We start from the raw sequence: 1,153,433 nt of genomic DNA on the forward strand, positions 1-1,153,433 counted from the left end.
GATTATAGGGTCTAAGCTTAAGAATATCACACACACATACACCCAAAGGTGCACCGACATCACACAGTTAACATGAAAATAAATGATTGCGTGTATTTTCACTCATGGCTGCTTTTCTTGTGTAAGCCATTCCTGTACCTCAGACTTGAGGCATCTAAAGGCTTGCCTAGAGAGTGGTTGTCACCATGAGCTGGGTTATGGAACACACAGCAAGCACGTAGGCTTCAAAGCCAGAGAATTGGACCTATTTGGCTGTTGGTATCATTTGAAGAAAATTAGAAAAAGGCTGCCCTGCTAGAAAATATATGCTCTTGGTAGAGGACTTTGAGAGTTTAAATCCTTACACCACTGCAGTTGCCACATTCTGCTTCGTGTTTCAGGTAGAGGATGTGTGCTCTGAGCCTCCTGCCTTAGCTGTCATAGCTCAAACCTATGGTCATGCTTCTCTGATGATCTTGTGTTCGTGTTCATAAGGTTTCTCTCCAGTATGTGTTTTTCTATGTAACTCTGTGTGGGAAAGGCTTTCAGAGGGTTTCTCTCCAGTATGGCTTCTTTCATACCTTCCGTGTCTTCTAGAACTTTGCAAAGTTCTTCAATATTGTGACCTTCCCATTAGTTGCCTAAAGCAGTGAGGTTCCTATAGGTCTCCAGCATCACATTTTTGGAGAGCAAAGCCCACTACTCCCGAGTGAAGTCAGTGTGCACATCATCATAGGCCACTGCATTCTGCAATCCAATGATTCAGGAGGCTCAGACACCAATGTCATGAATATATAGCATCCATGTCGTGGCTTCTCAACTTGCCCATGGTCTCCCTGCAGCTCCCTGCAGCAGCAATCGCAGCACAGCACACAAAAACATTGTCACCAGCTCCTCTGCAAAGCCAAGTCTGTAGCGGGGTGCCTGGAAGGGCCCTCTATGAATTCTTTTAAGTAAAATCTATTTATTCTTTGAGAATTTTATACATGTTATTCATTGCATTTTTATCATATCTACCTCTCACACCCTCTTGCCCTCTACTCACTTCATTCCTCCTCCTCCTTCATAACCCACTGTTGGAAGGAGGCTGCTTGTTCATTTCCCGGCTGCCTAGACTGCCGTAATAATCACACAGAAACTATATTAATTCAATCACTGCTTGGCCCATTAGCTCGAGCTTCTCATTGGCTAACTCTTACATATTATTTTAACCCATCTCTATTAATCTGTGTATTGCCACATGGCTGTGGCTTAGCGGGTAAAGTTCCCAGTGTCTGTCTCCAGCAGGGGCTACATGACTTCTCTCTGATTCTCCCTTCTTTCTCCCAGCATTCTGTTTAGTTTTCCATGCCTAGCTCTGTTCCCCTATAACTCTGCTATAGGCTCAAAGCAGTTCCTTTATTAACCAATGATATTCACAGCATGCAGAGGGGAATCCCTCATCATCCACTGTGTCTAGTCAGTGCCGCTTGTATGTGTGTGGGTAGTCCACTAGAGTATAGGCAATGTACCAGAGGTCACACCCTGCAGAGAACTGGCTCTTCCTCCTCCAGAGCTATCATCTGCCACTGGCTCCTCAGCCGGGGACAGGTCCTTCTGAGCTCTGCCTCCACCTGCACTGGAATGTTGACTGCTTTGATCTGTGCAGGAAGCCACAGTTGTTGTGTGTTCATGGGTACAACAGCCTTGCCACACCCAGAAGACACTGTTTCTAAGTGGTCCGCCCCATCCTCTGTCCCTTGCCATCTTTTCACCCCCTTCTGTGGTATTCCCTTAGTCTCAGAGTCAGGGTGTTTATGATACAGGTATTTCATTTAGGGAAAATCACTCCAGCTGTGATTGGGGAATTCAGGTCTTCTCTTCCTTTAAGACGGACAGATACAAAGTGCCCAAAGGATGGCCATTGTGTGAAATAATGGCTATTCAAGTATACATGGTTATAGTAATTGTGGAAAATCGTCTCTGAGAGCACGATGAAAGAGCTGGGGAGCCTGGGCAGCAGAACAAGCCTGGAATTGGTGGCATTCATGCTTCCTTTGTCCTGGATGCCCTCTACAGGACTTGTCTGGATTTTGTTGGAATGAGCAACATTGTGTTTGAAAAGTTGTAGAGCTAATTTGAGACTCTGAATGAACTCTCTCTCTCTAAAGATGACGTTTTTTTTTTTTTTTTTACTTCACTTAGATGGTTGGACTAGAAAAACACTCAAAGACTCAATCTGTTTTGAAATTCAAAACAAACAAAGAAAGAAATAGCTCAGTTGGCACTCATTTGAGTCTTTGGGAAAGCTGTCATTTTTGGTTCTTGGGGAGGGCTCTGCCAGGCTGCCACCTGAGAGCCTGGGGGTACTTTACAGGGTTCTGAGCTCTGGCACTTAGCTCTTGAGCTCTTAGGACAACAAATAGACTATTTAGGTCCTCAGCAACTTTGCGGCCATTTTCTTGTAATTCCGCCACTCTCAGGTGGCCACTTTCAGCAAATGTGTAGAGAGGAAAAAGTTGAGTATTTGACTTGCAGCTCTGTGCAGCCCTTATCTTAAAAACTAGGTTCAAGTTTTTCATGTATTGGTAGATGTTTGAAACCATCTTTTTAAATTTTATGTGTGTGTGCGTGGGAATGCGTGTGTGCTATAGCACTTGTGAGGAGGTCAGAGGACAACTTTCATCTTGTTGAAGTAGGGTATCTCTCTTGTTTCTTATGATTTATACTGCAGGGCAGCTAACCTGTAAGCTTCCAGGTGATTCTCCTGCCTCCATCTCTCCGTAGGAGTGCTGGGATTACAGATGTGTGACACTTCATGTGTTCTTTATGTGGGCTCTGGGAACCAAACTCAGAGTGACAAGCTTGTGTGATTAGTTTTTTCTTCCCCCAGCTGAGTCAGAGTCCAGGCCCTGAAAATGTCTTTTAGAATAGTAATGACACTCTGCTGCTTTCAAAGATGTTCTTGCCAGGCATGGTGCCACACACCTTTAATCTCAGTACTCAGGAAGCAGAGGCAGGTGAATCTCTGAGTTTGAGGCCAGTCTGGTATATATAGAGAGTCCCAGGAAAAACAGAACTATATGTAGAAACCCTGTCTCAACTCCTACCCCCCAAAGTAGATGTTTATGAGAGACTTGAGGCTTAATATTTTATATAAACTGTAGCTTGGAGCAGAACCTACTCAGCTTTTGAATTTAGTGCTTATATATTTTTGTTTTAGGCCCTGGCCATTCTGGAACTCACTCTGTGGCTCAAGCTGGCCTTGAATTTACAGATATTTTTCTGCTTCTGCCTCTAAAGTGCTAGAACTGCTGGGCGGTGGTGGTTCATGCCTTTAATCCCAGCACTCAGGAGGCAGAGACAGGCAGATCTCTGTGAATTCAGACCAGCCTGGTCTACAAGAGCTAGTTCTGCTGTGGGACAATGGCCTTGCACTCTGTAAAGATTTGCCACTTGTACTGGTTTAATAGAATGCCAATTGGCCAGTAGCCAGGCGGGAAGTATAGGCAGGGTGCCCAGAACAGGAAAATTCTAGGAAGAGGAAAGGCTCAGTCTGTAGTCATCACCCAGACACAGAGGAAGCAAGACGAGAATGCCTCACTGATAAAAGATGCCAAGCCACGTGGCTAACACAGACAAGAATTATGGGTTAATTTAAGATGTAAGAGTTAATAAGAATCCTGAGCTAATAGGCCAACCAGTTTATGATTAATGTAGACCTCTGTGTGTTTCTTTGGGACTGAACGGCTGTGGGACTGGGCGGGACAGAAACCACTGTCAATATAGTTCCAGGACAGGCTCCAAAACTATAGAAAAACCCTGTCTTGAAAAGCCAAACAACCAAACCAAACCAAACCAAACCAAACAAAAGCCAGAGTGCTAGAACTAAGAGCATGTGTCATCACACTCAGCTTGTATATCTTTATTTCTAGAATTTCATCTTAGACCTTTTTCAAATATTCTTGATCCCTTTTTACAGATGAAGACATAATTCCTATTTTATTTCTGTTAAATGTATGTTATTTAGATATACTTACACAACGAAAGGGTTTTCATGGTTGTCGGTGCCTACGAACTCAGTGTCAAAACATTATATAGAATATTGCCATAACGTCAGAGAGTTCTGTTGTTACCCTTGGGGTTAATGTGCCCTTTCTCCATTAGACATTCTGATTTTTATTGCCTTGATATTAGTTTTCTCTTTTGGAGCTTTGTATAGATACCATTGAACAGTGTCAGTGCTCACCTTGGTTTTAAGATTGTTATTCATTTCTTTCTAATTCTGGGTTTCACTGAATGAGCCCAACACCATTTGTGTATTCATCTCTTTTGTGGGTGCCGCTGTTCCTAGGGTTTGGCTCTTATATATACAGCTGCTGCTGTTCTTAGCCCAGGCTTTCTGTGGTCACTACCTGTTCATTTTTACTTTGTTTTTATTCTGTAGCTATTGTTTTAACATCTGCACCGTTTGGGATCCAGTCTTTGCTTCTTTGTTTGACTTCTCCTGGTGGTTTGTTTTCTGGTGTTTGGTCACTTTTGAGCTGATCATGTCTTGCTCGCTGTGGGAATCCTGAGGGGCCTGCGTGGTTTCCCCTTCATGTCTGTGGTATGATCCAGTGTGATTCAGAGTGAGAAGCACTTGAGGTTGATTTTTCCCTGGGGATTCCCTGAGTAGAGAATCTTTTCAGACCCCTCCTGTGAGAGGAAAGGTTTGTGCTGATGCATTTTCAGGAAACTTGTATTTTTAAAAAGTTATTTTTAAGATTGGTCTACACTATGTTAGATTATAGCGGCATTCTCAAACAAAGTATGTTTTACTTGTTTCTCCCCACATTTCCATTCCCCTCCCCTTGGATCTTTCCCTCTACCCAGTTTTCTTTCTCCTTTATTGTCACGTGTATCCTTTTGCACACTTGCATGCACACACACACACACACACACACACACTTGCATGCACACACACACCACTCTCACCCCTGCTTCCTCATCCCCCGCCCCCACCTTTTGGTTTCCTTCCTAGTTTTTAGGCTTTATCCTGCAACCCACTTATATTCATGCTTGCACGGATTGCAAACCAGGATCTGAATGAGAGAGAGCACATGGAGTTATTGCCTTTCTATTTTTAGTCGCCTCACGTTGTATAAACAATAGTTTCAAGCTCTACCCATTTCCCTACAAATATCAAAATTGGATGGATTGTGAAAAATAGTTAAAATGATTCCAAGTTGTGGCCTGAGGTAGGTACTCTCCAGGTCAGCTCCTGTATAATCTTTGCCCTTGGGGATGACCCTTTCCTGTCACAGATCCTGGACTTCCACGGTTTACTGAGCATCCCTCTAAGCTGGGGACAGACCCCTGGGGCAACTCTCTCAGTTCCCTTAGAGCTCATGGATCCTCTTGGCTTACAGAATTTAAGTATACAGTAAAGAATCAGAAGACTGAGAGTGAGACATGCCTGTCATCCCAGCATTTGGGAGGCTGAGGCAGGAGTTCAAGGCCAGCCTGGGCTACATGGTGCGGGGGGGATCCCAAAACAAGGCTTTTTATATCTTTCTTGAACTGGTATATAATGATAGCATGGGTTCTCCCTCAGGGCCTGGCAGTACCTGGCCACCCTTTGTGCCAGAACTGCAAGTCTCTTACATACTTTGCTACAGGCTCTCCTCTGCGTTCAGTATAGGATGCATCTGTTTCATGATTGCCTCTTCCTCTGTCTGGGGAGTGAGCAGCAAGCCTGCTTACTCAGAATATCATCTAGTTCTGTGGTGTGTTTTAGCATTTGCTTCTCTCCGGCTATCTCCGATGAGAAGAGGCAGAGCTGCTTTAGGTGTTTTGCCAACTCCTCATTTTGTGTCAGGATTTCGCTGGCCCGCTTCCCATTTCCCCTGCATTTGAGTGGATGATCTCGAGCTCTGGGTGCTTTGGTATTGCCGAGCTAATACATGTCTGGTTTCCATAGAGCCGCAGCTACCCATGGGCTGGACATATGCTTGCCACGCCTACCTCTTCCCTTGACTGTTCTCCTCAGCCAGGTAGGTTGTTGGCTATTGCCTCGTTTCACTGAAGATGAATTTTCTTCCCCATTTTCCATATTTGGGAAGGACAGTTTGTGGAAATGTGTGTCTTCTCTCATTCCAGGTGGTCTGGTGACGGACAGCAAATACTCAGCTGCTCAAGGCTAAAGCCTTCTGCAGGCATCGGGGGATGGGTTCCTGTCAGTTCCAGTCCTTTTCTGCAAAGATGTACTTCTGCTGCACACCAGTCTTGCCCTGAACCATGTTTGTTTGCCACCATGGATAGGCTAAGTGCTTTCTCAGGCAGGACTTTATTATCTGTGCACACACTGTGCCTAGTATGAAGTAAGGACTCAAGAAACGCTTGCTGGCTGAATGACTTCGGGAATCTCTTAGATTCCCAAGTCAGAGTTCATGTCTAGAGCTTCAGTTGTGTGGACTCCGGATGTTGCCCTGCACCCCCAAGGCCTGCCCTGGGTGAGTTCTAATGGTGTGCTTCTACAGAGTGAGCACTTGATTCACCTAGATCCACGAGACCCAGCTTTCTGGGTAATTCCTTCTTCACCTCTCTGCATCCACCCCCCTTCTGTTCTTGAAATGGAGCTGTGATGGGTGGCTCTGCCTGCCTAGTAAGGGTGTATGACATAATGCAGTGCCATAGGATGGCCACAACCTCTTTTTATAGGTCTCACCATTAGAAAGGAAGGAGTGGTTGGTGCTACCCAGGACTCCAGGGTTTGCTCATGGTCACCTAATCCTGCTATTTATTTTATCTTGGTTTGCCCTCCGAGACTGGGAAACTGGAGAGCAAACCTGACTGGCTGATGTTGGGAACCAGCAGTGATCTCTCTGGCCACCAGGGGTCACCCTCAGCCTTGTAATGTCGATTATAACCTCCCCCGACAGTTTCTACTAATGCCAGTCCTGCCTGGTTCCCAACAGTGAGCTTAGTTCCTCTGGATTTCCAGTACCTGTTCAAACAGTTCCTAGTATCAATACTGGATGCTATCACAACCATCCATCTTGGCCTTCGTTTCCAGGTAGAAGGAGCTTATGTAATTGTAATTTATTTTAAATTTTGCCTAACCAGTGCATGACCAGAAGTGGCCAAAATGTTCATGCATTCAATTTCAGGACCCAAAGCCAGCGAGTTTACCATTGGTCATGGAAAGCCCTCTACCATTCAGTCTCCATGTTTTTTTTTTTAATTTTTTTTTCTTCTAAAAATGTGTTTTAAAGCTACTGCTTCAGGGTAGCCTAGTTACTGTATAGCATGACTAGAGAGAGAGAAGAAATCTCAGACTTCACCGAAGTCCTCTGGATAGACAAAGGGACTGGGTGTTCAGGCTTAGTTCCATCTTTCTGGGCCTTTCTGGAGGCATTTTCTCTGCTGATTACACTCTTCTTTTAAAATATTCTCCTTAGCTTTCATTCACTATTTGTGTGTGTGCGTGTGTGCGTGTGTGTGTGTGTGTGTGTGTGTGAGAGAGAGAGAGAGAGAGTGTGTGTTGTGTTTGTTAGGTTTTCCGTCCTCCATGGTCTTCCTTCACATCATTTCACCACATCTTGAGGCACTTGCCAGGGCTTCTGTTCTTCTACCTTATCAATATACTTACCTAATTAATGACTAATTCAGAAATCTATGACCGACATTCCAGACTTCTTATGTACACTGTCCTCTCTCCTGAGGATATTGTCTGCCCTGGAGGATATTGCTTTAAAAGCCACTCAGGTATTTACATGCAAATACATTAAAATTTATTCACTGTAGGTGCATAGCTCCATCATTGTTCATTGTGTATTGTTGTATAACTACCATCTTAACAGAGTTATTTGTTGCCTGTAAAGGTTAATCTGGTTGTCATTGTGACTTTGGTATGCTTAGAAAATGGGCAAAACAAACTTTGTGTCTATGAAGGTTTTCCAGAGAAGACTGGCCTGTGGTATCAGCATACGGGGTGGGGAAGCCCTGCCCATAGAGACGGCAGCCGGGTGGGATACAGTCACAGACCGAGTGGGATACAGTCTCAGCTCAGGTGTGATACAGTCACAGCCAGATGGGATACAGTCACAGTCAGGATGGGATATAGTCCCAGATCGGGTGGGATACAGTCACAGTCAGGATGGGATACAGTCCCAGATCGGATGGGATACAGTCACAGCCCGGATGGAGTGAAGACAAAGAACAGGAAAGCTCACACAGACTTGAGTGTGTATACAGCTTGGCTGCTGTATTTGTCAGTGGATGTCACACTGTAGCTTTTTAGACACTTGAATATATATTTGCATATACCCCTCTATAGGGCACATCCAGGCCCTCAGCCTCAGTTTGCTGTTGAATCATTGGTCCTCTGTTTTGAGGCTTTTAGGTTCCTGATCTGAGCAGCTACTGATGTCCTGGCTCTTTACCTTGCAGATGGCCACTATGGCATTGTCCAGATTCTAGCCACAGAAGCAAATTTAACAAACCTACTCTTATAATTGCATGCATTGGTAGATTTCTTTCATGGTCTGACATAGACAGTAGAGAATAGAACATTCTGTTGGTTCTTTTCCTCTGGAGAACCCAGGCAAATGCATCAGCCTTGAAACAATTCTTTCCAGCTGTGCGCTTTCATTTTTAACATTTTCCCTTGCTCCTTTGCCTGGCCCTCAGCCTCGTGGATCTGGTGTCGGTCACTATGATGTTTTGCCTTCTCTGTAATTTCCTGAAATGGACTTCTGTTATCATCAATCTTATAATCTCTGGTGCTTGATCTCTGTCCCTTGGCCCAGTTAGCACCTTTGACACCTTCCCAAAACCTTATTTTTAGTTCCAGGCTGCTCGAATGCTGGCAATGCTGTCTGCATTTATTCTGATGTTCAAACCAGCAAGCTGGCACAGCCCTGCTGAGGCCGCGCCCCTCTTCTGTTCTGCCCTCCCCATGAGTGGTGGTCAGAAGCCCCTCCAGCTTCCTCTTCTTCCACATTTGTCCTCCTCGTCAAACTCAAGGTCACCTTCTTCCACATCTGCCCTTCTTCTCCTTCCCAAGGTCACATTTCACAGAGGCTCTCTTTCCTTCTTCCCTATCCTAGCTGGTGTCCAGGAAGAAGTTTTCAGCCTGCTTCCCATCCCTACCAGTGTGCCCTAAACTACAATCCTTTAACTCCACTACCTAGTGTTTTCCCACCAGCTTCCTGATAAGCAAATGGCGTTTCATGATTACATTTATTTCTCTCTAAATCTTTCTCTCCTATTTTCTAGAATTTTCTCAATGCACTTACACTCAACTATTGCTTGTGACTCTTTCTCAAGGACTGAACGCACTGTCCCTGTTTTATATATGCCGCTTTCTCTACCTGGGATCTCTGCCCCCTGCATCATCTAGCTGATTCTGCTCTCTCTTTAAGAGCCACCTTTGGTGGCTCCTGCTCTGCCATTCCCTCCTTGTTCATAACTCCGGGCTGGGTTAGGTGTTCTCTGGAAATGGCATTCACCATCTTCCACATCCGGGCCTCTAGGTCCATTTGACGACACCAATCTGTCCTTTCTACCAGACTTTTAAATTCCTTGAGGAGTTTTCATTTTGTTTGAATTTATCTACTTGTTCCTGGGATAGGACCAGGCATGTAGGAAATTTGACATTGTTACTCTTAACTGTCAACTTGATTGGTCTGAAACACCTGGGGGATTAGTAAAGATCATCTCTGGGTGTTTTCAGATACAATTCAATTATAAGGGCTCTGACCTGATAACTGGTTTAGTCCATTGACTGGTTTAAAGTTTGGATGGACTCTTAGGGGAGATGGTAGAGCTATGGAGGGTGGAACCAGGATGGAGGAAGCAGGTTCCTGGGGGCATGATGCTTGGGGCTTTATCTTGCCCTGACCCCTTCCTATATGCTCTTTGTTCTAGTTTTCCACCCATCATAAGATAAAGAACCTCCTTGTCGTCTGCACTTGTTGCTATGATATTATGCCATAGCATGTAGAGCCTATGACAATGAATGGAAACACCCGAAATCATGATCCAAGCAACCCTTTCCTTCCTTGATATTTTGTCATGGTGACACACAATCTAATACAAGCTGTCAATGAATGTTCCAAGTTGATGGAGAATGGAAAGAGGTCGAAAAGATGGTCAGGAAGACCTGGGCGGAAAACAGATTCTCCATTTGGTCTCGGTTATAGGGAAACAAGAGGCAGAGTGAGAGTGGGAGGCATAGGAGAGCCTATAAAGAGAGTGTGGTGCACACAGGAAGGCAAGTTCCGATGTCTACGCTGAGCTTCAACTCCAGCACTGAAAGTATTGGGCTGAGGTGTGTAGAGAAAGGCAGCTGTGTATGTGAGGTGTGTGTGTGTGTGTGTGTGTGTGTGTGTGTGTGTGTGTGTGTGTGTGTGTGTGTAGGCCAGAAAACATCCTTAGATGGCCTTCTTCGGGGCCATCACTTATTCATTTATCTATTTACTTTTTTATATTTATGTATGAGGCAGGTTGCTCCATGAATTGGGACCCTTCTTGTAAACTAGACTGGCTGGTCAGTAAAGCCCTAGAGAGCAGCCTGGATCCATTTCCCTTGTGTTGAGATTACAGACCCTTACCGTCATGTCTACTAGCTTTAGCTTGGTTTATTTTTAACCAAAATAAATAAATGAACAAAAGGAATGCTGGCCAAGAGAAAGCTAAGCGGGAAAGAGATCCTAGAAGACGGGAAACAGCAGAAATGAGAGCAGCACAGGCTCCTAGGTTCCTGCAGAGGAGGCTCAGGCTCCGCAGCTCCAGCAGGGCTCCTTCCACATCACACAGCGGCTGGACCACCACTGTCCCTTCTCCCTGCGGCCGTCACAGGCATTTCCCAGGATCATCCTACCCTCCCTGAGAGCCAACCAGAGAAGGACGGGGATCTGATGAACCTCATTTAACCAGTGTGCCCGAGGCTGTGAGGAGAGGTGGCGCTGGTGCCCTAGGTCTGGAGTCTTCCCTATTGCAGCGGCTGTCTCGAAAGCGAGTCCCCCAAGTCAGGTGTGTGTGGAGATGGCACGCATGAGGAGGCCTGTGGCTATTCGCAGATTCTACAATGAGACCGGAGAGACCTCCGAAAGAACATCCAGAGGCGGAAGCTACTGTCGGATGGAGAGCAATCGCCGAGTCAATGAAATGTTAGAACAATTTAGTATTAGATTAGCAGGAGAACTGCGAGTTCCCCAATGTCTTAATGTCTTCCACTTGCACAACTGGGGCAGCTGGCCAAGGAAACTTTTGATTAACTGGAGTTCTATGGGGGGCGGGGGGGGGGGGGACATTTCCTGTGTCAGGCTTCTTGCTTGCTTTGCGTATGTTTTTCTATGAATGAGAAAACAAATGATTCTGAAAAGGGATGCTCACAAAAGGAAAGCCCCCCCTTCTCTTTAATAGGTGTTCTTGTGTCAAATGATGCTGAGTCTTAACTCCATATGGTTAATCTTTTCCCTGAGTGGGGGGATCTGAATGTTCGTTTGTGTAACCTGGAGGCTGGGGAACGGGCTGCCTGGCTTTAGATGCTGATGCTCCAATTCCCAACTGTAGGACTCCAGCAACTTGCTTAACAGTCACGTGCCCTACATCTGCTCATCCTCACTGGCTCCCTTGGTATATAAGTATGTAAACAACAGAAAGCACATAGCGTTGTTGATAATAGTAATGTGTAGTAGCTGGATTCAGTTTTTAAAGAAACTTTTATGTTTCATTCTTTTAACAACACGATGACTCAGGCAGGGTAGGATTACTGCTGCTATTGTTTTTCAAGGTTTGTTTATTTTTATTTTATATGTATGAGCGTTTGTCCTGTGTTAAACCTATGTACTACATATTTGCAGTGCCCCCAGAGGCCAGAAGAGGGTGTTGGATCCTCTGGAACTGGAGTTACAGATTGCCATGTGGGGTGCTGGGAAGTGAACCCAGGTTCTTTGCAAGATCAGCCAGTGCTCTGAACCCTTGAGCCATCTCTCCAGGTTCACTGTTTTTGGTTTGTTTTTGATAAATGAGGAAAGTGCAAACCTGAGAGTTCTGATGACTTAAGTGAGCCAGGTCATAAACGATTGAAATATAACTCCAGCTACCTGTTTAAGCTGAGTTTACCAGTCATTTACAGCGGCAGTAGAGTTAGGAGTTATGGTTAGGGGTTGAAAGGGCAGGTGTCCTGGGAGAGGCTCTTAGCCATTTCCTTCTGGGCTTTCTGCTCTCAAGATGGTGACCCCTGCTCTTAGGACTGGAGAGGGAGGAGGAGAGGGAGTGGGGGGAATGGGAGGGTATGGGGAGGAGGGGAGGAAGTGGAAATTTTTATAAACAAATAAATAAATTAATTAAAAAAAGATGGTGACCCCTGGGTTCTCAGCATTAAGGGGGAACTGAGCAGAGCTGGGCTCCATAAATTAGTGTTGCATGACAAGTCATACTTGTTGATTTTGGAAATGAAGTCTTTCTCTTATTGATTTTTCTTGAGAATGTTTTATATAGGCTTTATTTTAACGTTTTAGCTGATTAGAGAGGGAGTTAATTTTCATGCTCCAACAAATATTTGCTGGATACCCATGATGTATCAGGAAATGTGCAAAGGGATTTTCCATAATTTTTATCTTTTAATCCTTATCACAATCCAAAGCATTGTGGGACATTGTTTCTATTTTACAGAAATGAAAATGGAAGCTCAGAAATGTTGAACATTTGGTTGAGCCAAATCTCTCAAGGGCTGTTTAAGGGATTTTAGCCAGTATCTCTCTTGGGTAATAATACATGGTTTAAATCACATATTAGTCAACTGGAACAGTAATACAGAGAAAATATATGAGGAACAAGGTGGATTTTAGGAAACGAAGAAGTACTTACTATCCAAAAATTGGCCAATGACAATTTACCAAATTAACGATGGAGAAAACCACGATCTATTTGGTAGATGATGTAAAACATGTGATAAAACTCACCTTTCATGAGTCATTTTAAAACTTTCTTGGCCAAGCAGTAATAAAAGGAAATGTGCTCATCCTGATGGTAGGAGTTTATAAAAGAGCGGTAACAGTGGTGGGATTGTGTGTGCTCTCCCGATACGGTCGGAGGAGACGGTGACGCTCTCCCAGTGACACGCATCTGACGTGGTATCTGAAGTTCTAGCCAGGGAATTAGCTCAAGAAGAAATTAGGATAAAAATGAGTCAAAAAGAAGAAATAACACTCACTCTTGGCCGGAGGTGTGCTTATATATGCAGGAAGTACAGGGCTGCACAGCTGTAGGATCTGCCTGTTTGAACTCAGACTCTCAGAGATCTGCCTGACTCTGCCTCCCGAGTGCTGGGATTAAAGGAGTGCGCCTCTACTGCCTGGCCAGCTGTAGGGTGACCAGATTAACACAGCCAGGTCATTGGATCAGTGTTCGGTTGTCAATATCCACAATCAGAAGGTGGAATTTTAAAACTATGCCATTTATAATAATGATTTTAAACATCAACTATTAATAATATGTTTAAAGGAAGTCATGTAAAACCTCTGCCTTAGGTTTCTGTTTTGTCCAGTGTGCTCTGATTAGTGTGCTTGAGAGGGGTCGGTCTGGTTCTTTTGTACTGTTGACAAGACCTCCAGTCTTTTACAAAATAGGGAGCAGCGTCATACGGGCACTTGAAGGTGGGGTGATTAACTTATTTTGGCCCTCCCAGTTTCCAGCTCAGTGTCCTTGTGCCAGCCACTAGGACAATCTCATTCCTCTATATTCAGAGCTCTTCTGTGATTTAGGGGGCCATTTGGTTTGCTCCTTGATGGCAGCCCTTTTCTCCTGCTTAGTTTTCGTCTTCCTCCCCATTACTGCCAGTTGTCACTTCCATCTTCCAAGGTCTGCCTGATGGATGTCCCTTGTCTGCTGTCATCTCCTCTTTCTTTGTAAGCATCCATAGTTTGAAAAAAAAAGTCTTACTGCCACTTTTCTATGGTTGCAGAAAGAAGGAAAGAAATGAATGCATGCATTTAATCTAGTACTCCTAACCATGAGTTCTATGCAGGATTATGAAGAGCAAAACAGCAAGGCAGGTGAGAGAGTTCCACAACTGCCTAGCCCTGGCCTACTGTCTGCCTCTCTTCCATAGTTCTGTTGAGAGATTCCGTTTTCAGGTATTTGAGTTGGCTGCTACTGGCCCAGTGATCCCTGGGGTTCACCCCAGCCTTGAAAGCCTTTGTTCACGCTGTTTCCTCAAAGCGTCCATGCCTGAAAGATTTGGGTTTGACTGACAAGAAGACTGCAGCCCCCATTTCATTCATAAGATTTCCTTTGGGGGCTTGAATGAACAGAGACCAGTTTGAACAGTGCCATTAATTAAAGCGTGTTCTAATTGATTGGACAATCCCTCGATAGCTTAAGTTTAAGGAGAGAGAAATGAGAGAAACAAAAATAGATGCAGGAGTTTTGCTAGGAAGTGTTTCTTTCGTCTGAGACTTGTCCAAATTCTCAGGCACCTAACAGAAAAGGTTGTCCTAACTTGTGGACAAATGGATGGTTCGCCTCACCCCTTTATCCTTGCCTTCGATCCCCTTGTGCCCCCAGGGCTCCTAACCGTGAGACTCTGGAGTAAGTCAATGACCAACAGTGGGAAGCCCATGCTCACATTATGTCCCCACGCCTTGTCGTTGGATCTGAGTTCTATGACAATGTGCACCTGTGGTCATGATGAAGCAGTAGGAAAACACCCTTGATCCTAGAGAGTGCCTGTGTCCTCTGCTTTGCTCTCAACTCTGCCCCCCCTGCCAGAAGGCAGCAGTCTCTTGGCCTCATGGTGATCTGCTTCTTTCTAATCTTCATGTCTATGAAGGTATAGATTTGCTTTGTGATCAAATACTCATCTTTAATCTGAGTCTTTCCCCCACATACCCCTAAACTCCTTGAAGGACCCACCCCTGTAGCATGATCCCTAGTAATTCTCTTGTTGAATGTTTATTAAGTATCTCCCAGGGACCCTACCAGAAATATGAAACATATAAATACATATTTGTTTTCACTTTGAGATAGACTCATGGCCACTGTCAGATGTATTCATCGATTTCTTTCATCCATTATAAAAAGAAAATTTTTATATTTTTGCTTTTTTGTATGCTGCTGCTGCTGTTGTTGTTGTTGGTGGTGTGTGTAGTTGTTATATGTGTGTGGTAAATGTCTGAGTGTACAGGTGTAAATAGTGTATAGGAACATAGGGAGGCCAGAACAGAATGCGACGTGCCTTCCCTTATTGCTTGCCTCTTTATTGTCCTAAAACAAAGTCCCTCACTGAACTGGGAATGTGCTATTTTGACTTGTATGGATGGCTAGTAAGTTCTCAGGATCTTCCTCTCTGCAAGCTCCCAAGTACCCCCGTTCCCAGTGTTGGGATTACAGGTGCATGCAGCCATGCCTGGCTTTCTATACAGGTACTGGCAACGTGAGCTCAGGTCCTCATGCTTGTGTGGCGGTTAAGTTAGCAGAATTCTTAAGCCAAGTGTAGTGACACATATCTATAATCCTAGTACTGGGGAGGAAGAGGTAGGATGATCAAGAATTTAAGGCTATTCTTTGCTACATAGTAAGTTTGAGGTTAGCCTGGGTTAAATGAGAGCCTGTATCAAAAATATTCCATAGGACTTTTAATTAAAAGCCCACAAAGGGATATCTTTTGAATTTTCACGGTTTTACCTTCATCCTTGATGCTCAGGGTAACCATTCTGTGCAGTATCGTGGGTGGCAGGCGACTGAACACCTCCTTACATGCTCTCTTGTTGGCCATTAGCATTTGTAGGCATTGGTCATATTCATGCCAGCAGCTGAAATTAGTGCTGACTATCTTCAGAAATAAACTTGCTGTTGAATCTTTCTCAAATTTGCAAGTTCCTAGACTCAAGAGAACATGCTTACATTTGGAACCCAGTTTTCCAGCTTGAGAGACTGTTCACTGAGGTTAGCATTTGTAGTCATGGGTCCCAGTGTAGTCAACACCCAATTAGAGCACTGATATTGAACTGTCTTGGCGGTGTTTAGTTACCAGAGGTCATCCATCAGATGCAGAATCCATTCACGCTAGTCTCGAAAGACTATCATAGAAATTAAAACAGAAAATTTTACAAAAACTTCAAATTTCTAAGGGTACATATATAGACCTCCTTGAGAAACATTGAAATATTGGTATTGGTTAAAGGAAAGGCATGACCTCTCACGCTGAGTAAATTATAAGCACATCGCCCCTCTGGTTTTGGGTGCATGGTGAGTCTTTGATCTGAAGTAGCTCAGCCTCCAGTCGTGTCCTGGACCACCTGTTGATCCCACAGGAAACTGCTTGACTGGGGTGTGTGGAGGGTAGAGGAAGGCGGGGGGGGGGGAGGGGCAGGGAGATGTCTCAGGGTTGCAGATTGCTGCTGGATACCCTGCGTGCCCTCAGCAGCATAGTACATCAGGAGACCTGCATTTGTGTCTTGAGAAAGCTTGTAGTAAGTTTCATTGGCAAACTGGAAGGCAATCTGGTTTTCCAGTGTGGCTTCCTGGTAGGTAGAGTGTTCCCATTTTATCCTGTTATTCCTTTAACTACCAGTCTCCAAAGTATAGGCAGCTCACTCTGACTCTTGAACCATGGCTGTTTCAACACATGAAGCTGAGTTCATGAGCTCATGACTTCTAACAGCAGCCAGCTCAGAGAGCCATAGACTTCCAGGAGAACAGAAAAGAACCCATGTTTCTCAACTATATGGCTTCAAGAGCCTGCCTTCACCACCTCTAATCCTTTTCCCACACAACATCCTAGTTGCCTCATGCCAGGCTCCCCACCAGCAGAATCTGAACAGGGCTTGGAGGCAGGGATGCATTAAAAGAATGCCCTTCTGAGACACAGAATGAGAAACAATGAGGTGGTGGGGTGGAGGGGACAGGAAGGAAAGAAAAGTGTCACCTCTGATGTTCAGCCTTAGCTGGGCCCCATGGGATGCCCTGAAGAAGAAACAGTGCCTCACAGATAGCCCCCTCTTGAAACAAGGGGGCTAGTACTTTCTTTTTGGTATCACCCAGTCAGGGATTATAGGTTACCCAGAGTAATGGAGCTTGGGCAAAAGCAGTTCTTGAAAGAACGGGTGGCCGTTTTAGTAGCCAGTACTCAACCCACTGGGAGATAGGTACCCACTCCAGAAATGAGGCTGTTGGCTGGACACCAGATGTGTATATTACACTAGGCAAACCTGAAGTGCAAGTTTGATGCTGGCAGTTGGTAAATGACTGGCCTAGCAGCACATGGCTAGGGCACTGGGAGATAGCCTGCATCCCTCCAAGGTTCACCAACTTGTGTGGTGTTTGGTGAGTTTCCCAAGGCTAAAAATATGTAGCTTATAGTTTAAGGGTTTTGTGCAAGACTAGCTTTCCTTCCTGCCCTCTCTCCCTCCCTCCCTTCTTCCCTTCCTTCCTTCTTTCTGTAAAGTAAACAAAACCAAAACCAGCGATACAAAAACAAGGCAAAAAAAAAAGAGGCACAAAATCTAAATGCTTTTTTATGATTTGGGGAGCCATGGTGGGGGTGATGCCTTCAAGGCCAGAGAAGGACAGATGTGAAGAGGGCTTCGAAGAGAGACTCCGTAGAGCACAGACTCCTAAGAATGATAGACTGTCAATATTAAAAACCTTCTCTGCTTTGTGGATAGGGGTGGTTATGGGGCCTCTAGAACATGACATTTTTAGAGTCAGATAGGAAGTAGGTAGTACGAACCCACACATTCTCCTAGACTGTGGACCAACCTCACTGATTTGGTGTCCTATACTGTGGACCAATGTCACTGAAGCCTAGCATCCACTAAAATCTATAGGACTTCTGATACGCTCTCCCCTAGATCAATGTAGGCTCAGGACTTGGGGAGGTGGTCTGGGTCCTCAGTTGAACAGGATTGGGTGAGGAAAGGCTTATAGGAAGAATGCTTAGATTTAAGTCCCAGGAACAGGTAGCACTCCCAATTTCAGAAGTTAGAATGAGTTGCTGGTCCCGAGAAAACTCTGTTATTTTGTTGCAAACTCGTTGTTGCGTTGTTTTGGCAGAATTAAGCTTGTCCCCGAAGCTGCTGGGTAGTTTGATGATCTTGACAGTAATTGCAGATGTGGTCTGGAAACTGGTGTCAAGGAGAGGCGCCGTCACCGCCGTCTGCATCCCCGTGTGTTCTATTGACTAGTAAATATGGCGCAGAAAATTTCAAGCATAATGATTACTCAGTCAGCTAGATCAAATCCTATTTCCAAAAGCTGTTTTCTCACAGAGCTAATGCGTTTGTTCCTGACTTACTCTGATCAGTGGGGCATCTAGTTGTAAGGAACAGATTGGAAATTATTTTATTGATTTTTTTTCTTTTTATTTACTAAAGGTGAGAGAAAATTTCTCTCTCCTGAGTGTTGTTCAGCCCTGAGTCACGTTAAGGACACTGGGTGGCGTTGGGAGAGTGGATCACAGCCTGATGTCAATGCTTTGTCACCGAAACAGCTTGAGACACCGCCCATGTGGAGCAGAGACGTGATTTCCTCCGCTGCCTTGGGAAAGTCAACTTTCCTTTTTGGTCCCAGCTACCGTGGTCATTGGGAGGTTGCTGGTTACGGCACACAGGGTCTCAGTAGCATAATTCATGGGTGTCAGAAGCCTTAACTCTCACCAGCACCCCGGAGATCATAACACAGGGCCGCAAAGCCTCTTCTGGTTCAAGTCTTTAGGGAAATATAGGTCAGAAATTTTCCTTTCTTCCCTGTCCATCTGTCAGCTGGAGAACGGAAACATCTGACTTGGCCCACTAGAAAACTTTCCTACCTACACAAAGCAGAAGGGCGGGATGTCAATAGGAAATTATTTCTCCACCCCAATTGATTCCTTCTTCACAGACTCTCTCTAGTCTACCCTCAAATTAAGAGTGTGAATATCGTGATTAGGATGTCTTCCCATGGTCCTCTCTGTTTTTAATCCCCTAAATGATTTCTAAGGTTATGCAAAGTGAGAACTTTTATGCACGTTATTAGAAAACATTAATTAAGTACCGTGACAGGCTACTAAGAAGCTTTACCTGCATTGCTTCATTTAATCCTCAAAAGAACTCTATGAATTAGCTAATCATGACTAATTCTAATTTATACACCCTGGAGATGTTGGACTTGGAATTCAAAGAGAGACATGTAACCTAGTCCATGCCCTTCACTATGAAGTTGGGCCATCTTCCAGCTCACTGAGGGTGAAGCTGTAACTCGCTAGTAAGTTTGTTGTGTGTGTGTGTGTGTGGGGTGGTGTGTTGTGGGAGTAACTTCCGCTGCCTCAACCAATAATCACTGAAGCAGGAGCCCACAGTGCAGCGGGGAGCGACTTCCGCTCCGTCAGCCAATAGCTGCTGAAATACCAGCCCACTGGGGCGTAGTATATTTCTCTCTTAAAAAGAGAAGCAGTTCCGGATAAGGCCCTCTTGGTTCCGGCTCTGGGTTCCGGTGCTCGGTCTCAGCTGCTGCTCCCGGCTCCTGCTCCAGCGACTAGGCTCCCTTCCTGACGGTTTATGGTGTATGTAAGTTTTACCCCCCGCCAAATAAATAACCCCTTAAAACATAACTGGTGTGGGATTGATTCGTTAATAGTGGTGATTCATGGTCTGTTGACCTTTGCCCCCAGTCCAAGCATAAGACTTTTCATAAAAGATGAAGTCTTTTTATGGAGTCACCATGGTGATCAGAATAGACTCTCAGAGCCAGGCGCCTGAACAAAGATACTAAAAGTCCACCCTCAACTGTTTATCCTATCCTGACTGACACCCTGCCCCCACACCCATTCACTGAGAACAGGGGAAGAAGACGACTCTTAAGTGTAAAAGGGAGATACATATTTGCCAATCCATCATCATAGGAGGGAGACAGTTTACCTCCTGATTAGACATATGACTCCCTGCCTACCTCGTATAGATCAAAGTATAGGAATAGATATGAGTTGTAAGTGATTAGGCTTCAGAAATCTTGCAGTACCAGAGACCCCAGAACCAGTGCTGAAAGAGGCACATCCTTGCCAATTCCCTGATCATCACGACCAGGAACACCACAAGGGCAGTTTCTAGAGATACACAAACACTAAGGAGGTCCATATGTAGTCAATTAAGTGGACTCAGTATCCCATTACCTCCTGTGGGTATGTGGCAGCCTGTTAAATTGGTAAGCATCATCCACGCTTCACATATAAATAGAAGTATAGAGGTAATAGAACTGGTGTTCTCAACCCTGGGGACAATTTAAATCACTTGGAAAGCATAGCAGTGCTCAGGCCCTACCCAGGCCAATTAAGTCAGCATCTTTGGCACCGGGTCCAAGTGCGAGTATGTTTTCATAGCTCTGCAGTCAGGGCTGAAAATCACTGGATGAAAGGTCAGTGTACTATGAAAATGTTTGCTCGGGTAAACCATGACACAAGGCAAGCCTGACCATTAGTGCACAGTGAAGCTGACCAGTTCAGAATAGTTGGAGATGCCTGCGAAGGTCACGTTATGGGAGGAGTTAAGGGGAATGTAGAGAATGAGGGATGAAACGTTGAGCAGATGGCACTCGAGCTGTTTCTAACTCTGCTGAAATGATGGGATGGTGCAGGGATGGTGTCCCAGCCAAGTGATGGCATTGCAGGGGTTATTATGTGAGAGTCTGGGGGTGTACAACTGCAGACACATACGAATGTTGTGGTTGTTTGGATTTCTGCAGAGTCTTTGAACAAGACCCTGAGCCTTGGAGATGGCAAGGGCAGCATTAGCAGCCCAAAGCCAAGAACAAAGGGCATACATTGAGGAATAAACAAGAAGAAAAAGCCTTGTGGGTCTTTAAGGCAGATTAGACAGGTATATAGAATTCCAGTCTACCGAAGTCCATATTAGATATGATGTTAGTGAAATGAACTACTTTAGAAAAACATCTCATAGGAACATTTAAAACTCTCTCTCTCTCTCTCTCTCTCCCCTTCTCTCTCTCTCTCTCTCTCTCACACACACACACACACACACACGTGTGTGTGTGTGTGTGTGTGTGTAAAAGAGCACCATAGAGAATGTGGGGTTTAAAATGTTCGTTTGCATGCTCTTTATGATTTAGTTAGATGCAAATTCCTGCTCTTCTTTCTCATTCTCCTATCGGAAAAATAATGCATTATAATAACTCTTGAATATAAGTCTTGGAGAAGGAGGAATTTTTAGAGAACCCCAGAGGGAAGCCAGGAGGTTAAAAGAAAGAAAAAGAGCCTAGACTTGTGTGCTGTGGAATCTTGTCTCCTCTTTTAATTGTGAAGAAAGTCAAGCATATCAGCAGAATGGTGTGTTCTATGTGTGAGTGGACACTGGTTGTTCAAGCATGCACTAAGCTTGGACGCATTTAGTTCTGAGAGGCCCAGAGAGGATAAGCCAAGTCCCACTGTCATTTCATGACCTGACTCCACCTCCCGCTTCCATCACTCAATGGATGTCTGCGAGTGACTCTAGTCTCTCAGTCCAAGGAGTCAGATCATGTGGAGTGGATGCACCATGTAGCCAGCCATCTTCAGACCAGTGGGAGTTTGTCCTTCTTTCCATAAGCAGTGTTGTCATGAGAGTCAGCTCACATAACATGGGATACAATTGCAGTTAAGATGTTAGTCTGATAAAATTCTCGTCCATTAGGCTATGTTTTATTCGCAATTGGTCTACTTTTCACTTCAAACTTGATACTTCCAGAAAATAATCTATGTGTTAATACAAGGTGAAGCTGTAGGTTTAGGGAGCTCTTAAGCCCTGTGCAAAGAAGCTGCCATTGCAATATTTATGCATGCTCCACTTTAAACTAGGCCTGTAGCTGTGCTCACCTTCCCTGTCTCTGTCCTCCCAGAAAAGTGATGAGACCAACTCTGGCATATGGAAGGCTTTTCATGATGCAAATTATAAAGGGAAAAACAAAACATGATTTGCAAACTCTGTCAAGAAGATGTCTCTTTCTAAAGGCTGCAAGCAGCACGGGGCTCAAATTGGTTTGTGAGGAATGTCATGTGGCGGTGTGTGGCTCTGAATGAGAGGGCCGTGGTAATGAGAGTGCCAGGCACACCACCTGCAATGGTTTGGATATGGTTTGTTGTGGGGCCTCCCACTTTGTGAACGGATAGTGGTGTTTTCTGCCTCACCCTGCGTTCTACCTTCACTGTACCTTTAATTCCCAAGTGTTCGTGCTGTGAGTTAGTTCACATCCTGTCGGTCTTCTCTTGCCACCCCAGCAAGGTAGGCAGACAAATATGAGATAAGTCAGGATTTAAAGGATTTGTTGGATTCCACTCCATCATTACAAATTCTTATTAATCCCGTTCTTTTTGACTTTCAGGCTCCTGGTTCTTTGTGTTTCCTTAACACCATTTTCGTGAAATTTGAGAAGGAGTAAGAAACAAATGATGGGATTCTGTCTATTGTGAAAATCTCATCCATGACTTGTCAACAGCCTTGGGGGAGCTACTCAATGACCACTTAGAAAAATGACCAACAACAGTAGCACTTTCGCCAGCAGTTTCTTCTGTGAAACAAGAATCCAGGAGTTAATGTACAGATATGTTTAGGTTGAATCACTCATCATAAAAATGGGAACTCTAAGAAACAGCCATTTTCAGTAGTGTAAAACTGTAGTTTTGGGACAGGGTGTGTGTGTGTGTGTGTGTGTTTCAGGAGACTGTAGAGGTGACTGAGTGGTTAAGTGCATTTGCTGGTCTTATAGATGACCCCAGTTTGGTTCCCAGCACCCACACTTAACTTCAGTTCCAGGGGCTCAGACCCTGCTCTTCTGACCTCTATAGGCACTACACATGTATGTGGTACACATACATACATGCAGGTAAAATGTCATTCACATAAGATAATAGATCTTTTAAAAAAGAGACTAGTTATAACTGAAATTTCTTTTATTTCATATTTTGAATATTTTTTTGAGACAGGGTTTCTCTGTAGCTTTTTGGAGCCTGTCCTGGAATTCACTCTGTAGTCCAGGCTGGCCTTGAACTCACAGAGATCTGCCTGCCTCTGCTTCCCGAGTGCTGAGATTAAAGGTGTGTGCCACCACTGTCCAGCCTTATTTTGAATCTTTCAAAGTTCTGAGAAATAATTTTTCTTTGGTGGGGGAACGGAAATTTTATATCAGCTTAAAATTGGCTTGGTGGTACTCCTAAGGGTTTTGTTCAATCTGAACAGAGCTTTAGAAAATTGACAAGTTCTTGAAATAAAAAATAATGTTCATGTGATGGTGTGCTCTGGACTCTTAGTGAACAGTGGCTGACTACCTGGCCCCAAAGTACTGAGAAAGGTGCAGGGAAGCTCTTGGTAACGTAAAGAAACACTTTGCCTCCATCTCCTGTGAGTATCTTGGGTTCAAGCATGAAAGACAGGTGTATCGGCTGGAGAGGCCCAGAGCAGGCATGTGGCAAAGCCAGGATCAGTACTGCTGTGGCCGAGCTTGGTTTTAGCCACCACACTGCACACAGTTCTGAATCAATTCCCTCGAGAGACCAAAGCGTGGAATTTTGCCTGGGGTGTTTGGAAACAGCTTTATAAGAACAAAAGCAAGCCCAAAACTCCTCTGCTGGGTCACAGGTCACTGAGAACTGGTGGGGCAGGGTCTACTAGTACTAATGATGGCTCTCTAAGTTTTGGAAGAATGCATATTTGTAGGAGGCAAAGTTCTTGCTGGGATCCTAAATGTATACAGTGTAGCTACTCTTGATTTCTGTTCATGGGAGGGAGGGCCTGCTTTTAGTCCCGACTGACCAACTAGCTTAGACCCGAAATGACCACACAGAAACTGTATTCATTAAAACACTGCCTGGCCCATTACCTCTAGCCTCTTATTGGCTAACTCTCACATCTTGATTTAACCCATTTCTATTTTCTGTGTATCATCACAAGGTCGTGGCTTACTGGGAAAGATTCAGCATGTCTGACCTGGCATCTCCATGGCGGCTCTCTCTGACCCTTCTTCCCAGCATTCAGGTCTGTCTACTCCACCTACCTAGGTGTTTCCCTATCAAAAGGCCAAGGCAGTTTCTTTATTCAATCAATAAAAGCAACACATAGACAGAAGAACCTCCTACACCAATTTCTATATGAGAAAATTACACTCAGAAATTTAAAGGCCCTGGATTATCAGGTTGGTTGATCAGGTACTGGATAAGGATAGACTTGTAGATCTTTGTCTGGTAGAGTATCAAGGATGCAGATTAATCATCCTTATATGGCTAATTTATTTTCAAATTTACTTAATTTTTATATGTATGAGTGTTTTGCCTGAATTATTTATGTGTACCACCTCTGTGCCTTGTACCTGAAGAAATCAGGGGAAGATGCTGAATCCCTAGAACTGGAGATATGGATGGCTGTTGACCGTCCATGTGGATGCTGGGAGCCAAACCTAGGTCTTCTGAAAGACTAGCAAGTGCTTGCAACTGCTGAACCATCTCTCCAGACCCTGGTTAGTTTGTTGCCAATAAATATGCTAAAATAATTAAAAATAATTGAATGGCAATGGATGGTTTTTTAATATGTGGTGGGGAAAGCCAGTTTATTATTTTGTAATCTTTATTTTATAAAACAAAGTTAATCTTGATTTTCATACAAAGAATGACTCTCTACTTAGAAATTTAAAATCACTGGGCCACAATGGAATTAAACTCATAATCAACACAGAAGAAATTTGAAAAGCTCTCAAATATGCAGACATTGGAGCAATATGCTTTTAAGTAATCTGTGAATCAGAGAAATCACTAGGGAAATTAGAGAATATTTTTAATGGAATGAAAAAATGGTTTAAACTGTATAAAGGCAGCTAAAGCGAAGTTTAGAGGGAAATGTACAGCTTTAAATGCTTCCATTAGAAAAATGGAAATGTCTGAAAATCAGTAATCTAAGCATCTACTTTTAGAAGCTGAAAATCAAAGGGCAGATTATATCTAAAAGTAGAGGAGAAAGTGGCAAGAAGGAAATCAGTGATCTATGAACTAGACAAGCAGCTGTCAGGGCTGGTAAGATGTGTAAACGTGCTTGCTGAGCAAGCCTGGTGACCTGAGTTCAAGTCCCAGGACCCACACAAAAGCGAAAGAGAGAACCAAATGTAAAACAGCTGGTGAATGGCCAAGAACCAGAGAGTACTATCTAGTAGAGAAAAAGAAATGGCAGATTCAGTCATGGACAACTCCTAAGACTGGAGAAATTAGGCACAAACAGCCTCTATACGGCATGGTTCTATTTATATGGAATCTTAGAAAAGTAAAGAACTAACATTGTAGAAAATATATCAGGGATTGCCTGGTACCTCAGTGCCAGAGATCAGATAGAATAGGTACAAAGCATTTTGAGGGCTACGCTTGGTGGCACATACCTTTAATCTCATCTCTGGAGAGGCAGAAGTAGCTGGATCTTTATAAGTTCCAGACTAGCCTGGTCTACATAACGTGTCACAGGATAGCCAGGGCTGCACAGTGAGACCTTGTCTCAAATAAAACAAAAATACCCCCCCAATCTAAACAAAAAAATCCTTTAGAATTACACACAGTAGATGAATGAATTGTATGTAATTCATACTTCCTGTAGAAAGCTGCCCACTAAAGGCAAAACACCATTTCTCTATTTATATTTTCAGTGCATGTGAAGTGATGATATTAGCTTTACTTGTTCCCCACCTCATGTGAGTAGCGTGTAATGGCATGGATGTTTGTCGTTAATTTTAGCATTTCCCACGTTTGTACTTGTGAACTCTTAGATGGAATGGAGCAACATGTCCTGGTATTATTATTATAAAATGGGGCTAAAAACTTAAACCCAGATGTCTTGATTATGAAACATTAAAATAACATAACAAAAATTTATGATAACTTTGGCTAGAATTCTTTACAGCAAAATTTTATGTGTTTATTTAGTTTGTAGACTTCATAGTACCTCATATAAGCACAGCAACACACACATTGCACACAAATCTGCACACACATTTCACACATATTCATCATACACACACTACACACACTGTATACAACACACTACACACACCACACACATTGCACAAATACATATATACCACATACACATTGCACACACACCACACACACTTACAAACCACAATACTGCAACACACATACACACCACAACACTTTGCACATACACTGCACACATATACATACCACAACATTGCAACACACATACACACCATATACATATTGCAATACACACATATACATCCCATACACATTGCACACATATACTGCACACACATATACCACACACTGCATACACACCACACACATTCCACATACATACTGCACACACATATACACCACATACACATTGCATGCACACACATTGCACACACACTGCACATACACATATACACACTGCATGCACATACATACCACACACATTGCGCACATACTGCACACACATTACACCACATACACATCACACACACACACACCACACAGCATACACATATATACCACATACACATTGCACACATACTGCACACACATTATACCACATACACATTACATATACACAAACTGCACACACACACCACACATTGCATACACATATACACCATATACACATTGCACACACTGCACACACATACACCACATACACATTGTACACACTGCACACACATATCACACATTGCATACACATACACACCACACACATTACATATGCACATACTGCACACACACATGCGTTGCACACATGTTGTAATAGGGTGTGGCGGCCCCCTGTCCTGCTGCCCGGCTAGGTTACGCCTGAAATAATTGCACAGAAACTGTATTCATTTAAACACTGTCTGGCCCACTAGTTCTAGCCTTCTCCTTAGCTAACTCTCACATCTTAATTAACCCATTTCTAATCATCTGTATATCACCACGAGGTCGTGGCTTACCGGGAGGATTCTAACCCATGTCCATCTTGGGCAGGAGAAGCATGGCGCCTGCCTGACTCTGCTTCTTTCTCCCAGCATCCTGTTCTGTCTACTCCGCCTATCTAAGCTGCTGTCATATCAAAAGCCAAGGCGGTTTCTTTATTAACCAATGAAAGTAACACATAAACAGATGACCCTCTTACATCACACACACACACACATTGCACATACACTTTATTTAGTCAGTAAAGAGAATGTTTGTGTAAGTGGACACATTGCATTTTCTGAGCATAAACTGTGAGAATCTGTTTTTTTTTTGTGAGAGGTCAGTGTTTTGGGTATTCTGTTATAGGTGATCTTAAATTTTTTCTTTTATTTATTTATTTGTGTGTGTATCTGTGTGTACAGATGTGTGCATGCATATGAGCCCAGAGGTTGATGTCAGGTGTTGTCCTGTGTTACACTCCAACTTATTAATTTTTTGAGACCAGGTCTCTCTATGTAGCTCTGGCTGTCCTGGATTCAATATGTAGGCCAGACTCAAGGTACTGCACTGAATTACATTTGAAATTTCTTTTGATCACATAAGAAGATACTGGTCCTGGGTTAAGTATAAGAACATAATTTGGGGGAAACCTCTATCCAAATCACTATACTAAACAATCTCTACATTTTAATTTTTAATTTTATGTGCATGTATGTGAGTGTGTGTGTGTGTGTGTGAGAGAGAGAGAGAGAGAGAGAGAGTGTGTGTGTGTGTGTGTGTGTGTGTGTGTGAGTGTGTGTGTGTGTGTGTGTGTGTGTGTATGGCTAGATCACAGAAGAGGATGTTGGGTAACCATTCCATCATGCTCTGCCTTATTCCCTTTATCTAGTGTCTCTCGCTGAACCTGGCGCTAGACTGGTGGCCTGTAAGTCTTAGCCCCTCCACAGCCCTGTGGTTATAGGCATGCATGGTCATTCCAGTTTTTTTTTTTTACAAGACCACTAAAGATTTGAACTCAGCTCCTCTTGTAACAAGTGCATTAATCCACAGATCCATCATCCCAGCCCTAATATCCATTTCCTAAAGATAAAGAATATCGATAAAAGAAATCCACTACCTCAATGGTGACTTAATGGGCTGTCTACTCCGTTTATTATATGAAAGTCAGGGGAACCTTTAGTAAAGTCAAGAGTGAAAACAGGATGGAAGAGGCCTGTTATGGCAACATTTTACCTTTTTCTTTTCAATGATCTAACTTTCCTGTTTGAATTCAATGTGGATTTTGTTCACAAACATTATTTTGTCTGGTGACCTGAACATTTTTTTTTTGATAAAATGCAAAAGGTAGCAATAGTGAATTGCTTTATTCTTTAAACTTGTCAAACCATCAAAATAAAAGTTAAAAAAGCAACAAAACCAAAACATGGATATATTGCAGTCTCAGTATCACTCCATCCCAAGGCCTATAAATACTCAACAATGTCAAAATGAATTTACTCAAAACAGTCACCTCTTTATGATTCATGAGGTCGGCAAGTGAGGGAAGGGGCTGGGGAAATACATAATTAGAAGCACACAAATAGCTCTGTAGCCAAAAAGTGGGGAGCTCTGATGTTCAGCCTCAGGCTGGAGGCCCTTGGTAGCCTCCTAAATCAAACCCAGAAAAATATTATTCTTTCTTTAGTGACATGAGTGTTGACCCTGTCAACTTCAGACTGAAGAGCCTTCCCAAGAGGGCTGACACCGCAGTCCTCGAGCGCTGGGCTGAGACCCTGAGTCTCCGCCTCTGCACCAGGCTCTCATTTTCATTTAACTTTTCTGTTTTAAGATGAGCATTCATTATGTAGCCCTCACTGGCCAGGGACTCAGTGTGTATAACAGGCTGGCCTCAAACACAGAGATCCATTAGCTTCTGCCTCCCAGTGCTGAGATTAAAGGTATGCACCACCACACCCAGATGGTGCTCTCATTTTTAACAAGCTTTAGGCAGGGTTGCTACAAACCCTAAAGTTTACAAATCTCCGCTCTTCAGAAGCATTTCTTCTGTTTATCCTCCTGCTTCATCGAGGTCTTAGAAGAGATTAAAAAAAATCCTACTATTGAGCTAATAACTGGCAATAGCTTACTGTGCTGTTTCTAATGTAGTATTTACATTTTCAATATTGATTACAATCTGATTCCTTGCCTACAGGAATGAGCCTTAGCTGCTGGCTTTTCATGAAGCTCGGTGGGTAGATGTGAATAAAAAAGTGTTCCCATAACATGAGTGAATTCAAATAGTCGAGTTTGCGTTTGTGGCTTTGTTGGCTCCTGGCCAGGTCCTGGTGGGACCCTTATCCTTGTGCTGGTCACTGAGGGCTGCTGCAGAAACTCATTTGGGTCTTTGGTTGTGTCAGTCTACCCGTTTTGCTTGATTTGCTGTTGTGGAAGTCACTCTCAAAGAGGGAAAAGAATCCATTAATGAAGTACAAGACCCTATTCTCTTGTCTTTGATTTGGACTGTATGTTGGGGTATGGGTTTGCTTCTATGTCTGAGTCTAGACTAGCAGTTCTTAAAATGTTTTCCCTGAAACACGGGCTCATCCATTTCCTTAACAACCAATTTATTGAACAGCTTTCATGCGTTCAGCTTCATTGTATCAATCATAGTATTATATGGATTACTGAAGGTGGAAGGCACAAAATAATCCCACAGCAGTTTAGAATTATGAATAACACAGGGTTATTTATTTAGGGGAAACTTACAGATCACTGTCCTAGATAACAGTCCTCTGCATGAACAGGAACAGAGTCTAGTAGCCGGAAATGAGAGCCGGGAGCAAGAGAGCCAGTGCATGCTTTACAGTTACATTTATAGTATAAGAGACCACACCAAGTGGGCTGGTGTCTTAAAGGCTATTGGCTGAAGGAGTGGAAGGGATTTCCACAGCACCTCCCCCTTTTGTTTAAATAAGAAAGTTCCAAACCCAATACAAAACTATATACACTAGGAACAGATATCAAGTATAAGATTAGAATTGCAATAAACATTTTATCCTAAGGAGTCTAAGTCTTGTATTGGAAATGGCTTGGCTAGATCATAAGAAGGTGGTAACTATGACTAATCTTTAACCCCATCAGAGGCCTGAGAAGGGAGATAATATTACTTGAGCAGGCAGTATAATCAAGTATAATCAAGCAGCTTCCAAAGTGAGCAATATATGACAGAGACAATTAGCTACCTGAGCAATCACCCAAAGTCTCACTTGTAACCCTGAAGCAACCAACTCTGGCTAAGGCCTAGTGTAACTGACAGACCATGTTTAGAGGCCAGAAGCTTTTTAGAACTGTCTTACCCTGTCTTGGTAAGATTTGACAGTCTTTTTTTGTGTGTGTCCTGCTTATCCATTTTTGAATACCATGTACTTTGTTAGTGGTTGAGGTATGGGCAGTTCCTTGCCTAAAGGCCAATTGTTCCAAAAAGAAAACAAACTCTGAGTGGAGTGTCTCTGGTGCTCAACATTCTCTCAGGAATAAATTGGTGCTGTCAGTAGCAATCATGTCTCGTGTCAACAGAACCCTAAGTTATTTAAATGCCATGTTTTACAGATCCTTGAAGTAGTTGAAGATTACCTATTTAGACAGAATACAATCTCTATGTTTCTAGAGATCTGACTACATGTAAAACAAACAGGAACAACTATTAACCTATAATATTTAATACCTGTATAACTTAAAAACTAAAACTTTATGTCAGAATATTAAATAATCTGTAAATGAATATGCAACAAATGAGGACAATGGCCTCAAAATATAAACAATGTAAAAGTATCTTGATCAGAAGTAGGAATAATATATAATGCAATATGAAAGTATATCCTAAAAGTTGTATCTATATAAAAAATGTCCTAAACAGAGGTAGAAGCATTCATATATACAATCTGACAGAATAACTTTACATAGGTATACAAATATTGTAAACAGAAATAATAAATATAATTAGAACTTGTATCAATATACAAAATCTATACCAATGTAAATTATCCATAAATAATAGCTAACAAATATTCACTCTATTACCCACATTGGGCACCAAATCTGTTGGAAGAAGGGAGGCTGCTTGCTGATTCCCAGCTGCCTCGCTAGCGTAGACCTGAAATAATCACACAGCAACTGTATTAATGAAATCACTGCTTGGCCCATTAGCTCTAGCTTTTTATTGGCTAACTCTTATATTAATTTAACCCATTTTTATTAATCTGTGTACTGCCACGAGTCTGTGGCTTACTGGGTAAAGTTCCCAGTATCTATCCCCAGTGGCCCCATGGCTTCTCTCTGACTCTGCTCTTCTTTCTCCCAGCATACAGCCTAGCCTTCCCTGTCTAGTTCTATTCTTCCCTGCCATAGGCTCAAAGCAGTTCTTTCTTTATTAACTAATAAAAGCAGCACATAGACAGAAGGACCACCCACACCATATTATAGGAGGGAATTAAAAATATCTGTATTCCTCCAGGACTTTTTAATCTACTTGTGAAATATGTGTATGGATATATATATATATATATATATATATATATATATATATATAGAGAGAGAGAGAGAGAGAGAGAGAGTATTTGTACCCAGTATTTTCTTTAACTGCAGAATTTCCTAGTCACTGTAAATTATAGGAGTTGGTCAGGATTTGAAGATACCCACAGTATCATTTGACCAGGGAGATTCTGGGAATGAAAGTTGTTGTTGTTGTTGTTTTTAAAGAAATTGTGTTCTGTAGAAAATATTCTCACATACATAATTCCTAAACTTCAAGAATGAGAGAATTTCTCATTGTCATGGGTGTTGTTTGGGGCCTCAGCAGGGTAGAGGGCTGTATACAACTTAGGGTAACTTATTCCTTCTCTCATTTATCTTCAAGTAACGAGTTTTTACACTTACTTAACAAATAACTGTTGATGCTTTCAGTGGGTGCAGTTACACAGAATGTAATGATGAAAGGCCAAATAAAGGAAATGAGGCTGGTAGCCAGGCTTTTACGGGGTGGGAACAGAGAAAGTTTAGAGAAGAAAGCGGGTATGGAAATGACAGCTGCCGTGAGTGTTCAGAGGGGAAGACAGCCCTGTAGCTACTCCTGCAGTTAGGTCCACACAGCACGACAAAGGTGACTCTGCAGGTGTAAGAGACCTGTGCAGAGAAGCTGACCAGGCCATAGGCCAGGGACTCGGAACTATAGAATGTTATTTCTTGTTTGGGTTTTTATTCTCTTTAAATGTTTTTCTTATTTATTGTCTTAAGCTGCTAGGTCTGTGGTCATTTGTTACACAGTGACGGAAAAGGAAAACAGGAAACTAAACTAAATTGTTCCTCTCCTATGACGAATGACGGAATAGAAAGCCATGAGCCATTATGATTCACCCTGAAGATTCGTTATGTATCTTAGTTGATCTCTGGGGTTCCAAGTCTCAGAGGCACTGAATTTTAAACACTCACCCCTGCCTCCCCAGGGTGGTATCTAGGGTGCTGTGCAGTAGGTTCAGCCCTCTCCTGAAGAGCTTTGCCACATCTCAAGGGTTACAGACAAGCCTACGCAGCTCACCTCCAAAAGCAGGCACCAACCTAGCCTTAACCCCACCCCTGTAAGGCACAAATGAGGCTAGAATTGACCTCAGGATTTCTTTGGCTTGAGAATTATTTCCAAGACCTTAACTAGTGGTTAGAAATTCAAGAGATTCTACACACCAGCCCCACAACTCCTGGAGAGCCAGGTGAGCAGAGCTGGTGTTTGTGGGATGCCCTGGGTGCTAGAAAGGGGTCAGGTCCTTTGCTTCTTACTGGTAGAAAAAAAGGTGTGCTTTCCATTAGGAGTTTGCTTGGGTGTGACATTGTGAAACCTATTATTTCTACAGAACCTCTTGCGTGAGCTTATAGACTGTAGGTTAGGAGCGGGTGACCCTTTTAGCAATGAAGAAAGTGCATGGAGGTACCTTGCACAATGAGAAGTAAGTAGTTCAGACCCTGCCACCAACTCCATCTACAGACTCCAGACAGCGTCTCTTTTGGTGCTGTATTTCCTTACTTAAAAAAAAAAAAGAAGAAGAAGAAGTAAAATGAAGCCATTATCTTCTCTTCATACCTAATAGTCTACGAAGGTCTGGGGAGGACAAAATAATTAAGTCCAGCACAGTCCAGTTTCAAGGGGGAGAGACTTACTCAAGCCCCAAGGGAGTGTTTGATGACCACACTTGACTTCCTCAAGGCTCCAGATCTGATGCCATCAGCCGGCTTGTCTCTACTATTAGGGCTGCCCCGTCGACCTCATGTGCTCTTCTGTGCATTCGTATCTCTATTTGCCCAGAGCCCCTGAGGTCTCCGTAAAATGGAGCCTTAGGGTCCGAGGCCGCGAGCTGAGTTCTCTCATTATTTTGTTTTACATTGATATCCATTTGGTGAAGAGTTGTAGGCATCTGGGTTGGGACTGATCATCAACTCTTGCTTGCAGGTAGTTTGTTTTTGCGTGATGTTTTACTCTTTTGGCTTTTTGAGGGGTCCACCACCCAGCTCCCAAATAAATCACACACAGAGGCTTACTCTTAGTTGGAATGCCCAGCCTTGTTTCTTGCCAGCTTTTCTTAACTTATGTTGTCCCGACTACCTTTTTGCCTCTGGGCCTTTATCTTTCTCTATTTCTGTATACCTTTCTTTACTTCTTTCTTCATGGTTTGCTATGTAGCTGGGTGACTGGTCCCTGGCATCCTTCTCCCTTTGCTCTTTTGCTGCTGCTTCTTCTCCCTGCTTTCTCTTATTTATTCTCTCTGCCTGCCAGCCCTGCCTATCCTTGCTCCTGCCTTGCTATTGGCCATTCATCTCTTTATTCAGACCATCAGGTGTTTTAGACAGGCACAGTAACACAGTTTCACAGAGTTAAACAAATGCAGCATAAACAAAAGTCACACACCTGAAAACAATATTCCCCACCAGTGTCTCTCAGAAATTGGACCAGTGGCATTAAGGAGTGTGCTGTGGAGATCACTGTTACAAGTGCCAACTGAGGGTGCCTGCTGTCTGGCTGCCGCATGCATCCCATTTAGGAAACTGCCTCTTTCCTGGCAAGATGCACCATATTATAAGACTCTCGTTCCCTTCTCTCCCGTTCTTTATGAAACCCTATTACCCAAAGACCACTTAGGTCATTTCCTTTGTTCCTCTAATTCAGCTCGTTCATCTTTCAGCTTTACTACTAGTGCTTCCTCCTCTCCTGTTGGCGTCAGAGTATCCAAGGAGGACACTCTAGACATGTACTTCATAGCTTCAGTGTCCCCTGGAGTTATCAGTCCCTTTCTTTACCTACCCCAAATCCATCCTCAGTGGTGACATGTCCTGGCTTTGAGGGCAGGGACCAAACAGCCACACCCGGGATGATATTGACCAGATGGAATGGTGCTATTGATAGTTGTTCCAAGGGCCCAGCTGCTGGCTGAGGCGGATGCCAGGTGATGCTCGTGAACATGACTTGTCTGGGCTCTGGGGCCACATCCAGCCTCCCAATTCTTCCTGTGACTCACTCTCACTGGAGTCTGTTGAATCACCACAATCAGAAAAAGGTACTAATACTTGGCACGGAAATTTAATAACCCTGCTAGCCTTGGGACTTCATTAGCTGGAGGGAGAATGATGACAGGCTCTTTATGACCCTGGGCGTCCTATGTACAGCTCCCAAGACCCCATCAGCTGAGATGCGTGGTCATTGCATGTTCAGACGGACATCTGAGGGAGAAGACTTTCCTTTCGTGGTTATACGTCTCTAAATGTCACTGCTCTCTTCCGTAACCTAGACCCACACCTTCTCTGCAAAGGTGATTAGGATTTAGCCTTTGGGAAATGGGAAAGGAATTGATTATAGATATTTGGCAAAATCTGACCCAGCAAAGCTAATAGCCACAGCAGTGGAATCCTCTGTCTTGCTCTGTGTCCCATCCTGTGTTTCCTTTCTAAGCTTCCCTGGAGCCAAGCAGTGTGAGAGGAAAGGACTCCTGTGTTTTCTGGGTCACTTTAATATTTGTCCGGAGCTTTTCTCTCTTCTAAACGACTAAAAGAATTCCTGGTTGAAATTTTGTTTGGGAGGGGCTATTTTCTGAGGTAAGAACGCTTGCCACACAGGCAGGAGGACCTGTGGTCGGCCCTAGCACACACAAAAAGGCTGGCATAACCATGTATATGCCTGTAACACGAGCACCGCGGGGTATGGCTTGGACTTCACTGGCTACCAGCTTAGCTGAAATGGCTAACTCGGCTCAGCGAGAGACTCCATCTCAAGCCAATAAAGGTGATGGGCGGAACACCTGGCATCCTTCACTGGTATCTGCATACACTTGGAGTGTTCCTTTCATCCCATGCATAAGCATTCCATGTGTATAACACACACACACGCACACACACACACACACACACACAAATAGTTCTTTTTTTTTGAAAATTAAATTTGTGATTTTAGATTTGGATCACCTGTGTTCTAAATCTCGCAGGCCAATAACTCAGTGTGACCTCAACCATATAAGCTCAAATGGTCACTTGTAATCACCATGTCTACCTCTCAGCATCAGAACGAAAACTCATCAGAAGTTGCTTTGCTTTGCTGAGTTGGAACTTAAATTTCTGGGGTAGTATAATCTAGGCCTGTGGAAGAGACAACCGTAAGTTCAAATCCCAACAAAACCTCAAATCCCAATAAAAGGTTAATTATGTGGTCTTAGACCAGGGTGTGCCCATTTTTCCTTTTCCTGGGAAACATTGGAAGGGTATTAACCCATTGCTTTATGCTGGAGTTCTGTGATGTTATTAAAGTATAATATACATTATGTCATACATCCTACAGCACGGTAGTACATCCTGACCTCTTCTATTGTTTTCGTAGAACTCACTGAGTTCGAGATCTCAGATGAGATTCCAGACAATCTCCTGTTTGTTTAGCACGCTCCCGCATACACCATACCCACAAGTTTTATAAGGATACAGAGTTTTGAGTATTTTGTGCACTCTTCTGTTGTTAGTATCTGGCAATAGTCAACATTCCATCAATACTTGTAGAATGAATGTCGTTCCTGTAGACTTGTGCTTAGGAGACTTTTACTATGAACAGCCAGCTAGTAAATATTTTAGGCTATGTGGGCTGTGAAGTCTGCTACAAGTGTTCAACCTGGCTGTCATAACGTGAAAGCCCCACGGAGACTCCCTACACAAATGGAGGCAGTAATGTCCATACAAAACAGCATAAAACAGGCCCTGAGCTAGATCCAGCTTGCAGATGGTAGTGGGCTTTTCCTTGCTGTAGATTTGCAGAACAGAGCTGAATTCTGATGCGTTACTCCTGTTAAGCCATTCTAATTCAACTTCACAGATATTTGGATTTACATAGGACGAAGAAAGGAGAGAAGCAATCTAAGGCATCTTCCCTTTACCCATGCTGCTGCTTTTCTGAGAAGCCAAGCAGGGGCTTTCTCCAGGTCCTGTGCCCTTTGGTTGATTTTGATACCTGAGGGATGCCAGCAGGCCCAGAACTAGGAGATGAAGCATCAGCTGTTCCTTTTAAGCCCCATCCTTGCTGCCCATGATATTGGGACTGTGTTCTTTATAATCCCAGAATTTTACCATCTATAATACCACCATTTTTAGATTCAGGAAGCTTTATTCCTTTTTTGCTGAGTTCTTGTTTTCTAATCTTTTCCATACCTTTGTGAACAATCTTACCCACTTTAGATGGAGTCATCTGGTTTCTACCAGTTCCTGGTCGCCTGCTCTGGCTAAAGGTAGAATAGGTCCTGGGAAGCCAGTGGTAGCTCTCCTCACTGGCCAACACACGGCGGCCACTGATTGTAACCCCTCAGCCTCAGCCTTGGTGGTCTGTTCTGTAGATTTCTCTCCCCTCCCTTTCAGAAAGAGCTAAGGAAAAAACACAAAGCTTCCTGCAATGACAGGGCTGCTCAGCACTGAGATTCATCTGTGTTTTTAAACTCATTTAAGTGGATAAGAGTGTCAGTCTGGTGATTCCAGACCCAGCTTTCCCACTCGATATTTCTGGGCACTGGGCAAGTTCTTTTACTTCTTGGAGCCTCTCATTACTTGTCTATAAATAGATGTGACAAACTTTGCTGTACAAATCTATATATTCAGGATGATTAGGTCCCAGTAAGGAAAAACAACAAAATGAGTTTGTAGATCGTGAACCACTACCAAACATATGAAGTGTGATCATTTAGAGGGGACTTTTCCCCTTCTCCTACTTCCTAAATTTCACAAATGCTAATTGTTTTGTTAGCCTCTGCCAATTTTATAAAGAGGCTCAGGAAATATAACAAAATACTATATCTGAGTATGTTTGAGAACCATAAGGAGCCCCAAGGATGAGCTTTGGCATTGCTAACTCACCTTGTGCTTAAACAGACCCCTGCTTGTTTCTCTGGAGGTGGCTCTTTTTGTCAGACTCTGACACCATGAGTTGACCTCATAAGGCCGGCAGAGGCCCTGATGGGCCCTACAACGCTTCAGTTGCACCCAGCCCTAGTACTGATCCTATACCAGCGGCTCCACAGAAGTCAGGGGTTTCCAGAAGCACCTTCTACAGTGGCAGTCCTGGATCTTCTAGAGTGTTGTTGTTGCTCTTTGTCTCCTGGTTGGACGCAGCGAACCCAGACCTCCCTCCTCCCCTCACTGCATTCCTTTCCCTGAGCACCTCTGGTTCTGTGACCATGTGACCAGGCCCAAGAACAGAGAGAGAAGTGAGTATAGAAGTTATTTTCTTATTTGTGTGTGTGTGTGTGTGTGTGAGCACGCGCGTGCGAGAGAGAGACAGAGAGACAGAGAGAGACAGAGAATTGAAGTTTCATTTTTTTTTCTCGCTCAGAGTCAGCTCCTGTCATGCAATGAATTGGGATTGATCTTTTATATTAATGTTTTCTGATTTAGGAATGATATATTGTGTTCCTTTAATTGCTGTCATTAAAACTTAAAGAGAACACTTTAAAGACAGTGGAGCAGAAACTGTAAAGCCCCCTGCGCGTGCAGTGTGCTGCGTTGTCTTAAGGGGTTAAGGACCATTCACCCCAGCTCCAGGCGGCAAGGAGATTCACCACAGAGAAGGTTCTCATGGAGGAGGCGCCAGTCAGTTTTCCATCAACATAGTGCCCTGGGCCTGCTAAATATCAGAGATAAAGCACTCTCTCACTGCCCACCATTTCCCATCCTCGAGAATAATGTTAATTTCTTCCTTGGTAATTTCATGCATGTATACAATGTATCTTGGCCATATCTACTCACAGCCCCCCCCCTGGACACTTTCAGACACAGCTCCTCCCTCCTTTCATATCCTCTTCTTCTATGAGACACTGGAGTACCCACCTTTGTATTCTGCTCTAGCTTAATCGATACCACTGCAAATGCTTCCGTGTGACCACTATCTACCTCTGCAAATGGAAGAGGTACTCTGGGAGATGCCCTTGCAATGCAGACGATTCATCTTGCCAGTATTTGAGTGTGGCGAGCCATGGGTCATGTAGTCTGTACCCTTTCAAGTCTAGCGTTCTTGCTGAGTGTCATTTTGTGAGGCAGGTTCACTTTGTCACAGGTAGCCATGGTTTCTCACTTCTGTCGTTATGCTGTGTTATAGTGAAAAGTGCCAGTTTACCTCTTCTTTGGTAGATGACTATTTGGGCTAAGGATATTTGGGCCTATCAGGGGAACACTGCAAGGACAGTCTTTGTTCTTAGGGTTCTCTAGAGGAAGAGAACCAGTACAGTGCATATACAGTAAAAGGGATTTATCAGGTTGGCTTCCATGATACAATCTAGGTGATCTAACATCAGATGCTGATGTCCTGGAAGATTCCTTGCAGGGCCACTGCTCCTCAGTCCATGTTGGCTTGAAGTCACTGGCTTCTGATGTCAGCAGAGCCATGCAGCAGCAGAGGCAGCAGCAGTGGTCGTAACAGCAGGGTTGGTGAACTCAGGGTAGTCGGTCACTAGTGAGGCACAAAGCAGAGTAAGTGAACAGCAAGTGTGCATAGACTTTCTGGGTCTGAGTTATTTCACTTAACGCAATGACCTTCAGGTCCATTTTCTGCAGATGCATGTTCTTACTCTTTACAGCCGAATAAAAATTCCATTGTGTATATATACACCACCTTTTCATCTGTTGATGGATGGATACGTGACTCTTTATCTTGGCCATGATGAAAACCCCTGTAATAAACATGGATGTGCAAGTATCTCTGGTGTGCTTACTTAGACCCGTTGGGTGTGTACCGAGGAGCAGTCTAGCTGAATCATTTGGTAGTCCTATTCTAGCTTTGGGGGAATCTTACACTGATTTACAAAGTGACTATAGTAGTTAACATTCCCACCTGCAGTATTCTAAGGAAACAATGTGTACTTGCTTCCTCCAGTCCTGAGGGTTTTCTTTATGCTAGCTCTCCTGACTAGAGTGAGACAGAACCCCAAAGCCATTTTAATTCTCATTTCCCTTGTGACCATGCACGTTAAAATTTCAAAGGGATATTGGTTGGGTGAATGGAGCAAAGCAGTGGTTAGGAACCCTGGCTGCTCTTGCAGCGGACCCGGATTTGATCTCCAGCACTCATAGGGCAGCTCACAACAGTCTGTCACTCCAGCCCCATGGGATCAGCTGCCCTCTTCTGCCCTCTGGGGGCCCTGAATTGATGTGGTACACAGACGTATGTGTACCACAAAAATAATAACATAAAGTAGTTAAAAATATTTGTTGGCCTTTTCTATTTCTTCCTTTTAAAGTATCTGCTCACTTTATTAGGCCATTTATTGACTGGGTGTTTGGTTAATGCTTTAATTTTTGCAGTTCTTTCTAGGCTTGAGACATCAATCTGCTGTCAGAGATGTAGCTGGCAAAGGTTTGTCCCCCACATTCTGTAGACTGTCTCTCCACTGAGTAATTGCTTCCTTCGCTGTACGCAATCATTTTGGTTTCATGGAATCTCATTTTTCAGTTCTTTGTATTATTTCCAGTGCTTTGGGGGAAAATTCAGAAAGTCTTTGCTTATACCTCTCTTTTGAAACTGAAAAATGCACTTTTCATGAGAACAGAATGTTGTTTCTCTACATGAGTCACAGAGAACACCGCTTGTGAGAAAGACTTTGATGAGGACAGCTCCCATGCCTTGGCTGACAGTGTTCACTGTGTGCGGGAGGTAACATTCCTCCAGTGCTTTGCCTTCGGTGATGTCTAGAACGTCCAGTTCCAGGCCTTACATAAGGTTTTGATCGAGTTCAAATTGATTTTTCGGGCAGGATGAGAGATATAAATTTCCTTTCTACTCTTTCACACGGGAAAATCTAGTTTTCTTAGCACCATTCGTAGAAGAGATTATTATTTTTATAATATATTTTCCCCTAGCATATTCTTTCTTATCCTATTGTCAAAGATTAGGTGCCTATAGGTGTGTGGGTTCCTATTCTACTCATTGGTCTGTGTATCTGGCTTTGTGTGAGTGTGTGTGTGTGTGTGTGTGTGTGTGGTGTGTGTGTGTGTGTGTGTGGTGTGTGTGTGTGTGTGTGTGTGTGTGCAGTGTCTTTCTGGTTTTGTTACTATGGCTCTGTATATAAAGTTTGAGATATAGTATTTTGTAAGTATAGTTTGAGATATAGTATTTTGATATTTCTATTAGTCATCTTTTTACTTAATTGTTTTAGTCATTCAAGATCTTTTGCGCTTCTATATGAATTTTGGCATTTTTTTCCTGACTCTGTGAACTGTGTCATTGGAATTTTGATGTTTTTGCTTCAAATATGTGAGTTTTTTTTGTAATAGTCATTTTTACAGTCCACGAGAATGGAAAGTTTTCCATCTTAGGTGTTTTCTTCGATATTTCTTTGATATCTTACATTCTGTCTATAGAGGTCTTTCGTCTTCTTAGTTTATTCTTCTTTATTAGCTTTACTTATATTTAGAGTTTTAATTTTAATTTTGACACTTTTATAAATGGTATATTTTTCTTTCTTGGAAAGTTTCCTATTCTTACATAAAAAAGTTACAGATTTTTGTATGTTGACTTACGTTGATATTTTGTTGAAATTGGTTATTATCATATCTCAGAATTTCCAGATAGAGTTTTTAGGATTTCACAAGTATGGTATTGTTTTGTCTGTAATCATTGACTTCATTTCCTTTTTATATGTTTTGGTTTTTCTAGTTTTGCTTTTCTAGCTAAGACTTTGAGCACTATTTTATACAACAGCAAAGAGACCCTCATTCCTGGTTTTTCAGGAAATGTTTTCATTTCCTTTAGTGATGTCTACTGTTGTGTTGTGTATAGACTGTTTTATGTTGAGGCACGTTCCTTTTATTCCCGGTTTCTTTGGGGTTTTTATCATGAAAGACAGTTGAACTTTGTTACAAGATTTTCGGCATTGATTGAGATGATCATGTGGCTTCTATCTTTAAGTCTATTAATATCCTGTATTGAACAAACCCTTGGAATGAAACCAACTCATTCACGATGCATGATCTTCTAAATGTATTCTTGGATTATGTTTATAAGTGTTTTATTGGGGAATTTTGTCACTGCGTTCATCAGAGAAGTTTTTATGTAGAATTGTTGTATGTAGTCTTGGTCTGACTTTGATGTCAGGGTAATTCTGACTTTGTCAAATGAGCTGCAGAATGGTCTTTCACATTCTGTTATATGGGTCAGTTGGAAGAGCTCCTGTGTAAGTTTGTCTTTAAAAGTCTGATGCAGTTTGACAATTACTTGGTCAGGTTTTATTGACTTTTAATTTGTTGGTTTTCACTTTTATTACTGCTTCAGTTTCATTGCTGCTTCAGATCTGTTAAGGCTGTTAATATTCTATTGATTTAAATTTGGTCACTTGTTTGTATGAAAAATTTGAGAACTTTTTTTTTTCAAATTTTCCAGTTTTCTCAGAGTACTATTTTTTAAATATCAAGCTTGGTGCATTGTTCTTTTGAGTTTTGGCATTTCTTGTCATCAAGTCGTTTTGAGTTTGACTTGTTTTTGTTCTTGCTTTTCTAAGACCTGAGGTGTATTGTTAGGTTGTTTACTTGAGATCTCTACTGTTTTTCGTTTTTATGAATTTTTTTTGCCTTTGAACCATGTTAGCCGTGTCCTAAAGATTCTGGTAAGCCGCTGTGATGGTTAATTTTAATTGTCAACTTGAAACACTCTAGAATCTCTTGTGAAGTAAGTGTGGGTGAGGGATTGTGTAGACAGTGTTATGGGTGTGTCCATGAGGGATTGTCTTAGTTGTGGAAAAGCCTGTCCTCTGTGGGTGGCACCGTTCCCTACTCAGAGAATCATGCACTGTGGAAGAGGAGATAAAGGTTGCTGAACATAGCATGCATTTATTCTCTCTGCTCTTGACTAAGGCTACGACTAACTGATTTAAGGTCAAGCTGTCATGACTTTACTACAATAATGGACTGTAACACGTAATTGTGAACCAAATAAACACCTTCTCCTTTAAGTTTCTTTTCTGAGGATATTTTGTGACGCAATAGCAAATGAAACTAAGACACTGTGTTTTCATTTCCATTTGACTTCCAAGAGTTTTGTAGCCCCTCCCCCCCGATTTCTTCATAACCCAGTAGTCATTCCATAGCTTATTGTTCAGTTTCCAAGATCTGTGTAGTTTCTATAGTTCCTCTTACCATTGGTTTTAAATTTTATTCCATTATTATTTGATAAGATATAAGACATTTCATTTCTTTTTTATTTGTGAATGCTTACTTTATGACCTAGAATATGGTCTATTTTAGACAAGTTTTATGGGCTACTGAGAAGAATTTGTGTTCTAATCTTTTGGGTAGAATAACCTATAGATATTGTTAAGTCCATTTGATGTAAAAGATATTTTTATTTTGGAAGTTTCTTTTTTTTCTTTTCTTCCTTCTTTTGAAGGGGGAGGCTCTCAGAAATTTCTCTGCTATCTTTTAGTTTGGATGACATATCCAGAAATGAGAATGGGATATTGAAATTCCTCACGTTTATTGTATCAGCACCTATTTGACCTTTTAGGTTCAGCTTGTTTGTTTTACAAAACTGGGAGCTCCATCATTCAACACATACATATTTATAATTAGTAATCTTCTTGATGAATTGTTCTCCTCAGTAACATAGAATGATTTTCATTGTCTCTTCTGATTAATTTTGTTTGAAGTCTTCTTCATCATATATTGGTAATAGTGACACCAACTTGATTTCAGCTTCTATTTGCCTGATATTTTGGCTTTCATATTTTGACCCATAGTCTGTGAATTTGTCAGTGAGATTTGTTTTATGGAGATATTAGATTGTTAGGTCTTATGTTTTAATTCAGTCAGTGAGTCTGCATCTTTATTGGTAAGTTGACACGATTTATATTTAAAGTTATTGCTGAGAGATGTTGACTAATTACTTTGATTTTGTTTTTCTATTTGGTTAGATTATTGTTTTTCTTTTATTTATATTTTTTAATGTTCTAGTCTTTGTTCATTTATTTGTATTGATAGTTTGCTGGTTTGCTGTATTATACATGATAGAGTCTTAACTTTATTTTGTTAATCTGGTCTTTTCTTGGAACTTATTCATGGTTGAGACTTTTGATGATCTAATCTATATATATATTCCTTTAAGTATTTTTATAGCTCTGACTTGGTAGTTGTGGTAATTTGAATGTAATTGGCCCCTACAAACTCATAGAGAGTGGCGTTATTAGAGGTGGGACTTTGTTGGTGTATGTATGGCCTGGATGAAGGAAGAGTGTCACTGTGGAGGTAGGCTTTGAGGTTCCTTATGCTCAAAATACTGCTCAGTATCACAGTCTACTTCCTGTTGCATTCTCCTAAAGATGTATCCAGCACCATTCATCTTTCTATGCTTTTTGTCATGATGATAACATACTGAATCTCTGAAACTGTAAGCAAGTCACCCCAAAAATGTTTTCTTTGTAAGAGTTGCCATGCTCATGGTGTCTCTTCACAGTAATAGAAACCCTAAGGCAGAAGTCATGGTCTTGTTCTGAAATATCCCCTTTTCTGTTTCAATTGTAAATGATAGCTTTATAGCAGTCTTGGTGAGTAGTTATTTTCACAGTTTAAATATGTTATTCCATGTTCATCTGGATTTTAGGGTTGTTGATGAAGAATCTGATGTTTTTCTGATGTATTTGCCTTTATAAGAGAGTTGGCCATTTTTTCTTAAGTTTTGACATGTGTTTTTAATGTTTTGATTATAACGTTTTATGAGAATTTCTTCTTTGGTCATGACTGTTTAGGGTTCTAAATGTCTCATATACTTATAGGTCCAACTCTCTCCCTCAATTTGAAAACAAATTATGTTACAGTTTTGTAAAATAAATTATACACACCTTTGCTTTGTATATCAGCTCCTGTTTATATCCCATAGCCTTTTAAAGTTTGTTTTCATGGTAATAACCTTTAAGTCTCCTAAATTTTTAAAAAAGTGTGATAAAGTAAAAATACTACTAAAATATAAGGAAAAAAGAAACACAAGAGCCAAGAACAGATAAGAAGAAGGAGGAGAAGGAGGAGCAGGAGGAGGAGCAGGAGGAGGAGCAGGAGGAGAAGGAGAAGGAGAAGGAGAAGGAGAAGAAGAAGAAGAAGAAGAAGAAGAAGAAGAAGAAGAAGAAGAAGAAGAAGAAGAAGAAGAAGAAGAAGAAGAAGAAGAAGAAGAAGAAGAAAGTGTAGACCAGCTCCCTCCTTTGCTAGAAATTTGAAAATTGGAGTGGGCCCACGCAGGGAATAGGGTGTATGTGTGTGTGTGTGTGTGTGTGTGTGTGTGTGATGTCTCCTGAGTACATTGAAAGTAGAGAAAGCAACTACAGTACCTAGGTCTGTGTTTGTGCCGTTAAAAGCCCTTTACTACCCTGCTAGAGATGTGCAGTTGTGAGCGGCCTTCTGAACCCCAGTGAACAGATGTGACAGCTACCGAGGTTGATCACTCACTGGCATCAGGACCAGGGCTTTAGGACATCAGCCTTCTCCTCAGTTGATGAGATCTGCTCTTGGACACCAAGGACGGACCTGTATTTTCCTAGACCCTTCACAGTCTGAACTAAGCCTTCTGCCACTTTTACACCTTTTCTTTTGTGTCCCACTGTCTGCAACAGTTTTCTGGAATTGTCTTTTACCCAGAAAATGGGGCAGGTTGATGCCAGACTCATTAACTTGTGACTGTCCCCTGTTCTCAGGCTTCTGAGCTGGACATTTCTCTGCACCGTTGACCTTATCAGCTAGAGAAGTCACTATCTCAGCAAACCTGCAGCTGGATTTAAGGCTTGGGTGGACTGTGAGCTTGTCCTATGGTGAGGCAGTCTCTCTACACCAGAACCGTCAAGCTGTCCTTTCGGATGAGTCTCCTGCCTTCCCCCACTTTGCTGAGCAGTAGTCATGTGACTGGAGGTGTTTGGGGCTTGGCTTTCTTCCATCGGCATTGCTCTGTTTCTGTGCACTTTCTGGCTGTTCTGTCGCTCATTTTGTGCATTCCCCAAGCTGGTTTTTAATTTCTTTCTCTGAAAGATAGACTTAGCCTTTCCATATCCTCTAGATCACAGTGTGTCAGCATCTAGTGTGTGTGTGTGTGTGTGTGTGTGTGTGTGTGTGTGTGTGTGCGTGCGTGCAGGCGTGTGTACAGGTGCATGTGTGTTTCCATGTATATAGAGGCTGGATATTGACATATCCTCCTCAGTTGCCTTCTCTCTTGTGTTTTGACACAGGCTTCCTCACTGAACCTGAAACTCATCGATTAGACGGGGTTGCTTATCTAGCCAGTCCAAGGGGTCCTGCTGTCTCTCCCTCCCCAGAGCTGGGTTGAAAACATACACTGCCACGTCTGGTTTTCTATGCGTTGTTGGGGATCCTAACTCTGGTCTTCACGCCTGTGCAGTAAGGAATTTACCAACTGAGGCCATCACATCAGCTCTCAATCTGGCATCTTACCCAGAAGTCTTTGTTGTATGTGTCTTTTGGTATACACACACCTGTATTTTTATTGGTCTTGGGCCTAGAAAAAGAATCACTGGTTCACGAGTCTGTGTCTGTTTATCTTGAGTGGGTGTTTTCACTTTCTTAAAATGAATATCCTGGTTGGCACCTTTGACAGCAATTCAGGAGAGATCCAGATGGTCCACATGTGCACCAGTACTTGGGAGAATCATCTCCAGACTTAAGGAGGAAATATGGCTTGGATGTGCATTTCCTTGAGTTTTACTGAATTTAAGAAAATTTTACATGTTTGTTGACCATTTGGATATTTCTTTTGTAAGATGATCATTTGTTGTGGAACTCTGTCCTCTGGGTATAATGTGTTCTTTGCTTCAGAGTAACCGTGATTTACTTCAGGAGACCCTGGTAATGCTGGGCTCGCCATCATTCCCTCATGTAGAGTGGAATGGCCCGTGTAGTACATGATGCTCCTCCCTTCCTCAAGGACACATAGTAGTTATGAACTGATACAGGAAAGAGCCCCTGCTTCAGTGTGTTGCTGCCCGTGGTTCTGTAAGCACGCCCTTCTCCTTATATCTGCAATGACTCCATTTAAACTCGCTGCTTCTCAGAGGTAGACTTGGGTGAATTCGTTACTCTGGTATGTCACGGGGGTCTTCTCTGGATAATTGTTCAGCCCTTCCTTAGAAAAGTCCTATAACGTCGTTCAAATCTTTTGCTTTTTATGTTGAGTTGTCTGTGTAACCGACTTGCAAAGGTTGTTTATATAGCTTGGATAAGCTTTTTTTTCTGGTCAGATATGATGTCTTTGCCTCTAACAATGTTGTGTCTGGACACACAGCAGCTTCTAAAGCAAATCAGTGTACCCTTTGCTGTCCATCACGGAAAGGGCTGTTTTCCTCTTGGAACCTTCAGGGTTTATTCTCAGGGTTGTTTAGAAGCTTTCTTGTCTCACTTTTTATATGCAGACCCATGATGCACTTGGCCTTGACTTTGTCTCTAGTGAGAGTTAGAGGTCGTTTTATTTTTTCTTCCCAATATCATTTTCCAATCTCCTCAGGAGATGGAAAGGGTGGATGGTGTTCCCTTTGGCTTTGCTTCCAGTCTCGGAAGGCAATGCCTTCATCAGTTCATCCCGCACAAGGTGTGTGGGATTCTAAGTCTCCACCTTTCATCAGCTCAATTCCTATTTTACTACTTTCCGGTAAAAATGTTATTTTTTTTTCCTTTTCAGTTATGAATTGGCATTGGGTTTTAGCAGTTGGTTCTTCCGTCAGTTACTAAACCAACTATATTTGTTATGCTTTTGCTTTTGTTATTTTAAATTGGCAAACTATACAGATGTTTTCAAATGTTAAAAGAACTTTCTTTCGCTGAGTGTCCTTAACTTGGCTGTGATGACTTCTAACATTCTTACATCTTTTATTTTTTTATTTTCTCCATTGATCGAATAAGCCAATTTAAAATATTTATTTTATTTTGTATCTTCCTGTCAAATAATCTATGAAATATTTTAATTTTTTTGTTCTTTGACAATTTTTAAATGCATAAAGTGTATTTTAATCATTTCACCCCCTCATTACCTACTTTTATTCCCTTCTCATTCCTGCTGAACCCTTCTCAATAGTCCCCCTCTTGTTTTCATGTCTTTTTTTTCTGTTGTAGTTTTGCTTCGTTTTGTGGACACACTGAGTTTAATTAGGGTTGTTTGTGTGAACATGGGTGGGATTATTTATTGGTAAATGAACAATTTAACAATGGCTACACCACTAAAGAAAATGATTGTTCTTTTCACTTACATAATGAATTTCGTTTCATGCTTGTGGGTTTTGCTCCCATTCCCCTCAAGACAGGAGTCCGCCCTACATGGATTAATGCCCTCTTGCTGTAGTGATGAGCTGCTCGCTGGAGGTAAAGTGCTGTTAATCAAAGCGTCGTCCTTCTTCCATTGTGCAGGAGGATGGGTTTGACAGTTCAGGTGGTGTGATTCTTCCACTGACTAATAAGCAGCTGAGGAATGCTAATGAAGGACTTCCTTTGGCTGTCTCTTGTGAGTCAGCAAATGAGCTCTGTAACTCGGAAAGCCAGAAGTTAATTAGCGACCTGGTAGAGACAGACCCTGGTGGAAATAGGAGAATTTAGGTCTGTCAGAGCAGAGAGCTCTGAGACGCTTTGAAGGGGAGACCATGATTTGGGACCCGAGGTTGCAGAGCAAAGGTTGCATTCACAAAGAAGCCGGATTTGTGAATGAATGGTAAACCGGGAGAGATGCATGTGGCCTGCCTGGGATGAGGAGAGCCCAACATCTGACAGTGGCTGGCATCATGGAAGCTGTCAACTCAGAACTTTCCCTTGTAGCAGAATAAAGGAGAGGAACGGAGAGCTGTGTACCGTGTGAACTGTGTAACTCAGATCACCTGCCAGCTGACGTTGATGGAGGAGATGCAGAGGTGTCTTGTATCCCCTGTTCATTTTTCTTTGAGACAGGAGAGAAATCTAAAATCCCATCTGCTTACAAGTTTCCTACAATAACCCAATGGATAAGTAATTTGCCAGGCAGTACCGTGGATAATGTCCTGCAAAGGAAACCCAATAGGCTATAGCTATCAGGCCAAGATGAAAGATTGGCGCCATCCTCGTCACGCTGCATAAATGATGTCCACCATATGCACTGCACTGGGCTCAGATGTGCTGGACAGGCTGGTGGTCCTGGGAAGCCAACTTGGGCCAGGAAAAAAAAAACAAAACAGTGACACTCCCTTGGCTTAGGCAGGTACCTAATTAGGTTAGGAGAACTGCCAAAAACGCAACCTATTGAAAGCTAAATGGCTGTAAGGAATTGTGGGTAAAATATGCAAAATGTCACCAAAGCAGAAGTAAGGAAGCCTTTAGAACAGGTGTGACATAAAACTACCCGGCCAGGGAAATTGTTAGTTCTGATGCCTCCTGAAGCCCTTTTATTGTTTTATTTTCCCACTTTGGAAGCTCTGCCCTTCTTTACCGTTGGAGACACATGCTCCTGTCATCCCTCCTTCCGAATTTTAATAGACTGAGAATGGAAATCGGCTCCTGAACGTGGGGCCAGAGGCTTAGCCTTTCTGTGCTCATGAGGAAACTGTGCAGAATGAGATGCAGCATCAAGATGCCTCTGCCTGGTGGAGCCTGTCCTTTGGAAGGTTAACTGTTTGAGTGTGACATCCCTCATTTGTCAAGCTTTCTTCTTTATCACAATTCTAATGTCACTGTTGGTGCCACCTAGGGCCTCTGCAGCTCAGGGAGGCCGTCTGGCCCCATGGTTTCTGTGGGCTCCTGTTGGCGTGCATGGCGCGCCCTCTTCATCTTCTAAAACAATGCTGGGATGGCCAGGTGGCAGCAGCCTCAGCACACCCACCCAGGTAAAGTCACCCCGGGGCTTTACAGTTTCATTGACTTTCCTAGTGAGGAGATTGGGCAGTAGGAAAAGGGCGCCCCGTTCATGTCAGCTTCTCACCTGCTCCCCCTCTCTTTTGTCCCTCATGATTATTTAGGTAAGTTTCTATGTCAGGTAAGTCTCCTACAAAGGACACCGCCCCTAACAGGAGATTTGGGACCCACGCCTTTTAAACACTTTGAACTAGGCACCATGACCTCCACCTCACATTATAGGAGACTGAGGCTTAACATAATACAACAGGGCTGGGACCCCAGAGGAGGTTGGTGGTCCCAAATGCCATGCTGTTTCTATTGTTTAGTTATGCTGTTTTTATGGATCACTTGGGAGGATTTCAAAGCTCTTTGCTGACACATTTTCTCTCATGGTCAAGTGTGTCCATTTTATCTGTTTCCTTTTTTAAAAAAATTTATTTATTTATTTATTATGTATACAGTGTTCAGCCTCCATGTATGCCTGCAGGCCAGCAGAGGGCACCAGATCTCATGACAGATGGTTGTGAGTCACCATGTGGTTGCTGGGATTGAACTCAGGACCTCCAGAAGAGCAGTCAGTGCTCTTAACCTCTGAGCCATCTCTCCAGCCCCCCATTTTATCTGTTTTCATATCATGTTGCGTGCCATACCCATATGCTTTATTTAATGTTCCCAACAAGACTGGAAGTGATAGTGGTGTGTGTATGTGTGTGTACGTGCATGCACACACATATGTATGGAGGCCAGAAGTGGGTAGGTGTCCCCCACAATCATGCTTTACTGTATTCTTTTGAGACAGGTCTCTCACTGGTCGTAGATGGTGCTTGATGACTTCGCAAGGGTGGCTAGCCAGTGAGCCCAAGGAAAATTCCCGTCTCTCTGACCTCAGAACTTAGATTACAAGTATACACTGCTATGCCTGCATTTTACATGGGGACTGGGGATCTGAACTCAGGTCCTTAGGTTTGTATGGGAAGTGCTTCATTGACTGAGCCATCTTCCCTGCCACATGAAGCCCATTTTAAGGAAGAGAAGGCTGGAGTTCAGAAGAAGTACCTTGGCTAACACTATATGTCCAGGAGAGATTAGATTCTCATCTCAATCCCAAGCTCCTACTCCTACAAATAGTATTCTCTGTACTTCAAATGGTCTGCTTAAGGGGAAAGAAATCAGGATTTTGGAGGATCTTGGTGAGTTTGACTTGGCTTCTCAAGACAGTGTTTGGCTGGGGCTAGAAAGGATAATTAGCTCAGCCATGGATTCGGACTTCTCCTGTGCCTGCCTATGACATCCAGCGCTGGTCTGACGCCAGTTCCCATCCACGAGCAGCCAGTGAGCCAGGAGAGAGCTGAAATGCCTGGGCCTCACATTTCTTCCCCCGCTTCCCTTGGCTTTATGTGGAGCTGAGCCTGTCATTAATCAGGCTGGGAGGCAAAGAAAATAAAAAGCTGCCTCAGAAAGAACTCTTATTTATTTAAAATTGAAAAAAAACCCCAACCCAGAATAGACTGAAACATGTTTCCAATATACTGAATTTGATTATCTGGCTGTGAACAGAGGCACCTAGTCATTTAAAATTAAAGTGGAGATATCTAACAAGTTTGTTTGATGAATCAATCTCTGAGAGAGAAGCCCCCACCCACAGCCATGATGAGGTTTCCTTCATCTCTCTCCATAGACTCAGGGCATTTTGCTAATTGCTCTAATTGTTTACTACCATTGTTGTACAAGCTCCTCGCTGGGGAGGTGGGGAGTCGGAGAAGTCCAAAGTGGCCCCACTGTGAGGGCTCCAAAGAGGGAGTCTCCAGTCTCGGTAGTGGTGCCTGTTAAACCACCCAGCTCTCCAGCACAGCTGCTTTGAACTTTGATGGTGAGTCTTGATCAGAAATACGAGTTTTATCCTTCAAGGACCAAAGCCACATCACTCAGATACAGACCTGAATGGAGGCCAGTGGGAAGCAGAGGGCATTATTGTCCTCCAGGGCTGTTCATTGCGTGGAAACTGGCAGCGAGTGTGCAGGAAGCCATAACTGGCGGATGTAATCCTGGTAATGGGAATACTGGGGCATATTGTTGACTCCTTTAGGTCTTAATTACAAAGTACAGACTCAGTGGATAGGAGACCCTCGTCCCTTGGACACATGCTTTTTTCTTTCTTGTATGGCAAACTTCTAATAGATTTCTTTTGTTTGTTTTTGTTCTTTTAGATTTATTTATTTTATATGTGTATATGTCTATTGGATACATGTATATTTATGTCTACTGGCTATATGTGTATGTATACCTGTTGGATACATGTGTATATATGCCTGTTGGATATATGTTCATATATTTCTGTTGGATATATGTGTATATATTCCTGTTGAATATATGTGTATATATGCATGTTGGATATATGTGTATATATGCCTGTTGGATCAGATCCAGGGTTATGGATAGTTGTGAAACACCATGTGGGAGTTGAGAATTGAATCTAGGTTCTCTAGAAGAGAAAAAAGTGTTCTTAACTACTGAACCATCTCACCAGCCCCGACAATAGATTCTTTTTTACCCTATTATCACCAAGTGTTCCTAAGGAACCATTCTGATTGTGCCCTGTCTTGCTTGTAGTCTCTGGGGTTCCTTCTATGCATAGAAAGACTTAAGTTGCCATTTGAATTCATCTCACCACCCTACTCCTCAGTTTGGACAGCTTGCATTTTCTTCTGTTGGTGGCAAGTCCCTTCTTGTACCTGCATTTTAGTCAGAGAGATGGTCCTATGTTCCCAAATCTATTTCTGTCTTACTTCCTTCATGCCTTCTTCTGCATCAAATGCATGAAATTCCATCCCTGCATATTCCATGATTTCAGAACCTCAGTGAGATGATGTCACCCTCCTTGGTCCCTTTCTTCTTCTAACATTAGCGTCACAGTGTGGCAGCCCCATACCCATCGCCCACTGCCATACTAGGTATGTTAATGTCTTAGTAGAGTTTTTCTGCAGACCTTACTCTGTATGTTCTTTGGAAGCAAGAGAAAGTGATTCCTTGTTGGGTAGAATTTGGGGGCGTGCAGGATACTGTAGGTAGAAAAGGAACCCACCGTGTGTGATGAGTGTGGTATGAGACAAGGCTGAGCCCTTTGGCTCGGACTGGCCTCATTTGTTTTTATCTCTTCATTTCCCCTTCTCTCACATGCCCCCTTTCTTTTATATTTTATCCTTTCCTTCTTCATAGTTTACTTACTTCCAAGCCTTGATATTTTAAAAGATCTTCCAGGGATGCCCTGATTCTCCTGACCTCCTCCAGGTGGATCTTGATCTTGACTCTTGCCATTATACTCACACAAATTGTATGTGCATGTGTGCGTATGTGTGTGTGTGTTGTGTATGTGTGTGTGTAGGTCAGAGGTCAACACTGGGTATTTCTTTTCAATCTCTCTCTGCCTTACTGTTGGAAGTAGGATCTCTCATCGAACCAATAGCTCATTCATTCCACTCTACTTGCTGGCCATCAAGCCCCTAGAGAGCCTGTGGTCTCCACCTCCTTATTACAGGCCAGCACCACTGGACCCGTTAGACTCGGGCTTTTCATCTTCCATTATTTAGAGAATACTTTATTAGCTTCTGTAATCAAACACACATAGATAAGACCTTACATATTTAATGTAGTGCCTTACCCCTGTACAAATGGAAAAAAAATAAGTTTAATGTGTCCAGACCAACAAGGCTGCTATTTCTGTACAATGCCAATTCAACACAGCAAGCCGGAATAGTTTTTTTTCCCAAAGTTGACTGCACAGCTAAAGTGTAAAAACATCTTTTTAAAATATGGGTGCTGCAGATCAATCTCGGGTACCCGAGTTTGTGTGGCAAGCACTTTACTTAATGGCCAGCACTGTCTGCTATTAGGGAAGCAGAAGCCGTTTTCTGTTTGATGCTTGTTTGCTTTAGATATCACTGGTTGGAAATATTTCTCTAGGACACATTTGTTTTCTCCTCTGAGAGATGACAAGTGCTCTTTCCTGGCTGCGCCTTTGTGGCCTTCAAAAGAGGACTAAGCCTCAAGGAAGTCAAGCTGGCCCCGTCCTGAGTGGCACCCAAGGCTCTCGACTCACAGAGATTCTGTAACAGACCCCATTTCTCCTTTGCCTGGCCAAGATGATTGGATCAGAACAGTTTGGTTGGAAAAAATAGGAAGCCAGCAAGGTACTAGAGACGGAGCCCTGGGACGAACATGATCTGGCTCCACTGCGTGTCTGGGATGTGGGTGTGGTGATTAAGTTTTAATTGTGAATTCAACACAATCTAGAATGGCCTGGGAAGAGAATCCCAGTGAGGGATTCTAGATCAGGCTGGACTGTGGACTTGTCTGTAGAAAATTATCTTTATCACATTAGCTGATGTGGAATGACATAGCCCATGTGTGGGTGGCACCATCCCCTGGGTTTAAGTATTGAAAAGGAGACGGTGGACTGAGCACAGACATGCATATGACCATTGTTCTGTTCCTGATTGTGGTTGTGATATGACCAGTTCTCTCAAGCTCCTCCCCCGTGACATCATCGTTATACCGACTATGACATGATATTATAAGCCAAAACAAACGCTCTTTCTACTAAATCGTGTTTGCCAGTTTTCTTTCCTCACAGCAACAGAAAATAGATTATACAGAGTGGAGAAGACCGAGACCATTCAAGCAGCTGAGTTTCCTCTCCGCACAGTGGTCTGGCATTCACTCTACAGCCATCCCGCGTCTCAGCTCGGCCCTCCTGCTTTCCACCTTTACCCGCTCTTCTCAGTATGTGCAACTAAGGCCAAGACAATCTCTGTGGGTTTATTGTTATTATTATTATTTTAGGGGAGGTGGGGATAGACCTTCCAGAATTTCTACTTTGAGATTGCAGACCGTCCGAAATAGATCTGGCTTAAACCAGCTGGAGCCAGGAGATGGCAGCACACGCTCCACTCCGAGTGCAGCCTGGGTTTGGGCTGTCACTCCAGTGGGGTTGAGTGTCCATCACTGCCTTCCACGCAGCCTCTTCCATTATACTACCAGGTCAGGAGACGGACCTCAGGACAACTGCTAAGCCTGGGCACGGGAGACACGTATACTTCCTTGCTGTCTTCTTCTGACTTTACTTGACGTGACACAATCAGGTTAGGTCACACTCATCCCCAGTGAGGCCCTAGTGACTGGCTCATATCCTGGCTGCTTGCTGGCCCTCCTTGACACAGGCTGGGGTCTCACCTAGGGTGGAAGATCGCTGCATCAGTGAGTAACTGAATGTTTGCCTATTTTGAATGTGCCCTCCTGTCTCTGTGCCTCCTCTGCTGTCTCTAACAGCTAATGCCTGAGAGGTTGACAACTGAGTCCAGCACAGAGAAAATGATGTGGAGGTAGAGGTTGTCCATTAAACTTTCAGGAAACTCTGCTTGAGGAGAGAGGGACATGGATATTTCATACGCAATAAAATGTTGGAAGAGCAAGAACCTTTGGCATAATCCGGCTCTGTGGATCTCAGCCCCTCAGGACATCCCCCCCTGGAAGTGCATAAATAACACATCACTCCTGAGCCCTGCTGCAGCCTGGCTGAATAAGAATTTCTAATGCTGGAACCCAGGCATCTGTGTTTCGAATGATCTTCTCAGGTGCATTAAATGTCTGTAGAAGGTGGGCACTCCTGACCTGCGCTGCTGAGTCTACACCTGTGCGCACACTCTTGGATCCCATTCTGTGGACTGCAAGAGTGCACCTCAGGGTGGGAGCAGCACTCTGTTTGATCTGACTCTCCAGAAGTTTGCTTGGCATTGTTAACTCCAACATCCCAGGAGCCGCCTTCATCCTGAGATTACTGGGTTGGCGGGTCACCTTCTGGCTTTGTGCATGTTGAAGTTTAGGAGGCACTAGAAGCGGTTCATTTCATTGTTGAGGGAATGGGGCTGGTGGTGTGCAGAGAGTTAACGACAGGCAGGAGGAAGCTCCATCCCTGCGTTCTTGTTGCCCCTGGAAGCATTTTGCTCCGTGAGGTTGCCTCCTTTCTCCTCTTCTCCATTAGGAGTTGGTCCTGGAGGAGCTCATTAAGGAGTGGCCATATTTGAGACAGATAATCTGTATGCAGTGGCCTCGCTGCAGTGAGGTGTGCAACATTGGCAGGTGCCATTATACTTTAATGAATCCTTCCAGGGCTTCTTTCGGCCCACATGGGAGAGGTGATTTGCAATTTAATATATTTCCAGTTGGCCATAATCCCTGGATAGTAGAATCACTGACATGGAGAATCTTCAAGAAGTGATTATAGCCAGGGAGCTGTGGGTACAACTGATCTGGGGTGGTTCTGCTGCTTCCAGCACCATCTTCCCAGGGGCCCTGAGATAGATCCTAGCATATCTCTGTTCTCTCACCATTGGCCACCCCAAATTTCCAGGTTATGATGGATCATCAGCTCAAAGATTGGCTCGTTTATCCTAGGGTGTCCTTGCTTTATCCAAGAAAGGCATTATGGGTTGGAAGACTAGTGTAATACAGTGCTTTGCAAACTAGCGCCTGCACAAGAATCACCAGAGAGCTCGTTAAAGTACCCAATTTGGGGCCCATTCCCAGAGCAACCATAGACTATCACTTGGTGAGCTTCTGTACTCCAAGTATGAGACTCGTATTGATGCCACCAGGCTGTACACTCGATGATTTGTAAGGGTTCTCCTAGCAGCCATACTTTACCTATGAAAACGTAGATATTGACTTACATAAGATACAATGTTGTCAGTGTTTCCCTTTCCCCAAGAATTACTGTATAGAGCTGACATTTAAAACTCCTCAAATAGAAAAACAAATCTTTAAATTTTTAATTTGTTCATAGTAATTTTATGAATCTATGGGGAATAAATACTTAGGGAAACAATTATTTGTAAATTTGTATATATATCTATCTGGTATACATATACACATATGTATGTACATGTGTATGATGGAATATTACAACAATCATTCTAGGTGAGGTATCTAAGACTCAGAAAGACAATGCCACATATTTTCTCTCATATGGGATGTTAGCTTTGAGTTTTTAGATGTGTATTTTCATTGGAGTACCCATAGAAGGCAGGAGAATAGTAAGGGTCCATTGCGGGAGCGTCAGGAAAGGGAGCTAGATGCAGTTGGTATGTGAGGGGAATAAATGAACAATAAGGGTTAAATGAAAAAATGTGGTGGGGGATAGGAGGGAAGCATAGAGGAGGGAGTATTGGGAAGGCTAACTAACACTCCAGACCTTTGAAAATGCTGTATAGAAACCCGTTACTGCAGAGGTTTCATAAAATAAATACATACATATCACACACACAAGTGTATATACATATAATACAGAAGGGGTTTAAATGAAACTACTGGACAAGAGGGCAAAGCACAATGCTTCCCCTAGACACCACTTGATATCAAATAAAAAGCCCAGTGAGTGCCCGGGTATAGTCTCTTCTTTATTGGTCAGTGGGTCGTGTAGCCCCTCAAACATTGTGGGATATTGCCATCGCTCTTGGTCACCCTCCAAAACTTGATAGTATCATCCTATTGCTGAAGATCCATATACCTGAATTACAAGACATGGAGAAGTCAAGCTGGTACCCACCTGGAAGGTTCCATGCATGCCACTAGGGAGGAAGAGCCATTGTTGGGTTTTCCTTGTTCCGTTGCTGCCAGATGAATCTCGTATGCTACAATAATGACTAGCCTGTCAAAATGCTCCCACTGCTGCAGTAGTGGCAGGAGTGTTATGGGAGCAGCCAACTTCTTTCTGGTTGGATTTAAGTCCGCTCCATAAAATGGGCTCCATGACTGTCACCATTAACTGGGCCCCAAACCCATGGCTGGCTAGGCCATAGTCGCTAGGGGAGAACCTAATACTTGTATTCCACTAAGTGTACATTGTAATAAGCTGCTCTCAAAGTCCTTATGTTTGTACCCATAGATTAGTGAATATCTCAACCCTCATCAGATAAACTTCTGTTGCAGTAGATGGCAGTTAATCCTGAGACCAGCAAACAGTTAATGTACAAAGAATGAGAGACTGTGGAGGGTTCACCTCTAAATGAGACATTTGTAAAATTCCTTTCACCCAAGGGTCAGGGATCTTGGGGAAAGAGAGGGAAGAAAGCGTGTAAATGCCAAAAGGAGCGGGTGTTTGTAGTGAGACAGTATTCGCTGACCATGATAATCCTGTTGCACGTATGCACTCATTGTGGCTAGAACTGCATGTGCAAGACTTGCACAGGATAAGCTAGCCAGAATCTCAGCATGGAGTCTCCCTGTTTCCTTCACATCTTCCCTGGCCGTCCTTCTTAGCCCTGCTTTCCTAGCTCTTTGTCTATCTGCCGCACTTGATAGCAGTGCGGCGAGGTCTCGGTTCTGGGCTTGTATTTCTTTCCTGGAGCAACAGCATCGCTGCTCTTAGTTCAAAACCTCATCGGTATGCTGACGACTCTGGACTTCTACCTCCTGCGTGGACTTCTCCAAGGTCCAGCTGCCCAGCAGCTTCATTTCAGCATCCACAGAAATGTTGAATCCAACATGTCCAGAACCACATTAGCTACAAAATCAAGGCAAAAGAGTAGGGTACAGAATGAGATCTAGAAGGCTTTACAAAATCACTATTATGAGAAAAAACAATTAGGCAAAAAGGAAATCCTGAAACCTCCGACCCCAGTGGCACAAGAGCAGAGGCACCCCACCTTGTTTGAAAGGGACCTTTGTCTCTTTATACTAAAGTCCACATGCCTGGATAGAGATTTCGGATCCAGAGGCATGTAATGCATGGTTACTACATGTGACATGCAGAACATGTTTAGAAAAACCCGCTATGAAAATGATCTAAGACACCCATGCTAGGGTGACGGGGATGCTCCTACTTTTGGGCAGTGGAAGCTTTCTTCGCTCCAACTTTCTTCCTTCCTTGGAGCCATTTCTCCTCCTAATATACCATCCCTGCTTGAAAATGCATCCTCTTTTAATAAATAAATTTTTTGCTTTGTTTCCTAGTATTTACACGTCTGTGTTCAGGTCTTTGTTCTGAGAAGCTAGATATCATTCTGTAAACTTCTGTTTCCCCTGTCCCGTGTCTAATCTAGGTCACAGCAATTATCTGTCTTCTGGGTGACACCCTGGTCTCTCATCCCTTTATTCCGCACAGTGGCCAGAATGATATCCCCGAGATGAGAAGTAGACTATCTCTTGCCTTCTGGAAACCTTCCAGAGGTATCCCATCAAATTCCCATCATGACTTTCACGACCCCATGGAGGCTGCTCTACCCATGCCCTTGTCCCATCAAGTTGCATTTTCCCAAAGCCTTCATTCTCCAGCCATGCGCATTCTTTTGATTCCCGGGGTACAGAAAGCGTTGTTCCCCCTCTGCACCCACTGCTCCTTTTTACTGCTTTTTCATCATCTCATCTCGGCTGGTTCCTTGGCGTTCTCCAGGTTTCAGTCCAAACATTACACCTCAAGACACCTTGCTCTAACCAACCAATATAAGTAGACCTTGCCACTCTTCTCTATATACGTTTATCTTTAATCATAGACTCTGAAAGTGGTTTCTGCATCTAGTCTGACTCCTTATCTCATTCTTCCGTTGGGCTATGGGCTTTGAAAGGGTATTGATGCCTTGCTCGGCTCTTCTCTGCTGACACCGATGGTAGAGAAGATGCTGACTATCTTGGTGTACACAGCAGTTCCTGGTGAATGCTTGTATTTCCCTTTGGAGAATTAATAACCTTGTACAGGTGTATCACCAGAGCCAGAAAGGAAGGAGAGAGGTGGAGAAAGAAAATGAAAGTTTAGACTTGAGAAATCGTGAAGACTGATGACAGACAGTGCTGGGTCAGGATTCTGCTTCAGTCGGGCCTGACCTGCCTATCATATAGAGAACACCCAAGACGTGAGAGCTATCATCACTATCATTGTAGTAGATTTTATAATTGGCTTCAGTTAGTTTCTTCTCCCTTCCCAGCATGCTAATTAAGCATCCTCTGTCATTGCCATGTATCACAGTGACATCAACGATGAAGAAATAAATATCACACCATCAGTCCAACAATATCAGGGCTGGCCATGTGACATACTTTGGTTAGCAAATGGGGAGAGGGTATAATATGTGCCAGCTCCAAACGGAAGCTTTAAGGGCATCCCATATTTCTACCGTGAGAATGCCATGTCAACGACTGGAGATGCTCTATCAGCCTGCATCCTAAAAGAAGAAGGGGCATGGATCAGAGCTGGCTTGTAGCTGCTGATATGTAACATTAGAGAAAAGTAGGGCTCATGCACCACGGAGACTTGGGGATTATTTGCTTTGACAGCAGAGCTGACTGGCAATATCATCATTATTTCATAGGGGGAGAGAGTCTGAAATTTTCTTTGTTGTTGTTGTTGGAGGGAAATCTTCTAAGTTGACCCCTGATGAAGATATAACTATTTGATGAGAAATATTAATAAGATAATGTAGATTTGGGTGGATGATATTCCAGGTAGAGGAGAAAGACTTGCAAAAATTTGTGCATTCAAGAGAAAATGTTGCTTGTTAGAAGGATCAAAAATGAGTTTGGAGGGACTGACAGAGGTCGAAGGGAGAAGGATCCCGGGCACAGCTGGAGAGATGCTTAGGGCAGATCATGAAGGGCTTGCAAAGCAGGAAGAAAACATTTCACTTCATCCAAGAAACATGTGACGCCATCTTAGCGTCTGGTTTTGTCTGTTAAAAGGATCACGCTGGCTGACTGTAGACTAGGTCAGAGGGGCAAGAGGCCCCCTAGAGAACGCAGATTAGAGTTCAGGTAAAGACAGAAAGTGGACATGTGTAGGAAGGTGTTGGGGAAATCTTGACAGCCCCCTTCATGAGATTTGAGGACAAGAAGTCGGTGCAAAAAAGCTGACCTGAGACTCAGGTGGCTGTGTTGATGGAGAGCAAAGAAATGGGCAGCTCAGGGAATGTAGATGAAGAGCATGTTTTGGCCATTTGTGCCTTCGGGTGCCTGAGAATGTTGTGACGTTCCTTCTAATGACAGTGTGCCCAACTAACATTGCCCAGCTGCCTTTGTAGCTAAGGAAAACTGCTGTGGAATATTTGTTTAACTAGGCAAAGCTGTGCTACATTTGTTTATGCCACATTTGTTTAACTATACAAAGACATGTTGTATTTGCATTAATTAAATAAAATTAACCTGGGCTCAGAGGAGTGGGGTTAGCAACTGGTTGACAGGAAGTAGCAGGAAGGAGCAGAGCTCAGCTGGGGCAGTGTGGAAGGAGGAGGCCAGCAAAGAAAGCTAGCTGCTTCTCTAACTCTCCCAGTCTAAGGGTTTGCACCCCAACCTTTGCATTAGAATGATAGTGATTTAGTGGAAGTTGCCTTTAGCAGCAACAGAGCCCTTGTCTAGGGGACAGAGTACTGTCCAGGCTGTGGCCTTAGTAGCCCTTAGTAGTTTAAAGCCACCACCTTGAGGGAGATAAAACAGCAGGAAACCACGAGAATCTTGTGACCAAAAAGAGAATCAGGATTTCCGGGGCACTGAGGAAAAAATTTGTTCTTGTTATAGGACCCACCACCATTTCTTCTGCTTCCTGTTTCCCGGAAAACTACTGAATGAAGACAACAAGTGAACCACCAAGAGCATTTCAGAAACCTGGGCCTGCCATCTTAGAAGTACTCAAACATAAGCTGAATTGGAAATACAGATTTTAGATTCATCAGCCTATCAGTGATCTATAATTTTAGAAGAGCAGGCACGTGGAAGGTCACCATCATAACACAACAGGAATAACGTAAGAATACGCTTTTTGTTTATTTTATTCTTCCAAAATAAAGTACTATAAAACAAAGCTGGGGTTGGGGAGACGGGCAGTAGGTAAAGTGAGCTCCTGCCATGCACCTCTGAGGACCTGAATAGCTCCTGGATTAGAAGCTGGCTAATCTCAGAGCTGGGAAATGGGAAGCTGGTGGATCCTAAGAGCTCACTAAGCAGCCAGCCTCACCTAAGAGGTTATCTCTGGTTCAGCAACAGATCTTGTCTTAAATAAGGTAAAGCATGGTTGAGGAAGACATTATCATTGGCCTCCAGCCTCCCCACATATGTACACATGCATGTAAGTGTATTCACACACACACACACACACACACACACACACACACACACACATGAGTTTTCAATTACCGTCCCAGATCTTAATCATCTAACTTGATTTTTAGTTTTAGTTAAAATATGTTTTAAAAATGCTTTGTTTTTATTTTATGTATTTATTTGAGTGTTTGCCCGTATGTATGTCTGCAGTACATGTATGCAGCACCTGAGGAGTAAAGAAAGGTAGGCTCTGGAACTGGGGATACTGATTGTTGTGAGCTGCCATGTGGGTGCTGGCAATTGAACCCTTGGTCTTTGGAACCAGCGCTCTTAACCACTGAGCCACCTCTCCAGCCTGGGGTTTGTATTTTGTGTCGATGATGATGGAAGCGAGGTTGTGGTTTTAGTTCAAATGGTATACTGTTTGTGTTATTCAGTGGATTCTTCTTTTTGTGACCATGTCCTCAAACTATATCCACGCTGTCACACACAGACTAGATCATTTCTTTAGCTGCTTCCTAGTCCTCTAGCGTGGCATGTATCCATCCATCCCCTTCCATGGCATGCCCCAGGGATCCAGTTCTTCCAACTAGGCCAAACTTCCTAAAGTTTTTCCATCTCCCAGTACCGCCACCAGTACCAAGCCTCTATCACACACGTCTTGGGGAGGCAAGATCTTTCAGGTCCATTGTCTGTCCCTCTTCATCCTGCCAATGGTTGTGCTGTTTGGACTATGAAAAAATGCATCAAAACACACTCCAGCCTTTGGGATTCTCAATCAGGGCTTGAGAATGGGGGTACTGAGATGTTTGCATTCCTGACTCTGCCTGCAGAGTCTCTTTGGGTGGGCTGTGTTCCTCTATTGACGGTACATGTCTTTATGACGTCTCTCGACTTCCCAGTATAGCATAAGAAGAAATGTAGTACTAACCTCCTTGAATCTTCCTCACCCCAGCATGCTGTTAGTTTCCCACTGGGAGACCAACTGATAACACATTGAGATTTTGATTGAAATTGTATAGAAGAGATTGTGTGGGGGGAAAAATGAATACAGTATTGAATATCTCCCCTTATGGTTTGTTCATATCTTCTTAAAAAATCCTTTCAGGTAGTTCATGGTGGCACACACCTGTAGTCCCAGCTGAGACAAGTGGAGTTTTTGAGGCTAGCCTGGGCCACATAGCCAGTTCCAGGACAGCCAGGATGGTAAGGATGGTAACCTTTATTCCTAAAAGCAAAACAAAACCAGATAGGAAGCACAGTGAAGTTTGATGCATTTTTATAGTTATTGTTTTTTGCATTTTTGTTAGATTTAGTTATAGATTTTGTTTTTATAATATATAAAAACTCTCTCTTCTGTGTTTTTAGTGGGTAATGCTAGTTGGTGGAAAAGTCATGATTTGGGGAGATGTGTGACTTTGCCTCTGCTTGCTTCGCAGAGTGCTAGGCATTTCCAGTGGCTGTCCTCCAGACTTTTGGGTGGGCAGTCCCATCTGTGGGTGATGACAGTGTCACTTTCTTTCTAGTAGCTCTCCTACCTCATATGTCATTGTCTTGTATGTATATTTTTTTATTTCATTGTTCAGGCTATGCTGAATAATACTGGTGAATGTGAATTTGTTTTATTTTATTTTTTTGCTTTTGCTGATACTAATAGGTGTCTGGACCACATTAAATACTTTAGCTTCTTATATCCAATTTGCTAAAAGTTTTAAGGATAACAAATAGTTGTTGGAATTTTATCAAATGCCTCTTCAGCAGTTTTGGGGCATAATCATATGTTTTATTTTAATTCTTATCGAGGTTTTGCACACACATTTGTTAAAAAGAAAAATGGTCCATAAAGCTTTTAATAAAAAATGGTCTAACTTCTCTCTCTCATTCCTTACTCTACTGACTCAACCACTTTCAATAACTTTCTCTTTTTATATTTCAGATTTATTTATCCATGAGTGTTTTGCCTGCACATATTCTGTGCACCCCATGTGTGCCTGGTGCCCTCACAGGTCAGAGGAAAGCATGCGGTACTCTAAGACTGGGGTAGCAGATGATTTGGTGCCACCATGTGGGTGCTGGGAAACAAACCTGCATCTTCTCTAAGAGCAACAAATGATCTTAACCTCTGAGCCATCTATGCAGTCCCAATTTTATTTATTTATTTATTTATTGGATATTTGCCTTCAAAATTTTAATTTTGCACATAAATGGTTGCTTTCAGTTTCTTCTACCTATTAGAGACTAATGCATTTTATTTTGATTTTTTCTAGACTCTTCTCCCAACTGTGACATGATACACAAGGAAATGTTTTTCTAATAAAGTTTGGAAATAATTAACATTCATATTATCTATCTGTGTATAACAGAAACAGCGTGACTTTATTTGTCTTTCTATTATCTGAGCCCCATGTCGCTATTGACTCAAACTTCAGTTTCAGGTTTTATTAAAGACTTTCTTTACTTTTTAAAATCAATACATATTTAGGTCTAATGCTAAACTTTTTTGGTTTGTTTCCTTGTTCTTTTTTCTTTTTAAAACATCATTTTAAGTTTTTATTAAATATTAAATATTAAGTATATACTCAATAATACTTATAAAATATGTATAAGGTACAAAAGAAAAATCCAATGAAAGTCTAAGCGTCCCAGATCTAGTGTGGGGAAAGGGACATTACGTTACATTTGAAGTCTCCTTTGGAGCTTCCCCTGTTCTTTCTCTTTTCTGATGCACATTCTTTAATTAGTACATTCAGCTTTTCCCCTCTCAGCTAAACTGCCTTATTAAGTGACTGCTACTTTTATTTTACTTTTAAAACCTGACACATAGTATTGGCACATACATATAGGGCAGAGTATGCCTTGAACTCACTATTCAGTATGTCATGATCAAAAGCTGGGTAGCTAGCAGTTCCAGATTGAGCATTTACTATTTTTGTGTAGAGGGAGCTTTCAGAGTCCTTTAGTTGTCTTAAAATACATCCACTGACATCCAAAAGGGCTATAACAATTTGACTCCCACCAGCAATGGAGGAGCATTCCCTTTAACCCACATCCTCTCCAGCATAAGTTGTCGTCAGAGGATTTTTATCTTGGCCATTATTACAGTTATGCCAGCACCATTTGTTAAATATACTTTCTTTTTACATTTTATATTTTCTGCTTCCTTATCAAAAATCAGGTGTTCGTAGGTGTGTGGATTAATATTTGGGTCTTCAATTTGGTTCCATTGGCCCTCCTGTCTGTTTTTATGCCAATACCAGGTTGTTTTTAGTACTGTGGTTCTGTAGTAGTGTTTGAAGTCAGGGATTGTGATGCCTCCAGAAATTCCTTTATTGTACAGGATTGTTTTGGCTATCCTGTTTTTTTGTTTTGTTTTGTTTTGTTTTGTTTTTTGCTTTTCCATCTGAAGTTGAATACTGTTCTTTTGAGGTCTGTGAAGAATTTTTCTGGAATTTTGATGGGTGTTGTATTGTACATGTAGATTGCTTTTGGTAAGATTGCCATTTTTACTATGTTAATTCTACCTACCCAAGAACACGGGAAATCTTTTCCATTTTCTGGTGTCTTCTTCAATTTCTTTCTTCAAAGATTTAAAGTTCTTGTCATACAGGTCTTCCACTTGTTTGGTTAGAGTTACTCTGAGATATTTTATGCTATTTTTTGGCTATTGTGCAGGGTGTTGATTCTCTGATTTCTTCTTCAGCCCGTTTATTATCTGTGTAAAGGAGGACTACTGACTTTTTTTTTTTTTAGCTAATCTTGTATCCTTTTATATTACTGAAAGTGTTTATGAGTTGTAGAAGTTTCTTGGTAGAATTTTTGGGGTCACTTATGTAAACTATCATATCATCAGCAAATAGTGAGAGTTTGACTTCTTCTTTTCTGATTTGTATCCCCTTGATCTCCTTTTGTTTTCTTATTGCTCTAGCTAGGACCTCAAGAACTATATTGAATAGATATGGAGAGAGTGGACAACCTTGTCTTGTTCCTGATTTCAGTGAAATTGCTGTGAGTTTCTCTCCATTTAGTTTGATGTTGGCTGTTGGCTTGCTGTATATTGCCTTTATTATGTTTACGTATGTTCCTTGTGTTCCTGCTCTTTCCAAGACCTTTATCATGAAGGGATGTTGTATTTTGTCGAAGGCTTTTTAGCATCTAATGAGATAATCATGTGTGTTTTATTTTTCAGCTTGTTTATATGGTGGATTATGTTGACAGATTTTCATAGGTTGAACCATCCCTGAATCTCTGGGATGAAGCTGACTTGATCATGGTGGATGATGGGTCTGATGTTTTCTTGGATTCAATTTGCCAGTAATTTATTGAGTATTTTAAAGTCAATGTTTATGAGTGGGAGTGGTCTGTAATTCTCTTTCTTAGTAATGTCTTTCTGTGGTTTTCATATCAGGGTAATTGTAACCTCATGAAAAGAGTTTGGCAATGTTCCCTCTGTTTCTATTGTGTGGAACAATTTGAGGAGTATTGGAATTAGTTCTTCTTTGAAAATCTTGTAGAATTCTGAGCTGAAACTATCTAGTTCTGGGCTTTTTTGCGGGGGGGGGAGACTTTTGATGACTGTTTCTATTTCTTTAGCAGTTATAGGTCTATTTAATTTGCTTATCTAGTCTTGATTTAATTTTGCAAAGTGATATTTATCCAGAAAGTTGTCCATTTCCTTTAAGTTTTCCAATTTTGTGGAGTACAGGTTTTTGAAATATGACCTAATGATTATCTGTATTTCCTCCATGTCTGTTGTTTTGTCCCCCTTTTCATTTCTGATTTTGTTAATTTGGATATTCTCTCTCTGCCTTTTGGTTAGTTTGGTTAAAGGCTTGTCTATTTTGTTGATTTTCTCAAAGAACCAATGCTTTGTCTCACTGATTCTTTCTATTGTTTTCTTTGTTTCTATTTTGTTGATTTCAGCTCGCCATTTGATTGTTTCCTGCTGGCTAGTCCTCCTGGGTGACTTTGCTTCTTTTTGTGCTAGAGTTTTCAAATTATCTGTTAATTCACTAGTGTGGGATTTTTCCAACTTCTTTAGGTAGGCATTTAGTGCTATGAACTTTCCTCTTAGCACTGCTTTAAAAGCATTATTAAGGCTAGATGTGGTGTTGCCACCTGTGATCTCTGCACTCAACTGGAAGACCAGGAATTCAAGGTCATCCTTGGCTACAGAGCAAGTTTGAGGCTAATCTGGGCTGTATGAGACCTTGCCTCAGCAACATCAAAAATATTCCATGGATTTAAAGTTTGTTTAGTAAGAACAAAATATAATATGCTTTTGCCTGACTGACTTTCTGCTTACTCTTTATATACTTAATTATAGTGATTTATTATAGATATATAATTTCAGAGTTGTTTTATTCAACATCTGACATAGAAAAAATTAATTTTCAACTATTAATTCATGCTCACATGGTGAAAAGATTAAACATTTTCTGAGAAAGGATGTCTCAGTTGGGTTTTTTTATTAGTTTGAAGAGACACTGTGACCACGACAACTCTTCGACAGGAAAACATCTCCTTGGAGTTGGCTTACAGTTCAAAGGTATCATCCATTATCATCAGTGCAGGAAGCATGATGGCACACAGGAACACTGGTGCTGGAGAGGTAGCTGAGGGTTCTACATACGCACCAGCAGGCAGTAGCCCTGCTAAGCCACTGAGCCTGGTTTGAGCTTCTGAAGTCTCAAAGCCCACCCCCGAGTGACACCCTTCCTCCAACAAGGCCACACCCCTTTATAGTGTCACTTCTAATGAGTCTATGGAGCTGGTTTTATTCAAGACACCACAGTGTTTTCCTGTAGCGTTCTAGTCAGCCTAGAAGTGTGTACACCAGGCCAGAATTCACCTCACAGAGATATACACTTGCCTCTTTCTCTCAAGCACCAGGATTAAAGGAATGTGCCACCATATCTCTGGCCTTTTCATTTTTTAAAGGTTTTTCTTCATGTTTATGTGTTTGAGTGCTTTGTTAACATGTATGTCTGTGCACCACTTTCATACAATTACTCACAGCGGCCAGAAGAGGGCATCTGATTCCCTTGGACGGGTGTTATAGATGGAAGAACAGCCAGTTCCAAGCCATTTCTCCAGTCCCTAAACATTCGTTCATTCATTCATTCATTCATTCATTCTTTGTGTTTGTTGAGGGGTAGGAGTGGCAAGCATGGCATGGTACATGTGTGGGGGCAGTAGACACTTAGCAGAAGTTGATTCTCTTCTACCATGTGGGTCTCAGAGATTGAAGTTAAGTCATCAGGTTGGCTGGTGAGTGCCTTTACCCCAAAACCATCCCAATGGCCCAAGAAGATTAAATCTTATTATAGGCATTGCTACAGTTTGGCTCATGCATTAAAGGCTTGCTCCCTGGAGTGTCACGCTTGACTACAGAAATTTAGGAACTGCAAAGTCCTTAGGCTATTGGGAGCATGCCTTGAAGGAGACTGTGGTGCGTCAGGCACCCTCCTTTGGCTTTCTGGCCATGGGCTAAGCACTTTTTGCTCTTCTGTGCATTCTGTTGTGATATGCTACCTCACCACCCAAAGCGGCAGGACCAAGTAATCACAGATGGGAACATCTAGATCTGTGATGCAAATTTACCTTTTCTCTTTGTGTGTTATCTATCTCCAGTATTTCATCACAGTGTTAGCCGACTAAGAGTATGTATATATAGGGGAAATAATAGTGTCATAGCGTTGGGTACTACCTGCAGCTCTTGGTGTCAACTGAAGGTCTTAGAACACATGTGTCACAAATAAAGAGGATTAGCATTTGTTGTAAGCATTGCATAAACAAAGTTTTTTTTGTACAAGTAAACCACTTGTTTATCCATTGAACAGTTGATAAATGTGCTCCTCTGTATGTCCCTGCAAATGTCCCATGGTCCACATACATGTACTGAAATGTGCTCCTCTGAATGTCCCTGCAAATGTCCCATGTCCACATACATGTACTGAATCACAGGACTGAATATCCTCAACTATTTGAAATTATCTTCTATGTCAGCTTTTTATTTAATTTTTTTCATCTTTTTTAAACTATGGGTCACAACCTCATAAAGCTGAATGTGGACATCAGAAATAACTTGGCATCAGTAAGTTTCTGAACTTGCAGTGACTAAAATTCATTTCCAAACAGGTGTGTGGTGACTCTGAAGCGCCTCTGGATGTGCTCGTCTGTGTGGCACCACATGGCTTTACGGTAGCTTTGGTGTTGAACGGACACGTGCACTTTGCATGACATTGTGCCACAACAAATGCTTCCAGCACCTTCGTCCAGATGACTGACAGTTTTTGCTTGTTGTTTTGAGACAGGGTCTCACTATGTAGCTCTAGCTGGCCTAGGAATCACAGCGATCTGCCTGCCTCTGCCTCTCAAGCACCTTGATTAGAAGTATGCTTCTCCACGCCTGGCTACCTAATTCAAGAATATCATGTGCTATGAATTCCAGTGTTTTTAGTGTATGTGTAAATTTTTTGCTCTTATATACACATAATAGTTTAACCATGGAAAACAAAGACTTTTTAATACGTTTTCCTCAGACATGTACTTATCAAATTTGTGTATCTTTGGATTGTATTATGTTAGAATGTTTGAATTTAAAAATTGCTGTTTAAATTGCTGACTTGAGTCTCATAAAAAAATCTATTAAATGAATCTTGGCTTGGGATTAGGATAGAATTTCCAACAATTTCTGGAATGGCCCTAACCACACCTGTCGTTTGTGCTGTGTATTTATGTGAAGCAGCATTCTCAGCTTTGATGATTATAAAACGAAAATACCCACCAAACTCTGACAAACATCCAAGATGTCCTGCATCCAGTGGTACCAAATATTCAACAAAGATTTAATAATTCCTTTTTAAAAACTTAACAAAAATATAATTACATCATCTCCCCATCTTCACCCCTCCCTCCGGCCACTCCTATATCCCTTCCTCCCAAACCACAGCTTCTCCTTCTTCAACCATTGTTGTTACATATACATATAAACAACAAATGTATAAATACAATATGCTGAGCCTGTTCCGTGTTGCCTGCACATATATGTTTCTAGGTTCGACCACTTGGTAGTGGATAACCAATCAGCTGGCTGGCTCATCCCTGGGGCAGACTAGTTCTCCTCTCTCAGTAGTTGTTAATTGTGTGTAGCTTTTCCACTAGATGTGAGGCCTTGTTGAGATCTCCTCCCTCTATGTTGGGATGCTTTAACGGGGGTGAAATCTGTAGTCACCTGTGGTTGTGAGTATTCAGAGTGTAGTTGGGAGTCATATTGACTTAGGAAAGTAACAGTAGTAGGCTCTTCCCTCAGGCTTGTGACCTCTCCAGTCACAGATAGCTGGCTAGGTTCACAGTACCAGACGTGATTTCCTTCCTGTTGGATGGGCCTTAAATTTCCCAGATGTTGGTGAAGCCCCTGATCAAAGAATCACAATTTCATCCTTGTGGATATATTTCTAGCCCAGTCGTTGCTGTGGTCCACAGCCTTTGCAGCTGTGGGGAACTACCGAATGCTCCTCTACCTAGTCAACTCGCACAGTACCTTTGCAAACTTCGAGCCCACTCGCTTCTCAGAGATGAGGCTTCCAGGTGCTATTGCTCCAAGTCCTGTGTCCAAAGTGCATCGTGCCTTCAGTAATAGGGCTTACCTTCACATTGGAGAGGCAGTAACGGGCAATGGAAATAGCCTATACTGGTTTTGGGTCTTTTAAACTCCCCAGCCAACAACTCGAAATGAGGTTTCTTATGCATGGTACTGGTAGTTAATAATAATAGTATTAGATAGTTCATGGCTTTTGTGGGAAGCATTATCATCCCAAGTGTCCTAAAAATGTATGCATGCACATACACTTATGTGTAATTATATGTAATTTTAGGTAAATATAAAATAGGGATTCCTTGTATCCTCTTCAAGCATTCTTGGTGTTGTTTATCTTTTTTTCCTCTCTTTCTTTCTATTTTTATGTCTCTCCTCCCTCCCCAATTAAAAGCCTTACATTTCTCTCTTCTTAGCGCTTATGTCCTATGTCCTACCATTCTCTGGAGTCCACACCCCACCCGTATCTTGATTTCTTTCTTTGTAATGTATTGAGTATTATAATAAGAGATTATTTTTTCACGTAATTTTAGGTATCCAGAAAAGTTTCAATTTAGTCTATTTTAAATCATAGCTTCTTTAAGTGTTAACATTAGTATAACCATAGAGCAATTGTCAAAACACCAAAGTCGGGGCCAGAAAGCAGAATCAACAAGTAAAGTGCTTGCTGGAGAAGCCTAATGACCTGAGTTCCATCCCAGTTATGCATATGAAGACAGAAGGAGGCAACTGTCTCCACAAAACAGCAACGCTAACTACCACTGTGTGCCATATAACAAACACTACAGCTAACACAGTGCACTGCTAACACTGCTAACGAATCTGTAGACCTTGCTTTAATTCCATCAGTCTCATTGCTGCTATCTTTTCTCCAGCCTAGGATCTAGGATTTCTTGTTTTTCATGGCTTTATACTTTTTGAAAAAAAATAAATATTTTGTAGAGTGTTAATTTAAATTTATCTGATTTTTTTCCTGACTGGATTGAGTTTAGGCATCCCTGTGAACGCTACCACAGAAGGGATATGCTTTCCTTAGTGCACCCTGAGGGGTGGGAACGGGGATGTAGTACTGATTTTATCCTATAACCAGTAATACTAACTTTGACTGTGTAATTAGTGCCGTCCCTTGGGGTTTTCTTTGGTAAACTCATTATTTCTGCCTTTGTAATGAAAATAACTGTATTTATCACTTAATTAATAATGAATAGAAACTTTTAGTTGTCAAATACTTTCTTTCTCATTATAATTAACCTGTCACACTCTTATATTTCTGTTTTTTTCTAATCTCTCTTGGCTTAATTTTGAGTAAAATTTACTGTTTTCTCATTCATTTCTCTAATTCTCTCTTTAGTTCTATCTATTCTACTAATAATATCAATTCTAATTTTAATTTTGTATATCTCTAATTCATTCAACAAATTATCTGGTTAATACAACTTTTTATTTAAGAGGATTTTAAATGCATATGTTAGATTTATTTATTTTATTTTGTGTCTGACTGTTTTGCCTGCATGTGTATATGTGTATCACATGTATGCTGATTTTAGCTATACTTTGGAAAAGACATTTAAACATTTTCCTGGTAATATTTCCGTCATGGAAGTTCTTTAATTGGGGAGACACCTTGTATGTTTGTGCCCCCTGACATTTAGCAGTTCTTGGCCCATATTCATTTGCTGAGATAAGGGTCTTCCCTGAAATGCTGGGATGTGCTAGTTTTTTCCCAGGAGGTTGGTATCAGTGCTGTCAGTTGCTTGCTGGTGCCTTAGATGAGAGAATGCCCTGACACAGTGCCCACTGCAGCAATTCCTTTGGTTTTTGGGCATGGGTGAGCCACCCACTTTTTGTGTAGTTCTTACGTTGCATTCCTGGTAGGTGCTGGATACTCTGGGAACCTAAAGAATATCCAGCTTTCTTCTTAACGTTTCCTCCTCCCAAATATGATTCATGGCTTCAGATCCACAAAGATTTTATTTATTTGTATTTATTAAATAATAACATAGGCATTTGGCATAATATTTGAGTCAACACCGAAAAGAACTTTGGCATGTGCCAGGCATAATTCTAAGGGCTTAACATACATGAACTTGTTCCTCAAGGAGCTCCTATGAGGTAGGTAACTACCATCATTGTCATTGTATTGTGCAGCAGAACGAGGCCCAGAGCTATCTAGTTTGTCCTATTTTTCATTCTTTGGCTGTAATCAAACACCCCGGCAGGCAGCGGCTTCAGGAGAGTAAGGATTTGTCCAGCTCACAATTCCAGACTAAAGTCCATCATTGCAGGGAAGTCAAGGCAGAAACTTGAAGCCCCTTGCCCATGATCAGGAACACACACAAAAAAATGAACATATATATGTGTACTGCTTAGATTGCCTGGTCTACTCAAACGCAGGGAATAATACCACCTATAATGTGCTGGATCTTCCCATCTTAGTGAAGCCAAATTGAAAAAAAAATCCCTCCTGGGTATGCCCACCGTGTATCCTAATCTATGAACCCTTCACCATGACTCTCTTCCCAAGTGAGTCTAACTTGTATCGAGTTGTCAGTTAGGATTAAACCCTGAGAGCTCCTTCCCCAAGATCCCAGCACCAGCGCACTTCTGAAGGAAAGCCCCAGTTTTTGTCCATATACGAAACGACCCCAGCATGTCTCTCCTCATCAGAGGGCCCGGGTTCAGCAAACACGACTCCCTGGAGCCCCATCCCACCACTCAGTGGGGAGCCTGTGCTATGGAGACTGTTATCGCAGAAGTAGCCATTAGTTCCTCTAACAAGACCCTTGTGGCCGGCAGCATACAACGAGAGAGAGAGGAGGATTCTGGTTCATGCTTTTCCCAGATCGACATCAGTGTCAACCATTACTACAGGATTCTGCTTTTGACAATTCTGAGCAACAGTCCTCTGGAATACGTAGGGCCGCAGTTTCTCCTCCCCGGACATGCGTCCTGCATATGTAAATACATAAAGGCCAGCGAGTGAGCTAGAGAAGAGACCAGCTAGATTCTTTTCTAATTCTAGGGAGTCTCTCAATCTCTAATTCATGGGTAAGTGGAGTTTCAACTTCTTTTTAATCACTCTTACTTACTTTTCTTTTTGTTTGACTCCACCTGAAGAATTAAGTTAGTACACACGGTCAACAAATTGAATAATACACAAGTATTCAGAACGAAAGAGAGAGTGCCCTGCGGTCCAGTTCCTATCCTGTGTAGTGTTCCCTGAAGGCAAGCGCTTGGGCTGTCTCTGGTTTTCGTTCGCTGTTCTCCTGGAGTTGTTTGCATGCCTTGAAATAACGCCTGGGTTACTGCTCCCTGATTTATGCGCATCAGACGCCTTCTGCATTGACTTCTGCATTGAACGATGAACAGAGATCTCGCCTATTATGTTCTGCGGCGAGAACCCTTGCACCCGCTCTGTGACCTCAGTTCAATCCCATGACCACAGGGCATCTCCGTAAGGGAGGAAGCGGACTCAGGATGGCTGCTCTTCATTACAGTGACTTTATTCATGTCTGCGGAATTGAAATTGGAGCTCAGAGGGCTGCTGGCAATGGCTTGTGATTTACTCCAAGACGGGGCCTTGCTACTCCTGGGGACAGTGGCTTGGGTTTTAAGGAGGTTAAGCAAGAGGGAGTAAGGTGATTGTCTTAGATGAGCACATAGTTTGCTGCTCCCAAGAGGGTCTTGTGGCTCTGGGGAGCCAAGAAATTGGAGCTATTTTGCTATAATTGATGCATTCTCTCGTTCCAAGCAGTGGGAAATAGCAAGGTCACTTGAGACAGGAAGAGTCGTGTGCCCAGAAGGCCTGTGGCCATGTCCAGTAATTGGAAAGAAAAAATTTGGGAAATGGCCTATATTGTTACATCATGGAAATTTCTCTTTCTGGGGATCAGGGAAGACTCATCTGGAATCCTTGGGGATGGGGCAGTGGATGAGAGGCGAGGAGCAGGTGGCTTCTCCCCAATAACTTGTGCCATGGGAGAGGCCTGCAGGGAGCTGGGAGCAGGAAGGGAAGGTCACACAGCTCTCATCTGTCTTACCAGGTGGCTTTGGAGTTCACAGAGAATGCTGTCATGTGTGTTCACCAGGGATGCTGTCGTGTATGTTTACCAGGGACTCTGCCTCTACGAGCACACTTGGAGGGATAAAGACAGGGTGGGGTAGGCATTCCAAGATATGACATCACTGGGGTCTTTCTGTCAATGTGAAAACGGGCTCCCCCCCCCCGTGTGTGTGTGTGTCTTTCTCCTCTGTGTGTGTGTGTGTCTGTGTGTGTGTGAGAGAGAGAGAGAGAGAGAGGGAGAGACAGAGAGACAGAGAGAGAGAGAGAGGTATGCATATGTGTGCTGGTGCCTACACGTGTGTGCATGTTTGTGCACCCCAGTGTTGGGGAGGCAGACAGGCAGGTGCCCAGGACTCATTGGTCAGTTAGCCCAGCCTGGTCAGTGAGTTTCAGATCACTGGGAGATCCCGTCTTAATGGCACCTGAGGAACAATGAGTGAGGATGTCCTCTGGCCTACATATGCACACACGGTAAGTATCCAAGGGAGCCCGAGGAAGAAGGGTCCTTTCTCTAGTCTCAGAAGTCTTATTTTTACACTTTCATAAAACTTTCCATCAAAAACTTCAAGAGGATCCTAGTTTTTTCATCTGAAGATTAGAAAGGCTGGCTACTGTTTGTCCTTTCCGACTTGAGTATAGGAAAAGCCAATGGGACATGTGGTGTGAAATGAGGCGAATGGCTTCCTTTGTCACATGTCAACTTGGAATTGGCCTTAGCAGAATCTCACAGTCAAGCTTCTGACCACACCGCCAGGCCATGGAGTTACCCTGCCTCTCCAGCTGGAGTAAGGGATGCTGGAGTCTGTGATGGTGGTGGTGGTGGGGAGGTGATTGGCTATTATCAAGAGCAAAGAACTCATATCAAATCCTCTGTGAGGTTAAACACATATTCAAACGAGACACTTGGCATGTAAAAGAAAGCCAAAGTGGGTCAAAAGACGGCTGTCAGCTGATACCGGAGAATTCCAGGAGGTCAGACAGCTGTGTGGAGTGGGACTCACCATCAGCAGGATGGATGGAAATTTGAAAAGGTCAGAAATTGGGTTTGTACAAATGGGCAATTATCTGTGAGGGCGATGACTGGGGACTGAAATGGAGATGAAAGAGCAGACTCATTTTGAGAGGGGAGGCGAGTTTCCGTGGAGGCCGTGCTGTGCATTTGATGAGCGATCAGACAGAACCACTCGGGTATTTAGGGACATCTTGAGCTACTTCGAACGCTGGCCTTCCCTGTCTTGTACACCCTCATAGTGGCTGCTTCTTTGCCAGTGCAATAGTGTGTTTTGAAAAGTTATGTATTCAAGGGTGTTCTCTACTATGGTGTGTGTGTGTGTGTGTGTGTGTGTGTGTGTGTGTGTGTAACCAGTGTTCGAGTGGAAACCACAGGGCAGCTTGTGGGAGCTGGTTCTCTCTGACAGTGCGGATTCTAGGAACTCAACTAAGGTTATCAGGCTTGTTGGCAAGGACCTTTTCCTGCTGAGCCATCTGTGGGCCCCACAATTCTTGATCCGGAAGTGCTTTTCAGAAAAGCGTTATAATATCTTTCTCATAGGCCATTGCTGAGAAGGGACGATGCCCCTAAAGATGTTGGCAACTTGAAAAATCCCTCAACTCAGGTTATTCGTGTATTTTAGAAGTGAAAGGAGTTGAGCAGCGGAGTGGCATCCTGGGCAGAGCTGTGTAACTGAATCAAGCTGGCCTGTGGGTGTGGTTCAGGCCTAGCACACTTATCCAGCATGTGTCCCACTCTGGGTTAAGTCCCTATCATCACAAGAGAACAAAACCAAAACCACAACCAAAACAAAAAACCCTCTCTCCTTTAATAAGACTGCATGGAATCTAAGTCCTTCTTTGCTACCTGAAGATGAATTATGTTATGCCCAGAGTCTTAGTTTTCTCACCTGTGAAACGGGAACAACAGTGCTCACCTCATACATGTGTGTGATTTAAAGCCAAAGTTACTAATGAGGGGTAAGACCTTGTGACTGCTCCCGCTGCAACCTTAGAGCATGAGGAGACATGAAGGAGCTTGTTACTGCTTGGGTCTCCAGCTACGGGACTGAAATGCAGCTGTGCCTCTATGACAGCTGCGTGGGAACACATGAATAATTACCTCCAAAGTATACTTTCTTCCTTGCCACCTTTCACCAATAAATATTTAATTTACATTTGAAATCTGGCAGCTCTGAAAGCCATTAATCCAAATAAACACCCGGTGGCTCTGCAGAGTGGTGTGTCTCCCAGGCACAGCCCCCCACCCGCTCTGTGATGCAGAGAGACCCGCTCACCAGGATGGCTGGCCATGGTCACTCTCTGTACTCACATGGTGGCCGCTGTGCAGGGGCAGGCCTCAGCGATCTGTGACATCTCCAAAGGGAACCAAGAGAAGGACACGCTAAAGGCACAGCAACACAAGAAAGGCTGCAGTGCACAGTGCTCGGCTCTGCCTGTGCAGCCTTTGTCTGTTGTCTTCTGGCGAAAACAAAACAGCAGTTATGGCAGACAGCAGAGCCTTCTGTTTTCCTGATGCTACGCTCCTTTCCCCATCGCTGCCTGCGTGGTGTTTTGGTGAGACTGGCATTAGCTCCCTGCTCCTGGAGTAGGCACACTACCTGGGGCCTCCTCATTAAAACCATAACGACTGGTTCTGAGAACGGCAAGGCATTTGGGCCAGGTCTGGAGATCTCGCTTATGTATTAAGGAAAAGATCTCCTTAAGTTTCAAGATAACTATCAGTAGCTTGCCGGGGATACTTCTGAGCTCTCCCATCTAGATGTGTGGAAGCTTATTTGGATTTCTCTATACCCCAGCTGATGGGTTTCTTTCTTTCTGTAGTCTATTCGAGGACTAACTAGTGCCGGTTACAGCTGTGTCTATTCATTCCAGCTGAGCAGGGCTACGGGCACCCTCTTGAGTTAGGACCTGCGTGGGTGTGCAGCTTTTTCTTGCCTAGAGCCTGGAAGCTGGTAGGAGGAGACACAGATTATTAAAACACAGAGATGGCGGCTAAGGAATATGCGTAGGTTTTAAGGAGAATGAAGTGGAACTTCTGTGAGTGGATCAAACATGGGGGACCCAGGAAGGAAACATATAAAGCCTTCCACTTCAAAAGAGATTATACGCAAGCCATACAGACGCTAATCTTAAAGCATACTTTTTGTGTATAATAGAAAAGAAAGGAAAGTGGACTAGGAAGGGAAAGATAGAAAAGCAAAACAAGAGTAAAGAGGCTTTGGTGCAAAGAAAGAGATGGAGAATGAAATCTCACGAAGATCTCTATCTTAAGAGGAGGCAAGAGTCATCTGTCTGCAGAGAAAAAGAGCAACTTATGCTAGAGAGGAGCAAGAGACAAATGAGCCAAGAAACACCTTAAGCGAGGATGCCAGGCAAACAGCGCAGCTGACCAGAGGTGTGAGCAAGGGATGGTCTCACTGTTGCAAAGGCAGGGCACTTCCCAAACCAAGGCACAAGTATAATGGCATCTCTTGCTGTTTTCCCAGAGGCTGGTAACTGAATAACACTCAGCCCACAGTCAGCCAGGGAGGACTGACCTTGTGTGTTTGAGCAAAATCCTAGCACCTCTGGTCTTCTTTGCATAGCTCAACGGAGAGGTAAATCTATTTTCTGGATTTCTGGTCATATATCATGAGTTGGGCTCAGGAATTCTTAATGGGTCTCCACCAAATCCCCTAATCCATTAACGCTAAGACTTGAACCACAGTACACGGTTGTCACTTCACAGATGAGGAAACTGAGGCTTAGGACACATATAGTCGTCCAGTTATAATCAAGATGACAGCAGGTTTGTAAACTGAGGACTGGAACACTTTAGGCTTGTTCTTGTTCTTCATGTTTGCTTCTATTTCTGCTGTGTATTCAGAAGCTAACCGTCCATCAGAGACAGGACACAAAGGATGGAAAGAAAAATAAGGTGAACAAGCCCTGGACCAGCAGTGACAGTCAGGAGCTACCACGTTCAGAGGGATGCATATCTCTAGGATGGAGTCCAGGTCCAGTCCTAGGTTTCTTGCCTCACAGTTGGGGTTCAAGGGTGGGGCTATAACAAGGATGAAAAATGTGTCATGTGAGGGGAAAATTCTCTATTGTCAAATGGCATCAGTAGAATCTGTTTCCCAGTGTGGATGTTAAGCTAGGGTCCCAGTGATCAATGTGCCAGTGTGGTTTTGCTATTGTTGTTCTAAGATAGGGTCTCACTGTCCCAGGCTGGCCTAGAACTCGCTCTCTTTCTGCATCAGCCTCTTGAACACTGGGATTGCAACCACTATGTTCAACGTGGTTGTGTGGTTTTGATGTACCTACTCCCCTCTCCTGCCCATGAGAGGCAGAAGCCCCCTTTGTGTGTGTGTGTGTGTGTGTGTGTGTGTGTGTGTGTGTGTGTGTGTGTGTGTAGTGGGAGGGCAGGATAAAGGGAAAAGCCAGAGCATCTGAGGCTTGGTTTCCTTTTCCTCTCCCAGATGACTGACACACAGGACTGCAGAGCTGGGGACGGTTTCTCTGCTTCAGGGAGGAGCTGGTGGATTTAAACATAGGGAAAGGGGAAATAATTGAGACATTCAAACTGCCAGAGCCATGGAGTAAAAAAACGTGGGCAGAAACATCTGGAACTGTCATTTCTAGGTAGGCTGAGGGGGCAGAGCCATCAGAGGGTCACTCACTTAAAGGTCCTCAGGGCAGGTCACAGAGAGAGAGGCAGGTGAGCTAGAGAGAGCCTGTCGTAAACTCTGTTCCGCTTGTTTCCTTCCCCACTTTCCCCGTACACACAGTGGCAAAGAAGTTCCTGCCTTTCTTCTCTTCAAACAAATAAATGAATAAATAACAGAGTAAGTGTGCGATGTGTGGAAAACCAATGAGGAGCTGGGGCCGGAGGGTCTGGGCTTGGGAGAGAGCAGGTGTTTGGCCTGCGAGGGAGGAAAGGCCTGTGTTTGGCAGGTGAGCTGGTTTTGGCAGCATACTGACTTGCGGAAACTCGGGCCCAGTTTTTCCCAAATCTGATACTTCAGGAGAAGCTGAAAACCCAGATTTTAATGTAAAAAAAAAATCACGCGATTTTTATGCATGGGTGCCCAGTTAAAGTTTTAAGAATGAGGTATTGGTCTGCAGGCCAAATCAGGTAAGTCAATAAGCCAAGAGCTGCAATCCTTGCCAAGTCATTTTGTCACATCTGTCTAGATAAAAGCCTTAGAGACCTGTGTCCCTTTGGGGTATGAGAACCCTGTGCTGGGATTGGAGGGGTTCTTTATAGTGGGTATGGTCTCATTTGCTCCTCCTAACTCCTGCGGCCCCCACATGATTTATGGTTCTCGTTTCTTCAAGAGCCTTTCCTTCACCTGCCCATAGACCTAAGGTAGGAAGCTCTAGAATAGCTAGATTCTTCCAGAGCCAGGCCGTCCTTTAGTGCTGACCATTGCATACATGTGACTTAATATCACACGAGTGGAATGAAGCTCCATGACAAGTGAGTGGGCTTGCAGCATGAGTGTAAACATGAACAGGATTAGCCCTTTCTAGGGAAAGAAAGACCTCAAGATATTTCAGTTTCTGTGTTGTTTATGAGTTGAAACCATGATATCTTGTTATCAAGTTAAGTAAAATTCCTTACTATGATTAATTTTCTGAAACAAATTTGGGATTTATTAAGGAAAAAGACAGTAGTACATGCCCAAGGGTAGGCATGGGCTTCTTAGGAAAGAGTTATGCAGATTAACTTTATATATTTATATTTTTTAACATAGCTGTTGTAAACTTTTAAATTGCATTTGTGACTCAGCTTCTGTTTCTGTTGGATGTTGCTTCCCTGACTCCTGCCATCCCCAGGATAAGGTGGGTAAAGACATCCACTTATTCTGCTCCTATAAGCAGCCCATGCTGGGGAGGGAGGCGGGGATGAGTAAACAGGCCTGTAAACCCTGAGCATCAGCTCAGGGAGCTGCCCTTTAAAACAGGTGAATGTGTACTCATAGACTGGCCATTGAACTCCCGGAAAACTCCATGGAGACCAGATCAGATATTTTGCTTGTCATTTCCTGTAAATCTTACCCCAGCTTGAGATTCTGCTCAGTGCACTTTCCTTACAATGAGCGTCAGGCTCAGGCACATGTGTGTGGACACATGTGTGTGGATTGACGTATGCAGTAGAGTGGCCGGGGTCATTTCCCTGTGCACAGCCAGATACAATGAGGTCCTTCAAGCAGTTCTTTCATGGTGTGGTTCCGACACCAGTCCTGGAGTCTCCTGTCCTGGCTGGTGTCGGAGGCTGGGTATAGCCTCTAGCCCTCATGGCTCCGATGTGAGAATAGTGTTCCCTTGCAAACCTGATGGAAGCCAGGGGTCTGTGTAAAAGAGGCTCTACTTGCTCTCATCATCAGGGGCAAAGTGTGACCTGCAGCAATTGTGTCTCATGGCTGATGGGGCGTACCTGCTGCGCATGATGGCTGAATGTAGGATTGTGCCAGAAGAGAAGCTAAGTCAGTAAGGGTGAGGTGCGGGCGCTGGGTGAAAACAGCAGAATTCACTCAAAGGAGTCATGTGCCACATGCTATAGGCGGTGGTACCATGGAAAGGTCTTCTGCTCCCTCTGACCCCTTCTTTCCTTTTTCTTCCCCTTCCCTTCCTCCTTGCTTTTCCCCTTCCCTTATCTCCTCTTCCTCTTTCCTTCCTCCCTACTCTGCCTTTAACTTTCTTTACACTGGGGCATGAACCTGCCAACCTGTCTTTGTATCTATCAGCGCCCTGATTTATACCACTTTGAAGTTTTGCATGGCTGTCACTTCATTAAGGTATTTATGTCCTGGCGGCACCTGAACTTGACTCTACCTTGAGGGTGTAATTGTGTGTTGCTAATGTAATGGCTGGAGTTGCCCATGCAAAGAGCAACATGAGAAAGGTCACCAGGAGGAACGCAAGGTCACAGAGCCACCTGAAGCGTGCTCAGGGTTGATTTGCCTGTTTCCTCCAATCCCAGGGAGGGGAAGCCTCCTCCCAGCAGGTGAGGCCTGGGGAGGAAGGCCTCCAGCGTGGGCTGGTGCAGATGGCAATGGAGAGTTTATTGTGCTTTCCAAATGGCTAAAAGCCTCGCTGACGATCTGAGTGCCCGCGCAGCAGCAGTTCTGGCCCAGATGCCCGTAAATGTGAACGGACCAATGAGAGAGGTGGCTGCCCCTCCTTTACAAACAGCTTGCTGTTTCTCCCACACTAGCAAATTACCTGCTGCAAACCAATGTAAGTAGAAGATTTCCTTTGCAGGAGCAGAAAATCACGTTTTTCTCTCTAGCATTTAATTCACTTCCAAATTCTGAGGGCGCGAGAGTCCTGGCTGGATCTACTACTGCAATGCTTCCCTGTTCCCATTGTGTGGGGAAAGGATGGCTGGCTGTACCCAGGCGCTTCTGACCCCAGAATTAGATCACATTTGTAAATTCAACCTATTTTTAAGAAATAAGCTCAGGTTCTGGGGTTACAACCAAGGAACAAAATAGCATGGCTTTACCCTAGTGGAACCAGCAGATTGGGTGACGAAGACAATGCAATGTGACAAGCACCATAGGGAAGGAAACAGCAGGTCCCTGGGCCATGCAAAAAAGGAATAACTCATGCAGACCTAGTGGAACAAGGAAAACTCCCCAGAGGCTAAGGATCCCCAAATCCCAGGTCCTAGGTTCTTGGAATTTACCTGGATCAATATTTGTAGCAATACAGACAGAGCTGTGAAGTAAGATACCTAGTTCACACAGCGAGCGAATGGAAGGCAACACAGAACTCAGGCATCTTTGCTTTTTAAATTCCTTTGTTGTGAGGGGCTTCTGGGGAGGATGCTTGCCTTACAAGCACAAGGACCTATGTTTAAGTCCCAGAACCCATGTACACATACCTGTAATCCCAGTACTAGGGAATGGAGACAGGAGGATCCCTACAGGCTGCTGGTCAGCCAGCCCAGACTTCTTGGTGAATTCCAGAATAATGAGAGATCCTGTTTAAAAAAACAAAAGTGGGCAGCAACCAAGGAACTGTAGAGCGGGTATAGGCGATTTTCCCTCTAGACCACCAGTCACGTCTGTCCTGCCAGTCTTACCCAAATAACCACACAGAGACTTCTTATTGATTATAAATGCTTGCCCGATAGCTTAGGCTTATTTTTTAGCGAGCTCTAATAACTTAACCCATTTTTATTAATCTGTGTGGTACCCGGAGGCTTGTTTACCTCACCTACGCACTTCACAAGCTGCTTCTTTTGCCTCTGGGCTGGCATCTCCTCTTGACCTTGAGTCTTTGTCCTTCTTCTTCCAAGCATTCTCTCTGCCCTGAAAATTTTGCTTAGCCGTCAGCCAATCAGCTTTTTTGTGAATGATGAGAGCAACGCATCTTCACAGTGTACAGAAGGATTATTCCACAGCATCTCTGGCTTCCACTTGCGTATACATACATACATGTTCACATGCACATGAACAGGCACAGACATGTTATGTCATTGGTTTTTCAGAGTGGAGGAGGGTAATCTCATTTAAGACATAGAAAAGTAACCCGTCTCTTGTGAGGGACAGATGCCAGTGGATTAAAGCCTGGTTTGCTGCTCCTCAAATTCAATTCCGGAGTGTGTTGTACAAGGGCTGTCTCAGAGGGTCCCAGAGGGATAGAGCCCCAATGCCCAAAGCAAGTCACCTGCTTATTAGCTTTCCACTGGGTGACTTGGTTCTTCTTGTGGGCCCCTTTCCACTTTCCTTTTGGTGCATACTAGAATTACCACTCAAATAAACTACTTGCATCAATTACTATTATTATTGCTATTATTTGATGGTACATAGCAGGTTTTGGTCACTTCCTCCCCATTGCTGTCTCTTTCTGCCCTTCTTCCTCTCACAGTAAAGCTCTTCTTCTTCCCCACAGCTCTCTCCTACTTTCATGTCCTCCCTACATTTAGTGCCAGGTTTCAGGAACATCAACACACACTAAGGGTAATACTCAGGTATTCAGAGGCCCTCAGAGACCTGTGATGTCAGTCAATTGCATTCTGAGAAAGAGCCTTAGGGTTTTGGAAGCGAAAAGGGGAAAGCCTGGTGGCCCTTATTGGAGGAAGATGAACAGACGCTGCATACTACAATTGGAACAGGAGGGACACAGGACGTGACTGTGTAAGGGGACCACCTAGCAGCCGTAAAAATGAGAGAAACAACTAATTGTCCCCTTCTCTCCAAAGAAGACGACTCAGTTCCTTCCCAGCACCCCGAGGTGGTGATTGGGACCGTGCCCCACTGGGGGACAGGTACTGTTAGAGCAAGTGATGTCACCTATGGGTTTTCTTCACCAGACTCGAAGGACGGGAAGAGGTACTTTGTAGATGGACGGATGCTCTTGCTTCGGATCTGTGTGAAATCACAGCTCCTCTCGTAGCAGTAAGCTTCAGGAAGCTGTAACTACATTCACTACCGAGGGGATGATTTCTGTGAGAACCAAAGCCCCATCTTCTTTCATTTGTGAATCACCTAACACAGGGTAGAGGGGTTCAGCGCTGTGTGTGATGAGCAAATGGGTGTGCAGCGTGTATGTGTACGCTGAGGGCTACCCCTCCCCTGCTGGTTCTCTCTTGTGGCTCCATTGCAGCCTCTTCTCTCTGCTCCTTCACTGTACCCAGGGGAATGCGTGGCCCACCTGCGTGATTTGTTTGGAAGAACTTGGGTCAGGCAGACTATTCTGTCCTCTACCCATAGTGCACTTGTGCACCTGGCACCTCTGGGAGAGGGCAGGCAAGTCTGCTGAACTCGGAAGCTCAGCTTCCAACCAATACCACAGTTACATTCTCCACTACTAGTTTTATCATGAAGACTAGCAATGTCTTCCTTCCTATCAGCCTTCCTAACTCCAGGCCACCTCCAGAGTGGAGGCCAGAAAGTGTCCCAAATCAATGCCAAAAGCCCTCTTATATTGGTGGAAAGAGCTGAGGAGGTGGGGAGGACCCCTTCCGTCATATCTCTGAGTTTCTAATGTCACTCTTAAAGAGATTAATATATTAAACCTTTCAATTTTACATTAGCTTTTATGCCTGATATCTATCTCATATCTATTTCTATATCTGTCTGTCTGTCTATAGCTTGATATGTCTGGAACCTAGGAAAGGCTTAGTAAAAATTTTTATGCATATGAACCAAAGCTTGGAAGAGAAATTCTGCATCCCAGAAACATCTTCCCACTCCTGGAGCATGTCTGGGGCTTCTTCTCCTGCTTCACTTGTTAGAAGGAGGGGAGGAACAAGACTGGGTTCTAGGTGGTTCTGTCCCTGAGACATCTCTATAGGAACAAGACGTGGCAGGCGCTTGATCGCAGTGCTCTCTGTAAAAGCTTGTCAATGGCTCGCTCGCCTATTTGACAACGATCAAGTGGCCATGTGGACATCGTGCAAAGTTAATAAAAGTGTACAAGATAATACCTTGCTTTAACAGAGTTAAAGTCCAGGTCCAAGCTCAAAATAACCCATGCTAGTTGCAAAACAGTTAATAATCAAGCAGTAGGGTGGGTATCTCACTCTACATGCTTGTAGGGGTCAGAATGCCGAGCGAGTCAGGGTGGCAAAGGGAGGTGAAGCAGAGCAAGCTGTGGACTTGCTGGGAAACAAGCCTTGTGCAAGGCACCTTTCGTCATGTCTGGACTGTGAGACTCACAGGGCAGAGCTGATTTCGGAGGAGGCAAGGACTTCACAGTAGCCAGAGCCCATACAGGCTACGGGAAGCTTGGACAGAGTCAACGACAGCTGTGGTACCCACAGCCTCAGGCCTGGTTGGGTTTGGCCGGTGAAGAGTCTAGTGGGAGTGTGACATTTTACTGACCCCCACCCCACCCCTCAGATCATGCTAGCTTGGTGTTCGTCTCTGTGCCATTCTTTCCTTCTGGGTGCGATTACCCTGACCCTTTGCTTCATCCATCTCTGCTAGCTCTGGATGCCCACACCCTCCCCTGCTTCCTTCCTACACCTTTGGCCTTGTAATAGCCCCTCTGTCAACAACCAGTTTACATTACCTGATTTCATTAACCCGTCTGTCTCCTGCTGGGACCTGACTTCTACAGATAAACTCAGACCCTGCGCTTAAGAAACCCCCAGTCTAGTAGGAGGGCAAGGCCCAAATAAAACCACTCCTAACAAGAGGAAGAATGAAGGTTTGTGGGTAGAAGAGTTGAGATGGCTCAGATCTCAGGCAACCAGAGGGCCTTTCCAGTCATGCTGTGGGAGAAAGGGTGATGGGAATACTTAAAGCAGAACTTCTCTCTTGCAGCTCTAGTAGTTTGGCCATGGCAGTATGAGTTACTGCAATAGTGTAGCAATGGCGTATGCTCCAAACCCATGCCGTTAGTGCCCCCCCACCCTGGGGCTTCTGTTCCCTCACCCCGGAGCTTTTGCAGGAAGCAGCAGTTTCGGGCCCCCAGGAGACAAAGGTTCTCTGGCTTTTGATTTGCTAGAGGGTAATTGCTGAGCTGCCCGGGAGAAGATGAAAGTGCTCGGCATCCAACAGACTCAAATTTTTGCAGCTGACCTAGGACAAAGAGCATCTTGAAGGACAGAAACTGGGTTTGATGGATGGTAAACAGCAGGGCCTCGTCTCTGAGGGTTCTGTAAGAAGGTATCAGGACCTCAGTAGAGAGTGACTGATGTATCTAAGGGACTGGACCTGGGCCCTAGTCACGCAGCCTTGACCATGAGCAGGACTGAGTTGGAGCCCACCTATTGGGTCTGGACAGTCTTGTTAGTGATGGCCCACGGATGTGAAAGCTGTCCCCAATGGTGCATAGTATGTCATATCCTGGGGAGCTAAGTCAACTCTGCATGAGAACATGATGCCTCATTAGTGACTAAACTTAAATTTGCCACTGACACAGTGAGGTGGGGACTGAGCAAAGATTAGGATTCCCAGTGGAGCACATGTTGGTACCACAGATTGATCACTGTGCTAGCAGTGGGGCCAATTGGTTCTGACTCAATAATTCTTTCTCTTTTGGAACACTGGTGGGCTGAGATTACCGTGAATGCCCTGAAGTCATAGCTGATATGGGACCATCATGTTCTAGTGATGAAATCAGTTTTGAAAGAGTTCTAAAGAATGCTTTTAAACCTCTGGCTTGATATCAGAGGACTTAGGCAATGTTTGGAAAGAGAACACAAGTATGGCCTATTTATATCATCAACAATGATAATTTCTCTGAAATTCTAGTAAATATGAAGAAAAATAGGTTTATAAAAAGAGGCCTTCAAGCCGTGCATGGTAGTGCAGGCCATTAATCCCAGCAATCTGGAGCAGAGGCAGATGGAGCTATAAGTTCAAGGGCAGCCTGGTCTGCAGAGTAAGTTCCAGGACAACCAGGACTACACAGGACAGTCAGGACTACACAGAGAAACCCTGTCTCAAAAACCAAAAAAGAAAAAAAAAGAAGAAAGAAATAAAAGAAAAGAAGACTTCAGTGCCTCAAAGCCTGTGTTCAGTTTTATTTCGAAACGTAAACAGATGAACAAACAAAACTGAAGAGAAGGAAAGCAGAGACCAGGAGTTCCACAGTCCTCACTGAGAATGTTCTCTTACTCAGAGGTCATGGTGGTTCTTCACAGTAGGGGTACAGGGAACCTTAGACCTGAACACACTGCTGGAGAGAGGAAGAGGGCTGTACCTGCTTGATGAGGCCGCTGAGAGAAGAACAGACTGATTATGCCTATGTGGGAGTGAGTGTGACAGAGGTCATTAAAATAGAGAGGGGGCTGAGAAAGAATGAAAAGTGAGTTTTAAAAGAATGAGGTGTGTGTGTGTGTGTGTATGTGTGTGTGTGTTGGGGCGGAGGCAGGGTGGAAAGATGGCTTAGCAGTTAGAAACACTGTCTACCCTTCCAGAGGACCTGGTTTCATTTCTAGCATACACAATGTGACTCACAACCATGTCTGTCTCTATCCTCAGGGGACCCAACACCCTCTTCTGACTTCTGTGGACACCAAATACATGTGATACAAATACATACATACAATGAAAACACCCATATATATAAATAAAGAAATTTTAGATACCAAATAAATTAAGAAGCAAAGTCTAAAAAAAAATAGGAGATTTGGAGAGAATTAGAATACATGGGATATGAAAATGGAAAGCAGCATCTGGGGGTAGAGGGTATAAGCAGATGGTGGGGGAAAATGGGGACTGATGTGGGGGAATCAACCAAAACAAAGTTCCTATGAAAGTGGGTAAGGAAATTTGTTATTTTGTATCTGAACTGAAAAGAAGTCTTTTATATGTTTCCTGTAGATTCTTCAACAAATTATAGAGGCTCAAACCATCTCTAATTATTATCTTCAGCTCCGGAGTTCACTGCTGTGAGTCAATGGTCTTTTATCCTGTCCCTTGTATTATTTTTAATAAAACTTTGATTGACCAGTAGCCAGGCAGAAAATAGAGGTGGGGCGACAAGAACAGGAAGATGCTGGGAAGAGGAAAGGTCAGTCTGTAGCCATCACCTAGACCCAGAGGAGGCAAGATGCGACTGCCTCACCGAAAAAGATACCAAACCACATGGCTAGCACAGACAAGCAATTGTGGGCCAATATAAGTTATAAGAGTTAATAAGAAGCCTAGCTAGTAGACTAATCAATTTATAATTAATTGTAGAAGGCCGCAACCACACTCTCCACCATAGATGGCGCTGCACCGCCAGGTGAGCTAGAAAGCTCACATGTGTTGGTATCTTTCCACTACTCCCAAGGTATCACCTGGGACTGGGAGCAGTTGACCAATCCAAGAGTGACACGTCCGAAGCAGGGTCTGTTTCCTATATAAGGGATGGGTTCCATCATATCTGGGTCTCCGCCATGTTGGCTGATGCTCGCTCTCCCAAGGGGCATTAAAGCTATTTCTGCAGTAGGATCCTGTGTCCCGCGTGGTTCTTGCAGGCGAGGCCGAGCGTGGGACATCTGGTGCCGAAACCCGGGAAGAAGAAAAACTTTACACCGCCGGAGACCCCTTGGACACAAGGAGGATTCAGAACTACAGGCATGCATGCTCAGAGAGGTACGTTCTAAAGTCCAGAGAGCATATCAAAAACTGAGCAGCAGTGGGAGGTTGTGCACACACCCAGATAAGTTAAAAATGACCCTCCGGTAAAAAATGGGGGAGACAAAAAAGAAAATAAGTTAAAAAGGACCCCCCCAGTGATTCTAAGAAAGTAAAAATGGGGGAGAAGGCCGATTTACAAGGTCAAAAGCTTTATGTTATGTTATGTGTTATGTACTGGACAGGAGAAAGATATTTAAATTTAGAAACTGCTAAGGATATGATGTTTTGGAAAAGAGGTTCTGTTTTTGTCCCCACAGAAAAGGAGAGCCTAAGGGTGTACTTGGGATTTATGTGGTTTGAATCACCGAGACCTCCTGAAATGTTATAGTGTTTACCCCTAATATACAGCGGCCCAATTCAGCAGAAAACAGCCAAAGAGATTAACGGCGCCCAAATTCCCTAAAAGATTAAATGAGGTCCTTTCAATGGTTGCAGAGCAGCAAGCCTGCCTCTCTGAGTTCCGCTTTGCTCCGTACACCGGTTTGGGCTCGGAGTGGGTGCAGCTGGGGCTGGAGGGCGGCTGGAGCGGAGCTTTGCTCTGTGGCTATGGTGGGGGGCACGTTGCGCCGGCTCGGTTGGTGCCTGGCCTGGAGGGTGTCACCGTGGTGCCAGGAATGAGAGCGGTGCCACAGGCAGCCGGGCCAGAGGGCTTACAGTGTACCTGGAACTGTGAGGGTCTCTGAGGCTAAAATGGCTTTGGTTCCATTTGGCTATGCTAAACGATGCTGACTTCAGGCAGGGCTGGTCGTAATTATCATAATAAAAGCGCAATTAAGGTTTAGACGCAGTAAACAGGCAGTACCGTATTACATCTACATAGTGCGACTTAAGTTTTTAAGAACTGCTTAGCATTTTAAAAACTCAAGTCCTCCTAAAAGATTGCTGTGTATACGCTTGACTTGTCTGGTGTTTCAGGATCCGCAGGGAGGTGGATGCAAAGGGCCCTTGGATTTTGGGGTGATTGGGTCGTTGGCTGGATCTGTGAGAGTTTACAGCTGCTTTTGCTGTGGCACAGGTGTTGAGAGTTGGCTAGTAGGAAAGCGGCCCTGGTCGCCGCCTCTCCCATTGGCCCCTTGAGCCGCAGCGGCTCTGGCGCGGACCTTGAGATGTTGCCGCCTGTGCCGCCTCGGTCTGGGTGTCGGCTCCCGCCACACTCCCCCACCAACACAGCCTCAGAAAACTAGGCTAGCCCTGCGGGGAAGGCAGGGGCGCCTGGGGGTGGAGCCGCCACTTCCTGGCCTGGGACGCGGGGATCCGCACAGCGAGCAGGCCCAGGGCCGCACACAGCCCTTGGATGGCGGGCGGGCTCTGGAGCCCGAGGCCACCGTACCGGCAAAAAATAGGGGGCCAATAAATCTTAAATCTAATATCAACAAACAGGGCCTGGGTTTTTCCTAGGCGCCACTGGGGCAACACGTCCTATATCATAAAAAACAGAGACCCTCAATCAGTTATCTACCACAGTGGCTACAGCCCTGGATCAGCAGGCTACCATAGATACATCTATTAGAGGTAAAATAATGGTTCTTAATCAAATAATTGACCTAATACAAGAACAGGTGGATATCTTATGACAGCCTGCCCAATTGGACTATAAATGGAAAACTCCAGCCTTATGTGTGACCAGTGTACCATATGAGAACTTTATAAAAGTGGCTAACTTGTCCCGAAAATTGTCTTTGTATCTTGCAGGAGAATTTTGATGATTTGCTGTCCTCCTTGAGACGGTCCATCGTGACAATCAACTCCATGCAAGTGGACATAAGCCTGGCCGAAGGATTCCAGTCCTGGGTCCTGTCCTTCATCCCCTACTTCAAAGAATGGGTGGGGGTGGAAATGTTTTGGAACGGTCCTACGCTATGGAATAGTGTTTCTCCTCTGGATGGTCTGCTGACTCAAATCCCAAAATCGTAGGGACAAAGTGGTTATTGCACAAGCGCTGGCTGCCCTGGAACAGGGGCCTCTACTGATGTGTGGTTATCTATGTTAAAGCAGTAAGGTTTATGCCAACCAGCTCCTGCACCCCTAGGACAATGGTCCATTGCACAGGGTGGAGTGCTTGGCTTAGCTAGCCCTAAAGGTTGTCGAGCTAAAGAGCATCACACAGAAAATGGCCCTCTCTGAGAGATATGTCGTCCTGCATAAGGGTTTCCTGCCGTATATTCCCTTTCCCAGAAAAATGGCAGAGGGCAGGCCGGATAGGTTCCAGGTGTCATGAGCCTAGGGGCAGATTCCGTGTAAGCCCATTTTAATGTTTTCATTTTGGAAAGTGCGACCTCTATCTTTACCTTCCTAGGGAGTTGCCTTTCTGCAAAGAAGTAAAATTAGGGGGAGATGTAGAAGGCCGTAACCACACTCTCCACCATAGATGGCGCTGCACTGCCAGGTGAGCTAGAAAGCTCACACGTGTTGGTATCTTTCCACTACTCCCAAGGTATCACCTGGGACTGGGAGCAGTTGACCAATCCAAGAGTGACACGTCCGAAGCAGGGTCTGTTTCCTATATAAGGGATGGGTTCCATCATATCTGGGTCTCCGCCATGTTGGCTGATGCTCGCTCTCCCAAGGGGCATTAAAGCTATTTCTGCAGTAGGATCCTGTGTCCCGCGTGGTTCTTGCAGGTGAGGCCGAGCGTGGGACAATTAATGCAGACCTCTGTATGTTTATTTGGGACTAAATGGATGTAGGACCTTGTGGGACAGAAACCTCAGTCAACAAGTGGTGCCCAAGGTGTAGACAACTGCATCCACAGAATATCTGAACGACTGCAGGACTGGGCAGGACAGAAACCTCAGTCAACAGGTCACATATCCAAGAAGGGTCGAACTGGACTTAAAATAGAGGTATCAGCAATTTCACCCCCTCTAGAGACTCTAAAAATAATCTAATTTTCTTGACATCTTGTGCTTCTTTTTTACATTTTATATAATATGATTATATACAATTATATTATATATGCTTGGCTGATAGCTTAGGCTTGTTACTAACTGGATAATATAATTAACCCATATTTCTTATCTATGCTCTGCCACATGGTGGTACCTTTTTTCAGCATGGCATGCTCATCTTGTTTCTCTCTATGTCTCCTGGCAACTTTCACTCTCTGCCCTTCTTCTCAGGGTCCTCTTGGTCTGGTTCTCTCCTAAACTTATTCTGCCTAGCTACAGACCAGTCAGATCTTTATTAAACCAATATGAACAACAAATATTCAGTGTACAAAAACATTGTTCCACAGATTTCCCCCTTTTTATCTAATTAGAAAGGAATGTTTCAACTTTAACATAGTAAAACTATATATAACAAAAACAGTTATCAAGTAAGAATTTCAGCTATAATATCCAGCTTATTTATATTTGGCAAAATTAGAGCAAATACTCTATTATTTATCTTATCTTTGTGAGTCTAAAGTTTTATACTTAATTTATCATAACTAAGGAAAACTTTAAGTTTAGTTATGTAGTCTTTAACTTTATCAAAGACCCCAGAAGTGTGTAATGTTACCTAATAGCAGGAACATCTGGTTGCCTGAAGAATCACCCAAAGTTCCTATGCAATGCTGGGACATCCAACTTTGGGTTACAGGCCTAGTGTATCTTACAGATATCTCTGAGAAGCAGGAAATGTTGAAGGACTGTCCTACCTTGTCTTGGCAAAGTCTAACAGTTGCAACAGTCCTTGCAATATGCTGATCCAGTTTTGACAATAACTCTCAGTAATTGATGCAAGGGCAGTTTCTTGCCCAGATAGCTAAGTTTTGCCATAAAGAAAGCAAACTCCATATGTAGGTTATTTGATGTCCATCATCTTCTTTTGAAGTAAATTGGTGCTGCCAAGAACAGATGTGTTTCACAGTCATGAAAAGTCTTAGGTTATTAAATATTTTAAATACCATATTCTGTAGGTCTTTGCAGTATTTGAAGACCATATGCTTCTTAAGGCTGCCCAATTCTCTGACTCAAGACCATCTTTCCTGTCATCTTCCAAGCCAATGATACTGGGGGCTCATATTTCTTACATAGTCATTTCTCTGGTGACTCCTTTGTCCTCTCTTCCACACATCAGGATCTTGAGATCCAATTGGGTCACTTATTATATGTCTGTCTGTCTGTCCATCAGTCAATTCATCTATCCATCCATCCATTTATCCATCCATTCATCCAGCCTTCCACCCACCCATCCATCCATCCACAGGCAAAAGGATCCTTTCTATCTTCTCCCATCTCAGAGCATCTTGTTAGCAGACTTCATTCTGTCTAAAAACTCAATGCCCCTTTTCTGTAGAGATGTCTCTCTTCACAGGTTCTGAGGACTAGGATGCAGAGGCTTGGGTAGATTCTTCTGCCTGCTAAACTCTCAAAGTTTAGCAAAGTGAAGTTATTATATATTTTCATTTCATTTTTCACAGTGGATGAGAATGTCTTATAATTTTGTATCTCTTTACAACTTTGTCTAGTAGAGTCTCAAGAAACTTCTGTTACTTGTTCCTTCCCTTTAGGATAGTCCATTCATAGAAAAAAGCAGTGTTACACACCAATTGGATTGTTCTCCAACCAGTGAGAAATATGAATTAAAGTGGCAGGCAGAGCAATCTTAATCTCCCTAGTGAAGTGATCACCTGTCCTTCCTATTCTGGCTTACCTCACTGAACTCTTAGGCAGTACTGTGAATGAGTTGGAATGAAGACTGCTATCTGTGTTTTGTACAGGGGAAAAATGTGCTCTCTGGTGTCACCCACAGGTCACTATAGACTCAGCCATGGGCACATTGGCCCAGGTTGCCAACCCAGTACCTTTCTCCTCCATGCTGACTACATTTCATTTCTTATTAGGCAGGTTAGGTTCCTGAATGTGAAGAAACCTTCTTTCTTCCTCCCTCCCTCAGCCCCTCTGTCCCTCTGTCCCTACCTCCCTCCCTCCCTGCACCTTCACCCCCTTTTTTCTTCACTTTCTTTTTTGGTCTAGGAGGTTCTTTTGGTCCCTATCTTATCCTGTGATTTCATTTCTAGCTGATTCTGAGAAAGGTTAATTTTTTAGGTTTCACTCTGACACCAGCCAGGGACAGTCCTCCCAGAGTCTAATAGTCCTCTGAGCCTTGACTCTCCTGCAGGCAAGTATTCTAAACTCTGGGCTTTTTATCATTAGCAACTGAGATAGACAGTTAAGACCTTCATTAAACTCCAAGTACTTTTAAGATTATCAGATGCAAATAGAACCAAGTAATCAACAGGGTCCTCCAGGGAATGTGCAATTATCTATCCACCCATGGACTTTAGACTCTTGTGAGTGTGCTCTGAGAAGTGGGGTTGTTCAAGGTCACTCGGCCAGATAGTGACAGGTGGAGGACCAGAACATACTCATTTCCCAAGCTGCATCTGCCATCATCATTAAGTCTTTAACAGAGGACACCCCAAGAAGGCAGGGCAGCCAGGCCATAAAGGATGCTGAGCTTCAGCTTTCCCAGATGCTGTTTGCTAAGTACTCAAGTCCCTGGGATTGTTGACACAAAGAGATTCAATGGTGGGAAGGCTGGGGCAGAGTTAGGGTTGAGGATGGGGTTTAACTCTCAGTTTTGCTGTTATCCTCCCAGGGCAAGTTAGATCCATACTTTCAATTGTCCATTCTTCTCTTTTTTCTTTCTTATTTCCTTTTTCTGGCAGGGGGCGGTAGTAACTGGGGATAAAACCCAGGGTTTTGTATATGCTAGGCAAAGGTTCTACCACTAAACTATATCCTAAACCTTCTATTTAAAAAATACTCTGCTCTTTCATAATTTCACATACACATACAACAATTTGTTAATATTTTCACAATTACCCTCTCTTATTATTATCCCTTTCTCCCTTCCATTGAGTCCTCCCCACCATATGTGCCCCTTTCCTGTTTTCTGTTGTTGTTTCCCATTGCATTTGATTAGAATTGCCTGCAAGAGCATGGCTGGGGGTTTATTTGCTAGAGCAAGGGCTACTACTAGTGTCTGTACCACAGATGAATATGATTCCTTGGCCCTAGCAGCCACTAAGTGAAAAATATAGCTCCACAGTGAGGCTTGGGGCCTCATGAGTCCCCATCCCACTCATGATGGAACATTGATGAACCCTGTCTTGTGCAGGTCTTGTGCTGTGAGTTCATGGGGGCAAGAGCCTATCATCTCTAGAACACAGCATCTCACAACACTTCTTCCAGTTTCCTGGCTCTAACATTTGTTCTACCACCTCTACTGTGATGCTCCCTGAGTCTCGAAGGGGTTGATATAAATGTCCTCTTTAGGCCAGCTCCCTGTTTTCATTAATGCATTTTTTTAACTTTTTAAGACAGGATCTCACAAACTTGCCTGGGATGGCCTAGAACTCACTCTGGCACCCTAATAAGTTTTAGGGTTATCATTCTCTTGTTTCAATATCCCCTGTAGCTGGGATTATAGGCCTATGTCACCAGACCAGACCCTTTTGTCTTTTTCTATTTCTGTATAAGGAGAATAATGATAACTCTCTAAGACCAGAATCAACAATGTAGTTCTCAAGGAAACCTGTGACCACACACACGGCATAGCAAAGGCTCAGCAAATCTTCCTTCCCTTCCTCTTCTTGCCTGCTGTGCACACAGTTCCTCCTCGCCTGCACCTTCAGGAAGACACTGATGATAGAAGGAAACCCAGGAGCACAGCAAAGGTTACTGAGAAACTGAAACGCAGGTTTTGTTCTGCTATTGCTGCCCTACATAGTGTATTGTATTTCAGGATGTTGTATTTTTTTTTTCCATCCATTAAAATGTGGGTAGCAAAACCAACTCCCTCCTAACCTCATGAGGCTTAGGAAACATCTAAACTTCTAAGACTAGGAAAAATCTATAGAACAAGGAGAAGCCCAGTTGCTACTCTTACTGTACAAACAAGCAGCAAATGAGCAACTGGGCAACTTGCTGCTGATTGAGCACTATAAATATTTCAGGATGAAATGAATTTAGAAGTAGTCAAAAAGCACTTGATTAACAACTCCAGGGATTAGAATCCTTCTGCAACGTGGCTACTATTGTTAATAGATATTATTGAACAAAAGCTATGCTGTAGACAGACTATAAATAAGAATATTTAAAGACAGCCCCTCCCTAGTGTCGACCACGGAAGCCGGTTGAGAGCAAGCTGAGCATGAATAAATGAGAGATGTGCCAAGGAGAGAAGGAGAAAGAAGTTGAATTGGGAACCCTCAGAGCACCACAGATGTCAAAGGGTTCAAAGTCAGAAAAAGAACAGAGAAGAATGTTCCAAACCAAAGGGAGTGGAGAGATAATAAAACAGCTTTTCAAGGAGCAGACAGAAGCTGGAGATCTGCTGGAGATGACATGGTGGAAGGGTCTGTTTCTGGCTTCTGAGACCATGTATGACCTCTGCACACCTTGCATCCCACCTCCTCTGAGCAAGTGCCTCCTCCTTCCTGACACGGTCGTTGTGGTCATTTGCCAGCTCCACCATTGCAAGTCTTCTGGAGACCAGAATGGCATTGGATTTGCTTTGGAATGTCAACCCAGTGGTGCTCATGTGTGGTAGGAATTTTGTTTGTTTGCTTGTTTTTTTCAATGTCTGTTGGATCGCTGTGTGATTGGAGAGAAGGAAGGATGGATGCTGGCTGGTCAGGCCATAGCTGGTTCAGAGGAAGGAGCAAACAAGGCTGTTGACTGCTAGTCAAGAGAGCCCTGGCACTTTAGTGGTGTTGGTGGGGATATAGTGGTTCGGATGTCCTAGTGTTGGTTACACACCTAGGATCACACCACTCTTCTCAAATAACACCACATTCTCTGCGGGTGGTACAGCTGAGGTGCAGACAACCAGTGTAATTAATTTCCTCTTCTTTGCCTGGGTGTTGTGTAGGGCCGGGAAATGACCCTAGCCTACAATAATCAATGTGTGACCAAATCTTGACCTCTTGGGTTGGTCTGAATGAGAATGTATGGAGTTTCCTAGTGTGCCCTAGGTTCTGGAGGAGATTTATCTCCCCTTTTTCTCTATATGAGCTTGGACATGAACAGTCTGTCAGATTCTTTAGCATTATTTTTCTCCATGAGGGAAGCCAGACTGAGATGCAACCGACTCAAGAATAAGAACAGATCTAGAGAAATGGAACATATATATGAGCCCAAATCATTGAAGACGCTTTGACAGACGCTTTTCTGTCCCGGATCAGTTCACCCCATCATGTCTGAGTCTACTCGGCTTGGGTCGTATTAAGATTCCATGGTAAACTATATAGCTACTGTTCTTCCACCAGCGAAACAAGTGGAAGGTGGTGGTGCAGTAGTGAAAAATTAAGTGTGGCTACACCATTCCATCACCAACTCTGTGATAGCAGGTAAGTGATTTGAATTTCCTAAAATTTGGTGTTTCCGAGGTGAGAACAGATAATAACAGACTTGGGAGGATTAAGTAGGATCGCGCATGCGCACTGCTGAGCACAGCATGAGGGCTCAAAAGAGCAACTGCTGAGCTAAACCACACAGCCTTGAGGGGTCCTGCTTGGAGGTCAAGTATGAAACCACATGCTTAACTTCCTGATACATTTGTCTCACTTTCCCTCAGTTTTAAGGTCTGCATTATTATTCTTTCATTTCATTGTATTGTGTTTATTGTGAGAAACAGGATCAGCAGAAACAGGATCTGTCTGCCTGCCTGCCTGCCTCCCCCCTTCTTCTTCTTCTTCATTATCTATCTATCTATCTATCTATCTATCTATCTATCTATCTATCTATCTATCTATCTATCTATCTATCTATCTCTATCTTCATCATCTATCTATCTATCTATCTATCTATCTATCTAATCTATCTATCTATCTTCTGTCTATCATCTGCCTATCTATCTTTTAGTATAGAGAATTGGCTCACATATTATGCAGCTTGAGAATGCTGAGAAATTGTGAGCTGGTGACACAGGAGGGCTGGTGACATAATTTCCAGTCCAAATCCAAAGGCCCGAGACTTAGAAGAACTGATGGACAAAGTTCCAGTCTAAGGGCAGAGGGAGACGTCCCAGCTCAATTAATCAGATATGTCAAGTTCCTTCTTACTCAGTTACGCTCTGTTCAGGTCTTCAACTGATTGGATGGTGACCTCACTCTCTGGGAGAGCAAACCACTTTACTCTGCTAGTCAAATACTAAGATCAGCCAGTAACATCTCCTCAGGCATACTCAGAATAATATTTGATTGGATATTTGGGCATCCTATGACCTTGTAAAGTTGATGCATAAGATTAACTATAGAGTTTCACTATAAAATGCAACAATACCGGCTAGTTTTTGTTCTGCACACTGTGATATACAAATGAAGAAGAGAGAAAGATTGAAAGAAAGCAAGAAAGGGAGAGAAAGGAAAAGAAAAAGAAAGGAGGATTAAGAGAGGGAAGAGGGAAGAAGAAATTCTGTTGTTTATGACAATGCCTTTATGAATGTTTATGGTTTAATACATTCTTTCTTTCCATTGTCTCATTTAATCCTCATGGTAATCCCAGGACGTTGTTCTGACACGTGTACCATATTAATCACAGCACAGAACCAGTGTCATTGTAATGTGCATTGTCAAGGTCATGTGGCTCAGAAGCAATAGTAAGAAGACCAGAACTGAAATCACCCAACTCCAGTGTCCTGTTTCTTTGCTGTACTGAATTTTTACGTACCTGTTTGCCTGCAGACAGCTACAAAGTTGGGAAGAGTCCAGTTACAGGTTTATCCTTCCCTATACTGTAATGTGTCCTGGAGGGGGGACACAAGTTCAGTACAAAAACCATCACATCTTCTAACTATTAACTATTATTACTCATTTGTCGGCACACATAACAGCTTTTCCTTTTTTTTTTTTTCTTTTTTGCCTTGGACCAATGGGGCATACTTTTTGGAAACACTGCTCGGCTTGGCATAGGTTGATCACTTAATTCTCAACCAGAGAGGACTCGTGCTTTGTTGAATGGCTCCTGAAATGTTGACATGCAAGAGAGCACAAGACAGCACGCTTGTTTGTTCGCCTCCTCCTAATGCCACCAGACATTATTTAAGGAAGTTGTAACGAAATGCGACTATCACTTATTAAGATGGACAGCTGGAGTGTAGTTTTCCATGACTGGAAATGGCAGAATCAAATCAGGAAATAACAGTCCTCAGCATCTTCTCCAACTTGTTTTTGCATAATGTTTTGGGAAAAATGCCACTTCAACAGAAAACGGCCATTGTGAGGGCCAGGGATCTTTTCCCAAAGGGGCTGTGTTTACCAGCAAGCTTTCTCAGTCCTTTTGCAGGTGAAGTGACTGGCTTGGGAGTGGAGCCTCCTTGTGTGGGCTCTTTCCGGGAGTTTAGAGGATGAAGGCATGGATTTCACATTTTAAGGTGTTCAGACACCTGTTCTTGTGCTATAGACATCTCTAAGTCAGATCTTCTGCTTTGGAGTTAGTTCTGCGAGGTTCACATTTCTTACTTTATACTGGGCCAAACTGGATCCATTCTATAAGCAGTGTATCTTCAGTGAGGCCAGCCTCTTGCTAGGGTGGCTAGCCAGAATGAAGAATTATGTTTGCTTCATCTTGCTACAGTGTTAGACGGGGACACAGCAAATAAATCTCAGGAAGCACTTCACACCATCAAGATAAATCAACAAAGAGAATCAACAAAGTAAGGAGTGGATGGGGGAAGGGTTTATTTGAAAAGATAAAATACCTTTCACAAGCCATGAAGCGTGGGCCATCATTTCCAGATTATCATTGTGTTTTTATATCTCCAGGGAGGAAACTGCATAGACAGAAAGAGAAAAATTGTTCCTATTAAAAAGGACATTTGAATCACTTAGTTTGTCTTCCATCTAAACAGAGGAATCTGATTCGCAACATCCTGGTAGCTGGCTAGACTTCTTTTCCTATAACACCGAGGGTCAGCTTCGGTTGTCCTCAGTAAGAAATCAAATCAACTCACCATTCTTGTGCGTTAGTGATTTTGACTTCTCTATAAGCTTACAAGCAGCTTAAGGGAGGAGAGAGGTTCATTTTGGTCCATGACTTCAGTCCATCACGGTGAAGGTGTGATGAAGTTCATGGCACTGGGAGCGCCTTACATCTTGGTGGCCAGGAAGCACAGAGCCTCACCAGAAACCAGAATCATGTATCACCTTCAGAGTTCTTTCCCAATAATCCCCTTCTGCTAGATAGATAGGCCACTGTCCCAAAGGCTCCCCCACCACCTTAAACTGTGCTACTAACTGGAAACCAAGGATCCAAGCACATGATCTTATGGAGGATATTTGACAGTCAGCTTGTAAGAGCTTGTTAAGCTGCATAGTCTTTCAGCAAACATTTACAAAGCCTCTAATGATACTGTTTAAAGATGAGGCACTCCCCCGCATCAGGCACACCACATACAGGGAACTGGGTGCTATCTGAGGGGACAATAGCGTGATACTAGGTGAGCAGCCAACACATCCTCACTAGGACCACCCTGCCACTCCCCGCTCTGCCGGAGAGCTAGGACTCTCTTGAGTCACCAGTAGCCTCTGTTTGTTCCTTCCTCTGAGCATGGTACTAGGTCCCCAGAGATCTGTGGATGAGATGCAAGAGGCCATTGGCACCCATTCATTTTATTGCTTATGAATTTCTTCGTGCACCCAATGGTATTCTTGTAGGCAGGACACGAAGGATGAAGCTTATGGTTGCCATTATGTTGTGTTCTGTTCTGATTATGTGTGGTGCTTTGCTTGAGTACCATTGTTTTAAACACGGTTTCTATGAGAAATACCCCGGCCATTGCCATGAATGGTGGAGGGATCACCTTTCTTGGAAATAGAAGCTCCAAGAGGGCCTTCTCAGTGGAGGGCATGGATGCTTATGTCTCTCCCCCCCCCCCCGGTCACGCTGCTAAGCACAGGGATCAAAGACTGCCATTGCTCCACCTTCAATATACAGTGTGAGTGGCTCACACTTCTCTATGTTAAGCTATTGACATTCTACACACTCCCATTTTTACCCTAAGTAATGGAAGTTTCCCATGAGTTGTTTTTCTTCCTTATTGGTGCCTGCTACCTTGTGGGGAAGCCGGGCGGGCACGGGGCCTTCACTGCTGAAAGAGTTTTGTTAGTTAGGATGTTCTCTCTTCTAAACTGAAATAAAAATCTGCATTCCTGCCACCTCCCCAAATTATTCATTTCCCCCTCTGGAAAATCAGGGGGCTAAGACAACACCTTCTCTGCCTGTCATATGCCGTGACAGCTGTCATGGGTCCCCTCTGAACGCTCTTCTTCAGGCAAAATGTGACTGGTACCCTCAGATGGGTTCTTGGATGACACGGTTCCCAGATGCCTCATTATTCTCGTTCCTAGTCTCCAGATCCACTCTGACTTGCCAGTGTAACCTAAATGGGGCACCAGCGCTCCCCTGCTGCATCTACTACAATGCTATAATGAAGCCTTGGCAGTTTTACGCTCAGGAACTAAACTGGAAACTATGTAAACGATTTAGTAATCTTTCAAGGCAAAAATCAATCATTGGCTTCCATGTTCAAACATTTCAATAAATCCCAGTTAGGCTAAGATGAAGAACCTAGAAGACCTTGGCTGACCTGATTGAGGAATTTTTTTTCTGGTGTTACCGTCCCCGAGGACTCCTGTGCGGTGCGCCCATTTGCTCTCCCATGTTTTCCTTCTCTGACTTTGCTTGGTCACAATCAGCATCATCCCAAAAGACGCATTGCCAGGCTCCCACATCAGTCAGACTCCAGTAGGATTGGCTCACCAGAGTCACTGATGAGACTTGAAGAGTAGGAGGGCATTACCACCCTCCCCACCCCACCTCAGACAGTGCCGTTTCCTGTTCCTTCTGTGGTTTCAGCTCCCACCAGGAAGTCATTGCCGCAATGTGGCCCTAGTCAGATGAGTTCAGCATGGACTCTGATTCTTCTCCTCTGGCTTCCTGCCATCCTGATGACTGAGTGAAACACATTGTCCCCCGGTTGTCTTAACTTTTCCACTGTAGCTGTTAAACATTACATCCATTAAGCCTCCTTGATTTGAAATGCCTTGAGAGGTTTCTGTTTTCCTGATTCTATCAGCCATCAAGGTGTAATTGTGGTGAGAAACTTTCGGTTCTTGGAATGAACCAGGTTCTCTCTTGCATGCCTAATACAGTTTCCTGTTCTCTAAACATCACCGGCTTCCGTTCACACTTCGCTCCTCAGTGGAGAGTTGTCTCTTGTTCACCTTTGCAGTACCATTTATCATGCCCCCCACCCCCTGCTTTGTAATTACCCGGCCTTGTGCCTGGCTTGTAGAAAGTGCTCATGAATAACTTAAATAACATTAATCAATTGTATATGGGAAATGTATATGGTGATAGTTCCAGTATTATACACTTGGAGAGGTCAGACAAGTGCCTTGGTTGCCATTGGCAATGTGTAGAACTCTGGGATAAGAAGGAGTATTTTGCTGAGGCTTCGCTGTGACTGTAATATATGCAGCGTGGTCAGTGTTTGCTTGACTTATCGATTGCATGTCTGTGAGCCCCTTGGAATCAAGTGATCAGATAAAGAAGTCTTCCTGGGGTTTCCACCCACAAAGTGGGAAAATGTTGATTGTATCAGGAACCCACACACTGGGCAATGGCCTGGTGTTCTTTAAAAATGCTGATGAGACAGGTTGTCAGTCAGAGCATTCTTTGGCATTGAAATAAATCTGGAGGTTTGGTCACTTTCACTGGCTTGCCCCCTCTTCCCCAGATGTCAGGTACACCCTGTAAGGAAATAGAGAAAAACAGTGGGTTCTGTTACATTTACTATCTGTGAAGTATATATGAACTTTTTTTTTCTTCTTGATAACTTAGTTGATTCCAGTGAAAAGTTGGTCTTTATGAACAGGCGAAGTCTCCTGAAACCAATGCTTCTGTCAAAGGCTTGAGGAAAAGGGAAATCATTCTCCCTTGCATACAGGATGTACCAGTGTTCCTAAGTTGTGTTTTTATCTTTTAAGTGCCCTTTCCCCTTTCAATAAGGGGGCCTCCTGTGACTATCCTGGCCCTATGTTGCTGCCCCCAAACTCTAAGGCATAATGTCATCTGGGTAAATGCTGAGCTAATAAATCTGGACAAAGTCTGAGCTTAGGAAAACTTGAAAGTTCCCATCCATCTCAAAAGATCTCAGCAATCAGCCAGAAATTCTGAGTCCAATTGTGTGCAGGAGAAAACTCTGTAACTTTGGGCCCTGGAAAACACACAGAAGTTCTTGTCGTCAACAGTGGTTCCAAAACTGTAGGAGGCATAAAAGGAGGTTGCTGATGCCTCTACAGAGAAAGGATCCCTGGTGAGCATTAATGAAATAATCACTTTCATTTGGAAAGACGTTATGGTTCTTTACAGAGAGGAGTTCCATCCAAAGTAATGTAGCTGGTGATAAGAATCTATTGCTACCTTGAATAAACAAGTCTAAAAAAAAAAAAGAATCTATTGCTACCAAAATCTGAATAGGAGTAGTGAATGTTAGCTCTACTTCAAAGCAGATGGGACTGACAATATGAGGAATTTGATTCCATCTTTTTTCAGTCAAATAAAGCCTGGACATTTTGCTGAAGTGGTAGAATCTTGAATCTTTTGAGACGAGATGGCTCAGTCACTCTTGGAAATATGTGTGCATATATCCTTTAAATGTCCTTGGAGGATGGCCTCATTACCTGTGTTCCTGGAGGAAGTTGAGTATGGTTAAGAGCTTGCCTGAAAAGACAGAGTGTTCTGGAAGGACTTCTGAAACACTGCACAGGGAGTCAGGTAAAGATGCACTGTGCTCCTTGGAAGGTGAAGGAAAATTGTGGCTGAGAGGCCGTCAAAATAGGTAGCAAAGACAATATATTAGCCAGATGCATATGAGAGCAAATGCTTTGCAGTTGCTATTCCATAGAGGCAATGATGCCCATGGTATTGTATACGGGGACCTTATTGAAAGTACCAAAGCAGTAAGACTGAGGTATAATTTTTGGGCAAACTATCTATTGGGCTTGTACAGTGACCAAACCGGACTACTGGAAAGGGTTATGATTGGACTAAGCACCCCTTCCTTCAGTAAATTTTGAATAATGATGTTCAACTCTTGTTGGCTTTATTTCAAAGTGTATCAGACTATAGCTATTTTAAATCGTGAAAGGATGTATATGCATGTATGTGTGTGGAAAGGATCTATAGGATTCTATTTTGAGGAATGAACTGGGGTGGCAAAGGCCAACTTGATTTTAATTTATTATTCATTGGGTCAGGTCCTCTTGACTATCCAACTATGGGAAATTTCACGGCAGTGAATTCTATGATTGAGGAAAGTTTAACGTAAGCTATCCATTCTGATAACAAAGATGAGGCAGTCTTATTTGCTGTTTTAGTTCTTTCAATTTTTCTAAAAGTACAGGGGTGTCATATTAAATGTTTCTAGGATCCTGTGTATAAGTTGAGGTTATATGAAGACCATAAATACTTACCAGTTTTAAGGAGACATATAAGTAAAATGAGGGAGACAGAATCTCCTCTAGGTATCTTATACAATAAAGTCAAACTTCTAGTGTCAAGAATGGGTTACATCTTGTTGAGTCATTGGCAAAAAAGGACACGTGTATTCCCATTGGTATTGGTTTTTCTCTACAGTGTGATGGTAAGCCTCTATTACTAATGACACAACTCACTTATGTCAGTGAGCATGGAAAAAATTGAGCTTTTGCTCAATTAAAAGCTGCACCATTACTAACTAGTGTTCATGGTGTTGAAAAGTACTGTACATGCATGCTACCAGAGTTTAATCAACAACACTTCCCAACTGCAAGCTTGTGTCCTACAACAGCAACTTGCCAAGATGATGCTGGTGTGGTAGTGGTGCAAATTTTATGGGAATAAGCAACACCTTAATTTTGGGGTATGGGGGTTCAGTGCCAACTCTGTGAGATGGAACGCATGTCTCACATAGCACAAGTGTCAGAATAATTCGAGATGAGACAAGTCATGGGCCGGTGTGGAAACCTGTTGTTGTTATTATTCTGCTAAAGGAATATAGCAATAAAATAGTTTCTTGTGGTGGTCTAAATGAGAATGGCTCTCACAGCCTCATATGTTTGAAGAGTTGGTACTCAGTTTGTGGAACTGTTTAGGAAGGATTAGGAGGCGTGGCCCTGTTGGAGGAGGTGTGTCACTGGAGGTAAGTTTTAGGGTTTTAAAAAAATCCACATCATTCCCAAAGTAGGTTGCTCTCTGCCTCTTGCTTGTGGATTGAGTTGTGAGCTCTCAAATACTACTTTGGAACCATTCATGCCTGCCTACTGCCATGGTTCCTTTCACGATGGTCAAGGATTCTAACCATCTAGAACTGTGAGTCCCAATAATGCCTTGATTATAGTATTCTGTTGTGGCAATTGGAAAGTAAGGAAGGAAGTAATAAGATAGCACTCCTAATGACATATTGCTGTACCTTTAAATTAGAGCATTGTTCAACCTTCATCAGAGAAGCTGCTCTTTGAAGTAGATGGGAGTTAATGCAGAGACCCAATTGGACAATGTGCAGAAAGTGAGACTTTAGAGCATTCTGCCCTAAATAAGATGTCTTTTTAAAATTTTTATCTGTCTGTCTGTCTATCTATCTATCTATTTTTTTTTGCTTTGTTGAGACAGGTTTTTTTTTTTGTGTAGCTTTAGAGTCTGTCCTGGAACTTGCTCTGTAAACCAGGCTGGCCTCAAACTCACAGAGATCCACCTGCCTCTGCCTCCCACATATTAGATTAAAGACATGTACCACCAACACCCTTTGACAACACATACTAAATAAGATGTCTTTATCAAACATCTCTCTTCAGGGCTCAGGGATCTATGTGAAAGGGGAAGTAAAAAGATTGTAAGACCTCGAGCGGATGATGCCTCCAAGAAAGCAGCATCTTCCAGATACAACAAGACTGATACACATATGATCTCACGGAGACTGTGGCAGCACACACAAGACCTAAACATGTTCAAATCAGACAAAAGTCTCAGCACTGAGAAAGAGAAGTTGACACAAAGTTCCACCCCTAACTAAGAAGCCGTTTGCAATTGAGGCATGCAGGGAGTGGGGTGACAACCACCAGTTTTCTCCAATAAGATGTCCCTGGGTATATAAACTATAATCCAGAACAGCAGTGGTATAAACATTATAGGAGTAACCAATTCCTTAGTAGTTGGTCAGTATAAGATGGACTTCATGCTTTTTGTGGGTTTCATTTCATTGTTTTTTGTTTGTTTGTTTTGATTTTTCTTCTTTCTTCTTTGAGAGAGAAAGAACATAAAATTGGATGGATATTGAGGTGAGGAGGATCATGGAGGAGTTGGGGAGAGGAGAGCATATGATCAAAATATACTATATGAAATAATTTTTAAATAAGAAATTAAACAACAAAGGGAGACCCCTGAACCAACAGAGAGGTAAAAAGGAAGCAGTAAAGAGGAAACTGTCTCTAGTTGGTGTCCATTGCCCCTGGAAGTCCTTAGCAGACTTGTGGTGGTTATGATCCTCTCCCATCAGAGTATTGGGTGACAAACTTTGGCATAGTGAGCTTGGGAGTTATGTAGCCTGGACTCACCTTGTGTCCATTTCATGTGATCTCGTTCTGGGGTCCCTAGCTTTCCCCATAGTCTGCTGAAATAAAAGTTGTCACTCTCGAGTGTTGTTCCCAAGATCAAATGATTTGGGAAATTCAGGTTTTGGAGTCTCCAGTATCAAGTCTTTCATACAGGCATGGTGAGCCATGCCTATAATTCCAGAACTTTGGAGGTAGAGGAAGATAGATTAACAACTGTTCAAGACCAGCCTCAGTTACACAGCAAGTTCACGTTATCCTGGATAACGCGAGGCTCTGTCTCAGAGAACCACCACCACTAAACTACACAGTATCAGGTTTTGTGAGCGGATCTTGTTTTTGGAAAGCTGGCTGCTGAATGATCTCTTGTGAGGACCTTTTTCTCCTTTATAACACTTATTCCTTGGATTATTTCACTGATAGGTGAACAGTTGAGTTTCATCTCATTCTTCATGAGAAACTAATAACTCTTCTTAAAAATAATTGTCTTATATTATCATCAAAGGTCCTACTTGAGGATGGTAAGGGTTCTGGCCTATTGACATGTTCAATGTAATATCTATAAACCCACCTCACAGTGCCAACTTTTCTGAATAGCTATCATCTGGTGTAGGAGGGGTCTTCTGTCTATGTGGTACTTTCATTGATTAAATAAAGAGATTGCCTTGGCCTTTTGATAGGACAGCAGCTTAGATAGGAGGAGTAGACAGAAGAGAATGCTGGGCGAAAGGAGGCAGAGGCAGAGAGCCGCCACCATGAAGCTGCTAGGTCAGACATGCTGAATCTTTCCCGGTAAGCCACGACCTCATGGTTCTACACAGATTATTAGAAATGGATTGAATCAAGATGTAAGAATTAGCCAAGAAGAGGCTAGAGCTAATGGGCTAGGCAGCAATTTAATTAATACAGTTTTCCGTGTGATTATTTCAGGCATAAACTAGCCAGGCAGCTGGGATCTGGGCAGGAACGCAGCCCGCCGTTCCTTATTACAACAGTCATCCTTCCTCAAGGTTTTGCGGCTAGGAGAGGCAAGAACATCTCTGCTGCTCTGGTGGAATAGGGTGTCTCTGTGTCACTAACACTGACTAGACGAGACAAAGGATAACATGAGCTTGAGAATGCTGCAGAGGGCATGTTTAATGGGCCCATTTGAATAAATTAAATGGGTTTCTTAATAAGTTATTAATATTGGGATCACAAGATATGCCTACCAATTTGTCCCTCTCAACAGATGCTGAGCTAGAGTTATAGAGGCACAAAAGCCAAGTGGCTCCTTCTTTATCTTCCTGTTGAATAAATTCTTTTAGTCAATTTTCAATCAGTTCATGCCGCACACCTCTGCTTCCATTTCTGCTCTTTCATCTGAAGGGAAGTTTGGTGAGCAGTTATGAGAAATGTTTCAGAAAAGTTTTTTCTTTCTCATCTCACTTTTAGACTTCACAATCTAAGGAATCCCAGTGAGTTCCATAAGGGTTAAGCATTTTACCTCCCACCCTCTATATAGCCACCCTTGCTGATATCCTAGAGACCTCTGATTCTGGAGTAGCTGCAATGGTCACTTAGATGTCCCCAGAATTTTTGGTAACTCCCTTTCAGTCTTTCAGTAAGTTTATAGTTTCTTCTGTCCCCTTTGGGAAAACAAGGTGAAACATTCTGGGTTACAATTCATTAGGGTCTATGCCTCAGGGCATTGAGTTCCCCATACCGTAATGCTGGGTTCAGGATCTATTTTTGTAGCAGACACTAAGAAAACATTGTCACTTTGTCTTACAGAGGCCCAGTAAGCCACCTGTACTCAGACCTTGAGCCCCAGCACGTCACAAGCCTTTATATGAGCAAAACCTCGATGGGCCCATGTATTACATGTGGTGCTGGCTTTTCTCTTGGAGTTTTATAGAACAAAGGTCAACTACTGGTTGATGGACATAAACTACAATCAGAGTGTAGGAGTCATTCCCTGAGCCTTCGTATATGTCAGAACAAAGACATATAGTTCAATTCGTGACATTTAGGTAGATCTAGACCATGACATAGTACCAAAGGTAGGAACTTCATTCGGGGGCCTTCTGTTTCTAAAGGACAATTATCTATGCCATTTAAATCTACAGTGGAGTTTCTGGAAGAGTCGGTCCACAGGCATTAACCTAGCTTGAAGATACATGGCCAGCAGGCATCAGCTTCAAGAGTAGAGGCAGAAGGCAACAGAGCTGTTGGCAAGCCAAAGGCCAGAGAAGAAAGACCGCTGACTTGTGCTCACTACTTAGAGCATCCTATCCATGGGGCCTTGTCTTATGGTTGTTCTCAGAAGGCAGGACCAGCCCCTCATGGATGTCAAAAAGATGGCACTACATATACGGTAAGGGAAAGAACAGGTCTGAAATTCCTGCTGAAATAAAGAGAGGGTAGTTTTGGTTTTTATTGTGGGTAGAGGATATGTTTGTGTGCGTGGCTAAGTTTTGTGTGGTTTCAACTTCTGTGTTGGCACCAGGGAGAGAGTACATGGATTTCCTTGGCTTGCTTACCAGTTTAAACAATGTAGGGCAGGAGAAGAAAGACAGGTGGGGCTTGCCAAACATCAAAAGAAGTCTGTGTCTTCAGTACACTGACTGATAAAACATGTTTAACAAAATTCTAATTTGGACTTGAAAGCTCAAAGCATATCATTAGCTACAAGGATTGTCAGGTGTTTCCTTACGTGTGACAGTCTTTGCTTGGTTTTGATAAAGTGTCTGCCAAATACGGAAATCTGAATAGTCATAGTTTGTTAGTGATTCTTTCAAGTAAAAAGGACACTCTCTGACCAGCATAGCTTGTTCAGCTTACAGGTCCATCTCCCAAGAGCCTTCCCTTGAGACAGCTCCAGTATTTGGGTGTGTGACAGAAAGAACTGGAGTTTTACTTCCCGTTTCCTTACATGGAGTACTGAACAGCTGTTTTCCCAAGATTCAAAACCTTTAGTCCCAGCTACTACCTCACCAGGGAAATTTCTAGAGACAGACATTCTCCTTTACTATAAGTAAGTGGAGTAAATACTACATGGTCCACCTGTGTCGTTGGGTAGTCTGGCCTTGATTCATGCTAAGATACTAGCAATTTTCACAATACTTGGTGACGAAGTCAACTTAGTGGAAAGAATACAGTTTCTTAGTATTATTATGAAAATAATTTTTTGATCTCACAGTCTCCCTAAAAATATCTCTAGGACGCCTCTATTAGACGTTTGCATCATGTACTTTGAAATGAACAAGACTAGTTTCTTTTCTCTCAGGCCATTCTTCAAGGATGCTATTATAAACAGGGGGTACTGGTAAAGAATTAGGACCAGTCTTACTTACAATCCGCCACACTGGATGCTTTACCAATCTTAGTTTCTCTCTAACTAAACCTATTCTGTTAACTGATGTTATGTTCCATGCAGTAGTGATAGACACAGCAATAAATAACCAAAAATCACCTACTGAAAGATTCTATAGTATTCTATATATATCATGTTCTGTGTGTGATACCACAGCAAGGGGAAAGCGGTCCAGGTGGAGAGAAGGGAGAGGAGCTATATGCTGAGGCCATGATGTGTGTGATGGCATGGTGGCCCTAAAGAATGACAGCTGCTATTTCTTCAAAACCAGTTGCATCTCTCGGCGTCTGTGATTCTCTCCCTGACTGTGTTAGTCACCTCAGGCCACAATCTCGGGTTGATTTTTATCCCTGCCTTCCCTCCTCAGCTCGTCTTTTGTCAAACGTGTGCCAAGCATTTGTTAGCCGAGGCTTATGGGGCCAGGGGCGCAGCACCTGAAGTAGGAAAGGGACATTATAAGGAAGTGCAAGACTACAAGGTGCAATTCACTCCTGAAAGTTCCTTAAATTGCCCATGAGGTACAACACATACAGTTTTGTGAAGGGACAAGGACAATGTGGAGATCCACGTTGCATGTGAGAAAGGACCTTTACCTGTTAGACTTCCACAGCCCTGTTGAGTGTTCACAATCTGAGCTCCCAGCTCCCTATTGACTGGGTTCTAGGGGAGCAGCAGATGAAACTGGGCATGCTCACCCCCTCTTTGACATTGTCCCTCTTTGCTTCCACTTCCATGTTCTGAGAGAATAGGACATGTGCATAACCAGATAGGCTCCAATTTTGTCACTGTTCAGTGGGCATGCAGGCATGCATTGATTCATCACTCCTCTCTGTCACATCTCTTACCTGTTCACCCCAGACTCCAGGCACAATCCAAGTGAACCGGCCCAGCCCTGTGCCGTATGCATATTCCCATCCATTCTTGGCATGAGAGGTAGAGGGAGCCTCTAAACACCCCTTGATTAAAGACTCCAATATGGTCTCCCATTGCCAACTGAATACTCAGAACAGAGGACTTCACACTGTGTAGTTGGTAAGATATCTCCTTGACTTCTTCCTCTAGATAGAATGTAATGTCTTTGGAGGCAACTATCTCCTCCATAGTCTCAGCCTCGCCTTGTAGTGGGTTCCCTAGGAATTCTGTTCCTCTTTAATGATGCTGAAGATGACACTAAAGTATCTATGTTGCCCATTGCATGCAATTTGATGTGCACTTGTGTGTGTTTTCCTTTTCTCCTGTGTCTACTTGGTTCCCCCTTTCCCCTGCTTTAAGATATTCAGTTCGCGAGCTTTACATCTAAGAAAACTAAAGCTGTCAGTCATTTCATCGTTTGCAGAATTCCCCCTCCCCACCCCGACCCGACGCTGTAAAGTATCCACAATGAACATAATCAGCTTCTAAGCACTTCCAGGCTGTTCTCCCTTCTAGGTACAATTGCTCCCTGCTGAGTGAAATGCCTGCCTCTGCTGAAAGGCAGGTCTCAAGCTGTATATGGAACAGAACACCTAAGGCTTGGGAGGGCTTTGAAACTACCTCGTATGGGTATATGAAAGCATCCAGGGGACCTCATACCCATACAACCCTGAAAAATGTGGGTTTAACCAATGTTTCCCATGGGTTTTGCCCAGCTTCCTTTTAAAAGAATTCTGACTAGTTTACAAAGAAAAATAAGTTAACCATAGGGGGTGGGAGAGGACACAAGGAGAAAGAAGTTCCTGTCTGGGAGGTGGAAAACGTTAATAGCAAATGCACATTCAAAGGTCCATGCGCCTGTAAGCATGGGCCATTCAATCGCCTCCTGCCTTTCTTGCAAGGGCCTGTCATGATTAGTGAGGTGGCGCGTGCCTTTGATCCCAGCACGCAGGAGGCAGAGGCAGGTGGATCTCTGTGAGTTCAGGACCAGCCTGGTCTGCAGAGCGAGTTCCAGACTAATCTGCACTGCACAGTGAGGTCCTGTCGCAAACGAAACAAACAAGCTGTGAAACTACCAACCACAGCGGCCATAATTAGAAATAATCCTGCTGGTTGGAAAGAAGAGTGAACTGTGATCCCTACTACCAAGTTCAGAGAGATTCTTCTCCTGAGGCCTTTCATCAAGAATCTCATATAGTGAGATCATAAGACAGTGTCCTAAGGTATCTAATGGAGATTTGTCTTAAGAGCTCACGTGGTGACTATGTCTTAAGAGATTATGTAGTAACAGTGTCCTGTGAAGGTCTCACAGTAACAATATACTAAGAGATCAAATGACAGCAGCCTAAGAAATCATAAGGGGACCCTGTCATTTTGTTTTACCTGAGACAGGGTTTCTTTGTGTAGTGTGGCTGTCCTGGAACCAGTTCTGTAGATTAGGAAGACCTTGAACTCAGAGATCTGCCTGCCTTCACCTCCAGAGTTCTGGGATTAAAGGTGCACGCCACCACCTCCTCTTCACTGTTACCCCACTTAAGAGATTACAAGATAACGAAGACCTAAGAAAACAAAGTTAAGGGTCTTAAGAAAATTACATGGTGACCTTGTACTAAGGATCATATGATGGCTGTGTCCTAAAAGGTTTTATGGTGACTGTCCTGAGAGACCATATAGTGTCTACATGCTAAGAGACAATGTATTGACCATGTCCTAAGAGAATATTATATAGTAACTGTGTTCTAAGGGATCATATGGTGACCTCTCCTTCGAGGCTTACATAGTGACCGGCCCTAACAGATCTTACGGTGGCTTTCACAGAGTGTTTTCCTATAGTGTCCCCTCCAAGCACAGTCTTAGAGAGGGAAAAAGCATCTTTGTTAAAGAAGACTTCCATTGAGTCCTCCAGAGGAAAGATTCCTGCCCCAGACACAGGCAGGACATCGTGGAGCAGAAAACCAGGCAGAATGAGACAGGGCAGGACAGGGCAGCATTAGGCCAAGCAGGAGTGGACAGGACTAGGTGAGACTGAACCTGCCAGGTAGGACGAAACAGGACAAGAATTGGTCATTCATTCAAGGCTTAGACAGTGAACAGAGTTTGGCAGGAAGGGAGGGAGTGGGCAGCACAAGGCAAGGCTCTGCTGTGCTCAACAGGATGGGGCAGAAGTCAGAAGAACTGGGCAGAGCCTGGCAAGACTGGGCAAGCCAGAGTAGAATCGAGCAGGGCTTCTAGAGTGGGATAAAACAGGCAAGGCTTGGCAGGCCTGGGCATGGCTGGGCAGATTTGGGCAGAGAACAGAGCCCAGCAGGACAGGGTCTCGGTTTCTTCCTGCCTTTCTTTTTACATTTTTTCTTATATTGAAAATAGATTTTTAAAAATATGATATATTCTGATTATGTCTTCCTCGATTCTTTCCAGTTCCTTCCCAGATCTCTTCCATCCAGAGCCACACCATTTCTGTCTCTCATTAGAAAACAGACATCTAAGAATTAATAATAAAACACCATAAAATAAGAGAAAAAAATCAGAACATAACAAAACAACTAAACAAGAAAAAAGCGCAAGGAAGGCGTATAGATGCAGAGACGTACACATTTACATACTTGGGAACCCATACAAACCCCAAAACAGAAGCTGTAGTATACACTCTAAGCACCTGTAAGGTTTCAAAAACAAAGAAATGCCCTGACTTAACATTATGGGACAAAGAATCCCCAAAGATACTGTTGAGTTAATTTTGTGTTCATCATCTACCACCGGACATGAGGACCTCTAAGAGTGGCTCTTTTCCCCAGTGAGACGCTCTTGGAGAAAACTATGTGTTCATTTGTAAGCATCTATCAGTCAGAGGTAGCTTTTGGGTTAGTGTTGGGTGTCTGTGTCCGTTTCTCCTTCAGCTCCAGGACCCCATCGGGTGCAGACCTGTACAGGCCTGTGTGTGCTGCCGTGGTCTCTGTGAGTTCCTGTGTGCACCAGCCCTGCTGTGTCTAGAAGGCTTTAGTTCCTTGGTGCCATCCATCCCCATTGGGTCTCTTAACACTTTCTACCTTCTCTTTCACAGAGTTTCCTGAGCCCAGGGTCTTGGGTTCTTTCTCTCTCTCTCTCTTTCTCTCTCTCTCTCCCTCTCCCTCTTCCTTCCCTTCCAGTCCCTCTCCCTCTCCCCACCTCCCCTTTGCCTCCCCCTCTCCCATCCCCTTTCTCCTCTGTTTCTACTCAGAAAAGAGCAAGCCTCCTAACCATAGCAACAAAACATGACATATCAAGATGTACTAAGACTAAGCACCTCACCCACAGTCGAACATTGGGCCGAACTCGGGGAACCCTGCTGAAGAGAGGGAGGAAGGACTGTAGGAGTCAGAGGGGTCAAGGACATCCAAGAAAACCCAGAGAATCAACTAACCTGGTCTCATGAGAGCTCAAGGTGACTGAACTGACATCAAGGGAGTCTGCATGAGACTGACCTAGGCCCTCTGCATATGACAGTTGTGTTGCTTGGTCTCCTTGTGGGACTCCTAATAGTGGGAGCAGGGGTTGTCTCTGACTCTTTTGCTGGCTTTTTGAACCCTTGGGTTCCTAAAGGAGTTACTGAAGGAAGGAGAATATCCCCTGCTCCCAGCAGTTCCTAGAAATATCTACCTTAGAACCTGTCCTTCCTGGGTATTAGGAAGTTGCCTGCCAGGGTTCCTTGTGAGTTGGGAACCCTGGCAAGGTCAACTCACATTCAGACTTCCCTCGAAGGTGCTGGAGACTTGTATTGCCATGGTTGGCAAAGAGCTTTAGTCTAGACTGTGTCCTGTCCAGTAGTCTTTCTCCTCCTTGTTCTTGAAGATTGAACACAAATGGCACGTCTATGCCATCTTCCTACCATCCTGTAACTGTCTGCCCCTTTACCTACCCTTACCTGGGATCACCAATAATTGATATTTGTGCCAGCACTAGCCTTAGTTGGCATTTCTTCCTTCTTCCATTCTCATTATGAGTGAGGGATGTTACATAAATGGTGTTGCCTTCGGTATATCTAATATTAATAATAAGCTATTTGCAGCATGCTATCCAATCAATGCATCAGGACACCTTCCTGGGAGACACAGCCCAAAGGCAGCTTTGATACGGGATCAGAAAAACGTGGTGACGGGGGCTTTCGGCAGACTTCAGGAAGTGGAGACCCTAAGTCATTCAGTCTTAGAGGAAGACTATAAGTGAAATTTCTGACTCTTCATTTGTCCCTCTTCAAAACCGTGTGACTTCAGATCTCAGGGCTATTGGCCCCGAAAGAGATTCTCAGATGTGGATCAGCAGCTCCCAGGATTTGGAGGCTTTGCGGAGACTTTTCTGGAATGTCACTGCCTAGTCGGGGCTAATTTTGTATCCCTTTAATCCTGTGGCATTCTCAGGGCTGATCCTCCTTCTAGCAGACTCTAGAAACAGAGCGAGAACCCCAAACTCTCAGGTATCAGCCTACGGGGGAGAATGCAGCGCCAACCCAGCAGATGCGGGTTCAGATCCCAGGCTGATGCCCTCAGCTCATTTATGGTGTCCGAGTCTCAGTGTTCTCGTCTGTAAGCAGGAAGGAGAGTGTCAGGCTGAGTAGGAGATAACAGATCCATAGCACAGAGTAGATCCTTAGTAGAGCCTGTGTCTGTGGCCGTCCTCCTAAAGAGGGTCTTCAGAGTGCAGTTAGCAAAACCTGCTTGTGTAAGGAGCCTGGGAGCGCAGACTCTGGAGCCACACCCCAGACCTGGGTCTGGTCTACTCACAGGCTGTGTTCCGGTGAGCCTGTCTCCTTCTCATCTCCCACGATGTCACAGGATACCTGGGAGGGCTAGATGAAAGACTGCATGCAAATAGGTTAACACTTCAGGGTCTAGTGCTAGTCGGTGCCAGCCTCACCAGAGCATTTCAGACAGTTGACACAGAGAAATTTTCCTGGGCTGGGGCTCCTTGCAGCTGCCTTGTGGCACTGACTTGGAGCTGACTCTCAGGACAGGAAGAGATGCAGAGACCTGCAGCTCCAGATTCTTCTAGGACGTATTATGAAAATGAAAGGGGCCTCCAGGTAGCTGTCATTCTCACCCTGTGTGTCTTGTGATCTCAGACAGTCAGGGAGCTGTCACGGGCTCAGAGGCACGTCTCAAGGCTTGGTGTGTAGCATACAGTTAAATCCTGCACAGAGTTCCCCTCTCTACCCTTGCCTCAACTTAAGGCCCCACCCACCCACCCACCCACTCCATCTTTACTTGCAACAGCTTAGGATCTCAGATTTGTCGGATTCCGTTAACACTGCCGATTTCTAAAACTAGGACTATTCTCTGTGTTTGAAGCTTTAACCTGATAAACAGTTAATGAATTAGGAGGAGCGCTAAGGGCTCGGTCCTGAGGATGTCTGCAGGAAGGGGAGCAGGCCCAGGGATTTGATATGGAGAAGAGCTGCAGCTTGGAGATGTCTCTTCCAGGCGCCACCCATCCACCAGGCACACTTAGGAGTAGTCACTACTGAGCATGCTCCAGGACTGACTCATTGAAAACCAGCTCTCACACACAGGAGCTATGGCCACAACCTTCTCAGGTGGCTGATGGCCCCTTGCTGAGACAGAACAGAGAAGAGACCTGACCTGGGACCTAACTGGGGAGCCTCTGGCAGGGCTGGGCTGACAGGCAGGAAGCTGTCCCTGGGGAGCAGACTCCTTGGCGGATCCCCAGGATGAGGTCAGGGAACCAGGTCCTGCACCAGATGGTCCTGAGGCTCTGAAGGATGCTATCCCCCAAGGCAAGGCATCAGAGAAGGGCAGTTACAGGGATGAATGGGATGTCAGCTTAGAAACCACCTTCGTGGGCATAGGCGGTCCTATTGTATTACCTGTGTGCCTAGGAATGGGCACATTAATACCCCAGCTGTGGGCAAAGGTGGAGGCCAAGGCAACATGAGCAAAATGTCTGGGGTTGCTCTGTGAGTCAGGCAGAGCCAAGAATAGAACCAGAATATCGGTATCCAGAATGCAATCAGGATGTTCCTGAGGCGCCCTTGGTACTAGAAAGGTCCTCGGAGATCCTTTATGAGGCAGCTGTGTGGCTGGAGAGCAAGGCACAGGGAGATGCATCCAGATTAAAACACTAATGAAGCACAAAGAGAAAGACAGGGAGAAAAGACCTAAAACCCTCCGCTAGGGGCCACCATGCGAAGGACAGACAGTTTGCAGACGCCCCAAGTGGATGCTCTGTTAATGTCTAAAAAGGTCACAACTCTCATGACCCTGGCCATCAAGTTTAACCTCCCCAGCTCTCTGGCTCACTTCTTCCCCAGAGCTCCTCTTTCTTAACAGACTGTGGCTTCTCTTATCTCTCTCCACTTCCTGTTCCAGGACAGACTGCCCCATGCCCTCTGGACCTTGGTCTCCACCTGTACCTAACAAAGATGTTAGCAATTATGAGATCAGTGCAGAGCAGACTGGCGAGGGGAACAGAGGCCTCTGGGTTCCCTCTCTGGCCAGGAAGCAGGCATAGCCACTCATTCCACAGATCCTCCTTCCTCCTCAGAAGAAATGGATATAAAGAAGGCTGTTCCCTGTAGGCTGGGGGTTATTGTGAGGCTAAAATAAAATGAGACAGGCATGCAAGGGCTGTGTGCACAACAAACGGTCAGAAAAGCATGTGGCATGATTAACACAGAGTCAAGCTGACAGGTAAGGGGAAAAGGAAAGTTCATTGTTGTTTTCTCCTTGTCTTCTGTATACATTCTCTCTCCTGTCTCCCTTCTCACCACGGAATTGCTAACTCCCCACCCCCAATCTAGAAGTTTCAAAATGAGTTTTAAGATGGAAATGAGTTCATGAGCCTAACTTTTCCTAAATCTCAGATTTTAAGCCTGTTATAATATTGATATTTTTAATACCACCTTCTCCAGCCCCAAGAATTCAAATTGGATTTTTATCTGTTTGACACTATGCATTAAGGTAAAAACAATTTAATTTGGATGCACTAATGTCATTTGCACATAGCTACCACTCACAAGTCATGTCCTAAAAGTGTCTGCCTTACCTTGAGCAAGTTTTAGTGGGGAGGAATTACAAAGCAGATGCAATAAATGCATCATAAAGAAAGGTATAAAATTCAAAGACCTTAATCAATTGCAAGTACAGGTTTAGACATAAAGGAATGAGTAATTTCTTTAAATAGAGTTGTAGTTGCGATTGCATTTTGGCTCACAGAAAATGTTGTCAGGCATGGTTTCATGGAGCAAAGATTTTTTTATATATATGAGCCCCCATTGTGATAGAATGTTACAGAAGAAAGGAAGCTGTTTGCCACTGGCTACATGGGAAGACCTCAGGAATGGGCCAATAGCATTGCCTCAACAAGAAACCAAAGCCTGGAGGAGTTCTGTAATCCTCAAAGTCATGCTGTGGCTGAAGGAAGGGCAAGGGAGGATGGTGAGCCTTCAGTTTCACGACTTCATTGCTTTCTGAAGTTTTAATGTTTCTCTTTGTTGGGTTAGGAGTGTCCTTTGGTGTTACAGCCTCATGGTTTTCTTTGAAACCTCATTTACAGATCCAAATAGGTTTATTTTCCTTTCCTGTGTTAATTTTCAGGTTACATAGCAAAGAGCCTCAGGGTTCTATGGCTGTTGATCCCACTGTGTGAGTGCTTGTGGGATGGGTGAGGAGAGTTAGACTCGTCCCCACACCACCGTATCTTGGATGTGCTTGTTACTGTTTGTCTTTCAGTCCTGGATTCAGAAGAAAACCAAATTTAAGGCGATTCCACAGCCAAAAAGGTAACATGAAAGCAACATCCAGAGGAAACTGCCCCTCCTGGGTCACCAGATGTGTGCGCCTGTGGGTGAGTGCCTAGCGAGCAGGTGCGTGGGGAAGCTGTTGTCTTTCCAGTTGTGAGCTCGGAAGCCTCAGGCCAGTGAAGAACAAGACCTGTGATGGGCTCTGTTCTTGCCCCAGGTGTGAACCTGCCCCAGGTGTGAACCTGGAGTTGCTGGAAGCACCTGCATGCCCAGCTGCTCCGGGAAGTTTTATTTGGCTCAGGGAGTCTGGAGCAGCACCAAGGGCTGCCTTGGCAAGGAACAGGCTCTTGTCTGAGAAGAGGATATTTGGTGTCTTGAAAGGCAGCATAGCACGTCCCCAGTTCCTCACATGGTGCATGCACTTTTAAAGGGAGGATTGCAACATTGCTCAGTGCTGAACGAAAGGCTCAGAGATGTACACCCTCACACCACCCAAAGGCCCCATGGACCGATCCGAATCCTCTGGTCTTAGGATCTCAAAGCACCTCGCCCGGCATTACAGGTGATTCCTTCAGAAAATCGAGCCGGAAGAACAGAGCTTGCTGCACTGAGATAGTGAGGAGCCTGTGAGTCGTGAATAAATTCCTAGGCTGCGGGAGACCTTGAAACGCTGTTAGAAATTTGATGGGATTTCTTCCTTAGTTCCACCTCAGGGAGCCTGGAAAGAGAGGGCAGGTTTTGTACTTTTTGAATCAAAGTTTCATTGCAAATAAACTAATCCTAAAGTGGGGGTTAAGTAATTACTAAAGAACCCAAGGAGCAATCACGTTTCACGTATGTGAATGTTTTCTATATTAAGAGAATAAGTAACACAGTTTCGTTGTGTACCCACAAGTCTCCCTGCAGTCTATCAGCAAGGTTTCACCAAGAGATCCCAGGCAGGGCTGCAAGACAGAGACAGGCGTGCGGTTCATGACAGTAAATGCTCAGAGTCCGATAACCAGCGATCACACCATGAAAGAATGGTGGTGACAGTTTTAAGTGGGGTCATTTTACTTTATTATCTTCTGGAACTCGACCACACTTTATCTGTAACAGTCAGGTGACGATCATTTTCAGACACTGCGAGCGTGCAAAACAGAACCACAGAATTTTAAAAGTCAAAGAGATCATAAAGATCACTTCATTTGACCTCCCTGACAGAAATGGGGAAACTGAGGCTTGGCAGTTAAGGCTCACGTTACTCTTCCAGAGCACCTGTGTTGGTTCTTAGCATCATGCGGGGAGGCTCACAACCATTTCAAACTCCAAAACCTTTTTTAAAATGAGGAAACTTAAGCTTAATCACTTTAGGTGATACAATCCAATTTGTGCTGTCAATAAATACAGCATCAAGACTGATCTCCAGAGCCCACCTGGATCCCCACTCTCTCTGTTTAGACTGAGGAATGCTTTTGTTCAGTTGAACGATGATAAACTTTGCTAACTAAGAGTCCTAAACTTCCTTTCCCCTGATTAGGCAAATGTCTGGTGATTGATTATGTCTGACGCAACATAAAGCCGCCATACATTGATTAGATTTTTTTTTTCTCTCTATTTCTTCTTGCTTTCCCATGCCTTCTGTTCCGTTCTCACAGTGGTAAGGACGCAGACACAGAGCTGTGTACGAAGCATGGACTCCATGTTAAGCACCCAGTAAGCGTTTTAAAAATTGCATTGATGTACCTGTGTGTGTGTGCTGGGGAGATGGTATGCGCATGTCATGAAGCACGTGTGGACGCCAGAGGACAACGTATGGGAGTCAGTTCTCTTCCTCCACCTGTGGGTCCTGGGGATGGAACTCAGGTGGTCAGGCCTGGTGGCCAGCATCGCCACTCACTGAACCATCTTGCCAGCCCTAAGAGAGCTTTTAATCTGATCCTTCCAGCACTGCTGTTCTAGAGTTTTCTAGTGGTGGCTTTAAATATTCTCTCTACCTATCCATTGTCATGATGTCACTTAAATGTTCATGCCGTAGGGATGCTTCCCTTTCCTAGCAATCGCACAATGCTGTGAACATGACAGCTCTTGTAGACTTGTGCAAGAAAAGGATAATACAGTATGTTAGGGGTGTGGGGGCCATTTCATGAGTCCCTCTTAGCTCACCCTTACAGTGCCCTTCAGGTCCGTACAATATACTCTCCCATTTTGCAGGAGAAGACACTGGGACTCAGAGAGGTTAAGGTTATAATGTATTGAAGGTCAGACGCTAAACAAGACGCCAGGCTGGAGCTTGAACGTAGTGAGTGTAATAGAGCCTGGCAGCTGTGCTCTCAGTCTGGCCAGACCTGACTTGAAGCCAAGGGTCAATGTTGCTAGCATTGTAAGTATATTTAAGTGAATAACAATAACAAAGATATGTTAGGATAAATAGTAAGAAACATGGGAATCCCACCCGAATGAAGCCTTGAAACACACCTGGGAGATACAGGCTTGGACAAATAAAAGGGCATCCTTTGACCTTAGAAGATTTCAGTATCATCAGTTTGCTGGCTCTGCTTAAGTTCACTTAGAAATTGAATGCAATCCCAGTGGAACCAATGTTTTGCCTTTCATTCTGAAGCAAATCAAAATGATGCTAAAAGTTCATGTGGAAAATAATCATTGGAACGGTAGAAAAGTAGCTATCTGCGGGTAGGGCCAGGAGACGTTAAAGCACACTGAAAACTCCGGGCAATTAAAATAGTGCCCCATTCAGTCACAAATAGACAAACTGCAAATAGAAGTTCAGAAACCAAATCCACGTGTTTAGCGTATGTCAAAGGAAACGTCTTTCATCATCAAGGAAAAGACAGATATTTGAATGACATGAGAACAATCGGACAGCTACATAAAGTGATAGAATTTGGTCTGTATCAGTGGTTCTTAAACTGAGGTCTCCACCCCTGGTGGGTCAAATGACTCTTTCAGAGAGGTCACCTAAGGCCATCAAAAACCACAGAGATTTATGTTAGGATTCATAGAGTAGCAAAACTGCAGTCATGAAGCAGCAATGGAAATAATTTTATGGTTGGGGTCACCACAACAAGAGGAACTGTATTAAAGGGTTGCAGCATTAGGGAGGTTGAGAACCACTGCTCTCTGTGATCTGCAGAATAAACTTCAAGTATATCAGAGAGGGTAGAATTTCTGGCTGCAGATTTTAAGAAGTTAAGATTTCCTCTTCCCCTAGTGTAAGTCTAAATCTGCACAACATCCTTTCAGGGCTCTGGAGATCAACCAGAAACTGATGAAAAGGGAGGTCCTAGAAGGTAAAGTTGGGCAACTTTGAGTGTTCATACACAGACAAGTCCAGAGAGGAGAGGTGGGAGCCCGGGGGTGTGGTGCTGAGGACTGAGCTCAGCGCAAGTCATTGACTGACCACTAAGTGATACTATTCCTAGAAATCCAGATTATTTTTTAAGTGAAGGAAAGGATAAAACAGCCAAGCAGAAAAAGCAGTAGCCACTCACCACAGTGTGTGTCAGCGGTGGTATCTGAAGTTTAAAGTTGATTAACTTGCCCCCTGCTACTCCTGGAAAATGCCAGGGGCAGGGAAGGGGAATTCGAATCCGTGTCATAGGGTGTTGCCTGTGGTGTCCGTTTCTAACCTAAAGCACACGTCATTGGAAGAAAAGAAGACTTAGTGAACAACAGTCAGAAAGGGTGAACCCCGGGGGTGAGGTCAGCAAAGACGGCAAAGTACAAACGTGTTCCAAGACGTGTAGAAATGCCCAGAGAGTCAAAGGATAATGTTGTGGGCAAACAGGAAGTTGCCACAAGAGAAAGGGAAGCAGAATGGGTGAACTGAGTTTCTAGTATTGAAATCATCACAGATAATTACCAGTTGGTTCAATAGACTGAAGACAGCAGAAGAAGTCAGCAGGTTCAGAGTTCCATAAGCGTATAGCAAAGCCACCCCCGACACTGCAGTCAGGAGTAAACCTCAAACAAACCCAAATGGAAAGGGGGGACGATGGGGTAAGTGGGAGGACAGGAAGGAGAGGAAACTGGGATTGGTGTGTAAAATAAGATTGTTTTTTAAAAAAAAATCAAAACCCACTATTTCAATAAAAATCGCGTGAGATATATGCCCCGTGTTCCTCAAAAATATCAATTTCCTGAGTGACAAAGATTGAAAAATGCTTTCAATTAAACAAGACCAAAGGAAAAATAATGTAATGTTATGTTGTCTCTGACTGGATGGATCCCTTTATGAAGAAAAACCAATTCCTATAAAAGACATCGGGACTGGGAGATAACCTATCACCATCATCATTTATGCCCCGGCAATGATTAAGTATGATTGAGCCGCCCGTTTATGGCGGTTCTCCAGTTGTCTCTATCCCGGGCTGTCCTAGATGCTCGTGTTATTGTCATACTCAAGATTCCACAGTCTTCCTTTCTGCTGTCTAGCCAGGGTTTCAGGTGTCCTCCTCTTCGCCTTGTCCTGTGCGCTCCTCCAAGCAGTGCTATCTTCGGGTATTTGCTGTCATTCACTCTCATAACGCGGTCAAAGTATCTCAAGCACCATTGCCGTATCCTGTAGTTTGCTTCTTTCTGTAGATGGAGATGTTTCTTATGTCATTGTTGTAAAGACTATCTCTTTGTGTGTTGCCTTGAATCCTCCTGAGACATGCCATCTCAAACACACTCAGTCGCTGTTCTGAGGAGCTTTTCATTGTCCACGTTTTAGACTTGTAAAGAAGGCAGCTCAGGACCAGGGCTATTTTGTTTGTTTGGTTGGTTTTGTTTGGTTTTTCGAGACAGCGTTTCTCAGTAGCTTAGGCAGGGCAATAGTGCAAACTCAAGCAAGCACATGCAAACACACAATGAATAAGCAAAATTGGCCAAGACAACCTGTCAGCAGACCAAAAGCATGGTAATTAATGATGTGTGCTCTTAGCTAATCACAATACACCAGCAGTGAGTGCCAGTTCAAAGGACAAACCAGAAACGTTTCTGCAGCAACTTAATTTCCCCAACCCCATGAAACCCCAACCTTTTTACAATAAAGAGCTTCTGTATTGGAATCTCCCTGTGTCTGTGCCATTCCCTCCATGTCTTCTCACCCCCTGTCCCCCAAGAAACAGGCCCACACAACAGGCTGCGGCAACAAGCCCACAAAAACGACAACTGGTGCCCAATGTGGATGGACCTTTTCATTTGGGTCACTTTTTTGGGCACTTTTTCATTTTTGCTTGCTGCCCTGGCTGCCACCCCTATTCCGACTCTCTGCCAGTGTCTTGGGTTAGGCCTCTTCAGCTGTTTTCAGTGAGTTGACACCTACTGTTGTTTTCTAAGTCCTTGGTAAGTTGGGACTTTCTTTCCTATCCCTACATTTCTTTTCTTTCCCCTGTTTGTCTTCCTGGTTAGGTCATGACTCAGTTCATCCTGGCACCTCCACATAAGGGCTGAGCACCCAGGAGGTAGAACCATTAAAGGACTCTCTGACATGTCCTTTTCTCCCAGAGACACTGTGTGAGCATATGGCCTAACAATACAAACCACACAAACCACCAAGTCCTTTTCTATAAACAGCATACTTGGTCTATGAACACTAGTTTCCCTTCTGTACTTGTCCTGGCATGGACTACCTTAAGGCCTGCGAACAACTGATACCTTTTGCCTGGGGCCACTCCCCGGGATTCTCTGAAGGCTCTCTTGCTTTATGGGAAGTCCCGACCGCTCTTCGGAGTGTGGACTGCTGGACTTCCTCTCCTAGTCTTTTTCCTCAACTAATCCGGTTACGTGACCACCTATTAAAGAGCCATCAGGGCGGTGGCTGGTCTCTTAATTCATGGAAAGGCTTTGGTTGTTTGGCTGTGTTTGAATCCCCTTTCCCTTTCAGGATCCGAACATTCTCTTCAGAGGGCGGCTACTTCCACTAGCTTGACCCTGGAGCTGAGCATGGGGACCGAGATGCAGTTGTTGCCACTCTCCCTATGTCTTTTGGTAGCATTCTTCTTTGCTGCCCCCCCACCACAGGCTCCTCCTGGGGCCCATCATGAATGGTGCCCCTTCCCCAGAGGGAATGCTTTGACCTGATTTACCCTTGCCCCCCTGTAAGCATTTAACTAGAACTTGCATGACATGGGCCCCATTGGGACCTCTGAGTAAGGCAGGAGTAACCCCAGAGGATTGGTTCCCAGTGTACCTTGGTAGACGGATGTCACTCATTATGCCTGCTTTAGCAAGCTTAAATATATACATGTAATTATTGACACCTATTCTTCCTTTGTGTATGCTTTGGCCTGAAGACCACACAAGTTATCAAGGTACTAAAGACGGCTATGTTGGCTATGGGGATACCCTAGGCAATAAAAGCTGACAATGGCCCAACTTAAACCTCTCAAACCTTTAAGAGTTGGAAAAATCAAACACTCAACAGGGATTTCCTATAATCCCCAAGGCCAGACTATTATGGAAAGAATAAACCGTTCCCTAAAAGGAGAGCTGGCCAACATCTCCTCAGAAAATAAAAAGGATCCTCACCGAGTCTTGGTGGAAGTCCTCTTTAAAGAAATAATTTCTTGGCCTTTGATGAGGAAGGCCTTAGCCCCGCTTATAAACACTGGACTTCCCTCCCTGGGGAAGCTCTACTCCCATTAGTAAGATAGAGGGACTCCCTAACTAATGTCTGGCAACCACCCACCCCCTGTTAACAAGAGGGTGAGGTTATGCTTGTGTGTTTCCACAGAACCAAACCAAACCAAACCAACATGGGTGCTGAGTCGTGATATTCAGCCAGCCACAGACCAAGAAAACATCCCAGAATACTCCTTACTATGTTAATGCTACTACCCTACAAAAGTTGAACTACCCCAATTCTGGGATCACTGTATTTCCCATATATTGTCATTTGTTGTTAAGGGAAAAAGGAATTTATTCTTTTGGATGAGAGCACCCTAGGCTAATGATTTAATAAACCCTAACAAAATTTCCTAGAAAATTTCACTCAGGTCAATAGGCCCGTGTTTGACCATTGGCCCCTCTGTGAAAATCATGCTTGCATAGACTTTAGACCCCTCCTACTCTGACGAGGAGGCAAGTACCATAATGGAATCTTTAAAGGCAATAAATCATTTGAGGATTCTGCCCAAATAACACCAAAAACAAATTTTGCTTTCAAAGGCACGCCCATCTAAGTCAAGCCCCCTTCTTCCGTTCACTACCCATGCTAGTACAGCAGATGTGGACTGCACAGCTAGCCTCTGTATGCCAGGTGCCTGCCAGAATCCTAAGGAAGCCTCTCTTGCCGTCCTGGTGTGTAGTCCTGCATTCTTATGGGTGCCTGTTGCCAATGCTACCCGTTACCACAAGGTAGAGCTTATGAGTCCCATTAGAATAAAGAGAGACTTTGGAATAACTGCAACAATCACTGCAGCCACCTTGCTTGCAGTAGCTGGAGGAGCAGTTGCTACAACCTGTCTTATTCGAACAGGAGCCATGGCCAATGCCTTAAACACAGCCATAGAACAAATAGCTCCAGCCCTCAGCACACAACAGTTCATTAATGCTCACTTTTGTATGGCAATTATAGATTTACAGCAACAAATTGATTTATTAGATGAAAAAATACAAACCTTTCATTATTTGGTAAGGATCAGTTGTGTTCCTCAATTTCAGTCCCTTTGCTTAACTCCATATGGAGTTTCTAAAATGTCCTTGGCCAGACGGCAATGAAGAGCTAGCTTATAAGGACCATAGATTCAAAAGTTTGTTGATTCTATACAACTTATACTACATTTTTTTTGGCCAGTATGAGAGCACATGAAATCCCTGCTAGACCCCTATAAATTTATTGTTTGGTGTCTTATGGAAGGAGTGGTGGTGGCTCTAATATTTCTGCTTAAGTGTCTCCTACAGCTAAGATCCTGAGAACAGTGGGTGAATAAGGCAACACTCCAGGTATTAATGGCTATGGAGCATGCTGAAACAAAATCACAAATGGAGGTAGTTTATGCTTGGCTAATGCAAATATTGGAGGCCATTTAAGCCCCTAGTTTCCCCTTGCTTCTGACTTCTTGGGACCTTTTGGGGAACCAACCCTTCAAGGATTGGTAGTCAAAGATGGGTAAGAGCCTGTCTGGCATGCCAACCTAAGACAGGCACAGACCAAAATGCTGGGGGGGGGGGTATCCATGAGGTGGGGTTATGAAAATCCATAACTCCACTAGGTTGCCCAGTAAAAATAAAAATAAAACGAGTGAGATGAGGCAGAGCAATAGAGCAAGCACATGTAAACTCACAATGAATAAGCAAAATTGGCCAAGACAACCTGTCAGCAGACCAAAAGCATGATGACACTTGCTTCTAGCCAACCACAACACACCAGCAGTGAGCGCCAATTCCAAAAAGACCAACCGGAAATGTTTCTGCAGCAACTTAATTTCCCTAATCCCATAAAAAAAGCCCCAATCTGTTTACAATAAAGAGCTTCTGTATTGGAATCTCCCAGAGTTTGTGCCATTGCCTTCATGTCTTCTCACCCCCTACCCCCTGGGAAATGGGGACTGCACAACAGGCAGCAGCAACAAGCTCACAAATCTAGAAGTAGTTATGGAACTAGTCCTGTAACTCTCTGTAGACCAGGCTGGCCTCAAACTCATAGAGATCCGCCTGCCTCTACCTCCCGAGTGCTGGGATTAAAGGTGTGCGTCACAACTGCCTGGCAAGACAAATGTCTCATACTTGTAATTTTGTTGTTGCCATTATGTCTCTTGCTGACCAAACCTTTCCTAATGCCTGGAATGAAGCCCTTACTATCCCTATTCGTTTTTTGACATCTTAAATAATTCCCCCATTTGAAGTGCAGTTTCCTCCCAGATAGACAAAGTTGACTGCCTGAGGTTCTGCTTCTTTATTACAATGTTAAAATCCTTATGCACCCTTCCCATGTGTTGAATCTCAGTCTTCTTGATGTTTATTTTCATACTAAGGTTTTCACATATTTCCACCACTCTTGTTTACTGTGACCTTCAGCGCATTTGGACTTTCAGTAAGTAGTGTTGTATTGTCGGAGAAACGTAAGTTATTGATTCACACACCACCTACCTGCACGCCTATCTCCTCGTCCCCCAGGGTTGTTGCTATTATTAATTCCAGTAATATATTAAAGAGTAGTGACAAGAGGACGCATCCCTGCAACACTCCTACGACTGTCTTAAACTGATCACTTAGTTCTCCACAGACTTTGACTAATGCAAAGGTATCTTTATAGGCATTTTCTGGTATTCTTTTGATTTTCTTTGGGTACTTGTAGAAAACCTCATTGTTTCCCAAAGTCCTTCCAAATGCTATCAAATACCTCCCTGAAGTCAATGTAACAGATATAAGTCTTTCCCAAATTTTTTGCATTTTTCTGCAAGTTGCCTCAAAGTGAAGATCTGATCAACTGTGCTCCTGTTAGCTCTGAATCCACACTAGGATTTTCTCTGTTCTGCCCTTGATCCTTTGCAGGACAATGAAGGAGAAGATCTTGCTTCTATAGTACAACAAACTAATACCCTTGTAACCTGAGCAGTCCAGCTTGTCCTTCTTGTGTATTATGGCTGAGTGCTTCCATTCTGTGGGAATCACTTCATGTTCCCATACCTCTCTGAAGAGTCTGAGAAGTGCCTCAGCCCCTGAGTCTATTGTAGTCACCTACAACGCCTCCACCATGATGTCATCCACTCCTGGGCCTTCCTGTGTTTCACTCTCTTGATAGCTTCCTCTATCTCACTCCTGTCAATATTTAATATTTCCTCATTGTCTCTGGTGTTTGAGTGGCTGCTGAAGTGTTTCTCATTGTAGTCTATGTTGACAGCATCAGGGTCATTGTGTAGGGTGTCAAAGTATTGTCTCCATCTTTGCTTTACTTCTCCTGGTTCTGTTAGTAAACGACCTTGCCCATCTTTAATCACCCACATCTAAGGAAAATATCTAGCAGTTACCCATCTGATAGCTTCAGAGACAAGTGTGTTTTATTATGGAGTCTAGTCTCTTCAACGTCTTTGCATATACCTTGTATGTACAGCTCTCTATGCGTTTCCACTGTTCTTTAGACATCCCTGCACAGATAGTTGTGGTGTTTTGCTGCCCACAGGTCGCCTCTTCATTTGCTCTTTAGCTTCCTTCTTCCTTCTGCCAAATTGATCATCTCTGCAGTGAGCTATTCTATCGGTGTTGCCCTTTTTGCATAACCAAGTGTCTCCTTTGAAGCCTCCTGTGCAGCTCTTTTGATTTTCTCCCATTCGCTCTCTGTATTGGTAAAGAGTTGTTTAATGATTTCCCCCATCTTTTTTCATCTCAGTACAGCTGGGTTCATCAGTTGTTTGCAATTGATCTTCCCATTTGTCTTGCCTGGCACGCCTCTCAAAGTTTCAGTTGAATGTTGGCCATAACAAGTTGGTGATGTGCCCCCAAGTCAGCCCTAGGAAATAATTGGGCTGTTTTGGATGCTACCAGAATGTAGTCAGTTTGTCTGTATGTGCGGATGCCAGGGGATTCCCACGTCCAGCATCTTGATGGTTTGTCCTGCTTGAATTTTGTTTGGATATTTATAAATAATTTGCATAGCAGAGGTCAAATAATTATTCCCCTTTATTGTTCCTTTGTCCAGATCCATATGTTCCCATGACACTATAATCTGTTCTTTCTCCGGATCCCACTCTTACATTGAAGTCACCCATAACGATTAGCATGTCATTCTTATGCACCCTACTGACCTCATTCTGTAGATCTGTATAGAAACTGTTGATGACATCCTCTTCTGCCTCTGCTGTTGGTGCATATACCTGTATGATAGTTACTAGATGTATCATTGTCTGAAATCTGACTGATATAACTTGGTCATTTACAAGATAATTTATAGTTAGACAAAAATATATTGCTGTTAAATTTCTTGAATTTTAATCCTACTAGTTTTTTTTTATGAAAGGTCATCTCTGTTTTTAGGAAGGATATGTTGACAAATTAGAGGTAAAAGGACAGTGTGTGTGTGTGTGTGTGTGTGTGTGTGTTTGGTTGTGGGTGTGTATGCATATGTGTGTATTTGTGTGTCTATGTGTGTGTATGTTTGCATGTGGGTGTGTATCTTGTGTGAGTATGTGTGTGTATTTGTGTGCGCATGTGTGGATGTGTTTGTATGTATCAGTGATTTGGGGCTAGAGAGTCTGCTCAGTGGTTAGGAACACATGCTGCTCTTTCAGAAGACTCTCAGCACCCACAAGGTGGTGCACAACCACCCATTAACTCCAGTCCCAGGAGCTTAGGTGCCCTCTTCTGGCCTCTGCAGGCACTGCTTTCACGTACTACACAATCATGAACATGCATAAATTTAAAAAAAAATTAAAATGCTGTTAAGGCCTCTGCTATATTGTCTATGAATTAGATTGTTTCTTAATAAGAAGTAAGACATATATTGCACTTTCATGGATTCTGTATTTTACTATTTTTAAAATGTTTTTAAAAATAATATTTTAACATAATATAATATATATGTATACATGGTTTATAATGGACTCTAGCACCTCATTCCTATGGTCCCCAATCTCACTTGAGCTCTGCTCCCCAGAAGCAATTGCTTCAGACTTTTCCTGCCCTGTACTTGCTGCCAAGCACTTGCTAAGTGACACACCGTTACCATGTTACCATTCTTAGCTGGGATGCAATCATCTGACTTCCTCTGATCACAGCTCCCTTTCTGTCCTCTCTTTTGCTTTCTTCTAAAGAATGACATCACCACTTCCGAGTTCCTGGAGCTTTGAGGTTTTACTTAGCACTTTGTGTCTCGGGGCAGCATGAAACGCCACTCAAACTTCTGTCTTAAAGCAGCAAAGACAAACCTCTTGACTCTCAAGTTGAGAAATGGGAGCATCAAACCGGTCCCTCCCCTCCCTTCCTCTTCTCCTTCTCTTTCCCCTTCCCTCCTCTCCTTTCCTCAACTTCTTAGTTTCCATGAGCTGAACGTTTGTACTGCTGAGGCTGGGGGATTTTACCTTCTATTTTGGATGACAGTAAAGTTTTCTATTGGTTTGTTTGCTTGCTTGCTTTGATTCTAAAGTTGTTCTAAGTGTGGAACCAGCACAAAGATTTCATGTGATCGAGAGGAGGTGCTGTTTATTTTGCAGTCAATTAATCATGATGCTCCAATTGTATTCCAATTATATCCCCCATGGTTGCAAAGTCTGTGTGTGTGTGTGTGTGTGTGTGTGTGTGTGTGTGTGTGCGCGCGCGCGCGCGTGTGCAACTCTTCAGGAAAACACCCAGGCTGAAGCCATGGTTCAGAGGAAAGGAGTGTTTGCTGTTTAAGTGTGAGTACCTGAGTTTGAATCCCAACAGTAGTGTCAAACCAAACCAAACCAAAAACCAATCAAACAAAAAAAACCCAGCAACAACAAAAAACCCAGTTGGGAGTGACTGGTCATGCCCCTAACCCCAGCAATGCTGGGAGAGGAGGCAGGATGGTCACAGGCTGCCGGTCTAGCTCCAGGCTCAAGAGAATAGAGAAGAGTGATAGGATCGAACACCTGATGTCCCTCTTTGGTCTCTGCATGTGTGCATAGGTGAACACACCTGCACACACATGTGCTTATGTACCACACAGACTATGTACACACATGATCATACCCATATTCATACACAAAGAAAAATCTTTAAATAGACAATTCTTTCTCAAACTCCACCAATTGTTCAAAAATAAGTCTCTCTTTTTTTTTTTGCAAATTTCACATTTTGAGGTCACCTTTCTTGTACCTGCCTTCTCCCTCAGCACTGTCTATAATCCAGTTATGAATAGCTTTGAATTTTTCTTGTTAATTGAAGAACCTGTTATCTTTTCACTTCATTCCTTTTACCACTCAATCTCTTTATTGTTCAGAATCTATTTCATTTCTTCCTCAAGGACAATAATCTCCTGTTCTTTTGTTGAACCAGCTGTTTCATACTTGAGAGCTTTTCTTTCTCCCTTGGGGTGTCCAAGTGCCTTCCTTTATTCACCCCCACACTTACCAAGCTTTTACCATTCCTCAAGTGTTCTCAACCCTGAGCCTCACCCTGTCCCTTCTTCAGTCCTTCCTCCCACTCCTGGGCTCCGTTTAGAGCCTTCTGAGCCGCTCTCCACTGCTTGCGAGGTCTGCTTTGTGCTAGCATCCCAGGACTTTTTGAGGTCATTTCCTACATCTTATTCTTCCCTCGGTTTCCAGCTCCCACTTTACAGAAATATATCCTAAAATAAGTTTCCAAGACAGATACATGGAACCCAATTGGCTTTATCTGTATGAGAATCTTTCATTCTTTCTCATTTGGTTAATCAGTTGCTTGGTTTTAGTTTGCTAATAAGCTTTTCTCTGCTGATGAGACACCCTTTGATCATAGTCTAGCCAACAGTTGTGGTGATGAGAAGGGATGGTGTCAACCTAAATTATATTTCTTGTGTAGGTGATTCACACATACCCATACCTGCCCAGTAATTTTATTAGTTTCTATTTAGGTGTTATGACTCTAGATATGGGGATGTTTCTTCATGCTCTTTAGCACTATGTTTCTCTCTTAGGAACTCTTGCCATTGAACATATACTTTGTTTAGCATCAGGGATCAAATCAGGATGATCAAATCCCTGTGCATGCTAGGTAAGGGCTCTACCATTGAGTGGTATACCTAGCTCGAATCTAGACTTTCTGGGTCACTTATTCTGTCTTTCTCTCACAGTATGTATCTCCTTTCTTCTAATTCTGAACACAGTCCTTGTATTATTTTTATTTATTCATTAATTTTTGCCTTAGAGAAATTGCATTTTTAGTGTTGAGAAATCTATATTGTTGTCTGGTATTTAAAAAGTGGCAGCCTGTGTAAACTATCATATCATCAGCAAACAGTGAGAGTTTGACTTCTTCTTTTCTGATTTGTATTCCCTTGATCTCCTTTTGTTGTCTTATTGCTCTGGCTATGATCTCAAGAACTATATTGAATAGATATGGAGAGAGTGGACAACCTTGTCTTGTGCCTGATTTCAGTGGGATCCCTGGGAGTTTCTCTCCATTTAGTTTGATGTTGGCTGTTGGCTTACTGTATATTGCCTTTATTATGTTTAGGTATGTTCATTGTATCCCTGCTCTCTCCAAGACCTTTATCATGAAGGGATGTTGTATTTTGTTGAAAGCTTTTTGGCATCTAATGAGATGATCATGTGTTTTTTATTTTTCAGTTTGTTTATATGGTGGATTACATTGACAGATTTTCATATGTTGAATCATCCCTGAATCTCTGGGATGAAACTGACTTGATCATGGTGAATGATGGTTCTGATGTGTTTGACCAACGAATGGATAAGGAAAATGACTACACAGCCGAAAAAAATAACAACATCTTGAATTTTGCAGGCAAATGGATGGAGTTAGAAAACATCATTTTGAGTGAGGTAACACATGTACTCATAAGTGGTTTTTAAACATAAAGCAAAGAAAAGCAGCCCACAAATCACAACCCCAGAGAACTTAGACAACAATGAGAACCCTAAGAGAGACATACATAGATCTAATCTACATGGGAAGTAGAAAAAGACAAGATCTCCTGAGTAAATTGGGAGCATAGGGACTTTGGGGGAGGGCTGAAGAGGGGAGGGGAGGGGATCAGAGAAAAATGTAGAGCTCAATAAAAATCAATTTAAAAAAGTGGCAGTCTGAGCCAGATGTGATGTATTTACTTACATCACACTGCGGAGACTGGGGCAGGAGGGTTATGAATTAGAACCCTCTATGAGCTATATATTGGAAACCTTATTTCAAAAGCCAAACCAGCCCCAGTCATACCAAAATAATACAAAATGGGCATCTGATATTGTTTAACTGGTTCTTTCTTTCTTTCTTTCTTTCTTTTTCTTTCTTTCTTTCTAATTCTGCCAGAGACATATTTGTTTTGCCTTTTGTTTTAAACCCTGTGTTGTTGCTGGTTTTTTGTTTGTTTGTTTTGTTTTGCTATGCTGTACTTAGCTTGTTCTTTTCCTTTGTTTGTTTGATTCACTTTGATTTGTTTTATTTGAGGTTGGGGAAAGACTGGTTAGAAACACTACATTTGGCTGAGGTTCTTGACTGTCTACTTTTCTTCAGACTTGAAGACCAGGAGTCCTTGTGCCAAGGGCTCCTCTAATGTCCTCATATAGAAGATTTTACCTGGAGAAACAAGTCATCACAATAAAGACCCACATTGTGTCTAAATTTTTTTAATGTGCACATATATGCATTAATGTGCATGTATTACAGGTACACATGTGTGTTGCAGGCTCATATAAACATGTGCGTGCATGTGTGTGTGTGGAGGCCAGAGGTCAACCTTGGACAGAAGTCATTCCTCAGGAATCATATGACTTGTTTATTGATGACAGGGTCTCTCTCAATGACTTGGAACTCAGAAAATATATTACAAGGCTTCTCAGTGAGCTCCAGGGACTCACCCGGCTCCTGCTTGGCAGCACTGGGACCACATGTAGACACCACCATATCTGATGACTTTTATGTCAGTTCTGAGGCTCAAACTCAGTTTCTCCTGCTTGCAAAGCAGGCGCTGTACTAGCTACACAGTCACACAGATTGGCAGTTTGTTTTAATTCATTAGAAAAAGACCCCTTTTTCCTCTGCCCGGGGCAAATGGCTCGGAACTGGCTAGTACCTATGAAGGTGAAGGTGCTGTAGGCACATCTTTGTTCCTTTCTCCGACTCCAGCTTCTGTTGTACCTGCCCCACTCCCCAGCTCTGCCCGAGGACATGACTCTCTTCCTGCAACCCAGCTGTTTCACCTGTTGTCTCTCAGTTCTTCCCCAGCAACTTCCTTTTCTCTTTGTTGAGCTCTCAGATCTGCTAATGGCTGCCTCTGATTCTGTTTGATGTTTAATGAGGCCTTTTGAGGAATAAGACATGTGCCTGTCCACTGTCTTTGGGAACTAATTACAACTGTCTTGATAACAGGTGTGGGAGGTTATGCTCTCTGCCCCCAGGCCTCGCTCTCCTGTGTGCTCTGGATAGAGCTCACTCATTCTTGTTTTAACTATAGAGGTGGCAGTTCTGCAAAGGCCCTTCAACACTCCATTGATATAATTCTGCTTTCCTGCTTTCCAAGGAGTAAACAGTCTTGTTCCTGAATGGTGATTCTCCTTTCACCAAAGTCAATATTTGTCATTTGATAGTCTTGGTTCCCTTGATCTTTTTCAACCCTGCCAAACCAAGATTCCATCATGTAGAGCAGTGATTCTCAACCTGTGCATTGCGACCCCTTTGGCAAGCCTCTATCTCCAAAAATGTTTATATTACAATTTATATTATAGTTATATTACAATTCATAACAGTAGCAGAATTATACTTATGAAGTAGCAATGAAAATCATTTTATGGTTGGGGGTCACCACAACACGAGAAACTGTACTAAAGGGTTGCAGCATTAGAAAGGTTGAGAACCACTGATGTAAATAATTTTGTTCTGAACGTTGTTATCACCAAGACTTGGCCTATCCTGTCCCCACCACCACATTGGAAGCCTTGCCTTCTCCTCTTTTTCTCCCATTCCCCATGTATTATCTCTTTCAATAAGAACCAACCAAAGCTCTAAAGTCACATTTGGACAGGCCATTAAAGTTCATACCTTATCAGTGTTCTATAGGAGTGTCTCCCCAGAAACTTGCCTAGGGAGGGTTCTTTGACAGTGTTGTAAATAACATATACCATATGGTACCTTGTGACTCCCTCCCCTTTCCCATCATATCTGACTGGATAAGGCTTGGACACAAACCAATAACATGGCAGCAGCCTGTAAAGATCCTATGTCTCGTTTTACCTGTTTATTGGATATATTACTTTCAGTTGGACAATAAGCTGGGAGCTGAGAGGTTGGGCAAATCAGGAATATACAGAGGAGAGCAAACACAGGGTCAGGATGCATCACATGCTTGGAAATAGAATGGGTAGATTTTAGGCTCAGGGTAGTGTAATCCTGTTCTAAGGTTATGTGCTCCGTGAGGATGCTTGAGGATGCTGATGCAAGCCCACGGGCTTTCTCTTCCCTTTAAACCCATAGAGTCCTTTGAACACTACAGGCACACCTTACAGTATGCAGCCCATATTGCCTGCAGACCTATTCCAGTACTCACATGGGACTAGAGGGTGGTGGAGACCCCCGTACCACATGTCCTCCACAGTGCCTGGAGGGGGGTGACACTTGGGAACTATTCAACCAACATTTGCTGAATTGGTGAAGGAAAATGATGGAGGACCAGTGGAGAAAAAGATAAATTAATTAATTGCATGTTAAGATTTCTGGATTCCACCAATCACATGGATCTACGAGTTTATTTAACAGGGGTGTTTGCTGTGCATTAGGTCTTAGATACACAAAGAGAGATGAGAAAGAAACTACCTTGCTGCCTAAGAGATTCTCAATCAAACAGACAAAAAGGGACTCATGGTCTCAGTTTCTGTTCTATGTTCAGTAGTTCACTGCATCATGATCATGGTTAGTTATGTTCGAAGGTTCAACGAGCTATGATCATAGTTGCTGCTGTGTTCAATGGTTCACTGAGCCATGATCGCAGTTGCTGTTACAATCTAAGATTCATTGAGCCATGATCGCATTTATTGAGACCTCAGCCAGTTGGAGATTTTCTTCACTGCCGGTAGGGGAACACAAGAGGTGAACTACCCTACAAGAACTCTCCCTTAGGGAATCCTCTTTTAGCATTTTCTTCCCATTCTCCAACGTAATATTTTTATCAATTATTTGGAACAGGATAGCAAACGCCAGGGCTATTATTCCTTTCAACTCCTGTGTCTTCAAACTTTCTGGGTCTCTCCAGCATTGGGCACTTGACCAAGGTAGCTGTCTTCCAGAATTGTACCCTGCTCAGACCTAAGACCAAGAAGGAGAAAACACAGAAATTGACCTAAGAAGATTATCCTGACTGTAACTGACACCCTAGGGTCTTTAGGAGAAAACACACTGCTTAATGGCCTTACAGGACTTGGCCCCAGCAGCTGGCTTTCATGCCAAGGAGACCTGGTTTTCCCATCTTGCACCTGGCCCTCAGAATGACTCCTCTGGGCCCCAGCTGCGGGGCCCAAAGGGAGATGCAGACACAGGCTTCAGCATGCAGCTCCCCTGCCTTGCATTGAACCAGGGCTTTGCATCAGTTCTGACTTTTGGACCAGATAGTTACCATCCCTTCCCCTCCCAGAAAGCTCTGATCTTTCTGTTTTTGTTTTATTTTATACTTTAAAGTTCTGAACACTCAGGATCTTCAAAAAGCCTAGGTAACACAAAACATTCGTGTACCATTATCTAAGCAGCTAGCCGGGTCTGGACAGAGAAGAATGGAGACAGATACAGTCATACTAGGATCTCTGAGTGACGGCAGAGGCCTCTGGTACTAGCAGCCATCATGTGTGTAAACACAACAGCCAACCTTAGAAGGCAGAAAGTGGGAACCTTCTAAAGCAGGGAGAGACCTGCCTGTCCCACATGCCAGCCTTGAGGGTCCCAGGGGAGGGGCAGGGGAGATGCCAACCTTTTCAGAGTAGGGCAGGAAGGGCAGAGCATAAGTAAGCTCCCACATGGATAAGAGTACCTGGAATGGCACATGCCTTTTCAGTAGCACCTTGCTGGGAGGCTGCTCCTGGGAGACACAAGTTGTTCATGGTCTTTCAGCTCAGGGCTCATATGACCCTCTCTGTGGAGATTAACATGTGTGGTCAGCTCCAACTTTGAGCTAAAGGAGGCTCATAGTGTCTGGGTTGGGACAGGCTCACACTGGCCAGGAACTTATTCCTCTCATTCTAATAGGTTAGGGACAAGAGGATCCACGGTGGGGAGGAAGTCTGAGGACCTATGTCTGGGCTATGTCCCTCCTCAGGGCCTGCATGTGTTCATCCCTTGAATCCTGCATCTGGGGCCTGGAAAGGTCAGCCTGAGAACCAGTAGAGTGGGAAAATAGGTGAAAATTCAGAGTACAGACATGGAAACTGGGACTAGTACTTCCAATCCCTCTATTACTTCTGTCTGCATGAAGTTGGACAAAGAACTTTTTCTCTAAGCATCTACAATCTGTGTAACAGGACTATGCTACCTATCTGCTAGTCTGTGAATACTGAGATAAGAGTTCAAAGACCCAAGATGCTGAAGAAGCAAGAGCTCCCTGTATGGTGGGTGCTATATGAGTTGAGGACTCTTGTTCTTCCCCTAGAAGAAGGTTCAAGTAATTTCTCTGTCCTCAGTGGGTATAGACTTCTCTCTCACCTCTGCTTAAATGGGTCTTACTGATCCTAAAATACTCAGCTCAAATATTTTTCTTTCTGGAACATTCCCTGACCTCACTAGGTTGACCAGTGCCCCAGTCCCAGGCTTCCTAGTGTGCTTTAGGTTTCACATTATATTTCAAATTATTTGTTAATACATTTTTCTTTCTACAAGGTCATAAACCCCAAGGAGGGCAGGAGCTGTATTTTTTCTTTGTGTTCCCGCATCATTCATACTGCGCCACAGAAAAAGGCCCAGTGTTGGTAGAGCTGAATTCAGGGTCCAAGCTTGTTTCTTTCTACAAGTTGGGGCAAATGCCCATGGAAGGGGACAGGGATGACGGCATCAACTGTACCTTCAACACAGTAGGAATCTGAAGGGGGCAAGCTATTCCTGTATGGCCAGCCTGAGCTGGTAAGACCTTTGGAGTATTTGTAGGGCTAAGACACTGAAAGGAAGAGAACAAAAGAGTACAAAGGATACCAGAATAGTAATGGATTCATTATCAATCTTTGCTGATTGAGCAGAAAGCCACTGCTTGATTGAGCAAGAAAGCAGATGTGTATCTGATAGAGAAAGAATGGACTCCGCAATGCTGTCGACCAGTTGAGTGCAAACTCTAATAGTGAGAGGCCGAAGGGGCGTGAGATAAGAGATTCCACTTTTGGTTTGTGATCCCAGTTCTACCAAATGGACACTCAGGTGGCTCTTTAAAATCCAGGTTCCTCATTTATGCAGTGGAAATAGTTAATTGTCTCAGCTATGCTGTAGTTGTGAGAGGTGAACTACATCGGTGTCGAAGCCATTCTTGGCGTGCTTGGGACATAGCTAAGTGCTCAGTAAATTGTAGTAAGTGTGTCCATTCTACTGGTTATTTTTCTTGTTGCTTGTGACAAGGCACAAGACAAAAGCAGCTGGAGGGAGGAAGAATTGTTGGGCTCACGGTTTAAGGAGGATGTCAGTCCATCACATTGGGGAAGGTATGTCAAAGGTCATGGCGGAGCGGGGCTGTGGCCAAGGCAGTAGGCAAGGAAGAGGACCTAGTGACCTATGTCTGCTAGCTAGGCCCCACCTCTTAAAGGCTCTACAGACTTAGAAATAGCAACAATAAGCCGAGAAGCAAGCAGTCAAAGCATGTATTTTAGGAAAAAATATTTGCATTAAAACATAGCATACACCTTAGACTCTTTTTGTCTGAGCATGCAGGGCCTAAGTCTGGGATCTCAGAGAATATGGCTGTGGGCTAGAAAAGATCCACTTCCTTACCTCATGGGTTTAAGGCTCTCAGTGCTTGTCATCTGTGGTTCTAAAGGATTTAGTCACACGGAAAGAAAACAACAGTGGAAAAAAACGGGATCCCAAAGTCAGGACTCCTGAGTTCTGATTTAAACCCCACCAGTTCTGGGTTTTTTTTTTTGTTTTTTTTTTCTCTCTCTCTGACCCTAGGCAAGTTCCACAAGCTCTCTGGGACTCTGTTCGCTCATCTGTCAAATAAAGGAATTGCTCTGCAGCTCCTTTTTAGCTACAACAATCATCGATTCTAATACCAGCCAAATTGAGTTGAAACTATTTCCCTTCTCGTCTGCATTTGCTTGCTGCCCTGCCCAGCTGGCTGGGGGCGATACATTGATTAATAGGGCCAAGCTAACCTCGCCAGATAGGCTTTTCGTAAAGAAAACTGATGGTTGAATAAGTACAAGTTACATGGAAGTTTAAATCGAGTTTAAGAACCCAGGGATTTCTGTAGTGACGACAAGCTGAGGGTGGCCGTAAGAAATCTATAGCTCCCCCCACCCTCCACCAGAAGGCAGAGAGCATCACTGAGCCTGTGTGGCTATGGTCCTCTTCTAGATGTAAAAATGTAAATAGAGGTGGGGTAAAAACGGGGTCTCCAGCTTGGCCAATAGGGAACCCAAAGTAAATCACTACTCTTGGGTACAAACAACCAGGAGCTGTCTGCTGGAGGTGGGGGCTGTCTGCTGGAGGAGGGTGGGTCTGTCTCCTGGAGGAGGGTGGGGGCTATCTGTTGGAGGAGGGTGGGAATTGTCTCCTGAAGGGGGTGGGGCTGTCTGCTGGAGGAGGGTGGGGCTGTCTGCTGGAGAAGGGTGGGAATTGTCTCCTGAAGGAGGGTGGGGCTGTCTGCTGGAGGAGGGTGGGGCTGTCTGCTGGAGGAGGGTCTACATAGCTTTGTAGGGCATTCAGAGGGGACTAGGACCACCAAGGCAGATCAGATTCCAGTGCAATGAAGGGAAAGCTGTCATTGGCAGAGACTGGATGCTGTCTCTGAAGGAGAGGCTGGAGAGTTTCCACTTTGCCCGCCATCTAGTCCTGTAAATGACCTCTGCCATTGTAGCATGAAAGTGTCCATAGAAAGCCTAATAATTTGCATAGCCATGCACAGTAGGACGTTTCCAAATGCAGGTGGTAGGCGAGATTGGGCCACCATTTGTAGATATAGGGACTCTGTAAGTTGATGTCTGTACCTCTTTCTTTCATCACCATCACAGGAAAGGCAGTATCTGACTAGAGGATCAAAGTCTCTCTCTACATATCTTTGTCTACCTATCTATATCTACCCATAGATAGATAGAGACATATTTTCCTCCTTTGAGGAATATAATTTTATTATATTCACCCCTCCCTCATCCATCCCCTTTTCCATATCCATCCAACTTTGTGTCCTCATTAAAAAGTAAAAACTAAACAAAACAAAAACCCAAAGCAAAACATCTGGGCAATGGTGGCTAATGTCTTTAATCCCAGGACCAGGGGCAGAGGCAGGCAAATCTCTGAGTTTGAGGCCATCCAGGTCTATAGAATGAGTTCTGGACAGTCTGAGAACCCTGTCTTGAAAAACAAAAACAGACAAACCAAAAACCCATGTTGAAAGATCGCCTAAGAAAATTGGAAGCGGGAGGGAAGATGGAAGGGAAGGAGGGAGGGGAGAGGAGAACCAGAGGGAACAGGATGGTCAAGATGGGGGAAGAACAGAGATAGAAAACAATGAAAGAAATATCTTGATTGAAGGAGCCGTTATGGGTCTAGCAAGAAACCTGGCACTAAAGAAATTCTCAGGAATATACAGGATGATCCCAGCTAAAACCCTAAGCAATAGGGGAGAGGGTGCTTGAACTGGTCTTGCCCTGTGTTCAGATTGATGACTAACTTAAATGTCACCATAGAACCTATATCTAGCGGCTGATGGAAGCAGAGGCAGAGACCCACAGCAGAGCAGAGCTCCTAAAGTCCAGTTGAAGAGAGGGAGGAGTGAGAATATGAGCAAAAAGGTCAAGACCATGGTGGGGACACAAACTGAACCAGCTTACCTGGGCTAATGAAGCCTTCCACCTCTGGCCTGACAGCGAAGGGACCAGCATAGGACCAAACTAGGCCCTCTGAATGTGGGTGACAGTTGTATGGCTGGGGCAGACTGTGGGGCCACTGGCAGTGAGACCAGGATTTATCCCAACTGTTTGTTTTGGCATTTTGAAACCCATTCTCTTTGGAGGGATAATTTTCTCAGCCTAGATATAGTAGGGAGGGCCTTGGTCCTGCCACAAAGCAATGTGCTAGATTTTGTTGACTTTCCATGGAAGCCTTACCCTCTCTAAGGAGTGGATGGGGGTTGAATGGGGAGGTGGGAGGAGGGAAGGTGAAGGGAGCAGGAGGAGGGGAGGGAGTGGGAAATGGATTTGGCATGTAAAATGAGAAAATATAGTTTTTTTGAAAAAAATAAATAAATTTAAAATCATGTTGGCTTACTCTTGGGTATGTTGCTATGCACCATTACAGGTTCAACCCATGAGGAACTGCACACCTGGTAAAACCAACTCCCAGCAGCTATTAATTACCAATAGCTTCTCAGCTCAGGGTAGGGCTTCTCTTAGTAGTGCTAGATTCTGTATCTCTACTCTGAGTAGGATCTCTTGTTAGCTGGTTCAGTGGGGCCCTTCAAATAGTGAATACCATACTACTACTAAAAAGTAAATCTAGGGAGAGGCCATGGGGCTCCTCCGTGTCCACAGAGAGCAAAAGTAGGAGAAGCTGGAGCTCACAAAGCTTCTCAGTCAGCCTGGGCATGCTGCTGCCTCTTCTGACACCTTTCTACTCGGTGTCCCTCTTTCTGTGAGGGACATAGTTTTAGAAGATTTTCTGTTCTTGCAGTTTGAAAGATCTGAAAGGGGAGGGATCTCGAAGATAGTTTACCAGTGTACAGGTAGGGAGAGGGTCTTTTCTTATTTCTTTCAATGTTTTGGTTCCTTCTTAACCCTATTTGTCCAACATGTTCACTTACACATGTGTGAACATGTGTGCCCGTGCGCGCACGCACGCGCGCACACACACACACACACAACACACACACACACACACACACACACAGAGAGAGAGAGAGAGAGAGAGAGAGAGAGAGAGAAAGGTTATACACATACAAATACACATGTAAGTATGTATGCACACACATAATACAGATACAGGGATACATAATACACATTTTCATGTGTATGTGTTGAATGCTGAACAGACATCTAATGATCCAAAAATATCATTCAGTAGAATACAATGTGGTCCATCAGTTCTCCCATCTATCCGTCTGTCTGTCCCTCTATCCCTCCCTTCGTCGCTCCCTCCCAGGGCTTCCTGTTTGGTTCTCCAGAATACCATTGCTTTTTATTTGGTTTCCCCATTAATCTGTTCCGTCTTTCTAGACAACACAGCAAGGCTTGGAAAGCAGAGGAGAGATGTGGGGCTGCTGGAGGGAACGCCGAGCATGCACAACTCAGCTGCTTTCCAGCAGCCCCAGGCTTCCAGGCACTGCTGCCTCTGGAATTTTAAAGATGCTGGACTCCTCCTGGGGCTGCCACCATCTCAATTCAGATCCTGCTGTGGGCCGTGGATAAAGTTCTCATAAAACCAAGTTCCAGAGGATCCAGGCAAGATCTGGGTCCTTATCCGGCCATTCATTCTCTATGGTCAGGAGCCCAGTGAGGCATCCTCGTTGACTTGTGCTGAGTTCTCTTTCATTCTGTGCCACAGCCAACTGTAGGTTTCAGAGACCTGGCCTGGGGTCCATTAATATTTTTGCTATATTAGCATCTGCTGTGTTTCAGGGTAGAAATATGAGGGAAATGAAAATCAGAACATTTGTGTTCAATTCGTGGCCCTGACACTTAGCAAGTACGGTGCCTTGGGCAAGTCTCGGTCTTAGGAGAATCAGGTTCCCTCTTCGTGACATGTACATTTTAAAGTAAAATAAAATGATGCTGTTTCAAGTATAGTTAGTTGTCATTCCTCATGTTAGCTGTGTTCTGTGCAGTTGTGAGAGCTATGTTAGTAAATTCTCAAACACGGCTCCCTAGGGGAGCACAGGGTTAGGTTCCTGCAAGCCTTACTCCGCAGCAGTTTCTCCATTCTGTCAGTACATGTTGTGTATGTGTGTTTGTTTAGACCTGGTGTTTAGGACAGGTTGTTGATTCATTAACATTAAACTCACAGCTAACAGCAGTGTAAGTCATGCGTGAATGGCACCTCTCTGGCCCACAGTTTCTCTGTAAGGCAGGCCACGCCTTCTTGGCTCGCAGCTCAACATGGTACAGGAGCTATTTCGAACAGTGGAATCACCAGCAAAGGCACAGAAATGTGAGAACCACGGCCCTATAAGTAGACTGCCAAGAGGCCCTGGTGTGGGAGCTGAAACAGAGGCAGAACACACGCATGCACACAGACCCTGTTTTTGCTGTGTCTGTGAAGGACCCCAAAGCATTCATTGCAAGTTTGGATTTGGAACTTAAATTTCAACAAATAGGAGAATATGCCAATACCAAACCTGTGAATGACAGGCCAAGCTGTACTTCAGAAACCTCTTGAGAAGCTATGGCAAACAAAGCTCCAATTCCTCCATCTTTTGTGCACCTCTAAACCTTCCCCTAGCCGAACATTATGGCACAAGCCTATACTTGCTGCTGCCTGCGAGGCCTGCTCACGCTTATAAAATACATCCGAGGCAGGCCTGGGCGACTTAGTGATACCCCTGTCTCAAAATAAAAAGTAATAGATGTTCTGAGGATATAATTTTGTGGTAGATCGCTTGCCTAGTGAGAGTGAGACCTACAACCAGTCCCAAGCAAGGGTAGAGTGTGCGTAGGTACCTGCATTCTTGTTACAGTTCTGGACACACGCCCATTCCCTAGCTGATTCTGCTGCCTTCAGATAACAGATGCTGCTCTTGCCCCCACTCACTGCAGATGCTGAGCTGCCCTTGTCACCCTCGCAGAGACAACCTGTCATTTTTCTCAAGGGACGCCGAGAAGCAGGTGTTATAGTCCATGCGTGTTGCAAGCTGGGACACTGGAAGCTGGGCAGCTTCTCAGCAACAGGAATTTGATTCTCACAAGCGTTAGAAGCTGGGGTGTCTGAAGTCATCACGGGGGTGGGGGATGTGATGTTGCTGTATCATAGTCAGCTTTCCACTGTCATCTCATTCAGTGAGGGGTAGAGGAGCCCCCCACAGCTGGTGTCACAGAGATGCTAGTCTACCAGTGAGGGTCTGCGTTCCTGTTCGGTCACCCTTCCAGAGGCTCCTTTCAGAATACCTGTCATGGGTGTCATGGTGCGGGTGCATGGCTTCATGCCTGTCTGTGAAGACGCAGAGATGCTTTGAGAATGAACTTAGCCTTATCAGCCACAGGGGTGCTCAGCCTTGGTGGTGCGAAGCACTTTCCCTTTGCCCATGTTTTTTTTTTTTTCCCTATATTTACACTCTAGCCAGTAGATTTCCATATCTCAAAACAACGTGAATGAAGCTTCCAAAAATGTAATGCCAAGTGCAAATACCTGATTCATGAGATACCATGGTTTTCTGGGGTACCCCATCCAAGTTTTGCATAGGCTTTGTATCCATGGGAAACTCTCAGACAAGATTCACATAGGACATCAAAAGGTATCTGTAACAGAAAGGATGGATTACGACTGGATACTAATTCTAGGCCAGGTATGGTCTAGTGGGGGTTTATGGCTAGCTGTGGGGTGTGGCTTGCTTGCTAATATGCTGGTTCTTGGTCGGCAGTAAATTGCTGTGGGAAGATGGTCTTGTACCCTGTAAAGATTTGTCACTTGTACTGTTTTAATAAAACACTGATTGGCCAGTAGCCAGGCAGGAAGTATAGGTGGGGTGACCAACAGGAGAATTCTGGGAAGGGGAAAGACTCAGCCTGCAGTTGTCACACAGTCACAGAGGAAGCAAGATGAGAATGCCTCACTGATAAAAGGTACCAAGCCATGTGGCGAACACAGACCAAGTATTATGGGGTACTGTAAGAAGTAATAATTAGTTAATAAGAAAGCCTGAGCTACTAGGCCAACCAGTTTATAATTAATGTAAGCCTCTGTGTGTTTCTTTGGGACTGAAAAGCTGCCGGACTAGGCGGGACAGAAACCTCTGTCAACAGGAATTTCTGCCACAAATACCATTATTTTAGGGATCAGGATTTCAATATAGAAGCTTGGTGGGTTACAGAGATCAGCATCCATGGGAAATGTTTCTGACAATGTATGTTTTTGCCTCAGAAGGAGAGGGTTTGCTTTATAAAAATAAAATCATTTGCAACAGTCTTTGTGTGGGTTCATGTATGTGTGTCTGTGAGGTTATGCACATGCATGCATGTGCATGTGGGGGCCAGAGGCCAATGATAGTGCTTCTTCCCTATCACTGTCCACTTTGGGCATGTATGTATGTATGTATGTATACAAGTATGTATATGTGTATGTATACATGTATGTATTTACTTGAGATGGAGTCTGACACTGAACCTGGCTAGTTTACTGATTGGCTAGATTAGTTGGCTAGTGAATTTCAGGGATACACCTGCTTGCCTCCCCCATTACAGAGACAATATATATGGGTGCTAGGAATCCAAACTCAGGTCTTCATGCATTCACACCAAACACCCATGAATCATTTTTAAAAGTGAACCTAAGTCACGGGACAAACTAAAGAAACAGTTATTTTTGTTTTTTGCTTTTTTTCCTATTTAAAACCGGCTTCTTTTGTTTTTCTTAATAACCCCCAGCCCCTATCAGTTATTAGAGTTTGAGAAAAGTTTTACATTTTTCCCCAATTTTAAAAAGATTCAACATTTTGGGAATATTTGTTTCTATGCTATGGTTTCTAGTCTGGACCTATCCTTTGATTGAATCCAACCATTTAGAATGTTGAGGCTGAGGCATCCACCATCAAAATGACACTTGAAATCTGAGCCAACCCTGCTGTGTTTGAGAATGTAGGCCCAGCGTTCAACCCTGGTCACCCCAGGTCCAGACCGAATATTTTGGACACAGAGGAACCGGTAAGTTCCATGAGGTTGTCTTCTGAGTAATTGATGGGTTATTTAGATGTTCCTGATGGGTATCAGAACCCATTGGTTTGATCACATCTTGATTATGCTTGCTCCCTCTCTGGCCCGTGTTGTCCCCGCCTCTCTATGGCTCTGGGGCTTGTGTTCATGTTTGTCTTATCTTTACCCCAGCTCACCTCCAGATGTTCCTGGCTTCTTTTACTATACACACTGCCTTTCCTCCACCCCCAGCTGTCTCCAGAGGTGCCATCTAACTCCGGAAGAGAGAAGTGGGAAGGCCACGGTGCTGAGAGTTAAGCAGATAAGGGTTCCTGTCCCTGATACTCATTACCACACACACCACATTTTCCTGTGCTCCGATTCCCTATCTTCAGGAGGAAAGCTCTAGCCCGATTGTTCCAGGCTTTCCCAGTGCTCTGGTTCTGTGGTGCTATGACTCTTTGGACCATGACTCGGTGCACCTCATTCCTTTTCAGATAGATAAACTGCCTCTGCCCAGCTCTTGGCTTATGGAAAATCTGCTCTATACCTGCTCTTTTGAGAAAACTTTAAGAAGCACACCTCCCAAGGCTTGGTGAGAAAACAACCAGGCGAAAGCTGTCAACAAAAATGAAATGGCAAAGCAAGGATTGCACACAAGAGCTAGGATCCACTTAAAAGCAATCTTGGATTCATTCGTGACTCACCTTTTGGAGAAGAGCCTCTCAGGGCATCAGGAAAAGCATTGCTATGTTGTTGTTGATGTTGATTGTTGGTTTAAAGACTCAGAAAGAAAACACAACAGTCAAATGCCCATGGACCACAGAAGAGAACTCTTTTTAATGTGGAGTCATTTATAATTTGAAATGAACTGGAAACTGCAGAGATGACACACCATTTAAGAGTGCTTACTGCTCTTCTAAAGGACCAGAGTTCATTTCTCAACACCCATGTCAGGTAGCTCATAACTGCCTGTCACTCTAGTCCCAAGGAATATGATACCTTGTTCTAGCCTTTGACACAGCTACATGCATTTACAGAGGCACATATACATGTTACATATAATAAATGAACCTCATTTGGTAATAATATTATGGTGTTGCTGCTGTCTATGAAAGTGATGCTAACTTTGATGGCAATGGTGATGGTGATGATTGTAATTATGATGATAGTGATAATTGTGATGGTCAGGATAATTGTGATGATGGTGATTATAATAGTGATAGTGGTAATGGGTAACTGATGGTGATGATGATGATTGTAATTATGATGGTAATGATAATTGTGATGGTGGTGATTATAATGGTAATAGTGGTGATGGTAAGGGTGATATTGGTAACAGTAGTCATTACCCAGAGAATATATTGTGAATGAAGTTTATGAACAGTATATGATATATACTATAAGTACTATATTATTTATGCAAATTACTTTATGATATCCAAAGGTATACCAATAAATAAAAACCATGCTATATAAGTCAAAAAAATCAAACATTCAAAGGGACAACAGCAATGTTAGTAATCACAGTTTTACTTGCATCTCCAGCTCACATACTCTTCCTCGTTTATGACAGTCTTTACTGTGACTTGGGCAACAACCCACAGGTATTGAAAAGGTAGATGTATCTCACGTTATAATGAAATTGAGACTTGCCAGGGTAAAGGCACAGATCATCAAATAACCAAGAAAGAAACAACAAAATTGCCTCTGGAGGGATTGCACCTGGGCTTCTAGAGCGACTATCTCATTATTGCAATGTGTAGAACACAAAGAAAACAGGTTGCTTTTTCTTGCATAGAAATGCGTTTACTTTCATGACCTTTGGCTATGTTAAAACTTAATTTGGAAATATTTAAGAGTGTAAAACTCCCCCCAAATACTTTGAGTCGAAAGCTTGCTCAATTGCTTCTCCATGACCCTGGACTCACTGTTTCCCCATTTCAGTCAGACTCTGCCCTGCCTCTCCAAAGCTCAGTCCCTGGGTCAGCTGGGGCAGGGCTGCTGTGGCCCTTGGTGATGGCTATGTTTGTCCTTGAGTTACTCTTTGAAATTCTAAGCTCGCTGAGTCTCCAGTCTGTGTTGCTGTGGCTACAGCCACCCCTGTGCAGAGCAGAGACATGGGCAGTTGCTCATGAAGAGGAGTCCAAGTCTTGAGTCCTTCCTCTCCTCTCTCTATGTTACTTTCGCACCTCCCCCACCCCCCAAGGTCAGCCAAGAGCTTGGAGGAGAACAAAGGTGAATCTCAATGCTCTTTTCTTCCTTCAGGTTTCCACACTTAGGGACTTTATGAACTCTTTCTTTTAATCTTTCTTTCCATTTCTGCCTTGTCTCAGCTTGCTACCACATGCCCATCTGAGGCGCTCCCTGCCTATTTCATCTTCTAGGTCATTCAGAAGGTGGTTAATCATTTAGAAGGATGGGAGTTTTCTCTACCTGGAGAATGCTCTTTCCCGAACTCATTGAAAGTCTCTTTGATTTTCCCAAGAACTAAAAAAATAATATCTAGACTAAGTGGGAGAACACTCTGTGTGAGTAGCATATTTATAAGCTCTGGGTGTTGTGTCAAAATCCCCACATTGTGGGGAGGCCCGCTGGCTGCTCTCTGTTGACAGAGTGGGAGACTGCCTGGATAGTGTTTTCAGGTTTGCTGGGGTAGGGAGAAGCCTCCCATCTGTTAAGAGAATGCCTTGCAGTTTTTGGCTGCAGACATGCAGGTTAGTGTCAAGTAACTCCCGGTTAATGTGATGAGGTGAGAACCTCTCTTACAATGAATGGGCTCTTCCCAGGGTGGAGTTCAGCTGGGATTGTATTTGACTAGGGTGACAGTCTGGGATGCGATTTCCCAGATGTTGCAGATGCTGTTGCTATTGCAACCCTGCTGTTTTGCCTACTTCTTCCGGCTAGCGCAGGTCCTTCTAGTCTCAACCTAAGGTTTTCTGTGGGTAGAGGAGGTGAGCCAAAGTGCCGAATAATTAGCACGCCCCAGAGGCTGAGCTCCCCCAGGATGGCTGGGATTTGGTGGCCACATCCCCCTGCTGCACCTTCCTCCCCCATCAGCGTTCTGGTTCTGATGCACTGTCTGCCTCCCAGACTTGCTCAGAGATTATTACCACAGTTTCCCACGGTGGTAATTGACTTGATGACACACCATCACTGCTTCCTTTCCTTTCCTGCATCACCTCCAGTCCTCCCACTGATTCTTCCTAGAGATATCTCCCAGGAAACCTATTTGCACTTTAATTCTTGTCTTGGGGCTGTTTGTGGAGAAACTCAAATGGAAATACCAGACAACAGCAAAACTAAAGGGGTCAGCGCAGTCCGTGGGGCCGGGAGGACCCGGGTTCATCCCTCCAACTCCAGGAGTTGCAGTCCTGTTTTCAGAACCGTGGCAAGGACTTAGAGGCAGTCAGTGGTTTACTAGGTAGAAGCGGGACTCGTGGGGCCTCTATTCCTCCTGAGAGGGCAGTTAATGGTTGCTGGGGGAAAGGAGGGACATTTTTCAGTGGTCAGCTAAAAATATCCCCCTGGCCCTATTCTTGTAAGCATTCCTCATTAAACTAATTGACTCCCCATAAAACAAATGAACAAACAAAAGACATGTAAATGGAATGGGGGCTGATTGGGAAGAAGAAAGGGTCAGTGAGAATAAGACGGGAACCAAAGAGATGATAAAGTTGATTGTGATCAAAACACATTCTATACATGTGTGAACATACAATGAGACCTATTATTTATCATATAATTAATATATGCTAATTGCCTTAGCTTGGTTTTCTTTGCTGTGACAAAAATCCCCCGATAAAAGCAGCGTAGAGCAGAAAGCATTTCTCTGGCTCACACTTCCCAGCCTCCACCCCTCGACTGTAGGAAAGGAAAGGCCATCAGAACTGGAAGCAGCGAGCCACACCGCATCCTTAGTCAAGAGTAGAAAGCAGTGAATTAAGGCATACATGCTTGCGGGTGCTCAGCTCACTTTCTCTAATCTTCAACCATCGAGGATGCTTTGCCCAGGGAATGGTAACACCCACGGGGGGTGGGTCTTCCTACTTCAATTAATGTCATCCAGATAATGTTCATAGGACAACCCAGTGAGATTCCTCATTGAGACTCTCTTTCCAGATGATTCTAGATGGTGTCAAGTTGAAAATTAGAACTATCACAATGATTGCAATGAAACTAAAAAAGTAAAGTACTTTAAAAGATCATTGCAAGGTTGCAGCCCCCTAAGAGTTGGGGTCAGACTTCAGGCAGGAAAGAGGGGACAACTTCAAAAGCCAAGATGAAGGCCAGACCTTCCGCCACAAATATCTCTTTTGCTAGAATTAATGGTATGCCACTCCTGTCCCAGCGCTAATGGGGAATTAAATGGTTCTAGCTGAGATAACTCCTTTGCCAAACAAACTAGCTCCTAATAACAAAATAAAAAAAGGAATACATATTAGGTAGGCAAATCTCAGTATTAGTCACTGCCTCCAAATGTGTTATTACACTTGGCTTTTCCTGGGTTTATTTGGTACGTGATGCGCAACATCTATCTGGCAGGCAGCCAAGCATCACCTGGGAACTCGCTAGAAATGGAGAATGTCAAGTTAACCCCAAACCTGCTGAATTAGACTCTACTTTCCAGCAAGATCCCCTTGCCAGGTGGTCTGGACAGACAATTCAGTTTGAGAAGCACTGCCTTCCACCACTTTCCAAAATGTCACCGTGAACAAGGGAAACCCCCGATTCTCAGGATCCTTCCCATGGTCTTCGAGAGCTATGTCGGTGGCAAATTTCTGCTGGGTGACTAAATAGGTCATAGCAGCTCAGGAGTCCTCTCTAGTCCCTCAAGATCAAAGTGACACCCATCCTCTCAACTAATGTCATTCGCATCTCTTTTCTCTACCACAGCCAGCTTTGAAACGCAACTGTTCTCTTGAAGCAAAGAGGACTCATTCTTATTCCATCCTGCCCCAATACTTTGTGTAGCTGAGCTGGTTAAACATCTGTGCTCCTCTCTACCCACTCTCGACTTTCTTCCTCCTCGACTATCCACAATCAAGTCTGTGCCACAGCCAATGGGGTCATCTCTCTAAAGTTTTCTAGCATCACTTTACTTATTAATTTTCTATTTTTCTTTTTTTCTAGCATTGCTTAAGATGGTTATCACCATTTGAGAAGGTAGGAAAGGGTAGTACTGACATCTAAACGTTTGCAGACAGCAGGTTTCCTTCTGAAAATACAGAAATGCACCGAGTACCCGGAAAGAAGTATGTTGCTGTGCCTAAATGAAGTGCTGGGGGTCTGGACCCTTGGCCACATGTCCTCCTCTCCATGTCCCTCTCGGTTCTTACAGCCCTTAAATGTGTTTTTACCGCAGTCCACGTGAGAGAGAGAAGTCCCCTGACCTGCCAGTTGCCTCTGTGATGTGTCAGTGATGTTAGAGGAGATTAAAAAATAAACTGGGGAAGAACAAAGCCAGTACATAGCAATAAACTTGCATTATTTGACCTGTTAAAGAAGAAAGAAAGCCCATCTAAGAGTCTATATATGCAAAAACAATGCTGAGAGAAATTAAAATACCTTGGTGATTTTATTATGCTCTCTGTGACAGGAAGGTTCAAAGTGTTCAAGTTGTACAAATTCAGAGGCAACACACAGCAAATTAAATGGTCTTAGAAAGGCATAATAGCACAGGCATAGGAAGAATTAATATTGAATTTCAATCAGAAATTTATAGGATCAAATTATAGGCCACTGGGAGTCACAACACACTATAGGGTTAACCAAATAATTGATAATAACAAAGCTAAATAAACTGCAGTTTGAATTTTAGGAAGGCAAAAGCCACAGCTCCTAAGATCCTCACCCAACTCATAGTAACTGCAATAATTTTGTTCTAATCAGCAATCTTTTGAAAGGCTAGAAAGATGGCTCAGTGGTTAAGAACACTGGGTGCTCTTACAGAGGACCCAGGTTCAATTCCCAGCACTCACATGTTGGCTCACAACTGCCTGTAACTCCAGCCCTAGGGCATCTAACAACCTCTTCTGGCTTCCGTGGACACCAGGCATGTATGTGGTACACAAACATACATGTAGGCAAAATACCCATACACATATAATAATGGTGATGGTGATGCTGCTAGTGCAGATGGTGCTGATGAAAGAATCCCGTGGAAGGCTGTGTGGATTCCAGAGCATCACTCATCATAACGCTGAAGACCCTGTTACAAGGATGCTTCACACAGTAGGACTGCAGCAGGCACAGAAGATAACCCAACGTTCCTGTCCCTAAATGAGGCTCCGCTTACAGTGCTCACCATGAGTTATTTTTAGTGTAAGGATACCACACTGTAAGGAGGCGAGTAGCTCACGTTTGAGTTGTTACTGTTACCCGGGAAACAACAGTTCCCTTTTGGAGTTCTTGGTCTCATTAATAAAAGAATTTAGAAAGGGACTCAGAAGGAAGTTGGAGGAGAGTTTTATTAGAGTCTTTGAGAAAAATCTAGGCTAGGTAAAACTGGCAGCTGCCATGAGGAGTCATGTTTCTTTAGGGAAAGAGTAATGTTTTTTTTAAAGCTAGGCATGAGACGGAAAGACAGCTTATTAAGAAAGGAAAAAGTACTCTCAAGTATGGAAGTGGGCTAGGAGCTAGGAAGAAACCCCCAGAGCATAGTGCTATCATGAGTGATATTTTTATAGCCCCCACCCTCCCTCCCTTGTGTTTCTCAGGTTTTGTCTCCCCCAATGCTTTGTTAGATGATGCCAGAGTTATAGAGGGGCTTCTACATATGACCTTCCTGGCCACCCTGACATAGTAATCACTGTGTAGCCCGAATCAGGTCCCACCTTCCTATCAACCGGATCCTGAATTACACCTCTCTTCCAACACTAATCCTATGTTTTATGGTTGCCATTAGTTAGTAGGGTGGCTAACTCAGGTCTGAGATGTTGCTAAGTAGCCAAAAGTCCAACTTCATGAAGGAAATCTAGTGCCGCTGTAAGACAGGAAGGCAGACCTTTTGATTTTTGCTAGGCTTTGAAAATCATGACTGTAGGGGCCACGGAGGCAGACTGGAAAAACCTTTCTCAAAGGAGCTTCCTTTATTATGTCAGGCTGCTGGAGCCAGACACGGAACTCACCAGGTGGGATCCCTCCGTGTGCCCGTGCAGCCAGTGAGCTTGTTTCTCTATAAATTTGCCTTGAGGTGATGTGACTTTAAGGCAAGAAACTGCAGTGGTGCCCAAGGTTCATTAGCTGAGTCTCTGCAGGCCCCAGGGTGGTGGTGGGGGCAGGGCAGTGGGACAGGTTCCTAGAGAATGTTCCTTAATGGGCTGGGCTGCTTCTCTCTTTGTCCTAAGGGCCACTTTAAAAGCAGTTCGGTGTTTCTGCCTCTTCACACCATCCTGGGCTCCACTGCAGGAGACTGCCTGCAGATCTCCCGTGTTCCCGGACCGCAGTTCTAAGTGCCTTGCTTTGATCAGTGAAGGATGAGCAGTTTGTAACAAGGGGCACTGATCTGCGACCATACTCCGGGCTCTTGGGTTAGGTGTGTGGGTCAGCGGAGATGAACTGGAAGCAGGGCAACTCTCTCTCTCACCAGAGTAGGAACTAGGGAGCAGATGCAGACGCTACCCATTGGCCATTGTGCTCAAGTGTGGTCATGGCTTCCCAGATTCTGTGGGCCTGGAGGCAGACTTGCCTCCTGTAAGGGATTCCAGCGCTGTCCTAGCACTGGCCTTTGTAGGTAGAAAGATCTTGTCATTATGTTCTCATGTCTTTTCCACAGCAGACTTATCGGTCTGTGGAAGTTTCCCAAGTTCTCCTCCTAATTCCAGGTTTATCACGTACATAGTACCTACTTCCTTCAGAATATCTTCTATAATCTACTCAGAGATAATCAGTGCTAGCCTCACTGTCAAAAAATGCATAGGTACCCTGAAGATTCCAGATGGACACAGTTTAGTACCGGCTGTTCTCCTAGGCTGTTTGTACATGCACATTTAAGTAGTCATAGGGTCAGCCTGGTGACTGATCAGTTGTTCAAGCCAACCCTGACCACTGGATTCTAAGCAATAAACTTCTGTCTTCCATTTGAGATGTCTGCATGGCCCAGAAAGTGCCTGGTGTCTCATGAGAACTGATTGGGAGACCTGACCCAGCGTGGAAATATGAATCTTCGCAATGTAAGTGTTGTAGTTCAATTAAAAGGCGAATTTCTCAAGGGAAGTTCTAGCATCAGGCTCTAGTGTCAATGATAAGTGTCTTGGTTATTTTCTTACTATTAAAATAAAGTACTCTGAAAAAAAGCAACTTAGGGAAGATAGAGTTTATTTGAGTTCGCAGTTTAAAGATAAAGTCCAGCATGGTGGATGAGCCGAGTCGGCAGGAGCTTGAAGCGGCTGCTCATGATGTATCCACAGTCAAGAGGCTGAGAACAAGGAAAGCTTGCTAGTCCTCAGTGCATTTTCTCCACGTCACAAAGTCCAGGGTCTACTGCTCAGTGTGGTCCGTACTTTGTATGGCTCTTCCTATACTGATCACTATTATCAAGATAGTCTTCTCACTAGCCCCTCTCTCAGGAGGTTATAGATTCTGTCAGGTTGGCAGTGTTGATCATCACAATGAGAAATTAGGAGGAAGAAGTTCTGGGCATTCTTGGTCGACCAGCAGCCCCTTCAGCAGAGTGCTCTTCCCAAACATTGCCCTGCATAGGCATCTTTGGGTCTCTGGTGCCAGCTATTCTAAAGCTCTAAGCCAGCATCATGACTGTTCTTACGCTCTCTGGGAAACCCTACTGTGAACTCTGGTTTTTACTGCCTGTGAGGTCAGTGGAGATGCTGTGTGTCAGGATGGAAAGGGTCCAAAGGGATGCTGAGCCAGGGCTCGGCTGTGCTCTGTGAATCAGAGAGTCAGAGACAGGCATGGACTTAGGGGGCTCAGGGGAGAAGCTACTCAGACACAGAAGCAGTAAGCAAACAGCTTGGATCTGAGGGCGTTTGCAGATATTCTCTCCTCTCCCAAAATGGTTTTCAAAAACTAGTCAGACCCTGTAGCCTTCTGTTGAAATTTATGTCCTTAAAAAAAAAAAGTCTCCTTTAAAGAAAAATGTTTTTAAAAACCTAATGTTGCTGTACCACCCGGGGCTGACAACCCTGTTCTGAGCAGCAAACTCACGCCTGCAATTTGAAGTGTCCATATATTATTGCCTGACAAGGGCAGGGCAAGACATAAATACTGGTTGGGAGATCTGACCTCTTGATGGAAGCGTGGAACTGAGAAATGCAAAGTGTAGTTCAATTAAAAGGTTTATTTCCCAAGGTAAATTCCTCTGTTGGCTTCACTGATAGGGTTTCGGACCCCTCCCATGAAATTGGAACAATGTAAGACTTTGCAATCCTGATTCCCCTCACTATGAACATTTTGGGAGAAGTTGGCAAATACATGTGATAAGAGATGATAATAAGAAGGCACAGAACTCAGAGAAAAAAATGGTTTTGTTGTTGTTGTTGCTGTTGTTCTTGGTAGTGGTGGTGATATAGTTGTGGACTTGGGAAATCCAAGGCAAACCGTGGTAAAACAGTTACAGCAATGAGAGTTTCCAAAAGTGAAAACTGGAGACGAAATTAATACAGGAAAATCAATAGCACTCTGATATATAATATGAATAACCCCTTATAAAATAAAATGTATTTGACAGGAAAAAATCTCATTTACAGTAGCAAAAGAAATAATATAAGTTTTATAAGAAGTACTCAAGGTCTATATGAATAAATTATTAAATGTTACTTGAGAACATTGTTTTAAAAAGGGCTTTCTGTGTTCTTAGGTAGAAAGACTCGGCGCCATGAAGCGGGCCAAGCTCTATGTTAATTTGTACATTTTAAATGATCTCAATAAATAATTTGTTTGAACTAGTTGAGTCAGTTCTGAGATTCATACGCCACAATTAAAGGGGTGGGAATACACGGGTAAACTCTGGAAAGGACGCCTGACTGAGGAGGGACAGCCCTACACCAGTCTAAAGGTGTATCATCCTTACACATGGTGTGAGGCTGGGGGCAGGGCAGTGCGCGGAGTTATGTCACCCAATGTGGGAATCTGGAGGGAACCAAATACGGAAAAAACTATTTTAAAAGAAATGTACCGTTTCTTATTGGTGGGGGAATTGTGAGTTTGTATGGTTAGGGTGTTTGTGTGCATGTGCGTGTGTGTGCACATATGTGTTTATATGTATGTGCATGTGTGTATGTGTGCATGTGTGCATGCGTGCATGTGTGTTTATGTATGTGTATGCATGTGTGTATATGTATCTGTGTACGTGTATGTGTGTTTATGTATGTATGCGCGCACATGTGTGTGTTTATGCATGCATGGGTGTGTGCTTGTGTGTGTATATGTATGTGTACGTGCATGTGTGGAGGATAGAAACTGAAACGGACTTTTGTTCATGCCCTCATCCACCTTCTTTTTTGAGGCAGGGTTTCTCATTTCTTCTGGACTTTGCTCTTTAGGCTGCACTGTACACTGGCTGGCAAAGAACCCTATGGTATCATCTGGTCCCTCATCTTTCACTTGAGTCACGGATACATGCAGCTGTGCCTAGCTTTTACTTGGGTTGTGGGAATTTGAACTCAGGCCCTCATGCTTGCAAAGCAAACACTTTACTCACTGAGACTTCTCCTCATCTCTCTGGGAAATAAATACATAGATAATAAATATAATAAAATATTGTACTGGGGCAATGAATCCCATCTGTGAATACAATTTTTAAAATGTTGAGGCCAGCTGTGGCAAGGCACGCATATAGTCTCAGCTACTCAGAAAGCTGAAGTGGGAGAAATTCAAGTTCAAGGTCAGCTTGAATAACATAGCTAAAATAGCAAGATATTAACTCAAATTCAAAATTAAATTTAGATTACAGTTTAATAGTTTACCAGAAAAAAATCAGTGAATTAAAATTACAAAATAACCCATGAAAATGCTAGAAGAAAATTAGGATAAAATTTAAAATAACTTGTATTCATCTCTATCTATCTATCTATCTATCTCAAAAGAAATTACTATTTATTTGAGTTACAAAAACTTTTGCACAGTAAGATAAAGTAACCAAAAGTTAAGAGAAAATGTGTTAATTTTCTTTCTTCCTTCCTTCCTTTTTTATTTTTGTTTGTTTTCTTATTTTTTAAAGATTTATTTATTAATTATGTATACAGTATTCTGTCTGCATGTATGCTGCAGACCAGAAGAGGGCACCAGATCTCATAACAGATGGTTGTGAGACACCATTACTGGGAACTGAACTCAGGACCTCCGGAAGAGCAATCAGTGTTCTTAACCTCTGAGCCATCTCTCCAGCACATGTTTCATTTTTCAAGACAGGGTTTCTCTGTGAAGCTTTGGAGCCTGTCCTGGAACTCACACTGTAGACCAGGCTGACCTCAAACTTACAGAGATCTACCTACCTCTGCCTCCCAAGTGGCCAATTTTCTTAATATATAAAGATCTTCACATATAAAGATCTCCCAGTAATCCAACAAAGATAAACAGTAAGTGCACAAGCAGACTTTCCAGGAAAGATGGCACAACAGATGTTTCCAGAGCAGGAAGTCATTCAGCTTTACCACAACAGGAGGAGAATGGGAAGCACAGTGGGGTGGGAACTCTCAGTCTTCAATGATCACACACTGTAATGGTGAAGATATGAGAAAGTGACTCCTCCCAGTTGCATAGTTCTCTTGTAATAACAATGACAGCAAAGAATTCAAAACACCTACTTTATCAACAGCTGCTGGTTGAATATATACGAAACAACTGAAAACTGAGATGCAATGCAGTTGCTTCAAAACACTCAGGATGTGTTGTGAGTGCTGAGATTAAGCAGTCACCAAGGTATGATGTCATGTTTAGAAAAGTGACAGACATGCATAGTATACTACTAACTTGTGTGCCTATGTGTATGTGTGTGGGAGGGTCCCAGGCAATAAATCTCAAACATTATACCATCAAAAAGCTCTTGTACTCTTAAAAGTTACCAAGATGGGAAGATTATCTTAGAAGGTTCTAGAAAATTCAAGTATACACAAGCATGCATCTCACTAGTCAGGTCGATGATACCATCAAATGGCATGTGGCTTCTGAAAAACTCCCCTGTGTATGCAAGAAAGAATGGACATGAAGTAGGCGAATGATATGTTGGTATTATTTTTGAAATAATTTCGGCCTTTGTGGATTCCTTAAAAGGGTCACGAAGACCCCAGACCTCAGAAGTCAGCGGTCCACACACTGAGGACTGCCAACCTACACCTCAGTGGTTATCTGTGCAGAACAGAGTTCTGCGTGAGCATTTCTGAATGGATAAGAGTTATTGCCGCTGGGAAATTAAACTTGGAGAAGCAGAGAACCCTGCTGAGAAGAAGATGTACTTTCCACTATGGAACCTTTGGTAGCGTTTCAGTTCTATGCCCACAACTGCATTCTTAAAAAATAAACCCAGGGTTTCTAAGAAAAAAAAATGAGTTGAAATGCAAACAGAAATTTATGGTTAAGAGATTAATCTGAGCCATGGACAAAGACTGATGTACACAGATATTTGTTGGAGCATTGCATATAACCGCTAAGATTTGCAAATAACCCACGTGTTCCATAATAGAACTTGGTTAAACAAATGACAGTGCATCTATATGTTGTAATTCTATGGAGTCATTAAAAATCATAAATCTGTGGAATGTTCTGTGATATGGAAAAATATTCACAATATAATGTTAAGTTTAAAAAATAGCATGGGACATAACTTTGCATGAGCCAAATTATGCCAATTTAAAACAATACTAGAAGGATATATAGCAAAATTTTAAGCCATTAGTTTTGGGTGGTGAGTGTGGGGGTTATTTATATAGCTCTTTAAATATATTTATGAATTTTTCAAAATTCTTGCAGTTAATATGTATCACTTTTCTTATAATCAGAGTACAAATTCTGTGAAATATAAAGTTGAAAAGACTTCTTCCCAGGCCTCTTCCTCCCCATGAGCTTCCTCGAGGACAATATCTGTTCTCCTGGGATACTCTCTCTCTGACTGTCGCCTGGAGTGTTGAACACTAGCTTGGCAGATTTGGGAGTGCGTGTGGTACCCACTGCAATGGACTGACCTGCAGTGACTGGCTTGGAATAAGGGAGGCAGAGGAATACAGAGATTGAGAGGTGGCATAGCTCTCGTTCCTACAGAACAAACCCATCCGCAGTGATTCCGTGTAATGTAACAAGAGACATTTGCTTGTCGTCTTCTAGTTACGTGAGCCAAGCATTCGGTCTGACCAGGTGGTTCTATCTCAGGGTCTCTTCTGGAGTTACTGATATCTGAAGACTTGACCAGGGCAGTAGGATACACTTCCCAGGAGGTTAATCACATGTCTGGTAAGTTGGGGATGACTGATGGCGAAGTTCTGGACCTTCTAGAGGGCCTCTTGGACTTCTTTACTACAAAACAGGTGGCTGCTTTGGAGTAGGTGATCCAAGACAGCTATGCACACCTTAAGGAGTCTCAGAAATCCTATTTCTGCCTTTTGTTTGGGTGACACTGGTTAGCCTTAGTCAATATGGGAAGGTAAGGTACAGTGTTGCAATGGTCAGTGTTTTTAGAGCAGGTTAAATGGCAGATATTTGCTTTTCAAAACAGTGGGCAAGGCTAGGGCCAGATATTCTGGATTAGTGGAAGTTTTGAGATTCTGCTTTGTAGGGTAGGGACTAGTGGGCAGGGCCATTCTGAAACTTCTAAGCTACCAGGAGGCATCACACGGGGCTGGGGACTTGGAAAGAGAGCTGTACAAAGACAGCTTTTTATCCCTTACATAGGATAACTCCTGTTCACAAGACTTACTTCAATGGGCAGATGGCCTAAGGACTGGCCACAGGTATTACAGTATTATAGCCCTGCATCCTGGACACCTTGTGTCAGCCCTGTTCTAATTTCACTACCTACACAGCGTAGAAATAGCTACACAGCACAAACACTTCAGCATCCGAACTAATTCTCCCAAATGGCTTCCTGTGTGCTTCTTTATACATCAAATATACCTGTATGTCCTCTTTGGTGGTTCTGTGAAGATGTCGCTGTGAACATAGGTTTCCCCAGGGCTAGGGAAGTCCTCATGAACTGAGAGGAGGGGACACTGAAGTTCTGCCATTGCTGGGTGAACAGGACCAGCCCCAGGTGCCAGTGTGGACGCGTGCAGACACTCACAAAACAGTGTCAGTGAAGCCTACATTGAGAGTGAGTCAGGGAGTAGCAGTGAGAGGGAGAGATCTAGGGTTAGCTTGTTTTGGTTTGATTTGCCAAGAGGGAAGGTCAATCCCAAGTTTGCTCAGAAAGTGAGGTGTTGGTTAAGAGATCACAGGTCTGGTAGAAAATATCAGTCCTCAGGAGAGGGCACATGCTGGAGAGGGCACATGCTGGAGAGGGCACATGCTGGAGAGGGCACACGTGGGCACTCTGCTCCCAGTCTGTGCACTTCACAACTCATAGATGGGAAAGATAATCCAGTTGATTCCCTCTGGACTGGGATCGGGTCCTGGCATGAGTCTGCTCTGATCCGTCATGATGGTGAGCTGGGACTCCCACAGTAACTAGCGGTTACCGCCACCAGCTATAAACACAGACAAAAAGGGAAAGGGAGGAAAAGACGAATCCTGATTCCATATTCCTAAGAGTGAGACTAGGATTCTGTGTGTTCAGAGCATAGGGTCAAGGAAAGTGATCAGCACGCAATAGGTCTTGGGGGAAGAATTACGCCTGGGGCAGGAGTCTCATAAGAGCAAAGGTACGATATATCTTTTTGAGAAATTAGGAGCAAGAACTGAGATTTGTTTGCCACGCAAGGGTGAAGATCAGACTTTGGATTCCCAGAAACCACCGAGAAGCTGGTCATGACATGCACTGGTGGTGTGGAGATGGGTAGACTTCTGGTGCTAGCAACCCGGCTGGATCAAAGAACTGCAGGCTCAATGAGAGACCCTGTCTCAAAAATTAGATGTAGAATGATCAAGAAAAGCACTCAACATCAACCTATGGACTCCATACACACACACATTTGCCTCTATGCACACACACACACACACACACACACACACACACACGAACACACCTTCTACTCCACCCTGACACAAAGAAATTTAGAACCAAGTTATGCCACTGTCACAGAGGCAAGACAAAAGAGGATCCATCCATCATATTAAAAGTAGGATTCAGAGTGAGAAGGGGTTAGTAAGACAGCTGGGTTGATGCTGAGCATCTGATTTCAATTTTTCAAAGTAGAAGCAAGATTGGATTCCAAACCTGCTTTGGGACTAGTCAAAGACTGTCAATCAACCCGGGTCTGGATAAGAAAGCAAGGTAGGCGCAGAGCAGATGTGAAATGATGGATCAGATCAGACTAGCTAGTGGGAACTTTATTTGATCGCTAAGATAGCTAGAGCAGGTCAATTGGATTTAGTTCATTGCTCAGAGACTGACTTGCTTGCTGTCTGTCTGATCCATCATGTAGACACAGAAAGCTCCAGGGCTCCAAAGCCTTCTTGATGCCACCGAAAGTCACAAGCTGGGGCCCTCAACTTGCTTGTCTGGAAATCAGAGAGAAGTAAATAGAAGGGATGCTGTGTGCTGATTCGGGAGGCCCTTTGAAAGCCTCTCAAGAAGGTTATGTCGATAACCAAATTACCCCCAAAGGTTTCTCTTTCATCTTCCTCAACCAAAACAGACATTTTGAGAAGGTGAGAAAACATTAGGATAGGAGAAAATGATAAGACCAGCACTCAGGAGTTACAATAATAGCGTGCTCCCTTCTTCCCTAATGTATTGGTCTTCTGAGAATCAGGGATTGAGAGAGGCACAGTGAATGCTGTTTGCTTTTATCTCGTTGTTCCCTTCTCTTCTGTAGATGTGAGGCTGTTTGTAGTTTCCAAGGGAGTGCTATTGCTGTGGTGTTTGGAAAAGGCTTTCTCTGCCTGTGGCATCTCTGGGTGCTATCTTGGGAGAGATGACATCACAGTGACGTGTGGAAGATGGCAAGCATGCTTGAGGTGGCTGGGCTCTTCAGACTGGCCGTGGATTCATAGTGAATTAATTGAGGGCATTTTTCTTCTCTGGATGGTTTGCCTTATGCACCCTTCCTAGGGCATATTAGCCTCTTTCGTACAACCATCATATTTTACCATTCTCAGGGGCCAGTAAAGTTATTTGCTAGCTATTTCTGACTCTTCACAGCACTGGCCACCTTATATAGGTTGGGATTGCGTGAGCGCGCGCACGTGTGTGTGTGTGTGTGTGTGTGTGTGTGTGTGTTTCATCTAGAGTTTATGAGTGGACAGGACATTTGCTATTTATGGGCTGTAGTATCTGCTTGTTGGTGCACAACTCTTCACAGCTTTGAGGGCGTGGCTGCTCCATCAGCCTGGATCCCTAAGTGACTGGTGATTGGAGCCCAGAAATGGAGGGCAGGGACTATGAGATGAACATATTCCTTTACTTTTTAGCTACTGAAATTTGGGTGTTTTGTAGGGATTCTCAAAGCCTATAAAATTATTAAAAAGTCGTTTCTGATGAAAAGATGATTCTCATCCCTGTAAGTCTATCGTTTTGTATTTTCCTCCAATTCTTTTGGATTATTTGTGGTTTTTGCTTAGTTGCAGCATAGGCACAGGTAGTTGAAATTTAATATTTGAATGGTCCCACAGTAGCAGGAATCTAGACTTGTGTGTGCTCATTCGTGCATCTGTATATAGAGGCTACAAGTCAACGTGGTGTCTCCCTTAATTATGTTCCGCTTTGTTTAGGGAGATGCAGTTCCTTATTAAATCTGGAGCTCACCAATTTGGCTAGAGTGGCTGGCCAAGAAGTCCCAGGCACCTTTCTATGTCCATCTTCCAGGTGCTGGATTAAAGGGGCATGGCACCTCACCAGTTGTCGGAGGTCCCTTTTGCTTGCATGACAAGCACTTTCCCTAGTCATGTCCTCAGTTCCACAGTCGGAACTTTTATTTGCCAAAGTGTCTTTCCTCTGAACATCACACCAAGACAAACACATAGTAGGTGCTTAATATTGATTAAATTGGTACTGAATGACTTTCCTTACCTCTTACCATAGTGAATATCAGAAGATAGTTTATATGGCTGGCCAGCATTAGCAAGCTACAGAATTAGGCTTGAGGATTGCCTGTGGGCTACAACATACTTTCAGATAAATCTTTGTCTCCCACCCCCCTCTATTCAGTTTGCATTGACCTTGTTTCTAGTTCTGTTGAAAATTTAGTCTCCTAACATCTGTCAACTCTTGTCCCTGGTATAGGATGAGACCACTGGGTCACTTGAAGGCCCCCCCCCCGGCTTCTCAATGTTGTTTTAAAAACTATGCCATCTTCTTTTCCTAATTTGCCAGGAGCCCGGCTAAATCAAGGCTTCTCCAGGTCCTTCAGCCTCTAAGATGCAAAGCTGTGTTTCCAGTCTAGTTTCCTGCACGCAAATTGTTGCTTTGTTTGGACATATCCTCAGGGTCCCGAGTCCTCCTTTTGGAAGTTTATTCTTTGACAATTTCAAATATGTATATAATAAATTTTGATCATATCCACTGAAGTTGCCCTTGCTTATCTCATCCCGTTCTCTCTGGATTCCTTCTTCCCAAGTCTCCCTCCAACTTTCATATCTTTCTTTAACGACTCCCCAACTCAACCACCTAGTGTCGCCTTGCAGCAATCAGACGTCAGCTTTCTTTATTGCCATGTTCTCTGAAACCCTCAAGGAAGTGGATCCTGGCTCACCCTTTCAGCTTTTATGTCTTTTATTTATTATATCCCAACCCTACTGGTCTTGTATTGCCTTTTGAATGTGCAAACACGTTCTAATCTCACAGACTTGCAGTGATATTCCTGAGACCATCCTTCTTTAGCATATTTTCAAGATCACCCCTCCCAACAAATGAGGACTTCCTCAAAGACCACTCCTCTAGCTAGTTATCTAGATCTCTTGCAGTATCCCAACTCACACCTCATTGCGAGGCTTTATTATATTCCCTTTCTGTCTCTCATTATTTTTGCACCATGGGAATACAAACATCTGAAGATGAAGGACTCAGTGTATCTTCTTCAAGGCGACACCCCGCAATACCGGAAGCATCCTGTACACATTAGGTACTCAAGAAATGTTTGTTGACTACAAGAATGTCCAAGGTCTGTAGATCCCAATCAGATTTTATGGCTGTGAGATATGTTTACTTTAAGTATACCACCTGTATTTAAAATACTGTTGTTATTATCGCCTTTCTTATAGAAAATTCAAAACCCACCTTGACTGAATTGTCCATTTCTTTGTATAGAAAAGTTGGGAATTCCATGAAAAAGATTCTGTCTCTCCTTTAGTCACCAAAGTTGTCTGCAAGGTGACCACAGCAGCCCTCCTTCCTCGATTGTCTCTTCAGATCCTCTACAGCTGTGTCTACCCTCTCTGTCATTCTCTGTCACTTCGCTGTATCACTCCTACTTTGCCTTTCGGCTTCTTTATTTCCTCTGTCCACACAAGTTCACCAGCGTATTCTGCCACATTTACCTCCTGTTGTAAACTAAGACCCTGGACTGCCTGTCTGATCTCTAGGTCAACTCAGGGGATAAATCTTGACACCTAAAGAGACTCAATGAGGAGTCACCCTAATTCATCTGTCATTTGCCCTCTGTAAATAGGGACCTATAACCCCTGCTCCTCATAGAATAGAGTTACTGGGACTATCTTTTGAGTTTTGAGAATTGAACGCGGGTCTTGTGAAAGCTAAGTCTATGCCACTGAGCTGCACTCCCTACCCCATTAAATGAGGATTATTTTGCAAAGTACTGGGGTCACACTAGTGCACAAGATATGTTGGCTTTCAATGCTCATGCATTTTGGCTTTTTGTCTCTACTTCCCCCACTTGTTCTAAATCCCACTTCCCCGTAAGCTTACTTTCCAGTGGTAATGACACAGAATAACGATGTCAAAATTATAGTTGTAGTCCTGATGAGAAGGCCTAATTTGTCTCAGTGGGATGTGTGATTTTTTTTTGGAGCAAAAAAACCCACTTATTTAAATTCTAACACTGTTGCTTTACTTGCTGTTTGACCTTGGGCGATTTATTTTGCCTCTCTGGGCCTTCAATGGAGATAATAGTAATAATAGCTATCTCCCCCTAAATGGCTACTTGTGTGATGTGAGACACACAGACACATGCATACGCATCTGTAAATGCAGATGCTCAGTGCCTGGAAGATTATCAATAGCCTTTCCGGATTCATTTACAAAATTACCTAGCAAATAGGGAAGTTTTTTGAGTTAGTCTAATTTAACCTACAGGGAAAGGCACGTGTCTCTCCTTGGGATACATGAGCGAATGTAATAAGGCTAAGAGTTAATTGAGACCCTAGTGTCCATGGGATACAAAAGCAATGTTCAGAGCCATTGTCAGGGAGTTCAGGAAACCTTGATGGCTCATCCTGGTTGAGTTTCAAGTCTCTGCAGCCCCCTAGTGGCCACTGATGTCATAGGCCTGTTCATAGTCATTGACAAATGAGAGAGTCAATTTGCCTTTGAATAAGAGTTCTATAGACAGGAAGGAGATCTCGTGGGGTGTGAAGGGGCTAGTGTTTTGACCCCTTTCAGGTTTCAGATAGAAAGATATTCCTCTGAGGGTGCACCCACCAGGAAAATTGATCTGAATCTGAACATACGAGGGAAATATTTAACTTCATACTCCTTCCTTTCTCTCCCTTCCCTTCCTCCCTCCCCAAGATAGGAACATCTTTTCTTCTCCTCGTGTCAAATAATTTTTGTCACTCAAACAATTAAGTCGGTACAGTTAAGAATTTCAAATGTACACGGAAGTTGGAAGTCCCTGAGAAGTAATGGTGTTTTTTGTTTTCTTTTGTTTCTTTTCTTAGGTTTTCACTGGCCAATATGATAGCATAGTGCTAGAAAAGACCCCGGCCCATGAAAGAGCAGAGGCTCCACTCAGGAATTGTCTTATGTGGGGCTGTAAGCAGGACATTGTGTCTCTCAGAGCTGGGTGAGGGAGGGTCCACGAGACAATGTACTCAGATATTGGGAGAGCTCTCCCAAGGAATGCCAGTCAACCTTGGAGAGAAGGGACTGAAAAATTTGTGTGAACTGAAGATTCATCTTATAGGGGCATTTGACGAACCTTCTCTTGAAACACAGCCATTGCCTGAAAGGAGAGGAGACTAGAGGGAGAACCCAAGCATTTTAAGTAAGTAAGTAAAAGGCCTGGAGTCTGTGCACAGCTGTCCCATACTTGCATCTTTCACTGGGTCACACCCACATCCTCTGGTCTGCTATTCATGGAAGCACAGGATAGAGAAGCAGGCAAGAGGGCATGAGGATAGGCTTGGGAGTCTCTTGTCATCTATGACCCAGAATTGAAATTAAAACTATTTGTCTTAGGTGTGGCGGCTTATACTTGTAATCTAAGCACTTGGGAGACTGAGGCAGGAGGATTGTCAAGAGTTTTCCGTCAGTCTAGGCAACGTAGTGAGTTCAAGTCCAGTCTGGGCTACAAAACAATCTCTTATTTCAAAACGCTAAAATATTGAATAAACAAAGGGTTGCAGGCTAGCGTGGTAGCTCAACAGTAGGACATTTGCCTGTCTTGCAGAAAGCTCTAGGTTCCATTTCTGGCACCGCAAATTTACCCTGAAAACCTGTTCAGACACCTTTCTGAGAAAACGAAGTGGCTGACAGATCTGAATGGCATTTGATATGGCTGAAGAACAGCTCGGCGATTCCGGAGTACCAGACTCTCAGCAATGCTTTTAAACAACAGGAGTGTCGAGGAAGAAGGTTCCCTTTCAAGGCCCCAAGACAAGCTGTTCTTGGATATTGCAGGGTGACTCTATCCCTGCCCCCTCCTTGGCCTCCAGTTTTATTCCGAAATCTGCTCTTCTGAAGTCGGACACGTTTAATCTGTTAAATGCATAATTAGAGAGAGAGCTTGGTTGCAAAAATCACTTCCAGTCTTCCCATTTGTCCAAAATACTCTCTTGCTCGCACGGCGGAGAAATAGGGCAGACAATCCGGAGGAAGGAATAAGAACCAACAGAGGGAGGCGGGGCGGGTATGGTGCTTTTCTCAATGAATACTGAGGCCTCTGCAGATTTGCATAGGAGCAGATCTCGCAGCACCATTGGTTGGCAGATCTCGGAGGGGGCGGGGCCGGCCTGCGTGGGCTGGGCTGCTGCGCGGAGTTCACTCTGGAGTCCCGCCCTCGCCGAGGCCCCGCCCCCTGTCGGCGCGCGCTCGCGGCTCCGCCAGCTGCAAGTGGCGGGCGCTCAGGCAGATGCGATCCAGCGGCTCTGGGGGCGGCAGCGGCAGCGGTAGCTGGTACCTCCCGCTGCTTCTGTCCAGGGGGTCTCAGGGCAGCGAGACTCCTTCCGGCCGCCCCCTGGCCAGTTAACAAAACCTCGGGCGCTGCTGGTAGGTGAGGAGGGGGCTAGATCGTGGGCTCCCCTGCCCGAAACGCTTTCACTCCTTGGCTGTTGGTGGGGCTGCCCTAGTGCCAGGGAAGTGAACTCCTAGGAGCCAAGACGTTGGTGACAGCAAGGACGCTGCAAACTTACGCGGAGGCAGCAGGAGCCTCCTCTCCGCAACGCAGACCTTGCGTTCACGCCCAGAAGTTCAGCGTGCAGGGTGATCCAAAGACTTCCTGCAGCGGAGGTCACTTGAGGGGGCGCTAGAAAGCAGCCCCCTCCGATGGTCCTTCCCTAGACCTTCCTAGGGAAGGAGCGCGGAGGAGGTGACAGGAGCGGAGGACGTGGGCAAGACAGTGACCAGCCCGGAGCCAGGGTTCTCAGCCTGGAAAGTTGTGGAAGATTGGAGGCTGCGAGGAGAGCTCCGGTCGCCGAGGGCTCCTAGAACGGTAACTAATTGCCTCCTCCCTTCAATGGTAGTAGTTTCTCTGGTCCCTGAGCGAAGGCCACGACAAACAGGGGCGCAGCACTCCGAGCAGCTGCGAGAGGCTCAAGGTCCAGCTGTTGAGCCCAGGGTGTCTCACGGTCTCTGGACTCGCCCCTGACTTCCAGATCGGTTTTGCTGAGAACCCTTCTTGCCTGCTTGCAGCTTGGGAAAAGCAGAAGAATCGAGCTTACTCACAATCCCTGAGATCAAGAGGAAGGAACCTTTCAGGACTAAGGACTGTTTGGAGCCCCTTCCTGTCTTGGAGAGAGTGAAGGGAGAGCGAGGCTGGACCAGCGAGGAAAGGGAGTCTAATATAAACTCTAGCCCTCCAGCGGGATGGGAGCCCTTGGGCTCCTGTGGCTGTTGCTGCTGCTGCTTTCGGCAGCAGCCTCGGACTCCGGAGCTGCAACAGACCAGCAGGCGGGTTCCCCGGCCGCCGGGCCGCCTCTGCAGCCCCGGGAGCCACTCAGCTACTCGCGTCTGCAGAGGAAGAGTCTAGCCGTGGACTTCGTGGTGCCCTCTCTCTTCCGTGTCTATGCCCGAGACCTCCTGCTGCCGCAGCCGCCGTCCCCCTCGGAACACGAGACTGATGGACTGGAGGCGCGGGGATCACTGGCTCTGGACTGTGCCCCTCTACTCAGGCTGTTGGGGCCAAGGTCTGGGTTCTCTTGGGCAGAAGGAATCGGTTCGCCTAGTCCCGAGGTAGGTTCGACGCTGTCCAGGGTGCTGAAGGGAGGCTCTGTGCGCAAGCTCAGGCGAGCCAAACAGCTGGTGCTGGAGCTGGGCGAAGAGGCGATCCTTGAAGGCTGCATCGGACCGCCAGAGGAGGCCACGGCTGTGGGGATACTCCAGTTCAATCTCAGCGAACTGTTCAGCTGGTGGATTCGCTACGGCGAAGGGCGGCTGAGGATCCGCCTGATGCCCGAAAAGAAGGCATCGGAAGTGGGCAGGGAGGGAAGGCTATCCACCGCGATCCGAGCCTCCCAGCCCCGCCTTCTCTTCCAGATCTTCGGGACCGGTGAGCAGCTCCCACTAGAGTGTGTTGGGATTTGCATTTTTAGTCACACCAACTTGCAGCCACTATTAACGAACCCTTGTGCTTCTTTGGCTGTTTTTCATCATTCTTGAAATTATACCCACAGTTTCTCACTGTGTGTTTGAACATAGTCACTTCCCAATAGAGCTGTCTTCCCTCTTTAGTAACCAAGTTGGGAGAAAAGTTTCTCAGTGTTGGCAGAATGCCTTCCCCCGACTTACACATGATTTAGTTGTATCATAATTGGGTGCCCTCCGTCCTGGGCTCTGAGAATGGCTGAAATGCCCCCCATAACTCCTAAGATCCTAGTTAGTGTGGGGCTTCAAACTATCTCCCTTTCTTTCAGACTCTTGTTCCTTTCACAGGCCACTGCTGATTTGGGGAATGTGCTAGAGTTTCCCAGAGAATATAGAATTCCACTTTATATTGAGTCTCAGCCAACCTCCTGGCCCTGGCCCTCCTCCCCAGTCCTGGCTAGCCCAGAAGTTCCCTCTTCCTTAATTATTCATTCTGCTCCACTGGACTCCTTGTCCCCACTCTGTTCTGCCCTCTCAGACTCTGACTCTTCCCAGATGTCCTGGAAAAGTCCCAGGGGAACTTAGGGACAAGGGGCAGGAGAGTTGTGGAGAAAGGGATGAAAACCGATAAGGTTGCCTTAATTTGGGGGAGAAGCAATATCTGTCTTCGCTGCTGTCCTCCCCCACCCCCTCCATCTTCCCTGGGAGGCTCAGCCTGCATGGACATAGCAGCTGCTCCTGATGATAGTCTCTGGCGGGCCAGTTTCCCTGCAGATCACACTGCTGGAGGCGCCTGGAATGAGGTTTCTGTTTCATTTACTCCCTCATTTCTTCCCACATTTATCAAGTTAAGGCTGTGTGTGCAAGCACTTACTTCTAACTCTTCCACTAGTATTTTTTGAATGGCAAACCAGCGGTTTTGAATGAATGTTTCTCTCTTGAGACCACGGGGGAAGGACTTGTGAATGAATCGAATATACAATGTAAATGAATGAGAAAATCACAGAAAGAGAAATCATGGTTGTTTTTTTTTTTTAAAAAAAGAAGCCCACACTGATTCCATTGAGCGAAACTAGCTTCTTTTCTATCATTCTCATTCTCAGAAATAAATGAAGTTCTTATGCTCCATTGGTTACTAATGTTTAGTATTAATTGGATGGAAAGCATTGGACAGGGTTCATTGTAGAGGGACAACTTCTCCCATGCTAACACACATGCACACCACGCCCACTTACACTCAGTACTGTCCTGCAGCAGAGCTTCCGAGAAGCTGAGGGTTGCCTGTCACTGCACAGGAACTGTACTGGCATGTGGTCCTCAAGGAAAACAGAGGGCGGATCTGCATTTTAGCACAGGCATTGGTGGCACCCCTTAAAACAAGCCCTTATGATCAATGCTGGGATTTGTATTGTGCCTGGTGAAAGGCAGGGTCTGGTGGACTTGGCAGTGCCTTCAGTGAAATGAGGGGAGACAATGAAACTGTTGTCCCACTAAGGACACTGTTGTGAAGAACAGCTGGGCTTTTATGGCATTGTGGCTTCTGCGATTTATGTATGCAGCATTCTCTTTTAGTGTCCAACGCTTCTGTAATGGTGTAATGGATGTAAAAGTGACTCTCTGGGAAGACAATTTTCTTCCCCTTTCCTGTCTGAGCATTGCTGGAGCTTCCTCATCACCTCTTGTGACATGACCATTCGCCCCAGCAGTCTCTATCAACTGTTGTCACATGGTGACGGCAGGCAAAAGGGGGCCGTTTTCCAGTCCTGAACCTGCCAACTATAGACAGGCTGCAAAGAAACGATCAGTGGATATCTTGAGTCACATAATGCATTCGAAGAGCATACCACTGTAGTCGAGCCCTATGTGAAATCAAACCATGCTCGGGGAAAGCTTCATGTAGAAGGAGTGCCTCTCAAGAGCTCCTCTGCTAGTGGCTGCAGGGAAGCAGTGAGCATCCCAAGCCCTCCCTCAAGAGTGCAGTCCATTTGGCAGCAGGGCCAACACTTATGCATCATTTGACACATATAGAAGTGCTGGCTTCAGAAAGAGCCAGGATTCTGCCATTAAAAGACTAGAACTTTTGGCCAAGCGTTTTTCGGCGGGATTGAGATCAAATGGTTATTGATGGGATCAAATAAGACACTAAGTGTAACTGGATGAGCTCCCTGTGACCTCCAGAGAGACAGACAGCTTATTCAAAAGCACTTCAGGCCTTGTGCTCACACTTGAACAGGATGGCCTCTCTTGTCTCCGAGGACATGTACTGTCTGCAGTTAGGCAGCTCGCCACACAGGACTAGCCTCTTGCCTTACCTCACTGCCTCCACACACGCCCCTCCCCAGATACAGACTCCACTGCAGACCTTTCTGTGGAGTGGGCACATCCTCTTGCAACACACCACATTCTGTGTTGGGGGCAGCACTCACCACTGTGGCTCCATTCATCATTTTGTGTGGAAATTCTGGTTTACATTTCTGCTACTGGGATTGATCTTTCTACTCCTCTTGTTGGGTGGAATAGATGAGTTTATTATTTTTATATGGGCTCTTATTTATAGAATGGGACATTTACTTTTGTGACATAGGATCTTCGATTAAATGCAAGGAATATGGACAACTCAGGTTCTCTTTTCCAGACCGAGGGGCCCGTGGCCCTGCCTAGAGGGGAGCAATGGTGCTGATGGGTCTATGTGTGTGGGGGGGAAGTTGTTCTGCCACCCCTTGTTGTCAGTGTTCTGCAGGAACCCACTTGTGATAGACTGAAGATAGTTTCCTAAACTTAAGCAGGACCACGTCTAGGGAGGTGATAAAATGGAAAAGAACCCAGTAAGGACAAAGCTAAACCATTGTATTGCTTGTGGTTTGGGCTGCCCGAGAGGACAAAAGGATGCTTGAGAGTCTTTGTAATGAATGACATGTTTGTGGTTTTTCTTTGTGGATTACTGTGAATTCATAAACAGGATCAATGCTTCAAAGCCTGAAGCAGTTCCTGGGAGAACCCATTCAGAGAGGCAGTTGCTGAGATTCCATGAATGGTGATGTACTATCCAGAACAGTCCAAAGCTCCCAAAGAGGTCTGCTTGGATGCTTACACATTAACCACACAGTTCTGGCTTCCATCCTGGCTTTTGCAGGTGCTTTGAGATCAGCTTCTGTGATCTCACAAACAGAGCTGTAGAGAACGTTGCGGGATAGAAGGGTCTGTTTCCCAGACCTTTCCCATACCCACTTCAGGAAAGGAGAGACACAGCCTGGGACATTATATGTACCACAGAGGAATGTGGGCAATTTAGAGTAGATGCATGCAGTGCAGTACACCTGACCCTTGATCTGACATATTGTCTATCCGTTCTCATTTCACTTCTGAAAGAGGCAGAGAGAGTAAAGGAAGATGGAGAGGAAATTGGAGCTCCCAGGAGGGATATCAGTTATTTGAGGTGAATTGGGAGAATTGGAACCAGTCCAGAGAAGAGCAGAGCGCTGATTTAAGAGCCAAAAGGAGTGATTTATGATGAAAGATGAAAAGAATTAAATATATATGGCTGGATTAAATGGCGATGAAGGGAAAGCCATGGTAACAATCTCCAAATCTCTAAAGTGAGCGGCTGTTGGCGAGGACCAGGAGTTATTTAGTGTAGCCTTTAGAAGTAATAGGATGGGCCTTCCAGAAGACAACTCTAGGTTACACATCTAGAAATCTTATTTTCTGAAATAGACACTCCTCTGACTATGGAATGGAATCCCAAGGGAGCAAGCGGGGAGTCAGGTGAGATGGGGGCCAGACAAGCCACAACATTTGTAATTAATAAGTTCTGATGTTGCGAAACCACAGCGGGCAGGAGGGCCTGGATGAAGGAATCATGATATTTCTGGATCTCATTCCTGGGAGCTTTTTGAGTACTGATGTTTCCAGGGGGGAATAGAATTACTAGAGTATCTTTAAAGTTGGGAAATTTTTACAAGATTGTGAGTAAATAAAATCGAAATCATTAGGTTTGTTTTTTCCCTCAGTCCCCACATTAAAGCTTTTCTCTGGGGGATAGTCTGGTGGTACACGGGGAGTGGGGGCAGCAAGGCCCATTCACCAGAGGATTAGGTGTCCAAGACAGAGCCATAGGTGTGTGTCAGCACTGGACTGAGTCATTGGAAAAGGTAGAAGGTGACCAGGGCTTTAAAAAGATGAGATCAGTTCTAGGTTGAGTAAACCTCTACTGAATACTTCAAAATTCTTTAAGATGTTTTTAATGGATTGAAAAATATTTAATTTTTTTGTGTGTGGATGTTTTACCTGCCCACATTGTCTGTTTACCATGTACACACAGAGGCCAGAAAAGGAAGTCAGATTTCCTGGGGCTGGAGTTACAGACTGTGAACTTGGTGCTGGGAATTGAACCCTGGTCCTCTGGAAGAGCTGCTGGTCTTGCAACCACTGAGCTATGTCTTCAAAATCAAGTGAATTTTTGAACAGTGTCCAAATTACAATGAGAGAGGGTGGAGGGAGGGAGGGAGAATACTTAGGAGAGGTTCATATGCAGGAATCAGAGAGAATGCTATCTTTGATAGTGGACGTGTTTAGGAGGATGCTGGTCTGTTGAAGGGCAAGAGCGACTGACCTGCACGTATAGGGAGAGAATAAGAAATGCATTGGCAGAAATTTCCAGTGCTCTCCCACTTTTAAAGGTTACTGACTGGTGACCTCATTTTATGGGAAATTTCCCAGCCTGGTAAAGGACGGATCTCCTTCCATTATAACTGCTGTTAATATTCTTGTCTAGTTGTTTGAGACTTTACGACTCATAAATCACTTTCACAGTTATTATTATTTTTATTAATTGCACAGTAGGCAGGAAAAGTAACTGCTCTATTTTGTGAATGGACTGACTGGAATCCAGATGCTTGATGACACACTTCCAAGGTCATGTAAGTACAAAGCCATAGACCTGGAAACTTCAGTCTACATGGTGAGAGGCTATGGGATGTTAGGTACTGTACTAGGTGCTGACTAGAACCACACTTTTCCCTTGTCTTCAAATCAAGACATCATCTCATGGTGCATGTTATAAACTAGGAAGACATGTAGAACAGTGCATTGTGCTTGCCCAAAGGCCAGGCAGTAAATAGTTGGTGGTCAATAGCCATTACTTGAAGACGTACCTGAAAATCTGAAACTCGCTTTCCTCATTATAAAAGTGGGGAAGTGGCGATAGTTTCTATATGATTTTAAGGGTAAGGAGGTGACAATTCAGGCAATCACTCTAGAGATTAAATTGGATGATGCATGTGAAACCTTAGGTTCATGGCAAATGAGTTATAGAGTATACCATCAATATGAGTCACAGGTTTTCTTCACAGCGGCATCACTCCAGCTTCTGGTGCTCTACTCTGAGGATCCGCGCGCATTGGTACTTGTCCGAATGGTGCCCCTTGGAGCCATAGAACCCCCATGTGTGGCCGTTTGTGATGACCCTGATGACACTGTAGGTTCTCCGGCGATGAACTTCTGACTTTCAAGAGAGGCAAGGGACCAGAAAAGAGTGGCCATCATGGGAGCTCCTGTTGTCCCGCCCAAACTCTGCCCCTTTCGAAGGGAAGAAAGATCAGGTTGTGGGGGTGCCCCTCATTTTCAGAACGTGTGTCTTGTCAGAGGTCTTTGGACCTTGGATTCAGTCCAAGCACATTCACAGTCTGACTATTTGTTCTACAGAAACATCTGGGCCTTAACTTTAAGGAAGCATGAGAGCAGTCCTAGGGATGAACAAGCCCGCGATCACACAGAACAACAATTTCCTAGTGCAGATATCCCTTAACTGAGAGTCACCTGTCCAGCGGGTGCCCTGTCATGTCCAGAGGGGTGAAGGACCCCTGGTCTCAGGCGTCTCTTTTATTCTGGTTAGCTGGAGCTGTGTCCTTCTCTTCCATTGTCTGCCTCAGCTTTTGCACTGATGAGTGGGGAGGGTGGGAAGAGATGTAAAGGACCCGTTGGTTACCAGACCTGAGCACATCAAGAGCAGCTAAACCTTTGGGGTCCCGTGGGCACCTATAATCCAGGGATTCAGGTAGGCTTCCTCAGGAAAGCAGCACAGCCTTTAAAAGTCTATTCAGTAGCTAGGTGACATCAGTTAGGTGACTATTCAGTAGGTAGGTGATGGTTTTCATAAGCCATGACTGAGTCATCACCTTCAGAAGATGCCCGTGCATCTTTACCTCCTGGCTGTGGATAGAATATAACCAGCTGCCCAAAGCTTCTGTTGCCATGGCTTTCCTGCTCTGATGAACCACACCCTCAGACCGTGGGCTCCAAGCTGCACTGCACCCCTCCCTTCCCTAAGTTGTTTTTGTTATGATGAGGAAGGTCACTAATTACAGATGAGAAATGGAAGTGGAATGCTGGCCTGGTGCTGAGACAGTGAGGGGTGGGCAGAATCCCTCAGGAACTTTTTTGGCGAGCTGAATTTCTCAAAACCATTTTTCCCCCTTCAGAAATTTTTTGATGACTGTTTCCAGCTGGCTGTTCTGAGCCTGGGTCCTCACCCAGGGAAATTCTATCAGATTCACTGGGTGATATCATGTACATATTTTAGAAAGCTTGAGATTGCAGGACGGGACAGGAGGGCTCCCTTAGGACAGATCCACCCAAACACTTGGCTAATTAAGTCTTTGCCTTTGCTCCCTGCCTTCCTGGCTAAGCATAGACCTGGCTAAGCAGGTCTATGGAGGTAGGTGGCCAGAATCCCTTAGAGAAAAAGAAAGGCTAAAGGGGACCAGTGAAAATAGTGTGAGCGCAGAGGACACAGAACATGCAGGCAAGCTTCGGGGATCCAGGCAGGTAGCCAGAGGAAACTAGAAGGTAATTTAAGACACCAACTCTTCTTTTCCTTTTTTTTCACTGAGTTTTTCTTGGAACATGGGTTCATGGAGGTAGGCATAGATAAGGCTCTTTTGTAGATTTTTCCACATTATCAGCCTACATAATTAAAGTTAGTGTTCTGTGATGGAGAGAACTCTCCAATAGAAGCCAGAGGACCTAGAGCTTGTTATTGTAGTCATGAGTAATTAAATTTGAAGTCCTGTACAATTTATATAAGATTGTTGGTCCTTTGGGTCTTTAGGGAAGGTATTATGAGGTCTCCACTACCAGAGAAAATGTGACTATCAGACTTTTTTTTTTTAGGATTTATTTATTTATTATGCATGCAGAGCTCTGCCTGCATGTATGGCTGTGTGCCAGAAGAGGGCAGCAGATCTCATTACAGATGGTTGTGAGCCACCATGTGGTTGCTGGGAATTGAACTTAGGACCCCTAGAAGAGCAATCAGTGCTCTTAACCTCTGAGCCATCTCTCCACCTCCAGATGTTTTTAAATACTAAGTTCCTACTTTCCCAAACCCTGGCATTAGGAGCAGCAGTACAGAGTCTCAGATTTTGAGTCAGGCTTGGGTTCGGTCATCAGCATGCCATCCCTACATCCTTGCAGAGGTTCTATGTCCCCTGCCCAGGGTTTCTCAAAACAGTGGCCCTGCATTGAAGTTCTTCCAAGTTCCAGACTTTATTGTGTGATAAGAGATGTAAGAGTCTTCCTTTAAATAATAGAGATTTTTTTTAAAAGCACAGGAATGTGAAAAATTTCTCTTGAGAGTATAATCCTTGTGTAGTACTTGTTAATCGACATTTGAATGAAGCACTGCTCTGATAGAAACAGAAAATCCCTGGCATCAAGAAAGTTCTCTTGCATCCTGTTTCAACCATACCCACTCTCCATCCAAAGTAATGATTTTTTTTTCCTGATCCATGTCTTCAAATGGATGTGACAATTCTTGAACAGATAATCTCATGCCACATATAATGGTTTAGTGACCACTTTCAGACTCTAGAATCACCTGGGGGAGATGGTTCTCTTGGCATCCATGTGGGAGATTTTCTAGATTATATTAATTGAAGTGAGAATCCCATCTTAACTGTGGATGGAACCAATGCCTGGGCAGGGGATCTTAGACTGCACGCAACAGAGACAGTGAACTGAGCATGCCTTTGTCCACCTCTACCTCTGCATTGTGGATGTGATGTGAACAGTTGCTTCAAGCGTCTACCACCCTCCTCATGATGGGAGCATCACCAGTACAGGTGAAAACAAACTATTCCTCAGCGACGTTGCTGTTGTCAGGGCATTTTATCGTTACAGGCAAAGAATCCGGGATGCCTTTTGTCCTTTCTGTGACGGCCTTCTTTTACTGAGTACGATTTTTGTAAGATTCACCCATATTGTTAAAAATGTTCTCCTCTGCTTTTCTTGGTTTGTGTTTTGAGATAGAGTCTCACTGTATGTCAAGCTGGCCATAACTCACTATGTAGTCCAGGCTGACTTTTAACTTGTGATTTTCTGCTTCAGCCTCCTGAGTGCTGTTGTCATGGAGATATGTTTCCACATCTGGTCACAGTGCTCTTTCTTTCTTCTCTTTCTTTTCTTTCTTTCTTTCTTTCTTCCTTCCTTCCTTCCTTCCTTCCTTTCTCTCTCTCTCTCTCTCTCTCTCTCTCTCTCTCTCTCTCCCTCCCTTCCTTCCTTCCTTCTTTCTTTTTGGTGGCTGTATTCCTATGAATGAACATATTATTTATTTTTTCCCTTCCACGGTGTTGTCTCTGCAGGAGTCTCAGGTATCAAATAATCTATCACAAATAAAATGTAGAATATACCACAGGTCTGGGGTAGGAGATCTGTTTTATCACTTACTGGACCAATGCTATTTATTTTTCCTCTCTGTATACTTTAGTCTTGTCTTTGTAAAGTGATAAAAAATAATAGCTACTTCCAGGATTATTGTGAGAATTTTATAATGCACAGCCTGTAGAAAGGGTACCCTTGAAGAGTTATATCTAACAAATGTTAGTCCTTTCTCTGGCTCTTGATTGTGTTTCTTCCCTTCATGGCCATGCACGTTTCAAAGATGCTTCCTGAAGTAGAGAAGGAATATCTTTAATGGGGAGGCTGTTAGTCATGGAGGTGACACAACAGCTGAAGATTATGCAAGTTCTGTAACCATTTCAACAAATAATTTCACTTATAAATAAAATAGCTTTCAATAAGATTCTTATGCCTTATTCCACAAATGGTGCTGGCATAACTGGATATCAACATGTACAAGAATAAAAACAGATCCATATCTATTACCATGCACAAACTCAAGTCCAAATGAATCAAAGACCTCAACATAAAGCCAGCCACACTGAACCTAATAGAAGAGAAAGTGGGAAGTACACTTGAATGCATTTGCACAGGAGACCACTTGCTAAATATAACCCCAGTAGCACAGACACTGAGAGAAACAATTAGTAAATGGGACCTCCTGAAACCGAAAAGCTTCTGTAAAGCAAAAGACACCATCAACAAGATAAAACAACACCCTACAAAATAGGAAAAGATCTTCACCAGCCCCACATTGAGAACTGATCTCCAAAATATACAAAGAACTCAAGCAATTGGTCATCAAAAGAACAAATAATCCAATAAAAAAAATGGGGTACAGACCTAAACAGAGTACTCTCAAAAGATAAATTTAAAATGGCTGAAAGACATTTAAGAAAATGCTCAACATCCTTAACCATCAGAGAAATTCAAATCAAAACAACTCTGAGATTCCCTTACACCTGTAAGAATGGCCAAGATCAAAAACACTGATGGCAACTTATGCTGGAGAGATTGTGAGGTAAAGGTAACACTCCTCTATTGCTGGTGGGAGTGCACACTGGTGCAGCCACTTTGGAAATCAGTATGGTTATTTCTCAGAAAATTAGGAAACAATCTACCTCATGACTGAGCAATACCACTTTTGGGTATATAAAAGGACACTCAATCAAGGACATGTACTCAACTATGGTCATAGCAGCATTGTTTGTCATAGCCAGAACCTGGAAACAACCTAAATGCCTCTCAACAAAGAATGAATAAAGAAGATATGGTACATTTTACAATGGAGTACTACAGAGCAGAAAAAAAAATGACATCTTTAAAATTTCAGGCAAATAGATGGAACTAGAAAACATCATACTGAGTGAGGTAACCCAGACCCCAAAAGACAAATATAATAAATACTCACTTATAAGTGACTTTTAGACATAAAACAAAGAAAAACCAGACTACAATTCACAATACCAGAGAGAGGACCCTGAGAGAGACTTACATGGATCTAATCTACATGGGAGGTAGAAAAAGACAAGATCTGATTAAATTGGAGGAGTGGGGATCATGGGAGAGGGTAGAAGGGAAATGGGGAGGAAGGGAAATGGGGAGAAAGGGAAGGGAGTGGAGAAAAATGTATAGCTCAAAAAAAAAGCAAAGAAGATTTTTATGCTTAATTAGAACATTAACCAATAAAGCAAATCATTTAGTCAGTATGTGATTTTGCAAATTCTTTGGTTTTATACTTGATGAGACAGAAAACCTTGGGTACAAATATGATTATATTTACAAGAGAAGAGAAAGACCAAAAATGGCTGAGAACGAGAGAAACATGAGTGAAGAAATTGAGAGAGAGAGATGTGCAAGAGGCAAATCAGGAAAATAGGGGTCAGGAATCACTTTCTGGAGCCAGGGATGCCTGGACACAGGAAAAGACCAAAATGATGATTGATGTAGAGTGGCGAGCAGAGCAGGGTGAAGGAGCATAGAGCTGTTTCTGTGTGGGAAGGATTCTGACCAGATGTCAAGAACTGCACTCCAAATTGAGGGTGTGGACCATACAATGATGATCATCTGTAGCTGTATGGAGATGTAAGTCACAAATACAAATGCGCCTCCTTTAACTGTGCAGATGAATTTGTTTGAGAAACACACACGTGCAATTACCAGCCTAATTAGGATCTATAGCATTTTAATCCTTAAAGGTCTTGGTAGACCAGTTTTCAAAATAAAAAAAAATAATAATTATTTGAGAGTTTTATGGCATGTTAATTGATCCTATTCACCCTCAACCCCTCCCCTTGATTCCTTCCAGATCTACCCCACCCCCACCTCTGCATTTGCTAATGGCCTTGCATTCTTTCTGCTCCAAGAAACTTCTGAATTGATTTCTGTCCTCAGCAGTTTAGTGTATCCTAGAGGTTCCCATGGATGGGGCATACAGCCTATATCTGTGGAGTTCATCATCTTTCACTTCAAAGATTTAGCTTATTATATGCCTTTGTATGTGTTAGTAGCTTGTTTCTTTTCATTACTGAATTGTATTCCGTTGTAAGAACATACAGTGGTGGGTTTATCCCAGGCATCACTTGATGGACATCTCCTGTCTGGAGCTCTCATGAATACAATTGTCAAGAATATTTTACGTATAAGTGATTTTGTGTCACTTCTTTCCCATCCATTACAGAGTTGTTGGAGCACATGGTAAATTTATGTTCATATGTTCAACTTTATAAAAACACATCTGCCAACTTGTTTTCGAAGTGATTATATCACCAAAGCATCTCACCAGTATTGAATGTATTCCTGAGATTCAGAATGTTGTGTTATTTGTTCTGAGACAGTTGTGGAACATCAGCCCTTCTCTAAGAGCCTTTACTTTGAGTTTGTCTGTAGAGTCGCCACTCGGAGGGACTGGAAGCAGAGGCCATTCATTCCGAATGACCACATTTACCGTCATTCTCAAGATTTCTCCTTAAAGCCAGAGCCTTGCTTGTGTTGTGCTATAGTAAAAGTTGCCTTTGGTCTTTGAAGAGAGGCAACAGTGATTTTCTCTGTTTTGCTTGGTGTGAAGGGGACCATGACTTGTTTCTACTGGAGTCTTAGCTTTTGACATCTCTGTGAGGCTGATCCTGCTGGAGGCTCATTATCATGAAATTAGAAGAAAAAGAGGAAGAGAGAGAGAGAGAGAGAGAGAGAGAGAGAGAGAGAGAGAGAGAGGAAGAAAAAGAAGAAGAAGAGAGAAGAGAAGAGAAGAGAAGAGAAGAGAAGAGAAGAGAAGAGAAGAGAAGAGGGAGGGAGGGAGAAAGAGAAGAGAGGAAGGAGGGAGAGAGAAGAAAAAGGAGGGAGGGAGAAAGAGAGAAGAGAGAGGAAGAGGGAAGGAGAGAGAAAGGAGGAAAGGAGGGATGGAGGAGAAAGGAAGGAAGGAGGGAGGAAGGAAGGATATGGAGGTTTCTCTTTACACTTTTGGATGACAAGTCCCATTTCTCTGATCTCCTGGACAGGGAGAGAGGGTCTCTGAGTGTTTTACCCCCTGCGGTCACATCCCAGCTCTTCAGGGACTTGTCTTTGGATCACAGAGACAAGAGAAGAGAGATGAAAAGGACACTTACCTCCAAGTATGTTGCCTGTCCAGAGCTCAACTTTCTTATTCAGGATTCCTTGTTTATTTACTTTTCAGAGCCCCGAACCGTTGCTTTTTTATATGCTGTCCTGCAGTTTTAGGTTGTAAAAACCAGGATAAATACAGTTTAGTGGGTTTGTGCCACCTTGGCTGTGTATTGTTTTGTTGAGAACTTCTATCTGTGATGTTTTTTAATATTTAATGTGTGTTAGTCCTTGTTTAAATCTTCCTGCTTTTGTTCTCTGAAAGTGTCTTTGCTGTCCTTTCATTTCGGATGGCCGTCTTCACTGAGTATGTTTGGGCTGCGCACACGCCAGTGCTGCTCCTCTATTGTTATTCTTTGTACCTAGCTTCTGAGGAAGAGTCAGACTCTAGCCCATGGTTCCTGTGATGTCTCGTCCACCCTTCGCTTCCCTTAGGATTTGTTTTTCATGACGGTATGTCAGCCATTTGCTTAATAAGGTGGCTTGATGATTTTTCTGTCTGAAATTTATTGAGAGACTGGATTTGGAGGTTTATATTTTTCATTACATTTGGAAATCTTTTTGTAAGTACTGTGGAACATTCCAGCACTGCACTGTATTCCCAATCCCTTATTTATTATTGATTTTTACTTTGAGATAGGGTCTATAAGTTAAGTTACCTTGAACTTTCTCTATATTCCAAGCAGTCTTTGGATTTTTGATTCTCCTGCCTCAGCCTCCTGAGTAGCTGGGATTATAAATGTGAAACACAGTTCCAAGTTCACATTTGAAACTTTTTCTAATATTTTTCTTGATTCTACCTTTTAGAAATCCAATGATAATCCTATTGCACAATATATGTTGCTACATTATATAAAGGATCTAAGGTTTTTTGTTTTTTGCTTTTTCAAGTCAGGGTTTCTCTGTGTAACAGTCCTGGCTGTCCTGGAACTTGCTTTGTAGACCAGGTTGACCTCAAACTCACTGAGATCTGCCTGCCTCTGCCTTCCAAGTGCTGGGTTTAAAGGCATGTGCCACCACCGCATGGTTTATTTCCCCAGTCTTATTCTTCCCGTGTCTGGTTAGCTTTTTTTGCATGTCTTAGGATTTATCCTTTGATGTTTGGGACTATTTGATCAGCTGATGAAGTCAATCCACTCAGTGCTTGAGACACTTGCTTATTCCCGGCTCTAGATCTTACTTTAATTTTCATTCCTTCCCCCTTTCTGCTTAGGTTTTGCTATATTCTTGAGCATATTTATTATAGTTATTTTGGAGTTCCTTGTCTTAATTATATCAACTCTACATCTCTATGTCAGTTCATATTGATTCTCTTTCCTTTGGTTGTACGTCACATTTCCTGTCTTTATATAGGATAATTTTGTACTGGGTCTTGTTCATTGTGAATATTACATTGTTGAGTATGGAGATTTTTCTGTTTTCATTTAAAGACCATTGTAGTGTCTTTGACAGTTTATTTTTTTGCTCATCAATCTGGTTCTAGCAAAGATGATCATCAAACTTTTACGAGGTAGTTGACTTAAGCCTTTGTTTTATGGTTAATTTAGACCAAAATTGATGCTTTAGGGTTGCTATGCTGTGAAGAGACACCATGATCTGGCAACTCTTATGAAGGTAAAGGTTTAGTTGAGTCTGGCTTATAGGTTCAGCATGGCAGGTAGCGTGGTAGGGAGCAGGCAGACATGGTGCTGGAGAAGGAGCTAAGAGCCCTACATCCGGGTCAGCAAGCAACAGGGAGAGAGAGCCACTGCTCCTGGCTTGAACTTCTGAAACCTCAAAACCCACTCGTAGGGTCACACTTCCTCCAACAAGGCCACTCCTCCTAATCCTTTCAAATAGTGCCACTCCCTGTGAGCCTATGTGGGCTGTTTTGATTTAAATTGCCACAGCAACTTCATGTGAGCTGTGGTAGAAAGTGTTCTGCCTACAGTTCCCTGGTAGTAGGTTTATGCCCTCCATCCTTCCCTCCTTCCCTCCCTCCCTTCTTTCCTCCCTCTCTCTTTTCCTTCCTTCCCCCCATCTTTCCTTCCTCTCACCCTCCTTCCTCTCTCCTCCCCCACCCCATTCTCAATCAGTTGTTCTTTGCTCACCCATAAATACATGCCGTCCTATTCAGCCAAAGATTTCATGGGAACATTTCTTATACCATTTTATGGAAGAATCTCTTTCTTTCTCCTTTATCCTTCTCCAGATTTTATGAATGTCTATAGCTTGTGGAATATTTCCTGAGAAAATACTTATTCATTAGTTATTCAGTTTAACTGAGCAATTACTAAGTTGCATGAAGAAAAATCTCTTCCTCCCAGGGGGATTTCACAAATGAATGGAGAAGAAAAGCAGACAAAGCATGCTCCTAAATGTCCCTGACTAAAGGCATCTGCCTCTCAAAGACCGAAGGAATGGTGAAGCTGGCTATCATGGTTCAATGGAGACCTGAAGGTTGTTTTTTTCTGTGATGAAGGTCAGGACTGTTCTGTACCTTCAGATACCAAAACGCCCATTCTGCTAAAGGCAGATACACTCTACTTCCTCAGTGTGTGCTGAGAGGAGTTCTGTTCCTCTGAGACAGGAAATTATAGCCCTGTAACTTAATAACGATAAGCTGGTTGCCTTGGGGCAGGGAATCAGGTCAAAGGGTATCTGGTGTAGGAGAATTATCTGTATTCTGTCAATCATGTATTTTAATAAAATGCTGATTGGCCAGGCAGGAAGTATAGGTGGGAAAACCAGACAGGAAGTAGAGGTGATGCAATGAGAATTCTCAAAGGAGAATTCTCGGAAACAGGAAGCTCCCTTCAACATTCCTGCCCAGATCACCGAAGAGGCAACATGTGAGCTGCCACACTGAGAAAGGTACTGAGCCATGTGGCTAACATAGATAATGATAAGGGCTTAATATAAGTTACAAAGACTAATAAGAAGCCTGACCTAATGGGCCAATCAGTTTATAACCTTATGGAGTCCTGTGTGTGATTTTCTTTGGGATATGCCGGCTGTGGGGGTACCAGGTGGGACAGAAACCCCAACAAGCCGGCCCCCTCACACTACAGGTATCTGTCAAAAATGATGGATTTCTTTGGGGACTGAGACCGAAGTTGAATTTAAAAAATACCCCTAGGAGTAGGTGGTCTGAGAACAGCTTATTTGGAAGGAATGCAGCATTTTACTTAAGAAAGGCTAAGCACTGGGCCTTGCAATATGGGGGCAATAGCAGAATATGATGTCTAGAAGAGGAATGGTTGGCTGGACAGAGAAGAGAGGAGAAGGGAGAAAGAGACATCCAGACAGCAGAGTCAGACAAATGGTGTGTATGTGTGTGTGTGTCTAAGAAAATAGAACTATTCAGGGGCTGAGAAGTCTAAGGAATGTTGAGGGGGTTCTGAGAAACTGCTGTATCATTTTTATGAATTATATGTGGAGATGGCTTGTTTAGTCTATAATTTAGATTTGTTGTGGAAGAAATAAAAAAAGTATTTAGGTCTGGAGTTGGGAAAGTTCCTATCAATTGCAAGCTGAAGATCCCTCAGGAAACATATTTTCAGAGTGAGTCTCCCAATCACAAGGAGGCCTGGTGCTAGATTGGAACCCTGAGAAGCTGTTGTACTATCTTAGAAGTGAAAAAAAAATCACAGATGGGTCCGGATATATTAACTCCAGGAGAAACAGGAGGAAGGAATTCAAGCCTAAGACTTTCACATGGTTTCCCTGAAGCCTACGACACTGGTGATGAAGACAATTGGAAAGAGGATGTGTCTCAGGGGTACAGTGATTGGCATGATTACAATTTAGTGGGGCATCTGTCAAAGATGAGGTTTTCTGGTGTGCACATGACTGTATGGGCCCGAAGTTGAGACAGGGGAGAATTCAAGGTTTGTATAGCTATGGGAGCTATTTACCTGAACTTGGCTGTTGAACTATTGAAAGCAGATGGGTTTTCCAGAAGGAGGAAGAGGAGGAGGAGGAGGAGTAAAAGGGAGGTAACAATTTGAGTTTTAGCAAAGTTCATAATTATGAAGTGGAGTCGAATTAGTGCTGCCTCCTGCAAGACTTTTCTTAAGAAAGGAAAAGAGGCTCTCTTGGTCGGGTACAATGGAAAGGCTATTTACTTGTATTGGTAGAGCTGTCTTTGCACACTAGGGTAGAGAGACATTTAGTCTCTGAAATCTAGTCCTGAAGGCCGAGAAGAGAAAGATGCTGAAACAAATCGTTCATGGAGCCTAACTGTGAAAGGAAGGAAGAGGAAAGGGAAGATAATGAAGGACCAGAATGAAGTCTGTTAGAGTGAAGAAAGATGGATTGCAGGCAGACAAAACTCATGCTGAAATCAGAGGGACAACGACTTAAAGGAAGGACTTCGGGTGTGAGAAAGTAAAAGGAAACGTATGCAGCAAAATCATTTAGCACGGCTATTGTAGAATTTTGTTGTTTGTTTTTGTTCAGTAAATATATAAAGTAATAGACTTCATCATAGCACTCCACACATGCCACACGTATGTCATTATACTTTGTTCTTCTTTTCCGTTCTTTTGTTTGGGGGGGTGCATTGTCTTGACAGGCAGCTCAAATTAGCTTCAAGCTTGAGTTTGCTCTGCCTCATCCCCCTGAGTACTGGCTTTTCAGATATGTGGCGCCATGTTTGGCTCCTTGAAAAATCTCACCGAGTTCTTGGGTACCATTCCACCTAGATCCCTGTCTGTTTCCGGAGTTTTCCATCAAGATGAAATTCGTGCATCCCTTTTATGAACTCTCCGGGGATGCAGGGCTCTCTGTTTCATGAAGTCCTGTGACTGCTGCACGGAGTAGCTGGGATGAAGTTTAGCAGCAGAATCCTACTCCTCTGTCGTTTTCCTACTAAGCACAGCAGCCGACAGATTTCTCAGTTTAATCCTTACTGTCACATAGTAAGGTTGGCTTGTCACTCCTGTTTCCTTACTTAAAGAAACTAAGGCTCAGAAAAGCTGAGCAGTACGCCCCAGGTTACAGTGAGTGTAAAATGGAGTATTTGACCTCAGCCTGTTTAACACATGTAATAAATACACATATTATATACAATATAATAGCTACATATATAAACTCAATGCCATTGCTCTCACTTGTGGCTATAGGTCTACCCACAAGTGCTGTCTTCTCTCCAATATAGGGCCCTTAGAACGTCTCAAGTTAGTTATTCTGCATAATCCTGTTTTGACCTTGAGGGTAGGTATGTGTCTAACCGTGGGCAGGAAAACTGCAGAGAAAAACACAGCAGCCTTCTCTGAGATGAGAAGCTGAGTGTGCAAAGAGCCATGTAGAAAGGAAGGGTGGGGGCAGATAGTTTAGTCTGTTCCATGAGGTATGACCGTAGGTCATGCTAAGTAGATCATGAAGCCTTGCATATTCTCCCTTTCCATGGCTTCTGCCTTCCCTTCATGCTCCAACCTTCTGGTGCTCACACATCTGCTAGACAAACGCAGCCATTGGGAACAGCTCAGAAGTTTACTAAATATGCCTGCGTCATGGTGGGCAGGCGAGGTGAGAAATGCGTTGAAGAAAGATTTCCCTCCCCATTCTCCCCTTCGTCTTTCCCACTCCCTTCTCCCCTACCCCTCTCATAGTATTAGCCCCAATGCTATAATTTGGAAAAGCATGGAAAGAAAAAAATTCCATGAAGCAGAAATGCAGATTTGCTACATCTGACCTTTCTTTTCCTCAGAACAATAAATGTCAAATAGCTAAAAATGACAGCTAGCGTGATTGGACATTATTTATGTTCTTAAATATTTAGGCAAGAAACATAATTTTGACTTAAGCTTCATTTGCATGAGGATTCCGACCTCTGAGAATCATGAGCCTGTTTAAGGATCCATCACAAGCACTGATGTTTACATCCCAGAGAAACAGAAAATGAGAAATAGAAGACATGAAAAATCAGGACAGAATAGGAGCGGTAAATGATTCCTGGTAGGTAATGAGAACATTTGATAACATCAAGCAAGCATTTTGCAGCCCAAAATTGTGTTTGCATTTTTCATATCTGAGTAATGTGGCATGGTGGCATCCAGAGACAGGCTCACAATCAATATGTCTTCTCTTATGATTAAATACAAAGAATTTTAAGGTGTGTGTTTACTGTGTTTACTTATATTATCTATCCTCATTTCACTAAAGATGTCTTATTGTTAAAAGAGAGGGAGAATTATTTTTGCTCCAGCTGCCTAAATCCTGATAGAAGTTAATCCTTGAGCCCCGAGTGCAACGCTCTACTCAACCTCGTATTTAATTATCATCAAAAGCAGCAGCATCCTCTCAGTCTGCGAGGTGAAGTTTTGTGGGTTTTTAAAATTGTGAGCATGAGTTAACCCACATACTTCTGAAGGGAGACAATACTGCTTTGTGTTTTAAAAGAACCTAGAGTTCTGGGCTGGGTCCCTAGTTGCAGTCTACTGTGGGGAAGCTCTTACTCTAGTAAGACAAGAACCTAGATAAGAATGAGGTAAACTTAATAGTTTTGTTCCACACTTGGTGCATGGTCAAAACACTGAACATGCCACTCTGGGCTTTGTAATCCCTAGTTGTTAACAGACACATTTCCTTGCTTTGTGGATTCCTTTCCATATAATCTCCTAGGATCTCACCATCTTTACAATTAGAGTTTATCTCATAGACAAGAAATAAGAGATCCTTCTGGGACATATTTTTTCAATCAATAGCTTTCTGTTTTGCCAAAGAATTAAGAGTTGTTTTAAAAAAAATTAGCTCTGTCTCATTGTCCATCACCTCAGAACTTCGCAGGGAAGCAGCAAGTAAAGCTTTATTCATGCCAAACGTGCTGAAATTGTGAAGGCAGTTTTTACCTCTGAAGGTAGTCCACCTTCGTAGCAGAAAATGCTGCTTATTTCAATAATTAATTATGAAGTCCAAGGCTCTGTAATTTGCTTGACAGCAGCAGAAGGAAAGGGGTGTTTTGTGTTGGGAATGTTGGGATCCGGTTTTCCTCTGAAGATGTGTACGCTGTCCTGCTTGCACCTTGACAAATCATCTAAGCATCCCGAGTCTCGGTTTGTATCTTATCAAGTAACTGAGTTCTAATCTCTTTTCATTTCATATCAGTATTGTGCATCAGTATTCTGTGATTCTAACCTAGTTCCGGGATAGATGCAACAGCATCCTCTGGAAGATACTGTCCCCCGAATCAGGTGTAGAATCAATTAGAATTTCACAGATCAGTGGTGAGAGATGAGATCCTCCTCTGATTGTCATGTAATTGGTAAATTATAAGTAATGGTAAGCACGCCTTACTTCTAATATACTTCACAGACTACGGCAAGAGGAAAGATATTTAAAACCGTACCCACCCCACAGGAGATGCTTTTCTGGTTATATAGTAAACTAGTTCAAGCTTCTGTGTTCTGATTTTCTATTCTAATATTTACAGTCAGATACTAGGTATGTTAACAGTGGTGCTAGATTGACGAGTTATTGGTTAGTCAATAAGCTATATACTTATGTATATACATAGAATTGTAAGTCTTCTTTATGGGGATGAGGTTTCTTTCTACCTGTGTTTGGATTGAGGGTTGTAAGTGTCTGATTCATCCATCTCTGTGTGATGGATTCTATAGTCACTCGGGATTTGTTGACTCAATGAAAAAAAGGATAACGAATGAAAATGGGTGGAAACATGGTGTGTGCATGAGGCTGCCTGAACAACCCGTGCCCCGGCGAACCCAGCATGTGTCTGACAAACTCCCTCGCTAACATCTTAATGGCTCATTGATTCCTTCCTTAGCTCAGTTTCTCCCTTCAGCAAATAGCCATCAAGACTTTCGGATGTTCAGAACTTTGTCATCTTTCATAAAAATGGTATTTATTTTTATTTTATGTATGTGTTTTGCCTGCCTATAGGTCTGTGCCTCACATGTGTGCAGTGCCCATAGAGGCCCAAAGAGGGAGTTGGGAAACTTGGGAACTGGAGTCACTGAGAGTCGTATGCCACCATGTGGGTGCTGAGAACAGAACATGAGTCCTCTACAAGGGAACTTAACTCCACAAGTGCTCCTGACTGCTGAGATAGCCCTCCAGCTGAATGTTGAGATCTTTGAGAAGTTCTGTGTTAGTCAGTTTCATTGTAACAAGAACAGACACCAGAAGAAATCAACCTAAAGGAGGGAAGGTTTAAGTTCATGTTTTCAGAAGTTTCTATCCCCAGCCCTTAGCAATGTTCATTCTGAGTGGATGGTGAGACATGTCGTTATGGTGATGGAAGTGGCTCACACTGTAATTGGTGGGAAGCAGAGAGAGGCGACAGAGAGAAAGAGATGGAGAGAAATATATATAGAGAGACAGAGAGACAAAAGAGGAAGATGGAGAGAGAAGATGCACATACACAGAGATAAAAATAAAGAGAAAGACAGAAAGGGGGGAAGGCAGAGCAAGAAGAGGAGGAAGAGGAGTAAACTCAATTGGAGCAGAAGACAGACCAGAAGTTGGTGCGAGGGTTAATCTTGATTGGCAACTTGATTGCATCTGGAATCAGCTAAGAGCCACATCTCTGGCCTATGAGGAAGGTCATTTCCAGGCAGGATTAGCTGAGTGGGTTGGGTAGCCTAGTTCCCAGGAAACAGCTGTGCTTGCCTGCCTGCCTGCCTGCTTTTGCTTCTTGCTGGTACATGTGTCTGTCCCATTACCACTGCCACTGCCACTGCCACCTGTTGCTGATCATAAGAACTCAGATCCAGCTTCCCAGCAAGGACGTAAGAGTGGCATCTCTCTAGGAATTGCCCAGACTTTCAGGGCATCCAGATTTGAAGGCCGAACAGCTAGAGAGTGCTCAGTCTGTCTGCATGCAGACAGGCACTATGGGATTACCTAGCCCCTATTATGCCAGCCACTCTTACAAATTCCCCTTTGTAATTCTCCTGCTTATGCTTTCTGAAGAACCCTGACCAATACAACCAGTATTGTATTGCACCACCTTCAACAGTATGGGTTCAGTGACTTATTTCCTACAGCCAGACGCCATTCCCTAAAGTGTCCGCTGCTCCCACAAACAGCCCCAGAAGCTGGAGGACTAGTGTTCAACACACAAGCCCGCGAGAGAGATTTTGCACTCAGATCGTAAGAAGTCTGAAAGAGTAATAAACAAGACTGTGCTCCCTGACTTTAAAGAGCTCAGGGTCTGATAGAAACCATGGAGTTGGAGTCAGAAGTTGGAGGCTCAATACTTGACATTACTACTAGTTTCGCAATCTTCATTTCAGTTTTCCAGGTCCTCAGGAAATGTAGGGATGTGGAAAGGTCTATTGGGAAGATCAGATAAGACTACACTGAGAAATCAAAAGGTCACGAGCATTGCGTAACTGTTGAATTAAAAATCATTCAACATAGTGTAGACTTGGGGCTAAGTGTCTTGGGGCAAAGAATAGTATCTGGGGGAGAAGAGATTCCTGGAGGGAGCGGAGTCTGGTGCCGGGAAGATGGGCAGGATTTGAATGGTTGGGGCGAAAGAATAGGGTTTCTTCTTGGGGAGTATGGAGCGCAGAACAATGTATATAGATAGGGAGCAGGCAGAGGGTGTCAGTTCGGGATGAGTGGATCACAGCCTTTTTAGAGTAACCGCAATGAGCTCCTGAACCCTCTGAGTGGGTGGAGATACTTCAGATGGACAGGGTGAGGTCAGGACCTTGGAGAGAAAGCAGGGGGCACTTAATCTCCTCAGAACAGGAAATAGGCAGCCTTTAGTGACCCAATGTGAGCAGCCTGTTAGGAAGATGGAACTGTAATGGTGTGTTTCTTGGATTAGCGTGGACCTACCTAGGGTTGGGATGCTGTGTTTGAAGTAGGAAGACTTTTAAGGGAGTAGATTCGAATGGGCTCGGAGAGAGAAGGGGGGCTTCTAGGAACCCTTCGTAGACCATGGTATCAGAGGCAGAAGAGGAAGAATCCAAGCGTTTCTAGAATTTTCTGTAGAATTACAATGGGAAGGAGAGTCTCAAGAGGAGAAAGGATTTGGAGCTGAATTGAGCTCCCTTCCCAGCTGAGTGGTGAGATGGTAGTCCAGCTCCGGGCACCAGGTCCCTTGCATAGAGACTGACTCTGGGAAGCGGAAGAAGTTGGTGAGGCCTAGGGACTCGGGAGCCAACACAGACGTCTCACAAATCACGCTCTTTACTTAGAACTTGATTTCATGCTTTTTAGAAGATGAAAGAAAATGAAAAGCTTGCTGAATTATGGATTACACAACTGCTTTAAAAGTAATTCTCTCTTCCCCTCCTCCACGTCTCCCTGGCGAGTTCTCCATTCTTCCTTCTGATCTACTTCTTCCCCTCTTGGTAAATGGAGGGACACAATACCCTCTCTTTCTGTCAGATCAGAAGATTGGCAGTGAAGGGATCAGTGATGCTCACCAGAAGACATGACAATCCCCTCTGCGTCCTCACCAGTGCAGTGTAGATCAGAGGGCTGGGGCTGCCTCTGGAGAAAAGCAACCATTTATATTTATAGGAGGAAATGTTTAAAGAGCTAAATCCTCAGTTCCCTGGACAACCCTGTTGTTTGATTTGCAGCTTTTCTTAATCAAAGAACGGATTCCCAACAAGAGCTGCTTGGGAGATAATGTGATTAGATGAAGTAGGGCTTCCAAACCTGGTAGACAGTGGGCTGGAGGCCAGGTCTCCTATCCCTCCCGTGATTCCAAGCTTAGCCTGTGGTTTGATGAAAGTTCTCAAAAATGGTGAACGAAGCACTCAGAAGTTGAGTTTTCTTTGCTCCCCTCATCTTTCTCCTCCTCTTCCAAAAGAAGGATTTTGTTTTTACCTGTATTTACCTAGACATCCTTAAACATTCATCAGTACTGAGAGCATCAAACTTGACTTTAGATAAGATAATATTGGGAGAAGAGGAAGGGCACGAGACACTGATATTATCTCATCAACTGTCTCACACCAGGCCCTCTAACAGACATTCTTGTTTACCTTTCATAGCTGTGGTAGGTGGGCATTTTCATCTCTGTCACACATACAAGGCTCTGCGGGGTGGAGAGGCTTGTTGAGGTTGTGTGACCAGCAATTGGCTAAACCAGGATTTGATCCCAGGTTTCTAGGTCCGAGAATGCCTTCCTTGTTCCAAATTTGGGTCGTCTTCTCATTCCCATTAGAAGGGATTTTTTTTTATTTTCTGAAGAGACACCCCATCACCACCACCTCCAAGGTGGGGTTGGGTGAGGATCTAGTCATTTTCTGTCTCCTTTCCTGCTGTCTCCCGTTCCCATTACCCCTCTGACCTTTGTGGTGATCTCTCATACTTCTTGCCACCCTCTCCACACAAAATGATCCATCTTCTCTAACGTCTCTCTGTCCTAAGGTGGGCAGAGGAGCACGAAGCAGTGAACATTAAGTCTTTTCTCCATGTTCTGTGACCTTTCCACAGACCTTCTGTGAGTCCCTGTTGAGGGCAGGAGGGCATACACTCCATTTTCACTGCGCGCACTTCCGGTTTTCATTTTGGTTGTACAGCGCATACAAGTCTTCACAGTGGGTGTTAGTGTCAGGCATCCATACTGGCCTGCCCTGGGCAGGGAGGGGGCTCTGACAGGATACATCCCTAGCTATAGTCACTAGGAGGGCCTCCTGTGGACATTTACTATGTTCCCTGCCCACCTCACATCTCTCTCTCTCTCTCTCTTCTCTCTCTCTCTCTGTCTCTCTGTCTCTCTCTCTCTCTATCTATCTCTTCTCTTCTCTGTCTCTCTCTCTTCTCTCTCTCTCTCTCTCTCTCTCTCTTTTCTCTTCTCTGTCTCTCTCTTTTCTCTGTCTGTCTGTCCCTCTGTCTGTCTGTCTGCCTCTCGCTTCTCTTTTGCTGTCCTTGTCCCCAGAGGCCAGTCTCCTCCCTCTCCTTCTCTCTTTTTACGTACCCCCTCCACATGAACTCAGTTGCATGGAGCTTTTCTCTCACATGCCGCTTTTTCTAAATTACAGCAATAGGTCCTAGGGAGAAAAATATTTTTGGTGGCTACTTTGAAAGCTCCTTCAAGGAAAAATAAAAGTGTTTCAGTTTTGCTTGTTTAGACGCCATGGCCAAGAACAGGGAGCAACCTTGCTCAGAGGTTAGCAGGTTCTTGGTATAAAGACAAAATAAGTGTGTCTTGCCATGTGGACCTTGGTCCACTATGTGTTTATTGCCTCTCCTGCAGCTCTTATATGTCCAGGACGCCCCGATACATGACCATTTTCACTGACTTCCCTCAGGTGGCTCTTCATGAAGACTTTGCTCCCTTCACATCCGTCTCTTTATCTCCTCTAGAATATGAATGAAAAGGTGAGTTGACTTTCCACAGGGAAGATGTGTCTATACTTTTCAAGGCTTGCTACTCTGGATAAGTCAGGGAATTTGCATGGCCGTGGATCCTTCAACATCTTCCGGTCGGTTCAGCCTTCCAGAGGGATGTCGCTAATAGTGGTGATTTAGGCTAAAGAGAAAGCTGTGAAGATGAACTGAACTGATACGGAGCAACCACTACCGCACTTGGCACATGGCTAAGCGCATCCTAGTTGTTACTGGATTTATGCTCGCTGTATCCAGTTCACTGCCTGTCACAGAGCATTGGGCTGCATGTAACAGACCCAGTTGAAAGTAGGGATCCAGTAAGCAGTGTGCTGTTTTGCCTCTGAGGTTGGAGGTCATGTGGTTTTGTTCAGTAGCACACAACAAGTCTAAGTACCCAGAGCCGTGTGTTTTCCCACTTCCTCCGGGGTGCTGGCTCTCCCAGGGCTACTGATAACTAACTGCAGAAACTTCAGTCACCTTTACTTTCAGCCTCTAACAGAATCTAAAAAGGAGCAATTGTTTTCCCTATGTCCCCTTTTTGGAAAAAGGAAAACACCCCCCTCCCAGTGTATTTCCACTCATGGTCCCTTTGTTCAGTCTGCCTCACAGAAGGGTGACAAAATCGGTTCCTAGGAGAAATAATAGAATTTGCTCAGATTCAAATGTGAGCATGCACCAGAATTGTCAAGAGGACTTGTTAAAACAAGACATGGCCGGGCTCCATCCCAGAGATCCTGATTCAGTAGGCCTGGAGTAGGGGCTAGGGATTTGCAATTCTAACAAATTCCCTTCTGGTTTCAGGACCACACTTGAAAATATATTGGCTTAAACCTGTCAGTCCTAGGGCAGCTCAGGGATGCTCCAAGGCAGAACAGAGCAGAAGGTGTACTGGCAAAAGGAGGGGGGGTGAAGACAAAAGGCTCTATGCAGGGACTCAGGTCCCCCTGGCTCGTACCTTCTTGCAGCTCCCTCTTCATTGAAAATGATCCTAGTAAGAGTCTGGATTGCAAATTTGTCTGAACTGGAAATAGAAGGAATTTCTTTATCCTTCTGGTACACACATTATGGACAGCAAACATTTTGAGTAACTGACCATGAGGCGGTGGAGGTGGATTCTCCCTGCCTTTATATCTCATTCTTCTCTCTTCTTTACCAGAAATGTCAGTGCCATTTGTAACATCTCATCTTTGTGTGTGTGTGTGTGTGTGTGTGTGTGTAGGTCAGAGGGCAACTTTGTGGAGTTGGTGTTTTCCTTTTTTCCTGAGTTCTGAGGATTGAACTCAGGTCATTGGTCTTATATCATTGGGTAGCAAGTGCCTTTACCTGCTGAGCCATTTCATCAGCCCCTGCAACATCTTACTCTCAGAAGATCAAATCTTTCATACTCCTACAATGGGAATGCCCAGAGCTTCCCATCTGGAAGACATTCAGTATCTTCGGCAGAAGGTCCCCATGGCCTTTTTTCTGGAAGCCGAGCAGCCACAGCCTCAGCCATCAGAGAGCTTGGGGCTGTGGTTACTTCTAAATGAGCGCTCATTATTGATGCTAATTGAACTTGAAGTTAATGAAAAAGGATTATTTTACAGGGCTTAAGTCGAGGCCAAAATTGTTATTACAGGTTAATTATTCTCCTTAAAAGGGACCATTACAGCCATGATTGTTTTTTATCAGCATTTTCTCTGGTGCAGAAAGAGATTTCTTCGAAAGCAGATTCTTGATATAATTAGTCACCTCATCTAATTCTTAATCACCAATCATTTCTCTTCAGATTAAGGTTAATCAAAGGTGTATGGGTTGGATACTCTGCCTTAATTGCATTTGATCAGTTTCAAAGAAACTCTTCTCCTTTGGTCAAATGTGTGGTCTATCCCTGTTTCTAAATCTAAGATCTGGCAGAGACAGCCTAATAGAGAAAACTGCCTTGTGTTCTTACCCAGTCCTCCTGGCAGCGGGGAATGAGGACCTCTGGGGAGTCCCTGAGACTGTGTGGTGGAAACCCCGCAATGCAGAAAATGGATCCTCTGTTCTCCTTCCTTTTCAGCCCTTTTTCTTTTTCCTTCTCTTCCTCTCCCTTTCCTCCTCTCCTAGCCTGTCTCCTTCTTTCCCATTCTTCAGTCTTATTTTCGCTTAAGTTCTTAATTCTGCCTTCAGGTCAATCTTGCTGCTGCTACTTCTTCTTCTTCTTCTTCTTCTTCTTCTTCTTCTTCTTCTTCTTCTTCTTCTTCTTCTTCTTCTTCTTCTTCTCCTTCTTCTTCTTCTTCTTCTCCTTCCTCCCCTTTCTCCCTCCATTTCTCTTGAGTACAAATTTGCACTCCTGACTGGACGTAAGTGTATATGTGAGGGGATTTGCTCCCAGATGCTGCTCTGGGAAGTCAGCACAGACTGAGAGATAAGCATTCACTGCATGGGGGAAGGGAAGCAGGAGGGAAGAAGAGCCCTTGATTCCTGAGGAGAGCCTACAGAAGGACCGGCTTCTCGCAGAGAGAAAGAGAAGGCTGTGAGATAGAACTGGGCTATCATACATATAGAATGAGGAGGGGTCTAATCAGCAAATCCCAGGATGACCAGGAGGGGAAGTCTCTAAGCTTGAGTAATACACGCCTAACACGGTGGTGCTCCTGACTTGAACAGGAACCACCAAAGCAACATGCTAGAAAGCCTCAGGAGGATGCGTGTTTTCAGAGGCCCTTTCTTGCTACCTGTGCGGCCCACAGTGATGGCCCCCATAGTTAGGAAGGACGGAACAAATACACAGCTTACTTCCTTTTCCCAAACACTTCAAAAGTAAGCTTCATTGGTATGTGAATGTCTATCCTTTCTTTGTTTTGCATGCAGTGTGTGTGTGTGTGTGTGCGCGCACACACGTGGTGAGAGGACAACCTTGAGTATTCTACCTTCCTGTACCTTATTTTATGTTACTTTATTTTTAATAAAGTTTCAGTGGGCTAGAACTCAGCTGGTAGTCTAGGCTGACTGATGCTTAACCCCAAGCATTCACCTGTCCCTGCCTTCCCAGGGCTGGGATTGCAGCTCATACTATCATGTGAACCTTTCCAGGGATTCTGAGTGCTGGGCTCGTGTCCACATGCCCAGAGAGCTCTTTCCACAGCCCTGCTAAGTTTGTAAAGGTCGCTAGCTCTCTGCCTGTACTATTTCTGCTTGTTTCCCTTTGCCCAGAACATCCTCCAGACTCCTCCTCCTTCTCCAGAGGTAGTTGCTATTATTTATGGGTGTTCTCCCAAATATTTTCCATGTTTTGAGGTAGGATTTGTAGAAAACTATTTATATGATACAACAATGACCGCACATTGAATAGCCACAGCTGGTTTTTATTCTTCGCAGGATAGGTTGGGGGTAAGCAAGTATGTTCCCAAGAGAGCATGCATATTAGCTTGGCAGGGCTAGCATAATCAAATGCGACAGAATGCATGGTGTAAGCACCAGATTCTTATTTTCTTATAACTCTCCATGCTGAAAGGCCAAGATCAACATGCCAGCAAGGTTTATTTCTTCTTAGACCTCTCTCCCTGTCTCGCAGATGCCCACCTTACCACAGTGTCCTCACACGGCCTTTTCTCCTCCCACAAGTATGGCCGGTGTGTCTTATGAAGGCATGAATGCTACTGGGCCACTCATTTCACCTTAATTACGACTCTAACAGGCTTATCTCCACATATGCTTTTGTAGGGGGTTAGGGCTTACACTGATGTATTGGGGCAACACCATTCAGTCCATAACAACACCCAGTCTGTCCCCCTTCTGTGGTGTATGAAGGCATTTCCTCTTTTCTACTAGGGGGTAAAGTTTCCTCTTGTTCCTTCTCTAACTTGAGGCAAGCTCTCTATACCTCATATTTATGTGAAGTTCTAAACTCTCCTATGCTGCCTTTCCTATACCATGCCATAACTCCTTTACAGACACCCATTTCCTCTCTCATGCTTCCCAAGGACTGTAAGCCCCTGCCTGGGAGGAGCTTGTGACCTCATGCTTCATAAAAGCTTATGAAGGCAGGTCTAGTGGCCCAAAACTGTAATCCCAGCTACTCAGATTGCAAGTTCAAGGTCTGCCTGGGCTACAGAGTTTGAGGCCAGCCTGGACATTTTGGCAAAACCCTGTCTCAAAATGCAACATAAAAAGACAGCTGGAGTATAGATCCATAGCAGAAAGCTTGCCCCCCACCCCTTCCTTGTACTGAAAGAAGAGCCGGTGAGCCCAGCATGCCTTGTCTGAACTCTCTGTGTCTAGCGGTATTTCCATCACCACTTCCACTTTTCAGCTGCGCAGAACCGTTTCTGAACCCTGTAAAACATTTAGTCAGTATCCCTCACTTCAGGATACAGATATCCATGCTAAAACATTCTGGCACCAAAACAGCTTGTTCCAGTTATTTATATAAGGTCAGAAAAAGATATAAACCCCTAACCAGTACCAGCGTCATTTTTCTGGTCCCCGAGAACCTGGGTCACCATGGCATCCCTCTTGTGGTCTTCCTTTTCCAGAGCCCTGTTGGCCAAAAGAAAGCTGGCTTAGGAGAACTGATGGCTAGCTGATATGCTGGTAATTGACCACACTGAGGTTCACAATTAATTGGTGAATTCAGATGGTTAGGGCTGCCCTGAATTAAGCTACTAAAAAGACTATTAAAATGCAAATATTATGGAGAAAGAATAAAATAAGAAACCATAGTTAGTGAAGCAGTGTTCACTTACAAAACCCATGGATTCTCTTCTACATTATTTAATCAGTTGTGCACTATGTCTCTGAAGACATCAGTTTAGAGCACAGCCAGGCTGTGATGGAGCTAGCTCACAGCCATACACAGATCCTGGAAGCTCGCAGCTCCTGCTTCCATTTTCCATTCTTGTCTCCTTGCCAAGTCATTCGGTCTTAATAACTTCCAATTCACAGCCCATTCCCTTTTAAAGGAAAGCGTTGTCTTTTAACCCTTGTTCACTTCTGAAACCTTTCACCATGAAGAAAGATTTTCTAATGGAATCCCCATTCCCTCCAGAGTGGGCTGCCTTCTTATGTCACCCATCCTCAGTGCAAAATGCCAATGAGGAGGCCATCCCAAGAAATAATGTCTAGAGCTAATTAAGGCTTTAAATCACGTAGGAGAATTAGAATCAACCAGTGGCCCTTGCGTGTACTGCAGTAACTTCCATACTGAAGTCTTGCCCATCCCCAGGTGTGAGTGCTACATTAAGTTTTAAGACCTGATCAAAAATGCTTTGTGAGTAATGATGGCACCTGCCATTGAGACTGAACATAGGGCAGGACGTATCAGGATCTCACCATAGATGCAAATGGTAGGGTATGTGTAGTTCCCCTAGCTAAATAAATATATATTCTCTAGAGAAACATTAACACCCCACAGTGCATTTGATGAAGATTGAAGAAGTATAAGTAAATGGATCGTGTGTGTGTGTGTGTGTGTGTGTGTGTAGCATTACTATTCCTCACCAATATTGGCATTTTCTCCCTAACATAAAAACAAGATGTTTGAGAATTGAAAAAGAAGTCTGGAGTCAAATAAAATACTGCATTTCAAAAGGTGCTTAGAAATAAGAATGTAACATTAATACCACCCTTTTACCATGATTTGTAAATCTTATTTTTTCTGGAACAGAAGGAAAAAGCCCTGGCTCAGAAGTCATGCCCCTTGGCCTCTTGCTGGTCTCTTAGCTCTGTTATTGATACTTTTAAGAGAGAAACACTATCAGTAAGCTGAACTTTCATTTTGCACACACACACACACACACACACACACACACACACACACACACACACCTACTGACGACCCTTCGAAGGGAGTAGTGTCCCTAGTTTATCATTCCGCAGAGATTTACAGAGGTTATCACATGCCTAGGATCTAACTGCTTCGGATGGAGTTGGAATCTGTGCTCCAGACACAGAGACTCCCGGCCTCTGCTGATGCCCAGCATGCTGGTCAACAACAACCACCAGCACAGCCACAGAAATTCTGTGTGAGCACCACAGTGTGCCAACCAGGACATCCGCATGGCTTTCCTAGATGCCCTGATCTTCTGTACCGTGAGGAAGGCATTCAGATCCTTGACATCACTTCCAATTTTAAATTTGTGGTTATCTGAACTGTGCATCACCTTCTCCCCTCCATTTTTTTTTTTAAAAAAAATATTATTAGTCGCATCTTTTATTAGAGAACCACAACGAGCCAGACACTCTGCTTAGGGCTTTTGTGGAATATTTGAATTTAGAATCCAGTTCCAGAGAGACTAGAAGATGGGACAGGAGGGGCAGAAGTTACTTTGACTGAGGTTATTCATCTTGAAACTGCTGAACTGGGATTTGAATCCAGCTCTGCCAGCCTTGTGCTGTTTCTCATGTAGACAACTCCTTCGGGTTCTGTTTGTGACATTTCAAAACTTCTGGTCATTTAAATCAGCTAAACTCTTATCATTACAGATGTCACAGAAAGAAACCTATGTTACTGGCTATGCTGAAGCCCATACAATCCTCTGTTTATAATGACCATGACGGCATGCAAGAGTATTCAGACCTGTGGAGAGTATAATTCCTGGTGCTTGGTGTCTTCGAAGCAGAGGATGCATGCTGCAACGCTTCTAGCATTGAGAGTTAATGTTTGCCACAGTGGAGTCATAGTAAATCAAACTCAGGAAGATGTTACTGACAACAATAGCAAGCTCAAAAAGAGCTAATATTGAACTCTTTATAGTTTCCCAGGACGGTCTGCATCGCCTATCTTCATTTGATAAGAAGGGAAGCATAACAGAGTGAGTTGGAAGCCTGCAAATATACAAAACGATACTGAGCCTGCGAGGAGCCTGCGAGGAGATACTCGGAGCGACAGGAACAAGGAGCAGGGTCACTAGTCAGAGCAGACAGGCTTATCTTTAAAGACGTGATCAGGAAGGCAGCTGAGCGGTAGATAAGTGTAAAAAGGCCCATGAAGCTGGGGATAAATGGAGCAGTATTTCTCTGAATGGAAAGTAGCTGAAATTCCAGGGCTAGGGGAGGAGGGTAAGAGCAGAAATATTCAGATGTTATGGCCTGAGAAAAATCTCCAAAGCTGTCAGTAGCGGGGACAACAGTGGCACATTAGGAGTGTCCCAGAATGGATGAGGTGGTAAATCAAGGAGGGGGGTTATGGTCACTGGGAGACACTGCTGTGCCCTAAAGGAAAATGGGCCAGAGGGGGTTGTCAGGCTTGGTCGGCTGGGCTCTGGGCACAATGAATTTGACTGTGTTACCTGTAGAATATCTCAAAAATTCAACATATTCTTCAAAATGGGCATGTGGGTGCTTACATCATTCTGAAGATTCATAAGTCATTCTCTCCACCCCTAAATGCTCATTTACAGCAAAAATAAAGTAAAATAAGAACCTATTTTCTGAGAGGTAAGAATGCATGTGAAGGAGGGAAGAAGTTTCCTCTGATTTCATCAGTGTACACAGGCCGCCTGGACTCAAGTGAGCCTGGATGCTGGCTGGTGGAAGTGGGCCGGCTCTAACTCTCACTTGCGTCACCTGCCATTCATGTCATAAACCTGCAGTTCTTAGCTTCCAGGTTGGCTCAGCCTCAGTTCTGTCGTCTGTAAGGTGGAGACAACAATAGCTCAATAATTGCTTGTTGTCTGGATCAAGTGATCCACAATGGTCAAGCTCTTAGCACAGTCTGTGTAGGGTAAATTGTCAGGGCTGGTCCTCCAGGCACCACAGTCCGACAGAGAATGAGCGTGGTCCACAGTTTTCACATGGTGACGTTGCACAGTCAAGCTCTTGGTTGGTGTCTGTCACTAGTTTCATGTATTAGCTTTCATTTATTTATGTTACTGGTCTATGCTGTGGGAAGTTGCTATCTCATTCTGTGAATCAGAAGAAGAGTAACACTTACCTTTTTATTTTAATTGATGGATTGATTGATTTATATTGATTTTTGTGTGTGCACTGATATGTGTGAGTGCTAGCATACCTGCCCCTGCATGCATGTGGAATTCAGAAGGTAACCTCCGCTGTTGGCCCTCACCTTCTACCTTATTTTGAGACAAGTCTCCATTGTTTTTCTATTACATGTGCTATGCTAGATGGATTGTGGAGTCCTGGAGATTCCACTGTCTCCACCTCACATTTATCATAGACATGTTGGGCTTGCAAATGTGTGTACTGTTTGTCCAACTTTATGTATGTTCTGGAGATGTGAATTTAGGTGCTCAGGGTTACCTGGCAAGTACTTTTCTCCACTGAGCATCTTCACAGTCTTCCTAAGACTCAGCATTGTCATGGCAAAAGGAAGCAGTGCAAGGGAACCCAGAGGGTCTCTTCATGGACCTGGGACATTGTCTCCTGTGCACACATCCAGTGGGAAAAGTTGAGAGGCCAAGGCCACCATCAGAAAGGCAGTGAATAGCATCCTCCTATGGGAGGTGGTTGGGGAAGGGACTGATTGTTTGCAGGGCAGTGAGAAAACCTGTGTTAAGAGTTCCGTGTATGAACATGACTATATGTAGGCGATCAGGTAACAGGAACAGGTTAACTCCAATCAAACTGCTGTTTCCTGAAGCAATGAATGGGATCAGAGAACAAGCTGTTGATAAATCTTTTTGACCTCATCATGAAGAGAAGAGCAGGCTGTCAGCATGCTCTCTACCCCTGGGCTCTCAGGTTTAGTTCTACTTGAGCCTTTACCTATTGCTTGGTACCAACCTTGGGTACCTTGGAGTCTGAACTGATGGCAAGCCGGTGTCTCCCAAAGCGGTTGGATGCAAGTGCTAACACTTGTTTCTCTGGCAGCATCAGCATGCAGTACTTTCTTAGAGTCCTTACGGTTCTCCACAGAACCATAAGATGTTCTTTATGGGCCTTAGATTTGTCCATTTAAAAGTGAGATATGGTAGAGGGCTCTCTAAGGCTATTTCTAGTTCCTGTAGTCTGTGGTTGTAATGATGGGACTAGTGGATAGGAAGTGTGCCTGAAATACTTGGTCTGAAACTCACTAATGTACTTAAGTGTTAATCCCAACATTATATTCACTGAGGACTTATTACTCCTATTATTACAAATGGACAATTGCCATTCAACATCTTCTCCTGGTCTTTTCTTGTCCCAGAGTACCCATTTCTTCTACCCTAATCCACTTAAAATGTCTAACGCAAGGACTACAAGGCATGCTTAGAGTTTGCCTGGCTGGTTCTCCACTTCCTTGAAGTAGATGAATCTTTACCCACCAAGGACAGATAAACAGCATGATATGACAGGTGCAAGGAAGAAGATGTTGAAGGGTAAGAAGTCCCGTCTTCAAGTGCATCGGGGTCTGGGAAGGTAGCTCGGTCTGTAAAGTGCTTGCTACTTAAGCTTGAGGACCCGAGTTCAGGTCCTGAGAAGCCGGTGTTGCAGTTCATGCTTCCCATGCCAGCACTGGGGAGGCAGGAAGATCTATGGCACTTGCTGGCTAGTGAGACTAGCCTACTGGCTGAGCTCTAGGCCAGTGAGAGAGCCTCTCAAAAATGAAGGTAGAGGGTGTCTGAGGAATGACACCTGAGGCTGAGATCCAGCTCCTACACATACATGCATACATGTGTACCTACATAAGCACACACATATACATACATATGTATATATATGTGTGTGTGTATATACACATATCCATCCATATATATATATGTGTATATATATATATGTATATATATGGAAAGAAGGCAGGAAGGATGAAAAGAAGGGAAAGAAGAAAAAAGGAAGGAAAGAGGAAGAAAAAAGGAAGAAAAGACAGACGGACGGACGGACGGATGGACGGATGGACGAACCTAGCTAGCTTGTAGAAATGTAGGTTTCTCCCGGAGCATTTAGGAATCTACATGTTCAAGCTTGTTTGCCTAGGTTAAACCCGACTGTAAGACACAGTCCTCTCCTAACGACATACCAGCCTGACTACTTGGAACAGAAATCCTTTGATAAACAGCTAGACCGGAATGCAATGGGGCAGAGGGCATAGCTCATGGGGTCTCAAGATGGGGAGCAGCTTGTCTTTCCTCCTGATTGTAGATAATCGGTGTTCAGCTGCGAGTATGAATGGCCTGGAATTCCTTGTTTAGGAGACCAGAAGCTTCCGGGACGTACATTTTTCCCCCTAGCCTTTCTCTGTAACATATTGTAAGCATCCCGCTGTCCTGTTTTATCAGCTTGTTTTCACAACACAGTCCGCAGGAGCCATTTGTTCTTTGCTTTTAACAAGCTGGGGCATGAAGGAGGTGAAGCTCCTCAGTCTTCCAGGACTAGGCAGACTAGGGTCTGTCCTCTGCAGGGGCTCCTCCCCACCTCCCTCACTGTCTCAGCCCTGCTTTTATTCTTTCTCTCTATTATCTCTTTCCAGTTTTTCTCTCTTCCCTCTGCAAAGAAGCCATTGTAAGGCTCTGGAAACATTTTGTTCCTTTCAGGGCTTTAAAATGTTAATGAAGCAAAAAAGACAGAACTTTCAGGAAGGAGGCCACCAGACTTATTTTCTATTCAAAGTTATCTTTTGGTTGGAATTAGCCCCTGTTCATCGGTCTTCCGACTGTGCAGAGATGTGGATGTCCCCGTCTTTGATTCCACTGCAACTGCTCACTTTTATTGGCTTGATGTATGGAGACTCTCCTTAGGGACTCCCTTGGCAGAGCATCTCAATCAAAACAGCTAGCATGGAAGTCTACTGTCATAGCATCAATGAGTTCGCAGAAGTCAGAAGTCAGATGTCCTGAATGACGCAGCAATGGCTGCCTCCTTCTTTTCTTCCCCACCCTTCCCTCCCTCTTTCGCCCTTCCCCTTTCTTCTCTTTGGTTTGTTTTAAGGTAGGGTCTCATGCCATTCAGGCTGGCTTCAAGCTTGCTGCATGGCTAAGGATGGCCTTGAACTCCTGATGCTCCAGCCTCCGCTTCCTGAGTTCTGGGGTTCCAGGTGTGTGCCACCATGCTTAGCGGAACGATTTTCTGATCATGAAGAAGCCGTCTTAGGAACTTGCTCTTAACACAGTATTTTTTTTTTAAGTAGTTTTTGAATGGAGGGTAAAAGACTTTAAAATTGTGAGTAAGAGGGAGCTCTTTGGGGGAAATTAATAGGAATTCACAGACACCTTAGGTTTGACTTCCATGAAATTAGAGTGCGCGCGAGCTAATTAGGCACACTGAAAGGAAGGCTTAATGATTTCGTTCCGGCAAATTGCCATATAGATTTTAAGACCACTGCTACCCATGAGCCTCTGTGTTGGGAGGGTGGTTCAGAAGCTGAGTGGCAGTCTTTGAAGTTGAACACAGGGGGAAGCCTGCTCTCATTTTGTGTCTTATGAGGATAGTCGTCTATGACACGTGATCAGAATTCTGGAACTGCCATGTTGCACCTAGGGACTTGTAGCTCTTCAGCCCTTGCTTGGGATTGCACAGCTCCTCAAATCCGCAAATAAGTGTTCGTAAGTAAAGTTGCATTAACACTGGTGGTTAGTTAAAACAAAAGACACTTTTTTTTTAAGAACAAATAACCAAATTGGACCACGTGTTCCATGTCCCTTGGCCCAGTTTCATACGTAGAAACAACAATGGTAGCTACCTTATTTCACCAGAAATCTGATGAATTCACTGACTAGTTACTAGCTGAGGCACAGATCCTGTCTATATCCTTCTCACAGCTGTCTGTTTTGGACTCAGTGTCTACCTAAAGCAGATATTGTGGGGGAATGTACCTGGAAGACTTTCCGATTGCCTGACCTGATGTCCTCATTTGCAAGGGAGTTCCAAAATGGCTACGGGGGAAACCTTGGCAAAAAAGACTTCCTTACTCAAAATTGATAAAATGGTGATGTTAATATCAGCATTATTTGGAGCTAGCTGAGATGTCGAAACCCAGGCCCAACCTTGGACCTATGGAATCAGGTCCTGTAGAAGGTGCCAGATTTGCTGTTTACTAATACAGCCTCTACTTTATTTTGTTCTCCGTTATTTCTCTCCTGGAATCTCCCCGAGTAAACTTGTGGCTATCTGACCCGTGGTGTGTGTGACAAAAGTGAGCCTGAGTGACCTTGGACGCAGGCCAGAAAAGGCCGCACAGCTTTCTCTCGGCTGCTTAAGATAATTGCTTCAGCAGAATTCAGCAGTCACGTGAGACATTTGAGTGGTCCCACTTGGAAGGACAGTTTTGGTTCGTAGTTCCAGCTAAGTCCCCACTTTAGACATCTTGGTAAGATGAGCAATCAGATGAATGAAGCTGCATTGTGACCCTGGTGGACGCCACACAGAACAGAAGAACAGTGTCACCAAGCCCTGCCTGGATTTTAGAACCACAAAAATGCACAAGAGAGAATTAAGTAGAGAAATGTTGATCAGGAAGCAATATGCCAGGTGAAGCTAAAGGCCCAGGGAAAGCCCTGGACGGAATAACAGTAGTGATCCGTGGAGGGAGGCAGAGGGTAGGCTGAGATGAGGACGCTGTCCTCTTCCAAATGTGGGTGCCCCACCGCGGTCCCCCTCCTGTCATCATGACTGTGTCATCGCAGGATGACTGCAGATGAGAATTTTAAAACTCCCTTAAGTCCCGCCACACTCTGAACTCAGTGCCTCGTTGCGCTCTATCAGCTAATTGTCATCTTTGTGTGTTGTAAATGTGACACAGAGATCAGGGCTGTGGAACACGTGTAAGATGGACCAGGTAGGAGCAAACCTGAGTCTTCTTTTGGTGGCAGGAGTCTGGGGTGTGTGTGTGTCCTTAGACCTGACAGAGGGCTGTTGACTAAACACACTCTTTTCCTCCCTTCCTTCTGGGAGGAAATGGGCATGGCTGGTGCCACCAGCCTGAGTCTTTTCCCCATGTCTACGTATTGATCAAAGGTATAACAAAGACTAATTTACAGATGACTAGAGATGCTCTAGGTTGTCAGGCAATGGACTCAAGTATAATTTTGGCCTAAATTGAAAATTCCATGCTATTCTGGAAGGAGTAGGTGGTCTGGACTTTACCCCTTTGAGCTTTAATTACTCAGCTTCTCTGTTTTTGGGTTTTGGAAGAGAGATGAACTTTAGCTAAGAACCCTGTGAGTCTGGCCTCATGCTGGACATTCCGCTGTGGGGAATGCAGGGACAGACCTCCCTTAAGAGCTCGCTTCGAAGTGTTTGTGAACATCACAAGGCAAGGACCAGGACTGGTCATCTGAGAAGTCTAGGGAACTTCTCAGGAGGTGACTTAATGTGGTCATTTAACTGTCCAATAGGATTGAAGGCTCAGTAGTTAAGACCACTTGGTCCTGTAGCAGAAGAAATGGGTTTGTGTCCCGGTACCCACATGCTGGCTCACAACAGTGTGCAACTCCAGTTCCAGAGGCTCCACACACCCTTTTCTGACATCAGTGGGCACCAGGTATGCGCATGGAGCGCATACAGACATGCAGGCAAACACCCCTGAAAATGAAATAAAAATAAATAAATATAAGAAGCAAGTGAAAGAAGAGAAAGAAGGCATTCAACAGACAGGCGAGGTGAAGACATTTAAAGAGAAAGCCCAGAGAGAGACCAGGCTGCGGGTGATTTCTAATTGGATGCTTGATTTCTTTGTTTGACCCACTTCTACCTCTTTCCCCCATCCATTTCTTCCCCTCCTTCGTCTTTATCCCAAGATTCCTTCTTTTTCCGTTTTTCTTCCTCTCCTTTTGTAGCACCAGGAATCAGGTCTTCTACCTGTTGTTCAAGTTCTGTACCACCGAGCTATCTCTCCTTGGTCTTTTGAGATAGACTCTTACTGTAGAGCTCAGGCTGCTGTGGGATCTTCTTGCCTTATGCCCTGTGTTACTAAGATCCAGTGGTTTTTGCCTATGCCCAGCGCTAGTCTTCTTATTGCCATACTTTTGTGTCTGACTCCCACAGTTCCGGAAGATGTTTTCCCTCAAGCCAAGGTTTGTCTCAAATTTATAAGCTTTCACAGCCTCTTCTGATTCGTGCAAACTAAGACATGATTATGTCGTAGTTTCACGAAGAATCCCATTTCATGCACAAATCGGGTAGCGCTGTGGTAGCATGAACATGAGTCTCCACCAAGCTGCCAAAGGACTGGGGATCAGGATGGGTGGGTGTAGCAAAACATGGTGTTCCTGTCTCCTAAAACTCCTGTGACATCTGCATTGAGGAAGAGAATCTCCATTGTTTCTCCAAATTGGTAGGAATAAAAATGACAGGAATTAGAGAGTTAAGACGAGGGGAAGTGAAACGCTGAGACGGTGATAACTCATTGAGACCTGGAGAAGGGGAAGGAGCTAGGGCTAGGGAATGGGGAAAGTTTCAGAGACTTAAACAAAAGGTAGGACTCCCCAACCTTGCCTTGGCGATCTCATCTGCTCTCCCAGTCCCAGCCTACTCTTTTGTAAACCACAGATCAGCCTGTGGAGAAGGAAGGAGGTGGTGAGAGCCTGTTGTGTCTGGATAAGCAAAGAGGGAAGACCTTCCTGTGGACCCAAAAGTGTGATGAGTCCCGCAGTGTGTGCCATGCCTATTGCTCCAAAGTCAGAGAACAGTTCAGCCCCTCTGTCTTCCTTTTTTCCTGTACCACATAGGACTCCTGCTCTTTGAAACTTGGTGAAAGCACCAACCCACCAGTCTGAAAAAGGAAGAGCTTAATTAATGATAATAGCCCGGTTTTAATTATAACGATTTAGCAAGTTAGCAGAACAATTCCAGTAACGCAGTGTGGCACTGAATGGGATAGGAGCAGCCTGCTGCTTCCTGGAGAATTTGCAGTGTGTCCCTGGAACTTTGCAAGACTCAGCTCCCTGAACTGGAAGCTTTGCAAGCAAGTGAGGGCTAAGAAGACTATGTCCCCCCTTTCCAACAAGGGCTTTCTTTTTTGCTGTCCTCTGCATCCTTCACAGGTACTTCTCTCAGGAACCAGTAGATCCCGAGGATACACTCTTAACTGTGGACATTTATTATCATGGCGTGCCGGCAAGATCTAAGGCATGCTTGCGTTATGGCCTTAATGTGAAATGACCATCTAGAGATGTATGTGTTTTCTACTTGGTAGCTCTGGTTTGGAAGGCTGTGGGACCTTTAGCAGGCAGAGTCTCGATGGAAGAAGTGGATCATTGACAGTGGGTTTCATAGCACAGCCCTGCTTCCTCTCTGTTCCCTGACTTCAAAAAGACCCAATGTAACAGACCAACCCAAAGATCTTCTCTGCCTTCCTTGCTATGATAGACTATAGCACCTTGAATTGTAAACCCAAATAATCCCTTTCTTTCTTTTAACTTGTTTTGTGTCATGTACAACAACAAGAAAAAGAAACTAATATAGCTTGTGACAGGCCCCTTCGTGGAGCTACCTACCTGTCTTTGGCTCATCTCTCTGTTCAGGCCCTATCTGGAGTACTGGTAAATTAGCGGTGGAAGGGACCTTGTGAACTGAAAATTTAGACAATTTTCCAAACATTTTGAAGCCAGAAGAGCTGTTCTCACTGCGAGGGAAGAGTGGAAGAATAGCCACAAAGCCCTCCTTCCTCATTTGCCCCAAAACATTGTTCCAGAGAACCTTTAGGGCCCCTTTAAAAGGTCATTCATTACTTATTTTTATTTTCTGAGACAAGGGTCTCTGTGGCCTAAGCTGTCCTCAGAATCATTGTGTAACCAGGATGACCTTGATTTGTTGAAAGTTCTGTCTCTCTCTCCCAAGGGCTAGGGTTATACGCATGTGCCACCATGACCAGTTTGTGTGGCTCCAGGGAATCAAACTCAGAACCTTGTGCGTGCTAGGAGAACATCCCATCAACCGAGCTCTAGCCCCAATCATCTGAAGGTTTTGTTGGGTGGATCACAGGGAAAATGCAGCCAATTAGATGTTTTGGGAATTGAACTACTGTTCTTCCTTCCTGAGCATGTGGACTCATCAGCCCACTTAGGCCATTCTCTCACCCTGAAACTCGAAATCTATCTGTAGACGTCTGGAGATCCACAAAGTAGGTGTTAGGCATGTCTTGGGATTGGGAAGAGCCAAGAAATTACAGGCTTTAGGCTCTGGTCTACAAGTAGAGTTTTGCTGCCTGGGGGACCATCCTCCAGGAGCACAGGGCTCGAAGGGAATTCACAGAGTATGCATCTGATGTCCTTTTCAGCTGAGGGGGTAAGGAAAAGACACCCCCACACTCTCTCGATGGTTTCCTTTCTCTGTATTTCTGGATAGAGATAAGAAAAGGGAATGTAGAACACAGAATAAAGATGTTTTCCTCCTACCTCTATCTTTATTCTTCCTTATTCTCTCTATTTTTCCTCTACAGCTGATATGCGCCAACAAAATTTTTTCAGCAATATAGAAATTACAATGTGGTTACATTCTATTTTTCAAGTAAATGATTACAGTGAAATACAAGTAAAAAACAGGTTTTTCATTTCCCTTCCATGATTTAACATTTTACATATTACAGGTGAAAAACAAATTATCCCCAAGAACCCACATATATTCATACCCAAGCAACTTGTTATGGATTAACAGAGTGTAAACAGGCAAGGTATTCTTCTCAGCCATTTCTTTTACTGTCAGGCTGCATTTTGCGCTTACAAAGAAAGGACCAATCACTTTATTACTTGTCCTGGAAGGTAATCTTATAAGATATCTTTAAAGAATCATGAACCCGAATCGCTCAGCTTTACTTTAAGTCTTTCGGGTACATACCACTCATCAGTGTATATATCAGGAGATTGAGGGTAGAAATGGGTATAAGGAATGGATCATCTTTGATCACTAACCTGTCTTCACCTGGAAAGTATTAGCTAGCAATAACTAATTTGTTATTAGCTTTGTTTTCTGATCCCTAACCTCAAAGTAATTATCAAAATATCATAGTCTAACCTGAGATCACTCTAAGGCTTTATTTGAACTATTATGCACTCCCAAACCTGAGAATACATCTCTCAACCTTAAGATGAAAAGGATTCGAGCCCACCTGGCTCCTGGAACTCAGTTTTTTCTTAGTTATTAACCTAAGCCTATATGACATATTCTGTGCGGCTCCTCAATAGAAACTCTGTGTTCCAGCTGTGTGACACGTCCTTGGTTTATTTTTTATCTTCTGCAGCCCCTGCTTTATCAGAGGCAGGGAAAACATTTTATCCTACCTTTACCTACGTTAATTTTTTCCACTAAACTAACCTCTATCATAATTCCTTACTATATTTATTGAAAACCCTCAATCAACAAAATTATACTTAAACCAACACTATTTTCGTATAAAATATTGCCTCAGTTAAACAGTACAGCTTAGCAGGAAGTCATGTTCATAATAATCCATAGGTTAAAAATGCCCACTAAGACGGGATATTTCCATGAGATAAACACATTACATTACAGGCAGTGGGGAATCTCCCCACACCCATCCACACCATGCCAGCTACCAGAGAAAGATGGCAGCAGCAGACATGAAGGCACAGAAGACACAAAAGACACTTTGGGGTCTGTGGTCTCAGGGCCTTGCCTACCTGATATTCACGCACCAGGGTTTTGTTTCCTGGTGGAACCGATCCCCAAAAGTTGATGCCATCTGCTGCTCCTCTGACATGGTCACCGGCAGTAGAGGGTCTATAGCTTTCATCTACTTCTTAGCAGGGTCAGTGACCCATAATATTTAGGAATCACTGCTGTGATTACTCATGGCAATGACTCAGCAAGTCGGTGAAGGACTCTGGCTCCTCTCACCCCAGGCCTGCAGACTGACACCATCCTCTTGACTTTCCCTAAGCTTTTCCAGTGATTTCTCCATCCCAGCTCATTCTGAAACAGGCACAGACAGGTTGAAGATAGAAGCTGGCAGGAAGCAAGAGCACAGAGCAGGCAGGAGAGGAGTAGGTGGGTCTTTTTGCCATAGCCAGGAGATTTTCTCTGAGCGATGACTAAGTGGCCTTGTCATTAATGAGGCAGACTTCTCCCTAAGGATGGGCTGGCAGAGAAGATGGCATTTCCCTATTCTCTCTCTGACAAGACAGCAGCCCTGCGTAGATGTAGAAGAAATTTGCAAGATGGAGTTCTCAGATGTGCCTTAAACCCGCCCTGGGACACTGGCTGTCAGAGAAAACCATCTTGGGTGATAGAGTTGGATTAGCATCCGATGACAATGAAGTGATAACTCATCCCTTTGAACTACTTCCAATGGCCTTTCTTCTCTGTGACAGATCAGTCCACGCGGCTTCAGTCTGATGTCCTAGCGGGTTTTACAGGGAACTGGTTGCTTCTTGACACAATAGAGAAAGTTTTCCCTAAAAGAATAACTCAGGTGTGGCAACCATCCTCTTCTGACTCATAAATAGGCTTGTTGTCTTTGTTTCAAAGAATGGTAACTCTGTGCTTTGTAGGCAGTGGGGTGAAATAAGTACCCTGTCTTTTGAGACAGGTCGGATGGACCGTTCTCTGGAAGACATCCCTTTGAGGGTTGCCAGGAAGCAAGTGGAAATGTGGGATTGGTTTGGGGGGGGCGTTAGAATAAGGACTTGAAACAGTAGTTTAGAGCAGACTGTCAACTCATAGAGTGTCTTAGAGTCAAGGGTGAGATGAGGATTCCTCACAGAGCTAAAGTCCTATCCCAGCCAAGTTTGCAGGTGACACTCTGAGGCCAGCCCCACCTCAGTGGAGGAGCTGTGTGTTAGTACGGGCTTGTTATAAACGCCATACCGTGTCTGCGACTGCCACTTTGAGAAGGAAGGACCACTTTAAAACAGGAATATTCCCTTAAACCGTCTTGTCTAAAGAGGGTAAGTTTTCCCTGTCAGATTATATCCAACCCAGGCTTGTGGATCAGAGGAGGGATTCTGTTCTCTAGATCAGGTCTGCATCTTCTGGCAACCTCAGATTGTTTGTGGCTCGGTCACCTATATGCTCCCAGCAAGAGACAGTTCAATGTCCTGGTTCTGAGTTCATAGTGTCTGTGATTCTAGAGTTCAAGGATGCTGGGTGGAGTTGCCTTTCCTGAGGGCCTGCTTCCTGCCCAATGGTGCTTCCTACCATCAACCTTGCTTCCTTTCTACTAGGTTTCTGCCTGGCCTCTCCCCAGCCAGTCTGCTGTTCCTGTGTGGCCTTTAGCTCTGGCCCATCTTCTTGTCCTGCTCTTCAGCCTCCTCACAACATCCTTGACAACTGGCCATGGGTATTGCCTCATGTCACCTTCCACTTAGACCTGGTAGTCCTGTACCTCACATCAACCTGTCATAGGACTCCATAGTCACCTAGCTATGTATTCTGTTCTGCCTGTGGCTGCTAAGCCAACCAAGCTCTCGTCCTTTGAGAGCTTTTCTCTTTAATACTATGAAAATTGTGCTCCTTCATCACCGTGACTGGAAACTCATTCAACTCATTGGAACTTTCTAGGCCTTGGTAATGATCTGATCCCAATGTATTTTATCCGGTTTGTCTCCTACAGCTGGGGCATGGTTAGGAGAATGGTAGGAAGCCACCGGGTCCACCATTTTCTGATCTGGTGTTTGTATCTCTCTTCTGAGTCTGGGAAGGAACCCAGAACCCCACTGATACTATCAAAAGCAAAGCCAACTGCAGCTGTATTAGAAAAATGCCTAGAAGGACAGTCCAACATGTTTGCCTAGGAACAATGGTTAGTAAGCAGAACTAGGCTTGACGTTTATAGTTTGCAGACTATTGAAGCTCAGATGAGCCATAATGACCTCAGAGCGTCTCCTCTGTGCCTTAATATATAAAATAGAGAAATTGCAGTTTTCTAAGGTTAACCCATACAGTGGACACTATGCTTCCTGCAAGGCCTAGCTTTGTCAATTTCCGTTGTTTTCACGCGTCTCCTGGAGACCTAATTCCCAAAGCCCCTGACTTCCTCCTTTGTCTTTCCTCCGATTCCTGTGCCTCACCCTTCTCCACGGTGTATAGAATGCTGCAGCTCCACGCTGATATTTCTCAGAGGCAATCAAGTCCCTTTACAAATGGTAAACAGGTGGTTTCTTGGTAAACAGAAAGCTGTGGGCCTGATTTATCCTGCAATCTAACAAAATCAAAGAGACAGCTTTTGATTCCGTACAATAGCAGCCGAGCCTTTCTTGCTGAACAATGTTCTTCTCAGCGTGTGTCCCAAGTTGGGATGGATGGGATAATGGGCCTACAGATTCTAGTAAACAGGTGGCCCCCTAGCATTCTGTTCTAGTGGTCAGGTCTCTTTTGGATCAGGAAGGATCCAGAAGCCCAGGGGCTAGGCAGAAGGAAGAGGACCCTCCTTTCCAGTGCTCCTTGGGGGGTCACGTGTCAGCCAGTCATTCTATTGGGGAGAATACCCCCCTGGATTCTCATCTAAAAGTCACAAGCAGCCATATGGAACTCGAGGCCTTGTTTATTCTCCAACGACAGTTAGAATAAAGTCAATATATACCTGGGAATGAGAATCTACCTAATTTGCTCTTCATTCTGTGAAGCTGTGTACCTTGTGAGGCCTTGTGAATTCATCCCATAAACAACGGACTGGCTTCCCCGCTGAATGATCAGACGAACGGTTATTTATTCAATAGCTACTGTGTGCCAGGCATCGTTTGAGGCGAAAGGGATAGAGCAGTGAACAAAACAGAAAAAAAAAATTCGTGCTGTCATGGCATTAATGTTCCTTAGGGAGTGCTAACAATAAGCCAAGACATTCAAAGCAGGTGGTGATAAGCATGGAGGGGCACGAAGCCTGGTAGAAGACAGCAGGTGATAAGGGGGTACTTGTTTACAGAGGCTGAGTAGTACAGGCTGTTGTGACAAGCTGACTTCAGTGTAGGAAACAGGGATGGTGTAAAGGACAGAGCCATGTACATATGTAGAGGAAGAGAGCTTTAGATTAAGGAGTAGCAAGTGCAAAGGGATTGGTGCATGAATCTATTTGGCCCACATCAACATTCAGCTTCACCTTATGGACAGGATAAAAACATTGGATATTTACTTCTGATCCATAAATGTGATGCCAGAGGAGCCAAAGGAGGCAGTGATCCTAAATAAAACATTGCTCTGAACTTCATCTTATTTACTTAAGATATAAAGGTGCTGGGTTAGATTAGTGCTAAGCTTTCTAACCTCAAGACCCCAAGTTTTACTAGGAGTGCCAGGAAGGTAGGTGGTGCAGGAGAAGGTGGAATCAAGGGTCTGGGGAAGTTGGAAGCACAGATGAGAAAATCTTATACAAGAGGTGCAGCCTGAGAGCCAGTTCAAAGCGAGGTGAGGTGTACTTCCATTGAGTACTCTAAAGGAAGACCTGGCCGCCTTTGTCACCATGACTACCATGTGTGTGTCATCATTAGGTTAGTTACTTGTCTTGTTGCTGTGACCAAATCCTGGACAAACAGCCACTTAAGGGAAAATGTTTTAATTTGGTTCACAGTTTGAAGGTATATAGTCCATCATGGTTTGAAGGTATATAGTCTATCATGGTGGGGAAGGCATAGCAGTATGGTTCCATAGTGGCAAGAGCCTGAAGTGACTATTATATCTTCAAAGACAGGGAATCCAAGAGACTCAGGCTGGGCTATAACCTATAAACCCTGCCTCTATGCCCCTGCTTCCTACCCTATTCCTGCCAGTTAGATCCCATTTAGAAATTTCTATAATCATTCTAAAGAGTGGTACCAGTTAGGAATCATGTGTTTAGACATGAAACTGAGGGGTACATTTTACATTCAGACTGTAGCAATCATCTCTGTCATCACCATGGTCACCATCATCCTCTTCCTGTCCATCATGAGCACCACGACAGCCAGCACCATCATTACCATTATCTTCCTATCCACCACCACCATCATCATCATCAATTCATCACCGCCACTTTTGTCACCACCATCATCTTCATGTCCATCATCATCACCATTACGTTTATCCCCACCACTGCTAGCACCAGCATCATCACCTTTACTAGCATCACCATCTTGCCCATCACCGTGGCCTTCATCACCACTGCTAGCATGTAATAGAAGCTTATCATGCTCTAGATGCTATTCTAAGCAGCCTCTGTATTTATCTTCCTTAATACTGACTACAATATCAGAGTTCAGACCATTTTAAAGATTAGAAAATGAAGAATTAGAAAGGTAAAGTAAACCCAAAGGTAAAGTAGCCATCTAGTGTATAAAGTCATGGGAAAGGTGTTGGAAAATATTATTTTTGGGCATGTTACTTTTGTTTATGCTGCGTTTGATTAACTGTGAAGCTGTGATTCTTTGCCTGTCTAAAACACCTGATGGTCCTAATAAAGAGATGGATGGCCAATAGCGGGGCAGGATAGGCAGGGCTAGCAGGCAAAGAATAGAAACAGAGGATGAAAAGTAACAAGGGAGCAAGGAGAGGAGGACATCAAGGGCCAACCACCCAGCTACACAGCAGGCCTGGAGAAAGAAGCAAAGAAAGGTATACAGAAATAGAGAAAGATAAAAGCCTAGAGGCAAAAAGTAGTTGAGCTAATTTAGGTTAAGAAAAGCTGGCAAAAAACAAGGCAAGCTAAGGCCGAGCATTTGTAACTAAGAAAAAGCCTCTGTCTATGATTTATTTGGGAGCTGAGTGGAGGGCCCTTCAAAAAGAGCCAAAAGAGTATAAAAGTTCACACAATAGAAGGGAAAGAAGAAAATAGTCTCAATAAGAAAACATTGAAGAGTGATCCAGATGTCTGGAACGAGATCTTCATGAGTGTGTGGAGCAAGCAGAGCCCCGAAGAGGACAATCATGGTGGTATCAAGCACAAAATTGCCTTGCTCTTGAGCAAGGGTCAGCTATGCAGAGGGAAGCAAGCTGGTATGAAGTATGAAAAATAATGAGTTCTTGGTCCTCAGCCACTCCTGACAGAGCTGAGTGGAGACCCCCCTGTGGTTCCTATATTGGATGTAGCACCATACTGTGATAGGTCAGGAGCTGAGCCTGCAAGATGCTGGTAACCACCCTGACAGCTGCCCAGGAGAGAAAACTGACAAGATTATCTTCAGTGTGTGCTACTTCCAACATGTCATTAACCTGTAGATTGGAAAGCCCACCCAGAAGGAGCTAGGGAGGGCAGGTGAGCTATAAATAGGCAGTCAGGCATCATTCAAGATGTGTGATCCATCCCACTTTGTGGCTTCCTTTCATATCACACTCTAGTTTGCTCTTCTAAGTCAGGAACCCAGGAATTGTCTAACCTCTTCCACCTTACCCTAAATATTTTATAATTCTTTTCTTCACTCCATCTCCTTCTTTTCATTTATTTTATCTCTGTGAAGCATGCCTCTTTCTTCTTATGTGCGTGGAGAAAGCCAGGGAATAGTAAAATCTTATTTTTTCTTCTGTGGCATGATTATTTCACATATGTGTGTGTGTTAATGCATGTATGTATGTATTTGTGTGTGTGCATGCACGTGTACATAGGTGCATATGGCATAAAGTGTGTGTAGAAATCAGAGGACAACTTGGATGTCAGTCCTCATCGTGTTTTGAGGAAGTGTCATGTTGGCTGAAATATATACCAGGCTAGCTGAGCAATAGGCTTTGGTGTGTGGCAAGGACTGGGGAGCTCTTGTCTCTACTTCTAATCGTTCAGTAGGAGCATCAGGATCGTGGATCCATCAAGCTTTGTGTGTGTATTGGGGACCTGGGCTTAGGTCCTCACAGTATAGCCAAAGCATTTAACCCGCATCTCTCCAGCACACTGAACATGCTTTAAAGTTTACCAATGTTGTAGAGGCACCGATATTTCATTCTTGTACATCAGAATGACATCCTTGATCTATGTCTACTTCTCATTTTGTTTGTCCATTCATTAGTTGATGGATATCTAGGCTGTTTCCATTTTTTTGTTTCCTGAGAATAATTCTGCTTTGAACATTTGCGCACATGTCCCTGAGTCATTTCTTCCAATTCTATCTCTACACGCTTATTATATTTAATTTCATTTTGTATCTGTGATAAATATCCTGGCATAAAGCAATTTAAGGAGAAAGAGTTTATTCTGCTTCTAATTCTGACTAACTGACAACAGGCAAGGGCTTCTAAGGAGGTCCACCTCTCGGGGAGGGATGCTGCGCTGAGTCCACAGGTGTTTGCTTCTACAAATGCTCCTCCAGTGTCGTTCACAGAGACTCCTCTGACGTGGGAATTGTCTGCACTTGAATGCAGAGTCTCCTCTTTGTGTCTCTTAGGCTTTTTTAAAAGTATGATCTCATCTGCATCTCTCAGTTCACTCGTGGGAGAACATGCATCATGCATGCCCCTCTTTCTTCTCAGCAGGTTGAGGAATAACATTGGTTGTGCACAAAGTATTGGGAGAGGGTTTGCACAATATCAATAGCATGTCCTCTGAAGGCATGCTGAAGGCATGCTGGTGAGGCTCTTCTGCCCATGGCCTGGCAACTGCCTTAGGCAAGGGCTCTGTTGATTTTGGAATTGCTCTCAAGGGGGAGGGAAATGTCTGATCTGATGTGTCTGATATTTCACTTAGTCCCTTTGGGTTCCGCTTGTCATTGGTGAGATTTATTTCAAGCATGTCAGCCTTTGTCACAGGAGCAGAGGATTTTCCATACTGAGCTTAAGTTGACAGTTGTCGCTTGGTTCTAGGTGATGGGGGACCAGTGGGGACCAGTGAAGGAAACCACAGAGAAAGAAATTATTTTTACGAGCGTCCAAAGTCAAAATGAGAATCATGCGAGGTATTTTTGTGTGCTTAGATCCCTGTGCAGTGGGGACTCATGTCTGCCCACACCTCCTTTGGCTGGGATCAGTAGATGCAAAGTTTGGTGCTGGATAATGTCTTAGAGATATTATTAGTATTACAGTAGAAATGATCGGTATTAGAGGGCTCGTTGCAAGACTGACCCTTTATGGAACTGGTACTTTCTGCTCAGTGTGGCTCACACCCAAAGGACGTATTGCATTGCAAACCAGACTCCCAGGATGCACAGGGAACCTGCTTTGCTACCCAGTGGCTGTTATTTCTGAGAGACACTGCAGGACCTAAAGATACGTTGAGGCCTAGAGGGGAGGTGATTGTTAGGGAGAGCCACAACTCTGCGTATTGAGGAAGCAATGGGTGCTTTTGTTGTGTTGGTGATGGATCTGTATCATGGAACACAGGAAGAGACATCGGCTCCTTGCACCTCTTCTTAGTTCATCTGGAGTTCCCTGGGCTCACCTGATTCATCCATCTGGCTTCCTTTGAAACTCTGCGTTGAAACAGAGTTCTCTCCCTAGACCTTTACTTTCGGCTCCTTCTGGATTCTTTTTCTGGACTGATCTCTGCCACCTTGATCTGCATCACTGACTTTTGCTTCCCCTGTACCTTTTGCCTCTGACTTGCAATAAACATCCAAGCCTAGTGCTCATTTGATGTCTTCATTACCACTGAGGGTTTAACGTTCCCTACTTCTACAGCTGCCAAGCGCTGGGGGCTGGTTCCGCCTCAGCGTCTGCTGCTCCCAGGGCACGGGCTGACCTAGCGTCAGACATTGTCAGGATCCCAGCACCCATCTTCCCTCCCGTCACTCCCTCTACCCACTCCACATGTCATCCTGGCTCCAGGTACAATTTTTGAAGTGTAGCAGGGAAGAGGCAGTTGAAATCATGTCATCAGATTCTGAGCTTCTTATCATTAATCATGACAAATGATCCTTGGATCTCTTGCCTGTTTGAAAGGGAGCTCATAGTGCCAAACTGTCACTTTGATGAACCGTCAGTATCAGTGGCCAGAGCCGCAGTGCTGAGTGGCCAGCCTGAGGGCCTTGATTCTTGAGGAGCATGTGGATTCAACAAACGAAGGAGTCCATGTAGTCTAAGCTACCATCAAAGAGGTCCTTGGGAATTCCCTGGGGCCCTTCCAAGGAGAGATGCTCTATACCTCTTAAACTGCTTACTGAAGTGAGAACAAACCTATGCCAGAAAGGAAGAAGAACCTTAAAGCAATGCGTGGCTGTCAAATGCCTTAGTGACTGGCTGGTCTGCCCACCTTTTCATCTGCACTTGAGGTCTGGAAAGACGACAGGGTGGACTAGATGTCACTTTTCTTCACTGTGTCCTCTGCCCAGACCAACACTTGACAAACCCAAACGAAAAAGGCATCCATTCTTCTGAATTGAGGTGTGCTACGACCACGTTAGCTAGTCCCTTGTCATTGCTCTGAGGTCTCTTTTCTGAAAAGAGCTTTGTCAAGAAGTGAGTAGGTGGGGAGAGTGAGATTTTCATGTGTAGGTGGGCAAGTGCATACAGCATATCACACACAGCTTTCCTGGGATGTAATTAATGATGCTCAGTGTAGGAAGGAGGACAGGCTCAGGGCTTCTTTGACAGGAGGGCGAATTAGAAGGTACACCTTTCTACTGGGTGTGTTTGCTGCTCTTCAGTTCATTAAAACTAGTACTTGACTGCATGTTGATCCCTTGAAAATTTTTTTAAATTTATTTTATTCATTCATCTGTGCGTGTTGTATATGTTGTATGTGTGTTGTGTATACACCTACCATAGTATATCTGTATTTGTATAGATACCAGAAGACAAGCTTCAGGAGCTGCTTGTCTTCTACGGCATAGGTTCCGGGGAGGCGCGCCTTGGGCATTTGGCTTGGCAACAAATGTCTTTACCCACTAAGCTCTGGTTTCTTCTTTTGTTTTCACAAGAGCCAAACAACAACAACAACAACAACAACAAAACCCTAAGAAATGTATAAACTAGAAATTCACCAGTAATTCCTGGAGATGTTTATGGTGCATTGTCTTGGACGTTTTTCTTTAAAGAAACATAAATACATTTGCATACATTTATTTACTTAAAATTTGACTACATTTTCCACATCATTAAGAACTCTTTGTAAACAAGACTTAAATAGACACATAATGTGTCTAAAATGAAGATAACATGATTTGTTCAAGTATTCCTCTAATGGTATGAATTTGCTGTAAATGGTTTTCAAATACTTTTGTTTTTCATGTTGCCAACTTACTTCATCAAAGGTTTGCAAAAGTAAATACTGTCAGCAGTGCGTGAGACTGTTTTGGCCAGCACACGCCTTCATTATCATTTGGCTATTATTACAGATGGAGATCATTATTACCTCATTAGTATTGTAATTTGAAGTTCTCTGATAACTCACCGGCTGGATATTTACCATTCGGATTTTTCTCATTTAGAATTTTTCTGCTTGAGTCCGTTGCCCATTAGTCAATTGGGATCCTATTGTTTTGGTGTTGTGTGTTTGCTTTTTGCTATTTGCTCTTTGGTTATAATCTCTGCTGCAGATATTACTCCTCATTCATTGTCTTTTAATATTGCTTATGATTTTTGTCACACAACCCAATCTATTAATATTTCCTTTTGTAATCTTTTGCTTCTGAATATGTAAAATCTTTCCCTGCAAGAAACAAAATCTACTTTGAGCCCTGGTTCCCTCACTGTTTCTCTTCTCACATCCAGCTCTTTGAATCATACTGAACTTATTTAAGTGCTGAATTGAAACTCTCTTCGGAATAGTTAGCAGTTGTTACAATATCCACTTTAGGTAACTATGCCCTTCCTTACCACCATGTGAGACTTAAATATTACCCGAGTTTGTTTCTGTCTGTTCCATTTTGATGAGCTCCTTTGAGACTATAGGAGAGATAATAGTTAGGAACCCTATAGGTACCTATGGAAGATGGTTCATTTGACACATGAAAGTCAAAATAGCCCTTGGTTATTAGCTGGGACAATGACTACTAATAGTCATTGCTTACAAGGTGGTTGCATAATAAACCACTTGAACTTAGAAGCACCAGTAAACATTCTTTTTTTTTTTCATTTAAGCACTGCCTGTCCCATTATCTCTAGCCTCTTACTGGCTAACTCTCACATCTTCTTTAACCCATTTCTAATAATCTGTGTAGCACCACGAGGTGGTGGCTTACCGGGAAAGAGTCAGCATGTCTGACTTGGTGGCTGGTTCCATGGCATCTGCCTGACTCTGCTTCTTTCTCCCAGCATCCTGTCCTGTCTACTCTGCCTGTCTAAGCTGCTGTCCTATCAAAAGTCAAGGCAGTTTTTTTATTAACCAATGAAAGCAACACATAGACAGATGACCCTCCTAAATCATTTCCCCCTTTTCTGTTTAAACAAAAAAGAAAGGTTTTCACTTTAACATAGTAAAATTACATATAGAAAAACAGTTATAAAGCAAGAATTACAGTTACAATATTTATATCTATTTTATCTTTTATCATAACTAAGGAAAGCTATAACTATCTATCCATTCTTCAACTCTATCAGAGACTCCAGAAGGATATAATACTACCCAAGTAAACAAGAAATAAGCTACTTTCAAACTCTAGAAACGACAGAGACATCTTGCGCCTTCGCAGTCACCCTAAGTTCCTCTGTACCGTTGGGGCATCCATCTTCAGCCTACAGGCCCATAGTATTCAGCAAACATTTCCATGAAGCAGGAAATTTCAAAGGCAATTCAATCACTATCTGCTCTGTCCTGTAGAATGTCTCACAGACTCTTTCATGAATCAGGAGCCCCGAAAGACCATCTCACTTTTAGACAAGTTCAGCAGTCCTCTCTCTGCGGGTTCTTTGTGTTCAGTCTATGCATCAGTCCAGGCAAGAGCAGTTTCTTGCCCAAATGTCTATCAAACTCCATAAGGAGCCTCTTTGATCTTCCTCAGGAAGTAGATTGGTGCTGCCAGGAGCAGACGTGTCTCATTGTCATGAAAAGCCCTAACTCATTAAAACATTAAATGCCATATTCTGTAGTCTTTGAAAGATATGAAGAATGCCTATTTAACTAAAATATATCTCTATATATCTAGAAAATCTAACTAACATGACTACAAGCTTGACTATTATTGATGATTATCCATTAACAACCTATATTTCCTAATTATACATTACATTTTTTAATTAATTAATTTATTTATTAAAAATTTCCACCTCCTCCCCTCCTCCCCTTTCCCTCCCCGTCCCTACCCCCCCCCAGTCCTAAGAGCAGTCAGGGTTTCCTGCCCCATGGGAAACCAGTAAACATTCTTTTATACTTACGGACTATGTATATCAGAAGTTTGTTAAGTGCACAGTGAGCATGCTTTGTTTCTGTTCTACAACATCTGGGACTTCGGTTGGGAAGACTCAGTAGCTGAGGTGATTGATGGCTGAGAGTTGAACCACCTACAGGTTAGCTGACTCTTGTTGGTTGATGACAGTTGTCTGCGAGGACCTCAGCTGGAGCCAAAGAACAGAGTTCTCCTCTGTATTCCTTTGTCTGGGTTTCTTCACATTGAAATGTCCAGATGTCAAGAATAAATGTCTAAAGATCACCAGGGAGATGTTTTCCGCCCCAGCCTCAGGAGTTATCTTTAGTCATAGGGACAAGTCTGACTAGAGTTCAGGGTGAGGAAATGCTGAACTCGCTATTTGGTAGAAGGAACATCAAGGTTGCATTGGAGGGAGAAGGCATGGGATACTGTCATGGCTGTCTTTAGATCAAAAGTCCTCAGCCTATGGATCACAATCCCTTCAAGGAGCAGATGGCCCTTTTACAGGGGTCAGATACCAGACATCCCACAGATCTTATATTTACCTTACAATTCATAACAGTAGCAAAATTACAGTTATGAAATGGCAAGAGAAATTATTTTATGGTTTGGGGGTCACCACAACATGAGGAGCTATAGTAAAAGTTTGCAGTGCTAGGAAGTTTGAGAACCTCTGCTTTAGATGGAGGTATAATTTGTCTGAGTGGAGAACTCGAACAAGCAAGACTAGGCTTAGACTACTTCTGCTTAGTGTTTTCTTCCTGCAGATAGACACATGGCTCACTGCCTCAGTAACTTCATATCTTGGGTTAATGTTACTTTCTCAGTGAGCTTTCGTCCTTCTCCACTGTTCAAATTTGATCTTGTTCACATTCGAAAACTCTATAAGCCTTCTTTGCTTCATCTTTTCTTCAGTAACCTTTATGTGGCATGCAGTATATCTGACATGTCATATGGCTTACTATGTGTGCACTGTATGTTATTAATAACATGTATCTGTTTCTCCACTGTAGAGTACAATCTATACAAGGGAAGAGTCTTGGACGACTAGATCATTAGAATATCCCCAGGGACATGAATATCAGATTTAGGGCCTCTTGTTTTACATATGAGGTGCTTGAGGGGTCCATAATAAAACATATTATCCAAAGTCATATAGCACCATGACTGCGTCCAAGATACCCTAACTTGGAATCCAGGAAGCTGCATTTACAGGCCTCCATTCCCTTCCCATGTAGCAGTTATGTTATTTTGTGGTTCTGGGCCACTTCTCAGACTCTCTTTGTCTTTCCCTTTTCCCCAGATAAATAAATAAAAATCCCAAGTTACAAGACACCCGAGAGCCCTCAAGCTGTCAAGGACAAAGCGACCTTATTGCAATTCATGAATCAGTTAAATAGCACAAATGCGGCGACAAAATGGTCGAATATCTCTTTGGGACAAGTGAACCTTGTAATTTGATCAAATTCTCGCCCAGAAACACCATTTCGACCATTTCCAATGTAGAAGTTACACAGTGAGCAAAAGACTGTTTGATATGGTTCTTCCACTCCACCTCCCTCAGCTCCTGAGGAGGACATTTTGAGAGTCTCAAACTCTTCCTTTAAGGACCAAACTTCCTTGAAGGGACATGCAGGCAGAGAAAAGAACTTTATTTTACCTTGTTTGAGATGCTCATTTGCACTCTGAGCCCTGAAAAAATGAGGATTAGCTTTCTAGAAGATTCCCCTCAAACAGTGGTATGCTGTTGTGGAATGGGGAGTCTTGCAGAAGGTGGAGTGGGCCGGAGGCTTTCTTTATGGAAACCTATTAATCCTTCCACCACCCTGGAAGCTACTATCCAGTGCCAACTGGATCATGAATTTTAGCCTTCAAATATTAAATATATTCTATGTATTTCAGCCAAAAGGTAGAGATAGGCTTGCCTATAGGTTCCCGAAAGGAGTAACTATGCATAATTTGGATAGGGCACCTTTGGGTTCTGTGCACACTGCTGTCTGTCAGCCTCCGATTAGATTAGCAGGGAGCCCCGAGGAGTCTTCAGGGGATACTTGCCTTGTCCCCTTGGCTCAAATAAGACTCTTGGAGTTTCCAGTGGTTGAATTGGACTCCACCTGGCTCATTTTCAACAAGCCTTTAAGGCCTTTCCCTTCAATCCTGTCCCTGTTTCAGTATCTTTCAAGGCCTTTAATCACCGAGTTCTTTTTATCTCTTAGCTGTAATTCCTCCTTGTGTAGCTTCTCTTCAGTCACAGCCAGGCCCCGGGAAATCTGCATATCATAGCCATCAGCTTGGGGCACAGGGATAGAGTGCAGAAGTTTAGCCTGTAAATAGAAATGGAGTTTAAGCTCCTTATTACCATAGAAATTAAAAATTCTTCCACTGACAAGCAGGTTCGGTCCTTAGACAGGGTCCACTAAACCCGCTGGCTCCTAGTAGGCTGTGAGAGCTTTGTGCCTGCCACACACTGAGTTGGCACCGTGCTCCGAGAAACCGCGGATGCTGCCAGTTCCTCCTGCTCCAGCCCCCAGTGTGTTGTGTATTGTGCTCTCCAGTGTTGCTGTGCAAACGCTCACAAGGCTCACTGCCCATCCTTTCCCTCTGGTTTCCAGAGCCAATTTTGGTTTCTGGAGCTATACTAGAGATGAGAGATGAGGAGGAGGAGGAGGAGGAAGAGGAAGAGGAAGAAGATCTTCTCTAGGGTTGGGGGAAGGGTAAAGAGCCTCATCTTTCCTGAGAGGAAGGAGGAATCTTTTTCTGAACCAGACAGTCTCTGTCTGTCTGTCTGTCTCTGTCTGTCTCTGTCTCTCTCTCTCTCTTTTTCTGTGTGTGTATGTGGTTGCATGCACATGTGGAGTCCAGAGGTCAACAACCTTGGCTGTCATCCCATCTTGGTTTTTGAGACAGGGTTTCTCATTGCCCTGAGTCTTGCTGACTAGGCTGAGCTGACTGGCTGGCTAGTCAGTGCCTGGGATTCACCTGTTTCTGCACTGGGATTGCAGTGCCTCCTCCACATTGGGTTCATTTACCTGGGTCCTGGGGGTTGCATTCAGGTCCTCATTCTTGCATGGCAAACAATGTATCCACGGAGCAGTCTTCCCAGTCCACGTCCTTGTCTTTCTTTGCCCTGAAAGCAAAGATACTGATGTTGTGTCATTCCAGACATTAGAGACAACCACTGGCCTAAACCATCAGACAGTCAAGTCCCTGCCGTGCATAAGGATGAGTGCCAGAGTCAAACCTGAATAGGCAGAGTACAGGCTTTTTCCGGGGGCCCAAGGGCCCTACGAGAAACACTGTGAGCATCTGGGAAATGGGTTTCAGGTTCTGACTCTTGCCTGCAAAATAGTTTCAGGCAATAGCAACAACACCAACAATACTACTAAGCCTATGAAGGAGGATATGCCACATAGAATCTTCGATAAAGTTCCACATCATTAAAAAAAAATTATCCTTGCAGTTTTCAAATTCTCAGACTACACAGACTTTGTGTCGGCTTAGCTCTTCCTGTACCACAAACCCAAGCCCTATACTTAGGTAGCAGGTAGAGGGAACCTAAGAGCGGATATCTGAGCAAATATGAGCCAATGGTTCTCTGCGATCTTGGGATAGAAGAAAGTTGTGGGGGTGGGGGTGGGGATATAAAAAGAGAGGGTGAATCCGTGAGTGTCTGGACATGCAGGTTTATCTGGCACTCAGGAGCAGCTGAGTGTCAGAGGAAGCCAATCAAATAATGAGAAATTAGCAAGACAGACTGGAAACACAGGAAGGTGACGGGGTCCCCGGGGCTGCCAAGGTCCGAATCCTGTGTGCTGTGGATGCCTGGCTCATAGCCTGTTCTTATATTCTGTTAGGCAATGTGTATCCTAGCAAATCTCCCTTTTGGATGGAACTGGTGTGAATTGGATTCTAAACCAGTGTGACAAAACTCTCAGTAATACATTTCTTTTGTTCAGAGTGGGGCAATAGATGTCAGAATTAAATGATCCTGGTTTCCAAAGGTGCTTAGTAAGCTGTTAAAGTTTTGTTTAAAAACCTAGGACAATGATAATGATGACAATGACCATGGTGATTTTAATTAATATAATCACACACCAGTAAGAAATCTATACCATCTAGAAAATAGACGATGAGAACTTCCCAGTAGAGGCCAAATGATACTGCGCTTCGCTGGTGTCAGATGGAGGAGTCCTGGGTTTGGTGCTGATTTCCGCCGCTTTAAGATGACCCTAGCGCTAGCCTAGAAACTTGAGCTCGGAGAAGATTGAACCTGAGCAAAAGGATGTGCTGGGTTCCCTGTTTCCTCTTAACAGAACCTCACAAAGTATTTCCCTAGGTTTTATAGAACGGCTCTCTCCTTGGTCTTTGTCTCCTTCCTGCTCCTGGCAACCTCACCCTCATGCTGACACTGCTCCCTGAACCATCTCTGGCCGCCTGCTCAGAGAGAACAGGGTGCTAAAATAGAAAGTACATATGCCTGGAGCAGGTTGCCTTAGAGTGAAGGAGGTCCCGGCAATGTTGGAAAGATTTCATTGAACATGACCTCGTCACCTCCCCAGCTACCAGTTCTGTGGACTTAATTGTTGGCTGTAGAGTTCTGCCTTGGGCTGACAGGGACAAAGCCATTGAACTCTAGCTATCGGTCAGAGTACGGCTGAGACAACTTAGCTGGCATCTCTGACACCTTTGATGGATGTCAGCCCTGCCTGATCTCTAGTGTCCTTCAAGGGAGAGCCTGAAGGTGTTTGTCATCACCGTGTGACTGGCATGGTGAACTGCTGCTTCTACACACATCTCTTATAGGAAAAACACTGCTCTTTCTTTAAGAGGACATGGCCACACAGGCTGTACACCCTCTTGTCATTAGACACCCATCAATGGGGCCCTCTCAGTAATGTGAGGAGTGATCTCTTTCTCCCATCTTGTAGATGTAACCTTTCTTCCCCTTTCTTTGCGTTCTTTGCCTTCATCATTAAATGAGATAATATAGTGGAGAAACACAAAGTGAATGCATGCACTTACTTACCTGTTTATTCAACAAATGTATACTGACTATATGATAGGAACTGTAGCAGGATGTATCAACAAGATGGTAAAAGAGTGTATGGTTCGCGCTACTACATGTACTACGGTCCTGTATCACCTGTACTATGTGTACTACGGTACTACAGCCTGCAAAATGGGAACCTTTGCGAGCCAGGCAAGGGCCTGGAGATTGACACACACACAAACACACAGAGACATGGGTTATCCTTGAATATCCAAGAATGCCCCCTTTATTGTGTTCCAAGGCAGCTTATATAGGGATCTTTAACTGATAACCATACCCCAGCCAATTCCACCAGAAACCACTCCCCTGCCATCAGGAACTCCTGAGGGTCTCCTGCTCATAACAACTACAAACACAGAAAAAGAAGTTGTTTTCCTCAGAGCAACTGCAAGCATAACATTGTTTACAGAAAATTCAGGGTCTGGGGCTCTACCGTCCCGAACAACAGAGAAAGCTATGATGTCAGGTATCATGATGGTATGTATCACAGGGGTAGGAAGAGACAGACACACCCCTGCAGAAAAGGACATAACTATGTACTAAAGTGACTGCTGTAGAAGAAACAGACCAAGAACAGAGGAAGGGAATAAGCAGGAAGTTCTCACTCAGAGAAAGCAAGGGGTACTCTCTCACCAAGGCCCCACACAGGCCTTGTGTGGGGATCTGGGCCTTTCAGAGGCAAACAGCCTAGGACAAGGATATGGGAGCAGGTTAGACACTCACTGTTAGTTACCATGATTGCAGTGCAGTAGATATGGAAACAGATATGTCGCATGTGCGGGTAGCCAGGGACAGAACAGACAAGTTGGACAGGCATGAGTTTGAACACCAGCTCTTCTGTATGATCATGGGCAAGCATTTCATTTCCTTTGTAAATCTGGAAGTGGAATTGCTGGATCATCCATGCACCAAGCTTTAGTATTTTGAGGAACGTCTTCATCTACTTGGTATAGTTGCTGAGCTGGTTTACATCCCATCCAACAGTGCGCACAGCCTCTCTCTTCTCCTCCTCGCTGACATCCTGTCTTTACTCATTTCTGGAATAGCATTATGCTTCATTAAGTTTGCTGCTTCAATATATACTGACGTTTGACCCAGCTGTTTCTCCATACATAATGAACTGTACTTAACTTGATTTGTAGGCTGCTATCTAGTTTTGTAATAGGTAGTCCTGCTTCAGCCATCCACAGAAAGCCATCTATTCAAACCCTGTTCAAATAAGGCAAACCAAGTTGTAACCCATCAGCTACCTTTGTACCTCACTTCCTATTTCTGTCCATAAGCATGATTCACCCATGCGGACGCCTCTGAATCGCTCTGTGTCTCTTCTCGGTTTGTAGACTCTCCAACTTTCAAAACTGTTCCTTGTCCAGTTCAATTATATTCAGCGCAATAGGTCTAAAGTTTTTCTCTTAACAGTAGCTAATCCTAAAAGGCAGGAGGTGATATTTCATTGTGACTTTCATTTGCATTCCTTGGCGGTTAGTGATGTTGAGTGCTTTTTCTTATACCCATGGCCATTTGCATGTTGTCTTTTGAGAAATGTCTCTTCAGGTCCTTTGCCCATTTTTAAATTGGGCTATCTATTTTCTTGCTATTAAGTTGGTCGACATCCTTAGATATTTGCATATTAACCCATTGTGGTACACATGGTTTATAACTATTTTCACAACTCTTCATTGTGTTTATGGTTTCCTTTGTTGTCTGTCAACTTTTATTTTAGTACAATCTAATCTATTTTTTTACTTTTTGCTTTTGTTGCCTGTACTTTTGGGATCACATCCAGATACTCTTTCCTTAGAAAAATGTCACAAAGCTTTTTCCTTGGTGCTTTCTTCCATGAGTTTTATAGTTTTGGGTCTTAGGTTTAAGTCTTCAATTCTATTTGGGTTGCTTTTGAGATGAAAAACGTAGGCGCAATTTTATTTTTTCCTAACCCCACAGTTGTGATTGTACTTTTTCCCACCATAGGTTCTCAGCTACAAATGTAGTTTTATTTCTGAGCTTTGTCCCTGCAGAGTTGGTCTGTGTGGTTTTGTGCCGTATCATGCTCTTCAGCCACTTGGAAGCACACGAGAGTGTGGTACAACTCAAAATGATCTTTTCTTTGGTTCTGACTCCTGTATCAACCCATTCCCCCCTCCTTTCATCCATGCATACATTCTTTCTAACGTCTTCTTCGCTCTTCATGTGGAACTGTAAGCCCTTAGCCTTTCCCCCCTCAGATACCAGCTAGGAGTGAGACTGCCAAATCGCTGCCTAGTGCTTACCTTTCCCAGGCTGCACACAGCATCTCTCAACTCTATGTTCACGTCATGGTTTGAATATGAAATGTCTCCCAGAATTCCTCTGCTAAATGCCTGGTTCCTGGCAAGTGGCACTATTTTGGCAGGTGAAAATCTTGGGCCGTGTGTCATGTATGGAAGAAGGAGGTCACTAGGTTTGTGACCTTGAATGGCATAACTGGCCCTTCCGTAGTCCCCGCTTTTCCCTGCCCTCGTTTACCGCCACGTTTCTGTTGCTCTAATACCACGTGATAGGCCGTGCAATGGTCTAGAATCTCTGAAGCTGCGAGCCAAAAGAAATCTTCCCTTCATTAAGCTGCTCTCGCGCTGTTTTGGTCACAGTTGTGGCCAATCGACTGTCCGTTCCTACTAGAGAAAGTACTCCGGGAACTCCCGCCCTGTCCACGTGACAAACCACCTTCTCCTGGCTCTAGGCTTCCTTTTCACTTAGGTTAGAAATCTGGGGTGCAGGATGACGTCTCCCACTTTCTCTCCCACGTGCAGAAACTCCTGCTTTGAATTTGAAAAGGAATCGTTTGTGCGCATGTGTATGATGTGGTGTGTGTGTGTGGGGGGGTGCATGCATCTGTGTGACAGTGCAGCTGTGTTCCTGCTGCAGCACGCGTGTGGGGCTCAGAGGACAAGCTCTGGGTCGGTCCTCATCTTCCACCCTGTGGAGTAGGGTCTCTTGTTTGTCACTGTCTGTGTTGGGCTAACTGGCCCGCAAAGGTCTATGGATTCTGTGGTTTCTACCTCCCGTCTCCCGGTAGGAACACTGAGTTTGCAGAAGCCTGCTCCTGTGGTCAGTTTTACATGGGGTTTTAACTCCACTGCTCCGCATAGCTGTATGTCCAGCAGTTTTTCCACTGAGCCAACTTCCCAGGTTCTACTTCTGTTTTGTAAATCCCGTTTTCTGAAATGAACCTGTCTCAGGGCCTTTCCTCCAGCCTGTGGTTTTGAGGCGATCTCATCATTGGACTTTCATATCTACCCTGATATGAAAGCATATGTTGAACTACACTCAGACGGTGACATTAATGTATTTTTAATGTTACCTGAGAATGATTTGTTTTCCATTTCAGCCTCTAGTGAAGTCTTTATAGACATCGCTTAAGTCTGGTTCTCAACTGCAAGCACAGGTTCATCCCCTGAGTCTTTTATTCCTTTTTTAAAATTTCGATATATTTTTTTAAAAAATTAATTAATTTTACGTCTGGGTTGCAGTTTCCCCTTCCTCCTCTCCTCCCAGTCCCTCCCTCCCACCCCCTTCCGTTCCTATCCCCAATCCACTTTCTCCTCTGTTTAGGAAAGGGCAGGTCTACCATGAGTATCAACAAAACATGACGTGTAAGTTACGGTAAGATTAAGCACCTCTCCATGTACTGAGGCTGGGCAAGGTGAGCCTCTATCTGGAGAAGGGTCCCAAAATCCAGAAGAAGAGTCAGAGAGAGCCGCTGCTCCCACGTATGGACCAAGCTACACGACTGTAACATATAGGCAGAGGGTCTAGGTCTGTCGCATGTGTCTTTTGTTCTTCCATCTGTTCTGGTTTGGGTGGTTGTTGCTGTGTTTTGAGATAGTCCTCCACAGACACCGACTAAGTCCACGCTGGTCTTGAACTGATTGTATACAGGAAGACGACCTTGAGCTCCCGTCTGCATCTACGTCCTGTGTGCAGAGACCGCAGGTGAGCACTCCCACACTGGTCTCCTAGGCTCTTTCAGGCCCACGCCAGATCTGATCACTCGCTGAACAAACAGTGTCTGAGCCTGCTTTTCACACAGTGTCTTCCTGCTATACCTGCCATCTACATGGGCTGCTGTCCCCAGAACATTCCCCTTCCAGTGGAACAAATCCAATTTCTCACTGACTCCCCTCCTCGCATCCTTCCTCATCATCCATATTCAGATTTTAAATGAGGCGAAGTAGCCGTTTTCTGAGACTGTCAGAAAGTTCAACTGCATGGGGCCCATCCTCCCTTCAGCCTCCTGTTAGAGCATGAGATGTGCTTTGGGGTCTCAATTATCACCTCAAGGGATGCTCCTCATCCGTAATTGCGTGCTGTTATCCATGAAACGCTACAGCACCTATGATTCCATTTATATAACATGAAAGATGACAAAATTATAGAGCTGAGAATAGATTAGTGGTTACCGGGTGTTACAGATGGGGGTGGGAAGGAGGCAAGTGTCTTTGTTAAAGGGCATCGTGTAGGTTCTTAGGGTGGCGGAAATGTGTGTCTTGGCTGTGCTGGAGGGTACAGAAAGTGATTCACAGGACAAAATTGTACCGAACTAAACACAAACACGCATGGACATATAAGTACAACTAAAAGTTGGGGATTCTCAATAAGGTGGTTGGATTGTGTCCTTACCAGTGGCCTGGCTGTGTTAGTTTCGTATAGTTATCTAAGATGTGACTGTTGGAAGAAAATGGGTAAGGGGGTCATCATAGGATCTCTGGATTCTTTCTTACAGCTGCATAGGAAGCTACATTTGCTCAAGACAAAAGTTTAATTAGAAAAACGTTAACGCTGTCGTTCTGACATTTAGTGGTGTTGTTGAGCTGTACCATTTCATCTTTCAGCCAATTAGTATCAAGTATCATCAGTTAGTAGCCGTTATTAGACACTTATTATCCACGCAGTAGATTTCATGGGAGTCCTGTTCACTTAATGACAGCATGTTCCCACTTAATTTCCAGAATGTACCCACGGCCTCAGCTTCTCCCATATTCCCCTTTCATGCTGTGGGCATGTTTTGTGGGCATCAATTATATGCCCAGGGTGCTCGAGTCTGTGGATTGAAGAATCTCAATCATTTTGATGGAGTTTCTGGGTCCTGTGACTATGTAAAGGGGTCTTCCTGGTCCCTCGCCATGGACTTTGGCTTTCTAAAGCTCACGGGATAGAAACACACTCAGCCATAGCCATCATACATCAGCACAATCAGGATGGGATCATTTGTTTGGTTTGTATTCCCCGTGTCCCTTTATTTTAAATGTTCTCCCCCAAGTTTTTGACACGAAAACACATTATATAGGAGTCCTTTGGGTCTGGTCTGAGAAAGTTTCAGGTGAATTCTTCGGCTCTTGAGTGATAGCTCATCCCTGGATTCTGTAATTGAGGAGCTTAAGGGTCATCTCCTCACGGTGTCAGTCACTTCCCCCTTTAAAGGCCAGACATCGGTCAGCAATTGCTCAGGGTCACATAGCTGGCAAGTGATGGAGCCAGAATTCAACCCCCAGATATTTCTGAGCTTGGAGGCTTAAGTCTTAAGCACAACTCAGTTCCCCATTTTTCTCCTTCCTCATTTGAAGAACTTCAGCATATTAATCATGCAGTCACCTCACACCTCGGTTAAGAAGAGACGTCGTATCAGGAAAGAGAATATGCATATTTCAATTGGAAGGATCCACAGTACTGCTTACTCAATGTTTGTGTAATTATCATGAATTTAAAATTAATGTCATCTGAATAAATGGGGTCATATATTAAAGAAACAAAACATGATCATTAGGGTACTTTGGGGTTTAAAAATTTGATGATTCTATATACATAGCCAATCACAGGGAAATAAACAGCTGAATAATTGAAGAAGACTAGATTCGATCAGGAATGTTCTCAGCACCCAAAAACCAGACCTTCTTTAAGACAACACAGGCCATCTCTCTATCTGCCCCATCTTCTCTGGCCTTGTGGCTCTAATGCAAGAACCACATCCCTCCTTGTACTCATGTCGTGAAGGGAGATGTGGAGACAGCTGTCAGTATGTTGACTCCTACTCATTAATTTTTAGGAGCTCTTCTGTTAATTTCTCCTAAAGTTCAAGGGTGTAATCCTTGGATGCTGACCAATTAATTAAAGGTTATATATAGACCTGCTAATCAAAGTTCCCATCGTTACATTTCCATATCCCCAGGGGTGTGAGGCAGCCATCTTTTGATAGAAGGAAGAGAGGGACATTCTGCCCCTGTCGTCCTCCACAAATGTTTGCAGTGCATCGGGGAGGCGGTGCTGAAAAACAGAACCAGCATAGCCCAGGGTTCTTGCAGGTTCAGAGCCCACTCTCGTGACATGTTCTTTACCTATGGGTCTCTGTGTGTTCAGTTAAAGAAAGAAGAGAGTGTTTTCTTAGGGGTGTTTGGGAGATTAAATGAGACGGTGAAAGCAGGAGACTAAGGTGCTTGCCCATTCCCTGATTAATTACTGAGTTCCGTTAAATGCCAGACTCAAACCCACACACCAGAAACACAATGGATTGTGTCGTTTATAGAGGAAACATGAATTACATCATTCCCGCTTTCACAGAGTTCATGTTTAGTGGAGAAGGTAGATATGATATTATATACTTGTCAAGAGGACGGATCTTAAGGGGGAAAGAGGAGGATCATTCTCACATTGAGTGCTTTTACCATAATAAAATGGACACACAGTACATTTAACCACAAGACCTGTATTCGATATTGATGTAGATATTAGAGAAGCATTTAGAATACCTTGTGGCATAGAGGTACTATGTAAATAATACATAAATAAAAATGAATTCAAATGTTATTGGTTTATTTTAAAGGGAATATTTGCAAGACGCTGGAAGATTCAGTTGAGACATTTAACTTTAGGATTACTATACTAAAGTTGGAAACTGCCTAAGATGTCTCACAGTATGCGAGGAGAAAAACAAGTTATATTAATCCCCAAATGACGATGCGCACAAAAAATATTGTACAAGTAGCATGCACAGTGAAGGCCTCTTTGGAGCGGCAATTAAATTGACCAGTGAAGAGTAAGAGAGACCCGTCCTGCACTGGGTGGAGAAGGGTAGGGTGTGGGCAGAAGAGGGTAAGGGCCGTGCAGAGGGGCTCAGCAATCTGAACAATGAGCTCCAAGTGAGGAGACACTGAGGGAGAATAGAGAAATAGGAGTCAGGCAGCTCACTTCCTGTTGGTCCCTAGGGCCGTGGGAAGGGGCACGATTGTATCCCAAATTCAAGGGAAGCCTTTCAGGAGAATGAAGTGGGTAGGTGACATACGGAGACAGCGGAGGACCTGTAGAGGAATGGAGTGCAGGTGGGGAGGAGTGCAGAGGTGGGAAGAAGGGTTCTGGTGAGGAATGATGGGGCTGCGTGGCTGGCAAAAGTGAAGAGGATGTGGCAAGTGGGTGAGACAGGCTGGCATGTATCCTTACAACCAATATCACTCGCTTCCAGATGGGTAGCCAGGGGAGAGAAGAGAAAAGCATTAAGGATGAAGCCGTTTTTTTTTTTTTTTTTTTGGTTTGAATAACAGGAAGGACCAAAGTGTCATTGGCTAGGCTAGTTGGTGGAGCCAGGGTGCTTGGTGTGGATGGAGGGAGCCAGGGAGAATGAATGGATGTGTGTGGGAGAGGAGGGGCCCAGTAAGCCAGTGTCACTGCAAGTGCTGTGGCTTTTTTTCTTCTGTGGAGGCATGTCCCCTGCTGATGAGAACCCCACCCCCATGACCTACCTTTCAAGGTTTTAGCTTCAGCAGATAACTTTTTCAGGGGCATTGTCCATCACCAGCAGCAGGCAGATACACCCATTGGGCTGGGCACCCTCAGGAGCCATCAGCAGGTGACTTGACTGAAGGGAATGTTTGTCAGGGAGGGTCTCAGAGATACTAGACTCCTTTCTGCCTGGGCTGCTCATTCGATGCCAATCCCTGCCCCTGGGGGTGACAGTTCTGTGTAGGGACCTTCTCCACACCCCTGAACAGAGCAAGGGCAGCTGCCATTGTCTGATAGCTGCCTGGTAGGGCCCGTCTTGGGTGATGATGGTGTGCAAACCTTCCTTCTGTCTTTGGAGCCCGGTGAGGTCCTGGTGGGTTCCAGCTGATAGAGAAAGGCTCCGGTCACGTTTCTACATAACCCACTCACACCTGCCAGATTAGGGTCACCTGGGAAAGGCTGAGACCTGCAGACAGTTAAGCTTTTATGCGCTTTTATCAATCCTTGATAAACCAGCTACCTTAGCATAGCTCCTCCAAGGACCCTGGAGTTCGGCCTGATGCCATTGGCCATGGGGTAAATGCTGCAGACAGGCTACATCTCTCAGTCCTGGATGGCCTCCTAGGGGAACAGGAATGAAAAAAAAAATCAATGAGAGTTTCATTCTGTTCTCTTTCTTCCCCTGAAGGCAGATATGGCCAGGACACAGTAATAATAAAGTTCTCTTGTGTGGAAACATGTGAAGATGTGGGTCTCCCTTTCATAACCCTGCTTACTGCCCATCTGAGCTTACTCTACCCGTTCCTGACCCAGTCGAATCCCACATGGACTGAGGGCAGAACAGAAGCCGCTGCGCCTGCTCTGCCCCACTCCTAGAGCTGTCTTAAAGCTCAAACAAGACAGGTACAAAAGTTCTTTGGTGGCACTAAGTGGCATGACATGAATAGAAGACATTTTCTTTCATGCATGTGGTCATGCATTTGACCACATCCTTGCCCTTAGGAAGTTAGTCTGGTGAGGCTGATAGTAGGAGCCCCATGGTCTAGGTCATGATTTTCAGAACGGTCCCTATGCCAGGAGCAACCAGTCACTAACAAGATGGAAACAAAGCTTTTCACACTCTGAGCCAGACCTGCTGAAGCTGAGAGTCCTAGTGTTTTTGACATACACCCAAGTTTGAGAACCAGTGGACTAGGCATTTAGGAAGATGCCTCTTAAGAAGATAGGTTGAATGGCCCCTGAGAAGTTTCCAGAATCGAGGTAGACAAATCAGGGAGGAGTGTGGGATTTGGGGTGCTATTCCAAAGGAAGATTCTGCCACCGGTGTGCGCGTCTGAGAAACTAAAACTGCCGCAGCGACGGCGTGCTCGCTCGGAACGCACGCACAAGGCCCGATCTCCAGTGCCCATGGAAACAGTGGCTCAGCTGTGGTCAGAGCAAAGGGAGAGCAGGTGTAGGAATGTGTGCCGGAACACAGCCAGGTGCTGCGCCTTGTAAACCTGGGAAAGACTTGGGAGTTTATATTCAAGTCAATTGGAAGCCATTAAAGGGTTTTGATCATGGAAGGCCCTTTTCTGGTCAATAATATGCCATTGTAATTTTAAAACGTTCCCTTACAACCCAATAAAGGCAGTTAATTGTCTTAATTAGAGTTTACACTCTAATAAGGGAAGGAAAAGTCAGGATATAAGTGCCTGGGCTATTTCATGAATGTACATTAAACACCTCTTATGTGTTTGCCTCTCTGCTAGGCACAAAAGGATGGGAGGAGGGAGTCTCCTTCTTCTGAGGGGCTGAGCAATAAGACAAGCAGAAGGCACATGCAGGACCACCTGGAAGGGACGGCAGATGTTTTCAAGGTACGCGTCCAGTTGGAGGAGGACAGTGAGGAAGAAGGCAGAAGCAGAGATTAGCCTGGAACTTTTCTGCATCCTAGGGGGATTAGGAAAGCAACCTTGCTGGGAACTGCTGTTCATTCTGGAAAGAACTGGAGTTACACTGGGCAGGTGGGTCAAGAGGAATTTGTCCAGCAGGGCCTCAGAAGAGGAGACCCCTAACCTGGATCCATAGGCTGCAGTTTATTTTGACTTAAATGAAGCCACCCTGGAGGTTCTGGTCAATGGCATTGCTAGACGGGCACAAGCAGGGAGCAGTTTGATGCCACCTTCTGCAGTTACTACCAGTGATTGTCCGCTCTCCTGCTTAGACTCAGGGTTATCGCTAGAGGCAACTTTGCTCTTGGTTTTCAAGGCTTCATTGAATCATAATAATCACAGAGAAGAGTTCTCACAGTTGGATGTGCAGTGCAAGCCTTCCCCAAAACTAGTGTCACTGTGCCACTCTGACGACCTGAAGAACCAGGATTTACCTGGCACCCAGTTCTCCCCTGGTCTCAGACCTTCTGCCAAGAGAATCACCAAGTAGCTTCTGATTGCATCCTTTTTGCGGTGTCTCGCTTGCCAACAGTGTGTGAAGTCGATCATGTTTGTGCCCACGGCTGGCTCTTCTCCATTCTCACTGGTGTTAGTATCCCCCTCACCCCCCGTGAATGCACTGCGGTTCTTATCTGTCTGATAGTCACTGGACTATCACAACACTGGACTTGCAACACAAGGAGAGCCAGACCGCTTGTTTGTCCCTGCCACCCGGCTAGCTTAGCCCTGAAATAACCACACAGAAACTGTATTAATTAAAACACTGCTTGACCCATTAGCTCTAGCTTCTTATTGGCTCACTCTTACATTAATTTAACCCATTTCTTTAATCTATATATCGCCACATGGCAGTGGCTTACTGGGTAAAATTCCCAGCATCTGTCTCTGGTGGATCCATGGCATCTCTCTGACTTTACTTCTCCCAGCATTCAATTCTGTCTTCCCTCCCTACCTAAGTTCTGACCTACCAACAGGCCAAGGCAGTTTCTTAATTCATTCACCAAGAAAAGCAGCATACAGAGGGAACTCCCACATCACTGGACAGGTTTGGGCAGCTTCTAGTCTGGGGCTATAATTTCATTCTGTTTCAACCTTTTCCTCAGGGCTCATACTCCCCTTACTGTTGCTAAATTCACCCCTAAAATTAACTGCTCTATTGCGTGTACATTTGACAAGAGTAACACGTGGACAGTAATGCTGAATTAAAGCGGTTAGAGGATGTGGAGATGAAGCAATGAGAAAAGCACTTTGTTTGCATGAAGAGGGCCTGCATTTGAATCTCCAGGACCTCCGTTAAAAAAATAGTCCATGGTAGTGCATGCCTGTAACCCCAGGATTGGGAGGCAGAGCAGGTGGATCTGGAGAGGTCTCTGGACAGCACCTCCTACCAGAAAGAGCAAACTTGAGGTTGAGTGATACTGTCTCAAATCAATAATGGGGAGAGAAACAGGAAGACAATGGACAATTTCCTCTGACCTCTTCTTGTGGACATTGACATGGGTATACACAAACACACACACACACACCCTCCTTCTCTTACACTGGAAATCCAAACAGATAAGGTGGTAGGGCAATGTCTGTACCAGAAAGGCCCCTTCCTCCTCCTCCTCCTACCTTTTCTCCCTGTCATTAATCCTGCCCCACCTCCCTGCTGAGAACCTGGACTAAGGAAGACTATTGCAACCAGGTTCAGTTGCTGACAGCTAGGTACCAGCAAAACTCAGCAACGTGGATTGCTCTCAGCAGCCCATGAAGGGTGGAAATGAATCTTACTCAATTTAATAAATGACTTGGTGTAGGCATTTGGTAAATGTTTCTTGAATGAACGAGTTTCAAATAAAATAAAGTTTACATGTTGCCTCTGAATCTATGACATGTCAGGCAGGCCCTGAAAGCAGCGTGTTATGAAGTCTGCCTGTGGAGGAGCTTTTGGAAAATGTTTGGTGGAGCACTTCAGCATGAGCCTGGCGTCTCGGGTGATTTTCATATAACCTTGTTAGGTAACATCTCACTCATATGCAAATGGAGAAGGGATTGCCCAGCTGGACTGAGTGAGCATCCCAGGAAATCATAAGCCCTAGGATACTAGGGGACATCCAAATTGAGAAGCCAAGCTCTATTCCATGCTTGTAACAACCACAGGACTGGTGTCAAATGGGCGTGGTCACTAGGAAGTGTGGTAGAGAAGCAGGCAGCTGTCTTCTTTCCTGATGAGGCCTGGTGAGAGAGCAGAGGAGATATCGGATCTGAGGAAGACGGGGCTTAGACAGGTGGAGAATGTAGGGTGGTCCTGCGAGGTGAGGCACAGCTGGAATCCCCTCCTCTCACCATCCTGGTGATGAGAATGCAATAGGGAGGCCTGTAGGCTCTCTGAGGAGAGGAAGGTGGGCGCCCTGGGAATGCAAGCTTCAAGGATCCTCCTGTGGCAGAGAAATCCACCCAGGGCTTCCAGAAAGCAATGCTACACACTCCAGGATCTTGGCCAGCTAAGTTGCTGCTGAACTTTCCAGCAGCTTTAACCTGGACATTTGTGTGAACTCAACGTCCCTCCCCAGACAGGGTCTTAATTTGGGCTACCGAGGATGGTCCCTCAGGTGGGGCCCAGCAAGGACTTTCATGGCGGGCCCTTCCTCATTTGCTCAGTGCCTTTTGCCGGGTGGAGCCCTGAGCAGCACAGTCTTGAAAATGTCCTTTCGAAGACTGGAGAGCTTAAGCCGTGCTCCCTAACCTAGGTATCTCCGACAACATGTCCATTAACATTTATTCTGATTTTTAGCAGCTAGATATGAAAATCCAGCCACGCAGAAATCACTGCGGGCTGGCAACCAGGCTTTGGCATTCTGCCGCAGCCTGGTGATTATCTTGAAGACATTACGGTTTGAAAGCCCACATCTGCACGTATGTGTTTTATGTCTTCTGTTAAGCTTAGCCCAGTGGTTTCAAGCTTGCTGTGAAAAGCCTTTCTGAGGAAGATGTTGACAGGAAGCAAGCGGGCTGTACTAGGCAGTCAGGTTCAGGGGCTGGGGTGTGGGGTGGGGATGGTTTAGAATCTCTGTGGTGTCTGTACTCACTCACCTCTGAGATAATCAGAAAGATGCGCCTGACTCCTGTCCCTCATCCCTGTCGCCCTGGGGGCCCAGTAACACTGCACATTGTGTAGCCTCTGCAGAAGCCTAGAGAGCTAGCTTGGTGCTTTTCAACCACTCAGCTGATGAGCTGATCCTTTGGTTGGGGCGGGAGTCTGTCTCCCCAATAGGCAAGACAGCCCCCTTCCTTGGTCCTCTTATTTTCTTCATCATCCTCCTTCATCCCTCTCCCCCCATTCTTTTTCTTCTCTATCTGCCTCATTGTCCCCTTTCCCCACACCTCAGTCTCTGTAATTCATTTTTTCTCAACCTCATCTAACCCCTGCCTTGCTTGTTTCCCACCACGTGTCTGTCAGTCTATCCATTGCGGTTGGAACTCTTGGTTCCCCCAGCTGGTAGTGCTGTTTGGGAGGGCTGTGACATATTTTGGAGAGGACCTTTGGTGGAGGAAGTCCATAGCTCCAGGGGGCCTCGATGTATTTATTGGCTGGCCCATTTCCTGTCCCTTGTGCGCTCCATGACGGCAGACGCAATGTGAGCAGCTGCCTCCAGCTCCCTCTGGCTTTCTTCCCTGCCAGGATGAACTATAGACCTTTTTAAATTAAGCCCCATAAACCCTTTCTCCCTCGAGTTGCTTATTGTCAGGTATTTGGTCACAACAATGAGAAACAACAGTGATCACCACATAACAAATGTGGCATGTTTGAGCCCAATTCCTGGCACAGGACACTAGGTAAAAGGTTGATTATAATGGATGGATACTATTCTATTATTCTTTGGCTGCACAGAAACATTTGCCTGCTTTTCTCCCCCCCCCCCCTTTTTTTCAATCGGAGGCACTTGGAAATAGATTGTCATGTTCACCTTTCTGTCTTTTTCATTATTCCCTGAAAGTACAAACTCAATTTAGGCTTTCGTGAAAAATGAAGAGCATTAGCCCAACCTTTGAAAATTGCTTGGTCAGTACTTCCTCCTTGCCTGTACTTCACGGCGCTGTCATCACTGGGTAATTATAACATTAAGTATGTACCTGATCAGCAAGTTGCTTTTAATTAAAATCCTCTGTTGGTTTCCTAGCACCTCATGACTTCTGGAATAGTCAGTGGGGAGCAGCCACCCAGAGACCCGGTATCAACGTATCCCTGCCCATCATCTCTCCATACCTTCTCAGTCACATCTTGCCAACAGCATGGTGAGCTCTTGTCATGTCACCTCTAAAGGAAGGGGCTGCCTGTCCATAGGTGACAAGGCATCCCATGCCCAAGTCTGAGACTAGAGCGCTTAGAGTCATGGGCTGAGTGTGTGGTCCAGGCCTTAAGCACTAAATATAAAGCCCTGGAGAAGTCTTCTTTCATGAGGCAGATTTTGCATTGAGCCTGGAATGAGAAACTAGGTTTTGTCTTGTGCTAAGGGAGCTCTGGCATGAACCATGTCGCGGATGCTCTATCAGAGCTCTTAGGAGAGTCACGTGCCCCCAAATTTTCTCTGAAGCTTTGTTACTGGGAAGTTCCCCTCGGCCAAAGACTTCTGAAAACCTTTGAAAAGTCTGAAACAAGTTTCAACTATGTTTAATTCTCCAAGGTTAAAAAAAAATGCCGCGAAGGACTGGTGAACTCTAACAACAGTAGCAATTTCAATGATGTTCCAAGTTCATTTAGCACAGAAACTGTGTCTTCAGAACTCCGGTCGGCATGCTCCGGAAGCAAAGTGATAAGGAACGCTCTTTGGGAGTCCCCAGAGAAGAGCAAGCAGGGGCTTGGACACATGAAGGGCTCAGTTGCTTTAGGCTTGGATTTCCGCTGGGGTGATATTGCCACTCGTGTCTTGTTGTATTTATGCTGATGATCCCCTCCCATGACTCAGGCCACACTGAGTGTCAACTAGCTGTATTTTTGTTGACTCTGATCCACTTTGCTTTGTCTTCCCCCTTTCCTAGCAGGGCAGGTGAGCACCTGGAGAGAGAGGAGTACAGATACTATTCATAACCCCAGACGTGGCTAGGATGAATTGCTTACAGGGCAGCATGGGGTGAACTCCCAGTGTGGATCTTTTTAAAGGATCAGCAGCCCACATGGGGGCCTTCCTAGGAGGAATAGTGTGTATGCATAAAGGCAAGGGTAGGCTTTCCTTAGGAGAGCAGTGTGTGTGTGTGTGTGTGTGTGTGTGTGTGTGTGTGTGTGCGCACGCGCGCGCGCGTGTGTGTGAGTGTGTAAGGGAGAATGAGAGAGTATCAGGGCAAGAGTGATGGAATTCTCAGCTCTAGTCTGTTGCTAGCAACATAAAGACATATTTTCTAACTTTGGGTTCTAATTTCTATGCTGGTGACAGTGAACTTAGTTGTCAGTCACGTCAATGGTTTTAAATTTGTCTTAGACTCATGGTTTGGAGAGACAAAGGACCTTGGTGAGAAATCATCTTTCCCAGTAATGACTAGGACAATGTTTCTTCTACTAGAAGATCTTGATTCCTTTGGGAATCTAGTGACCACTAGGGACCTACCCCAGGGGGTAAAGCAGAGATGGCTATTCAAGTAACATTCCACTCATGACAGCAATGGTTTCCAGACCTTTTGGTCCCTGGTCTCTTTTAGACATAATATATTCAGTAACATTTCTTTGGATCTTACTTAGCCCCCCCTTCATTTCTCCTACTGCTCTTAGGATAAGGTATAAACATTCCTCAAAATGGCATGCCCAGAATGGCCAGCTCCCAGGCCCCTCCCTCTAGCCTGTTTGTCATTCCTCAGTCTTTCTGCTCCCTTATTGCTGCCAATCAAGCTGGGCTGTGTTTCCCTAGAACATTCTTATATCTTCACACACTCTTGCTTCCCTTGGGGCCTCTTTCTATGTCATTTCCTCTGACTTCCTCCACTACACAGTATGCTTCATGAGGCCATGGAGTTGATCACTGGTCCAAACAGATGTGCTTAGCACTCTGTAGGTGACCAGTGGTAACCATACGTGGTTTGAGAGATGATCTTTGGTCATGAGTACTCTATGTTTCTCACAACTACCCCTTATGGTCCCATGCTTCTGTTGGCTTTTGATTTTGATTGGTGACAATTTACTGCTCATGTCTATTATACTGGCAAATTATGTCATACTGGCTTTATCCTTCTCTGAGTAAATCAGTGGCAACTTCAGTCTTTATGAAGCTGTTGGCCAGGCCTCTCCAATGTAAGTTCCTGTACTGTCTCCATCCACTGTAGACTGAGACTGCATTTGCCCACCCCCAGCCTGCAGGGCTCCATAGCTGTATCCATCCGCAGCCATTCTCATAATCTCATTTTCATTTCCTCCTGCTAATTTTTAGGCCCCTCACAAGTTAAGATGTTGAAGATATGAATACACTTAGACACATACCACTCTTATTTAAACTTGTGATTAAAATTTCATTGCAATGAAAGGATACATATTAGATACAGCTAAAGGAAAAGATAATGCGGCAACTGGGAGTGGTTCAAGTATGCAGCTTTTGAGTATTATAATATTAATGTGTATTAATTGTACATACTAGGATGTTAAAATGTGGCATTTCCATATATGTACATAACATGCCTTTGCCATATTGACATGCCATTCACCCTATTTTACTTCGCACTGGTACCCTAGTCCTGTTGTCTTTTGCTAGTAGTCTATCTTCTAGGCAAGGCTGTCTTCCCCCTCCTTTCAATTTTAGTTTCTTCACATGAAAGAAAGTATTCACTAATTATCGTTCTGAGTCTGGTTTATATTGGTGATGGTGACCTCTAGCTCCATCTATTTTCCCGCAGCTGCCATGATCTCATTCTTTTTCATGGCTGGAGAATATTCCGTTGGCACAGATCCATTTTCAGATGAATGTAGATATTATTTTATTTTGTGTATGTGTGGATGCCTACATGAGTTTGCGTTCCACATACATGCAGGTACTGGTATAGGCCTAAAGAGGGCATCAGATTTCCCGAAGCTAGAGTTAAAGATGGTTGTGAGCCACCGTGCGAGTAGCAGGAGACAAACACAGGTCCTTTGAAAGAGCAGTAAACTCTTATGGCTAGCCCTCTTTCTAGTCCCCCACACCACTTTTGAAATGAAGTGTGTGTGTGTGTGTGTGTGTGTGTGTGTGTGTGTTTAGTAGGTTGAGTATAAGCAGGATAAATTAATACTAATTTCATTTTGCTCTATCTGGTAAAGAGGGGCACAAGGCCCCCAACTGTGAGCTCCTTTTTCCCACCCTGCTCCACTTCCATTTGCCTCCTATTGAAGAACACTACCTCACAATATCACCATTATTTGAGTGTTAAGCCGAAACATCTTTCTCACAGGTTTACCATACCTGCTCACCCTGTGCTTGCCGTGTGAGCACATGGCAGTGAGAAGCTAGGAGCCCTCCCTTCGTTTGCTGCACTCTTATGCTGGAGCGTTAGTCCATTCTTCTGAGTTCCCCCAGCATCCTGCCACTCAAACACCATTGAGCTCCTAATTCCCAAGAAGCAACTCACTGCACCTGCGGCAGAAATATCTGGGTAGAAGCTGGACTGAGAAGGAAGTTCCTGCAGCCTCAGAAACTAAGAGGATACCACCCTGTAGTTGAGATCAGCATGAACTCTGGGCAAGACTGCTTTGGCAAAGATGAACTCTGGTTGTTCATGGCTTTCTTGTGTTCTTCCTTTGTGATGTGGAAAGCTCTGGTGTGTGTTCCATGTTGTGGGGAGCACTATAGAGGATGATGTAATCACCTGTTGCTTTGTTGCCATGGGTAGTATTCTGAGTTTTCCCTCTTCCTGTAATCACAACTAATGCGGGAGACCCCTCCCACCAGCCTCTGTCACTATTCATTCTCCCTGTCCCTCCTGGCCGCCAGTCTAGTGGGCTGCGCTCCCCTAAAACATCCCTATGCTCACCATGCTCGTGCGCTTCTCAGGACTCTCCTACTCAATACAAGTGAATCTCTGTATATCATACCCGTAGTAACTTAGCTATGTTGCCTATGGCATTTCAGATGCCTAACATCAGATACAAGTTGGATTTGTCTTGCTAACATCTGATAAAAATTTGCTGGAACAAAGAGAGGAGGGATGAGGGAAAAGGAGAAGGAAGAGGGATTAAAAAAAGGGGGATGGGTTGGGGAAGACATGACCTCTATGATTCTGACTGACATCCTCTGCTCACCGTGCCTAGGGTTAGAGTAAGGGACAAGGTGAGTCGGTACCTGCATAGAAACAGTTACTGGCTGGATTTTTCATGAAGAAAGACCAGACAAACCTTTGATTCAGAGCAGAGTTTTGTTTGGGGATTAACTAGCATTGATGTGTATTTTTGGAAGCTAAGAAAATGGAAGTATATTTCCCCGCCAGCTCTGCCTGTTTGAATTTGGCAAACACAGACTCCCTCCCTCCCCTTTTGTGCTTCAGATGGCACTTGAAATGAGCAGCCTGTGTTGTTCAGTACAGCTCCCCAGGACTCCCTGAGCTCAGACCCCAGCAGAGACAAGCAGCCTGTTATTACCCAGAAGGCCAAGAGAGGGCTCCCAAGAACACTGAGCAAAATTAGGTGTAAGTCACCCCCAGGAGGTTCTCTCATATGGTTAAATCATGTGCTGAAGGGTGGGGCTGGACTGGGAAGGAAAAGCACACAGAGGAGACCTGCCTTCTCCATGGAAGGAGGCTTGGATTAGGGTGACTTTAAGATTCCTGCTGCACCCAAGCCAGTATATGGATTATTATTCTGCAGTTAGCTGACAGGGCTTTCTAATTCACGTGTGTGGTGGATATGCTAGAGTCCTGACTGTGTTCACTATGGCATCTTAGAAAAACAGTTACCTAAAGTTTCTAGGAATCATTTTGCCTAGTTTTAAAAGTTCTAGAGTGAAGCTGGACGGTGGTGGTGCATGCCTTTAACCCCAGCTCTTGGGAGGCAGGTGGATCTCAATGAGTTCAAGGCCAACCTGATCTACAGAGGTCCAGGACAGTCAGGGCTGTTATACAGACAAACTCTGTCTCAAAAACCAACCAACCAACCAACCAACAAACACCCAACAAAAATCTAGAGTGAAGCTGGAGTCGTGAGTCTGGCTTTCTGATTTTCTTTGTGAAAATATTTTGTCTTATTATTTGTATGTGTGTGCATGTGTAAAGGTCAAAGGACAGCTTTGTAGAGTTAATGTCTATTCTTTCACATTAGTGTGGGTTTCAGAGATCAAATTTAGGTCATTGGGCTTGTATAGCAAGTGCCTTGATCCCTGAGCCTTCTTGCCAGCCCCTCTAAGAGCTTTTAAGTTATAACCTTTTGTTACTACAATTTATTGTGATTCAATTCAGGAAAATACATCTCGATTATCATTAAAGGAATTAATCCTATCCTATGATGCCAGCCTAACAAAACGATTCTGCTATTCTAGCAGTGGTGGGAAGAAGCATGCACTTTGATGACCAGCGAGTTAAGACAGAATGGAGGAGGTGAAAGGCAATGGTAGTTTGGCTGGCAGGCATATTAAAAGCTTACTCTCACCCTCTACACACCTACACTGCCCCGAGTCTCTGTGTCTATATAATGCCAGGATAACCCACATGACCTTGCCTGCTCGGCTTTATTCAGGTCAACTAAGAGAATGCAATAGAAATGCTTTGCATACTCTGAGGTGTCCACCAATGTCCATCCTTAGTAGATGCAGTAACATAGTGGCCCACGCTCATTGGCATGATGCGTGTGGATATCTTAATTTCCTTGTATCCTGTACTTAAGAGTTCACACAAACCACCTTGTTGGCCACCATTTCTCTTGGAACTTTTCAACAGCAAACAAGTTAGCAAAGAGATATAGAAGTGTTCCTGAGGCGTGGGTTTAGAATCGAGGGCTGTCCAGGAGTCTGAGCAGGGTCAGGTGATGTGTCGGCAACCCTGCGATGATGTTTGCAGGAAGAACAAAGACTTCGCATGATTCATTCTGTCTGTGACTTGTTGCTGGGAGGTTTAGGAATACAAATTTCAGAACTGAGAACAGAACTGGAGTCATGCAATCGGGTTAAGTATTCACATCTTCAAGCATACGCTGACACGTACCTATTTGCCAAATGTGATGTCAACTGCGAGGCGGCAATAAAAGATGTCTAAGACATTATTCCTCTCTTCAAGGAACACTAAATATCTTGCCTCTTGTTTAGCAAACAATTTAAAAGACAGGGATAGATAGATGTTGGTTCTGTTTGTTACATGTGATGTGTGTTGAGGAGACTGTGTAACACAGTGGTTAATAATAAAAGCCATGCAGTCAGACAGCCCACCAGTCAAGTCCAAGACTGGCATTATCTTGAGTAAGGTTTTTTTTTGTTTTGTTTTATTTATTTATTTATTTATTTATTTATTTATTTATTTATTTTTTGCTTGTTTGCTTTTGTTGACTGAACCTTGGTTTCTTCTATCAATTTTGCCTACCTTGAAGAGTGCTGTCGGGATTAAATGAGCTCCTGGTACCAGGAGTGTGTGTTCTGAGCAGCATGAAGGAAAACTCAGATTTATCTTGGCAATCATCATGGCCGAAGCACAGCACCACGTCGTGTTGTGGTTCACAGCGGAGGTGCGTTCAGAAGGCGCATCCCCAAAAGGCTTTGCGGGCAAGGGTCCTTCAATCTCTTAAAGGCTAAGAGGATTTGCCATTGGCAGAGAAAATGGAAAAGGTCACTCAAGAGGGACACAGCATGGAGGGGCACAGCAGAGGGAAGGGGCAAAGAATGTGGTATGTTGGGAATGGCAAGACAGCCATTTTTGCTGTGAGCAAAAAGCCCATGTTATGATCTACTTAATGTATTCATCTTGACTTGGAAATTTCCATAAAGATATCTTGCCATGTCTCTCTGTGTAGGAAAGTGACTCAATTATCCTAATGCATTTGCTGGGCTGAATTGGAAGGCAGTTATGTGGAATCTTGACGGTAAAATGTGTTTTCTAGAGTTCTCAGCCACTTCTAACTGGTTTTCCATCCCACTGAGGTCTCCTCCCCAACCCACACCCCAGGCACCCAGGATCTCTATATATGCAAAAAAGACTTGTTATTTTTTTTAACTTTATAGCTAATGTTTTGATTAAAGAGAATTTAGGACACACGAGAAAATCTAGCTTCCATGAACTACCGACCCCCCACCATGGTATTTGAGCCAGCCATCTTTCAAAAAAAAAAAAAAAAAACCAGTCTTAGAAAATGAATTTGTACAGTGGGGGGGGGGGGGGAGGAGTTTTCAATGTGACATCATTTAAAACCCTTTACAGTTTTTCAGGCACAGGACTCTAAGATAACTAAATGGAGAGCTATAAGGAGAATTTTAGGCTGCAGCTGGTGTGGACGAAAGTCGTTTTGGGAGACAAGAGTGATGCCAATATGCCCTTAGGACACAGAAGACTATTACACACAAGGGGCTGGGTTCTGGGATTTTAAAATATTACTTTAAAAAACTATTTTTAATGAAAAATAGTTTTAGTCCATGAAAAGCACTTTTCTTTGTGACTTAAACCTTGCACGTACCTGTATGACTCTCTCTCCTAGAGACAATATTTCTGATAGCACGGAAAAGTTCCTGGTGCCTTTTGTCTATCATCGGTTCTCTGCAGGCCACTGCGTAGTTACTTCTACTGGAGGCTCCACACACCTGTTCTAGAACTTTATTTAGTAGGGTACATAGCAGGGGCGGTCCCCGTGTGGCTTCCCTCACTCACTGTGACATCTGGAAGGTTAATGTGTCGTTCTATCAGTGGCTCCTCTTGACTGCTGAGACTAGTCCACGTGTTGACACCCTTGTGCTAGTGGACAATTGTGCTACTTCCGCCTTGTGTTAGGAATAGCACAGTTCTGAGTGTTCATGTATGTTCTCTTGTCTCTATCGTTTCTAGTGCCTGTATTCTCATGTGTCCTGGTAGAGCTGTTGTTGTATTTACCATGCTTAGGTCACATTGAGCTCTTTAGATCAGCACATTTGTATTTCTCATCAAATCTGGAGAAAGACCTCACTATTACATCTTTACATATTCTTTGACTCAACTTTGCCTTGCTGTGGTTTGTGTGTGGTGCAGGAGAGTGAGCTCAGTGCCTTCCGTGGGCTAGGCAAACACGCTCCTACTGAGCCACATCCCTGGCCTGGTTGACTTTTTTCTCTCTTTTTGTTAGTGTTTGTATGCACGATCCACTATTGAGTAGTCCTTTGCTATGGACCACCATAGCTCTGCACATGTTTAAGTCCCACACCTTTCAGCTCTAACCTAACTGCTTCCCGTCACCATTTCCATGCTCACGGAACAATTTCCTCTGCAAGCCTGCCCGTCGTTAAGTCTATTCAGGACGCTCTTATTCTAGGCACTATGTTTTTCTTCTCTGGAATTGCAGTTTTCTTCTGCTTCTTTTTTCTATGCTCAGTTTTTATCATAATTCCTCTTTTCTTTCTTACTAAGTTCATATTTTTCCTAAATATTTGAATATATTATAATACTACCTAAAATCGTTGGCTATTGGCTCTTTCTTTTTCATCATTTCTGGCTTGGTTCTGTTAGCTGACGTCCTCTGGTGATGGATCACATTTTCTTATTTCATTGCCTATCTGACAATCTTAAAATTATGTGCTGGACATCACTGATGCTGCATTATTGGATGTCTGTTTTGTTATCTTTCTTGGTAGATAGTTGGATTTTGTTCTGAGAAGCAGTTCATAAGAATCAGTCTGACCCTTTGTGACTTGTCTTTGAACTTCATTAGATATGGCCTAAGGAAGGGCTAATTTAGTCTTTCTCCTACTATGAACTTCCTGGGATTTGTACTACATCAATTGAGGACTCTCCACTGTGGTGTGGCAACACTGTTTCCAAATGCCATGTAGTCAGCTGTATCATGAGATACAAGCTATAAAATGTAGGCAAAGTTTTCTATCCCACCAGTTCCCAAATAACTAAACTGAGACTTGTTATTAACCATAAATGCTTGGCTGATGGCTTAGGCTTATTACTAACTAGATCTTACATCTTAGTTTAATCCATATTTCTTATCTATGTTCTACCATGAGGCAGTAACTTTTCAACTCAGCATGTTCATCTCCTGCTTCCTCTGCATTTGACGGGTGACTCCCCACGACTCCGCCTCTTAGTTTGGCTCTCCCACCTCATCTCCTCCTGCCTAGCTATTGACCAGTCAGCTCTTTATAAATCAGGAGAGTAACACATCTTCACAGTGTGTAAAAAGGTTATCCCGCAGCAATAATAGACATAGAAACTGTTACCTTCATATTTATTTCCCCCACTACGAATGTTCATATTAAGACAGAGATCTCCACATGTTGCAGCTGTTTTTGCATCTTGACCAAATAAAGTAGTTGTAGATTCCTTTGGTGAATAGAGAAGCCAAAGCATTGACCACTGGCTACCCAGACTCTCTCTATTACAAACCCATGGTAAAACTGGCATAACAGCCATGATTATCAATTCCTGGCTCTCCAGACAACAGCATAGTCTCTAACAGAAAGCCCCTGTGATCAGATTAGAGCAATAGGTTGAGGGACTAGAGAGATTGCTCAGTGGTTAAGAGCATTGGTTGATCTTGCAGAGGATCTGTGTTTGGTTCCCAGAACCTACATGGCAGCTAACAATGGTCTGTAACTCCAGTTCTAGGGGATCTAATGCCCTCTTTTGACTTCCTTTACTGGACACATGTGCTGCTCTCATAAGCAAAACATTAATATAATAAACATAAATCTCAAAAAACAAATGGCTTGATAGTCAAGGAAACTAGAGACAAGAGAGGGATCCCAGGGGTTTAGGCTTTGATTCATCTCAGTTGTCACTAATGGATTCTGTCCCTACACAGGGATTAAGACAGGATCACAGTGCCTTCCATGGCTAGATGGGCCCCCTACTGGTTGACGGCAGATGGAAGCCATTTCTAACTGTTGAGCTATGAACAGGAGAGCTGTGTGCCAATTCTGGATACATACCTATTACTGACAGGAATGTTCCAGAGGCTTTATTTCACCTTGGCAACCATCAGTATTGGAGATGGTGACTCTCAACATGAGACTCTGGGTGTCTTAGATAAGCAGAGACCTCTTTTATTTTCTTTCTTTTTTCTTTTCTTTTCTTTTCTAAAAAGAAAACAAACTTTCTTTTTTTTGCCAATCCCAGTTCCCACTCTCTCCCCTCGTCTCATCTCTTCCACCTCCTCCCTCCTCCCATCCACTACTCACAGAAGGTAAGGCACATTGCTTTGAGGAAGAACCAAGGTCTTCCCTACTATATCTGGGTTCAGCAAGGTATCCATCCAAAGAGAGTGGGTTCCCAAAAAGCTAGTACAAGCAGTGGGGATAAATCCTGGTTCCACTGCCGGTGGCCCCTCAGTCTGCCCCAGCCATGCAAACTATCAGACACATTCAGAAAGTCTAGTTTGGTCCATGCTGGTTCCTTCCCTGTCTGACTGGAGTTGGTGAGCTCCCATTAGCTCAAGTAAACTGTTTCAGTGGGTGTCCCCATAATGGTCTTGACCTCTTTGCTCATATTCTCACCCCTCCCACTCTTCAGCTGGACTTTGGGAGCTCAGTCCAGTGTTCCACTGTGGGTCTCTGCCTCTGTTTCCATCAGTTGCTGGATGATGAAGGCTCTATGGTGACATGTAAGATATTCATATGACCCAGGGCAAGGCCAGTTCAGGCACCCTCTCCTCTATTGCTTAGGGTCTTAGCTGGGGTCATCCTTGTGGATTCCTGAGAATTTCTCTAGTGCCAGGTTTCTTGCTAGCTCCATAATGGTTCCTTCAATCAAAATGTCTCTTTCCTCGCTCTCATCTCTGTCTTTCCCCCATCTCGACTATCCTATTCCTTCAAGTTCTCCTCCCTCCTCTCTTTCTCCCTTCCTCTTTCCCTTCTGCTCTCCCTTCTCCCCCACCCCACCCCCATACTCCCAATTTTCTCAGAAGAACTTGACTATTTCCCATTTCCAGGTGGATCTATATATGTTTTTCTTTGGGTTCACCTTGTCACTTAACTTCTCTGGGGTCATGAACTATTGGTTTATTATCCTTCGCTTTATAGCTAGTATCCACTTATGAATGAGGACATACCATGTTCACCTTTCTGGATCTGGGTTACCTCACTCAGAATGTTTTTTTTCTAGTTCCATCCATTTTCATGCAAATTTCAAGATGTCATTGTTTTTTTTTTCTTCTGCTGAGTATTCCTCCATTGTGTAAATGTACCACATTTTCTTTATTCTTTATTTCTTTGGTTGAGGGGCATCCAGGTTGTTTCAGGGTATAGGGTTCTGTTTATTACAAATAATGCTGCTATGAACATAGTTGAACAAATGTCCTTGTAGTATGCTTGAGCATCCTTTGGGTATATTCCCAAGAATGGTAATGCTGGGTCCTGAGGTAGGTTGCTTCCCAATTTTCTAAGAAACCTCCATACTGATTTCCAGAGTTGTTGTACAAGTTTGCATCCCCACAAGCAATGGAGGAGTGTCCCCCTTACTTCACATCCTCTCCAGCATAAGCTATCATTGGTGCTTTTGATATTAGCTTTTCTGACTGGTATAAGGTGGTATCTCAGAGTCATTTTGATTTGCATTTCCCTGATGGCTAAGCATGTTGAACATTTCCTTACGTGTCTTTCAACCATTTGGGATTCTTCTGTTGAGAATTCTCTGTTTAGTTCTGTATCCCATTTTTTAATTGGATTATTTGGAATGTTGATGCAGAGACCTCTTTTCAAGCAATGGACAGGTAATAAGGCATCGCAACAAATCACCACTGTCTTTCAGTCCCACTGAGATTTGGAAGGAAGTTGTGTGTGTTCACAGCTTTGACTTAGTCTATCCCAAATGTGATACAGGCAATTATGATGAACGTTTTCTATCTTCAGTTGGTTCCTCAGAAGCTGAGTCCGAGATGAGAATCAACGGACGTGTGAATTTGTTGCAGAAATGTTCCCAGGGGGAAATAGCTAACAGAGTGAAGAAGCAGAAGAAAGGGAAGAAGTTGAATGAATACAGAATCTTAAGAAGACAAGATATTAAGGAACTCAGGCTGCAGCTTGCATTCCTTACACAGCAAGGGACTCCTTGGAGATGAGTTGTCCTTGGTGTGAACTCGATGCTGCAATAGCTCACAGCAATATCAGTGCAGCGGAGTGGTGCTGGGAAGAGGGCTCAGTATGTAAAGCAGCAGCTGCACAAACAAGGACTGGAGTTCAGATCCCTAGCACCTATGAAGGGTGGCAGCATGCACATAATCGCAGGGCTTGGGAGGGAGAGACAGGGAACCCATAGATAGCAAAATCCATAGATAGAGCAAGCTAGCCAACTGGACTTGCCAAATCAGTAGCTCCTAGTTCAAGAGAGAAACCCTGGGTATATAGGGTGCAGATTGATCAAAGAAGACACTCAGCATAAATCTTTGGCTTCCCCACACAAACACACATGTGCATGTACTTACACTTGTGTGCCCTCACACAGGCAAGTATGCATACACCCACATACATACACCACACACACACACACACACACACACACACACACACACGAGGGGTGTAGTTATTGTCTTCATCAGCCAAGGTTAAGGAGGGAGGGTGTTGCACACAAAGTGGAAAGGGTTAACCCTCCTCAGAGAAGCACTTGCATGGTCTATACTAGTAGAGGAGAAGAAACAAAGGCTGTACTTTCTATGTACTGGGGAGACACACAGCTTCTCATCTCGTATAAGGATACCATAGAGTGGATGCACGGCAATGTTGAGGATTCAAATACTAGTGGCTGCGTGAGTCTAAATGCAGCGTCGTGTCTCCCTTAACTGTCCATACAAGCTCTACAGACCGAATTTTATCCCCAAACATTTCCATTTTCTCCCTCATGCTTGGCCTCTGAATCAACTCAGAGCCAAAGAAAGCTTTAAAATTTACCTTTGGTTCTTGTTATTTATGATTTTGCTGGCAGCCAGCAAGGTACTCAGACCTGTTTGCTATACTTTTGTATAGACATGGGTCAGAATTGCGGGTTTCCTTGTCACCGCTTGATATACCCACTCACCAGTCAGTCTGAGTGATGGCTGCCTCTTGATTTGGTGAGATTGCCAGGCTTTGGGGAGCCTGTCTAATGGGGCTGCATGGTAACTGAATAAGTTACACTGCCTTTGTGTTCTTTTGAAAAGTGAGGCAAATGGAATTCCGCTTGCCACGGTGTGGAGGGCACTGGTGGCTCTCTTTGCTGCAGTCGATGGTCACGTTTGTGCTGAGGGAAGACCAGAAAGCTCTGAGCTTTGTGTGTCTTGCTGTGAATATTACTACAGGCCTTCAAAATAAGCGACAGTAAAGTGGTTTGGAAGGAGTTGCCAGCGAGAAGCAGAGAGAGTCACGCTGGTTCTCTTCCTCAGCTCCTCCTGTGCTCCGTCTCCCCAGGCTTACATACACCTTTGTTTTGTTGACATCTCTGGATGAAGTATGTCCCATGGCAGTCTTATTCCTTCCTTGGAACTTTTAACTGACAGGATGTCTATTATATTGGCATTGTAGCCAATGCCTAAACAGAATTCCCTGTTAGCTTTGGAAAATCTTTACCATGCCCACCCACCCTGTCTAGTTACCAAATGTTAGCAGGGCCCTCATTCTGTACAACCACTTCCTCTAGAACATTCTGCCTCCAGCTCTGTCAACCCATTTCCGAAGATAACTTGTCCAACCAGGTGAAAGAAATGGAGAAGATTAGATACTCTGGCATTGTGTCAAGCTCACAAAACATGGTAAATTACTTGCCTCTCTTTTCTTTTCTGAGAGAGTAAGCCCCATGCAGGCAACAGAGCTTATCTGTGTTTGACTCTTCCAGGCAGGAGGCTCCATTTTCAGATTGGTTCCCAGCAACACTGAATCAGAAACCAGGGGTTTTGTCCTCACAGAGGTAAACTGGCTGGGTATAGGACCTAATGGCCCTGACTTCTGGACCGGAACCCTCAAGGTTTATAGCTTAGAATGACTTTAAGAATGCCTACAACTCCTGTTTGACATCCCTGTCCCAATTTTCTCTTTCTACTTACGTGTCCTACTGACTTTTCAAGATTAAAGTGGGCTCTCTAACTTTCGAGAGTGAGGGCTGGGTTGGGCTGAGGAGTATAGTCAATCACACACACACACACACACACACACACACACACACACACACACACACACACACTGCTTTCTTCCTGGCCCTCTTTCTTCCCCTGTTCCCTGCCTCTGTTGAGCATGTTCTTCTGAGTGTCTCATGGCCAAATCAATTCCAGAATGGCTTCCAGACCGGAGTTCAACTGCTACTATCTCAGAAGAGAAAGCCTCCCTAGTCCCCCCAGATTCTCACAGATGCTCTCCTAATAAAGCCACAAGCGTGCATTTATTTCTGTGCCTACTTGATTCAGTTTCTAGGCTTGGAGGTCCATGGGAGTGGGCCTTGCCTCGCTCAGAGCCACACATTTGTCAGATGCTCTTCAGGCATTGGCAGGCTGAATACCCATGCAGACAAGGGCATGCGTGAATATGCGTGAATATTAGGCGAAGTGGTCTAAGGTATGGCAATGTGCCAGAGAAAGAAGAATTAGCTTCTTACTGGCTCCAGGTCGTTGTACACAGAAACTCTTGCTCTCTAGGCAAAACACCCCCAGAGTGTGATGATGCAAACCGGAAAAGGATAGATAGAGTAAGCGTGTGCGTCCTTGTTTGCACATGTGAAAGCGACATATCCCATGCCACTCCCAAATACAACCCAGCTTGTACTTCTCAGCTGCTGTTGTTTGGTTTGCCCTTGTGAGAGACTTAATTCTCTCTTCTCAGTTTACTTTGGTTCCATGGTTCTGACACACCAGGCTGTTGTACACCGGTGTAAGAGACTTTCTGTCAGGGGCCAAGGTCATAGGACTCCTGCTCCCAGCTTTCTAAAGATATTACCCGCTAGCTTTATATTTTTGCTTTCTGGACTGCCCACCCATTCCTTTTCTGCCTCTAGTCCTATGGAACTGGTGTCTAAGCATCCTGGATTCCAATCCGGACTCCTTACCATGTTGAACAAGATGAGCTACAGAACCATCTCTTGCTTGTCTGACTCCACTGAGGCAGCAATGCAGAGAAGAAGGTCTCCCTCGCAGTGTGACAGTGAGTGCCCCGACTGCTCTCCTCTATGCAGGACATCTTTCCTGTTGTTGGGGGCTCATGGTAAACTTGCTAAGCACACCGAGATCTTGGAATGATGAGGTACCCCGATAGAGTATGTAAACTCCAGCTTTCCTAACATTGCTAGAATTAAGCATGTAATGAAAATGGTTAGCCTACTCAGGAGATATTGGCCATTAACCCAGACAGATGCTCACAAATAATGCCTTTGCACTCACTGTATAATAATGAGTGCTATCAAATATGAATGACCTCATTTGTCCTCCTGGCATGTATGTCCCATAGAGAGTGACACCTATGTATATCACCATTTAACATCTGGGGAAACGATAACCCAGACAGGTGAAGTGATTTTTATCCACTTCCAAGGTTAACTATTAAATATTGAACCTTGAGAAGGCATTGTCTTCAGAGAACTTGTGCTATAAACGGTGTCAGTTAGTTTGAGGGTAGGACTAAAAGCCAAAATTGCAGGACTGTTCTGAGTCAACAGTGCTGGGGTTGGGTCAGGATGGCCCACAGCAACACACTGAAAGGGAGAGGAGCCGAGGAGCAACTAGATGCTTGACCCGCGGTCATTCCTGAGCAGGGAAGAAAACAGCTCTCAGTTTAATGTATGAATGTCCTGGGGAGGTCCATATGCAGAGCCAGTTTCAGAAGGTTGCTTTGAGTCCTGGGACTCTGAATCTCTATGGTGATGCTAATGCCCCTGAGCACTAAGTCACACAAGACTTCAGGAGCTCTGGGATGAGAATGGAGAAGACCTTGAACCAACATGGCTTTTCTGCCTGAAGTCTCCGTTGAAAGCCCCAGATCTTCTCCAGTGAGTTCTTCCTCCACACAATGCTGGCAAGAAATTCTCTGCTGTGCCTAGGTTCTGGAAACTGACTAATGATTTTCTTTCTTTCTTTCTTTCTTTCTTTCTTTCTTTCTTTCTTTTTTTTTTTTTGGTCTTAGTCCATGTTAGGTACTTTTTTTGAAGATTAGGAAATTTTCTTTCCTTCAATGATTAATTCCATCGAAAGGGAAGAGAACTCTTTGCTGCTGGTCTCTTTGTGAAGGATAAAGCATGTGTTTGTTCACAGTGTTGAAAGACATGATTGAAAATAAGCTTTCCTGGAGGTGTTTACAGCCAAGAGCTTCACTAAAACATCCACTTCACAGTGAATAGAGGGGGCGATAGGCCACACAAACACTCTGTCTTCAGCGTGCCAGGGCCAGATCTACACTGAGCTTCTCGGCAGCTAGTGGCTCCATGCCACTTCAGTTTGCCAAGGGAGTGATGAAGGATGCCCAGCCTGGAGAGAAGAACCTTGGGAGAGACAGAAAATTATGGCATCGACTTAATGGAAATCTCATCTCTTCACCCAGAGCCTGACAGCTCCGCTACTCCCATCATCCCAGAGCACAGGCTGAGATAGTAGCTCCCGAAAGGAAACCAGAAAGTCAAGCAGAAAGAGGCAGCCTCAGAGCTGAGGACCACACCATCTATTCACCGTCCTTCGGACAATAGGCTTCAGTGAATCTGGAACAGTCTTGCCTGGTACTTGGGGATTTTTGTAACATTAGAACTGAGTATTGTTAAGATGGATGCACTGTTCGCTGAGAATTGTGTATTAGCTGTCATAGGTAAGAATTATCTTGGCTTTAGGGCTACTGCATGGATACAAATGCTTGCCTATATTCTGGCCCTCTAGAAACCTGGGACAACTCTGAAATATATGAACTCGTTTGTTAATAGTCTCAGACTCCACGGAGTAAGAAGCAGAGTAAGGTGTGCTCTTATTCTCTTTACAACCACCTGGAATGCTCCCAACAGAGCTTCCTGACTTTGGAAGAGACGTTAGCATCTATAAGCTCAGGTTCGAGACCCTGTGAATACAGCTACATTAATCCAACCTTTTCCACCTTTCATCATACAAAGTGGTGGAAAGTTGTCTTGGGTTATGAAATCAGCTTCTTAGAAGAAATAGTAAATCATCTCATATAGGGCTTGCGCCTACCAATTAAACCCCCCACTTTGCCTTGAGCCCACAGGGCTCACTCAACAGATTGGATTGTGGAGGGGAAATAATAATCTGAAAATATTTTGTATATGTAGGGTTGGCAAAGAGCTCATCACTATAGAACAGCGTCTCAGACGAACATTTAGAGAGCCACGTGTCACCACCGTGAACTACAGAGAAAACAAGTGTGTTTCTTGTTGGCAGTGTTTGTTTGACCTTCTGTGAAGGTCAGTGAGGTTCTGTATTAGACAAGGGACCACCAACTAAGAATCGTGACTAATTCCATAGCCCCTCTGCACCTTAATTGCTGGAATATAAAATAGCCTTACAGGGCTTCCCATCCAGCCCTGATAGTTTAATTTTTCTGGGCTTGGCAAGCCATGCATGCGGTGCTGCCCCTGAGCTGTGAGCTGTTCCGAGACCATTACTTGATGTCTCTAAGCTGCTCTGGTTTCCCTTTAGCAATGTTTACTCCGTCGAACATGTTAAAATCATTACTGGATTGAGTCTGATTTCTTTCTAAGTCCCCTACACTTGGATTTAGATGAATGTGTTTAGAAACCAACCTCTTGAAAGCAAATCTCTCCGAATGTTGCACCATTAACATATTGGCTAAATAGCTTCGCAGTTTGGCACCTGACTAATACTAGCATGGCAGGGATGCTGTGGAATCGTAACCATATACTTAGGTAAAAGCATTCCAAGTGCCATTCCACTGTTCTGTTCCTCGAGGTAAAGAAAACACGCGCCCCTCACTGCTTAATCCTCATAGACAATGCATGGGGGTCTCAAAGAGAGGTGGGAGAAGCTGAGGCGAGTGAGGTCTGAGTGATTGCTCTAATTAAACATGGAGGACAAGACAGACATTGCTCTGGCATTGGACTGTCTCTGAGGGAAGTGTAAGAACATTATTCTCTTCATTGCTTGCGCACCAGGAGCATTGGCTGCTGCTTCAAGCACAGGAAGAGTTGCGTAAACATTTTAATATTGCATGAAGCTTGTATAAGACTGACTGAGTGTGTGAATGCTAAGCCCTGACATATGAGGAGATAAAGTGAGAGAGCTGCGTGAAGACCCAGGATCGTCTTTCTTGTTTATCAATTGGAGAGGCTGTCTGAAGAAAATCAGAGTATCTTGGTGACTCTCATTGTAGAATTTGTGTGTGTGTGTCATGATGATATATCAAAGCTCATCATATATCAAACCTAAACACCAAAAAACTGCAGGCGTATTTTCTGTTTTTAACTTGATCCCCTACACACACACACTCAAGTTCTAAAACCATAGCTACTCCATTTTTATTTGCCTCCAAGTCTGAGAGTTCTCTGTTGGATTTCTCTTACACCACGGGAAAGACTGACTTTGTGGCAGTTTCATAGTTTCAGTCCCCAGTCTCAGCCTCTGGAGCCGATGGGAAGACGACGGTAGGACAGGGTAGTCACAGGTGAGCACTTCTCACCTGGAAGGGCCCCCTGGGCACAGTTATACAGAAGAAACATACCTTGTTTAGCATGCAGTGAGCCGCAAGACCTGGCCAGCAGTCCCCGGCCAGCCTCAGTGGTAATTCTACACACAGCCTCTGGAGCATTTTTTGCTCAACTTCTCTCATCTAACTCCCATTTTTCCAGGAAAAACCAGTGCTCTTTTGTTCTAATTCTGACCTCTCAATACTTCCCAGATGCTTCTCATTTCTTCATCTCCATCCTGATCAAGTTCCTCTCATGTCCTGTCGGGACCACCACACAGACTTTCTATCTAGTTACCTTTTATCTCCATCAGTCAATACTTGGTATATAACAGTGATTCAAACAAATAAAAATATAATTATATCACAGCCATGCTTAAAATTATGAAGGTGAATTCTCTAAGAACGTCTTTATATAGAAAACACTGTCCTTAACCTGGAGTGCCAAGTCCTCCTGATCGGCTTTCTGTCTTCTCTCTGACTTCAGCTGCTATGTTCTCTGCCCAATGAGCCACTCCTGGTCCAATGTTACCAACTCCCTTAATGTTCTTTGAGTGTAGCAAGACCTCTCATTCCTCTGGATCTTGACGCACCCTTTATGATATTAATTACTTTTTTGTTTCTCTTCCTTGAATGGGATTTCATTAGGGCAGGGTCTGAACCAAGTCCCTCTTGCTTGTTGTTTTGGCCTAGCTCCTAACAGAAAACCTGGGCAAATAAGAGATGCTTCGTATGTGATGACTGAATGGTTGGACAGATTGGAAGGTTGGAAGACGTCAAAAGCCTCTTTCTATTATACATCAATTCATGTGGAATTATTCAATCTAAGGATAGAGACCACATTTAGGAGAGACCTCAGAATCATATAGCAAACAGCTTTCTTTTGGAGGTGAAGAAACCCAAAGTCTGATACTTCTCTTAAAGTCATCCAATATCATAGGCATTCTCTAGACTAGAACTAGAAGCCATCTCTCTCAAGTATCTATTCCAATAATTTTGTTTCACTCGCTAGCTCCCCTGCAGCCTGTATTTATTGGATTCTAAGCTGTAAAGATGAGAGAAACCCTTTTGACATTTTCTAAGCGATTAACACGTCAGAGACAAAAGGATTTGCCTTGGGTTGGATTTTACAAACAGAGCAGACTGTAGAGAGCAGGAATGGACACTGCCTGGCTAGGGACACCATGGCCAAGCTCTGACGAGGTAACCCTTTGCTTTTGATCTCACAGGAGGCAAGATGACACTCCCAGCAGGGCAGACCGCAATGACCATACCACATTCATGTTTTTGTCGCTTTCCCCAGCCGAATGCTGATTCTCCTCTCTCTGTCCTTTGTCTAATTACCCCGCCGTTTTACTGCCCTAGGCTAGTTCTGAAAACTGCCAGGAGATGATAGGTAGCTGTCAATGATGAGCCAAGTTGGAATCCATGACCTCGGGATTCCAGACTTCCTTTGGTAGAGGAGACTTTGAATAATCAATCCGCCATTCTGTGCTCTTGCTTCTCCCTCTGCTGAAACAGGAGACCTCCTGAGTCTGGGAGCTGACTTGACTGGATTACTAGGGGAATGTGCATAAAATCCTTTGGGCTCTGTCAGAAAAGGACCATGTAAATTCCAGATATCATCATTTTCTTTTCCTCGGCAGAAGGCCTGGTTTCGGTTGAGAAGCTGAGAAATGGGACCCAGCAAAGGTTTCTGAGATCTTCTTAACTTCCAACCGACCCTGTGGGCTATCAGGATGGCATATGAGATGGCCACCTTGGAGTGCTCATTGGTCCCCAAGCCCCCTCTCTTTTCTCATCATCTGTGGGAAGGGCAGCTCAGACAAGGCAGATTTCCCATGTAATTGTGGCTGACAGGCAGGAGATCAGGTTTCCCCTCCCCTCCCCAGGCCTGAGGACTGGGGACAGCAAAGGAAGGCTGGGACAATTCAATTTATGAAATGCATTCCAGAGGTCTTCCAGTGAGTGCCAGGAAGATGTCAGGAGCCAAGCGGTCTGGAGTGACTGAGTACCCCTGAACCCTACAGATGTGCTTCATCAGGACAGATGGCTAAGGGCTGGGGTAGGTAGGGCCACCTCCCTTCTCACGCTCTTTGCAGGGTTGATGAGCCCTCCCAGGGCAGGAGAATTGAGCCTCAGGGATCTGAACTCACAGGGGAACAGAGAGCCTCCTGGTCTTAGGTTCAGACTCTCTTCTCTAAGTTTGACCTCCTACCTTAGAGAAATTTGCTAAGTTTATTGTCTCCAGAGTCAAACTAAGCGGTAGATCCTAAGGAGAGAGGCAGAGCAGGGCAAACCAAGCTAGATCCTGGTTTAGGAAAGGCCTATTCCTTGAGGCTCAGAGGGCAACCTCCATACCAACCTTTCCCCTGAGAATAGGAGGTGGTGAGATGCGAACCTTACTCGCCAGTTTCTTCCTCCACCAATGAGTGCAAGAACACAGTCTATGCTTTTGCCTTTCCCAAGAGTTCCCACTGTCGCTCGGCTTGATAGCACTCTTTTTACCCACTTCTCTGCTCAGGCATTAAGCCAGGCACACAATCCCCCTGCCCCAGCACACCCCATAAATCACTGGTATGCCATCTCTTCCTCTCCACCACACGTCCTCACTCCCTCAACGTTCCTGTTCTGTGAGGCAATGTCTGCCTTGAAGGTAAGTGTGCTGCAGTTAAAGACTGTGTGGTGGTCCAAAAGAGTAGAACAGAGAGAAGGGGAAGGAAGAGAGTATTGTAGGAACCGCTCTACCTTTTGATTTCTCTTAGAAGTGCTGGTCAGGTCTTTCACATTATACCAATTTCTGTTATTCTAAAAGGAAGGTCTATTAAAGGACCCATCCATCCAAGGTCGCAGAACCAGTTAGTGGCAAAGCTAGGATCAAACTCAGCATTTTCAGGCTTTAAAGTCTGTGAAGATTTCATAGGTCCTTGTCATCTCTCATGGTCCAGGACTTGCTTCTTTCTCAGTTCAGTCCCCACAGTTGGGCTTCTCAGAAGAGAGGAAGCGAGAATTTCAAGGCTAATATGTGAGTTCTCTGCCGTTGCCAAACAAAATCCCTCAAATTTATGTGGTTTAAAACTTAGAACTTTCCCCACCTCCCAGAGTGTTGGTGGGTAAGGTAAAACCTGGGAACAGCTTAGCGGGACAGCTTTCGTAAGGTTGTTCGCTTGCCCTTGTTCAGAATTGTAGTCATTAAGATCTGGTTAGAGATGGAGGAAATGCTTCCACTGTGACGCCTGCACGTGGTGTCCATTCTGCAGTGTGAGCTGAGTGCAGGGCAGAGCAACTGTCCCTATCCTCAAGCCTTCTATTACCCAGTTCTGCAAGTGACAGCCCTGTCACAACCACTATATTCTCGTCATTAGGAACCAGTCACAAAATATCAATGACTTTCACAGAGAGGGGGTAAGTGCCTCCTTTTGGAGAGAGAGCTGTGAAATTATCTGTAGACGCTTAAAGAACCCCGTGTGTTTCTATATCCGAGATAGTCTGCTCTTAAGGACAGAGGTTCTCCACTCCCATGCCTGGCCAGTGTGGGCTTTAGAATTGTCTATTGTCCACCTGTGTCAGGGACTAAGCCCAAGGAAGACACTTTCATTTGGGCACTTTATTGGCTGTGAATAGAAGCAGGCAAACAGTCTCTTCTGGAAATTTCTTCAGTGGATGACTGAGTGTGAGAAGTCTAGTTTCAGGAGCTAACACTTTTAGAAGGAAGCCCTTTTATCCATCAAAACCACCATTGACCAAAAAAAAAAAAAAATTCAAATGTTCTGAGTGTTTTGTTTTAACCATTTTTAACGATTTTAGCTGTCTTGCCATACATGTATTTCCAGTCCATTGGTAAGGTGCATTTGGTAGGTAGCTTTGCATACCCGTGGCCTTTTCCCTCTGCTCTATGTGAATATACAGTTAGGACTAAAATCCCCAGATAAAGAGTCATCTCATCGGGCCCTGTGTCAGGCAGAATGATTTTTATTCATAGAAAGTTCTATGGAGGAAGTGGTGGTTCCTGGTCCAGATGAGGAGACTGAGTCAGGAAGAAGTTAGAGATGGATTCAACTTCAAACACGCAGCCAGATGTCAATGACTGTCTTGCTCATGCATAAGTCTTAATGACTTCACGCGTTGCTCTGAATGGAAATTAGCAACATTTCTTGATTTGGGGGCGTGAATAAGAATCTCCTGGAATCTCAAGAACTTGTTAAGATGCCAGTTCTGAGTCAGAGGTGCTGGGGTCTGAGAGTCTCTCCATCTTCCACATGACTCCTAGATGCTGCTAACGGAGGATGCTTCACTCAGACAGAGAAAATGCCCTTCAAGCCTCCCACATTTCTCTTCCTGAAGGGCAGAACTTCCCATTCCTGCAGGACTTCAGAATCATGCAGGGCTGACCACACCTCACACTCAGAGCTTTGGCTTCAATTGGGCCCCCTTGCTTTTGCAGGGATTCGGTGGTTTGCAAAACCTCCCAGGTCCAATTCTCTGCAGGTAGGGTATAAGAACAATAAAGCCCAAGGGCATGGCTCTGCGTAGCAGTAAGGCCTTCCCTGTAGTTCACCCTCTCTAGAACACCGCAAGCTCCAGTGCCCACTCTAGATGCCAGGACACCCCTCTGCCCAGATTTACCAAACCCCAAATCTGCAGCTGGGCTGCTGACGACACAGGGGACAGAAGCATTGCTTAGGCGACAGCATATCCTTCGAGTGCTAATGGACTGCTTGCTTGGGGGGAACAGCAGGTGCTGAGGATTCGGGCTCCCAAGCTGGGCCCGTGTGGGAAATGTACACTGATCTTGGCCAGTGTGCATTGAATATGCAGCGCACGCGCAACCTGGGCTTCCTCTAACGTCTCGTTTCGCATAACACTTTTTGTTTTCATTATGCCTAAATTCGGTCTGCCCAGAGAGTGTGATTAAAATGAAAACCTTGTTCTAATAGAGCTGGGTGCATGGAATAAGAAATCTAAAAATAGGCTAAGGAAAGGAGAGGAAAAAAAAAACCTCAAGTAATATAATGACCAAGTTGCTTCAAACACATTCTTGCCGTCATTTCTCTCTGAGAGACAAAACAGCAGACGCATCCACGCAGGTGTTTGTATAATCCAGGTCACATCACAACTCCTCGTCTATTTTACAAATTCAAAAACCCTGAGGGAAAAAAATGGAAGCAAACAGTAATAGGAGATAATAAAGGGAATAATAAGGCTGCCTCCCTGCCTCGCACAGAGGTGTCTGGTTAGCCAAGAAGGCATGTGCAATGTGCTTTGTTCTCTGTAAAGAAATGCAGAAGGACAAGAGATGAAATACCGCCACTGTATCACAAAAGCCCAACAAGGGCGGGCCGTCCACAATGTGGAATTTACTCTTTGCTTTCTCTGTAATCAGATAACCCCACCTGAAGGGCTCATCTCAAACTTAGAGGGTGTCCGTCCCTGCTCTAATCCCTCAACCTAACTGAAGTTCTCCAGGTGAAAATTCTAGAATTCCCTTCAGTACCCATCAAGAGACTCTTTTCTCTGTATTATTTTGAGTTTTATTGGTTCTGTTTAGTGTGGCATCTCCCCTGGTCTTGGGCAATGCCTAGGAGATGCAATGAATGAATGAATGAATGAATGAATGAATGAGAGTACCTCAGGAAGTCACAGATTCCCTGGGTTTCTGTTTCCAAACCAGTGAATCGTAGGGAAGAATTTGGGCCGATGGTCTCCATTTCATCTATCTATCTATCTATCTATCTATCTATCTATCTATCTATCTATCTATCTATCTATCTATCGCGACAGAAGAGCCAAATCTGGTTTGAGAAGATTTAGTCCATCATAGTAGCTAGGGGCAGCATGGCAGAAGAAATGGCTAGCAAGAATGTGTATCTGGGACAGGTACACATTCAGCAGATTGGGAGGCAGAGAGCTTATCCAGTAGGGGAACCAGCATATAGTCCTCAAGTAGCACCCTGCATCCTACATCAGTCAGCTAGGCACCGTGTGAAAAAGGGCACACAACTGTGCAAGACAATGCCTCCAACTGAGTATTGTATGTAAAGATTCTAGTCCCTGGGGGACATTTCACAAGCAAATTCTAGTGATCTCTAACTGCCCTCTCAGCCAGGGCAGTGTGTCTGTCTAGACAGACAGCGGTAAAAGACATGGCCTCACTTTGATGCCCAGAGTTCCGGAGCAGAAGAAGCCCCCGGAAAATACATCCTCCTGCAGTTGTGTTGTTTGTTCCGTTCTGGCCTTGTCCCCTAATCACACCCACGCAATGGGATTTATAATTTGTCCTAGTTAAAAGTGAGACCCGGAAAAGCTGAGCTGTCCAGTTGAAGCAGGGAAATTACTGAAGTTATTAAGATTAGAATGTGGGTCATTCCCCGCCCAAGGGTGACATACCTCCTCTTTTAGAGGAGTCTTGAACTCCCACGGAAATGGAGTAGAGCAATGACTGGCAGTGTCATAATGTGTTTGGATGGGCATGTGTTAGACCAACAACCTTTACCAAACTCTATGACCTTGGGCAAGCTACTAAGTAACCTTCCTTTGCTACCGTCTTTTCCCCTGTAAAAGAGGGCTGATCATTTCTCTGCTTCCTAAGATGTGAGAGTGTAATGAGTTAATACACATAAAGTCCTTAAAACAGGGCCCAAAGCGTGCGCTCAATAAATGTCAGCTCCTTATTACTCCCTCGCCTTCTTTCTCTTGCATATTCCTGTCTCTAAGTCTGTGCCTTTATTCATGAGCTTCCACTTCTCTATTGAAATCGGATTCAGCTTTCAAGGTTCAGCCCCTCATAGACCATAGATCACAGCCTGTCAGGCGGGGAGGAGCCATATGGATAATTGAATCCAACCCCCTAATTTTACAGATGAAAAATCAGAGGCACAGAGAGGCACATTCAGTTGCTCAAGGTCACAGCGCTAGCTTGAGGCAGACCTGATCACAAACCCACGAGGCTCTACCCTGCCACCTGGACTCTCCTTCCGGTGCTGGGCAGCTGCATGTGAGGAACCCCAACTGTCAGCCGCACTATCATCACCCTGGTACTTGCTCTCTAGGCAAAGCTTAGAAGGGTGAAGCTTATTAGGGTGAAGCTACTGATTCTTTAAGGATATTTTTTCACGAATAAATTAAATATAAAATAAAAATAAAGCCTTTCCTTTCCCCTTGCTGGCTACGCTGCATCATACAAAGTCTGCATTCACTGATGGCAATAATATGAATAATTGTGGCGGTAATTATTTTTTGAATAAAAATATTTATATGAATAAAATCATTTCATTGAATCGTGACACAGGGGTTGCTTCATCACTTAGACAAGAGACCACGGTTTTAAGGAAGAGTTTCCCAGAGTTACTCAGCCAACAGAGGAGGCATCTCTGCAAATGCTCCAGCTAGTCCCCCTTGCTTGAATGAACACACTTGTTAGGGACTGGTTCCCGAGGCTTTGTCTTATTTACAGAACCAGAAGCCTTCAGCCATGTTTTATCAATTATTTTTGTTGTTGGTGGAATTTGGTTTCTGTAGTCCAGGCAAGCCTGAACTTTGTGATCCTCCTGCCTCAGCCTCCCGAGTGCTGGGATTGTAGGCATGTGCCTGCACACAATGAGAACGCTATAGTCTCAGGGTCTACAGCAATGACAGCAGATTCGCAATATTTATTTGTTGGAGGAGTTATTCCCAGCTTTCCCTTACGGCCTCCACCCACCCCTGAAGTGTTGATTCTGTCCCCACACACAGATGCCATTGGCCGTGTGCCCTCACACACTTGCTTTCCAGGCTGCTCCTCTTTCTTCCTTGTAAAATGCAGCTAGAGCTATATTTGCCTCCTTTGAAATGCCTGATGATGCTTTGAGAACAGCCTGGGAAAGTCTGCACTGTGGATGCTTTAAACTGGGCTGTCACAGTCGAGAGAAAGTGTGGATGGGAGCTGTCTTGGGGCAGATGTTTCAGGATTACATCAGGAAGCAGAGGTTGGAGGGGATGTGGACAGGAAGTGGAAAGAGGCCACAGACTAACCTATTCCTGTTCCCTGTTTTCTTGATCTTTAATTACATCCTATTTCATGAATTAATGATGTCATTGCCGCCTTAATAAAATTCATTAAAGCAGTCAATTTCAGGCAGTCCTACATGGCCTCTTTGGTGAAACAACAGAAGGCTTCTAAGGAGCGACCTTTCCCTTTTGAGAGCTGGGGAGACTCAGAGCCCCGCCCTCACCTTCTAGGTGGTGATCAACCAAACTTTCAACAGAACCATTCCAATTATGCACATTTGCCTTTAAATAAACCAGGAAGCTTAGTGACTGTAAAGAAATGCCAGCTACAAGGTTAAATCCTATCCAGCCCTTAACTCCTATCCTCACAACCCTGCCATTTGGCTACTATCATTCCAGTTGCACAGGGAAGAAAATTCAGGCTAGGAAAGCCTACCCTAACGCATATCTCCGTTATTTAACTGCGGAAGCAGTGTAGAAACCTAAAGCTGCAGTATGAATATCTGAGGTCCTAGACTCGGCTTATGTTCCGTTCTAGATTCTTGTGATTCTCTGCTAGCAGCTCTCAACAGGACAGGAGCTGGACCAGGTCCATTTATTCATTTTGGATTAGAACAAGATGTCCCTCAACTTTGGACAGTCTGAAATTCTGCGGCTTAGCTCCCACTCTCCTGTCACCGATGGATCCAGACTGGTGGGCTAACCAGTTCCTAGATTCCTTTAATGGTGTTTAATTGCCTGTGATTTTTACAGTCATCCTACAGGATAGGAGTCAGCTTCTTTCCAGATGGGGAAACTGAGGCTCGGAGAACTTCAGTAACTTGCTAAGTTCACAAAACTAGTAGACTAGACCCAGGGTTTGGGCACAGACTTGTCTCACTCTTCCTCCTAAGGTGGGGTGGGGGTACCCTCCTCAAGGGTGCTCCTGGACCAGCCTGAAATCATAGCTCCACCATCTACAGTGCAGTGTGACCTGGGAAAGGTCACTTAACCTCACTGCACCTCAGAGGCTCATCCATGAAATTGGCAGCAGTAATAGTGACTCTTGCTCATCTTACGTAACTGCCTTACTGTGGCCCTGGAGTTAGCATCCATAGATCGCTTAGAGCAATGCCTAGCACTCACTGATGTGTTAGCTACTATCATTTTCTTTTCTCAGAGCCCTTAGCCCAGTGGCTCATAACCTGTGGGTCATGACCCCTTGGGGGGGGGGGTCAAATAGCCCTTTCATAGGGGTTGTATATCAGATATTCTGCGTAACAGATATGTACATTACAGTTCACAACAGTAGTAAAATTACAGTTATAAAGTAGTTACGAAAATAATTTGGTATTTATTGGAGGTCACCACAACACAAGAAACTATATTAAAGGTAGGAAAGTTGAGAACCACGTCTTTAGCCCATATTCTTGCTCCTGGGGAGCTTGGTTACACACCTCTGTGTTCTTTGTACCGTTGTTGAGGGAATGTGCCCTACATTCTGGACAGAGGTGGAAAGGGAGCATTTCTGCTGTTACTAAGCTATCATCAGCCTTCTCAAATGTTCTTTCCGCCATGGGCTTAGTAGACTTTAGCTCACTACATTTCTATTAGTTGTGGCTGTGAACAGAAGCGTTCCTGGGAAGCTGCCTGCAGGATCGGCAGTGTGGAGGGATATTAGCTATGCAATTATGGAGTAAAGGGCTCCACACGGAGGAAATACTGGTTTGCATGAGAGACTTGGAGTAGGCAGGTGTGTCAGCACTGGGTTTAGGCTGCAAACCACAATTGCTACAGAGGGACACAGAGGCAGGAGCCCCCTCAGTTTTTAGGGAACATATATGCATAATCCTGTAAGTTCTAAGAGATTTATTTTCTGTTTTTTTCCTGTCTTGATAATGAATGCAGTAGACTCTCTTGGGGGGGGGGGCGTTATCTCCTTGTTGTGGGTATGATAAGAATATGTATTCAGCCTTATGCCTGACAGGATTATTTCCTTAGCCCTCTCTTCTTCTGCCACCTCCACCCACTTCCTAATCCCCTTTAAGATTCTGTCTTTAGAGCACAGGGATTAGAGTCTGTCACTTCTGTTGCACCATTTGTGAGAACTCCATGGTCATATGGAAATGGGTGACTGGTGTCTTCACCTAAATATAAGAAAGAACACATTGACTAGAGGAGACAGGGAGGTCAGAAGAGATACTGGGGTATTTCTATTGATTTCTGGCATAGGATAGCCCTTAGCCCATTAAACACTGTCTGGTTTCTTGCCTGACAGTGGAGATACCATGATGGAGAAGGTAGTTTACCAAGGGCAAAGCTCATGAATTGCACCCTGGGTGTGCAGACCCCTTTCAGTCTTTCTTCACTAGGAGTTCCCTGCAAAATAGAAGCAATTAAAAATGTTTTAAACCCTGAATGAAGGTATAAGTGTGCAGTGCCTGATCGAAATCACCTGCGTTTAGCAGGTTACCTCTTCTGTGGAGTTTCCATGATACCAGCTTTATTGATCAGTGTTACCCGTGGTGCTTCAGTGCAGACCGTCCTTGTAGAGAAATGCTCCACTACACTGCACACAAGTGTCTCGCTGAAGGCTGCCATTCTAGGCACTGCTTAGAGAAGAAAGACCAGGCCAACCAGCTCTCTGCTTAAGGACATTTGCAGTCCTGTCAAGGAACAGAGACCTGCATGCGATACGATGTGAAGCGGGGGGGGGGGGGGGTGTCACCCTTCACTGTAACTCCAAGTCTGTCTCTTCTGGTTGATTGTGGCCTCCCTTGGACCACAGATGTGTCTCACTCATCTTTGCCTCCCTTGCCGACAGTAGGACAGCATCCTCTTCTAATAACCGTTGTGTTCAGTCTTCAGCCCCATCCCATATAAAGGCGCTCACCAGGCTTTTGCTGGGATAGCTCACCTTGTTATTAAAGTCCTACTGACCTTTCAAGCCAGGATTTGTTGACCTGCTGCCCTAGAAGTCAGTCCTGATCCCGAAAGAGTTCTTTCCTTCTGCCTTCACGCCATCACTTTTCTTGGCAAAGGCTTTGGCTTAAAGTGGAAGTGGAACAAGGAGATTGGTGAATAAACAGGACCGGAGTTTTATCAGCATTTACTAGATAACAGATCCCAGGGAGAAGGCGTGGATCTGTTGCACACTTTTTTTACTATAAGGTATTAGGTCATCGCCTCTCTTAAAGTGCATGTGTATGCACATAAGATTGTGATTACAGATACAATGTGCAACTCAGTCTTCCATGTGCTGTGTTATATGTATGGAATCAAGGCAGGAGATGCTGTGACAGGAAGATCAGCTTAAGATGGAGGTGTCTGTGAAACAGCCAAGGGGTAGAGGTCTCCCAACTGATGACATTTTCCTACTCATGTGGCACCATCAGCCAGCCTATACCAGAGACAAGTCAGGGGTTCTTCATGGTTCCCAGGGCTGCTGGTTTCTGGAGTCAATCACTGTTGTGGCAATTCTAATACATTCATGGGTGCTTGGAAAGGCAGATGGAGTAGAATCTGAAGATCCATCATTTAATTACAGGAATATATATAGAAGGAATATGTAAAATACCTAGGGGTAAGTGGTACATCGGAGCTACTCGGTAGCTGTTAGTAGCCTCATGCTTCCCCCCAGATTGGTGTGCAGGCTTCAGCTCAAGAACCAGCTGTGCACACCTCTTGGCAACTCGACTTAAAAGTTCAGTGGCTTTTTATTAGCTGCTAGAAATTGTGATGGGACTGTTCGCACCACAGAAATTGACAAGTGTTACAGATCGGAGCCGGTCTACCCTGGCTTTTGCCCCGTCCTCCACACATGGTTCTTGAGGGTTGGTCATCACACATCTGTCCTTGCCTCCTGCCCCCTGTGGGCTGACACTGTATATAGTTCTCTTTGTTATGTGTCATGGCGACAGGCCCAGCATACGGACCTGCTTGAAGGAGATCTGGGGGAGGGTGGCCTAGGCTGAAGGACTGCATGTGGGCTCCAACAGCCTGCCAAGTCTCCTGCCTCACTGTGCAGCACTTGCTTCTCTCCCCGTAAGTACGGAGAAGCATGAAGGAATTGATTTACCGCCTTCTAGAAACAGGGATTTACCCTGTCATCTTTCATATTTGCCTGTGTATTTTAGCCCTCCAGCCTTCCTTAGCCTCGTATTTTCTTCATTTTCCCCAGGCCTTTACTCCATTTATAGTATAAGATTACTCCATTAGCATCACAGATCTGGGGACATTAGAATAGGGAGGGACTTAGACATCATCTAGTACCCTGGAAGGGATATTGATTTTTTTTCTCTCTTGTGCCAGAGTGAGCCCACTGAAAGAGGCTGTCCTGTGTTATAAATCTGCATCTCCATTTGAGATTTGTGGGAATAAGAGAGGGGTTTTGTTTTTTTATGACATCTGCCAAAGGCATAGACTTCAGGAGTGGAGACTGACTTCGTATATTCTATGTACTTTCCATGACCTGGAATTCAGTCTACCTTATGGTGTAGGTAAGAATACCGAGTGTTGTGGAAATGACTTTGCCTATGTAAAGATGTGTTACGTTTGTTTATGTTGCGGACTGTTACTTTATGTGAAGATGTGTTTTATTTGTTTCTGCTGCCTTTATTAACAGTGTGAAGATGTGTTACACGTGTTTCTGCTGCATTTGTTTAATTGTGTACAGATGTGTTACATTTGTTTCACCTTGTCTGTTTAAAGCACCTGATTGGTCTAATAAAAATCTGAACTGCCAATAGCTAGGCAGGAGAGGGATAGGTGGGGTTGGTGGGCAGAGAGAATAAGTAGGAGGAGACATCTAGGCTCAAGAGAGAAGAGAAGGAAGAAAATGAGGGAGAAAGAAGAAAACACACGTGGGTCCAGAAGCCAGGCAGCCACCAGCCAGACATGGAAAAATACACAGAAAGAAAGAAAGATAAACAGTCCCAAGGCAAAGTTTAGATAAAGAGAAATAGATTAAAATAAGAGCTAAGCTAGGCCAACCACTCATAACTAATAATAAGTCTCTGTGTCCTGATTTGGAAGCTGGTTGGGGTCTGAAAGAAAGAGCCCCGGACAACTGAGAATCTAAAGGACTCTACATCTTCTCAAGAGTCATACAATTTGTAAGTCACTAAACTGGAATCTGAACCCAATCTAACCACAATGCCTTACCCTAGACACCATCTCTACAATGTGTTGTACTGCCCTGAAGGAAAAAGCGGCACCAACACCATGGACCTTCACATAAGCCAAAGTCAGGAACAGAGAAACAGAGAGAATGGAGACGCTTTGGCTCAAGCTACTCTCAGCTTGGTCAGATGTGCTCCATGCGTGATGTTCTTGTACCTTGGATTCCCCTTCTTGGTATGGGCTCAGTGTGTGCTAGGTGAACAGGGTACTTCTGATATGAAGCAAACAGTTCTCACATCACATCCTGCCAGAGAATCACATGCCCCCAAATCCTGAAGGCTCTGTCTGCCTGACTACCAGGACCAGGGAGCACCCTGGGGGAGGGGCTATTAAATTGGGACTAATCCTTTTCTTCCAAGTAACAGATCAAACTCATGTGACCCAATGTCTATGCCATCTTAAACTATGTCCCCAGTTGGTAATTTTGCTGTTTATGGGAGGAATTTACCCCTTCCCACTAAGCTCCAAAGGAGGAATCCAAGTGTGCCTTTTCCCTTTCCCCTGTCCTCCCTAACAGCCATGTCTTCCCATTAACTCAGGTAGGAGTGTCCCCCTTGGAATGTGCCAGGTAGGCACAGGAGATATGAAGGATCTGGATTGTTGTGTGCATGAGATAAGTCTTCTCATGCTTCTTCACTCTAGACCATGTGGTAGTCACCTTGAACAGGAAATACTACAGATAGAGTGTCTTAAAAAAGAGAAATATTCTTGTGATTGTGGAAACTCAGGATTCATGGTCCATAAACCATCAGAGTGGTTTCTGGCGTGGTCTTCCTGTTTGTAGATGGCCATTTTCACAGTGTCCTCATGTGCCATTTCTCTGGGAGAAAGCACATGGGTAGGGGAGAGAGAGGGAGAGGAAAAGGAAGGAAGGGAGAGGGGGGGTAGTTGATTGTTTTTACTTTTTGCTCTTTTTGGGGAGCCCATCACCCAGCAAATATGTACACAGAAACTATTCTTTATTATGAATGCCTGGTTTTCTTAATATGCCTTATTTCTTGGCAGCTTTTCTTAAATTATCCCATCTATCTTTTGCCTCTGGGTTTTTACCTTTCTATATACCTTCTTTTATGTCTTACTCTGTGGCTTGCTGTGTAGCTCGGTGGCTGGCCCCTGGAGTCCTCCTCTCCTTCACCTTTCACTCCATGATTTCTCTTTCCAGATTTTTCCTCCTTTTCTCTCTGCCTGCCAGCCCCACCCATCCTCTCCTGCCTAGCTATTGGCCGTTCAACTCTTTATTAGATCAATCAGGCGTGTTAGGCAGGCAAAGTAACACAGCTTCACAGAGTTAAACAAGTGCAGCATTAAAGAGTGCAACACATCTTTGCATCATTAACCAAATGTTCCACAGCGTAAACAAATGTAACATGTTTTCAAGTAATATCCAGCAACAGAAAGATCTTTCTCGTCTTACAGTGTTCAAAGTCATAACTTCACTTCATCCTTTCCATCTCCAAATAGAGATGAGGAGATGAGGAGTAGGGCTTGCACCTACGGGTTTGGTGGAGAACCATCATCTGTAATGTAAGTCTCGGAAGGTGGTCAGGGTGGGCATTGTGGTTGCAGGAGTATTAACATGGGATCTGGGCCTCAGATAGCTCAGGAATTTACCCACCGTTACCATGAGTGTTGAAGATGGAGGAAAACAGAGTTTTTAGCTTCTGCCTCTTCTCATTGTTCTCCATGGTTCCAAGCTCAAATCTAACAAAGACAAAACAAAACAATGCTTCCCCTCCCCGAGTCTTTTCTCTGCCTTATATCCTTGATAGCATTGGCAAAATGACTTCATGCCCAATGTTCCTTAATGGTACTTCAAGAGTGGAAAAACAACACAGTGCAAGTTACTTCTGTACTAATACTCAACGGTACAGGCTTGGTCACCAAAAAGTATTTGGAGGTGCCTTTCTGCCAACGTGTGATCAATTCTTCAATAGATAGCAGCCATGCGCCTTTAAATTCAGTTCAGTTCTGACACTATCTGCTAAGAGATAGTAGTATGCTTAAGCCCACAGGGTTGCCCCAAGGCATACAGCAATACAAATAGTAGGTTGACAAACAACAGTGTCATTTATAGCCACTTCTGACCAATTGGCTGTAAGTCAGGGTTCCCACTACCCTCTCCTTGGGTTTGACTCCTACACTTGCGTGTCTCGCAGGATTCAGAGAAGCATTATCGGCTGCTTATGATAAGGATATTACAAAAGACACTGGTGAAGAAATGGGAGGATGGGGTGGAGAATTTCACGCTCGACTGGGCTACTTTCTAGAAACCTCCCAGGAGCTCTCGGAGCCTTTTAGAGATTTTTATAGTGGCTTTATCACACCAACGTGACTGATTAAATCATTGGCCATTGATGTCTGATTCAACACCAGTCCCTGAAGAGCTTAACAAGGCTATGGATTTTCTACTCCTGACTTACTCATTACAGCTGAATGCAGTGAGCTGAAGGTCCCAGCCCTCTAATCATGCCTTGGTCTTTCCTGTGACGAGACTCATCCCAAAGTAATCTAGGAGTTGCCAGCGCATAGAACTCATTAATATCCAAATTATACTTACCACCTTGAAGATTCCAAAGATTTAGGAGTTTATTCCAGGAAACAGGATAAAGACCACACATAATATTTTGCAGTATCAAAGCCATCTCAAACATCCCCCTACAAAGAATAGTTTTGCTATCAATATCATGATTCTTCTTGTTAAATGTTATAATATTCTTGGTATGTGTCTTGAACAGACATCTATAGATATAGTAGGGTGTCATTTACATTTTTGACAAACTGGTTATAAATTGGGGTTCCCTCTACTGTCCTTGAATTTAGCTTGTATACTTGAATGCCTCATAGAATCAACTTTTTCACTTGGTATGTAAAATAATAGGTTTCATTATGGGATTTTCAAGCATAGATACCATTGTTCTTTGCTCATATTTATCCCCCAGCCTTTTCCCCATCACTCTCCTTCTGGTCCTACTAGCTTTCTTCTACATACCCACGTAGCTCTCTTTCTGCCTGTGTGTATGAATAGATCTATGTATTTATAAATTAAGGTTTTTTTCTAATACTGTGTATGGGTGTGTATCTCTTTGGGTATGTGTACATATGAATAAGGGTACCTATAGAGGCCAAAAGAAGACACCAGATCTTCTGGTGGTTGTGAGCTGCTGGGAGCTGGATTTAAAGCATCTTCAACAATGTATATGTTCTTAACCACTGAATCATCTCTCCAGTCCCATGTATTTATATGCATTTATAAAGTTGAATCTGTAGGAGAAAAAATATGATGTTTTTAATTTCTTACCCCTTTGTTTTTCTGATGTATTTCTTTAAACCCTTATCCTTAGTCCCCTACAGAAAAATTTACCCAAAATACCACCATATTGATAATACTACTCTTCTTTTTTTTAAAATCTGATATATATTCAGTAGATTCTTTTGTGATAAATAATTTGGGTTGGGAAACTCATAGATGTGTTGAGTTCTTTTTCTCTATGACCTAGGAAGAGTCCAAAACCATGGACAAGTACAAGACCATGAAACCTAAATTGGTTATACACTGGATTGATCCTTTTCCTATGAGTGGGGCCTGTCTAGCAGGTGTGTTGGTATTCTCTTCCCAAACCGGCTGGTCAAGGTTATTTGCTGTGTGCAATCTCCTGGCTTTCCATATGTCTGTGAGAATTCACCATTGTTTGAATTCTGGGTAGAGCAGAAGGCACCACAAGGTCCTTACCAAGCCTAGACATATATTATACCTGAAGATAGGAGTTGGGCCTCACTGGGGACTTTTGATACTCTCCCAAATGTGCTGAACCTGAACACCAGGGGAAGAGGCTGTTAGAAACCAACCCAACACTCAAGTACATCAAGAAGAAGCCACACTCTCTGTTAAATCAAGTCCTCACCGAAAGGAGCAGGCTATAAACAGAGTCAGACCAAATTCAAGTTCACATCTAGCCCTGCTGTCTAGTCCTTCATTTTTTTCCATTCGCCTTTGTCCTCAAGAATTTTTAACATTGCACTTGGTATTTGGGTGACATTCCAGAAACCTCTTAACTGATTTCTAACTTGGCATAATGGTCTCTTAATAGTCCTTGTCAAAAACCACAACTTTCTCCTTACAGGGAATAGAATAGTTTATTCTGGAACCAAATATGAGTGACCTTGGTCTGAAAACAGATTCAGATAACCCGAGCTACTCTATTCTAATGTGGATATTTTAATAAAGCTATAAATCAAGACATTAACAAGAGCTATTGGTAGGAACACCAGGCAGCTAGGTTGGAGAAAAGCAGGGAATAGTTAGCTTAGGCCTCAGATGTCATCTGACGACATTCCCAGCTTTTGGGTGAGTGGAAGCTTGGAGTCTGTGTGTATCTCAAAATAATTTAGCTAACGTCATAAGAACGTTAGGTCACACGTAGAGGTAGGTGACAAATGGCTATTTACAGAGCCATAAATTTGGCTTCCAACCTGTGACATTTCCGATTCCTACAATTAGTCAGCCTGCCTGCCTTGCAGAACATTTGCCACAGGTGTGCCTGTTTTTATTTTTTATTTTCTCTGGACAATGCATTTTCCACAGCCAATACGCAAGTCTGTTTGAAAAAAATCTAACAAAATAATACATGGAAAATCTAAAGCCAGCATTTGCCACCTAGTAACTTCCCAATACTCAATATGCATAATTTTAAGATGGAAATGTAGCTCTAATCACAGACCTGTGTGAAAGAAATGGCTCTCACTCACAATTCTGCTCAAAATGGATGTGCTCTTGGCTAAAGTTGAGCTTCTGCATCAAGTTTACAGTTCCCTGGTGTCATCAAGAAAGGATTCATTATTTCATTGGTTTGGCGAAGCAATCCCTGGAAAGGCATTAGGACCTGGGAACAGCAGGTGATTATGGATGGGGCTAAATTATTTACTTCATCAAAGTGTCTCTGGGCTTTATCATGCAGCCCTGTCACAGGAAGCTGTACATAAAGATGAGTAATGGTCCCTTTAACTCAGGGATCTGAAAGGTCACTGGGGCCTTGGCAGACACATGAAGTTTGTGTTTGCTACATCCATCAAGAAGCAATTGGGTGTGGACGTGATGCATGGCGGACAGCTGAGGGTGGACTTTCGCTGTGTGGTTTGTATTCTGGTCAGGCTGGGTGTTCAGTGGCGGGACTGTGACCAACCTCCTGGCAGCCAGGATCTTGTACTTACTTTGTAACTACTTTCTCCTCCGAAGGGGCATTCCGACAGTGGGGCTGTGGAGAATGGAGTAGGGAGAGTGCTCAGTGAATGCATAGGTTCCTGATTCTTGGGTTAAGAAGGAAAGACCTGGAGCTGGGGAGATGGGTCAGTAGATAATGCTTTTGCCACACAAGTGTGCAGACGTAACTGTCAGGTGGACATGGTTCCTAAGCACACTGTGGGGAAGAGATAGGGGATCCCCAGAGCAAGATGAGGAACTGGCCTGCCCAAATCAGGGAACTCTGCGTTCCAATGAGAGTACCCTGTCTCAGAAAATAAGGCGGACGATGACAAATTGGCTTATCAACCTGGTGTCTCCACACAAACACCCACAATTGTTTATCTGCATACACACACACACACACACACACACACACACACACACACACACTAAATGAGGAGAGATGGACCCCTGAGACCCCTAACAGTCAAAGCTTTAAAAAAGCATGCGGCTGAGCACAGCTTTTTGGGGGGACAGACAGGAGGACCCCCCTGCCTGGACTGCAGATTGAGGCAAGTCCAGACTGTGAGAGACCTTGTATCAAAATAAAGCTATACTTTACAAGGGCTGTGTGTGCAACTCACTGGAAGAGTGCTTGCCTAAAATGTATGAGTTCCTGGCAAGGTTCTGAGTTCAGTCCCAATACCATGGATTTGGAAGCATGGGTGAATGGGTGGATGGGCAGATAAATGGATGGACTGGTGCGTGGTTAGTTGGATGGATAAATGGGTGGAGGGGTGGGTGGATGAATGAGTGAATGAGTGGGTGGGTAAATGGATGGGTGGATAGATGGGTGGATGGATGGGTGCGTGGGAGGTGGGGGGATGGATGAGTGGGTGAGTATGAGTGGGTGAGTGGATGGATGTGTGAGTGGGTGGATAGATGAGTGGGTGGATGGGTGGAAGGGTGGGTGGGTGGGTGGATGGATGCATGATAAATAGAAAAGAAGAAAAAAAAAGAAGTCATGTACCTTCAAGTGCCAGTATTTTTTTTGCCTAGATTATCATCCCCCAGAGGAAGATAATGGGCTACTGCTGGCAGCCGATTTCCTGCTCTGGGCTGAACACCTGTTTTCCAAACTCTAGTCATATTTGTAGACACCTGCACCTATGTACTAGCCATGTCGGATACACTAAATGTTGTCTCTTTTCAAATGGTCCAATTTTGAATTTCTGTAAATGTGTAGACAAGAAGCCTTATACTATTATTGTTAATGAATGTAGAACATTCCTGAAAGAACTGGCAACATGAACACCATGCAATGCAATTAGGTTCTTGCCAGAGACTTGGTATGAATTTTGGCAAGTTCCACAAGGCACCGAAGATGTGCTGGCACTTAGTTGCAGCTTTCCTCTTACTAAGAATACAAAAGAGCTAAAAGATGGTTGAGAGAGGGTAACTTCCTAATGCTGTGGTTTAATGGGATCCAAGAATTCATTCTCATATGGCACAGAGGATGTTCTGGGCCATCTAAAATGAGATGTCACACTATCATATAGGGTCTATATTTGAGGAGAAATGTCACTAGGGACTTTTTAGTTCCCGTTCAACTTCAAGGTTTTATTCCCTCCATTCATTAACCCTAATGATCACCCAATTGATGACTTTTCTCCCCTCCCGCAGTGCTGGGCATGGAACTCAGAGCCTCAGGCATGCTGGGCAAACTCTCTCCCATTGAGCTGAACTCTCCATCTTCTACTTCTACCTTTTGCATACTGGCCTGAGAGAAACGGTCAGCCATTGGGCCTGCCCATTCAGTACTTTACACTTCATGGAGCCTTCAGGTGCTAAGTCAAATCCATTGACATTTTCACTCAGAAAATGACCGGAGCCTGGAAGTCAGAGAAGGAAGTAATCCCCAAGACTCCCTCTGCTCACCCCGGCTGGCTGACATGGCCGGGCCCTGGGGCTCATAGTCCTCCCCAGTGGAAGGCAACATCTCCCTCCCTTTCTTCTTGAGGGCCGACTCCATTCCGATGAGAAATGCTTTAGAGACAGATGGCGAATCGATGGCAGGAGGCTCTCGCCGCTCTGGTTATATCTTCTATTCTTTATCAGTGGAGCTCCCCTGGCTTCCCCAGATGAGAGTCTGGGGAGAGATTCATCTTCTCCCTTGTTTCTTATTAGAACACTGTTGTAGCCACAGGGACAAGAGTGACAGATATTTCTAGACTGTCATGGGGGAGATAGGAAAAAAAAATGAGCTCGTTTGAAGTATCTGACAACTTTCTGGAAAGACCCAAAGCACTGTTTGTGGGTTGAAAAAAAAAATAAAGTTTTAATTGTTATCTTCAATCTGCCTAGATTGTAATCCTTGCTGAAGATTGTTCCCAAGTGTAGTTTAAACGTACTTTTACTGCTCGATGCCGGAGATCTCAAATGAAAGAGGAAGTGTGTGCATGTGTGTGCATTCGTTGTCCCCGGCAACGCTCTAACACAGACCAGGGGTCTCTTCTCCAGGATTCCTGTTTATTCTTCTCCCCAGGACCTAGCGTCAGACTGTCGTCTGACACTCCAGGTTTTCCAGGATGCCCCAGAACTTGTGCCTTGGCGCCCTGCATGCTGAGATTATTGATGTGTCCCACAGTGCCCATGTATCTCCTTTCATGTTTCCTGTATCTTGGTGACTCGGAGACAGACCTATCAATGTTCAGATGTTCTTTATGCAGTGAGGACAGCCGCCATGAATCAGCCACATCCCTATCTGACATTCTTTGGAAAAATGTGTTACCTTCGGGGTGGTATATGCATGCATGCTTGTTTATGTATGTGCAGCGTACATGCTTGTGGAGACAGAGGTGGATGCTGGGTATTTCCCTCTGTGCCGCCACCCCCCCCCCCCCGCTTGTGACATAAAGCCTTTGTATTGAATCTGGGGCTCACTCATTTGACTAACCTGGCTAGCTGACCAGCAAAGCCTAGGGTTTCACCTGTCTCCCAAGACTGAAACTGGAGGTATGAACCATTATCACTTGGTTGTGTGGAGCTGCTGGTGTTGAATTCCTAGCCTCAGACTTGCTTAGAAAGAAGCACTTTCTCAGCTGAGCCTCACTCTCTACACCTTTACTGTGGCACTAGTTCTTCAGTGCCCTCCTGGGTGGCTTCAAGTCCCCATTTTCCAGTTTGTTGCCTGACAAATCTGGCACTCAGGAGGCATCTGGAAATGCCCCAGTGTGCAGGTAGGACATCTGGCCAGAAGAGGCCCTGGAAAGGAGAGTTTCAACTGGACCTCAGTAAATGAATGCTCCAAATTGCCATCCCGCACTGCATCTATGATAAAATTGTATTTTCCTCCATAGCCTTATAGCTCTCCACCCGTATATTCCAATAGTAGGTTTTATTACTGGTGCCCATTTTGTTGGAGGTTTCCCCAGTTTTCCACTGCATCTCTTTCCAAGGCGGACCTTTCTCCTTTGTCCTCCGTATAAAACAGTCAGTCTTTTTTCCCCCCAAATGCTATGATCCCACATGAAGACGTGACTTTAAATCCAAGCACCTATGTTATAGAGTAGGGGGCGGATGTGTGTGGGGGGGTGCAGTATCAGGCGCTGTAACCCTAGCACTGAGGCGCGGAGACAGGTGGATTCCCGGAGCTTGCTGGTCAGTGTTGCCACACTGGCCAATTCCAGGTTCAGTGAAAGACTGTCTCAAAAAACAAGGTGAAAGAGGAAAGCGTTGAACTCTCTCCAGCCCTTTCTGTACTTTGAAACTCTTCCCAGAGCATCCAGGCCTTCCCATATGGTATTACAGCTAGAAGATTAAAAAACAAAGTACACTAACATGGTGGAAGTGTTATTTAAACGTCTGGGCATGATAGGGCCCTTTGTTCACGCTCTCACTTCCTGCGGCTTTGGTTACCCACAGTCATGATTTGAAAATGCAGTCCAGTGTATAAGGTGGCCAGAGAAGGTAGGGGAGTGAGCGAGCATACTCATGCAATTTTAATTCTAGTATATTGTTGTGGCTGTTCTAGTCAAATATTAGTGACTGACAGCTTCTTATCTGTGCCTAACTTAAAAATTAAACTTTATCCTGGGTTTCTACTCCTGATAGAAATGTGGTCTGTTCATACTGTTGGTGGCTCTGGTTTTTCATTTCCTGGGTGTCTTGGACCAACCATACCCCCCTCTTAGATCAGAGTGTTTGAACACTGTGGTAGTCACTCCTATTGAAGCCTGGGTCCTCATCTTTACTTTCCTGGTACTGTTAGTGTGTGTTATGTGGGTGGCTGTACTCACACAGGCGCACATGGACACTCTTCTGCTTCACATTCACCCTGACCGACATTTTGTCCCACGTGCTGAGTTCCTTGCAGTTGTGGTTCTGCTATCTCCAGCTGATATGTCTGTCTATGAAACCAAAAAATGGGATGCTTAGATTAGGGCATGGCACAGATGAATAGGTGGACAGACGTGGGAGACGCTGGCATTCTGATATATACAAACACTGGTGACAGCAATACTGATAAGCCAGGGCCTTTGACTTTTTATATAGGTGCTCCTGTCTGTAGTCCTGGATGAATGTGAAGGCTTTCTCACCTATTATTTCAGTACCCCCACAATGTCTCTGTGAATCTGGGGTGGTGCACACTGCTATCATTTTGATTTTGTAGGTGACAGATCTAAAAACAGACAAGGTAAGCAGGTATTCCTATCTAGAAGGTCAGAGGCTGGACTGCTGGGCCAGCACTATACCCCTGGTAGCCGCTTAAGCCTAACACCAATATTTCTTGTCAAAACAAGAGGCAGAAGACACAGACCTCTAGGTAAGAAAGCTACTCTTAGTAATAGCTCCACTGTCTCCCAGAACTCCACTGCCATTTCCACTGAGTGTGGTCGAACTTTCTGGCTTTGCTTACTCTCCATTGCTCATGGACATAGCTGCACATCGAGGCAGGGTATGAAAGTTCTTTATGACTGAACCAGTGCAAGACCATATAAGGCTTCCAAGCTAATTCATACCCTTCATCCAGCCCCACCCATTTCTTGGAGATCCTTAGTCACAAGGACAAGCAGGATGAGGATCATGAGAAGGGCCCGAATTCTAGCTACCTTGATTGGCGCTTGTGTGTGACCGGCTACAGCAGCAGCCACTTTCCACCTTCTCATGGAAATGGATCTTTACATTGAGTAGTTAGTGCCCAGAGAATGAGGTTACTGTTAGGAAAAAATGTCCTCACTGCTGCCTCACAGATAGACGGGCGTTTATATTCGGCAATGCAATAATGAGGAGGAAAATAGAGATTTCGCTCTTCCTGGCTTGCCTCTTAGTATTGCCTAATTGTCTTGCAAAACACTTGACTTGGTGATTCTCCCTCAACTCCTTGTCTAAGCATGCTCATTATGATGGCTCTCAGCATACTATTTACCACAGCTGTTTGGGGAAGGTGATTTGCTTTCTCAGTCTAAGTTGCTTTCTTCCTCCAAAATACCTCCTCCAAGGGATGCTCAAAGCTTGGGGAACTGAAGAACTGTGAGGCTTGCTGGACACAGACTTATCTTCTCCTCTTCCTCTCCCCTCCCCGACCCCCAAGCTTGGGATCCCATCATCTACCTGCGTGACTCTCTTTAATCTACATTTCACCTGTAGATAACCGAGACGGTGTTTATTCTACATGAATGAATCCACCCGGTGCAGCCAATTTATTTCCCTTACTAGAATAAGAAGACAGTTTCCGCATGATGGATCTCATCAAACATCAACAATCTGAAAGGAGGGTGCAGAAGGTGAGGGCCAGTGCCTTGACAGCACGATGTGAGTCTTCTCCCCAAACAGAGGTAGACACAGTGAAGAGTCTGTATTCACTTTTCCACACACTGACTGTGAAGAATAGCCCAAATACAAGTACGGAATTGTGCAAACAGACAGTTGCTTTTTTAAAGTTGGTCATTTAATTATTATAACCACCAGTTGAATTCTGGCAACCAAAGGTTGGCTTGACTATATTCGGCTTTTCAATAATGGCTCGTGGGAACTCATTTCTGGCTCATTCCCTGCCCAAAATCTGATGCCTAATGAGCTAAGTTGTTCAGAATCTCATCTTAATGGAGTCCTGGCAATGGCAGGTTTCTTTGGTCTGAATTACGTGGACAATTGCCCAAATTGCCACTTTGTTTTGCTGGCATGGTCGCAGCGTACTGAGACTGTGTCTCTCTGAGGTTGCTTTAAAAAAAGATTTGGCATTTAATAAAAGCTCTTACTTACTGGTGTAGCAGTTCAAGCCATTTAGATAATTAAGACAGAGTTCCTTTGAATGTGTTTTAAGTTCTAAATATTTTAATGTTTTAAAAGTTCTTTACAGTTCTAAAATCCCATTTAGGTTATTCACACATGTACAGGAAAGAAAGAGATTGGATTTAAGTTGGAATGCATTGGGTTTAGCAGGGAAGGATGGCTGTAACTATCTAAGATGTGTTGGACATGTGTTCTTTGCTTTTTGTCTCGGGCGATTTCAACTTTTCAACATCTGCCCCCTTCTCAGCATGGTTACCACTGTAATTGCAAACCAACCACATTAGGCCCAGTTTGTTTGACTTCTGGTTCCCAGTACAGACACTGGGGAATTGACTAGTGATCCAAAAATACTGCCAAAGGACAATGGACAAATGAAAATTCTCAATTAGCTGTCAGTTTGATCATTAGCTTCTGACGTCAGCCCCTCTGTGTCTGTTCCCCCTGCCATGACATACATCATGCAGGGACTTACTATCTATAATCAACTCCCATGATTTCTACTCCTCTCATTTCAACTTGTACTTCATTGATCTTAAGTGGGTTACTATTTTTGGAGAGATGTGTGGGATTCTCGTGTGACTGAGCAAAACATATTTAATCTTAATTAAGTTTGGTAGATTTTATTTTGTTTTGACATTTAAAGCAAGTCAACATTTGAACAGAACTATTTTCTTTGACAGTGCAGTTTATCACCCCAAAGTAAAGGTAGGCTTCATTTAGAGTCCATTTTCCTCCTCCTCCTCTTCCTCTTCCTCTTCCTCCTCCTCCTCCTCTTCACTATCATCATCATCTATACCCTTTCAAAAACCCAATGGATTAAGAAAGTGTTGACACCATCATTTATTTCCCAAATTAATTTCTCCTGCATTTTCTCTGCCATACTTTAGCTGAAAGAATCCTGACAGAAAAGACAAGTGACCTGGAATCCTGTGGCTGACGCTTCAATAAATAATTGTGGTTTCTCAGCCTCAATTTCCTCAATATGCTATGATAGGTCACAGAAGGATTTCTAGGGACTGTTTTTTTACCTTCCTTGGTTCGTGTAATTTTACCAAATGGAGATATGTATTTCTTTCCTCTTTAAAAAAAAGGGGAAGAAAGGGAAAAGTATTTCAGGCAGGGAAGCAAGGAGGGAGGAGAAGAAAGCAAGCACGGAGGGCAGAAGCCAGTTTCTGTTGAAGTGCTTGTAATCTTCTTGGATTCTTGGAGGCTGAGGGTCACATGACAGCAGCACACAACACATACGGTGCCTAGTGCTGTAGCATCTATCCTCTTCGAGCTGGGTCCATAATCACTAAAAGTCAAGGGGAAAACTGAAGCATTGCTCAGTGTAGGTATCTGCTAGAACCCCCCCCCTCCCCCCCCCTCTCTCTCTCTCTCTGTGTGTGTGTGTGTGTGTGTGTGTGTGTGTGTGTGTGTGTCAACAAAACAGTCTCTGGGACTGAGCAATAGATGGCTGGTCATTGGGCTTCAAAAATTCTATGCATTTTTTTTTTCAAATTAGGTGCAGTGAAGGGGAGCCGCACACTAGGAAAGCAAATGGGTTATTGTTTCCCATGTTTTTTGACTTCTTTGCTTACTCTCGGGGGAAGGCATTTCTCACACCACCTGCTCCAGTTATTAAATACAGCTGGGGGTGTCCCCCTCCCTCTGTCAGTCAAGTCAGAGAGGAGTGTCCTCGGTCTCCTCTGGGTTGAAAGTTGTACTACCTATATTTGATAGGCATGTTTGAGGAATGCTTCAATTCCCGTTCCTTCCCAGGGAGGCAGAAGATATGTGTGCGTTGAGGGTGACTTTTCCCACCTCCGCCATTGGTAGGCCCTGCATCATGTATGTGGAGTGAACAGTGCACATAGATGCTAGTCAGGAGATGGAACAGGACATGGACTGCCTGGTGGCAAGGTTCTGATTTGTCACCACACCCTGGAGATGTAAATTGAGTGAGCCCAGACTTTTTCTAGCTCCCAGAATAAATTACCTTGCTTAGGACCTGGGGTTTGGTGCCCAGGAACTTGTGGCTACACCTTTCTGCTCAGATTTCTTTGAGGGTACACATCTGGGCAAAGTATTTCTTTGGTCTCAAGCAAACGAGTCTGGTCTTATGTCAAGTGTGGGAAACTCTGAAAGCCTTTGGGAGACCCGATTTTTCTTGTTGCCGTCACCTCCACTGGAAGCTCACATGTGAGCCTTTATCCCAGTGATTTGGGGGAAGAGGGTGTTGAGAGCAAGGAGTGTCCGTGGCTGCTGGCCAGTTGGTCCTAGCCAGACACTTATTCCATAGCAACCTACTCTGTAGACAGCGCAAGTCCTCTTCCAAGCTCACTTTAATGTAACCACTCTAGATTGCTTTTAAATATACAAAACTGGTGGGTGTTTTAGATCCCTTTTCCTGTCTTCAGGATGTTCAGACAATGACGAGGAAGATGCAGGCAAAGGGCCACTAAATGAGAGGTCTTTCCTTGATCCAGGGTGTTGGCAGCTCAGCCTATCTAAGATCCTCCTAGCCTTGAGTATCCTGCCCTTCCTTTCACTCCCTTGACAAAGTTCAGGATCTCTGCAATTGGACCTACCGTCATTCTTAGAGGAGGGGATGTACACAGTGGATCACGCTCATTGCCTTGCCTGTTTGCCTCTCCTATTTGGAGGCAGGAGAGTCACCTGTTCTTTAATGCTACCGTGGGGCATGGCACAGAGAAAATTCTGAATTTTGTGATCAGGTAGGTGTGTGATATACTGGCCCCAGCTGTGATTGATGGCACCATACCACGTATGGGTCTATTTTTGCATTTTTGATCAATCAAATATGATTCATTGATGGAAGGATAATAGTGTATCTCTTTTTCATTTTGAAGTCTTTCTGTGTTAGGACTTTTAAATCAATTTATTACTTTTGCTTTTCTAGTCAATCATTCATTTTCTTAAAAGAGAAAGAAACAGTAAGATATTGAAAGGAGTACAAGGTCATTCTTCTCAACCCATCTCTTCTCCAGTCCTTTTCTGAATCATCTCTATGACAAAGTTGGTTTCTGACAGAATCAGTTTTGGACTTTTAAAAGTTCAACTTGACATTTATAAAGATATTTCCCATAGTCAAAAAAGTAGAAGTATTTTGAACCTACTTTGGGAAGTTTTTGTCTTTTATTGACATGGTTTCAGACCTTCGCCATCATTGGATCATCTCACATTGATGTCTTACAACATTTCTATAAAGTAGGTGGAGTTTCTGTTGGTTTTCCGTCTTGCCGTTCCCATTACTAGCATGTTAAATGGGAATGCAGGAAGGGCCAATGAGTTTCTCAAGTTCTCACGGTGGTGAAGGCAGAGAAAAGTGGTGGCGCAGCCTGCTTAATTCCTGCACTCAGCTGGCACAAGGGGTGGCCTCCTCATTCTCCACCTTTTTAAAGATTCCAGGAAAATTCCCCGAAAGGGGAGAATTCTTCCTGCTCTCACATCAGCTTTCTGAACACACACCTGCCTGCATAACAGGGGGAAAGGCTTTCCTGCTTGAGTCTGGTCTGCAGGACGGAGGAAATTAACATTAGTTACTTTTCCTATTGCTGTGATAGCGTGCCCTGGGAAAAGCAACTCAAAGGAAAATGTACGTATGTATCTTGGCTCATAGCTTGAGGTCATAGTTCATGGTGGTCGGGACATCACAGGCAGGCTGATGCAGCTGGTCACATTGCATCTGAAGCCAAGAAGTCAAGAAGCAGAAGGTGATGAATATTTGTGCTCATCTGTCTTTTCTTGTTTGGTACAGTCTGGGCCCCAAGGTCAGCAATTGGTATTAATGTGGGTCTTTCCTCCTTAGTTTTCTTAATCAAGATGACTCCTCATAGACCTGGTTGGAGGCTGACCTGCCATTTAATGCCGCAAAGCACAGCAGTTTCTAGATATGTATCCATGGTCGCAGCTTATCAAACAGTCACCAAGCATCTTGCTTCTGGAGAGTGTCACCATTCTTCATTTGCATATGGACTTACTACATTTATTTATTACATTTATTAGGGACAGCTGGACACCAGGAATAAGTGCCTTTGTAGATTTTATGGGGAAAGCATAGTCTATATGTAGTCATGCCCCACTTAATGATGGAGGCATAATTATGTCCATCATTTTATGAATACCTTCTGAGAAGGTTGACTGTCATAGCATATACTTACACAAACTAAGATGGCAGCAATGCCCCTGGTAAATCCAGTCTTGAGCCACCATTCTCGTAACACATGTGGTTTGTTACTGACCAAAGTGTTATACAGTAGATGGCTGTATTTTCTGTCTAGCACACGATCTTTCCTTGTCATGCATGGTTTTGAAATCCTAGCCAATGACTGACATTCCAGCCCTCTTTGAAACCACGTATTTCCTACTATAATAGAAAAGAAATCTCTCCCTGCAGTTCCTTTTTAATGGAACTTTGTGAATCATTTTGTTCCCATGAGACTCTGTGGCCAGTGTACTTAGCTATGCCCCAAGGTACCGATCTGACAGTGGAGCACCCTAACACCTTCACACCAAAGGGGGGCTGTGGCCATGTAACTAACACAATGATGGCACTTGTATCCCTTTTGAACTTTTGGGCTTCTGAGCCTATTTCCTGATTGGCTAATATGATATAGTCATGTGTGAGGAACCTGGCATGACCTTATGATGCCACCAATGACCTGCTCCCCTGAAGATACTTGGCTGTAGCGCAACGCCTGCTCTACGCGGACGTGCTATGGTAAGGTTCGCAAGTCGGGCAAGGGGCTGGAGTTGAAACACACACACAGGAGACATGGGTGCCAAGAATGCTCTCTTTATTGTAGTTCAAGGCAGCTTATCTAGGCTTTCCTTGACCAATGGCCACACCCTAACTCTCAGCTGCAAGCCCACCAGAAACCACTCCCCTGCCATCAGGAACTCCTGAGGGTCTCCTGCTCAAAGCAGCTGCAAAACAAGTTGTTTGCTCAGAGCAGCTGCAAGCATAGGAAAACAAGTTGTTTACTCCAGCAGGTGGGGCCAGGGGGGATCACAGGAAGTTTAGGGTCTGGAGGTCCACAGTCCCCAATGCTTGGCCATCAGCCCTTCTGTGACTCTGCTGAGCTTTGAGTCAGACTTACTCGATGACTGGGACAGCCTGAAGCTCACCCCAAGGGCTTTCTGTTCTGACCGCTCCAGTTTCCCCCAATTCCTTTCATGGTCAGGACAAAACTTCACTTGGCCTGGATTCTTGAGCCCATAATGAATAGCATAAAGAATTTAAAAAAAATTTTTTTCGGTTGTGGCGATTTAAAAGAGAATGGTCCCTATAAGCTTACATATTTGAATATTTATTTGGACTGCACTTAATAGCACTGTTTGGGAAGGATTAGGAAATGTGGCGTTGTCGGAGGAGATGTGTTGTGCGGTGGGGGTGGCAGGCTCTGAGGTTTCAATAGTTCATGCCATGGCTCAGTGGCTCCCTTCTTCCTCATGCCTGGAGATCAGGGTGTATGCCCTCAGCTACTGCTCCAACACCATCCCTGCCTGCCTACTGCCACACCCCCTACCATGACGACCATGGACTAACACTCTGAAACTGCAAATGAGCCCCCAAGTAAATGCTTTCTTATAACTTGCCCTTGTCATGACTCTTCTCCACAGTCACTCAAGCGTTGATGAAAGGGAAACGATACTCTTAGTTTTCTGTACTTAAAATAAAAATTCAATCAACAAATATTTGTTGAGGGCCTGCCTACCTTGTGCACAGATCCGAAAGTGAGTACCATAGAGCCTCTGACTTAGGAGGTCAGAAAGTCTAGTAGCATTGCTTTACAAATATTTGGTGAACACAGGCGCGCTAGACACTGTTTGTGGGCTTTGAACTTTCTCGGCAAGTAAGAGTGGCATCTTTCCCTCACTTTGGAGAATTTACAGACTCTAAGAGAGAGAGATGACTGAACAAGTAATAATACCGAAGATGTGATCTGACGGGGAGCTTCACAGCCAGAGTGACTGTTCTTCTAAACAAGGGCGCAAGAGAGATCAAAGGCAAGAACTCAGGGGTAAAGATTAGAGGAGCATTGGAGTCTGAGACAACTTTAGGAGGAAAAACTTGGAAATATCTATGATCCAGGAGCTTGGAGAAACATTTTTAGTGGAGAAAATAGCAGGGACAAGGACACAGAAGTGGGGGACAGAGAGGCCCCAAGAGCTACCTGGTCTTGTTTACAATGCCTGGGAGTGAGGTCATTCCAGGTAACAGCAAACAAGCAGCTTGCGGATGTATGTTTTAAGATCTTTTCCAGAGTGATTCATTCTGAGGTTGTTAAGTTAGCATTATAGACTTCTATATGCATTTTCTTTTGTGAGATTTTCTCTTTATTTTTAAGAATTATGTGTGCATGTGTTCCTGGGTGTGGGAACGTGCATGTAAGTTCAGGTGCTCTTAGGAGCCTGATGAGGGCCCCTGACGCCGCAGAGCTGGAGGTACAGGTGGTCCTGAGCTGCTGCAATTCAGTGCTGGAAGCAAACTCTTCAAAAACAGTGTCCTTTGTGACTGAGCCATCTCTCCAGCCCTTCTGCTTGACTTTGTAATTCTCTTCCTCCTCTTTCTTCTTCTTCTTCTTCTTCTTCTTCTTCTTCTTCTTCTTCTTCTTCTTCTTCTTCTTCTTCTTCTTCTTCTTCTTCTTCTTCTTCTTCTCCTCCTCCTCTTCCTCCTCCTTCTCCTCCTTCTCCTCCTTCTTCCTCCTCCTCCCCTCTCTCTCTCTACCCTCTCACAGATTTGTGTACGTCTTTCTATGTGTATACATATTTTGCTATTATTGTCAACAAGCCATTTGATATAAGGTGTGGAGTGTATATCCTAAAACAAAATAGAATTTTATTCATGTATGATCCCCTCCATTAAAATTGCATGCCGAGGTAGTTCATCCTCCACCCTGTTATGAAGCATTCTGCCCCACCCTCAGAGTTTCCTTTAAGGAATATCCTCCCCTACTGTCTTGTCTCCCATCTCCCCCTGAATCTTCCAGAGCCTTAAAGGGAGCAGCTGCTGAATAGTCAGCTGCTTGGAAAAAAGAAACAAGTTTAAACAACTCCAAAGTCATTCGCAGTCTGCTGGGTTGAGGCAGAAACGGGGCCATCTCTGCTTTCCGCTCATACATAGCTCTGGACCTGAAAGAAAATATTCTCCCAGGCTCCGGAGAAAATGACATAAAATGAATCCATTCTCCTGTCAGAGATCATAATGAAACTAGAGAGGAGGTACAAAATCAATTCATTCTCATTATAATTTTCAGATTGCCATCTTCCCGTTTGTTCGGATGCAGGTCTGATGGCTCAAATTGGTCTTTGGAATTTTTAAGGAGCTTTTTTAGCCCCTTAATATTGGCTTATCAGTTCCAGTAATTTCACCTCCCAGAGTGAAATTGGCTGCTAGCGCTTGGAGGAAATCTGTGCTGTATTTTCTGGTAAGTTCTGCCGCTCGTCACCCACTAGACTGTAGTAAATGTGCTTCTGTCATTAGGGAGACAGCTGCCAGACTAGATGTTTCCCACAGAAGCACTGGCCCTTCCTGGGGCTCTTCCCCAGCAGAGTCTTTGTAAAGCATTTACCTATTTTCACCTTACGTAATATACCTTAGATCTCCTGTTTTGAGAATGTCTTCCCAGTTGGCTGTTAGGGTAAAAGAGAAATGCAGTCTTACAAGTGGTTCTTTCATTTCCCCTACAAGGCTCTGTAAAGATTAAGAAAGAACAGGAAGAAAGGAGAGCGGAGTTTGATGACAATTGTCAACTTCCTTGCATTTTTCTCAGGTTAACAAAGCAGCCTTTGAAATGTACATCTCTACACTTTGTATAAAGGGTAGCTGTGTTAGGGGCTAGAAGGACGGCCCACTGGGTAAAAGCATGGGTCCGGGCAAGCCTGATAACTGGAGTTTAGACCTGGACCACGTGTACAGAAAAAGACAAATCTAATCCTGTAGAGAAACAAGACAACTGTCTCCTACCCCTGGACCCTCCATGCCCTGACAATCCTTCTAGGCCAGTTAACCTGGAGCATGCAGCACGGAGGCAAGCAGCAAGAGAAACCCTGTCTCACAGAGGGTAAAAGGCAACCCCTAAACATTGTCCTTTGACGTCCACACGTGAGCACATCTGTACTCTCTTGTCTCGCATGTCCACATCACGCACACACATGAAATGCAGACACAGGACAACACAAGTTAAGATGAGGCAAATTTTTAAAAAAACCACTTAAAGAAAAATTATCCACAATTTTTACCAACCAAAGATAAGAACTAATAATTTAGTGGTTTTGAAAAACCGCTCTTTACTTTGTGAGTTTAAAACATAGTGTTGAGAATATATTCCACTCTGAAAATTTTTAAATGACCTTTTGATTTAATGCTACAAAAACTTTAATAACCATCTTTGAAGGTTGTCAAGCCGCCCCCAGATGAGCCAGAGCTTTTCTTTTCCCACCCAGGAAGTCAGTCTTTTGTTTGTTTGTTTGTTTCTTTCTTTCTTTCTTTAAGGATTGTGAGAGGAAAAAAAAATTTTACAGATATGTAGCAGGTTATTTTCCTAGTATGGATTTCAATAAGTTAAATTACTAGGTCAAAAGGTAGGGACATTTTAAAGGCTACCTGTATTTTCCTTCAGAGATTTGAAAAACGAAAGGCTGTCCCCGAACAATTTATATTCCCACTAGTTGTGTAGCAAAATGCTTATCTCACTGAACACTTGCCAGAACTCTGTGTGTGTGTGTGTGTGTGTGTGTGTGTGTGTGTGTGCTTGATAGGTATAAAGAAATATGCTAGCTTATTTTAAATGGTTTTTCTTTGCTTGGTAGTGAGGCTGAATAATTTTCCATGTTTGATAGTGTGTGCTATGTATGTGTAAGAGTGTGTGTGTGTGCATATGTAAAATTTCAATTTATGTCCACAGACATTTTTGACTACTATCCTTAATCTTTCTCTCAATTATTTAGATTATATCAGAAGTAACATTTATCCTATTTATACTCTTCATTATGTTTGCAATATGAAAAAATTATACTTTCTGCTATTTTTACATTTACATGGGCAAATTTTCTTCCCATTTCCCATTCTTACTGACTTTAATCTAAAGCTTTGTCTTTCCTAGAAACATATCTTACATTCCTACTGACGTTGATTGTGAATTTTTTTTTCTTTTACTAATTTTATTCCACTTGGTTTCCTTGTGGACTATAAGGATCCAGATGAATTTTTCCCCAAGTAGTTAACCATTTATTCCAGCAATGATAACTGACTAGTTCTATCTTCCCAATGAAACTGACTCTATGTGTTCAATCCCAAATCCCTGTGTAGACTTACACAGACTTGTGTATGAGTTTCAGGAGCTCATATTCAGTACCATTGATATGTTTTGTGGTGACACCACTTCTGGGAACTTAGACTTCACTGAGCACATAGTGTATGATAAAGAAAGTGACCCTCTTTTGTTTGCTTTGGGCTCAAATTATTTTTAACTATCTGCTGTGGGTGAAAGAATGTGGGGAACAGTTATGATTTATTTGGGAAGATTTGTTTATATCTACACACAAACACAACATCCTTCAAAACCTCAACTTTTAAGCCTGTGTCATGGGCAGAATTCTGTTCCCAAACACTAACCTTTAGGTCACTTGATGGTTTTCAGTCACCCTTGGGTATTTATTTGGTAACAACCCTGAAATTTAATGAGTTTCAGTAAATACTGATCATTAATGACAAGGGCTTTGGGGAGACTATGTTTTGTCCAACAAAATGATAAAACAGCCATTGAATTTAAGTCAATGATGAATGGGCAGGTGGATGGACGGACGGATGGATGGATGGATGGATGGATGGATGGGAAGATGGATGGATGAATGGATGGATGGATGGATGGATGGATGGATGGATAAGTGGATGGATGATTATTGCAGATTGAATATCATTGGAGCAAGAGAACTGACCTCCCCAAACATGGTAGTGACTGTTGTTTGGAAATATCTTATATCAAGTCTGGTAATATCCAAACATTGTACAGAGTAAAGAAACTGAATCCTCACTGGGGTATACAAGGTGGTTTAGAAGAACTTTGTACATATTTGTACATACAGGAAAATGTAAAAGGAAGAAAGAGACTTGCCCAGAGGGCACAAAAGTAAGGGGTAGACCCAGATACAAGTTCATGTCTCTGGAGCTCTGGCCTTGGCTATCACTTCAGTTCTTACGCAGGGGCAGCTCTAATGTGTAGGTTTTTAAAGGAAAGAAGATCATTTCTATTGTTCCAATGTCAGAAACAGTACAGGCAATAAGCTTTTTGAAATGGAGTCCCACTAGTGATTACCCTCGCAAAAGAAGCGTAAGGCCCACTTCCTCTTCTCTATTTCACGGAACAGAGAGGAGGACCCCGAAGTCCCCTGCCATAAAGGCTGCTGGCGTGTGTTTCAGGATGACAGGGTTCCACTAGGATTAATGTTGTGGTTTTTCCTTTCACAGTCCGTGCCCATGATAATTGCACAGACATTCCTCTTCAAGACCTGACCTGGCGTCTAGTCCTAACAAGAGCGACCCTGCTTTAATCTACTCTCCACTCTGCCACTTTCCGTCTGCACAAGGTAGTCTAATTACGGCAGACACAAGGTTGTGAACTACGGTTTACTTTTCTTTATGGAAAAAAGAAATGACATTAACGTTGCTGTAATCATTCTTAGCTGCGTGGATTAGAGATTCCTTCCCCAGAGCCCCCAAACACTTTGCAAATATGATCTCATTAACCCACACACCAACCCTCTGTAGTAGGTCAGCAGTCTCGGCAGCATTTGGGAATTGAATTATGCAAAGAGAAAGTGGTCTTTTCAGAACAGCCTGCGAGCCGGGGATGGGGTCAGGATTCACATGGAATCTTAGGGCTACGCAGGGCCCTCTATATCACCTGGCCTGACATTCTTATTAAACAAACAGGAAATTGAGGTGGAGAGGCACACTAAACTCTGAAGTTCTCAGCCATGGATATGGATATGGATATATGTTTTTATTACCAGAGGAGTCTCAAAAAATACTATTGTCTAGGTTTTGCCTCAGACCAATTTAATCAGAGTCCCTGGCTCCTATTATATCAATAGTTTTAAAGGCTTCGTAGGTGATTCTAATAAATAGCCAAGGTCAAATTTTGACTAGATCACAGCTGACCCAGGACAAGCAGCCTGTGTAGGAGCCTCAGCGTAGGGGGCTCTCCATGGCTTCACGTAGCCATTCTCTACCTCGTAGTGTGGTTTGTGCCTCACGCTCTCTATGTCCTATTCAGGTTGGCGTCTTTCATACAGATATTGATTTGGGGGTGATTTCTTCACTTTGTATTTGATTTCACCAGCACAGGTATCATTAAAAAAAAAAAGGAGGTCATTCGGCCAGTCACAAGCCAGCTGGAGTCAGTCTAATCAGTTGCAGGCCTGACTTAATCACTCCTGATGGAATGGCCTCCCTGGTTGTCGAAGTGTAATAATTGCTTTTGTATAGGTTGCCTTCTTTATGTCAATTGGAGATAATATTTATTTTCTATCATAAACCCGTGCTTAGAAGTGTTAGCCATGTCAAAAAATAAGTGAAGTCATTTCCTCTATCATAAACTCATGCCTAAGTATTAGCCATATCAAAGAATACGTGAGGTCATTTCCTCTGGCATTATAAGGATTACAGAATCAGGAGTTCGCCTTGGCATCCACGGCAGGTACACCGTAAACGTCTGTCCTCCTGAAGCTTCTCTCACCTTGGGGAGAGTGCAACATCGCAGACAGTGTCGGTGGCCATGAATATGCGTAGCCATAGATGAACAAAGCCACTGCGCCAGTATGGAGCTTTCTGTAGACTCTGGAAATCTTGACCTTAATGAAGGCGGGAGGAAGAAACAGTCACCCTGCTAACCCACTCATCGTTAGATCCAAAGAGGCGCTAGAGCAAGTAAGATTGGCTGAGGGGAAACATAACACAAGGAACATGTCTAAACTTGGCTGTTTTCCCCTCTGAGAAGGGAAACACTCACGTTTCAAGCTTTCTATCAGGTAGCTCTATAATGGATTTAGTGGACCGTGTTTCTCAGCCCTCGAGGTCTTAAGCTCTAGACCTCTGGCTCTGTAGTCTGCGCCGTTCCCATTTCCCAGAGCAATAGGCCTGCTTCTTTTGTTCTCTTATTGTTGTTAGTTAGTCAACCTTACTGAGGTCCTCTAAGTAACTCGGGGTGACTTTGGATCCCCATCCCCATATCTTTTTTTGGGAGTTAGGCTTCCATCTAATTTCCTCTTTTCCTGCCCCCTGAGTCCCTGGGTTCCTGTACAACCGTGGCATTCTTCTAGTGTTAGGAGTCCTGTTTCTGTTTCACACGGAAAAATGTAAGAGGAAATGAAGAGACTGTCACTCCTGGTCCCCAGGGTTAGCTGTTGGGAGTCTGTCCAGACTGCACTAGGTAGACAGTAAGCCAGATTCCACCCATTGACGTGAGTTGATTTATGTGATGGACAAATCAACCCCTACTTCCTGCCTCCAATGGTATATATCCCTTATTGTGGAGAAATTTGTTACAACTGGTGTTGCTTCCAGAGAGCCAGACCAGGACCCACCTTGGATTCACTCAGAGTTACTTGAATCACATCCATGTGGATGGATGAGCTAAGACATCTCTGTTATCTGCCCCTAAATATAGAACTCAGGTTAAAGACCAGACAGAGAATGAAATCAGGCAGATCCCTATCACTGGGAATTGCTCCTCACTTTCAAGGGACCTTGTTGTCTTATTAGAAGTCTGTACTGTCTGCAGCAAATAATGGTGTGTTTCCATTCCCACAGCTATTCTTGCATGCCTCACTTAACTATTATCTTCATACAGTGCACTTTCCCATGTATGTTGTGAGAATATGCATGTTTTTCTAGGCATGTAAGTACACGTATGTGTGGATGCTTATGCACCTGTGTGTGCATGTGCACACGGAGGTACAAAGTTGATGTTGGGAATCTTCCTGGATGGCTTTTCTGCCTTATTTATTGAGGTGTGACCCTCAATCAAACTCAGAGCTCCTTTATATGGCTAGTCTTGTTTGCCAGCTTGTTATGAGGATCTTCTGTCTCTATCTTCCAAGGTTGGACTTAGAGGCAGGCCACCAGCCCATCTGGCATTCGGGTGGCTTTCTGGTGATTAGAATTCTGTCCTTATGCTTACACAGCAAGTGTTTAACTTCTGAGTCATTTCCCCAGCCCCTTATACCACACTTTTGATAGAGGCAGGAATTCTATATAGCTTTAATGAGGTGTATAATACGGAGGAGCACCAGAACTTCATTCGCAACTACGTCTCCATTCTTAGGGCTGACACATGGTGTGTCATCAAGTTCCATCCACTTATCATCATTTCTTGCTCCTTGCTCCAAACACTATTTAAATACTCTCTGTAACACACAGAGGGAACAGGTCTTATTATCCCTGACATGTAGAATGTCCCTTTCCCATTGTCTTTCTGGCCAGTTCTTTCTCGTCTTTCCAAACCCAGACGACACGTTAGCTCATTTCTTGCTCTATACCCTTAGTACTCTCTGTGTGCGTTTCTTCCACAGACCACCAATCCTGCTTTGAGGAAGCCTGTGTACCCTTTCCTTTTACACACTTAATGTTTACGAGTACAGAAGGTCTGCAGAAGGTGTTTTGGCTCAAGGATACAAAGTTCAGTGCACACAAGGGCCTCTGCCCTCTTGTCCCCCTGAACAAATAAGTAGTTTGAGGACGGAGTCCTGATTGGTTAGCTCATCTTTGTATCTCCTGACTTGTATTTCACATGATAGCTAGAACATGCATGTGGTGCAAGTCATGTATTTTAAATGAATGAACCATCATTAGATACGTTCTTATGATGCCAGCTTATCTAAAAATCTTATTTGCCTGAGTTGGATCAAGTCAGATACAGAGCATGGAAAAGAATAGGAATTATGAGCCCTTTGCTCCTGTTGAATGGGCTTCCTTCCCATTTTAAAAGCTCCTAGGGAATCCGCAGGCTATTTTTCTGTGTCAAGATGCATTTAGTTTTTACCTGGGTTATGGATTCCTAACATGGAGACTGACCCATCTCTTCTGGGACTCTGGGTTTTTGCACTGTGTACTCCGGTTTCCAAGCTTAGTGTGTAGAACTATGCTTTTCTAAGTGTTTATAGAATGTACGACCCCAACACAGTCTCTGCATCACTCGGGAAGTCCTCTCACACCGTGTCTTTCAGCATATTTTAGTCTAGGAGAAGTTATTTGTTCAAGTGTCACTGGCCTGCCTTCGGCCTGCTCTCTAGAAAGGAATCCGTTTTCTGTGTGGACGTTTTAGTTAAATGGAACAAGGTGGTTTCCATTGTTGGAAATGGCCATTCGTGTTGGCCGTGAGTATGTTTAGGGTTAGAGAGGAATGCTTGTCCTCTTGGGGCTCAGTATGCAGCACAGATAATGTCAGGGAAAGAAATGAAAGACTGAATGGGAGATTGGGGGCGGGAAACTGACCTACCTAGAGAAAGCGAATATGAAAACGGAGTTCTCCAAGGGAAATACAAATTGGTGGCATTTATCATTTGAAAAAGTAGCATCAATCTTCCCTAGTCTCATTTCATTTCCATTGTGTGTGAGGGAAGGCACAACCGAGAGGGGCAATGGAGAACAACTTCTCAGAACTGCTTCATACGTGAATAGTGGGTAAGAAAGGTCTTTAATTTTAGCCTCGTGGATGGGGGAAGAAATTCTCTCAATTCTGAACCATTTGCTTGGGAATGAATGTAATGCTTCTGCATCTTCCCCCTGCTTTATCATCTCGAGGGACTAGGAGACAGTTTTCAGAACCCACAGAGGATGTGCTAAAGAGCAGGCAAGGTGGGGCCCCTGGTGGGAGGCTGTGCTTTGCGACTTCAGCTCTTGGAGAACTCATCTTCCCATGGCAGAATTGATTTCCAGCCGGGTCTGCTTTCTCTCCGGGTCACAGCCTTGAAGCCTGTCCAAATCTGGATGTTTTACTTCTTGTTTTACACATTTTCCGACGTCACATGGGCCCCTACTGTGTAACGCTCCTCTTCTAATGCGAGACAGGGCGAAAGGTCGCACACAAATGGAACTTTGTAAATCCAGTCGTCCCTCACATGTACTCCGGAGCTTTCTATTTAACAGAGGCCAGCCGAGGTGGGGACAAAATGAAACCGACTCTGGCAATCCCACTTACATTCTAGTTTGTCTCCTCTGAAAGGTAATTTTTCCTTTAATCACCAATTTCCTTAAAGCTGGCTTTTCTAAATAAAGTCCAGGTGCCCGCAATTTGCCAGACAGCAGCACCCTCTGTCAGAATGCTCCTCCCTCCTCCCCCTCAGATCGGAAAGTCCCCTGCCTGTTATCTAACTCCTTGAACCTATATCAGACACAACTAGTCTGCTTGAGGAGCTAGGCGGGAGACAGAGCAGGCAGCATTGAGCTATGGGATTAATTCCTGGCCAAAGTCCACACCCAGGTCTCCTGGGGCCTAAAAGTCTCTCCATGTTACCCTGCCCCACCCCCATGGGATCCATCCTATAGCACACTGCTTCTTGGCAGTGTTTTAGGGCTGTTCAGCTTGTGTGCCTGTGTTGGGAGCATGCTCATTGCTGTGGATGGATGGAGATGCTGTGCTTCTGGCTCTCGCACAGCTTCTCTGAATGAACTTTGCCCTATACAAAGCCCTGGATCTGTCACCATTGGGAGAAGGACTTAGGAGACTGAGTAACATGGCGGAAAGGGACTGAGCTTCTCTTCCCTAGCTGTAAAACAGACGTATTAAGAATGACCTCAGAAAGCTGTGAGTATTAGAGAAGACATATACACAGCATGATAGATACTGAATAAACAGAAATTATAGGTGTTATTTATTATAGTAGCCATGCAATTTTTTTAACTCCACTATTATCTCTGCCCAACTTTCTCTCTCTCTCTCTCTCTCTCTCTCTCTCTCTCTCTCTCTCTCTCTCTCTGTGTGTGTGTGTATGTGTGTGTGTATCTGTGTATCTGTCTGTATCACTCTGTCTCTCTCTCTCGACCACCCCACCCCAATACACAATTCAGGGCTAAAATAGTTCTTGGAGCATCCCATATATAGACTCCGTGTTTGAGATAACACTATCCCGAGCCCAAGGATATTGACATCGAACACGGGCAGAACTAGAATGAAGGAATCCTGGGGGACCCTGGTAGATGCTCTGTCTACCTTCTAGAATATGACTTTCTGCCCCTGGTTGTGGCCACATGAGAGACATCTATCCCCAGGGAGCCTGCTTAGGACGGAGTGCTGCAGTTCTCAGCCTCCCTAAAGGATTTGACTCTTCTTAAACCTCAGGAGTACTTTACCCTTCAAAGCTCTGAGAAAATGTCTAAACCAGCTCCTCTCCAGGGGCAGCACAACTAAGATTTCCAATGACATTCTCTTATTTTTCTTAAATAGTTTGATTTTTTTCCACTTACAAAAATCCTGTAGTTGCTCAGCACAGCTAGGACAGCATGAATGGACACGAGCGAGGCTTTGATCTCATCTGTGTGTGTGTGAGTTCTCGGTAACAAATGGGCTTTTGTTGGGAGACAGGTTGACATCAGGCTTGCTTTTGGATGCTCTGTGGTGAGTTGGGAGCCAGCTGCAGCTATGTTCTCTTTTCTTAGCCCTATAGTAAAACTGTGACTTGACACATAATTGAGCATTGTTATATAGGCCCTTTCAATATTCCAGGCTTTGAAGAGAGAGAGAAAATTGTGTTCCATCCAGAAGAATAGCATCCAAACGAATGTCAGGTGACAATTTAGCAGAGTCGTGACTGATGTAATCCATCACAAAGGAGAGAAGAACTATTGATTATCATGCCCATAAAAGAAAAGCACATCCTCCAGAAGAATGGCAGGAAAAAACAGGGAGCCTGCAATGGAGCCGACTGCCTTTCAGTTACAGCGTTTGAGTGATAGGCAATGCCCAGCTCTGGCTCTGATTTCTTTGAATCAGCCTGGAAATGGAGTCCAGCACCTTGACCATCAAAAGCAGAAGGGATGTTATTTTGAGATCACCATGTTGAGTAATGTTAATGAATGACAGCGTGACTCACCCAACAGGAAATCACCTGAGGCTGAGGTTGGAAGGCAGAGGGTAGAATGAAGACCAGGGAAGAGGAGCTCCCTTGTCTGTGGCGTTGAAAGGGGGAGGTAATAGACAAGGTGAACAGGGGCTGACTCTGGGGGTCATCACATCAGAGTTTTTCAAGTCAGTGGGGTCACCAGTTCAGTTCTAAGCCAAACAGCTAGAAACTCCCCCTGCCTGATGACTGATGGGGAAAGGTATGGGGATCAAGGGGTCCATGAGGGTCAAAGGAAGGAAACAGAGAAGAAAATGCTTTATTCCTCCAGTGCCTGGGAATTCCTGCCAGGGCTCCAGGGATCCTGGTGTCATCCAGGAGGCAGACAAGCTTTTGGGAACCTTGGAGATGAAGTTGGACTGAGTTTCATGAAGAAACTTCTCCCTGGTTCTTGAGGGCACAGTGCTCCTTTCTCTGATCCTCTCACAGCCCCCTGACTTGAGTCTTGTCTAATCTCGGAACAGGATGAGCTAGCTTGTGAACTGACTTCCAAATCATGTTTGAAGCCTTAGCTCTTCATGGTTTAGACTATAGCATAACCTACAACTCTTGAAAGACTGGCGTTGCACTTAGAATTCAATGACTTTGTTCTTGTTATATTGTGGCCACTCATCCATGTTGTCTCTAGGCTAAGAGGAAAGCTACAGGAGATGCAGCACATCTGCTAACATCTGTCCATCCTACCATACTTCTGACTTACTTTATTTTTGACATTTGCACTCAGTTGAGCCTTAGAAACCTCTATCCAGGACATCTGGTCAACCACCAGTAGACCCAAGGCTTCTTGGTAAGAAGAAAACTCACTGAAGACAATTTCAAGGAACCAAACTCCCTGGGGATGTACAGTCTGTGTAGTAGCATGGGAATAAGGACAAGAAACAGGAAAGAGCTCAAAAAGGTGGCTAGAGAAATTTTCTTCCTTTGGTCCCGCCAGTTACATCATTTGCAGAACAGGAGACAAGGGAGTGCTGAACTTAATGATGAGCTGAGATTTTATGATTCACAATCTTTGGGTTGTCGATTGGGGGGATGAGAGAGAAAAGGGGCTCAGTGTAGCTCATCATTCATTGTAGTAGATATTCAGTACCTTTCTTTTGTAGGTGATATTACTTAATTTGCTTTGCATAGTGTAATGATCAGATATTGCTCTTCAGGTTGTCTATTTTTAATCCAGTGTGTCTAGAGGGTCAGTCAAATGATTGCTGGTGTGGCTCTCCTCCCCAGTGGTGGGAACCTTGTATCTGGCATGGAAAAGTCTGCAGACAAGCAGCCTGCTAAAGCTATGAAAATCCTGGGAAAAGTCCAGGGAGTGGCTTCTATTTGTCTCAGGAATATACCCTCTGTACAGAAGTCTAGAAGTTCAGGTACAGTGCACAGGGGGGATAATGCTGGTAAGGAAGGGGATGGGATGGGAAATGAACCATCGTGTGCTGCTGCTGCCCGGTCAGATGCTACAAGTCGCTCAGACCCAGAGTAAGTGAGTTTGTTTTAGTGTGCGTGATCTCTACACCCACTTTCTGAAATCCTTGGGATGAGTAACTGAACCATCATTGGCCCTTCATCTCTAGTTGCCAAGGAATGTGGGTACATCAGAAAGGCCTGCTCTAAGGATGAGTGAGAGGCAAGAGTGAAGTTCAGGGTAGTTGCTCCTTCTTTGATTAGGATATTTTGTTCCCTGGGTGTATTTTAGGTCAGTTCCTACACAGTCTCTTCTTCAAGCTACACTTAAGCAACCAGGAAGTTATCTAAGAATGTTTCGCTGAGTAAGGGAGGAGCAGATCTTAAAATTGAGAACTCACACGTCCACGTGATGAAAAGGTCAGAGCTCAGTCAACTGAGAGGATGCTGGATATATTTGGAGACACATTGCCCACATCACCTTTAACTAACATGGACACTTCACTGTGCCATCGGCTACCTAGCACCCCCTGTGCCATCTGTTCAGTGGAGGGCGCTGCTCAGATCTGCCTCCCTCAGGAGTTTAGAGATTGCCTTTCCTGACCTAGCTTCATTTTGCACATTCCTGAGTTCATCTGGTCCCTGTCAGGTTGCAGTTAGGTCCGATCAATAGTCTTTTTAAAGAAGCTTTGCCCTTTGAACATCAGCCCTAAGCATTTGGCATTGCTTGCCTGCTTGAAAAGTTCAGTTTTGTTCTGTGTTCGGTGCTAAAAATACCGCAGTGAGTGGGAAGCCATTGTAGTCTAAAGCCGTTCTTCTAGGTGAGGGTCCCCTGGCTTGACAGGAAGCTCTTTTGGGCGAATTCTTTAACACCTTCGCACTTTCAGGAAATGGACTAAGTTGAGGGTAGAGGGAGAAATGCGCATTCTGTCACCTGATACTCTCAGCTCCACAGAGGACAGGAAGCATCGGCACTTGAGGCAGCAACCAAGATCCTGAGTGCTGTTGAATGCTCAAGTCAAAATGGTCTTGATGTGTTTAAAAAAGTTTTTTTGGTCTTTTCAAGACAAGTATGCGTAGACAGTATTGACTGCGAGTCAATTGATAATCTTTGGTCTGTGTTTTTGAGGGTGCACAAAGTCGATATCCATTGTCTTCAGGGCCGTGGTACTTGATCCACAATTGATGCTGCTTATGTGGTTGTCACATTCCTAAGATCAAAGCCCCCATTAAATTCAAGATGTCCCAAAGTCTCATAAACCCGATATGACTTCTGGACATGAGTGAAATAATACACTTGTTCCCTTACGTAGAATTGTCCCAAAGTGCCTAGCAATGGTCTATTCTGTTCCACGATGTCCTTGGAGCGCGAGCACACAATGAGATCCAGGCTGTTCAGGCACAAAGCTTTTTACACTCTGTTTATCTGATTCTTCTGTCTAATTAAAGCTACCTTCTACACTTGATTGGTTTTTAAAGCCTAATATTTGGCAATTAAACCTTCTTTATTCTAGCAATCAGGTAGCACTTCCCTGAATGCTTCAGTACATGGTATGTTACCCACCCACAGAACCAAAAAACAAGCTTCCTTAGGGAGCTGCTTCTCTGTGACTGGGATCTCTCAAAATCACCACCCAGCCTAGAAGTGGGCACCTGTCATGTCAAAGCAGGGGAAATCTTTGTCCTCAGAACTATTCTCCGTACTCTCTCTTACCAACTGTTTATTCTTTGACCAGTTGCTAGGTACCTTGGTCCTTCTGTTCCTAGACTCTAGAGTCAACAGCCCAGATGATCAATTTTTCACTTTCGCAAGAAAATGTGGTTAAGTTCTTTAAAATGCCCTGAAAAAAAAAAGAGGATGCTGAGCACCTTGTGGCCACTTTTTCCAAGACAGGATCAGCATGCTTGCTTCTTCCTTATCATCTGTTCCTACTTCAACACACCTGTGCACACATGTGCTCACGAGCATGCAGACACGTGAGTCTTAGCATCTCGGGAAACACACAGTACTATCCCACTCTGCTGTCCTGTCCAATCTGCAGTGAGAAAGCCTCTGTCTCCCATGCGAGCGTCTGGGCTGAAGTTTACTCCATGGCAACTGGCCCTTCCCAGGAGCCCAGTCTAGCCACACAGGCCATTCTTCCTTTCTTTGTGAGTGTTTTTAGTCTTTTATCCTCACACCCAAGTCCAGTGCCACCAACCATATCTGCTTCACCTGGAGGTGACTAGCCCTGCCACCTGCCACCAAGAACTGCAGAGTACGTCCTGATGTGTTTGTTTGTTTGTTTATTTCCTGTGCCAAGAATGCAAATGATTTAAGGGGTTTCTTCTAGACTTTAATGCCTTTGCTGAAGACATCCTCCCGGAGATGACCGGAACTGTTGAAGATCTGGTATAGTCACCATGATATGTTTGTAAGCCTCTTCCGTGATACCTCTTCCTAGGGCCAAGGTGTCCTCCTGACGCTTGGAGTATTTTCACACCAGTGTTTCACCAGGTGAAAAACTGAGTTGGTGGGTGGCGATGGTATAGAGGGCAAGAAGCCTCTAGGAGTGATCTCGGAGGTGACTGTTCTGGAAACTTCTGACCAAGCTGTTTCTAAGATGAGTGAGCTCATTGGGGTAGGATGCTGGCTGAATAGATGTCTGCTCTCTCCCTAGTCGCAGTATGGCTCAAGGTCAGAGACCTGCATCATGTAGGAACTCATCTCAGACCTTAGCCTCCTCAAATGCTGAGTCAGAATCTACATTTTAACCATATCCTATTTGATCTTTAGATGTGTTAAAGAAAAGACAGGCCAAAAGTTTTTTCTTAATAAGTAATTATTCATTATGTTTCTGTTGTTGTGGCAAGATACCATGACCAAGGCAACTTATAAAACAAAGTGTTTAAAGGGGCTTATGGTTTAAGAGGGTTATAGTTCATTATGACTGAGCAAAGGCATGATGTAGGAACAGCTGAGTGCTCACATCTTGATCCATAATCAGGAGGCTGAAAGAGCTAACTGTAAATGAAGCAGACCTTTTGAAACCTCAAACCCCACCCCCAATGACACATCTCTTCTAACAAGGTCACACCTCCTAATCCTTCCCAAAGAGCTCCACCACTGGGGACTAACTGTTCAAACATATGAGCCTTTGGGGGCCATTCTCATTTAAATCACTACATATAGGGAACTGAGAGAATGACCACTTAGGGAAGGTAAAGGAATCCAGTTGGCAGGAATTGGCACATGGGTTCCTGGCTGGAGTTTTTGAATAGTGGAAAAATACCCAATAACCCAACAACAATAGCCAGTTAGCAAGAGAGGATACAGAGAGGAGGTCTCAAATGGACAAAGATTCTACCTGCCTTGACATTCTGTAATTTTCCACACCCCTGAACTTTTGTGAGCTACCCACCGCTAGGCTGGATGATGATTTTGGTCACTAAGAAGTTAATTCTATGATTATTTCCATATTTTTGGCATAATTAAGCATTTAAAGAGTAAACTATAAAATAAGTACAAAGGTCTATTGATATTTGAATTCTCCCCTGATGAATACTCTGATCAGCAAATACAAGTGTTGAATGGGAGCTGTCCTGTGCTAGGGCTTTCCTTGGACATTCAGAAGACACATTTTTGAGAGCAGATAAAGGTAACCAAGGTTCCCTCCCTCTTGCAAAGGTACCGTGGCCATCTCCCAGTTACAAGCAAGTTATGGGCAGATTGAGACCAGAACCCTCTCTTTTTGGACCCTATTCAAGAAATACTACTCATATCAATGCAGGGTCTTCCTCTGTGTAGCTGATGCGCATGAAGATATCCCTAGCTTTCAGATCTTGACCTAAGTGAAGGCCCCATTTTTAAAAGATAATATTTTAAGTTAGGCTTTGAAAGTTTCATTCATATATGCAATGCATCTTGACCATATCTGCCCCCCAAAGTTCTCTTCAAGATCTCCCAACATATCCCCTTCCAAATTCATGTTTTCTTGTTAAAATTTAAATTATTACCATCATTTTAAACCCACTGAGTCTACTTAGCGCTGCGCCTATGCTTCTGGGTGTGAGGACTTTCAGTGGGGGTGTGGGCAACCTATGAAAGAGAACCCTACCTAAGAAAAGCAACTCTCCCTCATCAGCTTCCAAAAACTCCTCAGCCAGGGCTGGAATCCTGATAGCCCCTCATTATTTTTTGTTTGCCTGTTCTGTTCTGTGCCAGGCTCTCACTATGTAACACTGGCTGCCCTCAAACTCCTGTGTAGACCAGGCTGGCCTTGAACTCACAGACATCCACCTGCCTCTGCCTCCCAAGTGCTGCACTCTACGCCAGGCTTCATAATGGAACCTTTAATGACTTGGCCTTGCAAATTCACGAGTACAATAGTCATGCCATGTCCAGCAGATAGCATCACACAGCACACCTTCTTCTTGTTCAGTGGTTCTCAACCTGTGGATTGTAAGCAAGGTGGAATGACCCTTTCACAGGGGTCACATACCAAATATCCTGCATATCAGCTGGTAACAGTAGCAAATTACAGTTATGAAGAGCAAGGAAATAATTTTATGGTGGGGGTCACCACAACACGAGGATCTGTACTAAAGGGTCACAGCATTGGGAAGGTTGAGAAGGTTGCTCTAAGTCTTACATCCTTTCTTTCCCAATGTTTCCTGAGCCTTGGTAGAGAAGGTTGATAGGGATGCCCTGTTTAGGTTGAGCCCTCTCAGTTCTGATCACTTGCAGTTATGAGTCTCTGTGAATCAATACCTATAGTGGTAGGAAGTGTCCCTGGCCACGGTTAGAGGCAGCACAAATCTATGCTATAGATATTTAGAAGGCAGCCTGACAGCATGACTGGTTAGCAAATGAAAACCGTAGGTTCCCCCTAGGACCTTCTTTGAGTCTGACTACAGTTTGGTCTCTAGGAACTGGTGACAAACAGACCTGACTCCAGTTTGATGAAGTCAGCCCACCTCCTTGCTTGTTAAAGAGTCAGAGAGGCCAACTGGCTCTCTGACAGCATCCAGAAGGTCAGAGTGACTATGACAGGAAAGGGGAAATGATCTTCCCATAGGCCATTCTCAACCTGCCACCTCCTGCTGTGTCCTGTGTAGCAGTAGGTCAGGATTGGGAATGTAAGAAATGAGCAAAGGGCTTAAGAAGCTAGCTGGTTTTGACTTTCAAATCAATTTTTAATGAACATCTTTCTCATCCATGTTTAAAGAACTGGCTTAGTCATAACCAAGTGTTGCTGGCAGCGAGCCCTCTTTCCAGAAGCAGTCTCTCTTAAAATTCTATTGCCTGTTAAAAGCTTAGGTCCAGCTTTATGCTACAGTTATAGCTGTCATGTTCTTTGAGGAGGGTCTTAACGGTGTAGGTGATCAACACATATCAGATTCAATGAAGGACTTCCAATACCTTCAATACTGCAATGGCTGCTACGAAAGTGGAAAATGAGCACTACCTTGCCAGTCTAGGAGACCTGAGAGTCCCCTGAGTGCCACAGATGGGTTTCAAGTTGACCAAGAATTTGTAACATCCTGTGATTCCAAGGCCCCGTCCCCTTTTGGTTGCAAATTCTTATGGTTCTCTTAAAAGCAACATTTCTTTTGTTTGTGTATTTTTCTTTTCTGTGTGTCTGTGCACGCATGTTTGTGCCAGTATATTGTGTGTGCACGCAGGTGTATGCGAATGTGTATGTGTGCACGTGTGTAAGCCAGACAGAAATCAACCTTGAATGTCATTCTTCAGGCTCTATCTGCCTTGGTATTTTGATACACTGTATTTATGTCAATGACTCTCAATCTTCCTAATGCTGTGGCCCTTTAATACAGTTCCTCATGCGGTGACCCCAACCATAAAGTTATTTCATTGCTACACTATTACTCTAATTTGCCACTGTTATGAATTTTAATGTAAATATCTGATATGCAGGATATCTGATATGTGACCTCTAAGGGAGTCATGACCCAGAGGGTGAGAACTGCAGATTTGTATTTTTATGTGGGTGTTTTTCCTGCTTGTATGTAGATGAACCATGTAGTGTACTTCATGTCCACAGAGGCCAGAAGAGGGTACCAGATAATCTGGACGATTGTTAATTACCATGTGGGTTCTGGGAGAAGAGCCTAGGTCTTCTGTGTGAGTGGCCTTAATTGCAGAACCATCCCCGTACTTCTTTCTAACACCTTGTTCTTTTAGACAAGCTTTCATACTGGCATAGGTCTTGCCCAAGAGTCTAGGCTAGTTGGATCCCCGTGTCTGTTTCCCCAGCACTGAGAGGAGCTCACTGCTGGGCTTGACTTTTATACATGGGTTCCAGGAGTTGAACTCAGGTCCTCATGCTTGCATAGCAAGCACTTTGCCAGCTGAACTCTCTCTCCAGCTCAAGGCAAACTACAACATTTGTTGCTTTTACTATGCATTAAGTAGTTCCTGCCCACCCTCAGTCTCCCTACGAAGCAAGCACTTTACTCAACTTGCAGTATGCTTGCTGTGGGCTCTGAAGAGCTGCTATTACTGTCAGATCTTGCAGATTAAGGAACCTTACCCAGCTGGTTAGTGGAGAATCAGAAAACCAAACCAGCAATTAAGCATGGTTTGGAAGGGGAACAGTTTTCTGTCTCTGAGGAGAAAGTCTGAGATGTGGCATCTCAGTCTTCTGTGACATGGAGTCGCTTAGCATGTGGTTCTCCTCCTGGTGGTGCGGCCTCTCCAATGCTTTTGCTCAGCAAACTTGTTTTCCTTCAGGTCAAGTGTTTAGGTCAGGGGTTCAGTTAACTATTACCAAGTCTTACAAGTGAGTTAGTGGTTTACCGCATGGTTTACAAAGAGTTAATAAAGCCTTGTAACTACAAAAATATTCAGTTCTTATAGAGGCCCCAAATTCAGTTTCTAGCACCTACGTTGGGTAACTCACAACTACCTGTCATTCCAGTTCCAGGGCATCCAACAGTTTCCCCAGGACCCTTCACTGAAGTGAAGGTTGGGCGCCTTCACTCATGTGCCTACCCCCACACATTCTTATAATTTTAAAATAATAAGAACTAACAGAAGAAAAGAGTTCTGAGTCTACAAAGTCCTGAGAGTTGGGAGTTTAAAAGCCTTCTTATCCAAATTCCCGTCTAACTAGGCTTTCCTTTTATAACCATCCACAGAATTCCATTTCTTTTGGTTTAGCCTCTCATCAGCCAAACTTGGCTTGCCTACTTCAAATGATGAAATCAGAAAGGTTGAAAACAACAACAGGGAAACAAAAGGGTGTTGTCAGAGCAAGAGAAGAGGATCGGGGAAGGGGAAGGGAAGGACAATATGGCCAGAATGTGTTTTGTTCATGTGTGAAATGGTCACAGTGAAGCGTATTACACTGTATAACTCATGTTTCCTTAAATCTTTTTTCATTTCTGCTTTCTTCCAAATCTGGTTTTCTTGTCTCTATCTTTTCTCTTTTTAGAATCTATTTGTCTGGTAGACAGGAGTTCTCAGGTTAATTACATCTAAAAGTCTTTATTTCCCAGTTATAAAGTGATTAGCTATATCATTTTAAATCAAATCATCCCCAAACTAGAATCTTACCCTCACCTTTTCAGCACATATTTTGGTGAAGTTTGTTTCATTTACCAGTTTTTCTAGGGAGTACAATTGTGTCATATATTTTCCAAAAGAGACCATATGTACATAACAGACCTCATTTAATTATGGGCTTCAGTTTGCATCTTTGTTCGGTTCATGGAGCAGCGTCTTCTGCATTCTCTTGGAAGGAGTTTCTTAGAGTCATGGTATATTCTATTTTTACATCTTAGACCCACTCCAGAGTCCAAATGCCAGCACTTTGCAGGAAGAGTGCTAGGCTAGAAGCCAAAACAACGGAGGGCTTCCTGGTTTTGGTTCTGCCCTGGGACATTGGTCAGACATTAACCTTTGGGAATCCTGGTTTTAGCCTCAGGAAACTGGGCATCCTTCCATATCTGCCCTTGGCTCAAACAGGCAACATGTGGCAGAACATTTAGTGCACAGTGAGATAGTATAAGGATATACATATTGCTAGAATGGTTATCAAACCTCAGACCTCCAAACCCTCAACCACACAGTTGATTTTTGTTTGTCTCCCCATACAGATGGTCTGGGAGGAGTTGAAATAAAGTTGCCTCAGAGCCGCACGTTCCTATCAGTCAGAAACATGTCAGTCAGAGAGTTTCAAAGCAACAGGGGGTGGAGAGTGAGCTGACAGTCATTTACACATGTTTAATGAACATTAATGAAGCATCCTGTTTGTAAATAGCACCAAAAATGGTACAGTGTAAATCTTACTGTTATTTCTGGATGCAGTTGGCAGCCTCCAGAGGTGAACTGTTCAGCCACCACTGTTCCCTGCCTCCAGTGACTCTGAGCACTGACAGATGTCTTATTTTGATCTTTCAAATGTGATATTCTCATTTGGAATAGCTCTTGATTGTATGTTATCCAATCGAGATACATTCTCAAGGTGTGTGTGTGTGTGTGTGTGTGTGTGTGTGTGTGTATGATGGATGTGTGTTCACATGTACAGGCATGCTTGCTAGCAAGTGCACATGTGGAGGCCAGAGACTGATGTTGGGTGTTGGTCACTCTTTACCTTAATTCTTGAGTCAGAGCCTCTCACTGAGCTGGGAGCTCACTGATTTGGTTAAATTGGCTGGCTAGCCAGCTTGCCTCTGGGGTATGTGCTGTGGGATAGTGATCTTGTACAGTGTAAATATCTCTGTCAGTTGTATTGGTTTAATAAGATGTTAATTGGCCAGTAGCCAGGCAGAAAGTAAAGGTGAGGTGATCAGACTAGGAGAATTCTGGGAAGAGGAAAGACAGAGACACAGTTTCCAGCCAGGTGCAGAGGAAACAGGATGAGAATGCCTTACTGAGAAAAGGTACCAAGTCATGCGGCTAAACATAGATAAGGATTATGGGTTAATTTAAGTTGTAAGAGCTAGTTAGTAATAAGACTGAGCAACAGGCCAACAGTTTATAATTAATATAAGCCTCTATGTGTTTATTTGGGACTAAACAGCTGCAGAACCAGGTGGGAGGGAAACTTCCATCTACAAATTTCATCAAATGTGGGGCAACTACATTCACATAAAACCCAAGAGAGCTTGGGAAGAGATTCTAGATACAAAAGAACAAGAGTCAAGTATGACTTCTGGATAACAGGATTTTCTTGGTGGGCTCTGTTTTCTAGAGGCAAGAAGAGGCACAACTCCTTTAAGAGAGGGTTCCTGACTCAGTGATAGTGGTAAAAACTGTTTAACTCTTTTAAGAGGCCCTGCTACCCAACAGTTAAAAGGTGTTTTATGAGTAGTTAGTGGTATACTTCTTGGTGGTTGCGTGTACTTAGAAACTCTGCAGAATTTTGACAATAAATGTTGCTCCTACCAGTACTTCTGCCATGAAGCTAGACTTTCAGAAATCCAAGTAATAGGGCACAACCAGCCACCAAAGCCATTCCATTTAACAGACTAAAGCTTCATGTGGTCAGAAAAAGAAGGAGATATACAGTAAAGACAGATTCAGACAAAAAAAAACCTAAATGGTTTAGAGTGTATTTAAAACTGTATGTAGGCTCAGGAGAGAAAAGAAAACAAATAGAAAAAGTCCTTAACAAAGAAAGAGTAATTTTTTAAAAAGCCACATAAAGGAGGAAAATACACAGAAAGTCTGGATACTATATGTTATTGTATTGTCTTTGAATCGTTTGATTGCTGAGGAAGGAGCAACTGTTGCTAAAAGACATTTGATTATAAATAAATTTGATTATAAATGATTATAAATTCATTGGGTTAAGTGAATCTATATCTTTAAAAATATCTTGACTTCAGAATTTAAGTCAAAAGATATGTTACTTTGGGAAAGAGATTCTGCTTCTATTTCCACAGGAAATGAGAAGCTATGGATTCATTCTGTGTTAAGAAAAATTAGGTCTGATGTTGGAAGATCCCCTCAAAATCTCTGATAGGAGCAGATGACCCAGATGATCCATGATCACTGAGCACCTCTGTTACATTTTCCTCTGAGTTCTACATCCAGAATAGCTTCAAGACTGCTGGCTGAGATGATCCAATCTCATAGAATATTCCAGTCAAGATTTCACCATAATCCTAAAGTTTCTCAGGGTCTCTGAAAGATTACTAGTGCCCCCAATCAGCAGAAAATGGCCTAAAAAACTATGCTCACATTCCCAAAAAAATGGATTATGGATGTTTGTTTTTGTTTAGAGTTTAGATTCAGGTTTCTGGTTTTGAAGAGGGGGAAAAAAGGGGGGAAATACTGTGGAATTTTGCTCTTGTACACTATAAAGATTTTTCACTCGTATTGATTTAATAAATGCTGACTGGCCAGTAGCCAGGCAGGAAGTATAGGTGGGAGTGACCAGATTAGGAGAATTCTGGGAAGAGGAAAGGCAGAGACACAAGTTGCAAGCCAGATGCAGAGGAAGCAAGACGAGAATGCCTTACTGAGAAAAGGTACCAAACCACATGGCTAAACATAGATAAGAATTATGGGTTGATTTAAGTTGTAAGAGCTATTTAGTAGCAAACCTGTGCAATAGGCCAAACAGTTTATAATCAATATAAGCCTCTGTGTGTTTATTTGAGACTGAATGACTGTGGGACCAGGTAGGACAGAAACTTCTGTCCACATGTATGTCTCTCTTTACCCTCAAGTGCAAGGTTTTGACTGCAGGCACCCCAGTGCACCTGGCTGTCCCATGGGCGCTGGGGATCTGAACTCAGCCCTCATGCTTATCCAGCATCTCCCCAGTTCCACCCTCAAGTTTCTATAAGTCTGTTGCCAGCTCAGTTCTAAGATGTCTTCAAGTAGTCCTCATGCAAAAGATGGGGCCAGAGGTCCACCCCTTCCCCGTGTTCCCTTCATGATTCTAAACCAATCTCCTCTCTCATTTCCATGATGTTTTCTGAAACGAACAGAATTTCATGAGAAAATTCATCTAAAAATCCTGATTGTGCTTCCTGCAATAAAAAAAAAAAATCTTGGCTGTCATTTCTATCATTCATCTCAGTGGATAGCTGCGTCCCCTGTATTTCTCTGAAAAACAGTCAGTTTTCTCAGTTAATAATTCCTAATTTTATACTCAAGAAGGCTGTCATGATGGGAGTGCATGAATATGTGTTGTCCTCTGTGCTCACCAGCCCACTTGTCTCTAAGGGAAACTTATTAAAGAGGCTAAATGTGATGTCAGAACTAAGGCTGTCCTCAGTGGAGGGACTTTCTAGCAGAGAATAAAGAGGGGTACATAGGAGTCACACCCCAGAACATGGGCCCATAGGATAGATAATAAGGAGGGGTACTTAGGAGTCACACCCCAGAACATGGACCCATAGGATAGATAATAAGGAGGGGTACTTAGGAGTCACACCCCAGAACATGGGCCCATAGGATAGATGAAGGAGGGGTGCTTAGGAGTCACATCCCAGAACATGGGCCCCTGGGATGTTGTTGTGGCCAATTTTGTTTGTAGTTGATATTTTTTCATTCCTTACCCTGAGTAATGGCTGTAGGTACCTTGCTGTGTTGATAAATGTCTAGCCTTGGTCTCTGAAAAGAAAAATGTAGCTATGTATTTACCACGCATTATAAAAGACATACACTATGCCATTCATAAGACTGCAAAATACTCCTGCCTTGAAATTTCGAATTGGTTCTTACAGAATGCTTTTGTGGATTCTTACCAACTTTTACTTTTATTTATTGCTAACATATGGTTATAATTAGCAAATGAGTCCAGAACTAACATCAGGGTTGGCTGATAATTTTGTTTATATTCACAAGCAAGACAAAAGTGGACCAGCACGGATACATTCAGGGACTCCAGTGCACCACGAGCCCCGTTTCCCTGGAGGTCTGAGAAAGCAATGTTTCCCTTGAATCTTACAAGCCCTCACCTTGTATGTTCATAGCCCTCTGCCTTAGCATGAGAAGGGTGGAAAAGCATGAATGCCCCCTGTGAGAGGAAAAGACAGAAAACTGAGACTCACTCCTTCTTTTTACCTGGACTATTCCATCTCAGTAGATAGCTGCCCATAGTTGGCTTTTTGTTTTGTTTGTATGTTTTTGGAGACAGAGTTTCTTTGCCTAACTGCCCTGGCTGTCCTCGAACTCACTTTGTAGACCAAGCTGGCCTTGAACTCACAGAAATCCACCTGCCTCTGCCTCTCAAGTGCTGGGATTCAAAGGTATGTGCCACCACGCCCAGCTCATAGTTTTAAAAGGACCATAGGTACAAGAATTGTCACAAAAAGCAGTACTTTACTGCCATTGTTCTCCACTGCCTCTTACACTGAATACAGAGTCCACTTCTAATTCTTATAGTTAACTGTGGAGGTGCAGGTCTCCAGTTCTGTTGCTATCTCTTGATGTAGGGCTTTAAACACCATCTGTGACTTCTATGGGAGGTAAAGAGTAATTTCTCTCATGCTCCACCACCCGCAACCTCACACACTTGCTAAGCCATGCATTTCTCTGCCCTCCTCTCTTTTAATAGAATTACAGTCTAATTTTGTTTAAATCAATATTCAGGGTTTAGATTATACAGCAATGCAAATGAGATTCCTGGCTAAGCCTTCACAGTTTTCCCTCCATGCAAAATCTTTTATTTTCCCCAGAGATTTGGTTTAGTTTTGGTTTTGTTTTTGTTGTTGTTGTTTTGTTTTGTTTTATATTTACCTTTAGATTACATTGCATCCATTTTAACTTAGTTTCCTCTGAACTTATCATTTCTGCCCCCAGCTCCCTGCCAGTGTTTGGGAGCTTCTCTCTGTCTATCAGAGGTCTCTGCGCTTGCCCTCTAGTCTCATGTTCAAACTCTCTCCTGGGCCAGTTGCTCGCTCTAGACTGACCAGCTACACTCTGGCACCACGCCTTCAGCAGCCGTCCAGGAAACCCATGGCTTACTGCTAGAGAGACTTCTCTCCTTGGTGCCCTTTAGACAGTGGAAAGCATATTCTTGGCTTTCATAGCAAGGAGACAGGAGAGAAAACATCAGATGCCTTAAGTAGCAGCTCACATCATGTTTTGTCCTTCCTGATAACACCATTAACATCTTTGAATCTAGAACTCTAGGCTGGAGGTCATTTCTTTTCAGGTTTTTGAGGGGTTTCCTCTATGGTGTTCTGGCTGCTGGCATTGCTATTGAGAAGGTCAGCCCAGTTTCACAGTCCTTAGAATTGGATCTGTTTGTTTATTTGCTTGTTTATCTTTTGCACTGAGGCTTGAACCCAGAGGCTTGTACTTGCTGAACACACTCTCTACCCAAGAGTCATACCCCAAGTTCTGGAAGCTTCTCTGTGCCTTTGTTCCCTGTATTTTAAAATTTCATCACACTGCACCTTCATTTCATTTCATTTATGTTGCTGTGTTGGATCTGCCTCTTCTGGAGAGGGATACGGGATTCACTATATAGCTTTGGCTGGCCTACATCGTTGTAGACTAGGCCAACCTTAAACGCTCAGCAACCCTTCTTCCCATCTCTCCCTCCAAAGTGCTAGGATTACAAGCCTGAGACACTAAGCCTGGATGTATGGACTCTTGAATCTTGGGATTCTGGTCTTGTTGTTTAGAGATGGTTCCTGGAGTTATTTTGCTTCTTTCTCTGTGTGTGTGAGAGAGGGGGAGCAATGGAGGGAGGGAGGGACAGAGGGAGGCTGAGTGAGGAAGGGGAGGAGGGAAAACTGAAGGGAGGGAGAAGAGGAGTAAGAAGGGAGGGGAAAAGGGAAGGAGGAAGGGAGAAAGAGAGATGTTCAATTTCTGAAACTCCTAGTATTTTGTGTCATGCATCCTGTATCCGCTGTGTGTTTTTCTTATCTTTTCTGGCCTGCTTTCTGTCTTTTTATCTTATACCCTCTGTTGACTTTCCCCATTTCTACTGTAATATTCTTAATTTCACCAGCCCTGTTTTGCTAACTTAATGTTCTTCTTCCTGTTATCCAGGTCTTGTTTTCGTAAGTGCAATGCATCTTCTTTTATGTCTCTCAGGATATTAAATATATTCTGAATATAAAATATTTCCCTCACATAATTCCTGTTAGGTTGCTTCTATCCTGTTGGTATGATTTGATTTTCATCTTTTCTGTTAGAGGTTTTCCTTGAATATCAGTGAACTATAGTTGTTGCTGTTAGATCATAAAGCTATTTGCAAGTTCTGAGTTTACCAATGGGGACTGCCATATGTGGGCTTCACTGTAGGGTATGGTTTGTCTATTTTAGTGGAAAGCCTTAATAGTAGTTTATTTCCCCCCGCCCCCTTCTGGAATGGCCCAAATGCCCTAGACAATTTTCCCAGCTTCCTACTCTTGGGGTGCAGGATTGGTGGCTGCATTTCAGAAATGCTATAGGGAAGTATGCCAGGCATGCTGGCCTTTGAGATATAAATGCTCCCTCCTTCTCCCCACATGTGGTACATGCCCTCATCTTCTGACCGTACCTGGCATCCAGACCAAGGTATCTCTACTTCTCCTGTTCCAGCAAGAAGACATACCTCTTCTCTCCTGATAGGGGAGAAGAGGAGGTGTTTGGAGCCAGTACGTGTTGTATGAACTTGCTTAAGCCTTCTTGTCCTGGTTCGGCACAGTCAATTTCAGGTCCATGCCAAAGGATCTTGGAAAATGGGGCTGCTTCTATTGATGGGGTGTGTAGATTTCTGAGATCAGTTAAATCAGTAGTTATTAACCTAGTCATTCATGGCTGCCCAATTTCCCAAGTGTGGCTGCTACTGTCTGCTTCCTCCTTCTCTTCGGGCTTGGGTGTTATCGCCCCAACTCCTCCCACAGCATCTCTGTACAGGCTTGTCTCCTGGCAGCTCTTTTATGTGTTACGGTTCATTGTGAATCTGTCTGATCTCTCTCTGGAGAGCGAGCTTCTCAGAAGAAAGACTTGCATCCCTCAGAGTCAAGTGTCTCTGGGAGAGATTGCTCAAGTCTATACTCTGAAGTTAGTCTGGTGGCCTGAAGGCGCACAGCTTGGCAGGAGCTTGCCTGGAGGTTTCTAGTTTGTGCCATCTCATGGGTCTGTGCCCTCCGCATGCCAGGGAAAAGACTGCGAAAGGCCAGTTCAGTGGCCTGGGAAGGGATGGATTTGGGCCAAGGAACATTGACTTACTGGTAGGTTTTAGATATGGAACTGTAGGGCATCTAGAGCTGCTTATTTTGTTGTCGACTGCCTTGGGTAGGGTCCCCATTTTTTGTGGTAAAACATCATGACCCAAAGTCACTTGGGGCGGAAAGGGTTTATTTTGCTTACATTTCCACATCACTGTTTATCATAGTAGGAAGTCCAGGCAGGAACTCAATAGAGCTAGAACACAGAGGCAGGAGCTAAGGCAGAGGCCATGGGGGAGTGCTGCTTACTGGCTTGCTCCACATGGCTTGCTCAGACTGCTTTTTTATAGAACCCAAGATCATCAACCCAGGGATGGCCCCACCCACAATGGGTTGGAGCCTCACCCACCAAATCCCTAGTTATGAAAATTTCCATAAGCTTGTTTACAGCCCAGTTTCATGGAAGCATTTCTTCAATTGAGGTTTCCTTCACTTAGATGACTCGAGCTTGTGTCCAGTTGACATAAAACTAGCCAGAACATTGGCCTTTTTCTTCTCTTTTCTTTTTGTGTGATCTTGATCTCTTAATTGTCAAACCTACACTTCCCAAGTGGGGGTTTGGTTGTGCACCACCATGCCCAGTTAGTTAGAACTTTTGATGCCTCAGTGGTTAAAAAAGAAGTGATAGCTTCTATGACAAGTTTTCTTTACTCTTCTGTTATTAGCAGAATAACATGGAAAGAGAGGGAAGAAAGCCTAGAAGCACACATCCCTCCTTTCTGGAGCCTGGCTGGAAGAGGGAGAACTGGGGTGAGGACAAAGGGCAAGAGACTCCAGCTTTCTTCTGTTCTGCCTTGTACTTCTTTATGTAAAATACCATTTTTTTGATTATAGAAGTAATGCATGTTCTTGGGAAACCGAGAAATAAACAAACATATAAAGAAAGACAAAGTTGCTGATAGTCCCACCTTTAACTTGTTTGTTATTATATATTTGTACATATTCACACAGAACTAACTAATGATATTTGGATATGGTTACTCTATCTCTTCATATTCCTTAGATACTGGGTGACTGTACTGCTATTTTGTTAGGTCTTGCACGTTTAAATTTTTAATTGATATTGAAAAACATCTCTATGTATCCATTTGATTGACCTTTTATCGTATCTTTCCCATCGGCTAATCGTGTTCTTTTGTTACTTTGGTTTGGAAATTTCTGGCACCCAAGCATTAGTAAGTGTCTATGTAGTCAAGGTCTCCATCTTCCTCTCTATAACATCTTCTTGCTTCATAATAAGGAAATCTGAGTGGAGACAGAGCGTGAGCAGAAGTATTTCTGGAAAGGCCTCAGCTCTTCTTGAAGTTGACCAATGTCTAATTCTATGGCCCATGTGCTCAGATTCTGAAGGACAGCTAGGACATGGAGTGAAGATAAGGTTCTCTAGAGCTCCCTGTCCCCCGACTCCCTTAGCTAAATGGGTACATTCTTCTCTTTGCAAACTCTCGGGAAGGATAGCTGACTTCACAGAAAGGAATGCCTATGGTTCTGCCAAAAATCTGTGGTTATTAGATTTTTAAACTATGAGAATTCTCTCCTATCCTCTTGGAATACTCCAGCATCATCCACTTTATTTGAAAGTGCTAGGATCGTTCCAAAACACTTGGCAAGGCAAGAAATAGCGAAAAGCGCTCCAGACACCAGCTGACAACCGGACAGTAACAAGTCGCTTCTCTCCCCTTGTAGCTACTTAATGAGTAATCATCATGGCTTTCCTCAGACTGGGGCAAGAAGACGAGCCGTGTTTCTCGGAGTTCTGTCCTTTCATGTTGCCTGTTTGACATCCCTGTTGACAGGACATGAGATGCGGGGCCAGATGGCACTGAACACACTCTCCAGATGAATGGCAGGAGTCCAGGTGTGCTGAGGGGTGGGGAGGAGGTGGGGGGAGGCTGGCCATTCCATTGCTGGAGTATACCAGAAAGAACAGTTCCAGCTGGGGTCTGTCTCTTCCTGAGAGCCGGAGTGATTGATGCTCTGAACTGCTTCTACCGTGCCTGCTGCATGAAGGGCCCAGGAAAAATGAATGTGTGCGTCCTTAATGACGCCATTTTTAATTTGTTTATTAAGAGCCTGGGAAGAGAGGAAAGGTACGGTTTGTGTTGGAAAGAACACCGTGCTACAAGTCAGAGGACCTATATTCTTTTCTATATTTAATGTTTGGATAGTTTTAAAATTTGCTTGCAAAGCAATGGGTTTCATTATGATATTTTCATATAGGCTTTGATCTTCCTGGTTCACTTCTACTTCCCTCTTCTGACCTTCAGTCCCAATCCTGCAGTCTCTCCCCACCCCGCCATAGCTCCCCCTCCACTTCCATGTCACAGGTATTCTTTTTTCATCTTATAAATTCTCCTCCCTTAGGATCTCTCTCCCTCCACTGTCCTCTGTCTCATTTCATGACTCATACTCCCTCCGCACACATATACACATTAAAATCTAGGTTCTGCACATGAGAAAAAAAAACATGAGTTATTTCTATTGTGGGTCTGGCTTATTTCACTTAATATAATAATTTCCAGTTCAGGCAATTTCCTGCAAATGTCATGATTTCAATTTTCCTTATGACTGAACAAAATTCCATTGTGTATATGTACCACATTTTCATTCTCCATTCATCTGCCGATGGACATCTAGGCTGGCTCCATCTTAGCGGTGGCAAATAGTGCAAAAATAAACATGGGTGTGCAAGCATCTCTTAAGAGACTTATCTCTTAAGGCTTAAGATGTTGTGGGTATATACTGGAGTGTAGTATAGTTAGATCACATGCTATTGCTATTTTTAGCCTTTTGACAAACATTCATACTGCTTTCCATCATGGCTGCACTAGTTTACCGTGTTCCCCTTCCCTTCATGATCTTCGGCATTCGTTGTGTTGATGGCAGTCATTCTAACTAGGGTGAGACAGAATCCCAAAGTCGTTTTAATTTGCATCTGTCAGACAAAGATTGTGAACACTTATTGCAGTATATCAGAAACCCTGGGTTTGACTTGCCCATAAGGTGATCAATCTTTTCAGTTTGTCTATGACTGATGAGTTTCCCCTTATGTTGGTGATGTCACTTAAAATCACCCCAGCTCTGAGCAAACTGGATAGTTTCCTTGTTTAGCTCAATGACCTTAACCTTGTTGTTTATCACATTGGACACCCCCCATATGACATGTGTCCCACCCCAACCTCTCGAGAGTTGAAGTCAGAATCACCAGTGTATTGGGAGGCAGGGCAAATCATAAGGTACACACCTTATCAAACTGATCAAATTACTTGATCATCACCTTTAAGCTTGATCTCATTTCCTGATTCCTATAGCAGGAATATCAGTGAATTCTGCATCAGACTCATGTGAGATTAACGTGGAATGTCAACATTTAATGTCAGCTCCTGTCCTGTGCCTAGGATGTCATGAGCTTTATTAAATGCCAGTTGTAATTCTCATGGTCACACTTGTAGAGAGAATGCTGTCTAAACCAGACACCACTGATGTCGTCACTGCCAGAAATGTCACTGAATTTGGGGAGGTTAATTTTTCCCTCTTTGTATGGAATTGCCTTTATGGAGAGGGCCAAGTGTTGTGTCTGAAAGGCAAGGCATTCCACAGAGCTTCTACAAGAGTCCCCAGAAGGCTCCTAAAACCTCTTCCAAGGTAGGAGCCACACACAGATGCAGCAAAATCTCTCCTTTCTTATAGAAATGGTTTCTGTTAGGAAAAGTTCTGTGAGCCATATTATATTAGAGTGTAGCTACTGCAGAGGAGGACAGAAGGAGAAGAAAATAACATATTTTATTCTGTAGTTCTTCATGAAGTACCAGCCTTGCTCCAGAATGCGTACTAGTTTCTCTGGACAGAAAAGGGAGGCAGATTCAACTCCTGACTGGAGGGTCAGTATCCTCTTGATAGGTTTAGGTCACATATGTTTGATTTCTACCAATGAAAGGTGTGTGTGTGTGTGTGTGTGTGTGTGTGTGTGTGTGTGTGTGTGTGTATGCAGGGTTGTAAGGCTCCAGTAATCACTAAATCACTATTCACCCTATGTCTTGAGGAATAAGAAGGGGACAAAAGAAAGATCAGGAGATCAGAGACAACATTCAGAGGCACGGCACACAATCTGTATGGAGCCTCTGGAATGATTCATGGTAGCTGAGGGAGAAGATAGATTTGTGTTGTGAAATCTTAAAAGCAATCTTTCAGGTCTGAAAGATTCTCAGCAGTCTGTGAGGTGCTGAGAATTCTGGGAAAGAGGTTGGGCTTTGTGGGTGGTCCAAGGGGATTCACTCCAGGTGCTTCAGTTTGAACCACTAATTTTTCTCAAAAGATTTCTCTGCAACTATGTACATCATAGCATTGTTTATGCTAGCAAAAATTAGAGGTAGCTGATAGGTTTGTATTGAGTCAATTATGCATTGATAGAATGGAATGCTATCCAGCTATTTAATGTTATTTTTTTGACATATATTCAGTGGCATGAAAAGATTTTGAAGAGTGGGTTATAAAGCAGGATGTAGCATTTCCACATTTCACTTAAAATTATATGTTTATTTCACGGTGGCGTGCTGAGCCAGCTCGCAGGCTCTCACAAGAGTTAATTCATTAGTTTCTTTCCTAGTTCATGTTTAGCGTTAGCGTGTTGGTAACTTGAAATCAGCCAAGTGGAAGTGTTTATCATGAAAATTGGCAAAACTATGAATCAAGACTTTTAAAAAAAATATAGAACCTCTTATTAAATATCTACCAGAATACCGCTGAGTATATAAACAAATATAGAGAAAGAAGCTTGGGCATCGTTGAGTGGTGAGATTAGATTGGGTTTCTCTGCGGTTTCGTACTTTTGAGTCTTGGCAATTGGCTTGCATTGCTAAGGTAATTTTCGCTTTAACTGAAAAAAGGAATATCACACTCTGATGATAAGCGCACACCAAGGTTCCCGAGCAGCAAGATCACGTGGGATCTTAGTCAGCAGCCCTGGGTGCAGCGTAGAAGAACACGAGATAGGGCACTGCTGAGGCGTGGGAGGGCTGGCAATTGCCGTAGATTTCTGTAAGGGGCTTCCTTATGCACTTCAGACACAGCCAGCCACACCCAACTGAGAATTCCACAGAGGACGAACACCTAGACAACACTTTTACAAAAAGACAAGCAGAGATGGTTCATAAAACATGGGTGTCTATTGGTTTGAATGCCACCTCTGTTCTAGTCTGACATTTCAAACCCTATAGCAACTTCACTCGTGAAACAGCTAACCCAAAGCAGAATAAGTCAACTGGAATGCATTTTCGTTGGTGGAATCTTTTCCCAACCTACTGGGATAGATTAAACCAATGACTGTACAAAATATATGAGGGGCACAAACTTATTATTATAATATCTGCAGTATCTTGCCCAGGACCTTGCCTAGAGCAAAAACTCCCCAGATGTTTGGTGAGTGGATAAATCAAGACTCTGAATGATTGGTAAATGCTTAAAAAATATTCCTGACTTGAGATGGTCCTTGATGTTTGGGGTGAATTGCACTCACTATGGCTGCTCCAAAGTTGCAAGTGTGGTCTCTAAACTTGGGGTTGGAAAGGGATGAACCCAGCGGGTTCTTAGGAGACATGAGTTAAGGTGTCAGAGATCTCAGGGAGCTGAGACAAGTCAAGAGTTACAGAGCATTGCATTCAAAGAAACAGCGGGCCAGGGGGCTGGAGATGTGGCTCAGCGGTTAAGAGCACTGCCTGTTCTTCCAAAGGTCCTGAGTTCAATTCCCAGCAGCCACGTGGCTGCTCACAACCATCTGTAATGAGATCTGGTGCCCTCTTCTGGCCTGCAGGCATACATGCAGACAGAATACTGGGAATACTGTGCACATAATAAGTAAATGAATCTTTTTTTTTAAAAAAAAAAAAAAAAGAAAGAAACAGCAGGCCAGCTTTCTTAGACTGGCCGCCCAGCTTGCCACCTGTCAGGCTGGGCCAACTGGCCTCAGTGACACATGGATGCTCCTCAGTTCTCGAGAGGTGGCTGAGCCTCCAACAGCCTATAAACATGAAGGCTGGTTTAATGGGGGGAATATTTAATTTCCTGATTCATGAGGCACTTGGTACTTTATTAACTGTTCTATTTTATTAGGTCCTTATTCAAAGCCTGAGCAAGGCCCTACCTTTGTGGTTGTCAATGCTTGGCTCTCAGTCCAATCAGAAAGATGCCCAGGGGCCACACAGTTGATGGAAAAGCTAGTTTTCAAAGTGGGTAGGTGGAGAATGTTGGTATTGACGACTGTAAAATTACTATGTGGTAACGTCTATGGGGTTCATTCTTTACCCAGACCCTGTGTGTTATCCAATCCTCAAAGCAGTCCTGTACAAGAAATACCATCACCTTCATGATGCAGATGAAGAGGTCAAGGTTTAGTAAAGGCATGCAGTACTGTCACACAGCTCCGAGTAGGGATGCTGGACCCACAGCCAGGTCATTTCCTTCGGAGGAATCCCATTCATTCACCACTACAAGTTCTCACAGCTGGAGAGAGACTGGGAACCCTTCAGCCTCCCCCCACCCCCTCTCCACTTCCTCCTCTGTTTTGCAGTTCAGAGGCACAGTGGGATATGTTTACACTTCTGAGAGCTGATATATTTTAAGGGCTGACATCATCTCAGCCCTAACTGAGTTTCAGCCAGTCTTTTATGATGGTTTCTTTTTTCTCCCCTGAAACAAAGGCCTGGCACAATGCTTTTCTCTTTGTCAGATAGACTGAGGGTTACAAGTTGTCCCACAGCCGATGCTCACACGGGCGACGGCAGCAAGCAAGACACTGCTCAGCTATTAAAATAACCTTCCCTCCATAATGGATTGGTTATTTCAGCAATGAGGCCCATTTGAAGGGAGATCATGAGATAATTGACTGTCAAACAGTTGAGCAATGTTAAGGTCAATTGTAGTGGAGGTCAATTCATTTGAACAATGGGCTTGTGTCTGACAGGCCTCATAATGTTGATAATAATAAGTTGGGTTTAATGGAAGTGTTCAATGGTTTTCAAGAAGAATGAACTATTAGACATTCAGATTAAGTATTGTCTAAACTCTGAAGGTTTTGGAGACAGTTTGGTCAAATACAAAATCCTCAGCTAGGGAAAACTGGCTTCAAAGAACAGCTGGATCTAATGTCAAAGGCAAATGATTTTCTTTCCCCTTTACCGATTGGCTTGGATTTACGCTGTGCAAACCATGATTATTCCCCCTCTCTGTATTTATAGCTTCTCATTTGCATTTTCCAGAATAATTAAGAATTTAACCTAGAATGGGCCATTTTTGAGTAGAGGTGAATGCTTTCTGATTTTTAAATGAACCATCTAAATTAGCTACTAAATATACTTTGTATTCTCCTTGCCTCCTGGGTAAAGTCCTTTGAAACTTCTGGACTCGTTACTGCAACCCAAAGGGAAAGATTCGCTCACCCCATCCTGAAATCTGCCTTGGTCTAGGAAGGTGACTCTCATCTCCAGGGGACCACTCAGTTCACAGGATGACTGTGATCATCTACCTAAAGTTGAGTGGAGCCACAGGATGGTTTCTTTAAGGGGTGGGCACCAAAAGACTCCCCAGTGCTTTCTCAGCCAAGAACAGGAGGCAGCAAAAAGCTCTCTAATTTTCTTTTAAACACCACTGAGAATCTTTTCCAATCTGCTTAGTTCTGTTTGTAGGGCTGGCTCTCCCTGTGTGCTTTTTCAAGAATTTTGCTCTAGGAAGAGGGCAGCTCTGTGTACCCGGAGGTACTGATGCCCCTGAGTCCTGCTGAGAAGGGGAACAGTGAATCTTCAAGAATGCCTGCTTCCCCCAGACACAGCTGCTAAATTTCCAGTTGCCTCCATTTATTATATGATGGCTGAGGCTTCCAAAGGCCAAGGACGATGTTTCCTGATCACCAAGTGGCTTGAGAAACCAAACCCTTGACTTGCATCCCTCAGCTTGGTCTGCACCATCTATTTTCCTCTGCACATTGCCTCCTCCTGAATTTATAAGTGGAATTCCTCTTAAGATTTCAGTGAGAAAACCCATGCTTTCTCCTTCCTATTAGTGAGTAGGGGTTCCCCAAGGTCATGCTGGCCTTGCATTTACTCACCGGATCCTGCGAAGTTAGAACAACAAGGCTCTTATGGGAGGGGCCCATCGCAGCCCGCAGGGGCAGAACTGCAGAGGAAGAGGATTCATCAGAGCTTTCTGGAAAGCATGCAGTCACAGGCAGTTTATTTCCTTGAGGGCATCACGAGGCTCTGGATAACGTGTGGAGGCAAACTGCCAGAAGTTCCTGCAGAATTCTGGTACGGAGGCCCCAGAGAGGTGGCTCAGGTGGTGAGGCACCTGCTGTGCAAGCATGAAGACCTGACTTTGACCCCTGCCCACAGAGTCTGGGAAAAGAAGCTGGTCACAGTCGCAGTCACCTGTTAATCCCAGGGCCAGGGAGGAAGGAGCAGGAGGATCCCTGGACTTGCTGACTTGCCATTCTAGCCAAGTAGTTAAGTGCTGGGTTCAGTAAGAGATACACTCTTAAAAAATATTATGATCAGCCATTGAAGAGGACACCTGATGTCACTCGCTGGCCTCTACACACTTCATACATGCATACCCATGAGCGCTCTCTCTCTCTCTCTCTCTCTCTCTCTCTCTCTCTCTCTCTCTCTCAACAAGAAAGTTCTAGAATGCAGGCAGAGCACATGGAAGTGTGCTGAGGACAGCTCACCTGGCCTTCTGTAAGTTAATGGTCTCAACTGTCCAGAGCAAAATCATTAGTGACCCCCAACAGTAATGGGTATTGTAGGAATGCCAACTGCCAGTCAAACAAGGCAGGGTAGGTATCCATCAACACTGCACTGGTTAGATTTTGCCAACTGGACACAAACCTAGACATGTCTGGGAAGAAGGAATTTCAAATGAGCAATTTCCTCCATGAGATTGTCCTGTGTGCATGATTACGGGGGGTATTCTCTTGATTAATGATTAGTGTGGGAGGGGCCCATCCCACTGTGGGTGGGGCCACCCCAGGGCAGTTTGCTATCAGAAAGCAAGCTTTATTAAGCCATACAGAGCAAGCCAGGAACTGGCTTCTCTTCTTGGTTCCGGCCTCTCCTCCTACTTGACTTTTGCCCCGAGCGTCCCTCTGCAGTAGACTGTGATGGAGACATGCCAGCCAATAAGGCCTTTGCTCCTCGAGCTGAGCTTGGTTCTCGATTATCACAGCGCCAGAGAACCAAAGTAACCCAAGTGGAGCAGCCACCCACTTCCATCAGCTCCTCGGTCAGTCCTAAGGAGCAGAGATTGGGGTTTTGGGGACTATGATGGGTCTGTTGTAATGTACCAGCCATCCCCGGGAAAGGGTGGGGCTTGGTGGGACTCTGGAAGAGCCTAGCTAAACAGCAGTGCATTTATTAAGCACTTACTGAGGGCATCTTCTCACTTCATCCTTACCCAATAAGAATGTAAATGCAGTGATTGTCCTCCATATCACACAGAAGAAAGCTGAAGCTCAGAGGGACTAAACGTCTTGTCTGAGGTATCCCACATGATCAACGTTTGGTACCAGGAGTGCTACCCAGGCCAGTGAGTCTAGAGACAGGCTGGACATAGGGGAAGGGGCATGGTGTGTGTGTGTGTGTGTGTGTGTGTGTGTGTGTGTGTGTGTGTGTGTGTGTACACGCACGTGTGTGTGTGTAGTGGCATACTGAGGATGCTGAAAAGCAAAGGGGTTTGTCTAGTTCACCTTTTTGCTTGAACTGTGCAGTGTATGTACTCTTGCGGCTATCTAGCACTCCACTTGGGGGAAATCCCCACATATGCTGTTTGCCATCATTTTCGCCTCTGCGATCAGGAGCATTAGACAAGTTCTCAGTACGTATGGTAGCCAACCATTCCTATGTGGCCTTCTGAGTACCTAGAAGCTGGTGGGAGTGAACATCATAGCCGGAGTAAAGTGAGATCAAAGCTAGATCCCCGGTGCCAGAAAAGGAAAGAAACCCCCACATGCTTAGTGAATGTTGTCAGCAGACACGTCCTGAAGGCTCGAAGCGGTCTTCTTTAGAACTCCTGCTCTGAGGCTAGACAGAATGAGGCCAGTACCTCACCTGGTCTGAAAGCCAGAGCAGCATGGGCGCGAAGGAAAATGCTTGTGCCTGGTTGCATGTGTTGAGACAGAAGCAAGCAAGCAAACAAACAAAAAAATATAACTTCACCTCCATGAGAATGATAGGCAGGGAGGATTTTAAAAAAATGCCTGTAATACTTCCTTTGTTTTGGCTTCAGACATGCTGTTGATAGCAGCTGTTACCAGTGTACAGTGTGTTTATTGTTGAGTAATTATGTTTTGCTTTCATATTGGCAAAGCTATTATTTGCACCCTTAGGAGCAGCGGACATCTTGTGTGCACAAGTGAATTAATGTGACAATGGCTTTCGACTCTGGAAGCAGTGACTTATTAATCTGTGGTGTTGTTAAATAAATATTCAGATGTGTGTTCCTCGTGGTGCCAATCACTAATGGGGGTTCTCCAGCTACAAACTCTACAGCACTGTGTAACCCAAAGGCAGGGGTAGGAGAAGGAGGGAGGGAGCGAGGGAAGGAGAGAGAGAGAGAAAGAGAGGATATCTCTCTTAGGATTTTGAAACCTGTCCAAAAGCAAAAGACTGTTTCTGATTTAAAACAGCCAGACACTGGAAAGGCCCCAGAGAGCATGTCAAGGGGAGATGCCTGCACTGCATCCTGTCCCTAGAAGACTACAGAAAAGTGACATTCCTGTCTCTGGACCCCAGGGTGCACGCGGTCACGTGTGCATGCACACCCCCATGCATGCACACCCATGCATACCCAGGGACCTTTCATTTCTCTAGAATTTCCTAAGCCCCGAGTGATGTTGCAGCTAATAGTACAGCTTGGCTGTTTGATTATTACTCACCATTTCCTGCACACCAGGCACCATACCGTTAGCTAAATCACCCACCAAATTGGCTAAATGGAAAGGCAGACAAAAAAACCCAAGTTAGGTGAAGGATGATGAATATTCTACAGGAACAGGAAGGCACAGTAATGAAGAAAGAGGATCTAAGAGACTTGCACTCAAATGGGATAACTTCAGAAAAGAAGCAAGGCTGCTACTAAGTGGGAGGAGCCAGCTTAGAGAGAAAGGGGATGGGAAATGAAAGAATTCCACTTTCTTGGCAGAGTTTTTTTTTAAGCAAATTATTCTTGTGCCTTCATTACTTCTGTACGTGTAATGTATAGAGGGAGGAGGGGCATAAAGGGTAAGAACGTTGTGGGAGAGGGAGAAGGGGAAGGAAGAGAGAGGAGAAGAGAGATTCTGTTTTTAATCCCTGAAGAAGTCAAAGTGTGGAGCCAAGCATGTTAAAGAGGGGGTGAGAGGTTTGCCTGTGAAAATCCTGGTGGGCAACGTGAGAACAAGTGGAGAAAAGATTTTGCCTTAGATACTCGGGAAGGCATGTCTGCAATGCCCAGAGAACAGGAAGGTTGAAGGCCTGACCGAGGTGGGAATTTAATTTGGCCAAAGCCTTTAATTAAGAAGAGAAGCTGGAGAAAGAAGCAATAAACGGCTAGGAAGAATGTCATTCAGGGAGGTAGGTGATGATAAGGCCAGAAGTTGGGCTGAGGGGTGGGCAAAGGAAGGAGCCCTGGAGAGCACTTTGGATTTATATTCAAACACACAGAAGAGGAGGGAGCAGAAAGAAACACAGGGGAACTCGGTCTAGAAGGTTCAAATCCTTCTAGATCGTGTTCATTCTGTGAACACGGAAACCCAGTGATTGATTCACTATCCCAGCTACAAGGCCAGCTCAGATCCGTAGAAAAGACTTGACTAGTGTCAGTCAGGAACCACAGTGGGAGAATTATGTAAAAGTGAAGAGATTCTGAAGCTAATGTGTGACTGTTCCTCTAGTCACTATAGACCTTAACATCATAGGGAACCCCTGCAGGCTTCTATATGGCAGCATCCTGGTTCATAAGAATTTCCCTGGCTACACACAGCCCAATCTGAACACATGTATACATGTATACTGTACAAACACACAATACACACACTAGACAATACACACCATACAGAGATACCACTCATACACAACACACACACACACACACACACACACACCAGTAACACAGGAAGCCCACATAACATTTTGGATATAACGTATCTGGTAACCTATGTATAGGAGGGACATAAGGGCCGGGTCAGCGAGGGTGTGAGCTCTGGAATCTGACCCCAGGCCTTCACTCACATAGCTGAGTGGACAGCTAACTCCATGCCTCAGCTTTGTCCCCTGCATGACCAGCTTGATGGTGTCTCCTGAAGCATGAGGAACAGTGTCCCGCATCCAGTAAGAGTGTGTGGAGTGGATGCTGTGTTTGCATCTTGGCATCTTCTGTCTCTTGGCTACACCTTGGGCTTAACCTTGTGTTGTGTTGCTACGGTCCACCTCTCCTGTTTCACTCCAGCCACAGAACCCTGCCTTAACCCCCTCGTACCATATCCATACCTTCTGACTAGAAACACTCTCCTTCCCAGGGTGCTGTGGTGATCACTTCCCTTATGCAGGCAAGGCTTGACTCCATTGCTGCCTTCTGCAGAACCTCTGACCTGTTTTTTGTTGTTGTCTGTTTGTTTGCTTTTAAATCTTCTTCTTACATTTCACTTTGTCATATAGCTCTCTCCTCTCGGTAATGCATGTTATGTCCCTAGCTCATGGTTTTCTTTCAAACCCTGGAACGCCTCTTTTCTAGGTGCCAATTATGTTCTTAGTCAGAAGAGTAATGGCTAGCACTGACCTAATGAAAAAAAAATGCATGGATAGATGGATGAATGAATGATCGAAGTACTTCCCTAAGGCACCTACTTCACAGTCAAGGAGGCTGCTGCAGAAACATCATATGTGGTTGGAAGAGTTGCAGAGACAGTGGCTCACACCAGCTAGGACCCTTGCTGCCTTCTGAGTGTCCAGCTGAGCTGGAAGGACAGGTAGAACACAGACACTTAGGAGTGGATTTTAAGTACAGAACCTGAAAGGGGCAGTTAGGGTAAGGTCCCGGGTGCCTTGAAAGCATTAGCAGGAAGGCCAAGGAAGGCTGAGGATAGTCAAGCCATGAAGCAAGACCAACATTTAGTCAAATGAGAATGGAGCAGAAGAGCAGAGGAGTTGGGGTGAATGGCGTGCACCAAGCATGGAAGCAGGGTCAGTCCAGAGTGCTCTAGAAGCAGAGAGGACGGAGTCCAAGAACCCTAAGAGGCTCATTTTAGGACCTGGGAATGATTTATTTTATAGCTGGACATGCCTGCTAGCACAGCTAATGCAGATTGGAATAACAATCTTCTTGTATGTATTGTTCTCAAGCACTGTAAACATTGGTGGGAAGGGGTGAACTGAAAGGCTCATGGGTTAATCAGGATCAATGATGCTATGGGGGGGGCACCATCTCCCTTCATCCCCCCCCCCTGTTTCTAATGGTCATCACCCCCCTCCCTGTTCCTAATGGTTGTAGAACATGGAAGGAATCAGCTATGGAAACACCTTCATTTGCATGTGTCTGAACTCTGACAAGTTGGCTACTACCTCTACCCCTCTGTTTCCCCTCACACAGACTGGGGAAGTGGTTTTAAGAAGAACCTCATAAGAATAAGACTAAATGAGAGAGAACATGGACTCTTATTTTTCCCTTGGCACACATGAAGATATCAGAAACCATCTTCTTCTTTCTCCTTTCTCTAACCCAGCCTTCTTTTACTTGACAGGATCTATCCCGAGAAGGAGGATTCAGTGCTGGTGTTTCCCATTATGTCATTATGTGCCCATTTGAAATCCCACTTTTACTGAGAGTCTACAGCAATAGGTACTATGGTAGAATAGGTTCCTTCTCAAAGTATGTCTCAGGATGTTATTTTATTTTATTTACCACAAGGCTAAGGCCATATGATGTAGGATCCTCCTCTTTGTGCTGTGGTTACCATTAATGAATAAAGAAGCTGCTTTGGTCCTGTTGATAGGGCAGAACTTAGGTAGGTAGGTAGGAAAAACTAAACAAAATGCTGGGAGAAAGAAGGGCAGAGTCAGGGAGAAGTCGTGTAGCCCCGTCAAAGCCAGATGGAACTTTAGCTGGTAAGCCATAGCCGTGTGGTATTACACAGATTAATAGAAATGGGTTAAATTAATATGTAAGAGTTAGCCAGTAAGAAGCTAGAGCTAATGGGCAAAGCAGTGATTTAAATAATACAGTTTCTGTGTGATTATTTCGGGACTAAGTGGCTGGGACAAACTAGTAGCCTCTATACTATAACCATATACATGGATATATATATATGTGTTTGACACTGGAGCTTTCTGACAAAGTCATTTTATGGTGCTATATAGTTCTTGATATGGACAACTCACCTGCAGGTGCTCAACTCCCATGAGTGCAGGATAGAGGGCACAGGGCATGGAGAGGGCTGGGTCTCTCGGGGAGCCAGGTACAGGTAACAAACCACGTACAGCTGTGGTGTTCACCATAGACTTCTGGAGTAAAAGTCACTTCTTGTGGGAAGCTTCTAGACACTGGGTCTTCACCATTCTGCATCATAAAATTGCCCTTTCCTGTACACCTCTGGGGCTGAGTTCTTACAGAGAGGGGCTTCCTGTCTACCCATTCATGCCAAACCCCAGCATCTCCAGGGAATAGGTATTTCTATGCTACCTTTTAAATTCTGTATTTAAAAGTAATTATGTTTGAAGTTTGCAACCTCACTGAAAAAAAAATTCTTTGTGAGATGTAACATGAAGGGCCTGCTTGTTTGTGTTTCTGTCCTGCCCGCCCCCCCCCCCCCCGCTGTTAGTCCCAGAGAAAAATCACACTGAGATCTCTATAAGTTATAAAGCTGATTGGCCCATTAAGTCAGACTTCTTACTGGCTAACTCTCATATCTTGATTAACCCATTTTTCTGATCTATGTTAGCCATATGGCTCAGTATCTTTTTCAGTGGGGCAGATCACATCCTGCTGCTTTGGTGATCTGGGCAGGAGTGGGAGGAATCAACTTCCTCCTCCCCCAGAATTCTCCTGCTCTCCTTGCATCATTTCCACGTCCTGTCTGGCTTCCCCGCCTACACCTCCTGCCTGGCCAATCAGCGTTTATTTAAAACATGATTGACAGAATACAGACAATTCTCCCGCACCAGTGAGAAATATTAATACTAGTAAGACAGAGCTGCCAACATGCATGGGTTGGCAAAAGTGTTTAGCCTAAAAGATCTTCCTGCCCGATGGATTTGGGGCACTGCTTTAGAAAATTTGGTATTTACTCCTCACTAAGGAAGAAGCTGAGCCACAGAATAGACGATATTGCGCCTAAAGTCAGTGCAAACGGAGAGAGGCGGCAACACAGTAGTTTCTGGATTCATTTATATGCAATGGAGCCACCGTGGGATCTACCCTTGCCCTCCCCTCACTCACCCCAGTGAAGATGCAGCCAGAGAAGAAGGGATGCTGCTTCCCACATGCTGCTCAACTCGTTCGTGCTCACCCCGGCACGGCCTGGATTTGAGGACCTGGTTGTTCTATCTGATAAATCCATGCCTATGGTCTGGCTGGCAGCATTTCAACCCAGTTCAAGGTACAAGAAAAGCACATTAGGAATCAACCCAGACATTTATTATCCCATGTGGCCTGTGGCATTGTTGATTATTGTTAATTATTGAGAACCACTGCTGTAGATGATAGATAATCACCCAGAGAGCTCTGCGGGCCCCCTTCGCGATGATGTGATTTACAGGTACAAGGCCGGCAGGTCTTTGACATCAGTTCTTTGGTGCTAAGCATCCCCTTTGACTGTTGTAGTCACTTATTATTTTTGAGCATCGTTTTTGCTTGTTTTGGCTCCAACACCAAGTTCTATATGATGGATTGTAAACGGTCTTGCCTTCCTTAGGACATGATATGAAAAGACATGCTGTAAAACACTTTGAGAACACAGAAGCGATTTGGCCAGGCTCCGACTGTTTCCGTGTTCGTGCCAAAGGGGACATTTCTGCCTCTCTCTCTGCATGGGCAGCATCAGTGATGTGACAGGAATTGTCAGAAACCAACCAGAAGAACTTCCCTGAAGTCCGTCAAGGGCACCCAGTTATGGTTCTGTCGAGTTTAAGCCTTGGGAAGTTACAGGAAGAAATTGGAAATTGCCCTGGGTAATGGAGAGCCAAATTGGGCCTAAGAGTACGTAGCTGGGTGACTTATTTTTTAATGTTTCCAACATGAAAGAACACAATTGATTTTTTTTCCTCCTTAATCCCTCCAACTCCCTGGCTTTTATTGTTTCTAAAATAAGATAAACCAAGCAGGTGTTATTTCAGCTCTGTAAACAATCTTTATTTTTCTGGCCGATAGGAATAGAAGTGGAGACGGAGACCAGGCTTAGGAGAGGGAAAAGCCAGGCAATCAAGGAAATCATTGATCTTAACTTAGCTGGCTCCTTCTACCTCTGCGAACGCTCACAGTGGTCACAGGCCCCCTCCCCCACAACTCACCCGCGGGTCTCTGTCGATGCTTCGTGCAAGTGCCGAGCCTAGGGCTCAGAAACCTTCAAGTGCTCTGCTTCCTCTCTGGGATCAAATCACACTTGTTATTTTTTAAGATTAGCGGCATCTCTGAAACGCCGTCACTTTCTCAATCCAGGCAAATAATTGTTAAACGACTTTATTTGAATGCCTTGGTGCTGGGAATGTTGGAGGGGTTTTTGTTTTACTAGACATGCTGACATTCCCAACCTGCTTTCTCTCTCCTCTGTGCGTGTCTGCCGTGGGCATAATAATCGTGTTAGTGGTCATCAAAGGCCTCTTCTGAGTTGGCAGAATCAGCAGGATGTGGACAGGAGAAATGGCCTCCCCCCCAGCTCACCCCCTTTATCCGCATATTTTCACATGCAGGCGTTTATGGAAAAGAATCATCAGTCTGGTTCGAGGTCCCTGGTCTTGGCAAGACTATGGACATTGGGCCCTCACTGGGACTCTTTCTGATCATCCTCTTATGTTCTGTGTCATGGAGATCCTGCAGTCCTGGGTCCACAGGAATGATCAGCCCCATCCCCCTGCCATGCTCCAGCAGATCACAGATGTAGTGGATGTTGGGATGAGCCAACACCTAAGCCTGGTTCTGGGCCTGGGTAGTTGCAGGGTTGGTCAGACCCCCAGCTCTCCTGTCTTCACCATCGGGGTGAGCTCTCCAGCATTGCCCTGGCTAGTTCACTCCTTGCTGTAATGAGCAAAGGGTGGGGGCTAGTTCTCTGGCTTTCATGTCCTCAGGGTCAGCTCTCCCACATCTACACCTTCAGGGCCAGCTCTACTATGTTGCCCAGGTGAGGTGCAGGGTCCACTCTCCTGAGTGCTGCAGCTGGTGAGGGGCAGGCTCCTATGACCTCAGGGCCAGCTCTTCTGCCAGCCTCAGGCATTGACAGGTGTGTGTGTGTGTGTGTGTGTGTGTGTGTGCGCGTGCATGTGTGAGTGTGTGGTCACCCCACTCCTGCCCATGCCATCCCATGGCAGATGAGTAATCAGGACACCCACACCTGTACCAACAGCTCCTCCTGTGCTGCCCAGGCAAGGTCTGGTCTCCCAAGTGTTGTTGGAGGAGCGGGGGGGGGGGGGGGGAGGGCAGGGACAGCTCTCCCATCTGCCTCAGGTGTTGATGGGTGAGGGATGGGTGGTTGGGGGAATGGGGGGAGTACATCTCTTCCCTGTCCATGCCACCACTAGATGGATGGGTAGGAGAAATGGTCTTACCAAGACCTGAACACGGGCTGAAGAAGAAAAAGAGAGGAGAGACATACAGTCCTATTCCATTTGGCCTCAAGGGTGGGTGGCAGGGGTAGGTGTGTGACCCGGACAGTGGCCGTCTGACTCCTCTGTCAGGCCCTGGCAGACACTCAGCTAGCTGCTGCTGGAAGGTAGTCACCAACCCAGCAAAGCTCCTGTCCCTTCTGCTTGTCCCGAGTTAAGGGTCTCAACCTTGGGTGTGTCTCACAGCTCTCAGGGAGGTTAGCTCTAGAAGTCTTTTCTTTCTCCCCTACCTTCAGGGATATCCCTCAGTATTGGTACAGTGGTAAAGGCAGAAGCCACTGAGCACAGAGAATGAAGGTCCTCGGAGACATCCTCCCAGATTAACAGTGGTTGCCCTCAGATCCAAAGGAAACTCCGTTTCTCCAAATTCCAAGAAGCAGAAGGGACAAATGGCTACCTGTGGTGCCTATCAGCATATCAAAGCCCACGCTGGCTTTCAGGCTCCCTCAGTTATACAGAGGTCCTGCTAGCATCTTACCTGCTAGGCTCTTGTTACCTCCCCGACACTCTTCCCCTACCCTGAACTCCTTTCTGCTCACAGCCTCTCCCACTCCCCACCCCTTACCCCCATCCCTGCTCCTCCAGCTTCTCACTCTCCTTATAACCCTGCTATATTGGCTGTGATCTTTCTCTTGGTCTTTCTCCCAGCCCAGCCCTCTCGGCTTCCCCTCCCCCGCTGCTGACTGGCCACGGTTCAGTCTACTTCCCCTCCCTGCTCTGGACTCTTCCAGATGCCCCTGGCTATTCTCTTTCTTGTAGCTGTAGTAAAAATTTTTCCCTTAATCATACCATGGAGTGGTCATGTCACCAGTTTATTCTGTGGCTTATGTTGTTACCTTAGCTTTCAGAGCCCCCGTTTCTTTACCCTTATAGCAGAACTAAGTATCTATATCACTCCAGTCTAATAAAAATGTTAATGAGTAGCCCATGGTTATTAAAATAAAACTACTGATGAAAATTAGCAAACTAGGGCTTATGTCCATTTTGGCCACCGAAGATTAGACCTGATAGTTGAACGATAGAACTTCATATTTGAGCAGCAAAGTGTTTCAAATAAGCAAAACAGGAAGACACGGGATACCATCTTTGCCCCTACCTTGCCCAAAAAGCAATTATAGCTTCAGAATTGACCATAACAATTGGTGGGAAAACTTCAAATCGGTAGGAGCCTGGGGATTCTAAGCTGTCCAGCTACTGGGCACCTGGTGTAATCCAGTGACTCAGACGGCCAGAAGGTCAAAGGGACAGAATGTACAGTTCTTATTAGGAATAAAGACACACCCGAGATGCACACACTTAGTAATCATGTCCCTCGATGCCCTCATGACCACTGAGACCAAGGGTAGGCTGAACCTAGGTGAAACTGATCCCGGACCCCAGTGTCACAGCCTTCAGTATAGTGTTAATATTCTGCTGAGGCCTCCGTAGGTTCGCTGCTGTGTCTTTCCCCAGAAGCCCCTGAAGGCTGTTCCTTACTTCCTTGCACTGGCTAAGGGCTGATTGAGCTCAGCTGGTTGGGATGCTGCTGGACCATGGAAGAGGCCAGGACCTTCTTTTCTTTGGGACTGAGAATGCAGGTGAAATCCTACCGAGTGTGCTAGTTGGTTTTTGTCAGCTTGACACAAATTAGTCCCCTGGAAAAGAAACCTCAACCGAGGAATTGCTTCCATCAGATTGACCTGTGGGATCTCTGTGGGGCATTTTATTAACACCAAATAGATGTAGGAGGGCCCAGCCCACTGTGAGCGGTACTATCCCTGGGCTATGTAGGAAAGATAGCCGAGCGAGCCAGGAGAAACAAGCCAGTAAGCCGCACTCCTCCATGATCTCTGCTTCAGTTCCTGCCTCCAGGTTCCTGTCTTGACTTTTCATTGTGGGTGGTCTGGAACCTGTAAGCCCTGTCAGCCAAACAAACCCTTTCCTCCCCAGATAGCTTTTGATCAGTGCTTTACCACAACAGAAAGCAAACTATCGCTCAGAGCTTCCCACCCAGCTCAGCTCTCCAGCAAAGTCTTTTATTGAATTAGAGGTGGAGGATTCCTTCAAGACCTCACAGCCTGGTGCCTCCCCTACCCCAAGGCCTGTCCTGTTAGCAGTCTTCGGAGACTTTCAGGATCCAGGGCCTGTATTTACTTAACTCTATTATTTATTCTGCATCAAGGGGTCATTTTCATTGGTGTGTTTGTTCTCCAAGGGGAATGCTTAACACTAGGAACTGATTTAAAAGAGCTGCCAGCCCTGGACCCCTAAGGCACTTCATAATGAAGGTGGGCAGAATAGCTCCTCCAGCAATTCAGCAATTCAAAAAGATTACCTACCCTCAAGAGTGTGTGGTCAAAGTGTGTCCTTAAGAGCAAGGTCAGCATCACTTGGAAACTTGGTAGCAAAACAGATATATTGATCCTACCCCACCCACTGAATCCAGCCCCGCCCACTTGATCCCACCCTATCCACTGGATTCCATTCCTCCCCCTGGATCCTACCTACCCTAATCACTGCGTCTCATCCTTCCCACTGGATCCCATCCCTCCTACTGAATCAAACATCCTGGGCATAGTGCTTTAACACTTTGATGTGCCTCAAAGTCTGAGTCAGGGTCCTGGGTAGTCTGGAGGAATGGATGCCAGGTGAGTAATTTCCCATGTAGTGTTATGGGAAGCCCACCAGAGATGACCACTAAGGTACAGTTTATAGTCAAGTGGAAGTCTTTATTTCAGCCGCTGGGACCACACACAGGTATTCAGCCAGATTGTTGAGGACCTGGGTGTGGTCCCAAGTATTCAGAACACAGGTTTTTTTTGGGGGGGTTAGTTTTTTTTTTTGGCAAAAAGCACATCCTGGCAACTTGGTCAGCAGCTGCAGGAGGCTTCACACAAACAACCAGTTTAACAGAAGCCAAGGCAAGCTATCTAGGACATCCTGACCTTGGGTTCCTAGAATAGAGTTGGTTCATTTTTCATGGGATTCTCTATCAGGGAGATCAAATTCTAGTTAAAGCTGATATGACTTCAGCAAGGATACAAGACGGAGGACCCTCTGCATGGTCTTGCCCTGCCACATATCCCGCTGGTTCTCTGGGCGTGAGTCAAGTCATCGGCTCATTCTGTTCTCTGGGACATAGTGAATCCTAGGGACCAGTGGCTTAACTGGGCTTATTCTCCATTTGATGCAGATAGCCATGAGGTTGAAGATGCAGGGTCCTATCATTAGCCCGGCTAGGGTAAGAATCAAGGGTCGGGCTAGTGCTGACAGGCGTTCAGCCATAGGAACCAGGTGAACAGAGCCGGATACCAATTTTTTCCCGATCTGCATCTTCTTTCCTTTTTTCTTTCTTTGAGGTTTTCTCTCCCCATTCCTCCTTTCTCTTTTCTCTTTCTCCCCACCTCCTTTTACTCGTCATTTCTCACTGCTTCCTCCATTTCCTTCCTCAAAGTAGTTGTCCATGCATGTACTGCAGGACAGTGGCAGTCAGCTCTCTACCTTAGAGCAACAGGGCAGGACCCCCTCAGGGCAGGACTGACCTCCAGGAAGCCCGCTGAAAGCCAGACTTGGCTCAGGCTCTGGCCTACCACCTCTAAGCAGCCTCATTTCCTGTGCATAGGAAATACGAGGCCCTGGGGGGCTGATGCAGAGCCCTGCACAACCACCCCGAAGGGCCCTGCCTCTTGCAGCAGCTCTCTTGTTGATAAAACTGAACAGAGCCATACCAAAACAACAAACAGGGATGTGTAACAGCTTTTTGCTCCTTCAACTCAGGTCACAAGCCTGGGATCACCCCAACAATCAAGGCTGAGATGCCTATGGCACTTGTTCCAGCTCTTCCTGCCACTCTTACTATGACAAGGGCCCGAATTGGGACCCCTCTGATGGACTTTTGAGTCAAGGCCAATACATGTTTTTCCTCTCTTCTCTATTATAGGCATATATGTGGAGAATAGATAACATGTGTAGTGTATGTTATCATGTATGTTATCATATAGAATGGACATGTCACTTTCCAGAGAGTTGGAGGAGGCACATTTAGTCAAACTGTTAGTTCAAGCAAGCCAGGTCATTTGAGGATGCGATGCAGGCACCTCATCCTTGGCAGAGCATGCATAAAATTGTAATAATCCCTGAAGGCCTTTTTCTAACCAGTCTTTTCCACAGCTTGCTTTACTGACCCTCCCCCCCCCAACTCTATCCTCTAACCATATTGCCCTATCCCTGGAAGGAACAAAAGAGCAAAGGTCCACCCAACAGATAGGGTTTCCCGTTCCTCGTTTTCCCGAATTCCCACATCCGGGTTTGCATCTGATGGGAACTGTGTGTCCTGGCTTAGTGGACTCTGCTCAGCCGCATCTTTATGGAGCCTGAGGTCCAAGTGACAGTCCAACTGTCATCATCCTCCAAGGTTAAGTGGCCCACGGTTGTGGCTGTTCATCACGCTTCCTAGCAGGTCCTTACACCGAATGAGTTTGGAGATGTACTTCATTAGCCCAGCTCCTCCGTCACCCAGATGCTTGTTATAAAGGCAGACTTCCAGCCCCTCCCCTAGACTTGATAAGAGTGCATTTCCGGCATAGTCCCAGGTGATTCATATACACAGTCACATTGGGGAAGCATGGCTTTGGACCATATGCCTGAAGCGTCTGCTATGTGGGAGCAGTTGATTCATTGTTTAGACAACACAGTCTTAAGTGGAAAATGTCATTTTAGGATAGACCAAGAGTCATGCAAAAGGTATTGGTGTCTCCTGGGTCCTGACTCACACACCCTGAAGCTCTCATGGGACATAATTAGCGTGTAATGAATGTCACTGCAAAACATTAGAGAGCTTGGTCCCCCGGGTGAGTGTTAATCAAAGGGTACCATGTGAATCTTCATTATGGGTCTTATGGACCCTTTAAAAAGAGAAGTCCAGGGACAGAAGAAACATCTCAGTCAGTAAAATGTTTGCTGTGCAAGCATGGAGATTCTTATTAGCCATGTAAGAAACTGTGTTCGGTTGTGCACACCTGTAATTCCAGTCCTTGGAGGTCCACATGTACATGTGCATACACAAACACATGCATATCACACACACACTTGCAAATGGAGGGATGTCCTTGAACATTCTAATCTGTATTTCCTTTTATTTTCCCAAAAGAGACAGGCAGGCAGTCTAACCAGTGTACAGATCTCACCTACCCCAGGAAACATACAGTTAGGATTCCCATTACCCATTCCTGTGTTGCTGGTTCAGCGTGGCTTTCCAGAGGGTCTGCTGAGAGTCCTTTACACTTTATCATGAGCGGATAGCAGCTAACCTTTTCTTTGGGTCTTGCCCCTTTAGGATGAAAAGTTTACCATTATGTTCTATGACAGGCTCTTGCCTTCCATCGAAGGAACTCTTGGCAAAACTAGATGAAAAGACCCAGTGATGGGTCTGGGGTTTATTAAAGAACTTCTGAATACCTTGGTTTGCTTCTGTTTTGTCTTCTGAGCAGGAAGCAATTGAGCTGAGGGGTCTCTGGGGGTGATTCCCATTGGTGGAAATTCTTTGCATTATTTGTTGAATGTCTGCTTTGTGCTAGTTTCCATGTAGGAAATTGAGGGGGTAAGGAATGAAAAGCAACACCTCTTCCGGTCTCCCAGGCTGAGGTAGGAGAGAGAAGCAGGGACTTCAGCTCTCTCCCTAGTACCTTAAGATGGTCTTCTCTCCTGAAGTGTATAGCACCCTGATTTATCTGATAGTATCAGCAAGTAATATACTGAACACTTTCATTTTGATTTGGTGTGTGTGGAAACTCATTCATTCAAGCATTTTTGGTTCGCTTTTGAGACAGGATTTCTTAAAGATCAGGCTGGTCCCCATTTCCCTACGTACCCTAGACTGGCTTTGAACTGCTGATCCTCCTGCCTCCAGCTCCCTCATGTTGGGACTACACTAATGCATGCAGTTGCATTCATTCGCACTTTGCTTGATTTATTCAACAAGTGATTATAATGGCTAGTACCTATAGATAACTGTTCATTTGATTTTTTTTTGGTTCAAATATGGTAGCAATCTTAGCAATCTTTCTGAAGAGCACCTGTTTGAAAGATAAGTCTTTTTTTTTTTTAACTTCCAACTAGTCAGAACATGTGAATAGAGCACTGATTACAGAGAGGGAGGAGCTCTTGTCCTTCCAGGTCCCCACAGGAAGGTAGGAAGGAGGTCAGATTCATTCTAAACAAGGACGACTTTCCTATCAGCCATCACTGGGCACTCATGGACTAGAGTTACCTCTCCAGGAGCCACAGTGTTGTGGGAATTCATTCTGGCAAAAGCTTTGGGGTACCAGCCTTAGGGTGTAGCCTTGTGTGCTACTTCAGGACTGAGAAGCTGGAGAAGAAAGTGTGCCCAGTGTCTTGTTTGGGTGGTTGGAGACGAAGCAGCGGTGAAGCCGTGAGGTATCAGCAGCGGCTTCAGCCACACTCTGCATCTGTGAATTTGCCTTTTCATTGCTCTCTCTCTCTCTATATATATGTGTGTGTGTGTGTGTGTGTGTGTGTGTGTGTGTGTGTATGTGTGTGTGTGTATATGTATATATACACATACATACACACACATACATACATATACATACATATATCTGCGCATCACTACAGTATGTGAGAGTGGTATAGGAAAGATCAACAGAATATTGTTTAAAGGCTTTGCGAAGAGCTGTGGACTTGGTGCCCTCCCCTGTTTTCTTCCAACTTTGGGATACTGTAAGCAGGAGAGGGCCATGTGAGATTCACCACAGGACCTGCGGTTTCTTCTGGTGTAAGGTCCACTTGGTTTATTCCCTCGTGCTTCTGCATAGACATCGGGGATAGAGAGGTTTGCACATGCAAGTTAGAGTCTCGTTTTCTCTCCAGGAAAGGAGAACCCTGGGATGTAATTCTAACACAAGTGGCTGATAGAAAAAAACATGACAGCCCCAGAGAATACTAAATATCTCAGAGCTAGCGATTGAAAAACTTACAAGTACTTTTCCTCCTAAGCTGGTTTAAAGAACCTACAGTGTGCAGGAGACAAATTCATGTGGGCTTCCCAGGATCCTCTCTCCAGGTTGCAAGCATATATCACAACAGGTAGCAGTGGGTGATGCTGGCAGACATAGGAGCCAAGGACTACGTTGAACGTATTTCTGGAAGCTGATAGCCCAGAAAAAAAAATCAGATCAAATAATTTTATTTTAAGAGGGTCAAACGATGCTGGATCTCGATGCGCCTCTCCTCTTCACAGTCTGATGATTTAAGATTCAAGGGGCTCATAAATGCTGCACCTCCAGCTGGAGTCTCTGTCACCAGCAGACAGAGACCTGGTCTCTAACTTTATGCCAGGAAATTGTTGTCCGAGACTTGAGTATGCACTCCTCATTTCCAATAAGAATTCTTTAAACTTGATTTCCGTCTGCACTTTTCAAATGAAAATTTCGAAGAAGTCTGTAGTCGGGAGCGTTGTCTGTCAGCGAAGAGAGTGTGCTGGGAGTCAAGAGATCTCAGAGAGCCTTAGCTCTGCATGCCACTCTAGTTTCTCTCTGTTGCTGGGATAAATGCCGTGACCAAAACGACTTAGTGAAGGGAAGGATTTATTTTGTCTTACACGTTCCAGTCCATCACTGAGGGAAGCTGGGGCAGACACTTAAAGCAGAAACCGCAGAGGAACGGTGCTTGCTGGCTTACTTGGTGGCCATCCATAGCTAATTTTCTTATTCGGCCCAGGGCCACCCACCTAGGGAATGGTGCCAGAACATAGTGAGCTGGGCCCTCCTACATCAATTAATAATAATAACACTCTCTCACAGACATGCTCCTACGCCACTCTGATCTGGGCAGTTCCTCAGTAGCACCACCTTTGCTGGCGACTCTAGGCTGTGTCAGGTTGACAGAGCTAACTAGTGCATATAGGTTTTGAGATGTTCTTAGGTTAGTCAGAGTATGTGTCTTATCAGAATTTCAGTTTCCTCATTTATAACTGGCTGGGAAGCCACCAAGCCCACAGTCAGAACTTCATGGTGCTCACTGGGATTCTTCTATGTGGGGCCTGTGTCTTGGTTGGGACTTTTTTATTGCGGTGAGGAGACACCATGACCACAGCGACTCTTATAAAGGAAACATTTAATTGAGGGTGGCTCGCTTATGGCTTCAGAGGTTCGGTCAGTTATTTTCATAGCAGGTAGCGTGATAGGGCGCAGGCAGAGGTGGTGCTGGAGCTGAGAGCGCGACATCTTGCAGGTGACATGAAAGCAACTGACTGTCACACTGAGGGAAGCTTTAGAAAAAGGCCTCACAGTTCATCCCCCACAGTGAGACACTTCCCCAGTAGCTGTGGCCCAGATTAAAGGTGTGCCTTCCAGCCTTGAGGTCTGGGATTAAAGACACACGTCATCCAGCCTCCTCCAACAAGACCACACTTCCTTCAGCAAGGCCACACCTCCAAATAGTGCCACTCCTTGTGATCTTATGGGGGCCAGATCCATTCAAATTACCAGACTGAGAGAAACAACGTGAAGGAGGCAAACCCCAGGCAGGGGCAGGAAATCCACTGCGATAGGACGTAGAAGAACCTTCTCAGGGGTGATGCTTCAGCCTTGCTTAACCATGAAAAAGACCCTGCTGGTTCTTCCTTTCACAGAAGGCAGCACAGTTTCAGTATGAATGGTCTTCCTCAGATGAGAGGCTCACACTTCTTCTCATCTAAGAAGCAGAACTAGGCAGCTGACTAGAGAGTGTTGCAAAGGTAGAGGGTCCAGGCATCTCAGATTACTAAAGAGATCAGCATTTTCGGCTGACGTTGTTCTTGCCCATCACGGAGGACACAGAACTTGTCACCAGAGAATGGTCTGAGAGCCACACCTGGGGCGGAAGGTGTTATTTTGTTACTTCCGAGTTGAGTGTGGTTAGCGAGGCATACTAGCTATTTTCCTGGGCTTTTGGTTTCATGGTAAAATGTGAACGTGGCTTGTGTAGTCAAGATTGAACTCCAAATGAGACAGTGCATATAAGCATCAAGTGTATGCCTGTCAGGCGCGAATGGACAAGAAATGATGGAAACCTAGCCCCTGTTTTCTACCTCATGCCGAGCAAAAGAAATTTGTGCCATATGTGATGGTTTTTAAAAAAATCATGCCTGAAGGCTCTTTAGTATGTCCTCCAGCATAAAATCCCATTCTCTGCTGGACTGCAGGCTCGCCTGTGTGACTCCCTTCCAAGCACCCGGTCACAATGGACATGGCATCAACCACCAGGCACAGAGTGAAAGTATATTCACTTGCCCACCAACCCCAGCCTGTGCAGCAGACCCACATGGAGCAGGATGAGCTTTCTTACCACGCTTTGCCAAAGCTGCTGAGTTGTGAGCCCAAAAGATGTGGTTATTGTCTTAAGCCCTAAATATTGCGGTGAATGGCTGCTTAGCAACAGATAACCAGAATACGTCCTGCCTTGGTTTCACCCCGCTCCCCCCTGCCCCCACTGTAGTGTCTTCTGCCACCCTGGGCCCAGAATAGCAGAGGTGTGAAAATGTGGTGGCATTTTCTTCTTCCAACCATATCTCGCAATGTATTGGGCAGTCTGGTGGGCCTCAGATACTAGATGTCCAGGTACCTGCTTGTCCCAAGACCATACAGGAGATGGATATGCATATAGGAAAAATATTTCAGAGGTTTAAATTGTAAGGCTAATTTTTGCATACAACAGTATAGAAATCCAGTGTTCTCTGAAAGCCACCTTTGTGAATTTTTGATTAAAAAAGATTTGGCAGACAAGCTTTTGATTGGAGAGGGAGATTTTTTTGTTTTTATTGCCTCGAGCCCTCCCTGTGAAGTATGAAATAGGCTTGGTTGGAGCCTCATGAGCCCGTCGTGATCTGTTTGTCTGGCAATTTCATGGAGTCACCATTAGAACCCGTGCCCTTTAGAGGCCTGAAGTCCTGGGGGTCCGTTTAACACCTGCAGGTGTCTCTGTGTTTAAACAAAGGCCGTCATGCCGCAGGCTAGCTGAGCTGTAAGCCCCATCTGTTGGGCGGCTTCTGGCACAGTCTCTGAAGGGTTATATGTGTTTTATCATTTAAGTTTCTTCTGAAGAGGGATTTAAAATCAATTTAGAGGTCATGTTCAGGGACTTTGTCAAAACTGCAGGTTCCAAGTCAAACAGGAATTGGTCCTCAGGGGTTTGCTAATGACAAGTGGAAAGAGAAACAGACTGTCCCACAATCCATGGTGTCAGCCTCTACCCCTCCACCCAGGCCTCGGCTTTTCTTTTGAAGTCTGTGGCCTCCTTCATTTGTTCTTTAATTTCATATCACCAAGGCGAGTCTCACTCTGTCTTGTGGGCATCATAGGCTATCCTGGGGTGCACTTCTCTGATGAACAAAAGCCAGCCCCAGAGAGATTGTCCCGAAAAAACCTCATTTCCAAGTTCAACATCACACGTGTAAATGAGACAGGACATTCTTCTCATTAAAGGAGACTCCTAGGCAAGCTACGGACTTTAGAGATCTCAGCTGGCTTATGGAATATCAATATGGAAAAATAGATTGTTTATTTTCCCACCCCTAGCCCTCCCCATGGATAGGCAAATTATGAAATCCCATGTCAGGAAAAGTTAATGCCAAGAGCCCAGCAAGAACACAGCCTGTTTTTCTTGGTCTGTTTAAGGCACCGAGATTGGATTATATCGCTAGGATATTGGGTTTTCTCTCTTTCAACTGCCTGGAGCTCGGGCATTATTGTAACATTTGGCTGAGATGGTGCCAAAGTGCAAGGGACATTTGTGATGATGAGTCATTAGCTGAAGGGCAGCCGGCTCATCCAGGACCCTTTTCATCCATGGTCTTTGCAGCTGTTCGCTCCGTGAGCTCTGCAAAGGTGTGGGGAGACCTCGCTAAAGACTAATGTAGGTGTCTTAGAACAAAGGAAAAAAATGGGCTAAGGTCTCTGGGGAGGGAGTCTCCATTAGGATTGCAAAACAAACCATCCCTGATCACCCCCTGAAATGGGGGAATGGTGAGGTTTGACACGTCTGAAGTCTCTTTCTTGGAAGACCCTGGTCCCAGGTTGTGGTTGCTGACTTCGGCTGGCTGGAGTACCAGACTACGAGATCAGTATCTAGTATTGGGTCCTTAGGACCCAACATTTGGAACTAGGAAATGGGTAAAACCAAGAAGGGCTTTGATGACCAGGTTGTTTCGATAATAAATGTGGAGACTTGAGCCCGCAGCCATGAGTGGTGTGCTTACATAGAGTGTCACAGAGCTGGGCATGTCTGCCTCTTCTCCTCATTCTATCTAGTTCAGGGCTCGGCCGAAATCAAAGAGCCTGAAAACTCAGGCTCCTGATCACAGTGGTGGCCAGAGGAGAGATTCTCACCCCTGGCTCCCATCTTCTACAGGGAAAGCAAACAAAAAGACAAATACCCTGTGGGTATTTGTCAGTAATGCGACCTTTAAATTAAAGATGGCACCTGACATAATGAACCTGGGCCCTGGGTTCTCACTTCAGCCATGGGCAAAACAAACCACCTTCTTTAGTTCATCCATAGTCATTCAGGCCCTGCCTGAGGCGAGGTGCAATGAAACTGAAGACCCTAGTATACACTGGAGGTTGTTGCTGAGTCCCAGGGGAAAGCCCTTACCATTGCTGATGTGAGTGGCCAATGTGCTCATTGATATGGGAGGCAGACTTCAGATCGTGTTGCTGAAAAGATTCCACGACAGAATCTCTAGCTGCCCCAGAACTTGCGGTGAGGAATTCTCCCTCCCCACTGTCCCCCACACTCGTCCTACTCCAAACCTCATCGAGACCCCAGTCCTGTGGCTGCAGACTTTGCCCGCTGTAGCTCTGTTCCTGCAGCTTGACTCCTATGTCATAGACTATCAGGATGACACCTCCCACTTGTCCCAGAGATGAAGAGACCTGTCTTGGCAGAGCCACCATGAGTGATTCTCCAAGCCTGAGAGAGGGCTGAGTTGCTCACTTTCGGCTTTCTGTTGCCAGCTGCACGTCATAAGAAACCTGGAGATTAGCTTTAACCAACAGCTCCACTTAAAAACAACATGGTGGGGTAACCCAGACCCAGAAAGGCAACTGTCATATGTACTCACTCTTAAGTGGCTTTTAAACATAAAGCAAAGAAAACCAGCCTACAATTCCCAATACCAGAGAACCTAGACAACAATGAGGACACTAAGAGAGACATACATGGATCTAATCTACATAGGAAGTAGAAAAAGACAAGATCTCCTGAGTAAATTGGGAGCACGGAGACCATGGGAGAGGGTAGAAGGGGAGGGGAGAGGAAGGGGAGCATAGAAAAATGTATTGCTCAATAAGATCAATAAATTAAAAATTCTAATTAAAATAAAAAACTTCTAACAAAAGGTTGATAGTTTTAAAAAAATCTATACTTAGTAATCTTAATTTGCTACAATATGTTTGTATGTAACTTGGATTCAACTCTTGTTTTAAAAAATATACCTACTACAGAATAAAAAACAAAAACAAAAACAAAGTAGATCTGACCTTTCAGAGACGTTTTGGTGAACACTGATTAGTTTCAGTGTACAGTTTATAGGAATTTAAAATTTTAATTATTAAACGGTAGACTTGAATTTTTAAGAGCAGTTTTGATCCTTAGCAAAACTGAGCAGTAGGTTTGAGGGTTTCCCATATATCCCCTTTCCTCAGACAAGCATAGCCCCTCCCGATGCAGCAACTCATGCCGAGTGGTGTGTTTGTTATAACTGATGAACCATGTGGACAAATCATTGTCACCCAAAGTCATTGGTTTTTATGTTACTTCACCTTTAGTGTGCATTCTATAGACCTGGGGAAATTTATGATGGCATCTCCACACTATTAGAGTAGCAAACAGATTCCCCGTCCTCCCCATCCATCCATCCATCCCACTCCCACTCCAGATCTTGGCAACTAATGGTCTTTGTGGGACCTTTAGAGTGTTTTCTGTCCTAGAGTCTTGTGGTTGGCGTCATGCAGACTGTGGTCTTTTCAGCATAGCGTGTCTCACTTAGCATCGTGCACTGAAGTTTTCTCCATGTCTTTTTCATGACTTGATGTTGCATTTCAATGCTGAACAATATTCCATTCTCAAACTGAACCCTGATTCTAGGAATTTTTAATAAGCAAATGGACTTCTGATAATACAACTTGTCCGTTTTACTTAGCACTTAATATTGGCACCGTTCGTTATCATTCAGATCTAATATTTCCTCTCATTTTTAATTTGCTCACTTCAGTAGCCCCATGAAGCAGGTAAGAATTTCACGACTAAAAGATGAGAGAATAGAAAGATTAAAAAAGACGTTGTGTCTCTAACCTCTGTGTCTCTAACCATATGTCCCCTTGTGGATCTGGTGGTGCTTTTGTCTGCCTTTCTGACTCATTCTCTCTTCCTCTTTCAGGCCTCCCGTCTTCTATATTTTTCTTTCTTTTGTTTCTTTCTCATTGAATGCATATTTGCTCTCTGAACTAGTTGAAAAGAATTACATTTTGTTAATTCATGAAGCCAGTAGCAGTTCTTTGTACCAGGGTGGCAGTGCATGCTCAAGCAAACTGACCGTGCGTACTACTTGGAGAAAGGCAACTCCTCAATGTTAAAGCCAGAGACCCGAAGAGAGAGGCCAGCCTCTGACCTCCCGCCAAAATGCAATAGAGCTTTGAAATTCTACTGAAATAGAGATGAATATGTATGGCATAGGCATTCAATAAATGTTTGTTGAGTTGAATGCAGTAAAAATGATAAAGGTGACATTACCGAACACATTTTTTTTAAGACTTCATTGCATGTGCTGGAAGGTGTTTTTGACATTTTGCCTACACCTTTAGGTGCAGCCCAGTGCCTGGCACCTCTGATAGAGTTCCTTATGTTACTGTGTTATGAATCACCAGCTGCAGCTTTAAGACCCAGGCTTGTCTTCGATTATTTGATCCTAATGTGGGGGGGGGGGGGTGGGAGTGAACTCACTTTAGAACAGCCATTGGAATGTCCCTATTAGCTGCGATACACATCTCGTGAAATTTTGAACAATCATGTAAGGTGAAATCTTTCTCATTACATTTTGTAATAGCTGAGAAAAATGAGGCTCAAATATATAACCTACCCCGATTTTATACCTAGTAGGAAGTAGGATACACATTGAAATCCGAGTTTATCAAAACTTATAAACCATGGAGGCACAACTTTCTACTCTTTTCTACACACATGTGAAATTGTATTTTACAAGAATTGGCGGTTTGCTGTGTGTGTGTGTCTGTGTGTGTGTATGTGAGTTCCTGTGTGTACAAGTGCACACTCATATGCGTGCATGTGCATGTGGAGGCCAGGTGACAACCGTGGGTGCCACCCACTTTTATTGGGTAAGTGTGAGGTGGGGTATATCACTGATTGGGTAAGTGTGAGGTGGGGTATGTCACTGATCAAGAGCTTATGGAGTAACCCAGGCTGCCTGACCAGTGAGCACAAGGGACCTGTTTGTCTCTGTCTCCTCCATACGGGGGTTACCAATGCAGGCACTGCAACCATCTCTTCTGCATCATTTTTGGTGATTGAACACAGGTTCTCCTGTTTGGAAGGTAAACATTTTTTTTTTAACCAACTAAGCCATATTCCCAGTTCTGATTTTTTATTTGGTTATCAGTACTAAATATCCTTGAATGTTTTGCTTTAGGCTCCATTTTGAATCTTAAAACATTAGCTAGATTTCAACATCTTGAGTAGCCCTGAGTAAGTGACAGCTTAGGGATCAGATAAATAAGATGTTTGCACCACCTCCTCTAAGGTTTGGGGAACACTGCAGAATTGAGGGTATGTAAGACTAAGACAATTAGATGAAGTGTTGTAAAATGCCGTCCTGTAGACCCAGCATAACCTTCACGATCAGTAACTTACAGCAACTGCAGTTCCCTATCCTGGGCCTTCACAAGACTGGCCTTGTCAATAGTCATAGATTCAGAAGGGATTCATAGAGCCCAGAGCTTACCACTGAGCTATTGGCTATTGGTGGATTCTTGCAGAGGAGAGTCATAGTCTTCAGTCAGGTACCCACTGCTGAGCTCGGCGGATAGCTCCAAACCTATGGTCACACAGATGGTCCTGGTTAAATAAATTAAACAGACAGGAAGCGTGAGAAAGAGATTTGTATGGCTGAGGGGAGGGGTAGACAAGAATAGCAGGGGGATGAGAAAGAGTTGGGGGTAAGAGCAGTCATTATAGATTTACATAGATTACATACATGTATGAAACTATGAACAAGCAAATCTAATTAATAAAAGTCCAACAGATTAAGCATTAAGTCTTAAGTTGCCTGATGAGACAAATGGCTCATGGCGCCTCTATCATATTTTGGTTTTAGTTGAAATCACTCAAATAGATCTGGTCTCTATAGAAGGTCCCTGAGTCCACCTTCCATTCTCCCTATTTGCAGTCTCAGTTCTTCATTGGACAGTGTTTCCCCACATCAGAAACCCCTGAGGTCTATGTAATCATAAAGTGCCAGTGGCTCTCTGGATCCTCAAAGCCTGACAGCCTCGTGTAAATACGAACAGATATTTCTTCGCAGGTTGTGCCGTCAACACCCCGTAGTTCGGGAATGACAACAACGTAAGAGATGGCTGTGCACATTCCAGCATTCGCTCAGTGGGCTCACAGCTAAATTATGCCATCTAGACCTCAATGTGGAAGACGATTTCAAGATGAAAAGTAATGATACATACAATGTGAGTGTGTTTCTTCTGAGGGGGGAGAAAACCCACGCAGATTTGTGATGTTTCATTTGGTTCTCGACAGAATCCATTTGACTGTTCTATCCTCTGACAACAGAGAGGTCTTGGTGGCTGGGCCACTTTGGTGTGACACTAAGCTTGGTGCGGGTAGGTGGAGCACCTAGTTCCAGCATAGATACAGAATGAGTGTGTGCTTGAGTTTGGGTTTGCTGAATATATGGATGAGGACAATATGACAGGATCTTCTTCCTGACCCGGGCATATTAAATGTGTCAGCCAAAGATGTCTTTGTGCCTAGCTGTTGGGGGTGTTCTCCCCCTTTCGACGTGCCTCCTGCCAGGACCTGGGGTTTCAGCCTCTCACATACACACATCAGGTTTACATTTTTGCTCTTTGTGCCCGAGTGAGCATATCTTTGTCAGTAACTTACGTTACTTAGTTCAGGTACTTTCATTGTGACCTTTCTCCTTAGGGTGTAACTCTGACTCAAGGCTCCAGTCTTGAGTCCCCAGTCTTTCTGCAGCGGGGACTGCATTATTCTGGGGAACCATCCACAATTTCCTAGCGGGAGATACTTGTAGAGAATGGTGGAACAGAAAGCAGACACCAGGATGGAAGAGATGGTGGAGGTAATGGCTCCTAGTGAACTCTCCTTTTCTTGACAGACTGTGTTCAAGGCAGATGCCTCTTCCACCTGACAGCTATTCTCCTGAGTTCCTGGCTTGTCGATTCTTTTCCTGAACCAATAGAAGAACGAAGAACAATTTTATCAATGTGCTTTGCTGAGTGTGGCACTCCTGGGGGTTCCTGCTGTCTACTGTCTGGAGCTGTTGCTTCTAGCTCTGTTGTGAAAGCTTGCTATTATCACCTGCTTAGGTTCCTTGCTGCATCCCTAACTATACAGAGCTTGGGGGCAACCAAAGATTCAGACCCTGGTTGTTTGTCTTGCACAGAAAATGTAAAGCCAGACCCACCTGCGGTATCCTGCCCCCCATACAGTCTATGGCTGCTGCATAGAAGCCATTTGATTTTCAAGAGCAGTTTTTCTTTATCAGTGTATCAGAAAAATTACAAATACACTCATACACCCATCATTACTCCATGAGAAGATACGTAGCTCTCGTCTTTTGATCTATAGGCTTCTAGTGTATATACCATACATTTATCTCTAGCTAACAACCAACATAGTCCGACTACCTTGGGTGGCACTTTATGTTGTTTTATTTCCTGCCTTCCTTCCTTTCTTTTTACTTAACATATTAAAAAAATATTTCTGCACCAGTGAAATTTTATAAGATTGTCTTAAAGGATAATATTTATATTTGAAGGATACTCACATTCCTTTCAATCTATTGACTACTTTCACACACACACACACACACACACACACACACACACACCCCTAGCTCTTTTTAATCATTGGTGTTACTGAGGTAGACATCATGGCGGAATCTTTATGGTCATTCATGCATATTCCCTGAGATGTTTCCAGACTCTAAATGATAACTCAATTGATTAAAAAGAATTGAGACTTTTGAAATATAACACATTGACACTTTAGGAATGTTAGTAAGAATGAAATTTCCTACTCTATATTGCTCAGATAATAGCAAACTGACTCTTCTCTTTGGAGTATTATTCCCACGATTTCAGGATTTCTTCCATGTCTTGTCAGTTTGAAAAAGAATCTACCAAGCAGGATAAGCTTAATCATTGTCCAGTGTTTGCCAAACGTTAACATGATGTAAGGCACTGTGCTAGTTACTGGGCGACAGGAGGAGAAATTCAAGAGTGTACAAGCCACCAAGTGTCTTCAGGTCATGACTTCGCCTTCTACTCATCCAACCCAGGAAGCACTACCCCATTAACAAACAATTCAAGAGGTTTTGCTAAACTTCTTCCTTTGTTTTTACTTCTTAATGTTCTAAGTGGTAGTGACATTGTCAAATTTTAAAATATACTGTTAAGATGAAAATAAAGCTAATTTAGCATGGACATGACTTACATCTCCCCCCATCTTATTTTTTTCAAAAAATGACACATGCTTATTTTAGTAAATTAGAAAAATCAGGAAAGTATAAAGAAGAAAATAAATGACTCATAACCAGACCATTCAAAGACAATTATTGTTAATTGGTGTGTTTCCTTCCAGGCATTTTTCTTGTATATTTTTCACAAAACTGAGATCAGAGTACATATGCAGTTTCCTGAGCATATAATGTAAACATTTCTCTATGTTATCAAAATGTCTTTGGAAACATTATCTCTAATGGCTCTATAATATGCCATTATGGAAATGAATTAAATATATAAAATATGGTGATTAATAGTGAAAGCTCCATAGTAAAGCCTTATGGACTCTAATTCTGATGCTGCTGTTGGCTGGCATCTGTCTCAGACAAGGTGCTCAACTTTTCCGTGACTCAGTTTTCTTACATGCAAATAGGGATGAATATAGTTTTAGCCCATACAGGTTCTACAAGCATTGCATGAGATAATCCAAGTAAAGCTTCATTGTGAGCACAGATCATAATGGGCACTTAATAACTACGTCTGCTATTGTTTCTTAAGCACTCTACTTACAGTTAGGTTTTGTTTCCAACCAAGAAGCATTATTTAAAACCACTGAAAACTGTAATTGTTCACAAATATGTGTCCATCTTTAGAATGTTTTCTTAGGAGAGAATCAGAGTCATAGATGTGAGAACCCTCAAGGCTCTACCTATTGCCGGAAAATGCATTTGTCTTTTTCTCCAGAACAGTGCAATGCTGTCATTCTAAACAGACAGCTCAGGATCACCTCTGAGGCTCTCTCGCCTCTTGCTACCTTCTCTATGGCCATGCTTGTTTGTCTATCCCAAAAGACACATGAACATCATAATTTTGGGGTCATTCTACCCTTTTACCGTCTTAATTTTTTTCAGATGCAAAATGAAGTTCCCAACAGATTATTGTGGCAATTAAGTAAAATGATCTACAGACATGCAAATTTGTATATAGCAAGCCCTTGCTGTTAACTATTAAGAGTAAAATAATAATTATGTTCCTCTAGGAAATGTAGGAAATGATCAGTCTCCTTACTCCTCATTATTGTCAAGCATAATTATTAAAAGATATGTTTCAAATTTACATTTATTTAAAGTAAATTTCTTTTTATAATCTCATAAATGGGAAGTAGTATCTTGGTGTTTTCATTTATGGTCTGGGGACTGTTTTTAATGTCAAATTTTTACACAACATTGCAATTTGTTTGCAGTTCTGTGTTTTGAAAGACATGGGGGCGGTGCAGGGGGAGAAAATAAGAAATAAGAGAGATTGAGAGTTGTTATCAGTCTTGTTCTAGTGAACTTGTTTTTATCTCCCTGTGGCCACTGTATATTTCTCAAGCTTCCATGCTATCTGGTTAATTGTCCATTAAAGAATTTTGCTAGAAAGCATTGTTAAACATATGAGTCTGTCATTTCTGAAACTCTTCTCTTTTTGAATTATGAAATTCTAAAAACATTGGCCATTCTTCTACCTCTGGTAGAGCAAGTCATCTCCAGGATGGCCTAAGACTTCAGTGAGTGATGGAGTTGTCTGCAGAATCTCTTATCTAGGCTGAGGCACTGCGTCAGTGAATCTTGGGCTTGTGTGGAAAAGAGGTTGACATGGGCCTACTTGGTTCTGTGCTGTTGTTCCCTTGCTTGCTCTCTACTTCCCTAACAGGGTCCCTGACTTGTTTTTCCTTGGCCCAGTTCTCCCTTTGGCAATCTGCTCGTGCCTGTGGACTCTTGGATGACATGACAGTCTATCAGCCATTCTCCTTCCTTTGTGAACATCGTAACTCCAGTTGAGAATGTCTGCTCCTGGCCCCTCTGATACCAGTCAATGGTGTGCCTTGATCTGAAGGCCACAGACTAATAGTCTGCCAACGTTTCCAGTGATTGTTTAACATAGTCCAAGGGACCTGTGTGTCTCCATTTGTATCTGAATACCAGATTTTCATATATTACCTGTAGGATAAATGTTTCCCTCCTAGAAATCACATCATTCTTGGAATTTGAGAATTCAGACTACTTAACAACCAGGTCCTGATTATGTCCAACGTTTCCTTCACTTGTCATAGTACTAATGATAAATTGTGAAAATATGGACTATACTACTGAGTATCTACTCTATAGAAGGCATGGCGCTAAGTCGTTCTTAATCACTTTCTAATGACATCATCAAGATGAGCAGAGAAGATTGGCTGTATTACTGTTCCTACATTAGCAAGGGTAGTAAAGTTCAGGGAAGTTGGGTAGATGACCTGGGGTCACAGAGATAACTGGTCGGGCTCTGGGTTGAGTTGAGATCAACCTGGTTTCTGAGGTCATGAAGTCAACCGTAAGTTTAGATAGGGATTAATCTGGGATCCCCCATGTGGTTGCCCCTAATAGATGTCCTCCCTGATTCTGTCTGTAATTGCTGTGTGGCTAATCAGGAAAGTGGTGTCCTCTTCTTCAGGGCTGTCTTTGCAGAGTGAGACCTCACTAAACCATTGTGTGGCTCTCTCTAGTGTCTGGCCCACCTGCCTGAACCGTAAACACATTCCCTTTCCCTCACCTCTTGGCTTCCTCCTGCCCTTCCTGGAAGGCACTGCACATTCCAGTGGTTTTTCTGCTCCATATCCACTGTGCTTGGATCTATTCTTGAAGGTCAAGAATTCAATGTCTTCATCTTTAAAGTTCCCATGGATTAGTCTCTATTGGCTGCTATAAAATACTGGAGGCCAGATATTTTAGGAACAACTCAAAATTCTTTCTAATAATGCTGGATGGTGAGAAGTCTAGGATCTAGTCATTGGTAGATTTTAAGCCTGGTGAGAGCCCATTTCCTTGTTCACTGGTAGGACCTTCTCCTTATACCCTCATCTGATAGATCGTATGAGAGATCTCTACTTGTACATGACATTTGTACATATATTATTTAATAGGTGTATCTGTACATATTGCTGTACACATATTACTTAATAGATCTCCACTAAGTGCCCCATCTCCTAAAGTCCCCACCTCTTAATAGAATCATATGGCTAGGAATTAATTTCAACCTATGGATTTAGATGGGGAAACACAAATATTAAGTCCTTACCATTCCATCAATGAGCAATCCATGAATACGCCTTTCTCACTTTTTTTCACTTCAAAGGAGTTGAAGTTAATATAGATGTGATTGTCACTGACCTCCAGCCATAATAGTGTACAGACCTCCCTGTGTGGACAGTGAGGGAGCCAGGGATGAAAGTCTGAAGGGCACAGCAGTTCTTGCCTTCCGCTGCCTGTTTCAGAGTGTGTGACCTCGATAGAGGTGGAAAAGCAGATCCTGTGTCTGGCTTTAGTCCTTTTGCATAGTCTAGCTACAGCAGTTTCTCAGCAGTAGCAGCTTAATAGTTGCAGTTTGACTATTTGCGAGCAAACTAAATTACACGAAATGTAATAAATTGTCCTTTTGTTGAGACAGCACTTGGAAAATGCCACACGATTAGGTGGGGTGTGGCTGTGAGCCACGTAGATGGTTCCGTGATTTGTTGTTTTCTGCCTATTGTGATAATGTATTTTATGCAGGTGATTTTTAGGCAGGTGATATGCCTATTGTGATAATGTATTTTATTTATGCTATGTCAGGACTTGGGAAGGTGGGGATTCCAGAAGTCTCTGGATGCATCCTGCACAGATACCCAGGGTTACCCCATGTGCATGGTGACCAGCCAAGTGAGGCCCCTCCTCTGATCTTGCTACAGAGTATAAGCAATGAGTAGAGAAGAGATTTAACTTTCCTATAACAGCTCTGCAGGTCAGTGGCAGCAACCCCCTTAGGAATCTGAAAGGCATCTTGTGCACAGAAAGAGCCAACAGAACCAGTATTGTCCAATTAGCCCATGTTTCAATCACCTGCTCCAAATACTTTTACTGCGTGGTCCTTGCTGCTTCTCTTGGATTAGACTGCTATTATCCTGAAAAAAAATCTTGGGTTTGCATCTAGAATTGTTAAGGGGATTCCAGAAAATATTTTCATTTTCCATTCAGACTTTTAATATCGCATATAACTTCTGTGACTGTGACCTACCTAGATCTAATATAATCATTTATTCAGCAGTCTCAAAGGCTAGCTTCTTTTATACCTGGTCTCAGCAGCCATGGTCAGCAAGACCTGAGAAGCCTTAGAGAGATAGAGTGCCACTTGCAGAACAGAGTTCATTATCTTGGAAGTGACTCTCGGAGTCACTACCAAAAGCAATTTCTCAAAGTTTATTGTCTTAGGGTTTCTAGTGCTGTGAAGAGACACCATGACCACAGCAACTCTTATAAAGGAAATCATTTATTTGGACTGGCTTACAGATCAGTGATTTAGTTCATTATCCTCATGGTGGGAAGCATGGTGGCATGCAGGCAAACATGGTGCTGGAGAAGGAGCCGAGAGTTCTAATCCAGACCTGCAGCCTGCCTCTAGTGACATTCTTCCTTCAACAAGGCCATACCTCCTAACAGTGCCACTCTGTCCCTATGAGCCTGTGGAGGCCATTTTCATTCAAACCACCAAATTTATGTTCTAATCTTAGAAGGCTCACCCTGCTACCATGATGGGAAGGGAAAGGGAGGGAACTCAAGCATCTCGGTCAGCACAGGTCATTAGTCATAAAGAGTCTTCATTCTGATGGGACCCCAGATAAGACAATCATGGGATGACAGAAGAGGCTATGTACGGAAGTTCACACAGTCATTTGTAATCATTACATTGGTCCATTTAGCAACCATTCCATGGAATTCTTTTCTCAACTTCTCAGCATAGACAAGAAGCCTCCTTCTAGTCACTTTCTTTGAAGAAGCTTCTCAGAAATCACAAATACATGACTGGAACCTTCTAAATCCCCATCAGATCCCACTTCAAGAACCCTACCCACCAATTTGTCACCAATTTGGTATCCAATGAGCAACGTGGGACACCTCCATTCTTCCCCTGTTTATGACCATCCACGGGATAAGTCCTAAGAGGGCTCTGTGACCAGCATCCTTATTACCGTTTGCAGGCGTCCTTGGTAAGGATGAAGATGGGTGGCAGACTGTCAACTACCTCTCTTTATTGGTGGCTATGTCACTTGGTCTAGAGTGCCTTGTCCCTCACAGTGTCCCATACCTGAGCTTCAGCTGACATCGGGTGTACAAGAACTCTGACGTATTAGGTCCATAGTACTCAAGGAGACTGGGCCAGCCAGACCAATAGTGTTGAAAGTCCTTGGGTCAGTTATTTTTCTTATGGGCATCCTCTTCTGTCTACCTCAGTGAGCCACATTTTTGTTTTCTTGAGTGAATCTATAAAGGCTGGAAAGTACTGACTTAACTTCTGTGATATTTTTCTTCTACTTCTTTGGTTTGGAATGCATTGTCTCGTCTTGTAAACTTCCTATGAAGAACAGAAGCTTGAGTGAAGGGTTTTTGAGAACTCTGTGCTTTTGTGGAGTTTGGATCTGGCCATTGACATAAGACTCCATCTCCAGTTCTCCACCACTGGTTGTTATTTGGAGAAAGAGAGAGAGAGAGAGAGAGATGGAGTTCAATTTTTTTGTTTTGTTTTGTTTTTTGTATATCTTCCAAGTCATGAAATCAATGTGCTGTGCCTATCATTCAGGCTCAAGAACCAGCACAACACATTTCCTAGCCTTTTTTTAAAGAAACCTGTACCCATCAGAGCAGAGATGCTGACCCCTCGGCCCACTCATCCCAGAGCTGCACACCATACCACCGGGCATCTGCTTCCTCCTGCATACACATCCAAAGGCCCTTCCTGCTGAGGGCTAGCCCTGCTGTCTCTGAGCCTTTAAAGTCAGGCTCTTGCCTGAGGCTGAGGAGACTCAGATTTTCATGGCTTCAGCATCTGAACCGGGGTGTCAGCTGGCTGCTGCTGGCCCCTAGGTGATCATAGAGGGTGACTTCTCCTAGCCTTGTAGACAGGCCTAACAGTTGGAGAGGAACTTCTCTCCACCCTCCTCAGCCAGACGCTGCATTGTTAGTGAGTGAAAAACCAAGTTGAGAAAAACACATTTTAAAATATTAACGCCAAGCTCTCTGGATGCTGGAGATGGAATGATATTTATTTTCTTCTTTGGACCTTCCTGAGTTTTTTTAAACTTTCTATAGCAAATCTGAAAGTGTATTTTAAATTACATTTCTAAAAGATGCACTCAAGAAGTACTGCATGAAGGCAAATAACTGTTCCGACATTCCTTCACACTTGCTGGCTTCAAATTACTGCCTCTACTTTCAGAGCCAGGCGGTTTGGACTGGGGTGGGAGCCAGGAGGGAAAAGGGAGGAGGCCGCAATGTGGGCCATTGAATTTCCTCTCTTCAGACATTGCTCTGGCAGCTAATTCCAGGGTGCTCATCTGTATGGTGGCAGTGTGACTTTCATGTTTTCCCCAAGGTATTTTATGGCTTTTTTTTTAAACAGTAGGGTCGTGAATAACTTTCTCTCTGTAACTTCCAAACAGTGAAAAATCTTGGATCTTTTCTCTTGCCTCTTCACGTGGCTTTCTTTCTCTGTGTGAGCCCCATTCCCTAAGGCTAGTCGGCTCACCCACCATCACACCCTTCACCTTCTCTGCTCCCCTTCTCATCCTCTTGCTTCTTTTGTCTCCCTCCTTGTCTTGCTTCCCACTCCTCGAAGGGAAATAGACTAGCCAGGCTCTGACACCCTCAGCCCCCACTGTGTTGAGGACAGACTGCGGATCCACGCTCACGGTTTGTTTGATGCTAGGTGGCTGCAGGTTCCAGGGATCCTTTCAACCCTTTGCTTTTGTAAAGGGAAATTCAGGTTTCAAAGTCAAGTGCAAGACGGTGGTCTGGCCCATGAGTTCCAGGTGTCCTCCCTGCAAGAAACTTAGTGATAGTACCAAGCAGAACACTCAGAAGGGTGGCTGAAAAGACACATGAGTCTTGCCAAGTGCTGCCTTCCCTGACTGGCCTGTCATTCTCAAGAGGATGGTACAGGCATCCATGTCCTGGTCAATATCTTTCTGCTATGTTTAATTCATGGCAGTTAACATGATCCCCAAAGAGTTCCGGGCTGGGCAGTGTTATGACACCATAAGGAATAGAATAAAAGTTATGAACTGAGAGAGATGTGGGTTTGAACAGACCCCAGCCTTCTGCAGCCTCCAAGAGGAAGCGCCTCTGTTAAACTAGTTCCCTCTGCTCATCCACAGTCAGCCTCATCTCGAGCATCAGCTTCTCAGGTGTCTCCTCTTAGCCTTCTTAATCAAGTTGACCCTTCCCCTCCTACACTGAAGAGCTGTGCATTCTCTCCTTCGGAACACACAGGGCAGGGCTCTGCGGAAGTATGGGTGGCCATCTTTCTTCTAATGCTTCCATGCTTCACTGTCGCTCTCCACGCTCTGGGCTCCTTATCCCGAAGCTCCAAGAGGGTTGTGATGACCTCTGTTCTCAACTCGACTGTCAACTCAAAAGGCCCCACAATCATCTATCTAAGGATCCTCAGGGGCATAGCTAACTTAGGATGACAGAGGTAGGGAGCTCCACCATAAATGTGGGTGGAGCCATTTCATAGACTGAGATCTTAGACTGAATAAGAAGGAGAGAGGGAAGTCAGCATCAGCGTCCACCCGTCTCTACTCCCTGACTGTGGGCACAGTGCCGTCACCCGCCTCAGACTCCTGCTACTATCTATGTCTCCCACAGCATGACCGGCTGACTGACTGTCCCCTGGAACTAGGAGGCAAACTAAACCCATTCTCCCTTATGTTACCCTTGTCAGGCCATTTTCTCACAGCAATAGAAGATCATCTGAGACAAGGGTGGTCTTTACTTCTGCTCACCAAGGTAGCGTAGCTTCCAAGAACAGAGCTAGATACCCGGAAGATGTTCGGGACCTGGTAATTGAATGAATAAATCTTAGCTTGTGTGTGTTTGATTTCCAGGCCTTAAGCATATTAGTCTCTTTGAGTCTCAGTTCCCTCTTCGGAAGATGGGAAAAACAAGATTCCATTCATTACAAGACACTTCACAGGGGCCTGGTATGGGCACAGCATGTGCCAACTACACACACACACACACACACACACACACACACACACACACACAGAGTATTGATTTTTTTGTTAAGTTTTGGTGTTTGTTTGTTTGTTTTGTTTTTTTAATTTTTCACTCCGGAGTGTTGTGGAACACATTGAATTTATAGTTTTAAAGCTTCAAACCACACCAGTTCCTTTCCCTGCCTGTTTCCTTCACTACTTCTATGGTTAGGGAGGCACAAAATGGAGACGCAGAGGAGAAAGAGAGCAACTTTCTGATGCTTTTCTGATGAGGTGACCTTGGGCAAAGCATGCCCCTCCCCGTGTTCCAGCTTCCTTGTCCACGTGATGGGAAGACATAGACAAATCGCCTTTAAGATCCCTCCCAGCTCTCACTCAGAAACTCTGCAATAGGGGTCAAGGGTACCAGTGGCCACGGCTGTTCCCAGGACAAGATGAATGGAAACAGAAGGGTGATGTAGTATCAGAGAAGGGCAAAGCAAATTAGGCTGTTGGCCTATCTGTTTTAATCCAAGCCAAGTTTATTCTAGCGATAACAGGTGAAGACTGTTTTAAAATGTATCATCCTGACAATGCCCCTTAGTACCAGCACAAGGATTTCTGGTGTACTTTTGTTCAAAAGAGCCCGAGGGCTTTGTGTGTACTGTCTCATTAATTCTCAGAGCATCTGTAAAGTTGCATGGAAAGTCACAGTGAGTTCTGTATAAATGCAGAGAAACAACGCTTCAGAAGAGTTAAGTAGCTCTCACAAGGTCGTGTGGGAGCAGCCTTGCACCCAGAAACCTGGGTTCTACCTAGCACACTTATCTGTGAGAGCTCTGCTTCCAATCTCGGGGCCGTGGGCATGAGAGAGTCTGCACTGTGGCCTCTCGAGCAGTCTTTTTCCTGAACTGAGGTAGGTGCTGAGTACCTGAAGAGGTACAGAAAGGACTTGAAATTCTTAGACATTTTTCTGTGCCCGTTTCCCACCTAGACCAGTCAATGCCCCATCTCAAGGGCCCAGGGGCATAGACCTTATGGTAGTTGCTATGGAAACAGTGTTGCATGAGCCTAAGGCTATGGAGAACCAGCTGTCATGACTAGAAGTGTGTATTTCTGGGTCACCTTCCTGGCTGCCCCAAAGGACTCTGTCTTCATTTACGAGAATACTGGAAGACTCTGTAATCTGATCCATCTCCTTCCGTGGTATTGAATTCAATGTCCCAGTTCTCCAAGGACATCACCATCTCTAGGGGTTTGTGTTGCCGAGTGGTATTCCTTGCTGACCTACAAATCCAAGGATAGTCGTTAGGTGTTCTACCCAAATGCTATAAGACTGTGATGATGAATCTTCACCACTAACTGGACTGGATTTGGATACTGTGACCAGTCCACTCATGGGCCTACCACTGTGCCTTCCTACCAGAATGAAACCTTAGGAGCCAAACCAAACTCTTCTTCCCTTAAGTTGTTCCCATCAGTCACTGTTTCTCTTCACAGCAGTCAGTGCAGTCAAACACTGACCTTGTGTAGGGTCTTGTGTTCTCTGAGCCTTAATCCCTACAGCTCTACAAAAGAGGTTAACCAACAGGGTGGTTGCGAGGATCATAGAATGGCTGACTCGGCTGGCTCTGGAGGGCATGTCATGGCAAATGCGCATGTGGTTACTCTCCACTTTTCCATGCTGGAGATCCCTTCCCAAATGTGGTCGATGCCCTCCCCCAGAGTTTGCTACATGATCTCAGTGGTCACCCTGGTAACTGTCACTTGTTAGCTCAAAACAGGTCAAGAGAAGAGCCAATTGTTCTTGAGTGGTTAATAGCCTCTTGTCCAACATCCCTGGAGACTGCTGGACTCACAGTGGGTGATTATCCCCATAACTACTCCCTTGCTCCAAACGAGAAAGGCCTTTTGTCGACGGACTTGATTTTGCAGGCTGCCCCATCTTTGTGTCGCTTTCGGCACATTAATTATTTAGTGCCTGGTAAAGCTCTCTGAGATCACAAGATGAAAGGCCCCGTGGCAGTTCAAAGTCTTTCTTTTGATTATTATTCTAGCCAACATATTTTGGGGGGAGAAAATAGGTTTGAGATCACAGGGGAGTGAATTTCTTAGAGAGCAGTGCATAAACAAGCTGAGGAAGCCGACCCAGAACGGGCAGTCATGGTGCCCTGCTCATGGATGCTCTTGGGATGTGCGTGTAAGTAGGAGCAGGAGGCATGTCACCTAGAGAGTGACACGCTCTCCATCGCGCTCTTGGCTTAGTTAACTGCTAGTGAGTCTTCAACAGCTTCTGAAATCCAGATTGGAGCATTGGTACAGTGACCAAGCATATCAAGAGCAAGAGGAGGCAGCTTACAGACAGATCAGGAGTAGCTTCCTTGGGACAATGAGGTTATCTCTAGGAAGACAAAATGACGTGAATTAGGATTGTTCGAAGAGAGAGAGAGAAATTTTGGCAGAGAGGGCATCAAGTGTAATAGTCTTCATTATTTGACTTTGACCATGAATTGTGAATCACCAGAAGCCTACCTAGACATAATATTTCAGCTGACAAAATAGGGCTATACCTCAACTGCCTTTGCCTTTGCCACAGAGCAGCCTATTTACATGAGACAAGACAACATTTTTCCTAATCTTTTCTTCTAGCTTTGTAAGAAAAAAATAAAAGGGAAGGAAGGAAGAAAGAAAGAGAGAGAGAAAAAAGGAAAAAAGAAAGAAAAAAATAAGAAATGAAATTCAGCATGAACAGCAGTTCTGAAACTTAGGATTTGAGAATGAAGTAAGAACACTGTTGTAATGCACGCTCATAGGCGTCCAAGGTGGCTGGCACAGCAGGGTTGGAGAGTAGCCTAAATGCCTGTCCTTGAGGGCCTTGATGTTCAGGCAGGCATGGATTAGGTTCAAGATTTGCTTGGCATGAGGCAAATCCTAGAACTACTGATTTGATGGGGGTCCGGCTGAGGAATGATGGGGGCTTTTGGGGACATGGATTTGGTTGGACATTTAGAAGAGGATTTCCCAGGTGGTGAGACATACAGATAGTCCCCGAAAGTCATCCAACAATGTAACACGATTCTGTCTCAGAAAAGAAAAAAAAGAAGAAAAAGAAAAAGAGAACAGATTTTTTTTTTGAAGACTATAGGGAGTCAGAATTGGGTAAAGATATTTTATGCATGTATTAGATTGGGGAAAAGCGTAGAGACTAATAACAGTGTGAACATGTGAACAATGAAAGGTTGTCTATTGCTGTAACAAGATACCACGACCAAGGCAATCTATAAAGAAATACCTTTACTGGAGCTCATCATTCAAGAGGGTGACAGTTCACAGCCATCATGCCGAGGAGCCTGGTAGCAGGCAAGCAGGAAGGTCTCTGGAGCAGAATCTGAGAGCTTACATCTGATCCAAAAGTAGGAGGCAATGATGCACCTGCTCCAGGGTCACACCTCCTAATTCTTCCCAAACAGTTCCACCAATTGGGAAGGGACCAAACATTCAAATACGCAAGCTTAGGAGCTGTCATTCTCATCCAAGCCACCATGAAGGTCAAACATGGTGTCAGGCTTCAGATATACAGGCTTCGGCCATGTGTGTATAAAGTCTTCGCTGTGCCTTTATACACTAATACGCTATGTACAGGATTCCTTTCCTGGTGTATCACTAGTTATCTTTCGGCTGTAGTTAATTTTGACAATTCGTTCTCTGAGAGAGCAGAAGCTGCAGTCGTGATTTCCTTTGTGTCTGTGGTGTTCTTTAATGCGAAGCCTTTTCAAGGAGTGCCTATTTTCCCAGGGCAGACGGCTACGTTTCACCACTGAGTGAACTCCACAGTTATAAACAGGATCTCTGGGGACAGGGGGAAAAGCAAGAAACATGTGTTGGAGCTGACTTTCAATGGTCCGAGAGAAAATTATGAGACTCATTTCTGCTTTAGGACTTGAGCTCCGAAGAAAGAGCATCCATGTTTCTGGCAGGAGGGGAGTGGAACCTAGAGAAAGGTGAACCGGAGCGGGGGCTGCTTCCTTCCATTCAGATTCCACCCCTGACTTTGATCGCTCCTCTCTGAATGAGCCAGCTGGAAGAAAACGTGAAAGCAGACTGTAGAAAGCCAGATCTGCATGCACCAGAGGGGTCTTTAGCAAGCAGCGAGTCCAACCCCCTCATTTCCAGCCCAGAAAAGGTGTAGGGAAGTCTGAGTCTTCAGGATAAAGAATACATCTGCTAACTCCTTCTTTCCCTTCCTCTGAAAATCACATCTTTGCATTTTAGACTGAATTCACTGCCTGTTGCAAAGCCCCCATCATTACTGGTGACACTTACAGTCAGGTGACTTCACCAAGAAAGTTCCTCCAGGTGAACAAGTGTGGGCCCAGCTCCACGAATACCCGAACCATTTCCCCTAGCTGCCAGTCCCCACACGAGGCCTGCCCTCTGCTTTCTTTCCCTGCAGAACTCTGCCTGCTTACTACTGTTTGACATCTGGATGGCTATTTATTTGGCCACATTAGGCTTTGCCTTGTGTGACACAAAATCATTGTAAAATAATGCATTATTAAGTGTGTTTTCAAATGAGGGGGAATAACCGGCAAGCTGTCAGTGATTGTTTTGTTGTTGGAAGGAAAATAAATAAGTAAGACGTGTACAAGGATGGCAGGAGAGCTCCAAGGAGGGTTTCCAAATACAGGCGCTTGTTACAGTTTATTGATGGAAATTTGTAAAACATGGTTCCTAGTGAACCTAGGGCAATCACATAAATAACTGGCACACATGCGTAGCTTGTTATCTCTTCTATTGACACAAAGATGATAAATCCACTAGATTATATTATTGGCTTAGATTAGTGAACACACTGCAAGACATATGAAAATGAAGATCTGAAATACAGATATCACCTACTGGCTGAAATTTGGGTATTCAAGGCAGTTGACAGTTGGCCAAGTCCACAGTTAGCTAGTGAATAACAGAAGAGTGCCCTGGGCAAGCCCTTTGATGTTTAGACATCATGTTTATCAATACAAGATCTTCTTGGAATTGGAAAGGGACCAGGATTCACATTCATCTTAATTTCTCCAATGGAGGTAGAAGCTTAAGACATGAAGATGTAGAGAACTGGGGAGATGGTTTGTAGACGGAGGCTGCTTGTTCGTTCCCAGCTGCCCAGACCTGAAATAATCACACAGAAACTGTATTAATTAAAACACTGTTTGGACAATCACTTAGGGGTATTGCTAGCTAGCTCTTATATCTTAAATTAGCCCATTCCTATTATTTTATATTTTACCATGAGGCTCGTGGTTTACCGGAAAGCTTCCCAGCCATCTGTCCCCTTCAGTGGCTCCATGGCATCTCTCTGACTTTGCCTACTCTCTCTCTATATCTTTTCCAGCCTGACTATATTCTGTTAAGCCATTAGCCGAAAGAAGCTTCTTTACTAACCAATGGCAATAAAACATATTAACAGCTTACAGAGGAGAATCCCACATCAATGGTTCAGTTGAAACAAGGGCTACCTGAGCTCAGACACTTGCTTTAACCCATGTGAAAGCCAGGTGTGGTGGTATATCCCTGTAACGCCAGCTTTGTGGGCACAGAGACCCACAGTTCCTGTGGTCTTGCTAGCCAAATAGCCCAGCAAATTAGTGAGCTTACGGTTCAATGAAGAGACTCTGTCTCACATAATAATGTGGAGAACAACAGAAGTTGCCTGAAGTATCGCTGGTCTCCAGACACATAAGTACATGTGCTGGAGCACATGAGGGCATGCACTTGTTCTTTCAGAATGACATGGCTGGCATTTAAACAGTACAGCACACTCACATGTTGACTCATTTGGCCCTTACAAAACCCTGGGAGATCTTAGAGCATGATTTATTCTTATTCTTATCATCATTTTCAGAAAGTTGATACTCCTCCAAGTATGTCCCAGCCTGAAATTAAATAGCTAATAAGTTCCAAAATTACCAATATCCTCCAGGGCCTTTCTTTCATTCATTTGACAAGTATTTGTTGAGTGTCTACTATGTTCCACGTCTGGTAATAATAGGGTGTAGTTTCAGAAGTATGCAATAAGCAAATCAATATACATGACATATGTGTGGAAGAAATAATAGAAGACAGGGGAAAAATAGAGAGGATGCTGTTGTGAGTGCTGTCTAAGGAGGTACATGGGTAGATGCCTGGACAGAGGGAAAGGGAAGGAGTGGTCACAGATCTCTGAGGTTAGACATGACCCATGCGCTCTGGGATAGGAGTGCCCTTGATGAGTTTGAGGAATGGCGAGGAATCCTTTAAGACAGAGCTCGCAGGGAAGGGAAAACGGCTACAAATGTAATCAGAGCATGAAGGAGGGGTCGGGTCAGATGGAGTCCTTTGAAGCAAGGCTATAGAAGGAAACTTCCAGGGGTGAATTGTCAATCTAACTGATGTGTGAAGGACAGATTGCAGGGAGACCAGCTGGGTTTCCATAGACAGCAGTAGTCAGGCTGAGAGGTGATGGGGAGAAAGACCAGCGAGCATACAGTTCCGGGAGAGCCATCACAGTTTGGGGGAGAATTGACAGGAGGTGTGAGGCTGCTTCTCACCTTCTGCCCTAAGCAGCGGAGCGAGCAGAGTATTAACTTCTGAAATCAGTTTTAGGTAAAAGGTGTAAAGATTTTGGGTTAGTCCATGTTATATCCAAAATGCTTATCGGGTAAGAAAGTTCAGAACTGGCGTGGATGAGTGAATATATTCTATTTTTAGATGAGTGTTTGGGCCTGGAGATATAAATCTCAAAAAGGAACACAAATATCCCACAGATTTTTTTCTTTAAAGTTGAGCACATTTACACACCAAGCAAAGAGAAATTCTCTAAGTGGTTCTCTAAGGAAAAAAAAAATATCCGAGTGTTTAATTAATATAAACATGAATGAATGTGGGTTTCTTTAAAATCAGTCTGTTTATTGGTCAGTAAAGACTCCTCAGTAGGTCGTGGATACCTTGAACTTCTTTGTCATTGGTCGTTGTCAGTTGACCAGGTCTACTCGCTGTGGCACAGTACAATGTTAGGTACAGAATTTCCCAGGCAAGGGCTGTCAGGACCTGGAGACTTTGCTTCCTGGTCAGTCTGACAAACAAGGATGAGTGGCCCCTACCACCAGTGTAGGAGGCACCCAAGGGCTCTGTGGCTACCATGATGTGAGAAGTCCAAGAAGCAGGGAGGCGTCAGTTGGGTCAAACGTTGCACAGAAGGTCTGTAAGACCAAGACTGGAGTTGACAGTGACCTTGACTTGGAGAAGCAACACAATCGTGCTTTTTACTACATTTTAGGGAAGGTGGAAGGAAGACTGTGGAGACCAACTTCTCAAGAGATTTAGCTGCAGAGTCGTGATGTTAGTGACTGAAGCAGAGTGTGGGGGTCAAGGGAGTTGTTCTGTTTCCTAAAGATGGTTCATGCTTTCTGTGGCTGAGATCAGCTTGGTATTTTGTAAAGGGGGTAAATCACAGATGCAGGAGCCAGGGGTATCCGTTGCAAGGGCAGACATCTCAGGGATAAGGCGAGCACCTCCAAGCAGGGTGCCGAAACCACTGAAGAGGATAAATCGTGCTCGGATTCTTCAAATAGGGGTGATGGAAGTACACCCAGGTTCTGATTCCTGGTCAGGAGGACCCTAGACTTCCGCTTCCTCAGTGATCTACTACAGAACAAGGCTGTTAGCTGAAGACAGGAGGGAAGGCGGGGTGGGGGGGGCTCTGAAAAGCTAATGTGGAAATAACTATGCTAGAGTGGTTTGGGTTGGTCAGGAAATATAGTGGGGTTTCTGCATGGTCCTGGGCATTCCTGGCAGTGCCTTTAAGTGAGGTTTGTCAGCTTCATTGTGTGCTCCTCTTTCCCTCCTCGGTACCACAGGCAGCTACTTCAGAGCAGCTGTGAAGAAGCAAGAGGCAAGCTCATTCAGACAGCGGGCACAGGAAGGCTGCAAAGAGATGGGCCATGAATCTAAGCTGAGGACGGCAAGGGGTGATACAAGGGCAACAGAGAGCAGTGTCGAGAGCTCGGGGTCTTCACTCCATCTCAGTTCCCTATAGAGCCAATAAAGGGCTTGGGAAATCATTAGAGAGGGAAAAAATCCTTACAGTATTCAGTCTATAATCCCCCAGTCCGGGGGTGTTTCTTTCCCTTTGTCTCCTTAGGCCATCACAGGCTCACTTGGACACATGGAAGCTCGTCCCCTGCCCACCCTTATCTCTCTTTCCTTTTCCACTCTTCATCCCCCAGAGTCTAAGACTCTTCCTGTTTTAGCCAGTAGCTTAAATCACATCTTCACAACTAGACAAACCAGGTTCATTCCTGTTTGTAATTAAACCTCTGTTTCTCAAGGATTGGGCGATGCCCACCTGTAACCTTAACTACAAATGGTTCCGTACTGCCTGTTCCAGGAAACAGCAACCTTGCCTTGGTTTCAAAAGCTTTTATAACTATCTTGAAACTCTGCCTTTGTTTCAAAAGGTTATGACTACCTTGTTCTGCTGCTCCTGTAGCTACCCCCCAATTTGCCTGCCAAATCCCCCATTTGAAAACCCCCTACACCTGAGCTATAAAAACTTGTATCTTGTACATGTCGAATGCTGACCTCTTGAACCCTGTCTTAGGGGGAGGCAGCCTGTGTACACAAATTTTAAAAAGCTTGCTTTAATTAATTGCTTGCTTAAATTCATTTGGGTTGATGGTCTTTCTCCTTGCATTTTTGGGATTAACATTCCCTCCCTTCTCCTAACTACACGGCTTGCTTCTCACGGCACAGTTTTTCTTTATGCTAAGAGCTCTCTCCCACAAGGAGTGAAAACAGGAAGGGGTCGGAACTCTGAAGGAAGTCTTCAGGCCCTTAGCCCTGCACTGTTCAGTGAGGGTGCTTTAGCCTACGTTTTCTAAAGAGGTGCATATTCGATGAACTAGGATTAACATTGCTCCCCTGTGAGCCCGCAGTTCTAGGAGTTCCTGTAAAGTCAGTATAAAACATCCTGCTTTCTTTCCAGTTCCCAACTCTGAGGATGCCAATTTGTTGGCGTTCTTGGTGGATTCTAACAATGAGTAAAGTGCTAGCTGAGGAGACAAGCCACAGCGATCTCCTTGTCTCCTTGTGGGTCATGACTCAGCCCTCAGAGACTTTCCTTTCCAATGCTTTCAGATACAGCATTTAAAAAAAAAAAAAAGAATATATTAACTGGACTTCTTCCAGGTAAAAAGTCATTTGCCATTCTGTGCCCTCTCAGAGAGTCCTAAGTGCTTCCTAAACTCTATCCCACCCCCTTGATGCTTCTCATCTAGGAAGAAGTAAATACCATTCCCAAACAGAAAGGTTATGAAAAATGACATCATTGCAAACATTGCTGAGGCTCAGTCTTGGTGTTGCTTTGGGATTGCTTCAAGTTTGAGCGAAGCTGATGACTCAGTACGGAGTTGGCAGTTTTTGTCTCCACTCATTCACGGCAGAGACTCGGTCGTCCTCATCTTCCCGGGCCCATCACACTGTGGCCATGCTTGGTAGTCACCCCCGACCTTGAACAGCACTTTTGGGGCCCTGGCAGGCATTGTAGAGAGCATGTATGTGTGTGTGCATGCATGCATGCATGCATGCATGTGCATGTGTGCTTCTATGTGTGAAGATGCATGTGTATATGGGTACACATGTAAGAGTTGTAGATACATGTAGAGGCTGGAGACAAGCTCAGTATTCCTCAGTCGCTGTCCACCTTGTTTTCTAAAACAGGATCTCTCTCACGAGTCTGTGACTTGCTGAGTAGGTGAAGCCCCTTGGAGTCATCTGTCTCTGTCTCTCTGGGGACAGGTCTATAAGCATGTGCCATTGTCCGGGTGTGGTAGTTTATGCCTTAAATCCCAGCACACAGGAGGCAGAGGCAGATAGTTCTCTGTAAGTATGAAGTTAGCCTGGTCTACATGGCAAGTTCCAGTCTAGCCAGGGCTGCATAGTGAAACCCTGTCTCAAAACAAAACAAAACCCCAACCAAACCAAAAGAAAAGCATGCACATGCCACCATATTTGCCTGCTTTATTGGGATGGTGGGGTCTGAACTCAGGCTCTTACGCTTGCCTATCAAGTACTTTATTGAATGAGCTATATTATAGCTTGATTTATCAATGTTAATATTGGAGACAGTCTTCCTATATACCTATTCTGGATCCAAGTTCATAATCCTCCTGCCTTGGCATCCCAAGTGCTGGCATTATAGAGCATGATATCACTTACAGTCATATTATTGATTTTTTTTAAAGCTGTCTAACCCTAAGAGAACTCATGTAGCCTTGAGTTCCCTTGGATGAGGTAGCTTCTCCCTATAACTCACTTGCATAACTCCAGTGCCCTTACCATGCACTTCCTCTGGGCCATTTCAAAGAAATGCTGGAAGAAGAGGTAGCTCCCAACTCATTTCTAATTTCTATCGACCAGATGTGAGAGGAGAGGAAAGATCTCTTCCCTGGGCACTCAGGAGTCGGTGCTTCCCTGTCAGCTCTGTGGGAGAAGGGCAGAGATCATTTTTCTTAGAAAGTACCAGTTAGAGTTTGAGGAGTGTGTGGCCCCGTGGTCAGCTTTTCCGTAGAGCCTAGAGAAAGAATGGAGGATGTAACAACAGAAGACAGCTATGGGCATCTGGGCCAGAGATTCTCAAAGTGTGTGACATGGGGTCGATTCTGAAAGGAAAGGAGAGCAGGGACGCTGCTTTCAAACATTACACGTGGCCAGCACGCTATTGATTGAGCAATCTTCCCGGCCTGAGTTTTTGTTCGTGCTGCCTTGTTTTGGAGACAGTCTGCAGTCCTGAATTGCTGCTGCCCCAGAAGGTGCCTAAGAGGCTGCAAGACAGAAACTGGGGAAGGGCTTTGGTTCCTCCTCCTATTGCTGACTCCTCCCCTTTACCCTACCATTACAGCTGGCTGGAGCCGCTGCAGGTCAGCTAACTCAGGGCAGAGCCCGGTCTGTGCTCTGGTCTGGATTCTCTCACTTGCCCCTTTCATTCTCGGTTGTTGTGCCTAAAAAAATGGAGAGGGTGATACCCAGCTCGAAATGTCACGGTGCTGTGACTGTCATGCCACAGGACTAAAGGACAGAGCAGGATTTTGCACCGTGGAAACCACAGAAGCCCCAGCTCCCACCTTCCCTTCTCCCCTCTCCCAGCCTCACCACACATCTATCCACGAAACAACTCATTCTCCAACCCTTCCTCCTTTAACACGAAAAGCTTTGCCCACCATAAAACATTAGCAAATAGTGATGGATTTGGGGATTTTCAGGGAAGAACGGTGGATGAGCATGCACAGTCTGCTCATTTGCGTTGTAGACAGATTGTAATGACTTTTCGCCACAAAACCCACTCGAGGTTCTGTTAAATAAAGAGCTAATGCCACTTTGCTCTTTTCTCTCATCCCTTTTTTCACTCATGCAAATCAGAAACATTCGTCCTCTGTGGCTCCCTGGCCTCTTGGATGTGGGAAACCCATAACACAGCTTTTTTTTTTCTCTCCTCCCTGAAAATAGCATAATTGTCAAGTACTCGTAACTTTTGAGTGCAATTTCAACCCTCTCATTGATAAGGCAATAACCCAAGCAAACAACATCAGATGAAGTTGCAAGCCCAAGTGTGGGGATGGAGGACATTATTTGAAAGAGATGAATCGAAGTTCCCTCTAAAGTTGCACAAATTCTTACCAGCAGAACAGACTTCGGATAGAGCTATTAGACTGAGCCATTAAGCTGCCTGGCTTCTAGTTCATCTTCCAGAGGGCCTTAGCATGGACTTCCCACAGTATTCAGGCTCCTCAGATATGGCTCTGCTTGACAGAAAATGCACAACACAGTGCAGCAATCAGCTCAGTCTGTTTGTGCCCTGCTTGGTCCTCTTTTGTTCATCTTTCTGCTGAGTGCCATGAAAGCCTGCGATGAACTTTCGTTTGAACCGATATCGAATGACATCTCGAAGACCCGTCCTAAACACAAGGGTCAGTGTTCTCTCCTTTGTTTTTGTGTCCAGGTCACAGCTCCGTGGAGTCACCCCCAGGAATGCCTTCTCCTCCAGATAACTTTGTGTGGAATCTGACCTGGACAATGAAAGACTCCTTTCCTTTTCTGTCCCACCGCAGTCGATACGGTAAGTGTATGTTTGACAGTTGTCTGTGATACACCATCACTATTGTTTGGTTACGGAAACTCTGAGATTCCATTTGAAATCATTAGTTATTTGGGAGTCACTCAGTCTCCAATAGCAGGCCACATACCACTGTACCCTCTGTCCCACAAGGATGCTCAGGAATACCATCAGACCATTCAACTAAGATGTATATATTGCTTGTGAGTCCTGGAAGAAGCTAAGGGATCTGTGGTTCCCATATTCCATCCTCCAAGCCTTCCTGGTACATGGAGTCCTGATATCCCTTCAGCATTCCTTCAATTTATTTATATCTAATTGTAGCTTTTGGCTTTAAAGTTCTGACTTTGGCATCTCTATAGACCATGATTTCCTAAGAAGGGATTGTGATTAGGAACGTTACAGGTCTTCCAGGGTCCCTTCAGTGACTCCATCATATTTGGCTAACTTCTGTTCTCAGACAGCTTATTTGTCATAATCTCTGCTCATTTGATGATGCAACAGCCTCAGAGGTCAAGAGAACTGGTCTAGTTCTAGTGTTTACAGATGCAGAAACTCATTTTCACAGTGGGCCCTCTAGCCACAAAGCTGGGATTCCTTGCTTATGGGTCTTCTTTCCCCCAAGAGGCCACCAACTCCACCTGTGAGCTGCTGTACTGTGAGTCCTCAGGAAGTTGACTCATTCTCAGAGCTCCAGCCTGAAAGCCTGCTATAGCCGGGGGGGGGGGGGGGGAGGCTCTGCCATTGGAACATCAGGGTTATAGGAGAATTGTGACTTTACTGGGGAGCACCTTCATTTCTTCAGCTCTCTTGGTAGAAGTCCCTCAAGGACAGGTAATATGCTATGTTTATGCCCCCATTTTATTCCTTCTCTGAAAGATACTGCTAAAGGCTTATTTATGAATGATGAATGGAAGCAGAAGGCTTCCTGATACAGAATTCTCTCATCAGACCTAATTCAATTAAGTATTTATGAACCCAGTACAGCGCTGAGTTCTAGATGCCCTTCTGGGCATATTTACCTATTCCTGCTTCTTAGTCTCTGCCCTTGGGCCTAACCTATTTAAAGCACACCTAACAGAGATGTTCCACCCCCTGTAGAAACCCTCCAGTCAGAAACCTGCCATCCCTCCCCTCACCTATTACACGGTTAGTCTTGGCTTCTAATAATGGCACCTTTCATTTCAAACTGAAAGAAAGAAATGCATAAAACCCCCGTGGGCAGTTTGGGATTCTACTGTGAGCTGAGAGGCTGCTTGCCATTCTTAAGTATTCCTAGGGAGAGGGAAGCCTCAGTGGTTCTTTGGGAGATTCCAAATACAGGTTGCTTCTTGATTTTATTTAAACCAGGCACACACACAAATGCCGTCCTATGATAAGACCGAGTATCTGTAAATAATTGAGAAGCTGGTCCTTTGTGTGGTTGGTGTTGTCCCCAAGGTCACCAGATATATAGTATAACTGGTCTTCAGATAACACTCAGAGTTCCTGTTCAGATTCATTCACTGTCTCTATAGGAAAACTTAAATGAAATTTAGAATGTCTAAAAGTCTAGCTCAAATGTGTCATAGACAGCAACTATTAGTTCCCTATGGATGCCATTGAAAGAGTTTGCAGATCAAAGGGAGAAAGCCCTGGGGGCTTATGAGGACCCAATTACCTACAACTTACACTTGGTAAACCCACTTCCAATCTCTGAGCCCCACCTTCCTTGTCAGTAAATTGAAAGGCTGAGATAACTGTGGCAAAATATAGATCAAGATGTTTCTTAAGATCTCTTTCAAACTGTCCTCATGGCCCAGAACCTTATGATTTCCCTTCTTTGTTGAGCAGATTCAAACCATAGGTCAGTCAGTGTCCAAATGCTGGACCAAGGTGTCGCCATCAGCGCCATTATTAGTGTTGATTCATGGGAGAAGGACTGGTGGTTCCTTGAGGAAGGACAGTGATGCTTTCCGATCCTTTCTGTCGTTTGGCCGTATTTAATTCTGAGGGACTCAGGGAGACTGCATGGCCTCCATCAAGACTTACACTTCCATCTCCGTAGCTGTGTGGCTAGCCCCCATGCCGGATGCTGGAGCTATACAAATTCGGAAGTCCGGAAGACTGGTCCCTGACATCTCAGAGTTAATAGGCCAGATAAATAATTCTGTAGGCAGCAAATCTCTTTGCCAGTGAGTGACAATGAAGATTCACCCTGAGACCTGTCACAGAGAAAGCTAATGGCAGACCTAGGGCCAGACTCCTAGCTCCCAATGGTGTTTTGTGGGGGTTCAGCCTACATGTCTATGAATCAAAAAGGCCAGCAGGCTCATAGGTGATAAATCCATACCTTTCATCTGCCAGGAAAGACATTTTAAGAAATGTTAACAACTTCATTAATTTTAAGTCCTCAAACATGGGCAGAGAAATTTGACTGGAACATTGCGACCTGAAGGGGTAGTTCTTCAGATTGAAAGAGACCATGGAGTCTTGGTCAGCGTACTGTGGAACTTCACGTTCAGTTGACTGGCTTAAGCTGCAGCGTGGTGGATAGGTGAGGGCAGCGAGAGCAGCATCAACAAGCCACCCGCGGGTGATGTGATTGACAGCGACAAGCCAGTCTTCTCTCAGACAAGCTGTCCACCCTGAGTGGAGAGTTGGCTTCCTTCTTGCTAGTGTTTTATGGGAAGAGACGAGGTAGAAAGAGGCTAATAAGATTTACTCACCCCCCAGCCTGTAATTATCTGCTTGAGGAAAAAGTTTGACCTACCTTTTTGAAGCCCTCCAATATTTCTTCTCATTTACGCCGGGCCTTTTATGTTGTATAAAATATATTCCCTTCAGTGGCATTCAGTATCAGATTCCAGCTCTCTCTGGCCTCTGTCTTAAATGACGATAGCCCGCTAATTTTATCATGGGGAGCCGAGAGCTGCACTTTCCTCTCCAAAGGCTTTGAAACAGGGAGGACATATGAAGACAGATTTTTTTCCTCCCCGTACTTCCTTTTATCATTGGCTCTTATGTCTGTGAACTTAGTTATGGGCTTGGCTGAGGGATTAGCCTCTGAGTTGGAACTCAGCTACAAATGTCCTTCATCGGGTCCCATAGGATGCTTTAAGAATAAGGAAGCCTGATGGCCTTGGGTTCTAGAGTCACAGAGACAGATGGCGCTCTTCCTAACTTTAACTCTCATGTTTGCCCACTCTGGAGATAAAGAATCAACTAAGTGTTTTATTTTATTACCATCTGTATGGATGTTTGTATGCACCAGTGTATTCATGTGTGTGCAAGTGCATGTGTGTGAATGTCAGAGTTCAACCTTGGTTGTCACACTTACGAACACTGTCTACATCTTTTGAGACAAGCTCTCTCATTGGTCTGGAGCTCACCAGTTAGACTAGACTGACTAACCACTGGGTCCCAATAATCCTCCTGTCGCTGCCTCTCCAGTGTTGGGATTTTATATGCATGGGCTATCATTCTGGCATTTTGCTCAGGTTCTCATACTTGCGGGGCAAAGCACTCTTCTGACTGAGCTATACCCCAGGCCCTGGATCAATATTTTAAACAGGACGCCTGAAGATTCTTCCAATCAGGTGACCAAGACAAAGGGTATTTTCATTTGTTGTTTTTCAAAACTGTGGTACTTTACAAAATCCTCTCCCATGCATTTTTTCTCATTTAAATGTCATTATGAAATTACAGCGGTAGGAAATTATTCTATTTTCCAGGTTTACAGAAATGTCAGTGGAAAGCAGAAGGAATTCATTCGTAGGGCTCTTAAGCTACAGAGGGGTGAACTCAAAAACCTCAGATTCTCTCATCCCATGCTGTGTGTTCTGTCACATCACAAAGTTATTTCAAACTGGGCCATAGAGAGATCTTCCTGAATGACCTAGCATTGAAGCTGAATGATCAGGATGATGTCTTAAACCTTGGCAATCTGTAGAACAAACATTTGATGTCTCGGAATTGAAACCATTCCTGGCAGGGTAGGCAATTCACCTCCCAGGAAGCATGTGGATTTCGCCACTTGGCACTGTAAACAATCTTATATGCTTATGTACTTTTCCATTTCAGACCATGGTCCTTATTATGGGTTGCATTGTGTTACCCCAAAAGATATGTTCAAGTCCTAAGGCCCCAGTACTTGTAAATGAGACTTTATTTAGCACAATTATCTTACATCTGTAATCAAGTTAAAGCAATGACATGGGGATTCACTGGGCCCAGATGTCATGTGGCTTCTGTACTTATAAGAAGAGAAACCGCAGACACAGATATCCACCAGACAAACATCCTGTGACTAAGAATTCAGAGACTGCGGCCATGCTTTGGATGCCAATGAACACCAAGGACGCTGGCAGGAATACAAGCTAAAAGAAAGGTATGGATTAGTGCCTCCTCCAGAATTTTAAAGGCAACATGGGCCTGACGGGTGCTTGATTTCAAAGATCTGGCCCCAGAACCATGGGAGAATAACCTTTTCTTATTTTAAGGAGTCCAGTTGGTCTTTGTTAAGTCATCCCCGAAGAATGAAGTTCAGACCACCATTCCTCTTCCACCCCCACCAAACTCACAACAGTCTCACTAAGTGAAATATTCCTTCCGACACCTGAGCATACAGAAGACAGTGTTGGCCTTTGAATAAATTTCTTTTGAAACTTTGTCTTCTTTTGGGACCAGAGGGGCCAGTCTAATTTAGGGACTGGTGCTTTTGGAGAGAAAAATTAGACTTTTTAATTACTTTCCCTGCTACCACCACCATCTGACTTGTTAATGTATCAATTTCTTCGATTGAAAAGACTGGGTCAATTAAATCTATCTCTCAAAAAAATTAACCTAACACAGAATCAGAAGTGGGAAACAGAAGGACCCTCCAGCTCCCCTGTGGGAATGACTTCAGCGCTCTAGCAGGAAATCAGTTTGATCACATTTCTGGAATTACATATTTAATATGACTGCCCACAATCAGCCATTCCGGCCTTCAGGAGCCTGGCGTCATTGAAAGGCAGCCCCCAGCCTCCCCCATAAGCTATTGTCATGGCTGAAAGTTTCCTTAGTGACTCTTCTACCCCGTCCAGGAGAACCTTTTGTGTTCATCTTCCAGCCCTGTTCCACTGAGCTGAGAAATCAAGTTATTTCCTAGCTCATACATCTGTATTCTTATCTGCAAGACGGCAAGAAAAAGACCTCTGGATGCATTCACCAAAAACGCTGAGTCCCAGAGGGAGCAATAATGCCAGCAGTCATACAAGACCCAAGAACACGGACCATCTGTCACCTCAAGGCCATGACCTGCTGGGAGCCAATGAAATCAACCCACAAAAATTCAATAGAAAGCAGCTGGCTTAGAAGAAGTATGTTTAAAATGCTCCTCTTAGTCATATGCCTTTAAAATGAAGATGCATGGAGCCAGTGAATAAATATGAATGAACATTTTATGTAAAGGCGCTTTGAGCAAAGGAGAGGCAAGAAGGGAAAACTGTCTGAATAAAAGAGCAGAGAATGATTGACCAACTAGCATACATATGAGAAAAGCAAGTCCTGAGAAACACACGGAAAATACTTGTCACAGACAGAGAAGAAAAAAGAGAGAGGGAGAGGGAGGGAATGAAGATGAATCTCCATGGCTAACTGATCTCTTATTGTCACATATTCTGTGCCCTGTATTATGGTTTCCAGCCGTCACCCTTGGACAGGTAGCCCCCTACTACACGTTCCAATCTTGCTCTTTCCCTTGGTCATTGTTGCATCTTTCTATGGCCTAGATCATTCCCCACCACTTACTGTGTTTCCAGCAACACAGGGAATAAGTGGGAGCGTTTGTCACTGAGCAGCCACTGCCTACCAGGTTATGTTCTAAATGTCACTGATAAGGTCAAATGGGATCCTTTCCCTTCCTTCAAGGGACTCTGGAGGAAGAGGTAGCCTGCCTATTCTATGATAAGAGCAGCTGTGGAGGCACGTCTCAAACCACCCTGGGACACAGAGGTAGGACAACTAAGCTCTAGGCCTTGAACTTCACGAACTCCAAAAGGACCACTGGTGAGGGCATTCTGGGTAAGGAGAACACAGACGTTAAGACAAAAGCAAGACCAGATTCAGCTTTGTGATGCAGAGTGTAGATGAACTGAGAGGGGCCAGCAAGGTCAGAGAAATGACTGCTTCTGAGTGAGCTCAGGGCTTAGACCCAAGCCTCCCTGTGAAAGCACAGCTTTGGAGGGTGTGGTGGTTTGAATAAGAATGGTTCCCAGAGACTCATCTATTTGAATACTTAGTCACCAGGGAATGGCACTATTTGATAGGATTAGGAAGATTAAGAGGCCTTCTTGGAGAAAGTCTGTCACTGAGGGTGGGCTTTGAAGTTTCAAAAGCCCATGCCAAGTCCTGTGTCTCTCTGCCTCCAGGTCATGCTATGGCTCTCAGTTACTGTTCCAGTACCTATTGGCATGCTGCCGTGTTTCCCACCATGATGATAATGAACTAAACCTCTGAAAGTGTAATCAAGTCCCAATTAACTGCTTTGGTCATGGTGTCTCTTCACAGCAGCAGAGTAGAGACTAAGACAGAGGGACATTGGGGTCATAGCAAAGATCCCTTTGCTGGAGCATCGACTCTAATGACTGAGCAGATGGAGATACCACTAACTAAAGAGAGAAGAGAAACATTTAGCAATAAGAGGGGGCAACCAAGGCATCAAGAGAGAGGGGGCAGGTGTCTAGGTCCATGTCAGAGAAGTTACATTTGGAATAACTTCAGAATATCTAGGAGGAAATGGCCAGTGGAGAGCTGGGAAGTGTTTTCCCCTCTTCTCAGCCTGCAAGAATTACATTCAGCAGCCATGAGTGAGGTACAGAGTTTTGTTTTGACAGCTTTGGGACACCTGAGCTATTGTATAGAGAAAATTTCTAACCAACCTAGAAAGGTAAGCGTCCAAAGCATATGCAGAAAAGTGACGGTTGGACGTGAGAGGCAGCCCTCCTAAAAGGAAATATTTTGTCAGGAGCGACCTCAGATGCAAACGCACACATCAGAAGAGACCTCTCCTGTGTAGGACTTTAGCCAGCCCATTTAGAAAGATGACTAGAATAATTTCATCAGTGAGAAATTCATAGGGATTGTGAGCCATCAGGGGCCACAGCCGTCTGGTCAAATAGCTTCATCTTTTGGATGAGGAGGGGAAGACCCAGTGGTGCCTGTATTATCTGCAGGGCAGTGGCAAAGTGCAGAGTGGAACCTAGGTGGCTTCTTGGCCACCCTGCACCTTACCTCTCTATGGTAGAGGCATGGTCATGGCTCATTCTGTGCCTGCATTCACATGGAATTCCTCATACCTCAGCCTGAACTATTGCTTTACCTGTCTCAGTATTGGACATCATAAGTCTCTGTCAGACCAAGAATTGCTTCAGTGTGCAGCAGTAACTTCCCTGTAGAGATGAACTTCTTGCCAGGCTTAGTGGAGGTGCCTCATAACTACCTAGGGAACACCAAAATCTAGATTCCCGGGGTCACTGCAACGGTCATTAAGTTTGAGAGTCATGGGCTTTTGCTTTACCTCCTTGTTGCCAACTTTAACCTCTTCCATAATCACTGCACCGATGGTCTCCCAGAATCTGTCCAAAGACACAATACAGAGCAGCGAGGGAAAGGAATCCTGACTGAATCCTGACTCCCATTCTCAGGAGTTTTCTTACTTTCAATTAGAGCCCTACTTTTTTTGGTTCTGCCTCCCCCCCCTCGACACCCCGATAAAGAGTTGCAGATGACTAATGTCTTTGAGAGAGAAAGAATCAGAGGAATTCTGCACCGGTCCCAATCCCAAGAAGTCAGCCATGGGCTGATACACATATGAGGAAAGCCAAATGTACTCAATAGGTTATACATACGTGCTTGCACACACACACACGCATATATGCACAGGCACATGTATATACTTATAACAATAATAACCAAATAGGAGAGCATTAATTTGGGAGGCATAGGAGGGGGAGGAAAGGGGAGCAAGGGGTGATGTAGATGCAGTATTCATGTATAAAGTGCTCAGAAAAATAAAAATTAATTAAAAAGTGTCAATGGCCATGATTCCTAGGGACAACGCTGTTGTGGCAGTTATGAGGGAAAATATGAATGTGTTCAGAGCACAGGTGTTTCATTAATGCTTTCTGAACTCCATCCAGTGGGAGCAGTATCCTGTGTTTTGGTGTCATTCATATACATACGTATATATGTACATATGTATATACATATATGTGCGTGTGTGTGCCTAAAGTTTTGTGCTTAAAACTTATGAGTGTCTAGTTTTCCCTCTCATAGCCTGAAAGTATTTTTTATCTTTAATCATGATGCCGTAAACTATAATATGGTTTCCAAACTCACAAAATCATACTGTTGGGCAATGTTCGTTCCGTGTCCAGCTCAAATCTTTTCCTATCCTTTGCTCTCAGCAAACTTCCTGGTAATCCCTTTACTATCTGTTGAAATCTTATCAGTCTTCAAGATGCTACGCGTATATTGCCTGGCTTTTTTTGTGTGCCCTCCTGGCTGTTCTAAGTCTGCATACTTTAAGAGTTAGATACAGACTAGCCCATCTCGCCAGCTGGGCCGCAAGTATATGACAGGTAGGGTACATGCTAGGGCAGCCTGGTGTTCACCTATTTCACTATCGTCATCAGCTGGGAACCCTCAGGCTTGCTTGCAGCAGTCAGCAGATTCTGCTCTCCAGAGACACGGTAGTAAGCGAGAGGAAAACTTGCATCTTTCCAGGTCTCCCTTATCCACCAGCTTCCCCCCGTTGCCATGGATGCCACATGGCTCAGAGCTTTTTTCCTGGGTTCTCTTCTCAAGAATCTTAGTCACAAATACCCATTTAGAGAGGTGTCATATTGACTGGTGGTACAAGCTGCTAAAGCTTCGCCATGTCCTCTGAGCCCTTGTTTATTTTGTCTAAGATCGTCCACTTCACGCACATCCATGCTCAAAGAGAGCAAGAGCGCACATAAGTGTTTCCTACAAACTAAGATCATGAACTGGAGGACCAAAATGAACTCAAGCCTCAGCCCTCTTACTTTTCCAGACTGAAGTCCATACCACCTTGGCGAAGACACCTGACTGTCTTATGCCTCAGTTTTTCCTTCCTAAAATGAGGAGGATGGGCTTGTTAATCTCAGAATAGCTGTCATTTTTAATTACTTAATTACTTACAGTAATTTTTTTCCTAGATAAAGAACAGAATCTCATTTTTCTGTCTACAGATTGTGTCGATGGAAGCATGGTGATGACCATGGATGAGAGAAATGAGAATTAAGCCTTCTGTGCCATCTATCACCCCTCTGGGAGCTCATGCTCACACACCTCCCCCTCCAAAGCAGTGTTTATGTGATTGATTGATTAAAGGAGACTTGGCCCATCTTCTCTGCAGCTTGATTGTGAGCAAAACAGATGTCTTGAGTTGAGTGATTGGTTCCCAGATGCATCCCAGGACACAGGATGATGGGAAGGGAGTGAATGATTTCAAGTCCCAGGCCCCATGATAAATGAATAGTGGGTGTGAGTAAGGGGTGGAGAGGGGCCAGGTTGGGTATTTAGTGTTATGAAGTGAGTGGCCAGATGTTGATGGCAGCTGGTAGATTAATACCAAAGGTGACTGGTGGGCCAAGTGTCCCTTTAGGAAATTATCCAGGAAGAGGAAGTAGCCATCCTTAATCATCTAAGCTTGGGATGGAAGGAAGAACTCTCAGCTTCCTGCCGCCCAGCTGGTGAAAGCCGTGTTAGAGAACTTGCTTTGGCTACCTTCCCAAAGGGGGCGATTAGTCTTAGCATGATAGTTATAGAAGAAAATTGAAATTGCTTTATCTCACCACTTCATTTCCTGATTAGGAAACAGAGCTCTATGCAGATTAAATGCCATGCATGAAGTTGCATGATCTCAGTTGATGTCTTCTGGAGGAAGCGTTGAGTGATAAACATTCATCCATCTCTTTGCCTTCACACCTTTAAATGAAATAACGTTTGACACAGTCTTGCCCTCAGCACTATGCATCCAATGCTACCATTGACCACTTTACCCACCTAAAGCTAGCCATGACAGTAATCTCTTGGTTTGATTGAGAGACCATTTCTTTATGTGTAAAAGGAGACTGCTTGTACATTTCCAGCGGCCCAGACCCAAATAACCACACAAAAACTATGTTAATTATAACACTTGTTTGGGCAATAGTTCAAGTATATTCCTAGCTAGCTCTTATATCTTAAATTAACCCATTTCTATTAATCTGTATATCACTATGAGACTATAGCCTAGTGCTAAGTTTCTGGCGTATAGCTCCTTTGGCAGTTACATGACATCAATATGACTCTGCCTACTCTCTCTATATATCTCTGTTAGGATTTCTGTCCTGGTTTTATTCTTCCCTGACATAGGCCAAAGAAACTTCTTTATTAACCACTGCTAATAAAACATATTCACAGCATACAGAGGGTAATCCCACATCATTGCCCCTTTTCTGTCTAAACAAAAAGGAAAGTTTTTAACTTTAACATAGTAAAATTACATATAACAAAACAGGTATCAAGCAAGAATTATAGTTATAATATTTATATATGATTTATCTTTTATCATAAGTAAGAAAAACTGTAACTGTCTGTCTTCAGCTTCATCAAAGACCCGAGAAGTATATAATATTACCTAACTAAACAGGAAGTGTATTGCAAGCAACTTCCAAAACTCTAGAATTGACAGAAACATTTTGCTGCCTAGATAGTCATCCAAAGTTCTTCTGTAATGTTGGAGCACCCATTTTCAGCCTATAGGCCCAAAGTATCTGGCAGAATATTCCATGGAACAGGAAATTTGAAAGACTGTTTCAACTATATTGGCAGTTTGTCAGCCACTTTCTTCTGTGTCTTGCAGAATTTCTGGCAGACTCTTCTGTGAAACCCTGAAGAACTATTTTATCTTTTGGAAAGTTTAGCAGTCGCTTTTCTGGGTCCTGCATGTCCAGTTCATATAGCATACCATCAAGCAATCCAGGCAAGAATAACAGTAGTTTCTTGTCTAAATGACTAGCCTTGTCACATTAAGACATATTCCATAATGAGTTTCTTCAATGCCCATCAACCTCTCTGAAGTATTGGTCCTGCCAGAAGCAGACATGTTGAGAAAAGTCTAAGTTCTTAAAACATTTTAAATGTCATATTCTGTAGGTCTTTGAAAGGTATGGAGAATACCTGCCCATCTGAAATATATCTCTGTACATCTGGAAAACATAACATGACTAAAAGTTTGGTTATTCTAGATGACTATCTATTAATCTGTATTTCTTAATTGTAAACAAAATGGAAATATACATATAACAAAATCGACTTTCCTAATGTATTTATTTGTATATAATATCCCCCTTATTTGTGACCATTAACCATTTATTACTACCCTTTTAAAATGAAAATAAACATTTATAAACAATCATTTGGGGAATTTGGGCATACTTTTCTCCAAATTGTTTCCTGCTGTTTGCTGGGCGAAGTATTTTCAAGGTTCACAGAGTCCTTTCAGTGGGCTCTTGTTTCATCAAACCACATTAGACTGGAAGGAATCCACAAGTTTCCATCCTCTGTGGAAACAAAAGCAGAACCTCTTTTCCAAAGTAATATATCCTTAGACTTAAGTTTCAAAGATACCTTTAAAATATATATGTTGATATAGCATAGCAGCCCATACAATGAAATGTCTCTCTGTACTTAGCTCATTCACAGCCAAAAAATTCAAAGAAAATACAATAACATGCATAATCCAGACTCTGTTTATTTTCCATCTTTATGTTGCCTTTTTTTACTCTATTACTTTTTAATATTTATTTTATTATTTTTATTCTTTCTACTCTCTCTTAAGCCCATGTACATTTATCCAACACTGTGATCATCTTCTGACCAGGTGCATTTCTTAAAATGCTAAGCAGTGGCATGACTAGGACTTAGGCTTGTGGCTTTGCTTTTTGGTTTTGCCCAGTCCAACATGGCGAATGTATGTTCACTGCCAACTTTGTGAGCCACACTTGCCTCTACAGCTCCAGAGAGACAGTGAGTCTCTGTTGCCACTGTTAAGCAACTTGCTGCATGCTGCTCACAAACCCCTTAAGTGCTCTGTAACGGAACCTCCTGAAAGAGTCAAAGCCATTCATGCCACCAGCGCAAACCAGGAAGCCAGCTCTAAATGGATTTGTGCCTCTGTTCACCACCAGCAAACAGATAGGCTTATCTGAAAAAAAATGTAGCTTCCGAAAAGTTCCATTTGACTCCCATTTTTGTGGGTCTGGATGCCTATTTTTTTGGTTTTTTTTTTAAGCTTTTTTAGGCTTTATGTGGATGTATGTTGCCTCATGTTGGGCACCATTTTGTAAAGGAGATTGCTTATGTGTTTCCGGCAACCCAGACCTGAATGATCACACAGAAACTATATTAATTTCATCATTGTTTGACCAATAGCTCAAGCATATTCCCAGCTAACTCTTAAATCTTAAATTAACCCATTTCTATTAATCTGTGTATTGCCATGAGGCTGTGACCTGCCAGTAAGTTTTCAGCATCTATTTCCTTCAGCAGCTACATGTTGTCCCCATGACTTTGCCTACTTTCTGTATATATCGCTGTTCAGATTTCCCACTTGGCTTTATTCTGCCTTGATTTAGGCCAAAGAAGCTTCTTTATTAACCAATAGTAATAAAGCATTCACAGCATACAGAGGAGACTCTCATAGCATTAATGAGCAGGTGCAAGAATGAGGGAGGATGATTCCCAACAGTATCCTTGGGATTCCACGCAAGTGTATACACATGTGGTATTCACACATGTATCCACTGTACCCACAGCCAAAATGATGCCCATTATTACATAGTCAACCTGTATGTACTCACCATGTCAGATATCCAGTGTATGCTTATTGCTTTAGACGTCCTTGTGAGAATCCCATGATCTTACCTCTGTTTTACTCCCCATGTTGTGGCTGAAAAGAGTGAAGAACAAAGATGGTAAATGGTTTTCCCTGAGACACATGGCTGGCAATTGGCAAAGATAAGTTTTAGATATATCTTTTCAAAATATCTTGATGTCAGGCAGAACATATGCCTCTAAGGACCTTTCTACTATTTCCCCTGACTCCCCAGTGCCTCTTACCCATGGGTTTTGATAGAAAACAGGGGAGAGGAAGGGGTTCCAACTGTAGTCAACATCTCCTTGAATTCCACAAGTCAAGGCATCTCAGTTCATCCCCAAGGAGCAAAGTAAGGGCTGTATAACAGGAGCCAGGGTAGTACGTGAGCATCTACCCTTATAGCAAAGGAAGACTGTCCAGGGGTGAGGAGATAGCTTAGTGATTGAATGTTTGCCCCATAATTGTGAGGATCTGAGTTAGGACCCCAGAACCAACATAAATGTCAGATGACTATAACAACCTGCCTGGAATTCTAGTCACAGAAGAGAGAGAGAAAGCTATCTAGTTAGACTAGCCTTATCTATGAGTTCTGGGTTTAAGAGATCTTGCCTCATCAGTAAGATAGATATAAAATCAACTGAGGAAGATTTCCAGCATGAAATCTTGGGCCTTCACACACACACACACACACACACACACACACACACACACACACACACACACAAATGGAGGATAAACCGTACATTATGGTCACTATGGAGTTTATAAAAGATATGATATTTTAATCATTGTCATTCATGCTAACATGCTTCCCTTTATACATGAAAGGAAACCAAGCCTCAAGTGGTTAAATGAATTGCCCCCAAAACACAAGACTAATTTGACACGGTGCTGGGAGACATTCCAGGAACTTTCTGGTGATCTTTCCCTTTCCCTCCTCGCCTAGCGTGTTCTCTCATTCCATTCTCACTGTAGCTTCTGGCCTGTGAACAGACCTTCTCACCAGCAGGGAGCTTCCAGCAACCATCAAAGAGCAGTTTATTGGCAGAAGAGAACATTTAGTTTGAGAGAACCCTAAAAGCCTTCCTGGAGATGAATTGAGCCATCTAATCATGGGGAGATATTTGAAACCTAGCCATGTGTGGCTTTGCCAGCTCATTCCAGAAAAACAACAACAACAACAACAACAAACACCAGTGGATTTTTGAGAATTTTCCTAATTATGTAAGTTATTGCTTTGTTTGTTTGTTACCCAAAGCATTAAGTAATTAGAATAAAAATCACAGGGTTTAAGTACCAGTTCTGCAACTCACCCACTGTGCATTTTCTGGCAAGCCCCACAATGCCTCTGACTTCAGTTTCTGTATTTCAGATGGACTCCAAAGTCCCTCCTGATTCTTCTGGTCTACAATTGAGAGGTTCTGGCAGATCCCTTAAGGAAAGGAGACACGGGCTTGTACTCCAGAATTGGCAGCTGCTGGGGTGGGGCGTTACCTTGAGCTGGTATAGTCCTGAAGGACTAACTGGTTTGGGAATGCTGGTTCTCCTGTTCTGCTTAATGAACTGTAGCTTAAAATACAGATGCCTCTAAAGACCAATGGCAAGAGCATCACCACATATCCCTGACACCTCATGTAAATTTTTTTTTTATTAAATACACAAAGAAGACTTCTCAGAAATACACTGGGATGTCTTTTCCATGAAGTAAATGAGCCCAGCTACATGTACCAATGAATGCAACCCTGAGAAGTAAGAGCTGGTGGTCACTGACCGTGACATTCAGGTAGCTCGGATCTGGCACTCTGTGGAGAAGTGGCATTTCAGAGGCCCTCACCAAACAAGGGAAATGTCCTTTATATTGTGTAAAGGACCCTAAGAAATGACACACATGACTCAGGATTGGTTTTTCCTTGCATGGATCTAAGGGTTTGTCCAATGGAGGAAAAGGTTTTGACGTCAAATGTCATTTAGTCCAAGTTCTAGTAGCCTCTGGTTCTGGGATTGTTGCCTAAAGGTGATACCACCTGCCATATGGTGCAAAAGAATACTGAAAAGGGCCATCTGCTATCATAAAGACTATTTTTCATGATCAACTGAAATCCATATTAGGTTGTGTGTGCGTTGTAGGGAAGCTGTTTGTTTGTTCCTGGCTCCTCAACCCTGAAATAATCACACAGAAACCACATTATTTGCAATACTGTTTGGCCAATAACTTAAACTGTATTTCTGGCTAACTCATATTTTCAATTAATCCATCTCCATCTCCATTAATCTGTTTATCTCCACAAGGCTTACCTGGTGAAGTTCCGGCATCTGTCTTTGGCAAGAATACACGGCTTCTCTCTGACTCTGCCTTCTTTCTCCCAGCGTTCAATTTAGTTTTCCCCACCTAGCTCTGTCTTGCCCTGCCTGCTATAGGCCTAAATCAGTTTCTTCATTTATTAACCAATAAAAACATCACATACACAGAAGGACTTACCCCCACCAGGTGTGACCATGGAAATTATGAATCTGCCAAAGTCTATTGTCAATTTGCCCCGGAGTAAGCTGTCGGCCTGGGTTCTGAAACACTCTTAAGAGAGAGGATGAGTCCACGTCATGGGGCCCAGAAGAACAGCATCATCTCTTCTGGTGAATTCTACAACATTTGCTTCCTAACTTTGTGGGGCGACTGCTCTTTAAAGCCCCTGCTGTGGCTGAGGTCACTTAGATGATGGTTGGTTTTGAGGGAATGTCCTGAAAACTAAAGGTGGTTGCTGGTTCCCTGCTTTGAAATTGAGCCATGGTGATTTAGAAAGCCAGTGGGCAGTCTCCACATTAACAGGTTGTAGATTTAGGAGACACAAATGGCCATTTGGGGGACCTCAAGGTGATCTGGATACAAAGGCAGATGGATGGATTTTCTAAGCCCAACCAAGAGGAAATCCAGGGTCTGAAGATACCAGGTCTCCCTGTTACCATTCTGTGGTGTCCAGCACTGGGAACCCCATCCCTTGAGTGTCTTTTCTTGGTATGCGGTCTGGGTCAAGAAGCCCCCACCTCTATCTCAACTGCTTTTGGCCTTAGGCATGGCGGCTTTGTTGTTGGCGGTCTCACCCTTTGCTAGAGACCAGATTTCCACCTTTTCCACCTGCAGACTCAGACTGTTCAAGCAGGTGGCCATGGCCAACCCCTTCAGGCACCCATCCTACAGCCTGGCTCTGATCGGTTCTCGGACATTACCTCAATGACAGCATTTCACACTGAAGCAATGTTTTGAACTTGCTAACTTACTGTTAGTATTTTTGAGCTTTGAAATGTGGCCCCTATCCTGGCATGTTTCAGGGTATAGATATACAACACGTACGTATGTAAGTGCACACTCACCCACACATACACCCGCACACACGATGAAGGGACGGGAGAGAAAGAGAGAGAGAGAGAGAGAGAGAGAGAGAGAGAGAGAGGATAGGAGCTCATTCTTGTCTTGACCTGTTGTAACAAACTGCTTGAGGTTCCTTTAATGAGTCTTTACCAATCTAGAGGAAGAAGCATCCCCTCTAAGTATTACATTCCTACAGTCTCCTTCCAGTGCTAGTGGCGGATGTCTACTGGTCCATAGGTTTGGCTGTGAGACCAGGAGGAGCTGCGGTTGTGGTGATGGAGAGTCAGTGAGCCCCAGCAAAGATGAGTGCTTCCGGGGAAGGGTACTCTTTTTCTCCTATTTTAAATGCAGAATTGCAGGTTTAGATAACAGCCCTCCCCAGGGTCTTTCAGCTGTTTTGTGCAAAACCAAGAGTCGTCATGACTGTGCCCTGCCAAAGACTTATTTTACAGCACTTCCTGTTCCTCCCAGAAGGCTGATCATTTCTAGAAGGTTCCACTATCTTTTTTTTTCATGAGGGAATTGATAAGAAAGACCAGTATCAGGCATCAGTGGTTGATTGTAACTGCACACTCAGCAGTTTGGAATAGTATCTCCCTTTCTTTCTTTTATAGTTTTAATTGGCACATGATAATGACATTTCCCCCCTCATTGTTATTTTTCAATGGTCAGCTTCTCATAGACCAAATGGATATATGCAGTCAAGGCTGAGATCTCTGCATCCTTGTGAAGGTCATAGTGGCTGTAAAGGGTCTGACATTGAGGAGCAATAGATCTGTCTGTAGTAAGGAGGAGCCGCTTGTTCGCCCTGGATGCCAGGAACTAACCACACAGGAACTATATTAATTAAAACACTGCTTGGCCCATTAGCTCTAGCTTCTTATTGGCTAACTCTTACATATTAATTTAACCCATTTCGATTAATCTGTGTATCACCACATTGTAGTGGCTTACCAGCAAAGTTTCAGCATGTCTGACTCTAGTGGAGGCTCCATTGCTTCTCCCTGACTCTGCCTTCCTCCTCCCATGCCTTCTTCCTCCCATGCTATAGGTCAAGACAGTTCTTTATTCATTAACCAATAAAAGCAACACACAGACAGAAGGACCTCCCACACCATCTGTCCCCCGAGGGTGGTACAGAAATCTGAAGGTGTGAGCAGAGGGCAGAGTTGAAGTCCAAGAACAGCCATCTTCACAGTGTCCTCGGGGTATTAGGTACTTTCTTCTCCGCTATCATGAAACTCTTGATAAGGGGTGATGGGAGGAGGAAAGGTTTGCTTTCATGGTTTGAGGGGGATACAATTCATCGTGGAGGCAAAGACATGGCTGCCACTGAAGCTCGAGGTGACATTGTGCTCTTGTCATGAAGTAGAGAGAGATGAATGCCGATGCTCTACCGACTTCTCCTTTCTCTTCAGCAAAGGACCCCAGTGCATGGTGCTGCCCTCATTTGGGAAGTCTTCCCTCTCACCATTCCCCTCTGGTGAATGTGCCAAAGATGTGCCTCATTCATGCCCCACGTGTTGCTCATTATAATAACTCAGCAATTGAAATGAGCTGCCACACTCAGACATTACTTAATTTGGTCTTTGTCCCTGGGTTTTGATTCTGGAGCTGTGGTGGAGTGAGCAGAAAACCCTGGATTGTCAGTGTGGCTCCAGCCTTGGGTCTCTTTCTGGCTCTTCCTGGAAGTGAGTGGGGGCTATCGTCTTCATAAAAGTAATCTTTCTGAGTTCCGGTTTAGCCTACAGAGGAGAAAACACCACCCACTTCTTAGTGTTGCTCTGTAGACAAAATATGTTGATGGGAATATGTACTTAGGATGGTCCCCAGCAGGTAAGCTAAAAGGTTCCCTGGACAAGGTTTCCAATCTCTTCTCTTGGGTGTGGACTTACCTGGGCCCGTGGAAGGCTGAGCACTTTGATGAACCCCTTGATCCCTCTGAGTGCTTTCTGTGAAAGAGAGCTTAGGGCTTCTGCCTCATAGGCCCTGAGGCAGAAGAGAGGAAGAGAGGGGTCTTTAAGAAGCACCCTATAACTAGAACCTTCGACAAGGCCCAAAGAAGAGGAGTCTTTCCTGGTGTGGTTAGAGAAATTGATCCCCAGACATTATTGCCTAAAGATATTAAAGGTGGTTTAAAAGGGAGAAAAAACAACCTGTCTCTCAATGCTTTATAAGAAATTAAATCAGAATGTAGAAAAATCCAATTCGGTTCCATCCAAAACGAGCAGCAATATTAACTCCATTCCTATTTAAAGCCAGGAAGTACAGCTGGGAGAGCAAAAGGGAGGCCTGCCTCCAAGCACAGATTTCAAAACAAACTCATTTGATGGTGGGGCATTTGCATAGCCTGCTTTTCGAGGCAGGGTTTGACCCCAACACAGTGGATTATTACGCTCCCCAGACGCCAGGCATTCCAGAATTGATGGTTCTCAGTCTGAGGTCTGTTTGCCTAATAGGTACACAAGCACGTTTGCCAGGCGAAGTGTGTTTTGGCGCAGCACCCCTCTGTCTTAGACAGAAATGGGTCATCTTTATTTGGAGAAGAATAGATACGATAGATGATAGTTGTGGAAGCTTTAGGAAGGCATCAGTAATTGCCACCGCTGGGTGGGTGGCTGCCCTCTTTTTCCTGTATCTTTTCACATTTGCTAATGTGAACGGAGATTGGGGGCCTCCCAACCGAAGCCACGTGTAATGGCCGTGCCATTCGCTTTGAGGCCATTTTGGTATTGCAAGGTACCAAGTAGTACCAGTTTTATCCTGGTATTCTGGTACCAAAGCAAGGTGTCTGGCACGCCAGCGCTGATGATTAGGGGGCTGAGGAGGAGACTCAGTTAGCCTAGAATGCACACGGTCCTGAATTTGCTCAACAGCACCACAGAGACAAGGATTATACACCTAGAGTTCTACCACTCAGGAAGTGGAAACAGGAGGGTCAGGGTGATTGTTCTCAGTTACCTAGACAATTTGAAAGCCCAGTGGGATAGATGAGTCCCCAGAGGGGGGTGGGGCAGGGAGAGTTTGACTAACAAAACTGGCAGTTCCTCCACAGATACTCTTAACAGCATCACAGCCACCCTCAGAGGCAGGCAGACCATCTTCAGTGCTGAGAAGATACAAAGGCAGCGAGTGACAGGGCAACACAAACGAGGTACCATCTCCCCATTATAAGGGGAATTGTCTGCGGCACGAAAGGGCGAGTAGTATTAACCTTAGGACCACAGGATATAGCTCCTGGAGAGCCGCTGGGAAACATAAAACCAATCTCGATTGCCCAGAAACAGAAAGACACTTAATAGAAGTGTAATTGAGAGGTGTACCCCCCCACACACTTCTAACTTAGATAGTTCCGCTGTGTTGATGGGAATCACTTCACTTGCACTCCCAGGAAGGGCCAGCTGTCCATGGATATGATTATAGGACCATCCAGCGACTGGCTGCTGCCAGAATCAGCTGGGTTTCTTCACTGCCTTCTGAGACCCGCAGTCCCATACCAGGCTTCTCTTGGAGATGGAAATAGTGACCCACAAAGCAGCTGTTTAAAAACACCAGTGTTAATTGGGAGTTAGTGCCCATTAGCAGGACCACAGATTGATTCATCAAATTAGCAATAACCCCTCCAAGAGCAAGGACTTTGGCATCTTACAAAAGTTAAATTGAGAAAGAACTCTGAAAAACATCTGGCCTTGGTCTTCTATTTGAAGAATTATGAGGTCCAGACAGGGTAGAGGACATATAGAAGATCACCAGCAAATCGGTAGCAAAGGAGGGCCAATATCACTCGGTGCCTATTTCCAGAGTATCTATACTATAAACCCTTTGTTTTATGAATAAAGGAAACAAGGTTCACACATGAGAAGACATCCTCTGTGATTCCATCAGCATGCTCGGAGAGCCCAGCCCTTGCTAAGCACTTCAACCACATTAGATACTAGACAGTGAATGGATAAGGAGAGCAAAGAGAGGCTCATGTGCCCCAAATGTGAGGCAAGCATGCAGCGCCTGTCAGAATGATGTCTCCCACACACAAGCCGACATGGAGCACCATTGTTCCAGGGCAAGGCTTCTTCCTGCTTCCTTTCCTTCCTAGGTCTCCAGACTCAGTGGCTGTTCCTTGTGCTCCTTCAGAAGAGAGTAAGCTAGGACCCACTCATAGAGTATTATTGACCCTTTAGTGGCCACAGAGGTAGAGCGGGAGATGCCAAGATGGCAAAACAAGGCTGCGAGTTCCGTTTGTTTGCTTTGATCTGGGACTTCTCAGTCAGGCACCGCAGAACCTGCCTAGCTCTTCCGCACACACTTCTTAAGGCTGAAGGCATCACTTTCAGTGAACAGAGAGAAGGGAATCAGGAATCGAAAGCCAGAAAGTTGCTAAGTACTAGAGGCAGACTCAAATTCAGACGTTACTTGCTCAGATGAGCTGTGCTCACCCACGATGAAGCCCTCTCCCTGTTCCCAGAGCCATGGTAAGCACAACCCCTCAGTGTCCCGGGAGTTTGGGGAACAACATCTGTTCTTTAATTTGGCAGCCTGGAGCATGGTCACTGATAGAAACACACACCTTACCTGTTCTGGATGAGAGGAGGCTGTGGAAGAGGCAAAGGCCCGCCCCCTGGAGTGCGGGGTCCACGTTTGGGGAACTGCTTGTCCAATGACCTCCATTGTCATTGCAGGTCTGGAGTGCAGCTTTGACTTTCCCTGTGAGCTTGAGTACTCCCCTCCCCTCCACAACCACGGGAACCAGAGCTGGTCCTGGCGACGTGTGCCCTCTGAGGAGGCCTCGCAGATGAACTTGTTGGATGGGCCAGAGGCAGAACGATCTAAGGAGACGCCCAGAGGTAAGGGGAGAGGGTCCTGGGTGGGCTCGGATGAGGCTCAGATGCCTATTTCCTTGAAATGAAAAGGTTTTCCCAACGCTGCTCTGTCGTTGTCTCCTTGGAAATAGACTTTGATATCTGTACTTCTCCATGACTCCCTGACCCACATATCAGGGAACACGTGAGTCTAATTTTAAGATGAATCTAGCCCTTTACTCTTCCCTAGTAATAGAGTAGGATTCTAGAACTCTTCAACATAGATTTCCCAAGGTGAGACACTGATAACTTGTTGATCTGTTTGTCCATCTGGAATGGGGTTGCCAAGGAAAACCCGAGTCACTCAGTTGATTTGAATTTCTAGAAAAGAAATAAGCACCTTTTTAGTATGTCTCAGGTGATGCTTGGAACATACTTAGACCAAAACCTGTTCCAACCGTATGGAAAACTTCGTGTGTTCTGCATTTTTATTTGTTGAATCTGCCAATCTCAATGGGGAAGGCGCCGTACAACTGGGTTAAGTGTGCGTTCCAGAGTCATTCATGAATATTCAGGCTGCATGCTTGTTTTGTGCGGTGCTTTCAGCGGTCCTGAGCTGTTTATAAATATCGCCTGCCAAATTTTCAGAACCTGAAGATTAGACTCTGAATAGTGGTTCTGGTTGCGTATTTGGAAGAGTTTTTTACAGGGAGATGTGAAAACATTAAGCCACTTCATCCTTCTGGTCTTTCTAGCCAAGCTGAACCAGAAGACTTCGGATTCCTCAGATACAGAAAACTCTGTTGGCCTTTCAATTGGCAGTATGGGTTTCTGGTCTTTAGGAAGAAGTGAAAACTGGGAATGGGTTTACTGGGCATATGTAGGACCTGCCATCCTTCACTGTCCTCTGGGATTCAACATCAGTGAGGGGAAAACCAGGACTCTGAGGAGGGGAATGACTGGACCAAGATCACACACTTTTATGGGCAGGTCTACATGTCTTCCATGAGAATGTCATCAAGTAAGGCTCTCTCCGCCATGTCACGTGTCTGTGTCTGTAGCGAAAGCTATGACTGGAGCCTGTCCTGCACCCCAGTTCCTGATGATGTTGGTCATGGGCTCATACATCTGAGGAGTCTATCAAGGGTGGGGCTTGTTTGAGCTGAAAGGGCGGCACAGCCATCATCAGTGCCCTTGGATTTGTCCTATCCGCCATCCTCAATCCCTGGCATCCCAACAGACCTACTAGTCACGATCCCTTTGTATGCACTCTTCCAAACTTCCTTTTCTGCTTTCCTGACTCTCTTGAGTTAGCTTGAGGTGGATTTGTGCTTTAAGCTGCCACCCCCTGGATGAAGATGTCTGGTCTGTGTGAGAGCATGCATAGGTAAATCACTCTTAACCGGGCAGTGCATGGGGGTTCATAAAAGAAATTGCAGAAAGCATTGCTTGAAGATGCCAAGTCAAGAGATCTGAACTGAGGTCTAGCAATTTGAATATTTTATATTATGAAATCTTGCAGGTACAAAAGATAGCTATAAATGTGTGCACAAATTATAGATGATAGTCTAAGCAACACTCAAACTTTTCCCACCAAGCTAAAGCATCTCAATGTTGTCTGCCCTCGCTTCGCCACAAACATCACTCTACGCTTGGAGGTAACTGCTTTTTTTGTATTATATGTTAATCATTCATTTGTCTGTCTTTATGGCCTTACCACCTAAGTGTGTGACCCCCACACAAAGAATTTATTAGGTCTTCCACCTTTTAATATAAATAGAATCATTCTATCATCTTGTAACTTGTTGATTCTGATACATGTGGCTTTGGTTTATTGTCTTTGCGGGCTCTTGAATTCATAGCATGAAGGCAACAGTTTCTTTTCTCTCTTCTGTCATTGAATGTTTGGGTTATCTCCAGGTTTTTGCAATTACCAATAACACTACCGTGGGCATTTTTGCAGCTCTCTTGGTGCACTTATTTCCGGCGCCTTGTGTCACACAACTAAGATGAAGTTGCTAGGGTGTACATTAAATGCATCTTCTGTTTGATTCTCTTTAACGTGGAGTCAGCAAGCCCCAGGAAGCCTCCTGTTTGCATCACCAATGCTAGGATTAGAGGGATCTTACTGTACCTGGCTTTTATGTGGGTTCTGGGGATCAAACTGAGGTTCTCATGATTGTGTAGTCACCGCTTTGCCAACTGAGCTGTCCCTCTTCCTCAGTGGACTTCCTAAAATATTCTGAGTGTATTTTTTAGGTGGTTCTAAGTCATAACTTCCTTTGTGCGCTGTTGACATAGGCCATCTTTTCAGATTGACTCTGATGATTCATAGCCACTACTGTGGTTATCTCTGAATTCTAATATCCAACCTGGCTGGCTAGTTTTATGTCAAACTGACACAGACAAAAGTCTTCTGGGAAGAAGGAACCTAACTGAGAAAATGCCCCCAGCAGATTGGCCTGTGTGCAAGCCTGTGGACCATTTTCTTGATTGGTGGTTGAAATAGGAGTGCTTAGCTCTCTGTGTGCCATGCCACCCCTAGGCTGGCAATCCTGGCACGAGAAGAAAGCAAACTGAGCAAACCATGAGGAGCATGCCAGTAGGCAGCATAGCCTTTGCTTCAGCTCCTGCCTTGGGATCTTGCCTTGACTTCCTTTAATGATGAACTGTGAAGCGAACAAAAACCCCTTTGCCGTCCAAATTACTCTTGGTTATTAATTCTTAGCACAGCAATAAAAACCTTAACAAAGACTTCATAAAACCTCTAATTTTTAATCAGTGTGTGTGTGTCCATTTTTTGAGACAGAGTTTCTCTGTGTAGTCCTAGTTGTACTGGCACTGGCTCTGTAGACCAGGCTGGCCTCAGACTCACAGAGATCCCCCTGCCTCTCAATCCCGAGTGCTGGGATTAAAGGCACACACCACCTGGCTTGCTGCATATATTTCTTAAATAGCTATATTTTAAGGATTGAGTGGGCCAGCACGACGTAGTGAATTGGAGCACACAACGGCTAGCCACTGCATGACTCCCACGGCCTCTGTGATGTCAGGTGGTGTGTAGCTGGAAGTTGGGATCTTTTGCATGTTTTAAACAGTGACAATAAATTGTGCACTGCTGACCTCTAACCTGCTTCTCCTCTGTCTTCCTCCTTGTGATCTCTGGCCTATGTGAGTCACACGGAAAGCTATGAGAAACCAAGATGTGAGAGGAGAGGAGGGAGAGAAAGCTCTGTAGCGTGACACATAGTGAGTATCTTTATGTTTTTAGGAAGCTTGATTCCCAAAAGTCAGCACATACAGCCAATGCAAAACTTCTCGCATTAGGCGACTCAGCCAGGCTGGGAATACCCATCTTTAAGTACACATTTGTCAACTTCAGTCTCTCTGAAAAGCTGTCATTTGAACGATGTGGCGGTATGCAGCCCCCATAAAGATTGTGATATAAGAGACCACAACAAAAGCCATTGTGTGTGTACCTCTCTGCTTTAGCAAACCCTTTGGTGGTGCAGATGTTCCTGCTATAAGAAATGTACATTCCTCTTCCAGATGAAGGAGTCTGTATTTATCAAGGGTCTCTAAGGAACAGAAATGATGGGATGAGAAAGACAGTGTGTATAAAAAGGGGGATTATTAGAGTCGTTTACAGGTCATGATCTGGGTAGTCTAGCAATGGCTGACACACAAAAAAAGGCTGGAAATAGGCATTTTGTTCAACCCACGATCCTGAATGTCTCATTGCCCCCAATCTGGTGTTGGAGTCCAGGAGGATTCCTAGAGATCTACTGGTTTCCAGTCTATTTTGGAATCCTATTGAAATAAGTTCTAATACCAGCTAAGGAAGGCCTCAGCAACTAGAAAAATGAATTTACCAGCAAAAGCAAAGGCAAACAGACATACACACAAAAAAGATTTCTTCTTCTATGTTCTTTTATTTGTACTGCAACCAGGAGGTGTGGCCCAGATTTGGGGTGAGCTTTCTCACCTCAAATGAGTCAGTCGAGAAAAATCTCTCCCAGGAGCACCCAGTCCCTTGTGTTTTAGTTCATTACAGATATAGTCAAGTTGACGGCCAGGATTAGCACAGTCTACTAAACACAGCGTTGATCCATCATGGAAAACGGGGGAATCAGCCCCCATACATGATGTGGGATTTCTGCTCAGATTTGCAAACCATGGATACCTGCTTACTTTTCAAGGTAATTCACTATATCCTTCCTTACCCCTTGAAGTGAGAGGCTGTTCCTAACGAAGTGGTCTGGTATAATGCCGCCCACGCGCATGCTCGCCAAGGTATAGCAAATGAAAATAGCTTCACCAGTCTGGACCCACAGTGTAGCCCTAATGCTCTGCTTCCCGGATTCTCTGTTCTCCGGCTGTTGGGGGAGCATGCTTGCCCTGTGGGCGAGGAAAAGTAATGGAGTATCCTTTAGGGTTTGATGTTTGATCTTTTTTTTTTTAACTGAACATTTATTAGTTGGATGGTATTTAGATTATGTTGCAATATTTCTTATCAGGGAAAAAGATGGGCCAGCAAAAGGCAGGAAAGTAATAACAATCATAGGTAATGAACTCTAAGATTATAAATTTTGAATGATTTTAATTTATGGTCCCTATAACTGAGAATGATAAGGTAAGACATACAATTTAGAGCAGCAAGATAATAAAAGGGATCATTTTGATAGGACACAATATTTATAAATTAATAAACTCTTGAGGAATCATCAGGTTGGGGCATTCTGTGACTTTTCAAATGCCTCGGGCATGTTTTAATGCATACTACTTCCAGTGTTGCAGAACACATTCAAGGGGCAGATTTTCCTCTCCCAGCAAGACTCCATTTCAGTCTCTTATGAATTCCAGCTTAAAAACGAAAGGCCCCTTATCACAAGTATTCCCTCCCTCGCTCCATGCCTTCTCGCGTTTAAATGAAGAGTGAACTTCAGCACAAGTCTCTTCTGGAGTCCTGCCTCTCCAGTTTTCCCTTTATTTTCCCTTTGATGGACACTCAGTTGGGAGACTGCTACTGAAATTCTCCTATTCCTCGTAAAGGTGACATAGTTTTCAAATGGTTGAAACACATTGTCTTGAGGCCTGGAGCAGCTCCAGATGGTTCTGAACATGACCAGAGTTCCGTAACACCTCAGTGGGAACTGCTCAGTCTTTCACTCCACAGTGATTAGCTCCTGGCTTCCCTTGACTGCTCTAACAGATTTGTAAAAGCTGGGTGGTTTACAGAACCAGCCCAGACATGGATCCTCTCCTGAATACGGAAGCCGAGAGTTGGTCATCAAGGCGCCGACAGGGTTAGTTCCTTCTGGAGTTTCTGAAAGAGATTCCATCTCACGTCTCTGCCCTGGTTCCTTCTGCTGACTGGGAGCCATGAATGTTCTTTAGCTTGTAAATGGACCGTGGCAGTCTCTGCCGATTCCCTTTTCTCTTTGTTTCAGTGAGGGAGAAGAAGTGTCCTAGGATTTAGGACCAGCCTTACATCCAACATGATTTCATCTCAGGGTCCTTAATTAAATCTGTAAAAAACAAAACAAACAAAAAACATTTCTAAATGCCTTCTCCTACATAGGTATTGGAGCTTTGGGTTCTCATCTCCTGTCTAAGTGGGTACTTAATGGGTTTTCCTCCCCTATCTCAGTTGGGACATAGACCCCATTTCTTTCTCTCTGCACCCATGGGTTGAGCTCTCAAACCTTCAGGGAGTCCAGTGAGGCAGATTCAGGAGACACCAATTAGTGCCAGAATTGCTAATCCTTCCTCTTGATTCAAAGGACTTAAATGTCCCCAAAGAAACCCCCAGAAGGCTTTGGTGGTAAATATTTATGCTCTAAGATACTTGGGATCCTGAGACAGGAGAACTCCTGGCTGGCCTGGGCTGCCTAGGGAAACCCTGTCTCTGATACAGTCCCACACCCACTTCTCCCTCTCCAGTCACTCTTGCAGGCTAGGCGGCTGAACTGCCCTGCTGTGCATGTCCTGACTCTTGACACTTTGGTTGTGGGTAAATGCCAAGAGTGATGAAATCTGCCAGGTCTCCTTTTACACAGTGAAGTTCATCATTTCTGTCTTCAGCCTCCACTTGCTGATTGCCTGACATCTCCTCAATTAACCCCTCAGCCGCTGAGTCGTGCATGGGTTCATGCTCGCCCTTTCTGGAAGGCAAGATCTACATGTGAGCAAGCCAAAGGAGGGTATGTCTTCAGTGGGCTAGGGCAGGCTGCCAGCGAGACGGAGAGGAGAGGAGCTCAGAGCTGATAAATCACTGTGCTGTATCCCCTGAGTTCTGCCCTCGTTCCTGCCCTGATGGTGGCATGTCCCAGGGCCGGCTGCAAGTTGAGTAGTTACAACCCACAGGGCCCAGTGGTTGCCCCTGAGGTCTCTTGGTTAATGAGAGTCAATAATTGCATGTTTCACTTTCTCAGTATGAGCCACCTTTACCAAAGACCTCCGGTTTTAGAAGGATGCTGAAGCAGTTGGAGCAGGGAAGAGTGATAAGCCACTTGGAATGAAAGAAACACACAATCAAGATAATGGGTGATTGGCAGAGCAGGAATCTGAAGAGAAAAACAAATGTTCTTTCTTTTCACTTATTTCAGACTGGTACTGGGGCATCTGTGCAAGAATTGCCGAGTTCCAGTTCCCTCAAGCTGCCATCCTGGGATGCTGTCTCAGTCTCCTGTTGTTTCAACTTTAATGGCAGCGTCTCCAGGCTTTGCTGTATTTCATGGTCCTTCATGATATAAAATAGTTTTGAGCATGTTCCTGTGTATCATTTATCATTTGTTTACACATAGCTGGATACTACTACTGGCAAAGTTTAATTTGTTTCTTTCTAAGATAAAAAGAAATATAATATTGGCCATACTAAGCACACACACCTGTATTAATGGGAAAAGATTTCCTGGTTCCCCAAGTCATTTCAGCCTGGTTCCATGGTTACTCATGACTCTGCTTTTCTTGGTTCTAAAGGAGCCTTTTAGTGTAAGTTTCCCTCTGTTCCCCTACATCCCATAACCTACTGCTACTGACCAGGGGCTTCTTCCCCAAGAATGTCTCCAGACAGCTCTAGATTTACAAGAGTTGTTTAAGATTCAAGGAAGGACCTTTAATCTTTTTTCTTAACATCTGTGTCTTTTTTTCTTCTTCTTCAAGAAGATGGGGCAAGGTAGGGTGGGAATAACTTTTAGGATGAGTGTGTTAACTTAATGATTCTCCCAAGTTATGGGACATTTTTCCTCTATATAGTTCTTAGACCTATTGGCTCATCTAGATACTACTTATGAGGGCAAAAACGAGAAACATTCTAAGGACCCAACAATAAGCACTTAATTAAATAAGATGTAGCATGCCCAAACTATTATGTTGTTACATTTCTGCTATAGAAGTATATTTAGTGGGAGTTGAGATATGGCTCAGCAGTTAAGAGCATATACTGAGAACCCAAGTCCAGTTCCCAGCACCCGCATTAAGCCAAAACCATTTGAGACTCAGATCCAGGGGCACCTAATGCCTCTGGCCTTTGGGGGTACCTGCACACACACACCACCACCACCACCACCACCAACATCAGCAGCAGCAGCAGCAACAACAACAAAGAAATATATATATATATATTTCCCTATATATATATATAATATAGGGAAGTATTTAAGGCACTTTTTAATTTTTTTATTGTTTTTATTGAGCTATATTTTTTCCACTCTTCTCCTTTGCTCTCCCCTCACCTTCCACCCTCTCCCATGATCTCCATGCTCCCAATTTACTCAGGAGATCTTGTCTTTTTCTACTTCCCATTTAGATTAGATCTATGTATGTCTCTCTTATGGTCCTCTTTATTGTTTAGGTTCTCTGGGATTGTGAATTTCTGGCTGATTTTTCTTTGCCTTAAGTCTAAAAGTTACTTATGAGTGAGTACATGTTATATTTGCCTTTCTGTGTCTGGGTTACCTCACTCAATATAATGTTTTTTAGATCCATCCATTTGCCCGTAAATTTTAAAATGTCTTTTTTTCCTCTGTGTATTTCCATTGTGTAAATGTACCACATCTGCTCTATCCATTCTTTGGTTGAAGAACCTTTAGGTTATTTCCAGGTTCTGGTTATGATGAACAATGTTGCTATGGAACATAGTTGAGCACTTGTTCTTGTGATACGATTGAGCATCCTTTGGGTATATACCCAAAAGTGGTATTGCTGGGTCTTGAGGTAGGTTGTTTCCTAATTTTCTGAGAAATTGCCATACTGATATCCAAACCAGTAGTACCATAGTTTCTCAAAGTAGCGTAACCAGCTGGGTCCCAGGTGTTCAAACACATAAGCCTGTAGGGTGTACTTTGTATTCAAACCCCAGCAGGGAGGTAGTCATAAGAAGTAAGGAAAGAAGGGCAGGGTCCCAGGCTGTGGTCCCAGGTCTGTCATTAAGGTTATTGCTTTCCTCTGTGAGTCTTGATGGTGTGTGTGTGTGTTTGTGTGTGTGTGTGTGTGTGTGTGTGTACATGGAGGTCAGAGGACAGCCACAGGTATTGTTCCTAGGTACCATTGTCTACCTTTTTGTTGTTGTTGTTGTTGTTACAAGGTATCTCACAGTCCTCGGCTCACCTATTAGGCTGGCCTAGCTGGTCTGCAGGCCCCAGGAATCTTCTTGTCTCTGATGTCGTGTGCTGAGGCTCTAAGTGTACCCTATCGTGCCTAGATTTTTTTCATGTGGCTTCTGGCTGTGGAACTCAGGCCCTCATGATTGCAAGGCAAGTACTTTCCTGACAGCCGTCTCCCCAGACCCAGGGTCTTCATCTCCAAGGTAAAGGTACGAGATTTGATGATTGAAGCTACCTTTCCCCTTTAAGACGGGGACTATGCATTTCTAATACAGGCCCCAACCCTGTGAGGCACAGAGATGCCACCATCTGGGGACAGATACCTTAACCTGTATGTTGGCCACAGTATCTAGATTCTGAACACCCCTGTGCCTCTGACTGCTCTTTGGACTGCAGCCCTGATGTGTTTCTTTTAAAAATCAATGCATCGCCCTAAAGGGAAAAAAAGAGAAAGTCTTCTATAGCAGTTGAGCTTGCCAGGTTAGCTCCTTGCGGCTGGGGAACCTAGGAAGGTTTTAATACTGAACTGGTGGGGAAATACAGGTGTGAGCGCGAGCGCGCGCGCGCACACACACACACACACACACACACACACACACACACAGAGCTAATTGGCCTCTGGAGCTAGTCCTGTGCCCCATGTCAAATGAAAGTAGCAAGAGCTACAGCCTGCAGCATGATTTTTCCTCTACCATCAACTTGGATTCTCGCAGCACGGCGCAATAGGCATTGCCCTAACCTACAGGTTGGTAAACCGAGGTAGATGGTAAGCTTCCAAGAGAGGAAACTGTTTTCTCTTGTTCATTACATCTCAAGAGGCCTAACCCAAGGCCCAGTTTGACACAGACATTCGATATCTTTGGGGCTACAGTTGGAAACAGAGAGGTAGTTAATAACGGAAACTTCTGAAGCCGGTGGATGGCAATTGTATATTAAACTCCAATGTGATGGAGGGTTTGTCTGTTTCCTTGCTTGTTTTTGGTTGTTGCATGCACGTGCACACAGGCATCCACACTTGACCATCTGGCCACCAGGCAGTACAATCCCTTTGGGAAACATAAAGGTCCCCCTGACTAGTTAGGCTGTGCACAGCCCTCCTGCCCTTACGGAAGGAACACTATCGACAACCAGGAGTGGTTGACTGGCTCAGCTCCATCGTTGCTGAATATTGTGGGTGGGCCCAGATAATCTATAAAGGTCTATGGTGCTGTCGCCTTTATTTCCCCGTTTACTCTTACAACAAACCTTTTATTAATGTTATCTGGATTTTTTAGCCTCACTGGCTTCTATATATCAAGTGCTTCAGGTAAGACACATCTTAAAGAAATATGAGCTCTGTTTAAGAAAAGCCATGAACCACTCCAAATTTATGCCTGAAGAGATGTGAAGGAAAGCCAAGACCTTGCAAAAAAGAGTGAAATAAAAATCCTCTTGAATGGGACGACTACGGTATAATTCTACTTCGAGCCGCGCCATAATCTTTACTCATTCAAGACAGAGAAAGACTGGTCTCACGCTAGTCGAAGAGAGATCTGGGGGTCATTTTATCTCTTTGGCTCTCTTTTGTGACTTGTTAGAAAAATCGATCAAAATAATGTGCAAGAGAGCATTCTGTAAACAGAGAAATGGCTCAGGAGAGGAGCATGTGGCCTGACCTGATAAGAGTTACTCCTACCCTGGCAGCTGGACTCTCTCCTGTACTGTGCTACCCTAGGTTAAGAATCATAACTCTATAATACAGGAGGCCGGACTAGTCCAGGTGTCCATATGTCACATAGTCTACGGATGTCATTACACTCAGGGCTTTAGGGACGTGGCAAAGCGTTTGCTAAGAATGAACCTACACCTGCGATAGTAGCCGTTCGTGAGTCCTGGCGCTGGGTGGCATTCATCCAGAAGAGTTGGCATTTCCTAATTTCCCCAACTAGAGCAAGCCAAGTTCTTTTTAGAAGTGGAGCTGCAGAAGTGGTTCTAAAGACAGCACAGGCGTCAGAAGGTGACTCGGTCAGCAAAGTGAGGCTCTCGTGCAAGCGTGAGGACCCGGGTTTGATCCCCAGCATCCATGGAAAAATGCTATGAGGGTTGATCCATTCCTTTAATCCCACCCCAGTGGAGGTGAAGGCAGGAGGATTCTTGGAGTTCACTGGCCAGGCAACCAGCCTAGTTTTAGAGAGCTCTTGTCTCAAAAAATGTATAGCTATAGAGAAAAATATTCAAAAAATACTTGATGTGGATTTCTGGTCTCTACACACAAATTCATACATGTGCATGTGTGTGTGCACTCACATGTGCACATACATACAAACACAGGCTCACAAACAGACAGGTCACAGTATCCAGCACTGCAACCAAGATTCTAAGGAGCTGATCTAATTGTGGCTAGATTAGTCCTGTCCAGATGATGCCAGCCTGTTTTGATCCTTTCTGCTTCCTTCTCTAAGATTTGTAGAGCCTACTTGGATTCCTGCTTCATCAAAATGCATTTGTTGGGTGTCATTCCTTTGCTTGGTAATGAAACTGTTGGTGTATGGAGTGGGGCAACATTCCGTGTCTCAGTTTCCAAGGACCTTGGCCTGTCCTTGTGTCTTCCTCTCTTGTGGTCAGCTCTCTCTCTCTCTTTATATGTGTGTATATACACCTTGAGGCAGCAGAAGAGATAATAGAAATGTTATTTTGTTAATAAGGAACTATTACAAGGTACTCATAGTGATAATGGTCCTTTAGGTGTATGTTGTCATGACAATATAGTAGACAAACTTTAAATTTCCTTCTATAACAACAATTTCGTGTACCTCCATTGGATCCTCTGGTTTCCAACATTGCTACATTAATATAAAGTGTTATTAATATACAATTCCTTAGATTAGATATGCCTTTCCTATATTTTTTTGTTTTTTTTTTCATTTATTAACATCAGTGGTTTCTGTCCTAAGACTTTCCATTCTTTAACAGTGTGTACTTGGGGAGTGGTGCAGAGTGACCACCACTGTCTCCCCACATCTAAGTGCATATCACAGATTGTGCCACACTGGGAACCTTTAAGTACAAATTAGATAAAAAAAATTCCAAGGATAATAAAAAGAATAGAGCCGTGAGAGTAATTAATACTTGCAAAATGAGGATCTTGGGGAGACTGCAGCTTCAATGTTTAGATAGAGGTCAAGAAAGTCATTTGGCCTTCATGTGAGCGCTTTATTCTTTTCTATTGATCTGTTGATATTCTCCCTGCCCCACCTGCAGGGGCTTGAGACTGATAAAGAGCTGTAACATGACGGCCAGCTTGTTGGGGTTTCTGTCCCTGCCCGGTACCCCACAACCGGCAAGTCCCAGAGAAAACCACTCACAAGACTCCATAAGATTATAAACTGATTGGCCCATTGGGTCAGGCTACTTATTAGCTCTTATAACATATGTTACCCCATTATCCTTATCTACGTTAGCCACACGGCTCAGTACCTTTCTCAGCTGGGCAGGTTACATCCTGCCTCTTCGGTGGTCTGCGCAGGAGTGGTAGAGGAACCTCCCTGCTTCCCAGAATTCTCCTGTTCTCATTGCATCACCTCTACTTCCTGTCTGGTTTTCCCGCCTATACTTCCTGCCTTGCCAATCAGCGTTTTATTAAAATACATGATTGACAGAATACAGATAATTCTCCCGCACCAAAGAACCTTTTGTGGGACTGTATCAGACTGCTCTAGAGGAGCTGCCTGGCAGGAATCCCAGGAGACCTTTGAAGAGAGTGGAGGGAATGAGAACCCAGGCTCAGGCACACAAGTTGGCTATGTGACACCTTTGTGTGAATTGGGAAAACAAACAAACAAAAAAAATGTGCTTTTTCTAATTGGAGAAATTGGACAAAGATATCTCCCCCTGGGTGAGTGCCACCTAATGCCAGGACTCTTAAGGTGTGTCCACTTTTTCCTCACCTTCTTCCTTGTCATAAGCCTAAAACATTCTTCCTATGTACAAATACGGGGGCAGACTAGGCAGGGCAAGCAGGATTGACTGGCACACAGTGTAAAGGCACACAGTCATGCCTGGCACATGAGTTTACCTAGATACTCATGGCAAACCTAGACAACTGTTTACCTTTTGTATGACACACAAATAAAGGTAGAGAAAAGAAACCTTGCTCATAAAGAAACAGGCTTAGTTGACTAAACTTATAAGAGGGTATAGCTAATTCTAGAAACCAATGAAAATGAAAAAAAAATAAATGATTCAAATAAAACCTCATGCATTTATTTAAAGGATAAAGCTGGATAAAACTTGCAGCTATGACCAAATGAAGAGACTGGAAAATTCTTTCTTCCCAAATCAACTATAAGTTTGGGCAAAAATCAATGGAAACAGCTATTTCAGTGCTCTAACAATTGATCAGATGTAAAGTGCTCTGAGCTGCATGCATGCTTAAAAATTGTTGAACTTCAGGTAAGAGCACGAGAAGCCTTTGGGGTCCTCACCTGGTGCCGCTCTTGTCCACTCATCTCTGTCAACACAGAAGGCCACTGAAGACGGCAAGGAGGAGGAGCAGTCTCTCTGCCACTGCCAAAGGGCGTTCCTTTGTGTGAGCGGGTGGAGAGCTCTGGGAGTGTCCATGCTCCGCAATGGCAGAGGTGAAAAGGACTCTTAGCATGCTGGTAGAGTGTACAGAGGAGGGTAAGACATTTACCAGTCTCAAGTTCTGGTCATGGACCTGGCAGAGAAGTTGTATATATTCTCAGTGGGGATGAGACAGAGGCCATGTCAAACACAGCGTCCAAGCTACCGCTATGGCTTCCAGTATGGGCAGAAGACATGGGAGTTCTTTCCAGCCTCCGTGCTGAATGCTCTCACTTCTTACACACAGTTGGACTGATGCTTCTAGAATCTTGTTGGCTCAAGGTGTTTAAGATCGTCTCTGGCTCAGTGTTTATAGACCACTAACGGCACAAGGAGATGCTGCAAGAAGCCAGCGCTGGGAAGAAGACAAGCACATGGCAAAGAATCCACAAAGATGCAATTCAAGAAGGGAGCTCATAGATAGGGCTTGTCTGAGTTGCTAAGCAACACCAGTAAAGAAAATGATAATACAAGAACACCCACAACAGTCTTTAAGGAGAAAAGCAACCTCTGAAGTTCCTTCACTAGAGTGTCTAAATTCCCAGTTTTCTACCCAATGTAGAATGCATTAAAAGAAACAGGAAGGAGTTATTAAAGAAACCAATAGAGATAACTCTGAGCATTCTTGTTTGCTGAGTTCAAAATACAAAGGCTTAAAGTCAGGTGTTGTAAATACGTTTAAAAGAATTGCTAAAATGTTTAGGGATTAAAGTAAATTATATGACAATTATCTACAATGACCAAGAACTAAGAAATTGACTGAATAAATGTTTTTACAAAAAGAGGGATGAATAAGAAGTCAATCAAATGCATAGGTTCATAAAACACACATGTGAGCAAAACACCCATACATGTAAATTAAAATGATTTTTAAAAATTAAAAACTGGAAAAATCAATAGTTTCAATGTCGCTTCTATCTAAACTGATTCATAAATACAGTGTGATCTCTATCAAAACTCCAACAATCCTTTTTATTCTTTCTGTGGCTTAAATGTATATAGAAACACATAGTCTATAAAAAAGACATGACATTGAAAGAGGAAAAAAAACTTGGAGTAATTAATAGTAAAACAATACACTCATATAGTTATGTATGTGTGGTAAAACTGATGTGTGTGTGTATGTGCACATACCTATGAACGTATGTTTGTATACACACACACACACACACACACAAAACACAAAATACAATGAAAACAACAGGTGGGCAATAGTAGCAGTATCCATCAATGGGATGGAATTGAGAATGAGAAAAAAAATCCTTAACTTGTGTCCAGTAGATTTGTAGCCGAGTTACCATGATAATTCAGCAGGGGAAAGATATTCTTTGTAGAAATGATAGTGGGTGTTGGAAATCTGCATACCAATACAAAGCTCTAACCATTATCTCACATTATACACATAAATTAATGTAAATCTCCGAATTTAAGCCGTAAACTTTCTAGGTTAATAACATAAAATCTTTGTGACTTTGAGTTAGTGAAACTTACCAGATACAGAACTAAAGCTAGCATCATTAAAGGAATTAATAAATTATATTTGATCAAAGTCAAATTTTCCATGCTTCAAAGGACACTATTAAGAACATGAAAACAACTGGGAGAAAATATTTGCAAATCATGTATCACAATAAAAGAGCTGTATGCAGATCATAAATAAGCCTTACAATTCAATAATAAGACTAAAACCCCAATTTAAAAATGAGATTTATACCACTTACTTCAAAAGGATTTAATCAGAATTAAGATAATGTTCCGGAGCTTGCTTTGGCCCCACGTCTGCTGTGCAGTAAATACTTGATAAACGACAGTGAGATTTGCGCTCAGATATGTTGCCTGCATTGTGCGGATAAACAACCCGAGCTGCCCAGCAGGTGGAGAGGTGGCTAAGGACATTCGGGGCAGAAGCAGCCTTGTCAACAGCCTTAGCGTGAAGTGACCAAGAAGGATTAGAGAACTTCCCAGGTGGGCTTCACATGGATTAAATGAGAGAGGCCTCCACATCTTCAAAGTGAGGAGAGGTGGGGTTCTCCTCAGCATCCCTCTCCCCTGGGGCTCTGCTGGTAAGGGGTATTCATTTGGAGGAAGCATGGGAGCATCCTCAGCAGACGACCCTCTAGGTCTCCAAATTCCCACTCTCCCTTACTAGATTTTCCCTAACCACTTAAACACTATTATATTAATAGCTCATTATCAGTGTTATTTGAAATTCAGACAAACATGAGACTTCTTTAAATATGTATCAACAGGGAACTGGCCAAATTAACTAGGATTTATCTATGATATATTTGATTATAAAAATAATATATTGCACCAAATTAGGTAATTAAAAAATGAGAGCTGGGGGGATGGTTCAGTAGGATAGTGGTTGCTGGTCAAGCCTGAGGACCTGAGTTCATATCCCCAGAGCCCACATGAAGCCAGGAGGTGCACATCTGTAATTCAAGATGTGCAATGGAAACAGGAGAGACCAGAAGCTCACTGACCAGCTAGTTGGCCTTACACGGATGCAAACAAGAGCCTGTGTCTCCAAACATAAAAGGCGAAGACAAGACAGACACCCAAGGCTGTTCTCTGACTTCCAAATGTAGGTTGTGTCATGTAATTCGCATGTGGATTTTGTTGTTACATTTCCACACACATATACCATATACTTTGACCATATTCACATTTGCCCCACCCCCACTGCTCTCTCCTTCCTCTCTTCCTCTGGCTCTCGCCTTCTGCACAAACAGTAATGTGAACATATATGTGCTTTTCCAAGTGAAAACTATAAATCGTGAACCAGCATGTGTATTATAGCCCATTTTGGCTTATGTATGTTATATGGGTTTATAAAATACCCTGGGAACATATATCCAATTGTTTGCCTCTTACTTCTGAGAGGAGAATTTGGGTTGAAGAGCCTAGAGGGAAGTATATATTTTTGCACAGTTAGAGGTTTTTTTTCACATTTTTCTTTTGTGATCAAGGAAAAGATAAATACACCATTTAAAATACTTTTATTTAAAATCTCTTAGTTATTCTCCATTAAAACAAAACAACATACTTAATGTCACAGAAGTAGCAAATGCCCAGTATTTGAACTCAGCCCTGTGCCTTCCCCAGTATATTATTCCCCCACTCCCCAGAAGGACCTGAGCATAAGGTCACAAGTCACTGATAAAGTTAGCCAAGAAGATCTTAGACTCTTCCACGTGAGAAACAGTGACTATTGGGTAGCGATCCAGAGTGGTTCAGAAAAATCACCTGTGCCTTGGGAAGAAACACGAATTGACCGAGAGAGACCTGGAAGCCCCTGTCTATGTCTTCTGCAGTTCAGCAGAGTAAGGAAATATCATTTTGTTGATAGTTTCCAATTAGAGAGCAAATTTACAAAGCAGTGAGGGGGCAAAAAAAAAAGAAAGAAAAGAAAAAGAAAAAAAAGAGAAATCCTAGAAGTCATCTAGTAATTCAATCCCTGCTAATATAGTGGAACAAATATTAAGAGGAAAAAAATACTATCTAGGATAATGGAATTATGAGCAATAAGCATTATGGGTTTTAAAAGAACAAATCATGCCAGACAAAGTTGATTGCTTTTTTGATTAGTAGACTGAGGGAATAGAGTAGATGTAATATATCTTGATTTTAGCAAAAGGTTTGATAGTGTCTCGTGAAATTTTACTCAGGAAATTAATTGAAAATGGTCCAGCGATGAGCGCTGTTGCGTGAACTTCACATGGTGGCAGAGCTGCAGAAGAGGAGGAGCCACGGCGAGACATGGGGTGGGGGAGATGCGGGACCGCGAGTCTCGGGTCAGGGGTCATTTCTATTTAATTATTTCATTACTTTTCAGGAAGAGAAAGAGGCTGCTCTTACGTGAGTGAAATTCATAGTGTATCTTATCTGTGTGCTTTATTGAAAAGAAAAAGCCGCTGAAAGCCAGCAACCCATGTCGTTTTCAGTCCCAGGTGAAGCGGCATTCTGGGCCCCAGGAGGATCCCTGATGTGCAGGCTGCACCAAATGGCTCAGCATTAACTTCAGCTCGAATTTTCAGTGATGGAAGAGCAGTATTTTTTTTTTTTGAGCCCCAAAGCATCTTATCCTCACACTCTTACTCTGTACAGGTCCCCTTGCATGCCCAAGATATAGGAGTCACCTGGCTCCTCAGAGACCAACACTTAAAGCTGCCTGTGCTCAACTATTGATTATGAACCATGTCCCCGGCCCCTGGCATATGTGATGGATGTCATAAGTAGGTAAACCATAAAAGGTAGCTTGTGGTTCAGAGTAACAAATATGTTAAGTCAGCAGTGGTCATTGCTGTGGTCACGTTTGGATGAATGTTCTGTGGAAAAACAGGAATGATTCGGAGGAACAGGTGAAAGGAAGGACAGTTTGGGGGGGGGGGGGTCAGGGCTTCCTGAGGCTGCAAAGAGGAAATGCCATTTGATCAGGGATGTAAAAGATAGGCGGAATGTTTTTGTAGAATGGATAAGAGGAGGGGAGCTCAATTAGAGGACGGAAATTAGTGGACATCCATGAATGAGGAAACTAGTGGACATCCATGAATGGGGAAACTAGTGGGCATCCGTGAATGAGTTCTAAGCTGTGTTAATGATCTGGAAGATGTAACTGGTTAAATTAGTTCTGGATGATAGGAAGACAAAGTGGAGGTTGTCTCTAGACCACAGGTCTGTGCTGAGGACAGAGAAGCGTTCGTATACACATGGCTGCCATTATTCTGGCATTGCTGATGGCGGAGGACCAGCTGCCGTGAGAGAAAGACAGGATTGGAAGGATCCTAAAGGTCCATATAAGGAATTCAACTTCATTGGCCAGATGATAGGAGGACATCTTAGGTGGATCTTGTGTTTCACTGGGGTCACGCTGATTGTGATGGAGGAAGAGTACAAAAGAAAGGGACCAAAAGAATGGCTGGTAAGAGGCTACTCAACTGAAAGATGGGGACAAAAACCCAGTCTCAAAGAGAAGTGGGAACAGACAGAAGCTGGTTTGTTTTACAGCTGAAGAGAAACAGTATGAGCCAAACTGTACAATATGGGCAGGTGGGGATTCAGTAACATCATCATCTAAAAGAGGGGACCCCAACAACAGCAAGCAGCAGATTGAGAAGCTGGACCAATTGTATAACCCCCTAACCAACATAGATGAGCAAATTGAACCACTGAAGGATGGCTAGAATGTCACCATTGCTACCCATACTTACAGATGTGAGATACCAACAGACTACAAACCAAGCTACTTCTCTTGACTCTCAGAGAAACTAGCAACAAGAGCAGGGGACTGTGGGGGAAGCGTCTTGAGAGTTTGGCCTGGGGAAGGATTGGAAAAGAAGATCCATCAGGAGGCAATAAATCAGAGGCCAAGAAATGAGTTTAGGGGTTCCCCACAAACAGCACCATCTTGCCTTCCTCTTCCTCCTTTTCCACTTCTCTATGTTTCAACAGAACTAAGAAGGCTTTCCACACTCCCTCTCAGAATGGTTTCAGCATGAAGCCAAATGTATCTTCATTTTTCTCCATGACGTAAGCAGACTAGCGAATGGCTTTCCATACTATCCTGACCTTAACCTACCAACTGCTTGCTGTGTTGTAGTGCAGAGCAAAGTTGAAGCTTTCATGACATCCAATTCCCAAAGTTAGATCTTTTTCCTATGTTTTCTTTTAAACATTGAACAAAGGAGAGTGAAAAACTAGTTGGAGTCTCTGCCTGATTCATTGCCCATCGTGAGAGATAGTCATTGTGTCTTCGATACATAACAAACTGTGAGTCACCCAAAATGCATCTGGTCCTCTTGAAATAATGCCCAGGAGGTTAAGCTCAACTGAAGGAAATTGCCTGTGTCTCATGTATGTGTCATTGTTGTTACCCTTTCTTGGGTAAAGGTTGGTGAGAAAATGGGGGCTACGAGTGAGGATAATGGAGGGAGAACAATCATCTTTGAACCAAAGATTTCCTTCCCGACTCTTCCTTCAGAGTTTTGATTGACTATGTTTGCGTTGACTCACCTGAAGTGATGAATAAGAGTGCGGATTCATGAAAGATTTTGTGTCAGCATAATCAAGATATTTTTACTTAAAACTTTTTCCCAAGGGCCCTCAAGACATAATCACTAGGTCATTCTGGAGTCATGCTTTATAGCGGTTCAGGAAGATGAATATGTGGGGTTTCAATCGGGAAATTAAGGGTGTAGTTTAGTCTGTTCTGATTTATGGATTGCCCTTTCAGGAAGTACAGTGGCAGATGACTATAGGCTGACGAGGAGCTGGTGCTGTGTGGAGTGTGCTCAGTGGAGTGTGACTAGTTCAGTAGTCACACTTGGTGATGCCACTGCATCTCTGGCTTCCTGTCAATCAGCAAACAGCTTTGGAGCATCTGCTGGTTATTGGGCACCTCTTGGCCTGGAGTGATGCACACAACATTGAAAGCCATGATACTGCTTCCAGATAGCTTATGCGGTCATCGTTCAAAGCACATACATGTAGTTTGAGTGCCAAGTGTGCCTCAGAGCTCACGTGTTTGAATAATCAGTCCTCACCTCATGGTGCTATTTTGGAAAGTTAGGGAATCTTTGTCTATGAGGGAAGCCTAGTTGACAGACCTGAGGCGTAGGGGTGGAGACTGTGGTTATAGCTTCACCCAGATTCCAGCCCCAGCTCTCTGATTCCAGACCTTTGCTGTGATGTAATCTACTGTCTTACCCTCTTGCTGCCCCAACCAAATGCACCTGATTTCTCTACCACAATGGACTGTACTCCGTCAGACTGGGAGCCAGAATATATCCTCTTTAAGCTGCATTCCTCAGGTACTCTGTAACAGCAACAAGAAGTGTAACTAATGCATCTAGCAAAGGGTAAAATCAATCAGAAAGGTGGGCACACAACTTCCTCTCTGAAGAATATTATCTTTATTTAGAAAGGTAACCTTATATGAGTTGTTTGGGGTGCACGGCAGAGCTGAAATCGTGAGTGTCCATATAAATACACATGGGAATGAAGAGCGGAAGAGGGGAGAGGACCAGTGAGGCCATCTTTGATATTGCCACCTGGAGAGATAGTTGTAAGTGCAGGAAAAGACACACTGAATGCTCATGTTCAGGTTGTTTGTGTTCCTCTTATCTAAATTCCTCTATTCTTTCCCCCCACTTCCCGTAAGTCTTGTATTAAACTCACAGATTGCCTTGGATCAGTAGGCTTTTTGGTGGACCAAAGAGATGATCAAGTTCCACTTCTGTTATATTGCATGAAAGGTACAGGAAATTGGCACAAATGAGACAGTCTAGGGTCTGAGGAACACAGAGAAACTGTAGAGATCTAAATGGGGATTTTAGATTTCCTTAAGGTACAGAACTAGAAGTTTGGACTTACCCTTTAGAAGTTGAAAGGACATAGAGGCAGCCATGGTCTGACTTTGGAGTTACATTTGTATTGAAAAGCTATCAAAGGGTGATACAGCATGTGGTAGTTTGAATAAAAATGGCCCCCACCGGCCCATAGTGGGTGGCCCTATTAGGAGGTGTGGCCTTTTTGGAGTAGGTGTGGCTTTGTTGGAAGATGTGTGTCATTAGGGAGTCCTCAGAAGCTCAAGCCCGGGTTCAGTGACTCTCTGTCATCCCCTGGTGCCTGTCACTGAGATATAGCACTCTCAGCTCCTTCTCTAGCTGCATGCCGCATGCTTTCCAGCATGTCAATAATGGACTAAACCTTGGAACTCTAAGCCAGCCCCAACTAAAAGTTTCCTTTATAAAAGTTGCTGTGCTCATGGTGTCTCTTCACAGCAATAGAAACTCTAACTAAGCACAGTGCCTCCTACTTATGGAAGACTCCAGCAGACAGGAGTATTCCTTGTGCTGACCTCTGCTGAATCTCATGCTTTCTGCTATATAGATTCTAAATGTCCAGGCCACACAAATCAATAAGTGTATGAGTGGAATACACAGGTTATGAAGAATCGTGTGGTCAGACTGCTTGAGCTCATGTCTTGCCTCTGTATTTACCCATTGTGTGACTTTTGGAAAATACTCTTTTATCTGTGTGATGCAAATACAGAGCCCTCCCTTATAAAATTGTGAAGATTAAATAATTAATCCTGTGAGGATTAAGTGATTAATATCTGGCAAGCCAAAGACGAGCACCTACAAGACCCAAACAATCATTGTTCATCTTCTTGTTAGAATCCAAAGTAATTTCACACTCCTGTGTCCTAACCACACTGCCACAAACTATTCTTATCCCAATCATAGCGGTGGAAACATTTATTTATTCATTCAGTGAAAAGGTAATGAACCAAACGTGGTGGATGCTGGGGATATGCCAATCATAGAATCAGCACAAAATTACATTGCCTCTCTCGTCTTATCCTCTGCTTATTAACCAGCCTCTAGCTAGGTGGAAAGAATAAGCAGGAGGGTTAGATTGGTGCGCTCAGGAATAAAGTCAGATCCTTCTCACTCTGCTCCCAGAAGATGAATGATTTTGTCAAGGTATTTCTCGGGATCTTAGATCTCTTCTCTGTGAAACAGGAATAATAATAATAGCTTACTGGAGACGAGAGGGAGAGAGAGAGAGAGAGAGAGAGAGAGAGAGAGAGAGAGAGAGAGAGAAATTGTGTGTGTTTGTGTGTGTGTATGTGTGTGTACCTGCACACATATGGAGACCAGAGACCAATGTTGGATATTTTCTCAGTCTTTCTCTACCTTGGTTTTTGGAGCATGGTTTCTCATTGAGTCTACAGCTTTCCAACCAGTTCAGGTGGAGTGTCTAGCCAGCAAACCCTAGTGACCCTCCTGACTCCACCTTCCCAGGGCTGGACACTTGCTCAGCAGGCGTTTTACTGACTAAACTATCTACCTAGCTTTCCTATAGGATGTTGATGAGATTTAAAGAAGTCAATGTATGTAAAATTCCTGGAAAAACATTTGACACCCAATAAACATCAGTTTCTTTAATCATATTACATAACTATGTTGCAAGGAGCCAGAGAAGGCTAGAGAGCGGTAAGTGCTCCTGATGATCCAGGAAGTCACTGCATATGAATATTTCATGGGAGAAATCAACAGAAGGAGAAATGGGGTGAGCACCAGTTTCCATGGGACCAGTATAGGGTCCATTTGTCTACCTCGAAGGTGAAAGAACTACAGGATAAGGCTTGGGGAGGGGCTGTGCATGGTCATTCAGAATAGACGTGAGCTATGGAAAGCAATGGAATCCCAGGAGACTCCAAAGGGGAGGAAGAAGAGTTTTTCAGTACACCCCTGAGCACCCCTTCCTAGATGGAAGGTTCCAGTATTCTCTGGCCTCCTGTCTTCCCGTTTTTGTTTACTCCTCCTGCTGTTCTCTCCTCGCCGTCTCCTGCATCTTTGCTTTTCTCACCCCACCTCCACGGTGCCTCTTCTTTGAAAGAAAAGGGGGAACTGAGTTAAATTTTCATCTGAGAGCTGATGGCTGGGTGACTGACATCAAAGTTGGTCCAGATCTCCAAGGATCTCTCAAGATGAGAGCGGCTTCTGGAACAGAAGTTCAGCCTTCTCAAGAGCTGTCTGCTTTTCTTAATCCCTCTTCTTGGAATACTTGTTCCCAGCTCTTCAGAAGAAACTGAGTACAGGTTACACTGGCTTCAGAGTCTTTCTTTCTGTTCTAGGTTAACCTACAAACTCATCTAATTCAGCTGGCACTGTATCTTCTAGACGGGACCCGTGTATGATCACTCAGCCTACAACTATGTTTGGGAATCTGTGGGAGGAGCCATGGTTGGGTCCCAGGTTCCAATGGGAGCATTTTGGGCAAATTCTCCATATCATCATTTTTCAAAGGCATGTGAAGTGATCACTTGGTAAATAGGCTGAAGGCTTTTCCAATATTTTAAAAGACAGAGTCTTCCTACAATAACAATAATAGAAGGAAGATATGTTAGAAAAAGATCCCACTGTGGGAAAAAGTGGACAAAGGCTACAGTAAGAAGAGACCAAGAGGAAAGGTAGAAAAGACCACACATACAAAAAGAATAAGGGAAGAGAAATTGGGAGTAGGAAGTGTCTGTGAGACACTGGTTATGCTGTTATGTTACCATTTTACTTTGTGAAACCAAAGCTCCCAAATAAATTTACATATGTCTATCTCTATATGCATACTTTGAAACTAGTACATTTCCCAAGCAAGTGCTCTGGAGTTGATCCTCAGAAATCCCTCCAGATGCTACATACCACAAATGTAAAACCAGGATCTTCAGTTCCGTATACGTTGCTGTCTGACAACACCTGACAGATGCAACTTGGGGGGTGTTAATTGGGTGCAAAGTTTCAGGGGGATTTCAGCTCATCACTGTGGGGCGGGTATGCCAACAAGGATGGTCAGTGCAGGGTAGCAGGTGTGTGTAGTACTGAGTCTTCCCCACATGGAAAGAGCTAGATGGTATGAGGGGGTACCACTTTCAAACTCGCTCCCCTGGTGACCTGCTCTAACCAACCAGACCCCACCTTCAAAAGGCTCAACAGCCATAGCACTGGAAACTGGAAATGGAGCATTCAAAACAGACACTGATGAAGGATTCATGTTCAAGGCATAACAGATGGACCGGTTTACAGGAGTGACAGGTAGAATCCTTTATTGATTTGTTTAGTATCTTGGGTCTGGTCTCATGCATAAGAAACTAGCTGGTACCCGTCCTCTCTATGAATGTCAGCTCTTGATCTGTAACATGGCGGCTCACGTTTCTCTCCGCTCGACTCACCCCTTGAAAGGTTGCTCATAAACAGTGTGTCCAGGGTCAAGGCAGTGCTGAGCCACAGTGGAAGGTTCATCATGGTTTGTCACCATAGAGACCCCTACCCATCTCTTCAGCCGCTTTCCCTAGGCAGAGCAGCCCACTCCGCCTGGGATCAGTGATATCATTTGTTGATTCTTGCTTGGTGGATGCCTTGCCTCCTGATTTGAAATGCTGTGTATAAATGCCACAGTTAGTTCATTAAGCAGCATTGTTCCCATCAGCAACTCTCCCATCAGCCACTAATTCTTTTCTGTGAGAGCATTTGGAGCGTCCCAATCACTCTTGTGATCTACTAGCATCGGGCTCCACAGTGAACATGAACACAGGGGGGAGAGGAATAGAGGAAACACACAGTCATGAGCTGTGGCTGGGCCTTCAAACTCAGATTTCAACTTCACTGTTTCTTGTTCAAGTACAGAAAAGGGAGGAGGGCTATTCTAAAGAACCAGAGAAGTCTGCATGTGATTTAAATAATGAAATTTTTCTCCTTTTAATTTTTTTCTAAAACCTCTACCATTCTTAATAAAATGCCAAAAAAAATTTAACAAAGTATAACAGCCAAACATCACCATACAACTGGGCCAAGAAGGGAATTAAACTTACACTTCGTGCTTCATTGTAGCTTGTGAGTCTCTTTATCTTGGTCTATCCCAGGGATAACTATGTATTAAATATTGCATATGTGTATTATGTACCCCAGGTAATTAGGAAAATTTGTTTCTCTTACTCTGTCCTAGAAAGCAAATATGCCATCACTAGTCTGTATGCTAACAAATGGTCTTCATTGAACTTGTGTATAACAGTTGTCTTTTTTTTTAAAAAAAAAGAAATGGGCTATTATTCTTTAAGACTGGTCAACTTCATGTGTGTTTCATCAGCCACCTTTTTAGACTTAGCTCTCTCATCTTTCAACAAGGACTATAGCAGCTTGCTGTAGTCTGAGAGAATTATTCAGCGGTATCTGGCAAATGTTTGTGTTTCTCCTGGATAGCTATGTGTTAGCTTCTTGTCACAATTTTAAATACTTGAGACACATCAGTTTCCAGAGACAAGAAAGTTTACTAGTGCTCACACTTTGGGGAGTTTCAGTCCTTGATTGCTTGACCCCTCTCCATTGCTTTGAGCCTGGGGTAGGGCAGCAGATCTTGCTGACAAGGAATAGAGGAGCAAAACTCTTCTCTTTATAGTGTGTGTGTGTGTGTGTGTGTGTGTGTGTGTGTGTGTGTGTGTGAGTTGAGGAGCTTCCTATAATTCCCTTGAGGTGTCCTAAGCATTTCCCATTAGCCCTGCTTGTTAAAGTTCCTTCATTACTCAATAGTGCCGAGCTAGGACTCTTGCAAGCATTGGCCTTTGAGAACATTCAGCAGGACATAATGGGTAACTGATATTTTCCAATAGAGCAAAGAATCCCAAATGGGCACATTTTCTTTGCAGCGACAGACAAGTGGAGTGATCCCAGAGAGGTCAAGCAACCCATTAAATAGCTCCAAGCTGGTCAATGAAGTCGGTAGCTCTGAGAGCCTAGGCTAGGACCTGACTTCTGCTGAAGCATGGTGCTCATGATGCCCACTCATTCTGCTCCTTAGGCACAGAGGCAGAGGCATGCGCCTTTGAAACAATCGCATCTTTTTGTTGTTGTCTTTATGAAATTTCTGTCTTTTATTCTGGTTTGCACAGTAGGCAAGAAAAGAGCAGAAAGCTCTGGAAACTCATTATGGTTTTTTTTTTCCTCTTCAACTTCGGAGTTGGCCTCCCTATCTGTTCCCAGAATAGGACATGCACATGGCCTACAGAGACGCTGGTCATCCCTCCAGCTGTTCAGTTGGCTGAGACAGATGCTCGGCCCAGCCACTGACCTGAAGTGACTGGCAAAAATTAATTAACTTGCTGTGGAACTAATAATGAACTGCTGGTTTGTGTTTTCTTTCCCTAACACCAGTTGCCAAAGAGTTTTTCATTAGTGGGCTGAATGCTTCCTTTGTAACCAGAGCAGCCTCGTTAGTTACAGCCCTATCGTGGCCAGGGAGTTGGACAACAAATCACTGTCTCCTTTGCAGCCACCGTGACCTAACTTGTCATCTTTCATTGTCTCCCAGGGAAGAGTTTCTCTCTTCCGCTGACATCCCTCATCTTTCCTGTAATGTCTCTTTCAGAAATGCCTTTCAAATAGAGCTCCTCACACACCCCACCCACCACTTTGTCTTATTTTGCTTGGCAGAAGGAACGATTTTGTGTCCGTGGCCTGGGCATTTGTTGGAAAGAAAACCATCATATCCACCCCAGGCCTCTACTCCCAACGTCCCTGACTTGCTCGTCTCTGTGCCTATGGAAGGTGCTCTTTTTTTTTTTTTTTTTTTTTTTTGTTCTAGTCCTAGTTTCCTTCACATGTCCATGTCTGTTCCAAAGTGTGACTCTGGGCTTCTCAACGGCCCTACTGTGTTCTCCCTGTTTCCCAGATAAGGTCTAAGAAGCTGATGGAAGTAACATACCTAGAGTCATGCATTTATTCAAGGTTACAACTGAGGCCAAGAAGAGGACATGCTGCTCAAGCATGGAGAACCCGTGTGAAAAGCTGCACATGGTCACACATGTCAGTAATCCCAGCACTCGAGAGGCCTTGCAGCAGAAGAGATTGCTGATTAGTCAATCTATGCAAATCACTGAATGCAGGTTCGGAGATAGATCCCATCTCAGAAAATAATGCAGGGAGCAGTGGAGGAAGATGCCTTCTACACATGCTAGCACATATATATGCAAGCACATGACATGCACACACACACACACACACACACACACACACACACACACACACACACCCCAGGACTTCCAGTTCTAAATGAGCTGCCTTCCCTGATATAACCCGCATAGTCCCTTGCTCTACCATGTTATCCTCCGGTCCATGTGTACATCTTTCTCATTATCTTAGCTCTGTTGCTTCTTTATCATTTTTGACCTTAGCTGATTTTCTTAAATCCACCAACAAGTGGATGGAGTGGCCAGGACACTGGCTTTTAAAACACCTGCACATCTTCCTGAGAATTTTACAGCTCTTCCTGTAGGCTAGCAGCAGCCTATCCAACGTTCTTCTAATCCTTTGCCAATATTTTGTAGGGGTGCTTAATGAGGGGGGCCAGGTGAAGGAGACACTGTGCCCCTACACATAGGTTTGTGTGTGTGTGGTGTGTAAATGTTTCTATGATTTACTCTCTAAATGGTTTTATCTCGGTAGGATGGTAGATGAGGAGTAAGGATAACAGAGTCGGTGATAGAGTTGTGGCATTCAGAGCTGAAGATCCACCTTTGCATGGAGTACGATGTGGGCCCTCAGGACTCTCTAGAGCAATGCTTCTTGACCTTCCTAATGCTGTGATATTTAATACAGTTCCTCAAATTGTGGTGACCCCAACCATAAAATTATTTTCATTGCTACTTCATAACTGCAATTTTGCTATATAATGAACCATAATGTAAGCATCTGATATGCAGGATATCTGACACCCCCCCCTGTGAAAGGGTCCTTTGGCTCACAAAGGGTTGTGACCCACAGGTGGGCAACCTCTGCCCTAGATTCTGAGGCTCCCCATAGTCTGCAAGCACTCATGGTGCATCTGTCTGGCTTTATACGAGGCATGTCTATCCTGCAGACCATGGTCGTGTGTGTTTCTAAAGAGCTATGACTATTGCCCAACGTATTTGTCTATTTCAGCATTATATCACAGCATCAGAGGGTGGAGAATTTAAATCCCCACTTCTCTCCATACCCGCAACCTAGCTATGAACAAGCCACTTCATCTCTCTATTTCAGAGTCTTCATCGGTAAGAGACAATATGAGTTTCAAGTTTATAGAACTGCTTCAATAAACAAATTAATTCATGTATGTTGAATAGCCTGGTACATTGTAATTATTTAATAAATATTATCTAGTATTAAATTAAGTTCAAAATAATTTATCATTATTTTCTTATGAAGGGTATGTTTCTCTACACAGAGTGTGGGCACATGTGTGCCATGTGTGCGTGTGAAGGCCAGAGGACAGTTTTCGGGGGGGTCTCTTCCTTTCACCTCATTTTGAGGCAGGACCTTGTTAGTTTTGTCACTGTTGTATATAGGAGCTTCATTTGATTTCCTCCCATCTTCACTATCAGGGTGCTGGGGCTGGAATTAAAGATGGGTGCCTCTGCATCTAGCTATTTGACACGAATTCTAGGGAACAAACTCATGTTCTGGTCATGCCGCAAACACTTTTGCCTGCTGGATCATTTCTCCAGCCCAGAGTCACATAATTTTAAGGGGAAAAGTTTATGGACAGAGACGCAGAGAGATATGTAAGTAGGTAGGGATGGATGAAGAGAGAGAGAAAGAGAGAGAGAGAGAGAGAGAGAGAGAGAGAGAGAGAGAGAGTCTGACATAGCAAAGGTCTTCGCTAGCATGCTTGCTTATGTCAGGATGTGGGTAAATGCAGGAAATATTGAGAAATCTGAGATTTAACTTAGCTTTCTCCCCAGATTGATTAAGCACAATCCTTTATCTCAGGGAACTGAATCTCTACACTTTATCACTTTTCCTTTTGCAAAGAACATTTAAAACTTTTGTAACTGTTCAAAAGCAGTATACTTGAAAAGTTACTTTTAAATATTAATTAAAATGTATTTACATCCCTTCCCCCTTTGCTTTTCTCCCTCTAGCCCTTCCCATGCTCTCTCCCTCAAACCCTTCCCATGCTCCTCCTCACTCCTTTTCAAATTGTTAACCCCTTTTCTCTGATTATTATTGTATAATCATATATATGTGTGTGTGTGTGTGTTATTATGTATATGTGTGTGTAACAATAATAATATGTAACAATAATGTGTATATATATATATACATACATAATATGTAAAAATAACCTGTTAAGTCAGTTTAGTGTTGCTGTGTGTATATAATTTTAGGACTTCCCTCTTCATGGAGGATAGCCAATTAGGAGGCTCATCCCCGGGAGAGATTAGTTCTCCCTCTCTCAGCAGACACAGCTGTCAGTAGTTTTTTGGCAATTTCCCCCTTCCAGGTAAGCATACCTATTGACATTGTGATTGTCAAGGTCTCGTTCAGGTAGCCATATAGCATTTGCCCTGTCATTTCTAGGAGACTATCTCACAGTAGACTTCCTGGTCCTCTGCTCCTGACATTTTTCCGTCCTCAGCTCTGCAATGTTCCCTGAGTCTTCAGTGAAGGAGTTGTGTTGTAGATACATTCCTTAGGGTTGGCTCCCCACGGACAGTTGACCTCTGCATTATGACCGATTGTCTTCTTTAGCTTTGAAGAGAAGACTCTTTAACAGGGGTGAAAGCTACACTTCTATGTGAGTATAAGGATAAGTTTTAAAATACAGTTAGTAATTATGCTGGTGCCGTAAGGTAATAGTAGGGTCTCTTCTGAGATCCATACCTCACTAGTTCCAGGTAGTTAGCAATGTTGCTGATGCCAGATATTATTTCCCTCTTGTTGAATAGGCCTTGTATCCAATTAAATTCTGTTGGCTACCGCCAAATTAGGAATGCCACGATTGTATCCTTAGGTATATCTTGCCAAGGGGTCCATAACTGTGGTTCATAGGTATCACAGCTGGGTAGGGAGCTGGCATAGAACCTTCTGGTACTGTGAAAACTTGACCGAAGGAAGGAGGCTTTCAATTTAGAACCAAGTTGAATCTTCCGTGCTCTCTGTCTGAAGTGCATGGTGTCTTCAATGATAGGGACTTACCTTTAACCTCTCTGAGAGGCAGCCAAGGGCAATTGCAGATGACTATGTTGTTTTGTAGTTTTGTCGGTCACTAGAAAAGCCATGACCAACAATTTTCATAGAGGTTTCTCCTGCCTGTTACTTGGATTTTTGTTATTCTGTGCCTCTTGTGGGGAGTATTGTCAGCCCAAGTAGCAAAACATCATTTAAAACATGTATGTGTATGTATGTATGTTTTAAAGCATATGCAGCACATGTAAGTATTGTGTAGCTATATATATACACACACACACACACATGTATATATATATATATATTACATGAAAATTTGGGTAAATATAAAATAATGCGATTCCTTGATGCTTTATGAAACATCCTTAGAGTTATTTGTCCCTCCTCCATCATCGGTGAAATAAGTGTGATATTGTAGCTAGCTCCTTCATGAGAGTGACAGAGTGCATACTCAATGAGCTGGAGGACCAGAACTTGGTCCCTCTTGCCTTGTGTGGTCACCAAGGAGTCTTCCTAGCATTTCCTGGGCTAAGCTTGGGATAATCAGAGGTGCCAAGCACTTGAGTCCCTGTGAAATCTTCTTAGAAAGGTTTCACTGTTAGTGTGTGAGCTCCTAAGAAACTACCATCAATATCTTTTTCAGTGCCCACGTAAATGGCCTGGAGAAGCTGTCATGGGAAGCTGGCCTAGCGTCACTCTATTGCACTGCCTATTTTGATTGTGCTAAGATTATAAGGCTTATGCCTTGAGATCAAGTCTTCAAAACGTGGAGCTACAAGTTTCTCCAAAGTTCTAATTTTGTTGTTGTTGTTGTTGTTGTTGTTTGGTGTAGCCATTTGTGATCCATGGGCATTTCTATTGCAGCTCAACACCGTCGAGTTTCCAGCAACAGGGAACTGTGGGATCCTGGGATCATCATTCTTTATATCTAACACAGAGAACCATGTAGACCCTGCCGATCTATAAACCATGCTTCCTGTCAGTGATGTTTGCACTCGCCTCATAGTATTTTTGTGAATTTCTGTGATTTCTCTTCCTGGAAGCCAATAGCTGGTCTTCAGCAGCTCAGATCCATTCAGCTTGTTGAAAAGCTCTGTTGTACTTGGAACAAAAGGACTTGTTTTCTTGGCCTACAGAGAGCTGGAGATGACAGAGCAGCCAGTTCATCATCTTTTCTTTATTAACAGATGTCAGAGTAATTGATGAAGCCTTTTGGTTTTTTTTTCAACCTTCAGTATATTTTTTAAATGGGTTGATTCTGGGGCATTTCAGTTCATTTACTGACAATGTCTTAGGGATAGAATGTGACTGTAATCAATTTTCATTATCATTGTGTAGCTAATAGGGCTAAAAATAAGAACTCTTAATCTGCTATGGTATGATTGATTACTCAAGAAGGATATGGAAATAATGTCTTTTAATATGCCTGGGGTGTTACATCAGACCTTTGAAATTTTCATCTTCAAAACATCCCTTCCAGTAGTGTTCTATTCACTATTAAACAACATGGGACTCAAACATTACCTTTTCCCAGTTCCTAACCTCATAGAGTAATGTCTAGTTTTAGCACTTGCGTTTATTTTCCCAACAATTTCATGTCCCAGGCTTTCTTTTCACGGTTTCCTCCCATTCTTGTCTCACTTTAAAACGATGTTCTGCAGGCCTTGCCGGCTGCAGAGATCCAAAGCATCTTCCCAGAGCTCTGATGACTCATCTCATTCCTCTGTATATCAAAAGGTGGCTTATGAAATGTAGGATCTTGTTCATAAGATGGTCAAGACAGAGCCAAGGATTCTGTGTCTCACTCACTTAGCGCTGAATGAGAAGACAGACATCTTGTGTCTAGGCCTGATTCCTGATTCTGCCCTATCATCTAAGCCAAGTCCTAATTGGTAAGCCTCAGTTTCCCCCTCTTGAAAATGAGTACTGCCACCCAGTGTATTTCCCAAAGTTTTGGGGAGAGACTAGTGACGCTCTAAGTACAGATTCATGTCAACTGTAAAGTCTTTTCCATTGTAGTCATTACCTTTCCTGTACATATTCTTTTTCTACTCATTTTGCGACATCTCTTTCTCAATCTTATATTGTTCCCATGTATTTTATGTTCTGATAAAACTTTAGATGCTCTTTGTATTTTCTAACCATTTATCAAGAACTCATCCTTGTCTTGCCCTTGGAGAGAACCTGGGACATTGAATCCTTATAATAATTCTGTGGGTCACCCCTTTATGACCAGAGTCCCTTTATAGACAAAGACCAACTACCTCTCCACCTGATGTTTAAGTTAGGTAAGGTAGAGGTGGCCTCACGATTCAGGATCACAGCTCTTTAAAGAAGTCTCATAGTTTACTATTAGGTCAAATTAAAAGACAAGATGTGAAGGACTCAGGTGACAGCAAAAGGAGTAAGAACTGAAAAAAAAAAAGGCCAAATTGGTTGAAGGTGATGGCCTTCTTTAATTTCTTGTGGCTTTCAAGTTGTCCCAAGAGCTTTCCTTAGGTGAAAGTGTGGCTCTCAGGGGACACTTTCATCTTTCCCTCTTTGGTCTTTAATTTGTCGTATGAGGGGAACTGCTTGCCACTTTCTTAGCAAACCTTGGTGGTCGTTTTACTTTATTATAGGCCTAAAATCCTAAGCCAAGAATTTCCAACCTGGCCATGTATGATGTATGGGGGAACTATAATAAGGAAATTCAAAATTAATCTGTGGATGAGAAAGATCTATGATCCCTCTAGGTGATAATATTTTTTTAGGCATACATACAATAGTGAATTAAAAAACAAATTCATTTAAGAACAACACTAAATTTATAGGACACCGGATGCTCTCTTAATTAACCTTTGCTTTACCAAGTCACCGTATGAGCTGCTCCTCTGTAAAGCATCTTGATTGATGCCTACAGCGGCCTGTACTCTCGAGGTCAGCAGACACACTCTACCACACTGTACACTGCTCCTGCCATCTCTTAAGTCGTTAGCTTCCCCAGCATCCGTGGTATTTATTCTAAAAGTTATTTATGGTAACTGCAAAATTCAATTGCAAAGCAAGATGAGAGCTATGATTTCTCTGAGAATCCAGTTGACTGCTTCGGGAAGATTCGAGAAAGATAAACCATTAAAAGAGAAGTTGGTGCTCAATGAGGCAAGGTCACTGAGAACAGTTCTGTGGGCTGTCACTGCAAAATGCCCAGGAGCCCTAGTAGATGACATGTCCTCAAGTTATACAGGTGTGACTGCGAAGCAGCATGTGTGCACGCAAGCCCTTGAACAGGACAGGAGATGACTGTGAAAGTCAAGGCCAGGGAAGAAAAACACCAGTCCCTCCGAGAAGACTCCATTGAAAACGATCTGAAAGTTATTATCTTGAGGGTTTGAGTTCCCTTTACATAAGCTCAAACTGAAATCATAAGCAATGCATTAATAGCCTGGTAAATATAAGAAAAGTGACGCACATGCAGGGGACGTAAGCCTTGAATCAGAGCATTGTTGTGTAATACCCATGTTTGAGATTTCTAGTTAAAAAAAATACTGTTTTGTGATTCTCTTGGTCTCCAAATAGTCTTAGGGACTTTATTTTATGCATGTGCTCAATGCCATCATGGTGTTGAGCAAGCAACATTCAAGATACAACTGCCTTATAGGAAGACTGATTTAGGCGGGTAAAGTTTTGAAGTTATAAGGGAATTTTGTCACTGTTGTTGTCTTAGATGACATTGTTACCTTTTAACTGAGTACAGGGCTAGGTTATGTCCTCTTTGGTGATACAGGGCTAGGTTATGTCCTCTGTGGTGGTTTGAATGCGAAATGCCCACCAAGGGCTCAAGTATTTGAACACTTGATCTCTAGTTGGTGGAGCTCTTTGGGGTTTGTGGGTATTATGAGGGGGGTGAAGTATTGCTGGAGGAAACCCATCATGGCAGGGGTGGGGGGACAGGCTTTGAGGGTCTATTGACTCTCCCTACTTCCAGTTCACTCTTTCTGCTAGATGCTTGAGGTTATAGATGTGACCTCTCAGCTTCCTGCCCTGGCTGCCTGCCACTATGCCTCCCCAGACAGGATGGACTCTTATCCCTCTGGAACTGTACCAGAAGAATAAACTCTTTCTTCCACAAGTTGCTTTTGATCATGATGCTTCATCGCAGCTACACAAAGTAACAAATATGTCACCATTGTCAGAAAGGGGACAGAGATTCCTCCGAACACCCAAATCAGCTCTGGGGTTTGTCCCAAACTCTCAGAGAAGCCCACACAAGTGTTGTTTGAGAACTCCAAGTCACCATGAGGCGGCTAGCAGATTCTGCATTCTCCATAATTGCACCCAATTTTCCAATTGAATTATCACATGATTTAATTCGTTTGCTGCATCTGGAGAGCATCAGCATTGTGCAGCTGTTGCGGCTTCAAGAGCTAATTGTTGCTAAGCGCATTAAAAGTAGCCCCGTTGCAATGCGCTGGAGTCAGGGTGGGAGGGTTACAAAGTTTCACTTCCCATTTTCGCTTTGGTTGACTCATCACCCTAAGGGCCTGAGGGGCTAGCAAACATTTGAGCCCTGTTAGCTTGGAGACCTCATCGTGTGTGGTTACTGTCACTAGATGAAAGCCTTTAAGTGAGGCAGACATGTCCAGATCCCAGAATATATAGAAATCTGAAAGCCCTCTTTGCGGGTGGGTAAGAGAATGATGCCCAATAAGATTAAGTCTGGTGGGAAATGAGGCAACATGTCACCAAAAAGTCTGAGGAAGTCCGTTGTTGATGAAACACCCATACACCCATAAAGCCCCTGCCCTCATCTTGTACTTATAAGTAGCCACATACTTGCTACCCTACCAAATGGTCAGTTCGCCTTGTGGTGTTTCAGTGAAGTGTCTCCCATGGTTCTGATCACTTCAAGGCCTGCCGCAATCTAAACTAGCCCAATATTCATCTTATATTTTTGGTTGTGAGCCTAGCCTTTAACGGCTGAGCCATCTCTCCAGCCCCCAATACTCATCTTATAATTATTATTTGGTCTTATTATTTGGTATCTTCAAGTCAGGGTTCTCGAAGCCTAGACAGCACGGGTTGAACATTAGCCTTCTTCACTGTTAGGGTTGGAATCGTAAATATCTTCTCAGGGTCACGTGTTGAAAATCTGCTCCCCGTGCCCCAGCACTACTGGGAAGTCATAGACATTCTATGAGGGCGTGTCTAGCTGGAAGAAGTTGGAAGCTGTAGAGGGGGGAGTGTGTGCCTTTTCAGAGACACAATCTTGCTCCCTCCACCTCTTCTCCCCCTCTCCCTTCCTCCTCTTTTCTCTCTCCTGTTCACACAAGCTAAACCTCTTTGCTCCACTTCATTCTCCCTTCGTGACCAGGGGTCCAGAAGCAACAGAAGCAGGTGACCAAAGACTAAAACGTCAGGACCATAAGTCAAGCAGAATCCTTTCCTCTCTATATAGTTTTTCTCGGGTGTTTTACCACCACGATAAAAGCTAACACGTATCCCTTCCTTGTGGTTGTGAGAAAGTGTTGTTTGATTTCTGAAATGTCTCAGTCCTCTGCACAGATGAGAGATAAGAATGATGAGTTCATAAACAAAACAAAACAACAACAACAAAACCCCAGGGTGCTTTATATACAATGAGGGCTTACAAGGAAGAATTGTAAGCTATAAGCATAGAGCCATGGATAGAAGTGGATCTAATGAGAGGAAGAGTAGAGGGACTCAGAATAAATGTGAGGACTCAGTCCAGGGGAAAGGCAGAGGAGAGGGCTTCAGCATAAAGAGAACTGGGCACCAGGAAGTCAAGAAAGACCAAGGGGATTCCCAAGCTTCCTTCCTGCCCCAGCCACAGAAAAGTGGGAGTTAGGTTTATGTCTCCAACCTATGACAGAAATAAGATTATTTTGTAAAGAAACCAGAAAGCTTAGAGAAAGATCTGATAATATTGATGTGAGAAAACCTTCTTATAATAGCTATGTCCTTACCCAAACACCCTCCTATGCAGTTTATAAGACAACGATCTCCATCCACAAACAGGTTTCAACCAGCATTTAATGTATTTCTGTTTTATATAATCTAGGATAACCCCCCCAAAAAATACTAGACATTTAGCAATAACCATTGTTGTCTACAGAGAAGTGGACTTTGCACATATACACATATACAGGGTGAACTCAGAATTGTCAAGCAAAATTTAATTATAAATAATGAAAGCTGAGTAAAAGCACATAACTGCAAAATTGTGGAACACTGGAGAATAAGAAACGATTTTATATTTTGCAGAGAAAAATATATAGTGCACAAGTAAATGCTGGGAAGGATCATCTGAATTAACAGGTCTAGAAGTTGGTTGATGAATGTGTTCTTCATATACAACCTAAGATTCTATACCCAGCCAAACTATCACTAAATATGAAGCAAAATACTTTCCATACATGCATAGCCTTAACATTATGTCTTTATTTATTTAATTTTTCATGCAGTATATTTTCAGCATATGATTTTCCTCTCCCAACTTCTTCAAAGCCCACCCAACTTCATGTTCTTTCGTTCTCCAACAAAACAAAAAAAGAAAGTCAAAACAAGCAAACAAAAAATAATAAAACAAACCAAAACCAAAAAGCATACATTTCAAAGCAAAACAAAACAAAATATGGAGTCCATTTTTGTTGGTCAACTTCTCCTAGGTGCAGGGTCTGTTTTGAAGTGTCGTTGATATATTCAATGATATCCCATTTATAAAAAACTGATTTTCTCTTTCCCAAAAGGTATTAATTACAAATCACTTCTTAGTTAGGAGTGGGATTTTGTGTCCACTTCCCCCTTTCTGTTCTGGAGTGTCTGGAATGAACTTGGGCCTGTCTTGTGTGTGCTGTTAGAGGATCTGTGAGTTCGTGTTTCTACCAGCTTTGTCGTGTCTGGAAAATATTGCTTCCTTGGACTTACCTACACCTCTGGTTTTGAGAATCTTTCTGCTTCCTCTCCCTCATAAATTGCTGAGCCTTGAAGGGAGAGGTTTGATAAAGACATCCCATTTAGGACTGAATCTCTCACTCCAAAGTCTCTCACTCTCTACACACTGTCCAGCTATGGGTCTCTGTGTTAACCTCCATCTACTGCAAGAAGAGGCTTCTCTGATGAGGGTTGAGTGATGCACTGATTAACGAGGAATGTTTTATTCTTTCAAAAGATATTGTAGAAGCTAGGAAAGTGACTTGGTAGATAATGTGCTTTCCACACAAATATGTGGACCAGAGTATTGATCCCTGAAACCCCGTAAAAGGGAAAGCCAGATGGCTGTGGTAGCCCTTCTGCAAGCCCAGCATCCAGAGAAGCAGACAGGGGATCCCTAGAGCAGGCTAGTTGGCCAGACTAGTCAAATAAGGAGCCCTGGGTTCAGTGAAGAGACCTTGCCTCAGTATACAAGGTGAAGAATATCCAAGACATCAGACATCACCCTCAGCCCTGCACAAGGCACACGTGTGCAAATATGCACACATAACAGATCCTCATAAAGATACTAGAAGGCATGCTACATGTCACATCCAGATAAGGAAACAGAATAGAATAGGAAAAGATAGGACCTGGAATCAAAGGATCTGTCTCAAAAGAAAGTAGAAGTTGGCATTCAGCATGATGGTGAGTGGACATCCTGGATGAGATTGGAAGAATGGCATGCTACAACATAGATGAAATGTGAAATCCCAAATGAAGTAGCTAACTACTAAAGTACAAGTCTATGGTTTATATGCGGTACCTACCATCGTCAAAGCCTTAGAGACAGAAATAGGAGAGTGGTACCAGGGTTGAGAGAGTGGATACTTAGTGTGATTAGTTTCTATATGGGCAGTTGAAATGGATGGTAGTGGTGGTTCCTCAGTAGTGTGGGTACCCTTAGTGGTATAGAGCTGTGGACTTAGATGTGGGTAAAATGATAAAAACTGGTGCATATAACCATTGACAAAATGAAAGTGTCTGCTCAGGAGGGTGGGGTGGCTGTTTGCTGTTATAAATCTGGCAAGCCTACTGACTCTTAAACATTACTTGTGAGGACACTATATCCTGTCTCCCTTTCTTTAAAATGCTCAGAACTAAGCGGGATTTCTGTGTCGAACTCCTTTCCTCAGGACTCAAGATCCTTACAGAAGAGGGGGGTGGGAAGATTGTGAGAACCAGAGGTCGTCCATGACTACCCAGTAAGGCAGGTGGGCTTATGAATTCGCAGAGATTGAGACAGTGTTCTCTGGACCCATGAAAGCCAGACAAAATCCCAGTATGGAGGAGGGGTGCTGGGCATGAGTTCCCACCCCTAATCAAGAACCCATTTGTATTTGATCGCTTCTGAGCAAGGGAAAGTCAGATTCCTTCAGTGGAATTACACTTGGTATAAGGATCACACTTGGAGGCAGGCCCTCCATGTATGTGTTGTCAGACAGCACAAACTAGACCTTGTTCGACTGATTTTTTTGGGGGGAATTTGGGGGTGAAGTTGGGTGGGTTAGTAAGTGGGGAATATGTGGGAACAGTTAGAAGTGGATGAATATCACCAAAATATATTATATAAACCATTAAGTAATTAAATATTGTTTAAAAATTATATATGAGGAATAGTTGAATAAAAATTAAGAATAAAAAAGTAAAATTAATTGTCTCGGCAAAGAGAACTGTATCACACAGCTCTCTTCTGGGAGGGGTGAGACATAAGATGATGAGAACCATGAGAAGTTCCATATTCCTGGAGGGTTTTGAACAGTCTGCCTTAAGGGGCTGGACCTCGTTCTGTGAGTCAGTGTCTCCCACAGAGAGGTGCATGCTTGCAGATGAACTTGGGGGCAGACATGATCTGAAGTCCCTAATCTCAATTATAGTTCAGACACACAGGCTAATTTTTGAGAAAAAAATTAAATGCTCAGTAACAGAGTAATATGACTATGGCAAAAATATTGTGGAATTAAAAAACTAAACCTGGTTTTGGCTTTGAGTATACACCTGAGGAATCTAAGCCAGTATGTCATAGAGACGCTTGCACATGCAAGTGTATGGCAGTGCTGGTCACAATAGTCGAGTTACTGAATCGCTCTATGCTCATCCTCAGATGGATGGATGAAGAAAATGTGGGACATGTATAAACTGAATTTCATGTAGTCACAGAGAAAAAAGGGAATTGTGTCATTTGCAGGAAAGTGTATGGAACCAGAGATCATTCTGTCAAACAAAATAAGTCAGACTCAAGAAGATTATATTTATTCTCTTGCATGTAAGATCTTTATTTAAAGAAAAATATAAGCTAGGAAAGAAGAAATGTATTATGTAGGAAGAAGAAGGAGACCCGTGAGAGCAGGACAAGAGAGGCTAACAGAAGGTGACTATGACCCAAGCACACGTATAAGCATGTGCAAATATGTCATGGAATTCGTTGTCTTATGCTGTGATCGTACGATAGCTAAAAATATTCCTTTGTGGAGAAAAATGCATGTTTCTCTGGGGTTTTATTTGTTTGTTTGTTTTTAATTTATGAAAGAGGTTCATGGGTGACCAAGATAGAGGAAACCCTTCTTCAGACAAATAGTAGCCCTTGGAAGTGTGCTGGGGGAGGAAGCAACAAGTTAGAGGACTTGCCTTATCAGGAGGTCATGAGCTGTGTTCTGTAGCTCTTTGAGTTCTAGAAGCTATGGAGGGAAATAAGAGAAAAACATAATAGAAGGAGGAGAGAGAGGCAGAAAGACACACACACACACACACACACACACACACACACAGAGAGAGAGAGAGAGAGAGAGAGAGAGAGAGAGAGAGAGAGAGAACACGCAATACAAGCAGAGATGCCATGTTCTATATGAGCCTGCCCAAGGTTAAAACATAGCCACTGAAAATAAAGGATTACAGGCCACTGAGTGAGATCACTCTGGCTGGAAGAGAAGTAGGAGCAGGAAGACGGAGGGCGAGCAAGCCTCTGAGACGATGCCACAAGTTGTCAAAGAGGTGAGGTGGACCAGGCCTGGCAATGAATAGGGAGTGAAGGGCCATTGGAGCCAGAGCCTCTAAGTGAAGGCCCAAAGTTCTACTTGGAGCATCTCCTTGGGCTGCAAGTGTAGCTTTTATGAAGAAACAGTTGACTCTGCAAGACCAGGATCCACACTCAGATATAGAAGCGATGGTAGGGGTTTGTTGCCAGGTTGAATTGCTAACATTTGGGGTGTGTGTGTGTGTGTGTGTGTTGTGTGTGTGTGTGCAGTGATTATAGAGACTGTTTTCCCAAGTGTGATACAGTAGAGAAAATAGGACTTATGGTCATCCATCTATCCATCAATCCATTCATCCAACAGTTACCAGTTCAGCACGTGTCTATCCAGCACAGCTGCTTGAGGACTGCCTTTTACACAGGAGACATATCAGTGAACAGAACAAGCATCAATTCCTGTGTTCCTACATGTTTGTAGAAAGATAAAGAAAAATAAATATATAAAGTATACACTCTTTTAGGAAAAAGGAAATGTTAGGAAGAACCAGAAAGCACGGCAGCAGTGGTGGGTGTGTGTTTTGTTTTGTTTTGTTTTGTTTGTTTTTTGTTTTTGTTTTTTTCGAGACAAGATGTCTCTGTAGCTTTGGAATCTGTCCTGGCACTAGCTCTTGTAGACCAGGCTGGCCTCAAACTCACTGCTGCCTGCTTCTGCCTGCTTCTGCCTCCGGAGTGCTGGGATTAAAGGTGTGCGCCACCACACCCAGCAGGGATGCGATTTTTTACGGGTCAGTTGCAGCGTGTGTGAGAGTGACATTTGAGCAAATGTTCTTGGGAAAGAATATCCAGGCAGAAAGCATGGTAAGTACAAAGACAGAATGCCTAGAATACTCCAGAAACAGCAAGAAGGGTGATGGGAACGGCTGGAGCAGACTAATAGTCTAGGAAAGAGGCATGATATAAAGCCAGGAGACTTTGGGGTGGGCCCAAAGGCCTTGTCACTCACGGTGAGGACTTTTGCTTGTGCTGTTAGAGAAGTGGAAGCAAAGGGCTGATGTGTTCTGATTCAAACTTTTCAAAAGATGCTTTTAGCTGTTAGATGACAGAGTGATGCAGCCCGAGACACTTAGATATTTAGGAGGCATTTTTGAGATTGTAAGCGATCAAAAAAGGCAGGTGCTAGATGAGAAGAAGTGGTTGGATTTGAGACCGAGCTGGTGGTTTGGATGTGCCGTGCAAGAGAGAGGAAGGCAGAGAGACAGAGCGGCAAAGGAGAGGGGGAGAGTACAAAGCCATTCCACGGCTCAGACCTGGAAGGATGAGATTGCGATTGATTGAAAATCAGAGTAACTACAGGGAGATGAGGTTTCTTTGAGTAGATCACAAGTTGTTTTTTTTTTTTTTTCTGACTTAGAAAATTTGAGGCACACAATCCCTAACAATGTCCAAGTAAAGGTCTTCAGGAAGCTCCAGAAGTCAGAAGTGAGAGGTTCAGGGTGGAGGCTCCGCAGTGAGACTGCTGCTGGGCAGATACAGCTTCAATCAAAACAACCCAATGTGATTTCCAAGGAAATGAACGCAGTTGGCAGAAGAGTGGGGTTTAAAACGCTGAACCCCACAGATAGACCAATCCTCTGCTGCATGGACTGGCTTTTTGGAGCTCATTCCCCCGGGTGGGATACCTTGCTCATCCTTAATGCGGGGTGGGAGTGGCTTGGTCCTGCCTCAACTTGACGGCTTTATTGACTCCCAGTGGGAGGCCTTACTTTCTCTGAGGAGTGAATGGGGATGGGGGGACATGGGAGAGTAGGAAACAGGAGGAGAAGTGGGAAAGAGAACTGTGACTGATATATAAAATGAGATAAAAAAAAGGAGTTCTGCATTATTAAAATTGATGTTATTTAAATACCAAAAAAAAAAAAAAAGAAATGACTGAGCCCCAGTGAACTTCAACATTAAACTGGAAAGATTAACAGAAGAGAGCAAAGAGAGAGGGTAGTGAGGTTGGAGAAAAAAAACAAAACAAAACAGGAGTTCCGTGCTCTGGAAATTGTGACAGAGGGTGACAGGTTGTAGATAAATGCTAAAGCTGGTCCCTCACCCCCCCCCCCCCCCCGCCGCCAAAAAAACAAAACAAAACAAAACAAAAAAACAGTCACAGCCTGGACAGCAGGATCCCTCCTGGGTGAAAGGTAAGTGAAATATGCAAGCCCGAAATGCTGGGTTCTGATCCCTTCACTGGCCTGCTGGGGAACCCTGGCCAAACCAGACAGCTCCTCTCACACCAGTGTCCTTTGCAAAATGGAAGGGCTTGAATTCAAACCTGCCCCCTACCATGTGGCTCTGAAATTCTGTGGTTTCGTTATGATTCTAATGGGGCAGATTTTATTCTTTCTGTGGAACAGATACCCATAGGTACTTGGAATCTAAAATTTGCTGGAGGATCTTCTCTTTTGGTGAAGGTGAGTAAATCAGTATGCAGGGCATTCAGCAAGCAGACCCTTGTAAAGCCACACTAGCCTGTAGATGCACACACTCACGCACGCACACATGCACTCACGAATGTACACTCATACACATGCACACACACATGTACATGCGCGCGCGCGCGCACACACACACACACACACCCTCTTTTCCCCACAGGAAAAGCATTCAATTTCTATCTGTACTTTTGTTTTTGTTCCATGTGTAATATTGATCCTATTTAATTAAAGTTCCCAGAGTCTCATTAAATAGAGTTTGCTTTGGTGATTTCCCCAATCTGAGCCTTCTTCATACTCTGATGAGTTTGCCTTCCCCATGACTGCACCTGTTTCCCTACTACCCCCTGGTGGAAGGAAAAATATTACAAAATAGAGTTAAATGGGGAGAACCCAAGTTCCCTCTTCCAGTTCTTCATGCCCGTAGGTTGGGTGTGGGTCTTCCTTGGCATTGAGATACCCCCAAAGCCTCGAAGACCTTGGGACTCAAAGAGCCCCATAGAAAACCAACACCAGGACTTGGTCTGAGCTCTGAAATCTAAAACTGATGGAATCTAAATCCAGACTCACCACGTACTAACTAAATGTTCTTGAGGGAATGAACCAAGCAGGGCTATGTGGTCATAATGAATGCTTTTTCTGAACACACTTTTACTCTTTACTTTAGAAACAATCTTTGCAAGAATTATTAAAATTTTACCTTTTGAGTAAGTTCTTTCAGAAAATAGATTCTGAGCTATTTGTTAGTCTTTCCTCCCTGTCAAACTGTGAGCAAATCTGGTTGCTATGGGTGTGAACTTGAATTACCCACAAGCATAATGGCTAGCAATTGGATTTCTATACTAATAGTGAAGGCCCTGCTTTTCCTGGAGAGCAGGGAAAAATACCTTTAATTTGAAAGAAATATGTAGGATTTATTCTGTTCTTACAAAGACACACAGTTGTAAATCATATTTCCATGTTTCTGAAACCACAGGAGAAGCTGGAAGTAGCTCTGATAAGTAACCAGAAACCGAGATTTCTGTCCCTGTAGCTTCTCTACCTCCTGTCCTCCTGACCTGTGCCTTCCGAGCCACAAATGACATCGGGTAAAAAGGGCATTTCCCTCTAGACGTCTTTACTGTCCTGGATGAACCTAAGATCTCAACACTAAATCAAATCAGGAGGATTAAGAGTGTGTGCTTTTTCTCAAGAAAAAGAATTGATCAAACATGACATGAATTCAAGATAACATAGAAGGATAAGTTCCCTGGATATTTATTTTTCAAATCATTCTATATAAGTGTTTAAAATTGTAGTACTTAATATTGAAGGTGGCAATTTGCTAACCATGGCAGAAAATGAAAGGCAATGGCTGGGACACACTGATGGTGGAAAGCTATGCTTACTACTATTCAAGTTTATAATTTGATGTGAAAAGATCTAAGAAGGCTCCGGGAGCCTGAAATTATCTTCGTCAAAGCAGTGAGCAAAATAGGTGCACTTAGTGGTGTAGTCGTGAAATGGCCAGCGTCCATCTGGCCTTGACACCTTCACATATTAGATGTGAAAAATTCAAAGCCCTGTCTTGATAATCTCTCTTTTATGTGAGAATAGGCAGACCCACGGGTCTTATGATCACTTCCTCTCCACCTTGGATATAGAGTCAGAGAAGTGGCTTTAGCTATCCAGTCTTAGGAGAATTACCATCCAACTCAGAGCAGAGTCTAGCTATCAGGTTGAGCTTTTGCCAGTGTCTCAACAGCACCAGTAAGCCCATTCTGAAGTGTCAAGACTTGAGGGATATGCCAGAATGAGGTAGAAGGGACCACTGTGAAGGATGGATGGGTTAGGATGGAGAAGATAAGACATCTTCCACTCAGCTGTATTGATGCTGTAGCACCCAACTGTATACCTTGAATGTCGTCTTCCTCCTCCCCCTCTTTCCCCTTTCTACACTATCCTGTGTTTTGTTTCGTTTATCCTTGACTCCAGATTGGTCATTCTCCAAATCAATGCCTCAGCCAGTTTCTGTGTATGTAGTTCCAGTGTCTTACTGGGAATTTCCTCCTTTATCCCTACTGGCCCCTCAGTCTGAAGATGCCCAAACTAGCTACTGTACCTCTACTGCAAAGTGCCTTCCCTGGTTCCTGACTGTTCTTGTCCTCCCAGGCATCCTAACCAAGTGTTGACTATTCGTTTTACCTCTTTCTCCTCCATAACAAGCACCGATGGCTTGCAATCTCCTTTGTCATCACGGCCTCCCTCCTACATAGCCTCTTTCCCTCTACAACAGTGTTTCTCAAGTTTCCTAACGTTGTGACCCTTTAATTTAGTTCCTCATGTGGTGATGACCCCCCCACCCATAACATTATTTTCATTACAACTTCATAACTGCAATTCTGCTGCTGTTATGAGCCATAATGTAAATATCTGATATGCAGGATGTGTTTTCATTGTTATAAATTGATCCAAAAGGGTGGCGACCCACAGCTGGAGAGCCACTGATCTATACTACTTTTGGCCCATGCCCTCACTGCCTTCTCCAAAGCTGTCTGAGATGACCTCTGTAGTGGTTAATCTTCATAGTCGGTTTTCCTGGGCCCAGAAGATGCCTGTGGACATGTCCAGAGAAGAATTAACAGAGAAGAGCACATAGGTTGAGTCATCCTAGAAGCAAACAAGGGAAAGATCAGTTGAGCACCAGTATTCCTCTTCCTCGTCTTCCAGACCTGTTCAGATGTGAGCAAGCAGCCTCACATTTCCGCCACCACGGCTGAGAGCCACACTACCGTCCGCCTTCTCCCCCATGATGGAATTATGTATTCATTCTATGAACCCAAACAGACCCTTCCTCCCCACCTTGCTTCTTGCCAGGTGTGGTCACAGCAATGAGAAGAGCCACTAATGCACTCCCTGGTTCCTCTGAGTCTCAGTGTCAGCGCTCTTTGGCCAGCAATTTCATTAACAAGCTCAGGCTCAGCTTTGTCACTTCCTCATTGGGGACATTTTTGGTTGTTCCTACTTATTACTGAGTACAGTTTGGATTCCTTGGCCTATAACTTAGGATCCCCCATAATCTTCCAATCATATACATACCTTCATGCAAGGGACACTGACATACCTTTTGCTCTGTGCAGATGTGAAAGCACTCTGTGCGCAGTGACCACTTTGTCTTCTCACACACTTTTTATTATTACGACATACCAGCCTTGGAAATTGTAACACATAACCATATTATTATTTTTATTATTATTGGCATTGTTATTAATAATAATAATTTTGTTTTCCAGTGTCATTCAACCAGTATGACCAAATAGAAATCTTCATTAATTTTCCATCATAAAGATGATCTTGAGGCCAGGTTTAGAGCTCGGACTGTAAAGTGTTTGCCACCCAAGCCTGATGACCTGATGACCACAGTGCATGTGACGTGGTGCACACACTCATAATAACTGCTTCAAAGTAAAACAGGGCAAGGCCTGGGTAGTAGAAGTCCTGCCTAGCATGCCCGAAGCCTTGGGTTTAATCCCCAGCACCACACAGGAATTATCTTCATGACTTTTTTGCTATGTACCTCTCTTTGTGAATCTTCACATCTTCCTTTCAGTTAGTGTTCTTCTTGTAGGGGCTTAAATCCAAACTAAGCTAGAAGTTCCAAGAGTAAAGACAAAGGTTCTGTTTTACCGCTCTTTGAGCGACGCTTAATCTATCATTCAATATTAGTTGAGTGAATGGCTAAATGAATGTTACTGGGGGAAAACACGGCAAGGAAAGTGAACTGAACTAGGTAGAGGGCAAAGACTGATTCGGGAGTTACCCATTACAATACGTATTTTTGTTGTTGTAACTTTTCCTCCCTTAGTTTTGTTTTGGTTTTTTAGAGGGGGACAATAAAGACAAGACAAGACACGGGTGTCAGATGGGAGCAAACTGCAGAAGGTGGTCCCTGATGAGAAGGACTTGGGGAGTTAAGGAAGAAGCATGGGAGCCTGGGCGATAGCTTGCCTTGCATTTGTGACACCTTGGGTTCCATCCCTAGTAGAATTTAAAAAAATAAGAAAAGAAAGAAAGAAAGAGAGAGAGAGGGAGAGAGAAAGAGAGAGAGAGAGAAGAAGAAGAAAGCAGGCAGGATATATATTACTCCTAAAATTTTATGCGGATCCAGATGTGGAGTCATCCTATGATTACCTACTGCTTATATATTTTAAAGAAATATGAAGAGTCCTCGGTGCTTGCTGTTTTGTTTGCCTCTCATTGTATGCAGGAGCCAGCACAATTCTGGCCTTGATTCACCTTTGCTGAGTCAGCTTCTTCACGCAGAGCTTGTTTATGGGAGAAGCACTGTGTCACTGCTGATAAAGGACAGCAGGCTTGCATCTTAAACTCAGCCAGCAAGTTCCTGTGAGGCTTTAAGAAAAGTTGGTTACTTCCCCAGATGCTATTAGCTTCTGAACCCAGGAGAACCAGGCCATGTGTAAAAGATAGAGTTCCATACTGGAGCGTCTCAGATGGGCGTGCACACCTTCCTGGGAGTCTGGCTGAAAGGGAGACGCTGTTTGCTCAGGTCTGGGTTGGGGCCTGAGACTCTGTGTGTCAAACCAGCTCGACAGGGCCCACCCTTCTTCTTGCAGCCCTAGACATTTGGAGACAGAAGGAATGCGAACATTCATCCAAGCCTGCGGTTCACAGCTCTGGCTGGTCTTTAGAATCCCTTGGGAACACACCTCAACTGTAGAGTCATGCAGGGACCCTATTAAGTAAACTTTTAAAGATTTCTTTTTACTTGAGTATATGTGTGTATGAGTATGTGTATGAGAGAGTGTTTGCAGGCGTACATGCATGTGGGAACCTGTGAAGACCGGAGAACACGTTGGATTCTCTAGAACTAGAGTTGCACTCAATGGTGAGATTGAGTTTTGGAAACCCTTCATTGAATTTTGGAAAACCTGAGTCCTCTGCAAGAGTAGCAAGAACTCTTAACCACTGAGCCACCTCTCCAGCGCCATGAGTTTCTAATATGTTTCCTAACTGAATCTGATATGTATCTGGGCTTGGTGACCACATCTTTGCTGGATCCCCAAAAAGAGGATCCCCAAAGAAAGTCCCAGAGGCTACTTGAATACCACAAAGGAGATCCTATTACTTGCCAGTGGTTCTCCTGAAATGATAACTGTGCGTTTTGCTAATTGACTTGGAATTCTGCTTTAAAGTCTCAGAAATACCCAGTCCTGTATATAATTTATTTTTAAAAGCTACTAGCACAGAAAACCAATTGTTTCTGCCTCTTTTACAATGATAAATGCTTTGTAGATTATTATCGTTCCCTCCTATGGTAGGGGGTGGTGGTGGTGGTGGTAAGAAATGGCTATTAAGCAATTACGTTATTCAAACACATCATTATTATTATTACCAACATGAACGGACTCATTATAATTGAACAATAAAAGCATGAGTGACTTTGCATTGTTATTAGTGTCTGTCTCAGGGCCCCTGCCTTTCCCAAGGGCTAGTGCGCTCTGCAGATATGATTCATAATGTACCAAACTCGCAGTTCTCAACTCACAGGCTATTGGGGTGCTTGAAAAATCCAGTGCTTCTTTTTTTCCTTTTCTGGTACTGACCTGGGAGTCATTTGAGTTCGTTTGGATCCCTTGCACCCAAATGGCCTTGTGTCCCTTCCTCCACTCTTGTCCTGCCCTCTCTTTGGCTCCTCATGATCCCTGAAACATTATCATTGTTTTGATTACAGCCTGTTAATCACTGCCTTTTTCTCTAAGAATAAAAAATGCAATTTTTATCAAGGATTACCTGGCCATTGGGGAACTAGGCCAGGGCTTTATTCATTCTCAACCACTTTTCTTTTACTTAATATACTGTTTTTACTTTCTAGAATGTTTCAACGTCTCCAGCTTCTGAGAAGTTATAACATCCCTCTTACCTAGAAGATCTGAACATGCTTTTCTTCCTGTTTATATGATTCTTTCTCTGGCTGTTTCCTCCTCCTCCTTTAGACATCAGCTTCAATCTCAACTTCTCAGGGAGCCTTCCTTGACCTCAAGACAAATTCGGAACTTCCTGGCAATCCCTTTGGTAATGCCTGGCATTTCCTCATGGGTCACAGTGACTACACCAGTAGCAAGTAGTGATTGCTGAACAGTTCCCTCCCTCCACTAATGATGACGTCCCTCCGAAAATAGGACTGCTTATGAAGCTAATTGCCCATTGTCTAATACATACATGGCCCATAGAAGATGCTTAGTAGCTGGACATTGGGGAAATGAATTTAAGATTGCTCCAGGCTGCTGGATTTACAGTAAAATGGGGGATATGAAGGACAACTAAAGGGGCTGGGCCTCCCCCTCACTAGTTCCCAGAGTTAAGGGTTAAATGTTCTCTTCCACACACACAACTTCCTCACCCTCCAAAAGTGTTTGAAGTAACTATGAGGGATTAACATACCTTCTATTACCTAATCTAGTCCTAGCATGTTGGATTTTCATTTCTAGAACAGTTGTGGACTGTTGGTCTCTAAGGAGACATGGGTAAACCAGCAAGACCCAGCCCTTTACTTTTGTGGAGATTTTGTTAATGATGCCGTATACTACATCATGGCCCTTATATAAAGACACCCAAGTAAATGTCCTCTTTAGATATAGATTCCAAAAGGGTTTTGCCTCTGTAGGACCCTAGTGTTTTCTTATGCCCATGGAATTCATGTGTGACTTTTTTCTCTCACTCTTGGCTTCCATGCAGTGCAGTGACTCAGTTTCAGCTCATCTCTGTAACTCTGGAAGCCCGTGGCTCACATTCCTGGCAATAATACTTTGTCCTGGTCTGGATTTTCTATTCTACATATATTATTTTCTCTAATCTTGGTTTATTAAATTATTTACAGCTTTCTATTTGAAAATACCGAGTCTTGTAAGGCTTCCTTGGGTCCTTGGTGGAATGTGGCAGGGAGACATAGGAAAGGATTAAGTTTATGAAGCTCCAAGACACATGCTCTTTAAACTGTGGGTAGTACAGGGACAAGAGAGAGAAAGAGGGTGTGACTGATGAGGGTGTTCCTCCACACACAGGGACAGGGCAGGCAGTATGCAGAACGGGGACCCTTCTGGCAGAGCTTGCAGAAGGGAATCTATTCCTGGTCTCTTGCCGAAGCTATCCCCAAGTGCGTCAGGAGCCTGAGTGGCCATTCTCTATTTACAGTCTGACTCTTTGTGGCAGATGGCTCAGTAGAGGAGCTCAGTAATTGGTGCTGGATCCTGTATGAAAGCCACCTATCCCCTGAGATGCGGTTGTCTGTTATGAGGTCAGAATTAGAGTGTTTCTCTAGGCAAAACCATACTTTCAGACATTTTCCAACTCACCTTGGGTGTCCATGGAAACCCTATCTGATTTAAGGAGCTGACATTCATCCCTCAAAGGGATGCAGGAGAGAGCGTGGGCTCCACATGTGCGTATGCCAGATGCTACGTCTATGCCTCACAGAGGCCAAATTCATTTCCACAGCTACTCCATGAAGCAGATTTGTGTCTTCTATATAGGAAATGCAAGACTCAGGGCGAGATTTGCCTGGGGTCATTTTCTAATGAGAGATAATGCCAGAGGTCAATCCAGATCTCCTGACAGCACACAGCGCTGGTGCTGTGCGAGTTCTGTAGCCCACTAGAGACTGGAAAGAAACAGGATGTAGGATGCTCTACTGGCAAGACAGAGAAATCAGAGGCAGGCAGAAGACAAAGGACCTCCATTAGCCTGCAACCATCTCCCTCCTCCTGGTTGACATCTGGTTACAGGCACAAAGACATTCTTTGGCATTGAGGCTCTCCTGGATATACATACCCTGTCTCCATAAACAAAATGGAGATTACTGACCAAGCATCCTTCTGAGTGGGAGGGGAATTCAGTTTTAAGGTGGATATTGGATTAGTAACTTTTTCTGTCACGGTGACCCAGGCAACTTAGAGGAGACTTCATTTGAGCTTAGAGTTCCAGAGAGGTAGAAGAGTCAGGCCATCACGACAGCAAGTGGCAGCCATGGCAGGAAAGGAGCTCACATATTCAAATGCAAGCCCCATGTAGGAGGGGCAAGCTGGGAGCAAGCCAGGTTTTCACATCTCAAAGCTGATCCTCAATGAAGGACGTCCTCCAACATGGCAGTACCACCTGAACCTCCCAAAACAGTGCCACCAACTGGGAACCACGACCATGGGGGACATTCTCATTCAAACCATTGTACACACTAATCCCTGGATGCTGGTATGTGTTGGGAGCATGGGCTCATTTAACTTCCTTACAGTTAGCACAGGAAGCATTGCGCTCTCCCCCATTGCAGATGAGAAAACTGGGACTCAGATGTCCCCCGCTGTCAGGCTGTCCTCCACGCTGGTTCCCAAGCTCGCCACTTTTGCTCCCCATCATTGCTGAGATGACAGCAGAGTCCTGTGACGGTGAAGTTCCAGGATCCCCTTTAAGAAGAGTGGAGTCGATACAGAATCAATCCCGCAGACCTCCAGAGAGCTCAGCATTGTGCACAAAGCTCCCTTTCTCTCCTCACTGGCACGCACATCCATTTTCCAAGTTTCTTTCACTATCCCATGTGAGATTTAATTCCCACCTTATGCTGTAATGGCAACAAACAACATATAAGTTTAATTATTTTGATCTTCAGATTATAGATTAACATGCCAAATAACATTGCAGGTATCATTTTTTCCCCTCAGTTTCCCCCAATGTTAGTATCTTGAAACTCTTATGAGTAAAATTACAGTGGCAGAGTTAAGATGCACAATAATTTTTTAGGGGGGGGCAGATTTCTGTACTATGTTCACACCTACTTCCCTCTACCTTCATCCCTTCCTGACCCCTCCACTTGAAACTACTAATCTGTTCCCTAACTCTCTATGTTTTGTATTTGTTTAAATATAATTTCAAGAGTGGACTCTACATAAGTAACTTTTGAGGCTTGCCTCTTTCCATTCTCCGCAAGGTCCCTGGAGATTCTCCCAATTTTTCTTCTATACCCACTTTTATTGATGACTAATCCTTCGTGGTGTGAAGATGCCATGGTCTGTTTAACCATCCACTCACTGAAGAGCATCTGGATTCCCAGATTGAGTTTGTTATGAATGGAACTGCTCTGAACACTGATGTACAAGTTTTTGTATGAACTTATCTTAATTTCTCTGGGACGAATTCCCAGAAGGGCCATTGCCAAGTCTCCTGGAGAACCACACATTTAGGCTTAGAATGCCAAACTATTTACTAGACTGGCTGTATTATTTCTGCACTCCTGCTAGAGGTGTGGGAGTGAATTCCTTTCTCCACATCCTTTCCCTTTGTCTTCCTTAATGACTTCCTAAAAGCCATGTTCCCAACTATGCTCACATTGAGGTTTAAGAGCTTCAGCAGATGAATCTGAGGGATGGAAAGCAATTCATTCCATAGAACTAGAACATCCACTCCCCTTAGGAAACCTGGCTCTCTCTCAACTCTCAGATATTCAACACAGTATCACTTCCTTTTGTTGGTTTCATCCCCTGTGAGAAGCTGTATGCAGATAGCTTGGAGAGAGAGAGAGAGAGAGAGAGAGAGAGAGAGAGAGAGAGAGAGAGAGAGTCAGTGTTCTTGAAGTTTTCCACAAGTGGCAAGAGACCTGCCAAAGCCTTCTACATGAGACAGCATCAAGGGACATTTACGGACCTGCATCCTGGCTTCACCAGTTCCCATGTGGAGCCTGTGCAGGGCACTTGTTTCCCATCTCTCAATTAGATGAGGTGGTTCTTCTTCTGACTCCGGCCTCCCAGGGTTGCCATAATCAAATGATGTATTTCCAAGATATGAACCAGAGCTCAGTAATGTGCAATGCTGGGTTCTCGTGGGGTGGAGGATGGGGAGTCAGTGGGTGGTACTGCAGTGGAAGGGATGCAGACGAGAAGAGACGAAGCTAAGGCAGAGTGGGCGTTGGGACTAGAGGACACAGGACGTTGAGAACTACAGTCCAAGATTTAATCTCAATTCTCAGGATTGGAAGATAGGTTCCCAATGAAGTTCAGTGCATAACTGCTTTACAAACTTTAGAAAGCTTCAATATTCATTTCGTTTGCTCTCTGGTTCTCTGTTGCAAGGAGCAACTACTGTTTAATGAGTTAAATGAGTTAAATTTTAAAACAAATAATCTGTTTAGTGTGGACTCACCTTGCTTTGTCATTAGATCTGTGAATTGACCTTCTTATTAGAATATCTTGCATATGTACACCTCTAGCTGGTTTTCATTTTGTAAAGAATCTAAAAAGTCAGAAGAGGTTAGCTAATCGACCAAGGTTTCATGTTTGATCAGATTTGATACCTAACAGATCTGGGGATCCTAGAACTAATTCTCTATTCCCAGGCTCTCCTACCGGCTGCAGGAGAGCACAGTCCAGGAGGATGGACCTAGGATGTGTCTCCTTTCTTACTCATGGATCCTTATAGCCCAGCTCTGGGGCACTTCAGAGTTGTCAGCATCACCCTGCTTGGTCTGGACTGTCTAGAATTCGGGCAACGCTCCTGCCTACTTTGATGATAAAGACCAAGTTTCCTTTAATTTGTCCTGTTTTTACTTGAACAACATTCCTCTCATCATAGATAGAGCCAGAGGCCCCAGATCATCCCTTGCTGAAGAGCATGTGCCAATGAGTTTTCTCCAGGGAATCTCGAGGAAGAAAACCTGAGACATTCTGAATGTACAAATTCTTACTGGATCTCACAGCTCTGGGTTAAGCTGTAAGACTAGTATTGTTTACATTTTTACTAAAGGTGTGCAAATCTGTCTAATGTGGACTCACCTTGCTTTGTTGTCAGTAAATCTGTGAATTGACTTTCTTATTTGAATATCTTGTATATGTGCAACTATAGTTGTTTTTCCTTTTGTAAAGAAGCTAAAATTAAATCACGTGTTCTACGGATTACACCTAAACACACCTATGAAAGGATTAGTAGGGGTCTTTGATTTGTGGTGGCCAGAATGACACTGGGATGTGTACTGCTGGCCTGAGGAAAAAGATGTGTATTAGTAGATGATTGAGCCAAAAGTCATGTAGGCTAAATGCAAAATCTCCTCCAAGACTCAGATAAGCATAATTTAAAATATAACCTACCATCGATGACGCCCATATGTGTTTCCTGTGAAAACATAGCTCTGTGTTAGGGTAACAGCATTAATCTGGGGAGCCTTGTTAATACCTGACGATCCGTGTCGAATTATCTTGAAGGTGTAAATGCCTGGTAGACTCAGCTACTTACCTGACCTTTACTTCATCTCGCTTTCCTTCTCTACTTTCAGGGAAAACAAGCCTGGTGTTTGTAATGCAAGATCCTGCAGGCAGGCAGGCAGGTAGGCACACACATGTGTGCGCGCGTGCACACACACACACACACACACACACATCTCTGTTATCTCTGTTATCACCAGAGATAACACCCTGAAAGTTCACCTTTTAGTCATTTCCTTACCCTCTTCTACAGTGGCCTCGGAAGAAGCTGAGAGAGGCTGAAAGTTCACAATGCATCTAACAAGTTTCTTGGGCATCCACCAAGTGTCCAGCCACATGTCAGCTCCCAGCGCCTTCATGTTGGGGCTGGTGTGCAATCTAGTTCCTGTCAAGACTCTGTACTTGGGGTGTCTTCAGAAGGCAGAATGCAGGAGGTAACATGAAACGGTGTCTTCCTGTTCTCTGCTGACACCCTAGATGGTAAATGGCAGGGGCCAGACTTGTAACTGTTCGGTACATACTCGACCGCTTCCTGGACATGCCTGTCATTTCCTAGGCCTTGGTCTGTAAAGCTAGCACCTACAGGGTCAGCATCTCACCCAGGAGCTTAATGATTATACTGTGGATGTGGAGTCCAACCAAACATGCATTGAGTTCTTGCTGTGGTGGGATTGACTGCCTGTGTCTGTAAAATGGGGGTAGTAATAATAGCCACCATGGAGAGTTGTCAGGGTTAACCGGGATGGTGTGTGGAGAAGGCTGAGCAGCAGGCTTGCAACTCAGTAATGCTAGATATTATTATTACTGCCATTGTCACTATTGAAGGACAGGTAGCAGTTGCTAAGTGCACCGAAAATGCCTGGGATGATGGCTTCTCAGAAGCTGGACTTAATGTAAGAGAAAAAAATTACGCGAGCAATTGAAGAGTATTCAGCGTGAGACTTTCCCATGATCCCCAGCTTCAGGCATCCTACAGGAAAATCCAAATACTTTGTGAGGAAATGATGCACCTGTTTCAAAGAAAAAAAAAAGATTCAAGCACCTAAAACCATGGTAGACCATTGCCTGTCTCGCTCTCGTATGAGTTGCCTGAAGGAACACCTGTGCTCAGAAGCAAGTCTCCATTTGTGTCATTTTCCCCACGTAGTGTCTGAAGTCATCTAGGGTCTATATAGAGAAATGCCTTGTAAGATGCAGGGTTCAGATATTATTACGACAACTGATTTTAATTGTACTGAGTATGTAGTGTCCCTGCAGGTTGTCTTTGCACACAGAGCTCTTAAGCATGCAGAGCCGTGCACGCGGGAGGACACCCTCCCGAGAGCCCCTGTCTGACTCTGGTGTCATTGCTTTGGCAGACACGTAGCCAGATGGGGCAATAGATGCCTTCTCCAAATGACACCTTGCAGCCAATCTCACAAAGTGCGTATCTCTCCATCAAAACACTCATGTGGCAACCTTGGGTTACCTTTTCACTTTGGTTCCCTCACAGTTTGAACTTGAACGTGACTCCCCGCATACTCATGTGCTGAATGCTTAGTCCCCAATTGGTGCCTCTACTTGGGGAGGTCGTAGAGGCCCTAGATGGAGAACTAAGTCACCTAGGGAATACACCGTTGGAGGTTATTCTTGGTCCCCAGTCCAGTCTCCTTTCTTTACCTTGTGTTTTCCGTGAGCTGAAGCCCCTCCTACAACAGGCTTCCACCACCAGGATGTTCCGCCCAGCACACACAGCCAAACAAATCTGTTATCTGAATTCTCTGAAACTATGAACAAATGAATTCTTCCTGGACCAGAAGGATGGCTCAGTGGATAAAGGCACTTGTCACCAAGTTCCATCCTCCAGACCCACATGGTGGAAGGAGAGAACTAACTCCAGAAAATGTCCCTCTGACTTCCACATGAGTGCCATGATGCACACACACACACACACACACACACACACACACACACACACGGAGAGGGAGACAGAGACAGAGACAGAGAGAATAAATAAATGTAAAACATTTTCACAATAACAGCAAATAAATTCTTCTTCTTTTAAATTGTCCTTACAGTCATTTTGGTCGCACTGAGAAGGCACACACAGGTTTTTATGTCTTCTCTACCTTAGAAAGAATGACTTGTCCCTGTGCTTAGGTGAAAGTCATGGTCTTGAGTGTAGAAAACCTATACTGTATTACTCCTTATAATGTGCTATGCTCTGCAGATTTTTGTTTGGCTTGGTTTTTTGGTAGTTTCTCCTTTAAGAAGATTTACATGGTTTGAGATTCATTTGAATTGAAATGTTTGCATTCTATCTGGGCTATTGCAAACAGTTTGTGCAACCCGGTCTCTGCCAAAGATTGAGTTTTAATTATTAAGGTACCAAGACGTATTTTCTGACTCAAGCATTTTAAGCAGAATGGCACCATATTTTAAAATGGAACTAAGCGGTGCCAATGTCTTTAGACCAGGGCACGGTAGAAGTCATGCAACACTAAATAGACTTCAGTGTATCTGTGAGATGACACAAGTGAAATTTTTTCCCCCACCAAAGCTCCTCCATATGGTTCCTCCAACTCCTAAGTTCAGCTGAAACGCTAAAGCAGTCTCCTGGTAATTGTGACTGTTTATACACTTAGTCCCACAGTCCCAAAGACTCAGGAAAAATCACACTAAAATGAAAATTAGCTATATGCCATGTTTTAATGGAAGGTTCGTGCGATTCATTCTGAGTGTGAGAAGACGATGTGAAGAATTTGTAAATTTTACTTGTGGTTGTGTGGGAGGACTTAATGATCATGGATCGCGTGTTGACAAAGGCAAAATGCTTGCCGAGAATCATAAGAGGCCTAAATGGTGCTTTTATTGTATTTCGGGGTCTCAGAGAAACATATCTGTGAGATCATAATGGAAGTCAAAGGGAAAGGAATGTAGATTAATATACACGTTTAACGTTATACATAGCTGGTTGGGGACCACAAGATATACAAGAAGTAAGATCAAGCTTTATTGAATTTACCAGTTCTTCATCTGAAGACTTCTTAAAATGAATGTGGTTGATTCCTCTGCTGAATTGCAAAAGAGAATTAATGACATTTCCCAAGCCAAATCAAGGTCCAATGCTCCCAAACCCACTTCTCTCCTTTCCTCTTTCCAGCACTTTCTTTCAAGATGAGCCCTTTGCAGTACCATCCAGTGTGGGCCATGCTAAACTTTCCTCTGTTTAGATACACAAGCTCTCTTCTTGCTTAAATGGTAATGAATACATTACTTTCTGCCTCCTGACGGGAAGATGAATCGTTTAACACTTTATTGTACCGCCCCAAACTGAGAGCCCAGAAGACAGTTCAGTTCATATTTGAGACAAAGGACTCAAGGTTCTCACCATCTCACCTCCTTCTTCCCTAGCTTGGTCCTGGGACACCTTGTGGGGTGTGGGACTTCCACTTCCCTTCCATTCCCTGCTGTGGGGGTCTCAGCAGTAAAGCAGGCAGAGACGTGTGTGCGCAAAATGAGACTTAAGTGGATAGATCAGAGTGTCTCAATTCCCTGGCCTGTTGCTGTTCACACAACATAAATACAATAATCATCTTCATCTGCTAAATGAGGGAATGGAAATGGGCTAACAGCTACCTAATGCAGCAATCTGCAGCATCCACCGCAAGTGGTTTGGGGGAAACAGCAGCAGGCAGGCAAAATCTTCCTTGAGAACAGCCGTGCGTTTTGAATGCATGAAACGATTTTGTTGCCCTCACTGGGGACAGTGCAGGGGCGGCCAGGGCTAGAGAACAGAGGAGAAAATTCCGTTATAATTGGGCAAGAGAGAAATCTTTCACAAAAGAGAAACTGTGGTGGTCTGGACAAGGCTGCCGCTTTCCAGGCGGAGAGCCATCTTACCCGTGTGACACCCTCCTCAGCTGCAGAGCTGGTGGCGCCTGGCATTAAGCATCATTAGGGAATGCAGGGGTGTCTGGCATTCCAGAAAGAAAGGATCAGGGCTTTAATTTTGCTGTAACTCTCCCCTTTGGGAGCTGCTCATTGCCTCTCCGGAGATGGAGAAGGCCACATGAAGAGAGAAGAGATCACTGTCTGCTTGGACTTCTATGATTTAAAAAAAAAACAAAAAACAACAACAACAACAAAAAAAAACCATAGACAAATAGCTTAAACAATAGCCTTCTTAGGCTTCTGGGGAAGGGAAGCCCAAATCACAGTTGCTTTGAGTTTTTGTTGAAGGTTCTTCCTGGCTTGCAGATAGATAACTGAGTTCTCCTTGGTCCTTTGTGGTTCAGCTTCTTTTTTTACGAGGATGCTGCTTTATCCTGCAGGATCCACCCTCCCTCCTGACCTCATCGTAAATTCAGCAGCTTCCCAAGGGTCTCATCTCCAAACATCATTACACCGGGGGTTAGGGCTTTAACCTGTGAATGTGGAGTTACCCTGCAGTTCCCAGAGCCCCATGCAGCCTTCTCCTGGCAGGAGACGCCTCCTCCTGTCTTGATTCAGCTATATGGATCCTTAAAATCCTCTTCCACCTGGTCCTAGCTCCCTAGTGCTCCCACACCAGAACTGCCCTGCATAGCACACAAAAACATCCATGCATCCTCTCCATGGGGCAGGAGAGGAATCTCAAACCCTTGTAGGTCTCCAAGAGTCTGGCCCTGGTCTTGCCTGGCAGTAGCAGTTAAGAGAGGGGGCTGGTGTCCTCGGAAGGCAGCCAGCATGGGTTGAACCCTCAGAAAAAAGAGCATTTGTGGGTTTTTTTTTTTTTAGTCACTTACTAACTTATTTGTCTCTCATAGTCCATGGTTATCAGTTTTCTGATGTGTGAAATTGAAGTAATTATAATTGCTACTTTGCAGGGCTATTGAGAGACTCCAATGGAACGTGGAGGCAAAGATCTTGGTACATGGTCAAATATTGTTTCAAATTGTCGGAAGGCTTTTCTCCCTTCTTGTACTTTGGAAGACAAGAGGAATTAATTTGGAAGTTCAACTATAGCCCTTCTTTAGTTAGATAATCTTTAATTTTCTTGCTTATAAAATTAAGAAAATAGAAGAAAGTGGTGGGAGCTGCTGGATGCAGTACAATCTGTGGCTGCTGCTTTACGTTGCCTGGTTTTCTTCATCTGTTGGTTTTGAGACAGGGTCTTCTACAGCTCAGGCTGGCCTCTTTATCCTGCTGCCTCCACATGCCAAGTGCTAGGCATATAGGCATACGCCACCATAACTGGTTGTCGTGGTGCTGAGAGTCAAAGCCAAAGCTTCCTGCATGTCAGGTAAGAACTCTGACGAGCTGCACCTCAAGCCCGGATGCTCATCCTGTGTCTGTTATATCTCCCACAACCACCATGTAGACCCAGAACCTTCCCTATGCCTCTCCCTCTGCATAGCCTTTCTTCTATCTCCACCCTTCATGCTGGCCAGCAGAGCAGTCTATCTAGGGATTATGGGTTACCTTTTCCCTGGGTATGAATTATGTGGCCCCAGCTAGCGTGGAGGCTTCTAAGACAGGGCCACTACCTACAGCTTATTCAGCGCCAACCAGGCCTGGCCACAGTAAGGGCTTTCCCAGTAAACAGCACTTGGATGACCGTCCTCATTCATGCTGCTTTGGGGAAGGGACTGAAAGCAAACAGTAAGAGAGTCTAAATTTTGAGCCAAAGTGATTCCATTACTCACTGTCCTCTCTGCCTTGGCCCCTCCAGCCATATGCTACCTTTCTCTCTCAGGGACTGAAGAAGGCTGCAGAGGTGGCCTCCCTGCATCCCTCTTCGATGCAATCATAAGATTTCTCTCATGGCTCTCACGTGATAAACCTTCTCTGTGGGCATCAAACCATCTTGGATGAGAGCTCAGGGGATCCAGAACTGGGTTCTGTTTATAGAGACTTCAAATCACATTAACTAAGCACAAGATTAAGGCTACCTCTCCTTGTCCCTGGTAAAGACACCACCAGTCTCTGCCTTAGCAGCTTCCCAGACATCCCCCTGTTGTATGATATTTCCCATGAACAAATGTCTACTTACCCCACACAGGGCACTGATGATAGACCAGAGGAATGACTTCGCCCACATCTAGTTTAGCTTCTTGGGGTTATTTATAGGATTGAGAGAGGGATTGCTGCCAGGAGCTGGGTGACTCAAAGGCGTTTGACCAGAGCTCATCCTGCCATTCACTAAAGCTCCTAACATGTAGCTCCCTCCCCAGCTTGCAGGCAGCTCCTCTGATAAGTCTCCCCTCCCCCATAATTGTTTATTTATTACTTACATAACCTTGGGGGAGGGGCATCTAGTCTTATAATGTTCTGAGCTTCCCGAACCTTAGGAGTTTGCTTGACTTAACTTCCTGGGTCTTTATAATCCACCCTCCCCGCTACACACACACACACACACACACACACACACACACTTTTCCTTCAGTAGGGAATGTTTCAATTGCAAGGATATATCTACAGAACAGCCCCCGCCCTGCAGCTATATATGGGGTCCTTCCTACTAGCCATAGTAGTGGGGTGCTCTCAGCAGAGGAAGAGTCTACACCATGTCCACCCTTTCTCTTCACAATATCGCCCTCAATTCCCCACCCTGTAGCAATCATATTTCAGTGTCCTGAAAGGCAGGACACTGGTGCAGGAGAATTATCTGTATTCTGTCAATCATGTATTTTAATAAAACGCTGATTGGCCAGGCAGGAAGTAGAGGCGGGTCAACCGGACAGGAAGTAGAGGCGGGGCAATGAGAATAGGAGGAGGCTAGGGAGGAGGAAGTTGATTCCTCCGCCACTCCTGCGCAGACCACCAAGGAGGCAGCTTGTAACTGGCCCAGCTGAGAAAGGTACAGAGCCATGTGCTAACGTAGATAAGGATAATGGGGTAACATAAGTTATAAGAGTTAACAAGAAGCCTGACCTAATGGGCCAATCAGTTTATAACCTTATGGAGTCCTGTGTGTGATTTTCTCTTTGGGGCATGCCGGTTGTGGGGTACCGGGTGGGATAGAAACCCCAACAAGCCGGCCCCCTCATGTTACAGGACACAAGACTCGACAAAGGAGTTTATTCTGACTGGTGGACTGACGTCTCTCTATGAAGAGCCTTATAGAGAATCAACATCAAATCCCATACGCTGCATGTTGCAGTGAAGACACGTTGTTGAAAGGGAGAAAGTCCATGAACAGAAATGCAATCTTAGTTCTATGTGTCTACGAGTGCATCAGGTGACTTAGCACTTACACTCTGCTTCTGAAGACAGTTCTAGGATATGTAAGTCAACAGCTGCGGCAAAAATACTTCTCATGAAAGCAGTTGAAGATGTCTACATTATTAAAGTTTTGCAATTTTTTCTTAAAATGTTTTGTTGGAAAGCTAAAAGACCTTTTATAGAAAAATCAAAATATATGAGAAAAATTCACCTATACTTTTACAGCCTTAAAAGCAATAGCATTTGCTTCTGTTTTCTTCCAGATTCTTGAATTTTTCTAACACAGTGGCAAGGACTAGTTTGTCCTGGGTTTGGAGTCCACCTTTGTCACTTCCCAGTTCTGTGATTTACGGCCCCCTGCTGACTCTCTCTGTGCCTCTGCCCCATCATCTACACAATAGAAGTACTAGAGTACTTGCTACAAGGACTGGTGTTTAGGTTTAAAGGACTCAAGCCAGCACACAATTGCAATCCTGGCTACCTTTGAGGCCGAAGCAGGAGGATCACTCCAGTCCTTGAGTCTGAAACCACCCTGGAAAATATAATAAGAGAATATATTGAAGAGACTTTGAAAATTTTATGGGGGGAATCTGGAGAGATGGCCTAGTGATTCAGAGTGCTTGCTGTTTGTCCCCAGGAGTTCAGTTCACTTGTGAGAATCCTCACCGGGTGCTTTCCAACTAAACTCAAACTCCAGGGGAATCAGGACACCTTTCCTAGACTCTATGGGCAACTGCACTCACACATGTCAGTCCCACACAGATAGACAGGCACACACACATGTGTATAATTAAAAATCGAAAACTTAGAACAATTATGTAAATTATCATATGTGCCTTCATACACATAATTTAATGCCTGTTCATTTTTTATTTTATGCCATTGTGCTTATCCTATATGCATATTTTAAATCATTTTAATTCAATTATGTTACACATAATTCTTTTTCACATTTGAAGGTTTTCATAACTATGATTTTAGTGATTATAAAATGTTGCAAAGGATTATAAATGAACTATTCCTCTGTTATTGAACATTTAAATAAGTTATGGGAATTTTTATTTTAAACAACACTTAGTTCATACCATCATGAAGATCAGTTGATCTTGCTTCCTTAAGATAAATTCCCAGAAGAGGAGTACTGGGGTCAAAGGTTATAAAGTTACATCTCCTGATGCTCCTAATACATCTTGTCAAACAGCTTCCTCAGTACTTGGAAGCTATGAGTGTGTTTCCACCACAGAGCAGAAAGGGTGTGCCTCAGTTTCCTCTCAAAAGAACTGAGTTCTGCTGTGGATTTTTGGTAATTACGAGCCTTCAGCAGGTAAAGGAATGGTTTCTTAGCAGTAAACTTAGTTCACTACTCCCAATGTGCTGTGAACTAAGTCTCACACTGTGGGTGCTGAGTCAGAACCCCTGGGTCTGCTCATGCTGTAGAGCGAGAAACTAATCATTATAAGCAGTCATTTAGGTATTGTCAGGCACAGGAGAGAGACCTAACCTGGCATGGGGATCTGGAAGAGGCAAGCTTGACTGTGGTGTTGGATGAAGAAGTGTAGGTAGATCAGAAGTAGCAGGGGTTAGGGGTTGAGGTTTGCACCACAGTAAGAGAACAGCACATTTGGAGGATCAGGGAAGAGGGTGTCTCTTGGAGGGGGGCGCATTAGTAGAAACCTGTACTGGTAAGTTTCAGATCAACTGAAGTCCTTTTGGAAGAGGCACCTCAATTGAGAAAATTCCTCCACTAGATTGGTTGTGGGCAAGCCTGTGGAGCATTTTCTTGGTTGATAATAAATGTGGGAGGGCCCAGCTCACCGTTGGGCAGTACCACCCTACGCTGGTGATCCTGAATGCTATAAGCAAGCAGACTGAGCAGCAAGCCAATAAGCAGTGCACCAGTTTTGCCTCCAGCTTCTTGCCCTGCTTACATTCCTGCCCAGCGTCTCTCAGTGATGGACTGTTACCTGGAAACAGAAGTGAAATAAACCCTTTCTTCCCCAAGTTGCTATTGGCATTTTATCACAATGGTAGAAGCCTAAGACTATGTTTAGAGAGATTTGAAGCAACATTGAGAAAAGAGGCCAGCACAGGTCACACGTGGGGTTCTTTAAAAGTGAGGATCAATTTTTAAAAATTATATTTCATGTGTGTGTACACATACGTGTGTGCGGAGTACGTGTGTGTGTGCGCGCACACACGTGGGCACGCACAGGTGCATGTAGGTATTCCTGCATATATGTGTACCTTATATAGAGACCAGAGGACAACCCTCAACCCTCAGGCTTCAGGTGTTGTTCCTTGGGTGCTATGCATGCTGCTTTATAAGGCAGTGTCTCTGCTGCTGCAGGGCTCCCCTTTGGGGACTAGACTGGCTGACCATCAAGGTTCGGGGATCCAGACTTCCCTTTCATGGCTCTCGGATTGCCATCACACCTAGCTTTAAATGGGTGCTGGGAATAGAGTTGAGGTCCTCACACTTGGATGACAAGCATTTCCCTGAGGGTTCCATCTTCTGAGTCTGAAAGGCAGCATCTGTAAAGGTTGCTACTTATTGATTGCTTGATTGCTTAATTGATTGGTTGGTGGTTGGTTTATTAAAACAAGCCTCAGTAGAAGGACTGCATGTGGGCATGTTTACCAATTGGGGTGCAGTTTTACATAGCCTGTTAGCGCTAGCATGTGTCTAAATGGGGTGAACATGCTTTCCCAACAGCATGATGAGGCAGATATACAGTCTTAATATTTTCCTACTACTCAACCCTCCCCTTTTTGGAATTTCAGGAACACGGCTAGCAGAGTAAGGCTGGGTAGGAAATGTCCCATTGGCCTCTCACAGTCTGCTATGGCAAGGAACCTTCATTCAAGGTCACACCTGAGTGTTGGCTTCCAACTAGAGATTGGCTCTGGTATTCATCTTGTCTTGTCAATGGCACATAACATGATTAGTGTCCCGTGATAGCTCTACATCGTCCCCAGCTGTCCATGGATGCTGGCTGGACCTGGTCACTGATGGGAGGGTGAGGGACCATGTGGAGTGGCCACTTCTATCAAGTGTTATCTACCTCCCCTTGTTGCTGAATAGCAAGAGCTTGCATCATTTCAGCAGCCTAGGTAGAAAAACATTCATCTAGGACAGCGCTCTTTTCTTTCCTCCCTCACCTCCGGAAAACATTATAATTCTTTCCCAGCAGATTTCCTAGATCTTAAATATCAACTCAAACATTTATGCATGAAAAATTAGAAGGCATGAATGATGCATGTGTTTCCAGCCAGCCTGCTTGTAAATCTCCCGCCTTCCTTTGAGAAGCCCCGGATGGCAGCCAGAGCCTCATTCTCAACCCCTATTTCAAAGACACCTGAGATAAAAATTTCTATTTGTTTCCCACTCTCTCGCCTCTGCTTGTCAGCCTTCCCTTGTGGCTGATGTGTCTGCTATTATCTCGTCTGAGATATTGTTCTTTTACTTGACCAGATTCTAGCACAACTGTCAGTTTGTTCTATGACAATGCTTCTTCACTGGGGATTTTCGAGGATTAATGAGATAATGTTTGAAGACCACTTTAAATTTATATAAACTCTGGGTTGAGGCTTGGGGATTTTATCTTATGGCTGTGACACTGTAGCTCCATGAGAGACTTAAGTTGTAAAGGCTTTGCAAACGTTTAGATCTGGCTCCATTTGATGATGAAGCCATTGGGTCTTAGAGTTTAGGAGACACCTTCAGCACTGAATTGAGTCCTCCCCCTCAGAGTGAGAGGCAGAGAGAAGTCTGAAGTCAGAGAACAAAGTGTGTGCACCAGTGTTAACCCACTACTCAGTGAGAGAGCTGAGTCTAGAATTTAGGTGTTCAGCTCTCAAGATGCTGTGTCCCTCCATGTTCACCGTGAACTGTTAATCCCCAGGAACTCAGAATGGGCTCTTAGTTAGAAATAGGGAGATTACAAGTATAATGAGTTAAGAGGCAGAGAAGGATGGGCCCTAACTGGTTGTACTGTAACCTTCTGAAAGGGAGAGCTTTGAATAAGTGTTCAAAGATGTCAGGTGGGCATGGAAGCAGCCATCCATGATCCCAGGAGGAAGTTGGCGAGGGTCCCTCCCTTGCCAGCTTCTGAAGCAGCCAGCCCTGCTAACACCTGGATGTTGCCTGTGTAACCTCCAGAGGTGGCAATTGTTCTTGTTAATTCCATCCAGCAAAGGGTGCTTCTGGACGGGAAGGCCAGCGACAAATGCAAAGCCCACCCAACTCTTAGTGCTAACTGCCATTAACCCACGTGGAAAGAATGAAGAGGGAATTAAGGGAGTTGGGATTTCAAGGCCACAGAGTGGACGAGATGCAGAAGAAGAGCCCCAGGCCAAGCCCAGCGCATACATCCCACGAACTCCAGCCCACTGTGTCCCAAGCCACCACTGTATGTCAGTTCCTTTTTAAAAACGTAAATACTTGCCTCTTCTAAGCAATAATATCTACAAAATTTTAGCATTGATTTCTTAGTACAGATTCAAACAAATGCCTACCTATTTTAATATTGTTTTATCACTTCTAATCCTCTTGCTCCTTCCCAGGTAGAAACCACCCATTCCACAGGGTGGGGAACTCACTCAGACAAAGGCAGCTGATGGGGAAAATGGGATCACAGAGAGTGTCTACAGACCCTGGGAACTTAGGACCACAAGTGTAGTGATGCCTACTACATCATGGGGAGTAGGCTCAAGGATAAAGTTACACTGAAAGAAGATAAAGGAGGCTGGGGATGAGGCTCAGTCAGTCAAGGACTTGGCATGCAAACATGACCTGAGTTCATTCCCCAGAACTCATATTAAAAATCCAGGGACAGTGCCATGTGCTTATAATTCCTATTCTGAGGAGGCAGAGACAAGCAGATGCTCAGGGCTGAATGGCCAGTCAATTTCACCTAATTGATGAACCTCAGGTCCCAGGGAGAGACCCTGCCTCAACAAAGAAGGTGGATGGCGCTTGAGGCACACGAACCAAGGTAGACCTGTGGCCTGCATTTGTGTGTGCGTGTGTGTGAGAGAGAATATGTGAGTGTGTGTGAGTGTGTGTGAGTGTGTGTGAGTTTGTGTGTGTGTGAGAGAGTGTGTGAGTGTGTCCCTGTATGTGTGTGTGTGTGTGTGTGTGTGTGTGTGTGTGTGTGTGTGTGTGTGAAAGCAGATGACAGAGCTCATGCCCACTGACCTTGACTTTTCAGCAGAGCACACTGCTGGATGACAGATTGATGACAACCTGAAAGGATCGCTGAGTTTTAGGTCTGAAATTCAAAGTGAATTACGTTCATCTGAAACTAACCTTGTTTGTCAAAGGGTGGAGGCCAGTTGTTCCAGGGGAGAAAACAAGAAAGGGAAACGCTGGACTTTGAACCTGAACTGTGCTTCTTAAAACACTACTGTAATTGCTTCTGCATTTGATTTCGAGGTTGACTTTTAACCGGAAGCTTTGGATTCCCAGAATGAGGGCTCTCCCTCAAGAAAGGCTGATTTGATTGCTCAGAAATAGGTGGAATGTTGATTAGAAAGTGCACAGCTTCTAAAATTCTGCCTCAGGACCACCTTTCAGCTCACCCATATTGACCCCGAGGTAAGGTATATGAGTGTGGAGGCAGATGCTGTACCCGTCTGTCCCCATTGCACACCAGAGAGACTGCTTGGGTTAGACTCGCCATATAATGACAGGTCTCTCTGGCCCAACTGTGGACCCAGTAACGGAGAACTGTCACATGGCCGTGAACATAAATATGTTCCAGCTATAAACAGGTAGACACATGCCACCATCTTTTAGACTCTGGAAGAGAGAAAAGATACAGGTAATGATTACTGTGGTACATTGCAGACAGTTGCATCAGATTGTTGTTGCGGGGATAAAAATTCCATTCTGCTTAAAAAAAAATGCAAAGCGAGGATTTAGAACGACTGGCTGGGTAAAGAATAAGGGATTCTTCCTAACCTGGGCCAACTGGGCTGGACATGCTAAACATGGGCATGGAGGGCAAAATCAAGAAGAGGACTCAAAGGAGCCTCACTTACATTTGGTCAAGGAGATCCCCTGCAAACACTCAGGGCGTCATGGGTGCTAGGTGCTGAAGTGTGTGTACTGAAATATAGTCACCATTCTGTCTTATGTGATAAAAAAAAATCGATTTCAGTGTGGTAAGGTGGGAAATCTAGGGAAGATTTACGCTTTCTTAGGGTCTAGAAATCTAACAGGGAGGTGCTAGATTCTACTGTGATCTCAGAGTCTTCTTATTCCCAAGCCAATGTTTTCCCATCACGGAATACTTCCAGGTACCTCATGAGGACTTGGTCTTCTCACCAAGATGTTTGTGCAAAGAGAAGGCATGTGACTGGAATGGCCCATGCAGGCGGGAAGAAAGGGATCCCATGGTACAATCTTCTCACCTCATCTTTATACCCGTGTTGCTTGAATTATGCATCTTCTTTCATGATAGTTTGAGCACCATGGAAGTTTAAAAGCTCAGTTTAATTCCTGGATAGACAAATAAGCAAAAAGAATAACAGTCCCTACATTCTTTCCTCCTTATCCATTGATGCCTGCCCCCATGCTGGGCTGCCTCCCCCGGCATCCTGACAGCAGAGGCTATCAATCTTTAGACTCCAACTTAAGCATTAACACTTGCACTAATGTTCCTAGGAATTCCAAGGAGGAACTCAAGCTCCTGCCTCAGAAGCCCCGTGTTCCTTCATTTTGGCTACACTCTATCTGGTGACACAGCATAGTAGCCTGTGACTCCATGAGGTTCATGGCAGTATATAGGTCTCTTCTTCTGTTTCTTACTAAGAATCATCAAGTAGAAATCATTTAATGGGTCCTCTTCTGCATAGGATTCACTGTCTACACTATGTGAGACCTTGAGTTTAAATGCCCAAGAGTTCCAAAATGTTCACCTTATTCTTCTCAGTATTAATTACCTTAACTTCCCAAGGTGAGACGCCAAAGGTACTGTTAGCAGTCCAAGTGCTGCATGGAGACTTATGCTAAAATAAGTTGCCTTGTGAAGCACATAAAACCTTGAACACCCGCCTGCACCTACTGTGAGTCCTTGATCAGACTCACGGTCATCAGCACAGAAACTGAGAACCTACTGTGTGCTCTGAAGGAAAAGTACATAGGTAAATAAGAGCTAAACCTTGATGTTAAATAGCTTCCTGAGCTATACTAGATAGAATGGGGGTTAGGTACAAGGACAGAACACAGAGAGTTAGTGACAATAGTAATGAGGTAGAAGAAAATCTCTAATAAAATATTCTTGCTGTAATATTAATGAATTGGAGAGGGGGAGACTCTCTGTGGATAGGAAATTGCTAGGAGATATCGTTAGGGGGAAGAGAGGTAGTCTGGATGAATTGACCTCCTAGGAGTCTTGTTAAAGGTAGGGTGGATATGGATGATGAGGTGTTTGATCAGATATTAGAAGTAGAATGTTCTAGGTGAATCAACTTGATTTTCCTTGTTATTTGTTTCTTTGTTTGTTTGCTAAAACTGAGCTTCTGAGGGACAAACTGGAGGATGGGCTCAGAGGAACCTGGCAAATGGCTGACCACAAGAAGAGGATCTTGGTCAGTCTCCAGATCATTTGGGGGAAGTAGAACATGATTTCAAGCCGTGAAGAGGAGAACGCAAAAGGAAAGAGACGAACTAGGCGAGCCTGTAAGGAAACGGGCTGGAGAGCCAAGAGTGAGAAGAATAACTAGCCACTAAGCCCTGGCTGATCGCTGCCTCTGTGCAGGGCACATGGAATAGGCTAGTAGTTTAGTGTTTGGTTTCAAGGGGGAGTTTTTCCTCTCTGTTGAGCAAGCAGGACTGCTGAGGGGTAAGGTGAGGCAGAGCTGCGAGGGGGTAGAACTAGGGTTATCAACCAAGCCTTGGTGATGCTGGTTTCCACTGAAACTTGCTGTGAGGGTCATGACCAGGAGAGGCTGAAGGGAGCCAGCCATAGTCAGTAGGACCTAGTGGCCCAAGGGAAGCAGAAGCTGGGCGTAGGGGACAAGGCGAAGGAAGGGAAGGACAATGGCTCTGCCCCAGCTCCTCGTGATCAGAGCCTGTTAGCCAGGTGTCATGCTGGCCTTCCTGGACAGGATCAACTGCAGTCGGAAGAAAATGATGAAGTCGGGAGGGAAACACTGGCTCCTACTGGATTGCCCATTAGTCTTCAAAATGTAGTCCTTGCCATTTCCCTGACTTGCGGGAAGTAGATCTGTCTCTACTTAGCCAGAAGGAAAAGCAAGTCCGGCCCGATCTGCAAAGCAAAGTAACCAGGTTACCGCAGGGCAGGAGTAAATCAATCAAGATAATCACATTTGGCAGTATGCGAAGCCATTGTGCTCAGACACTACAAATGTATTTTGTGGTTCAAAAAAAAAAAAGCTGCTTATTTATTGTGGAAAATCACTGAACTCGTGGGCACTCTTACTTAGTGTTCAACATCTCCACTCATGGAAAAGGATATTTCTTGGTAGTAGCGTTATCATAGTGTCAAGTACGTGGGCACCAGTGTGACACATGCCAAGCTAAAGATCATGTGTCAACTGACACCCACAAAGAAGAGTGCCCAAGCCATCTACACTAGTGTTTTTCAAAGCCTTTTTTTTTGTCAAACGCAGGGCTTATGCCTTGAAAGGAAGTGTCAGCAACTGACTGAACATGTTAGCTAATTTGGTTTCTTGAGGAGAAATGCGAAAGGGATTGAGGTGGTTTATTATGTTAAATCTCAAATAAACCTGGACAATTAAAAATGGAAAGGCAGCCAGAACTAATTAAAAGGAGAAGAGAATGAGAAATGCCAGGCATCTGGGATAAATTTATTATTGCATTTGAGAACTGTGTTTAGCTCCAGGCCTCTTTGTGGCTCAGGCATTCAAAACATAATTTGGGTTAATAAAGATTTTTAGGTTCATTTGCAGAGAACTACTGGTGACCACAGTCGTGAAAGAACACTTTTGATGAAGGAGTTAGCAGGGGGTGGAAACGTACGTAGGACGAGAATTCAGTCCTTCGCTCCCAGCCCTGCCCCTGTCTGCTACTCCTGTTTACAGAGCATCCTAACTGATGCTCAGGCCACCCACTGTGTGCACCATCATGGAAGGCGGTCTTTTTCTCTAAGTTTAATGTTTATCCTGATTCCAGATAGCATAGAGCTCAACATCCATAAAGCGGGAAGGAAGACGGCAAAAATGCCAACTAGGAAGGCATTTGCTTTACTGATGCTCATTTCTCCTTGCTGACAGTCCAGCCCCTTGTCAACTCCCATGTTGTTCTCATTCCCACTTTCATCACCCCAACCATACCCTGAACCACTGGGAGGCATTGCTATCACAGGCTCCCCCACAGCAGAACAAGCTTTCAGACAGGGTTACTAGAGAGGTTCTGGTCAGGGTTTGGGAACTTTGGAGGTAGTGTTGACAGAAATATGACCACAGAGGAAGTTCACCATCCGCTGGCTCTGTGATCTCGTTATGACTTTGGGAACCAGAGAGAAATCACCCATGTGTTAAGTTGGGACTCTACATCTGTCTTTAGCATGGGACCTTGAAATGTGAATACAGCAACCAGTCTAAGCATGATGAGGAAATTGGAGAGGAATGAACCTTACCAACGATTGTGCTAATCACCCAGATATGTATGAAACCAACCACACACAGACTCACAATGATAAATGAAGGGGGAAGATGTAGGCTATGTTAATAAAAGCTTAACTCTGAAGCTGCCTTCATTTTTAAAGGCAGAGCCACCGTCAGATGTTGTACATCATAGTGTTGACCTAGTGAGGGAAATGATGAACACAAAGGCATTGACATAGAGGAGGGAAGAGGGAGTGAGAAGGAGACCAAAGCCACGAGTTGACTTCGGCTTGTCGTTCTAGAGGTCCAGGTACCCGTAATGTCAAGAAATGTATGGAAGGAGCAGGAAGCTGAACGATCACATCTTCACCTCACACAGGAAACAGAGACCATGAACTGGAAGCCGGGCGAGGCTATAAACTCTCAAAGCTCCGGGGATAGTCTTCTTCCAGTCAGGCTCCACAACGAATACCACCAACTGAGGACCGTGTATTGACTGTATAAGCCTAAGGGGATATTTCTCTTTCAAACTACAGCAAGGAGGAAACATGCTTCCTGGTTTCCACCTTGGTATCAAGTTCCACTCCTGGGTCTTGTGGTTTTAAGCAAGTTTTTGTGTGGAGGCCTGCACTGGTACTAGAGCTAAAGATTCTGCTAGGCTGCCTGTCATTTACACATTTATCCAAGCTCTGCCTTCTTCAAGATGAGTCTTACAGAGACACACACAACCATCCATTCAAAGTGTTAACTGCAAACAAATGAACAAATAAGAAAGCAGTAGACTAAACATTCATCTCTTGGGGTTATGAGGCAGGGTCTCGTTGTGCAGCCAGGCTTGACTTACACTTACTATCCTCCTGCCTCTGCCTCTTCAGTGCTGAGATTAGAGGTGTGTGTCTCTACACCTCTGAAAATCTTTGCTTTCTGACAGGCACATAAAAGATAAGTAGTAAATATTTGCTAAATGTGGAAGTGAACTTGAAAGTGAGCTTCCACCTGCCTATGGTGAAATATGGTAAGTTCTGCCCATTAGAGAGCTAGGGGACATAGGTGACCTTCTTCTCTGTTACAGTGCCTTTAACCTTCCCTTCCCCCGATTCCTGCCACTCTGACCTTGGAGCTCTTTGTAGCCATCTCTCTGCACCCCCCAAAGACTTCGCCTGAATTGCAGTGGGGTCTGGTGGGGGAGCATCTCTGTGTCCCAGCCCCTCTCTCACCTACAGGTGTCACGTTAAGGAAGGTTGTGTTCTACCTTAGGAACTACAGCCTGAGAGAATGGGAGAATCAATTAATGATCCCAGACACCTCAGATAAATTTTTTCAGCGGAGTCCAGGAGAAAGTACAGCATCAGCAACTCCCGACTGATTTCAAATACTTGAAATATATTCAAGTAACAAAATTCACAAGCAGAGCTACACTATGATTTTATCCAGAGTCATTTTTTTAATTATTGTTGAGAGTCAGAATCTAGTTACAGAGAGTTGATTTGATGCTGATGCCCAGACTCTGCCTGTACAATGAGACACAGGGCAACATTTGCCCGCTGACCTTTTCCTTCTACAGGACAATTAATAGATCTTAGTTTTGTATAGCTACGCTCTTGTCAGTTTCAATACAGCTTGCTGACCAAATGGGAGAGCAAGCTTTCTCTCCAACTGGCCAAGCACCCCCAGCCCCCACTGCCTGGAAGCCAGCTGGCTGGCTGGTGTGAGTGAAATTTTAGCTTTCTCAGACCAGCAGTGGAGTGGAAATAATAAACACAGGGTTCAAATGAAAAAAAAGCAGAAAGTAGAACTCACCTAAGACGAGTGAAACCCTTTAAACAAAAATACATCTTTCTCAATAATGGGAATTCTAATGTTGCTGGAGTCGTTAGTGTAATAGCCTTTTTCCAGAGTGTGCAACGCGTTATTAGAGAAGCCAAGTCAGAGCAAAGGACAAGCGGCCTTCAATCATTTGTCCACTGAGCCATCAGTGAGTCATATGCCCCCATAGGCCTTGGTTTCCCCATCCATACCCCGGCGACAGCAGCTCTTCAGATTCCTCTTGCAGCCTCTGAATAAATAGCAATGGTCTGCTACCCTGTGTTTGCTGTAATAGGCACTAAAGTTGTGCTAGTTTCTCGGGCAACATGAATACACAGAATCAATTCTGCTTCCTACAGGCACAGGCATATTTGAAAACCCAACAAGTAAGGACAAGATGGGAATCACTCAGGAAATGAGTGCAGGCAAAACCAGGGCTGCTGTGTAGAGTATTGAGGGAGGCTAGTTTTGGTGTGAGAGTTCTGGTGAGAAAGGGTCACTGAAGGTGACTTCTCAGTCACAGAGATTTTAGGAGCTGATGCATTGGTACAAAATGGTGGGGTGAAATGGTATTTGAGATGCCATTATAGTTCAGGATTCTGGATTCTAAAGTATTATTCACTTTGATAATAGATGAGGGAGGGAAAAGCCCTCTAAAGAGTCTTTGTTATTAATTTGCATTATCCGTGGCCACCGTGGTGGGGGAAATGCCCCACAGAGCCTTCACGTGCTTTTATTGCTTCTGTGTAATGAAATCTGTTCAACATGGAATGTTTATAGTACTGTGGACTGGGTACCACTTTACATGGACAGAAATAGAATTGCTCACCCAGATAAAGCACAGGCATTAAAAACCAGGAGCGCCACTGACACAGCCTGAAGATACTGGAACACTTCCCAAACTCCCCCAAATACCCAACTTTTAGCAATTGTAGTTTAGAGAGCTGAAGAAGAGGCTTTCCATGTGAGGTACAGACCAGTTCCTGGAAGAAAGAAAGAAAGAAAGAAAGAGAGAAAGAAAGAAAGAAAGAAAGAAAGGAAAAAAGACCTCTCTAAGCTCAGGCCTCAGGAGAAACTGAGCTTAGAGTTTAAATGTCTAAAAACAAGCATGGTGATACAGATTTGTAATCACAGCCCTTGGGAGCCTGAGGTGAGAGGATCAGAAGTTCAAGGCCAGGCTGAGGGCACCGTGAGACCTCACTTCAAAACTAATATATGCATTTTCCCCACTTGTAATGGGTCCTTGTGATGTCAATTGAAAGAGGTATTTGGAAGAGCCTGGCCTGAGGCCAAGAAACCAGTGACCATTCTCCATTGAAAGTTAATTGTTATCTACAAGAACTCCATGGGAGCAAAATTTGCAGAACCACTGCTCTGTGACACATAAGTTTCTCAACAAGCAATGGAACCTCCCAAGCCTTCATGAAGCATATGCTCCATAGAGGAACCGACAAACATCTGAGCATAGCCAAGCAGATAGCAAGGCTGTCGGATGGTGCTAACTGCCGAGAAGAACCGAGATCATGGCAGAGAGCCCGGGGTGGCAGGAACTAGCAGTGGGTGTGATTTCTATACACAGGTATAGAGAGTGGTCCAGGCGGGCCTCCCTGATAGTGTCAGCCAAGTGGGTTTAGAAAGAGAATACTCCAGACAAAAGTCGGGAGCGGAAATGTGAGCGCCATCAGTGTCCACTTGGTGTTTAAAGAGGTAGGGATGAGTGTAATCGTTAACAAGCCTTGGGAGAGGAGCTTGAGGGAATCATAGGGAGAGGTGAGCCACGGTGAAGGAGCCCAGCAGTAGGAGGAGCCAGGAGGACATCCAAGAGACAGGACATCCTAAAAGCCCGGAGAAAGGCATGTGGAGGAAGAAATCATCTACATAGAGTGCAACAGATACTTGGCGTATCTTTGACTATTGGTTTAGCACCTGGAGGCCATGTTGATATTGCTAGGACGGGTCTTCAGGAGGGTAGTAGAAGAGAAAGCATGGTCAGAGAGCTCTCAATGGAGGGTGGGAAATGACTATAGATAGACAACACTTCAGAGGAGTTATAGCTGTCATCAGAGAAACGGGCAGAAAGTAGATAGAATGGCATTTCTAAAGGAATTGTGACCTGTTGTTTTTTAAGGTAGACACCGTTCCAATGTACATAGAGATGGTCCAATAAAAAGGTGACAGTCAATAATGCTAAAGGCAGCTTCTCTGCCTACTGAGAATGCTCCCCAATTCCGGCTGTAACCGCCTCCTTAGAGAGGAGGCTGTGTTCCTCTCTACCACTCAGGCCTAAGAGGAAAACCACAGCCCTCTCTTCAGATGTCATGAGCAAAGCTGTCACTGGGCTGGAAAATCTAAGCAAGGCCTGTCTACGGGCTTAGAAAAAAATAAAACAGAAAGAAAATCAATTCAAAGAGCAGTAATAAGCAACGAGATTGGTGTTTTGCCCAGTGTGTTCCTCATGCTTCGCGGAATGCTGATAGGGTCAAGCGAGCAGGCGAAATGCTGAGCTAAATGAAGCTGAACAGATGTAGCGCTGTGGGCCTTGCTGGAAACAGTGGCGCACAGTGGGCTTCTAACAGGGGAGTCTGATGTGGGGAAATGCTCCCGACATCCTTGAGGGAGTGTCCCAGCCACAAAAACTGGAAACAATGAACTAGATGAGGGGTTGGCAGGTTTTTCTGTAAAAGGCCGGATTGCAAATAGGTCCAGCTTGGTGAGTCTCTGTCACAACTACTGAACTGTCTCAAGAGATGAGCTCATTCTCCTTCAATGGCGCCGAGTTCTACCCACAAGAAATGCTCACCCCAATTCCCAGGCAAGTCCGTGGCAGAACCTGGTGCTTTCTTTACTTTTGGTTTAAAAGCACACTTAGAAATTTTCAAATTTATCAAGGAGGCCCAAAACCCAGGATGATTCATTTGGATTCCCACTTCATTCCATGGTTTCTGCCCTCTTCCTTACTTTACAACTGACTCCGGAGGCTCCATCCTCTACGCCATTTCTGAGAGACAACTCTTTGGAACCAAACTGATAAGAACGCTTAACGTATCCTCATTGTTGCTTGTCTGGGAGGGTTTACTTCCATCTCCCCAGTTTCTCAGTCTTTTCTTTTTTGTAAGACAGATGAGGGAGGAAAAATGAGAGAAGTGTTGACCACTTACTCTCTCTGTCAAACGTTTTATTGGAAAAGTTACGTCATAACTAGAATGGTTGGAAAGTATAGCTTATTTGGGTCTGGACAAGGAAACCTGGTGAGGGTATCAGGGAGTGGCAAGAGGGTGGGTGGGGACATGCACTGGTTAAGTCATTTAGTGAAACAGAAGATAAACTTCCACTTTGGGCCCCAAGAATGAAACCCAAATTATTAAGACAGACTCCCTGGGGGCAAGTTTCATGTGATGATCAGAATTCTCTTAATTTTACCAATGGGGCAGGGAAGTAGTATGTTGGAAACATTCAAACGGTGGCTGTGGAAGTGACTTGCAATTCTGCCACGGGCGTGGGTTTCAGTTATGGCCAAAGCACCACGGCCTAGATAGCTCCAGCAGTAGGCACTGACCTCGCGTTCTGAAAGCCAGGATGTCTGCAGGAAGCCATCTGTGTGTGTCCTGTTCTCTCTCCTTAGCTTTATGAAGGTCCCAATCACCACGTCACAAGACCCCTGGTCCTCATGACCTCATCTAAACCTAGCTGTGCCCCTCACACCCCACCCCACATTCCAGCACCCCACATTCCAGCACATTGTGGCGTTGCTGTGTGGGTTTTGAAGGAGCACAGATAACCCAGTTCCTAACAACTGAAGGCCCTTTGAATGTCAGTAAGATTAAAACCATCAATTCGTACATACCTTTGGCTTGCTTGTTTGTATTCATATTGGAGTTTGTTTTCGTATAGCTTCCTGCCCTCCTAATTGTTCCTGCACATCACACGTACTTACAGGTCGAAAGGAAATCCATCCCAACATCCCAACAGCAGTGATGGAAGGGAGGGTTTGCTGACTTTCAAGAGAGTTGAATGAGCAAGAACACACGTCTTAGTGTAGCTCTGATTAGAGCAGATTGAGCCGAGCAAATTGTCCCTCGAATCCAGGGACAATTGTCATCATAGGTCCCTGGCTTTGTTCCCATGCCAGAGATGGTTCCAAAAGCGAGGTCTGAAAGCAGAGTCGGACGACACCAGAATTCACAGCTCTTGAGGCTGTTGCATTTTGTAACAGAATGGAAACCAAATTCAACTCGAGAATAGAAAGGACATATTGGACTCTTTTCAAGCAAAATGCTTTCATCCTTTGAAGTGTCTTTTCTCAGAGAGGTGCACAGGGTGGCTTTATACAAAGTACCTTTTATCTTGGGTCCTCAGGATATTTATCAAGCAAGGATATCCAGAAAAACTACTGTGGGTGGGACGGGGCATCAGGTTAGATTCTGGGTCATGGTTTTTACAGTCAAATATATACTTGCCATTTTGGAGAAATTCAACAGGTAAAAAACCCTGCAGGAGTTTAAAAGATCCAAATTTAATCCTTGATTTGTCTATGAACCTTCAAATGACCCTTCACTGCCCTTTGCTCAGTCCTAACTGCGCATCTTTGCCATGGCAACGGGAAAGCACCATAGGCAGATGATATATAAATGAACAGCTATGAGCCAATAAAACTTTATTTATGAAGACTGAAATCTGAATTTCATACAATTTTCACATGTCATGAAACAGTCTTTTGATTTATTTTCTCCAGCAGTTCAGAAGTATTGAGAAAGCCTGCTCAAGCGCAGGGCTACAGAGAAGCAGACAGGAGACCAGAGTTAGCCGATCAGCTCCAGTTTCCCAAACTCTGTGCCTTCCCGATACACAGGGGGCCACGACAGACATGTCCTAGCCAGGTGACACTTCAAAAAGTGTCATCAATTAAGTGGACATAAATCGTTTGCACAGTTTTCGTGTAACCAGGAATTGCATAGGAAATAGAGTAACGAGAATTGTAACATAAAAATACTGTTTGAATTGGGCAAATTGCGAGCCAAGGGGAGAAGGAGCTAAAGGGCTAATCCAGGGGAGTGTTGGCAAACACTGGGAGAGTCCCAGGCAGAGTGGCAATCATAAGCACAGATTGCTCCACCCACAGTGTATTCCCCTTCTCCACAGTCCCATGGGCAGGTGCTCTGGGTGTTTCCGGGGTCACCGTGGTACCCAGCCTGATGGAGGAAGAGAGAGAACGGCTCCATCTACAATGTGGCAGGAATGCTGTTCAACTCCTGAGTTGATTTTTTTTTCTTCTTTCCTTGGTATCCTCTGGCATTTTCACAAACGGATGGCATAGCTCTTTAGAGTTGGTGCTCTTTCCCCTAGGAGGAAAGGGACTCTGTGGCAAACTGGGACTTTGTGGGACTTGGCAACGTGTAGCCTGGGTCCCAAATGTGTGTTTGCTGTCACCTTATCTTCTAATTCTGATTGCACCTCTTACCTTTTCTTCAACTGAAGAGGTTTTACACATCAGGTATTTCCAGATAGGTGGTCTGTAAGGGTCTCATTATATAGTCCAGGCTAGTCTGAAACCATCAATGTAGCCCAGGCTAGCCCCAACATGTCAATCCTCCTGTCTCAGCTCCAGAATGCTAGAATCACAGGTTCATACCCCGAGGCTCTACTTCATGTATCTGCTTTAAATATGAGGAATTTACTTGTTTCTTTATTTACTTATAGGCAGTCTCCCTCTTTTTCTGTGTAGCCCAGGATAGCCTTAAACTTGTAATGCTTCTGTCTCAGCATCTTTGAGTGCTGGGATTAGAAGGGCACAAAAGCTCTTTGGACTAGATGGTGTCTGGAATTTCTCCAGGCTAGGCTCCTGGGACTCTGTGAACACAGTTTCTTTTTCAAGTCTGTCTCTTTGGATTTTTATGAGACCTTTGACCTTGCTGAAGGAAATACACCATGGATATGACCTTGACCACCCCAGCTCCCTGAGCAGTGATAGCCAGGGAAACTCAAGCCATTTTCTTAACAACAGCAACAACAATAGCATGCTATCCTGATGACAAAATAACTGGGAAAAAAAAACTTGTATAGCTCCTGTTAAGGTTGTTGAGTTTCCTGTTACCTCAGTGGAGCCATAGGCAATTAGCAACATGAAGGAGGTGGCAGCCCTTTGCTTTGCCAGCACATCAGCATTTTACCCCGAGGCATTTATGTCTTCAGGATGCTGAGCCAAGCTCTTTCCATCCCTCCCCACCTTCCTGCATCCCCTGGGGCATCCCTGTAGTACTTCCCTCCCGTCCAGCTTAATAAACTTGCCTCTACCTGCACATCCAGTTCAATCCTGATGGACAGAAAGCGAGGCGCTTCTGGACTCCCCTCAAGGCTCTGCCCAGGGTTTCTGAATCACCCCAAACCAACATTCAGTCCGCTAGATGTGCTCCGTGACCAATCATGTGATTTCTGCTCCTTAAGGGGCTCTCTTCTCACAGACACTCAGAACCCGAGTTTGCGCCCTCAGCCCCTGCCCTATGCCCTCCTGCTGGCTGTCACACCGAGAAAGCCCTACTGGGCCTCTTGACACTTCACCAGCTGAAACGGGGTTGTGAGACCCCAGACTGCACGGCGTACCTGCTTCCACTGGCTGTGCCTTTGCTCTCCTGTTACCACACCGCAGTCCACAGTCTGTCCTTCCCACCCTTGCATTTGGTAGCCATCATCATCCTCACAGAGGGGCAGAGAGGGCACTCATGCTTCACGAGAAGCTGAGACGCTGGCACCAAGCTATTAAACAGAGGTTGGAGCTGCAACTGGTACCCCCATTTCTGAAGAATTCGATCCATATTTATGAAGCGAAGCCCCAGGCTCCAACTCTGATTCTCCAGGTGTTTGTACTGCTCACAGAAGCCGTCTGCCAAAGCTCCGGTTTGAAGCCTCTTTTAGATGGGGAATCCAGAGAGCAAATTCTCTGCATACAAGTAGAGCTTTGTGCAAATACAATTCTGGTTATTTTGAGCTATTTGGTGGTGAATTTGAGCTCCAGAAAGGAATTACAGAATAAGTCACAAACCCAATTCTGAAACTTTTAACCCAATATAGTTGATGACCCCAGCAGTCATCTCCTCTCCACCTGGGCAGATACCCCACTGGGTCCAGCTCTTACGGAATTGTCCATTAAAGCCTCAGCAGAGATACTGAGCCCTTAGTCCTGCAGTGTAAGCTGTCCACACCACTTCTGCTCTATTTATTCCAATTTGTGGTGTATTTGCTCCCCCAGTTCTTGAAGAGCTCTGGTCTCGGCAGTGACGTCATCTCACCCTCTCTCTCTCCAGCTCCCACAGAGTTCAGCACAGCCCAAATCCTCTGAGCTCTTGGGACCATCCCCACTATGCGACCAGCACTGTACACTAGCAGTCCTTCGGACATGGCCAGCTACCAGATTCAGAGTGCTGGACTTTCACATCTGTCTCCCACAATGCTCTAGTCTTTCTTTTGTTTGTTTCTCTTGCTAGCTTTAGCATCAGGCGTTTTTTTTTTTAAGCCAATGATTAAATTTTTTCTATCTATTCATCATCATTGTATTCAAATTTTATGGATGTTTACTTTTTAGTAACTACCAATGCTCCGTCCATAATTATCTATTATTTTCTCTGGGTCAGATTACCTGCTGTATCTCTTTGTGTGTATGTACACATTGTGTGTGTGTGTGTGTGTGTGTGTGTGTGTGTGTGTGTGTGTGTGTAGGTCAGAAGTCAACCTTAGGGATCTTCTCAGTTATTCTCCACTTGTTTTTTGAGATGGGCTCTCTCACATTTTACTTTGCTGACTCAACCAGACTTGTTGACCAGCGAGCTTGGATCCCTCCACTTGTCTCTACTGACTCAGCACTGAAATTACATGCATGTGCTACAGTGCCCAGTGGGTTCTGGCATCAAGATCTTTATGCTTATGTGGCAAGAACTTTACTGGTTGGGCTATCTACCCAGCCTTCTTGAGTCATTTTTAAGTTCTTAGATAAGAGCTGGCAAGGTGGCTTAGTAAGGAAAGATGAAGACCAGAGGTCAAATCCCCAGTACCCATCTAAAGCCTAGCAGGCATGTAGCTGCCAGTAATTCTAGCAGTAGGGGGTTCTGGCATCAAGATCTTTATGCTTATGTGGCAAGAACTTTACTGGTTGGGCTATCTACCCAGCCTTCTTGAGTCATTTTTAAGTTCTTAGATAAGAGCTGGCAAGGTGGCTTAGTAAGGAAAGATGAAGACCAGAGGTCAAATCCCCAGTACCCATCTAAAGCCTAGCAGGCATGTAGCTGCCAGTAATTCTAGCAGTAGGGAGACAGAAAACCTGGAGCTAGCTGGGGAATTAGAGAGACAGAATTGGGGAGCTCTAACTTAGCCAAGAGGCCCTGAAGTCATAAGTAAAGTAGGATGCAATTAAGGAAGATGCCCCATGTCACAAACACACACCTACACACGTACAAGTCAGCATGCATACACATGCATATTTAACACATACAGACACACACACACACACACACACACACACACACACACACGGAGAGAGAGAGAGAGAGAGAGAGAGAGAGAGAGAGAGAGAGAGAGAGAAACTACTTTTAAACAGTACTTAGGCTAGCCTACTTCTTTTGCTTCTGTTACCTCTGTGTCCCCACATGAGTTCTATGTACTCTGCCCATCCTGTCTCTCCCTTTAAGAATTTGAAAGCTCATCTCATCCCCCACCCCAAGGTTTCTTTTTTTTAAACTGAAAATCGTTTTTTTTTCATATAATATATTCAGATTGTGGTTTCCCCTTCCATACCCCTCCCAGTTCCTCCCCCACTTCCTCTTTCTGCCTCTCCTTCATCTAAGGAATAATAATAAAAGGGAGATAAGATAAAACAGAAAACAAAAGAAATTGGAATAGGACAAAAATAACCAAACAGGAAAAAGTGTCAAAGAAAAAAAGCACAAGAAACACATATGGATGCAGAGACATGCACATTTGCATTCACAGAAAATCCATAAAAACACAAAACTGGAAGCTGCAGTATATACACAAAGGATCTGTCAGATTAAACAAACAAACAAACAGAAACACCCCGAGGAAACTGAAAGAAAGACCCTCCGAAGATGCCTGCGAGTCTGTTGGCCATCCACTGCTTGGCCTGGGGCCTACTCTGAACACTGGTCTATTTCCCCAGCGAGACTGCTTGGGAGAAAATTAAGTTTTCATTTGCAAATGTCTATAAATTGGAGATAGCTCCTGGCTTAGGGTTATGGGCATATGTCCATGTCTTCTTCCAGCAGTAGGACCTTCTCTGGTGCAGACCCATGCCAGCCGTGTGCGCGCTGCCACAGTCTCTGTGAGCTTAGGCGTGCTTCAGCTGTGCTGTGTTTAGGAGGCTTTGTTTCCTTGGTGTCCTCCATCCCCTCTGGCTCTTAAACTGATCCTGCTTCCTCTTCCACAGAGTTCCCTAAGCCCCGAGGGAAGGATTTTGATGGGAATATCCTGTTTAGGGCTAAGTGTTCCAAGGTCTCTCACTCTCTGCTTCTCTTCCAGTTTGCTTCGAGCCGCTTCTCTGATGATGGCTGTGCGAGGCACTTACCTATGAGTAGAGCAGGACACCATTAGGACTCATTTGATTGCTGCATTCCTTTAAGAGAGCAGTAGTATTTGGTTATTTGGGTTTTCCCTAGATCCCTGGCTTATCAAGTCTCAGGTTCTTTCTTGCCCAACCAAGCAGTGTTAGGTATGGACTCTATCTCATGGAGTGGTCCTGAACTCAAATCAGATATTGGTTGGTTACTCCCATAAACTTCATACCACTGTTGCACCAGTGTGATCACTATTTTAGATCTAAGTGTTTGTTATTGGGTTGGTTTTTATCTTTCCCCTTTGTAGTGTGCAGAGTGCCTTCTGGATGGTAACCAGGCCTGTGCTGATACTGCCTAGCTCTTGATGGATGGTTTGGTTCCAAGTTTTGTCCTCTAAATGGAGTGAACTCTGGGACTTGGTATGTGTCCGTGGTTAGACATATGAACCCAACATCACCTACAGAACTAGACAGCATGGTGTTCTGGCTAGTTTTATGTCAGCTTGACACAAGCTAAAGCCATCTGAAAGGAGAAAACCTCAAATAAGAAAATGCCTCCATGAGACAGGACTATAGGCACGCCTGTAAGGCATTTTCTCAATTAGTAGTTAGTGAGAGAGGGTCCGGCCTACTGTGGGTGGTGCCATCCTGGGCTGGTGGTCCTGGGTTCTGTGAGAAAGCAGGCTTAACAAGCCATGGGGAGCAAGCCAGCAAGCAGCTCCCCGCCCAGAGCCACTGCACCAGTTCCTGCCTGCAGGTTCTTGCTGTTTGAGTTGCTGTCATGATTTCCGCCCGTGACGAACTGTGAGATTGGAAGTGTAAGCCAATAAATCCTTTCCTCCCAAGTTACGATGTTTTTGGTATGGCATTTTGTCATAGCAGTGAAAGCCCTCACTAAGACACACGCACGGTCACTCAGCTCCCAGTTTGATGAGGTTGCCCTTAGCCCACCCAGTGTTTCCAAGCAGAAAACATTGCCTCTATTGCCCACTCGGGAGCTCCCTTTTGGGTCATCGTGTTTGGAAATGTAAAGAATCCCCATTTGGGTCCTGAGATGCATCTTTCTTTCCTTTGAACACAGGTGTGTGTTTGTTCCCTTGTGCTGCACTTAAATCTCTTTGTATCCTTTTCAGTGTTAGGTAGGAAAAGAATTGAAGTGTTAGTTTACGCTCAACTTGTTACATCTTGAACAGATGTTGGAATTCAAGTTCACATTTGATTCTCCTCATCCTGGCAGGTATTAGAACCCTCAAGGCCTGCGGATGAAGCCCTGGTCCCTAGTCACAGCCTTCCATTCAGCCTTTCTGCAGCATTGTTTTAAAGCTCCCTGAATGCTCCCCCCATCCCAGTCTCTAGCTTCCCTAATTACAACTCCACTTCTCCTGCAAGAGGTTTTTGTTTTTTTTTTTTTCTTTCAACCTAAAAATGTGTTAACAAGTCAGAGTCACTACCCCACTCCTGGCAGCCATTGACTTTGCAACATTAAAATGTACTTAAGTGTTCCCAGGCTCATTTTATCACTGTGGGGACTGTCCCTCACGCTGAAGATGTGCTTGTTACGCCGGGGGCTTTTCAATTACATAGCACTCCTCCAGGACAGAGAAGATTTTTTTTTTTTTGCAGAGTCAGATATTTAAGGGAATTTTATTGTCAGGCTTTCTTTGTAGTCAGTGTAAAGACAGGTTGACTCTTTGGCTACCTCTGAGGGTAACTTGTCTCTTGATGACACAGCTGTATCTTTTTACAGTGTTCCACACCATACAGTTTAAGTGCCGGGACATCGTTACATTAAAGTAGGGACATTTTTTTTCTTGGTCTATGATTTCCTACAGTTATTTCCTGTGTAGTTTGAGGCATTCGTATTATATTGTAATAAAGAATGAAAGAGTTAGCTGAAGGTACTTTGTAAAATCTTTAGTTTTATAATATAAAGTCTATATTTGTAATGCTTTTTTTCTCAGGTATAGGAGCAATTCATGCCCCTATATAGAATGTTTATCAGATATACAATCTTATAAACTAAGAAAATAAAATGTCTTCATATTCCCATCCAAAGGCTTACAGTTGCAGTCGATAGTTTGGAATATTTCCTTCTGCTCTTTTCTCTGCATTTATCAGTGCACATACATGTAGTACACTGCTTATTTGGAATCTGATTGCATGTAGTTTTATAGTCTGCTGTCTTTACTGAGTGACATGCAACTTTAATATAAAAAGATTTATGTGTGTGGGTTTTTAATCTACATATTAGGCTGTGCACCATGGGCATGCAGTGCCCATGGTGGCCAGAAGGGGCATTGGATCCTCTGGAACTGGAGTTACAGTCTACGTTTAGCTGCCACATGGATGCTGGGAATTGCGCTGGGGTCCTCTGGTAAAGGAGTGTCTTAGCTTTCCTACGGCTGTGCTAAAACACCATAACCAAAAGCAACTTGGGAGGAAAGAATTTATTTTATATTACAGCCTATAGTCCATCATCCAGGGAAGGAACTCAAAACAGAAACCTGGAGACAGAAACCTGGAGGCAGGAACCTGGAGGCAGAAACCTGGAGGCAGGAGCTGATGCAGAGGCCATGGAGGGACACTGCTTACCTGCTTGACCTTCGAGGCTTGCTCAGTCTACTTTCTCAAACAACCCAGGACCACCAGGCCGGTGGTGGCACCACCCACAGTAGACGAGGTCTTCTCATCATTTCAATCACTAATTATGACAATGCAGTGCAGGCCTGCCTACAGAGCAATCTGGCAGGGGCATTTTCTTAGTTGAGGTTCCCTCTTGCCAGGTGATTTTAGTTTGTGTCAAGTTGACTGGAACTAGCCAGCACCAGCCGCCAGAGTTCTTAACCACTGAGCCACTGCTCCGATCTCATTGTGTCATTCACTGTTAGAACCAGAACCATTGCCCTGCTCTCTGGATTTATTTGTCATTCCCTTCCCTTTACAAGATGAGGAAGCCATGCATTCTATTAGAAGAATGATGTAAGACAACCATGCTTTCGGTTTCAGATGAATGGATGTATTAAGTATGTAACAAGCAAAAGTCAGAGCATACTCAGTAGCACATAGATTGTAATATGTCATCAAGTCAGGTGTTTACACCATCAAACAGAGATGGGGGAGTAACATGATTGAGAGCAGACAAAAGCAACATCAAATTGTATATTTATAATACCCAGCAGGAAAGATTGGGTGGGAGGGGACTGGTTTCTGGTGGTTCCCAGGAAGAGCAGAATATTCTCTCTCTGTCTAAGCTTCCAGCTTCTGGTTTCTGCTGTGGGCATTCTTCTATCATGGAGTAAACAGTAGTAACCCCTGGAAGAAGCTGGTTTTTTTTTTCCCCTCGCTGTTCTCAAGGGCACCATATTTTTAATACCTGGAGCTCTTTACTGTTCTCCTCTTACTGCTGCAGGGCCAGGGGCATGTCTGCCCCAGGACAGGGTGTCCTGGAAAATGCTTGAAATAAATGTGCTGGAGTCTGGGGTAAGAGAGCCCTCCTTGCTCCCAGAGTTCTCTTCTCAGTGAACTTTGACAATGCATGACAATGCACCAATGCAATTTATATTACACTACCAGCTTTCCTGGTGTCACTAATAAAAGGTGTTAGGATGAAGACAATTTGCTATGAGATCATGCTGGGCCCGGTCTTACCTCTTGCTTTCTAGATTAGATTCTATTATATTCATCCCCAGCTTCTCTATGCTGACAGACTCCATAGAAAATATACTGGCCATCAAAACATTGGAGACAGTAAAATGTTTCTGAATACACAATGATCAAAATTCACAGGAAGCAAAGTGCTTCCAGCGGTACTCTTCCAAGTTAAATCACGTGATTTCACCGCTGACCTTGGTCCTGAACACACAACAGGCACATATTGCCCTGGGCATGCCATTACACCACACAGCGTCAACAAATGCTGGTTTAGACACCCTGGTTTAGACTCACTGTGTGCATAAATTGCAAAGTTTTTATTGCACAAAGCTTGCCGTCCTCAGAGAAACATACTTGTTTAATTACAGAAAACAAAGACTTCCAATATGTTCCTGCCATCATTTCCCAGTATGTAAATATCAAATTAGTGTATCATTGGATTGCATTGTGTTAGAATGTTTGATTTTTAAAATTGCTGTTTGAGTTGCTGACTTTCATATCATAAAAGCAAAATCCTTCAATGAGTTTTGACTTAGGATTAGGATAAAGTTTCTAACAATTGCTGAAATGGCCCTAAGCAAACTTCTCTCATTTTGTATAACATATTTATGGGAAGCATAATGAAATCAAAATATCAGTCAACTCTGAAAAGCATTGAGATTGCCCCTACCCACACTACTAAATATTCAGCCAACGTTTAATTCTTTACATAAAAATAAATAATCATATCCATCTCATTAGTATGCAAATTTGATTTCATTTTTAATAAATAGTAAACTATATGCATAGCAAATAATTTCTTGAAAACTTTTCTAGGAGGAAAGGGAAAGGGAGGGGGAAATGATGTAATTATAATCCCAGGAAAGACAAGAAACAATTTAAAATCTTCCTCCTTACTTGTCATCCGTAAATGTTTGACTTGTAAACCTGTTTTATATACCTGGCATCACGTAAATAATTTCTCAACCGTAAAATCGCCACAGGTGGAAAACATCTAAGAAGCTTGCTGCTGTCCACATGCAGAAAGCATCCTTCGTGTTCACTTCTTACAATTACACAGCAGGCCTGTCTGCTCCGTAGAATGGGAAGCCAGAGTAGGAGGCAGGACTGAAGCAGAGCCAGGCTCCGTCCCTTGAGAGACATCGGTACCACAAGCTTCCTCATTACCCTCACGATCTTCTTCCCATCGCTGTGACCTTTGTCTTTTGTTTCCGCCACAGCCTTCCTATACATCCAAAGCTAGGGCAGAACAAAGGGCCCTCCACAGGCTTTCTGAGTTTTAATAAGGCACAATGCCAGTGAGCAGCAGTAAGTATTAAAGCTTGTATTTAAACAACGAGAGGGATCCGTGTCCATCAGGAGGCCGCATCTTCCTGCTATGGACAGAATGACTCATCAGCTTTCTAGGACCAGTTGATACATCTTGGCTGCCAGATTTTTTTTTTCTTAAACCCTAAAGCAAAATCTGTATGAGTCACCTTCCTTGTTGGGAATTAAGGAATTTATTATTCAGTTGGTTATGTGACACAAGAAAAATGACGCTGATGTAGTTGGGGTAATTTCTGAGGACTCGGATGGCAAGACTCCACACCAGATCAGAGTCATCAGCTCCTGTTCTTCCTTGACTTGTCACCTTCCACATGTTTTCAAACACAGCGGATGTGATGGCTGAATGAGTGAGCCCTGAATCTCCTCTCTCTCGCTGTCTTGTTGACAGTGGCTGCTTACGTGGAACCTGGTTTGTGACGCTGGCCAGGCTGGCTGTTCACTGCCTTTGTCACTGTCCACCAGGGGACTGGAATATTCCACCTCCCTTCCTTTTAGACTGGCCTCACAGGTCCCCACATGCTTTTCTGTGGTCTAAAATAAGTTCTCTGATTTTGTCTTGTTCCAAGCCTTGGGATGAGTAATATTTTCTATATCCTTTTTCTCTTAATAGTTTGAGATGCTTAAATTTTATTAATAATAATGAACCATTCTAATCCTATTAACAAACTGCATAATTTTTCTATGGGCTATTTTAACAAAAATTATCTTTATGTCAAGCTGAGTTTTACTTCTCAACTTTCATTCTTGATTCTACAACAAGAACATTCATAGTAAATTCACTGGTGAGTGATCTATTTTTTAATTATCTCTAATTTTAGCATATTTAAATTTACAATTCTAAGTAGAAGAGACAAGTTTAAAAGGAAATGGGAGACTTGAAAACCTCATCCTCAGCTCAACACAAATCAAATGAACCAAAAATTTTCAAAGAAGTAGATATAAATACATAAAATTATATATTTCCCTTTGATTGTTGCTTTAATTATAGCCACTGGTGTCTGATAGATTGCGCTTGTTGTTTTTTCAGAAACTTTATGGTTTTGCTTTCTATTTCCTTTTTCTATGTAGCAACTGGGGCTTTTTAGTCACAGAGGAAAGATGCTTTTGTTTTTATCATTTTGTATTCAGTGTGAAACAGTTATTTTAAAAAAGTCATTGTGCCCCTATAAGGAAATGTCGTTGCATTTTCACTTTATAGAAATCAGGGGAGTTTCAGTGAACCAGTGTGCATTAGGTTTTTGCGGCTCTTTTTGGCACCCTCGAGACTAGGGCACTTCTGTATCATCTATTTGGCTTTATTTAAGTCTTCCTAAAGCTTTCCCTGGGCTACTTCATCTCCACTGCACTCGAATCCTGTGCTCAAGTCTTTTACTTTGAGTGTCTTTCTGTCTCTTTGGTGGAACATGCAGTTTCTATCATCATTCGAAGCAGATGTTCCGTGAGTCAGTGTGCAGATGTTCATAACAACTGCCCCACACGTTTCGGCTTTAGCATTATGGTGCACCTCTTTCTGAGCCTTCTGAGCTATTCTATGTTGTCTCTCTCTCGGTCAGTAAATCATTTCTTACTTGTTTTAATCAGCCTTGCTCACACAATCGGCTCAAATGATGCTTCCAATCCTTTTGCCAGTAGGATGATTGAAAATAGTTTTTAAAATATTTTGCGTAGATTGTATACATTTGCCAACTTTTGTTTAGAGTATATTAATCGTGCGAATAATGAGTTATATTATGACACTGCCATATATTTATATCATATATGTTGACCATATTCATCCTCCCATGATGTCCTCTTGTCCTGCTCCCTCCTTTCTGAGTCTATGTTGAAGTCGGAGGTGTTAGGAAATATGGGTGGTGACTGCCCAATACTTATACAAACTGAAGATACAAAACTCTAGACTGGAATGTCCTCTTTGGAGAGGAATTTAGTGCCAGGCAAGGCTCCTTTGCCTTAGCCCCCTGCACAGAGAGCGATGATCAAGATCGTTCATGGAGCACTTTATAAAGTGTGACCTTATACGGCACATGGCAGCAAGCGTGGAATTCACTGTGAAGGTTCCCGTGAGTTCTTGATGTTCCTCAGTAAGAGTCAGGGGCTGCCCTCAGTGGTCGAGGAAGTCTCACAGGCAGTATTCTTCCACCAACTACCTCTTTGCTAGTCTGTTTTTCAGAGTGTCCCATAGACAACCAGTCCCAGTGAGTTTTAGAACGGAGCCGCAGGTCCCTAACCTGACTCTCATCTCACAGCCTTTCCGCCTTCACTCCTCCAGCCCATCTGGATGTCACTTCTTGGTGTGTCCTCGTTCCCTTCTTGTCCCCAAGTCTTCGGGGGCTTTCCACTGCCCGGAACAGTTTCATTGAAAGGAAGATTGCTTGGGGACAGAAACGCTGACCTGCTTCGGTGTGTTGAGTAATATTTAGAATGCGTATAGGCTGCTGAAACTGTAGAGTGTGAAAATTATTACATTAGCACCTAGTCTGTGGACCCGATTCTCATTTTCAGAATCTAGCTGAAAATATTGGTGGGAATTCAGGAGGAAGTACATAGTGCCCACAACAGAACTGCTGGGGATGAGGTAAGATGTTGCAGAACATTCCGTCAGGAGAACAGCCAAGGGGAAAGTCACAGCAGTGTGTGATGGGAAACTGGAGTAGGAAATAGCATTTGGCGAGTGTCTAGTAAGTGCCAACACTGCGTTATGTGATTCCGACCCATGTAGCTGGAATCCCAGCTGAAGCTCAAGTTCTCTCCCGAGCATCCCCCAGGATGCTGCCAGCGGTAGGTGCTGCAGACAGATCAACAGGATGAAGGCCGAGAGGAGTAGTTGGATCCAGCTGAGGGAAATCATTGATGATTATCGACAGATGAGGCTCTATTACAGTGTGCTCTAGCGCTTTTTCTCTTTCTTTTACAAATGTTTATTTTGTTTTAAATACGTTTTAATTAGAATATAATGAGATTACTTGATTTCCCCCCTTTTCTCCCTTCAGTCCCTTCCATCTGCCCTCCCTTCAACCCTTCCCACACTCCTACTCACTCTCAAATTGGCAACCTCATTTTCTTTGATTATTATTGCTACATACACACACACACACACACACACACACACACACACACACACACTCGCCAATGTATAAATACAACCTGCTGAATTCATTTTTGGTTTTTGTGTGTATAGGTCTAGTGCCTTCTTAAAGGTATTTATTGTCTTTAGTGGGTGTAGAAAAGCTGTGCTAGAAATACAGGGATACTGTGTTCTTTCTCCTCATCTCTGTGGTGTGTATGTGTGTGTGTTGTGCATGTATGTGTGTGTGTGTGTGTGTTGTGCATGTGTGTGTGCATGTGAGCATGTGTGCGAATGTGTTGCAGTGCAGAAGTCAGAGCCTTTGGTGTCAGTCCTAGCCTTTTGCCTGGCTTGACACAGAATCCTTTGTTCTCCACTGCTGCGTATGGCAGACTAGCAGCCTCTGGACTTCTGAGTCTTCTCCCATCTCTGGAGGGCTGGGATTACTGACTCGGGTTCTCACGCTTGCATGGCAAGCACTTTACCCACTGAGCAATCCTCCCAGCCCTAGAAGTTCCAGGCTAATCCTGTAACTAATCACCTAAGTCACTACTGTATTTGCCTTCAGTGTCCATAAGAATGAGAGCAAGCACATGATTGAAGGTTTTGGTCATCTGGTTCCAGGAGACGTTATTCTAGCACTGAGACTTTTTTCTAGAAATGTATGTACCCAGCATAGGGCTGTTGGTGTAGAATGTTGCCTTTTAAAATGTTTTCTTTGTGTTGTATCCTCAAAATAGTGTCCTCTGACATTAAATATATGTCTCTCATATAAATAAATGAAATCATTTGTTCCATTGAGTCAAAAATATAAGCACTGACATTTTTAAAACATGGATAGAATTAGACAGCCAATACTAATATCGAATTTCAAAAGTAACAGAAGTAAAAATAGCATTCTGAAATTCCCAATCCAAAGTGAACAGCCAAGCGTGGTTTCATTTTGGGTCTAAGCCGTGTCAAGCTGCTGTTGGAGCCGAGAGCTAAGGCAAAGAATACTGCGAATCGTGGCTCTAAATTGCTCTTCTCTGAGGTGGTCCAGTCAAAGAAATGCGAGGCAGAATCGTTGCTAAATATCTGAAACATCAATAGGCAGACAGAGTGTCGATGCAGCTGGAAAACAAAGCCCAAACAAACAAGCAGAGGCCAATAAGCAGCCCAGACTACAATCGTAATGGTTCTGTGTTATGTTCCAGATTGGGCATTTCAGATCATGCTACAAGGCAAGATACTCTGTGTGCGCACGCACGCATGCATGTGTATGTGTATATGCGCGCATTCACATGGTGCACAGAAACTATGCAGGCAAAAGGAGGAAACTGCCCTTTTGTTCTTCTGATCGTAAGTTAGCTCCTATGTGTAGATGGTTTATAGACAGAGGGCAATGCTGAGAGGAAAATAGAAACTCCATCTACTGGCAATGCCACCTTGTGCTGTTTGGATTGTCCTTTCTGGTTTTATTTTGTTGTGTTTTGTTTCCTAAGATACCAGGGTTGAATGCAGCTTTCCAAGTTGAGGCTAATTTGATTATTCATGATTGACCAGCAACTGAGAAGCTCAGGACTAACTCTCCACTCTCCATTCTCCCTGATGGGACAGAGAGTCTACAGGAGTGTGTATGTTATGGGTAGGAAGCCGGGCTCCTTTGTCTGCCCTCTTGCCATCTGAGTAGAAGCTCTCCCTTATCTATGCATCCCCAGACTGGGTCCTAGCCCTGCTTCCTTTGGCAAACCAGTTTGTACCTCCTATGATACAAGATGCTATCTCTCCATCCACCCGCCTCTCGTCATCTTGAGTTTTCTGTCTTGACCTTTCATCCTCGACTTCGGTGCACTTCAGAAGTCGCCTTTCCTGAGTTTGACCTTATCAGCTGCCACTTCATCTCATCAGATTTGTCCCACCCACATAGCTGAAGATTTGATAACATTCTTCCTTCAGTAAAGATTGCTTCATTTCCCCCTCTCTACTTTCCTCTCTCTCCCTTCACCCACGTGGTGTACCCTTTCCTGAGTCTCAGAGTGATTTCAAGTTCTATATGTGACAAGTAAGCAAATCCACAAATCCATATGGTGACCCGGCGTCCTGCTTAGATCGCTCTAAAACCTAGCGCTACTTTAGCAAAAGTGGAATTGTTTTCAAATATCTGAGCCCGAAGTGAAAACTGAAAAATCACTTGATGGTTCCTGATATTGAGCTATTATGCTTCGCATAACCTAAATATTCAAATATTCATCTACTTGGCATCACAAAGAACAGACATCTGGGTAAAGGCATGAATTTTTTTTCCTTTTCTATCCAGATGTTTGAATAGTCTAAAAGGATAGATTTAGATGCATGGCTTCCTTTCCATTTAAAATTACTTCTTGTAAATACCCTACTCCTTCTCTGCCCTCTGTGTGTGTGTGTGTGTGTGTGTGTGTGTGTGTGTGTGTGTGTGAGAGAGAGAGAGAGAGAGAGAGAGAGAGAGAGAGAGATTAGGGATTTCATTTTTCCAGCCTTCTTTGGCTTTATCCGCTGTTTCTGTTAAGGAAAACACAAGGTGCTTTCTTTATTGCATTTTTCAGAGAGAAGTAAAAGAAAATCACCCCCACTCCTGTAGACTCTCTGTCCCAGATCTCCAAAGGGAAGGTAGAACAATTATATTTGTAACCCATGAAAGGAGCCTTATTTATAGTGTATGCCCTCTCTCAAAATGTAACTATTCCTCCAGTGACCACCTTTAAGCTCTTGACCCAACTTTGCTGATTGTGGAATGGGGAAGACATGTTTAACTCATATCATTGTATAGCATTGATACCCCAAGACATTGTATAGCATGTATACCCCAAGACAGATGCAATGCATATGTAGCTCTAAGACCAAGTAGAAACCTCCAAATATACTAGTAAATAATTCACCTGTAATCAATGAGTTCGAATCATTGCTTTTTTTTTTTCTTTTTGAGACAAGGTTTCTCTGTAGCTTTGGTGCCTGTCCTGGAACTAGCTCTTGTAGACCAGGCTGGCATTGAACTCACAGAGATCCGCCTGACTCTGCCTCCCAAGTACTGGGATTAAAGACATGTGCCACCACCGCCTGGCTTAGTGCCTTTGTTTTAATGGATATAACAGATTTAATTCAGCATTCTTCAGCTTTGGAACTGTTGGCACTTTAATATGGGTCATTCTGTGTTGTAGAAGTATGCTCAGGGATTATGGGATATTTACCAACACCTCTGACTCCACCCAGTACAAACTAATAGCACCCCAGAGTAACAACAACAAAGCTATCCACTGTCTCCAGACATTGCTTCATGTCCCTTAGAATCCAGTCGCTCCCAGTAAGAAACAATGATTTTACTTAAGTATGTATATTTTTAATTTTGATGGAGGCTATACTTAATAACTCTCTCAGAATTCCAAGTCTGCTTTGAAGGCTGGTCCTGCCTGCCCCACCATGCCTTTCATACCACACCTCAGAATCTTGTTCTGAGAGAAAAATACCTTGCCAAAGTCACATAATGCATGAGATGAAATAAAAAGAGGCAACTGCCAATACCCTCTTTGAACTTTCTGGTTCTTACATCTTGTTTCTAGCCCGTAACCCGGTGCCATCTTTTTCCTTCAAGTGGTTTCTGTTGTTGTTGTTCTCTTTCCATTTAAGAGGATGTTGACTAGTTTCCCATGGTTCTCCCAGAATGCAAGCCCTACATTCCCTCTCAGACAGATATGATTTTCCACTCCGTCCAAGTGAGGAAGCTCTTGTAAGTCTTCATGTCCTTTCTGCAAAGCAAGCTTTGGAACACTGTGACTGGAGGAACACGGGTGACCGGCCTTCAGGGAAGAGTCAAGAATAGTGTGGGTGGAGAAGAACCATGTCCACCCTTCTTAGAGAAACTGTCCCGGGGCAAGGAGCTCTAGTGCGCGCCACTGTCTGTCTCTCAGCTATCACCAGTGACTTAGTCTCAGAAGATGTCTGAAATCACCTTCCACCCTCTTCCGTTCTGAGTCTACACCAATATCCTGACACCTTCATCATTTATTTTCCCAAAATCCCCTTTACCCTTCACAGACCAGAGTCCCCTTTGCTTCATCCAAAGCCTCCACTCCACATGCAAAACCAGACACAGAGGGAAAGTAACCTATAAAAGAAAATGTCCAGGCCTCCGAGGAGCAAATCATAGTCCTCTCTCCCACGTGTGCTACAGAAAATAAACTTCTTTTCTAAGGCATTTCTAGTTTCTGAGGGCTGCCACCGCTAATTACTGACTGCCTTAGAGTCATAAAAAGGGTCGCCTCATGGCTCTGGAGGCCGTGACTCTCAAGTCAAGCTGAACAACAGCACACTCCGTCTGGAAGGTCTAGCGCAGAGACCATTTTTTTGTGGGGGGGGGGGAAATTTGTGTATTTATTTGGGGTATTTTAATCTTTAAAGCATTGATAATAAATAGATATATGAGCACAGATCCATAACCCGTTATCTCTGTCATCAGTCACACTGTTCATTCCTCTGCCTTCTGAGTGTGGGGAAAGCAAGCACCTCAGTGACAGGATTTCCAACTTCAGTAGCAGTGAATTGTGAAGTAGAGGGACTGAAGGAAGACTGACCCAAAGGGAGCGGAGCCCAAAAGGAGAAAAGATGGAGCTGCGAGAAAAAAGGAAAGGCAAAATCCCAAATGAACTTGGGTGCTGAAAAAAACAAACAAACAAACAAACCAAAAACAACTAGCAGCAGCCAAAGGATTGGTTTCTGATAACAGAAAGAACGTGAAGTAGGCACTACTCAGGGATGGCGCATGTGTGCGTGCGTGCGTGCGTGCGTATGTGTGCGTGCGTGCGTGCGTGCGTATGTGTGCGTGTGTGTATCTGTGTATTGATTGAATGGGGAAAACATTATTTTCCCCTTCTCTCACCAGGCTCATTTTCTATTCTCTCTCTCTCTCTCTCTCTCTCTCTCTCTCTCTCTCTCTCCCCCCCCCCCCCGTCTTTCCCTCCCCCTCCGTCCCTCCTCCCCCCTCTCTCTGCTCCTTCTCTGGTCCCTAATTCCCTCTTCTCTCTGACCTTTAGCAAGAAATATTTGAGGCGCAGTCCAACACAGTCTTTGTAGTGTTGCCTTGGAGTGCTGGGTTTTCTCTTTCCATCTTTATCATTCCAGCAGAGCCCAGCCTTCCCTAGGTACCTCTGGTGGTTTGTATTCTTCTCTCTTTCCAGCCATCAGCACGAACTTGCTAGTGCTATAAGAAGAGAAAAGAATTCTGGAAGTCAGCATGAGGAATTCCAAGGGGCTTGATCAGTGATCTTAGCTTAGGCTGCTTTGGAATTGTGTTTATATTTGGGGATTACCATTGGATAAATTATCTAATGATATATGCATAGTAGGGCAGATTTTATTAACGACAGGAACAAAGATTGTAACCATGGTATTTGTTACCATGGTATTTTGCAGTGAAGGAGAGAAGTTGCGCTAACTCAAAATAGAGTATGGCTAAGTGTAATTTAGCTATCCAAGAAGCAGGTCCATGGGCACAGTATGATGAATCTCTTCCTAATACTGTTAAACATTAGAGTGCATGTATAGACTATTTTTGCTAAAACCAGGCCAGGGCCATTGGATATCATGTGGGGACAATGGATGAGAAGGGGCATAACCAGATCCCAAGGTGACAATATTTGGGGGAAAGGATTTTTGACAAGTTAGATGATTAGGGCTCTTACTAGAACTGGATTTTCAAAAAAAATCCAGTTTTTTTTTAAAAAAAGTTATACAAATGAGCTAATAGAAAATTTAGGAGTTTACCTAGTTTGGTCAAAGAAAGAATTCTTGGTAATTGAACATGAAAATGAGTCTGGGTATTAAAAAAAAATGAAAATGTCCAAGTGAAAACAAACCCTGGAACTATCCACGAGGCAAATTGAATGTTTAGATTAATTAGTACAGTTTAATTTAGTGATTGGCTTTTTTAGGGATTAACACATAATAAAAGTACCGGTAGCATCATGTTCAAGATAATTCAGTTGTTTCCTATTTAAGAATGCATTTGTGCTTAGAGTGCCTCCGGGTCAGAATTCTGTGCACCAAATACTATTGTCCTGTAGATTATGAAATTATTGGGGAATTTGAAAAACAACTCTTTTGATGATAAGCCAAACAAACTAGCCATCAATCCAAGCGGGTGGCATCCCAGGGGTGACTTTCCTGCAATGTGTTCAATTACGTCTTATTCCCGGTACAGAGAGCATTCACCATGCTGACCCCCAAAGCCCTTCCAGACTGGCAGGTTGACAAGCTTATTGAAGGACACTTTGCTATTTGTTTTCTGTTCTCCTGAAATGCTTCTACCTGGCAGGAGGCCGCCTGCTCCATGGTGGTCATTTCTGACACACGGACATACTTTATGCAGGTTATCGGAGTGTTGATAAGACCCCTTTGATCTAAGGGTAGGAATGTATCTTAAATGCACATTCTGTCACCCATGAGATGAGAGATGCCACTGTCTGGGTCATGAATAGAACCCCCAGCACAGTATGGCACAGTTAGCCAATCCTCTGGACTTGCTTATGAGGACAGAGGGCTCTAGGTTTTTGAGACGTCTTTGAGGCCTACATGGTAAAGCTGTGTCTTAATTCGACCGAAAAATCTTATTATTGCAACCCGATTGTTCATGAGATGTATGACTTTGGCGAAACTGCTCTGCCTATCTGCTCTGGGCATTCTCATCCTACCAATGTAGTAGCGTGCCCACCTTTTTTAGGTCTTTCCTTGGAGGTCCACAATGCAGGTGTTTCCCCATTTAGGTTAAAAATAGATAAAAGCGATTCACCTTCTCCTGTCCGGCAACCCTGGGACATCATGGTGGTCCTGCTTGGGACCTCCACTTATCAATCATCTTGCAGCAGACCCCTTCTCTGATGTGGGGAATGTGGATCAAAATGCTGGTGAAGAAGAGCATTGTTACAGTGGCAGCACCCAGTCTTCTGGAGCTCAGAAATGACGCTAGATCCCGGTTCACAATACAGGCAAAGATCAACCGGGCCACTTCTCCGCGCTTCATGTGATCGCGAGGGAGCTGGATCCCTGCAGGGACAGCTACGGCAGGCCGTCTAGGCAGGCCTGGGGACTAAGGGTGGTTTTGACAATACCAATGACTGAAGCAAAATCAGAAGAAGGAAAACTGCTCTGTGACAAGTGAAAATCGCATGGACTCCGATCTCCGTGCCTAGGAAAATTCAGCTGGCGTGCAGCCAAGCTCATTGGTTTAATATTGTCTGTGGCCACTTTCCCTGCGACAGCTGAGTTGAGTAGTCACAACAGAGGCCATCTGGTCTGCAAGGCCTGAAATATTTACTCTCTGGTCCTCTCTGGGAGAGGAGTGCCAGGGTCTGTCACTCCTACTTCCATCCTCCTTCGTTTTCAATGTGAGTAACTAGGACAACCTGGTTGACACGTAACTACTGTCCCGTTGACACATGACTGAGGACCAATGAGGACACAGTGCATACATGGCCACTGTCTCCCTATTTAACACCTTTAGGATGAGCAGTCTCAAGGTCAACTGGTCCATCATGGGGTTAAAAGGGTGCAGTGGTCCAAATGCTGCTGAATTCATTCATTACATCTCTTGGGCTATTGATGAAGAAGGGGCTGGATGGAGAATAAATATTTTTTATATACTGTAGAACTTGTCTCTGCCTGCCTAGTCTTTCCTATGTCTCACACCCTTTATCTTATCAATATTTTGATGTTGCTATAAATTCTTGCTTTGGGAGGAATAGACTCTTTAAACCCTTTTATTTTTAGTACATAAAAGAGTATTGACTGCAATATAAACAGAATCTTTCAAGTTGACTAAAACTATGCCCATCATTCACAGTTTGGTTATTTGTGTGGAAGATCAGGAATGAAAGATGTCAAAGGAAGAAGTGAAGCCTCTGACAGTTCTCTGTTTTCAGAAAACCAAGTGGGAGATGCTGTTTGTTTGCCCCAGGCCAGAGAATTCAAGTCTGAGCACGTGGCTCAACTGGGACCAGAGCCTGGGACCTTTGAACTCTCTAACTCCTTTGTCTTAGGAGGAGGGGAAGGAGGAGACACAACTTACTAGACACCTGATTCACTCTTGCAGACGTGATTGTTCAGGAAAGCAGGCCCCATATCATCCCGGCTTTATCCTTCAATGTGAAATCAATGCCTCTAGTTGTGCAGAAAACTAAGCACCACGCTGAAATCAGTTATAGAAGACAGATATACATCAGGCGACAGCCAGAACACATTCATCTGCTACCCTGGGAGACCAGGGACTTGGTGCCTGTGTCCGGGGCTGAGACATAAAATAACTCCAGCCCAGCTCCCTATAGGAGTGTACATACTGTGGCTTCAGTTGTCCTGGGGTATCATTTAGCCAAGCATCTCTGGAGAAGGACGTCAGATAAGACGAGGCTGCCTGGTGGGAAGAATAGCATCGATGATGGATGTTACGGAAAGAAGCGATCCAGGCCTCACCATCCTGGTTGGCCAGACAAGAGTGCACCTACCTCACTCATTGGTCCAGTGCTGTTCAGAGTCTGTTGAGTCCGGGGCTCACCATAAGTCTTACAGAACTGTTATTCTAAACTCTGGGAACCACGTAAGGATTTTACTTCCCAAGCTCAGCCTTTCTGTGTTCTTGTTTGAGCCAGACACATACAATGACGAGATTTGGACACTGGCCCTACATGTTAAAAGGCTGTATGTTTTTTGGGAGGTGACACAGGGGAGACAGGTCCCACGTTCACTCAGGTTGTTGCCTACCCTCCAGAGAAACTTGTGTAAGAAATGCTGCAAATGGTTCTGTTTTCGGTGCTAGAGCACATCACACTGGTCCAGAGGATGTCGGGGAAATAAATGTGTTATTGTGAGCCCATGCCTTGAGCTTTTGACCAAAGCCTAGACCTACCAATATTAATTATGGATTTTAGCTGAATTTACATAGTTAAATCTAAAAGACCAAAGTCGTTTTGAAATCTGTATGTGGATAGTTATCCTCAGATGTAGATAAGAATTAAACTGAGCAAATCTATTGAGATGATTATATAAGGATTAAAATCCTGTGATCCAGAAATTATAACATAATGGAAACGCAAATGTATTTCTCAAAACTAATAGAAAAATAATTGATGTAGTTGAATCCGCATAAAATGTCTCCCATAAATAAGAAAGAGGCACTAAGACCTCTTCAAGAAAAATGGACTGTGATAGAAGAGCAGCAATTGGAAGAAGAAAACATCAAAGAGATCGACACGGAGAGGAGAGTGATTGAGATAGCTGATCATCAAAGCTGCTAATCACAAAACAACCCATTTTCAGCATAAAATGATCAGCCTTTAGTGATAACACAATAAATCCACCAAGGATGCAAATCACACAAGCAAGCTGCTTATGCCGCTAGCAGGAACACAGACTGTGTAATACCCACAAAGAGCCCCATTGCTGATGCCAGTTAAACGGCCAGTTCTCTCAGGAACTTATTCTAAGACAATGATGAGAAACTGAAAGTAAATCCTAGGAATACTTTAATAACAATATTAATAATACCAAAACAAACAGGAAAAAGTAAACCCGAAAACATACTAAAACCCCCCAACTAAAATGCAAATAATATCAGGAAAATGCTCATGGATCTGTGAGTGTATAGGGTGGAGTAAGGACATGAAACAAGGGACTGGGGAGATGGCTCTAAGATTAAAAGTGAAGATTATTCTTGCAGAAAACCCAAGTTCAGTTCTTAGGACCCACACGGAACAGCTCACAACTGCCTGTAACTCCAGCTCCAGAAGATCCGTTCATATGTCATCTTCTGACACCCTCATTCATGTGCACCCATGCACAGACACTTACATGCCATTAAAAATTTACAAAACTTTTACAGAAACATGAAACATACTTTCACATACTGTTTAATTTCAACTTTATAAAAATTATTGCCGTAAAATATATCACAATAGTAACAATGCATTCTTCTCCAAATGTTGAGATCACAACTGAGTCTTTCCACCATCATTTACAATGGACATTCAGAAACTGGAGATGTAGCTGAACTGGTACAGTGCTTGCCTAGCCTCCACCAAATCCGAGGTTCCATCCCCAGCTCCAAATACAATGGATGTAGTGATACAACCTGTAATCCTAGGACTTAAGAAGTATGTAAATGGAGACTTTCCCTATCTCGCTGGTCTCCCTGGACCAGTTTCTCTCCACCCACTGGTTCCTGTTCGCTAGTTCCACAGCTGCTTCTGAAATAACCACTCTGAGGCTTAATATCAGTTACAATTGTTTGGCCAATGTCTTAGGCTTCTTACTGATTAGCTCTAACTATTAAGTTAACCCATTTGTGTTAATCTGTGTATTGCCATGAGGCTATGGCTTACCGGTGTGGCACGTTACTCCTTCGACAGCTACATGGTGTCTCCTTGACTCCACCTTCTCTCTCTATCTCTGTTTGGATTTCCCACCTGATTTTACTCTACTAAACTATTGGCTAAAACAGTTTTATTCATCAACCAATAGAATCAATACACGTGCAAAAGGACATCCTACATCAGAAGTGGGAGTAAGAGGATCAGAAGGTCAAGGTTATCCTCAGCTACAGAGCAGATTTGATCGTGAGCTACAAGAGGCCTTGTTTCATAAATAAATAAGAACATTTAAACATCAAAAATATTCTATTTATTGACTTATGTGTGAGTGTGTGCATATACACTCACATACACATGCACCACTGTGGTGATATTTTGTTTGTGATCTAACAAATAAAGCTTGCCTGAAGATCAGAGTGCAGAGCTAAGCCACTAGCTAGTCATAGAGGCCAGGCAGTGGTTGCACACACCCTTAATCCCAGCACTCAGGAGACAGAGGCAGAGTGATCTCTGTGAGTTCAAGGTTACCCTGGGCTCTACAAGATTGAATCTGCCTAAAAGAGAAACGGAGCTCACACAAAGGTGATCCCAGCACTTGGGACCACATGCCTTTAATCCCAGCACTAGGGAGGTGGAGACAGGAGTGATATAGCTGGGTGGAGAATGGAATATTAAGCAAAAGGAGACAGGAGCTCAGATGTAGTCTGAGGATTCAGTCTGAGATACAGTCTGAGGTTTCGTAGAGACAATAACAATCTGAGGATTCAGAGACAGGATTACCGCTTTGGTCTGAACATTGGTGAAAGTAAGAACTCTCTAGTGGCTGCTTGCTCTGCTTCTCTGATCTTTCAGCATTAACCCCAATATCTGACTTTTGAGTTTTTATTGTTAAGAACAATTAGAAATCATGCAACACACCATGCATGTAGAGGTCAAAGGACAGCTTTCATAAGTCCATTCCTGGCTTCTACCATTTAGGTCTCAGTGATCAAACTCAGGTTGCCAGACCTGGCAGCAAGCACCTTTAGCTGCTGAACCAGCTCTCCCACCCTGCTTTTAAACATTTTAAATTATATGTTCTTGCATATTCAAAAAGAATTTAATGGTTAAAATAGGAATAACTGAGTAAAATAAAGATACTTAGGAATTATGGAAGCAAAACCATAGATAAAATAGTGGCTATGTAGCTTGGAAGCTCCTAAGTACCCTCAAACCATGAGACATGTTTTGATACAGATGAGAGAGAATATCACACACTTGACTCTAGACTCCCTGGTTGCAGACAAAAACCATGGAACACTTTCAGTTGCAAAATCCACAATGTATCTAAAGCAAACATCTAAGCAGTTGCTTAAGAATACATGTTTCCAAAAACTGTGACCAGCAAGTAGCATTTTGTATCAATGTTTGAAGAGACCTAGGGCTTTGGCGTACAGTGCTACAAGATGGGGTGTGACTTACAGGGGCCCTTAAATGTGGGCTGCTCTCCCCATACTAAGGGACCATCAGAAAAGTGATAAGGTCATCTAGCTACATCTAGGGTGGGTTGTAGGGCATGGAAATCAGCCGTTTTAGCCAAGCCCTCTACCCAGAAACTGAACCCCCTGCCCTGAAATCCACTATTCGAGAATAAGTTCTGCGAATCCCTAGTCATCCGTTGTGTTCTGTGTCCACTGTGGGAGAACATGCTCCATACCTCTCCAGAAGCCAAAGTCGATGTTACCAACTCTAATGGTCTTTAACCCAGGTTTGCCCAGATTTAAAACATTGACCAATATCTTTGCAAGATTCTGTTGCAACCAGAGAGTCACCTCCTGGACTCAGATTTTAACTTCAGTAAAAATTCACAAGGAGATCCATAGTCTTTCAGACCAGTAGGGCTGAGGATGTAGTTCAGGGGTAAGAGTGCTTGCCTAGCCTGTGCGACACCTTAGGCTCAATCCTGATTACTGGAAAGCAAGCAAAAATAGATAACTCGACTATCACTTAACAAGTAATAAAGAGGAAGTCATCTCGTGGAAGGTCTATACTTGGACTTACTGTCTGTATCTGTTTGTTTGTTCTCTCTCTGTCTCTGTCTCTGTCTCTCTCTGTCTCTGTCTCTCTCTCTCTCTCTCTCTCTGTGTGTCTTTCCTTCTCTCTTTGTTTCTCATCACCATCATTCTTTCCTCCCTCCCCTCTTCTCCCTTCCCTTTATCTCTTTCTCCTCTCCCTTTTATCTTGATAGAGTCTTTCTATATAACCCTAACTGGCCTGGAACTCACTGTGTAGGTCATAATATCTCCACTTCCAACAATCCTTTTTTTTTTTTTTTTTTTTTTTTTGTCTCCAATGTACTGGAGCTACGAACATTCCCACCATGTTCAGTCTTGCACTGTGTCTCACTGTTGTCCTTGTATTTAATTCTGCTAGATTTTACTCAGGGGTGGTTCACAGACACTTATTTTCATGCATCCCAAGCTTTGACATGGTGGAATTTTTTTTTCAGAGTTTGGAGAATTTTGTCTTTTTTTAGAGTTCTCCTTTGAACTTCCACTCCTCTCATCATGGTCCATTTGGTTTTTGCCTTTAGCATTCTGCCCATTGATGCTCTGAGATCTGGAAACACAGGAGCTAATTTCTTATTGTGTCATGCTGTAGTTAGAGAGGCCAGCTTGGATACTGAGTTAGAGAAGGTGGTGAGTGTTGATAGACACATAAATAAATCAACGTCTAATTAAATCTCCATAATAAATAAATAGGTTGTCTCATTTATTTAGTAAACAAATTTAGGCAGATAATGAGATTTCGGCTGGAGGCTGCACAGCACCCCAGAGGCATGTCCAGCCCTTTAGCCTGATAGCAGCCCACATTTGCTATAGAAAGTTTATCTTGTTTAACAAGTTAGTGTTTACAAAAGACATTCTGCAAAAACCAGAGGACTGTTCTTCCGTTCATGACCATGGAAGCCACCAGAGAGCAGCACCCAAGAGAGGGTTTTTGCAGAGAAAGGAGGCAAGTTCCTTGTAGTGATTGGACTATGAAAGAACAGAACATAAAGATTCAGGTGCTAAGAAGAAAATTTAATGGGTTCAAAAAAGATTGATGATGAATACAAGACTCCTCTGACCTGCATTCCTTGTAGGGAGGGCTCTGCTTTGACTAGGGCCTATCAGGGAGACAGAGAGCTCTCTGGAAATTTTCTTGAATTAAAGCAGAGGGTCAAGAGCTTCCACCGACCAGAATTCGCCTTAGTTAACTTACCCCGTGCCTGCGTAACTTGCTTTCTTTGTCTCTAAACAAGTCAGTGGTGGGGAAAGGAATTCTTTGTAAGCCATGAAACAGAGCATGAGGCATGCACCACAGAGATAACATTGGAAAGTGTTTGCTGTACAAATCATGAAGTCCTTAGTCAGACCACAGAGCCCATGTCAAAAACAAAAGATACAGTGTGTGCACTTGTCATCCCAGTGCTGTGGAAGCTGAGACAGGCACGTCCCTGGGACTCCTTGGCTAATTAGTCTCGCCTATGACACAATCTCCAGGCCACTGGGAGATCCTCTCAGAAGCCAACATGAATGACACCTGACATCCTAATGTGTGTGAACACAGGCAGGAGACTCCTCTCTCTCTCTCTCTCTCTCTCTCTCTCTCTCTCTCTCTCTCCCTCTCTCTCTCTCTCTCTCCAGATACACACACACACACACACACACACACACACACACACACACACACGTATACATATATACAAAATAAACACCAAACATCATAATGCCAGTGTTTCTTTCTGTTTTAGTATACAGATTACAGTCGTAAACTGATAGTTAACACTGATTGTCCACTTGACAGGATCTCAATCACCAGAGCGTCAAACCAGTGGTAACGCCAGTGAGGAATTATCTTCATTAGGATAATTGAGTGGAGTGGGGAGATCCATCGTAACTATGGGTGGCACCCTTCTATGCCAGGTTCCTGAACTATGTAACATGAGAGATTGAACAGAGCTTTCTCCATTAGCTGCCTTTGACTGTAGACTCAGTGTGTGACCATCCACCTTGACTTCCCGGCCCCCTTTGAACTAGGAACTAAAATATGCCCTGTCTCCCCCAAGGTTGCCTATCGTGTTTCATCACAGTGCCAGGTTAGGAAGACAGAAGCAAAGGGAGGTGCAAAATGCTTTCTCTGGGTTTGTACTCAACCTGATTTCTTCATGCAATGACACTGGAAAGAAGAACAAGTCTCCGCGGATTTGGTGTCTGTCTCTCTCTATTCAGTGTCTGTGTCCTGTTCTCTCCATCTCTGTCTGGGATACAAGTGAGACCATGTCTTGGAAGGGATCCCGATGTCAGGTTTGGGAGAATTCTGTTCAGTAGAATTAACTGTTCAGGAAAAAGTTCTCTAGACACTGACAAGATGAGATGGCACCACAGTGGTCCCTTAATTTGCAAATGCCCTTCAGCCACCTGGCAGGCGCAGGACAGGTGAGAACAGCCAGGATGGAGTGTCTGAGCGGTCTATCACCGCCAGGGCGTCAGTGTTCGCTTCTGGTTACCAGACTCATGCGCTACCGCCTTATGTTCTTTCTCCAGGCTCTGCCAGTGGACTACAGGACAACAACCATTTTGCATTTAGGAAATGAACAGAAGTAAAAATCAACAACAACAATAAAATAACCCTGGAAACTGAGCATTTTTTCTCCTGGGCTAGAGGTCCCAGGGTCTACCCATGCATTCTCTCCTCTGTGCTTGCTCCAGCAAGAAGGCCGTTTCCCTCAGCTCTGCTATCATGGTGTTTGTTTCTAAGGCCTCTGGGCCCCCATCGCCTTCTGTCCTCCAGATGCATCTCTGTCTGTGCAGTTATTCTCTTCAAGGAAAGGGGGAAACTCTGCAAAGTCAGGGACAGATGGGGCAAGACTTCCATGTCTTTATAGAACTCGTGCCTTACCCAGGGAGGACCAAGAAAGTTCTGAATGAGTGATATGAATGCCCAGCTTTACTCTGTGCGTGTGAGCGGGAAAGAGCTGAACCCAGCAGTAAGCACCACCTTCCCATCCACGGATGGGGTCCACCAGACACTCACCCATAGTCACCCCTCCTTGAGTCTTGGCCCACCCCCTTGACTTGACTTGAAAGAAGGTAGGACAGGCATTTAATTGATTTCTAAGAAAACAAAATAGATCAAAATTAAAAAAATAAACTCAACAGAGCCAAACATCCAGTCATTTTTTCAGAAATTGTCCCGACTTGGAGAGAGAGAGGAGATAAGAGGCTCTCTCCTGCTCTGGACTCAGAAGACAGGAGACTTTCACGTCCCCCTCACTGCCCTGGCTAGGTGTGATGATCGTCATTACTTTAGGACTTGGGTCTTGGCACAGTGGTGATTTTCATTTCTCTAACCATGACCCACAACCAAGGCCTCAAGGTACACCAGGCCGTCCTTCCGCTTCCTGGAGCTGCCTTCTCCAGGCACTGAGAGCGGGGAGTGGCAAGCAGAGCCGAGTAGGGAAGCGAGCCCAGCAGAATGTTCTCTGGGCCATAGAGCTATACGCTAGACTTTTCCGTTGAAGTATTGTCGTGGGCAGACTCTGGTTCATGGTGTTATTAGTGACAACTTAAGAGACAAATAAAAACCCTGGACCTTGGCAAAATAGGTATCATGTGTTCACCAATACTGATCCATTCTTGTGTCCTTGACATTTCTTTCTTCCTGTGGAAGACATGAGAATACCATGTCAGGAATGGCCCATAAATCACCAGTCAGCAAAATGCACCAGAACTGGCCACCACTGAGTCGGGGCAGAGGCTCCCTGCCCAGTGCCTTTGACTCCTTAGGACTGCGCAGCATCGATAGCCCCAGATTTCATCAGGGCCTGTCTTTGTTCAAGCTGAACTAAACTGTCGTATGGATGGCCACCTTCCCCTGCACATCTGTTTAGTGTCATTTGGAAATCACAGCCCTTGCACTTACCCGATTGGGACCACATGTTCTTCATCTTCCATATTATCCCAAATGAAAGCGTGGACCGGTGTCTGGATTTGCTGTGCTCCCTGCAATGACGGAACTCGAATCTGACTCCTGACCAAACCTGGGGAGAAGGCGCGGGGTGGGTGTGTCTCTGCAGATTTGATTTTTTATGCAGTCACGGCATGGAAGGAAGCCTTTGCCGTGACTGAGGCGGGTGGCCCCAGGCTTTGGTAATGATGACATTCAGATGCCAGCACTGGCCTTGTGGCTTGGCTCCTGTGCGTGACGAAGCACAGGCGAGAGACTGCGTGAGAGAGGACACCGAGGAGGCTACATCTGGGCTTCATTAGCTGCAATGTAATTTACAAAAGGCAGCTTCTCAGATGTTGGGGTAATCAGCAGGCTGGTATGGAGGTAGCGTGCTCTAATCACGGCTTGATGTGAACAATCCACCCTCAGTGAGATAAATGGGTTTGACTAGCAGGGCAGCAGTTGGACTTTAATAATAAAAAAAAATGATTTTTTCCCATGGCTTAATATAAGAACTCTCTGGACACACGCATAAAACTGACATGGTAGCAAAAGGGGGTGAGAGTAAAGTGCCACCATTCTTGGTCTCAGAGCCAATTTCTCTGGTATAAACACTTCTGGTGTTTGGGCCATGGATGAGGCTGGGGTGGGTGGGGTGAAGAGGAGAAAGCAAGGCAGGGACCTCTCAACTCAATCCCAGCATAAATCACCTAGTAATGGACAAGTAATTTAATACCGTTCTGGAGCTTCGGAGTGAATCATGGCTTTCCCCTACAACGAGTCTGGGCTGTTGTGGGTGAAGAACTTGAAGCTGTTGACTCCTAAAATTATGCCCTCCCTGGGAGCAATATATCCACATGCTTAGCTTGGTCACAACCAAAGTCTTTGCTGAAGGGGTCTGTAAACCTTCCCTTTACATAGTCAGCCTCCCGAGCACCAGGAGCTCCCTTCATAAGCGACAAAACTGGCTCCGCACTCCTATAGCTCCAGGGTAGCCCTCCAAGACCTCAACAAAACTCGGCTCCGCACTCCCTGTAACTTCAGGGTAGCCCTCCAGGACCACAGAGCACTGTTTCTTAGGTTCGCAGATGCCTTTACGAACAGTTTTTTTCTAGCCTAATGCATGATGGGTACTCTTGGAGAAGAAGCCTGAGGCTAGATCAAAGACGTTGAGTTCATCTGTAGGACCGAGAGGGAGAGAGAGAACGCTACCAAGAGTGTCTGAGAGGGTACCAGGGACGGTATGGTAGCAGGATGTGGGGGTTTTCTTCTCATTTGACAGTACCCACGATCATCCATGTCTGGCTGGACGTTTTCTGTTTTATGTTACTTCCGTGTGAACAAGCATTTCGCCTTGTTGAAGATCAAAATAAATAAGTCAAAGGGACTTTGAAGGCACCAAAGAGTGTTGGAGAGAAAGGGAAGGCAGATTTTCTGCTGAAAGCAGCTGGCCTCATTGTTGATGATTATACAATCAAAATAGTGATTGACGCTAAAAAGGTTTGAAGACGAGTTATGTCCTGCAGTACTAAAATGTTCTGCCAAGATGGAATCCTTATGCAAAGCAAGCAAGCATGCTCACTCCATTCGGAGGCAAATTTGCTTTTGCCTTAATAAAATGATGAAATTATATGTACATCAAAAAGCTGCTTTAAAGTCAGGCTTGGTGGCACGCGCCTTTAATCCCAGCACTAGGGAGGCAGAGGCAGGTACATATCTGTGAGTTCGAGGCCAGCTTGATCTACAGCGTGAGTTCCAGGACAGCCAGGACTGTTATACAGAGAAACATTGTCTTGGAAAAGCAAACAAAGCAACATTAAAAAGGAACTTTTTTAAAATAAGAAAGAGAAGGCAGAGACTGATTGTCCATGGCAGGCTGACATAAAATATAGTCCTTGGTACAGGATGAAGTATTTTTAAAAGTAGGGAATTCCAAAGCAGATAGAGATCAATAACAATAGTCTATCCACAGATTGTGCAATTTAAAGGCAAAAATGCTTGCAAAGATCACGCGACAAATTGTCCTCATTGCCGGGGATAGAATCTTGCACTTTGGACTCTTACAGTTTACTTGGTACCATGCGGATTCCTAGACCTATTCAGCAGGCTGTATAATGATTCCTAAAAATGAAGCAGGGAACCAAGAGCTTCTCAAAGTATGTCAGTAGTCTGTGACTACAGACAGTTCCTTCACCGGTCAGGAAGGCATGGAGACACTCTGAGACCATGGGAAGGACAGGCAGGTTAGAAAGATCCAGACAGATGAGGGGGAGCAAACTTAGTTATATCCTGGACTCCGGTGTCTGGAGACATCATGTAGCACTCTCTATGTGACACTTCAGGCTAAAGAATCTTCCTGATCCTCTTCACCCAGGGCAAAGAGCTCAGTGCAGGCAGAGGTGATGCCCTGGTGTGCCATGTGCCACTCTCTCCCAACTGACCTCTGACTCAAGGTCAAGGAGAGATGGAAGACCCTCTCCTACTAAAACAGAAGTTTGGGTTGCCTTGAGATCTGGGACTAGACGGTTTAGGCTGCTCGGAAAGACACATCACCTGACAGTTCATTCCACATGAGAAGTTCCTTCAGAGACTCACCAAGCATGCGATCTGCTCCCAGGTGAGTTCCAGGCCCCTGGGAAGCAGGGCAGCTGGGGAGCTGTTTCTGCATCTCCAGAGCCATGGGGATTTCACGCTAGGAGGGCCCTGTGGTGAGCTGTGATACGTGGAACAGCAGTGGCAGCAGCCCTGAGGACCAGGCCGTGTTTCCTTTCTTTCCCTTCGCTAATCCTTCACTGTCATGGTCCCAGATATCCACGTGGGCTGACCACGTACCTCTGTGCATCGACCACTATTATTTGGACATGGTTCTAACTTTGGACTGGGGCCACATTTTGACTGTTGTCAGTTGTCACACTTGAGGAAGGGACGTGTCACTTGTAAAGTGGCTGCTGTGTGCCACAACATTCCAGACACCTTCTGAAGTAGGCGGCTTTATTATTTACAGCTAAACTGATGCAGGATCTGTAGGGTAGAATGACCCAATAAGATCTCACACGAGTCTAGTGCCCAGATACAAGCATCACTGGTACTAAGCACAGATATCTAGGACTCCCTTCTGGAACACAAATAAAACCTTGGAATCCGAGAAGGAGGTAACCCATAAGGGCTGACAGGCAGCTAAAAAGTGTCCTCTGCCACCTGCTGGGGGGAGCTGTCTGGTGCATTAGCAACCAACAGGTGGCTCAGCAAGGGCATTTGGCAGGCAGAGGCACAATCTGAACAGGGAGGGACAAATGCCAGCTCAACTTCGGCTGAGAGCATAAGCCCTTGGCCTTGCTAAACTGGCAACAGCAACCGATGTGGGGAGTAGCCAGGCTTTCCTGTAGTTGGGGGCGGGGGTGTCTACTGTGTGTTTTCAGAAGGGAGCGGAGAAAGGGTAATGATGGGCTCTGCACCATCAAGGGCTGGCTGACTGGCCATATTTAGAGCGGGCAGGAAGAGGGAGCTTGAGACTTGGTTCCTGGTCTTTTGGGAGTCCCATGGGGCTGCCGAGTTTAAAACAAAGCACACGTATGACTTGGAAATGTGCTAGGATTATTTGAGAATGTGATTTTTGGCACATCGTATTTCTCTGTGTCCCTCATCCATCAGTCTCTAAACCTCTATTTCAGTGCATGTAACTCTGAAGAGCCAATCAGTCAGCCCCAGTCCCCGACTCTAAATCCACCACCATTCCACGCTCTAAGGGTGAGATGGAATAACTTGAGTCTCTCACCCAAAACTCTAAATTTATTCTGCTTAGCTGTCGGACAGGCAGGAACCCATAGGCATGTCAGACTGGCCAGGTGCACAAAAACGTTCTCAAATACAAACCCTTCCTCCCTGCATCACTCTGGTCTACTATGTCTTTCCACAAGACCTCCAATTAGGGGTCTGGGGTGAGGAGTTCTGTACTCCATTGTGTTATGTATTTGGTGAACCTGGCAAGCTTGGCCAACAGAAGCACCACTCCTGAGCCACGAGACTGCAGAAGCGCAATCATCAGTCCTGAAACTTTCCAGAGGGCTGGGAAGTCACTTATCTCCTGGCAAAAATTGCCAACCTGGGGATTCAGCGCCGCTTCTCTGCAAAAACAGGCGCTGAATTACCCTGCACTTAACAAATGGTTGCCCTACTCTCCTAAAGCTGCCAACACAAATTGAATTGTGTTTTCTCATTGGTGTGTACAGTGGGTGTGCTCTCGGACCAGCACTAATTTCCCCCAAGCAAGATATATGCAGAGACCTGGGCCTGCCTGCTTATATTCTGTCTCGTTCTAGCAGATGAAAATGTCACAGAGCTACAGCCGTCCTTCAGGAGATGCGGTCAGGTGGAGGGATGGGGGTGCCATGGGAGATGGGGACCTAGCATGTGCTCTCATCATACCCTTTGGTCCTACTTAGATGGCCCTGAAAAAAAACCAGGTTAAAGTGTTCACAGCTTGCCATAAAGAAAAGACTGTAGACAAGAAGTGTAGACTAGGCTGTGCCAGAATAAAGTTTTATTGTAACAGTTTCAAAAAACCCTTTCTTAATTTTAATGCACACTTTCTTTGTAGATGTATGTATGTGTTCTTGCGTGGAAGATATTCCAGTACATGGCACATTTGCAGAGGTCAAAGGTCACTTTAGAGTGCCATTCTTCACCATGCCATGCTTTCCTCCTATTATTAGAGACAAAGTCTCTCATTGGCCTGGAACTTCACCAGGTGGGATCAAGAGAGCCAGCCCTGGAGTTTCCTGGGATCCACCTAGAAGCTTCTACTTTTTATCTCCCCATCTCTGGGAGTAGAGATTGTGCTGCTACACCCAGCTTTGACTTGGTGTGCCGGCCAGTCTTCTGTCAATTTAACACACAAAGTAGAGTTATCTGAAAGGAGGAACCTCAATTGAGATGAAGCCTCCTTAAGATCCAGGTGTAAGGCCCTTTCTGAATTAGAGATTGATGGGGGAGGACTCAGCTCATGGTGGGTGGTGCCATCCCTGGGCTGGTGGTCCTGCATTCTATAAGAAAACAGGCTGAACAAGCCATGAGGAACAAACCAGTAAGCAGCATCTTCCATGGCTACTGCATCAGCTCCTGCCTCCAAGTTCCTGCCCTGTTTGCATTCCTGTCCTGACTTCCTTCCATAATGGACAATGATAAGAAGTATAAACCACATAAACTCTCCTCCCCAACTTGCTTTGCGGCTATGGCGTTTTGTTGCAGTAGCATTAGGAACTGTGACGAAGACAATGATGACCTCAGACTTGTGAGTGTCTCACTCTTCAGATTGACTCCACTCCCCTGCCCTTAAGAATTATCTTTCCAAGACTGGTGTCTTTTCATGGGTACTCATTTCTCTCCCCGTCACTCTTAAAGCCAACCACCATCAATTGGCCTTGGTTTCTATGGAAATTTTCACCAGGGTAGACACTTCATGAGTCAGAGTTCATTGGCAAACCAAGTTCAGTGCATCAGAAATGGTTGGACAAGGAGACCTTCAGAGGGCATCTGCAGGAGGAAGCAGATGCCCGTGGAAGGCTGCAGAGCCACTGGTTGTGCCTGCCTGCACTGTCTGAAGTTGCAACAGAACGGGCATTAATAATGAAACACCTGGCTCTCACATGTCACTCTCTTGCAGATGCCTCACAGGCATCAAAGCTTCAGTGATCTCACCTGCATCTTGAAGGGGACGTGTGAGTGTGTGGCCATCTCGTCTCCAGCATAGCAAAGTCAGGTCTATGACTCCACTACACAGGACCTGGGCAGTAGTCCAGGGCCTCCTGCCCAGCCCATGAACAAACCTCTAGAAAATACTGTCTGTCCTGTGGGAAGCCCCGCATCGGAGAAGTTCAAACTTTTTACCCATTTCAGTTCACACGGCCAGAGGTCAGACTCTCCTCACCAAATCTTCATGAATAAAGTCCTGACAGGAACGTCTCAGGGAGATGGAGTTGAGAAGCAGGAATATGAGACTTCCTGGGACATTTTGGCGGTTTATTGGGCCAGCAGGACCAAACACATGAAATCAAAGCTGTCCCAGACAATTCAAGATAAATGGTGGTCTGCTCACGGGGACTTGAAATCAAAAGCAAAGAACAGCAGCACAGGCAGGAAGGGATGGTCCAGTGTAATGATATTCAACCCCTTATGCGTGGGTCAGTTTCAAAAGAGCCTTCCCACTGGAGATCTTGCTCATACCCGAGGGCAGGATGGGAAAAGGGCAAAAGGGCGGTAATCCCAATTTACATGTGAGGTGGCCTTGGTCAGGTTCAGGAGGCTACTGCAGGAGAGTGGGGCTTCTAGAATAGCTGTTATGCAAACACAGGTCTTGAGGTATCAAAGCCCTGCTCTAACTGCCACATGGCAAGTGCCCCCACTCAGAGTACCCTGCAGACAGAGGAGCTGGCAGCCCGTGTTCCAACAGCGATGCCCAATGTAAGAAAAAATTCAAATGGGAGGTTCCAACCGAGCCAAGGCCTCTCCTTCCTGTGGGTCTCTGTACTTGATGAAGTACACCTAAAATTCTCCTCTCCATATAGCCACGGCTTCCTCCTATAAAGTTTCTGGGTCCCGCTCCAATGTCAGAAGCATCTTTTCTCACTGCCCGTTAAGGCCCATCATATCCATCTTTTTAATTCCTTTTCCCCATTGTTTGCTTACTTTTGATCTGTGTGTCTGTCTCCTGTCACTAAGTCCAGTCACGAAAGCCATGACTTTGTTCGCTGTTTTATTCCTCCACGTCTAGCTCGGAAGTCAGTGTTTCCTTAAGGGCTGGATAGTAAGCGTGTGAGGTGTTTTTAGCCACGTTCCTCATCACAAATCCTTGTCTTTGCTGTGGAATGTAAAAGCACCCCTCAGTGAAGCGCTCCTTAATGAGCTTGACTGTGTTTTAGTAGAATTTAATTGGCAGGTAGTGGCAATTAGATCCAGTTTTACATGACTTGAGATGTTTTTTTGGGGTTTCTTTCTGGGCACTTAAAAATGAGAGAGAGAGAGAGAGAGAGAGAGAGTCACATGGCACATGAGCTGGTAAGGACAGCTCCATCTTTGGTGAGACTTGTCTGTAGGGGCAGGAGCTCTTGTTTATAAGGCGCCTCTGCATATGGCTGAGCTTCTCTGTGTGGTTCTCCGAGGACTCTGAGTCTTTGTTTCTGGCTCCTTTGTTCCTCCTGAGGAGCTGCACATTTAAATCTTTAACAGAAAAGGGGAACATGTTGCGGGTGCTGTCACCCCAGTGTTCCCTCCTCCCTCTGAGCCCATGGGCTCTCTCTATGTTCCCTTATTCCCCTTGCCGTTCCCCCAGCGGCCTCTTTTCCTTCCTTTTTCTTCTCCTCTCCCCGAGTCTCTGCTCTGTGATTATCCATATCTTAAACAGAAAATGTTTATTATTTTGTTATAATTATTTGAAAGGATTTTATGCTTCCTGCCTCTGGCTCAAAAGGCTGCTGAAGAGAAACGTATTACATTCCTCTTATTCAGAATCAGGTAAATAAAAGGTTGTTTGTTTGTTTGTTTTTGTGGATGAGATCGCTCTGAATAGCATCCAGCAGAACAGACCCTTGGATTACTCAGTATCTGCTCTCTGCCGAGAAAACCCATCATTAAGAACTCTGTTCCATCAACATCATCCCTGCACAGCCAGCCTTACTGTTGAATGGGCAGAGTCAGAAGGAGTTTACAAACTCTGCGTGACAGAGGCTATGGTGACCCTCTGCCTAGAGCACACTCGGGCTGAGACTCTCACGTCTCATTGTGTGACACTGTGTTCTACATTAAGTGACGCTTAGGGTCCCTGACACCCCCTCACTGCTACATTTTAGAGAGGCTGCAAGTGTCACTGCCCAAGAGACAGTGGCTGGGGAATGGAGAGGGGAAGAGAAAAATCAAACAGACCTGCACTGAGTGAGGAATTCCTTGTGGGTAGTGTGCTTTTCGGGGGGCTTACTCCAAGTGTCAGCTGTCAGAGGCATTGTTCAGTGGTCTTCGAACACGCCACAGATGCTCTGAGAGGAACGAGCCAGGGCGCACCCTGTCCTGCAGTAGCGTATTACTTTCTTCTTCGATTCATCACACAGTGTCTGCAGGGCAGATGGACTCCTGTGGGTGGGCAGGACTGAGGGTTAGGAGAGATTGTGACAGGAGGAGGAAGCCTCCACTCTGAGGGGTGTACCCCTTCCTACTCTTATTGAAAAATTGGCTTGTTGGTTATTTTTCTCAGTGGGGGCTGGGTGGGAAAGCGGCCACGGGCAGGGGTGTGGCCATGGGTGAATCTTCAGGACGACCCTTGTGTGCCACCTGCATTTCTTACTCTCACGGGCAAAACTCTCAGAATTTCTACATTCTTCAAAACCTGAGCTAATATCTCTGGAGAAGAGCTTCTAAACGTTAAACCAACTTCCTATGCCACAGCAATGCCATAGGTGTGTATCAACTCTTCGCCTAACACATCGTCTTCCGGGCTTAGTGCCTGTGTATTATCTTGAGTATTGATCACTCCTGGTTGTCTGCCTCCTCTTTCTCTGCAGAGTCCTAGCTTTTAATAGTTTTTTCCTTTGATATCAGGAGTTTAATTGTGCAGTTCTGAGCATGCCCTTGAGAGTGTAATGAGAAATAAATAATTCTAAGCAGCCTCCTGGAGTAATGAAGGATAAGCCCTATCCAGAGGCTCCAGCGTTAAGGAGATTTGCTAACGGTTGTAATAGTATTTGTTGGGTTACTCCCAATCAGATGGGGAGATTCCTTTGGACCCAGGGTCATTTCTTCCATGTGTGGTAGTGTTAGGGATCAAACCCAGGGCCTCATATATGAGACTCTACCAACTGCACTTCCTGGGGTTGCAATTTTTTCTTCTGGAGTGTTTCAGATGTCCCCAGCAAAAACTGGATGTGGAAATGCTCCATCCCCATGTGAAGAGTTAATGTTTGGTCCCCTGGAGCCCTGATGTTCCCCTTGACTAATTGAATGATGGCGAAGGGACTCAGCCAGCATTCTTGGTTCTACATCCTTATGTATAGGTCTCTCTCTCTCTCTCTCTCTCTCTCTCTCTCTCTCTCTCTCTGCCTCCCTCTGGTTCCCTCTTCCCTTCCTTTCCTTCTCTCCCTCTTCCTCTCCCCCTTCCCTTGTCCCCAAAATTCTCTCTCTTATTTAGGGAAAATTAGAAATAAAGTCATATTTATCGAACACATACCCTGAGTGGCATCCTAGGTCTGTGTATTATTGTCTGTACCACCAAGGTATTTTGGTATTGGTTCCATTTTATAGATAGAAAACTAGACTGAGTAGGTGAGGCTAGATGATTTACGCAAGTAATACAGGTGCTCAGCGGGAATAATGGGGATTCACAACCTAAACTAAGGAACAGAAATAACCCTAGAGGGGCTGGGTAGGAGGCTATCAGTGCTGCCCCTGAGCCTATAAAAGAATAGGTTGTTTGATTCTCAAACTTCTACTCTAAGGTTGAGCAAAATGGTTGAACATAAGCCAACTGTCAAGCATTTAAGCCACATAAAGGTTTAGTTTGACAGGCAGTGGCCACAGGACTTGCTGGGATTGATTCTGGTGGTAGCCCTGGGTACTCAGTCTTCCTCAGATGGAAAGGGGGCCTGCAAAGAGCTTGAAAAATGTGAAACTCCTTTTCTCCCCAAGACACAAACTAGAAGGTTTCAAAGTAATTTTGGGAGGTGGACTGCAGATCCTTGAAGCCAAGGCACCCGAGGGTCATCCTGAAGACTCGCCCATGGCCACACCCCTGCCCATGGCTGCTTTCCCACCCAGCCCCCACTGAGAAAAATAACCAACAAGCCAACATTTCAATGAGAATAGGAAGGGGTATGCCCCTCAGGGTGGAGGCTTCCTCCTTCTGTCAACATCACTCCTAACCCTCAGTCCCGCCCACCCACAGGAGTCCATCTGCCCTGCAGACACTGTGTGATGAATCGGGGCATAAAGTAATACGCTACTGCAGGACAGGGTGCGCCCTGGCTCGTTCCTCCCAGAGCATCTGTGGCAAGTCCAGAGACCACTGAACAATGCCTCTGACAGCTGACACTTGGAGTAAGCCCCCCCCCACCCCGAAAGGTGCGCTACCCACAAGGAATTCCTCACTCAGCACAGGGCTCAGTTTGATTTTTCTCTTCCCCTCTCCATTCCCCAGCCACTGTCTCTTGGGCAGTGACACTTGTAGCCTCTCCAGAATGTAGCAGCAAGGAGAAAAATGTCTCTATGCTGTTGACAAAGGAGAAAAAGCACTCTGTTCAATCAACTGTGAGGGAGACTGAATTATTTATACTGCCTTTGTCAGTCACCGCGCAAGGTAATTTCATTGCTGAATTTTAAGTTTTTCATTAATTAACCACTTTTTCAGTTCACTGCTCTGCAGCTAGGCATCAACCCGCTGCAGAGTCATTTCCGAGGAGGGCTGAGGGGTAGGTGGGGGGAGCTTGGCTTTGGCCCTGCTGTTGCAGTGACATATGGATGTTTCTGTGGTTTTGCTTTTTCGCAGTTACTTTGGTTGTGTGCTGGAGCTGATATTGGATGTTTCATTTAAGGCTCCATCTTACCCAAACTGTCTGCGATTTAATATGTCACAATATATATGTTGCTAAATCATCCCGGTGTCATCTTTCTCAACGTTCTGTTATTAAAGCCCATTTATCATAGTAAAATATTCCTTCAAGAAATGGCGGAAGGTGCGCACACCCCCAAGTCCACTGCCTAACTCTAATCAACTGAACCTCTCTGCAAGCGAACCAGGAATTGAGAAAATGTAGCAGAATCAGGGAAATGCTTTTCTTAGAAACAGAATGGGATTTAGACCAGAAAGGAGATTTCGCAAGAAAGGTGACATTTTACCTGAACTCTCTAGATAATTGCCTCATCTTTTCCTCTCCTCTCAGAAGGCACAGAGCTGGCCAGACTTGCCCCAGGAATGGTTTATGACGTGGCACGACTGTGAAATGTCTTTCTGAAGGCGCCTTTGGGGATGAGAGTCTTTCAAAGATTATCCTAATAGAAACAGAGCAGACAAAACTCTGTGACCCCTAAGGGGTATACGTGAACACCAATTGCGTGCCGGGCTCAGGCACACGCAACAGAGCCCAAATTCAGTCCTTGGCTGGCTGTGAGGAATCTGAATGAGATACAGTCAGTGGGTCCTGGTTGTTGGGTCTTGGGGGCTCAGATTTTCTGGGGCTTGGTCCTTTGAACTCATTGTCAATCAGCCAGAGGTGACCTGTCTGCAAGGATGGATGGACAGTCGATTGTTAGTTTTTAGAAGGCAAATCCCTGTAAGGAAGTTGGTGGGAGGTGTGGTCTGGTTTCTGTTGCCTTTGGTCCTCCAGGATTTTCTTGGAAACTTAAATGTCTATAAGTCACTTAAGTGGACACATAAGCACTTACAGAAGTCAGTCTGATCAAAAAGTTACTGGGGAAAATCAATAATCAGAAAAGTTGCTCCCAGCCTTTGATGAAGAGCATTCACACTTCACTTTTGGGGACACGTTCTCTCTCTCTTGCGTTCTTGGCATCGATTCCCATACACCACCTGCATCCCTCTGCAGCCATGCTTTGTGGTTCTCCTTTAAGTAGAAATGCACCACAATGACCTTCTGAGTCATGTGTTGCTGTCCTCATCACTTATTCTCATTGTATACATGAATTCTTTCATTTAACTAAATTCCTCTGTTTCCATTATTTTTGTCATTAGAATCAATACTTTTATGTTAGAATATTCTGGAGCCTACATTTTAACTCACTCCCCAAATCGTTTCCATTAGGCAAATTTTGAATTGTTGGCCTAAGATCAGGGCCCAATGTAAAGATTTTTGGCAAAATTTCCCCTGGAAGTTTACTATTAATTTACATTTCTACCAACAATGTATGTGGTAACTTGTTTCTCTTGGTTTCCTGGTCTCTCAAGAGATCACTTCTTTGTTTTATCTGGTTTGTTTTTTGTCCTGAGTTTTGAACCTAGAGCCTTGTATACATTACCACTGAACAATCTCCCTATTTCATTTGTTTTTATATTTTCTGTTTGACATAGACTCTCTTTAAGTTGCCTAGGCTAGCCTTGAACTCCTAATCTTCTTGCCTCCACCTCCCAAGTAGCTGGGATTGTATACCTGTGTCGCCAGGCCCAGCAAGGGTTCACTGCTTAACATGTTAAATTTATCTGTGAGAACCTTTCCCCAAATACTATCAAAGTTCCACAAAAATAGAAGTTAGTGAGTCCAGATCATCTTTCTTCTTTTATGGGGATGCCAGGATTCTGTTACTCCTGCTGATGTCTTGAACACAGTGAAGCATACTAGTAACTCCTCTTTGAAGCTCTAGAAAGCTCTGTGTAAACATAGGTGTGCAGTCATGCAGGATGAAGCCGGCCAAGTCAAGCAATGACCGATTAGAATTTATCCCTGGTGAGCAGCCACCATCAACAGCTTGCAAGGAATTGGATGTGCTAGCAACATGACCCAGGCAAAGCAGCCATCCAGGATGAGTTTGCACGGTATGACTTTCATCTGATTTCCAGGCTTGGTTCTTCTCACTGCAAGTTTGTAGTTCATCTAGGTGTGACGTGCCGTCAGGAGCAATGCCAGTGGATACTCTTAACGAACCACCTGGAAGGACCTCCCAAGGTAGCGAGGATGGATTTGGTTCTGCCACACAAGGTGCTGGGTGTTAATTGGAGGTCCTTCCCACCTCTTCATTGAGTTTTCTTTCTTTCCTCCTTCAATTCCTCCTCCTTTTTTATAACTGCTCTAATTTAATCTCGCCAATATCGAACTCATTCGCAAGAGGTAATAAACTCCTCTAAGGAATAAAACAGAGTTTATGTTGAGAATAACAATCTATCAGTTTTTGCAAAGCCCTATTAAATTGCTGCTGTACAGTAGAAGCTGGGTGAAGCAAGGCATCCATAGTGATATCACCTACTCCCTTTGGAATGAGCCCAAACCAGGAGACTATGGCTGCTGGAGAATAGGAGGGCTGGCAATTGAGGGCCTCAGCTGGGTACTCTGAGAGCTGGATGCTGAGTTCTGGAAACTAGATGAACACTGGCATTTCTCCCCCTTTCTCTCATTTCTTGGTTGGTACCATGGGCCAAGCCTTCTCCACCTTGATCAACTGCATCCCTCTAAACTGTGAGTCAAAACAAATTCATCTTCCCATAGCTACTTTTTGGTCACTCACAGCAACAAGTAGAGTAGCTATTGCAAGTGGTAAGACCTGTGTTCAAACCTCAGTTCAGTCCCACTCAGAAAGTTTGTGTTCTGATTTGGGTCTTCCTTCCTTCCTCCCTCCCTCCCTTCCTTCTTTCCTTTCTTCTTTATTTGAGTCAGGGTTTCTCTGTGTAACCCTCCTGGTTATCCTGGAACTAGCTCTGTAGACCAGGCTAGCCTTGAACTCACAGATCTCTATCTGCCTCTGCCTCCCAAGTGCTGGGATTAAAGGCATGTGCCCCCACTGCCCTGTTCTCGTCTAGAACTTCTGCAAGGGTGCAATGAAAGCATATCAGATCACCTGCCACAGTCAGAGCTGACCTGATAGGACATGTTCTCATTGTCATATGGAGCGGGGCTGTGCAGCAGCCACACAGGGGCAATCAATAGTGGAAGTTATAGTGATTGTTGCTGCAGTTAGGATAAATCCCAACTTCTTTCTGAAAACAGTCTCCAGTAAATTGCCCTATTAGCCCTCAAGGTGATTCTGGAAAATGTTCCTACCTGTACTGCTTGCTAGGCTGGAGGCCCAGCAAAAGGTTGGTTTCCCCCCATGCAGACAGATCCATGAAGGGAAGATCTGAAGACCAAGTCCCTTCCTTTAAGGAGAGCACACATTGCCCTAAGGGCCCTTCATGTGGTCATTGTTCGGACAGAACGGTCATGTAGGTAGAAATACCACCCATTGAAGCTTAAAAACTCAGGGATAAAAATTGGGGTTCAACCTGAGGATCTGAAAAGCAAAGCAGCCAGCCACTGGCTCTTACCTCGACCTTAGTCTGAAACGGTGATCCTGCCTCCAGGAAATTCGGAATGAGACTGAGACTGAGAGCTGTCTCCTCCCATTTTACAATCCTCTCTAGGGCTGGGATTAAAGGTGTGCACCACTAGAATCAAAGGCATGCACTGTCTGGTCTCTGTGGCGACTAGTGTGGCTAATGGGATTAGAGGTGTGTGTTACCACTGCCTGGTCTGTAAGGCTGACCGTTGTGGCTGCTTCAGTCTCTGATCTTCATGCAAGCTTTATTTATTAAAATAAATGCCACTACAACCCCTGTAATAATGAATGGGTTCCTTTGCTTACAATCGCTGAAGCAGGTAATTTAGCTTCACCCAGAGCCTTTGGTGTGCAGACATTGTTAGAGTCTGGAATGGATCCAACCATCAACCTGTGCAGTTTCTGGATCTCTTCTAAAAAGTGTCCCAGACAGTTCACCTCACCCCGCACTCACCCTCACACTAGCATTTCCTAGAGATTTTCTTTCTTTCTTTCTTTCTTTTTCTTTTTTAATTTCCAAGCTCAGGCCCTCATGCCTGTTGCATCATAATATCCTCAAGCGCAATATACCAGCATTTCATTGTAAACTCCAAGTGGTTCTCATGGTAGACCAGTTTGGAAAGCATTCTTTCAGTCTAAGCTGGAAAGAGCCAAGGATGCACAGCCTTACCTATGAGTCTAAGTGGGGCGCGTGCTGCCCACTGCCAAGTACACCGTGGCTCTTCCTTTCATGCCAGGGTGTCGGGAATTCACTACTGGGTGTATTTTATTTGCTTCATCAGGAGGTAGTTACATCTTTTGGGGGAGCCAGCCTGACCATTACCCACACTCCCTACCTAAGCTGTCGTTGCCCTGAGAACTTGGAAGCTATGTTGCTGATACCATAGCTGATACCATAGTCTTGAGAGAAAGTAAACAAAGCCAGCCACCTCCCTTCATCTGGCTCTGGTCTCTCTGTAGTCACACAAGAGAACACAGAGGTCCTCTAACTTAAACTCTAGAGAAAGACCCAAGTTGTTACATCCACATAAACAAATTAAGATAAGCAACCCCCCAATGACTCATTGACAGCTTAGCTAATCTCTGCGCCGGACTGGAGCCTTAGACATCGCCTCTGTTCACTGGCTTCCTGAGTCCTTACTCATCACAGCTGCAGTGCTCTCTTGAGTTCTGCCTTTCCAAGACTTGTAAAATGTGTGCGATTTTTATTGCATTCTTTATTGTCTTAAGTAGGATGGGAAACAGGCCGACCAACCCAGTGTGAGGCGTCTCCTCAAAAGGACCACATTGCAAAAGAAATCTTCTAGCCTAGTCTAGATCTTCTAGTCTAGAATCTTCTAGACTTCTTTACCACAGTCTTGTTCAATCTAGGAAGATTGTTGGAAGGTTTTCTGGGTGATACCTGCTCTTTCATTGTTTTGTGTTTAGATTTTGATAGTTGCTATAGATTAAAGAAGTCAAGAAAGTTGCCTGTGGTCCATCAGGATGGCTGCTTCGAGGGTTTATCTACCTGCAACGCGCAGAAGGGACCTGGGTTGGGGGGAGGTCTGTGGGAGTCAACTCCTCACATCAGAAAAAGTCTATTGGTTTGTGTGGCACAAAAGTCAGAGATTGCCCCCTCCCTCTAAATAGTTCTCTTAGCCTCTGCCTTTCCTCCTATAGGGTTATGTTTATATCAAATGTAGGCATGATTTACATGATCAATCCTGCCATGAAAAGCAATGAAATCTTGAAAATGGTCCTTTTCAATGACTATCCCCGGAACCAAGGAGAAGGAATTCTGATCTTTCCTTAGTCCTCTCCCCGGTGCTACATCAACTCTCTATCCCTCTGGAGTCACAAGACCCTTTCTGAATAGCAATCAGGGTTTCTTTTCCATTCTGCACCCAAGTTACCCTATTACCACAATACCCTGAACATATTTATGTAATAAACCATATGTAAAGTCACTCCACCTGGGTACCCAGCGCAGATAATGAGTATTTAATATATGTAAGTAGAATTTGAAATGAATTCTTGTGAGAGAGATGTAGGTAATTGGGCTGACTAAGAAACAAATGTATGCTCTCACAATCTGGGCCCTGTGCCAGCAGAGAGAAGTCCAACATGGCCACTGTGCTCTGGGAGCCCATGTTTTTGTGAACAGAGTCATGTAAGGCCCAGCTTCAATCCACAGCGTGGAATTCAAATGAATTCATCAGATGGCAGCAGGGTCTGGTTTGCTTTTGATCTTAGTTTATCTTTGGGAAGCAAAAATCATTTCCCAAATAGAATATAGCTACTCTAGTTTCATCCCTGTTGCTGTGATAAAACGTTCTCAAAACAGTCTAGGAGAGGAGAGAAAGGGGTTTATTTCGGCTTACAGGTTACAGTCTATTGCTGAGGGATGGAGGAACCCGATGCAGAAGCCACGGAGGAGCCCTGTTTCCTGAGTGGCTTGGCTCATGCTTAGCTAGCTTTCTTAACCAAACCCATGGTGCTACCCTCCAATACCAAACAACAATCAAAATAATGTCTGGCAAACATGTTCACGGGCCGATTTAATATGGGCAATCTCTCAACAGAGAATTCCTTTCTAAGTGACCCTAGACCCTAGGGTCTAGGGTGTGTCCAGTTGATAGTTAAAACTAACTAGGATAATACCTCAGCCATGTAAGCTCCGACTCCCACTGCAAAACCCTCTGCTGTGTAGTGGCTTTTTGTCATTGCTCCCAATCTTCAGCCACTGGAACACTTGATAGAAAATTAATAGTTCATAAATAAGTTGGAGCCATGAGAATTCCATTCTGCTGACAGTGTCTCCATTCTAGCAAATTGGATCCACGTTCACTTGGATGAGTAGCTTGTAAAGTGCTATCCTCAAATGCTTGGAGTTTATAGATGAGAGATTTTAGGAATCTAGCTTTTGGATTTTTTTCCCCTCTTCTTCCCTCTTCTCTTTCCAATTGTTGTGCTATTGAGCCAATGCAGTATGGTGGCTACATTACAGGGACCGTAATGGCCTTATCAAGGAATGTAATTGCCCTGCTGTACTGGCCCTGGGCAGACACTATCTGGAGGATGAACATTCAGAGGCTACACAATTCGAAGGGGAAATTGTCAAACTAGTACTGAGAGCAGGTTACAGGCCTAGAAAAAGAGAGTGTTCTGTGAACAGGTCAAGGAAGTGGTCATGAGGTAAAGGAAGGAGAGCGTTGAGGGGCCCTGGTAACTGTTTTCTAATCAAGACTAATCCCATGTGTGGGGACATGGTAGGCTTCTTCATTCTTGTCCAGAGAGCAAAATCAAAACTCGTGGGTAGACAACACAAGAGGCAGGACTGAGCATGAACTGGGAAAGATAAGCCAGCAGTCACAGCAACCTCTAACAGAAGGAAATGGATGGCTACCCAGGCAGCATCCACCTTTAGCATCCCTCAAAAGGTGGATGACTACACAGGCATGGGAAGGGATCCTAGCCCTGGCTGGGAGGAGCTTTGTAGAGTTGACTTGGCCAGTGCGAGCCTGTGGATTTTCCTTGCTCATTTTTTAAGTTCACTATTACATGCTTTAAATCCATCACGAAGCATTGGGTGAGCAAGGCCCAGAGTTAGTGATTCCCACTGACATCTGCTGGAAGTCCTCTCTACAGATCACTGCCCAGACCCCACCCCAGACCAGATCAAGCACAGTACGGGAGAGCAGAACCCAGGGATCCATGTACTTTCAAAGCTTTCCACACCCCTCTCCCTGGTGTAATTTCCATGGGGATCCAGGAGTCATAACCTCTGATACAGCTGACAGGCTGAGATAACTGCCTTCTTCTCCAGGAGCTAAGATGTCCTCGCTGAACCTGCTGAAGGGGGTGACTTTTGAAAATCAAGCCTATTTGCCTCAACAAGTCAGCAGCATTTGAAGTTAGATTCTTCTGCACGTATTTAAGCTGGTATTAACAGATGACACTGGAACCCACAGGTGTAAAGACTGGATTTTTGGTTATCTAATGTGCTTGATCCATTTTCAGACATTGAATGTCATCTTCCTTATACTCTTGTGCCTCAGTTGGCACAAGGTGGCCCCTTCGTCTACACCAAGCCCTGCCCTCTGCTCCAGTCACCAGGATACCTCTGTGCAGTCACGACCTAGAGCAGCGGTGGTTTGGGTGACTGTTTCAGAATCTTTTGGAGGATACATTCTCTTGTCCCTATACCAGGCTGGTTGTAATTCAAGAGGAGGGGAAAGACAGTCACAAAAATCGAGTAGAAGAATGGGGATATGCCAAGCGGCGGTGGTGCACACCTTTAATCCAAACATTTGAGAGGCAGAGACAGGCGGATCTCTGTGAGTGTGAGGCCAGCCTGGTCTACAAAGTGAGTTCCAGGACAGGCTCCAAAGCTATGCAGAGAAACCCTGTCCCAAAAAACAAAAAGCAAACCAACCAACCAAACAACAACAACAACAACAAAATGGGGATAGTTGAGTTGATATCATGTGGCCTTCTAAGGCTATGTCATCCATTATAAACTTGATGTAAGCTTAAATGCATAATTTGAAGAGCTTTGGTAGCTTCATTATAACAGTAAAGATATACAGGAACTATTAATCATAATGCATTTTATTTAACTCAGCATATCTACAATGGTATCATTTCAAAATGTAAAATATTAAAATCAATTCACTAAAATTATTTAAGAATTATCTATTAATGAGAATAAGTACTTAAAATGACATTTAAATTTATTACATACTAATGATTATATTATAAACAATTAAGTGATATTTTTTTCAGTTAAAAAAAAATAGTTCCATTATCCCCAAAGGAAACATCTAGTTCCCTTGCAGTCATTTCTAGTGTCCATTCCCAGACTCAGGCAAACATTAGTCTGTTTTTGCCTATGTAGTTGCAAAGTTAACCATAAAATATGTAGTAGTCTTCTATGCCCAGTTTCTTTCCTTCGACATAATCCTTTTATATTTATTCATCTTGTAGCAAATACTAGTCCTGTGCTCCCTTTTAATTGTTGAATAATATTCTGCTGCATGAATATACCACCATTTGTTTGATCCATCCAGCAGTTAAGAGACGTTTGACTTTGTTTCCACTCTTTGACTATTACGTACATGAAACCACTCCCCATCCATGTACAGATGTTTGGACAGGTTTATGCTATCATTTCTCTGGCATAGCCGCCTAAGAACAAGATTGATAGACACATGCTAACTTTATGCTTAGTATTTTAATAAATTCCAAAGCTGATTTCTTTTTTTAATATTTATTTATTTATTATGGATACAATATTCTGTCTGTGTGTATGTCTGCAGGCCAGAAGAGGGCACCAGACCTCATTACAGATGGTTGTGAGCCACCATGAGGTTGCCGGGAATTGAAGTCAGAACCTTTGGAAGAACAGGCAATGTTCTTAACCACTGAGCCATCTCTCCAGCCCCCAAAGCTGATTTCTAAATGAGGAAATGTTGTATTTAAATAAAAACTAAGTCTTCTGCACTGGTGTGCATATGATATTCCTAGCACAACTGAATTTTGACTAGCCACACTACAAAAGTTTAATAGCTTCATTGCACCTGCATCTTAGGATGTCTGTGTTAGACAGGACCATCAATATCCCTCCCCTGTAGCTTATATGGAATCGAAAGACACGTAAGAAGAATGTGTTTTGAGGCCCAATGCATACATATATACATACATGCATACACGAATTCCCACCTCTTCCCTACATCATAAAAATGTGCATGACTATTTCACCCCATTACTCTTCATTTATGATTTATTCATTCACTTTTACTGAATGATGCGATAATTAGATTGTGCTAAATAAATGTACTTTACAATAATTTATCCACGTCTTGCTGAAACACATTCCTCCTGGGATTGAAGGTGATAAATTAGCAGAAATAGACCCCACAAAATGAAGATATAGAACTTCATTAAGGGTTGATCGCGAATATTAAGAATGTGGAGAGACAACCAAGATTGCAAAGTGGAACATTTTCAAACTGTGTCCTAATTCTGGATCTCTATTACACGCCCGTGATGCGGCTTCCAGAGTATGAGTCTCTGCTGGGCAGGGTCCAGGGATCTGTTCTCCCATCCACTTAACTACTCTTATCTAAAACCTAAATACCTTTGGCTCTTGGTCCTCTCACATTACCTACAGACCGAGGTCACAGATGTCAGAAGGGACCCGACAGTACCCAGATTGCTGAAGAAGTTGGTGACATTCTACTGGGGACTTCAACACCATTTCAAGCAGCTAAACTGAAGTCTGACCAAGCTTTCAGGAACTTTTTTTGACTCCAGATCTGGGTCACTTTCTCTGAACTCATCAAGATGTGTTAAGTACTGGATACATATGGACTATAAATATACCCTGCCCACATTGTACATAGAAATGTGACTGCTCATAGACAAAAATTATATACCGTTCTTTTAAATATTCAAATTTAAACTATTATATAAATTTATGAGTTCTTTCACATCCCCAAACCTATGTTTCCCTTTAGTTCAACTGAGTTTTTTTTTGGTGGGGGGGGCATCTGCTATGTGCTATGACTAAAATGAGTGATGGGGCGAGTTGATATAGAAGGAATTCATTAGAGTTCATGACTGGAAATAACAGTAGACGGTGATAATAATTTCATTCATCTTTAGGGAATGTTACACATGAAGTTGTAACTGGCAGAAAGTGGAGCAAGACCAACTTAGCTTGAGGGAGTTGGAAGAGTCAGTAGATTTCTGGGTGGAACAGGAGAGAAACATCAGAGGGGGAGGTGTTTGTAAAGACCTGGTGACCTGGAAGAGAATGACACATTTGAGGGGCCATGGCTGGACCTTTGGATTGGAGAAGGCTCACGGTGTAAACAAGAAGGTCTGGGGGAAAGGAGGTGTAAAGACAATATTGAGCAAGGCTGGCGACTTCTTGGCTTGATCCTGTAGGCACAACTAAGAGCCACAGAAACTCACAGAGGAGGCAATGGAGTCACTGTGCCAAGGACTAATCAGGAGATGAGCAGATTTGTGCCAACATGGAATTAGAAATGGCCAATGCTAACAATCTTTCTGAATCTATGAACGATTTCAGGTTCCTTCAACAAACCAATATGCTTGAAGTGATTAAAAGGAAGCCTGTAGATAAAGAAAATCATGCAAGATAGAAGGGCGAACTCTCCAGACGGGTTTGTCGTCTGCCTTTTGCTACACTCAGAAGACTATTTGAAATAATAGGAGTCCATTGAGGAAAGCAACATAAACATTCCTGGTCAGCAGGGAAGGGGGAGCCTTTCAACTCTTAAAAAGAGGCCAAAGATTCTTTTGGCTTGGAAGAATCCTGTGACAGGGATTCAAAAATGAGTTGGTGCAAGGTGTCCCCTAAGGTCCAGATGGATGGCAGTGGGCAGGAGACCAGACATTTGCAAATGCCCAGTTTAAGATCCAGGTCTCAATAACACTCAAGGTACTTGCATCTGTGCGCTTTGTACCATATTATTCTTACTTGGCTTTCCCTGAGGACAAGTAGGGTATTGCAATCTTTTTCTTGAGTCATTGGTATATGTCCCAAATAAAGGAGAGGATGCTTCCCTTGAGAGTCTTTGACTTCGAGTTTGGTCTTGTGCTGTCAAAGGGTGTTCACTGACCTCTGTTATCCACTCCCAAACTGGAAGCATTCATATATCTTTGGCTGAAAGCTCGGGGATGTATCAGCAGGCTCTGACCCTTGGGGCCAGAATATCGAACAAGAAGGATTTCAAGGGAGTTCTCTAAGAGAATGTGACTATCTAGACCTGGGAGCAAACACTGTATCCTGGTGGTCATTTGGGTCCTGAGAACCCAGGACCCTCAATATGCCTTCATGCCTCCAAATGTGTTATTTCATGGCCTGCTCTCGGCAACTTATGAGTGAGATTTAAAGGATGTGTCTCAATTTCAGGGCAATGCTTAGTTCCTTTATTTTATCTTTTTCTATTAAAAAAAGAAACCCTTGCATTTGCTTTGTTCAGTCATCAATCAGTCAGTGAACATCTACCTGGTTAGGACCCACACAAAACTGAGGGAAGAAAATATATGATTTTATTACACATTTGTTTGACAAATGTTCCTATCTGTGGAATAGACTCCATGCTTATGAAACACTGTAGAGTGGAAAGGCAGACCATAAAACCGAAGCACTTGTAGAGATAGTTTTGATTTAACTAGTTAGAATGGAGAGAAGAGAGAAATCAAAATATGGAAATGCAATTGACTACGAATTGTCTGGAGGAGGGATATTTACAGCTCATAAGCAGAGACTAAACAGCAAGAGCTTATGAACTCCAAATGGAGGCCACCGCCTGTCCCTTGAGGCCCAGTTTAACAAGCCTTGAGAAACCCGGGAAATGTCATCAGTATGCCAGTGTAGGAGGAATATTGATCAGGGAACCCTAAGCCAAATGGAGCTTCCAGGTTTCAATGAAACCTGGATAGTTCTCAAAGGCCCCACAAAAAAAAAATCACTAGCAATACCTAAGACTTCCTAATAAAAACCCCTGTGATTAAACAAGAGCGAATCCATGAAATCACACTGCCTTTCTCTTTCCCTTCCCTGCCTGACACAGTCCAAGCCTCTATCCAGGGGCTGTGACCTTGAGAACTGGTTCCTGCTACATTTCCTGTATTCTTCATCATTGCAATTTCTCCTGACATCATCCAATTACTTAGGACAGCCTGTTTGCAATGGTAATGGTGGAGATAATGACGCGGATGGATGAGACTGAACAGTTATTGAGATCTTGTTAAATATTAGATTCTGTACTGAGCATTGAAAAGTGGGTTTCCACTATGAACCTTCTCCAAAAATTTGCTAAGGGGGTCCTGTGGTGGTTTGGAAAAAAATGGTCCCCATAGGCTCACAGGGAGTAGCACTCTTAGGAGGTGTGGCCCTGTTGGAGTAGGTGTAGCGTTGTTGGTGCCATCTTTGAGGTCTCAGATGCTGTAGTCAGGCCCAGTGTGGCTTTTTCTTCCTGTTACTGTGATCCAGATGTAGAACTCTCAGCCCTTCTCCAGCACCATGTCTGCCTGCGCTCCACCATGCTCCCCACCATGATGATAGTGGACGATAATGGACTAAGCCTCTGAACTGGAAGCCAGCCCCAATTTATTGCTTTCTTCTACAAGAGTTGCCATGATCACGATGCTCTTCACAACAACGGAAACCCTGACTAAGACAGGTCCTGTCAATCTCTATTTTATAGAGGCTGCAGAAACTGTGTCTTTTCTTGTAGTGAATCCACACAGCAAATAAAAGCAGGACTAAATCCTGGCTCAGCTGGCAATAACCACTGTAGGAACTTAGAGAATGTTATTTTTGCCCCCCTAAAGATTTAGAACTCAGTCTGCTACATGGGCACCAGGCAGGACAGCAGGAAGAAGAACACACAATAGTGCCACATGCATGAAACCGTCACTGGAAAAAATGAGTCCAAAAATCCAATGAAATTAGAAATGTTCATATTTTCCTTCTTGGCTGAGAGCAAAGTGGGCACTGTAGGAAATTTAGAGGGAGAGCAAATGATTTTGAGGGAAGATAAATGGGCCCAAAGAATAGAAACAGCTTGTGACTAAGTTTACATGGATTCCAGGTATGACATCAACGTGTGTGTGTGTGTGTGTGTGTGTGTGTGTGTGTGTGTGTGCGCGCGCGCGCGCGCGTGTGTGCGTGCGCGCTTATGGAGACCAGAGGACAACCTCAGGTTTAGCCCTCAGGTGCCATACACCCACCTTTATTTTTTATTTTTTTAAAGACAGTCTCTGCTTGGCCTGGAAGCCTCCAAGTAGCCTAGGCTGGCTGGCCTTCCCCATTACCTCAGAACTGGGATTGAAAGCCCATTAGGAGGCCTGTAATTTTCTCCTGGCCAACTATGGGTTCTAAGGAACCCTGGTCCTCTTATGTACAAGGCATGCACTTTATCACTGAGTGCTTTCCTCATCCTTCACCTGGTATTTCAAATGCTTTCTCTCTACAAAACATTGCACCTCCAACAGCCCCATTTCCTTTTCTCTGACAACCATTTTGATTTTGAAAGTATATCTGTAAGTATTTGAGTTACCATTCTCTTCAGTCCTAAACTTAAACTGGTATTTTCATCCTTTACCTTTCTTTCCTTTCTGGTTTCTCAACCTCAAAGTCTTCTTCCCATCCAAAGAAATAAAGGCCCTATTGCTATTCAGTTTCTTCATAACTTATGGCTATTAGGATGTAATGGCATGGTCATGATGCTAACGGCATCTTTAGATTTTCACTGACGTCAGTTCCCCATCCATTTCTGTACCTGTTAGTTATGGATTTTCAGTGTAAATTTTATTCATTAGATCAGGTCCAAGAAAGGAAAGACAGGTAATGAGCAGGCGCGGGAAGCAGACTTCAATACCCACCTATTGATATGCTCTGATCAAATACTTACAGTTGACCAATCCTGGTTCATGACTGAACTGTCACCATGATGCAAATAGCCTGGTACAATGACCTACACCACCTCCAGTGCCCACAGAAACCTGTTAGATGAAGAAAATCAGTGAAGCTATCAAATGGTCACTGTCCAGCAGCCTTGGGGATCTGGCCACTAGGTATGGCGAGGACTGGGACACTGTAGAGACATGGCCATTAGAGAAGGGAAATAGATACTCAAAGTTGGTCGACTGTTGCACCCAATCCTGGCCCAGCATGACCAGGAATTCCTCTGGCTCCTCCCAGTGGAGAGCGTCAGTTACCTGGGTGTTGATGTAATGGCCATTTCTAGACAGTTAAACATTGATAATCAATCTATGAAAAGTCAGCTCACCTGTGAACCATGTGTGCCCAAGGCTGGCACTTAGAGCTGTTTTCTTAAGGTCCCTTCTTCTAGCCCTGACTATTATTTTGCAATTGAGATCTCACTTGGAATTTAAGGCTTTATTCTCTCTTTAATAATAAGTTTTGAATAAATCTGTTAGCAATTTCCTTGACTTTTCACCTAGCTTCAATATTTTTCTTTTCCCCCCACTTACTTAATAGTTTCTATGAATATAATTGTGCTTAAAGTTTCTAGCCAAAGACTCATAAATTGATAGCCCCTTAACGTGATTATTCTTAGCCAATATTATTAAAGGTAGCTCTATGCAAAGTCATTATGGAATACTAAAGTTCATAAATCTAAGAAGGCAAATTGGGAAACTTAATATATATGTAAGATTTGAGAGCCTAAAACTATTCAAATACTTTACAATAAAAACAAAAGTAAATGGGAAAGAACAAATAGACAAATTTATTGGGGCAAATAGGATAAAGGGTTAATGGTGGCTTAGTTTTAAGCTCTTACAAATCAATGGGGAAAACACCGTGTTTCCAGCAGATAACTGAACAAAATAAATCTTAACAGACAACATTCACAAAAGAAGAGAAACAACCAATTAAAGAGCACATGGGGAAATGAGTCAACATTACTCGTAATTAAAGGCACACAACTCGAGACCACAAATGCTAGCACTCCCAGTTCTGACAAGAGTTCAGTGAAACCTGTACATTGCTGATAGATAAAAATCCGAAGCGTTTCTGTTAAGCAATTTAACAGTTAGTAAAAATCAGGAATTTGTTTCTGGTAAGCAATATTGAGCCCTTTTGTGTGGTAGACATTGATTGGGTGCAAAAGGACCAAGGTCTACCCCTACTCTCAAGTATGCACATCCCCTGTGGGAAAGAGACGGAAGTAATCTCATTATTTATACAGAGAAATGACAGAGGCGTCTACAGAATACAGCAAATGTGTGACCAAGACCAGGGAGATGTCTGCAGGGGTTACAAGGTGTCTTAATCCATTTGTGCTGCTGGAACTCAATACCTAGGGCTGAGTAATTATAAAGCAATAAAAATTTATTCTTATAGTTATAGAGGCCGGGAAGTTTGAAATCAAAGTGTCAGTAGAGTCAGTGTCCCATGAGGGTTGTTTTCTGCTTCAAGATGGAACCTCGTTACTGTGTCTCATATGGAAGGAGAGAAGGAAGGACAAAAGGAGGTTTAGCGAGTTCCCCCAGTCATATAATAGTGCCCCGATCCATTCATGGGGCAGAGACTGGATGACTACATCTTCTACTTAAAGGACTTATTTTATTTTATTTTATTATACCACCGCAGTGGAGATTAAGTTCCAGCATAAACTCTGGTTGAAGTTGGTGCATTCAGATCACAGGGTGTCTGCCTGAAGAATGGTCCTGGTCTGAAAGTAGAAGCAGATTAGAGTTTGTGTGACTGGGAGGGGGGGCAGAAGAAGAGGGCATTTCAGTGTGAGGCAGAGCATGAACAAAGGCGCAATGCCTTCAGAAGGAAGGAAACATCAAATATGGAAGCATCAATAAGAATTGCGGCGGCATGGCATCCGGCATGTGGCCGGAGCTGGAGGAGGAGTATCAGGATCTAGTCTGTGCTCGGCTAGAGGGAGCTTCATCCCTGTGGCAGGTTGGGGTGTGGAAGTAGGGAACAGATTCAATCAGGTGTACCAAAAAATCATGTACCACTAAAGTCTTCTATTTAAAAAAATAGAGTATATGAAAGCAAACAATCCAGTTTTTAAATGGCTGTATGAGCTACTACTTTGTACCAATACCTGCCAGAACAAGAGAGGAGAGGTTTGCTTGGATTCGCTGTTTCCATCCATCTTAGTGGGGAGGATATGGCAAAGTGACCTCATCCAGGGTGGCAGGAAGCGTGTGGTGTAGACGCCTCTTACTGCCACAGACCAGAGATTCAGGGCGAGCTAGATGCACTGGGGTGGGTACGGCATTCCAAGGCTTCACCTGCTGAAGGCTCCATAGCCTTCAGAATAGCATCAGATTTCGGGGACCACAGAGACATCCCAGATTCCCACTGTAAAGTGGGAAAGGGCTCCCTTGTACATTTCTCTAGTGGAACCATGAAGAGGCAATAAGCATAGGGAGAGACCCTTGGATTCACTCGTCTTTATCTGAGAACTCACAAAGACCAGAGTTAGGGAAATTGGGGAAATGTAATACAAAACCATCATGAGATACCATGAATTATCTCATGACACTCCTGTTCCATTCCTAAGTATTTACCATAAATAGGGAAAGCAAACACCAAACCCACATGACCAGTGGTCATGGCCACAGTAGTCACCATAGTCAAGTGTAGATGCAACCTAGTTGTCATCAATAGACGAACAAGAAGTGGTATATAAATGTAGTCGAATGGTACCTGACCTCAGATGAGGTTCTGATACATGCTGCCAAGTGGATGAGCCTGGAAAACATTGTGCTGAATGAATAAGCCAGATATAAAACAGTTATCCCGTGACTCCATGTACCCAGGAGGGCTAGGCAGAGTCATGGAGACAGAAAGTAGGATAGCAGTTACCAGGGCTGTGCTGAGCTACCACGAGACAGTTGCTGAATAAGGGTTTTATGAAGTGGATTGTTGTTATGTTATATATCTTACTACAACGTTTTTCAAGTAACAGATGTTGTAGAAGATCATATATACGCACATACACATATTTGCATAATTTATAAGTGTTTAAATATTATACCAGGTAAATATTCTACCAGGCAAAGTTGCTCATTTGGTGTTTTGGTGAATCCTCTCAAGTGTTTTATTTTGCCATAAGCATATTCATCCACATATTGCATTTTACAAAATTGAGGTCGTAGCGTCCATGGTGTTTTGGAAACTGACTTTTCTGCCTAGTGACAGACTGTTGCCTTCGTTTCTTTTCTGTGGCTATGATAAAATACCCTAAGAAAAGCAGTGTAAGGGACAAAGGGTTTATTTAGGCCTATGGTTTCAAAGGGGTACAGTCCACCATGGCAGGGAAGACACAGCAACAGGCAGGAAAGTGTACCACTTTGCTTCTCTGCTGTGATCAAAATCACCAACAAAAGCAACACGGAGAGAAAAGGGGTTAATTCCTCTTACACTTCCAGGCCACCGTCCATCCTAGAAAGAACTCAGGGCAAGAACTCAGGGCAGGAACCATGGAGGGAGGCTGCTTACTGGCTTACTCTCTGGTTCCTGTTTAGCTTGCTTCATTATACCCAGGCCCATCTGCCTAGGGATGACATCACCCACAATGAGTTTGGCCCCTCCCACATCAATCAGCAGTCAAGACAGTTCCTCATAAACCTGGCCATAGGCCAGTCTGATCTGGAAGGTCACCCCATTTAGACCCCTTCAGCTGTCTCTGGTCTGTGTCAGGTTGGCAGCTGCCTCGGACAGAAAGCAGAAAGGCTACTCACAGCACACCCGTCTCAGAAAGCAGAAAGAGATCAGGAAGTGGGGCTGGACCATGATGCCTCAAGTGTCTCCTCCCTACCTAGTGATCCACTTTCTCCCAAGAGACTCTACTTCCAAAAGGTTCCTGGACCTTCCCCCAAAAGCACCATCAACCGGCAACCAAAATATCTGAGTCTATGGGAGACGTTTCAAATTCAAAGCATGACGGTGAACATCTTAGTGTTACAGCATCATCAAGAGAGTCTGTCATGGAGACAGGCACCAGAGTCTGAACCTTGATTCCCCTTCACTTATTTTACTACCAGCTGTTTGGCCCTGAGGAGTCACCTAACCTTAGGCTGGTTTCCTAATCTTTACAAAGAGGATGAGAATAATATCAAGCACATACATTATTAAGACTTAAATTATATCCTAAATAACATGGTGCTCAGTACTCAATAAAAGAAAAGCCATTGATATTAATATTTAATAAGCCTGACCTATGCTTAAAGACAATATTTTAATGGCCTCGTGAGTCCTTAATTGCATAGATGCACCATACACTTTGTTTAATGACTGCTCTATTTCTAAGCATTGGGTTTACATAACTAATATTGGAAAATCTTTATAAACAACTCGACACAAAGATAACCTTTGCACTTACTCTCCTCCTACCTTCACTTGCCAAGGTTTGGGGTGCACCCCTACCCCCAGCTTATCTGGAGCTGGGTATCAAACTCAGGGATTCATGATACACCCTCATCAACTGAGCGGTTCTCTCGGCTCCCAAACACGTTTTGGGTTTTTTTTTTTAATGAACAACTTATTTATGAACAACTTGTAATAAACAGATTATGCTTATTTCAAGAAAATTCCTAGAAAGGGAATTGCTGGGCCAAACAAGAGGCATAGTTAAAGGCCGTAGATGTGTGTGGGTAGATGTACCCTCCAGAGTGTGATAGTCACAGGCACAGGACATAACTTTAGGTGTACTAGTAAAATAATGGGAAATAGTCTCATGATTTAAACTACACATTCCATCTATTAGTATGTATAAATATGCTTGCAAAGTCTACATGAAAACCTAGAAAATGCTCATGACACGATGTTAATTTGAAGGATCATGGGACAAATGTATTTAGTAGCTAATGTCAATTATTTTTTAAGTCTAAAGCACATGGAAGAACAATGCCCAAAAGCCATAGGAAGTTTGGTAGCAGAATGATAGGTAATTTTATTCCCTTATCATTTTCTTCTAGACTGTATTTAATGAGTAGAAACAAAGTTAGAGTAATTATCTTGGTAAAGTGTGATTTCTTCCTATATGTAAAGCTGTCACTGACATTTAGACTCACCAATCGTACATGATCGCTAAGTAAGTACCCATAAGAACAAAGCCTGCACTTCAGTCTTCTGGAGCAACGTTTTTCAGATAGGGTCACCTTCATGAGCCTTATCTGTACATTCAGAGGCTGTGGAGCTTGGAGATTTTTGCTTTGCAGCGCTGGCATCGGCAGCAAGATCGGGCAGCCATGATTTCCCAAAGGAAATGAATCTCAGAGGGGTCCAGGGATACCGCTGCAAGCTGCCTCCCAGTCACAGTGCAGCTACCTGGGGGCAGGGCTGTAACCCGGAGACAGCCCCTAATTGTCACTCACCTGTGCAGATCCCCTAGGTCCTGGCCTTTCATCTGAATTCCCTTGAGCCGACAGAAATTTAATTGATCTCTGAACCTCATTTTTCTTTCGTTTGAAGAGCAGGCATAGCAATCACACTTCTCAACCTTCCGGGGTTGTTGCCCAATCAACCGCAGTGATTTTGGTAAAATGTTAATGTAGTGGCGATGGCGTGGAAGGCAGTGGATAAACGTTAGCGATCGCTAATGCTGTTACCATCCCTGGTCCCTTCTGTCTTTTCAGTCGAGGCCTGGGGAAGGGGGAACTGCTTTATACTTTAGCTCAACCTCTGATTTGGAGTCAAGTGGTCTGGGCCGTAAGAGTGATTGAAGCACTCTCTAAGCCAACGCCATAGGGCAAGCAAGACTCTTCATCCCCAGAGCAGGGACGTCCAATAGTAAAATCATTTGAAGCAAAAAAAAAAAAAAAGCTATTTTGAATTTTGTAAAAACAACATTACCCAAAGTAAGGCGAAACAAGTGAACTTAATTTTAACGTTTTATATTATCATTTCAACAAGTTAATAAGTCTTAAATTATTAACAAAGTATTTATATTCTTTTTCAGTGTGCATTTTATACTGGCATCACGTTTTAATTTGAAGCTAAATTTGTGACTGAAATATTTCATCTGTATTTCATAAAATATGAATTTCAAAAATTAGTGTCACATGCCCAGATTGTTCCAAAGTTTTATAATAGCAAAATCAAGGTGTCCATTTTTAAAGTTTATATTAATTAAATCAAATAGAGAGCTCAGTTGCTCAGTTTGTTATGTGTACGTGTACATGCTCTGGTACACACATGTGGGCATGTGTACAGAGACTGATGTCTGTGTCTTCCTTCATTGCCTCTTGTGTTATCTTTTGATTCAGTCTCTCACGGAACCTAGAGCTCCCCAGTTTTGTTAGACTGGCTGGTGAGTAAATTCAATCGTTCTGTTGTTTCTCTTGCTAGAATTGGAGGTACCTGTCACTTCAGCCTAACTTCTGCAAGAACCCGCATGACAACCGAGTCATTGACCTTGTGTAAAAAGCAGTTTCCCACCTGACCCCCCTCCCCAGCTTTGGTCATCACCTTCTTCAGCCACACTTTAGCTACCCAGTTGCCCATTTGGCTAACATCCAAAAAGAACATTTACTTCTCTTTGCTATGTTAAGTTTGCTTGTAGGAGGGAGTTTGCTAAACCTCAAAAGCTACCCAAATTGATGACCTCTCCTAGAGAATGAGGGGTGGCCCAGGGCCCAAAGCTGGACCAATATCATTTCCACAAATGAACAATACTCATCCTGAGACTGGCTTTTATTATTTCAAGAGTATAATTCATTTATAAAACAACATGAGACACATGTGTGTGTATGTGTGTATATGTATGTGTATTGCATATGTGTGTATGTATATTTGTGTGTATATGTATGTGTATTTGTGTGTATATATGTGTATTTGTATGTGTATTTGTGTGTGTACACATGTGTATTTGTGTATGTGTGTATATGTATGTGTATTTGTGTATGTGTGTATATGTATGTATTTGTGTGTGTATATATGTGTATTTGTGTATGTGTGTATATGTATGTGTATGTGTATATTTGTATACGTGTGTATCTGTGTGTGTTTCTGTGTGTATGTGCGTGTGTACATGTGTGTGTGCACCTACATGCAGATGAATGAGAAGCGTTATTGATCTCCCAAAGGAGATTTACAGTAAAAATATTTCTAAATTTCATCTGTTTCCTTCTCCGGCTAGTCTCCTCCTTCTACTTCATGTTTAATAATGGCCATGACCCATTAAATTGATTTAATGGCTCACTAATGGGTTACAAACTACAATTTGAAAAACATTAAACTTAAGAGCCCAAACTTCCAGGCATTTCAAAAATTGATTTGTTTTGTGTAATAAATAATATTTCTGTAGCCATCATCAGTTCAAAGAGGGAAAACATCCTCTTCAACATGAAAAAAGAAGTCTGACTCTATTTTAGATAAGATATTGGAAAATAAATGAATTACCATCTTTTTGCCTCAGTATCATCTCCTTATCTACCCAGTGAACGTCTGGGGAAAGAGTCTAATCCTGGCCCTGCATTGGGTGCTAGTGGCCAGCTTGTGATGGGGACCCCTACACCGGGCATCAGCTATAGCACAAAGAGGATTCTTTCATTGGGATTAGTTGGGCCTTTGTGATTCTGTCTCATTCTAGTCAGAGAAGCCATAATCAAGGAATCAAACAATAAATTCTGATAAGGATACAGAAAAATTAAAGTCTTTAAACACTGCTGATGGCAATGTAAACTGGTAAAGCCACCATGGAAATCAGAAGTCAAAAAAAAACTAAAGACAAATCTAGCACACACTCCAGCTGTAGCTTTTCTGGGCCTCTGCCTGAGGAACCTAAATCAGCACACCATAGAAATGCTTGCTTTATTCTTACTATCCAAGGGACAGAGCTAGCTTAGATATCCATTAACAGAAGAACTGATAAGAATGTGATTACATAAATAGATATGTGTGTATATTAAATTTATTCAACCATAAAGAAGAATGGAATTATGTTATTTGCAGGAATCTGGATTGAACTGGAGATCACCTTGTTAAGTAAAATAAGCCTGAGACAGAAAGACAAATATCACATTCTTTCTCATATGTAGAATCTAGTTGATATATATATATATATATATTATATAAACAGAAAGTAAAGGGAGAAAGGAGAGATTCAGAGAGTAGTGGAGGGCGAGAATAAAAGCAAGGTACAATCATACATATATATGGAAATGTCAAATTGAAATCCATTGTTTTGTGTGCTAACTTATAAGAAGAAATAAAATGTTAGAAAGGGAAAAGAAAATCGAATGCCAGACATAGGCAGTTGAAACCCAGTGTGAATATCCAACACGGCCATTGGTGGCCTGGCCCTTGTTGCCTTCCTATTATATGTGCTTTCTATTCCCTATCACTTCGTGCTCATAGACAGATGGCCCACCTCCAGGAACTATGTCCGTATTCCAGGGATGAATAAGAAGGAAAATGAGAGAGGGGAGGAGGAGGAGGAGTCAGAAAAGGAAAGTTTTCTTCCCAAATCTCCATCCAGTATCAGACAAAGCATAAAACGCCCAGTTAAATGTGAGTTTCGGATAAACAGCCAGTGAGTGGCCTTTGTAGTGTCAGCGTGCCATCTACAATGCTTGCCCTAAAAACGTTGTTTGTGATTCATCTGGCATTGCATCTGTGGTGGCTTGTTTGTATCATCTTGACACAAGCTAGGGTGATTGGAGAGGAGGGAACGAACCTCACTTTATTGTGGCTAACATTCCACGCCACGGGGTCTGCATCACCACCCATGAAGTATGGGCCACGACTCCATACTTTCCACGAGCTAGGTAAGGTCCTAGGGGTTGAACACAAGACGTACACAACACATACAGAGAGTTTGAGTCATTCCCAAGAGGAGAATGCCCATTTATTCAAACTTAATATGGGGTTAAAATACCTTTTGGCCCCAGTAACGGAAACCCCTCCCAGCCAGAGGGGGATGGGGAAGCTGGCGCCGAGTGAGCTTCTCCGCAGGCAGGTGGGTGAGGTGGGTAAGGCAGTGTCAGACAGGTGAGAGGTACCTTGGCACCTGGGCTCTTCCGGGCAGGTTGAGAAATTACCATTTTAAAGTGATATAGAGCCCTAGGCTATTATACCAGGCTAGAGCAGAACAGCATGGAACTTAGCGGGAAGCTTTAGCTGGTTGCCAAAACAGTCCTTGATTTGCACCTCGAGAGGCAGGGGAAGGCCCGGGCCTTACACTTTGAGCCTTCACAAGATCAGGCTGTAGGCAGGCCTGTAGGGCATCTTTTTAATCAACGATTGATGACGGAGGGCTCAGCCCATTGTGGGTGGGGCCATCCCTGAGCTGGTGGTCCTGGGTTAAGACAGCAGGCTGAGCAAGCCACGAGGAGCAGACAGTAAGCAACACCCTTGCGTGGCCTCTGCATCAGCTCCTGTCTCCAGGTTTCTGCCCTACTTGAGTCCCCACTCTCACTGCTTTTGATGATAAACTGTTCTATGAAACTGTGGATAAACCAAACCCTTTCCTCCCCGAGTTGCTTTTGGTTATGGTGTTTCATTCACCGCAGCAATAGAAACGCTAACAAAGATGGTATCGAATAAGAATCTTGTATTTTTATCTGCTGAAACTGGCACAGTGTCAGTTCAGGGCTGCTTGTATTTCTCTGATCACAACTGCCCCTTGGCCACTCCCACCTGCAAGGAAAGATGACTAAACCAAGTTACTTTTTCAACTACAAATCTCAGCAAATGAGAAAGACAAGAAAGAAGAAAGTTGGCGGGGGTGTTGGGGGATTAAACTGTGTAATTTGCTATTGCTTAATTTTGTAGAACATAAATTTCAAGATAGTCTGTTTTTTGAAACTGCTTTATAATTCTTTGTTTCCTTTTGTATGTGTGCTTGCATGCATGTGAGTGTGGTATATGAGTGTGGGTATGGTACATGTGTGTGAAATGTATGTGTGCACATGTGGGGGGGGTGCATGCCTGTGTTCAGGCTCAGAAGCATCGTCTCTTTTCACTCTTCTTTTGAATAATAGCCACTTATTCTTTTGAGGCAGTGTCTCTCCATGAAGCTTGTTTTCCCCACCTAATAAGCTGGCAGTCAGCCAGTCCCCAAGCCCTACCAATCTCCACCTGACATAGTAATGAGGTTACAGCCATGAGCAATACAAAGTTGGCTTGTTACCTGGGTGCTAGGACCTGAATTTAGATCCTCATGGTTGTACAGGAAGTTCCATTAGCTGCTAAACCACCTCTCCAGCCCCAGGAAATTCTAATTTCAGACCATGGTCAGGTGGAAGGCAGTACAGTGTTTAAAACAAGGAGAGTGGCCCGTGATTTCTGTTTAATATGATGGACACAGCTATTATTTGCAAACTAGAAGAGGGTAAGGAAACTTTAAGTGGAAAGACTTGCTAAGTGAAACCTGGGTTATTCCAGAACCTTCTACCCACCATATCAAGAAGATCTCCCTCCTCGCACACACATTCCTAATTCTGAACAATGAGGAGGAATAGACAGATGGTCTCTAGGCCCCTACCTAGGGATCCAAGAAGGTATACAGATGACAGAGCACACACATCTTCAGTCTTCCCTCATACCGGCACTCCACATTTGGTCTGTTTATGGCCCAGGTTCCTCCTTCAACAGCAGAGCTGTTGAGAGCCAAAGTGTCTGGAATAGTCAAACATTAGGACTTACTCATCCTGACGCTCAGTATCGTCAAGAGGATCTAGATTCACTTAGGAGACAAACCTCTGGACGTTGTCTGTCTGTGGGTGAGTTTTTAGATTCTGTTATTAGGGTGTGAAGGCATGCCTAAATGTGAGTGGCTAGTATTCAAGACTGAAGAAAACAGAGAAAGGGACTTAAGACAGGCACAGTCCTCTCTCCACTTCCGACTGCACAAGCAGTGTGAAGTCTGTATGCAAGCCCCTTGCTGCGAGGACTTCCCTGTCACAATGAACTGGAATCTCAAACAGCCAGCACAAAGAAACCCTCCCTGTCTTCAGTTGTTCTCTCAGTGCTGCCACAGAAGCTAGAAAGACAACTAACACATCAGTGTGGTTCTGGGATCTTGCAAGATAGAAATAGTGATTAAAAAAATTAATTGTGGCCTGCAAAAGCAAGCTCAGTGGTCAAAAAGAAGTACTGCTTTTGCAGAGGACCTGAGTTCAGTTCCCAACATCCGGCAGGCAGCTCACAACTACCTGTAACTTCAGTTTGTGGAGATCCGAGGCCCTCTGCTGGTCTCTGTAAGCAACAGTACTCACATTCATATACTCCCACATAGACATGCACTCACAATTTAAAAAGAAAATAAGCTCTTTTTAAATTTATACTTAAAATAATCAATGGAATGGACAGAAAAATGTAGCAAAATCTGCTACCTCTTTGCTAACATTTAACAAGTCACATGGAAGATTCTTCTACTCTTGACATCTCGGGACGTAAAGCACAGATTGAACAACCTGGTTCCAGAGCTCTGAATACAGGTGAAAAGAAAACCCCTGTGCTTTCCTCTCCAAAGCAGTGAGCCACTTTGTCCTCCAACTCCATCCTCTCCTTTGCATCCAGCAACAGATGCTCTTACCTCCCCTTCCCCCTGCTTTCTCAAGGAATTAAATCAATTGTTTCATTTTCTTTCGGTTCCCTTTTCCCTCTTGTCAGATCAAGTGCTGTTCTCTTTCCTCGAGGATTACCAAAATGAGCTCTCGGGGAGAAAAGGGTTTCTCAGCACTTTAACTTCTGTTTCCTTCTATTTATTTGTATTGCTTTTATTATCTTTTCTTGCTGACTTCCCAGGACATGTATTCAGTATGCAGAAGTTACTGGCTTTCCCTCCTTTTCCTAAGTGAAAGCCTGTGGATTAAAACAAAAACAGCCAAGTGCTTCTCTTAAAAAATAGTTTATTCTTTTTAACAGGGTCTGATTTCTGAAGCGAGATATATAAAAACATGCTCATATACACACAGATGTATGTCTATAGAGATGTGTGAAAATATAAATACATGTACTTCTCTGTCTTTATATTTTCCTACATATACCAAAATACAAATATCTTTATGCACATGGGCATAAATATGGTTTCTAGGGAAATTTTGCTTCAATTAACTTGGACCTCAGAGGTTGTTTTTCATTTTTAGTTTATAGAGGTTTATTAAATGTGCAAATGTGTCAATACTTCTGTGCTACCACCTGACTCATTGTGTTATGACTAATAAGAAAACGTTTATAGAGGTTTATTAAATGTGCAAATGTGTCAATACTTCTGTGCTATCACCTGACTCATTGTGTTATGACTAATAAGAAAACTCACCTCTTTACACCTTCCTTCCCTCCCTTAATGAGTCCACTTGGTTTTTTTCTAATTGTTTGATTTCAAAGGCTAGTAAATATCATTTCTCTTCAGAGTACTTCTAGCCCAAGTGAAGGTCAAGAACAACAATCCTTATAAGTCCTGTTGTAGAAAGGAAACAGAAATTATTCCAAATATTTCCCATGGAAACGGTGTAAGCCAGCCAAAGTGCACTGGAGCTGGAACCTAACGCTGCCCAGCTGCCTTCCAGAGCAAATAGCTATGGCCATGAGCTGCACTGAGCTCTTTCCCTGGCTGTAAGGAAATGATTGGACCAAATGTTCTCCAGAAGCCTCTAGATCTTTGGTGCTTTGTACGTTCGCCCCACCCCTCTTGGGAAAGCATGCCAGTAGAAGATGACATTACCTACTCTTCTAAACTTCAAAATTCTATTCTATATATTAACACACAAGTCAAGGCTACATACAGTAGGAGATTTTTGGATTGGGGAAATAAACCATAAGGAAATTCTCCCAGGAACTCTATATGCTTTGATCAATGCAAAGAGTCATATAAACAAACTCTCAGATACTACCTAGCCAGTGTGGGCCATCTTAACCTTCCAAGAATTATTTCAAATTTGGACCCACGTGTCTGGGCCCCACCTGCCTTTGTAACACCAGGGACAGACAAATGAAGAGTGTGAGATTGATTGCTGGTCCTGATCCTCAGTGTTGTGAGAGTTCAGTGCTGAGGAAAATGATGGTGTGGATTCTGCGGACCAAACCATGGGCTATTTAGCTGAAAACATTCTCATAGGCTCCTATCATGGACAGACTGATTCTGAATGCTATGGTTTTGTTTGGGTTAGCAATATGAAAACCTTGTTCCAAATTCCAGATCTACCGCTCATGTGCAGTTGTCCTTGGGGGAGTCCTGAACTTCTGTTCTTTGGAGTGTTTCCCCAATACAACAAGCAATTAACCTACTGACTGCCTGTGCTTAAAGGGCATACCCAAAGTCAGATATGGGATTAAATTAAGAGTCTCCTCAGATAAAACCCAGTACAAAGAAGGCCTCCCACAGGCATGCTTCTGCCATAAGGAGTATGGGTCCCATTTACCAGATGGTCTGAAATTCAGACAAACATGAAAGGCATAAGAGGTGATGTATTTAAATAGAGACAATACTGAAGTAGGGAGAAATGTAGACATTCACCTCTGCCTTGCCTTCTTGCATGTTGTGATTTCTCTTTTTCTTCCTTTCTGCACATGATTTCTGGAGTGAAACTATACTCAAGGAGCGCTTCTATAGCACACGCGATGGAGGGTTTGGGTGATGCTCCGCTTTGTGGTCCACTCCTGGAGAGTCACGATATTGCTGACATCTTAGTTCTGAAACATCCTTCAGCAGAAGGGCTTGTTAATTTTGTTGAATCCAAGAATCCTGTGGCTCTTTGTCTCACAGAACTTTCTCACAATGCCTATTAAGACCCCCACAGGGCTTTCTTTGAGGACACACTGGGAGCTGGTGTAATATTATCCCCCGGTGCTATTCTGGGGCCATGTGTCAATGTGAGATCTGCATGCACCATATAGCACTTCTGTCTATATCCTAGCTCTTAAAACCTGTGCTGCTCCTTAATATCCACATAACAACACTGCCATCATGATCAGTGAATGAATTATAGCTTACAATGATGAACTGAAAGTTTGTTGCACTATGAACAATTAGCCAATGATCCAGAGTCATGCTTGATTGAATGTGATGGAAACCCATCTACCCATGAATTTGTTTACTCATGTTCTCACTCAAAGAATATGATTAAGAGGCTTCTTCCTCAGCAAGGTAGACCAAGCACACATTTCTCTCCTTCCCTCCTGAGGTCTTTCTAACATTGTATATTAAGAGTTCTACAGAGAAATAAGTTCTGAATGACCAACAGAACAAGAGAGGAGTCACAAGTGGTTTCTCAAGCACAAATAGGAGCGGTGGAGGGAGGAAGTAGAATAGCATGGCTCAGAATATGTGAAGGGGGTGCTCCCTACACACCTGAGAGAGCCATAGGAAGGGAGGATCCCTGGGAGGAAGGCAAGGGCAAGAAGGATGAATGAGAAGGTTTGTGTGTTTACCATACGGTACCCACTCCTCGTCCATCACACTTTCCAGGAGAAAAGACAGTGGGATACTTAATTACAAGGGATAGGAAAGTGGAGTTCCTCTTTAAAGATTCCAGGGGGAGTGAGATTGTTGATGCCCAGCGTGGCATATCCTTCATGGTGGCACTAGGAGAGAGATGCCTGTAAAATGGCCTGCCCCCGATACCACCACCAGGGAACTCCTAACCTGAGGAGCAAGACCCACCTATGAGCATGCCTTCCTAGTCTCTGTCTAAATATGAGGAGCTGATCAAGGATCGCCCCATGTAGCAATAACAAAGCAGTATGAAAAAGAGGCGCGCACCGGAAAGACAGACAAACAGCTAAAACAGTTACCTTAAAGGATAAGGACTCAAGACGAGGACTGTGGGACGAATAAATATTACAGAAACAGTAAAACATTTTCCTGAAACGAAGGAAACATATTGTTATTATTATTATTGTTATTATGAAAGCCCAGAGAAGCCACCAATAAGTTCTTATAAAAATGTGCCTCTGGATACATTGAATCAAAAATTCTTAGAGTTTTAGGTTAAGAAAGATCCTAAAAAATATATCCACCAAATGAGTAATCGGGTCGTGCCACCCAGACAATCTACCTAGAGCAGGAGGCAGGCCACCTTCCACTTCTCTTCCTAAAGGGCACAATTCCCTGGTACTTGGCTCCTGGCTTCACTTTTGCTTTATGAGGCTGGGTGGTGCCAATCAGAAAAGGGGAACACCAAGCCATACTGGGGCAAAGAAAGCAAGGACACCTGAGAAACTGGTTGGCGAGACCCAGGGAGGCCTCAGAGAGCAGAAGACCAGCAAGGAATTGGAAGGAACTGAATTTGAGGGGAAGAGAGAAGAGGGATACAGGACACATTAGAGGAAAAGATGAATAAAGGTGTTTTAAAAAGATACAGGCAGTTGTGAGCTGCCTGGCAAGGGTGCTGGGACCCAAACTCTGGCCCTCTGCATGAGCAGGAAGTGCTCTCGACCACGGAATCATCTCTCCAGCCCCCACGGAATCTGACACCTCACTTACGTGTGTATACCTGCTCCTACACATAATTAAAAATAAAACTTTTTTTTTTTAAAAAATAAAGATCTTAAAAGTTCCCAAAGAGCAAAAGAAAGCATAAAGAAATTACAAATAAAGTAGGCATCAGTCTTCTCCTCAGGCACACGGATGCTTAGAAATTCTAAAGCTAGACCTTTGGGTCTCAGAGATGCACTTTCTGACATGGAAACCAGAGCCAGGACAGACTGCCAGTCGGCCAAGAGTGAAGGTGAAATAAAAATGAATCAAATACTCAAAGAACTCAAGGAAATTTCTCTCTGAAGAAGTTCCTTGAAGAGAGGGAAGAGGATGTAATATAAGACACATATGTAAGTTTATAAAACTTTAATTTTTCTGAAGATAGTGTGACTACGGGAGCCCCTGTGAAACGAGGTTTCAGAACTATGTCCGCACTGCAGGCCTGGGGAGGACGAATTCAGAGAAGTCAAGATCTGCAGGGAGCAAAGCAGAAGTGTGAGTGACATGGCGAAACCCAGTCAGATAGGAACTAAATTAAAGAGGGGAAAAGCAATTAAATTCCTGGGGGCTGGGAACGTTGCAGAGAAGTCATAATGCCAATGTGACACAATTTCGACAGTAATTCTATGTGTGTGTGTGTGTGTGTGTGTGTGTGTGTGTGAGTGTGTGAGTGTGTGTGTGCATGTGTGTGTATGCATGTATATATGTGTGTATGTGTGTGTGTGTGTGAGAGAGAGAGGGAGGGAGTCAGGGAGGGAGAGAGAGACAGACAGAAAGACAGACAGACAGAGACAGAGAGACAGAGATTTCAGTTGATCCCGCTGATGCCCGAAGCAGTTCCCTTGTCATACAGTATCTTCTTGAACCTATAGAGAAGATTAGAAATATAACCCTTATTCACTGCAGCGAATAAATAAATAAATATTCATCAAGATAAAAGTTCTGTTTATTGGTTTTCGATGTTTGGCATCAGTGTGTAAACAGAACACAAAAGCCTTAATCATTCTTACACAACCTTGACAAGGTGAAGAAAAAATATAGCTGACTCGGAAGTGGGGGTTGGATGCGTCGGGAAGACTTAAGAGCAAGGTGACTAATAGCTCAGCTGGCAGTAAGCAGTAACTCCCGCAGTAGCTGTCCGAAGCTTGCAGAACAAGCAAGAAAAGCCTCTTGTAAAGTTCAAAAGCTAAGCAGTTGCAAACAAGTTGAAGATATTTTAAAAATCAAGACAAGGGCTGGGAGGGTGGCTCTGGGGTAGGATGCACTTCTAACATACTCAAGGCCCTAGGCTTGATCCCCAGCACAGCCCAAAACCTAAAATTAAATAAAAAAGCAAGAAGATTTAAAAGCCAATAACGACACATTGCTATACCTCTAAAGTAGTGCGTCATCAGAGAAACTTCTATTTGCAGTGGATGTTGACTAGCACAGAGACCTGAGACTGTACAGTGTTCACAGGATAAGAGACGGGGGGGGGGGAGGGTGCATCCACTGTTCCCAAGGCTCAGGAGTCATGAGGAAGAGGAGGTGGAAAGACTGGAAGAATCAAAGCCCTGAGTGAGGACCACAAGGAAACAGTGTCCCCTGGGCACAGCAGGGACGCTGCACAGGTGAACTCTGCGGTTATGACAGCATGCACAAGTCTTGTGCAAACTCAGGTCAAGCCAAATCCTCTCACAGACAGGGGAGGTGGGCACAAAGCCCCACTCCTCGCTAAGGAAATGGTGCAGCTTCCGGGAGAGGAAGATTCAGTGTGGTGGTGGTGGTTGTTTTTTAGGAGTGTGGCTCCTGGTAAGTGAACCAATCCCCAGTGGAAGGCCACCAGCTGAAGAATATATGCACAGCACAAATTGGACTTTATTGGAAAGAAAGGAAAGAAAAAACAATGGGAAAGCACAGAGGTCACAAAGTTTAATGGAGAGAGAAGGGGAGTAGAGAGAGAAGTGAATATAACCCAAACAGACAGTGAAATTTTCAAGGAACTAATAAAATAAAGATGAAAAAAATCTAAAAGATTTATATAAAAATATAAAATTGTATAAAATGTTATAAAATCATTATAACATCATTAATGTGGAAAAACTGAAGTTGTGCCCACAAATAACACTAGGATCATATTTTGCTTAATGTGGGCAGCCATCTAAAGAAATTAGACATCCTTACACCTGTGCCTTCCAGGGACTGAGATTGGCTGGAGAAGCAGAATTTGGTGACCATTCCCTACAAATTTTATAAGTTGTCTTTCCTTGCTTGTTCCTGTATGTATCACTCTGATACTCTGAAATCACTGAGTACCCACTGTGGTACTGTGCTAGGTACCAGACAGGTGATGTCAGCCTCGGAGCAGATGCATGGAATACGGAATGCTGGGTCAGGAGCCCTTCCTGAGGATGCCTTTGTGTAATGTGGGAGAGAGGAAGGCAGGGCAAGAGTCACGGTTTACTCTCAGCAGAGCATTCACCGTGTGCTTGGGCAATTGATTGAAACGGTTGGTGTAGAATCCTCGGAGAGATGAGTTAGGAAGAGTGTTTAGGACTGGGGGCTTAGAGACTTGACTTGGCTCCTTTAGATTACTAATATTCTAGCCAGGCAGATAGAATTACTGACAGTTTCTAGCTGAAGGGATCCTTAGAGACACGACTCTTTCATTGTATAAACAAAGAAAGTGTGGCCCAGATAGAAATAGGGCTTAAACTTAGTCCCTCTGATTGATTCAATTCCAGTTCAGTGCTAGATCAAAAAACCTCTGGGGATGGAGAGGTGGATCGGTGGTTAAGAGTTCAGCTGCTCTTCCAAAGGACCCAGGTTCAGTTCTCAGTAGCCACATGGTGGCTCATAACTTTCTATAACTCCAGCCCCAGGGGATCTGATGCCCTTCCTGGCCTCTGTGGGCACTAGGTACATTCTGGTGCAGAGAACTAACATGTAGACAAAACACCCATGCACATAAAATAAATAATACTTTAATTAACAAAAAGATAAGGAACAATAAAACACTTCCAAACATAGATACTGTACTCCATCAAGGCCCTGGCATTCTCACACACCCTACTATGGGTCAGGCGTGGCCCTGGTCTCTTGTGCCTGCCATTTGATTTCATTCTTACAGTAGCTATATTGTATCCATATTAAACTTGAGCACATTGAAGACCTAGAGACTTTAAATCACTTTTTGAAAGCCTATAAGGATACAGAAGTAGAGCCTGGATTGACAACAGCCAGGCTGACCACTAACATCATGACCTTTAACCTTTTTGGTTCATGACCTTTGGTTTCTAGCTTGTGTTTTATGTCCTGTTGGTTGAAGGGAGAGCAACAAGGAGAGAACCAAGTCATCAACTGTCCACACTAAAGGAAGCGTGGAGGCAGCCACCATGTGGCCAGGCCCTTTCATCTGCTTCTCCACTCCCCTGTGGCCACCCTGGGTGAAGGCCTGTGTGTGGCCAGGGTTTCCTTCTTAATTAGAGAGGACCCCAGCTCCAAGCTATTCTGAGAAAAATAAACAGGAAGGAGACAGAGAGAGACAGACAGAAAGAGAGAGAGAGACCCTTTTGGGTGGAGGAAACTGTAGAGGAAAAGACAACACTCAACTACAAAGTTGCATTGAGAATGAAAATACTTTGAACCTGCTCTCTTATTGATAGTCCAGTTGCGCAAAAATGAATTTCATATAAACATCCTCTCTCATATTAGAACTGGAAAAAGAATCCATTCCCCCAGTCAGCTTTGAAAAGGCCCAGTTACTGGGGCACCGTGTGGGACAGAATTCCCACACCCAGAAAGAGCTGCCGCGCTGCAGGAGAGCTCCCGATCTAAACCCGGCGACTCTGCCAGATTCTTCCTGTTCCCGTTTGTCCCCATGTATGCAGTCTTCCAGGAGAGAGGGGGCGCTGCCTTCATTTTACCCACACTCTTCCTTCTGTAGCTGGTCTTAGCTCAACTCTCTACAAATGTGAAATCCGAGAAGGGTCTTAGGCCAGCACATAACTATTGCCCCTTTGTTTGGAAGTTAACATGTGAGACATTCATTGTAGCTTCAGACAGTATCCACAAGAATCCTGAGCAAGACTCTATCAAGAGAGATTCCTTTCAACACTCTCACCCAGTCTGGATGGTGACACAGGACCCTAACATGGGAAACCTTGGGCTTCTCAGAGACCAGCAACCTGCATCCTTCCTTACCAGCAGCATAGTGAAGGTCTTGGCTTTAGTCGTGGCCCTGTCCGAATGTGGACTGGTGGTGGAGGGTGACATTAGTTGATGCTGGTCTCCCTCCCTGCACCATCAGATGAGACCGCTGGACACACTGCTCTCACTGTGTCACTATTTGGGGGCTCAAAATCGATGGCTCTCTTTGAGCCCGAAAATAACAGCAGCAATCTTCACCCAGGAATTTCAGTGTCTCTGTGGTGCCAGCAGCCGCCTTCCATACCCGTCTTTGTTCTTCATCTTCTCGCCATGTTCCCCACACATTTTCCAACATTCATTCAGCCAAACATTTTTCTACATTTATGCTTTTACACACACACACACACACACACACACATACACACACACACACGTGTAAATATTGATCCTACCAGTTTTTTCCTCCCTCTTTAAGACACAGGGCCAGGGGGCTGGAGAGATGGCTCAGCAGTTGAGAACACCTACTGCTTTTGCAAAGGATCAGAACTCAGTTCTGAACATCTATTGCACCTATTAGGCAGCTCACAACTGCTTGCAGCTCCAGCTCCAAGTGCTCTGGCACCTTCTGGATTCTATGGGCATTGCACTCTGTTGTAAGGAGCTGGGCCCCTTGTTTGTCCCTGCTGCCCGCTCCTGGCTGCCTGGCTCACTTAACCCCTGAAATAATCACACAGAATATTAATTAAATTACTGCCTGGCCCATTATATCTAGCCTCTTCTTGGTCAACTCTCACATCTTGATTTAACCCATTTATAACAAATCTGTGTATCACCACGTGACTGTGGCTTACCGGCACGATTCTAACCTATGTCTATCTCAGGCCGGAGATTCATGGTGTATGCCACACTTCCCTTCTTCCCAGCATTCTGTTCTGTCTACTCTGCCTACCTAAGGGCTGCCCTATCAAATTTCCAAGGCAGTTTCTTTATTCAACCAATGAAAGCAACACAAATACAGAAGGACCCCCTACACCCGTACTCACCTGCACAAAAGTGCATGCTCTCAATCCAGCTCTCTTTTTTTGGTCTCTCTCTCTATCTCCCTCCATTATCCCTCACCACCCCTTCCTCCTACCCTTTCTCTCTCACACACACAGTTTAAAAATAAAATAAAACGTATTTTTTAAAAAAGACATAAGGTCAAGATATTTTCTTAATTTTTTAAACTATTGACTCATTCTCTGTGTATGGTGTTTTACCTGCATGTATGTATGTAAAAGTGCATGTTTGGTGTCATCAGAGGTCAGAAGAGGGTGTCAGATCCCCTGGTACTGGAGTTAATTAAGATGTATTAATTTGCTTGTGCTGTGCAATATTTGTCTAATGATACAGAGATGTGCTGCATTCTTTTATGTTGCATTTGTTTAACTCTGTAAAGCTGTGTTACTTTGCCTGCCTAACACACCTGATTGGTCTAATAAAGAGCTGAATGGTCAATAGCTAGGCAGAAGAAAGGATAGGAAGGGCTGGTGGGCAGAGAGAATAAGTAGGAGGAAAAATCTAGGAAGGAGAGCTAGGAGTGAGAAAAGGAGGAGAGGACACCAGGGACCAGCCACACAGTAACCATGAAGTAAGATGGAAAGAAAGATATATAAAGAAAGGTTAAAAAGCCCAGAGGCAAAATGTACTTAAAGAGAAACAGGATAATTTAAGTTAGAAAAACTAGTTAGAAACAATCCAAGCTATGGCCATGCATTCATAAGTAAGAATAAGTCTCTGTGTATTTATTTGGGAGCTGGGTGGTGAGTCCTCAAAGAGGAAAAACCAACAATTGATGACTATGACCAGTTGTGTGGATGCTGGGCATAGAATCTGGGTCCTATGGGAAAGCAGCAAATGTTCCTAACTGCTAAGTACTTCTCCAACCTCTCAGGTCAAGATCATTTTGTTTATGGATCTTCTTACCTGGACCTATAGGCTCCTTCATGGTCTCCCAAAGTGCTTGGTCCACTGTAGTCTGTGTGTTATAACTTGGTAACCTCTACTCCTGAGGACACTTCTTGCACAGAGCTCTTTATCTGTGCCAGGATTGGACTTCCTCAAGTTGCTGTCTTGTTCCTGCCAGTGTCCCCAGGGGAAGCCTGTGATTAGATGGTGACTCAAAGTAATTAACCAGTGAGAGGAATCCGGAGGCAGAACAAAGTGAGTCAGGAAGGGATCTGGCCCATTGCTCACTGCTCCTCCTTTCCCTAAGTGCTCTTTTGGCTGCCTGACCTATACACCCAGACAAAACTTCCCTGGCCACATTTTAGGCAAAGGACTCTGTAATGATAGAGGAAGATGTCAGGGAAAGAGCACTGCTTGGGATTCTGGAGGCCTGGTGGCTGATCCTGACTTTCAAACACTTTAGACCCATCAGTACCCCATCTGGGTCAATAGCCTACTTCTCTTTAGGAGTTAAAAGTTGTACTAGATGGCATGTCCAGCTCTGGGTCAGGAGTTCTAACCTCTTTTCTTGTGCTCTATGCTCATGACGAGAACACCCCCTCCCCTATAAATCGAGGGTTAGATATAGAGTATGTAGCGAGACTTATGGAGCAGTTTTCCAGATGCCCACAGGCCATATTAAAATGTTTTAACACATGTAGAGTGCAGATTCTAGCTCTGACCCCAGGTCCTCCAAATGGCTCAGAAGAATTCTTGCTCTCACTTCATCCTCACTTTAATCTTAAGTTACTGCTACCTACTTTTATCATGTTGCAAATTTCCAATTCTTGGAGCAACACCATCTTTCTCAGGATGTTGCTCCTGGTAAGGATTCTATGCTGTCTTCTTCACCGTTCTTCATCCCAGGCCGTTAGTTCATTTGCCTAGTTGGGAAATTGAATTGAAGCCTTGGCAAGTACCAGAGGTGGTTTGAGAAGGCTGAGTCCTCATTAGCTTGTTCCCACAAGGGAAGTCAGGGGTCAAGACACTAAGTGTCTCTGCTGCGAAAGGAGCAGCATCTGCTGGTGGAAAAGCTCAGTGCAGGAGCACTGCAAGTGAAAACTAATGCATTGCAGAGAGTGCCTGGAACAATAAGATGCTGCCACGCTTTTTATGTGAGTAGCGATCTCCAGGAATGTCTGCTTCTTATAGGTCATCTGGCCTGTGCTATTAGAACCCAGCTCGTCCCGGAAGGGGGCTCTGCCACATGTGTGGCACCAATGGGGATTTCTGGATCTTGCTTTGTGAGAAACAGCTACCAAGTCACATGACTGAGAGACTTGAGATCTGAAATCGAGCTGCCGAGATTACTGAGTTCAAACTAAACCTTCTCAAACCTTCTAAAGCCAAAAGCTAAGAGAGCTATTGTTTAGCCTCAAATCACTTCGCTACTAAGCAAAAAGAGTATTCCTTTGAAATAGAGGCTTTTTTCCTGTTTCATTAAAAACAAAAAAGCAAACTAACAAAACCACTCCAAAGCTTAAGGGCATAGGAGCATAGAACCAGTTAAGTAGGGGGTGCTAAGCTATGTCTCAGTGTTATATTGTGTGAAGAGACACCATGACCATTGCAACTCTTTAAAAAGAAAGCATTTCACTGGGCTTCTTTATAGTTTCCAAAGTTTAGTCCACTGTCATCATGGTGGGGAACACGGCGACATGCAGACAGACATGGTGCTGGTTAGAATTCTACATCCAGATCCATAGGCAGCAGGAAGAGAGAATCACTGGACCTGTCCTGGCCTTTCAAAAACCTTAAAGCCCATCTCCAGTGACATGCATCCTCCAAAAAGACCACACCTCCTAATCCTTTTCGAACAGTTCTACTCCCTGGTGACCAAGCATTCAAATCTATGAGCCTATGGGAACCGTTCTCATCCAAACCACTAAAGGTTAGAACTTTGTCTTGAATGATTATCAAGGTCATGTTCTTGGTTGCCATCCACCTCCTCCAGGATCACCTGGACTGGGTGTGGATGTACAAATAAAGCAGTACCCTTCCCTGAAACTGTTTCTTGCCTTCCTGTTTGGACGTAGCTTCAGATTTGCTCTCCTTCCTCTTCCCAGGCTCCTTCCTTCTACTGAACACCTCTGCAGACTCCAAGCACACCATTCTGAGCCCCTGGATGAGGAGCAGCAGTGAGCACTGCACGCTGGCTGTCTCAGTGCACAGACATCTCCAACCTTCCGGGAGATACGTTGCCCAGCTACTGCCCCACAATGAAGCTGGAAGAGAGATTCTCCTGGTGCCTACTCCAGGGAAGCATGGGTAAGTCTTTCCCAAGGTTCCAATCGATTTTTTTGAGAAGGTTATTTGGCATTGGAATGCACGTTTCCAGACTCTAACATCTACTTAAGACTCACAATTGTCCTTTAATGGGTAGGTCCAGATTGAACCATTACTGCTAATATTCCCCAGGTAGTGCCTCGGGCCTTGATCTGTGGGCCCCCAGACTGCCCTGGCTAGTGGTCCTTCCAAGGGCCAGAGGACCAGCTGTCAGACTGGGCACTTAATGTGTGAAAGTTAAAGATATTCATGTCCCGAGGTCCAGATGGAGCCAAGGAGCAAACAGCTAAAGAGAATGTTAAACAGCTGCCATGAAATCAATTTAATATGCCAGAAAAATGGGTTTTATCAGCAGAATGTGTGCAAGAGAGGAAAAAAGACAAAATAGTGTAGCCACCCAAGCAGATCCTATGAGGTTATGCAGCCTGAAAATAGGATTAGCCAAGGATACACCCTAGTGTTAACCCAGCAGAGATTAGAAAAGAGCTTTGTTCTAGAACTTTCCAATGTGGCCCACCCTGAAGTCACCCAAGGCCGACAACATGAAAGGCTGCTAAGCTTCCTGGAAGTGTGACTTGCTCGCTCAGTGATCAATCATGCCTGTACAAGAAATGACATGGGAGAGTGACTTGAACCAAGCTGTCTGTCTTTGCGTCTCCATTCCTTCCATAATTCTATAGATAACATGTCAAGGTCTCAGCTCTGAGTGATCACATGTGTGATGACTTTTCAATGAGCAAGGGTGATGATCCTTCTTTGTAATGATTATAGTTTTTAAAAATTCTGATTTAATAACTATGCAAGGATTTGGTTTCCTCCCAAGAAAACCTCTTTTGAGGAGAGTCTCTCTTGACCAATACTTGTCACCCATCCCCCATCCTTGCGGTGTGCACAGGTGGAATCTCAACTACTGCTTTCCCAATTGGGTGACAAGATTTCTTCAGGCCTTTCTGTGAAGAAGACTCTTCCTCATCCCGTGCTAAGGATCTGTCTGTATTCAGTTGTATATAGAAGACCTCCATACCACAGCAACCCCGACAGGAATGAAATTTTTTATTATTTTGTTTGTGTTTCTGAGTTTTATTTGTTCTTTCTCTGGACATGACAAGAATGTTGCAGACTTGAACTCACAGGATCAGTGGTCCCCAGCACAAGATCATACCAGTTAAAATTCCAGCGTGTGTAGGAGACGGGCCCTGAGCCCTGAGCCCTGACCCCTGCGTGAGGGGTTATTGGCAGTTGATGATTATTAGGGGAAGCCCAAGGGATAGGGCTTCCCGTCCATTGGTAGGCAGGGCTAGTAGTAGCCTCAGAACAAGCCTGCTTCAGGGGTGGATTATTTTGACTTACCATTTCCAGCATTCTCTCGTCAGGCAGCCTGGTAGAGACTAGAGAGTGCTGCTTGGAGCTGCTGAGCCTTCAAGCAGTGAATCCCTAGGGTTCTGTGGATTGAGGCAGAGAATCACTGATGTCTGGGTGGCTGGAGTTAGAGAGCACCCTGAGAGACAAGCCTACAATATCAATGAGTGTGAGGGGATGTTAACACCTCCCATGTGGCTGTGCCAGAATCCTTGTGGCTTAGAGTCAGGAAGGCAATGCACCTCTCTGATGACTACCCCAAAAAATCTTTGCTTCAGCATCCTTCTGTGCTCACCGCAGCCTTGCGAATCCCCATGTAACAGCTAGAAGCATGTATCTGTATCTAAGCATGTATCTGTCTGAATAGATATGTAGATACATACATAGAAATAGAAAGTGGCATTATCTGAACTGGGTACCACACCCACCCCTCGTTGTATTCTTTCTAGTAAAATTGAAACCCACTAAAAATTGAGACTGTGTTGGAGTGGAAAGTAGGGAATGAGGAGGACTGAGAAAGAGAAATGAGGGAACAGAACCTCTCAAAGTGCACGTGCTTTTAAGCCTCTAGCTCAGTGCTTCTCCACCTTGCTAACGCCGTAACCCTTTCATGTAATTCCTCATATTGTGGTGACGCCAACCATAAAATTATTCCATTGCTACTTTATAACCATAATTTTGCTACTGCTATGAATCATGATGTAAATATCTGATGTACAGGATATCTGATGTCATGACTCACAGGTTGACAATCACTGTTCTAGTTCCTCAAGACAAACAAACCCGGAGTCGTGTGATGCTCGTACCTTCGGGGGCATCCTTCCCTTTGCAGCTGATGAGACCAAGGAAACCACCACCCTGCTGTGTATATAGGCCATGAACTTACTTAAGGCTGCCATAGCCACCAAGCTCAAGATTCACTCCATTGTCCAACGTGCCCTCTTCCTGATCCCCAGAGGGGCTGAGCTGCCTTTGTGGGGTGTGAACTGAGACAGGAGAGGAAACTAAGGAGCATGCTGAGACAGAGCTAGTGATGTGGGCACCCACATAAGCAGAGATTTTGCCTCTGTCCTAGGCTCAAGAGTCTTAGGTAGAGGAATGTCCTCCCCACCCTTGGCAGAGCCATTGTGGACTTCTGTGATGTACAGGAATAATTCCAACTTTAAATTAAAGATGCCTTGGGCCAACTTCTTGCTTCCAACTCGATCAATATGATGAGAGTTGAGAGCATGAGGTGTCAGCACAAGGGACAATCAATAGCCCATTCTACTGCATCGAGGAGTTCTGTTCTCCTGGGCATCTTGGCAACTTGGCAAACACAAGGCCATTGTCCAACAAATCAGAGAGCTCTGGGTATATGTAAGTTAGATCAGGGTCTCTCAGCTTCCTATTACTGACATTTGGGGCAGAAAAATTCTGTTTGTTAGATGTGGCTGTCCTGTGCATTTTCTTTCTGGCCTCTACTAAACTAGGTGTTAACGTGGGTTTCTGTCTCGTCTGGTCCGGCAGTCATTCAGTCCCAAAGAAACACACTGAGGTCTCTATTAATCATAAACTGGTTAGCCTATTAGCTCAGGCTTTTTATTAACTCTTACATCCTGTATTAACCCATAATGGTTATCTGTGTTAGCCGCACGACTTGGTACCTTTTTTTTAGTAAGGCATTCTCATCTTGCGTCCTCTGCCTGGATTATGACTGCAGACTGACCTTTCCTCTTCCCAGAATTCTCCTCTTCTCCTTGCCCTGCCTCTACTTCCTGTCTGGTTGCCCTGCCTATACTTTCTGCTAGCCAATCAGTGTTTTATTAAAGCAATACAACTGATAAACCTGTAAAGGGTACAAGATCATTGTCCCACAGCAACTAGGTGACATTAAGATATTAGCAGCCCCTCACCAATGTACCAATCCAAAACATCTCCAGATATTTTTCTAAGTGTTTTCTCTAAGCAAGAACCAGTTAGTTCTATGGAGCACTGTAGAGCTGGGAGAATTGAGATTTATAGATGTAGTTACTAAGGCCCGGAAAGGAGGAAATTTGCTTCCTGTCACACACAAGATTTTTGCCAAGTTGCGTGTCTGCAATCATGCACGCATGACAGTGTGTCAGTCACTGTGGTTGGTGACTGACATAAAAAGCCTATTATGACATATAAAGCCTAGTTTGTACCCTTGAGTAGTAACACAGCTATGGCTAAAATTTAATGCTTCCCAGATGTACTGGCCAGTCACTGCTGTTCCCCTTACATGTGTTTTCTTATTTAGCACTAATAAAAACACAATGAAATACATTATTGCTCTCATATCCCATATTGCAGATGGAGACATCCAGTGAAGCCAATTAACCTGTCTGAAGTCAAAGGCTGGGCAGTTTGGAGGTGTTCTGAACCCACTCAGCAGCCACACTTGTGAGCGTTTTCATCCATTGCTCTAAGAGCTCAATCAGGTCATGGTAGTTCAGCAGGAAAATCCCAGTTCAGGAGCTGTGTTGAATAAGTCCTGAATTAAGAATCCTGTCTTGCTATTCACCGAGCAGCTTCAATAAGATCAAAGAGCTCTGGATATTTGTAAGTTAGATCAGGGTTCTCTCAGATTCATGTGACTGACATTTGTTAAGACCACAGAGGTACAAAGAACATACACGATCAACCCCACTACCAACAGTGTTCTGTAAGAGAGCTTTCTGGCTTCAGGCGAATCCCAAGTCCTCTCAAGCCTTTGCTTCCTCGTCTGTGGGGAATTCTGCTGCTGACCGTCTGCTGCTCTGGGTCCTCTTCAAGGATGGGGACATTCTGTATATGGCATGTAATACAAGTCTGAGGGGGCTGGCTGTGCTTGATATCCTAATATGGTCTGTTCTGATAGAGATTAATCTGGTCTCTGCTTATGGGGTCCTGCCGGACGAAACCAATGGCTTCTATCTCTGAAAGTTCCCTTCCGAAGTAGCATGGCACCCCGAAGAGCAAGGGGGACAAGTGACAACTATGTGATGTTGACTGTGATAATGGCAAGTGGAGCTGGCTTCATCTCATTATAGGCAACAGTAATGTGTAGACCAGCCATTGGAAAGCAGTATTCAATGTCTGCGGCTACGAGGGAGGGAGAGCCTGACTCAGAAGAGTAGGCTAAGGAATGACAAGTCCCCACCAGACCCTGAGTCCTGCTTCCACGGTGGCGGCTCAGGGAACAGTAGCCTGCCTAGAAGCCCTTGGAGGCAGAGGAAGGGCAGCTGGGGCCTCACAGCGATGGCTCACTTCCTGGTCACAGTAGAGGGTTTTAGGGTATGAGGGGCCGAGTCTGCCAAGACTGCCTGGCTCTAGAAAGGTCTCGCGGGGGGTCAGGAGAAGTAGGCCCTGTCTGCTCACCACCCAGCCAGAATGACTACAGAAACGAGGAACCAGAGAACCAGGGCTGTCCAAACAACCCCAGGTCTGGCTGGCTACCGATATATAGAGTGCATCAAAGCTAGGAATGAGTCATCAGCAAGTCCGTGTGAACTGAATGAATGTGATAAGGCCTATTCAATGTGGTGAGCTGTGAGCCGGCGTGAGCAAACGGCTCACATTATGCCCAATTGTAGGAGATGCTTAATAATGCTAGATCCTTCTCCACACAAGCAGTCATTTTCCAACAGTGGAATGAGGGCCCTGCCTGTAAGACATGCCAAAGACAACAGAGCCAAAGAACACATGGCCTTGACTTTCAAGGACCATCCAGCCCATTAACGAGAACAAGTCAAATCGTAATGGTTATGTTGTAGAGATAGGAAGAAGTTTAGCCAGATTTGGCCTCTGCACAGTGAGCTGCCTGCTGGACCATGCTGCCCTAGTGATGTGTTTGAACAGGATCAATCCTGCAGCAATTGGCTGTGCGTAGCTAGTGCCCTCCTGGGTTCTGGAACATAGGCTTAAGGGCTTGCGGTGTTTGAGACTGTAGGAGAGAATTTCCTGGGCTCCTTCCCAGGCATCCGTCTCAAGTCTCCCTGCCTCTCTAAGCACATAGATTTCTCCTGCAGCCATGACTATCTGGGGATTTTATTATGTGTGACCAGAACTCCACAGTGTGTGAAGGGAACAATTGGTCCCCAAGGGCATAAGAGTTGCCAATTGCTTGAATTGCTAATACTTGAAAGACTTACATCCAAAGGGTGTATTGCTAGTGAGGTCTGAGCCCAGCAAAGCTATTAGGAGCAGGTCAGGGCCAACATGCCTATTGTAGAAGGTGGGAGGACACAGAGATGCTCCTCTCTGCAAACCTTCGCCTTTCTAGAGATATCAGCCCTAGTCCCAGATGGGACTGAAGCCCAGAGCCTCCATCAGTTTCTGTGTGGGGGAAGTTGAAGCCTACTAGCATGGTATAATATCAGAGGTCAAACTGCACACTTAGGGCAGAGCCAGGACTCACCATGCATGTCCTCAAGAGCTCTCCCATGCCCTGTCCCGTCATCCTCCTGTCTGAATAACCGTGGTCAGAAATGCCCAAATCCATTTCCCTCAAATGAAAATCTGCAGAGAGCTCAAGTGTATGTCCAGGCTGGGCATACATTTGCATTTTTACATAGGCAAATCGGTTCTGACCTACAATCCCAGTTTTTAAGAATATTCGCAATACTACCAGGGAGATGGGCCAAAGTACTGTGACCCAGAAAGAGATTGGCATTGGAGGCATGGTCTTGGTTCTGGGATCCTTTCTGGGGTTTTCGGTGTGAACAACCACAGCTCTTCCATCTTGGGTGTCTCACCTCCTCTAGAGGGCATTACAGGGATACTCAGCTACCATGCAACATCCATTTTATACCATCGACCCCTTTTTGCAGATGCTGCCCAGATCTGGACGAACAGATCTCTCCACCTCTCTGCCTTGATCCCTCGTAGTGACTGCAGGAACAAGTCTTCCTACCTTTCTATAGAGACCTTCCCTCCCCCACGCACAGAACCTTGGCTTTTCTCGGAAGTTGATAGGAGAGGATGGTCTCACAGGACCTAGTGAGGGATGATAGTCCCAGGGAAGCACTCCAGTGAAAAAATGCTGCAGGGCTTTCGCTTCCAAAAGGAATTGATTGCTTTTTCAGAGTTGTGCTGGGTCTGACTTCAGGCTTCCCAGGGCACTGTGGCAGGTCGGGCCACAGCAGAGAAATCAGAGCCTGTAGAAGTCAGCTTCCTGCCAGCGTTCTCCTCAAATCCTGCCTGCATAATAAACGGGATCGGGAATTTTAAAAAAAGGTGATCATTTATTGAAATTGATGCCCTGGAGTGGCAGTGTCACAATGATTTAATTTGAGGCCCAGATTTTTCTTACTTTCAAAGTCATTCTCGGTGTCAGCTTCCCTCACTTTCCCCTTGGTGTGAATAACACACTAATAAATATACAATAAGGGCTTTAATGTCTGGGTGATTTACACTAAAAAGGGAGCTCCATTCAAAGGCTTTAAAGATAATTTTTAAAAGTCTTAAAACTCACACTCTGGTTCATCAGCGGCATATTTTCCTGGATGTTTTAGCTTAGAAACAATCATGACATCTGAGTTCTCTGAGCAGAGGTGGTTATGGGACACAGAACCGAAGGGTTCTTGGGGCTTGCTGTCCACCCGCAACAGAGAGCGTGGGGGAAACCTGAGTTTCTTAACAAGATGACAATAATGACTCTACCTCCTGGCTCATTGTAAAGCTCAAACTAGACAAGGTGTGGGAACCACATTCAACGGTTCTCCCACCTCCTGTAAGTGGTCCAGGGCTACTCCTCTAGGTCGCCATGGTTATGGGACATAAACACAATCAGAGCCAAGATAGGAATTCATTTTCCTGAGTGTGACTAACCGGGCTCTTTGTGGTGGGGTTCAGCTCACTGTGTCTGGATTGACCATATTTCTCCCAATTGTGGGTAACAGTATTGAGGCAACTTTTAGAACGTTGAACTTCTCTTTCGGAACTGGTCTACCCTCCAACATGGTAGATCTGAAAATCTGATGACAGAAATCAAAGCCACGCCTTTTCCAAACCTCATAGAACATAACTGAGTCCTATCCTCAACCACTGATATGATCATATTCACCTTTGGGGGGGGGCTTGAACATGTGGATTTTTAGAAAACTCACTGGGGACTCCACTGCACATCAAAAATTAAGAATCCTAGCGATCATCCTGGCTTGTTTGCATAAGCTGGCAGCTTTCCATAACCACTTGACTAAGCATTAAGGAGAAAAGAAACAGATAGGAAATGTGTGAGGGACTGATGTAAGGTGGGTAGTCCTTCCTCTTTCACCCATAGGTAGACCCTCAAAAGATGACACTCTCCAACTGTAGCCCAAGCTAGACCATGCAGTCCTCAAGCTGGGACAGCAAGAATGTACTTGAGGCGTGTATGTGACTTATCTTTACTGGTAGCTATACTCACAGATACTTCCAAAAGGGTTCTCAAGGACACTAAGAAACTGGGATACAGTGGAGATTAGAGAGCCCAGAGCTGTTGGAGTCAGAGACCATCTCTTCTCCACCCATGACTTTATCCAGCCATGTATGCTAATCATTGTGATGAATGCATCTCTACTGAGTATCTATACATCTACTAGCTAACCATATGTGTGCATTATTTCTCTTTCTCTCCATATACCCATCTGATGTTTTTCTGTTGGCTTAGTGGCTGCACATGAATCTGCTGACATGGCAGTCATCATCTGCCACCCCACAGCTCCTCAGTCAGCACCCGGATGGCCATTCAGGCTCAGCCTGGCCAACCTTTGGTCCTGCAGCCCCAACTCCACTGCAGTCACCACATATAGGTTTAAATTAAGTCTCTATCAGTCTATTTATCACTAAGACTCAGAAGTCAAAGGCTGGGATGAAAACCTGATAGCTCAGAGAGACTGAGTAGCAACTAGCTGACCTTGCTTTTTGGGCAAAGACACCACAAGAGACACATCTCTTCCCTCATTCCAGAAACCAGAAGAAGCTCAAATTCTAGTCCATGCCCTGTCTTTTTTATGCATCTTCTTAATCCAAACTGCTGACTTCTCTATGGTCAATTCTGGGTGACTAGTCACTGGCTCTGTCCCCTTGATTCAAAGTATAACTTTATTGGGCAGCATGGGTATCAAAATATCCCATAGCATCCACCTATATGCTTATCCATTCATGCATCCTTTTCATACATCAGAATTTCATGTGTTGACTCTCACCAGGGCCCTGGCTACACAGCCCCCTATTTTCTTCTTTGGAGGCAGCGACTCACCAGTTAATAGCTCTGGTGAGAATCGCTTGTACTGTGCCTGTTTAGTTTACCAGGTCCGTCCGCATCCACTCGCCCATTTCATCTTCACTTGAATCTTCGTTTTGCACATATTCTCATTTTATAGATGAGTAAGCTGAACTCAGAGAACTCCGTGATCTGTAGTCACAGACAGCGCCGGGGAACACAGTTTGCTGGGTTCATTTCCTTTTGTCTTGTCATCTCCCCAGAGGACCTTGCGGTTCCGTCCTGGCCTCATGCCTAGCCCTGAGGAAAGGGAGAACTGTTCTTACCCATTAGCCAAAGCTCTTCTCTCAGAAACTCATCTAGTTCTGAGCCACAGCCGTGAGAGTGGAAACCTTGGCTTGTCTGTCTTTTACTCCTCAACGCATTTGGCCTAGTGTGTAGCACATAGTAGTCATTCGGACTAGTGTATAGCACATAGTAGGCATTCAGACTAGTGTGTAGCACATAGTAGCATTCCGTGATAGCTGAGTAGATCAATTTAAACATAGCCCCACAAGGCATCACTTTTCAAATCTGTACTCTGGATCTAAAGTTAATGCGGAGGCTCAGCCGGAGATGACAGGAGAGCGTTCAGTCCACGGGAAGATGGAAATTCCTGTCTCCCCGCCCCTCTACCTCTACCTTAGGATAGATATGTATTCCTCCCCAGGACTCAGGAAGCCGCTGTCAGGGTGCACCTCAACTGTGAAGGTTGCCACTAAGTACAAAGGACAATTCCTTTCCTGGCAGGTAGAACTTTTACTCACGATTGCTTTTCATTGACAGGCGTCAAAAAAAATAATATAATAAATGAAAAGACCATCAGCTTCTGCCAGCTTTGACCTTCGTGGTCTGACAGCTGGAGGCTTGTAGCGGGGCCTTTTGAGCTAGCTGCTCTTGTCTTCCTGTTCTGCCCTGGATATTTGATGGATTGAACCCCAGGAGGATGAGAGAATCGTGAATACCTGTAACCCTTGGCCTGTCAGAGTGGCATCTTGGCAAATCCCATAATGATAAATAGACGTTGTATACAAAGAGAAGCCAAAATGGATTGAAAGAATCACATTTCACCTCGGAAGTGTTTACTGAAGCTCACCCTGTCCCAGCAGGGACAGAGATATTAGAATAAATAGAGGAATTTAAGTGATAGCCCATTGGGGACAAAAAAATTCTCTCATTCATTCATCTTCTCTGACAACAATGGTGTATGATTTTCCTCAGCCCTAGCATCACTGGGACACTGGTGGCTCTTGCAGTTTCTAGGAGTTGAACAGTGGCAGACCCCTCAATTCTTTGTGAAAATGATTACGATGATTGCTTCACATAGGTGCTGGGGGAGTTCTGGTAGTCACTAGACAACATAGCCCAAAGAGCTGTCTCTAAAGGGGAAGGGGGCTGGCCCGATGTCAAAGAGATGGAGGTATCTAGCACAGAGTACAGCTGGGCAAGAGGCCAGGCCCCCTGGGGAAGTTGGTGATGAGCTGGGATTGTGGTATCCTCCTACCTAGTCCCTGCTCAGTCTCTCGGAGTTCTTACTCTGTCATGGACTTGTGTGGTAACACAGGCATTAGCTGCCCACAAAGGCTACGTCAAGATGCAAAGTCTATTCTCTGGACCCACGTCACCCAGCCTGCACTTCGAGCAAACGGCCTGGGACAGAAGCCCAGAGGACCACCCTTGGTGCTGTCCTCACCACCTCTGCTGCTGTCGCCTTTTCCCATGAGGACTTCAGGATGCACAGATGCAAGAATGTTTCACGATCATGCAGACAGATCTCACGATAGACACCGCTCTCATTGTGGAGGTCGGCTCAGATTCCAGATTTTTTCTATTGTCCTTCCTTTCCCTTTTAGCAGGAATAGGGAAAGTGAATTATTAAATATTTTTTGTAGCTTGACGATCCTCTATCCCATCTCACCAAAGAATCTTATGCATCCTTCAATGCCTAGTGCAGTATCTTCTCACTGAAAAGTCCTTGTTGTGTTTCCCAAATGGCACTGAATGGCTACACCATGCAGCCTTGGGATCCTCACATCTAATTACTGACCTGCCCTCAATATGATAACCTGTTGGCTTCTAATTTTTTACACATAAAGGATCTGACAATGGCAAAGTTACCAACTGGAGGGAGCCAAGACCTGTAGCCGAGTGGACAGCCCTCTTCCATCCTGCTTTCTCCTTAGTTTGCATACAGAAAACCAGTGAGAAGGTGAAGGTAGTGGAACTTTCTAACCCTAACTCACTGTCCATTCTCCAGCATCAGACTCTACGCCTCTTCCAGGAAGGATGCTGAGAGATCTTTCCAGTATCACACAGCAGGTATGAAGATTGTATTGACCTCACACCATCCAATGCCGCTGTTTATGCTCCTAGTCACAACCCTATGTGTCCCCTCTGTACAACACTAGCCAATAACTAACAATAAGCCATTTTCAATCAATTATTTATGCTTAAGAAATCCCAGCTGTATATTACCTAAGGTATACATGCAATCCTTCCTCTTGAAAACAAAGGGCGAAAGTCAAGAGAGTAGTCTCGCAAAAGAGACCAATTTTGGAGAGCCAGCAGATAGAGGAACGTGAACTGACAGGCATGATCCCTACTGCATGGTCCATCTAAGGAACCAGGTCCCTGTTCTCTTGTCTCCTGAAGGTCCCACTGGGGTAGTGTCCCTCGCTTTGCAGATGCCAAATCTGCCTGTGGTGAGGACACAGACTGGGATGGCAGATTTTTTTTAAATCTGAAACAAACTGTCTAGACACCTGGAAGTGATAGCCCCAGGGTTAAAACCAAAGCTCTGTAGCCCACGTGGTAGCCCGGCTGGGCTTACCATTCATTCCTAGCCTCAAAGCAAATCTCTTTGTTTCTCACTGCCTGGCCTGATCCTGGGCGCTCCTCTTCCCCTTCTGTTTTGTTTATAGCACTGTGCATACACGCCTCACTAAACTCTGGGCTTTGGCAGAAATGCGTTCTCTTATGGTTCAGAGCCTTAGTTAAAAGCTGTAGCCACCGTGGGATTTCAAATTTAAAAGGCTTCACGAAGTCTGCAAACAGATTTGGTGCTGTGTTTACTCCTGAGAGAATTTTACATCCCTAAGCTCGGTGAATGAGCATCCCTACAGCTTTCAAATTATGGATCGTCTCCGTTTGTCAGTGAGTAAGGCTTGTTTTTTGTTGTTGGTTGGTTGGTTGGTAAGAGAGGGGAAGGCACTTAGGGAAGGTCACAGCTTCCTGAGATTAGGTTGGGGTCCAGGCATGAGAGTCACCACAGTCCCCCCAGAGTCAGGAGCTGTCAAAGCACTGGGTCTTCCTGCCCCACAGTTCAGATGCCTAGAACATAATAGACTTAGGCCTAGGGGAAGTGGAATGCATTCTTCCCACCCCCTTTCCCCACCCCCATCCCACATTTGTGTGTGCAGGTAGGTATATATGTGTGCATGCATCTGGAGGCCAGAAGTCAACTCAAATATTTCTCTTCCACCTTGACTTTTGTTGTTGTCGTTGATGATGCTGATAATGATGTTGTTTTTAAGATAGCATCTCCTCACATTATGTGATGCAGCCTATCCACTAGGCCAGGCTTTCCAGCCAATGAACTCTAGGAATCAGACTGTCTCTACCTCCGCTGTGTTGGGATCACAAGCACAGACTCCCGTGCCCAGCTAGTTGCACGGGCCCTGGGCATCCAAATCAGATCCTCATGCTTCTGGGATAAATTCTTTGCCTAAAAGATACCCAAGGAAGAAGCCACAGCAGCCAGAATTCTCTCCTGCTCTTAATTCTAAAGAACAATCAATAACTGAAGTCCCCAGAGACCCTTCCCACAGGAAGTCTCCAAACAGACCAGGTGGAGAAGGTGGTAGCAGAGCAGGGGCCTGTTGCCGCCTGTTCATCTGCATCCGACCACTCAGAGACCACTGAGTGCCCAGTGCAGAATCATATCTGAACTTCCCTTCAGCACAGCTCCAAAAACCTTGGTCTGGCTTCCCAGCTCTCCAGCCTGGCTCAGCCCGTTTCTCTGGACTCTGTTCATTCAGCTCAAACCATTCTACGTTGTCCGCGTAAAGCAAAAGCTTCAGCCCTCCTTGATCATCCAGAGCAATCCTCCTGCTAAGAAGACATGTTCAGTCCCCCTCCCCCACAAAGCCCCTCTAGAGACCTCAGACCCATGCTTGCAGAGTTGATTTTATTTTCCTTTATGGGAGCGTTTCCCGGCTACTCCACATCTCTATTAGAGTTCTCACAGCGCTGGGTCACGCTTGTTCTTATCAATTAGGCTCCTTCCGAAGAAGGTGGTCGTTAGTTCTCTCATACTCTAGCGTACTGCTCAGCACAGTGTGTGTTCAGAAAATGCTTATTAAATCAACAAATTCCTAAGTTAATTGGACCAAAAACTCTTGGAGAATAGGAACATGGTTTTAAGGAAACTAAAATGTACCAAAATCAGATCTCTGGTCTCCATAACAGCTCCCTTCCTTCTGTCTCAGAAGCAAGATACTCTGGTCACCGTCATGGATACAGTGACTGCCCTCAGGCATTACCTCTGCCCCTAGCCCTGGCCATCCCACACTGCCTGGCCAATGCTGGCCTGAGTGAGCTGTGGAGATGGGCCCTTAACATCCCTAGGATGTACTCTGATAGCCTATGCTGTGCTGGCTTCCACCTTCCCTTTCTCTGGTTTATTTCCTGTATGTTTCTGACTCGCCGATTCGAGACATCTCTTTGGTATTCCCCCTCCCTCTCCCTCACCCTGTTTCCCATTCCTGACTTGACTAGTCTTTATACAACCACTTAACCACACCAACTCCTGTTGAGTGTTTTATTTTTTTTTCAGACAAGCTAAACTGAATTCCAATTACCTTCGCTCCAACTGTTCCTTAAATATTCCCTTCATTATTTTGCTTTTCTCTCCCAGGACTAAAATTCCTCCCTGACTGCATGAAATTGCAATCAGTATTCTATTAAATGTTTACCTACATACCTCACAGTGAGTCCCCTGTATTGAACTGACTTACTCACCTCCCCTGGGGACTCTCTATCTACCTCATCATCCTCTTCAGAGACTTGGATTATTTCCACGTCAAAAAGAAAGAGAAGAAAAGAAACGAAAAAAAATCCTTACTTCTTTGTCATCTTCCTTGTTCCATTGTCTGTCACCTTGTCCGGCCTAGGGATGCTCTCTGGGGTTCGGACAGCTTACAGCAACAAGTGCAACTATCTACAGCAAGCGAGGCAGGAAATTCAGGATTGGCGAAGCCAGAGTTCGGATGGAAATAAAGCCCCTGTACTGCATATCCATGACCCCTGGTTCCCAGTCCTGTGATGACTTCTCCAATCTCACAGTCCCTTGTGACACCATCTGAGCTCATGGCACAGTAGAACTTGTGAAGTCATGTAGATGAGGCATCTTGAGACATGAAGAAAAGTAATTGAATTCCCCCTCTTTCTACAACCCCGAGTCCGTGGAAGAGCCTTCTCCGGAGCTCAGCTCTGACTTGCCTGGCTTCAGCCAGTAGTGTGCTCCTCAAAGATCAGCTTTACTTTGCCCTAGCCAGTAGGCTGCCAGTCGTGTTGCAAAACAGATTGCCCCTCTGCAGGCCAGCTGTGGCTCCTTGGAGAAGCTCAGTAGTGGCCCCTTGGCTATGATACTTTAGAAAGTCATTCAAGACCCCTAAAGCTTTAAGCCTCCAGTGTGTCTCCATAAAGCAGTGGTAATACCTTGCAAGATCACCATGAACAATGACAGGCAGCACATACTGGCCATTTACCATATTCACAGTACTAAGGCATATGGTTGCATTTAACAGTTCAATTTTTTCTATAAATGAGTACTCTAACAATGTAAATACAGCTCCCAGGATAATGTCAGTATCTAATTCATTCCCTCTGTTCTTCTACTGTTTTATTGATCTTTTGTTTGCTCCACTGGAGTCGCATAGAGCAAGCCCACTTCTACTAAGACGCTTTCTCACCCCTTTGAGGATTACTTCCATATCTTGCCTCTGCCTCCTCCCTCCCCCGGCAAAGATCTGAGTATTTTCTATAGCTCATTTCCCAGAACTCTGTTCTTGGTTCAGAGGGGATCTTAACCATGAACCTCATCCAACTGAGGTAGTCCAAGCTCAGCTCGCTGTGTTATTAGCTGCACCCTGGCCCCAGAGCTGAAGCCAACACTACAGTTGACACCACGGGGAGCCATAGAAGCTGCTAAGCATCTCTCAAGGACCATCTCTTAGACAACTGGCACCTTTTCTTCCCATGGGAGAATCTTCAAGTTTCTCTCTTGGGGTAGGACAAACTTTCTTGTTTGCCATCATCATTCCTCAAGAAACATCTGATTCAAAACGAAATTTAATTCCAGCCCCAATGTCCATGTCATCTGGCTTCCTTTGTCATCCCTGTAGGCTGCCAGCTTTGCCCCCTTTGTTCCCCTAATTGCCAAAGACATTTTTATACTGAGTCAATTGCATCAGGCTCAATGCGAAATGAATCAATTTGAGAGGAATATAAACTGCACTCTTGTCTCCAGTGTGCGTTAACATTCAGATGAGCTATTTAAAATGGGTCCAGGTTAGTGCCAGAGAGACAACCTCATCATTATTCTGACTCATTCTTTGCTGCTGGACTCCAGGGAAGGGAGCTGGGGAACTCTCTCTTAGTCTCTCGCTCTCTGGGGAGGCATTAAACTAGGTGATATCTTTGAAGAGCTTGGATTTAAGGGTTTGATGGACAAAACTGGATTTGACTTTGTAAGCTCACAGAAAAAGAAAGGTGGACAGAAGAGACAAAAGTGAGAAGAGATCCTACACCCCCTTCGCTTGTTCACTCATCATACCTCATACACACACACACACACACACACACACACACACACACACACATACACACACACACACACACAAACCCAGGTTTAGGTACAGATCCCACAGCCAGAAGTCTTTGGATGCAAAACAAAGCAAACACAAGAAGTAAAACAGCACCTGCCAACACACTGATTGCAAAATTAAACTACGTTCTAGAACTGGTGAGACACCAAAGCTACTCTGAGGTGATTCGATGAGCTAATTCTTCTCTCAACAGGAGAGTCAGATAATATCTCCATTAGTAGCAAGAGGTTTAAAGATGAGAGCGAGGGGCAGCACCAGAACAATTGCCTGATTTATGCGTTTTCAATCACCTGGGCTCATGGCCTAAACGGGTAATGGACTCTATCCATCAAAAAATTATTCTATCTGGCATGCGGGCTCCTGAAGAAATCTGGATGTCCTCACCGAGAATTGGTTAAATGATTTAATGTGTGTGAAAGCTCTTAGCCACAGTGCCTCAGTAGAAGGTGGAGGAATCTATCTGGTCTGCTTTAATTATATGCTCCAGAAATCATGATGCAAGATACACACACAAGAGAAATAAAAGAACAGTTGTACGATAGAGATCCCACAGTCCTGAAATGGATGTACGGCCATCCGCAAGGTAAAAATAGCAGTGGCGCCTTTTCAGGAAGATGCCACAGTCTCTTCTTTCTGGTCTTCGAAGCACCTGTATCAGCTTGCCAGTTATGCACATTTCTGTTTTTCCTACTGGTAATTTAGCTTCACCAAGGCACACATACCTCATGTTTTCATTTCAGCGTCTCCAAGCCCAAAACAGTGTCTACAACAGACAGCTCTTCGAGAAATGTTGCAAAGTTAAAATGTCACATGGGGTCATGCTTCAGGCTGGAGAAATGGCTCAGTTGGTAAAGCACCTGATAGGCAGGCATGAGGGCTCGAGTTTGAACCCCGGAGCTTGCATAAAGACCCAGGTGTGAAGACAGATGTTTGGAATCCCAGTGCTGGGGAGGAAGAGATGGGAAGATGTGTGTAGATTTCTGGCCAGGGCATCGGTGAACCTGCAGTCCCAATGACAGACCCTGTATCAAAATAAGATAGATAGATAGATGAAGATAGATAGATAGATAGATAGATAGATAGATAGATAGATAGATAGATAGATAGATAGATGATAGATAGATGAAGATAGATAGATTGATTGATAGATGGGTGAAGATAGATAGACACACAGAGAGAGTCATGCCATGCTTGTTTGTGAGCTGACACTGCTGAAGAGAATGACATTTTATTCCCTTTTCCAGGCAAGCCTAAAGCAGCGAGGTCCTTGACCAGCAGCAGGAAACTAGGTTGATTCCCGCTGCACAATGCTTCCTCTGCAGCAGGCATAGATCTCAGCCCCTTTACCAGTGTTCATAATAGTCTTGTGATGTCATACCATATTAGTCCCACTTAATAGATGAGGAATTGAACTTCCTTGGTTACACAGTGAGGAATGATCAAAAGAACAGTTTGAGCCCATATGGGTCTCACTCCAGAGTTAGGGGTCCGTACATTTTGTTCAACCTCTCCCGAAAAGAAACCATAGTCTAAGCATGTAGCTCTATTAGTAGAGGGCTTGTCTAGTCTAACAAAAACTCTCGGTTCTGTCCCCAGGGCAAGTGTTCCCTGGCTCCAAGAAAGTGGTTTGCATTGACCTAATCAGAATCAGGCGACGTGTCTAGTGGCAGAGGCACATTCCGCTGAGAAGATCTCTGTGTCCCACATCAAATGCCATCTCTAGTACGTAGCCAGTGGGCCTCCTTCATTTAGCCACCATTAGACTCAGGCGAGACAGTGACACATTATCCATCTGGGGGAAAAAGGATCAGAGCTATGGGAGGCTTTCAGTGTGGTCAGGAGAGGTGTATTCTTGCCCAGCCCTACAGCCTCAGGTCGTGGATGGATGAGGATCAGGAGTCAGAATCTGGTCTACTCACCAACCATCCCCAGCTGAGCACTTAGTAAAGAGCTTGCTTTGTTTTATTCATAGGCAAAATTAAATAACAAGCCACTAAGAGGGGAGCTGCATACATAAATAATAATAATAATAATAGATAAACCAAGACGAGGCAGAAGAGACCAAGTCCATATGCATCCCTCTGCTACCTAGCATCAGACCCCAGTGCTCTTTCTGTCCGAGCCCTCACTAAAATCCCTCCAATCTGAGGACACCTGGTCTCTTCCCACCCCAGTAAACCAAGCCAGAGGTAGCCTTCCACAGCTGCATGCTGGGGGTTTTCCAAACCCTCCAGAGCAAAAGCGAAAACAGCTCTTTTCCAATTGGCTCACGAAAATGTTTCCCTCTGATCGAACTTTCTCCACTTGCCTGTGCCTTTTGATGCCTGGACTTAATTGCTTTTAAACAGGGAGCAGCTACGGTCAGAGAATTCAGAGTTACATCTGCATCCTCTGGGCTGAAACTGTTTTACCATGTGCTACTGAAGCTGCTTACAAACAGGTTGGTTTTGAGGAGACTAATGTAAGTCCCATCAGGCTCGCTATAATTAATAGTCTGCTTACATGATGGGAGAGAGAGAAAATTGTGTATTGATTCTCAATTCAGAAAGAAAATCAACAATTGTTTCCCACAACCCCATGATTTCATTTTGACTCCCCTCTTCCCAGATCTTACCCTAAGGTCCACCCCCACCTCTTTCCCAGGGATGCTCCTCTTTGTCTTCATTCGTTCCTTTGCGTGTGGATATACTACTTCAATAAATCCAATGCTTGTTTCAATAAATATTCCTCTTTATTTCAATAAATACATGCAGGGAAATGTGCCAGACGTTGGAAACAGAGATAGTCCTTGTGGAGAGGGAAATGAACATTCTAGTGTAATTCTGCGCACCATCCTGTAGAGTTACTGTAAGCATGACCAGAGAGGACTGTCCCAAGTGGGGCCTGACAGAGGCCAGAGGATCAGGGTAGCCTTCCCCCAAGGAGGTGGCATTTGAACTGGAGGCCATTTGGAGGGAGAAGTATAAGAATATTCTGAGGGGAGAAAGGGAACACATAAAGTCACAGAAAGGAAAGATGTGGGGACATCGTCAAAAAAATCAAGGGAAGCCCACATCTGGGCTCAGATGAACAGAGAGTATTGTTTAGAAGGGAGCCTGGGGACAAAGAGGACAGGTCACAACTATGTAAGACCACAGTCATAGCCATAGCCATGGTCTTTAGAGTCAAGCAAAGCCGATGTAGTTTGGGGTAAGATTGTTAGTTGAATGTAGGACAGCAATGGGGTGTGAGGACCTCAGATCTTTGAAGAACCTTGGAAGAAGGGGGTTGATTCTGAGTAGAGCATGGGTGATAGAAATGACTCCAATGACCAGGGTTGTGGAGGAGCCTTTTTTCATTTTCTCAGCTTGGTAAATGGAACCATTCTCTAAAGCAAGTCAGATAAAGGAAACTCAAGTATGGAATGAAAGAAAAGTCTACTATGGAGAGGCTAAGGTTTTTCAAAATTAGGAGCATCCAGGCAGACATGAATCTGGACTTCAGAGGCAAGATCTGGATTGGAAGAAGAAACTTAAGAGTTGTTAGTGTGTGGCCTGGCTTTGAAGTCATAGGTACATACAAGGATGCCTGTGGAGCAAGCTGACAGCAAGTGTCAGATCTGAGCATAAACTCCAAAGCTCGGAATTCCAAGAATTTCTTTAGTTTTGAAAATTATCTATCTATCTATCTACTATCTACTATCTATCTGTCTATCTACTATCTACTATCTATCTATCTATCTATCTATCTATCTATCTATCTATCTATCTATCTACCTACCTACCTATCCATCCATCCATCCACCCACCCACCCATCCATCTTCCTGCGTGTTTTTCTATCTCTGTCTCTGTCTCTTTCTCTCTCTCTCTCTCTCTGTCTCTCTCTGTCTCTCTCCGTCTCTCTCTCTCTCTCTCTCTCTCTCTCTCTCTCTCTCTCTGTGTGTGTGTGTGTGTGTGTGTGTGTAAAGGCTAGAAGAGGATACTGAATACCCTGGAGCCCTGGAGTTGGGGTAACTATTGGCTATGATGTGGGTGCTGGGAACTGACCTGCTGTCCTCTGCAAGAGCAGTAGTCTCCCTTAACCATTGTGCTATATCTTCAACCCTGAAAATTTCTAAAAGAAAATTCTTTAAAATTTGTGTAGGCAAAAGTTTCTCAGTGCTATAAAAATATGAACAATAATGCAAATTATTGTAGAGCAGCAAGCATTCATCAAACTTTAAAAATGTATTCCCCACAGCATTCCATTTAAAAATAACATCATCAGCTGGGGATAAAGTTTGTTAAGCCCCAACTAAGCTCTGGGCTCAGTCCCAAGTCATACATCAGACTGAGTGAGCACTCAGGAGGTGAAGACAAGGGGCTCAGAAGTTCAAGGTCATTCTCAGCTAGACAGTGAATTCGGAGTAGCCTGGCTATAACAGCCCCTGTCTCAAAAAACAAACAAACAAACAAATAAATAATAAAATAAAATAAAGTTAAAAAATTTTAAAGCATGGGAAAACCAAAACTCAAAAGGGAAGAAAGCATTTGCTACAGATGACAGTTTTCTTGTCTCCACTGAATTAAGAAATAGAAATTTCTTATAGATTCTGTATAAAAGAAGATATTCAGATGGTCATGGCACCTAAAAAGATGCTCGAAACATCACTTAAATTAAGAAGATGGACCATACTGGAGACTGTACCCTGTGCTGGCATGGGTATGTAGAGCTGAATCTCTCGTTACCACCCTAAGATGGGGTCACCATTTTGGAAAACACTTCACATGTTTAAACTATCACTGGGACCGGGAAGTTGACCCACTGCTATGTGTTTCCGTGAGAAAATAAAAATGAACGCCCACACAAACTTGTCCCTTAAATGTAGCGCAGCTCTACTCATGAGAATCCGGAATTGGAAATAGCCCAGGTGCCCCTCTGTAGCAGGCGGATAAAGGAGCTTCAGTTTGTCTGATTGCAGAGAACTATCCAATAATAAAAAGGCCTGATTTAATGAGCCTTTTTAATATCCCTCCAAGGTTGATAACCTGAGTTTCATCCTTGGGAGTCATGTGGTGGAGAGAATCATTTACCCTAAGTCTTACGATGTTCACACACGGGCTGTAGCATGCATGTCCCACACATATACCAGCACACATGCACATAAAAGAAATAAAAATACACTGTTTGCTAAATACACAATGTGGATGAATCTCCAGGTCATTCAGGCAAGAGAAAGAAGTCAGAGACAATGTGCTTCCTTTTATAGAGAATCCCAGAAAACGCAGACGGGTCTACTGAACTGGTAGAAAGCTGGGCAGTGGCTGTCCAGGAAGTACGGAAGGAAAGCTGACTGGCGACAAAAAGAAATGGAGCCTTTGTATTACATAGCAGGAGGCTACAGACAATGGAAGTGGTCTATATTTTGGATGCATTTTGTTGTTTCCTACTGTAAAAGACTGCTATAAATTATCAAACTGTGCACTTTTTCTTTAAACAAAAAATTATTAGCATGTATTAATTGTACAGAATAATTGGGTTTGTTCTGATATTATAATATGTGCGTATAATGAGCTTTGATTATAATTACCCTCGCATGGCCTTGTCTTGTGCCCTCTCCTGTCTCCTGCTGGTCCTCTTCTTCCCATGAAATTCTGCACTTTAAATGGATGGCACTAGTCGCAGATAAATTATGCACTTTACCAAGACAATTTAGAAAGTACCCAAAATGCAGCGGGAAGACCTGAGAGCCAGGAGTGAAACTGGAAGATGATAAAGAAGTAGAGTATACATGCCCGGACACAGGTGTTATAAGAGTTTGCGTATGAAGGTCAAGCACAGAATACAGTGGTAGCTGGAGTAGAAGCGCTCAGAGCCCACCTGCCCTTCAGCCTGACTCGTACAGCTCAGGTCCAGCTAAACAAGATGGAGCCGAGAGTTTTAGGTCTCCGCTTCACAAGTAACTTCCCCCAGGAAGATGTCCCGGAACACGTCCACTTATTGTTTAGAACTAAAGGGGCTGGAGAGATGGCCGTATTAAGAGCTCCTGCTGTACTTCCAGAGAACCCGAGTTCGGGTCCCAGGACCCACTCTTAGCTGCTTCACAATTGACTAACTCCAGCTCCGGGATATCGCACATGCTCTTCTATGTCTATAGTGAGATCCCATCCCAAACGAACAAACAAACAAACCAAAACAAACTACCTCGACTACAAAATAACCCTCCAATACCTGGAAGGTGCAAGCCTAGACTCCCGGTTTCTTTGTCAACTTCCAGGACTATCTTTGTTTACAAACTGAGTAAGGATTTCTCGTTTCCCTAACGCACGTGTTCTTTGTTGCTAACTATCGAGCTTTTACCATGAGTTAAACATGTTGCAAACACTGTACATATTAAAAAACCCCACAAAATATTATTAGCTTTTACTTCCAGGGAATGAAACTAAGGCTTGGGTAATAAAGAAATTCTCCAGAGTAGCAGAGCAGAGATTTGAACTCGGTTCTTTTGATCCCCAAAGCCTGTCCATGAGTATTACAGAAACAGCCTCTTCCTGGCTGCAGCCCATGTGTTATAATTACTGCGTGCTGTTGCAAACTGGTATAGAGTGAAGTGCATCGCAGATGCTAAACAAATATTGATTCGCTCATTGATTGATTCCCTTAAATAAAATTTTATGCTTTAAAATAGCAACTACCTGCCACCAGGGACTCTTAAGCGGCTTTAAAAATATCAGTTACTTAGGACATTTCATCCTTGCCAGATCAGAGGGAATTAGCAGGAGCCTTAAGCTTACCAGTGCCTGTATGGGAAAACAAAGAGGCCTTGGCTTCTTGGCTTCTGACTCTCCACCCACCTACCTGCCCTTCCTTATCTTCTGGGACCACGTCCCCTCTCCTGAAGGAGGAGCCATGAGAATGTTGGTACATTGGTCACCTTGGGATGGGGAATAGAGCCTGCAACCGCTGTTTGGTCTTTCTACTCCTTGTGACATGGCAGGTCCCAAACCTGATGGCAATTGATGGCAATTGCTACCCAGAAATACCACCACCACTCCGCCATCTTGCTAGTAAGGCTCCCTGTCTAATGTTGTCTCTAAAATATGTCTGCGTGACTCAACCTTTGTTCTTCTGGCTCATTGAGGTCCCAAAGTCTCCGTTCTAAGTGTTTGCCTAAAAGCCTTTTTGAGTTGTTATAAAATAACATTCTGCCAGGCATAAATGGGAACAAAAGAAGAGAAACACGTACTAAGAAATCTAACTTCCAGTTTACATGTTCTTGGGGTATTTTTTCCCACAATTTGGGATGAATCACTGCCTTGCGACAAACAAGAGGAGAGAGGAATTAGGATTCATTCATGAATCAAGGCCTTCAAGGGTTTCCAAGAAACCGAGACTGAAATACTTACATGGAGGGGAGAAAAGCTCCTTCCTCCCGGATTTTAGACTTATTCATTGAAAAGCACGGGAGAAGGAGAGGCAGAATGCAATTGTACCAGCGAGTAAAAGAGCTTTGACGGATCTAATTTAGTCTTAAAACAGCCTCTTCCGTGCTTGAGGGAACCTTGTTCTCCTTAAGCCTTTCTACCTTTACTGGATTAGTTTTTTTTTTCTTTTAAATAAGCTGCTTTTAATGTAAAAAAAAAAAAGCAGGACTGTGTTAGACATGCTCCCAGGGGAGATGAAGGAGTCAATGATGCTCAAAGGTCAAAGCTAAACTCAAATACTGAGTGTGCCCACGATCTACTACAACTTCCTTATAAACATTCAAAACAATCAGTGCTCTTCATGTCCAGTGGTTTCCATTCTAGGGAGGTCTTTCATATGTGACTATGGGCCCTGTGGTCATGCTCGTGTGTGTGTGCATGCATGTGTGTTTGCGTGTGCCTCAAGTTGGCACGCATATACATGCACGCATGGATGTATTGTGTGCATTTGTGTGTGTGCGTGCGTGTGTGTATATCCATGTATCTCAGAAACTCGAGTCTCTCTCTTCCCTGCCTGTTCACAGGTTGGGGTCTATGCATGACTCATGTCTCATTTCTGATTGTTTCTCCTTTCACTATTGTCGAAAAGGTTCTCTCAAATCAGACTCACACAGTAAGCAGTTGGACCATTGGCTCTGATAATGCACTGCACGTGAAGCTCAGGAACAAGCACGCTCAGGTAGTGCTGAGCAGGGTTGCTCCGTGTCTGCTCTATTTATGAATCACATGGGAAGTCAGTCAGAATACAGATTCTGACTGAGGAGGTCAGGGATGGGGCTGGCAATTTAGATTTTTTTTTTTTGCTATATATTTTTATCTGCTCCCCTCCCTTCCTCTCCCTTTGCTTCTACTCACTCCCATGACCCCCATGCTTTCAGTTTACTCAGGAGATCTTTGTCTTTTTCTCCTTCCTGTGCAGATCCATGTATGTCTCTCTTAGGGTCCTCTTTGTTGTCTAGGTTCTCTGGGGTTGTAGATTGTAGGCTGGATTTTCTTCGTTTTATTTCTAGAAGCCTCAATCATACCACAAGGACATGTGCTCAACTATGTTCATAGCAATTTAGATTTCTAACCAGCTCCTAGTTCAAGCCGATGCTGTTCTGGCCAGGCCATCTTGGAGTGAATAGTAATATACAGTGAAATACCATCTCCGTGCTAACACATAGGTGTTAGCTGAGGCTAGACACCAGAACAACTAAACAGTTGAGTGTGATTTTCTAAATTCTTGCCATCAGCTCTCAAAAAAAAAAGGCAGAAAGACCAGCAACAGTGGTCATTTCTCGGAAGGCTCACTTTGCCGTTTGCTAGCTCAGATTTTGTCTTTTCGGGCCCAGACATGTTCAGGACCCATGCTAAGCACACTCACAAAAGACAGAGGAGCTTCTGAATGTCATTTTCAAATGTCCAATAGAACACAAAACAATCGTTGGAAACCCTCTCCATGGTTGCATAGCAGAGCTAAGGGGCAGCCAAAATGGGTCACAAGCAGTAGTCAGCAGGGTCCAAGAAGCCTGACCAGAGTGACTTTAGGTGGAGTGAGGACTTGTAAGGTAGGTCATTCCTGCTGTAATCCTAAGAAGTTTTGCTTCTCTAGATGTTTGGGGTCAAATCATCACCAGGTCTTTTAAACCCCGAACCCTCTAATGCCTGGCCTGCTCCCCAGTGGGTGTGGAAAGCATTCTTTCTCCTCCTCTTTTATTATCTTTGTTGTCTTTTCATCTTTTGTTATTGCTCTGAGATTCAAAGCTCACCATGTAGCTGATCCTGATCCCCCGGCCTCACTTTCCTGAGTGTTGAAATTATAGACATGCTCCGCCATGCCCAGTTTACACAGTGCTGGGGATTGAACCTAGGGCTTGTGCAAGCAAGGCCACCATCAGTCGACCAACTCGGACACCTCTCCAGCTTATTAAATGACACAACATACCTAATAGAATTGCTATCAACCGTTTTGGAATATACAGTTCAGGGGTTTTGAGGACATCCAGGTTGCTATGTAACCATCAACACTATATCCAGAACTTTTCCAACATCCCAAACTGAAACTACCATACTTATTGCACAGTATGTCCCCTTCCCCTAGCCCTTGGCAGCCACTCTACTTTCTGCCCATATAATGAGACTAGTCTAGGCACTTCACATCAGTGGGATCATGTGCTATGTGCCCTTCGTGTTGTAGCATAATCTCTTATGTTCAATAATGTTTCAGGGTGTGTCACAGTTGCCTTCCCTTTTATGACTGAGTAATATTCCATTTAATGATGTACTGCATTTGCTTTAACCACTCATATATTGACCATTTGGTAGCTCTGCCCTTTCCCTGGCTTGAATGATATGTGACTATGAACATGGTTATACTATTGTCTGTTTAAGAGCCTATTTTCCATTCTCTTGAATTTATACCCAGAAGAGAACATTTTAGGTCAAAGGATGATTCTATTTTGAACATTTTAGGAGTCATCGTATTGTTTCCATGGCTGTTATGTCATCTACACTTCATCCGGTAATAATATACGTGGGTTTCAACTTCTCCACATCCTCACTTACATTCTGCCTCTAACTATGAGCAGCTTTATCATCTGTAACCAAGGTTATTGTCCCAATGTCTCCCTAGAAACGCTACTCTAGCCTTCTTTGGCCCCTCGAAATCTCAACTTGTAAATCAAAAAACCACCATTTCTAAAACAACAACAACAACAACAACAACAACAACAACAAAACTAGATGCATCAGCCACTGACAAGCTCATTGTATCTCTGGCCCTGGGAACCACTGGTACTTCTTCAGCAGTAAAAGCCATTGGCATTTGCTGTGACTTGTTTGATAGAATCAAATAAAGAAGAGCAAGAAGCATGCAGAATCGTGCATAAATGGATTCAGTCACCAAAGCCTGGTCCCGGATTTGAAAACAGAGTGTGTGGAGAAAAGATGGAATCCTGTTGTCCCTGAGACATTACCTCTGCCCTCTTAGACATTTTCATGGCTGCAGTCACCTTGGAAAGCCCTGACCCTGAAGATTATCTGGAGAGGAAACCCCCCCCCCCGAAGGAGGGCATGCTCTGGGAGAGTGGGCCGCAGCCTGAAGTCAACCGGAATTCATTAGTTCGGGGGATCGCTATAGGAGCCCTGATGGATTTTATTCTAACTCAGCAGTCACTCACATGACACGAGGCTGAGTTTTTCCAAATGAATTGGAAGAGAGCTGAGGTGGAAATAGGGAGGCCACTTAGGAGTCTATTGTTGTACCAGCTGAGACATTACAGTGGCTGTACCAAGGTGGTGGGAACAGACTGACACTGTGATGTGACATGAAATGTCTCCCATAGGTTCATGTGCTAGAGCTTTGATCTGCAGCCGATGGTGTTGTGTTATTTCAGGAAGTTCTGGAAACTATAAGAGGTGTGGCCTAGCGAAGGGAACTAGGTCGCCATGGCTTCCGCTCCCTGCTTCCTGTCTGACATGAGGTGAGGTCGCTCCCTTACCATATACTCCTGCTGCCTTTATGTTTTGCTCGAGTACATGGGGTCAAGCAACTTGTAAGCCTAAAGCAGTAATGCTTGCTGTATTTCTCTCTGATATGTTTTTTATATAGTGATATGAAGCACGATTAATAAAAACTGAGAGAGAAATTGGGGTTCAACCTGAAGATCCAAAAAGCAAAACAGCCAGTCACTGGATCTGCAACTTCAGTCTGAAATGGCCATCCTGCCTCCAGGAATCTCAGAATGAGACTGTGTCTGAGAGCTGTCTCGCTCCGTCTTAGATTTCTCTCTAGGGTTGGGATTAAAGGGGTACACCACTGTCACTAAAGGCACGCCCCACCCAGTTTCTATGGCAGCTAGTGTGGCTACTGGGTGTGTGTTACCACCAGCGGGACTGTTTTCCTCTCAGATCTTCAGGCAGTCTTTATTTATTAAAATACAATGGAGATGCCACTACAGTGCTAAGGAAAGCAACTAAAACAATAGGTAAATGGTAAATATATTCTCTGGAAAGGAAATAGACAGTTTTCTCTTAGTGCATCTGAGGGAAGGAGCGAAGGAGGCCATGGGGTAAATCACAGTCTTGCACAATGATCAAATGGTATGGAAGGCAGCTAGGAGTGGGGACACAGGGAGAAACTGGGTGAGCCTTCAGGCTCATTGGCAAGAATAGTCTTGGTCCTCTTGGAAGTGAGGAACCATGGAATGGTGATAAACCCAATGATATGCTAGGCTGGCATTGTAGATGGTCATTCTGACAGCCAGACAGAGAACGCAGTCAGGGAGCGTGGGGCCAGAAAGTAACAGCCAGGGTGACCTCTCTGTTCTGCAGAGGTGATGGCCTAGAATGGAGCAGAGAGGTCAGACTCCCTATGGCCTGTGGACAACCCAGTATCCTGCTCCGTTAGGATATGAAGGACAATAAGGTTCTTATTAGAGGGTATAAATGGTGGGGCCCAACGCCAATGCATGTCAGTGTGCCGCTTTGCTATCGAACTTTTGGGTGATTTTCCGTTTGTCTTAGAATAAGATCCTAGCCCAAGGCCTGAATGGCCTGGCTTTGCTTACTCTGCTCCTGATAACACTTGCCTCCACTTTCTAGCTGCCTTTCTTCACACAGGCCTTACAGACTTCTGTTCCCCAACATAGGACCTTAGACTGGCTTCTGTAGAATATCACTTGGATCTCAGCTAAGAAAGATCACCACCCTGGGAATGCTTGCTGGGTCTGGTTTTTCTGCCTCAGCATTTCATTTAGTTCCTGTTAGCACTACTAGCAGTCTGTAATTAAGGAATATTTGGTTCCATGATTTCTCTCTGAATCCCTTTGATACAAAGGAGCTTCATGCAAGCAAGACTCTTTTTTAATTTCTTATTAGATTTTTATTAAAAAAAATTAAATTCCCACTCCCTTCCCTCCTCCCATTCCCTCCATCTACCCTCCCACTCCACCCCCTGTAATCATAAGAGAGGGTAAGTCATTTTGCTTTGTGGAAAGTCCAAGGTCCTCTCTACTACATCTAGGCTGAGCAAGGTATACAAACAAAGAGAATAGGATCCCAAAAAGCCAGTAGGGATAAATCCCAGTGCCACTGCCAGTGACCTCTCAGTCTGCTCCATCCATACAACTGTCAGCCACATTCAGAGGGACTAGTTTGGTCCTATGTTTGTTTCTTCCCAGTCCACTGGAGTTGGAGAGTTTTGATTAGCTCAGGTAAACTGTCTCAGTGGATGAACCCTTCATGGTCTTGACCTCTTAGCTCACATTCTCATTCCTTCTACTCTTCAACTGGACCTTGGGAGCTCAGTCCAGTGCTCTGATGTGGGTCTCTGCCTCTGTTTCCATCTGTTGTTGGACGAAAGTTCTATGGTGATATTTAAAATAATCATCAGTCTGACTACAGGGCAAGGCCAGTTCGTGCACCCTCCCCTCTATTGCTTAGGGGCTTAGCTGGGGTCATCCTTGTGGATTCCTGGAAGTTTTTCCTAAATCTGGGTTTCTTGCTAACCCCATAATGGCTCCCTCAATCAAGATATCTCTTTCCTTGCTCTCATATCTGTCCTTCCTCCATCTTGACTATCCCATTCCCTCAAGTTCTCCTCAACCCTCCCCTTCTCCCTTTCTCTTCCCCTTCTCCCCTTCTTTCTACCCCCTGCCCCCATGCTCCCAATTTTGTCAGTTTCCAATTTCTAGGTGGGTCTTATATGTTTTGCTTTGGGTTCACCTTATTACTTAGCTTCTCAATGTTCCTTGTTTATAGCTAGTATCCACTTATGAGTGAGTACATACCATATTCATTTGGGGGGTCTGGGTTACCTCACTCAGGATAGTGTTTTTTAACTCCATCCATTTGCTGCATACAAAATTCAAGATGTCATTGTTTTTTCCCCGCTGAGTAGTACTCTTACATGTAAATGTGCCACACTTACTTTATCCATTCTTCAGTTGTGGGGAATCTAGGTTGTTTCCAGGTTCTGGCTGTTAAAAATAATGTTGCTATGGACATAGTTGAACAGATGCTTTTGTAGTATGATTGATCATGCCCACAGGATTGTCAGCATCCAATGTAGTGGATGGCATTAGACTGAACTCCTCCAATGACCCAACTTAGTTTATGACTATGTCTTGGAACTTTGTTTCTGATACAGGGTCTCTCTACATAGTCATAGCTATCCTGAAACTCACTATGTAGACCAGGCTAGCCTCAGTCTCATAGACTACCTGCCTCTGCTTCTCAAGTTCTGGGATTAAAGATGTGTGCCACTATAACCAGCTTGGAACATTTTCTTAAGCTACTGTTCTTGGCTGGAAAAAAAATTCCCTAATGGAAATGTCACCTCTTTCTACTCTTTCCAAAGTTTTCTCTAAGTAACATTAGTCTGGAGGCCACCATGTGTCATTGTTCAATAGCCAAGCCCTTATTCCCCTCTTGGGAAGTTGTTTATAAAGATTGTTAGCATATTTATATCATCTGTGAACTATGAGATAAAAAGGCCATGCCTCCCTTTTCTTCCCAAGCCACCAGTCACAATCAAATGCACAGTCTGGAACACAGCAGCCGCACAGACGCCATGCCTGAGGCAGGCGGAAGGACTGGAAAATATTAGGGAGCGTTCAGGGAGTTCCAAGCCCTCCTGTGCTATAGACTAGATCCCTGTCCCTGCCAAACAAAGAGAAGGAAGTAGAAGAGGAGTTGGCGAGTAATAAATAATCCCTAGGGGATATATTCTATAAGCTAGGATACAAGGCTCCTAACTCATGTCATTTGTGCCTCAGTTTCTATGTCTTATAAATGGGAATAATAGTCACTGTATATCTATTGCGTAAGGTAAGCTTGATACTAAAATGGTACGTGCAAAACGCAGTCTGAAAAATGTGAATGGAGTCACTTGAGAGATGCCTTGGGTTGTTATTACGTATCAAGGCAGGCAGGTTACACATCTGAAGACAGAATTCTCTGGGGGTTCTGCTTCCATTCCTCCTTATTGCTAATCAGTTGCCCACCGTGTGCACACATCTGCCTCTCACTGCTCTGCCCTTGACGGACAGCGTCTATGCAGTTCCGGATAAATCCATTCCTTTGGATCCACTTCCTACCATGGCATTCTGGTTTTGCTGGAGCGCTCTGTTTGTTTCCCAGCTGGAACCATGGCTGAGTGGCTCCCTCAGCAGTTCTGCCTCTACTTGAAGAAAACTGTCAGCAGTATACACGACACCCAGCCATCCATCTGTGTAAGAGATAATGTAATTCTAAGACAATATTTAACATGGTAGGACGAGGCATAAACTCAATATGTTTTCAGGCAGAGTTGGAAAAAATGCGCTCCATCTCATTAATCACAATAAGAATGAGGGATGGGGCAGATACCCAGGCTAGTGTCGTTCCCTCCGAGTTAATCTGTCTTAATACCAGGCCTTTGATAAAAAGAATGCCTATGTCATTGTTCTGCTTGTTCAATGGCAATTTACACTGGAGGAGCTCACGATTTATGGAGTAACAGGAACCTCTCAGTAAGAAAAACTTGAGTGATCAACCCTGTGTCTGGGGGTAGCTTCTACACAAACACTCTCTGGGGACAAAACTCCAAGAGTGCTATTTCCAGTTGTCTTTATAAAACTGATCTCTCTGCGAGTGTTTACTGAGTTCACTCACTTGCTCATTTATGGACTGGGCACTGGCCATGTTGCTAAAGTTTGACTTGGATTTTGGAAGCTACCAAAAGATGCAAGCATAGTCTGTACCCTCAAAGGACTCAATTAGGGAAGTTCTGACAAGTGTCTTAAATACTGAAAGGTAATTGCAAATTATATTATAGCATATTGTATTGAGTATTATATTAATAATGCACCTATGCTAATCACAAATCCTAGAAAAGAAGCCATTAAAAATTACTAAAAATGTTTCAGTTAAAAGTGTCTATTGACAGATGAATGGATAGACAGAAATCTGATATAAGTGAACAAATATTATTGAACCTTCAGAAGGGAAAAACATGTGATGGGAGTTGTAACATGGATTGACATTGAAGTCATAAAGAAATAGGGCACACACACAAACACACACAAACACACACACACACACACACACAAACACACAAACACACACTTCTGAGAAGTACTTGTTCTCAGAGTCCTAGACACAAATAGAGTGCTGGTTGCCCAGGCTTGGAAGAGGAAGAATGGTGAGGCATTTTTTAAGTGGATGATGGTGATGGTTGCACAGCAATGTGGAGGTACTTACTAACCCTGAATTGCAGACGCAACCATATTCTATGTGATGTGTAGAATTTACAATAACAAGTAACTGTAAGAAAGGAAGCTAGCAATAAATCCAGAGAGCACTTGGGGTAAGAGATGCACGTTAGCTTTCAAGAAACAGAGCACTGGAGGAATTTACCCCTGGGAAGGGGAAGGGGGAAAACTACGGACACACTCTGGGGTGTCCCTTAGAAGCAGCAGAACAGTTACGGGGCATAGAAATGAAGAGTCAGAGCGTTGCTGGGAAGGCCTTTGGAGGATGGTAGCAGTGGATCAAAGATCTTGGTCAACTAAGAAGCAACAGGCAATCCTTGATAGAACATTTTTCAGAAAACTGTGGACATGAAGGTAATCTGTAGAGAGCAAATGTCCAGTGATGAAGAATAAGGCTTTGAACTCTGGAAGCAAAGGAAGGAAAATGAGCATGGGAACTTGAATGACTCAGAGCAATCCATTGAGGAACAGAAGGAAGACTTCAAAGGATTGGGGACTTACAGAAAGGGGGGGTGCTCTGGAAGATCAAGAATGACTAAAAAAAATGTGAGGTAGGGAAGTCCTTGTCCCTTTGAATCAGAAGAATGATCCAAGGAAAGTCAAGTGGGAAAGAGAGCGTGAAGGACTCCCGATGGGTAGACAATGGGAGATGAGAATCAGGGTTAATCCTGGTGCTAAGGAGAACAGTCTAAAGGGAAGCTGGAGACCCTGGAGTTAGAGATGAATGAGATGCAGTGGACAAGAATCGGAGTTGAATAGAATCCTGGCTCCTTTGAGGTTAGAGCCCCTATGTGTGTGTAAGGAGACAAGTAGGCTCTGAGACAAGCAAAACTTGGCTTCTTGTGCCCAGGAGGAAGACAAGAGATGGATTATTACCAAATAATATCTTCCTCAGTATGAGAAAGGTAAGCAACAGGCCAGAGGAATAAGCTTCCATGTGCAAGCATGAACACAGACAACACCAATATCCATGAAGTCCCGGATGTATGATAAGGAAGTCAGGATTCAAGGAAGTCTGCGGTATACGAAGCGACCAGACTCAAGTCATGATGAGGGTGGAGGGCGGGATCCAGAAGAAAGGGAGCTAGGAGGAAAGGAATACTAGGCAGGGAGAAACTTTGGGTTTGAAAAACAGACAAAGGGGAGGGAAAGGTCCAAGAGACATGATGGAAAGAGGGAGCACCATCCAAGTTTAAGTCAAGGAACTGTTAGGACCCCAATATTGGAGGGAGGTGGAGATGCTTCTGGCGATGGTAGGAGCTGATGAGGGAGAAATAGATGTTAGATGAATAAGAACAGCCACTCTGGAGGCTGTAAGAGGAATGTTTGCTTGGCTGGATAGAAAGAGGAAAAAGCTTACAGTGAGCTAGAGTGTAGGTAGGTATGGTTGAGAAGACAGGAAGAGACACCAGGACAAGGAAGGAGGGAGGAAGAGAGAGAGAGAGAGAGGGAGGGAGGGAGGGAGGGAGGGAGTCAGCCTGGGTGAGAATGGACTTCTCCAGAAGAGGATTCACTGTGGATAAGACAAGGACACCCATGGAGGAATGTGGGATGGAAAGGGAACACTGAAGTTGGGACTTCGTATCTGAGCAACAGTGAAGAGCAGCTGGGTGGCAGAGCTGCTCGGAGACATGGGGCCAGGACATAGAGTGGGGACAAAATGCTGCGAACTCAGGATTTGTGAGGCAAGTTGGTCTTCTTGGCCTGAACTCAAAAGACCCTCAAGGATGCCAGGGAGGCATTTGGGTGTTAAATACTTGAATACCACAGGACCAGGGTCACTAGCTCATGTCTCAGAGGGAGAACTCCTGCTTCTAATGTGCAGATCTGCCAATCAGAATTCTGGGTCCTCCTTTGACAGCCAGCCTCGTGGAGCTGGTGAATAAGCAGTAAGCCTTTTATTTACTCAGAGGAGGAAAATCGTGCCCCTCAGCACGGACTCATTTGCTACAACCTAGGAGCGGTTGGAACAAGGAACGGCCCCAGCTCTGTGCACTCGCGTGAATCTGTGTCCGCAGTCTTGTCCTACCACTGTTTTCTGCCTGGGCTCAATTAGAATGATGATCCAACTCTGCATTCTCTCTGTTGGTGGGAGGAAAGACACTCATTAGGAAAAAGCAAAAGCCCTTAGCTGAATAATAATGTCTCTATGTACTTATCTCCATCAGGGCGGCTGTGAGCACAAAAAGCTCCTTCTTGCAAATTAGAAAAAAAAAATCCTCTAGCTCTTCGCAGTCAAGAGCAAAGACAAGTGATCAAGAGTCCCTGACTTGACGAGTTTAGCTGGCTTGATTGGGGCCCTTCTCCTTCCTCCTGCAGTGGGACCTTTGTGCAGGACCCGGACTGCACAAGGGGGCCCATGCCTCTGATTTCATCCTTCATGACAGAGAGATGATTGACACACAGCAACACACTGTGCCCATTTTACAGTGTGTAAACCAGAACACTAAAGCTGCATGCAGTAAGTTCCCTGTATTCACAGACTCTTCCCCTACATACCCAACATGCTCCGATTCCCGGAAAAGGCCACATTTCAAAAACTATTCTCTTTTCATTTCTGCCTATTTACATCACTAAATGTGCTTCCTTGCCCAAAAAGCGTAACACTTAATGAAGGATGTCTTTTCCCCCACCTCAGTCCCATCACAGTGCCTCTTCTTGCTTCTCAAACCATATTTGGACATTAATCTTATCACCCACAGCCAAAATCCCATCTCATGTGGAAAGAATATAGCTGTAATATTAGGAAGGCAAGGAATAAATACCGAAACCCATAATTCTTTATCATCTTCTCCGCTCCCATCCGCACTTACTGAAATGCATTTGGCCAAAGGAGGAGGTGGGTGGGTAGAAAATGAATCCTAAAGAAGTTAATAGTAATAGCATAAGAAATTGCGTTTTGACTCATAATATTACTTATTATAAGTGATAGTATTATAAAGATTTAAGAAGCTCTCAATTAGTTTTGTGTTTTTGGACTTAGGAAGAAAGGGGGAAAAATAAATTTACTTTCTGGACCAAGAGAGCAATAATCATTTTATGACTATATTCATTTTCTTAGCCTCTGATGAAAACGGTGACCGGGGACTAGTTATTACAGATGATCATGCCTTATTTTTCAAGGCCCCCTACATGACCAAAACAATATGGTTTGTGGATTTCCCACATGAACAGAATATTGAACCAAAAATGAAGAGAAAGATTTTATTTTCAAGGGATTTTCTCTCTTGATAGGAGGTCGGGGCCTTGACACACAAAAGAATTAAAATGAGTTTTACAGATTTACAAATTGCTGTCGAGCACCAATTTGTCGAAAGTGTCAGAGCTTGGGTCTGCAGAGCTGATAGGGGAGAGAAGCAAGACCAGTGAGCCGGGGGCTGTGGAGCGGCGAGTTGAGTTGCTGTAACAGCTAGCACTGTGCTCGGCACAGACCAAGGCTCTGCTCATGCTTGGTCAGTGAATCAAGAGAGAAGAGGAATCTAGGCCTTGCCGATGAGGCGGATGGGATATGGTGATGTGGAATGTGCTGGGGAGCTGTCGTGTAAGTTTCAGGTCCTCACAGTCTGACCGTCACCATCCTTTGCCCTGCCTTGTAGATTCATCTTATAACAAAACTCTGAAGTCCTGTGACATCCCTCGTTGGCAGAGGCAGTGAATGGAGGCTGCCATATCTTGTCCATTCTCTCGGCAGTGGTTTTCTGAAAGTGGACTTGGCAGGAAAGAAAGGCATGCTGGTTATTGAAGTCTTTCGTGATCAGAAAGTGTTGCTGTACCTCATTTACCCTCTCTACTTTTAAGGATGCCTATAGATGGAACCAGAAAACTAGAGTCAAATAAAGAATTTTCATAAACCACACACTTGCTTTTGATAAACCAAATACTTGCTTTTAATATGTGAGGTTAAGAGAAGGCCTACAATATTAGGAAAGGTATTCCTTCTCTAAGACATCAAACTTTGTAAACTTATTCTTAGCATATTTTAATAGGGCGAACCATCCTCCTAGGATCTCCTGGAAAACAGCCACGAATTCACAAAGCCTGTAGCAACAAAGAGGAAAATCCCTTAAATGTGGCGTCATTGCACAGGCTCTAGCTGTATGGTAGACTCGAGTTGGTCTTGAATTCATGTTGTATGTTGCATGTGTTTGTCATATGCAGTAGATTCTTAATGAAAAAGCAAGTTGCAGAGAGAAGTAGACAAGTTTTCACAGAATCTTAAATTTTTGTTAAAAGCACTTAGAATGTATATAGTAAGTAACGGTCAGAAAGGCTGGTAATGAGCACATGCTGTCCTTAAATCAGAGGTGCGCTCTGCACTGAGCCACTATGATGCTTTCTATTGTGTAAAGTACGTTACACTCTTTAAACACTTCACATATATTATTCATTTAACTCCTACATGCAGAGCCACGGCAGACTCCTAAGCAATGAACTGACATGAAGAAGAAGAGTTGGGCAGGGAGAATAAGCCCCGGTGTGGGAATTAAACGATGCTCCCATCTTAAAAAAAAAAAAAAAAGAATGCGAGACGTTTACCCAACAAGGCTTAGAATAACTGAACCTGAAATGTGCATTTCATTATTTAATTTATCAGCCTCTCCAGCAGACATCCTAAATCATAGCTCCATTCATTGAATGTGCCCGCATAATTAATTATATCACGAAACCCCCTGACAGCATTTTCCAGGGACTGCGCGGGGTTGGGGGGAGACCAAACACAAGAAAACAGAAAAATCTGGGTCAATTTCCCGTACAGTCATCATAAGCTCCTTTGATTAGAGCCCTGATTTCTCTCTGACTGAGTCACTTCTTAAATTTCTCTACTGTCAAAAAGAGGTTAGACTAGATGACCTTTGTCGTCTAAGGACGCAGGAGAAGAGAAATAACACAGTCAAATGGGATAATTTGAAGAGTCTTTATAAAGGTGTGGGCCAGGTAAGAAAACTCCCAGCAAAGAGCAGTTGCCCAGGGCTGGTAGCCTCAGATCGGCCATCACTAGGTCAGGCCTGAAGGGATGAGCATGTTTATTAGAACCCAGAGCAAAATGTGTTTAGAAGAGGCTAGGTGAGGAGGGGCAGGGATCTTTGGTCAGGGACACACCGTGCAATGCCACAGTAAAGAGACTGGGGAAAATAAAGCCCCAATGCCACACTTTAGTCTTCTGCTATTACCAGCTAGAAACCAGAAACTGAGAAAGCCATGGTGCGTTCTTTCTAGGCAATTCAGCCTCCTCCACGGAGGGGAAGAACAGTGAGGAGCAGCAGGAAGCATAGCACATCCCATTCAATCCCAGGACCATGAACTTAATTAAGGTGCACTAAATTTCTCATGGGGCCAATACAATGTTAAATGCAATAGAGAACTTTCTATTTAGTTTTTGTTTGTTGCTGTTCTTTGTTTTGTTTTGTTTTTGCATACCAATAACTTGGAAGAATACGGCATATAGAACAGTCCTCCATAGCAAGAGGGCAAGTTATACTTATGGGACGAATAAATGCATGAACGAAAATGTTCCAGCTGACACCTAATAGTGTGGAGCTCTGAGAATATAGGCAACATGTGCACGCATTGGCTTTTTTTATTTGGGGGTCAACCCTAGGGCTTCAGCCTTAGAAAAAAGCCATTGAGTTTCCCACAGTGTCCCATTCTAATGCCATCTTGAAGGCCAAACAGAACTGGAATCCAGAGTTTTGAGATCTGGTTGGCCTGAAAGGAGAAGCCAATCCAATCCACTTTTGATGGTCCAGACTGGCTTGCATGAAAGTGCAGAGGGGCCTGATGGACCATGATGACAGAGCCGAGCCTCTGTTGGAGCATGTCTAGACTGACCTTCCCTCATGACCCCTGCCTTCCCTCCATCATTGTCTTGCCCCTTGGATCACCTCGTGATGTTAAAACCCTCAGCAAGTATAGTACTATTCAAGACTCTCGAGTTTGTCATTATGGATTTCACCTGGAGCTTCTGTCAAAGACCTTTTGGTAATCTCCCCTCCCTCGACCCCCAACCCCCAACAGCAGAGACCCCGGAGTAGTCTCATTCTGGCTCCGGAGACCTTGGGGCTGCACCTTTGAGACTCTCCTGGCTAGAGATAATGACCAAGGTGAATGTTCTCTTAAAGCAACACCTCTGGGTATGAGCTCTGACCCCGGAAACCTTGAAATACCACATTTCATTCAATTTCCCCCAGTTCACCAAGATGAACCTGCTTGTGGTTCATGTAAGGACACTCCCTGAAGTGGTTCTCTCAGGCACTGTGGAACTTGCCTAAGTGTCCAGGGCAAGGCAACTGGAAGCCCAGTGTGTTCTGCCTCTCCTCTGCTCTGTAAGAACAAAGACAGTCAAGGGCACACGCACATACCCTTTACTGTGTTTGATGCTAGTTTATCCTGCAGTGATGGCTTTGCCAAGAGATCCTCGGTAGACAGCATCTAACCACATCCCAGAGTCTCTACATGGTACCTCCCAAAAAGCCTCCTGCCTGTTTGCAAAGCACCCCTCCGGATCTAGGTGCCAGAGTCCAGAAGGGAATGAACATCCCTTGCTCTTCCCACTACGTTGGGAAGTAGGAATTATTCCTGTTACACAGATAAGAAAACTGAGCCTGATCCGGGGAGTAAGAATAAAGTCAGTTCCATTTTGGAAGCTTCTGTTTCTTCATTACATGTGTCTCTCTGAAAATCAGAGAATGCAGGGGAACATTGAAGACCACCACTCTCAATCCCCCCCCCCCCAAAGCAGAGACCGAGAAACATCCTGACAAGCACCTGGACTTAGGCTACAATCCCAAGACAGCTCATTCTGTTATGAGACAGTGCCCTGTGCTCTGACGTATATGCCTTTGCTGGGGCTGTATTGGGAAAGAGTCAGAGGATGAAGGGAGACCAAGGCTTGGAACAAAAGAGTTGTCAAGGCAACTGGAGATGCCACAATCTCCGAGTTAAACTCTGAGAGGGAGTCATATGAAAATTTGATTGCTCAGGCTGCCTGTCCTTCTCTCTGTGTTAGATAAGTGTGTATCACAAGACAGGGACAGGGGACACAGAGACATTAATCCACACTCCTCGCTGTTAATGATTAGTAACTACAAATCCACTCAATAATGTTATCAACTAATCCACATCTATCTTATTACTCAGAAGGAGCGCAGGAGAGATTTCATTGAAAGCTGAAATGGGATGCATGCTCTCAACGGCATCCCCCCACCTGCCATGAACCTGTCCTATCAGAATAGAGAACGAGATAGGATCACAGGCACGCACGGGTCTGCATTTACTGACATTGGTTTTCCAGGGATTCCTGCACGCTTTGCAAAAACGTTCTCCAACCATCTGGCTCAAAATCTGTATTTAAATTTGGTCAATGATCTGTGCCAAGGTTTTCACTGTGAAGTTGATGCGTTAAACCAGGAACTTGCCTGCTCTGAGTCCGCAGCCAACACGTACACAGCCAGGCAGCTTCAGATTACCTCCCTGGCTTAGACAAACACACCTTCGTGGGACACCGGGTCTCAGATGCCACCTTTCAGAACCTTTACTAACAGTATTTTCCTACCTGTGTTCTTGGGTTCATTCTTAGGCAGAATATTGGACCAAATGAAGTCATTAAATTTGGGTTAAGTGCCTACCATGTGCTAGGCCCTGGAAATGCCCAGGACTGAATAAATTCCTGTATAGATCAATGTAGAGTCTTACCTTCAGGCACTATTTCTTTCTTTCCACTCATCATGCCCTTCTTCCTTCCTCTTTAAGCAGTCCTGGCCCAAATATGCCATCTCTTCTCTCCTCCAAGGCAAAGGCTGTGTATGTTTTTTTCCCAGAGTGTTCCTACTTGTCGGCCCCAAGTTTTCCATAGAAAACACTCTCAAACACATGTTTTTTACAATGATAACAATGTTGATCACAGGTTGCTGCCAAAAGAAACAGCCCAGAGCTAAACAAGTTCAGATTCAGAAAGAAGAAATTATAGAAACGCATTAAATATAGGACTGCTGATTAATATGATTAAGTATTTAAGCAGGCCCTGCAAGACTGTAATTTGAAATGGCGACAGTAGCATATTCTTCTGCTTAGACCAAGGGTGATATTTCACACGATTAGCTTTTGATTAATCCTACTGGTCATACATTTCATTTACAGCCTATACATTTCTTCTTAAGGGTTTAATTGATGGTACATTTTATAAGCATTAGCATTGCTGTTATGTAAATGAATTTTTAGCATTCAATTCACCTTTAAGATAATTAAATTAAGGGTGGTTAGTGAAGGACATTAGACACCTCTGGAAAACTCCAGAGACACATTTGGATGGTTCAGAAGCGGAGGAGGCTTTCTCTGCCTGTTCTTCTCCTGGGTTATCTGCGGCTGTCCTGTTAGTCACTGTCTTCCCCTGCTGGCACTAACTAATTTGTCAGTTAAAGAAGGACTCATGTTGAGTGAAGTAGCAACCTGTTTCATAAACAAGCCCAGCTGCTTCCGAGGGAAGCCAGAGGGACACGCGCTCCTTGCTGAGATGTTCCCCTCCTCAATTTGTTGAATTGTGTTCTGATTCAGGCGGAATAATGTTGCGCGTGATATGTATATTCAACATAAATTTAAAATCAAAACTCAGCTGTCAGGCCTGGCAGACCAAGGTGATGAAGTTTCCTTTCCCTGTCTGCAGAATGAATAAGGAAAATGTCTACTTTCCGTAGCAGTATGTGGCTGGGAAAATGGCACAGCGGGGGAAAGCTCTTGCTGGACAAGCAAGAGGACCCGAGTTCAAATCCCGAGAACCAGAAAGTCCGACAGTATAAGCGTGGGTCTCTGTAACCCCAGTGCTTTGACAGCATTATGGGAGGCAGAGATAGGAGAATCATCTAAAGCTCGAGGACCAGGGAACCTGGTGAATTAAGTGGAAAAACAACAAAGAGATCACTTCAAACATGGTGCTGAGTGTAGATGGGTACCTGAAGTTGTCCTCTCAACACACACCGTGACTTCTGTCCCCCCCACACACATACCAGCACACACACAGCATGCAGGCAAATGCACACCAACCATCACAGCAGCACAGAGGGATGACGGGCATGGCTTTTGTGGTGGTTTGAATGTGAAATGTCCCCTTTGGTCTCGTGTCTACACTGACTCTCCAGCTGATCTGTGCTGTTCCAGATTGTGGCACCTTTTGGGGATGCAGTCTCCCCTGAAGGAAGAAGGTCACTGGGGGTGGACCTGGAGGTTTTATGGCCAGGTACAACTTTGTGTTCACTCTCTGATGCCTTACCTATCACAAGCTGCTTCATGCCATGTTATCATGTCTTGCCTGCTATGAAAGACTAAACACATCTTACACTGGGGTGCAAAACAAATCCATCTCCTTAGTGGCTTCTTGGATATTTGATCACAGCAATAAGAAACTAGTACAGCTTCTATCCAATTTGATCCATCCATTCATTCATTTATTCAACAAATACTCAAACAAATATTGTGGCTCACACTGTGTTCTAGGCACTAAGGGAACACCAATGGATCAGACAAAAAAAAATCCTGTTTCCACATATAATCTGAACCTTGATCCTAGTTGCGTAAGATGCTGGATATGTCTTTTCAAATCACTGAGCCTTAACTTCCTCACCCATACAGTGGACATTTGAAAAATAACATTATTAAAGAACAAAGTAAGATAATGTTTGTCAAATGCTTATAACAAAAAAAAATCTTAATTCCACATCCATGGCTCCTCAAAGAAACGTGAGTAGAATTGAGGGGTCCTTTAATTTTATTGACAAAAATTCATCATTGTTTTGTCTTTAATTCAAAGGTAGTGTCACTCCAGTTGCAAATGTAGACAGTGAACCTGCTACTCAGCAACAGTGGCTGTGGTTTTTGTCACTGATGGAAATTATGCGGCAGGTGTGGCAGGCATCTTGAAATACTGCTAACTCCATTGCTACCTCAAAATTACAAATGTTATTAGATCTGCCACGAGATGGTGTTACTTAATGCATTAATAAAGAGTCATATATATTACTGTATCATAACTTTTTATAGCTGTATTTCAGTATCATTTCAGATAAGTGTATTTCAGTGTGATTGGTTTTCTTTGTGGTTCTCTATATTTGAAAAATATTTCTCTAAGAAAGAGCCTACAGGTCTCATTAGACTGCCCAACAGGTTTATGGCTTCTACAAAAAGGAAGAACTGACTGACTCAGTGTCTCCCTCAGTGGTCTCCATACTCGAGCATGTTTGGGGATCCCTTGAAGGGTTTGTGGGAACAAATTGCTGGCTCCCCAGCTCCTCCCCGATCTCCCAAGTTTCTGATTCAGCAGGTCTGTGTCTAGGCCTGATAACTTGCCCCTCTGCCAAATTCCTAAATGAGCCTAGTGCCTCTGATTCAGAACTCTCAGAGCCACTGAGCCATGAACTTAATAGTAAGTCTGTAAAGGCCCTCCCCTGTGTGGGCTGGACACGTGAGCGCTGCATGCCATGAGGGTGCTACCACGTGACCTGGAATGACATTAACATGCGATTTGCACCTGCTACTGTGTATGCTGAGTTTTAGCTCCTCTTCTGCGCTGACCAAGATCATGTGACCCTACTGCTTTCAGACTGAGTCTCTACTCTCCATACATAATAGCTCCAGTGACTGGCAGTGGCAACTCTGTGATTTAACCTCAAGGCACACTTGCGGCCTACTGATTTTAACCCTTCTCCTGGGTTCCCATAGATCAGTGGTTCTCAACTTTCCTATCGCTGTGACCTTTTAATACAGTTCTTTGTGTTGTGGTGACCCCCAACCACAGAATTATTTTTGTTGTTACTTCATAACTGTAACTTTACTGCTGTTATTAATCATAATGCAATATCTGTATTTTTCGATGGCCTTAGGTGACCCTGTGAAAGGGACTACTTTCCATTCAGAATAACTTGATATCCAGCTACATATTGCATGTCCCTGAGAAACCATATCTTGGTCACTTCCCATGTTGCGGTACCAGAGACAGCCTAAGATAATAGACTTATCTATTAGAGTAAGTACCTGGGTCCACTTTCAGCTCATCTTGGTTAGCCTACCTGCTAGAGTTCACTATGGCGTGACCTATTACGTTCAAGACAGAATATTTGTCATGTTGGCTATTTGGGGTAAGAGCAAGCATCAGATTAATACACCATCCTTGGAAAACTTTATAACTTGAAGACTATTGAACTCAATTAATCATTCATTGCATATCCACTAAGCATAAGGCATCATGCCAAGCTTTAAGAATAGAACAAAGGCCAACTAAAGTGCAGACCTTGTTTGAAAAATGCTTAGGCTAATATTAGATATAAACATATAATAAATAATTTCGGTCTCCATTTCTCTCCTTTGCATATCCATTCACATAGTTCTGCTTCAATGAATAGAGCATCTTGAATTCTGTTTCCAATGGAGCGTTCACAAAGCCCTGTGCTCAGTGTGGGGTTCTCCTTTAGCAGCCTTAGCCCTTTCGCTGTTTTCTGTTGTGGCCCTGTTTTCTGTCCTAGAGTTCACCAGTGCTGGGTCGGCTAAAGGGACACACTCTGCTCTGCACTGTGAAATCAGCTGTTGAGTTTGCATAGACAACAGCCTTCTACTAATGAGCTCGCCTAGACAACAGCCTTCTCACATGGAGGGAGGCCAAGCTGTGATCAAAGTGTGCCGCCAACTCCGTCTTCTGCAGGATCTGTCTCTTCTTCCTACTTCCAACATCTCCATCCGCCTTTGAAGTTACTCCATGCTTATAAAGTTCTGCTGCGACAGAACACTGTAACATACGCCCTACAGACCACTGTTACCGAAGGGAAGGTGGAGATCATGAGGAAACTGTGGATGGTTAGATTACTAGACAGCATTGTTTTTCCACTCTTGACTTTTCCAACCAACCGCGGCAAAATGTGTGAAATACAATCGTGAAGGCTATCTGGAGTCTTCCCAATACTCTCTTGCCCAAGCCAACCCCATGGCTTCAAAGTCATCAGTCATATCAGGGAAACTGCTTGACATTCCCTGAGCTAAGGCTGTTCTGCTCCGGCGCTGCTGTGATTAATTAGACTTTTAGGAGAGCTGGTGAGTCATCTGTGTTCCGGCCTCAGTTTGGGGCGTTAGGGATTGACCCCAGCATCCTGCTGAATGCAGTAGCAGAATGAAACTCTGCTTATATAGCAGGAGCCAGGCACCCAGTGGAGCAAGCGACAGACTATTAAAGAGCGAGGAACAGGAACTTTGTACTTGCCGGGAAGCAGCCTAAGAGACTGCAGAACTGTTCACATGGCACACATTCTTACCACCTTTTTTGTCCCCAGAACTTGTCCTGGAGTTATCCGGAACTGGATGCGGGGTTATGGCTGCCATTATGAAGATGATACCCATAAGACAGACAGAATGTGAAGGGATATTTGTCGTAGTTTTTCTTTTGGGCCACCAACCAGCTCCCAAATCATGATATGGAGACTTATTAGTTATGAATGCTTTGACTTATCTTAGACTCATTTCTTGCTAGCTCTTATAACTTAAATTAGTCTGTCTCTCTTCATCTATGCTTTGCCTCAAGACTTTTTACCTTTCTTTCATTCATTATGTTCTACTCTGTGTCTGCCTGGCTGGTAGCTGCCTGGTTGCTTGGCCCTGAGTGTCTCCCTCTCTTTCTCCCTCATTCTCGCTTCTCATCCTTTCCTGCCTAGATTCCTCCTACTACTTATTTTTTCTGCCTGCCAGTACCACCTTTCCCTCTATTGTCTAGCTATTGGCTGTTCAGCTTTTTATTAAACCAATTAGATGGCTTAGGCAGGCAAGGCAACACGTCTTTACATAGTTAAACAAATGCAACATAAACAAATACGAAACAATTTTACATAGTTAAAGTAATATTTCACGACAGATGTTCATGTGTGTCTCTGTGTGCACAGGTGATGCATGACTTTTATAGGGACCAATTAGAAAAAAAGCAAAGGAGCTGAGCAATGAAGATGAAATAATTCCAACCACACAGAGCCCCACTTTTGCCTATGGGATGAGCTAACGTGACCAAAACACAGGTGGCAGAGGGTGGGGTGACACACGCACTGTGAGCTCTGGGTCTGTCCCTGCATTTCTGGCCCTGATTATGTCCCATGCATTCTGTCAGGTTGTGGATTTATCAGTTGATAGCCCTCTTGTCCGTCAAAGTATGGGGTCCCAAGTGTAGTGGTATTTCACTTGTATTTTAATAAAGACTGCCTGAAAATCTGAGAGTAAAACCATCCCACTAGTCAGCCTTTCAGACCAGATTATGGTCACACACCTTTAATCCCAGTAGCCACACCAGCACACATCTTTAATCTTAGTAGCCATAATGACACATGCCTTGAATTCCAGTAGCCACATGTAGTTGCCATAGAAACTGGGTAGTGCATGCCTTTAATGATGGTGGTGGACGCCTTTAATCCCAGTCCTAGAGAGAAATATAAGACGAGGGAAGACAGCTCTCAGATACAGCCTCCTTCTGAGATTCCAGGAGGCAGGATCGCCATTTCAGACTGAGGTAGAGGTAAGAGCCAGTGGATGGCTACTTTGCTTTTTGGACCTTCAGGTTGAATCCATTTCTGACCCTGAGATTTTATTAATTGTACTTCACCCAAGTTGTTCAATCCTTTCAAAAATTAATTTATCTATTCACCTCTCATATATTACATCTTGATTGAAGTTGCTCCTTCCTCCTCTCCTGACCTTCCTCTCCCTGTGATCTATTCCTCCTCTAGAAAGAGCAGGCTTCTCAGGGATCTCACCCAAATATGGCATAACAAGACACAATAGGACTAGACACATCCCCTCATATCAAGGCTAGATGAGGCAACCCATGGGAGAAAAGGGGTCCCAAAAGCATGCAAAAGACTCAGAGACAGTCCCTACTCCTACTGTTAGGAATTCCACAAGAACACTAACATATACAACCTTTGCATATATGCAGAGGACCTAGGTCAGACCCATACAGGCTCCTTGGCTATTGCTTCGGTCTTTGTGAGCTCCTCTAAGCCCTGGTTATTTGATTCTGTGGACCATGCTTTCCTGGTATCCTTAACTCCTCTGACTCCTACAATCCTTCTCCCCACCACTTACAAGGGATTCCCTGAGCTCTGTCTAATGTTTAACTGTGGTCTGCATCTGCTCCTATCGTTGCTGGATGAAGCCTCTCTGATGACGATTATGCTAAGTTCTGGTCTAAAAGGATAGCAGGGCCAGGAAACAAATAATTCAATCTTAACAAATATACAGTATTCTATTCTCACAGATCTAGGCCTTGGAGTCAGGGTGGGAGATAGCTCAATTAGTAAAGGGCTTGCCACACTAGCCTCATTTGATTCTCAGAGCCCACATAAAAATCCAGACATGGTAGTACATGTTCACAATCCCAGCCTGGGGTAGGAGAAATGACCCTGGGGCTAACTGGCCCGGCAACCTAGCCTCATCAAGCCTCAAACCGCAGTTAGAGATCCTGTCTCAAAGAGCAAGGTGAATGGCTCCTAAGGAATGACATCTGTGACTGACCTCTGTCCTCCACGTGTAAGACATGAGCACTCATGTCTGAGTGTCCACATGCATGCACACACGCAATAGCAACAAAACTATAAATAAAAATTAAGCTTTTAAGAGTGAAGCATTGGAAAAATAGCCTCACATCCTGTCTAAACCAAAACCTGTGAAAAGCCACACAGCCATGGGTCACTTACCTGGGGTGTCCTGGAGGTCCCTCCCATACCATGCCCCCACCTTGAGCTCTACTGCTGCACTCTGAGAAGTCGGGATCCCCTGAGAAGTAGCCACCCAAATGCCTGATGTGAATATCTGTTTTTTAATGTTCTTTTTGAGCCATGACCCTAGAGTAACAATTCTTAAAAATTCAATCCTTTTCATTTTCTTCTCTCTCTCTCTCTCTCTCTCTCTCTCTCTCTCTCTCTCTCTCTGTCTTTGATGATTCAAAAGTTCACGAAGTTTGAGTATTGCTTTTTAATTAATTCAGCCTTCCAAAAGCTGGGCGTGCAGTCCTGCTTCCTATGGGGAGTTCTTCCCTCTCCTGCTACTGGAAAGTGAATATGCATCTGTGGGGTAGACGTTATTCTTTTAGGACTCCGCTTTGGAAAAAAACTTATATTTTTAAAATTGTTGTCATTTAATTCCATAGGCAGTTGATTAAAGCTTCACTTTTTCCATTAAGTGAAAATTAAATTAAGCTCATTATTGTATTAGACAGTCATTGATTGGGCCCACTTTGGTTTTAATTAAATGCTACTATTCATTATTTCCTCCTCTGTAGAGCTTTTTAATTTTCTTTGGTATATAATTTGGGAAGGGATAACAACAATATCAGCAAATTAGCCCTCATAAATAATATGAAAAGAAGAAGATGTACAAACACCGCAGAGACAATTTGAAGGTACTTGTTTATTGTCTTTAGTGGTTGGTGTGTTTATCAGTGAATGGTTTTTCCATGTTGCTGCTTTGTTATAAAACAGGACGTGCTCATATCTCACCTCAGCAGCTCAGACTTCCGCTGACTTGGAGCCATCACTGATCCTAAAAGTGTGCTGACTCTATTGCAACACTGATGTTATGATCCAGGAGTCGGTGTTTGAATTGGAGTCTAAGAACATAATCAGAAACGCTTTTGAAATGCTAAGGCATTCATTTCATTTTCTCTGTACTGATTTCATGCCAAACAGTCTTCTGGGTTTTGAAAATGCACAGGGTGATAGAGAACCACGGGTCTGTCCTTCTGCTACGGGTGTTCTAGAAAGGTGAAAGGTGACATAATATTCACCATCCTCTTCTGAGGAAATAGCATTCTCTGTTATTCCCTGGCGCCTGGGCTTGGGCCATTCTCTGAAACTCTACACTACTATCCAGCTCCGCATGCATCACAGCAATAGCACATGCGGAATGACACCAACTGAGCTCAGCCATGCGGGCACATCCTGTCTCCATCTCTCACACCAGACCGGAAGTGGAAGGGGCAGAGTGGATCAGGCTGAGCTGTAGACACACTGGAGGCCACACATGTGGTAAAGTGTTCTAAGGAGGACCCATGGAGATGAAAGGCTAACTTAGTGCTTGTAGCCAACTCATGGGATGTAATCACTGTAAATGGGGCTTAAAAACTGTCAGTGAGGCTACCATTTTAGAAGTCCTAGAGACAATGGTTTGTGACCTGGAACTGAACCCAAATTCTCAAGGATTGGATAGGGTTATGGTCTCAAGAGAGGAACAAGTAGAAAAATAATGCATGCACCTGGGCAGGACCCCCAATGGGAACAGAAAGGAAACATAAACAGCTACCTGTCAATCAGAGAGAACCTAGCCTTTATGCACAAAATTTGAAAGTATAAAAACAGGCCAAGACAGAAACCTGGAGAACCAAATCATCAATATATCCAGCCTCTTCACATTAAAAAGAGATTTTTCTAGCAGCCTGAGAGACCTTTTTATAGGTATGTTGGGTTGGGCAGGGTGACTCATGGGTGTAACACCAGCACTTGACACTTAATAGGTGAAGGTGGGAGACGCGGGAGTTCAAGGTCATATTTGGATACATATTGACTTTTTAAGCCCACCTTAGATGCATTCCCTGTCTGTTAATAAAGTGCATTGATGCCAGTAATATGTCTAATGTCAGAGTGGCTGCTCAGAGCTCATAGACCCCAATTCCATCCCCAGCAACGCCACCACCAGCAAATCAGAAACAAAAAGGCACTCTCCCCAACAAAATAGAGTTATAGAATTTAGCATTAAAAGATCCTAATGAGGAAAGAGATATAACAAAATAGGAAGAAATAAAGGAGCAAGAAAGTCTAGCAAAAAGTCTAGCAGCAATAAACTTTCATAGACTTAATGATATGAACTCATGATGTATAACATAAAAGCTGACGGAAAACACAGTTACTGTTAAAGCAATCCTATCAAAAATGTAAATATTAAACAGAAAATTAGATATTAAGGCTATAGAAAATATAAACAAAGTCAACATGCAGCATTTTACTATGAACCAAATAAGTTCATAATCATATGCAACAATTACAAAATGTGGTCACATTCTATATTTTAGGGAAGTCCTACTTCACAGGGCCAATGCCTAGAAATAGTTTTCTCTGGACCACGGTGCACTTAGTATCAAAAGTACTAATTTATTAGTATCAAAAGTACTAATAGTGCTTTTTAAATGACTAAAAATAATGGATGCATATATTTGAAAACATAAAAAATGCCCTTCTAAATTACTAATGCATCCAAGAGACAGTTGCAATGGAAATTGTGAGATATTTAGAACTGAAAGACACAATAAATGTACTAATCAAAAATTGGTGACATGTAACTAAATATACTTAGAGGTCAAATTCATTGTCTTATTTTAACTTTGAACAACTTTTTTAGTTGTAAGATTAAACATAAGCTACAAAAAATTAAAGAAAATGTAGAGAAAAGTGGCTGTGCATACCTATAATCTGGGTACTGGGGAAGCTGAGGTAGAAAGAGCATGAGGTCCAGGATAACTCAACCTACATAATGAGATCTTTTCAAAAGAAGATGAGGAGAGAAGAGGAGAAAGAAGATGAGATGAGACAAGACGAAACAGAATGAAATAAGAATAGAAATGAAATGATTTATAATTCAAATTCTTTGGGGGGAAAGCTGACAATAAGACAAAAGAGAAAAGTAGAAGACAGGTAGTGGGTACAGATACATTTGTAAATGAATGAATTAAATGATTTTCTATCAATACGTTTGGAAACTAGATTGAACACATACTTTCCTAGAAACAAATAAGTTTTCAACATTGACCCAAGAGGAAAGAAAAAATGGATGAACCAATATCCATTAGTGACAAGGAATCACTCCTCAACCCCTTGAATACCCTTCAAAAATACAGAACCTCAAATACAATCAGGAAGCAGCAGTTGGGGACCCTCATAATATTCATGCCACTATTGCACTAGAGGAACCATCTTTTGAAAGACTGTTTTTGTTTGTTTAAGACAGGGTTTCTTTGTGTAGCTCTGGCTGTCGTGGAACTCACTCTGTAGACCAGGCTGACCTCGAACTCAAAGATCCACCTGTTGGTTCTGGCTCCATAGAACTTGGATTGAAAGCATATGCCACCACACCCTGCCCTCAAAATCATTCTTTACAGCTAAAATCCAGGAGGAGCAGATACTTCTCCAGGTCACTCAACTTCTGGCTGGGGATCTCTTCTTATAATTCCTAACAGTTCCTCAAGAATGCAACTGCCTGATCCATATACAAATTCTAACTACCATCTTTCCCAAGCCGCTATTGCTGTGGTTTAAAGAATAATGGCCACCATAGCCCATACATTTGAATGTTTGTTCATCCCCAAGAGGCACTACTTGAGAGGGATCAGGAGATGTGCCCTTGTTGGAGTAGATGTGTCCTTGTTAGAGGACGTGTCTGACTGTGATTTCAAAAAGCTCAAGCCGGACTCCCTGTCTCTGTCTTCCTACTGCCTGCAGATCCGCAGGTATAATTCTCAGTTACTTCTCCAGTATCATGTTTACCTGCATGCCACCATGCTCCCTACCATGATGACAATGAACTAAACCTCTGAATGCTTTCCTTTATAAGAGTTACTGTGATCATAGTGTCTCTTCACAGCAATGGGACAGTGACTAAGAAGCCTACCTCTGGGTTTCCTATCTCAGAGCAGAAGTTGTTCATTCATGCATCTTAACAACTGTATAGATGCAATCTGGAGTAAGAGACTAGACAGATCCTCAGCAGAACTGTAAAAGGAAATAGGCTGATCTGTGAGTATTGCCATTCCTTCCATTGCACCAATACTATGCTGTGTAAAGACCCCATGAGCTACATAGCATTGTTGACAAAGGAAATTCTTAAGACCACATTCTCAGATCCCGTCATTAGCCTTACATCAATAGAAAGCATTATATAATCTGCCTGACTGTTACTAATGCCATGCTTCTCTTCTAGCCTTAAACTCTGCGTTCCGTGAGTTTAAAACCCTCTCCCTCGGACACAGGGGTAGATAGGTCAGGTTCTTTTTGAAGAGTAGGATGTATATGTGAGTGTTACAATTCTACTTTCCCAAGCAGAATCCTAGAACTTGAGATGATGAGAGTTCATGAAGCTACAAAATCTTACAGATAAATATATCTGCTTTATGAAACCATGAACCTGAGAGACAAACAATTTCATTAGCTCAGGACATGTCACCCAGTGGCGTATCCCACTCTACCTACCCCCAGCCAATATCCTTATAAGCCAAGACAGTCTTTATGAGCCAAGAGCTACCAAGGTTCTATTCCCAGTACTGGTCTCCAACCAGGCCAATCTCCAGGGAAGGAGGAAGTTCCCAGGCAGAAACGACCCTTTAGAGTAAAATTAGAGGACTCTGCTTTGTCCATTTGAAGTCTGTGATTATGGGCAGAAAGGGGAAAAAAAATAAAATCGCAATTGACTTGATTCAGTTTTCTGATGGACCCCTCCACTTGATCGTGTTCTTTCTTTTTAAGGCCGGCAAGACACGGGACAATTAATTACTTTCTTTGTGCATAGAATTGAGGCTTCAGAGTCTTGGAGAATCACACTGAAAGCCATTCTGTTGCTGGGTTTTAAATAGTACCTTGACCCTCTTTGCTGAATATAAAGTGACTACTATATCAATAGTCCTTCTGTTCACTTATCACTTTCCTGGGCAGGGAAGCTGTGAACCATGTAAAGAGAAAATGACAGCTGAAGAGAAGAGCCCCAGAAAATCATATTTAAGGTCTACAAAGACGAAAACTTTGAACTTGAAAACTATTAAAACTGAAAAGACCTTACAGACAGTGGGACCAACACCACTTTTAGGTGACAAAAATTGAAGCCTAGAGAAGTGGCTCTGTCAAAGTCGGACATTACAGGAAGCTCGATAAAGAGAATGGGAGTCTGGCAGGCACAAGTAAGGTGAGCCTTTATTTGGACAACATGTGCTAATGGAATATTCAGGTAAAAATCAAATTATACATGAAGCCTGATGGAGGAGCTTCAAGTTTACAGCAACTCTAAGATTTAACAATGAAAAAAAAATATCTTCTTCACTTCACCGTTGCTTTTCTGACTTAAATCTGCATTTGTCTGTAGCGAGTTGCTTTAAGTTACATGGGCTGGCTATTTAGTAAATCCTTTCTATTGCATTTGTTTTCATTTAAACCATTGAACTATTTGTAGACCAGGAATCCAAATGCTGGTCTGGATCGGCCACAGATCAGCTTCATGGCTGAGGAGAATAGCTGGAACCCTGGGACAATCTCCAGGACTTGCTGCTCGCCATGACACCCCCCTCTTTATATTGAGTCAGTCCTTAGACATAGGAGAATGGGCCCCTGTGAGGAGATATACCATGAGATATACACTGTGATGTAAATAGGCAGAAGCCATCTCTGTCCCTTCATTAGGACCTTGCTGCTCAAGGAACAGTCCCAGGGCCAGCAGTGACAGCACCCTACAGTTCAGTACAATCTAGGCCTCACCCTTCTTGGCCAGAATCTGTACGATGTCTTCATTAGTGTTCTATCACTATAAAGAGACACCGTGAGCACAGAAACTCTTATAAAAGAAAGCATTTAATTGGGACTTTGGTGTGGGAGAATTGTCTGTCTTCTGTCAATCATGTTTTAAATAAACGCTGATTGGCCAGGCAGGAGGTGTAGGTGGGAAAACCAGACAGAAAGTGGAAATGATACAAGGAGAGCAGGAGAATTCTGGGGAGGAGGAAGTTGATTCCTCCCACTCCTGCCCAGATCACCGAAGCAGCAGGATGTAAGCTGCCCCACTGAAAAAGGTACTGAGCCACATGGCTAACATAGATCAGAAAAATGGGTTAATCAAGATGTGAGAGTTAGCCAGTAAGAAGCCTGACCTAACGGGCCAATCAGCTTTATAACTTACGGAGTCCTTTGTGTGATTTTTCTCTGAGAATAAACAGCTGGGGGGCCGGGCAGGACAGATACCCCAACAAGCAGAGCCCTTCATGTTACAGGACTTGCTTACAGTTTCAGAGATTTAGTCCATTATCACCATGCAAGGGAGCATAGTGGCATGCCAGTAGATATGGTACTGGAAAAGTTGAGAGATCTAAATCCAGATGTTCAAGGCAGTAGGAAGAGAGAAGACACTTGTCTTGGCTTGGCCTGTGAAACTTCAAAGCCCACCCCCAGTAACACACTTCCTCCAACAAGGCCACACCTACTCCAATAAGGCCACACCTTCTAATCCTTTCAAATAGTGCCACTCCTTGGTGACCAAGCATTCAAATCTATGGGCTCAGGGGGACCATTCTTATTCAAACCACCACACAGAGTGTCCAGAGACCTCACTTTAAAGTTCGAGATGGCTGACTTAGACACCCCTTCCAGTTTCCCTAATGCCAAACGGCTGAATGCTAAATAGAGTTTTCCCAATTTCCACTTTTGCAGCTGCCCACATACTGCTAGAAATGCCTGCTAGGCTCTGGTCTGAGTCAACCAGCCCCAGCTCTTCCTTCCTGTGTCTGACCAGCTCTTCTCTTTTGACTGTGTGTAGAGTGACCAAGTTGGGTGGTACAGGAAGAAAACATCAACATGTCTTTAGGTCAAGGGGACATAATACACATAATGAGACAATCACTTCAGACTGTCTAGCCTGGAGTAAACATCCCAGTTCATACAATCCTGAGAGAAGCCCTTTAACACCTTTCCAATGGAGTGGGTATAATATTAATCCTTTAAAGTTAACTTCATTTTTACTTATGAAATATTATATTACATGTAAATTAATGTGCTATGACAAGCACCCATATACCCATAGTTAGAATTAGTAAACAGTATTTTACACTAAGTATTCTGGGCTTTCTCTCCTCTTAATAGACTGAGATAAGTGCTCACCCATCTTTTGTCTTCCATCGCCCTCCTCTGAAGTTTCTGGCTTTTGTTCCACGTTGGATATCATATCTTTCCTGCCTATGTGTGTGTCACTGGACAGTGCACACACTTGTTTTTGCATTACACATAGTTTTGAGAACTTGTGTTCTCCCTCTTTGTTTTGTTTTCCTATGTAGGAATCTAAGAGTTTATCCATTCACTTTTTAAAAACTGCTCTTTAATATTTAACTGAACGAATAAAACACTGAAAGACAGATTTAAAAGAACAAAAAGGACTGGTAGGAAAAAAATACAAACCAATTGTTGTGGTCTGGGGAGATGGCTCAGTTGATGAAGTTCTCAGTGCACAAACTGGAGAGCCTGAGTTCAGACCCTCAGCACCCATGTCAAGGGCCTGGTATGATACTCACACCTATAATTCCAGGCATTTGGGGGGAGGCAGAAATGGGAGGATCCTTGGTGCTTGCTGGCCAGCCAATCTAGCCATATTGGTGAGCTCCAAGTTCAGTGTGAGACCGTATCTTTTACACTAGCGTGAAGAATGAATCTCTACCTCCATATGTACATATACACACATAATATATAAGTAAATAGAAGTATATAAAAATATATGTTATATGTATGTGTATAAATGTATATATATATAGTGTGTACACACATGTATACACACTCATATATGCACACAAGTAAAGTTTAGTTATAGATTTAATAAAACAGTTTAGATCAAAGGTTCTTATCAGGTTCCTAGAACATGGTACCTCTTTCCTGTTTAAACCTATCTCTTCCTCCTGATAGAAACCGCTCCTCCAGACTTTCCTAACTTTTCCCCAGGTCACTGCCAGAGCTGAGCATCTGTATTTTTGGAATGGTGCAAGAGAGCAGAGGACTGGGCACCCTCAGGGCCCACAGGCTAGCGGCACCGTGTTCCCTTGTGCAGCCTCATAATCTTCAATCAAAGTGCCCGTGCTAGGAAAGGCCCGACTCACTGTGCCCAGCAACCACAAGGAGAAAATGCAAACATTTTATTGCTACCGTTTATCCTACGGGAGATCTGCAAAGGCCTGCGCCCGAGATTTATGGTGTGACACACGGAGATTTCATGCGCTGTATTTCTCATTTATGGGCCTCAATTTAGTTAAGAGAAAAGATGCTTTCTAGAGCAAAAATACCCTGAAGCTTGGGTAAAATGGGATATTTAATTAATTCCAAAAATCACTGAGTGGGTAAGGAATGAATTTGGGCCCCACATGTTTAGCATCCCTGGGCCAGCTTGTTAGCCTCTTTCCTCCTAGGTCTTGGCCATGGAGCTGGGGTCCAAGGCTAAAATAGGGTTAAGAGCTCAGAACCTGTGAATCCCTCCCACCGCAAACCTTGGAAGCTCAGGGTAGGACCTTTCTCCAGAGCAGTATAGACATGCCTGCAATAAAAAGAACTTCCATTCAGAGTACACTGCAGGAGACAGGGGGAGACCCCAGGGTAATGCTACCTCTTAGCGCCCTCTCTAACATCCCCTTCTTCTCCAGAATGATGTCATTTACTGTAAGGAATCTTACAACCAATAGCCTTTAAGTTTACCGCCCTCTGGGGCATGGCCTCTTATACTATTTATGTGATGTAAAGCGTGCGTCTGGCCTCTTTTCTGACTGTGGGATTTGGTTTCTGTTCTTCATTCCAGCAGAGGATTCAGATTTGTGAGTCTACCCCTAAATAAATAACCATCTATTAGTCTCAATTCTGAGCTAGTGTGGGATTTCTTTTAAGTATCCTTCAGAGCTAAGCATCCTTTCTTATAGACCAGTCTGTGATGTTAACACAGTTAAAGAAGCAGGATGTCATGGGCAGAGCTTCACTAGATGACATTCACCTATACAAACACCTTGGTCTCAGGTCCTATGTGTTGCAGGTCCAGAAACTAAAGTTCTCTTGAGTGTTGTGATAGCAACCTGTCTCTGAGCAATAATCAAGTACATAAACGAGGTACACTTGCTCATGTCCTTCCAGCAAGCCGGGTCTCCCTCCTTTGCCTTTCCAGACCCTACCATGCCTTCCGCAGCCATCTTAAATCCTTAGATCCTCCTTGAAGCCTCTTTCCGTATCGCCTCACCTTGAATGGCCCCTTTCTTCCAATACTACTCATAAATACACATTGAACATCTGTCCCAGAGAACATCACCTGCCGGTGTACAGGACTTGTGTATGCAAATGGCCTCTTCCTAATCAGTTTGCAAGAGCCCCAGAACAAGGGTAATTCTTTACTTCAAAGTTCTCCTAAAGGTAAGCTCAGGGAAGGGCCCGGGGAGAAGGCAGCAGCCACCAAGAGGAGCAGCTCTGTCACACACACTGATGGCAGCAGATACCCTGCCTTTGTTTTGGCTTGTGGCAGACGATGGCCAAGAAAGCTGTTTTGGACCACACCTAAGACTATGTGTTGATTGACTCCAAATGAAACATGCAATAAATTGACATCTCCCAGAGACCCGGGAGGGAGACCCGGACTGAATTCATATGTATATTTATAATCACATGCATGACTTTTTATTCATATTCTATTTGTGATTCAATTAATATTCATATTCCTTTCTTTTGGGGCTGGAGCCCAAAGAGCAAACCTGGGGAACTCTAAGAAGCTGAAAGAGTGAGTTTCTTCTTCATCTTTGTGAATACAGAAACATTCATCAAGAGGGGCATTACTTTGCCCAGGTTATCAATATGGAACTAAGACTTGGAAGAAGTCTTTTTTCTTTCTCTTTCTTTTCTCTTTTTTTTTGGCTTGTTCATTGAGTTTTGTTGTTGTTGTTGCTAGTTTGAAGTCAGAATTCTGTCTGCTAGTCAAATATCTTGCCTCGCCTTCTCAGTGTGTTTCCACACAACAGCTCTAGCTAGGACCCAGGTTTTGAGGTTAAGTCTTAATCAAAGCCAGCCCACATTTTCTGACTGCTAACCCTATTGCTTGCCAGGTTATCAATGTGACCGAGGTCATCTAGCCAGGGCCAGAATGTCCACATGTCCTATTGCCTCTGACTCCACTGAGGCCCTGTGCCTCTGAAACTGGCAGCAAGTTAAGGTTCTGTCACAGTCAGCACAGCCAGAGCAAGCAGAGCAGGGACTTGGGGACGTCATCATCACTTTAGTCTCTGACCTTCAAAATCCTGGAGCTCGCTAACCTACAAAGAATCATACGCTATAGGCAAGCATTTGCTCAAGGGCTGAAGCCTGCAGGTGGGGACTCAGTGGCTTGCTTTGCTGGAAAAGAAAGTGAATATCAGGGTGCTGAGCACTTGACCAGGCAGCCGCAAAGTATCAATCTCACTAAGTCCCAGCCTGAGAGTCAGGCATTACCGTGTATTGTATATGATGGAATCTCAGAAAGGCTAAGTGAAAGTGCCCCAGATCTCACAGCTGGTGATAAAGCCACCTTCTCTCTCACACAATGCTGCTTCAGAGGACATGGGGAAGGGACTCTCATCCTGTTAATAGTGGGATATTCTCTCCAGACTGACTGGTTCGTTCCAGCATCTGTTACCCTCTCACACCTTATACACCAGGAATCATCTCCCTGTATCTCACACCCAAGCCCTAGGGCAGTCTGCACAGCTCAGCTCAGTCCCTTCTCCAGTCCGTGCGTCATCTCTTCCCATGGCTGCCACAGCCTTGGGAGTTTTTGTGGTTCTCTGTAGTGCCCAGTCTTTAATAGTCAACCTAGGCTCCCTAATATTCTCTGTCCCACTAAACCCATCTCCCTAGCATAGAGCTAAGTACCTTTAGACAGCAGGAACTTTACTCATGGAATCTAATTATAGCCCCGGGCCCTCCTATTGACAGACACTCACCCCATCCTTGCCATTTATTTGGCCTATTTCTCTTTGCTAGGAGAGGAGCTAGAACTGGCACCATGCTTCATCAACTATTACATTGCTCTTTGATTTCACTCTCTGAAAACAACTTGGATTTCAAAAGAATCGGTGTTTTTTTGTTATTGTTTGTTTTTAATTTTTTAATATTTTTTATTGCTATTTATTGAGCTCTACATTTTTCTCTGCTCCCCTCCCTGCCTCTCACCTCCTCACTTCAATCCTCTCCCAAGGTCCCCATGCTCCCAATTTATTCAGGAGATCTTTTCTTTTTCTACTTTCTACTTCCCATGTAGATTAGATCTATGTAAGTCTCTCTTAGTGTCTGCATTGTTGTCTAAGTTCTCTAGGATTGTGGTTTATAGGCTGGCTTTCTTTGCTTTATGTTTAAAAACCATCTATGAGTGAGTACATATGATAATTGTCTTTCTGTGTCTGGGTTACCTCACTCAAAATAATGTTTTCTAGCTCCATCCATTTTTCTGCAAAATTCAAACTGTTGTTATTTTTTCTGCTGTGTAGTACTCCATTGTGTAAATATACCACATTTTTTCTTATCCATTCTTCGATCAAGGGGTTGTTTCCAGGTTCTGGCTATGACAAACAAAGCTGCTATGAACATGGTTGAGCACATGTCCTTGTGGTACGATTGAGCATCCTTTGGATATATACACAAAAGTGATATTACTAGGTCTTGAGGAAGGTTGTTTCCTAATTTTCTGAGAAATCACCACATTGACATCCAAAGGGGTTGTACCAGCTTGCATTCCCACCAGCAATGCAGGAGTGTTCCCTTTTCCCCACAACCTCTCCAGAGAAGAATCAGTGTGAGGCCCTAGAGAGTTGTTCAGGGACAATTAAAAGACCAGCTATTGGAGGTGAAGAGATGATGCTGTTGATGGGTGTTTGTTGCTTAAGCGTGAGGAGGTGAGCTCAATCCCTAGAACCCACCTAGAAAGAATAACTGGCATATTGTCATGTGCTTATCATCATGTTTCTAATCCTGATGCTGGGAAAGCAGAGACAGGCCATCTCTGGGGCTCATTGGCCAAACCATCCTAGCCTTTGTAGTGAGTTCCAGGCCAGGGAGAGATCCTGTCTCAAAACACAGTAGCAATACCTGTGGTATAACAGCTGAGGTTGTTCTCCATATGCACAAAGTGGCCCAGTAGTGACTGCCTGCTTCTGCCTAAGGACCAGGTAGTTGTTTGGACAAGAATTCCATGTGGGCTAATTGGAGAGTTCTCATGAATCCCTTAGACCTGTTCCTGGGAACTAAAGAAAGGACCTCAATAGACCACAAGTGGTAGCCACTATGTTCTCGGAGCACAAATATGTTCATGACACTCTTATCTCTAAAGTCATCACTGTTGGCCACACTAGCCGGGTTTCTGTCACACTGCCAGCAAGTGGCAGCCTCACCTAGGACACACGTCCAAGTGGGTATAGGCATAGTGTGACTTTCAGTCAGTGATGATCTGACTGACACTCCAGCTCCTCCGGGGTGTGGGGAAAGGAAGGGAACTTGATCCTTAGGGATTTCTTCCCAGCTTGAGGTCCCATTAGTCATCCTCACGGCAGGACCTCTGCACTGTTCCCTCCTTGCTTGTCCCCATTTGTCACGAAGCATTTGTTGATGTGTCTTATTTTTCAAAAGCTGCCCCTCTAGCCTTGAGTGCTAAAGCAGTACGGTGAGGATAGGAAAGTGTGCTCACCACAGTCTAAGACATATGCGTTCTATAAGTACTGATTCTATGAACACACAAACCATGTGTGCTAATCACTTGAGATATGGCAGACATCAAGACCTGGATGGACTGTCTTCAGGCGTTTGTTATTAATCAGGCCAGGAAAGGGGAAGGCAGTGGACACAGGTGCAGTGGGCATTCTCCTCTGCGTGGGATTCTCCCCGATCTTGCTCACATTGCTTTGCTCTTCCCTCCTCCCTATGACGCCTGTTGGAAGGCATTGTAACTGAGACTAAAGTGCGGAGTGGCAGTCACAGTAAAAACAATTCAGTCATACTTGAAAAGTCATTAGTAACACATACTGCTGGCACACCTCAGTTCATTTCTGTTGGGAGAAATGCTGCTCGGTAGAATCGGAGATCTCTGCAGGCTGGGAGCTCGGTGACAGTCTTCTCCTTCCCTACTCTTTCCCTTCCCCCATAGTGATTTTCTGTACCGTGAGCCTCCTTCTTTACCCTAGGCCAGTGGTTCTCAACTTCCCGAGGCTGCAACACTTCAATACAGTTCCTCCTGTTGTGCTGATCCCAACTATTGTTCTTTAAAAGGTGGGTGTGTTCCCTGGCAGGCTCGCAGAGCAGCGCTAGTTCAACAAGGATGGCTGTGGGTCCCTGTAAGATCTCCAGGGTGGCAGCGCCATGGGGCCAGAAGTCAGGCTGCGGGTATGGCGGATAAAAGGCTCACAGGACATAGTAAATAAACATACATTTATTATTTAAAGAAGAAGGAGAGGAAAAAGGACAGAAATGAAAAAGAGGACAGAGAGAGGAAAAACACGTGTGCACACTCCAGGGGAGAGGGACAAAAGAGAGGGAGTTAAGATGGCGACCAGGAGGTCAGAAGTGGCTGGGAGTGGGCGTGGTTAGCTCTTTAAGGGACCAGAGCATAAGGAATAACACCAACCATAAAATTATACCATTATTGCTTCATAGCTGTAATTTTGCCTCTGTTATGAATCACAATGTAAATATCTGATATGTGACCCCAAAGAGGCTGTGACCCGCAGGTTGAGAACCACTGCTCCAGGCTTTCTTGCTCCTTCCTGCTCCCTTTCCTAGGGAGTCCGCCTCATCCTCCACGGAGAGCCTCTTCATCTCGGGGCAAACTGATTCATCTTCCATGCTCCTGGTATTTCCAGACTGTTCCAGCACTGGGGATGTGGGCACACAGAACTCTACCCGTGGTGTTATAAGTATGCACAGTGGCTATGAGTTCTTACGTGGTTTTTAAATTTCCTTCTTGATGCTTTCATGTGTCTCCTATAATATAACTTTTCTAAAATTACTTTTACAAATGAGAAAAAAAACTGGTGTTTTAAAATGACAGTAGATCTTTTAGGACCTAGCCAGAAAGTATGTCTGGTTTCGTGTCGTGTTCAGAATCTAATACTGAACGGAAAACCTCAAATGCATTCACTGTACATCAGATGAATGATTGAGTAAAGGAACAAAGCCGTGTGCCTGGTCCTCCCTCTGCACATCTGTAAGGCAGGTGGCAAACTGTTGTTGTAGTGAGTGACTTGAGACCATGCCCATCCGCTGTAACAAGCCCTGCTGGGGTGAGCATGCTGCTCCCTTCCACAGGTCTCTCATCGCTGTCCACCCATCTGTCTGACGCGCCCCTACACAGGATGACTGAGCCTCATTTCATAGCGGCTGTGGGACTTGAAGTCATTGGTCGCGTTGCCGCCTGACTGGGGTTTTATAGACACCTTCTCCTGTTTATTGTGATGTCAGTTTGCACAGCTTCTCTTCAGGCGCTCAGCGCCTTTCAAGCATGAAGCTCCTTGAGATGAAAGAGCCTTTATCGGGAGCTCCGTGTTCCTTACTCTGTGGAAGCCAGCTGTGCCCTCGGCATTCTTAAATTTCCGGCCACAACTTTTTTTCAGACTTTGCACTGAAAGCCCGGGCAAGACAAACACTGGCTTTGCAGGGAGGGGGGTGGGGGAGGCTCTTGATACCTGCAAGGAGAGAGCAGGAGTTAACCAGTCTACAGGAGAAGGAAAGCAGCAGTGGGAGCTGCTGCCTCCCCATAGCAGGTGTGTCCCCACTTGTGACAACTGGATGTGACATTGTCACCTTCAAAGTTCACAATGGAGAACTGCGCAGATAACAAAAGACAGAAAAGGACACACACACACACCTCAAAATGGGAGCTAAGGAAATGTACTTGCCACAAAAGCATTAGGATGTTCTTTCAGTTCCTCAGCACCCATATAAAAGGGAAAGGAGGGGGCAGACACCACACTCTGTGCCAGTAATCCCAATACTAGTTTGAGACAGAGACACGTAAATCCCTGGAGCTATGGTCACTGCGTTGGCTAGTTTTTGTGTCAACCTGACAAGGCTAGAATCATTTGGGAAGATGGAACCTCGACTGAGAAAATGTCCCTGCCATATTGGCCTGCGGCAAACCTGCGGTGAATGTTTTTGACTGATGACTGATGTATGAGGCTCCACTCTGCAGAGGTGGTGCCACTCCTGGGTGGGTGGTCCTTATAAAATAAGAAATAAAATGAGCCAATCAGTAAGCAGCATCTCTTCATGGCCTGTGCATCAGTTCCTGCCTCCAGGTTCCTGCCTTGACTTCCTGCCCTAACTTCCCTGGATGATGGACCACAAGCTGTGAGATGAAACAAAGTCTTTCATCCTTCATTCCCAAGTTACTTTTGACTGTGGTGCTTCATCACAGCAATAGAAACCCTAACTAAGCCTGTCAGTCAAAAAGCTATGTGCTTTATTTTAATTGATAGAAAAAGAGAGCAATCATGGAAGATACTTAATGTTGACCTTTGGCCTACATACACATGCACACACATATTTATACACTCACATGAACATTTACACACACATATACACACATTATCATACTATTTTAAGTAAGTTTGGGATTTCATATTGGGCTACATTTACAGCTATCTTAGAATGCATGATACCACATTGGGGATGCCTTCTTCTAGCATCATTTGGGAGAAACTAGCAACACACCTAGCTTCGCTCTGCTAACGGCAGGGTCAGGCATGTCTCTATGTTTGCCCAAATACTCCCTGGAGTACCCTTTGAAAACGGTTATCAGATAGAAGAAGGGGAAGCTCTGCCCTCAACAATCTCTCTCTAGCCTCACTGCTTGTCACTCATATGAGAACAGCTCCATGAAGGGACTGTATCTCCGTGCCTGTCTCCTTTACATTCCAGAGGCCCAGGGCATCACAGACACATGACCTTAGTTCTGCATGGAGATTTGCCATTGAGCTTTGGCCATTCTGATGCCTGGCCTCCTGGTTCTTGTCCACTCCTTCTTCCTCACTTCTACTCTGGCTGGCACCAAGTCATACTCGCCCAGGAAGCAAGTTAGAGGATCAGACACTCAAGAAGAGCTGGTGGCAAGTGTGGGGGACGAGAAGACGTAGCCGAGGAGCAGACTCCAGATTAGGCGTCTGTGAGAACTTCAAGGGTCCCCCACAGTGTCCCTTCAAAGAGACGAGAGGGTTGGTCCTGACAAGAGCAAGCATGGACAGGACCAAGTGACAAAGCACTTTGAGTAGATGATCAGTTCAGGCTCGTGTGCCCTTCAGTCTTTGCCTTGATCAGATGAATCACCCTCACGACATTTCCTGCCCACTCTACTCCTCTAGAGATCCACCTAGAACTAAACTCTCCCAGCTCCAACAGAATCAGAAATGAACTCAGAAATGAGTTTCTGCATTGCAGCTCTCGCTTGTGAAGAGGGAGTTGATTCTTCAATCCGCAGGTTTCTTTTTAGAGGCAAAATGTTATGTATAGAGTTGGTCACAGTGAGGAAGCTAAATGTCTCTCCATGATTCTTTTCTTTCTCTCTCTCTCTCTCTCTTTTTTTTTCTGCTGGCCTCCAAGTGCAGCGTGGCAGGCATGCGCACCCACATCTGGCTCATGTTTGGTTCTTGCATAGAACCTGCCATTTAGGTGTTTGATAAACTTCAGAGGCATGAACTGGAATCATTGCTGTGCCCAGAAGTTCCCAAGCCACCCTTACGTTTCCATTTTTCATAAATTTTATAAATACAAACACACATAATAATAATGGGTAAATTACCCATGTCAATGGGTAAATTATTCCAAAATAACTCAACTAACTGTTACCAAGACCAAAATATGGAACATTCCAGCATGTTGGACATTTGCCCTGTGTCCCTCTCCATCATTTCAGCCCTTAAAGAGAATCATTATTTGACTGTTCTCACTATGAAGTTGTCCTAGTTTTAAATTTTCATATAAATCTATATGAATACGCCTATGATTATTAATCATTTTAGCAATTACTTGTATTTTGTGTGTGTATGTGTATGTATGGATGTATGTGTGTGTATGCTTGTGTATGTCACATGTGTGCAAGTGCCCACAGAGGCCAGAGAAGAGGAACTGGATCCCCTGGACCTGAAGTTGCAGGTGGTTGTGTCCCACCCTATGTGGGTGCTGGGAACTGAACTTGGGTCCTCTGGAAGAGCAGCAAGTTCTATAAACCACCACGCCATCTCTTACCCCTTAACATTTTTCTGTGAGATATTTCCCTTCAAGTGTATGTAATGTTTGCATTTTTATTGTTGCATGATATCCAAATTGTATAAGACACTACAAATTATCCAGTAAATTGGGTTGTTTTGTGAATGTTTGGTGTATTTATTTGGGATATTTGCATTTGAGAGGAAACAGGGAAATATATGTCTAGTAACTTTCAGAAACTATTTCTAAGAAGTCTGCCAAAGCAATTGTGTCAGCTGGTACACCCTGTGGCATCATCCTGAGAATGTGTCTCTTCTGGCGGTAAAGTTCAGGGGAAGAGCACTTGCCTAACATATGTAGAGCCCTAGAATCAATTCTTAATGTGACAAGAAAGAGAGGAGGGGGGGAAGAGAGAGAGAGAGAGGAAGGAGAAAGACATACACACATACAGAGACAGACACACACACATACACACAGCGTGGGGAGTGAAAATTAAACTTTATAAGCATAGATGTAGAGAAGCCTTTCCTTACAGTTTTGATCTGCATTTCACAGATGGATAATGACACTGGGCATATTTTCACATGCATATTGCACAATTCTTTTGTGAGGCTTGTATAAACCTTTTGCCATTTATTAAAGAGATTTTTATATCTCTTTTATTGATTTTAGGAGTTCTTTATACATTCTGGACAAAAGTCCAATTTCAAATGCATACACTGTAAATATCGCAGATATTTTCCCCGTGGTTGTAGCTTGCCATTCTATTTCTTTACCTCCTTATGGAAAATTTTCTTCCTACTTTCCAATGTGTAATTGATGGTGAGTGGCCACTCTACGAAACCTCTCATTACCATATGCGGATTCTCCCATGTTGGCTTCTGGGAGGATTATGGCTGTCCCTTTCACACTTAGGTCTTCAATTTGCTTGGTCTGGGTCATTGTGTGTGACACGGACTAGATGTCCCAGAGACACAGCACTGTGTTGAAAAGATTAACCTGCCACCATTTCTTTACATTGGTGTAAGAAAGTAGTGATGAACAAGCTTCTTTACAGCTCCATTCAGTAGGTAACTCTTACCTATATTTATACCAAACCCTCTGTTTTAATTAATGCAACTTTATAATATGTCTTGATATCTGGTTCTATCATCTCACCAAATTCATTCATCTCCAAGATTGCTTTTACCATGCATACCCTTCGCATATATATATATATATATATATATATATATATATATAGTAATTACCATATAAGTTATGTAAAAGGTATGCTGGGCTTTTTCTTTGGACTGTATTATATACACATTAATTCAGGAGAAGTGACATTTTTCAGTATTGAGTCTCCAGGTTGCTCAGCACACTATATACAGCTTTCCATATATTTAGATCTTCTAACTTCTCTCCGTGATGTTTTATAGTTTTCCTTAGGTTCTTGCTCATATTTTCTGTAGACTTATTTATGTATGTTATTAGTTATTTTCTAAAAGTTATTTATTTTTCACAGTATACTTTTTATTTCAGAAGTTAAAGGGGCATACTTTTCAACTTTTCTATCTATTCAATAGATGTATCGTATTGAAGTTTCCAAAGAGCAAATGCAAATATTGTTTTGAAATGTAATCCCACTTGATCATCTAAAAATCATCATGGGTTTCCTATGATGTTCCACATGAGAAAGTTGTAAAAATTAGCTGTGAGATGTGTTTTTCCTTCATGACTCATACTGAAAAGCACATTTCTGGTATGTATTTACTGTATTTCAAAGATCATACTAAATTGCTAATAATTTATTTCACTGATTCCAAAAATTAATAGATTCCTTTGGATTTTCTATTCTATCAGTTAGAGGTTTCTTTCTAGTCATCCCTCCTTTTCTTTCTTTCCTTGGCTTACTACTGGCTGAGGAGTGAGTCAGGTGTCCATAAGTGCTAAATCATGAGCACTCCTTTCTTGCTTCTTAAACTATTTCCTCATGAATGGGATGCTGGCTGTAGAACACATGAAGACCACATTTATCAGATTGAGGAAGTCTCCTTATGTTCCAGTACCTTCCAGTTAATAATGAACTGAGTGGCAATTAGATATATAAACGCACATGTGCACACATGTATGTGTGTGCTCATAGATTCTGTGGGTTGAGAATCCGGACAGTGCGTAGTAGGGAAAGTTTGTTCAGACTCACAATGCCTTGGCCTCCACTGTACAACTTGAAGTAGAAGAGAGGGATCATTTGGAAATATATGGTTGCACACAGCAGGTGTTTGATCCCACTGTCTGCTAGTGGTCCCTCACCTTGAACCTCTCCGTAGCCTATCTAGCCCGGTTAATTCAGGTATTTTCATCCATGATCTTTATTTTGTAGATTTTTTGGGGGTCTATTCTCTTGAACATATCCTTCTTGTAATTATTTTATTCTGCATATGATATCTCTAATACTCACAGTTTTCCTTATTGCCTGCCTTGTTAACCCTTGTTATTGAAGTCATGCTACATAAATCAACCTGGGACATCTGCCTGATTTCTTGTTTTCTCTTAAGACTGTGTGGGTCAGTTTTCACTGAATTTTTAAATACATGGACTTCAAGGTCTAGATTATTTCCATGTTATTTTTTTAATCTTGGTTTTTAGCCACAGGGGTCTGTTTCCAGGCAGGATTACATTATATTCTATAAGGTATTGATGGCAGTGTTCTTAAGAGAAGTTATATTTTGTTCTGACAAACAGAGTACATCAGCCCAGTTGCAACTAAGTGGCACAAGACTGTGGCATCTCAATGAAAGACTTGGGGAAAACAAAAACTTATGGACACATGTGAAGTCTAGAAAATTCCTGTGGTAGTTTACAAGACAGAAACCAAACACTCTAAGCCCAGGGGCACTCAGCGATGCCTATAATAGAGCTACAAAGAGGACCAGCATGGGCAAAAAGTAAGGAGGAGTTTGGTTACCATAGAGATGGAGCCTGTCTGTAAAGGGATGCTAGGACTGGGCGAGCACAAGCAGTTTTCTGTTTCTGAGAGACAGCATATGGAGTACAGGTCTAAATGTGAAAGTAAGAAAACCCCATCAGAAGATTAGGCTAATCTGAATTGTAATCTCTGAAAAAAAAAAAAAAAACACCTGCCGCTTCATTATTGAATCCCAGGAGCTGTCAAATCTGGGACTCAGGGCGCTAAGAAATCTATCTGGTGTTGCTTGGAGAGGAGCAGGCTGCTTGGCCGCTTGTTTGTTTTCTAACTGTCCAGACCCCAGAAATATTCACACAGGAACTGTATTAATTAAATCACTGCTTGGCCCATTAGTTCTATCTTCTTATTCGCTAATTTCTACATCTTAACTTAACCCATCCATATTAATCTGTGCATCACCACAAGGTCATGGACTGCCAGCAAAGTTCCAGTATGTCTATCTCTGATGGTGGATCCATGGCGTCCCCCGACTCCACCCTTCTTTCTCCCAGCATTCAATCCAGTCCTCCCCATCTACCCAAGTTCTGCCCTATGAACAGGCCAAGGCAGTTTCTTTATTCATTGATGGTAATCACAGCACACAGAGGAGACTTCCACATCACCTCCCCTTTTCTATTTAAATAAAAAGAAAGGTTTGAACTTTAACATAGTATAATTACATATAACAAAATAGTTATGAAACAAGAATTAGAGTTACAATATTTATATCTACTTTATCTTTTATTATAACTAAGGAAAACTCTAACTATCTATCTACTTTTCAACTCCATCAAAGACTTCAGAAAGATATAATATTACCTAAGTTAACAGGAAGTACATTGTAAGCAACTTCCAAAAATCTAGAAATGACAGAGGCATTTAGCTGCCTGGACAGTCACCTAAAGTTTTTCTGTACCTTTGGGGCATCCATCTTCATCCAAGAGGCACATAGTATCCAGTAGACTTTTCCATGAAGCAGGAAATATCAAAGACAGTTCTGCCTATATTGGCAGTTTTCAGTCACTTTCTTCTGTGTCCTGAAGAACGTCTGACAGACTCTTTCATGAAGCAGGATCCCTGAAGGATCATCTCACCTTTAGGTAAGTTCAGCAATCATTTCTCTGTGAGTCCTGCATGTTCAGTTAAGCAATCCAGGTGAGATTAGTTTCTTGCCCAGATGGCTAGCAAACTCCATGAGGAGCCTCTTGGATGCCCATCTTCCTCTTGAAGTATCTTGTGCTGCCCGGAGTAGATGTATCTCATTATCATGAAAAGTCCTAAGTTATTAAAACATTTTAAATGCCATATTCTGAAGGTCTCTGAAAGATTTGAAGAATACCTATCTAACTGAAATATATCTCTATATATCTAGAAAATCTAACATGACTACAAGCTTAACTACTCTAGATGAGTATCTATTAACTTATATTTCTTAATTATTCATTACATTTTTAAATGAACTTCACAATCACAATACCTTAATCAAGAGTAGAAATATGCAGTATAAGGAGCAGGCTACATCCCGCTGCCTGGCTAGCTTAGCCCCCAAAATAACCACACAGAAATTGTATTCATTTAAATACTGTCTGGCCCATTATTTTTAGCCTATTATTGGCTAACTCTCACATCTTGATTAACCCAACTCCATTAATGTGTATCGCCACTTGACTGTGGATTACCGGCATGAGTATAACCAGTGTCCATCTTGGGCAGGAGAGCCATGGTGTCTGCCACTCTTCCCTTCTTCCCAGAATTCTGTTCTGTCTTCCCCACTTACCTGAGATCCACCCTATCAACTAGGCCAAGGCAGTTTCTTTAATAACCAATGAAAGCAACAAATACAGAAGGACCTCCTACACCAGAAATATATATATATATATATATATATATATATATATATATATATATATATATATCTCACAAAATTGACCTTAAATTTGTATCAATAAACCAAGATCCATACCAATGCAAATTATTCATATCTATATCATATCCCCCTTTAAATGTGAACAAACATTTATAGACAATATTTGGGAATATGGGCATAATTTTATCCAAACTGCTTTCTGCTGTTTGGGGGCACTATTAATCAGGTCTTTCATTTGGGGGTGTGTTCATGGTGACCTTTCAGGGGATCTTATTCTATCAAACCACACCAGTCTGGAAGCAATCCACAGGTTTTTATCTTCTGTGAAAACAAAAGAAGAACCTCTTTTCCAAAGCAACATGTCCTTCGACTCAAATTTTTAATTCAAGATACCTTTAAAATATATATGTTGGCTTAGCTTAGCAGCCCATACAATGAAATGTCTCTCAGTACTTAGCTCCTTCACAGTCAAAAAATTCAAAGAAGACACAATAATATACATAATCCAGACTCTCTGTGTATATTCCATCTTTACATGGCTTATTTATTTTTTGCTCCTTTTAATCTATGACTGTACTCTGTCTCCTTAAAGATTTTTTTACTTCTTTTTCAACTCTCTATACTCTTTTTCTTTTCTCTCCCAAACCTATATACATTTATCCAACACTACGACTCATCTGGATTTGTCTTTATTGTATATCTGTAATTTTTTTGTCCAGGAGCACTTTTTAAAATGCTAAGGGCTTCTTAAAACTTAAGCTCTGCCATTATTAGGGGAAATATGAAAGTTCCTGCTTGCCTGCCTAGTCTAAAACTTTAGCTGCACCATTACTATAATATATACAGTACTCCCTGCTCATGCCATACAGTCCACCATAGCAGAGCCAATTGTCCTCTGAGCTTCCCACACTGCCTCAATTTCAGGCACACAGCAAGTCCATGTCACCATCAAGTGAGCTGCAGCAGTCTGCTCACAAATCCCACTCAAATGCTCTCTAGCCAGATCTCCTGCCTGGAAGGTCAGAGTTCATGCTGGCAGGGCCCCCAAACCTGGCATTTTAAAATAGTCATGATTTTTTTCTGCTACTTACTGCTGAATCAGGAAAAACCTCTCAAGGGAGCTGCAGCAAGCCACCAGTAAACAGCAAGAAGCTTTGTTAAACTCTTTATTTTTGTGTCCATAAACTCTCTCAGGTTTTTAAGTGGATTTTAGTTTACCATGTTGGCGCTAATCTTTACAAGGAACCACTTGTTCATCCCAGCTACCCAGAACTGAAATAATCACACAGAAACTGTGTTAATTAAATCACTGCTTGTTCCATTAATTTGGTACATGATAGCAGTCAGTGATCACTGAGTTGGTCTAATGAATATAAAGGTGTGTAGTGAGTGTGACCATCCATCACTTTTTAAATATTTATTTATTTATTATGTATACAATATTTTGTCTGTGTATATGTCTGCAGGCCAGAAGAGATCACCAGACCTCATTACAGATGGTTGTGAGCCACCATGTGGTTGCCGGGAATTGAACTCAGGACCTTTTGGAAGAGCAGGCAATGCTCTTAACCACTGAGTCATCTCTCCAGCCCCATGATCATCCATCTTTTCATTGCCTTGTTTATCAATCATCTGCCCCTTCACTCAGATTGGCAGCATGAGTGGCTTCCTTAGGAGAACTCCACAGGCTCATTTTGACCCTCTCAGGCCTCATTAGGACAGGCAACCTCTAAGACAGAGGGGTGTGTGGCAGCAACCATGACAGGATTACTGCTTCGTTTTGTACCAATTCTATTAGAAGCATGGACTTCTCATTTGGAAGAATAGAATATTGATGTTTCTGTTTCTGAATTTTTATTGTGTGTGCTTCTCCTATAAGACAATATCCTACTCTGTCTCTCTGTGACCCCTGCTGACCCCCATGTGCTTAATGCTGGTCTACAGCAGTCATTCTCACAAGTTTTCATCTCCTTTCTACTCCTAAGAAGAAATATTGAGAATCCCAGTAAGTTCTGCTCTTGTGAGTTATAGCTATTGATTTTGTTATATTAGATATTAAATTGAGAAAGTTTGAAGTGTACCTATTTATTTACAAATAACAAATCCCTTATATAATGTGCTTTAATGAAAATCAGTCATGTGTACCAAAACTAAAACAAATTTAGTACAAAGAGGGTCAATGTTGTATTTTTTTTTTAGAAATTCCCTAATGTCTGGCTTAATAGAAGTTATAGAGCTTCTGAAATTTCTACTGTACATTTTTTGCAAAACTGTGTATAAAGGCACAGTTGGTGTCTGAGTGATATAATGAAAATAGTAGGGAGTATAGGGTTGGGTGTGAGATTCTAGCTACTGCTGGCAGCTGTGCCTCACCTCTTAGGGGTTCCACAGTTACCTAACATAGTGCTTCCAGCCAGGGAACAAACACTGTCCTATGTGAGATGCTTCAGAGTCAAAGCATATAATCTAAATTTGTAGAATGAAGGTTTGTGATCTTCTGTATCACAGGGTTCAAGAATTCCCTAAGTTATAAGCTAAAGAATGTGTTCACTGCCCTAGGTCCAAAACTTCAACAGCACTAAATACATAGTAAGCATGTGATACATTTCAAATTAACTAAATGATGTTAATTTCTATTAACAGGCCTTTGTCCCCATTCTTCTCCTCCATTGGCCTCTTTCTTTAGGTAAGGACCTTTTCATAGAAGGGTGGCTCTTAGAAGCTCATTAAGTGTGACTCTTGATATGCACAACCCTAGAGAGGAAAAAAAATCAGTCAGCATCCATGTTAACCTCTAGAAGAAAGTTGCCTGTCCCATCTTGGTTACATGACCAGTTGAATCAACTATTGTATGGGCTTAGAAGGGAGAGGGCAAGGGTGAATCTGTCCACAGATCTACAAGGATCTGGTTAAATGGAGATAAGAAAAATCCCCCCAAAATAAGGGGTCCTGATCACACAAAATAACAAATGTTCACTAAAGGTCACAATAACCTACCAACAAATGACTAGCCAATCAAATGTAAACTCTCATTATATTATAAAATATATGGTCTAGTGACTTCAGTAATCTAAATCGGCAGAGAGTTGTCTGCAAGTCAGGTTAGTAATTGAGTGATTGACTTATGATTAATTGATAGTCTTGGCCAGTGAGCCTCAGAACAAACATGTTGGAACTTGTTTCATAATATAGAACAAATAGAGTGCCTGAAGCAAAGTAGTATTAAAGAAAGAGAATGGCACCCTAAGGGTAACTAGAATCCATAGTACAAATAAAGAAAAATAATTGAGGATCCTTTAATGATTTTCCACATAGGAGAAGGCAAGTGTCCATCACAAATGCTAGGTGGATTTTTTAAATGAGTCTTTAAAATAGATTTATATCATGATGGTATTGACACTTCTTTGAAAATTACACAAATATGTGTAAGATGTATTAGGAACTCATCATCCATATAAACTGTGTGTGTCTGAGTGTGTACATGTATGAATGTATGTGTGTGTTTGTGAGTGTGTATATGAGGATGTGTGACTGTATGCACATGACTATGTGTGAGTGTGTATTATGTGTGTGTCATTGTGAGTGTGTGTGTGCATGTGTTTGCTGTAAACTTTGAGAGACAACAGAACTATGTTGTCAACATATGATACACTATGATGTCAATACTTACATACTTTGAGGAGATAATTTTCCCCAAGTCTGTCATAGTGTTTGTTTGGATTCCTAAAGAAGAAAGGACAATGACCATATGATGTCCAGGAAGATAAGGACCACGAAGTTTCTCATGACTAGAATATTGTTTTTTAACTTCATTCTAAATCCACCTGTAATTCGTCAGTTCTCTCTTTCACTTCTTACTGGCTGTTTTAAGGTGTTAGTATTCATCTTCAATGTCTTACAATCTACATTTAACTAATATTACTTCATGCATAATAAGCAGATTCTTGCATTAGTATATTTCCAATCTCTTAATCTCTTCCCAGCCTTAGTTCTACTGCTATCATATATTTTAATTTTACATGAGACCCATAATATACTACGCTGCCATTATTTTTGCTTTAAGCAGTCAAACCCTTTAAATGGATTTTTAAATGAGACAAAATTATATTTTTAATATTTACTTAGGTATTTTCCATTTGTAGCTTATTCCATTTCTTTGTGTAGATCCCATTATCCGTCTGCTATATTTTCCTTCTGCCTGGGGAACTTCCTTCTTTATTTCTTTACACAAAAGTTTCTGTGAGTTTTTGTTTCTCAAAAAAACCCTCTTTTTTCATTTTAAAAAGATACATTGATGCATATAGAATTCTAACTTGATATTTTTCCTTAGCGCTCCATCTCTATTGTCTTCCTGCCTATATGGTTTCTGACAGCTTCCTGCTGTTCCTACGTTTGTTCTTATTTATCTCGTTTCTCTGAATGCCTTAAATATCCCTTCCGCTATTTTAAATCAATTTTATAGTATTCAATCTTCTTTTTTTTCACGTTGTTTTCAGATTTATCGTTTTCGGCAAATCTGTAAATTTCTTCAAACAGTTATCCGTTTCTGGGATGGCACATGTGTACAATAGCTGTACCTATTGTAGATCACACTGTTCAGTGTTAATAGTGAGTTGCTATTGAGTTTTCGGTCCTTTCCCCCTCCAGCTTCATGTTGAGTGTTTTTCATAATCTGTCTTCAGATCTGATCATTTCCCCTGCAGCACAATTTCTCAACAACCATGCCATGAGCGTTCAGGGTTAGATGCCGTTTTGCCAGGGGAACTATTCTGTCGATGTGCAGATATTTAGACTCTTCCCTCGTCCCCGCCTGCTGGAGGCTAATAGTAACTTTTCCCCAATGTGACAACAATCACGAACAGTACCGAGTGTCTATTGGATCTTTTTCAGTCTTTCATGTCTTCCTTGATGTGTTTGTATCTTCCTGTCTACACAGATCAGCAAAGTACAATACACAGGCTCTTAGTCTAAGATTTCTTCATATGAATAAAGTTTTGTTTGAAGTATGTCATTAGCCAGTATGTTATTGTGGCTCTTTCATACTATATAACAGAAGAATTAAGTTGCTAATAATACAAAATCCCTAAAGTATTTATATCATTTACTCAATCTCTTTGTCTGTAACTTCGCTGACAATATTTAGAGGGTTTCTAGTAGTCATCTTAAGATAGCTTTCTGATATTTCTCATATATGTGCCACTGTGATTCTGTTTCCAGACAGATTTTTTCTTCTGATCTGATGTCACATCTCTGGATGCCTGGTAACTTTTGGTTAGATGTAGATACCATGATTTGATATTGTGGGAACTGGATTTTGCTACATTCTCATAAAGAATATTGCACTTTGTTCTGACATGCTGAGCAACTTGTTGACCGTTGGGAGCCTTTCACAGATTGCTTTTCAGTGTCCTGTGTCACCTTCACAGTCGCCTCGAGTCTGGACTAATTTACCCTACTACTGCTCAAGTGTCAGTCTTATGATGGCTGTACGGAATGGCTCACCAATTAATAGGTCTGACTAGCTGGGATACAGATTACTTAGAACCTTGACCACAATGACTTGTACTCAGGAAAGCACTCCAGGCAAATGCTCTGCAGATCTGCCTCTCTCTGACACCCTCTAAGATAGACCTGCCCACTATGCTCGTCCTTCTGTTTTCTCTATAGTGTAGCCTAGAAATTGCTCCCAGACACTAACCCAGGAAAATATTAAGGCTCATTTCTTTCACTTTCTTTCTCTTAAGGGCTATGGCCCAACCTATACGTCACCTAATGACTCAAACTTTATGATTTATATAAATGTCCAGTTCTCTAGTGTTTTATCAGGAGATCAATCCCTTTTGCTTTTAATCACCATGGGACAATCTAGAAGCCTCCGTGAGGATCTTCTAGCAAATTAAGTAGCAGTTGGCTTTCACATGCACTAAGAATTGAAGAAAAAAGAAATCATGAATTTGAAGGAGAACAGGGAACGGTATATTGGGTGGGGGGGTTGGAGGGAGGAAAGGGAAAGGGGGAACTGTTGTGATTAAATTATAATCTCAAAAATTAACAAAAAATACCATGCCTTCTACTGCGGCTCTTTGAACAATAGTCATCACTTTGACTAGTATTTTGAGTAATGGGGCATTTGGAATACTTCTGCCTGCTGCATAAATCACTCTGCAATAATGGAATAAATAAATACTAGTTCCTTAGATATCTCATGTGGATAAGAGAAGTGGGTATCTAAATTATCCTGTGAAAAATCAACCTAAAGTCTGGAGCAAATAGAATTATCATTCATTACATGTTTTGGGTTTCTTATTGCTAGCATGTTGGTTTTAGGTCAGATTTATGATAGAGGATTTTATGCTTATAATGTTATATGACTACTTTGATTCTATGCTAAGCCCAAATGTGCTATAATATGTTCAGTATATTTATTCCCATTTTATATGGCTTGGTTCATAATTTTGCTATTTCAAATGATGTTATATTTTGCTTTTGTGCCTTCTTACTAGCTATATTTATAATTAATTGGATCCTAAGTTTTGGGCTTAGAGCACAACCCTTTTATGAAATAATCCCACAGGGAAATAGGAATCATTTCGTAATGATTTGCTTTTATTGCACTGTTTTCAGGGACATGTTGGAGCATACAGTAGCCATTACTTTTAAAAGGCCCTAGTTCACCCTGATAGTTCCTCTCAATATGCTTTGTGATAGGTCTTGTCTCCTGAAGTAAGCGATCTGCTGAGACCAGTGATCAAGAATTGCATCCTTGGCATTGGCTCTGCCTTACACATAAGAAGAAAGCAGTATGGCATGATGCTATTTACTTCTTTAGCCATTAAAAGTGCATCTTTAAATTAGAGCTTATAAGAAAGCCCAATTTGAAAAGTAGATTCACAAGAGTTCTTCTAGTTAAAACAAGAAAAGAAGGTCAGACCCCTCCTCCTAGACTCCACCCAACTCTAATGCCTGGCAGCCACTACAGCCCTTATCTGTAGACAGGGCTCAGTTTATGAAGTCACCCAATCTTAGTTCAAATCCAGGGCCCATCATTTACTTGCTGAAAGATTTCTGAGCAGGTCACGTAACTTTCTGAGGCTGTCTTCTACAAAATGAAGAGGGATTTTAAGAGCTGTACTTCTGTATCAGTTATGGGTGTGGTTAGCTAAAAGTAATAGAGAAAATCTAAATAATAGTGATTGAGATGAAGACTTATTTTTTTCTGGATTAAAAACAAGGAACTGTAGATGGCTCTGTGATTAAGAGTACTGGGTGTACTTCTTGAGAACTCGGGGTTCATCCTAACTACATAGTGGGTCACAATCATCTGCAACTCCAGTTCCAGGGATTAGGACACCCTCTTCTGGACGAAACACCCATACACATAAAAATAAAGGTTACGTTTCTCTTAAAGTTCAAGTATGTGGATGTAACCCAGTAACAGAACACATACAGTGAAATATTTTTTTAAAGTTCAAATGTATACAGTTGCTGATTATTTTTCCCAAAGTTTATTATTTGGGGGAATGTCTTCTCTTTTCATGTACTTTGATTAGACACTGTCCTGGTTAGGTTTCTACTGATGGGATAAAGACCATGACCAAAAGTAAATTGAGAAGGAAATGGTTTATTTTACCCTACAGCTTACAGTCCATTCTGATGGAAGTCAGAGAAAGAACTCAAACAGGGTAGGAACCTGGAGGCAGAAACTCAAGCAGAGACCACGGAGGAAGACTTCTTACTGGCTTGTCCTCATGGCTTGTCCAGCTTGCTTTCTTATACTACTCAGGACCAACTGCCCAGGGATGACACCACTCACAGTGGGCTGGACCCATTCACTTTAATCATTAGTAAAGAGTTGCCTACAGGCAATCTGATGGAGGCAATCTCTCAGATGCGGCTCCGGCTCCTCTTCCTAGGCTGGTGTCAAGTTTAAACAAATATAAATAAATAAACAAACAAACAAATAAATAAATAAATAAATGAGGGAGTGCACAATGGAGGGGTCGGGTGGGAATAAGAAGCCAACCTAGCCTCACAAAATGATAAACTGGACTGTGGTGGCACACGTCTTTAATCCCAGCACTCGGGAGGCAGAAGCAGGCAGATCTCTGTGAGTTTGAGGCCAGCCTGGTCTACAAGAGCTAGTTCCAGGACAATCTCCAAAGCTACAGAGAAACCCTGTCTCAAAAAACAAACAAAAAGAAATACAAAGAAAAACATGAGGAAATACAGCATGCACTAGCTCAAATGTGCTATAACATGTTCAATATATTTATTCTTTCTTCCTTCCCTATTTACCACTTAAGATTTTCTCCCTTTTATGTGCTGCTGCAAAGTTACAAGGTAGCAATTTCAGAAAAAAAAAGAATGATTAAAGGTTCTTGTCTCCAAAAATTACTTTTAAACTTCTGAAAATTCAAAGGAGAATCTCTGTCAGCACAATTTGTTTTGAATCATATTAGTTAGAACATGGCGAGTGTTAGCCAACCAGTTGTTAAAGAAATCATATTGGACCAGTCGATGTTTTTTTCTCCTCAGGATGAGGCATGGACTCAAGATTTTTAGAGTCACAGAATCTCTAGCACAATCCCCAAATGTATCAGAATCACATGGTTGGAAGATGGTCAACAGGTTCTGCTACATTGGAAGAGCATCAGCTGGTTCTGTTACATCTGCTCACATACCTACTGATGGATGACTGTTCTCTGCTTCAGATATGAGTGTTTGTGAAAGGGGTCGGAGTCTTCATTGTGAAAGCTTGTTGGGAAATGGTCAGGAGTGAGCAAAAAGGAAAGTTCTAATGGAAACTTACAATGGCCTTCATGGGACTGGAGAGATGGCTCAGTGGTTAAGATATTGCTTAACACATATTGCTCTTCCAGAGAATGAGAATTTAACCCCCAGCATTCTCTCTCATCAGGCAGCTCATGACCACCTGTAACTCTAGCTTCCGCGGCTTTGACACCTCTGGCCTCTGAGAGAGCCTGCAGTTACTTGCTGTACATACCTCTCCTATATAGACACAGACACATAATTAAAAATAATAAAAATCATTTTCAAACATAATGGCATTCAGTGATGGCATGATTAAACTAACCTCACAATACATCCTTTAGGAGACTTCAGAAATGCTCATGATTTTAGATATGAGTTCATGCATTCCAAAAGTAAAATTATGGTGAGTTCTGGGAAATTAGGTTTTGAGACATTTTCCAAGTGGCTCTTTTACCCATCACAATGGAAAACCATAGTCTTCCATTGGGGATAATATGTGGATAATTCAGCGAGGTAGAGCCAGGTATTCTGGGGTGATGGGCATCTCCAGTGGATATTTTCTTTCTTGAGAGGGGGAATACTAATAAAAAGAGATGACTGAGTAAAAACTACACCCTCAGTTTAGCACAATGGAAGCAGTCAGTGCTGTTGGCAACTTTTATTATTCTTGACAATTTTCTCCAGCACCAGGAGACCCAGACCTTAATGGAAGCTTCAGCTATGGTTCAGTTGTTTGGTCACTGTCTGTGAAATGAAGTCACTATCACCATGTCTGCTTGCAATAGACACCACTGAAGGCACCCAGTTCAATCCACAGGGAGCAGTACGCTATTTCCAATGCATTCTGTAGGTCAAGGAAAATTTCATGCCTCAAGATTGTTTCAAAGGCATTTGCAAGATTGATGCAGTATCTATAAAGGATATAGAGCTCCTCAGAAGAAAAGCAGCAAATTCAAGGAGGGATGATTAGTGGTTCTCCTCATCCCAGCATGTTGGGAAGGACAGATGATAAATGACTCCAGCCCTTAACAGAATACTTAAAATTTCTGTGTAACATAGCAGTGGAGCATGTGAGAAGCTAAGTACTAGGAGTGATTGAGCAGATGTTTTCCTGCTCTATTTTAAACCAAATTAATCAAGTTATTGATGATCTTATCAGGCTGCTTCCTAAGTTATATGACTGGACCTCAAATGATTATAAAATGCAAATATATACGTAAATACTCAGACATAATTCACACTGGGTGTGTGTGTGTGTGTGCATATTGCGTATGTGCGTGCATGTGTGTTTGTGTGCGTGTGTGTGTAAATATTATGGGAGCCAATGGTCAATGTGGGCTAAAATAAATTTCCTATAAGCTAAGCATACTGCTGTGTTCGTACACAGGCTTCTGGTGACAGCTGGATATGAAAAATCCTTTCTAAAGTTCTTAACATGTTAAAAATACCTTAGAGCTGTTGGGAGGTTCTGGGAGAAAGGATATGAAATTTTTTAAAAAAATCTTGGTCAAGCCTTCATTAATTCTAGATTCTGTGTCCTATCTATAAGATTGGAATTCTCAAACCAACTTCAAAGAATTATCACAGAGGATGAATGAAATAGTGTGTCCGAGGCTTCTCCGTGTCTGACACCCAGCAGGCCATCAATAACTCACTTACTTTTACTCTTATTTCCTTCTATACTCAGACATAGTAGGTTCAAGGCAGCTATGTAAGCTTAACCTTCCTATTCTAATGTGTTTAAAAGATTTTCCATCAGAAAAAAAAAAAAATGGGAAAGTGATGTGGCCCCAGCCTGACTAGACAGGGGTGAGTAGAGAATTAATGTGATCCAGCCTGACTAGACAGGGGTAAGTAGGGCTGTAATGTGGCCCCAGCCTGACTAGACAGGGGTGAGTAGGGCTGTGATGTGGTCCCAGCCTGACTAGACAGGGGTGAGTAGGGCTGTGATGTGGTCCCAGCCTGACTAGACAGGGGTGAGTAGGGCTGTGATGTGGTCCCAGCCTGACTAGACAGGGGTGAGTAGGGCTGTGATGTGGTCCCAGCCTGACTAGACAGGGGTGAGTAGGGATGTGATGTGGTCCCAGCCTGACTAGACAGGGGTGCGTAGGGATGTGATGTGATCCCAGCCTGACTAGACAGGGGTGAGTAGGGCTGTGATGTGGTCCCAGCCTGACTAGACAGGGGTGAGTAGGGATGTGATGTGGTCCCAGCCTGACTAGACAGGGGTGAGTAGGGATGTGATGTGATCCCAGCCTGACTAGATAGTAGTGAGTAGGGATAAGGGTTTGACCTTATCTTCTATTCCTGTGGCAAACACCATGACCAAAAGCAACTTGGGGAGGACAGGGTTTCTTTGATCTTATATGTCTTCCACAGCCCATCATTGAGAGAAGACAGAGTAGGGACCCAAGGTAAAATTCTAAAGGCAGAAGCTGAAGCAGAGACTATGGAGGAATGCTGTTTACTGGCTTACTCTCAGTGGCTTCCTTAGCCTGCCTTATACAACCATAGACGGCTTGCTCAACCCCATTGGTGGCAATACCCCATGTTGGCCTAGGCTCTCTCACATCAGACGCTAATCGATAAAATGACTCATGGATTTGCCTACAGGCCAATGTGATGGAGGCATTTTCTTGACCGAGGTTCCCTCTTCCAAGATGACCCTAGCTTATGTCAAGGTGACAAAAATAGAGCCAGAAAACTGGGCTCTTTGGAAGAGTTTGCACTGGTATTTGCAGGATGTCCCTATGCAGAGGCCACTTATATACAGAAAATGGGATTTGACAAAGCATTCTGGTGCTCTTCTGTGGAAGCCTATTTCCTGTCATCAACAGAACTCCTCCCTGGTCCTCTGGCATACCCTTCTGCCTTGCTCCCAAAGGTGAACTGAGCATAGGTAGCCAGATGTGGCAGAAACAGCATTCAGCCGGATGACTAAGACTGTAACCCCAACACTCCAGTCAAGCTCCGTGTCCACGTGTCTGTTGGTCCAAAGACCATATGGGTATGTGGTACTCGTGCTGTGAAATAAAGACTACAGAAACAACAGATGAAAGACTTATTTTGCCTCACAGTTTTGAAGGATTCATTCAAACTCATATCCTCACAGGTCAGGAAACAGAGAAAGAATATGTGAAGGAGTCAAAGTATAATATAACCCCAAAGAGCCAACCTTAGTGACCTACTTACACTATGTAGCCTATATTTCACCACCACCTGCCCAGTGCCTACTCCTGGTGGCCTCATTGTTTATCTCTAGAACTTCATGGATGGAGCCTCAACCATCCATGTTTCTCTCCGTGTTCTTATCTTCCAAGATCCTACTAAAACAGCTCATTAGCTCTGCTTCTGACGTTCAGTGGCTTTTCCAAGCCAGCCTTCCAAAGGATTTCAGAAAACAGCCCGGAGGCATAAAAACCACACTGTGAAGTTTATCACAACAAGAACCCCACTTCCTCCACACGAGTTTCTGGAATAGTTTCATGTGTGCTACTATGATAAAATATCCTGTAATCCAGCATCTGAGAGCTTACTGTAACATGAAGAGTCCTGTTGTTGGGGTTTCTGTCCCACCCAGTACCCCACAGCCAGCAAGCCCCCAAAAAATCACACAGAGATCTCTATAAGTTATAAAGCTGATTGGCCCATTAGCTCTGGCTACTCATTAGTTCTTGTAACTTATATTAACCCATTATTCTGATCTATGTTAGCCTTGTGGCTCAGTACCTTTTTCAGTGGGGCAGATCACATCCTGCTGCTTCGGTGATCTGGGCGGGAGTGGGAGGAATCAACTTCCTCCTTCCCAGAATTCTCCTGTTCTCATTGCATCATTTCTACTTCCTGTCTGGTTTTCCCACCTATACTTCCTGCCTGGCCAATCAGCGTTTATTTAAAACATGATTGACAGAATACAGACAATACTCCCGCACCAACTTACCATTCCAGGTTACAGTCCATCATTGTAAGGAAGTCCAGACAGGAACTTCCAACAACTAGTTACATCCCAGCCATAGTCAAGATCAGAAAGACATTAATGCATGAGTCTTCACTTCCTTGCTTATGTTCTCCACTCTTCCATAGGCAGGAAATGCCACCTAGGGAATTGTGTTGCCCACAGAGGTCTTTCCATGTCAAGTGATTTAAGACAGTCTTCCACAAATATCCCCACAGGCCAACATGATATGGCAATTCCTCACCAAGGTGCTCTCTCTAGGTAATTCTGGGTCATTTCAGGTTGACAAAGCTAAGCACCACCCCATTCCACTATGAGTCCACCAAGAGATGAATCTGCTAAGTTAGAGACCCCATGAGCTAATTGTCTCTGAATATATCTGGTGTGAACTCACCACAAAAGCTATGATGCATGCAGTATTCCTTAATGTAATCAAGTTGATCTCCAAAGCTAGCCATGACAGTTACTTATCTTAAATTTTCGAACCAGAAACTCATGTTTTCAGCTGAAGAGAAATGTATGGCGATTCTTTATTAGACCCCTCTGCTTTTAGTTTGCTTCAAAAAGTTGACTGTTCCTAAGGAAAATGATGGAGGAAAGAAGGGTCTTTGGGATTACCTGAAATTAGCATCTCCCATTTGTCAATGAGGTCATCTTTTTGGAGAACTGTTATTATTTATGGTTCCATATGTGTGGTCACTGCTGAGTCCTAATCTCTTAAACAGGCAAAGAGAAGATGGTGAGTTCTCTGTTTTGAAGAGTAGGAAGGCAATCTGTATAAGAGCAAGTACTATCTTCTGGGCATTCTTCCATATACCCTCAATGTGACATCTAGCTTAATCTCAAAATAACCCCATTTGTATCGTGGTTAAGATTTCATAGTTTAGTCATTGGAAATCACAATTTGGTGGAATGAAGTGCATTTGGCTAATTGTGCAACTGTAGCTATCATCTCTTCCTAGACTGTTCATCTCGTGAGAGCTGAATTCTGCTCTGGGCAAACACCAGCTCCTTGTCCTCCTCCATCTCTTGCTAGTCCCGCTCCCTTTCTGTCTCTGTCACTTTTCGTCACTCAGGTGTCACATGTAAGAAGAGCTTACATTTCAATAGCCTCGCTCTTTCTGTAACTGACTTACTTCACTCCGTGGCATCTCTTCACTGTTCATCAGTGCTGGGTTACGAGTCAGAATTTCTGTTTCAAAGTCAAATGACATAATATTTGAAGATGTATCACACTTCATTTGTCTGTTCGACTGTCAGTAGGCATGAGTTGCTTTGGTGACTTGTAGTAACGCCGATATGAACAGAAGTGTGCAAATATCTGTCTGGATCCTTATTCTCAGTTCTTTTGAATATATCCCTAGTCATGAAATTGTTGGGTTATATGGCAATCATACCTTCAAAATTTTGTAAAATTTCCAGAATTATCTACAGCTACTATACCACTTGTATTCATTTCAGCATATGCATGAAGGTTCCAAGTTTTCTACAACCTATCAACATTTACCATGTTCTTGATGCTGCAGCTGGAGAATATCTTTCTTAATAGGTGTATATTGGTATTCCCCCTTATTAGTGAGGAAGCTGGGGTTTGAAAATATGATGGGTTCTAGTTTGCTTCTCTAGTTACATGACAGAGCACTGGCCAAACAACATGGGGAAGAAGTATCTATTTAGTCTCACACTTCTGTGCCACAGTCTATCACTGGACAGAGACAACCCAGGGGCTCAAGGCAGGAACCTGGAAGCAGAAACTGAAGCACAGAACGTGGATGAATTTTGTTTGGTGGCTTGATTTCTGGGTCTTGTTCAGCTACATTTTACATAAATCCCAGGCCCACATGCCTGAGCTCCTCTAGATCAATCAGCAGTTGCACAGATGTGCCCATAGGCCAAACCCATAAAAGTCATTGTCAGCTGAGATCTCCTCTTCCCAGGTGTATTATGTTGACAACCAAAGGTAACTAGGACATTCTACCCTTTGTCAACTTTGGCATATGAACACAATACATTAAAACATAACATTTCCTTTCTTCTTTTTCCTCAAGGTCTTGTATTTATATCACAATATAAAATAATATAATATAAATGTAATTTAACTTTAAAAGCCCCAAAGTTTTTAAAGTTTTTAAAAATGCCAATGGCTTAAATTTTCAATCTCTCTTTTAAAAAATTAAAGTCTTTTAACTGTAAGCTCCTATAAAATTATTTTTTTTAAAGTTGAATTCTTTATTACTCAAAGAGGGAAGAACCAGGGCATAAAAACAACAACACTTAAGCAAAAGCAAAGTCTAGCATTGTAACTAAAATCCTGTAGCTCAATATCTGACTCCAGGGACTCAGCCACAATATTCTGGGCCTCAAACATCTTGGGTAGCTCCACTTCTTCAGCTCTGCTCTCTACAGCACACACTGCTTGTCCCGAAGTTTCAGACTGCCTCTGTTTCATAGATCCGTTTGTCCTTGGCTGTCATCCTACAGTGCTGGCATCTCTAGTATCCTACAATGTTGACATCTCCAGTATGCTGGGGTCTCCACTGCAAGTGGGATTGCGCCTTAACCAATCACTAATCCCGACATCTCACTGTGTCAATACTCAACTGCTATCCGTGAGCCTATTATACGTTCAGAACTAGTACCACATGAGAAATGCTTATATGTGACCGAGTCTTGCTATCATCATAATATTCAGCTTTAACCCCCTCTAGGCCACATGTTCTGTGTGCTGACCTTTGAGGAAATACTTCCTGTAAGCATTCACTTCAATGATGCTGAGCCCCTGTTAGCCAAAGCTGATTTTTCCCCCACCCAGATAGCTAGCATTGGTTGCCCCAGTAAAGAAAGCACTAGAGTGGTGCTGGTCTCTTGTTAATCATGGCTGATGTTTCAGCCTCAATTAGCCAGAAATCACAGATTCTTGTTTCCAAATACACAGCCATGATTGTGTCTTTGAGGGGCTCTCAAACTTCAGTCTGAAATTTCATAAGCCCGGCCTCCATTGTCTGCGTTCTCTCAGTGTTACCTTCTAAGTTCCCACTAATTTTACTAAGGGCTGAGTACCAAAGTTCCAAATCCTTCCACAGTCTTCCCTAAAACATGAACAAGCCTATCAGAACAGAACTTCACTCCTGGTACCAACTCCTGCTCTCGTTTGCTTCTATATTGCTTGATAGGGCACTGACCAAAGCAACATGAAGAAAGAAAGGGTTTATCTTACACTTCCATGTCACAGGTCACTGAAGGGAAACAGGGCAGAGGCTCAAGGCAGGAACCGGAGGCAGTACGTAAAGCAGAGGAATCCCAGAGCAATCCTGCTTCGCTACTTGCTTTCCTATGTCAATCAAGAAACTGCCGCACAGACATGTCCACAGGCCAGTCCCATGAAGGCAAAGTCTTGGCTGTCACTCTTTCTGTCAAGTAGCTATGACAACAGGTAACATTCAACACCAGTCTGTGGACAATCAGGAGAGGTTCAGTTCTAATCAAGAGCTCTTGGTCCTACATGATTGGGACAAGATCCCACAACCAAAATCCTATGTGAGACAAGATAGGGTTCCGGTCTGATGACAATACCCCTTGAGCATTTTGAACTGCTCTAGCCAGTCACCTGATTCAACCCCTTTCAGGCAAGATCATGACCATGACCAGCAGCAAGTCTAGCCAATGTCCCTTGCAGATATCTATCTGCAACATGCAAGATGTGTCGAAGAAGTGTAGAGTTAGATCAGTTACTATGGAGGCCCCCGTCACACGCTTTGGATCATTGACAGAGCAGTTTGAGTTTCTTACATCATGTGCTGTATAAGCGAGGACCAATGTTTTGACTTCCCTGAGCCTTAGTTTCCTCATCTATAAAGTGCGTGCTTACCTAACCTTACATAGTTTTTATTTTAAGTAACTAAAGAAATATATAATCAGAAAGTGGGCACAGACTGAGCGCTTGGTATCTGACACTAAAATAAAGTTTACAAATGATATTTTCTGTTCTATACTGGAGACACTTCTAAAGTTTGAGTCTTTCTGGAATCCTAGTATTCAGAGGACACAACAGCACATAATTTTATAGATTTTGCAGTTGAAAACAATTCAGTTCCATAGGTCACCCAGGGTGAACCATGCTGCTGTGAACTGAACTTGCTCCAGTTTCTCCAGTCTTGAGACCCACTTCCGCAAGACCTTACATTGTTGCCAGTTCTGGTCAGCAGCCAGTGTCGGTAACCTGCCTACCAAGAGTTACATAATCCTCTTTGGCGGGCCACATGTGTTAACACAGCCATTGGGTTTAATTCAAATTAGAAGCTACTTTAATTATATTAACCTCGAGCAAAGATTTAGAATACGTCATGAGTGCTAGATTTTGGAAAGAGAAAGACAAATAATCTCAGTCCTTGCTGGGGTCAGAGCTGCCATGCCTTTGTGGTCTAGTTTGAGTTTATCTAAAATGTTCTGCTTATTAGACTGAGGTCTGATGCCACTGGGACAAAACCACAGGAGTGATATGGTCCCAGTGCAGCAGATCAAGATGATGCCTGGTGTCAAGGTGTGTGAATTCTGAAGATCTTACCAACCCAAGACTGTGTTTGCTGAAGCTAACATCTGACAAAGCGGTAGTTTGATAGATTTTCCTTCTGTGGCAAAGTTACTGTGTTCCTTTTGATAATTAGCCTGTTTTATGAGGGGGAGGTGTTTGAAGACTCCCCAGTTCTCTGGTTCTTGTGCTTATCTCCTTGTTTAATTACAAGATGGTTTTTGCATATTTCCTCACTTGTGAAGTTTACCTTTAATTAGAAAGAGTCAGGCAATAAAGCGATAAGATAAAAACAGATGATTTTAGTTAATGAGCGTGTTGCACAAATGGTGTAAGAAGTCCTGTGGGAGGAGAGAGAGGTGTCCCTCAGAAGGCACCTCAGGAAAGCTTCTTCCAAGAGGTGACATTCGAGATGAGACCTGAATGACAAAAGAAAGAAAAAGCAGAGTGAGAGCTGAGAGGAAAGTACTCCAGGTGAAGCTTACTGCAGGAGCAAAAGCCGCGCAGCCAGGACGAGCAAGGCCCACTTGATGAAAGGAAATCAGTCAGGCATGGCTGATGGGAAGTGAATAAGGGCAAACTGGTAGTGGATAACGATGCTAAACAGAGGAGGCCCAGGCAGGTGAACTCCTCAGGGAGGGTAGGCGCTGCAGCCTTCGCTGCAGCTTCTCCCCCTACCTGTGCCCTCTCTCTGCCCTGCCCAGCAGGCTCGTCACAGCTGTGTCTGCTACTTTAGGATGAATTGGATGAAGATCAAGTTATCTCTTAAAATTCAGTTCCCTAAGCCACAATTTTAAGTGCCTGGAAGTCACTCTGTGGCTAATGGCTACCCAATGGACCCTCGCGACTACAAAACGTGTCCATCGTGGCAGTGGGTCTCTTAGTCATTGTTGTTGGGTTTGTCTTCTGTGGGTCACATAAGCCCTTCTTTATGTTAGTTTCTATGAAAGATACAGCTAAGTGAGTAACTTCAGGGTTAGCAAACCAATGTGTGAATAAAATGTAACTCTAGGCAGCAAATATTATGAGTTATGAGTAGAATAGAAAAGAAAAGAATGACATAGAAATAAACCCACACAGCTACAATTAACTAGATTTTACAAGGGTGTCAGAAACATTGAGGAAATGATAGTCTCTTTCACAAATGGTGCAGGGAGGTAGACAGGGGAAGAAGGTCTCCACAAGTAAAAGAATGAAAATGGATCCATGTCACTCAGTGCAAAAAAAAAAAAAATCAATCAAAGTAAACAAAAGGCTGAATGTAAGACTTGAAACTTTGAAACCACTGGAAAAAAACATGAGAAAAAAATACTTCAAGACACAGGCATGGGCTAGGAGCTCTGAAAAAGACATGGGATATATCCCAAGAATCAACTAGGTAGAAAATTGTGGAAGTAGGCAACCTTGCACAGCCAAGGTAACAGTCACCAAGGAAAGGTAACAGAAGGGTGTTGTGAGATGATGCTCTTGTATACTATAAGAAATTGTCACTCGTATTAGTTTAATAAAATGCCAATTGGCCAGTAGCCAGGCAGGAAGTATAGGCAGGGCAACCAGACTAAGAGAATTCTGGGAGGAGGAAAGACAGAGACACCATCGTCATTCAGAAGCAGAGGAAGCAAGATGAGAATGCCTTACTGAGAAAAGGTACAAAGTCACATGGCTAGCCATAGACAAGAATTATGGGTTAATTTAAGTTGTAAGAGCTAGTTATTAATAAGCCTGAGCTAACAGACCAAACAGTTTATAATTAATATAAGCCTGTGTGTTTCTTTGGTACTGAATGACTGTGGGACCAGGCAGGACAGAAACTTCCATCTACCGAAGGGGAAAAAAAATCTTTGCCAACTGCACATCAGTGAGGGGATTAATATCCAGCAGATGTAAAGAACTGCACAATTAAACCTTAAATATAAGTCATCTAATCAATAAATTGGGTTGATGAACTAAATAGACAATTCTCAAGAAAGAAAAAAAAGAAAGGGAAATCCAAATGACCAATAAATACTTTAGAAAATGCTCAATATTCTTAGCCATTGAGGAAATGCAAAGTAAAACCACTTTGAGATTTAATCTCACCCAAGTTAGAGTGACTACTGACATCACCTAGAAAACAAATAACAACAAATGCTGGCAAAGATTCGGGGAAATGAGAACCCTTATTTGCTTGTAGGAATGCAACCTGGCCAGCAGTATGGAAATCAGTATGGAGGGTCCTCAAAAGTCTAAAAACACAAACCCATAAGACCCGGCCATATCACCCTGGAGTATATATTTTAAGGATTCTGTGTCAGCATTTTGAAGAAATATTTGCACATCCAATTTTATAGCTTATTTTATAGCCTGGAAATAGAACCAACCTAGATGTCCACCAACAGATGAATGGATAAAGAAAATTCCCAGTGGAATTTTGTGCAGCCTTGAAGAGAAATGAAATATAGCATTTACTGGGAAATAAGTGGTACTAGAAATCATTATGTTAAACAGCATAAGCCAGGCTCAGAAAGACAAAAGCTACCTGGTTTTTCTTACTGCAGAGCTTGCGTTTAAGATCATTATGTATGTAGAGGTCACATAACTATAAAGGGGATCATGGGAAGTAGGCACTAGAGAGGGTAATGGAGGATGCCCTGGGAGCAGGAGCTACCAGGAAGAGTTTTGGGGACAGAACAAATGAGAAGTACAATGACACATGTATGAAGATGCTATGGTGAAACCCATCTCTCTGTACGCTAACCCAAAAGTTTCACTTCTTAAAATTATAAATGAAGAAAAGGAAAACGAACCCTAGTCAGGCCCCAGAAAGAAACAAAATAAGTTCTGTAGGCATCGGATGACTCAGCTGACAATTAGATCAAAAGAAAAGGCGTCATGGGAAAGTGTGCTTCGCTGCCGAGAGCAGGCCGGAACAATTTTCCGAATTGAGAAGAAGTTATGCCTGATGAAAGCTTAGTCTGCGCTAAGGCTTTGGAGGCAGCAAGTACAAGATGAAACTAGCAAACAGTCTAGATTGCCTGGAATCTGGTCGGGTGTATGCCGGGGAACGTGAGAACGATGCTAGCGGATGCCACGCAAAGGGCCTTGGAGACAAGCTAAAGACGCTGTATGTTTATCCTGGAGGTGGATGTCATAGGTGCTTACCAAAGGCATCACATTATCAGAGCTGTGTTCCAGAAAGGTTGATGAGTCTGTAGTGTGTGGGGAGGGCAGTATGGGGGGACGGGGTGGGGCTGGGACACAGACACTGTGTCTGGGGTGAGAGGCTGCAGGTAGAGAAAGGGTAGAAAATGCAAGTACGCTGGGAAGGGAGACTGGAGGTCTATTTGTAATGGAGCAGGTGTCTTGAGGTCATTCTTGTTCCTGTATATATTTTTTCTCAAATCCAAAACCATCTTCAGACACTTGAAAACAAACTGCTTGGGATCGAGCATCCCAAGATAAGCCTGGAGAGGGTGCGGCATGCTTACCTGGCAGGCATGAGCGTCTGGTTCAGTCCCCCGTGGTGGCCAGGACCTGTAATTCCAGCTCTTGGGAGGCCAAGTTCATCCTTGGCTACACAGTGAGTGCAAAACCAGATTGGGCTAAAGACCATCTTTTTAAAAGGGGGGGTGACCTTGAGGTTTAAAAATACACTGTTTACTCCTTACAGTGAGCATACATTAGTCCCACAGGATTGGATTAAGCTATTTGATTTTTAAAAAAATGTTCTTTAGGGATGTTAATTCTCCCTCATGGCAGGTTTCTAAACCCTCTTGGACAGCTTGTTCCAATAATGAGTCCTGGGTCCCAGCCCCAAACCTTTCCATTGAATCCATCAGGTGTGAGGACAACAATTTATCCTAACTGGGTAGTGCTGTGACGAGGGTGGCCTATAAGAGACGGTGCCTGGGGATCCCTCCTGGTCACAGACTCTTCTTCCCGTTATCTGTCAGCTTTAGCCCTATGAACAGAGAAAGAAAGATTCCTCTCCATTCTGTCTCCTCCTCCTGCCTGGCAGAGCGGGGAGACTCAGGGGACTGCCACACATTCTTTCCCATCCACAAACTTTTTTTTCTCTTATCAACTTAAGATAGGCTTGGTGAATTATTCCTTCATTCTCGTTTCTGCTGATTTGCTGAACTGAATATGCCTACCCTTAGCCCTTAGCCCTCATCTTGACCTATCTGGGAGTGACTTCCACAGACCCTGAGGATCTCAGCCAAGCATTCTGGAATTACCACAGTTAACTGGTCTGACCCTCCTACTGCTTAGGCCCCATGGGGACCACAAATGTTCTCATAACCCTCTGAATTGAAGTCATTACCAAAGTCATTTCACAGATGAAATTATGAAGTCTCAGAGGGTGTGAATAGTATTCTCAAGGACACAGGTAAGACACCTAAGGACTTTAAACCAAGGCCCTGAACCCAGCATCCCATAGCCCTGTCCCTTAACCAATGGGGCTTCAAAGACGAGTAGATGAAGTAGATGAAGGGATGAAGTATATTCCTCCGCTGAGGTCACACTGGAGCAGGCAGGCAGGTGACAGTGTTCTGCTATTTGTTCTTGGGTTTTGTTTGCTGTCATCTGCTTCCAATTCTAGCATCTTCTGTTTCTGTTTCTCCAATAATAGGCCCAGGCAGGATCAGAATTCACAGGCAGACATTCCATTAGCCCCTCTGAAAGACCAGCATTCCCAATTCACAGGTACATGGGGAGTCCAGAGCGTGATAATTATGGACTTTTCTTCCAAGTCCACGCAAGCGAGGAGCTTTCACAATTTAACACAGTCCCTTTCTTCCAAATATGTCACACTGCAGACAAAATGCCCTTTTAATTAAGTCCTAAGGATTTCTGTTGGCTACCTCTGCCTCTGTATAGCAGCTGGGGGTGTTGAGGCTAAAACCTCCTCTGAACACAGTTCCTATAAGGTGAGCGGAGAAGGACCTGAGTCATCTGCAGCTAGGCTTTGGGGGTCTAACTCCCACGTGGAGCAAGATGGGTCTGGATTGGAACTCAAAATGGACTGAACAGTTGTATCCATCAAAACCGACATTTAAAGAGACACAATGGCTAGTCCGACACCACCATACCAATCTCCCAAAAACATTATATAATGAGTCAACTTGAAGGTGAGGTCCAAGACCATATGCATGGCCTTGGAAGGACCTCTCTGCTTCCACTTACGTTCCCACTAGGCAGTTAATAAGCTGTCAGGGAAGGCCTCAGTGGTCCTGCCTTAAGCCTTCACTCAACCCAGGAAATCCAAATTAGTTGCTTAGGAGTCTGGTTCTTTACTAATTTTGAGAGCGAACGCCATGCCTTATCTATCTCATATTCCTAGCCCCTGACTTGTGGATGCTTCATGTGTGTTTCCATAACGTGCAGACATTAATCATACAGCATGACATTGGCGCGGCCTTGTCCAAAGCTTTCTGGAGTTGCTGGGCTGGTTGCGAACAGAAATCGGTTGTGCTTTGTGCAATAGCAGATAGGATAGGAAGGCATACACTTCCTATGTATCTGTCTAATGAACAGACACATGCATTGATCATACAACGTGACATGCTACGATGGTTTTCTGCAACAATCAGGGAGATGGCCATGCCAACAAACAATGGTTTTGTCCTTATAAACAGTGGATAGAACTGAGCCCAAGCACTGGGTGCTACTTTGGCAACTAAAAGTAGACATTTGATTAAATTTGGTTTTAAGTGTTTTATTTATTATAGTATGTGTGTACCTGTGTGTGGTGTATATGCATGTGTGCATGCGTGCGTGTGTGTGTGCAGATGTGCATGGCATGCTATGCATGTGGATATCAAATGAAAACTTTCAGGAATCAGCTCTGTCCTAATGTAGGCTCTGGGGAGGAAACTCAGATTTTCAGGCTTTTGTGGCAAAAGCGTTTACACTGAACCATGTCACTGGTCCTGGTTTTGTCCTAACAGCCTGGACCCTGAGAAGTTGGGACAGATGAAGTGCTTTGGGGAAGGCAGAAAGAACCAGTTCACGAAGTATTTGAGCTACAACCATAAAACTATGCAAGGATGCCCTGACACGTGGAAGCCCGGAGATGTGGCTGCTCTCCGCACCTTTGGGTTTCTTCCAACCTTGAGACTCTGATTTCAGAATTTGCTTTTATTCACCTGCACGGCTCCTTTATTGGTCTGAATATATATGGGGATATTTTTCATCTTCCAAAGTGATCCAAAGGCAGCCTCCCCACTTACCTATGGAGCTTTCCGTGGGCACCGTGGATTGACTTATAGAGCGGCTGACTCGCAGACTGCGTGATTCACTATGCTCTATAGATGCCCCCAAACACGTATATCATTGTGTCTGCCGTTCCAAGATGACACTGTTATTTCCCCACCTGTGCAAATACAGCTGTAAAAAATGATGCACGGCCAGCCGGTCTTCTCCCAGAGTGGAGACAAGAGAGCTCACACCCTCTGGCTTAGCATACCTCACACACCCTTTACGGAATTTCAACACCCGATTTCAAGCCTCTTAAAAGGAGAAGAAAATTGCAAATGAGCTCACATTACCAACAAAACCAAATCAGCTTGTCTGTGCCTGCGGTCTGCAGACGTTCTAGCACCCTCTGTGGCCCCCCAAAATCAAAAAGGTTTCCAGCAGTTTCTGCAAATAAGCAGGCTCTAAGTCTCCTCTCTTTGTTGGGCATTTGATTCAAACTGTGTCTGCTAGCTGAAAGATACAAAAGGAAAAAAAATCAGTATGGTACTGCTTTGAAATTTTTCTCTTCCTTCCTTTTTTTTTTATTAAACCAACACCACAGGAAAGAATAAGGCATGATAAATTGCTACACCTGTCCTTAAATTTATGAAGAAAACAATAGCCTAAGATTCCAAATTTGCTTCTCTCCTTTGTCATTTAAGAGAGTTTGGACTCCTCTATTTTTTGTTTGTTTGCCCTTTTAGCTAATCAATTGCAAAACTGTATCAAAAAATGTATCATCCTGCTCCCCACAGCATCCTTCTCACAATAACATCCTTGTACCCATAGCATTCCTCTCCTCTACAGTATCCTTATACCCACAGCATCCCTTTCCCCACAGAATCCTTGTATCCACAGCATTGTTCTCCCCACAGCATCTTTGTACCTACAGCATCTCTTTCCCCATGTCATCCTTTTCCCCATAGCATCTCTCTCCCCTCAGCATGCTTCTCCCAGTGTCTGTCTCCCAACAGTATCCTTGTACCCACAGTATCCTCCTCCACACAGCATCCCTCTCCCCACAGCATCTTCCTCCACACAGCATCCCTCTCCCCACAGCATCCCTCTCCCCACAGCATCTTCTTCCACACAGCATCCCTCTCCCCACAGCATCCCTATCTACAACTTTTCCATGAAGCAATGTACTCTTGCCCACAAATTCACACACATTTAAACAATGAATAAGAAGAATGGGGAGGAGGTAGTAAGAATGCTACTCTGAAGATAGGTGTGTGGGTGGGTTTATGGGCAGAAAGCAGAGCCAAGAGCTTACCCAAAACCCTGCCACTGAACCTGAGATTTGAAGAGGCCATCTGGGGTCAAGGTGAGCTCCTTTCATATCTTCCCCAGCCAATTTCTTCATCCCAAGAGTACCACCGAATCTTGTCCTATCCTAATAGAAATGGACTCCGGAGAGAAGGGGGCTGGGTTCCATATCTTTCCCTTATTTGTGTTCAGCAAGCAAAGACTGACTCTATTATAGTTCCTTTATCTGGGCATTCTTCTTTGACTGCATTGTAATAAACACATAGAGGATTTATTTTTCTCTCCTCCTACAGTCACTGCTATGCTGCTCAAAATAATTCCCCAGCCTGACAAAGACTCCACATGCCAGTCGATGTGTTCTGTGTGGATGCTCTGTTCTCATCCTACATGGGTACCATGGCGACTCAGTTTGAATGATACCCACCTAGGTGTTGTTGAACCTGTCAAAGAATTCAAGAAATCACCATGTCCCCTACTAATGGTTTGGGGTTTCTTTGAGGCAAGGTCTTCCCGTATAACCCAAGGCTCCTCTGGAACTCTCTTTGTGACTTTGAATGACCTCAAACTCTATAGCCTCCGTTTGCCAAGGGCTAGGATTATAGGCTAGAGGTGAACATCACCACACCCGATATATGCCCAGTATAAATGAGTAACAGCAAGCATTCTGGTGCATAGCAGAGATAAGAGAAGTTCTGAGTCTCTTTTGCTTGCTCAGCTCTGGAAGTGGTGCTTCCAGGTCTCAGCTCTGCTAGCACCTCTGGACTGAACCACAGGGAGTGTGTTTTGGTGACTGAGTCAGAGGACACAGAAGAGCTCTTGCCTTACCTAGCCTTAGCCCTCTGCAGCCCAACTCTACCTGATTCATTCAAAATATTGCTGCTCCCCACTGAGCTTCTCCAAGCTGGGGAAGTGATCAGAATGGAGTCTGAATTTGAATATGGTTCAAGTCTCCCCAAAAGTTTTGGGGTGCAGGATTAAGAACTACTCCCTCGGGCTCTGGGTGAATGCAAGAGGGGTTATTCAGGGCGCTACCCAGGGTCAGGTTATCTGTGCATCACTATTGCTCATCCAAAGATGCCTGTGCACCCCAGTAATATGTTCTTTGTAATGTTCATTTTCCTGGAGGGAAGAGTCTTGTTCTAGAAATTTGGTACCCCCTCTACAGTGTCTACCTAAGGCAGTGCTTATAAAACCCCACCTGAAAGGAAATGGATCACCCATGGTTATGACCCGTGTCCGTGATCTGCTGTCCTAGAGTCCCAGAATTGAATTAGAATGCTTAGGCTCTTGTTCCCATTCTACAACTTTGATCAAATTTCCATCCCTTCCCCAAGCCTCAGTTTATCCTGCTAGAATGTGAGTTTGGATATGCGATAGATCACTGAAGGTCTACCTGCTTTAAGTTTCAATGCCTTTTAGAGACTAAGTCAACAAAACATTCTCTGCCTTTGGGAAACTTGGACGGAGAGCTATGATATGACATTCTTTGGTATTTGAAAGATAGGCAGCAAAGGTTCAAAGAAGAGTGAGGGGCGATATCGCCGGGTGTGTTTAGAATGTTAAATGCTGCAGACCACACCCCTGGGAAGACAGAGGTAGCATGAGGAGGGCAAGAGGTGGGATGTGATGGGTGGTTGTAAGTGCCTCACTTGGACCAGGTATTGTGACTTAGTTCAAATGGCCTCAGGCCCCGCCCATGCATGCTGGTGAAGAGACTAATGCCATAGCTGCCAGGGAGTTCTCTAAAGATGTCTCAGACCTTCCTCCTCTTGCAAGAGCAAGTGCCAGTGCCATGATTGTTGAGTGATTAAGGGGTGGTAGATTTTGCTTAACTCAACTCAGATATCCTGGTGAAGAGCAAAACTGTATAATAACGCACAGTTGATAAACTCCGGGAGTCAGCCCTCAGTCCCTCAACATCTGTGCTTTTTCAAACTGGAAGAGTAATTGAAGTTTAAAATATTTTTTTCTTCCCGATTCTTAAGACGATATAAACAATCTTTGGCCACCAGATTTTTCTAAGCTAACACAGGCACACCATGAGCACATTATTTTGCATGAAATGGAATCATTTACATACATTTGCATAGTGCTTTCAAAAAGCCTTAATTCTAACTACATCAAATAAAAACAAATTAGTGTAATCTACTACCATTGTAAGGCAGCCCAGCTTGGGGATTTTGTTGGTGACAGGCCAGTGGCTGGAAGGGCCAAAAGCAAGCTTTTGAGAAGACCCTTCTCTCTTGTATCCAGAGATACACAGACACAAAGGGTTTGAGAACAGGGAGCTGTGGGAAATGTAAGGCCTCAGGCACCTGAAGGCTGTTCCCTTGCCAGTTCAGAAACTCAGCCTATTGGCATCCCTAGGCCATTCAGTTAAACTAGGAAACCCCGTGTGTTTACAGTGACTAGGGATTTAAGAGGGGAATTATGGAGGTCAAGTGACATGTTGGCTTTCACATAGTAAATAGTCAAGGCTAGCTGCAAACCCAAGAGTATTCCAGGCCACTCAGACCTTGGAGACTTGAGGTTCTGTGAGTGGATCCAGAGTTGCCTGGAAAAGAGGCAACATGTCCCCACTGACTGCTAATCCAGCCTCTGTCGGCACCACACTGACTTGGGGAAGTGGTGTGAAGGAACCCCCTGATGGCACCGGAACAGCGTCACCCAGCCTGCAACACGTCTGGCCTTAAGTAATTGCCTTTTTATCACTTGAGGCAGTTATTTGAAAATTATGGTAATGGGCCGAGAATATAAGCAGCTTACAGTTCCCTAGAACATTAATCCTCTGAGGATGAGTTTTGTAAATTTTTTTTTTTTTGTATTTTTTTCCTTGCCTCTCTTCATCTCTGTGGGACCTTTCCACTGCAGGAAGTAAATGTTATTTTTAGGCTTCTCCCCCTGTGATCTGCCATCACAGAGCCACCCTTGCCTAATTATGAATGTCCACATTTGCTAAGATCCACATAAAGGTTGCAAGCGCAGATTGCCTCTGGCCGGGGGCTGCTGCTTAGCAAGTGTAAGAGAAATGCCCACTGGGAAGCAGGTGGCAAGCATGGGCTGCAGAACAAAGCTGAGCAACATTTGCTTTCTGCCTCTTCCATCTTTGAGGCCTTAAGCTGAGACACTCCAATGTTCTGTTTCTTCGTGAAGTAGTTATTATACACCTCTGTGCTTTCTAGATGTCCAAACCAATGTATTGAGGATAATCCTGTAACTTTGGAGTGAGTCTGGCCTGGAAACTTGGGGCTTAAAGGGTGCGCTCCTGCCACCAACAACATTCAAATACCCATTTTATCCATAAACTTTCAGAACTCCCAGTAAACTGTAATTTCTTACAAGATCACACACACACACACACACACACACACAAGTGTGAAGTCTTAGGGTGAATAAAAATGCCTAATAATATATTTCTAGTGTATTTATCTTTCTACAAATGCAATGGTCAATATAATTTTTAATGGTTCAGGATGAAGCCCCATAAAAACTTGTGCTTGGTTACTCACCTGGAATGTACAGGATTAGCCTAAAATCGCTGGTTTGCTCATTGTGATGGCTGTTCTTGGTTGTCAACTTAACTATATCTGGAATGAACTACAATTCAGAGATGGAGGGCACACCTGTGAGAGATTTTCTACTTGGTTTGAAGTGAGTGAATCCACTTCTAGTCCGGAACTTGAGGTAGGAAGACACACCTTTAATCCAGACTTTGAGGCAAGAAGACACAGCTTTAATCTCAACCACACCATCTACGGAAAGCCTATGTAAGAACATGGAAGAAGGAAGGTTTGGTCCTCCGCCTGCTTCTCCCAGCCTTGACAGCACATTCATTGCTTTACTGGTATTGAAGCCTACTTCCTCAGGACTCCAGCACATCCAGAAGACCAGCTGAGACAGCAGCCTCAGGGGACCAAGCAACTACTCGATTCTTGGACTTTCCATTCACAGCTGGCCGTTGTTGGATTAACTGGACAGTCTAATAAATTCCCTTTGTATATACATAGAGAGAGATTCCTTCCCTAAGTTCTGTGATTCTAGAGAACCCTGACTGATACAGTCATCTACATGAAAGCCGTGATGCAGCGCTGGATCGTCTCACCAAATCCTTTGCCCTCTCCTGGACGTAAACTCTCCGTCTGCTCATGGACAAGCACCCAAGTCAGACAACCACAGGCAGACGCAGCCCCAGCCCCCGAGATTTCCCAGGAAAATACACACTTTCTTGAGGAAATCAAGAGTACCAAGATGGCCTTTGGGTTGGTCGGTTGCACTCATTTGCCTGTCTTACAACTTCTCTCCGGGGTCCTCCTGTATTCCTCACATTCCTGCAGGTGCCTGCCCTCAACCGCTCAACTATCTGAAGCCACGCAATAGGAGAAAGATGGGGACTGTGTCAGACTTGTTCATGTGTCACAGCTGCTTTGCCCATCCAGTCCTTCTCCACCCTAGAACTGCTCTAGAGAGTGAAAACGGATAGCAATGGCAAGCTCCCTGGTCTTTACTGCGATGTGTTTGTCATAAGCTGTTGAGGAAGTCATAGTCACTCTGGCTCATTATGTGACTGTCTGTGCCTCTGTTTCTCCGTCTGCAAATCAGGCCTGCATGAGCAGCCTCCTTTGAGAGATGAGAAGAGAAATGGAATCACATCCAGGAAAGCACGGAGTGCCCTTTGGAAGAACAGCGTGACTGTGCACGGAGTTATCAGCTTGATTATCACTCAACTCAAGCATCTCAGGGTGCCCAGAGCGTAAGGGCTTCCCGTGCTTATAGAGCTGAGCATCCACCTCCGCTTCCTGAGTCACCATCAGTTAACTTCATCGGACTAAAAGGGCCCTGATTTTCTCCTTTCCTCCAGAGGTCGTGAATGACCAAGTGAGTTAGTGGAGTGCTTACCTTGGGACACTGGCCCGTTTCTGCAGGCCTGCAGTCAAAGAAGCAAACATCTAAGTCAGTGGGCAAAGCAAGGCAGAGGCGAGAGAGGAGAGAGGGGGGAATGTAAGAGAAAAGATGATCGAAATGCCACAGGCATGAGGAAGCACAGCCTTGGCTACCTAGTGTCACTCAAAGATAGGTTGTCACTGTTTCATTTCCCAGCTGTTCTTTCGGCAAGCATCTGCATCACCCACACCCTTGCCATTCTGTGGTTTCCATGTGATAAATAACCAATCCAGCAGTCAGCTCCTACGTCATCTATTTCATTTTTGAATTAGACTCAGTGAAGTTTTGGACCTCGAAGAAACACTCCAAATCACTTGGCCAGCATTGCCCTTTTATAAACAAACAAATTGAAACCCAGCAGCTTAAGGCCTTTGTGATTGCAAGTTCAGACAAGCAACAGAGTCAGGACTGAAACCGGGATCTTCTGGGGTCAAGTCCAGTGTTGATTTCGTCACGCAGGTACATATGCACACTGTTTGCTTATGCTCAGGATCTGGGTTTGTTTTTAATTTTAACTTGTTCATCCTTATACCAACCTGACCTGGAAAACAAATACCGTGCCTATTTTTATATAGATTAAAATAGTTAGCAGGTGTAAAACCTAGACCCGTGACTCCCAGGATACACCACACTGCCTTGGAGTCAATGGTCCGGAGAGTTAACAATTATGGAAAAGCCAGAATTCCCATCAGTGTTTTCAGGAAACCATCTTGTCCAACTGTACACATGCTTAGAAGTCTCAACATTTTTTTTTAAAAATTTATCAGAGGAATGAATGTAACAATGGCGTTGATGGGTAATTTGAGTAATTAACACCCTAAAGCTCTTATTATGTAAGGTTTTTGGATTCAGTGCATTCTTCCGACAGATGCTCTATTTACTGGTCAAGGGGCATTATCACAAGGATTATAATGGAGGAGAGAAAAGATGCCAGCCAGAGGAGAGTCATTAGTAATCTTAGGTATGCTTCAGTGTACCTAGGAGACTTCTGGCTGCAAAGATTTGAATGACGAGCCAGTGAGTTCCAGAGAAGGAGCTGGACATCTGCTTCTCAATTAGTGTGAATTTAGCTTGTTTGCCCATGATTTGTGCCTCTGAAAGACAGCATAGCTGAAAGTTAGTTTCTTTCCTATGACCGTAAGTTTGTACTGGCCTCACACTGGCCCAGATGGATGCAGCAGAGGGGCGTGACTGGTCTGCGGGAGAACTAGGGATAGTCCTGTTTCTGCCAATGTTTGGAAAGATGCTGTGGCCCCTGAAGCCCAGTGTACCAATAATACTCGTTTCAAGGTCTTCAAAAACACTTAGCCAGCACACATCTTGGAAAAATGGGCCTTTGTATGGTGGCTGCTTTGGAGCTGCTGTTCAGGTGTTTTACACAACTGTGATTTTCCCGGTTATTAAAACACTGACATATTTTCAGTTAGCTGGAAAATAGCCCAATCTCCAAGCCCTAGAAGTACATTATCACATTCCTGGCTGCACCAGGCAGAGAAAGCCCTGATTAAAATTGATGTGAAGTTGACCTGGCAGCCATGTCCCCACCTCCCTCTGTCCCTCCCTCTCTAACTCCCTACTTCTCAAGTTCCCAGGGCTGCTACCTGTCTACCTGGTTCCTGGAGGTTTCTTGTCCTAGTGGGGAAGCAGAATCCCTTCTAGTTATGTTGGCTCCTACAGGAAGACTACTCTGTTGCTCCTCCAGAGAAACCTGAGAGAGGTTGGTTACCAAGCAGTTTTAAAGGGTAATGTGGGTCAAACCTGGTAGAAAGAAAGTAGTTGGGCATAGTTGACTAATAGAGTCATAGGCTGTTGATCCATTAGTTACCACCCAAGAGCCAGAGAGAAGCAGAAGCCAAAGAATCAGGAAAGGCAAAAGAGAGTAATTAGCATCCCAAATCTCCTAGTACATAAGGTTTTGGAGTTCAGTGCTGTCTTCCAACAGAGAGTACACTCTGGATTGCTTTAGCCACCAATCATAACCCAAGGATATAGAAGCCTCTATGAGTTCTCCATGATAACTTAAATGACATTTTGATTTCAAGGTTAATCAGAAGGAAAGCATCTTAACCTTCACCCCTGAGACTTGTTTCCTATTGCTTAGGTATGAAAGATGATTCTTTACTTGTCATAAACATGAAAAATCAATGAAGCAACAAGTGAGGTTGACTTGGCAAGGGTCATAACACTCAAAGGCCAATTTATCTGGAGACCTGATAAATAAGAGCTTGCCCTGGTTAGTCTACCAAAAACCCTCTGGAAATTTTAATTCATCACATAACCCAATGGCAAGGGCATTTCAACATGTAAAGATCCACATTCACTTGTCAGAGCTGCTGTGACAATGGACCACAAACATGATGGCTCATTCTCTTGTAGTCCTGAAAGGTAGAGAGTCAAAGTAAAGGCCTTGCTGTTGCTGAGATCTTAGATCAAATCCTTCTTCACCACTTCCTGGCTTCTTGTGGTAGCCATTAGTCCAAGGCATTGCTTGTCTTGCAAAGAGCCCCCTTCCCCCACCCCCCCCAATCACATAGCCTCTGTTTATGTCCCTCCCAACTTTTCCTTACAAGAAGAGCTGTCATGCCTGGTTGGCCCCCACCTCGATCACCTCATTTAACTTGATTACATCTGCAAAGACTCCATATATGGTCATATTCATAGGCAAAAGGGCATAGTGTTTCAGTACATCTGTTTGGAAGACAATTTAGCCCATAAACAAAACCTGGGTAAGATGGGTTTATGAGCTGTTTTCCCTGTGAGCAGCAACATTGTTCCAGCACACAGCACTTGCCATGGCATTGAATTGATCTGCTAATTTGAACTGTATGGTTTGGTACTATTATATTGACTTTATATTAAGTAGTTATTGAATTGTTGTTCAGTTTTAATAGCAAGCAAGAGCTATATGCATAAGGCGTTGTTTATACCCATGCTGCACATATTAAAATAACATGAGAATACATAATTTGTCAGCTCAGGTAATCCTTGAATCTTTCCCCCTAATTTATTTGCAGTAGTTGCATGCAGCATCACTACTAGATTATCTGGGGTCTATGTGAATGCCAGATGTGAGAGGAGGCAGTGCCTTTCCCAAGCCTAAATGTGGGAACAGATCTGTTAAAAGGCGGTCGTGTACACTAAGGGTCAGCTTTCAAGGCTGCATAGCCCTTATGACCAGCAGATGTGCCAAAGTGAAGGTTGAGTTCTGGAATGGCCTGGAGCAAACCTCTGATTCTGAGACTGACAAAGCCTTCTGTGTCTCTCGGTGGTGTTTTCTGGGCCAGAGGGGATTCTGAGTCTGCCTAAGACTACTGGTAGACCTCATCTAGACTACTGGTAGACCTCATCTAGACTACTGGTAGACCTCATCTAGACTACTGGTAGACTTCATCTAGACTACTGGTAGACCTCATCTAGACTACTGGTAGACCTCATCTAGACAGAGCCAAGCTCTAAGAAGGTAGGTGACCCCTGGAATCACAGGGAAAAAATTGGTATCTAGGAGTAGTCCAGAATGATATTCTACTAAGATCAGTGAGAGCCTTAAGGAATATTGCACCCTATCTCCTTGGTGCTCACAACCCTAAGGGCAAGTTTATGTCCCCAAAATACGGCTGGTGTGATAACCCAAAGTATTTACCTTTGATTTTTTGATTCAAAATGGATGGCCATTAGCAGGGCTACTTAGATCACTTCAGTACATCCAAATTCAGAGTTCTGGATGGAAGGGCTGAACGACTACTCTTAAGGGACTCTCAGACTTCTGGAGGGAAAGGCTGGAAGACTACCCTCAATGCACACTCAGACTTCTAGAAGGAAGGATGAAAGTCTACCCTTAAGACCCACTCAGCAAAAGGCTACAAATTCCTTGTCTTTCCATTTGAAATTCAATGTTCATTTGAATTCTCTTTCAAGAATGAAATGTGTAAGCTCTATTCTTTTAGAAAAATGTCAGGTTTGTTTCTTCAACTATTTGTAAGCTATTCCAGATTTTTCCTGCATAATGGCACCTGCCCATCTCCAGTCTTATCTCCTGTTCACTAGCAATCCCTTAATTGGTGACACACTAAACAGCAAATAGGTAAGGGAATTCTTTATTCCCTGACCAAACAATAAGGGATGGACACTGAATATGTAACAAGTATACCCAACTTGAAACCTGACTCTAAGGTGTAGTAGATGTTTGAAGTTGCACAACCCATACAACCATAGTTAGTCCCAGTTATTGTGGTAGCTAGTGATCTAATTTTATAAGAAAATATCTGAACAGAATAACTGAAGGAAGAAAAATATTTCTTGGCTTCTGCTTGCAGCCCACCAAGATAGGGAGGGAATAATAGAGTAGGGTAGCTCTTCTGTTGACAGCCAAGAAGCAGAGAGAAGCAGATGCCTATGTGGTCAGTAATCCTCTTCCTTCCTGTCTTAGTCAACCTGGACCAGTATCCCATTGGGTGATGTTGCTGACAGTCAGAACAGGTACTCCTCCCCTTGGTTAATGCTCTCTGGACAGTCCTTCCCAGGTACATCCCGAAGTGGGCTTTGCTAACTTCTTTGTATTTTTCAAGATCAATCTTCCTATTACCTAACTAAAAAAAATAGGTACAATATTGAATGTTCCTCATTCATGTCATCATTATGATCAAATAAGATAATGGCTGGGAAAGCTGTTCAACATGTAAATTGCTGCTTTAATTATGATATTTTTCCCACTTGCCAAGTGTCTTCAGCCAAATACCACAGAAATCCACCCACAGTTAAATGAGTTTGGTGAGTTACCAGTTACAGCATTGGAGAATAAAGATGGCCAGTGCTTCGTAAGAGACTGTTAAGAAAAATTTTTAAAAAGCTCTTACAACATTTAGGCTTGGGTTGGATATTTGGGAGAGGGCCCAGAGAACAGGGAGCTTGTTCTAAATGCATGCTATCATAAAAGGGGAAATGCTCAGGGTTGGGCATCACCACTACTGGGAGGAAAGACCACAATGAGAATCAAACTATAATTTATAAAGAAGCAGGAATACTTATTGTGTACAAGAGAAGGCAGTGTTATGGTGTTTTTTTTCTTTATTGAGACACTGTCTAACAATGTAGACTTGTTGGCCTAAAACTCCTTATGTAGACCAGGGCAGCTTCAGACTCACAGATCTGCCTGCCTCTGCATCCTGAGTGCTGAAATTAAAGATGTGCATCACTATGTACAGTGTGTTTGGTGTTTTCTATATAGCATGATCTTGTTTTGATTCATATCCAGAAGTGGTCTTGATCTGTCTCATTTTTTTGTGAGCTTGTGTGGTGGTATGAGACAGACGCTTAATCTGGACCATTAACGTGACTAAACAGAGAAGGGCCTGCAAGGTTAGGAATACATCTTCTGGAAATGTCTATGAAGGATTCCTACGAAGGAGTATTGGCCACCACGACTGTGGTCAGCACCTTCCAGTGGGCTGAAAACTCAGATGGAATGCAAGGCGAAAAGAAAGCCATCAGATACAGGTATTTTCTCTCTTTGCTTTGTTTGCCATGAGATGAGCTGCACAGTCTATACACCCTCCTGGCCATGACACATTGAAACTTCCGAAGGTCTGAGCCAAAATCTCTTCTTTACTTTTCTTTCCCCTTGGAGATCATCACAGTGAAGTCTAACATGTCTGAGCTTCATGTCCTGTGTTCACATCTAAGGAAGGAATCAGATGCCCTAACTGTGAGGGCCAGGACAGTCTCCAAAGGCCAATGGCTTCTTTCTCTCCCACACCAACACATCCTCCGAGACACCATAGCCTGCCAGTGGTTTCAAGATTAAATATAATCATAGTAGGTGAAATAGAAAAGGGAAGAAGGGAGACGGGAAAGAAACAGGAAGAATTAAGGAGAAACCAGAACCCCATTATTGTGCCTGTGCACCCACTGAGATTTGTTACGAGGAGGAACAAATACACACTGAATTGTTTCACTTGACAACAGAACACACACACACACACACACACACACACACACACATACTGGGGATACTAGAATTAGCAAGCCATGGAATCCCACCTCCATTTGATTTCCTCAAAAAGACACCACTTTAATCAAACCTGGGAGTGATCATGGTTTTGATCTTTTTTGCATTGCCTAACTACATCACCCCACTCCTGCAGAATTCCATGTCACCCGGATATTAAAGTCGGTACTGAATGGTTTGAGGAAGATTCCAGAGCTATTTTCTCCTCGGGCTGGTCTGTGATCAAAGTGCACAGATGTTTCATAAAACTTAAAATGACTGAGTCATTTGCCTCAGGTGGCTAATCAAGCAGGTTTGAAGAATTCCAAGGTACCAAGGAACCACAAGTGCGGAGTGGAAATTGAATTGCAGTCACAGATACGGTTTGGCCATTAAAAGCCAGACTTGATGGGCTAATGTAGGGCTATCAGCTGATGAACGCACATCAGTGTGATAGCAACAAAATTGGCCTCTGTAGAAAGGGGTTTTTCTCAAAGACCTCATGATACCCAGTAGATGAACTCTTGATGCCTGCCGTATCTCAGTTAATAGCTTTAGCTGAATCAGATTAATTTAGAGGGGCTAATGAAAATGATGTAGAAGAGTTTGGAGATAATAGTTTGATACTGGCATATCACCTGAAAAATGATGACATTAGAAAACCAGTCCCCTGAGCAGTGGGCAAAGAGAACTGGGAAGTGACACTGCAGCAGAATTCCCTGTCCTCTTTGTCAGTCTGCTTCCCCTGCCATGGACAGGGAGGTGCAGCAGAACTGGCTGGTGTTTATCATGCAGTCCGTATTTTCTTACTATAACAAACTACCTGAACCTGTGTAACTTTATAAACAAAAGAGATTGATTTGGCCCCGTTTGGGAGGCTAAAAATCCAAGACTGCTTGGTTTGGCGCCATGGATGGCATGATGAAGGAGTGAGAGATCATGTCACCAGACTCAGAGGTCAGGCTCTTGTGGGAGCTCCCTCAGGGATCCTGTGAGATTTGCCGTAAAGTTCCCATCCTGGTTCACATTGCCAGAGAAGACCAGTTCTCCAGCAAATGAACCTCTAGGGAATCAGCCACATCCAAATCATAGCACTGTGTGAGGAAACTGTAAGTGCCCGTCACACGGCCAAGGGGATCAAGCCTTCCTGAGAGTTCTATGATACACTGATCCTGAGCTGTCGTCACTTTACCGATTGTTCTATAACACACTGATCCTGAATGACATGTTGTCACATCACGACAGAAAAGCCACTGGCCCCTCTGCCTTCTGTGTTTTTTACTAGTTGCTTATTCCTGTCAGTTTTGATACCAAAGTTATACTCAAGACAAAACTTAGCGCTACCAGGGGTGTATTATATAGAAAACTAAAATTAACAAAGACGGAAGTAGAAAAGTTACATGGGTGGTCAGTAAAAAGAAAGCACCTCAGAGGCCCAATGAAACCCCACCTTTGTGCATTGTGGGTAAATTGCCCAGGTCTGTTTCACTGGCAGCTTATAGCACCATTTCTCGCTTGTCAGAGAGCAATGCTTATGTTGCCTTTGCAATCAGATTTACCCGTTTCCAAATCTGAGCGCCTCTCATTGGATGGACATCATGAAACATTTTCACCTTTCTGTATCATGTCTTCAAAAGAACAGTTGAAAGAGGAAGACGTACCTCAATGCCAGTCAAACTACCTGGCACTGAACTTGGTGGTTAAGCCAGTGCATTTCCCAGAATGCACTTGGCCTTCAGAAACTGATGCTGCACTGTCTTTTCTGCATCAGTTCTGCACTGCATTTTCTGGCTGAAGACATCTTCCAGGACTACCCCTCACAGATGCATAGAAACATTGTTATTGGATGAGGAAAGTGGTCCTCCTTGGTGGTACTGAAAGCGTCTCTGAATTGTTGATGAGCGGAGGGAAAAGTAAATGATTTAATCGTTGGAATCCTTGTACGGGGTAAGCTAAATATGGGTTATTGTTGTTGTTGTTGTTGTCTGCGTGTATGTGTATATGTTATGAATAAGTGTTCAGTGATAGAGAACCTGTTTGTTCCTTTTAATTAACTAGTTATTTTTATTTTGTTTTAACCCAGAGATATAAATAAAATCTATTGATAGAAATGGTTTTAAAAAAATGTTCTAAATTGGCAGCTCCCAGTGACTCTGCTCAATGCAGCTCGGATGCTTCTTTGGAATTCACTGGCTTAACCACCTAGAAAGACTGAATGCTTTAGCTAATGGTGTTATCTTGTGTAAATCAGTTCAATTCACTAGATCTATGTCCATGTCTAAGAAATGGCAGTTTGGGGCTAGAGGATTTCTCTGTCTTCTTCCAGTTCTAATGATCTGTGATTCAAAATTGACTATTCCCTCGTAAATGGGTTCCCCACTGGCCTAATGGGAAGAGACACAATTGCTTCATCACCCAGCCACAAGCCCGACCATGCCCATCAGAACTGGAAGGCAAGGCTCTGTGGCAAAGTGGTTATTATATGAGTTTGGGACATATCAGTGTCCTTGCTTTGTCAGGTAAGTGTTACTGTGACAAATGCCTGGCTTATGAATTTTAATCATGTGGATTATCGGCACTCCCATATGTTCAGGACCAAGCCATTGTTATCACTTATTGACTGATTTAGAGCCTTGTCAAAGAAACAAGTCCTGAACATTGAGATATTTACGATGCAACTAGCCTTGCTTCCAAGGAATGCACAGCACAGTCAGGAAGAAACGCGTTATGACAAGCCAGAGCTTAAATTGATAAACATGTTTCCATTTGAGCCATGCAAATCACCCACAACAGAACAATCAATGTGAATTTGATATCCTGATATTCTTAAGAGACATAACAGGGGTGGGGTGGCCCTCAAGACTATTTCTACTTTCTCAACTTTCAGAAAAGGAACAGACCATCCTAGTGGCCTTGCTTAAATCCCATGATAGCTAGGCTCCTTTATCTTCTTTTTAGAGGACATTATACTTCCTTGAAGTATGTTGTATAGGTGCATAAGATAGCGATTAGTCCTGTATTGTTCTTGCAAGAACGCTATGCCTTTCTGTCTAACCCGGTAGGGTAAGAGTAGTCTCATCTGGGTGTAAGTGATGAAAAGATAGGAAAAGTGTTCTTTCTCAAATTCCCAGTCAAATGATGTATCCTCATCCCCACCCTTCCCCAAACTTTGTTCTCTTAGAGCATGCGGGCTGACTCCAGGTATTGAAAGGCCAGGCTCAGAGAAGTTCTCAATTTTGTAGGCATTTCATTAAAATTGGTCTATAAAGAAGTCTAGCATGGGCCAAATGGGATGCTGTACTACAGATGGAGAAGCCATTTGGGCTGTATTCCCTTTGGTGACTAAAATCAAATGCAAAGACATCTCCTAACCTTCATCATAAAGAAGAATGTTCATCGATTAGTTGTTGAGCACTTCTAGGCTCCTGGTTTGAGCACATCCTCGGCTGACACTGTATTGTCTCAGATGTGACACATAGCCTTCTACTGCAGGTCTCCTGTTTCCTCATCAAAACCCCTCTGGATTCTCGCTACTCAGTGTGTGGTCAGTATCCCTGTTATCAAGGACCTTGTTAGTAATATCGAATATCCAGCCTAACCTCAACCTACTGAATCGGAACCGGTTTAACAAAATCTTCCTGTCTCCCTCACGCATGTGAAAGGTGAGACACACTGCTGTGGACCATGGGAGTCTGAGAAGCAATCACTTAATCACGTCAGAGCGCTAATGAGGGGCGGTTCCTAAAGTCCCTTCTATGCACCCAACAGTGTCATTACAGTCACTGGTCCTGGACACTGCCCAGTCACTTTGGAATCAACTATAGGTTCTCCCTACAGGTTCTATCAGAGAGGGCATCTTGTTGATTATGTGAAATTATAGGTGACACAGTGCGGAAGGATTTTATTAACTCCCTACTTCCCCTTGATGTAGAGAAGGAAGCTCAGAGCAGGAAAATGATGGGTAGCTCATGCACAGCTGGTGTGAGCAGGGTAGCTGGGGCTAGGACTGAGCTTTCTACGCTTACTGTCCAGAGCATAATCAGCTCCACCTGAGTGAGAAATGAAGCCAGAGGCCGAAGGGTGTGTCTGGATGAATTGCTTGCAAATCAGTTGGCGAATAAAGCGTCGAGCCACTCACCAAAAATGACTGCACCTACTTTGCCTCTTGAGCGACCCATTCTGTTCTGTCAGATTTTCAAGGGGAGAAAACGCAATTATAGAAACGTAGCCTGCGTGGCAGCTGATCACATTTAATATTACATAAATGCACTAGATATGCAAATCCAAGGTCATCTGTCCCTTGGTGATCCTGAGAAATAGGTATCAGAGAGAAGTCTGCCTATAAGGCCTCAGGGGTTGAGGGGCTCCCCTCACGGTTCTCTTTGTGCTGAAATCTGTCCACCCACATTAGGAGTGGGTGCAAATGCGAATAGTAGATTAGAATAGAATGAAAAATGCTCCTCCCTACTGACCTACGAGTACCTGAAGCAGATTCACAACTGGGTCCACAAAGGGCCTTGCATCTAGGAGAATTCAGTCCTATGTTTGGTGGGACACTTGCAATTAGCAATCTTCAAATTGACTCAGTTTCTATCTAAAGAACGATAGCAAAGGATTTCAGGGAACCCCAAATCCACTGGCAGCCGTCACCAGGGGTACAGTCCTACTGAATGCACCCTATGTCCCCACTGTTGCTCTTGCCTACAGACTACACTGGTCTAAACAAAGCAGGCAGTTTAAACAGCTTCCTGAGCAGGAAGTTTAAACAAATTGATTTGTCATCCTTATGTGCCTAGAATAAGCCACTAAAAGTGGAAAAATAAATCACTTCAGTGGTTTTTATTTGTAATCTAGTTTTGGCTAAAATTCAGACGCAGTCAGCTATTGGGGTCAAGTGGATTGACTTCCTTCTCCTTCTGAGTCCATTAGCCTTGCTCGCTCTGGTCTTGTGTCTCATAGACATCATCTTACATACCCATTAAAGACTCTAAGGGAATACAACCTGAAAGCCTGGTGTCTCCCCAGATCTGTCATTTGGTTTGCTTCTGCGGCATCCCCGCCCCCCATGTCATGTATCAGATCTGATTGAATCACCTAAATCAATTTTCCTTTAGTTTCAGCTAGCTTGCCGTCGTCATTTCTGGCTTCCAGCCTGCACCAGTTCTCACATGTCCAGCGTCTCCAGATCTCTCTCCCCATGTCTGTCTGTCTGTCTGTCTGTCTGTCTGTCTGTCTCTCTCTCTCTCTCTCTCTGTCTCTCTCTGTCTCTCTCTGTCTCTCTGTCTCTGTCTCTCTCTCTCTGCAGAAATAATTATGAGAATCCTTCTTGAAAAGCCTTTGCAGTACAAACAACCATCTCATCTTCTTCACCGTGCACTTAGGCCATCTGTGCTCCTTCTGCGAGACTGAGAAACTACACCAGAAATACTTTCTTTCTGAAGTTCTCAGTAAAGATGCCCAGAAACAGGACGTCAAGAGACTTGGGTATAAGAGAGAGAGAGAGAAAGAAAGAGAGAGAGAGAGAGAGAGAGATCCAAGAGAAGCATAAACAACTTGTGACCCCTGGCTTCTCCCATTCATTTCCTTGTTTGTCTGTTAAGCAATTTTCATTAATCGATCTCTTTGTGCCCATCCATAAGCACCAACCACAGTCTAAGTAGATCCTCATATCCCATTTTACTTCTGGAGTTGACAAATGACCTGTAGCTTGCTTTATTTTTTAAGAGTTGCTCTAGGGCAAAGGGGTGACAGACTGTGACTTGCATAAACCAGCCGCCTGTTTTATAAATTCTGGGGACACAGTTATGCTTCTCTGTTACATATTTTCCATGGTTATTTTCATTTCCTATGTAACAGCCACAGAGTGGTTGTGCTAGAGACAAGCCTAAAATATTGACCACGTGACTGTTTACCAAGTTTCCCTGCTGTTAGTTTGTAGACTACTTTGCACATTTTAAAACTTGAATGTTTGTCTTTTTGCTATTGAGTGTGGTTCTTTATGTGTTATAGATACAAGTTCCTTATCATCTGTAGAACCTCTGACTATTTCCCCTAGTCTGTGTGATGCGTTTCACTTACTTGATGTAGCCATTTGAAGCACTCAGGTTTTCAATCTTCCTGAATTCTCCTGGATTTTTTTTCTTGATTGTGATTTCCATGTCACCTTTAAGACTTGCCGTTGCCAGACTGAAGAATGTGAGGATTTACCCTTGTGTTGTGTGCAGGAGTCTATGGTTCTGCCTTCACATTTCAGTCTCTAACCCTGGTATGAAGCAAGAGTCCAACTACATTGTGTTTTGTTGTCTATCCAGTTGACCTTGGAAGCATTTTTAAAAGATTATTTTTTTATCCCATTGTATTGTTTTGATAACTTCTCCAAACAGAAAGTACTTGTGGAGGCTAGAAGGGACTTGCAGGGACCTCCTACATTCTGCTGATCTATTGGTAACCAGCAGATTCTAGAAAAAATTCTAGAAAAAGAGGAGGCATAGAATCTATTTGTGCATCCACTGGTGAGCCTGTCAGGCTGTGGTTTAGTTCCAAACTCAGGCTCGCATAGATGGTCCTGACTGAACTCTATGACACATGCATCACAAACATGCACAAAATTGTGAAAGAACATTTACTAGTAAAATTTAAATTTAAAAAAATCTCAACACACACCAAAATCAATAGTCTATAAATTTGGGATTTTGTTTTAATTCTATCCCACTAACTTGTCGTATGTACCTATTAAGACCTTGGCTTCAGTATGGTCACGTGATAGTAAGCTTTGGAAACAAGAACACAATTTTTCTAACTTCATTCTTCTTATTAAAGGCGATTTTGACTTTGGGGGATCCTTTGAAATTCCATATGAATTTTAGAATCAACTTTTCAGTTTTTATTCTGTCTACCTAAGATTTTAACAGATATTTCAGTAATCAATAGGTTACTTGGGGGTTTTTGCTTTTCTAATAGTATTGCATCTTCTGATCCATGGACATGGGCTATCATTTTTGTTCGTTTACTTGGGTCTTTGATTCTTTGGGTCAACGGTGTTTATAGTTTTTCAGAAAATAGATTAATAATATTTCTGTTAAAAATATCTGGTATAAATCAGCTTACAGAGTCGAGGTAAATTTTACTTTGATGGTTTTGGTGGTTTCCTTTCATGATCACTCGGCCCCATTTTTTTTTTTTTTTTTTGAGACTGTAGCAAGGTATACCATCACAGAGACTATATCATGAAAACATGATGTTTCTAATGTCTAGAATGTGAAAAAGAGAAAGAGAAAAGATCTGGGGTTCCACTGTCTACTGTGTGGGCAGATCACCAGAGAAATCCCAGTAAGGCCCACCTGTCAGATAACACTAACCTGAAGATAACCTTTAAGCAGTGGCTCTTCAGAGGGCACAGCAAAGGTCCAAACTGTAGCAATAAGTTTTGTATATATTCTATAAAGCATATTTCTGGTAAGAATTGTTTTCTGAATTTTCTTTTTAACTTCATTGCTTTTTAATTCTTTTTCTCGCCCAATTTCCCTGGCTGAAACCTCTAAGACAGTCCTGAAGAGAAATGGCATGAGTTAATATTCTTGTCTTCTGAACTTTCAGGAATGTGTTCAGTCTTTCGTAATTAGCTGTAGTGTCAATTGTGGGGTTTTGTATGGATTTTCTTTTGAGCTTAAGAAAGCCTCATTCTACTATTTCCTTGTGGTACAGGCTTGCACAAAAGAACAATAGATTTTATCAGGTGCACAATTTATCCAAATTGTGATATTATTTTATTCTTACTCTACTGTTATGTATTGCATTAATTGGCTTTCAAATGTTTAGCCAAATCCTGCAGCAAACACCAGCTTTTCCTGCTGTGTCATCCTCTCCATATGTTGCTGGATTAGACTTGCTGCTCTTGAGTGTATTTATATCTATATCCATGACAAATATTGGTCTGCAACTTCCTTGTGATGTTTTGCATGGTTTTATCAGGATAATACTAGCATCGTCGTGGAACGTAGAAGTGTTCCCTTTTCTAATTTTGGAAGGGTTTGTAAGAAAAAAGATATTATTTCCTTAGATTTAGGTTTAGCAGCCAACACTCTGGATCTAGGTTGTTTCTTTGCAGGAATTTTTTAAATTATAAATTTTACCTCATTTCTTCTTCTTTACCTATCATATTTTCTATTTCTTGCTTGAGTTAGTTTCAGTAGCTTGTGTTTAGGAATTTTTTCATATAAAGTATCTCATTTATTCACAAAACTTCTTAATTGTATTCTGCTATCATCTTTTACATTTCTATAAGATCAGTAGTAATACCCTCTCTGCTATTCCTGATTTCATGAATTAAGTTTCGTCTTGTTTGTTTGTTTTGAATTCTTGGCTAATTAGTTTTGCCTTTATGGATTTTGTTGGTATTTACAAAGAACCAACTTTGGTTTCATTGATTTTTCTCTTTTCTCTACTACTCATTTCTGCTTGCTTAGTTTCAATTTAACGTCATATTGGGGCATATTAAGGTGGGTGGTGAGATCACTAATTTCATATCTTTCTTCTTTTTTAATTATGGGAAATTTTGTCAATATAACTTTCTCTGAATATTCTTTCATCTCCTTCCCACATTTTGGTATATTTCTCTCTTCATTTTCATTTATCTAATTTTTTTTCTGACATCACTCATATTTTTCTTTACAAGTTGCTCATTTATAATTATCCCTAAGTCTGTGTAGCCACTGTAATTAACATATACTTTTATTGTCATTAGAGAAAATAATTGGTATGATTTCAACAGTTTTAAATATATTGGGGCTTTTCTAGAGTGGCCTGTACTAGAGAATATTTCATGTGCACTTGGCAGAAGCTTGTATCCATGACTGCTGTAGAGCTTCCTGTGAACCTTGGTCTCTTTCTCCCAGGAGACACACAGTCAGAGACTCTCACATTTTAACCATTTATAATAATGGTATTATTAACATATTGAATTTATAACTTCCATCTTATACTGTTCCTATAAGCCTGGAATCCCTTTTGTTCTTTTGATTCATTACTGTCTTTTCTTATCAAGTTAACATTTTCTTCAGAGTAACTTTTTAATATTTTGATGATTTTTCTTCATATTCTTTGGGATTCTTAGTAAGTTTTTGAAATTAATGGGATCTATTTTAGATTTATAGTAACTTAGTTTCAGGGAGATATAGAAACATTACTCTCATATAGCTCTGCTTCTCTGTGCTTTTTAATTCTATTATTGTTGTATATATTACAACTATATATATTACAATCCCTACAATGAATACATTGTTATAATTATTACTTTATATAATTTTATGTTCTTTAAATAAGCTGGGAGGGGAAAAGGAAGAATAAGTATATATTTATAGTGTTAGTTATACTAACTTTTTTATTTACCATTTCTCTTAATTTGTTCCTGTGGATTAAAATTCATTTCCTTAGTCCAGTATAACTTTACTGCACTCTCGTCTTCATGCTATTATTACCAAATATATTTTATATATTCTGCATGTTTTTTTTTACAGCAGTTTCTAAAAACCACCGAGAGATGGAGAAATGTGCATTTAAAGGGTCTCCTATAAATATGTAATTACAGGCTGTAGAGGTAGCTCAATGGTCAAGATCAAGAGCAACTCTTGCAGAGCTGAGCTTAATATCCAGCATCCACACAGGGCAGCCACTCACTGTCTGTAACTCCAGGTCCAGTGCCCTCTCCTACCCTCTGTGGGCTCTTGCACACACACACACACACACACACACACACACACAAAATTCAAAAATAAATCTTTAAACTGAATAAATATAGTTACTTTCAATAACGGTGTATGTGTGTGTGTGTGTGTGTTTGTATATAAGTGTGGAATTAATTTGTTATTACACGCTTTAAAAAAATCCTTTGATATTTCTTGTAAAGCAGGTTTGCAAGCCACAGACTCTGCAGTTTTGTTAATCTGGGAATGCTATTATTTAATCTTCATTTTCTCCAAAGATAGTTTCACTAGATATCAGGTTCTTGGTTGAGGGAGATGCTCCCAACACTCTGGCATCATCTGTTGCCTGTTACCCTCCCGCACTTCTGTTGAGAAGGTCTCTGCTAATCTTACTGCTTACTTTGTAACTAACAAGCCAGTTTGCTCTCTCAGCTTTGCAAGTTTTCTCTGTCTTTGGTGTTTCTTTGGGATGCGTTTGTAAGCAGATACCAATTGTGTCTGCTACAAAGATAAATATGTTGGTGTCTTGATCCCCTGTCCCTGCAGTTAGGACCTCTTTTGGCTTCAGTGAAGCCCTGTTTCCCTGCATTGTGGCTCTCCTCGCTCTGCACTTCAGCGAACTCAGTCTTGAGTAAACTGAGTCACCCTCGGAAGTCAGTAGTTTGAATAGATACTCTTCATCTATTTTGATGATTGGTGAAGCTAACACCTTTGTTGGGACCAGAGTCATAATTGTCAGCTGATTGTCCCTCTGGTTTTGGCAGCACTCTGAAGTATGTAGTATACCACAGTTGGTTCAGTTAAATGAGAGTCCCTTTGCAGTTTAGACAAGGCCAAGATTTAGACAGTTTTTTTTCCCTCACCTCAAACAACTCTTCTTGGCTTTCCCTTTCTGTGATTGTCTTTGTTTTTGTTGTTGTTTTATTCTAGTTTTTTTTTTAAGTGAGTGATCTAACATTTGGCTTGTTGTTCCCACAAACTTCTTGTTTCTTCTCAAATGCTTACTACTAAGGTTACCCTTGCCTTTGAGTGCACAGTGAGATTTGAACAGCACCCCCACCAGAACACACACACACACACACTGTTTCCGACGAGTTCAGCTCCTTTGCGCGAAGCTTTAAAGACCTCCTTCTGTTTCTGTGCCAGACATCGAGTTACAGTCTTGGGATTGAAGGCAAAAGTTTCTATCTCACGCCTGTTGGGATGACTCTTTGCTTGTGGGCAAGGTGCTAAGCAGAGCTCCTCCGTTCTCTTTTTGGTTCACATCTCTCAGCTTGTTACCTTTGTCCTACATTGAGCTATGTTGAGAGCAATGAAGACTCCAGCATGCCAGGCCTCTTGCAGCGTTCTCCTGGGATTTAGCCTTTATCATGTGTAGCTGGGCAAGGTGCTGTGATGTGTCTCTCCTGGGAGCTACCAGACCCTTATAAAGATGCTAGAAAACATCGAACTGAAAGGGGGAAAATGAGAGAGCAGATTGTAGTTCAAATGTGGTAGATCCTACCACTCTTAAAGAATTTTAGCAGATCTTAAATTATTTTCTACTTGTATATTTCCTTAGGACAGCTAACAAAGACCTTAAGTAATGATGTTTTTGAATCAATGTCCAGCAGTCCCTCCTGTTTTGCTAGGAAGTAGGTATGCAGAACACTTTGAGAGGCCCTTCTAAAAGGGGAGCTGTCCGCCATTCTTGCCTATCTTTCCCTGTGATGGTTTGAATAAGAAGCCCCGCAGGCTCATATATTCTTATGCTTAGTGAAGAATGAATGACACTATTTGAAAAGATTAGAAGGATTAGGAGGTGTGGCCTTGTTGCAGGAAGTGTGTCACTGGGGGTGGGCTTTGCCATCATGCCAAGCCTAGTGTCTCTCTCTCACTCTGCAGATCAGGTTGTAACTCTCAGCTAATGCTCCAGCACCATGCATGCCACCACGCTTTCTACCGTGATAATGGACTAAAACCTCTGAGATTGTAAGCAAGCTCCCAATTAAATGTTTCCTTTTTTAAGAGTTTCCTTGGCCATGGTGTCTCTTCAGAGCAACAGAACAGTGACTAGGAAGTTCTCCTACCATTTGGGAAGCTCCCTTAGGATCCGTGCTCTGTCTAAACAATTTGAATCTACGTCTGCTCTGTGCCAGGAATTATGCTGGGTCTTTGGTGAACTTTTACTCCTAATCCTCTTGACTAGCAAGCTCATTATTACCATGACTCTACGGTGGAATGAGGTCAATCGTGTAGACGACTTGACTGAAGTCTTGCTGTTAATAAATGTTGTAGTCAAAAGCCCGGGTAACTCTCCCCACCTCCCTTCCTCAACCATGGGCTTCCTGTTCCATGTTGCAATTGTATCTCACCACCTATCTGCTTGGGACACAGCTGCCAGCTGAGAGTGTGAAAAGAAAAAATGTATAAGTGAGTAACAGACACACAAGAAGTTAACAAGTATCAGCACGTAGCTGTTCTTACTTCTTTCATATATTTCATCCAGGCTGATAAATATCCCTTTGTGGCAACCTCCATGACCTTGCTAATGAGTTCTTTTGCCTTGATGATAATGGTGACATGTGAGAATATCCCTAGTGCTAAATTTGTTCAACTGAGTCAGCAGGTATTATATGTCTGCAAAGTTCAGAAAGCAGAGTGGGGGATAGTTTCTGAAACTCATGAAAACATTTCCCTTGGGGTTTGTTTCGGTGCCAGATTGCAGCAGTGGCTTTTGTGTGAGCTATTTTATTTCTGCATACTTTGCCCATTTCACTGTTTTTAGGTCAGCCATTTTTAATGTTATATTATCAAGAAACTCGGGTCAGATATACATGAAATAGTGTGACTCTACCTAGGGCACCTCTAGTAAATATAATCAATCTATTCCGTAGTCTAGAAGTTGAATCAGTACTTTCTTTCCGAAAGTAAACTTTAGTTTTTTTAAGTTTCCCTTTATCTGTCTTCCTCTCTCTTGTTTGGAATTAAATTTTCATTACCCCAGTAACATGCATTTATTCTACTTGTGAAAAGTTTCAGGAATACATATTTATGTGTCTGTGCCATATGAAGAAAAAGAGGCCTGAAAAATTATATTCTGAACTTAATATTGTGGTTACCTCTAGAGATGGAAATGGGAAGAGAGAGTCTGCTGGTCAAAGAGAATGTTAGTGTTTCCTGTAATGTTTAAATATTTTACAGTGAGGATCACCCTCCTCCCTTCGTGGTCTCTCTGTTCACCGTCATTCTTAATGCCAACACATGGCAAGGTACAGATACCTACCTGTATATAAAGCAACTTCAGCCCAAGCCTCCTCTTGAAAATTATCACTCCCCCCACTTCCCTGAGGAGTCCCTCGCCACTTCTTAATTTTTCCAAGTTGAGTGAGAGAGATGGGGGATTATTATTCCTGCATGTGTGTTTTTCTCCCCTCTCCACAGTGTACAATTTACCTCATCTTGGTCTGTTGCTGTTTATGGCATTTTTATTACCTAGATTGTCAGCCCAGTTAATAACGGCTTGATCACAAAGAAGCCAAGAAAACTGAAGGGGAGCTTCCAAAGCCGCATTCTGTCACCCGTAGTGTGCTGTTTCCTTGCTTGGAGATTGGAGTAGAGAGCCTGGGGACAACAGGTCAGGTTGGCTCTCTCTGGCCAGTAGCCATCCATGCTGCTCGCTGCAGTGTGAGCAGACACAAGCCTCTCACTGTTGCCGTGTTCATTCCATGTGGTGAGAAGAGCAAGGCCTTGGTGGCTTCAATGCTGCTATGCTTCCTAGTGTCATTATTTCTTTGTAGTTCAAGGGCTGAAAGGAAAATGATGGTTTCCTTCAAGTAAATCTTAGTTTCTGCCTCCTTCCTCCACCCCTTCTTTCCCCTGCTTTTCTTTTAGAAGTCAATGAAAATGACACATGAAATACACGAAAGCATCAAGTTCAGTGATTTCTGGGGCACATGAATGGTATTTCATGATTGACTACAACTTTCCCTCTACTAAGAAAAAAAAGTCCTTCCTTTTTTTAATGACATGAATATACTCTCTTTTCTACAAACTCCAGGGGACATCTCTCCCATCCCCACTGCCTTTGGTATTACTGGTGAAGCTCAGAGGTAAAACCCCTCCAGCTAAACAGAGATTTGACACAGGAACAAAGTACTGACTGCTGCCCCAGGTATGGTGTGGAGTTGTCATAGGCCCAGGCAGTACTTCCTGAGAAGGCTTTTAAGATGAAAGCATCCCAACAAATATAAGACAAGTAAGACTTGGGCCCATGGAGAACCAGAAACCCTAGGCCATACCCACTGTGTCCTTCTTTTAAGGAGGGACTGTCAGGAAGAAACAGCAGCTGGCAGGAGATGTCTTAGCACTTCTCTGTGACAAGCTTGATGTAAAAAGCATCAGGAAGTTCCAGGAAGTTAAAGAGGAACTCTAAACAAAACACTTTTTTTTTTAATTTCTGGTACTTTCCTCAAGACTTTCCCAGAAAGGAAGTCCTAGAGAAACAGAAAGGAGACAGGGATGTAGGAGCCTGGGCTGGACTTAACAATGCTAGGAGCATCTTCAACATTTAGGGTAAGAAATCTGGGATATAGAGTACACCTCTCCCACATAATCAGGAATGAGCCTTTTCCTAAATGAATAAGTCCCACGACTTTCCGACCTGTGGTCCATCAGCATGAAGGTTGTGCCTCCAGCAAGGACTGTTTTCTGTTGGAGAATTAGAATCACATAGGCTGGATCTTGACCAATTTGTCAGATTCCTTTAGGTTCCTCTGTAAAGGACTTGATTCTAACTAATGTTCTTTCCAACTTTAGAACACTCTAATTTTGGCTTCAAGGAGGCTAACCCACACCCCCTTCCCTCTAAGTTTGCAAAGAGCATTATTGGTTTCTGGACTGTGCTTGCCCTCTCCTAAAGCATAATGCCTGAGGAATCTCAATATGGAGGCCTTAAAAAATGATGCTGCTTGGAAAATTCTAGTATGTTCCTTAGAGCTAATCCTAAGTACCCTATGTCATCAGAGATTAATAAAAGAGAAGCTGAGAGCAAAATGAATTGCTGTTTTCAAATTTCTGGAATACAAAGGCTCTCTCTGAAGACATCTCCCCATCTATAGCACAGGGATACAGAGAGAACTTCAGCCACAAAAGCTCTCTGTGACCCCATTGTGTCTCAGATTCGTGCAGAGACACTCAGAATGTTTGACCCAGGCCAGTCACATGAGGCTCTTAGCCCTGGCTTGGATGCTCTGGTCCCTCTGAGATGTAGAAAACAGCCAGGCTGAACATGAGCCGGTGAACCGAGAGTCACATCCTTAATCTGCTATTCATCTCTGGTAGGGACTGAGGTAGGACAGAGTCAGACTGCTAGAGTAGGAAGGTGCCTTCGAATTCATGCCCAGGCCTGAACTTTTAAAGGAAACCGTGCCAGGGAAACAGGATGGCTTTCCAGATCCCTTTTCTGCAAGTGTATCCCTCCAGGGCTCCATTCCTCTTAATGTTCCCAGCTACTGGCATGCTTCATGACACATGACGTGTGTCCAACAACCTGTGGAGCAAACAGATGATACACATTGTGCTGGTGGCCCCATGATAGAAGCGAAATTAGTGTCTAAGGCTCACGTTTCAGTCCCATCGCTCAGCACAGCGTTCAGCACAGCTTTGCACGTTCAAGTACACACACTTGAAAGTGAGCACAGGCTTGCAAAACTGGCTTCCTGCCTACTCGCATTCTAGACATCTTTGCTTCCTCTGGTGGCCATGCTGACCTTCAAGTTGAAAGGGTTGCAAAGACTCTCCTTTGTCCATGGGACTGGAGCCAGTTTTTCCACTTTGGGAAGCCAGGACAGATGGAGCCAACAGTGTGGCCTGGCCAGAGCTCTCTTGGACGAACAGAGACTAGCAGTGTGCAGCCAAGAGGGGTCATGGGCCACAGTCGGCCCCTTTGCTTTTCGGGCCAAGTTGTGTAACATGGGAGAGGTATATGGCCTCCATCGCTGATTCTGGAGTATGTGTGGCTGGTCTGCCATCGCCCAGCAGAGTGCACTAAGTGCAGCCTGCCCGGCATTCCACTTCACCACACTTTTGTAAGTAACAGGCTGCAGGGCTGGCATTTCTCCTCTCTCTGGTTATTATCTGTTTCTTTTTGCAAAGCAAGACATTCCTGTGAAGGGCGCCGGGACCGTAAGGCAGGTCATAAAGGGTGACAAAGCAGAAAGAGTCGCCTGCAGTCTCCTCTGCCAGCAATTCACTCGGCCTGGTTATTCATCCGCGCAGAGGCATCGCAGGCCTCACTCTTAAATGGCTTCATTCATGATGATTGACTTCGGAGATCTGCCTGAGCTTTTTGCAGAATATTAAGCAGGAGAGAATTTTTCCCTCCTCTGAACCAGCTCTGCTAGAAGGCCCCAGCTTTGCAGGGTTGAAGTGAGGGAGGCCGAAGGAAAATGCAGCCCTTGACTGGAATGGCTTCCTCAAATGAGAATAACCACAGAATAAAGCCGGTAATGACCGGGAGACACTCCATCAGGGTGAAATTGATGCCTTTGGAAATGCAGTCATATTTCTGACCAATTCTGGGCAGCATGTAAATCCTTCAAGTACAAGGATAAGTTCATCTGTGAAGGATAGCTTTCACTTTCATCTGTGGATCCCGAGATTACAGAAGTTGGGGGGAAATTTGATATTAGCTGGTGTTGGTTAGAAATTCAATATCAGGTGTGTTTCTATATGGAGACTATTGTGTGTGGCCCTGGCTTCCTAGTAAAATTTTTCAAAACCTTGGTTCAACCCTTCTGTCTTTAAAGTGGATCCATATGGGGAGCTCTCCTCACATAGCTTTCTTACTATTGGTACCAAAACCTTTTTGTCCTGGGGACTTTATGTATGTACATTTCTTAAGCTTCCCATTCACTCTCCAACAAGAATCAAATTCTAGACTTGGGAGAAGGCTCAGAGAGGGAGAGTTCCTGATGCACAATCATGAGGGACCTGAGTTTGAATCCCCAGCCCCCATGTGAAAAGCCAGGAGGCCATACGTGCCCATAACCTCAGTGCTATGGCACAGACACGGAAGTAACACCGAGGCCTGCTGGCCGCCAAGCTAGCTCATTTCACTAAAGACCTGGTCCCAAGGAAATAAGATGGAGAGTGATTGAACAGGACACCCATGCCCTTTCTAATCTCTGCATGTCTTCCCAGGAAGACCCTGCACACATGTGTATGCATCACATGCATGGATACCATGAATGTATACCCATGTATATGAGAGAGAGAGAGAGAGAGAGAGAGAGAGAGAGAGAGAGAGAGAGAGAGGACCAAATTTCTCCATATGCAATTCTTATCCTTGATACCAACCAGCCATTCTGTTCGTGCCGTGTTAATCTTCTCCACAATCTCCCACTCTGACTAAACAGGTTCATTCCACCTTTTTAACCAATGCTCACCCTATCCCAGCTCAGGAGCCCTTCCTAGGCCATGTCCTTATTCTTGAGATGCCTTCCCTTCCATCGCTGCCCATGACATCCCAACTCTCGCTGCAAGCAGCATTGATAACTGCTGCTTGGGAACTCCTTGTATTATATGAATAAATATCTCAGTTCCTCCCACTACAATGCACAACTTGAAGAGAAGGGAATGTGTGTATATTTCTGCTGTTCCCCCTCATCTCTAAAGCCTACTGCTTTGCATATTCATTCGTTTTTAAAATAGCTTTTAGATGATGAATAAATATGTAAGAGATCAACAAGTCAGTTTGCTGATTCTGGTCATACTTCCCCTCAGCCAGCAACCCTTATTTTCCTAAGCTATTCAAGGCAAAGAAAGTCACCTCTTAGTCGTATAATGAAAAGGAAAGATTATACACTGCGTTACTAAGGTTTTCCCTTGTGGAAGTATTTTAAGAGAGTGGAGCATTAAAAACTTTTACCGAAGGTCTGAGTTTTCTGAGCCCAGGAATTCCTAAGGAGTACTGGGGTGAGGTGATTGGAAAATCAGGAACTAGAGCAGCCAAAACACACAAGAGGTTAGCGGCTGTTTGGTTCTGGTGCACATTTTTTAATTGCACAGCCATTCAGTGCTTTAAGGTCATAGACTGTGAAACTTAGTTCTATACTTCACACCAATCAGAATATGAAAGGACTAATAAAATCCAGCTAGCTTGTAAATACAGTATATTCTTTCAGTCTTAGTCACCAAAACATACTTTTTGTGTTTCGATGCCATTCCAGACCAGGCTGGTGGTCTCTGGAAATCTTTGCCTCCTTGGCTACTTTTAGAAAAATGCCTTCTGTTAATCATGCTAGGCCTTTGGAAAAATGCTTCTGGAAAACTCAAAGCTAGATCCTGAAATGGGGGTTATATCTGCTATTTCTATGAGTTGAATAGAAATTTAATCATATTTCAAATTGTAACCCACGTTCTTCAAGAAATAGCTTAAAAAATGACTTCCCTATAAATCTGTTTTATCCCTAATCCCATTCCTACTGGATTTCCACATGAGCATTCTAAGACCTGGCAGTGACTGGGAATATGTAGAGATGACTTTGTGCCCATCCCATGTCCCAGGCTCTCCTCCTTGCCATCCTTAGTCTTCTGTCCTTCCATCAATAGGTTCTTCATGAGAACAGGAAGATGGATGGATGAATAGGTATAGGTATATAGACATATGATAGATGGGTGAATGGATGGATAGATAGATGATAGATAGATAGATAGATAGATAGATAGATAGATAGATAGATAGATGGATAGATAGATAGAAAAAAATTATGTGTTCACATTACTATGGAGTCCAACAAGTCCTACAATATATTGTCAGCAATCTAGAGAGTGAGGTACAATCAGTGGTGTAATACTATTGGGGAACAATGATCTGAAAACCGAGAACCCCTAAAATCAGAAAAAGGAGTAGGTATCTCAAGGAAAGAGAGACCTTCTACCTTTTTGTTCTTCTTGGGCCTTCAGACTCAAATAGACACAAATGTAGTAGATGCCTACGTTAGGGTGGACAGAACTTTCCTCAGTCTGCTGAGTAAATTAGGCACCAGTGCTGATCTCAGACAGAGACATCCTCACAGACCTCAGACAGAGACGTCCTCACAGATCTCAGACAGAGACATCCTCACAGATCTCAGACAGAGACATCTTCACGGTCACAGCAGCAATAATGTTTTACCAGCTCTCTAGGCATCCCCAGCACCAGTCAAACTGACACATAAAGCCAGCAATACATTCCTTGAGAGGACAGTTCTGACGGAGGACCTGCCCATTTTAAAGTGACCCTTTGCCCACTCCTGTAGGGCAATGATCTATCAATCAAGTCAGACAGGTTGGAGACAAGGGGAAGGCCAGCCACTAGTGACAAGGACATCTTAAAAAAGAAAAAGAAAAGACTAGGTGACTTTAACTGGCCAGTAAGGCTTTAACTAAAGAAATTGGAATTATAGGAAATACTTTGCATTTGGGCCATACTGGGTTTGAATGGCAAGTGAGTTGACTAACCATGTATTTTGCTTGCTCAGCTTCTGCTTCCCTCTCTTAAGAGGGAACAGAAATACTGCCCAGATCAGTTACTTTTCTTACTATTGTGATCAAACTCCTGACAAGAAACAGTTCAAGGGAGGAACAGTTTGGTGGGCTTACAGTCTGAGAGAATGCAGTCTGCCATGGTGTGTAAGACACAGAGCAGAGATGTGAGCTGGCTAGTCATGTTGCACTTGCAGCCACAAAGCAGGGCTGTGTAGGAAATAGGGCTTGGATATAAAATCTCCAGACACGCCCCCAGTGACCCCCTCCTCTCAGTGAGGCTCCACCTTGTAATGGTTCCACAGCAGCCTTCCAAAATGGTGCACCACTTAGGCACCAGGTATTCAAACACAAGAGCCTATAGGAGATGTTTTATGTTCAGACCAAAGCATCTTTCTCGGACGGCTCTGTGAGATAAGTGCTAGCCTATTGCAAAAGACTGGACTGGGGCTGGAGAGATGGCTCAGGGGTTAAACTTTTCCTGCTCTTCCAAAGGTCCTGAGTTCAATTCCCAGCAATCGCATGGTGGCTCACAACCATCTGTATTGAGATCTGGTGCCCTCTTCTGGCCTCCAGGCATACACACAGACAGAGTATTGTATATGCATTAAATAAATAAATAAATATTTTTTCAAAAGCTGGGCAATAATATGGATGTCTGCTATTATTTTTGTTTTATCTGTACTATCACTCATAAATCAATTGGATTTGGGGCCGTGGCATTCAGGGTGGTCACCTGTTAGAAACAGGAAGTCTTAACTGGGAACAGAAGAATATGATATCATTTGGCGTGTGTTTGTGTGAGTGTGTGGGAAAGAAACATGGGTTTTATGTATGTGTGTGTATATGTATATATAGGTATATGTATGTGTCTGGTGTTTATATATATGTACATCTGGGAGAAATGTGTGTGCTTGCATATGTGCATATATATCCTGTCTATCTATGTATGCACACATATGTTTGGAGCCTGGAGCCCCACCTCCATATAGCACTCTCTGAAATTACTAGGAGTTTTATGGCCCCTTTCTTATACAGACTTTCTGGAATATGGCAGTTTGAGGATCCCAATTACAGACTCTTGTCTCCAGACAGACTGGAAAACATAAAGACAAGTCTCACAAACACTGTCTCATTAGTTCAGTAAAACCTTGCTAATTTACCCTAATTGTGGGGAAGGATCATTTGCATGCGGGAAGTGTCTGGAAGGGCCCCGCTTTAATAAATAGACAGGACTTACTTGTAATTAGTGGTGTCACCAGCACACAATCAATGTGCTTGTGTCCTTAACAACAGTTTGTTCTCATAAGCAGCTTGCACGTTCCCAATGTCATTTTGAAGGTACTAATGTAAAGAATGACCTGGGAACAAGGGTCTTTTATTTTCTTGTTTTCAAATAAACAGCAATATAAAAATACCACCAGAGAATTGAGCTTAGATCTATTTACGGAGGGAGGGAGAAGATGAAAGCAAGACATTGAGTTTGAGCAAACAGAGGATTCAAAGAACCTAAATTCTCATCCTGGCCCCATCCCCAGCCTATAAAGCCACTCACTCTGTCTTCCCAAGTCTTTTCCTCATCTTTTCAAAGAAGGCGAGCTAAATGATCTCTCTGTATTTATAAGTTCTAGCGGCTCAGAGCCCTTAAGTGCTAATCCAATTCAATCCCCTCTTCAGATGCGCAGCCAACAGCAGACATGGAGGGAAGACCATGAGGGAGGCAGATACATCCGTGGCTTCAGTGACAGAAGCCTGTGAGAAGCCCTGAAGGGACAGAAGATTTATTTTAGCTCGTGGTTTGAGTAGGGACAGTCTCTCATGGCAGAGAAGGCAAGGTGAAGTTTAGGATGGCAGGCTTGTGTAGTCTGGACTCTTCTATCTCAGTGACCCAGAAAGCAGAAACACTAAGGACAGAATCAGGGCTAGACTAAAGTCCTCAAGGCCTACCCCCTAGTGGCCTTTTCACCAGTCACTTCATCTCTTGAAGGTTCCATAGCCTCCCCAAACAGCATCAGAAGCTAGGGAGCAATGGTTCAAACATATCTGTAGGGGACATTGTATACCCAAACCAGACCCCAGACTTAAGTGATAGGGTAGAGAGCTGGGCTGGAGAAACCCAGGTTCAAAGGTCAAACAGGTCAGTGGTCACCCACGCCAGGAAGAAACACACTAAGAATCAAGGACACAGATAAACTGTTTTGGCAAAGAAAATCAAACCAAACAAAAATAGGCTTTATCACCAAAGAAGCTGAAGGTTGGTGGGAGCCACTGGTGCTGCACCTGGTGGTGAAATTAGCAGAGTGGGGTCTAAAGGCATCTGCTCTGGTTGGGGGAGATCAAGGAGACCCTGAATCTGTGAAGATTTCCTGGCCTCTAGAGTGAGAAAGGCAGAGTAATAGAGACTAGCCGACTGAGTGGGGTCCTGCATGACAGGGGTATCCAGGCGGAAATGAGTCCACGTGGCAGGCGCTTGCTCTGTTGTAACTTGTAGTCCAGAGATAGTGCTAAGGCCACAGCAGTGAACAAAAACATAAGGAGACACATGGACAGACTTGATTATACACCACCCCACAACCCAGAGAGAAACCATATTAATTCAATTTTTAAACCTATTTCTGGGTTTATTTATTTATTTATTAGTTTTTGGTTTTTGAAATAGGTTTGTATCTGTGTAATAACTTTGGCTGTCCTCAAACTCACTCTGTAGACCAGGCTGGCCACGAACTCACGGAGATCTGCCTGCCTCTGCCTCCCGAGTACTGATATTAAAGGTGTGCGCTGCCGCCACCACCCAGCCCCATATCCATTCTCACCTCCTCCAAATACCACTCGCTCTGATCCTTCCTGCTCTTAATGTCTTGTCTAGAATGGCAAGGGGGTGGCTCGCTTTTGAGCCTGGTTTCCATCCCTAATTGATGCCCCCTCAGACCGTTGTTTACTCTTGCTTCCCCTCCTCTAGCGTCGTGGTAGAGAACTTATGCACTCTCAGCAGACTCCATGCTGGTTTCTTTGGGGATGGCTCTCAAAACTTGAGCTCTTCATAAGTGCTATCAGCCATGGCAGCAACCTCAGAGAGGATTGTCTGCCTCCACAGCGCCTCTCTCTTCTTAGTACACAGTCCACAGAGCGAGATGTTCTCATCAGCCTACCCTCCCCTCTTAAAAACAGCGTGAAGAACCAGAAAGATGAAACGTGATGGCCAAAATCACGAACACATGGAACGATTCGACAGTTTCCCAAATCAGAATGCTGGCATTGCTGCTTCCCGAAGGGTATTTGATGAGAGCCTGTATTTTGCTTATTCCTTCAGAGTTCTCTAACTCCAGACTTTGGGGAAGAAAATACCTCTTAGCTGAAGGAGGATGGTAAGAAAAAAGTTGCCTTCTTAAAAATGAGAGAGAGAAAAAAACATAAAGAGACAGAGACAGATAAGATAGACAGACAGAGAGAAAGTGGGGGTGTTATGTACTCCTAATTCACTGGCACATCTTGACTGGCAAATGGCTCACTGCTCTTCCTGACTCACTCGGTTCTGGAGGGAAAAAAAGACTTTCCTGGTTACTATTTATCTTTGGGGAGCTTCCCAAGATCCATTGAAGGCATAAGTCACAAACAATCCCACACCAGTTTGGAATTATGATTAATAGAATGGTTATTTATTCAAAGGGGAAAAAACTTACAGATTACCGTCCCAGACAACAGCCCCTCTGCGCGAACAGGAAAGGAGTCTAGGAGCCGGAAGCGGAGCCGGAAGCCAGAGAGAGAGTGGAGGACAACCGCTGCTTTTTTAAAGAGAGAGAGACCACGCCCCAGTGGGCTGGTATCTCAGCAGCTATTGGCTGAAGGAGCAGAAGGTGCTCCCGCAGCATCTCCTCCTTTTGTTTAAGTAAGAGAATTCTAAGCCTACTACGAAATTATATACAATAAGTACAAACCTATGAAATTACATACAATAAATACAAATATCCTATTCTAACTAGCTTAAGTCTTGTATAACAAATAATTTGGCCAAGTCATGAGAGGAAAGTAACTACATTTATATAATCTTCAATCCCATAGAAGATCTGAGAAGGGAAATAATGTTACCTGAGTAATTAGGAAGTGCAATCAAACAACTTCCAGAACATGTAACAAATCACAGAGACAACTGGCTACCTGGGCAAACACTCAAAGTCACGTTTGCAGCATTGAAGCAACCAACTTTGGCTAAGGCCTGACGTAACTGACATACCATTTTCATAGGCAAGAAACTTTTCAAAACTATCTTACCCTGTCTTGGCAGGATATGACAGTCCTGTTTTATCCATTTACAGATATTCTGTAACTCTGTCAGTAGTTGAGGTGTGGGCATTTCTTTACGCAAAGGCCAGTTCTGGCAAGAAGAAAGGCTCCAGGTGGAGTATCTTTGGTGCTCAACATTCTCTCGGGAATAGATTGGTGTTGCCAGGAGCGATTGTGTCTCACTACCACAGAACTCTGAATTAGATTAAAGACTATTTTCTACAGCTCTTTGAAGAGGTTGAAGATTATCTATCTATACTGAATATAATCTCTATGTATCTAAAGAACCTGATTAGTCTAATTATAAATGACAAAATTAGATGACTATTGATCTATATAATTCTCAATACCTATCTAACTTAAAGACTGAGACAATAAAAAACTGTGCAATAAATGAGGAAAATATGACCTCCAAATATAAACAATGTGCAAGTATACATTGCAATATGGAAAATATGTATATATATATATATATATATCAATACATAGACAATATATAAGTATCTTAATCAGAGGTAGAAGTGTACAATGCAATATGGTAAATATACATATATCAATACAATATATATATATATCAATACATAAAATGTTTTAAACAGAGGTAGAAGCATGCATTTATACAATAGTGAACATAATTTAACTTTGTATCAATATATAAGAATCAATACCAATATATTTGTCTAAAAACAATAACTCACAAGTACAAATCTATTATCCCATAATCCAATTATCCCTCTTTTTTTTTTAAGATTCCTACACTTATAAAATTCCTCCCCCAACCCTCAACCGTATACTAATTATAACCAACCCCTAAATGATGTCCCTAGACCCAAGGACAAACTTTACTGGGAGAGGGGACGTCGTTCTCTAGAATTACTTCCAGCTGTCATGGGGGCGACGTTAATTCTGGGGGATCCTGTGAAAGTAAAATGATGGTTAAATTTCAAGATCAATGTCTTTTAAAAATGCAAATAGTCTCTGAGTATTTTGTGGAGGTCTGGCCAGAATGTTGTACAAGATGTGCACCATTTCAGCTAACCACATTGGAGCCGTCTTGTGCAGCTGGTACCCAAAACAGGTCTTGTAGTAGCGCTATCAGTATCATGATGTCATATCAACTGGGTGGAGTTGTTGTTATGGGGCCCCATCTTCTTCCTGGAAACTTCAAATGTCACTGCAGGAAAAACTCATTGTTCATTGTGGAAAACTTAAACATTAATCATATAGACATATACAGACATACATATATTCAATGAAAGGCATGATAGATATCTTTAATGAAAGGTATGATAGATATGAAGAAAAGTAAAGATGTTTTCTAAACTCATATTTCTTTCTTCCCATATCATGGCTCTTGACATGAGACAGAAACTCCAGAAACTCTGGGTTTTTCTTTTAACAACAGGCTTGGAATTAGAGAGGGACTGAGCCAGAGTCCAACTCCAAAACCAGCTCTATAAATTTAGAAATATAATTTAGTATATTTTACTTACAGAACCTATTCAGTTTTCTTGATAATCCCTATTGGGCCATTATTTTCCATCTGTCAGTATTCAAATATCCAGGGTCCCTTGAATTTTTCAAAGATAGGTGTTTTCCTGTGGAGATAAGAACAGAACCCTGCCCCCATTCTATATGTTTTTCTTACCACCTGTATGAATATCATCATTGTAGATGAGCTGTCATTTCTTCTTTCCAAGAGGTTTCTCCTCTTCAAATCGAACCTTTATTAATTTTGATGGTATCCACAATTTTTCTTCTCCTGTGGAAACAAGAGTAAAACCCCTTCCCCAACGTAGCACATCTCCTGGCTTCCATTGAGAGGTCAGCACGTCTTTGAAATAAACAGGTTGGTTTAGTTCAGAAGTTTTTTCCATTATCCAATGCCTCTCTGCTGCTGTTGTTCCTTTCTCATTAGCATTAAGAAAATTCAAGGTTAATAAAGCATTATGCAATCTATTTCTGGGGGTATCTTTTGTCCCTTTCTGTTTGTTCAGCATATCCTTTATAGTACGATTTGATCTTTCTATAACTGCCTGACCGGTAGGATTATTTGGTATACCTGTAATGTGTTTTATATTATAATAGGCAAAAAAGCGTTTCATTTTCTTAGATACATATGCTGGACCATTGTCTGTCTTTATTTGTGCAGGTATACCCATGATGGCCATAACTTCCAATAAATGTGTGATTGCCGAATCAGCCTTTTCTGAGCTCAGGGCAGTTGCCCATTGAAAACCTGAATACGTGTCTATGGTGTGGTGTACATATTTTAATTTACCAAATTCCATAAAGTGGAACACATCCATCTGCCAGATTTCATTCCGTTGAGTACTCTTTGGGTTACTCCCTGCAGGCAACAGTGTTTGATTATAGAAAGAACAAGTAGGACATCTCTTTATAATGTCCTTAGCTTGTTGCCATGTAATGGAAAACTCTTTCTTTAAGCCTTTACTATTGACATGATGTTTTTTATGAAATTCTGAGGCCTGCAGAATGCTCCCAATCAATAATTGGTCAATTTCAGCGTTACCTTGTGCTAGAGGGCCAGGCAGACCTGTATGGGACCGGATGTGTGTTATGTACATTGGACAAAGCCTATTCCTAATTATGTCCTGTACTTGGATAAACAATGAAGTCAACTCTGTTTCATCTGGTATGAATTCAGTGGTTTCAATATGCAAGATAACTCTTTCTGCATATTGTGAATCTGTAACTATATTAAGATGTTCTTTAAAATCCCTTAGCACCATAAGAATGGCATATAATTCTGCCTTCTGGACAGAATTATAAGGGCTTTGTTCCACCTTACTCAATTCTTCCAATTTATAACCTGCTTTCCCTGCAGGTTATTTGCATCGGTATAAAATGTCCAGGCTCCAGTTATTGGAGCACCATGTACAATTCTAGGAAGAATCCAAGAAGTTCTCTTTATGAGGTTAAGTCTATCACTTTTGGGATAGTTGCTGTTAATTTCTCCCAGAAAATTAGCACAAACTCTTTGCCATGGTTCATTATCTTCCCATAACTTTCTTATTTCCTCAGTAGTAAAAGGCACTATAATTTCTGCTGGGTCTATACCTGCTAGTTGACGAAGTCTCAGTTTACCTTTTATAATTAATTCAGAGACCTTTTCTGAATTAATTTTTAATTTTTTACTTGGTTTATGAGGTATAAATATCCACTCTAAAATAATATCTTCCCTCTGCATTAAAATCCCTGTAGGAGAAATTCTGGAAGGCAGTATGACTAGGATGGAACTAAGATTCGGATTCACCCTATCCACATGTGCCTCCTGTAATTTTTCCTCAATCATTGTCAGTTCCTTTTCTGCTTCAACTGTCAATTTTCTGGGACTATTCAAATCTTTATCACCATCTAAGGTTTTATTTAAATGAACTATTAAATCAGGTGTTATCCCAACAGCTGGTCGTAGACTGGAAATGTCTCCTAACAATCTTTGGAAGTCATTAAGAGTCCATAACCAGTCTCTCCTAATTTGTGCCTTTTGCATTCGAATTTTCTCTAACCCTATTCTGTAACCTAGGTAATTAATAGAATCTCCTCTTTGAATATTTTCAGGGGCAATTTGTAATCCCCACCTAGGCAAGACTTTCTTTACTTCTTCAAACATACTTTCCAAAGTATCTTTATTTGAATCAGATAATAAAATGTCATCCATGTAATGATAAATTATGGACTTGGGAAATTGCTTACAAATTATTTCCAATGGCTTATTAACAAAATATTGGCACAGTGTGGGACTATTGAGCATCCCCTGTGGGAGGACAGTCCATTGATATCTCCTAGTAGGCTGAGAATTACTATAAGTAGGCACTGTGAAGGCATATTTTCTCTATCCTTTTCTTGCAAAGGGATAGTGAAAAAACTATCTTTCAAATCAATAACTATAAGAGGTCATCCTCTTGGTAATAGAGAAGGCAAAGGAATTCCAGATTGTAGCGGACCCATAGGTTGAATTACCTTGTTGACAGCTCTTAGATCTGTCACCATTCTCCATTTACCAGATTTCTTTTTTACAACAAACACAGGAGAATTCCAAGGGCTGGCTGATTCTTCAATATGGTTAGCATCTAGTTGCTCTTGTACCAGCTGTTCCAAAGCCTGTAATTTATCTTCAGCTAGAGGCCACTGTTTGATCCATATTGGCTTCTCAGTTAGCCATTTTAAAGGTAGGGCTGTTGGTACCTCTAAAGGTTTGCTATTGGCTGTATGTTCTTGTACAGCCTGAATGGCTGGTGACCTTTTTCCATAATACCTCATTATATCCTTCCCAGAATTGTGAGTTCCTGGAACTACAGGAATGTTAATCTGGGTATTCCATTGCTGTAGCAGATCACGACCCCATAAATTTATTGCAATATTGGCTATATATGGCCTTAGTCTTCCTATTTGCCCTTCAGGTCCTATGCATTCCACCCATCTTGTGCTTTGTTTTACACAAGATAGGGTTCCAATTCCCAGGAACTGAACATCTACCTCTTGAAGAGGCCAATTCGGATGCCAAGATTCTGGAGTAATGATGCTTACATCTGCACCTGTGTCTAATAAGCCTTCAATAAAAATGCCATTTATACATTCTCTTAGCTTTAGTCTTTGATCGTTAATAGAAGTCTGCCAAAATATACGTTTACTCTGTCCTACTGAGTTTTTTGACTCATTCTCCACATGTAATTCATCATTTAGACCAGTATTACTTTTTACAGCAGACATTGGAGTTTTCAATTTTCTTGGTGAGACACATTTTCCACTGTAACTGGGAATGGCAGGGCCACTTTTGGCTTGGGGGCCTGCGAGAGGCCCCTCAAGGAGTTTCCCGATGGTATCAGGTTGCCTTGTCTGTCTGTTGTTGACCTGCATTCATTGTACCAATGTCGGCCTTTACCGCATCTCCTACATATACCTGAAGGCTGAGGTCTCCTATTTTTGTCATTCCCAGAGGAGATATTATTCTTAGAATTTCTTTGCCTGCAATCCCTTTTCAGATGTCCCAATTTACCACAATTAAAACACCTGGTAGTTTGATGTCTCCTCATAGCTTTGGAAATCGCTTCTCCTACCCAGGATTCATCATTATAGCTAAATGTCTCAACATTCATTGTATGCTGTATCCATTCTTCCATAGGTGCTGATCTAGATCTTAAAGGCCCAATTATCTTTTTACACTCTGTATTTGCATTTTCAAAAGCTAGAGATTCAAGAAGTATTCGTCTAGCTTCTGGGTCTGTTACCCCTATGTCCAGAGCCTTAATTAATCTTTGCACAAAATCAGTAAAGGGTTCTCTCTGTCCCTGCCTAACCCTGGTATATGATTCGACCCTTTTTGCTGGATCTTGTATTCTATTCAAAGCATTCAAGACTGCTTTGTGACATAAGGACAGCACTTCTTCGTCATAAAGAGCTTGGACCTGTGGATCAGCATATGCTCCTACACCAAGAATTTGATCTTGGGAAACCTCCACACCTTTTGCTCTTCCTTGCTGTTCCATATGTTTGGATTCCTCTCTGAAATAAATTCCAAACATCAAGGAAGGTCCATCATCTAAAACTGCAGACACTAGCTGAGAGAAATTATGGGAGGTAGCTCTGACATTAGAAGCCCAAGTCCTTATCATTTCCTTAACAAATGCAGAGTTCAAGCCATAATTAACGACAGCTTATTTAATTTCTTTTAAATCATTCATTGCTATTGGTGTCCATCTAGCTTCTTTAATTCCCTTTGAGCCTTTAGAAGTTGACCCTTTGTCAGAATAAATTACAGGGTATGTTGTTAGAACCCTGGGTAAGCCAGTTCTAACAGCTGGTGGTGGCATTGTATCCTGTCCTTGTGCCTTCTTACTCTGCTCACCAGCTCCAGTAATTTCTTCAATCATTTCTAATCTTTTTATCATTGTCTCCTTTAAATCCTGAATCTCCTGACCTACCCGTGTTTCTAGGAATTTCACTAAGGTATCAGTTTTTTGGTTCCCATTCTGGAGGTACATTCTATCTGTTACCTTATCAAAACTTTGTGATAACGTCTGAACGTCAAATTCAACAGCCTGAACCCTTTCAGGTAACTTCCTAGTACCCTTGGATATGGAGTCAATTTTGTCTATCATAGTATGCACTTGTTCAGATAACCCCTGATTTTCAATAATTTTAATCCTTTCAACTAGTTGTTCATTATTAGTCTGTAAAAATCATATCTTTCTTAATGATAAAATATTGAAAAGAAAACTGAAACCTAGTAACAAGTAAATTAATGTATCTCCTAGTCATATAAACCTTGCATGACATAATCCAGTGTAATAATAAAGAAAACAGTAAAATTGGTGTTGGAAACAAAAACTGCCATATGACCTCTTGTCTAGTAGGCGGCGCTTTTGCCAAGTCGCGACTAGAACCACTGCAAAGGTGACGGAAATGGGGTCCTGTTTCATTGTCCGCCTTAGTATTTGTTAAAAACTAGGAAATATAAGTTGCTCTAGAAAGAAAATGTAATTAAATCAATTCCATACATGGAACCAGAAACCCAGAATCCAGGGGTAGAAAAGAGAAACCCGGAAGCCGCATATGCTTCCACATGACCGAGTCGTTCTGATTCACGCCACTAAAGCACCCCACTTCTGAGGGAAATTTAAAAACAACTCAGAAAAGAGCAAACTAGGCAGGCAGAGACTGTCCTGAGCCTGTGGAGCTTGGGAGGCATGGGGTTTAATTGAACTGCTGGCTCCACACACAGGGCACAGGCCACAGCTGAGGGAGGGCTTGTGACTAGCTGAGCTGGCGGCAAGCAGTTGAGTGGGGGGAAGGGGGGGCTCTACAACCAAACGTTGGGCACCAGATGAAGGCATAAGTCACAACAATCCCACACCAGTTTGGAATTATGATTAATAGAATGGTTATTTATTCAAAGGGGAAAAAACTTACAGATTACCGTCCCAGACAACAGCCCCTCTGCGCGAACAGGAAAGGAGTCTAGGAGCCGGAAGCGGAGCCGGAAGCCAGAGAGAGAGTGGAGGACAACCGCTGCTTTTTTAAAGAGAGAGAGACCACGCCCCAATGGGCTGGTATCTTAGCGGCTATTGGCTGAAGGAGCGGAAGGAGCTCCCGTAGCAATCCATCCTAGATCCCACTCTCTCTTCTCCTCTGACCTTGGTTATGAATCGTTTTATGGCTGAGGGCTCTAGAATTCCTTGATATTTTAGTTTTAAACCATCGCTCTTGGGAATGACTCCTGTTTGGTTCCAAATGGGGAACTGAAAGAACATAGTTTGCCAGGTGAAATGCTGAAGATGAAACACAAAGGCAACACTGTGATCCAGCAGGAAGAGGGCTGAGCCCTGGATTCGATAAAAAGTGAGCTGGGTTACTGACCCACAGCATACGAGATCTGAGTCTCAAAGGAAGCCCCAGATTCCCTCCCTCATTTCATACAATAAGGACAGTTCCAGAGACTCCAGGGGCTTCTCTGGTTCTGTGTGGGAGATAATACAAAGCAATGGTTTGAAGTCAGGCATGTCTAAGTCCTAAGTTCAGACTGTCACTAGCAATGTGGCTTTGAACCAGACCCCAAACTTTCTTGTTTCTGTTTTCTCATCATAATCATTCTACCCAATATGGTTCTGGTAGAAGAAACATGAAGTGGCTATAAAGTACTTAATACCATGTCTGCCACTTAATATTAGCTCAGTTAAAGTCTCTGCACAGAGCAACAAATTTGGGGTTACAAATCCAGGTCTCAGGCTTTCTGAAGGAGACGAATTCCGTGCATAGGTTTGTTAATGGTTAAACTGGCTTGGTGCTGGTCAAACAGGCAGGAAGCATGCTCTGTTAAGAAGATGCAGGGCTGCCTCACGTCAGAAGGTTGTAGCTTCTAGGCAGTTCAGCATATTCGCCAGCAAGCTGAAGGACATTTATAGCCACCCAGGAATCCACCCACTCCAAGTAGCGTGCATAGCTGCCACACAAAACAAGATGTGCTGCCGTGGGTACAGCCAATAAATAAACAAATCCAGTCGTGAGCCATGGAATGAGAGTGGGAAGCACTACCTCCAAATCACCACTCAGGACAGTTCTTTCCAGACGGTTCTGACTGTTTTAACTTCCTAGTAGAGGAGTTGGGTGAACCGGAGTCCTGTCTATTCCATGTGACCTCTGCAATGAGACAAGTACAGGCCTTGATTCCCGTGCTTCTATTCAGAGCCATGAAGCCTCCAAGCCCAAGAAGGCAGGCTCATGATAGTTAGCTCAGAGCCTGATGAATTCCCATTCCCTCTCCAGTTCTATGGAGCCCCTCTGTAAAGAGGTTCCCTAGAAGAAGTGTAAATGGAAAGCTAACCAGAGGGGTTTTAAGAGGCCGGACTTGGAGAGCACAGGGCAGTAGGCGTGGTGGAATGATGTGTTCCTCTGGCCTTGGCTGTGGGAGGCTGCCCAGCCTTCCCAGTCTCGAATCTTGTGGCCAACTTGTCCCAAGGTCATGCTCATCAGTGACAGGGATGGAGAAGTGTCACTCTGGGCTTTGTTGGTTCTGCAATTATTCAAATGCTTTGCTTATCATACAATCATAGCTCCTAGCTCTGATTATTGGCATCATCAGCATCATCTATTAATGGGCTCTGAGCTCCTCTGAGTACACAGTATTGTACAAGATGATAAAAGGTACCAAATGCAGGCTCAAAAAGTGTGTGTTTGGGGGGGGGGAGAAAGTGGACCAAACCAGGCATCACTCTGAGAAGCAAGATATAAATCAGCCTGAATCTATTGGTGTGAACTAATCTTAAAGGGCCAGTGCCTCCTAAATTCCGGAAGGACATTAATTATCCCAGGTCTCTTTTATTCCTCTTGTCTACATTACTCCAACTCCGCTATTTTTAACCCAAAGCATTTGAACCTCCATTAGTTTTCCTTTTATCTCCTTTGTTAAATAAACTTTCTCCCAGTGTGGCTGTCTGCAGGGTGGGAAAAATTTAACAGTTAGAGCAAGATAAATTGGCAAGAAAGGGCCTGCCTCCAAATTGGCCAGACCTTGCTGTGCTTGCACACTGGCACCTGCATACCTGATGCTCCTCCGCATCGTGGAGTGAGGAGACACGCTCCGCTGAAACTGTCCATCACCCCAGCATGAAATGTGCACAGCCTGATGCAGGGCTCCCAACAGCTGTTCTTGCTCCTCTCACGCATGTGCAGCTGAGCTGAAGGTGGGAGACAGCATGCCAGAAACATCTTGGTTTCCACCAAAGACATATTGTAGGTGAGAAGGCAGACGGCTGCTGTTCCACTGAAAAGCTGCTCATCAGTCTCGAAGAGGAAAAGCTATGAAAGGTTCACATGACCCCTTCAGGGTTTCTCCATCGAACTAGACCTGAAGCTCTGCTTCTCATTAATCTTTAATGAACAACAAAGAAAATGTGTCGCTGGCTAATTAATGTGTAGGGTGGCAGATGCTTTTCAAGGGAGAGTCCTGGAGTCGCATCATTTAAAGGGACGCTGTCAGAAAGGAAAGTCTTTTTTGGAACCTTAGTCCCAGATTTGTAACGTTGTCTCTTTCTTTTTAAACTTGAACTAACTCCTCTTCCAAGGTATCTGCCATTTTCTCTGTCTGCAACATTTAAAATTTAGAAGTTGGGAACCATCAGGTAACAGGACCTCAAATTCATTTCTACCCCTTGAGAATTTCTCTCTCCTCCCTGGAGTGGAAGGACTTGCGTGTGTTTTGTTCATGTCACGGCACCTACCTAGGATGTTTTTTCTCCTCCCCTACTTTCCTCAATTTCATTTTTCCCCAGTCAATGAGGCCCACTCCATTCAAAGCTTCAAATGTACACAGCATGTAGCCTCGAGGTGAAAACTCATTGTCCATCCAGGACCGGCCACAACAATGGACACATCCTTCACTACAGAATTCAGTCAAGTTGCTTGTGCAAATAGCCTAGACTCAATTGCTTTTTACTTCATACTCCTTGCAGTGGGCAATTTCAGTGGTCAGCTTGACTGCCTTAACATTATGCCAAGGGAATTAGTAAGACATGCCTTTTGGTATGTCTGTGAAAGTATTTCCAGTCAGTTTTACCTGAAGAGAAAAGACTGCCTTGAATGTGGGCCGTATTTTCCACACAGATGTCAATCATGTCTTCTCTTCCATGATGGACAGGATACCTGTAAGCAGTCAGTCCAGAAATGTATTTTCTCCTTCCGGTTTCTTTCTGTGAGGTAGTTGGTCAAAGCCATCACAAAGGTAACCAATAAGCTGCCCACCTATTCTCACAACAGCTCCCCCTGGTGTAGAACCCTCGGCATATTCTCCTTTTGTCCTGCTCCTAGGCACCTTGCTGTAGGAGGGTTGTCCCTTCTTCTTTCCACATTGGATGACCATGTCCATTATTCTTTAAAGCCACCATTAACATAAGTCTAGCCTGTGCTGTGAGTTGTTCTATTTTGAGAAGTATTTAAAAGCTCTCTGTTTAAGGGAGATTGGAAAATAGGATTAGAAACCCCCCCCCTTAGAAGCAAATGCACTGTATGTTTAATACAAAGATCTCCACATTAAAAGAGTTTTGCTGACTTTGGGATTCAATCAGTTGACTTTAAAGTAGAAGTATAATTCCAATAAAACCCCATAGAAATTTTTGAAGAACAGTGAACCAAAGCTGGCCTAGAACAAGTCATTCTAGAGCATCTTCAGAAGCTGGACTTGGGCTAATGGCACAGTTCCATAGGTAGAGGCCCTTGCTACCAACATGTGACCCGAGTCCTGTTCCTGGAATCCACATGGTAGAAGAAGAAAACCAGCTCCCACAAACTGTCCTCTGACCTCTATATGTGTATTGTGGGTACATTCATGTGCATGTGTGAGCATGCACACACACACACACATACACACACACACACACACACACACACACATACACACACATAAATAGATAAGCCAACAAATAAGTAATTGTACAAAATTTTTAAAGTTAAAGAAAAAGAAGTTGGACTTGGTGACTCACAGCTAATTCCAGCACTAGAAATCTGGAACAGGAGAATTGCTATGAGTTCTGAAGGTACAAAATGAATTCCTGGCCAGTCTAGACAATGAGTGATACCCTGTTTCAGAAAAAAAAAAAAGCCAAAGCCACGAGCTGATCAGGATAGGGGAATGAGATAGCACAGAATATTGATTGAGGCATTATTGGACAGTCTTTCCCTCAAAATTCTTGACAAATTGAACACTTTTATGCAAAGAGACAGAATGACTGCATCTATCCATTTGGAAGGGATCTCTAACAGAAACATGAAAGAACGCTTGACGTTAGGCTCTCTGTGGTTCGGGTGGCTCGCTGAGAGGGGAGCAGAAGCAGCTTCTGACGGCTGGTCAGTAGCTTCTGCATTGCAGGCTCAGGGTTGGAAGCTGTCTGCACAGCATCGCGTTTCGCTGGAGGCACAGTCTGCTGGGATCTCATAGCTGTCAAGAGAGCTATCCTACAATGACAGAATTATATTGTAGAAACCACAGCAGTTAAATGTTTCTACAAAAAACGTCATAGTCCTGCACTCAGGGTCAAAATTACCAGCTGCTGTGAACCGTACGCCACAGGAACTCTAACATCCAGTTTGGTAGCTGTTGATGGGACCTAGAGAGGGGCAGAGAGGAGAAAGATTCTAAACGCTCCCATGTGAAATAAAGCAATGGTGGGCTGAAGCTGCCGAGCCAGATAATGCTTTAAGAGCCTGTAGGCACGGAATCCAAATCCCAGCGAGAAATGGCCTGAGCATTTTCTGCCCTGGTCAGACCATTATCCTAGTACCCAGGGGCTGCAAGAATTCATCTAGCTAGATTTTGCCATGAAATTTTGAGGGAAAAGAGGTAAAAAAAAAATATACCCGGGGGAGAATGGCCACACCAAAATAAGCACTAAAAAAGAGATGTTCAAACAATAGAAACGTGTTGTCATTCATGCTTCCAATGCATTCTTCTGGTCAGTCTCCCCCAGGCATGCATCATGGTTAGGCAGTGGTACCAGGAGTGAAGAGGTGGAGGTGACTTATTTCAAGCCACCTACCCAGTGAAGGAGCTGGCTTTTGAGCTCAGATTTTCCCCCAGGCCACAGTGCTTCTCCACACGTAAGTGTCAGTTCACAGCAAGACATGTCCTCAGAGAACTCAAGTCTCTAACGAGGCTGGCCTTCAGAAGTGCAGAAGATGCCATGGGCCAAGAGAATGGATAGCGACAGACTGTGAGACCCTCACCCGGGACCCTGCTCCCTTATAAGCTGTCCACATACCAGGCACAGACTCTGCCTCCGGATTTTGCTAGACCCTGGGCTAGAGTTCCCTGGGAAGTAATTGAGCCAGCTCGTCATTCTGGCTCCACTTGCCACGTCTGCCTTTCCTTCAGTCACTGGTCTCTTGTGAAGCGAAGGCTGTAACAACAGAACCTGATGCTGCCCCCGCGCTGCCCCGTCGCCCGGTCCCTCACAGCTGCTCCTGCACTCAGAAACAACACTCTGATTATCATTCATTATTTCTACTTCTTAGCATTAAAACCCTTTTAATACGGCATTGAAGACCATTGGGGAGTTTTAAATTTCACGTCAAACCAGGATTTATGGGCCAGTTCTGAAATTTTACCTCTGGGCTCAATAATTGCAATTCCCTTTTAATCGCTCTCTTAGACACCTCGGTTAAAAGACTTCAATTATTTCTACACAGAGGCCTCCCGGGACGTGGCCAATCTGAATACTCAACTTGTGTCACCTCTGCCTGGAGACCAGCATGGAAGCTATGGTCGTGTAGGTAAAGGGCACCCGGTCTGCCCCACAGTCCTACCAAGAAGTGCTGGATTCTCAGAAAAAGTCTTCCTTCTCCAGCAGGTGTATTTGGAGAACAGGCTCCCATCCACTTCCACTTTCCGCGTCCCTTGTAGGAAGCAAGAAGCAGATGGGTTAGGGTGTGCATGCTCACCCATATTTACTTTTTAAAACTGTACCGTGCTGTGCACATGCAAATGCATACTGGAAATCCTTCCATGGAGAACAATAGAGGAGTGTGATGCCAGGGGCTGGGATGAGAGGAAATCAGGTACTTTCTGAGGGAGCCACGGGATGTTGGAAAGGGATTCACGCCAACACAAGTACCAAGGGCAGAGAGAGGCCACAGGCATAGCCACAGCCTGCTAATGGCCTACTTGCCATGGAAGAGCCAAAGCAAGCTGTTGCCTTGCTCCCCAAAGAGCAGCGGATGATATTGCATCAAAAGTGGCTCAGGCAGGATGCTGCGGATGGGAGTAGCTAACAGTACCACCACAGGAGATGCACTGAATGCTTCGTATCTGGTGGCAGCAGTTTGTACAACAGAAGTGTGTAGTTCTGCATCCCAAGTCACTAATGATGGGGAAGGTTTCATTGTAGGCACCAAACATCTGCTTCTGTTGGGAGACGTTGGGCAGGGTGAGGGACAAAGATCAGGATGAAGAAAAGAGGACTTCACTAAAGAGACTAGGGGCAAAAGGGAAAAAACGAGTTTCAGAGGGTGCATCTGTCAATGATCCAGAGCCACCATTGGGTAGAGATAGCCACGAGAAATGACAGCCTGGGTTAGTAAGTGCCATAGGTCATCAGTCAGAGGCCCCCACAGTGACATGAAAGACCTCTTGCTTTGCAAACACTGCCTACTGAAAACCCGGACTTCTTAGTGGACTGAACCAAAACAAAGAATGTGGATCTTCTGGCAATGGGCTAGGCTAGGGCATCTTCACAGATGCCCTAGCACATGCAAGATGAGTTACTGGGGCACTGCTAGCACAGCTTCTATATTTCCTGTTATATTGTATTTTGCTATGTACCACTATACTGACAGGCTCATGGGCACACTTATTCAAGCTCCGCCCTGCTCCTCCCATCCCATCTACAACTCTCTAGTTTCCCTAGTAAGAGTCATCTAGTTTCCTAGTCATGGACACAGGGAATGCCCATGCTATATTTTGTATTTTGGGTTGTGAGCCAAGCCTTTAACAGCCGAACCATCTCTCCAGCCCCCCATGCTGTACTTTTACAAACACCACAGACATCGTGGTACCCTCGTCCTCAGGGACCAATTATTATTGACTTTTTGGTGGTTTCTGCTTAGATTGCTATTCACATGGCTGCATTGCAGGCCCAGTGGGGTCGTGGTGACATTCATAAACAGTGAGTATGCAGGCAGCTCATCCCTCAGACAGTGTACAAGCATCTCGTGGGAAGCAAGTAGAGGGAGATGGGGTGTTCCATTCCACAGTGGCTATTTCCCTAGCTGAAGGACTGACCCAGTCAAAACCCAGAAGCCAGAACCTTCTGGAAAATGGCTTCTGGCTTCCAAGGCCAGATCCAGTGTCAAAGGATTCTGAATGTTCAGAGATTTCTTACTGTAAGTCCTCTTGAATTCGGAAGAGAGAAGACAGAGCTGGCCCTGTGCCTGGGCATTCCCGCCCAACCTAGCCTAGCTCCGATCTTTCCCTATGTGCCTCTGCTTCTAGTACATGTCCTCCCATGGAGCCTGTACTAGTTCCAGGTCATATTTTGAGTTGGTTTAAATTCAGGTAAAAATTGGTAGAATAAGTTCCAACCAAGAATTTAACTCCCAGGTAAGATGCAGTCTCAGGGCTTTTCAAAATATTGTTTTCTGTGCTTTGGAAAGCTCCTGCTTGGTTAGCGCACTAGCCGCCTGAAGGCCAGACTCCGCAAGTTGCTTCAAGCAGAGCTTAAAGGTGCAAGTTCCTGTGCAAGTCAAAGGGGCCAGTGATGGCAAGTGTGGTGGCTAAGTTTGATTGTCACCTTGACAGGCTCTAAAATCAGTAGGCAACAAGGCTCTGGGCATGGTTGGGAGATTATTGGGATGAGGTTAACTGAGGTGGGGAAACCCATCCAACATGCAGACAGGGTCATTATAAAGACTGGGGTCTTGGACTGAGAGCCAAAGAAAAAGCTGGTAGCTAAGCACTCCCATTCTGTAGGATCTGCTTCCTGCCTGTGGCCAGAATGTGGCCGGATGACTCATTCATTTCCCTTGACTTTTCAACCGTGATGGACCGTAGCCTGGATCTGGGAGCCAAAATAATCTTTTCTTTTCTTCAGTTGTTTCCATCACAGCAAAGGGAGGAGTAACTAATCCCCTGGGTCATCAGCAAGGACCTCCTGGTGTCATTGTACAGAGGAGCCTCCCTGCAGGTGCTGGTGTTGTATGCTATAAATCTGAGAAGCAGCCGCAGATACGTGGGGAAGTATGAAGTGCTTAGACTGTGTCAGTGGCTTTTCTGTTTCTGCGATGCTGCACCATCAACAAAAGCAACTTCTAGAAGGGTTTGTTTTGGCTTGTGGTTCCAGACAGGGTGTCCACAGCAGCATGGTAGAGTGGTGGCAGGTGACTTTATGGCTTCAATCAGTATTGGAGGCACAGGGGCACAATCCATCCAAAGGCAGCACCTTTCCTGCCCTCTCTAATGAGAACAAGAAGTCTAGCAGTTATTACAAATGTCACCACCTTCAAGAAACATTTCCAAGAGTTCCGGGCAGAACTAGACACCTCTTGCCACTGCTCCTTCTAACAGTTGCCTGGTCCAACCCAGCAACTTTGTTCCTACTGTGACATCAAGGCAAGCCTTGGCATGTGAAGATCAGTTCAGTAGGCTAAGATGTGGAAAGGGGTCTTTGGATACAGAGAACAACTCTGGCAACAAGGACAGTGGCATAAAGTACCTTGTCAGGTACAGGATGCAATGGGCAGGACTGAGGCTGGAGAGCCATGGTTACATCTGAGCTTCAAGATCATTTCAGACCTTAGTTGTAAAATGGCTGCAGAGTGGAGCTTCACACAACCCTGGGACTCTGTCTTTGAGAAACAACTCATTGTCCCATGGAGCTGGGCTACTAAGAGAATTAGATGTAGTGAGAGCCAAAACTCAGGCCAGAGCTTTCACCTCTCCGCCAGGCTATGACATCATTGTCCATGGTGCTTAACATCTGTCCTGGGCAGTAGAGCTTGTGAGATCCTCTGTACCGAGGAACTCCAGTCCCCTCCGCTCATCACAATGGTCACCCCAACAAAGGTGCAGGATGGAAACAGCCATCAATTCAGGTGGCACGACGTCTTCAGGCTCTTCTTACCCTTTGTCTCCCAGGTCCCTCTGGCCTTCCCTGACTGTCCACCGATTCCAGCCCCAGATTTTGCTTGTAGGAACCACAGTTTCCAGCCAGGTCCACCTACCATGTAAAGTTTCAGTACACTGGTTTGACTCTGCCAGAGATTTATGACTGACAGGGAGCCTCCGAGCAAAGCCATCGGCATTTTGTTTGGCTCAGAGGCTTGAATTCTTCAGACCAATCAATCTGTTAGCATGTCAGATGACATTTAGGCTGCCTCTCTAGGGAGCAGGCTGGGCTTCGGAGCATTTAGAGAGCGTGCAGCAATACAAGGCTGAGGCTGGTGACCCTGGGGAAAGAGCTGTGAGGTGGTGGCCCAGGATGGCTACTTCTGCCCTGACCACACTCAGGACTCAGGGTTCAAGCTGGAGGCAGAATGGACCGATGGAGGGAAACTCTGGAAATGGCGCTTCGTATTTCAACGCTATCTTCATCCTTCTCCGTGAGTGGATGTATATGAAAGCAAACTGTAATAACCAGAACTGGTTGGGCTTGCAACAAAAGGTTGAATTTGAAAAGAACAAAGAATGTTTAATAGCAATTGGCAGGAAGAGAGAGAATAAGGAACCACATTGATGTCCCTACTGGCCACAGCGGGGTGACATGTCCACACCACCTTGGAGAAGGAATTCGAAAAGCAAGTGGAAGGTCAAACCTGACTCTATTCAGAGAAAATCTACCATCCACCCTGCCAGAGAGATTGCCTTTTATGTCTGTGGAGTGGGAAACCTTAGCGAGTCCCTCTCACGGGGCTCACCTACAACTCTCCGTCCTTTCTCAGATACCAGGGCAGAAAACACCCATTCTCCTCTCATGCCCACTGCCTCAAATCCAGCTGGGTCCCACCCAGCCCTGCAACCCCCATGTTGAAGAACATGAAGGATATGGGTTTGCTTGAGCCCTATATCAAAATGCAGAGGGAGAGGGCTTCAGGGATCTCAGGCTCACTACTCTCGGTTTGAAATTTTCTGTCACGTTCGCTTTGTCTGGGTGATCATCGTGATTCAATGAAGGGAAAGCATTTTTTAAATATTTTGTGTAGTCCTTTTTTACAAATTAAGGTACAGGAAAACCCCTCCTAGACCATGAGATTAGGATCCATAGCTGTTGATCCATATTGGGAATCAGCTTCCATCCTGAAAAGTCTTACTTTAGCTTTCAGGGAACAAATGTGGACTCATCTGCCCACTGTTGGCATAAGAGGCCACCACCTTTGCTTCCAGGGTCGACTGTGACCAGAGCTTCATATTGCCTCTCCCATCAGTCACATTCGGGCCACCTTCCTTCATCTGGGATGCTCAGTCTCAGTTTATCAAAAGGAGAAAAAATTTTAAAAATGGTTTTGAAGAACTCTGGATTTTAAGCATTTTCCCCTGGTCTTTTCTCTTGCCCTATTTAAACCTAATTTGGCAGCAGTACTGGTAGTAACTTAACCAGTCTTTCCAAAGTTTTCTACTGTCTGTTACATCAGTTTAATGAGTTGACCTGCATGAAGAAGTTCTAACAGGTCTGGACGGATATAACTGATGCTCAGAGGGTGTATAACTCAAGCGATGGGAATAGAGGGGGAGAGCTAGGTACCAAGAACAGCACGAACATTAGTGACTGCATACAGCATTCCGAGGGCATGCAGTGTTTTACTGAATGCAGAAGTAGTGTATGCTGATCCAGCAGGCAAATTGGTCACATGGAGACCAGTTAAGAACACTTCGATTACAAGTTTTCCTTACAATATCAACTAGGAAATTCAGGCACAGAGAGATTGGGTTACTGGCCTGAGGTCACATGGCCAGTAAGAGGCCAAAATGAGATTGCAAATCAGAAAATCTGGCCTCAAAGTTTCTGTTCTTAAGCAATACATTTTTCTTAAATGGAGGTAGGAAATGGGAAGCGTGGGAAGGAAGAAAAATGGGAGATAAGGAAGTAGGAGAGAAGAAAAGGGGGGAGGAAAAGGAAGAGGGAAGAAGAGAAGGAGGGAGAAGGAAGGGGAAGAAGGGGAAAGGGAAGAGGGCATGGAGGGGAGTGGAGAGAAAGATAACCAAAAGAAGCTAAAAATAAGTCAAAGCAAGAATCTCAAAGGGGCTGGACATGTAGCTGGGTGGTAAAACCTGGGTTCACTCCATCACATGTTCAGCATCTCTGATAATATTAAGCTTCTTGCCAGTGCTAAGTCATAGCCAAGACAACCTGGAGCCAGAGCAAACCCATCCTGCTTTGGCACTCTTTCTGTTGATAGCCCTCTTCTGTAGAGCCTGGCGCCACTGTTAGCTATAGGCATGTCTTCCCTACCATGGGTCAGTGGGACTCAGATCTTGCCTGAACCAGAAATCTCATTCTCAGTCCCTATCCAGTACCAAGTCCCAGTTCTCTCCAGAGCAAACTTATGTCTGCGTGTGAGTATGTGTAGTTGCTATGAATGTGCGTGTGCGCGCGCATTTTTCAGGTGCATGTATGCATGTGTTTAGGTGTATGGAGGCCAGAGGTCAATCTCATGTGTCTTTCTCAGATGCTCTACACTTTTTGAGACAAGGTCTCTCAATTGCTAGTTTGGTTAGGCCACCCAGCAGTGAGCTTCAGAGATCCATCGTCTCAGGTGCCCCTAGCCCTGGCACTGGGGTTAGAGACGTACACCACTGCACCTTGATTCTACACGGGTGCTGGGGATCAAACTCGGGTCCTTAGAAAAGTACTTTGTGAGCTAAGCCATTGTCTTGACTCCCTCCTGTAACTTCTAGGACATTACAAAGGGCAAGCAAATAGCAAAGCCAAGGCTACTAGAATGAAAGACCACAGGCCATACACATGGTATTACCACAGAAAGTGAATAAGCAACAAAAGACTGCCCACTGGAATTTACTGTGATTGGGCATGTTCCTACTCACATCTCCCACACAAGTTCTTTAAATGCAGGCTGACTTAAGGGGGAAGATATTGAGTTGCGCTGAATAGTTTTTACTAGCTACAGAAGGAAAATTTGAGATGTGTGTGTATGTGTATTTACTGCCACGTGAGATGAAGAGCTTCAGCTGGTGTCCATTCCTCTCGTATTGATCTAGGCAAGTTCCCACTGGCTGGGTTCCTCGTTTCTAACACGTCTTCACACCTTCACACCTGAGGGGAAGCCTTGTCAGAGAGAGAGTCTGAGCAAAGACACAGTAGAAGAATGCCCAGTGTGCAGCCTGAACTGTGACAGGGTCACCCTTCCTATTCATAAACACCAGCAGCACACCAGAGAGTTCTGTGTGATTCAGATAACTTCTGCCACCCCCAACTCATCTCGTGACTTTGTCTGTCCCAGCTAGAGGGTCCATTACCAGCTAACAGCGTGGCTGTCAGGGCCAATACAGAGCATGAAGATGGCCGTATTGCCAAGCTTCACTACCTCCCCGGTCATGTTTTCCAAGGCTAGAAATTGAAATAAAGATCTGGCTAGACTGCTCTAACCTCAAGGAGTTTAGAAGGGCAGAATAAGATGATGGTCTTAAAGACTTCCTATGTGTCAAACTCCAGCCCTAAGCAGAGCCTGGATCGACTTTCAGAGAATGTTAATGGCGTTGTTTGTCTTCGTATCAGAGCTGCTATTGTGGCAAGCGCTGCTGTGGCAGGTAATGCTGATATTGACTTGACCTGTGAGGTGGAGAGTATTAGTGTATCGGATGAGATTATTTTTTTTCTTCTTTGAGAACTCAAACACCCCCAGGTCTTGATTGTATAATTCACTGATTGCTTCTTATTGGCTCTTGGCAAATGCAGCTACCACGAGTTACTTGATGAACCATGTGGTTTTATGTACCACCCCCTCCCTGCATTACCCTACGACCCCAGCCTCCAGCTTTTGGTGCCTCCTCCTAGGAAGGGCATCATTATCACTTGGGTAGAGATGATGGTTATCATTAGTGAGTGATCGTGAAATTTTAGATTCACTCAGCTCCACTACCACATAAATTTTGCCCAAAAATGTCAGAATATTGTCAGATTTAATAGAAATACGTCCCCTTGTTTCTCCTCTCCTTCTGCAAATATCGGCTGAGCGTCGGCACTGCATAAGACACAATGGTGAAGGATCCATCATCTTGCCATTAATAAAGTAGGCAAGTGAGACAGATGGATCATCCTCCCTGTGGAGTTCAATAAAAAACAAATATTCCCTCTCACCAGACTGGACCACTGTGTATACAGAGCATAAATCTCTGCTCAACTTCTGCCCAGGTACTCATACCAGTCTATGCTGCCCTTTCCCCCAATTCCTGTCCACTCTCACACCCCAGCCTCAAGGGGTACTTGTTCTGATCAGAAAGTCTGAGCTATCCCTTTGCCTGCCATGTAACACCTAGCATCTGTATACCACTCCCTTAGCTCTGCTGCCCTACCACTCATTATAAACTTTGGGATATATACTTTTTCTCACTAGTCTGTAAGTTACTCATCTGCAATTTAAATCTTAAACTCTCAGTGGTCCCATAATATCAAAACACTGTAGTGATCATGCACCAGTAACACCTGAAGAATGGGTGCCACCCCAACAAATTTTAGCCGTGAAGTAGGCAGCAAGCATCCTTTTCCAGGCTGTAGGAAGCTGCAAAGATGAAATAGAGGTTTATCTGAAATGTGAGGGTCTTTTCCCAGCTCTGAGAAAATGATTGGTCAGCTTCTGTACTCTGAGGCTAATAGATCTTCTTGTAAGGATGTTCCAACATAATTTCTTAGGGTTGTGTTTATGTTATGAAGGCCCACTTATGTTTTTCTCGATTTAAATAAATACATGGTCAGGTGTGGTGGTGCTCACCTTTGATCCCAGCACCCAGGAGCAGAGGCAGGCAGACCTCTATGAGTTCAAGGCCAGCCTCATCTACAGAGAGAGTTTCAGGACAACCATAGCTGTTACACAGAGAAATGTTCTCTTGAAAAACAAAATGAAACAAAAAAATAAAAACAAATACAGTGGCTGTTAATTCAGAAATCCTAAGTGCTCTTCTCTCTCTCTTATCCCCCATCCTTTTAACCCTGCATCTCATAAAGAAATTGAGTTGCAGATGTTTACCTGGACCAGTATGACTCAGTAAAGAAATTTGTGCTCTTCTTTAAGAATAAATCCCTTGGGGGCTGGAGAGATGGCTTATACTGGGCATTTCAGGTGGATGGGTTGGTTAGTTGGTTGGTTGGCTGGCTGGCTGGCTAGATGGTTGATTGGTTAGTTGGTTGGTCGAGATGGAGTCTTGACACATATCCCAGGATGACCCTAAATATGTTGTATGACCTCTATCTTAAAAATCAGGGAAGCGAAACCCACAGAAGTTAAATCAATAAGGTGGCGTAGCTAATAGGCTGTGAAGCTGAGACCCAAGTCTGGGCCCCGCCTGCCACATTGAATCAGTGAAAACCTTCTCAGAAAAGCATTCCCTATGAACAGTTTGCTTGAGGACTTGAGAGCTCCCTCTTACGAGGAAGCCTGATGTTGGTATCATGCATGCCAGGACACTGCACGAACACGAAGAAAGATACATTCTGTCTTGTCAACGCCATCCATGGCCCTCATGTGCTGCCATAAAACATCCCTCCATTCAGGGATTAAAGTAAGTTGGTGCCTCCATGCTCTTGAATGAGGGCGGCCAACCCTTCAGTCTCATCAGCAACTTGCACAACAGCCGATGTTGCCAGGCAGCTTCCTTTAAGTATGCAGGGACTACCCAGGTTGAGAAATTCCTTTCATTTCTCTATCAGATCTTCTTAGTATTTTTCTATGGATTTCTCATCCCACTCCCAGTGGCTAGTCTTGTCATGTGGCTAGTCTTGTCAGCGGTCCCTCGAGCAATGCCTGTATATATACCCTTTTCTGTCTCTGTGATTTTTAGTGATGGTAATGCAATTGACTGGGCACGCTGACACATAGGCCATGTTATCTCTGAGTCTCAGGACCCAGGAGCAGCACTGGATTTTATTTATTATTGGCTAACCCTGTGTGTGACCTTGAACGCGTCTCCATTTCTCTACGAGAGCAAGACAGAGCCTCTTTGCATAAATAGATCTGTAACTGAAGACCGATCGCTCGTCTCCAAAGTAACTCTGTGAGATATGATTTGTTAATTGCAGCTTCCAAGGTTTACATAACATGCTGCGTCACCAGGCATCCTGTGAAATGCTAGAGATGGGCAAACAGCAGTCAGTTAAGGCCCAGAGAGAACTTTCATCTCAGTGGCTGCATTTTGCTAATGAAGAAACTCACACCCAAGGAGGTGTGGAAAGTTGTCCAAGGCCAATCAAGCCCCAAACCAGAATCAAAGACTTCTTTATTCCAGGTTAGAAATATACCTTGGTATTCATAAGCCAACCCTCTTGGATTTCTTGTTTGTTTATTTGTTTGGTTGATTCAGAGGGTCTTTGATAGCCTCCAACTTATTCATCATGTTTGGTTGATTCAGAGGGTCTTTGATAGCCTCCAACTTATTCATCATGTTGCAATCACTAAGGAAAAGTGAATGGTCAGGGTTTTCCTCAAAAAAAAAGAGTCATGCAAATTGGAGACATTTTCTCTGCTTGAGAATAAAATTGGTTGAAAAACATGCAAAATTTTAGACATTTTCAGCAAAGTATCTCATTCAAAGTCATCAGGCAAATGAGAGGCAGAGGCAGAACGGGGGAACCGGAGAGTTCCAGAGAGACATGTGGAAGATAATGGGTTGTGACAGGCTGTCCATGCAATCTTTCTGGCTTCCTAAAGTCCACGTGGACGCCCACACTGTCAGATTGATTGATGGTAGCTCCTGTGCTAGAGTGTCACCAATCCCCAGCACATGGATACGGTTGCACATCTGCTTCCAGAAGATTCTAGGTCAGAATAAAACCTTTCCCCTTTCACCATCAATTGAGTTGACAACAGTCAAACCATGGGAAGCAGGGTCCTAATGAGCCCGTTTTGTGACCACTGGGAGGTAAGCCAAGAAGATGGAAGCAGAGAGAAGAGAGCTCAGATCCGGTTCTCACTGGGCTTTGGGGCCATCTCTTGAACAAATCTGACCCTGGGTACGAGCTTTGCCCTTTCCTAGTCCCAGCTTCCCTGGATATAAAATACATGTTTGGCAACTGCTCTGAAAGTTATTGGAGTCATGGCAGTAAACTATGAAAGGCCAGAGAATTTCAAGCAAAAGTTATTGCATCGGTAACTCAGAAACTAATCCCGAAAACTCCTGACACGTTTATCCCGAGGGCGAGCGCCAATCCACAAATGGAAATCATGATCAAGGGCCACTGTGTACCTGGAATTAGAATCCATCATTCTCAGAGCGCAGAGCTGAGATTAGGGCAGAAGAGGAGAGGACTCATGCCTTTCAAGACAGTCTTTCCTCTAACCCAGAGCCCTTTATGCTTCAGAAGAGCACAGCAGATTCCACATTCTCTGCTTATTTGTTTTTCTTCTCCTTAAGAACCTCTCGTTACATTTTTCCTTTCAAATATTTCTTTCTGTGACAGGTCCACATTTAAACTGAAAAGCTTCCTTTTCCTTATTCAATTGCACCGGTTTTATTTGGGATGGAAACCCTGCTGGGTACCGTAACCGAGAACAAGCTTTACAGCGGCAATAATCCCTTCTACGGCATCTATTGTGGGGAAACTTAATCCACTTTTATTAAATGGCTGAAGACTTGACTCTAGCAATCTGAATTAACTACAGAAAAGTACAGAGACAGAACAAAAGTCCCCACTTCCTTCAACAGACATCCACTTCTTGCCTCACAACCCTGCCTTGCAGAGACCCAAGACAGAAAACTACTGCTTGGGAAACACCTTTAAGAAGGATCAATGTTGCCTTAAGCAATGTCGTTATCACCAACAGTGAACCAAGACAGGGCTGGGGACGTGGCTCAGTTGGAAAAATGCCTTCCAAGCAACCACGAGGGCCTAACTTTGCTTAAGAGCTGAGAGCGGCATCTGTGTGTGATTTCAATTCTCTGGAGTAGGGACAGGCGGATTCCCAGAGTAGGACATGGAGGTTCCGTCAGTCTAGCCAAAATGCCCAACTCTAGGGTCAGTGATAGGCTCTGTCTTAAAAACTGTGAAAGAACATGATTAAGGAAGATGTCTAGTGTCAACCTCAGACCTATACACACACCTACAAGCCCCTATATGCATCCACACAGGCACACATGTCAAAGACAGAAAAGAAGGGACAGGTAGGACATTAGTAAGAAAATGCAGAAATGGACCTTCAGCCTCATTGGAGCGACTGAGAGCACACTTCAGAGTTTAAATGGACACACACTTGGGCCTTGATTGTAATAATTTAGGTAACTACACAGGTAGCTTCAACATAACCATATACCCAAGTTGTTAAACACACAACCGGTGAGCAATAACATCATCCGTGTCCATTGCCTCCAGACACGTAGTCACAGAGAGGCACATGGAGGGTGGTGCCGCTTGGGTAAACCACAGCCGAGGCTGTACACTGAGGTGCTGCCTATGGCTGGCTCCAGACAATGGGTGCCTTGGTTATCTGAATTTTCAGAATTTCTGGAGACTTAGTTTGATTTCATTTTGCTATTTTTGCAGTGACCATCACTTTACAGTTTGGTGTGAGGAATTAAAGATTTGAAAACAACAATTTAGTCCCTCTCCCCCCACAAAGCCCTTCATCTTGCCATACTTCAGCCCAACCTGGTAGTGAGAAATATAGAATACTGTCATGATCTTTTGGTATATACCCAAGTCAAAAATCTCTAATTTATATGCTTTAATTTATCAAATTATGTATCAATGCAAGCAATTTATAATGTGCAATTATACCCCAATAAAATTGTTTTTAAAGAAAGAAAATAATAATCCATGTAATTTCTATTCCTCACAGAAATTTGTTTAAATATGCAATTATAATGAACACAAGCTCTCTCCTCTCCTCATTCTCTCTCTCTATCTCTCTTTCAGTTATATATATATAGTAGATAGATAGATAGATAAATAGATAGATAGATATTTAGTGATATATATAGATAGATATATAGTAGTATGTATGTTGTGATATATAGTATGAGATAGATAGATTTAGATATTAATATTGATATATATCTGAGTTATTACTGAAAAGGAAACTGGATGTTCCAAAAAGTGACAGGAGACTATCCCAAGAGGTTAACAGCCTGAGCACGGTGTAAGAACGCTCCTTGGGCTAATCCTCTGCTCTCTGGCGGTGTCAGCATCTGCGATCACAGACGGATGCAGAGCTCACCACCGAGCCTGCTTCCGTCTTCTTCTGTTCGCACTATTTCTCGAAGTCCATGTCAATCTTCGGTGCCTTTTACCCCAAAGTCCATGCTTGGGTGCACTTTAATTTTGCAGCCGTAAATAAGCAATTCTCACTAGCTTCCCATAAGTAACTACACAGCAAACCTGGGGATGATGATGCTCTGGGCATGCCAAAACCAAGTGTTGCTTCAAAGAGATAATTATGAATAGGCTGGTAAATTTGGAAACTGGTTCTTTGACTCTGCTGCCGGGTTATCTCATGGATGGATGTCCTTCCTCTATGAGATTAGCTACAGAACGATGTCAAAGATTTGCAACTGTCTGGAAATGCCACTGTTTACAGTGAGTTTGAGAGTGGGATTTCTGATGTTCCTCTCAGGGTCACTGCCCTCAATACCGTTTGGGGATCCATCTCTTGGTGCCCATGAAGAATGGGATATCTGACCTCACTGCAGAGGAGTGACTGTCTCTGCAGACTGGGCTGGCTTCTCATCACTATTTTCCTATGCTTCCCTCCTCTGCCTTCCAATGCATCCAGCTGGACCGTGCTGCATGGGAGAATCGGGCGCCCAGAGAACCCGTTCCGAGTGGCCCTGGAATACATCTCCAGTGGCAATCGAAGCTTGTCTGCGGTGGACTTCTTTGCCCTAAAGAACTGCAGTGAAGGTACGTGGATCTGTCTTTGTCTCTCTCTCTCCTCTCCAGCCTGTCTTGAATACATCAATGATTGTATTTAGCTTGCATACAAAGTCTGCAGCGATTAGGAACTGATTCTGAACATTGGCAAGTGCCCCACAGCCCAGGAAAGTAATTTTCAAAGAATTCCAGAATAAGGTTTTATCTGCTTATCTTCAAACTTTATCAAGTGGAATATGGCCTTTCTTAGATAATATGTTAACGTGACTGCTGTGGTGACAAATGTTTCCCGCCACTTAATGATATTTTATCACAGAAAATGTGAATGGACACCAAGTAAACAGAATAGTACATGAATTCCCACCTCCCAGCTGCAGCCCAGCTCAGCAGTTATCAACATTCGGTCATTTTGTTTCACCTGCATCTCCATCCACCTCTCGCCCTCCCCGTAACTTAATGATAATCACTATTTGGCTTTTTCTGGAGGCAAAACTCGGGAGTAATTTTATTGGTTTTATCTGGGCTCTTGTTAACAGACAACACTGAAAATGGTTAGATGTGGGAATTTAGCTTACTTTTGTGCAAGTCTAATGGGTATGGCCCACCGTGCCATTGAATCTCTTTTGCACAGACGCCACATTGTGACTTTACCTCAAGGTAAGCTTTTATTCTTCCTTTCCTTTTTACCTTTGCTTCCAGACAACCCAGCCAAATACAATACTCATCACGGTATTCAGGCCTTCGTAGGCCTCTGATGAGTTTGTCTTCTTCCCTCTATAGGTTTGAGTCTCCTATCCTGGTTTTCAGCATCCTATTTTGTATGCACGTTTCATTAAACATTGCTTCAAGTCTGAATGGAAAAGAGACTAATACAAGCCAGCAGTAGCTATGTGAAGCTGAGCCCCGCTTGCTCATCAGAAGGGCCCTGTCTACCAGAAGCATCCTTTATTCCTTCCCAGATGTAGAGAATAAAGAAAGGTTTCAGGAAAGCATCACTTTCGTTGCTGCTTCTGTCCCTGCTTCTGCTCCAAGCTCCACCAAAGGGCACTCTCGTGTAAGGAGCCTGTGACCTGAGCATCCTAAGAATGAAACATGGAAATAAGTCAGTGGTACTTAGAGGCCTTAATTCTCCCTTTAGGATAGTTTTTCTTTTTTGGTTTTTCAAGATAGGGTTTCTCTGTAGCTTTGGAGCATGTCCTGGAACTATCTCTTGTAGACCAGGCTGGCCCCAAACTCACAGAAATCCATCTGCCTCTCGAGTGCTGGGATTAAAGGCATGCGCCACCACCACCAGGCTTACATTTAGAATATTTGTGAGCAAGCATGAAGGCCCGTTCACAGAGAGTCATCTGTTGCGTATAGAGGCCTGGATTTGAAGCTAATGCTCTTAGTTGTGAGGTGGAGCACTGACTCTGCTCCTTCTGACACTGTGACTGTCCATTCACTGATGGCCTTCCAAGAATTTCCACAAGTGACTTTTTTTAATGTTCTTGTTTTCATCATAACTGATTTCTATGTGGGGGGAAAGAAAGCTCATCATCACGTGACAGAATGAACTGGTTACAGCGGAAAAGGTGGTGAACCTGTGCTGTGAGGCAGTGCTCGAGAGAATGTGGTCTGGGATTGAGCCAGGAGTGTGTGTGTGAATGTTTCCACATTTGTGAACGTGAGGCTCTGTGAAGGTCTCTGGACACCGTCAAACTTCACAGATGTTAAGGATCTGTTTCATCCAAAAGGCACCCTCAGTTGAAATGTAACGAGTTAATAGAACTGTCTGTCACATAGAAAAAGCATCAGTTTGCACAAATGGCATAATCCCATTTGAAAAAAATAATCAGAAAAAATAACTGAGTACAAAGGCCCAGATATCAGGTCCCGCACACAATACTGCCAGCATGCCTGACTCTGCAAAAACTCTTTGCATTCTCAAATTAAGAATTTCATCCAGGTACACGGATGTTTCATCCCTTGTTTTGCAAGGCCCCCTCACCTAGAGAATTCTTCCCCTGGGATTTGTGCTGTACGGCAGTGAATCTGTTACAGGACTTAAGCTTGTAATTTAGCTGTTTCTCCATTCTTGCAAAACAAGGGCTTCACCTCCTTCATTGAGCTTCCATGAGTCAGAAAATTACCTCTGCAGGGCACCCCCTTCTGCCTCTTTCTGATCAAGAAACCTGGGGAAGTCCTTGCAGCCCAGCCACCTTCCTGTCTCTAGGTCTGGAGGGCCCGAGTCCAAGGACAAGATGGTCTTCATGGAGAAAGAGTTGATCTCCGCATCCCTCTTTTTACCCAGAACACGTTAACTACCAATGCACAAGGAGGACCTGCTGTGGGCCTGTGAGAAAATAAAGCAGAGATCAGTGGTGTCAGAATGTCCTGAGCACTAGGCATCACTCTTCCCACAATGGAGCAAATTCAGAGGATGTAGACGAGATCCGAACCTAAGAATCACCCTAAAACTGCACTCATGTGTTTAAAACTCAAGGGGATTTAGGGTCATGCTTTGGTACATGCTTGAGGCCTTTGTGTTATAGACAAGTGCCTATGGTTTCTGGGGTCACGGCTTTGGTTAGGTCATGAAGGAAAGAAGAGGAGAAATAGCATCTTTGAGGTGTGGATCAAGTTGATGACATGCTAGCCAGGGGTGTAGATGGGCCTGCTAGGTATCTAGTCTACTACCCAATTGTAACTCGATTCCCCCTCAAAATGAGGGACAGATAAAGTCTGAAGGGGAACACAGCTAATAACTCTTCTCCTCTTTCTTGACCCCAGTGAGAAAGAGCACTGTTTTAGCTCATCCAAAGAAGGTTGACAAGAGATGTTGGGCACAGTTAACCCTGCAAGGGACACAACATCTATCTGTGGTGTCTTTGGGATGACCGAAGATGTACCTGTTTCCTTTTTCAATACTGACATCTGTCACAGTGTGCACACTTAATCTAACGGGTGCTCAGTAAATGTACACCAGTGTTGATGGGACATTTGCAGATGCTGAGGCTAAGTGTCCACCCCCTTCCTGTGTACTGTTTGCCACAGCTTTACCATAATGGTAGGGACATTTCTCATCCCACAAGGCAAGAAAACTGAAAGTCACGGGTGTTTCAAAACTTGCCAAGATCTCTAAAACATGGAGCCGAACCGGATCCAAACTTGATCTGATCACAAAGCCACCGAGTCATCCTTGACACTCTCTTGCCTTTGAAGAAGGTGCAGAGGCTGAAGTTTACTTCAGCCGTTACTGGATGCCGTAGAATTCTCTCAACTCCTTCCTGCTCCTCTGATCCCTACACTAAATGAACCAGAACACTGAGCTTATGATCGCCTTGTATTCTATTTGTGCTTGTATTCTATTATAGGTGCTACATTGCCAACTCTTCATTGTTGTTGGTTGTTGGTTTGCTTGTTTGCTTCAAGACAGAGGTTCTCTGTGTTGCTTTGGCTATCCTAGAAGACCAGGCTGGCCTCAAACTCAGAGATCCACCTGCCTCTGTCTCCCTAGTGCTGGGATTAAAGGCGTGTGCCAGCCCCACTTGGCTGGCTACTTTGCCGACTCTTGAATTTATCCTTCAGACTTCATTTTCTTAGCCACATGCTATTCTTCTTATATCCTTTGTGTATACTAATATGGACTTTGGCATCAGTTAGGTGGTCACCCTGAGACTATTGTTCATCTTTCTCACACTGCAAATTGCAGTGTTCCCTTTCCTTGTTGTCATTTCAATGGGGCACAGGTTATCCCTTATCCCCTCCCATGTCAGAAAATATTATGGGGATTGTGCTATACCTCCTTGCTCGGGATGTGTCACTGGGAGCCACTGAAATCCTGCTTGGAAGACTTTGACATCGTCTGCATCTAAATCCCACAGTTGTTTGCCAGCTAGTCATTGGGGGACCCTAACTTGAGGCTCAATACATTGTCCTTTATTTTTTTGCTTGCTCAAGGGAGCAATTATCACCATGCCAAGCACGTGGGAAACAACACACGAATGTTTGTTGACAGATTGGTTAATCAATGGATTAATAAATACTGATCCTGTTTCATAGCTCCAGGCTAGTGCAGTGAACCAACTCCCAAAAGCAGGTAGCTGTGAGTAGAAATTGCCTGAAATCAAGTGTTCTCCCAGAAAAGCTAGTGAAAGAACAGTCTATACCCTAAGTATGGCTGAGCGGAACATCAACCTCCAGAGACACGCGGATATGGGCTCCCTTATCCCATTCACAAAAAGCCCTTCATTGCCGAACAACCCAGAGGTCGTTCCCCAAGGCCCCTAACTTCAGAGAGATTCCTACATAAACCACGCGGCCCAGAGTGAGCAGGACCAGCTCCTTGAAATGGTGTGAACAGCATCCACAGGGCTCTGAGCAACTCACAAAATGCACATTGTAAACACTCGTTTACTACTTCCAGGCCCTGCCCTGTGTATGTTTCTGTTAGCTTCCTGTATCCTCACCCCAGTGCTGAAAGCTGTGTACCGTTGTTATTACATTTGTTAGTTGGATGGGGACATTGAGGCCCAGCGAATGAAGTCATTACCCCTGAATCCCAGCTGATGATTGGATTGGAAGCCATCTGACTCTCAGCTGCTTCCTAAGGAAGGACACCACCGGAAGAGTGACTGCATCGAAGTGTAGTGACCAAAAACCTGAAGCTTTCCCTTGGCATGTGATATATTACATTACTGACCAGCCTAATGTGCTTCATCCCTCCATCTCCTTTGACCTCAGTGTTCCCAAGAAATCAATTCTGCATTCCCCTCACCCTCCCACGACTGTCAAGGGCCTTTGGGATGCACCACTGCCTGCGGGTCCAAATGAGCGTAAAGAACAGCAGAGGACCAACATGTGTGAAATGAGGAGGGAGCTGTGAGCAACTCCAGCAGGAGCCTAAATACACTTTCTTCCCAGCCCCCAGAATTCCTCTTCTCTTTCACGAACCTTCAAGAAACACATCTGAGCTTTCCCAGACCGGAGTCATGTCCAACTTGCTCACAGATTCCTCAACTAAAAGCCGTCTAGGTCCCTTGCATTCCTGTACCTCTAGGGAGGGCGTCAGGAGGACATCTCACTGTCTTCACTGGCTCAGAAGGGAGAAGGGATCCAAGAGAACAAACTCAGTGTTGCGGCCACAGTTACCCTGTCCCCAGGGTTGGGGATGCACTAATATCTTACCTTCTCTGGGACTGCCTTGAAGGTACTTAAACCACACTCTTCCTTTAAAAGCTGAACCGTGCTTAAAAGTTTTACATTGAAGTCTAGTGTATAAAGTTACACTTGCAGAACTGGTGTAAAAAAAATGGGGGCCAGAACCACTTCTTCTATAGTTTGCCATGCCCCATGATGAGACTTCTAAAATACAATTTGAGAACTACTAGACAGCTTGGCTTTCAGCTCTCTGTGGTCTAGATTTTCTAATCCTATGATTCTGTTCTCATAGAAAATATGAAAGCCAAAACCACTTATACTCCACGCCTTGTTTGAAAGACCAGGATTAAGTATGAGATTAGAATACTCTCAATATTAGACAATCTTTTATAAGATGAGTTCTTTCCCATGTGGGGCCGTGCTTCGGTGTGCTGGCCGTAAAGTTAGTGTGAGCGTTCTCGGGCAAAGGCTGATGGTTTATGCCAGCCGGTCCAGCAAAGATGATGATGGGCAATGGAGGACATCTTCCTTAGCCCAAGAGGGGATACGAAGAAATGAGAGAGGCCAAACAGACAAGCTCAATTCTTTGATCAGGCATGTGAAGCCAACCAGAGTCTGGGGTAGGTTCCAAAATCCTGCTGGGCAAAATGAGGGATGACGCCATGGGCTCCTGGCAGACTGGTCCAAAGTGGGCATTATGTGTTCCAGCAGCAAACCATGCCCCAGCAGGGTCCTCGAACTGTGCTTATAAATGGAGATTGCGGTAGTGTTCTGTCTCGGGGTTACCAGAAAAAAAAAACCCTCCCCCTTTCTGCAACAGACTCATCTCTGCATCTACCAGTACATCTGCCCGTTCATCCACGGGAGCATCTGCCTGTTCATTAAACAGACATTTACCCAGAATATGGAAATCTCAGAACTTACTGACCCTAATAGACAGTTGTTTTTCCTATCTAGGGTTGAGTGTGGAATGGTGGCTTTAAGATCTTCATTCTATCTGACACAGAAACTGCTCCCCAAAGGGCATCCTCGCTTACACTTACTTTGCACGAGCGATATCAAGCAGCTGCACCATTTGCAGGGATGTCTTCCCACAAACTAACTGCACTGTTGGTCTCTCCGAAGATCATGGACTAATACTGAACCAGCAATCAGAAAACCTGAACTTCAGTTCCCTCTCTCACCTCTTAATTTCCGGAGACTAGTCTACCCTTCAGATCTGAAAGGACATTAAAGGTCTCCTCCAGAATTGGCACATTGATTGTTTTTTAATTGAAAGTGGGAATAGCAATATGTCAATAGTTTTCCTTGCACTGACCTCATCCTGAGGGTCAATAAGAAACTGACTTAGAGATGCAGCATAAAGGATGTCAGGGGCTGCCGAACTTCTCTGGGCTCTCCTTGCCTGAAGCCAGTTAAAATGAGCCGCTCTCTCCTTGCTTCTCAGTTCCCCATGGAGAAGCCACCATTTTCAGGAAGAAATTGGCCCCCTGCACAGCTTGGTGATGGGGACTAATGGCCAAACGCACAGTAGGTGATGAAAACCACATAAGATTGATCTGAGAGGTTGCCACTCAGCCGGGCTTGTCACTTCGAGGGACTGAGTCAACTCTGCAAAGATGGGGTCTGTTCCTTGGAATTGTGCAACAGAAGGAAACCACAGTCACAGCCTCCAGAGAAACCCGATTTGTACTGGATAAACCCTGTTTTCCAAACACTCCTTAACTCTCTTTCCCCAAAATCTCTTACCTCGACTTTATGAAGTAGGCTAGGGAGACGGCTTGGTCAGTAAAGCATTGGGACCTAAGTTCAATCCTCAGAACCAACGTTAAAAATAAATAGTAACTATGATAAAAAAAATAATAACAAGCATGGTGGTACGTTTATCATCTCACCATTGAGAAGCAGAAACTGGAAGGTCCTTGAGGCTCATTGGCAAGCCAGGCTATCCAACCCAATGAGATTGGGGTCAATGAGAGACTCTGTCTACAAAACAGAAAAAAAAGTTAGAGAAATAGAGAAAGATTAAGGACAAGACCTGTTGCTGACCTCTGGCCTCCATGCACAAACTTCTCGTGTGCACGCGCGTGCGTACACACACACGTGCAAATACATACCACCCACACAAGAATGTATGCACCTATGCGTACACAACACAAGTCATGGTTTCATCCAGCTATTGAAATTGATGCACGTTTCCCAACACCTCCTAGGCTCGAAGCTCCTTCCAGGCCTGCTCTGCAGCACGGGCTGTCTTCCGCAGCCCCACGCTTCTTTCAGATCTCAGCTGAGATACTATTTTCTGTCTCACTTCAGAATCATGTTTCCATGCTTTTCTATTTTAGAACAATCCACTTCTCTGCGGAGTTATTTCTGTGTCTCACTCAATAGATGCTAACTTCCTAGAATCAAAGTCTTTTTTTTTTCATTCCTGTGTCTCAATTAGCAACTAAGAGTGCTGTTTTCATGGTGAGTGCTCAATAAAGGTTTGCTTATCCTAATGTAGGAGGGAGATTATGGGCTTTTAAATCAGACCAAATGAGTGTGGAGGCTCAGCTCTGTCGCTTACCACCTTTGTGAGCTTGGAAGAGTTTCTTAAATCTGTGGGCTTTGGTTTTTTTTTCATCATTAAATGGGATAATAATACATAATTATAGCTTTGTTGGGAGATTAAAACAGATATTGTGCGCAGAGCTCCTAGCCAGTGCCTGGCATGATAAATACCCCTGCCTTCTCTCTCTAGCATCCCTTGACTAAGCTGAGTCTCCTCGTTCTGGAACCAGAGCAGAATGATTCTGCACAGCTATCCCAGACACCGTTTGCAGAGTCCCACTCACCTTCTGCCTTCCGTCTGCGCCTTGTCCAAGCCATGGGGTGGAGAGGAAGCTCTTTTACTTCCAGCAGACTCTAATAGCCTAGATCTGCCTTGTGGTTTTAAAGGCAGCTGTTCCTCTTTTCCCCACAACTGGTGCCTTCACCTCCCATAATGTCATTTCCTTTAACTCTTTGTGACCTCGTCCCTAGAAGTCTTTGTGCCTTGCAAAGAACTAATATTGTTTAATCCTGTGGGGAAGACAGAAAAGTTGGGGAGTCCTTAGACATGCTGCTCACACTGCCCCTTTCCAGCAGACAGGAATCCAAAGCAGTGAGACAGAACTAGGCCATAGGACCAAGGTCTTTTGCTGCCTTCCCCTCCCCTACCAGTGAACAACTACTGTTGGCAATGGCTTCCTTACTTTGAACGACTTATTCATACTCACTAATGAAGCCAATTACAAATGCCTATAGAGTGCTTAGGAACAATAACGATTGCTTGGGTTATTGTTTTAAATATCGAACCATTGAAACTCTCCCTAAAATGGAGGCTAGATCCAAAAAGAGGTTTTAAATATAAATAAATAAAGAATGGATGTGCTGAGGTCATGGTACTCCCAGAAGAAAATTACTTTCAAATTACAACTACATAAAAGAAATAATTGAAAAGATTAATCACACTAAAATAATTGGTCTATTTTACAAGTAATTTGGAGCACTATTCTGTCATTGACATCGATGTCTAGTAGTAAAATAGTAATGAATTTCATTCTCTGACTAATGTATTTATTTTATTAATGGTACTAAATGGTGTTGTTACTGCTTATAAATATTTCATAACTTTTAATTCATTAAAATGTTCAAAGAATTTTCAAAAGTATTTATTACTTTTAAATTGACCTTAGTATTCAATATGCAATTGCCACGCCATCTTGGTAATTAAAAAAATTATTGTTTGGGGTAATGAAAGCCTCTTGGAAGGTGGAGGATTAAGCCCTAGTTATTAATGAGACTAATGCACCAGCTGGTGATGAATAAGGGGTTTGGAGATCTATTTCCTATTGAGGTCACTAAGGATCCTGTGCAGTCATTTCTTAAAATCTGTGGCTGTGATGTGAATGGGAACCAGAAAGAATAAAAAAAATGTCAGTTCAACATTGCTTCTCACTAACACTTCTCCCACAGTCTCTATCTCCCTCAAATAGCAGATAATAGTAGAACCAAGCATTTCATCCCCACCTCCTTGTTTCTTCCATTGTCTGAAAGAAATCATAACTACAAAGTGAGATGCTGTCTCAAAAAATAGAGAGAGAGAAAGAGAGGAGAGAGAGAGAGAGAGAGAGAGAGAGAGAGAGAGAGAGAGAGAGAAGGGAGGGAGGAAGGAAGGAAGGAAGGAAGGGAGGAAAGAAGGAAGGAAGGAAGGAAGGAAGGAACCATGCCTAGTGAGCAGAAAGAAAGGCAAGAAATATAGTAACATGGACAGAGCAAAGGGGATAGCATCTAGGTATGGAAAACTTGGGTCTGTTTCCTGAGTCACATGGGTGCTACCTAAGCCATCAAGATGTTGTGTATCTGTTTTCCTAATGGCACTATGTGTGAGAAATGAAGATGGCAATGCATACTTGAGTGTCCGTGTGAAGAGCAACAGTGATCACCTGTGTCCCACCTGACATGGTTTCTAGAATTAGCGGGCTAGGTCTATTCCTTCCAATCCCCAAATAACATGTCAGAATATAGAAGTCTCGGTGGCGTTGGCAATTCTTAGCTCGTAGATAGGAGACATCGAGAAAAAAAATGAGCCAATGAGACACAAATGAAGCCCAATGGAAACCCCGTGAAGAGGGGCTGGAAGAATCAACACTTCCAGGCCTGAGAACAAACCCTCCATAGATAGTGTCCCTAGAGGTTCAGTGTGCAAAAATGACTCGAGGAGGCGGGCCATGGAAAACTGAGGACCCGTAGGGAGGTTACGCTTCCTGCATTGGATGTTGTACCTGTCTGAGCATGCTTCTCTGACCTTGGATTTTACATAAGCAATCACAGTGGAAAGACATTTTAATATTAAGATCACCTCAACTCTATAGACAATTCCATTGCCAGCTACAGATATTTGAGGTAAAGGGTGAGCTTCGAAAGACCCTTCCTGTTTATAGCTGACTTCCCCATTTCCTGGCCGTGAAGTCCATTAGAGGAGATATTTGTGAGGAAGGGGACACAGGGACATGAGAAAGGAAAGGAGACATATTGGGCTTCCGCTCCTGTGTGTAGAGCTGGGACTAGAAGGGAAAATGTTCTCTCAGTGCAAGCTGGAGTTGGACAGACAGTGGCTAGTGCTTCAAGGTGAGCCTGGAGACGAGGTAAAGGAGAGCTCAGTTCCTAAACTTGGCATAAAGTTCAGAGCTATACTCACCAAATACTAGATTTTTGAAACCCGGTGTGCATTAGGCTGTGGTGTTTGATGTATATGCTTGGGTGTGTTCGTGACACGTGCAGAGCCAGAGGTGTCATCCCTTGGGAGCAGTCCACCTTGCTCTCTTAAACAATGTCTCCCACTGGCTTGGCAGCTCGCCCAGTCGGCTAGGCTGGTTGACCATGGAGTCCCAGGGATCCACCTAGCCGCCAGTGCTGGGACTATAAGCATATGCTACCATACATGACTATTTTCACGTGGTTTCTTGGGTTCACGTTCTCATCCTCGAGCTGGAAAGGCAATCGCCTTGCCAATAGAGCTATCTCCCAGCACTCCTAAGGTCTTCTCAATCTTCTGGAGGATGGAATTGGTTTGACTGTTCATGCTGTTGGTTTGTGGGTCTGTGGGTTTGATGAAGGTGAGAGAAATGGATCTTACCCTTTTGTCTGACCATCCTAGAGACACTTACTCCAGGCCCAGGGCCCAGCAGCACTCTCCACAACCCTGGAGCTACGGGAACCAAATGTCAAAAGGCCCCTTGGGCATAAAGCAAGGAAGCCTTTTGCTAGCTGACTGCCATAGTTAGAAGAACAGGATGCTAGTTTTCGATGGCTTTTTCTCTGTGTTCGTGGACATTTTAAAGGTTGGGCACTCTCTGCTGTCAAACCATGCTAAGGTCATGAGTTTGCAAAATTTGCCATTGTTTTCTTCCTGCGATTTGTGTGTGTGTGTGGGGGGGTGTTCCTGAGGGGGGGGGGTTGCTGGATGACTGCCCAGATAGTCCCTCGAAGTATAGTGTACAAGCCACCAAGGAAACGGTCTCTAAGATCCCTCCCTCGGCACCAACCTTCTGGCTTCCATGATCAGCGTTTGGGGGGATGTGAAGTTTTGGGGCTTTTGCTGCTCCTACGCCTTCATTTAGCTCTTAGCCAGCATTTTGTGTCTATAAAACAATTAACAACCAGTGACTAATTAGCCCCTCATTAATCATTCAGGCATCTGGTAAAGTAGGATCATATCTTTTCCTCCAAGAACACTGTAATATCCTGTCTGCACCCCATATACACCACACAGGGCTGTGAGGGGGTTCCTGGCAGCATCAGGAAGTGCCTGGGTCCTCTAAGGAGAGTAGGCCTGAGCTCTGTGAGGCTCCATCTCCCCAGGATACTCTTTCTGCTCTAATTAACAGGAAGGACAAGACACACGCTGGCCAGTGGCACCTGAGAGACAATAAGCTTTCATTACAGGCTTCTTCCTGGAATTTCTCATGAACATATTAAATCTATTGTCTTGAAAAGCCCATAGAAGTTGAATACATAGCTTTCTTTTCTAAGCTGGTCCTTCCCATCATTTGTGGAAATATAATGAAAATGCTACCTCTGGGTGAGAGTTCTGATCAGTTGCTGTGCTACAGGACCAACTGAACCAAGATGTGGGGTAGGAAGGCGCCCATCTGTTTCCATTGCCGGATGACTGGCAGTGTGTGATTCAAAAACAAACACCCGGTGGGGCAGGTGAATGAATGGCAGAGAAGACGCCCAGAATTGTCCCTTGGATGGGTCAGGCCTGTCTGTAAGAGGGCTGAGCAACAAACACCACACTCCCCAGAAGCCAGAGAACCTAGGAGTGTCCCAAGACTTCTGTCTTGTAGACTTGAACCTGTGAGTACGTAAAGCTGGGGTGAGAAATTGCCAGAATTACATTTGTATGGATTCGAACAGAAGCAAGAAATTTCTCATGAAAGCTGGTCTCTGCTTCCCTTCCTGTCTAGGCATCTCGGGATCAATATCTTTCTTGTTGTGCACAGACACAGGTATCTCCCTCAGCCACCTTGCATGTGGGTACTGATGCATGAGGGTACAGGCTTCCCCTGGTAGGGTCCTTCTCTCTGTTCCTTCCTCTCTGTTCCTAATTGCAGATGTGTGGAATGCCAAAGCATCCACGCCCTTCTGCCTCGGTTCTCTTTTTACACTGATAAATAAATGCAGGCCTGTCTTCTGTCTCAGCCAATTATTTTGGCATCTCTCTTGGGGACAGCCTTTTCCTGCATCTCCTTGTCCTTAGCCTTAGTCTGTCTTCCACACATCTCTCCAGACCCTGGATGTTGTAGGTTTTTCTTTGTTTTCGTTTTTGTTTTTGTTGTTGTTTGTTTGTTTGTTTGTTTATGTCTCCTATCATCCATCCTTCAACTTTCACCCTCATCTTCTGTGAGGGGAAGAAATTGACCGGCTGATCTCCAGAGCCCCTATAATTATCAGTGAAGCCTCTCTCCCTTGCTTCAGATTCAGGCTGAAAACTCTGCACTTGTGGACAAGGTGACTGAAATGGTCAGGCAAGGCATGCTGGAGCCTGGCTCTGGCGTGTACTCAGATGGAGCCTTCTCTTTTAGCCTAGAACCTTTGCCTCTCCTCTCTCCTTCCTTTCACTTCTCCTTCCCTTCAGGTGCCTGCCATTCCTTCATTAAAAAAGCAGCATTCATGCACACATGCATTCTTGGTATCTGCACACATGCATAGACAGTATCCACACACATATTCAAAGGAATTTGTAGCTCATCCGGACACAATAATCTCTCAGAAGGTCAGTCTTTTATTTGGAGAGTAAGACCTTTACAGATAAATTTTTTATTATCTTTTAATTGTCACATAGTAATTACACAATGGAATACAGTATGACTTGATGGAGTACAGTGCATATTATGAAGTATATTGTGGCTTTTAAATATATGTATTCAATGTGTGGTGAGCCATCAGTTACCAGGATAGCTGATGCATCTAAAACTTCACAAGTTTCTCATTTTCTTTGTGTTAGAAACATTCAAAGGCCTCTTTTATGCATATGATTGTTTGTGTGTGTGTGTGTGTGTGTGTGTGTGTGTGTGTGTGAGAGAGAGAGAGAGAGAGAGAGAGGAGAGAAAGAAGAGAGAGAGAGAGGAGAGAGAGAGAGAAGAGAGAGAGGAGAGAGAGAGAGAGAGAGAGAGAGAGAGAATGATGTGCATGCATATAGAGGTCAGAAGACAACCTTGGGTGTGAGTCCTTGCTCTCCACTCCATTTGAGACAAAGTCTCTCTCATTACTGTTGTCATTCACCAGTGCAGGGACCAACACAGTGGTGTGCAAGCTTCTAAAGATGCTCCTGTCTCTGCCTTCCATCTCACTGCAGGATCACTGAGATCACCAGTGTTCGCTAGCATGCTAGGCTTTTCACGGGTTCTGGGGGTTTGAACTCAGGTCTTTAAACTTGCTCAGCATAGGCTTCATTCACACAGTTATCTTCCTAGCCTCCTCTCCAGCCACTTGAATATATTCAATTAATTGTCATCAACTAGCGTTATTCAACTATACAATAGAATGTTGTCTCTTCTGTCCAGCTGCACCCCTGTAGCTATTATCCATTTCTTTCCATCTTTCCCTCCCCCAGCCCTTCCCAGGGTCTATTAATGGCTATTCTAATCTCTGATTCACGGAGGTCAACTTTTAAGTGTGAGTGAGAATGTGCTATATTGTTCTGTGCCTGGCTTGTTTCAAATGAGATCTTAACCAAGGCTGAGGTCTTTGCTATTCTGGGTCACTCTATAAAGGCAAGGATTATGGTAAATAATATGGTGCTCATTTTCCTCTAAGGGTCATGAAGCTAAATTAAAGCAGCAGTTGTCACCTGTGGGTCGTGACCCCGCAAGAGGCATATATCCAGTGTCCTGCAATCAGATATTACAATTCAATACGGTAGCAAAATTGCAATTATGAAACAGCAAGGAAAGGAACTTTTTAAAATAGTTACAGCTTTAGGGAGTTTGAGAACCACTAAATTAGAGGAACCTCCTGAGTCATGAGAGCTGAGATTGTGTTAGCACATGAGAGAAGGCACTAGGACCTAGGAAGCAAAGTCTTGAGGATGCTGTTTCCTCTTCCAGGGTCAGCGGGACAGAATTGAAACTTGGAGCTACTGCTGGGGACTTTTTCCTGTCTCCCCCCCCCCCAAGTTTTTAGTAAAGTTGTGTTGAACACCCCATCTGATATTGGTTGCACTCCCAGAGTTTTGTCTGGGATTTTGCCAAGGCTTTAAAGAGTTTAAATATTACCCCTGGGACCAGATTTATGATGGCAGTAGTGGTACACAGGACTCTCCAAGGAAGCAGCAAATCTCAGAAAGAAAAAATAAAAAGAGGGAGAAAGGGGGAAAGGAAGGGAGGACAGACGAAAAAAGGCCTTGAGATCAAACCACTTCTTTCTAAAAAGGTTCACCTTAGTACCACACTTGGAGGCTTGAAGCTTGCAGTGATGAAGTACCATGTAATCGCTCAACTTGGCACACACTTGGATGCACACACTAGGTTCTCCCTACCAACTAGTACTTTTCAGCTTTTAAAGTAAGAAGCCCTTCATGAATGCCCATATTATCATACCAACTGGTGCATGAGGTCCTACAGCCTCTCACTGCTGTCTGATCCTAGAGCTAAGAGGTAAAATGGTAGCCGCCCAAGTCCCCGTTTGGTGGATGTTGATTTTCTTCCACAATATCTCTGTTAATGTCTCACAGACTACCCTGTTTGGTGTGTTCTGTGGCCAGCCCAATCTTCCACCTACAGCATCCTCCCAAGCTGAGGCTCCCTGTTCCCTGGGGGTGTCATCAGAATGTATGCCCCCTTTAACTGTTTTAAATGGTAAGTCTTTCACTTTAACTCCAAATCCCTGACATTCACCACAATGCCTGGCACACAATAAAAGTTAGGTTGCCATGAATCTATAGGGTTCTAAGTGAGCGGGCCCACAAGTGACCCAAAAAGACATGGCATGGGGAACTTTGAGTGCAAAGCACCGCCAGAAATTGAGACAATCAACTAAAAAAATGGAAAGCCAGGCAAAATAGTCTTTTAGATAATTTTCGAGAGCCACATAATCATAGGGACTTAAAACTTTATAGCTGGGGACAAAGACAGATATGCTTAGTAACATAAGCTTAAGGTCTGGATTCTCCTTTGGAATATAGTAACTTAATTCCAAGCATGGGTCTTTTAGTATGCCCCACCTAGAAACTCCACTCCTAAGAACCACGGCGACACCAGAGGAAATGATCAGGAACACACACCACCACGTGGTTGGCTCATGCTGGGACTTTCCCAAAGCTCTAAGAATGCTCCAACAGAATTGAACACAAATGTGCTTAACTCACTGTCTTCTGCCTACTCTTACTGTCTGGGACTTATGCTGACTATATGATTCTTCACTACTGAAAACCACAAGGTTAAGGGCTGGGGATGTAGCTCAGTCAATAGACGGCTTGCTGGTGGAGTGCTTGAAGCCTTGGCTTGGATCACCAGCACCACTTAGCCATGGTGCCTGAATGTACCTGTGGTCATAGCATAATGGAGTAGAGACCAGAGTATCAGAAATTCAAAGTTATTCTAGATTATATAGAAACTCTGAGGCCAACCTGAGACATGAGAGACTGCCTCATAAAAAACTGTAAGAGTCACATAGTTTAGAACCTGAAAGGGCCTTAAGATTTTAGTGGGGAAGGGAGGCAGAATGAAGCCAAGGATGTTGGTGTTTTATAGATACCAAATGGCAAAGTTAGATTTTGCCTCTAATTCCACTGTTTTCGACTTCTCCTAAATATTACTCACCCTGAGATGAAATAGAAAATGGATTTAAAAATCTTTGAAAGTCTCCTGCTTTCTGTTACCCTACCTAGGAGCTTGGCTCCAGAGCCTATCAATCTAATCCTAGCCAGGTACCAGTAGATGCTCAGTCGATGTCTCCAACTGAAAAGAGAAAATGGAGTGCTGACGTCCCGATAAAGGATCCGTTGAGTGATGAGCATATTGGAACCTTGGATCTCAGCTGATACTTTCGAAACAAGCCAGGCCTCTCAGTCAGACAGGGCAAGCTTATGATGAAAGAAGATCTATTGCCCGAAACAATTAGCGTTCCCTTTGAGAGCTTGCAGTGTGTCATGTTAGCTATGCGATGCACTAGTGTTAACTCTAGCAAGGCGTATCCTGCAGCACATACACCAAGCATCCTGAGCTGATCCCATGCACATGCATCCACACACCGTATCGTCCTCCACAAAGATGTCCAGGTAGTATATTATCAATGAGGTTTTATCATTTACGACTTACTTTTTTTTTCTTTTCATACTTTAACAATTAAAATACAGTTACACTGATTTCTTCCTTCCCTTTCCATCCTGCAGTGTCTCCCATGACCCCTTCCTCTAGTTCCGCTGTGCCCAGATTCATTTTCTGACAACACAACTTACACCTGCCATCTATCAAAGACCTGGAAGCCAGGCTTCTAACCTACTCAACTTTCTCCATCCAGGCCTCTTACTCAATCCATACCTGGGCCTGCTCCTATCAATGAGCAGTCATCCGGATGAGCCAAACACGGTCATCCCCACTGTCCCAAGGCCACATAACTGTCAAGAACCATCCCACATCTCATTTACCACCACTACCCTCAGCTGCATCCTTGGACATTTCTACCGCATTGCCATTTTAACTGCTCATCTGGCTCTAACTAGCCCTAAATTATCTCCTTCTCATCTACAGCGATTTTGTTTTTTTAGCATAATTCTATGCTCTGGGCACAGTCTAACAGCTTTTGGTTCACTCGGCATCCAAGAGACCGTGTTTCTGCCCATCTAGCTGATAAATCTTTGAGGACATGCTACAGTAAAAAGAATTTGAAGCCCCAAACAGCCCTCTTCTGGTAGAATCTTTCTAGGCGTTGGATTTACCCATCATAAAATTGTCATGGCAGATGCGTGGGGATGGGATTAGACTCAGCAAGATAACCTGTGTTAGAACAGCTGCATAGGGAATTTTTCGGCAAAGCTGTGGTCCTACAGCTCTCCTAATGATGCAATGCCTAAAGCAGAAGTGCCCCATAAAGATGAGCCTGGTGGATGGGAGATGAAGCATGAGCAAACTGATGTGGATAAGCAGAAGGTTTAGAGTGCATCTTTATCCATGCCGGCTCCCAGCCTCCTATTCAATCTCCCAGAGTGGCTCCAGTTAGTCTTAGGAGGCCTCCTGACTGGTGTCCTCTGGTGTCCATGGCCATCTTGCTAAGGAAAAGCTTGACAGAGACCCCCGAATGGGGCTTCAGCATCCTTGAGAGTGAAATCGGAAGCCTGTGTGAGGCTTTTTCCTCAAGGATGCTGTACCCCTATGATGTAACTGGCAGGATGTCTGATGCCCTGTACCCTCCTGATACCCATGGACAGGGATATTCAGTTCTTCTAGGGTGGCATGAACACCGTGGTGAGACAACCTAGTTATCCAGCCCTCCAACAGCTCTACCTCTGACCTGGGTCTCCGAGAAGTCACCATGGCAACTCACAGTGCTCTGTTTCTTTCTTCACAAAGGAAATGGGGGAAAACAGCAGAGATCATAGTCCCTTACCCATACCAGGACTGATCATTACCAAAAATGAACTCTCGTTCCCTATCTTTTTAAACACAGGTGTCTGATATTAAGCTCAGGTATCTATTTTAGACACATGTATCTGAATAACCTCCCTTTAATTAATCCCTAGTCACAAAGGACTCTTATTCGGTGTAGAACATTAGTTCAGTAATATTTAGATTATTCTCATTTTGAATCTGTGTTTATAGCCCATAATAATGAGGGACTGTGAGGTTGGGTGGCACCTTTAAGGGCTTAGATTTATTTTAGTGAAGCCACTGGAGGGTTTCGTAATCTCACTGCCAACCTGAGAGGACGGAGTGGGCCGGGCAGCGGTGGGGGTGCCACTCTTACCAGCAGTATCCCAGCACCCAGCTAAGGTATTATATTTTCCAGGACTTCTCAAGAGCAGATTGCAATCCGGGTTCCTCAATGCACTTCTTAATAACTTTTTGAAGAGACGAGAGTCTCTGAATTGTTGACTCGAATTGTACCAGCTTCCCAAGAATCCTGCTTTCAGAGGTGGGGATGATGAATTGAAGAGTTATTTATTTGGATTTTTAAAATGTGTCTATTATTGAGGCCCCTGGGTTTGTGTACAAAAGACTCAAGGCACAATTCCCTGAGAAAAATAGACTAAGTAACTTGTATGCAGGCCAAACCAGCTATGGTCTAGGCAGCCATTTAATTCTGCATTTAGGCCTGGGGAAGGGCCTCGTGATCCAGCAGGCTTATAAGGTGTGTGTGTGTGTGTGTGTGTGTGTGTGTGTGTGTGTGTGTGTGTGTGTATACATGCGTGTGTATATTGGTAGAAATTAATTTGCTAGGATGTGAAAGATGAGGGGTGAAGGCAGGTCATTTCCACCTACACTTTCAAGTCAAAAGACAGCCCTTGGACTGAGATGCATGCAGCTCAGTGGAAGAGCATTTTTCTAACATATACAAGGTCATGGGTTCAATTCCCCTGCCTCTACTCTCCTCAAAATCCAGGTGTTTTTATACTAAGTGATCACCAGTCCATAGAAATTCCATAGAAAAGGTTATGCCTCTAGCTCTCTAGATAAGCTATAATCCCAAGCAAAGCCCAGTGGTATTGGATATAGGCCTGAAATATCCCCAAGAGCCCTGAACATGTGCCATCAGTGCACACCCAGGATCTAGCCTGAATAGCCACTGTGAGAGAGAAACTAAAGGGAACTCATTTTTATTTGAGACTCATGGAGAAGGAAAGGGCAGCACAAAAAGAAAGAAGAGAAGCAACAGAGAAAGGGAAAGGAGGCCAGGCCAGGCAAGCTGTGGATGCTGATGAAAACATCCAGAAAAATAGCTTTCCCTCCCCCTCCCCGCCCTACAGAAGAGTGGCAGTGTGATGGGAATGCTGGGTGAGGAGTTATTTGGTGTGCAAACCCATATATTTATGTCTCACACTGTGCTTGATAGACTTGGGGTGCATATTGGAAAGGAAAGGATTCCTACTCGCTCTTGGCTGGCACCATACTGGGTGTCCTGGGCAATTTAAATGGGAAGGTTATTCAACCATGTTTCCTGACCTTAAAGAGGTGCAGTCCCTTGGAAAGACAGATGTGTGAGGAAGTGATCCCTGTACAGTGAGGTGACTGAATAAAGCCCGTCACAGAGCCAAGGCGATGTGGGAAGTATTAGGATTGCACGGAGCAAGAGGCCACAGCAAGGCCGCGGGAAGTGGGGTGGAGCAGCGCAAAGCAGCATGGGAATGCTGCTCCCCTCTTCAGAGCAGCTGGCTCTGCGAAACTTCCCCCTCCTGTCACCATCTCCCCCACCCTCAACCCCCAACACATCCCCAGCAGGATTGATCCCTTGCTGGTTGTACACACCCCTCTTAGAATACAGTCTTTTACTCCTTGCCACACACACATTGAACACTCTGCCTCCCTCTAATAAACTGTCAACCCCTGGCATTCAAGAAGCATGTTTTATTCATGTTTGCCTCTTGAGAAACTGTAGTACTGTGTCAGATTGTGAGGTGATAATATGTCTTTGTTGGGAAGAAGGAGAGAAAGAAAGAAGTGGAGAGAGGAAGGCGATGAGGTTCTTGGGCTTCCAGCACCCTTGCCATAGCTGGCTGGGTTTGCTGGCATTTGTCTCCACGTGCTCCTCCCAAAGACTTCTTCTTTAGCCCCACCTCCCACCCCCTCCACTGTTCTCATCCATTCTTTTTCTTCCCATGGAGGCCTGAGCATCCTGGTCCCTTCTGCCCTCGGTCTCCTTTCTGTTTCTCCTCTATTTCCTACTCTGTCACCACTAGCTTTGTGCCTGTCTGCAAGCCTCCTCCCATACCGCCCCGCGACTGTTGATAGGAGCGGAGACCTGATGTGTCTCATGAAGAGCAATCAGAGGAACGATCTGATGAGTGGACATCATGTGTTTCAAAGGAAGCCAACCTTAGGCCTTAGCTCAGTGGTGAACTAAGAAGGTGCAAGATTTTAAGGACTACATGGTGGCAAGGAATGGTTCATGACACACAAGAACTATGTCGTGAAGGAGCTTGAAGGGTTTCCAGCGCAGAGATGAAGTCATCGAGAGCCCAGTTTGACCAAAAACAGAACCTACACTGTGTCTCCAAAGTGTCGATACCCAAGGTTTTCCTTTCCCAGCCTCCTCACTTCACAACTTAAGAACCAAAGAACCAATGGTGACCCAGTGAGTCATGGTCACTCAGCTCTCAGCCCAGTGTCTCCACACTCGAACGTATGGATGGCTTCCAGGTCAGTGAGCTGTTGCCTACACCCGAGCTCAGTGCAACTGACATATAGACAGCTATTCTTCCTGCTGAGAAACACGCGCAGAAGGGGAGAGGAAGGCGACAGCTGTTTAATGGCAGCTCTCTGGGATGGTGCTGGACTCGGGATGAGGGATATTATCTCCTGCTAATGCCTTTGAAGAGACAAGGGGAAAGAGAATGTAATTATCCAAATGACTGTTTTCTCCCAGATACCAAAACAAATTCTCCTACCCTGGTGAGTAACGCCAAGGGGTCTTTAACAATTGGTTTATGCCCCCATCTGAAAGCTGTCACCGCTCTGAATAGCATGGGACCTGCTTTGCTGGCCAAGGGTACCGATCTGAGACAGCTTCTGTGATCTGTCTTTAGAGTCAATAGTTTCCGGAGGGTTCCAGGCTCTCCAACAAGATGGATCAAGACTGTCTCTGCCTCTCTGCTCTCAACAGTGTGGTCTCAGGAACCTTCCTGGCATGGGGCCTTTCTTCTCTGCATCAGTCATGGGCCATTAGTGGCCTATTTGTCTCGGGGCGCCAATGACTGAGGGTGGGGAAGAGAGACTAAAATGGAAAAGGGAGGAACTGGAGAAACAGCCCGTTCTTACAGGGCCACTATTTTATAAACAAACCTCATACAAACACCACTATAAAACATATAAATTAAATATAATTAATTCATCTTGTCAACCCAGAGAAAGTTTCCTCTCCTGTAAACGTCTGGAGGTTTTTATTTTTACCACAGTGATGGTATTTATGTTTTATCACAAGTTCTGATTATTTGTGTTCCTGTCATATACATCCTGAGATTGCAACTCTGAGCTTATGAGTTAATGAATCATACTGTATTCCGTATACACCATACCCAGCACCCACCACAGACAGAGCCACACCCATGGAAATTGCCCAGTGAATAAATCCTTAATATGAAACAACAGGAAAACTGTGTTCGATGCCTAGCATTAGGCGAAGTCGTTCCTTGTGTCAGAGGTAGATCCTTGAGTAGGAGATATTGGGTCCTGAACCACCATGGCCTCCCTGTTCTCCTGGTGTCAGGTGGCTAGCTAATATGATGGGCCAGAGCTGTGGGCAGTGAAAGAATTTGTCCAAGTTGGATTAGGGTAGAAAAAGTCATTTTTGTTGAACACACTGCAAGGGAAGGGGTGGGCAGGGGAGAAAGAACTGCTTGTGACAATGGTGAACAATGTGTCATATAAATGAGCGCAAGCAGAGAGAGAGGGAGAGAGATGTCTACACGTGTGCATGTGTGTTCGTTTGTGTGTGAATTCACTTGCACGTGCACAGGAAGGCCCAAAATTGCCATCAGGTTTTTTTTTCCCTCAATTGCTCAAAATCACTTTCTACTTTGTTTACTCAGGTGGGGTATCCCATTGAATCCAGAGCGCTTTAATTCCGGCTAAGTTAGCCAGCCGCCTAAGCCCAGAAATCCCCCAACTCTGCCTCCCATGTTCTGGAATAGCAAGTGGCCACCACATTTGCCTGGATTTTTTGTGGGTTCTAGGGATCCCACCTCTATTATCACACTTGCCTGGCAGCTGCCTTTATCCACCAAGCCAGCTCTCCAGCCAATGAGAGCAGTTCTGATTGGTTGACCTCTGAAACTGAGTGGGGTGGGGGGTGTTATTCTTATGCTGTGGTCCCTTTAAGGGCAAGTCACGTCCACTCCCAGCCACTTCTGACCTCCCTCATCGCCATCTTAACCCTTCCTCTTCTGTCCCTCTCTCCTGGCGTGTGCACACGTGTTTTCCTCTCTCTGTCCTCTTTTCTATTTTTGCCTTTCTTTCTCTCCTTCTTCTTTAAGTAATAAATGTTTACCCTTATGTTTAGCCTTACGTCTATTTGCCCTTAAAGGGACCAGAGCATAAGAATAACAGGGGGTGGGGGGTCGGGGGTGGGTTTATAGGTTGGCAGCCCTGTGGCATGGACTGTGGTCAATTTTGATTGGTCATTTTCAGTCATACCATTCCTAAAGTAGCCCTTGGGTGTGGTAATGCCCCGCCCCCAGACTTGTGTGTGGAGAAGCTGATTGGCCACGATGACAATAGCACACAAACACACAGCACTGCCTTATGAACAAGGAAACCAAAGCCACCCATGCTTAATTGTACTCAGGACCCAGAGCCACGATCTTAGCAATGAGGACTCTTTATGGGGGCAGAAAAGCCAAGGCTGTTGACGACAACCACAGAAAAGCTACAGACTCTGGCTTGTAAGTCTAATGAGGGCTTTCAGACATTGGATATAAGAAAGGTGGAAAAAAGAAAGCCCACATGACTCAATTTTAAAATGGGCAGATGATATGATAAACTCACACTTCCCAAAGAAGAAATGCAAATGGCCCACAAATATATGGAAAAAAAACGCTCAATGGTCACCAGAGAAATGCAAATCTAAGGTACAATGAAATAACATTTCATCCCTGTTGGAATGGCTATTATCAGTAAAACAAAAAGTGAATGCTGGTAAAGAAGTAGAAGAGAATGGGACTTTTAAACATCTAAATTGATGTAGCCACTATGGAGGTATCTCAAAAAAAAATACTGAAAATAGATCTAACCATATAACGCAGCTATTCACATCTGGTATATACACAGAGAAGATGAAATCAGCATACCAAAGAGATACCTGCCCGCCCATGATTACCGCAGCACTGCTCACAATAGCTCAGATATGGAATCGGCCTAGTTGCCCATCAACAGATGAATGGACAGAGAAAATGTATTATATATGCATGTAGAGTTTTATTCGACCGTAAATAAAAATGAAATCCTGTCATTTGCACGAAAATAAATTGAACCGAAGGACATTATGTTAACAAAACAAGCCCAGACACAGAAAGCCAAATGCTGCAGTCCCCTCTTAGATGTGCTGGGTAAAGTCCCTGTAAAGAGAGAATGGTGATTGCTAGGGGTTGAGAAGGAAGTGAAAAGGGGAAAGGTGTGAAGGGGGAAAAATGGAGAAATGGAGGTCGAATCGGATCAGTGTGCTTCACGTTCATGTGGAAGGACCTCCCTGAACTCCACTGAACTCCACTGACAGGTCCAATTAATGTGTGCTGACAAAAAACACGTAAACCTTTAGAAGAGGAGGTGTGTTAAAGATAAGCCTTCCTCCTTGCAATAATGAAGAGGCGTTTGGAGGAAAACTGTGTGATCTCAGGCATACCACAGGGTTGTGCTGGTGGCACTGGGTGAGGAAGAACTGTCCTCAAGTCACAGCGTGAAGGATCAGAGCAGAAAAACACAATTTTGTCTAATACACTGCGAGAGATGAGGTGGGTGGGGCAAGAGAGCCGCCCGTGACAATGGTGGACAGTGTGCCACATAAATGAGGGTGTGTGTGTGTGTATGTGTGTGTGTATGCGTTGTGCCTGCATGTGTGTGTGTGTGTGTGTATGTGTTTGCTTGTGTGTGAGTGCACATGGAGACCTAGTAAGACTCCCAAACCAGACTCTGTGCTCTTGAAATGTTAAATCTGTAGAGGAGAACGTGAGGGTTGGGGGAGCTAGTCACCTTTGGAAGGTGGGCTGTTGAAGCAAGCTGCTATTGCCATAGCAAAAGCCTGCAGGAACCAACTGTCTGGAAGTCTTACTGGAGCATGTATTGATCCTAAAGTCACCTTTAGATGGACTAGCCATAAATTACCAGTCAGATTTCATTATGAGAGAGATTTTCAAATTCTAGGAGTCTGCCTTTCTCCCTTTTATTACCCTAATGAAATCTCATGACTTGGCCTCATCTCAAGAAAGCACCCCCAGGAGAAGAAACGCGCTTTCTCAGACCATTAGTCAAGCTCCCTCCTAAGAAAGCTTGATGCCAACCTTGCTAGGAATCCTCCTCTGCGTGGGGGACAATGTGAAAGCCAAATCCTCTCACCTCAGAGGAGGCCGGAGAAGACAGGGTCAGCTTGCATGACCCACGCTTCAGGAAGCAGAGACTCATCTACAACACTGACTTTGCAGGGAAGACACAGAGGTGCCACTGCGCCTGCTGAAACCTTCTGGTCTCCCTTTCTGAGGCTCGCAGATTTTTCTTTTAGATTTTCTTTTCTACTAGCACTGCTGTAGAAAGGCCATACAACATGAGATCCAGCCTCTCAAGGAATGCCTTTACACCCCCAATACAGTACTGCTAAATACAGGCACAACACTGCACAACATCTCTTTCTATAGATCTAGAAACATTTTAATGTTATTAATTCGTAATTGACATGTAATGATTATACATCTCTCTGGGGTATAGTGTTATGTTTCCAAATACATACACCCTGAGTAATGATCAGTTGGGGCAATTAGCATATCCGTCAACTCACCCGAGGATGAGCTCTTTGTAGTGAGAGCATTAAAAATCTACTCTTGCAGCAGTATTGAAATATGCATGACATCATTGTTAACTAGAGTTGCTTTCAAGTAAAATAGAATGCTGACCTACTTCCTAGCCCATTGAAGCTCTGTACTCATTGATTGTCCACCCCGCCCTCTGAGCATCTTTGCTCTGTTCTCTTCTCTACTTCTAAAGAATCAGCCTTTTAGATTCTATGTGATCATGTGTTAGATTATCCTCAACTGTGCATCTCTTAGTTAAAAAGAGTTCTATGCTGTCACCGTTCATTTATTAAGCCCCCGTACATGTATTATTAATCTACAAATGGGCATAGTAGGGAACTGTTGGTCTTCACAGAGTTTTGAGGGAGTAAAGCAAAGCATATATAACAACTCATTAAAATGGAAGTGAGTGCCAATGTGGGCAGGAGGCTGTGGATCAGACACGGGACCAGGCGATGCCAAGGGAAGGAACTGTGCTGCATTTGCCTGTCTATGGGCCCACAGTTTATTTTGTAGAAATTCTATGAGAAGCTGTAAAGAAAGGCACCCATGGGCAGTCAACCCAGCCTGTAGTTCAACTAATGAGCAGACAAACTTAAGATGAAACCGTTTCCTGTAGTGCTCTTGGGAGAATCTTCTGTCAGCCAGAAGACTTCTGGGATCCAGGTGCCAAGAGATTTCAGCTCTTATTTGGAGACAAACAAGCTGGAGAGCCCTAAATAGAAGTAGGCTGCCTCCCCTAACGTGAGGTTCAAATATTGACCTGATATTTTCTGCACTTCTGCTTTTGTCTGACATTTTCTCTATGTTCACTTTCGACTTAAGACCAGAACATTTGTTAAAAATGATAGAATTTTATTAATCCTACCAACCACCATTGAGAGATTAAAATTTCCAAATTAATGAATATCTTAGGAAGACATCATTGCTGATTTCAAGGAACATGCCTACTGCCCATGCAGTCATTGAGATTTTTAAAAATATTTTCTAGTCCTCCTTATAGGAATAATTTATGACACACAAAACTTCAGAGTTGCCCCCGACAGACATGGTATTATATTGGTGAAGAACCCCGACTCTTGCCTGCTGTCCACGACTTTAGTCTTCTCTCGGCTATTTACTGGCTCTGGAATTTGATCGATGTTCAACTTCTTATTAGTCTCAGTCTAAATAGCATACTGTGTCCCTGTCATATACTAGGGAGATTTTACCTGTGGCTTGTGCAAGGCGCAAGCCGACGATACACCCCCGAGCACCTCAGAAACTGGGAGGATTATTTCTGAAAACCACACTTGATCATCACCGGCAAGAGAACTCTACCCTCCCATCCTCCAAGAAGTCCAGGGCTTCCATCAGACTTCCTGGCTCCTGCTAAGTCACCTTCAGATCTAGGAGGGAACTGACATAGGAGACCATGCCAGGTCTCATCCCAACTCCAGTACTTGGAATGATGGATCATGCATGAATACTCCCACGGGAGGATAGACAAGGAGAGGCCACTCTTCAAAAGGTATATGGCATTGTGGTTTGTCCCAGTGCTCATCTGTGCGCAGAAGGACAAAATAGGAACTGACTCTGGTTATATGTGGCCCTCACCAGGATAGGCATCTGCTGTGCCAATGATGCTAAGGCTTCAGAAGTGGCACAACGGGATGACAGTGTGCCACATGAATGAGGAAAAAGCCACGGTCTCCCTGGGAGACTCATGGAAACTGAGCGTTGTGGTCTGAATGTATTCATGTGTTGCCAGTGTGATAGTATTGGAGTGGGGGTAATGCTTGTAAGAGTCACAAGGCCATGAACACTCTGTCCTGGTGAGTGGGGCTAGGCACCCTGAGGAAGGTGGCTTGCCTCAGACCCTGACATCTTACTCTTGGATGGTGATCTTCTTGGACAAAGAAAGGATAAAAATAATTGGCCTTGCTGGGAGTAAAACAGGGCAGAAAGCTGTGGAGGACATTCCCAAAGCAAGGGACAGTGAAAAAAGTGTCAAGAGAGCGTGAAGGCTAAGAGCAAACTAACATCGCATCGTCGCCATTACTCATTGCTGACGAGGACTGTATCCTGGTCAGCTACCCGACTTCATGCTCAGCACATGCGGTGTCTCAGCGCGTCCCCTTGCCACGACCCATGTGGTGGTTAGATGGCCTGGTGTTAGAGATGGGAACAGCTCATGTTCAGAAGCTTCACTTGTAACTCGTGCGTGGAAGGCAGAAGTGAACACCACAAGGTCTTCCTTCTCAGAAGTTTGGTGGGACCAGAGTTCCAGGAAGTAAGATGGGAGCCTGTGGGGAGGATTCGTGTGTAAACAGTCCTGGAATAACTCCTCTGCCGTCAGGTTCTGGTTACACCCAGGAACCTGGAGCACTCATTTACCTCGGCTGAACTCAAGTCTCTGTCCGAAACAGCCCAGAATAAGCAGCAGTCAGCAGCTGTGCAGGGCCCGTGCTGTGTACAGGGCCCAGATGGCACACTTGATTTTCTTTATTTATTTAAACGTCATTTTCAGTGTGATTGAGTGATTTCATCACCCCAGTGGGTCTTCTTAGTCTCCCACCCCAGAGTCAAGTAGGAGAGAGGTAAGTCTGTAGTGTCTAAAGGGTACTTGTCACTTACCAACTGAGTTACCTCCAAGTGGGTCCAAGTGTCAGAGCCAGGGGCAACAAGAGGGCAGGAGCCCTCTGGTCCCTTCCTTTAGTGATAGAACTACTTTTCTGAAGTCCTTGTTGGGGAAGTGTGTGTGTGTGTGTGTGTGTGTGTGTGTATGTGTGTGTGTGTGCACGCGCGCACACACATGCATGCACACGGGTGTAAGAGGAGACGAGAGGTCAACACTACATGTCTCCTCAATTGCTCTCTACCTTACCTTCTGTGACAGAGCTTTTCACTGAACCCAGAGCTCGGCAGTTCAGCTAGGCCTGCTGGCCCTGCCTGGAATCACAGACCCATGCCACAACAGCTGGATTTTTTCATGGGTTCCAAAGATCCAAGCTCAAGACCACATGCTTGCCTGGAAGCACTTTGCTAAGCCTGCTCCAGAGATGTGGGAATTTTCTCTTATTTTTGTTGTAAACCTGATGTGAAGAAGCAGGGCAGTGAGGAGATCAGGAGTGAGGGTTAGGCGTCAGACTACTTGAATTCAAATCCTGATAGCACCTTCACCAACTGTGGGATGTGGGATGAGTTACATGACCTCTATGAGTTTCGCTTCCCTTCTCTGTGAAGAGGCAGTCAGTGGTATTCTCTGTTCCTGTAGCTCTAAGGACCTGGAAGGAATTAATACTCAAAGCCCCAGCAAGGGACCAGCCTGTGTTTCATGCTCAATAATCTGCTGTAGTTCTGTGGGACAAGAGCAGGCTACCCAGGCCGCCACAGGATGGGGAGGGAGGTAGACTGGTCCTTGCCCTTCAGCCTCCACCAGCAAGCCTCATGGAGGCCTTTGTGGCTCCTGCAGAGGCCTTGGCCGTGGTGTGCTGGAAAATGGTCAACAAGTGGCTCTTCAGGATGGCAGGAGGGTGAAAGCCTTGCTTTTACCATTTGGCAATTTGCATTATATAAGCGCTCCCATGGTGACCAATTATGAGATGGCACCATGAGGTCACTGAGCATGCAATTGGGAAGAGACAAACACAGTTGGTTCCAGGAAATCATTGACCTTAAGACCCTGAAGAGCCTGGTATGGTTGCCAAAGGATCTTGGAGACCTTCCCAGGTCTAGATGTGTTGATCTTTCTCAGGACACACCAGATCTGAGAGTTACTGCAATGTCAGGCGCACATAAGGGAATGAACAGAATGGAGCAAACAGGAAAAGACTTTGGGAAGCTCGGAGTCATAGGTTTTAATGGCTAATCCAAATGGCCCTGCATCTAACAGTTCAGTGACTCTTAATTAGCTGAGATTGAATCAGCAGAAGGGCCTCCTGGCACCAGGAGGCCCTCCCTTCCAGTGCAACCACTCAATTGCTGCTAGGGCCCATTGGGCAGCACGCCTCTGCTGAGCGATGGGATAGTGGCATAAGGCTGTGCATAGCAGAAACTTATCAAGGATAAGTGGTGTGCCTGTATGTTGGGGTGGGAGGGGTGTTGTGGGGAGCCCGAGCCAGGATGAGCTAAGTGCTTTGTGCTTCAAGAACTCAGCAGTTACTGCAGGAGGAAGTACCCAGAGATCCCAGGAGATTGAATAAGAACAGTGTTGATAGAGGAATCCAGGGGCCAGCTCTGGGCCAGTATTGTATGACTTGGTTTCTCCTTCTAAACAGTTGGGCACCGGGTTGTCCTTATTCTCAGGGGTGCCCTGGGATCTGGGAGACTGCTCTCTGTGACAGTTTCATCCATGGAAGAGACTGAGTTCTAGTCCTCTGGGAAATGGCACAATGCCCACAAGCCGGCCAGAGGCCTAAGAAACCAGTCCATTGGCAGGGCAAGTGCTAAGCATCTCCTCTACTCATCATGAAGAAAAGAATGGATGTATTGTGAGGTATTCATAGTCTGAAACGGGAACCAGAAAATGGGTTCGCACTTCTGGTGGGGGAGATGACTGATGGGTGAGGTGTGATCAAATCGTCTGGGGTTCAGCTTCTGTCTCCAAACTGATACACAGAGGAGCAAGGCTGGAGAACAAACCCCGTCTCCCATGCACTTCGTCCCAGCTGCGATTGGGTGTTGCTCTACTGCCCTGCCCCACTCCAGTGAACTTCTAGACTCAGCTGGATTCTGGCCCAGAAGAGCCCCCAAATTTACCCAACCTTTCATTTCAGCTCTCACACTGGGCCAGCCCTGTCTTGGTTTCAAATATTTAGGAAAAGACCCAGATTGAACCAAATCAGAACTTAAGTCACAGAAACCACAGGGCATTGTGATTTCTACAAAAAAAAAGCCTACAAAAGAGCTACCTGGTGACCCCAGCCCAAAGAGGCACGAACTGCAGAAGAGCTAATGGGACAGGCTCTTTCGGATCCAGAAGGGAGAACATACTAGTGCAGGCTTCTCTGCACCGTCTCCCTTCTCTAGGACATCACTCCAAGGCAGTACAGTGCAGCAAAATCGTCAAAAGGAATAATATGCTCGACTCTGACCATGAACGCCTGTGGAATACAATCAGTACGTGTTCAGGCTGTAGAAAAATGCTGTTGCCTACCTGTCATCTCCAAACCCTGTCAGAGAGAGGCCCAAGTTCATTGTGTTTATTAGAGGTTCAAATTTCATGTCTCCTGATAATGCCCAGAGGTCAAATTGAAGACACCCATGTAGCCGGCATAGGAGACCGTTGTGAGGATCACGTGTGGCAGGAAAAAGAAAAGGCTCAGTGTTAGAGCCGAGGTTTCTCCTCTACGCAGGGGTCAAATGGCCTTCCTTGATTGGAAACATCAGCCTCCATCCATGTGGGTTGCAATATCCTAAGCAGGCAAGAAGTACCAGCAAGATTTCCCTTCAGAATGTCTGTGAAGAATTCAGCGCAGAGTGGGAATACACTAGGTGGACTCAGATGAAATTGCTTTTTTATGGGCCCAAAATGGTCCAGTGTCGACAATTTCATCTGGCTTCTCCTAATAGGAAGCCCTCAATACGTACATTTTCCTTTATACCCTCACTCCGCCATGACCTTCTCCACCAGAAAACATTGAAACCCCAACACACTGCCTCTGGGTCATTGACAGCTCAACGCAATCATGTAATAGACAAAACACCTCTCCCAGTGGGCAGGTGAGTAGCAACAGGCTGGAGCTCTGCCATCACCTGGTAAATGCCCTGCTCTTTGCTCTCAAGACATAAGAGACTTGCTGTACATGTGTGGACCAGACTCAGACCCAGCAAAACTGATAAAGAACTCTGTGTCCTTTGAGCTGAAAAGTTCCAGAGAGGGTTTTTCTATGCGATCCTGCTATTTTCTCTCTCTCCCTTCAAAATTGGAGTTGATGCACATGTAAGTAACACACACACACACACACACACACACACACACACACACACAATGAGAAGTCAAGGGTTAATGGATGAGAGAGAAAAGCCATCATCCATTCCCCTGCAATGGCTCTCAGCTGGCCCTGCAGCTCCTCTTAGCATAATCAAGCCAGGCTTGGTGAAAGAGTGCGGGACAGAGGGATGGGGGAAGTGAGGTAAAACCCTGACAACATTGACCTAGGCCCGAGTCAACTGTGAGCATCTCTTGTTGTCACTGAACCCCAGATATCTTGTCAGCAAAACAAAGACATGGTCAGATAAACTCTCACTTGCCTTTGGTACTGATGATATCAGAGGCGGTGTGCACACAGTACAGATTACCTTGGGTGAGATGGAGCCAGGGATAACCCTGAGTCAACTGTGATGGTGAATAAGGTCCCTACTAAGGGCCTCATGCCCTGGTCCCTGCTTTCTTGGCCCCCTTACCAGACACCTCCTTTCTCCCATGTGTTAATAGACTCTCGCTACTTCTTCCACAGTCTCCTACTCCTAACTATCTCCAGGGCTTGCCTCCCTCTCCCATCACAGCTGAGGAGTCCCGGGTCCATCACTTTATGTAGAGGGATCTGATTTTCTGGCTATCGATGAATCGACATCCCATCATGCCTCTCAACCTTAGTTTTCCTATCTACAGAGTGAGGAAATTGGGTGCCGGATCTTTAAAAGTCTCCGGGACTATGAGATTCTGTCCTCTGTGCTTTGTTTGGGGGTATTTGACATTACCACAGGCAAGCGAAATTGTGGGTGTGATGTAGGAGCATCAGGCTGGAGATAGACGGGATCAGAGGCCCCACAGCACATGTCCTTTGTGGCTACATGGTCTTTATCAGCTGGACATCGACTCATCTAGTGTCCCCAAGCTCACCTGACCCCCTCTCCCAGCTTTTAAGTACATCTCCGTCTCCCCTCTTTATTTTTATGACTAATAACAGTAATGAACTGTTCTACTTACAAAAGGCTTTCAGTCCTGCTGTCTTGCTTGACCTTCCCTCTAGTCATTACTTCTCCGGTCAAGCAGCGAGAGTGAGGGGGCAGAACCCACAGGAAGGGGCACCCAGAACGAGAACCGAGATGTCTGACTCTAGCAGACCCTGTAGCTTGTCTGTGACACCGTACTTCCTGCATTCAGGACAGCCAGACAAAGAGGGCAGGGTGCTGACAGGGAAGCAGCCTTTCTCTGGGTTAATTCTTGAATTCGAAGACACAACAGAAAATCTTGCCTCCTCAAGCCCACACTTTGCCCTTCTTTTAGCTCATTCCCAATGAAGTGGCACTCTTTTCTTTGGCCCTTTATCCAGCTAGAATCCTCTGCTTTCAGCGTAAGTAGCTGCCTCCCTATCTCAAGCCAAACGCCACTGAACTGTCCAGAATACATCCTCCCCTGATGTTCTGCAGCCTGAGTGACTTCTCAGGGCCACTGTCACCATAAATCACGTCTCTCCATGGATTTCATCAGATTTCTCCTGTTGAGAATCTGATTGTTTTCATTAGCTCTTCAGGCTGGGCCATCCCAGGCTCAGGTTGTGGTCATCCTAGGATTGGGCTGTCTGTGACTCTGTTAGTGGTAGGAGAAGCTAGGGAGACCACCTGCTGCACAGGTGACCCTGGAGAGGCAGCGATACCTAGAGCCACTGCAGGTGCTGTGACGGGGTGCTGGGGTTCGAAAGTGTTCCCGGCTGACTCGTTCGCTGACAGTGAGAGCGGGTCTCTCCTCTCCTAAGTTCCCATGCCACTCTCCTTGGGTGTCGTAGCTCTTTGCTCCCCCAAATATAGAAGCTCCAAGGAGAAAGTGTGAGTTTTTATCTGCCTTTAACCATTCCATGTGTTCGGGGCGGGGGTGGCGGGGGTGGATGAGTATGCTGTAACTCAGTATTTCCCAACACTGCTGGGATAAAAAACACATCTTGTATAAATATGTATATGAACTACTGGGGTGTTTGGAGGGGGTCTGTTTGTTTGTTGACCAAATATCTCTAGGGCAGACCTTCTTAGAAGCTTTAGTTTCTCGCAGGAGTGCGTTGAACTTTCAAGAGAAAGACTCGGTAGACTTCCTGTACTTGCTGCGGTGAAATCTCATCTTCCGAGAGCCCCAGAAACAGTGCCAGAGGCAATGCTGCCACAGGATAGACCAACACAGCACTTCCACTTTGACTCAGGTGTGAAGAAAGGCATGTCTTTCTGTAAACAACAACAGCATTTACTCAGAGACAGGAGGACAGTGTCCAAGTGACCTGCACCAGAGCTGGCACTGGACAGGTGGCCTATGAACAGCCACTCCTGGATTCTTAGTACTTTATTCTGGAACAGTGACCAGGGATGATGTCCAGAAGTACAGTATCGTGAAGAAGCTGGAAGAATTCCTGATTAGTAAGCAAAGGCCATCAAGACCAGAGCCACAAGCAGCCCCCTCTATAGGACCAGCTGACTCAGACATCAAGTTCTGCGGATGGAGCGACTTCCCAGGGTCCCCACATCTGCCCATCTATCCAGAATCAATGGTCCCTTCAAACTTCCAAGGGACCAGTAGACTCTCTCTGGCTACAGCAGCCTGCTGCCCTGAGGCCACTCTCCTCTGCTGTGCAACACTATGCAGTGTAGCCAAGCACATCTGTGCAGTTCCTTCATGCTCATAGGGAGTTTCCCTTCATGACTTCTATGTCATCAGCATCACCCAGGTCTTGTAGACTGTACATGGAATTCCCTGGTGCTACATAGCAGGACAGGCCTGATCTCAACAACACTACACGGCTGTCAGAATGAGGACCACTTATGCCCACTTCTCAGAGAGGAACAAGTTAGACACAGAAACACCAAACCAGTTGCCCAACCCTTTGCCTGAAGATCAGATCATCAGCCATGCCAACTAGAAGCATTCTTATGGATTGCTTTCCAGAGTTCTGCACAACCCCGTCAACTCTAAGCGGGTAATGCTCCTAGATCATCTCACCAAATATCCCAGCCAGGGGCCCCCATGCTCCTTTGTAGCCATATCGGCAGGGAGCCTACTGATGAGTCTCCTTAGGCAGCTTGGAGCCTTCCTGTGTGTCCCAATGAGTACTCCACACGGCATTCTCTTGGTATAGCTCATCCTCTGTGCTGAGCATGGAAACGAGTGTCTTAGACATCTCCGTGATGACATGTGTCCTCTCAGGCAATTGCCCCCCGTCATCTACATACCAGATGCTTCCCAAGAGCAGAAACGACAATGAAAGAGGTCACCTGCCAAGGACAAGGCTGCCCCTTCTTTTTTTTTTCCTGAGAATTTGAAACAGCCAAGGTGCAGAATAGTTTTGCTTCCTGGATGTGAAGTTGATTTGTGTCTAAACAAACTCCTCCCCTCTGCCACTGCCCCCTACCCTGAAAGATGCTGTGCCATTTGCCTTAGTATAATACACTCCGATGTCCCCACTGTGATTTGTAATGGACTATTAAGCCCATGTGGCCCCAGGAAGCTCAACCTAGACAACATCAATCCCAAACAAGAAGTTTGAAGAGACGTTCTCTGGATGAGGCCACAAATGGAGGCCCCAAACCAGGCTGAGGCCCATTGTTGAGAACTTAAGCCAGAGCGGGATCAAGAACAAAGAGGAAAGCGGCCTGGTGGGCCAAGAACCCCACTGCTTCTTGGTAATTAGAGCCCAGCAAGGCCCCTAGGAGAAAGGCTGGCTCTGCTGTCCGTCCATGCTATGGAGATGACAGCCCCGTGGCCCATTTCACCAGTGGCTAGAAAACAGTCAGTGTGCAGAAAACCTCTCTCTGTCAGGTACAAAGAGCTTGACAGACGCAGGTCCACTGGCTCTTCTGAAGGACCGCTGAGTAAGGGTCTCTTATTAGTCCATTGTACATGTGAGTAACTGAGGCTATAGATAAAATAAATAAATAAGGCACTGCTATGGAGCCCAGAGCTGGGTTCAGGAAGACCTGTGTTCAGCACTGAGAAGTCCTGGTTGTATTCTTGTCCCCTTCGTGGGGAAACATTGCTTACATGAAAGCATTGAGTTAAGATCTGCCTGACAGAGGAAATTGTAAACAATAGAAGGAGGGCCTCCAGTTCTGCCTCCTTCCGTCTACATGGTAGGGAAAAGGATCCACACTCTCACTGGATTGCTAGTTAGAGTTTTACAGAACTCTTGCAAATGTGGCATTTCCTGTGTGTCAGAGTACTTCAGAAGCCGCGACAAGGACCAGAGACGCCTTCAGTGCTGTGACTATCCTACAAAGTGCCACTGTGCTGTCCTGGCAGTGTGACTCGTCGGGTAACTGAGATGGCCCAGACGACTTTGTAAACTGTTGTCCCCAAGCTTCCACTTTTAAAATAGAAACTGTATTATTGACATATGGCCACCTTGTAACCTTGCTTTCAACTGACCTGCTTGTCCAATTTGGGGCAGAGCCACCATGAGCTAAGGCCCATGGGTGCCAAGAGGACGCAGAGCACAGCATATGAACAGAGTGCATTTATTATTACAGTAATTGTGGGAAGATGCCCTCTCTAGAGAGATGCCAGCATTTTACAGACACAGTTCATTCATTTTCATAAGCAGACCCAGATGGACCACCCTGGGGGACCATCTGGCCGGGTAGAGTGTGCCAAGTCAGCTTCTGAGAAATGGAAACACTTGGACTCACTGGCATGGGAGCAGAATCATGTAACTCTTACTCCGACGCCCACCCAGCCTGGCACACAGATGGTGTCTCCTCTGAAAAGGGAAGCGACTCTGTCACCCCCACACTTTCCTTTATCTTTGGCAATCAGTTCGTCAACCTACTTCAGGTTCAAGGCAAAGGCCTCGAGGAGACACAACATCCCTCGGAGGCCATCCGTTAGAGCCAAGTCCAGACAGTGAAGTCCTCACGGGGCAAGGTCTGCAGAGCCAGCACGTGTATAGTTAGGAACGCAAATGATCAGACTCGGCACCAAATCTACTGGGCTAGACATTGTGGGTGTTTAAGAAATGTGACTTCGATGTATGCTGAAGTGTGGAAACCCAAATGCAAGAGCAAAAAGTAACCGGGGCTCACGGAAGGAAGAAGTGGAAGGTTAGCCCTGCAGCATCACACTGACTGAGCAGTCATTACTTCAGGCTGAAATCTGAGAGGTTACACAGATTAAAGTCCCTTGCCTGTTACCTCCCCCATCTGCCCACCTCTCTGGTCAAGTAGCCCATGCATCTTGGGAGTAGATGGGACCACGTACCGAGTTCTCAAAATCAATAAGCAATAAAAGAATGGGTTTCCCAAATGCTTTGTTTGAAGGCCTCAGGTTTGGACCTATATCTCCACTCTTGCCTCTAAGTATAGTATGCAGGTTTCAGCTTTGGGGTGAGCCCCCAGCAGCTCAGAGCAGCAGCCCCATCACTGCCTCCCCACTCACATCCTACCCTAGGCAAACCAAGTGGTTGCCTTATGTGGTCTCCCAGAATGCTCCTAGAAATGCCCCTCCCCCCTCCCCACTGCTGAGCAAGGAGGTCTGCTCTTGGTGGCTAGCTCCAGGCTAGTTGACAATTCCAATATGATTAGAGGCAAGCAGCTGAGTTGAATCTAGTCTGGCACCCCTTGGCATCATGAGATACCTGATTGGAGAACCTCGGAATCATTTGTCTCTGTGCGCAGCATGGAAGTACCCTGTCGTTTTGAACTGGGTCTTCCTCAGAGTGGCATCCGTAGAGCCTGGATGAAGGAGTACAGTTTTTATCAAGCTGCGGCCCTGTGGGTGGCAAGGATGTGGAGTGATTCACAGTTCTGCTCAAAGTGAACAGGGATCAATCAGATCCAGATAGGAGCTTGAACGTGGTGGGGGGATAAATAGGAATTGCCATGGAGGTAACAGGACTGGAGGGACAGGTTTGGAGGGAGGTGAAAGGAATGGCTAGTCAGAACCCTGAAGTCTGGTGGCCCATGGGGTCTGGATCTTGCTGTTACCCATGCTCTGGAAAGTAGCAAGGATTTGGGTGATCTCGCTAATTTTCACTGTACTTGAGAGTCCAGGGACCTCCACCCAAAGAATTCTGGACATTCTGGTGAGATTCTTCAAACCTCAGTGAGCTATGGGGGATGTCCTCCACCTCCCTGATGACAAGCCTAGTGAAAGCTTCTTTAAAGTTGAGTGTGGAGAGTGTATGAGTGGCTGCATGCAGTGTATACGTGGATGCAGTGCGTGCACCCACACTGTGTACATGTCTATGAGTCTATAACTTTGCTGCGAGCATCACCAGCCCCCCTATCCTCCTCCTTCCCAGAGGTATTAACCCATCAGAAGGCAGAAGACTTGTGAGTATCCGTCACACTAAGGAAATAAACAGATCAAAAAGAAAACGTATGCGGAGCTGTAGAACTTTAAGGATTCAAATGGGGAAGGGGTGGGCACAGCTGCCTGGGAATTCCATGGCTGGTCTGAATCTCTTCCACCCAGGGATAAATTCTAAGCACAGAGAGACTACAAGAAATTAAGGATGTGGGTGTGGTCCCTCATCTTAAACAGGGTCAAAGACTCCACCCTTAGAATGTTCCAGAAAGAGCATTGGACTGGCTGTGCAGACACAGATCCTAGTTCACGCTTCCCTTCATCATGAATGTGACCTTGAGTTGGCTTTCTCCTCTATGAAATGACCTTGGCCGTCCCATGCTTCTGGGTTATTGTCAGGATCAAATGAAACCATTTACGTTGTTGAACCTCAGATTCTGGAGTGCACTGCGCAAATAAAGACCTTCATTATCCCGAGGCACTGCTCCTCAAAGAAGACAAGTGAGGTCAAGAAAGCAGATGAAGACCAGCAGGGCAAGAAATTAGGGGTGAAATGGTCCCGCTGATTGGAAAAAAAGCCAGGAGTCGTATTGCTGAGTTAGTGGCCAGCTCTTGGCGACCGCCCGTGGAGGTCAGTCGTCCTATGGTCTCTTCCCAGTTCAGAGCTCTGACAGACGGGCACTGGAATTGTTTTCTGGTTCACCCAGGGAAAGGAATGCCGTGGACAATTTACAGTTTACCCCCGAGTCCGTAAATCGAAACTTGCCGGCACTGCATTGTGCCTGGAACACATTAAATCTGGCATACGTCAGGGCATAAAACATCCTGGTGTTTAGTTGATTTGTTAATTTAGCTGTCAATGGGAATCAGATGTTGAGATCCACTGTGGTATGAAGTAGCAATTTGTGGCTGTCAGACATACCCATCTGCACTGGGCTTGTTCAGGGATGTGTGCTGGCTCAGATAAGTGCCAGCAGCACAGTGAACCATGCCCAGCTGAGATCCACCCTTTGGGTGACCTCGCTTACACCAACCTTGATTCTGCAGGATGCTCTCAGGAGCGGGTCAGAGGTATAAATAGGATGTCAGTTCCCAGAAGACTCCACTCAAATGATGGTTTTCTTTATCACTTTTCAAAAGATGGATCCAGTCGTCATCCTGTTGGCAGACTGGGTAAATAGTGAGGAACTAGACACAAAAGTTCTATGAAGACTTTTGTAAATAGCAACACAGGGTGAACCTGATGTCTTTAGAATACAAACTTCTAAGAAAAGAGGCAGAAGACAAATCAGGTTTCTCCTGCCTTTTGAGTAGCCTCCTTCACTCTTTCATGTTACAGAAGTTGTAATTCTCATTACAGAGCATATAAATCCTGAAAGGATAAGAAGGAAAATTTGACACATTCATCAGCCCCTAGCTTAGCAGTCACTAGGTTTAACAATTTAATACAATCTCTCTGATTTTTTCAATGTATATAAAAACGGGCTTTGGCTTGCTTTTCTGACAGTCTTGCATGTGAGAATGTTGGTTTTCCATTTAGAGTTGGTTGTGCTGTGGATTTTGTTTCATTTTTTTCATGAAGGGTCGCGGATCTTTCCCATGTGTTTGCTACAGATGTGCCAGCTCTTATGACCGCCTCACTGCCATTGGACTTTGTGAGACTTTGTTTTTATTTCCATGGTACTCTGATCCATGATGGGTAATTCTGGGTCGAGACATCTGCATACCTCTGTTTGCTCGAAGGTCACTTCCTAGCTGCTGAGCTCTGGCCCCTAAGAGTCTGAATAAGTTTGTAAAGTCCTTCAAATGTGTCGCCAGCCTCTGCGAGAAAAGCTATGAGGCTTCACGTTCTCACCAGCAGCACAGATGGTCCCCAGCTGATGACACTTCAACTTCATGATTTCCCAGCCTTACATATGTGCAGAAATGAGATAGCAATCCATAGGAACCATCCTTTGAGTTTTGGATTTTGTCCTTCCTGCGGGCTACTGGTACATGGTGCTTGACAGTAAGCCATAGCTCTCACTCAGCCACACCAACCATGACGAATCCCCAGTACTCAGAGTGCACGGCGCTAGAAGCTGTATTGTTCTGTAGGTTAGGTATATTGGATGCAATGTTAACTTATGACATTGTCATAATTACTGTCCCATTGCTGTAAAGAGATACTGTGACCAAGGCAGTTCTTACAAAAGAGACCATTTAATTATGGATTTGCTTACAATTTCAGAAGTTTCGTTCACTATTATCATGGCAGGAAGCATGGCAGCAGGCAGGCGTAGCGCTGGAGAAGGAGCTGAAAACTATATCTTGAACCACAAGCAGAGAGCAACACTGGGCCTAGGATGAGCTTTTGAAACCTCAAAGCCTCCCCTCCAAGTCACATAATTCCTCCAACAAAGCCATACCTCCTAATCTTTCTCATATAGTGTCATTCCCTGATGCCTAAGTATTCAAATATATGGGCCTATGGGGGCCATTCTTATCCAAACCACCACAAACATGTTCAGTTTCTGGTGGGTTTATCAGGACATACTCCCATCATAAATTGCATCACATCTATAGATCTATACATACATGTATACATATAAACATACATGCATGCAGGCATACTTCACACGTGCATTCATACATGCATGCCTGCATACACACATGCACTCATTTATGCATACATGCAGTCATACACACATACTTACATGGCTAGACATGTTATTATGTTGATTTTACAGAGGTAGGAGAACTGTTGCCAATTGCACATGTGTGAACACTCAAAATGCTTCCTGTCAATGTCCAGTGTCAGAAATAGCCTTTATTGGGAGCACTTTTAACCTTTCAATTGGTATTTTTTCTTTTTTATTCTGGAAACTAGAAGCATGAAACATACAACAGTCAAATTTTAGTTATTATATAGAAATCTTAGGAATGAAAATTCTTATTTCACCCTGATTTACTTATTCCTAGGGTTATACTATAAGTAGTGATTGCAAGTCACTGCAAAATCTTAGGGGATTTTCTTCCCTTTGACCTTGCCTCTTTGTGGTTTTGGGTTTTGGTTTTAGACAGAGTTTCACTGTGCGACTCAGGCTGGCCTTGAACTTACTGTGTAGTTCAGATTGACCTCAAATTCACAACGATCCGACCTCTTCAGCTTCCCGAGTGATTGGACTGTAGGTATACACCACTGCACTCAACTCCTCAAATCTTTTATGAAATGCAGAAATAATTAAGTTTCTTACCTCTAAAAGCTAGAGCTTTCATATCGTATCATTGAAGAGAAGTACCTTGTCAGCAGGACCAAACACATTTACAACATCTGAAGGAACCGTCCTCACTGTCAGGGTACAGCGATGCCCACATCCCCTGACCTCCCTGGTTATCCTGACAGGTGATTTGCAAATCCAATTCCTTTCCACATGACAGTTCACAGAGGTCTCAAGTCCCAGACTTTGCCTTGAACTAGCTCACCACCCAACCAGCCTGCCCTCACATCCCTACCCTCATCAGGTGACAGGAAGCCTTTGGGCTTCAACATGACCAAGGCAAGGAATAGGATGCTTGGCTCTAAGACGTCCTGAGTCCAGCCTGTGCCCAAACATCTGCTCAGATTTTAAATAAATGGTTTGATTTAGCCCAGGGTAGCCTCAAACTCACTATGTATCTGGCCCCAACATTTAAATCCTGATCCTCTTGCGAGCTAAGACTATAGCCATGAGCTACCACACCTAGCTGATTCAGTACTGGGGATCTAATCTCAGACGTGAGCACGTCAGGCAAGCACTGTGCCTGCTGCACTACATCCCCAGCCCAGAGCAATTCACTTTTGGTCTAAGACATTCCAGGATAGTAGATAATGCCTTGGAAATATCTTGGCTGCTTCCCTGGTAGAACTAACTGGCCATCAACCCGAGTAGAACTGATCCTGAAATCCTACCAAAGGCAAGGAGGCTGCTTCAGGCGGCACTCAGCAATGGCTGGGGGAGGCTCTGCCGCTGCCTGTTCAGAACCAGAATACAAAATTGCAGAACACCTGTGATCTGAGCCAGCCCTCCCTGGCACCTGCCGGCTCTCCTCTGGTGTCCCACGTGAAATGACAGAGAGCCGCAAGGGGCAAAACAGCGTAGATGCAGCCTTCTCGGAAGCTCGGGCCCACTGTCACCAACAAGATGCAGGTGCGCACTGCAGGGTGTCCAGGGAGGTGTCTGTCTGCTACAGGTTAGGTCAGGAAGTAATTCTGGCTTTGAGTTTTGCTAGAGGACTCTCTGTACTGTTTTCCACGGCACTTGGATTTTACAGGCCTATCAATAATGCATGTAGGTTCCATTCGTTCACTAACACGAACCATTGTCCATCTCTTTGACAGTTGCCATCCTGCATCGGTGACCTTCTTGTCTGTTTCTTCCGAGTCCCTCAAGGGATCAAGGGAAAGGCAGAATAAGAATAAGTGGCCAGTGCAGAGTAGGCGCTCATGAATTATTTCTTCATCACCACCATCATCATTATCCCAAATCCCTGTCCATCATCCCTTATCCCAACCCCTCTCCGTCATCCCTCTTCTTCTTCATAACGTTGTACTTCTAGGGTTCAACTCTAACCTGTGATTCTCATAAAACCACTAAAGACTGAAACATGCCAGGAAATTCTGGACTTCTTACCGATGCAGACAACCTTGCCTTTTCACAGAGGCTCAACCCCTTCCCCACACACTGGGCTGTGCAAATCAAACTATATAACTCTGGAGTTCTTCTGCCTGTCCTCTAAGAAGCCCTTGTGGCACTGGTCCGAAGGATGACCCATCTACTCCCCACTGCTAGACTGGGGCCACCGGCTTGTTTCACGTCTAGAAGGAGCTCTTTCTGGCTGTCTCCCAGACTCTTGATGCTTTACCATAAATTAGTCATCTGCTCTGCTCTGTGTGTGTGACGCGGCACAACAGCTTGCCCGCTGCAGCTTTATCAGTCCCCCAGATCGACCAAGGTATACGAGTGCAGCTGTCTTCCCGTGGGAAGTTAATAGCTCCAAGCACGGTCTTTTCAAAGGTTGCTAGCATCGCAAGGCACCTCTGCTTGGTTTACCTTCCATATAGACTAACCCCAGCTTTCCCACATGGAGGCACGGGTATTGGGGTTCCATTGATGTCTTCATCAGCAAAACACCTTTTCCCTGAAGTATCTGCTTTAAGTTGTGAATGAAGCACAAATCCCTTCTGAGCGTATTGCACAAAGTACTTCTTAAAGAGTGGTGTTCACTTACACTTTCAACAAACAGTGGTCACACTCCCACAGTATATCAGACAGTATTCTAGGCTCTGGGTATTTCATACTAAAATCCAGTAAGGACTCTCCCCATCCCTTGAATACTAACTGGAGAGAGAGACCCAACCACACCGATAAAGGAAATGAATATTGCCTGAAGGCAGCAGCAAGGGAGAACAGCATAGAGAGGAGTCAGAAGTAAGTCTAATTTGGGATAAGGTGAGGGTTTGAGTTAAAAATCTCAGGGAAAGCTTTTCTGGAAGGTAGCAGGTCAGTAATATGAAGAGATGAAGGAGCAAAGATCTCTGGTCTCGGTGAATTCGTTGTATGGCTATCGGGTGGCTTGTGCTAAAATAAAATATGGCCTTTCACTACCATGAGGTGGTTCAAAATGCACTTGTTCTTATCATCTCATTTGACCCTGTTATGCTTGTTCTGGAATGTTCCCCTGCCCCAGACTCAGGCTTCGGGCACTTACCTGGTAGCCCCTTGGGGAAATTATAGAACATGTGGCTTAGCTAGCAGAGGAGGCTGAGTCAGGGCAGCCCTTGAAGGCAATCTCATGAGTTCCCTGATCCCTGACCCACACAGTATGAAGAACCATTGCCTCTGTCTCCCGGTGCTCCACACATGGCCCCCAGCTTGTGTGCTTTCCCTCCGTGAGGGATTGTACCCTCAGAATCTATGGGTCCAAATAAGTGCCTCCTCCCTGAGACTGATAGGTGTTTGTTCACAATGACGAGAAAAGAAACTAGTACATCCTGTCCCCCAACAACCTCTGATAGGGATAAAATTTTCGTGTGGCTGGGGGGCAGGGGAGAACTGACAATCGATGAAATCTGATATTTTGGTCCTTCTTTTATTCACTGTGCCTGGGCTTTATCTTAGTGGCTATCAATTCTCTAAAAACATTCTCGTTGGCCTTTTAAGAGACCAGAGTCCTGTTCTAGAATCCCATAGCTGCCCACTCTGGCCTTCCACTTTCAATGGTTCACTAAAACCACCACCTTGCTTGCCTGGGTTTCTCTTTTTACTCTGGCCTTGTTAGCTTTTTAATTGTCTGGGAGTGTTAGTTTGTGTGTGTGTTTGTTGTTGCTTTGTTATTGCTGTTTTGTTGTGACTGGTTGTTTTGAGACTGTCTTGTTAGGTAGCTCAAGCTGCCTCAAACTCATGGTCCCCCTGCCTCTGACTCCCAAGCCCTGGGGTTACAACAACCACCACGTTAAAGGTTTTCATTTCTAACCTGTCATGCATATGCTCTGTGACCAGCTACTGGCGTGACGTCCACAGCCCACTCTGTTTTCTCCTGTTCCTTCCACAGTGACCTCTCTACTCTGGTTCATCTAGAAAGTTGGTTAAAAATGGGCTTCCCAGTGAGGCAGACATAAAATTCTAGTGCTGCCCATTTGCCGTGACCCTGAAAATGACCTCATGAATCTTTCTTTGTATCCCAGTTGTCAACTCAGGAAAAGTAGATAATAGCCAGGCACAGTAGAGTACATCTGGAATCCTAGACTTCTAGAGTTGGGGACAGTGGGATTGTGGGCTTTATAATAAGACCCTGTCAAAATATTAATAAAAATAAAAAGACAGGAGATAAATATTTCAAACATTTTCTATAAGGACTAAATAAAATTAGATAGGTATAGATATGGAAGATATAGATATAGCCAGAAATAGAGAGGGCACTGTCTATATGGATCTAGAACATTATGTACATTTGGTACTTGATGAGGGTGTGGCTACTGTTAGTGTACCTGGAGTCTGCATTTAGATCCTATGGCTTTCCTGTCCTTTCAGCCAGCAGCTGTCCCTTCTACCATGGCTGACATAGATGGAGCCAGTGGAGGCATGATGACCTTCCTTCTAACTTCAAGAGGGCTGAGTCCACCCATTTCCTAACTGGGGGTGCCCAGGGGCCGCCACTCACAGTCAGGTGGTTCTGTCTTTATTCCTCCAGTCTGAATAATCCCTCGCCCATCCCAAGCAGGCTTCTCCACCACATAGTCTGAAGCCCGATCCCTGCGGTCATCTCACTTGTAGCTATAATTTATTTGTGATTAGTATTACTTCTCGAAAGTACAACTGGAATTGTTCATTGTTTACTGAACAAACAAGAGAAGAAAATGACATGTTTTTACGGGGAGCTGTGGTGTAGAATACTTAAATATCACCACGTTTCAGGGAGATTAATGGCAAAGTGTTCACAGAGGTCATTTATAATATTAAAAATAAAATTATTGCTGTGTCTTTTCAGAAAAAGCAATGAAGATAAATGTCAAATAGGGAAACCTTAGGGAAAAAAAAGACCATGTAACAAAATGAAGGGACTATCGGAGGCTGCAAAGGAATAAGACATTTTTAATTTCTTCAGAGAGCTCGACTGTGAAAATGAAAGACTCTGCCTTCTTCCGATGGCCTTCAGGAAGCTGTTTGGTTCTTAGGAAAGTCATGGGGAGGAGGAATTTGAAACAAGGCCTAGGGGTCTTTCCATGTTAACCGGCGTCACTGTTTTCTTCCTAATGCCATCTCTCCCTCTCATCCTCACCTCCAAGCCACCCACCCTAACGGGGCACCTCCAGCATGTCACTCACATCCACTCGTGTCTCTTCAGCTCTCCGATCCTCAGCATCCCCCAAGCCATCTTCATGACTTGCGTGGTCAGTCAAAGAGGCAGCTAGCCAGCTGGCTTTGCACACTTCCGTTCCCACAGCTCAATCTCTCCACATTACTCGGGGTGAACTTCATTAAGACTCACCAGCTGGTCTGGAGCGATGGCTCAGCAATTAAGAACACTTGCTTCACTTGTAGAGGACACAGGTCTGCTTCCCAACCTTCACATCTCTGGTTCCAGGGGATCCAATGCCCCCTTCTGGCTTCTGCAAGCCTGCATGCACATGGTGCACATACAGACAAGCAGACACACACAACTAAAAATTAATTACATTTTTTTAAATAAAAAAAATGCCCTCCCAGGGTTCTTGATTTTGAAGTCTGCTATTTAAATTCCTTATATAAACTCACACCCCCTAAACCCAGTTTTTGGGTTCCTGACCTTTCTGGCCATTCTGGGCCATAATGGCATTTGCTCTGTTTCTAGATCATGACATCCTTCCCACGCTGGCTCCTCTACAGTCTTTTTCCTTGGCTGATCCTCACTCATGGTTCAATACTGGCTCCTATGTCCCTGTGCCCACTGTATCAAACTAGGCCTCTAAACCACTCTCTCTCCACTGTTCTCAGCCAGTTCCAGCCTTAAGAAAAACTTATAAAAACATCCCTCTAGTAAACCAAGCATTGAACTGGATGGCAAGACGGGAGAAGAATGAGGGCAGAACTTTTCCTTTGGTATAACTCAAAGGAATGAGAAATTCCCCACAGGATTCAAGGAAGTTCCTCCTGATAGCCTTCTTCTGCTTGAACTTAGTGAACTAGTTTGCCCTTCCTTGGTATCAAATCATTAGCACTTATGACATGCCAGGCGCTCTCCAGGAGGTGGCGTGAGTAAGCCAAACCCTCCTGCCTAGGAGACACATGCCTTCCTTCAGGGAAAAGAACAAGCGAGGAGATGGACAAAGTGGCGTCTGCGGTGAAAGGGATTGTTCAAGCTGAGCAAGTCTAGACTGCCAAAACAGGGCGCACAATCACTATAAGAAGCTGCTAATCTTGATACCCAATCAGATTCAAAGAGTCATGGGAAAGTGGAATGTGGAGTTCAGGGTGCATGCAGCAGAGATTGTAGTGAGATTAGGCCTTGAAGAAGCTGGGTGCAGAAAGCTAAATCTGACTCCAGAGGCAAACAGAGCTGAGAATTCATCATTACAAGTGTGATTTGTTTCATAACTATTATTTGTACTGGAAATTACCTTGGTTTGTTCCCATCATTACTTTTGCTCTAAGGACCCAGTTCTATGGAGCCTCAACTCTACCACATGATGTGAAGGGTATTCAAAGCTTCTTTGGGTCCCTAAGAACTGGTCCTGCCCAACCAACCTCTAGCTGAGTCTCCTTGTCCATATTTCACGACAAATTCTCTAACCTCCGTTCCTCTGTAGTTAGCTCAGAATAAGAACCCTCAATGTTTTATTTATTGTTCTATAGATATAAGACCTTCACAGAAACCTGTCCATTAGACTGTATTCCTGAGGGAAACCCATGAGTTCAGTCAGTATTCACTCCATTAACTACAAGAAGAGGACTGGAACATGGAATCATTTTCTCTATACCTTAAGGGATCTTACAAACACACACTCATTAGGTCTTGGGCTTGAAGGAGTCATTAGAGAAATGTAGTCTGAGTTCTAAAGGAACTTCTGGACATGGAGAAACTCAACACAGTGAGTGCATAGGTCAGGAAGTGGTACTCTGGGCTTTGGATTGCCCCAAGGAGAGGGGAACCTGGAGGACCATTATTCCAATGTGAAAGGGTTTCTGATTGGGGCGCACCTTGTTATTATACCAAAAACTTATGGAATATGCTGGTCTCTAGCCTCTCCTAGACATCCTTCTTCTGGCTGCCTTCAGTGAGCCCCAAAAGCCACTCCATCACCGTGTGATTCTGAAGTCTGTAGGAACAGTAGCCCTAGCCCATGGGGATGCCTGGCTTTAGAGAATGTTGGGTCTAGAAAGCTGCAGCCAAGATCAAAAGAACTTATCTGTGGTCTCAGAGACCTAGAGGCAAGGTGAGGCTTCCATATAGCTCTCCTACTCTGAAGAACAGTGCTTCCCAGCCCACAGGCAACCACCTCGGCCTGGGCCTCTCCTTTAGTGTAGGAACCAAGATGCCAGGCCTTTAACGAGGTTGTCCACACTACAATTTATGAGGCCCAAAGTCTTCAGAAGGACTAGTTTCTGCCAGCCTTAATTTACACAGTTCACAAGCTTTGCAACACCCTCATTAAAGTCGACAAGGAAGCTGTGGCTGTTGGCCTGAACACTCTACTTGACTCTGTCCCCCTCATGTCACCATCCATTTTCATGTCTCTTGGCTTGTTTAGCCCTAAGCACCTGGCTCTCCTATCCCTAGGAAATATTTAGTTCCTAGCAGGCAGGTGGGAGCCAAGTCCAGCCCTGGACTCCAGCTCTGGTCCAGGTCTACCCACAAATCCTCTATATTAAAAGTTCTTCGGCACATCATCTCCAATTTGATTTAAAAGCAAGAACCCCTTCTCACCCAAGCGGCTCTCAGTCCCCACCCTTGTAATGAAGGCCATCAGTTAGGCAAGAGCGAGCAGGTAGGAGACGGCAAGAAAACTGAGACAAATGTGCCTTCTTGAAATGCCACATAAATCCCCTTAATTAAAAATTAATTAAGTGCCCTAAAATTTGACATTCATTTAAGAAAGAAATCTCAGTTTGACTTGTGTAGGTTTCATAGCATCTAGTCTCTAAGACACAAGTGAAGGAGGGGGAGTGTGTGTGTGTTTCTGTTTCAAGTGCAGTCGGGAAGGGGTTCATTGCCAGCGAGTGAACTCAATAAGTCACCCACGGTGTAGAACAGCGATTCACGGAACTTGACCTGGACCACACGTGTTGCTGATGCAAATCTAAACTAATTTCTGCAGCGTTCGCTGAGAAGATAAATAGACAAACAAATGTGCCATGCTGTTTCAGAAGAGATGTTCCAAGACGCAAATGACGGATGATGGGGACAGGAAATGCCAATGTGAGGCCAGCTTGCTGGGTGAGCAGCTTAGCAGAAGGCTTCACGGGAGAGCCATCCACAACGGTGGGCATTAATCAAGTTGGCACTAATGATAGCAAATCCATCTCATCAACATGTAGCCATCAGCACCATTGCTTAGAACCCAATCGGGAGATCGTGGACAGAAAGAGACGTTGAGATAAGATTTGAGGTCAACGCTCCAGTGTGCCAGAGGACGGTGGAGGAGCAGAGACAAAGGACCCATCCAAGAGCCACAGAAAATGACTTTCAGATTCCTCCAGTCTTCCAAGGTCACACCACTCAACTGTGTGCCCCTGGAAACACCCAGGGGTCTAGGGACACCACCACTGCCAAGGACATCTCCTCCAAAGATGGTGATGGCAATGGTCCTGGTGACGCACGAACACCAGCGCTCTTCCTCACTTGCCTGCCAAGTGACTCTCGTGGACCTCAGGGCATTGCTTCTAGCAGATGATGTGTCATGAGTCATGGGACAAGATGTTACTAGAGGACCATCTGGCCAAGTTCTGGCCCTTGCCTTTGGTTTACTAGCTGTGAATCTCAGGCAAAACACCCCAGTAAGCAACTGGTCACACGTTTTACTGTTTAAAAAGCAACAAGCATCACTTGGGCTCTTAAATCCCCAGGTCTTCTGATTAATCAAGTGGGAATAATAACTGTTTGACTAGGGTTTTATGAGCTTCAGACAAAGAAGGCTCAAGGAAGCACATTGCAGGCTATTAAAATGCTACACAAACCCAAGAGTGACAGGGATTTAATACATTCAGTGACTCACATTGTTGGTCTGGGAGGAAGTGCTGTTTCAAGGGCTAATAAGAAAATTTTCATAGTGATGACCATTATTAATGAACAGTCCCTGAGCGCCAGCCCTCCCACAAGTGATCTGGGGGAACCTGGGGTGTTGCAATGATAGTTGGAAATTACCAGCCCCCATGATATACCTGCAGAGAATAAACCACTTTCTCATGCCCAAGCCCTTCCCCTTCCCCTTCCCCATCCCTCTAGGGACAGTCTATAACCGCCCAGCATCTCAGGGCAGCCTGCTCCTCAGGGGAGAACAATGCTTGAACAACCACAGAGAAGATGCTGTTTAGGGTTCGTGGGCTCTTGTTTAAAACCGTTCACCAAGGGTATTTTCCTCCTAGGGATTTATGGGCCCTATAAAAAAAGAACTTGAGGGGACAGAGCACTTGTTTTTGGTTGCGCCTCATTAGTTCTGAGTTTGAGCTGGTAGTCGAGATCAGAGTACCAGGAGTCCATCTAATCAAGTCTCTGGTAAACATAAAACTTGCTCCATCCAGAGGAGACTCAACAAGGAGCCTGGGCATCTCCAGGAGAGGAAGAGAGGTACCAGAGAAAATGGAGATTTAAAAAAAAAGAGCTAATTCTTTAAGTTACTGCTGAGCCTGAACCCCGAATGAGGTTCCAGGAATAAAAACCCATAAATCCCAGGCATCCAGAGAGTGAAAACAGCACTCTCCTCCACTCCTGCGCCCCTCTTTGTCAAGGTTTGTGGGTGAAGGGCAAGCATGCTGACTTTCTGTACTTTTATACCCACTATCAGCATTGGGTACATCCATCACTTGGATGACCCTTTAGGCAGACACAGCACAAAAGAGACAGAACACAATGTCGAAAGGCAGAGGTTTCTGCCAATCCCTCAGCAAACTGGTGACCAACTCTGGGACTTTGTATTCACAACGGTAAAACAATAGTAACACCTTCCTCCACTGATGCGCAGGACCAGTTCAGCTCCCAGTCAGGGTGGGAATGGAGAGGCCTGTATTACCAGGCACTGTTGCAGATGCCTTAGACTCCATATCTCCCTTCAAGTCAGTAGCGGTTTGCTGGAAAAGACAAACAGCTAATAATACTATAAGACAGAACCTGTACTATGCTCCATGCAAGAAGCAATGTGTGCAGAAGCCCAAGCAAAAGGAATATTCGTTGGAAGAAAAGGGGGAATCCATGAAAATGGGTGAGGCCAAAAGTCAAACACCCAGCCGTTGAGAGGTAAGGACTGGTGAAAGATATCCCCAAAGTCAGGTCAACCCCAAAACAATGAAGGGTGATCCACACATGCCTATCAATCTCACAGGAAACCAGTTCTCTAAGCGTCAGAGAAAAAGGGTAGAAGGGAGGGAGGGAAAACGGAAAAAGAGGAGGGATGAGGAGGGGGGGGATTGTTGCAAGGGAAAGAGCTGCTTGTGTATCCCAGCCGTCTGGCTAGCTTACACCCAAAATAACCACACAGAAACTATATTAATTAAAACACTGCTTGGTCCATTAGCTCTAACTTCTTATTGCTAACTCTTATGTTAATTTAACCCATTTCTATTAATCTGTATATCACCATGTGGCAGTGGCTTACCGGAAAAGATTTGGCATGTCTGTGTCTGGTGGCTCCATGGCGTTCCTCTCCTACTCTGCCTCTCTTCCTCCCAACATTTAGTTCTTCTCTGCCTACCTAAGTTCTGCCCTATCAACTAGGCCAAGGCAGTTTCTTTATTCATTAATCAATGAATACAACACACAAACAGAAGGACCTCCTACACCAGGGAATCATGAAGGAGGTATAGACACATTCTCATTACACAGCAGCTTTAGATACCTGTATATCAAAACACACTATGAAAATACACACTACATGTGTAAAAAATGCACTCAGGCCCGAATCTTTGAAGAGCAAATAAGGTGGGTTGAGTCCTTGCCTAACATATCTGACCCCATGAGTTTGATACCCAGCCCTGAAAAGAATAAAAAGAATTTAAAAGCTGAGAACACATGAAAACCTCCTTCTCAGAAAAACTCCAAATAAACAAGCTTTTGGTTTAAAATAAAACTTCTGGTAATACTCGGGGAGGACCAGGATGTGGAATGAAGGACTTGCATGTTTGAACGCAGCTGGTTGAAGAGTGTAAATTGGATTCACGTCTAGAAAGCAATTTGGCAATGTGTATCAAGAGCTTTTAAAATGTTTATACCTTTTGATTCAGTAATTCCACTTCTGGGAATCTATCCTATGAAAATAATCGGAAATGCAGGCAAAGGTTTACGCACAAAGATATTCTTCAAAGTGTTATTATAAACAGACTAGCAGCCCAATCGTTGAATAATGCTTAAATAAATGATGGCTAGTATCACACTGGATTGTAGCTATTAAAAAGAATTCGTAAGGGAAATGTTTAAAGCCCTTGGAAAAGTTTGGGATGGCATCATCATCATTTTAAGACCTGTACGCGTGTGACAGGGCTATGAGCACTTTCTAAATCACAGACAGAAAGAACTCAAGATAAATTAGCCAAGATGTTTTACAAACGGGAGAGAGAGTGCCTCTGGGTGGGGGCATTTCATGAGTGCTCTTCTCGTTTGCTTTTACCTTGCTTCAACATTAGACAACAGGTCTTGTATTTTAAATAAACAAAAGGTGAGAGAAGCAATAAGACGTCTGATGTGTAAAATGCTCATGCTCCCTTAAAGATGCACAATACGTATAAAACACCAAGTAGCTTTAGATGCCCCGTAAGTGGACAGAGGCTTTAAAACGTCCTTCAGAATTCTGGTGTTGGCTGTGGCAGGCCAGAGTGAGAGCAATCTGATTAATCTGTCCTCTGATTAAGCATCTACCATGATTTTTTTAAAAAAAATGGAAAATGCTTTGGAAATGAAGACCCAAGCACATGAAGAGTCTTTCTCCTCATTCTAAACACCCATCTTCAATGCAGCTCACAGCCAGAAATCGGAACAGCAGCGTGCTGGCTCCAGCCCCTCTTCAACTGTACTGTATATAAATGTACAGCGTATAAATGTATTTCTCTCTGGTCTCTTTGCCTTTGTTTTTTTAAACGAAGCCAGTAGGATCCAATCACAGGGGGCTCCACCATAATGTCATAATCTAGGTCCTTCTCAAATGCCTCATATCTAAATGTCTAAACATAGTGGGGTGAAATTCCCAGCCTCCTAACACCACTAACACGGGGTTTTGTGGGCTAAACACTTGCTGGAACTCGGAAACAGGATAGAAACCATATTAAGAGCTCTGTCTGAAAGAGGGTAGGGAGGTCACAGTACCAACAATGAAGCAGTCACATCCTGTTCATCACAGGGCCAGAGAGCAGATGAGTATTGTCCCCCATGCACCCTGGATTCCTGGGCCACAGTTCTCAGAACCCCTGCTTAGCCTCCGTGGTCAGAGCCTCAGGAAAGACCTCTCTGCTTCGTTGGGAAGAAAGACTGGAAGTTCCCTGAGGACAGCATTGAGAAAACATTTCTCTCCTAGCTTCTCCTAAGACACTGCCAACATGAAAAAAATATAACAGGAAAAAATACCTGATCCTCACATCAAAACAATAAGAGAGTTTATTCTGGAGCCAAATAGGGTGACCATGGCCTAGGAACACAGATGTAGTGACCCCAGAGTCCGTGTGCTCATCCAGAGTCCGTGTGCTCATGCAGGAGTGGTTCCTTTTTTTATATAATGATAAAACAAAATCATAAATCAAGAGATTTCAAGTCCATTAGTAGAAACATCAGGTAGGTGGTTTACAACAAAAAGAGAAAATCCCTCTGCTATTGACCTCGGATGTTATCTGATGGCATTCTTAGCGTGTGGATCAATGGAGATAGGGGTTGGTTTGTTTATTCCAAAAGGACTTACTCAATAGTCACATAGACGTTAGGTCACACACAAGGGTAGGCAATAAACCAGGCTGCGGTAGGCCAAGAAAATTTGGTTCTGGACCAAACTTTCCACCTCTCCAAATCATTGAGCTGCTTGTCAAAATGAATGCTCACACAGGTGTGGCTTTTTAAATATTTTTTTAAACCCTGGAATTTAAGTTAAAAGCACAATTGATACACGGAAAACTGGTGTACGGAATTAAACCCAGGAGATGAACTCGACGCCGTACTTCTTCACAAGAGCATTGACTCACTGGTGTGCTTTTGATGTTTTCGATCCTGGTTTTTTTGTTTTGTTTTGTTTTTAATCTGAGCATGTTTGGAACTAGAAGGGTGTGGGAAGAAGGACAAGCAAGCCTTTATGACTTGTTAAAATGCATGCTCTATGCTGTGCTTACAACCCAAAAGCCACTGGAAGAAACGTTAGCCTATGCTGTCCCAGGGCACAGGAAAAGGTGGATGGCATCCTTCTCTCTGAGTGAGGAAGAGAGGGGTAAAGATGACCTGACCTGTGAACTACTGGGCACTCGTCCCAGAAGCAATTAAAGTGCTGTGACGTCCACCCAAAGCTGCACTGGGCTTCAGCTCTGATCCCTGCTAGAGCTGGTTTTTGCTGTGTATTAATTTCTCTTCCCTGCTATAATGAACTACCAGAAGCTTAATGGCTTCAAACAACACAAATTTATTTTCTCATTGCTCCAAAGGGCCGAGGTCTGAAATCGCTTTCACTGGGCTTGTGCAAAGCAATCTGAAACGGAGACTTCCCTGGGAAGTTTCTAGAACCATGCTGTTGGGCAGAGCTGTTTCCTCTGGAGAACCTGTTTCCCTGCCTCTTCAAGCTCCATGGGGCTTTTGTGGTCCTTGAAACATAATCTGCCCTCCCATTCTGAAATCCATGTTTCTCTTGTTACATTTGGGGGAGGGGCGTCCAAGGAAAGGAGGAGGAAGGAGGAGAAGTTAGTTTCCATGCCATGGGGAGTACTCCAGTCCATTAAAAAAAAAAAAAAAAAGCATAGAATTTTTGATATTAAAGATTATCTGTCTGGGGGAACCCCACATCACAGTCAACTAAATCTAGCTTCTTGGACAAAACTGGAGAAACTCACCTGGATGTGAGGCTCAAAGAAGAGGGAACTAGGGCCGCCAGAAGCACAGAGATGGCAGGATCGGGTGGGAAGCCCATTAAGGCACAGCTGCCGTGGCAAGGAGTAGAAGCTAATGTAACCACACGTGAGTTGTAGGAAAAGGGCTAAGGTTTTATGTGGATATAGTCAACCACGGTGAAGTGCCAACTGTTGCAAGGAGACCGCTTGTTCGTCCCTGCAGCCCAGCTAGTTTCGTCCCAAAATAATCACACAGAAACTGTATTAATTAAATCACTGCTTGGCCCATTAGCTCTAGCTTCTTATAGGGTAACTCTTTTATTAATTTAACCCATTTCTATTAATCTGTGTATCACCACATGGCAGTGGCTTACTGGGAAAGATTCAGCATGTCTGACTCTGGCCGCTCCATGGCGTCTCTCTGACTCTGCTTTCTTCCTCCCAGAATTCAGTTCTGTCTTGATCTCTCAGGCTTGTGACAGGCTGGTTAGTTATCACGATGTATCGCTATTAATTCAGAAACCTACAAATGCTAGCATGTTCATTATAAGACACAGTCCTCCCTTTCCTTCCCTGAAAATGTGGTTCCTCTAAGGGTTTGGGAACTGAAGTGCATCTTAGTAATATAGGTAAAATTCATCCTTTAATAGAGGAGGCAGTGGAAAGATAGGGAAGGGACATCACCAGCAAAGCCAATCCCAGAGGTATCAGGCCCATCTCTCATAATGATGTAGCAGAAAGTGCATATGCTCTCTAAATCTTCTCTGGAAGTGACTCCAATGCTAGAATCTGATGTCAGAACCTAACAAGATTATTCTGGATCAGGTTTACCTGTTGGAAACCCAAATTCTACCTTGAGGGTAAAGCTGTGCAGAGCAGGGCCTCTACCAGGAGGTTCTGCTATGTGAAAATCATGGATTCTAGGATCCCAGATGCTCAGAGAATATGGACCAACCCTCAACCCATCTGTAGAGTGTGAGATCCTAAGTAGATTATAAATGTGTGTGAGGGGCTTTGGTGCTTCTCATTGGCCTTGAGTGTGGCCAGATGGAGATGCAGTCATCTCTGTCAGTCCGTGGGATGTAATTAGTAGAGCAATCTTACCACAAAACCAGCCAATGTCTGAAGCCACCCAGACTAACAAGGAACATGTTTCTGTCCGTGTGCTCTCTAGGAACATCCCCAGGCTCCAAGATGGCCTTGCAGAGTTCCTTCACTTGTTGGAATGGGACAGTCCTCCAGCTCGGACAAGCCTGTGACTTCCACCAGGACTGTGCCCAAGGAGAAGATGAGGGCCAGCTATGCAGTAAGTTGAGGGGTGTGGTTCTGATCCTGCTCAATCCTAGCCATCCATGCTTGTAACCCCTCCACATCCCCATTACACCATGTTTGCAAGCCTAGGTGACCTTCCTGACACTCGGTGACCCTTGTGACTACTCTCTTAGGAGAGTGTGGAGCTAAGATATGAGATCTAGAAACAACGGTCAGTTGTCACACCTGTTCAAAACCAAACAAGGGGCCCCGGAGATGGCTCGGTGGTTAGGAGCACTTGCTGCACATCCAGAAGACTAGGGTTCAGTTACCACCACCTACACTGAATAGCTTACAACTGCCTGTAACTCCAGCTCTGCGGAATCTGATGCCCTCTTCCGGCCTCTACGGGCACCTACAATGCATGCCATATACATACAAACAAGCACACACACACGCACACACACACACACACACATTTTAGACAGAAATAAAAGATCACATCTTCTAAGTTTTGCTCTGGTCTCATCAAGCCCAGAGGAGATGGGCAAGATGAAGTCTAGCCCTGTGGTACGACATTAGACATCTTTATGCCTAGACCGCCCTCACTTTCAAAGCCCCTCCCGGCCACCCCAGCTGCAGCTTTATCAAACCACTGTGAGGCTCCCGGGTGCCCGCCTGGCTTTTGCTCGAGTGGTTTCCCCTGCTTAGAGCACACTTCCTTTCTTGAGTCACACCTCCAAGACTCTCCTCCACAGTCCATGCTCCCAGGAAGCCTCTCCTCGTCCTCTCCAAAGAGTGTGATTGATTTTCTTTATCTTCCATACCCTTTCCACTCAACTGGGTGTATCCAGTCAAAATCATTTCCGAAACTTGTTGTTAGTGTCTCTTTGTGATGTAGACCATACACCATGTAACTAATTCATTTAAGCACACCCCTCAGGTCTGGAGAATAGTTACAGGGTTGTACAACCAATACCATGGTTGAGTTTTATAACATTTATAACAATTTACCACCCGAAAAAGAAATACCTTGCAATCTCTGCATTTTCCTGTTGCGGCAATGCTGATGCCTGGGAGCAGTGTAGACTCCCCACCAACGATTGCCCCACTTGAATAGTGTCCTCCCAGCAGCTGAGCTCAGTTTTTGCCAGGGAAACCACACACTAATGAACCACCTGCGCTGAGCTAGAGAACGCGCTAACACCTAGGACACAGGCACACACAAGGATCTAATCTGCAAAGCTGGGAAGGTCCAAAGCAGGTGCAGAAAATGAAGCAGTGAGCAGCCCTAGATTAGGTTGGGAAGAGGGGAGGCAGTCGTGCCTGGGATGTGGTGGGGCCCGGACCAGAGACTCCGATCCACGGTGTAGATATCACTGACCTCCGAGGAATTTTGTCAGGTAGCTTTAAAAGCTCAGCAGTGTTCCCGAAGTCTTCTGGACTCCAGGGAAATTTTTGAAAGGGGCTATATACATTCACTGAAGTAAAGCAACAGACATTCATTTCTCAGCTTCAAAAACAATCTTGTTCTCTTTTATGGAAAGACTTCAAGTGAAGTGTCCCAATGATAATGTAGTTGTGGTAAGTTTTTAATGTTTGAAACAGAGTCCTGTGTATCTGAGACTGGTCTCCAACTTGCTATGCACTCAAGGCCTGAACCACTATGCCTGGTTGTGGGATCCTGGGACTTCATGCACGTTAAACAAGCATTCTGCCAAGGGAACAGCATCCCCAGCCCCTGTAGTCTGTTTTCATATCAAACTCCATGAAGAGTTGTAGGGTGGCATTTTGCTTGCCTCCACATTCTCTGTTCCCAGTCTTTCTCAGAATTCTCACAGCAAAATGCAGCCAGGCTTGCCCACAGTGCCCTGGGCAGCAGTCTATATGCACACGTCTAGTTATTTGTGCCCAGGGCATTTCCAGCAGTGTTTCTGAGCTCTGTAATTTTGCAAATGCCTTTTAAAAGTTTTTGATACACACTTGCCAGCTGGGACATAGGTTAGGCAGGCCGTGCCCTGATTTACAATTGGGAAAATGAAGGCAGGGAGAAGGTAATTGGTTTGTTCAGGGTCACACAGCATGTCGGGAACAAAGCTGTGATTAGAGCTTGGGGACCCCAGGATCCAGCCCAGCCCTGTGGCTTGGGGCATCTCCCACTACTCCAGAGCTTGTCATCGTGGATTTCTGGAAGCAGCTCTCAGCTTCAGAACAGCCAGGCTTGGGTACCAAGGTCAGGAGCATGGGGCCCAGTGGCCTTTTCAGCCATGTTTGAAAAGCTGCTCCGACCAGCTGTCAGAAGGACAGCTCCACCCTGGAGAAGGCCCACGTGTGCTGCAGAAGCCAGCAGCCAGTTGCTAGGAAAGAAGGCTTAACTCAAAAAGAATGTTAGTCCCATATTTCCATCGGCTCCTGGCATAGGTCTGAACAGATACCCGTTTTCTTGCTCATGGTCCTATTCTTTCTGGCATTTGTGCTGTTTTCTCCGTAACACCGCTGATGCTGGAAGCCAGCACCGTGATGGGAACAGCAGCCAACAGGAGCATCTGCTCCATGCCAGGTACTCCCTCCCAGGATGAACCTGTTTCATGGTCCCAGAGAGCAGGGAGCTAGAGCAACCATCCGCGCTTGAACGGTGCTGCGGGCTCAGTCTGACTTCATGTTCCACACCTCATGTTCTGGAACACTGCAGGCCACACCCACCTGCTGCATGCTTTTCAGCTTTGGCGGCACACTAAACCTTGTCATAGACTCTCCTTGAACACAGGGACTAGGAAAAGCCAAAGACGTTCAGGACACTGCCACCACCTTACCGTGACGCAAGAGGGTTCTCCGCATTCTTATTTGTGACATAGTCCCGTCTGCATCTGTGCTTTTCAGATTAAAAACATAACAAAGTCGAGGGAGGCATCCCAGGTGTATAGCCTCCATGAGCATCTGGTAACGCCCCTGTGTGTCCTGACCAACGGCCTCCATGACACGTGGCTCCCTGAAAGGAGCCAGGGAGTGCCTCCATCCTTCCTTCCCCAGTTCACTGGCTACGCAGGTAGACTAGATTACTTCCCCTCCCCCTCTGGGCACCCTACAGGACGATCTCATCTGTTTTGTGGGTATGTGCTTCCTTCCAGGCAAAAACCAGGGTTTTTTTTTTAAGTTTATTTCTTTATTGTAAAATAAAACATTTTGGTTGTAAAATACTTGGAAGATCCAGAAAAATGCACAGGAGAAAATACTATTGCCCATAATCCTCCCTCTCAGACACTCCAAGATAACCATAATATTTTGATGCATTTCTTCTAGCATTTTCCCCATGACTCCATATTTTCAAGGAAATGTATAACACATATTTATCAAGAATGTTAACAGAGCTGTCACAAGAGGAAGAGAAGGAAGTAGTATCATTTGGCCTGCCATTTACACTTGGCAGCCTCCACAGCTGTGGCTGGGGTCACGTCCCTGTGACTCTACCCATTTGTCTCCCTTAGAGTGGAATCAGGTGTCATAATTGCCAAATGTGGTGGAATTGATTGACCCCTCCCCCAACTGCATTTGCCATCCAGCCGATGAGAAGCCTGGCCGCAGCCCAAGGCAGGGGCCCCTGTAAGAGCAACATTTCTCCAATGTGATGTAACCAGGTATTCCCTGGAGAGCTTGCTAAAAGACAGATTCTAACCAGCAGGCTGGGTGGAGCCCTGAGCATCCCTGCTTCTAAATTCACAGGCCACAGAGGGGTACCTCGTCCCTGGAGCCCATTTTCAGTGACAAGAAGTTGAGGATTAAACCTGTTTCCTTTCCTTCCACAAATGGGTATTAAAGTCCTGCAGGGGGCCATGGACTCAGTCGGTGCTGGGGTTGAATAGAAGAGGTGACAATCAAAGGTTGAAACCATGCTAATAGCCTTGGCCTTATGGGCCAGCCTCCTGCTCAGCAACTGGTCTCAGCGATGACTTCCTGGCTTGAGCCTAACCCACAGGGGTTTCTATTTTGACCCACGCCTACACCAGCTTCCCCCAGAGCACCTTTCTTCCAGAGCACATTGCCCCATGTGCTTAAAATGATGGACATCCTCTCGGCTCCGCTCTTCCCTTCAAGGCATAGTTATCACATAACTGGCCATTGGCCTGCCTTGTCTTGCCTGTCTACTCTGCACTTATTTAAACAAACAAACAAAATAGAACCCCACCCCTAGCAGCTCTAGTAGGCCCTTCCTTACAGATAGGGAGGACCTGTCCCAGTCCCTGACCCCAAGGGTAGTGCCAGCTGCTTGTTCCTCTCCCCCAGTGACTTCCTCTGGTGTGGGTGTAAATGGTAATGAGTAAAACCTCGGCTGCACCGTTTATCTGCGCAATTTTGCTTATAGGTGTTTCCAGACCCTTCCTTTATCTTACCCTAAAAACAACCCTATCAAATGGGAACTAATGCGTGTGCCCCCCCCCACACACACACACACACTTTGCAGAAAGGAAACCTAGGGGGCGGTCTAAGAAAGGAACCACTGTCTTAAGGGAACCCAGCAGGAAGGAATGGCTGGGTCTAGAGTCCCTAGGTTTGGGTACTTCTGTGGTGCCAGAACCTGAAAGGGCTAGGGGCGGGGCATTCCAAGCCCTTGCTCTCCCCTGACTCCTCCCACCAGCCTACCCCCTTCCGTGGTGATCCTAGGCTCTCAAAGCACGGCCTGGGAAGGTCTCTCCTAGGTCACTGCTCAGCGCCAGTCGGTTTCTGTGCAAGAAGTGGATATGGGATCCCTTGAGGGAGGGAGTAAAAAATAAAACAGAAAGATCTCCTTAGCTTTTGGATTTTTAATCAGAAGAACACGCAGGGCTTAGGGGGAAATGATTTCTTCAGGGGGGTATAAATGGGAAGAGAGTCTTAGAGTCAGTGACAGCCTGTTTTAATTTATAATTCTGCCTCCGTGTGAAACGCACAGAGAATCGAGGGGGAAATGAGTAATAATTCACTAAGGTGCTGTCACAGCCAGGAAGCAGGAGGGCCCTCATCCACCGCGCTGCCAAGAAGGCCGAGTGAGAGGAAGGACATGGAGAGCAGCGAGACTCTCAGAGAGCTCCTCTCCCACACGGAGAGGGAAACCCGCTGCCCCCTCAGAGCATGGCCTGGAGCTGCAGGGTTATGTTGGAATAGTCTAGCCTACAACAGCCCCCCTGCTCTCTGGCTGAGAACATACCCGGAGCCACTCTCTAGGGAAGCTGGAGAAAGCGAGGTCTTTTTCCTCCCGTTTCTGGGGCACCCTGGGAAATATATGGCATAGAAAGCTGATGCAATGGGAAGGACCATGGGCCCCCTGCTGCTGAACCTTTGGGCGATGTAGAGGCCACTATAACCTGGGTTATTTAAGCAGGATTGCCTAGGTGGTGTCACTGGAGTGGTTTCCCCAAACATCAGCTTCTTAAACCAACATTAACAGCGCGCCTGTCCCATGAGCACCGAGGTGGGCGGGACCTCAGGGACCCAGGCTGACTGAGGCTCACTCAGGAACAAAAGCCACCAACAACAAGGGAAGGGAGATGGAGGCGGAAGTTAACTCCAGGGCTTTTCCCAGATTAGAGCCATATGAGACACCCCAACTTCCACCCATCTAACCAATGGCGCAGAACCCGGCCCATGGCTTCATTTCACTGCCAGCAAAATGGGGCCAGTGGAAAATTTTGAACACTCCATGTCTGTGCAGACAGGGGTGAGTTAAGAGATTCAAGCCACCCCGCCCCCAGTTAGTACTCCCTCGGCCACCACACTCTTGTCATTGTGTCCGCCATTACAGATGGATGTCATCTGTCGGTCATTGTCCTCTCTTGGGCCATGTTCTTAGTGGGTCAGCATTAAGAGTACAGAATTGAGAAGCAGACAGCATGGGCTCTAGTCCCAATGGAGTGACTCGTGACTGTTTGAATTTGTTCAGCATTTCTGAGGCTCTGCCTTGGTCATATACAAGACCAAGCTGTGGAGTTATTATCACCATTTCACTTTTAATGAGGGATCAGAGACTAACTAACACACACACACACATACACACACACACACACACACACACACACACACACGAGAGAGAGAGAGAGAGAGAGAGAGGAGGGGGAGGGAAGGAGATGGGAGTCACTCTTCTCATTGGGTGGCCTCTATTAATGAGGATAACTTGGTCATCCCTGGCTAATTTGCTTTGTGTTAGCATGGTTTACCATTAGTGTACTGGTAATGATGGTGTTCCACAATCTCTCCACAGGTAAACTTCCTGCTGGTTTTTACTGTAACTTTGAGGATGGCTTCTGTGGCTGGACCCAAGGTCCACTTTCACCCCATATACCTCGGTGGCAAGTGAGGACCCTAAAGGATACCCATTCCCAGGACCACCAAGGTACCACCCTCTCTTTCCTTCTCCCTGGTGTTCACCCTAGTGTCAAAGTAGATAGATAAGAGACATAGGATCCTGACCTAGCATCCTGAGGCACCTCCTCACGTGCAGTATTCTCCTCAAAGCTGACCTGGGATGCTCACACTCATATCTGACCTGGGATGCTCGCACTCAAAGCAGACCTGGAATGCTCACACTCAAAGCTGACCTGGGATGCTCACACTCATATCTGACCTGGGATGCTCACACTCAAAGCTGATCTGGGATGCTCACACTCATATCTGACCTGGGATACTTATACTCAAAGCAGACCTGGGATGCTCACACTCAAAGCTGACCTGGGATGCTCACACTCAAAGCTGACCTGGGATGCTCACACTCAAAACTGACCTGGGATGCTCACACTCAAAGCTGACCTGGGATGCTCACACCCAACGCTGACCTGGAATGCTCACACCCAAAGCTGACCTGGGATGCTCACACCCAAAGCTGACCTGGGATGCTCACACTCAAAGCTGATCTGGGATGCCCACACTCAAAGCTGATCTGGGATGCCCACACCCGATCTCCTCTTCATCCTTTCCTGAGCTCTAGAATTATTGAACATGTCCAAACTCAATGTCACCTTTTATTACTTAGATGTAGAGCTTTGATGAGGGATTAGCTGAAAACCAGCAGTAATAATCCCAATAAAACCAATCTTTTATTTAATGTTAAAGTCCTACCAAGGGTCAGACACATAAAGCATTGAGAAATAGAGAAAGTCATAGCCCCCTTTATGCCAGGAAAGACTGGGAGCCCTTATATCACTTGCCTGGGCTGTGCCCTGGGAACTTCACTCTATAGCTGGGTTATTTCTGGTGGCCCGGGCTCCTCAGCCATCTCCCACTCCCACTAACTTCAGCTGGTAATATCTGCCTTCCCCTCCTTGGAGTCTCTCTCACCATTATCCCTGCTCAGTGCCAGAAAGGCATGGTCACCTTCATTGGAAATACCTGACACCAACCCAGAGACACCAGCTTCAGGGGTTGGAAACATAGGATCAGCAAGACTAGTCAGGCTGAAGAGAACCTGGGTCTACCACTCAGCCACAATTCAGTCTTGATCCATGCCCAGGGACTATGCAGAGACAGGTTCAGGTGCCTCCCTCTAGGAAGGATGGGACTGGGGGAGAGGCTCTGTCTATGTCCTTCCTACTTTGCATATGCCCTCTCTAGGTAGAGATGCCATCTCCAAAACCCCTCCCTTCCCAAGCAAACATTGCACACCTTGAGAGTTATTTAAGAAATGCTACCAGGAATGTGCGAGAGGATGGTGTCCAGGTCCACTGTGATGGACCCCAGAGACTGTGTGTCTCTGTTTGCCCTATTCTGACGCAGCTACAGCAGATGGAGTTGCCTTTGGGCCAGGACGCTTGCACAGTGGCCCTGTTACATGGAAGGCTGAGTTACTGCAGTCAGAGTGGAGTTTCACAGAGGCCAATTACTTGATGAGAAGGACCCAGGAGCTCCTCATTCTCCTACCCTCCTTACTTCATGTTACAGCCACCTTAGTTCCTTATCTGCAGAAGCAACTGAGAAGAGTGGGACCCACATGTTCCTCATATCTGCTCCCACTTTGATTTCTCCGCCTGTAGCATGATAGTAAAGATTATCCAGTCATGGTGGATATGTCCAATGACAGGGCTCTCTCCACCTCTCCAGCAGTGGACCTCATTGTCTCAACAGTTCTAAATCTCAGGCCATTTGTCCTCGGCCCCAGGACATATCTGCCTTTCCATAAATCTTATCCATGGTCATGATGTTGTGTGCGCTTGTAAGTTCCCTGCAAGTGCAGTACATATGACTGGTTGATCTTTGTCCATCTGTCCAACCTCAACTCTTTTGTCACGAGCTTTTTGGCATCTTTAGTCTATACAGACAACTCTGCTCTGGACCCACCCACATTCATTACTCGGCAGCAATTTTATATCAAACTTTACTAAGAGATGAAAGGAGGTAGAAACGAAAACTAGAGACATCTTTGGGTCTTTATGGACCGCTGAAAAGATGGGAGCTCCCATCTCCAGAGCACTGACCGTCTTCAAAATGCTCTGTGGTTCCTAGAGAGCTAAAGAGTTTTCTTCCTCCCACCAAGATGATTGGCAGTTCGTCATCTCCCAGATTTTCAGGCCAAGTGATACCAAGGAAAGGAAAGAAAGTAGCCTCCCTGGGAAGGGCATGGGCCACAGGATGACCTGGGCTCTGGAGCAAGGTGAAGAAGACGAAGGTCATGAGCCTACTGGACGGTGAGGACTGCGGAAACTGCACATGAGGGGGTCCAGGGGGTTCACCTTGTGTCCAGCTGCTCCTGGCTGATGACCTTGAGAATGTAGAGATGTGGCAGCCAAGTGCATGGTGCGGGGACCTCCTAGGCAGTTTGGAATGAAGGACTTAGTTGGGGTGTTTATCCTTTGTGGGCAAGAAACCAGCATCCTCAAAGATAGGCTACCTCAGAACCCTGTACGGTCCACTAACAGTGCCCCTCAGCACAGAGTGCTAATACGTGTGTAACTCTTTTCCTCCCTCCCCAGGCCATGCCCTATCGCTCAGCACCACTGACGCCCTCACTTCTGAAAGTGCAACCGTGACCAGTGCGATGTTCCCAGCACCGATGAAGAACTCTCCTTGTGAGGCAAGTGTCTGGAGTCCTCTAGGTCCCTGACTTCTCTTTCCATCCCTTGGTCACTTCCGGGTGATTCAAAACAGATTAAGAAAGTAGCCTGGATATCTGGACTTACCATGCTCCTGCGGGAAGACAGGAGAACTGTTTCTGCCTTTTTTTTTTAGGCACATTGCATCTACACACCTGGTGAAGACAGAGTCACATGATCAGCACAGAGTCTTAATGTCCATCTACACCCAGCTGCACCACACTTTTTGCAGTAGGACCTTGATTTAAGCAAACCCAGAAAAATATGTCTTAAACTAGGCACAATAGAAAAGAGTAATAGGATTCACAAATCTTTCTTTAAATTCTGTTTTCAAAATAGCAAGCTCTTATAATGCATTTTGAGCACAACACATTATTTTACTAAGACATCAGTGGCATTTTGTCAAGGACAACAAATGATTCCTGAAGCCATTGTCTCTTGAGTGTGAGGCCTTGAGGTCTGCTGACATGTACTTTAACATATGAGTCATAGTGTCCAGGGGCCAAGAAATGCATGTAAGACTCCCCCGGACATACACTAGCACAATGTACTCTCCATCAAAGACCTGAATCTGAGACAGCTTCCACTCTGACTTCCTGTACCATTTGTCTGGGCAACTAACTGACCTTTGGGGCATCAGTTTCCTTACCTGGAAAGTGGAGATGCTATTATCTGTACCTAGGCTAGCCCACATAGATGAGGATTGACCAGGTTAAGACATGTAAGGTGGTTAGGGGACCAGAGAAGCAACGACAGTACTATAGTCATACTGCTACCGCAGTGCCTAGCAACCTGTGTAAACACAGGGAGCCTGGTTTCTGCCAGACATGAGACACAGAAGACAGACCATACCTGGGGGCATTTGCATACCCCGTGGCTCCTACACTTCATCTTGCACACCACAGAAAACCTTATTCAGCCAATCACCTTCTTGTGGAAATCCACAGAAGAAACTCCCGTCCGACTTAGCTTTAGCTTTGCACCCTCTAGGTGGCTTGTTTCCTCTCAGGCTGTAGCTATTCTAAAGCTAAGCAGGCTTGCACCCTCTTCCAACTGGTAAAAATCCCAGGAAGGAAGGCTTTAGCCCGCAGAAGTACACAAGACTCCTCTTGCTAAGGGCCCAGATTCAAACCCTCCAGGATTCTTGTCAAACAAAAACTCAACCATAAAACAAAGAACAGATGCATACGAATGATTTTTTAATCAAATGAATAGTTAAAGCAGAGACTTAACAAGCAAACACATGTATTCGTAGCTGCCTAACCCTACAGCTGTGCAAGCGACCCCTCTTGCTTACCCTCTTCTGTCCACGTCCTCTTTCAGGCTGTGTATCTCCGAGCCACCTTAACTTCTTTTTTGAAAGGAGTCTGGGCCGAAATAAATAGATTCATTAAAACAAATTGTATTTGAGAAACCCTGGTATCTGGGGCAGATGGTGGGATTACACAGCCACTGTTGATATGTCTCAGAGCAGACAGGTAGAGGGGAAGGCTGCTTGGGAGTAAACCTGAATGAAGACAGATGGCCGGCCCACCTGAGAGGACAGGAGGCTCCTCAGGAACATTTGGTCTTTAAATTTATTCTTCGCTGGGTTTAATATGTGCCTGATTTCAGAGGAAGAAATGTCAAAGCAAAGTGATATTTTCCTAATACTCTGTCACTTCTTTGATAACCTTTGAGTTAATCAATAGCTGCGACAGGTTTCCTTGATTTTCTTTTCCCTTCAGCTGGACTTGCTCTAGGCTCTTTCTGTTGTTTCCTGCCCTTTTCCAGAACTTGGCTGGGCAGGCGCAAAGGAAGGAAAGGAGTGGGTCCCCATGCCCACGTTCACATCATTCATGTCTGTGTATGTTTATGCAACCATGACTTCACAGCCAGCTTTTCAAACCGTCGATCACCTGGGGTTGCTGGACTCTCAGCGTTAAGAGCAATGTGTTGTTGTTAGGGGGCAGGGCAAACAACGCAAACAGAAATGTGTGTGTCCAGGTTCATAACCTCTGTCATTCACTACACCCAAATCCTTAGTGCAGAAGGTAGGGAGTGGATTTCTTTCTCCCGGGGTAACTGTGCTCAAATATCAGAAACACCAATGAACGTCACTTTGCTGTACAAGGCCATGAGGTTGGTTCGGGTCTGTAACCTCATAACTCCTGAAAAGGCTTCCCTAGATTAAGAGGGCTACTAAATGTGGACTGGAGAGATGGCTCAGTGGTTAAGAGCACTGACTGCTCTTCCAGAGGACCTGAGTTCGATTCCCAGAACCAACATGACAGCTCACAACTGTCTCTAACTCCAATTCCAGGGGATCTGACACCCTCACACAGACTTTCATGCAGGAGAAACACCAAAGCACACGAAATAAAAATAAAGAAAAGGATTAAATGCTAGATAGAGATATGGGGGGGGTGTTCCCAATGAGGGACAGATCCATAGGGACTGATAGCCTGGTTGATCTGGACTTCAGGACTGATGCCAGTGTAACTTACCTTCTCTCCAGACACCCCACACCCATCAGTGGATTCCCACAGAGAACTGAAGTCCTCAAAACTTAGGAATAGCCGACTATTAAGTCTGTGTTTCTCTGCTTGTATTCACTTGGGAAATGGGCGAATAGTGTTTCTTGGGATCCACTTTTGACGTCCTAAAAGTCAAAATTTAGATTTAGACATCTAGATTTAGACATCTTTTTCTAAAAGATGTCACTGAGGCTGGGTCTCTGTATCTTCAATCTCCATCTTTGATGATGGAGTTGTTGGCACTGGATCTTGAGATTTTGGGGGCCAGGGATTGGGGGGGCAGAGGACTATTGATGTGCCTGCCAATGGTGAGCAAAATCCATCCTGAATGCACGCAGAGCGTCCCCAACACCTTCCACCGCAAACAGGGTAATGCATCTTACCAGCTAGAAACATGAGTCAGGAAAGAAGACCGAAACGGTAGAGCAGAAACAGAGATGGAGGAAACAGAGGGGCTGGCAAAGCATATGGAACCAGGTCAGACACCCCACCAACAATGAAGACATGGCCAACAAAACCAGCATGGGCCTTGGGCCAACCCAGCTTCTAGAGCTTTCCAGACGCCTCCCATGCCCTCCCTCTGGCTACCGACAGCCACTACTGCTACCTCTCTTGCCCAGGCACTACCATAGGCACCTCCTCCTCCTGTTCTTTGCACAGTTGCACATAAGGCATGAATATTTAAAGACCCCTGCCCAGCCCAGCCACAAACAGAGAGAGCAGTGTGGCCCTTTTCGGTTCCTCTTCCCTGCCACAAGCAATTCTCTGCAGGAAACTGGGGAGCCACTTACAATATATTCTGATTTTTATTTTATTTTTATTTTTACTCCACTGAGCTCCAGTTCAAATAATTAAAGATGCCAAGGGGGAGGGAAGCTTTGCCGTGGCTTTCATGTGCTTGCGTGCTGTCAGGCCTGCTCCAGTCTGACTTGGCTTTGAGACATTCTGATGTGTCTAAGCGTTACAGCTGCTGCTAATACAGAGCAGGACAGGAGAGGGGCAGGGGCTGCCCCACCCCTCCCCCAGCCTTTCACACATCCTGGAAGACTGACTCTCTCAACAAGCCCTGTGCGGTTTGAAATTCTGTTTTATTTGAATAGCCTGCCTGTGACTAGAATATTTTAAGCCATGTTCTCTGGCCAGAAGAAGGCCTGGGGCGGGAGAGAGTAGATTTCTCTCATTTCTTTCCGCCCTCAAACATGGGAGCAGTTTTTCCTTTATGGGCTGCAGGAGTATGAAGGACCCAGGAAGATGAATGCGATGCACCAGCTCTTGTGAGGGTCAGTTCCCAACTGCTGGTTTGCTGACCTCGCCAGAACTGCAGCTCTGGCCTTATATTCAAGTGCATTTAGCGCATGCACATGCACACATGCACTCGTGTTCATGCGCTCATGTGCACGTGCACGCATCCACATACACACAAACACACACTCATACATGCATACCCGTGCATGCATGCATTTACCTAATGGTATCCTGGAACACATCCTTTCCATCCTGAGGTCAGCCCAAGGGATGAAAATAATAATGATGGTAATAACTTTAATTCACTGCTGTGGCAGCTGAGCTCAGACAGAAGGTCTTCTGTGGGGTTCTGCCATGTCTATGTGGGCTCTCTGCCCTAAAGGGAAGGAGACCGATACTCTGTGTCTTTAAGACTGGCAAATGCGACCTGGACAGATGTGGGAAAGAAGACCGGCATGACAAATTCCCTTCTGCCATCCTTCAAGCCCTGCTCACACTCTGCTAAGAAAAAGATACCCTATAGTGACAGTTCCATAGAAACCATGGACATTGCTGTTCCCTCATGGGGTTCCTATGCTGCTTGTTCTTTGTCTGTGCCCTGGTCTTAGCCTTATGTGCCTAGCCAGTGTCAGCTGATGGGAAAGAGAAGAGCCACTGCAAGAGACCATCAATTGTCCTCTGGTTTAGATTTTTAAAGTCTTTTCTGGTGACCATGCATGGAGCAATAGCCCTTTCTTCACCAGTGTCTCAGCATGAGACTCAGCAGTGTTGACCAGACTTAAGCAAAACTGCCCCCGTGTCCTTCTGAGCAGAGAGGAAAGAAAATACAGGGGGACTCTCCTAATGCCTGGGTTTTCAGTTTCTCAAGCTTCGTGGTGAAACCTCCTATGGAAAGGCAACAAAAGAAAAAAGGATACCAAGAATAAAGAGACTTGAAGGCTTGATGCAGAGGGAGAAACTAAATCAGCAGGGGCTCTACTTCCGCAGCCTCTGCCCAAACAGTGTACAGCCAGGGCAATGTACAGGAAGAGCCGAGAGCCGATTAAGCCTCTTTCGGAGAGCAGATTCTCTGCACATCCATGTCAGAGTCTTCTCCACCCAAGGTCTAGTTTAGGGTACACACCAGGTTGCCCCAGAGAGGAAAAAAAACCATCTTAGCAAGACAGAAAAGAAATATACCAAAGCAACATAAGTCAAGACCCAAGCCAGACCTCCTGACTCTGAGCGCATGCTGCCCTGTGGGACAGATGTCGCCTTCTCAGTTTAGAGGGGGCTGATAGGAGCCACCATATGTCTGGCATCCCACTTGCCTATCCAGAGCTCCACCACCCCCACAGAGGGATTCTCACTCATAGAAGCAGAAGGAATCACACTCCATTTGTAACAGGGGCATTGCTGTTCCCACATGGGGTTCCTATGCTATTTGCTCCTTGTCTGTGCCCTGGTCTTAGCCTTATGTGTCTAGCCAGTGTCAGCTGATGGGAAGGAAAACAGCAGCTGCAAGGCCTCCTGGACTTGATCCTAAATTTCCATTTCCAGAGCCAATACAGCTCCCACAGAGAGGAAGGCTCTGCCCTTCTCCCGCTTCTGCTCACCCACTGTCCCTACTTAAGAGCTTATCCCTAGCAGGGTCTACCTGAGCCCCACCTCTTTTCCTGTGTGGCCAAGCAGTGTGGCACAAACGCTTTATGATGGAGGGAGAACTCCTCTTGTAAGCCCTTAGGGACTAGCACTATGTAGAAGGGACTTGTGGGTAATACCATCATCTTCTTCCCTCCCACCAAGCACGGGTCCTTCCAGTCTGGTATTAGAGGACCGAGATACCCATCAGGCAGAGCTCCTGTGAGTATCCAGCCACATCTTATCTGATGCTCAGAGGTCTCTACAGATGCAGTTCCTCATCTCAGGAAGAAGTCCTCCCCGTACTCAGGCTTCAATCTTTACCTCAGTTAGGAGCAAACACAATGGTCCAGCAAGGGGCTGTTTGCACACTCACATAAAAGCTTTCTGCATATACAGTATCTTTGGAGAAAGCCAAGTGGAAAACCCCTTCCTCCTGCCCTGGGACTAGGGTCAGGAGCTCAAGCTGGATATATGGCATCCATCTGGATTGTCCATTCTCTGTCCAGGAGAGCATGATTTGGAGCTCAGCAGGAAGTATGAGGCCTCTCTGGTTCCTACAGGATGGTGCAGTCATCTGAAGTAAGCCAGAGCAGCATGGGAGGAGCCTCAGGTAGCTGCCTCCCCTTTTCCCATAGCCCAAAGCCATACTGTCTCCTGTGCCCGGAGGGATCCAGCTGGCTATGAATGGAGCAGCACCCCTGGGGATGGAGACACTAATCTCAGAAAGCTTTCAATGGGCAAATGCTTCTTTGCTTTGGGGAGGTGGGAGAGGGGACTGGAGTGGTGCTGGAGGCACTTGCCAAATGGCTCTTCTGCCGGCCCATGGTATGTGCCTAGGATATGGAGCCCTCCTTTAGGTTCCCAGCAGCAACTATCCCATAAAGGCATCACTATAGTGAGAATCCACTGTACATCAGGGAAGGCAGAGCTGCTCCTTCTGCCTTACACTGGCCCTGGTAGTGAATGGATCTTCTCTGTTCTACAGATGAAGAAGAAGGCTAGGTCTATGGACTTGATTTCTTAGACTCCTTAACTCACAGATATCTAATGGGAGTGTGGAGCCAATGGGTAGCAGAACAGGGATGCTGTGGTTTGGAGAGTCAACAGGGTTGAGCCAGCAAGCACTGATCCTAACCCTGCTTGGGGTGTGGGGGCAACCTCGCAGAAGATCCTGGGACTCTCTCTGGAGTGCTTGCTTCATAGGAAAGAAAAGAGAAACTTGCTTTCAGTAAGCAGGGTTCCAGTCTGAGTTTCTGTGTGTCACTCATCTGTGTTACCCTAAAAAGCAAGTCAAACATCTTAGAGACTTCAGAGACCCTCATCCTTTGCACCTATAAGACAGAAACCCTCCCTCAGCCAGGCTAGGGGAAGGGACTCTCAATGTATGTAAAGTTAGCTCGGGATGTGCTTCTAAGACCCTGGTCCCCTAGTACCCAGCTCACTCCTGTGCTCAGCATTTTACTTCCATCACCTCATCATCAGGACAGACTGGTAAGAGGTGTGACCATTTCCTGATGTCGAAACTGGGGCTTAGAGAGTTGGATGCCTTGCCCAAGGTCAGTCTGCTGCCAAGTGCCCTAAACCAGGTCGGTCCAACGCCAAATCTCTAAACACTCCAAGGTTGTCAAATTCAGTGTTGGCCATGAGAGCTTAAATCCCATCGCTGCATCACCAAGAACCCATCTGACATCCTTCTGACCTCTGGCAAGTCATGCCTCCAAATTAGGGGGAAAAAATACCTGCTGTGTGAGACTGTTGCTACCATCAGAGGAGAACATGCAAACGCTGTAGTCCTCACAATGCTTAATGAATAGCAGCGATTATGGCCCTTTCCCCCTCTTCCTGCCATGTTCGGATGCAAGAAAAATCCCTGCTAAAGCCCACTGTGTGCTCTTCTCCCCTCAGACCATGAGCAATGTGCGGGCAGGTTGCACTACTGGCAATAGTGCCAGGAGAACATGCTGAGTAAACCCACTTTATCAATAATTAATTAATTAATTCAGTACACAGCCCCTCAAGGAGAGGGGCTAGGAAAAGCCTCTTTGTTGTGTCTCAGAGACCTAACAAATAAAGGCCTAAGGAGACTTGTGAGCAAAGTAATTCTTACCTCAGCACACGGAGCTAAGAAACTGGAGACTGGCATTCTATCACCCCCTCGCCGTGATGGGCTGAGCTCTGCCAGCATGCATGCTTATTGGCTGAAGTAATCAACAGCCGTTACAAGTACATTCGGACGTAATTAACCTAATACCTTTGAGCCATCTGAACTCTGGGTCTATAGACACGCACACACTTCCTTGAGGTCACAGTCTTCCCAACGGCTGTCCGTGGAGGCTGGAGAAATGTTACCTACACTCAACCCTGCTCCCTGAAGGAGGATTACAGGTCTGTCTCCCAGCATCGTCTATAAAATTTATAAAGAAACTGTGGCTCAGAGGAAGCTGTGTGTCAGAAATCATACCAGTATATTCTTGAAGAAAGATCATCCTCTTTCTATAAAATAGAAGGAGAAGAATGGAAAGAGAATTCTCTAAAGAATCTAGGAGGGGGAGGAAAAAACCTCTAAACCCCTCAACACCGACTCTTTCTTCCCACTCTGTTCTGTGTCTTTGTTTGCTATACCTCTAGCTTGGGTTTCCTACCTGGCCTTTCTAACACAGGAGAATGAACCCAACATTTACCAAATATCTTTGCTAAGCTGAACAAGGGACTCACAGAATCTGATTAAATCCCTGCAAGGACAGTACACCGACTGACTCCACTCTCAAAGACCCTGAGGCTCTGAGATATTCTATGATAAGTAAAATGAAGCATGATTAACAAAAACTCAGAGGCAGAAATTGAGGTTCAACCTGAAGACTAGAAAAGCAAAGCAGCCAGCCACTGGCTCTTACCTCTACCTCAGTCTGAAATGGCGATCCTGCCTCCAGGAATCTCAGACTGAGACTGAGACTGAGAGCTGTCTCCTCCCATTTTACAATCCTCTCTAGTTCTGGGATTAAGGATATTACCACTACCGCCTGGTTTCTATGGCAAGCTAGTGTTGCTACTGGGATTAAAGGTGTGTGTCATTACTGCCTGGTCTGTAAGTCTAGCCAGTGGGGCTATTTTACTTTTCTGATCTTCAGGCAAGCTTTATTTACCAAAATACAAATGAAATGCCACGACAGTAAAAGACATGCCACTGTCTCTCAGCCAGCGCCCCTGCTCTGCCACCTCCTCCCTCACAGCTCCCGGATCTCGGGGGCCCCTCACAAAGCCCACAGTTCAGCTGAGAGCACTGACCCTTTTCTGAGGTGGGCAAAGAAGCCCTTTTGTTCCTACTTTGCCATCAGAGTCCTCCCTGTGCCTTTCTAAATATAGCGTTTATTTTTCTGATTACAAAGGTATGTGATGCTCATTTTAAAGCATTAGGAAAATACAATGAAGCATGAATAAGGTGGATGAAATTGCCCACAACTGAAACACTTCCAAATGGGGAAACAAAGACCTGGACACAGAGACAATTAAAGAGCTATATAAATTTGGGGTCTTCTCTCTTTGCTTATTCTTTTTTTAATATTTATTTTGGGGTCTTCTTTCCTTGCTTATTCTTTTTAAAAAAATATTTATTTATTTATTTATTTATTATGTATACAATATTCTGCCTGTGTGTCTGCCTGCAGGCCAGAAGAGGGCATTAGATCTCATTTCAGATGGTTGTGAGCCACCATGTGGTTGCTGGGAATTGAACTCAGGATCTTTGGAAGAGCAGGCAATGCTCTTAACCGCTGAGCCATCTTCCCAGCCCCCTTTTTGCTTATTCTTGTTGCTCATACTTCAGTATTCTTCCTCATAAGCTTGATTTTAATAATTATACGTCCTAAGTTAATTTTAAAGTTTTTGTCCCAGTTATTAAACTTTGTAGATGTTCACTCTAAAAAGGGGGGAATAAAAATCCAAAAATTTTTATTGGTAGTGGTGCACGCCTTTCATCCCAACACTCAGGAGGCAGAGACAGGTAGATCTTGATGAGTTCGAGACTAGCGTGATCTACAAGAACTAGTTCCAGGATAGATTCCAAAGCTACAGAAAAACCCTATCAAAAAATACAATAAGAAAAGCAAATATCTGTAACTTCATAGCCTTACCATCCAGGGATCCCAGGTTGTTGGTTTTTATGAGCAATCTACAAGAAAAACAATATGAAAAGTCTCTGGCTGGGGTGGTCCCTAACAATGTTTTCAAGAAGAATTCTGATCTTTAAACCTCCTAAGTAACCAGAAAGCCAACATTTCTAAATGTCTATAATTGCAAGTACTTGGCAACATCATATTTTATTTGTCTGCTATCAGAAAAAAATCTGCGTCTGGCCAGCCTCTTGCTGTCTTGGGTTTATTTTTTCATTAGGCTATTTATATCTAGAGCATTGGTGTTTATTTTCTCCAGGTGAATTAGAAGATGGAGAACAGAAAACATTGGATTTTGCCGTGAGTCAATATTCTCAGTTCAAGTTAATGAGATGCCACACTGAAATCAAGGAATTCTTAAAATTACAAGTTCATACCTGGAATTTCTGCTGCTGTCTTAGGTTGGAGAAGAGCCTTGAGCACTCTATTGGCTGCTTTTCTCATTGTTGTGACAGAATATCTGACAGAAGAAATGTTCAGGGAGAGAGACTTTCATGTAACCTACAGTGTCAGGGAGAGAAAAGTACAGTGACATTCATGATGATAGGAGGGGCTTCTGTCATCGGCAGTGGCGCTGGGAGCGTGAGGCGGCTTGCTCATATCTCTGTGGATCAGGAAGAGCTCAAGCCGGAAGCAGAGCCAACCTGCAACCCACGAGGTCAGCCTCTACTGTCCTACCTCTGCTAGTTACACTCTATGTCTGGAAGGTTCTCCTAGCTTCCCAAACAGCACACCATCTGGAGACCCCGCGCTCAAATACACGAGTTTAGGGGTAGGGGAGACAATTCACATTCAAACCTGACAGTCTGCACCCAGTGCCCCTGATAGCAACTCCATTTTGGGGCATCTATTCTCGGTCTCATGAACCCGGAGGCAGGGAACATCTGGAATGCCTGAGCACGCTCCAGTCAAGTTCATCTTTGCACATCTTCGTCTAGCAGAGTGTGTCCCCCTCTACTTCTGTGAAATGTACAGTGGAGCTCCTTCCTTGATTTGGGGCTCTAATAGTGGGAACTCCCACAGCCCTTTGGTAATTTGAAAAGCTATAAAATTATAGCTCCCCACGCATTTTCCTCATTTGCGGGAGAAGGGTGTGGACGCTGCAGGCAGCATGAACAATATTTGCTGCCATTGAATCTTTCAGCCTAAATTCTACTACGATTTCTTTTCCTTATGAGTTCAAGGGATTGTCCTGAAACAGACATGGGGTATGCATAGCAAACGCGGGGCACATTCTAGCCATAAAATTGCGGTAATTACCTCTGGAGGAGGAAAGGGCCATAGAGAAATAATAGCATTAGGCCTAGCCACAATGCTGGGCCTGCTTTACATACAGAACTTTAATTAATAAAATGACAAACACTGGTACCACATAATTGGAAAGTCTATCAGGCCCCACCGAGAAGCAGGAAAAAAAAAAACGGCCCTGGTGAAAGGGCCAGCTGGAGCCAGGAGATATAATTGCTGGTGGCATGCTCCTGGTGGCGTCTCTGTTCACTTGTCTCACTCGCTGTCTGCATGCAAAAGAGTTTATTAGTCAGAAGCTGCCGTTTATGACATGTATCTATTAGGAAACATCCAGAAAAATTAAAAAGAATATATTTTTACAAGCTTAAACAATTGTTATTTTTTTATAAATTTATATTTATACAAGATTCTGCATACTTGTGTAAATACACATATACCACTAATTGGCCGATAGGGACAATGGTGAGTCATGGCTTAAAATTCACTGTCTCCCTAATGCCTCCTATCTCAGAGTCCTCAGATAAGATCTTGTTAAAATATGGATTCCAATTCAGCTGAGCCAGGTTGGGATGGAGACCCCGTACTTGTGGGAAGTTCCCAGGGAATACCAACATTGTTGATCCGAGGACCATGATTCATGAAGCAAGAATTTAAGCCCCTAAAGCTTTAAGGATTGCCCCCAACATACTACATATATGTGCAGCATTGTGTGGTAGAAAGAATGCACACAGGCAGGGTGGAGTGTTCTGAGCTGCGGCAGTTGTGTTTAGTGTCCATGGGTGACTGACTTTACCTCTCTCTACCCCAGATTCTTTTGTGAAAAGTGGGTGCCTGGTATCCAGACTTCTGTGGCTATGAAAATAGACTGCGAAAAACAACGTGAAGGACAGAGGATTCTTTTTGGCTCGGGATGTCAATGGTCTTAGCCTATGAGCTGGCACTATTTCATGGTGATTCATGGCCAGATGAAAACAGTATAGAGGAAGGGCATGGCAAGAGATAGCTGTCCCGTCTATGGCAGCCAGGAAGCAAAGAGGAGATATAGAGAGGGTCCAGGACACGATGTGCCCTTCAAGGCACGCCCCCAGTGACATGCTTTCTCCAACCAGGCCCCACCTCCTACTTTCTGTCCTCTCCCAATGATGCCATCACACACAAATAATCCATCCATGAAGTCAATGTTCTTGCTAAATCTCCCCCAATGGTTATGTCTACTAACCAAGAACCAAGCCTTCAATACACAAGCTTGTTGTGGTGGGGGGAGGCATTTTATATTCAAACCACAACAGGCTGGGATAATACCTCCATGAGTTGGGAGATGTAGGTATAAAAATAAGTCAGCTTGTGGGAAAATGCAGAATGCAGCTTTCAGGCGTTCAAAGTCAACTAGAAAATGACTCCATTCTTCAATCCTCACATCCACTTCTGAGCACAGAATGTTTGGTTACCTCACTCAAAACTATTTTTTCCTGTTCCATCCATTTGTCTGCAAATTTCATGAGGTCATTGTTTTTTATAGTACACAATAATACTCCATTGTGTAACTGCACCACATTTTCCTTATCCATTCTCCAGTTGAGGGGCATCTAGGTTCTGGCTAGTATGAATAATGCTGCTATGAAAATAATTGAGCAAGTATCGTTGTGATATGATTGAGTACCCTTTGGGTATATGCCCAGGATTAGTGTAGTTGGGTCTTGAAGTAGATTGATTTCCAATTTTCTAAAAACTCACCAGATTGATTTCCAAAGTGGCTGCACAAGTTTTCCCTCCCACCAGCAGGAGGGGAGTGTTCCCTTTATTTCACATCCTCTGCAGCATAAGCTGTCGTCAGTGTGTTTGATCTTAGCCTTTCTGACAGGTGTAAAATGGTGTATCAGAGTTGTCTTGATTTGCATTTCCCTGATGACTAAGGATGTTGAGCAATTCCTTAAATGTCTTTTAGCCATTTGAGATTCTTCTCTTGTGAATTCTCTATTTAGATCTGTACTCCATTTTTAATTAGATTATTTGGTATTTTGATGTCTAGTTTCTTGAGTTCTTTATGTATTTTGGAGATCAGCCCTCTGTCAGATGTAGTGTTGGTGAAGATCTCTTCCCATTCTGTAGGCTGCCATTTTGTCTTATTAACTGTGTCCTTTGCCTTACAGAAGCTTCTCAGTTTCAGGAGGTCCCATTTATTAATTATTGATTGCAGTTTCTGTGCTACTGGTATTATTTCAGGAAGTAGTCTCCTATGCCAGTGCGTTCAAGACTACTTTCCACTTACTCTTCTATCAGGTTAAATGTAACTGGATTTATGTTGAGGTCTTTGATTCACTTGGGCTTGAGTTTTGTGTAGAGCAATAGATATGGCTATAATTGCATTCTTCTACATGCTGACATTCAGTTATGTCAGCATCATTTGTTGAAGGTGCTTTCTTTTTTCCATTTTATAATTTTGACTTCATTTTTGCCAAAAACTAGGTGTGTGCTTACTTATCCATTTGGTGTGTAGATTAATGTCGGGGTCTTCTATTCAATTCCATTGATCTACAAGTCTTTTTAATGCTGACACCAAGCTGTTCCAATGGGCCTCCTATTGGAACAAAGCATGAAACATCAAGTTGAGGCAGGACCCAACTCCTCCCCTTGTATCAAGGCTGAGTAAGGTAATCCAGCATGGGGAACAAGTACCCCAAAGCCAGCCAAATGTCAGGGACATGTCCTGATCTCTCTGCTAGGAGCCTTAAAAACAGACCAAGCTACACAACTGTCGCACACATGTAGAGGTTGTAAGTTGGTCCCACGGAGGCTCCCTAACTGTTTGTTCAGAGTCCATGAGCTCCCATGAGCTCAGGCCCGCTGTCTCTGTGGGTTCCCCATCATGACCTTGATCCCCCTGGCTCATACAATCCCTCCTCCCTTTCTTCAGCAAGACTCCCAGAGCTCAGTCCAGAGTTTGGCTGTGGATCTCTGCATCTGCTTGCGTCGGTTACTGGATAGAATATCTCTGACCACAATTAAGGAAGTCACCAATTTGATTGCAGTAGATGGCCAGATCGGGCACCCTCTCCACTATTGCTAGGAATCTTACCTAGGGTTATCATTGTGAGTACTTGGGGGCTTCCCTGGTTTCTCCCTAACACCCAATCTTTCCCATCAAGATATCTCTTTGGTTGCTCTCCGTCTCCATCCTGCCTCCAACTTACCTCCCACACCCAGCCCTCCCAACCTGCTCCCTCAAGTTCCCATTCCTCCATTCCCCTCCCCTTGCCCCTGTTTTACCCGGGAGATCTCTTTTATTTACCCTTCACAGGGAAATCCATGCATACCACTTTGGGTCCTCCTTGTTATCTAGCTTCTCTGGGGTTGTGGTTATCCTATACTAGCTCTACTACAGAGCTGTAGCAATGGAGTAGAAGGGGAGGTGGGGTAGATGGAAAATGAGAGGAGAGGAGGGAGGGGAAACTGAGGTTGGCATATAAGTTATTTAAATAAAATTAAATTAAAAAAATAAAGAAAATGACTCCATACCCTAAAGGCACCCAGACAGAGAAGGAGTATTAAGATTAAATTCCAACAGTGTTTTCTGTCTGCCATGGGCACTGGGAACTTGCTGTCAAGTTGTGCTGTGTACAGTTGGCTTGAAGAATCTACATCAAGTGACATTCAAGGGGCTCTTTATAGCTGGATAAGAGAAATGTAAATCATTAGGAGGAACTACAGCCTACAGTCCGCTTTGAAACTTTATCTAAAGCCACCATCTTAGTGCTTTTAGATACAGCAACTAAATGGGATGCTCAGTAGTCTTGACATAAGTCATCCAGTTCTTGGCACTGAGAAGTTGGTGAGCCAAGGAGATGATTCAGCTGGTGAATATTTGTCCTATATACCTGAGGACCTAAGTTTGGTCCTCATTATCCCATGTGGTAGCCTGCCCTTGTAATCCCCTCCATGAGATTTGGAGACAGGCAGAGATTTCTGTGGGTCACTGGCTGGCCAGTCAAGCCTACTGACTTTTTTTTTTTTGTGAGTTCCAGAACAGGGAGATACTCTGTCTCAAAACAAAACAAAGAGAAAAAATAAAAATAAGGACCAGACCTAGCAAACAACACTCCAGCTGTCCCCTAGCCCCTGCACGCACCCTCGCCTCTGCATACATGTGCACCTGTACATGCACAAACACAATACATACATGCACAAAAATGAAGATGGTAAGGACCTTGTTCTGCAGGTTGAAGAGGAGAGAATTCTGACCCAGGCTAGTCCTGCTCAGTCTCAGCCCTGGGACATCACTGCCTGAATTATCCTAAGTCTCACCTGGGAAGGCCATGTGACATTCCGTGAAGGCCTCTGCTGAGAGCTGTGTCCTCCTCCTATTGGAGCGTCACCTCATTCAGCTTTGGTAACTGTGGACACATATAAAGCCACTTCTTGGTGATGGAGAATGGCTTCTAACTCTATTTTCTAAGATGAAAATGGACCCCCTCACTGGGACAGCCAAGGTATTTCCTTCATTGAGTAGTCCCTTCTCCTCAGTGGTCTCACTTCAGAATCGCCTAGAGGGGCTTTAAAGCTATCACTATCCAGAACCTTCTAAGAGTTCTTAACTGAGAGTCTCCACAGTGAAGCCCAGACACCGGCAGTTTGGAAAACTCCATAGGTGTTTCTAGTTTACAGCCTGGATTGAATACCACTGATTTCATGTTCTGTTCATGGCATCACATTTACTATCTCACTCAGTCTCCATAACAACCTTTGAAACTAGGCAAGGGAGGTACAGCTCCGATCACGAGGGAGTGGGGGCTCAGAGGAGGTGAGGCAAGAAGCTTGAGGTGGCACAGTTAACGTGCCTCGGTCTCGGAGCACAGACCCTCAGTTCATCCCTAGTCCTCAAGCCAGGAAACTAGAGCGGTTTGAAGAGCCCCGAGAGAGCCAGAACTGACGCAAAGGGCAGGTGCTTCCACTGCATTCTGGAAAGGTGGTAAAGGAGTCGTAGAAACGCCAGGGAAGAGCCCCGGAGGCTGCCCTCTCGCTCCACGCCTCTCTGCAGACTCTGATTCAGTAAGTTTGCAGACAGCCCAGAGAGTCTGCCTTTCTAACAAGTTCCCAGGTTAACAGTGCAGGTCCTAGGGTAAGGATTGGGCTCAGGAAGGAAAAACAGCAAAGACTGGCTCAGAGGCAGATAGCTGCCAAGGGATAGCTGTGGATTAGCAGACCTAGGGAGAGAAGGTAGGTTCTGGAACGCTGCGTCTTGAGGAAGCACACATGTGTAGACGCATCTCCCTGCAGACTCAAGGATCAAGGAATATTGAATGGTGCCAAACACATTTACTAATGGTTTACTGACTGCCAGTTTTCAGTCTTAGTCTAAGCTTTCTTTATCTGCTTCTGAAAACCAGACAGTACTGCAGCATGTCTTAGATTTCATGTTGACTCTAGGTGTGTTTTCTATTATAAGTATAAGCGGTACCATATTAAGATAAAAGGAAAATTTACTTGGCTGTTTTAATTCTATTTACACATCACTCTTTATAGTTTGGAGGAATGGCTTTGGTGACTGAAGTCTTGGGAATGTCAAGGGTCTTACATTGTCTTGTATCTCTTGTGTGGAGTACCAAGTGGCTCTACAGCACACTCACACAACGTTGTTTTAAGTCTAACCTACAAGTTATATTCCAGTAGGAGAGTAGGGAAGTGTTGCATGGAATGAACCACAATAAATATTTTAAATATTTGTGAATATGTAGATGATCATCTCAGAGGCTGATGACATGAAGGAGCCTTATGCACTTCCTCAGGGGTCTAAGAATGCTTCAAGCCAGTCCTACCCCCCATCTCTATCTCTCTCTTACACACACACACACACACACACACACACACACACACACACGTGTCTCCTCCTGTCTCCTCTCTCATGGTTCCTTTCTCACTCCTCTATCCCCTCTAGTGTCTCTCTCTTCCGCCCTCCAACCCTGATTGAACTAAAATGTATGGCTGAAAGACAGAGAAAGCTCTGTGTATCGGTCTCTATCGCATACATGTGACACAGCCTGGGGGCTCCATTAGTATTCACTGAAGAGCTGGCATGTTGATTTCTTTAGATCATAAAGAACCATGACTGCCTTGATTTTTTTTTCCAATGGAGAATAAGAAACCATTGAAAGCTGTCGAGCTGAGTCACAGATGACAGGTAGCAAAATGATACCACAAAGGTCCCCGTGAGGTTTCAGAGGGGAGAGGGCAAGGAAGGGGTCTTTTAGGAGCCATGGCTGGATTCAGAGGGTAGGTTCTAAAGGCAAGAGCCAGCCTTCTGTTCTTGGGATAATGAAGAACTGAAGCGAGAAGCCAGTCGGGGAAAGATTGAAGAATGAATGGGAATGAAGCTCGGTGGTACTGTGCTTGTCTGATATGCACAAGGCTTCACGTTTCCTTCCTAGCATAAAAGAGAATAAAAAGAAAAGATCGTTTACTCCCTGTGACTAGATATGTGAACATCTAAGTGGAGGTACAGAAGTGGGTTGCAAGCCAGAAGAGCCACAAGAATCAAATAGAAGGGTTTGGGGGGGGGGGAATGGGTGAGATCTGATCCTTTGTGGACAGAGGAGCTGGAAGCAGAAAAATTGGAGATGGTACAAAAAGAAGGAGATCAATTAAAAGGGCCTCACCTAGAAGGAGGTGGAACAGGAAACCACACAGTGGAGAAAATGAAGAATTCCTCTCCCTCTAGGACAGAAGCAAACAGATAAGTAAGCAGACACTTAGGCTAGGAAGGGGAAGCAAGAGTAAACTTTCTCATGGAAGTGGAAATCACATGAGTGCACCAGAGAGTTGGGGCCCAGGACTCTACGAGGGAGAGTTTGAGCTATCCAGCATGTTAGGTCATCTCCACATGTCAATAGAGATGTACAGAGAACAAGTAAGTAGCAACAGCCGCCAAGGACACCAAGGCACAGCAGTCTGACCTTACAAGTCCAGATCCACTGTGCTCTGGAGCAAGATGAGGGACATGTGACTGACACAGTGCCAACCAGGACACCACATGCCATAGATGATAGGAAAGAGAGTTTAGTATTACCAAAGGTAGGGCTAAATTCTCCAATCAATGGCATCCAGACATACAAGAAAACTGGGCAGGGATAGAAAAAAATATTGGCAAATTCATTCAGTTACCATTCAGTAACCATTGGAAGCAAATATTTGTTCTCTTGGAAAGGTACCTGTGGAGAAGGCTGTCTGTGACTGACTATAAATCAGACTCGCCAGACTGGGACCCGGGGTTCAAGCAGGGCTTGGTTAGAGACAGGTTTTGTAGGTAGGATACTGTGAATTGTCGGACTGCTGTAGCCAGTGGCCCTGTCCTCTTCAGTCACATGGCCAGGCAGCCGCCGGGGAGGGGTTAGGAGACGAAGGCTGGGAGTTACAGAGAAGTGTCTCTTCACACCAGGGGAACCCAAGAGCCATAGCTAATGAGAACTCAGCGTGCTCAGGTTACGCTTTGCTCTTCTCTCTCCAGACACCTTTTTCTTTCAGAACCTGAGCAGGGGTAGTGTTCTTTTACAGTTCAGCCATTGTTTGTAGATTATCACGATCAGACACAACCTCTATTATCTCAAACCTCAGTCTGTGGCGTGCACTGCCTCTGAACATGACTACATTTAAACTTTCTTACAAAGATGATTAGTGACAATTCCCTTCTAAACGTCTAGGGAAGGGTACCATAGAAACCTTTCATAATAACACAACAAAAACATACGCTTGCAGCTTCCTCTTGGCAAAGCAGCATCCTCATTTGGGAAGATAACTATATTAAGAGATTATGATATATAGGTGTGTGTGTGTGTGTGTGTGTGTGTGTGTGTGTGTGATATTTGCCTACCAAATCATGAAGAGACTCCAATTAGCTAGCATGTGATCTGACACTGTTCACATAAGACTTGCAATTATTAGAAGGAATACAAAAAAGTCTACTATACCTAAATTGAAAGAAATTGAATGAAAAAAAAAAGGTTTCCCACATTAAGTCACATAGTGAATTGAGTCCATAGGCAGAATCTTTGGTTGTGCTTAGGGAAGCTCATTGAATAGCCCCACTGCTCCACAGCAGAGGTAGAACCTTGTGAAATTTGGGGTGATAGCATCAACCTCAGTAAGGCTTCAGAATTGCTCACTGGTGGTCCCGGCTCAGATCCTTGAACTTGGGCAGCAGTGAACAAGAACGGGCAGTGGGCATCCTGCTGCCCTCGCTGGATCAAATCTGGTGAGCCTCCAGTCTCAGCGGAGAGCTCCAGGAAGGGTACTTGAGGGTTTCATTCAACCCTAACATCTTAACTGATGCTTCCCTCCCCCACAGCTCCGCATGTCCTGGCTTATCCGTGGGGCTTTAAGAGGAAATGTATCCCTGGTGCTGGTGGAGAACAAAACCGGGAAGGAACAAAGCCGAACGGTCTGGCACGTTGCCGCCGATGAGGGCTTGAGCCTGTGGCAGTGGACAGTGTTGTCACTCTTCGATGTGACTGACAGGTGAGTTCCTCTGTCCCGCCTATGCCACTTTACTCTACAAGTGCGGAAGTAGGATGGTCTCACCCTTCCCATACCCTTTATCTAAGACATTTTCTTAGTTATTTTACTCATGGCTGTGACAGAGTATCTGAGGAAGGCAACCTGAAGAAGGAAGGGTTTATTTGGGCTCAGAGTTTGGGGGTCTAATCCACCAAGGTGGCCATAACTTGATGATAAGAGCATGAGGCAGCTGCTTACCTTGTATCCACAATGAGTAAGCAGACAGTGACAAATGCCGGTTGGTGCTCAACTGACTTTCTCCTTGTACTTCAGTCCGAGTAAATGGACGGGTTGAATGGTACCGTCCGCATTTAGATTGGATCTTCCAACCTCAGTTAACCCCATCTAAAGTCTTTTTCACCGACATGCCCAGAGGTCTGTCTCCTAGGCGATGCTAGGTCTTGTCAAGTTGGCAATCAATATTAACCATCACAAGCGTGTACACACACAGGCTTGCACAATCCCCTGCCCATTACTGCGAGTATGAGATTCTTCAAGAGATGTTGTGCTAATGAACACTCGTCTCCTGTGGCTCTCACCTGGCCTGATTAGCTTCCTCCAGGATCTGTCTGTGGAAAGAGCAGAAAATGAGGCACTCGAGCTCCTACCGAATAACACTCGGGTTTCATGTCTCCATGGCATTTCTTCTCGCTTGGTGGCTGTTGCCTCCCTTTCCCAATTGCCAGTTTATTTTCCCTTATTAACAACAAAACCTTGATAGGTGAGAAAGGGTTATCACTGTCCCCTACTACTCTCTGAAAGAGAAGCTGGAAAACTAAAGGAGCAAAATACCCACAAGTTGACCTCAGAACCAAGACCGAACCCAAAAGCTCTATTGCTTCCGCTCCGGAGGTGGGTTGACTAAGGTAGATGCCAGAGTCTTCACTAAACAAAGATGAGCTTCTGCCAGGGATCCTGGTCCTCATCAGATTCGATTGCTAATGACCTCTGTGACCTTGGACAAGATCCTGTGGTCCTTCGCACCCCAGTTTTCCCCGCTTCTGAATGGATAGGCTTGTGTGACAAGAGCTTCACCTCCACATGGCACTGGATTGGAGCAGATGCCCGTGGAGTTCAGCTGCCACTCGTCTTCTGAAGATGGCACTACCCTGCCACCTGCAGTCAGCCTGAAGCAAGCCGTGCTGGAGTAAAAATGACTTGGCACCGCAGCAGTCCTGTGACGCTCTACCGTGCTATGCGGAATGTTCCATGGGTGGCGCAGACATGGTCTACAGTAAAAGACAGGGTGGGATCATTTCTGCAGAGAGGACTGGAAGGGAAAACCACTTGATATTGGCTAAACATCCTACTCTACCATTAGGCGAAGCCTTCAGAACAGTCTTACTGAAGGTACTCAAATTGCCATTCTGGTGACTCCACCTCTGAGATATGAGGACCAAAGGCTCGAGGCAGGGTAAAGAGTGATGTGTGTTGTCATGAGACCTCCTAAGTGTGGGTCTGGGCTTTGAGTTCTTCTCCCAAACCTCAAAATGTGCTGCTCCCTACAGTTTCTAATGGGAGCTCTCCTGTTGTAGGGAGAAGCCTCCTCCCAACCCTGAGCAGCAGCCATCCACTCCTTCACATGCACGTGGCTTGATGATCAAAACCCATGGGTGTCCCCGGGCTCAATAATCCTGGGACAAACATTTAATTAAAGTGGAGGGAGGCAGACATGTGGGTGCTGCCTCCATAGGCTGGTGTTTTATTCTTTGGGATCGTGGAGGGCGGGGGGTCACACATAGGGATTGGAAACTCTCTGGAGATGCTGGAGCCCTCTCTCCTGGGAGATGTAAAGTTCATTCCAATGAATTAAAGTGTTGTTTCTCCCCTCTCTCCTCAACCCAGCAAGCTCTCTCTTTCACAGCCACTCCAGGGGATTTAAAGCAAGTGCAATGTTGACTCTGCTCGCTCCCTTCTTGAAAGATACTTTGTTCCCAGCCTTCTTCTCCTGGCCCCACCCCACTCCCAGCTGAAGGCTGTTTAGCACACTGATATTTCCATGCTATTTCCAGTATTCATAACCAAGACCAAAGTGTCCGGTGAGGGTTCAGACAAAAGCCAGCTTGTTTCTAAAAACATTGTGACCTAATTCCTGCATAATTGCGCGGGGAGGCGGGGTGGGGGGTCTCCATTCACAAAGAACCTGCCAGTCATCAAGATGTCTGTAAAGCCAGAGGCAGTAGAAAGGCATACAGCCTGGAGGCTTATGATGAGGAACCGTGGGTGAACCGACTGACTGTCACTTTCTAAAGCCTAACCAGACCGAACCATGACTGGAGGATAAAGCTGGAAGGGAGGTCTAAAGAGTGAGTGGGCTTGGGCTTTCGACTCTGGCAGTCACTAGTTTAGCTGGTTGCGTGACCTCGTCCCGTTGTTTGAACCTCCCGGAGCCTCACCGTCCTCTTCTGTGATCAGTACATCTTCACCGGATTGTTATGGGAATAAGCGATATAATTGTCTAAAGAATCTATGCATCATAGGGTGTCAGAGCTTTCATCTCAGCATCATTCACTCTAGCCTTTAAGTGGCCGCATACGTAATTTATTGAACAAACAGTGCAGACCCAGCCCCCCATCTTCCAGCATAAGGCGTGTTGTGTAAAACAGAGACTTACAGTTGCCTCTCAGGTTTCTGGAAGAAAAGTGTTTGATGAGCTTCTTGGTCCACACTAAAATGCTTAATCAGTAAAAACTGCTAATAAGGAATATAATTAAAAATGACAACAGCTCCCTCTCACCCACACGATGCCTCAGAAGAGGCTGGCATAGTCAGATCAGAAGTGATATCCAGTCGTATGAACCATAAAGGTGAGATTCTTGCGACTATGTAAGCTGTCAGTATCTTGTTGGCTGCTGGTCTCTAATGGAGGGCAGAAAGCACTGTCTTCTGCCTCCCTCCCAGGAGAGAGAGCTGTGGCTGCCTGGGTTGCCATAGAGTGAAAAGGGAGGGGGGAAAGGATGGGAAAAATACAATTAGGGAAAGAGAAAAAGGAGTGAGTGAAGGACAATGGCGAAGGACAATGGCGAACCAGCTCCCTTCTCTAAAGTGGGAGGTCGACCTTAATACTGTATATATCCGTATATCTCCGCAGCCCTCATCCTGCGAGGCTCCCTTAGGCAGACACTCACTCCTGCTGTTCAGCACCTTCCTCTTCAACAGCACCCCAATCCCAGACCTTGAAATCATAGGAACTTTATCCCCTATGCTTCCTCAGATCACCTCCACTCCCAGCTTCTCCACCCTGCGTTAGGAAGTATTCTATCAGCTGTTTGCGAGATAAGAGCCCATAGTCTCTGGACAGCCATTGAGCAATCTTTCTAAACACAAATCTATTCGTTTCCCTGGCTTCCTTCTCCCTTCTTTAAGAAGGCCTTTATTTAAGTTTATGTGCATGTGTCCAGTCCCAACTTCAGCATCTCCTACCGTGCATTCCCCCTCTCTGCCCAAAACTCCTCTCCACTCAGTGGTATCACGCTTTAAAACCCTTTACGTCCAGGTTTCCCATCCTCCATTCCCTCCACATTAACATTCTTCCCTTGCCATCCACGCCTTCCACAAACCACCCCACCTTCCCTTTTTAAAGATGCCTTCCCTGACTCCTGGGCTAGCTGTAACCTACCATGTATCCTTGTGGCTCACAAGACATCCCTGTGCTTTCTCATCACTTCATGATTTTTTAAAAATATTTGACTCTGCTCTCAAGGCAGAGATCATGCCCCTATCTTATATGTCACTGATTTCTGAACCTAATACCATGCCTAGCATCAAGGACACTCCATAAATCCACGTTGGCAGAATATTTATTGAGAAGAATCGAATATAGCACCCAAGACCAGCCAAATGAACTGTGAATTCACCAACTCGGCCCTGGACTCTGTCCAGCACACCTCCTCTATTCAACCCGTGTCTAGCAAAACAGACAAACCACTTTATAATAAATACGACCACAAAGTGTCCCATATATCAGAGCAGCGGCTGCATCCCGTCAGAAGAACCAAAACAGCATTTGTTACTCTTATGACAGGAAACCCTCTTTAGAGACTCGCCCGGTGCCTGCACGTTCTTTGTCTGTGGTCACTGTCCTGTCAGAATCCTTTTATAAGAAAGACTTTGATCTTAATCGTGTGCCCTAGTGCCTGTGAGCGGGGAGTGAAAGCTGAGCAGGGAGACTAAAGACTTGTGGTCAGATGGTTCCCATGCCACAGCAGGCCTGGAGTAGCTCAGTGACTGGGCCATAGGTGTAAAAGGCTGGCAGCTGGGAGCTGCGCATCCTTGAGCGCTGTTTCTTCTGTCCACTCACAACTATGCAAAATGATAGAAGTAACATAATCACCTGCTATCATTATGAAATTACCATAATTCTACAACCAGACTGCAAAGAGTAACCAGAGCAGCCCCAAGGATGTGTAGAGCAGTGGCAACATCCCTAGACTAGAAATATGTCCTCTCAAGGTAACTTTGAAGGACAACACCAATTCAAGTGTGAGTTCGGTAAGTCTCGAAGGGCCGTGTCATGGTTGGACGTCTACCTTGAGTAACTAGGATTCCTCCCTTCATTCTCTCCCTGACTCCTCCCCCTCCTCAAATGTGGATGCCATTATTTCTGCTGAAATTAATTTTGCCTTTCTTCAAAATGGAGGAAATGCAAGTTCCCTCCCCTTGTTGTAACCTCCAGTCTTTTCCAGGATTTTCCTCTCCGCAATCACCTATCTTCCTAAACCCAGTGTTCCCCAGCGCCCTACGCTTTGATAGGCTTCCAGAGCGGAGGCTGCTGCGCAGAGCTCATTACGAGATGGATCTGGAGACACCATGGATCAAATCATGTCCCACAAATCACTGCAATCGTACAGTCAAATAGAAAGTGTGTAACTTATCACACCTGTGCAAGCTCCATTTCCCCAACACTGTCATTAGGAAGGCTTTTAGCTGTATGCTGTATACATAGTCTAACAAGAAAAAACGTTCCCTCTGGAGATATTTAGGTTTCCTGTTCCCTTTTGCATCCTTTGTCCTAAACGACAAGCGGGATGTTTCGCAAATGCATCTTGTGAACGAGCTCAGTTAAACGGAGAGTTATGTCCCTGCGCCTTCACACCAGAAATGCTATAAAGACTTCCTCTCCCTAACCAACTTTTGGCTTTAGTCCACAACATCCCTATTTTACCCAGAATCGCCATGGATACCAATTGTCTTCCTCTGTGTACCATCTTTCTGTCCTCAGAAAAGCATTAATGGAGTACTTCCTTATTCTTGTCTATGTAAGGAAGTAGAGATGCCGGACACTGCAGGTGATCCTGGGTTCATGGGCCTAGACATGACCTTGGAAATGTTGTGCTTAGCTCGTATTTTTCATAAATTGCGTCAAGGCTTCCTGGTACAGCCATGGATGAACTTCAAAGGCTGGCTCGAGCTAGCTTGGGTTGAGTGCTTACTGCTGGCCAATCATTGTAACAAGTACTTAGCAAGCATTATCTCCTTTCATCCTTCAAAGAGCCCCTTGGGGTAGAAACTATAATTAACTCCCTTTATATATGAGAAATCTGAGTGCTAAAGAGGTTAAATGATTTTCCCTTAACCCTTAGGCCAGTCTGCTCCCTAGACCCGGCCTGAGGAAATACAGCAAGGAATTTGAAGAGAGGTGGGAAACTGGGGACACCTAGGCCTTGTGGCTGACAAAATATCTGGGTTATTTTTAGACTGTATATCTTACACATTTTAAGCTTGTTGTTCGTTTTTCCTTTGCTTCACCACCCCTTGAAGCTCCTACTACGTTTTGCTCTTAAAATCTTTACACAAGATGGGCTCCTTGTGTAAAGTACTTGTGTGTAAACGTAAGTTTGATTCCTCGGAACCTATGTTTAAAAAACAAAAACAAAAACAAAGTCAAGCTCAGCTTGGTCACACATACTTTTGATCCCAGCACTCAGGAGGCAGAGACAGGTGGATCTCTATGAGTTCAAGGCCATCCTGGTCTACACAGTGAGTTTCAGACCAGCCAGGGTTACACAATGAGACCCAATCTTTAAACAAAACAAAACAAACAAGCAAGCAAAAACAACAACAACCAGGCCTTGCTGTGATCACAGCACTGGAGACAGAAATAGTAAGACTCCTGGTCCATGCTGGCTAGCCACTATAGCCAAATCAGAAGGATGCAGGTTTGGTCCAAAATCTTATCTCATAATTTGGAAAACGATTGAGAAGGACATCAACTTCTAGTTTCATATGCATCAGCACTCATAGCTACATGTGCACGTGTGCACACAAGTACACACACCAGCATTTGATGAGGTATGTTATAGATTGTCATAACCATTAGTGCAACGGAAACCAAAGCCAACTCTTCTTCTCCATGTTGCTCCTTGTCTGCCATCTTAATCCCCATCACTACCTCCTGATAAGGCATTTACCACCAAGGATACTCTGTTTTCTTTACCTCCCGCCTCCAATGGGGACAGCATTACCCAAAGAGGATGGGTCCCCCTTCCTTTCCTGGCCATTGTGCCCCCTCCCCGTGCCTTTTCACGTCGTCGTTCTCGATGCCTTTGTCTGTCCCCACCATGTGCTCCCACTCCAAACCAAGCAAAGGTTATGACAAGGATTTCTAATTGCAAATATTTTAATGTACCATATCTAACAAAGTCACAAAAATTAAAGACATTTAGCTATACATTCACGACTCCCCCTCCCTATGGTTGGGAATAAGCTTCCGTGTCAGGAGGACACTGAGGAAACCCAGTCCTAAAACTGTGCACCAGGCTGGACAGAAACCTCTTTAGTCACCAGGGGACACAGCAGAGGGACTGGCTCCATGTCCCTCCTCTCCTGCCTGCCCCCTCCATCAAATTTCTGATTACTACTATTTTGCCTTTAGTGTAGACCCTCCCCAGAAGAGAGGCATGCAGAATAGGGAAAAGGCATGTCTCCAAGCAAAGCCCCACAAGCCAGCACTGGCTCTCCTCTGCTGGGAAGGCTGCTGTGATCAAGGCTCTTGTATCCCCTTATCATTTACCCACAACCACCCTGCACCTCCATCCAGGAGGCTATACCCTTCCCCGACACAGGATGCTCGCTCAGGTTCACAATACTTGGCTGCTAGGATACACTTTCAGATGAGAAGATTGGGTTCCAAGGTCCCACAGGTCCCCGAACACAGCAGCTTCTCAGGAGAAGTCCCACTTCCATCTCCTACTTAGTCAGACATGAGCCTATGAATCTTTTCAAGATGAAACGGTACCAACCTTCATCAGCACACAAGCCTTCTGTATTTATTATTCAACCAGTATTTTCTGCCTATCTAGTGTTTGATGGGCTCCCATAGATGTACCAGAACAGCTTAGCTTTCAAGGAAGGCTATCTCATAGGGCCTGATCGGGAAAACAGTTGCTGCCTGGCAGAGCCTGGGTGCCCGGAGGAGAGAGATTGTGAATCCAGAGAAGCATGGATGCTAATCAAACTCTGAGGGGACTTTTCTTCCCAATAGGCACCTCTCTAGGTGCTAGGCAGGGGCCTCTCTCTGCCAGCCATGGCACAGTGAGGATTTCTCAGAAACTGCGATCCAGTGAGATTAAATAATGATTCAGAGTCACACATTAAGGAAGAACAAAAACCAGGGGTTCTCTTTCGGTCAGCAGTCACATGTGGGGACGGCCTAGAGAATCCCACAGACTCCAGAGAAGAAGTGAAGAAGGGCTACCTCACATGTTCTTCCTGAGGTGAGCACACGTATGCAAGAAACATTAGAGAAAATTCAGTTCTCCCGATAGGTGGGTCAGGGCTTGCAACAGCTGGAGCTTCAAACACATTGTTGACAACATCAGCCTGAGTCAGGACCCTAAGCCCGGAGAAAACCGTGGATAAATTATGTCACTAAGCCTAACAAGTCTTCACCCAAAGGGGCTCAAATCCTTCACACACACACACAACACACACACACACACACACACATACACACACACACACACACACACATACACACACACCCCTTCATTCCCGAAGCCCACAAGGGATGTGGGATGAATCCTTTGGCTTTATTCACAGTCTTCAAAGCAAGGGCTCTTGGCAGGGAAAAGTCCCGTTCCTTCTGCCTTTGTCTTGTGCTTCTTGGAGGGCTGAAGAGAACCTCACTAGGCCGTGTGCATGTGGGCCTTCAAGCTCTTGTTTTCTCCAAGAGAAGCCACAGAACAGTTCATACAGAGACACACAGGAAGCGAAGGAGTTTTGAGCCTCAGAATCCAGCTTCTCTCGAGCGTCTGCTATCAGAGTCAGGAACGGAATTCTGGAATCTTGAGGATCACAGAGAGTAGTGTTGCCTTACAGAAAAAGGTGCAATTACAGAACCAGGTTATAGAGTCCATACCTGAGCCACCTGGAGGCCCTGTAGAGAGCTTGTCAGCCATGAGGAGGTCAGCCAGCACCTATATGACCCAGTCATTCAGGAGAATTCAGGAAAAAAAAAAAACTGGCTTGATGGAGCAAGCCAAATGCGACCTGGGTGGAATAAGCAGTCACACAGGTCATCCAGACAAGGATGTAGGCCTATGATCAACACACAGGTAAAAAGTTAAGGACAAGAGAAGGGCCCAAGCTTCTATTATGAGTCCAGAGCCTCGTGTACAACACACAGCCATAGAAACTGTACTAGAATATTTTCCCTCGATGCACCCTGCCTGGCTCACCAGGGTCCTATGATGGTGTCAGAGTGTGTTGTGAGGGAAAGGCTTCAGCTAAAAGAGAAAGGTCATGTGGTCTCCTGCAGCCAGGAAAGGACAGAGTCTACCATCACCACCACGAGCAGGCTAGACATCAACCCATCTGTGCCAGGTGTACAGAAAAAATCCTGAGTGCCTAAACAGTAATACAGTTGCGTTGGTTGTAATAACAGTACATCTTCAGTAAGTAGACTGCTATGTCAATGAAATGCATTTCTTTCTCATGTAAAATCAAACATGGGTGTGCTTGGTGAGTTCAGGAACCCACACCCCTTCTACTTTGTGGTCCTGACCTTGGAATCCTTTGCCTTCAATTAACCAGTAGAGAAGAGATCATGGAAAGAGACACGTGAGGGGTTTTATGTGTCATTACTTCTCGCTTTCCGTTGACTAGAATTCAGACTTCAAAGAAATGCAGTCTAGCCGCGTGCCCACATAAAAGAGAAGTACAAGCAGGAGGAGGTGGAGGAAGAGGAGGAGGAGGAGGAGGAGGAGGAGAAATACCGCTCCCATCTGGGGGCCTCTGTCAGGGTGTCACTTGAGAGTACAACTCCCTCATTAGCTGCTCTGAGCGCTGCTCAGCCAGCATCTCCACAAGCTTCATAATTCAAAGTTAAAATCAGTTCCAGGATCTATTCTGAGGTGTGGATGTCTCGTTCCCCAAATTTTATGATGCAGAAAATTCTTATTTTTCTGGCAGAAATCATTCCAGAATTTCTCTCACCAAACTTACTCTTTTCTAAATAAATAAATAAATAAATAAATAAATAAATAAATAAATAAATAAAAAATAAGAAAAGAAGAAAAAAAAGAAAAAAGAGACTAAGCAGGAAGAGAGCACTTTGAAATGGCTCGAGGCTGCCAGGAAAGCTTCAGACCCACACATCTAACTGAGAAACTCTCTTCCCGGCTGCCACCAAGAAAATCCCTGTGCCCCACACATAGAGAGATGATTAGAAGACCACCTCCTAGGCTTGGAGTCCCTACCTTCACGAGGTTCCCCAAATGACTCTGCTGTGTAACTGTATTTGGAAGACAACCTGACAATACAATGACAGCTCCAAGTCTCTTATGGGCCAGATGGAGAACCCGGAAGTATCTGGAGACGTATCACTGACAGTCAGAGTGTCAACAATCGTATACTAAGTTCCCTCCATGCACATGGCCAGCCTTTGGCTAAGTCAGAATCTGAACGGCCTTGAGAACACAGGCGTGCAGAGGCAGCCTAGCCCACTAGCATTGTGCAGGCTCCCAAGAACTCCCAGAATTCCAGTAGTCAGAGCCACTTGAATGGGAGAGATGTACTTACTGCCCAGTCCCCAAGAAAAAAAAAGACCTTAGAGAAATGAGAGTCAAGGTCACTCACGCCAGAGGCAGCATCAGGGCAAGCAGAGGTCTAAAGACAGGGGTGCTTCCCTGTTGTTTCTGGGATGCGTTGGGATTGTGGGTAGCCAGCTTGAGGGAGAGGGGATGGATGGTTTGAGGCCATGTGCTTTGAACTGTGAGGGTAGATAAGAGCACCACAAAGCCCAGTGGGGCTCGCTAGAGCCTTGTGTCTGGTGGGGACTCCTGAGGAAAACCAACTGTGAAAAGATCAGAGCTTCAAAGTAGAACTTAGAGAGGAGGAGTCGGGGAGCCATTAAAGCAGAGGCCCTAGCTTCTGCTGCCTTCCGAAGGTTGCTCAGGAACAGGTTTGGTGCTCCTCTCTGAGAAGAAGGGAGATGTGGTTGATGGCTCAGTGTGCCTTCTGCACCAAACCAAACACTCGTAACTCTAAAAGATCTGGCCCTGTTTCCCTTCTCAGAAAATATCTCAGATCACTGGAGCAAGGACTAGATTAGTAATTCTGAGCTCTAAATCCCATTCCTAATGGTGATTTACTGTGACATTTGGGACAAGCTGTTGCTTTTGATTGCTCAGTTTCCACAACCAGGAGTGCAGAGCGCTGAGGCAGATCAGGCCCGTGAGCCTAGCTCAAGAGGCGGTTGTTCAGAATGGCACGACATGACCCCCCCTTTACAATAACTGATGTTCAGATCTGCTCAACATTTTATTGGAAACATTCACAGCTCAGTTTACAAGGCAACAGATGTGTGTGTGTGTGTGTGTGTGTGTGTGTGTGTGTGTTTCATGACTCTTAATGCTTGTGAAAATGTTCTCAGTCTTTCTTCCCCTAGGCATAAAGTCTGGAATCTAGGGAATAATTGAGTTTCTAATACTTGGAGCAAAGCAGAATCCAACTAAACATATTTTGTCCCCAGGAGGAGCCCCACGGATTCCTACCCCCATTTCTACCCACACTTTCAAGCCAATGATTTACACATCTTCATTGCCACATGAGTCCTGGACCCACATTACCAGCTGCCTGATTGGCATCTCATGACGTCACAGTATGACGACCCCCCCCCCATGCACCTCTGTCCAGGGCTCTGCCACTCTCGTAGACATTCGTTCCTCTGAAGTCTCCCTATTTTCTCTCTCACCAGTCACAACGGGCATGCTCCCTGGCTTGAGTAGGCATTTGTTCTGGAGGGGTCAAAGCTAAAAGGAAGTTCAGAAGTCCCATGGTCATTGAATAATATAAATTACACAATGTTCAAACTCTTTATGACAAGGTCGATGCTCTATGCTCCTGGCTGCAGACACGGGCATCTGACTCACAACATGGGCTCAGATGACCTTTGCTCCAAGGCAAAGGATGATGCGTAGAATTTGTCATGCTGTCCAAGGAAGCACAGATTCGTCATTAAAACAGAATATAAAACAGAAACAGTGAAGCCCCATCTCTCATCCTAGAGAAAGGCAGGGTGAAAATACTACTATAAAGTATACTTATAAAGTCCTCGTGAATTGCCCAGGATCCCAACAAGGTGGTAGCCCTGCCCTACAAACTTTACAGTGTTTTAGAATTCACTTCCCCCCAAGCAAAGAAGACAACCAATCCACCTCCATCAAGATGCTCTCGGGGATGAAGAAAATCAAAGTCATCCTTTTCCGAGGTCCTTTCATTGTTGGAAAGCTGCCATATTTGGGTATCATCTCAGCCCTCAAAGTCACAAACCAACAGACAGAAATAGAGCAGTCACCATGGGGACTCTCTGCATGTCCTGAGACATAGGTGTGGACAGTCCAGGCTCTGAGCAGAGTGGGTTTGGTACCTTCTAACCTAGGTAGTCTTCCACGGCCTCGGTTGCCGCTAAGGGCTCGTTGGACAGTGGTCCATGATCCTAGATGAGATTCAATGAGTTAGATGGTTCTGCAACAGATGGCAGAAAGTGTGACCTGGAAATGAGAGGCCTGCTCGCTCCCAGTACGTAACTAACTGTTCAAGGCAAATGATGCCCCCAAGAGATCCTCAACCTTCTTCATAGCCTTTGGCCAATTCTTACATGCATGTCTCTGCATGTGAGTGAGTGCACAAGTTGGGGTGGGGTGAATGGAGTGGAGTGGGTGTTCTCATGTTCTCTCTATGTCTGTTTCCTTCTCCTCCCTCTTCTCCTTCTCCTTTTTCACCTCTACCTAATTCTCTTTCCCCTTAACTCCTTCATTCTGCTCCCACCCAGGACTTAGCACAGTAAAACCTGTGGATCAGGCATTTTTGTCTGTAGTCACCTCCCCTACTGGGCCAAAGTTCCATAAAGCAAGACCCCCTATCCTTTGCTCTCTCCTTTCATTCTGTTCCCCCACACCAGGATGCCACAGCTATGACACAGATTCAGGGAATGAGATAGCAAAGAAGGAACTTTGTCTTCTACCTGGTTTCTTCCTTTCAAGAATCCTTCAGTGCCAGTCCCTAAGAAGTGAGCACAAAAATCTAATGTTTAAGGGTGGGGAGAAGGCTCACTGGGTAAGAACCCTTGCTGTACACTTGCTGAGGACCCGATCTTGAGTCTCTCGTGCCCATGTCAAGCACTGAACATGGCAACATCCTTCTGTAAGCCCAGCACTAGAGAGGACAGATGAAACCAGAGAATCTATGGAGCTTGCTGGTCACCAGCCTAACTCTGGGTTCAGCAAGAGACCCTTTCTCACAGGAGAACGGTAGAACATGGTGTCTGATGTCATCCTCTGGCCTCCACATGCGCACACATACATGCATACGGCATCCAAACAAAAATAAAAACAAGCAAGGGAAAGTCAGTGATCGGAAGCCTTGACCTGCTGGTACGCAAGGGTTCCTATGATTCTCCATGCAGTTATCTGAAGATTTATATTCTCTCCTCTTTCCCCAAGGTTCCCCCACCACAACCAGCCTCATTGTTAAAGAAAGAGCTCTCTGGCCCTTGGCAGCCCTGGAAACTCCGTATTGACTTTTCTCCTGTTCTGGTGTTATGCCCAGAGGAGAAACCAAGTCTCAATGTGGTAAATTACCCTGGAGAATTGGGCCGCATGGAATGGGGAAACACTCCCCACTTAGCCTGACCTTCATCATGACCTCTTCCCAGGCACAAACGCTCACAGCACCTGTACACGCGTCCAGCCCCTGATTGCTCTGATCCAGCCAGGGCTGGTTTTGAGAACCCGAAGCTGCCCCTCCAGCCCAGCCCCTCCTCTGCAGCCGGTAACCGAAGTCAATTATGCAGATAATAGGATGGATGTGGCAAGGTTTTCCATCGCAGACGTTATTCTAATAGACATGCACACCACAACCCCGGCCTTGCGACAGTCCATTTCAGAGGACTTTTACTGCGCAAATCAACTGAGCAATAAGAAATGGGAGAAAGTGGTTTTCTCTCAGCGGCAGCATCTGCCAGTCCTGTCCTAAGCAGCCAGATCCCAGACAAGCCCCAGCTGTGAAAATGAACCCCCTTTTTTTTTCAGATCCTACTAAGTGGCCAGGGAAGGAGTCTGAGCTATGGTGCCCATCCATCACACGCCTCTTACACCGTCCGGTTTTCTTTGCTTCTCTCACCAAAGCCTTGTTATTCCCTCGGTCTACATTCAGGCGCACACCTTTTTGTCAGCTACTTAGAATCATTAAGTGAACTTAATTAGGTTTGTCAATCCCTGAGGCTGGGAGGATGGCGAATAAGCCCTCATATTCACTGCCCATTAACAGTCTGTTGCCTGAAAGAGACGGTGCATTTTCTGGGCTGTGCGTGAGCAGCATCCACACATCCTCTGCAAGGATCTGCCCGGTGAGTTCAGGAAGCACCCACTTCCAGAGCTGCCTCCTGGAAACCTGGCCAGGGGCCCAAAGTATCACCTCCCAGAATCCCCCTGGGCTAATTTTCAACAGGCTGTCTGTAAAGCTCGCACAAGAAGGAAAGGTGGGTGCATTCTTATGCAAAAACAGGTTTGAGCCAAGATCCAAGATCTCTAGCCAAGGCTGGTTTAGACAGGGAAAAGAAAGAAAGAAGAAAGAGAGAGAGAGAGAGAGAGAGAGAGAGAGAGAGAGAGAGAGAGAGAGAAAGGAGAAAAGAAAAGAAAACCAGCACCAACTCCAGCATTCACAAATCTATTTTGGAGAAACAGAAAGAACCAAGCAAATCAATAGTTACAGTTACAGGGATGGACGCCAACTCTACACAGCCAAAGAAAGGGGAGTCCCACCTGCCAGGCTCCCAGATAGCAGGAGGAGCCCCAGATGCTTACTCTACCTTTTCCTTAACCAGATGCCCCACTGGGGAGGAGGAAGGGTCTTCTAGCTGTGGAGATAACATTTCCCTCACTATCAAGAGTGAAAGTGTTGGGGCAGGGGCAGAGGTACCCTGCATGTTTGTTAGTCTGTTGTGGTCTTAGCAATAATATGCCATGGGCCTTGCTTCCCATCAGTCCTAGAATGTTCTACCCGTACACAGGAGTAAGTGCTAGAACCTAAGGCCCAAGGCCACGGCTCACTCTGAGGAATGACCTGGTGTCTGTATCTTTGGGAAGCTGGCCATAAGAGAGCAATTGGACTGAATAAACTCAGAACCCCCAAGGAAACTTGCCCATATCCAGCCGGGAGAGGCTATGAGAGCCTCTTCTTCTGTGGCTCTGCTGAAGGCACTCAACCAGACAGCATCCAAAGAAGAGAACCCTAAATCACAGCTGGCCTAATGCCCACCTCATCTCGTGGCCGGCTCCCTCGTAGACGATGGACTCCGAGTGTTAACGCTGTTCCACATGCTTCGCTCCTCACCTGCTTCTCCAGACCCATTCCCACGTTGAGTCCGCTTCACCTCCGTCCTGCCATACCTGTTTACCTCCGTCTGACATTCATCTACATCCCGCCTGTCCCTGACTGAGTCTCTAGAGTGGACAGAAACAGCGTCACATGTGCTCATGGTGTCATCTGACAGGGTCTTTCCTGCCTGTCCTGAGTGCCTCTGACACAAAATATGGGCAGTTCCCACTGTCAACTGAGTGTTTTAATACAGCAATTTCTACTGCCAACATCCTGCGGAATGCTTTAGTGACTCTTCTATGTAAAACCCCTGAAGCCCCCGCTTGCATCTCCCATCCACTCGAAGAGGCCTGGTGGCTGCGAGGGAGCTTTGCAGCAGCTCCAGTCTCTCAGTCGTCGAGAATGAAAGCAGGAAAAACAGAGCAAGCGAGGAGACTGGCTGTTTCCACTAGGGTCCGTGGCGAGAGCAGTGGAGATCTTGTCTCTCCCCTGCTCTGCAGTCACATGAGTCATTTATTTCTTTGCAAAGTCCTTTTAGGCGATAGCCTGATGATGCAGCTTAGCACTGAAATCAACATGTGACCTCTGCCTACTGGTAATGGATAAAGAGAGGAGGACCAGAGAGGAGCGTGAGAATGGAGGTTGTTATGGGATCAACGCCTACTACAGTGCAGGGTATCTTACGTTCCCAACCAAAGAACATGATTCTTTGTAGTCACGTTTTAGTAATTTATAGTAATGATAATTTTTTTTTCATTTGAGATGTTTTGTTTTGTTTGAGACAGGAACTCAGATAGCCTAGGCTGGCCTCAGACTCGCTGTGTAAATAGTGAGAAGGACCTTGAACAACAGACATTTCTTCTTTAGAAACAAAGCACTTGGCCTTTCTAATTGTGACCTTTAGACCAGAAGGGCTGTATCTGACAAGATTCCACAAGATAGATGAAGGCACAGGCAGATGTGGGGGTAGAGCAGTTGAGAATAATTGGCCACAATCACATTGTTTAGATAGAAGTTCACATCTGATTTGGAGAGTGGAGCAATAACTGTCTTCTGGCCAGAAAGATCTAAGCCACTGTCTACCCCTTCTAAGTGCTGACCAGGGTTGCATGCTCAGTTATGATGGGAGCCTCCACCTGGATGCAGCTCAGCATCCAGGCATGTCCAGCCTTGTTATATCAGAACAGGACACTGCCGTCTACAACATTCACACTCAAGAAAAGCTCGATCAAGTTACAAAAAAGTAGAAAGGATAATTGTCTGAAAAGAGCCTCATAATGTTGTCAGTAAGCTTGTGATTTTGCGTTGGGTCATGACTGCATGTGACCCAGATGAACATGCAGGGACACTTCACTCCCTTCTTGAGCTGAGGTCTAGAAGAAGAAAAGACCTTCCCCTGACACTTCTTGTATGCCTCTTCCACCTCGCCAAAGAGTATTTTTTCCTTGTTCACTTCCTGCCCTGGCCCACATTACCTGAGAGCTTGTTCTCTCTCTCTCTCTCTCTCTCTCTCTCTCTCTATATATATATATATATATATATATATATATATATATATGATAGATAGATAGATGATATACAGACAGATAGACAGATAAACAGATAGATGATTATGATAAAGACAGACAGACAGACAGACAGATGATAGACAGATGATAGATAGATAGATAGATAGACAGACAGACAGACAGACAGATAGATAGATAGATGATATATAGACAGATGAACAGACAGACAGATAGATGATTATGATGGTGAAGACAGACAGATGATAGATAGATAGATAGATAGACAGATGATAGATAGATAAATGATAGATAGATAGATAGATAGATAGATAGATAGATAGATAGATAGATCTTTCTCTCTCCTGTCTGTCTGCCTCTCATCTCCCTCTCTCTTTCTCTCTCTCCCATTTTCCCTCCCTGTTCCCCAACAGTTTTGACAAGCTATAATTTACATGCCATAACATTTACCCATTTTTAAGTATGCAAGTCAATGACTCTCAGCAAGTTTCTAGAATTCTACAAAGAATACTACAACCCAGTTTTAGAACAATTTCATCACCCCAAAATGAGGCTTTGTGCTAGTTAGCAGTCAATATTGCTCCCCAGCTAGCCCCAGGCAACCACTAATCTGCTCTCTGTCTCCACAGATTTGCCTCTTCTAGATGATTCCTATCTAGAGAATCACTCAATATGAGGTCTTTAGCTTACTGTCTGCCTTCTTTAACTTTGCATAATGCTTTTGAGAGGCATCTATTTTACAGTGTATCTCCCGGTCCATTCTTTTTTATTGTAGATTAGCATCCCGATGTGTGGCTGTATAACCACATGTGCTGTATCCCGTCAATGATTGACAGCCATGGCTTCCCTCTCTTGCCATTTCAACACCCACAACAGAGACTGCGCTCTAGTCATTGGGTTATTCTGGATCAACCTTCTGATATCTGGGGAAAGAGCGCTTAGGGTTCTCAGGACACGAGCACTTTATCTCTGAAGGGGGTGGTTGACTGATGGCAGTAGCCTTCCAGGAAGGAGATTTCCCAAGAAAACAAACCAGAAAACAAATGAGTTTATGACATCTTTCTGTTTATCTCAGCCTCATGCTTTCCCCGACCATAGTCAGAGGACCTGGCACTCTAAGCCAAGAAAGGGCTGGGAAGAAACATAATCTCAGTGAGTTACTGTCCAGACTTCATGACCCACTGTGGCTTGATTACAGATACTCCCAGGGGAAACAGTCGATCATCAAATATTTAACCATCAGTCAGAAAGCAGTGGCCGACACTGGACAAGACCCAGGATGCCTCTGTTGTGCAAGAAATTAACCCTTTAGTTGCTGGTTCATGGGGTCAAACCAGGGGAAAAGCCCCGTTGCCTGAAGCAACAGGAACACTGAGGAGTTCTCCATCAGTTACTATCATACAAAAGCACTTTAATGTTTAAATAGTGACTTCAGCCTCCTACCCATGGGTAAGCATGAGCACAATACCCAGCCACCATACATTTCTACATGCCCAGAAAGCAAAAGTCTCCCAAGCTCAGAACTCCAAACTGGCTCTAAAGGTCTCATAACTGCCATACTTGGGATGGAGCACCCCTTCAGAAAGGGATGTGCTCCATGATGGAGAAGTGAAAGTCGGGAAAGGTTGAGCCCTGTCCTCTTACCACTGCTTTGGGAAGAGAGGTAAGGCTGACCAAGCTGAATCTCTGTCCAGTAGAACACGTGTACCGCCAATGAAGCCTAGGACTTTACCTATGCTAGTGGTTCCTAACACATGTTCTTCTTAACACCATACAGGTTCTGGCTGCAGATAGTCACGTGGTGGGGTCCAGGATCCGGGGCAACAGTGGCATTTGACAACATTTCCATCAGCCTCGACTGCTACCTCACTAGTGAGTTTACTCTGATGCTTTGTTCCCTTAACCCAGTGACCCATGGTCTCTTCTCTAGACCCCCAATCTTAGCCATCTTGCCTCTTCTGCTTTCTCCACTTCAACCTATTCTCTCTCCCTAAAACTAACTCTGCCTGACTCAGCCCACCGGCTCTTCTCTATTCCAGTCAGTGGGGAGGATAAAATGCCCTCAAATGCAGTACCCAAATCCAGAAATCTGTTTGAGAAAAATCCAAACAAGGAGCCAAAATCCTGGGCAAACATATCAGGACCGACTCCCATCTTTGACCCTACAGGTAAGGGTTATTCTGGCACAGCCAGAAATTTGAACAACATTATTTCTTGCTGCTGAAGGCTGAAGAATGGCCTGTGTTGTGGCTGGGGCGGGTACTGTGGTTGAACGAAAATGGTTGGTCTCCAGGAGAGGCATCGCCGCTTTTGTTATGGGACCCCAAGAAGAAGCTGTGTGGCTCTCTCATCACCTGACCAATGGCAATGAAACCTAACTACTGGAAATATACAAAAGAGGAACTTTTCACCTGGGAATCCCAACACACAGTGGCAGGGAGGATCAAATTATGGACAGTTGTTATGACACACACCAGTAGGCAAATGCTATAGAGGTGGAAACAGGAAGATCGTGAACTTGAGGTCAACTTGGGATTCACCTTTAGAGACCAAGGGAGGTGTAAAGTGCTTGACATACAAGTTCCAGTACCCAGGGCCCAGTTCAGATCCCTAGTACCCATGCAAAGAGCCAATCATAATGACACAATCCCAGCTCTGGAGAGATGGAGACAGAAGGGTCCCCGTAGCTTCATGGGCAACCAGTATTGCTGAATGGTGAGCTCTAGATTAAGGAAGAGACCTTGTATCAATAAGATTATCTGAAATCAATCTCTGGACTCTGCATGCATGTGCGCGCGCGCGCACACACACACACACACACACACACACACACACACACACCACGGGTCTTGGTTTCTAAGCCCCACACAAGTGTGTCCAAGAGCCACTGAGAGCTTTGATGCATTGGTACTGACACTTCTCACATGTGTAGCAGGTACAGTACACAGTCCTCTACATCCTGTCGTATACATCTCCATTAAAATATCAGCATATAGATGATAAATCTCTAATTTCTACTTACAAGATAGAATCCTGGTTCTGTTCAAAGTACAAAATAATTAGAAGCTTGTATCTTTGACACTAAATTGGTTAGCTCTCTGCTCATTATCTAAGTTTTAGTTTTGCTTCATTTTTGAAATAAAAGACAAAAGCTCCTTGAAACTGGCTATAACCCCTTGCTGGTTGCTGCCTAATCTGGCCAGCTACCAAGCTGAAAGGGGGAGTTGTGTCTCTTTTTACCCTTAAAGCCCCCCCCACCAAAAAAACTTTTCGACTCTCCCACAGTGTACCTGGGAACCTAACCTAGAGAACACTATACCTTGCTGAGTGAGGACCCTTTCCATTTATCTGTTCAGAGTCCCTTACTGTCACCCACACCTGGGGGACTCACCTCTGTATACTACCTTGTTATAAGCTTGTGTAGCTTACAAATCCATCCGTTCAGGAAGGGGAATCACAGTTCTCTTTCCATTCCTTGTGCTAAGTGGCAACCCCCACCCTCGTCACCAACCAGGACTCCAGAAACATCTACTGATTGACTGGTGGGAGTCTGGAAGTTTGAGCCAGGTATCTAATGTCAACAGCCACAACACTACAACCAGGATTTAGGGAGCAGTGGTCCACCCGGCCCTGAGTGGGCCTGAGTCTGGGCTCCTTAGCACGTAACTCCCACTGTCCCAAAAAGAATAATCAATAAGGGCCTTTTGGCCACTCAGACAAACGAAATCACGTGGGAGCTGGGAAAGAGCTATGAGTCCCCACCCTCTCCAAACAGAATTAGAAGCAGACAGCTCCCAGAGGCCTACCCTCGTGAGTAGCATTATCTCAGAACAACTGGCTCCTAGTCCGAGGGAGGAAGAGGGTATTGAACCAAAGATGTCTAGGGGTGGCCTTGAGGTTCCCTGGAAATGCTCTAGGACACTGAATATGGGGCCGTTGTTTTCCCCAGAACCCAGTGTCACGTCAGGAGCTGCTTAAGGCAAGAGAAACGGGGCTCAGCTCACACAACCCTTCCCTCATGTGCTCTATTGCAGGATGTATTTGTCTCCATACGATTCAGGTTCCGTAGTCCCATCAGTGTAGATCCCTTTAGGTGTGTATTAGTGGTGCAAAGGAGATCTGTTTGGGAACGACAAGTTTTCTGGAAAGAAGGCCACTACCCACTAGACTTAGCCTTATAGCCAGGGGGGAGAGTCCTGCCTAGCCTAGGACTTGCTTGACTTTTATCCAGACCCAATTGCTGTCCTTACGCATTTCTTCTGCACCCCATTCTGTGCTCAGAGTCACTGAACAGCACAACTCCAGGAGGCAGCATGAAGAACTCATAGTCTGGAAGAAGGAAAGGCAGGTCGACAATGATTTAACCAGAGCAGGAGGGCGGGGAGGGGCTCCTGGAAAGGCAGGGATGGGGCCCATCCACTCAGTCGTGACCACTCAGCGTGCAAAGTCCTGGTACCTCCCTGTAGTCATCACTGCATGTACCATAGCAGGGTGGGGGTCAGCAGTACTGGACGCTCGGAAGCTTCGATCCAGGGTAGGACAGTAGCTGGCGGGCCAGCAAGATGTGTCTGCAGTGTCTGGTTTGATCAAAGCTCAGAGCATTGCCCTGGGAGGAGAAAGACAGAAGCGGGGAGGGAACGGAGGGAAGGGGGGAAGGGAAGAAAAGAGAAGTAATAATAAAGGGAGGAGAGGGGGAAGTGGAGAGGAAATCAGACAGGGCCTGCCCCTGAGCTAGGCTTTTCCCCCAGGCAGCTTGATGTCACACTGGCCTGAGGGTAGTCACTTTTACTCTGATTGAAGGGAGAAAAAAAAAAGATGAATTAAAAGACGGTGAGTACATAGCTGCTAGGAAGGGGACCCAGGATGTGAACCCAAAGTCTATAATCTTTGCACCAGCTCTGCTACTGCTGGTAGAGAGATCTCCAATCAGAGAGAAGTGCTGTGTGGGAAGGAGGTGAGGGGACAGTCCCAGAGAAGAGGCCCCTGCGTGAGCTGTAAACAGCTCCCGACCCTCTGACAAAGAATCAAGGCGACAAGATAATAAGATTTTCTCTCCAAAGTTCAGCGCTGTCAGTTCGCGCTGAGTCGGAACAGGGGTGGTGGGTGGCATTTCTGCTCTCCTCCAGGCTGTCTGTCATCACAGAAGAGACTGAACGCACAAAAGCCAAATGAAACCAGGCCTTGAGAAAGCGGTTACTCCCAAGGCTCCCCAAACTCCTTGTGCCCCACCCTCCCAAGCCATCCAGGCTCACTGCAGGGGAGTGGGTGGCCAGGGGAGCGGGTGGTCCGGGGGCAGGGGAAAAGCCTGACCAGGTGACCAGGTGGTTGGCACACATGGCCTTCTCGGAAGCCTCTGAGTCACTTTAGTTAATCAGATGAAGAAGCTGGAGGAGAAAATGGGGCGAGTATTAAGTCCCGGGAAATTACGTCTGTCAGCTTTGCACATGCAATTACACTAACCAAATGGTCGGGCTAATGCAATTAGGGCTACAGAGTCGGGCTCCTCTCTCTCCCTCTCCCTCCAGCCCTGACTCTCTCCACCTCCCTGCCCCTGTCTCCACCTCAGTCTCTGTCTCTGTCCCGGGTGGTAACAGATGATGCTGCCACTGAGCGGGTACAGTCGAGCTCTGCCACCCTCCCTCCCTGAAATGTTCGGCTGGGGATTGGAAAGCTTCAGGACCCTGTACCCTTCTCCCTTCTACTATGGGCTCAGATGCAGTATAGGGAGGACCAAGGGAAACGTAATGCCACAATTTTGGAATTTTGGCAAAATAAAAAAATCACAGCCTTGCCTCTTCCAAATCTAGCCCTGGGGTTGTTTACCATTTCCAAGTATGCAACATGAACAAAGAGGGAGAAAAACAAACCCATGTAGAATCCTTGGGGCAGTGAGGTGATTCAGCTGGTAAGAGGCACTTCCTGTGCAAGCCTGATGACCTCGGTTTGATCCCTGGAACCTGGCATGAAAGAAGAGAACCAACGCCTGAAAGTTAACCTCTGACCTGCACACAAGCACCATGACCTGGGCATGCACATGCGCGCACACACACACATGCTAATGGTGGTGGTGATGATTATTTTATATGTATATATAATTACATCTTTTGGGATATAGAATATACATTTATATAGTCCTGAAAGGAAAAGAACCCTGGCCTAGGAGTCAGAACCTCAATGCTATGGCCTGGCACATTCGCACTAGCCATGATACTGGGGTGGTTCAGCCTCATATACATGCCAGCAAACACGCAAGGATGGCTCATAAGGGAGAGGCTTGTGTGAACACAGTGCCCACTGTTTCTACAAAGTCCAGATTTGAGACTGAGGTGATGACTCAGTCAAGTGCTTACCAAAGAAGCAATAGGGTCTAAGTTCAATCTCCAGAACCCATATTTTAACCCATATTGTAACCCCAGAACTGGCGAGGTACTGGAGCTAGCTAACCAGCTAGCCAATCAAACGAGTGAGCTCCAGACAAATCAGAGACCCTGTCTCAAGAAACAAGACTCTGACTTCCACACTCATGCGCACACAGGTGCACATGCATATATACACACATGCTCACATGTGCACACAGGTACACATGCATCTGCATACACACATGCACACGTGTGCACATGCACCTACACACATACATGCAAACACACATGAACACATGTGTACATTCATCAGCACACATACATATACATAGAGAGAGAGAGAGTTGAGTTGAGGCTTAAAGCATTCCAGTCCTTTCTCATTCCCAGCTCCATGATTCCAGGGTCTGAGGCAATCTGGAGTAAAGGAACCATAGCTTTCCTTGGTCCTTCTCCAATTAACCCATGGCTCAGCTAATGTGCCCAGAAGTCATGGTGACAGACCACCCATTTCCACATGTGCTCCTATGATTCAAGAACAGATGCCAATTCCAATGAGAAAGTTCTATGTGTTTCATATAAATTGATTGGGTCTATTTCTGCTAAATGCATTAGCCATTCACTCAGAACAACTATCGGAGTTAATAGAATTTGTAGCTAGAGCCATTATGCTCCAAGCACGCCCTTCTGGAGATGACGACATTGTTGGAAGGAAGTCTTCCCAGGCCCCAGCCCCTCTTTCAGAACCCATCTTTTCATTTGGCATCTTTGTGTGCCTCCGAGCCTTCTGTACTCAGACCCTATAGTCTTGGCCAAGTGCTGTACACTTGTCACTAGTGGTGCACACGGTGGTGTGAAGTAGCTTTGCCTTCTGATTAGCCCCATACCTAAATTGAGACTACTTAATAAAGCTCTAGCGCATTCTGTCCCCTTCTCCCTTGATGATATTGTAGACAACCCCGTGGCAGGCTAAGGGTGGAGAGGAAGCCAAGTTCCCGTCTTTAGCCATCGCTCTTCATTGGGTACTAGTCTGGGAGGCAGGGAGTTCCAGGGTATGAGAATGGCATGAGACAAGGGCAGGAGATCAAGAGGGCCCACTCACACCCAAGGGGGCACTCATATTAGAGTCTTGGGTAACCTGTCAGTAGCAGCTTTCCCATAAAAGTCTGATCATGGACATTCTCTGGGACTTCCCTACTCCAGAGGCATCCTCACCTAATCTTCATAGGGTGCCCTGTCTGGAGGCGCTACCCCTATGTGCTGCCCATTGAACGTACAGGTGCCTGGGTTCCTGCATGCCTGTGGGATATCTGACATGGGACATTAACCATCCACTTTTCACCAGGCGGTGGTGGCGCACGCCTTTAGTCCCAGCACTTGGGAAGCAGAGGCAGGTGGATTTTTCTGAGTTCAAGACCAGTCTGGTCTACGTCTGAAAAAAAAATGAATGAATGAATGAATGAATGAATGAATAAATATCCACACTTCTCACAAACCCTTCAGGAATGTCTTCTTAGCAACAAAGGTTAGAAGAAACCCAGGGCTTCAGATAAAGGGTCCTAACCTGGAGAAGGTGGTGAGGTGGCATAGGGCATCTTTCACCCACAAAGGCCCTGGCACAATGCACGAATAATAACCATTGTTCTTCAGAGGTGCCAGGTGCCAGGAGCCGGGCTGAGCTGTGTGGCTCATTATCTCACTTGCTGCTGTGATACTAACCCCTTACAGACTCCGGTCCACAGAGATTAAGTGACTAGCCCTAAATTACATTTGTAAATGGCTTAAAGACCTATTTCTTAAGCCTCACATAAAAAGTAACATTTTCTAAGCCATGTAACACCTAGAAGAACAAAGTTATGACAAAGTAACCCTAAAGGGACCCCATTGTTGGAAAGGTCTTCTAGAGGGATCTTATTACTGAGAAGACCCCCAGCTTGTTATGTTAGTTTGCTGTGTTAGTCTGTTTGCTCAAACAGACTATACCTGCCTCTTCGCTAGCACATAAGCCAGCATGCTAGGCAAACAGTACACACACACACACACACACACACACACACACACACACACACACACATATGAAAGCTGATCGTTGAAACTCACTGGTGTATCCCATGCACCCCAGCCTTCACTGGTACACCCCCACTCAATTGGGAGAATAACCCTTTAAGGAATGGAAGCCATGGTGTCGTAGATATAGCCCTTGTGCCTCATTCAAAGACTGGCCATTCCCCCTGGTCTACTTCCCTGCTGTTGAACCCTGTGCTGTGTGCACTGTCTTTCTCTGGCTTTAGATTATCACCTATTTAGAATAATTATAGTAGTGGTTATGCATGAAGCACTTGCTTTAATAAGGCTCAGGGGTTCCCAGTCATTGCACAGGCTTAGCGCCCTCTGAATTAACATGTCACTCTTCATTAGGGTATGTCTCCCTTCCCTGAGAGCTAGCGTGGCCGGGCTCCAGGAAGAGGTGATGTGGAAATAATGTGTGACTCATAATTCTCATCACTGAAATCAACACGTTTCTTAGAGTGAAAGTGGTTTTGCATGCCGGGGAGTCAGTCAACACCCCCTGCTGGTGGCCAACTCTGATGACCTCATCTTCTTGGTAACCAAGAAAGAGAACCTGTGGACAGTAATTGCATGGAACTGGAGATTGGGTTGAAGGCGTCCTGCTTACCAGAAAGAGCTTCTTGGTGTATTTTGGGGATCTGAACTCTGGCCCTCATGTCTGTACAACAAGTGCCCACCGTTGGAGATCACCATGCACATGTTCCCTTTAGGTATATGAGTATAAGCATTTGGTTCACATAAGTATGGGTTCGTAATTACACAATGGACATATGGGGAGGTCACAAGACACCTTCAGGTGTCAGTTCTCAGACACCTTCCACAGTTTTTTTAGAGAAGGTCTCTCACTGGGCTGGAACCTCACCACATAGGCCAAGTTAGCTGGCCCATGAACTTACAGAGATCCCCCTGTCTCCACCTCCTATCTCTGGGTCACTGGTATTGCAGGCTTGTGCCACCACATCCGGCTTTTGTGAGTGTACATTGTAAAGGTCTGAACTCACAACCTCAGGTATCCTAGGCAAGTGCTTCACCAACTGAGCCACTTCTCTGGCCTCCAGACCCCAGACACTTGGACCTGAATCCCAGCAATGCTGATCACTATAGACAACTTTCTTCTCCTGTCTGTCTCTGTTTCTTCAAATCAAAAACATTGCTTTATAGATCCACAGCTGAAGCAAGAGCTTGCCGCACAGGTTCAGGTCCCCAGATTCCGCATTAAATCTGGGAAGTGTGGCAGCCTACTTGCAATCCCAGAGTGTAGGAGGGAGAGCGGATCCAAGAGCAAGCTGGCCAGCCATATTGCCAAAATAGTGAGCTTCAAGTTCATCCTACCGTGGTATACAAAGTCAAGAGAGACTGAAGAAGTCATCCCATGCCAGCCTCAGGTCTCCACACTCGTGTGGACAAATGTGAAGGTGCATCCACATAGACACATATGCAAACACGTGCAAACACGAACACACACACGTGCAAACACGAACACACACACGTGCAAACACGAACACACACATACACCAAACATACTCGAAAAATAGTTTTTACATTATGAGTGGTGATATCGCATAGGTCTTCTATAAGGACCACATAAGTTAATGCACACCAAGGGTTCAGAAGGATGTCTAACGTAGTATCCCGGTGAGCCTTTCTTACTTTTCCTATTCTAGGATTGAAAAAACTGACGGTCAAAAGGCAAACGACTCACCCTGCCGTCTCTACAGAGTCAGAGTTCAGCATCAAGGCTGCTTACTTCAAAGCCTTCCCCACAGTGCACTCATACCTGTCAGGGTGTCAGGGCAGTATCAACTGTTACCCGCTTGCTGACAAACATCAAGGCAGAAGGCTGGTTTAATTGGCTGGTTTCTTTTTCCATCCAGGGGATTAAGTGCAGCACCCAGGGCACAAGACGGCACCGCTTCCCCTGGTACCCAATCCTGGGAAGTCTGTGTTTTCGGTGAAACAAGCCTGCACTGGGTACCTCCACTGTGCTAAGGCCTGTGGCTAGGAACAAACCAAGCACTGCTCTTGTGAACTGTCCCACCCAGATCTGGGCCACACAGGCCCCCATAGCAAGCTGTTGTTCCCACACAGAATTAGGACAAGTGGCCCAGCACCCTAAAGCTCTGACTTCATCCTGCCCAAATGGTGCACTGTGAGTTATCCTGAACCAGTCATTCCTAGAAAGCAGGTCCTTAGCTCAGGTAGAGGGGCACTTGCCTATGATCTCAGCCCTTCGGAGGTGGAAGAAGATGAGTCGGTAATTGAGGTCATCCTCAGTTAGAGAGTGAGTTTGGGGGCAGCCTGCGCTACAGGAGACCTTGTGTTCAAAAGGAAGAGAAGGAAAAGGGGGAAGAGGAGGAGGAAATAAATGAACGGAACTTCCACGCTATCACTTTAGAACCCCCACACCACCCTGACATCAAGGGGGAACTGTGAGCTCCTAGCAAACACCTAAGGTACACCTGGGCTGCCGCCGCCACCCCAAGCGGCAGGCAGGAACCACCACAGTCCTCTCTCCCTGCCGGTCCTGAGAAAACATGATGTTTCTTCCCCCCATTTGTTTTGATGACAGGTTACCTAAGTGGGAGACAATAAATGATCCAGGAGCTTTGGGCTCAGCACGCCTTGATTAAGATCATTTAGCTCGCGGCTGGCAGAACACAAAGGCCCTCCATCAGTGCACACAGTAAGCACTTGTTTAGGAAGTCCGCTTTAATCATCATTTTCCTCCCAGACTCCTTGCCTCAGCCCGTAGCCCAGCCCTGTGTCTGCCGTCGCCGCTGTCTACTCTCTTGTTACACTTAAGCTTTCTTACACTAAACCTTTACCAGGAAGTCTTCTATTTGTAATTCATTGGAGCCAGGGGGTAGACTAGACCCTAGGAGAAGCACCAAGATGTCTCCTCCTGCTTGCCCCTTCCCGACCAAGAGAAAAAGAGACTCCAGGTAGAACTGCCTTGTGAAAAAACTCAGGAGAAGGCAGAACTCCGCCAAGTCAGGGGCTCCCCAAAGGGAAAAGACAGGAACAAAAGCTTCCCTATGGGCAGGGACAGTGTAGGGAGGAGCGAGTCCTTTGAAGGAAGCTGCCATAAGTCTGTGAACCTCAAAAAACACATATTTGTTTCTCAATGCCTGTGAGTAGGAAGCCAGGCCCAGCTCAGATCCTCTACCACCAGCCTTGAGATCTCAGATGAAACATGACTGGGGAAGGAGTCACACCCAAGCCCAGCAGATTATCAATAGTTTCTGGAGGGTGTGCGGTTGAGCACACCAGTTCCTAACCGGCAAGAGGCCACCACCATCAGTTTCTGCTGGCCTTGGCAGCCTACTTCCCTCCAGGTGTGTTATGGGCAGGGAAGGACAGAGGGAGAGAGAAAGAATCTGCTAGCAAGGCAGAAGTTGTGATCTTGAAAACGGCATTCCATTACCTTGGCATATTCTGTTGGCAGAAGCAGCTCACGGGTCTCACACTCAGGAACCTCAGATGGAGACCCGCTCAGGTCCACATACAATGGCTTCATGCGTACGAGCATCCACACCGGGAGACCCTCAGAGACCCCTGAACTCTCAGGCCCAGTTCAAAAAGTGTCTATTAGCATTCCATGGGCATTCATCTATTCACAAAGCACTGCATAACACCCATAAGACAGTGGGCTGGCAAAGAGGCCTAGAGACCAAGGTTCTTTCTCAGAGCTGACTATTGTAGTAAGAAAATGAGGTCCTTTCTAACACGTGATAAAGGATACAAAACCAAATATTCATATGAAATGTTGTGTTACTGTCAATTCTGTTATCAAAATATATAACCAAAAAATTGGGCAAATTCACTCCCATGAGCTGTATAGTGTGTGTGTGTGTGTGTGTGTATGTGTGTGTGTGTATTAGGTGCATGTATTTTCCCCCTTTTTTTTTTTTGCTAAATTCCAAGAAAATTCTAGTTTCTCACCTTTAAAATCTAACCAATTTTTTAAGTGGAGAGAAGGGACAATAGTGCATTTAGAGTTCACAAAATCAGTTCTCCAACCCAACCAATTGTCTGTTTGCAAGTAAAGGCATTACACTTACTTGTGTGGGGGAGGGGTGGATGTCTTGTGAGGGGTTCTGAAGGACTGCCCCCTCTGAACCTTCTCATCCATATGGATGAGCAGAGTAAGGCCTGTCATCTTCCGAAACGTGTCTGGGTCTTAGAAATCATGGAAACTCCCGGACCTTCTGTTTTCCAAATAAATCCCAGGTGACTGCTCCAGAAAGGCCTGGTTTGTTTTTTTTTAAGAGTGAATATTGACTATGAGTTCACGAGAAGGTGAAAGCAAATCTGTTCTTCTGATTATTATTGTTTTAGTAGGTGACGGGCAGCTTTAATGATCACACTCCAGGATTAATGTTAGCGTGTACTGAAAACAAGGCAGCGCTCGTCTACCAACCTGCCTGAGGATCGATAGCAAGGCCTCCACATTACAGCATCCTGGGAAAGAGGACTATTTCTCCTCAACCAGCCATGTGACTCTGACCTTTCTAACTAGTCTGCTCAGTCTATTAACTGATCTGTTCCACCAGCTATTGGGTGAGGAGAGTGTCACCACGGATTAAGGAGTAGTACTCGGGGTTTTCTCAAAGACGGCATTTTAGTCATGTATGTGCTTGGGTACGTCTGAGTGTGTTTACCCTTGGTATGAGTGTGTACTGGGTGGTCCTAGGGAGACCTACCCTACCCCCTTCCAGTCAAGGGCAATAAACAAATAGCTTCTAGCAAGCATATAGTTACACTATTAGAAATTGTCCAGTTTAACCGCCTTTACCGTTCTTACACAGACTCTTACCCGGCAAAGTCTAGGACCCCTCAGTATTCATGACATCTCCCTTGTAGGTGTGCACGTGGGCTTGGTAGCATACATGCAAGCTGGTCTTCTTCTTCCTGTTGTGTTTTGTTTAGGTTTTAGTTTCTATCTAACAAAGATCCACGCACCACTTTCTGCGCGTCTAGCACTATGTTAGGCTCCGGACACACGGCAGTAAACAGAATAGACTAACCCAACTCTTGCGAGACTACACTAGTGTGCAGATTTCGTCTTTCCTACGCTGACATGATAAGGAGAAAAGGAAGCTAGCTAGGGGACAGAAACAAGAGCGGCAGGGACTGTGCAACCCATGGGTTGTGACAATGAAACACTGAGCAAGAAAACTTCGGGGCATGTTAAGTGTAGCAGGTAAACACGTGTGTTTCCTAGTATTGGGATCCTAGGCTTTACAGCTGGGTTAGGTTAGCGTCTGCTTTAGCTTAGAACAGTAGAGGCAGATTAACTGGCCAAGTTCTGAAAGTGTAGCTATGTGCTTCTTAGAAACTACTTTATTTCTATGCCTGAAAGAGGGCTTGGTCTTCCTAGGACCCCACCTCCACCCCAGTACATACTCAAGTGTACATACACTCATAAATACCCACCTCAGTATATATTTGTGCCAAGTGTACTTACACATGTACATACCTACCCCAGTATACACACATGCCAAGTATGCATACACTCTTACAAACCCAAATATATCAAGGTTCTCCATGACCAAGCCACAACCCTCAGAAGGTCTAAAGGCCTTGACCATGACGTGTGCCAAGACACAGCAGATGGTAGAATAAAGGAAGGATTGTCTAGCAATCTACGACAGTGGAGTGTCTCTGATGTCTGTCTCTCCACCAAGGAAGCCACAGTGTCTAAGGAAGACTTAGGAGTCCTCTCTCCTTTATTGATGTCACTGTTTAAAGTCTTGCTGCCAGAATCTTGAGTCAGCGGTGCTTCCATTGCAAGTGAGTGGAAGGCCTTGGTCTAGGATGCTCTGTTCAGGTTAAACCAGGACCCAGGACCCATTAAAAATTTAAAATAAAGCCAGGAGGTGGTGGCACACGCCTGTAATCCTAGCACTCAAAGCAAATTCCAGAACAGAGCTACACAGAGGGACCCTGTCTTGGAAAAAATTAAAGTAAAAAGAAAATACAATAAAAAATATCATAGACAACTGTTGATGTCTATTTAGTGGCCCTATTAGTGACTACTGTTGTTAGTTCAGTATCTGGTACTCTGAGGACTCACATCTCTGTCCCTTTTGGCCTTTTCCTCATGATCGTAAAGTGGCCATTGCAACTCCGGCCATCACACCTGCACTACAGGCAGGAATGAGAGAAAAGCCATCTCTTCTTTCTTGCCTCTTGCCTCCTAGTCTTGCAGGTAGCTTTCTTTGGGTTGACCATTTGGTTCTAATGTTTCTTTTCCTCTCTGCCCTTGGCTTTGGGATGCCTCGCCCTCTCATGGGTCTCCAGTGGTCTTTGAGGCTCTGACATCCAGACCCGACAACCAAAACTGTCTGTTTTTTGGATTTATTTTCTGCCTTAAAACCTGCTGACTAGTTGGGCTGCCCATCCTCCAGTGGGGTCATAATCTCACCAGCCTGGAAGGGCTGTAGCGCACTGAGTCAGGGGCACACAGCCAGCAAAGCATGGGAGCGGTAAGTAGTTAAGGTGTGGCTACCAGCATTGCGCTCTCTCTCCAGAGACAGCGAATCCCGGTGACAACCCCGATGGTGGTGGCGCAGGCAGAAGTCTCTGGTTCTTCTGGCCTGTGTGGGGGCAGAGCCAGTATTTGAGCTACTATCACTTCCCACTTGAGCCTTGCCACCAAATCCATTATGTATAACCTGCAGATGGCTGAGTCCACAGGACCCATGTCAACATCAAATACTTTATTAGCCCAGCTCTGGTCTGAAGCCAATTTGGAAATAACTGAATTAGCCCCCAAAGCCTTCCTTAACTTAATTTTTACAGCTCTGCTTTCAAGATAGTGAGTTGGTTTTTTGTTGGTTATTTTTTTTTCCCAGTGACCTTTTTCTTCTCCTGTGTGTGACTGAGTCTCCCTCAGGGAGCAGGGGGTAGCTAAGAACACAAAACAGCAGCCATCACAGGCGCCATTAAAAGCTCCTGCAGATTGCTGGGTGTCAGAGCTGTTTAAGGGTAATTCAGTCCTGAAAGCAGCTTTTATCTCAACAGCCCTGACTCGGGGCCTGCTGGTGGGGCAGTCCCTCTCCAAGGAGAGTTGTTGGCCTCCCAGCAGCAGGGCAGTCGGGCCTCTGGTCTCTGTCCCAGGATGCTTCGCTGTTTATGAGGCTTCCCACCTGGCTAGAGGAACTTCCTATGGAGCAAAGGAGGCCAGCAGGGGAAGTCCAGTGAGATCTTCTGGGACAGCACATAGCTAACCAGAGTGGAGGTGTCAGGGGCAGCTGCACACACGTACACGCGTAGCATAGGTGAACATATGAGCACTGTGTGTGGACAAGCAAATAATTCCCATTGAAGCAAACTGGAAAGACAGCGATTGAAAATGCGTGCAGAGACTGGGAGTGTGTTGTGGGACGGCAGCGCCATTCTTCCTCACCCAGCCTCAGTGCCCTCCCGCGCCCCAGGCTTACTGTTTAGCTTTTCACCGAGTCACTATCTTAGGGGACGGAAGCAGCAACCTTTTCCTTCCTTTTCTATTGACCTAACACAGTTGTAAAACTGAAGCTCACTTGTAACATGAGGGCCTGCTTGTGGGGGTTTCTGTCCTGCCCAGTTCCCACAGTTGGTAAGCCCCCAAAGAAAATCACACAGAGAGTCTATATTAATAATAAACGGATTGGCCCATTAGCTCAGGCTTCGTATTAGCTCTATTAACATATATTAACCCATTTTCCTTATCTATGTTAGCCACATGGCTCGGTACCTTTCTCTGCGGGGCAGGTCACATCTTGCTTCTTTCATGCTCTGGGCAGGACTCCAAGGAATGGGCTTCCTCCTTTCCAGAATTCTCCTGTTCTCCTTGTCCCACCTCTACTTCCTGTCTGGTTGACCCACCTATACTTCCTGCATGGCCAATCAGCATTTATTTAAAATATGATTGACAGAATACAGACAATTCTCCCACACCACTCACTGGAGGATGGACATGCCACTCACATGCGCTCTAATTAAATATGCTGCCCTCCCGAAGGCCTAAGGGCAACCCACGCTGGGCAGGTCAGAACCGTGGTGCCACCCTCTGATCTGGATTGACACTGCCAGTGCTTCCTGACAGGCACCAGATAGGAAACATAAACACATCCCAGAACCCTTGGATAAAAGTTAGGGGCCTACAGTCTGAACCACGGAAAGTGGAGGTCCCCTCTCACGTCCTTGATATTGGATACAAAATAAAACAAAGCACAGTAGAACAGGCTGACCTTCTGAGAGAGAAGGAAAACAAATTCACAGAAAGTATTGGTACCCGGGACCATTTAGTGCAGTTCAGGTGACCCTGAATGAATGTTGAAACCTAGGTGGCACTGCTAAGCTAAGACTCAGCTGTACTCAGCGGGGAGTATCCCAGGAAAGAGAAGTGTGACCGACATAGCAGCAGGTTCGAGACCATGGTCCTTGGAGAGATCCCTGAAGCAAATTAGAGCAGCAGCTGCCAGAGGGCAGAGGTGGATGCAAGGGGTCTGATTGGAAAGGGCACTGAAGGGCTGAGCCTAGCAAATGGACTAAATGTTGCCCAAAGGCTTTGGGTTTGATTTAAGTTCTGTGTTTATGTAAGATTTAGAGAGGTTGAAAACAAAGCAAAACACCAGACAAATTATGCTGTTGCCACCAAAACTGCCTTTCTCCAAGAATCTTTGAGAAAAACAAAACAAAACACCTCTCTAAATCTTACATAAACACAGATCTTAAATCAAACCCCAAAGCCTTTGGGCAACATTTACAACCAAATGATGATAAATTAATTACCTTCCAAGATTCTCAGACTAGTAGTGAATGAAGACAAAGTGTGACCTCGTATTCTCACCCCCAGATCTGTGTAGTGGTGGGTGTGTTTGGTGTGTTGACTTACATGTGAGTTTATTCCCAAGAAGGGCATGGCTAAGTCTTACAGCAGATCTCTTTTGAGTTCTTAGAGGAGCCTCTGTGCTGATTTCCACAGTGGCTGACCCTATCTGCAGTCCCACCAGGAGGGTTTGAGGCTTCCCTTGTCCTCACATCCTCACCACCATTTGCTTTGATTTCTTTGTTTTCTGACTAGAGTGAGGCAGAATGTCAGAGGTGTCTTAATTTGTATTCCCCTGAGGGCTTAGGATGTTAAATATTTTCATGTTGCTTGGCCATTTACATTTAATCTTTTAAGAAATATGTGTTCGTTTCATTTGCTCTTGTATTGGTGGTTATTTAGGTTGTTGTGGGGTATTTTTGTGTTTAGATTTTTTAGTTCTTTATATACTTTAGATAGAAATCCTCTGTCAAATATATAGGTAGCAAATACGTTTCTCTCGTGGTATAGGTTCTTTGCTGAGCAGACATGTTTTCATTTCACACAGTCCCATTTTGTCCTTAGAGTCCAGAGAAAGCCCCTACCTGTGTCTTGAGGAGCTGCCCATGCCTATGTCTAAGCCGAGGAAGCTTGAAGTGTCTTATAGAGTCATAAAGACGCCAGTCGCTCCCACTGACCAAAGATATGGCAGTGTGAGCTCCTAAAGTACACTGATTATAATTAATTAAAATTCAAAATATACATTTAAATTCATAGATTTATAATGATATGCAAATATTTAATTGGACAACCTCAGATAATGTGAAACAGATTCCATATCTTGAAATTCAGAAACGGGAGATGGAATTGAATGATAATAGTGCCTTTATTACTCCTGTCCTGCCTCTGGGTGACCACGTTGCACAAGAAGGACAGCAGCTTGGCTTGTCACAGACATAATCCAAACAGTCAGTAAGAAAAAGGTAAAATTAAAGCAACATTGGTTTCTAGTTTCTAGTAAATGCTTCTATACTATGAACTTCAAGAAAAGCCAATATTAAGACAGAGCAATGATCAGGCATTTAGTACCTTATGAAAAAGCACCACCCACCGCCAAGCGATGAGATGTAGCTGGCACGCTTTCAGGACAGAGCAGCATGCCAACCTGAACTGTGGGGATGCAAAACACAAAATCCAAACTCTGTGAAAAGCCACAAATAAAATGGTCCCTATTCCTCAAAAGATAAAATCAATCAAAAGAAAAATATAGGAGAATTCTGTTGATTTAAAGAAACAAAAATTGTGTATAATATAGATAAATGTATATATCTTTATTTTATTATATTATATACATACTCGTGTGCGTGTGTGTGTGTGTGTATAACCTCTTGGTCTACAATCTCAGCAGCTTGGGAAACATAGTCAAGAGTAACTGCAGATCCAGAGTAAACCTGGGCAATTTTGTAAAGCCTTGCCCCAAATAAAAAGGGGAGTGGGGTCAGGAGCTAGGGCTATAATTCAATGGTGAGTGCTTGCCTAACATTTGCAAATCTTGGGGTTCAGTCTTCAGCACCAGAAAATCAAAATTAATGGACAAGGCTTGAGAATGCTACTTAGGGATATTGCACACTGGGCGGGGGGTAAAACTACTTAGAAATTCAAAGAAGTGATGATTATAATGTAATCCAGGATATGGTTCCTTTGAAGAGCAAGGAAGTAGAGATTGGAAAGAACACAAAGCCACTGGCCAAGTTCTTGACCTGGGTAGTAGCATTTGCTTTATAATAATAACTCATTGAGCATATAATATACACTTGATTTGTGTTTTCCTCCATGATTTATTTTAAAATTAAAAGGCTTATGTATTTTTTAACATTGTCAAAGGAACTCCTTTTATGCCACTAAACAGAGAGAATGGTTTAATTCCCAAGAGGCTACTTAACAGGCCGGAGTCTTCTTTTTAGTTCTTGCAGCTGAACACAGGAACAAGCCAGGACTTTAAAATAAAAATAAAAATAAAAAACAAACCTATCTGTTGTACTACTATAAATAAATAAATAAATACAGTAAAATACCAGGGGTCTAGTTGCCGTGGTCACACTATCTGACTGATCAGAGTTGATGGTGGTAGAGTTGCTTTAACCCAGGAATGATTAAAAGTATATACATTATTTTCATTTTTGTCCTAGCTAGGGAAGAAACTGACTTCCTGAATACCAAAGGTCATTCTCCCTGCTTTCAATAAGGAATGGTTGCCATATACATTTATAGATGGATGACTAACCAGATTTGGGCCTGATATTTCTTTAATGGGATGTAGGGGGGCATGAAAAGAGTCCACGGTGCACAGCTTCGGTGAAGCTGAGCTCAGTCAATGGTTATGGCTTAAATTCAATTCCGATGGAGCCCAATCAAAATAGTACAAACGGTCCTCGTGAGCTGCTGAGCGCTGTTCTTCGGTAGGGCACACAAGGCCTTGAACCTGAGGCAGATCCTCGTTGCCGTGATTAATAGAGATAGCCAGGAACTTATTTTCCTTTGTATTGCTCTTTATTTCTTTGGACTGAATCGAGCAGATGAGATGCCTTAGCCACAGCAATAAGCTGGTGCAATCACTGTCTGGCCTATTTTTTAAACATTGTGCTGCATATTACTAATTGATTTGTTTCTTCTTGAAGGGCTCTGCAATAGACTTAAAATGAAATCCAGTGCCTAATGGATTTTTCTTTACTCAGCTGTCTATAACCAGTCAGTATCTTCATGTGTGGGGGCTCTTTGTACAATTTAAATGTGAATGAGTATTCAACTACGTTTCCAGTGTGTGGTGTGTGTAACAAGATAAATATGGGCTCTCTTCTCCCATAAAGGATTTTTAATAAAATAGCGATTTTTTTATGTTTTTAAGAGAAGGGAGAAGTGGGCTTCCTACCTCCCTTGACCTCAGCGTGTGTCTTCCGGGGGGCGGGGGGCGGGCATTTCATCCCCTTAAGGCTTCACAGAGCTTTGGGAACCAATAAAGAAATTCAGCAGAGGAGCTAGGGGAGCCTCAGATTGGCCTCTCAGCTTTAGTCTGCCTCTCTCGTGACCTTGCTGTGACCTTAATCATCTCTCCTGACACTGAGGTTGTGGCTGGTTGCCAGTGGTGCTGGCCTTCCCCTTGGCACTTCTGATCTATAACTTAACAACCCAACGACTGGATTTCCTCTTGGATGCCATCTAAATCCCTGGGGCACCCCTGGGACTAGGTTCCCACGATTATATAAAGCCCACACTCTGCTAGGCTAAGGTACTGGTATGGTCACTGTGGGACTTTCTGGGACTGAGAGTCCAATCACAGTGGTACCCTGACTAGATTCTCTCCTGCCCCTTCATGGGTCTGAGCCACTTCGAAGTAGCCATTTCAGCCTGAACTGCAGCCCAGCCTGAGGGGCTGAAAAGGCAACATTCTACGGCTTGGAAATGTTCCAGCTGCAGGGGTTGAGAGAGGGACAGGCATTGCTGGTGATCATAGTATTTTTTAATGTGTGTGTGTGTGTGTGTGTGTGTGTGTACGTGCGCATGCACACTCACATGCATGTGTGTGCTCTAGTATGTGTATGCACATATATGTTGTTTCTTCAGAGGCCATCTACTTTTTTTTTGAGGCAAAGTCTCTCACTAGGTCATGTGGCTCAACAGTTTTAAGCTCAGCTGACTGCCTGTGACAACCCAAGGCATTCCCAACCCCTGCTTCCCCAGCACTGGAGTTACAAGAACATGCTACCATGCCCATTGAACCTGAAACTCATGGATACGGCTATGTGCCTGGCCAATGAGCCCCAAATATCTACCTGTCTCCCACCCCAAGCCCCACCAGTGCTGGGATAGTCTGGCTTTGTACATAGGTACTGAGATCAAACTCACACCTTCCTGCTTGTGTATCAAACATTCTCCTGGCTGAACTGTAGCCCCAATCCGCCCCCACCCCCAGCTCCTTTGTAATCCTCCAAGTTGGCATAGGAGAACTGCCCTGAATTCCCGACTTGACCAGTTACCCACTTACTTGGCTCCTCTGAACTTGGATTTCCTGATTATTTTTGTTTTGCTTTGCTTTGCTTTGTTTTTCAAGACAGGGTTTCTCTTTGTAACCCTGACTATCCTGGAACTCACTCTGCAGATCAGGCTAGCCTCAAACTCAGAGCTCCACCTGCCTGTGCCTCCTGAGTACTGGGTTTAAAGGTGTGAACCACCACCACCATCCGATAAGGCCAATTTCCTGATTCTTAATGGGGATGCTACAGCTCTACCTTCAGCACACGGAGTTTTCACAAGTTCAAAGGCATTGAGTTTGTGTATGAAAGAGCAGTGCCTGGCCCACTTAGAGAGTGTGTGCCGCATTACATGCACAATAGATACCGAAGGATTTTTGTTCCTTATGTGGATGAACCTGCCTCTCAGGTAGCTAAGGTTCAGATCTCACATACACACATTCTCCAAAGAAAACAAATAGCTTCTATCGTAGTTCCAAAGCTCACCTTGATTTCTGCTCCCTGGAGCTACTACAGCTAATTTCCTCGCCCCTCAGATCTTAGACCAGTCTCTTTCAATTACAAGATCATGCCATGACCAATGCCTTCTACTCCAGGGACACTGCTGGATTGGTCCTGCTATCTGCCTGCCCTTTTGTGGTTCTAACCCATCTTGGCCTAGAAGTCATGCCTGCCTTGCTTCCACAAACATCCCTGTTCCAGAAGACTACCTAAGTTCACAGCAGTCAATATCACCAAGGTTAGCACAATAGTACACACCTTGGGCAAGGTTCTGGAAATAGTTAGAGTCTGTTCCAAGTGAGCATCTTCTCGGGAACGCTTGAAATAAGGAATAACGATTGTCTGCTTAGATGAAGTCACAGGGACACACAGCTCCCCATTCAGGGGACCCATCTCAATGAGCAAATTATTCTATTTAGAAAGACATAGGGCAGCAGAGAGTCATGTGTAAACAGTCTTGAAAGGCTGAAGTCTCCAAGGCAGAAAGTTGATCGCCACTAGGGGGTCCTAGACAGAGACGGAGAAATTCTCCACTTGGATCCCTTCTCCAGTGCTGACAAGATCACAAGAGTCACTAACGTTCTTCATCAAGACAATGAGATAGATGGGACTAGTGTACAAATCTAGTTGGGTATCAGAGTCCATTAGAAGAATTTTAATACAAAGATTCCCTCCTGACCCCACACAAGAGCTACTGAATCTAAATCCCCAAAGCCTTGGTCAACAGGAGGTTTGGGAAGAATTGTATGTCCCATGTTAATGCGACATCTGGGCGTGTCTGTAAGATGTCCAGAAAGAATAGAGAGAATCAATGATATGAAGCTGGAACAAGACAGACCCAGTAGAGAAGCAAGATAGGCCTTGCACAAGAGGCAATAAACTCAGAAAGACCATATCCCCAAGAGGAGGTGGAAGTAGGAAACATAAATTGATTCCAAGCAAAGTTAGGCAGATTTACAGTGGTCAGGGCTATTCACAAGAACAGGAACCACCATCGGGCTCCAAAGGCTGCTGGGAGCAGCAAAATTCCGCCTGGGTGAATCATGAGTCTGACCTGGGATGGCAAATCCTCTATTCCCAGGGAATCCACTTTTGAAAAAGTTTCCTCTCTGGACCTTTCCATCAGAAATTGCCGAAAGTAAAAACAAAATTTTTGTGTATGGAAACCACCTGAGACTAATATATGTCCATTGAGTTTGGGAAAATACTGGCGCCTCTGTTGAGAAATGGCCCTAGAGTCTCTCCTTCGTGAAATGGGGCCATAAATCTTGAGGGTGGGTGTTTGATCCCCACAGTGAGGAACTGAACACGAAAGAACCACGTGGTTCTTAACTGTCTTGACTGCCTCTCTCTGGTGTTACGTGCTATGTGAAGTACTTGGTTTAGGTTCCTCTTGTAATTTTCATCAGAAATGTAAATAGTAAGTAGTAGAACCTCCATTTGTTCAGGTTAGAAAAAGCAAGGCTCAGACAGGTCATGTAATCTGACCCAGGTCTTCTTAAACCTTGCTTGTTTGTAACCCTCTTTAGCCTGAGACATTGTAACATGACCTTGGGAACATAGTTAGAAAATGGGTATAAAATATGAAGCATTTGTTGATAATAAGTCACAAAGAAGGTTGTTTCAAAACAATTCGTTGGTATACATATAATTTTACCAATTATAAAAGAGGGAAGCAAATTTGCATACTAATGAGAGATATGCTTGTTTGTCTAATACAATACAATCCTAAGATATATCAGTTTCAAGCCTGCATGCTGAAGAAGTCGGCAGGAAAACTGTTCAAGATCCATTTATGATGATTAAATTATTCTGTGTGATGAGAGGGAATTTCGTGTGTGTAGTAAGGATGCTGTAGCTCACAACATGCAGTAGTTCTCACGTGTGAGCTTTGGTATTTCAAGGCAGCATTTATTGACATTATGCGATGTGATGGCACACAAATTGTGTGGTGTGTGTGTGTGTGTGTGTGTGTGTGTGTGTGTGTGTGTAGTTAAGACAATGGGAAAGTCACAGAATACAACATTGGTGATCACTGCCAGAAACATCTCAGATTCAATATGTGTTTAAGTTTGAATGAATTTTTGGTCATTGTACCTTCATAAACCTTCTACTGTTGCCAAACTTCTAACTACCCACATGTTCTGTTATATGACCTCATATAGTCATGGTCCCCAACCAAGGTGCTTTAATCTAATCCAAGTCTCTCAGTTAGCCAGGGGCAAAGTTCAGAATGAGAAACTTTGGTCCATTTGAATCCAAAGCCCATAGTCCTCTCCCTACCTCATCAGACATGGCAGCTGGCCAAGAAGTAGATGACCAGCTTTTCTTGGATTATCCCAGAACCTCCAAATCCTATCATGAACAGAGGCTGAAGTTAAAGAGGGTTCTACTCACGGTGAGGTGCTCAGGCAAGGTGCAGATGTTATGTCCAGAACTGAATGAACTAAAGGAAACACCATTCATCTGAAGCCAGGTTGAGGAGGCTTCTCCACATCCAGGCTGTTTGCTGCAGATATGAGCTGTCTGCAGAATGGGCTTCCAGCTAGACATAACAAAAAGGTGGGACTTGTGAATTCATTTCTTAGTTTTGCATTTATTCTCTGCCCCAGCCTCATGCTCGACTCCCTGTGGGCATGAGATTTATAGTGATAAAAACTCCCCTGGATACGTTCATTGCCCATTGCCAGTGACAGGATCAACCTTAGACCCAGGCAGTACCTGTCTACATAGCTCCTATTTGTAGAGTTTGGGGCTCTACAATGACCTGCCCTACCCCCTGGTAATTTTATCATGCCAGCCAGCCCCTTTCACAGATGATGGAACTAGATCAAAGTCTCATGATACATCATTGGTGAAGGAACATTCTCCCCAAACCAGGTGTTCTTGAAGATGTCAGAGCCCACGGTCTTTTCACCTCACTCCTCCACATATGTCATTTTGGCTTTGGAGCAGGTAAAGGGACAATCGGGTAAACAAATTCTGCCAAAATACCTTTTGTAAGCAGGACATGGTGAAACAGCCTCATTCTCTTAGCACTGAGGCAGAATAATTGCTCTGAATGTGAGCCAGTCTGAGCTATACAGTGAGACCCTGCCAGGAGAGCAGGCAAACAAAACTCCAGAACCTTCCATAAGTAGTTAGTTCTTTGCGTTAATAGATTTGAGCAGAAAGCTGAACATCAGCCAATATGCTCCTTAATTCCTAAACCTTGAGGTGACCTTCAGAAACCGTCAGAAGCCATGCGGAAGTCAAGCTTTCCGTCTAGATGTATGCATCAGAATGCCGCTGGGACTTCAGACCCCAAGACCAGGGTTCTATCACAAAAGTAAATCAAGGCTAGTTGAGGCTTCCATTGCTCAGCCCTGCCAAGGTGACCTCCCTCTGACTGTCAAACCAGCCCCTTACACGTTCATCATCAAATTAGTTCAAAGCCTTCAAGAAATTTTCTTTTGAATGTTTTAGTGATGGTGCTACATACACTCAAATTAATTTTCCGTCATTTTCTGTGCACAGAATTTGACTCAATCTCTCTTTAAAAGGGGAAATAATTTGGGCCATCTGAAAATGAGATTTATTTTAAGTAGCAGCTTATTTATGAAGAATACAGTTCTGAAAGCTTTTATGAGTTGTAAAATGTGTTAGATTTGAGGCCAAGAGATCTGACAGATCCCCAAGGTCCAGCCTAGCTGAAAGAGAGGACGTTTGAAAGGAAACATCCCAGTGGTAGAAGATGAGGTGGCAGGTAGGGCTTGAGTTATGTTCCTGTGATGTCCCTAGAAAGCTAGGTAAGGACACTGGGCAAGGACAGACCACAGTAGGGAGTCGATGGGGGCCTGGGAAAAGGAAGAAAGTTGGACCAGTCTGTGACTAGGGAGATGGTTCAGTCAGAAAACTGTTTGTCGTTGAGCATAGGGATCGGAATTCAATCTCCAGGACCTATATGAAGAAGCCAGGCACGCCCTTGTAATTCCAGCATGGGCTAGGCAGAGATGACATCTTAGGGCCTGTTGGCAAGTCCGTCTAGCCTAAATGGTAAGCTCCAGGCGAATGAGAGACCCCGTGTAAAAGACGATGAAGGATGCTCCTGAGGATGTCACTCAAGGTTTTCACTGGTCCTCTACATGTCCTCTCACACATATGCACATGCAGAGGCGTCCAAAGGCTGAAATGTTAGCGCTTTTCCATTTCTGGCACTGTCTGTTGTAGAACGTAAAAGCCACTCACTGCATTTCCAAACCCGGCTTAGTTGGCTTAGCAGGATTTGGGTTGCCCCATTGAGGGCCTGTTGCCAAGAAGCATCTCTGGACATAAAACCATATCTGGAGAGCTTGAGGCTTCCTCTTCCTACCTGCAGGGTCCCTGAGCCGAGTGTGGGATCGTAGGGCTGAGACTGTGTCCAGTTGGTTCTTTCTAGCCACTCAAGGCCACAGCGTTCTTTTATGTGCACGTAAGCCTTTGGGAACAGGTTAGACACTGCCGTAGTGTCAAACTTAAGTAAGTATCTCGGGCTTGCTCAGCACCACGCTGGACACAGTCATTGCCACTCCCTCTCAGTGACAGAATGAGTCTGTGGTGCTAGATGTATCTTCCTGTGCCCAGCCTCCTGTTGTCCGGCGTTGTGGTTGGCTGCATCCCTCGTGATCTAAGTCTTGTCCTTCATGTCTTCCCGGGCACATGGGCCCATGACCCGGGTTCTGGCCCATAGCAGCCTCTTTACAGAACTATCCAGTTTGAATGACGGATCGTCTTTTCTTCCCACAATCTCGGGACCTTTTCCGAATTTATGCCTCAAACCATGGATCCGACACCTTGGAGACAGCCCAGGGAGGTCTGTGGGGGAGGTAAGCAACTGACTGCCTCTCCTTTTATATCACAGTTCACTGGCTGTTCACCACATGTGGGGCCAGCGGACCCCACGGCCCCACACAGGCCCAGTGCAACAATGCCTACCAGAACTCCAACTTGAGCGTGGTGGTGGGGAGCGAAGGGCCCTTGAGGGGCATCCAGATTTGGAAAGTGCCCGCTACTGACACCTACAGGTATGTATGGTGATAGACTGGCTCCCCTGAAGAAGATTTAAGTCCTACCTGGGGGGTGCATGTCCCTGGGTGCCCAAGCATGCCAAGGGTCCCTTTGTGAAACGTAATGGCTGAAGGTGAACTGTGGCAGCAAAGATGTCATTTGCCTTCGAAGAAGTTCACAGACTGTTGGTGGAGCTGATAAGCATACGAGCTATCTTCAGAATTATTACTAATTATAATTAGGGTGGACACAGGAAGCTAAGTGTCCAGTTTGACTGGTTTATGTTTCACATGTATGTGTTGGGGGGGGCGGTTACATGTTCATGTGCGTCTGAAGTTTTCTGGCCCCATGATGATCCTGAGAATGCGCTCCACTTTACATTTGAGGCTGAGTTTCTCACAGAGCCTCGCACTCACTGACTGGCTAGGTTGGCTGGCTGGTTAGTGAGTTTGGGGTTTCCTCCTGCAATTTCAGGGCTCCAGGGGTCTGCCTGCTTCTACTCCCACAAGTGCCAGGGTTACGAGAATGCCTAGTTTTTCATGTGGGTGATGGGAATCCAAATTAGTCTCTGGGTTGGACTGAGCAATCTCCCCAGCCTAAACGCTAATATTCCTTTTCCTTTTGTGGCCCTTCCATTTTTGTCAGAATCACAACACTCTCGAAGTTTGTCTTCGGCCCATCCCAGCCTCACAATTTATCACCAGACCAGGCAAGAGTAGACCATTCTCAATGTGCCACCTTGAGTCCCTGGTACCAAGCAAAGCTAATGGTGAGATAGTAGGGCTGGTTAAGAGCCAGGCTTTAAGGGTCTATCTCTGTAGGCGGGCTCTTGACTTGGTGTGAATTCTATAAAGTTCCTCCTGATACCTCCTGTGAGGATCACTGAGTTGCACCAAATCCTGGACATGTCTGTGTGTCCTCAGGAGGGCTCCGTGTTGGAGGCAAGACCAGTTGCTGGAGGCCTCATTTTAGAGATGAGAAAACGGGCTCAGAGAAATCCAGAAACAGCCCCCAACCTCAGACACCTGAGAGTGAGCATGACCTGGCTGCAGCTCCTTCCGCCCAGCACCGCCAGCTGTGCTGAGAACATCACCGTTATGCGGTGCTGGTGTTGATGCTCCTCGTGGTTCTCGGGGCATCCCTCTCCCACCCAAAGCTCTTCTCAAGTTGCCCTCCTGTTTCCCCCTAATGGATCTTGTGGTAGGCCCACCTCAGGGGGAGGGATTCTTCCAGAAAGTTCTGGGTGCTCTTTAAGTGTTATTCTGGACGAGGATATGAGAACGTTCCATCCCTCCCCAACACCCTTAAACATCCCAGAGATTCCAGTTGTCTTTCTGTGCCACACCAAGCAAGCCAGACCTCTCCACAGAACCTCCATGCCTGACAGGGCAAGGAGAAGAGGACTCCTAGAGAGAAAGGGGCGGAGCAGGCTGAGGACCTGCCAGGTGTGTCTTGTGCCTTGCTATGGTTATTACCAAGACACTTCATAAGGAAAAGTGGATCAGAGGTGCTCCCAGCTCAGAACAAGTCCAAAGCCACATTGAGAATCACTGGTCTCCCCCACAAAGGTCACCTTCAGGGCACCTTTAGGTAAGACTTTGTGAGTCGTGCCCATTTCCAGATGTACCCAGGTTGTGGGCTCTCTTCCCCCATATTCCATTTCCTCTCCATCTGAGACATGACGTACTGATACATACAGGTTCCCATCACAGGGTGTGTGTGTGTGTGTGTGTGTGTGTGTGTGTGTGTGTGTGTGTGTATGTGTGTGTGTGTATGTGTGTGCGCGCGCGTGCGTGCGCATTTCCTGACCTTTGGGTAAAGAAATCAACTGGAGAAACAAGTGCAGCTGAGGGCAGAATTTCTAAGAATAAATGGATCTCACACTCATCTGGGCCTCACACTCACCTGGGTCCCACACTCACCTGGGTCCCACACTCACCTGGGTCTCACACTCCTCTGGTTCTCACACTCCTCTGGCCCCCTCTCTTCAGTCTGAGGACTTTGCTCTGACTTTTTCAGACCTGCCCTATGTTTTGGAAGAGACCAGCCAGACCAACTATACTTACTAAATAATAATAATAAATTCATTTCCTATTTATTATTAATCACAGCCTATCTAATTCTAGTGGGGTTCTGGTCTGAATGAAGCACACAGTCTTAGCACACTGTTGACAGAAGAGCTGCCGAGATCAGATAGCTGTTAGCATTTGCCTTGGGAGAGGAGCCCCTAGCCCCAGCCTTGACTGGCCATTGCTTTCCTGGACACATATGCACTACACTTTGAAGTGGTCAAGTTAGTAAAGAGGGAGTTATGATCTGGTCACGTTAAAACGGGAAAACCAAAACAGAAAGGGAGGTTGAGTTTTTGCCTTTGTTGCTGTTGGATACTAGAACTCAGCTCTAACACAGTCCCTGCCCCTCACCTCATTCCTGACTCCAGATGATACTTAGGGCTTTGATGACAATGGCTGCCATGGTTATCCTAACTTAGTAGTCTAAATAGATAGTTTAGTACTTTGCTTTTTAGGTCGTATAAAAGTGTCCTCAAGTCTAACATGTGTGAGGCCCTGGGCTCAATCCCCAGGATGAAAAGACAGGAAGGGAGGGAGAGGAGAGGGAGAAAGGGGAGAAAAGGGAAGGGAAGGTGGGCAGAGGGGAGTGTAGGGGAAGAGAAGGATGGCAAGTGGGTTCTTTAAATTCTATATATCCCTGAGGAAGGCCCAGTGATAGAAACACACACATACACACACACACGCATGTATACATACACACATATACATACAAACATATACATACAAATACATACACGCACACATATATACATACACACGTACATACATATACATACAAATACACACATACATATATACATACACAAACACATATACATATAAATATACACATGCATACACATATATACACACACACTTGATATATAGCAGTGTTCCACATAGGGAACTTCCGGTCCTCACGTGGAGGACTTTTTCTCCTGAGTAATTATTATTTAATAAATACAATTCCTCTGAGAAGAAAACATAGGGTATTCCAGAGGACTTGAGTTGAAAAGACAAAGGGTGAAATTCTTTGCCTTGCAAAATCCATCTCTCCTGGAGTGTGGCGCTCACTTAGTACTGTCTGGCTGCTACCTGATGCCTGACGCCATGATGGCTCCACTGGTCAGGTGGTTGGAAATGGGGGCTGACACTGGCCACTGCTGTGTGCCCAGGTGAGGCCTCCATTTCTGGGGCCTCCCCAGAGATGTACACAGTTGAAAGGACCTCAACTCTCTTTTTGCTTTTTTCTGTTCTGTTTTGTGCCTGAGGGTGAACCTAGAGCCTTGTGTGTGCTAAGTAAGCTAAATTTTTCACTCTTTATTTTGAGTCAGTTTCCCAGGCTGGTCTTGAACCTGCCAACTTCGTCAGTCTGATCTTCCCAAGAAGCTGGAATTGCAGGCTTCCACTGCCACACCTGGCTTTCGCCGACTCTAAATTGTATCCTGGGCCTATCTGCGTTGTGGAAGATAGCCGCAAAGAGGGAAAGAAAGAGAAACTGGGAAGGCAAGGGCCAGGCTCCTATAACAGGCTCCCAGCTTCTTCATTACACTGGAGCAAGACAAAACTAGCTGGAGGTCCCAGAGCTGGGATCTCTCCTGCCAGGTGCCTTGTGTGCCCTGGGTGACAGCAGAGGGTGGAAGTGAGAGGCAGGTAGAAAGTGGTGACTGTCGTCAGAAAAGTATCAAAAGCATACAAACTAGGGCAGGAGAACCAGCCTTGGCAACTAGGGACTAGGCCAGGAAGGGCTTGGAAGGTGGGGTGGGAGGGATGTTGGCAATGAAGCTGGATGGGAGGGGTTAAAGAATCAAGGACATTGAGTGGCCTCTACTCTCCTAGGGAGCTTAACTGAGAAAGAGATTTGAAAGCTGGGGACAGTGGGAAGTCTCTGCTCTGTGGACGTGATTGTGCAACAATGCCTTCCGGAATGTCCCCAGTGGGGAGCTGCAGTGGCTGAAAGTGGAAGGGGGGGCACAAAAGGAACATGAATTTGTGCTAGGTGGAGGACAAGAGCCTTAGCCTAATCATACATGGAGAGACAGAGCAGTTCTGAGACCTGGACGAGGTGGGGCAGGATGGGGAGAATGGGGGGGGGGGGGGATTGGAGCCAGATGGGGAGGGGTTAGCGAATCTAGCACACAGAGTCAGCTCTCCACAGAAGCCAGGCAGGGCTTGGCCCACTCCCTCTGACTCCCTGCTCAATCCCTGTCCCTACTCCAGCCTCCTTCCAGCCCCTCCTCCCTCTCTGGGGGCCCAGCATCCTTCCCCACACTCAGCCCCCTCACATATACTCAAAGATCATGTATAAAAACATTTGTCAAACACAGACTGTGGCTCCCATTATCAGTGCCCACCCCCAGCCTCAGTTCACATGCTCTTCAGGAGGTACCAGATCTCAGGTGGAGCTGGCTGACCTGGCCACAGCTGTTCCTGGTGTTCTCCATCAATGACCCTCATTTTCTCACCTGGCTCCAGGGACCAGCGTGCACAGCTGGATAGCATAATTCAACCAAATCACAGATGGCCAGGAGACCTTTCAGGGGGAGAGGGAGCCTCTTTGAGCTATGGGATCACTCCCACATACCCGGCACTAAGCTATTGGGGCCATACTGTGAGTGCAGCGCTGACCTGTAGTCCCTACTGTGTGTCAAACACGGAACCATGTGCTCAGCAGTGACGTATGAGGCCCTTACTATGCACCCAGCACAGAGTATGTATTTCAGGACTCAGTGAAGAGTGAGACTGGAGAACCTCACAGCCTCTGGGAAGAGCAGTTACAGGGCAGGAATTCAATAACCGTCTACGATGTCAATCAAGTTCTAGACAACAGTAGGAGAGATGTCACAGGCATGATGAATTGCCAGAGGAATTGTGCAGATAGTCATCGCGCAGTCGGGAAAGTTGGAGGTGGGGGATCAGGCAAAGATCAATGAGCTGCAGAAAGAATGGAGGTTGGGTCCAACTTCCACCACCCACCAGCCAATGTGACCTTGAAAGCTGTCTTCCTTCCCCTCAAAGGACAAATCCATCTGCAGCGTTAAGGGTTTCAGTGAAAGTCATTTTTGTCGGTGCGTAGAGTTGTGCAGGCCAGGTGGTGAAGGAAGAAATGGACAGCTCCCCACCGAGGTGCCCAAACTCTAAGGTGTAAGTTGCTCCTTCATCACTGCCCCCCCCCCGGGGTGGGGGGAACCCTGACGCTTCCATTGAATTGATTGATACACGCAACAAGCATCATCAGAAAGTTCCAGCTGGCCATGCCCTCATATGGTCTTCCAATAATCCTGTAGACTTGTGTGGGCTGGATCTGACCACCCCCATTTCATAGGGGAGGAAGCCAGTGAAGGAGGGGTTTGCCGAAGGTCCCACCCCAAGCTAGAGGTAGAGCTCAGAATGAAGTGTGGGTCTGCTGCACGACTGGAGAGGGCTACAGAAGAGGGAGGAGTGTGTTTCTCTGAGTGTGTATGGGAAGGGTGGGGGAGGGGTGGAGTCCCTGTCTCCTCTTCCCCATGGCCCCTCCTAGGTGGGCACCATCCCTGCCAACACGCTAAAACCCAACTGTGCTGTTGTTTCAGAATCCAGCAGGCAGCCCCTTTGATCCACTACTAATTCTTTATTTAAGAAAGATTCACAACTCAATTACACCAGGTAACAATAGCTCACAGTCAATAACACAAAACACAAGCCCAGCCAACATCCCATCTGACCGGGGACACGGATTGAGATGAGGAAAAACAAAGAAATTACAGCATCAACGCGTTCAGAGCGCTAGCTTGCAATTTCCAGTAAATTGGAATCACTGCGAGTCATTTTCCCCACTTGACTGGCAGGTATATTAATTTCTCGTCATTTGTCAACCATCGAAAATAAATTGTTTACTGGGTTTGGGGAGAGCATGTCAGAGGCGGGACTGTGGTGGTTATTCTAGCATGGTTTGGCATGGGACGATTCCCTGAATCCAGGCTACGGCAGCACTGAGCCAATGGGCACTTTATCAGCTCAGTACAGAGGACAGTCCCAGGTGAAACTGGACAGGACTGGACCTGGGACCTCTGGCTGTGCCCTGATCTACCTAGCTCCCCACTCTCATTTGCTTATCCCTTCTGCCTCCCAGAAGTCACTCCCAAGAAAAGCACAGGCTGGCAGGGGTGCTCTCTAAGAGCCTCTACAGAGGCCCCTCATTGACTGTCCACCAGCCATCAGTGGGTCCCATATAGAATTCTCACCATCGGCAATAGTATTATGATCATCCCCCTTTTAAACTACCAAAGGGCCCAGAGAAGGAAGGTAATCTGCCCAAAGTCACACAGCTATTGAGTAAGACTGATAAAGCCAGGACAAGAAAGTCAAAACAAGACGTCTCCGCCATGAACTTGAAGGAGGCAGTGGTTTGGTCTCCTGGAGGCAGTGCAGGGTCAACACCTAGGAGGAACTGCACTGTCTCGGTGCTCCCTGCACTGAGTGTTTGGGAAAAAATCCTAAAACAAGCTGCTCCTCTGGCGCAAATAAATCCAATTAGGTCAGATTAAACCAAACTAAAATGCCCATGTCTTATTAAGTGCAGCGCTCTCCGGTGGCCCGAGAGCATGGCAGGGGAGACAAAAAAGCGGGAAGCACATGCAAAGGCTTCCCTCCCTGTGGGAGTCCAAATCCTGGCATGCAGGGATTTGGAGTCCAGACCAATGCAACTCCCAGGCCAGGGGGCTGGGATGGATGCCAGGGGCTAGGGTGATGCTCCCAACTTAACACTGAGGAGCAAAGCTGGGATTTGGCTCCAGGTTTAAGGAAAGGCAAGCCCTGGTTTTTCTCACTGTCACAGGTCACTCTGAGGCAGAACCAAACTTACAGTATTGAGGAAGCTAAGCTCTGAGGTTTCAGGCCTTGGGGAGAGGAGGAAGCATCCACATCTTCCCAAAACCTCCGCAATCCCCTAAACACTGAGTTCCTAACTCAGAAATGTGTGTCTGAGGCCACCACCAGGAGAAAGTGCCACTCACTGACACCTGGTGGTCAAGCTTTGCTATTGACTTTGGAGACCCTGCCTTGGCCTTGCCTAGACTCCTAGCTTTGAAAAACAAAAACAAAAAACAAAACAAAACAAAACAAAACAAAAACCAAAAACACTGTTTCTCCCCATCTATGAGCCAGGGACTTCACTTTTCCTTCAGGAGTGGGAGGGGAGGCTCCTACAGTAGGTGAGCTGGGTTTGCTCAGACCACACAGCCAGGACGTCCAGAACTAGAGCCAGTGAATGGCTCACAGTTCAGGGCTCTTGCCAGCCCACCTCATTGCCCAGAAATGAGCTGAGATCTGGAGGGAGGTGGTGGAGTTTGAATCACTGGAAGAACAGGAGAAATACGAAGGCAGGCCCGGGGTGGTGGGGGGTGAAGTCAGGAACAAACAACTTCCGAAATATAATAATTTGGCTAAATTTAAACCTGTGAAAGAGTTCAGAATGATTCATAATGCATGCAGATTGATGCAAATGAGTATGCAAATGATGCAGACAGGAATGAGCTGGGTGCTGCCTACCTCTCTGCAGTGAGCAGGATGGAGCAGGACAAGGACTTAGGTAGAAGTTTTCCAGGCAAATCCCATCTCGGAGTGGAAATGAGACCTTTTCATGCAACCTGACCAAGCCCTAGAAATCATCTTTCAAAGCCAATATTATCATTGTCTCCCGTTTATACTGTTAAGGAACTGGGGCTCAGAGAGGGAAGGTGATCTGCCCAAGGTCACACAGCTACTGGGCAAGCAGGACAGAGCTGAGGCCTCTGCGCATTTCCATCCTGAGACTATCCTTCTCTGGAAGTCACGCTGCCTGCTCCGCAGTCCTCTGCTCATGTTTCTCTTAGCTGAATAATTCTGCTCCTTCTCCCCTCCCACCAACGAGTCCACCCCCTCACCTCTGCTTTTTGTGATGCACATGCCTTTGTCTCTCTCTCTTTTAGAGACAGGAGCTCAAGTAGTCTAGGCCTAGGCTGGCCTGAAACTATGCAGCTGAGAATGGTCTTGAACTTCCCATCCTCCTGACTCCACCTCTCAAGTGCTGGAATCACAGATACATGCCCCTATGCCTGGCTTTAGGCTGTGCTGGGGATCGAACCCAGGGCACATGTGTGCAAGACAAGCCTAACTATATCCCCTGCCCACTCCTCTTGTCCATCCCCCCCATCTCCCCAATCCAGACTTGTGTGTGCACGCGCATGTGTGTTCCCATGTGTGCGTGCACACACACTCATGCAGAGATCAGAGGAGAACACTTATTCTCTTGAGACAGAGTCCCTTACTGAACCTAGAACTATGGGGGCAGCCCCAAAAACCCCAGCGATCCTCCTCTTCCCACCCCCCATCCCACAGAACTGGAATTACAGGTGTGAATTCGAACTCATATCCCTAGGTGTGCACAGTGAGCTCTCTCTATCTGCTGAGCCTTCTTCTCGGCTATCTCTTGTCCATTTGCAATGTATCAAGAGTGTTTGGTTAAAGGTCAGAAGGAATTGGTGTGTGTCTTCTTGGGCCCCTCTTCGTTAACATTCATATGTCTCCCAGCTGCACACACGGGAGAGGAAGAAGTGGACCTCAGTCCACCACTGGCCAGCTGTGCAGCCTCAGCTGACTTCATGTCCCCGAGCCTCAGTGTCTTCATCTTTCAGATGAGATTAGCCACCTTTACCATGCACCAGCATGCACCACAACAAGGCACATCAGAGCATGTACCCTTCCTTCTCTAAACCTACAAACTCGCCTTCCACCACGCTAGCCACCAGCGGCCGCTGGACATCAGAGAGGCTTCCTGCCCCTTCACTTCCTATCACACAAGCCCTGACTCATATTGTCTACCCTTTGGTCTTGTCTGAGAGTCCTCCCCTGTCATCCCTGCACAAAGTCACCTTTGGACCTCCAGTTCACCCCAGTGCCTCCACCTCTGACACCTGTCAGTCCTCTGGCCCTCCTGGCTCTGAGAATCTGATGGTCCATATTCTCTGTGGGCATTTGCAGCACCATCATCACCATTACATCATCTCTACGATGCTATTCCTCTATTGGAGAAGAGGCTGGGTCCCCAAAGGGGGCACCAAAGCTAGTCTCAGAGCCCCACAGCTGCCCCCATAAGAGAGAGCCACCCATATGGTGAGGTCTCTCTGCATTTCCCAGTTTCTTCAGAAGCTCTTGAAGAACCTGGAACCCATCTCAGGTCTTAACCTGATGCCCATCCCAGCATTTAATAAATGCAAGCAGGTGCCTGAGCAGCCAACTCAGCCATGAATGCCAGATTCCACTAGTGTTGCATGGAGATCCCAGGTTCTTATCTGTTGTTTAGAAAGCAGCTGTCTCCGTTGCATTAGAAAACAGCTGTCCCCAGGATTGTCCCTGCAGAAAGGACCTGGACTGCACCTTGAGAGAGACTTGAGGGCGGGTCTCTACATGTTCAGAACAGGGGATGTTTACAGAAGCCATTGAAATGTGGACAAAGCTGTCTTCCATCTCATGCTGGCTTTTCATTAACAAACCTTCCAACTGAACACACAGGGACGTGAGAACCCTCTCTGGGTCCCTGGCAACCATCCTCAGGGAGGCATTTGTTAGTATTTGTCAGTTGATACACTGACTGTCTTCAAGACATTCCACTTCTCTGCCACGGTTCACAAATCGAGTTTTTCCCCGTCCTTGTTTGGCTTCATCTCAGCCCTCTCCGAGGCGGCGGCGGATCTAATCCCACGTCCCCACGCTCTGTTTTTATTTTCATCGTGATCAGTTGTTCGCTGTCTGCGCAGATTGCTCCAGGAGGAGGTACTGCTGGGATGGGATAAACAGTCTGGGCTGATAAGTGCGCTCTCCTCGGATGATGCTCCTTGTTTCTGGGCCCCGAGGAGAGACTTTCAAACTTCGTACCAAGTCAGTTTCTGCTAGCTGCTACAGCCGTTCACACCCATTAACAACAAACACTTACTGAGCGCCTATTGTGTAGCAGCCCTGGGGACTTCAAGGCTGAATTCCTTTATCATCCACAACACTTGTGGGATAAGAGAGCGGGTCTTTTCTTTTTCCAATTATATATTAGAAACAGGAAGGCTGTTTGTCTAGGGTCTCATGGTCTTTTGATTCTGGGCTATGAAATCCCATCCCGAATAGGGTCTAGGTGCTCAACCCCTTCCCAAACCTGCTCCCTCACTATCTCACTCTCTTGAACATCTGGCTAACCCCTCACCTTTCTACCTATCCCTGTGACTAAGTAAACTCCACCACCCCCACCCCAGACTGGGGGACTGGGACTGCTTTCTCCCAACAATGGGGAGTGATCTCCCTCCTGGAGAGGTGCTTGGGCCCCTGAAAACCCATGGGTTGACAGGTGGCTGGGGATCAGTCTCCAACCACAGTGGGAGCCATCATGTTTTGATCTGTTGCAGCATCTCAGGCTATGGAGCAGCTGGTGGGAAAGGCGGGAAGAACACCATGGTGCGGTCTCACGGCGTGTCTGTCCTGGGCATCTTCAACCTGGAGAAGGATGACACGCTGTACATCCTTGTTGGCCAGCAAGGGGAGGATGCCTGTCCCAGGGTAAGCACCCAGAGCAGGGCTTGTCCCAGCACCAGGGGAGGTGTGAGTGGCCTCTTGGAGGACAGTAACCTCCCATGATCCTTCTGGGGGACTCACATTCAAAGTCTTCCACCAGTTCCACTTGTGAATCCCACTCCTTTCCTAGGGCCATTTGATGCATGAAGACACAGGGAATGTAGGCCCACGGGAGTTTTATAGCCGTCTAAGAGCCACGCTGAAGCTTGGGTCTCATAATTGACTTAAAGTCAAAGGTCTGAATCCTAAATTGACCAAGGGAAGATGTTCTCCACAGAAGTAGGAGAGGGAGCCCCCTTCTGAATGCTCTGGCTGGCACTCTGATGTGTTGCATGTAGTCATATTATTATGAATAGTGAGAAAAATTAAAAGACTTTACATTCACTCAAAGATCAGATGTATAACCCCATGTCGGTGTACATAAAAGCAGCAAAAAGTGTCCTGAAAGACACAGCTTCCGTAGCTGTACTTCTTGGGACGGCACTGGATTGGAGGTGGTCACAAATAGTGTCCGAAATGGTCACATAAAGAACGTTCTCAGACCTAGGATGCAACTCAGTTGGTGGAATGTTTGCCTAGCTTGCACGAGTTTTTATTTTTCTTTTTTTTTGGTGGGGGGGAGTGGGTTGTTTGTTTCCCTGAGCATGGTGGAGCACACCTGTAATCCCAGCATTTGGGAGATGGAAGAAGGAGAATCAGAAGTTCAAGGTTATCTTTGACTTTGGAGTTTGAAGTCAACCTGGGATGTATGGACACAGGAACCCCTAACTATATAACTATATACGTATACATATATATCTGTATATGTACATATATATGTATATGTATGTATATGTATTTGTATGTGTGTGTATGTATATGTATGTATGTATGTATGTATGTTAAAAGAAAGAAAGACTGTCATCACATATTATTTATTTGTGCGATTAAAACTAAAGAATTTAAAGCATAGACCAGACCGAGTCAAAAGGCTGGTAGCCTGTTTCCCATTAGTTAATTTTCTATTCTGACAAAGTTCCTGCCAGAAACAATGTATGGATTGGAAGATTCATTTTGGCTTATGGTTTCAAAGAATCTAAGTCCATCATCATGGAGAAGGCTTGGAGGACTTCATAATGGCAGATCTGGGAACAGAGAGATTGAGGCAGGAACCAGGGGCAAGTAAAACCTTCAAGGCCCATCCCTATTGTCCTGCCTCCCCCAGCTAGACCCCACCCCTTAAGCACCCCACCACCTCCAAAACAGCACCTTGAACAGAGAAACAAACATTCAGATATAAGTCCATAGGAAATGTTTCAGAATTAAACTTTATACTCCCATTTTATAAATGAGGAAGCGGGGCGGGGACCATGAAGGTGAAGGAACTTGCCCAATGTCATTCACAGAGTGGCCCAGAACTCTAGAGCATTTGTTTGGGCTGCATCCTACACTTGTCTGAGCCTTTCTTTCTGTGACCTTCTTCCCATTTCCACTTGTACAGCTCATTGCTGGACAAGCTTTTGTTATCGCAAAGACAGCCTGGCTTTGTGTTTCTAACCCCACTGGGGTGTCTGCCAATCAAAGACAAGTCCAACAGCAGGATCTGAGAATGCCCAGAGCAGTTGAAAGACAGTGAGGGCTCACAAGAGAGCAGCCACGGAAGCCTCAGACACCCCCAACTGACTGGCTCTTGCCTTGCCAGTGTTAGCAAGGTGGCAAGACCCTGGCAGTGCTGGTTAGGCTGGCAAGAACTCAGGCCCCAGGATGGCAGATTATCCTGCTTGGGTCAGGCTAACGCCTCCCAAAAGCATAGCTTTGCTGGATCTTCTCCGAGAGTTGTCCCAGCAGCCTGGGAGGACAGACAGGGAGCAGGGACTACCAAGAAAGCAGTTCAATTCCACAAAGAAATTTGGCTCCAAAGAGTCAAGTGATGGTCTGTGAGTTCAGGGGCCAGCAAGTTCTCACTTCCTGGTACCCCACTCCTCCCGGCGTTAGCAGGATTAGAGGATCTAGCCTGGTATGTACAACCTCCCGTCTGAGAAATGCCTCCACTCCAACTTTTATTTAGGAACTATAATCAGGATTTTGCAGGCTGTTATAATATATTAAGTCATTAAATTACAGTCTGCTGTAATTTTCACAGGAATTTATTGAGTGCTAATGTAATTCTTTCATCTAAGTAGAAAGATTGCATTGACTTCTGCAAGGGACTTTGACTTGATTGGATTGTAATCAGTTATGTCTTTTCACAGGACTGTGTCCTTTTTTTTAATTCAATTGTAATCTACTTGCTTCTCTAGGTTGCTGCACTTTATCATTCTTATTAATCAACCTACTTGTTCTCAAACTTTGTGGACGCAGAGGGAGCATTCCCGAGGGGGCAGGAGGAGGCCATCTCAGTCCTGAGCAGAGGGAAGCACCCAATGTTGGTCAGCCAGGCATGCCATGCACACTTGGACATGGGACATGGGTCCTCCTGTTTCCTCTACACTCTCCCTGTGGGTCCTTAGGCAAGAAGGACGTGCTATCTTCAGGCATTATCTTCACCTCCAATTTTCACTAGGAAAAAAAAAAATAAATGAGAATGAAGTAAACTCTAAGAACATAGCTACAGTTTAGCTGGCCTAACTGCTCGCTACCTGGTGCCTGGCCATCCCAAAGTCATGGAACAGGAAGTTGGCTCCAGCTGCTGCTGGAAAACACCTCTGTGCAGAGAGAGAAACAGAGAGAGAGAGAGAGAGAGAGAGAGAGAGAGAGAGAGAGAGAGAGAGAGAGAGAGAAACAGAGGAGAGAGAGACAGACAGACAGAGAGACAGACACAAACAGAGAGAGAGAGAGACAGAGTGACAGAGAGAAACAGAGAGGGAGAGAGATAGAGAGAGAGAGAGAGAGAGAGAGAGAGAGAGAGAGAGAGAGAGAGGAAAGAGACAGAAAGAAACAGGAAAAGAGATAAGCAGAGACAGGCAATGGAGAGATCAAGAGATAGGGACAGAGACAGAGAGAGACACAGGGAGCCAGGCAGAAACAGAGAAATCCTATTTCCTACAAGGTCTTGCCTCCTAGCATGGGGTTCTAAACTAGGCTTCTTCCACAAAAGCACTACTGGCATCTTAGAGTTTCTATATGGCAGAGAGGGGCCTGCCCCTTGTTGCCAGTGGTGTTTAACAGCAACTTCCTCCTCCTCCTCCAGCAACAACAAGCAAAATGTGCCTCCTGGAAATCCCCACTGGCCCCTGGATGGCAGAGTCACTAACCTAACTGCCAGGCCCCATACTCTCACCCATCAAATATCAGGAAAGCCAGTGTCTGAGCCAGACAATTCTCAGCACATTCAAAGTGATTCCACAGACGTATATTGAGTCACTGTGTGTGCTATCCATCATTCTAGGAAATTGGACAAGGGAGATCCTTACACATAACTTACATACAAAACACTTTCCTTCTAGCAAAGAAAGAAGGAGTTGGCCAAGGCCCAGTCCCTGAGGTGAGGGTGTGCCTGTGCACCTAAGGGGAGGAGGAGAGGAGCAAGCAGGTAGAGAAGAGATGAGGACCAAGAAAATAGACTGGGCCTGGCCACTGTAATGGCACATTCCACATCCTCAAAACCAAATGATATAATAGGATGTGCCTGCAAGGTCTCGCTGTGGCTGCACCAGGAAGCTTGGATCTCACAAGGACAAGGAGTCAAGCACCAGAGTCAAAGGCTACTTCGTTCATCCAGCAAGAGATGCTGGTGGCTTAGACCAGAGTGACCAAAGTGGAGGTGGTAGAAAGTGATTGGATCCTGGGCATGTTTGGAATGTGAAAATCAAAGGGGCTTCCTGCCTAATTATATGGAGAACTGAAAGAAAGAAAGGTCAAAAGGGACCCCAAGGACTGAATAGCTTTCGTCACATGCCAGAGAATGCTGCAGAAGGGACAGCTTGGGCTGGGCTCACGCCTGAAATCCCAACAAGTTTGAGGTCAGTAGCCTGAGCTACAACATGAGCCTCAATTACAAGTGAGACTGCCAAACAAACAAACAAACAAAAAACAACTTAATAGATTTTTGTGGCAAGGTCAGGAGGTCAAGGTCAAATACACTGACTGTGGTGATCTAGTAGACAATGGGACATGGCAGGTGGACAACACCGACAGACCTCTGGGATTTAAAAGAGAGGTCCAAGGAGGAAGATATCAGCCAGCATCAAGTTGAAACGGGGGCTGAGATTGCCTATGGTGTGATACAGAGGTGAGGAGGAACCAAGGATGAGCACTGGATCCCAGCATTTAGAGATTAGAAGAAAAAAGAAGAGAAGATAACACGGAGCCAGGGATGGACGTGGGGCAGGGGACATCCTAGGAAGCAGGGGACGTGCAGTGCCTCTTCCAGAGGCTGCTGCTAAGTCAGAGGGATGCTTGCTGAGAGTGGATCATTTCTTGGGCACCCTCTGCCCTGGTTTCAAGGGCTACGTGGAGCAGGCATATGGAAGACTGGCCATCCTCAAACTCCATTGTTCTTGCCCAACACTGTATCCAAAGTCCTCAAAATCAGTTCTCTCAGAAAAAGCATCCCCAGGATGTGGAGGTCACACTGCTGGCTGCCAGAGCAGAGACAGGTGTGGAAGTCGGTCTTCCGAACTCTGCTGGTTCAGGCTAGATAACCCTTTGATTTATAGGCGGATGAGAGTCCAGGTCCTTGGGAGCCTCATGGAAGTACTGCTCAACCCGCAGCTCCCATGCTCTCCCCCTCCCCCTGCACCCAGCCTTGGGGCAGGCACGCTGCCTCTCATTCCTGTCCCAGGATTCTCTCTACAGCTCTGGGCATCACTACATACACACGAGAAAAGTGCTTAGCTCTACCCCAGCAGTCCAGGACTTTCCACGCACACTAAATCCACTCTTAGAAATGTCAAATTATTTCCATCATTAAATCCAAAATGCCATAAAACAAATTGCATCTCGGCTGTTTATCTGGAAATTTCTCAAGTACTCACTGCCGGCACTCCTGAATACTTTAGCATAAGGAATGGCTCAAGATGGATTGCCGTGTCCACTGGCTGGTTATACAGCGGCGTTTGATGAAAATTTGATGTTTTATTGGCTTTTATTCCATTAAGTGAAAGGAAAGTAATTTTCTTCTGAGGTCAGTCTGGTGTTTAGAGAATTCATCCGAGCTGCAGCAGCCAAACCAGGTGTGGCTGTCCTTCAGCGGGTGGGCTCTTCCTCCCAGGATTCCAGGGTTTTGTGTTCCAGACATCCCAGCATGGTCACGGTCGCTCCCACATCCCACCCAGAGGTGAATCTAATGAAATACTAACTCAACCACCTCCCCATCGATGGCAATGGCTCGCCTCCAAATCACCATATGGTTGTTGCTGTGATTGCACTGTTTCCATCCCGTACCTAAAGACCACCGGATCACCCAAAGTGGTGCTGAGCATAGCTGTCAGATCCCAAGGTCCGCTCCCTCTTCCACATGGCAGCCAGGAGACTCTACCCTCTTCCTGGGCTTCCATGTTGGAGATTTCTAGAAACAAGAAATGGTAGAAGAAATCAGATGTCTCAGATGGAGACATGACTTTCCCAAAGGTGAGCTGAGAATGAAAATTCCTCTATTGGGTTTTGTTTATTTGTTCTGTATTTATTTTTAATTCGCTGCATAGTAATGCAGAACTGAAACACACACACACACAGAGAGAGAGAGAGAGAGAGAGAGAGAGAGAGAGAGAGAGAGAGAGAGCTCCTTGACTCTCCACTCCCAAATCTAATTCTGATCATCCACGAGGCCCCTGCCACGACCAGGCTGCTCGTCTAATCCCCGCAGTTACCCCAATTCATATGCCCTCCATCCTGTCTCACAGCCCAGGGTCTTATCTTCTTCAGCAGCCACAGGATTCTAAAAAATCCCTCTGGACTTTTAGACTTGGCTCAGCAAGAGAGCCTTAAGCCTTTCCCACACACACCCCACTTACCTCCTTTCCTGTGGGTCATGCTACTCTTTCCTCTTGGGATGATCCGAATTCCCTTCTCTGTCCTGAATCCTTTCCTGCACTCCAGAGCCCACCTAGAAGCCCCCTCCTGCAGGCAGTCCTCCTGCTTCAATCTATCTTCCTAGCTTCTCATAACATTTGTATGCACACTGGCCTTGTGACCTTTCTTAACACTGCACAAAGCGATTGTCGTTTGTATGGATTTGTTTTTATCTTCTAAATTCAACTATAAGCTGTTTGACACGTGATCAGAACCCACCTTTAGCATATAAGGTCCCCGTCTTGGGCACAAACCCAACGAGGTGGTTTGTTTTGTTGGCACAGGCGAACCAACTAATCCAGAAAGTCTGTGTTGGCGAGAACAACGTGATAGAAGAAGAGATCCGAGTCAACAGAAGCGTGCACGAGTGGGCAGGAGGAGGTGGAGGTGGGGGTGGAGCCACCTACGTGTTTAAGGTGAGGTCTCCTCTGAAAGGTGAAGCAGTAACTTCTGCCCACCATGATGTTATAGTCCCAGAACAAACCTAAATAGAAACCTCGGGGTGTTCTATGTCAAGTTAACAACAAGAAACCACGTCCAGAGAGAGTTCAAGTTTGCCTACCCAAGAAAAGGTTTCCTGGTGCACTACACCAAGCCTTTGCCTTCAGGGCTCTTTGTCTGCCCAGGCCAGGCAGACTTTTCTAACACTTCCAAAGCCAGGCTGTAGGCTGAAAGCAGAGTTTCTTGCTGGGTGCTCCCCTTGGAGACAGCGACGCTAAGGGCTTATTCCTCAGTTTGTGGGGGTCCAAGAGATGACTGAAAGTATAGAAAAGGGTAAAGCAAGACCTGCTTCCTTCTAATCACCAGCAACAGGACGGTCAAGGACTTCTGAGAATGGGTTGGGGAAACGATTCTTCAAGATCCATCCATTTGTAACCTAAGAGGTGGGTGCCCTAGTGGGCTTGCATCACGGATTGGACTCGAACTGATACAGAAACTGATTAGAGAAGGTTACTATAACATCAACTTGGGGCTCTCAAACCCCCACAAGTGGAGAAGTCACCCCACTGCCCTGTGTATTGTTAAATTTAAACATTGAAACTGGGGCATAGCGTCTCCCTAATGGATGCCTAGCTCGGTCTCTCCCTCTCTGAATGTCTCCCCTGGGCAGATGAAAGATGGAGTGCCTGTACCCCTGATCATTGCAGCCGGCGGTGGTGGCAGGGCCTATGGGGCCAAGACAGACACGTTCCACCCAGAGAGACTGGAGAATAACTCCTCAGTTCTAGGGCTGAACGGCAATTCCGGAGCCGCAGGTAAAGCCTCACCCTCTCCCAGAAATCTCTCAGGGATCCTGAAGGCATCATTGTCACTGTTCCCATTGATGCCAATATCAAGGGAACGGGGAAGGCATCACCCTGCTGCCTCTGAAGCTATCTCGCTAGCTTGCTGACTAACCCTAGGAATACCCAGCACCCCAACCCTTTAGTTTCTAGAGCTGACAACCCCCTACCACACACACACATATACACACATACCTTGCCAGAGGGCCTCAACCCAGATTTGCTTGCCATTGTCATGAATTGGAGGGTGCTATCCATCTGAACTCCGTTTTGGAAGCCTGGCTCCCTAGCGCTAGCATCCGGGCATCTCTACCAGAAACCCTGACTCCTTATGCCCTCCTACTGTGCTGCTCTCTCTGGGCCAGGGGGACCTCAGCCAACTCTTCCAGAAGACTCCACCTGGCAGGTTAACTCCTACAATTCCAGGGTAAAGTGACTCTATTCCTTCTGCCTGGGTTTCCAGATCCCACTGAGATCACCTACTGGAGTCATTGGGTTAGGTGTCGATTGGAATGTCATATGGAACAATAACGGGGAGAGGGCACTGGACTCTCTAGGACCAACAGGAGACAGTCCTTGGGGTCAAGTGCTAGGGGCTATATACAGCCTCAAGTCTGTCCATTAGTTCCCTTTCCAAGAGCTCAAAGCTGGGGTTCCCGAGACACATTTCAAGCGATTGCCACTATCACGGGGCATCACCCACCCCCGCTGAGCTTCTCTATAGCACTGAAGCTGGCTGAGCCAAGCACCGGGCAGCCAGCAAACAAGAGTTCTTCCTGCCACACCTAACCGACTCCACACTTGGCGTTTGGAGGGATGTTTCAAGCACTCACTCTGGAGGCTCTAACATCAATGCTCAATGTGATTTGAGTCTCATTATCGCTAAGTTACAAGTGGGGCAACTGAGGCTCAGAATGGGGAAGTCCATGTCCTGGATTTGACACCCAGCAAACCCATGGGACTAGTTAGACCCTGAGCCTGCAAGGAACCAGTGCGGTGACCCAGCAGAGCAGGGTCCCAGAAACCTCTCGGGAACCCTGAAACACTGAGTGATGGGAACTGTTCCCATTGATGCCAGTATCAAGGGAAAGGGGCAGGCAGGCATCACCCTCATGCCTCTGGGGCTATCTTGCTGGCCTGAGGCTTGCTGACTTAGCCCTATGAAGGCCCAGTACCCCAAACCTGCAGGTACTCACCAGTTGACCACTGAGACAGGTGGCCACAGGTCTCGTTAAGACGGAAACAGTTACGTAAAAGTACACATTCAAGAGGTGGCAGCCATGCAGCAAGAAGTTCCACCATCATTCTGCCTGTCCCCAATGTCCCCCAAATACCTACTGGAGTACACTGCCTACTCCTGAGCTAGAGAGGCCTGCCAGGAAGCAGGGCACCAAGCCCCACAGCTGTATAGGCACATGGTGTGGCCTAAGCAGGGTCCCTAGTGCCAACAGCATGCTACTCCTAGCTTCCACCATGAACTAGACCCTGGAACAGAGCCAATGGGAGTACCTCCCACCAATCAACACCCATCACATCCTCTTTCCACCTTCCCCAGCTCTCTTTCCCCTCCAATCCCGCCAGCTCCTCAGAGAGGCCTCTCATCTCTCCCGCAGGTGGTGGAGGCGGCTGGAATGATAACACTTCCTTGCTCTGGGCCGGAAAGTCTTTGCTGGAGGGTGCCGCTGGAGGACATTCCTGCCCCCAGGCCATGAAGAAGTGGGGGTGGGAGACAAGAGGGGGTTTCGGAGGGGGTGGAGGGGGGTGCTCCTCAGGTGGAGGAGGCGGAGGATATATAGGTAAAGATGATTCGTATTCTAGGTGTCACTCTCCCCCTCTTAGTCCTAGGCTCCTCCCTCCCTGTCACCTCCCTGCCACCCCCCTGCCCCCCAGTGTGGACTGTGATGTGACTGCACGCTCCCCTCCCCTCCCCTCTGCCTGGCTTGGGCCCGCCAGAGGTAGGGTGTTGGCTTCTGAGCCAGCATTCTGCCTCCAGGCTTGTGTAGAAACAGCATCAAGATCCTATGTGATCCTTGGTCCCTTGCCCCTTCAAAGCTGAACATGAAAAGTGTTTGGCTTTTCAGATGGCTTCATAAGCCACCACAAGGACCAGGCAGCCCCGAAGACCAGACTCTTCTAGCTCCTACAACTCCTTTTGGGGTTCCTGGCCAAGCCAGCATTGAAGGGAACTGGTCTGCAGTTTCATGGGCTTCCTGCTCTCAGTTTTCTGCCCAGTCCGTTAGCTGCTACAGAGCGGGGCTATCCACTAGCGGGTGGGACCCACTCCCAGAAGCCACCTCCAAGCATCTTCATCCCAAACCTGCGGCAAACAGCCTGCTGTTGATCTCCCCTACTGCCTTGGGAATAGCTTGCAGCTAAGAACCTGGCAGATGATTCCCCCCACCCTCCCCCAGACTAGGATACACTGCATGCCTGCACTGTGACGTTCGTGTCTGTGTTTCGCTTTGTCGCTGTGTAAAAAATGCTTGTGCTAACCACACAAGCTTCCTTTCCAAGCTTTGGGGTGGATGGGAGGACCCCAGGGGGGAGCCCCGAGATCACCCAGTCCTAGATGAAAGGAGGGACAGGAGCCTGAAGGCACAGTAGCTCATCTCCCCCAGGGCCCGTCTTGACCCCCAAATGTCTGGAGAGCAACTTCTCCAAGCTACAAGAATGCACCCCCAACTTCAAGAGACTAGAACCTTCTAGGCTCTTGTTCACTTGTGCCACTTAGTACTGGGGCCTCAGCAGTGTGGTAGAGACTCCCTTGGATGATCTGGCCCCAACCTGGAGGGGAAACTGACCCACACACCCAACATCTGCAGAGCTAAACCGAAGTGCAATCTCTGTGCCTGGAACCTCCCTTCCCTCTCCACCTCCCCACCCCACAGGCACCCAGTAGCCCACAGCTTTGGCAAGAAATGCATGCTTGTTGATGTGCATGTGTGTTGAGACTTGGGCACCCACCTTTTGGGGTTCAACTCTTCTCTGGTTTGCCACAGGTGGCAACGCAGCATCAAACAATGACCCCGAAATGGATGGGGAAGATGGGGTTTCCTTCATCAGTCCATTGGGTATTCTGTACACCCCGGCCTTAAAAGGTACCCCCCTCGACCAGGTGACAGTAAAAACTTAAGCCACTTCTTCCACCAAGCCAAAACCTGTTATTGGCCTGGGTCAGGACACCAAGGCGTGGGCTACAGGCCACTTTATGATACAAGTCTTCAGATAGCTCATCTTATCATATTTTCTGGAAGTTGGAGTGTGTGGTTGAATGTAGGGAGAGGGAGACCATGGATCACCAGGCAGGCGGGTCCTAGAAAATGACCCAAGAGTAACTAGAACACCTGTACCAATGTCAGCGTCCTGGATTGGGGTCTTTCACTTACACAGAGACAACCGTACATCCTCACTCTCAGCCCTGCTCACCAGGGGCCTACAGATGCTTCACCAAATAGAGATGTGCTTGGAGTGGCAGAGGGACCTGGGACAGGGAGAATAAGAACCCTCAGCAAGCAGCCAGAGATAAAGTTCAAAGTCGGGGAGCTGAGGGTACAGGGCGGTCGATCTTCCTGTTAATGCTGAGACTGCTCCTCCCCCCCACCTTGTCACCAGTGATGGAGGGCCACGGGGAAGTGAATATCAAGCATTATCTAAACTGCAGTCACTGTGAGGTAGACGAATGCCACATGGACCCCGAGAGCCACAAAGTCATCTGCTTCTGTGACCATGGGACCGTGCTGGCTGACGATGGTGTCTCCTGCATTGGTAAGGAACAGCAATGGGAGATGGGAAGAAGGCCAAGACTTGAGCCAACTGAACAAGCCCAGCTGTGTTCTAAGTGTCTTGCCCCTCTCTTGCTCATGTTCTGGCAACTGAACAAAGAGACCTGAAGGGGTCTCAGAATCGCCTATGCCCTTCCCTCAGCCAGGAAACAAAACCTCCGGCATCTTCACCAAGGGGCTAGACATTCCTTCTCCACCCAAGTACCCAGCAACAGGGATCCCATAGCTCTCCTAAGATACCCTTGGTTTAAGGAGTTTCAGAGCCAGGTCTGTGCCTTTGAGCTCCCTGTATATGGTTCCTGACTGGGCCCAGCCTTTAGCACACACGTTTAATAAGGATGCTTCTGTCTTTGAGTCTTCTCCAGATTCAAGAGCTAGCTGTTCTGATCACACAGATAGAGCCCTAAGCCTGCTTCCCACACTGGAATCCCTCTTCTACACATGCTCCAAGTCTGCCCTGAGACATGTCCAAGTCAGGCCAGGGCTTACAGCCCTGTAATCCCAGTGGAAACAGAAGAATGGAAAGTTCAAGGCCTGTCTGCCACAGAGGGAGTTCAAAGCTAGCCTGAGTAACTTAATCAAATCCTATCTCAAAATAAAAAATACGCAAAGATCTGGGGATGTAACTCAGTGGTAGAGTGCCTGCCAGGTGTACACTAGACCCTGAGTTCAGTACAAAGGGAGATTGTGGGTGGAAGAAGGAAAAAAAGGAAAAGAGAAAGATAAATAAGAAAAAATGAAGAGGAGTCGGGAAAGGATAGAGAAGAGGAGGAGAGGAAGAAGAAGAAAGGAAGGGTGAAGAAGAAAGAGAAATGAAAGAAAAAAGGAGAGGAGGGGTAGGGAGAGGAGAGAAGAAGGGAGGAGGAAAGGGGTAGAGATAGGGGCAAGGAAGGGAAGGGAAGGGAGGGGAAGGGAAGGGAAGGGAGGGGAGGGGAGGGGAGAAGAAGGTAGGGATGGGGAGGGAAGGAGAGAGATAGCTTTTTGAACCAGATTATAGCCTGGCTAGGAGGGGGCTTCCAGGACCTTCCGCTGTTCTGGGACCATAAGACCCCATGTCTGGGAATGTCACCAAGGGATTCTACTGCTGGGTCCTACTGAGTGTGGAGTCCCCTAAGGTCCCCAAGTCTCTTCCATATCCACTTCTGTTTCTCCTTCTGTCCCCATCCCATCCTTGTGCAACTGACGTTTGGGACCAACACCCAAGATTGATATTCATCCCTGTTGAATTTTCCCTCTACCCCAAAGCTACTTCTGGGAGCCTGTGAAACCAGGATGAGCCTGCTTAGGGCCCATGGTCCCCTGGAAAGGGAGGTGTGACAAGATCTCCAGAGACGGGAAACAGCAGGTGGCTTTTCCAGCTGGGGAGGGTATTTCTGACTTGGGACCTGCTCAGAGGAGACTCAGCATGGTGGTCAGTGCCCCATCGGGACCTGTCTTCCAGTGTCACCCACCCCGGAACCCCACCTGCCGCTCTCTCTGATCCTCTCCGTCGTGACCTCTGCCCTGGTGGCCGCCCTTGTCCTGGCGTTCTCCGGCATCATGATCGGTGAGTGTGCCGGAGGCCCCAGGGTTTCCAAACCAGGGCCACAAGAATAGGGTCTCAGGATGTACAAGGGACACTGAGGCATCACCCTGCCCCGCTGGGGTCCCTGCTGGGTGAACTGCTAGGCTAAGTAAGAATAGAAGCATCAACCCTCTACCCACCATAGATTCTGCAGTTTTAGAGAGAAGTCTCTGATGCCGATCTTTGACCCTGCATGACCTCCTGGCTGTCCCCAGGGATGAATGCCCTTCAGTGGCCAACATGATGGAGAAAGTTCTTCCTGTACCCTCACCTTCACTGGCAGCTCTTCTGTGCTTGAGGGAACCCTGGCCATGGCTGGGGCCACTCCCTGTATAACAGCTCAAGTCGAACTAGCCAGGTCCTCCCACTCAACCAGAGAGTGAAGGCTGGTTTCTGAGCCTTTTCCATCCAACCAAGGTGAACTGATCTCAGGTCACAGAGGTTCAAAATGGACCATCTGGCTGTATGATGCCCTGACAGGTAGGCAGAGACTAGAAGCTAGATGGAGGGAATGTCCCAGAAGCATGCAGGCAGAATCATCCATAGGAGACCTGAGATACCTCTGATGGTCATTGTGGGTCTCAAAATGCACCCCAAGAACCTCACTAAGACATCCTTCCACTGTGTGGCCTCCCTCATGCTCTAACTAACCCTTCCCTGTATCATTCCTTTATGTCTAATGGATCTCAGCCATCTTCCTAATAAAATTTCAGCAAGTCCACCTGTGAGGGTTAGTTTTCATTTTCAGCTTGACACCGTGTAGAATCACCTGAGATCATCTCAATGACAGATTGCCTAATTTAGGTTGACCCGTAGACACGTCTGTGAGGGATTTTCTTATGTGGATTAATTGACATGAGATGACCAAGCCTAAAGGTTGGCAGCACTATTTCCCCCCCAGGTTCGGGTACTGGACGGGAGATAAGTGCAGTCATATGTGCATTCCTCCTCTGACCTTGACGGTGGATGTGACCAAGCCACTTCATATTCCCGCCTGCCACTTTGGCTCCCCACAAAGATGGGCTGTATCCTGGGACTGGGAGCTAAAATAAACCCTTTCTCCCCAACATTGCTTCTGTGGGGCTATTTTATCACCCAGAAACAACAGAAACAAAACACCATCCCCGTGTGACACAGTCAACTCTCCTCCAGTGAGGCGTGTGTAAGCTTCACATTCCCTTTCCACGATGAAGGGATACCCTGATGTACATCTTCACTTGGTTAGCATCACTAACCGTGACAGGAAAGTTTAAGGTCTTGAGCAGGTGGCCTTTGCTGGACATCAGCTGAAGAGCTGAAGGCCACCTGGCCCGGGCCCCCTCACGACAGACCCCGTCTGTCTGCAGTGTACCGCCGGAAGCACCAGGAGCTGCAAGCTATGCAGATGGAGTTGCAGAGCCCCGAGTATAAGCTGAGCAAGCTCCGGACCTCGACCATCATGACCGACTACAACCCCAACTACTGCTTTGCTGGCAAGACTTCATCCATCAGTGACCTGAAGGAGGTGCCCCGGAAAAACATCACCCTCATCCGGTGAGCTTCCTGTCACTGCCCCAGGGCTGGACAGTTTCTCTAGACCGTTGACTCACTCCTCTAGTCACAAGGAGCGTGAACAGCCTACCTGGGGTATACCTGCAACCTCTCAGGGAGACAAGGCTCTCAGGGACCTTTGCTTATTTCAATCCCCTGCGTGTTCATATAGTTTATCCAATGACAAGGATAAATTGATGAGAAGAACAAAGGTTCTCAAAACCCATCACGCACCCTGTCCTGAAGATTCCCCTCTGTTCTCCAAGTGCCCAAAATTCCTATCATTTTCTCTATCATTCACTACAATGCTCCACAGCAGGGAACTGTCAATCATCTGTCCCTATCCCTAGGAGGTGTCATCCTCTTTCAGACAAGAGTCATCTCTTGCCTTTGTCCCCGGCAGTACTGGAGACTCACTAAATAGTTACTGGATGGGTAAACATTTGACCACCTTCATGAATCCCTGGTTAAAACCTTTTGATCTGTTTGCTGTTTGCAGGGTAGGTGAGTTGTAAATGAAAGGGGTTTGTTTGGGCTCAGAGTTAGGATCCAAGGTCTCCAATTCTATCTAGTGATGACCTTGCTGCCAAAGACAGAGCTGGGTTTTGAACCCCTGGATCCGCCCATGGGAGGCTCCACCCTAATGACCTTGTCTCCTCTAAATCACTTCCCATCACAACACTACTTTTCCAAGTTTTTGTTTGCTTGTTTTTTCAAGACAGGGTTACTCTGTAGCTTTGAAACCTTTCCTGGCACTTGCTCTGTAGACCAGGCTGGCCTCAAACTCAGGGAGATCCATCTGCCTCTGCCTCCCAAGTGCTGAGATGAAAGGTGTGCGCCACATTCTTGACACCTCACAGTCAGGATCCCTTCTCGACCTGTGAATATCAAACCACCTCCAAATCTTAACAGACCTGTTCTCACCAGAGTTCAGATAAAGAAACGGAGGCCTCACTAGCAGAGAGAAAATGAGTTTTCCTTAACGGAGTCTCAGTGGTTTTACAAACTGCACGTCAGGGCAGATCCATGGCCAGAAGCAGATGGCCAACACAAAGCGAACACTGTGATATTTGGGGAGGGTTTTCTTTTTAAACCTTACAGGTCTATTGCTTATGTATTATGGTTTCCAGTTTTGTGTTTAGAGGGGATTTCTCTGAGTCTATATGTATTTCTTATACTTTTCCTTTGGATCTTTTTTTTTCCTGTTTGCTTTTTTGTTTTGCCCTATACTAGTTTGTTAGTTTGTTTTCTTTCTTTCTTCCTTCCTTCTTTTGTTTTTTTAGATGCCTGCTTATTTTTTTAATGAGAGTAAGAAAGAAAGGAAGTGGATTTGGGTGGATGGGGAGGTAGCAAGGATCTGGGAAGAGTTGGGGGAGGGAAACCCATAATCAGAATATCTTGTATGACAAACTATCCATTTTCAATTCAAATAAAAACAAAATAAGATTATTTTAAGAGAAAAAGGTAAATAAATGGAGGCCCAGGGTGACATAGCAAAGCCAAACTGAAGGTGTAACTCCTGAGCGTCCCAGCCTTGCTTCTTGTCTGTGACACTGAACGTGACACTTATCTCAAGGACCCCAGCTGCCTGTGGCTCACTTAACTATCTATGCCTTGTCTTGTCTTCTCGGTACAGGGGCCTAGGCCATGGCGCATTTGGGGAGGTGTATGAAGGCCAGGTATCTGGAATGCCCAATGACCCAAGCCCTCTACAAGTGGCTGTAAAGGTGAGGGGTGGTTCCACCTTTCGCCTAGCCTTAGCCTGAGGTCCCTGTAGGCTACAACCCACAGCTCACAGCTGCCGTCTCCTCCCGCCCTTCCTTTCAGACCCTGCCGGAAGTGTGTTCAGAACAGGATGAGCTGGATTTCCTCATGGAAGCTCTGATCATCAGGTAAAGTCACAAAGACCCCAGCCTCTCTCCCCACCCCTTGAGGTTTATGAAGGTCTTCCTAATTGATAGGTATCTCCAGGGGAAATAGGGTATGTTGGTCCCAGCATGACCACCTCCACCATCCAACAAGCAGAAGGATCCCTGAAGTGGAACGACCCCCAGTGGTTATCTCAGAAGTTACCTGAGTGGCCTAACCACGATAGTACTCTGCCTGCAACCAGCATCCCAGGGTCAAGCACTGATTCTTGTTCCTCTCTTAAGAAAGCAAGTTCCTTTCTGACATTAGACGGTATAACCCGCCCCTCCCCACCCAAATTGACTCTTCCATACCTGAGGTCATATCATAGGTTTGGTATAAAGGAAGGGACCCCATAACGTGATGAAAGATAGCAGACTATCTTACCCCACATCTACAAGGACAGGACTGGCTTCACCCTGAAACTGGTGGGCCAGGTCTCCTGAGGGAGGAGGCAGACCATTGCCCTTGATACCTGAAGGAAGCTCACAGTCTCTGCTGTCACTATGCCGCCTCCAGACATCCTGACCTGGAGAGGTGGCCCGGGGTGGTCCAGGTTGAAGTAGCAAGAGAATACAGCCAAGGCTGTATGAGTGATATGTTCATGGGCTCTGGGACACCAGAAAGATACACATTCAGGATAGCACTTGCTTTAAAAACAATATTTATTTTCCAGATATATACATACACACACACACACACACACACACACACACACACACACACACACACATATATATATATATATATATATAGTGAGAGTATTAAATGAAACCTAAAAAGTGTAAAATTACTTAAGAGCTTAATTATGTAATATTCCTACTAGGTAATAATAAATGGTAATAATAAATAATAATTATATTTCGGCATATAATCACTAGTCTCTCAGCTCACTGTGTGTATGTGTTCATGTGCGGCATCCCAGTTCCACTGTTCTACATATCCTAAAATGACAAAATAACCCAAATCTCGTAACCTCATGTTCCAATCAGTCCCTACCTATGTGGCAATTACAGAGACAAGCGGGGCCATCTTCCTGACTCTTTCACAGACTGTCTGCCCTGCTGCAAGTCACATGCTCTCCCTGTCAGAAACCAGTCCTTCAACTTCTACCTGAGACCTTCCTTAGAGAACTGAAGTATATATTCATGCAGCAATGGCCACACACAACCACATGTGTCCACACACACACACACATGCGTGTGCACACACACACATACATATACTTTGTCACTTGAAGGTTCCCCTCACTCCATTAGAATTCTTTTCTGCTAGTTCACCTCCCACCAGGCCTGCCCCATCTGCCCAGATCCCCGGGGAGGTTCCCTTCAGGCTCAGCCAGGGACCCCACCGCCCGCACATGTAGAATGCAGCTTTAAAACATGGTTGCTGAACCTGTGACTCTTAGTGTGTCACATTAATGTGTCTGGCTTCTCTTAATGGTCTCAGACCCAGCTCAGTTAGATTTGGTTGTACCCTCTGCCCTGCAGCAAATTCAACCACCAGAACATTGTTCGCTGCATCGGGGTGAGTCTGCAAGCCCTGCCCCGCTTCATCCTGCTGGAGCTCATGGCTGGTGGGGACCTCAAGTCCTTCCTCAGGGAGACGCGCCCGCGCCCAGTGAGTGAGACCCGGTCTTGCCTTCGGTGTTCATGTCAGTAAAAGAGCAAGGGTGAGGGGGGCGGGAGTGGGTTGCCGAGGAAGTTGCAGGGTAGATGGGATCCTGGGAGTCATCAGTACTATGGTTTGAACAGGAAGGGAATGGACAGGATCAGATGGACAGAAAGAGCACCAGTCAGAAGGAGCCAGTGCAAGTCTTACACAATTGATTCAGCAGCCTGACTTCTTTTTATGACCTGAGAACTCTGGGTCAGAGGGGCTTGTATGCCAGCCATGTCACTAACTCGCTTCCTATCCACTGATTCGGAACCCACTGACCTCTTCTCTCAAACAAATAGAATGCACAGCATCCTGACTTTGTAGTTTTCTGTAAAATAATGATGATAGTAATAATAATAATAACGTGCTGGAATATGTATACGGGTAGCATATGTGTCTGTGGCGTCATGGATGAGGGGCGAGCTCTAAGGTGGGCCCATGAAGCCCAGCCTCCAGCCCCTGCACTGCCACCAGGCGCCATGTACTCAGGGCAACCCACCTTCATTTACCTTAACATGTGTGCAGGTGGAGCCTGAGGGTCAGAGGGAAGCATCCTAAGGATGACTTGGATGACAAAGCACTGCATCTCCAGCCACCGAGAGTTTAGTAAAACCTTTCCTGAAGGAGCTTCAGGAGGCCCCAGTCATGAGGAACTGGAGCAGAGCAGGCCGGGGTCAGGACCTTGGCTTCCTCCAGGGATTGCCACAAGGAAGACTAGCTCAAGAAGAGCCCTGCCAGAGAAAAGCAAAGTGAGCCTGACACCCTAGTGACGGAAGGTCGAGAGCTGACCACACTGTTCACAGGAACTAGAAGAAGAGGCAGGGACCCTGGGATATCTGCTCTAATGCCATCTCCAATCAGGTTCAGTTTAAAACACCCCTCAGGATGTAGCTCAGCCATCAAAGGTCTTGCCTAGCACCCATGATGCTCTGGGTTCAATCCCCATGCATAAATCAGGGCTAGTGGGAACATAGCTGAGAAATGGACAAAGGAGAATCACAAGATCATGACCACCCTCAGCTACATAGTGAGTTTGGAGCTAGGCTGGAACAACTGAGCCACTATTTCCAAAGGAAATTAGTAAATAAAAGCAAAATAGTCCCATTTTAGGATCCTCCACAGTGTTTCCACGAACAGCTGGATGACACATCTGGACACCTAAAACGTCCCATCTTACCCCCTTGAAAAATATCAGTGGAATTCTGGGAGACAGGAGGGAAAACTAACCCCACTGGTAAACTGTTCTCATCAACATCATTGTTGTCAAAATCGTTGTCCTCTGAGCGTCCACACATAACACTGCCCTGTGAAGCAAACAGTGCAGAGCTCGTGCCATTTTACAGATGTGAAAACTGTGACCCTTAAAGGTTATCAGCATGCCAGGGCCACAGGAAATAGAAAACCAGGACTAAAACTTGATCTCCTGGTTGAACGGTCATGTGGGTGCCGAGAATTGAACCCAGGTTCATTAGTAGAGGAGCCAGTGCTCTCATCACTGAGCCATCTCTCCAGCCCCAAGTTTAAAAACATTTTAAGTGCTAGAGAGATGGTTCGGTAGTTAAGACACTAATGGTTAAAGTGCTTGCCCTACAAGGACTGCAGCTTGCATCCCCACATCATCTCATGGAAATGTCTTGTGGGTGGTAACCTGCCTGCAGTCCAGTCCCAGAAGGCTGAGAGAGGGTATCTCTAGAGAAAGTGGCTAACAAGACCAGCCATGTTGTCGTGTCGAGGCGCTCTGGGTGTGACTGAGAAACCCTGCCTTAAAGACTAAGATGAAAGCGAGTGACTCCTGACAGCAGCCTGGCACCTGTAAACATGCATAACCACCTACACACACACACACACACACACACACACACACACACACACACACACACACGGAAAAATGCAATAAATACACAGACCATTTAAAGACATTGCAATAGAAGATTTCAAAAACATTATTCTCCACTGGCTTTCTCTGAGGCTTGTTTGTCATGCCCAGGAAGTCTGGAGTAGAACGGTAGAATACATGAGAGTAAGAATGTCTGTCCTGTTGGATTCCTGTGGCCTAGGCAACCCTAGCCCTGGCTGTACATTAGACTCACCTGGTGCTTTTAAATATACAAAGCCATGCCTATCCAAAAAGATGAATGTCTTGACCACTGTTGGGGTAAAGCAACTTGTGATTAAAGGGGTGAGAGCCCTGGGAGAACCGCATGATCAGCACACTCCTCTTCTCCGCCCACAGAACCAGCCCTCCTCCCTGGCCATGCTGGATCTACTGCATGTGGCTCGGGACATTGCCTGTGGCTGTCAGTACCTGGAGGAAAACCACTTCATCCACCGGTGAGCCAGAGACCTTCATATCCTCATAACCCAAATGAGTCCCCATTGGTCCCAAGAGCATGCCACCCCCCATTTAAAGAAGACTAAGTCTCTCTCCAGAACTGTTTGTGTGTGTCATCTTTGTCTCTGAGGGAGACTGCCTGCCCAGGCATCTCCTGTCCCTGGGTGAAGTGAGTATCTAAAATTTCTACACTTCCCCACAGGAACAAGCTAGAGGTTTGTGGGCGACTTCCACCCTTCCATGGTCCTCCTACCTGCCCATTTAAGTCTTATATCACCTTGAACTTCCCCTACCTAGGAACTGGGCTCTCCAAAGGAGTCTATCTTCAATTCATCCTTGAATCCCTACTATATTATTGGACACTAAGAATTGGCTGGATAAATTAATCCTTTTCTGAAATACTTTAAAGTGAAGCATAATGACAGTTCCCTTAACTATTGGGTCATTTCTTCTGCCATATATAAACCTTGCATTTATTTATCTTTTATTGTTTTTATTGGGCTATTTATTTTTCTCCACTCCCCTTCCTTCCTCTCCCCTCCCCTTCTACCCTCTCCTATGGTCACCATGCTCCCAATTTTCTCAGGAGATCTTGTCTTTTTCTACTTCCCATGTAGATTAGATTCATGTATATCTCTCTCAGGGTCTTCTTTGTTGTCTAGATTCTCTGGGATTGTGAACTGTAGGCTGGTTTTTCTTTGTTTTATGTCTTAAAGCCACATATGAGTGCGTACATATTTTATTTGTCTTTCTGGTTTTGGGTTACCTCACTCAATATCATGTTTTTCAGATTCATCCATTTGCCTGCAAATTTCAAGATGTCATTATTTTTTTCTGCTGTGTAGTACTCCATTGTGTAAATGTACCACATTTCCCTTATCCATTCTTCAGCCAAGGGGCATTTAGGTTGTTTCCATGAACCTTGTGTTTAAATGCTGTGTGGACTGCGGTATCCTCACGCTCAATGCTCATGAGCATCATAGATCGTGTGTTTCCTCCCTCATGGATGTTGATGATAGCCGGATCTGGGATCTGAAGAGTCATATATATTACTCTTCTTAATGATTTGCTTCCAACTCGGTAAATGGTAGTCCAGCACCCTCACAGTGATTTATTAGTCCATGCCTTCAAACCATTGAAGTGGTGCTCACCCTGTTAGTGCACACAGTCATGGAGCTGAAAACAAGATGCATTTAGAAGTGTGGAGGTGCACACCAGCCAGGCTTTCTCCTGCTAGAGTGAGGAGGCTGGAAGTCAGGAAGTGGACCTCACCCAGGTTCTCGAAGTCTTAACCACTTCCTCCCTTCACTGCCCGTCCATTGCTTTGGTCCTCGGTCCCGCCCCTTGTTTAACCTTTTCCAACTTGCAGATCTTTCTGATTGATAGAAATACAGGAGCAAGAGGGCAGCCAGGACCACTCCTTTGTGTCTCCATCCAAAGCCACATGGTCTGCTGCCCTTTTTATTGTGCCCACAACTTTCCATAAAACCCCCAGCTTTAGACTCTTCTGTTTCTCAGTTAAGGCAAGTTTGTGCTCCTTTGGGAATAAGCCTCCATTAAAGCCACTTCTCCATCTTTTGCCCATGATCTTTAAGACTGGACTCACTTCCTAGAAATCTGTGTGTCGCCTGCGTGACTTCAGGGTCTGCCTTTGCTTCCTATGGAGATGGCTTCAGTGCTGGTATTCCACACACGTTGAGCACCATAGCGACAGAGTATCCGACTGAGGGAATCATTTTCTTTACTGACACGCTAAAATCACTTCCTTATGATGCTCTCCCACGTTCTATAAGAGATACCAGGATCACATTCTTCCAAGACTCCTACCACCTTCAGGTCTGAAGATCAGAATTAGGTCTCTGAGTAATCGTTTGCTGCTCTTTTGATCTCTCTCTCTCTCTCTCTCTCTCTCTCTCTCTCTCTCTCTCTCTCTCCGTGTGTGTGTGTGTGTGTGTGTGTGTGTGTGTGTGTGCATATGTGTGTTGGAGGAGCACATATGTGTGTGTGGATGTGTGCACATATGACTGCAGGTGCAAGTGTGTGCACATGCATGTGGAAGCCAGAGCTTGGTACCAAATGTCTTTCTCAGTCAACCTCCACCTTACAGCTAAGACAGAGTCCTTCTCTTAACCTGGAGCTCATCACCTCAGCTAGGCTGGTCAGTCAAGGAACTTCAGGGATCTATCTGCCTGTGTCTGCCTCCCCTGTGCTAGGTTACAAACACAGGCCATCACCCCTGGCTGCTTATGTGAGTGGTGGGAGATCCAAACTCAGTTTCTCATGCTTCCACCGCAAGCTCTTTACCAACTGGGTCATCTCCCCAGCCTCTCATTTTGTCTTCTTCAAGAAATTGAATTGTCACAGGTCAAGCGAAGATTGTATTGGATGACCTGTTGGAAGCAAAAGGGACCGTCTGGAAATTGCTCACCTCCATCACAGCCTTTCTCCTGGGCTCCTGTGGTAGTCTGTATCAGGGATGAGAAGCGCGTGGGATGCTCTACACAGTTAGTCTCCCTCCCACCGTTCAGAGTCCCCGGCTGCCGCTCAACTAGAGCATACGCCCCCACCTTCTCTCTTCACCAAAATTTGTTGCTTTTGGACATGGTTTGCTGAGATTTCATGATGTATGGATGTATGTGACATTCTACCAACTCCTTGTGTGCTGATGCTATTATTTTATATCCTCCTCATCACATTCAAAGTTGCTTTTTAAGCGGTGGTCTCATATACTACAGTGTAAGACCTGTTGGGAGATATAAGTGTTTTTCCTAATCCACTTAATGTTTCTCTTTAGAATTAATGGCTGTTTCCCTTTGTCTTGATGCTGTATGTTTTTAAGGTTCTCTTTGGACTTTTGTGGACCACTGCTCCTCAAAAATTCAACTTCAGCCTTATGAACTGGGTTGGTGACATTAACAAGCATCTACTTCTCATCCAGACCATTTTCCTGAATCTTAAGTCTTGATCTCTAAGTTATATTTTTAAAAATATTTAAATTTAACATTTTATTTTCTTAGATTTTTGTGAGTACAAGTGTTTTGCCTGCATGTATGTATTGCACAATGTATGTCTGATATCTGTGGGGGTCAGATCCCCTGCAACTGGAGTTACAAATGCCTGTGAGTCACCATGTGGGTGCTGAGAACTGAACCAGGTTCTCTGCAAGAACACCAAGTGTTTTTAACTGCTAAGCCAACTCTCCAGCCCCCTCTTATTTTACTTTTTAAGATAGGGTTTCACTAGGTAGCCCAGGCTAGCCTAGAACTTGCTAGATAGCCCAGAATAACCTAAAATTCAGGTCCTCCGATCTCGGCCTTCTAAATGCAAAGAATGGAGACATAGACTACCTCCCCAAGCTTTCTACTTTCTTTTTCAGTGTGTGTGTGTGTGTGTGTGTGTGTGTGTGTGTGTGTGTGTGTGTATGTGTGTGTGTGTGTGTATGTGTGTGTGTGTATGTGTGTGTGTGTATGTGTGTGTGTATGTGTGTGTATGTGTGTGTGTATGTGTGTGTATGTGTGTGTGTATGTGTGTGTGTATGTGTGTGTATGTGTGTGTGTGTGTATGTGTGTGTGTGTATGTGTGTGTGTGTATGTGTGTGTGTGTGTGTATGTGTGTGTGTGTATGTGTGTGTATGTGTGTGTGTATGTGTGTGTATGTGTGTGTATGTGTGTGTATGTGTGTGTGTGTGTGATGTTGGTGTGTGTGTGTGTGTATGTGTGTGTGTGTATGTGTGTGTGTGTATGTGTGTGTGTGTGTGTGTGTGTGTGTGATGTTGGTGTGTATGCATGCATGTTTTCCATAAACAACGGCACATTTGTGTAAGTGCATGTGCACCGCATGTGTGCTCATACATGTGGAGGCCCAAAGAGTGATATCAGGAATTATTCTCTTTCACGTTTTCATCTTATTCACTGAGGCAGGATCTCTCAATCAAACTCAGAGCACATCAATACGGTTACTCCTGCTAGGTAGGCTGCCCTGAAGATCTCCGGTATCCACCTTTCAAAGCTAAAACTGTAGGCATATCACCAACCATCCCTGGCATTTATATGGGTTCTGGAGATCTAAACCCAGTCCTCCTGTCACAGAACAACACAACAGGTTCCATAACCATTGAGAAATCAACCCCCCCCACACACACACACACCATTCTCATTTTTAAAAGCCATCTTAGCCAGTTGTTTATCCTCCAACTTCTCCCTCAACCAAGAATAAGAACCTCCACGAAGCCATTTAAAAGTATAAAACACCATCTGTGCCCGTAAGGTGCTTGTTTTTGTTTGGTTTTTTCTGCTTAGGGCTTTAATAGGATTAGCACTGCTTTCCAGACTTCTTCTGGCTGGGGTCTGGTTCCCATATGGATGTCAAGGCAGAAGCAGTCTGGGGTCAAGGGGGACAAGTCTGGAAAGTTCCACAGTGGGGCCTCAGAGGCGTGCTTCAGGAAAGTGAGCCACCTGGAGCCCGGGAACAGAGTGCCAGCTTCTCCACTCAGAAGTGTCTCTTCAGCTGCACAGCTTAGCAAAGGCAGTAGATACAGTCACCGGTGGAGGAACCACACCGGCTGTTACAAAACAACAACAACAAACAAACAAACAACAAAACAAAACCAACAACCTGGCAGTGGTGGCACACATCTTTAATACCAGCACTTGGGAGGCAGAGGCAAGTGAATTTCTGTGAGTTTGAGGCCAGCATGGTCTACGAAGAGAGTTCCAGGACAGCCAGGACTACACAGAGAAACCCTGTCTCGAAAAAAAAAAAAAAAAACTAGAAATGTTTGGAAATATGGTAACCTATTTGAATTTGAAATCGTACTGTTCTGGAACATTTCTTCAAACTACTGGCAAAACGCTAACCCATACTCTATGTATAACAATATCCCAAAGCCAGGTAGCATTTTTTATGTCCGTGTGCTGTCTGCCTTTAGCTTGGGATGATTATAATACTCTGTGTACTGTAATAAGAATTAGCCTTTAACAGTGTCTGGCACACAGTAAAAGGCCAGCAAGTTCTTTACATTATAGTTGACTTCATGACTCATATCTCACTAAGTATTGTTATATGTGTAAGGGGCCTCGGAGTCAACGCAGAACACACCCAGACACCAAATTCTTGTCACAAAGAAGATTTATACACTTCAGAGGCAAGTTGGAGGGGGGCACCTCTGGATCTGCAGAGCCAGAAAGTGGTTTTAAGGAAAAAGGGGGAAGTCTGTTAGGGTAAATTAATAAGTCCTGGTTGGACAGGTTAGCCAGTGTAGTCCAACAATGAATTTTAATTGCTGGACCACGGTGTTTTAATAGTTGGACCTTGGAGTTCAGTCTCAGGCAAAAATCAGGAGCCAAATAAGGGAATGGACTGTGGGGGCTAGCTTTAGGAATGTAATCTAATGGTTGAGCAAGTAAGGGGAAAGGGGAAAGGGGCAAACCTGTTGGCACCATGAATGCCATGTTTGGGCCTGTTAGAGAGCCCTTCGATATTTGTTTTGTTTTGTTGCTGAGATAAAACACCATGATCAAAGGAGAGTTTATTTGGGCTCACGGTTCCAGAGGGAGAGTCCACAATGGTGAAAGAACACAGTAAGCTAAGAGATCGCATCTTCACCCACAAACGCAGAGAACTGGAAGTGGGGTGAGGCTATAAGCACTGAAAGGTCACCTCTAGTGATGTACTTCCTCCAGCCTCCACCTCCCAAAGATTCTACAACCTCCCCCCCAAAAACATCACCAGCCAGATACCAGAAAATGTTCAAATCTGTGAACCTAGGAGGGGCATTTCTCATTAAAGCCATTACAGTTTGCAACAGTTCCCCTAATCTTGGTCTGGAATTGGCATTGCTATTTCCTCCACAGTGCGGTATAATACAACAGCACAAACACGGGGAGAAGAACAGAGCACTTGGAACTTCACTGGAGGTGGAGGTGCTAGGACGCTTTATGAATAAAATTCAGAAACCTATTTTCTTATTCAATCCTCTTCCCAGGGATATTGCTGCTAGAAACTGTCTTCTGACCTGTCCAGGAGCTGGAAGAATAGCAAAGATCGGAGACTTTGGGATGGCCCGAGACATCTACAGGTGAGACAATTCCCTTGCTCCACCAAGGCCTTCCCCCGCCATCCAGTCTCCTCAAACAGATGCCTATGCTGGCTTGCACCTTACATCATCTGGTACCTTGTCAACCTCCCACATGGACGTCCAATGAGTGTCTTCCAAGATATAAGAACCTCTGATTAGTGCCCAGTCTAATCTCGGCAGCTCTTGATAACATGTTTCATTTGGCTTATCTCTCTGGCTCCAACTCTCTCATCCTGCCGAGTTCTAACAGAATAACATGGACACTCGATGTGTGACAAGCTATGAAGTGGCCTTTACCTCTTACTCAACCCCTGCCCTCAACACTCAAAAATTCTAAATAATTGCAGTGGCGTTCATCATCGCAGACACAAGCTCCCCGGATGAACAGGGTCCTGGGCCTTGCCAAAACTCAGAGACATAGAAATATAGTTCAAACCGCAAAAGTCCCTCATTCAGCTTCATTGGTTTTTATTTTCTCTATTACATTCTCAAGACTATGTAAAAATTACCAACGAAGGAACGATGATGTAGCATAGTGGTAGAGTACTTGTCATGCACATATGAGGGCCAATCTTGGTCCTCAACACTATAAATAATGATAACGATAGTATTAGATAAAGGGTTTTTGTTATAAAATGTAGTGGTTTTGTTGCACTTTATTTCCCAACATGTAGTTTCTTGTTTTTCTAATTATTGACAACTCTGCCTTGCTAGACAAGATGAGCAAACTGTTGCTTTACATGGTCACTCATTGGTCCCTTCCCTAATGCTCAGAACCTAGGAACATGGTTACATAGCACTTTCATTATCTGAGGAATGAGGACAAACATCTGGAAACTCCAGAGGACTTGGGTGAGAATCAATAGGCATCTCCAGGGGCCAGGAACATCAGTTCTGTGCTGAGACCTTAAGGCCACAGAGTATGGAGGGCAGAATCAGTGACAGATTCTTTGGAGTCATCCACTGCTGCCGTCTTCACATGGCTTTCCCATCTTAGCTATTTTCTCATCTCTGTGATCAAATACCCTGACAGAAGCAACTCAGGGATGAAAGGGTTTATTCAGTTCTCAGCTCAAGGGTGCAGTCCATCATGGTAGGGAAACCAAGGCAGAAGGGGCTTGGAGCAGCTGGCCACACCACGCCCACAATCAGGAAGCAGAGAGAGATGAATGCATGCTCAACTTGCTTTCTTCTTTTTGTTTTCAGTGCAGAACCCAAGTTCAGATATGATGCCATCCTCCTCTAGGGTTGGTCTTCCCACCTCACTTAACCTACTCAAGATAATCCCCCACAGGCTTACTCATCATCCGGGTGACCCTGGAGTCTAGGAAGCTGAGAATCAGCATTAATGATCACAGCCTCTGAGTCTCTGCACACCTCCCTGTACTTTCTCAGAACACTGGGACTGCTTCGAGTTTCAAATAGAGCAGTATAGCGTGTTGTCCAGCTGGTCATCCTTTATTGGGGCTTCCTCTCTGATAGCTTCCTGTTACAAATGTGTGAGCTAAATGAATTTATAGGGATGAAAATACTGACTTTGGACCACAGTTACAGTGCCCTCAGTCCGTGGCCATATGTTTGACTCCATGGCTTCTGGATTATGGTATTACAGTGCATGGGGACAGGAGTACATGACATCATGTCACCTCATGGGAGACAGAAAACAAAGATAGAAAAGGGGGTGAGTGGACTGTGGTCCACACATCTTCAAGAGCCTGCTCCCAATGACCTAACTGTCTTCTAGTAAGCCCCACTTTTTAAAGGTTCCACTGCATCCCAGAAGTGCACCAGGCTGGTGACCAAGGCTCGAGCATGTGACTTCTATGGACCCTTAAGATCCAAACCAAAGTAATTCCTATCTCCAGACTTCAGTCATCCTTGCGGACCATGAAGTTCTGAACCAGGAACGGTCTTTGGAGAGAACTCTTTGGTCAGCTCTCTGTAATGCCACCCCTGTATGTGCCCGTATTTTATATACAGAAAATCATTCTTTCATCCGTACCACTGAACTCCATACCCACACCATTATCAGACGTGGTGTCAGTACCGCGATTTCAGGGGTGTGTGTGTGTATCTTCCACTGAACTGTATCCTTGGGAGGAAGAGAAATTATGATTTATTTATGTCCTCAGTACAAGGCAGAGCACTTGATACATCCTGATACTCAGAACATGTTTATTGAAGTCATTAATTAGTGTAGACAGCTGGTGGGAAGCCGCCTCCCATAACACACACAGGCACAGAACATCAGGCTAGGTGTGGAATTGGCTTAACGGGTAAATGAGTTAATTTATTAGTTCTTATTAGCTAGTTGCATCAATGGCATTACTGATGAAACTAATAAATTAATTCATCTATGTGTTAATCCAGCTCCATGCCCAGACAGCCCTGTGCCCTGTCTGGATGTGTTGCGGGAAGCAGCCTCTGGCCAGCTGTCTGGATTATTTGTGGAGTGCCCACAGTGAATGAAATGCCCCTGTCTCAATGTCACGGAGGATCAGAAATGAATAGGGCGCAAGCCCTGTTCTCAGCCCTCCCATTCTGGAAGTCAAATTACTGTAGGTCATCACAAACATGCTGTACTTATAAGGCTGGAGTAATGTTATTCATTGTGAGTTATAATAAAACCCAACAGGGAAATCTAAACAGCCACTAGCAGGGATCTTAGTCACTGCATAGATCTTTTCCTCTGCGCCTCCAGGGGGCCATTAAGTGACACCAAGATTCTTAACTAAATGATCTGTGCTCCCCTACTCTCCTCCCCCAGACACCCAGGACCAGTCTTTAATTTCCATGTTGTTTTTCCCCCCAAAGACAGGCAGTGTTGCAGTGTTTTTCTCAAGCTTCCAGGCCGAGCTTCTGTTCATTGACCCCTTCGAATCCAAGCTTGGTCTCCTCTTCTTCCCCCACAGGGCCAGCTACTATAGAAAGGGTGGGTGCGCCATGCTGCCAGTGAAGTGGATGCCCCCAGAGGCCTTCATGGAAGGAATATTTACTTCTAAAACAGATACGTGGTGAGTCTTCCCTCTGCCCTCCTCCAAGTGTCACTGTGACTTAGTGAGGATCTTGGACCAACTGGACCACGTTCCTCTGAGAGCTCTTGTTGCCAGGGAGAGGGTGAAAGATACAGAACAGGAGAGACCTTGGTGGGTCCCCTGGCAGGTGAGGAATGTGGGCAGGAAGCAGAATATACCATGCAAAGAGAGCTTGGGTATAGAGTTTATTTAGAGGGTATTGGGAGTTGGGGGGAGGGAAGAGAAAGACAGACAGACAGACAGACAGACAGACAGACAGAGAAAAAGAGGGAGGAGGAGAGGAGAGAAGAGAAGACTGAGATGAGCTTGCCTTGGTAGGAAGAGAGAGATTAGGAATGGGCAGAACTTGTCTCTTAAAGGGACACGATACTGCCTGGGTTCATCCTGCCAGGCCAGCAGAATCCTAACATTCCCATGTATCTTTCATCATAAAAATGTGGGGAAAATTAAAGAAGAGAGCAAGTGGGTCAGGGATGGGGCACCGGCTTCTCAAGACTGCTTCCTGCTGATTTGTGGCCGTTGAATTCTTGGGGGATCTGAGAAAGCTGGGATGCTGGCCATGTCCTGGGGCATCTGGTTGTTTCAGGGCTGTCCAGGCTCTGTGGAACTATCCGGTGTCTCTTGGGCCTGGCAAGGTGCTGGCAGAACAGAGGTTAAGTTTAGAAAAAAAAATATATTTCTTTCAGTCCTGGTGATTGAGGGAGAGGGTGTCAGGACCAGGGAAAGGTGGGAAGATTTGGGCTCTCAGGGCCTGTTAATTGTGGGAGGGGTACACATGACCTGTTTAAGGTGAATCCTCCAAGTGGGCTAGCTCCCTGGAATTTACAAGAGTTCTTTGAGTTTGTGAAAATGTAAGTTTTAGACACGTAGATTATATAAACGGCAGTATAGTTATGCCAGAAATAACTGTGACAGATGTTTTTGCACAATGAAAAGTATCTTTGAGGTTTAAAGTTAGAAAATGACCAAAGAGAATTTAAAATCTTGATCTTGCAGAATCGTAGTAACAGTACTCTGCCAGAGCGAGATTAATAATTTATCAGAATTTTGATTAATGTTAAGACTATGAAGGGCAGCGTAATGAGAGAGAAATCTGAGTACTTGCATTTGTACACCTTACAAGACTTTTTAGAGCCTAAAACTTTCTTTGACCCTCACATCTTAAGCTTCGCATCATAAAACACCTTTTATTGAAACATGGTAAGACGTTATGCTGAAATCTGTTTTGTGAGGTTGTCCCTTTTAAACTGGTAAATCTTCCAGCTATCAAACAGCATCAGAGTTCTTGAGAAGGATAAAATTCTACCTGAGTTATTGATTAAAAAATGACAGAAAACTTACTTGATTGGCTACCTGGACAGCCACTCCCCAGGGTCTTCCATGGTCATTGAGGGCAGGGGCATTGGGGCAGTATTTGCCTTCTGCTGTTAGCACAGGGCCTGCCAGGCTTCAGAAGATCCTGTGGTTTAGGAGTCTGTAGGAAGACCAGCCTACCTTGCCCTGGGAAACAAGGCAGTTGATTCCAGTCTTGTCCACTGTCTGGAGATCTTCAGCAATTTAGATGAAAGACAGTTTTGCCCAGTGGCTAGCGCTTTCACTTAATGAAGTGGGTTGCGGATAGACGTTCTTCTGTGCCCATGTATCTTCTTTGGAGGAAATGGGGTGGCTACCAGGAGTCAACCTGGCTCTCTGTTACAAAAAGCTTTTTAATAATTAAACATTTAAATGCCATGTTCTCCAGCTCTCTGGGCATTTGAGGGCTGTCTATCCGAGTATATATGACTAGGCAAACTTTGTCTTTAGTTACTTGTCTTAAGCACACAGGTGGCTAGTTAAGGCTTTACCCCTCTAATTAATTGCATCAGTACCCAGCATGGCGACAATTAAAAAGCTTAGTCATTTATAAGATGACTCTTAACTTGTATTCTTCAATAGTCTACAACAGGTTGGCATAGTCCATAAGATTAGAACTTTACATTCCTGTCAGGTTTAGCCTTAAAAGCAATGATTTTGAATTGAAGCTCCTTTATTGTCAAAATAAAACCTTTTAATGAGCTCAGAAAAGAAGTCAAGATAGCCATTTTGTGGGTATCAAACACATGCTGTTACTTATTTAAATTCTCCTGAAGCTTGGTGTTGAACCCTTGGCAGAGACATAAGTACTTAGCTTTTGTTAATCTGAAATATATCTTTATAACCTTAAATTTTTATCACCATGTAGAATACATTTTAAAACAGAGTTGAATCATATATACTGTATGTTGTAATAGATCTAGCCATATTTTTATCATCATTTAAGAAGTACATAACAATTTAAAATACTTGAGACTTATTGCTTTCTTAGTCAAGAAGGAGATGCAATGAACAGAGTTCATTAGGACTGCTTAAAACATTTTTTAACAGTAAGTACATGTACAAATGTTGAATTCAAATTGCATATACATATACACATACAGAGTTAAACCTAGCTTATATTTGCACATAAAGTTAAGAAAGGGAAAGAGAAAGGAAGTGGAGAATCAAAGTCGAAGATTCCTAGCTAACAGATCTGCCTCAGGTGGGTGGGGTCCCTGCAATCTAGAAGAGCTAACAGGCATTAGGCAGTGGTCACATGGTCGCCCATAGCAAAGATGGTGGTGAGGTGCCTCCTTGCCCCTAGACTAGATGGCAGTAGTCACATGGTCACCCATAGCAAAGATGGCGATGAGGTCCTCTGACCTGTCCTCCTTGCCCTTAGTCAAGATGGTGGCAGTCACAAGGCACAAGGCATGGAGAAACCACACATTTTTTAGAGCAACCGCAGGAATTCCCTGCGAATTTTAAATGGACTCAAATAACAAGAGAGACATATGGGATGCATAAAGCATATATTTAAAACAGAATCATATCCATGTGGTCACACGCCATTCACACATTATTTCATACATGAAGTAGATAGAAAACTTCCCCAGCATAAGTTGCCAGTCCATAAGCGGGCAAGAAAGAGGAACCCGCAGCGGCAGTGGTGGCAGAGCCAGGGCTCCATGAAGAGTGGGCATAGGACAGATAGAAGAGAGACATTTTTAACAAGAGAACAAAATAGAACGTTTCCAGGTGGAGAGAGGATCACACTAAGAGAGGCTTAGCCGCAGTGGGAGGCGGCAGGAATCTGTCTGGGGGACAGAGTTTAGCATGGCTGGGTCACACGCTGGGAAGGAAAGGCAGACAGACAAGCAGAGAGAAGGGACAAAGAGCAGAGATCGCATTTCCAGCTACTGATCGCTGCAGAGTGTTATAAGGGTGGGAGTGGTACCATTTCCATGAGTAAGATGGAAAGAGAAAGCCCAAGAGACTGAACTCCAGCATCCCATAAATTCAGCATGAACCATGGCTCAAGCTGGCTTTGGGTCATCACCTACAGGGTTCAGGGGTCATGAGACTGGGTGGGCACAAGCCATCCCCATACATCAACATTGAGGCGTGGAGGGGGGCGAAGGGTGTGTGATTGCCCAGTACTGGGGCTTTTCACCCTGGGAACCGCAGCTGGGACAAATCCACACTCCTGGAAGCATAGCCAGAGGTGGGGGAGGGACCTACTGTTAGTGCCGATGGTGTGTGAAATTCCAGCAGATAGACAGGGAGTTGGAAAGTGGGCAAAGCTTGCTTTTTAAAGCGAGAGGGTACTGCCTGGGTTTATCCTGCCAGGTGACAGGGCAGGCCAGCAGAATCCTAACAGACCAGGAGGAGAAAGTCGCTGTGGAGGGGCTTAAGCGTGGGCATTTATTGAAATGATCAGAACAGTTCCCTAAAATGCACATCGCAAGACCCCACTCTGAGAACTGATCTTTCAGGAGGGGACACAGGTGAACTTGAATTTCTATCAAGCTCCCAAGTAGTCCTGACTTCTCCAGTTGGGAGGCCACATGTCAAGACTTCCTTGTCATTTTAAGTGGCAAATTAAACTCCAGCCCCTTGGCAAAGCTTGAGCACACACACACACACACACACACAGAGAGAGAGAGAGAGAGAGAGAGAGAGAGAGAGAGAGAGAGACATGCACACACACATATACACGCATGCACACACACGCGCATGCACACACATACATGTATACACGTAAAGAAAGTCTGTCGAATTACATTAAACCCCACAATAAGAAGAAAAACAGAAAGGAAGGGAAAAACCACTTAAAACAAGTTAGACCTGGGCAAGTTCATGGACAAGTTGTTCCTCACTTCAAAGAAGAGAAAAGTGTTGACATCCAAATCCACAGTTCGGATCCAGAACCAGGTTGCTCAGTCTTCTGAGGTTCCCAAAAGGCCCAGGAATTGAAAGTAGGGGTACAGCAAATAGGAAAATTGGTTAAAGGTCTAGTCAAGTAAGAACTAACAGAATTGTCTGGCTGAGCCCTCCACCCCTTGAATCTTGGGGACTGTCCTTCCTCCGCCATCACGCTTAGTGAATCCCACCAAAGAAAGTCAACCAAAATCCCTCTGGTCTTGGTAGCAGCAGTGACATCAGCAAGACTGAGCCTCTCAGTCCTACCAAAAACAGCTTTCAAAGGCTACCTAGTCTAGGTGTGTCCTCCCTGCACCAACAACACTGGCAGTCAGGCCAACAATGAGAGAACTCCTGGGCAAAGTGAGCACCGAGGCATAGCTCCCAAGTGAGGTTGCCCATGAAGAGTTAGACTAAAATATGGTCTCCGGATCCTGAGGTTCTAATCCCAGAAGTCCACAATTGGTAGCTGATTCAATGACAATGTCTTAAGATGACTGTCTTAGGGTTCTGTTGCTGTGAAGAGACACCGTGACCATGGCAACTCTTGTAAAGGAAAACATTTAACTGGGGCTGCCTTATAGCTCAGCGGGATAGTTCGTTATCATCATGGCGGGAAGTGCAGCAGAGGGCAGGCAGATATGGCGCTGCAGAGGTAGCTGCGCGTCCTACATTTGGATCCACAGGCAGCAGGGAGTGAGCCACTAGTCCTGGCTTGAGCTTCTGAGACCTCAAAGCCCACCCCATAGTGATACAATTCCTCCCAACAAAGCAATCCTTACTCTAACAAGGCCATACCTCCTAATAGCGCCACACCCTATGAGCCTATGGGAGATCCATTTTCATTCAAACGGCCACAGTGGCAGAACCCCCCTCTAACCTAGGTTAGATATTGTACTACGAGCAAGAGAGCCTTGACTATTTCTAGGCCGGTGAGATTTGCCTGGACCTAATTCAGTGGTCAGTAAGAACAGATTCCCAGGCACTCATTAGCAATTCAAATATGCACATCTTCAGGCCCCACCTCAAATTTCCTGAAGAGGTATTCTTAAACTGAAGGATCTTGAGGCAGAGTAGTTTTTTTGGTTTGTTGTTTGTTTGTTTTTGTTTTTGTTTTGTTTTGTTTTCTGGATAATTTCCTGGGAGGAAGCAAATGACATGACCAGTGTTCCTATTAGAGTTGGGGAGTGGGGAAATTCTTTATATACAGAGGAGTGAACCGTGTGACCCAGAGTGGAAAGACTCCAGCTGCCATCAGGAGCTGAAAGAAGCAAGCAGAGAAACAGGCTTTGCCCTAGGGCAGTGGCTCTCAAGTTTCCTAAGGCTGTGACCCTTTAATACAGTTCCTCGCGCTGTGCTGACCCCACAACTTAAAAATTACTTCATAGCTGTAATTTTACTACTGTTATGAATTGTAATGTAAATAACTGATATGCAACCCCCAAAGAGGTCACAAGTAGAGAGAGAACCACTGCCCGAGAGCCTCAGAGGGAGCCACACCACACTCACAGTGTGACAAAACCCAGTTGCAGGAGCCACACCACACCACACTCACAGTGTGACAAAACCCAGCTGCAGCCAGTCTTTCTCTGTCCCGCCAGCCAGCTCCCAAATAACCACAGGAAGATTTCGTATGTATTATTATGAAAGCTTGGCCAATAGCTTAGACTTATTTTTAGCTAGCTCTTATTTTAACCCATTGCTATGAATCTACGTGCTACCCCGAGGCTCATTTACCTCATCTATGGACTGTCCATCCTTCTTTCCTGCTTCCTCTCTTTCTGGCTTGTGACTCCACCCTTCTTCTTCCCAGCATCCTCTGTGCCTGGAAACCCTGCCTAGCTATTGGCCCTTCAGCTTTATTAAAAGCTTTCAGATTATTTCAGAATATTTCAGATTATTAAAGCAATCAGAGTGACACATATTCACAGCGTACAAAAAGCTTATTCCACAGCAACCAGTCATATTGGAGAGCGCTGAGTCTTACTGACTACCGTAGTAGATGAGGGATGGAGGATGAGTTCCAACATCAACCTCAGGCCTCCACACGGACCTGCACCCCCTGTATGCACACCATATGCGTGTCAACACGTGCACACCATTCAGACACATGAAAATGGAAAATAAAACGGTCCTTTGGAGGGAAACATTCTCAGGAATAAAAACGTGATCCACACACCCTCAAGACACCCTCAAGGAAGCCTCTGAAGACCACACAGCTGTACATAACAGCTTCCTTCGAGGGACATGGGAGTGGTCAGAGAGAGCCGCACAGTTGAGAAAGTGTAACAAACACAGCTTCAGTCAGATGCTCAAGGCCAACATCAGCACCATGTCACCGTGGTAACACATATTCCTAAGACGAAGGGGTGCAAATGTAGTCCTCCCCACACTCCTTACCCCAGCTGAGAGGTATCCCACTGAACCCCTGTCCAGGACTGCTCAAACCAGCCCCGTGAGAAAGAATAAGGAATCCAAAGAAGCCTAAGGGAACATGACAGCTCAATGCAATATGATGTCCTAATGGGATCTAGGAAGAGAATAGGGAAATTCAATGATAACTGAGAAAATCTGAATAAGCTATGGGTTTTAGTTAATAATGCCTTAATGCTAATCCATTAATTGTAATTAATGTACCATGTTAATGTGTTGTTAAAAATAGTGAAAATTGGGTACAGAGTGCATAAAAACACAATATTGATAATACAATCCTTTCACAATGTGAAACATTCTATTTAAAAAAATGTTTATTTTTTTCATCTGATAACTGAGATGTAAAAGTCGTGGCTGGATTGGAATACAGAATTAAGTTAAACTTCAGGGAAGTGAAGCAATTCTAAAGAGATGGGAGGTGTTGGAGAGAAAGGGAAGAACAATGAGAGGATTAAGTCGATTGATCTGATAAACTAGCAAAATAAGAGTTTCTGGAAGAAGGACACAGAAAATACAAAAGATAAAAATGCCAGAGCAATAAAGGAGCATTGTCCAGAATAGGACCTACACCCGTGTAAAGGTATCCACTAAGTGTCAAGCCACACAGCTCGGGAACCACACAAGCGTGTCACCATGAAGTTCCAGGCCAGAGCTGATAATGACTCTGCATTATTCAAGCAGAAAAATAAATAGAGAAACTAGCCAGAGGTTAAAAAGTCAGGGAATCTGTGGCGAAGAAATGGTTTCTAGCACGGAAAATAAAAGACAATGGAAACGTCCTCGAGTTCTGAAAGCCCCATATTGAGATAATGTCCCAAGATGGAAGACTCCCTTCCTGACCCATGTTGGCTATTTTGAGCAAGTGGCTTGTGTTAAGAAAAAAATCTTAAGAAGGGCAGCTCCACCGGTGCAAAGAAATCCAATTAGGTCAGATCAAACCAAATCAAAATTCCCATCGTTTTATTGCATATGGCACTGGGCGGGCATGGCAGGGAGACAGAACAGCGGGGAGCCCCTGCAAACCTGGAACCAGTGTTTGTCCTCTGGGAGCCCACTTAAATACCCTGTGGGAGTGATCCTGACCCTGGGTCAGGACCTGGCAAGCTGGGATTTGGAGTCCAGACCAATACAACTCCCAGGCGTGACTGGGATGGATGTCAGGGGTTGGGCTACAGTTTGGTTATTTCTCTGCCCATGAGATTTGCCTTGTCCTAACTAAACCACTGAGTCTCAAAGTGGGTCCACAGGCCAGAGACAGTGGGTAACCTGGAACCCATCCTTAGCAGCTCTGAAATCAGCTCCACTCCTACCCACCTCAAGCCTCATGCAGCAGGAACTGCAGGGGTGGAGCCTACCCATCTGGGCACCAAAGAGAGTGACAGCCACCTAACCTACCCAGAGGCAGAATAGCGTCAGCAAGGTAGTAATTGTTCCGAAGACGTGAGTGCCCTCCGCCCCAGTCAGTTCTGCCCTTGAGTGTGTCACGTCAGAGAAGCCTCAGAGAAGCGCTGACACAGGCACGCTCGGGCAAAGATCCCCACCGGCTTACAAAACAGAAAAGGCAACCACAGCCTAACTTCCCCCTCAATCGGGGCATGGAAAGCTAAGGGGACAGAAATTGCTGAGCAATATAAAAAAGAACATACTAAGCCTACAGCATCAACACAGGAAAATGTTCAGCCATACTACAAGATCCAGTGAGGGGGAAGAAAATCAAGCCACAAAAAGGAACGTGGGAATATTTAAAAATAATTTTACAATGGAAAAACAAACAAACAAACGAAAGTTGACTTTGTAATACGGAGTCTTAGTTGCAGATGTCTTCCCGTGTTAACGAATATGAAAAATAACGAGGGAAATGCACCCTGAACTTCAGTGGAGGGGGTGGAGGAAGAACGGACAGAAGGCATATGTGTTTATCTGTTTACTCAAGAAGGAAAGGAAGCACTGACATCAGGAAGGCAAAATAACACCTGGGTTCTCTCAAACGATGTGGTGGCCCACACCTGTAACCCCGGCACTCAGGAGCCGTAGGTAGGAAGATTGGGAGTTTGAAGCCAACCTGGGTTAAACAGTTTCAGGTCAGCCTGAGCTACATCCAGCCTTTGTCTTTAAAATAACAAAAAGATGACTGCAATGACCAGCTAGTACCTGTCTATGTGTACCTATCTATAGACAAGCAGAGAATTATAGCTGGGGCTCTTCAGACAGCTTCCTTGTTGGCTTTTGGATTTTGTTTGTTATGTCGTTGTTTGTTGTATTGGAGGAGGGTCTCCTTTTCCCCTAAGAGGTCAGAAGGACCACAGGAAAGGGGATAATTCATGTTCCCAGCAATTTGCAGGCAGTGAATTTCACCAGCACAGTAACAGTAAAAGAAACCATTCCTGCTCCACAGAAGTGTGTTTTCTCCACCACTTTAGGGCAGTGTTTACAAAGAGCAGAAAACCGCATGGAGATACCAGAGCAAACACAGATTTTCTATCTCCAAAATCTGATCATTAAACTAAGAGTTGGACATAAAAATGTTATCAAAGTAGAAAATATTATTTCTGGAGTCTAATAAACTGCATCTCCAAAGTAACAAGGAAATCAAATACCTTTTTAAAAAGAGGAAAATGTCTTATTTGATGTCAAAACACAAATTTAAAAAAAAGCAAAACAGGATATTGTCAATGCAGAAAGCAATAGATGAAAGAGATAGGTAGGCGTGCCTACTAGAAACAGCCCTATCTTTAATCAAAAGCTAATAGGGAAGGGGGAATCATTTTATAAAGTGTTGGAAGAATCGTTCAAAGAAACAAACCAATTTTGAACCTTCCCTCCCACTGTACAAAAATTCTAACTAGATTTAGATAAGAGAAAACAAACATACCGAGAAAACAGTTAACATTTATTTAATCCTTGGTAAAGAGAAGATTGCATAACTATAAAACAAATAAAAGAAATTACAAAAAATTCAATAAATTATATTTAACTACCTGAAAACTCAAGCCTTTGATACACTATACAGTTAGATCATAAAGCAAGTAATAAACATGTTTTGGCTAAGCCTGGTGGTTTATTCTTGTTATTATAATTCTTTAAGGAGCTAAGAAAGGAGGATTGCAATATCAAAGCCTACCTGGTCACAGAGTGAGTTCAGGGCCAAAATGACACTACCCAGAATTAAATTTTAAAAAAGGAAGTATGGAGACTCAACTCAGTGGTAGAACGCTTGCCTAGCATATACAAGACCCTGGATTCAGTCCCTGGCCCTACCTCCAACTCCACCAAAACAAAGCATTTTTTATTTTTGATAAAGGACTAACATGCTACTTGTTAATTTGTTACTGATTCTTTGTGGATTTCACACCATGCACCCCAGCACTGGTGTGGGAGAATTGTCTGTATTCTGTCAATCATAATTTAAATAAATGTTGATTGGCCAGGCAGGAAGTATAGGCGGGAAAATCAGATAGGAAGTAGAGGTGGAGCAAAGAGAACGGGAGTATTCTGGGAAGCAGGAAGCTTCCTCCACCATTCCTGCCCAGACCACCAAAGCAGCAACATGTGAGCTGACAGCTGAAAAAGGTACCAAGCCATATGGCTAACATAGATCAGAATAATGGGTTAATATAAGCTATAAGAGTTAGCCAGAAGCCAGAGCTAAGGTCCAATCAGTTTATAATCTTATGGAGTCCTGTGTGTGATTTTATTTACAACTTGCCAGCTGTGGGGTACCGGACAGGACAGATACCCCAACAAACAAGCCGGCCTCTCTTGCTACACAGCACCCCATCCCATTTATCTCTCTGATCCCCCCTCCCAAAAAAAGAAAATCTAAAAGAAAAAAAATCTTGTCGTGGTTCTGGACCTGGTTCTTGGTTGGTCAACCCACCAGCTGTCCCTCATCCTCCCCTCCAGGCAAGCTCCCCATCACTGCCCCAGCTAGCTAACCCAACAAGCAGCAAGGGTACTTCCCACTTAATCTTCTATAAGGTTCAGTGTGGCTGGCTTTATGTTGAGGTCTTTGATCCATTTGGACTTGAGTTTTGTGCATGGCGATAGATATGGGTCTATTATCATTCTTCTACATGTTGATATCCAGTTATGCCAGCACCACTTGTTAAATATGCTTTCTTTTTTCCATTTGATTTTTTTATTTCTTTGTCAAAAATCAGATGTTGGAAGATGTGTGGGTTGATATCCAGGTCTTCTATTCAGTTCCATTGGTCCTCCTGTCTGTTCTTATGCCAATACCAGGCTGTTTTCAGTACTGTAGCTCTATAGTAGAGTTTGAAGTCAGGGATTGTGATGCCTCCAGAAGTTCTTTTATTGTAAGCCAACTAGCTCTTATAAGTTAAAAATATCCCTTATTTTTATTAATCTACGGTCTGCCATGTGACTTTTACCTCTATCCCATTTTATGTGTCCAATTTGTCCTGCATCTAACTGACTTCTTTGTCCTTTTTTCCCCTAGATTCCTCTGTGTCTTGAAATTCTGCCTAGTTATTGGCTGTTCAGCTTTTTATTAAGCCAGTCACAGTGACATATCTTTACACGGTGTAAAGGAATAGTCTGCAACATGTGACTCCAGTTCCGGGGGGTCTGACACCCTCTTCTGACCTTTATGGGCACTGGAGGCATGTAGTGTACAGATATGCATGCAGATAAGATGCCCATACACTTTAGATGGGTCAACATTATTATTAATGTATATATCGAGAGTTGATGAGAGTAACACTACTAGATAGACAGAATCGAGTGCCCAAAATCAACAATATGTACCAAGAAGGTTTCAAGGTTAGTGTCTTTAAATCTAGCTATTATCCTAGAAGTATTGATTTTTACTCTTCTATTAGTTTCGAATGGTTTATCCTAAGGAAATCTTTAAATATGGACAAAAGCAAGGTGTAGTAACCCATCCTGTGGGCCCAGTACTCAAGATTTTGAGTTTGAAGTCAGCTGGATTATGTAGCAAATTTAAAGTCAGGCTAAAATACAAAATTAGACTCCCTCACAAAATTAAATAAAATCAAAGTGCAAAAGGTGTTCATGCGATGTTTAAAATACTTTGAAAACTGAAAGCAGTGTGATAAGGCCAACCATGTTACATCTCAATGGAATATATCCCAGGCATTTCAGATTCTATTTATAAAATGTTTAGTATGTAAATGGTGCTACAGTGAAATGAGCAAAATCATCAAGGTTCTATAGCTATGACTATACAAAAGAAATCTAGGCTCAGGACTTGACTGGGATGAGAAGTATATTAACAGGTTATCCTTTAACAGAGATTCCTATGGGTGCTTGGCTATTCTTTCCCCCCCCCCAAGACAGGGTTTCTCTGTAGCTTTGGAAGCTGTCCTGGAACTAGCTCTTGTAGACCAGGCTGGCCTCGAACTCACAGAGATCCGCTCACCTCTGCCTCCCAAGTGCTGAAATTAAAGGCATGCACCACCACTGCCTGGCCCATTCTTTCCAGGTTTCTGGATCTAGAAAGTTCTCTGGAACTGGAGAGATAGCTCAGTCCGTGAAGTGCTTGTAGATTACAAGCCAAAGGACCTGGTTCGATCACCAGAACCCATGAAAAGGAAAAAAGTTGAAGGATAGTGTAGCTTACAATGCACAAGATTGGGGGATGGAAGCGGATGAACCCTGAGGTTCATTGACTAACCAGCCTTCTCGGTGAACCCTGAGTCACCGAGAGATCATATCTAAAGATATATTTTTTTAATCTTTAATTAAAAAAACAAGTTAGGGATAGGAAAAAAGGCTTCATGATTAACAGAGCTTATTGGTCTTCCAGACGACCTGGGTTTAATTCCCAGCTCCCACACTGAATGGCTCACAACCACCTGTAACTCCAGCTCCAGGGGATCTGATGCCCTCTTCTGGCCTTTATGAACAACTTCATACACATGAGTGGACACACACACACTCAAATACAAGATAGATAATTATTTAAAACAAAAAAACAAGGTAGACGGTTCCCAAGAAACAATACTTAAGGTTGTTGTCCTTTGAGCTCATGTGTATATGCACAAGTGTGTGTACATGCAAGTGCATGCAAACACAAAACACCCTTTGTTACAGAAAATGGCATAATGGAAAACATACTAAAAACTTAAGTGTCTGTGTGTGTGTATGCATGCACATCCATATCTGTGTCTTTTGTTCCATGCCCAGGTCTTTTGGAGTGTTGCTGTGGGAAATATTTTCTCTTGGGTATATGCCATATCCCAGCAAGAGCAACCAGGAAGTTCTGGAGTTTGTCACCAGTGGAGGACGGATGGACCCACCTAAGAACTGCCCCGGGCCTGTGTATGACCTTTGGGAACTTCCTACTAGAAACTGAGCACGGTCTTGTTTTTAAGTATTTCGATCCACATACGCTCTTTTAGTATTAAAGGGGAAGTGGTAGCCTTTTTTAAGATGTCCCCAAACACAGGGTGCCACAGACTTCAGTAAGATGGGTTGGTCTTCCAGCCCTTCAAACACAATAATGTCACCCCAGAAAGGTGTCCATTGCCAGGCTGGAGGCTGTGGACTCATTAGCTCTCCACTTCAGAATCGCCCCTCGAAATGTGCATCACAGACACAAGGGGTCAGCCCAGCACTGCAATGGCCCTTAAATAGTGTGTGTGTATGGTTTGTTTTTGTTGTTGATGATGTTTTGGTTTTTTTCTTTTTCTGCCCCTTGTGGTATCCCTTCACCTCTTTTCCAAAAGCAAGATGGGGAATAAAAATACCCCATTCTAAACATGACTTCAGGAAAGTGGGATTTGATGTAAACAACTGAGCATCTTTCACGAGACTTACATTTAGGCGTGATTCCCTCTCCCACCAGCAGGGGCAGAATAGGTCAACCATGTGAACCTTGATGGTTTCCCATCCTTAAAGCTTTGGCTAAAATTGAGAAAAGAGCTGGGAGCGACAAAGCCTTCCCCGGGTGCTTCTTCTATTAACGTGCTTGTTCTTTCAGCTACCGGATAATGACTCAGTGCTGGCAGCATCAACCTGAAGACAGACCCAACTTTGCCATCATTTTAGAGAGGATTGAGTACTGCACCCAGGTAAATGGTTTCCTCCCCTTGTCCAGACTTTAATCTCCATTGGAACATTTTCTGTGATTCGATATTTTATATTTATAATCTTCTAAGATTGGTGATCGTGAGATTCGATATTTGTGATCTCTGAAATGGTGTGATTGACATCCCACTTTGCCCATGTTCTACAATAGACACTGGAACGTCTATGATCTTCACTACCACGTGTTAGTTACAGCACCAGACAGACTATGTTCACTTCAAAAGCATTAGCTAATGCTCTAGATAGTTAATGGGCTTTCGTTGTCATCTTCTAACAATTAAAGTATAATTACATCATTTTCCTTTCCTCAACCTCTCCAACCACCCCCACCCAGCTTCTTTACTGCCTCTCAAATTCATGACCTCTTTTTCTTTGATTGTTATTGTTACATATATGTACATATAAATATAATCTCTTGAGTCCATTTTGTGTTAGTTATATATATGTGATTTCAGGGTCAACCACTTGATATCAAATAACAAATTAGAGGACTCCACTCTGGGGAGCCATCATTATTGACCACAGTTCTTTGTCTAGGCTTGGGGCCCCTGAGATTTCCCCTTTCCACGTTAGGTGTCTGTTGATGTCCGGGTTTTGTTTAGGCAGCCATCTTTGTTGTAGCACCATGGGTAGCTAGATAGTTAGTGATCTATCCAGTGGAGCTGGGTTTTCAAAGGAGAATGAAAGATCTCAAGACTTCCAATCAGGCTAGACAAATAATCACATTAAGTAGATAGATAGTAACTCAATAATTGCTAAAGCAATCAGGAGAAACATTCAAACCATCCATCAGGAGCACTTGCATGGGTTATACCACACAAGCTGCTTTTCCAGGTCTTTTTATGTTGTTCTCATGGAGGGTTCATTTTACCCCATTTTACAGAGGAGGGGACTGGGCTTGGAGAAGCTGTCCAAGCCACAAGAATGCCTAGCAGTCCTGGGTACTCTGTAGATCCCTTTCCTACTTCCTCCCATCTTGACTGAAGTGTGAGTGTTCACTTTCATCTTTAGCATGTACCTCCCACTCACCATCACGTGGGATAGTCGTGGGGGGGGGGAGATGCTCTCCTCCCTCACTCCGGCACAGACTTGCCAGCAGCGACCCTGTTCCCCAGTCCATCTCCCTATCAGGATGTCACCAGCTACCCCTCAGGACTTCACATCAGTTTCTGCTTTTCTCTCTACTATGTCCAATCTTTCCCTCCCTCCAGACTTCGATCTTTATCAGGGTTCGAAATTTAATCAGCATATCCTCCCTATATCTCAACACCCTCGCCCTTCGACTTCTACTTATGTTCTCCCTCCTCCCCATCCCCAACCCCCTCCATCTGTACCCCCTCCATCTCCTTGGCATCTCCCAAACATGGGCCCTTCCCAACTTCGAGTCTTCTTTTGGTTGTTGCTCATCTTTGTTGCGTGCCCGTCGGATAACCCATTAAGTCCAGTTAGTGCTACCCATGTGTGTCAGTTAGGGTCACTATTGCTATGATGAGACACTGTGACCAAAAGCAATCTGGGGAGGAAAGGACTTATTTGCCTTACACTTCCATACCATAGCCCATTACTGAATGAAGTTCGGGCAGGAACCTGGAGGCAAAAACTGATGCAGAGGCCATGGAGGGGTGCTGCTTCCTGGCTTGCTTCCAATGGCTTGCTCAGCCTGCTTTCTTATAGAACCCAGGACCACCAGCCCAGGGATGGCCCCACCCACAACGAGCTGGGCCCTCCCCCATCAATCCCTAATTTAAGAAAAAGCTCTACTGGCTTGCCTTTGGCCCAATCTTATGGAAACTTTTCTCAATTGAGTTTCCCTGCTCTCAGATGACTCTAACTTGCGTTGATTGACATAAAAACCAGTCCACACACCGTATTTACATGGGGATGGGCTCATCTGCTGGAGCGTGGAAAACCTACAGGTGGCCACATCACTGAGATGTTTTAGAAAAGTCAAACAATGAGCCACCATGTCTCTAAATTCTCTCGACTGGGACCAGGGACTGACAGCTTCTCCAGACTTCAGCAGCTGTCTAGTTAGCTATACTATCTCAACCCTCTCAGGGCTTTTGCTGTAAAGGTGAGGTGCCTCCTTCATCAAGATGGGCTTCAGTGACCATGTTATCTTGGGGCTGTTTCAGGGAACCTTGCTTAATAACAATTTATTATGTTGTAACAGGAATAGGATGCACTCATAAACATATATACACATTCATACCTTTCTTTTGGGGGTGTTTTCTCCAAGATACATTTGCAAAAGCAGGTGACTCTACAGCTGCATATTTTAATGACTGTGAGAGCCAGAAACAGGCAAGAAATTTGATGGCTTTTGTTTTTGTCTGTTGTTTTGGTTTTTCGAGATAGAGTTTCTCTGTGTAACAGCCCTAGCTGTCCTGGAACTAGCTCTTGTAGACCAGGCTGGTCTCAAACTCAAAGAGATCGGCCTGCCTCTACCTCCCGAGTGCTGGGGTTAAAGGTGTGCGCCACCACCGCCCAGCTATGAAATGACTTTCTAAAAGATGCCTGATGCTGTTTTCTTAAACCCTTTACTGACAGATGCCAGACCTGTGTGCTCTTCTGTAAAACTTAAGTAAAGGAGGTTTTCCCTCCACTTTCATATACTATTACTGAACTAAATTTCCCCCAAGTTTCCGCCCACAAATTTTCCTTAAACCCTTGGCAACTGTGTCTGCTTTCCTGTTGCAGTCCATGACGACAGCGATAGTCTAGCACCAAGCTGCTTTCGTGAATGGCTTTTCCTCATCACGGTTGAGACTTTGCTCCACTCCACAAAAGCCCCATCACGTCTGAATGGGCAAATGAGTCTCTACAGCAGGACAGCAGCACATGCAATATCATACAACACGAAGTCACCACCACCAGGGGCCGATCACCCAAATATGAGGGAAACTCCAGGTGCTTGGGGAGAGAGCAAAGGACACCCTTTGGAAGCCAAGCATGGCATCCTTCTCTGCCACCCCCCCCCCCACAGCAAAACAGAAGCCACACGACCTTTGGTCTTTCAAGTTGCAAGACTGTTATTGGAAATAGACCATAATATTGTTAAAACAACGTTAAAAACAAAACCAACAAACAAAACTCAGGGACCTCAACTAGTTAAGGTTTTTACTTGCCAGAACCAAATAACTTAAGTTTGATCCCCAGGACCCACGTAGTGGAAGACAGAGAACCTGCTCCATAGGGCTGTCCTTGACTTCCATACACACATCAAGGCACATGAATGTCCGAAGGCATCTACATACACACAATAAATTAAAACCTAATAAAGGTTTTAAAATCTGTAAAAAAAAAAAAAAAATGCCCCAGGGCTTCTGCTGCATGGCTTCTATTCCACTGTCCCGGGGTGGGTGCCTACCAGCACCCCATAAGCACCTGGTACCCTCTCTCTTACAGTGGTTTCTTCCAACGCTTTCAAGAACAGTGATATCAGCCATTGCTTAGGCCTACGGGTTAATGTTTTAACATTACACCACGAGCAAAAGGATCTTGGGAAGGAGAGGTTCACTTCATCTTAACACTTGACAGTCCATAGTCATGGGTAGCCGGGGCAGGAGATCAAGGCAGGAACTAAAGGCGAGACCATGGCAGAAGACTGTTCATTGGCTTGCTTATTTTAAGACGACCCTGAACCTCCTGCCAGGGGTGACACTGCCCACAGTGGACCAGGCCCTCCCACATCAGTCATTAATAACCCACAGACATGGCCACAGGCCCATCTGATGGAGGCAATAACTCAGTTAAGGATACTACCTCCCAGGCGACCCTAGTTTGTGTCAAGTTGACAAAAATGTCTCATCTGTAAACAGGCGTTACTCTCTCTCTGAGATCTCTGAGATTCGACATCTCCGTGATTCCATTTTCAGCCATCCTTTCCCCTTCCTTCCCACAGGATCCGGATGTCATCAACACAGCTCTGCCCATAGAATATGGCCCAGTGGTGGAGGAGGAGGAGAAAGTACCCATGAGGCCCAAAGACCCCGAGGGGATGCCTCCTCTGCTGGTGTCCCCCCAGCCCGCGAAGCACGAGGAGGCGCCCGCCGCCCCCCAGCCCGCAGCCATAGCGGCGCCAGGTCCCTTGGTGAAGAAGCCCCCGGGGGCGGCCACGGGAGCAGGAGCGGGTGCGGGTGCGGGCCGGGTGCCCCGAGGGGCAGCCGATCGGGGCCACGTAAACATGGCGTTCTCTCAGTCCAACCCTCCCCCGGAGCTGCACAAGAGCACGGGCTCCAGAAACAAGCCCACCAGCCTGTGGAACCCCACCTACGGCTCGTGGTTCACGGAGAAGCCAGCCAAAAAGACCCATCCCCCACCGGGCGCCGAGCCACAGGCGCGGGCAGGAGCGGCAGAGGGTGGCTGGACCGGGCCCGGCGCGGGGCCCCGCAGACCCGGGGCTGCGCTGCTGCTTGAGCCATCGGCGCTGAGCGCCACCATGAAGGAGGTGCCGCTGTTCAGACTGCGCCACTTCCCGTGCGGGAACGTCAACTACGGCTATCAGCAGCAGGGTCTCCCCTTGGAAGCCACCGCTGCCCCCGGGGACACCGTTCTGAAAAGCAAGAATAAGGTCACCCAGCCAGGGCCCTGAGCCCCACGCCACACTAGTTTCTCCCCTTGGAGGAGCCGGAGCCCTCCCGGAGAGAGACGGACTGAACGCTCCACCACAAACCAGAGACCAAATATCACTTTCATTTTGTGCCAACTTGTTTTGAAGTGCCACATTTAAAAAATAATAATAATAAGGAAAACTTGTATTTTCAAGATGCGTTAGAAAGGTTTTTGAGCATGGGTTCATCTATCCTTTCGAACGAAGAAAATGCCATTTTTAAAAAAGCGATCAGTACAAGGCCCGGATTGGTTGCGTCAAGTTTCCATGCATGGTCCGCTGTACAGTCCCCTAAGGCTTCTTTCCGAATTTGTGTGCTCTCTGCTTCCGTGTAGTCAGGACTAGCTGCTTCCGTGTCTCATAGGGGGAGTTGTAGATGTTTCCTTGCCTGGTGGACATGAGCCATCGGAGGGGCGAGGGGACAGAAATGAAGAAATTAATTGCAATGACTTAGCATGGGAAGAGAAGTTATTTACTTGGAAAAGAAAACTCATAAGCTGACATCGCTGCGGGTGGTGGTTAGAGGCTGTTAATTGTCCTATCTCATTGCCTATTGTAAAAAAAAAAAAACAGTCGTGAATAGTTCGTAGTATAGTGAAAACGTGTATATATATATTCATCTAAGCGAAATGCATACATCTCAAGTGCTTTGCGTAGAATGAAACACCAGTAGAGATCCAGCGATTCAAACGCCCTGTTAACATACCTCATGCCTTAAGAAATTCTTCCTACTAAAAGTTAAAATACCGAGTGTGAGGTTTCCTACTGGATTTAAAACTCAAGATTGAAATTCTTATATTTCAGACTTTCCATTAATTCAGATCTGATCACCTTAAAAAAAACATAAGTAGCAGTGATGCCTAGAAAGATACCCAGCTGTGGGCGTGCATGTCAGTACATGGGAGGCCCAGACCTTCCCATAGCAGAGTTCCTCCCCTTGGGGACTCACTGGGCCATTCCAGGGGCTTAGACCCTGGCCCATCCTTCCCCAGTTCCCCCGAGCTTTCTCTCCCTTAGCCATGAGATCCTGGGGTGCTGGGAACACAGATGTGATCACATATTCACAGCATAATTTATATAGATCTCAGATGCAGATCACAGCAAAGCATTTCTCCTCCAGGTGGCAGTGAGGAAGGAATTACGTGTTGCTTGGACAGTTGAGGTTGTTGAGGTTGATGCTGTGTTTCGTGGGCGTTTCTGAACCTGGTTTTCACAGATGAAGTTTATTTCTATGAAATGGAATCGGGAACCCATTAAATTTTATACACATGCTTATGCAATGCCGAGTTTACCTGTATGTTTTCATTCCCCTTTCCTCCGCTTCTGTTTACTCACGTCCGGTTCGCTGCGAAGCATCTCGTTGGGGAAAATGGTTTTGTTACTTGCTAGGTACAAAGCATTCCCAAACATAGGGACTGGAAGTGTGTATGCGTGTGCGTGTGCACATGTGTGTGGGTGTGTGTGTGTCTGTGCACACATGCACAACTTTCTTCCACCTCCACTTCATCTACTTCAAAAGTGCCATTTCTGAGTGTAGGAGATCCATTGAGTTCTATGCCAATTCCAGACAACTTTTCCGTTCCCTTAAGGCAGTTGCCTGGCCCTCAAATTGGTTCTGAACATCTAAGGAGTCACTGGTAAGTCCAGAGACTACTTTCCCATAACCCCCGAGCAATTCCCATCTGATGTCCCTGAAGCTGGAAGACCTGTGCAATTGTATGGGTAACAGTTCTGAAAATGCTATCGGTAAAGTTCCGGTCTGTGCCAGCCTTGGCTCAAGTTTTGATGCAAAAATAGCCACACAATCAAAAAGCCTTGTTTCAGCTCACAAACCACTCCAAGAGGTTCCAGAATCTCCCTTTGAGAAACACTGTCCTGAAGGTTGATGCCAGAGGAGCTGTCAGTAACTGGGAAAACAGCACAGGTTTCTGACTGTAAAGTCACTAAACAACTGAGCAGGCAGTGTGCCCCGTGGCTAAAGAGCTAACCCTGTTATTAATGGGGGGTGGGGAATCTTGGCCCTTTCCTCTCTACAAACCTCCAGATTCAGGTTGTGCCTTACTACTGCTGATACGGATTTGTTGCTTCTCTCTAATTGTCTTTATTGGTATCGATGTTCATGTAAATGCCGGTCAAATCTTCAAGCCTGTGTACATGGATAAGTCAATAAACAACTCCACCCTGAACTACGGTAACATTAAGATGTTTCATTGAAGTTGGTGTAAACCCTAGGTGCCATGAATCTGGATTAGTGTCCGCTAAATATTCTGCCAGCCATATGGTTATGGCAATTTATACAGATACTGGACATTAATACATTCATTAACCATGATAGCAAGTTCCACATAGAAAGTGAACAGGTCCAATTACGGTTTGCAGGAGCCATGCTAATTAAACCATAAGCTAGTATAATTATTTGTATCCCATGTCTGTGAAGAAGGAATCAAAAAGATCATGGCTGTTCCACTGTGGAACAGGCAATTTGTAAGGAATACCCAGTTTGTCAATATGTGACACCTCTAAATTATAGCCAATCAGAAGAGCTGGGACAACCTTTCTCTAAAGTACATTCTGTTTCGCAGACAGGACCAGACTCTCTTGCCCACAGTGGTGTCTGAGTCCTGGCCATCTGGAGATAAATCAACCTGTGGCACCTCCAGGCACAAAGAGATAACACTGCCCCTGCACCGCTACCCCTGGGGAAGAAGATAAACTGTGACGTCACAAGCAACACTCTTGCCCTGAGAGGCTCTGGGGCTGGTTGTGCTACCCATACCTGGGGGAGGGGGGTCTCGGCTCTCCCATTGGTAGCATAGTTTCCCTTTATTTGCCACTTGTTTAACGACAGTCACGAAAGCACCATCCTGACCAGTTCCTTTTTGGCTCAAAAGAAGACTGTAGAGACTCTAAAGTCCCAAATATTAAAGATAAGCACCACAGAGAAGAAGCCATTTCATCAATTTAAGGCAATCTTTGGAAACAGTCATTTCCATATATTTTGTGAACCCTAAGACAGTAAAGTACCATATAATTGCAGAACAATTTTATTATTTTAAAACGTGGGGCTTTTCCATCCAGATCCACAGGGTGCACCTGTAAGCAATTCTAACAGCTGGGCTATTTTGATAGGTTTTCTCCAGTAATATAGCAGGATTAAAAACCTTCCTGGGCTCCACAGTCCGAAAACAACATGAATGTAAATCCAGGCTGCTCCACATCCACGCTTTCCAAGACAAGATTCCTGAAGCCCTGTGAGGCGCTGTCAATCTGTCTTTAGCTACCGACTTTTTTTAATGAGTCCCTAGAGAACCCACAATCTGACTTAAGTACATCACAGCAGCAGATGGTTGCCATGCTGTGCACACACAGACACACGCCAGTGTTCCTGAATCCCTTGACATGATGCCCTGAAATCAAACAGGATGCCTGAGAAACGACAGGAAGGTTGTTATTAAGAATCTATTTTCACTGGGTACCCTGAAGCAGGTAAATTTAATTTCTACTGCATCCTTGAATACACACTCGAGCTAAGCCGGAAACACTTGGAAAGTCAGACAGGAACAGAGTGACTACGTAAATTGGTGGGGCAGGATGAAAAGTCCCGTGAAATAGGACAGAAAACCAAAGCCACCATGCTCTCTCACACATGTGAAACACGTGCACCGCCCCACCTGGCGACCGCGGTGCTGCCACACTAGGCTCAGAAAACAACAACCAAAGCCTGTTCTCAGCTCCTTTCCAATCCACTTCTTGCAGCCCTTGTGAGACACTCCTGCATCTCCACCAGTCTTCAGAGGCCTAAGGCTTCCTGCAAACACTCACCCACAGGGGCCTCTCATGCAGCGCTCCTCTGCCAGCTGGGGCCAGATAAAAGGCGGATGCTTATTAAAACTCACTTCATTCTGAGCAACCACACTGTCAGGTCTCCCTAGGATATTTACACCATAAGGAAGCCATTTGCCAACAGAGCTGAAGGTCAAGCCGATGGAACTTCAGATGATTCTGGCGTTTGGGATGGTTTTAGTACTCATTCATTGCTTTGCCAACGGTGAGCAGTCTGGGCAGGAGTTTGGGGGCTGTGTTAGATGGCAATCACCCACCGGGGAGACTCAGGGGATGGACTGGAATTTTCTTTTAAAAATTAAGGAGTCCAGACATGATGACACAAACCTGTAATCCCAGCTCTCAGGAGCCTGAGATGGAGGACTGAGAGTTCAAGGCCAGCCTGAACTACACAGGAAGACCATCTCAAAGAAGGAGCGGGGAGCCCATGTGAGAAAAAAATGAGGAGTTCAGTCTCAAGGGATCCTTTCAACTCTGAATTGTGTGATCCACGAGACTTCAGCTTGGTCAGGTAAACCCTAACGGTCAGCCCATAATCTGCAGAGCATAGCCGTGTATCCTTTACCCTAATAACTCACTTAGTGCCAAAGATAATGAATTCAGGGCTCAATCCCAGTGAGACAAATTAATTAAATATAACCTTCACAGAGAAGCAGACCAGAAAGGTCAGGGATCCATTCATGTTTCCCCTTCCTAGTCAAAATCATAAAGCCATTAGCAAAATGAAGTTGGTCCGTGGCCTCCTGCAAGCCACCGTCAAAGGACTATCAGCCATGTCTGATGGCCACCGTGCCTTCAGCATCACGCCACTTGAAGCTGGACATCTGTGCAGCCACAGCCTGATGTCTGAAAGGAAACTCCTGAAGCATCTCTCTCGAAGCTGGAATGGTGATGAGATGCCTGGCACATGGGCTATGGTCATTCTGCTTAGGAGCCAAAGTCCAGAATGGACAGTTGTTTTGATAGGGAGGAGTCTGGATTCCGACATCCTCAAGTGCTGCTCCAGTGCGGTGAGGACAGGGAATTCCTCGAGGAGTCTTTCTTCCTAATTACCATAGAACAGGAGAGCCCCTCCTCTCAGATTTATAGTTTGCCTTTGGGTAACAAATGCTAAAAGCCTGTTGACAATGACGTTCCTTTATGGCATATCTGGAAATAGAAACTCCAAAGGACAGTCAACTCAACATCACACAAAAGTAGAAAGATAAAGACTGTAGGCAATTTTCCTACAGTTTAGTATACCTGCTACTTTGTTCTTAAAAAAAGAATCAAAATCCATTTCACTTTATTTTCAAAGTATTATTTATGCAGTATTCCAAAGACCTCAGAAGTCGTCATTTGACACGCAGAAATTCTTTTCCCTCGTTGTACATGCCGATAAGCAGCTGGCGATGGCGATAAAAGAAATGAAGCCGAACACGACAAGGGATTTTCCCTGTCACAACATGGGACACGAAGTGAGATCACAAGACTCTCAGGCAAGCTCTTAATTCCCTAACCTCCATTCCCTTCGAGAAAGAGAGAAGAGCGGGGAGGGGTGACGACTCCAGCATTTTTACCACCCTCAATCCGAGACTGGCAACAACTATGAAAGCTCTCTCTAAAATCTCAAGGGGTGTCTCCCCATAGAAGAGGACAGCAATGCTTGTCCATCACCACCTTCACTTGGACCATCGAAAACAGCCAAGGTCATTGACACCGTTGACCGGGTTTTAAGATCGTCCTCTGCAGGGACACTGGCAAGCGGATAAGAACGGCTTGAAGCCGTGCGTATAATTTTAACATGATTCAGCTTCATGTCAGTCTGATTTGATTTGTTATGTGAAAAATAATAATTAGCTCAGTCTTCAGTGAGGCAAGTGCTTCTGGGCGAAGCTTCAAAGAGTCCTGTGAGGCTAGACAGACAGGGTTTGACTTCTGTCAGACTGACACAGAAGGGGACAAACCCCTAAGGTTGAGAAATACCTCAAGTTCAAATTTAGAGAGTCTCTATTTGATCTCATTGATCTGGTTGAGACAACTGATAACTCACCCAATCTTGAGATCAAACTTGTCCTGACAAGTGCATCAGGATATATGTAGTGTGTAATTATCTACACTGTAAGATATTAATATATGGGACTGCTCTACAGCTGTCCTTAAGTCAGATTTGTGAGCATTTCTTCAATACTGGCGATGGCTAAGAACAGATGATAAATAATAGCCCCAAACACTCAGAATATCAAACACACTTCCAGACCCTCCACGGTGCACCATGACCACACGCTTTCTTATTGGAAAGGTACGGTGAGGTAGGTGATGGGACTCACTGCTGATTTATCATTATGAAAATTCAACTCATGGAAGATAGTGGAAAAGGGAAAGGGGAAAAACCTCCACCCCTTGGTGCTTCCCCCGAGGGAGAGCTATAAAGCAGAAAGTTTCATTCCCATCAAACATAATGAAACCACATTAATAGCAGAAACACAAGCCCATCTTCTTTAATCTCCCTAGATGCGCTTCTCTCCCTCTGGTATAAAGCATGCACAAAAATCTGAATAGAAAAAAAAAACTTTTTTTTTTTTGCCTAGGTAAAGGCATCATATCATACCGTAATGAAATCTTAGCACATCCTATAAGCATAGTTTGGCCGACCCAATCATGAGCCTCATTAGAAATGAGCTTCTTACACTGTAAACGAGGACGTGCATATCAAAGGGCCTTAACTAAAAACAGGTGGCAGTAGAAGCTTTATTAACAGTGTACTTGTATTACAAGTGAATCAAAGGGCATAATTTTTAAAAAAACTTTCCTACTGACTTGCAATGTTACAATATGCATTGTATGTCTGTGTCAATGATTTAGGTAACAAATATCCATCCAAAAGTTAAAATTATTCAATAACATTCCTCACTTAAAATGATTGTTACGTTTCTAGCCATTTGGTCAATGAAATTTAAGCACTATTAGCACAAATTCTAAACACCTCAAGCTAAGCTCTCAGAGGAAACTATTTAACACGAGACACCAACACTGTGCACACTTCCATGCGGTACAGTTAGCTCTCCCTCCATTAGAACCAGAGTACCACGGTCCAAAGGCTGGTCATGCCAGAGGGGGAGCTATCTCAGCATCCCTACCTGTCTTCTTCCCTCCCTTCTCTCTGCCACTTGGCATCTTTCCGTCTCTCCCTTCTCAGTCCTCCAGGGTGTGGTGGTTTGAATGAGAATGCCACCCTTGGAGTCACACGTTTGAACACTCGGCCCCCAGATGGTGGCATGGTCTGGGGAGGTTGAGGAAGTCCCACCTAGTTAGAAGTGTCACTGGCTTTGAGAGCTGAAGGTCTCACCCTACTGCCAGTTTGCTCTCTCTGCTTCAAGCTTGCTGCTGAAATGGGGCTTCTCCTTTCCTGTTCCTGACTGCATGCTTCCCCACCACCACGACGGTGACCGACTTCCGTCCTTCTGTCAACTGCCTTGGTCATGGTATGTTACCATAGTAACAGAAGAGTATCTCAGACCCGGGGCAGAGCTGGGATGCTGCAAATGAACCTTTCTTGTCCTCTTCCCTCGTCTAGCTAGTAGAATGAACCTGCCCATGACCTAATCACTCAGTGTCACCTCCCTGACATAGGTATCTAAGCCATCAGTGCCTTCAGTGTCTCTGTCTGTTCACGGGGCACTGCTGAGCAGCGGACAGGTGCCGAGGAATGGCCTAGGCGTGAGGATAAAGTGATGAGCAGAGCAACCAAACTCCAGCCCTCCACCTAGTGCAGGAGATGAGACACAAGCAGATTGTTGGTCACAGCTTTGGGAGAGCAATGAACCAACATGGGGTGTGAGACGTGTAGGGAGCATGACAGGTGTGGGTGTGAGAAGTGAGGGGCGAGGGGGCATGGCGGCACGAGGCACTCTGGGGAGGGGGGCAGAGAATTCCCACCAGATTCTACCGTCTCAATCCGGTTTCACTTTTAAAGAAATTACTTGAATTAGAAAATCTGAACACTTAAGATCATGCCTCCCCAAATTACTCTGAAATATAACACAGCATTCTGGGGGAAGGGGTTAGTGCTTTTTAACCGGAACTCAAATTGCTCCCTCATGCTCTGGACAAACCAATGAACTGCAGCCCACATATAGGAAAGGAGAGGAATCTTACCAGACTGTAGAATCACACTCTTGAGGAACTCCTTGCATATGCCAAAGAGTGTCTAAAATCCCACTTTGTCTTGGCGAGCAAAAAGTATGAAACCTCTGGACATCATAGAACAAAAGTACCTGGAACCCACACCAGTTGCCACTGCCTTGTGTACAAGATAAGCCAGCATAAATGAGCGAGGAGCTCAAGATGTCTCCCCCCAGCTGAGGAGCCATTGGCAGTTGACGGTGGCTGGGGAAGGAAGGGTCAGTTTTCTTCAAGAGGGTGGCTCTTAGGAGATTGTCCATGTTCGAGTAAATGGCCCTATACCCATGCACACATGGGCAGAGCTAATTAGAATTGGTGAGTTTTTCAAAATAATAAATAGATTAATAAATCAAAAAATGGAGCACATGGCATGGTGAGGGGGACACGGTGAGGGCATCTGAGAGGAGCTGAGGAGAGTTGCAGGTAGCGTAAACGACACAACACTGTTCCAGCATCTTCCCTTTTTATTAGTATTCAATAAGTGAATCTGAATGACATTTAATAAGTAACACACACAGACAAAAACACCTAACCTGTGCATGTAGCATACATAAGCATACACACTATGTGAATTTAAGAATCCCCATCTAAATATGAAGAGAACAACTGGTTTTTGACCTGAAAAATGCGAACTCGGAGTTGGCATTGCTGTCTTTAACATACAGTGGTTAGTATTTAACAGGAAGAACTATAGATCCCAGGCTCGCCACAGTCGTGGGTTTTTTTTTATTATGGTATAAATAGATTCTAGGAAATCATCTATATAATAAAATAAGTTCACTTTTGAATTGCAGCAGTCATTTTCTTCAATCAATAAAAATATTCCTTGATTATAAAGCAGCTTGAGTTTGCAAATATATTTCAGGAAAATAACTCTATTTGAAATACCACACTTAAAAAAAAGGCAACCAAGTGACCAGATTTATATTTTTAAGATAGCATATTGCAAAATAGTTCAGCAGAGTATATTTCTAAGCACAAAGCCAAGTTCCATCCTGAAAGATACTTTTAATTTCATAAAGCAAACTGTTCCAATATTCGTGTGGTAGTTTCAAGTCTAAATATTTACAATAGAGGATGAGTTTTTACACGGAACAGGACAGAAACATCAGAACATATCCACAAGACGAATGGGTGACATTATTGCATCGCTATCATAAAGCTTAACTGAACGTGTGCCCAAGACAGAGAATGCATTAGCGCAGTCCTGCAGCTGTGCAGCAGGCACGACTCCGCAGCTACAGCTAACCCTGCCCCACCCGAGCCCAGACACCCAACATCCCAACGAACAACACACCCTACCTAACACATTTTCATTTGCTTTCTTCTGTGAAATACTTTTTTTTTTAAAGTCTTTCATATCCCAGGAGGAAATGATGGCAAAATCTCAAAAATAATGAAATAAAAAGAAGAAAAGTGCATCATGTTTCAAAAGTGCTGTGCGTGTGTCAGGAACAATGTTAAGTAAGTGTGCAAAACTCTGCCTTGAGTTCATAAACTTAACTGCAGCTTCTTGGGGTGCACACCGATGGGGCAGTCCAGCAGCAGAGGGGACCTGAGAGCACACTGGGTGCAGAGGCGTGCCGAGTCAGGAGAGCCGCGGTCACTCTCAGCTCTGGTTCTGGTAGAAGGAATTCCATCTCTGTGGTTGGCAATGGGTGCAAGGTGGAGCCAGAAACCACCAGAGTCACCCTCCTCCCACATCCTAACTACTCAGAGGAGCCTTTCTCCAGAAAGGGCAAGTGAACACGTAAGACACGCCCGTTAAAAGCATCTGCTCTCTAGGTACCTTTTGGTAACAAACCACAGACAGATAGGAAGGTTCCAGAACACTTGGACAGGAAACAGATCGCGTGAGCATCATGAAGCTTGTGAATCCACCTCTGTGAAGACTGTAACACCATGTGCAAAAATGAAGCAAATGGCAAAGTTGCCACCACACATTGCTTAATAGCGCATTCTTTTTTTGAGCCCCAGAATTTTCTAGGGACCTAGTTTTTAAAAGTACTTATTTTGAAATTTTAAAAAGTACCATGACCCTCAAAGTTCATATGTATGTTCCTTTGGAGTTTTTTTTTAAATGAAGATTATTATATTTTCAGCTTTTGCATGATATCTAAATAAATTAAACCCTTTGTCATAGATTCTATTTTACATCTAGCACATATGCATATTCAGAGTTCACTGAATGCCTTAGACATTTAACTTAGCAACTCTCATCGACAAGCTTTGACCCATTGATTCCGCGGTAGGTCACTCTGCTTGGTCTGACCAGTACGCCATAGTTTGGCTTGCAGGTAAAATAGCGCTTGTCACCCACGGCGCCGTCATTTTTTCCCTTGGCACTACGGAGCTCCAGTCCAAGCCAGATGCCTGAGGCAAAGTCCGTGGGACCCACATACCTAACGGTAGCCATTTCGTTGGAGCTTGTGAGCAGGACCTGAGACCCTTCATGCAGCTTCGCGGTCCCCTCAAGGCCACCTGCCGCGGTGGTGCTGCTCCAGCTGCGGCGCAGAGTGGACTTGGACCTGTCCAGAGGGGAAAGGAAGAACTGGCCTTAGACATGAGAGTCACTGGAGGCAATTTCCACATCCACAGAAGGAACGCCCACTGTTACCTCCCCATCTGCAGTGGGAACGCCCACTGTTACCTCCGCATCCACAGTGGGAATGCCTACTACCACCTCCACGTTCATTTAATTTACAAAAGAGAAAAGTTTATGATGACAACGTTATTTTTATTTTTGAGCAATACAGCATTAGATATTTTTATTTAGGTTGACTTTTCTATTCCTCCGAAGAATCTAAATTATAGGTGAAAATCTTGTTCTTTTTTTTCTGTTGTCACAAGGACATTTTTTAATATCACCATTTCTCTTTAATTAAATGTAAAAGACAATTTCCATTCATACAGCTAAAAGACACTTGGATCTTTTTCCTTTGTTTTTTTTATTTGAAATTATAATTTTAGGATTTATTTATTTATTATATACACAGTGTTTTGCTAACGTGGGCACAAGATCTCATTACAGATGGTTGTGAGCTACCATGCAGTTGCTGGGGATTGAACTCAGGACCTCTAGAAGAGCAGTCAGTGCTCTTGACCTCTGAACCATCTCTCCAGCCCAAAAATTATAATTTTTAAAATTGGAAATAGCAGTATTAGGAACATACTTCTAATTTCTAAATGTTTTTTTTTCTTTTGGCTCTTTTAATATTGCAATTTATAAAATATATATATTCACACCAGGCGGCGGTGGTGCACGCCTTTAGTCCCAGCACTCGGGAGGCAGAGGCAGGCAGACCTCTGTGAGTTCAAGGCCAACCTGGTCTACAAGAGCTAGTTTCAGGACAGACTCCAAAGCTGCAGAGAAACCCTGTCTCGAAAAAAAACCTGTGTGTGTGTGTGTGTGTGTGTGTGTGTGAGAGAGAGAGAGAGAGAGAGAGAGAGAGAGAGAGAATTTCAATAATTAGGAATGATACACATAACTTTAAATTTTAAAGAAAAGGAAACTGGCATTCTGAATGTGGTAAATTAAAATTTCCTCTTGTACTCTTTTAAATATTTCTTTATATGAAAACAAATCTTAAAACCTTTAACTTTGGGAAATCAATTTTAAATGAAGTCACAGGTCTCTCTCATGGACTCTTCTACCCTTCCCTTCCACTGGCACAGCAGGGCCTCGGCTGTGCTGAATAGCATTCCTGTCCTACAACACATCCGCTAAGATGCTCTGAGGTACCCTTAGCACCTGCCACCTACCTGACTGGAACAAAACAGGCCTAAGACCCTACTGCCTCCCAGGGCAACCTCCCCTACCCAGAGAGCCCTGTAGGGCTCCTTCCCTACCCATACTGCCTCCCTCCCAGGGCTCCCTCCACTGCCCACACCCCCACCTCTGTGTCACAACAGAAACTGTACCTGGACCTCGCTGCCCTCTCACTCCGGACCACCCAGCATCGTTACTTAGGGCCTGCCAAGGTTACCTGGAGTCTTCTGCCTTGGGGCCCCGGTCCCTCCCTTCCCGTGCCCACTGCAGGCTCAAGGCAAAGGCTGGTTGCCCAAGCTGCCTAACATCTTCCTGTAAAGAGGACTGGGTCCTACTTCCTTTACATTTGTTTTGTTTTCTACATTTTCAAAAGATTAATTCATCATGTGTCCGAGTGTGCCATACCTGTGTGTGTTAGCCTGCGTACGTCTGTGCCTCAGGTGTCCTCCATTCCACTTATTTTTTGAAGGCCATTCTCACCCCTGAATCTAAACCTCAAGCTGTTGGAAGCCAACAAGTTTCAGCCATCCTCTAGATGTGGGTGAAGAGTGGGGGTTAGAGTTCCCTGGTACTCCTGACTGATGTGGGTGTGAGATCTGAACTGTGGCCCTCAGGACCATGAAGCAAGGTTAGGAGGGCTCTTAACCATTGAGCCACCTCCCCAGCTCCCACTTCCTACAGTTTTGAATACGTTGCTATCACACCCAATTTCTCATTCGTTTCTATTAGTTACCTAGTAAGAAAGAAAAGGATTCAAAATTTATAGCTAGGATGCCAGAGCTCAGAAACTTCCCTAAGATACAGCTTCCAAAAAGTGAAGGAACTGTAACCTGAAGATACTTTTTAGAGCCCAGTGTGATAATACACATGCGTAATTCCAACACTCGGAGGCTGAGGCCAAATGATCCTGAGTTCAAGGACAATCTCAGCTACACAGTGAGATCTGGGCTAGCCAGGGCTATATGGTAAAACCTTAACTTAAAACTGAAAATAAGGAGCCAGGAATGGTGGCTTATGTCTGTAATACAAGTAATCAGGAGGCAGGGGCAGGAGGTCACGAGGTCAAGGCCAGCCTAAGCAATATTAAAAACTACTTTAAAAAGGAAAGAGGGGTCAAAGAAAGGGAGATCATGAGTAAAATAAAAAAAATACAATTATTTATCACATCATATACATAATGTAGTAACACAGAAACTAATTTTTACTGAATACGCAAAAGAAAAAATTGAGTTCTATTCCTACACAAAAATACCTATTCATTCATTCTTCAAATTCACGCCAAATGGATGCTTTTTTTCAACCTGGTGATGAGTTTATCTGAATTTTTCTATTATTAATAAAAACTCTGGAGTCAAATATCAGGGTAAACACCTGATTGATCAGAGAAGTGGCAGAAAAGCCACTGGTTACCTCCCCTCTCCCTCCTTTCCCAAGGCCCTGGAGATTCTTTCTAAGCTCCTTTTCTACTACTTCCTGTATCTCTTCTTTATGTATCCTGGGTCATCCAAAAACTCTCTGGCTAATTCTGGCCAGCTAGTTGCTAACTCCACCCCCTGATTCAAGGTTAAATTTTATTAGCAGTCTCTGAGCGTCAGTGTGAACAACCTGACAAGCTGGTGCAAAGCTTTAGAAAGACAATGGCAGCAAACTGCATTTAGTGACCACTCACCATGTGCCGCTGCGTACAATCTCACTTAGCCTCACGTGAGTTAGGAGTTTCACACTCTGTTTTCCACATTCGCTCTGAAGGGATTATTTATTTCCAGACAAATAATTAAAAACACACAGCACCACACTGATCAGTCACCAACAACTCACTTGTCGACACAGATTCCTCCAGCACAATAGCAAGCACACCTGCGCACTGCCCAGTCCTGCTGGACTTCCTGCTCACAGCCAGCGGTCAAGTCTTACGCTCCCAAGATCAGTAATCAGGAAACATTGGGGTCACATGTTCTAGGTAACAAAAGCGTATTTCTAGCTAGGCCTTGAAGCGCTACACTGAGCAGGAGAGAGGCAGTAGCACCCTTGTCTTCTTGTGTTAGTGGGAATACTTCGCATTTTTCTCCACTTAACAGGAAGGAGATTGTCGGTTTGCCATACATAGATTTTATTATCTGAGATATGTTCCTTCCATGCCTAGTTTCGCCAGAGTTTTCTCCATCCATTTCTCCAAAATGGTACTGGATTTTTAGCTGAAGTGATCAAGTGTCCCTTTCTGCAGATGACATGACTCTGCATAAAAGACCCCGGAGACTCCATCAGGAAACCCCTAGAACTGACCAACATGTGAAGCCAAGTGGCAGGTTACAACATTAGCATGCCAAGACCAATATCCTTCCTCTACTCCAAAGACAGTCTGAGAAAGAAACCATGGTAAGAGTCACATTCATAACAGTCAACAAACAAACCTGGAATAAACCTAACCAAGAAAGTCACAGGCACATACAATGAAAACTTGAAAACGCTAAAGAAATAGATTGAAGATGGAGAGACCACTCATGCTTATGGACTGGCAGCATTAATATTGTGAAAACAGCTGTCCTGCTGAAAGTAAACTGCAGATTCAATACAATCCACATCAAAACTCCAATGCAATTCTTCCCAGAAATTGGAAAAAAAAACCCAACAATCTTAAAGTTCATATGGAAATACAAAAGACCCCAGATATCCAAAACAACCATGAACAATAAAAACTCTGCTGGAGGTATCACCATTCCTGACTTCAAGTTACCCTAGAAAGCCATAGTAAAAACACACAGCACTAACACAAAGCCAGACACACCCAGCAGGTGCAGTAGAACCAGGAACCGAAATACAACTAAGGCCCCATGCCTACAGCCACCTGATTGTTTACAAAGATGCCAAAACGCACATTGTCGAAAAGACTGTTATCTTCCACAAACAACGCTGAGAAAACAGAATGTTCACACAAAGATTGAAACTAGATCCTTCTCTCATCCCCTGCACACAGATCAATTCCAAATGGATCAAAGATCTTAGCATTAAATCCGAAACACTGAGACTGCTAGAGGAAAGAGTACAGAAGACACTTCAGGACGCAGGCTGAGGGGAGGACTTTCTGAGCAGGACCACAACTGTCCAGGAAACAGAACCAACAATCAACAAGGGTGACTTCACAAGATGAGTTTCTGTATCACAAAATAAACAGTTAATTCAGTGAAGAGGCAGCCCATAGAAAGGCAAAGATAGATGAGAGACAGACTAGATAGATGATAGATAGATAGATAGATAGATAGATAGATAGATAGATAGATAGATAGATAGATAACAGATTGATAGATTGATTGATTGATGATAGAGAGATGATAGATTGATTGATAGATGACAGATAGATAGATAGATAGATAGATAGATAGATAGATAGATAGATAGATAGATAGATAGATAGATAAAGATGATAGGTAAGACAGACAGACAGTTGATAGACAGGAAGATGGATGGATGGATGCATACATGCATGGATGGGTGGATGGGTGAGTAGGTGGGGGTGGGTAGATGATAGATAAAAGATAGATAGATAGATAGATAGATAGATAGATAGATAGATAGATAGATGAATTAGTAGGTAGGTGGATGATAGGTAGGCATCTTAGGCATCTTAAGTATGAAGGTAGGTAGATAAGTGACAATATAGGGACATATATATATGTATATATATATACTAAAATATCTTTTCCAATTAATTGTACATCTGACAGACAACTGACCAGTGTCTAGAATATACAAACCCTCAGAAACTAAGCATCAAGAAAACAAACAGCTCTATTAAAAGGCGGGCAATGGAAATGAGCCAGGATTTCTCAAAAGAAACACAAATGCCTAAGAAATATTTTTGAAGTACTCATCATCCATTATTTGCCCTTAGGAAAATGCAAATTAAGGCTACTTTGAGGGGTTGGAGAGATGTGTCAGCAGTTAAGAGCACTGGCTACTCTTTCAGAGGGTCCAAGTTCAACTCTAGCACCCACATGGTGGCTCACAAGAGTCTGTAACTGCAGTTCCAGGTGATCTAATGCCTTTGTCTACCTACACTGGCACTAAGTGTGCAAACTACGCAGATATATATGCAAGCAAAACACTCATAAAGTAAATGCTTAAAATAACTACTTTGTGTCTCATCATTAATGTGTGTGTGTGTGTGTGTGTGTGTGTGTGTGTGTGTGTGTTGGTTTTTCAAGAGAAAGTTTCCTGGTGTAGCTTTGGAGCCTGTCCTGGAACTCACTCTGTAGACCAGGTGGCCTCGAACTCACAGAGATCCACCTGCTTCTGCCTTCCAAGTGCTGGGATTAAAGGTGTGAGCCACTACTGCCAGGCAATATTTTTACTTTTTAATATTTGTTTTACCTTACAAGAATGGGTATCTTGTCTAAAGGTCTGTCTATGTATGCATGTGTACATGTGTACAGTGCCTGCAGAGGCCAGAAGAAAACATCAGATCCCCTAGGACTGCAGCCACAGGCAGTTTTAAGTGGCTGTGTAGGTGCTGAGAAATGAACCCTAGTCCGATGAGAGCCAGCACTCTTAGCCACTGGTGCTACCTCTCCAGCCCCGCTTTCATCTTTCTTAAGTGAAAAGATTTGGGGGAAAGGAAACATTCGTTATGCACTGTTGGTGAGAGTACAAACTGGAACAGTCACTATGGAAATCAGTGCGGCAGTTCCTCAAAAAACTACATCTATCATGTGACCCAGCTATAACTCCTTGGTATATATGCGAAGAACTCATTTCCTACTACAAAGAGATGCTCATCCATATTTGTTGTTGATGTGTTCACAATGGGGAGGATATGAACAGTCAAGATTTCAATCAACTAATGAGTAGATAAGAATGTGGTACCTACCACACACAATGGAATCTTATTATCTATAAAGAAAATTGAAATTATAAAATTTGCAGGTAAATTGATGGAAGTGAAAAACATTACACTGCGGTAACCCAGACCCACAAAAGCAAGTATCACCTGTGCTCCCTTATATGTAGGTACTTTAAATTTGTTAGGCAGAAAACTAAAGGAGCCACGGGTGTGGTGAGAGAGAATTTTTAGAGGCGGAAAGTAGAACACAGGTGATAAGAGGGGTAAAGGGGAATAATGGGAATGGATGTTTAAGTGGGGAGAAGGATGGGGGCGTAGGTCACCGGAGGAGGTGGGACAAAGGATAAGTAATTGTAAGGATGCTAGGAAGAGCCATATAGAAATCTACCATTTCATAAGTGTCATATAAGTGAGGCTGGAGAGATAGCTTGGTGCTCAATGTTCTATCAGGAGGACTAGAGTTTGGATCCTAACATCCATGTCTGGCAACTCACAAATGCCTGCAATTCCAGCTCCCAAGGATCTGACATCTTCTGGCCCCCACTGGTGTGTGTGCACCTGCACATATGTATATGTGTACACACATAAGAATAATAAAAACAAATCTTAAAAATTCAAACAGTGTATTTGGAGTTGCCCTATACATGGGATTATTCTCCTACAAGAAGCATAGGTTGACAAATAAAAGGTCCTGTGCCAGGTATAAGATACTTCCCCTCAAGTTGCTAGCAAGGGTGTCTTAGAAATCCCCCAAACAATACCAGCTATTGCCACTGCTCTTAGCTGACATCCGGAAACTGATGGTAAGACCCTGCTGCTGAAGACACCACACAATTTAGTCATAAGTTCTGAGTGGAAACTTTCTCCCTATTCAGAAAGGTATTATGTAGGTTTCTGGTAAGAAAATTCCAGACAGTCTTTGTTATCTGTGTACCCATGGGTCACAGTAAGGATCAGTGTAGCAAACTACCCCCAAGGGAGCAATAGTGACATAAATGTTGTGAGGGTAACCAATTGCTTTCTGATAATTAAGGGCCCATTCCATGCCTGGTACTGTAAATCTGGCCAAGAACCCATGCTTGGGAAACCCATGGGTCACAGGGGTGGATCAACTACTATTATTTGCCTAAATGGATTTAGTACTTAAATATGCCCCCTAAGTTCACATTCCTATATCCATAGATTAGTGCAGCTCTCAGACTACACCAAGTTTCCTTGTGTGGTGGACACATTTGGCACAGGTATAACTGGTCCAAGTTCAGAGAAGAAATGCCTGTGAAATGCTCGGCCACGGGTCCAGTGCCTACATCACACCCCTCACTCCAAGACTCAGGTACCACTGTGGAAAAGGAGCCAGAGGTTAGGGAGGACCAGAGTGAGACAGTGACTACTGGGCATGACAGGACAGATGCAGCATGACCTCACGGCAGCTGTGGCTGCCTGCACTAGACCCACACAAGATCAAGCCATCCAACATGTCTAGTGTAGAGGGGTAAGGGAATCACCAGCCACCATCTTCACCACCAGCTGGGGAACTACTGGCAGCTAATGGCTTCTTAAGGGAGAGTGAGTTTTCTCTAAGACTGTGGCCCCTGGGAGGTCCATCATACTCCAGAGAATGTCCCCACACTTAGAGTTTATGAGAGCATAAAAAGGACTCAGTGGACATTAAAAAAAAAAAGACATGGAGTTGGAGGGAGTATGGGATAAATCTGGAAGAAGTAAGTGGTGAATATGACCAAAAGAAATTGTGGCGTTCTCAAAGGATTAATAAAAATACTGTATTTTTAAAAAGTGTTTCCTTTTTAAAGGAAACAGGTACCGGCGCCAATCTGTTTAAATATCCGTGAAGTTCAATTTCTTGCTATTTCCACAGGAAACAGGTGAGCACCAGTCCCTGCTCCATGTATCCACACTGTGCATACGGGACCTGTCGCTGTGCCCACAGGGATCAGTGTCCCCCTATTCTCTGTACCATCCTCCTGTTCAACAACCTCCACACTGGCTCCACTGCTGCCTCTTCAGATTCCTTTCTGCCCAGGGTGTCTCCTCCTAGCACTACCTACCCCCACCCCCCATCACCCACCCCCACCCCATCCCCACCCCACCCCACCCCCGCCAAGGAATGCAGGAGCATAAAGTTGCTGTCATTAATCTCTCAGCTAGATTTGGGAGGTCAACTTCAAACTCCAAATGGGGGGAGAGGGTAGATTTGAGCAGGATACACTACTAGGGGAAGAGAGAGCACTTAAAAAATAATAATAATTCTAACCTTAAGCAGACAGGCCTTCCATTTCTCTCACGCATGGCTGAGCATATTAAATCAGATGATTAATTCAGTAAACAGGATTTCAAAAGCAACCCACCTTAGTCAGTGAAAACACAATGGAAACATGCCCAGTTCCTATGAGCGACCATACTAACCTCTTAGAAGAGAAAACACGTGCGGTGCACTGCTTTAAGTCACTTGTGGCCTTTTTAATTGAGCTTTTAAAGGTGGGAGGGAGGACTCAACACACTGGTCACACTTTCTCTCTTGTGTGCTAACATTCTATCAAGCAGGTGTGAGATACAAAACTCCATTTTTCTTCCTTCACAGAATCCTGGCATGCTTATCTTGAAAGGCAGTTTTCTAAGTCTTCTCAATACTCACTTAGCAAAAGCATTTCTCCTATTAATCTCCTTTTGGGAAGAAGCAGAGGTTGTGCTGAAACTTCTCCTGAAACCTAAAAGGGAGAGTGAAGGTCAGAAGAGGAAAATACACCACTTGCATTCAGCTTCTACAAAGAGTTATTTTTAATCACTTCTACAGACGGTCTAGGACACCAAGAGGTTTTGTTTTGTTTTCTTTTTCTGGAGAAACCTGCTATGCAGCAGTTCCTCCAGGATAAAACCCTCCATCGTGCAGGGAAGTGCCTTAAACTCAGGAAGTAAACAATTCAAAAGTCTCAGGAAGTCCCTAAAACTGACCAGATACAGCAGGTCCCTCCCTCCCTCCTGAGCATGCAGAGGCAGAAGACACAAGAGACCAGACCCACTACCTGAAAGCAAATCTGCCTGAAAGATACTCAGAACATCTGAACTACCTAAAAGAGACAACCTCCAGCCCCCTGAGCTTCCAGTGGGTTGTGCACTGCATGCCAGGTTTCTAGCTTTCCTAAGCTGGTCGCCACCTGTGCTGGGTGGGCTTTTGGTGACACAGCTGTCTTTGAGTCACTTCTGCTCCTGTCAATAAACTCCCCCCCCCATGTTCCTCAATAAAACTCACTGGTTGACTAAGTTGGACTTTGGTGACATCCTTACTTTGGCCTGTTGTTGGCTGGTTCCTACATGGAGTGAGCAAACACTTGTTCACATTTCCACAGGGACAATACCACACAACAAAAATAAAACAGGTGCCTACTCAGAACATAACTAGTTTAGATTTCTAGATAATTTCTCATCTTTTCTCTCTTTACCAAGCTCTGCAAACACAAGGATAGGTGATAAGCACGGCATGACTTCCAGTGCTTTCTCCTGTAAGATTTCTTGAAAACTAAATAACACCAAATCACACACACAAAATGGACTCCGTATATGATGAAATATTACAATCTTAATAGTCATATGGAAAGGATGTTTTAAAAAAACTATCATTAAAAATATTCCAGTAACAGAACACTGAACAATAAACTTCAGAGCTCCTCAGTGTCCACTCCTACAAAAGAGTTCAAAGAGTAAAAGACTTTACAAAAGGTAGAGTTAAAAACAGAAAATGGATTTCCAATTCAGGCAAACCAGAAGTGCTGAAGAAATCTCTTGATCAAAATAACTCCCACCTGGGCTGGAGAGACAGCCTAGCTGTTAAGACTATTGACTGCATTTCCAGAGGACCAGAGTTTGATTCCCAGCAACCACATGGTGGCCCACAACCACCTGTAATGAGATCTGGTGCCCTCTTCTGACCTGTAAGGTCACACTGCAGGCAGAACACTGTATACATAATAAATAACAAATCTTTAAAAAGATCTCAATTTAGAACTATAATTTTAGAGAATGTACTGTTGAGTATATAATGTTGAGAGAATATTCTCTCTCTGTCTCCCTGTCTCTGTCTGAAATGGGCTGCCCCTCTGTGTGCTGTGGATATGTTTTATTACCATTGGTTAATAAAGAAGTTGATTTGGCAAATAGCCAGGCAGAATAGAGCCAGGAGAGAAATCCAAACAGCTATACAGGAGAAAAAGGGGAGAATCAGGGAGACACCAGCAGCCACTAGAGAAGCAAGATGTGCGATAACAAGCCATAAGCCTCATGGTAAAACATAGGATAACAGAAATGGGTTAATTTAAGTTATAAGAGCTAGTTAATAATAAGCCTGAGCTAACAGTTCAAGAAGTTTGTAATTAATATTAAGCCTCAAAATTGCTATTTGGGAACTGGTGGATGGGAGAGAAACCTCCAATTACATTTGTCTCTGTCTCTCTCTCTCCCTCTCCCTCTGTGTGTGTGTGTGTGTGTGTGTGTGTGTGTAAGTGTAGATGCTGGTGGCACACCCAGGCCCCCAAAGTACAATTTCAGAGAGGACAAACCATAAAAAAGAAAGAAGCCAGAGAGGCAGCCAGATGTCCAGTGTACAACCTTGTAACACAGGGTTGCCTCTAAACCCCTGGGTACTGCACGGGACATGGGGAAGGGAGGAGCAAGGACCTCATAGCAGATCCCACCCAAGACTCCTGGTAAAGGAGTTCATGTTCAATGTAACTTAGGGTAAGAAACCAAATGAAACAATGGCTTTCTTATCAGTGCGAGACTACAATTACTGCTCTGAGATTTGGTAGTCATGGACAAATCCATGTTATCTGTGTCACTAGAAAAGAAAATAGAAAGCCACGCAGAGAACGTAAGTTAAAGCAGATCTAGGGTAGCAATACTCCCAGGCAAACAGCAGAAGTCAATACCTACGAGGGCATCAAAGAATTGCCATTTATCGCCATCTATAACCTTCCTTAGACAAACACTTCCCAGCAATACATTAGTCATAAGTAAGTCAGGTTCAACAGACACAAGCTGCAGAAATAGACTCAGCAAAACTTTAGATTCTGAATCAGCTAACATAAAGTAATCAATAATACGTACGATTTTAAGGGCGTGAAAGAAAAGCTTGGGAATCCAGGGAAAGGTAATGGTAAGGTGTGCGAAAATAAAAGCAGACATTTTGATTATTATTGATGTGTGGGCTGGATTAAGCAGCAGAATAGACACAGTTGAAGAGAAAAACAGGAAACGGATAACACTACAGGTTCCTAGAATGTGGTCAGAAAGATATGTTGTGACAGATACAAAGGCAGCACGGGAAGCATAGCAGAGAAGAACTCTAGAAGCTTATAGATGCCAGCCTTCAGATCTAGGGAGACCCAGAATGCCAGACAGGATGAACTAAAAGACATTCCCACCTGCACACATCCTCATAAAACTGTGCAACAAGAAATGAAAGAGACCCTTCAAAGAGTCCAAAACAAACAAGACAACAAGATAAATCACCTGCGACAACAAGGATTGGTCAAATGTCCGACTCTCATCAATGACAGAAGCCGGAGCAACCATGTGCAGTGGGGAAATCTAAAATTCTACACTTAGTCAAAATGTCACTGGAGAAGACAAAGACTGAGTGTACACTAGAGGAAGCTGTGAAGACTGACGAGCAAATATGGAAGCAAAATAAACTATTACAGAAAATTGTTATGAGAATGCCCAATTTATAAAATAAAAACAAGACAGCACAGCTTCTAAGGATTCATATGATGTAGGAAAGGGTAAGAATGAAGTTGTGTGAAGTGCACACATCAGATGATGTGGTCACAGTTTAGCTTGTACACAGCAGGAGAGCAAATAGAATGCAGAGCTGGGGAGGGCAGGAATACAACCAGAACAAAGTGAAGGAGGAAGCACCAACTAGACACGGTGGCACATAACCTTAATCCCAGTGCTAGGAGGCAGAGGCAGAGGGATTCCTGTGATTTCAAGGTCAGTCTAGCCTACACAGGAATTCTAAGTCAGTCAGGGCTACATAAAGATCCTGCATCAAAATACAAAACAAAACAGAAGAGAAGTGCCATTTATGATTTAATTTAAAACTCACCATTTACAATATACTAAAACCAAAATGGACTGGGGGCTGTAGGGATGGCTCAGGGGTTAAGAGTGCTTGCTGGGGCTTGCTGTGCAGTTGGGAGGACTGGAGTTCAGATCCCAGCCTCCGCACGGCAAGCCATGCATACAGCAACCACCTGGAACTGAGCTCTGAGGAATCCAGCATTGTCTTCTAACCCCCATGGCACACAGACCCCCCACACACACACATGCTCATCCACTCTCAAAGACACAGACATACAAATAAATATTTTAAATGGAATAGGAAGCAAATAAAACAGCACAAAGAACATTGCTAATATAACAGTAATTAAAATAAATTAAAAACGAGTAGAACTTTCTTAGAGTAGATAAAGACAATCAGATTTTTTTTTCTCTAAGTAAAACCCTAGTATAGTCTATTTAGAAAGGTACTGTATTATAGCAAAAGGTAAATGGACAGAAAAACATCACTGGAGAAATACTTAACCAAAAGAAGTCTTGTACAAAGATACAAGAGTGATTATAATAGCAGGAGCAAGAAGACCCTGATGGTGCCTCTCTGCAACCCCAGCACTCAAGCGGCTGACAGAAAGAACTGAGTTGAGGCTAGCCTGTGCTACATGGTGATACTCTGTAGGGAGAGGAGAGTAAGATCAGGAAGGGAGAGAGAAGACAGAATGGAAAAGGGGAAAGAGAAAGAAAAGTTATTACATTAGATACACCAAAAATATTAAATAAAAATCATGCACAAAAGCTATAGGAGGAAAGCTGCGATATCCTGACGAGGCCAGAGAAGGCCCACAGCCCGCAGCAGTCTTCTCACCACAAAGAGCGCGTCCACGGGACGTCCATGAACCCTCAGACGTCCAGTCCTGGACCCAGTGCGATTTTCCCTACAAGCACATTCTGGTGGTAAACCTCCCTCTTCTCGCTTAATAGGACACAAGTGGCAGTTTCTCTCTGTGATGCTCAGATTGCCATCGACACTGCTCGTAGCGCCCATTACTGAGTAAACTGGCATCACTTGAATACAAACATGACCTGGACAGTCAATCTGTAAGCGGAGGACTGTTGGCTGACCAACAGGAAGGTAACGGGCAGATGGGTAAGCTGAACAAGGGACAACTTGTGTCCTGGGCAGGACAGTGTGGCATTTTATCATGTCATTCAGGTTTCTGGGATTTTCCATTAATATTCTTAGATGATGACTGAATGCAGACAATCAGTTCCACAGAAAACAAAGGGGTGGCTACATAAGTGAGTGGACAGAGTCTATGTTCACAGACAAATCAGTACTAAGATCAGATCTTGCTAACTTCATCAAAATCCCAGCATGTTACTATGTGGATTTCAACAAAATGGTCATAAGGTTTATGTGAGAAGGCAAAGAACCCAGAACAGCCATCACTATACCAATGGAGAATAAAGTCGGAGGACTGTACCATTTACTGTGAAGAATTACTGCAAAACTACAGGGATCAGAACAGTGTTGGATTGGTGAAGATGACTGCTAAGGAACATCCAAGGTTGACCTCTGGTTCACACACACTCACACACACACACATAGCAGAGAAGGAGGACACAGTCACAACACAGAGGACCACTGCAAAGATGGGAAGGGGCCAGAGAAACACATCATCCACCTACAAGTCAGAGCAACCCAGCAAACTCACACAGCACCACACACTATCAAAAATGTCACATCAAAACATGTCCACTAAAACGGTGACAACCCCTGGTCATGGGGTCAATCGCAACAAATATCCAAGGATCGTCGCTACATGAATAACTCTTTTATAAACAGTTATCCACAAATGGAAAAGAAAATCAAACTCACTCCTTATCACAAACAAAATCGATTCTGGGTAAACTGGAAAATGTGAAACACAAAACCAAAACCTTAAAAATATGTTCAGGAAAGAGCATTATGGTTTCTGTCTCGTGAGGAAAAAAAAACTCTTAATATAAAAAATGCAAAGCATAAAATTGTTTTAGTCTTTGACTACATAAAAGTTAAAGACTTCTTAACCAGAGAATGTCAGAGAAGTGAATACATGTCATCAGCTGGTACATATTTGTAACACACAAAACCAACAAGAGATTCATTCCCAAAATATATAAAGAAACCTTCAGATAAGAAGCAAATTGCCCCAAAGAAGAAGGAGCAAGAAGCTTAAACAGAAGAAAGGAAATATGTGTGTCCCGTGTGAAAACTAAAAGGACCAACTGCTTCCATGTCAACTAATTAAAATCTGGAAAATGCAAATTAAAGTCACAACAAAATACTGTTTAAATCTAGCAGCGTAGCAACTATTTCCATGCCGAACAAGATGGCAGTTGCTGAGGTTAGGCAGAGCAAGGTCTTGTCAGCGGCTGAGGGGAGTGCAGACACCTGGCGCCCCCAGCCATGCTTCCAACCCGGGGCAACTTCTACACGTGCAGAACAGCACGGCGTGTAGTAATAAAGAACAGGACGCAGCGAAGTGACCAGAAGCTAAGAGCAGTCACGCACTGCCCTGAAATGCTAAAAACAAAACATGGTTTACCGATAGAGCTGCATACGGGAGGAAAGAGCAAGAAAAATCAAAGGAATTATGAATACAAAATTCAAGGCTCATAACCTTAGGATGGGACATACAAAAGGGGGTTTACACAACACAGCTGGGAGGCAGGAAACAGACACGCTCCGGGTTACATGTACTACACAGATGCATTCCAGACAGCCATTCATAGAAAGATACTGCTACAGACACTGAACAATAAACACACATTTCCCTGAGTGAAAGTGAAGAAATACTTTAAGCTGAATTTAAAAACCATCTTACCAGGATAAGAATGATTCTGTTTATTTGAAGATATCTCTGAAAGTGTATCCAGGGAATCTGAAAGCCTGCGAAGAAAACAAGCAGAGCATGATCGTTAGATGGAGCTGCTCTTCTGGTTAGGGTGGATGCGCAAATGATGCTTTCATGTCAACTGGCGTTTGTTGTCCCATTCATTCAACAACTGGGCGGTCACGTGAGTCAGCAGAGTGTTTTACCCTGGCATGGAAGACGGATAATACACAGATGGGGGGTCCTCACTACCAAGGACAGGCAGCGTGGAAATTCAGTCATCTGAAACAGGACCCTGACTTCTGACATTTATTTGCCTGGTGACTTTTATGGGTCTGGGAGCTGAACCCCGGGCCTTGGCACATGACAGTCCTGCCATTGCGCTGTATCTGTGGCCCTGTTATTCTTCTGTTGTTGTTGTTGCTGCTGTTTTCCAGGGCTAGGAATTGAGCCCACCATGATTTCTGATTTCCTTTGGAATTTTATCTTCAAAGGTAGAACTAAAACATGTGGAGATAAATTTATTTTATACCAAGTTTGACAGATAAGGTTAAAATTATAAAAATATCACAAATTCTGGTACTGGAAAAAAAGAGACTGCCTGAATCTGATAAACCTGGACAGCAATATAATCCATCACCATCATCTGTGCTTGACTCTGCCCTGCACTGCAAGGGTTGCCTCCCAGTGAGTTTCTCTCTGTGTCTGTGTCTCTGTCTCTATCTCTATCTCTGTCTCTCTCCCTCTCTCTCTCTCTTCAGTCAAATCAATATTTTTAAAAAGCCAGGTCCTGAAAGCCTCATTTTCTTTCGCCTGTTTACTGACCTAAACCTGCAAGGCCTTCATCTGTCAATCACTTTCCCCAATACACTTTATTTCCATCAAGAAGTACTGCAGCCCCTGCAGTGTATTCAACTGCATCCCACAATTCCTATGCATTTTTTACAGGGCACACAACGCAGCACAATCGAGTAGGGGCTGATGGACACACAGCCTGCCACCAGGTAAGCAGCAGGTTCTGGAAGGAAGTGGTGATGGGCAGCGGAGAGGAGACTACTTCTGGAAGTGATCGATTCATTAGAAGTAAGTCCCAACAGCGACGACAGAAAAACATGAATACCGTGTTCATGGGGACCCGTTAGGCCGTCGGGGGAGGGGTCAGATTTGATCTAGTGAGTGAGTTTCTTTAGGCTGTCTTTAGAGAACATGCGCTGATTGATGTTATTAACCAAGACAACTTACTAAATGAAAATTGTGTAGTGAGAGATGGATCGGGAAAGCTACTCAAACAGAGGAAGTCACGTGATGGATCCTGGGACAAGCACCCATTTTAAAACTGCGGAGAGGAGAAATAAAAAGCCGGCTTTGATCCTGAGCTGAGCACTGGAGGTCAGAGTGTGACTAGTCACCCCGTCTCAGCAGCCCCTAGTCTAAACTCGCCCCATCTCGAAGACCAGTGGGGCCTTTAAAGAGCTCCACACTGGCTTGCATTAGAAATGCCTTAAAATCAGAGACCACGTCTGTTGTTTGCTCATAGAATGCCTAGCACAGCACAAAGTGCTAAAAGACACTTAATAGTATTTGATGGTGATGAATGAGACAATCAGAAGATGACAGGAAGACAGCTGGATAGAGACAGCGGTTCATTTCAACAGAAACCGTTTCTTTTAAGAAGTGGGGGTTGCTTTCAAATGCACTACCTTGGAGAAGACTACACAGAAGGCAAGTGAAACAGAGTGAAGCCAATGCGTGCTCCGTAAACAAAACAATGAAAACTACAGGGGAAGGTGTGGCTTTACAAACGAAGGCAAAGCGAAGGCTGCTTTAGGCACAGAAAGCACAGGACTAGGAATCAATTGACTGGTACCTACTGTGCCTGAAATCCAAAAAATTCTGCACTCTAGAAAACTGAATGTGTAACAAATCCCAGTCCTCATGACTGAGAGACAAATCAAAGTAGTGCGAAGTAATGTGTCAATTATCTGCCAGACATGGGTCCAGAGGGGAGTTACAGAAACCCTGGTAACATCAACAGGGTGATGGGAAAGAGCTCACTTCTGATTCCAGACACCACAGCAGAGCACAGCATGAGCTCTCTGGGCCAATGTTCTTCCTCTGTGAAACAGGGACATTGCAGGGCAAGGCCCCTGGGTTGCTTTAAGTCTCTGATATGGGGATAGCCCTGCGGAAGGTGCCCAGTGCTGGGAAGCGCTATTAGTTAAAAGCATAGGCCTAAGGAAAGCAGTAAAATAACAAGCTGGACTAAGTGCCGCTCTTCCATCACCAGCGATGTGACTTCAGCTCTGCTACTTTTTCTCTGGGAAGCTGTTTTCCCACCTGTAAGATGGGAATAAGCGTAGCAGTTCACGGCTCGCTGGGTCTGCAGAGGACAATGGCGTATGCCACTTGGGTGTTCAGTAAGGAGCCTACCATGAATGTTCAACAAAAGTTGATAATACTTAGGGTTGTGTTCCAACTCACCTGGCCAGGTGTTTACTAGGATTAAGTGAGACAACACTTAAGGGAAGACACCTTAAGGGCCACAAAGCATTGTCTGCTGAAGGCTTTTTTGCTCTTAAGAGTAATGTATCGAGTACAATGAAAATGAAGAAACTTAACATAAAAAGCATATGATGTTATTCAGTAAGAAAATGATACTGAGGAAGAAATATGATTTTAAAAAAAAATTGAGTTTGCCCAGAAACCATCAGCATCCACGTAAAAGCATCCAACAGACTCCAGATAGCCAATATGGTTCTAGTCTCGTGAGTCTGGTTACATCATGCACGTGACCATCTTGCTCAGAAATTACAATCCCTTTTCCCAGTATGAAAAACAGAGCCAGCTTTTCCCAGCTCCATAGCACAATGGAATTTTACGAGGGCCTGTGTTTTGAATCAGCCTGTTTTATAAAACCAGAGCGAGGTGGTGCACGATACACTGTCTTACTGAGGAACAGACTCTAGAGGTTTGTTACATATAAATCCCCGAGACTCTGCTTCCCCCAGAGAGCTACTGCCTATCTATTTTTGAAAACTAAGGAAATCAAAGGAAAAAGCCATTTTGGTTCCATTAGGTTTGTAGAAGAATGAATGGGTGCCTGCTGGCAGGAAATTTAATGTAGTTAGGATGTGACTGAAGCAATCAGAGAGCATTTTTACTTTTGTTTGCATGACAGATTAAGCTTGCTCCTCGCACTGTTCTTAGCAGCAAACGCCACTTCTAATAGCCTACACACACTCATAGGGTTTGCAAATGAAGGAGAAAGGAGGTTTTTAAAATTGCAAATCCTCAGCAAGGCAAATTTAGCTCCCCTTGAGCCTTCCCTCCAAAGAAGATGGCCTGTTAACCCATTGAAATGTGTGTGCTTGTCTCACAGATGAAACGAGGGTCCCTGTGCACCGCGAGGAATGGCTGAGCTTGTGTAAACCACACACCCCAGTTTCTACTCACCTCTGTACCCTGGATGGGGGGGCAAATATTCCATATCGTGGAGAACAACTAAAATACTGCACACCTCCAACCGAACCATCGTTCTTCCCATGCGGCTTCTCCAGCTCTATGCCGTACCAATACCCTGGAACATGAATATTGCATTTTAAAAGCCTCGGCACTTCATTCACAATCGTTATGCGGTAATATGAACTCAAAGTCTAGATGGCTTAGTGTTTGCACAAATGACCGAGATGATGGAAGATCATCATGATCACTGAGCTTTCAAATGATAAAATTATAAAATAAAACTTGAAAATTTGAAAAGTGGGAGAAACGTTTTAGTGGCATAATTGCACAGCAGTACATTAAGGGAGAAAAATAAAACACACACACTCAGATTTGCAGAGAATTAGCCATTACACAAGGGGAGCCCCACCAAGATATATCTTGAGACTATAAAGCAAAAGAAGCCGTCCTTGACTCGAATACAGCAAGCTTCAGTGAGAGCGCCACAGACGATAGTGAGACGCATAAATCCTAGCATGGACCGCCGTCTTTGCTTCACCCTCCCAAGAGTAGAACACCACAAACAGCCATTCAATAATTAAACAAGGGCAGAGATAACACGGAAAACACAGGGCAGCACAGTGACGTCGCTCCATCTTCTAACTAAAGGAAACGTCTTAGGTTCGATAATAGGAAAACCTGTCTAAGAGACGATCTACGGGCCTCACTCTGAGGAAGGCGAGTCTCTGGAGAGACAAAAGCCAAAGCAACATTGCTGCACTCCCGGAAGCGTGAGCTAAATGGGCATGTTTCTACAGCCGGGGTTCCTGAGGGGGCCCAGAACGAGCATAGGCCTCACAGTTTACACACTCGTGGTCTGAGAAGACAGCACAGAGGTGACCATAACTGGTCTTTTACAACCAGTAGCAAATAAAGAACAAGCAAGTAAATACCAACCAACTCACTACATGGAAATTAGGAAATGTAAAATACCCCTTCTTTCAGATTCTGGCCCCGAGTCAGTTTCAATTATAGGAACCTTAAAAGAATAAGTTCTCATTTTGCTTTTTTGTTGTTTTTGTTTGTTTGACAGTGGCCCTACTATGACACATAAGCAGTGTCCACAAGCCTGTTGTCTAACCACACTAAGTCTTTGAAAGCAGGCGATCAGTTTTCCGATTCACTGAAACGAGGCTAGTCTGGTGAGAACTGTTTCTGAGTGCCACGGCTATGACCTCCCAGTCTCAAGTCCTTCTGCCTTTAAGGTGCCATTCCATGGAATAGTTTTCTTTAATTGAAAGTCCCATTCTCATTGGCTACATTTCTGCTACATAATTACTGCATAGCTCTGAAAGCACGTGGCATACAGCAGAAATAGATAAATTCTGGCACAGCGGCTGTGAAATAGCCTAGCGGAGAGCTAGGTGAAGGACGCACCATCTAGTGTGAGACCTAAGGGAGGCCTGGGCTCTAAAATCACTCAAATAATGCACTGACTTAAACTGGAAACGGTATTAATCCCAAAGGACGTTCTGGGAGAGGACTGTTCTTATGATCCTCTCTCCTGCACAGCAGGGGACGTTCTTGGTGAACAGGTGGGGTCTGGGCAGCCATGCTGAACAGCAAACTCAGCGCAGAGGACCCTAAACTTCTAAAGGTCCCTGCTCATCTTCTAGAACATAGGCTTCTGGGTGTGCAGGTGTTGCTTGGCCCTCCCTGCCCTGCCGGTGGGAACTGGGGCCTGAGTATCAGGGCAGGGAGATGCTGATATTCGGCTCCTGCTATCACCGTGAGTACTACGGCCCTGCCTCCAGACTAGGACTGTATGATTTTAGCCAGTATCTAGGACACTGTGGCAGGCTAATTTGCTAGTCTGCAAATAGAGTACAATCTCAGCTCCTTCGTGGGTCTTGACAGATGCTACATTACAAACTTTTCTTTTTCAATAGATATTGTCGGTAACCTTTTCCCAAAATGCTACAATGCCACCATGTGTTAATATGGCATATTGCTGCTTAAAACACAGACGTGGCTCCATGCAACTGGCTTCTACTTAAAATTTTCATCTTTGAAAATACAAAGGGAGATCATCTTTACCTTTTAAAAATATTTATTTCTTTTCATATGTGTGTACATGAAACTGTGAGCTTTTACGCACCATCTGTGCAGGAGCCCAGAGAGGCCAGAGGGCAACAGGTCCCCCGGAACTGCAGTTACAGGTGGTTCTGAGTCACCTGATGTGGGTGCTGGGAGTCTTTGCAAGAGCAGTAAGTGCTCGTAAGCACTGAGCCATTTCTCCAGCACCAAACTTTATTTTAGGAAACACAGTATTAGGTAGACTGGGCTGAACATTTAAGTTCACAGACATGCATTTTTAGGACCCAGGATACACAACAACTTTTATATTTTCTTTGCTTTACAGGGCACTCTGATAAAAGCTCAGCAGTCTATCTACCTGCTCAACTCCAGGATTATCCTGGAGGGGTGGCGAGGGGGTGCCTTCCAGTCACTTAGCACACTCGGCAGTCAGTGAGGAATAAAACAGGGACGTCAAAACGAATTTTAATATTAGGCAAATGTTAAGCACAATTGCCAAAATAATTCTATGTATGCCAGTCAGTCCCAGTCCAAACAGCTGGATCTGCATCATTGCCCATGCCCTCTGCCTGGCTCTCATCCACAAGAAGTGGGGAGTGAGAACGCCCGGTGACTAATCACATCTGCCGCTGAAATTTTCAATCTTTGCTACAGAACTCGCGTTGCGCCAAGGCCGTTCAGGTCATTACCTGGAGCGAAGTTTGTTGTCCCAAAGAATTTAATGGTGCCCACTCTCTGGCCCACCACCAGCACTCTTTCTCCAAGGCGGAGTTCTCCATCACGGCGGGCGTTACTTGCCGCAGATGGTGCTGAAGAATTCAAACCTGTTAAGTGGTGGGTTGGAGATTTGGGCAGGAAGGGAAAGAGGAAAGAAAACAAAGGGGAAAAAACTCAAAAAGCACATTAGTTTAAAAATATCACTCATCTGGCTAGTTGGGTATTTCGACACAGCAGTGACCCTCGCTCAGGAGGTCAAGGCACTCAGAGCAAGCAAGGGTTCCCTGAGGAAACCGGTAGCAAAGAATCAATCCCACTACCACAGCCAGGTATCCTCTCTGCTCCAGCAGAGCACTGCCTGGGAAGAACCAGAGCTGTGCCAGCCGTTCCTCCCGTCACGGCGACCTGCCGTCGAGGCTACGGCATGGAAGTAGATACAGACAACACAGGAAGAACATGTGAAACCAAGTGGTAGGACAGGTGCGGCCAGCGGGCCAATCCCGAGGCGTATGAAGCAGAGCTGCTGTATTTACCCAGACCCAGTGTAAGTGATACACAGGAATGTAGCTGCAGCTCAGACTACCTCAGGCTGAGCAGACCAAACGGGACAACCCAAAATGTCGTGTCCCAAAGTCTGAACGTCCTCAAGTTCACATTCAGATTAGAGAGCCACCTCTCAGAGCTTTGGATTTTGAAGGATTTAAGATTTCTGGTTAGAGAGGGTCAAACAGTAGGTTGTGTAAATATTCCAAGGCCCCAAACAGGACACATTTGGGGTAAGGAATTCCCAACGTATGACTGGTCCTGGTTGCCCTATCTTGCTTCCTTCAGCTCAATCCAAAACTACCCCTAAAATGCTCACTGTCTAGTATCTGGTCTTTGAAAAATACTGTCTCAAAGCGGTTCAAATCCAGAAGGTGGAATCCTGGGCCCTGGCCTGCTGGTAGCAAGTACAATGGAAGAGCCCCCATCCGAGAAGGCCTTGAGAACACTAGGCGAAGGCCTGGGAGGGTCAACCACGGAGCGGGACTGAAAACACAGGAGAAAACACGAGCCTGTGAAGATGGAGCCAAGGACGCCTGGGCCCCCGTGAAGCCCAGACCTCGTCACCAAACTCTGCGGCTTACAGTTTACACAGTGCGCCTCATAAAAGGTACGATGGGGGAGAAAGCTTGACCTTACGAGTCAACCAAGACAGGTGCCCAGCTCACAGGTGCCACAGTCAGACGGACACCTCAGGCCTGCCCACTGCCTCTGCAGCTCAACAACGGCAGCCAGGGAGTCAAGGTCCAGAGTGAAGCCCTCCTCCCACCCTTCCACCCTCCTGGACCTTTCTTTCTGCTCCCATTTACTGTCCTTCCGGCCTAATCTGAGCTCTGCCATCTACCCTCCTCTCAGTGCAAAAATCCACAGAAAAAGTAGACTCACTCTAAAAAAGTTTATGGAAATGTCTTTGGGGTTCCAAAAAAGGACACCCCCTTCTCACCCCAACAGCCACAGACACCTCCCGTTTTCTGCTCTTTCCCTGTGAAAGGTGGTTTTTTTCATTCTGATCATTACCTTCATCCTCACTATTATTAGGACAACATAATCCTCGGATGTATAAAAAGGAAAAATAGTAAGTACATAGGCACACTAGAACTGCTTGTTGTGGGGCGGGGAATAAATCTACACTCATATAAATTCTAAAATCCAGTAAAGGTCAGAAGTCCAAATTCCAAATACAAGAGTATTTTAAATTCATATAAAATAAGAACATAAGAGTCCTCAGGACTCAGAAGAGAAAGTGACCAAAGTGGCCGGGAGTCGGGGAGGGAGGGCAATTGCAACCCAGAACAACTCCAAGCCCAACTTCCAGGCTCCCCATGTTTCAGACTCCAGCATCCAGGGCTATTGTATTAGGGTCACTGCTGAGGGTTTGGGGACTCTCCACCTCCCATAGGTGGCTTGGGGTTTTGCTCTGGAGTGAGGATTGAACCCACACCCTCACTGTATTAGGCAAGCACCTGAAAACTGAACCAAAACTCCAAATTCCCCAAAATGTATTTTTAAACAGAAAACAAAGAAAAGCCAAAACCAAAACCACCATCCTGAACACTTTCTATGATAAAACACTGGTTCTGTGCAGGTATTAAGTGGTGGCCATCTTGAGAATCATTTAAAACAAACTATACCAAAAAATGGCCCCACTCTTCCTACAGAGCAAAGTAAACAGAGTTTGAGACCATGTAAGTGGACTTCAGTTGGAAGCCTGCCATGGCGCTCTCCTCATCCTCACACACCCTGAGGAAGAGTGGTCCCCTCCACAACACTGTCGACCTGGATGACCCCTGAGCCTCTCCTGAACACATCAGAAACAACCTTGGCCAAAGCAGAGCGAAGACACCTTTCTAAAGATGAAGCTGATACAAAGGCACATGAGAGGGCTGGATTAGATGACAGAATGCAGCTTCTCGAACCCAACTGCAGAGCCAGGAGTCCTGACAGGAGGCTGGGGACGTGGGTGGGGGCACAGCAAGAAACTCGGTGTGACTGAAGCCAAGGGGTACAGTGGTAAAGGGCTCCTGCATGGTGTCACCCAAAAAGCACAGCTCAGTCTACTTGGGAGGAAGGGAGAAGTGGGAGAGGGGAGATGGAAGAAGGGAAGGGGAAAAGGGGAAAGAGAGTAGGGGAAGGGGAAGGGGAAAAGGTGGAGGGTGAAGGGCTCCTTCTACACATTAAAAAGAGCAAATCCACTTACAAACAAACCAAGATAAAAAACACCAAGAAAGCCTGGTTGAAAAAGCCATAGATACCAGCACTGGCTCTGGATGGGAGAGAGGGGCTTTTGCTGAGGGTCTTCTTGCCATTGCTGCTGCTTATAGTCAGCTGCTTCTTGGGGTGGCTCTGCTTGTGGTCCAGGGAGGATGTGGAGGAGGAGCTGCTGATGGACCCAGGCTGGGGAGCTGACAGGGGAACAGGAAAGAATCAGACTTTAAATGTGGTTTTAAAAATCAAAAACAAACAAGCAAATAAAAGAAAAGAAAGGGACGACTAAGATGTTTTCTGCGCAAACTCTTCTAACACACTTCAGTCTCCTCGACAGTGGACTATCTGGTGTCAAATTAAATGCCTGATTCCGTCCAAACGCACAGTTGTTTACACACAAGCAGATCGCTGTTTATACAAGCAGAAAAGTTTAAGGATTCACAGGGAACTATCTTACGTAGCGGGTGTCACTCTATCAACTAATGTAAACTAACCTAACCCCCAAACACTCTCTACTCTCCTTAGGGGAAACAGTGATAGGCCCCCTTCACAGACAGAAGCGCGTGTGTGCGCGCACACACACACACATGCATGCACACCACCAACATGTCTTAAGGTGACAAGCATCTGTATTCAAGGTGAAGCATCTGTATTCAACCTGAAGATGAGTAAGACTGCAGAGGGTCTTCCCTGCAGACCCCGGACGGCTGCCACGTATCCTGCTAAACTGATAGTTCTTTACACATGGTAAGAAACTGGTTATGGTAGTCAGTATTTTTAAAGGGGTTTATCCGAGCATAGTTTTTACTACGGTGGTTTTTCCTTCCCAGTTTTAACACAAGTCTGAAAGCTGTTCTGCAGTGGTGGCACCGGGAGTGAGGGGCTACAGTACCATCATTTCCTGCTACAGTCTTCGGCTCTTCACTGGGAGGCAGGGAGAGTGTGGACTCTGAAGCATTCTCCTTTTTTGATGGCATCAACCCTGGTGAATAAACACAGAAATGATTCCAGCAAAAGACAATTTTGCTAACATTAAACAAGAAAAATGTATTTTCTGTAAAGTATAAGCATCTCTCAATATCTGAATCTTTCCCACTTCTTTTGTGATTTGTTTTATTTTGAGACAGGGTTTGTTCATGTAGCTCGGGTTATCCAGGAACTGACTCTGTAGACCTGGCGACCTAGTCTCCCAGAACTCACAGAGATCTGTCTACCGCTGCCTCCCAAGTGCTGGGATTGAAGGTGTGCACGACTACTTAGTCACTTCTAAAAACACAGTGAATACACTTTCACAGACAGAAGGAACCAGCTCCTCAATGTTTAAGGCAGTAAAACGGAGCTGGACACAGTGCTCAGTGCACAGCACCCACCGAGTTCTAGACTCCAGCACTGTGAAACTAAGGAAAAAGAAGAGGCTGTATTTGCAGTACATCTAAGAACTTTCCCCAGCTTTGTCCCGCTAATCATCTCTAAAATATCTGAAGCATCATATCTGATGGTTAATAGGATTGCTCAGAACTTCTCTGTCACACTGGAGGGCATGGCAAACCTGTCACTGCTGAGATATGGCTGAGTGGGGTAGGACTTGAAGACAGATTATACATTGTTTCCTACCACATCCAGTTCCCACAACAACCCCATGGGGGTGGGCTCTTAATAATGGATAATGGTTGTTGGATAAGACTTTCTTATCAACTGTATCAACTTATTTAAAGAGACCAAATGGATCTCCCCACTTGCATTTCCAGTCAAGTAAGAAGTATTTGGAGTGAAGAACTCTCCATAGGACTCGTATGCAAACCGAAACCATACACAGTCCTCTCCCTGAAAAGGTCTCGGTTTAACACAGCCAACAACTTGACAACTAGTGACTGTGTGTGAAGACACTGTTCATCCCAAGGTCTAGCAAGGGGGGAAGCGGTGGAAGCTCTGCAAAGAGAAACCAGGGGCTCATCAAGATCTCACTGAACTGGGGCTGCAGTGGGTCGAACTTCTTCCCCCAGAGTAGTGGTCTGGTAGGAAGAAGTGAGAGTGGGAATTCTAGGAAAGTCGGAGAGAAAAATCTCACAGAATGACGCGGCATATGGGTAGCTTGGCTGGAAAGGAGTCCTCTGGGGACTCAGATGAGGGAAACTGAACAAGCAGATAACAGAAAACCTCAGAGGGGGGCAGTGCCTGGCTAAGGGAGCAGCACAATTGGACAGTGCTTACCTAGCATTGCGAGTTCAATTCCTAAGTCTGGAAGAGAAGGGGGAGAAGGGCAGAGGATTGGAGGGGAAAGGGGTGAGGATCGGAGGGAGGAGGGGAGAGGATTGAAGGGGTGGAAGGAGTAGAGGGAAGGTGGGTGCTACAACTCTCCTTAGAGAGAGGACAGGTGTGAACAGCCTGTTGAAAATGAGTCTTGTCCTGGACTTGAAAGGAAGGACTGGTCTGGACAGACAGTCCAGTTATGTGACATTTCTTCAGTGGCCACAGCAAGGAGGGGGAAGGAAGGCTCGAAGCAGGGGCCAAGAGCAATTGCCCCAGTGGCCCAAGGAGGGCATGAGGCGCCACAGCAGCTGCAAAGTGGGAAAACAACCTGTGCAGCACAATTCCCAATGAGTTCATCTTCCAGCCCTAGAGTTCCATTTGGTCCTTCTGTCTGAACTCTCATCAAGATGATTGAACATGAAGTTTTTAAAATGATATAAAGATTTTTTTGTGTTTCTGCCCAGCTTTCCCTCAAAACAGCATTTCACAAAACTATAGGACAATGTGCATTGTTCTCAGCCACTGGTGTTCCTCGAGTCACCCCAAGTTTACTTGTCATCAGTGTGTGTGTGTGTGTGTGTGTGTGTGTGTACACGTGTGTGTGTGTACGTATGTGTGCACACATCCATGCACACGTGCACAGCATTTTATTCTTATTTTTGTTTCTCCTGAAGCTTGTTTTAAGAGAGCTCTGGTTCGGGAGAATTGTCTGTATTCTGTCAATCATATTTTTAAATAAATGCTGATTGGCCAGGCAGGAAGTATAGGCGGGAAAACCAGATAGGAAGTAGAGGTGGAGCAAAGAGAATGGGAGTATTCTGGGAAGCAGGAAGCTCCCTCCACCATTCCTGCCCAGACCACCGAAGAAGCAACATGTGAGCTGACAGCTGAAAAAGGTACCAAGTCATATTGCTAACATAGATCAGAATAATGGGTTAATATAAGCTACAAGAGTTAACAAGAAGCCTGAGCTAATGGGCCAATAAGTTTATAACCTAATGTAGACTTTGTGTGATTTTCTTTGGGACTTGCCGGTTGTGGGGTACCAGGCAGGACAGAAACCCCAACAAGCCGGTCCTCATGTTACAAGAGCTCACCTTAATTTTCTTTCTTTTTTGTTCCCTAAGCTCATTTATCGCACCTTAACTTTCATCCTGAGAGCATGACTGTGATACTCTCTTTAAAGTATTTTGGTTTGGATTTTTTGAGGGTAAGATCTCATTATGTAATCCCAGATATGAAGTATCAAGAATATTTATAGATTAAAAACTTTACAGTCATATTATATTAAGATATTTTAAATTATCCTACTAAACAGAAAACTATTATAAGCATATAATTAAAGATAGCTGTAACAACGTCAGCTCTTTTAAATTGGTAGAAGGATTAAATGTGATATCAGCTTAAACTTTAGTATATCTGTTTTTAAAAGAAACTTAAGAACTATCCTAAACTATGTAACAAGTTACAGGGGTCCCAAAGAAGGGGGACAACAATCTTTAAGAATAAGATAGGAAGGAGGCTTTTCTCCCTGCTGATAGCAAGATTCCTTCTTCACAAGACAATAATGGAGAACAACCAAGGGCACTTGAGCAAACAAGTGGAACAGAAGAGAAAGAGAAACTGAACATCTGGACAACATCCTTTATGATGGTGGAATGCCTTTCTGCTCCAACTAGCAATGGGTTAACAGATACTTACTGAATACCTGCTTTGTGTTATGTGCTCCTATGAATACTAAATCACAAATTATTCTCACAGTCTACTTGAATTTAGAATTTGACTGAGAGCACAAAAGATTTACACAAATAAAGCAATCAGTGGGCAAGATAACAACCGGACTGTACAGATTAAAAGAATACACATACACGGTTGAAGAACAAAGAAGTTAAACAAATTGGATTTCTCAGCGAGGAGCAGGGTCTGTATGGAGTGAGGAACAGCCAGGACCTCTGAGGGACACCCACCAGTGAGGAGAGGCAGAGGGACAGCAGAGTACAGCCAGCCAGAGGAGCAGAAGAGAGGCGCCATCAAGCAACACAGGACCAGCCCAGAAGAGGCGAGGAGCAGGAACTCGCTGGAGGCATAAAACCCAGCACTGAGGCTGACCATGGAGTGTCAGAAGCACACAGAAAGTAGGAAAGCATGAAGCTGAACCACCACTGCCGGGACTTATGTCCTTATTCACAACTGAGACCGAAAACACAGAGCCTTGGTTGTGTGAGGTTCGGCTTGTGTGGTGGACTAACAAAAAGAGTAGCGCAGTTTGAAGACCATGAATCCCAGAAATCCAACCTGAAATACGGTCGAGGCAGTCATGATCGTCCCAGCTTGACCTACCAGAATTCACTTTGGATGTGACGTGAGCTACATCAACCTTCTGGGATCGGACGTGAGGTGCCGCTCTCGTGGAAGGAGTGTGTGTGGTATTTTTCTTCCCCTCTTTTACTTTACTTATCTTTGAAAGGGGCGCAAAAATACCTGAGGGCAAAGACAGAATTGTAGTTAGTGTGGAACGACTGAACGTATTTCAAACACAGGGCAAATGCTAACTGCTCTAACTCCGGCTCTGTTTAGTACCTACCACACATCTTGTAAGGAGACGTGGCTCACCCTCAGAGACTGTACAATCTAGTCACCAAGACTAAATACATAAGAATTTAGGAACCACACAAGGGATACATAATCTGCTGTGGAGTGAGATTCGGGGGAACAAGAAGTGTGTAGAAGTTCCATCTTCTCTAAGTGATGAGAATAAACTACTACTCAGTGTAAGCCAGGCCACTGCATGTCTGCTTAGGACGTTCATCCTCCCACACTGCAGCTCTTCACGCCCTGTCTCCTCTTCCTTCTGTACTGCACACCTTTTAAAGACAAATTCAAATGCTGCTCTTGTCTGTATTCTCCCACCCTAACTAATTATAGTCTCTTACACACAGTACAGACACAATAAATCTGTTTGACTGGATAACACAATCTTCCCCAAAGGCCTAGCCCTCAATTCCTGCCAATCAGAAGCAATACAGTGTGTGCTGAGGAAGGGAGGTGAACAGAGACGGGGGACTGACGACCTAGAGCAGTTGGGAGTATAAAATCCCACTAAAGAGTTTATGGAGGCAATAAAATACCCAGTTTGAGTAAGTACACACAGACATTGAGAAGGGTGAATATAAACTCTATATACCAAGATTGTCTCCCTAACACACTTAAAAAGAAAACAAAGTCATAATGTGTACATTACACTCTGAGTGTTTACAAGCTAACAAACACACATCATATAGAATGTGATCTGTTAAAGCAGGGTGTGAGCACTCTGTGCACAGCTGAGAGGTGCCAGCTGCCCTGCTTCCCTTAAAACCTTTGACGTCCCTTTCTCCTTTTGACTCTGCATGACCTTCTCTTTTTTTCCTGGTCTTTAGAACTTATTTGTAATTACCTCTCATGTCATTGACCTGAGGTTGTCCTTGACTTTCTATTCAAATTTCTTTCCATTGCCAATTGTGCACCAAGAGAGAAAGGAGAGAGAGAGAACAAGAGAGAGAGAGAGAACAAAACTTGACGATGATGACGGCAATGAAACTCACGATTAAATCTGACAAGATTTGAAGAAGGAAATATCCTACTCTGTATATACGAATTTCTACACTTTCTGTAATTCGGGAATTCTTACCTAATCGTCCTCATGGAATTAATTATAAGGAAATAAACTTAGAGGTATGTACACGGGCTGTGAGGCTATGCTTGTATAAGAAAGGGATGGACCACAAGAAGCACACTTTCTAGCTTATCAAAATGTACTGACCTCTAACTTATTACCATGTTCCAGGGATACTTTTGGGAGAAAATAAAATATAGGAAAAAAGTGACTGTCTGGCAACAAGACAAATGAAACTGATCCCATCTATGAGCTATAGCAGCTTCCTCTATCTGCCCAGATACATTCCAGGGTGTTCTGCAGAAACTATGTTTTTCCTACCCAGACATTAAAATGTAATTTAGAAACCAAGTACGTTAGAAAATCAGCACTGGCCAATCATAGCATAGACCAGCTAACAAGGTGCCGTCAGCAATGACTTTTAAAAGGATGTGGTGGCCCCTGACCCTGGGATATCTTATGGCACTGTACTATAATGTGGTTGACCATGGGGAACTGAAACCACACATTAATGAAGCCTACTGTGCTGCATCACCACCAACGAGCAAGACAGTGAAGACAGAGTCATTCATGAAACACAGTCAAGAAATTTAAAAACCAGGCCAGTAAGAAGGCTCATAAAAGGCCACCAAGCCTGACAACCTGAGTTCAATCCCTGGGAACCACATAGTAGAAGAGAATCAACTCCTACAAACTGTTCTCTGACCTCCACACACCATGGTACAAGAGAATATGTGCATTCAGGCATGCACGCATGTGTGTGTGCACACACATACACACAATACATAAATGTAAAAACATAAAATGAAAAAAATAGTATTGTTACAGTATAAAATTACATCCGTGGGAAACTTTGTGTGGATACAGGCAATCAAACCAATCAACTGAAAATTAGAACATACATATGAGAATAGAGTACAAACTTTACTTCTAATTTGATTAGTGTCAGTAACATCATACATGATGCTTAATAAGTGACCTGATTTCTTTTGTTTTTATTATGAGATAAAGTTTCATGTAACCCATGATGACCTGGAACTGGCTATGTATCCATGGATGGACTTAAATTTCTTATCCTCCTGCCTCTGCTTCCCAAGTGATTACAGGTGTGCACTACCTTCATGCATTTATGTGGTGCCGGGATGATACCCAAGTCTCAAGCAGTTCAGCAAGTGTTCCACTAACTGAGGCTGCACCCAGCCAAGGTTCCTTCTTGTTTTAATTTGAGGGAAAATGTGGTTTTTCTTTGGTAATCTCCAAAGGAAATTTCCATATAGAAATACATTTGTTTCAAAGGATAATCAAATATTTAATTCTAATGACTTAAAAAAATTGTTAATTCCTCATTTGCATTGATCTTGTTTGTCTTCATTTATCATTATTAGTATTAATCAAGTCACTTGGGCAAAACACGACTACATCGGAAGCTGTGGCTGCTCCCTTGCTGCCTGGTAACCCAGCGTGCTCACTGGCTTTCCCCAGAAGCTGGCACACAACTGTAAGGTTGACCAAAAAGAAGCACATGGCCATTCTCTTTTAAAAGAAGAGCAGTGAGTTCTCAGATAAACACAGGTCGTTTAATGTGTTCAATCCCATTAAAAATGTCAGCAATGAATAAAAATGGTATAAATTCTAAGAAAAATTTATCTTTTAATGGAGAAAAATAGAAGCTTCTGAGTGGAGGAAAGAAGACGGCCTGAAACTCCTAAGCAGCAACCTGAGAAGCTTGGGAAATCAGCTGGCAAACTATGGTGGGTGAGAGACGCATCCTGGCCACCGCTAGGCTATGGCGTCGTCCTGGTACAGAGCCATGTCAATCTGTTCACACTGTCTGCGGCTGCTCACTCACTGTAACAGCAGTGCTGGGCATCACAACAGAGACCATGAGGACCACTAAGGAGTCACTATCTGGCCTCTCCAGCTTGCCAGGTTCTACACTAGATAATACTGTCTTAAATACTAAGGGGATACGTTTTGCAATCAGTCTGCAGCTCCTCATCCTAACTACCTCAGGAAACAGTAGAAATAAATGTTGTCAGAATGGAGGGTTCTCATTTTACTCCTGAGTCTTCTTTCAGGAAGCCACTGAAGGATGTGCACCGCCAAAACCAGCGCATAGACTAAGAAAGAAACCGGCTGGACAAGGCAATAGCACCAAACCTTTCCCTTTACAGAACACAGCGGAGAGGTGTCTAAAAGAATGAGCCATTTATACGGATTATTTACAAACACAAGCATTGATCTGATATCAGAAGATATAGCTTGGGGACTTCTACAGAGGTTCTTGCTTCCAAAGAGCAAGTGTCAGGAGGAAGGAAGGCTTGTTTCTTTCCAATAAGCCTGACAATCTATCAAGTAAGACACGTGTGTTTACTCTGGTAATGACTGGAAAGCACAACAATAATAGTATCCGCAAGTATCAAATCAATTACTAAGTGGCTACAACTTAACAAACTAGTATGCACTAGCACAAACAAACCGAACACAGTGATCCTGGGATGAACCACAGCACTGGCGCTGACTGAGAATATAAACACAAAACCAGAGGCAGGAATGAAAGGAGAGAATCCCCAACTCCGCTGCCCTCCACTTCAGGCACCTTAGCAATGACCTCACTCAGTACACCAAGATTACTCAGCAGGAGGGTGCCTTAATTTTTAAATTAAGACTCCTACATCCCAACCTGCCTCTGATTATTTAAGAGTCCAGAAGCAGAACTCCAAGGCACCCAGCTCTGCTTTATCAAGCTTGCCTGGCCTTCCATTGAGCCCATGAGCCCATGCCAACAACCTCAGCACTCACCACAAATCTGACTGACACCGTCCCAATGTGTGACTTTGATCCTGTTCTGAGCTTGGCTGCTAAAAGTAGCCATCAGAGGAAAATTCAGACTAAACCCCTGACCCTGTTCCAGCAAGCTCCTAATGGGATCCATAATTATGTACAGAAAAATATAAACATTTCCACATGAATAAAATATGTAATTTATAACTAGCTCTTGAATTATATATCAGCAAGAACAATTATATATTACATTTATTAAAGTATGAAAATAAATATAATCATCATAAAGGAAAAATATTTTAGCTATATATTAAATGTCATAAAAGATTGTGAGTAAAGTTCAAACCCAAATACCAAATTAAAAAAATGAATTTTTTAAAAACTCTTAGCAGTTCCTAAGCACTAATATTTCAGTTTAAATGGACAACCATGAATATACAGGAGTCAAATAATTCTCTCTCTCTCTCTCTCTCTCTCTCTCTCCTGTCTCTGTCACTGTCTCTGTCTATGTATGTCTCTCTCCTGCCTCTGTCTCTGTCACTGTCTCTGTCTCTGTGTCTGTGTGTGTGCCTCTTACACAAGGCACAACGAAGCATTTAGGATCTTCTTGCACAAGGCCGGGAAGATAGCTTAGTTGGTAAAGTGCTTGCTATACAAACATAACATGTCTGAAAGCGCATGCCTGCAACCCCAGCAGACAGACAGCTCTCTGGGGATTGCTGGTCAACCAGCCTCAACAAATCAGTGAACTCCAGCCAGAGAGAGATCCTGCTTCAAAAACACAAGGTGATTCTTGAGGAACAATACCCAAAGTTAACCTCTGCCCTACACACATACACACACACGCATGCATGATAAATATATACACAAAACTAAAATAAAAATTTTTCTGTTTCACCATGACCTGAGAAATAGGAATGAAAAACAAGTGATTAAATATGTAAATTTTTCAAAGAAAAATATTTTAAAAATTTAAAACATATCAAAAATATGCAAGCGATTTCTATTTTCTTCCTTCTCCTGTTTTATGACTTTTATGTCTTACACACTGAGCATTTTTATAAGCAAAAAGTATAAACAGACAAAGACAAGGGTCTACCCTAAGTGTGTGACAGAGAGAAACCAGTACTAATTATGGTAACCTAACAGGCGCCAGCTAAGCGGCCTGCAGCTCTGTGTGGACCAGCCCCCACCCAGGTAGCTTATATGGCCCAGTATACTCCATCTTCATAAGTCTCGGGCCCTCTCCCATTTTATAGGAGCCAGACGAAACAAGAACAGACTGAGGATCGCACAGCCCCAACCGGAAGAGACGCTGATCAGAGTCAGCAGCCAAAGCCCACAGTTCTCCTCAGGGTGCTGCCCCCTTCCTGCTGAGCTGGGCAACCATGGAGATAATGTCAGAGAAGAGGAAAAACAACATAGTGAGAACAGCAGACTGACCTCAGCGTGTCCCAGCATGTGAAGGAAAGAGGAAGCAGAAAGGCGGATGTGAGGAGAAAGAGGGCAGAGGGAAGGCATTCAGACAAACGTTTGTCAGGAAGAGAAAGGACTGTCCCAGCTCAGGGACAGAGTCAACGCCGTTCTCACTGCTTTTCCATCTTCTCACATCCCTCATGGCTCATGTCTCCAGAGAGCCAAGTCCCTCTCTGTGCCTGATACCACCACATGCAGATCTACAGAACCCGGCTGCTAACCGGGCTGCAGAACCTGCTGCCTAACTGTGCTCACAGACACGCTAAGCGGCAGGCTCGCCCACCTCAACCACTTCCTTTCACAGCTCCCCATCTACTCAACCGTCTGCCCCTCAAAACCACCCCAGAGAAGGTGAAAAGACAGCTCAATTGGGAACTGTAGGCATTAGGATGTGCGTTTAATACCCAGCACCAATACGACGACGTGTGAGCATGTGACTGTAGTCCCAGCACTTTGGGGCAGAAAACAGGAGGCTCCCCAGGGCTCAGGGCTGGCCAGCCAGAGTAACTGAATCCCAAGATCCAGTGGAACACCACCTCTGGCCTCCGCATGCACACTTGTGTGTGCACACATTCAGTCCCAGTGAGTCCCGGGGCAGAGAGGCAGGAATTCCCTCCCTGAAAGGACAAGCCAATCCCATGGTAGTCTCCATTCACCAATCAGTACCAGATGCCTGTGGCTCCTGTTACCTGGTTCTCTAAACCACCACAGCATCGCTCAGCGCTTCAACCTGGAATCAGGGCCCTAGATCGGGAGCCACAGATCCCAGCATGTGGGCGCTCCTCCCTGACCACCTTGGATTCTAACATCCATCCCTCTTACTCAGTCTGCTTGTCTGTCCTCAGCTCTCTTGCAGACTTCTTCTGGTGGAACATTCTAAAAGAAACAAACGGGTAAACCAGACTCTGTTCTTCGTCAGCACTCGTTCCCAAGCAGTTTGACAAGCCTTGACAAGAAGAGGACCTAGCCTTGCAGCCGGCTAACTACTCTACACTTGTGTCCTCAAGTCTACAGTCGGCCTCTGGCATCATGTGGCTGCCCCCTGCACTGCCCTGACCTGGTCGAGTTCCTCTCCTCACTGCCTACCTCCATCCTCCTCTCTCCCACCTCCACCCACCCCCAGGTCCTCTCCTGACATCAGCAAATGACCTCACTTCTCATTTTCTGAGAAAATAGAAACATCTTCCCAGAATCTCTCTCCTTAGGGAGAGTGAGCCATGGCTGGACTAGTGCCAGGCTAACCCTGGCACAACCCTTTCAACTTCTCAAGGACCTTCCTCCCCCAACCGTCCCCTCCTTTAAATCATTCCCATCCATGGAAACAAGATATACCAGCTCCTGCATAGAAAACATCCTCAGTCCATACCCTCTTATATAAACTACAAGAAAGGGTGAAGCAGAACTGATCGGGGCAGAACGTGGTCAGTATTTGTGGGGCCCTGGGTTCAATCTTACCGTATTTGGGAGCACACTTGAAGTACTGGACTCTCCCAACACTTCCATTATTTTTGCCTTCTGGCTCATCCAGCTCAATGCCAGCCCACTGCCCACTTGCAAACTCAGTTGTTCCACAAAATCTTAATGTCCCAACCTAGAGAAAACATAAAGCAGGTTTTCAGTCTTATTAGTAATTCTAACTGCTCTGTTCTTAGCAGTATTACTTTGTAAGTCTTTCAAAGTAGACTTTTGAATAAGGAACTTTGCCAAGACTTTTTTAATGGCAAAGGAGTTTACCAGGAAGACATAGCATCCTTCCTAGGTGATGTTCTTTCCCAATAGAACTGGAAAGAAAAGTCCATGTTGCAGTGGGATTCAGCTCACCTCTCTCAGTTACCAAGAGATTGAGCAGGCCAGAAATCAGTGGTGATATATAGAGAAAAAGGAAGCCAGCTATAAACCAACTCAGCTAAACTTCTGTCTATAGAGTACCCCACCCAAAACAGAGCATATGAGTGTCAAAGAACAGTGCTGGAGAGACGGCTCAACAGTTAAGAGCACTGACTGCTCTTCGAGAGAACCAGGGCTCAACTCCCAACACCCACAAGACAGCTCACAACTGTCTGTTACTTCAGTCCCAGGAAATCCATTGTATGTGTCTGGCCTCCATGGGTACCAGGTACACAAGTGGTGCACACACATTCATGCAGGCAAAACACCCAAACACATGCAATAAAAAATAAATTTTAAATTTTATTTTTTGTTTGTTTTGGTTTTTGTTTTGTTTTGAGACAGGGTTTCTCTGTGTAGTCCTGGCTGTCATGAAACTTGTTTTGTTGACCAGGCTGGCCTCAAACTTATAGAGATCTCCCTGCCTCTGCCTCCCAAGTGCTGGGATTAAAGATGTGTGCTACCACTGCCTTGTTAAATTTTAACAAAGAATAGAAATCACATATAATATGTTTTGAACCATAATAGAGTCAAACTAGAAAGTATTAGCAGAGAGATACATGATACTCTTCGAACACATGGAATTGTACCAAGTACCTATAAATAACCCATGGTGAAGGAGAAGAAAATCAAAAGGAAAATTAAAAATATATTTGAATGAAAATGAGTCTATCAGAATATGTGGGAAGCAGTGAAAGGAGTGCTTAGAGAGGCGCGTGCACCTTAGAAACAGCCAAAAGCCAGTGTCTAAATTCCTACCTCAGCAAACAAATTAAGACCCAAAGCCTGAGAAAGGGAGAAAGTAATAAATATTCAAATAAACTGAGAACATAAAAATAATACAGAAAAATCAATGAAACCAATAGCATGCTTTTTGAAGAATAAAAATTATTAAGCCTCTAAACAGACACCATTTTTTTAAAAAAAAGAGAGAGCTAAAAGACACAAATTGCCAACATCACCAATGAAAGAGAGACATAGTTACCAATATTTAAGAAAATGAGGTGATATTACAAACAGCACTGCCTGCCCATTCATCTCACAGCTACTATAAAACATTTCAATTCCTTGGAAGATGCAGTCTCTCAAAAAGCAGCTAATTCCTAAATTTGTGATTTAAAACTGAAAAAAGAAAAAAACTCCCAAGAACAGATAGCCTCAATGACCAATTTTACCAAAAATCTCTTAACAAAATACAAATTCCATACAAGCTCTTCTAGAATTTAAGTGAAAGGACTGATTCTCAAGGCATTTTAAGAAACCAACATTACCTTGACATTAAAAATGGCCAAAGACACAAGCAACTACAACTATATACTTCTGGAGCACAAACATAGGAGTCAACAAATTTAAGAGTCAATCAACAGCAGTAAGTAGACTACTACATGGTGACGAAGGGAAGTCTCCAATGGGATGCAAAGATGTCACAGAGGGAATCACCCTACACAATCCACTGTTCACACACTGAAGGGAAAGACAGAAAAGATGTCTCCAACCAACTGCAACCTCCTTCCACGACGACAGCTCAATTTGGCAACTGAGGACCTCTTCAACCTGACAAATGATATCTATACTAAAATCACAGCTAGCAATTTAATGAGACCTCACTTAGAGAAAGCAGGGAGAAAGGAGGGGAGAGACAAGAATAAAGATGAGGAGACAAGATGATTCTTTACAGACAGTCCACAGAGTAAAAAAGTTAAAGACATGTGGTCAATATTCAAAAACTAACTATTTCCATATACTAGATATGAACAACCAGAAAAGGAAATTTCAGCAACAGCACACAAAAAAATTGGAAAAATTAAGTCTAAATCTAGCAAATTTAATACTTAAATGGTTAAAATCACAAAAGTTGACTAAATAATTCAAAACTCATATGAATACAGGAAGATACTGTGCTTAAGATGTAAAATATACTCGACCAACCAAATCTAGACTCAACAACACTCAATTCAAAATCTCATAAGGGTTTTTTTTAATAGAAATTAACAAACCAATTCTAAAACATACATGCTAAAAAGAAAGGAATTAAAATTATCAAAACAGTTTGGCAGGGATATTGAAGTTCTAACACCCACTGGATGTTTGCCAATGCCAGCAATGATGGCATTGAAGACAGGGGAGTCATCAGAACAGGGCAGGACCAACATAGAAACAACCCCAACACACATGTTGTGTGAAGAGCCCAGGGCATGGTATAGCAGCAAAGAAGCAACCACATGGTTAAAAACAGAAGAAAGAAACCCAAGCTCTTAAAAATTAACTCAAGGGGTTGAGGAGATCTTATAATATCTTATCATGAAGACTTAAGTTCAAAGCCCACCACCCAAACTGAAAAGCTAAGCATTGTGGTACACACCTAAAACTTCAGCTCTGGGAAGGTGCAGCCAGAGGGATCCCTGGGGCTGCTGGCCAGTCAGTCTAGCAGAATCAGCAAGCTGCAGGCTCAGCAGAGACTGGGTCTCAAGAAGTACAGTAGAGATCAACTGAGGAAGACACCTAAAGTCATCCTCCGGCTTCCACGTTTATGTACATATACACATACATTCTCTCTCTCTCTCTCTCTCTCTCTCTCTCTCTCTCTCTCTCTCTCTCTCTGTCTGTCTCACATGCACACGCGCACACACACACGCAGTAAACACAAAACTAGCTGCTTTAGGGAAGATGGACGACCTGAAGTTCAAAATCATTCTCAGCTACATAACAAATGCTTCTACTTGGATGTAAAATTATCCAACAAAAAAGTAAATAAAATAACTTTTTCTTTTATTTTTGAAATAATAAAATTACATCATTTTCTATTCCTTTTCTCTCTCCAAACTCTCCCATATACTTCTCCTGGCTCTCTTTCAAGTTCATGCCCTCTTCTTCCATTAACTGTTGTTACACAACAATTAATAGTCTATACATTATATATTCCAAAATATAAATTGATCTAGCTGCTCAAGGTTACTTGTAAACCAGCATATCCCTAGTAACAATCTAAAAATTGTCCTATACAAGTAAGTGTAGTCCTCGGTCCTCATCAAAGAAAACCCATCTTTGAAACAGACTGCAACTCTTCAAAGCCCTTCTAAGACACAATTACAGGAATGATACAAAGACTTGGTGTTCAGTAACAATTTTTTTAAAATCTATATATTCTATGTATTTTATATATTCAATTTGCTGCCTTTTTAGTTGCACCTGTAAAAAGCTAACTAACGTCCTATGGCTTTGGAAACGGGTGAATGCCATTTTTCCGAATCCGTGGCTGTTTCTTTGCAGCCCGTTTCCCATACAGATCAAACTCCAGCTTCACGGGTCTCTGAGAAGCCCTCACCATCCATCCGAATACTGAGATGGAAGCAGCTGGAAGGTTAACATCCAGGCACATGTTCTCTGTTCCACTCTATGCTTGGAGCTTCTTATTACCTCAGAACTAAAAATAACACTGCTAATGAGTGGCGTGCGGCTCAGTGGTCCAGTACTTCCCACGCTTCACAAGACTGTGCTCAAGTCCCAGCACTGAAGGGAGGAGGAAGCCCCCAAAAGAGGTATCAAAGAAGAGAGAGGAAAAGGTCACAGTGAAGGTCACACAGGAACTGCAGCTCGGCCTATCTATCAAGCCTTTATGTAAAGAGGCACTGGCTGACCTCCCATCTGCAAGTTTTGTGGTATCTGAATGTTCCCTATTTGTGAGATTTCAAAGCCAAACACAGAACAGTAATGAAGGTTTCCTTTGCTCAGTTGGCAGGAGAAGTGCCACCGGCACGGACGATCCAGAGTAGACAGAGCGAGGCCATTTCTCAGCTCCTGCCTCTAAATTCAGTTGACCACTCTCCTCTCTGCCACTTTTCCCATGCAAATAAAGAGAACTTTACTATCAAGTTCAAACACCTCATATTCTTAAACTGCTTCCTACAAGCAAACTTACATTTAAATTTCATAGTTTTACTGGGTGGTGATGGTGCACAGCTTTACATCCAGCACGTGGGAGCCAAAGACGGGTGAATCTCTGAGTTAGAGGCCAGCCTGGTCTACAAAGGGAGTTCCAGGACACCCAGAGCTACACAGAGAAACGGTCTCAAAAAAAAAAGAAAAGAAAAGAAAGGAAGGAAGGAAGGAAGGAAGGAAGGAAGGAGAAAGAAAAAAGAAAAAAGAAGACTACACATTTTCAGTAAAATCCACGTGTGTTGAAGCTTTTCCAAAAAACTCAAAATTGTGACCACGTGGCACACGACCCCTAGTTACAGACCGGGGTGACAACAGTGAGAACTTCAGGGACCGCAGTGACTTATTATACCTTCTGTCCTGCAATGACAACACGGTCTCCCAACTTCAGGCCAAGGGATGCCAGCATGGCCTTGCTGGTAACATGATCACTGCTTGAAAGCATGGCCTTAGAGATGGAACAGGACAGAGGCGCCGCATCCAAGAGCATCTGCTTGATTTCCTTAGCCGTTGCTGCAGCATCGGCCATCTCCAGAGGCATGTCCACTGGGTCTGGAACAACATCCGCTGGGATCTGTCCTTTATCATTCTACCACAGAGACAAGGAAAAAAATCTTCAGCTCTTACGTGCTCGGAGCACTAGAGAACCACCTATGACTCTTAATGCGGGGTTTTAAAGTCAGACACAGCCATTTATTTACTCAAATCTTCTTGATGAACTCTTCTGTGGTACCAGGAACCAGTCTAGGTTCTAAAGATACCACAGTGATGGAATAAAAACACTTTGCATATCCTCAAAGAGTACACACCCTTGTGGGACAGCCAGAGCATCAACAGATTATGTGGTGTGCTAACCAGGAGCTGAGTGGTAGGAAGACACCAAGGCACAGAGAAAATGAGCGCCGAGGTGGCTGGAGGGGAGCTGGTGACATGAAGATGCTGCGGGAACCCTCACTGACAAGGTGCATTTACCCAGAGGGGCAAAGGAGATGAGAGGAGGGGTCTGGGGGGGGGATCATTCTGTATACTGAGAAGGGCAAGTCCCAGGGCAGAGAGAGATGCCTGGCCACACATGAACACGGTGAAGTAGAAGGACACCTAGCTGCCCAATCCAAGACCCAGTTACATCCAAGAACACTCCTTACAGACATTTCATCAACCAGGGACCATATACACAGTGACCCCACTTCCCAGCCACCTTAGTTTTTATAAGTTCCCTCAATTAAGTTTGCACAGAGGAAAAGAATCTCCCTCCCCCATCATGTCTCTCGGAACCTGTCCCTGTCATTAATGCCACATGACTACATTCTGCTATCCCACTGTTGCCAAACTGGCTCTATGACCTCAGCCATCTGCCTGGTCATGCGGCAACTCAGACTTCAGAAATAGAGACAACGGTCGACCTAATATTGAGTGCATCCTAAGCTGCAGTCAAGACACTTGTCCCATTCTCCCTACGAAGGAGAGACTGTATCCAGAAGTAGTTTATCTGTGACAAGCAAAATAGCCAGCTACAAGCCCAGTTTGTTACATGGTGTTTGTATAATTCAAAACCTGTCATCTAAAAAATAATCTCACTTAGGTCTCCCAAGGAAGAGCTTGCAAACATGATCTCCAGAAGAATTTTAATCATGTGATTAAGGAGAGTTATATTATATTATATTATTATATATATGATTAATGAGGAGTTCATATTATATTAAAGCAGGAGAGGCAGTAACCCATTAAAAACATTCTGCGATGTACAGTAGGCCAGTTAGAAAACAGGATGTGGGGAGACAAATAACAACACCCAAATTTAACTCTTCCTTGGAGATACCGTGAGATGTTCCATTCTCTTGCTTCAACTTCTTACCCTAAATGCGGGGTTTGCTCCATGCTCCAGTAAGGTTTTCACAGCTCCTGCACACAAGTTATACGCTGCAATATGCAGGGCTGTCCCAAAGTTAAAGTCGCTGCACGTGGCGTCCACATCTACAATTAAACATCACAATGTATTAACTCCAACTTTAAATTCAGCTGTCACAATTTACAAGATGGTGGTGGAGGGTTGAGGAGGGGATTTTAGCATTTTGGAGACTTAACCCCCCCCCAAGATGCAATATTCTACAGTGGGACAAATCTCCATAATTATGACTTATCTAAAATAGCCAAATGAACATCCTCCTACTTCAGGGTAATTCCTTGTAAATGGAGTGATGCGCCATGAGTTTTCCAGCTATCCTAAATTACCTGCAGCAGAGGCAGTGAATGGCAGTATTCACGTCTGTGGAATAGCTGGCTTTCCATGCCTGCTCACTACACTCTCACGCATTTCCTTGTAATGCAATGCACCCCAGAAGACACAGTAAGGAAGTCAGCTTTCGGACAGGAGTCAGCAAATGCACCCTAGCTCCTGTTTCTCAAACTTTTATGGGAATGCAGGCACACTTATTCACAGACGCGTTCTCGGAGCCTGCACCCATGCTCCAGCTGCAGAAATGCGTGGCTGTGACAGACACCAGAGAGTCTGAAAAGCTACAGCAGCTATTTACTAGTCAGCCTTTTGTAGAAGAAGACAGATAAACTATGCAGGATCCTCAAAACAATAACAAGTCCCTGGAGTTAGGAGTGCTTACGTACTGATTCATGACACTACTCGACAAATGAATTTGGACCCCACAGTAAGAAAAGGAACCTTACAATTTAAACGTTTTCTAATCACAGCAAATCACATTGCATTATACTTGAGCAGGAAATCATCTGGAATGGAGAATCCTATTTTGTTATGTTTCCTACAAGGGTTTAATAGTCTCTGGCTCCACAGTTGTGCACTAATCTGCAGGGGACCACACTGGCATGACTAGACACCTGTGGCAACACAGACCTGCACTACTGAACACAGGACCACGGGCAGAGACTCTCTCCCCAACATCACTCGCAAGATGGAAAGAAAGAATTTTAAAAAGAGGCTGGATGATTGTGTAAAGCAGATGCTAGAAACTAACCTCCTGAGAGAACTGGCTCTTGAGTCTCTAAGACGCCTTTGAAACGGGATGGCACTGGGCACTCTATCTAAGCTAGAAGACTCCTTCTGTTGCTCTTATTCCTCTTAATAGAGGAGAACCAGAGAAAATATCAACTTTAGGATATCACCATCAGCATGTAGGGGCATCCTTAGTCATCAGAGAAATGCAAATCAAAACAACTCAGATTCCATCTTACACCTGTAAGAATGGCCAAGATCATAAACACTGATGACAACTTATGCTGGAGAGGTTGTGGGGAAAAGGGAACACTTCTGATTTGCTGGTGGGAGTGCAGGATGATACACCCCTTTGGATGTCAGTGTGGCGATTTCTCAGAAAATTAGGAAACAACCTTCCTCAAGACCCAGCAAAGCCACATTTGGGAATATATCCAAAGGATGCTCAATTGTACCACAAGGATATGTGCTCATCTATGTTCATAGCAGCATTGTTTGTCATAGCCAGAACCTGGAAACAACCTAAATGCCCCTCAACCTAAGAAAGGATAAGGAAAATGTGATACAATTACACAATGGAGTACTACACAGCAGAGAAAAATAAAAACATCTTGAAATTTACAGGCAAATGGATGGAGCTAGAAAACATTATTTTGAGTGAGGTAACCCAGACCCAGAAAGACAGTTATCATGTGTACTGACTCATAAGTGGTTTTTAAACATAAAACAAGGAAAACCAGTCAACAAATCACAATCCCAGAGAATCTAGACAACAATGAGGACCCTAAGAGAGACATACATGAATCTAATCTACATGGAAAGTAGAAAAAGACAAGATCTCCTGAGAAAATTGGGAGCATGGGAACCTTGGGAGAGAGTTGAAGGGGAGTGGAGAGGCAGGGAGGGGAAAATGTAGAGCTCAATAAAATCAATAAAAATAAGAGTCCCCCCCCCCCGCCCCAAATACGTCAACGCCAGTCCAAATACTCTGTTGTTCTATCCCTGGCTTCCCAAGCAAGACAAAAGAATTATAAAGTACACCACAGGGTTCCACAATAAATCCTCACTACACTGGGGATCTGCAGGGACAGGAAGGCCCAGAAAACACTTGGTTTTTTCCTTTGGACCAAGCCTTTTGTGAAAAGACAGTAAAGAAATTCTTAACTACTTCAGAAGTTAAACAAAGGGCATTAGGAGAAAGCCCTCCTCTACAGTGACTCGGATGCCATTACAGAACATCCGTTGGTAACAGGCATCAGCCAGCACTTGCCTTTTGGTTTCGATGTCTTCAAAATCACTCTTATAAGCTCTGGGACATCAAAGTATGCAGCATAATGCAAGGCGTTCATGTTTGTCCAGCGACTCCGCAAGCTCGCGTCTGCTCCCAGATCAATAAGTTGAGCTGCAAATTTTACAGCTGTCTCGACATCACCTGAAGAAAAAAATAAATTATTTTTCTTCTGTACATATTTAATTCAGAGCACATATCTCTCTAATGTCTTTCTTTAAAAGTCATAGCAAATATCACACTGGACCTACATTTATACTGCAAAAATCTTTTTAAGAGTTAATCCCAAGCAAACGCTCCCATTCAGGAGTGTGAATTAACATAGTGAAGATGCTCACAGTGCCATTATGAGTAAAATTCTGACAGCCTAAGAGCATGGTAAGAAATTATTTAAATGAACTAAGACCTCCATACTATGGACTACAATGAAGACATAAAAAGAATAATGTCAGTTCAGTGCGAAAATATTTGAGCTACTATTTTATCTTGTTATCATTTTCAGACTATAAATTCATTTTGATTTGATGGAAGTATAGCAACATTGTGGATTACAAGAAGAAAAGGCACTAACAATCTAAGTTCTGTATCAGATTAATGAAACAAGGATAGACAACCACAATAGTCTACTAAGAGAGGCAGGCTACTCCCTGGTAAAGCACCAAAAAACAGCAATTTTGGACATATGCTGCACACGTTTCATAAGTAGGAACAGAGCTCAGAGATAACCCTACACCCTAAAGCCTTGAAGGACTGCTATGCTAGAGAAGGGACCTTGACCCGGCCTTCGTGGAAGCATCTGGAAGATTCCTGGATGGGATCTCAACTACTGGGCAGTTAGGCACAAAGCCTACTGCAGAAAATGTCGAGATGTAATCACAGGTATCAAGACTTTCCCAGGAGGTGGGGTGAGGAATCCATATATGCTCAGCAGATAGTCAGCTGGATGCCCCGCCCAGGTCACTGGCTAACAGCAGACATCACACAGGCACAGATGCAGAGTGAGGAGGGGGCAGCCACGTACTCACCGATGCCATGAGCCCCAGACTTGCAAGTGTAATGTAACAGAGTCATGTCCGTCAGTCCGTCTCTATCATTCACATTGCAACCTCTCTTGAGAATCTGAGGAAAGAGGTGAAATAAGAGTAGGTATGTTTGAATCAGTCATAAGGAATCATATACTCATTTACCTAATTTACATATAATACATATATCTATAATTCAAATAAAATTTTCCCATCTGGGATGACAACATTCCTCTACCCTAAAAGTCAAAGACGAACAAAAATCCCAAGACCAGTCATAAAAACTCCCCTTTTGACTTGTTGGTCAGGTGTCCAAGAGACTCTCAAAACATCACAGGCTGCAGATGCTGCCCTTGGTGACCTCCTAGAAGTGGAAGTTAAGTCCCTATTGCTGAATCCACTGTGCTTAAGATACAAGACCCAGAGAACTTGAGCTGGATCTGACTTGGCAGCCTCCTCCCCAAGAACTAGTTTCCATAGCACTAGAAGGCACCACACAAGACTCAAAGGAAGGAAGTAACCAACAGTCCTACCCAGGTAAGATAGTATGAACCACAGTGGCCCCCATGGCATGATATCCCTAAGGGTACAGCAGTGGCAGTCATACCTTGGCAGTAACCAGTAGTTCAGCAAGAGGAAGAGAGTGCCTGATACAGGAAACCCAGCCAACTATGCAGGCACAGTGACAACATGGACCGTGGAGAACCTACCATCGCCACTTTGCTGAACCAGAATAATTCTTAATTATATTCTAAATAGTTATCTGTATGCCCACATTTAAGTGTGTCTCATCAAAGAAATGTCTCTTTGCAACAGACAGAGATTGTTACAGAAAACTACAACTGATGAAGATACAGAGAGAAGGTATGTGGGACCTAACCCCAGTTGAGCTACAACTCAGCTCCCAAGCCCAAGCTCAGAGATCTCAGCGTAAGAGAGGACAGAACGACCGTAAAAGCCAGAGGAACACGAAATTTGCTGTGAACTGTGTCTCCTAGAAACAGCAGAGAAACTATACCCATGAAGTCTCATCAACATGACTGCTTGAGTAAGACCTGAACAAGGACATCCACAGACATGCTAGCATGGAAAGGGGCTATCTCATGGGGCCCCAACCTGACAAAGAATTCCAGGCAACTAAGAAAGGCTGTGATCAGGAGAAATGGTCTTCCTCGGTGAGGAGTTCCCTATTGGCTATCCAATAACAAATGGTCAGCTCTGAAATCATACATGCATTATACAGACTGATCGGGTTGTAGTTATATTCAATAATAGATATATGCACATATACGTGTACTAACAAAGAAAAAGAGGTTATAAATTTGGGAGAACAATGGGGGTACCTGGGTGGGGTTAAAGGAAAAGAGGAAAATTATTTAATTATGTTTTAATTACAAAAAATAAAAAGAAATCAAAGTTGAAAATGTGATCTAAGAAAGCCCACGATTACAGTGTAACAACCATGGCATCTAAGCCTTTATCCAATAACACTGCACTCAACACTGCACACTGCAATAATGTAATCTGAGCATGTGTGGGCAGGAGGCCATCCTTTCTTTAACTTTATTATTTATTCTTTGTGTGTTCACATCATGCATCCTGATCCCACACATCTCCCATTCCCTTGCATCTGCCCTCTGTCCCTGCAACCTCCACCACCAGCCCAAAATAAAAAAAATTAAATTTAAGAGTTATAAAAAAAGGAAGAAAGGAAAAAATCTCATCATAGAAGCTGCAGTGTGACACAGAGAGTCACACAGTAATCCCCTTTGTCCATATATTTTTACAGGCAGGCGTTCATTGCAAAGAGTCACTGGTTTGGTTCGAGGCCCCTAGTCTCTGCTACACTACCAACACTGGGGCCTCACCGGGACTCTTCCTGGACATCCCACTGCTGAGGAGGCCATTCTTAAAGATGACTCCAACATGACGTTACTCCAAATACATTCTTTCAAAAATGAGAAAAACTTTTTTCCAATGGCTACAATAATACTTGAAAAAATGTGTGTTTTTCCTACAGCATTACAACATATGTCAAACTCTCCCTCAAAAAGCTGAACATTTTAAAATTATATTGAAGCCTAGATCATTACCAGACCATCCCAAAGTGTAGAAAGAATGTGACGGCATTTAAAACCTTCATGGAATGGATGCAAGTCTGCAGAACTACTTTGTACAAAGAAGGGGTATGCAAAATGCCTCTCCCTGCTCCCACCAGAAGCTGAGATGACGGAGGGCAGGTGCCAGAGGACGGGGGGGACGTACAGGCAGCGTGCCTACTGCTCCGTGAGAACCTGGAACGCAAGCAGACTCAAGACTGTGATGGGCTTCTCCCAACAGGGATCTCTCCTCTCAGAAGGAGAAAATAATCGAATCAGTTGCAGTAACGCAAAGCTTACCGTGCCAGGCATGCTTACCTCATTTCCAATAATGTCAATGTTTTGCTGGACCTGAGGAACCCATTGTCTTAAAATAGCAAATAATTCTGAGACTGAAGTTTTGGGATCAAAGAGAATTTCCTGACATGATGCATCATTGGGATCAAAGAAAGAAAACTCTGAAATACAAAACAGTGCAAGTTGAGTTTATTATTGGTTTCAAGCATTTTGGCTTTTTATCCCCCGAGAGAGGGTTTCTCTGTGTAGTCCTGGTTGTCCTGGAACTCACCTTGAAGACCAGGCTGGCCTCGAACTCACTGAAATCCACCTGCTTCTGCCTCCCAAGTGCTGGGATTAAAAGACATGTGCCACCACCGCCCAGCTTTGTTTCGAGCATTTTGGAGGTAAGTAATGGGGCAAACACTCAACTGATACAAACATTTTCAGAGGGGAGAAAAAAGCCTGGTAACATCAACCAAGTCTCAAAACCAAGAATGAGTCATGCTTAAAGCGTCTTGAAAGTGAGGCACCCAAGTACCATGCATTTAAAATCACACATGTGAGTCCAGGTCTCAAAGCCTGGGTTGTGCAAATGTGATTTCTGAGGCCCAAAGACATTGTCAAATTTCATCAATATTTCTCTCTCAAAACACAAATGGCAGATGGCAGTTTCGTATCAACGATATAACACAGGTAAAAATAAATACACCAAATGGGAGGTTCCCATGTCCTCTACTCTTCTGCATTTCCTGAAGTCCTTTAATAAACAAGCCCCTCTTTCCTCCCCAAGCTGCTCTGGTCATGATGTTTCATCATGGCAATGAATAGCCCTAACTAAGATGACTAGGAGGCCTTTTATTGCTATTCTACCCGGCACACTGCTAAAGCATTTCTGTTCAGATCTGTTTGTGTGTATTTGTGTTGTTAAGTAGATATAAATAAAAGATATTCCTAAAAAATTAAGAATTAACTCAAATGTTTCTCAGGACATGATTTGAGTAAGTGAAAAATCCTATTCATTTACTTTTTTTAAAAAAAAACATATGGCTCCAGAGTTGTCAGCAAGAAATATATGCAGCATTTAACCCAAATTCTACTTGGCTTCCTACTCAAAAAAGCTTATTATAGAGTTACTAGTTAGCTTATGCTATCTTTACATAAAAAAAAAATCCTGAGTAAGAAAAATAAGATGGTTAGCTATGTAAAGTCTCGTAACATTTTTGAGAGTCATCTAATACAACTTTAAGTCTATTAAACTGATATAAGTCAATATGACAAAATAAAAATCAATTGCTAACCCAAGACTATCCACCTCAGTCAGAGGAGTAAACCATCATCTGGGTTTAATAAATACGTCTTGTGCTACCCTGAAAAACTGTATGTTGAAGAAGTGTGTCTAGAAATTGTGAAATGGTACATCCAACAACCTAAAAACATCAAGCACGACAGCCAAGAGAAGGTATTAGGTATGAATATAGAAGCGTCTATGGAAGAGAACAGAACCGAATGGCCAAATAGCTATAGGGGTTTGGACAGGAAAAAGGGCTCGGATAGAGCACATTGGCAAAATCTTGAGTTGATCTCTTGCTGCTAGTTTCATAGCAACGAGGCTTTCCTTCAGTCCTGGTCTGTTCTTGATGGCAGAGTACGAAGGGTTTTTTAATTTTGGAGAAATCCTCCTAGGAATGGAGATTCTGCATCTGTCAAGGTAATTTTCTGTGCCCATGCAGTCTCTGAATGCTCCAGCTTTTTAATTAAAACAACCAAGAGGTTTTGGTCACCTTCAATGAAACTACATGGCCTTTTCTATTTGTGTCTGAAATTTCTGTCACTTCAGCTGAACGGGAAACTGGACTGTGGCCCTTTTTTGTTGCTGTTGTTTTGTTTTACAAACTTCCCAAAACTCAAATTCTAAAGTCATTCTGACTTCATTTTACCTTTCAGGCTTCTCAGAGGAACCCAAAATTTTCTAATGAAAATGATTTTGTTCCCTTTCCTTATATAATGGGGGGGGGGGAGAGGGGGAGAGAGAGAGAGAGAGAGAGAGAGAGAGAGAGAGAGAGAGAGAGAGAGAGAGAGAGGAAAGACTCTACTGATTAGAGGCCGACTTGGTGTGTTAAACTACTGAGAAAAGCAAGAGCTGTCTTTATGATGTGGCACCTCTGTTGCAGACAGACAGATGACTGACAGATGAGTATCAGTGAGTTGTCCAGAAGCCGTAGGAAATTCTTAGAAATCTGGTGGGCCCTGGTCCAACTTATCAGTTACAGTTCAAATAGTCTATAATGTCACGGGAATAACCCCTTTTCTACAGCAATCCCATCATAATGAACTCCTGAATGGCCTGCAGATTTTTTCTTTAATTTACTCCAATGCCTTTCTGAAAGTGTTATAAGCACTATTCTAAGAAACTGCCAGAGGGTTTTTGGGGGAGTGTGTACACTACGGGTTTCTGGTAATTTAGAGATCACACTACTGGCTGGGTGAGAGCCTCCAGCGCCCTATGTAAGTGACCAGGAGGCAGCAGGCCTGGGCTCAGCAGGGCAAAAATGACAGAACTCACACAGGGTAACTATGACCTTGGTTGAAATATTTCTGGCACTTCAAGGTTTTGTTGCCCAGATTTAAAGTGCCCTTTTTCTCTTAAGGCCTGCAACTTAGCAGCAGTTTAGAAAAGTGAGCCTTTACAAATAAAAGGAGGCGGCATTTTTTTTCTCTCTGAATTCATCCCTGTGTGTGCATCCAGAGTTCACGAGCTCTGGCTGCGCAATCTTCTTCTCAGGACGCTAAGCTCAGGAGAGCCTGTTTCCCTTCTAACTGGTCACGGTGGGTGAGGCTTTGTCTTGGTGCCTTAGCCTGGAATGAATTTTAAAAGTCTGCTCTGAGGCTCCATATTACCTGATGGCCTGAAGAAAGCTGGCTGACTCTATAGCACCAATGAAGCCTGTCGGACATCGGCAGAGCTCTGGCTGGAATGCCCTATTTGAGAATGAGCACAGAGGTGGTTTTTCTGATGCGCGTCTGTGAATACCCAGGCCAAGTTTAAGTAGACGAAACTTATAAGCAAGTTAGTTTTACTGTGATTGTCTCTGGTAAGAAATGTGGATGATAGGAAGAAATAAATTATACTTCCATAAGTATGTATGACATAAGATGTACCCATTGTCAGCAGCCTCTCACCCTGCCCATTCTCTCCAAGGTTCCAGCCATCTCTAAGCCTGATTGGATCCTATATTTCTCTAGTTTTTCCCCAATACCTGGCCAGCACTTTCCAAAATGGCATTTCCAACTTTCCGAATGTGCCTTTCCCCTGATTTCTCTAAGCTGAAGCCAAAATATCCATGTGAACCTCAGGGAGACAGCCACCAGTCACACGTGAACGAAGACATGCCTGCTGCGATGCAGGTTACTCAAAAGTCTGCCGAAACATCAGGTATACCACCAAGCATCCAGACCGGAAGCCCAGGCAGCCCATCCACTGAGAGCACCTGTCCTCCCCTTATCTAGACACTCAGGCACGAATCCAGGAACCCAACTGATTGGAAGTAGTTTATAGCATGTCTTCCAAACACTTTGAACTGTCCCTTAAACACCTAGACAGCTAATGTCACAAGATGGGCAGTGCGGTGGTTCTCAACCTGTGGTTCAAGGCCCCTTTAGGGGTCAAACAACCCTTGGACGGTGGTCACTTAAGGCTGTCGGAAAACATAGCTATTTCTATTAAGAGTCACAATGGTAGCAAAATTACAGTTATGAATTAATAATGAAAATAACTACAATTGGGGATCACCACAACATGAGGAACTCAGCAGCCAGGAAAGGTGAGAAGCTCTGGGGTAGAGGCTTAAAGTCTTGATAACGTTCTGAAAGGAGATGTTCTCACGTTCATCTCCTGTGACCATGCCAAGCACTACTGCACGCTATCACGCTGAGTTTCCACCAGATCTCAGAACTGCCCCTGAGCTGATGCCAAAGACAAAAGCCCAGACATTAGAACCTGGCTTCCCAGAAAAGACAAAGACAAACACTACACTTGAACTTCACTGCAAGGAGCCTTATCTATTACAAGAACCTTTAGACTCCTCAGTCAGAACTGCAGGAGGCACCACATGGCCTTGGACAGCTCACCGGTGAGCTTAATTAGGAAGAGGCATCTTAACTCGGGCATCGTGCTATGCACCTCTCAATCACTCAGGAAAACTGAAGCCCTATTGCACAGTGTCTGGAAAAAATGCAAACTGGACAGGAAGGGGAAGCCAGGACCTGACTATAGCCCACTTGACCTTTCCGGTTGGTTCAAGCTGGATAAGCTCATGCCTGGCTTCACTGCACTCCCGGATGCTGCTTGCTTCCCACCTGACAGGGACACTCACAATCTCTCCTGCATTTACCCTCCTAAGTCTTAAAGTCTTTTAAATATCCACTAACTTGGCAAACAGTCTCCATGGGAGTCAAACAACAAAACCTGCATGAACAAGAGTCATCAGGAGAGTCTGCTGAGGTGCCACTGTGCATCCTGCAGAGAAAGGGGAAGAAGAAGGCAGGCCTGGGAGAACGCCTCAGAGCTGTCACACCGTCAACAGAGAAGAATCTGGAAGAACAGGCTAGCAAACAACTTGGAGAAATGCCTCGTGTGGTTTCTCCATCATAAACTTAGGTATGTTTCTGGCAATAGCAGTTAATGGATTTGTTTTTCTGGTTCAGTTCACTTGCTCATCCACTAGCCACTTCCATAGGCCATTTCTAATGAAGAGACATTTCTAAATATATGTGCGTATACAACTGAGGAGTCTCTTCTGTATGCCCTATAAGAATTCTCGTTCTTTGCTGACAGAATTAGACATCTCCCGGGATGAGCTCCCTAGTCGGTTATCCAATACCAAGTCATCCGTCCTGAAATCATATGCATGCAAGCAGGACTCAGCAGGTGTGTGTGTGTGTGTGTGTGTGTGTGTGTGTGTGTGTGTGAGAGAGAGAGAGAGAGAGAGAGAGAGAGAGAGAGAGAGAGAGAGAGAGAGAATAACATTTATAGGAAAGGAGGACATGAATTTGAGAGGGATGGGGGAACTTGGAGGGATCAGAGAGAGAAAGGCAAAGGTAAAATGCTATAGTTACATTTTAATTTTAAATATTTTTAAATAGTGAATGCTAGTCTAGCATTGATGGTACTAGGGGGAAATGATGAAATGTCTCTTTAGAGGAATTGATGGAATATGTTAACAACCAAATAAATGCATTAAAAGATAACACATATGTTGATAAGAACAGATCTCAAAATGTGTATTAGTGAATCAATTAAGTTATAGAATTATACAGACATTTACATAAAACTGTCAATACACAAAATGATACTACCTGTTGCTGCAGGTCTTCACATACGTAACAAAATATAAAAATTATCTGATTATTCACACTAAATATAAGTATAAATAATCAGAGCATTTATTTTATCTTGTTACCTACATGACAGTGGTTAACTCTCGGAACAAGAGAAACCATGTCAGAGAAGAAATCGAGAAGATTTGAACTGAATCTGTTTGAAATTTTTTTAGCTAAATCAAACAATAATATCTTAGTTAGGGTTTCTATTTCTGTGAATAGATACCATGATCATAGCAACTCTTATAAAGGGAAAGCATTTGATTGAGGTGCTTACATATTCAGAGGTTTAGTTCATTATCATCATGGTGTGATATGGCAGTGTGCAGGCAGACATGGTGCTGGAGAAGTAGCCACGTGTCCTACATCTTGACTCACAGGCAACAGGAAATGAACTGAGACACTGGGCATGGCTTGAGCATCTATGAGACCTCAAAGGCCACCCCCACAGTGGCAGACTTCCTACTCCAACAAGGCCACATGTGCTAACAGCATTTTCTTTCAAACCATCACAAATAACTATGTCATAAGTTCATCATACCAACTGTGGCTTTGTATTGATTCAAATGTGCATAAGTTAAATGAATTATTTTCTCCAGAAAAATTATTCCTACATAAAAGGGGAAATATAATGAAAAAATACCCCATACCAAAAACACATGAAAATAACAGGCATACCAATAAATATAAGAGTCTTATTTAGAGAAAAATGTAAAAGTGCAGGGACTTGAGCAGAAAAGAAACATCATACTCCTGGACTGTAAGAGAAACAATTTAAAGCTGTCAATTCTCTATAGAGTGATTTAGTAATTTCAGTTCTAATCAAACCTTTCCTAGGATTTACTGGAGAGGGACAGAGATACTTACGTTCTTGTTCTGTGTCCGAGCTGCTCCAAAACTGATGGAGACAAGCCCTCGGGATCTTGTTACAATGTAGATTCTAACCTAGTAATACTCTGCTGAGCCAGAGATTACCTTTCTAATGAGCTCCAAGATACCATGCTAACAGCCTAAGAGACAGACAGTAGCAAAGATCTGGAAAGCAAATGTAGGAGAGTGAAGAACACCAGCCCTGGGGGTAGGGAAAGCCTGCAACAATGCTTCAGTAACTAAAAACAATCAAATGGGGTTGGCGAGATGACTTAGTGAGAAAGAATACTGGTTGCCCTTCCAGAGGACCTGGGTTCAATTCCCAGCACCCACATGGCAGCTCACAAGTGTCTGGACCTCCAAGGGGATCCAATGCCCTCTTCTTGCTTCTGAGGGCACTAGGCACAAACATGGTGCATAGATATACATGCAGACAAAACATACACACATATTAATATGCTTTAATTTTTAAAACACTCAAATGACAAGGAAGTAGTCAGCCCATTTAAATAATAATAGCAATGGGTTATACTTATCAAATGTTTGACTAGCAGCTAGGATGGGATTACTACTCTTCTTTTTTATTTTTAGTTTTTGGGGTTTGTTTGGTTGTTGTTGTTTTGTTTTGTTTTGTTTGAGACAGGGACTCACTATGTAGTTCTGCCTGTCCTGGAGCTCACTCTGTATAGACCAGGCTGGCATTGAACTCATAGAGATTGACTTGCCTCTGTCTCCCAAGTGCTGGGATTAAAGGTGTGTGCCACCATGCCCAGCATTCTGCAAACTACTTTTTAAGGCAACACTGGTAAAGCTTAGTAAGGAAACACCTGGGTCAATGGAAGAAGATACTAAGATAGTGTTCACGCTATCCCCAAATCCCTGAAGGCTCTATCATATTTATCACTGTGAGTTCCATTTATCAAACAAGTACCAGCGTCCAGAGTCCAGGGAGACACAGTTTGAGTCCACAGGTAAATATGTGTGTGTGTGTGTGTGTGTGTGTGTGTGTGTGTGTGTGTGTGTGTGTGTGTGTGTAGCTTCTTAACAATGAAATATTATCTATCCCATTAGTTTCTCGGTGTGGTGTTCTGAATGAGCTGTCTCCCATGAGTCTCAGGCATTTAAATACTTGTTCCCTAGAAGGTAGCTGTTTAGGAAGGATTAGAGGTGGTCTTACTGAGGGAAATGTGTCACTGCGGATGGGCTTTGCGGTTTGAAAAGACTCCCACCATTTCACATTAGCTCCCTCTGCTTCCTGTTTGTGGGTTGAGGTGTGAGCTCTCAGCTGTTCCTGCTAGCATGCCTGGTGCTTACTGCCCTGCTCCCCATGGTGGTGATGAACTCTTACTCCTCTGAAACTGTAAGCCCAAAATAAGCCCTTCCTGCTCTAAGTTGCCTTAGTCATGGTTTTCTATCACAGCAATAGCAAAATAACTAATACACCCACAAGTGAGGCTCTGCAAGAGACTGACTGGATACGCCAGAGGTCTCACCCATGAAATGTCTCTATGGGAATGCCTACACAGATGCCAAGTGTCTGTCATCCTAATAGAAGCAATGTTTACTTCCAGTTAGGCAGAGGGGCCAATACTCATTATCATCTTCATATGGAAGTATTCAGCCAACATTAAGCAGCTAACATCAAATGGCTGCCTTACCCTTTATTAGGGAAGCCAAACAAATAAATAATATGCCCGTTATTCCATGCTAAACCTGACAGTCTAGTTAAGGAGATGAGGTAACTAATTCAAGATACAGTAAGTATCATGAGCAAGCGTGATGTGCTTTTAGCTTAAGGCTTCCCTCCATAACTAATTTGCTAGAAAGGAAATAAATGCAGTCAACATGAGTACATGCTGCACACAAATCCAGGTATGTTTCAGGTAAGTCCTTGGAGGGCTGTGACCAGAATCTAGGAACAGAAAGAACACACTTGGAAATGAGGAAGTACTAGAATTGATATCAGGGTTTTTTAAGGCGAATTCCTAGTGTAGTAACTTTATTCTACTAATATATTAATACCCCAAAGCTGAATTATTCCTCTAGAGACAAAATAAAATGCTGAAAACTCAACTACAGTGGAGATGTAACAGTTCTATATTGTTATTTCTGTAAAAATTACTTTATCCATTTATCAACTATCTTATAAAATATATTCTTGGGGTGAATAAATCAGAGTACAAAGACTAGATCCCTTCCAAGTTTATATGTTACAGAGAAGACTTAAATGGATCAGCTTCAATAGAAGCTGATTTCATTCCGGCCTCCATGAATCTCACACTAGCCCTGCATAAGCACATGGTGCTTTTGCAAGTCAGTCTGTTTAACCAAAATTAATACACCCAGCAGAATGGTACGTGTTTGAGCACCATTACATTCTAAAAATAAAATCCTCCAAATCCATAAAAGTGATTAAAATCAACGTTTTTACATAATAAAAACGCTGACAGCAGAAATAAAGCATTGAACTTAAGAGGCAGAAACTGTGATAAGCAATTGTGGTTTTGAAAAAGGAAACGTTTGAAAATCTTATTAAAAAATCACAGCAAATGGTTTCAAAATAGTGTGAGTGCAGACAGAGTCTGAGACAGGAGTCTGGCTACCAGTTCATGACAATAGACAGACCGTGACATACCACAGTCCGAAGGCATTGATTGGTACAATAGACAGACCGTGACATACCACAGTCCGAAGGCATTGGTACAATAGACAGATTGTGACATACCACAGTCCGAAGGCATTGGTGCTGCAGAAATGGAAAAGATAACCGGCGTGTCCGAGCCTGTGAATAAAAACGGGTATCTTCCGATCAGCGAACTTCCTTCCAACGGAAAATCCGGGAGGTCCTCTATGGTCATCTTCTAGAAAACCACCTATAATGGGAAAGGAAAATTCAGAATGCATTTCACTAACACACAATTTAGGATGACTGCCTTTGGTCAACAAAAATCCCGAGAGTTTCACACAGTTAACCTGATAATGTCAATGTCTGAGCAAACAGTCATTTTTAAGAACTATGCGCCACTTCCCACAGGCTGCACCATCAGCAGCCCATGTATGGTTGCAATACAAAGCTCGTGAGAAACAATAATAGACTTATTTTTTAAAAATTAACTTAGCACTAAGAGATAACCTGTTTACAAGGCTGAGCTAACCCAAGCAGGCAGCATTAAGTCGGGTAAAGCAACCTTGGATCTCATGATGCGACATCGTCTGCCACTGGAGCCATATCAATGCTCATCCTCAGGGAAGGCTTTAGTTCAGTAGGCTGCCATTGTTTTCTAATATCTCAGAAATTATTTCATTTTTACCAGTGGAAGCAATGGCTGAGACTGTCCCGCTTAGCAATGTGGGGTCTGTCTTCTCCATCGAGACAGGAGGAGGGCTGTGCCCCCTCATAGACCTTCTCCCAGAAAATATCAGTATGAAGAAGGAATTAGCTCTAAACTAGACCTGTGTTATACACAGCCTATATCTCAGGAATATCACAGAAAGCAGAGAAATGCTAAGTGAAGTTTAACAGTACAACTAAAACTTAGGGTTTTTTTTCTTTCCATTCTGAAACATGTTGAATTCCTTGTGTTTATCTCTAGATATAAACAAGACCAAATGACTGTAGATTATATTAAACACAAAGAATATAACTAAGCAAAAAGTTAGCTAATAGTTTATTCTAGAAGGAGATATACCACATATACGGTTCTGTGTATGCTTTTAACATTGGGGTAGCATACATCTGCTAGGTAGATTTATGTCACCTTACAAGGCCAGAATCATTTGGGAAGGACTCTCGGTTGAGAAAATGCCCCCACCAGACTGGCCTGTGGGCAAACCTATGGTGCATTTTCTTGATTGATGAATGATGGGGGAGGGCCCAGCTCACTGTGGGCAGTGCTATCCCTGGGCTAGTGGTCCTGGGTACCAAAAGAAAGCCGGCTGAGCAAGCCATGAGGAGCAAGCCAGTAAACAGCGCTCCTCCAAGGCGTCTGTGTCAGCTCCTGCCTCCAGGTTCCTGCCCTGACTTCGCTGGACAATGGACTTACAAACTGTAAGATAAAATAAACTTTTCCTCCCCAGGTTGTTTTTGATCACTGCTATAGAGGCCCTAAAGTAGCATCTTAAACTAACTGAATCAGCTTACCATCTTGCTCAGCTCCAAGGAAACAGGTTTCCTCCCCACTTAATTCAGACCTTTTCTCTCTCTGAGCAGAACTGGTAAGAACAGTGTGCTCTCTTCTGGCTTAGAGAGTATACACTTATGTGCACAGGAATGTTACGTATTAAACAAACTAACCTCATTCTTATTACATAAAGGAATCTCAAACTTTTGTAGGGGGAACTGGTGTGGAAATTACTTGCCACCTGATTCATGGACTCTTTCGACATTAGCCTTGCTGCACACACAGGAACAACATAAAAGCAAGGGATCAGTGTTAAACGGCAGCGGTGATCTCCATCCATCATTCCAAACAGGAAGGAAAGCCATTAACACAGCCCCTTCCTTCTCATCACACACTACCCATCTGCGAGTTTCTACTTGCAGACCCCTGCTTGCTTGGTAACAAGTCTGGGTAAATATCGCCCACAATAGGGAGGAAGCGTCCTTTGGAACCAAAAAAACAAACTTAGTAAACATCCATGGTGGTCACCACACACAAGGCCCCCTTTTAGATGTCTCAGAGATTACAAAAAAGGGTGGCTGGTGAATCATGCGTGGCAGATAGCTTATAATCCAGTTTTAAAACGAAGTATCATTGATGAACACAGTTGATGACACAGAAGGAGACGTACTCCCATCAGTGAGTACCAGGAAACTCTGCTCTGGGAATGTCAAAGGATCAGAGCATATCCTGATCTGAGCCTGGGAAGAAACTGAAAAGGACCACATGGTGTAGGGTACACACAGCTGGGAGAGCCCGCAGATGTAAAGCTAACTCCATTTTGGGTTTGGAGTGGGCTTTTCTTTAGTGGGGAAGTAGCTACAATAGTTCTTAACTGGTCAAAAAAAAACAAACCACTCAACTCCATAAGCACTGGGGAACGGGCATACCAAGAGAGACTAGCACACTTAAAGCCGTGTTTTAGGAAGAGTAATCCGACTGTAATCACACTTTGGGGATTCAGACACGTTTCCTATACTCTTAATTTGTCAGCAAAATGATGGGAAAATGTCTTGATGTGATCCCAAGAGTACCTTTCATTTCTTGCAGATTGTCAAGGTCCTTAAAGAGTAAAACTACATCTGGGGAGACAGCTCCCAGGGTAAAGCGTCTGCTGCCCAGGTGTAAGGCCTGAAGTCCGGACCCTCAAGACTCACATTAGAGCAGGGTAGGCAGTGACCCACCTGCAATAACAACACTCCAGGGATGGAGACAGGGACCCCAGAGCAGGCTTGTTCCTAGATCAGACAAACCAAAATCTCAGAGAAGGCAGGTGACATCAACCTCTGGCCAGAAGCATGCACACATATGTGCACATACATAACCAAAAACAAAAACCGTACATTTTACACAACTGTCAGCTACCACAAGAACAAAACTAGCATTTTGTACACACGTAATAAACATTAAAATTTCAGATCCAAGGTGGAAAGGTAATTTACACAAGACATGGAATCCATTTAATCATTTTACTTGCCACTTCAACGATATGGGATTCCCCTCTGTATGCTGTGAATATGTTTTACTACCACTGGTTAATAAAAGAAGTTGCTTCAGCCTATAGCAGGACAGAAAATAGCCAGGCTAGAAGCGATATGTATAGAGAGAGTAGGCAGCGTCAGAGAGAAGCCATGTAGCTGCCACAGGACGCCAGACAGAACCTTATCACGGAAACTTACCAGTAGACCACAACCACGTGGTGATACACAGATTAATAAAAAAAATGGATTAACTTAAGATATAAGAGCTAACTAGAAATACACTTAAGCTATTGGCCAAACAGTATTGCAATTAATACAGTTTCTGTGTGATAATTTCAGGTCTGGGCGGCCAGGAACGAACGAGCAGCCTCCATCTACACTTCAAGACCAAGGAAGTCACAGTGTTACCTAACCCGCATGAGGACATTCTTTGTATTTTTGCACCTTAATGATAAAAAAAAAAAAATTCTTTGCCTTCTTGGAAAAAAAAACTCAACCTATCTTTCTTTCATTTCACCACAAACTACACAGCACACAAGTTTCACATATCCCTGAATCCTTCCCTAGAAACAATTTCTAGATCTGAAAGGCCATGGTACCTGGAACCTTCATCAAGTATAGAGGCGTACTGATCTGAGCTGAGTAGGTATTGTTTGTAAAAATCTCCTTCGGTTAACTGGGAAGGGCTGGTTTGAGAATTTGAGAATACCCTCCCTGATTAACTGGGCACACTCATGTCTTAGAGTTTTAGGAACTGGAACTAGGCTCTCTAAACTTTCAGGCCCATGGGATTTCATCTTATTCCACTAACTCAAACCATTTCTGAGTAAAAGCATATTGTCACAGGCTCCAACAGTTTATGGTTTTCCAAGAAGACGGATCCTGTCTTTGCACATCAGTAATGAGAAGTGTCAAGCAATGTCTTCAGAGAGGTTGGGCCATCGAGCCTCCAAAAGAACCGACCATGCCATGAATTTCTTTCAGAATTGTTTATGTCTGTGATGCTGGGGATTGAACCTGTGGCCTCACATATGCCAAGCAAATGCTCTACCACTGAGCTACACCTCAGTCTTTTCCCCAGTGCTTGAGATACAGCTGAAGGGCAGCATACTGGAGCTTCTCGACTAACGAGGAGACCCAAGCTGTGTCCATGTTAGAATCACAGCCATTTAATTCAGTTTCCCATCACAGTCAGTGGTGGGTGTTTATTTTCAAGAAATCTCAAAACAAGACTAACTATTTACATTTTATTAGCACAACTCCAAGGGTCCTTTCATTTGCTCCTTACAAAACATCTGTTCACCCACCACACACATATTGCAAGTACATGAGCCTTTATTCTCATGAGATCCAAAAACAAACCATGTAAAGGCACGGCTCCAGTGACACTTTCATTTGCCACAGACAAAACACTGGAAAAGCAGCCCTAGGCCCTAGACAGCACATCAGACACCTGCCCTGAAGTTCCGTCACAGGTCTAATGGTCACACGTCCAATAACATTGTTTCTCATGAAGTCCTAAGCTGTGCATTCCAAAGATAAGGAAAGGAGTTCTGTCCTGTAGATTCCAGCCCAGGGCTAGGCTGCTCCAAGGAAGCACAATTACTGTAGAGTAAGGACTGTAACTGAGAAGAGCTGGGCACTATGTGGACATAGATATAAGACAGCTAGCATAGGACTTCTGGGCCCTAATAATTAAAGGCTCAGATGGCCAACACGATAGCTACAACCTACGGGGCTTTTAAAATTAAATTAAAATTTCCATTGGTCTAGCTCAGAGTTTCTTAAACTGCAGGCTTGGGTTTGGGGATGGATTCAGTCACACACACTCACACACACACACACACACACACACACACACACACACACAAATGGCGATCTAAAATAGTTCAGGTTTCTAAATGTATGATCACCTAAAACAAATACAAAATCAAATACATAATGTATCGGAGGTGTTTGAGACAGTGCTTATAGTATTACCATGTGACCTCGCTTCAGCCTTGGTTCTGAAGACACCATGTGTGCACTTAGCACTGCACACGTGGACATACCATGCAATGACACCTGACACTGCCTGAAACAGCTCCACCCAGACGCAAGACCAGGTGTCCGTCCTGGGCTGCAGGGCTTTTCACAAAGAGTTCTGCTCTTACAGAAATATAGTGGCTTAATTACAGAAAACAAAGGCTTTTAATAAGTTTCCATTGTCCTTCCTCAGCACGTAAGCATCAAATTAGCATACTTTAGAATTAGATTTTGTTAAAATGTTGATTCTGTTAATTGCTGTTTGTATTCTAAATTTTAAAAAAATCACTAGCTGGGTATGGTAGCACATGTGTTTAGACTTGGATCTCTATGAGTTCCAAAGTAGCCTGATCTACATAGAGAATTCCAGGACAACAAGAGCTACATAGTGAGACCCTGTCTCAAAATATTAAGATTATTTTTAAAACATTGATACTAAAGAGTTGATGCAGCAGTTATGAGCCCTGGCTACTCTGGTACCCAAGCCGGGTCCCACCACCCACATGAGAGCACCAGTTCCTGTAACTCCAGTCCCAGGGGGCCCAGCACCCTCTTCCAGCCTCCACAGGCACCAGGCACAAACATACATGAAAGCAGAATACTCATGCATGGAAAATAAGAATAAATCTTTGCTTTTAAAAAATCATAAATTAATTCTGGTTTTGGATTAGGACAGAATTTTCAGAAACTTCTGAAAGGGTCTTATACATATGTTTATTATGTACACTTATGATGTTTATATTTATATTCATACAAAACAGCTTTGTCAGCACTATAGATCAGCTCTGCAAAACATTGAAGATGCTCTGTATCTTGTAGCATCAAATGTTCATCCAACTTAAATTTAAAAATAAACAATTACCTCTTTATCATGCAAATTTGTTTTCATCTTTAATAGTAAAATCACATGTATACCAAAGAGTTGTTCTAAAATAAATATATTATTTATTATCAACTACTGTTTGATTTACATGCCTATTTTATATACCTGGGGTTGTTAAATATGCCCTGTTTTGAAGGATCAGTTTGCATGTGACTGATGCCACCACAACCAGAAGGACATTTCAGCTATGGGCACCCTCCTACCCAGCACCGAAGGAAAACAGTTCAGCTCGCTTTTCAGAACACAAACAGCTTACCGATGCCTGGAATAAGGAATGAAGGCTGAAGTGCCAAGCAAGGCTGTAGCAATATAATTATAAATAATTAAGAGAACAGTGAGTCTAAAAGCAACCAGAGGCTCTAAAAGGGTTTTAACAGAGTGAAAGAAAGAGTGAGGTCGATTGTCAACTCAAGCTCACAAGTATATATTCCAAACCTGGGATTGTTATAAGCAAAATGGTAACAATATAATCATCGCTTTTTTTAAAGGGCCTTGCAATTAGGGTTGTATCTGGGAAGCCGGATCTGGAAATAAATCTAACAAACATTGCACCGTGTACTAAATCTACAAAAGAGATACAAACAACTCCGTTGTGGCAGAATCTTTGAGTGCGAGCGGTCCCTAGTCCCTAACAAATGAAAGCATTGCCAAAAGCCGCGTCTTGTTTATGTTAAAATTAAACCTGGATGGTTTTGCATCGTCAGAATGTAGAAAGCTGGAATCCTGCCCTTTCCAAGTCTCCTCCGCTTTCCCTCCAGACACAGTGTGCTACACCACCTGCTCTCCTGCCACGTAGTCAACTTAAACTAGTCAGGAGACTCATGACTGGCAAACGTCAAAGCAAGACTCAACTGCAGCTCAAGTAGCTGATGGCTCAGGAACACACTTCAGAAGAAAAGGCATTCTTAACCCTACGCTGGTGCTACAATATACTAAACAGTGTAGCCCGGATCCCGCGCCAAGTTACAAACCCTCCAAAATAGCATTTTGATACATGTGTAAACATTGTCACAGAACAGGCTTGGAATCCCAAGGGCCTACCCAGCGTCTGGAGGACGTGAGCCACCTCCTGTCTATAGGTGTAAACCGGTTCTTTTAATTCCTGCGATTCTGTAGGGGACAGGTCTCTGTTCACAACCTTCTGCAACTTCCCAAATGCAAATCAGAACGAAGGAAATCTCCCACCAGCAATGTGAGGTAGAGGCAATTTAGTTTTGAACACGCTTGCCCAAGGGTTTCTTAATGATCTAAATCAGAAGGGGCGGCGAGGGGGAACCTGAAGAGACCCGCGCGCATGGAGAAACCCACCAGGGTGTGCAGTCCCGCGCGTGAGAAATACTTCAGGTGTCCACGGAGCGCGAGCCCCAGCAGAGCACGCATCTCAGTCGGAGAGGAACCGACTCGAGCACCCACCTCCCCGCCCTGGGAACGGGGAGGCCTCTGGACGCCCCAGTGCGGCCCGCACCGCCAACCGCTCCACGGCCCGGCCTCCCGGCCTCCCCGGCCCCGTCGTCCCCCAGTGTTCCCCCCACCTGCCAGCTCCGGGTCCCCGCGGAGCGCCGGCTGCGGACGCGGGGCGCAGAGGCGAGGCGCAGGGGCGCGCTCCCGCCCTCCCGCAGTGGTCCCGTGGCCTCTGCGGAGCCTCCAGCCGGGCCACTGCAACTCGCCGCCTTCCACGCCGCGCGCGCCGGAACCGGGCCCCACGCGCGGCTCGGCGCGCGCGCAGTGCAGCGGCGCAGGCCTCGGCCCTCGGCCCCGCGCACGCGCCTGCGGTCGCTCGGCTCCTGCCTGCGCCCCTGAGCCCCTCAACAGGCAAAAGGTCTGCGCCGCTGCACCTGCTGTCTCCACGCTCACGGGTGTCTAGAAGGCTTCCCGGGAGTCCCTGGCGTGCCCTACACACGTGGGGATCTGTCCAGCGCGGCAGAATCGAGTTCTAAAGAAACCTTGACTGACCCAGGCGGTGATCTGGGGCTGCAGCAGGCGTCCTCTCCTCTGGCAAACTTTTAGTTAGTTGGCCCGATTTGGCCTCCCTTACTCCCTAGCATCCTGGGCTGGAAGACACCACCCCCTCATCCCACCCCCACCCCCACATGCAGCATTTGGTAACCAGAGACCACATCTTCCCCTTTTTAGATAATGTGGCCATGCATGGCCTAGGGTATACCCCCTCAGTCAACTGTTTCCATGTCCTGCTGTGAAAACTCTTCTCAATAGTGACACACACACACACACACACACACACACACACACACACACACCTGTTCAGAAATTACAAAGGAAATGTGTCAGGGAAGGGAAGAAGTGAATAGTCACAGCGAGCGCTTCTATTTCCACTTTTTCCTCCCTCCTCACCTGCCTTCTCTTCCCATCTCATCCATCTGCCCATAGTGAAAAAGAAGTGAAACTGACCCCTAACAGATGTGGGCACTGACATTCTACGTCCTTGCCATGCTATAGGCCTGCGTTAGCCTCTAATAGGGAGATCTAATGTGATGGCAGCATTTGCAACCTTGAGCTAAGAGGGTCAAACCACAGCCATGCTCTGGTGATGTAGCTCCCACAGGCTATGATACTGTTAACGCTTCTTCTCTATCATGCCTTAACATGTTGAGAGAATGTGTGAGTGGATGCCCTTCGGTGCCACTGCAAGATCAGAGCTGTGTGCACAGCACACATCCGAGTGCCTTCTTCAGTTACAACTCTTGGCTCGAGGGATGAGAAAAACAAGAACAAACACTTTCTAGTTGCTTGAATCCTTACAACATTCTCCCACCAAGTGGCTCTGGTTGGGCACTTCTAGGAAGAAGGGACTCACTCCCTCTTACGTGACTAGCCTTTTGAAAAACATTCTTCCGTGGGAGCTAAAAATCCAAGGTTGTTTCTGCCCTGGTGAGAAGAGAAAGATCATAGATCATATAACTCCAACTTAAGGTTTAACGAGCATTTTCTGTCTCTCAGGCTGCGTGCCAATGGCATGGTTGCAAGCCCACTCACCGGCATGTTGAAGGACTCTTTAGGGTGCATCCTGGCTTGTCTTGAGTTCTCTTTAATGTGAAGCTCAGGAATGAGCCGGTGTAATGAGTGCCGGAAGGAGAAAGCCTGCCACCTCCTTCTACCTCTCGAGCGTCTACTAACGCAGCCCAAGATATCAAAACAGTTGTGTGAGGCAGTTACACCACAATGGAGAACTGGGTGGGGCACAGGGCCAACTAAAACTCAGGGTGCTTATGTAGTATTCAATTCCATCACCATCCCACGCCCCTGGGCATCTGCCAGTTTCTCTTTCCCTGCATACTCTGAGCCTTCATGCACTCTCCTCCGATAATGTAAGACAGATGCTTCCCCCCACACCAGGACTCCGACTCCCTTTCCCTGTTTTTATCACACCCAATTCTTGCCTAACCCACCCACCTTCTCAGCTGGTGAGAAGAGAAAGTAATTTGCCTGAAGTTGGCTCTAAGTGCCTTTAAATGAGTCCTGTTGCCACAGAAACACATGAAGATCTGTTGTAACAGGAGCGACTGGTGACATTTCCAAGCTACACAGTTTGCTTTTATTGCTTTTGTTTTTTATAATTATCCACCAAGCTGGCCACTATTAGTAGATGATGGGGTGTGGCTAGGTGAGTGGTTCTAAACTGTAATAAAGATCTGTTAGAACCAGACAGACTAGTGTCCCTTTCAGCTACACCCAACATACACAGTACGCAGACTGATTCCCAGGACACCAAGTCACCAGGTAGAATCTTCCACTCCTTAGTTGCCTTGGTCCCCCAAACTGAAACTACTCCCTACCTCGCCATCAGGAACACAAGCCCTTATTGGAGTCCTGTGCCCGGGAACATACACACACACATACACACACACACACACACACATTGCACAAACTTTGCAGTTAGGTCTTGTCAATGAAATGGGACAATAAGAGGCCAGAACTGGGAGCTGGAACTAATCATTGGAACAGCCAGGCACTTGGGATATGATCCATTACAGGAACTGAGACTGAGTTACATCTGAAGGCATGAGGTTCCTGAATAATGTCACAATGAATCAGAGTGACAGGAGTGAAAGGTATCCATCAGTGGTCGGTACCACAGAGAGAAGAAAAGGTGTGGCCAACTGTCCGCTCTGCAGAACTCTGCCTGTAAGATCTTGCCTTTGTCTCACCAATGGAGTGGGACAAAAGAATCACACCAAGTCTGATCTGAAAGTCTCTCAAGTCACCATTTGGCGTCACCTACACAGAATGTCCTGGTAGGCATAAGGGCCCAGAGATGTCTGAAGACAGGGATCACTCAGAAATTCAGACACTGGGAAGCTCTGTCACCGGGTGCTGAACCCTACACCATAAGGAAGGAATTAGAGGAAGTAAGCAAAAGAAGGCAGTCACTGTTCTTCCTCTGTGCACTGGGCCGGATAAAATTCTTAGGAAAGGAAGAGAGAGAGAGAGACTCACTTTCCCAACGTGAGTACATACCTTAGGACCGCACGAGGCAGTCTTCTGGCAGAGCCAGATAGATAGGAACTCCATCAACAGGAATGGTTACAGCACTGAGCCAAACTCATAAGTTATGTCTTCCTCTCTATTGTATGCACAGGTGCCTTGACACTCCACATGCAACACCCAGAAGAAATCAGCAAATTGTTAGAAGCAATTAGTTCAGCAATGCTACCAAATCCAAGATCAATTTATAAAATCCAGTTCTCATAATAGAAACAAAGAATCAATGAGGCAAAGAGTTGGTTCTTGGAAAAAAATCAACAAAATAGACAAACCTTTAGCCAAACTAACCAAAAGATGAGAGAGAATATCCAAATTAGCAAAATCAGAAATGAAAAGGGAACATAGCAACAGATGTGGAGGAAATACAGACGATCATCAGGTCATATTTTGAAAATGTATATTCCACAAAATTGGAAAACTTAAAGGAAATGGACAACTTTCTGGATAAATATCACTTACCAAAATAAAACCAAGGCCAGATAGGCAAATTAAGCAGAACTATAACTGCTGAAGAAATAGAAACCGTCATCAAAAGTCTCCCAACCAAAAAAGATCAAGACCAGATGGCTTCAGCTCAGAATTCTACAAGATTTTCAAAGAGGAACTAATACCAATACTCCTCAAATTGTTCCACACTATAGACACAGAAGGAATAAACATGAAAGAGACCTAGAATGCAGACCCCTGGTGAAGCGAGTCCTTGATATACATAATAGTGCTTGCTTTTATGTTTATCACATACCAATGTTTAAAGATATGAATTAAAGGATGGTGTTGGGGAAACAGGTTTAGTCAATAATGGAAACAAAAAGTCATGTGTCCTATAGAAAGGGCAACTCTGGGTAGAGATATGTGAAGGAGAAAAGAAAATATGAAAGACAATGTGAATGCACAGTAAGAATGGATTTCACAATGCACAGCTAAAGCACTGGGGATGGATCCCCGGGGCAAAGAGGGTGCCTAATGTACTGGAGGGGCTGGGTTCAATGCCGAAGATGGTGGAGGAACTGTCATAGAAAAACTTCATCTGTTCTTATTGGAACCAGAACTAACAAAGAACCATCATTGTTTAAATCCTTACAAAATTCTTCCACCAAGTGACTGTAGTTGAACACCTCCAGTAAGAAGAAAGGAGAGAGACAGTTCAGCAGTTAAGAGCGTCCCCTGCTCTTGCAGAGGACCTGAGGGTGGTTCCTGCACCAGATTAGGATCAGCTTACTATTGCCTATAGCTCCAGCTCCAATAGACCCAACGCCCTCTTCTGGCCTTCGCGGGCACTGCACTCATTGCACATTACCAAATGGAGATACACATGTAAACATCTGATTTTTTAAAAGCCATAACGAGCTGGGAGAAGATGTGTGAAGTGTATAAACATAGCTAGGAATTAGTATCTAAAGCACATCATCAAAAGGCAGCCAAGAAATAATATAAACTAAGGGAAGGATAGCAGTAGGCAGTTCATGAGGGGTGAGGGGCTTGGGTTTCTTTCCCTGACGCTGTGATAAAATACTTTGGCAAAGAGGAAAGGGAGTTATTTTAGTTCATATTTCAAAGATACAGCCCGTCACTGAGGGAAGTCAAGGCAGCAGGGCCTTGAAGCAGCTGATCATGTGACATCCACAGTCAGGAAGCAGAGAGAGACAAATGCTGGTACTCAGCTCCCTTTCTCTCTTTAAGGATTCACTGCCTAGAGAATGGTTCTGCCCACAGTTAGCTGGGTCCTCCCACATCAATCATCATAATCAAGATGATCTCCCGTAGGCATGCCCGGAGGCCTCGCCAAGCAGTTCTAGATGCTGTCAGGTGGACCACTGACACGGCATGCTGCTAATTTGATGTCAACTTGGCACAAGCTCATGTCACCAAAGAGGAGGGAGCTTCCAATGAGAAAATGCCTCCATAAGACTGGCTGTGGGCAAGACTATAGGGCATTTTCTTAATTAGTGATCAATGAGGGAGGGCCCAGTCCACGGTGGGTGGTGCCATCCTTGGGCTGGTGGCCTGGGTTCTGTAAGAAAGCAGGCTGAGCAAACCATTGGAACAGTAAGTCAGTAAGCAGCACCCCTCCGTGGCCTCTGCCTCAGCTCCTGTTCCTGCCCTCGCTGCTTTTGGTGAGGAACTGTCCTATGGAAGTGGGAGTGAAAGCAGCCCTTTCCTCCCCAAACTGCTCTTGGTCATGGCGTTTCATCACAGCAATAATCACCCTCACTAAGACACACAGACTGTCCAGACTGTCGGTCGGAAAGGAAAACCCAGAATGATGGACAAGCAGAGAAGAGATGGGCAAGAAATAAAAACAATTACAAAATTTCCAGGGAAATGGATAGATTTAGAATGTACAATATTAAGTAAGGTTACCCAGTCTCAGGAGAAAACCTGCATGTTCTCTAGGGTGTATTATTAGGCTAGAATCCACGAGGCCGTGGCCCACCGGCAAAGTTTCAGCGGGCTCCCACAGGGATGTCTGTCTCCTTCGACGGCTACATGGCTTCTCACTGACTCCACCTTCTTTCCTCCTCTATCTGCTTGGAATTCTTACCTTACTCTATTCTGCTAAGCCACTGTCCAAAACAGATTTATTCATTAACTAATAAAAGCAACCCCTTTACAGAAGGACTTCCCACACCAAGGGAAGACAGATGAACAATAATGATAAAATAGTAACAATTACTGTTGAGTGACGAGTGAGTCATCCTTTTGTATGAACTCTTCTATACTCAAACTGTTTTGTTTTTATTTTGTTTCAAAGGAGCGCCAAGAGGGCAAGAATTTGATTGGAGCTCTGTCACTGCCATATCATAAGTACCCCAATAGTCTCTGGTATAGAACAAATTCAGGAACTATGCGCTGATGGGAGGAAGCAGACTCTTCAATCCCAGCCGAGACAGACTGTTCCATCTGAGAGCTCCAGAAGCCAAAGTGCTTGCCTCCCTACCACGTGCATGCACGCATGCTTGATAGTGCAAGGGCTTTGTGTGTCACCAAAGTGTCTTTGTGTTGGCTGTTTACAAAGCAGTGCAGCTTCACCCTGGGTCATGATAAACCATCAGTGGCTTCAATAACGTTGTGATTAGGAGCCGAGAGACAATCAGACCCTCCTGGAGCTGCGCGGAGTTTGCACCTGTCAACAGCCACCCACTGAGTCACCTAACCAAAGAACGCCATTGACAGACCAATTAGCTAGTTCTGAGTCACAAGAAAAGTCTCCTTTGTGACAAAAAAGGCATTGATAATGAGAGTGACTCTGGCATATCTGAGACTGCAGGGAACAGTCGGGGAGAAAGCAATGGGAACTGCTTTTGTCGATTCACGTGGAGTTCAACACAAGAGTGCAGAGTTCTCATGTTCTGTTTTTAAAGGTCACCAAAGTACAGCGTGGGATCTTTTTCATAAAGACAATCAGGGCTTTGAGGCCCTGCAGAGCACATAGAAAACCAACCAAACTGCACCTGGTCCAGTAAATTACCAGAAATACATGGCGTGCCTTCTACTCCAAGCATGGAAGCTGTGACCAGGCATAATTTGGTTCATTCTAGTTTTCCATTTAAGGAAGGAGCCTGCAATGACCAACCTTGCCGATGATTGTGAGCCACTGTGTGAGCATTAGGAACCAAACTCTGGCCCTCTGAAAGGACTGTGCTCTTAACCTCTGAGGTGTCTCTCAAGGACCCAGAGATTAAACTCTTGACTGTGATTCTTGGCCAGAGAGAAAGCTTGAAGACATTAGAAAATCCAAAATGAGTTTAGGAGCTTCCGGAAGAGTTCTTATCCATTCTGGCAGCTGGTGGAGACAGGGGCAGACTGTGGGCTTATACACTAGAGACTTGTCTCAGGCCTGGAGGCTGGCCAGCCGGAGGTAGGGCACCAACAGATTCTGGGTCTGATGAGGATCTCCGTCTAGTTTATAGATGATGAATATAGTTTGAAAGGAAATGGCCCCCATAATCTCAAAGGGAGCAGCACTGTTAGAGGATGTGGCTGTGTTGCAGTTGGTCAGGGCTTGTTGGACAAAGTGTTGGGCTTTGAGGTTTCCTATGCTCAGGATACCACTGAGTGTGTCAGGCGACTTCCTGTTGCCTGTAAGTCAAGATGTACCCAGAACCATGTCTGACTGCACACCACCAAACTCCCTGCCATGATGATAATGGAAAGAATCTCTAAAATTGAAAAAAAAACACCATCAATTAAAAGTTTTCTTTATAAGAGTTGCCATGGTCATGGTGTCTCTCCCTAGCAGTAGAAACCCTAACTAGGACAACCATCTTTCTCACCATACCCTCACCTGGAGGAAAGCAAAATGAGCTTTGCTACAAATGCTCCAAATGCTAAAGGTATCACCCCCCCCCAAGAACTCTCACCAGGGGATCTGAGGGGGACACCAACATTCAATCCAGAACAGTCTGGCTGGAGCAGAGCTAACAGTAAGAAATGAGATGAGCTGTAAGATAGGTTAGGGCTAGAAAGGCCTTGAATGTCACGTTAACAACCAGAAACACTTGCCCCACAGAGTCAAGGAAAACCACCGTGAGTTTCAAATGAGGGAACAGGTGGGCACTTTGTCAACTCTGTCCCTTCTCCATGCCCCAGTATCTGTTACACAGTGTAAGGCGAAAATGACCATCATTCCAAACACACAAAAGAACACAAGCATTTGGAAGTAAAATTTAGCAACTGAAAATAAAATTGTCTCAAGATCCCAGGACTTTAGTGGCTCGGATTTTTCAGAGTAGCAAACGTGTTTTACAAATGTATTCTCCCCAGTCAGTTGAGTTTTCAAATTTAATTTATCCTCAGTGATAACCTGGACTCAAAATGAAGTCGAGATAAGAAGCTCCGATGTTCCCGGGGATGGAGCTCTGTTGCTCTGCCTTCCCCACGTGACCATCCTAACCAGGGGTCACTGTATAGTCTGTAATCTTTGAGGTAGGCATCCATTGGCTGAAAGTGTAGCCCTAGCAAGAAAGAGCAGCTGTGCCACTTCCCAGAGCGATGCTCCACCCATCAACATGCTCAGGGCTTTGCTGCCCACCCTAGGTACCCTGCTCCATGTGGTACTCACACGTCGGTGTCTCCAGCTTCAACCATCCTCCAATCTAGACATTCCAGCAGGGAACCTATCAAGTTCAGCTGAATGATGACATGCCACTTATCTATTTGGATGCTCTATTTTCACCAGTTCAGAGACGGTGTTGCTAGCAGGGATGGTGGAGCACCTTTGCAGGCCGTATCCAGTGAGATTACACAGTCTGTATGACTCTGCTCTCGGGTCTCCAGGAAAGTTCGGGTTTCAGCTGCAGAGGCAAATGGCCACCACTAAGCACACTGATGCACCGAGCCTTCAGCCCAGAAACCCCAAGGGGTACAAAATGAAGGACAGAAGACCCAGGAAAGCCAACACACTCTTTAGGGGAAAAATAAACTGGCAGAATTGACACGGCCCAGCTAAAAGTTTTCTATAAATTTACAGTAATTAAGATAGTATGAAAAAACTGACAAGTCAAGAACTGTCTCAGAAGCCCATCCACACCAGGATCGTCCCTGAATCTTTGAGAAAGGAGGAAAGGCAACTTAGTGGGGAGAAAACAATAGCTTTACCTTACATTGCTCACAAAACTTAACTAAAATTTGAGCATAGAAATAAATTAGAATTCAAAACTATGCTCCTTCCAGGGACAATAAAGGAAAAAAAAAATCTAGGTAACCTTGCATTCAATGATGATTTCTTAGATGACATATCAAAGGCGCAATCCATGGAAGCTAGAGCTGGGCTGGACTTCACTGGAATTAATAATTTCTGCTCTATGAAAGTCTATCTTCAGGGCTTTGGAGAGATGGCTCAGTGGTTAGAAGCACTTGCCCCTGCTGTGGACTAGGGCTTAGTTTCCAGCGTCCACACGGTCACTCACCACCACCTGTCCCTCCAGCTACAGGGGAGCCAACACCCTCTGCTGACCTCTAGAGATATCAGGCATGCATGTGGTATTCAGACATTCACGCAGGGAAAGCACTCATACACATCAAATTAAATAACTCTAAAAATATAATTTAAGTGTCCATGTTGAAAGGAGCTACAAACATGACTCACCAGGCAAGAGCGACTTACTGGAGACTCACAACCTCCTGGAATTTGAGCTCCAGGCTGCCCAATACCAACACCCACAAGCACGTGCATGCACACAAACACACACACACACAAAGAATAAAATCATTTTTATGGCCATGTTGAGACAATGAAAACACAAACCAAAAATTTTTCAAAGCTAAAAGTTTTACAGAAGTACCTATCTGATGTTATCCCAAAGAACTCTTTAAACTCGATCATAAGAAAATTCAAATTCTTTTTTTTTTTAATTCAACTTCTTTAAATGAGCAAAAGATCTAAACAGACACCTCACAGGAAAACATGTGTGGCCAGTCAGTCTATGAAATCAACATATCATAAGTCATTAGGGGGCTTCAAATTCAAACAGGAATGAGATACCACTGTGTGCCTGTTAGAAGAGCTAACATTCTAAACACTAGCAAAGGCTGATGGGTGTGGAGCACGGAGAGCTCCCATTCATTACTTCAGGAGGCTGGAAACTGCTTCTGACACTTTCGAATACAGCCTGGCAGTTTCTTACAGTCTGAGCCTATGAGCCAGCAGCCAGACTCCTAGGCATTTGCGGACACACACACACACTCACACACACACATACACACATACACACACACAAACCCAAATATTGAAGCAACTCAGGCACCCTCTGCTTTTAATAGATGAGTGGATAAACTGTGGGAAAACACAATATTTAGCAACAGTAAGTAACAGTCTATTGAGCTACCAAGAGACAAGGGCGAGCTTTAGTGAATATTGTTCAAAGAGAAAGTCAGCCTGACTGTATATTGCCTGTCTTCAGCTAAATGGCATCCCAGTTGGCACAGGCAGTAGTGAATGGAACTCTCTTTCGACTGCTATCCTGGAAAAGATGAAACTATGGCAAAAGTAAGTGCTCTGTGGGCTTGGCATAGTGGCGCACGCCTTTAATCCCAGCACTTGAGAGGCAGAGGCAAGTGGATCTCTGTGAGTTCGAGGCCAACCTGGTCTACAAAGAGAGTTCCAGGGCAGCCCGAGCTGCTACACAAAGAAATCCTGTCTTGGAAAACCAAAATTTAAATAAATAAATGCTCAGTGGTTACCAGGATTAGAGACAAGTAGGAAGGAGGGGCAAAATGGTGGAACTCAGGGGATTTGGGAGATAAGAACACAATTCTGATACTGCAGTGGTGAAGACATTATACATAATTTACAACTATGGCCTTCTTTATTATCAAAAGAAAGAGTAGACTGTGGAGGAATTTCAATGCTCTGTTCAGGTTTGGCACACTGTCCTGACTTCCTGATCATTTTATATATATATATATATATATATATATATATATATATATATATATATATATATAATTTCTTTGACATATGCTGCATGTGCATGGCTGAGCAGTGTATGCAATCGATTACTAACGCCCACATTGAATTATCTGTGGCTGTTCTGTGTGCTTTGTTCGGGTTATCCACTTGTGCCTTAGCAGAAATGAGTTTCGCTGGAGGTCTGAGTAGACAGATGCATTTTATAAAATGACTTACCCAAATCATGTGACTGTCTCCTCAGTGTCACCCAGAAAAAAACAAATCAGTCCCTCATGGACCTTCCTCGGCAGAGTCCAGTGCTTAGTGTGTTAGCTGGGAGCGTACGGAAATGGGTGTTTTCATAATGGGCTCCTAGGAAGATTCCAGTTACAGAAAGCCACGGTGGTAATGGCAGGCTATGACTTGCCTCCCTTTGGTGGAGTCCCCTTTGAGAGTCCCAGCTAGCCAGCATCCCCACAGGCAACAAATGCCTAACAATGATTTAGTTATGATGCTGTGGATATGAGATTTAAAGGGCCAGGCACTACTAATTATGACCATTAACCTACCGTTAATCAGGCAGGATTAAGAGGGGACAACCCTAGTTACCCCTACAAGTCCTTTGCTTCACAGTATGGAAAAGCCAGATCCTTAGAGAGAGAATCTTACAGTGACTGACAAGTTACTAAAGAGATCCATCATGCTGACTTCCCACTCAGCTCCCTCCATATCAGCTTTTCTGAAGCTGGATCCAATTTCTTCGGGTACATGCATAAGAGGAAGCTTCGTTGATGTCGTGGGATTGGCCACGGTAAGGAAAATGGGGCTTCCTTAGCCCCATTTAGTTTAGGAATTTAACTAAAGTAGCTGAAGACCTTTGGCTATGTGCGGTTGCTACCAGGACCCACCTTGGGAGAGCAAAACAATCCTCTTTGCCTAAATTCTCACATCACCCAAGACAAGGCTGGAGGACTTCTTTTGATTAATAAGAGACAAAGGGCACCCCAATGTTTTGAAGCTGCCCCCTTCTGGTGTGCTCTTGGGAACAGAGCCGGGAGATGGACAATGCTGAGTCTTTGTTGGGCTTCTTCCCAGAAAAGAGATCAGCTTCACACTCAAAATGACATCACTCCCGCCCCAGCCAGGCCCAGAGTTCGCAAGTTATGGCAAGCCTCTGGAGAGATAAAGTCTGCCTTTCAGATGAAACTCACCTGTAGTGGCTTTCCCAGGATGGGTACTGTGGAAGTGAACCCAACACACAACACAGCACACGCTCGGCACACTTAACCGTCAGCCTTTTCCACCCGGTTGCTGCTGTGTGGTATCTAGAAGGATGCTACCTACCAAGTGCCCCCCCACCAAAGCCTCGTCCAGTTATCAGGATGATATGTTTGCTATTTTCAGACCAAAGTATTCAGCTAATGAAAAGTCGAACGTTGAAAAATTAAGGCAATGTCCCTCTATCTTGTATATTAAGGTCATGGAGACCTTCAAGCTTCTGGAATTTTCAGCAAATGGGAAACTATTGCCTAGAAACTGGAGGAATCACAGTATCTATTGAAATAATACCACTGGTTATAAGAGAACAGAGGCTCGACATGGCACGCTGCCCCCCCCCTTCCCTCTTCCTATCCAAAGGTGAATTCTCATCTGTTGTCAGCCCAACATAAGCACTCAGCTTAGGAGTCATTGCTGCTCACTGTGAACAACTTTTTATCGATTGTCATTTTCTGCATCTATAGGAATTACTGTTTGTAATGAAGGATCTGAGAGTTGATAGACTTTGAACCACACCAGAACTTTTACTAGAGCAGGCTCGTCAAGACTTGACAGCCCTTCTCACGTGTGGCTTCAGATTTGTCTGCCTAAGAGAATCTTTCATTTCATCAGTATTGTACACCACCCCTCATCCATGCAGACAGTGTGGGGTGTCTCTAACCATCCCCAGAACATCAGCCAGGACACCACAGTAGATGACAGTGATTCGGGGAGAATTTACAAAAGCAGGGTTTTCAGAATGGTGGACAAAGGTTTTGGAGACTCCCCATGGGGAAGGGGAGTTTAATAGTGAGTTTCCTTTTTGCTGTTGTTTTTTCTTTTTGTTTTTTTGTTTTGTTTTGTTTTGTTTTTTGAGACACGGTTTCTCTCTGTAACCATCCTGGCTGTCCTGGAACTCTCTCTGCAGACCAGGCTGGCCTCTAACTCAAAGATCTGCCTGCCTCTGTCTCCCAAGTGCTGGGATTAAAGGTGTACACCACCAACACCTGACTAATAGTGCGCTTCTACCCCAAACTAAAAGCATAAATAACAAGAGTCCAGGAGAGATACTAAATGATACATGAATGTGTGGAGAGGGAAGGCCACCTGACAGGAGCTATGATCTCCCAAGGGGTTCTGCAACAAAACCACAGAGACCAGGACTGGAAGATGAGAGAATTCATATCCAAGCTCTCTCTCCTCCACGCTCCTCTGGGTCTTGATGGTGGTGGTGGGAAGAAGTGTGGAGTTTAGAGGATTTCAACACCACCTGCAGCTTCCTGTTTTCTTCTTGTTAGGCATAGGCTATAATCTGGACCAGGGTCTGAAAACTCTGGAAGAATAAACTTTCTCTGCCTCCCGAGACCTGACTGCTCTCTGAGGTAGAGGGAAGATTTGCAGCAGGAGTTTGAATCCATTTCACCATGATGTCTAGTGATGACAGCACACTGGCCTCCTCAGTTACAGCGCGAATCAGGTGAGAACTTGAAAAAACTGCCCACGGTGATCTTCCGGTCTGTCCTTGAGATTCTACTGACACCTGGCTGCCTGTAATTACTGGAGCCAACACAAATTTCACAGCTACTGACTTGAGTGTGCAAAAATGCAATTTTCTCTATTTTCCTGAAATTGACTGTAATTTCTTCCCTGAGCCACTGTTCTGCCTCAAAGCAGAGAAAATTTAATCTAGCTACTTTCAGATAAACTCATTCAAATATGTCTTAGTCAATTCAAGTTTATAATTCACTCACAATTAGGTTGGAAATTCTCTCTCTTTTTTTCCCCCTTCTTCTCTGGAATTCAATCTAAGCTCCTGGGGTCTTGTGTAATGGGTCCCCTTCTTTGTGTGAATTTGTGCTGTCTGCATCTGGGGATGTCACAGGTGTCAGGTGTTCTGCTTCGGAGGAAGAGACAGGAGGATCACTGTTAGTTTCAGGTCAGCCTGGGCTTTAATAAACTTGAAATACAAATGCATCGTCCTCATGATACCCAGCACATGTATAATGAATACACACAGACAATGAAAAGACACAAGGGTGATAAGAGGTTTTTGAAGTCAATACACATGCTGAGGGTTTATATTATACGTCAGGACTTGATAGGAACGGTATCTACTACTAAACCTACTGAATTTGTGCAGGATCAAAACTAAAGTCTTAAGAGATAATAGAAAGAGTCAGCTATAAGTATACTTTTTGTAAAAAAAAAATAATTTTTAGAAAAATGAGATACCAGGACCTAGGTGACTCACGTACCACGACTTCTCTGTCCTGAGTGCCTTTAAATGTCCTCCTGGCTCCCATACTTCATTCTAGACTGACTTATTCGTGCTATTTATTACTCTAAAGAAATTTTTTTTCATGGAAGTCTTTAGAAAAGTAGTTTTCAACTATCCTAATGCTTTGACCCTTTAGTATAGTTCCTCATGTTGTGGTGACCCCTAACCATAAAATTATTTCATTGCTACTTCATACTATAATTTTGCCACTGTTTTGAATGTAGAGATCTGATAAGCAATCCCCAAAGGGGTGTGACCTACAGGTGGAGGACCGCTGCTTTAGAACATCATAGTGCCCTCCTATGCTGCTTGGACCTGTGGCAGACAGAGGCAGCAGAGGTTGGAGGTCTTTCCATTATTTCATACACAGGCACCGTTCCTACTCTGCCTTGTCAACACAACAAAGGACGGTTCTGTCCAAAGCTTGATAGCCTGTTTCCTCCCCAGCTTCAAACTCTCTACTTTCAGATGAGATCAGGCATGGGACATGAAGAAGCCCTGCTCACATGGGGCCCTGTGGCCTCCCTCCAACACTTCCCCAGACTCTGATGTTCTGTATGATACTGGCTCCTTTCAGACATCCCCGCCTTACTCCAGAGTACAGCCTGTTGGGTTAGAAGTTGAGGGTTCCAGAAGCGGGTCCTTGGAAACAGTGGCTAACATGGCTGTGTACAAAGGTGCCCAAGGTTCTCTAAGGGAGTCTAGAGAATATAATTACAGAGAGTATAAAAACATCAGAATGTTGTAATGAGGCCGTTTGTTTCCAGGCCACCCAACAGCTAAGACCCAAAATAATCACACAGAAACTATATTAATTAAATCACTGTTTGGCCCATTAGCTCTAGCTTTTTATTGACTAACTCTTACATATTAATTTAACCTATCTCCATTAATCTATGTATCGTCATGTGGCTGTGGCTTACCTGGTTAAGTTCCAGCATCTGTCTCCAGTGGGGCTACATGACTTCTCTCTGACTTGCCTCCTTTCTTCTAGCATTCAGTTTAGTTTTCCCTGCCTATCTACTTTATCATGCCAAACTAGTTTCTTTACTAACCAATGGTATTCACAGCATACAGAGAGGAATCCCACATCATTTCCCCTTTTTTGTTTAAGTAAAAAGGAAGGTCTTAATTTTAACTTAGTAAAATCACATACAAACGACCAAGCAGCCCTCTCCCACAACAAATTGGCACCAATTGGCCAACTAAAATTCACTTAAAACCTGAGAGAGTTTGAAAAGGAATTCTATACACACAAAAGCATGGTTTGGTAGCAGCACTTTCTTGGATGGGCTCTGTTTGCTAGAAGCAAGCAGAAGCATGGCTCTTTTAAGAGAGGTTTTCCTGACTCAGTGGTAGCAGAAAAAAGCCATGCAGCTTTGAAATGCCAGCTTCCTGGGCTGTGCTGCCAGTGTGACCTCTGGCTCTCTCAGGAGGCTGAGCATTTAAATGAAGTTTGTAAGCAGCATGTTGCAAACTGCTTAATGGCAACATAGACCCGCTGTATGCCTAAAAATAGGGCTGTGAGCATGGCTCTCAGAGGCAGCAAACAGCTCTGCCATGCTGGGCTGGACTGAGCAAGCAGGTAAAGCCTTATATACCCTAGTAATGCTGCAGCTTAGGTTTTTAAAAAGCACTTAGCATTTTAATAAGCATTCTTGGTCAGAAAATAATTGTAACTACACAATAAAGACAAGTTCAGTTGGAAAAGACCTCTAAATGGGTAATCGTATTGGGTAAATGTACGTAGGCTTGGGAGAGAGAATAAAAAGACTATAGACAGTTATAAAAAGAAGTAAATGGTATTTTAAAGAAGTAAAGTCTTTAAAGAGACAGTACAGACAGTCATAGATTAAATGAGTAAAAATAATAAGCTACATGAAAATGAAATATACACAGAGAGTCTGGATTATGTATATTATTGTGTTTACTTTGAATTTTCTGACTGTGAAGGAGCTAAGTACAGAGAGACATTTCGTTGCATGGGCTGCTATGCTAAACCAGCATAGATATTTTAAAGGTTTCTTGACTTCAAATTTGAGTCTAAGGATAAGTTGCTTTGGAAAGAGGTTCTTCTTTTGCTTCCACAGAGGATGAGAACCTGTAGATTATTTCTAGACTAATATGACTTGATGCACCAAGACCCCCCAGAAAGGTCACCATGAACATCCACAAAAATTTCTTTGCCCAACAAAAAGCAGGAAGCAGTTTGGAGAGAACTACGTCCATATTACCAAATATTGTTTATAGATGTTTGTTTATATTTAAAGAGGGATATGCTACAGAGATTTGCATTGGTATGGATCTTGGTTTATTGATACAAATTTAAGGTCAGTTTTGTTATATGTATAATTCTGCCCTTGATTAAGGTATTGTGATTGTGCAGCTCATTTAAAAATGTAATACATAATTAAAAATATAGGTTAATAGAATCATCTATAACAGTCAAGCTTGTAGTCATGTTAGTTAGATTTTTCTAGATGGACAGATAAGTATTTCAGATGGATAGGCATTCTTCAAACCTTTCAAAAGCTACAGAATATGGCATTTAAAATGTTTAAAAACTTAGGACTTTTCATGACAATGGGACACAGCTGCTCCTGGCAGTACCAATCTACTTCAAGAGGAAAATGGGCATCAAAGAGGCTTCTTATGGAGTTTGTTAACCATTTGGGCAAGAAACTGCTCTTGCCTGGACTGCTTGATGAACTGGACATGTAGACCCACAGAGAAATGACTGGTGAACTTGCCTAAAGGTAAGACCATCCTTTAGGGTTCCTGTTTCATGAAAGAGTCTGCAAGACATTCTGCAGAACACAGAAGAAAGTGACTGACAAACTGCCAATATAGGCAGAACTGTCTTTGAAATTTCCTGCTTCATGGAAAAGTCTGCTGGGTACTATGGGCCAGTAGGCTGAAGATTGGTGCCCCAACATTACAGAAGAACTTTGGGTAACTGTCCAGGCAGTGAAATGTCTCTGTCAATTCTAGAGTTTGGGAAGTTGCTTACAATGCACTTCCTGTTTACTTAGGTAATATATCCTTCTGGAGTCTTTGATAGAGTTGAAGAATTTATAGTTATAGATTTCCTTAGTTATGATAAAAGATAAAGTAGGTATAAATATTGTAACTATAATTATTGTTTGATATCTGTTTTGCTATGTGCAATTTTACTATGTTAAAGTTAAAAACTTTCCTTTTTATTTAAACAGAAAGGGACGTGATGTGGGATTCCCCTCTGTATGCTGTGAATATCATTGGTTAATAAAGAAACTGTCTTGGCCTGTGCAGGCAAATAGAGGTAGGCAGAGAAAACTAAACTGAATGCTGGGAGAAAGGAGGCAGAGTCAGAGAGAAGCCATGTAGCCCTACTGGACGCAGATGCTGGAACATTACCTGGTAAGCCACAGCCTCATGGCAATACACAGATTACTAGAAATTGGTTAAATTAAGATATATGAGTTAGCCAATAAGAAGCTACAGCTAATGGGCCAAGCAGTGTTTTAATTGATACAGTTTCTGTGTGGTTATTTTGGGGCTGAGCAGCTGGGAACAAACAAGTGACCCTTTACAATATCAAAAGATGACTGTGTTATAGACAGAGCCTTCAAAGGGGTAGTTAAGCGAGGGTATTAGGGTGGCTTCTAGCCCAGTGTGACTGCTGTCCTTGGATGCGGTATTTCGTCCCTTATTTTGTATTCTGGAATACATGAACACACACAGAAGAGAGACCAAGAGATTGTGAAGAGGACAGCATTTATGAGCCAAAAAGAGTGGCCTTGGAAGAAATCAAGCTTGAACCTGAACCTTGGACTTCCAGAACTTTGGAAGTAAATTCTGATTGTTTAAACTACTCAAACTACAGTGCTTGACTTGTTTTGTTTTATTATTTTAGAAAGGCAGCATTACTCAAATGGAATCCTTAACATAATTATTTCATCTGAATCAATTTATACAGAAATAAACAAATCTATATGACAAAATAATAAAAATATAATCTAAACTTCTAAACAATTTCAGTGCTCTTAAGGACCAAAAAGAAAATGTCGTAACATACACTTGTAATCCTAGTCTGAAATTTCAAGATCAGTCTTGGCTATGCACTGAACCCCTGTAATATTAAAAAAAAAAAACAACAACAAAGTAAGTGACTGGACATGGTGGCTCACCCACGTAAGATCAGCACTGAAGATTAAGGGCTCATCATAAATTTCAAGCCAACCTATATAGTCTACATAGGAAGTTCCAGGCAACATAGGGTTTCATAGGAAACTCTGTCTCACACACACACACACACACACACACACAAATACAGAAAACAAAACAAAAAGTGTGTTAAAGAATACCAAAAGGACAGCCTTTGTGGTGCACACCTTTAATCCCAGCACTCAGGAGGCAGAGGCAGGTGGATCCCTATGAGTTACAGGTCAGACTGAGCTACATAGCCAGTTCCAGGTCAACGGGGCTATGAAGTGAAGTCCTTTTTTTGTTTGTTTGTTATTTTGAAAATAACACTAAAAAGATATATCACTAAATTCAATGTTTGTACTGAAGCTGATTTTTTCTGCAAAATTCAGGGATTTTCAAATGTTAAAGCAAAATTATTTAAGATAAAAACAAAAACTAACACCCTGGAAATGGACACAAAAAGAGAGATAAGGAAAAGAGCCCAAGAGAAGACACGAGAAAACAGAGATCCACTTGTTTACACACTCAGAAATCCCATAAAAACACTAACCTGGAAGCCTTAACATCTATGCAAAGGACCTGGTGCAGACCAGTGTAGGCCGTGTGCCTGCTGCCCCCGTCTCTGTGAGCTCATACGTGTGGCGCCTCCAGCCCTCTGGCTCTTATACTCTTTCTGTCTACTCTTCTGCAGGATTCTCTGAGCTCTGAAGGGAGGTATTTGATGGAGACATCACTTTTAGGGCTGAGTTTTCAAGGTCTCTCACTCTCTGCTTACTCCCAGACTGTGGCTCTCTGTATTTGTTCCCATCTACTGCAGGAGGAAGCTTTTCTGATAATGACTGAGCAAGGTGCTGATCTATGAGTATAGCAGAATGTCATTAGGAGTCATTTTATTGCTACTTATTTTTTTTTCAGAACAGTAGCATTTGGTTTTATCCTAAGACCCTGCACCATCTAAACTCTAGTTCTTGATCACTCAAGCAGTGTATGGGTTTCATCTCATGGAATGGGCCTTAAGTCAAACCAGATGTTGGTTGGTTACTCCCACAAGCTTTGTACCAACCACCATTGCCCTAGCATGTCTTGCAGGCAGGACACACTGTAGGTCAAAGGGGTTGTGGCTGGGTTGGAGGTCACATTTTTCTTTTGGTGGCACATGGAGTGCCTCGCTAGACGCGCTAGAACGAAGCAGTGCAAGCTTTATGCAAGCACTAGTTCAACTTCTCCATGTTCATGAGCTGTGTAGGTACTGCTTTCAGCAATGGGACCTTGGCTTGAGTTTGTAGAGAGCAAACTATAGTCTTGGCAATAGCCTGGGTTGTTTGGGGATTCCCATGGGACCCCTTTATCCAACAACTCTATTAGATATAAGCCAATCCCAGTATTAGAAGCTTCTTTTGGTGACAAGAGATGGCCTGTTGGGACTCTGTTTGGAAATTTCATTTAGATAGTCTTCATATCTGCACATTTCTAGGAAGTTTCTGTTATATTAAATTTTCATACTACCCCTCAAATGGTTCTTAATTTTAGCTGTCTCTCCCCATATTCTCTCCCTTGTCCCCCTTCTTCCTGCCCATCCCCACTTGATCCTTCCATTCCAGCACCACCCCCCATCCATCTACAACTACCTCTTTAATGTGATGTCCTTCTGTATATTTGTTGCTTCTACTGTTTGATGAATAAAGTTGTTTCAGTCAATGGCTTAGCAGAGTAAAACCAGCTGGGAAATCCGAACAGAGATATAGAGAAAGCATAGTCAGGGAGACGCCATGTAGCTGCCAACGGAGACAGACCCCGGTAGGCCACAGTCTCATGGTAATACACAGATTAATAGAAATGAGTTAACTTAAGATGTAAGAGTTAGTTAATAAGAAATCTGAGCTAGGTAGGAATACGCCTAAGCTATTGGTCAAGCAGTGTTGTAATTAATAAAGTTTCTGTGTGACTATTTGGGTCCGGGAAGTCAGAAAACCGATATGTAGCCTCTGTTTACACCTCTTCTACTTCTTTTTCCTGGGGAAATCTATCTGTCTCCCTAGCCCCTTACTCTATTCCTAATCTCTGGGATTCTCAGATTATAACTTATTAATTATTGATTTAACAGCTAATATCCACATATCAGTAAATACACACCATATATTGCCTTTCTAGGTCTAGGACACCTCACTCAGAATCATTTTTTTCTAGTCCATTCATTTACCTGTGAATCCCATGATTCCATTTCTTTTAATGGTAGAAACTATATAAACTCCATTGTGTAAATTACCACATTTTCTTTAACCATTCTTCTGTTGAGGGGCATTTAGATTGTTTCCAGTTTCTGGCTGTTGTAATTAGAACAGCAATGAACATGACTGAGCAAGTGTCTCTGGGGTAGGATGAAGCATCCTTTGGGTCTATGCCCAGGAATGGTATAGCTGAATCTTAAGGTAGATTGATTGGCATCTTCCTGAGGAACCCAGCTTTCCACAGTGGCAGTGTACAAGTTAGCACTCACATCAGCAATGAATGAGTGTTCCCCTTACTTCACACCCTTGTCAGCATGACCTGTCACTTGTTTATTGATCTTGGCCATTCTGATAGGTATAAGACAAAATCTCAAAGAAGTTTTGATTTGCATTTCCCTGATGGCTAAAGATGTTGAACATTCTTAAGTGTTTCTCAGTCAGTTGAGTCTCCTCTACTGAGAATTCTCTGTTTAGATCTGTACCCAATTTTTTTAATGAATTGTTTGCTTTCCTTATATCTAGGGTTTTTCTTTTTTAGTTCTTTATACATTTTAGATATTAGCCGTCTATCAGATGTGTAGTTGATAAAACTCTTTTCCCATTCTAAAGGCTGCCACTTTGTCTGAATGACAGTGCCCTTTGCCTTACAGAAACTCAGTTTTATGAGGTTCTATTTATTAATTACTGATCTTAGTGTCTGTGCTGTTGTATCCTGGTAAGAAAGTCTTCACCTGTACCAACTAGTTCAAGGCTATTCTCCACTCCCTCTCCTATCAGGTTCAGTGTGCCTGGTTTTATGTTGAGGTCTTCAATCCATTTGGAGTTGAGTTTTGTCAGGGTGATAAGTATGGATCTATTTGCATTCTTCTACATGCCAAAATACTGTTTGACCAATGCCATTTGTTGAAGCTGCTGCTTTTATTCCTTCTGACTTCTTTATCAGGTGCCCAAAGGTGTGTGGATTTATGTCTTTGTCTCCAGTTCAATTCCATTGATCGACAAATCTGTTTTTGTGCCAATATCATGCTGGTTTTATTACTATAACACTGTAGTACAACCTGAAAGTGGTTGGTGATGCCCCAATGTCTTCGTTAGGGTTTCTATTGCTGAGAAGAGACACCATTGGTCTGGCAGCCCTTCTAAAGGAACACATTTCATTGGGACTGGCTTACAGGTTCAGAGATCTAGTACATTATCAACATGGCAGGAAGCTTGGCAGCACACAGGCAGGCATGGTGCTGGAGAAGGAGCCAATCATCAGGCAGCAGGAAGAGAATGACCCTGCACCTGCCTTGAGCTTCCTCCAACAAGGCCAACCTAATAGTGCCACTCTCTCTGAGCCTGTGGCGCCATTTTAATTCAAACCACCACACCCAACAATGGTGCTTTATAACATACCATAAACTAATTCAAAGAAAAGCCAGTCTCTTGGCTGCACAAGCGCCACTCTTCCCTCCCTACCATCTATCCTTACATCTCCAGTGCTGACACACAGTCAATTCAACCTTTAGTTCATCATTCTATTATTTTTAGCCCAAGAACTTATCATATGTGATCCAATTCATTTCCATTTTGAGAGTCCTTAAAATATTAAAGAATCCCCTAAGTACCTGAGAGACCATAACGTAGAGTTATCCATCCTGAAATATAACCATTGTTTCCGATTTGTGCAACAAGGTTCAAATCCATCAAACCAGGGCCACTTATGCCATGGCTCAACTTTTTAAAAGAATGGTTGTTTCAATATAAGCAGATCTGAATAGTTCACAAAGTAAAAATTTAATCTGGGAAAGTGGCTCAGTCAGAAAAGTGTTTGCTATATAAACAAGAAGATCTGAGTTTGATCCCCAGTGCCTACATAAAAGTTGAGCATGGCAGCACACACCTGTACCCCCAAACTGGAAAGGCAAAACAAGAGGAACCCAGGACTCATGGCAAGTTAGTCTTGCCAAATCAATGAGCTCCACATTCAGTGAGAAATCCTTTCTCAAAAGTATGAGGTGGAGAGTGATTGAGAAATACAGGTACCATTGACCTCTGACCTTTGCAGACCTGGGTAGACATGTACCTAGAGCTGCACATGCATGCACACCTGTACATACATATACATACATGCATATACACATACATGCTGTAAAACAACAATGAAGAAAAAAATTACAAAGGGAAAAGACAGAGTCAATTACATAAAATGCTAATTGCACTATATAATAATGTTTAAAGGCAAGACAAAACTTTAAAACTAATAATACTAGTTAATAAATAATAATGAACTGACTAGGAATATCAGTAATATTTTTTAAACTTTATTATACTTCGTGTGTGCTTGTGTGTGTGTGTGTGTGTGTGTGTGTGTGTGTGTGTGTGTGGCCACAGCACTGCACGTGGCGGTCAGATGACAATGTACAGGAGTCTAGTCTCTCCTTCCACCACGTGAGTCCTGGGATTAAACTCGAGTCCTCAGGCTTGGCAGTGAGGCCCCTTACCTGCTGAGCCACCTTTCCCTACCTCTCCAGCACAACAGTGTGAAGTTGCATGAACATGAACACGTCATTCTCTTAATGAACGAAGGAAATGTACAGGTGATCTCTGAAGACAAGTAAGTAAATGGTGAACAAGACACATTTTTACATATAAGCTAGAACGAGATGCAATTCCTCTCTGGAATCCGCAGAGACTTTATATGAAGACGAATAGCTTGCAGAAATGCGGATGTTTTCACACTGGTGCCAGGATTCCAAACTGGTGTCGTCTTTCTGGAAAGTCAGGTCACAAGCTACAGCAACCTCTTTCAAAGTGTTTACCCCAGGGGGGAGTGCAACTCCCCACTCCCTCTAGGTGGCTGTACATAGTGACTTATTCCCAACCAGTGCAGATGGAAGGAGGGAAAAATAATTCTAGGGAAGCATCCTCTAGAAACTGCATCGCTGCAACCGGGTGAACAAGTTCATCGTCCAGGGTCACAAATCCCTACTGACAGACTGCGTGGTGGAATGAACCAGGCACATTATCTCTACAGGCATCCTCTCCAAACCTGTGACCCCATCTAGTCACCGGAGAACACATCAAATACGTGACAACATAGCCCGCAACATGTCTGACTGGTACTGCTAGAAATTGTCAAGGTCACCAAAACCAAGGACCTCTGAGAAACTTTACCTCCAAGAGGAATCTAAAGAGACATGACTGTCAAATGTAGTATGCCCTGAGATGGGAACTCAGGACAAAAGGAGACCATGGTAAACTCTAAGTCTGAACAATAAAGGATGGCTTTATTTAACAAGTATGTATTGTTAGTGATTCCTTAATTGTAACAAAAGAACCATAGTAAAGTAAGACATTCACAGGAGGGGAAACAGAGCACGGAAGTGGGGGTTTACAGTATTCTGCTCTTTTGTCCTAAAAAAAAAAAAATTGTGTGAGTTTCTTCAAATGTTTCTTTGGTATTTACATGAACTTTTGCACGTTCATGGCCTAATTTTTTTCTGAGAAAATGGTTACAGATGCAGGCAAAGATTTACACCCAAGGATGTGTCAGCATTATTCACCATAGATCTAACCTGAGTGTTCAATACTAGTCTGAACAGAGAAATTAGCCTTCAATTCAATGAATATTTTAGCAGATAAATACCAAGGCAGAAATAAAATACAAGTCTGACTCATGTAGCAAGACCCTGCCTCAAAAAGAAAAAAAAAATGCCAGGGATGTGGTGTGGCAGTACAGTGTTTGCTGAAGCCAGGGATGTGGTGTGGTGTTTGCCTAATGCCTGTGAGGAAGACATAGGTATGGCCCTTGGTGCTGAAAAAAAAAGTCAAGTATATTGAACAATATGAATATAAACCAATGACATAGTAGAAGAAAACCTTGGTTGTGAAATATATGCAGAGAAAATTCTGTACACATTGAGTCAGAAATAGGATGGCTAAACAGACAGAGATAAACATGGTAGAGTTTGATTTCCCTTTTTTAAGCTTATCTGTTTTCTAAAAGTTATATGGCATACGTTCCTTTTTTACGGAAAAGAACACATAACACAAATTGACCATTTTAACTAATTTGTTTTCTTTTCAGCAGCATTTAGTGTATTAGCAGTGTTTTACAACTCCCACTGTCAAGTTCCAGAATATTTCACTGCCACAAAAGGAAATCCTACACCGAACACACATTCATTCCCCTCCTCTATGCTCCCAAGCAGTTGACGACACCCATCGTCTTCCTGTCTCTACAGATTTGCCAGTTCTGTGTGCTTCCTATGAATGAAACAACACAGTACACAAACTCTTATGTATAGCTTTTTCCACTTAACACAACACCTTCAAGGTTGATGCAAGGTAGAGAATGCAAACTGTTTTATCCTCTTTCATGGCCGAGCAGTATGTCACAACATGTGCACACCAAATCTTATTTATCCATCGGTCTGTTGACAAACATCGTTCTTGTTTTCATCTTCATCTTGAAGAGTGTTATGATGTATACCATATGCAAGTTTTTATTGGAAAATACTATCTACAGTTTTCAACTGTTTTTATTAAACTATATCCAGCTAAGTTTCGCTAAGTCCTCCAGTCCATACCAACACTGAATCTCGCAGAAATTCCCTAACTTTGTTTTCTTGTGTTGGGTGACACAGTCTTCCATTCATTGCCTATGGGAAACCTCTAGCCTCAAACTACACTTTCAATTGAACAGTATTTTTTTTTATTTTTTTTTCAATTGAACAGTATTTTTATTAAGAGAAACAACGCGGGTGATTGTGCTTCTTCATCTCACAACACAAAGCACATCAGAGGGAGCTTTCCCAAGAATTGATAGAGCAGTTTCTGAGGCCAGATCATTTCCCATGCCCCTTTGGAGAGTTTGAAAGGGTGAACTTTATGAGTCTATCCATCATCACTGATGTTTCTCACATGAGCCTGCACCAGATGGACAATAACAAAGAAAATAAAGACTTTACCACTTTTATTTAGGAGTGGGGACAGTCTGTGGGTGGGTGAAAGTGGACACCAAGAGAGAGTCAGATCACCTGGAACTGGAGTTACAGGCCGTTGTGGAGTAAGCAATGGTGAGTGCTAGGAATCAAACTCAGGTCCTCTGCAGGAGCAGCAAGCACTCGTAACTGGATAGACATCTTCCAGCCCCAGACTTTAACCCCTATGTCAGCAAGGCAGTATTTCAAAGTTGGAAGTCAGTAATTTAAATTACCTGAATACTGGGTAAATTCTCTTAGGAGAACTGTTAAGGTATTCATCAAAGCCTTCTTGTGTGAGAATGCTATTTAAATGTTACAGATGTAGATATAAACATCTGATGTACGAGCAGTAACAGTCATCTGCAGTGGTGACTTCACTGAGGGAAAGGAGCTAACAAAACATTCAATTCAACCAGCCTGTCTATATAAAATCCTAGATTATGCTTAAATTACACTCAATTTCAGGTCAAAACCCATTCCACATTGAAAGTATCTCTTGCTAGCTCTCTAAGCTGAGGTTTCTATTGCTCCAGTGAAACACCATAAACAAAAGCAAATTGGGGAGGAAAGAACTTATTTGGCTCATGCTTGCTCATCACTGTTCATCACTGAAGGTAGCCAGGACAGGTACTCAAACGGCAGGAACCCAGAGGCACAAGCTGCTGCAGAAGCCATGGAGAGGAGCTGCTTACTGACTTCATCATCGCTTGCTCAGCCTGCTTTCTTAGAGAACCCAGGACCGGGGTGACCTCACCTGCAATGGAATGATCCCCCCTCCCCACTGATTACTAATTAAGAAAATGAAATGCCCTACAGCCAGATCTTATGGAGGAAGGAACTAGCTTGTGTCAAGTTGACATACAATTAGCCAGCACACTATCTAATTATATCTGGGTCATCTGAACCAAAATGGGAGGGGGGCAACTTATTCAACTCATTACAGGGCAGGGAGTAATCATGTTACAAAGCAATATTTACATTTATACGAGTCTGTTTTAGATTTCATAGTTTGACCTATGACCTTATTTTTAGCGACCCCTTGAAGGTTGAACTTACCTTCCTCTTGAGAGTGATTGTCCCTAATGTCTTGTTAAGATTACAAAATGGAGAAAGTGAAATGACCTCATGAAGTAGGGCATGGTGGCCTCTTCTTCGCTCTTTGGGAAAGCCTACTGCCGTATTGTAAGAACGCTCCAGCAGCTCTACGGAGAGACCGACACAATAAGGACAGAACATGAGACAGCATCTGTTGTTTTAAAGTGCTCACACAACAACAGCCAACGAAAACAGGCACCCTTACCCAAAGCAGCAGCGCCATCGTTAGAACCCTCTCTGACACAAAGCAAAGCACACAAGGCTGTGCTGTGACTAGGAATGCATGTGTAGTATGGGTGAGGAGGACAGCAGGCCGGTAGAACTCGAGGATACATATCCCTGGAAAACCACCTCACAGATCAAGACATAAACTGTTTCCACTATCCTAGGAAATTCTCCATGTCCACAGTCAGCCCATAGTTCGGACTAGAGAAACCGTTCTTCTGATCAATAATCATAGGTTAGTTTTTCCCGCTCTTGACCATACACACGAACTCTTTCCATGTGTCCTCTTCCATGCCTGGCATCTTTCACTCCGTTTTTTTTTTATGTGTTGTTGGGCTCTGTTTTGAGACAAGATGTCAGCATGAAGCCCAGGCTGGTCTTGAACTCACTCTGCAGCCCAATTCACCATGAACTCAGTAATTCTCCCGACTCAGCCGTTCAAGTCGTGGTATTAGAGACCTGCAACACCATACCTGGCTAAGAGTTTGGAGGGGAACAGGTTTTTGTTTTGGTTTTGGAGGCAGGGTCTCACTATGTAGCCTTGACTAACGTGAAACTCATTCTGTAGACCAGGCTGACCTTGAACTCACAGAGATCCACTTACCTCTGCCTCCCAAGTGCTGGGATCAAAATTGTATGCCACCAAAATTGGCATGTTTTTTTCTTCTTTTGAGGCAGGTGAGACTTAAATAAGATTTTCTGCATTAGCCTCCTGAGTATCCAGGACTATAAGTGTGACCCACCACGCCCACCACATCATCACGATCATTTTTAAATTTATCCATATCATGTATATTTTCTTTATTTTCTCCTTTTATTGATGAATGGTGTTCCATTTTGCACAAATATCAAGCTTATCCTTCCCTGATGACAGACAATTATATAGTCTCCAATTTCAGAATACTATGGATGTGCTTACTATGAATATTCTCAAACTGGTTTCTCTGTGGACACATGCATTCAATACTCCTGAAAGTTCTTCTTAGAACTGATGGATATGTGTTAAAATGTGATTTTTATCCAAAGTAGCAGTATTTCCCTTCCTCACCCCTAGGAGGTTTGTGTTGTTTTGTTTTAGGCATGTGAAACAACCCCTTTAAAAAGGAAGAAAAGTAAAAGTTGGTCTTAATGCAAAATGAATGGCAACATATGCCCAGCTTTCTGAACTATTTGTATGCGGCGAGAAACCCAGCCTGGGAGGTCTGCAGTGCTGACAACTGAACTTGAGGCAAATACTGTGATTCCAATCATTGGTTTAGAAACACTTTCCGTCATTTAAATCAAAGACTCGTACACAGCTAATTCATGTGGGACACCCCAATCCCAAAAGGAACACAATTTGCATGAAGCATTCTCCGGATGAGTTTTCTGCTCTATTCGTTGTGAGATCCAGCATGTAAAGGATGCCTCCACGCAGAGTCCATGTTTACTCACCAGCCCAGGAAGGTGACAAATAAAACATCTCACCGCCTAACATAGCTCACCCCCAGGCGCGGCTTCAGCCGAGCTTCCCTTGAGCTCTGCTTCAAATCAACAGACCTGGGAACTTGGCTAATGATGCGCTCTGGGGCACCAGCTGTGCTGGGCGTGAGGTTCTGCACAGAGCCCCAGCAGCCAGGCGCTCGCTTGTTCCAAGCAAGGGAGGTGGCTTCGCCGTCCATTCTGTTCAGGTTTCCTGGCTGCACAGGAAAAATGGTGGAGGTGGGAATGCCAACGACAGTCTCAGCACCCTCAGTGGATGCCCAACATGAATGTTCTTGTTCTATTATAAAAATTTAAAACTGACAACAAACTAGACATCCAAAAATGAGAAATGGCTAAATATTAGCCCTCTGCAGAAAGATGGAATCATTATGTGTAAGAGGAGAGAAACACCAGTATGAAGCCTCAGAGAACCGGCCAGGTACCCAGCATAGGACCTTTCCATGTAGATGGGGATGGGGGGGGGGTACAAAAAAAAAAAAGACAGATGTGGATTCAGAGGGCTCAAAACACACTGTTGGCAGTTATTCCAGAAAATTTCAGAAAAGATTAGGCCTTGATAAGCCATTAGTTTCCAGGTGACTTTTCCTATTATAAGTGGTCTAGAATGGGCTTAGGGGGAGTAATAAAGTGAGGTGAGTGGTTATTAGACCATAGATTGATCTTACACCCCCATAAGAGCCCAGCAGATTAAGTACTATTGTTTCCATTTTAAAGATGGCCTCTGCCAAGCATGGTGGTACACACCTATAATCCCAGCACTCAGGAGGCTGAGACAGGAGGGTGGTGTGTTTCAAGCTAGCCTTAGTCACATAGAATGACCCTATCTTTATTAAAACAAAACAAAAATCCTCTTCCTCAGTAGAGTTAAATAGTTTTCTGAAGTTCCCCCAACTCAACCTGCAAAGTTGTACACCTGGAATTCTCTTCTATCCAGAAGACTAAGACAGGACTATGGAAAGCCCAAAGCCAGCCTGAGCTACACAGTAAGGCCTGTCTCCAAAAAATAAAATATTAATAATAATAATAATTTCCCCCAAGTCAACCCACATCTCCCTTTGCCAAGTCTTTATTTTCTAGAACATTTTGATATTACAACATGATGGTGTCATCCACAAAGTTCACACCTGATAACTGTGCAATCAAGCAAATAATAATAATAATAATGTTTTAAGTAAATTTCCTATTTCTTGTTAGACAGCAGATTAGATAGATCTGCTCTAGACTTCCCCAACAGCAAGGACTTAGAACCGGATGTAGCAATACAAACTTTTAATCACAGTGCTCGGGAGGCAGAAGCAGGGAATCTCTGAGTTCACGGCCAGCCTGATTTATGTAGCAAGATCGAAGCCAGCCAGGGCTACATAGTGGGAAGGGGTGGGAAAGACTCTGTTAGGTGTTAGAATTATGTTCTTAGGAACAAATAACTCCATGGCCTAGGATTTGCTTGTTTTCCTATAAGGCAATTCAACAGAAAGTCTCTTCTCAGAGGAGTATGGCCCTGAGCCACTGCAGGTTCTAATGACAAGGCATGAGCTTGTATGACGTTGACTATCCCCGACTTCCTCCTCTAGGCCTGGAAACACACGCTTCCTCCTACCTGACTCCATCTTTCTTTCTTTCATTCATTCATTCATTCTTCCTCCCTCCCTCCCTCCCTCCCTCCCTTTCTTATTTATTTGTTTGTTTGTTTGTTTTTGTTTTATTTTGTTTTCAAGACTTGGTTTCTCTGTGTAGCCCTGGCTGTCCTGGAACTCACTCTGTAGATCAGGCTGACTTTCAACTCAGATTTCTGCCTGCCTCTGCCTCCCAGATCCTGGGATTAAAGATGTGTGCTACCACTGCCCAGGTTCTGACTCCATTTTCTATTGTTGCTTTTCTTGCTTATCCTAGTATTTTTTTTTACCTTGCTTTTGTTTTTTAAGACAGCATTTCACTCTGTAGCCCAGACCAGCTTGGAACTCACTGTGTAACCAGACTAGCAATCCTCCTGCCTCAGCCTCCTGAATGACAGAATTTCAGGCATGCACCACTGTGCCCAGCATTTGGGTCTTCCTGATAAAAAGCAGACAGAACCCTTAGCTGCTTTGCCCTTATTAAACCATGAAGGGCACTACTTTTCCAGGGTTTATAATCAGCAAGCCCTCATTTCCCTTGCACAACGTCTTGCCGAGCCTTTTGCAATTACGGCTCATTTCTCTGTGTTTCCAACGGCAGGCATCTGAACAGAATTAAAGTGTGAGCACGTGCAAAAATAATCTGCTTCCCAAGATAGTAAATGCTGAGAAGTTCTATATTAGAACACTCCCAGTGCTGACTGGCTGGGGCATGATTACCCTAATAAGCTTAAAGCTCCACTCGCCGTCCACATCTGTCAGGGCAGGAGCAAAGCACAGGTCCATAATCCGTGAGCCTGGGGCCCTTCAGAACTGTCCCGCTGCTCACTGACAGCAGAGGCTGCAAAACTTAGGACTACGGGCATGTCTTCCTCCTCATCGTGTCACGGGCTCCAAGTCTAGGAGTGTGAAACATGGACTCACAGTTTGGACTGGCGTTGCCCGGATAGACTAGCCAGGGAGACTTCTGTTCCCAGTGCCCAAGGATTCTCCAAAGACTGCGAAGGGAGAAGATGGTGAGAAGCTGAAACCATGGGGTGCACGCCATCACACAGCGTCCTTGTCAACAGCGTGGCCAAGAGTGGCATTCAGTTTTTTAAGAAGCCCAAAGCAATTTTGCCAGAATATCAGAGGGGCAGGCAAAAATGCCCCATCCCTCTGCTGGTTCAAAGTTCCTCCTTCTGTGACCCTGGCTGGGAACCACACCTGGGACAGAGGTCAGCAGAGGAGTCAGCGGGTTCCAAGGAGCCCCAAACCATGGCTGAAGGTCTTTGTCAGCTCACGGAAGATATGAAAGGACCGATTCCAGAAAGTCCAAGATTCCAGCTGAACAATCCGCAAAGCCACACAGCTACGGACATGTCATTCAGGACAGTTGGCTCCCACGGGATACAAGGAGCAGATGCTGCTGGGCGAGAGAGTGAGGAAAACATGCCCCAGGAGACCTCAAAATGGGACAGCAAACCAATGTGCCATCAGTCAGGCAACCAGCGCCACTGCCACCAAACCACTCCTGAGTCAAAAGGCAAAGTGGACTTCCCCGAGCCCCTGGTAAAGGCCCACCAGCTCGCTTACGCCTATCTGCATGCTAGCCTTTCCAGATACGAGACGATTCTGCGCCTCGTCCAGCAGGCCAGCCACACCCGGGAGCTGCTACAACCCATGCTCAGCTTCCTGCTGCTGTGTTTCCAGGAGGTCAGCCAGCTCCTAGGAGAAATCTCCAGAGACGGAGAAGTGCTCCTCCAGGGAGTTAGAGGGGATCTGGCCTGGCCGTCCAGGACAGGAGAGCCCTGGGAACAGCCAGACCTCCTGCAACAGTTGCTGCAGTACACGGTCAGCAAGCTGAAGGTGGTCCACGGCACAGTGGCCGACCTCACTGGGAGCTTGCTGGAGAGTTCCAGCAGCTGTCTCAGCACCGCGGCTAGCCACCTGAAGGGTAAGCTGAGCACCCAGAGAGGTATAGACGAAGGCCTCCTAAGGGCCCTGGGACAACTAGAGAGCCTGACCCCTGGCCATGGTGACCCTGGGCTGCCGGGTCCACCCTTGTGCTCTGAGGACAGTGGCATCGGTGCTGATAATGAGTCTGTGCAATCCACGGAGAAGCTGGGCAAGCAAACCAGCTGGGACTTGGCAGCAGAGCCCGGAGAATGGCAGTCAGGGACTGCACCCCAAGTGGAAGTCAGGGTGGCAGGGCATGCCTGGCAGAAAGGTCCATATTGGACAGGTTCAGACAGACACCAAGACTGTCCGCTGTCGAAGCCTAGGATAGCGAAGGTTCAGCCTGCGGCACAGGATAAAGCCAGGCACTCCAGTGCCTCCAACACGGGCTCAGAAGCAGTCACCTCCAGGCCTCCGGAGGCTGCCAAAAACATTCTGCGGAATGCCCTAGGGTTTGAGACCCCTGTGCAAACACATTTTTCTCAGTGTTCTGGGGTGGTGGATGCTCCATCCCTGAGTGAAGATGAGGACAGCAGCCCAGAGGAGGAAGATGAAGTCAGCAGCACGGATCTGCATGCTGAGCGACAGAAAGCAACACCTCCAAGACCACGGTCCTCACCTCCCTCCCGGGAAAGCCTGTTTCAGCCATACTCCAGGAAGCTGAGGAGCCCCCAGGCCCAGGAAATGATTCTGAAGATGAAAGAAGCCATCAGCGAAAGGATCAAGTTTGTCCCTGTGCCTTCCAGACCCCAGGACTGGGCTGAGGAGGAGGAGAGGACAACAAAGGTCCCTCCAAGACCTAACACAGCCTGTGGCAGCAGGAGGGCCCCAGAGAGACAAAGGAGGTCACAATCAGAGGGATGTCTTAAGAGCCACATGGAAGACCCCACCCTCCAGGAGCTGAAGAGGGTTCAGACAGACCTCAGTCGGAGGCTGGAGGTATTCTATGCCCTGGGCGACACACGGCGGGGGCAGAACAGGGAACAATGTCTGCAATCCAGGACATCAGTGCTGTGGCCTCCTTCCAACTGCAGGGTAAGTCCCGGTAGCACCATCAGCAAGTTCAAGGCCTCACTCACCAAAAACTTCAGCATTCTGCCCAATCAAGACAAGAACATCTTGCAAAGAGGGGGTCACCTCTCTGACCGTGAGCAGCCCTGCCAGAAGAAGGCTGAGAAGCTGCCAAATGCCATCTTTTGTGGTGAGAAGAACAGTAGGCTTCCCAGGGACACTGAATGGGACATAAGGGACTGTCCCACCAGAACATCAGTGAAGAAGCTCATTGAGGCCTTCAGTCCCAATGAGAGTCTGAGGATGCCAAGGGACTCCAAGAACTTGGGGTCAAGCCCCTGCCTCAGAAAGTGGGGGGTCCCTGCCATCCCTCCCAGATTTCCTATATACAGGGGGCTAGCCCCTCTGTATGCTAAGCCCCAAATTTCTCCAGCAGCAGGCAGAGAACCCCTCAGGGTGGGCATGGGCTGGAGGCCTTCTGCACCCTTTCCCTCCCTTCCTACAGCAGAGGCATCTGATAGTGAGGACATCAGCTGGGAAGCAGAGGGAGACCTAGAGAACCTCCCCCCACCTCCTCTGGAAATCCTAATGGACAAGTCATTCACTGCTCTGGAACACCCCGAGAGCAGTCAGCCAGCACAGAGCCCAGTGGACGAGACCCTGGTACCAGGGCTGCAAGAAGTTGGCCCACCAAGGAAAACATGGGCTTCCCCCAAGCTGAGAGCCTCCATGAGCCCCATGGACTTGCTCCCTAGCAAAGGCACTGGCAGCTCGCTGAGGCTGTACAGTACTGGGCCAGGGATCATCAAGAATGTGGGCAATCCCAGAAAGCTGACTTTGGACCTGAACTCCCAGCAAACGGTGGGCCCAAGCCCAGAGGCAGAGGGTGGAGCTCAGATTCAGGTACCAGTGGAGGATGCTGCAAAGCTCTCTGAAAATCGCCAGAAGGTAAACCCTTGGCACCACCCTAACCCCACATCTGGGCAAAGCAGGACTTTGGAACCCAGCCTGACCCGCTCTTCACAAGGTCCACTCTCTCCAGAAGCATCCAGGAAGCATCCAGAGAGAAGCGCTCCAGGAATCAGGAAAACTTCTCCCATGAGAGCACAGTGGGCATCCCCAGGGGACAGGAGGCTGCAGAGCCTCCCCTCCTCTCGTGGGTTGTCCCAGCCAGGCCTCCCTGCGGCTCTCAGCTCCCCTAGCCCACCTCTGAGCCCCAGAACGCTGAGCCCACCAGCCACAAAGAAGTCAACTTCCCCACCGTGTGGGTACCTGCAGCTTAACCAAGCCCAGGAGAGCCCACCTGTTCATTGGACAGAAACAAACACCCCTTCCTCTGCCTCCTCATCTTCCCCCTCAGCGTCTCCCTCTCAGGGCTCCAAGGAGACTAGTCACTTTCAGGATGGTGAAGCCACTGTGACTAAAACACCCAGGAACAAGTGTTCCATATTCTGCCCAGCTGCCCCCTCTCAGTTTGAAGCTAAATCGTCATTCTCACTATCCCTTCCAAGGATGCTGCCAGAACCTGGAGGCCCCAACAGGGCCCCAACAGGAGGCTGGAGGGGCAGCTCAGGGTCACGACTGAGGGCAGATCCGCAGAGGAGAACAACTCTGAGCACCCTCAACCCCCTGCCTTTTGTCAGAAGGACAGCTTCAGAACGCCAGCGCCAGCAGGCTCCCCCTCTTCAGCTGCCCGGCTGCTCTTGGGAATCCCATCCTTGCCAAAGCAGGTAAGAGACGCCTGGCCACAGGCCAAGGAGCCGGGGTGGGCTCTTTATACTGTCTAGGGTAGTATTTTTCAAACTGTTCCAAAGGCAGACGCAGTGGGGAAAAAGAGATGAGATGCATTGCCAGGTCTCCCCTTGACCATGGACTACTGAGTTTTCAGCCCTGCCCCAGTGGCTAGCTCACTGCCTGTCTGAGCCCAGAAGCCAGAGTCTGTTCTCTCTTCCCACAGAGGGTTCTCTAATCATCAGGTACCAGGACCCTTTAAACTCTCAAACATTTGGAGAACCCAGTAGTTTTTACATATGTGAATTACAGCTACTATTTTTATCATAAGTTTAAACTGAGAAATATTTAAATATTTACGAAGAATAAGCCCATTCCATATTCACACACAAAGTGTGTTGTTATTGTTTTAAGATTGGGCTGGCATTAAATGCACAATCCTTCTGCCTCAGTCACCTGAGTTTTGGGATTACTGGAGGGAGAGAGGAAGGCAGAGGGAGAGAAGAGAGAGGAGCGACAGATAGAGAGAGAGAGAGAGAGAGAGAGAGAGAGAGAGAGAGAGAGAGAGATTTGATGAGAGTATTGTCATCTTGCATTTTGCAGACTTTTTGGTATCAACTGGTTTATTCTGACAGCTGGACTCTCAACTCTGCTTCTATAGGCCATGCTGTGCATCCATGGATTCAAAACTCTCCCCACATTCCTAAGAGTGTGGACCAGTAACACCTTCGAATTACTATAAAAATTGGTTGAACCTTGAGCTCTCCACCCCTAGAAATGTCACTGAGATACCTAGGGGGTCCACAGAGCACATTTGAAAAAACAAGTGGTCCTGGAAACAGGCAGATGTATAGTGGAGTAGACTTCCCAGAGTCCCGAGAGCCTGGCTCCACTTCTCCACCAGTTTCCAACGCCTGTAGGATGAGGGTGTTCGCGAGCACGAGCATCCAGAGGAGGAGCTGCCCTTCTGGCCCACGGGAAGACTGAATGCCCAGCATGTCTGTCTCAGCAGAGACAAGTTGATCCATGCTATGGGCCCAGCATGCAGGCAGTTTGAGCACACAACCCCGGGCCCGGGAGTCAGCAGAACTGTCCCATGGACACAGAAGGGGCTCCTCTTCTTGATGGGTTGTTTAACAGAATACCCAGGGGTGGGTGTGGGGGAACGTGTCAACCCAAGGTCTATTAAAGAAACACTCTATCAGGCCGTCTGATATAAGATAAGACAATGCTCCGCCAGCAGCGCTGGCTCTGTCTGCATTACTCACAGTCCTGTCAACCCACAGTTAATTTCTGCCGGGGTGATACGCATCATGGGTCTCACGATGTGTCCAGGCACAAATGGTAATTTTTTTACAAAGTATTCAGCAGTCAATTTTAAGTAAAGATAGTATCTCGGGAAAGTTGTGCATTGTAATAGTTCTGTAACCTTCCCCAGCCACTTGAAAGAAATGAAATATTGATTACTTTTGCGAGAATCTTAACGTCACACTGCCCTTTCCTTAAATCTAAAATGCACTTTCTACATGGCATGCACACTGGCTTTCAGCTAAGAACCTCGATAAACACTGCCTACTCCGTTACTAGGTTTCTAAAACTGTGCCCTTCAGGAGCAGAGCTTGAGAGAACAGGGACAATAAAGAGGCATTAATTAAAAACACTAACATTTTAAAACAGTGGGGCATAAAACTGCTCAAGAAGAAAATAATGCCCAGGCTGCTCCTCCAAATAGGGCAGCCTAGAAGACTGTTTTATGTTCTGAATCTCAAGTGTGTGTGTGTGTGTGTGTGTTAGAGAGAGAGAGAGAGAGAGAGAGAGAGAGAGAGAGAGAGATTTGTGTACAGCAAGGAGGCATACTTGTGACTTGAAAGCAGAGTCTGCTCAAGGTCAAGTTAAAGTCCCTTACCCTGGGCTCCCATTCCCCTCCCTTTGGGTGTGGCTACACGCTGATGTCATTCCAAAGTCTGAACCCACAAAGGGGAAATGCCTGTCTCCCACCAATCACCCTACACCAAAGTGAGCATTTAGCATGTGGAAGCTGAAGCCCATCCATCCACAGTAAGAACTCTGAGTCTTTGCCTCTGGACACACAGGGCACAAGTCTAACTTTCTGCCATCCTGCCTATGAAAGAACCATACCAGAGGCTTAAACATGACTTCACCAAAACCCCACGACAAGCACCGGAGAACCAGACAGTGCTTCCAAAGCTGGGGCGTGCGGGGATACACTAAGTCACACCCACTGTGTCTTACAGCAGGCGGACTGGAGTGCCCTGGAGTTGTCTCGGACTCCATTTTCATCGCTCCACGCTAGGCGCAAGCTGTTTTGTGGGAAAAGGATGATGTCTGTATCCTCCTGTTCTGGGGTACCTGGGGATGGGGAGCAGGCCTTGGCAGCATCCCCAGGAAACTCGGCCACTGAATTTTGATTCTCTGTGTGGATGCAGAATCCCCAGGTGAAAAGACATCTCTAGCGTCAGATATTGGAGCCCTTTAAACACCTCAGAAGCCTCTACCCCAGCGCTTCTCAACCTCCCTGATGCTGCAACTCTTTAACACGGTTCATGTTGCGGTGATCCCTCAATCATAAACTTATTTTCACTGCTGCTTCCTAACTGTATCTTTGCTACTGCTATGAACCATATGTAAATATTTTTGAAGATAGAGGCTTTGAATATAAAGGGGTCATGGCCCACAGTTTGAGAACCACTGGTCTAGACTTTCTTCCCTACGTGCAATTCTTCTCATCACTGTCTGACCCCGATTGGTAAGAGAGGAGCATTGGACAAGTCCCATGCGGTGCTTGGCTCAGGCTGCCCAGAGGCCAGCGGGGCAGCAGGTGGACAGTCTGTCTCCCTAACAGTTCCAGGAAGGGAGAGAACCTCAACCACAGAGCGACAGCCTGTAAAATTGGCAGGCTCCTGGCCTCAGCTTTTTGCAAATAATGGAACTCAGGTGGGGCTGAGAAAGAATTTAGACCCAATTTTCATGCCGCCGGATCAACCTTCACAGCCAGGCAGAGAGGAACAAAGACTAGGGCATGGATAAAACACAACCTGTGTGTGCTTCCTAGTCCCTCGGCGTCTCCGAGGAAATGAAGAGAGGAGGCAGCTGTGAGCTGTGGACTCTGAACACGCTAAGGTAGAGCCCTGTAGCAGCCTAAGGCCATCACTGGCTCTAAGGCACAGTGGGCTCCTTGCTCCAAAAATATATGCACATGTGCTACTCTGTGCATCCTCTTCTCTTCCCACCTTGGCCTTGCTCATATCCAAACACAGGCTTGTTCACTGGTCTGACATCCCACGTGCAGAGCAAGCATACTTCATTATAAAAGGCAAGAGTGTGTTGTCACGAGCAGAATGCAGGGCCATATGGGCTATGCAGGTGGGAGGCAGGGCTCTTGTCCTGCTTTTGAAGTGACCAAGAGCTCTAACCAAGGCCCAGTTCTCTGAGCCCCAGGTACCCAACTACTGTACAATAGTCGATCCCTAGAGTCCCTTCTGGGCACAACTTCCTATACCACAGCACCATAGAGACAGATTCCCATTATCCTCTGAGCATCTGCATGGGGATTGTGCACACCGTTTTCCAGTTCATCCAGCACTGGTACCTGTGAGTCCTGGTGATGTAGGTATTATTCTGATTTCCAGTTTACAAAGGAAAAAATCAGACCCTGTGGGATTGATTGACACGCAGCAAGGCACACAGATGGCAAGACCAAGAGCCAAGATTTCAGCTCAGGCAGCCAGACACCAGCCTTCCCTAAGCAATCCTGCAGCCAGCCTGCCAGCAGCCGGCCCTGGCCCTGGGTGGCTTTCAGAGTTCGTCCTGTCTACCTAGGCTTGTCCCATCCTTTGTCAAGCCACATCCCATTCTCCCAGAGCATAACCAGTTAGAGCTGGCGGTCTGCGAGGGGCCCTCCTCCTTTCACAGCCCTTAAGCATGGCACTCAGCACTGGGAAGCTCTAGTCTAACCAAATACTGGGCAAGACTGGGCCAAGCGGCTCCTCTTTGATTCTATTCAGGAAAAGAATGACAGTTGTACAAAGACGGGACGATTTTTTTCCCCTTGCTGTTATTGTTGGTTTTTATTCAAGCAACTAAGCCTCGCTCTTTCTTAAACAAGAAATGCATTAGAAAAACAAAATTAAACGAAATAAGGGCCCAGTTCCCCCAGGCCTGTTCAGAGAGCTGCAGGATTCTAGGCATAGAGGAAAGAGCGTGAATGAACCTGCTGGGGAAGTGTTGGGAGCTGGTTCCCACCACATCTAGATAGACCAGGAACACAGGAAGGATAATCTAGCCTGGCAAGTGTGAAATGGAGAGGCAGGGGGAGGGGAGGGGAGGGAGAGACAGAAGAGAGGAGGGAACAGGGAAGAGCAAGAAGGAACAGCAGAGGAGTGTCTGATCTGTCACTGTACTTTCTCCTATCAGCAGCGGCAGCAGCAGCAGTGAGGAGAGCCCCAAGCAAGAGCCCCCAACTTTGAATAACTCCTGTGCCCCAGAATTGCAGGGCAGCGGCACCAAGTGGGCATCTCCTTTGGAGCTCTGTGTGCTGGGCCATGGGCTGCAGCCAGAAGCTCGCATCAGCCGCAGCCAGGACAGAGCCCAGCCAGAGTAACAACACCAGCAGAAAGAAGTGGCCTGGCACACTGATGCCAGTGACCCTAGGACACAGGACGCAGCCATGAGGTGTTTGCACTGCTCCACGGATGGTGGGCAAACCAACTCGAACCGCAGTGTCTTGGACAGACCCTGAAGACGCCCTGCCTGACGGTCTGCAAAATCTTCAGCAACAGTTGGGTTCACTTCGCAGCAAAGATCCTGCTTTGCCTGAGGTTTAAATGTTAATGAAAACCTTAGAGCCTGCAATGAGCCCTTTATCTTTTCAAGAGCTGGCCTTAACTAGAGGGAAAATATATTTGTTCTTAGAGGGACATGTGATAACCAGTGGTGATGACAGCATTTAAACCACAACCATGAGTGAAATAGTATCCCCTGGATAAGAAAACCAAAGTTGTGAGGAAGCGTCCCAGGAGAGCACTCTCCCCCCTCCACCCCGCAACACAAGGATCTTGCTGAAGTTCAGACAAGTTAGAAGAACAAAGCACAAACAGGTACAGGGTGGTTGGCCTTGGACTCTGCATTCTTCATTAAATTCCATTGCCTTTGATTAATCTATCACTGTACCTGCCTACAGCATAAGAAGTCATACAAACAGTAGGACAAGCTAATTTTTTTTTTATTTGCTTTAAGGTTAAATATCATGATGGTTAATGCTGTCAATTTGACAGAATCCAGAACCACTGAAGAGACAAGTTTTTGCTCATGTCTGTGAGGGATTTTCTAGATTGAGTTTGATGAGGTAGGAAGCCCCACCCTACTATGGTTGGCACCTTTCCATGGAGGTTGGGGGCTGCAGATCCTGAACCTCAGAAAAGAGGAAGAAAACTAGCGACCAACATTCATTTCTTCCTGCTTCCTGACTGTGGATGCAATGTGACCAGCGACCCCCAGTTCCTACCACCCCATGATGGACTGCACCCCTCAGTCTATGAAGCCAGAATAAACCCTCCTCCATTAAGAGGCTTTTGTCGGGCTATTGTGCCCCATACGTTAGCAGGGAAACTAACACACGTGGTTTGTTTCGACAGCACAGCGTTGAAATCTCCACTGAAAGCTTCGTTTAGAAGCAAATTGCTCCTGACACTAGAAAATGAGGCAGATTAGAACATCCATCCGCTCCCACCCACACCCTGCTTCCCTGTTCACGCCCACTTTTGGCCATGCCACCCTTGGCCTTAGTGTGTATCAAATTCTCTGGCTGAGCTAAACACCCACACACTTCTGGGTCTGAGCAAACACAACTGAGCCTCCAAAACAAGAGGCCTGTTCTATGCACTGAGTGAGGGCTGGAGCCCAGAGATACGGAGGGTATGGCGACGGAGGGTATGGCGCATCCTTACAGGCCTACCCACCCCCAAGCTTCTTGCCAAGATTATTTCTAGGTCATCTGCAGAGAAGTTCTGTTGGTGCTGGAAGCAAAGCCAAGGAGCACCACTTCTGCCAAAAACCCTGCTTCTTCCAATGGGCCAGATACTTGCTGCAGACCCTGGAATTTTTCCATCCGGAGCTGTGGAGTACTTTCTATTTAGAAAAGAATTTGCAGTGATTGGGTGATTCAATGCCTGCTCAGTGGGTTGTCAAAAGACAAGAATTCTCACCCACGGGTACAGCTAAGCAGGCTGAACTTCCCAGATCTGCCTCCAAGCTGAGGTTTTTCAGTTTGAGAAAATTACAGACCTCAAATCCTTTTTTGTTAAAATAGATCGTGGGCTCAAGCGCATGTTCTACTGGATCCTGGAGCCTCCGCTTCCCTCCTACTCCTCCCTCCCCAGGGTCAGGCTTGTGACTCTGACTACGGGAATCTCACCTGGCCTGTCACAGTTTTAGAGCGGCAGGGCTTCAGGGACACCCCTGAAGCACCATTGATGAAATGGCTGGGTGGCACCGTGCTCACCCCTGTTATGCAGAGCTACTGACTTGTGTTTGCTCGTGGGGCTGTGTTGACATCAGGGCAGTACCTGAACCACAGGTGTAGTTCTGGGATGAGCCTAAAACGTGCTGTCTTCCATTTGGGTACCACCCTAAGTGATTGGGCGGGCAGCTTGGGAAACACAAAGGCAGGGCTGAGTAAGCGTAATACCTCTGAGCAAACAGAAGCAAACAGTGTCGGTAGCCTCTGAAAGTTTACCCATATGTGAGTTGCTTTAGGTATCATGGGTCTAGGGCCTAAAGAAGTGTTTCTCAACCTATGGGTTGCAACCCCTTTAGAGGTCATAAATCAGATATCCTGCATATCCGATATTTACACTATGATTACTAACAGTAACAGAATTACGCTTACGAGATAGCAATGAAATAATTTTATGGTTGGGGTTCACCATATCATGAGATATGAAAGGGTTGCAGCGCTGGTTTAGAGGAAGATTCCTGGGGATCTTATAAAACAAGGCAGAGCTCCGACTACTGGGATTGCATGGACACATTCTGAATGAAACTGGGGTGTGGTGGTCCCCATAAGCATCACGGTTGGCATAAGAAAGAAATCTGGTTCCGCTCAACCAGCTGGTTAGTCAACCAGCACTTGGCCAAATTTCTGAAGTCTGATGCCAAGTGAATTATTTTTTACAGTAAAACTTCGAACAAACTTTTCCTCGTGACAATTATCACAACAAAGCTTTAGGTGTGGCTACATCAAAACTCCTTTGCAAAGTACATTTCTTTAGCAAAGCCCCTTGTGAACTTCTCTATTAGAATGAGTTCTGTTGGCTGAGAAACACTGCTCAGGAGTTCGGGCCTAGAGAGAAAGAGTTTACAATAAGCATCAGAATGGGCCCTATTGACCGAGAAATGGTGCTCAGGATTTGGGGGATTTGGGTGAAGGCTGGCTCCATAGACTAGCCCAAGATCACCAGGTCAGTAAACAACACTGACTCCAACCTCCCCGCATTTTTTTAATGGATTTCTTCCATTAAAGAAAAAAGCCTGGGTGTTTAACAATTCTGTTTTCTCTAGTGCTGATCCGTGAGCACGTGGACCTCTTGCCCTTGTACACTGGGGTACATGTGGGTATAACACAAGAGGACTTTTAAAAGTTGTAGCTTCAGAAGCCCAGATGTAAAGATGAACTTGATAATCCTAGGGGAAGGCAGATCACCAACCCAGGCCTCCCTCTTCAAACAGCCTAACTGTAGAAGTTCATTAGTCTAGGTTGAGTTCATTAGTTGTTGAACGTCCCACGGTAGTGACGAGAGCTAGAGGTGACCAGCCTGAAACCAGGCGACATGCTATATCATAGAGGGTCAGCACCCCAGACAACTTTCTGGGAGAGCCAGGTAGGAACTCCTACTGTGCCCCCATGAAAGTGCATGCGAGGGGCCTTCCAGAGAGTAAGGCTGCCTCCCCCAACCACACACATGCACACACACATACACACACACGCACACACACACATATACACACGCACGCACACACATGCACACCATGCTATGCTGCAGGTAGCAGAATCAGGACACAGCAGCTCCTGTTCCTGCCGTCAGTCATGGATGGCACTTTCTTACCCCCCTAGAGGACGTCCTTGTGCCCTGAGAGCCTTGATGACTTGCCACATGTCCCTACATGAGAGGCTCCAACTGCCACTAGAACCAGGAAGCAATGATAATATGCTGATGAGGCTCAGTGACCCACAGGCTATGGGACTTCTAAGCCACCTTCTCCCAGACCACATCAGGAGAGAGTTGCCAAAGCTAAGGAGCTGGGAGCAGGAGAGGCAATGAAGTTCAAAGGTCAGGCAGTGTTGAGCTGACATCAGAGCAGATGGGTTGCAAGAAGTAAGGACTTGGTCATCGTACAAACATCACCTAAGTAACTCATGAGTTAAACTCTGTACAAAAAAAAAAAAAATTAAACCCACTTCAACCTGCCAGGCTTATAGTATCAGCTCAGTTATCCCTCTTGGAGACCAGGCCCTCCCCAAAACCCACGTCTACGATTCTACCATAGGAAGTAAATTCCTGGTAGCCATGAAGGGTAAGGTCAATCCCACAGGTTCTCAGATCCTTTTATCTATGCTTATCTACCCTGTCAAAGAGTTGTGCCCTTGCTGGGACAAATCCACTTCTTTCGCTCAATAGGAAAGATGACAGTTTTTGTTTACTTATTTAGTAATTACACCAATGGGCCCAACCCACCAAGCAAGCACTCAGAAGTGTACTTTTCCATAGCAGAATTAGAAACCAACAAGGAACATTGTTTTATCTATCATTCTTACACCAGACAAGGGGGTATCTCCATGGGGTACATCACACCCTATTCTTCTTTGGACCAACTCTCCTCTGTGGGAGCACATACAGCCTTCATCCTCCATCCCATGGGGACCTCAGAGCTGTAAGGAGGGAGGTATCAGCACAGCTTTCACCCAACACATTTAGTAGCATAGCAAACAGATCTTCCCCGGGGGAAAAACACAATCTTTTATTTCCATCAAAGCATTCACGAAGGTGGGAAAAATGGTGCAAATATTATTCTAGCAGAGCAGTAATAGCTTTTTTTGCAAGTATAAATACAATCCTCACAATGAAATATAACATCTCCATGGACTGTGCTGTTGTTTACTAGAAGCTGTATCTATTTTCCTTCCGCATGTCACGTGCCCAGTCCCGATCCTCAACTATTCCAAACTGATAGAAATGCGTGGCAGACGGACCAAAGAGATTTGCCCCTTCATTGCAAGGAGCTTGTGCTCGACAAGGCTCAACTCATAAATCCTACAGTGTGAATGAAAGGAGTTTTGAGAAATGTATTCTTTTTCTAAAATAAACCAGTGTTTTGCATGTACCAGGGGAGCTGGTACAGTGAATTATGCATGTTGACATGCCTGTCAATTGATCATCTGGTCGACCGCTTTCAGGCTGCCAAGCACCCACTCTGTCTTCCAAAGAAAATCTTTTCAAAGGTAATATATTTTTAAGTAGCCCCACATCAAAGATTTTGTTGAACCACCATAAAGTAAATGAGTTCTGAACCTGTAGTAACAGAACATGGTATATTGCACTAGCGTTTCCTTCCCGTGCCTGCCTTAAGTTTAAATAAAGTCCCATCAATCCATCCAGACATTTTTATGAAATGTAATTAAAGATGCCTTGCACAAAAGGAGGCACAAACAGTTAACTCACTCCGCTCTCTAATTCAATTTTATGGAGGAGCTCGGATTCTACAGGCTTGGTTACAAGCGTGAACTTCAGAAAGTCAGTTCGAGGATCATGGGTGGGCCCGGCATCAGGGGACAGTGACGTTCTACTGATCCGGCAGCCAGGGTTCTGAACGCTGATGTCCCAGACACCTCGGCAGTCTTGGTATTTCAAACAGCATTGGACCTTGGTTGTAATGGTGCTGGCAGGACTTCATTCATAGCCAATGGGGGTAAAAAGAACCAAGAACAGAGGAGAATTGGAGACGTAGCAAGCAGGAGGTAGATGTGGTTCATTCTTTGAAAACCAAGATGGGGGGGACACAGTTGTGTAATCCATCTTATTGAGACATCTTAGAGAATTCACAATGCCATTGATTCTCCTCTCTCTCTCTCTCTCTCTCTCTCTCTCTCTCTCTCTCTCTCTCTGTGTGTGTGTGTGTGTGTGTGTGTGTGTGTGTGTGTGTGTGTGTGTGTGTGTGTGTGTAATGTTCACAGATGCCTGTCTTTATTTCATAATTCTGGTTAAGAATTTATTCTCATGTTCCCCTCTTTCCAGAGCTGCACACTGACCCATAAAGAAAGGGAAGATTTTCAGAAAGCTTGGCCCAGTAGCCCAGTCGGTCCCAGCAGCAGAGAGGTAGAATACAAACATCAGACCGGCCTAGGCAACATTGGCAGGTTCAAGTCACCCTAGGCTATATAACAAAACTTTGTCAAAAGAAAGAGGGAGGGAGAGATGAAGGGAAGGAAGAGGGGAAGAGAAAATGGGAGTGGGGGTGGGGAAGAAAATCAGTTGTCAAACTCACTAAGAATTGACTGGATTCTTTAAAAGTGTCCTTGTCGTTCTGTGTGAAAGTAATAAAAGATTAAAACATTTTGCTTAGAGATACAAGTCTTCATGTCAAATATACCAAACGGGGAAATTAAGTTCCTAAATCTCATTTATCTCAGGCAGAATCTTGGGGTGATCTATCCATCACAGAGATGATCAGCAATTACTTTGGCCCCTAAATGTCCTCCCTGAGGGAGGATGAAAGACCTGGCAAGATTTACACTTTCCTTTGTATGCAAGGCTCTTGCTTTCCAAAATACAATCACCTAAACTTAGGTCCTACCAGAGTATGAACAAAGTATTTCTTCAGCACCTCTTTTACAAAAATAAGCAAAAAGTAAGGTTGAGAGCTCGCCAATGTGTTGCTCCAAAGATGTGTCGCCCACTAGTGGCAGAAGGCACACACATATACCCAGTTCCAAAACAGCTTCCTTCCCAATACACCTGCAACAAACAGCTTCTGGATGGTTCTGGGGTTGGGTGAGGCAGCTCTGAGAGACAGCGCAGCCTTCTTGGAGAATTCCATTTACAAATAGAAAACTAATTTTCATACCCAACCACAGCCCCACCAAAATTTCATCCATGCCTCCTAAACTGGCTTGGATAGAATTTTAAACAATAATCCTTTGTGGACCTAACTGGTCCTCCTCATCTCTCCCCAAACACACATATCAAATTGCCCCTCGTATTAAGGGAGTAGGAGTCGTTTTCCAAAATCTCTTAGCTCCTCACTGCCATGAACCCATGAAATGGCTACCAGGTAACAATATGGCATTCCCCAGCAGTTGTGGCTGCACCTCCCTGCTGGGAGCAGCCCTGGCTTTACTTCAGTGGCCCAAAATGGTTCAAGATGGCAGATTCAACAGAAAAAAAAATGTAGGCCTGTCATGAAAATTATTTATCTAGCTACCCCTTCCTTTGAACGGGAAAGGATCGACTGTGTTTACAAAACCTGGGGCCTTTTTGAAACTATTGTTTAGTTAACAGTTTCTGCCACCAGCCCTGGGGGTGCTGGTTCACTTTCTGCTTGCCGAACTTCTCAAGGAGAGCCCAAGGTGATGCTAATAACAGCTGTCAACCCGCAGAGAGGTAATTATAAAGCCATGATTAAAACAAAACAAAGCCTCAAATGTCACAGCCTTCTTCTACGGAACACCAGCTTGACAGGGAACCGGACACTAGCCCGCCCCCTGAGTAAGGCCCAGGAATAATGACCCAGCACGTCCTCCGCAGGGCCCTGACTCAGAAACACCCCCCACAGGGGGCGGCGAGCATCCTGTGCCCTGATGCTGCCAGCAGCCTGGAGCCCAGCTAGTGGCAGCAGCCCTCTAACGCGCCACCTCTTGGAACTCACCAGCCTGGCTGCCTGATCCTCTGTAGATTCCTGGGCCCTTGCCCCAAGCCAGATCTACAGTGAGGCCAAGGGAGCAAGCACCCCTGCCTCCTCTTCCCTCCCGTTCCCCAGAGCAGTTTTCATCAACCACGTTTGGGAAATTCTAGTTTAGAAAATTCTGACCTCTTGGCTGTGGGGGTTTGCTTGGAAACTTAACCACCAGAGTATTAAGGCCATGGCAGAGGTCCTGAACCCTAGGCTTGTGTGGGCTGGTTCTGGACTGGGAGTATAACTCACTTGGAAAAGTGTTTGCTTGTGCAATGTGAGGACCTGAGTTCAGAACCCACATAATGAAACTGGGCACAGTAATTTGTACCTGTAATCCCAGAACCAGGGAGGTCGAGACGGCTGGGTCCCAAGAGTTCCCTGACCACCTAGCCTCATGACCAGCAAGCCCAGGTCAGGGAGAGACCCTGCCTCAAATACCTAAGGCTCTCTCTGCCCTGAGGTTTTGACAGAAAATCTCTGAGTTGAGAGTAGCTGCAGGAATCCATGGAATTTCAATGGACTGTGACTGACCTGGGGGGAAGAACTGTCTTAAAGGTGTAGACGACCCTGATAGGTCAAGAGTCGTACCTGATAGGTCAAGAGCCGTAGAGACTGACAGACGTGGGCACATACCCAAGCTCCAGCTGCATTCTAGTGCCCCGACCCTAAAGCAGACCCCTCAGTCAGATCCATAGTACCCATGTCTTATTGGCAATTCCAAAACTCAAGTCCTGGTCGGGTCTGTCAATCAGTCTGTCTGCACTTGACCCGAATCCCTAGGAACTCTACACTGGCTGAGGACACTCGCTCTGCACCCCTGAGTCCCAGCTTCCTCCAGGGAAGGAGAGAGGTGACCTCCTTCTTCAAGGACATCAGGAAGAGTGACAGAACTGGCACATTGCAGGCGTTTGATTAGCAGGCTGCCTTGTTCTCTGACCTCCCTAGTCCCACTCCACAAGGAGAATGGAAAGAGTACCACCCTCCCCACCTCCTCCTCTCCTTCCTGGGGAGGTAGCTGAATTACAATGTAAGGAAAACACTTTCCTCTGGAAAGCTCAAACCCTCCTGCTGTGAGCCTCCAAGGGAAAAGGAGGGGCCACCAAGGAGGGAGGGGCATCCAGATCTCCTTATCCACCCTCCAGTGAAAGGCCTGAGAGTGAAAATAGGCCAAGGGTGGCTGTAAGGACAAAGGAGCAGAAATGACAGACCCCTAAAGTGAGAAGGCCCCTGCCTCCTAGTAAAGAGGACAGAACACTTTGTTAGCCCTAAGCTCACATAGACTCGGTGGGTCTCGGGCTCCACCAAGCCCCAGCACTGCAAGGAAAACAGTGATCCACATCACTAGTTTCTCCAAAACACTGACCCCCCCAGAATGTCACAGCCATTGTCAAGGGCTCCTCATGTTTTATGTTAAACAGTTTGTAAGAATTACTTCAATAATCTTCACAGCAGCTGGGTTAAGGTGGATATTATTGTCATATACATCTCACCACCACTACTACCACACACATACACAACACACACACACACACACACACACATGCACAACATACATACACACAGAGAGAGAGAGAGAGGTTGACAAAAAGTCACATGTATCATGAAGGGCCAGCTTGTTGGGGTTTCTGTCCCACCCGGTACCCCACAACCGGCAAGTCCCAAAGAAAATCACACAAAGGACTCCATAAGATTATAAACTGATTGGCCCATTAGCTCAGTCTTCTTATTAACTAATTCTTACATCTTACGGTAAACCATAATTCTTGTCTGTGTTAGCCATGTGGCTCAGTACCTTTTCCAGCGGGGCGGGTTACATCTTGCTTCTCTGTTATCTGGACAGGAATGGAGGAATGGGCTTCCTCCTTCCTAGCCTTCTCCTGTTCTCATTGCCCTGCCTCTATTTCCTGTCTGGTTGACCCGCCTATACTTCCTGCCTGGCCAATCAGCATTTTATTAAAATACATGATTGACAGAATACAGATAATTCTCCTGCAGTCACACATCAGTAAGTCACAATGCCTAGACTTAAGCTTAGACCCTGGGCCTCTGTACCTGACCTCAGTCTCTATCTCCAATCGCTGGGCACCCCAGAGATGAGAAGAGAGCAGGTCTGACAGTCAGGTAAACCATAGAGCCAAGGACATTGTGCAGCTTCTGAATTTGACCACAGATTGAAATTTCTTGAAGAAGGAAGATGAGAGGAAGAAGAGGAGAAGAGGGAGAAGAGAAGGAGGAGGAAAGAAGGAACAAATGGGGAAATGGGGGGAGAAAGGAGGGGAAGAAGGGAAGGAAAGAAGGACAGAGGGAACCTGAGCCTCACCTCAGACCAACTGAGTCAAAACCCTGAGAGATGAGTCTGAAGCATAAGGTGGACTGTGAAGCTGTGTCTTCCTCGCACCTCCCTTTCTAGGCTCCACTTTCTCACCTCCACCAAGGATAACAGAAGACCCGATCTTTAACTAGAAGGTAGAAGATGAATAAAGGAAAAGAAAACAAGATAAAAAGCCAGGTTTGAGGGTAAAGCTTCCTAAAATCTCAAGCATCCCACTTGATTTAAAAGGAAGTTGTAATGATCATTCTTCATTGCCATCTCTACTGGCTTTGAAATCACCTGGGAGACATATCTCTGAGCATGTCTCTAAGAGTGTGGTCAGAGAAGTTTAACTGAAGAGGAAAGACCCACCCTGAGTGTGGACGGTCTCTATCTGAGCTACTTTTATATTGTGATAAGACATCATGACCAAGGAAACTCACAGAAAAGTTTATTTGGGGTTATAGTTTCTGAGGGTTAGAGTCCATGACTACCATGGCAGGGAGCATGGCAGTAAGACACAGAAGAAGCAAGATGAGAATGCCACATGGCTAACACAGAGAAGAATTACGGGTTAAGATGTAAGATATAAGAGTTAATGAGAAGCCTGAGTGACCAGGCAGGAAGTAGAGGCAGAACAATAAGAACAGGAGAATTCTGGGAAGAGGAAAGATTCAGTCTGCAGTCGTCACCCAGATGCAGAAGATGCAAGGTCAGAATGCTTCGCTGAAAAAGGTACCAAGCCACATGGCTAACACAGATAAGAATTATGGGCTAATATAAGATATATGAATTAGTTAATAAGAAACCTGAGCTACTAGGCCAACCAATTTATAATTAATGTAGACCTCTGTGTGTTTCTTTGGGATTGAATGGCTCCGGGACTGGGAGGGCCAGAAACCTCTGTCAACAGTAGTATGCAGGCAGGCAGGCATGGTGTTGGAGCGAAGGCTAAGAGCATCTGTCTTGAGATACAACCACAATGCAGAGAGGGACATGCTGGGAATGGCATGACCTTTGAAACTTCATAGCCCACATCAGTGACACACCTCCTCCAACAGGACCACACCTCCGAATCCTTCCCAAACAGTTCCATCAACCGGAGACCAAGTATTCAAATATGGAGCCTATGGGGTCCATTCTCTTTCAAACCACCACAGTACCATCCCATGAGCCGGGGCTCCAAAAAGAATAAAAAAAGGAAGAGCAAGCTGAGCACCAGAGTTTTCTTTCTCTGCTTCCCTACCAGGATAAAATGTGACCAGCTGCCTCATTCTCCTGCCCCCCAATCCTTCCTTAACCATGATGGATCAAACCCTCAAACTGTGATCCAAATGAATCCTTCCTTCAGTCATTTCTGTCAAATACTCTGCCACAGAAATGGGAGAAAGGATATGGAATTCCTGTTGTAATTTGAAAAATAATGTGGTGTGTGAGAGGAAGACGCCATGCAACAGAGTTCAGGTGGAGGAGTTTTTATTGAGGGAAAGTGAATGGGAAAGGGGGAGGGGAGAGGGGAGATTGGCTCTGGGGACAGGAGTGGCAGAAGAGAAGAGAGAGAGAAAGACAGACAGAGACAGAGAGAAAGAAAAAGAGATGGGAGGTTGGCAGCGCCCTTTTAAAGAGGAACGTAGTGAATGTGCACAGGAAGTGCTCTTAATGGTTGCAGCTGAGGACGCATACCCAAGGTCAGTCAGGACAGATGCCTAAAGACTCACAAGTCCTGGTGGTTACAGTCTACAGACGTCTCAATAGTGTGTTGTTCTCGTGCTGGGGGTGGAGGGTGAGAAGAGAACTTGTCATAAACAAAACCTACATGCCCACCCCCAGAAGCATCTCCTGTGTCCTAGTTAGGGTTATTAATGCTGGGATGAAACACCATAACCAAAAGCAACTTAGAAGGAAAGGGTTTATTTCAGCTTCCACTTCCAGATAACAGTCCATCACCGAAGGAAGTCAGGGAAGTCAGGACAGGAACTCAAGCAGGGAAGGGATCTGGAGGTAGGAACTGATGTAGAGTCCATAGAAGGGTGCTACTTACTGGCTTGCTCCTCATGGCTTTGCTCAACCTGCTTTCTTATAGAACCCAGGACGGCCAGCCAGAGATGACATCAACTACCATTGGCTGAGCACTCCCCCATCAATCACTAATTAAGAAAATAATTACAGGCTTGCTCATAGTCCAATCTTATAGAGGCATTTTCTTAATTGAGGCTCCTTCCTCTCAGACGACTCTAGCTTGTGTCAAGTTGTTACAGCAAGCCAACAAATCCTAGAAGTAGAGTTTCTGGCTCACACACAATAAATCGAAGAATGGGGTGAGCCCAGCCCTCACCTACCATCTCTGAGGTCTAGCAGGACAGTGTCTATGGCCCATGAATGGCCTTCATATGAGGCTCTTGGAGGATGTCCCAGCAGGCTGAGGCCCTGGCCGCTATTGTGCTCTTCTCTCTGTGGTTTGCTAACAACAACCTGCAGCCCAGGCTCACCCGAAACTTCAAACCACCACACTTGATTTGGGCTTCCCAAAGTCTGCCAGAACCGCCCAGTTCTTTCTTGGTTACAATGTACTGTACCAGGGGTGTGGGCTGCAGACCTTGACTGCCCAGCAAATATAAACCCTGAGATCATGAAGGAAAACAGAACAAAGCAAAGATTTGCCCTTCCCTTCTCTACAGTTGGCGGTTATTTTCAACACATCCACCCACGAAAACCCTAGCAACAGGAAGCTTGGGCTTAAGGTGGATACAGAATTATTTCTTCTCTCTCTCTCTCTCCTGTTTGTGTATGTATGTGTGCATTGTGAAAGTATATGGGGGTGTCAGCGAAAGACCCTCCATCTTACTCAACGAGGCAAGGTTTTTCAGTCAAATCCAGAGCTCGCCAGTTTGACTAGTCCACTAGCTGGCTTGCTCTGGGGATCCTGCCCTTGCCTTCTGATTCTGGAATGACATTGGAGCTCCTGTGCCCACCTAGTGTTGACTTAGCCTCTGGGGGCCTGAATGCCAGCTCTCACGTGTGCATAGCAAGTTCTTTAACCACTGGGCCATCGTCCTCCAAGCTCAGCTTCATTTCTGCCTTCAAATGTCTCTGACAGCCTCCAAGTTCCTCGGTCCTTACAATTTCAAAGAATCTTGAAATACTCTCATCTCTCCTTGGATCTTGACAAGCAGAAAATATGGGTCTTCCCCATCCCCCACCCCCCAAGAAAGCTTGCTCAGACAATAAGTGAACATGGTTAATTAAATTGCATAAAACCTTAGGAAGATTTACAAATCAGTCTCTGAGTGTTTCTATACAACTTCCTTTGCAAGCATTTCTCCTGGCCCAGACTGAGTCGGCTTCCAGAAAGCCCTGCTGGGGTCACCATGAGGTGAACAGCAGCTCACAGTGGCTCTGAAATAACCCACAGTCACACTTAAGCTGGCTATTAAAAGCCAAGCCCTAACCTGACTTGCAATCTTCCACTCAGCATGGTGAGGGGTTGGCCAAGCTCTGGCTTGGCCCAGAGCTTCCCTGACTTAAGGCCAGGCTCCCCTGGAGAGGCTCAGAACAACATAGAACTCATATCAAACCTGGATATCAGATGATGGATGATGCAGGGGGATTTCACTGGGTGGTGGGCTGGCACTGCCAGAAAACCTGCTGGCATGAGGCTGGGCCTCAGGACTTCACCATCTGCAACTGGCCCTGTATGGTGCTATGTCTGAGTCCTTGGCCAGTGGTGAAATGTCACCCCTTCAGCCTTCTCCACATCACAGCTGCCTAACCGCGTGTTCAAGGCAGTGACCTGAGCTCTTAAATCCCGGGGCATATCACTGTTGACCTGTTACTAGTCAAGGCAAACCAAGGGGTCAGGAATGCCCAGACCTGTTACTAGTCAAGGCAAACCAAGGCAAACCAAGGGGTCAGGGATGCCCAGACCCCGCCTCCATGGTCAGGACACCTCACTGGTTTTTCCCTAGCGACTAATACTATTCTCAGTTTTCTTACAACCTGGCCCACAGTGAGCCAAACATTCCCATAATCCAGCCCATCTATAGCAGCCGATGCCATTTCGTCTAGTCCATGAGTCAGCGAGTAAAGGACAGCATGCAGACTCCACCCCACAGTCCCATCCATACTGCTTTAAACATCAAGCATCATCTAGTCCTTGTCAGAATGAGCCAGATGGCCAACTCCCTGCTCTGTGACAAGCTGGGCAGATCCCTACAGAAAGTCCCACGGGATACACAGAGACTTAGCTCAAGGCTCCGAAGGGCTGAAGCAGGATGGGCTCAAAGATGCATCACGTGCAATGACTTCCGATCAAGTCAATGATAAGCGGAGCATATCTGAGAGGGCAGCGAAGGGCTCTGTGATGCAGGGGGCTTCCAGCTGCACACAGATGTGGGGGCTGGGCTATATTCCTGCACTAGGTAGGCCTATGTGTCCCTTTCTTTCCTAGATACTTGTCACTACCTTATCTAAAACTAGAGTTGCTGTTGTCATGGTTCACAAACCTGTCTGCTGGGAAATTCTCTATGGTTAAAAAAAAATGTAAGATAAAAAAACCTTAGAAAAATAAGCAATTCTTTTATTTCTACTTCAAAATATACTGTATACATTGGGGACCCTAATGAGAAGAGTAGGCCATGAGGTGACTCAATCATAAAAATAAAATAAGGTAAAAAATAATAATTTCCCACTTCAGACCCATCTTTAATCCGGCTGCTGGGGGCAGGTGGTTCCAGTCATCTTGCTGTCAGGGGGCATTCCTCCACCGGCGACCTTGTCATTGCCACCCAGAGATTCAGAGTCTACAAGTTCCTGGAGCGTCTTGAGGACATGCTGGGGCTGATTAGCAGCGAAGTCCTGCAGGCGGGACCCCATTTGCTCCTGGAGGCTTCCAGCCAGCCTGCACACCACCGTGCGGACGTTCCCACCTCGTCCGTGCAGCACGCCATTGCCGATCATCTTGTTCAGGAAGTACCAGAGGACTGGAAGGATGTGCCGCTCCACAGCCTGAGGCTTTCGGGGATACACTGAGGCCACCAGCACTGTCACAAAGGAAAGAGGGAGGGTCATTTGAGCAGTGCACTCTCTCTTCCCACTTCTCTCTAGCAGCACCGGTTCTGTGCCTGCCGAGCTGACTTCCCTCCTAGGCCCCATGCTCAAGCCTCACCACATTCAGGGACCCATTAAAATGTTTCAATTTATTTTAACATCAGAAGAGAAATATTGGTTTGTAGTCACAACAGTCATAAATAGAATTTTATTTTCTATGAAAGAAAGGACCACAAAGCCAATGTAAATGAGGTAGGTCCATGGTGATAGTAGTGCGTTCCCTCAGCCCCAGTGAGGGAGATGAGGTAGGTTGCAATCCCACCTCTGTAGGCAGAGACTGTTCTTACGTTTCCCGACCGCCCAGACCCGAATAATCACACAAAACTATATGAATTGCAACACTGTGTAGCCAATGGCTCTAGTGTATTTCTAGTTAGCTCTTACATCTTAAATTAACACATTTCTATTAATCTTTATATCACCACAAGGCTGTGGCCTACCAGGAAGGTTCTGGTGTCTTTCTCCTTCATCAGCTACATGGCATCTCTGTGACTATACCTATTCTCTCCCTATATCTCTTTGATCCTAGCTATATTCTGCCCTGCCATAGGCCAAAGCAGCTTCTTTATTAGCCAATGGTAATAAAACATACAGCATAGAGAGGGGAATCCCACATCACTCCTCTACTGTCTACCACCTGTGTGAACTCGAGAAAGCTACCACCTCTCTGAGCCTTTTTACATTTGTAAAGTAAAAGTTGCAGGCCTAAGTCAGGCTCTCGAGATTGTTAGAGATCTCATCATAAATAAATGTTAAGTAAGGAGGTGACAAATAGGAGCCAATATTAGCATTGCAGAAACCTTCATTGCCACCTGGGAAAGTCCTCCCAACACAGAGAAATGCTACACTAGCGATGTGGCCTGGTAGAATGATATCATTCTAGAGACATACCTATACCCTTCTCTTTGACTATCCATGTATGGAAACAACTGTCCCTGGGATACAAGAGACTCCCCAGGAACCTTGTACTGGTAGAAGGAAAAGGCCCTGTCTCCCTGGTCCTTGTCAGACCACCTTGCAGTGAGACTGCAGACAATGAGGATGAACATGCCTACGCCTGGTCCAGGACAAGGTGACTACGTCTGTCTCTATTCCAACCTAAACCTCAGATCAGGACCCCAAAGATGAGCTGAGGGAGGCCACTGGACCTCTTTGCGGCTCTTCCCAGTGTGGCCATATTGAATAAATCTCCCTTCTCTACTCTCCCCCATTACTTGTTCTTTAATTGGCTTGCTGAGGATGGGTTGTTGAAACTAGGTTGTTAGGGCTGCCAGGGTCCGGACTCCTACTCTAGCGACTCCAGCAACAGGGAGAAAAGCAGAGTCTCTGAAGAACAGTCTGGCACAGCTAGTAAAGACAAAACCTGCAGGGCCTCCCCAGCACATGGGCATTTAATGCTACAATCCAGCAGCTGTCCATGAGGATGAATGTGTGTGCAAGCTCTCAGGCTCCAAATAGACCCTCCACCCCAGTGAAGAAGCCCCTGAACTGTTTTCTCAGAACCCAACCCTCTAAATTCAAGAATATTCATCACCCATAATAACCTGCCGAAGCTCTCTATCACCAAAGGAAGTATCAGGGCTACAGCCAATGCCAAAAGCCTCCCCAGGCCTTCATGGAGAGGTTGCCCTGGCCTGAGGTTATGACTATTATCCTACGTACAATAGTGCTAACAAACACTGCCAGATAGATAGATAGATAGATAGATAGATAGATAGATAGATAGATAGGCAGACAGACAGATATGATTGATTGATTGATTGATAGATAGATAGATAGATAGTAGATAGACAGACAGACAGACAGATATGATTGATGATAGATAGATAGATAGATAGATAGATAGATAGATAGATAGATAGATGACAGTAGATAGACAGACAGACAGATATGATAGATAGATAGATAGATAGATAGATAGATAGATAGATAGTAGATAGATAGATAGACAGACAGATAGAAGATAGATAGATGATAGTAGATAGACAGACAGATATGATAGATAGATAGATAGATAGATAGATAGATAGTAGATAGATAGATAGATAGACAGACAGATAGAAGATAGATAGATGATAGTAGATAGACAGACAGATATGATAGATAGATAGATAGATAGATAGATAGATAGATAGATAGATAGATGATAGATAGATAGATAGTAGATAGATAGATAGATAGATAGATAGATAGATAGATAGATAGACAGACAGATAGATAGACAGATAGATAGATATAAAGACATATGCAGCCTAGTCTGCCTGGCATCCTAGCCAAGTGCTGGTATGGGACAAGAAGCAAGAAGGTTCTGGAAGACTATGAGGGCCTAGCCATATTTGAAAAACTACTCCTATCTAAGACTTGGAACTGCAAGGCTTCATTTCAGGCCAAAAAGAAGGATACGAGTTCATTGTTCAGAGGAGGAAAGCAAGACTCAGACAAGGACTTCTCTTCATGAAGACCTGGCTGAAGACAGAGGCCGCTTTGCCTCGACTCCAAAGCTTACACCCACACTGCCCTCCAAACTCCCATGTCTCGGAGACCAGTCTAGAGCATTAAATGCCCAATTTGTCCTTCTCTCACCAGCTTAATATCTTCCAAACCCATGTGTGTTCCTTTGACTTCTGAGACAGTGGAGAAACAGATAACCTGGATGTCCCCATCAGGGGAACCAGATGACCTGAATGTACCCCTCAGGCCAAACTGATACTTTCCACAGCATTTCCAGGGAGTGTAAATGTTGGCTATGACTACCCAAGGTTCCTGCATCCCAGGGGAGGGCTCCCCTGGGAACACAATGGTCACAGTTCTCTTAGGTGTCAGAGTGGTGACTGGGAAGGCAGGTCTGCTCCCCGAAGCCAAGTAAGCATCACTGGGGAAGGCTCCAATACCAAGCCTTGGAGGGGCTCCCTGAAGAGGGGCACTGGCTGGGACAAACTAAGTGCAGTGCTCTCTGGACTTGGAGAAGGCTATGTTGGGGAAGCAGTCACCCAAAGGCAAAAGAGTGGTCAGGCAGCCCTGAGGAAGAGAGGCAGGGGAGGCCGCCAAAATGTTTCTGTCTCTGGTGGGATCTCACCCACACAACCAAAGTGAGGCCATGAAAAATTTACTTGTGCACTCTGTCTTTGTGGTGACATTACTCTCACAAGGGCCCAAAGGTAGGTGGAGGATGAGCACAGACTGAGATGTGCAGATGACAGTCTGTCTTTAAGGTGGGAGTGGCCCTGTATCCATCACCAGGCGGAGGATGAACATAGTCTGGGATATGTATATCATCTTTCTTCCTTCAAAAGAAAATACTGGGGCTAAGAACATGGTAGTCGGTAAAGTGTTTGCTGGAAGCACAGGGGCCTGGGTTCAGTCCCTCAAAATTTACGTATGTCTTTTAAAAAAAAAGCAGGATATGTTTACATATGTTTTTTTGAAAAAAGCAGGATATGTTTACATGTTTTTTTTGAAAAAAAGCAGGATATGTTTACATATGTTTTTTTGAAAAAAGCAGGATATGTTTACATGTTTTTTTGAAAAAAGCCAGGCATAGCAGTATGCACTTTATCATCCCAGCAGTGGGGAAATAAAGACAAGAGAATCTCTGGGCTGTCTGGTCTGCTAGTTTAGCCAAATTAATGAGCTCCAGGTTCACTGAGAGTTCCTGCCTCGGAAAGAAAGAAAGGAAGGAAGGAAGGAAGGAAGGAAGGAAGGAAGGAAGGAAGGAAGGAAGGAAGGAAGGAAGGAAGGAAGTAGAGGAGACTGGAAAGCTAGCTCAGCTATTTAGAGCACTTGCTGCTCTTACAGAGGACACAGGTTCAGTTCCCTAACCCCCATATGTCAACTTACAACCTCATGTAACTCCAGTTCCAGGGGATCCAGCACCTCTTCTGATCTCCCAATCCTGCCTACATATGGTGCACAGGCATACGCTCAGGAACACACACACACACACACACACACACACACACACACACACATACACACACGGAATAAGTAACTATTTAAAAAAATAACATAGAGAACAACTGAGGAAGATACCATAGGTCAACCTCTGGCCTCCACATGTACATATGTGCACACCCACCCATGCAACACACACACACACACACACATGCAAATTCTAATGCCTGCTACAACATAGGTGAACCATGAAGACATTATGTTAAGTGAAACAAGCCAGTCTCCAGAAGATAAACTATGTCGCAGTCCTCTGACATCAAGTGCCTACCGCAGTCAGTCTCACAGAGACAGGAAGCAGAACGGTGGTTGCAGGGGCTGAAGGGGGCAAAGAATTACTGTTTGACAGGGTGAGAGTTTTCAGTTCACAAGATGAAAAAAGGTGACTGGTGGTGATGGTTGGCTAACACTACGAATGCATTCAATACCAAAGAACTTCTTATGGAGATAGTGGTAAAGTTCATGTAATGTGTATCTTAAGATAGTAAAAAGAGCCAGGCAGTGGTGGCGCACGCCTTTAATCCCAGCACTTGGGAGGCAGAGGCAGGCAGATCTCTGTGAGTTCGAGGCCAGCCTGATCTACAAGAGCTATTCCCAGGACAACTAGAGCTGTTACACAGAGAAACCCTGTCTCTAAAAACCAAATAATGATGATGATGATGATGATAGATTTAGGGAAACAAAAAGAGAAATTAAAGAAATCCCAAGAACCACCCCTAACCTTGACCTTAACTCTAACAGAGCCCAGAAACAAGACACTGGACTCCGCCACGGCATCACGAGTCCTTTTCCGTCCTGCTCTCCTGGAGCCTGGCTCTCTAGGCAATGATGGGCATTCATTCTCTTGACCTCTGAAGACCAAGAACAACAACCTGCCCACCTCAGCTGCCCGGCCCACGCTCTCTTCCCTGCCCACATCTGAGGCACTGCAGACTCACTGTCCCCAGGCGCAGGGACGTGGTAGTCTCTCAACTGGTCAGGTCAGACAGAAACCCTCTGGGAGTCATTGGGAGGGAGTAACCCTGTTAAACATGAGCTTAAAAGACAACAGAAGTTGTTACAGAAGATTCACCCCTAGTGAGTTGTGTTGTCCAGGTCCATGCCTGTGTCCGAGACAGTTCTCGAAAACACCTAGTTAGCAGAAGAGCTTGGGAGAAACTTGCTTCTGAGGTCTCTTGAAAACAAAGGGAGTATTAATTAACGGTAAGTGGATAATCTACAGTGAGACTCCTTGCCCACCTCAACTCTATGCTACCTGCAGATGTTTGGTTGCGAGGAGGGGTTGTTTTGTTTTTGTTTTGGCAAGATCTTCTATATTCCAGATGGGTCTCAAACTTTTGTGTAACCAAGAATACCCTTGAATTTTTGCTGCCTGCTTCCACCTCCCAAGCTTGGGGGTTATAGGTTTATTTTATCATGTCCAGTTTACTCAGAACTGCCAAACAAACCCAGGGTTTCACACATGCTCAGTAGGTACTCTAACACTGAGCTAAGTCCCCAGCACTGCCAATCAAACCCAGGGTTTCACACATGCTCAGTAGGTACTCTAACACTGAGCTATGTCCCCGGCGCTTCTTTTTTCTGGTCCAACGAATGGAATCTGGGACCTTAGACATCTTAGTCAAGCCCTCTGCTACTGAGCTGGATCTCTAGTCTGCAGCATATGATTGTGGACAACAGGAAAGGGTTGCTTCTGGTCTCCTGGGTGATTGTTGTTCCATGTCTCCCATCCTCACTCCACGGCATCCAAACCCCATACTGAGGCCACCAGTGATGTTCCCGGCCTTCACGCCACATCCTTAGAGAAGGTCTGGCACCTGAATGGGAGGTAATGAGTCACTAGGGACATAGGGAGGACGGAACTAGGACACAGAGACAAGGTTTGGGACAAGAGATCACACGGAAAGTCAGAATTCAGAGGTAGTATTGACATCCTTACTGATGCTGCCTGTGACAATCAAGCACCCCTTGAGCATCCAAGACTAGGGGACATTGGGAAAGGCAGCACACTGGTGACTTGCCATGGGGCACACTCCCAAAAGTGTGGGAGAACAACAGAGGGGGTGATGCGAAGTGCCAAGATGGTGTGGGCATCACCCAGGTGGAGGAAGACGATGGCACCAGTCGGTGTCTGTCTGGCCAGAGAAGCAGCACCTTTTTTAATTTTCGTGACAATGTTGTCAGCTACTGAGTCAGGCAAGGCAGCGCCTATCTGAAATGGCCAGGCCTTCCTGACTTAGCGATGGAAGCCAGATGTGGGGAAATATATCTGTAATCCCAACAGTAAGGAGGCTAAAACAGGAGAACTTCATGTTTGAGGCCAGCCTGGGCTACATAAGGAGAGCCTGTTTCCAAAACAAGCAAGCAAACAAAAAAAGGCATTTATGTCTGGTGATAGTTCTGTCAGTCAAGTGCATGCCTTACAACCTGAACCACATCCCCAGAACCACATGTGGTGGTTTCCATGAGAAATCCCTCGCCTAGGCTCAGCCACTGAACTCTCGGTCCCCAGTTGGTGATGCTGTTTGGAGATACAGTGCAACCTGCCTAGAGGAAGAACATCACTGGGATCCAGGCTTTGAAAGTTCCTAGCCTCACCTCAGTTCACTCTCTCTACCTCATGTTTGCGTCTGAATGTATGATCCCTCAACTCCCTGTTCCAGTCGTCCTCCCTGCCATGATGGACTCTTATTCCTATGGCCCTGTAAACCAAAATAAACTCTGTCTTCCTTGCACTGTTTTTAATCACAGTGCTAATGAGAGAGAGAGAGAGAGAGAGAGAGAGAGAGAGAGAGAGAGAGAGCTTGAATGTAATTGACCCCCATAATCTCATTGGGAGCGGCACTACTAGGAAGTACGGCTTTGTTGAGTGGATATGGCCTTGTTAAAGGAAGTGTGTCACTGTCAGGGCAGGTTTTGAGGTTTCCGATGCTCAGGATACTGCAGAGTGTGTCAGTCAACTTCCTGTTGCCTGCAAGCCAAGATGTAGCCAATACCATGTCTGCCTGCACGCCACCATGGCTAAACCTCTGAAACTGTAAGAGAGCCACCCCAATTAAATGTTTTCTTTATAAGAGTGACTGTGGTCATGGTGTCTCTTCATGGCAAATAGAGAACCCTAACAAAGACAGACAGACACACAGACAGACAGGCAGATAGATAACTAAACAAACAGGTGTGGTTGGTTTGGTGGCTCGTGCTTTGTAACCCCGTCACTGAAGAGTAAATTCCAACCTACTTAAGTTCCTAACTTAAGTTCCAGGCCAATGAGGGGCCCTGTCCTAAAAATAAATAAATAAATAAACTAAGTGGATACTATCTAAGGAAAAGAAGCCAAAGAAATCCTTGGCTCCTATATGCATGGACACCTCCACCTCCACTTAGACACACACACACACATACACAGGCACACACATACAGACACACACACACATTTTCTAAAAAGGTATTCAGCGTGAAACAAAAATCTAGGTCTGTAAAAAGGAAGAAATGCATTCTTAGGAACTATTTGGTTATATACATATTTGCCTCACTTTCACCAAAAACAAAGATTGTCTTCTGGTAATGTGGAGAATGTCATAGAAAAAGCAGACTATGAAAATTCTTAAATGGTCTCTGAGATCTGAAAACCTACATTCCAGGAGAGGATAGTGACGCATGGGCTGTCTGGGCTGGGTGGGGTGCTCACCTGAGAGGCGTTCTGTGACCTCCAACACTGCAGGACCACTCAGGAAACGCACACGACCGGCGAAGGCTTGCAGGAGGCAAAGGTGATCTGAAAGAGATGGAGATGCCAGTGACAGAGACGTTGCCAGGCATGCCGACACACCAGGCACGCCGGCACACCAGGTATACTGACACATCAGGCACTCACGGTGCTAGTTGTCCATATGCCCTCATGAGGAAAGGGTCCTGTGGGGAGCCGAATTAATCCTTCCAGATCACAGTGGGCTCTGTGTGTGTGTGTGTGTGTGTGTGTGTGTGTGTGTGTGTGTGTGTGTGTGCACGAGCACGTGCGTGTGTGATTGGAGACTAAGCTCAGGTGCTGGCCCTCACTTTTCACCTTATTTGAGGCAAGGTCTCTCACTCACCACTGCTGCACATGAAGCTAGCAGGCTCACCAGCTTCCAGGACTGGGATAACAGACTTGTCTGGCTGGGATAACAGACTTGTGCATCCAGCTTGATCTGGGGACTAAGTCAGGCACGTGACAAGTATTTACCCACTGAGCTGTCATCTCAACCTAGGGCCAGTTTGTGAAAAAGCGAATGAACAGGGTATTAGGGGAAGAGCGAGAGGTCCAAAGCAGTGAGATTGGCTCCAAACAGGCTACCACTTCTCCCATAGGTCTGACACATAGTGTCTGTGATTTTCCACATTGTCCTGAAGTGAGGTTTTGGATAAAATAAGGCAGATGAATGACTGGTAGACAGACAGACTCACAGCTAGTGATGTTAGCAAGAGATGAAGGGGATGGACGCAAGGATATTTGGGTGTTTCTGTAGCTTCAGAGTAAACTGAGACACTAAGCGCTAATCACATGAAGGTCATTAAAGGGCTGGGGACAGCATTCAGAACACACAATCTGGGACAGCATGCAGAACACACAAATGTGGTCATTAGGATATCCCAGGCCAGGTCACCACTTATTCCCGTAGTGAGCATTTCCTGGTGCCCTTTATGGAATGGATATGGAGCCCGGAACCAATAAAAAGAAGTCCCCTACCCTCCAGGAAGTTTCTTAGATTTGAACATGAAGCTCACTCAGGGTGGGAAAGTGTGCTCATGTAACAAGAGCCTGAGTAAGGGTTGATCAACACCTCTAGGTCTGCCCGTGGAAGGCATGAGAGCAGAGCTTTCTCCTGCTGCCCCCAACTGCCCCTGCCGTGAGACTGGAAGCACTGGCGAGCCCGGCTTTCAGCATTCTCAGCTCCCAGGATTTTGCAACCACAGCAGTCATGGGATAACTTAATGGAAGGCAGGGCAGGTAGTGAAATTGCCCTTCTCAGGGCGGTGGCTAGGGGCTTGCTCACACCTGTCAGCAGGGCAGGGCAGGCACAGCCACCCAGCGAGTGCGTCCTGGTGTCTTTGTTGATTCTCTGCTTCCATAATTTAAAAAAAAAAAAAACAGAATAAGCAATTTACAAACAATGGAGCTTTATTTGGCTTGGGGTTTGGAGGCTGGAAAGTCTAAGAGCATGTACTAGACTCCGGTGAAGACATGAGTTATGTATTAGTCCCTGGCAGAAGGCAGAGGTATACACCTGGGTGTGACAAAGACAGAAAGGAGTCCAGAGCCACCCTTCACATCAGGATCCCAACCTGAAAGAGCCGAGCCACCCCTGCAACAACGCGTCCATCTGCCCACGATGGCAGAACCCCTGACCCAAGATGCTCTCAAAAGTCCTGCCACTCATCACTACCGCAGAGGGATTTCACTTTTAGTATGGTTGGCGGGAGACCTCAGAGCACAGCACCTGAGGTCAGGAGCCGAGATTTAATAAGTGCTTGATCCAGTGAGGCACAGCGAGAGCAAAGTGCTTCTCCCGCAGGGCTCAGTTCAGCTCCTGGCCCTTGGCACAGACCTCCAGAGCCCGAAAACAGGGCACCCAGGGAGTCCTTGAAAATGAACTGCCAGTCGATCAACCAGGCAATGCTCCTACGGCAGCCAGCAAGCAGAAGGGGCTTGGTAAATGCTTGAAGAGTACAGGTGCTTGACAAATACCGGCTGAGCGCAAGGGCTTGGTAAATGCTTGCAGAGTGCAGCTGCCTAGTAAATGTGTGTGGAGTCATAATACACAACAGGGCACAGGTTTTCCGGGTTGGTTTATGAATGCCAGAGCACTTGGCCTTGTCTTTTTCTGGTCACCGCTGTAAGACTGGCCTTCTTGGGTCACACTTGGATTTAATGAAACAGGAAAGAATTATAAAGGAATACAGATTCTGGGTGCAAGTTGCCTGAGTTTAAATCCTATCTCCTTCATATCTTCCTGTGTGACACTATATGAGCCACTCGCTCCCTCCATGCCTCAGCTTACCCATCTGTGAAAAGGGAACAATCCTAGTTCCTTTCTGAGTTGCTGTGAGGATAGGTGAGTTGATTTAATGTTCAGGATTAGGCCCATATCATATACTTAGTAATGTATATGCTGTTGAAACAAGTTTTATTATTGCCCTAAAATTCTCACAATAGAAAAAAAATCAAAACAAGAAACCAGAATCTTGAGCTGGCTTAGGTTACTCAGCAATAGAATACCTGCCTAGCATATGCAAAGGACCTGAGTTCACTTTCAAGCACCATTAAAAAGAATAATAAAAGAGGATGATGATGGAATCTAACATTGAAAGGCTAACGTCGATACTCCGTTAGCTTGGCCCACATTTCCAGAGGGTTCTCTCTGCCTCACAGGAAGGTCAAGACTCGCTATGCAGCAAAAAGAACCAAAGATGTCATGCAATGAGAAGAAAACAGGCCTGGCCAGTCAGTCTGTCCTCCTGAGGCTCCCTTCTCTACAAAGAGACAGAGGAATCCCCATGCACTAACAGAGTTGTTCCTCTTAGTGAAGCTCTGAGGCCACCAGGCCTTGTTAGCCTCAGACACTTGACAGCCACAGAACTGTATAGAACTGCATGTGTCACTAAAAAACAAACAAACAAACAAACAAAAAACCACTGCGCGCTTTGCCATGCTTTTCTTTAAAAATTCTCTCTAGCGTTAGGGAGCTGATTCAGTCGGGAAAGTACTTGCACACAAACGCGTAGGCCTGAGTTTTGTGTCCAGAACAGACACGTGCACATACATGTGCACACCTGGGATGGCAGGGCCCTTGGGGGCCCGCTATGCCGCTGTTCCAGGTCACAATGAGAGGTCCTACCTCAAAAGCTGAGGTAGATGGCTCCCAAAGAACTACTTCTGAGGGTTGTCCCTGGCGCCCACATAGACACACACACACACACACACGCACACACACACACACACACACACGCACACATGCACGCGCGCACACTTTTATGAGTTGGTACTTGTCATAAATGGGTTATATTCCTTTCAAATGCTTTAGGTTTTTCCATTTCCCAATAATTAACAAGCATTATTTTAGTTTTGTTTTGTTTTTGAGACAGGATTTCTTGTTTAGTCCTGGCTGTCCTGGAACTCACTCTATAGAACAAGCTGACCCTAAAAATCAGAGATCTGCCTGCCTCTCCCTCTCAAGTGCTAGGATCAAAGGCATGGGCCACCACCATCTGGCCCAACAAGCATGATTTTTATAGAAAAGAATGAGGGGTTTTTTTTATTGATTTTTATTGAACTCTACATTTTTCTCTGCTCCCCTTCCTGCCTCTCCTCTCCCCACTTCAAACCTCCCCCAAGGTCCCCATGCTCTCAATTTACTCAGGAGATCTTGTCTTTTTCTACTTTCTACTTCCCATGTAGCTTAGATCTATGTAAGTCTCTCTTAGTGTCCATATTGTTGTCTAGGTTCTCTGGGATTGTGGTTTGTAGGCTGCCTTTCTTTGCTTTATGTTTAAAAACCACCTATGAGTGAGTACATGTGATAATTGTCTTTTTGTGTCTGGGTTACCTCACTCAAAATAATGTTTTCTAGCTCCATCCATTTTCCTGCAAAATTCAAGATGTCGTTATTTTTTTCAAGAATGAGTTTTTTACGTTTAAGCAACAAGTAAGACTAAAAAGTAGCATTGAAAACTGGATGCTATTCACTTGTTTTCTCTTTGAACTTTTAGAGGGGGCTCACGTGTAGCTCAGATTGGCCACAACATAAGTTAATCTCCCTGCCTCAGCCTCCCAAATTACAGGTATGTACCATTAATATCTGTATTAAATTACAGGTATGTGCCATTAATATCTGTATTAAATTACAAGTATGTGCCATTAATATCTGTATTAAATGAAAGAGTCCACGTGAGAACTGTATTCCCCTGTGGTTTCCCACTGGGTAAATTTGAACAAATATGGGCTTTTTTTCTTTTTCTTTTTTTTTTTTGAGCATTTGGTGTGTTGGAGAGGTGTCTTGACTCAGAGTCTAATCCCATTGACAACATAATGTCAGTCATATTATTTACAGACATTTAAAGTCAGCGAGCAAACAACAAAACTAGATCCACAGCCACCCCAACCCAAGCTTATCTGGCCTCTCCAGCACTGGCCAGAGGCTGAGCTAAATTGAGAGCTCCTCTTGACTGTGAGAAACGGGAACACCAAGGTCATCTGGGGAAAGCAGAGCTGTCTGCAGTCTGAGGTTTTCATCAGGCGGATATCTTCTCCAACGCAAGGGTAACAGAGCCCAGCACGGCCAACTATTCTGTTCCTGCACATCCTTACTACTCAGAAAAACTCCCCAGAATTCGGGTCTCAGAGTCTAGTAGGAAAAACAACACTGAGCCTCAAGTTCAGAGAAACCCCAAAGCAGGAAGTGGGCGATGAATGGTAGAAACCAGGGAGCAAGCTGCCCAGGTCTCCTTCCTGTCCCCCCAAAGGGAACGCCGCAGAAACCCACACCTGTTTTGTCCACTGAGGGACATCCAAGTCACCAATCCTCAGGAAAACCAAGCCAGAAGACATGACTGGGGCTGACGAGACCATGCACTCAATGAATTTCACAATCAAGCAGCATCTTGAGACTCGTCTTAGGAAAGCCAGCCTCCCCAATTAGCCATGCCATCTGGACTTCGCACCAGGGGACAGCAGCCATACTTGGCATTGTCGTTCTCCATCCTCCTGCCCTGCAATTAGCAGGAAACAGACTGGGGGCCGGCTGCGCTGTCACTCTGACCTTCCACATGTGAGTACTGCCCAGCATTTGACAGCCCACCTCCAACCTGGAGCCCAGCATCCCACCCCCCAGAGTGGGCAACAGAAGAAGCAGACTGTGGAGAAAGCACCTCTGTAAGAGAAACCCAAAGGCCCACTAGAAATATCAGGTTTAGCGGTGTAGTTTGGGAAGATTATATTCATTTTCTATCCCCGCCACCTGGGCTCTGCAGACACCACCGAAAGCTCTGGGCAGTGGGAAGCTTATTACTCGTGTCTCTTCTGAGCTCCGCTCAGTTCTTTCCAGGCAGATGAAAGCCCTTCCCGGGGACAACACGAATTCTATCCTTGGTACTCCACATGACTAATCTAAATCCTTAAGCTTGTCACTCCATGGTCATAAACACCTTCAGAATCAGGGTTGCTGCCAGGACGGAGAAGGTGTGTGGCACAGCAAACCCAGCTGGCCCAGCCAACTCCTTCCCACACCCTACTCCAACAGCACCACATGCGGCCAGGAGAGCATGCTGCATCACGTAGGCTCCACAGGAGCCTTTGCCTGGGATTTACTGGTTCCCTTGGACCTTTGAGGCCGCACCATTCCATCTCAAACCTCAGCGCTGATGCAAGGAGTTAGAAGACAGCCCCCCTTACACCGGCCATCACTCTCCGTGCACCACAGTCTGCCTGGTGAGCCAAAAGGACTGTTTCCAGCTGTGTCCAAAAGGACTTTGTCCCCACAGGGAGAACCACGTGGCTGAGCCCTGCTTGCCACGTGCTGGTCCCCAGAGGTTGCTGTGCTGGGAGCATGGTCCCCAGTGTGGAAATGTTGAAGGATGATGAGGTTTTCAGGGAGCCGACGTTGACAGAACGTAATGAGGTCATTAGGGGCGTTGCCCTTGGAGGGGGAGTAACAAAGGCCTTGAGAATGAGTTCCCACATACACTCTCCCCCCTCCCTCCCCGTGTGTGTGTGTGTGTGTGTGTGTGTGTGTGTGTGTGTGTAGGGCAGAACCAACCCCAGCTGTCAGTTTGAGACATTTGTTGAACCGCTGCATTCACCAGGCTAACTGAGCTTCCTGAGATTCTCCCATCTCTGCCTCCCATTTCTCCACAGGGCACTGGGATTACAGAGGCGCTTAGGTTTCCATGACCCACTTGAAGTGGGTTCTGGGATCTGAAATTGTGGACTCACACAGAAAATTCTCTACTTACTGAGCACAGCCACCTTCTTTCCTGGTGTCTGTCTTCCTGTCTCACCATGTAATCTCTTTCACGGGACCTCCCACCATTGTGACACCACCAACCATTGTGATGTCATCCACCATTGTGACGTCACCCACCCAATATTATGACACCGATTCACCATTGTGATACATCCATCACTGTGACATCATCTACCACTGTGACATCATCCACCACTGTGACACCATCCACCACTGTGACACCATCCACCACTGTGACATCATCCACCACTGTGACATCATCCACCACTGTGACATCATCCACCACTGTGACACCATCCACCACTGTGACACCATCCACCACTGTGACATCATCCACCACTGTGACACCACCCACCACTGTGACACCACCCACCACTGTGACATCATCCACCACTGTGACATCATCCACCATCGTGACGCCATCCACCATCGTGACGCCATTTTCTGTGAGGTCTATCAAAGCTGATCAGAAACCAGCACCATGCTCTGGGACTTCCAGAACCATGAATTAAATTTCTTTTTTGATATAAACTTCCCAGGCTTGGAGATTTTTGCTATAGGAGCAGAAAGCAGACTAATGCACGGGCCACTCCCAGGCCTATGCTTTCCAGGGTATTCATCCTAAGTGGCAACAGCAGATCCTCAGGTAGAGTGTGCCTAACTCGTATAGCTGTGGGAAACACCAAATTCTGTTGTCCAAAGTGCTAGGCGCTTCTATGCTAGGGAAGGTTGGCCCAGTGGCAAAGAGCAGGCTGAAGTCCTTGGTGCAGGAGGAGTTAAGAGTCCACTCCTAGACATGAGCGCTCATCCTCCTCCGATACCTAAAGCCCATTCTGCTTTGTGTAGGTTCCCCAATAAATCCAGAGCCTGGGGTGATTTACCAAGAGCCTTGATTATTGGCAACAGCAATCTCACGCACCCAGAGCAGCTCAGGGAACAAGCTGTAATTTAGGGCTCGATTTGTATTGTTTGTGCCACAGCCACAAACTCAGCAAATCATAAATTCCCTCCGAGATGAAATGTGGAAATTGACAATATTTATGAACTCGGGAGACAGAGAAGGGCTTGACCAAGCCTTTGATTTGTAACTGAAACTCCTCCTGGTGGTTCTAGCCAAGGACACAGCTTGCTGTCCCTGGCCCAGGAACTGGGCTCTGGCCAAGGCATGAGGGAAGAGAGGTGAGTCTGCCAGGGACGTCTTACCCAAAACATTCTGTGAATGCCAGAGCCAGGTGCCACCCTGTACCCATCAGATCTGCAGCGAAGGCAATCTTCAGACACCAGTTCCTTCGCACTAGCCCAGACATAAGCCTACGCGGGTACTTCTTTCTCAGTATGCCTCAAGTTTTAAACTTGCCCTTCCCTCTAGGGAGCTACTAAACATCACCTTCTAGCCAGGAAAGGAAAGGCAGATGCATCGAAGAGGACACCTGGCCGTGGGGACCTGGGTTGTTAGACTGCAGGGTGCATGGGATCCGACACTCTTGCTTCTCATGATGACTGCCCACTGTGCCTTCCTCTTCTTCTCCAATTTCTGTTCCCCTCTGACAGTTCATCACCAACCGCTGGCTCTGCTGGACCTTGCCAGCACCCCTCACTCACCCCTGCTGCCCTGTGTGGTCCTGAAAAGCCACTTTCCTCATGTGACTGACTATAGGGAGGCTACACCAAATCCTCTCTCGTTCCTGACCTAGTAGATACCAGGCCTAGTAGACAGCAGTGGTTTGAAGAACGGCTCCATAGGTTCATATATTTGAAGGCCTGGTCTTTAGGGAGTGGTGCTACTTGAGAGAGATTAGAAGGTGTGGCCTTTTTGGAGTAGGTGTGGCCTTGTTGGAGAAAGTGTGTGGCTGGGTGTAGGCTTTGGAGTTTCAAAAGTTCAGATCAGTCCCAGTGTCTCTCTTCTGAGACTCAGTTGTAGAACCCTCAGCTACCTCTTCAGCACCATGTTTGCCTGTGTGCCCCCATGGTAATCCATCATGGTAATAATGGATTAAACCTCTGAAGCTGTAAGCCAGCCCCAACTATATGCTTTGCTTTATGAGCTGCTGTGGTCTTGGTATCTCTCCACAGCAATAGACCAATGACTAAGACATAGACAGGATGTGGGACAGCCTCCAGGCAGGACCTTGGGGGCCCTACAGTGTTAACACCTGTTCTACACAGCGTCAGAGAAGCCAACTAGCGCTGTCTACCACACAGTTGATCCCCAACACAAGAAGACGGGTGTGACGGCTCCAGTGCTGGTGCCTTTCGCGGCCCCACAGGGACCACAGTGGGATGCTCACCCAGGCTGTCCATCATGGCGTCCAGCACAGTAGAGGCAGCCGCGGAGATCCCAGAGTTCTTAGCGTTGAGGTTGTCTGTGACCGCAGTGATGACGGAGAGCAGCATGGGATGTATGCTGTCTTTCAGGAGCGGAACCATCTGCGCAAGGGACTCCAGGGCCCACTGGCCCACTTTCTTGTTGGGATCCTGAAGCCTCGGGGTAAAAGCGTCAAAGACCTATGGGGTGGGGGGGGGGAATAATCAAGAGTTCGTGGGAACTCAGGCTTGGCAGGAGTTGGCTGGGACCCCTTCTGCATCCCTGAAAGGGGTCCCCAGACCTGTACTGGCGCATTCCCAAGGAAGAAGAGCTCAGCTCCTCAAGGGGGAACAGGCAAGAAGGTGGGACAGATATGTGCTGAGCGTTCTTCACGTGTCAGTCATCCAGAGCCCTGTCTCACACTGAAGACCTCAGCCATCCGTGTTACTGCTGCAACGCCCATTTCCCATTAACCGTGAAGGCCCATGGAAGTTAATGAGTCTCTTCAGATCACATAGCAAGGAGGGAACCTGACTCAGCCTGGGTTTCCACCTGCCTGTCAACAGCACTCCAAGTGCATTCAGCCTGTTACCCAGTCTGTCCATCATTTCTGATCCAGCCACTGTCCAGCCACGGGCTCTGATACCAGATATTATGCAGATAACTAACTGAATGTAATGCAAGATCTTGACGACAGCGCCCTCTCTGGCAGAGGGGCTGAAGTCAAGCAGGAAATCCCCAAGCATTCTAAAGATGTGCTCAACATCCAGCCCCAGCCAACTTGTCATTTGACGTTACAAAGACCACAGGCAAAGTGAGTGCTTAGCAGGCTCCCCACACATCCCCTCCAAACCAGTTCAGAGCTCTCCAGATCGAACTGGCACCACAGGGAGAAATCAGGGAAGGTGGGGTGGGTGCTCACCTGGACAAGGTTAGCAGCAATGAGCTCTGGCTTAGCCCTGCAGTATTCAAGGAGCTTCCCAACGCCTTCCATCCGAATCAGGAACTCCTTGGCCTCCAGCAGCCTGGTCAACTCCCGTAGCTGCTCTGCCATCTCCACACCACCACGCATGGAGGAGCGTAGCCCCATCAGCCGTGGGCCATTGGGGCCAAGCCTAGGTGGAAGCAGGACCTGAGCCCTGGGGAAGAACCCAGGGGATGAACACAGCTCTCATCTCAAGCCACATCCCACCGCCAGGTAAGGCAGAAACGGTGTCTCTACAGCTTTGTCCAAGCCCTGCCTCTCCTCTGAACGCTGCTTGGGGACACTGGACCTGGGGACTCTGGACATCTCTTTTCCTCAAAGGGCAACAAGCAAAGCTCTCTCTTCCCGACTTTTCCCCTCTCCTTTGGAGGCGGGGAAGACAAGTGAGTGTGTGCTGTGGGAGGAGGACCGACGCAAGCGTTGGGAGAGAGGGGATCCTGAGGATGGAACCCTGGGTCTCGTGCATGCTAGACAACTATTCTACCACAGAGAGGCACAGCCTGGCTACCAGCCCAGCTACCGTATATTTAACCTAAGACTAAGGAAAGAGTCAAGATTCTGGAGGCCGTCACATTCTACCCCTGCTAGGTTCGCATTTCATGACTCTGGTCAGCTAGGCTCTCATACCCCTCCAGGAGCAGAGAGCATTTGGATCGCGTGTCCATCAGAACCTAGACTGTTCAGCATGAGAGAAACTCCACACAGGATTCCTACCTCCCACACTAGTTCAAAACCAGGGTCTCTGAGCTCCTGCCCCATACCCAGGTCCCACCCATCATTTGTCCTATCGTCTGCTCCTGCATCTCACATTCCTGCCTACAGAAAACCAAGCGCTGTGCTTGGGTCCTGAGAACAAAGAGCTGAGAAACACAGCCTTTGCCTTAAGTATCTCACAATGGATGGGATACAGAGGTATGAAGAACAAGAACAGCTGCCTACTCTGGAGAAATGGGGGCACAGTGCCAGAGAATGTTGGGGGAAGGTAACAGGCAAGCTGCGTCTTGTAGAATCAAGAGGCAAGTTCTAGGTGCTTGGGATAAGCAAAAGCAGAATGTGGCAGAGAAAGAAAATATGAGGGTGGGAAGGCTGGGGGTTGATTCAGTCTACGAAGGGAGAGGAGGAAAGTACGGGACATCACTGAAGAACTGGGCAGGACCTTCCCAGACATCCTTCTATGGTCAGCTGGGATCCTCACAGGACCTGGCAGAAGGGTTCACACTTCAAGTAGAGAACTCCTGTCTCATTTTTAAATGTTCCCAGTACACATCATCCAGCCCTCAAGCCAGGTCTTCTTGTTTGCCCGTGTCCAGCTCTGCCTAAGGACTAGTCCCAGGCTGACCAATCTGGTGGCTAAAGGACATGTTGATCTAAGTGAACAAAGAGATGCTGAGCCTATACAGTGAGCCTGGCCAACACAGAAGTGCATTCCCTCAGTCAAGACTACCCGACTCAGCATCTCTGGCAGATGCTGACAAGCCAGGATTTGGTCTAGGATGTGGGAAAGGGAATGCATCCTACAAATCCATCATTATACATGCAAACCCAGCTAGGTTTCAGACATGTCCCAGTCCACAATCAATCCCATGGGTCAGTAAAAAACCCTTGGCAGCTTAGGCCATGGGGCCCCAGAGACACAAGAACAACCTTACCCCTCCTGAGCAGGCAATCCGTTCTCACACACCACCAAACTCTTTGACGCCTTGCGACCTTTGGCAGATGGAAGTTCATGATTGTCTTGTATTCCCTTGAGAAATAGACACAGAATGTAAGTCAAAGGGGGTAGTTTGACATTCAGTATAAAGCACAACAAGATAGAAAATCCTTCCACCTGGGAGCACCCACAAGTCTGGAACCCTGGAGGTAAGTGGGCAGAGACCAAGATCTCCACTCAAGACAAGAAGAAATAGGGACCCAAGGAGCTTCAGACACATAGGGGCAGACCTGAGTGTAGGCACTGGGAGAGAAAGCACAACCATACCCTGAGTGATGGTGAAATGGAAGGTCCTGGAACCCCGCCCGACTCATTCCCCTGACCTACATGAGGGCTGTCAGCCACTTGAGTTTCACTAGCTCACCCGCTGTCTGATGGCCGCCATGACTTTCCGGAGGTCATGAGACAGGAGAGACTGCTTCAGAAATGCATCAAACTTTGCATTTGCCATCAAGATATTCACCATCTTCCGGCCATAAAATCTACCACCGGGGAAAGAACAAATGAAGAAACGGCCTCGGAGAGGCCCAATAAATTCGCTCTGCAGCTTTACACAACTTTCCCAATTATAACAGGAGAGGTTCGCAAACTTCTAATTAGGAAAGCAATCCCTACCCAGTTAAAAATTAGATTCATAAAAGAATAAACATCATCCATAATGCCATTACCAAGAGGAAATCACTATTAAATTTTTATATATTTTCTTAGTCTTTTTTTCTAGGCATTTACATTTTAATAGATAGCATAATACATGGACAACTCACTTACAAGCCTTTTTGCTTTCTTATTAATCATCTTCCCAGGTTATATAATATTCTTCATACACACCGTTTTTTTCAAGATTTTTTAGAATTTACGAGTATATGTCTAGGTGTATTGTGTACAGGGTCCAAAACAGGATGTCAGAGCTCCTGGAATTACGGGTGGTTATAAGCTGTACAATGCAGGTACAGGGAATCAAATCTGGGTTATCTGGAAGACCTCACAGACATACCTAACCACAACCTACCCCAGAGTCACAAGCAAGACAATATTGGCAGCTCTCGCCATGGACATTAAGAACTGCTATACCTTTCCTCACTGGAAAAGTGGCCTTAACCACTAAGCCACCTCTCTATCCCCATTATCTTTTTAATAGCTATCCATTATAGCTATTTATCCAATATAGCCAGTATCCACATAGTTATCTATCGAATAGCAGAATACTTAATATCCTTCTGCATGGCTATCAGAAGTGTTGGTAAGTGTGGTGGCATTTCATCTGTGTTTTAATAAATAAAGCTTGCCTGAAGGTCAGAAAAGTAAAACAGCCCCACTGACCAGCCTTACAGACCAGACAGCAATGACACACACCTTTAATCCCAGTAGCCACACTGACACACACCTTTAATGCCACTTGCCACACTAGCTTGCCGTAGAAACCAGGTGGTAGTGGTGAACGCCCTTAATCCCAACCCTAGAGAGGATTATAAAATGGGAGGGGACAGCTCTCAGACACAGTCTTATTCTGAGATTCCTGGGGGCAGGGTCACCATTTTCGTACTGAGGTCGAGGTAAGAGCCAGTGGCTGGCTGCTTTGCTTTTCGGGTCTTTAGGTTGAACCGCAATATCTGTCGCTGAGTTTTTATTAATTGTGCTTCAGGTAAGTTTTTTCACCCTGTTTGGGACACTTAAAAATCTGGGGAAGGGTTTAGTCAGCTCTCTACAGGGTGGATAGCACTGGCCGGGTCAAAAAATCACAGCTTGGGTTTGGGATTCAACAGAAGAGTGTGAGTTCACTCACAGGACAGGACAAGGAAGAAAAGGGGAGGGGCATTCTAAAGTCTACAACATGGTCTTTCACACAGCCGGATATGGTTCAAGACTATGAGGCTGAAAGAACGCAGAGAACAGGGTAAGCTGTGTTTAGGGCGATGTGAAGGTACAAGGCTTTGGCCAAGAGACCACAGATGAGGAATGGCAAAATAGTCATGTTAGTCAAAGCCTCTCCAGGCAAGAAAGATATCTATTGCCTATAACTCCAGCTTCAAGGGATTTAACATTCATTTTTATCTCCATGGTCACCCCATCACACACACACACACACACACACACACACACACACACACACTAAATCTTTCAACTCTAGGCAGGAAATGAGTGGCAACAGGGCAAGATTAGGAGCTTGGAGACCTGTTAGGAGGCCACTGTCAGAGGCCAGGCAAGAGATGGAGTCCAAATGAGCAACAAAATGAGGATAAGATGAGGACAGTCAAGTTCAAGACATGATAAAGGGGTTGAAACTGCAGGATTACACAGTTGGCTGGAGAGGGAGCAGAAAGACCTAGAATGACCATATCCACCAAACCTGAGGCTCTGCTCATAAAACACACACTCCTTGATTTTCCACTAAGGAAAACAGGGGCGATAAAATGCTAGCAGCTTCCCTGTGTTTGCTGCCACTGCCCCATGTGTGAAGGTTACCAGAGGAGCAAAGGTCACATCATTGTGGTCTTCTCCCTCCTCTGGGTGACACTCTCGCTTTGCAGGAAAATGTGGCCTCATTCTTTCAACATGAAGTCTTGCTTCCCTGATGTCTCATGGCTGTCCTGTTGCTCTATGTAACTTTGGTTTCAGTGCCAAGTGACAGTATGGCCCTGCTATGGGAAACAGGAACTAACTCAACATTCTCTGGTCAGTATCCAAAGGGACTTCTGGAAATGAATCCCACAGTCAACAAGCAAGGGAAAGTTCCTAGCATCATTACTACAGGCCAAACTCTAATCCCCAGTTTATGCAATGAAACTCTAAGAGGAAAGGAGAAGTGGGAAGTCCGGTGACTCCAGAAACCCGGTGTACTTTAAGGGAAAAAGAAATGTGGTTGGCGCCATCTGATGAGGGATTAGGAAGATATTAGGTCTTGATTTCCAACCCTCTCAACAACCACAGACAACCCTAAGCCTTCTACTGCAATACACCTCATTTCAATAAATAGTGCCCCCATTGACCCCGACATTCAGTGTAAAAACTGAAAGTCACTCTTGACATGTCTTTGAAACCCTCCCTGCCCATATTCTGATGGTTCTGCCTTCAAAACAGATCTAATGCCCAACCCACCTCCTGGGCCCAGCCTCCAGTACCTCCTGCCAGGATTCTGGACTAGCCATCTGTCTGCGGCTATATGTGGAAAACAAAGCCATTAGGAAGAAAGACACTCTGAAACAATGGTGAGGTGTCACCTTCTCCCATTAGAGCCATTAAACGGGAAGGAAGGAGGGAGGAAAAAGTGGATATTGCCAGTCATTGGCCAGACCAAGGGGGAGGCAGCACCTCAGGCATCGGGGAGGTTCTCGGGGGAGGCACTCTGGGTTACCCAGCATGACCCCTGGAGTGGGTGGCAGTGCTGTGCTGGATTTATTCCAGAAGATTCCCACTCAGAAAAGAAGAAGGAGGAGGAGGAGGAGGAGGAAGAGGAGGAGGAGAAGGAGGAGGAGGAGAAGAAGAAGAAGAAGAAGAAGAAGAAGAAGAAGAAGAAGAAGAAGAAGAAGAAGAAGAAGAAGAAGAAGAAGAAGAAGAAGAAGAAGCCACAGGCAACACCCTGCACAGTGCGACAGTGCGGGTACGGGAGAAAGGTGGTACTTCAGCTTCCCAGGGAACATGGAGGTGTGGACAGTTCATGTGATCAACACACCACCTCAGCTCCACTGACACAGGGGAATGGGACATCTAGAGCCTGATGACCTAAGTCCCCTGATCATGCACCCCATTCTCTGAGATGAAGGCATTAGACTTCACATCCAAGCACACAGAGTCAATGTCCAAGAAAGCCAGAGGGTGGGACCAACTGCAATCAACGGCTCCCCAACTCTGCCTTTGGGAGAAAATCAGCCCCCAACACACTTTAAAACTCTCTAGAACTCCCCCATTACACAGCCTAAACTCCAGCTTTTGACCTTGGCCTCCAAGGTCCTTCACAATCTGGGCCCGTCTACCATGCGCTAGTGTCTCACTCAGCCTGGCCATTGTTTTTCTTGTCCAAGATGTTTCCCTCCTGGGGTCTCTATACTGCTTCCTTTGCCTGGATTGCATGCTCAGAGCCTCAGAGAGTGGACTCCACCAACTTATCCCTGCACAGCCATCCCAGGCCTCAGCCTCAAGTCTCTCCCCTGCATTCTCCACTCCCTTGTGTTGGCTTTTAAAAAATGTTTGTGTCCTTTCCCTCTAATCTAAAATTATATATATATATATATATATATATATATATATATATATATATATATATATTGCTGGTTGTGTGTCTTCCTCAACAGGAAGGCAAACTTCAACACAACAGAAGCTTAATTTTCCCTATTCATTTTCACATCCATACTCAGCAAAGCTCTCAATAAACACTCTTGCAAAAAAAAAAATTTAAAAAAATGGCTGAACAGTCTGAGGTTGGCAATGGGGCACAAAGAATAGAGGAAATAGAAGGTAAGAAAGAGCAGTCACTGACCACTGCCTAGAAAAGCTGGCCGTTATTCCAGAGGGAAGAGAGAACACAACTAGAAACAGAGGATGCAGCCTCCATCCGCCTGATTGTCCCTCTGCTAAACCCCGAGGACACTGAGCTGTGGGCCGAGGACACTGAGCTATGGGGCCGGGACCTGACCAGTGGCTTGTTACCTTAGCCACAGCCAGTCCTGAGTCCTGTCCTACCTGGTGTCCTGGTTAGAGTCCTGTGCCAACCTCACCAGGTTGTGCACCAGCATGTCTGTGTTGTCTCTGGAGCCTGAGAGCAGCTTCTCCGCGCCGATCTGCTCCAGGACGGCAGAGAGATGCTTGGCGGTACATTTCCGGACTAAGGGGTTCCGATGGCTGAAAGGAAACACAATCGTGGCCAAGAGGTTGGTCACAGCCCCAAACTAACACACACGCAGGTCTGTAATTGCAGACTATAAACCTGTGTTCATGACAGCCATGACTTTAAACTTGTCCTGTGGCAACAGGGGTGGTCTTTGAGTGGTCAGCTCCCAGTGACATGGCTAAAGTTGACCTCAGCATCAATGGAAGTGAGAAGAGCAGCTGCACAGAGCCACACGACAGCAACACCATCTTCAGGGCATCCATGAGCCCAAGCAATTCTTCTGTCCCACACATGTGTGTTACCATCTTTCTTCTACCTAGGAGAGCCTTTCCCAATCAATGTCTCCTTTTCCTTCCCGAGTCCCACAGGCAGAATTAGATGCTCGCCCTGAGCTGGCACCTGCTTGGTCCCTGGTAAGTACAGCTGTGCTCTTGTATTTCCCCACCCCAGCCAACTCAGGCTGCCAGCTCCCTGGAATTGGGTACCATGCCACCATGATCTTGGTTGTATCCCCGACTCCTGCTGATGCTAAGCACTTGCATGCTGCTTAGTGACAGTGGGATACACTTTTGGTCATTTAACAGGTGCAACCTGACCTCTGGTGGGAGAAAGACATCAAAGTGCTGTCTCTTTTATGTAAGGCTTGTGTGTCCACAGACTACCAGGCTGTGCCGCCATGCTCCACACAGAAGCGCACAGTGCCACTGCTGTGGACATAAAGGGGAACATCCGAGTTCTCCCTACTCAGTGTGACCCATGAGTCTATACATTGGCATCATATAAGCAAGGTCCCCCGGAGACATAAACATATAAGGCCTGTTCTGGGCGTCTTGAGGACAGTCTACCCTGGTACGGTGATCAGTGGTCACACCCCTATGTCAGGCACCAGACCGGGCTCGTCTTATCCATCATCTCCCAACAACCCCTAGTTGCCAATGTCATCATACTCCAGCAAAGGAAGTTGAGGCAAAGAGGAGAACCTAGAAAAGGCACCGTTTCCCCAAGTTCATTCAGCCACAGCCAGTATTCGGTAATGCTGGGGAAAGCAGGCACTATCCTGCATGCTTATCATAGGACCGTTCATTGATTCCTCACAACCACTTCCGGGGAGAGATGCCATTATTCTCTTCATCAGCCGAGGAAGCAAAGGCCCAGAGAGGTGATGTGGTGAGGTAGGGAGCGAATCTAAGTCATTTGGCCCAGGATCAGGCCATGCTTTGCAGCAGTTGCTGACTGGAACAATAGCCAGGGTGTGCTGGCAGGGGCAGCTGGCCCTGGGGAGCCTGAGAAGCTCATGCCTCCGTGTGATGATTGACTTGCAGGAGCAGAGAGGTGTTTTGCTCTCTGGGAGGAAGGGCTTGGGAAATGCCTTTGGTTTTGCTTTTGATTTGGTTTAGACTTAAGGGGATGTAAATCTGGCCCTAACAGTAGCCCATTCCCTCCCTCCTGAGAGAGGCCAGTTTTGGCCCTGGCTCTTCTTGCTTGTCCATGTTTCAGCAGAAAGAAACACTGCTCCCCTGAGAAGGACAGGAGCCCCCGGGGAACCGCTGAGACTGCTTCTACAGCCCTGTCTCCCAAGCGTTGCCATGACCACCAAACAGAACAACATCGCCCTTCTCCTTCCACCCACACTTACCGTTTTCCCCAGCCTAGCCTACGAAAAGTGACAGGAGCCCACAGGATACAGGGTTTTGCTCCCTCTGTTAAATGTGTGAGGTGCTTTCTGTGATGCCTTAGCCTGCTGACCCCGGCAACCCAAGAGAAACTCTACAAACACAGTTTCTGCTTCCTCTTTCCCCATCCCTTCCTCCCGTTCTTCTCTGCTCATTCCAGATGCCAAGGCCTCTACCCTGACACACAGAGAGAGAGAGAGAGAGAGAGAGAGAGAGAGAGAGAGAGAACACATACTAGACACCCGCAGATGTGAGAGCCACCAGTGCACGGGCAGGGGTCACATTTTCCACCATGGCACCCAAAGCCCGGTTGGCTGCCCGCTGGATGAATTCGCTGGTGTTTCCCATCTTCTGCAGAAGGCAACGGGCAATCTCCTCAGCCTCCTGGTCCATGCTCTTCTTCAAAGACCGGAAGAGGTCTCCCAGGGTGCTGATGGCCAGGCGAGATACCTTGGAGCGGAGGTTGGTGACCTTGGAGAAAGAAGAGAAGGGGCCTCCAGGATGACTGTACCTTCCCAAGGGCTCTGAGCACACTATGTGGCCTCTCTGCTGCCTCCTCACTTATGCCAAGGCCCTGTCATTCTTTGTCACAGTAGAAGAGGAAACCATTCAGTATCTTTGGGCAAAACTGTCTCATTTTGTGATGATAATAACATCATCATCCCAACCAGTATTTCCATTTTCAACATTATCTGAAATTTGTACATTTACTTTAAGTTTGAAATTTTCCCTCCAGGTCCAGTTGTGAACACTTGCTCCCCAGTTGTTAGGGCTGTTTTAGGACGATGGGAACTTTCAGGAGGTGGAGCCTTGGGGTCACTAGGGGCAGTCCTTCGACTGTTCTAGCCTGCCCCTATTCCCACTGGGCTTTCTGTTAGCTGTCCCTACTGTTGTGTGAACAAGCTGTGCCATACACTCCCAAACCCCATGCCTAGAAACATTCCCACTTGCCATCCCTTCCCTGCCATGACGGGCTGAAATCCCCCTGAAACCGGGAGCCAAAATCTTTCCTCCCTTAGGTGGCTCCTCTCAAGTGGTTGTCATAGTGCCAAGAGAAGAAGGCAAGCAGCACATTTACAGAAATGGCCTTTGCCCTTCACGCTCACTCTGCAGAGGGAGACACCAACCCTCAATCACATGGTGCAGTCCAGTCAAGTGTCAACACAGTGTCCTCTGTATTCAGAACGGGCCCACCCTTGCTAGAGCAGTCGGTTCCCAAGGGTGTAGACTAGCCTCTACAGGGATCAAGTTCACATTACTGGCTCTCAGGGCAGGACCTTGGCTGAGATCCAGGCCTTGGGAAACACTACGGCAGCCCTGAGAGTGAGGATAAACCCAAAGTAAACACTCCGTCCCTCTTTATACATCGCAAGTACAGAAGACGATGGACAACGACAAATGGGAACGCAGGACTCCAAATGCTTCGACCTCCAAAGATTACACAATTGCAGATAAAGAAAACCTGGGTCTCAGGGCTGGTATCTGAGGGCTAGGTAGGGACCTCCTACCTCTGTGGCTGGAGGCCCATGAGTAAGCAGAGATGACCATACTCCAGAGAGCCATTGTCTCTCATGGCTGGGCTGTGACTCACCTGAACTGTTGTGCCGGGAAGGGGGTATGACTAGGGGACGTGGCAAAGTACAGAAACTGTGGGGAGGCCTCACCTCCGCCATCACTGCCAAGGACACGTCATGCAGCCGAGTACCGAGGACCTCCGAGTGACAAGCTGCCAGGCGCTGGATGCTCGCCAGGCCCTTCTCCTTCATTTGCCTGAGAAGCAAGGCCAGGCCTGTCACAGGAGGGAGGAGGGAGGAGTCCTGTTTCTCTGTAGACAACCCCCAGTAGGGTGTGATTTCAGGGCCTCAGAAGCAGGGTTTCTAAGGGTGACAACCCCCAGGTTTGGGAGCCCAGCAGGTCAATACAAACTGATTTATGGGCTCTAGGCTGGCCCTCCACTCTGGCCACCCAGGACCTGCTAGGGTCTTTGACACAAGACAGGCAATGCCAAGAAGTTGCTTAGAGTGAGGCCTGAAAATGGGAAGGCTCCTGCAAGTGTCCTGGGCCACTGCTTCACTAGTGACTAAGAGCACAGCCTCATTTACATAGTGGGAGGACACTCAGATTAAACTTGATTTAGATGGGAATATATCTTTGTTAGGAGGATGCTTTCCTAGCATGTGCAAGACCCAACACTACATAGACTGCACATGGTGGCACATGCCTGTCACCCCTGCACTCAGAAGGCAGAGGCAGAAAGATCAGAAGTTTAAGGTTATTCTCAGAGAGTTCAAGGAGACAGTCTGGGATACATGAGACTCTGTTTTAAAACATAAATTAATAAACTTGATGTAGAGGAATAAAGTTGTGACTTTTCTTGGTCCCTTTGTACTGTAGTCAAAGTCCTACTGGTCATGTGTGGCTCTAACATGTCACAGAAGAATACATGGACTCATTTGGAAGGACCCAGGGCATGTACAAGAAGTTAGCGAAATCACACATATGAACCTACATGTGTGAATACACACACCTGCACATCTGCGCGCGCACACACACACACACACACACACACACACACACACACTTCTTCCATAGCAGCAGACCCTTGGGGTAACCCCCGACAGTCAAGCCACGGGTCACAGAATGAAGGCGCCTCCCCCCTAGTCGAGCCAAGAGTCACACAATGAAGGTGCCTCCTCACCAGTCACTGCTGTTGAGGCACTGGAGGGCATCTGTCAGCCCCAGCTCTGGGTTCGAGAAGGGCCTCAACTCCCTGAGGGCTCGAAGATCCACCTCCTCCTCCTCTTCCTCCCATTCAGGAGAGCCCAAGGTAAGCACGGCGGGTAGCGAGTTAGCTACATTGGAGGAAGAGAGACAGCAAGTTTCACCCAGGAGGATGGAGAAGATGGAGGAGAGAGAGAGAGAGAGAGAGAGAGAGAGAGAGAGTCCTTCTACTTCTCAGACACTGAGCCTGGCCTTCAGTGCAGCCCCACACACAGGGAGAAGAGCCTGGGGGTGGCGATGTCATCATCTATGCCTCAGTTGCCCTAACTTTCCACCTACTGTTCACATCAATGCCAACTTGATTTCCTTAGGGACACACTGAATGCTGGGCGTCGTGTGGAAGGCCTCTGAGCCTGTGCCTCTCCTCCAGCTCTTCCCGACCTTGGCTGGGCTATGGCACAATGAGCTGGTGAAAGGCTCCCTGCCCACTTGATAGCATTTTAAGCTCACGCTCACCCCTGAACTGCTATTCCTTTCCTCCAAGTGCCCCTCCTCTGGTGAGAATGTCTGAGCACGGAAGTACTCCCGCAGACTGCTGATGGAGGGCAGGGGGCAGTGGAAAGATGAGGGGAGATCGTCACCTGCGGGGTCAGGATGTGGTCACACTTTCAAAGGTGGACAGAAAACGGGGACAAAAATGGCTGGTGTGTAGGATGCTTGCCTAGCATTTGTGGGGCTCTTGGCCCAGTCAACACACACATACACAGAGAGAGAGAGACAGACAGACAGACAGACACAGAGAAACACAGACAAAGAACAGACATGTTTTCTTTCTTGTGAACAGATGCTAGAACCACACATAATTCTAGAAGAACAGGGAGGAAGTTCAGAGACACAGCACAGCCCTCAGCTCCTCCATCACGCAGCCGACACTGAGCACTCTCCACCATGTCTCCCTTCTTAGATAGTTCTGCTGTGAGGGTTACCTGGTTCCCCTCACACAGAATGACTTTCACTATAGTACACTCAGGATATCCTGGATCTGGGTGCATTTGTGAGTGTCTGTGTATGTGTGTGTGTGTGTACATGAACATGTGTGTATGTAAGAGTGTGAATGTGAGTGAGTGAGTGTGTGTGTGTGTGTGTGTGTGTGTGTTTTACTGGAGATTGAACTTACAACCTTCCAACACGCCAGTCAAGAACTATAACACTGAGCTATATCACCAGCCCCCTCTTTACTTTTTATCTCTAGGCAAGGTCTCATTAAATCACCCAGACTGGCCTTAAACTCATTCTGCAGCCCAGCCTGGCCTTGCGCATTCAATCTTCTTACCTCAGCCTTCCGGGTATCTGTTGCTATAGTCCTGTGCCAGCAATAGTGCTAATAGTCAGCCTTCTACTACCTGTCCAACCTCCACACCATCCTCCAACATCATTTAAAGCCCACCTAGATTTTAAGCACATACTTGCACATAGAAACGCATTCAGACCCTCAAGTGCAGGGGTCACTTCAACTTCTAGCGTGTAGGGTTTGTGTTGATTGTCTTAGGATGCCCCTCTCCTAGCAGTTTCTCTACAATACTCTTGAGTATGCCTTCCCACTAGTGGCCCAGGAATTTTCATTCTCTGCGTGCCCGCACACATGCATGCATGCACACGCACACACTCAGAGAGAGAGAGAGAAAGAGAGAGAGGGAGGTGGGGGGAGAGAGAGAGAGAATTGAAGAAATGTAGGCGAGCTGATCTCCAGGCACCTGGTCTCCTGAGAAAGGCTGGAGTCTCATGAAGTTTATTACAACTGTGAAGACAACCAAGTTTCCAGTCCTGAAACTCCATCATTTTCAGACCGGCCCAAAACAAGGCACAGGTGTAACTGATAAGGCAGCTTAAGTGACTCTCCCATGGCTATCAAGGGAGGGAAGAGTAAGAGGATTCAGACTCAGCTTCCAGGGAGGTCAAAGACATTGTCATTTCCTAATCAACCCATCCACTCACAAGCCTGAGTAGCTTCAATAAAGAGACAGTAGCAGACCCTACTGGATCAAGATTCAGCAGCCCAAGGCTCAGGCTGGAGGCCCGCCATCGCTGTGGATGGTTTTGAGGCTTGGGTTCAAAGTGAGTGGGGAGGGTTAGACAGATCACGTTCATGATTCATTCTCTCTCACACATAACCCAGGCCACGGGGCACTCAGGATGGTAACTCCTTACCAGTCGGCTATAGAGGAGGGCATCTGCTAACCCCAGTTCATCCTCTCCCTCATGAGAGACAGACAGACAGACAGACAGCACAGAGATAGAGACAGAAAGATAAAGCTGGGCCTTGCACATCAAGTCAAGTGTATCACTGATACACTTGGCTGACTAGCCAAGCGCATCTCCTAATTACCTATAATTCTAGTCTCTTTTGTACTCTCCTTTGAATCAAGCCTCTTTCTCAATCCTAAACAAATTTATTTTAAAGGGAATTTTAGGTCACAGTCATAGCAGGTAAACTAGTACTGCTTGTGACAGACCATGATTTTTTATAATAAAACTGGAATAATCTTTAAAGGCCCAACTATGAAATTTCAGCTTCTGGAGCCTCTGAACCTAAGTGTGGGTCTCTTTGTTAAAACAAAAGCCAAAACAAAAACGAAGGCCAGCATGGTATACACACCTGTGACCCTAGCACCTGAGAGAGCAGGGTCCAAAGACCAGGGCCAAATAGCAAGACCCATCACACAGTGATAACAATAAGATGATGCTAAATAGGAGACCCAGCTTAAGGCTTTCTATTTGACACAATTGAAAAGATACAGAGAATGGAGAAGAGAAGTAAGTCAAAAATATTTAAAATACCAAAGCTCTGCGTTAGTCGCCCATCATTACCTGCCATCATTACGTGACAGAAAACGGAAATCTGAATCAGAATTATTAATTTCAACCTTTACTTTAAAAAAAAAAAAAAAGCAAGTCTCCTCTGAAAGTAGTGTCCTTGCAACAGCTACAGATTCCTTGGTCCTAGCCAGCCCCATAAAGTCCCAACTGTATGAAATCATAGTCAAGCCTCCAAGATCTTCCCTGGGAAGTTGTTCCTTGCCAGCATCTTTGGTTCTCCTATAGGGATGACTTCTCTAAGACTCACCCTAGGCTGGCAGAACTGCCTAGTCATCTGCTTGCTAGATGAGCCAGCATGGGCCCCCTAGCCTGGCCCATGGAGAATTATGGGCCCCAGACACTGTCTCTTTTAGTAAGATGAACACGACAAAGGTAGCCAAAGTCTCCCTGGCCACCGCTCAGTGTGCCCAGAGACTGTCCAAGTAGAGGTTAAGTCTCACCTGATGCATGGCGGGCAAAGCTAGGCTCCTGCTTGCTGACAGAGATGCTGGGCAGGGAGGCTCGGTTGGCCCGCTTCCTCAAGAGGACTCCAACATTATTTCTGCGTGGGCTGTTCAGCCCAGTGGGCACAGACAGGGTTCCACTGCCCCGCAAAGGAAGGAGGCCTGTGGGAAAAAAATCCTACACTAAGGAGGTCCTCTGCCTCCCTGGCATCAAGTTTCCGTGATCAGCAGGTGACAAGGGAGGAGACATGATTCCCTATCCTGTCTCAGGATGGGGACAGGGAGGAGATAAAGGTAGCCCCTGTTTTGGATGGTTGGGAACCCAAGAGTTGTCCAGGAGGCTTTCCCAGTGGAGACATTCACCTGGTGCACCGGTACTCCTACCCAGGGCACCAGTACTCCACCCGGGGCACCGGTACTCCCAACCAGGGCACAGGCACTGGTACTCCCGTCCAGGGCACAGGTACTCCCGTCCAGGGCACAGGTACTCCCACCCAGTCCGCCGGTACTCACACCCAGAGCACTGGTACTCCCACCCAGTCCGCCGGTACTCACACCCAGGGCGCTGGTACTCCCGCCCAGGGTGCCAGTACTCCTACCCAGGGCACCAGTATTCCCACCCAGGGCACCGGTACTCCACCCGGGGAACCGGTTCTCCCACCCTGGGCACCAGTACTCACACCCGGGGTACCGGAACTCCCACCCAGGGCATTAGTACCTTCCTTTGCTGAAGTTCTCCATGTGCCCAAACCCTGGGAAGCCAGTTCCTGCTCCCGTTCTGGCTCCTTTGTCTTCCGAAGCAGCTCCATCTCCTTCATCTGCTTCAGCCGCATCTTTTCCTGGGCCGACTTAGAAATGGTGAATTGGACCTGGAACAAGGTCAAGAAGATGTCTTTTAACCTTGGGAACACAACCAGTCTTTCTACACCTTCATCCGTCCAGGGAACGGAACACAGTTAGGTCCTAGTCCCCTGGGAGTTTCACAGCAGGGGTGGGGTGCACACAATAAACAGTCGACCTGTCTGTAAAGTCCAATGAGATATGCTAGGAAACATTACAGCACCAGATATGGTGGCTTTGACTTCGGGGAAGAAACCCAAAGTCATAGCTATGAGACCCCCTGCAGGATGAAATTTAAGGGGAAACAAAAAGGAAGCAGAGCACAGAGTTTGGAGGAGAAAAGTGTTTTAGCAGAATAATAGCAAAGTCCCTGAGACTGGGGTGTGCCTGGCACAAGTGGGAGCTTGGACTTTAAGTGACCGCTTATGTCCTTCCGAAGAAAAGCCGCAGTCTTTGTCGTGAGCCCTGAAAACCAGTGTGAGATGTAGCCTGCCACTTCCCGAGCAGAAGTGTGACAAGATCCAACTTTCAGGGAAGGAGTTCCTCCAAAAGCTGGACTTTCAGAACATTTTATCTTTAAATAGCTTGATATTCTTAAGAAGTTTTAAAAAAATGGAGCCAGGTGTGGTGGTACACGCCTTTAGTCCCAGCACTCGGGAGGCAGAGGCAGGTGGATCTCTGAGTTCAAGGCCAGCCTGGTCTACAAAGGGAGTTCCAGAACAGACCCCAAAGCTACAGAGAAACCCTCTCTCAAAATAAATAAATAAATAAATAAATATGGAGAAAGAGAGAGGAAGAGAAGTCAAAAGTGGACCTGGAATCTGGAATTTGGGGCCTGAGCAGCTAGGAACTGCCATTCGCTGGGTGGGCACCCTGTGAGGTAAGGATTCAAAAGTGGGCACGGTAGGCTCTGAGCCTAATTAGATATTTAAGTAGTGACGCTGGAGGTAAGCAGAGGTGCGGTAAAGACTTTGACGACCATTAGCTGCTGTTGCTTTCAACACAGCTTTTGGTGCCACGGACTGCAGCCCACACTCTGGGGTAATTAAGTAGCCCAGAGCCCGAAGGACTGAGCCCTGGTCCTCAGTGTCTACAGGAAGATGGGGGGCGGGGGGTCCAAAGGAGGAGCTGAGCTGTCCATCCTGTTCCTACACCTTCTTTCTCAGGTGGAAATTTTCTAGGTGGAAAATTGAAGAGGGACATGTCACAGCAGAGTCAAAAGTTGGCGCAAGACAGAAGAGGACTGAGATACGGCATTTGGGACCTCAGTGGGGCGATGGGGAGTGAGGCTGCCAGACTGGAGTGTGCTCAGGAGAAACAGGTGTTTGGGAGGGGCGGTTGTGGTGTTAAGATGAAAAGGCTAAGGGGGAGCCATTGGGATGCCGGGAGTGATCTGGACTCGGGGAGAATGCTACTGATACAAGGAAGTGGCCAAAGGCTAATGCTTGGGTGTTGGTGGATGGAGCCAGAACCGGAGATGGTGATGAGCAAGTGGGGACCTTGGAGCTGGGATAATATGATGGGGACAGAACACTGGTCATGCCCAGGCCCGTGGAATGAGTATGGAGGAGTGGCTGCGGCAGACTGAAAAAGAAGTCATGTCACGTAGACTTTTCATAGCCACCCCGTTAGGGTGAAGCCTGGCCCTCGTGTTGCCAGCGAGGTATCTCTGGCTGTACCACGGCACCCGCTCAGGGCAGAGCTGAGCTGCTGCATGCTGCTTCAAAGGACAAACACAAGGATCCCACAACAATGACGCTGTTACGTTCGACTAAATTCATCTCAGCCAGGGAAGAGAAGCCACCTCCTCCTGAAGGTCACCTTCCAAGTATGAGGTATTTGTCAGCCTGTCAAGTGCAGCTTGGGCCCTTGAGCTTCTGAGTCAGCTGCCTCTCAGCTGCTATCTTGGGGGTCAGTTCAAATTACTCAGCCTGCTTCACCTAAGCTTTCTGTGCTCTTCCCCGCACCCCGCTCCCTCCCAGCCCACACGCGACCTTCCTCTGTCCTTCCTGCTCTCCCTCCATCTGCATTCTCCCCATTCCCACTCCCAACCTCATCCTCAGTTCCCCCCACATCCCCACACTCCACCCCACTTCTCCATTCCCCACCAGCTTAGCCCCGCACAGCAGATTTTAGAAGGATGCTTGCACCCAGCCATTTGGACCTCAGCTTCTTTCGCCTGTCACTCCCCTGGTACCTTGGCGCTGGACTCGTTCTGGTCCTCTCCGCTCACCAGGGAGTGGGCTTCTTTGGCATCACTGGAGGAGAACGTTGTCGGAGTAGAGGCAGACTGTGACGAAGCCAGGGACTTAGGGGGGTCTTCAGCAGACTTGGCTTTGACCCCTGGGACCAAAGGCTTTGGCTCTGAGAAGCAAGAGCAGGGATAGAGCTGAGGACTGTAGTGTGGGTTGTCACTGGGTCCCTGACCCTTGACTGTGCAAGGCCTCATTCCTGGGTTCTTCTGGCCCATACTTCCCTAATGGGGAAGTCAGGTTTATTCTCCAAAGTAGTATTGCTAGGGATGTCAAGGGTCACATCATTTCCCATTCATTCATTCCCTCCCTCACTTATTCATTCAGAAAGCAAGCCATGAATATTTTATTCTAAGAAGCGGAGAGGGTGGGAAAACAGAGTCAAATAAAACATACCTGGCGAACATTTATGCCAGTCCAACAGAACCAGAAGGAGTCAGAGAATTTTTGAAAAGTAGACCAACCCTCTCACTTCACAGATGGGAAAACTGAGGCCCCGCAACCTTCATTTCCAAATGCCAGTTCTATAGAATCTCACAGTCACTCTATATTTTCCCAACCAATAGATTTAAAGGTACATTTTTTTTCTTAAATAGAGACAGAATAGGAATGGGTTCCTTAATTTTCTCCTGCCCTCTAAATGTGGTCATTTGTCACCTTGAGAGTGCCAGCTAACCAGGGTTCATTGGTGCTGGGACTGCCATCTGGGGGTGCTCAGGACTGGAAAGGGCATTTTGTGTCTGTGTTTCTCCACAGCTCTTTGGTCACCAGTTCCTCTGCCTTACCCATGTCTTCTTGAAGGGTCCCTCTGCTTGCGGCAGGGTGGAGAAAGGCTAATAAGTCAGAGATGGGGTAGAAGACGCAGATGTTCAGGGGCCTAGTGGATGACGTAGGTGAGAACACCACAAGATTTGAGACAATGTGGCAGTCCTTACTGTATACCATTGGCAACGTCATTTCCGGTTGACAGTCAGAGACAAACTATGCTCTCAGATCTTGTATATATCCAATTTCTTGCCTATATCGCAAAGGGACACCTAGAGAGCCCTGTCTGAGCAGGCTGTCCTCTTTTATAGACACTGGTAACATGGTATCCATGCCAGCCTCTGAGGACTAGTTCATAAAGACATACAGGGTGTCATGTGCATCACCTCAGGTACCCCAGGAACATCCCACACAACTGAGCCAGGGAGACAGGAGAAGCATCTGCCATTGAGGTGTCCCGGCCAGGCCACTTCTCAGGCCTAGCTCAGTGTCCTCTCCCAGAGTGTCCTGGACAGCAGCCTGTCCTTGCTGAGCTGATTCGTCAGGGACCTAACAGGAAGTCAGTCACCCTCCTGCCCATTAGCCCAGCAGCCTGAACTCAGAGCGCCCCTCCTAGGCTGTGACCTCTTTTCCTGGCCCTAATCACTCTCCAGCCATGGTGCAGCTCCTCTTCACCCCATCCCCTCTCCAAGGCAGTGCAGCAGCCACGAAGGGATGGCCTTTTCCTGCCCTCTCCCTCTCTCCCTCCTCCTAAAAAGCTGTCCTTCCCCTACTTCCACCCTGAGGTTGACCCTACTCCCTGACCCTTAAATCTGAGCACACTGCATAAGGTTCGCAAGAGGTGGTTTAATGTCTCCCTCTGTCCAGTGACGACATCACTATACGCTTGATACGATATCAGATCCACTCTGCCCCGGTGCAATCCCAACGCAGTTCTCCTTTGCAGGTTGCATTTCAGGCTCTGAGAGCAGTATTGTGAGCTCAGTGAGCCTCAGAGTGGCCTGGACCAAACTACTCAGCCCAGTTCACCTGATTCATCAATAATAATAATAATAATAATAATAATAATAATAATAATAATAATAACAGCACATCTCCCTCGTCTGGACTGTCGTGAGCTATATGAATTCGTGTGCATCTGGTGCTTGGTAGACCAGATGCCTTCCTAGTCCCTGATAGAGGTTTGTCATCACTTGTCACACTGTCACCAGTGTGGTGGCATATTCTCCATCTGTCTGTGAAAGGAGGGGTCCTCAGATCTCCACTGGTCAATTCCACAACCCAGCCCATGGATGCAAAGAAGTAGAAACAAGATGAGAGCTCATGGGAATACGTACCCAGAGATGAAGGGGTCTTCTCCAGAGGCCCATTCTCGCAAGTCAACCTTAAGGTGAGAGAGGAAAGAACTATATGAGATCCAGAGACACTGGGGCGAGCATGTGGGGAGACCGTGAGATGGACAGAGATGGGGCTGGTTTCCCTGCCACAGTGGCAGGAGATGTTGGAGAGTCTTATTTTAAGGTGTATGACTTTGGTTTCTGCTGCATTCGTTTATCTCTGTGACGCTGTGATATTGTGCCTGTCTAAAACACATGATCATCTAATAAAGAGCTCAATGATCAATAGCAAGACAGGAGCAAGGATGGGTAGGACAGAAAGGGAGTATAAATAGGAGAAACCAGAAAGGAGAGAGGAGCAGGAGAAGGAAAGGACACCAGGGGCCAGCCATCCAGCTACACAACAAGCCACAGAGAAAGAAGTAAAGTAAGGTATACAGAAATAGAGAGAGATAAAAGCCCAGAGGAAAAGGGTAGATGGAATAATTTAAGATAAGACAAGCTGGCCAGAAACAAGCCAAGCTAAAACTGGGCATTCATAACTAAAAATAAGCCTCTGTGTGTGATTAATTTGTGAGCTGGGTGGCGGACCCCCAAAAACCCAAAAGAGCAAAACATCACACAACAAGGAGATATAGTTCCTTACACAAAGACTGGATTGATTGATTGATTATCCACCGGGCCAGGCTAGGAGTCCAGGCACAGTACTAGGTTGTTCCCTGGCTGTGCAATCATCTGTTTCCTAGGTAACAGCATCCACATGGAAACTGTTGTCTTAAACTAGACCTGCGTCCTTGGCTCTGCCTGGACAGAGGACCTAGGATGTCCCCTGCTCAGCTCCTGCCACAGCCCCTGCCTTGGCCTGGGCTTCATGGCAAGTGCTGTAGCTGCTAAGCCATCTCTCCTCCTCCTCTGCTCACCACACTTTTCAAAAATGTGTGTTTATGTTGTACACGCCTGTCTGTATCAGTATTTTGCTGTGGGGGTGCATACATGGGAGGTGCATGTGCAAGCGTGTGGGGGTGCATACATGGGAGTTGCATGTGCAAGCGTGTGGGGGTGCATACATGGAAGGCGCATGTGGGGGTGTATACATGGGAGGCGCATGTGCAAGTGTGTGTGGGTGCATACATGGAAGGCGTGTGTGGGGGTGCATACATGGGAGGTGCATGTGCAAGCGTGTGGGGGTGCATACATGGGAGGTGCATGTGCAAGCGTGTGGGGGTGCATACATGGGAGGTGCATGTGCAAGCGTGTGGGGGTGCATACATGGAAGGTGCATGTGGGGGTGTATACATGGGAGGCGCATGTGCAAGTGTGTGTGGGTGCATACATGGAAGGCGTGTGTGGGGGTGCATACATGGGAGGTGCATGTGCAAGTGTGTGGGGGTGCATACATGGAAGACGCGTGTGGGGGTGTATACATGGGAGGCACATGTGCAAGTGTATGTGTATTGTGTGCAAGGGCCTGGAGGCTTAAGGCTGATGCTGAGTGTCTCCCTCCATCACTCCCTACCTTCCATTTTGAGGCAGTCTCTCACTGAACCCAGAACTCACCACTTCAGCTAGTGTGGCTACCCAGCTTGCTCTGAGGGTTCCCTCTCCACCTCTCGGCCATAGCATGGGTCATGACAGCCACCAGATTTCATGTAGTTCTAAGGACCAGCTCTCACGACTACACCGCAAATGTTTACCTGCCAAGCCATCTCCCCAGCCTCACAGAGGCCCCTAAATCCAGAGTGTATCTAACCCCACACCTAAGAGCTTTTGATGACACCTACTTGCTTCAAGACAGGGGTGGCACCCTTGGGAGGGCACTCCCAGGCCCCACAGACGGCTGAGCCTATCTCACCCACAGTGTCTTCGTAGCTTCCCAAACACCCCAGTCATTCCTCCCTGTGTGTCTTTCTCTCCATCTCACGCTGTCCTCAAAATTCCTCTAAGAAATGGCCCCAGCTTCACTGAGATGCTTTTCTATTAGGCTTCCCAACACGGCGGGCAGCCTTCTGCTTCACCTCCAGTCTCATTGGGCTCAGACTCAATGACTTGCACACAAATCTCTCTCATCCTCAAAGACTTAGTCACCCTGGTTTCCCAAGCACCTAGCAGATAGCAGGCACTTAATAGTTTTTAAGTAGATAAATGATCAGGTGGGTGAATGAATGAAGGAATTAATGAAGTGGCAATGGAATGATTTTCCCATCCATTTGCTAGACAGTCTTACAGAATGGACAGCGTAAGGCAGGTGTTCTATTTTATTTATTTATTTATTTATTTATTTACTCATTCCTTCATTTGGGTTTGAGAGACAGGGCTTCTCTGTGTAGCTTTGGAGCCTGTCCTGGAACTTACTCTGTAGTCCAGGCTGGCCATGAACTCGCTGAGATCAGCCTAAGGCAGGTGTTTTCTATGTGACTAATTCATGCCAGGCACCAAGCTTAGCATCACAGGCTTTTGAGATACGGCCCTTGCCCTGTAAAGTGCCAAGTTAAAGAATAGGATGAGGTTTAAACAAGACAAAGTAAATAAAATGAACAGCAAACAAAGAAGCAAAAATCAATTTAAATAGCCAAGATGTGTTAGTTAAACCAATGAAACAATGGAAGGGAGGTAGGGGTGGATACGCACTCTGTGTGGATTTGCACTCTGTGTCACGCGGACAAAGCAGAGGTGCCCACTTCCTGCCCTGGCCAGCCGTGAAAGTCAGCTGAGCCCGGGCTGGAAGGATAGTGTTGTCATGAAGGATAAAAAAGTGCCACATAGGAGTGAGTCGCTGGGCCGGGAATCAGCACACCCACAACAGCGTGAGATGGACCCTGTACATAGCACAGGAGGAGGGAGAGGGGCTCCCCGAGGTCAAACCAAGCAGGCTCCTCTCAGAGATAGCAAGGGGTGCAGGAAGGAGAAGGTCATGGAAGGGTTGGCTGCATGGGGAGTGAAAACAGGCGAGGCTGGACAGCAAGGAGTGGGAGATGGCAGGTCAGGACCTTTGAGGTGACACTGTGAAGCAGCTGTAAGTGTAACTTGGGAGGGGATGACAGGGACAAGAACCAGGTGGGAGCTTCTGTGAGTCCTGAGGTATGGGGAGGGCACTCTGTGAGGGACCAGGGCACAGGGAGCCATGGTCAGACTGCTGAACGTCCAGCAAAGGGCAGCGTCTCCACAAAAGGTCAATCTGGGGAAGCACAAGGTGCCTCGTGTTGCCATGGTAATATGCATTCTCCCTTTCTCCCTACTTCCTCTAATGCTGACCAGCATCTGCCAAAGAAACCAAAGGTTCCCAGGGAGAGTGTGGGTCTCCAGAGTGAGGCCATCACCCGGGGCCCTTGGTCCTGGAGGTCATGGGCTCCAGAAGAAAATCAGGAATTCCGAGGATGAGTATATTTAAGTGACAGGTGAAAGGGAACATGTAAAAGACTGCCTGGAAGGTCAGACATGGCTGTAAAACCAGAGAGGAGAGGAAGGAGAAAAAGTCGAGGGCTGGCCACAATCCAAAAGATATGAGGGAGTTAAGTCATGACACGGGAGGAAGGCCTTGGGCAGAGCAAGGACTCCACCATTATCACTATAGAGGAGAGGAGTCTGACGAAGGGGAATGTGCGGCAGTAAGGAAGGCCGTCCAGAGGAGTAGGTGAGCTGCCTGTGAAGGTGGAAATGGAAGAGAGCTCCCATCCAGGAGCTGGTGCACAAACATGTTCCCACATCCCAGCAAGGCTGGAGAGAGATGGGGCCATGGGTGTACAGGGCAGAAGGTAGTGCAGGAGACAGGAGATCAAGGAAGCCAGAGAGAAGTGGGAGATCCTGGACCATCTGGCCAAAGATGTGGAAGGAAGATAAGACAACTCTATGGAGTGGATTAAGTGAGAAACGTCCCCCGTAGTCTTGGCATTTGAACACTTGGTCCAGAGTGGGTGGCAACATTTGCATAGGTTTAGAAGGTGTGGCCTTGCTGGAGGAACTATGCCATTCAGGGGCAGGCTTTGGGGTTTGAAAAACTTTACTCTATTCCCAGGGCTCATGGTCTGCTTCCTGCCCGAGGATCAAGATATGAGCTCTCAGCAACCTGTGCCACCATGCCCCATGCTTCCCCACCACAGCAGACTCTTCCCCACTGGAACTATAATTCCAAATAAACTCTTCCTTCTAGAACTTGCCCTGGTCCTATGATGTTTTATTATAGCAATAGAAAAGTAAACTAATACACCATACTTGGAGAGCCAGGCTCATGATGAGCAAGCATATACTCACACTCACATACATTCAGAGACACATGCACTCACATGTGTGATACTACTCACACACATACACAAACATGATCACAGACATACACTCACAGACATGTGGTATATGAATTCCTGCCCACTCGCTCTGACTGTCTGGGCTGGTCACTGCACGCTGAGAGTCATTTAGAAGGCTCTGCCTGGTTTTGGTTTTGTTTTTGTTTTGTCTTACAAGAAGATTCATAGTATCTTCAGAGCGTCTGCCCCAACTGTTTCTGGGGATGAAGATGCCCTCTTTAAGTCCAAAAGTTTCATGGAAAACCCATATGCTCACACATATGCATACACAAACATGCACACACACACACACGCACACTCATGTGCATGATAATGGTGGTGGTTTTAGTATCTACCAGTTAAGAAAACACATAATAATAAAGATCCACCATGACCTTGATCATGTCCTGAAACAGTATGTATTTTATTCATCACTATGGCAACGGTAGACATTAAGAAACTAGAAAACAAGCTGCCCACATGGGGTCATGTATGCCTTTGTGAATCAGAGAAGCCCCAACATCGGTGCTACAGCTTCCATGGGTCTGGGGCTCATGGTGGGGCATTTTACCTGTGCCAAGCCTCATACCTCAAAGCTGTGCCTATCATGGTGATTTAGCAATGAGGAGCCCAAGGGAATGCCAGAGATTACAGGAGAGATGCCTATAAACAGAACTGAGATTTGAGATTGGCCCCTTACCGAGTATGTGGGGCCCTTGGTCCCGTAAGCACATCCTGGCCTGGACCCAGGGGGCTGGGCAGGGAGCCGGGCGTGCAGGAAGAGGTCCCTGTGGGCATCCGGGCCTTCGGAATGGGCGGGATCACGATGCCTCCTAGAGACTTGTGCATCTTCTCATCATGGCAATGCAGATACTGCCTGGAAATCTGTACCTGGGAGGGGAAGGGAGTCTGGTCCTTGGAAGCAGGACTCGCTGTAAGTTCAGCTCCTCGTAACCTCACAGTGTGTCTCCCGTCAGAAGCCAGCTGGGGAAAGGATGCCGGTCCAGGCTCTTAGCCCCACCCCAGCCCCTCAGGAGAGGCCATTCCTTCCCGGCCACTCCAGTGGGAAGGCTGGCAAGCTCTTCTGGTGTTTTTACTTCCTTTTGCATTCTTCTCATCTCAGAAGAATCTTTGACTAGAAGAACTAGAAGGGGCCCTCGAAAACACCTGCTTTTACAGATGTACAAAATAGGGCCTGGGGGCAGGGTTGCCCCCCCCCCACCCCGCCAACTCATTGGCATTAAACAAGAGGTGACCAGAAAGTCAGGCAAATCCTGAGACATGAATCCCAGGGAAATCCCTGTGACTACCAACTGTAGGACAGTCTCTTAGTCCCTGTATCTCTCAGGTAGCGCCCCCACCCCAAACTCCTAGGCCAACTGTGGAGGTCTGGAATGCTTCTGGGAGAAGTGAAATGGCAGCCTTGAGTCTCTCTCGATGCCATCCTGATCTCGATCTCACAGAGGTGCACAGGGCCCGGGACAAGGGTTGGTAAAGGAAAGAAAAGCGGATAGGATAGCTTCAGTAAAGACCCAGAGCTGTGGAACCTCCTTACCTCCCGGCCACTGGGTCCTGAGTCCTGGAGATGCTGTCTGCCCCCAGGAAGGTCCAGGTCCTTCTCCTTGGTACTGCTGGCCTCAGGGGTGGTGGGGATGCTCTGGATGGGAGGCATTGGCCTGGCCACCCTCAGCAGCCTCTGTGAGGTGGTACGGGGGATGGTACTCCTCAGAGGAACTCCTTTGGGGCCTCCTCCAGGATCCAGAGAGACTGAGCAAGGTTAAGATGGGGAATAAGTTAGGACCTGGAGCATGGGAACAGAAGGGGTTTGCCATACTAACCTACACCTTGAGTCCTGGAAGAAGCAGGGATGCTGAGGGGAGACAGCAGGGCTCCCTCTAGCCCGACACCCTACACCCTTCAGAACAGCAGACAAGCAGAGGGTTTTGAAGGTCCGTTTTCATTTCCATGGAATTCAGCCAAAGGGGGCATGGGGGGAAAGTCAAGAGCAGTGCTGGGCTTGGAGAGGGGACAGCTGACCCTGGCTAGAAGCTCTGTGACCCTCCATGTTCCTCACTTCAGATCTGAAATGGCCCTCCTCAGGCTCGTGTTTGGGGCACTCTGTCCAGCTGGCTGTGCTATTTGGAACAACTGTGGAGGCTTTAGGAGATGAGGCCCAGCTGGAGGAGGGCGGAAATAGGTCACTTGGGAGAGGCCTTTGAAGGTTATGGCTGAGGCCCTGGGTCCAGCCTTGTGCCTGGACGTCCTAGTTTGTGAACAGCCTCAGACACATGCACCCATTGCTGTGAACCGAGCTGCCCCACCCTGCCTTCCCCACCACGGCTTGAAACTTTGAGCCAAAGTAAATCTTTTTCTTCCCTTTAGTTGTTTGTGGTCTGTGTCCTGGTCAGAGATGTGAACATAATAAGACATCCACTACGACCTGAGGAATAGACTCCATGGGCTGCCAACCAGGTGCCTGGTGAATCCCAGTCATTCTATATGCTTACACAAAATGCCAGTCTGGCGCCAAGCAGACACAGGGGCTGAGGGTGCACAGCTACTGACACGGGGCAGAGCCGCCTTGACACTCCTAAAGTAGCCTAAAAGACACACTGCTCTCTCCCAGCATCTGTTACACTTTATTCTCACCATCCCCCACATATTCCACAAAGCAGCACCCCATCAGTAGAAGCCCACTGCCCAGCCCCAGTGGACCCCTAAGAGACTGAACACCAGCTGGTCTCCGTAGCCTGGGTTCTGGAGTCCCAGACCTCAGAGCGGGTAATGGAGGAGTCCTGCCTCACCTTGAGAAGATGCTGTCATGCCTTCTGAAAGCCGCCTCTTCTTGAGCTTATCCTTAATCTGGATAGTGTCCCGGGCCACACTGCTGGCCTCTGATTCCAAAGAGGGGATGGCTGCCACAGGGTGGGGCCCCAAGGGCAGAGCGCCAAGGTTCCTGGAGTAGCCGTTCCTGGCCTGCCAGCCTTTCAAAGGAGCATCCAATGTGCGGCTGCCCTGGTCCTTGGGTCCACTCAAGAGCTGTGACGGCTTCTCACCGCTTAGCAGGACCCTTGACCCTGGCTGCAGAGAGGCTGGGAGAAACAGAGATACAGTGACTTCTCAGCCAAGACCCAAGGTGGCAGCAGGCATGAGCTTGTTTGTATTGTTTCCATAGAAAAGTCAGCCATGTGCCTGGTGAATTCCAGTCATTCTGTGAGTTTCAGACCTCCCTGGGGACCATTTATTGATTAGTGGAGCCACAAGCCACATAACCCTGAATGAAACCCATATCATGAAGTCTTCAGGGGGTAAAGGGGGCTCTATAGGCAGCCTTGGTGCAGAATGGACAAGGAATGCTAAATACGTAGGGAAAAGGCTGTCTGCCCAGGAAATGCATCCACCAGGCTCCAGGAGCCAACCTCTGAGCACCGACAACAATATCAAACACGGATCCAGAGAACAAGCTGGGCCTTCAGAACAAGTCATGCTCACCTGCGGACTTCAAGCCCTGTGTTCCGTAGGCACTGCCAGTGTACAGAGCACAGCCCAAACAGCAGAGAGACAGGGATGAGTGGAACACAGGCTTTGTGACTAAGGGACTTTCAATCAGAGGAATGTGATGTGCTGTTAATAGGTTCAAGGGGAAAACGAGATGTGCCCTAAGTCACAGAGAGAAACGTCCAATGCACTCGCTACTATGAGTAGTGAGATAGAAAGAGGGCAACAGCAAACTACAAGGCCCAGAGGAGCCCTACAACCTGCAAGAGCAACGGGAACTGTAGGCGGGGTGCTTGCAGAGACTCTTCCATGTGGTTTCACTTCTTGGAATCCCTGGACCTAAGTCCTAAGACCTGATGCTCAGTCTGCAGAGGTTGAGCTGGAGCTGGTGTACAACCCAAGGATGGCCAAACTCCCTGACCAGCCAAAGCCTGAGAGAACATGAGTACCCAGAGCCGTGGAAGCCTCCACTCAGAGCAGAGGGACTGAGCCCGGCCTTAGGCAGTCCATAGCTGGACACCGGAGTGGAGAGTCCAGGAGCAGAAGGTGACAGAGGGAGTGGAGTCAAGGCAAGCATCAGAGCAAGGCTGCCATGTTTGTGGGTCTACTCAAGCCCGGCGCATTCCTAAGCCCAAGATGCAGGCCCCGGGAGAGGCCAGCCCCGTCTTGCTGGAGTCTGAAGAATCCCAGGTTCCCAAAAGAGCTAATTCATACCAATAGAACCACGTTCCCATCCCTGGAGACTCTCATCCCCTAAGGAGACATTTTTTGTTCATTTATACTTTTTGTTTAAGTTTTGGGGGGGGGGGGGTGTTTCTCTGTTTTTGTTTTGTTTTGCTTTTTTCTTCTCTACTCCCTAAAATGATTTTTAAAACTAGGCATCACTCCACACACATAAAAGTTGGTATATAAATGTTTTGTCAGATCTAAATGGTCACAAGTTTGAATAATTGTAAGTTTTTAACTTCTTTTTCTTTTAGACAAGGGACTATGTACCCAGGTTAGTTTCAAACTCACTGTAGCTGGGAATGATTTTGCACTCTGATCCTCTACTTCCTCCGCTGTGCTAAAATTAGTCTCTAGAAGCATTTTAAACAAGGGCCACGATACAAAAACACCTGCTATAGTTGGAGGATGCCCAAACATCCAGATGTCACCCCATCCTCCTCCTGGCTCTGTGGTTCCAGCTCTGGTCAGAGGTCTTGACTGGGTAGTTTCTAGAGGATCATCTCCAGTCCCATGCCAAAGACCCCAGAGAGGCCACCAGGGCCATTTGGTGTGACCCTGTCACCAGACCAGGCTCTCACCTTCACCATAAGCGAGAAGACTAGAGTCGATGCTTCCAGGTGGGGGCACTCGGAGCCCAGCGCTTGTCCGAGGAGCACTCCCACAGTTCACAGCCACTGGAGCCAGAACTTTGGCTGGGGACAAAATCACAGGACAATGGTACATTAGAGTCCTCTGGGACCAGAACTAAGGTATAAAGGGAGAATAGGAGTACCTATACCCACTATCATTCTTCCACTTGGGGTCTCTGCTAGAAGAATCAAGGGCAGGTCCTAGACCTCACACCAGAGCCTGATCCACTGATGGGGGTACCAGCCAGGCAGTGACTTCAAACAAATCCCACAAACCCTGCCAGCCCCGGCCTCACTATGTTTCCTTTCCCATCAAATTCTTCCTGCTTCATGTCTGTTTTCTCCCTCATGACTGCTCTCTCCATCTCTGTCTGTTTTCCTGCTCTCTCCTTTGGGCCCAAGCCCTTTAGCTACGTTTTCTTCAGTCTCCTCAGTCCCTGTCACCAGCAGCCAGTGAGATGACCCCTGCTGACCGGAGCCCCGGCTTCTGTCACCGTGCATCCTGGTGCTCTCCCTGGGCCATCCTCTGGTACCCACGGCAGATAACTCCCTTAGCAGAAAAGCCTTGGCCTTAGCAAAGCCCCGTCTCAGAGCATCTCTCACCTGCCTCGCCCTTAGAAGGCCTCAAGCACTGATCTCAGTCTCCCCTCCACAGCCTCCCTGGTTTGGCCAATGACGTCCTTCATTTCCTAGTGCCTGCACCGTGCAGGGATTCTGGCCTGTAACACTGGGTGCATCAACCATGCTCCATGACAGCTCCGTGCTCAAAAGTAGTTGACCAACACAAAACGAACTCCCCGGTTTGTAGTTGTTATTGCTGTGGTTATTTTGATTTGTTTGGATTTCTTATCTTCTTTGATTGTGTTTACTTGTTTGTTTTTATTCTTTGCTTTTGTTTTGAGAGAGGGAGAAAGTTCGTGAAGTTGGGTGGGTAGAGAGGTGGGGAAGATCTCCCAGCTCTGTGTGTGTGTGTGTGTGTGTGTGTGTGTGTGTGTGTGTGTGGTACATCCAAGGTTAGTAGTAACTCCACATTTGAGAGTCATCTAGTTCACCTGGAGCAGAGGGAAATTCCTCAATTTCCACCAGAAATCAGAGTGTCTGGGCGGTCTCCTGACCTGGCCGCCCACAGGCTCACAACCACAAGATGGAATTAACCCTTCAAGGAACCAAACCACCTCATCAAAGCAGATACAAAGCCAGTCAGAGACCCCAGGGCACTCCAAACCCCTGCAGGCCTTGGAGATTTGCAGACAGACAATGCAATTGAAGTCAGGACACCCAGTACCACCATATGGCCAGCCGCCACCTGGATGCATCTCCCCAGCAATGGGTGACCCCTAAACTATCCAGGGAATTTACCCAGTGCATCAGGGTTCCCTACCTGGAGGGACATCATCACGGGTGTCCATGCCCTAGGTGGGGAAGGTGCCCACCAGGCTGTCTGGAGGTGGCAGTTGTCCCTGGACCCTGAGTGCAGGCCTCAGGGGTCCAAAGAGTGCTGGTCTGTGACATCCAGGGCCCTGCGAGCAAGAAAAGAAAGGAGGGAAGGAAGGAAGGAAGGAAGGGAGGGAGGGAGGGAGGGAAAGAGAAAGAGAGAGGGAGCGAGGGAAGGAGGGAGAGAGGGAATAAAGAGAGAGAGAGAGAGAGAGAGAGAGAGAGAGAGAGGAGAAGAGAAGGAAAGGAAAGAAAAGAAAAGAAAAGAAAGGAAAAGAAAAGAAAAGAAAAGAAAAGAAAAGAAAAGAAAAGAAAAGAAAAGAAAAGAAAAAATAAGAAACAAAATAGTTTTCAATCTACCGGAACTAAAGCCTGACTGAGGTGAAAAGATCCATGCCAGACCCAAGATGCTCTTTGTCCTCTCAGAAATGCCCAGTTCTGGAGTCTCAGGGCCATGTGACCCTGGAGAGGAGTTCATTAGGAGGAGTCTGATGGAGCCCAATCAACCTGTCACTCCTTGTCACTTGCACAGGGTGCCTTCCAGTCTCAGGGAAGGTGTCATTCTGTGTTCTTTCCTAGTACTTTCTGTTCTCTTCCAAAGTCCTTGCCTCAGGAGCTGCCTGGGAGCCTGTGACAGATGCTTATCCTCAGTTCAAGGTTGGGGCGTTGGCAGGGTCTCCCCAACATTGGTCCTCCAGTTGTTTTGGTTTTTGTTTGTTTTTCAGGTTAGGCCTGTTTACACTGGTAAGAAGAGCAGGGCGCTTGCTCTCACTTCACTGAACAAGTTACACCTCTAACACTCTCAGGCCTTGGCCACTCTGAGCCTCTTCACCTCCCTCAAGCCTTCAGGGTCAGCCATCAGCTCTCGCCCCTGACTGGGCTTCACAGGCTCTGAAACTCCACACAGCTTTATACAGTCCTTCTTGAAACAGAGTAACAGGTGGAGGCAGGACACAGTCAGACCTGAGTCATGGTAGAGTTGATCCTCCCAGTGTCAACTCCTGAGAGTGTTTCTCCCCAGATGTCGTCTGGGGTCAGGCAAGAACACCGAGTCAGCTTCCTCTTGTTGAACAACGGACCCCCCAGCTCAGGAGCTGAGAAAACCAACCTGGAAGCCAGCCTGCCACAAGCCCTGACTCAACTTCAGAAGGTAAGGGAATTCCTGGCAACGTCTAGTCCAACAGGTTGAATGAGGCTCAGGCAGCTGTCCTGACCCAACCCTGTCCCCCTGCCTGGCATTTGGATCCTCTCTCCCAGAATTTTCCTCAGTAACTACCAAGATAAGAAAGATTTAACCACATGGTGGTAACCGCAACCAGAAAGATCCGCAAGACAGCGCTTCTTCCAAGCTAATGGGAAAATTCTAGCCCACAGAGACAGTCCTCACCCTTCAGTCAGAGAGGTGAGAAAGAGGTTCAGTGTGCCGGCCAGGCCAGCAGCTTCCTGGAAGACCCAAGACCACTCTGGATCTAAACAAAAGCCCACAGTCTGGAGTCTGGGGCTTTGGAGGCCGGAAGTGTTGACTCTCGTCAGAGAATCGCAGTATCTGTAGACAATCTAGGTAAATTAGCCACATTTCCTGTTCGAAAGCCTGGCAGAAGATCTCTGTCACCTAGAGTCTGGTTAGAATTACAGAGAGATACCACCACATGGGCCCGTCCAACCGCTCTCACTGAACTGTTCTAGCGAGCAGTCTACAAGGGTGTGTCTGCCGTTTTAACTCCAAAGTGACTTTTGATGTTCAAACAGGACTGAGCCACTGGCCTACAGTTCAGGTTCATCCTACAGTAAAAATTTAGCTCCCCCTCTATCACCTTAGGTTGTCAAGGTAATCATTGGTGCCTCTGTTTACTCAAAGTGCTCCTTTCTAAACAGACCATTTGGAGCTGCCCAAGAGCACAGAATGAGTCCATTTTTATAATACTGCTACTGCAAGGCCTTGTGAATAGGACTGTCCTCACTGGCTGCCCCTGGAAGTCAGAACGTCCACAGACTGAGTCAGCCCCATTCCTCCATGCCTGGGAACTCACAGGAAGGAACCAACTGGCCATCACCTAGCTTCCCAGAGGACAACCATTGAGCAACCCCACAAGTTTGCATCTTCAACCCCTTAGTCCCCAGAGATTCACAGAGCAGGGTCTCCCAGGCACCTGCCCAAGAGGAGGTTGGCCACGCTGGTTAATGGACAAGCAGTCTGTCCCAAGTGACAGCCAGGAGTGGCACCCCATCCCTAACCCTGGATTTTCACTCAGGCCCAGGGTGTGGGGGGCCTGAAAAGATCCCTGTCCCTCAGACAAAAGTCAGAATGAGGAACTCCAGTACATATGGAACTCGGGATTTAGCTCAGAGGCCATTCAGCCACTGTCCCCCAGGCAGAATTCATCGAGGTCCCATTCGTACAAGACACTGTTCTGGCTACGAAGGCCTACGTCCTCTACTTGTTGAATAATCTAAACTCAACCTAAAGAGCTCAATGAGGCAGAAGATTCTAATAACCAGGTTTTTATTCGCACCCCTCCATGTTCCACATTGCCCTAGGTGGCTGATCCCTTCTCTCTCAGCCTCAGTTTCCCTCAAATAAATATTTTCTGCTCCTTTCCAGAAAGCTGTGGTAACAGGGGCTCCGTGGTGGCCCTTACCGCAAGAATGAAGGCACGGGGCAGAAGGGACTCAGATTTCAAGTAGAAAGGAAACTAAGCTAGCATTGGCTCCAGAGTGTGTCAACCTTAAGAACAAACTTCAGCCGCCCCTGGGCCTCTCAGACCACAGAGCAGGGCCCGTCCACGCTCATCTTGTTTCCCAGGGAACTACTGTCCCAAAGAGAACAGCAAACAGATTGGGCAGCTAGGCAGGGCAAAACAAAACACAAAGGCTCGCTCACGCCATCTTGAGAGTTACAATGGAGATGACCTTCCCACCCTTCACAGAGACTGACGACATAGGTGTCCACATGCAGGAGATGGAGATGCAGAAGTTCAAACTAGATTCTACACACACACACACACACACGCACACACGCACGCACACACACACACACACACACACACACACACACACACAAACCCTTTTGTTTTTTCTTTTCTGAAATAGGATCTCAGTATGTAGCCCAGGCAGGCCTGGAACTCTGGATCTTCCCATCTCAGCCTCTGGAGTGCTGAGCTCCCAGGACCTAGCTCAGAGGTCCCTTCGGCCTCCTCCAGGGCTCACTATGAGTCCTTGTTTCTACATGAGTCCTTATTGTCACCCAGGCAGGAAGAACAAAGTGGGTACTCACTGCCACCCATGTGTGGCAAGTACTTACACACTGACACACCAGTCGGGCCAGGGGAACAAAGGGACACACGCAGTATCTGGGCAGGTAGGCACCTAGCAGGACCACACCATTGCCTGAGATGTCAACTGAGGGAAAACAGCCTTGCTGGGCCTGATTCAGGATGTCAACGGTCAAAACAGAGAAAGGCATTCCAAATCCAGACGTGAAAGGACAAACATATCTGTGGGTCTGGAGACCCAGAGGCCCAGCCTGGGAAGGCTATGGTGGCCATGGTGCAGACCCTGGAGTGGGCCCCTGGAAGGGCATGCTTGGGAAACAACGGTTTTGACAGAATCAAGAAACAGAAGTTTACAGACTCTGGCTCCAGTGCAGAAAATAAAAGGAAGGAAGGAAGGAAGGAAGGAAGGAAGGAAGGAAGGAAGGAAGGAAGGATCCAAACGTGCCTGCTACCTTACATCATGTCTTCTGCCTGGGGGTGAGGAGCAGTCACCCTCTGATGATATACACCTCAAACCTTCCACCCACCTCTGCTTCCCAGAGGCAGACCAGCCACAGCCCTCCAGAGAAAACCCTAATGTCCTTAGGAGGTCTGCTGACCCTAATCTCCTAGCTGTTGCTGAGGCCTGAGGGTCCACTCCAGCTCACCACGCTGCCAAAGACCACGATACAAAGGGGAGTAAGGTCACACCCTACCTCTGAGCACGGCGTGACCAAAGCATGTTGCTGCAGGCCTCTGAACTCCTGACAAGCCTCAGCAACAATTCAGTACACAGAGATGGGCCCTTCATGAACGTGGGGTCGATCAGTGAGGCTGGGCACGAGTGCTGGATGGGGAAAAAAAAAGCTTGAGACAAAAGCATGAGGACCTGAGTTCCAATCCCCCAGAAACTGGGCAGGGCAGCACACACCTGCCATCCCAGAACTGGGGTGGGAGCGGGAAGAGAAGGAGGCCTGAGGCCTGCTGGCCACCTGTCTAGACAAATAGAAAGTCACATCCTGTGGGAGACCCTGTCAGAAGATAAAATGGTGAGTAATTGAAGAAGACTCCAGTGTCAACTGTGCCTTTGAGGACAGGGAGTGACGGGCAGGTGGGAGAAGGAAGCCGATGCAGCCAGCCCACAGTTTCTTGAAGTTGGAATGAAAAGGTCAGGGGATGGGGGAGCTGGAGACAAGGGGAGGCTGGCCACTGGGAAGGAGAGGATCCCTTAAGGAGTCGGGCATCGGCAGTAAGAGATCACTGAGGGCATGACCTTGAAAGGGACATTGGAACCTCAGCTCCTTTCTCACGGTCTCTTCTTGTCCCCGTCTACCATGAGACAAGGCTTTGCCTACTCCATACATCCTGTCATGAAGCTCCCCTCACCACAGGCCCAGAAACAACAAAACCAGAGACCATAGACCTCAGAAACCATGAGGCAAAACCAACCTGTCCTTCTAGTCAGTTTCCTCAAGCATTTTGTCAGTCGCAGTGATGGAATGCTGACTAACACAGGTCCCAAGTCACTTCCGTTCTCACCAGGGAGACTGGTGCCCACACCCACCACACCCTGGGTGGAGGCATCCCAAGCTCACCCATCTTCTCAGGGCTCCTAGATCCCACTGAGATTGGCTTGCAGACCAGCAAGAAGATGGTTCAGAGAAAGCCCTCCCCCGCACAACTGGGCCCCCCTCCAGCATCTCTGTAGCCACCCCACTGCCTGCTGGGGCCATCATCCCTCAGTCATGAGATAAGATGGAACTGATACTCCAGTAAGCCCTCTGCCGTTCAGATAACGTGAGACTCAGGTCAGCTAGCAGCCTGCAGGGTCTGAAGAAAGCCCCAGGAAGATGGCCTGGTCGGTAAAATGCTAGTAACGAGCCTGAGCTATCTATCAACCATAGATTTGTAATTAGCAACAAGTCTCTGAATGGTTATTTGGGAGCCACTGTTGAGACACAGAGCAACTCTGCCTACAATGAGAATCCCAGTTCAAACCTCCAGAACCCGTCAAGGGGTGAGGCGGTGGGGGGTAGGGCAGGCACAGTGGCCTTGTAATCCCAGCACTGGAAAAGCAGAGACCTGTGGATCCCTGGGGCCACCAGCCATCCAGTGTAGCCTACTCAGTGACCTTCAGGCCATCAAGACCCTGACACAAAAAATCAAGGTGGACAGCACCTACAGAGTGAAACCTGGGGTTGGTCTCTGGTCTCCACATGTACCCCACACACACAAACAAGCATCTATACACACTTTCATGCACACACATGCACGCTCACAAGGGACTGCAAAGGGCCAAACACAATGATTGGTGCACAGCAATAAATAAGTCAATAAAGATTAGTAATGTGGATAAATGAATGAATTCAGGGTGGACGCGTGACAACGCTGTTGGTCTTGCCCAGGAAAGCTTAGAGAAAGGAACTTGTTGTCCAACAGCCCTGTGTTGCTCAGCATCAGGCCCTGTACTACACGCTTCCAAGAATGCCATTTACCCCGGAAATAGAGCAAGAAAGTAGACATTATGTCCCTCACTTTATAGGTAAAACAACTGAGACTCAGCGAGGTTAGGTGACGAGTCAAGGCCACAGCGCCGCATCAGAAGACTCAAAGCCAATGGCTTCTGCGGAAGCTGACACACACTGGATTCGGATTCTTCCCTCAGGAGCCAACAGACATGCCACCTGCTGACCATGTGGCCTCAGGCACATTAGTAAAGCTCTGTGAACTTCTGTTTTCACAGCAAAACGAATTAAAAGCATCTCTTTCGCAAGGTTATCAAGAATATTCAAGGGGCTGGAGAGTGCTTGCTGATCTTACAGAGGACCTGAAGCCATTCCCCAGAAACCAGAGCTGGCAGCTCATGACAGCCTTTAACTCCAGCTCCACAGGATCTGACACTCCATATTGGCCTCTGCTGGCACCCACATACATGCACACAGAGAAAGACACACAGACACACATACACGCGTGCACGCACGCACACACACATAAATAAATAATAAATCTTCAGAAAATGGACAAGTACTCAGAAAAATAACAAATGTTGGCTGCTCAATCCTAAATGAGACACCCATCTATCTCAATCTCCCCAAGCTGAGACACATCAAAGGAGCAATGCTGTAGGAACTGGAGGATGGGGAGGGGAGCTGTGGGGGCTGGAGGATGGGAGAAGCACTGTAGGAGCTGGAGGATGGGGAGGAGCACTGTAGGAGATGGAGGATGGGGAGGAGCACTGTAGGAGATGAAGGATGGGGAGGAGCACTGTGACACACTCTTCTGCAGCTGCCGCACTCACAAACTTACTACAGCTACGGCTACCTGAACAAGATCAAGTTGGTGACAAGATCAAGTCGGTGACATCAGTCAGCATCCCAGCACAAAGCAGACCCAGTGGGTCATTAGAAAGAATGCAAGGACAGGTGGTGGTTGCATACACCTTTAATCCCAACATTCAGGAAACAGAGGCAGGCGGATCTCTGAGTTCAAGGCCAGTCTGATCTACAAAGTGAGCTCCAGAGCAGCCCGGGCTACACAGAGAAACACTGTCTCAAAATAAATAAAAATAAATAAATAAATAAATAAAAGAAAAAATAAAAGAAAGAAAGAAAGAAGGAAGGAAGAAAGAAAGAAAGAAAGAAAGAAAGAAAGAAAGAAAGGACATGAAGTAGGGAAGGGAGATGTATTGGAGAATCTAGGGGAAGAAGAGGGTAGCTGGGATAAATAGACACTCTATACATTGTATAGGTGCATGAAACTGTCAAAGAAGAAAAGTAACTAAATTTTACATATATGTGTAAATTATATATAATGTATATATTATACAAATTATTGTATGGATGTACTATATATGTTACATATCTATATTAAAATATGCAATATGTTATCTGATACATGATATTTCACATATTACATATATATCAATTGTTTTTTAAAGATGGCCCGATGGTAAACTGAGACAGGAAAAGAGGGAAATTTCAAGGTCAGCCTGGACAACTTAGGGAGCCACTGTCTCAAAATAAAAAGTAGAAGACAAAAATTCACTGTATAGTAAGCATTTTGCCTAACATGTTTGAGGCCCTAAGTATCATGCTGAGAGCTGAAAAACAAAAGGCAATCATGGAATGATGTGTCTAGCCCTCTGTCAACAGTGGGCACTGTTGAGTAAGGCCAGTTCCTGAAGGGACACTCTAGGCCCATTGAAAGCTTCTGACTGTCAAGGTCTGGCTGCGGTCAGAGGCAAAGTGAAGATGCTCCCTCCAGAGGACAATAGGCACACTTCCGGGATTTTCTGGGATGAGCAGGGGACGGCTGGCAGACTGGTTATTCTACTTGGAATAGTAGATCTGGTGCCACTTTGAGAAAGGCTCCAGCCAGGCGGTGGCGCACGCCTTTAATCCCAGCGCTCAGGAGGCAGAGGCAGGAGGACCTCTGTGAGTTCAAGGCTAGCCTGGTCTACAGAGTGAGTTCCAGGACAGGCTCCAAAGCAACAGAGAAACCCTGTTTCCAAAACCAAATAAATAAATAAATAATAAAATAAAAAAGAGAAAAGCTCCAAGAAACTCTTTCAAAGAGATCATGACCTTGCAATGACCTCCACAGAGAGGATCGAGCATGCCACCAAGAATCCACACACCCCACACACCCCACACCCTACACACAGCGCCTCACCTACCTTTCTTATGCCCTACAGAACCAAGGAATGTGACCTCCAGTGCATGTTGGAGTGTGTGTGTGTGCTCGGAAGACCGGAGACCTCTGCACACGTGCCAGGCACATCAGTACCCACACATATATATCATATACATGCACATGTAATATCAGTCATCAATGAAAACTTTAAAGGAGAATGTCTAGTGTCCCGGCAGCGGCTCACTTGTCAGAGGCTGGAGTTCACCTGGGATGCTGAGAGCACATTCATGGAATGCCATTGCTTTCTAACCTTGGGTTGAAGAGAAATCCCAGGGCGATGAGGAGGGTAAGTGGAGCCAAGAAGCAAAGGGTTAGAACCAGACCAAGTGAAAATCGCAGCTTCCAGGCAGTTACCCTGGAGCCCGAGTCTGTGACTACAGAGGAATAACAACCCTGGCTGGTGGCTGGCCCTCCAGGAACGGAAGAGCGGGTGGTGAGGAAAACAGCAGCCCACAGCCTGCTCATGGGACTTTTAGGCAAAGGAAAATGGGAAAGACTCAAGCTAGGTGCACATCTCTGGTGACCCGGGAAACACTAGAACCGTGGTGTGGCCCCTGCTCTACCAAGGTTGGCATGCAGTGAGTTGGTAAGTGGTACCCAGCTGGCATGAGTGGAGAGTGACAGAAACCCGTGCTGGCCGCGAGCAGGTTGCACACTGGGGCTTCACCTGGACTCTGGCTGGCTTTCTCTAGCAAAGCGCAAGACGTGTGCAACCATGCCAGCAACTCTGGTCCTGGCTGTCTACCCGCAGGCAATCTTGTGCACATGACCCAGGGGAGGAAAGGGAGAACGTTCCCATCGGCGGCCGTGAGGTGGCTCACCACCGAACCTGGAAGCATTTCAAATGTTTGCCATTCACACGACACAGCAGGGAAAGCCAGTGATTGCTGTGGTCAGTACCAAGGATGACCACAGCGGGAAGTTTGGTGGAGGAAGCCAGGCTCCGAAAGACGACAGACCACACCACTGGGTCCTTGGCAAGGCATATGTGAGTGGTAAGGCTTTGCAATAAAACAGGGAGAGACTAGGAGAGTGGTGAGCCCCGGCAGGGAAGTGGCTGTGATAAGGACAAGGGACAGTCCGTGGTTCTGGGATCTGCCATGTCTGTGCCGGGAGTAGCCCCAGCAGCAGCGCTTTGCCACCTTGTTACTGCTTGTGGATCATAAACAGTAGGCCTGTGTGTCTGCAAGGATGGGGCCCTGGGGAATGACGGGAGGCTATCGCTGCCTTCAGAGGCAGGTCTCTTTATCGCCCAGGTTGATGTACCCTGCCCTTTACCCTCTATCAACTTCTCCCTGCTTCAAACATGCTGCTCCCTGGACTGAACTTCAGTCAGTTGTACCAAACTCGAGAAGTCCCAGTTATGGGACTGTCGCTTCCCCACTTGGGGCTACCTCACTGATGCCGGGACAGAAAGAAGTCCCATTAACCCTCACACTTCTGGAAAAGATCCAGCCTTCTGAGAGTCAGGCAGAGTGGCACACTCCTGTGTTCACGGCACTCAGGAGATAGATACAGAGAACCAGAAGTTCAAGGTCATCCTCAGTTACACACCAAGTTTGAGGCCAGCCTGTACTATATGAGACCTTGTCTCAAAAAAAAAAAAAAAGACAAAGAAAAATAAATAAAATCACCCTTGTAGATCCGCTACCAATGTGAGCCCCGCTACCAATGTGTGCCCCGCTCTGGAGGGTGGCCAGCAGAACCATAGTGTTGAGAAACCAAGATCAGACTAGCTTAAAATGAGCAGAGCGCCACTCTTATGATGACATCAAAATCGGAAGTTCCGTTCTGCCCATGGGCTAGCCACATGCCCTCCTGTCTCCACTCCTAAAAGCAGGGTACGGAGAGGCTTAACATACAAGGAAACTGAGGCTCAGAAGGGCCAAGTCAAAGCCCCATATATCCCGCACGAGTGTGTGGTGTTAGACTTCAAACCCTGAACAGAAACGTTCCAAAACCCTCACCGTAACCTGGTGTCCTGGTCCCTGATCTCAGCGCTGTCCCCATCCCTGCTGGCAGCATCGTCCTCAGCACCCCCAGGGAATCTAGCCCAGAGGAGAACCACCCCGTGCTCTTGCAGAGCAGATGGGAACAAGCCCAGGACAGTCCTGTTTCCTTGCCAGTATCAGTCAGGCAGCGGCAAGTCTGGCCTTAGAGAAACCCAGAGAGGGGCAGGGACCTCCTCCAGTCTCGCAGTTCCCTTTCCCCTCACAGCATGCTTTGTGCTCGCTCCAAGTTAGCATTGTCCCTCCTTCCAAAGACTTCGGAAGCTCAGCACCCCCCACCCCCCCACCCCACCCCACCCCCCCGTCCAAAGCGCTCAGTGAACACCATTATCTCTCACCTCTCCGTTCAGAGGCCAAACCCCTGCCAGTGGAGGAATCCAGGGTCCTTTAGTCTCCCTGGAGACAATGCTGTACCTGCATCTAAGGAGGCAGCAGGGTCAGGGGAGCACCCACCTGGCCTGCCTTGGCCCCGGGCCCAGCTTAGGAGCCCTAGGCCACGGCCTCCAGTCCAAGCAGGCTCAAGGCTGCCACAGCCGCGACGGGCACACTCCTGGTCTGTGCCAGGCTCCTCTTGAATAAACACCGCTGCATGGCAACCGCTCTCTGAAGGAGTACAAGTCCCTGTGTGGGGGAGAAGACGAGGCTGAGACTTTTCCCCTCGGTCTCCTTTCTCCCGTGGCTCCCCCAGGTGCTGGGCATGCCCCAGGGGCCAACCTATCTTCTAGGCCCATGGGGAATGGGGGAGGGGTAGCGCACAAGCGAGCTAGAGACAGCTAGGCTCCTCTGTGTGGTGGTTGCATCAAGAAAGATACAGCAGACCGAGGTAGGTGAGCCTGTGCATGTGGCCTCTGGGCCCCAGGTGCCTCTGCTCCCTAGCCTGCCTCCACAGGCAGAGGCCAAGAAGGATGGGCAGCAAGCAGACCCCAGGTCTGACCCTGATTCTGCTGTTACTGCCTCGTGCCCTCTGACCAGGGCTTAACCTTGATCTGCCTCAGTTTCCCTGTCTATAAAATGGGTATAAAATAGTACATGCTCATTAGAGCTGATGTCAGGATTGAATAGCTGCCAGAAGGGAGTGTGGGGTTTGTCTAAAACAAAGCAGGCCCTCTGCTCCCCTCGCCAGAAATATTTACTTAGCAGAAAGCCATGGTCTCCTCCCCAGCCACATTCCCTTGCCCAACGTTTAGGAAACATGGAGTCGGTCATCCTGTGTGTGTTTCCTCACTGAGCCCCAGCAGTAGTGTGTCAACCTAGGCAGAATGCGCCTAACTGCTCCCGCCCCGTGTCTCGCCCACCTCTGACCCTCAACAGCCCACCCTCCAAGGCACACGGGGGAGGAGCAGAGGTCTCTCGCAGCCTTTCGAAGAACCGCTCGCCCAAAAACTAAGGATTAGTTTTAGGCGGCCCCTCCGAGTTCTCAGAGAGGAGTCAGCTTGGCAGATACAAGAATACAGAACAGGGAAGTCTGGAGTAGGCTGCCTCGCTCCAGGAAGCCTAGCTGCTGAATAGCTCCGCCCAAAGCACCGCTCTCCTCCCCAGGCCCAGGAGCGCCATCCTGGAGCCTCTATAAGGAGCAGCTTCCTGAAGCATAGGGAGGCCCAGAGCGCCAGGGAGAATGGAGAACGGGGTCCACCTGCAGAGAGCACTGGTCCCGCCAGAGGGCGCCAGCGGGCCTTCTCTAAGGGAACTGCGAACTGCGACCCAATTGCCAAGTTTCGCCTGCAGTCTCCCCTCCCACCACCACCACCACCCCGACAAAGGAGGAGCCTCCTTTAGACCTGGCCTGGACTTGGGTTCTCTGTAGGATGTAAACATGAAGAAACCCAGTGTTAGAGATGGGGAAACGGAGGCCTGGTAAGTTATGCTTTGTGAGTGGAAGAACCATGAACATCAGAGAAAGGATGGGCACCGAATAGGCAGGACTCTGTGTCCCATGGGTGGAAAGCCAGATATGTACCTCCCCAAATTCACCCCACACGCCAGCCTGCACGGGAGTTTCTAGGTCTGATCCGACGGTCGCCCCTCCCCCCGTCCCAGGAAGGCCATGCAGCAGCCCCTGGCTCTACTCCCCTTCCCCTCTGTCCCTCCGCTCCCTTTGCTCTCTGGGGTCACTCACCTCTGAGGACTGGAGCATCAAGTTTCCCTAGAGCGACCGGAGTCACTCAGGGTCGGGCAGACACGGGAGACTTGGAGAGAGCCCAGGCTGCCCCTGGAGCTGAGCAACCCGGAGAGACCCCGGAAGGTTTACTACCCGCGCAGACCAGCGGCACCTCCCCAGTACCTGCCTGCAGCACCTCCACAGTAGTTCCTTCCTTGCCTTCCCCGCCCCTCCCTCCCTCACCACCTCCCTCTACACACACACACATACACAGGATCTTTCTATGTAGCCCTAGCTGGCCTGGAGTTCTCTATGTGGATCAGGCTGTCCTAGGACTCTCTAGGTAGATCATGCTATCCTTGGACTCCCTATGTACCCCTGGCTGTCCTGGAACTTCCTTTGTTACCAGACTATACAGCCCTGGCTACTCTGGAACTCTATATAGCCCTGACTGGCCTTGAACCCACAGACAGACACACATAGTCCTTCTTCCCAAATGTTTGGATTAAAGGTGTGTGCCACCATGCCGTGCTCACAGCAGCTTCTGTATGACTATTTGAAATGAATTAATTAGACAGTTTAAAGATAAGGATTTACAAGCTCACCGCAGCATTCAGGAAGAACTCCGTCCATCTTGGAAGCCTCTCAGGACGGTCTTGGTAATCGACACAATAATCAATAATCAAAATACAATAATCAATACAGTGTCACTTCTCAGGCTCGCCACTTTAGTCAGCGGCAGACAGTTCAGTTCTGACCCTAATCCAGTGGCTCTCAGCCTTCCTAATGCCACAACCCTTTAATAAAGTTCTTCATGTTGAGCTGACCCTCAACCATAACATTGTTTCATTGCTACTTCATGACTGAGTGTTGCTACTGTTATGAATCATAATGTAAATATCTGATCTGCAGAAACACCCGAAGGGGTCCTGACCCACAGGTTGAGAACCACTGGTAGGGCCTAGTCCTTCAACAAACATGTCACCATGGATCCGTTTAGCCTTTGCTTATCTGTAAAGTGGGTCAGTATCCATGTCTAGCAACAGGAAGAGGTAGGTGTCCTGAACTCGTGCCCTACTGCATGGTAAGCATGCCACACCATAGTGTAAGGCAACCTTTGAACCACACAGCCAGGCTCGGCCAGGTTGCTCTGGGTACCACTGCCCAGCCTCCTCTTGTTCTTCCTACCCCCTTCACATAAGGAACCTCCCCTCATCCTCTGGCTCCGGCACAACCCGGCAGCCACACACGCTACCCTGTGAAACATGGGTCGGTCCCGGGTCACGTCTCTGGAAGCCATCACTCACTGTCCGGGCTCTCCTGAGGTTAGAGGGGGACACAGATCTGACTCCAGTGGGGGCGGGGACAGTGAGACCCTGAGAGTCTCCTTCTCTGAGACTGACTGCTGCCCCAAGACCAGACTGGGCCTCCAATCTGCAGTCCCTGGGTTCTGATTGCAGACTGTGAAGTTTGGCACTCTGACTTTCCCACTATAAATCAGGATGGTCTCAGCCACATGGAGACGACAATGAAGCATAGGGGGCAGAGAATAGAAAGTGTGGGCTCCATCTCCCCGTGCCTTTGTCTCATGAGGTACCGATCAGCACTCACTGAGTAGAGAGGAAGACTCGACAGGTGGCGGGGCCACAAGTGCCTGACACGGGGACAGCAGGGATTCTGCTCCTAACTCTGCCATTGTGTTGTAAAGGGGCACGGGCTGCTTTTTGTCACCCAGCTCCTGGCCGCCTGGCTAGCTTAACCCCTGAAATAATTACACAGAAACTGTATTCATTTAAACACTGCCTGGCCCATTAGTTCTAGCCTCTTATTGGCTCACTCTCACATCTTGATTCAACCCATTTCTATTAAATCTGTGTATCACCACGAGCTCGTGGCTAACCGGGAAAAATTCAGCATGTCTGACCTGGCAGCTGGCTCCATGGCAGCTCTCCCTAACCCTGCTTTCTTCCTCCCAGAATTCAGTTCTGCCTACCCCACCTACCTATGTTCTGACCTATCAGGCCAAGCAGTTTCTTTATCAATTAACCAATGAAAGCAACACATAGAAGAACCTCCTACACCATTTCCCCTTTTTCTGTTTAAACAAAAAAGAAAGGTTTTAATTTTAACATAGTAAAATTACATATAGCAAAACAGTTATAAAGCAAGAATTACAGTTACAATATTTAGATCTATTTTATCTTTTATTATAACAATGGAAAACTATAACTATATCTATCTATTCTTCAACTCCATCAAAGATTTCAGAAGGATATAATATTACTTAAGTAAACAAGAAATAAGCAACTTCCAAAACTCTAGAAATTACAGAGACATCTAGCTGTCTGGACAGTCACCCAAAGTTCTTTTGTACTGTTGGGGCATCCATCTTCAGCCTACAGGCCCATAGTATTCAGCAGACATTTACATAAAACAGGAAATTTCAAAGACAGTTCAGTCACTTTCTTCTGTATCCTGCAGAATGTCTTGCAGACTCTTTCATGAATCAGGAACCCCAAAGGATCATTTCACCTTTAGGCAAGTTCAGCAGTCCTCTCTCTGCAGGTTCTTTGTGTCAAGTCTATGCAACAGTTCAGGTAAGGGCAGTTTCTTGCCTAAATGGTTAACCAACTCCATAAGGAGCCTCTTCAATGCCCATCTTCCTTTTGAAGTAGCTGGTGCTGCCAGGAGCAGACGTATCTTATTGTCATGAAAAGACTAAGTTATTAAAACATCTTAAATGCCATATTCTGCGGTCTTTGAAAGATATGAAGAATGCCTATCTGAAATATATCTATGCACATCTAGAAAATCTAACTAACATGACTACAAACTTGACTATTACAGATGATTATCTATTAACAACCTATATTTCCTAATTATACATTACATTTTTACATGAACTACATAATCACAATACCTTAATCAAGATCAGAAATACATATACATATAACAAAATTGACCTTAAACTTGTATCAATAAATCAAGATTTATACCAATGCAAATTATTCATATCTATATCACCCCTGATTTTACTCTGTGGTTTATGATGAAGCCCTGGGCCTTCCTTAGGCTTCCAAACTGTCACTCATAACTAAGAGCCTCAGACACTAGGCGACCTCCATGGTCAGAGAGGATGGCTGACCTTCCTCACTTCCACAGGCAGAGACAGACAGAGGCAAGTGGCATGACCTCCAAACTGACCTTGCTGTTTATGGTCCCCAAAATCTCACTCTTGCCCCCTAACCACAACCCCCTACCCTCAGAGCCTGGTCTATGAAGCTTTCTTCTATGGGGTATGTGGGATACACCTGTTCTCCTTTCTCCCCACACTCCATATGGGGTGTCCTACAGCCACAGGAAAAGGGTTTGAAGGAGGGTGCTTTCCTCAGCTGCAACTGAGTGGAGGTGGGGATAACAGGGGGTGGGATGTGTGGATGGGATGGGGTCAGTGGAACAGGCTAGGAAAGGATGGGATGGACAGATGGACAGGATACTGTAGATAGATATGATCAAATCAATAGATGGCATAGGAGAGGAAGGGAAAAGACAGGAGGATCCAGAAAATTACAGGTGGGAAGCAGGAATGAGAAGGAGAGGGGATGCTACTGCAAATACATAATTGATGAATACATAAATGAAAGTTAAACAAGAGTAAAGAATGAGAGAGGAGGTCATTCTGAGCCGCTGGATCAAGCACGACCGGTGAAGGCCTTCACTACCGTGGTGAGGGAGGTAGGCTTGAGTTGAAGCTGACAGCCTTCCGAGTGGAGCAATGGACGACATCAGCGCAACTTTGACAGCCTCCAGTGCTGAGAGGGACCTGTGGTGACCGTCAGGGAGCCGGGCACATCCTGCTCACTGACTGGTAACCCAGTCTGACCCACATGAACCCAGATTGCATCTCTGGTGTAAACTTCAGTGAGCCTTTCCCAACGCAGAAGAGAGCCCCTCCCTGGGTAAGAAGGCTAGCAAGCGAGTCAGATGTGACCCACAGGGACCAGAGCCTGGGGCCAGGTGCAAAGGGAAATGCCACACCTACTTAAGATCCACGTCTCCTCAGCACACTAGAGGAGAATGTCAGCCAGCCAGGGCCATCCAAAGGGCACACCATAATCAGGGCTCAGAAAGGTAAAGACAAAAAAACAGAATCCCGAGAGTAACTGGAGAGAGAAGGCCGCTGTCTATAAAGGACGGACACAGTGCATAAGCCGTGGTGGAAAGAGAGACTGAGGACCAGCGGGTGTTAGAGCCCCACTCGGCCACCAGCAGAGTAGCAAGCCACTACGGCCAAAGGCTCCGGGAGCTTGGAGTAGAAGAGGATCAACCTTCTTAACACAGAGATCTAAGTTAGCATTCAAAGAAAGATCCAGCTCCCCCTACACACGCACTCTCTCTTAGAGATGCTCAAGAAGCCAGATAACCTTCTAGAATATTCACTGTAGATCTGGGCTCTTCCCACATCAACCCTCACCTATCTACCAACCCTACCAAGAACCTTTACATTTCAGAGATTCTGGAATGGAGAGGAAAGGGAAGACCCAGTCCCCTGAACTTTGGGTAAGTTATATGCCCTCTTCCAACTTGAAGCATGCCCTTGGCCAGGCCCGCCCAGGGCCAATGCTCCGTCCTGTCCAGCAGTTCCCCAACTGAGCTTTGTAGAATAAATGTGAAAGCAAGAATAGAAGTTTGTATGGAGAAGGAAGAATAGACAAAACGGGCATAAATGCCACCTCTTAGAGCCTTTAGCACGCTCTAGGAGCTGGGGCAGCTGAGCTCCGGTAGAATTGAAGCATGAAGCAACTTCCAAATCCATACAATTATGGAGACCAGCTTATGCGTGAAAGGTTTCTGAATACCAGAGTTTTGAAGATTCCTTGTGAATCTCATCTCTCATACATTTCAAAGTTTCCAAGGCAACAGACCAGAGCTTGATGTCCAGAGTCAAATAACAAACTCATTCTTCAGTTCAGATACAAATATTGTACTACTTAAGGTCATAGAAAAAAAAATATAGAAAAAAATCAGATCCCCAGGAAAATGTCTTCCTTTGTCCAGGTCTCTCTCTCTCTCTCTCTCTCTCTCTCTCTCTCTCTCCAACAGAAACATCCTCATTGCTCCCTTTAAGCCACCACCACAAGAAAACAAAGTTCTCACCACAAGGAAGTTTGCTAAAGACGTCCCCACCGCCACCAATGCAGTTTTAAAACCATAAACAGCCACCAGCACAAATCTACTGGAGTGCCTCCCCCGAGTGACTGTCAAACACTCCCAGGTTACCTGAGTTGCTACCTTCAGGCTTCTTTCCAAGATGCTGGTCCCCAGTGGTTTAAGTCCTCAGCACAGGCTCCCTAGGAAAAAGACAGTGAGTGGGGCTGACGAACGCAGACGTCTTGCAGGAGAGGACAAGCCAGGGCTGGCTGGAGGGACAGCAGCCCCACGGCTCTGATGTGAAAGGGAAGAGAAGACGCTTGCTTCTCACTATTCGCCAGGGTGACAGTAACCATGGATATAAATCAGTTTTTGAAACCTGTCCGTTGCCAGCTGAATACAAAGAGCATTCTCTGTTGGAGCCATGGGCAGGCAGAGATAAACACAGCAGTGCAGGTGAAGGGACAATCAGGCACAAGGCAAAGCAAACCTGGTGTCTTCACAACTTCTCCATCCTAAGGGATTGTGTTACCGGTAAACAGATGACGGTAGCGACCCAGTCTAGAATTTGTTATGACAAAAAAATAGAGAGAGAGGAGAGGGAGAAGCCCAGATGATGGGGGAAATAAGTATTTGTTAGAATTAGAAAGCTAGGCATGACCGGATATGTCTGTAGGACAAGGACCTGAGAGGCTGAGGCAGGAGGATAGCTTGGGTACAGAGCAGTCTGAGCAATAGAGAGAGACCCTGTCAAAAAAAAAAAAAAAACAATAGTCAATAATATTAATAATAGTCGAGTGGTGATGGCACCTGCCTTTACTCTCAGCACCAGGGAGCCAGAGGCAGGCAGATGTTTATGAATTGGTAGCCAGCCTGATCTACAGAGAAGGATAGCCAATGTTATACAGAGAAATTCTGCTTCAGAAAATAATAATAATAACCTACATACAAAAGCAAGTAAACAAACCTTTTAAACATACAAGGTTCAGGCAAGGCTGAGAAGATGGCTCAGCAGTTGAGAACACACACAGCTCTTGCAGAGGACCTCAGCTTGGTTCCCAGCATCCGCAAAGGGTCTCCGTTTGCTCCCCAGAACCCATACTGAGGAGAACACACACTGCTCTTGGAGAGGACCTCAGCTTGATTCCCAGCATCCACGGTGAGTGATTCACACTGACCTGCTACTCCAGCTCCAGGGGATCCTACAGATCTGACCTCGCTGGGCACATGTCCTCATATGCTGACAGGCACACACAGGTACACGTACATGTCCTCATATGCTGACAGCCATACACAGGTACATGCACATGTTCTCATATGCTGATAACCACACACAGGTACACGCACATGCCCTCATATGCTGACAGCCACACACAGGTACACAATTTTTAAAAAAGTAAAAATAAATCTTTTCTAAATAGATTAAATTAAATGTCCTTGGGAGAAGAAGAAGAAAGGTTGTGGACCTGGTGCCTACTCGGCTCAGTGGCCTTGGTCTAGCCTCGGCCCTGTGCAGTGCTGGTTCCTGGTGTCTACTTGGCTCAGTGGCCTTGGTCTAGCCTCAGCTCTGTGCAGTGCTGGTTTCTTGTGCCTACTTGACTCAGTGGCCTTGGTCTAGCCTCGGCCCTGTGCAGTGCTGGTTCCTGGACACCTCACAAACTGCTCTAGCTCCTCCCCAGAGCCTCCACCTGTGGTGCCCCATCCAGTCTCCATTGTGTAGAAGATAAGTTGGCACACATAGAAGGTAAGAGGCTTGCCAAAGGCCACCCAAGGCGTTCATGGGCTGGGTTAGCATGTGCCAGAGTTTTCAAAGTGCTTAGTTTCTTCATGGGAAAAGACATGTCATGTCAGTCCAGGGCCAGAGGACAATTCCAGGTAAGAGTTGGCAAGTTTTAATTTTTACTCTTTCTTTCTTTCTTCTTTCTTAGCAGAGTGGTGTGTTTGTGTTGCTTTTAAAAAAAAATTAAATCTCTACATTAATAAATAAAGCACAAAACTTTTTGAAATCTGATAATTTCTTTTAAAAACACCTAAGCAATGCTTTTTTTTTAAAAAAAAAAAAAACAAACCCTTAAGATGCAGAGGCAGGTAGATCTCTGTTTGAAGCCAGTCTGGTCCACCAGGCTAGACAAGGTTACATAGTGAGACCTAGTCTGATGCTAATTTATTAATTTGTAAATGGAGGTTTATCTGTCTTGTCCTGCCCATAGTTGCTTCCAAATAATAACTCGGAGACTTATATTAATTATTAATGCTCAACCAATAGCTCAGGCTTATTACTTGCTAACTCTTACACTTAAATTAACCCATATTTCTATCTATGTTTTGTCACATAGCTCAAGCCTTGTTACTTCATTTTCTACATGTCCTGTTTGTTCAGTGGCTGGCTGGTATCTCTCTCAACTCTGCCCCTCCTCATCTGAGTTCTCAGTTTGATTGTCCCATCTAACCTTATCCTGCCTAGCTACTGGTCAAACAGCTTATACTATTAACCAATGAGAGGAATACATATTTACAACATACAGAAAGATCATCCCACAGCATTAATTAACTAATTAAAAATACACAAATAAGACAGCCCTGGAGTTAGAGAGACAGCTCAGCAGTTAAGAGCACTTCCTGTTCTTCCATGGGACTGGAACACTGTTCCCAGCACCCATTTTGAGCATCCCACAATTGCCTGTAAGTATAGCTTCAGAAGAAACAACTCCCTCTTCTGGCCACTGCGGGCACTGCACACACAGAGATGTACATGCACGCACATACATAATAAAACATGTCTAAAAAAGAAATAAAGCCAAGTGTACTCAATCCCAGCACTGAGAGGCAAAGGCAGGAGGATCAGGAGTGAGGTTATCAGAGTTTGAGACCAGATTGGGCTACGTGACACCTTGACTCAAAAAGAAAAGAAAGGAAAAGAAAAGGGGAGGGAAAGAAAGGAAAAGAAAAAAAGAAGAAAAAATGAAAGCCCTTTGAATCTGAAAATATATTGTGAATTTCTAAAAATGAATGCTTTTTTTTATATAAACTTGTACATTTGCAGATCTGGAGACAGGGTTTTTGGAGACAGGGTTTCTCTGTAGCTTTGGAGCCTGTCCTGGAACTAGCTCTTGTACACCAGGCTGGCCTTGAACTCACAGAGATCCGACTGCCTCTGCCTCTCGAGTGCTGGGATTAAAGGTGTGCGCCACCACCGCCTGGCATATCTGGAGACTTTTAAATACAAAGCAAATGCAGTTTCCTGTGATACAAGAAATTTCTCAGCCCATTTTAACAAACCCTTCTGAACTTCAGTGCTGTCCTGTGAACGCATGGGGTGCCATGCACAGCTAAAATGGGTGCAGACAATGCAGGAGACCCCTCCTGTGGTGGGAGAGTCCAGCCTCTCTGCATGTGTGCACATACAATCACAGGACAAAGTGCAGAAGAACATACACCATAACATTGGTTTCGCTTGCTGAAGCAAACAGGGGCGGGAATTATTGGTGATCGTATTTCCACTGGTATTTTAAACCTTTTTAATGTCATTTATTTGCTTGTTGTTTTGAGGCAAGGTCTCACTGTATGGTTCTGACTTGAATTCTCCTTGTAAACCAAACAGGCCTCAAACTCACAGAGATCCACCTCCCTCTCCTCCTGAGTGCTGAGATTAAAGTGTGTACCACCACTGCCTAATTTAAGACTGTTTAACCTAATTTGTCATTACTAGGGACTAGATCCAGGGCCTTAAACTAGCTAGGTCCTCTACCAGTGATCTATCTTTCATAGCCTCTTATTTTTATTTTGGGGTGAGGTTTTGCTAAGTTACCGAGCCTGGCCTTGAACTTACTATGTAGCTCATCAGGCCTCAAACTCTGATCTTTGTCCTCAGCTTCCACTAGCTGGAGTTACAGGCCTCAGCTAAGGTTTCCTACTTAACAACCAGATCCAGTAAGTAAACCTTGGCTGATCCTAGTTAGAGAAATAAAACCAGATAACAAGGACATCACAGCGATGATCAAGGAGTATTAAATACAACCTGGAGTAGTTACACCTTTAATCCCAGCACTCAGGAGGCAGAGGTAGGCAGATTTCTGCAAGTTGAGGCCAGTCTGGTCTACATAGTGAGTACCAGGATATCCAGGCCTATACAGAGAGACCTTGTGTTAAAACAGTTAAGTAAACTGGGCAGTGGTGGTGCACGCCCTTAATCCTAGCACTTGGGAGGCGGAGGCAGACTGATCTTTGTGAGTTAGGGGTCAGCCTGGTCTACAAAGCAAGTCCCAGGACAGCCATGACTGTTATACAGAGAAACCCTGTCTCAAAAACAAAACAAAGCAAACATTAAAAAAAAAGAAGAAGAAAAAAAAAAACACTAAATAAAGCAGCCAGTTGTGGTGGATCTACAGATAGATCTCTACAGTTTCCAGACCAGCCTGGTCTACATACAGAATTCCAGGACAACCAAGAAAATATAGTGAGACCCCGTCTCAAAAAGCAAGGGGCGGCGGGGAAGGGAATGAAAGAGACATTAAATATGAACTGGATATTTTATAATAAGAAGAAATGTCGAGGCTGGAGAGGTAGTTCAGAGGCTAAGAGCACTGGCTGCTCTTGCAGAAGAACTGGTTTACTGGGCCCAGAGCACACAGCACCTCACCACTATGGGCCACTCCTGTCCCAGGTGATCTGATGCCCTCTTCTGGTTTCCACGGGCACTGCATGCACATGTTGCACAGACATGCAGGCAAAACACCCAAACAAAAAAATAAAATAAAAAAGAAATATACCTTCTGACTTTGGGGGGAGGAGGTAGTTATGTAAGAAGTTGTAACGTTTAGGAAAGACATATATTTAGTACAGTATCATGACATCTCTAACATGCCTTCTAATAGCAAAAATAAACACAGGCACACAGACAAAACATTGACAATGTTAATCTGTAGGTATGCAGATGACTAAAATGATTAATTCAAATCTTTTTGTTTGTTTGCTTGCTTGCTTGCTCGGGTTTTTCTTTTTTTCCCATACAGGGTTTCTCTGTGTAATGGCCCTGGCTGTCCTGGGACTCACTTTGTAGACCGGGCTGACCTAGAACTCATAGAGAACTCTGTTTCCCAAGTGCTGGAATTAAAGGCACTCGCCACCACACCTGGCTATTTGTTTGGTTTCGTTTGTTTTGTTATTGTTGTTTTCTTTTTAAGACGGTCTCTCTATATAACCTTGACTGCCAACTAAGATGGCCTCGAACTCTGCTTCTGTCTTCTGAGTGCTGGGATTAAAAGCAGGCACCATCACGCCTAGATAATTCTTCTCACTTCTCTGTATAATTGAATTTTTCAAAAGTTTGGAAAAGAAACGAAGTGAAAAACAGAACTTACTCCCTCACGCTACCATTGAGCAAATGTGAAATCTAGATCTCCTGAACAAAGTCCACGCTGGAAAACATGTCCGTCGTAGCACAGCGCAGATGGTTCCTTTTAAGGAAACAAGGGGAAACGTGAAGGCTCCGCGGCAAGACTGTTAGACACCAAGAGTTGCCCATGCTGCTGCTGCCTGCTGGGTATTGCTCAGGTTAGTCCCATGGGAGTGTGCCCAGGTCCAGGAGGGGGGAATATCTCCTTCCGCGGGGCCACTGTCCACCTCAGAGATCTGCAGATACAGCCATCACCGGAAGACCCGGTGTCCTTCAAATGGGGATAAAATTTCATTCCTGAAAGAAAGAAAGAAAAAAAAAAAGCACCCCGGGGGGTTCTCTGGCCAAATCCAAAAGGCTGGAGGTACCCAGAATGGGGACTTTCTTGGATGGCAAAGTTGCCCGAAGCAAGGCTGACACCTAGTGGCTCGCTTGGATTTTGACGATTTACACTTGGACCTCCCCCAAAAGGAACACAGGCATATCCTGTAAAATCCACAGCCAAGACGTCCCCTGGAAGAAAGAAACCTGAGTACTGAATCCTCCCCACACACATACTTCTTTGGTTTCTTGCAAGCAGGAATCTCAGAAAACTGAATGAAAGACCTCGATTCTAAGGAGTTCTTGTTGCAGGGTTCTAGAACGCATCGATCAAGCAACTATTTGACCTTGGCTTTCCTTTGAACACCCCTACTTCCCAAAAGACTCTCCCTCGAATCCTAGAGCAGCACCTGTGCACAGAGCTATGTGAGAAGAGGTACCCTGAGAGTCCTTACCAAAGGGGCTTCCACCGAGGTACACCCCTGTCCTCAGGTATCCAACAACTCCAAGTTTGAAATAAGCAGTCGCTCATTCATGAGGTAGAGCTGACAAAAATCACAGGCACTGGTCATCTCTTCCATGGTAATTACCCCAGGCTCCAGGGTGAAAGCAAGAGACATGATTTTTCAAAGATTTTTTTTTTTTTTAAAAAGGGCTGGAGATATGGCTCAGAGGTTAAGAGTGGTTAATGGTTGCTCTTCTTAGAGGACCAAGGTTCAATTCCCAGCACCCATAGGGCAGCTCACAACAGTCTGTAACTCCAGTTCCCAGGGGATTCGAAAATACCCTCATTCGGAAATACGCGCAGGCAAAACACCAATGTATATAAAGTAAAGAAATAAATCATTAATAAAATAAATAAATCATTAAAAAACTATAATCTCTTCCAAACAAAAAGAAACATAAATCAATTCTAACAAACCTATTGGCTGGTCAAAAAGCAAATCAAAATTCCCAAAGGATTTATAGGATTTATGTTTAACTTGGTCAAAGGAGAGTTTTCCACATCAAATTCCACCTGAAATCTTTTCAAGCCAAACTAGGAGGCAACCCAACAGGTCTATGGAAAATTTAAGTACCAGAACCTATACCTAGAATACTAATACTACCCATTGGCCATAGTTATCTTCATTGGCAAATTGGCTGCATTTAGAATCATCCAGGAGACACTCTGGGCATGCCTGTGAGGATGTTTCCTGAGAGGCATATTTTACCTGTGAGGATGTTTCCTGAGAGGCATATTTTACCTGAGGAAGTGGGTAGCACCATCCTGTGAGCTGGGACCCCAGAACTAATATAAAGAGAAAAAGATACAGAAAGCAAATAAATATTTGCTTCCTGGCTGTGGACAGTGTGACCAGCTGCCTCGGCTCTGCTGCCTTGATGGACGCTCAAACCACAACTCAAAACAGAACATCTTTCCTTCAGTCAAGTATCCAACTCAGCATCCTAGAGAATCCAATCCAGCATCCTAGAAGGATGCTGGCACAGCACCTACACAAGGAGCATGAGCAGCCCCTGGAACCTTCCTTAGGACACTAAAAACAACCTATTATCATTGATCAGGAAATAGCCCAACAATCTAAAGCTGGTGGGCGGATAAAATAATCTGTATTGGAGTCCTCCACTCCCAAGCTGATCTTCACACTGTTTAACACAGTGAAGCAGTCTTGTTGCTACATACAGTATTACCATCCATATCAGTAGTGGTCCTCAGCCTAACTCTGTGACCCTTTAATACAGTTCCTCATGTTGTGGTGACCCCCACATGATAATCATTAAATTATCTTGTTGTTACTTCATAACTGTTGATCTATATGGAAAAAGAGAAACCACCTATTTCTCACCAGCACATCTGTCTACACACAGATCCACAGAGGAAATATGGAGCGACCAACTACAAAAGAACCAGTTACCTCTGCATGCAACTGTTCCCAGGTGGGATTCCGGAAGAGGATCAGAGGCCGTGGGCAGCTGGGCATCTTCTCTAGAGCAGTGATTCTCAACCTTCTACTGCTGCGACCCTTTAATACAATCCCTCATGTTGTGCTGATCCCCAACTATAAAATTGTTTTTGTTACTGCTTCATAACTGTAACTTTGCTACTGCTGTGGATCATAATGTAAATATTTGTGTTTTCCTGTGGTCTTAGGCGACCCCTGTGAAAATGCTGTTCAACATGGGGTCGCGCCCCACAGGTTGAGAAAACTGCTTTAGAGGCATCATTCTACATCACTTGCCTACTTTACAGTAAAGCTCAGCAGGTAAAGGTTCTTGACTCCAGGCCTGACAGCTGAGTTTGATCCCTGGGATCTGCCCACAAGTTGTTTGTCCTCTGACCCCCACACATGCTGTGAGATGCCAGTGCGCGTGAACCCCACCCCGACACCTAACCATAACCTGTCCGGTCCATATGTTACTTATGTTTTCAGAGCTGTTCGGTGCTGGACAACAAACTGGTTTGCCCTTCCCTGGGGAAGACCACCTCTCTTGCCCCCAGCTTTCCTTAGCTATGTATAGTTTTTTGCATAGAGTTGAGGCCTTGTGTTGGGCACGTCCCTTAGTTTCAAGCTTGTTCAGCTCCTGTTTGGGCGGTCATGGCAGTGAGATTTTGTGGGTATAGCTTCTGATATTACTAGAGACACACCTCACAGCAAACTCCCTGGTCCTTCAGCTCTCACAATTTTTCCAGCCCGAGGTGTAGGAGTGTTTTGTATCTATTGCAATCAGGCTCCATCATTCTGTTTATTGACTGGTTATGATTTTCTGCATTGGTCTCCATCCGTTGCAAAGAGAAATGTTCTTGATGAGAGGTGAAGATTACTTATCTGTCTATAAGGGTGTTTATAGATTGTTGTTAAGGACTATGTTGGTTTAATAAACAACCATGTTTATTAAATGTTGTCTCCTCCAACAGCCATGACTTCATTAGCACTAAGTAGTTAGCTAGGTTTCCAGTACCAGGCATGGTTTCCCTCTTTTTGAGTGGGTTTGAAGACCAATTAGAGAGCTCAAGGTGTGCCTGCCACTACAGTACCTTTAGGGTTATCAAGTCATTCTGGTTACTGGAGTCAATCACGGCTGGGTAGGATGATGGGGTAAGATCTTTGCGAGTATGCCAAGGTAGAGCTGGATCATACGATAAATTTACGTTTAGCTTTCTAAGGATTTTCCACACTGATGTCCAGAGTGGCTACACCAGTTTACAACCCCAACAGTGACATCCCTCCGGCATTTGTTATTGGTTAGAACAGTATGTTTTTAAAAAGAAAGTTCACTTTTGGAAAAGAGGGATTTTTGTCTACTCAAGGGGTTAAATTTCTTTAAAGTGTCAGACTTAAACAGAAATTTTCCACACTTGATCCAAGGTTCCCTCAGTTACTGTCCCATTGGGTTCTTGCAGCGTCCTTGAGGCAGATGGCACTATGGTTACTCTGTCTCACAACAAAAAATGGCACTGATGGTTATCATACTGTGGTGTGAAACCAGAATTTGCTCTCCTGGTTATCCCACCGCGGTGTGAACCAAGAACTTGTGCTCCAGCTTCTGTCCATTGGTTTAATCTCTCATGATGAACTTAATTGTATTCTGCTAATCTGCCTTTCTCATACCCAAATCTATCACAAGGCACCAATTAAACAGGCTGCCAGGTGTACAAATGACTTTCTGATACACAGAATTTTACCCCTAAAATTAGAATGTTCATCTTTATCATGTGTTTTTAACTACAATCAGAAAAAGGGTTCTGCCTAACAGAGAATAATTAGAAAGATCCAAGTCTAGCTGAATCTATTGTCTGTTCCTTGGGGGCAGCTACATGTACTGTTGAGGTACCAACAGTCACAGCTTAATCAACAGCTTTAAATGGTACCGAAGGAGATCCAGCACACCCAAATCTCAGTAACACTATCCTGTGAGGAGAAAAACTGGGGAAGGACAGCAACTAGCACAGCCCTCAATGGAGCCAGGACATCAAAGCATGCCACTGGGGAAGGAGCGCAGCTTCCCTGGCACCAGCTGTAAAGACACCACCCGCCCATTTCTCTACTACAATGCCACACTTGATTAAAAATCAATCCTCTAACGATAAAACTGGGTTACTGTGTGACATTCCTGTGTAGAAAGAGGACATGTCATCACTCAGCATGCAATCTTCTGAGAGGTCTTTTTCCTCGGTGAACTTGAAGCTTGTTAATCCATTAATACCCCTTGTGGCTCTGTGAACTGGTGTCAAGTTTTGTCAGCGTAAGCAATACTGCTGACGCACCACAAAGTCAAGACTTCTAGAGGAAAGGAAAACTGAATTATATGCCTGAGGTACCTTCAAAGAGGGGACCAACAAAAGGTCACTCAAAAGGCAACATGAAAATCGTTGCTTCCTGGGAGGAATCAGTAGACCTGTCATTCACAGCTTGGAGAACCTAGAGCTAAAGACACTGTCAATTCCAATCTGCAGAATTCTAGGACTGCTGAGTTCTTTGCACTTGTGCTCTCCTCTCGATGTCCCGTTTCTCTCTTCCCGAAATGCTGGAGCACAACCATATCTTGTGCTTCTTCCATTCCTATTACTACTCTCTAGGGAAACTCGGGAGCAATGCCATGACACCCATGTCAAGGCCAAATTGCTACCTCCATCCACACCTCTCTCAAGATAACTAGTTGGAGGGGGCTGGAGAGATGGTTCAGCGGTTAAGGGCATTGCCTGCTCTTCCAGAGGTCCTGAGTTCAATTCCCAGCAACCACATGGTGGCTCACATCCATCTGTAATGAGGTCTGGTGCCCTCTTCTGACCTGAAGGCATATACGCAGACAGAATACTTGGTAAGTAATTGGTAGCATTACCTTTGAAGTGCTGCGAGTTATCAGAAAATGCCAAATAACCAGCAGTGTTAGTGATGCCTGGGAGGATATTTAAGTCAAGTCCTACCCCATGCCTCTCACACCATGCAGCAAAGGCTAACTAACTCTAACTTCAAAGCAACCTGACAACAACCAGTTCTCTCCAACTCCGTTACTACCATCGCAGTCCATCATGGTTACTTCATCATGGGTTACTTCAGATACAAGGGCTTTTTCTATTGCAGTCCTGAAAAACTGAATAAGAAACTGGAAAGGCTGAGTATTCTGCTCCAACATAACAAGTTTCTCCCTCTCAGTTCAGAGCATAACTTCTGCAATGGTCTCCAGGCCTGTCCTCAGCACCTTTCTCATGCAGCACAACCTCCCATGCTGATTTCCAACAGGAACTGCCCTTGGGCCTCTGCTCAGACACTAAGTCTCCATCCACTTACTTGGCTCACCTCCTACAATGTCCAGATCTCAATAACCGGATTACAACTCATGCAATCTACGTCTTCCCCATTCCAACGCCCTTCCTTACTCTGCATTTGTTCCACATTTATGTATCAGTTTCCTCCTTTCTCTCTCACACACATATTACCTCCCTGGCTAACTCCGAGCTCTCCATTATTTTAACAAGGACCTGAAGTGAATACCCTGGCTTGGCTTAGAAACTGGGGTTGCCAGTCCGTCCCTGAAGACATTTTGTCAGGATATGCACAAAAAGACCGAAGTCTGGGGCAAAGCAAAACTTTTACCACTTCAACCAGGAAACAAAGCTATAGAGGAAGAGTCGACAGCACCTCTTGAGAACATAGTAGAAACCTTCAACTAATTACTAAGAACAAGAGGTAAGGGGTGGGCTGGGGGAGATATCACCTGGCCTTTAAGGCTTCAACCATTAGGAATTATTTACCCAAACCATGGCAAACAGATGCTCCAGGCAGTGGTTGCCTGGTGCCTAAATAACCCCAAGCATAGTGGACGAGTAAATGTATCCATCATGTTGGGAACTGTCCTTCACAGAGATTATGTTCATTTCACATGTCAATCTAATGTCCAAACCTCAGATCTCTTTTGAATTAAGGATTTAAAAATCCCAAATCCACATACTCAACAGTTGTCTATACCTAAGACAACACACAAACCCAGAACTCACAGTACTCTGCAACACAACTTAAGTGAACTTACCGAATATTAAAATAACACAGGATGAGGGACAATACTCGAGATTTAGAGTAAACATGACAACCAACTAGGACATGTGATCATTGACGTGACAATGGTAGCAGGCTTCAAAGTCCTCAATAAAAGAGCAGGAAGACTGAAGAAGTAACACACATCTAAATTTCATTGTCTCAATTGATAGAACACCACAGTGAAATTCTCTATCGCTAGAAAAAAGAAGTTACAACGGTCTTAATGAACAGTAAAAACTTCCCTTGTTGCTGTTTTGTGATACCTAACCAAACATAACCACCTATTGTTTATGTCTAGAACTTTGGAATGTGCAGTTGCAGGTGGCCTCAGAAATAACCAACCATCACTGGCAGATTTAAAATATGACGCCTGTTCCTTTTACTACTGCAAACTGGAATATACAACAGGCCTTGAGAGTATTTACTTATGACTGCTAGGAGGGAAGTCACCATCACACCATAAGCCCAAATACCCAGCTATAGTCTCTACACACACCACGAGACACGCGCTGGGTAAAGATGAGTATTTATTCACTTTACAAAGAGAATGGTATTAAATTGCCATAAACAACTCCATTTATAGACAAATAACAACTGTACATCGCACCAGCAGCTTGCCCAAGATGCTCTTCCTGCTCCGGCTGTGCAGCCTGCTCTGCCTCTGATGGAGTCCTCCCAGATAACAGTGATCTTACACATTCACAGGTGGGAAAGTCAACGAGTCTGCTCAGCCCTTCTGCAGAAGTGAGCTCTCCATCTGCCCCCTACTGAGTACTAAGTCAGTACTCACTCTTTTAAAAACAAGACAAATTACTGGTAATTTGAAAAAGCTGTATAGCACACCAAAATACTTATTTATACATACATAAAAAAATCTTGAATAAGATTTATCATTTTTAAAGATAAACAGATACCCTAGCCCTGCCAAGAGCGGGTAATGAAAAGGAAAGAAACGTTAAATTACTGAATTATAAAAATAGTTTCTTTGGAAAAAAACTCCAGCAAGGTTATCATTAATATCTAAAACCAAAGAGAAAAAATAAACAATTGTTCTCTGACCCATTAGTAATTTAAATAAAAATGGAAACCTCTTCAAAAAGCAGCAGTGACTGAAGTTTTAAAAAGTCGCAGGTTAGAGCACATCTCATCTTTACACAGATGTTCTCTACAGTCTGCAGACAAGAACACCCTTAATATGGCTAAATCTTTGCTTCTTTAATTACCATTATTTTGTTTTGTTTAAAAAAATATCTCAGACCACACTTTAAAAAATAAGTGTTATTTTGGGGAAGCACTCCCAATATCCAATCTGACCCAAGCCAGATGACCAGTTAGTAGACAAAACTAGGGACACGGTGATTCTATTTCTGCAAATCACAACCGTTTGAAGTTTTAGTTATTCCTTCATGTTTTATGAAAATGTATCAAATTAGGTAAGCCAGATTAAAAACAATTCATTAGTGCTGCTTTGGCATCTGGACTGGATGAAGATACCAACCTGAGATGAGCCGACTCCTTCACAGCGTCCAGTTCCTGACCCCTATGGCATGTCTGTCTTCACCTAAGTCAGTTTATGATAGAACCAATCATACTAGAGTATTAGATTATAAAAATATACCATATATTGGACACTCATGTCAGTACATGGCAGAAAGTGTGTCTATTTACTGTGTAAAGTTTATTAACATTTGAATGAAACACTCTTATTTACACAGTTAAAGTCTGGGGCACTCAGGACAGGAAGATGGTGTGGCCTCTGTGGACTTGGAAGCATATGGCGGCCTCTTGTCTCCCGGCACGGGGCAAGCCTCCCTGGGAGGATGCGGTAGCGTTGGGCAAGATGAGCCAGGGTTCACAGTGTGAACGGCTGCTGTCTTCACTCTTCTTCACTTTCATTTTCAGGATCTAGATCAGAATCTCCATTTAATTCTTTATCACTTGACACATCCCTGTCCTCACCATTCTCTTCTACATCTTCGGCGTCCTCATCTTCCTCTCCATGGTCTTCGTCAACACCTTCATCTTTTTCACTGTCTTTCTCTTCGTCCTCATCCCAATCATCCTGGTGGAAAGAGCAGAGGAAAGCACTGGTGAAGAGCTTCCTTCCAGGGAGGAGAAAAGCAGCTGATCAGAAAGCACCACTCACATCAGAATCCTTTTCTGCAATTTCATCATCGGACTCCTCTTCTGAAGACTCTGTAAGAGAGCAGAGGGTACAGTGCTGAAACACAGTATAGCTAGCACCTGTGACTAAGCCACCAACCACCCAAAGTCAATTAATATTTTCCTTTGTGGCTTGCATGGTTTGAGTTGGGGTTTTGTGTGTCTCAGGCAGGCCTAGAACCTGCCGTTTCCCTAACCCAGTCAGTCACCAAGTACTGAGATTACAGGTGAAGGCATATACCTTCTAAATCGAGCTTCTTCTGGTTTACTATTTCATTTCATAACATTTATTTTAAATTGTGTGCATGTATGTATGTATGTGTACAACCATAAGTGTTCTTGTCAGCAGAAACAACACAAAGGTATCAGGAAGCTAAAGCTATACACAGTTGTAAGCAACCTAGTGTAGATACTGAGAACCAAACATGGCATCTCCAAGAGCAAGACATTTTAACCCGAGCCATCTCTAGCCCTAAATTTAACACTTATATTCATACAATAAAAGTATTATGCTTATTATTTCAAGGTAAGCATCAAACTACTATAGATATCCAGACATTTCGGGACCACCAAACAGACACAGTGAGTGTGTAAAAATCCTACACAGGAAATCATGGTTCATGTATCTACCTGAAAAAAATGAATTTGCATTGTGACCCATAACAAAAGCACTAGTTTCAGAGAAAAAAAAAAACTGCTACAGTAAATGTAGTTTTGAGAATGAAACACACAAATGTGCAGAACAGAGCTAGATTATTATCTAAGTACCAGGGAAGATAAATGGAAAAACACCAGAATGGGGCTCTCACACTGGGCAGTACAAAAAACGACCTGCACTAATGGACCCCACAAAAATGTGATCTGAAACCTAACTCAGCCTCACATGTCATATCCAATTAAAAAGTATCAGCTTTTACAGGATACACTAAGTGCCCCAAGAGAAGCGCATCCACAATCACACACAGGCGCATTCTACAGTGTCAAATGGCCTGACTTCAGCAAGTCTCCACCATCAGGAGCTCTCAAAGACTTTCACGAACCAGATTTGTTGTTGGGGTGAATCTGGAGACTAGTCTGAGTAAGCAGAGGCATTTTACACAGAGTTGGCTTTTTAAAAGAAAAAGTAAGATGACACAGGATAAGACTAAAGAATTGGGTTGGACAGCAGGTTCAGTGATTAAGAACACTGGCTGTTCTTGCACAGGACCCAGGTTCCATTCCCAGTAACTATATGGCAGTTTACACATACATACACACAGGCCAAATACTCACACATGTAAAATAAACTAAAAAACAATAAGGCATTAGCCACGCATGGTGGTATACACCTTTAATCCCAGCACACAGGAAGGCAGAGGCAGGTGGATCTCTGTGAGGGCAGCCTGGACTACACAGATAAACACTGTCTCAGGGAAAAGAGAAAAAGAAAAGCATCACTGCATGGTGTCACCTTGCTGTGTTTCACTTTGCACTTCTTTAAAGTCACCACACTTCACAATTATTTTCCTCCAGGAAAGTAGCCCACACATGCTTTGTGCATTTCAAAGAGCAAAGTGGCAGTGTTCACTCTGGGCACAGTCTTCGCGGCATTTCAGGAAGAGGCAGTCAGCCCTAGACACTAGACTCTAAGCCTGTCATGGATAGTGCTGACACAACTCAACAGAGTTCTGCAGATATTTCAGGGCTGTCCTGGCATACAAGGTAAGTCTTCGGACCTTGTTCATCTAAATCAGTTACTCGGATTTTCTTGATTCACTTAAATAAGCAAAATATTAAATAATTGTAATATTTTAAAAAAATATTTTATAATAAAAATATTTTACAATTTAACTAATTTAAATAAGCAAAATATTAAATAATTTGGACGTTACTAGCAACTTTAAAATATAGGATTTTCTCTTTAAAGATTACTTCATTAGTTACTGCTGAGGTGAAATGCCGCTGCTCCTTTCTGCTGCTTTTGGTGTCCAGGACTGGCTGGTCTGCACACCACCTATTAGTAACAGCTGACTGCAGATTCTATTGCATTTACTGTATGCCAAAGGGTACTATGTGTGAAGTCTTAGGCTTCTTTTAAGAACATCTGGAAGTAATAAGAAGTATATTACTATCTCGTTCTTAGCTTCACTAGTGTATATCTATTGTTTGATATGGGTTCACAACAAGGAAATTCCCTTTAATTCCTTGGTTGCTCCAATCGTTAGAGATGTGTAGATGGTAGAACTTCCGAATTCATTTCTATGCCAGTGGTCTCCAGCGACATCTGTTATACCAATCACTACATTAGAAGATTTTCTGATGCTATGTTACCTTGTAATATGTTTTTTAAAAGATTAATTTATTTATTATGTATACAGTGTTCTGTCTGCATATGTGCCTGCAGGCCAGAAGAGGGCACCAGATCTCGCTACAGCTGGTTGTGAGTCACCATATGGTTGCTGAGAATTGAGCTCAGGGCCCTTTGGAAGAGAAGCCATGTCTTCAATTCACCTTGCAATATTTAAATAAAATACTTAGCAAAAAGTTCTATAATCGATAAACTACTTGGGATGTCTAAACATTAAGTCTCAGGCTTATTTTAATTATAATTACTAACACATATTAACTATACAAATTTACCTAAAATATTCTGGACTCTGGCTGAAACACTAACAAGGCTTTACCAGATTCATAATAACCTAAACTGTATATGGGGAAGGGAACATCTACTAAAAAAACCAGCTACCAAACTTCGACTTGGCATCTGTCAGGGGGCTGACTAAGCCTATTTTATTACATTTATCTTGTGTCTGTGTGCATGCCACAAAACATAAGTGCGAGTCAGGATACATCTTTTGGGAGTCAATTCTCTCCTATCACCATTTGGATCCTAAGGATTGAACTCAAGTCCTCCCTCAGGTTTAGTGGCAAGCACCATCGTCTGCTGAGCCATCTCTCTGGTCTCTAATAAGTACATTTTAGAGCAAAATGGCTTTGAGGTCAGTTTTGGTCACTGACATTCCTATTCACTAACAATGTCATGGTCTCCCACTTTCAGGTTCTTCCGAGACTACAGCACTTGTCAACAGATCACAGGTTCACTTCCCTCAGGTTGATAAGGGCCTTGACTGTTTCAATAGAGGAGAGTGAAGGAACAAGACTTCCATTTATATGCAGAAACTAGGTTTAAAAGCATGTGTACATATGCGAACTTATGTGCACTGTGTAAGTCACGCAGAACAGAGGCCAGAACTAGAAACGAGGGAACGGCGGTGACAAAGCAGAAGAGAGGACCACCCAGCGTGAGGGAGGGGGCATGGTAAGGCAGAAGGGGTGCAAACAAGAGAAAACTATGAAGACACATATATCTGCAGATTCCATGACAAACGCACCACTCTGTATGCTAACCTCAAATATTAATTTAAAAGCTTATGTGGGCATTTTCACAGAGGTAACAGAACCAAATTACCGTGGGGAAAAGAAAAAAAAAACAGACTATCTATATGCAGTCTCTATCCCAACTTTTACCTTCTTCATATACCAATTTTGCCTTCTGTTGAGGGGAAGGCATCTTTTTCATTTTTTCTGATGCTGTAACCTAGAAGGCAGAATTACAAAGCAATTATTAGCTTCAAGAATAACCAACATCACACCTAGTTCCCCAACATTCAGCTAGTTCACCCTCCCCGCTAGACGCCCCCCAAAGGAATGAACAGCCAAACACAACTTGGAACAAACACAGGAAAAATAAAAAAAGGGAAAATTACTGTGATTAGAAAACCACATGTGGTTATTAGAGCACTGCTGCACCAAAATGTTAACTACACACGCCCAGTAGCTCACGGTCACAGGCTGAGCTAGGGTGCAGTAAAATACAATGGCGAGGAGGCTGGGGTGTAGCTTTGTGCTGACCTGTAACTTCAGCACTCTTGAAGGCAGAGACAGCAGTAAAATCACCCTTAGCTACAGGGTGTGTACTAGGCTAGCCTTGGGGAGGGGGAAGAGAATAAATACAAATGGGAGGGGCACAGTTAAGATTTTCCCACTGTCACTCAAGAAACACTTCCTTCCAGGTTGAAGCCTGCATTCTGATTTGTCAGGTTCTTACTCAACTTGAGCCTGTTACTACTCAAATAAATAATTCTCATTACTATCTTGACTCTATTACAGCCAAGTCTGAGCTGGAAATTATTTGATTTGCTTACTTGTGTGATGAGAAGAATGAGTTTTCCGTGCAGGTGTGAGAGTTTCTGGAAAGATTTGACTCTGCTTTCCATTAGCTGGTAGAGGGTCCCCAGCTGGTGTACCAGGTCAGGCAACTAGAAAAAGCAGACAAATAAATGATACCACTTCACAGCATCACCACACACAGTCACGCTCAGCCCACTGCAGGAGCTAGGCCCTGAACAAGCATCTGTCAGAAGCACTTCTAGGGATAGTGGAGCTTTAGGGCACAGCCTAGCAACACCACAAACTTTCAAAAAAGATCCTTGATATCCTGGCAGGAAAAAATAACTTCAAAACAGCACAAATCACCACTGCTGCCAGTGGTGGCACACACCTTTAATTAATCTCAGCCTGAGAGGCAGAGGCAGGCAGATCTTCATGATTTTAAGGCGCAGTCTACAGAGCAAGTTCCAGGACAGCAGGAGCTACACAAAGAAACCATCTCAGGGAGGAAAAAAAAGGAACAACTAAGCTAGGGCAATGGCAGGAAGAACTCATGCACACTGATAAACGATTGCAGATAAGAACACAGGGCAGATAATGAAAATTCTCCATCACACAACTCTGAGTTAAGGAATTTCCTCTGAATCTTGGCAAGGACTTTCCTTTGAATCAATCCGGCATATTACCCACACTTGTCACTGGAACACCAAAAGCTTCTCCCACACATGTGTGATTCCACACATGAATGCATACTATTTGTTTACCACTAAGAGGAGGGGACCTATAACTTAACTGTAGGTGTTTCTTTAAGTCATTTGCTAAAACCTTCTGGGAAAACATACCATAAATGCTAGTCAAATAATAGAACAAATAAAATTTAATTTTTAGTTTAAAATACAGCTGACAGCCCAGCATGAAGGTTCGTGCTTATAAAGCAGCACTTTAGTAACTGAGGCAGGACTGGTTGGAGTACAAAGCAGACTGAGCCACAAAGTGGTTCCAGGCTGGTCCAAGCTACAAAGCACTGCCTCAAAAAAAGCCTCATAATTCGGGCTGCAGAGATGAGTTAGCAATTAGAGAACTCAGGTTTGATTTCCAGTACTCACAATGCCCTCTTCTGACCTTCATGAGCATCTGGTAAATATACATACATCTACATATGTGTGTGAACAGACAAAACATATATAATAATGATGATAAACTCTCGAAAGGAAGTGAAGGGTCATTTTAGTTTCTACCCCTTACCATCCAAACCATCCACCCTCTGAAGACTCACCGTGGACAGGTATGATGCATGAATCGTCAGCACACACTTTAGCCACTGAACCATTAACACAGCACTAGCAAAGAAGAGAAATCCACGTGAAGAACAGTTCACTGACTCAAAAGTACACACAGCTAGACAGGAGTCTGTGAAGGTAACCACCAAGTACATTGTCCAGGCCTTTCACTGTGCTATAGAGCCTACAGTGATCTCTGTGAAATAGTCAGCTTTTGCAAGCTGGACAAGAAAATAGGACAACACCCCCACACACAAACACCCCAAAACAAGACAAAAGACCAGGTTTTACTTTGTATAATTAATGTATACAAGGACAGTAACAATGATCCAAACAGGATAATTTTCCACGTTATAATCACATTTGAGCCCAATCATCTTGTTCACTACTGGGAAGCCTTCCACACTAACATTAACAGGCAAATAGGAACAAACCCTGTAATGTGACCCTAACGACCTCTTTAGATTTCTTCATTTGTGAGCTCATAAGGCTAAGGGAGTCTATATAAAAAACAAGCAAGAAAAAACCTGGACTGCCTAGAGTAAAGCACAACAGTACCTTATACTTATAACCTCAGCACAGCGGGGTGGGGGCAGGAGTATCCCTGGGGCTTGCTAGCAAGCCAGGCTAGCCAGATCTGTGAGTACTACATCACAAAAAAAATAAAAACACCCTGTGCCAGGTTTTGGCTTCTACAAACATGTAGTGGTGCACCAATACATACATGTGCACATATACCTAATTTTAGAAATTAGAAATGAGGACTGGAGAGACAGCTCAGTGGTTAAGAGCACTGACTGCTTGCTCTTCTAGAGGTAATGGCACACTTGGCTGGGGTAGGACCCTGTGTCCATCTTCACCTCTGAGTGCTCGAATTATGTCTGGCTTGAACCCATGCAGGTTTGAATACTTGGAGGTTGAATAGAAGAATTTGTTAGAATTTAGGCAATCTCTACATCTGTTACTGGAATCCTGGTACTAGCATACTGTTAATCAAAACAATTCTTTAGTCCTATATTCTAAAATGAACTCATACTGGAATAGTAGCTACCAATGTGCTTATAACAGAAATACATATTTGCATAATATTTGTGGTGATTTGAATGAGACCAGAGGCTCACTCACAGGTTTGAATATTTGGTCCCCAGTTGGCAGAATGGTTTGGGAAGGATCAGAAGGTGTGGCCTTGTTGGAGGAGGTGTGTTCCTGGGGTGGGCTTTCAGGTTTCAAAACCCAATGCCATTCCCAGTTAGTGCTCTCTGCCTCATACTACTGGACTAAGGTGTGGGCTCTGGGCTCCTGAACATTTCCTGTTTGTTGCCATGATGTACCAACTCTGTCCCTCTGGCACTGCGAGCCCCAAAACGAACAACTTCTAAGTTGTCTTGGTCATGGTGTTTTAACAAAATGATAGAAAGGGGAGATGAGATGGCTCAGTGGTTAAGAGCATTGCCTGCTCTTCCAAAGGTCCTGAGTTCAATTCCCAGCAACCACATAGTGGCTCACAACCACCTGTAATGAGGTCTGGTGCCCTCTTCTGGCCTGCAGACATATACGCAGACAGAATATTGTATACATTAAAAAAAAAAGATAGAAAAGGAACTCAGAAGTATTCTAACTCAATATGCATCGTTTTATCCTCACAAATACACCTCTGAGGATGAAGGTATTTATCCTTTATGGCTGGTGAAAAGGAGGACCCAGGGATGTTGGGATTTACTCAAGCACATACACTAGGTAGCTGACCCACAACTTGATTCCCAGCATGTGTAACGACTTCCCACTCTTCTGTTTTCTCTATGGCATCTAGCGGCCATATAAACCATATAAACACAATGGTAATATAGAAGATTCATCTGTAACTTATTATCTTGGGAACTAAGAAGTACAACTATTCTTTCCATTTCTCAGATTAAAAAGTGTGGTTAAATTATGACCTGTCTTACTGTTACTTCTTTTAAAAACATGTGCTCCCCTTTTAGGTAATACAGAGTTACGTCATTTGTCTTGTTGCAAATTAATAAAATCCCAGAGACAGATACTGGGGTTCAGCCTGATGAAACACCTGAAGGTCAGAAAAGCAAAACAGCCAGTCACTGGCTCTACACCAGTCCAAAAATGGCGACCCTGCCTCTAGGAATCCCAAAATGAGACTGTGTCTGAAAGCTGTCTCCTTCTATTTTTATAATCCTCTCTAGTTCTGGGATTAAGGGCATGCACCACTACCACCTGGTTTCCATGGCAAACTAGTATGGCTACTGGGATCAAAAGTGTGTTATCGCTGCCTGGTCTGTAAGGCTGGCCAGTGTGACTGTTTTAATTTTCTGATACTCAGACAAGTTTTATTTATTAAAAAACAAATCTATTTCTCTATTCTCTCTAAAAATGACATTTGCAAAGTTATTATTTATAACCATATAAACTGCATTGCATTTTATTACTGTGTCTGCTTTTTACACTTTAGCTCAGTTTTTCCTTTGGGTTCGTTTTATTTAATTCCTTTTTCTTTTTTTATTTTTATATTTTAGACTCATTTGGGTTTGTCTGCATGCATGTATCTATGTGCACCACATGTATGCCAGCTATGCACTGTCAGAAGAACAGAAGAAGGCATTGGATCCTCTGTAACCAGAGATACAGATGGTTGTAAGCAACCACATTTATGCTAGGAACCCATCCCAGGTCCTCTGCAAGAGCAGTAAGTGCTCTTAACAGCCGAGCCATCGCGCCAGCTCCACCACCCTGTTTTATGCTTGTTTTCAGTTCCCTCAAATACCTGTTTGAAGAAAGGTGGAACACAGATTTTTATAAAGAAGAAAAAAAAAAAAAAAGACTCTCTCAGGCACCCGCCTTTAATCCCAGCACTTGGGAGGCAGAGTTGTGTGACTTTGAGGCCAGCCTGCTTTACAAAGCGAGTTCCAGGACAGCCAGAGCTGTTAAACAGAGAATTCCAATCTATATGTATATATATATATATATGTGTGTGTGTGTGTGTGTGTGTGTATGTGTGTGTATGTACGTGTGTATATACACACATATATATATATATATACACACACATACATAGAGAGAGATATATAGCTATAGATATGAAAACTATAGGCTACAAAAAGGAAGCAGAAAACTACCCAAAGGCAATGAGCTGTTAAAAGCTGGAACAGATAGTCAAACTTTTTGTTTGTTTTTAAAGAAATGAGTGAAATTTATGCCCTGGCAATGCTGAAGCATGCATAGGCGATCCATATGATAGTTCTGTTGGACCTGTCCATATTGGGTTTCCTGGTCTAAGTTGACCAGGTCAGGAGGGCACCAGATCTCATTACAGATGGTTGTCAGCCACCATGTGGCTGGGAATTGAACTCAGGACCTTGGAAAAGCATTTCTTCAACAATAAAATCACTTAGGAATAAAAATTATTCAAATTAAACATTGGAGGGAGGTAAATTCTTCTGGAATTTGAGGCTAAGGATAGAACCCAAGGCTTTGACACCGTCAGACAAGTACTCAACCACTAAGCAACATCTCCATTCTGGACACTGCTATTTTTAATTTATCTATAAAACAGCAATTCAGTTCACAGTGATCAGATCTATATTGAGGCAGGAAAATGCTGAGTTCTAGGCCATCTAAAGTTACATAGTAAGGCTGTCTCAAACAAGAAGAAACTTAAGTCACAGAAACAGCTTACCTATTGGGGTGTCCTTGCAATCTCTTCGTGAGCTAAGGGAAAGAAAACACTGTTAACATCAGCCAAGGCGACCTTTCTCCATCAGTTCCCCAGATGCAATAATGGTTGTACAAACTATTCCACCTAGCAATCTAGTTTTACTCAACACAACATGTTTGAATTCATTCTCATAAAAGCAATTATAAGACAGAAATAAATATAGGACCCTTTAAGCGAGTACATGGAAACCAAATATAGACTAGACTGGTGATTTCCTATAAATGGGAAGGTATAGGAAGAGGCACACAGAATCACTGCTAATGAGGACAAGACTATCTTAGGAATGACAACTGGACAATCTATGATTGTATGAGAAACAACTGCACTGTACACTAGAAAAGAGTTAACTTCATAATGTGTAAATAGTATTTCCACTTAAAAAACACATAAAATGTACGGAGAAAATGCAGGGAAGGAAGCTTTCAATTATGTGTAGACAATAACCTAATGAATTTTCTACTATTTTCTAAAATCTTCCTACCAATGATATAAAAACAGCATACATTGCTACCAAAACCACTCTCATAAAACACTACATGTTAAACAAATAAAACTCAAGTACAACTTCTACATACCAAATATTCATTCTGTCTTTAGGAGTAATATTTGATTAACTGGTACCTACTCTTTTAATGTTTCAGTGCAATTATACTTTTGTATAGTAAAAGTACACGGCAAATTGTACTTTTGAAGGAAAAAGATTTTTTCCTATTGTAACTACTGACTTCAAAAAAACTTAACTGAATTCAGCATATGTACAGTCTCAGGAATCTACTTTCCCTGACACATAGAATGAATGTAGAACCGAGTCTCACCTGAGTTGTATTTATTTCAACATCTGGTACCACTTAATGTTTGGGTCCCACCATTCCACAACCCTTGCTTATATAGCCTTGCTGCTTGCCCTTTCGGAATAAACCTAATCAGTTATGCAAGCAAAGGCAAGACGAGCTCTTGCAGGAACTATGCAAGTTCTGGGGTCGGAGGCTAGACCACTAGGTGATCTTAATTTTCCCTCCAATGCCATATTCCAATCAAGAGAAAACAAAACATGCAATACTTTCAATGTTATGTTAAGAGTACCTTACAAGAAATAAAGGTAGAAAACAACAACAACAAAAAGTCTCAGGGTTCTCTGTTGAGGTATTCCACTACCACCCCAAACAACAAATATACCCAGTATTCTGTGGGTCACATTAAACCGCAGCAGTTACCTCTTGTAACAATGGGATAACAGCATGCAAGGGCATCCTTAGCACAGTCTTCTTTATAAGGTTTATATTCCTAGTCTGAAGCACTTTCTGTGAGAAAATAAAATGACAATTAGGACAAGCATATTTCCAATAAGAATACTACTGAAAAAAATCTTTTCTAACTGAAAATAGCCCAAAGCAATAAAGTACTGATTGAACTTGGAAAATCAGGTTGGAAATCAAGGTAAGCTGCCTTCAGATAGCAATCCAAAGAACATCTCTAGACATCTAAATACAAGTATTTGTAATTTTAGGGATGTTCTCCAACTTCCATCTTAAAATAGAGCTCCATACATAGTGAAAAGACTCTTTTAAATTGTCACCAATTGATAAAAATTTAAACCAATCAAATGATCACATAATAGATGCTTCAACCCAAACACTTTAAAGCTTGATCTCTGGGAAAAAGTCAGATTCCACCCTGGATTGTAGAAAAAGCAACTGAGCAGATCAGTACTGAGCCTACATCCTCTGGGCAGCTTCCATGCCAGAGTCCGGCATTTTTCAAAGTAGCAGGAAAGAAGGGGATGGGAGAAGAGTCCATTCAGGTCTCTGATACATCCTTTCTCTTAAATACTTTAAATTTAAGCAGCAGAAAGAAACACAGGAACATAGTTGCCAGCCAATTTTCTCCAGTTCTTTTTTTATTTAGAATCCTTTCAGAATTCTCATCAGATTTTACTTTTCTTGTTAAAAAAAAAAAATGACCTTTACACCAACCTGATTACAAACAATTTTAAACTATCATAGAATTACAAGATTCACAGGCTAGAATATATATAATATTCTTATTTTATACACAATCACTGGGAAATTAAGACACAGAATGCCCTGAGCTAATATAGTTCTTGATTAATCTGTAATCAAATAAACAATATGTAAGATTCAAAGCAAACTATGAAGTTAAGCACAGTGGAATGCACATGCAATCCTAGCTCCTGGGGACTGGGGTAGGAAGATCAAATTCCAGGCCAGCCTGACCAACAAAATTCTGTCTCAGAATTTTTGAAGTTCTAGGGGAGTAGGTAGACCACTTGCCTAGCACATATAAAGCAGTTATTTTGCCCTCAAGAGGATGAGGTGGTAGGAATATCATGATTTTAGGTCCAGCCTGGACTGCACCATTATATCTTGGCTCAAGGAAACAACAACAAAAACAACCAAAAATCTAACTCAGTGAGGGTACTTGCCTAGCACACACAAGCCCTGAGTCTGATCCCTATCAGTACAAAACCAAACAAGAAAAATCTATTCTATTAAAAGTATAATGTGCTGATTATAATACTGGAGGTACTAGCTGAATTTAAGTATTTCTAAAATAACCGCCTTATTATAAATCTGTGTTCATAAAGTTCTAATCATCTAGAAGGCACCAGAAACATCTGTATTTGGGAATATTGTCACATTTTTCTTAACTGCTTCAAATGTCCACTCACACCAACACCGTCTTACCATGCAAGGAGCATTGTGGAGCTTCAGGAAATATAAAATAATCTGGCCTACTTGGGTGGGGATGGTGCACTCGGGAGACAGAGAGGCAGGCGGATCTCTGAGTTTGAGGCCAGCCTGGTCTACAAGAGCTAGTTCCAGGACAGTCAGGACATAGAGAAACCCTATCTTGAAAACCCAAAAATAATAATAATCTGGCCTGTCACACCATGATTTACACCAAGTCTAATCACATTCTGCCACTGTCATATCTGCTATTTTCTTTGAGGTTAGCAAAACAAACCTATTTTTCTACTGGGGATATGGGAAGGGGCAGGAAACGCGAGCCAGACAGACAAACAGACACACGAGCCAGACATGGCGACACTTGCCTAAAATTCCAACACCCAAGAGACAGAACCATATTATATATTTAGGATACACACACACACACACACACACACACACACACACAGAGAGAGAGAGAGAGAGAGAGAGAGAGAGGGAGGGAGGGAGGGAGGGAGGGAGGGAGGGAGGGAGGGAGGGAGGGAGATCTCAAAGAAACTGAGGTCTCAGATCTGAGACAGATAGGGTGGGGAAGATAAAGCATGAAAAAGGCGAGTAAGAGGAAAGAAAGGGAAAGGGGGAAACGCTTAAAAAAGAAAGGCAGAGGCCATCTGAGGTTAAAGGCCAACCCAGTCTATAAAATGAGACCTGTCTAAATGAAAACAAAAAAGAAAAGAAGGCTGGGAATGTGGTTCAGTGGTTGATGGCTTGCCTAGCATGAAGTAGGTCACAGGTTTAGCCCCCAGAATCACATAAAAACAAGTAGTGGCCCAGCCCAGGCCTGTAATCCCAAAACCGGGTCATTGCCTACTACAAGGGGCCAGTCTGATATTTAAAAAAAAGGGGGGGAGGGGGGATAGGAAACAGTGGAGAAACAAAAAGAATCCCATCATGATCTAAGGAGAATGATAGTGCATTTGTTCAATCTGGAAAGCGTGGGGAAACAGAAGCTGCTATTCATAATAGACTTAGATGCATGTATCAGATGATGAGCCACCAGAACTATAAGATGCCAATAGAGTGAGGCCTAGCTATTTACAAGTAATCTGAAACTTCAAGACAGGAGAATAAGCCGCCCAATGTTTCTTATACTGACTAAAGACAGGCAATAATACTAACAAATTAAATTTAAAAATACAAATAAATTGTCCCAAACTAAGCTGTATGAAAAGTAATCAGCGGTGGCAAACGCCTTTAATTCCAGCACTCAGGAGGCAGAGAGACCGGTAGATATCTCTGAATTTCAGATATCTCTGAATTTCTACAGAGAAACCCTGTCTTTTTCCTTTTTTTGGCTTTGTTTTGTTTTTGTTTTGTTGGAGGGGGGTAAACATAGACACCACACACAAAACAAGAAGCTACAGAAAGTAGTTAATACAGTTAACTACTGTAGTTGATTTCTGTAGAAATACAGAAAATATTTAAAGAAACAGCCCTATAAACTAGCTTCAACTACCAAGACGATGACATTAGCATTTTTACCATTAGATTTTCTTACATTTCCTTTAAATACAATTAAGCGTAAATAAAACACATATAAAGGTATATTTCACCAATGTGACAAGCACACTTTCCCGGGAAACAGTTAAGTTCAATTATCCTCAAGTTTCCTTGAGCCACTGTAGCGTATGCTGGCACGCGTCTTCCAGAATCCATTACACAACAGTTTCCCTTTTGTCAGATTTCCCCCTCAGAGCATACAGTTAAGATTCATTCATTGTTTGTTTGTTTTGTTTTGTTTTTTCGAGACAGGGTTTCTCTGTAGCTTTGGAGCCTGTCCTGCAACTAGCTCTTGTAGATCAGGCTGGCCTCGAACTCACAGAGACCGGCCTGCCTCTGCCTCCTGACTGCTGGATTAAAAGCATGTGCCACCACTGCCCAGGTGTGACTTGTAGTATCTTGATAAATAGGAGGGAGCAGTGGGATTGCATAGTAGGTGTGTTCTTCATTTGTAACAAACTCAAACTGTTTCTACAAAGTAGGTGTTTCATTACACACTGCCAGCAGCAAGGCACAACGTCAGCGTTTTCATTTTAAACAACCTAAAACAGACATGCAGTGTCATCTCAATGAGATTTTTACTCTGCCTTTCTGTGATGAATGCCATACTGAAAAAAAAAAAATTTTTTAGCATGTGAGCTGGTGAGGTGGTTCAGAGGGCAAAGGAGCTTCCTGCCAGGTCTGACAGCCTAAGTTCAATTCCTAGGGTTCACATGGTGGAGAGAACCAACTCCCAAAACTTGTCCTCAACCTCCACATGTCCCCTGTGGCACACCCTGGCATATAAGATAAACAAACAAACAAATGTAAAAAACAACAATAAACATTTTCTATACATTCTTATTGTCCCTCTGAATTCTTTGTGCTGTCTGTTCAATTCTCTACTGGATTTTTGAATAACATCTTGTTAAGAGCTCTTTATATATACTAAGTAAAAACTGTGATATAAAAGTGGACATTTTCCAGCCTGCAGCATGGTGTTTCATCATGCTGTTTTGTTTCTTGTTGAGAGAGGCTCTTGCTATGTCACAAACAGGATAGCTTGAATGAAGCATACAATCTCCCTGCCTCATCCTCCTGTGTGCACTACTACACCTGACTACCACTGTTCTTTTTTGAGAGTCTCTCTAGGTAGTACTGGCTATCCTGGGTTGTGCAGACCAGGCTGACCTTGACCTATGTATGCCTCTGTACCTGAACTGCTGAGATTAACAGAGTGCCCAACAACCCTGGCATCCAGCATGTCTTCTCAAGTGGAGGAGTTTCTGGTTTTAAAGGTATCCACCAAATGACCTTTACCTTCGGAATTTCTATACATGTATCTGTACTCACACATAATAATAAAAAATTTTTAAAAGTATTATTATCTTTTGTTAGGAATGGTAATAGATGGTGGTCCATTTTCTTAAAGGCATTTTTAAGTTAAGTAGGTTTGTCTACAGATGAAACAATATCCCATCATTTCTAAACTTACTCCACCTATGTTAGCATGTAAACATACAAATGAACAGAGGATGGCCTGGCAGGCATTTGTGGGGAGCTTATGAACATGGGGAGGCTCCTGATGATCTACAGTACAGCTCTAGAACCATATTCACATAAGTATCAATGTTTCAAAAATATTGTCAAGTAAATATTTTGTACAAACTATTTTTCATCAAATTCTTCTAGGTTTCCAAGTCACCTAAAACAAATTACGTCAAACTACTTGGAAAGTAGATTTAGATTTTTATACCTATTTGCCTCCTCTCATTATACAAGAATACTTTAGACAGAAATATTAAATAATCACATTGAAATCAAGTGAAAAATCATAAGTTCAAGGTCGTCTATACTGATTGAACTAATACTGCTAAGGTATAAAGAAAGCACTTAACAAATGAAAACTGCACTAATAGATCAGGCAGTACCAAGTCCTACTGTTCGTCAACTTTTCTGTGTAGACACTGTCAAACTGTGGGTGTAAGTACTGTCAAACTGAGTAGCTTCCTGCAACCAGTGACCAACTTACAGACATTTCTAATGTTTCCTTAAATTTCTAGGACTACATAATAATATAGCCCCCAACCCTCTTGAATCTTCCCCCGAACTCCTACCCATTGCCAAGGTTCCACCTCATTGCCCCCTCTCACGGCCAGGGGAAATAAGTTTCTGGAATCCAGAGTAAAAACTCAGGAACGCATTTTCCTACAGAAAAAGATATAAATTGTGATCTAGAATGCTGCTAAGTGTTAAGAGTTCAGCTGCACTTTATATGGGCTTTTGTAAACTAAAGCCTATGGAATCCAACAATTCAAAATATCATTTCTATGAGAAAATGCATTCCAGGTTCAAGAGAATAACACACTTCCATGGTAGGTTGGTGAATGTCTGTATATTGCTACCAAGCATAACATTTGACTAAATTCACAAACACACAAAATAAGTTGCATGTTTCCATATGCTGTGACTACTCGTTCTGTGAGCTGAGTCCACAATCCCCACTTTCTCAGCCCACTGAAATCTGCTGCAGTACTTACGTTTAGCATCTCTAAATCATTGCTTTCCAAGCCCTGGGTGAGAAGGACTGGAAAGCTGGTTGTCTGCAGAAGGTCATCCTTCCTTCCTTTTCTATCTAGGTCCATGGCTCCAAGGCGCTCCTCGATGCTAGCCTACAGAAAGGAAACATCTTAAGTTAACCAAACAGGGATTTTAGAGGCTGCAAACAACTCGGAGTCACACCTTGGTCACAGAAACACATTCTCAGAGAATCTCACCACCACAGTAGTACTGTGGAAGAAACATGAAAAGAGCTGCAATCCAAGTTCCCCCAATATAGCAAAAACAAAAGCCTAAGGAGGCACATTGGGGACTTGAAGAAATGGCTCGGAAGTTAAGAACGCGGGCTGCTCTCTCAGAGGACCCAGTTTGGCTCCCTGCACCTACATGGGTGCCCACAAGTATCACTGGAACACCAGTTCCAAGAGATTCAATGTCCTCCTCCGGCCTCTACGGGCATTGCATACACACAATAGAGACATACATGTAAGCAAAACAGCCATAAACCCAATTTTTCTTTTTTTTTTTTTTTTAAAAAAAGAGGCACAATCCCTCTTTGGATAGATTAGAAAATGAAAAGACCTGGCATCTCACCATTAATGCACCAAGAAAGCAGCTATCACCATATGTTTCCCTAATACAACCATCCCTTGCCATCAACTTGTCAAGAATACAAAGCTGGGGTGGCAAGATGGCTCAAGCAGGTAAAGGAACCTGCCGTCAAGCCACCAGCCTGACTTTAATCCCTGGAACCCAAAAGATGAAAGAAGAGAACCAATTATGCCAAGTTGTCCTCAACCTCCACACAAGTGACAAGAAGGGCACAAATGTGATCTTCATGCCCAATCCTCCCACACAGATGCACTCATGCACACACATATAAACTAATAAACAAATAAATAAATGTAATAAACTTTAAAATATCAAAGTTTTAACTTCTGTAAGTGACTAGGACCATCATTTTTAAGACACATAACCAGCCAGGACTGCTCAGACAGCCAAGAGAAAGGAGGCATCATGGGAACTCAGCAGTATGCGAAACCCAATGAAAGTCATCACAGCAAATCCTGACATAACCTTCTCAACTTTTTCTATCCAGCTACTAAGAAATGACGAAAATCTGATTTTAGTTAAAAGACTGGAAAGCAGCAATCAATAACTGCTGCAAGAGTCTTAAAAACTGCTCTAGCTCTACTCAATGTACTCCCTACAATTAATTTCTCAAACTTCAGACCCAAGTAAGTAGTCATTACCTCATTACTGCCTAATTTCCTCTTGTTCTCCAACTCCTTAGGCTGTGAGAGTGGAGGCTTGATTGGTGCGTGATGTCCAGGAATCCCAGGCACCAAAACTTTTGCTTCAGAATTCACCACTGGTGTTCTCACCTGTCATACAGATTCAACATGTAGGAAAGGGGTGAATTAGTTCTTGTGCTACCTACTAGAGAAAGCAAGCAGCTCTCCAAAGGCTTTTCCATTAAACAATGCAATGCAATGTACTCACCATGACAGGAATTGAAGACAAAATGTGAATTAAATGTTGGCAAATAAAACTGAATACTGGTTAAAAGCTTATGGTTTTAAAGTTCACAATATCTCATTAAGAAAAATAAAACCTACCAAAAAGGTGTGTGTTGCAAAAACTGCTCAAGTTATACACCTAACAACCTGCAAAACCAAATTTTTGTCAGCCATGCTCAGACAGCCAAGAGAAAGGTGTCATCTCTGAAACTCAGTCGGATGCGAAACCATGTGGGTATCATCACAGCATGGCTTGGCTTTCCTTCCTAGTTCATCACCAAAGAAGGCATTACATAGCAACAGCAAGCTATACTGAAAACAGAATGCGGCAATGAACTCCAGATCTACTGTGGTTTCATTTTACCCTGAAATACAACATACAGTTAAACGATGTGTTCTTTCAAGTGCAGAGACTAATGAGCAACACTGAACTCTTATGAACATGAACTCCTCCAGAGTTCCCTGCCCAGCTCAGCCGCACAGCATCAGCAGAGATGTCTTACACCCTTGAGGTCTGAAAGCACAGTCTCACACTATGCTCTAAGAAAAGAGCACAATGAGCATAAGGAGAATGATAGGAGCCAGGTGCAGCAGTGGAAACACCAGTCACCCCAGCACTGAGGCTGAAGAATCATGAGCTTCAATCTAGGCTAAACAGCAAAACTGCACCTCAGGAGACAGGATTTAAAAAAATGAAGTCAGTCTAATAGTCAACTCAATCTAGCCAAATCTATTATTCTTAATATCAAGCCTGTAATGTGCTCACCTTGGTTATTGCCGTTTCTACTGTTGGAGCCCAGCAATTGGAAATGTCTCTTTCCAAACATATGTGAGTATCTTTGGCGTTTAAAGCCTAGACATGGTTTTTCAAAGGGAGGAAGGGAGAGAAGAAATGTCAAGCAAAGCAATCACCAATGATGTGACTAACAACTCCACCTCTATAAAGAAGAAAAGGAAGACCTCCAGGCCATCTGTTAGCCATAATCTCCACTCAGACGAATTGCAGCTAAGTAGAAAAATAAATTGAAGGCACTGGTGCAGTGTGTACTTCCCTTATTTATGGACCATTAGAATTTTTCACTTATGTATAAAACGTCAACAGATAGTTCTTATTTACAAGGAAGGGTATACAATCCAACAGTCTTATAAATAAAGTCCCCCCACCACGAAAATAATGTGTCCTACCCTAAATTTCCCTAAGCAAGTTCTTCCTACAAACAGGTTGAGGACATTTCTGCTTACTAACAGACTGCTCTCAGAGGGACCTGTATGTCCAAGAACAATGCCCAGCGAGGTAACAGGAGTCACATGCAACAAGTTACTTATGTCCCCAGAAAAGCTTCTATGTAGCTTTTATGCCTAACACCTGAAAAACCTAGAGACAATAAAGGCTGTTAACCAGAAAGGGGCATCCCATACAGCCAGCAACTGCACCTTTTTCTCCTTGTTTAATCAAACTCTATGTACGCAACCAACTTTTCAGAGTACTTCTTGGAATTGAGGACACCTAACGTCCCAACACCAGGAGGCAGAAGCAGTAGAACCCCTTACAAGTTCAGTCAGTTACAGCTACCAGGCCAGAGCCTGTATCAGTGGTATAGTGTGTGTCTAGCATGAATGAGGCTGAGTTTAATCCCTAGCATTACAAGGAAGAAAAAAAAAGAATATTTTTTAATAAACTCGAGAAAGCGTATTTGGTTCCCTAGAGTCTTATTAAGAAAAAGCATTACAAGCCAAGATTAACCATACTAGACATGACTAAGAACTCGCATGTCTTTGGGGAAAAAAAAAATCTGTAGTAAAAAAATGTCATGACACTACCCCTTACATTTCCACTTAGAAAATATAATAGGTACCACCACTAAAGGCCATTAGTAAGTAGTGTATTTTATGTAATAGGGCAAAATTCAAAACTCAAATCATACTAATGCTGACCAGAAACATGTATCCAGTAGGAACATGATAACAGAACTAGTTCAAAGTTAGTTACGTACACAGGAAGCATCAGACACCTAAGACAAAACATCAAGAGGAAAGAGGTGACATTCTACAACCTGAAGGGTTTAGAAAAAGAATTCGCACAAACCACTCACTAAGGGTTTTTTTTTAATTAAAGAAGAAAGTTGTTTATTTTCTCTAAGTATTCCAAAGTGCCCCTTTTAAAATCTGAATTATTATCTCAAAAATGGCATCTACTTACCACTCGCTCAATGATAGGCTGAAACCAATTGCCATACACAAGCAATAAGGACGTTTTATCTAAGCAAAATCCAGCTGCTAGAATAGGGATGGGTTTTGGTGTTGATTTCTTGCCTTTCCCAGGTGTTGCTATTTGAATTGTGCAATTTGAAGTCAAAGGCTTTTTGCAGTGTCTAGGAATAAAGAGAAAAGTAAGATTAGAGAATCTCAAATTGCTATCAAGTTACAAAACATGACCCCGCCCTCATCTCTACAATACTGTCACAAGTGACCACCAGAAAGACATACACACATCTCTTTCAAGACTTCACATGTTCCTACCAACACCAGCCCTGAAACCCTTACGCTCATCTGCCCCTTATTGTTGGATACCAAAAGGAGGCTACACACTCCCAAATGCTCTCTCGCTGCCCCAAGCTTCAGCCTTCATACACCCATCCTTTTCCAGCTAGCCCCATCTCCATTACTCTCAACCTCTGGTATCAACTTGAGAGCTATTGACACCCCCATCTTCTCTGGGGACACTGTCCTATCTGCTCATGTGTGCAGTCCTCAGCAGGAGCTGTCTTGTCATCACTGTTTAGATCAGGCACTTGAGTGGACTTCTGGTCTCCACTGGCATTTTTTAAGATGATAATCTCTGTCTTTCATCCCAAAACCTTTGAACTGTCTGCAATAACAGCTACTTCCCCACCCTGCTTCCATCTTTTGAATCATGAGCACTACATTTCTTCAAGAGTTCACTGGTTCATGGCTGTCTCTTCCCAACTCTATTCCAGATGCATTGTTTCCTGAGGTTCCCACAGGTCATACTGAAGTTGCAGATCCTTCTGAAACTCTTGACTCTAAGGACCAGGCCCTTTGCTACAACCCAATCACACATTTCCTCATACTGTAATCTTGCTGCCCACTCATTCCCAGTGAGCTCAACTATTTATCATCCCAGTTTTTTACGGATCACATTATATATCCTGACTCCACAGCTGTCTCTACACCCAGGACTTATCGCTTCTGTTTAGCCCTTTATCACTCTTTTATCTATTTTCAACAGTTTTGTCAAAACAACTATCATGAGCCTTAGGTCATGAATCAAACCTCTGTTTAAAACTCTTCCACAGGGGCTGGAGAGATGGCTCAGGGCAGTGGTTCTCAACCTTCCTAAAGCCATGACCCTTTAATACAGTTAGTTCCTCATGCCGAGGTCACCCCAACCATAAAATTATTTTCATTATTACTTTGTTAACTGTAATTTTGCTGCTGCTGTGAATTGTAATGTAAATATCTAATAAGCATATCTGCTATGATCTGATCCCTGGGAAAGGGTCATTCCACCCCCAAAGAAGTGGTGGAAAATTGCTGACACAGCACAGGTTAAGTACACTGGTTTCTCTTCCAGGACCCAGGTTTGATTCCCAGCAACCACATAGCAAATCACAACCATTTGTAACTCCAGTTCCAGGGAACCCAACACCTCCTGTGGCCTCTATGTGCACCAGGAATGAAACTGATACACATACAGGCATGGAGGCAAATACCCACACAAATAAAATAACTAAAACAAACCAAACAAACAAACCAAAAAACGTCAATGGCCTACATGTGCCAAGGAGAAATGTGAAAACCCTCATCAGGCCTAATCACAACTGGGAAAGCACACACTACTGTATAAATGAAGTCCTTAAGTGCTATACATGGAAATGTTAATATTCTTCTCTAAGAGCTAAAAGGTAGGAGGCTCAAAATTCCATTTTTCCTTCTTGGTAATGCTAGAGATGAAGCCTTAGCACCGGGCAGTCTAGCCCAGCACAAGACACAGCTGCATCCCCTGACCTCTAGAATTTTCTACAGTAAAGTGTACACTACTCTCCTAACTCTACCCGCTCCATGGTATAAGGAAACAGCACAGGGACACTTCACTGAGTTACACACACATACACAGGCAAAGGCAAATAAACCACCACGGAAGACAAACCAAGGCACCACCCAAATCCCTAAGCAAGTCTCCCCAACTAAGGAATTTTTACTACCATTATCAATAGTCACGATAAACACTTCACAAAAAGTCACTCTCCTAACCAGAGAAATAACATGGCATATGTCTTCAAAAACTTGAGCTCATGTAGACAAGCAATCAAGAGTATTTTCAGGGGGGCTGGAGAAATGGCTCAGCGGTTAAGAACACTGACTGCTCTTCCAGAGGACCCGGGTTCAATTCCCAGCACCCACATGGCAGCTCACAACTGTCTGAAAATCCAGTTCCAGAGGATCTGACACCTTCACACCAATGCACATAAAAGATAAATCATAAAAATTAATAAAAAAAATTAAAAAAGAGTACTTTCAGATGGCTCAGTGGTTAAGAGCACTGACTGCTCTTCCAGAGGTTCTGAGTTCAACTCCCAGCAATCACATGGTGGCTCACAACCACCTAAAATGAGATTTGGTGTCCTCTTCTGGCGTGCAGGCACACATGCAGACAGAACACTGTATGTGTAATAAATAAATAAACACTATTTACATAAGAAATAAATACGTCTTTTAAAAAAATCATACAAACTGCCAGGCGGTGGTGACACACACCTTTAATCCCAGCACTGGGGAGGCAAACGCTGGCAGATCTCTTTGAGTTTGAGGCCAGCCTGGTCTACAAGAGCTAGTTCCAGGACAGGCTCCAAAGTTACAGAGAAACCCTGCCTCGAAAAACCAAAGAGTACTTTCACAATAACCTATCAGAATATAAACCAAAGAACAAGGTAGAACACAGAAACGAGAATTTCTGGCTTAAAACTTCTTACCCATTTAGTATGTGTTCAAAAAGATGGACTTGACCGTCTCTGCAAACAACAGCTAACTTGACAGGCTAAAAGAAAGATGTGGCAGATTAATTATAGTCAATTATATATCCTGCCTTGAATTAAACTCATGAAAACTGAGCTCTTGTCCCACCTCCTCAGTAACTAGAATATTAAAGAAAAAGAAGCAAACAAACAGCAGCACGTTTAAAAATCATTATCTAAGGGAAGCTAGATGGCTCAGTCAACAGGTGAAGACACTTATCATGCGAAACTATCAACTACAGCTTGAATACCTAAATCTACATAAAGGCGGAGAGAACTGACATTACAAAATAGTACTCTGGCAAGACTCATGCAAATCCGCTTATTTTAGGGATCAGGGAGTTAAGGCAGGATTTCAGCTGGGCAGTGGTGGCACATGCCTCTAACCTCAGCACTTGAGAGGTGGAAACATGAGGCCAGTCAGGTCTACAGAACGTGTTCCAGGACAGCCAGGGTTACACAGAGAAACCTCCTATGTGTTTAGGGAGGGATAGGGTTTCTCTACATAGCCCTGGCCTGGCCAACCTAAAATTATGTAGACCACACGACCCTTGAACTTACTGAGATTTACCTGCCTCTGCTGCTTGACTTCTGGGATTAAAAGTGTGTGCCAGCACGCCCAGCTTGACACACAATTATTAAAATCAGTATCTCTGACAAAGTGTTGTTCTTGTCAAGATTGTAAATAAAGCAGCACAAGGCAACCTCCAAGGTTAGTGTGCTCTTTCTGAAAAAAGCATGGTTGCGTGGTCCTAGGATGCCTCAGCACAGCAGCCAGAACTTATGTGAAGGAAAAGGAGGGGCCATGTCTTCTCAAGTCTGTCAGCTCCCAGGGCTTCATAGTCTAGGGGCTCCCACCTATTATATTCTTGCTGTCATCTTCCTGTGCCGAGGACTAAACTTAAGTTCTGTAGCTTCTTGAGCATTTAGCACTTCATAAATCTTACCGTTTATATTCTAAGTTATGTCTAGTTCAAGAATTCAAAGGCTGCTAACACGCAAGGGAACACTTAAATACAGCTAGTGTGGTATCACAAGAGCATGGAAAAGCTTTCAGGATCAAACCTCGGGAAGGAAGCAGTCAGATTCATCAGTTCCCAGAGGAGGAGTCATCCACACAGCACCACTTTTCCATGAGTCCTAACAAATTCTCTCATCTTATACAAACTATTAGTAACATAAAACAGACGCAGAGTGTTGTCTAAGATCAGAATCAAGGGGCTGGAGAGATGGCTCAGTGGTTAAGAGCACTGGCTGTTCTTTCAGAGGACTCAAATTCAATTCCCAGCACCCACACGGCAGGTCACAATTGTCTTTAACTCCATTTTTAGGAGATCTGACATCATCACACAGACAATACACTTATGCATATAGAATAAAGATAAACAAATTTTTTAAAAAATATCAGAATCAAGGCTATGTTTGGGGTTGTATGTTTAATTAATATTAATAATTACTACCTAAAATTTTATCAGAAATAAGACTTTGGCTTCTTGACCCATCACTCATTTTAATATGTAAATGCCTTTAATGAGTCAGTTAGGGAGCTGGGGAGAAGACTCAGTTAAATGCCTGCCATAATCCTCCCATAAACCAGACATATGGCATATACCTGTAATCCTGGCACTAAGTAGAGGCAGGAGGACGGGATGTTCAAGATCATCACTGTTTGCTACACAATGAGTTGAAAGACAACCTGGGATATAAGACCCTACCTCAAGAAAAACAAAATACCAAAAGTGATGATGGTGGTGGTGATGATGATGATGACAATGACAATTAATTGGCCATGCTGGCACATGCCTATAATAAAAGAGCTTGTAAGACAGAGCCAAAGTCATGAGTTCAAGGCCAGTCTGAGATACCCAGCAACTATGAGGCTAAAACGGCAAGACTGTGCCTCAGCGCTGGAGCAATGGCTCAGAGGATAAGAACAGGAAGACTTGAGATCAAATTCCCAAAATCTACATAAAAAGTCAGGCATGATCACATGCACACATGCAAGCCCAGCACTGAGAGTGGGAAGGAAGAAGACACAAGGATCCCAGTTGCTTGCTCACCACCACCCTAGCTCCAAGCTTAGTGAGACTCTGCCTCAAAAGATTAAGGAAGAGTGACAAAGCAGGGTACCCAAGGTCCTCATATGGTTTCCACAGGTACATGGGCATGTATATTCTCATAGACACACAAGCATTTATCCACATGCAGACATACATACACAAACATACTGTCTCAAAAAAAGTTCAGTAACATAAATAGAAAAACACTATGTGTGCTGTGCATGCATGTATATGCACGTAGGGGCCAAAGCTGTTATCTTCTTCAATCACTCCGGATTCGTTTATTAGAGCATAATCTCTTGTTGAATCTCTACCTCCTAAATGATTACAGGAAGCTACCACACTGCATAGCTTTGACATGGGTTCTGGGATTGTACATAGCCAACACTTTTATCCACTGAGCCGTCTCTTCAGTCCCATAACTTCTGTTGACCCTAAAATCAATTGTCACATATCAAGCCACTTACCTCTTCCTTGTTCTCTGACAAAGTCAAATCAATATAGACAGGTTCATCTGTGACTGTGAAAGACATAACTGCACTTTTCTCTTTGTTTTCTGAGCGGACCTGCCTAGAAAACAAATCAGCCATCAGGTAAGACTTGCCAAGAACTATGCAACTAGTCCATGCATGATGCCCACACCAGCCAAAAGAAAGGAGGGTGCCAGGTTCTCTGGAACTGAAGCTACAAACCTGGTAGCTCTGCAAGAGCAAGCAGTAGTAACTGTTAACTGTCTCTCCAGCCCCCAAAGACTTTTTTCATTATTCTATGCATCAAAATGTCTTCATATATGTGTGCCTGCATCACATTCAATGTTTTTCAAGTTTTAGTTCATTTATGTTATTTTTTTCCCCAAGACAGAGTTTCTTTGAGTAGCCCTAACTGTTCTGCAACTCGCTCTGTAGACCATGCCTGCCCCTGCCTCCAGAGTGCTGGGATTAAAGACTTGCACCACCGCTGCTCAGCCACACTCATCTGTTTATAAAGTAGTTTCTGGAGACCAAACTCTGGTCCAGAAGCCAGAACTCAAACTGTATACTTTAAGTTCTACATCAACAAAGCTAGGTACAAGTTAAATGATAAAGAATTAACATGTGATTTAAAAGTATGCTTTGGGGCTGAAGTGATGCCTCAGTGGTTAACAGTACTTGCTGCTCTTCCAGAGAACCTCGGTTTGATCTGAAGCATCCAAACACAGAGGCTCATGGTTAACCATTTAGATGGACAATGCAAGATCTGACACCCTCTCCTGGCTTCTGAGGGCACTAGGTATACAGGTGGTGCAAAGACCTATGTGCAGACAAAATACACATACACATAAAATACAAAACTTAAAAAGAAAAATGTTTTAAATTTAGTTACAACTATTGACAATTTATTTCCTATTAAACAAGTTTATATTTTTTGAGTCGAGAAGATAAGTAAGCTAACTTCATATGCAGTAAATGCAAACACTCTTAAAAATGTACTCCTTGGAGAGAAGGATGAAAAATATATAATTATTTTTAATAATGTTGAAATTATATACATCCATACTGATCCCATAAACTCTGAGATTTTTACAAAGCAAAGCTGTCTTCCCAATCCCAAACAACTACGTACCAGACATTAAGTAACCGGTCATGTACTGCTCCAGATAAGAAATAGAGACCTGTAATCCCGTCAAAAGGCTGGCTTTCATTAGGTCTGATGGTAGTGAATCTAAGTGATGAAACAGGTGTCGAGTGGCCTGTGAAGTGCTAGAAAAAGTTAAATGTCATTTAGGCAAGGGTGGACTCAAAACAGTGCAAAAATAAAAGTCTTTATGCATCCTGAGAAAGCTATATCATACACATCCTACAGCAGCACCTACAGCACACCAACAGTTAAAATTCATTCTAAGCAAAAGGTTATTTGTGCTATAATCCTTTCCATAAAAAAAAAAAATATTGGGGGGTGGGGGTGGCTGCAACAGTGGCACACACCTTTAATCCCAGCACTTACAAAACAGAGGCAGGTGGATCTCTGAGTTCAATACCAGCCTGGTGAATTCCAGAATAGCCAGGGCTACACAGTGAAACCCTGTCTCAAAACAAACAAAACCACGAAATATTAAAACCAAATTAAGATGCCTCTTCTATTATCCTACCCCACAACCAGTTTCTCTCACTTCTGTATTTTCCTTTTTCCTCTCGCTGGCTCACCTCCCCACTACCTACCCACCCCAGCAAGCTGCTGCCTTTTTGTTGTTGTTGTTGTTTTAAGAGACGGTATCTAGCTCTATAAACCATGTTATCCTAGAGAGAACTACACTGCCGAAGCTGAAATCAACCTTGAAATCCTCCTGCCTGAGATTTATGGGATCACAAGCACACACAATCGCTTGGACTTAACTCTTTATCATTTTTAAAGGGTGCTCAGACACAGCCAAGGAATTGCAGGTCCTCACGGTACTCTCAGAGAGTCGAAACCACAATTTTAAGGCATCATCACAGCACCGTAAGTTCAATACCCTCTAAGTTCAATATTCCGGAGTAAAACTTATTTAAAAGTCCTGATAGCAAAGCCCCACCTTATATACTGTAAAAACACAATTGTAATCATTGCATAATGAAGTTTTAATTCAAATTCCACTTATTTTACTCATTTTCAAATGTATGTGAGCATGACTAAACTGTTTAATATCAAAAACCTTAGACTTGAAAAATGTTTTTAATAATATTATTTCTTTAAGAATCATTTTGGGTGCTTTGCCTGCAAGTATGTCTGTGCACTAGGTGCACAAAGAGGCCAGAAGAGGATGCTGATCCCCTGGACCACCACAAGGGTTCCAAGCAGCAATGCTCTCAATCTCTAAGCCAACAACTCTCCAGTCCTAATTCTATTATTTAAACAAATTACTTGATAACTGGTAACTTTTTTTCCTCAGAAAGATCTCTTGTAGCCCAAGCTGCCCTTGCTATATAGCCAAGGAAGACCTGAGACTTCTGATCCTCATGTCTTTGCTATCATTGTGTACATTCATTACCATGTATAGTTCACACAGGTCTAGGGACTGAACCCAGGACTTCATGAATGACAGGCAAGAACTCTACCAACTGAGCTGACATCCAGCCCTGTCAATTCTGTTTAAAAAATATCTACAAATAAAAGAACTTGAATTTTTTGTTAGTTTGTTGAGACTGAACCTTATTTGTCATCTAAGCCTCTAGAGCCTCAATTTATGCGCTCCTCTACTACCACAATACTATGATTGTGGGGGGATGTGCTGACTGAACCCAAGCTTTATGTGAGGCAAGCCTTCTACTAATTGAGCTAGGACACAGACTATTAAAACAATATTCTATGAGTCCAATTTGTACATATTCACTCTAGAACTGCCATTCTTAGAAACAATGTGATTAACTCACTCTGTAAACTTCTTTGGTCTCCAAAGCCCACAGTTTGATTGTTCGACCAGCCGAAAGTAACATCTTTCCATCTGGACTGATACATAAGGAACTGACGCTGCTATTGTCTCCTTTCCATTTGCTGAATAGTGAAGAAAACCAAAACATAATCAACGAGAGAAACTTTATTCAGAGCAGAAAATGACCAAATAAATAGGTCAGACATTAAAAAATACTAAGTAAGGTCCTTGCCAAATACCTTCCCTAAAATCTTACACAGGTTACTAAGCACAGACACAGCACTTAAAGCATCCCGAAAGACAGACCTCCCTTTCATAAACACAGGTTAAAAATCCCCTGACATATCAGGAAATGGGTGGATACATGCTTTAAGAACATACAATAGGGAGCTGTGTATCCCTATAATCTACCATAAGGTAGACTGTCAATGCCCAGGACACTACTCTGCTAGCTGGACTTCCACAAGTTAATCCTATCTCCACAAAAATTCCTGTTGTCTCTGACAAGCTAGTCTTTAATTTCCTTGGTAACACATGGTTTCTCTGCATCCCCCAAAAGTTACTTCTATCCTAGATTTTTAAGGATGAAGTCCTAGAAGAATGAATCTAATTTTCTGTACATAATCTGATAAGCAATGGGGAGCCTAGCTGTTCATATACCAAAATTATATATTATGAACAAGGGATAATACTTAGAATGTAGTAATAGCTCCTTTGTATTGGTAAGAACTCAAAATTAAAACAAAGGCTATAAACTGGTAATTTGTAAGACAAATGTTGATAAACAGAAAATACTTGAATTCACTAGTAACCAAGAAACAAAGTACAAAACCCCTTTTTCCTTACTGGCTTCTAAATGCTTTCCAATTTCAGTGTCCAGCATTTTAAGGTTTTTCACAAACATTATTCATTATGTATGCACCAAGTTGATACATATAAAAAAGCATGTTGCTAAGAATGAAGAGATGGCTCAGAAAATTGCTTGCCTCTTGAGCATCAAGCCCTGATTTCAATCCTCAGTACCCACATTAAAAATCAGTATACTAAAAACTAATTAAAATAACACCATATAGGGTGAGGCAAGAAGTCCCTTGGAGCTTGCTGATCAGCCAGTCTAGCCAATGACAGGTTCCAGGTTCAATTAGAGACCCTGTCTCAAAGAAAAGCAAAACAAAACAAAAAACAAAACAAAAATAGAGTACCTGAAGAAGACATTCTGAAATTGTCCTCTAGCCTCTTTGGATATGCACATGCGTACAGGCAAGCACACATACATACATACATGCACGCACACTCCCCACACTGCCCTGAGAAACCTGAGGTGCTTCCTGACTCTACCCTCACCTGTGAAGGGTAATACCAATGACCCCCACCCCCCTGCTGTCAGTCACACCCAAAGGAATCCTAACTCCAATTCTGAGAACTCTGCAGTATTACAGATTGCCAAGGCTCAACCTACTAGACATACTACAGGAGATCTGTCTACACAAACTAGCTTTAAAAAGTGGTGGCACAAACCTTTAATCCTAGCACTAGGAAGGCAGAGGCAGGAAGATCTCTGAGTTCAAGGTCAGTCTAGTTTATAGATAAAGAGTTCCAAGACAGACAGGGCAGTCACAAAGAGAAAGCAGAGGGGGAAAGGGGCAGAGGAGAGAGGAGGGGAGGGGAGGGAAGGGGAGGGGAGGGGAGGGATGACTCAGAGATCAAGAGCACTGGTTGTTCTTAAGGAGAATCCAGGTTCAAGTACTAGCACCCACACAACAGATCACACAACCAGGGGATCCAATGCCCTCTTCTGGCCTTTAAAGGCACTTCATACATGTGGTACACAGAGACATACATGCAGGTAAAACTCCCTTGCACATAAAATTAACAAAGATTTTTTTCTTAAAAAGGAACGCACTAGAGTAGAGCTTTGTCTGAAGAGTATGGAAGGTTGCAGAGTACCAATCCATAAAAACAGAAATCTTAAAGGCCTTCAGACTTCTACAGAATCCCAACAGCTGAAGAACCAAGCACAAACACACCCCTAGGAGTTCCAGTTTCCTTTTAAACAATTTCATTTCAAATACCAACAAGTCAAGAATCTTCAGCAATTTGAAGAATGTCTTCAACATGTAAACAGGGACTGTATCCAACAATTCAAAACACGCCACCCGCAAAGAGATAATAAAAAGAAACAAAAGGAGATGCTGAAATTCCACAATATCACAAAAACATAAAATAGAAAATCAGGGAAAAGGCCAGAATATAAGACTAGGATGTTCCCACTAAGCACTAATGTATTTCCTTACACAGGCAAGTGGGCATGTGGTGCACGCCTGTAGTTACACCAGCAAGGAACCGCAAGAACCAGGTTTCCTAAAACTTGAAGTCAGCATTGGCTGCAGAAGACCATGACCCCAGCTGTCCCTATTCTCTCCAGCTTGGTCTACAGAGCAAGCTCCAGGATAAGCTCCAAAGCCACATAGAGAAACAAAAAAAGGGGGGGGGGGCAACAATGTTGGGATTTGAACAGAAGGCTCTGCTCTGCTCTGAGTTAGAAATGTTATTAGTATTGCAAAATACTAATTAGAATTTAGTATTTTGAGTTAGAAATGTATTAGTATTGCAAAAGGCCCGATTTCAGGTCTTGGTTGGTACCCAGCTCTTGAGCCTGCAAAAGCTCAAAACTATAGCTCCCGGAGATCACACACCCCCTTCTGGCCTCTGGGGTACATGTTAACACACATACATATAATTAAAGATCTTTTAAAAAGAAAAGAATTCTGAGAGAAAATTATTTCTAACCTAAAGCTCTTTTCCCACAAATTATCAACTGTGAGGATAGAATTAAAGGCAAAGATTAGCAAGCAAAATCTCAGGGCACACACGTACATTTTCTCTCAGGAAGCTACACATTAACATGTCCACCAAAAAGGAAAGAGAAATGGGATTAGGGAAACAGGCTTATCCATCTAAGGAGAGAAAACTTTCTGCAGGCTGATAAACAGAACCCAAGTTGTAGCTGCTCAGCAAACTAAAGAGGCTAGAAGTCCTCCGAGACATACATAAAACTGATTAAAGGACACATGTAAATGTAACTGAGCCAAATTACACTACTATAAAAAATAGGTACACATAAGACCAAGCAAAACTTTCAGCAAAGAAATATAAATCTAAAACTCTGCAAGCCTCACCATTACAGGTAAGTCATGCTGCTTAAATAAATAAACAAATAAATAAATAAATAAATAAAAGCTGAGGTAAGCTGACAAACTAATGGAGGAAATGGGACAGGGAAAAATAAACCCAGTATTCTGGAGCACAAAGTTAGTACATGGTATTTATAATGGGAGGAAGATACCAATTAACAGTGGTGTAAGAACACTGGATAAAGCTGGAAACTCAATTATCTTATGAGACAGCAGAATTTAACAAGAAAGAGGCCAAACTTTCATCTAACCTATTTCTTATGTACAGCAGGGACACATCCAGGCTCATGAAACTATGATTAAAAACAATGCATTGTCTAACATGCTAAGCAGTTTCTCTATGAATGACCATGAACATTCAGAACATCCAAAGTACGTGTACACTGCAACCCCCACCCCAGACCACTGTTGTTTCTGGTCCGCATTTGCGTGACCACCAATAAATTCAGTGCAAACACTGGCCCTCAGACCTGGACCTCCAGTTCCATACTTTCCTCAGATTTTAAGCCATCCTTGTAACCATGTAAGCTGGGTCTTTCACTTCGTTTTATAAAACACTCCCTAATCCTTTTCTCTTCAGACCACAATTCTCTAACTAAAGGATATTTTTATCCTCTACCATCTATTATCCCGTAGTACACCCATCGCTAAATTAATTTAATCATCCCAAGTTAATCGTTGACTTCCTTGTGCTCTGCTCTGGTCATATCTGGCCTATTCCTAAAAGGGCTACCCCACCTTTCCCTAGCCAAACCTATCTATCTACTCTAGATGGTCCAACCTTAACCACAAAAGTTCCACCAGCCCATCCCATCTCTATCTTGCTGATCTGGTAAGTCACCTCAAGCCACTTATTAACATTTCTTTATTCTAAATCAGTTAGTTGTTTCCCCTCCACCCCTCTTCAAGCTCCTCTATTTCACTCTTATGTAATAAAACTTTGCATGCCCGATCTGACTGAAAGTTCCTCAAGAACTATCTACACAGTCTTATGAATGTGTATATTCCCTACTGGATCCCAAAAGATGCTGGGTCACCTCCACCTCCAGGCATCGGTGGTACTCACCACTTTACTTTGCATGTCTGTATACTCCACTCCACAATATACTTATCATCTGAACAACTATATATGCAGTCATTTTCTGGATGCCACTGTATGCAATTGACTCTGTTTTCATGCCCACCACTCTACAGATTAAAAAAAAAAAGAAACAAAGTCTTACATAATAGTATGAATCCTGGAATTACCGAATATTTACCTCAAAACCTTAGTGTTTATGCTAACTAAAGTCTTAACTTATATCTTACCCATTTTAGTGTTCTAACATCAGAAAAGAGGTAAACCAGCTAGAGCTTAATTCTCTGCAGGCAAAATGTACTTCCTCAAAGGGCACTACAACATATGTCATTGTTTTGGACAGAAACATCAGTACAAGGTATGAGCAGTACTGGAAAGAACAAGTGAACTCAAATCAGTCCAAACATCAACTTCTCTTTAAGACAGGGACTTGTTACAAGGACAAGGATAACCCTGAACTTGCAGTGAACCTCTTGCCTCTGCCTCCCAAATACTTGAATCAAAGACATGCACCAATTCTAGCTGAAATCAATTTAAGGTATTTAGTTAAAAATATTACACACAAAAAGAAAATAAATAAATAAATCTGCAAACCAGGGTAGTGTTGACCTCTAACCATAGCACTGGAAGCTGAGGGAGTTTGAGGCCAACCTGAGCTACAAAACAATGTGGTATCTCGGGGGTGGGGGAGGAGTCTTCAAGTAAATCCTGTTGTGGACATAGATGACACCATATTGTGTGAACAAGTGCTTTTCTCTTTGTTGTTGTCCAGCAACAGAAGTGGAGCTCAAAGCCGCCTTCCACTTGGAGAGAAATAAATACATTCTTGGTATATGTCAACATTTTATATCTTTATAATCTTTAGTGTAGGCAATTTTGAGGGTATGTATGTATGTTCATGCAGGGGGCTTGTAGGTGCATGTGCTTCTGAGTCCTAGCAAAAGGGCAACTTTAGGTCATTTTTCCATAATGACCATTATGGAAATGGTCATTTCCATAATATTTCCATAATATTACTTTTAAAAATTTGAGACAAAGTCTTTCCCCAGCCTGGAGCTTGTCAAGTCAGCTAAGCTGACTGGTCATTCAGACCCAGAACACTGTCTGCCTCTTCCAGTACTGGGATTAAAAGCCTGCTCTACTATACCCGGCTAGACTTCTTAAATTTAATGTGGGTTCTAGAGGCTGAATACAGGTCGTAGTGTGGCAAGGCAAGCATCTTAACCAGCTAAGCTATCTCTCAACCCAACATTGACAATTCTAAAGGCAGATTTAAAGCAGATCAACTTTTAGACTGCACCCTCTGTTTATTTTTGAGACAGGTTTTCTCTGTGTAACAGCCCTGGCTGTCCTAGAACTTTCTTTTTAGACCAGGCAGACCTTGAACTGAGAGACCTGCTGCCTCAGTCTCCCAAATGCTGCAATTAAAGGCATGTACTACTGTCACTGGCTTGACTGCACTTTTTTTTTTAAATCACGTGTATGCATGTCTGCCTATCTGCCTACATGTGCTGGAGAGGCCCAGTGAGGCTAGAAGAAAACCAGACATTTCTCATCCACCAAACACTGGGGATTTTCTTGTTGCTATTTGAATGGGCTACTCAGGGTTGCAACAATGCTGCTGAAACATAAGTTTTTTTTTCCTTCCACTAGTGATGACAACAAAAGAGGAAGAGTCCAGAAACCATTCTTAATTCTAAAACTGACTCCTTAACTACATTTATAAATTCAAAGGATTATAGGAAGGGAAGGGGTGTCATTCTTTTGTAATAGAAAAACTGAAAACCTCCAAATGGTTAACAATTATGTACTAAAGGGGCTATCCAATTTAATGTAGACTTAAGACCATCATTAGAAAGAAAGATTAAAGTTAGTTTTAGACAAGATGAAAACTGCTTATATTATAACTTAAAGAAAACAAAACAAAAAAAGATACAATAAAAATTAAATGACCAGATAGAAGCCATCTATTTTATAAGTCTATGAACTAAACATAGAAATACACAAATTAGTAAGTGGAGATCTCTCTTGGTGACAGATTTATATGTAAACTTTTTCTATTTTCAACTTCCTGTCATTCCAAATTTTCTATGGCAGATGCTGTTTAAAATGAAAAACCTACTACCTTGTTCTTCCACAGTAAGCCTTCCTCTATACAGAAACCCACTCAGTGAACTTCAAAGCACAGGCACAGCCTGAAGCCAATTACCCCAGTGAAGTGACTGTCTTCCGGCGCTAACCCACACTTCTATAGCTTGAGGTACTGGGCTGGGACTCTGCAACACACAATCCTGCCTTGCCAGCTGGATTCACTGCCAATGTATTTTGTGAGAAGACATGGCTGAAGAGAAAAACAGAGACCTATCTCTTTTGTCCCCATTTGCATCACTCCAAGAGTTGACTTGTCTTCACCCTTGGTGGTTCAAACTAAAGCCAATAGGCAGTCTGAAGGAGCAAGCATCACCCTTCCCTTCAGACAACAAGGAGCAGGAGCAATCTCCTCTAAAACATGTACCCCAAGCCACAGTGCTAACAAAGTCAACTCTTAAGGTCTCAAATTTAGCAGTAACTCCAAATGCTTCCTTTGTTCCCTCTAAGGATGGAAGCGTCTTTCAGAAGCTGCTACCTATACTGACTGGAAAACCCCTCTGACCCCTTCTTACTTCACCTTTAGTCAACAGCTCTCTGTACTAACTCAAACAAGTAAACGGTGTCGACTATAGCTCCTAAATATTCTGTAGTTGTTTTAATGCAATGGGATGGGAAACTGTTTCTACAGAGAGAAAGCTCATCGAGATCTTGAAGTATATTTAATAATCTCTAATAATTCGTCACAAATTACATTAAACGTGTAAATATACTTACTATTAATTTACTGTGCAGTTCTCCTTTTACCGTACTATACAATAAAATGCTACCAACTGCTGTACCAAGAGCCAATAAGTCAACCTGGTCACTCGATCCTATAACTTCTGATTTCCTTTTTTTCCTTTGATGACTTTCCTGTTTAAAAAAAAAAAGGTAAAGATTTTAATAATATTTCACACATGCATGCAAAATATCACTAATACATAAACATCAGTGTCAATTAGCCCTCAAAGACATGTCTTAAGTTTTCTGGCCCACCCCACACCTCTAGAAAGGGCAGACAGCAAACTGTACCTCTTCCGTGCTCTTAGCACACCCAACAGTCTTATCACTCCTACTTTTCAACACCAACATATCTTCCTAGCAGGTCCCAGAAAAGCCTCCTTTCCCCAAGCTGAGATCTACAAGGGCTTATGAATTTACAAATCCAGGTCCAAACTCTCTCATTGGAATAGCCAACTCTTCCATTTGTCTCCTAATTGTTCTTTAAGTTCTAGCTTTATTTTCTTTTTCTTTTTTTTTTTCTTTTTTGGTTTTTCGAGACAGGGTTTCTCTGTAGTTTTGGAACCTGTCCTGGAACTAGCTCTTGTAAACCAGGCTGACTTCAAACTCACTGAGATCCGCCTGCCTCTACCTCCTAAGTAGTAAAGTGCTGGGATTAAAGGCGTGCCCAACAACCGCCCGGCCTAGTTTTATTTTCAAGAAGAAACAGACATCTTTATATTGATATACATTCACTTCAATCTAAGTCAACACATAGTTTCGACTAGTACTGGGATTCAATAGCTGACTGAGGGTTGGGCTGGTGTTTTCATGCTACTTTGCTGCTTCTGCTGACTTTGAAGGCACATGCATCCATCTGGGGGAAGGAACTGACAGACCATTTCAGATTAGGAATGCTCAGATGGTAAAGTGAATTCTCCAACATCTTACAACCTCTACTGCCTTAGAAAAACTCTAAAGGCTTCTATGTGGACACACCTCTAGTTTCCATTATGAATGATCTTGGAGAAGGGAGCCGGCAGGCGGTGGTGGCACACACCACCACCCAACACTCGAAGGCAGAGGCAGGTGGATCTCTATGAGTTCAAGGCCAGCCTGGTCTACAAGAGCTAGTTCCAGGACAGGCTCTTAAGCTACAGAGAAACCCTGTCTCAAAAAACCAAATATATATCTACACACACACACACACACACACACACACACACACACACACACACACACACAGAGGCTTAAAAAATATAAAAATATTAGTGTGTGTCTAAATGTGTATGAATGCCCACAGAGGCAGGGTATTAGATCCCTTGAAGCTCTAGTTTTATAGGTATTTGTAAGACACCCTATGCGGGCAATAAATTCCAAACTCAGGTCCTCTTGACTGGGACATAAGTTTTTATTCACTACCCCAAAACCTAGTGCTATAAGTACAACTCCACACAAACAGTCCTGAATTCAAGAATTCATGTACTGACTCTAGTTCCACACTTAAACCATATTCTCTAAACTTTACACACACACTTTTCCTCTAGAAACCTCTTGCTTCTCTTAAGAATTCACACTCTGTGTCAGACCAGTAAATCCTGAGCTGTCCTTTTCTGTGAGTCATATCTCTTTCCTCTAAAGAGCTATGAATAATGTCACAAGAAAACTGACTACACACATAAAGCTTAAAGAATGAGAAAATCTGATCAAGTACATGTAACTAGAAAATCTGCCAGAAGGCATTAGGAGTGAAAAACTAATAAAAAAGACTGACTTCTTAGAGTAAAGAGATTTCCAACACGAGCTACACCAGAAGCCTGTCTGATGGAAGCTTATAACGCATCTGATCAAGGGCATCAGAATGCTGAGGTAGTCACACATGTGTGACTTCTAAAAGCAGCAAGTTATAAATGAGATGAAGACAGAAGTTTAAAAAGCATAACTAGACAGCAGAGCTCTGACTGATCTGGTCAGCAATGAAGCAATGGCTTTTCAGACTGAGATTGCGGAATCAGAGTTGGCATACACACAGAGATTTAGCCTTATAGATTCCTTACCTTGCAATTGATCTCACTTAATGCTGTTATAACCCACTAAATCTACTTCACAATTCACAATCAAATCTGTCTTAAAAACTGACCTCTACACGCTGAAAATTATGCTTAGTTTCTAGTAAGTAGCTTAAATCCATTTCTCGGCCTGTTTTAATGGCACTTACTCTGGCATATGTATTTCACAGGAAAAAAAATACTGTATTTCATGAAATCACAAATACATCAAAACAATGTTCTTCTGTTCCTGCCACTAGGATCTAATCTGTAACCTTTACCTTCTTTTGAAATTAAAAAGCTTGTGACCTCTTGACAGGAACACAGCTGAACTGTGCTGTATCTCCAAGAGATGGCAGTGAAGAGAGCTCAAATTCTTCCTAGAGACACCATCAGTGTTCCAGTCCCATTCCCATCTAGTGCCTGAAATGGCCATGTCCTTCAGTCAGGTTCTGAGCTGTACATGTTCATGTTTTCACAAAGCAGTATTTACTGTGGTAGCCAACATCAGACATGACCTGCCTGACTTCCAGGGTTCTACAACCAGAGGAATCAGATCAGTTCCTAGGTGGTAATGATCAATTGTGCAGCTCTAGCCTGCCATTAGCATGACAGCTTCACAAATATAAACCAGAGGAATGCTAAAACTATCATTTCATAAACTTAAAGACTTGATGATCATTCTGGAAACAGGGAAAAGCAATCTAGCTTGTTTAAACATTTATGAATCGTTACTAGCATGAATTTATCTTTCTCTACTGCTATCTCTACTGAGGATCACCATACATTGGCCTTGTGGTAAACTGCCAATTACTAAACCAAGGGCAGGACTCTTATGAACTTGTTTACATTGGAGAATACAACACCAAATGAGTCCAGACAGAACATTCACTGATTCATATAATGACCATTTACTATGGACCAGGGCTAACTATATATACTACAACCACATATATAATAACATTATTGCCTCACTTAATGCTTAGGGCTCTGGAAGTAGGATAGTGTTATCTGTATTTCGACATTGGAGAGTGAAAGTCCCATGCCAGACCTTACCAATATGATGGGAACATGAGGGCTTCATAACATATTTTTTACATCTCATACTTTAAAGGCTCAAGAATGTAAAATGAAATGGGTTTGGTACAACGAGATTATCACAGTACTTAAAATAGAAGGGCACACAATCCAGAGAGCCCAAAACAAGAGGTTGAGCAGTTGCCAAAACTTTGATCCATATCCTACCATAAACCCCCACCTCATCTGACCCGTTTGAAATATGTACAAACTCAATACAAAAAATCTGCCTCTAATTTTTCAAGCAAAACTGATGCTTTACCAAGTAAATCAGTAGGCAGCAAACCCAGGAGAGGAACTGTTATTTCTGTGGTCACCTTGGCTCACAATTCCATGACTAAAGTACAAGGGAATAGTGTAAGGGCACTGGAGTGGGAGTCAGAGGACCAGGAGCCTAGTGTACTACTTACTAGTGTTCAAAGTTTTTCTTAAAGATGTTTAGCTTCCCAAGCCCTGACTCTCATCAAGTGCTTTCAGCTTTTCTGCTTAATTTTTATTTTTTGGTGCTTGAGATTAACCCCAGGGCTTTTTATGTGCTTGGCAAGTTTCTTTGAGCTACATCTCAACCCTAATCAGTTTTTTTTAAATAAAGTAATTTTGGAAATTTCATAGTTACACAGCAAAAAAGACAACATACAGATAAAAGGAAAGTGAAACTTACAAACATTTAGGGGCAGGACTCTGGTATGCTAATCACATGTTCCTCTGCACTACATACACACCCAGCACACTACTTTGGCTTCATAACCAGGACTCAACTAAGATGTTCTGTAATATAAAGTTGCTTTAATTTGAGGAGCCTCGTTGAAAAGTTAAAGTTGGGCTCCTTTAAAAAACACTTTTTCCCTACCGTAACACAGTGGATGAATATATAAAAAAATCCAAACCATAATTTTTGAAACTTGGATTTCGTTCTGGGGTATAAAAGATTGTAAGTCATCAGTAAAGCAAAGTGAACTAAGCCAATCTAGTATTAACTATCTGTCGCAGACAACCAAGAACTGGGTTTTTCAAGACCTGAGTTCAGGGGATAGTTCCTTTTGGGCTTTTTTGAAGTTGCTCGCCTTTACGCACCATGGAGGACTAACTATACAAACATAAGATACTAATATTGGCGGGGCGGTGGTGGCGCATGCCTTTAATCCCAGCACTCGGGAGGCAGAGGCAGGCAGACCTCTGTGAGTTCGAGGCCAGCCAACTACAGAGAAACCCTGTCTGCAGATACTGGTGATAATTAGCACGCACTTAAAACAACGTCCCCTAAGTGATTCTGCCCTTTAAATACACCGCCTTTCACAACTCCTCTATGAAGTAGGTCTGACTGATGGAGAGAACAGAAAGCACAATTAGTACAGAGGCTGAGCTGGGGCTTTACAGTCTGGGTCTATGCGCTTTGCTAACCACTGCTCTGTGTTTCTGAGTGTTAGTACTCAACCATTTACAGCGCTGTTAAAATTATAAAGAAAAAAAGTACTGCAATTCTGATCATGACAGTCATATAGCTTTCTCACAAGTCTGATTATGTTTGACTTATAGGGCCTGATAAGTGCTCTTTGTCACCAGGAGAAACTGTGTAGCTTAAAACCTGACAAATAGCTAAATCTACTCAACCAAACTACAACAAGTGAGATACAAGCCCAACAAACGTTCAAACAAAAGATCGAAAGGTAGGTTCTCTCTGGTGTGCTATCCCAAACACTAACTTTGTAACTTTTACACCAGTGACAGCAAAGCGCCACTGGATACTTTGCAGTTCCGAGCACACAGAAGTCTACCTACTGCCTAACTGCAGGAACACGTGCGTGTTTATCTGACAGTGAACAGCCATTTACCTGACAGCGAAAAGGATTCCCTCCCTACTCAGCAGATTCCCAACTACTGGGGCATGCATCATACGCATTAAAACCAAGCGGTTCTACTACTTCATTACTTCACTTTGCCTCTGCATCCTATGCAGGCCTCAGGATGAGACGGGAGAGTTAGAAAGGTGGAACCGAACCGAACACAAGTTTGAAGCAGCTGAGAGTGAAAGGAAGCTAGGAAAGTGACGAGTATGCGGGAGTGAGAAGCCCACAACCTAGAGGCAGAAGAGAACACGTGTTGAACACGCATCCGAGTAAAGGGGCTCCCGGAAGGGAAACGCGACTTGTACATTCCAACTGCCCAAAGCAAGAACCAATACCCCAGCTCCGGGATGCGGAAAAACGAGAATGCCCCGAGGTACTCAGAGAGTGGATCTGATGAGGACACGCCGGGGAACCAGGCCTGGGAGCGAGAATCCGCCCCTGGGGGGTGGGGGGGCAAAGGCTTCGCTGAATATGGCGGCCCGGCAAAAGCCGGGCGCAGACCTTATCGAGACCGCGGGATGGGGCCGCACCCTCTCATCGCCCCCTCGGGAAAGGCCGCACTCACGGCCGCGGAGCGCAGCTAAGGGGCGCCGCCGTCCGCTCCACGCTTCCTCGCCCCGGGCGGCCCGGGCCACGCGCGACGTGCGGCCACGCGCCGCCCAGCCCGGGACGCCGCAGCCCGGCCGGGAGGGCGCCCTCCCCGCCGCCGTCCCGTTCGCTCTACCTTGGCCTGCAACCGCGCTGGCGCCCAGGCCAGGCAGGTGCAGGTACCGCTGAGGTGCGCGGAAGGCACATACTCCTGGTGCAGCCGGTTGTTGGCTGTCTCCCACACCCGCAAGTGGCCGTCGCTAGAGGCTAAAGCGAAGTAGGCCTGCCCGTCCGGCGAGAAGGCGCAGGGGACCCCCGCCGGGGCCAAGGGGTCGCAGCTACCGCCGCCACCGGCCGCCATTGCTGCTCTGGCTCCGCGGCAGCCACGTGTTCGCCCATGCGCAGGCGCACCGGAGCGGGGCGGGGCCTGAAGGGAGGAAGTAGGGCGGAGGGAACGCTGGGAGCCTGGGGAGTGGCTGCTCGTGACGCACAAGAGCTTTGAGCAGGGCCCACTCTGTGGACGGTGGCGCGGAGGAGCCTATCTTAAATTACTCCGAGAAGGACGAGAGACTGGAGAATTTATTACATACTGCAGAACAAGGCCCTTCTTCAGAAAATATGTTCTGTAAAATGACTAGACGAAATGTTTAAAGGAAATATTAACTTACATCTCCAAGATTGTAACAACTGTTTCCATCTTCCTTTAATCTCTTCAAGGATTTAGTCGTGTGCTTACAGTAATTATCCAATCTTAGTACTATCAAAGTAAAGATCGGGGCTTGGAGAAGAAAGATGCCTGTTTTGGCTATGTTAACATACAGATGCTATAGGAAACGAAGGGAAGTCGAGTTGAACGTGAATAAAGAAGCGGTGCGTGGGGGCTGGAGAGATGCCTCAGAGGTTAAGAGCAGAGGTCCTGAGTTCAATTCCCAGCAACCACATGTTGGCTCACAACCATCCACATGAGATCTTGTGCCCTCTTCTGGCCTGTATGTAGCCAGAATACTGTTTTTAAAAAAAAGCGGTGCGTGGTGGCACCAGAATTTGGGATGCAGAGGCAATCGGATCTCTGATTTTGAAACTACCCTGGTCTACAAATCAAGTTCCAGGACAGCCAGGGCTACACAGAGAAAGCCTGTTTTGAAACCATACCCCCACAAAATGTAACTAAAGAAAAAAAATTAGAGCCAAGCTAAGAGATCAATAAGAGAATGTGGATCCTACAAAACTGATTGAGAAAAGGTAACAGTGAAACGAGATAAAAGTCAAAGAGTGAGATCCCCTGAAAACTTGGGCATTTCAGAAGCAAGGCATGGTGAAGCCATGTCAGAGGCTGAAAGATAATACCTGAGAACCATTATGCCCAGATCACGACTACCCACAAAAACAACCAGGAGACCAAGTCCTGTATGTAAAAGCAAGGAGCCTTTATTCTTACATAAGTTTGCAAACTCAGTCTCTTCATGTGTCCAACATATTGGAGTGATCAGAGAGCCCTGAGCTCAGTTAGAGTTGGGTTTTTATACTAGCAAAGGTAGGGGTGAGGGATTTTTAAGGTTTAGGACCCCTGATTGGCTGACATTTGTCTAGGGGTGTCCTGGTGAAAAGAGATGGGTGGGTGCTGGCAGGTGATTCTATCTACAGCGGTTGGAACATTAAGAACTTTCTTTGGATGGTCTGTTCCTGGGTGGTGCCAGGGTAGTCTTACTTTGGAGTCTTTATCATAATCAGGTATTGCCTCAGGGTAAATTACTGAGACTCAGGCCTCTATTGAGCTTGTCATGGCTGGGTCCTACTAGAACCAGTGGACTTTGCTGTAGAATAATCTTCTTGTGCACTGGAAAGATTTGTCACTTGAATTAGTTTAATAAAACGCTGATTGGTCAGTAGCCAGGCAGGAAGTATAGGCACAGTGACCAGACTAAGGATGATATGAAGGAGAAGGGTGGGGTCACGAGTCACAGCCAGATGCAGAAGGAGCAAGAGATGAACGTGCTATGTTAATAAAGGTACCATTTCGTGGCTAAACATAGATAAGAATTATGAGTTAATTTAAGTTTAAGAGTTAGCTAGTAATAAACCTGAGCTACTGGCCAAACATTTGTAATTAATATAAGCCTCTGTGTGGTTACTTGGAACTGATGGGCAGGAGAGAACCGCCTGTTTACAGGACTTTGCAAGACCCAAAGTTATCTGTTATAAAAGAGCAGAAAGGAGTCTGCATGGAAAGACCTAAGACAGCTACTGGCAAACACTATTGTATGTGGTAAGGTGGGAACTATCAGTATAAATAGGAAAACTGAAGTAGTTTAGCTCAGATGGAAAGAGATCCTGGCAGTTAGGAGCCAAGAAGTACCTCAAAATGACTGTAAGCATATCTGTTTATAGCCCTGCTCCAGAGAAAGGTTTCCTCAATGTAACAACAGGGGAGAGTTTCCCCAGCAAAGTTGTTACAGTTCTGCTCAGGTGCCCTGGAATGTAACAGCTCTGCTCCACTATGGGAAGGTTTCACTGCAAAAGTGTTACAGTTCTGCTCCACTCCATTCTAGAGAAAGAAGATCTCACCCAAACCTCATTCGCAAGGTTTATTGGGAGGGAAGAATCAAGGTGGGTAAGATTTTCCACCACCTCAGAAAGCTAAGGAATGGGCTGGATCCAGCCATCAAAGTCACTGTTTTAATTCTAGTCATATCGTTTAGCAAATCAAAGACTCATGTGGTGAAAAAAGAGGAATACAGTAAAGATAGTTTCAGGTGAAAAAGCCTCTAAATAGTTTGTAGTGTGTTTAAAAATATATGTAGGCTTGGGAGAGAAAAGGAAAAGAATTAAGTCCTTGAAAGAAAAAAGAAAAAAAGAGAGTAGTTGGGTGTGGTGGCACACACTTTTAATCCCAGCACTTGGGAGGCAGAGGCAGGCCTCTGAGTTCAAGGACATCCTGGTCTACAGAGGGAATTCCAGGACAGTCAAAGACACGCAGAAAAAAATCTATCTCAAAAAGCCAAAAATTAAAAATAAAAGAAGTAGAGTTTAAAATAAAGCCACGTAAAGATGAAAAACACACAGAGAGTCTAGATACTATATGTTATTATGCTCTCTTTGAATTGCATGACTGCTGAGGAAGGAGCAACAACTACTAAAAGACATTTGATTATAAATGCTGTTGAATTAATTCAACATATATATTTTGAAAATGCCTTGACTTTAAAATATAAGTCAAAAGGTATGTTACTTTGAAGATGTTTTGCTTTTATTTCCACAGGAAATGAGAGGCTGTGGATTCATTATGGATTAAGAAAATCAGGTTTGATCAAGGAAGATCCCCTAAGAAATTTCTGATAGAAGTGAAAAGCCCAGATGTCTGATTTCTACATATAGAACAGTTTCAAGACTGCTACCTGAGATGATCAAGCCTCACAAGATACTCCAGTCAGGACTTGATCATAATTCTAAATTTTCCTTATGTCCCCATAAGATTATCAGCACCACCAATCAGCAGGAAGTAGCCTGAAAAAATATGCCCATATTCCCCCAAATGGACTATGGATATTTTCCTTTGTTTAGAATGTTGGTTACAAGTTGCCATAAATAATGGTCAGGCAAAAAAACTAAACAAAGAATATTAGATTTAGAGTTCTTGTTTTAAAAAAAGTGGGGGGAGTGCTGTGGAATAATAATCTTTTATCCTGTCACTTGTATTACCTTTAATAAAATGTTGATTGGCCTGTAGCCAGGCAGGAAATAGAGGCAGGACAATGAAACAGAAGAATTTGGGAAAGAGGAAAGGCTCATTCTGCGTTTGTGACCCAGACACAGAGGAAGTAAGGTGTGACTGCCTCACCGAATAAGGTACTGAGCCATGTGGCTAACATAGACAAGAATTATGGGCTAATATAAGTTATAAGTTAATAAGAAGCCTGATTTAATAGGCCAATTGGTTTATAATTTAAAAAAAATATTTTCCACCATCTATGCCATGGTGGAAAAGGGCAAGGAGCAAACTGAACAGTCATAGGTCTTCTCTAGGGCTTCTTAGGGGAGCAGTTTTTCCAGGCTGGAGATTTACAGGGAGGGAAGTGGTAGGACTTCAATTCCTAAGCTTGGACAAGCTTAGAGATTGGTTGGATTTCATGATCAGGGATTGGCTTGTTTTGTACTGCCTTGGTCAGGACCTGAGTGTGTTTCTTTGATGGCCTTTTTACACTACCGTGTGTGATAAAGAAACAGCAGACAGCTGCACTTCTTCTCACCTTACCCAATGAGAGAGTGTGGAGACACCCAGATGGCCCTTCCATCCCCAAGCATATTAGTTCTTAGACCCATTTCCCTTCCTTTGCCGTTCTTCATTCTTTCTTTCTTTTTCTTTATTTCTTTCTTTTCTTTTCTTTTTCTTTTCTTTTGTTTTTATTTTTGTTTTTCTGGTTTTTTCGAGACAGGGTTTCTCTGTAGCTTTGGAGCCTGTCCTGAAACTTGCTCTGTAGACCAGACTGGCCTCGAACTCACAGAGATCTGCCTGCCTCTGCCTCCTGATTGCTGGGATTGAAGGTGTGTGCTACCAACTCCCGGCTTTTTTAAAATTTGCTTATTTTTATTTGCATTGGTGTTTTTCCTGCATGTGTGTCTGTTTGAGGGTGTCAGATCTTGGAGTTAGGGACAGTTGTTAGCTGCCATGTGGGTGCTGGGAATTGAACCTGAAAGAACAGTCAGTGCTCTTACCCACTGAGTCATCTCTCCAGCCCCTCTTCATTCGTCATTTAACTCTGTCTTTGTAATCCTTACTCCCTCTTGCTTTCTCATCATACACCTTTGGCAGAACAGCAACTGAGCAAAGTCTAGCTCTCCACCCACAAACACCTGAAAGGAGCTAGAGAGAAACCACACACTATTGGGACTTCTGCTCACTTTCAGTTCACAGTTCCTAACTTTACTTGAGAGGTCAATATTTCCAAGTTAGGAAATAGTTTTTCCCTTGGCCAGGTGGTGGTGGTGCATACCTTTAATCCTAGCACTGTGGAGGCAGAGACTGGTGGATCTCTGTGAGTTCGAGGCCAGCATTGTTCCCTAGTACAACTGTTCCCATAACTGTGAGATATTAACTCACAACTTCCCTTACCTCGCACCTTCTTCCACACCCTTGTTCTCGCCATCCATCTTTTCTGCAGGTGACCCTGCTTCCTATTTCCTAAGGAAACAGAAGCAGTCAACAAAGAATTGCCACAGGCTCCCAGAAATACCAAACTGCTTCAGTTCCAAAGGTCATCCTCCGCTTCGGTTCTAGGTTATATCTCCTCCTGCCTGCTTAACTCCAGGACGTCACTTAATAGAGAAAGTCTTCCCTTTCCTTGCTAGCATCAATTTTTACCTCTTAACTTCCTCACTATCAACACAAACATTCTATTATTTCTCCCTTAAAAAAATATTCCCAGCTATATGTGGTGCACGCCTTTAATCTCAGCACTTGGGAAGCAGAGACAGGTGGATTTCTGAGTTTAAGGCCAGCCTGTTCTACAGAGTGAGTTCCAGTGTGGAGGGCCGGACCACATTCTCCATTGCTTCTAGGAACAAAGGTAGAGATTGACCTCTGTGACCCCAAGGTGTGGCGGCACACGCCTTTAGCCCTGATGCCTGGGAGGCAGAGACAAGCAGATCTCTGTGAGTTCAAGGTGATGTAGCACACGCCTTTAATCCCAGCGCACGTGCTTGGTAACTCTACCGCTGCGTCCCTGCCTACTCCCGAGGCATCACCTGGGACTGGGAACAATGGACCTATCCAAGAGTGACACGTCCAAAGCAGGGTCTGTTTCCTATATAAGGGATGGGTTCCATCTTATCTGGGTCTCCGCCATGTTGGCTGATGCCCGCTCTCCCAAGGGGCATTAAAGCTTTACTGCAAAAGTATCCTATGTGTACCGCGTGGTTCTTGCTGGCGAGACAGTAGCGCGGGACATCTGGTGCTGATACCCGGGAAAAAGAAGAACTTTGCACCACCGGAGACCCCTTGGACACAAGGAGGATTCAGAACTGTAGGCATGCGTGCTCAGAGAGGTACGTTCTAAAGTCCAGAGAGCATATCAGAAACTGAGCAGCAGTGGGAGGTTGTGCGCGCACCCAGATAAGTTAAAAAGGACCCTCCGGTAAAGAATGGGGGAGACAGAAAGTTAAAAAGGACCCTCCGGTAAAGAATGGGGGAGACAGAAAAGAAAATAAGTTAAAAAGGACCTCCCGGTGATTTTGGGAGAGTGGAGATGGGGGAGAAGGCTGATTTACAGGGTCGAAGGCTTTGTGTTGTGTTGTTCGTGTTGTTTTTTGTGTACTGGACAGGAGAGGGATATTTGAATTTGGGAGCTGCTAAAAAAGGTAGTTTAGATTTAAGGCATGGGCTTGAGAATGTGATGTTGTGGGGGAGAGGTTCTGTTTTCGCCTCCACGGAGGATGGGAGCCTAAGTATGTGCTTGAGATCCACGTGGTTTGAATCACCGAGACCTCCTGAAATGTTGTAGTGTATACCCCTAAGAATGCAACGGCCCAATAACAGCAGGAAGCAGCCAAAGAGACTAAACGACGCCCAAATTCCCTAAAAGTTTAAATGAGGTCCTTTCAAGCCTGCTTCTCTGAGTTCAGCTTTGCTCCATGCACCGGTTTGGGCTCGGAGTGGGTGCAGCTGGGGCTGGAGGGCGGCTGGAGCGGAGCTTTGCTCTGTGGCTATGGTGGGAGGCATATTGCGCAGGCTCAGTTGGTGCCTGGCCTGGAGGGTATCACAGCAGTACCGAGAATGAGAACGGTGCCACAAGCTGCCAGGTCAGAAGGCTTACAATGTACCTAAAACTGTGCTGGTCTCTGAGGGTAAAATGGCTCTGATTCCATTTGGCTATGCTAAACGATGCTAACTTCAGGCAGGGCTGGTCGTATTTATCATAATAAAAGCGCAATTAAGGTTTAAATGCAGTAAACAGGCAATACCGTATTTCATCTACATAGTGTGACTTAAGTTTTTAAGAACTACTTAGCATTTTAAGAACTCAAGTCCTCCTAAAAGATTGCTGTGTATACGCTTGGCTTGTCTGGTGTTTCGGGTTCCGCAGGGAGATGGATGCGAAGGGCCCTTGGACTTCGGGGTGATTGGGTCGTTGGCTGGATCTGTAAGAGTTTACAGCCGCTTTTGCTGTGGCACAGGTGTTGAGAGTTGGCTAGTAGGGAAGCGGCCCTGTTCGCCGCCTCTCCCATCGGCCCCTTGAGCCGCAGCAGCTCTGGCGCGGACCTTGAGTTATTGCCGGCCTGTGCAGCCTTGGTCTGGGTGTCGGCTCCCGCCACACTCCGCCACCAACACAGCCTCAGACCTCAGAGAACGAGGCTAGCCCCGCGGGGAAGGCAGGGGCACCTGGGGGTGGAGCCGCCACTTCCTGGCCTGGGACAGGCGGAGCCGCACAGCGGGACACGGGGAGCTGCGCAGCGAGCAGGCCCAGGGCCACACACAGCCCTTGGAGGGCGGGCGGGCTCTGGAGCCCGAGGCCACCGTACCAGCAAGAAATACGGGAGCCAATAAATCTTAAATCTAATATCAACAAACAGGGCCTGGGTTTTTCCTAGGCGCCACTGGGACAACACGGCCCATACCGTAAAAAAGAGAGATCCCCATATGGGTTCCCCAATGGCCACGTCATCTTAGGACTCCAGGCTGGAAACAGAAAAACGGTTTTCTCATATTTTTAAAACAATAATCTCATCTGTGCCAGATTTAAAATGGTTTAATTCTAAGGCCTACTATAATGACACAGACAAACAAGATTGCTCTTTAAAACAGAGACCTATAGGTCTCTAAGTTCAAGACCAGCCTACTTCCAGTACTGACTGTGCTAAATTTTTACACTGAGTTTTTTAATACTCTTAAATGTTATTTTGGAAGAAGAGTTTGTTTATGTTTTTTTCTAGAAATGCTGACATACATCTACTGACATTCATGCTGTGGATTCATCTGTCCAGAGGCCTGAGGACAAAGCCTCTGCTATGGAGCTGTCTGGCCTGATTGCTGCGGAGCTGGCGGGTTCCTGAGGGATGGTCCAGCTCCTGCCCTTGATCTGTCAGTTATTGCTATGCTGTTGTTGCTGTACATTGCAATGTTATTGTTGCTGTACTATTGCTTGCTATCAGTTTCCCTTATCCTGTCAGTTATTTCTGCTAAACACTATGGGTATCTTCAAGATAGGTTACAAAATGCCATGGTTATTTAAATTAAAAATTGGATAAATATCTATTTAAACAAAAAGGGGGGGAATAATAAAGGAACTGCCCCCGATGCCAAGAATGGCCATCGCCATGGCTCTGTTCACCATAAATTTTTTAAATCTGGATGATAATGGCCAAAATGCTACAACACGACATTGTTCGGATCCGCAGCGGCCCAAAGATTTGGTTAAGTAGAAAGATGTGCTTTCTAATGAATGGAAAGGCCCGGATCCCATCTTATTGAGATCCAGGGGAGCTGTTTGTGTCTTCCCACAGGATCAAGAAAGCCCATTCTGGCTGCCAGAGCGATTGACCCGAACAGTGAAGAGTGGTCCACAACACACGGATTCGCCTGAGGACCTGGCTGCTGTTCCTCCTGCCATTTTGCGGATGGATGACAGAGCACCGATGGAGGACACTCTCAGCCTTCCTGAAGCTGTTACCAGTCAACCATAGGATGGCGGTGTCTCCCCGATTTTTTACAACCAATAAGACTCTGGGTCCCCTCCCTACCGTCCTAGAGATGATTTATAAGCTTGGCCGTAGGACTCCAGTCCTGGGCCGTGTCTCTCATTCCCCTACTTCAAAGAATGGGTGGGGGTGGAAATGTTTTGGAACAGTCCTATGCTATGGATTAGTGTTTCTCCTCTGGATGGTCTGCTGACTCAAATCCCAAAATCGTAGGGACAAAGTGGTTATTGCACAAGCGCTGGCTGCCCTGGAACAGGGGCCTCTACTGATATGTGGCTATCTATGTTAAAGCAGTAAGGTTTAAGCCAACCAGCTCCTGCACCCCTAGGACTGTGGTCCATTGCACAGGGTGGAGTGCTTGGCTTAGCTAGCCCTGAAGGTTGTCGAGCTGAAGAGCATCGCACAGAGAATGGCCCTCTCTGAGAGATAAGTCGCTTTGCTTAAGGGTTTCCTGCCGTATATTCCCTTTCCCAGAAAATTGGCAGAGGGCAGGCTGGATAGGTTCCAGGTGTCATGAGCCTAGGGACAGATTCCGTGCAAGCCCATCGTAATGTTTTCATTTTGGGAAGTGCGACCTCTATCTTTACCTTCCTAGGGAGTTGCCTTTCTGCAAAGAAGTAAAAAAAGGGGGATATGTGGAGGGCCGGACCACATTCTCCATTGCTTCTAGGAACAAAGGTAGAGATTGACCTCTGTGACCCCAAGGTGTGGCGGCACACGCCTTTAGCCCTGATGCCTGGGAGGCAGAGACAAGCAGATCTCTGTGAGTTCAAGGTGATGTAGCACACGCCTTTAATCCCAGCGCACGTGCTTGGTAACTCTACCGCTGCGTCCCTGCCTACTCCCGAGGCATCACCTGGGACTGGGAACAATGGACCTATCCAAGAGTGACACGTCCAAAGCAGGGTCTGTTTCCTATATAAGGGATGGGTTCCATCTTATCTGGGTCTCCGCCATGTTGGCTGATGCCCGCTCTCCCAAGGGGCATTAAAGCTTTACTGCAAAAGTATCCTATGTGTACCGCGTGGTTCTTGCTGGCGAGACAGTAGCGCGGGACAGTTCCAGAACAGTGAGGGCCATGCAGGGAAACCCTGTCTTGAAAAGAAAATAGGTAGATGGATGATGGATGGATAGATGGATGGATGGATAGATAGATAGATAGATAGATAGATAGATAGATAGATAGATATTAGGAAGATAGTGTCTAGTTTTTCTTTAAAAATAAAAGTATTTTTTAGAAACTAGCCATGTTACTTTCTTTCCAGGCAAAGGAGCTGTCACACATACCACTCTGAAACTAGAGAAGATACTGGAACCTCCATACAATGTAAATGCCCATTATCATTACCATCCTCCACAACCTCACATGCCCCCCCGCCTTCTAATTTTATGTCTTTTGTCTTTAATCTTCCTCATTTTCCCCACTCTCTGACATAGTTCCTTGGGGCTCTGCTTCTTTCTCCATAAAACTTAGCTAATTCATGTGCTGATGGTCACAAATGTGTGTCTCCAACCTTCGTCCTTCCCCTGAACTTAAAACTTGTATATTCAATTCCCTATTCTCCATCTTCACATGGATATGGTGGTGAATTGAGTATCACCAAAAAGGCTGTGTCTAAGTTCCAATTCTGTTCACTGTATATGTAGCCTTATTTGGAAATAAGACTTTGCCTATGTAACCTGGTTAAGGATCTCAGGATGACATTATCCTGAAGTAGACTCTAAATCCAGTGACTGGCACCCTTTTAAGAAAAACCTAGAAGATAGAGAGAGATACACATAACAAAGATGGTCACACAAAGACAGGCAAAACCAGGTATGAAGGTACATATCTTTAATTCCAGCAGAGATGGGTGGATCTCTGTGAATCTGAGGCTTACTTGGTCCACATAGAGAATTCCAGGACAGCTACACAGAGAGACACTGTCAGAAAAGAAGGAGGAGGAGGAGGAAGAGGAAGAGGAGGAGGAGGAAGAAGAGGAGGGGAGGGGGAGGAGGAGGAAGAGAAGAAGAAGAAGAAGAAGAAGAAGAAGAAGAGGGAAGAGGAGGAGGAACATAAAGGGGACAGGGAGAAGGAGGCCTGGCAGTATGTGGAGGCCCAAAAATGTGAGCCTATTTTACCTTCTCTGGAGGTCAGAGCTTGTTTAATGTTGTTGACAACAAGTGTGACCTAGGGTGTCGTTATTTGGTCTTTTTGACATTAAGATGACCCATACAGGTAGATCCACTCCACCCTGACCAACGGTCAGGATATTTAAGTATATTTTTGCTTGTTTTTTTTTTTTTTAAATAGGAGGTTTGACCTTGGGAGTGGCTTAATTAAGACACCCTTAACTTTATTTTCATGTATTATTTTTAATGTGGCTGAGGATTATACTTGCATGTATGTGTGTACACCATGTGTGCATGATGCCAATAGAGGCCTGAAGGGGGTGTCAAACCCCCTGGAACTGGAATTACAGATGGTTGTCAGTCATCATGTGGGTTCTCTGGAACTTGGGTTCTCTGGAAGATCAGTCAAGGCTCTTAAGTCATCTTAAGGCTCTACTGAGTCATCTCTCCAGACCCCTTTCCTTCCTTCATTTCTTTTTTTTCTTTCTTTTTCCCCTTTGGACTGGATCTAAAGCTTTGATAGGCAAGCACAGGGCTATAACCTCAATCCTTTTTTTTGTTTGTTTGTTTGGTTTTTCAAGACAGGGTTTCTCTATAGCTGACTCTGTAGACCAGGCTGGCCTCAAACTCACAAAGATTCACCTGTCTCTGCATCCCAAGTGCTGGGATTGAAAGGCATACCACCACTGCCCAGTACCTCAATTATTTTTAAACTTATGTGCATGTGTTGCTTTTTGTTTTTGTTTTTGAAACAGACTTTGTGGGTAAAGGCACTTGCCAACAAGCCTGAAATTGTGAGTTTGGACCCCAGGACCCATGCGGTAGATAATGAACTTAAATGTCTGCGAATTGTCCTCTGACCTCAACATACAAGTCTCTCCTCTAGCTCCTTCTCCCTTGCCCCTTTCTCCCCCATCTCTCCCTGTAATTTAAGCAATTTTTTAAAAAAGATTTTTCCAGAAGCAAAGGACATAAAGTTCTACACTGGGAGCACTTAGGAAACAAAGCCTATCTCATTTTAAAATGGTCCAAAATCTTGAATCAACATTTTTCCAAAACACGAGATCATTAAGCACATGAAAAGATGTGCATCACTATCATGGAAATGTAAATTAAAACCACAGTGTCACAGAATGTGCAGAATAGGGAAATATTGCACACTGCTGGTAGGAATGTGAATTTGTACACCCTCTGTGGAAAAACAGTATGGAAAGAAGAAAAAATGGTATATAGATTCCTCAAAAAAAGTTAAAAACAGAACTATCATATGATCAATCAATCCCATCTGGGCAGATAGGAGAAGGAACTGAATTCAGGCTATCAAAGAGATTGTCTGCAGTCCTGTGTTCCAAGAAAATTATCCACAATAGGCAAACTACACAAATAATCTAAATTCTCACTGACGAATGAGTAATTACAGGAAATGTGTGTATACACTGAGAATGATATTTAACCTTTAACAAGAAAAAGTGTGTGCTGTCTGCCACAACATGGATCAACCTTGAGGGCATTATACCAAGCGTGATGTCAATCACAGGACAAGCACTGCTTGGCTTTAGTTTTATGATGTCTAAAATGACATCTAAAATAGTCCGTTGTTTAAAAACTGAGACAAATGGTGGTTAGAGAGGCAAGGGGAGGGAAACTGAATAAAAGAAAAGTGGGACAGGTCAGAAGACTCAACAACTTCAAAAACTGGAAGGACAATGGCTGCTCTTCCAGAGTACCCAGGTCCAATTTCTAACATCAACGTGGTGGCTCACAACTATCTGTAACTCCATCTCCAGGGATCAGATCCCCTTTTCCAGCCTCCATGGGTACCAGGCACACAAGTGGTGCATAGACACACATGCAGTCAAAACCACCTAGGCACGTAGAAAAAAAATAAAATTAAAAAAATCCCCACAAATGATGACTACAGTGGATAAAATCACACTTAAAAGTATGTCACTGTGAACAATTCATGAGGAGATTCAAAGAGTGAGAGAGAACATAACAATTATCAAGAATCAGATGGAATCTGTCTTATCAAAAAGTAAAAGCAAGAAGATATTAAAGTGTGTCAAACTCTAAGGAAAAATAAAACTTGAACCCGGAAAGCCTAGCTATCAGGAGTGAGAGTAGAAGCCAGGAGGTGGTGGCACACGCCTTAATCCCAGCACTCGCGAGGCAAAGGCAGGAAAATCTCTGTGAGTTTGAGGCCAGCCTGGTCTACAGAGTGAGTTCCAGGACAGTCAGGGCTGTTACAAAGAGAAACCCTGTCTCCAAACAAAACAAGAAGAGTCAAATCAAGACGCTTTCCAACATATAAGATGTATATGGCTTTACCTTCTGAGTTCTTTTTGGAAGTGAGTGAAGGATGATTTCTCTACAAAAACAGTGAGTGGATCAGGAAAAAAGAAGGTGGGATATAGGAAGCCCAGAAGAGGACAGAGAGGCTGAGGCGACCTCCAGCTGACGGTGACTCTGGAGGACAACGGGCCAGCTGATGAAAAGGAGATGATCCAAAGTCTCTGAGAAATGAAAGCAGATGAAAATGACAAAATAACCAATATGAATGCAATATGGCATGGAGTTTTATACAGCTGGAAGAGGGTAAATTGAATCAATGACCAATGAATTTTTAAAAATTATTCATTAATTATAACAACTAAAACAAAATTTATGCAGAAAAGAAACAAACAAGCATAGTGTATATGATTGGGTTGACACTTATGACATTGCCAGTGATTAAACCATTGGTTCTAACCTTCCTAGTGCTTCAATCCTTAATGCAGTTCCTTGTGTGGTAACCCCCAACCATAAAATTATTTTTATTGTTACTTGATAACTGTAATTTTGCTTCTGTTATGAAATGTTATATAAATATCATTGAAAATCAAAAGTTACCTAAAAAATTTAATACTATTGAAAATGGTAGCATTAATTTGACAGACAAACTTGAATCCATGTCAAACAGTACTGAGAAATTATCTGAAAGAATTCATACTGTTAAGTTTGACAGTCAAAATTTGTTAAAAAGTTATGATGGGTTAGCAGAGAGAGTATCTCTCCAGGAAGGCAATCTGCACGCTATCCAAATAATGTCCAAGGATGAGATGTTATCGTTAAAGAAAAAATATCAGACCTTGGAATCACATGTGCAGAATGAGAACCAGAGGCTAGGTGCCTCAATGAAATCACTAGAAATATATACAGGCCAGGAGATTAAGGCTTTACAAAAGACAGTAGTAAAAATTTTGAAACAATTAAGGAAATTATTGGAGCTGATGAGCAAGGAAAGAAGGTATAAGGACAGGATTTAACATCACCAGTAGCTGTCAGAGATGACTCAGCCAGGGTTTTAGCTTCCTACCCTGTAATCTACTCTGTCAAAATATCGGGTTCTAAAGGCTCAAAAGGATCCAAAGAAGGTAGATGGATACATATGATCTAAAAGAAATTAAGCATGCTGTAGTAACTTATGGCTTGCATTCCGCATTTGTTAGGGAGATGGTAAAGACATGGACTTCTAGCATTAAAGCCATGCCACATGACTGGCTTCAGTTAGTTTCAGCAGTCTGGATGACAGGCTTCATCTGATGTGGAAATGTTATTTCAGGGAAGAGAAAAAAGTTTTAGAACAACAGGGAAAAGTAAAAGGGCTTGAGACCTCCCGAGATCAAATTCTCCACAGGCTCAAGCTCTTTATGATGAACAAATCTTGTTCCTATGCCACAAAGCAAACTTAAATGCTTGGGACAGGATTCAAGAACCAAAAAGACAAGTTGAATGTTAAACAAGGCGAGAGAGAACTTTAGTGACTTTTTACAAAGATTAACTAAGGCTGTACAAATAGGAGTAACAGCCCCAGATGCTAGATGAATAATTATTGAATCTCTGGATTTTGAAAATGCCAACTTAGAATGCAAAAAGATACTTGGGCCTTTAAAGGTTAGAACAGCACCAGTAGATGAATGGATCCTGCATACAATGAACATTGAGACATTTGAATATAATACTGAGTCTTGGATAGGAGAAGCAATTTCCAAAGGTGTGAGGAGACATCAAAATGCCAAATGTTTTAATTGTGGTAGAATAGGACATCTGAGAAGGTATTATAAACAAGGAATTCCTAGAAATGTCTCCTCTGGGAATGGCAAAAATAAAAGGTATAAACCTTCTGGATTATGTAGAAGGTGTGGCAAAGGCTGACAGTAGATCAATGAATGCAGATCAACAAAAGACAGACAAGGAAACCAGATACCATCAGGAAACTCCTTGGGGGACCTCTCACAGGCACCCAAGTCAAATGTGGTCCAGTCATTCTCAGTCACTGTGGAGGACTTGTCTCACCAGGCAAATTAAAATATCCAGAGCCTTCTGAAAAAAAAAGCCATACTGTCATGGATGATGGAACAAACATGGAGGATGAATCAAACATTCCAATAGAAATTAAGAAACATATATTCTGACATACTTCTATAAATGATCAAAGACCAAAGCTAAGAGTGTGTATAAATGACATTGTAATTGTGCGTTTGATAGACATGGGTGTGAACGTGAGTATCATTACTCCAGAATCTTGGCATCCAAATTGGCCTCTTCAAGATAGGAATTGGAACTCTCTCTCAAGTGAAACAAAGCATGAGATGGGTTGAATGCATAGGGCTAGAAGGAGAGAGAGGAAGGCTGAAGCCGTATGTAGCCAATATTGCAGTGAATTTATGGGGTCATGGCCTGCTGCAGCAAGGGAATACCCAGATTAACATTCATGCAGTCTCAAAACTCATAATTCTGGAAAGGATATTTTAAGGTACTATACACAAAAGTCACCAGCCATTCAGGTTGTACAAGAACACAAAGCAACTAGCAAACTTTTAGAGATACCAATGCTCCTACCTTTAAAATGGTTCACTGAGAAACCAATATGAGTTAAACAGTGGCTGTTAACAGAAGACAAGCTGCAGGGTTTAGAACGGCTGGTACAGTAACAACTAGATGCTCACCATATTGAAGAATCAACCAGCTCTGGAATTCTCCTGTATTTGTTGTAAAATAGAAATCTGGTAAATGGAGAATGGTGACAGATCTAAGAGCTATCAACAAGGTAACTCAATCTATGGGCTCTCTACAATCTGGAATTCCTCTGCCTTCTCTATTACCAAAAGGATGGTCTCTTATAGTTATTGATTTAAAAGATTATTTCTTCACTATACCTTTACAAGAAAAGGACAGAGAAAAATTTGCCTTCACAGTACCAGCTTTTAATTCTCAGCCTACTAGGAGGTACTAATGTACCATCCTTCCACAGGGAATGCTCAATATCCCCACCCTATGCCAATACTTTGTAAGTCAGCCATTGGAAATAATACGTAAAAAATTTCCTAAATCTATAATTTACCATTACATGGATGACATTTTGCTATCCAATTCAAACATAGATACTTTATAAAGAATATTTAAAGAAGTAAAAAAAAAAGTTTTGGGCTGGAGAGATGGCTCAGTGGTTAAGAGCATCGCCTGCTCTTCCAAAGGTCCTGAGTTCAGTTCCCGGCAACCACATGGTGGCTCACAACCATCTGTAATGAGGTCTGGTGCCCTCTTCTGGCCTGCAGACATACACACAGACAGAATATTGTATACAAAATAAATAAATAAATAAATATTAAAAAAAAAGAATTAAAAAAAAATTAAAAAAAAAAGTTTTGCTAAAATGGGGTTTACAAATTGCTCCTGATAAAATACAGGGAGGAGATCCTGTCACTTACCTAGGTTATAAAATAGACTTACAAAAATTAGAACACAAAAGGCACAAATTAGGAGAGACCAATTGCGGACCCTTATGACTTTCAAAGATTGTTAAGATACATTTCCAGTCTATGACCAGCTGTTGAGATAACACCTGATCTAATAGTTCATTTAAAACAAAACCTTAGTTGGTGACAAAGACTTAAATAGTCCCAGAGAATTAACAGCTGAAGCAGAAAAGCAATTGATTGTCGGCGAAGAAAAATTATAGGAGGTACATGTGGATAGGGTGAATCTAAATCTTAATTGCGTTCTAGTCATATCATCTTCTAGAATTTCTCCTACAGGAATTTTAGTGTAAAGGGAAGATACTATCTTAGAATAATCTTTTTACCACATAAACCATGTAAAAAATTAAAACTTATGTGGAAAAAGTCTCTGAATTAATTATAAAAGGAAAATTAAGACCTTGTCCACTAGTAGGTATAGACCCAGCAGAGATTATAGTGCCTTTTACTACTAATGAAATTAAAAAAATTATGGGAAGACAATGAACCTTGGCAAAGGGCTTGTGCTAATTTTTTAGGAGAGATTAATAGTAATTATCCAAAAAGCGATAGAATTAACCTTATAAAGAGAACTACTTGGATCCTTCCCCGCATTGTTCAGGACACACCAATAACTGGAGCCCACATCAATATACCGATGCAAATAAATCAGGAAAGGCAGGTTACAAATCAGAAGATTTAAATAAGGTGGAACAAAGCCCTTATAATTCTGTCTAAAAGGCAGAATTGTATGCTATTTTCATGGTACTAAGAGATTTTAAAGAATCTCTTAATATAGTTACTGATTCACAATATGCAGATAGAATTGTCTTGCATATTGAAACCACTGAATATATACTAGATGATACAGAATTGACTTTATTATTCATTCAGGTATAAGATATAACCAGGAATAGGCTTTGTTCCATATACATAACACATATCTGATCCCATACAGGTCTTCCAGGTCCTCTAGCACAAGGTAATGCAGAAATTAATTGATTTTTGATTGGAAGTATGCTGAAGGCCTCAGAATTTTATAAGAAACATCATGTCAATAGAAAAGGTTTAAAGAAACAGTTTTCTATTAATGGCAACAAGCTAAGGAGATTATAAAGAGATGTCCTACTTGTTATTTCTATGACCAAACACCACTACCTGTAGGGAGTAACCCAAAGGGTACTCAAAGGAATGAAATCTGGCAAATCAATGTGTTCCAATTTTCAGATTTTGGAAAATTAAAATATGTACACCACACCATTGACACTTATTCAGGTTTTCAATGGGCAACTGCTTTGAGTGCAGAAAAGGTTGATCCAGTAATCACACATTTATTAGAAGTTAGAGCCATTATGGGCATACCTACACAAATAAAGACAGACAATGGTCCAGCATATGTCCCTAAGAAAATAAAACATTTTTTCTTATTATAATATAAAACATATTACAGGTATACCAAACAATCTTCAGAGCAGGCAGTTATAGAAAGATCAAATTGAACTATAAAAGATACGTTAAACAACCAGAAAGGGATGGAAAATACCCCCAGAAATAGATTACATAATGCTTTATTAACCCTGAATTTTCTTAATGCTAATGAGAAAGGGACAATGGTAGTGGAGAGACATTGGATAATAAAAAAGTCTCCTGAATTAAATCAGCTGGCATATTTCAATGATGTGTTGACATCATTATGGAAGCCAGGAGATGTGCTATGTTGGGGAAGAAGTTTTGCTCTTATTCCAACAGGTGAAGAAAAGTTATGGATACCATCAAAATTAATAAAGATTTTGCTTGAAAAAGAGAAATCTCTTGAGAAAGAGAAATAATGGTTTATCCACAGAGGTGACAACCAATCAGGTGGTAAGGAAACCTCATAAGAGTTGGGGCAAGGTTCTATTCTTGTCTTTGCAGGAAAATACTCATCTACAAAATGTCAAGAGATCCTGGACCTCTAGATGCCTAAAGAGAATAGGTCATCTGAGGTTAAGAATCTCTAAACATGAACTCAAAAAACAGTCACGACTCACTTAAAAATCAAAGCTGGCTTGGGAGTTGGGCACTGGTTCTGTCTTTCTCTAAATCTAATCATGTTGTTAAAATAAAAATTCAGAATTTCTGTCTTATGTCAGGAGTCATGGTATGGGACAGAAAGAAGAAATAATTTAGAAAAAATTTTACTTTTCTTCATACCTATGTTTATCTCTATTGTACCTTTCATTGTATATATGTCTGTATAAATAATGTTTAAGTTTTCCACAATGAACCATGAATTTTCCTGCAGTAATCTTTGAAGTTTTCAGAAAGAAGATGGGGCCCTACAACAACAACTCCACCTGGTTGATATGACATCATGATGCTTATAGCGCTACTATAAGACCTTTTTTGGGTACCAACTGCTCAAGATGGTTCCAACTTGGTCAGCTGAAATGGTACACTTTTTTACAACATTCTGGCCAGAACTCCAAATAGGAACCTCGGAAAAACCCTACTGAATACTTAGAGACCATTTGCAATTATACCAGGCAGTAATCTTGAAACTTAACCATTGTTTTACTTTCACAGGATGCCATAGAAAGAACATTTCCCCATGAGAGCTGAAAGTAATTCTAGAAGATGGTGTCCCCTCTCCCAGCAAAGTTTGTCCTCATGGATAGGGACATTATTTAGGGGTTGATTACAATTGGTACAAGGTTGGGGGTTGGGGGAGGAAATTATGTAAGCTCAGGCATCTCTTTGAAAAAAAGAAAGGAAATTGGATGGAATAATATATTAGTATGAGCTTACTCACACTAATAATAATGAGTAACAGAGTGAAATCTTGTGAACTATTATTTATAGGCAATTTACATTGGTATAGATTCTTGTATATTGATACAAACTTAAATTATATTGAATATGTTCCTATTTTCATCTACAATATTTGTATACCTAGGCAGTTATTTTGTCATATTGTAGGCATGCTTCTGCCTCTGTTTATGACATTTTGTATTTTAATACAATTTTAGGATATATTTATCATATTACAATATACATTTCTACCTCTGATCAAGACACTTATATACATTGTTTACATTTTGAGGTTATTGTCCTCATTTGTTGTACAGTTATTTAAAG

General features: G+C 44.5%; 5 protein-coding genes, 2 long non-coding RNA genes and 3 other non-coding genes across 17 annotated transcripts in view; 4 read left to right on the forward strand and 6 right to left on the reverse strand.

The window, feature by feature from the left end:
- The window catches only part of LOC148121905 (uncharacterized), a 1,285-nt gene extending 1,184 nt beyond the window's left edge, over positions 1–101 (forward strand). The window contains exon 2 of the long non-coding RNA XR_015738002.1: positions 1–101. This exon is cut by the window's left edge and continues 460 nt beyond it. This is a non-coding gene — a long non-coding RNA (uncharacterized LOC148121905).
- A 145,014-nt stretch (positions 102–145,115) lies between these two features.
- LOC148121906 (uncharacterized) lies at positions 145,116–146,307 on the forward strand. The gene is made up of 2 exons (XR_015738003.1): positions 145,116–145,228; positions 145,714–146,307. It is a non-coding gene; the product is annotated as an uncharacterized LOC148121906 (long non-coding RNA).
- Positions 146,308–166,663: 20,356 nt separating this feature from the next.
- Alk (ALK receptor tyrosine kinase) lies at positions 166,664–888,646 on the forward strand. Its single transcript, XM_048431162.3, has 29 exons — positions 166,664–168,204; positions 373,136–373,252; positions 394,200–394,364; positions 548,354–548,555; positions 701,615–701,742; positions 756,693–756,824; positions 763,002–763,133; positions 765,703–765,803; positions 784,959–785,128; positions 803,291–803,385; positions 803,553–803,681; positions 828,142–828,304; positions 838,747–838,897; positions 845,188–845,319; positions 846,015–846,159; positions 847,800–847,982; positions 849,186–849,284; positions 849,799–849,951; positions 851,410–851,514; positions 852,879–853,065; positions 854,699–854,789; positions 854,890–854,954; positions 856,461–856,590; positions 858,863–858,960; positions 864,945–865,037; positions 867,950–868,051; positions 880,931–881,065; positions 881,727–881,817; positions 885,738–888,646. The coding sequence occupies exons 1-29, from the start codon at positions 167,523–167,525 to the stop codon at positions 886,425–886,427; spliced, it is 4,866 nt and encodes a 1,621-aa protein (XP_048287119.3). The 5' UTR covers positions 166,664–167,522; the 3' UTR covers positions 886,428–888,646.
- Positions 886,522–971,775, reverse strand: Clip4 (CAP-Gly domain containing linker protein family member 4). 7 transcript variants are annotated; one of them, XM_087907373.1, is made up of 17 exons: positions 962,443–962,588; positions 953,625–953,772; positions 944,690–944,829; positions 942,276–942,369; positions 941,233–941,394; positions 938,853–938,971; positions 937,350–937,586; positions 932,630–932,765; positions 925,600–925,740; positions 921,902–921,991; positions 921,057–921,206; positions 918,234–918,368; positions 915,460–915,583; positions 911,998–912,062; positions 905,712–905,784; positions 896,855–896,980; positions 886,522–886,833 (listed from the first exon to the last, which is right to left on the reverse strand). In XM_087907373.1, exons 2-17 carry the CDS (start codon positions 953,755–953,757, stop codon positions 886,737–886,739), a joined length of 2,022 nt encoding a protein of 673 aa, XP_087763499.1. In that variant the 5' UTR covers positions 953,758–953,772; positions 962,443–962,588; the 3' UTR covers positions 886,522–886,736. The 7 variants fall into 7 exon arrangements, with proteins under 7 accessions (XP_087763499.1, XP_087763495.1, XP_087763492.1 ...); XM_087907369.1 differs by lacking the exons at positions 886,522–886,833; positions 962,443–962,588 and adding an exon at positions 971,579–971,775 and having other exon boundaries at positions 894,899–896,980; XM_087907366.1 differs by lacking the exon at positions 886,522–886,833 and having other exon boundaries at positions 894,899–896,980.
- Positions 971,776–991,403: 19,628 nt separating this feature from the next.
- Pcare (photoreceptor cilium actin regulator) lies at positions 991,404–1,004,759 on the forward strand. Its single transcript, XM_048431163.3, has 2 exons — positions 991,404–995,359; positions 999,795–1,004,759. Exons 1-2 carry the CDS (start codon positions 991,713–991,715, stop codon positions 999,979–999,981), a joined length of 3,834 nt encoding a protein of 1,277 aa, XP_048287120.3. The 5' UTR covers positions 991,404–991,712; the 3' UTR covers positions 999,982–1,004,759.
- Positions 1,004,760–1,014,193: 9,434 nt separating this feature from the next.
- Positions 1,014,194–1,072,527, reverse strand: Togaram2 (TOG array regulator of axonemal microtubules 2). Of its 2 annotated transcripts, none has more exons than XM_087907377.1 (20): positions 1,072,282–1,072,527; positions 1,061,939–1,062,077; positions 1,060,507–1,060,620; positions 1,058,506–1,058,793; positions 1,057,257–1,057,468; positions 1,056,402–1,056,592; positions 1,051,425–1,051,471; positions 1,049,268–1,049,434; positions 1,046,949–1,047,099; positions 1,046,228–1,046,392; positions 1,042,888–1,043,041; positions 1,041,854–1,041,959; positions 1,040,425–1,040,660; positions 1,038,369–1,038,527; positions 1,034,056–1,034,173; positions 1,033,630–1,033,724; positions 1,031,918–1,032,110; positions 1,030,979–1,031,195; positions 1,022,381–1,022,467; positions 1,014,194–1,014,677 (listed from the first exon to the last, which is right to left on the reverse strand). In XM_087907377.1, the coding sequence occupies exons 2-20, from the start codon at positions 1,061,964–1,061,966 to the stop codon at positions 1,014,340–1,014,342; spliced, it is 3,066 nt and encodes a 1,021-aa protein (XP_087763503.1). In that variant the 5' UTR covers positions 1,061,967–1,062,077; positions 1,072,282–1,072,527; the 3' UTR covers positions 1,014,194–1,014,339. The 2 variants fall into 2 exon arrangements, with proteins under 2 accessions (XP_087763503.1, XP_087763500.1); XM_087907374.1 differs by having other exon boundaries at positions 1,031,918–1,032,134.
- An 18,933-nt stretch (positions 1,072,528–1,091,460) lies between these two features.
- Wdr43 (WD repeat domain 43) lies at positions 1,091,461–1,134,120 on the reverse strand. The gene is made up of 18 exons (XM_085691236.2): positions 1,133,873–1,134,120; positions 1,128,192–1,128,329; positions 1,125,315–1,125,436; positions 1,121,056–1,121,176; positions 1,119,269–1,119,405; positions 1,118,134–1,118,236; positions 1,115,565–1,115,629; positions 1,112,771–1,112,942; positions 1,111,337–1,111,423; positions 1,110,304–1,110,435; positions 1,109,032–1,109,163; positions 1,103,480–1,103,566; positions 1,102,227–1,102,258; positions 1,098,535–1,098,598; positions 1,097,294–1,097,407; positions 1,096,617–1,096,686; positions 1,093,093–1,093,142; positions 1,091,461–1,093,008 (listed from the first exon to the last, which is right to left on the reverse strand). The coding sequence occupies exons 1-18, from the start codon at positions 1,134,095–1,134,097 to the stop codon at positions 1,092,823–1,092,825; spliced, it is 2,037 nt and encodes a 678-aa protein (XP_085547362.2). The 5' UTR covers positions 1,134,098–1,134,120; the 3' UTR covers positions 1,091,461–1,092,822.
- Positions 1,110,037–1,110,114, reverse strand: LOC125398425 (small nucleolar RNA SNORD53/SNORD92). The gene has a single exon (XR_007231387.1). It is a non-coding gene; the product is annotated as a small nucleolar RNA SNORD53/SNORD92 (small nucleolar RNA).
- On the reverse strand, positions 1,110,743–1,110,820 carry LOC125398423 (small nucleolar RNA SNORD53/SNORD92). The gene has a single exon (XR_007231386.3). It is a non-coding gene; the product is annotated as a small nucleolar RNA SNORD53/SNORD92 (small nucleolar RNA).
- Positions 1,120,059–1,120,143, reverse strand: LOC125398426 (small nucleolar RNA SNORD53/SNORD92). The gene has a single exon (XR_007231388.1). It is a non-coding gene; the product is annotated as a small nucleolar RNA SNORD53/SNORD92 (small nucleolar RNA).
- Positions 1,134,121–1,153,433: the final 19,313 nt, after the last annotated feature.

Source organism: Myodes glareolus, chromosome 6, assembly GCF_982192425.1.
Source record: "Myodes glareolus chromosome 6, mMyoGla1.1, whole genome shotgun sequence".
NCBI classification, from domain to species: domain Eukaryota; kingdom Metazoa; phylum Chordata; class Mammalia; order Rodentia; family Cricetidae; genus Myodes; species Myodes glareolus.

What these genes read in the sequence shown, in the direction of transcription:
- Pcare (XM_048431163.3), top strand. Translation starts at nt 991,713, where the DNA reads ATGGGGTGCACGCCATCACACAGCGTCCTTGTCAACAGCGTGGCCAAG. An exon ending in TCCCATCCTTGCCAAAGCAG is followed by an intron (nt 995,360 to 999,794) that starts GTAAGAGACGCC and finishes TTCTCCTATCAG; the next exon opens with CAGCGGCAGCAGCAGCAGTG.
- Togaram2 (XM_087907374.1), bottom strand. Translation starts at nt 1,061,966, where the DNA reads ATGGACACCCGTGATGATGTCCCTCCAG. An exon ending in GACTCTAACCAGGACACCAG is followed by an intron (nt 1,034,174 to 1,038,368) that starts GTAGGACAGGAC and finishes CCCCGGTGGTAG; the next exon opens with ATTTTATGGCCGGAAGATGG. An exon ending in GGATTGCCTGCTCAGGAGGG is followed by an intron (nt 1,032,135 to 1,033,629) that starts GTAAGGTTGTTC and finishes GTTCTTCCCCAG; the next exon opens with GGCTCAGGTCCTGCTTCCAC.
- Wdr43 (XM_085691236.2), bottom strand. Translation starts at nt 1,134,097, where the DNA reads ATGGCGGCCGGTGGCGGCGGTAGCTGCGACCCCTTGGCCCCGGCGGGG. An exon ending in TAGAAACGGCAATAACCAAG is followed by an intron (nt 1,110,436 to 1,111,336) that starts GTGAGCACATTA and finishes TCTGTATGACAG; the next exon opens with GTGAGAACACCAGTGGTGAA. An exon ending in TCATTCTTCTCATCACACAA is followed by an intron (nt 1,096,687 to 1,097,293) that starts GTAAGCAAATCA and finishes TCTGCCTTCTAG; the next exon opens with GTTACAGCATCAGAAAAAAT.
- Clip4 (XM_087907369.1), bottom strand. Translation starts at nt 953,757, where the DNA reads ATGACCATAGAGGACCTCCCGGATTTTCCGTTGGAAGGAAGTTCGCTG. An exon ending in TTGACATTATTGGAAATGAG is followed by an intron (nt 942,370 to 944,689) that starts GTAAGCATGCCT and finishes CTCTTTCCTCAG; the next exon opens with ATTCTCAAGAGAGGTTGCAA. An exon ending in GAGCAAACCCCGCATTTAGG is followed by an intron (nt 937,587 to 938,852) that starts GTAAGAAGTTGA and finishes TCTCTGTGGTAG; the next exon opens with AATGATAAAGGACAGATCCC.
- Alk (XM_048431162.3), top strand. Translation starts at nt 167,523, where the DNA reads ATGGGAGCCCTTGGGCTCCTGTGGCTGTTGCTGCTGCTGCTTTCGGCA. An exon ending in GAGCCACCTACGTGTTTAAG is followed by an intron (nt 845,320 to 846,014) that starts GTGAGGTCTCCT and finishes TCCCCTGGGCAG; the next exon opens with ATGAAAGATGGAGTGCCTGT. An exon ending in ACTTCTAAAACAGATACGTG is followed by an intron (nt 868,052 to 880,930) that starts GTGAGTCTTCCC and finishes TTCCATGCCCAG; the next exon opens with GTCTTTTGGAGTGTTGCTGT.